The 1,101,814-nt window shown below is 44.8% G+C and overlaps 11 protein-coding genes, 4 long non-coding RNA genes, 2 other non-coding genes and 5 pseudogenes across 39 annotated transcripts; 9 read left to right on the forward strand and 13 right to left on the reverse strand.

The window, feature by feature from the left end:
- The first annotated feature begins 993 nt into the window (after positions 1-993).
- Positions 994-119,573, forward strand: LOC105478739 (synaptojanin 2). Of its 5 annotated transcripts, XM_011736349.2 has the most exons (28): positions 994-1,221; positions 37,058-37,144; positions 47,852-48,122; positions 52,498-52,723; positions 61,961-62,044; positions 74,014-74,075; positions 78,686-78,782; positions 81,368-81,540; positions 83,545-83,626; positions 84,290-84,439; positions 84,515-84,680; positions 86,107-86,298; positions 88,618-88,699; positions 89,500-89,640; positions 91,577-91,769; positions 94,882-95,040; positions 97,076-97,232; positions 98,606-98,723; positions 101,507-101,725; positions 101,830-101,908; positions 103,656-103,824; positions 104,227-104,400; positions 107,093-107,227; positions 109,171-109,283; positions 110,357-110,465; positions 113,405-113,583; positions 114,311-114,460; positions 116,039-119,573. In XM_011736349.2, the coding sequence occupies exons 1-27, from the start codon at positions 1,095-1,097 to the stop codon at positions 114,431-114,433; spliced, it is 3,867 nt and encodes a 1,288-aa protein (XP_011734651.2). In that variant the 5' UTR covers positions 994-1,094; the 3' UTR covers positions 114,434-114,460; positions 116,039-119,573. The 5 variants fall into 5 exon arrangements, with proteins under 5 accessions (XP_011734651.2, XP_011734648.2, XP_011734649.2 ...); XM_011736346.2 differs by lacking the exon at positions 114,311-114,460; XM_011736347.2 differs by lacking the exons at positions 107,093-107,227; positions 114,311-114,460 and having other exon boundaries at positions 1,067-1,221; positions 116,039-116,889.
- Positions 67,726-80,921, reverse strand: LOC139363337 (uncharacterized). The gene is made up of 3 exons (XR_011623486.1): positions 80,890-80,921; positions 79,402-79,633; positions 67,726-67,845 (listed from the first exon to the last, which is right to left on the reverse strand). It is a non-coding gene; the product is annotated as an uncharacterized lncRNA (long non-coding RNA).
- Positions 119,574-134,749: 15,176 nt separating the features above from the next.
- LOC105478741 (serine active site containing 1) lies at positions 134,750-193,706 on the reverse strand. 3 transcript variants are annotated; one of them, XM_011736354.2, is made up of 17 exons: positions 193,565-193,706; positions 184,171-184,262; positions 181,399-181,435; positions 176,438-176,574; positions 174,835-174,924; positions 172,749-172,880; positions 170,594-170,715; positions 169,395-169,523; positions 156,153-156,266; positions 153,874-154,036; positions 146,392-146,542; positions 144,981-145,122; positions 143,382-143,476; positions 141,859-141,956; positions 140,130-140,312; positions 138,494-138,637; positions 134,750-136,551 (listed from the first exon to the last, which is right to left on the reverse strand). In XM_011736354.2, exons 2-17 carry the CDS (start codon positions 184,259-184,261, stop codon positions 136,415-136,417), a joined length of 1,965 nt encoding a protein of 654 aa, XP_011734656.1. In that variant the 5' UTR covers position 184,262; positions 193,565-193,706; the 3' UTR covers positions 134,750-136,414. The 3 variants fall into 3 exon arrangements, with proteins under 3 accessions (XP_011734656.1, XP_011734657.1, XP_011734655.1); XM_011736355.3 differs by lacking the exon at positions 181,399-181,435 and having other exon boundaries at positions 136,161-136,551; positions 193,565-193,672; XM_011736353.3 differs by lacking the exons at positions 181,399-181,435; positions 193,565-193,706 and adding an exon at positions 188,766-188,846 and having other exon boundaries at positions 136,161-136,551.
- On the forward strand, positions 193,692-208,283 carry LOC105478742 (general transcription factor IIH subunit 5). 2 transcript variants are annotated; one of them, XM_024791899.2, is made up of 3 exons: positions 193,692-193,820; positions 195,298-195,370; positions 207,842-208,283. In XM_024791899.2, the coding sequence occupies exons 2-3, from the start codon at positions 195,336-195,338 to the stop codon at positions 208,020-208,022; spliced, it is 216 nt and encodes a 71-aa protein (XP_024647667.1). In that variant the 5' UTR covers positions 193,692-193,820; positions 195,298-195,335; the 3' UTR covers positions 208,023-208,283. The 2 variants fall into 2 exon arrangements, with proteins under 2 accessions (XP_024647667.1, XP_024647668.1); XM_024791900.2 differs by lacking the exon at positions 193,692-193,820 and adding an exon at positions 193,865-194,052.
- A 24,592-nt stretch (positions 208,284-232,875) lies between these two features.
- Positions 232,876-233,533, forward strand: LOC139363338 (large ribosomal subunit protein uL22). Its single transcript, XM_071096650.1, has one exon. The coding sequence runs from the start codon at positions 232,929-232,931 to the stop codon at positions 233,481-233,483; it is 555 nt and encodes a 184-aa protein (XP_070952751.1). The 5' UTR covers positions 232,876-232,928; the 3' UTR covers positions 233,484-233,533.
- Positions 233,534-239,605: 6,072 nt separating this feature from the next.
- On the forward strand, positions 239,606-526,974 carry LOC105478743 (TUB like protein 4). Of its 5 annotated transcripts, none has more exons than XM_011736357.2 (15): positions 239,632-239,986; positions 312,913-315,129; positions 423,038-423,166; positions 441,357-441,518; positions 464,418-464,598; positions 467,542-467,676; positions 476,284-476,450; positions 493,931-494,155; positions 495,258-495,492; positions 504,489-504,633; positions 508,873-509,017; positions 510,054-510,147; positions 514,272-514,415; positions 517,262-519,762; positions 522,193-526,974. In XM_011736357.2, exons 2-15 carry the CDS (start codon positions 314,878-314,880, stop codon positions 522,307-522,309), a joined length of 4,632 nt encoding a protein of 1,543 aa, XP_011734659.1. In that variant the 5' UTR covers positions 239,632-239,986; positions 312,913-314,877; the 3' UTR covers positions 522,310-526,974. The 5 variants fall into 5 exon arrangements, with proteins under 5 accessions (XP_070952753.1, XP_011734659.1, XP_070952752.1 ...); XM_071096651.1 differs by lacking the exon at positions 239,632-239,986 and adding an exon at positions 240,111-240,133; XM_011736358.3 differs by lacking the exon at positions 239,632-239,986 and adding an exon at positions 300,152-300,173.
- LOC105478800 (signal recognition particle subunit SRP72 pseudogene) lies at positions 241,189-247,211 on the reverse strand (annotated as a pseudogene).
- On the reverse strand, positions 247,528-268,667 carry LOC139363231 (signal recognition particle subunit SRP72 pseudogene; annotated as a pseudogene).
- On the forward strand, positions 348,497-389,639 carry LOC139363339 (uncharacterized). The gene is made up of 2 exons (XR_011623487.1): positions 348,497-367,291; positions 370,320-389,639. It is a non-coding gene; the product is annotated as an uncharacterized lncRNA (long non-coding RNA).
- Positions 526,975-540,912: 13,938 nt separating the features above from the next.
- On the forward strand, positions 540,913-650,660 carry LOC105478745 (transmembrane protein 181). Of its 7 annotated transcripts, XM_071096657.1 has the most exons (18): positions 576,646-577,831; positions 578,247-578,334; positions 586,246-586,349; positions 593,360-593,415; positions 596,399-596,489; positions 597,765-597,886; positions 602,085-602,195; positions 618,421-618,501; positions 621,107-621,206; positions 622,119-622,249; positions 622,439-622,530; positions 635,889-635,946; positions 637,807-637,909; positions 638,410-638,461; positions 643,438-643,520; positions 644,767-644,856; positions 646,333-646,399; positions 647,027-650,660. In XM_071096657.1, exons 2-18 carry the CDS (start codon positions 578,279-578,281, stop codon positions 647,103-647,105), a joined length of 1,476 nt encoding a protein of 491 aa, XP_070952758.1. In that variant the 5' UTR covers positions 576,646-577,831; positions 578,247-578,278; the 3' UTR covers positions 647,106-650,660. The 7 variants fall into 7 exon arrangements, with proteins under 7 accessions (XP_011734664.2, XP_070952760.1, XP_070952758.1 ...); XM_011736362.2 differs by lacking the exons at positions 576,646-577,831; positions 578,247-578,334 and adding an exon at positions 540,913-541,192; XM_071096659.1 differs by lacking the exons at positions 576,646-577,831; positions 578,247-578,334 and adding an exon at positions 573,080-573,232.
- LOC105478744 (putative deoxyribonuclease TATDN2) lies at positions 623,494-634,120 on the reverse strand (annotated as a pseudogene).
- A 1,004-nt stretch (positions 650,661-651,664) lies between the features above and the next one.
- Positions 651,665-659,270, reverse strand: LOC105478749 (dynein light chain Tctex-type 1). 2 transcript variants are annotated; one of them, XM_011736375.3, is made up of 5 exons: positions 659,145-659,263; positions 655,809-655,850; positions 653,267-653,390; positions 652,318-652,395; positions 651,665-652,090 (listed from the first exon to the last, which is right to left on the reverse strand). In XM_011736375.3, exons 1-5 carry the CDS (start codon positions 659,169-659,171, stop codon positions 652,020-652,022), a joined length of 342 nt encoding a protein of 113 aa, XP_011734677.1. In that variant the 5' UTR covers positions 659,172-659,263; the 3' UTR covers positions 651,665-652,019. The 2 variants fall into 2 exon arrangements, with proteins under 2 accessions (XP_011734677.1, XP_011734678.1); XM_011736376.3 differs by lacking the exon at positions 651,665-652,090 and having other exon boundaries at positions 652,320-652,375; positions 659,145-659,270.
- A 97-nt stretch (positions 659,271-659,367) lies between these two features.
- Positions 659,368-782,239, forward strand: LOC105478748 (synaptotagmin like 3). 5 transcript variants are annotated; one of them, XM_011736366.2, is made up of 19 exons: positions 659,368-659,713; positions 664,308-664,552; positions 676,764-676,880; positions 678,589-678,651; positions 678,731-679,206; positions 681,282-681,500; positions 695,125-695,189; positions 717,613-717,664; positions 718,721-718,790; positions 724,771-724,849; positions 729,207-729,331; positions 736,698-736,832; positions 760,882-761,060; positions 767,202-767,304; positions 772,746-772,916; positions 776,134-776,236; positions 777,577-777,679; positions 778,801-779,006; positions 779,968-782,239. In XM_011736366.2, the coding sequence occupies exons 5-19, from the start codon at positions 679,097-679,099 to the stop codon at positions 780,075-780,077; spliced, it is 1,830 nt and encodes a 609-aa protein (XP_011734668.2). In that variant the 5' UTR covers positions 659,368-659,713; positions 664,308-664,552; positions 676,764-676,880; positions 678,589-678,651; positions 678,731-679,096; the 3' UTR covers positions 780,078-782,239. The 5 variants fall into 5 exon arrangements, with proteins under 5 accessions (XP_011734668.2, XP_011734671.2, XP_070952755.1 ...); XM_011736369.2 differs by lacking the exon at positions 676,764-676,880; XM_071096654.1 differs by lacking the exons at positions 659,368-659,713; positions 664,308-664,552; positions 676,764-676,880 and adding exons at positions 666,710-666,932; positions 671,664-671,799.
- LOC105478747 (archaemetzincin-2 pseudogene) lies at positions 736,926-737,998 on the reverse strand (annotated as a pseudogene).
- On the reverse strand, positions 781,497-837,783 carry LOC105478746 (ezrin). The gene is made up of 14 exons (XM_011736363.3): positions 837,670-837,783; positions 836,492-836,576; positions 809,260-809,343; positions 802,252-802,347; positions 800,457-800,731; positions 799,795-799,878; positions 798,640-798,786; positions 792,046-792,142; positions 787,040-787,203; positions 786,547-786,677; positions 785,570-785,730; positions 785,113-785,205; positions 783,030-783,281; positions 781,497-782,845 (listed from the first exon to the last, which is right to left on the reverse strand). Exons 2-14 carry the CDS (start codon positions 836,501-836,503, stop codon positions 782,681-782,683), a joined length of 1,761 nt encoding a protein of 586 aa, XP_011734665.1. The 5' UTR covers positions 836,504-836,576; positions 837,670-837,783; the 3' UTR covers positions 781,497-782,680.
- A 26-nt stretch (positions 837,784-837,809) lies between these two features.
- Positions 837,810-841,339, forward strand: LOC139363340 (uncharacterized). The gene is made up of 3 exons (XR_011623488.1): positions 837,810-837,865; positions 838,861-838,926; positions 839,878-841,339. It is a non-coding gene; the product is annotated as an uncharacterized lncRNA (long non-coding RNA).
- On the reverse strand, positions 840,409-841,433 carry LOC105478750 (uncharacterized). The gene is made up of 3 exons (XR_985423.2): positions 841,314-841,433; positions 840,668-840,730; positions 840,409-840,475 (listed from the first exon to the last, which is right to left on the reverse strand). It is a non-coding gene; the product is annotated as an uncharacterized lncRNA (long non-coding RNA).
- A 20,763-nt stretch (positions 841,434-862,196) lies between these two features.
- LOC105478751 (oligosaccharyltransferase complex subunit OSTC pseudogene) lies at positions 862,197-862,658 on the reverse strand (annotated as a pseudogene).
- A 75,116-nt stretch (positions 862,659-937,774) lies between these two features.
- On the reverse strand, positions 937,775-945,877 carry LOC105478801 (synaptobrevin homolog YKT6-like). The gene is made up of 5 exons (XM_071096117.1): positions 945,315-945,877; positions 944,912-945,019; positions 944,338-944,568; positions 939,002-939,164; positions 937,775-937,864 (listed from the first exon to the last, which is right to left on the reverse strand). Exons 1-5 carry the CDS (start codon positions 945,875-945,877, stop codon positions 937,775-937,777), a joined length of 1,155 nt encoding a protein of 384 aa, XP_070952218.1.
- Positions 945,878-950,204: 4,327 nt separating this feature from the next.
- Positions 950,205-950,310, reverse strand: LOC112426091 (U6 spliceosomal RNA). The gene has a single exon (XR_003017365.1). It is a non-coding gene; the product is annotated as a U6 spliceosomal RNA (small nuclear RNA).
- Positions 950,311-982,782: 32,472 nt separating this feature from the next.
- LOC105478754 (SEC63 homolog, protein translocation regulator) lies at positions 982,783-1,070,617 on the forward strand. The gene is made up of 21 exons (XM_011736379.3): positions 982,783-983,115; positions 1,011,257-1,011,356; positions 1,016,191-1,016,305; positions 1,017,661-1,017,773; positions 1,025,333-1,025,394; positions 1,025,987-1,026,045; positions 1,027,333-1,027,383; positions 1,029,871-1,029,979; positions 1,032,113-1,032,207; positions 1,032,312-1,032,444; positions 1,034,188-1,034,280; positions 1,035,629-1,035,783; positions 1,037,095-1,037,242; positions 1,041,243-1,041,325; positions 1,045,397-1,045,456; positions 1,045,641-1,045,814; positions 1,055,104-1,055,262; positions 1,056,972-1,057,073; positions 1,062,017-1,062,115; positions 1,065,456-1,065,560; positions 1,066,514-1,070,617. The coding sequence occupies exons 1-21, from the start codon at positions 982,992-982,994 to the stop codon at positions 1,066,655-1,066,657; spliced, it is 2,283 nt and encodes a 760-aa protein (XP_011734681.1). The 5' UTR covers positions 982,783-982,991; the 3' UTR covers positions 1,066,658-1,070,617.
- Positions 1,010,308-1,010,411, reverse strand: LOC112426097 (U6 spliceosomal RNA). Its single transcript, XR_003017369.2, has one exon. It is a non-coding gene; the product is annotated as a U6 spliceosomal RNA (small nuclear RNA).
- Positions 1,070,618-1,101,814: the final 31,197 nt, after the last annotated feature.

The following is a 1,101,814-nucleotide window of genomic DNA, read 5'->3' on the forward strand; positions in this document are numbered from 1 at the left end:
CTCCACGATCCCCACGTACCCATGTACCCATCACAAGAGAAGGGAATTAAGCCAATTAAGCCGCCAAACCACCCCAAAGGGTGATTCCAACTCAGCCCTAAACACCCATCCCCACTCCACCTCCCCTGCAGCTCTGACAGGCTGAGCCTCGGCGCTAGAACCCGGCGCCAGAAGGCCGGGCCACAGGTGACTGGGCTGCGAGGCCACACTCCAGCGTACACGCGCGGACACGTGCTGGTGTCCAGGGCCAGTGGGAGAGGCGCTGTCACCATCTGACAGGAGAGGAAGGTGGCGCGCAGAGAAGTCAGAGTCACGTGGTAAGTGGGGGTCGTGGTCTGGGGATCACGGCTCCAGGTTTCTTCGCGACAACGCACCGTTGACCCCCAACACCTCTCCCTGGCGGGGACAGTGACCGCAACATTCTCCGCAATAGAACGCTAGTGAAAAGTAACCTTTCTCCAGCCCGCTCCACGCGCTCCGCACCCGCTAAGCGTCTCCGCGAATTAACTCAGTTCTCCTCGCCGAAGTAGCCGCAGTTATGACCCCGCTTCACTGCAGGGAGACCGAGGCACGCAGGTCGAAAGGACTCGTCCAGGGTCGCAGGAGCCGACCACACAGGGAGGCGGAGCGCCCCCGGCGGGAGCAGTCAGCGGGTCCAGCCTGGCGGGCTCCCAGGCCGGGCTGCCCATATAAGGCTGCGGGCGGCCAGCATCGCGGCCCAGCTCTCGGGGGCGCCCCGCGCGGGTCATCCTCCTCCGCGGCGAGGAATGCGTGGCATCTGGGAGGCCCTTCCGCTCCACGCCCGCCCACGGGAAGCCTCAGCCCCGGGGCGCGGCCTCGCGCAGCTGCCTGGCCGCTGGGGGGAGCGCGGGGCCGGCGGAGGCGGCGGTGCGCCCTCACCTGCCCCAGGCCGGGGAGGCGGGTGTGGGGAGGAGGAGGAGGAAGGGGAGGAGGCCGGGAGGAGCCTGGCGCGGCGGGAGCGGCGGCGCAAAGTGAAACTCTGGGAAGTTGCGGGCGCGCGGGGAGCTGTAGCGGGCAGAGCGCCCTCGGGGGGACGTGGCCCCGGCCTCCGCCCGCAGCGGGCCCGACCCCTCATGGCCCTGAGCAAAGGGCTGCGGCTGCTGGGGCGCCTGGGGGCCGCGGGGGACTGCAGCGTGCTGCTGGAGGCGCGCGGCCGCGGCGACTGCCTGCTGTTCGAGGCCGGCACGGTGGCCACGCTGGGTGAGTCCGGCCCGGGGGCAGCGACGCCCGGAGGAGAGGGCGCCCGCCTTCGCCCAGCCTTGGGAAGACGGGTACCCCACTTCCCGAGGGAATCGGGCGGCGCGGGGACTGCCGGGGCGTAGGGGTCGCGCGCAGAGGGGTGGCCTTTTGAATGAAGTGGCACTGGGGACTCTAGAGAGCGCTCGGGCTGGGCGGGTGGTGCACGGAGGCCGGCCTCCCCTCCACTGGGATCTCCGGCCCGCGCGGCCAGAGGATGTGTTTGCTGGAGAGCCGGCTGGGGCGCTTTGCGTATTCATGAGGATCCCCTGGGGTTGACTGAGGAGCCGGTCTGACCCTGTGCCAGGCGCCTTTTCTTTTGCACCTGTCGATGAAACCAGTGATTGCCCTTTGGTTTGTGTTGGCGGCTCCACTCCTGGAGGGGATGGGGACCAAAGCCCCAAAAAGGCTCTGGAGAAACTGCTGATGGCACCTTTGTCTCACGTGAATACTTGGTCAAGAAGCATCCGTAGTGCAATTTATAGAACTTGTAAGCAAATATACCATGACCCTACCTTTATGCTGTCTTAGATCCTGCCAAGCCAGCGAATTTCACCTATGGACTTCAGAAGCCTTGAAACTGGCACTGTGCTATGGGCTTTAGGACATTATCTCACTTCATTCTGACAATTCTACTAAAGAGTTATTATTATCCCCATTTTGCAGATGAGCAAACTGAGGCCCGAAGAGGCTAAGAAAGTTGCTTGCCAAGGTGACATCATCCACCTGACTTTTATGTGGCTGTTTCTGTAATGTCATTCAATACATGGCTTCCTGGTATCAGTAACCTGGATCCCTTGTTTTGTGCTCACCATTATAAGGAAAGCCTGGGTAGCAGCAAAGCACGTGAAACCAGGTCTGATTGTTAGACTTGTAAATGTGGACACCGGAGAGTAGGCTCCCACCAGTAGGCGTCCAGCTGTAACAGCTTCCCGGTATTCCTAGCTAAACAAGGTGCAGCCCAGGGTCACTTGTGCTTGAGGTGGTCGGCAAATGCAGCAGGCAGTCACTTGTAGGATGCTTCATAGATTAGATGCCTCTAACCTTGTTTTCACATTTGCGTGTGTCGACTCTAGTTTAGATGTAGTCTTGGAAGGACTCTCCTATTTCTGATTCCCTAATCATTTAATTAACATGCATTTATCCAGCTTGTTCTCAGTCACTTGATTACTGAACCAATGTCTCCAGTATTCTCAGCATCAAAAGTGGGCAGCGAATTGTAGATTAAGTTATTTTCAGGTTATTCCAATGTGTGCTGTCCCGAAGAGTCTAAGTTTGGTCATTTGGTATGGCCTTAAAAGAAAACCACAGAAATTTTCATTCCATTTTAGATGTCCACTTCATACCACATTTATCAGAAGCAAAAGATTAATTTCACGGTACAAAACTACTGTTTCATCAAATAGATTAAAATGTCCTTCAGGCCGGGCGCGGTGGCTCACGCCTGTAATCCCAGCACTTTGGGAGGCCGAGGCGGGCGGATCACAAGGTCAGGAGATCGAGACCACGGTGAAACCCCGTCTCTACTAAAAATACAAAAAATTAGCCGGGCGCGGTTGTGGGCGCCTGTAGTCCCAGCTACTCGGGAGGCTGAGGCAGGAGAATGGCGTGAACCCGGGAGGCGGAGCTTGCAGTGAGCTGAGATCGCGCCACTACACTCCAGCCTGGGCAACAGAGCGAGACTCCGTCTCAAAAAAAAAAAATAAAATAAAATAAAAAAATAAAAATAAAATGTCCTTCAGTTGGATTACGGCAACATTAAGTCAGGTTCATACACATTCAAGAATTATTTGAAGCAGCTTAGAAAAATTTTATTTTTTCAAAAGTGAAGATTTAAAAATGATTAATGACAGTAATGTAGTGCATATTTTCCATTAGGAGCTGGAGTTTGGGCTGAGATTTACATCACGTTGGTGATTACAGTATACCAGATTTTAGAACAGAGAATGTAAGAAAGGAATTGGCTCGTCTTCAACTCATGTGCAGTCCACATTTGTCATTTAACCTAGCATTCATTTTTCAGTAGAAAAAACTTTAAAAAATCTTTTCTTTTTGAAACAGAGGCTTCTTCTTTTGCCTAGGCTGGCATGCAGTGGCACAATCACAGCCCACTGCAGCCTCAACTTCCCAGGCTCAAGCGATCTTCCCGCCTCAGCCTGCTGTGTAGCTGGAACTACAGGCACGTGCCACCACGCCTGGCTGATTTTTTTCTTTCTCTTTCTTTCTTTTCTTTCTTTTTTTTAATGGCGTCTCACTATGTTGTCCATGCTGGTCTTGAACTCCTGGGTTCAGGTGATCTTCCCACCTCGGTCTCCCAAAGTTTTGGGATTACAGGCATGAACTACTTACTGTGTCTGGGCTGAAAACTTAATTTTTTAAAGTCTGTTTTATTTAAGTGAAATGAAACTATTTTTAAAAAGCAGCTGTAGCATTTGGTGGCTTTGCTGGTCCAGAGAGGGTTTGTAGGAGAGAGCCTTCTGTTACTAGAAAGTTGTTTCAAACTTTCAACATATCCTAAATGTATCACTATTGGATAAAATGGCTCTGAACTTGAAATTCCCATCTGTATTCCAAAGGGCTAGCTAGCTGTTTTACTTTCCTTTCTTGGAGAAAGTGATTTTTTTTTTCTTTTTTTTTTTGAGACGGAGTTTCACTCTTGTTGCCCAGGCTGGAGTGAAGTGGTGGGATCTTGAGTCATTGCAACACCCCCACCCCCGCCCGGGTTCAAGTGATTCTCCTGCCTCAACCTCCCCAGTAGCTAGGATTACAGGCACACGCCACCATGCCCGGCTAATTTTTGTGTTTTTAGTAGAGACAGGATTTTGCCATGCTGGCCAGGCTGGTTTCTAACTCCTGAAGTTAGGTGATCCAACTACTTTGGCCTCCCAAAGTGCTAGGATTACAGGCATGAGCCACCACGCCTGACCCGAGAAGATGAATTTTTACAAGAAGGCTGCAATCTCTACTTTTGTATGGGACAGTATACTAGTGACAGCTGGCGTAGCTCGTGGTCTAATCTTGACCTTTCACCCTTTCCTTGAGGTTGGGGATAGCTTCCTTTTCTTTTCAGCTGTGGTTTTCCTGTGAGGGGTCCCTCCCAGTTAGTAATGAGAGGCTGAGGCTGAAGTTGTGGGTAATTGCTTGCTGGGTAATGGTCTTTCCCGTACCCCGAGTCATTCTGACTTCTGTCCTGCTCTGCTGCGGATGCACACAGCTGCTTTCCTAGGGGCGAGAAGAGATGAGGGGAGTGGGCCTGATGACCACAGGCACTGCCCCTTCATAGCACATTTTATTCCTGAAGGATCCTAACAGGAAAAGTACCTCTCACCGAAGGGGCTGCGTGGTTCCTTATTATTTTCAGGCAAGGCCTGGAGACGGGCTTGAACTGGACTGTGATTTTTAGGACAAACTGATGGTCCATGATTCGTTGATTGCTGGACTCCTCCCATCTGAACCTGTCCTCACCTGTCCTGTGCTAAAGTGAACTCTTCACACTAGGCCATCTGGCCTGCTAGCAGGATTGTGGAAGGAATTATTCCAAATTCCTGCTTCTAAAAGAATTAGGTTGTGAATCTGTCTTTTATGTAGATCAGTGGGAGCAGAAATTCCAGAGGCAGAAAAGCCAAATGTATTGGCATTGATTTAAAAGGATTTTTTGAAGTCTCAGGAACCTGACTGGAGGGTAGTTGGCCTTCTCAGCACAGGTGGGAAGCCCCGTAGCCGGTACCAGCTTCCCTGGCTAATAATCCACAATTAGCAAACAGATGTTCCCTTATTTGCGCATGGGACAAAAACCTATTCCTGTCTCTGTCTCTTGTAAACTTAGGGAAAAGTGCTTATTAATGGATTTTGTCTATTTTCAGAGTAAACGACAGTGTTCCAAAGTTCAAGGTTCTCCAGCAGCCCCCAGGAACGGGGCCTGAGGGTGTCCCTGTGTTTACGGTCGGGGCTGTGTGTGAGTGAGGTCCTGCCTCCTGCGGCCCAGCCTGGCTTTGCTGTGAACAGGCAGCAGGGAGGGAGGGAGGGATGGGGCAGGAAGCTTGAGAGATTTAATTAAGTTAATTAATGTGTGTCCCTGAATTACTTTGAGCTTCTAGGGGTTGGGGGGAAGGTTCTGTGTAAACATCAGGCCCCCAGGTTCTCCCAGCTGCTGTTTGTGCAGAGGCCACATCTCTGTTTAGCTTTGTTTGAATTGGTGAGATGGCCCCAGGGCGGAGCAGGTCTCAGTCTGAACTGTTGCCTAGATCACTTTCCCAGACTTTATGGCCAGATTTATTTGGTCACAGATTGGAATTTTGATCTGCTACAGAGGACCACAGAGAATCAAATGAGTCACCATTTTATAAATGCTCCTGGACAAAGTTGGAACCACAGGTAGGACCAGGCCAGGGTTCCAGGGCCCCTGACATGGGAAACTAGAGCAGGACCCAGGGTCACGGTGGTCTGTCTGCCTCCAGGACTGGTTTGCCTCCTCTCCTAGCTGGAGGCTGTCTCAGCATAGTATACAAAATGCAAACTGGGATGGTGTGTGCTTCTCCCTGGGTTTTTTGTTTGTTTGTTTGTTTGTTTTTGTTTTTTGAAACAGAGTCTCGCTCTGTTGCCCAGGCTGGAGTACAATGGCACAATCTCGGCTCATTGCAACCCCTGCCTCCCGGGTTCAAGTGATTCTCCCGCCTCAGCCTCCTAAGTAGCTGGGACTACAGGTGTGTGCCACCACACCCGGCTAATATTTGTACTTTGAGTAGAGAAGGGGTTTCACCATGTTGGCCAGGCTGGTCTGAAACTCCTGGCCTCAAATGATCCACCCACCTCAGCCTCCCAAAGTGCTGGGATTACAGGCATGAGCCAGTGCGCCCGGCCTTCCCCGTGGTTTTTGTAGCTTACCTGTAAGATCATGATTTCAGATCTTACCAGGCTCTTGTTTTGGCTGTGGCTTAAAACCTTGGCTTTTAACCTTTAATTGTGAAAATGTTCAAACACAAAAGTAGAGGGAAAAATGAATCCCCTGTCTACCTGTTGTTCGGCATTGACTGTTATCAATATATTGCCAATTTTATTTCACTTGTCCCTATATTTTTTATAAAAACATGAATCTCCTAAAATTTAGTTTGTTTAATGCCAGGCAAGATTCTAATTTGTTGGGTTGGCTTTTTTTTTTTTTTTTCCTTATTTGTATTTAGATATATAAGTTCAATTTTTTAATTTTATTATAAATTGACAAATTATAATTAGTATTGTTTTTTGAGATGGAGTCTTGCTCTGTCACCCAGGTGGGAGTGCTATGGCATAATCTTGGTTCACTGCAACTTCTTTCTCTCAGGTTCAAGCGATTCTCTGGCCTCAGCCTCCCGAGTAGCTGGGACTATAGGCGTGTACTACCATGCCCAGCTAATTTTTGTATTTTTAGTAGAGATGGCGTTTCACCATGTTGGCCAGGCTGGTATCGAACTCCTGACCTCAAGTGATCCACCCACTTCAGCCTCCCAAAGTGCTGGGATTACAGGCGTGAGCCACTGTGCTGGGCCAACAAATTATAATTATTATATATTATGGGGTACAAAGTGATCATATATGTGTACAATGTGGAATGATTAAATCAAGATGATTAATGTAGTCATCACCTCAAATACTTATTTGTTTATTTATCTTTTTTGAGATGGAGTCGCGCTCTCTCGCCCGGGCTGGAGTACAGTGGCGTGATCTGGGCTCACTGCAACGTCCGCCTCCCAGGTTCAAGCGATTCTCCTGCCTCAGCCTCCTGAGTAGCTGGGACTACAGGCGGGGGCCATCACACCCGGCTAATTTTTGTGTTTTTAATAGAGATGGGGTTTTGCTATGTTGGTCAGGCTGGTCTCAAACTCCCAACTTCAAGTGATCTGCCCGCCTCAGCCTCCCAAAGTTCTGGGATTACAGACATGAGCCACCGCACCTGACCACTTGTTTTTTGTAGTGAGAACATTTGAAATTTACTCTCCTAGCAATTTCAGAATATAACTATAATTACCATGCTATGCAAGTTCAAAATTTACTTGGCAGATTTCAGTGTGGCCAACAGCAGAAATGGTGGCTTGAACTGATTCTGAGACATTGGCCAAGACACATTTTTAAAAGCAAAATGACCACTTGGGAAGGGTCGACCACAGCCTGGAAGAACAGGGATCTCTCTGCTGGTGAGCTCGGGAGGACAAAGTCTGGACCCTTTGACGGCACTGCCTCTAGCCCCGGGCAAGAGTGGGCCGAGCGTTCTCTGCGTTCCCCTTTCTGGATGACACTCCTGTTGCTGGAGTGTGCTAAGCACATAGTACAGCCTGTGCAGACCCCTCCCAGGGCCTCAGGCAGACTGTGCAGCTGTGTGTCCACCCCAGGCCCGGGTGTTGGGGTGGCAAGGGTGTGTCACAGGTGGAACTGGACACACACTAGCTGGGACTCCATGTGTGTATGCACGAGGCTCCCTGCAAGGGGGCATGAAGCCCAGGTTGGGGGAAGAGAAGGTGGCCAGGCTGGGGCCGCCCTCCCCACTGGCCCCATCATGAACCTGGCCTTCCAGGTATTCATGGCAGTCTACTTTTCGAGGTAGGAGGATAGAACCTATTTTATTTAACTGTTTTACTTTGTTAGCTTGATTTAAAACTTAAAAGTTTGGCATACAGGATGCAGTACTCACGAGTACCCTGGCCCCAGACCCTGCAGATACTCCGGCAAACCTGCCCTGGGCACCTGTCCCAGCCTGTGTCTGTTCTCGAGAGTTCCTGGGGTGCTCAGCGTCCCCTTTGTGCTTTTTGGCTGCTCAGTTTCTGTTGCTGGGCTCCTTTGGCCTTGCCACTGAGGATGGGGAATATATTGTTTTCTTTCCACTTGAATTGTCCTTAAAGCCGTGGGTAAACTGGCTCAGGCTCAGACTTGGAAATTTGATTAGAGTCTCTTTAGCATTTCTGGGCAGGGCTTACTGGTGTCGTGGCCAGCTCTCCTGGAGGTGAAAACCAAATTGGGCTGGGAGGGTGTACGTGACACTTAAAGCCCCCAGAACTGCGGTGCCATCAACCACACACTGTGGACAGGAGGCTGTCAGTGGGCAGAGTGGGTCCACCCTCAAGGTCCATACGAAACAGCCCAGTTCAGGGCACTGCTTCTTTTTAAGATCTCATGGGCAGGAGCCTTCTGGCACTGTTCATGTGAATGTAAGTTGTTCTTTCTTTCTGGAGGAAAATTTAGACAAGTGAATGAAAACCTTGAACAGTATGCAAGTGCTTAATCCGCTCTTCTACATGCAGGAGTTTCTCTCAGGAAATATTCCCAGATCACTAGCCCATTTTGCTTCAAGGATGTTTATTGCAAGCTGTTTTGAGTTTTTAACTGGTTAAATAAACTTTGGTTCAACTTGATCATAATAGCTGACATTTATGGAGTGTGTACCACCTACCAGGTGCTGATCCAAGTGGCTAACATATATTAACTTCATCCTTAAGGCAAGTACTAGTAATCTCCATTTTACACTTGGGGAAACTGAGGCACAGAGAGGCTTAAGAACTTGCCTGAGGCTCCATCTCCAGTGGAAGTCTCCAGAGAATAATATGTTCAGTAAAATCTCATTCTTAGGGGAAAAAAATGAATATATATATATGTGTGTGTATATATGTGTGTGTGTGTGTATATATGTGTGTGTGTGTGTATATGTGTGTGTGTGTATATATATGGAAAAAGACTCCCTTTGTCCTGTTGTCTCTGGCTTATCTTGGTTTTCATCTGACATACACTTTTGATCGAGGAGGTTCCCGCTTGGGGAAACTGCCAGCCCCTTTCTGAGCAGAGGGTGTGGCACTACAAAGGCAAAGCTTGATCTCTGGGAGAAGCATGTGGGCTTGAAGCCCACGCTCCTGGAGGCAGAGCTGAGCCTCCACACACATGTTCCCAGCACTGGGAGCAGAAGCTGATGCGGCCCCAAGGTGCTGAGGAAAGTGTGCCCCAGTGCAGAGGATGCTACAAGGCCCCAGGCTTCTCAAGGAACATGAGACCTGGCAAACTCAGAGTGTTGGACTGGGTCGGCTCCAAGACGCCCCTGGGTTTGAGCTGGAGAAGTGTCTGCGGGAGGGTACTGGGGCTCCTGCAGAGCATGTCTTCCTGCCCCTGTGGGCTTTTCTGGGGGGCCTGGGAGGCTCTGCCAAGTTGGTGGACGGAACTGTGCCTTGCCCTAGGGGGCACTAGGCAGGAGCTGGGCTCGGAGCATGAGTCTGGTGCTGTGCCAGGAGGCTAGATGCCCCAGCCAGGTCCTGTGGGCTGTGCCGCCTGTGCCCTTGGCCTGCGAGGCTGGCAGGCTGCCACTGCTTGTAAAGCCTCCTGGTTGAAAATGTGACTCGGAGCAGCGGATTCACTGGGAGCCTGTCAGTCACAGAGCCAGACGGGCAGCTTGTGCTTGTGCCCCAGGCCCAGACCGCAGGAGGTGGGAGCAAGTTCCACAGCTCCAGTGCGAAGGTCTGAGCTTCATTCTAAGGCAGGTTTTTGAGGACATGGGGCTCTCGGGCACCTGGTTGTATTTCTGCAGCCTGCATCTCTGCCCACTCTCTCATGCCTCCTTCTCCCCAAGGCTGGGGCTGGTGGAGCCCGTGTCCGGCGTGCCCCAAGCCAGCCTTCCATCTCAGATGGAGTTGTGTGTTTCCAGTGAGCCTATGCACCCCCTGAGAACAGGGCCTCGCCCCACATCCCTGCTCCTTCATCACAGCTGCTAGGAAATGAAGGCGCATGTCCCCAGGGTCCTTCGAAGTAGGATGTGGTCTCCCTGAGCAGAACTCTGGCTCTAAATGCTCTCCTGGCTTTGGCGTTGGTGTGGGACTTGGGTTGCAGGAGAGGTCAGGTTGTTAGCGGCTGCTGCTCAGACCCAGCGCAGGACCGGGCTGCTCCAGACCCTCAGCAAGATGTAGCAAAATGGTCAAATTTAAGGTGAGCATGGGTTCCCATGCAGTTTCTCACCCCTGCTGCTGCTGCCTGTCTGTGAATGTGAAGGCGAGGGGTGGTCCTGCATTGACTTGTTACTGCCTGGTGGGAGTAACCCGGAAGAGGCAAACTACTTCCTTCCCTTTCCTCAGCTCTGAACCTAGAATGTTCCAGTGATACCACCTCCAAACTCTTCACCTTTTCCTTTCCCACCTCTCTGCACTGAGGACAGGAAACTAGGTGGCTACTCACAGTGGGTAAAACTGAGGCTTGCAAGACAGCCTTGGGCAACGGGACAGCCAGATCCCAGCCCTGGGCGCCTGTCTCTCCCGTCCCGAGCCCCAGTCTCTTTTTCAGCTGCAAAGTCAATACTTTTGCTTTCAGAGAGGGAGCATGTGCCAGGCCAGGAGAGGCTTTGGGTCTATCACAGATGGAGATTGCCTAGCTTAACTGCGCAGTCTGAGTGATTCTAAGGACGGGGAGAGAGAGAACGCCTCTGGAGCCTGGGACACACATTTGCAGGAGAAGGTGGTGAGTGCGTTGTGACCAGGTGAGGGATGAACCTTAAGGAGATTGGCCGAGAACACCTCCTCTCCTCACCCTAAGTCAACAAGCCCGGGACAGCAGTGCTTCCAAAACTTGCTTGTTCACCTCACCTGGAGATCTTGTAGCAAATCAGGTCCTGCCTCCTTGGCTCTGGGGTAGGCCTTGAGAGCCTGTCGTTCTAACAAGCTCCCAGGTGATGCTGGTCCACAACCAGCTTTGAGTACCGGGATCTCGTACTGGCTTGGGAGGGAGGAGACCTGAATCCTAGCCCTGGCCCCTTGGGCTCTTCTTTCCATTGGGGAAATTTAGTTATTCCCTCCCGGCCCCAATATCTTAATCTGAAAACAAATGAACGACAATCTATGTTGTCTTTCCTACTCTGAGATTCCATATATCTTAAAAAAAAAAGTTTTAAAACTAAACATGTCACCCTCACCATCACTACTTTACACACCTAAAATTATAAACCACTCAGAAATTTTAATCTTAGGAGATGTGATCTGGCAAGGCAAAGTCGAAAATGGCTTTGAGGTCTTAGCTAAACCTAGAAATCTGATGCTCTGCATTTTTTATGGGATGCTTATGAATTAATGAAAATACATGAGATTCTCTCTCCTTGAGCCTACCCTTTCCTACAACCAGCAAAAACTTTTAAAATCAATTGAAGCTGACTCTGGGAATGCCAAGGTATTGATTAAAATATCATGGACTGTGCTGATTCCATGGCCGGTTTAGCTGATGCTTGTTAAGAGCCATGACTTTTTACAATTTTTGTTTTTTGTGGGTACATAGTGGGTATATGTATTTATGGGATACATGAGATATTTTGATACAGGCGTGTAATATGTAATAACCACATCATGGAAAATGGGGTATCCATTCCTTCAAACATTAATCTTTCGTGTTACAAACAATCCAATTATACTTTTAGTTATTTTAAAATGTACAGTTAAATTATATAGTCACTATGTTGTGCTATCAAATACCAGTTCTTATTCATTCTATTTTTTTTTTTTTTGTACTCATTAACCATCCCCACCTTCTCCCTAGCCCCCCACCACCCTTCCTAGCCTCTGGTAACCATCCTTCTACTCTCTATGTCCATGAATTCAATTTTGATTTTTGGACCCCACAAATAAGTGAGAATATGCAATATTTGTCTTTCTGTGCCTGGCTTCTTTTCTTTTTTTTTTTTTTTTTGAGACAGAGTCTTGCTCTGTCACACAGGCTGTAGTGCAGCGGTGCGATCTCAGCTCACTGCAACCTCCACCTTCTGGGTTCAACCTCCCAAGTAGCTGGGATTACAGGCACCCACCACCATACCTGGCTAATTTTTGTATTTTTAGTAGACACGGGTTTCACCATGTTGTCCAGGTTGGTCTCGAACTCCTGACCTCAGGTGATCCACCCACTTCGGCCTCCCAAAGTGCTGGGATTACAGGTGTGAGCAACTGCGCCTGGCTGGTTGGCTTGTTTCACTTAACATAATGACCTCCTTCGATCCATGTTGTTGCAAATAACAGGATCTCATTCTTTTTTATGGATAAATAGTACTCCACTGTGTATATGTACCACATTTTCTTTATCCATTCATCTGTTGATGGACACTGAAGTTGCTTCCAAATCTTGGCTATTGTGAGCAGTGCTGCAACTAACATGGAAGTGCAGATATCTCTTCAACATGCTGATTTCCTTTCTTTTGGGTATACACCCAGCCATAGGATTGCTGGATCATATGGTAGCTCTACTTTTAGTTTTTTGAGGAACCTCCAAAATGTTCTCTATAGTGGTTATACTCATATAGAACATATATATAGTACATAACATATATATAGAGTATATAACATATATAGTGGTTGTACTAATTTACATTCCCACCAACTGTGTACAAGGGTTTCCTTTTCTCCACATCCTCGCCAGCATTTGTTACTGCCTGACTTTTGGATATAAGCCATTCTAACTGGGGTAAGATGCTCTCTCACTGTAGTTTTGATTTGCCTTTTTCTGATCAGTGATGTTGGGCACCTTTTCATATGCCTGTTTGCCATTTGTATATCTTCTTTTGAGAAATGTGCATTCAAATCTTTTGCTTATTTTTTGGATCGGATTATTAGATTTTTTTTTTCCCTGTAGAATTGTTTGAGCGCCTTATATATTCTGGTTATTAGTCCCTCATCAGATGAGTAGTTTGCAAATATTTCCTCCCATTCTGTGGGCTGTCTCTTCACTTTGTTGATTGTTTCCTCTGCTGTGCAAAAGCTTTTTAGCTTAATGTGATCTCATTTGTTCATTTTTGCTTTGGTTGCCTGTGCTTGCGGGGTATTACTCAAGATATTTTTGCCCAGGTCAATGTCCTGGCGGTTTTTCCCGATGTTTTATTGTAGTAGCTTCGTAGTTTGAGGGCCATGACATTCTTAAAAACATAACTTTCATTCTTGCATAGCTTTTTTTTTTTCTTTAAAGTAACCTGGACTGTCATTTGGCTAGGGAGCCGGGAGTTTGTGTGTCTGGAAATGTGTGGTCTTCTTTATCTGTTTAAACTATCTGTTTTATATGTTGCATGAAGCCCGCTTTACCATGAATCTTATCAATGACTGATAAATATTGTCTACTGGAGACATTCTCTTTAAGAGGAGGAGACCGTTCTCTGCAGCTCCTGCTGATTCAGCAAAGCTGAGGTCAGGTGGAACCGGCTGGGCAGAGACGAGTGATTAGAAGGCTGTCATAGGCAGTGACAGTCCACGTGCTCCAGGGCAGAACAGTGACTCTGGCTGTCACAATCTGTTTCAACAATGGAGATTGTTTGTTTTTTATTTAAATGATGTGAATAAAGAAAGGAATCTTGGAAAACTAAGGCTGGAGCTGCCCAGGCCTGAGCCAGGCCCTTGTAACAAGGCCCTTCTGGGTAGGGGAGCTACCTCTCTTTTCACCTGGACCACCTGGTGGTGGGTGGCTAGCTCAGAACCACAGCTGGGTGGGAAACGGGAGGGCCAGCAGTGAGCTGCAGGAATGGAATTCCGTGATGGAATCTTATGTCTCCAGAGGGGACAGACAGAAGCTCGTGTTTTCATTTCAAAGGGTATCTGCCACACCCTCCAGGCAGACCACATAAATGGCATTTTTGGGTGAGGCCTGAGAGATTCTGTCTGGTGGTATACACTGATTTTAACCAGAAGCGACAGAATTGGACTCTTATTGACAGGGGAAGATAGATGAGAGATGATTTCCATGAGGATGTTGAAAATATTGACAATTCCAAAGACCCCGGGGAGTCTGGGGATTCCTGGCCAGGAGCGCCCCTCCATTGCCCCGTACCACCTTGCTTTCCAGGCTGTGGCTCTGTGTGTCCTCTGTGGAGTGGGGGCGCTTCCTTCTAATTCACAGAAGGCACAGTATGGGCTCCAGACTGCCCATCCTGCTAAAACTGGCAAAGGCCTTTGCCCAGCCTGGGCGGCAGTGATTCAGCCAACTGCAGAAGTGGTATTTGGAGCTCACCCTTAAAGCATAAAGCAAGTTACGTTCAGACTATATACAGGCAATGAGAAAATACGATGAAATGTGACTGCATATGAATAGCCCCAGACTTCTAGGGCCTTTGAGTGTGTCTGACTTGGGCAGCATCTTCTCCTTTTAGGTTTCAGGCTCAGTTTACTGTCAGGAAAATTAAGTTGCTGAGAGCTTCTCAATTTTGGCTTAAAAGAGAAAATACACCCGGAACAAAGACTTGAGGGGTGCTCCTATTAAAAAACAAAACAAAACAAAACAAAACAGTGTGTGAGCTTCAGAGGAGCACCTTGAGACTCCAGTTCCATCACCTCCGCTCTCCTGGGCCCTCCTGGGGGAGCGCTCCATCTTGTGCCTGCCTTCTCTTCTCCTGAACACTCTTAAAGTATTTTGAGTGCGGAAGATAGGATCATACACTCAGGAAAGCCGAGAGCTAGATCCTGAAGCATCTGTGTGGGAAATGCCCATCTGTGCATGAAATGAGCGTCTGCGACTGAAGTGATCCCTTGTCTGGGATCTGTTTGGCGTGTGCCAGGAGACAGACGGACACGTGCATGCACACACACAGTGGGGACGGGGAGTAGGTGAAATAAGAATGGGAAAATGTTGACACCTCCGGGAGCTGGGTGACAAGCTGCTTGGTGGTTCACTAGACAGGGAGTTATTGGCCGCTTTTCAACATCGACAGATAAAAATCAATAGCCTTCCTGTAATGCCATCATTATTCAATTAGTCTGTAATGGGAAAAGCAGATACCACTCCCCCACAGTTTCTGGGAATAAACAAAGTGTGTACGGCCTAAAAGAAGAAAGCTATAGAACTTGACTGAAGCCCACATCTGTGGAAAGGCATACCATGTTCTTGGAATGGGAACATCAACACTACAGAGATGGCAGTTCCTCTCCAGTTAATCTAGAAGTGCAAGTATCGATGAGTAAATCCAATTAAATTCCAACAAGAGCCTTGTCTAAAATGCAACAGGCTGATTGTACAGTATCGCTGGACTCCCCCCACATCCAAACTTATTCTTACCTTCATTCTCCCATTTTGGCTAATGGCAGTACCATCCAGGCAACTGCTCGTAATAAAAGCCTGTGAGTCATTCTGACTCCCCTTCCTTCCTCAGCCTCATCCAACCTACCAGCCAGTCCTGACCACCCCAAAACAGATGGTGAATCCCACCGAGTCCCCCATTATCACTGCTACATCAAGAGTGCAGCCACTGCCCCATGTGCTTTTCTGGTCTGCTTGGCAGCCTTTTAACTAGTCTCTTGGCTCTTCCCCTGCTCCCCACATAGTGACTTGCTTGAGGCCCACACAGCCCTGGTCCTCTGCCCTGCCTCTTTCTCCACCCTCATCTCCCACCATTTCCTGGGCTCACTGCATTCAGCAGCCTGACTCGTTCCTGCTCAGAATCTTCACACCCACCACCCACCTGCCTGCCCTCCCTCCCCCAGGTGATATGGTTTGGATCTATGTCCCCACCCAAACTCATGTGGAAATGTGATCCCCAGTGCTGCAGATGAGGCCCTGTGGGAGGTGACTGGGCCACAGTGGCGGTTTCTCATGAATGGTCAGCACTGTCCCCCTTGGGGTTGTCGTTGCAACAGTGAGTTGTCACAAGATCTGATTGTTTAAAAGTGCGTGGCACCCACCCCACCCTCTTGATCCTGCTCCTGCCATGTAAGTTGCCTGTTTCCTCTTTGCCTTCTGCCATGAGTAGAAGCTCCCCGAGGCCTCCCAAGAAGCAGATGCTGCCTTGCTTCCTGTATAGCCTATACAGATCCATGAGCCAATTAAATCTCTTTTCATTATAAATTACCCAGTCTCAGGCATTTCTTTATAGCAGTGTGAGAATAGACTAATACACCAAGGGTTGGCCTGACTACTTCCTCCCCCTCCCCTCCCCCTCCCCCTCCCCTCCCCCTCCCCTCCCCCTCCCCCTCCCCCTCCCCCTCCCCTCTCCCCCTCCCCTCCCCCTCCCCCTCCCCCTCCCCTCCCCTCCCCCTCCCCCCTCCCCTCCCCTCCCCCTCCCCCTCCCCCTCCCCCTCCCCCTCCCCTCCCCCTCCCCCTCCCCTCAGTGACTGCAGTAAGATCTTCCTGACCTCTGGCTGGAATACCCTGCAGCCCCCACACATCAACTGTCCCTGCCCCACGCCTGGTTTCCTTCCTTCTTAGTGCTTATCACTGAAATTGCCTTATGTGTGTGCCTGCGTGGGTGTCTTCTGTTGTCCACTGCAAAAATGCAACCTCCACGGGCATTGTGGGTTGAATTGTGTGCCCCAGAAAAAAAAAATTGCTGTCCTAACCCGGGATACCTTGCAATCTTATTTGGAAATAGGGTCTTTGCAGATGCAATGAAGATGTAAGTTAAGATGGGATCATACTGCTGTGGGGTGGGCCCTTAATCCAATGTGACTGGTGTGCTTATAAGAAGAAAAGGGACACAGGCAGACACACGCAGAGAGGAGAATGTCATGTGAAGGCACACAGGGAAGACAGCCATGTGACAATGGAGGCAGAGATGGGAGTGACACTGCCACAAGCCAAGGAATGCCTGGGCTACCCGAAGCTGGGAAAAGCAAGGGAAGATGGCCCTGCCCACGCCTTGATCTTGGATTTCTGGCCTCCAGAACTGTGAGACAGTAAATTTGCTGCTGTTTTAAGCCCCCCGGTCTGTGGTTCTTTGTTACAGCAACCCAGGCAACTAATACAGGGGCATCACGTATCTCGTTCAGTACTTTACCTTAACACTGCCTGGTGTAGGAATGAGGCTTAGCAAACACTGTTGAATGATGAAGGACTGGCAAAAATAAATAGCCAAGATTTTGAAAAAGATCAACAAAGACAGACTGATTTACCAGATAGCAAAACACATTATCAAGCCCTAACCATCGTGGAGGTTGTCAGCACAAATCAACACAGTAGAGTGGAGGGCTCAGAACAGACTGGTGTGAGCAGTGTTCCTTCCTTCCTTATAAAGGTGATGACTTCAGTCCGTCAGGGAAAGGTAAGGGTGGATACTCAGCACCTGCTGTTGCTGTGGTTGATCTGTGCAATGCCTAAGAGGCCCCTGCTCTATTCAGCTGGATATTCACTCAGGCATTCTTGGCTGGTCTGCTGAGAGAGGAAGTGGCTGGAAACCTTGGCTGGCCAGCAGGATGCTTCCTGCTGCTCCGCTTCCAGGGGAGTGAGGGGTCTTCCTGGCAGTTTTTGCAGGTGGCTGCACACACAGCTGTCCTTCTGTTCACTAGCTCCTCCCCCAGCTGAAAGCCCTGGGTCCCCAGGGAGCCAGAATCCCTTATAAAATTACCTGCCTTGGCCGGGCGCAGTGGCTCACGACTGTAATCCCAGCACTTTGGAAGGTTGAGGCGGGCGGATCATGAGGTCAGGAGATCGAGACCATCCTGTGAATGGTGAAATCCCGTCTCTACTAAAAATACAAAAAATTAGCTAGGTGTGGTGGTGGGTGCCTGTAGTCCCAGCTACTCGGGAGGCTGAGGCAGGAGAATGGTGTGAACCTGGGAGGTGGAGCTTGCAATGAGCCGAGATGGTGCCACTGCACTCCAGCCTGGATGACAGAGCGAGACTCCGTCTCAAAAAAAAAAAATATTTACCAGCCTTACAGAGCCCTGGGTTCACACAAGGGACATTCCATGTTACAAGAGTTACCACACCTAAGGAAGCCCCATGCCTGGCATCTTCACCGAGTGGTTATAATTCACTTATGGGTCTTCCCTCTCCAGAGGCAATTTGCCAGTCAAGGTCATTTTTACCATGAGCAATGCTGTCTAGTAACAGAGTTGACGTTCTACCTTGATTAGGAACCAGAGCTAGAGAATTAAACATCGAATTCTCATACAGAAGGGAAGGAAGATTTTGTTAAGCCTGTGACCAAAACTATCCATATGGACACTGAGAGTCCTACGTTTTATCATACATTAAAATAAATGCAGAGGTATTTAAGTGTAAAAAAACAACTTTCAAAGTATTAGAAAATATAGGAGATGCTTTCACAGCATTACAGTATGGAAAGATGTTCTAAGGAAAGCATCAAACTCAGAAGTCGTAAAGGAAATAAACCTGATATAAGAAATATTTTTATTGAAGTGTAACATAAATAGAGAAAAATGAACACTCTAAGCATTGAGCTCCATGAATCTTCACCCAGCGAACACACTCGCATAGCCAGTGCGCAGATCTGGAGAGCCAGCGTTTGCCTCCCAGGACCCCTGCCTCCCATTCCTCCTGTGTCCAAATGATAGATTTGACTACATAAAAATGGAAAACTCCAGTATATCAAAAGACACCATAAACGTAGTGAAAAGACAAGCAGTAGCCCAGAAGGAAAGTTTGTGCAGCCTTTTGTAACCTAGAAAAAGGCCAAAGATGGATGATCATAGCGTATAAAAGAACTCCTATAGATCATGAAGAAGGGCAAGTAGTTCAACAGAGAAATTGGCAAAGGATATAATGAGCAATTCTCCAAGGGAAAAATACAAATGGCCAAAACAATGGAGCCAGTGTGGCCGGCTCTGCCCAGCACGGCCATTTGCACGTGGTCACTGTTGGGTGGGTAAGGGCTGCTTGCCCCGTCTCCAGCCCCACTCTCCTGCCGTCTCCCCCTGTGATTCAGGCATGGAGCTCGGGCCCCAGGTGGCAGGCAGCGCACTCTGCTCAGTTACCCCAGCTCCTGTCTTCACAGCCATGCCCTGGCACCTGTCTCCCTCCCCTTAGCCTGACCCTTTTCCCATGGGATGTTCGGTTGTCTCTGCACAGGCTCTGAGCCGGCCCCGTGGGCTTCCAGACAAGCCCAGATGGAGCCTGCCCTCTAGGGAGCACCTCTGTGTAGCTTCCAGCTGAGTCTTGAGACACAGGTCCAGGGAGCCAAGCTCAGGGCTGGGAACATCCAGGTGGGGCTCAGGTGCTTGAGGCGGACAACAGCCTGGTGCAGGACCAGGAGTGGCAAGAGGTAGTAAGGGGGCCATGGTGTTCAGAAATTGGGGCAGGTGGTGGGTAGGCATCCTGCCTCAAAAGGCCAGGGTTTGGGAGGGCAAGGAAGCCCTCTGGCAGGAGTCAGGGCAGGCATCCCAGGCAGGCAGTGTTCATTCTGTGAAGCGGGCTTCCCCAAGGAGGGGCCCTGGAGCAGAAAGCTGTCGTGTGCAGGTGACTGGGAGACCTGTTTTCTTTGGAGCCGTGCAGCTCCTGTTAGTGGATGACAGATTTCAAGCCCTGCTCAGGCCAATGTTTTTCACACACGTTTGACCTTTGATTCACAGCACACAGCGCAACAGCTTACGGTCCAGGAGTGCACCTCGGTATGTAGTTTGAGAATCCTGGCGATGACACGATTAAGATTCTGGGGCCAGGTTCTCACCAAGCCAAAAGCCTTTTTTATTTTTATTTTTATTTTTATTTTTTGAGGCAGCAGCTAATTCTAGGTACAGAAAGCCACTGGTAAAGTGTGGGAAGCTGTTTCCAAATTCACGTAATGACGGTAACTAGGGTCATTTGAGAAGGTTTCTTCTTCTGCCCTTTTGTAAAACGTAGCATGCTGTTTTCCCCTGGTGATAGACAGGGCCTCAGTACATAAGAGCAGGCACGTATGGACAAAGCCAGAGAGTCACAAACCATATGTGCCCGAGATGTGCCGCGTGTGGAGCTGTGAATAAGGAAGCAGAATCAATGTGTTTACTCAGAGCTGGATTTGGCTGTTTGTTCCTTCATCTTTCTTGGACCACGTGTCCTGGTGTTCAGAGGCTCCTGAGAGCCTGGGGCTCAGCAGGCCGTCTGGTCGCCCCTCTAACCCAGGTGAGCAAACAAGTCCCAGTGTGTCCCTAACGCATGCTCATTTTCTCATCAAACAACAAATAAATCAGAGGGTCCCGAAAAATGAATTTTGGCCTGTTTTCTGGATTCTGGATTGAAATATGGAGTAGGAGCTGACTTTTAGGAAGTTGATCAACTCTTCCCCTCACTCCCCAGCCTTCTGAAACTGTGTCTGTCTTGTCTTCAATAAGCACAACCTCCACCAACCCTGACCTACCCCCAGTGGTCGGCCTCTTCTTTGAATGCTTCCCTTACAGCACGCACTCCCCTCAAGCTGGGGCTTCTCTTGAGACCGCTCTGCTGTCCTTGGGACTGGTGGTGGAGGCAGGGTAGGCACCCTGTCCCTGCCCTTGTCCTGCAGTGCTCCTTCGGGCCATGGTTCCTCTTCCCTCTCTAAGAGGAACCGTTTGGAATCCATGTTCCTCCTTGGCCACACCTCTCCATTCATTGAGGAGCTGAGTTCCCTGCTCACTGGGTCTGTCTACCCCTGTCTGGGTGAGGTCACGGGGAGGCTCACCCACCTGCTCTGTTGTCCTCTCACTCGCCATCCTCCCACTGCCCTTTTTTCTGCCCCGTTCCCTCTGCTGCACACCTGTCGGCGGTATCCCCAGCTCTTAGTGACTCTAGCCCTCTCCCGCCCTCCTCTACACCCTGCATGCACTCGTGTTGCTAAATGTGGCTGGAGAGAAAAACAGCAATATTGACTGTTCTGTGAGACTTCATAAAGGATTTCCAGGGCTGTGTGGAATCAAAAAATCTTCCTGCATTTCCCCAGCCATCTGGCCTCCAGGATGACTATTTCACATCTCCTCAGGCCTTTGACATTTCATCCCCCTCACACCTGATGATTTTGCTTCCTATTTCACTGGGAAAATGAAGGTAACTAAGAACTTTCAACAGCCGCCGCACCCACTCCCTGGCTCTGGCACTGTGGACAGCCTCCCAGGCCCTCCCCCGCCCCAGCCCACTGACCCTGTCCCCTCTCATCTTTCAAGACCTTGCTCCTGCAGTTTCCCCCTTTCCTTCCTAACTCCACCATTATACCAACAGGCTGTCATGGCTCACATTAAGAAACCGTCTCTTGACCCTGGCCCCCACCTCATCTCTTGGTTTTCCCATGCAGCGAGGTCGTCTACATACCTTCCCTCCTCCCAGTCTCCCTTGAAGTGGCTCCAGCCAGGCGCTGTCCTCCCACTCTTCTGTAACCTTTCCTCAAGGCCCCCAGGAACTTTTGGCTGCTCAGTCTTCCATCCAACAGCATCCCCCAGATGATCACACCTGCTTCTGGAAGCATTTTCTTCACTTGGCTTCTCTTATTCTCTGATGGCTCTGTTCTCATCATATTCCTTCCTCACTGCCTGTTTTTCTCCAGAACCTAGAACCATGCCTGGCACACAGTGGGCATCTAGACCCTTTGTTGAGTGGTGAAATTGAAGTGTGACAGGGTGTGTGGCTTCCTCGCTTAGGCTCCCTCAGTTCCCAAAGCCGGGCTCCTTCCTGGATCTCATGTAGCAAAAGGAGGCATACACAGGTTGCACCACATGACTTCTAGAGGCGTACGTGTGGGTGTGTTCATGCTCATGTGGAAATAGGGAGGCGGCTCTGAGGTGGGAGGAGCCTTCCCAAGAGGAATCACCTGAGAGAGGAAGAAGAGCTGGGGAGGAACCGAGGAACTGGTTTGGCAGGTTCAGGAAGAAGTAACTGAAGAAACTGGAACGGTAGCCAGGATCAGAACCTGCAGCCGCAGGACCTAATTTGTTAGGACCTAATTAGGGGTGATTGTGCGAGGCAGTGCGGCATGGAAGCCCCGCTCCGGGACTTCCCTGGTGGCTAGGAAACATTGCTCCACCCCTCCTTCTTGTCAGAAGAGAAGGTGCACACACTTGGAGAGAAATGGGTATTTTTGTGCTTCTTTCTTGTTCCCCGTTGGGTAGGAGGGTCAGGGGCTACCAAGCCCAGTGAAAACACAGCCCAGCCCTGCCTGTTCTGCCTCATCCCGAAGTGTAGGGAGCTGCCCATCGTGCTGGGCGCTGTCACTGGCTCTGCCCGAGGCATGTCTGGCACTGGGCCTGGCTTTTTAAGGTGTAAACTGTTTTTCTGGATTTCTTATTTTTAAGGAAAAAACTCAACTACAAAGACTCAGTGGCCAGTCCTGTGCTCAAGCCCTCTTGTTAGGAGAGCTGGCCTCCCTCTTTGGCTATGGCTCAGTGCAGGGAGGGGTATGGAAAGTGCGGGGGGAAGCGGAGGGCCCACCCTCCCCACAGATGGGTCTCTGGCTCTGACTGCAGGAAACCAAACCTTCTCGTATTTTCTCTGGCTGGGTTGTGACGTGGGCATGGCGTTGGTGGGAGGTAGTGCATTCGCTGGGGGTGATGTGTTCTGAGTGTCCCCTCACTCCGTGGCTCTTTCATGTGGCCTGGACTTTTTGGTGAGGGAGCAGCAGTGGGAGGACAGGAGAGTCCCTTAGCCGGCTGATGTATGTCTGCCAGCTGGCTTTGTCTTGCCTCACAGCTTCTGTTTCAGACAGATGTTTTGATTCCCCCTTTGCTTAGCAACCAGCCTGCAGCCTTGCTCTGCCTTGGGAAAACCATTGTCTTTCTGAAGAGCTGCTTCAGCTCCAAAACTGATAACTCTGGAAGGAGCAGCCACCAGCCAGTCAGAACTGAGCTCCTAATTAACACATGAAGGAGACTTCAGCCTCCTGAGACCCAGAAATATGAGAAGATGGTTTCGTGTCATGTCCAAGAATGTGGCCACAAATGCTACCTCAGTCTCAGGCTGTCTGCATTGTCAAATGACCTCCTTATTTTTCTGACCTGTGGGCTGGGCTTTGTTGGCATCTCCTTATGGCATGTTATTGCGGAAAATATTATTCGAGAAAGAAGAGCGTGTGGTTTGCTTGGTTACTGAGCTGGACTGGCTCTGGGTGACCAGAGCTCTCACGCAGAGCAGTGCACGGCTGCTCCTACTGAGACCAGCCTCTGCCTCGGGATGGTCTGTCCCACGGAGCTCTGCTTTGGGACCCGGAATCCACGAGCCCCATTTGCTGTGCTGTGGGACAAACCACGGTTTCCTTGGGAGCCTCTTAGGCAGTGGCTGTTTCTCTTCCACACCCTTGGACCACTGGGGCTGGAGACGGGGAGTTCCCCAGCCTCCTCCAAGGATAAGCCTATTCCTTAAGCCTCCACAAGCCCCATCCATTATTTATTTTTATCATAAGCCATGTTGTTCGAGTAGCATAGACAACTTTCTCAGGTTACCAGGGAAACAGGACTAGAAAGTCAACCCACAATCAAATTCTCTTGCCAAAAGGGAAACAGCTCAGTTAACCCTTGACCCCACGTACCATCATCAGAGGTGTGTGAACCAGAGTGACTCCATCTTGAACAGGGGCTGGGTAAAATGGGTCTGAGACCTGCCGGGCTGCATTCCCAGGAGGTTAGGCATTCTTAGCCACAGGATGAGGTAAGAGGTCAGCACAAGATACAGGTCATAAAGACCTTACTGCTAAAACAGGTTGTGGTAAAGAAGCCGGCCAAAACCCACCAAAACCAAAATGACAATGAAAGTGACCTCTGGTCATACTCACTGCTCATTATACACTAATGATAATGTATTAGCATGCTAAGAGACACTCCCACCAGCACCATGACAGTTTACAAATGCCATGGCAACATCAGGAACTTACCCTATATGCTCTAAAAAGGGGAAGAACCCTCAGTTCCTGGGAGTTGCCCACCCCTTTCCCAGAAATGAATAATCCACCCCTTATTTAGCATATCATCAAGAAATAGTCATAAAAATGGGCAACCAGCAGCTCATGTTGCTGCTCTGCCTATAAAGTAGCCATTCTTTTATTCCTTTACTTTCCTAATAAACTTGCTTTCACTTTATGGACTCGCCCTGAATTGTTTCTTGCATGAGATCTAAGAACTCTCTCTTGGGGTCTGGATCGGGACCTCTTTCCAGTAACACCACGAGACTGCGTCCCCCACTGCCCCTCGTTTCAGCAGTCGCCTGCTTCCTTGGCGAGTTTTCCTTCTTTCTCTCTCTCATTTCTCACTATGAGTCCGGCCTTGTTCTTGGTGCCTTCAGTGGCCACGTCGATCCAGTGAGTGACCCCACCCCTGCAGCCACTCGCTTACACACTACGCCCCTGACCCTCCAGCGTCTGTCTCAAACATCCCACTGTTCATTTTCCACTTTCACCTTGTCACTCATCCTGCAATTCTCAGTCCCAGTGACTTTTTTTTTTTTTTTTTTGAGATGGAATCTCGCTGTGTCGCCCAGGCTGGAGTGCAGTGGCGTGATCTTGGCTCACTGCAAGCTCCGCCTCCCGGGTTTACGCCATTCTCCTGCCTCCGCCTCCCGAGTAGCTGGAACTGCGGGTGCCCACCACCATGCCCGGCTAATGTTTTGTATTTTTAATAGAGACGGGGTTTCACCATGTTAGCCAGAATGGTCTTGATCTCCTGACCTTGTGATCCGCCCGCCTTGGCCTCCCAAAGTGCTGGGATTAGAGGCATGAGCCACCATGCCCGGCCCCCAGCGACCTTTGACGCCACTGGGATGGTGACCCTTAGAACCCGTGGCCTTCTTACAGCCCCTCGCCTGTCTCATGCCTTCCCTCTTTGCCATGTCAGTGACCAGCCCTGCCTTGCACTCACCCTCCCCGCCTGCCTCTCTTGCTGGGTCCTCCCCACCTGGTGAAACCTCAGCCCTGTTACATCCTGCACTCCATGCCTGCACCAGCCCCTGTGCAGTAGAAGTTTCTGGAGATGCCCCACTACCACATGGGCAGAGCTTACCATCAGGTCAGAACCCCCGAGCCAAGGCGGGCTTTTCACTTGCGTTTCTGTGCTCTGTCCGCTCCCCCACCCTCCAGGACGGCAACTCCACTCTCCCCTTTCCGCAGCTCTTCGTGCCTCCTCCCAGACCTCACTCGCAGCTGACGGCCTCGTCCTCTCTCATTCCACCCAAAAATTTGAAGCCACCGGAAGAGAATTCCCACTGGTTCCCTGCACCACCGCTACCTGCCCACCATGTTTGTCCGCCTTCCCATCTGCTCCCCACGGTGCACTGTCTGCGTTTGAGACCGGCGCCACCTGTGCGCAGATGCCCGTGGCCTGCTCCAGGGCATGGCTTTCGTAGCTCCCCGCTCCTGCCACTTCCGTCCTGACCTCTCTCTTGGCTGCATCGGTCCTGACCTCTCTCTCAGTTGCATCAGTCCTCACCTCTCCCCTGGCTCATTTCTGGCAGCACACAAGCTTGGTGTAAATGCCCCTGTCCTAGAGAAATCTTTTGACCCACTTCCCTCTCCAACAGCCTCTCCATTTCTCTGCTCTCCACACACACGTGCACATATGCACACGCACACACATGCATGCATACAGACATGCACACTCACACGTGTATGCACACACAGGAAATTCTCAGAGACTCGTCTATCCCCACTGTCTCCATTTTCTCCCTCCCTCCCCATTCAGGTTTTTGCTCCTCAACTTTCCTGAAACTGTTCCTCTGAGTCGCCAATGCCTAACTAAAGTGATCAGTCCTCAGTCCTCACATTATAGACAGAGCAGCAGCCTCTGACCTGCTGACCACTCTTGCTTCCTTGAAACGCTTTATTCTCCTGGCTGCCAGGATGCCACGCACTGCTGAGTTTTGTTGTATCTTCTTGGTCACTTCTCAGTCCACCCTGACCTTCAAACATGCTGCACCCAGAAGTCAGTGCCCTCCACTCACTCCCCAGGGGATCCCCTCCAACCTCATGATTATTTTATTTTATTTTATTTTATTTTATTGCTGGGATTATAGGTGCACGCCATCCCAGCTAATTTTTGTTGTTGTTGTTTGAGACGGAGTCTCGCTCTGTCACCCTGGCTGGAGTGCAGTGGTGCAATCTTGGCTCACTGCAACCTCCGCCTCCTGGGTTCCAGTGATTCTCTTGCCTCAGCCTCCCAAGTAGCTGTGATTACAGGCGTGTGCCACCACACCCGGCTAATTTTTGTATTTTTAGTGGAGGTGGGGTTTCACATGCTGGCCAGGCTGGTCTTGAACTCCTAACCTCAGGTGATCCACTCACCTCAGTCTCCCAAAGTGCTGGGATTACAGGCATGAGCCATGGCACCGATCTATTTATTTTTGAGACAGTGTCTCGCTCTGTCAACCAGGCTGGATTGCAGTGGCACATTCATGGCTCACTGCAGCCTCCACCTCCCAGGTTCAGATGATCCTCTCACCTCAGCCTCCGAAGATGCTGGGACCACAGGTGTGCACACCTTGCCCGATTAATATATTTTATTATATTTTTAGAGATAGAGTCTCCCTATGTTGCCCAGGTTGTTCTCGAACTCCTGAGCTCAAGTGATCCTCCCACCTCAGCCTCCCAAAGTGCTGGGATTACAGGTGGGAGCCACCACACCCAGCCTCATGATTGTAAATAACTCTGTCTGCTGGGGACGTCTGGGGGATCTTTCCAACCAGACTTCTCTGCTGGACTCTAGACTTGCAGAGCTCTGTCCTCAGCCTCCACGCAGGGCTGCAAGAGAGCCACAGCATGTCTGGTCCCAGCCGATGCTCTGCCCAGACCTGTCCTCTCAGTCTTTGCTGTCATGCCAGGGTCACTCCATCCCTTCCATTGTTCAGGCAATGAACATGGCATCATCCTTGAACCCTGTCTTTCTCTCATATCCCATAGCCAATCTGTCCATGGTTCCACCTTCAAAATATACCCAGATATGTGATGATGTTGAGGAATTGCTGGCGACTTCTTTTTTAGATGTGATAATGGTATTGCGGTTGTGTTTTGTTTTGTTTTGTTTTTAGATGGAGTTTCGCTCTTGTCACCCAGGCTAGAGTGCAGTGGCGTGATCTTGCCTCACTGCAACCTCCACCTCCCAGGTTTAAGCAATTTTCCTGCCTCAGCCTCCTGAGTAGCTGGGATTACAGGCATGCACCACCACACCCGGCTAATTTTTGTATTTTTAGTAGAGACTAAAAACAGGGTAGTGGTGTGATCACAGCTCACTATAGTCTTGATCTCTTGGGCTCAAGCAATCCTCCTGTCTCAGCCTCCCAAGTGACCAGGACCACAGGCTCCCACCACTGTGCCTGGCTAATTACAAAAAAAATTTTTGTAGGGATGGAATCTCACCATGTTGCCCAGTCTGGTCTTGAACTCCTGGGCTCAGCCAGTCCTCCTGCCCTGACCTCCTAAAGTGCTGGGATTACAGGGAGGGAGCTACCATGCCTAGCTAGCTTCATTTGTTATCTGCCCGGTGTGTGTAGACATCTGCTTTGTCACTTCTATTGTGGAAAGCAACATGGAGTTTCACCATGTTGCCCAGGCTGGTCTTGAACTCCTGACCTCAGGTGATCCGTTCCCCTTGGCCTCCCAAAGTGCTGGGATTACAGGCATGAGCCACCACGTCTGGCCATGGTTGTGTTTTTTAAAAGAACTGTTATCTTTTCCAGATTCTTACTGAAATATTTATAGATGAAATAATATGATGCCTGGAATTTACTCAGAATAACCTAGGGCAGTGCTTCTCAAGCTTTAGCATGCATTCAAGTCCCCTGGACGGCTCATTAAAACAGCTTTCTAGGTCTTGAGCCCAGAGCTTCTGATTCACAAGGCGGGGGGTGGGCCCCATAAGGTCTTTCTAATGCTTGGTGCTGCTGGTCTGAGGAGCCCGTTTTGAGTTGAGCTGATCTAAGGTATAGGACAGTGGGTAGCCTGGGCGTGGGTTGGGAGCAGGTGGAGCTGGTGGGTATGTGATAATGAGGGTACAAGGGTTTATTATGTCATCCTCCTTTTCTTTGGAAAGTTCCACAACTAAAAAGCGTGTGTGTGTGTGTCTGTCTGTCTGTCTCCAGAATGGGACTGTTCTTCAGCTTTTCCATTGCTGCGCCCTGGTTCAGGCTAGAGTCCTCTCTCGCCCAGCTGGCGCTAGCACCTCCTAACTGGTCTCCTTCCTTCTCTCCTTGTTCCTCTAGAGTCAGTTCTCAACATAGCAGGCAGGATGAACCTCAGACCCCTGCAGTGGCACTCAGAGTGACACCCAAAACCTTTTTGTGACCTCAAACTTCTGTGCAGTGTGTTCCCCACTCCACTTCCTCCGTGAACCTGCAGTCACACTGCCCACCTTGCTGGGGCTTGCACAGGTCAGGAGTGCTTCTGCCGCAGGACCTTTGCACGTGCCCTTCTGGGCCTACAGTGCTCCTCCGCTCTCCATGCAGCTGTCTCTCTGGCTTCCTTCAGGTCCGCATTCAGATGTCACCCTTGCAATGAGGCCTTCTGAGATGACACCATCTAAAATGTCACTTCCCCTTCCCCACTATTCGTCCCCTACTCCGTGCTCACTTTTTCTGCTCCCCTCCTGTCACTGTCTATATTGCACTTATTGATCTTATCTGTCCACCCTGGCAGGAAGCTTGAACAGCGCCCACCCCTTCCTGGCTATTTCTCAGCAGTGCCCCCACCCCAGCCTCCCACCCCACCTCGGTCTGCACCCCCTGCCATCACTCATCCATTCTTTCCTCCTGTTCCTCTTGGCCACTGCCAAATGCTGGATGGTTTCCATCTGTTTGGTTCACTGCAGTGTCTCTGTGCCTGGAAGGGTGCCAACCACAGAAGGCATGAAGATGTGTCCACTGAGCCAGTGGCCAAATCTCTGGCAAGAGGGGTCGAGGAAGGGGGCTGAGGAGGTAGACAGGAGGGCTTTCCTCTAAAGGCCAGAAATTCGTGGCCAGCCAGAGGGGAAGCAAAGACATTCTCATGTGGAAAAACTTACAGGAAATGCAACTGAAAGCGTGGGAGATAGGAAGAGTCTGTCTATTTCTGAGATTATCGAGAAAGGGGGGACGGAAGTTGCAAATGGGCAGGCCAAATCCAGTCTGCAGAGGTGTGCTTCCAGCCCATGCAGTGCTTAAAATAATTGGGGATGGTTGCCAGCACTGGAAGGTCTGGAGTGCCCTGTCTCCTGGAAATGCTGCAGCCTGGCAGCTCTGGGCTGGTGGGCATGACTGGCACCTGGCTGGTGTGTGTTCTCTGCTCACCCAAAGCCCTTCCAGCAGCTTCATTTTGTTGTTTATTTGTTTTTGAGACGGGATAGTGGTACAATCACAGCTCACTGCAGTCTTGACCTCCTGGGCTCAAGCAATCCTCCTATCTCAGCCTCCCAAGTAGCTGGGACTACAGGTTCCCACCACCATGCCTGGTTATTTTTTTAAAAAAATTTCGTAGGAATGGAGTCTCACTGTGTTGCCCAGGCTGGTCTTGAACTCCTGGGCTGAAGCAATCCTCCTGCCCTGGCCTCCCAAAGTGCTAGGATTACAGGTGCGAGCCACCATGCCGGGCCAGATTCATTTGTTACCTTCCTGGTGTGTAGACATCTGTGTTGTCACCTCCATTTTGGAGAGCAAAAAGGATTTCTTCTTCCTTCAAACCTAATTGAGAAAATACAGTTGTTTGGGGGCAAGTAGGGTGTGGGGTGACTCTGGAACCAACCTCCTGGGAAGCCAGGCCTCTGGGAGTGCTGGAGGTGGGCAGTGAGGCTGCCAGGCCCCTGCCTCCTGGGGTGGGGTGCGTGCTCCTGATACATCAGAAGGGTCAGGGGAGGACTTGGAGGTGAAGGCACTGCAGGAATAAAGGAAGCTTACTGGAGAGACGGTCGATGGGGCAGTCAGGCTTTAAAAGGACAGGCCCACTAAGTGAAAAGATGACCAAGTGTTTGGGCTGAATTGTGTCCTCCAAAAGGATATGTTGAAGTCCTAACCCCCGGGACCTCAGAAGGGGATCTTATTTGGAGATAGGGTTGTTGCAGTTGTAACGTTGAGATGAAGTTATACTGGAGTAGGATGGGCCCTTAATCCAGTGTGACTGCTGTTTTAAGAAGATGGCCATATGATGATGGAGGGACACATGGGAAGAGGCTGACCGCGTGACGATGGAGGGACACTTGGGGAGAGGATGGCCACGTGATGATGGAGAGATATGTGGGGAGAGGATGGCCACGTGATGATGGAGAGATATGTGGGGAGAGGCTGGCCACATGACGATGGAGGGACACGTTGGGAGAGGATGGCCATGTGATGATGGGGGGGACATATTGGGATAGGATGGCCACGTGACAATGGAGGGGCACATGGGGAGAGGATGGCCTTGTGACAACAGGGGGATGCCGGGAGAGGATGGCCTTGTAAAGACAGGGGACATGTGGGGAGAGGATGGCCTCGTGATGACAGTGGGGAGGGGATGGCCACATGATGATGGGAGGACATATAGGGAAAGGATGGCCATGTCATGATGGGGGGACACACGGGGAGAGAATGGTCACATAATGGTGGAGGGACACACAGGGAGAGAATGGCCACATAATGGCGGGGGGACACATGAGAGGATGGCCACATGACAATTGGGGGACACCATATGGGGAGCGGATGGCCACATAACAATAAGGGGACATATGGGGAGAGAATTGCCACATGACAACCGAGGCAGGGCCTGGAGTGAGGAAGCCATAGGCAAGGAATGCCAAGGACAGGACAAGCAGCAAACACTAGACGCAGGGCGAGGTAAGGAGGGTCCCGGCTCCAGGTATCAGAGTAGCCCTGCTGATGCCTGGATTTCAGCTCTCTGGCCTCTGGACCCAGAAGTTCTGCTGCCTGGGGCCTCCCAGTTTGTTTACAGTGAGTCTGTTCATGGTGGAGAAACATCTTCTCGTGATTTTCCCGTCCACCATGGTCGAGGCCTGTTTTGAGCTCCCGTATTGTATAAGTCAGAGGTGAAGTTGTTTTTCTCAAGGAGTTAATAATTGACAGCATTGGAATGGGACAAGGTGGTCCTATTGGGTTTTGTTTGTTTGTTTTTAAAATATGAGGATAGAAAGTCGTGTTTTTACTCGTGCTTAATTTTCCCAGTGACAGGGATGTAAAGTCCACGCCTGTCATCTGTAATGCACCAGGGCAAGGGGTCACTTTTGTTTGCATAGCTTCTCCCAGGGTCATCTTCCCACCCCTCAAGTGTGGATTTGGCCACAACACTTTGTTTAGCAATTTCCTGTCATTTTGTTTTATTTGATCAGGCCTATTCGCATAGTTGAATGAATGCACAAAGGCCTCCTTGTTTCATGATTCACAAAGTCAGAACCAGATCATCAGGGCTTATGGGTTCTGTTTCAAGGCTTTGTAAAGCTACTAGGGTTGAAATAGGTATTTTTGGTGTTGTAATTATTTTATTGCATTTATCAGCTTATCTACTGAGATGGGGCACTGAGAACTGCTGATTCACCTCTCTCCAGCCCTGTCTGCAGTACCTGAAGGCTGGAGGAAGACATTTGGCAATGCACATGGCCTTTGATTCTGCCTGTGAAGTTGGGGTTTCATAGGCCCGCCTCCCTGTAGGTGCGTGACAGTCTGAGTGCCTTACCAGTGGGTTTGGCATTGCCTCCAAGCAGATGCTGGGGAAGAGGATGCCTCCTTCTCCTCCTCACGCTTCATCAGTGTGTGAGCAGAGGCAGGAGACCTGTGGGCTGGAAGGCCCACGTCCTCCTTCTCAGGCTGTGAATGTGGCACTTACATGGCAGGAGGACTTTGCAGATGTGATCAGGACCTTAAGAGGAGACATTATCCTGGATGATCTGGATGAGTCCATTGCACTTACAGGGTCCTTAAAAGCTGGAAGAGGGAGGCCGGGCAGGGAGAGGGAAGGAAATGCGAGGATGGAAGCAGGGATCTGATTGCTGCGATTGCTGAATTTGAAGAAGGAAGGAGCCGAGAGCCAAGGAATGCAGGCAGCCTCTGGGAGCTGCAAGAGACAAGTAAATGGATTTTCTCCTGCAGCCTTCAGAGCAGATGCAGGCCTGCCGACACCTTCCTTTCAGCCCAGCGAAACCCATTTCAGAATTCTGAGCGCAGAACTATAAGGTCATGAGTCTGTGCTGCTTAAGCCACTGTGTTTGTAGTCATTTGTTGCAGTAGTAAAGGAGACTAATATGCCATTCTGCCACCATTCTGAGCTTTTGAGGCGGGCTGATAGAAAAGGTGGAACAGTGGCTTCCCAGTACTTTTCTAAGTGACCCTGCGAACCTAATATCCCAGGCACTTCATTTTCTGTAACTCCCCACCCCGCTGCCAGCAGAGTCTGCTTAGTCCTCAAGACTTAGTCCTCAAGGCTTCTGGCTGCTGGTAGAGGTTGATGATTTCACTGATTATCTTTAGGTTACTCCGCGCTCTCCCTTCCCCAGAGAAAACCCAATCAAATTCAAGTGAGCATTGGGAAAAATATTCATTCATTAAACTGGTTCTTAACCTTTTTGGGGGCACTGAACTCTTGAGATTCTGTTGAAAATGGGATTTTAGCCCCCATAAAAATACTTATCAAAAATTTGCATACAGTTTTGGCCAGGCACAGTGGCTCATGCCTGTAATCTCAGCACTTTGGAAGACCGAGTGGGCAGATCACTTGAGGTCAGGAGTTCAAGACCAGCCTGGTAACATGGCGAAATGCCATCCCTACTAAAACTACAAAAAATAGCTGGGTATGGTGGTGCACACCTATAATCCCAGCTACTTGGGTGGCTGAGGTGGAAGAATTGCTTGAACCCAGGAGGCAGAGGTTGCAGTGAGCTGAGATTGCACCACTGCACTCTAGCCTGGGCAACACAGCAAGATTCTATCAAAAAAAAAAATTGCATACAATTTTGAATATAATTTTGTATACAGATTCCCCCAGGAGCTATCCCTTGAAGCTCCAGTGACTGTCAGGGGCTTCCTCTGTCACCCCAGGTGAAGAGCCCTTGTACAGATTAATTCACATTGAGGCTGATGAATGACTGTTTTCCTGGTAAGTCTCCTCATGGTCTTTGCCAGGTCCTTAAACCATGTTCAGTGGATCCTCATTATTTGTGGATTCCATATTTGTAAATTCACCTGCTCTGTAAAATTTGTCACCCAAAGATCGGAACTCATGGACACCAGCAGAGTGGTGAAAATGTGTCACCCGATAAGCCTGTTCCCAGCTGAAAAGGATGCTCTGCCATCTTGTTTCACCCTCTTGGTATAAATGAGCATGGTTTTCATGATTTGTTTAGTGCCATATTTTTCATGTTTTGTGCTTTTTCTTCGTGGTTTCACTGTTTGAAAGTGCTGTCTAGTGTTTCTGGTGCAAGAAGGCAGTGATGTGCCTTATGGGGAAAATATATGTGTTTGGTAAGCTGTATTCAGGTTTGTGTTCTAGTGCCACTGGTTCAGTGTTAACGAATCAACACTGTACAGATGATTCCTGACTTATGATGGCTCATTCCAGTTATCATGTTTCAACTTTACAACGGTGTGAAAGCGATATGCATTCAGTAGAAACCATCCTTCAAGTACCCATGGGACCATTCTGTTTTTCACTTTCAGTACAATAATCTATAAAATTCATAAGATATTCAACACTATCAGAAAGTAGGCTTTATATTTCATGATTTTGCCCAGCTGTAGGCTAATGTAAGTGTTCTGGGTAGGTGGAAGGCAGGCTGAGCTCTATGGTGTTTGGTAGGTTAGGTGTATTGAATGCATTGTCAACTTAGGATATTTTCAACCTACCTTGGGTTTATCAGGACATGGCCCCATTGTAAGTTGAAAGCCATCTGTTTATTCAGTAAGGCGTCTTTTAAACAGAAAAACACATAAAACAAGTTTATGTATTGATTGGTTGACAAAAATGTTGCAACCCGAGGCTTTCAGGAACCTAACTCTGCATTTCCTTTAGGAGCGCTGCTTGCTTCAGTATCTATGGGTAACTCTATGGAACATAACTACTGTGAATAATGGGAATTGAGTGTATTTTCAAGTTGCTGGCCTCTCAAGCTATGCTGATAATCAGTCCTGCTCTTTAAATCACGTCTTACCATCAGTCCTGCCTAGAGAAATGGAGGAGGGGAGGTCTCTGGTCTTACAGTCTATCCTGACTCTCTGCCCCACCAGCTGTGTCCTGAGCACCAGCCTGGACAGAGCTGTCTGTTTGGTGGGTGGTAGCAGGTCATGTTATGAGGCCCTGGTGCCTACCTTCTGTCCTCCTGTGCTTGCTAGAGGAGCACGAGGCAGGAACAGCCAGTCCATGCTGGTTCCTGAGAGAGGCACCTCTAGGGCTGCCAGCACCTGCTCCGGGGGGCTGAGGGTGGGAAGAGCTTCAGAGGGGAGGATGGGACTGTCTGAGTGTATTTCCAATCCCAGTTGGGACTTGTCATCTGATGAGGACAAGTGCCTTTGAGGGGGATGGGGATGGTTGAGAGGAACCAGGAAATCAAGACTGCGCTGGAAAACGTGGCATGGTGGATCTTTTGAGTCGGGGTGTTGGGATGTGTGTCAGCTAAAACAAAGTTCACCTGCTTCAAATGCTCGTCCATGCTTTCTACACTTGCCTCTCTGAGTCAACATCTTTAGAGACAGCAGGAAGTGATGAAAGTCAGTTCACAGTCCATCTGCTCTGAGGGCTTGGTATGAGGGGCTGATGTTTTCTGTCATTTTCTCCTTTCTAACATTTCACTTTGGGATCTTAGTTCCTGGTTGAAATTCCTTAACTGTGGGAGTTGAGGCAGTCTAAGAATCCTTTTCGGCTGCTTAAGACAATGAGGTAGAGAGGGAACCAGCTGCCCCTTTTCTTACCTCCATGATGATGTAGAAATGGTTCCATCCAGCCCAAGGGTTCTTCTGGGGCCCAAAGCTCCTCAAGGGTTCTGTGCATAGGATTTGAGGATTGGTTTTCTTGGGTGGGGAGAAAAGTCCATCTTTATTTTTATCAATCCTACCTGAAATGTAGCATTTCCTCTAATTAGGAAGGCAGGCAACAAAACCAGTATGTTAGCTACGTCTCTGATTCTGTCACCAACGTGGGTTAGCCATATCTCTGACCCTGTCACCAATGTGGGTTAGCCATATCTCTGACCCTGTCACCAATGTGGGTTAGCCATATCTCTGACCCTGTCACCAATGTGGGTTAGCCATATCTCTGACCCTGTCACCAATGTGGGTTAGCCATATCTCTGACCCTGTCACCAATGTGGGTTAGCCATATCTCTGACCCTGTCACCAATTGCAATTACAGATATCTCCATATCACATTAGCGTTGTTTCAGATATCTTGAAATAGCATTTATTCTCATCACTAGTTTTAAATTAAGGTGGTTAATAGACCCCACTGGATTTTGCGATTTAATATGCTGATAAGGCACATAGATTACTATACTATAACATTTAAAAAATATTTTGATAACTGGATTTCAATAAGATTGGTATTTGTAATCGTATTTATTTTCTTGATTTTTATTTTTATTTTTATTTTTATTTTATTTATTTATTTTTTTTTTTTGAGATGGAGTCCCGCTCTGTCGCCCAGGCTGGAGTGCAGTGGCCAGATCTCAGCTCACTGCAAGCTCCGCCTCCCGGGTTCACGCCCGTTCTCCTGCCTCAGCCTCCCGAGTAGCTGGGACTACAGGCGCCCGCCACCTTGCCCGGCTAGTTTTTTGTATTTTTTAGTAGAGATGGGGTTTCACCGTGTTAGCCAGGATGGTCTCGATCTCCTGACCTCGTGATCCGCCCGTCTCGGCCTCCCAAAGTGCTGGGATTACAGGCTTGAGCCACCGCGCCCGGCCAATTTTCTTGATTTTTATAACAGCTTTATTGAGATATAATTTCTGTATCATACAACTTACTCATTAAAGTATACAACTCCATGTTTTTAAAATATATTTTCAGGGTTGTATAACCATCACCATCACCATAATCTAATTTTAGAATATTTTTGTCCCCCTTAAAAGAGGCCTCATACTCATTAGCAATTATCCACATTCCCCCTTTCTCCAGTCTCAGCCCCTGACAATCACAACATCTACTTTCTGTCTCTAGAAATGTGCCTGTTCTGGACATTTCATAGAAATGGAATCTTGTTTTTGAAACGGAGTCTCACTCTGTCGCCCAGGCTGGAGTTCAGTGGCATAATCTCAGCTCGCTGCAACCTCCGCCTCCTGGGTTCAAGCTGTTCCCCTGCCTCAGCCTCTCAAGTAGCTGAGACTACAGGCGTGCGCCACCATGCCCAGCTAATTTTTGCGTTTTTAGTAGAGACAGGATTTCACCATGTTGCCCAGACTGGTCTTGAACTTCTGACCTCAGGAGATCTGCCCGCCTTCACCTCCCAAAGTGCTGGGGTTACAGGTTACAAAGTGAGCCACCGTGCCCGGCCAAAATGGAATCTTTCTGAGGTCTTTTGTGACTGGCTTTTTTCATGTAGCGTAATGTTTTCAAGGTTCATCTATGCTTGTATTTTGTTCTGTGCACTTAAAACATTATTCTGAGAAGGGGTCTAAAGGCCTGCCCTGTCATGGCCAGAAAGGCCTGTGGCATTATTGGAGAGGTTAGGGCTCCCTGCGCCTAATGGTTCTTCCCTCTGTCAGTTTTGCTTTAAAACTAGTCCGTGCCTTGGCTTGGGCATGGACAATCGCTGCCAAAGACCCGGCAGGCAAGGCACGCAGCTTGCCTTGGGATGGGTTGGACCCAGGCCCTGGGCACTCAGAGGTACACAGGCACCTCTGCCCAGTCTCCCCAAGTTACCACCTCCACAGGTGCCTTGGGGTGAGTGGGCACCTCCAGGATGTAGCCTCTAGTGGATGATACCCGTGGACAGGGACAGCAAGGCAGAGTAATAGAGCCAGGCCCCAGGTGCCTGCCCCCAGCTAGACACCAGAACCCCAGGACCCCAGCTCCTCCAGCCCCCAGGAAGCTGTCAGCGCTTCCAGAGAGCAAGCTGTTGGTGGGAAGGTCTGAATCCTTGCAGCTCTGTGATTCGCGAATCATAAAACCTCCACACTTGGTGTTTGTGGGCCGAGCTATTGTCTTTGTGTTTTCTTTTTGGAGTGGGTGGGAAGCCAGCTTGGCAAGCCGGGTGTGAATGAACAGGAATGAGCAGGAGACGCTCGCTGATGCCTTCTGTGATGTGTTTCTCCCCCAGCTCCAGAAGAAAAGGAAGTCATTAAAGGACAGTATGGCAAGCTCACGGACGCGTACGGCTGCCTGGGGGAGCTCAGGCTGAAATCTGGTGAGTAGCCGCTTGCTGGAGGAGCAGGCGCCGGGCTCCCCGGTGGGCAGGAGCCTCTGCGTCGGGAGGGGCCTCAGTGCAGGCGTTCTGTTTGACCGCTCTTCTCTCTCTCTCTCTCTCTCTTTTTTTTTTTTTTTTGAGACAGAGTTTTGCTCTTGTTGCCCAGGCTGGAGTGCAGTGGCGCAATCTCGGCTCACCACAACCTCCGCCTCCTGGGTTCAAGAGATTCTCCTGCCTCAGCCTCCTGAATAGCTGGGACTACAGGCACGCGCCACCACGTCCAACTAATTATTTGTATTTTTAGTAGAGACGGGGTTTCTCCATGTTAGTCAGGCTGGTCTGGAACTCCAACCTCAGGTGATCTGCCTGCCTCAACCTCCCAAAGCGCTGGGGTTACAGGCATGAGCCACCGTGCCTGGCCGACCTTGCTTCTCTTTTAAGATGTTTCTTTGTGCCTCGGAACCTGCTCCTCCATGCAGGTGGGGCGGTCAAGGTGAGTGTCGCCTGGTTGTGACCTGCCTGTGCTGGGGCAGGGTGGGGCTCCCAGCACCCCAACCCTGTGCCAGGGAAGCTCGTCTTCATTGCTTGCCGGCGAGGGCTCAAGTGTTTCGAAAGTCTGGTCTGGGGCTTCTGCCCAGGGCGTTGTCTGCAGTACTCTAGAAGGTGTGCCAAGGCAGGTGGGTGAGGACAAGGACCAGGGCAGATGCCAGGGCGCACAGGGATGGGCTGGAAGTTGTCGGCAGGAGAGAAAAGCCACTCGCGTGTGACAGTCAGTGTGGGGTGGGAGGGAGAGGAAGGGACGGCGCGATCTAACTTGCGAAGGGAGAGAACTTCCAGGAAGACGTGAGCATCTCTGCTCACTCTGAGAGGCTTGAGGGTGAGCCGGCGGTGCCCGGCTGTCGTGGGTGGTCACAGCCAACCTCTGCTGTTCCTGGAGCTCGGGAGCCCTGGGGCCCTCAGTTCCACCACCCATTTCCTTCCTCCTCTCTCAGGGCCCCCCTCGCTATCTGTGACCCGGCTGTGGACATCTCCTGTGACTTCTGGGGCCGAGACAAGAGCCCAGTCGCATTCCTGATTCTCGGTCCCACCTGGCTGAGATGGGAATGGCTGCATGGGTTGTCCAGATTCGGGCTTTCCCCGAGCCAAGCGCACACCTCCCTTCCCTGCTCACGGCAGCTGTGTTCAGATACTGAGGATTTTTAAAGCTGCCAGAAAAGCAGGGTTATGTTGGCCATTCCTTTTCTGGGTGTTTTCTGTCATGGAATGTTTTTCCCTGAACTGTGACGATGACAGTGATCATTTCCAAATAGCATTTAGGAAAAACACACAGTACCACGTGACAAAGTGCATTTAGGAAATGTCTGTTTCGTGCCAAGAGCTAGACATACATTCACTTATTTAATCCTAAAAATAGGCTACTGTGATAATGCATCGTTGTCCCTGTTTACAGTAAAGGGAACAGGCTCAGAAGCTTCAAGTAACTTGCCTTAGGTCAGAAGCTTAGCTGGGTTTCGAACCCGGATCCAGCTGCCTCCAAACACTTGCTTTTTCCGTGACAGTATGTGGGCTGCCGAGGGTTTTCTGCAGGACTTTCCGCTCTGCAGCGATCTTCCTGAAGTTGCAGAAAATCCCCGTGGCCCTTGCCTTTCACGGTGATGACCGTGAGGACGGTGACCCGCACCTGCATGGCGCTCACTTAGGAATCTGTTAGCACGGCTCCCGTGGCCACCTATTGGGTGGGTGCTGTTGTTACCCTGCCTCGTCCATCCACGCTGATGCCCTTTTGTCCACATGATGGCATCTGGGCCCCCAGGATGCCTCACAGTCTTGGCATCTTTCAGTTATAGTTGGCAGCTGCTTTCAGTCCATACATGAATGATTCATTTCGCATCCGACAGGGACTGGGATGCAATGAATTACAGTAACTGGCCCAAGGTCCGGCCATTCTCAAGTGGTGCCCTGGGTTTTAAACCAATGTCTTGCGGCACCAGGGACTGCCTTCAACCACCAGGCCGTTCTCCTTTCTGAAGGGGACAGGTGGCTGGGCTGACAAGGAGGACAGGAAGTGCAACACCTTCCCCCATCCCAGGGGAAAAGTGTTTTTTCCCAGGGCTGTGATCTAAGATCAGCTGTGGGAAATCGATCCTAACCAGGAAGGGTGGCAGCCCCAAAGAAGTCTTGTTAGAGCCAGCCAGGGGGTCTGCGGGGGTCCACGGGGTCTTCTGGGGCAGGGAGTACACAGAGAGGAGACCACCTCCCGGGGCTGCCCTAGGCAAGGGCTCCTCCCTGCCTTCAGCCGGTCCCCGCCACCCCACACCCCACAGAAGGGAATGAGGCTTCTTGTGGGCCATGCGAGACCAGCCCAGCTCAGAGGCTTTGGGTGCCCCCAACCCCAGTCCACCTGTAAGAGTCACCCTCAGGGGTGGGTTGGAGTTTCTGAGTGTTGTACGTATGAATTTGACTTTGGGGATGTCAGGATAATTTGGTCTATTTTCAACACATTCTGGAAAGTACCCTAAGCATCTGAAGGATGGAAGGATTGGACTTTAAATCAAGTTTTTCCAGTCCCCATTGGTTACCTTAAGGGGCGTTTGACTTTCACTTGATTTTCTTTTTCCCCTGTAAGTCCCTGACCCAGAACTGTGACCTGTTTTCTTTTGTGTTTTCAGCTGTTGAGCATGTTGGGCAGCACAGAGTGTAGCTACAACTGTGTGACTCCACCTGTGTGACTGACTCTGTGACTGACTCCACCTGTGTGACTCCAGTTGTGTGACCAACTACAACTGTGTAACTGACTCCAATTGTGTGACTCACTCCATCTGTGTGACTCCAATTGTATGACTGACTCTGTGTGACTCCAGCTGTGACTCCATCTGTATGACTCACCTCAACTGTGTGACCCCCACCTGTGTGACCCCTACCTGTGTGACTCCACCTGTGTGACCCCCACCTGTGTGACCCCCACCTGTGTGACTCTACCTGTGGACTGACTCTAACTATGTGACTGACTCTACCTGTGTGACTCCAGCTATATGACTGACTTCAACCATGTGACCCCACCTGTGTGACTCCAATTGTGTGACTCCACCTAGTCACACAATTGGCTAGGACTCCAGCCCTATAAATTCTCTAGCAGACAGCCCTCCTGGATTCTAGTTCCCACTTCCCAGCTGAACTGCATTTAATCTCTTGAGGACTGTTTTCCCATCTGTAAATCTAGGAACACTGCCTCATTTCTATGTTGCCTAGTTCTTCGGAGGTCCACATGAGTGATGCCTTGAAGAGTGTGGAGTGCTCCTCCAACACCAGGCAGGCTGGCCACAGGCAGTTTCTTAGAGTGTGACCTGGGGGCACTGCCACCACTGAGAAGCTCTGCTGTCTCTCCTCTGTCCTGGGAGGCCTGGAGGGAGGAGGGTGCTGAGTGAGAGGGACCTGGCCTGCAGAGGGCTGAGGATGAGGTATGAGCTGGAGGGCCAGGCTGTGTGGCCTCGGGGTGTGGACTCCTGGTGGGTGACTCCTCTGTACAGGCTAGTAGAGGGCTGGTTTCATGGGCAGTCACTTCAGAAGGAGAATTCTCTGGAGGGGAGTTTGAACCCTTAGTCTTTTGGGATGCAGTGTTCTCTAGCAAGTCTTGAAGCGAACTGGCCTTTGTCAGTCTTATATTAATTTAATTCCTGTGCCCAGTGGTGGGATATTACCAAGAGAGTTGACACCCAGATCCCTGAGGGGGAAGCTCTGAGATAATGCAGCATTTGCCAGTTTCCAAGGTGTAAATTCACGGGCCAGGACTGATTTCAGGTTCCCAGAGTGGAGCTGAGGAAGGATCCGTACCAGGGGCGCCCACCGTGGGTGTTCACTGCAGCAGCCGCCACTGCCTACTCCTCCCTCATGTTCTGCAGAGGGGAGGCGGGAGAGGTCCCTGAGACCATGCCGTGTGGGCACACGGTGCTTAGGGTTCTGAGCCTATGGGTGGCGGGCGAGGCTTAAGGGTCATCTGGCCGAAGCTTCCCCCTTCATAGGTGGGAAAGCCTAGAGGTCTTAAGTCCTTTGTTTGGAGCTTTAAGTCTGAGGGTGTCTTTGTGAGCAGAGGGACAGATAGGATGGCTGGAGGGACCCCAGGGTTGGGATTGGCACAGACCAGGCTGGGAAGGTGAGCTCAGAGCTGAGACAACACAAGGAAATGCCAGCCCAGAGCCTAGTGGAAGGCGCTGCCTCCTAGAGAGGCAGCGCTCCCCACAGTGGTCCTGAGGCTTGGGTAAGGCTCTTCCACAGAGGCCTCTGTGGTTACACCCATTCCACCAGCCTAGTGGTGGTCCTGGTAAACAGGGCCTTGTGTCTGCAAGCCACGTCTCATGACCCCAACAGCCAGCTTTCCTGGCCTGATAACAAATGGCCTAGGACCTGCCGCTGGCCCTAGCCTCCATCTACCTGGCAGAGGGAGCTACCAGCAGAGCCTCACTGGCAGCTCCCTCTGACCCATGCATAGCTTTGCTTTGTCCAGAGCCCTGCAACCAAAGCCTTTTACCTGTAGGGGACATCGAGACGACTGGTGCATCCTCCTGGGAGGCCCAGAGAGGGTGAGAGCCTTGCTGAGGCCACACAGGCCACGGGAGGTGTGCAGAGCCTGAAGCCTCAGTCTTCTGAGTTTTGTTTTTCCCCTTGCTGTGAGATCCTTGATGGTTTCAGGGCCCTGGTCTCTCCCTCAGCTGAGGGCTACTGAGACCCCTGCAAGCCTAGTTAGCTTCTTGGCTGTCAGAGAATTGATCCTGCCTCACAAAAACAAATCCTGTGCTCTAGATGGGCATCGGGAGGGGCCTCACACACCGGAGGCAGGTGGGGACCAGTGGCCTGTACCACACTGACAGGTGGCCCGGGAGTCAGCGGCCCCCCACAGTCTGGTGCTAGGCTCGAACCATGACACTTTCCTTAAAACCCATAGTACAGACCAGGCATAGTGGCTCATACCTGTAATCCTAGCACCTTAGGGGGCCAAGGTAGGAGGATCACTGGAGCCTAGAAGTTCAAGACCAGCCTGGGCTATGTAGCAAGACCATGTCTCTACATAGCAGTGGTATCTACAGCACCATGCCAGGAGCCTGTAGTCCCAGCTACTTGGGAGGCTGAGGTGGAAGGATCACTGGAACCCAGAAAGGGGAGGTTGCAGTGTGCTGAGATCAAGTCACTGCATTCCAGCCTGGGTGACAGTGCAAGACCCCGTCTCTAAATTAAAAAACAAAAAGCAAACAAACAAAAAACAAACAAACAAAAAAACCCATGGTATACAGAGAACGCAGTCAGGCAGTCAGGCTATCAATGAGATGGGGCAGGACACAGTGAGGCTGGGACTGAAGGAGGAGGAAACCATCAGTGCTGGGTCAGGTAGGCAGGGCGGGGCCTTCCTAGAGAGGCAGCGCTCCCCACAGTGGTCCTGAGGCTTGGGTAAGGCTCTTCCACAGAGGCCTCTGTGGTTACACCCATTCCACCGACTGTCCGGGGCACACAGGCAGGGGCAGTTCTAAGGAAAAGTTTCCAGGTCCTCGGCTTTTTTCTATTATGGAGCACCTGTGATGGAGGACAGTGTTCTTGTTTCCCTCTGCGGTCGCCCTGCTTCCATGTTAGGGCAGAGGGCAGGCCTTCCTCTCTTCTGGAAGCTCACCGTGTGCCGTGCTCCAGGAAGTAACTCCACCTAGGATACCAGACAAAGGGACAGTCCAGAAGCTTGTCAACATCATTGAAATAAGGTCAGGACTAGGTAACAATCTGTTTGCAAGTCAGGTGATGTCCAATTGTTTGCTTCCCTCATAATGGAAGGAGAATTCAATTGGGGTATCAGCTGACACATTAGCAACCATTTTATCAGCAGGTTGTCGTCGTTTTTCAGGCTAACTCAGAAGGACTTTGAAGAATCGAGTGACATTTCTACAATGAAGCCCTTTCCATTCTCGTCTATTTATTAATGTGAACAGGATTTTTTAGTGTTTGCATCTACAAAAATGAAAACTAGAATTAGAATTTGTGCAGAACCGACTTTCATTCCTTCAATAAATATTTATTCATCTCATTAAGAGATGGTTCCAACACATTATTACTTTTCGTATTAAATGATTATTTGTTGGCCAGGCACGGTGGCTCACGCCTGTAATCCCAGCACTTTGGGAGGCCAAGGTGGGCGGACCACTGGAGGTCAGGAGTTCTAGACCAGCCCAGTCAACATGGCGAAATCCCATCTCTACTAAAAATACAAAAATTAGCTGGGCGTGGTGGCGCATGCCTGTAATCCCAGCTACTCAGGAGGCTGAGGCAGGGAACCTGAAAGGCGGAAGTTGAACCCGGGAGGCAGAGGTTGCAGTGAGCCGAGATTGCGCCACTGCACTCTAGCCTGGGTGACAGAGCAAGACTGTCACCTCCCAAAGACCCCACCTCCTAAAACCATCGCCTTGGGTGTTCGTATTTCAACATATTAATTTGGGGGTGCACACATTCAGCCAATAGCAGGTACGCTGGTTGACCACACTCTTAAAGGGGACAGCCAAAAAAGATTATTTGGCAAAGTGTTTTATTTACATTGTGTTGTTTACATTGTTTGACCAGTTAGGTTTCATTGGAATGATAAACCAGAAGTCTCTTTTTAAACACTTGGAGTTGAGGAACACACAGCTGCAGGGCTGATGGGGTGATCAGAACAGGACGTAGAAGCACCAAATATGCTACGTTAGGATGGAATTCCGAAGAGGGGGGACTGGAAATATGAGTGAAAGTTCCACGTGGTAACAAAGAGCATGTTCCTGCAATCCTGTAAATAATAGATGGCGATGAGTATCACATTACTGCGTAGATTCCATGGGATACTGACAATAGACTCCCAGAGTTTTAGTTTTACATGTCAATATTTAGAATACACTGCACAATATATTATTTACAACCATTTCAACTACCGATGAAAACCTTCAGTGACAGTTTTAAAATGGTAAGGGAACGCTGTCTGAGTCCAGTGTGTTGCTGTGACAAAGTTCCATAGGAGACAGGGTGGCTTATCAGCAACAGTCATTTATTTTGAACCGTTCTGGAGGCTGGAGGTCTGAGAGCAGCGGCCCGCAGATTGGTCAGCCGTGAGGACCTGCTTCTTGCTTCATAGATGCTGCCTTTCTCTGCATCTGACGTGGTGGAGGAGGTACAGGAGCTCTCTAGGCACAAACTCCATTCATGAGGGCTCCACTGCCATGACCCAGTCACCTCCCAAAGACCCCACCTCCTCATACCATCACCTTGGGTGTTCGTACTCCAGCATATTAACTTGGGGGTGCACACATTCAGCTAATAGCAGGTACACTGGTTGACCACATTCTTAAAGGGTACAGCAGGTCAGGGGCAGTGGCTCACACCTGTAATCCCAGCACTTTGGGAGGCTGAGGCAGGTGAATTACCTGAGGTCAGGAGTTCGAGACCAGCCTGGCCAACGTGGTGAAACCTCATCTCTACCAAAAATACAAAAAATTAGCCAGGTAGGGTGGCGGGCATCTGTAATCCCAGCTACTCAGGAGGCTGAGGCAAGAGAATCACTTGAACCCAAGAGGCGGAGGTAGGAGTGAGCTGAGATTGCACCACTGCACTCCAGCCTGGGCAACAAGAGTGAAATTCCATCTCAAAAAAAAAAAAAATAGCCGGGCGTGGTGGCTTACACCTGTAATCCCAGCACTTTGGGAGGCCGAGGCAGGCAGATCACCTGAGGTCGGGAGTTCGAGACCAGCCTGACTTATATGGAGAAACCCCCGTCTACTAAAAATGCAAAATTAGCTGGGCATGGTGGCGCATGCTTGTAATCCCAGCTACTCTGGGGGCTGAGGCAGGAGAATCGCTAGAACCTGGAAGGCAGAGGTTGCAGTGAGCCGATATCACACCATTGCACTCCAGCCTGTGTGACAAGAGCAAAACTCTGTCTCAAAAACAAATAAATAAATAATACATGCATGCATACATACAGACGTAAAGGGTACAGCAAACCAATCTGATTGGAAACTGCTGGACTTTGGGGCTAGATGGAGCATGGGCTTAAAGTGAAACCTATGTTTGCGTTTTGGCTCTAACACAGACTAGCTGTGTGCCTGGGTGAGTGATTCAGTTTCCCTGGGGGACGGTCACGCGTGTGTGAAATGGCAGTGGTAGCCCTGAGACAGTAGCATGGGTAAGCAGGCTGGCGATGTCATCTGCAAGGAGGTATAATTAGGAGCACCAGCTCTGGGGCCAGACTTGGCTTGAGTAACTTGCCCAGGCACTGTAGCTGGAAAGTGGATTTGGATCCCAGCTCCCCGCTCTGTCACCTTGCGCAGGCTGCTTAACCTCTCTGTGCCTCTATTTCCCTCCCTGTGAAACGGAGCTGGTAAGGGCGCCCTTTGTGGTGGGCAGGAGGATGGAGTCTGTGCCTGTACAGCTCCCCTGCCTCCACTGCGCCCACCAGACGCCAGCTCTCCTTACTCCCCTGTACCACTCCTGACCCTCTCCTCCCTGGACCCAGGAGTCCCAGAGCTCTGTGGCAATGCTGTTGTTAAGAGCCTCTCCTGGCTGCTACAGTGTTCCTTCCCCCAGCCTCCCCTAGGCCGTGGTCCTGCCCAGGAAATGCAACCTGGGACTGTTGCCAGGCACTCAGGCCCCCCACGCGGAGGCTGTTGAGGAAGTGGTGCTAGAAATCAGCTTATGACTCGCATGGAGTGATGTCATGCAAAATTTTCCATAGCTCTGGCAGCCACAGGGGCCATCCTCCTGCCACTCCGAGGGCACTTCTGCTGAACTGTGCTTTTCCCTGCCCTGAGCATGTCAGAAAAGGCAGGTGGGTGCTGGGACTGCTCTGTGGCCAAGTTCTGATCAGAGGCTGCCAACCCCGGAACCCCACCTGTCCTACTTGAGAAGTTGAACTCTGACCCCTGTCCCTGTCCCCAGTGTGATAACTTCCTTTGTTCTTAGGTGGTTTCCTGAGGATGTGTCTGGGGAGATGTGATGGGGTCAACCCCCCACCCTGCTGGGACCCCTACCCCATGGCATATCAGCAGGCCCGTGGGAACCCTGAGCCGCTCATTAAAGGAACACACTTTAATGACAACCACACGCCACCCTGCCACAAGCAGCACTCTTCTCCCTTTGAAGTGTGATGAGGAAATTGGGGTGAGGGGCTGGTGGAATTGGTTGCTTTGGGGTCCCTTCCCAGAGTGTGGAGAGATCTGAACCATCTCCAGACCATGGCTCTAGATAGAGGCCCCTGATCATTCGCAGAAGATCTCGCTGGGTGGATCCTTTAAACCTCAGCGGGGTGGGAAGAGTGTCCTTGGGACTAGAGCCCTGCCAGCCCCCAAAGGCCAGTTTCTACCTGATGATCTCTTGGGCCCTGTCCCGAGAGTGGGGCACGGCGCTGCCAGGCACCCCCAATACATAGCGTGTTGTGAAGTGCCCTTGTGAGCAGTGGGGGACAGGGAACAGCAAACCAGCCGTCAGTGACAGCGAAGTGGTGCCCCAGAGAGGGCTGCCTCATTCCCCTGGCTGCAGGGTCCGAGGTGGTCTTGGTAGCATTTGGCAGGAATTTATTTAGGAAGCATCCAGTGCCGGGAGACGATGATAAAATGGTCCTGCCCCAAGGAAGTCCCTCCCCTGGGGGTACAGGGTGGGAAGGAGGTCATGAGCTTTGTGTGACCACTGCTGATGGGAATGCTATTGGCATGTACAAGGGGTGCCTGTCCGTGTCTTGGGAGAGCAAGGAAGGCTTCCTGGAGGAGTTGCTGCCAACTTGGCCCAGAAGGATGAGGAGGAGTTCTTCTGGTGAAGGGGGGAGGGAAGAGGCAGGATGGTCCCCACAGAGCATGTAGGGACACTCATGCTCTTCCAGAGGATGGAATGCTGGGCCCGAAGCCCGAAGTAGTGTGAGGGCAGAGACAGGCAGGAGGTACGTGGAGAAGGGGTCATGGAGGTCTTGTTGGGCAGATGGTGGTGGGACGTCCCAGGCAGGGGGAGTATCTTGGGCAAGAGCCCAGGGTGTGAGGTCATGCTTATGGCACATTGGACCAGCTGGAGGACACCCAGCTCAGGAGAGCAGCCGGCCAGGGTGTCCGCCCACATGTGGGGCAGGGGCAGGCTGCAGTGGGGAGGGCCTTGGGAGCTTCTGTTGCAGTCCTGCAGGGAATGGGAGCTGTGCAGGAAGGAAGGGCCGAGCGGCTGTGATCTGATGGCTTTGGGAAGGCCACTCCTGTGACGGAGTAGGGGAAGACAGACCCCAGGCCAGGGGTCCTGAGTCAAGGCGGTGGCTGAGGAGGCACTGGGGAAGGTGATTTGGAGAGGCTTTGGGGGCAGGTCCTAGGGGTCTGGAAGGGCTCCGGGCCAGGAATGTTCAGACTCCTGGGGGCATCAGACTCACCTGGAGGGCTTGTTAAAGCAAAGCTTGCCCCAGCCCCAGGCAGCTGGGCAGCAGGAATCTGCATTTCTAATAGGCTCCCAGGAGATGCTGACCCGCTGGCCAGGGTCCCATACTTTGAGAAGTCCTGCCCGAGGCTTACGGGACAGGGCAGGTTCTTGAGCCATTGAGTTGAGTAGTGCCGTGGGAAGTTGCAGGTGCACAGACGTTGCCTTCCTGGCTGCGGGTGAACCTGGGCTCCGTTTGTCCCCTCGGAGCTCCAGGCGGCCAGACTGGCTGCGACCCTGAGCTCTCCTGTCTGATTTCCTTTCCAGGTGGCACGTCTCTGAGCTTCCTGGTGTTGGTGACAGGCTGCACATCTGTGGGCAGAATTCCAGATGCTGAAATCTACAAAATCACCGCCACCGACTTTTACCCTCTTCAGGAAGAGGCCAAGGAGGAGGAACGCCTCATAGCTCTGAAGAAAATCCTCAGCTCGGGGGTGTTCTATTTCTCGTGGCCCAACGATGGGTCTCACTTTGACTTGACTGTCCGCACGCAGAAGCAGGGGGACGACAGCTCTGAGTGGGGGAACTCCTTCTTCTGGTGAGGCCCTGGGTCCCCTGCAGAGGGTGGGCCCTGGTTGGCACCTGAGGCCTTGACCTCCACTTGCACCACCCCTGGGTTATGGGGCACCCCTGGAGAGTTAGGACCCAGGCCTGCTCTCAGCACAGTGAGAGGAGAGCTAACCCTGAACTCACCACCACCCTGACCCCTGGCCTCAGTGAATGTGTTCAATGTAGATTTGGAAAAGAAACCTGGTCCAGGCATGGTGGCTCACGCCTGTAATCCCAGCACTTTGGGAGGCCGAGGCAGGTGGATCACTTGAGGTAAGGAGTTTGAGACAAGCCTGGCCCACATGGCGAAACCCCATCTCTACTAAAAATAAAAAAAAAATAAATGAGCTGGGCGTGGTGGCGGGTGCCTGTAATCCCAGCTACTCGGGAGGCTGAGGCAGGAGAATCGCTTAAACCCTGGAAGCGGAGGTTGCGGTGAGCCAAGATGGTGCTACTACACTCCACCCTGGGCAACAGAGCAAGATTCTTTCTCAAAAAAACAAAAGAAACAAACAAAAGAAACCCTGTTCCATAAGTAAAAAAATCTAAGAGCCAACGTCTGCCGAGTGCTTCCTCAGTCCCGGCACCGAGCTCTGTGCTTCTGCCTGGATTCACTCAGTCTTCTCAATTATGGTTACCTCCAGTGTGTAGCTGTTTACAGCTGATGTTTATAAAGCACTGTGTTCGGGTCACCATGCTAAGATCTCTCTGCTGGTAATAACTCATCCTTATAATAAAAACCTTTATAATAATTATGCAGAGGCTCTGTTACCCCATTTTACAGATAGAGAGACTGAGGCATGAATAGTCGAGGGAATTTTGCCAAACTCCACACACTTAGTAAGTGGCAGAGCCAGGATTTGAACCCAGGCATTCTGGCTCCTGGTCCCAAGCTGGTAATCACAACGCTAAACCAATCCCGTCAACGGGAAAGCTGAGTCACCCTGCCCAAGGGGACTTGTAGCAATGCACTAAGACTAGTCCCGGAGCCCAGGTGAAGGCGGCTGGATTTCTGTATATTTAAGATCTCCTGGTGCTTTTCACTCCACAGCAGGACAGAGACAAGAGTGGGACAACCCTGTAAATATGTAAATTATCTGTTGCCCTTTCTGGACATAATGCTGTTTCCGTCAGTTCGCACTGATACCTAGAGATGCTAGGAAGAAGCAAAAGTGAGGAAAGTCCTGCCGTGGGAGTGGTTCCAATGAACCTCATTTAATGTAATGTTTTAGAATCCAGTGTCTGCCTTTTGAAGCTATATCAGTTTTCCCAGCTCTGAGACGGGACTCATGAGGTTTACTTCTGACCTGTTTGTGCCTCTCTCCCTTTGCCAGAGGCATCCATAGGTTTGCATCTGGCTTTGGTGCTTTGGATGCCACACAAGTGAATTCCTGACTTCTGGGAGAAGGGGACCCTCCCCACATCCCTGTGTCCATCCCAACACTCCCCACCCCCACATCCTCTTTGGTTCTCTGGTATTGTGGATATTTGGCACCAGTAATGTGCTCAGACTTCAAAATGAATGTGAATCAAGGCTGGGCGTGGTAGCTCACACCTGCAGTCCCAGCACTTTGGGAGGCCGAGGCAGGCGGATCACCTGAAGTCAGCAGTTTGAGACCAACCTGGCCAACATGGTGAAACCCCATCTCTACTAAAGATACAAAAAAATTAGCCGGGCGCAGTGGTACACGCCTGTAATCCCAGCTACTCGGGAGGCTGAGGCAGGAGAATTGCTTGAACCCAGGAGGCTGAGATTGCAGTGAGCCGAGGTCATGCCATTGCACTCCAGCCTGGGCTACAGGGCGAGACTCCACTCAAAATAAATAAATAAACACTCCAGCTTGGGCTGGAGGGCTACAGGGCAAGACTCCATTTCAAAATAAATAAAATAAAATAAAATAAATAATAAAATCGTGAATCTCCTGCTGATCTCGTTAAAAATGCAGATTCTGGGACTGCAGGTCTGGGCTGGGCCTAGGATGCTGCATTTCTAGTAAGCTTCCAGTGCTGCTTGTCTGCAGACCGCAGGTTGATTAGCAGCCTCCGGGGTGGCATTTCTGTGAATCGCTAGTTCCATTGTGCAGGGCCAAGCATGTTTCCCAGAACTGTTACATGTTCCCCTAAAGGTGGCCAAGCTTAGGCACAGAGGGGCTGTGTATTATGAGGTATCTTTTTGTGGACGCCATGAACCTATTTTAAACCAGAACTGTCAGGTGAGCAGAGGTGAGAGCTCTCAGCAGCAGTGAGGGTCCTTGGAACCCCGAGGGGATCCGTGGCAGATCTGAATTGCACCAGCACCTTTGCAAATTCTCTTCCCTTTGCCAGCTCTGGCTGGAGGTGTGAGGGGCGCTAACAAAGGGAGGCAAAGGGGATTCACGAGGTGGGGGCTGAGAGGAGCTTGGGAAGGAGGAGCCCCATGGTGTCCCTTTCTGAAGGGAGAGGAGGAAGTCGCCAGCCTCCTCAGCTGTAACACGCTGGGGCGTGGTGTTTGGGCTCAGGGTGGAGCCCCCAGAACTGACCACAACTGAGTCACCACAGGCAGCGTGGTCCTGGGCTTGATCGCCTAAACCCCCACTGTTGTGGCGCAGTGTCTGAGGTCTGGAGACCCACAGCAGGAGTCAGATGGGGTCAACACTGAGCGTGGCTGGCACGTAAGGGAGAGTGAGCAGCAGGGTGAACTCATCTTTCTGGGCTGGTAATTGATCACACTGACAGTTGCCTCCCAGTACAATCAGGTCCTGGGAGGAAACTCTTTGCGGGTCCTGGATATGAGCCATCCTCCCGCCAGAGGGCCAGGCAGTGTCACTAGAAACAGGGCTGATTTAAGGGTTGTCCCCTTGGCAAAAGGTTTCTTCTCCTGAGCCCTGGTGACAGTGGCCATAGCTGTGTAGGTGGCAGACTCTGGAATATTCTGGAGGCTTTGCCTTGATGCCACATGCAGATTTAATATATGTGTTTCAGAAGCTGGCTTATCATCTAAATTTGAGAGGGTGATTTGGAAGAGGGACATACGGTTTTGTACAGCAATGCTTCCTAATCATCTTTTTTCAAGCAGAGGAGCGCTGTGGCCGTGCGACCTCAGAAGGGGTCAGACGCGGGCTGTGCTCCCTGTAGGGATGCATGTGGCTTTGGTCACAGTTGGGGAGGCTGACCTGAGAGCAGGAAGCTTGGAGAAGCCCCCTAGGACCCATCAGAGCTCACAGCACAGATTTCCAGCAATGAGAAAATGCTGCTGCTGTCTTTGAGGAAGGCTCAAGGGCAGGAATCGTGTTGCCTTTTTTAAACAAGTAGGGCACTGTGATCTAGATTCACTCAGTGCCCTGTAAGAGGGCATCTCCTGGAGATGGGTCCCCCTCCCTGGGAGGGAGTACGAGCCCTCAGAATGGTACCACTTAGGTCCCCTGGGTGCTGGAGCAAGGGGGCCAAGCCAGTCTCGGGGATGAGAGAACAATGTGGCCGCTTGCCGGTGCAAATGGTAATGTAGGGCTCCATCAGGAAAGGCTCAGGGTGAAGAACACGGGCTCCAAGCTCCATGACGCCACTGGCTGGCTTTGTGGCCTTAGACAAGCACTTCACTTCTCTGTGCCTCAGCTTCTTTATCTGTAAAAGGGGGTCACTGATGATACCTTTCACACAGGGTCACTTCAAGGGTGACATGAGTTAATCCACCCCAAAGTACATAGAATGGGACTTAGTGCACAGGATAAATGTCGGCTGTCACCCTGTCATTATCATCATGGACTCCAGAGCCTAGAACAATCCACTAGGCATGGAGAGGGAATGCTTGAACTTTCATTACATTTTATTTTCCTCGGATCTTTTTAAAATTTATTTTGGATTGCTTTGTAGTGCTCCCGTCATATTCATCTCACGGTACATGTGTGTGTATATATGGATAATTTAACTGTTCCCATATTTAATGCGATTTTAATCACTTATTTATCATGATTTAATAACAAAAGATGATTAATGTTTTACCGATGGGGCCTGCGATGAAAACTGTAGGGCCCACGGTGCTAACCAGAGGCCCCTTTGTGATTCCCCAAAAAGTGCACCCTGGCTCTCTCTCCAACTTTGCTTCCATTTAGCGACAGTGACGACCTGATAGTAGCTTTGGGAAAGGACTCCCTGGCCATCCTCCTGTACATGACACAGTGGTCCTGCTATTTGAGATCTCTTTGAAGCACATGAGCTTCCCAGATCTGTACAGCCGAAGTTCAGAGTCCACTGGGGAGCAGCATGCATTTGCTGACCCAGAATGCTGCACCATGCGCCCCCCAGTTCCTCAGCCACACTCGCTGTCCAGGCAGCATGTACTGGAGGATGTCAGGTGACCGGAATTGGTGTGGGGCTGTGTTTTGCAGGAACCAGCTGTTGCACGTGCCCTTGAGGCAGCACCAGGTGAGCTGCTGTGACTGGCTGCTAAAGACCATCTGCGGAGTGGTGACCATTCGCACCGTGTACGCCTCCCACAAGCAGGCCAAGGCTTGCCTCATCTCTCGTGTTAGCTGCGAGCGCACAGGCGCTCGCTTCCACACCCGTGGCATCAACGACGACGGCCATGTGTCCAACTTCGTGGAGACAGAGCAGGTGAGTGCCCAGGCCCATCTGTGGCACCAGATGGTTCAGAGTGGCTGCAGCTCTTGCACGGTGCTTTCCACTTAGGGCAGAAGAGGCCCTGGCGTATTTGCAGTGGTCTCTGATCAGGCTCCCTCCTATAAGTAGAGAACAGCACGTGTAATTGGGCTCTGCATGAAAATGTGACCTCTGGTTTGCATGATGTATCCTTTCTGATTCACATCTCATGCTGGGAATATGCTGCTTAGCCAAGGTATTTTTAACAAAAAGGAACCGGGAATTTTTGGCATGGTCATGAAAGGTGGGCTGTTATTCCAAGGGCAGCTGACAGATGAACCAATTGGGTTTGAAAATTCTTTTAGGATACAAATAAGTAGATCAATACAATGGGAGATGAAAGAAGAAACCATTATTTTTTATTCTAAATCAACTGAAGCTTCTCCTGGAAGCCAGTATTAGCACCCTAGAGTTGTGAAATCTGCGTGTTAAGCAGCCGCTCCCATCCGCTCCCCTAGAATATAGCCATCTGCTTAGTTTTTCCTGAAGTTTTTTCTAAATTCTGTTCTCATTCCCAGAGATGCTGTCTTACAACTTTTTAATTTTTGCTCTAACTTGCAATCTGTAAGATAAGGCCACCATGTGGAATACCAGTGGCGTAAGCCGTAAGAAAGGAAAGCCCTGGAAGGCACATGTACAATACTCCTGCCAGGGCAAGCTCAGTGCCCTGTGTTTACTGCGTGAAGGTGTGGCTTTGCGTCCCTTCTCACTGCCGCTGCTGTGAGAGGAACGCCTTATGCGGACTTTGGCCACTTTAATCCAGCATAGGTTTGAGCACCTGCCTTTACTGTGTGGGACTTTCTGCCTGCTCCAGTGTTCAGAGGGTGGGTATGGAGATGGGAGGAGGCTCCTCTCGGAGTCCTCACTCGGAGGAACATCGGAGCAGGGGCCCTAACATGGGCAGCAGCTGCAATTCTGCTCATAATGTCTGCAATGTGGATATCAACGAGGCTGTTACATAAATATCTGGTTAAAAATGAGATTGCTGTTGGCATCTTCATCACGAAGTCTTTGACTGTTCCTATGTCTAGAATGGTATTGCCTAGGTCGTCTTCCAGGGTTTTTATAGTTTTGGGTTTTACATTCAAGTCTTTAACCCACCTTGACTTGATTTTTGTATATGGTGTAAGGAAGGGGTCCAGTTTCAGTCTTCCACATATGGCTAGCCAGTTATCCAAGCACGATTTATTGAATAAGGAATCCTTTCCCCATTGCTTGTTTTTGTCAGGTTGGTTGAAGATCAGATGGTTGTAGGTGTACGGCCTTATTTCTGGGTTGTCTGTTCTGTTTCATTGGTCTATGTATCTGTTTTTGTACCAGTACCATGCTGCTTTGGTTACTATAGCCCTGTAGTGTATTTTGAAGTCAGGAGGTGTGATGCCTCCAGCTTTGTTCTTTTTGCTTAGGATTGTCTTGGCTATTTGGGCTCTTTTTTGGTTCCATATGAATTTTAAAATAGTTTTTTCTAGTTCTATGAAGAATATCACTGGTAGTTTAATAGGAATAGCTTTGAATCCATAAATTGCTTTGGGCATTATGGCCATTTTAATTATATTGATTCTTCTTATCCACGAGCACGGAATGTGTTTCCATTTGTGTCATCTCCAATTTCTTTGAGCAGTGTTTTGTAATTCTCATTGTAGAGATCTTTCACCTCCCTCATCAGCTGTATTGCTAGGTATTTTATTCTTCTCATGGCAATTGTGAATGGGATTGTGTTCCTGATTTGGCTCTCTTCTTGATTGTTGTTGGTGTACTGATTTTGTATCCTGAGACTTTGCTGAAGCTGTTTATCAGGTTAAGGAGCTTTTGGGCTGAGACTATGGTGTTTTCTAGATAAAGAATCATGTCTGCAAACAGGGATAGTTTGGTTCCTCTCTTCCTATTGTGATACCCTTTATTTCTTTCTCTTGCCTGATTGCCCTAGTCAAAACTTCTACTACTATTAATATGTTAAATAGGAGTGGTGAGAGAGGGCATCCTTGTCCTGCGCTGGTTTTCAGCTTTTGCCCATTCAGTATGATGTTGGCTGTGGGTCTGTCATAGATGGCTCTTATTATTTTGAGGATTGTGGATCTAATCAAACTAAAGAGCTTCTGCACAGCTGAAGAAACTATCAACAGAGTGAACAGACAACCTACAGAAAGGGAGAAAATTTTTGCAAACTATGCATCTGACAAAGGTCTAACACCCAGCATCTATAAGGAACTTAAACAAATTTCCAAGAAAAAAAAAAATTAAAAACTGGGCAAAGGACATAAACAGACACTTTGCAAAAGAAGGCACACATGCGGCCAGCAATCATGGAAAAAAGCTTAACATCACTGATCATTGGGGAAATGAGAATCAAAACCACAATGAGATACCCCCTCACACAAGTCAAATGGCTATTATTTGACTTGTGTGAATATTATTTGACTTATGTGAAAAGAGATACCTCCTCATACAATAATGCCTATTATTAAAAAGTCAGTAACAGATGCTGGCAAGGTTGCAGAGAAAAAGGAACGCTTACACACTGTTGGTGGGAGTGTAAATTAGTTCCACCATTGTGCAAAACAGTGTGGTGATTCCTCAGAGACGTGTTCACAATAGCAAAGACGTGGAATCAACCTGAATGTCCATCGGTGGTAGACTGGATAAAGAAAATGTGGTGCATATACAGCATGGAATACTATGCAGTCATAAAAAAGAAATGAGATCATGTCCTTTGCAGCAACATGGATGCAGCTGGAGGCCATTACCCTAAGCAAACTAAGACAGGAGCAGAAAACCAAACACCGCACGTTCTCACAAGTGGGAGATAAATGATGAGAACACACGGATACAAAGAGGGGAACAACACACACTGGGGCCTATCAGCGGGTGGAGGATGGAGGGTGGGAGGAGGGAGAGGATCAGGAAAAATAACTAATGGTTGCTACTAGGCTTAATACCTGGGTGACAAAATAACCTGTACAACAAACCCACATGACATGAGTTTACCTGTGTAACAAACCTTCACATGTACCCCTGAACTTAAAATAAAAGTTAAATATGTAAAAAGAGGAGAGAGAGAGAAGCTGTGGCCCAGCCGGGTGGTTTCCTCTTTTCTGGATGATGTCTGCATGGAGAGAGTCCCTTCCCTGCCCCACTTCCTTACTACTTTCCTTTTATTTTTAACTTTTATTTAAAATACTCGTTTTGGATTTCAACCAGTATTTTAAGACTTGGGGTCTCATTTATTGCATCTCATCAAGTAAGTCCCTGGGAACCACTGTCCTTTAGCATCACTGTCCTTCCTAAAGCACTGGACATTCTAACATGGAAAATGAAAGCAAACTGCATGAGTGTCCTGGGACTGCCCGTAATAAAGTACCCCAAACTGGGTGGCTGAAAACGCACACTTATTCTCTCCCAGTTCTGGAGGCTGGAAGTCTGCAGTCCAGGTGTCGGCAGGGCCGCTGTCTCTTCGAAGCCCCCCAGGGAGGACCCTTCCGAGCACTGCTCCCAGCTCCTGGTGGTCCCTGGCAAGCATCTCTGCATCTCTGCCTCCGTCTTCATGTGTCCTCCTCTGCCTGTGTCTCTCCAGGACTCCAGTTATACTGGATCAGGGACCCACCCTATTCCAGCTGTCCTCATCTTAACCCGTTACTTCTGCAAAGACCCTATTTCCAAACAAGCTCTGAAGTACTAGAGTTGGGACTTCACCATATGGTTTTTGGAAGGGGCACAGCTCACCCTGGGATGCGGATGCCAGCTCCTGTTAGAGGACTGTGCTTTATAGGCAGCGCCTGTGGCCCGGTGAGAACTCTCGCTGCCGTCTTTGCTTTCTCACTTTTACAGACCAGCAAGCCCTGCCACAGACCAGGGTGGGCCTTGGCTCCAGCCACGTCGTGTCGTGTGTCTGCTGACTGGCGTTTGTCTCCTGTGTTGCCAGCTTGCTTGTTAGAGCTCAGAGGCAGGGATCTTGCCCCCACATCTCCTGAATCTCCCACCTCGGGCGGCCTGGCAAGGCCGTAGAGATGTGAACAGCCTGCCCTTCCAGCTCCTGGGGTACAGCCCGATGCTGCTGACATTGCCTCCACCTCCCTTGTCGGGGCTGGGGAGGGATTTCTTGGCTCCCATAAGTCTTTGTGGGCTTCCTAGTGTGTGGTTTTTGTCCCTTTTCGTCCTCTGGGCTAGACAGGGCTGCTGTCCATGAAGTCCCCACCCAACCTCATGCCCAGGAGCAGCAGTGATTGACAGACAGCTGGGCACCACCACCTGCCGCTCACCCATGGATGCAGCAGCTGCGGACGCTGCCCCCGCCCCACCTAGAGAGCGTAACTTAACCCTAGTGACTTTGTTAACAAGAGACGCATAGCGGGGCCCTGGGAAGGTGGCCCTGCACCCACAGTAGCTCTTGGTTGGGTGCTTATGTTTCAGGCTGTGCTGATGAGCCTGGAGGTGCCCGGGCTGGCCCATCCATCGGAGACCCCGGACAGCCTGGCTACCCAGGAATGGGAGCCATCACTTCCCAGCGCTGAGTCCAGGGTTGTCCACGTGGGCCTTCAGCAAAGTCTGACTGAGCCTGCCAGGTCCCAGGCTCTGCTCCTGGGCAGGTGGGCACGGGGAGGCAGTGGTGGTGTAACAGGGGCACAGCAGGAGTGGGACAGGTGAAGCTGGCCCTGGCAGGCGCTGCTGCCCTTCCAGGTGGTACCTGTGATAGGTGGTGTTCAGCTAGTGACCCCTGCCTGGAGGGCGAGGGGAGGCACCGCAGAGCCAGGGCAGGAGAAGCGTGTGCTGCACGCAGCCCAGGCAGGAGGGGCATGGAGCAGAAAGAAACACAGGTGAACCGGAGGAGCAGAGAGGGTTCATGCTTCCTGCACACATGGGACCAGGACACGGGCCTGGTGGGGGGTGAGCATTCCTCCAAGCCGAACAACACAGGTGTGACAGCCCCTTTTCTAAAACATTATGGAGGCAGGAGGAGCAGAGATGGCTGCAGGGAAGTGACTGTTCCCCAAAAGCAAGAAACTCATGTTGCCTCACTTGTATATGCCAAGGGAACCCCTCGCTTTCTGTCTCTGGAGTCACTGAATATTTTTATGTCACTTGATAGCAGTACAGATGCTTAGGTTGATCTAAGTTCGTTTTTAAAACACAAAACACATCTTTAAGTGGAACGCACAGTTAATATGCTCCTGTGAAGTGGCAGCCCCGCGGCGCTCCCTGGCTCCGCAGCCGCCTGCTGAGGACCGTTCTTCTAGGATGAGTTGGGAGAGTGGAGCAAGGCTCGGCCTGCAGGTCCTCGCTGAGCTCAGGGAAGCAGCCCTGTGAGGACTGGGCTGCCTGGTCTGCAGGGGAATCTGCCTGGGACGCTGTTGAGATTCACCTATTTCAGATGCCAGTGATTTGCTGGGATTCTGGGGAGGTCCCTCGGGGAGCCTGGCACATCCTACCCCCTTGAGTTTGCAAAGTCACAGCTGAGGGCCTGTGTTGGGACCGTGTCATGAGCCCTCCATATGCATCTCGCAGCTTTGCTTATGGTACAGGAGCAGACTGTCTGATGCTTCTGAAGACCTTTACCATGCTCCTATGGACAGAGTCGGGTAGACTCATTCTGGTAGCACAGCGTGGCCTCCCCGTCCAACTGACAGCTGAGGAAGTGGCAGGCTCTGCGTCTCAGTGGCCTCGCCCCAGGGTGCAGGGAGCAACTTTGAGGAAATGAGTGCCGAGCCTCCAGTAGGAAGGACTGTGCTGGGGAGGCAGGTCAGCCCCTTGTGGTGCCGCCTGCAGGTCACACTGGCCTAGGGCCCCTGCAGAGGAAACAGGATCCCCCAGCCGGGCCTGCTGGCCATTAGTGGAGCGTGCGCACAGCGATGCGGTCATCGTCTGGCAAACAAATGGTAGGACCAGACCGGGAGCAGACTGGCTCCCTGTGGTGGAGATTCTTGGCAGGTGGATCAGCTTCTCAGGAATTAATTCTCAGGGAGCCAGAAAAGGGGGGCCCTGTGGCACCCTCCGCTTTTGCTTTGGTTTAACATGTTTCTTAGGAGGAATAGATAATTAATCTTCCTTCCCCAAGGCAGGCTGTGTGTGTGTGTGCGCGGGTTGTATGTGCACAGTGTGTGCATGGTATGTGCATTTATGTGTTGTACATGTTGTATGTGTCATGTGCGTTTGTGTAGGCATGTGTGTGGCGTGTGTGCCGTGTGTTTGTCATGTGTATGTGTGCAGTGTGTGCATTTGTATGTTGTATACACACGTATGTGGGTGGTGCATGTGTTGTGTGTGTGCATGCACACATGTTGTGTGCATGTGTAGATAGCATCTCAGCCTCCTTGGGAGGAAGCCTTGAGTCTTTTTGGCTCTGCTGAGTCATAGCTGGTGGGCTTGCTCTGCAGTGCTGACTCACCATGCAGAAAAACAAGACAAAAAGTCCCCTCAGTCTATAAAAAAAAAAAAAAAGATGTAAGATAAATATTTGGCTCTTCAAGATAAGGCCACTGACTCATTCAGGGAGGTTAGGATGACTGCGTGTCCTCCCAGGAATGCAGACTTAGAGATAATTGGTTTGTAGACACTGTATCCGGAAGTAGAAGGTCAGCAGAAAGCCTTTCAGATAGAAGGTATATGCACACCTGTGAGTTTTCCTGCCTCGTCCCTCTCTTTTTATGGCCATTAGGTTTCTGTTCCCACTGCTCTGGAAGTGTCACTCAGGGTCGCCCTCCGGCTGCTCAGTCTGGGATCTAGGCACTGGCCTGGCCTCATCACAGCACTGGCATGGGCCTCCGTCTTTTCCTTATGTGGCCCCACTGCTCTTCCTGGTCTCCCTCCCACGTGTTGTCTGTTCCTTCTTGTATCCCTCCTTCCTCCCAGGGCCCAAACTCTCTCCGATGCCAGCAGGTGCCCTTGTGCATACTCATAGCGTCAGTGCCTCTGGGGAAGAGAAAACAGCTTTGTTTTTGAGTGGCTACTCTGCTGGGACCACACCCCCTCACTTACTCCTCAGAGCTCATCCCTTCTCAGTGCTCAAGGTGACATGAACTTCCTGTAGAGAGAGGGAAACCAAGGCTGAGGATGGCTAAGTAATGTGCCCAGGGCCACCCTGCTGGGCAAATGGGGGTTTGCAAAGTGGCAGACCCAACTTGTGCTAATACCAGAGCCCACTTTCTCTCCTGCTTCCACTCTCTGTCCTGCCTCCCCACCCCAAGAGCCCGCTGTCAAAATGGCATCTGTGAGGTGAGACATCATTTCTTCACTGGTGTTAAAAGTTGTTCACCCAGAATGGAAACGGATCACTTGCATTTGACGGTCTAGTTATGCCCATCACCTTGGGAACAAAGAAGGCAGTCCTGGTGATAGGATGGGGTGCAGATGTCGCCTGCTTCCCTGTGGAGGACGGGGTGGAAAACTTTCTTCTTGCTCCAGTGTGGGCAGGGAGGGGCATACAGAGCACTGATGACCCTCGGTGTTTTCAGAAGCTGGTTCTGGGCAATTCTCAGCTTGGGAGGAGCCTGGTATGATGCTGGAAGTGGCATTGTTAGCACATGGCAGTCAGAGTGAAGGGAGACATTCCTCAGCGTAAATAGATCATGGGCATTGGTTTTTGTTGTTGTTTGGTCGTTTTTGGATCTTGCTCTCTTGCCCCAGCTGAAGTGCAGTGGTGCAATCATAGCTCACTGCAGCCTCGTCCTCCTGGGCTCAAGTGATCTTGCCTCAGTCTCCTGAGTAGCTGGGACTACAGGCATATTCCACCATACCCAGCTAACTTTTTAAAAATTGTTTTTGTAGAGATGGGGGTCTCACTTTATTACCTAGGCTGGTCTTGAACTTTTGGGCTCAAGCCAGCCTCCCACCTTGGCCTCCCAAAGTGGTGGGAGTATAGGCGTAAGCCACCGTGCCCGGCCTGGATATTGTTAAACATTGTCTTTACATACAAATGTTGGCCTAGTTGGTTTCTTTTCCAGGAACCTGGGGCTATGCAGGGCACACACGTCAGTCAATTGTGTATACCTAATTTCATGGTAGCCAACTATGTCTGCAGCCGTTCAAGCAACCTGCTATTTTATTCTGTTTTGTTAGTAGAAGAATGGAGTATAACAACTTTGCTGGTACTCAATACCTGGAAACAGACAGCAAGTTCTTAACACACACTTTTTCCCTTTGGAGATTAAAGGATAGAATTCTAGTTTGACAACATAGATACCAGGCTCCTGTTATTCCTGTGGTCCAGGGAAACAGTGGCTCTAATTTTCAGGTCCTCCACTGCAGAATGACTCATTCCTGCATGATCTGAGCGTGATCTCGCCCGTATGGAAAGCTACCCTGTAAGGGAGCAGGGCGGTGAGGAAAGGCAAGGACCACAGCAGCGCCCGGGCCACCCTGCCAGACCAGGCTAGAGTTGCACAGATAAAGGCCCCGCATCTGATAAGTGCCGCCGCCTGCCCCTGCTGGCGCTCAGGATCGTACTTTTTGTCCTTTTAAAACTCCCTTGCACTCCAGCGTCATTGGAGGCCTGCAGGCACACTCTGAAATAGCTGTATGTGTGGGTGGGGAGGAGATAGATGTCTTAAAGTGTAAGGATCATTTCTTTCTCCGCAGGTGCTGTCACACTGGAAGCTTGTGGAAACCGTGTTGTGTGTGTTAACCGAGTGGTGTTTTAAGAACACAGTGGGGCAGGGCCAGGACCAAGTATGAGGTCAAGTTGAGTCTTGTATTGTCAAGTACAAGACCGGCTAGCACAGTCAGCGAGGTCTTTTGGCTATCACTGGTGCATTTTATTTCATTCAGTCCTTTTCTCATAGTTCTCTGCTGCTTAGCTATTTGCCAAGGTAAAAATAGAGGGCTCTAAGGAAGGTTACATTCCAGAGCACATCGGCTTCTGTTCATACAGGGGGCGGCGGAGGGCTGTTGCTGAGATTTTCAGGGTGGTGATAAGGTTGTGCCCTAGAAGTGTGAATTCCCGGAGACCCTGGGAGGCCCCAACCCCCAGTAGACCCCCTCCTCAGAGGCTGGTCGACAGCCAGTATACCCACCCAGCACCTGGCCAGAGGTCAGGGCGCACTGCCAGCCATGTCGGGTGGGGGAGCAGAGGACGCAGGAGTCCACCGTCCGCCCTTCATTCTGGCTGGTGTCGGGTCACAGGCGGCCGGATCCCGTTACCCAGCCCAGGACATTCGGTTTCATTGAAGAATACCTTTCCCTTTCTGTTTCCTTGTGCCACAGACGATTTACATGGACGATGGAGTGTCATCTTTTGTCCAGATCAGAGGCTCCGTTCCACTGTTCTGGGAGCAGCCAGGGCTTCAGGTAGGTCATGAAAAAACTTAAATGTCCCCTTGTGATGTTGTCTGCCCTGCCCTTCCCTTCAACAGCTGGGGAAGATTTCTTTTAACATGTTCCTTTCATGGCATAGTTTCCAGTCTTTTTCCTTAGCCCTGTCGTGTTGAGCTGAGCTGTCAAGGTGTGCACATGTGTGTGTGTGTGCATGCGTGCATGTGTGTAGAAAACACAGACACCACTTTGTTGCTTCTGGTCGGCAAGGGTGCTGTGTGAAGCCGCTGACTCGGGAACGGTGCTGTGGTGCCTGCTGAGTGGGTGCCGCGAAGTGAGCTTGGGTAGCGCTGCCTGAGGTTAGACCCTGAGTTCGGTGTACTGAGGACGTTTCTGAGAGCCGTGACTCTCATAAAGGGCTCCGGGAAGGCTCTGTGGCTGCGTAGGGCTGGCACTCGGTGCTGCCTGTTGTGGGGCCACGTGAGACTTCCACAGCTTTCCCGTGGTTTCTAAAAATAGCCCTTGCCGTCCAAAGCTGGGCTCTGGTCAGTGCCAGAGAGATCTGGCATTCTTTCTCCTGGGAAGAGCACAGGGTGGGGATACATTCCAAGAACACATTTGTCATCAGTGGAATGGCATGCTGCCTCCTTCACCAGGGTCTCTAACAAGGTGGGTTGTGGGCCGAGTGGACTGGAGGGGCCTCCCCACTAATCCCCAGTCTTCCTCCCTGCCCCAAGGGGACGTGGGTGCCTTCAGAAAGCCTCTCGGCCAGGGCCTTTGTGGCCTCTTGGCTCTTCTTACCGACAACTCTCGTGTGACTGCATTTGGGTTGCCAGCTAGTGGCTAGCAGGGCCCAGAGTGCCATCTGCCAGGTTCCAGGGGTTGTTTGACAATGCTGGACTCAGGGTCCCCTGTCTTGGGTTCAGCTTCTTAGCCTCGCCCTTGACTTGACCCTGTGCCCGGAGCAGGTGAGTCACTTGTCCCCATGGCTGTCAGCACGGTGCGCTGACAGCATTGGTGAAGTTCTGGGTCAGCCTGGGCAGTGAGATGGATGAATGGAGGTCCCGTTTAGGCTCCGTGCTCTGGTAGGGGGAAAAGGCTTGATTACCATTCAGTCTTTCCACTAGAAAGAGCCCACCACAGTGCACGAGATAACTGACAGCCTCCAGAGAAATGCTCCTGAGGACAGCAGTGACACAGAAATTCCTCCGGAGGGCTGCCCAAAGGAGGTTTATGGAAAAACAGCTTTATTGCAATATAACTTACCCATTTAAAGCCTACAACTTGGTGTTTTTACTGCATTTACAGTGTTGTGTGACCACCACTGTAATCTAATCGTTGAACACTTTGATCACCGCTAAAAAACTTCGTCCCCATTAGCCGTCTCTCCCATCCCCTCCAAGTCTCCCTCAGGCCAACTCGCCTGTTCATCTGCTGTCTTTATCTATAGATTTCCCATTCCAGACATTCCAAAAGAGTTTTTGAAACCTGATTTTCTTTAAATATGGAGTTTTCCTTTGGAAACTTCTGGAGCTCTGTATTCAGGAGAATGAAAGAATATCGAATGAGTATGGCACGAAAAGGAGATAGGGAGACCGTCTTGTGTTTCATGTAAAGTTTGTAAGAAATCCAAAAATTAGGGCGATGGTCATGATGGACTCTTAGAATTTGGGAATGACCTTTTGGAATTCATCCATTCCACCCTGTGACTCTCAGTTCAGCATCCTCCTTTTTTTTTTTTTTTTTTTGAGGTAGAGTCTCACTGTGTCGCCCAGGCTAGAGTGCAGTGGTGCAATCTCGGTTCACTGCAACATCCACCTCCCGAGTTCAAGCCGTTCCCCTGCCTCAGCCTCCCGAATAGCTGGGACTACAGGTGCCCACCACCACGCCCAGCTAATTTTGTTGTGTTTTTAGTAGAGATGGGGTTTCGCCATGTTAGCCAGGCTGGTCTCGAATTCCTGACCTCAGATGATCCACCTGCTTCAGCCTCCCAAAGTGCTGGGATTACAGGCGTGAGCCACCACACCTGGCCAGTTCAGGGATCCTTCTTCCAGGACCCCCAAAGGGCTGTCCTCCAGGCCACGGCTGGGGATGATTCTGACTCTTGGTGAGTTCCTCCTGTATTGCACTGCTGCGTCTGTCCAACTCTAGAGTGTTTTGGGGTGTGCAGGAGTAAATCTGATTCTTCTCCGTGTGACTCACCTTCAGCCCTTGGAGGGAGTCTTCTGGTTCCCTCTTCTTCTTGTCTTCTCTAAGGCCTCCCAACTCCTTTGGCCACCTTCTCTCCTGTTTCTAAGACTCTCAGTGTTCTCATCTCCCTCATCTAAAAAATGACCCTCCTTTTTTGTCGTTCCCCTCTGAGATTTCGTTTTGGTCTCCCCCTTGACCTTCGTGCTGCCTCAGATGTAGCCGGACCCGCCATGGGATGACTGTGCCTCGGTCTGTCAGGGGCCAGGAGCAGCGGACCCTGAGATCTCAGCTTTTTGGCAGCTGTTTCACCCTCTTAAATTCCTAACACTTGTGCTACACCAAAGCCTGCATGGTTTCTTCTTTTTGTTTTTGTTTTTGTTTTGTTTTTTGTTTTTGAGACGGAGTCTTGTTCTGTCACCCAGGCTGGAGTGCAGTGGTGCGATGTCAGCTCACTGCCACCTCTACCTCCTGGGTTCAAGTGATTCTCCTGCCTCAGCCTCACAAGCAGCTGGGGTTATAGGCACCCACCACCACGCCCGGCTAATATTTTTTTGTATTTTTAGTAGAGACAGGATTTCATCACATTGGCCAGGCTGGTTTTGAACTTCTGACCTCAAGTGATCTGCCCGCTTCGGCCTCCCAAAGTGTTAGGATTACAGGTGTGAGCCATTGTGCCCGGCCTCCATGGTTTCTTCAAAACAAGTTTCAGTAAGGCTTTAGTGTCCCTTAATCTTATTAAGGATTTGCTAACCTTTGGGCCTAATACCTGTGTTTAGCCTCTAAACACCACTCATCATCAAAGAGAGATGAAGTCATCTTCAGAGGGGGCCAGGAGGGTGGCGGGAAGTGGTGGTCTACCATCACTGGCTTCCACTGTCACTATCAAGCCTAAGGCCGCTTCTGGTTATTTTTCTCCGCTTTGAACTTTTTCTCTTCCTTCTTCACTTAGGTTAGATGAAAAGTGCAAAGATTTTGGTGTGAGTAGCTTGCATATTAAGCTGCAATGCTGTCCCTTCTTGATGGCTGCCGTTGGAAACCCAGGAGCCTAGCAGGCTGGTGCAGGGGTGGGCAGAGGGTCGTGGATGAGGATCTGTCTGCATGTTTTCCCAGGAATGGTGCTTTCAGTATTTCCTGACTCCATTTCTAGCAGCCGTGTACCTTTAATAAATTTCATTTTTACTGTGTAAATGGGTTGTGCAGTTTATAAATAGCCACATTGAAATTTTACCCTTAAAGCGAATTGCTCCCTAGTCTAGCTAGTTCAAGAATCTATTTATGATCTATGTCTGTGGTTGACAACTTTGCTTCCCTGGTCATTGTAGAAGCTTCCTCACCCTAATATGCCTGTACAGACACGTGCCTTGCCAAGGTGAGTTCAGTCTGTCTTTTGAAGTTTCCTGAAACTGAACCAAATGGAGGAGGATGCTGAGTAGAGCAGACCTCTCTTGCCCTACCTTCGCCTCTTCCCTGCCAAGTTCATGGAGTTGTGGCACTGGATGGGCATGTTTATGTGTTTGTACCTTTATTTGTTCCAAAAAGGACACGAGATGGCTTGTAGTATAATAGTTTCAAAAATAAGTGAAGAGGTCCGGATGAAGGGAAAGAGTCGAATTGGTGCCCACAGTGCATGCCATGGGTCTCATGTGCGTGGGAAGGAATCTGACACTTGTTCCAAGCTTTCCCACAGCCACCACAGAAAGAACCACGGTCACAGCCAGTTTATGACAGTGACTCAGAGCACGAGCTTTGAAGCTCTGCAGACCTGGGCTCAAATTCAAACTCTGGCTCCTCCGCTTCGTAACCATGTGTATTTGAGAGGCTCTTGTCTGTGCCAAGCCTTAGTTTACTTTTCTGTAAAAATGGGGCTAACAAGATCTCCCGTATAGCGTTCTAGAGAGGATTAAAGAACATAGTATAGGCCGGGCGCGGTGGCTCAAGCCTGTAATCCCAGCACTTTGGGAGGCCGAGACGGGCGGATCACGAGGTCAGGAGATCGAGACCATCCTGGCTAACACAGTGAAACCCCGTCTCTACTAAAAATACAAAAAAAACTAGCCGGGCGTGGTGGCGGGTGCCTGTAGTCCCAGCTACTCGGGAGGCTGAGGCCGGAGAATGGCGTAAACCCGGGAGGCGGAGCTTGCAGTGAGCTGAGATCCGGCCACTGCACTCCAGCCTGGGCGGCAGAGCGAGACTCCGTCTCAAAAAAAAAAAAAAAAAAAAAAAAAAAAGAACATAGTATACGAATTTGGCTGGGCGTGGAAGCTCACGCCTGTAATTCCAGTAATTCGGGAGGCCGAGGTGGACGGATCACTTGAGGTCAGGAGTTTAAGATGAGCCTGGCCAACATGGTGAAATCCCGTCCCCACTAAAAATGCAAAAATTAGCCAGGCGTGGTGGTGGGTTCCTGTAATCCCAGTTATTCAGGAGGCTGAGGCAGGAGAATCACTTGAACCTGGGAGGCAGAGTTTGCAGTGAGCCAAGATCATGCCACCACACTCCAGGCTGGTCAACAGAGTGCGACTCTGTCCCCAAAAAAAAAAAAAAATTAACACAGTATCTAGAACGTAAAAAGTACTCAAAATGGCAGCTGCTATTGATACTAATAGAAACAAATGATAACACCCAGGAGATAAAACCACCCGTGGCATCTGGAGAAGCGTGGTTCTTGGTGTCCTGAGCACTGAATGAGTTTCCTCCTGTCTTCATGGGGACAGGGACACCGTGAGATGTAGTGACACGAAGACAGCTTCCTGGGGTATCTTATCTCTCATCCCTCACAGACTCATGGTAAATCAGTAACCCCAGATGAAGCCATTTATTCATCCCAAACATTCACTGAGCATCTGCCAGGTGTAGGGGGCACCAGGGATCAGATACAGTCCCTGCCTGCAGGGAGCAGGGGGCAGGACATGGCAGTGTTGTGTAGATAGAGCCATGCTGGAGGAAGGGAGAGGCCCCCGGGGCAGCTCTCCCAGGCTGAGGGTGTGGGGTGGGCTGCCCAAGGGTCCAAACTGGGGAGGGGTGAGGAAGAAGCGCTCGGGCAAGGAAGGCAGCCCTTGCAGAGGGAACAGTGGGTGCAGGTGTTGTAACTCCTGATATCACAGTGATCAGGGAGTATTACTGGGTAACTTCTTGAAGTCCTGGGCATGAAGGGAATGGGAGGACAGATAGGAGAGGTGAGCAGGGCTGGGTCAAGGGCCTGTGGATGCTGCACTGAGGAGATTGCATCCCATACCAGCAGCTACTCAAGTAGTACTCCGCAACCTTGTTGCACAGAAGACTCAGCTGGGAAGCTTGAAAGATCCTGATACCCAGGTTGATACCATACACATTAAGTCACAATATCTGGGGCCAGGAGCCAGGCAGCTGTCCTTTTTGAAGACCCGTGGGTGACTCCAGTGTGTAGGAAAATATGGGAACCACTCGGTACTGTTCTGGCAAGCCAGTTTTATTGGGGTCAGACTGGGTACAGGGAGCTTTGGTTTGTAGCATTTGTCCATTGCTGTGGTGTAAATTCTGCCATCATGGCCAGTTTCAACCTACCAGCTTCGCATTGCTGAGCTCAGAGTTGGACCAGCTCGGTGCACAGTCAGCTTGCAGGCCTGCGGCAGCTGGCTCCAGCACACACTGAACACTGTGCTAAAGGGCTGCAAGAGAGGTGGAGACATGATTAGACAGAAGTCTAGGAAGTGTTAGTTTGGAGGGGGATGGGAGGCCGTTGAGCTGAGATTTTTGGGTAGCCTTAAGTCGGGGTTCAGGGGAGAGGCGTGGAGGTACTGTCTGCGATCTTTGGGCCTCTTGAGTTCTGATCGAGACTCTGCTGGGACTCCCTTAGCCAGGAGTTCTCCAGACCCTGACTATCCTCATGGCTGTCTCCCTTAACTCGTCTCTGGTCTATAGGATTGAACTAATGACTTTAGGGGCCAGATAAGAGTAGCTGGCCCTTTGCCCAGAGGGGAGAAGGATGGGGTGAAGAAGAAGGGAAGCTGCAAAACGCAGTGACAGTAGTGGACCCTGCCCCCAGCTGCAGCTTCTGCCTGTGGCTTCTGACACTCAGTAACCTCAGGACTAGGTGACGCCAGAGAAGGTGGACGCTGGTCAGTGTCGGAGCGGGACAGAGGAGAGGAAGGATATGAGGCCCAAGAAACCCAGATGAAAGGGATGCATGGGGTGATGGGGGAAGGGTGAGCTCCGGACAGAACGTGAGGCCCAGCTCCCCCTCCACTTTTGCCCAAGGCCTCACTGTGTTGCCTTTCCTCCTGCTTAAAAGAAGCAGCTTTGGGTCATGACTCAGGGAGAGGCAGTTAGACAAGTCCAGTAATAGAGCTTGTTTAGGGGATGGAGGGACTCAGCCTGAGGCCCTGAGCTCAAGGAAGCAGCTGTGGCAAGCTGAGCCTGGTCACAGTGTCCCTGAGGCTCTGCAGGTGTGGACGTGCTTCTGCTGGTGTGCATGCAGCTCTGCAGGTATGGACATGGCTCTGCAGGTGTATATGCAGCTCTGCAGGTGGGGACATGCCTCTGCCCGTATGCACGTGGCTCTGCAGGTATGGACACAGCTCTGCAAGTGTGGACACAGCTCTGCAGGTGTGCACACGGCCCCTGGAGCTGTCTTCTTTGTTATACCTTCTACCCCTTCATGGGCATTTGCATCCTGAGCCGAAAGGGAACGTAACAAATCCAGAAATAAGTCAAAATCAGAGCTGCTCAAACTTCAGTGTGTGTGCGTAGGAATCTCCTGGAGGCCTTGTTAAAACACAGATTTCTGGCCCCACCCCGGAGAGTCTGGCTCAGCAGATCTGGGGTGGGCCCAGGACTTTGCATTTCTAACAAGCACCCAGAGGAGGTCCAACGACCATACTTTGAGAACCACTGGTCTAGACTTACAGATCCTTTCTTCCCATTTCCTGCTCTGGTCATTCACCTAGGGGTGGTGCTCCTGACTTCTTAGTGCTCCGAGGTAGAAAGGTTTGTTGTCAGCAGTGATATTGGACTAGCCACTGAGGGGATATTGACCATGCCTGTGACAGTTGGGCCCAGCCCTGTCCACACAGAATCGTTGTCTAAGTCCAGGATGAAAGACAGGCCCGAGGCCTCAGAAAAGATGTGCTGCAGCCCCTGTCCAGGCTGTGCCTTCTGCTGTGGGCAGCTGATTCCAGGGCGTGCCATCTGCTTGCCACGTTCCCTGAGTCCTCAATGATGTGGTTGAGGGGACCCCATCATAGGCAGGCACCTCATTCCACTGTGCTTTGCTGCCTGCTCCCTGGACTCAAGGGCGTAGTTTCTGTCAAATTAATTTGCACTTGTGCAGACTTGTTAGGAACTTTGAAGTGCTTCTGGGTCTTTCCATGGGGGTCCTGGTTAAGTGTCATCACCCAGGGCAGGGGATTCAGCATCTCCCATCCCTTTCCTGCCTTTCCACGATACTCAAAGGCATGATGACTCAGAGGGTGCTCAGTAACTGAGGAATGGACTGCTGACTGATAATGCAGTTTATATGTTAACAGGGGAGCTATAGAGCCTGAGGATTGGACACTGCTAGGTCCAGTCATCTGTGCGACAGTTTCTGCCTAATTAAAAGAAGAGGCTTTGGGTTATGACTCAGGGAGAGGCCATTAGACATGTCCAGTAATAGAACTTGTCATGACGGAGAGCCAGGCTCCTCAGCCCTGGCCTGCCGAGCTTGTATTCTTGTCTCACTGTGCTCCCATGGGAATGATTCTACAAACAGCTGCCACTCATCCCTGAAGCCAGGGGAGATTTCCTGTGATGACTGACAGACGACACAGCCCCTTTCTTGGGTTTCAGCCCTTGGTGACCTCTCAGAGGGTAGCTGAGGGGTACACAGACCCGCTGACTTCCCTCTGGGTGCAGGATGGAGCACGCCTCTCGGCAGTGTGGCCATGAAAGTTTTCAAATTCTCTGAGATTTCCTCAACCAGGTGTTGATGGCCATTGGGATAAAGGACAGAGGCAACACAGGCAGCAAAATGACGGGGTTTGGGGTGAGCCTTTCTTAGGAGCGCCCATTAGCCAACGGCCAAGATGCCTCATTTTGCACTCATTTTGCCTGTGACCAAAGTGTCTTAGGACCAAAAGGGATTTGGGACTTTGTTGAATTGTTTATATAGAAAAACCTTGGCCGGGAGCGGTGGCTCAAGCCTGTAATCCTAGCACTTTGGGAGGCCGAGACCATCCTGGCTAACACGGTGAAACCCCGTCTCTATTAAAAAATACAAAAAACTAGCCGGGCGAGGTGGCGGGCGCCTGTAGTCCCAGCTACTCAGGAGGCTGAGGCAGGAGAATGGTGTGAACCCGGGAGGCGGAGCTTGCAGTGAGCTGAGATCCGGCCACTGCACTCCAGCCTGGGCGACAGAGCGAGACTCCGTCTCAAAAAAAAAAAAAAACAACAAAAAAAAAAAAACAAAAACCTGGCCAGGCACAATGGCTCATGCCTTTATCTCAGTACTTTGAGAGGCCAAGGTGGGTGGATCACTTGAGCCCGGAGTTCAAGACCAACTTGGGCAACATGGTGAAACCCCATCTCTACAAAAAACACACATACACACACACACAAAATAGCCAGGTATTGTGGTGTGCACTTGTAGTCCCAGCTACTTGGGAGGCTGAGATGGGAGGATAATTTGAACCTGGGAGGTTGAGGCTGCAGTGAGCTGTGATTGTACCACTGCACTCCAGCCTGGGCAACAGAGTAAGACCCTGTCTCAAAGAAAAAAAAAGAAGAAGAAGAAAATCTCTAAATCTATTGAGGAATCTCTAAATCTATTGCTGAGAAACCAGTTCTCTAGATGGGTGCTTTTCTTGAGTCTGCAATGGGGCAGTTGTATCATCTGTAGTGGTGAGTTATAAAATGATATATGAAGCATGATAATAGCTGTATCTCATGACACAGATAAACCTGATGGCACTGCTTTTACAACACTCAAACGGAAGCAAAACTAAAGAGTGCATTTTCACCAACTTATTCTTGAAATAATTTCAGAGCTACAGAAAAAGTTTAAGAACAAGAGGGAGCTCCCATATGTCCTTCACCCAGATTCACTCAATTTTAACCTTTTGCCACACACATGTTGTTATTTTTGAACCATTTGAGAGTAGGTTGCATATATCACGTCGGTGTTAGTCCGTTTGCCTTGCTGTAAAGGAATATCTGAGGCTGGGTATTATCAAGGAAAGAGGTTTATTTGGTTCATGGTTCTGCAGGCTATACAGGAAGCATGGTGCCAGCATCTGCTTCTGGGGAGGGCCTCAGGAAGCTTACAGTCATGATGGAAGAGGAAGGGAAGCCAGTGTGTCATATGATGAGGGAGGGAGCAAGGAAAGGGAGGTTGCAGGCTCCTTTAAACAACCAGCTCTCCTGTGAACTAGCAAAAAACTCATTCATTACCATGGGGTTGTCACCAAGCCATTCATGAGGGATCTGCCCTTATGATCCAAACACCTCCCACCACACCCCACCTCCAACCCTGAAGGTCACGTTTCAATGTGAGATTTGGAAGGGACACACATCCAAACCATATCAGTGTCTCTTTACTTAAGTGCAAAATATACTGTCCTACATTACCATAGTATAGGTACACATTTGGGAAATTTAACATTGACGAAGTACTTCATTCTCATCTGCAGGCAATATTCCAAATTGATCACTTGTCTCAATGATGTCCTTTGAAGCACCTTTCCTCCCTTGAGTCCAGCATCACATACTGCATTTTATTGCCATGTCTCTAGTCTTTAATCTGCATCTGTTCCTTGGCTTTCTGTCTTTCAAAGCATTAATGTTTTTGGAGAATGCAAGCCTTCTTTTCCTTTAAATTGAGAGTCCCTACCTTTAGGTTTTCCTAGTGTTTCATTATAATCACATTCAGTGTATGGATCCCTGGCCAGCATACTGCCTACATGATGCTGTGTCCTTCTCAGGGTACCTGGTCTGGAGGCACACGGTGTCCATCTGCCCCTCATTAGTGATGTTAATTTTGGTCACCCAGTCAAGGTGCTATTCAGTTTCTCCACTTATGGTTAATATGTTTTCCCTTTCAACTAATCAGCAATCTATGGGAGACACTTTGAGACTGTGCTAGTATCATGCTTCTCAGTAAACTTTCCCTTAAGATTTATCATCAACAGATAACTTTTGCTGAACAATTATTTACTATGACAGCTGTAAAATGATGATTTTTAAAAATTATTTCCTCCAAATTTATCACTTGGTATCCTACTATAGAGCCCTCTCTTGTTCCCCATTCATCCACCTACACACCCACCCACCTGCACACTGATTCACCCATCTGTCACCCATTAACCCATCCATTCGTCCACCCATCCACCCATCATCCACCTATCTATCCACCCATCCACCTACTTGTCTACCCACCATCCACCCGTCCCTCTATCCAGCCAGTCATCCAGCCAGCCAGCCAGCCAGTGACCCAGCCATCAATCCACCCAGCCATCCACCCATCCACCCACCCACTCACCCCCTTACCTATCCATCTTTCATCTGCCCATTCACTCACCCATCCATCCATCCTCACATTCACCTATCCATCCACCCAGCTATCTATCTACTGATGCGTCCACTCATCCATCCATCTACCCACCCATCCTCTTACCCACCTTTCTATCCATCCACTGATCCATCCATCCATCCATCCCCATTCATCCATCCATGTATCCATTCAGTCACCCATCCATCCATCCATCCATCCATCCTCCCATTCATCCATCCACCCAGTATCCATCCATTCAGCCATCCACCCATTCATCTATCCATCCATCTATCCATCCACTCACTCACCCACCTACCCATCCACTCAGCTATTCATTCATCCATCCATCCATCCATCCATCCATCCATCCACTCAGCTATTCATCCACCCACCCATCTGTCCATCCATCCATCCATCCTCCCATTCATCCTCCCATTCATCCATCCACCCAGTATCCATCCATTCAGCCATCCACCCATCCATCCATCCATCCATCCATCCATCCATCCATCCATCCACTCAGCTATTCATCCACCCACTCATCTGTCCATCCATCCATCCATCTATCCATCCATCCATCCATCCATCCATCCATCCATCCATCCATCCACTCAGCTATTCATCCACCTACCCATCTGTCCATCCATCCATCCATCTATTCATCCGTCTAGTTATCATCAGTATGGATTCATGGATTTCTATTTTCTTCATCAGGTTATAATCCATTACTGTCCTCGTATAGTTTGATGTTCAAATTGCCCCAGATTTGGCCAGTGAAAGCCCCCTTTAAGCTGGCTCCAGTGACTATATTTTAAATGTTTTTTTAAACTAAGTTGAGTATTAAATAAATAGTTCTATTAATAAATAATAAGGCAAATTTTATAATTAGGATGACTCAGATTTTAGGGCGAAATTAGTGTCCCTGAAGGCATGAAGGAGGCTGAGAAGCAGTTTCTGTCTCCCTAGTTGGCTTCCCTGACCTCTGTGCTATCAGAGAGCTTAGGATCTGACATCTGCCTCATAATCTTACCCTGAATCTTCTGTCTGTGGAAGAATTGCAGCAGACATGGTCATTTTGCAGTTAGGACTGGGCAGCAGCAAAGTCAGACTCGAGGTGCCTAGACCTGAGTTTGGAGCACTGTTAGCAGAATCCAGAGAGCTCAGCCTTCCTGAGCCCTGAAGAGACCACAGAGGTGGCCTAGTGGGTGCCACATGCAGCCTGGCTGACAGTAAGAAGGAGAATGGGAAAAACCACTGCCTCCTTGCTTTGCAAAGCAGGAAGAATCACTATTGTTACTTCTCTTTGCTTTAGGTTGGCTCCCATCATCTGAGACTCCACAGAGGCCTGGAAGCCAACGCCCCTGCTTTCGACAGGTAGGGATTGTCTGACACCATCCGAGCCTGTCATTGTCATCCTTAGACGTCATCCTCCCATCAGACACAAGGGATAGGGTGCGACGGGAAAGAGAGGACCCTGAACCCTGAATCTAAATCTGCTTTCTTTTTGGTCCTTTATGCAAGAAGGGAGATTACAAAATGGGATTTTTACTTGTTCTCAGGTTTCCTGAAGGTAAATTAATGAATGTTCAGGTGGCACTTTATAATTATTTTATCTTATCAGTTTCTTGCAATGAGGCTTCATCTCTATGCCCTGGTTAATAAGGGATAATCTAAATTATAGGATATTTGAAGCTGTTTGTTTTTTGTTTTAAAATAATATAGAATAAATAAGTATAGAAAAGTATAAAGTGAAAAATAAAAGTACCTTAACTCCCAGTTACCACTCTCAGAGATTTTATATTAGTAGTTTTTTACATGTCATTCTAGAAAACAATTTTGGCATTATATATATATTTAAATACACAAATTGGATCATAACACATGACTGTTTTGCAGCTTGCTTAAGAAAAGCTGAGCTATTTGTAATATGTATTTGAAATAATAGCTTCTTAAAAGATTTGCTTATTTAGGCTGGGCACGGTGGCTCAAGCCTGTAATCCCTGCATTTTGGGAGGCCGAGACAGGCGGATCACGAGGTCAGGAGATCGAGACCATCCTGGCTAATATGGTGAAACCCCGTCTCTACTAAAAAATACAAAAAACTAGCTGGGCGCGGTGGCGGGCGCCTGTAGTCCCAGCTACTCGGGAGGCTGAGGCCGGAGAATGGCATAAACCCAGGAGGCGGAGCTTGCAGTGAGCTGAGATCTGGCCACTGTACTCCAGCCTGGGCAACAGAGAGAGACTCTGTCTCAAAAAAAAAAAAAAAAAGAAAGAAAAAAAATTTTGCTTATTTAATCTAAGTACTCAATATTTTAAAATTGTCTTAGTGAATATAGTAAAAATTCTCGAAAGTAATGTTTTAAGTGTTTGGCTCATTCTACCTGAAGCTTTATTGAGACTTTAAGTTTGCTTTCATACTCTCGTTAAACATAATGCTGGTCGCATGAGCCCAGATGTGACCCCCTGATTAGCATGTTACATATAATGGGCTTTTTCTGTAAAGAGATATTTAATCAAGTATAGACAAGACCATTGCCTTTTCCAGAACATTTTTAGTATGTCCTAAGCATTCTACATACGGAGTTCTTTCAGTTGACATTCATCTATACTAAATTGTCTTAGGAAATAGTGAACATGAAACTGAAAATGAAATTCTACCTGGCTGAACTCTGTGGCTCAGATTTTAGGGGGTCGCCTGGGTGACAAAGTGAGACTCCATCTCAAAACAAAACATATGAACAAGAAACAAAAATTCTACCTGAAGCTGACACAAAACAAGAGGGAAGGGTCATGCTGGGTTCACTTCAAAAACCCTCCTATATTTAGGAGCTTTCTTAAAAAATACATAGATCTAGTTGAAGCACATTTGCATAGACTGTAGATTTTGCAGAATCCTTGTAATGCGTGGTGTGTGAGGTGCACGTACCACAGAGAATGAGACCCCTGTCTTCTCACAAGCGCGCCAGAGGCTGCCTTGCCCCTTGGAAAGCATTCGTAAATCTAGGGGTACACTTAGATCTCTTCTGCAAACTACAGGACAAGTTTCTGAAAGGGTGAGTCTTTCTACAGGCAGCTACTGTGTCCAGGAAGTGTCTTCTGTAATGCTTCTTACCCACGACACTGGACTGGAGGCAGGAGCCCTCCCATTCCCTTGCAGGAGCTGCTGCTTTCATGTTCATTGCTGACTATGTTCCCCTCATTTGAGATGACATTTGGAAATAAGGTGACGTGTCTGCCTAGTGGCCGCGGTGGGGCACCGTGTGGGTCCCCCTGAGAGCAGGCTGCCCAGGTCCCCGATGATGTCCCTGGACTGGCATGTGCGTTGTCCTGGGTGCTTCCCAATTCTCTTCTCTGGGACATCACTGTGCCCTCAAGAGTTGTGCGGTTCTCTGATGAATTTCATCGAGAGTAAAGCCTTTCTTTCCCCTGTAAAACCTTCACATGGATAGTTTTTCTCCCCGGAGGATGCTTGTTTTCCTTTGCCTGAGCCGCATGGGTGCCCATTAGCCGAGGCTGTCTCTTGCCACTTTGCTCTACGTGCTCCATATCTGAGGAGGGCTGTTGGCAGCAGGCCTTTGGCTGCAGCAGGGTCTTGTCATCTCTGTGTGGTGATGAGTCTCTGTGGAAGGGTTAACCTTTCACGGGGCAGTGCCTGAGTCTCCACTCGCAGGACAGTGAAGCCCTTCTTCCCCGCCCCACTCTGCCGGCGGCTGCTGTGCACATCAGGGTGTGCTGAACTCTTGGTCCCTCCCTGAAGATGAGAAGGATGCTTCCAAATGGAAATCTGATTCCTTAGTGTCCCGAAAAACTCCTGTTTTCCAAGTAGCTTCCCATGACAGTAACCCATGGGCAGGGGAAGTGAAAAAAAAAGGCCTCAGTGCTCAGGGTGACCCAGGAAGAAGCCTGCATGCTGCCGACCTTGCTGCCGGTGCCAGCGCTCCCTTATCCCCTGGGTGCCAGCGCTCCCTTATCCCCTGGGTGCCAGCGCTCCCTTATCCCCTGGGTGCCAGCGCTCCCTTATCCCCTGGGTGCCAGCGTTCCCTTATCCCCTGGGTGCCAGCGCTCCCTTATCCCCTGGGTGCCAGCGCTCCCTTATGCCCTGGGTCAGCGGGGCCTCTCAGCTCATCAATAACGAGCATTTTACAATAAAGGAAAGAAGAACCAGCTCCCACACACCAAGCACTGTCTTTGTCACTTTCACTAGTCTTTTTAGTCCTCCTAGCCATTCTCTGCAGGAGGGGAAGTAGCCCTGCTCTGTAGTTGAAGGAGCCAGCTCAGAGGGGATGAATCATTTGATCAGGGGAGTTTGGGGTTGGTGACAGCATAGAGTAATGATGAGGAATAGTGAGTAATAATGAGTAACAGCAGTTCCTCTGGCCCTGGGCTTTGGAACCAATTGAGAAGAAGGGGCAGGAATGAGACAGGCAGCGATCAGAAATGGGCCTTGTTTCTGAGGAGCCACATTGTGGGATGTGGCTTGGATGTGTGGCCAAGGTGGGCTCCCTCACCAGGGGCAGAGCCTGCACATGTCAGAGCCAGGCCTGGGATGCAGCTTCTCTGGGCAGACTGACCCGAAAGAAAGTCCACAAGGGCTGAGCCACACACAGCCCCGCCTCAGGGCCGCCTGGAGCTCCACATGGAGACGGGAGCCCGGGAGGGTGCTCACCCTTAACTTAGGCCAGCAAGTCAGCAGGCGAGCCTAACTTCAAACCACCCACTTCAAAATCCATATTCTTTCCACTACTGTCCCTTAAAATTAGTAAAAGAATGTTTTCTCTTATCGGGTAAGGAAAAAAAATGATTTTTTTCATGATCATTATTAGCTCTTTAAAAAATTCCACTCATAAACATGTCATTATAGAAATTTGGGAAAGAGAGGGATGTTTAAAGGAGAAAAGAACAGAAATCATATAAAATTCCACCACTTGTGACATCATGTGTTTTCTTCCAGTGTTTTTTCTATATTTAGGCCTAAAGATTGCACCATTAAATAATAATTTGACGTCTGCTTTTTGCATTGTATCATTTCCCTGTGTTTTGTTTAAGGCACTACATTTCAACATGTTTACACTTGAAATGTAAGGTTACTTTAAAAAAGCTGGTGATCATGGATAAATATTGGAATCTCCCCCTAATATTCCAACATACATATTTAGAAAGTAGCTTCTAATACAAGGAATATTTCCCAAAGCCTGCAAGTTGTTTTATCTCCTTGTTGTGGTTTAGCATAATGAAATACAGCACTTAGATTGAAAACAGGATGCTGAGTTGAGAGCTCTCCTGCCAGTTGTTCTAGTTTTGAGAAAGATGGGTACTAAGCAAGATAAGAAATTCATTTCACACATGTGCACATTGCCTGTATAAGACTCTAGGCCAGGCGCAGTGGCTCATGCCTCTAATCCCAACACTTTGGGAAGCTGAGGTGGGAAGATTGCTTGCAGCCAGGAGTTCGAGACCAGCCTGAGCAACATAGCAAGACCCTGTCTCTATGAAAAATAAATAAGTAAAAATTAGCCAGATGTGGTGGCATGCACCTATAGTCCCTACTACTTGAGAGGCTGAGGTGGGAGGATTGCTTGAGCCCAGGAGTTTGAGGCAGCAGTGAACTATGATCATGCCACTGCACTTTAGCCTGGACAACAGACTGAGATCCTACCTCAGAAACAAAACTCTGTTGATGGAAGGTCAGGATAGGTGTTCTAGATTTAACAGGAGATGCTTTATAGAAAGACCAGCATACCCTTTGTCTTATTCCAAACTCATGTAGAAGTCTACACTAGCTAGTCATAATGGCAGCTGGGAGGGACAGGTTCTCTCCACCCAGGCTCATTTTCCACGCTTTGGGTCATGGGGACTAGCTGGTCCTGGACTCTGGCACTAAAAGCATGACTCCTTCTGCCCCGTCTTCCCTTGAGGGGCAGAACAGGGCAGAGTCGGCACCTGTGCCTGTGCCCAGCATCATGCCCACCCCACTGACTTTGCAGGCACATGGTGCTTCTGAAGGAGCAGTACGGGCAGCAGGTGGTCGTGAACCTTCTGGGAAGCAGAGGCGGAGAGGAGGTGCTCAACAGAGCCTTCAAGGTAAGACCTGGTTGTCCCCTCCACGGCTGGGCTGGGCGGCGGGTGGCCATGGTGGAGCCTTGAGCCTGGAGGTGGCTCCTGCAGGGACTGGAGCTGAAGCCCAACCCTTCTTCATTTCCTGAGGCTTCCCCAGTGTTCCGACCAGTGAACACGGCAGTGCTCGGTGACTCGGGCCCTGATACAGTTTGAGTGTAATGTCTTTTTTTTTTTTTTTTTTAAGACGGAGTTTCACTCTTGTTACCCAGGCTGGAGTGCAGTGGCGCAATCTCAGCTCACTGCAACCTCCGCCTCCCAGGTCCAAGTGATTCTCCTGCCTCGGCCTCCTGAGCAGCTGGGATTACAGGCGCCTGCCATCACACAAGGCTAATTTTTGTATTTTTAGTAGAGACGGGGTTTTACCATGTTGGTCAGGCTGGTCAAGAACTTCTAACCTCAGGTGATCCACCCGCCTCAGCCTCCCAAAGTACTGGGATTACAGGCGTGAGCCACTGCGCCCGGCCCAGTGAGTGTAATTTCTGTGAGCTGATGATTGGGAGAATTTGCTCAGTCAAAACAGAGCATTTCCTGTCCCCAGCCATGTGTCCCTTACCCTCCCCGTGGGGCTTTGAGGGCTTCTGACCTCTTAAGGAGTCCCTCTCAGTCCAGCTCAGGAGCAGGCAGGCCTCCTCTTCTGCCCTGGCTGGTCCTGGATGAGCTCCCCCAGCCCCACAGGGCACCTGACCTCAGGGCTCAGGACTTGGCTTTCCCCTGCTTGCCCGCTGGCCTTCAAATTTCTCCTTCTTCCTTGGACCTGCTCCTGCTGGGCTCCCGTGGGCTCCTTCAGGGTTCCCTGGGGGATTTTCCTGGCGAACCTGGACAGAGATCCTGGGCAGGGTCACAGAGCCATGGGAGCAAGAGACTCCGCCCACCTGGCCAGGGTCTATCCCTGTGCATGGATCCCAGGCCTCCAGCCCCTGCCCCCTGCTCCCCAGGTGCAAGACGTTCTAGAATGAACCATGGAGGTTTCTGGTTCCTTTACCAGCCTCCATGTCCCCTGCCTCATACAGGAAAACTCTCGTTGTTTAAAGCTCAAGAATATCCCTTACAGAGAGAGCTCGAAGTCACCTCACTGGGTGTGAGGGCGATCTCTGAGCCTTTCCCTCTGCTTAGAAATGCCACATGCTTATGCTCAGAGCAGGCACTTCCTGGTTGCCAATTTTATTTGGCCAGACCTGCTTTTCCTGTTTGGTTTGTTGCTATTAGCAACAAGCTCCAGAAGTGTCTCCCTTCCCACCCATCTTGGCAGTGATGCTGGCTGCTAATTTGAAGGAAGAAGGAAAAAAAAAAAGAAAGCCAAAAAATAAGAATAATAATAAGAACCCCAAGTCTTTTCCCCCTATGCCTTGAGTTGTGGCCCCTCCCATCAGTGGGTGAAGTGCCCGGTACTGGTGAGGGCGGGAGATGGCAGCCACCTCATACAGGGAAGGGTGGGCTCCTGGCCAGGTAGGGAGGGGTACTCTAGCTGGAGACCTGGGTCATGGCCCTGCCTGGGATGGTCCTCAGCCACATCAGTTCGGCCCAGACCAAGGTTGGCGGCCCGGCAGCCTGCCCAGGGCCCAGTGGCCATCAGTCCTGCTAGATGAAGCACTGGCTCCAGAATGCATGGCACTGAGCCACCAGGCACTGTTGGGCTCCTCCAGCTTCTTGCTCACAGCGAGACTTGCTTGACGATGGCAGCATTGCATTGATTTATGCTCAGGCCTATCACAGGTGGTCACATTGAGTCAGACCAGATGACCCCCAAGTCCTTCTAGTCCTTCCAAGTCACTAGGACCTCTGGCTGGGCAGAGGCCGGACTGGCCTGACCTGAAGCCGCAAGGGCATGGGTACAGGGTGTGAGAGGCCTGGAAGCCAGGTGGCCTGGGTAGGCGGACAGTTTGTCCTTTATCACAGGGCTCTCTGGGGAGAAAGCCAGTGAGCTGCCAGGCTAGGGAAGCCTCATATGGAAGGGAGGGCTCTTAAGGACATCGTGGTGTCATCAGCAGCCCCTTGCCCTGCTTCCCATCTGTCCCCACCTTCACTCTGGCTCCCTGACCATTCTGAAATAGCATCGGGATGTGGGACCCACCTAGGCCACTTCAGCTGGAGACTTGGTCTCTTCAGAGCACAGCCACCAGAGGCTGGTATGCAGCAGGCTGGGGCCAGTTACCAGGGCAACGGGGAGCTGGATTATGAGCTCTGCAGCCTGCTGCAGCCCTGCTATCTCTGAGGGCCTGGGCCACCTGGGCCACCTGAAGAACAGAGCAGTCCTTCCTCACCTGTGCCATCCGGGGAGCCCTGCAGCAGTATGATCTCCCCAGGGGACCACACCTGCTCTGGCTTCTTTTGTCCAAGGGGAACCTTCTGCCCTTTCGCAGGCAAGATGCTCTGTGTGGGTTTTGTCCCCCCAGGACCTTTGTCCTGTGCTTCCCTTTCAGGGTTAACTGCCTGGTCCATTGTGAGCTTCCAGCTAAAGCATGTCCTGCGGCAAGTGCTATGCAAGGAACTTGTCCTCCTTGTCCTTCCTTCCCTCTGCTCCCCTCACCGCCCTCCCCTCCTCTTTTCAGAAGCTGCTCTGGGCTTCTTGCCACGCAGGCGACACGCCTATGATCAATTTTGACTTCCATCAGTTTGCCAAAGGCGGGAAGCTAGAGAAATTGGAGACCCTCTTGAGGCCACAGTTAAAGCTGCACTGGGAGGACTTTGATGTGTTCACGAAGGGGGAGAACGTCAGTCCACGGTGAGGCTCGCTGCACACTGCACCACGTCTTCTGCTGGGGGGGAAGCGTCAGTCCACAGTGAGGCTCGCTGCGCGCCGCGCCTTCTGCTGGGTGAGGTGGCAGAGGGGCTGCACCATAGAGGACATAGAGGACATGTGCCCTGTGAGAGGCAGCTTCCTTCCCTCCCCACTCAGCTACCCTTGCGGTTTCCTGGGTCATAAGCTTGGCGACATTGGGAATCTTGGGTTCCAGCTTCTCCGCTCCCTTCCCACAATAGGAGACAGGCTTTTGAATTTCTCAAGGAGATGTTGAGGCATGGTTTTCTGTCAAAAGAAATGAACTTATAAAGGGGACTGCATTTAACCATGGAGCTCCACGCTGGGACACAGGCCTGTGAGAGTGAGGGCCACAGTCCCAGTGGGATGGCTGGCATAAACTTAGATTGCTCAAGGAGACCAGGGTATGGACTGCCCTGTTCAGAACAGAGGAGGAAAACGAAGTCCAGTTCCCTCAGGTCACATGCAGGGGGTCCTCATTATTTGCAGATTTCATATTGGCTAATTTACCTATTCCTTAAAACTTATTTGTAACCCCAAAATCAGTACTCAAAGCATTTTTCCTGGACATTCAGAGACGTGTGCAGAGCAGTGACAATTTGAGTCACATGTACATGCTTCCAGCTGAGATCAAACAAGGTGATACTCTGTCTTCTTATTTCAGCCCTCGTATGTAAACAAGTGTCCTTTTTGAGATTTAGTACTGTTTTTCACATTTGTGGGGTCTTTGTTAGGGGCCCCTCTTTGTTCAGGGATCTCATGGTTTAGTATGGCCCCAAGTGTTGTGCTGAAGAACTGTCTAGTACTTCTGAGCACAAGAAGGTGGTGGTGTGCTTTATGGAGAAAATGCACATTAAGATAAGCTTTGTCCCGATATGAGTTACAATGCTGTCGGCCATGGTTCAGTGTTAATTAAACAAATATATATATTCAATAAGGTGTCTTTATATGGAAACATACATAAAACAAGTTTGTATATTGATCAGTTGATGAAAATGTGACCAGAGATTTGCAGGAACCTAACCCTATATTTCCCCTAGGACCGATGGTTCTGTGTTCATGTCCAATTCAGTGTTCCTACAACTTTATAGAACATAATTGCTATAGCCGGGCACGGTGGCTCACGCCTGTAATCCCAGCACTTTGGGAGGCCGAGACGGGCGGATCACGAGGTCAGGAGATCAAGACCATCCTGGCTAACACAGTGAAACCCCATCTCTACTAAAAAAAAAATACAAAAAACTAGCCGGGCGAGGTGGCGGGCGCCTGTAGTCCCAGCTATTCGGGAGGCTGAGGCGGAAGAATGGCGTAAACCCGGGAGGCGGAGCTTGCAGTGAGCTGAGATCCGGCCACTGCACTCCAGCCTGGGTGACAGAGCGAGACTCCATCTCAAAAAAAAAAAAAAAAAAAAAAAACATAATTGCTACAAATAACAAGGACCAGCTAAACTTAAAATGACCCAGTTGTGCAGGCTGCTGAGTGTGTGTCCTGGGGTCTGCCTGCCTTTCCAGCAATGCTGGGGATCCACTGGGATGGACACTGGGGTTTCTGGGGGGCTACTGGTGAGGAGGTGGGGGTTCTTAGAACATGTTTCCTCACGCCTGTAATCCCAGCACTTTGGAAGGCCGAGGCATGCGGATCACAAGGTCAGGAGTTTGAGACCAGCCTGGCCAATGTTGTGAAACACTGTCTCTACTAAAAATACAAAAATTAGCCGGGTGTGATGGCACGTGCCTATAGTCCCAGCTACTTGGAAGGCTGAGGCAGGAGAATTGCTTGAACCGGGGAGGCAAAGGTTGCAGTGAGCCAAGATCGTGCCATTGCACTCCAGCTTGGGTGACAGAGTGAGACTCTGTCTCAAAATAAAAAGAACATGTTTCCTTGGGAGTCGACAGACATGGGCCACTGTGCTATGGCCACTGCTTCTTTGAACACAACTTATAACTTTACATTTCTTCTTGTCCTAAGTTTTCAGAAAGGCACTTTGCGGATGAACTGTCTTGACTGCCTGGACCGAACCAACACTGTGCAGAGCTTCATTGCGCTCGAGGTGCGTCCCTGCTGCAGCCTTCTCGGCCATCTGTGCCAGGTCCTATGACTTAAGCTGGACAGGCTGAGCTGAGCACCTTTAGCGGCAAGATGAGGGTGGCATCACCGAGACAACTTTCTAACTGTGGGGAAGGTGGACAGGGAGACACTGGGACATCCAGAGAGGGGTTCTTGTGAAATGCATCCCAGACATGGTGGCCCAAAGGCTCCTAGGGAAGAGCAGTTGTGTAATGATTATTGTGAATGCACCATTGGCCCAAGGCAGTGTGAGGCTGGCCGAATGAGGCTGGATTTGAAGCTGGGGAGGGAGACTTGGGTCTGCATGGCCGCAGCTGTCTGGCTGACCTCTCCTGGCTGGGGGGTTAGGGGCAGGATCAGTGCCCCTTGCTGTCCACCACTGTTTGCTCTTTAGCCTCTAGCTGTGTAGCGGGGAGATCAGGTGTCAGGGGGTGAGAGGAGGGCTTGGGTGGACCCTATAGATAAAGTTGGGGTGAGGTATGGGAAGTCACTGTCTGCTGTAGGAACTCGTCATCCTCTGGAGGGGCACAGGGTCTTCCAGGACACAGCGTAATCCACAGGCTGCTGAATAAGGAACTTCCTGGGATGGTGGCTGTGGGGCCTCTGTGGGAGAAGCCAGTGACAGCCATTCCTGATTCCTCCCCAGGTCCTGCATCTGCAGCTCGAGACCCTGGGGCTGAGTTCAAAACCCATTGTTGACCGCTTTGTGGAGTCCTTCAAAGCCATGTGGTCTCTGAACGGCCACAGCCTGAGCAAGGTGTTCACAGGCAGCAGGTCCCTGGAAGGGAAGGCCAAGGTAGGGCCCCGCCAAGGGGGCAGGGTGGGGGCCCCAGGGACCCCCCTCACGGCCTGTGGTCTGGGCTCTTGGCAGGTGGGGAAGCTGAAGGATGGAGCCCGGTCCATGTCTCGAACCATCCAGTCCAACTTCTTCGACGGGGTAAAGCAGGAGGCCATCAAGCTGCTGCTGGTTGGGGACGTCTACAGCGAGGAGATGGCAGACAAAGGGGGCATGCTGCTGGACAGCACAGCGCTCCTGGGTAGGGCCCGCCACGGACAGGGGGAGGCGGGAAGGCGGGGCGCTCCCCGGCCCCACGCTCCCACCGCCTCTGTGCCATCCAGAGAGTGGGTGGCAGACGTGCCTGAGGTCTGAGCAGTGGACCATGCACCTTGCAGCTGTCACTGCCTCTCCCGGCAGCCTGTGCTTTCCAGCTGGGCCTGGGAGCTCACGCTTCCTCTGTCTTGGCTTGGACTGTGTTTCCATCCTGAGAAGCGGGAGACACCAGGCGGGCTCAGCGAGAGGCCGTGCACTCTCCTAAACGCATCAGTGCCTTTGAACGCTCACCCACTCCAGAAACTTCCTCAGCTGCTTGGGTTCTTGGGCTTTTAGCAGGTGATGTTGGCCTTGGGAGCTTCCCATGAAGTTGGCCTCCAGTTTCTGTTTTGGACCCTGTAGAAACAGAGGAAGAGGATGCTGTAATCTCCCAGGGATGAGGGCACCTTCGGGTCTCAGCAGCAACACAGCGTGGTTCCATCAATATAGGAGGTTCCTTTGAGAGCATTTTAATGACATCTTCTTACCTGAGCCTGTAAACATATTAGGTCTCATGGAAAAAGGAGGAGAAACCCAGCATTTTTCCTAATAAGAATGTACAAGTGTCGCTTTCAAAACGTCAGGTGTTTTTGAAAAATGAACTAGCCCATGCTTAAAATGGGTTCATGGCCCTTTTCCACTCTCACTCTTTCTTCACTGGGGGAGCTCTTATTTGGCTTCCGATAGGCCAGGCGATATTTATGCCAGCTCTATAAAAGGTGAACGAACTGCATGTTGTACAGTGAGTCTCATTTAATAGCAAGGCAGACATGAGTTAGATTTGGGTTACGTCACAAGTTTAAACGATGGAATATATTTTGGCTATTGAGAGGATGGTGATGGTTCTGTGTGGTGACTTTTTAAAGCCTTAAGTCTGGGGCAAAACAAAACATATCAGACATGCAGGCTGGAAGGCAGAGGATGCAAAAGTGGCTGTCTGGGTTGGTAAGACACTTAAAGGTATAGTGGATATGGGCACATCCACATTGAAATCTGGTCAGTTACAACATGCCCTGGCTTAAATTCCTATGCCTTGTTCTTCCACGGAGTGGACAGTGGGGACATGGCTTTTCCCTGTCGTGTCTGAGATCCCTGTGATCTGATGTCCCATGGCTTCTGGCTTCAGTTGGGGGCAGGGGTGTAGACGGTGAGTTTCCAGTCTCATGTTTTCACGCCTTTATTGCGGAAATGCCATAGGGGAAGCACCGTGGTGACCATGGTTTTAAACCTTTTGTCGTCTTCCTAAGGAGCATACCCTGGTTTATCTCTAGAGGCTCATGAACCATCTGTCTCTGCCAGGCAGCCTCTTCTTTTTGGAGGATGCCTGAGCTTTGGAACTGCAAAGAAATGTGCCTTTTTATGCCTCCTGACAGTGACTCCCAGGATCCTGAAAGCTATGACTGAGCGTCAGTCTGAATTCACAAATTTCAAGCGGATCCGGATTGCCATGGGGACCTGGAACGTGAACGGAGGAAAGCAGTTCCGGAGCAACCTGCTCGGGACGGCGGAGCTGACTGACTGGCTGCTCGACTCGCCCCAGCTCTCGGGCGCTGCCGAATCCCAGGGTGAGGGCAGTGGCTTCGGGGGAGACAAAAGCCAATTCCACCTCACCTGACATGTCAGGCTTGACCCTTTAGTGGCCATCGTCTTGTGGAATTTCGTCTTTGTGTTTTCCCTCCTCACAGTGTTTAAATAGCACCGTGGTCTGACTATCAAGAATGCTGCCTCACAAGTAACTTTGACTTTTTTCCTTTCCCGAATGTTTAGAAGAGTTAGCAGATGGTGAATCTCTCTTTTTCTCTTTGCCTACAGTGATGGTGAAGTCTTAGGCTTTCATCAGTAGAATCTTTTTGTCACCAGGCTGAAGGTGTGGCTTCTAGAGCCATGTAACTGTGAGGACAGGAGCCGGGCCTGTCTTCAGTGTTTTGTTTTTGTTTGTTTTTGTTTTTTGTTTTTAGACGAGTTTCACTCTCATCACCCAGACTGGAGTGCAATGACACAGTCTTGGCTCGCTGCAATCTCCGCTTCCCAGATTCAAGCAATTATCCTGCCTCAGCCTCCTGAGTAGCTGGGATTATAGGCGCCCACCACCATGCCCTTCTAATTTTTGTATTTTTAGTAGAGACGGAGTTTTGCCATGTTGGCCAAGCTGGTCTCGAACTCCTGACCTCAGATGATCCCTCTGCCACAGCCTCCCAAAGTGCTGGGATTACAGGTGTGCGCCACTGCACCCGGCCCTGCCTTTAGTGTTGATATTGACCAAGAACGGCTCATCCCTGCCTCTCCCCAAACCAACTCTATTCATCTGCTTTAAGTAGTCACAAAATAATCCATGTGCTATTTAGGAATAAAATAATTCCAAATGTTGACACCTCACCTTTTATCTTGTAAGATACACTATTGAATGGCCCTAGAACTTAGGATCTGAAGAATAAGTGATTCTTGTACAGTCAGCGTTGACTCAGGGGCCTTGCTTTTTTTTTTTTTTTTGCTTCCTTGGACTCAGGAAGACACTTGTGTTTCACGTTTTTGCCTGTTGGTGAGTGACCTGTGGTCTAGCTGACATGTGGTGGCTCGTGTGTACATTCATGCCCCACAGCTGCCTAGGTGGTGCCCAGAGCCCCATCCCTTCTTCTGCACACGCCATCTGTGCCCTCCTTTCTGCCTCAGAGGGCAGGTGGCGGAGTCCACCATTCAGAGCCACTGGGGCTCTCTGTGTTGGTGGTAGCCTGAGTTGCTGCTTGTGCCTCCAGAAGCCATTCAGGATACGCTCTGGAGCAGGCCCATCAATGCGGAGGGTGCTTAGCACCGCCGTGGCTCAAGAGCCGTCCCTCCTCTCCCCACTGAAGTGACTCCTCCTCTTTTCCCTGCAGGAGGGTGTGCATGTTGTTAGCAAGCTGGCCGGTGTTTTGCAAGGGGATCTTTTTGGGGAAAACACTAGCAGGCTCCACAGCAGTCCCACTAGAGATGCACCAGCTTCCAGAGAAGGAAAGGAAAGTGCTGTGGTTACTGTTGCCAAGCAGACCAGACAGAGGGACAGAGATTGGTTTTTCTTTTTTTTTTTTTTTTTTTTGAGACGGAGTCTCACTCTGTCGCCTAGGCTGGAGTGCAGTGGCTGGATCTCAGCTCACTGCAAGCTCCACCTCCCGGGTTCACCCCATTCTCCTGCCTCAGCCTCCCGAGTAGCTGGGACTACAGGCACCCACCACCTCGCCCGGCTAGTTTTTTGTATTTTTTAGTAGAGACGGGGTTTCACCGTGTTAGCCAGGATGGTCTCGATCTCCTGACCTCGTGATCTGCCCGTCTCAGCCTCCCAAAGTGCTGGGATTACAGGCTTGAGCCACCGCGCCCGGCCTATTTTTTTTTTTTTTTTTTTTTTTTTTTTTAAAGAAAAAGCTTTAAGTCAGGGAAACTAGAGGTTCCAGGTTGCCCACTGTAGCCAACAGAGAAAGCAGTGGACAGCCTGCCTGGCCGCTCACTGACAGAGGCCACGTCCTCCTGGCTGGACCCTGGGGAGGCAGGCAGGCATCTCCCTTTCTGCAGCAGCTATGGCTGGGCTTGGGGGCTCAGGAGACTGGGTGTCAGAGGTCGTGACTGGAGAGATTCAGTCAGTGGCTACAGGGTTATATTAAACTCTGACCTCTCCCCTGTTCAAAGGGAACAGAATGGATGGAGGGCCCCTCTGGGCTCACTGTGCTACATTGAAGCCAGGCATTTCTGAAGCAGATTCCACTGGGGCAGTTCCCAGCAGCAATGATAGCCACCTGGAGTTGGACTCAGGCAGTGGACAGCGTGGCTTGGGAGAGGGGACTGGGGAACCCCATGAACTTGTAATGCAGGACTTGGTGGTCCTGACTTCTGTCATCTCTTGCCTTGCTCCCCAGATGACAGCAGCCCAGCTGACATATTTGCTGTGGGGTTTGAAGAGATGGTGGAATTGAGCGCAGGGAATATTGTCAATGCCAGGTAAGGGGCCAGGTGTGTGGGGCCGGGCAGGGACTTCCTGAGTCAGGTGCCTGGCTGGGAGCAGAGCCTCTGAGGCTCTCCTGGAGCTAGCCTGCTTCTGAGCCAGCTAAGCGGTGGCTCTGGCTGTGTGGGGATCTGTCACCTGGCTCCTTCTCCACGCTCACACATGCACCGCCCCATTCTTTCCCTGCTACTTAGGAAGTAAAAGGAAGGGCTGATGATTGCTGTGTTTTCTCTGCCGTGCTCTAGCCTTGGCCACTTGTTGAGGCTGATTTACGCTGCCAGAGGGAGCTGGCATGTGTGGACCTGGGATGCAAGGGAAGGGCAGGGCTAGAACTGGGAGAGTGGTTGACTCATGTTTCCTAGGGAGAGGTGAGAAAACGCGAGTGCCGGGAAGAGGTACTTTCCTCCTGCATACCAGAGCAAAGGAAAAAATCAAATCCACTGGATTTGTGTTTAATACGAAGTCAACTGGACATTCCCCCACCCCCTGCTAAACTGGCCTGGCTTTATTTTAAGGAATTTTCTGAACAAATAAATAAGACTGACTCTGTGGGGCTGCTATAAGGTCCTGGGTTGGGTTTCAGAGGTCAAGGAAGGGCTGCTGTGATGTGTGAGACATAGCCAAAAATACCCAGATCCTCCACTAGAAGAAGGAAAGCATGACACTCATGTTGGGGTGCAGGCAGTGTGAAATCAGTTCTGCAAAGAGAACAGGCCTGGGCTGGAGCATTTGGTAGGTGGGAGATAGATGTGCTTCCAGCCATCTGTAAACAGCATCATTTCCTTTTCTCTTCCAGTACTACCAACAAGAAGATGTGGGGTGAGCAGCTTCAGAAAGCCATCTCACGCTCTCATAGATACATTCTCTTGACTTCGGCACAGCTGGTGGGCGTCTGTCTTTATATCTTTGTACGTCCATACCATGTCCCGTTCATCAGGTAAGAACATTCCGTTTACACACATCTGGGGAACAAGGGGTTGTTAGTCTTTGTGTTTTGTTCTTTGACTTCCTCCTCCTCCCCCATCCCCTTCTGTAACAGGAATCGGGACTTGCCATTATTTTAGATAAATGTAGCAAAAACCCCCTAGGAAAAACTGGGCTGAATAGAATATTGTCTGGCAATTAAAAAGCCACCATGGGAAACGTCCAACTCAGGAAGCTGAACTCTTAGAAAGAGTGTTACATGATTGTCATCGCCCAAGCTCAATTCTGTGTAAGGAAAGGGGTTCCTTGTTGGAATCTTACAGACAGGAAACCTCTGACCAAGAGCTGAGTAACTCACTGGGAAATGCCAACTCTTTTGTCTCTTTTTAAAAGAATTCTAAGTAGAATGGGCCTTTACAACTGGGGCCTCCTTGTCATTTCTCCAAGGTGCATGCTTTGTGAGCGTCGGAAAGGGGGCGAGCTTAGGGGCTGCATTCCTCGTGGGGTGTGGGTGTGGGTGTTTGGATGCTGGAGGAACTCATCTTTTCTCCAGCTTGCAGATGGCCTCATCTTTCCACCTGGGCCTACTTGTGGCTTTCGAATTTCCACCAGCCTTTCGGCGGGCTGGCAGCAAGCGTTGAACTGACCTCCCCACTGAGCCCCTGGGTCCCAGGAAGGGCCTGTGCCTGTCTAGAGCACCACAGGTGCACCCCTGCTGCACCTGGAGACTAAGACAGTGCTGCCTGTAATCCTCTTCTCTGACTTTCAGAAGATGTTTAGGTCCCTGTCCCTCTGCTTGTGTTATTTTGCCAGCTTGGCAGTATCCCAGGTTAGCAGGTGAAGGTTAGTAAGAGTTAAAGGCAAGGGCAGGGTGAGGGTGAGAGAAAGGGCTCAGAACTGAGGAGCACGAGGTTTCCCAGGCTCGGTGTCCTCGGCTTCACGCGCCTTTAGCCCTGAGCTGCTTCCGCCTCCACCCCTTCCATCAGTCATCCCCCCAGCCTTGTCTACCAGGGAGCAGATGCACCAGCAGGCCTCAGTCTGTGGCACGGCTGTGGAAATGTTAACAAATGTGCCTGTAGCCCATGTTTCTATGGACTTGTATGCATTATGAGTTGGCATTTTAATGCGAGCAGGCTCTGGCATTGCATAAAAGTCCGTTTGAGACCACCTACCCAGCCCAGCATAAACAGCTGCCGGTTTCCTAGCTCTTAAAATGCATTGATTGCTGGGCGTGGTGGTTCATGCCTGTCATCCCAGCACTTTGGGAGGCCAAGGCAGGCAGATCACTTGAGGTCAGGAGTTCAAGACCAGCCTGGCCAACATGGTGAAACCCCGTCTCTAGTAAAAATACAAAAATTAGCCGGGCATGATGGTGGGTGCCTGTAATCCCAGCTACTTGGAAGGCTGAGGCGGGAGAATCACTTGAACCTGGGAGGCCACCATTGCAGTGAGCCAAGATCACGCCACTGCACTCCAGCCAGGGTGACAGAGCGAGACTCTGTCTCAAAGTAATAATAATAATAATAATTAAAAAGTTGGTTGCCCAGATGACACCTCCCATGCATGGCGTGACAGCCACAAGGGAGTGGGGTGGGCTGGTGGGTGGTGATGTTCGTGCTGCTCCTGGTGGCAGTGAGAAGCTGGGGAGATGCAGGGATTGCCCTGTCTTCGGCTTCATGGGGTGCTCAGGTGAGCAATGAGCGCTTGCCAGTTGGGGTGTGGAGGAGGTGTCCAGGCAGCAGTGGGCAGCAGGAGGGAGGCGGCTTCCTGACCGGGAGTCGATGATGGCCAAAGTGGCCGCTTCGTTGAATTGGACAGACTCTGAGCTGATGATTTTGGAGCACTCAGAGCGGCAGGTCCTGAGCTGCTGCTGGGCCCTTCTCTGTGACAAAGCAGGGTCATGTTTCTCCTTCAGGACCCGACAACATGCACACATCCTTCTGTTCCAGGGACGTGGCCATCGACACAGTGAAGACGGGCATGGGGGGCAAGGCGGGGAACAAGGGCGCCGTCGGCATCCGCTTCCAGTTCCACAGCACCAGCTTCTGCTTCATATGTAGCCACCTGACAGCCGGACAGTCCCAGGTGAAGGAGCGGAACGAAGACTACAAGGAGATCACCCAGAAACTCTGCTTCCCAATGGTGAGCGGTGCCATGGGGGCGGCCAGCACCTCCCTGCTCAGCTCAGTCCCAAACGTGACTGTTGATAGGAGCCAGGCATTGGGAACATAACCACAGGGAGGGCCCCTGCTTGGAGGGCTCAGCGCTGGGGGAGGGGGAGAAGGCTGTGTCACCCCATGGAATTGACCTGGGGCAGGGTTAGCCGTGTGCCTGGAGGGGGCCAGCTCTGCAGCATCCCTCCCCTCCCATTGCTGTGCATTTCCTGAGTGTCTGCATGGCCGCTGGATTTTGTGTGTGTACATTTTCTGATTTTCTAATTCAAGTGATGGTTTAGGGAAGAAAACCATGTCCGTGGTCTGTCCTGTCCAAGTGGTGAAGAACATTTGAATCCACACAGCCTGAGACTCCATCTTCCTGAGATTCACAGTCCTCACATGTACTTTCTGTGGTGGCTCAGATAAGAACACCCTTTTGACCAGTGGACCCTTTTTGACCGGGAACACGGTTCTTGAGCAAGGAGCCCGGATCCTCCCTGTCCTCGAAGCTGCAATAGTGAACCACACACTGCCCTCTCGTGGCGGTCCAGAGGGTTTCATCCTGAAACTGGAGGACTTTCTTTTCAAATCTAGACATTAACGTTCTCCCTCCTGTGCAAAGATGCTACCCGGCACAGCTTCAGCGTGTGACACACATGAGGCCCACCTATTCCCCGAAGTGAGGATAGACTTCAGCTGTTCTTGCCGCAAAATATTCCACTGTCTGAGAGGTGGCGGGCTGGGTCACAGAGCTCTTCCCTGTGAGAAGACATCTTTAAAACTGACATCCCATTTTACTGGGCTGCATGAGCACTCAAGGCAAAATTTCCTTAGTTTTCAATAACAAGTGCCACAGTTCTTGTTGGAGTTATTTCTTATGTTAAAAAAGAAACAAATGACTTGAGAAGTTTTCAATTGTGTGTAATGTAGTTTAGGGAAAAAAAAGAAAAAAGTCTAACCCTTGTCACTTAAAAAGTGCTATTTTGGGGCCAGGTGCGGTGGCTCACACCTGTAATCCCAGCACTTTGGGAGGCTGAGGTGGGCGGATCACCTGAGGTCAGAAGTTCAAGACCAGCCTGGCCAACATGGTGAAACCCCATCTCTACTGAAAATACAAAAAACAAAATTAGCTAGGTGCGGTGGCGTGCACCTGTAATCCCAGCTACTCGGGAGGCTGAAACAGGAGAATTGCTTGAACCCGGAAGGCAGAGGTTGCAGTGAGCTGAGATCGCACCACTGCACTCCAGCCTGGGTGACAGAGCAAGACTCCATCTAAAAAAAAAAAAAAAAAAAAGTGCTACTTTGACATAGTAAGCTTGGGATGCATAATAAGTAAAGGATTTATAATGTAGTTCTTTTCTACAATAAAAATATTGAGGGACCTATTAACAGTCTACACTTCTTTTTTGTTTTTGTTTTTGTTTTTGAGACAGAGTCTCGCTCTGTCGCCCGGGCTGGAGTGCAGTGGTGTGATCTTTGCTCACTGCAAGCTCCACCTGCCAGGTTCAAGTGATTCTCCTGCCTCAGCCTCCTGAGTAACTGGGATTACAGGTGTGCACCACCAGGCCCAACTAGTTTTTATATTTTTAGTAGAGATGGGGTTTTGCCATGTTGGCTAGGCTGGTCTCGAACTCCTGATATCAGGTGATCCGCCTGCCTCAGCCTCCCAAAGTGCTGGGATTACAGGCATGAGCCACCGTGTCCAGCCAACATTCTACACGGGTATTTTCTGATACCGTAGTCACTGGCCATAAGTAGCTATTTAAATTTAAATTAATTAAAATTAAATAACGTTTTAAATTCCTTGCTTTCACTGGCCACATTGAAAATGATCAGTATCCACGTAGCCAGTGGCTCCCGCATCAGACAGTACAGAGAACATTCCGGTGCTGCAGAAAGTTCTGTTTAGCAGTGTTGTCTAGACACTCATTTTATTTGGTTGGGACCCGTTTAATCTTCTGTCCAGATTATTGTCATGGGGGGAGTGGAAATGCCTCATATTATAGGAGAAGAGAAACTGATTTGGGAGCTAGGCAGATGGGAGCTGAAATCCCATCTGTATCATGCACTCGCTGTGTAACCTTCAGCAAGTGCCTTTGTCTCTGAACTTTTTTTTTTTTTTTTTTTTTTTTTGAGACGGAGTCTTGCTCTGTCACCCAGGCTGGAGTGCAGTGGCCGGATCTCAGCTCACTGCAAGCTCCGCCTCCCGGGTTTACGCCGTTCTCCTGCCTCAGCCTCCCGAGTAGCTGGGACTACAGGCGCCCGCCACCTCGCCCGGCTAGTTTTTTTTTGTATTTTTTAGTAGAGATGGGGTTTCACCGTGTTAGCCGGGATCGTCTCTCGATCTCCTGGCCTCGTGATCCGCCCGTCTCGGCCTCCCAAAGTGCTGGGATTACAGGCTTGAGCCACCGCGCCCGGCCTGTCTCTGAACTTTTGTTGTTTGTTTTTTTTAATCGAAGAGAGATCTGGTGGTATCTGCTTTGTGCACCTGGAACAGAGCCCAGCCCTTGCGGATAGTTGATCCGCAGCAGCTGCTGTCATTGTGATTCCTGGAGAAGAGACAGGAAAGGCAAGGACCCCGGGAGCTCTCCGGGGCTGAGCTGGGGCCGTGGGTTCCTAGGACTGGGCAGGATGGGAAGGAGGAGCGAGAGATGGAGAAGGGTCACCTGAAAAAGCTCAGGAAGTTATATGAAGGTGCACATCCTGAGCATGTATGCTGCTCTTTCGAAACCTCATTCTCCTAACGCTGAATGCTGGGTGCTGCTTCCTAGGAGCAGACACTCCAAAGCAAGGGTGCATCTGGTCTTCTGGACGGGATCCGTGGAGGAAATGCTGGCCATGTTGCTCTCCTCCGTTTAGGGTAGGAGCTTCCTTCTAACCACTCAGAAACACTACTATTGAAAATTAAGCTGTGTCAAAATGCCTCCATAGTTGTATGGGATGAGTGAAAAATGAGATGCTCTAGTAGAAAACTTTCTCTTTTTTAAGTAACATTTTAAGAAAAATACTCCTGCTTGTCCCCGTGAGCTTGTTTTTCTCCCCTCTCCCACCTTCCTTGCAAGATGGGCTGAATGATTATTATTTTCTTTTCAACTTAGGGGAGAAATGTTTTTTCTCATGATTATGTATTTTGGTGCGGCGATTTCAACTACCGCATTGATCTTACTTATGAAGAAGTGTTCTATTTTGTTAAACGCCAAGACTGGAAGAAACTTCTGGAATTTGATCAACTACAACTACAGAAATCAAGTGGAAAAGTAAGTTGTGCTTTAAACATAATTTTTAGCAGCTGCTCCAAGATGGAATGATATCTATGAGATGTAGAGGCTGGTGCAGCAAATTCAGTTCTGTGAGTGGATTTCACTGTTTCCAACATTGTAGAAAACAGGTGGACTCGTGAGGTTATAGTACAGGAGTGGCTGTTCATACACACGTCCTGTCCCTCTTTTTTTTTTTTTTTTTTTTTTGTGAGGCAGAGTCTTTTTCTGTCATTCAGGCTGGAGTGCAGTGGCACTATCTTGGCTCACTGCAACCTCTGCCTCCCAGGTTCAAGTGATTCTCATGCCTCAGCCTCCCGAGTAGCTGGGATTACAGGGGTGCACACACCTGGCTAATTTTTGTATTTTTAGTAGAGACGGGGTTTCACCATGTTGGCCAGGCTGCTCTCTAACTCCTGGCCTCAGGTGATCCGTGCACCTCGGCCTCCCAAAGTGCTGGGATTACAGGCATGAGCCACCATGCCTGGCCAACCTTCTCCTCCTTCTAATACTGTTATTTTAGTGCCTGTTTCTTCCTAGCAGGATGGGCTGAGATGAAATTCCATTTACCTGTGGAGAAAGAAGCTGGTTAAATGTGTGAGGGCCAGGTGTGGTGGCTCATGCCTGTAATCCCAGCACTTTGGGAGGCCGAGGCGTGCGGATCACTTGATGTCAGGAGTTCGAGACCAGCCTGGCTAACATGGTGAAACCCCATCTCTACTAAAAATCCAAAAATTAGCTGGGCATGGTGGCAGGCGCCTGTAATCCCAGCTACTCAGGAGACTGAGGCAGGAGAATCGCTTGAACCCAGGAGTTGGAAGTTGCAGTGAGCCGAGATCATGCCATTGCACTCCAGCTTGGGCGACAAGAGCAAAACTCTGTCTCAAACAAAAAAAAAAAAAAAAAAAAGTGTGAGGACAGGGCACATAAGGTCTCTCCTGAAGCAAGATTTAGATGTTCTTGGAGGTTTACTGTGTCTTCCCACTTCAGCCCCTGCCATTGTGTGGAGTGCTAAAGGGTTGCCACATAGACAAGTGACCACACCAACCTCCTAAAACAGGTTTTCCTGTCTTCCTACCACCAACATTCTCACATCCTTTCAGTGATCCCCGAGAGAATGAGGGTGTGTCTGTCCCTTGGGCTTCCCATGGAAGCAAGGCCAATCCAAAGCTAAACAAAGAAAAGAAGGACATGCATAGGGGCTCACGACTGTAATCCCAGCACTTTGAGAGGCTGAGGTGGAAGGATTTCCTAAGCCCAGGAGTTTGAGAACAGCCTGGGAAACAGGGAGACCTTGTCTCTACAAAAGCTAAAATTAGCCGAGCATGACAGTGAGCGCCTGTGGTCCCAGCTACTTGGGAGGCTGAGGCAGGAGGATCATATGAGCCCCAGAGGTTGAGGCTGTAGGGAGCCGTGATTGTGCCACTGCACTCCAGCCTGAGCAAAAGAGCAAGACTCCGAGGAGAGAGAGAGAGAGAGGAGAGCTGACTTTCACTCTGTGCTCTGTGTACTTAGCTCATTTAGTCAACAAACGTGGATGAAGGTCTTGGTGGTTGTGGGCCAGACATCGCACCAGGCATGGGACCGTAAAGATGAGCACCCCGACCCCTGCCTCGGACACTGCATTGTCTCCTCGGGGGCAACAAGCAGACAGTGGATAGATCAGACACTGGAGCGGGTAGGAAGATACAAGGGTGGTGTGTCCCTCAGTGGGATGAGCTAAGGATCACTTTTTTGCTAATTAAAAGACACACATATGTCCAGTTTCAGATAGATTTTCAAATGTAATGGAGCTTGTGTTACTTTTTACGAATAGGGACTTGCGGTGCTGACGAGTTGATAGGTGCAGCACACCAACGTGGCACATGTATACATATGTAACAAACCTGCACGTTGTGCACATGTACCCTAGAACTTAAAGTATAATTAAAAAAAAAAAAAAGAATAGGGACTTGCCTTTTTAGTTTTCATTTTTGTATATAACATTCAGGATCTAAAACTAAGGCGGCCTGATGACTTCTTTTTCTCCCAATAGATTTTTAAGGACTTTCACGAAGGAGCCATTAACTTTGGACCCACCTACAAGTATGACGTCGGCTCAGCTGCCTATGATACAAGCGACAAATGCCGCACCCCCGCCTGGACAGACAGGGTGCTGTGGTGGAGGAAGAAACATCCCTTTGATAAAACAGGTGAGGGGGCCATCCCCATTCTAGAGCCGGCAGAGGGTGAATAAGAAATGCGGTGGAGGGAAAGTCATATTTACCCAGCCCCATGCGCTGCTACAGAAATCAGTTTCTTCATAAGCCCAGATGGCACAAAAGTCATCCCAGACCTTAATCCCTAAGCTTTGGAAGTTGTGCTTTCGGGGAGCCTCCTCTTCTGGCCTCTTTCTTTTTTTTTTTTTTTTTGAGATGGAGTTTCACTCTTGTTGCCCAGGTTGGAGTGCAGTGGCACAATCTTGGCTCACCACAACCTCCACCTCCTGGGTTCAAGCCATTCTCCTGCCTCAGCCTCCTGAGTAGCTGGGATTACAGGCATGCACCACAGCTAATTTTGTATTTTTAGTAGAGACAGGGTTTCTCCATGTTGGTCAGGCTGGTCTTGAACTCCCGACCTCAGGTGATCTGCCCATCTCAGCCTCCCAAAGTGCTGGGATTACAGGCGTGAGCCACCGCACCCGGCCTCCTCTGGCCTCTTTCTAGAGACAGTGAATAGATCTGCTCCTGGCTCTCCCTGCCCCTGCCCCTGCATCACAGCTCCCCCCACCCCGCACCCCCACCTCTTTTTTATGGGTGGGGAAGAGTAGGGGAGCATGAGGTTGCCTCCCTGCCTGCCCCCCATGCTCCCCCTCATGTTCTTTATCCAGCCTGTTTTGTTCAGCCGCACTCTTACCTGCTTAAAGCCCTAATTCCAAATTGGACGTGAGTAAGACACAGTAAAAATAAGTTAAGTTTTTAAAAATCATTAGTTGTCAAGTATGTTTTCAACAACTGTTGATGCCCAGGTAGGAAGTGAAGTTTATTTAAAGTTAGAATATCTGTAACTAGTACATTTAAAAAAAAAAGAAAGAAAGAAAAAAAATCTAATTACACATTTTGGTAGAGAATAGCTGGGAAATTGCATCTGTAAAAAGAAAATACAGATTTTCCTTCAGATGAGTTTGTGAACACCTGCGTGGCCCCAGGACTCTGAGAGGCAGGGCCCAGAATGAGTCCACGTGTTCTCAGCTCCTGCAGCTCTTACTTACTGTACCAATTGCTCCCAACCTCCTGGGATTCCTGGAAACCCGGCAGCAACACTGTGTCTCGAGCCCACAGCGGGCACGCTGGCGAGGACTGCAGGCATGGTCATGACAGTTTTCAATAATTATATGTGTAGAATGTTTTTAACCAAAGGCCCCAAAGCATCCGAAGCCTGGCTTCAAGGTCGAGGAGTAAGGAGGATGAGTCTGGGACATGGGGTGGTTCGTGGCGTAGACCTCTATTGTGGAAGTTTCACAATTGCATTCTTGGATATTGACTCGATTCTATATGGATCTCTCGAATGGAACCCCTGCGAGTAGCTGGAGAACTCAACCTTCTGGACAGTGATTTAGATGTTGACACCAAAGTCAGACACACGTGGTCTCCTGGTGCCCTCCAGTATTACGGCCGTGCGGAGCTACAAGCGTCTGATCACAGGTGAGGTCCTCACTTCCATGGTGCTTTCTCCTGTGTTGGGGAAGGCAGCGTCTCCCTCTCCACAGGGAAATGCATGCTGTCCCCATAGGGATGTGTGTGCGTGTGTGGGTGTGTTTGCGTTCATACAATACACCAAAGAACAAAGAATGATAGAACAAATATCTGTGGACCCACCACCAAGAATTAATAAATGTTAACATTTTGTCATTGCTCCATATCATAAATGACATCATTTATGAAAATTTCAAAGATGCAACCTATGTATTTTGTGGCTTTTATATTTTCTTAAATGATGTCATTGTGCAACTTGCTTTTTTGTTACTATTTTTGAGATAGAGTCGTGTTGATGTTATAGATCTGGTTCATTCATTTGTAACTGCTGTGTTGTATCCCACTAAATAGGTCCATGGAACTTACAACTTACTCATTCACCTCTTGATGAATATTTTCTCCAGGATTTTATGATTATAAACACCATAGGGTTTTCAAATCTGGGATGCACTACTTTTTTTTTTTTTTTTTTTTTTTTTGAGACAGAGTCTTGCTCTACTGTCCAGGCTGGAGTACAGTGGTGTAATCTTAGCTCACTGCAACCTCCGCTTCCGCTTCCCAGGTTCAAGCAATTCTCCTGCCTCAGCCTCCCAAGTAGCTGAGATTACAGGTGTAAACCACCATGCCTGCCTAATTTTTGTATTTTTAGTAGAGACGGGGTTTCACCATGTTGGCTGGTCCCGAACCCCTGACCTCAGGTGATCCAACCGCCTTGGCCTCTCAAACTGCTGGGATTACAGGCATGAACCACCACACCTGGCCTTAGGATGCAGGGCTTTTTAAATGCTCTGTGCATCATGCATTGAGGATAGAGTTGGGGGCAGCAGAGGGAGCACCATGGGCACCAGTGCCTGTGCACTGGGATTGCTGCAGAGGAAGACTCACCCTGCAGAACGTCTTTAAAGACAGAGGAGAGAATGGCATTTGAGGGTGTGAAGAGGGAAGAGTTTGATTTTCCCAAGGCTGCTGCCTAAACTCTCATGTCAGTTTCAACTTTTACAGGGAAAGAAATTAAGAAAAAGAAGGTGGGGAACAGTTGGTAAACCAAAAAACCTTTTTTTTTTTTTTTTTTTGAGACAGAGTCCTCCAGGCTGGAGTGCAGTGGCACAATCTTGGCTCAATGCAATCTCCACCCCCAGGGTTCAAGTGATTTTCATGTATCAGCCTCCCAAGTAGCTGGGATTACAGGCATGCGTCACCATGCCTGGCTGATTTTTGTATTTTTAGTAGAAACGGTTTTGCCATGTTAGCCAGGCTGGTCTCCAACTCCTGGCCTCCAGTGATGTGCCCGCCTCAGCCTCCCAAAGTGCTGGGATTATAGCCACCATGCCGACTCTTTAGATAATTCTAAATTCTTTAGATACCTGTTGTTGCAAATACATACCTAGAAGTGAATCTTGAGGAATCTTCAGATGTGTGACGTCAAGGTTTGCTAGCTCAATGTATTTTGAAACCTTAATTTAACCAATATTTCTTGAGGGCCCTTACATGCCAGGCCCTGTTGCTGGCCTGGAGAAAAGCAGTGAACAAAACAGATGAAACCATGTTGTCATGGAATTTTCTGGACAGGACAAACAGACAATAAACAAACATAAGTGCTGTGAAAGAAAAAAAGTAGTGGCAGGAGTCAGGCCAGAGTTGAGCTATTTTCAATCAGGCTATGTAATTTTTGTAAGAAAGGATTTTCTGAAAATTTGTAAATAGAGTAATACCCATCCCTATGTCAGAATTACTATAAGGATTTGTATTATTTCCTGCTGGACTGTTTTCCTGTTTACATCATGGATTTTTACATTATTCCTAATGATTGCATAGAGTACTGCATGAATGTATCATAACTGTTTCCCCATTAAGAAACAAGAGCATTTTTGCCTGGTGCAGTGGCTCATGCCTGTAATCCCAGCACTTTGGGAGGCCGAGGCAGTCGGATCACCTGTGGTCAGGAGTTCGAGACCAGCCTAGCCAACATGGCAAAACCCTATCTCTACCAAAAATACAAAAATAAGACGGGCGTGGTGGCATGCGCCTGTAATCCCAGCTACTTGGGAGGCTGAGGCAGGAGAATCACTTGAGCCTGGGAAGTGGAGGTTGCAGTGAGCCGAGGTCACGCCAGTGCACTCCAACCTGGCAACAGAGGGAGACTCTCACTCAAAATTTAAAAATAGAGCATTTCCCTTTTTTTCCCCTCCCATCAACAATGCTGTAAATGATCAACCTCATGCATTAAATCTTTGTCTGAATCCCTGGTCATTTCCTTAGAATAAGGTCCAAGAAATGAGATTACTAGATGAAAAGAGATGAACAATTTTGGAACTCTATGTAAAGTGCCAAGTAGCCCTCTGAAAAGCCTGCACCCCTGGCAGAGGGCAGATGTCTGCTTCCCCACCTCCTTGGCCATGCTAAGGATCACCACGTCAAAAATCTTTGCTGATGGCTGGTCATTTTCCAAGTACTGGGATATGTTATCAGAGAACCACACTTTATTTTTCCCCTCAAATCGTCTTTAGATAAAAATGCCAAGGTGATACTAAGATTAAGGAAAGATGAAGACTAAAACACGAAGGCAGGGCAGCTAGCCTGCAAATCCACCTGCCGGTGGCCACATTCACAGGTTGTTAGCGTTGATTGTTTACAGAGAGCCCTGGGGGACAGCAGCTGGGGACTGGAGGCCGGGGGTGTGGACATCTGTCCCAGGCTAACTGTCATCCCTCTTTTGTTGCTGTCTAACACAGACCCGTGCTGGCGATCGTGGAGGTGGAAGTTCAGGAAGTCGATGTGGGTGCTCGGGAGAGGGTTTTCCAGGAAGTATCCTCTTTCCAGGGCCCCCTGGATGCCACTGTTGTAGTAAACCTTCAGTCACCGACCTTAGAAGAGAAAAACGAGTTTCCTGAGGACCTGCGTGCTGAGCTCATGCAGACCTTGGGGAATTATGGGACAATTGTTCTTGTCAGGTAACTGCTCCCCTGGTTGATGTGGGTTCCAGGGGCTGTCGGTGAGGATCCGTGAGAGCTGCCAGGTCGTTCTTGGCACTGACTTGGCATATCATTTATTCCAGGATCAACCAAGGGCAGATGCTGGTGACTTTTGCAGACAGTCACTCGGCTCTCAGTGTCCTGGATGTGGATGGTATGAAGGTACGCTGTACTTGGCCACACTGTGGAGTGAGGTCAGATCAATCCCTATTTTTACGTGGGCATGTCTGCTCCCTCCTCTTGCCCTGACCTGTGCCCAACCTGTGACTTTTTTTTTTTGGGGGGGGGGGGCCGGGGACAACGTCTTGCACTGTCATTCAGGCTGGAGTGCAGTGATGCAATCACAACTCACTACAGCCTTGAACTGCCAGGCTTACGCGATCCTGCCATCTCAGCCTCTCAAGTAGCTGGGACCACAGGCACATGCCACCACGCCCAGCTAATCTTTTAAATTTTTTGTAGAGACAGGATCTCACTCTGTAGCCCTGGCTGGAGTGCAGTGGGACAGTCATGGTTCACTGTAACCTCAGCCTCCAGGGCTCCAGTCATTCTCCCACCTCGACCTCCCAACGTGTTGAGATTACAGGCATGAGCTTTCATGCCTGGCCACCAATCTGTCTTTATGTATAGACACCATATGTGCGAGAGGGAGTTTGGATTCTTCACTCTGGTTCTGAGATGTGTCTCATGTCTGGCTCTGGCTACTTGCAAAATAGGGAGGAAGGTGGGGAACGGTGGCTTATGCTTATAATCCCAGCACTTGGTGAGGCCAAGGTGGGCAGATCACCCAAGGTCAGGAGATCGAGACCAGCCTGGCCAACATGGCAAAATCCTGTCTCTAGTAAAAATACAAAATTTAGCCCAGCACAGTGGCTTACACCTGTAATCTCAGCACTTTGGGAGGCCGAGGCGGGCAGATCATGAGGTCAGGAGTTCGAGACCAGCCTGGCCAACATAGTGAAACCCCGTCTCTACTAAAAATACAAAAATTAGCCAGGCATAGTGGCAGGTGCCTGTAATCCCAGCTACTCGGGAGGCTGAGGCAGGAGAATCGCTTGAACCCAGGAGGCAGAGGTTGCAGTGAGCCGAGATTGTGCCACTGCACGCCAGTCTGGGTGACAGAGTGAGACTCGGTCTCAAAAAACCAAACAAACAGAATGGGGAAGAAGAACATCAGTCACTGTGTCTCGCGTTAGAAGGCAGCTCTACCAGCAGCGGCAGAAGCTTAGCCATTTCAGAGTGTAGTTCTCGCCTAGTTACTTGATTTGTCTATGCTCGCAGCGCCACGTGGGAGGCTGTTCCAATCTTTGCCTTTAGAGTATGTATTTTGGAATATGCAGCTCATAGATAGTTTCCATTTTTATAGTGTCTTGGCTTTAAATTTGTACCAAATGGGAAGCTGGAGATGACGGTTCAACTTTTTTTTTTCTTTGAGATGGAATCTTGCTCTGTCACCCAGGCTGGAGTGCAGAGGTGCAATCTCAGCTCACTACAGCCTCCGCCTCCCGAGTTCAAGCGATTTTCCTGCCTCAGCCTCCCAAGTAGGTGGGACTACAGGCACCCACCACCACGCCCAGCTAATTTTTGTATTTTTAGTACAGGCAGGGTTTCACCGTGTTGGTCAGGCTGGTCTCAAACTCCTGACCTCAAGGGATCCACCCGCTTCGGCCTCTCAGAAAGCTGGGATTACAGGTGTGAGCCACTGCACCCGGCCCAGTTCAATTTTTTTTCAACCAGATGTATGAGAGCTATGCTGAGCCTGCCTGAGGTCTGGATCCTTGGTTTTTCACGGCCAAACATGAAGATTGGCCTCATTGCAGGTGTGTGGGTTTTAGTGAGAAGCATTGTGTGATCAGCAGGAGTGGTCATGATTTTTATTTATTCCTGGGTGGCCGCTCTGCCCTCCCAGGTGAAAGGCAGAGCAGTGAAGATTAGACCGAAGACGAAGGACTGGCTGAAAGGTTTGCGAGAGGAGATCATTCGGAAACGAGACAGCATGGCGCCCGTGTCTCCCACTGCCAACTCCTGTTTGCTGGAGGAAAACTTTGACTTCACAAGTTTGGACTATGAATCAGAAGGTTAGTGACCCTGCAGGGAAGGACAGGCAAGCCATTCTTCAAGCAACAGGCCTGAGCTTTTAAGGACACCTTCTAAAGCCTCCCTTGCAGAAGTGACAGAGGACACGTGCAGGGCAAGCCATCTGTCCCATGTGATGAGCCATGTTTGTATGTGTGGACGATGCATGCCGTGCTACCTGGGACCGGAGGCGTCTAAACTTAGGCTACAAACTGGCTTTGAGGATGTCAGGGCTGTGGGCATACCAAAGGAGCTGGGGTACCATCCCTGCTGGCACCCTGGCCCTGGGCTGCGTGGCAGGGTGCAGGTGTCCTGACAGGAGCTGAACCAGTCCCACTGATGAAAGACCGAGCCTTTCCCCCTCATTGTTTTCACCCAAACTGTGATTCATTTCCTTCTCCCAGGGGATATTCTTGAAGATGATGACGACTACTTGGTGGATGAACTCAGTCAGCCTGGAGTCTCGGACAGTGAACTTGGGGGAGACGACCTCTCTGATGTCCCTGGCCCCACAGCACTGGCTCCTCCCAGCAAGTCACCTGCTCTCGCCAAAAAGAAGCAGCATCCAACGTACAAAGGTAGCCCGACCCTTCTTTTCTCAGGAGCATCTGCCACGGAGTCAGCTCAGGACAGATTTTTCTTTTTCTCTTGGTGCTCTGGCACTATGTGATATCAAGTATGCAGGTCCCAGGAGATACCTAAACCAGGCAGGCCAAGCGAGGGGTAGGGACTGAGCCCTGCAGAGGTAGCCAGCTCCAACACCCTGATTTCCTCTAGTTAATTTTTTTTTACAATAACTTGTACCCCCCATAACACACCAGATTCAAGATAATTCCTGTTTCCTCTGGATATTCAAATGTCCACGGTTCTGAACTGGTTTTATATTTGTGATTATTTCCTGCCCCCAACAAAATTCTTCTGATTCGGCCAGGTGCAGTGGCTCACACCTGTAATCCCAGCACTTTGGGAGGCCCAGATGGGCGGATCGCTTAAGATCGCGAGTTCAAGACCAGCCTGGCCAACAAGATGAAACCCTGTCTCTACTAAAAATATTGTTTAAAAATTAGCAGGGCATGGTGGCGTGCATGCCTGTAATCCCAGCTACTCAGGAGGCTGAGGCAGGAGAATCACTTGAACTAGGGAGGCAGAGGTTGCAATGAGCCAAGATCGCCCCACTGCACTCCAGCTTGGGTGACAAAGTGAGACTCCTTCTCAAAACAACAACAACAAAAAACTTCTGATTCAATCCCAGTAGAGACATATTCCATATCTATGTCCTGAGTTGCTGGCGTATGGTCACATACATATAATAACATATTGTTATACAGTCATGTTATATGGTCACATAATTGTATCATTTTAGACTTGAGAGGCCCTGAAAGGTCACATTAATTGAACCACACACCCCTAAATTAAACAATATAATTTTTTTCTTTTCCCCTTTTTTTTTTTTTTTTTTTTTGAGACAGTGTCTCACTCTGTCTCCCAGGCTGGAGCACAGTGATACAATCTCAGCTCACTGCAACCTCCACCTCCCAGGCTCAAGCGATCCTCTCGCCTCAGCCTCCCAAGTGGCTGGGACTTCAGGGATGCGCCACCACGTCCAGATAATGTTTTTGCATTTTTTGTAGAGATGGGGTGTCACTGTGTTGCCCAAGCTGGTCTCAAACTCCTGGGCTCAAGTGACCCTCCTACCTGAGCCTCCCAAAGTGCTGGGATTACAGGCCTGAGCCACTGCACCTGGCCAATAACTGTTCTGAGTAGCTTTTAAAGCCCACTAATGTTACATGGCTGGCAGGTCGGGTAGTTCATATTTCAGTGTCAGCTATGTTGATGCTGTTCCATTCATCGCCAGGCATGCCTCTAGCTGTCAGTCACTGAGCCCCGAGTTGGAGGACAGCTCTAACCAGCAGGTGCAGGAGCTTAGCCATGCATTGGGCCCCTTGAGCTGGGGCTGAGAGCAGAGAACAGGGCTGAAAGTGGATTAAGGCACAGCTCAGGGAGGGTACTTTGCCAGGAGAGGTGTGAAGACCTCCAAGCCCCTTTGACCGTACGCTGGTCCCCACACTGATCAATACCTTGCCTATACCGAACCATCAGGAGCTTTTAAACTTATGGATTTTTGAGCCCTGCCAGAGAGATCTGGATTTGGCAGGAGTGGGGTGGGACCCTGGCATTTAACCAGGCTTTCCAGGTGGTTTGGACGCACAGCCAGGTTTGGGGACTTCTGCCCAAAAACGAAGCAGCAGCCTTCGCCAAGGCATCGCGGTGGTTCTTTACATTGCTCCTGCCGCGGGCTTCTGCCCTGGAACTGAAGTGGCTGGAGGGATGTGTTCTTCCCATAAGAAGGACCTTTTTCTCGGGAGTGACCGTCACGCAGGCAGCCTCTGGAGCCAGTGCAGGTGTGAGCACAGATAGTCCTTTACATGAAGAAACTAATAGAGCAACCCGGGACACGTGGGCGGCTTTGCTACCTGGTGGGCATTGAGAGGGTCTTCCCTTGATGCTGTGGGGTGTTCAGTAATTCCCATTTGTAGGAGAAATCCTGCCTTTCCCCAGTTCCAGTCTCCAGGACACACGGGGTGGAGCTGCTGGATACAAGGAGTGGGGTGTCTGAGTCAAAGTAAAATGGAGAGGCCCATGCTTCAGGGGAGCCCTAGGGCTGCTGATTTGATCTGTAATGAAGCAGGAGCTGTGCCTTCTCAGGATCTCTCAGCCTCTTGGAAGGTGCGTGCAGGGCAGATCAAGATGGCAGAACCTTGGGAGTGGCCAGCCATGGGCCCACAGGGTTTGGGATTTGATGAGTGAGCAAGACTCCTGGTCCTAGGCACTGGCCATTGCACGCCAGGCTGCTCTGCTGCCAGAGCAGGGAGAACACCCTCAGCTTCCTCAGCCGGTGTATTCTAGAGTGAGGAATTGAAAATGTCTTCCCGTGGTTAGGTGACTCTTCAGGGGCTGTGGTTTGCAACTGTCTCCTCCACTCCGCACAAGTCTTGTTATTTCACAAGAAAACACACTTTCAAATAGCTCAATGTCTCAAGTCTGAGAAACACACATTGTCCATGGTTCACTGCATGTTCCAAGCAGGCACTGGGTGTCCTCCCCACCCCCGCCCCTTGCCGGCAGACAGGGGTGCCCATTTCTGGACAGAGCCTTCAGCTGTCCTGCAGCAGGTCCCCCTGCACAGTCAGCCTCCTGTGCTCAGACCTGTGTCTGACATGCTCACATGTGGAACAGACCGTTGTACTCACACCCCGCCATGTCCTTCAGATGACGCGGACCTGGTGGAGCTCAAGCAGGAGCTGGAAGCCGTCGGGGAGTTCCGCCACCGTTCTCCGAGCAGGTCTCTGTCGGTCCCCAACCGGCCTCGGCCACCTCACCCCCCGCAGAGACCCCCCCCTCCAAGTAAGACTCTGCTTGCTTTCAGCTCCCTGGATGCCTGCCAGGAATAACTGCGCATTCCCTGCCACTGAAAACATGGCTCAGAATCCACTTCTCCCCCGCCTTCGGGTCCCCACAGGACTTCCTCCTCCTCGGGCTCCTTTTTGTTGTAAATCCAGTACATGTTTGACGTCAGGGCTGGTTGTGTTTCTCATGGCAAATTAAATGGCTCCTTTGCAAAGCTGCTCTTCACCCTGGAGCTGTGCTTCTGCTTCAAGCTGCTCTCCCTTGGCAGCTTTAGAGGATGCAGAATGGGGGCAGCAGCTGTGGGAGGGACGTGAGCTTCGCAGTCAGACATCTCTCCTCAGCGACTGCACAGTCCTCCCTCTGCTTATGAGGAATCTGGTAAACCCAGGTCCCCGCCTGGAGGTGACCCAGTCACCCCTCTGCGCTCCCAGGCCTCCTGTTCCCCGGGCTCAGAACAAGCTCCCCCTTAGCCTGGGTCTAGGAGCATTTTCTTCTGGTTCCTCGAACAATGCTTTGCCCATCTAGCCCTCCCTGATAACCTGAAAGCAAAGCTGTGATGTGCTTTTGATCCACTTCCATTTTACCACCACTGTTTACTTCTCCCTCCCCAAAAATGTCATGATCAGACTTAGATCTTCCTAAGCCGTTACTTCAGAATTGGGCTTATCGTGGCTGACGTCACAGTAGTAGCCAATGGCAAGCCACAAGCCCAGATATAAAATAAAAACAACCTAAAAATAAAATGTATAAGTCATGTATTATTGCGGAAATTTTAGAGATAATTACAAAGAAGAAGAAAATTTTAAAATTCACTTGATGACCTACAGATAATAGTTGTTACAAAAGACTTCTTTTTCCAGTTACGTATATCTGTAGCAACATACTTTTTTTTTTTTTTTTTAACAAAATTGGCTTGGCGTGGTGGCTCACGCCTGTAATCCCAGCACTTTGGGAGGCCGAGGCAGGCAGATCATGAGGTCAGGAGATCAAGACCATCCTGGCTAACACGGTGAAACCTCGTCTCTACTAAAAATATAAAAAATTAGCCGGGCGTGGTTGTGGGCGCCTGTAATCCCAGCTGCTTGGGAGGCTGAGGCAGGAGAATGGTGTGAACCCAGGAGGCGGAGCTTGCAGTGAGCTGAGATCCGGCCACTGCACTCCAGCCTGGGCGACAGAGCGAGACTCCGTCTCAAAAGAAAAGAAAAAATGGGTATTAATACCCATTTTCTCTGGTCGGTTGTCTTTTATTTAATGGGGTTATATTTTCTGTGTCATTAAGTGTTCTAAAACATTTGTTAATGGCTGCGAGTATATTTTAACAGTTTATTCCCCTGCTTTGCAATTTTTTTTTTTTTTTTTTTTTAAGATAGGCTCATTCTGTCCCCCGGGCTGGAGTGCAGTGGTGCGATCTTACAGCTCACTGAAGCCTTGACCTCTCTGGCTCAAGCAGTCATCCTGCCCCAGCCTGCCAAGTAGCTAGGACTACAGGCACATGCCATCAGGCTTGGCTATTTTTATTCATTTATTTATTTATTTTGTAAAGACAGTTTCACCATGTTGCCCAGGCTGGGGTTTTTGAAATATTTTTTTCCCCACAAAATATTTTAAAACTCTGGTCCTAGTAACAGTGTTTGGAACCATTTCAAAATCGATTGGTTTTTATATCAGATCTGAATCCCCCAGGATGTTAAAGTTTGCATTCTAGTAATGCTTCTCCAGATCATCTACATCAATAGGCACACACGGGTAGAATCAAGTGAGAAACTCCACAGAGAGTCAAGGAAGGCTCTGTGGGTGCCCGAAGTGCCGAGTGAGTATTCGGATCTCACCATGTCTGTGGTCTGCTGGGACATCCGCCTCGTCTAGTCGGGCTCCTGGCAGCTGACTGGAAAGTTGTGCCTTCACTGAGATTGAGACTCTGCCCTCATTGGTTTTTACAGCCGGTTTAATGGTGAAAAAGTCGGCTTCAGATGCGTCCATCTCCTCTGGCACCCGTGGGCAGTATTCAATTTTGCAGACCGCAAGACTTCTGCCAGGAGCACCTCAGCAACCAGTGAGTTCTTCTGCATATATTTCAAACCTACGGGTTTTGTCCCCAGGATAGTGTGAGGTCTCTCTTCTCAATGAATATATAGATTTATGTGTCTTTAACCCTCTACCTGCTCACCGTCTCATCTCCACACCCCATGACCCTTCCTCACAGGTCCTCCATAGGGCTTTTAAATGGTTGTATGTAGTGTTCTAGAGAAAATCACTGTTGATGAAAAATCTCAAATATCCCTGGTTTCTAGACTCATCCATTTCTCTCTCTTCCCATTCTTGCCTCTGCCCTTGGTGTACGGCCAGAGCGTTGCTTGGTAGAAGGGAAAATGGGAGAAATTCAGGTCATCATCCTGGGAAAATGATGATCATTCTGGAGTCAAGTTGGTTGAGAGAAGAGGCTAAAAGGAAATGTAAATAATGAAGTTGGGGAAAACAGTAGGAAGAGTAACAGCCATAGAGGACTGTGGAGGTGCAGGGTTCCAGAGGGTCCCATGAGCTGCTGGGGAAGAGAGCAGGTGAAGGCGGGGGAGTAGAGGGGAAGCCGGGTGCTAGGGGGGAAACTGCTGTGACTGGGATGCCTCTGGGGTGCTGGGCCTGGTCAGGTGCTTGTGCAGCCCCAGCAGGTGCGGGGGTGACTGGAGGCCAGTGGTTTACAGTAGTGAAAATAGGTCATTAAGGCACACCAGATGCTGGATGAAGAAGTAGAAAAAAACACTTTTAAGGAAATACATATCTGGAAGCTATTTTAATAACTCAGCCGGACCGTGGAAAGAGTGGCCTCTGATTTTGCTTTCTGACTTTCACCTGGTTATTGAAATAAAGATAGAAGATGGTCTGTCCATATACAAAAATCGGTAACCACCCAGCTTTGGAGACCAGGGTCATCAGGTCTACGTAGTGTGGCACTCTTGGAAAGAGAGTGCTCCAGGGAAGAGAGGATTGCAGGGTGTGGTGGAGGCTGAAGTTTGTATGGTCAGCATCGTCTGGTGGAGCCCTGCGCAGATGCATAGGTAGCAAATACGTCCCATGAGGCTATCTGCCTGCCTGTGCTGATACTCTGCTCTTCCTCATTCTGTCCTCAAGCCCAAGGCTCGGACTGGAATAAGTAAACCTTATAATGTCAAGCAGATCAAAACCACCAATGCCCAGGAGGCAGAAGCAGCAATCCGGTGTCTCCTGGAAGCCAGAGGAGGTAGGTGCCTGGGGGCAGTGGAAAAACCGATTCTTCTTTTCATCTCACCACTAAAAATGGTCTAGAAACAAAAATAACTCTTTTTATTCTTCTGGAGGCAATCTTAAATGAAAGCATCCTTTAGCAACATTTTATATAAATCTATACTAAGATTGATTGTTCATTTAAAATTGTATTTTCAAAATTCAGTATGTGTATAAAAATCATCCCAGGGCTATTAAGCAGCATCTAAAGGAGAGACTGAAATAAACCAGAATGAGTTTTTAAAAAGGTGAATGCTGCTGGCACGAAGTCATTCAGCCAGCTTTATAAAACAGACAGTTACGGTGTTTGACCTAATTTCAGGCACAAAATCTACCTTTTAAATCACTGGCAAGTGGAAATAAAGTTTTTAGTGACAGGCAGGGACCTCTTTCCCACCACACTGTTTTTTGTTGCTGTTACTTAAACCATGTTAGTCAACTTAGGCTCTCCCCGGCTTCATTCATAATCACTGGTAATTTACACTTTTAGTTTTGGCCTTGGCTTTGTTCCAGAATCTCCTTTGGCAAGAGGAGAATGTGTCCTTTTTGTGGGTTTGTTGTTGTTGTTGTTGTTGAGACTGAGTTTCACGCTTTCACCTGGGCTGGAGTGCAGTGGCGCAATCCCAGGTCACTGCAACCTCCGCCTCCCAGGTTCAAGCAATTCTCCTGCCTCAGCCTCCTGAGTAGCTGGGACTACAGGTGCGCACCACCATGCCGAACCAATTTTTGTATTTTCAGTAGAAACATGGTTTCACCATGTTGACCAGGCTGGTCTTCAACTCCCAACCTCAGGTGATTCACCCACCTTGGCCTCCCAAAGTGCTGGGATTACAGCTCTGAGCCACCACGCCCGGCTGAGTGTGCCCTTTGAAAAGGTGTGAGCAATCACCATTGCCTCATTTGCTTTTAGTCAGCATGTTTAACTTCTTTGAAATTCTCAAATAATATTTAAGGGGGCATGAGTTAAAAGGTTGAGAACTACTGTTGTAGAATGATACTGCCACGAATGGTTTTTTTTTCTTATTTTAGAAAAATAACTAAAACTAGGTCGGGCGCGGTGGCTCACACCTGTAATCCCAGCACTTTGGGAGGCCAAGGTGGGCGAATCACGAGGTCAGGAGATTAAGACCATCCTGGCTAACATGGTGAAACCCCATCTCTATTAAAAATACAAAAAATTAGCCAGGCGTGGTGGTGGGCGCCTGTAGTCCCAGCTGTTCAGGAGGCTGAGGCAGGAGAATGGTGAGAACCCGAGAGGCAGAGCTTGCAGTGAGCCGAGATCGCCCCATTGCACTCTAGCCTGGGCGCCAGAGCGAGCTGTCTCAAAAAAAAAAAAAAAAGAAAAAGAAAGAAAAGAAAAATAACTAAAACTATGAATATAACAACCCAAGTGTCCATCAGCTGGTAAATGGATAAACAAAATGTGGTCCATCCATTCAATGGAATATTGTTCAGCGATTAAAAAAAAGAATAGGGCTGGGCACAGAGGCTCATGCCTGTAATCCCAGCACTTTGGGAGGCCGAGGCGGTCGCATCACGAGGTCAGGAGATTGAGACCTTCCTGGCTAACACGGTGAAATCCCGTCTCTACCAAAAATACAAAAAAAAATTAGCCAGGCGTGGTGGTGGGCGCCTGTAGTCCCAGCTTCTCAGGAGGCTGAGGCAGGAGAATGGCGTGAACCCGGGAGGCGGAGCTTGCAGTGAGCCGAGATGGCACCACTGCACTCCAGCCTGGGCAACAGAGCAAGACTCCGTCTCAAAAAAAAAAAGAAAAAAAAGAATGGGGCCTGATACCTACTACCTCATGGGTGGACCTTGAAGAGATTATGCTATGTGAAAGAAAGAAAAAAAGGCCACATAGTGTACCATCCCCTTTTTATGAAATGGCCACAGCAGGCAAATTCATGGGGTCAGAAAGTTCTTCGTGCTTTCCAGGGACTGGAAGGAGGCCTGGGTGGGGAGTGGCTGTTGACGGGTGTGGGGCTTCTTTTTTGTGTGATGAAAATGTTCTGGAGTTAGAGAGTGTGATGGTGGCACAACTCTGTGAATATACTAAAAACCAGTGAATGGTACACTTAGAAAGGGTGAATTTCACAGTATGTGAATTATACGACAATAAAGCTGTTTAAAAAAAAAATGCTAGAGATGTAGATGTTAGTAGAGGTTTGAAATCTACCTACAGTCCCAGCTTAACACTCTCTTGGTCATGGCCCCATTGAGATTTTTTTATGTTTGGATGATCTACCCTGAGAAATGTAAGTACACATGAGACTTTGCATATGATTTCAGGGTCATCCAGACTATCCACAGACCCCAGATCACTAGGAAGGTGAGCGTGAAAACCTGGGGCTGCTGGGTGCAGTGGCTCATGCCTATAATCCCAGCATTTTGAGAGGCCAGGGCAGGAGGATTGTTTGAGTCCAGGAGTTCGAGACAAGTCTGGGCAAGAGTGAGACCCTGTCTCTACAAAAATTTTAAAATTAGCTAGGCGTGATGGTTCCCACCGGTAGTTCCAGCTACTTAGGAGGCTGAGGTAAGTAGATTGCGTGAGCCCAGGAGTTCCAGCAACATAACGAGACCTCATCTCTACTAAAAATTTTTTTTAATTAGCTGGGCATGGCAGTGTTCACCTGTAATCCCAGCTACTAGGGAGGCTGAAGTGGGAGAATGGCTCGAGACTGGGAGGTTGAGACTGCAGTGAGCCATGATCATGCCACTGCACTCCAGCCTGGGTGACAGAGCGAGAGCCCATCTTAAAAAATAAAAAAGGAAAAATGCTGGGGCTGAACCTAGCTGGTTACTCCTGAAATACATTGAATTAGTAAATGACCCTTAGGATGTAGACTGTCTAAAGATGAAGTCATGCAGTGAATTGCCTTGTCCTTTACACTTCGGCCATGTGGTTTAATGTTTCAGGCACTTCCGAAGAAGCCCTAAGTGCCATGGCTCCAAGGGCCCCCGAAGCATCATCTGAACCAGAGCCCACACCGGGGGCAGCCAAACCAGAGACCCCACAGGTGCCCCCGCTCCTGCCCCGTCGACCCCCACCCAGAGTTCCTGCCATCAAGAAGCCAACCTTGAGAAGGACAGGAAAGGTAAAAGCCTGGTAACATAAAACCTCTTACTCCTAAATTGCTCACATGTCTCGATAGATAAGAATTGTGGCCTGTAATCCCAGCACTTTGGGAAGCTGAAGTGAGCGGATTACGAGGTCAGGAGTTCCAGACCAGCCTGACCAACATGGTGAAACCCCGTCTCTACTAAAAATAGAAAAATTAGCTGGGTGTGGTAGTGCACACCTGTAATCCCAGCTACTCAGGAGGCTGAGACAGGAACCCGGAGGCCGAAGTCGCAGTGAGCCAAGATTGTGCCACTGCATTCCAGCCTGGGCGACAGAGTGAGACTCCATCTCAAAAAAAAAAAAGAAATTCCCTATGGACAGCCTCATGTTCATGAGTCCTAGACACAGGCGTGTCTTTGGGGAAAGGTCTGACAACTGCTTCCTCCCTCATATCCTACTGTGTCTTGGCTCTGGCTGAGAAGAACGAGGAGTCCACTGTCTTGCAGATTGTCAGTGTGACGAGAACAGCTTGGAGGCATTATGCTTCCTAAGTGTTCTGAGTCCCCAGAGGGAACCACGGTGGGATGCTTTTCCCCACGTGTTCTGGTACCACCCATTTGCATGTGGTCTGTGTTGTGTGCACATGGTTTCAAGGCATTAGAAAAACAGTAACTGATTCCCAGATTCGCCATGTTCACATGCTTTCGTGTGGCCTCAGTCTACGAGAGGATCCACAGCTTTTCTTGCCACTTTTCTTGCAGATTGTTTTTTGCTCTCGCTCTCAAGCTTCTCAGCCTTGCTTACTGCTTCAAAGACATGAGTTTGTAAGGACAGTAGCAGCCCAAAGACTGGCATCTGTAGACACATCTGGATCTTCCGTTTGATCTCAGTGTTCTAGTAACGGACCCTCGGTAATCCCTTCCTGGTCGTCACAGCACGATGCTGCTTCTCTCCTAGAGAGTGTGAGGGGGGCTTCGGCTTCATTCTTGACAGCGCTTGCTTTGTATTTCCTGGGTTGCTCTTCTGTCCTACATTGGCTCATTACCATCCATCCCTTGTCCATGCCTCCTTACAAAGTGGACCTTTTTCCTCCGCCTTTTCCCCGTTCAGATGCTCCTCGACTTAAAATGGGGTGATGTCCCAATAAACCCATCGTAAGTTGAAAAATATCGTGTCAAAACTGCATCTAATACACCTACCAAACGTCATAGTCTTGCTGACCTTGAACATGCTCAGAACACACACATTAGCCTACGGCTGGGCAAAAAAAAAAAAAAAAAAAACATTCAACACAGCCTATTTTATAATAATAAAAAGAAAAGATCAAACTTCAAAAATCGAAGTATGCTTTCTATGGAACGTTAGCACTTGCACACTAGGGTAAAGTGGAAAATCCTCAGTGGAACCATTGTAAGTCGGGGACCACCTGCTTTGTCTTTTCTTGTAAAAGCCAGGAGCAGAAATGGATTCATTTTCCCAGCCTGCTGCACAGGAGTTAGAGTAAAAGGCTGTTGGAAAAGCGACTTTCTTTTTTTTTAGTTTGTTTTCTAAAGAACCTAAAGAAACACCGAAACGCCAATGTTTAACTAGTCTACTGATCACCTTTTCTGTACGAAAGCTTCATTTTGCCTGTGCAGTTGTTTTCTTTGTGATAGATTTGAACCAGAACCAAGGCAGTGTCAAGATTTCCATTTTTTACCAATATTTAAGTATAAAAGATTCAAGGAGCCAGGCACAGTGGCTCACGCCTGTAATCCCAGCACTTTGGGAGGCTAAGGCAGGCAGATCACCTGAGGTCAGGAGTTCGAGACCAGCCTGACCAACATGGTGAAATCCTGTCTCTACTAAAAATACAAAAATTAGTCAGGCATGGTGGCGGGCACCTGTAATCCCAGCTACTCCGGAGGCTGAGGCAGGAGAATCGCTTGAACCTGGGAGGCAGAGGTTGCAGTGAACTGAGATTGCACCATTGCACTCCAGCCTGGGGAACAAAGCGAGACTCCTTGTCAAAAAAAAAAAAAAAAAAAAAAAATTCAAGGAGAAAGTATATCCATTAGTCCTTCAATCAGCTTAGTGTTGTAACACAAGTTACTTCACCCTAGCATGGTACAGACCATGAATCAGCCCAGGTTGCATCTTCAAAGAGTGTTTTCAGAGAGGTTTGCTTTCAATAAAGGAAGAGCATAACCCCATTTCCTAAAGTGACAAAGAAAAGTTTCTCTGATTATTTACTGTGGCCCTGGTTTTAAAATTTCCACTCATTTTCATTGGACCTGCTGGTATGACCTGATACATGTGTGTTTCTCCTGTGCTTTTTCTTTTCCTTACCTGGTGACATTTCTGGCACCCCACACATTCTCAAATCTCGAATTTGCTAGAATGTCAGCTTGGTCTCATCTCTGTTCTCTGCTGACCACTCAGTGTTCTCTGATCCTCAGCTGCCCAGGTGTTGGCTTCTTATTTACACTCTTTGTCCCACCTTTTCTCAGCCCCTGTCACCGGAAGAACAGTTTGAGCAACAGACTGTCCATTTTACAATCGGGCCCCCGGAGACAAGCCTTGAGGCCCCTCCTCTCGCGACAGTCCCTCAAGTCCCTCCTGTTCCCAAACCAAGAACATTTCAGCCTGGGAAAGCCGCAGAGAGACCAAGCCATGGAAAGCCGGCATCAGACGAAGCCCCTCCTGTGGCAGGAGCCTCCGTGCCGCCCCCTCTGGAGGCACCATCTCTTGTGCCCAAGGTCCCCCCGAGGAGGAAGAAGTCAGCCCCCGCAGCCTTCCACCTGCAGGTCCTGCAGAGCAACAGCCAGCTCCTCCAGGGCCTCACTTACAACAGCAGCGACAGCCCCTCTGGGCACCCGCCTGCTGTGGGCGCCATTCTTCCACAAGGGGACTTACTCAGCACTTCATCTGCTACAAGCCCCGACAGCGATGGCACCAAAGCGATGAAGCCAGAGGCAGCCCCTCTTCTTGGTGATTATCAGGACCCCTTCTGGAACCTTCTTCACCACCCTAAACTGTTGAATAACACTTGGCTTTCTAAGAGCTCAGACCCTTTGGACTCAGGGACCAGGAGCCCTGAAAGGGATCCCATAGACCCAGTGTCAGCTGGCGCTTCAGCTGTGAAGGCGGAGCTGCCACCAGATCATGAACACAAAACCTTGGGTCACTGGGTGACAATCAGTGACCAAGACAAGAGGACAGCACTGCAGGTGTTTGACCCACTGGCAAAAACATGACTGAGCAGCTTTGAAGGCTGCCCTCCTATAGAATGCATACCTTCCTCCCTCTAGGGAGATACCTATTTAAAGGCACACTGGCCAAAACATTTGTGCATCTGTCACTCTTGTGTCGTTTACAAAAATCGTGTCTCTTATTCAGTAAGATGGTTAGTCAGCCACCAAAATATCTTTCACTCAAGACTTGTACATCTGAAGTTTCCTCTTCAAAGAGTGGGAACCTTCCTGTTAAATTTGGTGTATGGATTTTAAGAAAGGAATCTAGCAGATGAGGCCCAAGAAGTTCTCACCCATTGAGTTTTTAAATGGTTGTTCAGTTCATGTTGTACGTGGTGGGTATTTGTCTTTTGTTTTATTTGTATTTTACAGATTTGGTATAACATTTTGGGGAGCCACCTGATGTATAAAGTAAGGATTAGAGAAAGAGGTCATTGGGACCATTAATAGCTGTCCTGGCCCACTTAAACAAGGTTACAAAAAATCAGAGTCAACCTAATGACTAGACAGTACATTCCCATGAGCCTTCGTGTTTAACTGTGTACATGTGCATTAACCTTGATGATGGGTGAATCCTGGGGGAGCTGGGGTCATACACCGCTTTGCCTTTAAAGCATATATCATTAGCTTAACCTTATTTTAAACTAGCTGAAGCCTCCTGTGCCGTGTCTTAGACATTGCATCCCCTTTCAATTATTATAATCCTGAGCCGTGGTGTGCTACTGGAACCAATTTTTATCCACCATCTAGTCCTTATTAAATGAAACCTCACAGATCCTTTTTTCCACTTATATTCCATGCATACCACATAAAAGCACACAGTGTGAAAACTCGTGCTGACACGTGATACTGATTCTCATTGTTAGAATATGGAGAGTGTTTCAACCGCGTCTGTCCAGCTGGAGCTTCAGGATGGAAAGTGTTATGTGTCCCTGCATATAAGAATCCCCAGGCCAGTGTTTCTGGGTTTGCTTGTCTATATGTTTATTAGGTTTATTTTTTGCCTATACATTTTTCCCACGTTTCCAACAGCACTTCTCACCTATTCAATAACTGAAAAAGACATTACCATAGTGCTTTACATTTTTAAAGTAATGTTACAAAGTCTAGAATCCATTTGGATCAGATACCGTGTTTTTGCTATTTAATAAGAAGTTCACTAGTGAAATCTTACTGTACTGCCTGTCGTATCTGGGAGCCTGGTACAGAGGCTTGTACAGCCGTGATCAAGTGTCATCCCTCACATGACTGGGGAATGTCTGTCCTAAACACTGACCGCTAGGATGGTAAGGATCATCTTGCCTGGGCTATGCCATGCTCTTGTTACCAATTAGACATCTGGAATTTCAGAATTAGTTTTCATTGTCACTATCAAGATATATTGCAGATTACTTAAATCTGGCCGTCAAAACAAAAGTTACAACACATATCTCTCTTCATCTGAAAACTAATACCTGGAAAAGGATAACAGAAAAAGGAATCCGTGACCCACAGAGTTAGACAGATAAGATGCATAGTTAACCAATCATAAAAGGCGGTGTTTAAGTGATCAGGATTCCTTTAGTGGCAGTTACGTGCTTTATATGGCTTTTACCTCCATAATAAACACAAGAAATAAACAGAATGGTCCTTAACAGAGTCTGGGGGAGAGAGCAAGATGGGTTGCTTGGAGAAGCTGGTTTGCCAAGATACACATCGCTATTAACAGAGTCATAAATGAAATGAAGAATTCATTCAAATGCTTTTTTCCCTATAACCTCTTTTCTCACCAAAAAGGAGGTAAATTTGAAAACAGATAAATGTAACAACCAGTCAAAGAAACAGGGGAAAAGTAAGCTCCTCCAAAGATGCTTGCAGTGCTGGAAATAGATCTCGTTTTTAGGTTTTCTCCTTGTTCCAGATAGCACATAAATGGGACAGAGAATAAAATTTCTGCTAAAATAGGTGCTCATTTACTAAGTAGCTCTTCAGAGTCTGACCGTACGTAAAAACACACAGAATTGTGTTGACTTGGGGAGGTGAATCACAAAGAAGTTACAAGGAGTTTAAGAGTTAAATGTTATTTGATCATGACTGTCAAATTTAGTGAACAACATAGATTGGATTTGGAGTTGGTAGTAGGTATAGTTCTCATACCAGAATTCTCTTTAAAAAAAAAAAAAAAAAAGGACAATTGGAATTGCCTTATGTATTTTTAAAATCAATGCTTACTAGCTGGTAGGATTCCCAGGTCAGCGGCAGAGTTGATTAAATAATCTTGACAATGAGCAGCTGCCGTCTTGGGGACTTCATTCTGTGGTTTTTTAAATATTTCATCTTTGATGCTACCATCCAGGGCTGCTTGTTGTGACCTTGTAGCTTATTTCGTTCCTGCTGTTCTCTAACGTGTGCAGTTCACGCAGACTGGTTTAGGTACTTCACAACTCACCATTGTTCTCTGACCCCAAGCCTAGTCCCTTTTACATCACCATCTTCTCAGGTTTCTTGCCTATTCTTAAAATATGTTTTGGTTAATGATTGACTTAGGACATCAGCTCAAGCAATTCCTGTAACAGTTGAAAGTTGTTGAAGTTCAAGGCACATAATAAAATTCTCTCTGATGTGTGTGTAAGTATAAACAAAGTACTATATCAAAGCGTTTGCTTTATAATGAAGTCATTTCATCTGTAAGGAAAGCTGCAAAGACTATTGGGGGACTAGTGATTAATAAAATCCTGTAATATTTTTTGAAGTGAAAATTTGTACTGAAGTTGTACGTAATACCTATTAAATGTTTTTGTCTTTTTTTTAATTGGGTTTATTTCTTTTCAGATATGAAGAGAACCTTAGAATATCTTTGGCTACCTTTCTGTTCTGGATCAAATGCAATTACTAGTTATTTAGTTATTCCTCTTGAGTTTGGGGTTTTTTATTTTTTTTTTTTGAGACAGAGTCTCACTCTGTCTCCCATGCTGGAGTGCAGTGGTGCGATCTTGCTCACTGCAACCTCCACCTCCCGGGTTCAAGCAATTCTCCTCCCTCAGTCTCCCTAGTAGCTGGGCTTACAGGCATGTCCCACCATGCCTGGCTAATTTTTTGTATTTTTAGTAGAGACGGGGGTTTCACCATACTGGCCAAGCTGGTCTCAAACTCCTGACCTAGTGATCCGCCTGCCTCGGCCTCCCCAAGTGCTGGGATTACAGGCGTGAGCCACTGTGCCTGACCAGTTCATTTTTTTAAACCATCAAATTAAGTTCAAAAAACAGAAAAGGAATCATTTTGTTAAGAATTTATGACTTGAATGCTGCTAGCAGGGCTACTGCCATAACATATAATAATTTTATGCTACATTATCTACAAGACTTGAGAGATGCTAGAATTCATTTTCTGTTCGATTTTATAGCAAACTTACAAAAACTGAACTGCTAGCTTGAGTCCATTACAGCATAGAGGCAGGAGAAGTAAACACTCTTCAAGTTCTGTCTAGGTTTGCTCTGAGCTAATGAATACAAATGTTCTCTGATGATTTTCAGGAATAAGAATATAATCTCTAATAAATATGGCTAGTCCTTTCTGACCAGTAAGGAGGCATATGAATTCACTAAATCTGACAGAGAGTTGCAGAAACTTCCTTTCCAAGGGAGTGGGGGAGATAGGTTTAAAATGCACCCTCATCCAAGGCAAATTGTTTGCTTGGATCTCAGTGAGGTAATAAGAGTACAAATGAGGCTGGGCACGGTGGCGCATGCCTGTAATCTCAACATTTTGGGAGGCCGAGGCGGGTGGATCACCGGAGGCCGGGTGTTTGAGACCAGCCTAGCCAACATGGTGAAACCCTATCTCTACAAAAATACGAAAATTAGCTGGGAGAGGTGGCGCACACCTGTAATCCCAGCTACTCGGGAGGCTGAGGCAAGAGAATCCCTTTGAACCCAGGAGGCAGAGGTTGCAGTGAGCTGAGATTGCGCCACTGCACTCCAGCCAGAGTGTGACTCTGTTTTGAATAAATAAATAAATGAGTATAAATGAGAGAGTAATTGTGAACAGAGGGTTAGGGAAGATTTGGGAGAAGAGTATTAAGAATTTTGGGCCAGGCGTGGTGGCTGACGCCTGTAATCACAGCACTTTGGGAGGCTGAGGCAGGCAGATCACGAGGTCAGGAGATCGAGACCATCCTGGCTAACATGGTGAAACCCCGTCTCTACTAAAAATACAAAAAATTAGCCAAGCATGGTGGCGGGCGCCTGTATTGCCAGCTACTCGGGAGGCTGAGGCAGGAGAATGGCATGAACCTGGGGGGCGGAGCTTGCAGTGAGCTGAGATCATGCGACTGCACTCCAGCCTGGGCGACAGAGCGAGACTCCGTCTCAAAAAGGAATTTTGAACTATTTTTAAAATATATTTTCAGAGGTGCTTTATGTTCACAGCAAAATTGCACAAAAAGTAGAGTTTCCATATCCTCCCTACCCCAACACATGCACAGCCTCCTCTACTACTGACATCCTCCCACCAGAGTGGTACCTTTGTTTCAGTCAGTTGACTACATTGATACATCATCCTCCCAAGTCCATAGTTTAGGGTTCACTTTTGGTGTTGCACATTCTATGGGCTTGGACAAGTGTATAATGACATGGATCCACCATTGCAGTATTATGCAAAGGAGTTTCAGTATCCTAAAAATCCTCTGGTTCCCACCTATTCATCCCTCCCTCCCTCTCAATCCCTGGCATCCACTTATCTTTTACTGTCTCCATGGTTTTGCCCTTTCCTGAGGTCATAGAGTTGGAATCACACAGTATGTAGTCTTTTCATGAGTGGATAGCTTTTTTTTTTAGTGCTGACTATAATCCATTGTCTGGATGTACCAGTTTATCCATTCTCCTACTGAAAGACATCTTAGTTGCCTCCAAGTTTTGGCAATTATGAATAAAGCTGCTATAAACATCTGTGTGCATGTTTTTGTGTGGACATAAGTTTTCTGTTCATTTGGGTAAATACGAAGGAATGTAATTGCTGGATCATATGGTAAAAATATGTCTGTAAGAAACTGCCAAGCTGTCTTCCAAAGTGGGAGTACCATTTTGCATTCCCTCCAGAAGTGAATGAGAGTTCCTGTTGCTCCACATCCTCACCAGCATCTGGTGCTGACAGTGTTTTGGGATTTTGGCCATTTTAACAGGTATGTAGTAGTGTCTTGTCTTAATTTGTGGTTTCTTAATGACATGATATTGAACATCTTGTATGTTTGCCATCTGTGCGTCTTCTTTGGTGAGGTATCTGTTCATATATTTGGTCTGGTTTTTAAATGGATAAAGTTCATTTTCTTACTGTTGAGTTTTAAGTGTTCTTCATACCTTTTGGATAATAGTCCTTTATCAGATACATCTTTTGTAAATATTTTCTCTGAGTCTGTGGCTTGCCTTTTCATTCTCTTGACATTGTCTTTTGCAGAGCAGAAAGGAGGATTAAGAATTTGAAAGGTAACAGAGTTGATTAAGAGGAAGGATGTTAGCCAATGGGAAAGATGATTTCAGAGGACTTTATAGTTTAGGATTTTATTCTGTGTATAATAGAAGTTTATTGTAGAAATATCTGAATAAATCTGTGTGGTAGAATGGTTAAAGTTATAGGCTTTGCCTGGGCTAATGGCAACTCTTCAAAGCATCTGGAATATAGTTTAGAAATGGTATGAAGTGAGCCCAACACTTTCTTCCTGAGGGATGTTTGTAGGAGGACCATTTGTTAAGTAATAAACCATTGCTCTTGCTTCCTGAATTAGGTTTCTCGAGGGGTTATTCAATTTTATTGACGTTTTCAAATAACAACTTTGGGATTTATATATCCTTTCTATTGTTTTCTTTTCTTCCTAGAGACAGGATCTCAGCCTGTCACACAGGCTGGAGTGCAGTGGCATGATCATAGTTCACTGTAGCCTTGACCTTCTGGGCTCAAGTGATCCTCCCACCTCAGGTCCTAAGTAGCTGAAACTATAGGGGCGTGCCACCATGCCTGGCTAGTTTCTTGTATTTTTTGTAGAGAGAGGGTTTTACCATGTTGCCCAGGCTGGTCTCGAATTCCTGGCCTCAAGCAATCCTCCCGCCTTGGCCTCCCAAAGTGCTGGGACTACGGGTGTGAGCCACCATCCCCAGCTCCTTCTGTATTGTGTTTAAAAATATTTGGCCAGTGCAGTGACTCACACCTGTAATCTTAGCATTTTGGCAGGCAGATCATTTGAGTTTAGGAGTTCAAGACCAGCCTGGCCAAATATGGGAAAAACCTATCTCTACTATAAATACAAAAATTAGCCAGGCATAGTGGTGCACACCTGTAATCACAGCTACTTGGGAGGCTGAGGCACAAGAATCGCTCGAACCCAGGAGGCAGAGGCTGCAGTGAGCCAAGATTACGCCACTGCACTCCAGCCCGGGTGACAGAGGGAGACTGTCTAAAAATATTTTTTTCTTTGTTTTTTTTAAACATCTTTCATTAATTTTAACATTAACTTGGATCTGTTTTGCACTTTGAATATTGTTCCTTTCCTAATCTTAATAGTAGAACTGGGTTTTTTATTTTTAGTCTTTCATAGTTCATAATAAAGATATTTAATTAAACGTTTTCCTTTGATTTTGGCTTTAACTGCACCCTACACATTTTGGATGGATTTCTCCTTGTCATTAATTGCTAGATTGTAATTTGTCATTATTTTCTCTTTGATCCATTGGTTATTTAGGAGACTGTATAATTTCCAAGTAAATTGTTTTTTTGTTTTGTTTTGTTTTGTTTTGGGGGGGTTTTGTTGGCATTTTAAGTTGCTTACCCCTAATTTTATTGGCCTGTGATCTGAGACTATGACCTAGAAGACCATCTACTTTTAAAAATGTATTAACGTTCGATGTGGCCTTGTGCAGAATTGATTTGTGAAGTGGTTTCATCAATATAATTTTTTTTAAGCATAGGGTAAAGAAGTGTGTGTGTGAGAGAGAGAGAGAGAGAGAGAGAGAGAAATTGATTTGCTGTCAACTACACTCTACCTGCTGGAACAGGTCTTTGTGCAAGGCAGATCTGTGGGGGATGGTGAAGGCTCTACTTCTAGTTCCAAAGTGATGCCCTCACCTTGCTCCTACCAAGATTCCTTAGATCTTGCTGAATAGATGTTTTGCAATTTGTCATAAGCCTTTTGGTCAATCTCTAGAGACATTGAATGATTGCTTCTGCTAATTCTGAGCAGTTTAATAGATGTCTTTCTGGGGGAGAGGTTTCCCTGAGCAGCTCATGCAGCTGTTCCAGAATGTAGACCCTTTGAGCTCTCTGTGTTCTGTGCCATTGACCTGCTAGTCTGTCTATCTGTGTGCCAATACAGCATTGTCTTATTTAAGTTTGATATCTAATAAGCATTCCCACCATATCCTTTTTCTTTAAGAGTATTTTGGCTATTTTTGAGACTTTGTATTTTTATATCTTTTTTTTTCTTCTTTTTTTTTTTTTTTTTTTTTGAGACAGAGCCTCGCTCTGTCGCCTAGGCTGGAGTGCAGTGGCGCAATCTCAACTCACTGCAAGCACTGCCTCCCAGGTTCACACCATTCTCCTTCTTCAGCCTCCTGAGTAGCTGGGACTACAGGCGCCCCCCACCACCCCCGGCTATTTTTTTGTATTTTGAGTAGAGACGGGGTTCACCATGTTAGCCAGGATGGTCTTACTTCGTGATCTGCCCGCCTCGGCCGCCCAAAGTGCTGGGATTACAGGCGTGTGCCACCATGCCCAGCCTATATCAATTTTAAAATCAATTCAAGTTCCATTTTTTAAAAACCTGTTGGACTTTGGGAGGCCGAGACGGGTGGATCACGAGGTCAGGAGATTGAGACCATCCTAGCTAACACGGTGAAACCTCGTCTCTACCAAAAAATACAAAAACTAGCCGGGCGAGGTGGTGGGCGCCTGTAGTCCCAGCTACACGGGAGGCTGAGGCAGGAGAATGGCATAAACCCGGGAGGCGAAGCTTGCAGTGAGCTGAGATCCGGCCACTGCACTCCAGCCTGGGCGACAGAGCGAGACTCCGTCTCAAAAAAAAAAAAAACAAAAACAAAAACAACAACAACAACAACAACAAAAACCTGTTGGAATTTTTGGGATTGCATGGAATAGAATAGACAGCTTTACAGTATTGAGTCTTCAGTCCAAGCACATCTCTTCATTTAAGGTTTTCCTTGATGTGTCTTAGTTTTTAACTTGTTATAAAAAGTTTCGGACATACATGAAATCAGAGGGAATAGTCTGGACCCTCGCGTATCTGTCACCTGGGATTTAACAGTAATAACACTTTGCTATATTTGCTTTATATATTTTTCCTTTGCTGAAATATTTTAAAGCAATTCTGCTATTATACTTGACTCCTCGGTACTTTCAACATGTCTCCAACATTTTCTTTCATAACCTTAATGTCATTATTATATCTAACAGACAATAATTCTTATTTTAAAATTCATTTGCTGTTTTTTACTACTATACTTATAGACTTTTTATACTGAATGCATCAGCACCCTTGCCAAACTCTCAAAATTCTAACAATTTACTGTATTTTGATACACCTAGTATACTATCAATTATCAGATACACCATTTATGTACCATCATTCTTAAGAAGGCTTCCAACTAAATTATGACTCAGTATGTATTGCGAGATGCAGCCCAATTACAGAGATGTTAAAATATTATAAAATGTGTCTTGGAATTGATAAAACATGGCATCTGTGGATTCTTTTGGATTTTCTATGTAAATAATCATATCAGCAAACAATGAATTTTGTTTACTCCTTTCTCATCCTTGTATCTTTGTGTCTTTTTCTTACAGAGTTGGCTAGGATATTTAGTACGATGTTAAAAATGCTGCTGGTAGGCATTCTTGTGTTATTCCTGTTCTCAGAGGAAAGATGTTAATATTTTTACCACTAAGTATGGTGTTTATTGTTGTTTTTTTCTTTAAATGTCCTTTATTGAGAAAATTCTCTTCCTGGCTTGCTAAGTTTATCTTTTGCATGAATAGTGGTTGAATTTTATCAGATATTTTGTGTGTATTGCAACGATTATGATTTTTCCTTTTGTTTAATATGGTGAATTACATTGATCAATTTTTCAGTGCTAAGCAAACCTTGCATGCATCGTGTAACTCCAACTTGGGCAGATTATTTTATCCTCTTAAATATTGCTGACTTTAATTTGTCGATATTTTTGCTTGGGATTTTTGCAGCTACATCCGTAAGTGAGAACAGCTTGTAACTCTCCCTTTTTTATACTGTCCTTGAATGGTTTTGATACCAGTTTTGTTAACCTCATAAAATGAGCTGGGGTCTACACTCTTTTCTATTAACTGGGAAAACTTGATAATATTGGAACAATTTCCTCCTTAAACTTTCAGTAGCACTCACCAGTCTAGTTCTGTCTAGGTTTGTTCTAAGCTAATTAAAATATAGGTCATAAATGTTCTCTGATGATTTTCAGCAATAAGATTATACTGATAATCTCGAAGTAATAAATATGGCTAGTCCTTCCTGACCAGTAAGGAATAGTACATTGAATTCACTTGGGCCTATAGTTTGTGAGATTTTAAAACCACTTATTCTATTCCTTGTATAGGAATAGGACTATAAAAGCAGCACACCAACATGGCACATGTATACAAATGTAAGAAACCTGCACGTCGTGCACATGTATCCTAGAACTTAAAGTATAAAAAAAAAAAAAAAAGAATAATAGTTCCCATCTTGCTCATTCCTGTTCACATAGAAAAGATGTCCATGATACAGTAATTAAGTTAATAAATAAGTTTCAGAACTGTGAGAAAAAAAAGTTTTCTACTTCATGGGCAACTTGGGTAAGCTGTATTTTCCTTGGAGTTTTCTATTAAAAATTTAATAATATTGGCCTGAAAGTATTTCTTAATATCCTCTTATCTTTTAATGTGTGCACGGTAATGGTATTTCCTCTTCGTTCCTGATATCGGCAATTTGTGCCTCTTTTTTCACTTGATTGGTCTAACGGTTTGTCAACTATTAGTCTTTTCAAATAGTCAGCTTCTAGTTTTGCTGAGGTTCTATTTTGTTTTTTTCTATTTCATTAATTTATGTTCTTTTAAAATTCTTCCATCTATTTTCCTTGGTTTTATTTCACTGTTCATTTTTCTAACTTCTTGAGATGCTTAGCTCATTTGACCATATGAGCTAATATGGTCAAATGTGAAAAGAATATATATTCTCTATTCCTTGGATACAGTATAGGGCTCTAAATATTCCAGCAGGTCAAGAGAGGTGTGTTAAAAATCTCCTGTGGCATCTGTTTCTTTTTGTAGTTTTCTCCATTTTTATAGTATATAATTTTTATGTCATGTACTCACATTCATACACAATTAAAATTTACCATTTTCCTAGTGAATTTAATCTTTTTTGTTTGGTTTTTCTGAGACAGAGTCTCACTCTGTTGTCTAGGCTGGAGTGCAGTGTGGCTCGATCTTGGCTCACTGCAATCTCCGTCTCCCAGGTTCAAGTGATTCTCCTGCCTCAGCCTCCCAAGTAGCTGAGATCACAAGCACACGCCACCAGGACTGGCTGATTTTTGTATTTTTATTTATTTTGAGGTGGAATCTAACTTTGTCGCCCAGGCTGCAGTGCAGTGGCATGATCTCAGCTCACTGCAACCTCCACCTCCCATGTTCAAGCAATTCTCCTGCCTCAGCCTCCCAAGTAGCTGGGATTACAGGGGCCCACCACCATGCCTGTAATTTTAGTAGAATTTTTGTATTTTCAGTAAAATTTTTGTATTTCTAGTAGAGATGGGGTTTCGCCATGTTAGTCAGACTGGTCTCAAACTCCCAACCTCAAGTGATCCGCCGGCCTCGGCCTCCCAAAGTGCTGGGATTACAGGCTTGAGCCACCACACCCAGCCTGAATTTAATCTTTTATCACCATGAAGTAACCCTCTTTTTCTCTAATAATAATTATTCTTGCCCTGAAGTGTTCTGATAGCTACACCAGGTTTCTTTTGGTGTCTGTGTGACGTCTTTTTCCATCTTTTTTATTTTGAGCCTTTCTGTAGCCAATGTGTCAAGATGGGTCTCATAAACATACAATAGGGTGTTATTTCTTACCCAGTCTGACATACTCTCTTTTAACTTGGGCATTTAGTTCATTTACATTTAATGCAATCATTACTATATTTGGGTTTTAATTTGCCATGCCATTTTGTGCTTTCTCTTAGTACCATCTGTTCCTTATTTCTTTTCCCCTCGGTTTGTGCCTTAAGATTTTTATTTATTCCCCTTTTTCTCCTCTCCTAGTTCGGAATTTATTATACACTATTTTTTGTCTATTATTGGTTATCTTAGAAACAAGACATATCATTAAATTCTCAAAGTCGGCCGGGCGCGGTGGCTCAAGCCTGTAATCCCAGCACTTTGGGAGGCCGAGATGGGCGGATCACGAGGTCAGGAGATCGAGAGACGATCACGGCTAACACGGTGAAACCCCGTCTCTACTAAAAAATACAAAAAACTAGCCGGGCGAGGTGGCGGGCGCCTGTAGTCCCAGCTACTCGGGAGGCTGAGGCAGGAGAATGGCGTAAACCCGGGAGGCGGAGCTTGCAGTGAGCTGAGATCCGGCCACTGCACTCCAGCCTGGGCGACAGAGCAAGACTCCGTCTCAAAAAAAAAAAAAAAAAAAAAAAAAAAAAAAAAAAAAAAAAATTCTCAAAGTCTAGTGATAGTCATTATTGTTTTACCTTTCTCATGAATAATGCAACAACCTTGGAGCATTTTAACTCCATTTATTCACCCCCAACTTACACACTATAGTTGCTGTGCATTTTAATTTTACATATTTTAACACCTACTTGATACATTATGTTTTATGAAATTTTTATTTAATTTTTCCTAGTAGTTACCTCTTTTTTCACTCTGCATTCTTTCTTGAATTCCAGTGCCTCTGGCTGGATCATTTGCCTTCTGCCTTCCATTAATGAAGGTCCGCTGGCAGTAAACTCTTTTGCTTTATATAAAATGTCTATTTCACCTTAATATTTTAGGTGTTTATGATTTTTACTGGATGTATAATTCTAGATTGGAAGTGGTTTTCTTTTAGCACATTGACAATATCTTTCCAATGTCTTCTGGCTTTCATTGACTGATGACTTCTCAACAGCAGCAATTTTAACTGTTGTTCTTTACACTTTTTTCTCTAACTACTTTTAAGTTCTTCCTCTTGTCTTGGCTTTTCTGCAGTGTCCCTATTCTCTGTATAGATGCATATTTATTTTTATAACCTCTGTTTCGGATTAACTTCTTCAGTCTGTGGATAAGTGTCTTTCATCAGTTCTGGAAACTTCTCAAACATTATCTCTTCAAATACTGCCTCTAAGACATTCTCTCTCTCCTTCCGCTACTCTAACCTTATGGCAGACTTTCTTATCTTTTTGCTTGTCTATGTCCTTAGTCTCTCTTCCATATTTTCTACCTTTAGTTTCTCTGTACTATGTTCTGAATACTTTCTCTTTCTGACCTCTCTCTCTTCCAGTTCACAAACTTTCTTCAGGTGTAATCTAATTTCAACTAGTTTCCTTGTCTAGAATCTATTTCTATTCTAAGTCAAATCTACTTCAGACTTTCTAAAACCTAAGTCATTATATAAGCCTGTGTATGAAGATATTTCAACCTTGTGTTTTAAAAAAACATGCTAAGCATAGTTGTTTAATCATCTGTGTCTAATAGTTCCAGTATCTCAAGTTTTGTTTATTTATTTATTTGGCACAGGGATCTGTTCTGCTGCTGTTCTCATTCATGGTATCTTATTTCCTTGTATGCCTGGTTATCTTTATTCACTGATAAGGCATTTGAAAAACTATTTGTAGGAATAATTTAAAGGCTGGGGTGAATATATCCTCCTAATTTGCTTTGGTCAGATGACTGGAGACACTCCCAGTCTGGAATCCTCTTAACTCAAGTGGTGGGCTTGGGATTCCTTGAATCACCCAAGAGTCACGAGCACAGTATATTTCCTTCTAGGTCATCCTTACTTTGTGTATATAGCCCTCTGCAGTCCCAGCTTAATGTGTTTGGGACTATCCGACTCCCTTGGCAAGCCCTGGTCTTTAACTTCTGTCCCTCTTACCTTGGGAATTTGCGAAAACCATAGCTCCATTTCTTGGTTGCTGCTTTTGGCTCTGCAAATGACTTCAAAGTGGGACCTTGTACAAAGAGACCCAACTAAAGAAGTTAAGTGGGCTCAGAAATACAGATCCCTGCTCTATGTCCCAAGCCATATGCTGGAAGAAGAAAGGCCTTCTAAAAATTATCTGCTGAGCTGTGATTGCGCCACTGCACTCCAGCCTGGGTGACAGAGACCTTGTCTCAAATAAATAAACAAATATTATCTGCCCACAGGGGACTTTCTTTTTTTGTAATTGTCTGCATACTGAGGTTGCCAAATATGTGAGTGGCACCCTTGCCTCAAGCCAATGTAGTTCTGCTTGCTGGTCTCCTCTTCAGTTTGTTGCCTTTTCCTGCACCTTTTTGTTTTGTTTTGTTTTGTTTTTTGAGGTGAAGTCTTGCTCTGTCACCCATGCTGCATGATCTCAGCTCACTGCAACCTCCACCTCCCGAGTTCAAGGGATTCTCCTGCCTCAGCCTCCCAAGTAGCTGGGATTACAAGAACCCGCCACCACGCCTGGCTGATTTTTGTATTTTTAGTAGAGACGGGGTTTCACCATGTTGGCCAGGCTGGTCTTGAACTTTTGACCACAGGTGATCCACTCTCCTCGGCCTCCCAAAGTGCTGGAACTACAGGCGTAAGCCACCACGCCCAGCCTCTTGGACTCTATTTCTATAGATAAAATAATGGGCCAGGCACAGTGGCTCGCGCCTGTAACCCCAGCACTTTGGGAGGCCAATGTGGGCAGATCACCTGAGGTCAGGAGCTCAAGACCAGCCTGGCCAACATGGTGAAACCCTGTCTCTACTAAAAATACAAAAATCAGCAGGGCGTGGTAGCACACACCTATGATCCCAGCTACTCGGGAGGCTGAGGCAGAAGAACTGCTTGAACCCGGGAGGCAGAGGTTGCAGTGAGCCAAGATTGTGTACTCCAGCCTGGGCAACAGAGCAAGACTCTGTCTCATAATAATAATGATGATGATAATATTTTGGCCAATAAATCATTATTTTCTTTGTAGCTCTTTGATTAAAAACATTTTGTCGGCCGGGAGTGGTGGCTCACGCCTGTAATCCCAGCACTTTGGGAGGCTGAGGCGGGCGGATCACGAGGTCAGGGGATCGAGACTATCCTGGCTAACACGGTGAAAGCCCGTCTCTACTAAAAATACAAAAAAAATTAACCGGGCATGGTGGCGGGTGCCTGTAGTCCCAGCTAATTGGGAGGCTGAGGCAGGAGAATGTTGTGAACCCAGGAGGCGGAGCTTGCAGTCAGCCAAGATGGCGCCACTGCACTTCAGCCTGGGCAACAGAACGAGACTCCATCTCAAAAAGAAAAAAAAAAATTTCCTCTAGATTCTTTAATTGTCCTCACTGGGAGATTAGATCCAAATGATCTATCCTGCTATTACTGAAAGCAGAAGCCTGTTATTATTATTTTTTTGTTTTTTTGAGATGGAGTCTCACTCTGTCGCCCAGGCTGGAAGTGCAGTAGCCGGATCTCGGCTCACTGCAAGCTCTGCCTCCCGGGTTCATGCCATTCTCCTGCCTCAGCCTCCCGAGTAGCTGGGACTACAGGCGCCCGCCACCTCGCCCAGCTAGTTTTTTGTATTTTTTAGTAGAGACGGGGTTTCCCCGTGTTAGCCAGGATGGTCTCGATCTCCTGACCTCGTGATCCGCCCGTCTCGGCCTCCCAAAGTGCTGGGATTACAGCCTTGAGCCACCGCGCCCGGCCTATTATTTTTTAAGATATCTTTTTCACTAATATTCCAGTTTATGTTGCAATAACTTGATCAATAAGCACAGTGGCTATTATTTGGATTTTGACTTTTATAGAGCTTTCTTTTTAGAATAAATTGTATATCAAAGTAACAAATGCTCAGCTGGGCACAGTGGCTCACGCCTACAATCCCAGCACTTTGGGAAACTGAGGCAGGTGGCTCACTTGAGGTCAGGAGTTCCAAACCAGCCTGGCCAACATAGTGAAATCCCCCATCTCTACTAAAAATACAAAAATTAGCCGGGTGTGGGTGGCAGGCACCTTTAATCCCAGCTACTTGGAAGGCTGAAGCAGGAGCATTGCTTGTACCCGGGAGGTGGAGGCTGCAGCAAGCCGAGATCATGCCATTGCACTCCAGCTTGCGTAGGAGTGAGACTCTGTCTCAAAAAAAAAAAAAGTAATAAATACTCATAAAATTAAGCATTAAAGTATTAAGTTAAAAGTTCACCCAAAATCTATCCAAAAGTAATCATAAACATTATTTTAGAAATCTATGTGTATTATATATTATAGTGTCTGGGATTTTACTATACATATACACAGACATTTCTAGAATATAGATATAAAACGTGTTTATTAAATGTAGATTATTAAATATATTAAATATATATTCTAGAATACATATGTATTTAATGTTTAATATTTACTAGATGACATAGAATGCTATGTCATATAGTAAATTGTTTAATATTAATGACATAGTATGATGGCATACTATATGTCATTATCTAATAAACTTAATTTACTTTAAGCTAAGGTAAAACTAGAAGTGCACAGTATTCCCCAAGTTCTTGCAGGTTTGAGCATGCCGGTCCATTACCTTTGTACCCATTTCAAGGGCAACTTAGCTGGGCACACAATTCTTTCTCTCCAACATTACTGTTTTCTAACATAAGTGTTTTTGTTTTTAGGGTTTTTGTTTGCATTTTAAAGTGTGCTATTTTCATTCTTTTTTTTTGAATGTCTGGATTTAATTAAGAAGCAAATTTGTCAGGAAAGGCACATAGGTCCCTATTCCTTGAGGTGATGTTCACAATGCCTGTCTATTGCCTTTACAATTGAATAACTTACCTATTATCTTCTAATTATTTTATTTTGCTTCTGCATCTATTGTGGTTCCATATCCATCCAGCCACCTCTCTATTAATAGAATTTTCATCCATTTCTTTTTCTTTGAGACAGAGTCTCGCTCTGTCGCCCAGGCTTGGAGTACAGTAGCGCAATCTCAGCTCACTGCAACCTCTGCCTCCTGGGTTCAAGCGATTCCTCTGCCTCAGCCTCCCAAGTAGCTGGGATTACAGGTACGCACCACACCTAATTTTTTTTTTTTTTCCAGTAGAGATGGGGTTTCACCATGTTGGTCAGGATGGTCTCAATCTCCTGACCTCATGATCTGCCCACCTTGGCCTCCCAAAGTGCTGGGACTACAGGCATGAGCCACCATGCCCGGCCCCATGTCTGTTCTTTAATGTGCTGTTTCTACTTCTGTAATTGTGCTGATTTGATTTTCAAGTGGTTTCCACCTGTTCCTTCATCACTTTTTTGTTGTTGTTCAGGGATTATATTTCCTTTTGGAATTGCACCTTCAGCCATCATTTTATACAGATGTTCCTTATGATGGGGCTGCATCCCCATAAACCCATTGTAAGTCAACAATGCATTTAACACTCTGATAGGCCGGACACGGTGGCTCACGCCTGTAATCCCAGCACTTAGGGAGGCCAAGGTAGGTGGATCACGAGGTCAGGAGATGGAGACCATCCTGGCTAACTCGGTGAAACCCCGTCTCTACTAAAAATACAAAAAAATTAGCTGGGCGTGGTGGTGGGTGCCTGTAGTCCTAGCTACTCGGGAGGCTGAGGCAGGAGAATGGCATGAACCTGGGAGGCAGAGTTTGCAGTGAGCGGAGATCACGCCACTGCACTCCAGCCTGGGCGACAGAGGGAGATGACGTCTCAAAAAAAAAAAAAAAAAACACTCTGATAAACCCATTGTGAACTGAAAAAATTGTAAGTTGACCCATCATTAAGCCAGCGACCATCTGTACTTATTTTGCTTTACTGTGTTGTTTATGTGCTATGCCATTTCTTTTAATCTTGCTTATGTATAATTTTACCCAGACCTCTACCTGCCTGATAAATGGAAGGTGGACCCTCCATTTCACAGACGGAATAAAAAGAAAAGGTGAGTGGCTCTCCTGGAAAACTACTCTAATTTAGTTAGGAATATACTGGACATCTCTTCCACATCTTACTTTTAAAGCACAGCTGTATTCGTCGTTCTATTAAAAATTTAAGAAACAGGGTTTCCATTCCATTACTCTGAATTAATGAACAGTTGTTTCAAATGTTGTTTATCTGCCATGGCTCACAGAAAGCAGAACAAGAAAATGTGCTAAACAGGGCCAGGTGTAGTGGCTCACGCCTGTAATTGCAGCATTATGGGAGGCTGAGGCAGGTGGATCACAAGGTCTAGAGATCGAGACCATCCTGGCCAACATGGTGAAACCCCGTTTCTACTAAAATACAAAAATTAGCTGGGTGTGGTGGCGCGTGGCTGTAGTCCCAGCTACTCGGGAGGCTGAGGCAGGAGAATCGCTTGAACCTGGGAGGTGGAGGTTGCAGTGAGCCGAGATCACGCCACTGTGCTCCAGCCTAGGCAACAGAGCAAGACTCCATCTCAAAAAAAAGAAAATGTATTAAACATATCTACCCCTTCTTCCCATGTTACCACATTAGATAGTACATTTGTTGTTAGCAACTATCATATTTGCTATATCTACATACAGCAATAAATAAGTGGGTTTTGCTAGATTGTTGTATATGAAACAATCAGATGCTGATAGGGTTTATTGATGAGCCATTTACCTTCAGATACTGTACTCCAGTTTTAGCTTTGACTATCTCATTCTACAAAAGTCTACCATCTTCAAAATTTAAGCATAGACTTACCATTTGACCAGCAATTCCACCGAAGAAAATCAAAAACATCTATCCACACAAAAATTTGTACACAAATGATCATGGTAGCATTATTTATCACAGACAAAAAACGAACAAAACCTAGATGTCCATCAGCTGATTGGATAAACATGGCATATCACACAATGGAGTAATTTTGGCCATAAAAAGGAAGTACTGATACATGCTATATCATGAATGAACCTTGAAAACATGCTAATGGAAGGCAGAGAGGGCCACATATTGTACAATTCCATTTACATAAAATCCCCAAATCCATAGAAACAGAAAAGAGATTAGTGTTTACCGCAGACTGGGGAAAGCAGAGGTGGGAACTGACTGCTCATGGGCATGGGGTTCTTTTGGGGATGATGAAATATCCTGAAATTAGAGAGCAATGATGGTGCACAACTCAGCGAACTATATACTAAAAACCAATGAACTAAGGCTGGGAACAGTGGCTCTGGCCTATAATCACAGCACTTTGAGAGGCCAAGGCAGGAGGGTGGCTTGAGACCAGGAGTTTGAGACCTGGGCAACACAGTGAGACCCTGTCGCTATAAAAAAGTTTTTTGTTTTTTTTTTTAATTAGCCGGGTACGGTGGCATGCACCTGTAGTCCTAGCTGCTTGGGAGGCTGAAGCAAAAGGATCTCTTGAGCCCAGGAGTTTGAGGTTACAGTGAGCCATGATCATGCCACTGCACTCCAGCTTGGGCAACAGAGTGAGACCCTGTCTCTAAATAACAACAAAAAAGAATTGTAAAATTTAATAGGGTGAATCTTATGGTATGTAAATTAACTCAATAATGCTTTACTCTAAAGAAAAAAACACGATTTCCTACTTCTTGCATGCTATAGAGGTCAATTAATACCACTTCCAAATGAGCAGGGAAGACAGGTTTACTTTATTTAGTTACAGAGAATCTGAGAATCTTGATACTTAGAATTGCTAATTCATTTAATGGCTTAGAATAGTTTTATTTCATACTGTGATCAATAATAGATTAGCTACTTTATCCTTATCTAGGACCAATTCCAAGCACAGGCAACTACAGTCTGGAAAGAATTATTATAAGCTAGAATTTTTCTGAAAAAGAAAAAGATTTGTTCTCAGCAATATGAAAATAGATACAAGGAACTGACCCAGACACGACAATAGGTCTAATGAAGTTAACACCAGTAATAATGTGTCAGATAAAAGGTAGAACTGAAAGCTAAAAACTCAAACTTTAAAAAACTGATGCATTTTTAAAATGTAGAGCAAATCAATACCTAGAAGTACAAGAGTCTTTAATGTTCTAGTTCATTCTTCTCTCTATTTTAGGTACTCTCTTAATGGCATTTTTATGGTGAGCTGAGTTAATGGTAGCTCTCCCCTCAGAACCTGCTGTGCCCCTCCTGCATGCGCCGGGAAAGTCACAGATGGGAAAGGGCACTGTCTCACAGCAGTCACCAGGCCCAACACCGCAAACCATAAAGCAGCACACAGGGACTTCTTTACGCCAAAGGAGCCCAATCCAGCCTTTCCTTCTGTGCCTGCCACTGCCGGGTTGATACTTTACAGCGCTCGAAGGGAGAACAATGTTCTGTAGTCTGCAACACACTCCAGACCGTGTTGACGCTATGATCACTATGTTTACATGATTGGTTAGAGCTTAAAAGGAGAAACAGAACACCAAGTTTCTTGCACTGAATTCACATATGAAAATTGGAAGAGGACAACTGTTAGTTTTCAAGGTCTTTGGCTAAAGTTTCACGGATGAATTGTAAAGTACGCTGGTACAAAAAAGCATCCTTTTTCTTTGGTTTACAAATGTTCAAATGGTTAACATCCACAGGAATTAGATCTCCAATGCCTAAATCTGAAGAAAACAAAAAAGTCAATAAACCTAAGTAAAAATATAAGCTTTCCCCTTGACAATACTGAAAGGGGCCAGATAGATAGTTCCAGATATTGCTTTGCTTGTGACAAGGGACTCTTAAAGGAACCTGAAGTTTGATTGTAGCTAAACTACATTTGAGGAAACATGCAGGAATGGATTCTCAGTCAATATAACCATAATTTTATGCTTTCCGTAACTTTTTCATATGTGTTCTGGCCTACTTCCTTATTTCAGAGCAAGCAGAGACTGAGCACTAGCATCTTCAAAACCTTCTTACACCTGTAGGTTATTACTTACTTCAGAGTTTCTGTTATAAACTTTCTAGTAAGCTTCTTTGTCCTGATGAAATGAATGGGAATGTTTCACATGGGATCCATTCTATACCTAAACCGCAATGATCACTTTCAGGGTAAAAATGATTTAGTGCTTGAGATATTTCAGTCTAGCAAAGTCCCCCTACGTGGAAGTGATAAGAGGTACTAGTGAGGCCACCTAGGTGAGGAATGCAGGTGGTAGTTATAAAGGAAGAAGAGCCTCTTGGTGACAGAATTAGGACAAGGCTATGCCACTCCAAGCAGCTGGTCCATGATATTAACTTTCCATTTGGGCCAAGCATAGTGGCCCAAACCAGTAATCCCAGCACTTTGGAAGGCCAAAGCAGGAGGACTGCCTGAGGTCAGGAATTTGAGATCAGCCTGGGCAACACAGCAAGACCCCATCTATACAAAAATTTAAAAATTAGACAGGTGTGGTGGTGTGCGCCTGTGGTCCCAGCTACTCAGGAGGCTGAAGTGGGAGGATCGCTTGAGCCCAGGAGTTCGAGGCTGCAATGAGGTATCATCGTACCACTGAACTTCAGGCTGGATGACAAAGTGAGACCCTGTCTCTTAAAAACAAAAACAAAAAACTTGGCTGTTGCTTCAAGCTTCCAAAGTCCTTTTTAAAAACATCTGGCAGCTGTTTTTTGGAACTCTTCAAGTTCTTCAACTACTAAACAGTAACTCCTTACCCTACAGCATATTACTTTAAGGTAAAATTTTTCAGTTCTACTACAAAGTATGACATTTTTCATTTTATTTAGATAGCATATAATGAAGTTAGGACAAAACTCATTATGTAGACAAAAGAACCATCTGGCAAGCACTCCAGATGCATGCTGTCCCTAGCTTAAAGGACCCACAGTGTGGCTGGCCACCACCAGAACAGCACCTAAGCCAGCCTCAGAGGCGGTAAGAAAGGGGTTCCCAGAGATAACGGGCAAGCTGAAGACGTGGCCAGGTGAGGCAAAAGCAATTCAGGTGGTGAAATGCATGGGATATCTACTATGTACAGAGTAATAGAGGAGTCTATGAAAACAGTTAAGATCTGGGCTCCTCCCTCAAAGAATCTATAATACATTATATGACAGTAGAGAGCTGGCATTGGCCATTTCCCTCAACCCCAGGATCATGAAGAGATTGTATTTCAACACTAGTTTTTCCCATTGGAATATTTCTGGAGCTTTACTATTCCCCATGGATCTTCTATTTATGAAAACTTCCACACTTTTAGTTGATTTTCTTAAGGGTTCTGCATGTAAATATAAGTCTATTAAATAAATGCCCCTTTCAATCTAGCTAATAGAAGAGCTTTGTTTCTTTCTTTACTGAAATAGAGTTCACTGTTGATGCCTAACTTAGAGTTAGCCAATTAACCCTTCTCATCTAATCAGTTACATAAAGGGCAGGGAGAGGTAATGCCCGGGTTATATGTTTACAGAGAAATTTTAATCTATTGCTGAAAAGAATAAAAGAATTCAAATCTAGATCTTCATAAACTATCTCCTAAAACTGAGAACCTGGATATAAAAATTGCTATTTACAAGTAAATGCTAGGTACAATTAAGCATCTAACAGCCAACAAGTTTCAAAAGAGTGAATACCTGCTGATTCCACAGGCACCACATGGAGCTTAATCATGCTGCCAATGTAGGTTGGTAGTGTTTCCACAAAATTCAGCACCTGGAAGTTTTGATCTTTAGCAAACTCCAGAAAGTCATCTTGCAGTGTTTTAAGTGCAGGAGAATCTATAAAATTATACAGAACAAGACTGTGACAAGTTGTTTATCTAATTCATAATAAAATGCATTAATCTTTCAAATTTAGAGAGGAAATTAGAATTCTGATTCAAGATGGAGGCTTGAGTAAACGTTTATTTTCTCCCCTGACAAGAAGTCATTCAGATTCAAGGAAAAAGCTAAAACCAAGAACTGACAGGACAGTCAGCAGCAGGAGAGGTTTTACCACATTACTGGGGGCAGGAAGCAGTTCCCGGGGCAGTCTGGTGTGTGGGACCGCAGGGGTCCTCCAGTGATGATGGTACCGCTACACCCACCCCAAAGCCCAGCCTCCCATCAACAAAGCCTGTCTACAATCACAGAGTGCCTGTCCCTTCCCATCCCTCACCCTCACATATGAAAGAGCAACCAAGAGGCACCAGATAGGCCTATGACCTAAAAGAGATGGATCAAATAAGCAAACAGAAAAGCTGGCCACAGAAAAAAACAGCTAGATGAGGAATAGAAGGGAACTCACAAAGCTTCTACTTAGGATCTTTAGAATTATTTGAAAAGATAAGCCACAAAAGAAGAAGAGGCCATGAGTGCAGAACCACCAGGGCACAGGAAAGAAGGCGCATGTGGAAAACAAAATCTTACTCCATGAAAGGAAAGTCCAACAGAAGGTTTCGAAGAAATCAAGAGATTCTCCATAAAGTAGAACAAAGAGAAAATAGGAGCAAAAAGACACCTGGTATATTTAGGCTCGAGCCAGGGAGTCGAAATTCTGATTAACAGGTGTTCCAGAGAGAAAACTGCTTATTAAGCAAACCAAATAGAGTACTTTAAAATTAATGCTCACAATCTCAAAGTTTCATTTACATTTTAACAGTTGATGATTCTCCACTCATGGGGAAAAAAGCCATTTATTGGTAATTTGGAATAATACTTAAAAGCAAAACGTGATTTTTCTAATGTTAAGTATTTAAGATAATATTAAAATTATTGCAATGCTTGAGTAAATAATGGCTTAAGAACAAAATGAGGCTGGGTGCCATGGCTCACGCCTGTAATCCCAGCACTTTGGGAGGCCAAGGCGGGTGGATCACAAGGTCAGAAGGTCGAGGCCATCCTGGCTAACACGGTGAAACCCCATCTCTACTAAAAATATAAAAAAAATTAGCCGGGCTTGGTGCCGGGCGCCTGTAGTCCCAGCTACTTGGGAGGCTGAGGCCAGAGAATGGCGTGAACCCGGGAGGCGGAGCTTGCAGTTAGCCAAGATCTCGCCACTGCACTCCAGCCTGGGTGACAGAGCAAGACTCCGTCTCAAAAAAAAGAAAAAAAAAAATGAGAAGTTATCAAAGAAAAATCAAGCCCAACCCAAAATTTCCATGAATAGTCTAAACACAATTATATACAAATTATAAAATGAGATAATATATTCAGGGAAGAAACTTTTTCTTCTTCTCTGTATAAGTGATGTTAATATAACCCCAATTTCCTTTATGACAGAAAGTATTACCCTTGCTGAGTTCTTTGACTTCCAAAGAGGGAAAGAGAAGATAGCGAATATTAACAGAGTATTCAGCCAAATGTGATCCATGATGAGGGACACTATAAAAAATTATTCCTCTGGTATTGTTGATAACAGCACTCATTTCTGGCTTCTTAGAGGCTTCCAACAGCATCTTTTTGACGAGAAGACCTAGCCACAGACAAGGAAGATAAACAATGCATAAGCTATTTTCCTTCCCTCTGTTACTGTAAAAAAAGAAAAGGCCAAACAAGAAATACATAAAAAGAGATGCTTTCTTTTAAAAAATGGTTTAAACAATTCTCCGAGCCGGGCGCAGTGGCTCAAGCCTGTAATCCCAGCACTTTGGGAGGCTGAGACGGGCGGATCACGAGGTCAGGAGATCGAGACCATCCTGGCTAACACGGGGAAACCCCGTCTCTACTAAAAAATACAAAAAACTAGCCGGGCAAGGTGGCGGGCACCTGTAGTCCCAGCTACTCCGGAGGCTGAGGCAGGAGAATGGTGTAAACCCGGGAGGCGGAGCTTGCAGTGAGCTGAGATCCAGCCACTGCACTCCAGCCTGGGCAACAGAGCCAGACTCAGTCTCAAAAAAAAAAAAAAAAAAAAAATTCTCCATACAGTAGTGTAAGAAATAAGGCCTTAAAACATTTAATAATACTCCTGATCCTTACAGTGCAAGCCTACAAACAGGTAAGAGTCTAGAAACTCATTTGTAGGGCAGATCCTCGTCTGACAGGATCTACTGTCCCACTGCAGAAACATGAGGTATGCCCAGCTGGGAGCTCCCTCAGGTCGTGAGTGTGGTGTGGCTGGTCTCTCAGCCTGCCATGGCAGTCCGCTGATGACCACACTGTCAGGACGGTGCTATTATTCCACAGCACACAGTCCCCCATGGAGAACACAGCTTTCATGGCAACTGTTCCTCTGAAGGCACCTTTTCTTTCATCTCCCTGCCCTGGCTTTGGAACCCATAATGAAACACAAAGATCTCAAAGATGATGACAGTGGGTCTTTAAGGACACAAAGGGCTACACCCACCTTTGTCTTAGCAAAAAGCCCCATCTCAGAGGCAATCCTGAGTGCTTCAACAGATAAACTAGGCCACGGGCTGCAGAAAGGCCTTCTGCAAGGTGGGTGGTGAAAATCTCAAACTGGACTGGGGGAGTCGCACGCAGGGGAGGCAGTTCCATAAGCAACCACTAGGACCCCAAGAACAGACACTTGATCACACCTGCACCTCAGCAGCTCTGAGCCTGGTGTGAGCAGGCACCCAGGGTTTGGGACTGTGGGCACTAAAGTGACCATAGATTCTGCAATGGTGAGGGGGAGCAGAAAGAATAAAGGGGCACCCTGGGGCCCCCCAGGAATGCTGAGGCATGTTGATGAGGTGGGTGTATATGAAATGGACTGCTTCTCATGTTTATTCATTACTGCTTCTCATGTTTATTCATTACTGCTATGTGAAAGCACTACACTGTCAAACCCACATCCCTCTTAGATGGTTTGGAACAGATTGCCCCTTTCTAGAGAAAGGAACAGCATGGAAGAAGAGTAGTAATTTTAAAAGTCCTAGCTATAGCTACACAGATTAATTTAGCGGGGGGCAAGGGGGCCACTATTAAGTAAAACGGAAAGACACAATAACTTTAGGTTGGCCACAGTGGCTGAAAATAACATCACAATGGCCACTTCACAAAGTTGAAGCCACACTTACCTCCCATGCTATGTGATATCCAAACCACCGGCCTATCCCCAACACCAGCAGCTCTGAGCTTCCTAAGAAGTTCGTTGCTTCTGAATGCAATGGACTTTCTGAACAAAACAAAAACAGCAGGCATGACACGAGGCTATTGATCCCCTCAATTTGCTGTCTAATTTTTAGAGTTAAGAACTTTTGTCTATAGGACCAACACTACATACTACCTTTAGAGTTAGAAATACCCCCTTCTCTCTGCTCAATATAAAATACCCCTATTCTCTCTTCTTGAACTCACGGCCTCAAGCAATCCTCCCACCTCAGCCTCCCAAAGCACTAGGATAACAGGCATGAGCCACCACGCCTGGGATCTCTCGGCTCAATTCCTGAAATTGTTCATTCTCTATTGTAACTTATTAACATTGGCATAATTAGGAATATCTAAGCCCAGAACAGGCCACTCATTTACTACATGAACATTGTTGGAGCATTGTGTCAGGCAATTTTTTCAGGTCAAACTTGAATCTCCCTGCAACTGCCCCTCAACACTTAGGATATGTCCTTTCTCATTCAAGGATATCACCAAAGACTGTGGTCTCTCTACTGGTAGTTAGGCTGCAAAAATATTAAACTTTCATAATTTTGGTTTATTCTTTAGAAATACTAGGATGCTATTTAGAAACACTAGAATGAGTCAAGTTCATTAGAATTTATTCCTTCCAATGCATGCTTTTGTAACTAGCATAAACAGGATGCTATTAGAATCAGAATTTGAAATAAGTAATTTTTAAACTAAAGAGGAACTTCAAAACTATCTAGTCTGGTAGTTTCAAACTGTTTATCTGCAGACACATTTCTTCAAAATAAAGGTTCTCCAGAGCTCCTCTGGGTGAAATGGGGAGGGAGACCTAGGGTCTTGCCTGCTCACCTTGACACCCTTCTTGGGCACCTACGGGAGGTCCATTCAGAAAGCAGTTTGGTAACACTGATTTAGACCAACTCTCTTAATCTGTAGACAAAGCTTCCCAGACAAGTTAACTGACTGGTCTAAGACTGCATAGCAAATCAAAGGTAGGATCTGGCTACTCTCATCCAGTAACTCTGAAATCGAGCACTCCTTTCCATGTATACAACTGGCACAGACGACATACAAGGGATATAGCAGCTGATATTTCTCAGCATCTTTCTCTTTGCTTCCTTTAGCCAGTATGATTGTGGACACAAGAACAAAAAACATCACTTTTACTTCTCATAGAAAAGGAGACTTTGTTAGAGAATCCATGATCCTCAACTATTAGAACAGTTGTAAATAAACCATGTTAGGAGCCCACCACTGATGATATACCTAAGCCTTCTCCTATTCCACTGCTTATTGAGAGCAAACTCCTTCTAGAAGGAAGAGAAAAAAGATTAGGTTTGTTTTTCATAAGAAAATCCTGTCTGTCGCATCAAAAAATTAAAATCACTTCCCATCCAAGAGGACCTAAACTTGCGGCCTGAATTCTTCCCTGTCCTCCTGGTCTAAAAGTCGCCTCTGTTACCTTTCCATAGGGCACCTTGCTCTCCAGTCGCTGAGGGTGGTGTCATACTCCACAGATATAATTCGGAGAGCAGGACAGTCTTTTGCTAACCATGTCTAAGTAAAATAAAACATATGTGAGAACAAGTATGAATCTCCACCACTGCAATTACTGCCTAGTACATGAAATTTACAACTAAAGGCCTATTGCAATATACCTAAAGATAGCACCGGAATAAGTTTTGAAGGTACTGTAAAAACAATTCCAGCATTTTATCTTTTTATGTCTCTGGTCTTGAAGTGGTACCAGTATTTATAGCATAAGGCCAATGAAGGTTTCAAGAGAATATTTCCAATTTTAACCCACTATAGCCAAAAGCAAGGCCTGTTTTAAAGTCTATATCAAACTGGCTTTTTGAAAGAATTTAGTAGAATGCTATCTCTCAGGACAGATGGCATAGTCTGACAGATTTTGGATCTGAGAATTCAGAGACACTAATAATAATGGTCACAGTTCTATCTCTGTGTACCCTAGGTCTACCATCATCTCTGTGCTTTAGTGCCACCGGAAAGCGCAAAGCATTCTTCTACTTGATAAGCCTTTGTGAAAGACAGTAAGTAGTAATGGAACAATGCCCTAGAAACTATTCACACATACATGCAGCATCACTTTTTTTTTTTTTTTTTTTTTGAGACGGAGTCTCGCTCTGTCGCCCAGGCTAGAGTGCAGTGGCCGGATCTCAGCTCACTGCAAGCTCCGCCTCCCAGGTTCACGCCATTCTCCTGCCTCAGCCTCCCGAGTAGCTGGGACTACAGGCGCCCGCCACCACGCCCGGCTAGTTTTTTTTTTTTTTGTATTTTTTTAATAGAGACGGGGTTTCACCATGTTAGCCAGGATGGTCTCGATCTCGTGACCTCATGATCCGCCCATCTCAGCCTCCCAAAGTGCTGGGATTAGAGGCTTGAGCCACCGCGCCCAGCCGGCATCACTTTTAATGAGCTTTAGATAAATTCCATTCAATGAATTCATTCCAGAATTAAGGTTCTTTGGGAGAAATAATATCAAAGAAATGTAAATTATAAATGAGCCAGGCATAGTGGCATGTGCCTGTGGTTCCAGCTACTCAGGAGGCTGAGGGGACGACTGTTTGAGCCTGGGAGGTGGAGGTTGCAGTGCACTAAGATCGCACCACTGAACTCCAGCCTGGGTGACAAAGTGAGACCCCCATCTCAGAAAAAAAAAAAAAGAAAAAAAAAAGAAAGAAATGCAAAGTATAATTACTTCTTCAAAGACTTTCTATTTTTATAATTATTAAGGTCATAGAATTAGGTACCTATTATAAATATAAGTATGGTTATGTTATTTTTGTATTACAACAAAAGTGAACTATTACTGGCTCTTACCCCTATTTTTTACTTAATGTTTTTAGAGTCATATACTGCACCCCAAACGGAAATTATACAAGATAGGGTGACAAGCCCAGTTGTTGTCATAACATACTACAAATCTCCCTAAGGGAAAGAAGAACTGCATGGAAAAAAAATCCCCGTACAAAGAGAAAAACAAGCAAGTCACAATCAGGGCCCCAGCAACCAGGGCCAGAGTCAGTGACTCCCTTACCTTGGGCCAACACGTTGTGTATCTGTCTTCCTCCTCCATAGGCTTTTCAATTACAGCCTGCTCACTGTCCTGCTGGCGCCATGTTTTGAATGCTGCTCCCATAAGGCCATGAATAAAAAGGACATCTGCTTTAATGGGCTGACTAATAGGGGAGAGAGTTTTAAAAAGAAGTGGAATAAATGCATTACTGCTTTGGTAAGAATCTACACAGCATTCTCTGTGGATGGTGCTTTAGCAGGTTTATGTGATATAAAACTGAATTCAAGCAAGCTTTATAAGCACAGGTTTGCTGAGAAACCCTAGAAGGAACTTTGGCATAGACATACATGAAGCATGTTCACTGTTCTCTAAAAATGGAGACTTTTCTAATCAGGCAGACCAACCACAATCAATTGTAATGAGCTTAGCAATCAATCAACTGACAGATGTCATAGTCAGATTACCCTCTAAAGACTTCCAATTGAGAATATTCTACAAATCAATAAAAGTATTTAAGAAATTAAAGAAGAACGTGCTAATAACAGTTTCAAAGTCAGTATATATAAAAGAGATTTTTGAAAATGTGTTAAGGAAACTAATACTTATAAAATGAGATTTCAAAGTAACATTCACTCGTTGCATATGACCCATTAAAAATTGTAGATAGTATGTTAGTTGCAAGCTATTTACAGTACACATACAATTATGCAATGCACATATAAAATACATTACCATAATATTTTATTTACAAATTGTAATTAACCAGGTAATTCATTTTTTAATTTAAAGGAAGTTTTTGCTATTGTCTGAGGTATTTTTTGTAAAGTGCCCTAAGAAAACCAAGAAATATGTTATTTTTTCAGTGTGGTCCCTTCTATATTTATTGTCTTAGCAATTATAGAACTAGATATAATGACCACAAATAACCTTAAAAAGGGGCATGAGTCAAACTGATTACAACTTATTCCTTCCAATGCATCCTTTTATAACTAAGTATAAACTTTCTCCAGTCCCTTGAGTTCTAGGTCCATGCTAATTTGGTTGCCACATAAGACAATGTTTTGTCTCCTTCCTGGTCAGCTGACTTCTACAATCCAAATCAGTTATTAACTCGGATCTAAGTGAAAATGCCTTGAACCAAAGGAGATATGTATTTCAAAGTTTAAGTGTGACGCATTATCAAAGGTGAATTCAATCTACCTGAAGGGAAGCCCTTTGTAAAATAACCACAATAATTTAGCTAGTTCACATGCTTTTCATGACAACCTCCAATTCTTCTGAGGTTACAGTAGACAAATTATTTTAGTAAATAAGATATTTGACTTATAAGGTATTTAACTTATCTGAATTATGCAGAAATAAGTTAAAAATTTGAGGTCTCTAGCCTTCACATTCCCAAAGGGGACAAAGTGACTCTCTTCTGCTCCCTTACCTTGTTCGATACTGGGGATGCAGCACATACACGCCATCCTGATATTTTTCTTGCACAGTTTCTCGATCTAGATTTGCCAGGATTCTGGCAGCGTGTGAGGCCTCCATAATGCGGTCAGATTTCATTGCTTCTGCCATGATGGACACCCAGCCTGGTGAAAAGTACACGTATCCTAAATACTGATGTGAATCCATCGCAGACCGTAGAGAGAAGTTTCAAACTGAATGTGATGGGAGAAAGGCAAACCTCGCGTGTCTGTCCTTGGCAGAGAAGTCCGACCACTCCAACCCCATTCTCCCCTGTGATCCTCTGAGACCTGTGGCACAATGCCACCCACATACCCCTTAAGGGACCTCAAAGAAGGAAAGAGGGCTTCAAGAGCCATTTTCTTATATAGAAAACCTAACACTAATAGCAATTATAGAGGTGTTCACAAAAGTGAACAAAATACCATGATGTTTTGCTTTTAACAAGAATTATGAAACTCAATACTAGTTATTTCATCCTGACCAGCAGTCAGTAATACCCCTTCATACAAATGAGGAAATTATTTCTTAATAATGAATTTGACACACAAAACTCTTGTTAGAATCTGGAGATCAGGAAGGAAAAAACATTTTTTAAAGGGAGGCAAACAGAAAATGCATGGATAATACTATGATTTCTTTTTTTTAATGTTTTTGTTTTTAAAACTTTATATACACAAATATGTATAAAAGTATATGTGCACACACACACACACAAACACATAAAGATCTATACACCAAACTTATAAAGTCATTACCTCTTAGGAGAGAGGTAGGGTGGAAGAGGGCTCTGTAAAAAAAGGTACGTTTAGCTTTTTTTGCTTTATCTATTTTCTGAAGTACAGTGAAAATCTATTTATTTATATAATTTATTTAATTTAAATAAAGCAGAACATGGGCCTTGAAGTTAGACTTGGACTCACATTTCTGCTCCCTGCTTACTTGCTCTGGAACCTCAGTCAAGTTATTTAGCAACTGAGCTAGAGGAAGGTTTTAATAAACTAATGTATGTGAAAACCATGGGCCTAGGCCCAGCAGGCACTCAATACCCGACAGCTGTCCCCATGCCCTTCTCCCACTCTTTAAGACAAAAGTGTTGAGTCACTGTGATGATGGGAAGCCAGTATTTAATAACCTAAAAGAAGCTTCAGACTCAGTACTTAACAATATTCAAATTTATAACATCAGAAGATTCCTCTTCAAAATCTGTTAAAGATTTTAAAATAATAAAATAAGAATATTTAAAAATTCTATCTATAAAGATAGACAAGTATGTTATTGGTATATATGAAAATATGGGCCGGGCGCGGTGGCTCAAGCCTGTAATCCCAGCACTTTGGGAGGCCGAAACGGGCGGATCACAAGGTCAGGAGATCAAGACCATCCTGGCTAACACGGTGAAACCCCGTCTCTACTAAAAAATACAAAAAACTAGCCGGGCGAGGTGGCGGGCGCCTGTAGTCCCAGCTACTCGGGAGGCTGAGGCAGGAGAATGGCGGGAACCCGGGAGGCGGAGCTTGCAGTGAGCTGAGATCCGGCCACAGCACTCCAGCCTGGGCGACAGAGCGAGACTCCGTCTCAAAAAAATAAATAAATAAATAAATGAAAATATGGCTTTATTTTTAATGAAGTCACAAGAAAAAGCATGGCACAAGCCATCTCTGGCTTTTTTCAGTTGACAAAATATGTTCACAATGTCCAAGATACCTCCACCTTTGAAAAATACCAAATGCCCTTTGGAAAACCTACGTCTTTCTTTAACATTGAGCATTTTAAAATTACATAACATCTGCATGCACTCATGCACCACATAATGTTTCAGTCAACAATGAATCACATATACGATGGTGATCCTGTAAGATTGTAGTACAGTATTTTTGCTGTGCCTTTTCTATGTTTAGATACTCAAATATTTCCCATTGTGTTACAACTGTCTACAGTGTTCAGTACAGTAACATGCTGTACAGGTTTGGAGCCTAGGAGCAATAGGCTGTCCCATACAGCCTAGGTGTGGAGTAGGCTCTACCATCCAGGTTTGTGTAAGTGCACTCTGTGATGTTTGCACAGTGACAAAGCTACCTAATGACACATTCCTCAGAATGTTTCTCCACTATTAAGCAATGCATGTCTGTACATGTTAACTGTAAAAAATAATGAAATAACTAAAAGTAGCATCTAATGATGAAAGTCTTGCTTTAGTACTTCCATAATTTCCCAACTCCATTTACATCCTCAGAGTAATGAAAGGTAGAAGTTTGGTGGACACTCTTTTGAAAAATATAGTCATATATCTATAATTTAAACATATACAATGGGCCGGGCGTGGTGTTTCATGCCTGTAATCCCAACACTTTGGGAGGCTGAGGCAGGCGGATCACTTGAGGTCAGGAGTTCAAGACTAGCCTGGCCAACATGTGAAACCCCATTTCTATTAAAATTACAAAAGCAGCCAGGTGTGGTGGTGGGCACCTGTAATCCCAGCGACTCAGAAGGCTGAGGCATGAGAATCACTTAAACCCGAGAGGAGGAGGTTGCAGTGAGCCAAGATAGCGCCACTGCACTCCAGCCTGGGCAACAGAGTGAGACTCTGTCTCAAAGAAAAAGAAAAAAAAATGTAGCTCCATACGCACTTTTTGAAACCTAAATGGAATCATACTACTGTTCTGTGACTGTACTTCAGCAATATGTCTTGGAGAGCTCTCTATACATATCAACTTCATTCCTTTGAACTACAGTATTAACGTCACTTGAGTACGCCATTGTTTAACCACTATTCATTCCTATTGGCAGACATTTAAGTTGCTTCCAACTTTTGTAAATCTGAAGGCAAAAATCTGCAGATCTGATACTAAGATTGATACATAAATATATAAAAACAGGGAAAGACACAGGATGCCTAAAAAGAAAAAAACACAGGGCAAGGTAGCAGAATTCAAATTGGAGTATTGAGAAGTAATGAAGACTGAGCAAAAAGAAGGTATATGTAGGTAACTCTTTCAGGAGTTTAGCTATAACAGGGAGGAGAGGATGTTATAGGGGATGCAGATAATGTTTTTCACATCTTCCTCCAATGTATGTGATCAGAGGGTCCAGCTATGAGGCAGCAGCTGACCATGAGACCAGAAAAAAGTATACATTCCTGAGACTGTGAAAGGAGACAGGCCCAAACATGGCTGGAGGCCTTATAAAAGAGGTGTCGCTCTTCCTATTATCACGAAAAGGAAAGAACAGGGTTGGTTTTTGTTAGTGAGAAAATTCCTTTTAAGGCTTCAATTGTCTCAGTAAAGTAGGAGGAGAAGTCACCCTCTGAGAGGAAAGAATATGTGGAAGGTTTAAGGAACTTGGAGAAGGTTTACAATAGTCATCGCTAAGAATGTTAAGGCATGTTGATTGGAGAAACATAATTGCTGAGCAATACTGAAGGTTCTTTAATTTGCGATCTCATAAGCATGCTGACAACCAATCTGCAATGATCCCACGTTCAGCCACAGAGTAAGCAGGCAGTAGGTTTCATCAAGGTCTTGACCAAGAGACTGCTAACAGGATCAAAGGGAAAGTGAGTTGTAGGTACTGGCAAAAATGTTTCTGAAATAACAGACCACGGAATATAAGCTGGGTTCAGGGAGGAAATAAAGAATAAAAAAGAGTGATGGATTGGGAGAGGATAAAGGGGTCTGTGGATAGAAGATTTCAATAGAGAAGAGAACCAGTCCTTATGGGGTAGATGCAAACCAAGCTTGAATGAAACAAGGATGTTCTCAGGGCTGATTTTTAGGTGAAGTGGTTTCAGGCAGTGACTAGGTTCAATGTATGACTTAGGAGTAGAGTACTAGACAGCTCAGGAGCAGAGCAAGAAGTCAATGAAGATGAGAAGGTCATGTAATTGAGGCCAAGGTGATGAGTGGGCTGTCCAGGAGATAAGAGGACTGAAGACTTGGGGTAGACCGAAGTTTCAGAGAAGAGTGATTTTTTTTTCTATAGCAAGATACTGATTTGATCAGGTCTTTGTCCTGCTTTGAATCCCTTAGTCTCCACTTCATCAATGAACCTATAGATAGCTCAATAGAAATCATCCAAAGTAAAGCACAGAGGAAAAAACTGAAACGTAATGAATAGAATCTCAGTAACCTGCAGAACAGAAAAAAAGAGATCTAATATCTATAATAGAAGTTCCAGAAAAAGATAAGAATAAAAAAGGACAGGCCGGGCGCGGTGGCTCACGCCTGTAATCCCAGCACTTTGGGAGGCCGAGGCGGGCGGATCACAAGGTCAGGAGATCGAGACCACGGTGAAACCCCGTCTCTACTAAAAATACAAAAAATTAGCCGGGCGCAGTGGCGGGCGCCTGTAGTCCCAGCTACTCAGGAGGCTGAGGCAGGAGAATGGCGTAAACCCAGGAGGCGGAGCTTGCAGTGAGCCGAGATCGCGCCACTGCACTCCAGCCTGGGCGACAGAGCGAGACTTCGTCTCAAAAAAAAAAAAAAAAAAAAAAGAATAAAAAAGGACAAAAGAATAAATATTGGATGATACACTGGCAGGAAAGTTTCCACATTTGATCAAAAACACCAAACTATCAATACAATGTATTGTATTCTTGAAAATTGCTGAGAGAATAGATTTTAAATGTTCTCACCAGAAAAAATGGTATGTATGAGGTAATGCATACGTTAATTCTCTCAGTTCAGTGGACCCCAAGCAGGATAAATATGACACCTAGGCATTTCAGAGTCAAAAATCAAACAGAAAGATCTTCAAAGAAGCCGGAGAAAAAAGATATTACATATAAGAGAACAAAGTGGGAATCCAAAGAGACTTCTCATCAGACAATGGATTCCAGGAAAGAGTGGAATGACATTTTAGAAATGCCGGAAAAAAAAAATAATATATATATACATACACACACACACACACACACACACACACACAGTCAACAAAGAATATCCAGGGAAGATATCTTTTCCTGGGCATAATATAAAGGCAAAGTAAAGACATTTTAAAATAATGAGGTGAAAGAATTTATTGCCAGCAGACCCAATACACAAGAAATACTAAAGGAAAGTCTTTAGGCTGAAGAGAAATATTATCAGATGTAAATTCATATATACAGAAAAAAAGGAGAGCACTGGAGATTATAAATATGCAAACAAAAAAGATTTTTGATTTCTTATATTCTTTAAATGTCACATGACTGTTCCTATGGTTTCAATGTGTCCCCTCCAAAATTCAAGTGTTGCCAATGTGACAGTATGAAGAGGTGAGCCTTTAAGAGGTGACTGGGCCATTAGTGTTCCTCTCACATTAATAGAATTAATTCATGTTTGAAGTGATTGCTATTGCAATTGCCCTGACTTGACCATTACGCATTGTATGCTTGTATCAGAACATCACTACATGTACATCCCCATAAATATGTATAACTATTATGTACATAAAATTTTAAATTCAAAAAATTTTAAATAAAAAAAAAGAGGCTTCATGCAACATGAAGGCTAGCTTCCCCTTCAGTCTTCTGCCATGTGATGATAAAACAATGAGGCCCTCACAAGACACCAATGGCCAGAACCTAGATCTTGAACTTCCCAGCCTCCAGAACTGAGAGACAATAAATCTGTTATTTATAAATTACCCAGCCTCCAACATATAGCCTTAGGTTACAGAAGCACAAAATAAACTAAAACAATTATTAAAACTTAAATAACAACAATGTAACCAGGCACAATGGCCCAAACATATAGTCCCAGCTACTTATGAGGCTAACGTAGCAGGATCGCTTGAGCCTAGGAGTTTGAGGACAGCCTGGGCAACACAGCAAGATCCTGTCTCAAAAAATAATAACAACAATGATAATATATTCTGAAGTCTATAAATAAGAGTAAAATATATTACAACAATACCACAAAGAATGGCAGGGGATGTGAACTGAATTATGGGGTTATAAGGATCTTACATCATATGAAATGGTATAATCTTAATTCAAAGTAGACTGTAAGGATACAACCATTAAAAATTACACACAAACACAATATAAAAAGCCAAAAGAGGAGAAAGAACTGAATTTAAAAACAAACACTCAAGTAATACAAGAAGTCAGAAAAAAGAAGAAAAAGAGGGACAAATAGAAAGCAAAGAGCAAGATGACCAACATAACCAAACAGTATCGAAAATTACATTAGTAAGTGCTGAAAGTGTATCCTCCATCCCACAGCACACATATATGTGTACATATACATTTATATGTATTTGTGTGTATATGTATATCTGTGTGTATATATACATGTGTGTATGTATTATCCAGCTCTTTCTACTGAAAGAGGCAAGAAGCAAAGACACCCCAGGAGCAATATGTACTCCTATCATTTAGACCTTGGTCTCTAAGAATCATTCTCCCACTAAAAGGATAGAGGTTTCTTCAGAGAAATGAGCCTAAAATATCTTGTTATACCAGGAAATAAGAAATGCCTCCCCAAAATAACGTGGGCATATCATAGAGGACATGGGCCAGTTTGCTGGAGCTCCCATTAGTCAAAGCTGGAACAATCTGGCACCAAATTATTAAGTAGAGCAATAAATTATAAACTATTAAAAATAGGAATTCATGGACCTGTCAATAGAAGGGAGGGAGGATATGGAGCGAGGGAGGAGGGAGAGAAAAGGACTCTTGCTTCCAGTAGAATGCCAAAAGCTGAAAAGGAAATGCAGAGGGTGTGCTGGAGCTAGAAAATGATTTTAAAACCATTAAGGTGAAGACTAGATTGGGCAGGAACTGCCAGAAGATAGAGCGCAGGATATTTGCTTGGTCTTAAAGTATCTCCCCACAGCTGGTTTATTACTTGCAAGAGGGAAAATCATTAATCATAAAATGAATCTCTTTTTAGTCTGACTATGCCTCTTGGTTAACCAAATCACATCAAAAATTACAGGCCGGGCATGGTGGCTCACACCTGTAATCTTAACACTATGGGAGGCCAAGGCAGGGGGATCACTTGAGCCCAGGAGTTCGAGACTAGCCTGGGCAACAAAGTGGGACCCCCGTCTCTATAGAAAGATTTTCAAATTAGCCATGTACAATGGCACGTGCCTGTAGTCCCAGCTACTCGGGAGGCTGAGGTAGGAGGATCCCTTGAGCCCAGGAGTTCAAGGCTGTAGTGAGCTATGACCACACCACTGCACTCTAGCCTTGGCAACACAGTGAGATTCTCTCTCAAAGAAAAAAAAATTACATAAATAATTAGATGATCATCATGGCAAACCTGCTCTCCTATGATCATCTACAACACTGATTATCTTAGACACAGATTATCTACAATCTCAAGAAATTCCTTGCCTTTACCAAAATAACATGTTCTAAGGACCCTACCTAACCCTAAATAGAGCCTTGTCTATTACAAATGAACATATCATGAGGGGTAGAGGTGGGAAAACAAAGTAAAAAATACTCAGTATGTAACGCTGTTACCTGAGCGAACTATAGAAGAATGAAGATGTTCATTCAAAGCCATATTTCCAATGATACGCATTATATTTCTCTGTACTTTAGGGCAGTCCTTGTGAAGTTGGTACAGCCTCTGAAGTAGCTGCAGGCCTCCATTTGCTTCGATTTTATCACAATGTGTGGATATCTGGCACAATAAATAAACGAAAGCTCCCTTAGACATTGCACAAATTCATGACGTGAGATGACACAGCCTGGTCATGGGGACAGCTAGGTAGCTCCTGCTCAAGGGCGGGGATGCAGGGAGACTCCTCAAAGCTCTTGTCTCAGCTTGCTTAAATCAGTAAATCCCTGTCTAAGTGGGAAGTGCTTCAAAATCATAGAAAAAATCCCAAGAAGGCATCTCTCACCAGGACTACTAAAATCATTATTCTCATTCTGCTTAGCTCTTGGTTGGATGTAACCTGACAATGTCATTATTACAAAATTGTTTCAATTTATAGTGACACTTTGACTTGAAATTACCTTAAAACAGTTCTCACCTTGAGAAATCTGCCACCTGTTCCCAGGAAATAGTCCTCTATGCAAGCAGACAGATTTTGTTCAGCAAATAAGGACTCACACAGGGCGAAACCAGTGACCTCTGTGGTCCCACACCCCATTCCACACAATGCCCACAGCTATGGGGCTAGCCTCAAACTTAGAAGTTGGAAAATTTTTTAAGAGAGAAAGATCAGGTAAAAGTAAAAAGGGATTGAAGTTTTAATGGAGAAAACAGATAAAAGAAAAAGAAAACATGCATATTAAGTTAAGGGAAGAGAACTGACCAACAAGTCAGTCTTTCTAATGTCACTGGGCACAGCCTTGCCTCTTCCCATCACTAGTTTTACTCAAGAACATGACACCATATGTACATATGGCAATTTTCATTTTCTAGATTTTTGTTAAATTATATCATATTTTAAGTGCTTTAAAATGTATGCCTTTTAAATATACTGTATATCAAGTAAGATCTGCAATCATTTGAGAGATTTCTGGAAAGGTAACTATTATATTCCATGCACTGCCCTTTCTACTGAAGATGCAGCTATTGCTTCAGAAAACAACTCAGGAGACATCACACTCGAGCAAATTTTCCCAGGTCCCTTCTGTACTACAACACCTTATTCCCTCTGCTTTGTGGTCAGTTCCTTATTTCATGGGTGAGAACTAAAGATGACTTTCTAGTGTAAAGGTAACTTTCCACACATGGCTTTTAAGCCATGTCTAATGTGTCCCAAAACTGAACTGGAGAGTTCAGAATCTCAAGGATGGTGTTTGTCTTGATGTGGGTCAGATCACCTGCAATCACCTCACCAGGGTGCTGGCTACAAATGCGAATTCCTGGACTCCACACCAAATCTATGACATTAAACTTGATACAAGTGAGTGGAAAAATGTGCATTTTTAAACACATTTCCTGGGTGATGTTTCTGCACTATGAGCACTACAAGGTTTGTTGCCTTTTTCTTCTTTAAACTGTCATCATGATACAAAAGTTTCTACGGTACCAAAGAGTTTAACCATCACTGATACATGCTACAGTCACACTTCAAGAGTACAGTCATCTAATATTTCCTTGTTTTTATTTTTTTGAGATGGAGTCTCGCTCTGTTGCCCAGCCTGGAGTGCAGTGGCACAATCTCAGTTCACTGCAACCTCTGCCACCCGGGTTCAAGCGATTCTCCTGCCTCAGCCTCCCAAGTAGCTGGGATTATAGGCGCACACCACCACACCTGGCTAATTTTTGTATTTTTAGTAGAGACGGAGTTTCACCATGTTGGCCAGGCTGGTCTCGAACTCCTGACCTCAGGTGATCCACCCGCCTCAGCCTCCCAAAGTGCTGGGATTACAAGCGTGAGCCACCGCACCCGGCCTGTTTTTTTCTTTTATCTTGTCACATCTTTGGCAGTTGTTTTAATGGAAATTATCTGAAAATAATATGTAAAAATATCTGAGAAAGGCAGTAGAAGACAACATAACTCAAAGGCAAATGCCACATTTAGATGATGGGCTAATTTCTTCTATGCAATTAAAATTAAATAAATTTTTAGAAATACTTAGCAAAATAGAATCTCATTTATTGGTGCTAAATCATGATTAGTCTAACAATCAAAACTGGAGGAAAGCAGAAATTTAAAGATAAGTGAAGGACTTTTCTCCTTTTACAGTAAATGATGATTACTGCCCTTGCAAGAATCAACTTATATAATTATTTCAATGAAATCATAAAAAGTAAACTACATTTTGAAAATGTAAATTACCTCAGAATGTTTTACTATAGCTTCTAAACAGAACATTTCCACTGTTGCTGAAGGAACTTCTCCAAAACTTTCAGCATAAGGAAGTCCATTTCCTCCAAAACACCATAAACCACCCTGAAATTAAAATAATTAAAATTTTTACTGAAAAAAAGTGACTAATATTCTTGTTTGACAAAAAAAAAATCTCTGTACTAATAGATGGCATTAGAAAATACTAATGTGTAGGGCCTCAAAATATGTTGGAAACGTAAAAGGAATTTTATGCAAACTGTGGGTTATCAGAACAGAAAACATACAAATTATTCCGAGAAGAGCGCAACCTTTGTGTCCTCCTCAAGTCTCTCCTCTGTGTCCTTTTGTTTGAAAGTGTGAAGACTAACTCACAATTCTTTAACAAGTAAGAAAAGCCCAGGATGTTCTACTGTCATCTCTTTCAGCCCCCCCGCCAGTGGTCAGAACAGTATATTATTTTCCAGATTCTGCTAATAGCCTACTTAAAGTCTAATAATCAACATAATTCAAAAGATATAAAGCATTATTGGACAAGTTAAAAAGAGAGATCACAATGACAATGATCACAGAGCTTTAAATTCTTCTCAAGTTGAAATTCAATTCAAGTTCATATGCAAGGATAAACAACAATCGTTACAAAAATTACAAAACAGAAGAGTAGTGGGGACTACTTCTAACAGATATTAAAACATAAATAATAGAAACATTTCATTTTTTAATTGAATGTTTTCAAAATTAAAACATTTCAATTTCAATTCTTATCACAGATCAAGGGTTAATGTCACTAATATGCAATAATCTCCTACAAGTCAGTGACAAAAAATACCAACACTATTATAGAAACACAAGCAACAGTCATAAACATAAACTTGTTAGGAAAATAAATATAACTCTAAAATATATAAAAACGTAAATTATATATTATATATTTACATTTATTATATATTATAATATACTATATATTTTTATATCTATATATTATATATACATTTTTATAGCTATATATCATATATAATATGCAAATTATATGTTTATATTTAGATTTTTATATTTTAGAGGCATTATACTTCTAAATATAATTCATTATATATAAAATACATAAATATAATAATATAAATAACTATATATCTGTTTATATATTTATTTTATAAATATATATAAACAACACTCAGCACTGTTCATGAGAGGCATGCACATTGAAAGGACACTGAGAAACTACATTTGTCATCTATCAGACAGACGAGGTTCTAGGGAAACAAGCACGCACAGCGCCCTGCTGCGAGTGGTATCAATGGCACGACTTCTATGAAGGACAACCTGGCATCAGCGATCAAGATCACAAGTGCACATGCCCTTTAATAATTGATCCTACAGAGATGCTCACACATATGGAAAGTGACAGATATGCAAGTTTGCTCACTGCTGCATTGTTTGTACAATAATAAAGACTGAAAACCTGCTAATATTCATCAATGGGGATTAGTTAAATCAATTATGGTACAGTTGTACAATGGAATGCTATGCCAGTCTAAAAATTTTGAGTCTCTTCTTACACTGATATATACCAATCTCCACAATAATCCTTAAGTGAGAAAAAGGTATAAAACGGTGTGTATGTATCCTGTGCTACTACTCATGTAGAGAGAGAGAGTGTGTGCGCATTGGGGTAGGAGAGACGGAAGGGATGGAGAGAAGATGTATTGCTGCATTGCTGTAGGTGCTTTGGAAGTGCTTCACTTTGGAGCTAGGGGTCATAATTGTGCGCGTACAGCCCACCCGCTGGCAAAAGAGGACAACTACAAGGTAATGGCTGAAAAATGTATACATTAATATAAAGCCCAGTGTTTTCTATAGAAAATATAATCCATAAGATTCTGCATTTTTAGTTAATTTATAAGGTCCATGGTTCAGTAAACCAAGTAAAAATAATTTTTGGTCACTCTATACTTTTTATTCATGCCTTCTTCTCGTATATAATATTCTGGTTTTTTACATTTAAACGTGCATTGGATCTCAGAGAGTCACATTATTTAAACTGAGGATTGAGATGGGGCTAAGTCATGAAAAGTCATCCTTCTGTGGCAGAGATAATGGTAAATAGCGGATTGGTGAACTTTGTCAGGGGGTAGGAATTTTTTCTTGAAGATTTATCACCACATCCTGGCTCCCCCAAACCCCTCTTCCCACCTTGTACCCTTGAATCATCTCATCTATTTCTACTCTAAATTCCCCAAGGACAGAGAGGGGAGAAGGCGAAGAAAAATGATCTTGGACTTTCATTTGTCTTGGCCATTTCGGCAGTGTGATGTAGAATGCAGTTCCCATTCCATTCTCATTGTTGGTGAAGCTTGTTACTTATGAATTGGCAGATTTTGTGGCAGTAAGAAGTACAAGCAAAAAGGAATGAATACAAAGGAACAAACTCACAGTATGGTTGTATGGATTATATTCTAAACCCTAATGTAAAAATAAATGTACATAGTTACTGCTGCTTTATACTGAATTAAGATATGACAAGACTAAATAAATTCATAAAGATTTAAGAAACACCAAACATCAAATTCTATGAGTAAAACAAACAATAATTTCCTAAGGATTAAGGAAGTGCATAGAAAAAACTAGAGAATGACGATATTGAAAACAACAATAAAGAGTAGGTACAGGCTAAGGGTGGTGGCTCACGTCTATAATCCCAGCACTTTGGGAGGCCGAGGCAAGTGGATTGCTTGAGCCCAGGCGTTCAAGACCAGCCTGGTCAATACAGTGAAATCCCATCTCCACAAAAAATTAGCTAGGAAAGGTGGTGCACCTACTATCGCAGCTACCCAGGAGGCTGAGGCGGGAGGATTGCCTAACCCAGGGAGGTCAAGGTTGCAGTAAGCCATGATCATGCCACTGAACCCTAGCCTGGGCAACAGAGTGAGACCCTGTCTCAAAAACAGACAGAAAAAAAAGGAAAAGGAATAGGTAGAAAAATTGAAGGCAACAGTAATATATAAGAGCCAATCTCTGGTGTTTTGTTTTGTTTTGTTTTGTTTTGTTTTGTTCTTGAGATGGAGTCTCACTCTGTCACCTACGCTGGAGTGCAGTGGTGTGATCTCAGCTCACTGCAAGCTCCGCCTCCCAGGTTCAAGTGATTCTCCTGCCTCAGCCTCCCGAGTAGCTGGGACTACAGGCGCGTGCCACCACACCCGGCTAACTTTTTGTATTTTTAGTAGAGATGGGGTTTCACCATGTTAGACAGGATGGTCTCGATCTCCTGACCTCGTGATCCGCTCACCTTGGCCTCCCAAAGTACTGGGATTACAGGCATAAACCACCGTGCCCGGCCCATCTCTGGTGTTTCCTCATAAAAAGTTACAACCTTAGAGCTCTGTGATTTGTCCAAACTAACTGGTCTTTAAAATTATGTTCATTCTAAAGCAGGAGTTTTTAACAAGGTCCTTAGGGGTATGGGGTAGATAGAATTCAAGGCAGGCAGGGTGTAAACCTGGATGGAAAAAAAATTACCTTTGTTTTTTCCTAACCTCTAACTGAAATTCTGCATAGTATTCAGTTATGAACACAGACAATAAACCACAGTAACACTAGCAGTCCCTGTGACTCTGTTTGTAAGGGAAAGCACAGGTATTTTCGTATCACATCTCATGTTGCAGCTACCTGAAAATACAGTTATATTCACCCTTCCTTTCAATGCCAACTATCACCAAATGGTGAAGTTGCATTCTCATACTAGTGATCCCAAATCTACACTGCTTTCCGTATTCTCTAGCAATAATGATTTGAGATCAACAGTTCAATGTTCTCATTCAGCGAAGCAACAACAGCATTCACACTGGTATGTCATTAAAAAATAAAAGGTACATATTGAACAGAACCATATGAAGCTGCCTCTTTTCCCCAGCTCTATCCACCGAAGGCCTGAAAGCAACGACAGCAGCAATGAGCTTCCCTAGCCCAGAACTTGGTTACTAAACACCATAAGCCCTAAAAGGAACCAAGGCTGCTTAAAAAATCAGCTGATTCTAGGGCTAGAATAGGGAAAGTCTAAGACGAACATTTTCTAATGCCAGAAAATAAGCAAGTGCTCCAAAAATAATGACAAACCATTTCCAAAAGACACGGGAGACAACCTGAAGGGGCTCCCACAGCCAAACCTGAGACAATCTGAACATCAGTATGAATAAGGAGAGTAATAGATTATAATCTAGTGAAGAAAAATAACCACATGTGATCCCATATGGATTAGAAAGAAAGGCAGAAAGGAGAAATGGGAGGAGGAAGAAAGCTTTTCCTACAGAAGAGTACTAAATAAATGAATAAGGAGTAATAAAATTAGGGGGAAAAACTCAGCATTTTGTAACCACCTAACAATAACTGTTATTCAGGCAAGATTCATTCAAAGAATATTATTAAATAAAACCACTGGCTGAAAGTTTGAAGAGCAACAGGACAGTCTCCTAATTTCAAAGTAGTACCTCCTCCTACAAATCGTGTATTAATTTCTTTTTTTTTTTTTTGAGACAGAGTCTCACTGTGGCGCCCAGGCTGGAGTGCAGGGGCGAGATCTCGGCTCACTGCAAGCTCCACCTTCCGGGTTCACGTCATTCTCCTGCCTCAGCCTCCTGAGTAGCTGGGACTACAGGCACCCACCACCACACCCGGCTGATTTTTTGTCTTTTTAGTAGAGACGGGGTTTCACTGTGTTAGCCAGGATGGTCTCAATCTCCTGACCTCGTGATCCACCCGCCTCAGCCTCCCAGAGTGGTATTAATTTCAAATAAAGAAATATATTAACATTCAAGCAGAGAAAACTGGCAGACATCACTTTAATCAAGTGAACAAAGGGAACATCAGCAATAAGGGGTGAGCTGGCATCACGTGCTTCCGGGCATGACATACTGGGAAGGACACAAAATCACCTCTATCGTATTCCTATAATAACACACACCCAAATTTAATCATGAGGAAGCATAAGACAAACTAAACTGAGGGCCAATCTACAAACCACTGCTTTGTACTCTTCAAAAATGTCAATGTCATGAAGACAGAGAAAGGCCGAAAAAATTTTCAGGTAAAAGGAGTCTAAATACACAAGACTCACATGCAACACTTAATACCAGACTAGATCCTGCAATAGATTTTTTAAAAAGAAAAAGGCTGTCATAGGCTGGGCGCAGTGGCTCATGCCTATAATCCCAGCACTTTGGGAGGCCAAGGCGAGCAGATCACCTGAAGTCAGGAGTTCGAGACCAGCCTGATCAACATGGTGACATCCCGTCTCCACTAAAAATACAAAATTAGTCAGGCGTGGTGGCGGATGCCTGTAATCCCAGCTACTCAGGAGGCTGAGGTAGGAGAATTGCTTGAACCGGGGAGGCGGAGATTGCAATGAGCTGAGATTGTACCACTGCACTCTAGCCTGGGTGACAGAGCGAGACTACATCTCCAAAAAAAAAAAAAAAAAAAAAAGCTGTCATAAAAGAATTACTGGGAAAATTCAAATATGGAGTATTTTAATATTAGACAACAGTATTATATCAATATTAAATTTTCTGAATTGATAACTGTACTGTGGTTCTTTCAGGGAATGTCCTTGGGGCATCATATCTGTACCTAATGAATGGCTCAGGGAGAAAAATATTAAATGTGTGTGAATAGGTATCTTAAAATATATCTGCAGAGAGAGGGAAAGTAAAAGGGAGGGATGATATAACAAATGGGATAAAATGTTAGTAATTGGTGAATCTTTTTTTTTTTTTTTTTTTGAGATGGAGTCTCACTCTGTTGCTCAGGCTGGAGTGCAGTGGTGTGATCTCGGCTCACTGCAAGCTCTGCCTCCCAAGTTCACACCATTCTCCTGCCTCAGCCTCCCAAGTAGCTGGGACTACAGGCGCCCGCCACCATGCCTGGCTAATTTTTTTGTATTTTTAATAGAGATGGGGTTTCACTGTGTTAGCCAGGATGGTCTCAATTTCCTGACCTCGTGATCTAATTGCCTCGGCCTCCCAAAGTGCTAGGATTACAGGCGTGAGCCACTGCGCCCAGCCAGTAATTGGTAAAACTTAATGAAATGTATTATTTTTGCAATTATTTAAATTTGAAATTATTCCAAAATAAAAAGTTAGAGAAAAATTTTAATTAACTTCAACTTTCATGTTTTAAATATATTTTATTGAATGCATCCATAAATACATGTATTAATTATATAAGAATTTATTTTCTCTTTTGATAACAGTATTTCAATATAATTTGTTTCCTTTGTAATCTTATGCATTATATTTTATGCATTTAGAACTGAATTCCTAGACTTAACCAAATCACAAAAGGAGTCCATGGTATTCAAAGGTTAAGAACTCTGTTCCAAAACCAAACATTATTGTGTTGGCTATATGCTGGGGTTGACAGTCGCCTCCGTACATGAGGAGTTTTGTTTATTTATTTTTTAGAGATGCAGTTTCACTATGTCGCCCAGGTTGGAGTGCAGTGGCTGTTCACAGAAGCTATCATAGAGCACCACAGCCTCAAACTTCTGGACTGGGGTATCCTCCTGCCTCAGCCTCCTCAGTAGCTCGGACTACAGGCATGAGCCACTGTGCCCAGCTTGAAAGCAGTTTTATATAGAAACAGCACACTGACACTGAAGGGCCCTTGGGGACCACTATGAGACAGGTCTGTCATAAACTGGGCAGACAGATTACTGCAAACCAGATGGACTCTCTCCACCCGCCATGTCAGCACCCCCAGCCTCCTGGCATATGTGAAATCCAGGAGGCATGACAAACTTGAGGCAGAGTAGGGGGAATAAGAATAACGAAAAGGAGGCCAGGCGCAGTGGCTCACGCCTGTAATCCCAGCACTTTGGGAGGCCAAGGCAGGCAGATCACAAGGTCAAGAGATCGAGACCATCCTGGCTAACATGGTGAAACCCTGTCTCTACTAAAAACACAAAAATCAGCTGGGCATGGTGGCTCGCGCCTGTAGTCCCAGCTACTTCGGAGGCTGAGGCAGGAGAATCGCTTGAACCTGGGCGGCAGAGCTTGCAGTGAGCCAAGATGGAACCACTGCACTCCAGCCTGGGGATATAGCGATGCTGTGCCTCAAAAAAAAAAAAAAAGTAAAAGGCAGTGCTTACTGGCCTAAAGAGATGGGACATTAGAATTAAAATAAAATATTTATTTGAAAAATTAATTAAAGATATGCTACCTCTTGTTTTAAAAAAAAGAACAGGGACTCAAATCAAAGTGAAACCAGTACCTTCCAAGTGGAAAAATCAAAGGTGCTTCATTAAACATAAAGCATTCATTGTTTTTTAAAAAAATGCTAAAAACAATTTTTTTACTTAAAGGATGGATCTATATGTGTCTGTGATCTGCCCAAGTAGAATGGAAACGTTTCAAGTGTCAGTTTCATCATTTCCAGTGTGATCTATGTTTCCTAAATATACTGAATTGGTGTAGCGTAAAGACAATGCAATTAAAAGGTCATACGGTCCAGGCACGGTGGCTCTCGCTTGTTATACTAGCACTTTGGAAGACTGAGGCTGGGTGGACCTCTTGAGCCAGGAGTTAGAGACCAGCCTGGGCAACATGGCGAAATCCTGTCTCTACCAAAAATACAAAAACATTAGCCAGGCCTGGTGGTACATGCCTGTAGTCCCAGCTACTCGGGAGGCTGAGGTGAGACGATCACTTGAGCCCAGAAGGCGGAGGCTGTAGTGAGCCAAGATCATGCCACCGTGCTCCAACCTGGGTGACAGAGTGAGACCCTCATCTCAAAAAAAAGGTCAAACGAATTACTTTTTCAGAAAAACTTCAGTTAGGGGAAGATCTTTAAAATGAGGCACCTGGAATGGGTAGGAGAAGTTGTCAGAAGACCCAGGTCCTCTCCAAGGTGGTGAATGTTAAAACACACAAACACATGATTTTTTTTTTTTTTTTTTTTTTTTTGAGACGGAGTCTCGCTCTGTCACCCAGGCTGGAGTGCAGTGGCCGGATCTCAGCTCACTGCAAGCTCCGCCTCCCGGGTTCCCGCCATTCTCCTGCCTCAGCCTCCCGAGTAGCTGGGACTACAGGCGCCCGCCACCTCGCCCGGCTAGCTTTTTGTATTTTTTTAGTAGAGACGGTGTTTCACCGTGTTAGCCAGGATGGTCTCGATCTCCTGACCTCGTGATCCGCCCGTCTCGGCCTCCCAAAGTGCTGGGATTACAGGCTTGAGCCACCGCGCCCAGCCAACACATGATATTTTAACTATGAACACACACATACACATGCACAAGGCCAATTTAAACTATGTAACTCTTTACTGCTGAGGCCAAGAATTCTGCACAAAGCAGCAGCAATAGTGGGGCCAGGCACAGTGGCTCACACCTATAATCCCAGCACTTTGGGAGGCCAAGGCGAGATTACCTGAGGTCAGGAGTTTGAGACCAGCCTGACCAACATGGTGAAACCCCAACTCTACTAAAAATACAAAAAAATTAGCCTAGTGTAGTGGCACATGCCTGTAGTCCCAGCTACTCGGGAGGCTGAGGCAGGAGAACTGCTTGAGCCCAGGAGGCAGAGGCTGTAGTGAGTCGAGATCACACCACCGCACCACTCTAGCCTGGGTGACAGAGGGAGACTCCATTTCAAAAAAAAGAAGTGGCATGGTGGTATTAAACCACTTTCCCTCTCTTCACTTGGCAAAAGGTAAGGTTACAGAACACTATAGAAGGTAGAGGAATATTAACTAAACAGTAATGTCAGGCCAGGTCTCAGGAGCTCTGACATGGGGGTGCAGGAGAGAAGTTAGTGATGGGAGTGGGAGACACTATGGCAGAACACAGAGAAGCACCCAAGTCCACAAGACCCTGTCTGTAAACAGCCTGGTCCCAACCAAGCTGAAACTGTCAGATGTTAGACAAGGCCTGCTGAAAATGAGGTGGTTCCTTGGCTTCCAGATGAAAAGCAGGGGCATAAGAATAGAGAAGGGAAGAATACAGATTTAGATAAGAAACTACTTGGTATGACAGGCCCGTGGTTTCCTAGGTTTGACACCAACAGCACAAACAACAAAAGAAAAAAAATGTATAAATTGGACTTCATCAAAAATGTTTTTTACTTTTAAATTTTTTTTTTAGGGACAGGGACTTGTTCTGTTGCCCAAGCTGGAATGCAGTGGCACAATCACTGCTCACTGCAGCCTTGAATTCCTGGGCTCAAGTGCTCCTCCCGCCTTAGCTTCCTGAGAAGCTAGGATCACAGGTGCACACCCCACAACTGGCTAATGTTTTTCTTCTTTGTAGAGATAGTCTTGCAATGTTGCCCAGGCTGTTCTCAAACTCCTGGGCTCAAGTGATCTTCCCACCTCCGCCTCCCAAAGTGCTAGGACTACAGACATAAGCCACCATGCCTGTCCAGACTTCATGAAAATTAAAAACATTTGGGGTGCACAGGTCACTATCAAGAAAGTGAAAAGAACCCACAGAATGGGAGAAATATCTGCAAATTACATATCTAATAAGAGATGTGTATCCAGAATACATAAAGAGTTCTTACAATTCAACAATATAAAGAACTCTTACAATTCAACAACAAAAAATTTCAACTCTTACAATTCAACATATCTAATAAGAGATTTGTATCTAGCATATATCAAGAACTCTTACAATTCAACAAAAAAAAAAAAAGGCCCATTTTTAAATTGGGTGCTACAACATGAAAAGATGCTTCGAAAGGACAAGTAACCCAATTTTAAAATGAGCAAAGGGAGCCATGGTGGCTCACACCTGTAGACCCAGCTATTCAGGAGGCTGAGGTGGGAGGATCACTTGAGCCCAGGAGTTCAAGGCTGTAGGGCACGTAATGATTTTGCCTGTGAAGAGCTACTGCATTCCAACCTGGGCAACACAGTGAGACCTCATCTCAAAAACAAAAACAAAATCCCTAGTTAAAAAAAAATTGGGCCAAGGATTTGAATAGATATTTCTCCAAAGAAGATATGTAAGTGCCAACAGCACGTGAAAAGGTACTCAACATCATTAAGCATTAGGAAAATGCAAATCAAAGCCAGAATGAGGATACTACTTCACACACAATGGGATGGCTAGAAGAAAAGATGGACAATAACATATATTCCTGGTGGGAATGTAAAATGGTAAAGTCCCTGTGGAAAACATTTGAAAGTTACTCAAAAAGTTACACGGAGTTACCACAAGACCCAGAAATTCCACTCCTAGGTATATACTCAAGAGAACTAAAAACATACAACCACACAAAGACATGCACATGAATGTTGATATTGAGATCTAATAAGAAACATATATTTGGTCTCCACCCCTGGTTCCCTCTAGAGTGATGAGTGTCTTCTGTATGCTAATGAGATGACTGGTGGCTGGAGGGCCCCTAAATAGTTTCAGGAAGGGGGCTGGTGGCCAGAAAGACTAAGGGCATGATTAGAGGGTTGGGACTTTCTGCCCTATTCACCAACCTCTGGGGAGGACAGAGGGCCTGAAGGTTGAGGTGATCACCAAAGGTCAATGATTCAATCAACCATGCCAACTGATTAAAGCCATGAAAATCCGAAGGACAGGGTTCGGAAAGTTTCTGGATACCAGAACCCGTGGAGATATCTGGAGGGTGATGCACCCGGAGGGGCATGAAGGCTCAGCACCCCTTCCTATATAGCTTGCCCTATGCGTCTCTTCCATCTGCTGTCCATCCCTCTCCTCTGTCATATCCTTTATAATAAACGGTAAGCATAAGTCAGGTGTTTTCCTGAATTCCATGAGTCATCCCAGTAAATGAATCAAACCCAAGGAGGGGGTCATGGGCACTGCCAGTTTATGGCTGATCAGAAGCACAGGTCACACTTGGAACACGTCACTGGCATCTGAAGTGGGGGGCAGTCCTGTGGGACAGAGCCCTTAACCTATAGGCTCTGATACCATCTCTAGGTAGAGACGTCAGAACTGAATTAAATGGAAGGACACCGAGCTGGTGTCTTATGGAGAATTGCTGAGTGTGTAGGGAAAAACCCTCCACACTTCTGGTGTCAGAAGTGTTAAGGGGTGTGAGAAAGAAGGAAAAATGCTTTGCTTTTTCCCTATCTTGTACAGTACAGTTTTTTTTTTCCCAATTAGAAATGTTCATAGTATTATTCATACATAATAGCCAAACGATAGAATGTTCATAGAAATATTATTCATACATAACAGCCAAAGAATAGGAATGACCCAAATGTCCATCATTGATGAACAGATAAATAAAATGCGGCATAGTCATACAATGGACTATTACTTGGCCATAAAAAGGAATGAAGCACTGATATGCCACAATGTGGTTGAGCCTTGAAAACATTATGCTAAGTGAAAGAAGTCAGACACAAAAGGCCACATATTAGATGATTCCATTTATATGAAATGTCCAGAACAGGCCAATCCATAGGAAAAATAGATTCGTGGTTACCAGGGGCTGGAGAGGGGAATGAGTGGTGACTGCTAATGGTTAGAGGGATTCTTTGGGGGATGGTGAAAATATTCTGGAATTAGATTGGAGTAATGATTATACAACTCTATGAGTATATTAACATCGAATGAATTGTATAGTTTTAAAGGGTTTTATGGTATGTGGATTATAAAGAAAACTAGTTGAATTGGAAATATCACCATAAATTTAAGACCTTTTAAGAAAAAGGTAATTGTTCTGCTCTGTTACTTAGGTGTCTAGGAGCCCCCAAGGTCCACCAGCTCTACCTTCATGAAGAACTATTACGCACACCTAGTGCCTGGGTTTTGGACTCTTAACCTTTTCCTGTAAGAAGAATCAGATCTCCTTGGAGAAGTAGCCATATCTCGTAGGGCAGGAAGAATCAAAAAGAGCCAGGGATATCTTGTCAAAAAACCATGGCACCTTCTAGCCACTTTGGGAACAGAATTTAAAAGCATAAGAAGGTCAGTGTACAGAAAGGGTATAGAGGCCAGACGACGGAACTCTCAGCTTCAAAAAGAAAACACCACTATAATTCACTGGAGCAATTCCAAGACATGGCCTAAAAGGGGAAATTACGTAAAGTATACTAGACAAGTCCTGTCTACTGATGTGTCCCTAATTTCTCATAAAAGGGAAAAATGAGAAAATGCATTTAATTGGTCAAAGAATATAGAATACTGTGATTTTTTTTACTGACAAAATACGTTCCTCTCATTGAGATTACATAGTTACTGCAGTTAATAATGGTGGTTATTCGTTCTGATTTCTCTTAGAGGTATGAGATTTTTATAAAGAATAACTTGCACCCCAAGAATATCAGAATTCAGTATTCACTGAGAGCCTTGTTTTCTTCTTTTTTTTTTTTTTTTTTTTTTTTTTTGAGACAGGGTCTCATTCTATTGCGCAGGCTGGAGTGCAGCAGCACAATCACAGCTCACTGAAGCCTCAATCTCCTGGGCTCAAGCAATCCTCCCATCTCAGCCTCTCAAACAGCTGGAACTACAGGCACATGTTACCACGTCCAACTAATTTTTTTTTGTAATGTTTTATAGACATGGGGGTTCTCGCTGTGTTGCCCAAGCTGGTCTCAAACTATTGGCCTCAGGCAATCCTCCTACCTCAGCCTCACAAAGCACTGCGCACTGGGATTACAGTTGTCAACCACTGCGCTCAGCCCTGTTCATTCTTTTTTTTTTTTTGAGACAGTCTCACTCTGTCACCAGGCTAGAGTGCGGTGGCACAATCTCGGCTCATTGCAACCTCTGCCTCCCGGGTTCAAGCGATTTTCCTACCCCAGCCTCCCAAGTAGCTGGGACTATGGGCATGCGCCACCACGCCCAGCTAATTTTTGTATTTTCAGTAGAGATGGGGTTTCACCATGTTGGCCAGGATGGTCTCTATCTCTTGACCTCGTGATCCACCCGTGTCAGCCTCCCAACACGCTGGGACTACAGGCATGAGCCACCACACCCGGCCCTCATTCTTTAAGATAAAATTTTAAGAGTTACTTCCTGTGAAGCTATAAATGACCTCTTAAGCAGAGTGAAGGGCTCCTGAAATCACCTTTATCTCTCTTACACACTCTGTGACTGTTTATTTACCTGCCTCCCTGTCATCCCTGACATCCAGCCCAGGGCATGGCACACAACCAGAAGTTAGCATGTTTACTCAGTTACTGGGTGAATGCTAGCCCCTGACACAATACATTGGAAAGAGTGGACACTCAAAAATATTTACTGAAGTGAATACATGAGCTAACCTTCTGAGCAGCTAGACTCTGACTGCTTTCACTAAGAGCCAAAGATGTAAAATACTGGATACACTCATCCAGCTCTGTTTGAGGTAAGGAAGCCAGCAACTGCCTGAGCTCTTCTTCAGTGGAAGAATCCTGAAATGAAACGAAATTCTTCATAAATACTCAACAACTGAGTACAACAAAAAATATCCAAATACTCAAAGCCAATATTTGCCATATATATATATATATATCAAAGCCATATATGATATGTGCATCTCTCTCTATATATACATATACATATATATATGATACAGAGATATAGGGAAAGAGATATCAGAGATTAATTACTGCTTTCAGTCTTGAAAACAGTCACCCACCCAGGTAAATAAACAATCATTTAATTTTGAATTCTATATTTTCACGTTTGCTACTTCAAACTGAGAGACGTACTGTAAACTTTAACTCTGAATTTTCATCTGACATCTTGACATTCTCGACATCTTGACTCAAAATGAAGTATTGCACCCTTACTAATTAAAGCTACTGCTTTTTAAATCCAGAACTTGTTACTCATTTTCTCTAATAATTAATATCTAGCATATTCATTTTCCTATTTTTCAAAAAGCTGCGAACGCATAAGTTTTAAGAGTTTCATTTTCTGGTCTAGGAAAAATACTCAAGAAGCATGCTTTAAATCTGTCGCAGTGTTTCTCAACCAGGGGCTATTTTGCCTCGGCAACATCTGGCAATGTCTGGGGACATTTTTGGTTGTTACAACTAGGGGGTGCTACTAGCATCTAGGGAGTAGAGTCTAGGGATGTTGCTACACACCCTACAATGTACACAACAGCTTCCTACCACAAAGAATTATCTGGCCCAAAATGTCAATAGTGCTGAGGCTAAGAAAACCTGACCTACAGAAACTCAGAAGGGACCAACTCATGGATGCTGATATGCTATGGCATGTCACCCACTGGTTTACAGAGACTCCCAATTCCCAAAGGCAGAAAATAATATAGCAGGAACGGCCCCTCCTGAGGAACCAAATATTTGTATAACTACTATGATTTCAGTTTTACATTTCAGTTTTACATTCCAGTTTATCTGCTTGTGAGAAGTAGCCAACAACTACTTTTTTAAAGTATTTTGTACCCAAAGTGAAGATAATATATTAAACCATTTTTCACTCTCTAAATTATTATTAATATTGTTTTACTTACTTCTTTTAAAGATGGCAAAGGAGGTGGTAGGAGAAAAAAGCGAAGATCACTCTCTTTGCTTCGTGCCAAACCAATAAGAGTTTTCGGATCACAGGCTTGAGCAATTAGCCTATACTGGTAATCTATTGAAAAAGCATTATCTTTTGTTAATACCAAAACCAGCTGATAGATGTTGTAAAGATTAACTGAACAAACTACTGAAAGCACTCTAAGTTTTAGACTGCTCTGCAAATTTGTAATCCAAAATGTCCCAAGTGCAACTACATTTACAATACCTATAAGCTAGCTACATTTCCAGGACTCATCTCACAGTTCTCCTCAACGTATATCCGGAGACCGGGTCACAGCCTAACTTTTTGGAAAAAAGGAAGCTCAAAGGTGGAAACTGGTAAGTCAGAACCAATTTAACTTCTTTTTAAAACAATTCCAGCATTCAAAAGCTGTTTCGACCACTACTCAAAACACATGAGGTTGCGTTTAAGCCTACTGCCCCGTGGTGATGCTATGGTGCTTTGGTATTCATAATGCCCATGAATATTTAGTCTGCAGTTCCAAATACCAGTACTTTCAATTAAACATGCCATTCTTTATATATCAAAAACAAAATTCCAATCATGAAAGCAAACATTATTTTCAATAGTGGCAGTTTATAACCTGGGGTTGGCCGGGCACTGCAGCTTAGGCCTGTAATCCCAGCACTTTCGGAGCCGAGGCAGGTGGATCATCTGAGGTCAGGAGTCCAAGACCCGCCTGACCGACATGGTGAAACCCTGTGTCCACTAAAAATACAAAAATTAGCCAGGCGTAGTGGTGGGCACCTGTAATCCCAGCTATTCGGGAGGCTGAGGCAGGAAAATAGCTTGAACCCAGGAGACAGAGGTTGTAGTAAGTGGAGGTCGTACCACTACACTTCAGCCTGGGTGGCAGAGCAAGACTCTGTCTCAAAAAATAATAATAATAATAACCTGGGTGAGTACTTCTGGATCAAGTGGGGAACTTTTTCAAAATCTATGGGCCAGGGTACTTCCTCTGATTTCTCTGATACAGTAAGTCTGGAATGGAGCCCTGGAAGGCAAATTTTGAAAAATATTTCTATTCTAAATCTCCACCAACATTAAGTGAGCTTATACTTACATTATAAATTATTATAATTGTAGCCGCCAACCAATTAACAAATTAATTTTCAGAGATCTCATTCTGAGTTTAACTTTTCTTTGAGAATTTTTTTTTTTTTTTTTTTTTTGAGACAGTTTTGCTCTGTTGTCCAGGCTGGAGCGCAGTGGTGCAATCTTAGCTCACTAACGACTCTGCCTCGTGGGTTCGCAATTCTTGTGCCTCAGCCTCCCAGTAGCTAGGATTACAAGCACACGTCACCATGCCCAGCTGAATTTTTTGTATTTTTTTAGTAGAGACAGGGTTTTGCCATGTTGCCCAGGCTGGTCTTGAACTCCTGGCCTCAAGTGATCCACCCTCCTCAGCCTCCCAAAGTGCTGGGATTACAGGTGTGAGCCACTGTGCCTAGCTGAGAAAATTATTTTTTTCTATTTTGCCCATTTTTACAAGACAGCTCTACTAACAAAATATAGTTTTGTCCATGTACTATAACCAGAGCAGATATGAGTTCTTTTTAAAGTATTTTTATTGTAAAATGTGTGACTCTGAAACACAATTACATATTTCAAATAGTCCATTAAAAATGATATACACACATACAAATTGGGTACATTCAACTATTAGTATTAGAGTCAAGTAGATTGTAAAAGTAAAAGCAAATATAATTGTATGGTGTAGCAAGCAATTAAGTATACTTCATTAAACAGAAACCCAAAGAAAACTCAAGTACATTAGGCAACTATCAGAATCAAGAGTTGCTCTCAAAGAAGTATGTAACCAAATAAAACTTTGTTCCGGTAGAAAGTTACACAAATATATATACCTCATTTTTGAGCTCATTCTTACCAAACACATTTGACTACCAGGTCAGCAGGCTTTCTACTTTCCGTATCATTGAAGCTTCTTAAAATTTTTAAAATACTTTTTATATATACTAAGACTGCCTGAATTATTTTCCTTCCTGAATCTCACTCCCTTGTCTTTTACATCGGAAATCAAGAGCCAGCTGAAGACCTGCCACCTGTTCGGGTGGTCTCATTACCATGCCAATGATGGGCCTCCGACATCTCCTGCACAGCCTCGAGTCGCGTGGTTTTGTCATCTGACTTGCTCTTCCGTAGGAGCAGCCACACAGCACACTCATGATCTTCTATATCAACTGTACTAAAAGGGTCTTTGCAAAAAGAAAAAGCCAAGACAATATGAACAGCTAAGATAATACTTTTATCTTCACTTTAAGATGGTAATTTATAAATATTTGAAATCTACAATTGGACAGTTAAATCCATGTATATAGGTATTGATAAAAACTGATATTATTTGTTCTCAATTCTGTAATATTATCTTTTATATTATTATGAATATTGTGTGTGCTTTTTTTTGGTGGGGTTCAGGGGTCAGTTTTGTTTTGTTTTTTGAGACAGTCTCACTTTGTTACCCAGGCTGGAATGCAGTGACACGATCATGGCTCACTGCAGCTTCAACCTCTTGGCCTCAAGCAATCCTCCCACCTCAGCCTCCTGAGTAGCTGAGATCACAGGTGTGTACCATTAGGCACAACTAATCTTTTTCTTTTTTTTCTAGAGACAGGGACTTGTTACATTGCCCAGGTTCAACATGTATGCTTTTGTTTTGTATATTCTGGTGTCTTTCATATGTGGTCATTTTAAAAATCTTTTTCTCCCCAAAACTTTTTCAAAAAGATCAAATATATGAAAGAAATTAAAGAATACATTAACATAGGCTGGGCACAGTGGCTCACGCCTGTAATCCCACCACTTTGGGAGGCCCGAGGTGGGTGGATCACAAGGTCAGGAGATCAAAACCATCCTGGCTAACACTGTGAAACCCCGTCTTTACTAAAAATACAAAAACAAAAAATTAGTCGGGTGTGGTGGCGGGCGCCTGTAGTCCCAGCTACTTAGGAGGCTGAGGCAGCAGAATGGAGTGAACCCAGGAGGCAGAGCTTGCAGTAAGCAGAGATCGTGCCACTGCACTCCAGCCTGGGTGACAGAGCAAGACTGTCTCAAAAAAAAAAAAAAAAGAATAAGTTAACATCCATACATCACATCTAGATTCAATAACTCTTATTATTTTATCATATTTTCTTAATCTATATTAACATGTAATTTTTCCCAAACTATTTGAAAGGATGATGTAGACAAAATGACATTTTACCCCTTCACAGTTCAACCTGCATCTCCTAAGAACAATCCTGCATTCTCTTAAATAACCACAATGCTATTATCACACCCAAAAACACTAACAAAAATCTTCCCAAATCATCTAAAATTCAGTCTAATTCCATAGTCAAGCTTCCCCAATTTTTCAAAAAAAAAAAAAATTTTTTAAGGTTGTTTTCTAAAACCAGGATTTAATAAAGTCTCTTTTAACTGTAGAAAGTTTTCTCATCTTTTATTTTCACAATGCCAACTTTTTAAGGAGATCAGATAAGCTCTTTTGTATCTAGCTCCACATTGTAGATTAACCTGATTGTGAAATCTATGATTGTGGATGTACTATGCTCATTATGAGAAGGCATGGGAGTGATTTTCTAACAAATTTAAAATTATAAAACACTTATCAAGAGAATAGGGTATATTTTATCTCCATATTTATTCACAATTACCTAAGGAAGGAAGAAAACTGTCCAAAGCATTAAGCCCTTAAAATTAAATACAGTCCAAGAGAATAATGCTAATTAATTTTCTTTCTTTTCTTTTCTTTTCTTTTTTTGAGACAGTCTCACTCTGTCACCCAGGCTGGAGTGCAGTGGCACGATCTTGGCTCACTGCAACCTCTGCCACCTGAGTTCAAGCGATTCTCCTGCCTTAGCCTCCTGAGTAGCTGGGATTACAGGCACCCACCACCATGCCTGGCTATTTTTGTATTTTTAGTAGAGACGAGGTTTCACCATGTTAGCCAGGCTGGTCTCAAACTCCTGACCTCAGGTTATCCACCCACCTCAGCCTCCCAAAGTGCTGGTGTGAGCCACCGCACCTGGCCTGATTAATTTTCCATAGCTATAAAAAATATTAGTATAAGAAATGAAAAAAAGTATCAAGTTGATCATTCCAATGACTTTCAGATTACTGATAAGGATTCCAAGTCACATATTTGATATTTACCAGCAAATGGATTCCGTAGTATCTTGGCGGATGTTGCCAACACTTTTCTTACTGCTTTGTGAAGTTCTTTTCTTGCCTGCCAGGCAATACCTAAAATGATCATAAAATTAAGTAAAACCAAGAATGTATTCTTTTTTTTTTTTTTTTTTTTGAGACAGAATCTTGCTCTGTCGCCCAGGCTGGAGTTCGGTGGTGCGATATCCGCTCACTGCAGGCTCCGCCTCCTGGGTTCACCCCCTTCTCCTGCCTCAGCCTCCCGAATAGCTGGGACCACAAGCGCCCGCCACCATTCCTGGCTAATTTTTTTGTATTTTTAGTAGAGATGGGGTTTCACCATATTAGCCAGGATGGTCTCAATCTTCTGACCTCGTGATCCACCTGCCTTGGCCTCCCAAAGTGCTGGGATTACAGGCGTGAGCCACCACGCCCCGCCCAAGAATGTATTCTTAACACTATGCTCCAGTGTTTCAAAGAGAAATGTATAAACTCCAAATTTTTTCACAAAGAAAATACAAAATAGCATCGCTGTCTTTTTATTGTCACTATTGATGCAACTAAAACCATTATGGAAACACAGAGCTCTCAATTCCAAAATAAGATTGCTCTCCAAGTTAGGGAAAAGTAAAAACAAAAACACTAACTACAAAAACACTTACTAAAGCTAATGAAAATCTCCACATACAACATAGGTTTTGCAATATCCAGGAAAATGTCCTTCATGATGAGCTCACCTCAAACTGAAGTTTGGAGATACTTTACTAAAGAGATTAAGTCTTATTATACAGGTATATTATAAGCAACAACAATTATCTATGTAATTGAAATTGTAAACATACCATAAAAGCATTTTGAAATACAGAAAGTGATATAATAACTAATAGCAACAGAGCAGCGGGTGACAGACACAGGAAAGCAGTAGAGCCTGCCCCACTCGAGGAACATCATGTTAACTGGCACATTCTGGCTAACAGTGTATGAACAGGCAGCTGTGAGTCAAGTGTGTGACTCACCATGCTACCTATATGCTGAGGAAAATACACTCCTCTGCTGTAAAATTTCATGTTCACCATGCAACCATATGATCACTAATGAGGGCTTCCATGTGTCCTAAATATTGAGAAGTGGAATGTCCTAACTAGTAAAGACAGGTTTTCTAGCCTTGGTGACAGATAATTATAATGAGTTGGCATTCATATTGACGAATGTATCTCATGTGTTTGGTTTGCATGAATACATCCCTTAAATAAGGTAGAAATATCGCAGAGCTAAATGACAAAATCATGTTTTTTGTACTTGCCAAACTGAGAGCCAGCCTCTGTATTGACAGTTCCACTAAGGTGTGGAATTCCAGGTTCAGACTAAAAATGCCAGTTAGTCTTCACTTCACTTAGTTTTAGGAGAGTTGCAAACCTGGATTAAATGTGGAAGTCTAAACTTTGGTCCTTAATTAATTCTTTAGGAACTTGGTTTTCACAGGGTTTGGTGATTCTTAGAATTAGCTCAATCTGTACTACTAAGACTGTGTTTTAAATAGACATATTTTTAAATTCAATGACTAGCTTCCATTTTTCACAAAGAGAGGCTTACTTCACAATAAACTTACCATGATTTTCTCCTTTATCTAAAGAAACTGTGTGCACATATATATATGACTTCATTTTTTCTCTTTCTACCACTTGAGTATCTAATGTCACAGCTTTCTTCAGGGCCAGAACTTCATATGTAAGAAATAGAGAACCTCTTAAAGAGAAAAGAAAAAATGCATCACAAATACACAATCAAAATGTAACACAAGAGCTACTCTTCTCTATTAAGTTTGTCATAGTAAACTTCTTTCTTTTTTATTGGGAAACATAACATGTATACAGTAACATGCATATAACATTTATACAGTCATGCGCCATATACTGACTTTTTGTTCAAGGACAGACCTCACATACGATAGTGGTCTCATAAGATTATAACGGAGCTAAAAAAATTCGTATCTCCTAGTGACTGAGTAGCCAATGTAACACATTAATCACATGTGTGTGGTGATGCTGTGTAAACAAATCTACCGTGCTGCCTATCCTAGAAAAGTCCAGCACATACAATTATGTAGAGTACATAATACTTGATAATAATAAATGTTACTGATTTATGTATTTACTATAGTATACTTTTATTGCTATTTCAGTGTGTACTCCTTCTACTGAACTGTAAAATGCCTAAGGCAGGTCCTGCAGAAGGTATCCAGAAGAAAGTGTTATCACAGGAAATGACAGCTCCACGCGTGTCACTGCCCTGAAGACCTCGCAGTAGGACAAGATGCGGAGGCGGAGACAGTGATATGGATGACCCTGACCCTGTGTAGGCCTAGGCTAATGGGTTTGTGTTTTCATTTTTAATAAAAACATTTAAAAAGTTAAAAAATTGTTTTTGCTGGCACAGTAGCAAGGCCTGTAGTCTCAGCTATTCCGGAGGCTAAAGCAGGAGGATCCCTCGAGCCCAGAAGTTCAAGGCTGCAGCATGCTATAACTGTACCCACGAGTAGCTACTGCTCTCCAGCCTGGGCGACAGAGCGAGACCTCGTCTCAAAAAAAAAAAAATATATATATATATATATATTTATATATATATATTTATATATATATAAAAATATATATATATATATATATATACGGAGTCTCACTCTGTCCCCAAGGCTGGAGTGCAGTGGCACGATCTTAGCTCACTGCAAGTTCCACCTCCTGGGTTCACGCCATTCTTTCACCTCAGCCTCCCAAGTAGCTGGGACTACAGGAGCCTGCCACCACGCCCAGCTAATTTTGTTTTTGTATTTTTAGTACAGACGGGGTTTCACCGTGTTAGCCAGGTTGGTCTCAATCTCCTGATCTCGTGATCCGCCCACCTGGGCCTCCCATAGTGCTGAGATTACAGGCATGAGCCACTGCACCCGGCCTCAAAAAGATTTTTTTTTTTTTTTGGGAGAGGGAGTCTCGTTCTGTTGCCCAGGCTGGAGTGCAGTGGTGCAGTCTTGCCTCACTGCAAGCTCCGCCTCCCGGATTCACGTCATTCTCCTGCCTCAGCCTCCCGAGTAGCTGGGACTACAGGCACCCACATCACGCCTGGCTAATTTTTGTATTTTTAGTACAGACAGGGTTTCATCTTGTTAGCCAGGATGGTCTCGATCTCCTGACCTCATGATCTGCCCGCCTTCCCCTCCCAAAGTGCTGGGATTACAGGCATGAGCCACCACACCAGGCCAAAAAGATTTTTCTAATAGACAAAAGTTTATAGAATAAGGACATAAAGAAATAAAACATTTTTGTATAGCTATATGATGTGTTTGTGTTTTAAGCTAAGTGTAATTACAAAAGTCAAAAAGTTTTTCAAAAATTTAAGCTGATACAGTAAAAAAAAAAAAAAAAAATACAGTAAGCTGAGGTTAATTATTAAAGCCAGGACTTTATTTATTTTTAGAGACAGGGTCTCAACTATGTTGCCCAGGTTGACCTCAAACTTCTGGGCTCATGTCATCCTCTTGCCTCAGCCTCCCAAACAGCTGGGACTACAGGCCCACAGCACTACATCCAGCTAGGTTAATTATTAAAGAAAAAAAATACTGTTTTATAATTAGTGTAGCTGGGTGCAGTGGTGCATGCCTGTAGTCCCAGCTAGTTAGAAGCCTGAGGCAGGAGGATCACTTGAGTCCAGGAGTTCAAGGCCAGCCTAGGCAAAACATAGTGAGACTCTGCCTTTAAAGAAAATACAAAATTCAGTGGCTCACGCCTATAATCCCAACACTCTGGGAGGCCAAGGCGGGCGGATCACCAGAGGTCAGGAATTCAAGACTGGCCTGGCCAACATGGCAAAACCAAGGCTCTACTAAAAATATAAAACTTAGCCAGGCGTGGTGGCAGGCGCCTGTAATCCCAGCTACTCAGAAGGCTGAGTCAGGAGAATCGCTTGAACCCAGGAGGCAGAGGCTGCAGTGAGACGAGATTACGCCGCTACACTCCAGCCTGGGCGACAGAGCAAGACTCCGTCTTAAAAAAAAAAAAAAAGTGTAATGTAGCCTAGGTACATAGTGTTGATAAAGTCTACAGTAGTGTACAGTAATGTCCTAAGCCCTCATGCTCACTCACCCAGAGCAACGCCCCGTCCTGTAAGCTCCACTCATGGTAAGTGCCCTATGTAAGTGTACCATTTTAAAATGTTATTTACTGTACCTTTTTTTGTTTGGATATGTTTAGGTACACAAATACTTCCCATTGTATTATAATAGCCTATAGTATTCAGTACAGTCACATGCTGTACAGGTTTGGAGCCTAGGAGCAATAGGCTGTCCCACACAGCCTAGGTGTGGAGTAGGCTCTGCCATCCAGGTTTGTGCAAGTGCACTCTGTGATGATTGCACAACAATGAAATCACCTAACAACACATTACTCAGAATGTATCGCCATTATTGACACATGACTGTATATATACATATACATGTATATACACATTTCAGTTTACAAATAATAAATAGCTTCATAATCATATCCAGGCAAGAAACAGAATGTTAACAGCACCCCAGAAGCCCACAGTGTGTCCTCCCGATACTGACCTGTTCTCATCTCTATATATGATTCTGATTTTTATTATAACAATGTGCTTTTCTTTACAGTTTATATATGCATCCTTAAACAACAGAGCTTAGTTTTGCCTGTTTTTGAAATTCATATCAATGGAATCACACTACACGTATTCTTTTGCTCAGCCTTGTATTTATGTGAGTCATCCATGTTGTTGCACGTAAAATGTAGTTCCTGCACTTAGATTTTCGTATAGTATGTGATTATCCATTGCATGGATATACTACAACTTACTTATTCACTCTCCCATAGATGGGCACTGAGAACGTTTCTAGTTTGAGTCTATCACAACAATGCTGTTACGTATCTTATATATCTGTACCGTGCATACATGTACGTGTACCTCTATCTATCTACACATACATATATCTAGAATTACATACCTTCTGATAGTATACATATTCAATTTTACTAGATAATGACAAACCGGTTTTGCGAAAAGATGAGCCAATGTGTATTCCCATCATCTACCTGAAGTTAATTTTAAATGTTGTTTGTTGTGTATCTCAAAATGAAGATTTCTTTTTTCCTAATCAGATTGACTTACACACTCCCTAAATCCTGACACAAACATTGCACTCTGGATTCAGAGTTTAGCAACATTGTTTTCCTACACCTTCTTCTGACCTTTGGTTTCTACCCTCAGGCAAACAGATAAAACAAAGTTCAGACACTGGTTTAGCACCAGAGGAACACAAAGAAGGCTCTTTAGAATCCTCTGCCCTCGGCCAAGGGCAGTGGCTCAGCCTGTAATCCCAGCACTTTGGGAGGCCAAGGCAGGCAGATCACCTGAGCCCAGGAGTTCAAGACTAGCCTGGGCAACATGGCGAGACCCTGTCTCTACTAAAAATACAAATAATAATAATAATACAGCCAGGTGTGGTGGTACACACCTGTGGTCCAGCTTGGGAGGCTGAGGTGGGAGGATCACCTGAACCCAGGGGGCAGAGGCTGCAGTGAGCCGAGATCATGCCACTGCACTCTAGCCTGGGTGACCAGAGTAAGACACTGTCTCAAAAAAAAAAAAAAAGAATCCTCTACTCTCTTCGGGATGTATCTGAACTTTTATCTTGTTTTCCATGAAAGACAAAATTCTTTACTATAAGAAAAAACTGTAATTAATTTTCACTATATTCCTGAACATAATTGTGAGCTAGACAAACTGCATTACAGAAAAGGTTATATATACATTTATGCTTTGCTCAGAATGAGTCAAAGGGAAAAATTATCTAAATATATTTTGCCGTACATTACAATGTCATGGAGAAATGTATGCATTTGGATAAAATGCCAAATATATCTCTTTTATCATTTCAGCATCTGAGAGTTAATTTTATATTTGTACTAGTAAAAAGTATTAACAAATACAGTACAACAGTATTACATATATATTCCTCCCCCTAAAGAAAAGTAAAAGAAGGAATATGAAAAATAACAATTTGCTGAAAGAGGGTCACTGCATTCATTACATGTGCTCCTGAGGGAGCATCAAATGGGAGATGTCCATCTGTTGGTTTTCTCAGTCAGCCTCAATTTCCTTTCACGCAAGCTTTATGGTGAGTTAAGGGATTTTCCAAAATACTTTTGACTATAGTCAATTTGCACCTTTTTCACCCACTTTAGAACCTAATACAAGACGTGACTCTAAGTATGTCAAAACTAAGTGCGTGCCTGATACAGGTGCGTCAAAGTGCTTTTCTCACAGCAGCAGTGCCTGGCAGGCAGAGTTCCTAGTACACATTTGGCTCCAAGAGAAAGCACTCTTCAGAAGGTAAGGAAACCACATCATGACAACATTTAACTGGTGGGATCAGTGATTAAATCCACCAGTCTAATTCCAAAATCTATACCCTTTCAATACCTCATGCAACCTGTAAATCACTGCCATTGAGATTTCCAATAGAGTAAAATGAAGCCAATTAACATTCCACAGTTGACAACTTACCCTAAAATAAGTGATCCAGTAAACTTTATTATATTTCCTTCAAAAGAAAAAAAGTCAATGTGATGAATTTCATTTTTAAAAGTGTGAAAGGAAATAGGCAACAGTGTCTCTACCTATATCATATGTTATCAGATAAGAAGCTCTTATTTTTATATTAATATAATCAGTTGCTATTAATAAATGGTCTCCTATCCTTAGACACAAACACACAAATCAACAAGCACTGAGTGCAAATATAATGTATACTGAAGACATTTCATACCTTCCCTTTCTCCACCTCCTAGTCCCTGTTCCACTACTGATGCTGGTAGGACTACAATGCTTCCACCAAATGCAACATTCAGGCAGCTCGCTTCCCTTCTGACCCCTTTTAGTTAACAACCCATTAAAGAAAGAAATGGGAAGCATTGTCCCTATCACTACTAGAACTATATTGAAGGATTATATTGTCAAGTGAGGACACGAAAGAATGTTTTCTAAAGTAATTATGTTATAGTTGATGGTTAGGTATACATGTACATAGCCCCATTTAAAACAGAGATTAGACCAGGTGCAGTGGCTCACGCCTGTAATCCCAACACTTTGGGAGGCCAAGGCGAGCAGATCACCTGAGGTCAGGAGTTTGAGACCAGCCTGGCCAACATGGTGAAATCCCATTTCTACTAAATATAAAAAAAAAAAATTAGCCAGGCTTGGCGGCACATGCCTGTTATCCCCGCTACTCGGGAGGCTGAGGCAGGAGAATCACTTGAACCACGGAAGCAGAGGTTGCAGTGAGCCGAGATTACACCACTGCACTCCAGCCTGGTCGACAGAGCAAGAATCCATCTTAAAATAAATAAATAAAATGAAATAGAGAGTATATTCTACAAGTTCATTTATAAATGTTTGTTTGGGTCTTGGAAAACTTTTTTAATATTAAAAAATTCCTATGGCAGACACTGCTAATTGCCTGTCCAATACACATGCCCTTTAATCCTTACAAATACACAACCTGATTACCACCTAAAAATATTCAAATTCCTAGACAACTCTTTAGCTAGGGCTAACTGTGTAACACAGTTGTAGCCAATAGGATATAGATGGAAGTCTATAGAGGTGGATCCCTCCCCACATAAAAAGACAAAGCCTCAAAATGGCTTTTGGCCCTCTGCTTCTTGATACCCAAGGATTCACCATCTTGTGACCATGAGGACAATAAAGAGAATGGAGCAGGAAGACAAGAAGATTGCTAAACTGTAATTCCTGCCCTAACTGTCTCCACCTTGACTTATTATTATGTAAGAAGAATGAAAACCATATTAACCTAAGCCACTGGACTCAAGCTTCTATAACATGCACTGAGCACAACCTTAACTGATATGGTACTCATGATGATTAGGTACTGAGGCTAGCCCACAAAACTCTTTATATATATTTGTATATAATATTTACATATATAATATTTATATATATAAAGAAAATATATATAAATAAATATAAAGATTTTATGTATATATACAGAGTTTCACTCTGTTGCCCAGGCTGGAGCGCAATGACACAATCTCAGCTCACTGCAATCTCCACCTCCTGGGTTGAAGTGATTCTCCTGCCTCAGCTTCCTGAGGAGCTAGGATTACAGGTGCCCACCACCACACCCAGCTAATTTTTGTATTTTTAGTAGTGACGGGGTTTCACCATGTTGGCCAGGCTGGTCTTGAACTCCTGACTTCAAGTGACCCACCCACCTCAGCCTCCCATAGTGCTGGGATTACAGGCATGAGTCACAGCACCTCACCCGGCCTTAACCTATAATTTAGTGCACATATTGAGACACTCCTTCGTTCAGAGCTTCAACTCATGCTGCCAAAAAGACATTTGTCCTCACTTCTCTTTTTGTATTTAAAACAGTATCAGAATTTTCTACATGAAAATGATCTATCCTTAAAAACAGATTTCTCTTAAAGATCAAAAAGAAACTCCACGAGGAAAAGGAGTTTGTTTTATTCAATATTGTATTCTTAGGGCCTAGAATTGTACCTGGCACAATTAAATTGTACCTGGTCAATTAAATATTTTGTTTATTGTCAAATGAATAAAAGATGTTCTAGGCCAATCTTCTCATTTTACACACAAAGGAAATAATGCTCAGAAAAGGTAAGTTATTTCACTCTTCCATTCAACAAAAACTATTTGATCACCTACTATATGCCATGCATAATAACTAACTAGGTTATAGTGGTAAACAAGATAAAATACTGCCTTCACAGAGTTTATAGTGGAAACTGTAAGATAATTAACTAAGTTCTACGCTGACCCTACGAAATGACAAGTAACAGATCCAACCTGGCCTAGGGTGTCAGAGAAAGCTTCCTAAATGAAGGCAAGGCTCCAAATGGAGTAGACTGGAGACACATCCCGAGCCCCCGGAAGGCAAGGATGACACCTTCCTCGCTCACCACTGTATTCCCAGAACCTAACATGGGTGCCTGGCACTTTATTTTGCAAGAGCTTAATAAATATCTGCTGAATGAAAATGCAGTTATATTTAAGTTTACGATGATGAGTATGAAATTTGACAGGAGAAGTAGAAGAGGGAAAATAATTCTCAAGAAAAAGGAGTATGTATGGCTCTGGGTCTATAAAATTGGGGTGGACTATTAGTACAGAAACACATAAACCAATTTGAGATTTAATCATGGGTTCAAAAAGATTTTGTGGCCCACCTTAGAAGCGGCCACAATTCTATCACTGTTCCTATAAGAAAAGAAGAGTTGTTTAAGCTGTACTCACTGATGTCTCTCCAGCGTGTGCCACTTTTCGGCGGGGAAGTAGAGGTTCCTACTCTTCTGCAACAGATGACACAATAAGCAGCCAGGGACATTCTGTGTAAGCAGAACAATCACAACAAATTTAATTTAGCATCTAAATCAAAACACTTGTTCTAACTACAAGAACATGTTACCATCACAGTGGATGACCCACAGAGTTAAATCTTTCAAGACTACGAAGAAAACTTTCCAATTAAAAAAAATTTCTCCCTTAAAAACTTAAAAGGGACTTATTAGAATAATATTTTGTTAGTATTTTCATTATTCTTCCTCACACTGTGTCCAATTGTGCATAATTTTCACAATTGGAAAGATGATCTAAATATGATACAATCATTTCCAGAACACAAGAATTAACAGGTAACAAGAATAGACATATTATTAATCAGAATACCAACATAGGCATGAAAAGAATTGAATGTCTTTGAAAATATATATATGTATTTATCTCTGATGACTGAGGCCCTAAAGAAATGAGAAGCTCTACGTGGACAGTACACTTAGAATCCATAGAAGCATTTAGCTTTTCTCTAGTTCTTTCAGGATAGTACCCATGTTGTTTAAAATTTTTGAAATTTGTTAATTGTTGGCATTCTATCAAAGGAGAGCTGTCACCCAACTAATTCATCAACTGAGTAAAGATGATCTAAATATGATGCAATCATTCCCAGAACACAACTCATTATTCTAGACCCATATCAGATTGTCTTTGGATAGCGAGGTTTTTTTTCTTTTTCTTTTTGCTATAAGGGAAAGGAAGGAAGGTACCTCTCTCTTTTGTTTTGTTTTCTATTTCTGCTTTTTATTATTTTCTTCTTTCTTTCTTTGGGTGCAACTGTCCTTTTCCTAACTTCTTCAATAACGCCTAAGATGAGCATTTCTTGTTCCTTCATAAATGCATTTAAGACTATAAATTATTATAACTCCAGCACATTGGGAGGCTGAGGTGAGTAGATCACTTGAGGTCAGGAGTTCAAGACCAGCCTGGCCAACATGGTGAAACTCTGACTCTACCAAAAAGAATTAGCCAGGTGTGGTGGCACACTCCTGTAGTCCCAGCTACTTGGGAGGCTGAGGTGGGAGAATTGCTTGAACCTGGGAGGCGGAGGTTGCAGTGAGCTGAGATTGTGCCACTGTTGTCTCCAGCGACAAAAAGACTGTAAATTATCCCTCTGAAATTCCACTGTAATTTTTCTCTAATCTGTGAACTGTTTTAGAGTGTGGCTTTTAGTTTCCAAATATATAAAATTTTTTAAGATCTTTTTTTTATTTTTTGAAACAGGGTCTGGCTCTGTTGCCCAGGCTGGAATGCAATGGTGCAATCACCACTCACTGCAACCTCTGCCTCCCAGGCTCAAGCAAGCCTCCCACCTCAGCCTACCGAGCAGCTGGGACTACAGGTGCCCACCACCACACCCAACTAATTTTTTGTATTTTTTGTAGAGACAGGGTTTCACCATGTTGCCCAGGCTGGTCTTGAACTCCTGACCTCAAGTGATCCACGCACCTCAGCCTCCCAAAGTGCTGGGATTACAGGCAAAGATTATCTTACTGTGCTATGTGATATAGATTCTTTAAAATTGTGAAGACTTGCTTTGTTACCTCTTCCAGTCAATATTTATAAATATATCATATAAACTTATTCTTTGTTGTGAGCAGAATATATCCATTATACTAGGCTTGTTAATTTTGTTGTTTCTATAGTCTTGCTAATTTTTTTTCACAGCTCCAAATGGCCATTGAATAGCCTTGCCAATTTTTGTCTGCATGATCTACCAGTATGAGAGGGGTTTTTTAAAGTTTCATACTGATTTGTGCACTTGTCGATTTACCCCTTTTGTTGTCCTTTTTTTATTTATTATTCATTAAGCAAATACTTATCTGAGTTCCTATGAACGAAGAACTGTTCTAGATGCTAGCAATTTAACAATGAAAAAGAAAAATTTGCCCTTGCTTTCATGGATCTTACTCTCTAGTGCAGAACACCCCAATTAGTGTGGCAAACAAATACTACCCTTTTTGGGGGGCCATGTGAAAAGATATGCCTAGGTGCACACAAATTCACGATTATTAGGAACTTAGTACTTTGTTCCTTTTGTCATCACATACTATCTTCCTTTATCCCTATTAACATTTACTGCTTTAAGTTCCTTGCCAGTTTTCTCCAAAGTATTTAACTATCTTAACTTTTTCCATCATGGTTATAATCTATTGGTATCATTTATAATTTCAAAACCTCTCTTTTAATAGATGAATTTAATCCATTTACATTTATCACATGTTGGATAGATCAGGATTTTTTTTTATTACTCTTTAATTGCTTAAAGTTATACCATTTATTTCTATTCCTTTAGTAAATAGCTACATTTTAAATGTGCTATATACAGTATGAATTTAAACAATACAATTATCCTCCCAAATGAGACTATTAAAATACTTTAAATCCAATCCTCTCCTATCTTAGGTATTTTTGTCTAGTATTTTAATTCCATTTTATTTTTAAACATCCCAAAAGAAGTCATTTTTAAAAGCAGTCAATCTAAATATTTACCGACATCTTGTGAATTTCCTTCCTTACTTTTGTTTCTTGCGTTCACAACTTCCCTCTAGGTTCAAATCAGTCTGATGAAGGTATATCCTTCGACAGTTCTTTCATGAAGGCATATATGTAGTTAGCACTCTCACTCTCAGCATGTCTAAAAATGCTCTATTTTAGATACACTAAAAAACAGTTGTGTTTGGGCCAGGCGTGATGATTCATGCCTGTAATCCCAGCACTTAGAGGTCAAGGTGGGCAGATTGCTTGAGCCCAGGAGCTCTAGGCCAGTCCAGGGGTTCAAGATCAGTGAGACCTCATCTCTCCAAAAAAATAAAAAAAATTGGCTGGGCCAGTTGGCATGTGCCTGTATTCCCAGCTACTCGGGAGGCTGAGGCAGAGGAATCGCTTGAGCCTGGGAGACAGAGGTTTCAGTGAGCCATGATCACGCACTACACTCTAGCCTGGGAGACAGAGTAAGATTCTGTCTCAGAAAAAAAAATAGTAACAGTAATAGCTGGGTTTGGAATTCAGGGTTTAGAATTCAGAATAACAGTAGGTTTCCTTCGGTACATTAATGATATTTTCACTGATATTTCTTGTTGCTCAGGAGAAATCTAAGTCTAATTGTTGTTTCTTTGTAGGCAAAACAGTAGCAAAGAAGTTTAAGAAAGTGCTCTGTAGGACCACACCGCCTGGTTTCAAATCCAATTCCACAAACGACTTGTATTAGTCTTTTTTTTTTTAAGAATGCTTTGACATCTTAGGACCTTAAGGACCCAGGGAATGACTGCCTCTCTCTGGGTCTGGGATAGCTAACTGCTAGAGGTAGCAAACAACTTGCCTGTGAGCATGCCTCTCATATGCAAACCAACCAATCCCAGCTGCACACCCCCAAACACCACACACAGCCAATGCTTCCCTTACTCTAAATCTCCTCGGAGCCAGATACTAGACAACTAGAGACCACCTCTCTGGTCTGCCAAAATTATTCGAACTATCCAATCCTAAATGTGCTCAGCTCATCTACCCTGTCTCGCTCATTCCTTCCCACAAAAAAAACACAATAAAAGCAAGCTCTGGCCCATGCTTTCACATTGTTCCTTATGCCTCTTGAATGACCCTGGTACTTCCCCATGTGGCCTTGCATGGTGTGGTATGCCCATTCTTCCTTGGGAACTGTACATAATAAACTCTTCTTTCAAGGTAGTTGTCTCTGTGTCTGTCTTCTTACCATACCTGATTAAAACAAAATCCACGTACATTTGAAAGCACTACACATATGATAATGGGCTAGTTAATTAACCTCTCTGTGTCTCACTTTCCTCATCTATAAAATGGTGGTAATAAGGGAACTACTGTAAAGGGTTGTTACAAATATCACATAAGTTAATATATGTAAAACACACACAATAGTGCCTATTCCAAATTAAGTGTTCAATAAATACTACTTATCATTAGTATCAATATTATGTTCCATCTGGCAGTTTTAAGATCTTTGTTTTTGATGTTCTTACAATTCTCTACTTTATGTCTGGGTATGGGTTTGTTTTTATATACCCCACTCAAGATTTGGTATGCTCCTTCGATCTTAGAACTCACATTTTTCTTCAATTCTGCAATATTCTTAATAATTATCACTTTGACCTCCATTCAACTTTTACTTTCTGGTACTCCTATTAGATGTATGCTAGATTTTTAAAGTCTAACCTTCAAATCTCAACTTCTTCCATTTTTTTCTGTCTCTCTGACATGCACTACGGATTATTTCCCCAAATCTACCTTCCAATTCATCATCTTCTGTTTAGTTGTGTTTAGACTATCATTTGATCCATCCACTGAGTATTTCAAAAATTTTTATTTCTAAAACTTCCAGGTGACTCACTTTTATACCTGCCTGCTTTTTTTACACAGTTTTTGTCTTAAATGCAGATTTTTTTTTAATGACCACAAATTATTCCTTTTCCTATAACCATGATCTTTGGTAGTTCCCTCCCACGGTGACTTTAGATTGATCTTACGAGTAACTTTGGCCATAGGACAACAGAAGCATAATGCAAGCTGAGACTTGGGAAGTACGTGCACATCGAAGCTTCTGTCTTGTTGCTCTTGAGAACCCTGTGACCAACACCATGTAAAGATGCCTAGGTTAGTCTGCTAGATCACAAGAGAAATGTCCAATATCCCCATTAATGAAGCCAACAAGTACCAACTGACAGCCAGCACCAGCCGCCAAGCATGTGAAGCCACATCGAACTAGCCAGCCCCTAGCTGATGGTACAAATCCATATTCAGCCCTTAGCGTGCAAGCAATAATAAATGTTTTAGCCAGTAGCCTTTAGGATGGTTTATAATGCCTCAAAAAGCTGACATGTAATTTCTAAACTTTATACGAGATATATGAGGTTGCTGCCAGCATAACTTGGTATACTGTTTCACAGTAAATTTTACTTTTTTATAAGTAGAGGGAATAGAGGAATACACTATAAAATAACGATAAAAAGTATACCATAGGGCCAAGTGTGGTGGCTCATGCCTATAATCCCAGTGATTTGGGAGGCCAAGATGGGATGATTGCTTGAGACCACAAATCAACTGACTATATCTGTGGCACATGCCTGTAATCCCAGCTACTCAGAAGCCTGAGGCAGGAGGACTGCTTGAGCTCAGGAGCCCAACACCAGCCTAGGCAACATAGTGAGACCCACATCTCAAAAAAACAACAAAAAAACCCTAATGGAATATGTAAGTATGGGCCTATTCCACTCCATCGATCTATTTATCTATCCTTATATAAACACTGCACTGTTTAGATTACTGTAGGTTTTTTGTTGTTGTTGTTACTGTGTTTGTTTTGTTCTTGTTTTTGACAGTCTCACTATGTTGCCCAGGCTGGATGGAGTGCAGTGGCCCGATCTCAGCTCACTGAAACCTCCGCCTCCCAGGTTCAAGCAATTCTCCTGACAGCCTCCCAAGTAGCTGGGATTACAGGCACCCACCACCACACTCGACTAATTTTTGTATTTTGGGTAGAGACAGGGTTTCACCACATTGGCCAGGCTGGTCTTGAACTCCTAACTTCCTGATCTACCCACCTTGGCCTCCCAAAGTGCTGGGATTACAGGTGTGAGCCACCGTGCCCTACAGATTACTACAGATTACTGTAGTTTTTAAAGTAAGTCTTGAAGCTAGCAGTATAAATTCTCCAGCTGTGTCCTTCCTTTTCAAGATGAACTATTCTAGGTCCTTGGTACTTCCACATAATTTTAGAGTCTGCTTGTCAATTTCTATTTAAAAGCACCTTTAAGATTATGGGGCCAGGCGCAGTGACTCATGCCTGTAATCCCAGCACTTTGGGAGGCCGAAAGAGGTCAGGAGATTGAGATCATCCTGGCTAACACGGTGAAACGCCATCTCTACTAAAAATACAAAAAAATTAGCCAGGAGTGGTGGCGGGCACCTGTAGTCCCAGCTACTTGGGAGGCTAAGGCAGGAGAATGGCCGAAACCAGGAGGCGGAGCTTGCAGTGAGCCAAGATTGCGCCTGCACTCCAGTCTGGGCAACAGAACAAAACTCCATCTCAAAAAAAAAAAAAAAAAAAAAAAAAGATTACGATGGTGATTACATAAAATCTGAAACACTGATGTTAAGTAGAGAACGGGGAGAAATTTTTAGACTAAGAAAGACACAGAAAGTAAAAGGGAAGAGACTATAACTTAAAAATAAAACAAATATTTGAAAATTCCATTAAGTTTAACAACATGGAGGTCACTGGGATCTTCATATCAGCAGTTTCATTGCCCTGGTAGAAAAAGCCAGAGTGAAACTTCATTTCATGCTTTCATTCTGATTTATAAAACCTGAATTGTAGCTGGGTACACAGATAAGAAAAAAGACTACATCACCTTTCTTTCTTTCTAGTTAACGATGGGCACTTACTAAGAAATGGCTAATGAAATATGAGTGGATGTGTCGTGCAATTTCTGAAAAGTGTCCTTAAAAAGAAGGGTATGCGCCTTTCTTCCTCCTTCCCTCCTCCCTCTTGCTAGAATGAGCAACTGACAGTTTGAATTAAAGCAGTCATCTTACCATGAAGCATCTTATTAAGGACGGTAGAGCAGTCAGATAGAAGAATCCAAGTCCCTGATGATTACAGAGCTGCTGCCATAAAAGCATGGCTGCCTACCTATGAAATTACATACATATTTAAGCCAGTATTATCTTGTTTTCTGTGTAGTACAGCTGATCTAATTCTAACACACCACAGTTCTTAATATCTATATGCCAGTGATCTCAGAGTACCTCTAGCTACGACCTTTCCTGACCCATCTATCCAACAGCTATTGGAACATTTTCACTTAGATGTCCAATAAGCCTTTCATACTTAACTATCCAAAACAGAATTATTTACTTTTTCTATCCAAACTCTTCTTCCACAAATCTTCTCCATCACCATCCACCAAATGGTCAATGCTTTTTTATTGTAAATGGTAAATGATCTACCTCTTAACTGAAGCAAGAAAACAGTTGTTGCCCTTGATTCCTTGTTTTTCCCTTACCCTACATCCAAAGCATGCATAGTTGCTCTTCTCTATCATCAAAACATACCCCAAAATCCATCCATTTTTCTCTGTATTCACTGCTACTCTTGTCTAGTTCAAGCCAATATCATCTCTCATTTGGAGTAATAAAATGACACCTCAATGGTGCTTTTTGTAACTTAAAAAATCCTTCTCAGATTAAAAAAAAAAAAAAAAAGTTCTGGAGATAGATAGTAGTGCTGGTTGCACAATGTGAATGTCACTGAACTCAACATCTCAAAATGGTTAACATGATAAATCTTATGTGTAACAAGATTTAACAAAGCAAACAAAAAAGAAATCTTTCCTAGAGACAATGGTCTCTTATATTTCTTTCCAAATACCTTGCAGCTGTGCCATTCACATTTAGGTCTTTATCTGGAAACTGTCGTCAGTAGTTTGAAAGAAAGAATCTAATCCTGTCTGTATTCCACAACGATGCCACATATTTCATCATCCTTTATTAGAATATTCTATGCTTTCCCCCTGCTTTGTAATACTACTTAGTGGTATACTAAGCTCCCATCATAAACACGTATGTTTCTAGTGTCTCTATTCTGTTCCATGAATCTACTTCTCTATCCTTGAATCAATATCATACCACCTTAATAATTACAACTTTATATTAAGCTTTGGTATCTGATAGAGAGAGACCTTATTTTTCTTCTTCTTCAAAATTGACTTCACTATTCTTGGCCCTTTGCCTTTCCATATAAATTTTAAGTTCAGCATGTCAAGTTCCATAAAACAATATGGTGATTTTAATTGGCATCACACTGAATTTGTACAATTGAGGAAAACTGACATCATTTTGTTGAGTCTTTCCATCCATGAATACGGTATATCTACCATTTACTTGGGTCATCTTTTGTGTTCCAACAGAGCCTTACAATTTTCCGTCTAAAGGACTACGCAGCTTTAGGTTGATCTACTTCTAGATAACTTCAGTTTTCAACGCCATTATGAATAGTGTCTTTATTATTAAAACTCCTAGTTAATTGTTACTGATATACAGAAGGTTTTTAAATGCAGAAATTAAGGCAATTTCTGACATCCCCCGGCCAAAATAACCCCTCTAGTCACCCTTTATCACATCACCAAATGGTACTTATTCCTTAACCGATTTGTGTCTCTCTGCCCCAACCAAAATTAGTTACTTGTTCACCATTGTATCCCAAGTGTCTAGAATAATAGCTGGCACACATCAAGTGCACAAAAATGGAACTGATGAGGTCAAGGAAGAGAATGTATGCAAGATGAAAAAAAGCAAATTGAAAGAGGGAACTAAATGGAAGAGCTGGGTTCCTAAGCGATCACATGAACACACACGATGTAAAAAAAAAAAAAACGCAGTATGAGGTCGGGCGCGGTGGCTCACACCTGTAATCCCAGCACTCTGGGAGGCTGACGGGGGCGGATCACCTGATATCAGGAATTCCGGACCAGCCTGGCCAACATGGACAAACCCCGTCTCTACTAAAAATACGAAAATCAGCCGGGCGTGGTAGCGCACGCCCGTAATCCCAGTTACTAGGGAGACTGAAGCAGGAGAATTGTTTGAACCTAGGGGACGGAGGTTGCAGTGAGCGCAGATCGCGCCACTGCACTCCGGCCTGACCGACAGACCGAGACTCCATCTCAAAAAAAAAAAAAGAAGGTAGCATGAGCTTAATTCGGGAAGTACAATTTAACCTAAGGAACAGAAAACAAGAATCTCATATCTCAACTAGTAAAAATAATGAGAGTGCTCCTTTAGATTACAGAACAGATTTGGGGAAAGGGAATCACTTCAGAAGCTTCTGGGGTCTTTCACTTTTAAATGACCGTTGCCGAGTTTAGAGATCTCTCAGTATTCAATCGGTTCCATCTCTGGGGTTAGAGAGGGAGCCGGAAGCGGTGGTCTGGAAGGCTCAGAAGTGACCGGTGAGGCCCTTTCCTCCTCCTCCTCATTATCTCTCCGTGACTACCGAGCCCGGGAAGAAGGACCGGTAGGTGCACTCCCCGAGGCCTCGACAGCAGCCAGAGAAAGGCAGCGACCGGGAAAGACGAGTCAGGCTCGCGACCACCAGAGAGAGGCCCTCACACCCAGGGGAGCGTCAGCGGGTCGGTCCGGTCCGCGCGCCTTACGGTGGCGCCCGGCCGTGCCCGGCCACTGCCCTCACCATTCTCCACTCCCCACCGCGCCCAGCTGCTCCGACGCCCCCGTCCGCCCCCACACTAGCCCGGCCTTCACGTCCTACCTGCCGGCACGCAGACTCAGCCTGTCCCCAACTGCTCGCCGGACCCAGTTGTCTGGGGAGCCCTCCCCTTTCCTCGGCTCCCGGCCGGGGACTTCCACCCGGCGGCGGGCGGCTTATGACCCCGCCCCTTCGGCCCTCTCCGGGCCCGCCTACTGCCGGCTCGCTCCACTCACAACAGCGTCCCTAGCGCGATGACGTATAGGCGCAGGCGCATTGTGTCGGCGACGCCGAGGCGCTTCTGCATCTGTGGGCTGAGGTGTGTGGCAAGCGTCCGAGTGGCTGGGGAAAGTGGGGTGTGGGCAGACTGAGGGGTCCCAAAAAAAGAGGGGAAGAAGAGGAAAGCCCAAGAAGCCTGTCCACCGGGTGCTGGGGGCACAGGGCGGTGTCCCCCACTCTCTCCAGGCCCTTCCTGGCGGGGCCGCACTGCAGTTCCGCACTCGTTTAATCGTGGGTTTCCTGTGGGGCTAGGGCTCGCCCTGCGCCCAGGTGTAAGTGGAAGTTAGTTAAGTGGGCGGACGCTGAGTGATTTCTTTCCAGCCTAGGTCCGCACAGGACGTGATTTATTTAGTGAAGGGGCACAAGATCTGGAAACCTGGCTTGTACTTTTTTCCCCTTTCCCCGGGAACTACGGCTTAATCTCTTCCTTTGGTCTCCTCATCTGTAAAATGAGGTGGTTGGGGCCGGGCGCGGTGACTCACGCCTGCAATCCCAGCTCATTGGGAGGCCGAGGCGGGTGGATCACTTGAGGCCAGGAGTTCGAGACCAGCCTGGCCAACATGGTGAAACCCCGTCTCCACTAAAAATACAATAAATTGGCCGGGCACGGTGGCTCACGCCTGTAGTCCCAGCACTTTGGGAGGCCGAGGTAGGTGGATCATTTGAGATCAGGAGTTCAAGACCAGCCTGGCCAACATGGTGAAACCCCGTCTCTACTAAAAATGCAAAAATTAGCCTGGCGTGGTGGCGGGCGCCTGTAGTCCCAGCTGCTCGGAGGCTGAGGCAGGAGAATCTCTTGATCTCCGGAGGCAGAGGTTGCAGTCAGCCGCCATCACACCACTGCACTCCAGCCTGGGCGACAGAGCGAGACTCTGTCGCAAAGTATATGTGTGTGTGTGTATATATATATACACAATACAATACAATAAATTAGCTGGGCTTGGTAGCTCATGCTTGTAGTCCCAGCTACTCGAGAGGCTGAGGTGGGAGAATGGCTTGAACCTGGGAGGCAAGAGGTTGCAGTGAGCTGAGATCGCACCACTGCACTCCAGCCTGGGCGACAGAGCCAGACCCTGTCTCAATAAAATAAAATATAAACTAAAAGGAGGTGGTTGGGCTCACTGTGTAATTTTTGAAGCACCTTTCAGAACTATCTTTGAGTCCTGTCTCCCAGGATCTTACCCTTTGTCATTCTCCTGAATGGGAAAAGAAATCCTTTGAATAACGGACAGTTTACACCTGGGTTGGGCACACTGGTGTAGAGTTAGGCTGCTTGCTTCTATTAGGGGTAATTGACCTTGGGTAGAGTTGGTTGGCAAGTAAGATGTGGCAATATTCCAAGTAGACTCATTTTAATTTTGTTAAAAAATCAGAATGTCTCTTAATGTTAACTGTCTTTCATAGACTTAACTGTTAAATATTGACACTTAATTATTTTGCCTCATTTCAGAGGCAGTCCCCAAAGTATATGAAAGTTAATGATTTTTAATTCAGTGTTACCTTCTTCTTTTTATTAGCATTCTTGAGGTCATCTGAACCTTCTGACTAAGAAAACATGGTCAACGTCTTGAAAGGAGTGCTTATAGAATGGTTAGTAGTTTTGATACTTCATGAGTTTTAAGTTTAAATATTGAATCTTGACTTACGTGTGTGTCTTTTCTAAAACCCTGTTGTTTTTAAGATATGAATGAAATCAAGTCTTTCACTTTTAACAAGTGGCACAGATTTTGTTGCAAAGTTCCTAGTGCCAGATTTCAGTCCCTCTGTTGAATTGATGGAACTGGCATGATCAGAGGCAGCATATTTGTTAGATGAGTCATCTTTAGAGGAACAGTGTTTGCATTCTCCTCAAACATGACTAGAATTTTAGGTCCTGAAAGAGTTCAGGAACTTGCTTAAGTCTTTACCATTACAAACTGTGGATTTTAAAGAGAAAAACAAGAGAGCCAAGTGGAGAAGGTTTCTTAAATTCCTTTAGATACATTCCAGAGGAGAAACTAAAAACCATAAATGGGCAGGGTTGAGGTCCTCAAAGCAATCCAATGTCTAGGAACCCTGCTCTGTGGACACTCCCATTGTCTGAAAATACTACTGTCTACCTTTCTGTGCCTCTAATATGGATTGAGCCAGTGCATGGATAATGATACTGTTTACTGTGATGGCAAAGCTGAGGAGGAGAAGGACCAAACCCTTGGACACTGCCAACAATTAGAACAGCACTAGCCAATAGAAATCTAATGCAAGCCACAGATACAGTCTTACATTTTTTCTAGTTACATTAGAAGTAAAGTAAAATGAAACAGGTGAAGTTAATTTCTTTTGTTTAACCCTGTCTGTGCAAAACACTATGCTTTCAACACGTGCTAAGTCTTCAAAAAAATCTTCATCTTCAAAGTCGACTGGATATTTTAATTTTACAGCACATCTCACAGACTAACCATGTTTCAAGGACTCCGTAGTGACCTAACTAGTGGGCTACCTTATGCCTAGTGCAGATTTGGAGTTTTGATAGAGGAGACACCAACAAAGGCAACTAAGAAGAAAATAGCCAGTGAGGTTGGAGGGAGGAAAGCCAAAGGAGGAAGTGTTTCGTAGGGATGAGTAGGCTGTGTTGGGCACTGTTTGAGAACTGGCATGAGATGAGGACTGGAGTTTTGATGAGAGCCATTTTAATGGAGGGTGGGGAGATGCCAGATTGGAGTACTGTGAAAAAGGAAAGGGAGGTGAGGAGGTAGAGATGGAGACTTTGGAGAATTTTTACTGTGATCATGAGCAAACTCATAGAGAACTAACTGGATTGGTAGCTGAGGAAGGACATGGTGAGGGACTCAGGTTCTTGCTATTTTTATTTTAATGTGAAAGACTAGAATGTACGTTGATGAGAGTGAACCACTATGGGGGAGTGGTTTTTTTCACTTGGAAAAGCAAAGGGGTTGGGATCTGGACCCCAGAAGTTCTAAACACACTGTTCTGTTGTCTTTTGAAGAATCTAGGTTTGATGTACTTATTTTCCTATTAATTTGTCATAAACATTTTCCTCATTGACCTTTTAGTGTTATTTTTAAATACAGAGGATGCACATACACAGAGTGTCAGCTATCCCTTTTCTTTCCCTCTTGTTTCTTCCAATTCTAAGTTTAATCTTCACCCCTGGGTTTGTTAAATATTCACTTCTCTCTTGTGGGGGTTTTGTGTTTTTCTTGGTGTTTTAGATTCACGCATCTAGAATTTATTCAGAGGAGCGGCATAGGATTGTTAAATATTCACTTCTCTCTTGTGGGGATTTTGTATTTTTCTTGGTGTGTTAGATTCATTCATCTAGAATTTATTTGGAGGAGAAGCATATTATTAGGTGAGGATCTAAATGTAGCTTCCTTTTTTTTTTTTTTTTTCTTTTTTTTTTGAGACCGAGTCTTGCTCTGTTGCCAGGCTGCAGTGCAGTGGCACGATCTCGGCTCACTGCAACCTCCGCCTCCCGGATTCAAGCGATACTCCTGCCTCAGCCACCCGAGTAGCTGGGACTACAGGCACACACCACCTCCCCTGGTTAATTTTATTTTTGTATTTTTAGTAGAGATGGGGTTTCACAATGTTGGCCAGGATGGTCTCTATCTCTTGATCTGTGTCTGCCTCCCAGTGCTGGGATTACAGGCGTGAGCCACCATGCCCAGCCTAGCTTCTTTTTTGTTTTGGGCATTTTTGTCTGTTCATTTTGCCAAATAGCTAATTCTCCACCATTTATTTCCTTTCCTAATGATGCTTGATGCCTCCTTAATCACATGATTTTACTCCCCTTGCTATTCTCTTTCATCCCTTCCCACATTCATCTTTTTTATTGCCTATTCTAGAATAACCTTGAAATAATTTAGTCTGTTTCCAAAATAATCCTTTTGGCATGATGGTTGGAATTGCATTAAACCTACAGTTTTAATTTTTTTAAAAAATGACTGGATTGGCCGGGCGTGGTGGCTCACGCCTGTAATCCCAGCACTTTGGGAGGCCGAGGTGGGCAGATCACAAGGTCAGGAGATCGAGACCATGGTGAAACCCCGTCTCTACTAAAAATAGAAAAAATTAGCCGGGCGCAGGGGCGGGCGCCTGTAGTCCCAGCTACTCGGGAGGCTGAGGCAGGAGAATGGCGTGAACCCGGGAGGCGGAGCTTGCAGTGAGCTGAGATTGCGCCACTGCACTCCAGCCTGGGCGACAGAGCGAGACTCCGTCTCAAAAAAAAAAAAAAAAAAAAAAATGACTGGATTACATCTTAAAGAACAAAACTCTGGGGGGACTCTGAAGTCTCAGTGCCTAGTTTGCTGTCCTGTATCTAGCCTCTGAATTCTGCCTGGTCTCTCTAATGACTGTCCATCACCTTGCACTTCTGGATAATCCCCAGACTAGCATCATCTGGAGCTTGTTAGAAATGCAAAAATCTCAGACCTTACCCTACATCTACTAAATCAGAATTGTGCATACAAAGAATCTTGTTAAGATATTTAAATTTTGAGAAGCAATAATACTGTTAATCAGCTTCAGTTTAGTAATCAGTTTCCCTGTGGAGAAGTGTTTTGCACCATGACTATTAAATTTTATTTTGCAGGTAGGTACCATCCTTGCAAAACTAATTTTTCCCTTCAAAGTGAATTCTAAAGTGTGGTCTGCACAATTTTTCAAAAGGGTAACTCTGTCTTCCCAAAAACGCAAGTCTTCCAAAAAGATTTTGGGCTTAAGAAATAACATAGATTCACAAAGGAAAGGGTATGGCCAGTGCTAGTGGATTCCCCTTCACAGTCAGATGCAGATGTTAGGATGGTAACTGGAAAAGTCCTTCAGTTTCCCTCATGTCTATATTTGATGCCAAGGAGAAGCTTGTTAATAATACGATATCAGCATAAGTCTGTTTATTACTTCATAATATCCATGGATTACATGAAGCATTTAGGCATATTGGAGTATAGAATTTCATAGGTCTGGAGTTTACAGGGAAACCACTCAAGGATCTTCTACAACTGTTGCAGGTGGACACCAAAATTGAGGCTCAGCCCTGGAGGCCAAGTTGGTTTTTGGCTTCATGCAGGAAATAATTCAAGAATGAGCCCACAGAGTAAAGTGAAAGCAAGTTTATTGAAAATAAGGGAATAGGCCGGGCGCGGTGGCTCAAGCCTGTAATCCCAGCACTTTGGGAGGCCGAGGCGGGCAGATCACGAGGTCAGGAGATCGAGACCATCCTGGCTGACACGGTGAAACCCCGTCTCTACTAAAAAATACAAAAAACTAGCCGGGCGAGGTGGCGGGCGCCTGTAGTCCCAGCTACTGGGGAGGCTGAGGCAGGAGAATGGCGTGAACCCGGGAGGCGGAGCTTGCAGTGAGCCGAGATCCGGCCACTGCACTCCAGCCTGGGCGACAGAGCGAGACTCCGTCTCAAAAAAAAAAAAAAAAAAAAAAAAAGAAAATAAGGGAATAAAAGGGTGGCTACCCCATAGGCAGAATGGGGTGGGGTGGGTGGGCAGCAGGCGGGGCCTGCTAACTGGCTATTTTATGGCCGTTTCTTGATTATATGTTAAACAAGTGGTGGATTATTCCTGAGTTTTCTGGAAAAGAGACAGGGATTCTGTGGAACCAGGAGTCCCCAGTCCAGACCATACAGGGTAATTTCCAGATATTGCCATGGCATTTGTAAACTGTTACGGTGCCCGTGGGGGTGGTTTTTAGCGTGCTCATGCATTATGATTAGTGTATGATAGTGGTGAAGGCTGCTTTTGTCACCATCTTGGTTCTGGCTGGTTTCTTTACTGTATCCTCGCTTATCAGTCGGGTCTTCTGACCTGTTGTTTACTGTCTCTCCTGTCTTAGAAACTAGTTCTGCTGAATTCCTATCTCACAGCTGCTTCCACTGTCCCAGGAATCTCTCCAAATTCCAGTCCCATCATTGTATTAATATAAGCTAATGTGTAATAACTTATATAGTGCTGTTCCACATATATCTTAAGTTGGCTTCACTTACTGCCATATTTAAGCTCCATTTCTATCAGTTATGTTTAACTGATTTTTAAGTCTGCAGAGATTTGCTAAAGAAGTAAACCAAATTATGATGATGGCCATTTATTCTGACCTTCAGTGAATTGAAAAATCAGGGCACTTGGATATAGTTAAATTCTTAACTCCCAAGGGCTTATCACATACTAAAATTGAAGGCTATAAAAAAAAGTTTTATGTTTATAAATTTACATTTTTATGTCAAAACTGAAAGGTTGGTGAAAACTTCCTCTTTGTTGGGATCCACCATTAACTGCCAGGCTCACAGTAAGTATTCTCCCAAGTCTAGCCTCCCAAGCAATTCCCAAAGCAAGCAACACATGACCACAGTATGTCTGTGTCCAGTTCCAGATGCTGGAGCAGACCTCTGGTTTAACAGTTGCCACAATTGGTTTGGCAAGTGCTTCAGCAAAAATTTGTTGGCAAGGTGCAAATTCCAACCAGTTTACATCACAATAGCAAAGAATCTGGAGAAATATGTATTATTAAACCACCCTTATCCTTATGAGTTTGGCTTCTAAACCTGTATTGTTTCTGAGAAGCTAGTAAGAAGTATGACAAAACCAATCTAACCATTGTTCTGTTTTTTTCTCAGCATGTATAAATCTTTTCTCAGCCTTTGCTTCTCAGTAGGGCCATGTTCACTGAAGTTTTCCAGGCACCCAAAACAGTGCCTGAGACAGAGACAGAGAGAGAAAGAGATACACATACACATATGTATCTCTTTGTGTTACTAAGCTATGGCTTAGTAAATATTTGTTTACCGAATGAATTTTGTTAACAGAATTGAGTCCAGGTTTGTGATCTCAGGCAAAATTCCAAATTTGTTAATGTTCCTTTATAGCCTCTCTAGTCCTACAGTGAGATTCACAGTGGATAAGATGAGATTCTTGATAAACTTTTAGTTCAAAACAGATGTGTATACTAGGCCTCCATTTAGCATGTTATATATCAAAATAGCTTGTAAATGAGGAGGCTGTTGTCTTCAGTCATAGCTTTTAAAAAGCAGGCATGCCACCAAGCTGCTGATGGAAGTGTAATCCTGAGAAACAACTGAAAGCAACTTGTGATGGGTGTTTTGTGCTTTTATATCCTTTAACACAGTAACTCCGTTTCTGTAAGTTTAGGAAATCACTGGGCGCAGTGGCTTACTCCTGTAATCCTAACACTTCAGGAGGCCGAGGCGGGTGGATGACTTGAAGTCAGGAGTTTGAGACCAGCCTGGCCAACATGGTGAAACCCTGTCTCTACTACAAATACAAAAATTAGCCAGGCATGGTCGCAGACGCCTATAATCCCAGCTACTGGGGAGGCTGAGGCAGGATAATCACTTGAACCCAAGAGGCAGAGGTTGCAGTGAGCCAAGATCGTGCCACTGCACTCCAGCCTGGGTGACATGGTGAGACTCCATTTCAAAAAAAAAAAAAAAAATTTAGGAAATGATCAGAACTGCCAATAAAAATGTGTGAATTTAATGTGCTAGAAAAAGAAATTTGTTGATTGTGGCATATTTTAATCAAATAATATAGCTATTAAAATATTCTCAGACATTTTAAGTGATTCAGGGAAATGACATTGCACAATGATGTTAAGTAAAAACACCTGGATTCCTGTATTAACACTGTTTTCCATGTGACATGTGCTATGGAAGCACTTGCTAATATTAATTTAGTTTTCACAACAGCCCTTTGAGGTAGGTGCTATCATCCCCATTGCATGTACAAGGTGAGATGCAGGGAAATTAATCAATTGCTCAGTTACACAGCTGTTGTTAAACTGGGATTTTTAAATCCTAGTATTGTGGCTCCAGAGCCCAAGCTACTAAACTTTACATATACTATCTCTCCATTATAAAACTAAGTATAATATTGTATTTGCTTTTTTTTTTTTTTTTTTTGGTGGCAGAGTCTCACTCTGTCACCCAGCCTGGAGTGCAGTGGCACGATCTTGGCTCACTTCAGCCTCTGCCGCCTGGGTTCAAACAATTCTCCTGCCTCAACCTCTCAAGTAACTGGGATTACAGGCACCTGCCACCATGCCTGGCTAATTTTTGAAGTTTTAGTAGAGACAGGGTTTTACTATCTTGGCCAGGCTGGTCTTGAACTCCTGACCTCGTGATCCACCTGGCTCAGCCTCCCAAAGTGTTGGGATTACAGGCGTGAGCCACCGCGCCCAGCCTATGTTTGCTTTTTAAGAGGTTATATGTATGTCTTAGAATTATACCCATATATATTCACAGGTTAATGGTTTCGTAATCAAAATAGTAAATTGCTGAGACCAGCTCGGTCGGGGAGACCCTAACCCAGCGGCGCTAGAGGAATAAAAGACATACACACAGAAATATAGAGGTGTGGAGTGGGAAATTAGGAGTCTCACAGCCTTCAGAGCTGACAGCCTCGAACAGAGATTTACAGAGATTTACCCACGTATTTATTAACAACAAGCCAGTGATAAGCATTGTTTCTATAGATTATAGATTAAAAGTATGCCTTATGGGAAACAAAGGGATGGGCCGAAATAAAGGGATGGGTTTGGCTAGTTATCTGCAGCAGGAGCATGTCCTTAAGGCACAGATCGCTTATGCTACTTTAGTTTGTGGTTTAAGAACACCTTTAAGTGGTTTTCCCGCCCTGGGTGGGCCAGGTGTTCCTTTTCCTCGTTCCAGTAAACCCACAACCTTCCAGCGTGGGTGTCATGGCCATCACGAATATGTCACAGTGCTGCAGAGAGTTCGTATATGGCCAGTTTTGGGGCCAGTTTATGGCCAGATTTTGGGGTGCCTGTTCCCAACAGTAAATCATTTGATAGGGATAGAACTAACTGTAATTTAAACCTCTCTGCCTGTATCCTCTCACAGGCTCTTGGCATTTTAATTGCTCATTTGAGTACCTACTATGAGCAAGATGTTTTAGAAATATTCTCTGGTCCATCAACTTTGCAGTGTAGCTATGGTACTAACATTGCTGTTACAGATCACAAGCTCTTTGGCTCCCTATGTAATAAAAATTAACACAGCTACACAGTTTTCCCAGATGAGGCTTTTAATTCAGGGTTTATCCACAAATGCAAGGGAGACAGTACAGTAGTAAGAACTCTGCTGCTGATCCCCACAAAAGCTGACAGGGACTTTTTGATTAGGCAAAGCTTGGGAATTGACATCAGGGATAAGGTATGCAGGCTGGGCTGGGCAAAGCACATGAAGGGTACAGTATGTGGTCAGCATCTGTGGTTGCAGTGGTTATCTTGAGTAATGGGCCACCTGGTGATCTGGCCAGTGACTACGAGTACCAGGTTGCAAATCAGTTGTTCAGCTTTCTTTATTATTATTATTATTATACTTTAAGTTCTGAGTTAAATGTACAGAACATGCAGTTTTGTTACATAGGTATACATGTGCCATGGTAGTTTGCTGCACCCATCAACCCATCACCTACACTAGGTATTTCTCCTAATGTTATCCCTCCCTTAGCCCCCCACCCCCCACAGGCCCTGGTGTGTGATGATCCCCCACTGTGTCCATGTGTTCTCATTGTTCAAATCCCACTTATGAGTGAGAACATGTGGTGTTTGGTTTTCTGATCTTGTGATAGTTTGCTGAGAATGATGGTTTCCAGCTTCACCCATGTCCCTACAAAGGACATGAACTCATCCTTTTTTATGGCTGCATAGTATTCCATGGTGTATATGTGCTGCATTTTCCTAATCCAGTCTATCATTGATGGACATTTAGGTTGGTTCCAAGTCTTAGCTATTGTGTATAGTGCCACAATAAACATATGTATGCATGTATCTTTATCGCAGAATGATTTATAATCCTTTGGGTATATGCCAAGTAATGGAATTGCTGGGTCAAATGGTATTTCTAGTTCTAGATCCTTGAGGAATTGCTACACTGTCTTCCACAATGGTTGAACTAATTTACACTCCCACCAACACTGTAAAAACTTTCCTATTTTTCCACAACCTCTCCAGCATCTGTTGTTTCCTGACTTTTTAATGATTGCCATTCTAACTGGTGTGAGATGGTATCTCATTGTGGTTTTGATTTGCATTTCTCTAATGACCAGTGATGATGAGCATTTTTTTTTTTATATGTCTGTTGACTGCATAGATGTCTTCTTTTGAAAAGTGTCTGTTCATATCCTTTGCCCATTTTTTGATGGGGTTGTTTGCTTTTTTCTTGTAAATTTGTTTAAGTTCTTTGTAGATTCTGTATATTAGCCCTTTGTCAGACCGGTAGATTGCAAAAATTTTCTCCCATTCTGTAGGTTGCCTGTTCACTCTGATGATAGTTTCTTCTATCTGTGCAGAAGCTCTTTAGTGTAATTAGATCCCATTTGTCAATTTTGGCTTTTGTTGCCATTGCTTTCATGTTTTAGACATGAAGTCTTTGCCCATGTCTATGTCCAGGTTTTCTTCTAGGATTTTTATGGTCCTAGGTGTTATGTTTAAGTCTTTGATCCATCTTGAGTTGATTTTTGTATAAGGTGTAGGGAAAGGGTCCAGTTTCAGTTTTCTGCGTATGGCTAGCCAGTTTTCCCAACATCATGTATTAAATAGGGAATCTTTTCCCCATTGCTTGTGTGTGTCAGGTTTGTGAAAGATCAGATGGTGGTAGATGTGTGGTGTTATTTCTGAGGCCTCCATTTTGTTCCATTGGTCTATATATCTGTTGTGGTACTAGTACCACGCTGTTTTGGTTACTGTGGCCTTGTAGTATAGTTTGAAGTCAGGTAGTGTGATGGCTCCAGCTTTGTTCTTCTTGCCCAGGATTGTCTTGGCTATGTGGGCTCTTTTTGGGTTCCATATGAAGTTTAAAGTAGTTTTTTCCAATTCTGTGAAGAAAGCCAGTGGTAGCTTGATGGGGATAGCATTGAATCTATAAATTACTTTGGGCAGTAAGGCCATTTTCACGATATTGATTCTTCCTATTCATGAGCATAGAATGTTTTTCCCTTTGTTTGTTTCCTTTCTTATTTCCTTGAGCAGTGGTTAATAGTTCTCCTTGAAGAGGTCCTTCACATCCCATGTAAGTTGCATTCCTAGGTATTTTATTCTGTTAGTAGCAGTTGTGATTGGGAGTTCACTCATGATTTGGCTCTCTGTCTGTTATTGGTGTATAGGAATGTTTGTGATTTTTGCATGTTGATTTTGTATCCTGAAACTTTGCTGAAGTTGCTTATCAGCTTAAGATTTTGGGTTGAGATGATGGGGTTTTCTAAATATACGATCATGTCATCTGCAAACAGAGACAATTTGACTTCCTCTCTTCCTATCTGAATACCCTTTATTGCTTTCTCTTGCCTGATTGCCCTGGCCAGAACTTCAATACTTTGTGGAATAGGAGTGGTGAAAGAGAGCATTCTTGTCTTGTGCCGATTTTCAAAGGGAATGCTTCCAGTTTTTGCCCATACAGTATGATATTGGCTGTAGGTTTGTCATAATTAGCTCTTATTATGTTGAGATACATTCCATCGATACCTAGTTTATGGAGAGTTTTTAGCATGAAAGACTGTTGAATTTTGTCGAAGGCCTTTTCTGCTGTTAAATTTTGTCGAAGGCCTTTTCTGCATCTTTTGAGATAATCATGTGGTTTTTGTCATTGGTTCTGTTTATGTGATGGATTACATTTATTGATTTGCATATGTTGAACCAGCCTTGCGTCCCAGGGATGAAGCCTACTTGATCGTGGTCGATAAGCTTTTCAACGTGCTGCTGGATTCAGTTTGCCAGTATTTTATTGAGGATTTTCACATTGATGTTCGTCAGGGATATTGGCCTAAAATTCTCTTTTTTTGTTGTGTCTCTACCAGGGTTTGGTATCAGGATAATGCTGTTCTCCCAGTTCCCTGACTTCCTTTTCCACTGAGCTTATCCTCCACCTCATCACAGCCACTCATTCTCATAGTTGTAGCTAGACTTGTCCTTCCTTACCCACATGCCAGCTCTTCAGTCTCATTTCAGGCATCAGCCTCTGACCACCACCTCCTCTTTTGAGTTCACTCCCTCTAATACCTCACCCCATCATTTCTTCAACTTTGCCAGACCTATGGTCTATTGATATTCCCATCTGTTCAGATTCCCACCCCTTTCTAGCTTCCAATCTACCTTTCTGGTCATTGTAGCAAAATTTCTCAGTAAAGAGAAGACTTGGTTCTCTTCACTGTCTCTGATTTCTCTCCTCCCATATGACACCCACTCCAGTCATGCTTTCCCTATTATGACTCCACCAAAACTGCTATTGTCAAGGTCCAGTGACTTTCTGAATACAGTGGGCAATTTTCAGTCCTTATCTTGCTATACCCTGTAAGCTTTTGACAGAATTGATCACTCCCACTTCCTGAGTAGCCTTTGTTCACGTCGCTTTCAGGACTCTTTGGGTTTTCTTTCTACCTCAGTGGTCACTTCTTACTCAACTTCTTCACTCAGGGGCCAGTAGGCATCTCAAAATATAACATCAAAAACTAAACCTTTTTTTTTTTTTTTTTTTTTTTTAATACAGTCAGGATATCTCACTGTGCTGTCCAGGCTAGTCTCTAACTCCTGACCTCAAGCCATCCTCCAGCCTAGGCCTCTCAAAGTGCTGGGATTACAGCATAAGCCACTATGCCCTCCCTAAAACCAAACTTGATCTTACCTGCAAACCTCTTCTTACACATTCCTCTTTATCTCAGTAAAAATCTCCAGTCTTCCATTTGCTCAGACCAAAAATCTTGGAGTTTCCTTGTTCCTGTTTCTCAAAGCTCATGTCCAGTATTAGCAAATCATGTTGGTTTTATGTCAGTATATATCTAGAATTCAACCACTTCTCATCACCTCCACTATTACCACCTACATCAAAATCATCATCTCTTGCCTGGATGTCACCTCATGGGTCCCCTGCTTCCATCCTTGCCTCTGCCACTCCCAGTCTTTTCTCAACCCAGCAGCCAATATGATCCTTACAATTAAACTTTAAGTCAGTTTGTAAGTTAAATCATGTCACTTGGTAAAAGCCAAAGTCCCCCAAATCAGTTCTGAGGCTCATACTCATCTATGAATAGAAGTAATTCCTGTGTTAGCATCAGTTAATACCTGTGCTTGTACTTAAACCTTATTTTTCTTGTTTTCAGTAAATTATAGTGACATCTTTTGTATTAAATTGTTACCTTTACAATTGATATTGACAGTTCTCAAGACACCAAAAGATTATGTGAGATTGTTTTCTCAAGAATTGCAAAAATCTGTGGTGCAGCTTGACATTTTTATATTTATTTTTTGCTAAACACATTGTGTATTAGATCTAAAGAGTGTCCTTTGTCATAATTCAGGGTTTTTATGAAAGAGACATTTTGCTGTAAATCCTATTCTTTCCAAAGCAAAAACCACAAGTTAATAAAATTGAATTTGGATCTTTTCCCTTGAGTACCTATTGCAAGCCAAGCACTGTCCTAGACATTATCTCCTTTAATTTCCGTAAACAATTCTGTTAGGTAGCCTCACTTTTGTATTTGGGAACAGAGGCTCTGGGAGATAAGTACGTATTCTATTCAAGGTCACACAAATAAGTGATGAAGCTGGGGTTGAATCCAGGTATGACTCTTGCTATACACCCTGCCTGATCAAAGTGACTGTTTAACTGGTTTTGTAAGTTAATTTGTCACTGGTAAGACATTGAACACCTGCTGTTTCCTTAGATGTAATGGGTATAGACAAGGAAGAAATTCATTTTTTAAATCAGTTAAGAAAGCTGTGATTCTAGGCCCTACTAACTACAAAGCTTTGAATATTCTTTCATTTTTTTCACTTAGTGACAAATTATTCTTTAAAAATCTTGCCATTGGCCTCTGCCTCTTTAACTTACACTAATAGTTCTAAAATGAAGCCATGTCTATAAATTGTTAACACTTGAGGCAGAGAGGAAGTGAGGGATTGAGTAACAGAACTTTAAAAATCATTCTAAAAATTCTACATGTTCAAATTTAATTGCTCAAGTCTCTGTGGTGTGATTTGACAACAAGCGGTCTTACAATCATGTGTTTGTCTTCACAGTGATCCTGCCATGAAGCAGTTTCTGCTGTACTTGGATGAGTCCAATGCCCTGGGGAAGAAGTTCATCATTCAAGACATTGATGACACTCACGTCTTTGTAATAGCAGAATTGGTTAATGTCCTCCAGGAGCGAGTGGGTGAATTAATGGACCAAAATGCTTTTTCCCTTACCCAAAAATGAAAATACTCAATATGGACCATTTAGGAATTATAAGCAGCAAATGTGAAAGACTTGCCACTTGATAGGTGACTGATTAGACATAGAGGGTTGTTGTAGGAGCATGCCACAGGAAAGACCAAGGGATCATGATCATTTGTTCAGAAAAAAAAGCCCCTGAACTGATTTTGTTATACCATAGAATTTAAAAAAAAAAAAAAGGCTTTAACAGTTGGCTGTAATTTGTCTTTTATTATCCTTTATTAAAATACGAATGTCAATGCTTTTCCTGCCTTTTTAATACAGGAGTGTGCTTTTAAATTGTCAGTGTAACATAGGTATTTATTTTGCTCATCCCTGTGAACTGTGCATTTTTGCTGTGTGGATATGGTTGTTTGGTTTCAGTTAGAAACGTCATAGATTTGCTGTTTGAATATGCCAAGATGGGGACTTTGACATTATGTATGTCTCACAAATCCTACCTGCATACCAGCCAGCTCTATTGATGAAGATGTAAAACTAATGTAAACTACAGTTTGCATTTCCCTGAAAATAGAATATTGTTTTTTAAGAGGGTTAGAAACAACCAAATGGGAAAGGCACATGCTGCTTTGCATCTTTAGTTTTTCCTTGTTCAAACTTTCTTGGCCACATTTTCCCATCTGTATTCTTTTTTATTAAGAAATCAGCTTAGGGAGGCTGAGGTGGGAGGATTGCTTGAGCCCAGGAGTCCGAGGTTGCTACAAACACACCACTGCACTCTAGCCTGGACAACAGAGAGACCCTGCCTCAAAAAAAAAAAAAAAAAGAATTCTACTTGACCTTATTCCCTATAAGAATACTTATCAAACTTACCTAAAAAAGAAAAATAGGGTCTGGGTGCGGTGGCTCAAGCCTGTAATCCCAGCACTTTGGGAGGCCGAGACGGGCGGATCACGAAGTCAGGAGATCGAGACCATCCTGGCTAACACGGTAAAACCCCATCTCTACTAAAAAATACAAAAAACTAGCCGGGCGAGGTGGCGGGCGCCTGTAGTCCCAGCTACTCGGGAGGCTGAGGCAGGAGAATGGCGTGAACCCGGGAGGCGGAGCTTGCAGTGAGCTGAGATCCGGCCACTGCACTCCAGCCTGGGTGACAGAGCAAGACTCCATCTCAAAAAAAAGGAAAAATAGGAACAGCCATATGCAAAGTCAGCCCAATAGGAAAGGACTTACTAGATTAAAATATATTGTGGCCTGGGCTCAATGGCTCACACCTGTAATACCAGCACTTTGGAAGGCTGAGGCAGGCAGATCGCTTGAGCCCAGAAGTCGAAACCCTGTCTCTACAAAAAACTACAAAAATTATCTGCCTGTTGTCCCAACCACTGGGGAGACTGAGGTAGAAGGATGGCTTAAGCCCAGGAGGTTGAGGCTGCAGTGAACCTTGATCATTGCCACTGCACTCCAGCCTGAGTGACAGAGACCCTGTCTCCAAAAAAAAAAATGTATGTGTGTGTGTGTGTGTGTGTGTGTGTGTGTGTGTGTGTATAGCAAGAGAGAGTTCTGTGATCAATTGAAGGCAAAAACAATAACACTGAGAGGGGCTTTGCTTCCCTTCCTAAAGGAAATGTCATTGGGATGAGTTCCTAAAATGGGAATTTTCCAAGAGAAAAGAGAATTTTCATGACATGTAGAATCTTATCAAATCTGTTTTACCTGCTTCCTTATGGTATGTTTATTCAAAGCACTTGTGTACCATTTTTACTCACACAGCATTACTGAATCTGGAGATTTTCAGTTAGGTATATTTTACATGATTCCCACCCATATAAGAGTCTATACAGTTCACAGTTTTCATTCCCTCATAGCAATGCAAAAAATTTTGATGAGTTACTAGTACTAAAACTTGTTAAGTAAAAGATGATTCTTAAGAATTTCCAGGCCGGGCGCGGTGGCTCACACCTATAATCCTAGCAGTTTGGGAGGCTGAGGTGGGCGGCTCACAAGGTCAGGAGATCGAAATCATCCTAGTTAACATGGTGAAACCCCATCTCTATTAAAAATACAAAAAATGAGCCGGGCGAGGTGGCGGGCGCCTATAGTCCCAGCTACTCGGGAGGCTGAGGCAGGAGAATGGTGTGAACCCAGGAGGTGGAGCTTGCAGTGAGCTGAGATGGCAGCACTGCACTCCAGCCTGGGCGACAGGGAGACTCTGTTTCAAAAAAAAAAACAAAAAAAGCAAAAAAAAAAAAAAAAAGAATTTCCAGCTATACTAAAATGTTACTAATGTATCTTATATTTCAGGCATGTCTAAATCAACTTTTAGTATTCCTCAGGCATTTGTTACCAACCTTTCATATTAACATGAAACTTAGAAAATTTTTGATAGTATCCCAGAGTTAAAAAGGTATTAGGATTTTTGCCACTGAAGTAAAAAAGAGAAAAAAAGATATTTAGGAGAAAACTATTGAACAGTGACTGCAAAGAGTATTAAGTGAAATAAGTGAAGGAAAATATTAGCTCTTATTTATTAAAAGTTGTGTTGGGGCAAATGTTAAATATCTTTCTTTCTCTGGACGTTATTAAGAAAGATAGAGGCCGGGCGCGGTGGCTCAAGCCTGTAATCCCAGCACTTTGGGAGGCCGAGACGGGCGGATCACGAGGTCAGGAGATCGAGACCATCCTGGCTAACACGGTGAAACCCCATCTCTACTAAAAAATACAAAAAACTAGCCGGGCGAGGTGGCGGGCGCCTGTAGTCCCAGCTACTCGGGAGACTGAGGCAGGAGAATGGCGTGAACCCGGGAGGCGGAGCTTGCAGTGAGCTGAGATCCGGCCACTGCACTCCAGCCTGGGCGACAGAGCGAGACTCCGTCTCAAAAAAAAAAAAAAAAAAAAAAGAAAGATAGAGTGATGTGAATGATAGGAAGCCCACCTGTAACCACTTAGCTGACATGTCCAACTATGAGTGAACAGGAAATAAGTGACATTTACCTAGGCTGTTTGTTGGAATCTGACTAGCATTATTTGATTTGGCATACTTTAAATGTCCAGAGCAAGGATGTTGGTGCTTGGCACCAAGAAATTTACTACTATTTAAAAAAAAAAAAAAAAAAGTCCTAAAGGTAGCATTAAAATGTCTTAACTGGCCGGGCGCGGTGGCTCAAGCCTGTAATCCCAGCACTTTGGGAGGCCGAGACGGGTGGATCACGAGGTCAGGAGATCGAGACCATCCTGGCTAACACAGTGAAACCCCGTCTCTACTAAAAAATACAAAAAAACTAGCCGGGCGAGGTGGCGGGCGCCTGTAGTCCCAGCTACTCTGGAGGCTGAGGCAGGAGAATGACCTGAACCCGGGAGGCGGAGCTTGCAGTGAGCTGAGATCCGGCCACTGCACTCCAGCAAGGGGGACAGAGTGAGACTCCGTCTCAAAAAAAAAAAAAAAAAAAAAAAATGTCTTAACTGGAGGCAGGAGGATCACTAAAGCCCAGGAGTTTGAAGCTACAGTAAGCCAAGAAGGTGCCACTGCACTGCAGCCTGGGTGACAGAGTGAAACTTTGTCTCTTTAAAAAAAAAAAAAAAACTTAACCATAAAAGAATCATAAGTTATGGAAGGTAGCTGATCAGTCACAGAACTATGGACTAAAGCCATGATATTGAGTGTTATATTTCTCAATAAAGGTTTTTTTCTTTTAATACTGTATTAGGTCAAAGTTCAAGGTCTTAATTCCTTGAATTCCAATTTCCTTGTGAAATTTCATGTGATTAATTTAAAATTCCAGGGATCCTATCTAACATCACAGTTGATTGATATAAAAATGTATTTTGAGAAATCAGTTTTGGTGAACAGTAACAGCATTACAGATAATAGGCAACAAACACTACTGCGTTTTATTTCTGATAGGCATTATAGGTGGTAATCCAAATGATTAATGATTTTATTGCTCTTTATATTATCTAGAACAGATGATTTGACATAATTGTACTTTTTTCTGAGAAGCTGATAATGTACTTACTACTCTATTTTGTAGTTATACAATAAATCTTAGCTGACAAGAAACTAGGAGTAAAAGCTCTGACAAAAAACCTCTGCTGTAACTAAAATACTGAGATCATTCTACCTTAACAAACTTAACAGGTGGGGAATGGGGTATATTTTAAGGATGGAGAAATTATGCAGTTTCCAAATAGAGTCAATAAATATTCTCAAGTGTATGTAACTCAATTTCATTTGCAGCAAAGGTAACACTGAAATGTCTATGGTTGAGATTATTGGATAAGCTTTTTAAAAAAACACTGTTCTCAAGATGGGCAAGTGATTAAGAGCACTGATTGGGGCGGGGCACGGTGGCTCACGTCTGTAATTCCAGCGCTTTGGGAGGCCGAGGTGGGCGGATCACAAGGTCAGGAGATAGAGACCATGGTGAAACCCCGTCTCTACTAAAAATACAAAAAATTAGCCAGGTGTGGTTGGGTACCTGTAGTCCCAGCTACTTGGGAGGCTGAGGCAGGAGAATGGCGTGAACCCAGGAGGCGGAGGTTGCAGTGAGCTGAGATCGTGCCACTGCACTCCAACCAGGGTGACAGAGCGAGACTCCCGTCTCAAAAAAAAAGCACTGATTGAATCCAGATTCCTTGAGTCCAAGTGTCAGATCTCTGCTTACTAGCTCTGGAATCTCAGATGTTTCATTGATTGGATTTCTTTGTGCCTCAAATGAGTACTCATTTGTGTAAACAGGAATGCCCTTCTTTAAAGACTATTAAAATGAATGGGAGTTAACATACAAGAGGTCTTCAAAAAGTTCATGGAAAATGCATATTATAAAAAAATCATGCTTAGATTTCAAAAATTTTTGCAACAAAATAAACTCAACATTATAACATGTCCGAACAGGATCTAGTTTGAGGCACTAAGAAGGGTATCAGTTTAAATAGAGCCTCTGTCAGAACAATATGAATTCTGCTAAAACTGAAGCAAGAACAAACATCAAATTTATGGCAAAGCTTAGGTGGAAGAATGGTGCAATCATTGATGCTTTGCCAAAAGTTTATAGGAACAACACCCCAAGGAAATCAGTTTACAAATGGATAATTCATTTTGGCCGGTCACGGTGTCTCACGCCTGTAATCCCAGCACTTTGGGAGGCCGAGGCGGGCAGATCACGAGGTCAGGAGATCAACACCATCCTGGCTAACACGGTGAAACCCCGTCTCTACTGAAAATACAAAAAGTTAGCTGGGCGTGGTGGCGGGCGCCTGTAGTCCCAGCTACTTGGGAGGCTGAGGCAGGAGAATGGCGTGAACCCAGGAGGCAGAGGTTGTAGTGAGCCGAGACTGCACCACTGCACTCCAGCCTGGGCGATACAGCGAGACTCTGCCCCAGGAAAAGAAAAAAAAAAAAAAAAAAGATGGATAATTCCTTTTAAGAAAGGACGAGACAATGTTGAAGATGAAACCTACAGCAGACCATGTCACTTCGTGAGGAAAAAATTATCTCATGCCCTACTTGAAGAGGACCAATGATTAACAGCAGAAACGATAGCCAATACAATATGCTTCTCAGTTGGTTCAGCTTTTGTAAATCTGACTGAAAAATTAAAGTTGAGCACACTTTCCACTCAATGGATGACAAAAACCATCGAGCCCAGGTCAGCCGCAGACAAAAGCAGAGCTTTCGATGGAAATGTTAAACAAGGGAGATCAAGATCCTGAAGCATTTCTTCAAAGAATTGTAACAAAGAAAAACAGACTTTTAAAACCTTAAGAAGAATTCAGAGACAGGCATAAAGACTGCTTGGTGATTTTAAGAGGACTGAGATCATTTTGGGAGAGATCATCTTCAGAAAATGACCAGATACAACAGGAATTTAACATGGCAACCAAACCAACCCACTAACACACGTTTAAATAAGATACCCAAATGCAGAGAGAAAGGCACAGTCATCATGCAGAGTATTCGCTACTCGTTCAAAAAATCTATAGTTAGGCCGGGCGCAGTGGCTCACGCCTGTAATCCCAACACTTTGGGAGGCTGAGGCGGGCGGATCACAAGGTCAGGAGATCGAGACCACGGTGAAACCCAGTCTCTACTAAAATTACCAAAAAAATTAGCCGGGCGCGGTGGCAGGCGCCTGTAGTCCCAGCTACTCAGGAGGCTGAGGCAGGAGAATGGCATGATCCCGGGAGGAAGAGCTTGCAGTAAGCCGAGATCGCGCCACTGCACTCCAGCCTGGGGAACAGAGCGAGACTCCGTCTCAAAAAGAATAAAAATAAAAATAAAAATAAAAAAACCAAAAAATCTATAGTCGTCCGAGTCCTTTTGCTCAAAACATCCAGTGATATTTCTTTTGCTGAGCTGTAAAATAAAGTATCTAATTATTTTGCAAACATTAAAAAAAAAAATTGTCACAGAGAGAAACATGGCTTTACCAGTATGACCCTCAAGACAAAATGCAAAACAATGGCTACCAAGAAGTGGAAGAGGTCCAGTCACAGCAAAAGCAGACCGATCAAGAGCAAAGGTCATGGTAACAGTGTTTTGGATCCTCAAGTCATTTTGCCTGTTGACTTTTTGGAGGGCCAAATAAAGATATCATCTGTTTATTAGAGTATTTCCAGAAAGCCAAAGCTTAGCAGAGAAACACCTGGGACAGCTTCACCAGAGGGCCCTCCACTGTGACAATGCCCTTGCACATTCCTCTCATAGAGCAAGGGCAGTTTAGCTAGAGTTTCTATTAAAAATCATTAGGTATCCCTCTCCCAGTCCTGATTTGGCTCCTTCTGACTTCTTTTTGTTTCCCAATCTTAAAAAAATCCCTAAAGGGCACCTGTTTTTCTTCAGTTAATAAAAAAGACTGCATTGACATGGTTAATTTCCTAGGACCGTCAGTTCTTTAGGGATAGACTGAATGGCTGGTATCATTGCTTGAACTTAATGGAGCTTATGTTGAGAAACAAAAAAAATATATTTTTATCTTTTAATTCTATTTTTCCATGAACTTTTTGAAGTTCCCTCATATATAAAGCAGATCGTTATGAAATTGAGTTACCTTGAATCTAGAAGAGCACAATGATAAAGGGGAAGATAGAAATACACACACGGCCGGGCGCGGTGGCTCAAGCCTGTAATCCCAGCACTTTGGGAGGCCGAGACGGGCGGATCACGAGGTCAGGAGTTCGAGACCATCCTGGCTAACACGGTGAAACCCCGTCTCTACTAAAAAATACAAAAAACTAGCCGGGCGAGGTGGCGGGCGCCTGTAGTCCCGGCTACTCGGGAGGCTGAGGCAGGAGAATGGCGTAAAAACCCAGGAGGCGGAGCTTGCAGTGAGCTGAGATCCGGCCACTGCACTCCAGCCTGGGCGACACAGCGAGACTCCGTCTCAAAAAAAAAAAAAAAAATATATATATATATATATATATATATATACACACACACACATATACATTGTTTTCCCCATTGTCACAATGCCATGCAGAAACTAACAGATGAAGGAGGAGAATTCCTTAAGAAAGAGCATTGGGTAGCTAGTCCACCAGCAGTCTGATGCTTTCACTGATCTCAAAACTGTCTCTGAGCAACTCTACCAGGAAAGGTGTCAGGATAGTTAACATTTCTGAAACCATTCTTATCTTTGCCTTCATTCTGGAATGATAATTAGTCTCGTATAGAATGTTTGGATCACAATCCATTTCCATAAAAACTAGGCTATTTTTTTCATTGTCCTCAGAAATGTACTGAGTCCAGTTTGAACTTTATTCTTTTTTTTTTTTTTGAGACAAGGTCTCACTCTGTTGCTCAGGCTGAAGTGCAATGGCGTAAACTCGGCTCACTGCAACCTCCCAGGTTCAAGTGATTCTAGTGCTTCAGCCATCCCTAGAGGCATGCACCACCACACTTGGCTAATTTTGTATTTTTAGTAGAGACGAGGTTTCACCATGTTGGCCAGGCTGGTCTCGAACTCCTAACCTCAAGTGATCCAGCCTCCCAAAGTGGTGGGATTACAGGCGTGAGCCACTGCGCCCGGCCTGGACTTAACTTTTGAAGAACTCTTTCTGTTTGGACTGCAGGAGCTTTCTCTTCGCTCATCTCTTGTTTTCTCACCCAGCTGTTCTTTTTCTAGTTGGCTGTCATTCTTCATCCCTCCCTCCCTTTCCTTTGTTCCTCTGCAGTTAATTATTTCTTTGAAATTTTGAAACTTCTTAATGTTGCCTGGAATACATGAGTCTTCTTGATCTCTTCAAACAGGTGGTTTGTTTTGTTTTGCTTTGGGGAGAATTCTTTTGATGTTTTTGAATTAGCTGTTACAACTTTAATACCTGTATTGTTTGTTTTCTTCAGAAATGTATTAATTCTCCATGATTAACACCTTTATGTTGTTATCTCATTATTTTCATTGCTTTTTAATTCTCTGTTTTAGGAATGCTTTTCAAGTTCGTCACTAAAATTGATTTACTTTCTTGAAAACCTGTTTCTGCTGCACCCAACATGATTTAATCTTGGCTACTGAGCTTTTGGTTATGTTGCACTCCCTTTAAAACCACTCCTTAAGTACAGTGTTCGCTCTTTGGGTAATGTGTACACTAGAAACCCAATCCCCACCTATACCCAGTATATCCATGGTATGAGCATGTATGTGCACCCCCTGAATCTAAAATAAAAATTTAAAAAAAACTATACCTGTCACAGCTTGGTTTTATTTTTAATTGAAGTTCTCTTTTTATGAGTGACACACATTCATTGCAGGCAGACTGAAAAAGGGAAACAAAAGAAAATACAACTCGACCATAATCTCACCACTCAGGAGTAGCCACAATTAAAATGTGAATAGCAGGCTGGGTGTGATGGCTCACACCTGTAATCCTAGCACTTCGGGAGGCCAAGGCAGGAGGATCCCTTGAGCTTAGGAGTTCCAGAACAGCTTGGGTAACATAGACCTTGTCTCTACTGAAAAATCAAAAAAATTAGGCCAGGCGTGGTGTCTCATACCTGTAATCCCAGCACTTTGGGAGGCCAAGGCAGGTGGATACTTGAGGCCAGAAGTTCAAAACCCTCCTGGCCAACATTGTGAAACCCCATCTCTACTAAAAATACAAAAGTTAGCCAGATGTGATGTGCACACACAGCTACTGGGTAGGCTGAGGCATGAGAATCGCTCGAACCCAGGAGGCGGAGGTTGCAGTGTGCTAAGATGGCACCACTGCACTCCACCTTCGATGACAGAGCATGACTCTGCCTTAAAAAAAAAAAAAAAAAAAAAAAAAAAGACCGGCATGATGATGCATGCCTGTAGTCTCAGCTACTGGAGTTGGGGGAGGTGCTGAGGCAGGAGGATCGCTTAAGCCAGAGAGGTCAAGTCTGTAATGAGCCATGATTGCACCACTGCACTTCAGCCTGGGCAAGAAAGTGAGACCCTGTCTCAAAAAAAAAAATTAAAAAGCTAATGACAATCTTCACTTTTTTTTTTTAAGAATATAAAAAGAGAGGTCAGGCACGGTGGCTTACGCCTGTAATCCCAGCACTTTGGGAGGCAGAGGTGGGTGGATCACAAGGTCAGGAGATCGAGACCATCCTGGCTAACACGGTGAAACTCCGTCTCTACTGAAAATACGAAAAATTAGCCGGGTGAGGTGGCGGGCGCCTGTAGTCCCAGCTACTTGAGAGGCTGAGGCAGGAGAATGGCGTGAACCCAGGAGGCGGAGGTTGCAGTGAGCCGAGATCGTGCCACTGCACTCCAGCCTGGGTGACAGAGCGAGACTCCATCTCAAAAAAAAAAAAAAAATATATATATATATATATATATGTGTGTGTATATATATATATATATATATATATATATATATATATAAAGAATTCTACTCCCCATCCCAATGAGATCACACTGCTTTGACACTTGCCTTTTCACTTAATTCTTCATGTTCCTTTATTAAAAACCTGAAGCAGGATTTCTATTTCAGAGGAAAGTTTTTCTTCTGATTTTAGATGGGGAGCTTTCTTAAAACGTTGATGCCTGGCCTCAGCCCCCAGTCATTCAGATTTAGTTGCTCTGGGATGGGACTCAAGCGTCAGCATCTTTAAAAGGCCTCCCTGGTGCTTCTGCTGTGCAGTCAGAGCTGAGAACTCCTGGGCCAGTGTGTGCACAATGGAGACTTTGGGTAGGAGGGTTTGTTTTTGGGTTTCGTTTGGTTTCCAGTAGGCTAATCTACCAGCACAGCTGTTTCCTTTTACTGCCAAGGAAATGCTGAGTCTGCCCAGCAAGAACCAGCTTTTGTTAAAATTCACTAATTAGATAACTGATTCCCCAAGTCGTTGCGGGATCCTATTTATTGACAGTAGCTACCTTGAGTCGGATCATTTGGTTAGACAGAGGAAAGTCATTGCAGCACTCATAATTGGTTAAGGTTTTTAAAAAAACAAAAACAAAAACATAAATTAACTAAGATATTTTAGTCTTGTGTTTATTTACTATTTACCTTCCTTTTTTTGTGCGTGTGAAACAAACTGTTAAGGTATGTCAGTATATCCTTTCTCAGGAAGAGATTTTCGGAGGTAGATGTCTAATTCAATATTAACTGGCTTACCTAACTCTCATCACTCCTCTGGTTCCCTCAAGCCCTCAGTAACATGTGCACTTACATAAGGTCTTTGGATGTGTGACTTATATTTTATTAAATTAAGGACAGAAGTTGAGTTTGACACACAAAAACAGAGAGAGCAGAGGCAGGACCATGAGAGATATACAAACACACCTGATTTAGTGACATGAAGAATTCACAGAAATCTTGGAAGGTTTTGAACTTCTGTGGAGACATGGAATGGAAGGGTTAGTCTTATGTCAGGCTTATCAAACACATTAAATCAGGTGCTATTTGCAACTGTAATTTGTAACAATTGCACTTTGGATATTGTAATAGAAGTTACCATGTCTAAAAGTAAATGTTCTATGAGTGTTTAAACCTCTAACTATGACTATACTGAGCAATTGGTCCAAAAGCCGCTCTGAAAATTTTCCAGCATAAAGTTCTTTATGGTCTTGACTGAGGCAGATATGCCATTGAGGGCTTCTTAGTCTATATCAGTGCTTTTCAACTTTAAAGTACTTACAAATCATCTGGAAGTCCTTGGAATGCAGATTCCAATTGAGTGGGTGTGGGCTGGGGCTTGAGATTCTGCATTTCTAGAAGGCTTCCAGGGGATGGTGTGCTGCTGTCTGGCAGGTCACATTTTGAGTAGCTAAGCTCGAACACCCAAAGTGATGGTATCATAGAGAAATAGAAGTTAAAGAAAAATGTTTAGGCCAGACGCGGTGGCTCAACCCTGTAATCCCAGCACTTTGGGAGGCCAAGGCACGTGGATCACCCGAGCTCAGGAGTTCAAGACCAGCCTGGGCAACATGGCGAAACCCCATCTCTACTAAAAATACAAAAAATTAGCCAGGCGTTGGAGAATCGCTTGAATCTGGGAGGTGGAGGTTACAGTGAGCCGAGATCACGCCACTGCACTCCAGCCTGGGTAACAGAGTGAGCCTCTGTCTCCAAAAAAAAAAAAAAGAAAAAGAAAAATGTTTAATGAGTCAGAGACCATGATCATATGGATAGGTAATAAATATTCTATATGTGTTATATGTATTTATCTCCCAAAGTTTAAGTGGAACAAAATTGACAGCAGATTCCCTTCAAAAGACAAAGATTCATTATCATCAATATCTTTCTCCTCATCATGATTTTTTTTTTTTTTTTTTTTTGAGACGGAGTCTCCCTATGCGGCCCAGGCTGGAGTGCAGTGACCGGATCTCAGCTCACTGCAAGCTCCACCTCCCGGGTTTACGCCATTCTCCTGCCTCAGCCTCCCGAGTAGCTGGGACTACAGGTGCCCACCACCTCGCCCGGCTAGTTTTTTGTATTTTTTAGTAGAGACGGAGTTTCACCGTGTTAGCCAGGATGGTCTCGATCTGCTGACCTCGTGATCCACCCGTCTCGGCCTCCCAAAGTGCTGGGATTACAGGCTTGAGCCACCGCACCCGGCCCTCATCGTGATTAAGTATGCTTTATGGCATATATACTGTCTCCCTCCCCAAACCAAAACCAATTTTTTGAAAGGGGTGGCCGGGCGCGGTGGCTCACGCCTGTAATCCCAGCACTTTGGGAGGCCAAGACGGGCGGATCACGAGGTCAGGAGATCGAGACCATCCTGGCGAACACCGTGAAACCCCGTCTCTACTAAAAAATACAAAAAACTAGCCGGGCGAGGTGGCGGGCGCCTGTAGTCCCAGCTACTCGGGAGGCTGAAGCAGGAGAATGGCGTAAACCTGGGAGGCGGAGCTTGCAGTGAGCTGAGATCCGGCCACTGCACTCCAGCCCGGGCTACAGAGCGAGACTCCGTCTCAAAAAAAAAAAAAAAAAAAAAAGGTCAGGTAATATCAAAGCAAAACTAGTCCAACCACCTTTCCAAGCTTGAACTTTCTCTGTCACATCTTATACCCCTGCCACGTTGTCACTTGTTCTATTCTTTAATATCTCCAGGAAAACTCACTACCTTCTAAGGCAGCTTTCTCTAGTTCTCTGTTTACCTAAAATATACAGAAATAAATACTAGTTAATCTGTAGAACTTTCCCCCCAAGTGTTTACTATTATTTTATTTGAGACTATTGTAGCTTTTGCTATGATTTGAACGTCCTCTTCCAAACTCACGTTGCAATTTCATTGCTGGCCAGGTGTGGTGGCTCATGCCTGTAATCCCAGCACTTTGGGAGGCCGAGGTGGCCGAATAATGAGGTCAAGAGTTCGAGACCAGCCTGACCAACATTGGTGAAACCCTATCTCTACTAAAAATACAAAAATTAGCCAGGTGTGATGGCGGGCTCCTGTAATCCCAGCTACTCAGGAGGTAGAGGCAGGAGAATCACCTGAACCTGGGAGGTGGAGGTTGCAGTGAGTCGAAGTTGCACCACTGCACTCCAGTCTGGGCGACAGAGCAAGACTATTTAAAAAAAAAAAAAAAGGATGCCGGGCGGGGTGGCTCAAGCCTGTAATCCCAGCACTTTGGGAGGCTGAGGCGGTGGATCACGAGGTCAGGAGATCGAGACCATCCTGGCTAACATGGTGAAACCCTGTCTCTACTAAAAATACAAAAAAAACTAGCCGGGCGTGGTGGCGGGCGCCTATAGTCCCAGCTACTCAGAGGCTGAGGCGAGAGAATGGCGTGAACCCGGGAGGCGGAGCTTGCAGTGAGCCGAGATCGTGCCACTGCACTCCAGCCTGGGTGACAGAGTGAGACGGAGTCTCAAAAAAAAAAAAAAAAGGAAATTTCATTGCCATTGTGACCATGTTGACAGGTGGAGCCTTTTTTTTTTTTTTTTAATGGAGTCTCGCTCAAATCTCGCTCAAGTCTGGCTCACATAATCACTACGTGCTGCTGAGCTCAGCAGGGAAATAGGGATACAATAGTAAACATGAAACTTGCTCTTTTTTCTCCCCAGGCCCAAAATGTTCCTGATGCCGATTTAGAACTTCAGTGCTTCAAAATAGCTTAGTGTCTGTGTTAATATTAGCTGTAGTTTTCAGAGACTTCACAAAATGGAATTTAAAATTTTTTTTTCATTCTTCTGTTTTTTGTCTTTCTTTTTTAGCTTTTTCTTCCTGCTCCCACTGCACTGGGATTATTTTGTACTCCTCTAGCAGTCCCATGTAGATGTTTCTTGTTGGGAGTCAGCCCTCCATCACAAGTGATTCAGGAATCCCGGCCCTTTCTATCTGGTGGCTTCATTCTCTAGGGCCTCAAGTTCTTTACACCTAGCTGGCTGGCAGGCGAAGAGAACATGTGGAGAAACACAGCCATTTCTTTTTTTTTTTTTTTTTTTTTTTTTTTTTTTTTTTTTTTGAGACGGAGTCTCACGCTGTTGCCCAGGCTGGAGTGCAGTGGCGCGATCTCGGCTCACTGCAAGCTCCGCCTCCTGGGTTCACGCCATTCTCCTGCCTCAGTCTCCTGAGTAGCTGGGACTACAGGCGCCCGCCACCGCGCCCGGCTAATTTTTTGTATTTTTAGTAGAGACGGGGTTTCACTGTGGTCTCGATCTCCTGACCTTGTGATCCGCCCACCTCGGCCTCCCAAAGTGCTGGGATTACAGGCTTGAACACAGCCATTTCTTAAAACTGCCTTGGCCAGGAGTGAGACACATCATTCCGATTGCGAGCATCAGTCACATGGCTCCACTTGGAGGTAGGGAGGTACTAGGAAATGCAGTCTCTGGCTGGGCAAAGACTTCCTGGTTACAGTTCTATCACATCAGAGGATTCGTGGTGTACAGTTAGTTAGCTGCCACTTCTGCAATACCCAAAACGTTGGCATGATTTTGCAGCTGTAAGATTATTTCAACATAGCTAAATCATTGCTGGGATTGCTTACTTTTGTGGTCTAATACTTATATAATACTTAAATGTTTAAGTCTTTCAGAGATTATCTTCCTCCACCTAGTTTTTTTTTGTTTTGTTTACCTTTTTTTCTTTTTTTTGATACAAGGTCTTGCTCTGTCACCCAGGCTGGAGTGTGCCATGGCATGATCATGGCCCACTGTAGCCTCAACCTCCCAAGTTCAAGCAATCCTCCCACCTCAGCCTCCTGAGTAGCTGGGACTACAAGCCTGTGCCACCATGCCTGGCTAATTTAAAAAAATTTTTTAGAGATGGGGGTCTCCCTGTGTTGCCCAGTTATAACATATATAACATATGTATTATATATGTTATATAATACATATATAACATATGTATTATATATGTTATATAATACATATATATATATAAACTCCTTGGTTCAGGCGATCGTCCCACCTAGGCCTCCCAAAGTGCTGGGATTACAGGGCTGAACTACAGTGAGTGGCTTATTTTTTTATATAACAAAAATTATTTATTGAGTGTCTGCTTAGTGATTCTCTTTGGAGCAATGTTTACTTACAGTATAAATTATTACATGACATTTGCATCCATTGGTCCTATTGGCAAACATCAGTTGCAGAGTCTGAAGTTACAAAATCTAAGTTTTTTACTGAGTAAAACCGAAAATGGCTAGCATTTACATAAAAATGAACAATTTTACAAAATAGAGGTGATAATGGCACATAGTCCTAATTAGAAGACTTGCTTTCCTAAGAGCATGTGAGTGCCAGTGTATTTTCAATAGGTTTTGTCTGTTTTTTGACATCTGCTTTTTACAGTGCTGATGATCTCTGTTAATTTCCTGAATGACGCCTTTATCGCATTTCAATCTCTGATTTCTTTTTTCAAAGTTTTGTCTTAAGGCTTCACTGTCTTCATTTGGAAAATAGTGTCATAATCCACAAAGACCTGGAAACAAACACAAGGCATAGAAAAGGCATTGAGGGCCAGGTGCAATGGCTCAGGCCTGTAATCCCAGCACTTTGGGAGGCCGAGGTGGGTAAATCACATGAGGCTGGGAGTTTGAGACCAGCCTGGTCAACGTGGTGGAACCCCGTCTCTACTAAAAATACAAAAATTAGCCGGGCATGGTGGTGTGCACCTGTAATTCCAGCTACTGGGGAGGCTGAGGCAGGAGAATCGCTTGAACCCGGGAGGTGAAGGTTGCAGTGAGCCGAGATCGCACCGCTGCACTCCAGCCTGAGTGACAGAGGGAGACACCGTCAAAAAAAAAAAAAAAAATCATTGAGGTCCTCAGGACAAACTTGAAACAGCTGGGAAGATTTTGTATGTATGAGAAAGACCAGCCTAAAATTGTTTAAGGAACAAGGGAGTTTCTCATCTCAGAGAACAGGAGGTTTCAAGATAGTGGAGGCATGTGGCACATACACAGGTTGGCTGTTTGGGAGGGACAGTGACCCTGCCAATTGTCTCTGGTCCTCCGGCCTCACTGTGTTGGCTGTGTCCTCTCACGGCCACAAGGTGGCAGCAGCAGCCGCGGGCACTGCAGCCTTCCCGGAGGAGCGGTTCTCCGACTCAGGACTACTTCCTTTTTTTTTTGAGACGGAGTCTCGCTGTGTCTTTTTTTTTTTTGAGACGGAGTCTCGCTCTGTAGCCCGGGCTGGAGTGCAGTGGCCGGATCTCAGCTCACTGCAAGCTCTGCCTCCCGGGTTTTTACGCCATTCTCCTGCCTCAGCCTCCCGAGTAGCCGGGACTACAGGCGCCCGCCACCTCGCCCGGCTAGTTTTTTGTATTTTTTAGTAGAGACGGGGTTTCACCGTGTTAGCCAGGATGGTCTCGAACTCCTGACCTCGTGATCCGCCCGTCTCGGCCTCCCAAAGTGCTGGGATTACAGGCTTGAGCCACCGCGCCCGGCCCTCAGGACTACTTCCTATCACAAGCTTAAAAACCAAGGACGCCAAAGAGCTTTTCAAAAAAAAATATATATATATATGTGTGTGTGTAATATATATATGTGTAATATATATGTGTGTAATATATATAATGTTTATCAATATTTATCATTTATAAATGAATAAACTGAAAATTTTAAAATATTGATTTATTTAAAAAATAATAAATCTATTACATGTTAACATACATCACACTTTTTTTTTTTTTTTTTTTTTTGAGACGGAGTCTAGCTCTGTCGCCCAGGCTGGAGTGCAGTGGCCGGATCTCAGCTCACTGCAAGCTCCGCCTCCCGGGTTCACGCCATTCTCCTGCCTCAGCCTCCCGAGTAGCTGGGACTACAGGCGCCCGCCACCGCGCCCGGCTAGTTTTTTGTATTTTTTTAGTAGAGACGGGGTTTCACCGTGTTAGCCAGGATGGTCTCGAACTCCTGACCTCGTGATCCGCCCGTCTCGGCCTCCCAAAGTGCTGGGATTACAGGCTTGAGCCACCGCGCCCGGCCCTCAGGACTACTTCCTATCACAAGCTTAAAAACCAAGGACGCCAAAGAGCTTTTCAAAAAAAAATATATATATATATATGTGTGTGTGTGTAATATATATATGTGTAATATATATGTGTGTAATATATATAATGTATATCAATATTTATCATTTATAAATGAATAAACTGAAAATTTTAAAATATTGATTTATTTAAAAAATAATAAATCTATTACATGTTAACATACATCACACATTTTTATGACAAAAATAACTATATTTTCCAAAAAAAAAATTTAGTGAGAAGTTGGCATTGTTTTACATTTTTACATGTTTTTGATGTCAGCTTCACTGAGGACAGACAGATGGTTTCTCCTATCTGCTTCTCATGCAATCTGTCATACGTCGCACATCATCACATAGCCTCTGGAAGAGTCCAGCGTACACTTGCAAGAGGTGAGAGTGGAAATGACATCTTAGTATTATTATGAAAACAGTTTGACCCAAAGACCCCCGAAAGGGAGAGTCCTTATGCCTCTTTCAAAAGCTAAGAAATGGGCTGGGCTCGGGCGCTCACGCCTGTTTGGGAGGCCAAGGTGAGTGGATCACTTGAGGTCAGGAGTTCGAGACCAGCCTGGCCAACATGGTGATACCCCATTTCTAGTCTCTACTACAAAATTAGCCAGGTGTGGTTGCACGTGCCTGTAATCCCAGCTCCTGGGAGGCTGAGGCAGGAGAATCGCTTGAACTCGGGAGGCAGAGGTTGCGGTAAGCTGAGATCACGCCACTACACTCCACCTGGGTGACAAAGCGAGACTTCGTCTGAAAAAAATAAATACATAATAAAGAATAAAGGCTAAGAAACGGTTTCTGAAAGGCTTCCCCAGTACAGTATCCCCTGTGTGTAACTGACCAGAACTGAATCAATTTGCCTGTTTCTAACGAAAGAGAATAGCATTGGCACGATTTGCTTATAGCAATGACTCTTGAACTTGGTGTGCATCAGAATCACCGGAGGAGTGTGTTAAACCACAGACAGGCCCCCAACAGCAGGGCTCTGATTCAGGAAGTTTGGCATGGAGCCTGAAAATGTGCATTTTTAACAATCCCCATTACTGCTTCTGCTGCTGGGCCAGGGACCACATGGTGGGAACCTCTAGCACAGCCCAGTCAGGATGTGGGGATGCGGCCAGGCTTCCTGGAGTGGACTATGATATGGACACACATGGATATCTTAATAAACTAGGGTTCATTAGCAAGTAAGTCGGGAGAATGGCTGTGGGTACAACCAACAGTATTTGCTATCCTTATATTTTCAGAAAATTTATGGTAGACTCCTCCAAAATAAATGCTTGAACAATGGTCCTGTTAGTGACTTCTTAGTGGTTATTAAGTATATCTTGGATTCACAGTCAAGGGAAGAAAAGGGTGGGGGAGGAAGAAGGGGAAAAAAAGGAAAGTATGGCATAGAGATAGAAATTTAACTTTAGGCCGGGCGCGGTGGCTCAAGCCTGTAATCCCAGCACTTTGGGAGGCCGAGACGGGCGGATCACAAGGTCAGGAGATCGAGACCATCTTGGTGAAACCTAACATGGTGAAACCCTGTTTCTACTAAAAAATACAAAAAACTAGCCGGGCGCGGTGGCGGGCGCCTGTAATCCCAGCTACTCAGGAGGCTGAGGCAGAAGAATGGCGTAAACCCGGGAGGCGGAGCTTGCAGTGAGCTGAGATCCGGCCACTGCACTCCAGCCTGGGCGACAGAGCGAGACTCCGTCTCAAAAAAAAAAAAAAAAAAAAAAAAAAAGAAAGAAAGAAATTTAACTTTAGGGACTAGCACAGTGGCTCACACCTGCAATCCCAACACTTTAGGAAATAGAGGCAGAAATATCACTTGAGCCGGGAAGTTTGAGAACAGCCTGGGCAACATATCGAGACCCCCATCTATTAAAAAGAAAGAAAGAGGTCAGGCGCGGTGGCTCAAGCCTGTAATCCCAGCACTTTGGGAGGCCGAGACGGGCGGATCACGAGGTCAGGAGATCGAGACCATCCTGGCTAACACAGTGAAACCCCGTCTCTACTAAAAAAATACAAAAAACTAGCCGGGCGAGGTGGCGGGCGCCTGTAGTCCCAGCTACTCGGGAGGCTGAGGCAGGAGAATGGCGCAAACCCGGGAGGCGGAGCTTGCAGTGAGCTGAGATCCAGCCACTGCACTCCAGCCTGGGCGAGGGAGCCAGACTCCGTCTCAAAAAAAAAAAAAAAAAAAAAAGAAAAAAAGAAAGAAAGAAAGAAATTTAACTTTAAAATTTCCCAGTTTGGTTTTTTTGTTGTTGCTGTTGTTTTGTTTGTTTTTCTCTTCCTATATAGCCCTCCTCGCTTGAGAAATTTACGTTGGATGAACTTGCTGAGGAAAAACAAAATGTAACTGGGGGCCGAGTGTGGCCCCTTATCCCCATAATCCCAGCACTTTGCAAGGGCGAGGTGGGAAGATTGCTTGAGGCCAAGAGTTCAAGACCAGCTTTGGCTACAGACTGAGATCTCATCTGTACAAAAAATTAAAAAAATTAGTTGGCCGTGGAGGTATGTGCCTGTAGTTCTAGCTACTCAGGAGGCTGAAGCAGGAGGATCCCTTCATCCCTGGAATTGGAGGCTACAGTGAGCTAGGATCATGCCACTGCACTCCAGCCTGGGTAACAGATTGAGACTCTATTTCTAAAAAAAGGGTTTGTTTGTTTTTTTTCTTTTTTTGAGACACAGTCTTGCTCTGTCGTCCAGGCTGGAGTGCAGTAGTACGATCTCGGCTCACTGCAACCTCTGCCTCCTGGATTTAAGTGATTCTCCTGCCTCAGCCTCCAGAGTAGCTGGGATTACAGACAGCCGCCACCACACCCAGGTGGTGTATTTTTTGTATTTTTAGTAGAGACAAGGTTTCACCGGATTGGCCAGGCTGGTCTTGAACTCCTGATCTCAGGTGATCCACCCGCCTTGGCCTCCCAAAGTGCTGGAATTACAGGCGTGAGCCACCACGCCTGGCCCTAAAAAAGTGTTTTCAAGATATTTCTTATGGGAGGTTGGTATAAATATTCCAAACTACAGCAAAGTCATGGGTCGGAAAAGAACCCTATATATATTTCTATGAGTGAACTTCATTTAAAGAGCTATAGGGCTTTCAAGTCGGGAAGGGTCAGGGAACTATGCCCCCTGCGCATTTCACAGACTCTAAAATGGAGGCTGGAGAGATGTAGTAGTGTGCCCAGGTGGTGGCACAGATGAGAACCCAGGCCATGTGACCGTCTATTCTTCAGAAGTCTCGATTAGTTCTTCCAAGTGGTGGTGAACACGAACACAAAACCAGATAGAACAAACAGATTCTATACGACAGATAAGACCAAAGCGTTTAAGGGGATCGCTATTTGAGGGAAGTCATGTCCACTGAATGATGCTTCAGCTACAATAGTCTTCAGGCTCAGACATGACAGCCCTCGGCTGCCAGCTCCATGGCTCTCCCACCCAGCAGCTTCACAGAGGGCAGCCAGCTTCCTGAGGCTTGGCTCCAAACTGGCTCCAGCACCAACACCTCCCGGCCCTGGGCCTCCATGCTGGCTCCTTCCCACGTGGCCCCACGAGTAAATCATGGATTCCATCTTACTCTGCTCTCAGTCACCAAACTTCAAGGCCTCCAGGTCTCCCCTGCCATGGGCCTTGGACAGGTCCAGCCCGTCACATCCTTCATCCTGAGCCTTGTAGAGGAAGGTGTGAGGGTCATTGATCCCTTTCCTCCTAGAGGAATGCAAGTTTCTTTTTTTTTTTTTTTTTGATTTTTTAATTAATATTTTACTTTAAGTTCTAGGGTACATGTGTACAACGTGCAGGTTTGTTACATATGTAAACATGTGCCATGTTGGTGTGCTGCACCCGTTAACTCGTCATTTACAATAGGTATATCTCCTAATGCTAACGAGTTTCTTTTTTTTTTTTTTTTTTTTGAGACGGAGTCTTGCTCTGTCACCCAGGCTGGAGTGCAGTGGCCGGATCTCAGCTCACTGCAAGCTCCGCCTCCCGGGTTCACGCCATTCTCCTGCCTCAGCCTCCCGAGTAGCTGGGACTACAGGCGCCTGCCACCTCGCCCGGCTAAGTTTTTTTTGTATTTTTAGTAGAGACGGGGTTTCACTGTGTTAGCCAGGATGGTCTCGATCTCCTGACCTTGTGATCCGCCCGTCTCGGCCTCCCAAAGTGCTGGGATTACAGGCTTGAGCCACCGCGCCTGGCCAACGAGTTTCTTTTATAAAATCACTCTTCCTCTGTCCTAGAGAACACTTTTTCTTTTTTTTTTTTTTTTGAGATGGAGTCTCACTCTGTCACCTGGTTGGAGTGCAGTGGCACGATCTCAGCTCACTGCAACTTACACTTCGTGGGTTCAAGCAATTCTCGTGCCTCAGCCTCCTGAGTAGCTGGGACTACAGGTGCACACCACCACACCTGGCTAATCTTTTTGTATTTTTAGTAGAGATGGGGGGGGGGGTTTCACCATGGTGGCCAGGCTGGTCTCGAACTCCTGACCTCAGGTGATCCGCCCACCTCAGCCTCCCAAAGTGTTGGGATTACAGGCATGAGCCACTGCGCCCGGCCCCAGGGAACACTTCTACACATCAAGAGGTAGGAAAGCTTTTAGAACACTGCCAGAAAAAAATGTTTCCCAAAACAGTTATGGCTACCTGCCTTAACAGCTGCTTACCTAAGACCAAGTCAGTGCCTTTGTATTGTTGTTGCTGTTTGTTTTGAGATGGTTCCTTGCTCCGTCTCCAGGCTGGAGTGCAGTGACACTATCTTAGCTCACTGCAACCTCTGCCTCCTGGGTTCAAGTGATTCTCCTGTCTCAGCCCCTTGAGTAGCTGGGATTGCAGGCGTGCGCCACCACATCCAGATAATTTTCGTATTTTTAGTAAAGATGGGTTTTCACTATGTTGGCCAGGCTTGTCTCAAACTCCTGACCTCCAGTGATCCGCCCACCTCGGTTTCCCAAAGTGCCGGGATTACAGACGTGATCCACTGCACCTGGCGCCAAGTCACTGTCTTTTGAACTGTCGACCACCCTGCTTAAAGAAAGTGTGGGCTAGGTGCAGTGGCTCCCACCTGTAATTCCAGCACTCTGGGAGGCTGAGGTGGGTGGATTTCTTGAGCCCAGGAGATTGAGACTAGCCTGGGCAACATAGTGAGACCCTCATCTTTTTTTTTTTTTTTTGAGATGGAGTCTCGCTCTGTTGCCCAGGCTGGAGTGCAGTGGTGAGATCTCAGCTTACTGCAAGCTCCACCTCCGGGGTTCACTCCATTCTCCTGCCTCAGCCTCCCAAGTAGCTGAGACCACAGGTGCCTGCCACCATGCCTGGCTAATGTTTTTGTATTTTTAGTAGAAATGGAGTTTCACCATGTTAGCCAGGATGGTGAGACACCCATCTTTACAAAAAAATAAAAACTTAGCCAGGTGTGGTGGCATGCACCTGTGGTCCCACTACTCAGGAGGCTGCAGCAGGAGGATCATCTGAGCCTGGAGAATTTGAGGCTGCAGTGAGCTATGATCACGCCACTGCACCCCAGCCAGGACAATAGAACAAGACCTTGTCTCAAACAAAAAAAGAAAATGTGTACCCAACTATGTGCATCTACTGAGAGTCTGCTCAGAATTCAGGGCCCTAAAGGACCACCTCAGCAATGAAAGGATCGGGAGGAAGGAGAGTGGTGCTTCAACTGTGTACAAAGTACTGCAGCCCGCTCACCTCCTCTCTTCTCCTGGATGGGAAGAAGGAGACAATGACAAAAGCTCTCTTTTCTTGTAAGCCATTTTCTCCCTTCCAGAGTGAGCCAAGCAGTCCTTTTGGTTCTAGATCTTGGTCCAGGTATTATTTTGCTCTGGGAGGCTCTGAGCAGCCTGGGAAGGGGAAGAGTTAGCTGACTAGAGCCTCGAGCCTTTAAGGCAGAGGGTGAGTGGGACCCTGGGTTGCATTCTGTGCGTCCAGCCCAGGCCACCAAAGTCAAACGATAGAAGTAGGTGGGCTAGGCCGGGCGCGGTGGCTCACGCCTGTAATCCCAGCACTTTGGGAGGCCAAGACGGGCGGATCACGAGGTCAGGAGATCGAGACCATCCTGGCTAACAGGGTGAAACCCCGTCTCTACTAAAAAATACAAAAAACTAGCCGGGCGAGGTGGTGGGCGCCTGTAGTCCCAGCTACTCCGGAGGCTGAGGCAGGAGAATGGCGTAAACCCGGGAGGCGGAGCTTGCAGTGAGCTGAGATCCGGCCACTGCACTCCAGCCTGGGTGACAGAGCGAGACTCCGTCTCAAAAAAAAAGAAGTAGGTGGGCCAAGGCTACTTTGCAAGGCCACACACCTCCCGGTGACCGCCCTAGCAGAGGCCCTTCCTTTTCTGATCCAAAGCCCCTTCATAGGTTCCCACATACTTGTTCTCATTTGGACAGTGCCTGGTTCAAAGTAGAAGCTCAATGAATAATCAAAAAGGAACAACCCAGCCGGGCATGGTGGCTCACGCCTGTAATCCCAGCACTTTGGGAGGGCAAGGTGGGTAAATCACGAGGTCAAGAGATTGAGACCATCTGGCCAACATGGTGAAACCCCATCTCTACTAAAAATACAAAAATTAGCTGGGCGTGGTGGTGCACGCCTGTAGTCCCAGCTACTCGGGAGGCTGAGGCAGGAGAATCACTAGAACCTTGGAGGCGGAGGTTGCAGTGAGCTGAGATCGCGCCACTTAAGCCTGGCGACGAGCAAGACTCTGCCTCAAAAAAAAAAAAAAAAAAAAAAAAAAAAGAACAACCCTCCCATACAATTGCTCTCAATGGGACAAAGTTCACCAGCAGGGGCTTGTAAGTGTGTTTCTTCCCAGGTTAAACATTCTTATTTTCTTCATCAGATGTTTGTAAAACTGTATGACGTTGTAAGACAGCTTCTAGAGTCCTCACCATCCTGGCCACCCTTCAAAAGGATGTGCTGCAACTCATCACTCTTTCTTAACATGTGGCTGTGGTGGCCTCCAGAACTGCAGGACAGTCTGCATGAGGCATGGCTGAGCGGAGCACGGCAGGGCTACAGCGTTTCCCCTGGTGCCAGATGCTGGGTTTCCAGTGATGAAGCCTCAGCTAGTGCTAGCATTTTTCACCTTCAGGCATTTTTCACCTTCAGGACACCTTGAAAGGGGAAGGGTTTGCGTCTTATTCTTCAAAAGCTCTGACTCCTCTGCCATCTCCTTATGTCCAGGAGCCAGTTTCCCTATCCCCTTCCTGAGTGTCTTGGTGGCTGAAGGGCTTGAGACAGCGGAAACTTTGGGCTCTGAGTTATATTACAGCCAGGAGGGAGGGCAGTCGCCCAGCAGGCTGCTTGGTGACAGGGAGGCAGAGAAGAGGCCTGTGAGAAGAGCTGCTGAAGCTTCACTGTCTGGATGTCTTAGAGGAACATCATGACCAGGGAGGGGTGCAAAGAAGTGTGGAGAGAAGGGAAGGGAACAGAGGCCAACCCAGGTACCTGGCTGGCTGTGACTGCGGATCCCTTGTGCCTTCAGGCCCAGCCTTAGGGTATGACAGTGGTGCTTAACCACCGCCAGGAGCACAGCCACATTTTAATGAGTGGTCAAGATATACTGTTACCAGAATGCCTATCAGATTCAGTTGGGCTCTGAGCTCACTGTGTGACCCAAGGCAGATGCAAAGGAAAGTTTTATTTATTTATTTATTTATTTATTTATTTATTTATTTATTTAGAGACGGAGTCTTGCTCTGTCGCCCAGGCTGGACTGCAGTGGCACGATCTCAGCTCACTGCAAGCTCCACCTCTCGGGTTCACGCCATTCTCCTGCCTCAGCCTCTCGAGTAGCTGGGACTACAGGCGCCCAGCACCACGCCTGGCTAATTTTTTTGTATTTTTAGCGAAGACAGGGTTTACGGATGGTCTTGATCTCCTGACCTCGTGATCTGCCTGCGTCGGCCTCCCAAAGTGCTGGGATTACAGGTGTGAGCCACTGGGCCTGGCCGGGAAAGTTACTTCAAGAGTAACTTTCGGAGTTCTCCCAGAAGCCACCGCTCTTCCTCTTTCCCTAAGCGGCCTGAGGTAATCTGTGAAAATGGTTCGCTATTCACTTGACCCGGAGAACCCCACGAAATCATGCAAATCAAGAGGTTCCAATCTTCGTGTTCACTTTAAGAACACTCGTGAAACTGCCCAGGCTATCAAGGGTATGCATATTCGAAAAGCCACGAAGTATCTGAAAGATGTCACTTTACAGAAACAGTGCGTACCATTCCGACGTTACAATGGTGGAGTTGGCAGGTGTGCCCAGGCCAAGCAGTGGGGCTGGACACAGGGTCGGTGGCCCAAGAAGAGTGCTGAATTTTTGCTGCACATGCTTAAAAATGCAGAGAGTAATGCTGAACTTAAGGGTTTAGATGTAGATTCTCTGGTCATCGAGCATATCCAAGTGAACAAAGCACCTAAGATGCGCCGACGAACCTACAGAGCTCATGGTCGCATTAACCCATACATGAGCTCTCCCTGCCACATTGAGATGATCCTTACTGAAAAGGAACAGATTGTTCCTAAACCAGAAGAGGAGGTTGCCCAGAAGAAAAAGATATCCCAGAAGAAACTGAAGAAACAAAAACTTATGGCACGGGAGTAAATTCAGCGTTAAAATAAATGTAATTAAAAGGAAAAGAAAAAAAAAAAAAAGAGTAACTTTCAAAGAAAGGTCACGTATCTCAGAATTTCCGGGAGCTTGGTCAGGGTAGTAAGAAGCTTTTCCCAAATTTGACTCTAGAGTTACAGGCCAGCCAGCTGACAAGAGTCACGATCATGAATGCCACATGGGGGACGCTGTTTCTTACAGCGATTATCCTTTTGCAATTATTATGTGATTTTAATTTCTTCAAGTGTGTTGCCAAAATCTACTGTTTAAAAGTATTTAAACACAATAAAATGGGACTAATTGGACATGTGGGATTTCAAAGAACAGTGGAAGGGTCCCCATTACCAGATCTCCCTCCTAATGGCTCCCAAATGCCGCCGATTTCTAAATAAGCAGCAACATTTTTCATTTCACAATTAGCAAGGTTTTTAGAGAAGCGTAAAATGCAGGCCTCCCAAAGGGCTGGGAGGCTCATGCCTGTAATCCCAGCCTTTTGGGAGGTCAAGGCAGGAAGACTGGCTTGAGCCTAGGAGCAATACAGTTGAGACCTCATCTCTACAAAAAGTTTTAAAAATTAGCCTGGTGTGGTGGTGCGCGCTTGTGGTCCTAGCTACTTGGGAGGCTGAGCTGGGAGGGTCACTTGAGCCTGGGAGGTTGAGGCTGCAGTGAGCCAAGATTGTACCACTACATTCCAGCCTGGGCAACAGAGCAAGATCTTGTCTCAAAAAAAAATTCATAACAGATGTAATAGATTATTATAAATGAGTTTTAAAAGTTTTAAATCACTTTCATTCTGAACATGCAGAGGGAGAGTAGATTCCTCAGGGGGCAGGGGTAAGGTAGGGGCCAGAAGGCAAACACTGAGGGAAACAGGGAACAGAAAGAACAGCAAAAATAAGAACAAACAAGGCACAGAGTTTGGCCCATGATAAGCATTTAATAAAACTTAGCTATTATTATCATTGTTATTTTTCAGAAACAGGGTCTCACTCTGTCGCCCAGGTTGGAGGGCTATGGCTTGATCACAGCTCACTGCAGCCTCTAACTCCTGGGCTTAAGTGATCCTCCCACCTCAGCCACCGAGTAGCAGGGGACTACAGGTGTGTGCCACCACCGTGTCTGGTCCTTAGGTATTATTATTATTTTTGAGATGGAGACTCACTCTGTCGCCCAGGGTGGAGTGCAGTGACACAATCTTGGCTTACTGCAAATTCTGTCCCCCAGGTTCAAGCAATTCTCCTGCTTCAGCCTGCTGAGTAGCTGGGACTACAGGTGCCTGCCACCACGCCAGGCTAATTTTTGTATTTTTAGTAGAGACGAGGTTTCACCATGTTCAGGCTGGAGGTATTATTGTTAGTAGAAGTCGTATTTTTTTTTTTTGAGATGGAGTTTCACTCTTTTTGCCCAGGCTGGAGTGCAATGGCACAATCTCAGCTCACCGCAACCTCCACCTCCTGGGTTCAAGTCATTTTTGTACCTCAGCCTCCTGAGTAGCTGGGATTACAGGCATGCGCCACCATGCCCAGCTAATTTTTTGTATTTTTAGTAGAGACAGGGTTTCTCCATGTTGGTCAGGCTGGTCTCACACTCCCGATCTCAGGTGATCCGCCCACCTTGGCCTCCCAAAGTGCTGGGATTACAGGCGTGAGCCACCGCACCTGGCTTATTATTATTATTGAGACGGAGTCTCGCTGTGTTGCCCAGGGTGGAGTGCAGTGGCATGATCTCGGCTCACTGCAACCTCTGCCTCCTGGGTTCAAGTGATTCTCCTGCCTCAGCCTCACAAGTAGCTGGGATTACAGGTGTGTGCCACCATGCTTGGCTAATTTTTGTATTTTTAGCAGTGATGGGGTTTTGTCATGTTGGTCAGGCTGGTCTTGAACTTATGATCACAGGTGACCCACCTGCCTTGCCCTCCTAAAGTACTGGGAATACAGGCATGAGCCACTGTGCTCGGCCGAAGTATTATTTTTTGATTGAGCACCTCTTGTGTGCCAGGCATATATTTTACATGTTTTATTTGACTATTTCAACAGCCCTGTGAGGTAGACATTGTTTTTTGAATGTATGGCTAAAGACACAGCGTTTGGAATATTGTTCTTGTCACTTGTTAGCAAGTGGTAGAACCAGGACTTCAGCGAAGATACTTGCTCCAAAGACATTTGCAAAACCACTGACACTGTGCAAACTGACACAGGCAGAAAACAAACTTGAGGGACTTCTCAGTTTTGCTGAGAGTTGGGTATATTTGTACCCAAGAAGTGCTGGATAAAAGAGAGTTTATACGTGTGGGTCTTACGGAAAACTGTGGTATTAGTAGAAGAGTAGTTTCAAGGTGAGTATTATTTTTTTCATTTTGCAGAAGAAAGAACACCTGTATTATTCATTCTTGATGGTATTTGTTATATCATTTTTATACTGTTATATAGATTGTATTTATTGAGCCAAGAAAGTTCATCTTTAATCCTTTTGTTCTTTAGTCTGACAGCAAGGGTCACATTTTCCATAATTTGCTCCAGGTCAGGGAAATGCATGCTGATCCCTGATCTGTGTGTGTGTGTGTGTGTGTGTGTGTGTGTGTGTGTGTGTGTGTGTGTGAGAGCACACGCAAGAGAGAAAGCGTTTTTTTTTTTTTGTTTTTGTTTTTTTTTGAGACGGAGTCTCGCGCTGTGTCACCTAGGCTGGAGTGCAGTGGCGCGATCTGGGCTCACTGCAAGCTCCGCCTACCAGGTTCACGCCATTCTCCTGCCTCAGCCTCCGAGTAGCTGGGACTACAGGCGCCCGCCACCACGCCCGGCTAGTTTTTTGTATTTTTAGTAGAGACGGGGTTTCACCATGTTAGCCAGGATGGTCTCTATCTCCTGACCTCGTGATCCACCCGACTCGGCCTCCCAAAGTGCTGGGATTACAGGCTTGAGCCACCGCGCCCGGCCGAGAAAGAGTTTAAAAAATGTTATGTAGGCCGGGCGCGGCGGCTCAAGCCTGTAATCCCAGCACTTTGGGAGGCCGAGGCGTGCGGATCACAAGGTCAGGAGATCGAGACCACAGTGAAACCCCGTCTCTACTAAAAATACAAAAAATTAGCCGGGCGCGGTGGCGGGCGCCTGTAGTCCCAGCTACTCAGGAGGCTGAGGCAGGAGAATGGCGGGAACCCGGGAGGCGGAGCTTGCAGTGAGCCGAGATCGCGCCACTGCACTCCAGCCTGGGCAACAGCCTGAGACTCCGTCTCAAAAAAAAAAAACAAAAAACAAAAAACAAAAAAACCAAAATGTTATGTATAGGCAGGACACAGTGGCTCGTACCTATAATCCCAGCACTTTGGGAGGCTGAGGCGGGTGGATCACCTGAGGTCAGGAGTTCGAGACCAGCCTGACCAACATGGAGAAACCCCATCTCTACTAACAATACAAAATTAGCCGGGCGTGGTGGCACATGCCTGTAATGCCAGCTACTGGGGAGGCTGCAGCAGGAGAATTGCTTGAACCTGGGAGGCGGAGATTGTGGTGAGCTGAGATTGCGCCATTGCACTCTAGCCTGGGCAACAAGAGTGAAACTCCGTCGCAAAAAAAAAAAAAAAAAAAAAAGGGCCGGGCGCGGTGGCTCAAGCCTGTAATCCCAGCACTTTGGGAGGCCGAGACTGGAGGATCACGAGGTCAGGAGATCGAGACCATCCTGGCTAACACGGTGAAACCCCGTCTCTACTAAAAGATACAAAAATATAGCCGGGCGAGGTGGCGGGCGCCTGTAGTCCCAGCTACTCGGGAGGCTGAGGCAGGAGAATGGCGTAAACCCGGGAGGAGGAGCTTGAGTGAGCTGAGATCCGGCCACTGCACTCCAGCCTGGGCGACAGAGCGAGACTCCCTCTCAAAAAAAAGAAGAAGAAGAAGAAAAAAAAGTTACATATACATTTTGGCCAGGCGTGGTGACTCACGCCTGTAATCCCAGCACTTTGGAGAGGCCAAGGTGGGCAGATAACCTGAGGTCAGGAGTTGGAGACCAGCCTGGGCAACATGGTGAAACCTCGTCTCTACTAAAAATACAAAATTAGATGGGCACGGTGGCAGCGCCTGTAATCCCAGCTACTCAGGAGTCTGAGGCAGGAGAATTGCTTGAACCTGGGAGGCGGAAGTTGTAGTGAGCCGAGATGACACCACTGCATCCCAGCCTGGGCGACAGAGCGAGACTCCGTCTCTCTTTTTTTTTTTTTTTTTTTTTGAGACGGAGTCTCGCTCTGTCGCCCAGGCTGGAGTGCAGTGGCCGGATCTCAGCTCACTGCAAGCTCCGCCTCCCGGGTTCACGCCATTCTCCTGCCTCAGCCTCCCGAGTAGCTGGGACTACAGGCGCCCGCCACCTCGCCCAGCTAGTTTTTTGTATTTTTTTAGTAGAGATGGGGTTTCACCGTGTTAGCCAGGATGGTCTCAATCTCCTGACCTTGTGATCCGCCCGGCTCCCAAAGTGCTGGGATTACAGGCTTGAGCCACCGCGCCCGGCGGAGACTCCGTCTCAAAAAAAAAAAAAAAAGTTATGCACATATTTTAAAGTAACTCTGTCTAGAAGTTTTAAATTTTGAAGGACCATATTCTTCCTTTGATCTCTCCACAGTATTTAACACAATAGTGAGCACTAAACTGAAGTGCAATACTAATTACATTGAATGAAGATTATCTTTTAAGGTACTTTAAGACATAAATGCAGTTTTATTAAAGTTTTCAAAATTAAGTTTCGGAGTGCTTATAAAATAGCATCAAATAATGCTGATCTTAATACTTTTATTAAGTGCATTTTACATATATAATATATATATAATCTTTTTGAGACAGGGTCTCACTCTGTCACCCAGGCTGGAGTGCAGTGGTGCAATCTCGGCTTCCGGCAACCTCTGCCTCCCGGGGTTCGAAGGATTCTCGTGCCTCAGCCTCCAGAGTAGCTGAGACCACAGTTAAGTGCATTTATATTTATTCAAACATGAGGCAACTATTCTTGTTTTAGTTACTTTTAAATTAAAATTTAATTTTCTTTTGTTAAAGCCGAGTTTCGCTATGCTCAGGATGGAGTCCACAGGCATGATTATAGCTCACTGCAGCACCCAGCTCCTGGTCTCCAGGGATCCACCCGCCTCAGCCTCCAGAGTAACTGGGACTACACGCCACGCTTGGTTTACCTTTTTTAAAATAAAAAAAGTCTAGGTAGCATTTGTCAAAATTTATAAAATAAGGTCAAGTGTAGTGGCTGATGCCTGTAATCCCAACACTTTGAAAGGCAGAGGCAGGAGGATCACTTGGAGCCAAGAGTTCGAGATGAGCCAGGGCAACAAAGCGAGACTCCTACACTCAAAAAAAAAAAAAGTCACAAATGAGCTGGGCACGGTGACGGGTACCTGTAGTCACTAGCTACTCGGGAGGCTGAGGCGAGGCATGGAATTTCAGAATTTAACAAACTCGGTCCAACATTTTTTTTTTTTTTGACAATAGTCACAGAATCAGGAATTCTTAAGTCTGAAACGGATTCGAAAACTTTTGCAGACAAGCAAACTAGAAAACAATGCTGAGCCCTTGAGGAAGAGTGGCTGCTATTCCTAACCATATGGGGCCTCTAATGCTGCAAATCAAGGAAAAAAGAATGCTGCTTTTGTTGTTGTTGTTTTGTTAACCACACGTGTGAAGAGTCACACAATCAGCTATGCTATTTCTTTGCACAAGCTGGAAAAAGGAGAGAGTATGAAGTTTCGTTGTTAACAGGACATCCATTTAACAGGAGACGGAAGGCTGTGAATTGTTCTTCCCTAAGTTAAAATGACGCTATCCAGTCCTTTCTCCATAGACAACTGAATAAGAGATCCTCTGTCTGGGATGTCACCATCGCGGCCACTCCGGTGACCGTTTTCCCGGGGAGCTGCGCGGGTCGGTGGTGCCAGCGCCTCTGTGCTCCCGGCGGCTTTCCCTGTAAGACATAATGGGACTGGGACGTCCACTTCCGGCTCAAACGAAGTTCAGACGGCTCGCTAGCGGCGCGGTGCCCGGGTGCTGAGGCCGTCCCGAGCCAGGAGACTGGAGGCCTAGGCCCGGCACTGTGGGCATCGTGGGCACCGTGGCGCGGTGCGGGCCGGGGGCGGGGGTCTCCTGGGGTGGCGGCGCCTGGGGTGCGAGCAGGTGGCTCGGGCAGGCGGCGGCTCCGGTGGCGGGCGGCGCGGCGGCCCGCGGCGGGGCGTGGGGCACGCGAGCCCTAAGCCGGGAAGGAGGGCGGCCGGGGGGCGCCAACGGCCGGCGGCGGGGGCCGGAGCGGTAGCGCCGGCCGGGGAGGCGCCGCTCGCCGCGCCGGGTCACGTGGCGCGGTCACGTGGCGCGCAGCCGGGCCGGCGGCGGCGGCGGTGGCGGTGGAGGGAGGCGGAGACTCGGCCGAGACGCTGGGGGAGGCGGCGGCGGCGGCGGCGACGCGGGGCTGCCGGAGGCGGAGAGGCGCGGAGGAGCCGCTGGGGCTGCCGCTACGGCCGCCCGGAGGTGAGCGGGCGCCGGGCCGCTGTCGCCGCCGCGGCGGGCTGGGCGCCGCGCAGTCCCGCGGGAGGGGGCGCCGGCCCGAGCGCCGTCCCTGCCCCGCCGGGCGTGTGTCCCCCTGCGGCGGGCCCCGGGGTCGGCGCGGCGGGCTTGGTGAGCGCGGCGGGCGGGGGTCGGGGCGGCGGCTGCGGGAGTCTCGGGAGGGGGCGGCGCGAGGGGGCGTCTGACCCGGGCCCGGCGGCCGTGGCCGCTGCTTGGCTGTGGGAGCCTTTTGTCTCCGCGTGTGAGAAAATGGGGCGAAAGCTGAGCGCGGGGCGGGCGTGCTTGTGGGGTGGTGCGTGTGGTGTGTGTGTGAGATCGGGAGGCGTTTGGCTTGGAGCCATTTTTTTTTTTCTTAATTGTGGAGACAGAAAATCCCTGAAAACGGTTTCCCCAGGGAGACTGGGCTGCGCTCCTCCTCTTCCTCCCCGGCGTCGGGCCCTAGCGGCTTCCCCGGCCGCGCCGCCACCTCCCCTGCCGGGCCGGTCTCCCCAGCCCGCCCGCCCCACCTTCCGCGAAGCCCCCGGGCAAGCCGGGTGTCTGCAGAGCGGGCCCGGTCACCTGTCGTGGCAGCTGCATGGAAATCCCGGCGCTTCTGCTGTCTGGAGTCTGTGCTGTTTCCTCTGGCAAATCACGGAGATTCTGCTCCCAGCACCAACCCTTCCTCTTTGCCATGCGCTCCACAACACGGAGCAGGACGCCGATTCCAAAGTTTGACCCGCTTGGGATAATTAGCTGGAAGGTGTCTACTTCTTCCTGTGGTGACACCGCTTCAGGGGTGGGAAGGTGAGAGTGGCCTGGCTTTGTGGAAGGAAGTGAGGGTGACACAGCCCTCTCCGGGGTTGATGTCCGTTAGGGACCTATTCCTTCTACCTGCTGAACTGCCCTTGTCATCAGAAAGTCTCTTAAGACTTTCCCGTCGGGGATAATCAACTCCCCTCGCCAGGAACTGTCTCCTGGATCTCTTTGGGGTCTCCCCCCACCCCCCTTTTGTTTTACAGTAGTTCAGCACCTTAAGGATATCCATTAAGTCATTGCCATAGGCAGGTTTATGAAAAAGCACAGAGGAAGTTATTTCGAAGGTTTTGAAGAACATAAAAACCCGTTGTAGGGGTGGGTGTGAGTGCCTTCCTTTGTGCCTCTTCCTCCGTGTCTGGGGTCTCCATTTCTCAGTTGAAGTTCTTGCAGACAAACCCGCTGGGAATGGTGCCGTGGTCCTGGAAAGTTCTCCCCGGGCTCCGCAGCGCCAGATTGCTGGGGTGTGAGATCGTGATGGATGACAAGTGATAGGGCACCTTGCACATAGCCAGGCTGCAATCCAGAGAGGCCACGGGCAGACTCATCTCGCGTTGTGCAGTGATAGCCACGTTCTGAATGGGAAAGTCACAAGTGTCCTGTCTTCTAGTGAAGTCCTCGTTAGATAACTGGCATGAAAGTGCTGATATGAATAAATTGTGAATAGCTAAATTTGATGTTTAGTTCCTCAGTTGGAAGAATAGTACTTAATTTGTATGAAAGTTGTTAGACGATGTGAATTTCCTTTAAGAATTTTAAGAGCCAGGCCGGGCGCGGTGGCTCAAGCCTGTAATCCCAGCACTTTGGGAGGCCGAGGCGGGCGGATCACAAGGTCAGGAGATCGAGACCATAGTGAAACCCCGTCTCTACTAAAAATACAAAAAAATTAGCCGGGCGCGGTGGCGGGCGCCTGTAGTCCCAGCTACTCAGGAGGCTGAGGCAGGAGAATGGCGGGAACCCGGGAGGCGGAGCTTGCAGTGAGCCGAGATCGCGCCACTGCACTCCAGCCTGGGCAACAGCGTGAGACTCCGTCTCAAAAAAAAAAAAAAAAAAAAAAAAAAAAGAATTTTAAGAGCTGTATATTAGGGCTGTAGAAGTAGCAGGTTTATTTATTTTTGGTTTTGTTTTTTACATTATGTGGGGAGGTGTTGGCTTCCAAAGTTAAAGTCCGTAGTGCTGAATTAGAGGGAGGAATATGGGGAAAAATGTTTTCAACACAATGGAACTTTCATACATGGAAGATGATTAGGAAGTCATGATTACTTCCCGTGGTTGAGAAATACGAACTTTATGCATTTACTATTGTTTAGTTTAAAATAGTGTCCTCTTCATTTAGAAAGTTTGTGTGTATAAATCATATTTAAATCATATTTACCTTTCAGCCTTGCATATGGAGTTCTAAGAGTGCTAGTTTGGTTATTCACAGTTTTTTACCTACCAAAACTCTGAATAGAAAAAGATTTTTAACCCATAAAGCAATGTGTGGTACCCGAAGCCTGTTTTAAATGGAATCATCCAACATTGACGCTGAGATGGCGAGTAATGAAAGAAGGATCAGGCCAAATTTCAGCCCTCTCACTGGATAGTTTATAGGACAGTGGGAAGCCCAGGTTTTCTTTTTGATTTTGCTATAGATTCCAGTATCTGAATTCAGGAAGGTTTGTGGAGTGGCTACCATGTACATGGCTAAGCTAGGTGGGAATGTTTCTTCATCTCTTCTACTCATTTACAGCATCAACTAACAATCTCCTGGAGAGAGTGAAGATATAGAGTGGCTCAACTATGCATGTGATTTGTAAAACGCATTTAAACATTGAGTTTAAACGCATTTCTCTTAAGAAATGCTGTGTTTTAGTTACTGCATGGGTTTCTGTTTAGGATTCTGTGAAGCATTTCAGTATTACCAAAAGCCTTACAGAAATTGTACATTTGTCTGTAGTTGAGACTGCATGGAATATGTAATTAAAATGTCAAATTTTTAAAATTTGGCTGAGATAGTGTTAATTTAGTTTCTAAATTCTAACATACTAATTTTTTTGTGGTAAAATGTGCGTGCCATAAAATTTATCACCCTGGTTGGGTGGGGTGGCTCACGCCTATAATCCCAGTACTTTGGGGGGCTGAGGCAGGTGGATCCCTTTAGGCCAGGGGTTCGAGACCAGCCTGGCCAACATGGTGAAACCCTGTCTGTACTAAAAATACAAAAATTAACCACTCATTGTGGCACACACCTGTAATCCCAGCTACCTGAGAGGCAGAGGTGAAAGAATTGCTTGAACCTGGGAGGCTGAGGTTGCTGTAAGGTTGCAGTGAGCAGAGGTTGCACCACTGCACTCCAGCCTGGATGACACAGTGAAACTCTGTCTCAAAGAAAAAGAAAAAAAATTTTAAGTGTATGGTTCAGTGGCATTAAGTACATTCATGTTGTCATGCAACCATCACTTCTGTCTAGAACTTTGTTCAGATTCCCAAACTGAAACTCCAGACCTGTTAAACCCAAACTCCTTGTTTTCCCCTCCCTGCATCCCTTGGAACTCACCCCTCTATTTTCTTTTTTTTTTTTTTGTTTTTGAGATGGAGTCTCACTCTGTTGCCCAGGCTGGAGTGCAGTGGCCGGATCTCAGCTCACTGCAAGCTCCGCCTCCCAGGTTCACGCCATTGTCCTGTCTCAGCCTCCGGAGTAGCTGGGACTACAGGCCCCCGCCACCTAGCCTGGCTAGTTTTTTGTATTTTTAGTAGAGACGGGGTTTCACCGTGTTAGCCAGGATGGTCTCGATCTCCTGACCTCATGATCCGCCCGTCTCGGCCTCCCAAAGTGCTGGGATTACAGGCTTGAGCCACCACGCCCGGCCTCACCCCTCTATTTTCTATCTCTACGAATTTGACGACTCTAGGTACCTCATATAAGTGGAATCACACAGTAATTGCCCTTTCATGACTGGCTTATTTCACTTAGCATGATGTCCTCAGGGTTCATCCATGTTATAGCATATGTCAGCATTTGCATCCTTTTGTTCTTGCTGTTGTTTATAGAGACAAGGTCTCATTATGTTGCCCAGGCTGGTCTTGAACTCTTGGGCTCAAGCAGTCCTCCCAGCTAGGCCTCCCGAAGTGCCCGGTTTACAGGCATGAGCCACCACGCCCAGCCGAATTCCCATCCTTCTGAAAACTGAATAATATCCCGTTGTATGTATATACCACATTTTGTTGATAAACGTTTTAGATTTTTGTATACTAAGTGTTAGTAACTGTGGTACTTCATGATGATCAGGAACCTTGTATTTGACCTTAGTGAAAAGACCATGAGGCAATGATCAGGAACTCTGACTAGAAGTTATAGAACACTTGTTTTATTAAAACAAATTTAATTAAATGAGTTAAAACAAATTAATTATTTAATGCATAGAAACTCTTTAAAATAAGGATCCATGGGGAATAAAACCAATAAGTGTGTTAAATCCTTGGTGGGTCCTATCACTTCCCTTCTATGTGGATGATGACATTTACAGCACATCTTTCTGAAGTTGCGACTGATGCAGATGTTGTTGTTTTTAATTCCAGCTAATGTTACAGTGGTGGTATATTTCGCTGAATGGAAAGGTATATTCATTTACAGGACTCCTTTAAAATTCAATAAATCTTAAAGGGAAATATAGGTAAATGTTAATAGAATTCCAGTATGGGAAAAGTCTTTCTAAGCTTAACACCAAATAGAAACCTATAAAGTAAAAGATTTGACAGCAGTTTTTACAGCGTATGTTATTTTCAGTGTCTGTATAGTGAAGAATGGCAGGAGCAAAAAGACAAATGACAAACTGGAAAAATATGTGCAACATATATTAAGCATCTCAATTTATATAGAGCCATAAAAATCAATGAGAAAAAGATGAACAGTTCATTAGAAAAATGGGCTAAGGACATGAACAGATCTTTTTTTCTTTACATTTCAACTTTTTATCATGGAAATCTTTTTTTTCTTGTGGCCATTCATTTAGTTAAGTGAAGAACGTCAATGTATTAAGAAGGTCCCTCTTTATCACATGATATTTCTTAGCAGATATTTTGGAATGCTCAGAAGATTCCACTTCCAGTCACCTAAGGCCTCCTAAGACATAATTTAAAGTGGGACTTGAACAGAAGTGTCTTCAGACTCTAACTGAAATAGTAGAAGTAGTTTCTGTTTAAATCCTGGAAAACCTTAGATAAGGTTTGTGAAACTGAAAAAAGATCAAATCAGCACACACAGATAAAGGATACAACAGATACCAAGATGGGTAAATGCCCGATTTTTTTTTTTTTTTTTTTTTGAGATAGGGTCTTGCTCCGTCACCCAGGCTGGAGTGCAATGGCCCCATCTCGGCTCACTGCAAGCTCCGCTTCCCAGGTTCAAGCAATTCTCCTGCCTCAGCCACTTGAGTAGCTGGGACTACAGGTACATGCCACCACACCCAGCTAATTTTTGTATGTTTAGTAGAGACAGGGTTTCACTGTGTTGGCTAGTTTGGTTTTGAACTCCTGACCTCGTGATCCACCCGCCTTAGCCTCCCAAAGTGCTGGGATTGATTACAGGCGTGAGCCACCACGCCTGGCCGTATTTTCAGTCCTTATAATCTGTACAAAGCTATGAGGCAACCAGTAGACCGTATCTCACTAGGCAGACTTTGAGGAAGATGTTTCCCATTTGAAATACAAGAAATTATTTATGAAAATAAGGAGATGAAGAGGGAGAAGTTCTGTGCTTCTTGCTGTATTTACCTTTATTATATTCCTTTTTTTTTTTTGAGACGGAGTCTCGCTCCTGTCTGGAGTGCAGGAGCCGGATCTCAGCTCACTGCAAGCTCTGCCTCCCGGGTTCACGTCATTCTCCTGCCTCAGTCTCCCGAGTAGCTGGGACTACAGGTGCCCGCCACCACACCCCGCTAATTTTTTTGTATTTTTAGTGGAGACGGGGTTTCACTGTGTTAGCCAGGATGGTCTCAATCTCCTGACCTCATGATCCACCTGCCTCGGCCTCCCAAAGTGCTGGGATTACAGGCGTGAGCCACCGCGCCCAGCCTGCTGTTTCTTTTTTTGTTGCTGGAGCCCCTGCAGGTTTCTGGTGTCTTGGGGGTATGATGTTACTTGTAGAGGCAGATAGTGTCGCTGCACTGCCAGGTCCTGGGGAGGTGGGTGGGCTGCTCACAGTTTTATTGGCATCCAGTTCAGATGAAGCTCCTGCAGTTGCACCCTGGGTCCCTTTTCCAATCTGATCCTTCTTTTTACCTTTCCTTCTTCCCCAGATAGAAAGAACATTCTCGCATTGGCAGCCATCTTTCTAGATCTGGGGTAACTTTTGGGTCATAAATCTTTTTTTTTTTTTTTTTTTTTTTTTGAGACGGAGTCTCGCTCTGTCACCCGGGATGGAGTGCAGTGGCCGGATCTCAGCTCACTGCAAGCTCCGCCTCCCGGGTTTACGCCATTCTCCTGCCTCAGCCTCCCGAGTAGCTGGGACTACAGGCGCCCGCCACCTTGCCCGGCTAGTTTTTTGTATTTTTTTAGTAGAGACGGGGTTTCACCATGTTATCCAGGATGGTCTCGATCTCCTGACCTTGTGATCCGCCCGCCTCGGCCTCCCAAAGTGCTGGGATTACAGGCTTGAGCCACCGCGCCCGGCCCATAATTCTTAGGCAGTTTTGCCTTGTTTTTCTTTTTCAAATCTCCCTTTCCTTGTTCCTTTGGTTGACTATCTCTAGTAACTTTTCCACCCTTCCAAATGTACGTGGCACCAGGAGAATTTTCAAGAGCCTCAACATCTACTTTTAGAGACATGCTATCTAATGATGGCAAGTGTTTACTAAGAGCTTTGCCTTTCTCTGGATCTACAAGTGAGTAAGCAGAAATAAGCCATGCCAGGGTGTGAATATCTTTTGGATTTTGTTTCCATAGCTGTTCTAGGTCACTAATTGCCTCCTCCTCCTGCCCATATTTGAGCTTGAAGTTTGCAGCTTCTCTTATCAAGGACAAATGAGCAGGAGATTTGGGCTGATGGTTTTGATACCACCGGATAGCTTGTGTGAAGACATCAGTGGTACTATTAATATCTTCTTTGTGGCAATACATGGTCGCTAATGCAGACCCCATGCCTGGCTTCTGCTTTAACTCCTCTATGCTTCTCAATATTAGACATGCTAAGAAATAGTCTCCTGAGAAATTTTCAACTGTGCCATGGTCAGCTTAATTTCATCTGCATTTTCTTGATGCTGATCTGAAAATTCCTGAAGCAGCTCTATTGCTTTTGTGTGCTGCTTTTCACACAGAGCTGGGCGGCTTGGATTAACACAGGTAAGAGATGCTCGGGACTGTGAGACTGTAAACAGGCAGATATTTTGAGGCAGTGTTTGGCCTGGTTTGTGTACATAGCAAGTAATACCTTGTTAAATTCTTTTTTTTTTTTTTTTTTGAGACGGTGTCTCGCTCTGTCACCCAAGCTGGAGTGCAGTGGTGTGACCTCGGCTCATTGCAACCTCTACCTCCCCGGTTCAAGCGATTCTTCTGCCTCAGCCTCCCGAATAGCCGGGACTACAGGCATGCGCCATCATGCCCGGCTAATTTTTGTATTTTTAGTAGAGACGGGGTTTCACCATATTGGCCAGGCTGGTCTCAAACTCCTGACCTTGTGATCTGCCTGCCTCCTCCTCCCAAAGTGCTGGGGTTACAGGCATGAGCCACCACGCCCGGCCAGCTTTGTTAAATTCTATAGCTTGTTGTTGTTTCTTGGAAAGCTTAAACTCTACTCTTTCCGCATTTGTTAATTTCACTTTTTTCTTGGAGTCAAAGACATTTTGGTCCTTGTTAATGGTAATGATGTTATTTGCAATTACAGTTAGTAACCGCACATCGGTTGGTTTTAGTTTTATTATTTGATTGTAAAGTTGCAAAGCCTCCTCAGTTTGACCCTGAAGCTGCAGGATATAGGCCATCTGACCATGAATGATGGCCAGTCCTGCCTGTGGGTCTTCCTCAGTCCCATCAGTGTCTTCTGATAATGAATGGTGGCAAAGACCTTCAGCTTTTCCTAGGATTTTCATGGCCTGGTTCAGCTGGCCATGGATCAGTGCACATGCAGTGTTGTAGCACAGCTCATGTGTGCCTTCTTGGAAGCCCAGGCTCTCTGGAGCCACTTTTTCCCCGTTGCTTTGAGCTGCAACAAATGCTGAAGGGTTTGTTTTCCTCTCCTCATCATAATCATCGTGGGAGTTTCAGACGAAATCTCTTCATGCTGCTAAGCATTCATCATAGCATTCCAAACGGTATAACACTGGTCCATAAAGCTCCTTCAGTTTGTCTGTCTGCTGGTTGGCACTTTCTGTTGTCTTCAAGGCATTCTCAATTCTGTTCAGCCTGTACTAGCAATACGCCTTTTCAAAGGAGAGAGAGTTAATTGGCTAACAGTTTGGTGCGAGTATTGATGACATTCAAGGCTTCCCTGAAACTTCCATTCTGGATAAGGCATACCACTTTACAGTGCAGGCCAGTTACATCATCTTTGTTGATCTGCAGTATCTTATTGACAGTCTTGAGAGTGCTCATGAGGTTGCCGTTCTGGCCTTACCAGTTTGTTTCACTCCAAAGTGCAGGCACTGAAACTCCACCCCACTGCTCACTGTCGCCCAGGCTGGAGTGCAGTGGCACGATCTCGGCTCGCTGCAACCTCCACCTCCCGGGTTCAAGCGATTCTCCTTGCCTCAGCTTCCCAAGTAGCTGGGATTACAGGTGCCCGCCACAACACCCGGCTAATTTTTTTTTTTTTTTTTTTTGAGACGGGGTCTCGCTCTGTCACCCAGGCTGGAGTGCAGTGGCCGGATCTCAGCTCACTGCAAGCTCCGCCTCCCGGGTTCACGCCATTCTCCTGCTTCAGCCTCTCAAGTAGCTGGAACTACAGGCGCCCACCACCTCGCCCAACAAATTTCTTTTTTTTTTTTTTGTATTTTCAGTAGAGACGGGGTTTCACCGTGTTAACCAGGATGGTCTCCATCTCCTGACCTCATGATCCGCCTGCCTTGGCCTCCCAAAGTGCTGGGATTACAGGCGTGAACCACCGCACCCGCACCCCCTTGGATTATTTTAAAGCAAATCAAGCTGTCATATAATTTTGTCTGTAAATATTTTAGTATATGTCTCTAAAAGAAAAAGACCCCTTAAAATACTTACAATACTATTATCTTACCTTAAAAATTTTTTTCTTAGTATCATCAAATATCCAATGAATACTCCTTGACTGCAGTATATATTTGTGTGTGTGTGTGTGTGTGTGGGCGTGTACGTTTCTGTGTGTTTACATCATATATATATTTATATATATATGATTGATTGAATTAAGATCCAAATAAGGTCCATACATTGCAATTGGATGGTTTAAAATCTCTTTTAACCTATAGGTTCTCTATCTTTTTTTTTCTTTGCAAGTTGTTATTAAAGAAACTGAATTTTACTCTTTGCATCCTTATAATGTAAAATATGTTCTTTTATTTCTTGTGTTTCCTATACATTAGTAGTTCATTGTAGAGCCTTAATCAAAAGAATCCAATTTTATTTTTTTGTGAGGGCAGGATTATTTTCATCAGGAAGTCTGATTTCTTTCTTTTTGTGAATTAGCAACCATTCTTGAATGTTAACTTGGTCCATGAGTTCAGGAGGGATTACAATGTGGTTACATCCTATCATTTAGTTATTAGCTGAAATATATATTTGTGTATGTGTGTGTGTGTGTGTAGAAATTCTCCTTTGTCAATTATTTGGTTACCTTGAGGTATAGAGTATATAGAAAGGGTGTGAAAAGTGTCTTATTATTTCCCTTGATTTACCAGTTTTGAAAGTTATGGGCCGGGCGCGGTGGCTCAAGCCTGTAATCCCAGCACTTTGGGAGGCCGAGACGGGCGGATCACGAGGTCAGAAGATCGAGACCATCCTGGCGAACACGGTGAAACCCCGTCTCTACTAAAAAATACAAAAAACTAGCCGGGCGAGGTGGCGGGCGCCTGTAGTCCCAGCTACACAGGAGGCTGAGGCAGGAGAATGGCGTAAACCCGGGAGGCGGAGCTTGCAGTGAGCTGAGATCCGGCCACTGCGCTCCAGCCCCGGCGACAGAGCGAGACTCCGTCTCAAAAAAAAAAAAGTTATGATTTGGCCCCCTAGCATCCTCTGGTGGTGGTGGTGGATGAGGGTTTTTAATTTTAATTTTTTCGCATAACATTATGAACTCCTATTTTAGCATATGTGGTGTGTTTCAGTCCATTGCAGTTACTGTCCTTTTGATGCTCAAATTGCCCCCTCTTTGGGCAGTGGAGGCTTATTTAGGTTGGCCCCTGAGTCCTTCTGACGTATCTCTAGTAATCTCAGAGCTTCCTTGCTTTATGGTATGATGAGATGTTTCAGGTTCATCCTGTATACTTTCTGTTTCAGACATGGAATCAGAGCAGACCGTTTTTAAAAGAAAAAAAAAGGAAAATTAAATGTGCAATAAACAAAATGTTCAGTTTTACTAGTCATTAAATAAATAGAATTCAGAGCAAAAGTAGATACCATTTGTTATGGACTGTGTGTTTGAGCCCCGCCACCCCCCTTCATATGTTGAAGTCCTAAGTCCCAGTATGATGGTATTTGGAAGTGGGGTCTGTAGGAGGTAATTAAGGTTAGATGAAGTCATGAGTGTGGGGGTCCTCATATGGGATTAGTGTCCTTAGAAGAAGAGACAATCAGAATGTTTGCTTTTTCTCTCCCCATGTGAGCACACAGCAGGATGGCAGCTGCCTACAAGCCAGGAGAAAAAGCCTCAGAATGAAACCTACCTTACTGGTACCTTGATCTTAGACTTTTAGCCTCCAGAACTTCAAGAAATAGATTCCTGTTGTGGCCGGGCATGGTGGCTCATGCCTGTAGTCCTAGCACTTTGGGAGGCTGAGGTGAGAGGATCACTTGAGCACAGGAGTTTGAGACCAGCCTGGGCAACATAGTGAGACTTTGTCTCTATTTGTTTATTTTTTATTTAAATAATAATAATTTAAAAACCCGTAAAATAAACATAAAATAAATTTCTGTTGTTTAAGCCACTCAGTCTGTGGCTTTATGGCAGCCTGAGCAGACTAAGACAGTATTTTTTAATGATTATGTTGGCAATATAATTTAGACAGAATTTTTTTATTTTTTTGGAGACAGGGTCTCACTTTGTCACCCAGGCTGGAGTGCAGTGGTGCAATCATGCTTACTGCAGCATGGCCTCCCAGGTTCAAGTAATCCTCCTCCTTTAGCCTCCTGAGTAACTGGGACTACAGGCATATATCACCGTACCTGGCCAATTAAATTTTTTTTTTTTTTTGTACAGATGAAGTCTCACAATGTTGCTCAGGCTGGTCTTGAACTCCTGGGCTCAAGGGATCCTCCTGCCTTGGCCTCCTGAAGTGTTGGGGTTACAGGTGTGAGCCACCGCACCTGGCCTAGACCCAGTTTAGACCTTTATGGATTTGAAGTGATTTGGTAAAGTTTAATATACGGTATCACGTTATGATGACTTCTGCTGTTCCTTCTCTTGGTAATCTTATTATTTGGGCATCTCCTGTTGGGGAATGCGAATGATAAGGATGATGGTAATTCTCGGTGCTGGTGCAGATGAAGGAAGGTATGTCCTCTCAGCCTAAATAAACATTGATGCACTCATTCCAGATAGCTGCTGTTATATATCACAATGCAAAGTGTGCATAGCCTTCTACCCAGAAAGTCCACATTTAGTAGGAATTTATCCTGAAGAAATAATAGGAAATGTTAGAACAGATATGTGTGCATAGTAAAGAACAGCAAATAACCTTAGATAAGGAATGATTTAGATAGATTATATTATCTTCCTTGCATGCAGCCATTGAAAGTGATGACATGTGTTTATAGTAACCAATCCGGAAAGATACCCATAATATATTATTGAGTGAAAAAGATGGGTTCCATAAACATAGGCACAGCACTTAGAAACATATAGGCACAGAAGATGCTGAACAACTAGGCTTTGAAGGCTTAGCTCAGGGGAGCTTCAGAAACCACCTGATAGATGTTTGTTTAGGTCACCATGGTCTCAAAGACCGCACCAACTGCTTTAATTCTCCTGTCATAAGATTCAGATTTCCTGGACTGAGCATATGATTGACCTTGGGTAATTTGCCTACCCCTTGCGGGGGGGTGTGTGTGTGGGGGTGTGTGTGTGTATACTGCTCTCAATTGACATTTCCATAAAGACCATATAGAATGTGAACGGACTCACAAGGAGAGTTGAGGTTATTTTAACCAAAGAAAGGGGAAGACATGCCAGGAAGACAAGGAGATAGATGCTCACTACCTATTTAGCTAAAATTATATACATTCTGGGTGGCTCTTGCCTGTAATCCCAGCACTTTGGGAGGCCGAGGCGGGCGGATCACAAGGTCAGGAGATCGAGACCATCCTGGCTAACACGGTGAAAGCCCGTCTCTACTAAAAATACAAAAAATTAGCCGGGCGTGGTGGCAGGTGCCTGTAGTCCCAGCTACTCAGGAGGCTGAGGCAGGAGAATGGCATGAACCCAGGAGGCGGAGTTGGCAGTGAGCCGAGATCGCACCACTGCATTCCAGCATAGGCGACAGAGCGAGACTCTGTCTCAAAAAAAAAAAAAAAATTAAATACATTCTTTGCTCAGAAACATTAATCACCACATCTCCATAAAATTACTGCAAACTCTGATAAATATGTGCTTTCTTTTCCCTTTAACCATCTCTTTAACATGTTAGGATCTATACCAGTGAGTCAGCTCTACTTGGTTTCTTGCTTTCATAGAAAATAGTTGGTGAAAATTAAAATTTTGAATTCATGAATTTAAAAAATTACGCCCTTTTTCCTTTTAAATATGGCTAATTTAGAATCATATTTTTTTCTAATGTAAGTAGAAATAACAGTCTCTATACTTACGTGGTGTCAAGGATACTCACACGTGAGAGAAAGAGTATTTTAAGAATAGAATTGAGATGTAGTGTTTATGGAAAGCTCCAACAGTAATGGTGTGCTAGGTTATAGAGTGTAGGAAATTATTCTGTAGGTGTGCAGAGGTGCTGTGCAGAGGATATAGATTTATTTGAACATCTTTCTCACTGTTATTTTTAATGAGAAACACAATTAGAGTCAAAATGGATTTGAGAGAGCTTTGCAAAAGATACACACTATAATGTAAGATACTGATTTCTCACTTTTTAAAAATTAAAGATTCAATTTAGACTGTAATGGATGGGAAAGGATTTGGAAACACATTACATGGGGTATTATGTTATTACCATTATTTCTACTGTTTCTTCCTTTTGTAGTTTTAACAGGTATCCCAGTTTGTAATGGGCATGTTAGATCCCCTGGGATAAAGTGCCTGTACTGTCTGATCTATTAACGTCTGGTTAAGTCTAAGAAGTTGATCTTTTACGTCAATCATAGTTTTTTTTTTTTTTTTTTTTTTTTTTTTTTTTGAGACGGAGTCTCACTCTGTCGCCCAGGCTGGAGTGCAGTGGCCAGATCTCAGCTCGCTGCAAGCTCCGCCTCCCGGGTTTACACCATTCTCCTGCCTCAGCCTCCCGAGTAGCTGGGACTACAGGCGCCCGCCACCTCGCCCGGCTAGTTTTTTGTATTTTTTAGTAGAGACGGCGTTTCACCGGGTTAGCCAGGATGGTCTCGATCTCCTGACCTTGTGATCCGCCCGTCTCAGCCTCCCAAAGTGCTGGGATTACAGGCGTGAGCCACCGCGCCCGGCCAATCATGGTTTATGAAAGATTTTTATGAAAGATTTTTTAAGATTTTTATGAAAGAAAGCTATGAAGTCTTATAGCTTTCATTTGTATGTTTCAACTATTGATCCAGCTGGTTACTAGTTGGGACACTACATTCTGAAGACTCATTTGTATCTGCTTTCCAAAACTGTTGCTCAGCAAGTTTGAATTTTACTTAAATGTTAATAGACTGTTGTCACTGGGTTCAGAATTTTTTCATCCTACTGGATGTTTCTTTTATTAGTTTCTTGTCAAGGACAAAAGGAAGATTAGTTTAAACTTCTTGAGTCAGTTATACCTCTGATTTGTGTGTGTGTGAATAATTTTCAGTTCCAGTTAGGGAAGTCAAGAGTTTTGTGTAGAAAACTCTTAGAGGACCATGGTATTCTCCCCTGCAACTGTGCCTTTCCACTATCTTTGGCTATTAAGAGTGTGTTTACCTCCATGGGGAAATGCACATCATTGTTAGCAGCAGCTATGGCAAAATGGTAGTGTCAGAGATTCTCAGACAACACACTGAGCTGTTAGTGCTGGCGCAGTTTTAATATTCATGAACAGTTGATCAGCAGTGATGTCACTAGAGGCTGAGAAAATATACAGGATTATCTTTACACGTAATCAGTTTCTTAAGCTTCAGATGACCCTCTTAGCCCCAAAACCGGAGGCACAAATTCAGCTCCAGTGGTTAGAATATCAAGACCTACATCACAAGAAGTCAGGCTTATGCTGTGCCCCCAAAACCCATCAGCCAAAGCTGACATTTTCAGCAGAGTTACTGTTTAGAGTTGTTAAATAATCAGAAAATTTAACTGTATGGTTTTTTTTTTTTGTTTTTTTTTTTTTGAGACGGAGTCTTGCTCTGTCGCCCAGACTGGAGTGCAGTGGCCGGATCTCAGCTCACTGCAAGCTCCGCCTCCCGGGTTCACGCCATTCTCCTGCCTCAGCCTCCCGAGTAGCTGGGACTACAGGCGCCCGCCACCTCGCCCGGCTAGTTTTTTTTTTGTATTTTTTTTTAGTAGAGACGAGGTTTCACCGTGTTAGCCAGGATGGTCTCGATCTCCTGACCTCGTGATCCGCCCGTCTCGGCCTCCCAAAGTGCTGGGATTACAGGCTTGAGCCACCGCGCCTGGCCTAATTTAACTGTATGTTAACAGTCAGATTAGAGAATGCAATTTAAAATGTGATGCCTGGCCGTGCATGGTGGCTCATGCCTGTAATCCCAGCATTTTGGGAGACTGAGTCGGGAGGATCATTTGAATCCAGGAGTTGGAGACCAGCCTGGACAACAGAGCCAGGCTGGTCTTTTACAGATAATGAAAAAATTAGCCGGGCATGGTGGTGCACCTGTGTCCCCGCTATTCGGAGGCCTGAGGTGGGATGATCGCTTGAGTCTGGGGAGGTCGAGGCTGCAGTGAGCCATGATTGCACCACTGCACTCCAGCCTGGGTGACAGAGCGAGACCTAGTCTCCAAAATAAATAAATAAATAAATACATACATAAACAGTGATGCTTGGATTTAATGTATCTGAGAGAAAGGTTTAAAGAGGTTGGGTTGCTCAGGCATGGTGGCTCACACCTGTAATTCCAGCATGTTGGGAGGCTTAGGTGGAAGGATTGCTTGAACCCAGGAGTTGGAGACCAGCCTGGGCAACATAGGTAGACCTACTTCATCTCCACAAATAATTAAAAAATTAGCCAGGTGTGGTGGCATGTGCCTGTGGTCCCAGCTAGGTGGGAGGATCACTTGAGCCCAGGGAGGTCAAAGCTGGGTGACAGAGTGAGACCCTGTCTCAAAAAAGAGGTTGGGTCATAGGAGAAATCCGTAAGATGAATGCGGTTGACACTGAGGTCACCTTTTCGAGGCCTTACAAGTAATTTGAGCCTTTTCCATTTTTATTCTTGTCATATTTTCCCATGAAATGAGAAACTGAGTCTTATGTTTCATATGTAAAAACTACTTTTTTGAGTTAATTTTCTGTTGCCTGAATAATGAAATAAATAATCTAATATTTGAAATGCTTGGGGGTAATACACAATAACTCTTAATAAAAGAAAGCTCACATTTTATTATCTTATTCCATTAGTAATTATTTTTAATACTGGGACAGAAGTAAGAATGAAAGTGGCACACATTGTGTTTTGTCTTTTTACCCAGCTTTGCCTGTGAGGGACTCGGGAATAAATTAGGTAGTGTAGGATTGGGATGCTGCCCAGAATCTATCTGTTGTAGCTTACTCTAATGCATCAGTTCCCAACGTTTTTGGATTTATGACATTCTATTTGTGTTTAATTTTGCATTTCCCTCCTCACAACTTCAATGGCTGTGACAGCCAGGTCTGTGTTATCAGTGGAGAGCAAAGTGCTGATAGGAACTCCACAAATTATCTCTCTCATTCAGTTTTGTCTTAATTACATCAACCTTTAATTTTAATGATCACTTTCAGACTTTTCTGGACCATTAACAACCTTCTCAATTACATTGCTATACAGAATATGTTTATTTAAAGTTTTTGACCAATTAAAATGCCTTGAAAAATTTTGTGATATGGTATAAAAAGTAGTCAATGGGCGGGGCGCAATGGCTCACACCTGTAATCCCAGCACTTTGGGAGGCCGAGGTGGGTGGATCACGAGGTCAGGAGATCGAGACCGTCGTGGCTGACACGATGAAACCCCGTCTCTACTAAAAATACAAAACAAAACAAAAAATTAGCTGGGCGTGGTGGCGGGCGCCTGTAGTCCCAGTTTCTTGGGAGGCTGAGACAGGAGAATGGCGTGAACCCAGGAGGCAGAGCTTGCAGTGAGCTGAGATCGCGCCACTGCACTCCAGCCTGGGCGACAGAGCGAGACTCCATCCCCCCCCCCCAAAAAAAATGTAGTCAATGATAGTGAGTGAGAATTGTATTTTACGTGCATTTTTGTGATATTAAGTATCATTTGGTCCCTCTTAGGCTAAAACTGCTTCTTTTTTTGAGATGGAGTCTTGCTTCGTCACCCAGACTGGAGTACAGTGGCACAGTCATAGCTCACTGCACCTCGATTTCCCTGGCTCAAGTGATCCTTCCACCTCGTCCTCCCAAAGTGCTGGGATTAAATACATGAGCCACCATGCCTGGTCATAATGCGTTTCTTTTCTTTTTTCTTTTTTCTTTTTTTTTGAGACGGAGTCTCATTCTGTCGCCAGGCTGGAGTGCAGTGGCACAATCTCGGCTCACTGCAACCTCTGCCCCCCAAGTTCAAGTGATTTTGTCTCAGCCTCCCAAGTAGCTGGGACTACAGGCGCCTGCCACCACACCCAGCTAATTTTTGTACTTTTAGTAGAGACTGGGTTTCACCATGTTGGCCAGGATGGTCTCGATCTCTTGACCTCATGATCCGCCCGCTTTGGCCTCCCAAAGTGCTGGGGTTGATTACAGGCGTGAGCCACCATACCCAGCCCCAGAATGCTTTTCTTTACAGAGATACATAGAACCAATAATGTTTATGAGATGCTTTGAAATCAACTTTCTGTAAATTTATTGTAAAATAAAGAAGTCTCAAGGTTGACCATATGATTCAGAAATGGTAGGAGTATTGTTCTTAATTCTGAGAGCCTTGGGATACCACATTTTTTCTTCCCTTTCTTAGTGTTTCACAAATACCTTGGCTGACTGATGCTCATATAAATGGAATCTCCTTGGCTGTCCTTCACTCATGTTTAGAAAGAAAAATGGCATGTGATTTTACTAATAGGGAATTGATCTGTTACTCTGATGCATACAAGACAGCCAAAACTTGGGAGATAAGGCAAGCACTATCAGGTGAATGATACCAATGATCTGTGGAGGTCAGTTTAAGCCAATGACTTCACCCTTCTAATTTTCATCAGTTATTCATTATTTATTACCAAACCTTTCACTAGATTGTTAATGACTAGCAGAATTGGTTTCGCTCCTTTGGTGTTGAGTAGTAAAGTGGACCCCAGATGAGATGTTCCAAGAAGAAGGCAGACAGGGGAGGCTGGGCTCATTCACAAATTAGATCACAAAAGAGCCCCAAGAAGTTAAGATCTGGTTAATTCCTTTCTCTTCATTTTGTGTCTACCTGACCTTAAGTACTGTCTGTTACCACATAATATTATTTTGAGAAGCAGACTATTAATATTTTATAGCATGGGTTTATCTAATGTTGTTGGAAGATTGTTAATCAGCTGGGATGCATACCTTCAGCTACTGAATTTTTAGTTTGATGGTTTAATACGGTCATACTCTTCTGTGTGAAAAATATTTTGTTTCTTGGCTTCTGTATTCATGTGTGGAACTTCATTGTCATGTGAGATTTATAACCTTCTGCCTCTTAATTCTTTTTTTTTTTTTTTTTTTTTTTGGAGACGGAGTCTCGCTCTGTCCCCCAGGCTGGAGTGCAGTGGCCAGATCTCAGCTCACTGCAAGCTCCGCCTCCCGGGTTTACGCCGTTCTCCTGCCTCAGCCTCCCAAGTAGCTGGGACTACAGGCGCCTGCCACCTCGCCCGGCTAGTTTTTTGTATTTTTTAGTAGAGACGGGGTTTCACCGTGTTAGCCAGGATGGTCTCGATCTCTTGACCTCGTGATCCCCCCGTCTCGGCCTCCCAAAGTGCTGGGATTACAGGCTTGAGCCACCGCGCCCGGCCTGCCTCTTAATTCTTAATGTAACATAACTAATATTTTTAACATGATTCTAACTTAGACTTAATATAAACAATTTTTATATATAGGGACATTTGAAAGAAGTACACTCTTCTAATTCTCTGGTCTCCTTATACATTTAAAAACACACAGAAATGACAATAAAAAAATTCCTGAGATAGATTGGCTTTAATGTAAACTGCTGAGTTATAGGTAACTGTATTTTATTTTAAAAGATGCTTTTTCTTTGGATATGTGAGTCTTTCTAAAAATCCAGGTAAATGGGGCTCCAGGTGGGAAATGACTGCTCACCTGCATTGAAGCTTTTCCACTTCCCTCTTCTGGTGCTGATTGACTGGTGCTGAAATTTGAGTCTAGTTTTGACAGTGCGGAGTCTTTGCACTCCTTAGTCTTTTCTCAGGACCCCCACTTCTGGCTTGACCAGATCACTATCGTAGGTACCAAGTAGCTAAGCTCGACATACTGAGCTCAAAGAGGAAAGGTTTTACATTCTAGAAGATTTTGGTTAGGAATGGTCAGATTAAACAGAGGTTAGCTGCACTGAAGCCCTGCTTTCTCTAGCAGAACTCTCAGGCTGCAGAGAACCCAAGGAATTGGATGGTTGGGACAAAACATGTAGTTGAAGGAGATTTTGAATGTGAGTTTGGACGGTTTTGAAATGTGTGAAGCAGTTGTAGCAGATAGAGCATCTAGGCCTGTAGCCTTTTGTTTTTTTAAGTTTATGGAGTTTACTGTGTTACTGTTTTCACCTCTTACGTGTATACATATTTTTCATGGTTGGTTGCCTTGTAACTCTATGTTCACGACATACTTTGATGTGTACAAGTTTATTCTATGTAGTCAAACCTGTCGACCTTTTTTCTATTGTTTCTATTTGATGATTTGCTTAGAAAGTCTATTTCTCATGGAATTTTTTTTCTTTTTTTTTCTTGAGTGGATGTTGGGTATTTTAAATTTTTTTTAATAAGCTTTTATTTATTTACGTTTTTAGATGGAGTCTTGCTCTGTCACCCAGGCTGGAATACAGTGGCATGATCTCAGCTCACTGCAGCCTTCGCTTCCTGGGTTCAAGTGATTCTCCTGCCTCCGCCTCCTAAGTAACTGGGCCTGCAGGCATGCACCATCACACCCAGCTAATTTTTGTATTTTTAGTAGAGATGTGGTTTTGTCATGTTGGTCAGGCTGGTCTCGAACTCCTGACCTTAGGTGATCTGCCTGCCTCGGCCCCCCAAATGCTGGGATTATAGGTGTGAGCCACTGCATCCGGCCATAAGCTTTTTATTTTGGAATAATTTTGAATTTATAGAAAAGGTAAAAATATAGTAGAGTTCCCATATAGCCTTATCTCAGCTTGCTCTAATATTAGCATTTAATCTTTTTTTCTTTTTTTTTTTTATTTTGAGATGGAGTCTTGCTCTGTTGCCAGGCTGAGTGCAGTGGTGCAGTCTCGGCTCGCTGCAACCTCTGCCTCAAGTGAGAGGTGATTCTCAAGTTCAAGTGATTCTCCTGTCTCAGCCTCCCAAGTAGCTGGGACTACAGGTGTGCACCACCACACCCAGCTAGTTTTTGTATTTTCAGTAGAGATGAGGTTTCACCATGTTGGCTAGGATGGTCTCGATCTCTTGACCTTGTGATCTGCCCGCTTTGGCCTCCCAAAGTCCTGGGATTACAGGCGTGAACCACCACGCCCGGCCAGCATCTTGCATAACTACTAGAGCATTTGTCAAAACTAAGAAATTAACATTGGTACATTATTATTATTTGAACACCAGACTTCTTTCAGATTTTGCCAGTTTTTTCTTTTTTTTCCCTTATTTTAATGAAAGCAAGTTTATTAAGGAAGTAAAGAAACAAAAGAACGGTCACTCCGTAGGCAGAGCAGCCTGTTCTTTTCACTAATGTACTTTTTCCAGGGTACCACATTGGATTTAGATGGGGTAGGTTTTTCTATCCATGTTTGTATAGAACTTTACAGCTTTACAATTCAGAGTCCTTTCACACATATACGGTAATTTAGATGGAAAATAATCTTGGGCATTGTCTCATTAGACACATCTGCTCCATGAAGCTTACGTGTTGGCAGAGGTGCTGCTCTGTATGTTTGAGGCCACAAGAAACTTGGGCATAGAAATCCCATTCAAATTGTCAGTCCCTGCTTCTATTTTCCATTATTTGTTCATCTTAATTCCCTATGATGTTTTGCTCTCACTCTGCTGTCTTGTTCTTCTTTTGCCTGGACCTGAGTGGAAAATTAGGATATGTTGTTGCTGATTTTTAAGTCTAGGAGAGAAAGTCACCCTCATTGTGAGGAATAACGTATTCCTACACATCAGTCTCCAGGATCTAGGTGCGAGGCATGACCAGTCTTCCAACTTTATTGCCTAGACAAGACATGTTGCCTGGATAAAACGCGTGTCTTACTCTTCAGATAGGTTTGAAAATCTGTGTGGCCTGCTCTCCTGTCTCTGCCTTGCTGTAAGTGGAGACAGATGGAACTAAGAGATGGAGAGGGCAGGCGGGGAATTAGGCAGAGCAGGCTGCACGTTGGGTGGCTTCATGTCAGGTGCGCTGCCTGGTCAAACTATCATTAGAAGGGAGGCCTTAAATGCCTCTGGATTTATTATCTTGTGGCTTCTCAGCTTACACCTGTTAATGTTAATGACCTGAGTTTTCTCATGGGTGACCAGTAGTAGCTTCTATTTGTGCATTCAAATAATCTCCCCTCTTTCTAACTAAAACACTTTTTTTGATTTTCTCAACATTTTCTGACCTATAAAACACCACTGCCCTGCCTTTCCATATAGAAGATAGAATCTGCCAGGCACGGTGGCTCATGCCTTTAATCCCAGCACTTTGGGAGGCCAAGGTGGGCGGATCACCTGAGATCAGGAGTTCGAGACCAGGCTGGCCAACATGGCGAAACCCCGCCTCTACTAAAAACAGAAAAATTATTAGCTGGGCATGGTGGTGGACACCTGTAATCGCAGCTACTCGGGAGGCTGAGACAGGGAGAATTGCTTGAACCCAGGAGGCAGAGGTTGCAGTGAGCTGAGATCGCCCCACTGTACTGCAGCCTGGGTGACAGAGCAGGACTCCGTCTCAAAAAAAAAAAAAAAAAGAAAAACAGTGAGAATCTGATTATTATGCATGCCTATGGAGGAGGGGTCAAGGAAAGAGTGGAGAAGGGAATCCTGGTTTTGGCCTCCAACCAAATCATTAGTAAATTGATGGAGACAGAGTCTTGCTCTGTGGCCCAGGCTGGAGTGCAAAGGCATGATCTTGGCTCACTGCAACCTCCGCCTTCTGGGTTTAAATGATTCTCATGACTCAGCCTCCCGAATAGCTGGGATTACAGGAATGTGCCACCATGCCCGGCTAATTTTTGTATTTTTAGTAGAGATGGGGTTTCGCCATGGTGGCCAGGCTGGTCTCGAACTCCTGACTTCAAGTGATCTACTGGCCTTGGCCTCCGAAAGTGCTGGGATTACAAGCGAGAGCCACTACGCCCAGCCCCCCAGAAACACCATTTTTAAGGTAGATGTCCATTAGTAGATTACACATACTTCAGTTTGATCAGATAAGAGTGTTGGCCTTTTCTCCAAGGAGTTTTTCTCAATGGTTTGTGACTTTTTCCATTGTAAGTAATAATCATTGCTTACTTATGTTTAACACCTAGTTTACAAAGTATTTTTCCACATATGCCATTTCATTTGGTCTTCACAGCAACCTTGCACAATATGTCAGCACATATTTTCATATTTTGTGAGAAAACTAAGGCTGAGATTTGCCTGTAGTCATAAGATGTTAAGCAGAAGTCTTGAGACTTGAGTCTGCATCTCCTGATTAAAAACTCTGTGTCCTGGCCAGGTGCCCTGGCTCACGCTTATAATCCCAGCACTTTGGGAGGTTGAGGTGGGTAGATCACCTGAGGCCAGGAGTTCCAGACCAGCCTGGCCAACATGGGGAAACCCTGTCTCTACTAAAAGTACAAAAATTAGCTGGGCGTGGTGGTGGGCGCCTGTAGTACCAGCTACTCAGGAGGCTGAGTCAGGAGTATCGCTTGAACCCAGGAGGCGGAAGTTGCAGTGAGCTGAGATTGCACCACTGCACTCCAGCCTGGGTGACAGAGTGAAACTCTGTCTCTGAAACAAAACAAAACAAAAACAACAAAAAAACTCTGTGTCCCTTCTCTTACTCCCTCACTCCCACCCTGTGGCCTCCCCTATGCATTGGTCCTGTCATGTTTATGGATCCCCTGCAGGTGATGCTGGTGGGGCTTTCTCTTGGCAGTTGTAGACACTATTGGGGACCAGAGCGTGTACCCCAAATGGATAACTGGCAGACTCTGTCGATTGCACGTCTAATGTTCTTTCTTCCCTTCTAAGTAGAATTGGAATTTTGTTTAGAGAGCCTCTTGTCCTCTGTGTGACTCTGGGGAAGGTGATCTTATCCCTAGCACTGGGGTAAATCCTGACTGGTTTCAGCTAGTCGCATGGGTCCCATTCTCCATACGTGATGACTTTAGGGGTGAGCCAGAGACCTAGTTCTGGTCAATGAGATTAGTGGGAGGTCTGTTCAGAGGTTCTGGAAAACTCAGCCTTACAGCAACAACACTAGGAAAGGTGGCCTTTTCTTCCTCTGAAAGTTGTCATGTCTGGGTGTGGTGCCTGGAACAGTTACAGTTGTTTTGCTGCTGGTCTGAGCATGAAGCCAACATCTGGGAGAGGACTGAGCCAAGCCAACAGCAGAGAGAACTCTGCAGAGCCCTGGTGCACCATGCCTGGCACCCACTCACCTTGGACTTGTTCTGTGAAATAAATTTTCTTATTGTTTGTGCCAATTTAAGTTAGGATTATCTGTTACTTGCAACCCAAGATGTGCTAACTGATGCAATAGCTTTCATTCATTTCCTCATTGCATGAAGGAGAAGTACAGGGTATAAAGGCAGAATTGATCTAGTCAGAAGGTCAGAGGTGGCTTCCTTGGGGAAATACAGAGCCCTTGGTGGGAGAGATCCCTTTTCTTGCTGGGCCTTGTGTGCCACATTTAAGGATTTTGGTCTTTATTGCAAGAGCAGAGCCTCTTATTAGTTTAAGTACTGGGCTATTGCATGAATGCAGTGAACTCTTACTACTTAAAGTAACTCTCTAGTTACTTAAGCTACTCCTGCTAAAGAACACCTTGGCTTAACATTCCAGAGTTGAGTTTGATTTGCTGAGCAGGCAAGGAACAGTCAGTGGTTAAGGCTCTGGTGATTAGTAGGTGTGTCCAGAAAGCACAGGAGAGCATCTTTGCTTGGAATCTGATGAAGTGAACAGCCCAGATTGTTTTCTTTTTTCTTTGCCAGTGCATGTATGTGTGTATGTGTTTCTTTTTTTTTTTTTTTTTTTTTTTTGAGACGGAGTCTCGCTCTGTCGCCCAGGCCGGAGTGCAGTGGCCAGATCTCAGCTCACTGCAAGCTCCGCCTCCCGGGTTCACACCCTTCTCCTGCCTCAGCCTCCCGAGTAGCTGGGACTACAGGCGTCCGCCACATCGCCCGGCTAGTTTTTTGTATTTATTAGTAGAGACGAGGTTTCACCGTGTTAGCCAGGATGGTCTCGATCTCCTGACCTCGTGATCCACACGTCTCGGCCTCCCAAAGTGCTGGGATTACAGGCTTGAGCCACCGTGCCCGGCCTTTTTTTTTTTTTTTTTTTTTTTTGAGACGGAGTCTTGCTCTGTCACCCAGGCTGGAGTGCAGTGGCCGGATCTCAGCTCACTGCAAGCTCCGCCTCCCGGGTTTACGCCATTCTCCTGCCTCAGCCTCCCGAGTAGCTGGGACTACAGGCGCCCGCCACCGCGCCCGGCTAGTTTTTTTTTGTATTTTTAGTAGAGACGGGGTTTCACCGTGTTAGCCAGGATGGTCTCGATCTCCTGACCTCGTGATCCGCCCGCCTCAGCCTCCCAAAGTGCTGGGATTACAGGCTTGAGCCACCGCGCCCGGCCATGTGTATGTGTTTCTGTATGTGTGTGTATGTATAAACTGTGATATGTGTGTATATGTGGTATGTATACTCACATGTACACACACACAGGCAGCTTTCATGTTTTCTACTTTAAGGGTAACTTGTGAACAGCCTGTTGTTCTCTAAGTCTTTGATCAATTAAATAAAAAAGTTGCAGCCAAGAAACCAAGAAACCTGTTAGCAGTTATAAAAACAAGATTGGTGGTCTTATTGTAAATACAATTTTGAGAATGTATTAATATGTCTGAAATTGAACTTTTTAGCATTTCCAAAAGTTTTCCTCCAGATTTGATAATAAGATCTACTCTCACTCTTATACATACGGATGTATTAGCAAAACTGGATTACATCCCAGTGTAATCAGGCAGGGAACCTGTCTGAACCATATAGTGGAACTGCAATGAGAAGCTACAGTATTCTTGTAATTATATTAGGACGTGATGTGGTCCCTCCCTATGTTTATTAATTAGTGGAGTTGTAATGAGCCTTCCCCCCTGTGCTTTTAAGGATGCTGATCAGTGGGCATCCAGGTAGGATTTTAGTTGTGTTTGGGAGCCTTCTGTGTAAAGGTGGGAGGGATTGGTGTTTCAGGTGGCAGCAGGTGAGCCTCCTGCCAAGTTGGCATAATGGGAACAGGACTCTTCTGAGCTGCCATCTGTTTGTGGCTGATAGGAAACCAGCAGTGATTTCTGAGGAGTGAGAAACTGTTCCATTTATGTTGAAATATTTAGGCTGGGCATGGTGGCTCACGCCTGTAATCCCAGCACTTTGGGAGGGTGAGGCAGGAGGATCAGTAGGTCAGGAGATCGAGATCATCCTGGTTAACACGGTGAAGCCCCATCTCTACTAAAAATACAAAAAAAATTAGCCGCTGGTGGTGGCGGGCGCCTGTAGTCCCAGCTACTCGGGAGGCTGAGGCAGGAGAATGGTGTGAACCCAGGAGGCGGAGCTTGTAGTAAGCCGAGATAGCGCCACTGCACTCCAGCCTGGGCGACAGAGCAAGACTCCATCTAAAAAAAAAAAAAAAAAAAAAAAAAAATTTAGAAATTAGTAATGTTAAGACTGTGCTGATCAGGTGTTAGTAGGTTGGAGAAAATGGACTGTGGAGTGAGTTTTTGTTGTTACTAATTTCAGAAGATGCCTACTTTGTTTGACAACCCCTGCCCCCTCTCCCTCCCAAAAAACGAAAAGCCAGGACTCTTTTAGTTTCTGCCCACCCAGACTTACCACTCAGGTCAGCCTCAGCTCTGTACTGAGTTGCCTTAGGCCAGGGAACACGTTATTTATACGACTGTCACATGTACATTGCCTGTGGTGTATTTGCAATGCAGGGGATTCAGTCTGTCTCAAACTCTTATGATGTGTCTTTTTAAAAAACTGTGATAAAATATACATAACAAAATGTATTATTGTAATCATTTTTCAATGTACAGTTCAGAGCCATGAAGCAACATTTATATTGTGCTGCTGCCATGGTGTGTCATGTTTCAACCAGGTGCTTTGACGTACTTTAAAAATAGCAGACGCTTCTTCTGTATGGTGAATCATCAGCATGTTTTCTCTAACGTGATGTCCCTTTGGTTTTGCAGCTTGCATTTACTTCTTTCCTGTAGGAGTTGATTAGGTGAATGGAGGTGCTGTGTCCACGTTTCTTCTGGGTCTGATTTGCTGCCCTTGCAGCTGGGGAAGCTGTACCCTCCATGTATGTTGTCTTTGATGGTATCCTGAAAACTTTGCTTTGTCTCCCCCGTATTATACTCTCAAAGCAGCGGTATGAAATAGAGAACAAATCATTTCCCCTTTAACCTAGCATTAGTTGGTAGGTTGGCTGGAGGAATTAGTCTGTGGCCCAAGGGCCTACCAGGAAGTTGCTGTGGAGCCCTGCAGTGGCCTGGTGTGGAGCGGCGAGTTAGGGTTATGTGGTCTAAGCCCTGCCACGGGAGCAGGTTCCAAGGGGTGGCTGATCTCTTTCTGGCTCTAGGACTCTGCTGGGTTCAGTCAACCACCTGTAGATTTCTGTCTTGCCTCTTTCAAAACAATCAGCGGAAAGAACTGTAGAACCCTCTGTTAGTCAGGGGATTCTTGGTTACTGGGGAAAGAGACTTAACTAACACAAAAAAAGGGAATTCAGTGGAAGGATTCTGGGCTGTCTACGGAATCCAGGCCAGGAGCCAGGGATTGGGCTAGGATGCTGCATGGATGGGGCCAGGAGGACTGCTCTCTTCTCTTCTGCCTCTTTCCCAGCTGTCAGCTCCCTGTGTTTCTGAGTTATTCCTTTTCCATCATGGACCAGCATCCTCTGCTTCTCGGTCCAGGTGGCAGAACCTGGCTGCCAGCCCCATGTTTTTCATATTATGACCCAGGTGTCCAGAGAGAGATTATTTTCTTTGTGTTCCAGAATTTCCAGGGAAGAGCTGATGAGTTGGTGTAGAAAATGGTGACTTCCATGGTAACGGTGGGAGGATGGAAGCCATTAAGGTAGTCATTGAGGTTCAGCAGAAGGTCTATCCTTGTTGCAGTTTATAAAAATGTTAGAGACACCACTCCAACAGTTAAAAAATAGGAAAGGACGCGGGCTGTGAAAGCTCCGAAGCCTTGCATTAAAATTTAAAGCAAAACAAGGCTGGGCACAGTGGCTCACACCTGTAATCCGAGCACTTTGGGAGCCCGAGGCGGGTGGATCATCTGAGGTCGGGAGTTCGAGACCAGCCTGACTAACAGGGAGAAACCCCATCTCTACTAAAAATACAAAATTAGCCGGGCATAGTGGTGCATGCCTGTAATCCCAGCTACTCAGGAAAGCTGAGGCAGGAGAATAGCTTGAATCTGGGAGGCGGAGGTTGCGGTGAGCCCAGATTGTGCCTCTGCATTCCAGCCTGGGCAACAAGAGCGAAACTCTGTTTCAAAGAAAAAGCAAAACAAAACAATCAAATCTGATTAAACTAAATTAAAACAAAATGCTGCCATCACCAGGGCTAACAAAAAATCCTGCAAGATTGAAGATTTGAACCTGCTGAACAAATTTGGAAGCTGCTTTTTGTAAAATCAAAGTTCTTTTTTAGTAAAATAAATTATAGCTTATATTCATATCAGCATTATTTGAGCTCAGAGAATTGTGACCAAAGTTTAACCAAGCAGGGTAGTTTGACATGTGATATATTTACCTGAAACACAGAATAAATAAAATATTCTAAATTTACCAGGCACAGTAGCTCATGCCTGTAATCCCAGCACTTTGGGAAGCTGAGGTGGGTGGATCACCTGAGGTTAGGAGTTCGAGAACAGCCTGACCAATATGGTGAAACCCCGTCTCTACTAAAAATATAAAAAGTAGCTGAGCGTGGTGGCACGCACCTGTAATCCCAGCTACTCGGGAGGCTGAGACAGGAGAATCGCTTGAACCCAGGAGGCAGAGGTTGCAGTGAGCCGAGGTTGCGCCATTGCACTCGAGCCTGGGCAACAGAGTGAGACTCTGTCTCAAAAAACAAACAAGCAAACAAACAAACAAACAAAAAACTAAATTTAATAATATTTTAAATGCACAAGGAGATCTTTCTGTTAGAAGGCCCTTTTCTAAAATCTACTAATTTCATATTATAATTTGAACTTTCACTTAAATCAGTGTGTGCCAGTGGATCTGTCCTCCCTTGCTGTCAGTGTGTCTTATCAGGGTCACTGATTCATGGGTAGATCACATACTCCACTGACTTCTGAGGTTATGAAAAATAGCTGTTCCCCTTATAGTTGTTTGGTTATGCACGTAGATACCCTGTATGATTTTGAGAACTCTATGGAATTCAGTTGGGATTGAATCCTATGTGTGAATTGTGAACCTGTATGCAGTAATCCAAGGTGAATTGAAAGCATCATTTAATTATTGCAATTTTGAACCACTATTGACTAAAAATCAGAACAGTGGCTAAGAGATCATAATGCTTTGACACCAGTTCTCTAACACCAGCTGGGTTCAACTTGGTTCTGATACTAACCGCCTGAACTGGATGTCAGACATGAGGGCTTATCTCTGCAAGGCTGCTCTCATGGCAGACACCAGTTGCAAGTCTTCAGGCTACCTGCACTTCTGACCAACTGGCTGTACATTTGGGGATTCCACCACCTTGTCAGGTTTGATAATTTGCTAAAACAACTCACAGAAATCACAGAAGATGGTTTTATGATAAAGGATACAACTCAGGAACAGCCAAATGGAAGAGACACATAGGGCAAGACCTGGGAGGGTCCTGGATGCTGAGCTCCCATGCCCTCGCCCCATGGAGTCAGAGTGCATCACCCTTCTGGCACATCCATGTATTCATCAACCAGGAAGCTCTTTGAGCTCGGGTGTTTATCGTGTCGGTGTCTTATGACATCACTGGTCATGTGATTGAGCTCAGTCTCCAGCCCCTCTTCTTCCCAGAGGTCAGGGGTGGGAATGAAAGTTCCAGCCCTCTAATCACATGCTTGGTCTTTCTGGAATGGCCAGCCCATCCCTTGAAATGTTCTAAGGGCCCACCCTCTGTCACCTCATCAGTGCAGACTCAGATGTGGTCAAAAGTGGCTCTTCACAGATAACAAAAGACACTCCTGTCACCCAGAACATTCTAAGAGTTTTAGGAGCTCTGTGCCAGGAACAAGGGCAAAACCCAGATATATTCTTTCTGCCACATCCATGATTTAGATAAAACTTGGATTCTTGCAGGAAGTTTCTGAGGATATTAAGGTGTTCATAGTGTTTAAGCTTTCTGCATAAGGATGACAGAAGGAGATCCCCTAAGTGGAGTGAGGGGAGAAGAGGGATTTGGATAGAGCTCTGAGAAATGCCAGCATTTGAACAGTGAGTAGAGGATGAGGGGCTGGGGAATGCCTGGGGAGGTGGAAGGGACACAAGGAGAACTGGCTGTCATCGACGCCTGGGGAAAAGTATATTTCTTTTTCTTTTTCTTTTTTTTTTCCGAGACGGAGTTTCACTCTTATTGCCCAGGCTGGAGTGCAATGGCGTGATCTTGGCTCACTGCAATCTCCACCTCCCAGGTTCAAGCGATTCTCCTGCCTCAGCCTCGCGAGTAGCTGGGATTACAGGTGCATACCACACCTAGCTAATTTTTTGTATTTTTAGTAGAGATGGGGTTTCACCATGGCCAGGTGCGCACCACCATGCCTGGCTAATTTTTTGTGTTTTTAGTAGAGATGGTTTCACCATGGCCAGGCTGGTCTTGAACTTCTGACCTCAGGTGATCCGCCCGCCTTGGCCTCCCAGAGTGCTGGGATTACAGGCACGAGCCACCACACCCGTCTGAAAAGTGTATTTCTAGACCAGTGCTTTCCAGGAGAATTTTCTGGCCTGATAAAAACCATCTGTATTGTTGTGCAGTAAGGTAGTTACCAAGCACATGGAGGCTGTTGAGCAGTTGAAATGCAGCTAAGGCATCTGAGAAACATAATTTATATTTTTATTTAATTGTACTTAATTTAACCATATGTGGCTAGTGGCTACCATTTTGTACAGTGCAGTTTGATTTGAGGACATGGTCAGTGGGTTAAGAAGGATAAGGGCTTCAAGTATACTTTTTCCTTTCAGCCATCATGCTCTAGGGCTGAAGTTTTAGAGTAGCTTAAGACTGTAGAATATTCCCCACAGAGAACTTAGGTAATTGGGACAGTCTCAGAACGTCTTGGGACCTGGTAAATGTCTTGGGCTTCAAGGGTAAGATCCAGTTATTCAGATACTTAATGAACATAAATGTCAAAATGAGACAGTGATTTGATTGATGGAGAGTCTTAAAAAATATAGGCGAGGGATATGAATTTCTGTAACATGCAGGGTTCAGCGGCATGTAACAGAAAACTCAAGTGGCTCATACAAGATGACTGCTGACTGTTCATGTAGCGGTCTGGAGGCAGGTGGGCATGGGTGGGCATGGGCTGATTGTATGGCTCCTGCTGATCAGGGTTCCAGGATTCCTCTGCCTTTCTCTTTCACCATCTTTAACCTCAGAATTCCTGACAGTGCATGATGACTACTGGAGCTCAATAATCACACTGTGACCAGGCAGGAGGAGAAGAGAGGGTGGGAAGGGCAAAGGACTCATCTTCCAGATGAGCTAGTCCCCCTTAAAGATCTTTCCTGGAAGCTCCCTCTTCGCCTAACAACTTGACTTTCTGTTATGCTTCATCAGCAACAACTACATGTGAGGCGGGGAAATGAGTCCTTGATCTGGGCACTTTGCTGTCCCAAATAAAACCGAGATTCTGTTGGTGAAGAAGAAAGGGAGACTGGACATTGGGCAGAGGCCTGGCAGTCTCTGCCTTGGTGTGGAAAGGGTGCACCTCCGTGCATATGGGAGAAGGACCAGTGCCTTCATTCCCTGACATCGTGTCCATGAAGGCACCTGCTGTCGCAAACACCAAACCATCATTCCCACTCAGCCTCCGCAGGTTTCTCTGCAAGCTCCCATGTAGGTTGGCACAGCTTTTACAACAATCCCTTTTGGTTCTCAGAGCTCTTCTGGAGACTTTAGTTGTGGGCTGCCTGCCCCTTAGGTTCAGGTAACTGATAACAAGCCTACAGCGCTCCTGAGTGCTCCCTGAGAGAGCGTGTGAATCAGAGGTCAGTTTCAGAGGCACATTCTCAGGGGTTGTATTCTTCACCTAGGCCAATGACCACTTAAGTCTTCCTGCACATTGTTCCTTGCAGGGACAGCTGGCTGCTGGGCACACATGGGGGCACAAACTGGATAAGGCTCCTGCCCATTCGGGAGCTTAGGTCAGTAATTTTCCTAGTTCTTCTACAAAGAATTGAACTGTTTACCCTGCTGCGTACATTCTGTTAACCTTTTCAGTGAGGATTCCAGAAGAGTCTGAGAGAAGGCTGGAAGAAGGCTGGAGGGTGGTGTCATGGGATGCATGTGCAGATTCAGAAGTGGTGGGTGCAGAAGAATAGCGTCCAGGACAGGCAGCTGTCGCTGTGCCATGTCATTTGGCACCCTGCGATGTCACCTTGCTTTTCAGGAGTGCAGCCGGTTGTGGACATTTTGGAATTGTTTTGCTTTTGGAATGGGTGTTGGGGTGAAGCATTCTTCTGCTGGGTTTTCAGTTGTAGCTCTGACTAGCCACATCACTTCAGCCAAGTCATTTCTCTCTGGGCCTTAGATGTTTCCTCTGTGAGGATGGAGTTGCCACATCCACCTAGAATATTGTTAGAGCCTGTGTGGCTAAATGCATGATCTTTCTCTTTTTTTTTTTTTTTTTTTTTTGAGACGGAGTCTCGCTCTGTCGCCCAGGCTGGAGTGCAGTGGCGCGATCTCGGCTCACTGCAAGCTCTGCCTCCTGGGTTTACGCCATTCTCCTGCCTCAGCCTCCTGAGTAGCTGGGACTACAGGCGCCCGCCACCGCGCCCGGCTAATTTTTTGTATTTTTTTTTTAGTAGAGACGGCGTTTCACCGTGGTCTCGATCTCCTGACCTTGTGATCCGCCCGCCTCGGCCTCCCAAAGTGCTGGGATTACAGGCGTGAGCCACCGCGCCCGGCCGTAATGCATGATCTTTCAAAATCTTCACCTGTCATAATCACTCATAGTGATACCAGGTATGCGGAGGTTGAGGGCAAAGAAGTAAAACAGATGTGTCTTTATCTTTGTGTCCCTGTATCTGTGTGTGATTGATGTGCCAGACTGAACATCCTACCAGTTTAAATTACCTGTGGTACTTCAGAAACCTGCTGCTAGGTTGTTAGATATATTTTTAGGTTGACATAAGATCTTTTATTTAGCCTTTCAGCAGTTTAGCATTTTTGGATTTAATATCAGGACTTGAACTGTTTACCAGCCACCCCTGAAAGGCCATGACGGGTTGTTAGTAACTTGACTAAAGCACTAATTACAACTGGGCCTGAGCCAGGGGACTGTCTGCTAAGAACTAGACACTCATGGAGTGAATGGCTAAGTGAGCCTAGCCAACCACTTAACGTTTCAACCTCAAGGTAGTTTTATTATCCTCTGCTTAATTTATAAATAGTAACTCCTGATCTGTTAAAGACTTTATTCGTTTGTGAAAAATACTCTAGAGAAGAAAGGCAATTATTAGTGCTATTGATGGAGGTAAATATTCTGAGGGTTCTTAGCCAGAAAATAGAAATTTTGGCTAAATTAAAGAATAGGTATTAAATTTGGTAGTGACATGGGTCTATAATGGAATGAAGCTATGAAAAAGAAAAAACTAATTCGCTGGGCGTGATGGCATGTGCCTGTTTTCCCAGCTACCTGTGAGAGTAAGGTGGGAAGATCGCTTGAGCCTAAGAGGTTGAGGTTGCAGTGAGCCATGTTTGCACCACTGCACTTCAGCCTGGGCGACAGAGGGAGACCCTGTCTCAAAAACAACAGGCCAGGCGCAGGTGGCTCACGCCTGTAATCACGGCACTTTGGGAGGCCAAGGCAGGTGGATCACCTGAGGTCGGGAGTTAGAGACCAGCCTGGCCAACATGGTGAAATCTCGTCTCTACTAAAAATACAAAAATTACCCGGGTGTGGTGGCAGGCGCCTGTAATCCCAGCTACTGGGGAGGCTGAGCCAGGAGAATTGTTTGAATCCAGGAAGAGGAGGTTGCAGTGAACTGAGTGAGACTCTGTCTCCAAAAACAAAAACAAAAACAAAAAAACAAAAAACCGGAATAAAGACAAAACTTATTAAAACTTTACTCATGAAGTAAAAGACAAAACTTCAGTGAAATTGATGCAGCCTATGGAGTTGGGCAGGCGCAGAGGAACTGTGGCCTTGGCAGAATCACGTTCAGGAAATGCGTAGGAGCCCATTCAGAGGTTTTTACGGGCTCTGAGGTGGTGAGGGCAGTGGTGTGTGTCATTGCTGAAATGAACTTCAATTTGAAGAAAGATCGCTCTGATGTTTCTGAGAAGTAGTGCCATTTGAGAATTTGGGAATTTATATGTATGTTGGTTTGTCGTCTTCACACCAGAATCTGCTTTATTTGCACGTCAGTCATAAAGGTCATTTACCCATTTGGCTTATTTGTGTGTTTAAAATTAAAACTCAAACCATTTTCCCTCTGTAGAAAATGTGGCTTGTGTGGTATGACATCTTACTGGAGTTGGAGGGAGGCATGGTGGGCACCTGAATAAACATTGATCTGGGGAAGATGCCCCTGGAGGGCTGCCTGGACAAGTCCCTGATGCTACTAGATTTCCTACTTTCAAAGGACTAGGAAACATTTTTTCAGCTTTAAAGGATTTAAAAGCCAGTGGTATTTCAGAATAGTGCTGAAAGAGCCCTGCTGTTGAATGAACATTGGGAGCTCTGCATGTGGGTTGTGGCAAATCCTTTATCCCATGAGGCCCTCTCTTCTCCAGGCCTCTAAGTTCTATAGACCGTCAGTGCCGCCCCTGAAATGTCCTGTCTTAAATAGAATGCCTTGAACCATACCTCTGCATCAAAAATGTGGAGCCAGGGGAGCTCCAAGGACTGGGGATTCTCGGTGCCTTCAAAATGACAAGTTAGAAGTACTAAGGTAAAAGCAGAAAAGCATCTGTTTGGGACTGACTTTCAGGTGGTGCTTCTGACAACACACAGCAGTCAAGTTACTACTGTGCATTTAACAGGGCACACCTTTTAGCTCCGAAAGAACCTTAACTTTTTCAGTGCTTCTTTATCGCAGTATCACCGTTGGTTTTTACAGCATTCTTGAGAAAGGGCAGAGCAGATAGCCTGTTCACTTGCAGATGGGAAAGCTGACTTTCGGGTAGCTGAACCCATGCCAGGTCTCTCAGCCAGGATACAGCAGGTTAGCCAGAAGCTGTCTTCTGATTCGTGGTCTGATTCTTTTTCCAATTCAGTTTCCCCACCCCTCCTTTTTAAAAGAAGTTTTATTTTATGACAACTTTACTTACTTGCTTATTTAGAGCTTAACCTTCTCCCACAAAACATTTGAGGTGGCTTAAATGTAGTGACTAAAGAGGAAGTTGGCCAGGCGCGGTGGCTCACGCCTGTAATCTCAGCACATTGGGAGGCCGAGGCGGGCAGATCATGAGGTCAGGAGATTGAGACCAGCCTGGCCAACTGGCGAAACCCCTTCTCTACTAAAAAAAAAAAAAAATTAGCTGGGTGTGGTGGCACACCTGTAGTCCCAGCTACTTGGGAGACTGAGGCAGGAGAATTACTTGAATCTGGGAGGCAGAGGTTGCAGTGAGCCAAAATCGTGCCACTGCACTCCAGCCTGGTGACAGAGCAAGACTCCATCTCAGGAAAAAAAAAAAAAAAGAGGAAGTAATGTTGATACAAATTTTTGGCTCAAGTAAGGCAAATACTTGTTTTTTTTTCCCATAAGCATTGAGAATGAGGATAAGAAGAAAGCTGTTTCTTTGATTCAACTGAAATCTTACCTGTGTGCCCAGACCTCCCCACCAGTTCTTAGATCATTGGACAGCACCCCCAATATTAAGCGTGTCTAAAACTTTTGTATTTCACCCCAAATTCAGGATGGTATGAATGGAGAAAGGAGTAACACATGAGGGAGCTTCGTGGTTATAGCTGCATTGCCTTTACCTTTTTGGTATTATACTTACTATATCATACTTTGTATTTTTGTGTGTTTAAACATGAAAAGTAATAAAATATTATAGTACATTTGTAAAAGGGGGAAAATCACCCCTAGCTTCCACCATTATTATAACTCTTAAGCATAGCATTCTCTTGAATTCGTTCCTCATATGCACTTTTTCCAAAAAGTTCTAAGCAACATTATAAACACTGTTGGAAGATTTTAAAATTTAGCATAGCATAAGCATTTTTTCATGTTTTAAAGTGGTTTCATAATTATACTTCTTTTTGAAAAATTTTTTATTGTGATAAACTTTACCTATTTTTTTTGATATAGGGTCTCACTCTCATCCAAGCTGGAGGGCAGTGATGCCAGTCACGACGCACTGCAGATTCCAGGTTCAAGTGAATCTCCTGCCTCAGCTTTCTGAGTAGCTGGGTCTACAGGCATGTGCCACCATGCCCAGCTAATTTTTGTATTTGTTTGTAGACATATGGTTTCACCTTGTTCCCAGGCTGGTTTGGAACTCCTGGGCTCTAGCAATCTGCCCATGTTGGCCTCCCAAAATGCTGGGATTATAGGTGTGAGCCCCTGTGCCCAGCTAAAATGTACCATTTTAACCATTTAAAAGTATACAGTTCGCTCTACATATCCGCAGTTTCTCCATGTGAGGACTGAAAACATTCAAAGAAAAAAAATACAACAAAAATATAGTAGAACAATAGCATTTACATTGTATTAGGCAATATAAGTAATTTAGAGATGATGTATCTGAGGGATGCATATGGATTATATGCAAATAATGTGCCATTTTATATGAGAGACTTGATCATTTAAGGATTTTTAACCCCCATGGATACTGAAGGACAACTGTGTAATTCAGTGGCATTAAGTATTACGTTCATGTTGGTATGCAGCCATCATCACCATCCATCTCCAGAACTTTTGTTCATCTTCCCAAACTGAAGCTCCGTGCCCACTAAACACTTCCCTTTTACCCCTTCCCCAGCCTCTGATAACCACCATTCTATTTCTGTGTCTATAAATTTGACTACTCTAGATGCTCATATTAGTGGAATAATAAAATATTTGTCCTTTTGTATCTGGCTTATTTCACTTAGTGTGATGTTCTGAAGGTTCATCCGTATTGTAGCATGTGTCAGAATGTCCTTCCCTTTCAAGGCTGAATGATACTTCATTGTATGTAGATACACATTTTGTTAACCCATTCATCTGGTTTTTTTCCTTTATAATCCAGGACAGTGCTGAAACGCATTCATCTGTTGATGGACACCGGGTAATTAAACTTTTTGAAGACTGTAATAGTCAATCAAGTAGATAAATCATACTAGAAGATGCAGTTTTTGCTCTCAAAGAATATTGAAGTTGATATGCCAACATGTGAAACACAGAAAATGAAAGCAACTAAGTGACGTGAGAAGCCAGTGTGGGTTTATACAGAGTAACCAAAGGAGGCTGTCCTCGCCTTTCATCCAGTTGTTAGACTGAGGGAGGGTAGGACCTGGGAGGATTCCAGAAGAAGGTCTTCAGTTTGATTTCTGACCCTCCCACTTCTGCTGCTCTGTTAGGCCTCTGTGTACAGTTAGCAGCCATCTCATAGTAAATCTTCCAGATCATTAGGAGGTCCACTGCTTTGTCAGGACAATTTATACCTTTTCTCAATTAGCAAATTGTGTGGCAATCCAAAGTTAACTGGAGTGTTGCTCCCCTTTTCTGTTTTGCTCCCGTGTGGATGTAGTGCAAGAAGGCCTGCCAAGGTCAGGCTCCCATTTCCTCCCTGGGTTGGTATAGACCCGTTTGTTGGCCAGACATTGCCTAAAGCCCTGTAGTCGAGGGTGGTGTGCTTGCATTTGCCTGGCTGAATTAAAGCTCTTTGGTGCTTTTCTATCAGTCGAATCCCTTCTCCTCCATGTCTTTTAGAAATTTAGAAGGGTTTATCAGTGGTACCTCACTCTGTTTTCCACAGGTTTTTAAAACTTTTTTTTGTACTTTTACATTTGTTTGATTTTTTTTTTTTTTTGAGACGTGCTTTCGCTCTTGTTGCCCAGGCTGGATTGCAATGGCGTGATCTTGGCTCACCGCAACCTCTGCGTCCCAGATTCAAGTGAATCTTCTGCCTCAGCCTCCCGAGTAGCTGGGATTACAGGCATGCACCACCATGCCTGGCTAATTTTCTTTGTATTTTTAGTGGAGCCACGGTTTCTCCATGTTGGTCAGGCTGGTCTCGAACTCCCAACCGCAGGTGATCCACCCGCCTCCGCCTCCCAGAGTGCTGGAATTACAGGTGTGAGCCACCGCACCTGGCCTTGTTTGATCATTTTAATGGGACTTTGGGGAGAGGGAATAGGTAAACAGATGGCTCATTCATCATCCTGAATTTATTTTTGTGTACTATTTATCATCTTAAGTCTGTTTGGCTGCTATAACAAAATACCTTAGACTGGGTAATTTATAAACAATAGAGGCTGGGCGCGGTGGCTCACGCCTGTAATCCCAGCACTTTGGGAGGCCGAGGCGGGTGGATCACGGGGTCAGGAGATTGAGACCATCCTGGCTAACACGGTGAAACCCGGTCTCTACTTAAAAAAAAAAAAAAAATTAGCCAGGCTTGGTGGCGGGCACCTGTAGTCCCAGCTACTCGGGAGGCTGAGGCAGGAGAATGGCATGAACCCGGGAGGCAGAGCTTGCAGTGAGCTGAGATCGTGCCATTGCACTCCAGCCTGGGCGACAGAGCGAGACTCCGTCTCAAGGAAAAAAAAAATACTAAACAGACATGTAGTTCTTACACAAAGTCAAATTTTCGAAACTAAATTACCTTATCATAACGTATACAAAAATTATCTGGGCGTGGTGGCGGGCGCCTGTAGTCCCAGCTACTAAAGAGGCTGAGGCAGGAGAATGGCGTGAACCCGGGAGGTGGAGCTTCCAGTGAGCTGAGATCGCGCCATTGCACTCCAGCCTGGGCGACAGAGCGAGACTCTGTCTCAAAAAAAAAGAAAAACCAATAGAAATGTGTTGCTTACCATCCTGGCAGCTGGGAAGTCCAAGACCAAGGCACCAGTGGACTTGTTGTCTGGTGAGGGCTTAATCACTTCTCAAAGGCCCCACCTCGTAATGCTATTACATTTGGTATTAGGTTCCAACGTAGGAATTTTGGGGGGACAACAACATTTGGATCATAGCAATTACATTTTCCTATTTACTGAACTCTTTTTTTTTTTTGAGACGGAGTCTCACTCTGTCACCCAGGCTGGAGTGCAGTGGTGCAATCTCAGTTCAGTGCAAGCTCCTCCTTGCGGGTTCATGCCATTCTCCTGCCTCAGCCTCCGGAGTAGCTGGGACTACAGGTGCCCGCCACCACGCCCGGCTAATTTTTTATATTTTTAGTAGAGACGGGGTTTCACCGTGTTAGCCAGGATGGTCTTGATCTCCTGACTTCGTGATCCACCTGCCTCGGCCTCCCAAAGTGCTGGGATTACAGGTGTGAGCCACCGCGCCCGGCCTGAACTCTTAATTGTTCTGATTTCATTCGATTCTGTTGGGTTTTCCAGATGCAAAATTATATTACTTATAAATCAGGGTGATTTTTGGCTCTATTTTTATATGACTTTTTTTTTCCTGTTGTAATATTCTGCTTGTAGTTTCTAGAATGATACTGAATAGCACTTTTGGTGGGCATCTTTGGCTTAATCCTCACTTTAGCCTTTGGCACTGTTGGCTTTAGTCACTTTCTGCATATTGCCAAATTGCTTTTTGGAAAGGTGCACTAGAATTGGAGAGCGCTTGTCACCCATGTCCACACCCAAGCTTAGTGACCAAAGCATTGTGAAGGGTCTTCCCAATTTGTGGCTCTTGTCATTTTAAAATTAAATTTGGGTTTACCATTTATTATTTTTTCTAGAAATTCTGGAGTCTGAGAATAGAATTGGTCTAGGTTTGTACATTGTTTTGTTCTCACCAGATAATTACACAACTTTTTCTTCCTATTCCAAAGCAACAGTGTTGTGGAGTGGAAATTACTGTTGTTAATTTTGGCACCATAGTTTGGTGAAAAAGTATGGATCTCGGAGCCAGATATCAGAACTTAGCTCTGTCACTAATAGCCTGGTGACTTTTCATAACCTTACTTAAACTCTTTGAACTTTAGTTTCAGCATTTGTTTAAAAAAAAAAAAAAAAAAGATTTCACTGTGTCTCACTGGGAGATTGAGAACATGGAGTAAGATGCAAAGTGGGCCCTTCCTTAGCAATGGAGAAATCATTAGCATTCACATACCAAGGCCATTCAGCAAGAAATTGTTGCCATTTGAAGATTTTGATAGACTTTAATTTTGATCAAAGGTGATTTTATAACCTTTTTTTCTCCGTGATTCTTTATCCCTAATTTCCAAATGGAATCAGGGTCAATGATAATTGTATCTGCATATTTCTTTAATAATCTATTTTATTCCAGATTTTAAACATTGCTTAATGGGTAGAATATAAATGAAATTACAAAAGCAGTGTCCAACATTTATTGAGCACTTTACTATGTGGGCAGGTAATTGAGTACTTTACATATGTTTATTTAATCTTCCCAACATTCCTACTTCTTGGGGAAATGAAGGTGCTTGAGAGGTTACCCAGTCAGGTCGTGGGAGAGCCAGGTCCGGGGCCTGGCAGTTTTGCTGCTGAGCTGCTGTCACTGTGCTGCCTTTGTGGTCTTTACAGGGTTGTTCCCTTTATTCTGTGTTCCTTAAGCCCCTTTTATTGCTTTGAGATCTAGGAAAAAACAAAACAAAAACACTGAGTTTTTGAAAATTTTGAAAATTTAATTGTTTTAAATAGTGTCAAATGTACAACATTCATATCTATTAAATATATGTTAATTCTACTCTGTAGCAGTAAGACCTTTTCTTATCCAGGCAGTATAATTAGATCTTCTATTTATCTTTAATAGCCTTCTGTTTATCTTAAGAACTCTGGCTTAATTTTCTCTTGGATTATTATGAAGCCTTCATTATTGGGATATTTTTGTCAGTAAATTGTCCTGACTTGGTCCAACTTGGAGCTCTCTTTCTTTCTTTGCTCTTGCATCATCATCTGAAGACCCTACCTTGGCTTTAGGCTGCCAGGGACCGGTCATTCCAACAAGATTCTCTCAACTCTGCTCCACAGCACTTTTTTGGCTATTGATTGCAGGATTTACCTTGTAGTATTGAAGCTGGTTTATTTTGCCCATCTTCTGTCACTGTGTAGGGTGCTTCTCGGGGCTAGGGACTGGACTTCGATGAGTTTTGCATTGTCAGCACCCAGCCTGTTTGGCCTGTGGTGGGCACTCACTAAGTGTCTCTGGTACCAGGGCCTGTGATGGGCACTCGGTAAGTGTCTCTGGCTTGAGTGTTGCTTGGCTGCTTTCCTCGTTTCACACTGCACTTTAGACTATTGCAGCTAAAATTAGCACACATCATCTGTTGATGGGATGCTTGTCTCCTTTTAAGCGTTTCTCAAGCTTTCAAAATTTCTTCCTGAAGTTTGTCCTTCACAGATGAAATTGCTCCTGAATTAGAGGGAATTTACTCCAGGCTTCCTTGTGCTTAAATGTGGCAACTTTTAAGGCTGCCTTCATTTTTTGCCTCAGAGTTTATAAAGCAGCCTAATGTAAATAGATGCTGTAGGGCCGGGCACGGTGGCTCACGCCTGTAATCCCAGCACTTTGCGAGGCTGAGGCAGGTTGATCACCTGAGGTCAGGAGTTCAAGACCAGCCTGGCCAACATGGTGAAACTCTATTGAAAATACAAAAATTAGCAGGGCGTGGTGGTGTGTGCCTATGATCCCAGCTACGTGGGCGGCTGAGGCAGGAGAATTGCTTGCACCCAGGAGGCGGAGGTTACAGTTAGCCGAGATTGCACCACTGTACTCCAGCCTGGGTGACAAAGTGAGAGTCTGTCTCAAAAAAAAAAAAAAAAAAATTCTGTACTTAGCTTATTTAATATAAGCAGTTTTATGCTAGTCTCTGCTCTGTCGTGTTTTGTTTCATTTTCAATTGTTGCTTCTCATGTGGTAATGAAGAAAGCATTTAAAGGCCAACTTAGGTGGGTGCCTATTTTGGTCCAGCTTGCTCAAGTTGTGTCATGACTCATTGATGAGGAGGAAGGGCAAGGAGACATCTAACTCTCACAGGCTTTGTTTCTTGTAGCTCAGAGAGGGTTCCTTTAATCCATTTTAGAATTTTTTTTTTTTTTTTTTTTTGAGATAGGTTCTTGCTCTGCCACCCAGGCTGGAGTGCAGTGTGCCATCATAACTTGCTGCAGCCTCAAACTCCTGGGCTCAGGCGAGCCTCCCACCTCAGCCTCTGAGTAGCTGGGGCTACAGGTGGGCCACCACATTTGGCAAATTTTTAAATTTTTTATAGAGATGGGGTCTCACTCTGTTCCCCAGGCTAGTCTCAAACTCCTGGGCTCAAGCCATCCTCCTGCCTTGGACTCCCGAAGTGCTGGGATTACAGGCATGAGCCACCGCGCCTGGCCCCACATTAAAAATTTTGAAAGAGTAGCTTTGATTCAGGTTTAACTGTCCTCCTAAAGAAAAATAAAATGTTCTGAGGCGTTTTATTTTAAAGTTGGAAAGTACTGGGAATAAATCTGTTTCAGGGGAAACATTGAAATGCTACATTTGAAAATCTGTAGAATTTGCTTCAGGTGAGACAAAGGATGGGGTAAGTCATTGAAAGGACTCACTGGGACATGTGTGTAGTGGAGGGTTTAAAAGTATTTGCAGGAAAAAATTGAGAACCTTTCATTTCTAAATTAGAAATGTCTGAGTGAATTTAGGAGGAAGGGACTGGTTAAGTACCCAGGGGTTGGTTCCACAGTTGCTGAGCATCCGCTGTCACCAAGTCAGATGTGGCTACGGTCCTCGGGGAGGTGACAGGTAGGGGAGAAAGCCTTATCCACGAGGCTTTAATTCAAGGTGCCAAGGACCATGTGATTTGGCAGCAGGTGCATTTCAAGCATAAAGAGGTGGATTTTTTCAGTTGGGAATTACCAGTGGTCACCAATGTTTTTATCATCAGATTCTTTTTATATTTTCTTTCTTCCTCCCTTCCTGCCCCCATGGCTATGATCTTATTACTAGCCAAGAATTGTTGTTTAGTACAAGATAATGGTATTAATGGCTCATATTTGTTTATTAATTATGCTTAATGTGAGCTGAATGAGGCAGAGGCTGGAGATGGAGAAGAGGATCTGGCGGTGAGTGCTGTGGAACCCCAGCATCCCAGGCCAGGCAAGGCAGAGGAACAAGCAGAGGAGACAAAGAATCACAAGGGAGGAGGAAACTATCAGAAAGTTCCTGTAGAGAGCTTACAGTTAACTCACTGAAATCCCTCTACAGCTGCCTGAGATAGGTTTTGTCATACCTCCATTTTACAGGTGGGGAAACTGAGACCTTGAGTAGTTAAGTAACATAACTCCAATGCAGGAAGTAGTCATTGACAGACCCAGGATTTGAAGTGAGGCTGTCAGCCTCCCGAGTTCCTCCTCTTAATCACTACTGCCTTCCAAGTTTCTAGAGTGTTTCTGTCAAAAACAAATGTGACAGTTTGGTTTGTGTAACTTTACTATAGTAGATCTGTAGTTCTCAATACATACTTTATCTTAGCCAGAAGGCTAAGGAAGCGATTGATATGTGTTTTAAATATTGAAAAAGAGCTTCTGGACTTTGATTATTGGGTTTGTAGAAGAATAGAGATCTCATGAGCTGGCTTTGGGAATCTGGTCCCATCTTGTCGTTTTGCCTTCTGGCGAAAGTGAAGGCCCTTGTTGAGGGACCTACCCAACACTTCACTGGAACTTGAGCCTGGGTCTCTTGAGTCCACGGTCAGAGTTTTTCCCATTGCACTATGATGTCCTTGGAATGTGTGTTCTTTACACAGGCAGTGTTGCAAGTGAAAGTTAGGAAAAGTCAAAATGGGTAAGATGTTAAAAGTGCCCTTATCAAGAGCACAGATAAGCTTCAGGAGCCCCATCCAGTGTCTTCATTGAACTGGACCCCTCTGCCGTCCTCTCCTTGCTCAGGTATTGAGACTCCCCTCTCTTTGGTTTCCTCCTCCCTATTCACTCTTCTCACCCTCCTCTGCTGGCTCCCTACCTTTATTTACCTGATGTGGGGTTCCACAAGGCTCACCACTAGAGCCTTTCTTCCATCCTCATCCTCCCTCACTGGGGTCAGTATGTTCTGTAGTTAAAACTCACCTTTGTGTCGATGACACTGACTTAGCTCCAGTCTATATTTTGACTCTGAGGTTCAGATATGAGTGTCCAGCTATTTACTTGACCCTGCCTTTTGAATGTCTCCTAGACATTGCAGACTCAACATGCCACCTCTGTTCATGGCAACTCCATGCCCTGTCCCATTCTTCCTCAGCTCAATTACTGCCACCACCAATTGGGAATTATTCATAACTATAATAGCTGACACTTACTGAGAGTTTATTATGTGCTGGGCACTGCCTCAAAAATATTACACGAATTTACACAAATAATCTGTTTGGTCCTAACAGTAATACCATGAGGCAGGTTATGGTAATAGTGATAGCTTATATAACTCCTAGTGTGTACCACACACTGTTTTTAGCATGTTACAGATATTAACTCGTTGAATTCTTGTCACAGATTCATGAGGTAGATACTGGTATTATCTCTAATTGATAGGTGAGAAAACTGAACTACAGAGAGATGAAGTTACTTGTTCCAGGTCCCTCGGTTACAACTTGCCTCCCAGGCTGGGTGCCGTGGCTCACACCTGTAATCCCAACACTTTGGGAGGCTGAGGTGGGCGGATCATGAGGTCAGGAGTTCGAGACCAGCCTGGCCAACATGGTGAAACCCCATCTCTACTAAAAATACAAAAATTAGCTGGGCATGGTGGCGGGCACCTGCAGTCCCAGCTACTCGGGAGGCTGAGGCAGGAGAGTTGCTTGAACCCGGGAGATGGAGGTTGCAGTGAGCCGAGATCACGCCACTGCACGCCAGCCTGGGTGACAGAGCGAGACTCTCTCAAAAAACAAACAAACAAACAAAAAAAACCCCCCAAAAACCAAAAGCCTGCCTCCTGGCTGCTCTCTTGTCCTTCTCTCTAGTGAGCATCTTAGTGCTGGCCACCACCAGCTGTCCCCGGATCACTGCAGCAGCCTCCTACCTGTGCTTTCTGCTTTCACTCTGTCCTCTTCCACACAGCAACGATGTTGGTCCTGAAATGAAAACCAGAACATTTCATTTAAACCTTCCAGTGGCTTCCTGCTGCACTCGGAATAAAATATAAGCCGCTTTCTGTTGCCCACAGGCCCCTCCTAAGGAAACCCCCAACGTCCTGGTCTTTTCTGTATCCTCATACGTGCCAGTCTTTCCTGCCTCTTGTTAGCCTTTTATTGATCTTTTCCATTTTGTTGTTCTCACCATGAGAATGTAAGCTCCCTGAGGGCTAGAGCTTGATCAATGTAGAAAGAAGTAAGAAAGAAAGAAGTACAGGTTTAATTTTAGGCTCTATCAGTGTTCCATTTGGAAATTGTGTTCTGAGTTTCAAAAGAGCCAAATCTTACTAGACTGGAACACAATCCAGTGCCGAGTTGTGGAGTGCTTGTATAGTTCTGCCACTGTCTGGAACCCATACAAGTGTCCCTGCACAGTTGCAGCTGCTTTTTTTGTTGTTGCTTCCCTCTTAGTCCTGCCCATTTGCCTTACGTGCCACAGTGTTTGAACTTCATGAGGCTTCTGCTTGCGAAACTGTGGTGATTCTGATCGTTCTGTGGATAGTGGAAGAAACCTGGCCAGGGACGTACAGGGAGAGAAGCTAAGCCTGAGAAGGTTTGGCCATATTCCTGCCTGTGAAAGACCATGGGAGATGGTAATCTTCAAGGTCCCATACTGACCCTCACCAATTCAGATTCTCCTGGCACTGATTTGCAAATTGAGCAACAAGTCTAGCTGTCTAGATGGCCACAGTTACTATTTTCTTTAGCTCTCAGTGCCCATTCTAACCCATGGCAGCTCTTTGTCACTGTCCCTAGAGATTCCTTTGAACCCACCTTGATGCACATAACTACACTAATGGCAAATGCTTTCATTTTTTCAGTAACCAAACCTGTCAGCATGGAGCCCAAGGAAATAGGTCTTATGAGAATTTCTGTAGTAAGCAAAAACATAGAATTTGGGGTAATATTAGTAAATAAGCAATAACTTAGCAAATTAAGATCTTGTTTGTAGTTCTGCTGTGGAGGAGAGTAACTTGTCATCTTACTTAAGACCCTGTGACTTCCAAAGAAGTGTCATTCTGTGAAAGTGTTGAGGGAGGGTAGGCCCCTGCTATGAATTTAGGAGTGTGCAGTTCACATATACTTTCTAAATACTGAGCAGGAGTAATGACTGTAATAAACTAGGGAGACTTTTTTTTTTGTTAAGGCAGAGTCTTGCTCTGTCGCTCAGGCTGGAGTACAGTGGTGTGATCTCAACTCACTGCAACCTCTGCTGCAAGGGTTTAAGCGACTCTCCTGTCTCAGGTCCCCAGGTATCTGGGATTACAGGTCACGCCACCACGCCTGGCTAATTTTTGTGTTTTTAGTAGAGACAGGGTTTTACCATGTTGGGCAGGCTGGTCTCGAACTCCTAACCTCAAATGATCTGCCCACCTTGGCCTCCCAAAGTGCTGGGATTACAGGCGTGAGCCGCTGTGCCCGGCTGGGAGACTTTTTCTTTTTCTTTTTCTTTTTCTCTTCTCTTCTCTTCTCTTCTCTTCTCTTCTCTTCTCTTCTCTTCTCTTCTCTTCTCTTCTCTTCTCTTCTCTTTTCTTTTCTTTTCTCTTTCTTTTTCTTTTTTGACAAGGTTTTGCTCTGACAACCAAGCTGGAGTGCAGTGGCATATCATAGCTCACTGCAGCCTCAAACTCCTGGACTCAAGTCATCCTCCCATCTCAGCCCCCCAAGTAGCTGGGACTACAGGTGTGCAACCACCCACTGGCTATTTTTTTTTTTTTTTTGTAGACGTGGAGTCTCACACTGGTCACAAACTCCTCTTTCTTCTAAAGCAACAAAAACGTGTTCTTAGTTGACAGTGGAATGGTAAACATGACTCTCAGAACTGTTGTACTGAGTTCATGACTTGTTTAGGTGACAGGAGGTCAATATAGATGGTGCCAGCTTCACACCCTTGTGTCATAGGGTCCCTTTGCCCAGCACTCTCTTTTTAAATTCAGAATAATTGGGAAGTGGTGGGTGTAAACCAGCACTGCCTTCTCTGCAGACCTACCAAGGTGTTATGCAAGCAGTATATTTACATAAATTTATATTGCATAAATATATAGTATATTTGCTAATAATAATACCAAGGTATTATGGAAATAGAGAAGGCCTAACTTATTAGAACCCACGTTTGTTTGTTTGCCAAGACCTCTGCTGGTCTTTTTTTTTTTTTTTTTGGTCTTTTTTTCCTTTTTTCTATTTTTCTTTTTTGAGACAGGGTCTTGCTCCCGTTGCACAGGCTTAAGGGCAGTGGCATGATCATGGCTCACTACAGCTTCAACTTCCCAGGCTCAAGTGATCCTCCCACCTCAGCTTCCCAAGTAGCTGGGACTACAGGTGTGTGCCGCCACACCTGGCTAATTTTTTATATTTTTTATTAGAGACAGGGTTTCACCATTTTGCCCAGGCTGGTCTCAAACTCCTGGGCTCAAGTGATCTTCATGCCTCAGCCTCCCAGAGTGCTGGGATTACAGGTGTGAGCCACTGTACCTGGCCCTATAGCATCTATTTACTTAGGTCTGTCTCTTGGTCTTGGATGTTACCTTTGATGACCTCTCAGTCAGGGAGGTCAGGAAAATGAGATTTCTTTGTAGATATTAAAGAATATCACAGAAAGTACTTTTGGTATTGCAGCCCAAGTACATCATGGGTTAAAATGACTTTTACAGATTAGCTGTGTAGCAGTGATAATGCTTATCATATTACTTCTCTAGAAATATTTTTTCAGAGTTCTGAACAACCTGTTTATGAGAAGACTTTAACAGCGTAGTCCGTGGGTTAATTGGGGAGATTTATGTTAGAGCCACCAGAAGCAAGGGTTAGCTTTGGCCACAGTAGCCAAAACAACTCTTGCGCCACCCCTCCCTCCTGCTCAGTGTGGCTCGTGTAGGTAGTTGTCTGGTTTCTAGCATCACGCTAGGCTTGGTTACACTGAGTTTCTGGTGGCCTGGAGGGTAACTTTCGGCCTTTGTGTGGAAGCTGTCACTTTGCACCTTAAATATCAGATTGTAATTTGGGGACTTCTTGAGATGATGTCCTTCAGTGATGCAGATATTCTGAAACAACTCCCTGCAGCAGTCCCAGGTACCAGAGATAGCCCTTCTTTTCTTTTTCTGGCAGCAGTAACCTTTGTGGTCTTTCTGGGCCATATCAAGCTTGGCTTGATTTGTTTCCTTCACTCAGAGAGCATTATATCACCTCCCATCACCTCATCCCTGGAATTCTCTTGACTTATTTTGCTGCTGTGACCTTTGAACCAGAGCCCAGGCTCAAGCTTTTGTTGGGTGGAGGTGAATGTGGACTCCCTTCTTCTTGTGCTAAATTCATCATCATAGGCATGGAGTAACTGAGCTTCAAGGGATCTTAAGTCTGTTGCATGTCAGTCAAGTGGACTGCCCTCTGTTTGTGTTAGATGAAGTATTGGGGGAAGTGTAGGGTCTGTGTTTTCACAGCTCCTTTGAGACTGCTAAAGGTATCCGGCCTGTACTGTGTGGTACAATGAGCTGTACTGACAATACACCTTCACAAAGAGCAAGTCTAGCACTGTGTCTTTCCATACAGTTGTTTTGATGTGTAGTGCATTTTGTAGCGTTTAGAGGGGAAATGTAGAAGAAGATACTAGTTTTGTTTTTTTTGGCCATATGCTTCAGTGTAAAATGATCCAGCACTTTCCAAAAGATATTTTTATTAGTAGTACTAAACTATTATCTATATGCTCATGTTGATTAAATTGATTGAAAAGCTTAATTTTCAATACATATACTTAGATCTTTCCTAGACAAAATGTAATATTAACTTTGATAATACTTTTTGTTTGATGTCATTTGAGAGCATTTTGACATCGTAAGTTGAGAACAGTTGCTCTGATAATAGATTATTTTCTTCTTTATCATTTTACCTATTTTATTAGTATATTTTGTTTTTTAGTAGGTGCCAGCAAGTATTCTTTATTTGATTCTGATACTTTTCCCCTTTAAGAGTCTTACTGAACAAATACTTTTAGAGGACCTCGTACGTTTAGGGCACTGTTGTAGAACCGGTGAAAGGAAGGAGAGCCGGAGGTAAGTCGCAGTCTCTATTTGGGGAGCTTCCCTGGGTGAGTTTAGCTTTCTTTGTGTAGACCCCATGGGGATCCAGAATACTGGCCATAGTTTTTGAAAATGTAGAACAATTAGTAGATATTCAGAATTCAGAACTTAAATTATATATGCTTTCTACCATCTAGTTTAAACTTTTAAAAGATACTGTTAAATTTACACTTAAATTGCTTTAGTATGTCTTTATGATTTTAGCTCAAGTATGATAGAACGAAGATATGTTCCTTTCCCTTCACTGCTGTGTTCTGATCTTAATGTTAAGGGAAGATAGTAATATCGTGTTTGACACTAATACGTTTAGAAGATAATTTCTAGCCCCAGTTTATGATAGCTATGTACATTTATGAGGAAAATCTTTAGCACATGGCTTACATGGTGCAGAAATTAGTTTCAAATGACTTCATCTATGTTTAATATCTGATCATTATGTTAAGAAAAAAGGAGAAAAGCAAATGGAGACTCTCCCTCTCCCAGGCCATTTGACAATAACATAATTGGGAACATGTCCTTGGCCTCTCTCTTCCTCCTCCCCGCAGAATGATGTAGGTCCTCTTTACTCTTAGTGAGATATACAGCAGACCTATTCATTCACTTCCAAGAAGTTCTCAAAACAGCAGACAGCTGTGAACACTTGATACGTGTTTGGCTTGGAATTCAGCGTGTGAACTTCTGCCTAGACGGTTTTTCCCCAGACCAGAGGGCTTTATTTCAGAACACAGTTGTGAAGTGAGGTGATGCTTCTTTACGGCGCGGCTAAACCTGCACCACTAACTGCGTGGATAGACAAGAGATGCACCATGGTAGTCGTGAGGGTCTGACTTTCTCCATAACTGGGAAGTTAAAATGGACAGTTTGGCAAGAAGGAAAGTTGCATATTTCTCATGTATTCTATAGCCATTTCCTTTTGTTTATCAACGTGAATGTTGAGAGTTGGACCTCAGTATGAATTTTAATTAGAATTGTAGTATAGCATTAATCTTACTATGGTAGCAAGACCAGTGTAATATGAATACACTTAAAAAAAACTTATACATTATGAAATGAATAATTGAAGCCATGCCAAGTCCATGATACTATGCATTCATGCCATTTTATCTTTTTTTAATTGCTTTTTTATTTTTGATATTTCAACTGATCATTTATTACCTTTTCCTCCCTGGTTGTTTAAAGTTATCTTTTCTTCATTTTTCTTTAGCAGGAATCTATTTTATTAGCGTTTTGGGACAAGTGGCTACCTGAATATAGATTTTATTTTTGTTGTGAAAATTGGTTTCTTGCAGATATTCTTCAGTGAAATTAAAAAGTGCTTCATGCCAAAGGAGAAAACTGGTCAGGAGGAGTCCCTGCATAGTTTGATTTCCACTTAAATAAAGCCCTGCCTCAGTGCCTGTGCAGCTGTCTAACTGTTGGCTGCCGAGACAAATCTGCAAGCCTAGCTCTCCTTATGGAGTGGCGATAGTTGGGTGATTAATTGAAGATATGATTTTGTATTTGAGGACCCAAGCAGAAGAAAGTCTCACATTCTAATGGTGTTTGAAAGATGTCCTCTTTTAACTATTTAAATTGGGAGAGAGAAATGCTGTAATTTGTCATCTAAATTAGAAAGTTAAACCTGTTTTATTCTTCTTAGCACAGTGCCTGGGATGTTGGGCATTCAAGTGTTTGTACAGTGAATGAATAAATGGACAGATGGGTGGATAAATAAATTTAGTTGATCTTTATTTAAAAAATATTTCATTCAAAAAGAAATGAATAGCAGATACCTTACATTAAATGTGAGGAGTAATAGCTCCCTTGTAGCTTTTGCACTCCCATTTCTTTGGGCAAATGACTGGGGTAAATGGATTATGATATGGGGCCGGGGTGAACCACCTCACTTTGTGGGTGTTATGGGAGGGATATTTAAAAAGGCAGAAGGAGAAAGAAACAAAATCTCATTTGTTTCCATGCATTTTACTGGTATCTTAGCGAGGTAATTCAGACTTAAATCCTAGGCTGAAATTCCTGCCTTAATTTTTTTTTTTTTGAGATGGAGTTTCGCTCTTGTTGCCCAGGCTGGAGTGCAGTGGCGTGATCTCGGCTCACTGCAGCTGCCACCTCCTGGGTTCAAGCGATTCTCCTGCCTCAGCCTCCCGAGTAGCTGGGATTACAGGCGCCCACCACCACACCCAGCTAATTTTTTGTATTTTTAGTAGAGATGGGGTTTCACTATGTTGGCCAGGCTGGTCATCTTAATTTTTTTTTTTTTAATTTATAGAACTGGCCTAAATACAGTGAGGCATTTCCATTCTGGTTTTTATCCTTCCATTAGCCTGAAGGGGTGATGGGGGCAGGTGGTCACATTTCACAGCGAAGCAGGGAGGCAGGGAAATGCAGTGCCGAGCCTTAGGACCAATCCTTAGCTTGTTAGCTGGCCTCATTAAGAGTTATGATTTTTAGGGAGAAGGGGAAGGACAGATTCTCTTGTCTGTTTTGTTCATAGCGTGTTTTGGACCACATTAACCTGGCCCTTAAAACATTGCTTTGACTGAGTTACCCATGAATGTTAAGCTTTTATTCATGTTCGCTATAGGAAATAATTGTAAATCCTGTTTTTACATTTGTATGAGATTATTGTCTTTGTCCCTTCCACCTTCTGATGACTCTTCCGTAGTGCTTCATTGGTGACATTTCTTCAAAATTTAATACTGGGAAAAACATCTTTCCTGGCTAACTAGACAGTTTCCTCATTTCTGATGAGATTTGTGTAAGCCATCCTGAGTCTGTCTTTGCCCTGATCAAGCGTATACTTAGGGCCAAGGTTTTAATGCTTTGCGTTAACATTTTTGCTGTCTTCTTTTTCTTAACTCTATTTTTCCTCTTAAAAGTTATTATAAACAATCTTGTTTTGTATGTGCTTTTAATTAGGTGCTTTACATTCTTCTTGGAAAGAGTCATGTTTCTAATAGATTCTTTAAAACAACAGTGCATGTTCATTATTAAGTACTTCCTTTGAATTTATGCTTATTGCTCCTGTAACCTTTTCCCACTAACCCTAGTTGATTTTTCTTTCTCGTTTAGTCCTGGATCAAGCTGAGTATCTCCACGTTTAGATGCATAAATACTATTTTGTTAAGATCTTATGTTTGTGATATAAGAACTTGAAGGAAATAGAACTGATTTGTTATTTCTAAAAGGTAAGCTTTTGATAAGTGAATATGAATTCCCTCTAAGAACTAGATGATATAAATCATTGCTGAACCCCAAACTAATGTTCATTATGTCCAGCTGTGATTCTAACCTTTGACTGAAATGTGGGTTAAGGGAACATTTGGATCATTATCTTTTTTCCTGCTACCCAGTGTCTACTCTTTGATTTGAGGTAATGTTATTTTCTGGGAAGAACGGCCACAAGATTGAAATCCTGCCATTAATTTTCTCATGTTATATTTGTGCACCTATAGGACATGGTAGTAGTCAAGAATCAACTGAATTTTCCCTGACACTTTTTATTCTTGTTAGTGTTATTGTAATAACACCTGTTTAAAGCAGGCATCTGGATCTTCCAGGAGCACAGATGCTTTCTTGATGAACCTCATGTCATGTTAACCCTTTCTCTGTCTAGAAATATTTTAATTATTTCATATACAGAACGTTATATTACGTGAAACTCTATGGGCCGGGCGCGGTGGCTCACACCAGTAATCCCAGTACTTTGGGAGGCCAAGGCGGGCGGGTTACTAGAGGTCAGGAGTTCGAGACCAGCCTGGCCAACATGCTGAAACCCCACCTCTAAAAATACAAACATTAGTTGGGCATGGTGGCACACACTTGTAGTCCCAGCTAATCGGGAGGCTGAGGCAGGAGAATCACTTGAATCCAGGAAGCAGAGGTTGCAATGAGCTGACATCCCACTACTGTACTCTAGCCTGGGTGACAGAGCAAGACCCCGTCTCAAAACAAACAAACAAAAAACCCCTATAAAGACCTGCGTCTGTAAGAGCCTAGATACAGTGCTGCCACCATGGCTCTATGGCTTCTTTTAGCCTCATTTTGCCAACTTGTAACTATTAATATCTTCCATAAATGGTTATTATTGTAATAAAAAAATCATTTTTAGAAATTTTGGAACACTATGTCTAGCTACATTCAATAGTAATTGAATCAGGATAATAAATGTTTCGAAGCCCCTGGTGGTAGTTCACTTATTTCCCACTCTGTGTAACAAAGTTCTTGTGTAAAACATAAGGTTTTGGCTTGTGCTGTGAATCTTAGCACTTTACAGCGGGCAGAGCACAGCATCCCCTTCATTCATCTTAGTTCCTTGGTTTCCTGTGTGCTGTTTCCTGCCTGAATTTGATTCAACTTTGGATCTGTGTGCTTGTCCTTACAGAATTATATGTGCAAGTGATACTACTATGTTCTTAAACTATCCTCTTTATTGGTGGAAGTACCAGTAAATAGAATCATTATATTCATTTACCTACCAGTCATCCTTCAGAACTAATTGAAGTGCAAGTTGGTCTCCTTTCACTAGGAAATAAACTGCCTCCAGCCTTCTGCTTCAGCAGGTCTGCTCCTTGTACCTCAGGCTCCTCTTCCACCCCAGCCAGCTTCAGCCTCTCTCTTGTATTGGCTGCTTGTGTTTTTCTTCACCCTCTCTGGGAGTCCCCTGGGGTATCCTCCTCTCCTTTGGCAGCTTCTGTGGTTTCTGCGCTCACTTACTTCAGGGAATGGTTTCTAAACCACATCCAAAGTTAAAAGTGGTAGATTATGGACCCTCCTGTAAATGAGGCTGACCATATATTCTGGAAAACTCTCCTGCTATGAGCCCTTAGAAATACTGCAAAAGATAAAGCAAACATCCTTTAAAAGTCTTTATCAGAAGAAAGTGAGAGAAATCCATAGATAGGGAAAAAGAAAGAGGAGTGAGTGTTTCTGGGAGACAGAAGGTCTAAAACTGGAGTGAGAAGTGAGCCAGACAGAGACCAGGCTGAAAAACAAAAACATCCATCAGCAAATGGAGTTAAAAAGAAAAAGTCTCTTTTGAGACTCTTTGGCTTGGGGTTTGAATTAATGCTACCTGCATGGTCTGGAAAACCCCAAGCTGAGAAACGAATCTAAAGGCTTCTGAGTTGGAAGAGCCCCGGGGTGCTTGGCAGAAAGAAATAAATGCAAATCCCTTCAGGAAGAATGCTGCCCTCCACCCGCTGATGAAGAGCTGGGGATATGCTGACGACAGAAACATTGCTAGACGTATAAGGAAATGAGCCGCCATGAATGAGAGTCAGCTTAAAGTCAGTGATGACATGCCATCTACTTGATTCATTCATTCCGTGCTTTTTAGCTGACCACCCATTATATACTGAGTGCTGTTCTCAGTGCTGTGGTTATAATGGCAAAACATTCTGTGGGGAAATGGGTACTGAGCTGCTGACCAGAGGCTTTGGTACATTTGGCCTACAGCCCTGCCCACTTCAGGGCTCTGAGTTAATGCTAGAAAACTGGTGCTTGACTGGTCCCAGTTTGAAAACTGCTGATTATGTTAATTCCTGTATTTTACAAATGAAAAAACTGAGACCACAGTGGTTAAATAACTTGCCTGAGGTAGGAGCCTCAGTTTCCTTGCCTGTGGAATGGGGATGATACCTACCTCACAGGGTTGCTGTGGCCATGAAAGGTTAACTGGCATGTTGTCTGCCTCAGATATTTCTATTCTTCCTTTGTCTTCGTCTTTAATGATCACAGATAGTACAGGGACCCAGTTCTCCTGCTTTTCAGGTTCAACACTTTTCTGTTGCTGGTATGATTCTCAAGGTCTTTGATTGTTCAAGCCTACACAGAGCTCCACGCCCTCACTCTTAGTTGTTCTCTGATTATTTCATGTATGTGAGTTTCCCCTTCCTAACAGATTGTGAACTGTTTACGTTCAGGGTCCAGAGTTTGTATTTTTATGTTAGCTTTATGTTATCTTTATCTAGTCTTGGACTGGTCTGATTTGTTGTTGTTGTTAAGCAACAATAAACAATTATTTATCAATAAACAATTATTATTTGTTTGTTGTTGCTTGATTAATCACAGTAGTTCCATTGTAATGAGGAAACAAGAATATTTCTGTCCAAAAAGTCATTATGCGAGAGTGTTGGCAAAGGAAAACACTTTTGCTGGCCATTTATGATGTTGACATCTGTATTCTGCTGCTTCAGCCTCTGACTGATGATTGCTACCTGAATTCCTACTGCAGTTTGCCTTACAGTACAGGCCTGCTCATTCCTTCTGTGCCAGGCCTGTTTGTGAATGCTGTTCACCACCCTGAGATTCTCTCTGTATGTTGGAAATCATTGAATGAATAGCTCAAGCCGCTTCCATGTAGTTGTAAGCACATGTATTAGGATTGGAAGTGCATCCATTTGTATGGGCACGGGTCCATGGTTAGCTTTGTTTTCCTGTCGCCCTGCCCTGCCCTGATCTCTGGCCTAGATGGACGGCGTGGGCGTGCTGTCTGTGTCTTTCCTGTCCATCTGTTGGCCGAGGGTCAGGCACTTCTGCTTACCATCAGAACCAGGAAGGAATCACTTGGAATTCATCCCTCCCATAGAACCCAACTGTGGCTGGGCTATAGCCAGGGCTCTGTTCGGTTGCTGGCTGCGTTTCAGCTCTCCATTTGAATCCTTTCTATATGAAAAACATGAAAATGCCAGGGGATTATTTTTGCAAGTAAAAAAGATGGCAGCAGATGTGAAAACAGATTTACTCATCATGATGTAAATTGGTGTTTTGTTTTCATTTTAGTTTAACAATATATAGGTATTCATGAAAATATTTGGCTGTAAAAAATTAGGAAAATTACAAACTGCTGTTATCTGTTGCAGTTCATTCAATTCAGTTTTATTGGAAAGAACTTGAAATTGTAAGTTAAAAAATTTACTGAAATTTGTGCTAGTTAAGCTTTAAGAATTATAAGTAATAATGCAAAAGACATTTTAAAATTCAGATTTATCAAAATCAATTGTACCTTTCTTTGTACAGATAAAATAATTTTCTGGAATATGGAATGTGGTGGTAGAAGTAATGCAGACTTGTTTTACCACAGCCTTCATTTTCTCTGGCAATTATTTCTGCGTTTATTCTGTTTTATAAAGGAAATGGCTTGTGTTTAGTAATTTCCTCTGTACCTGTAACCAAGAGAATAAACTTGTTATTACATCTAAACTTGTGTATTCTTGTATACATGCTGGACCAGAGACTAGTTAAAATGTTCTGTGTTACCATGGGTCTGCGAAAAGATCTTGTCTTACTGGTTTTGTATTCCTAGTAAATTTCAGTATGATGATATCACCTAAACACTGTAACTATGGGACATTGGCAGGAGCTTGGGGATATTTTTAGCTACTTGGAACTCTTATTGTAATGGTATTTATTAGTAATTCAAGACAAATTTTATTATATAATTATGCTCGATGGGTTTATTGCCATGCAAGACTGCAATGTTTTAGATGACTAGAATTTAGCTTTTTAAGAACTCCACATTTTTATTTCAGCTCTTTCAATGGAAAATTTTCTAAAATATGCAATTTCCTTCTTAATGAGAAGGTAATGAGCATAATAGGACTTGTAATTGCCCACCCAGGGTCATCTCTTTATTCTTTTGTGAGGACTCACAGTAATGCTTTTGGAAGGGGTCAGCATGTTGGGCTTCTTTCTACATTTAATGGTCATTTGTCAACAAATATTTACTGCGTTCTTTTCTAGGTCTGGAGATTCAGTGATGAAGGCATATTTCTTGCCCTCAGAAGGTTCACATTGTAGTAGGGAAGATAAACCAGGTAGTAAATCTTAGGACACAATGGGATGTTTACAGTGAAGAGGAGAGGCCAACCTGGAGTATATGGGTTTGAGATCCATGCAAATCTGGGTTCAAATTACAGGGTGAATGGAGTTGTGTTAAGCTCCATCTAGCACTTGCATGGCTAGACGTATGCATGTGTAGTGTTTATTTCTGTCATAGCAGTAAAAAGACTTCTCCTATAGTTTTTGGCCTATAAAATAATATAATTTATGACATCATTGGAAAAGTGTATTCCTACGTGGGGTAATTTGTTTCTAGAGTAAAACAGTTTTAACACCATATACAAATAAAAGCACTTTTATTCAATTGAACATGCATTTATTGAATACCTAATATACATGTACATTTTGCTTGCTAGATGTCTTGATGAATAGACATTTAAAAGTCCTTACCCTTAAGTAACTCACAAGTTAGCACGGATGATAGGGGCTCAAATACTTAAAATATGGTGTAGAATTGAATGAGCAACTTAAGGTAGAAACATTTGCTGTAGAAGACCATACTTGCTAGGGAGGAACTGGCAAAGATGTATGGAATAGGTGATGTCGAAGCTGCATCATGAAAGATGGCTAAAATTGGGGGAATTTGGGATGAGCATGTACTTAGGTGGATTAGCTTGGAGCTTAGTACAGGCAATAAATATATTAATACTTTGAAAGGAGCATAATTTTTATAGAGGACCCTGGTGGAAGACAAGACTGGCACGATAGGTAGGTGTAAGGCCCTTCTGTGAAGGCCCTTGAATGCCAGGCTGAGGAGGGTGTTCTTAGCCAGTGAATGTGACCAAGTGACTGTTCTTAAAGTTGCAAATGATATTATTGCAGCTGTCCTTTAGCTCATTGGCAAAATGGGTGAGTATTAACTGAGGGGAGGTCATGTGGGTCTAGAGTGAAGAGCACTGAAATTATCAATTGGTTTGAATTCTGGCTTCAGCACTTATTATGCTGGGGGGACTTCAACTTCAGGCAAGTTGCTCAAAACCTTTCTGAGCCTCAATTTCCTCATAGAGAAAATGGGAATAATGATTCCTTTTATATGGCTGTCTTAAATGACATAACATTTATGAAATCACCTTTAGTAATTTGCATGTGCAGTTTGTTTGGGATTTCAGCCTAGGTGGTTTGTTTTTTTTCTTTCCAATCTTCCCATACCTTGCATTGATTTTTGTTGTCTTCTGTGCTAGCTCGGAGCTCCAGTACTGTGTGGCAGTAGGGTTCTCATCTTTCTGCTTTGTCTGGGATTTCTAGTACAGCATGATACAAACATCTTTATCTCATTTCGTTCTTAAATATGATATTTGCTATAGATTGTAGGTAAATATCCTTTATCAGAATAAGGAAATTCTCTTCCTAATTTGGAATCTAAAAAAAAAAAGAGTGTTGAATTTTAGGATACTTTTTTGCTTGTATTGTAATAATCTTTTTCCCTGCTCTTTACTCTTTTAGTATGATGAATTATGTCTAATAGATTATATTTCTAATTAGTAGACAAACAGATTTTCTAATAACCTCTTAGAACTAGTTGTGGATATTATCACTTTTTTAATATTCTAGTTGAGTTTATGTAATACTGCTGTAGGCTATTCTTGAATGTTTGGTAGAACTTGTTTGTAAAATATGTGGCCTGATTTCTTTGTGGGATGATTTTAAACTACAGATTCATTTTCTTTAGGGGGTATAGAACAGTTTAGACTACCTTTCTTCTTGAGGTCGTTTTGTTAAATTGTGTTTCTTAGGAATTTATTCATTTCATATGTTATCTAATTTTATAGCATTAAGTTGTTCATGGTATTATTTTATCTTAAGTTTCATGGTGTCTAGTTAGTTGTAGCCCCCTTTTCATTCCCAGTATTTGTATGTGCTGCTCTCTCTTTATCTGTCTTGCCAGAGCTTTGTGTCTTTGATTACTTTTTGCAAAGAATCAGTGTTTGGCTTTGTTTAGCCTCTGTAATTTTTTTTCTTTTTATTTCTTTAATTTCTGTTTTTATTATTATCTTCCTTTACTCTCTTTTGGTTTATGCTGTACTTTTCTAACTTCTTAAGTTGAATGTTTAGCTCCTTAATTTATAACATAAGTTTTCTTTTATAAGATAAGTTTTATAACATTTTATAACAGTTTCTTCTTTTATAAGCATTTTGTTTGTTTGTTTGTTTGTTTGTTTTTGAGACAGGGTCTCATTTTGTGGTCCAGGCTGGAGTACAGTGGCGCAGTCATGTTTTACTGCAGCCTTGACCACCTGTGCTCAAGTGATCCTCCTACTTCAGCCTTCTGAGAAGCTGGGACCACAGGCATGTGCCACCATGCCTGGCTAATTTTTTAATTTTTTGTAGAGATGGGGTCTCTCTGTGTTGCCCAGGATGGTCTTGAACTCCTGGGTTCAAGCAGTCCTCCCACTTTGGCCTCCTTAAAGTGTTGGGATTACCCATGTAATCCACCGTGCCCAGACTAACATAAGCATTTAAGGCAATGAATTTTCTTTCAAAATACTGCCTTTGCTATAGCCAAGAAGTGTTTTGTTTTGTTTGGAGACAAGGTCTCACACTGTCACTGGAGTGTGGTGGTGCGATTATGGCTCACTGCAGCCCCCACCTCCTAGACTTAAGTGATCCTCCCACCTCAGTCTGTTGTGTAGCTGGGACCACAGGAGCATGCCACCATGCTGGCTAATTTTAAATTTTTTTGTAAAAACGGGGTCCCACTGTGTTGCCCTGGCTGATCTTGATCTCCTGGGCTCAAGCATCCACATCAGCATTTGTTATTTTCTTACTCTTTTAGTAATAGCCATTTTAACTGGGGTGAGAAGACATCTGCTTGTGGTTTTGATTTGCATTTCCCTGGTAGTCAGTGATGTGGAACACATTTCATGTACCTGCTCTCCATTTGTTGTCTGCTTTTGAGAAATGTCTTTTCAGATCCTTTGCCCATTTTTTTTTTTTTTTGGAGACGGAGTCTCGCTCTGTGGCCCAGGCTGGAGTGCAGTGGCTGGATCTCAGCTCACTGCAAGCTCCGCCTCCCGGGTTCACGCCATTCTCCGGCCTCAGCCTCCCGAGTAGCTGGGACTACAGGCGCTGCCACCTCGCCCGGCTATTTTTTGTATTTTTTAGTAGAGACGGGGTTTCACCGTGTTAGCCAGGATGGTCTCGATCTCCTGACCTCGTGATCCGCCCATCTCGGCCTCCCAAAGTGCTGGGATTACAGGCTTGAGCCACCGCGCCCGGCCCCTTTGCCCATTTTTAAATCAGAATGTCTTTTGCTGTTGAGTTGTTTGAGTTCTTTATATATTCTGGTCATTAATCCTTTGTTGGTTGAATAGTTTTGCAAATATTTCTCCCATTGTGTTGATTATGTCTACTTTGTTGATTGTTTTCTTTGCTGTGCAGAAGCTTTGTACATTTTCATTTATTTTTACTTTTATTTTGTTTTTCTCTTTCTAGGGGATTGATTTTGGTCTCCCCTGCTCCCACCTCCATTCTATTTTTACCCCTCCAGTGATTTAGAAGCTTTATACTTTATTTCTAGTCTTTTAGTGATTGCCCTTTAAATTTTACCATGCTTACCTAAGATAAGTATAAAGTTGAGTATTTTAACTATCCTTCTAAAACGATATAAAGGCCTTAAGTACTTTTGGCTCTGGTCATCCTTGTTTTGATCAAATTGTCTATTTTTTTTTTAGTTTTCCACCCTCCCCCGTGTACTCGTCATAGACACAGTCTAGTGGTTAAGCACATAAACTAGAAACTGAAACCGGCAGCCTGGTATGACACCCAGCTCTGCTGCCTACCAGATGAGTAGTGCTGGGCAAGCATTTAACCTGCCTGTGCCTCAATTTCCTCACCTATAAAATGTGGACAACAAAAGGATCTTTCTTATAAGGCTAAGGCTTTTAAATGAGAAATACAGTACCTATAAAGCATTAAGAGCTATACCTAGAAGTTGATAAGTACTATATATTAATATAAGTCTGCTGTTACTGCTTTATTGTTCTGTTTTGAATAAACATTGTTTAATTTTACCTACATATTTAACAATTTCTTTTCTCGTTGTTTCTTCTTCTACCTTAGACCTTACTTCTGAGACATTTTCCTTCTATCTGAAGAATATTCTTTAGATGTTATATTGCGAGGTCAGTTGGCCTTATATTTCAGCTTTTGTTCTTTTGAAATGGTCTTCCTATTTCACTCTAATTCTTAGAAGACAATCTTTCTGGGAACATAATTCTGTTTTCTTTGAGTGCTTTGAAGATACTGTTTCATTGATTTTGGCAGCCAATGCCGCTGTTGAGATGTCTCTTATCTGATTGTCATTCTTTTGTGAGCACCTGTCTTTTCCTTTTGGCTACTTCTGAACTCTCCTTTTTGTGTTTTTATTGTGCAATTTTACTAAAGTGTGCCCAGGTGTGTATTTCTTCTTTATTTCTCCTGCTTGGCATATATTGTGCTGCTTCTCATGTCTGTGCATTTTTTTTTTTTTTAAATCAGTTTTGGCAAATTCTCAGTTGTTATGTCTTCAGATATTTCTTTTCCATTTTCTCTGTTCTGTCCCTTTAGAATTTTAATTAGATTTGTCCTTTTTGGAGTCTCACTGTGTCTCCCAGTCTGGAGTGCAGTGGCGCGATCTTGGTTCACTGCAAGCTCCACCTCCCAGGTTCACAGCATTCTCCTGCCTCAGCCTCCCGAGTAGCTGGGACTACAGGCGCCCGCCACCACGCCCAACTAATTTTTTATATTTTTAGTAGAGACGGGATTTCACCGTGTTAGCCAGGATGGTCTTGATCTCCTGACCTTGTGATCCGCCTGCCTCAGCCTCCGAAAGTGTTGGGATTACAGGTGTGAGCCACCGTACCCGGCTGATCTCTTATATTTCTATCTCCTTGTCTCTCTGTGCTATAAAAAAATTGGTGGGTAATTTCTTGAGCTATTAGATCGAGTTCATTAATTTCTTTTTTAGCTGATGTCTTAATTGTAGAGTGCGTTTTATTGAAGGAATAGGTTTTTCATTTCTAAAAGAATAGGTTTTTCATTTCTAAAATATTTCATTTCTAAAACATTTGGTTCTTTCTGCCATTTTAGATAGTGTCTTGCTTTCTAATTCCTTTAGACATTTCAAACCTAATTATTTAAAGTCCTGTTTATTTCAGTTTCTGAAGATTTGCGGATCTAAATTTGTCGTTTGTACTAAGAACTCATGGTGACTTATTTTGTGTGTTTAGTAATTTTTAATTGTAAACAGATTTTTGGTTAAGCCTTATCTGAGGGAATCCTTATTTACTAAATTGGGACTGTTTGCATGCAGCTAAGATTTGTATTTGCTCTGGTATACAAGGATGTTAGAACTGTGGGACACTTAGCCTGTGAGTCCTGCTGAATGTGTGTGACTCAGGTTCAGCCTCTCTACCTAGAGGTTGGACCAAAGTTTGAATATCTGATAGAATGACCAATTGTCTGGTTAGTCCAGGACTGAGGGGTTTCCTGGGATGTGGGACTTTCAGTGCTAACACTGGGACAGTTCTGGGTAAACTGTGACTATTGGTCACCCTAATTCCGATTCCAGTGCTTGTTTTGTATCCGCTTGTGTCCCCTATCAGATGACCCTGGCTTTCCCTTATGTTTATGTGTATGTGCCTTCCGTAGAGATTTCCTATACTTTCCTGCAATTCCAGCAATTAAAAATTACATTTGTTGTAATTTACTCAAGATCTACTAGCGTGCAGAGGCCCTTTCAGAGCATCGTGGAAGTGTAGCATGTAATTTTACTTTTTACTTATTGTTCTGTAGTCTTCTACCATATAATTATTAGTGGTTGTATAGTATTCTGTTTTATGTCTTTATCAACATTTATTCAACCAATACCTGTTTTGGACATATTCATTATTTCATATTTTTCCCTTATACAAACGCTATAAGAAATCCTTGTAGCAAAGTTTTTGCACAATGTAAGATTATTTCCTTACGATAAATTTCCAGAAGTGGAATTGATGAATCAAAAGGTTTTGCAGCATTTTAAGTCTTTGAATTGTATCACCAAATTGCTCTCTCATTTCTGTGTACCCTGTGTGACATGTGACACAGGCTATTATTTCTTTCACTCTTTGTTGCTTTGATAAATAAGATGCCCCCCTTTTTAATGAAGGCACCTGACTTTTGATACTGGTGAGCCCCAGTATGGTACCACAGTATTTTAATATCTGAGTATCAGGTGTAGATTCACTCTAAGAAGTAGCTTAGCTAGCTCCCACTTTGTTTTAAACTACTAATCAAGCTGTTTGTCTGCAAGCTCCATACCCTCCTTTCTCTGTACAGATAATTAGATGTTCATGTTCTCAGAATTGGCTGTTGAAATCAGCCATATAAAGTAAATAGGGAGTAGCTTTCCTTGAAAATACACTTCTTTGTGATTCTCTGAACTTGGCAGTGAACCCCTGGCCCTTGTGACTTTTGCTCACAGGGCTGAAATGCCCTTCAGCATTGGGCTTCCAAGTGGCTGGTGTTGACCTGGGGTTCACACAGAGAAACTCATTCAGTTCATGTTTATTGTTTCTCACTTCCTTAGACTGAAGCACTGTGCCATGCTCAGTACCTTATTTAACACTTAATTCAATGCAGGGGTACTGGTGGGAATTGCAGGGGGCATAAAAATTGGAGTAAAACATAGCCTCTGTTTAGGAGTATATGATTTAGGTAGGGATAATTAATTAAATGAAAAAAATACCTGTGCCACAGGCAGAAAGACCCTTGCTATATGAGTCTGCTCATGTGCTCAGCGCTTCTGTGTGCCACACCTGAAGGAGTTGGTGATGTTCTGAATAAGACAGAATTCTAGAGACTCCACCTCTGTAATTTACAACGTAAGTCAACAGGAAAATGATTTGAGACTACCACAGTTGTAGTAGAAACACATCTTTCAAATAATCCTAGTCATACAGTATTTATCTCACTAGCACGTTTTGAGAATTAGAAGTAGAAAATGATAACACAATAAATATATAAAATCATTGTTAAACCCCATTACCTTTGCAGTGATGTTAGTTTCTTCTGGATGTATGTGTTTCCCTGCGTTTGTCAATAGCCACATAACGAGTGGCTGCTGAGAGTATTCCAGCCTTCAAAGGCAGGTTCTGAGTGCAAATTTGAACCAGCCTGGAGGCAGCCATTAAATCTAATTAGGAAACAAAACTGCCTCATGCTCGGTGGGTATTTGTAGGTTCTGGAAAATTCTGAAAGGAAAGGAGTGATTCTAATTAGAAGCAGGTCATCGGGCCAGGCGCGGTGATACACGCCTGTAATCCCAGCACTTTGGAAGGCCGAGACAGGTGGATAACCTGAGGTCAAGAGTTTGAGACCAGCGTGGCCAACATGGTGAAACCCTGTCTCTACTAAAAATACAAAAATTAGCCGGGCGTGGTGTCAGGCGCCTGTAGTCCAGTTATTTGGGAGGCTGAGGCAGGAGAATCATGTGAACCTGGGAGGCAGATTGCAGTGAGCCGAGATTGTGCCACTGCACTCCAACCTGGGCAACAGAGCAAGGCTCCATCTCAAGGAAAAAAAAAAAAAAGGTTGTCATAGTTACTTTATTTAAAAAGAAATGTGGAGTTCAGGACCTGTTGCCATCTATGGACAGAAGGGCAACAATGAAGGGAGGCCTGGGTGTGGAGAGGAGGAAAAGGAACAGAAAGCACAGGATCGCTGTTCGTAGATGGTAGAGCTGTGAGGACATCCTGTGTCCACACCCTCCATGGGTCCCTAAGGCAGCAGAGTCAGCCTCCCAGGAGAAAATGGGATGTGTTTGATTCAAATCATAAAACAGGAAATCCTCCTCGTCCTCCTTCTCTACTTCCTTCTCTTCTTCCTCCTCCCTTCTTCCTCTGCCTTCTTCCTCTTTTTTCTTCGAGACAGGGTCTGGCTCTTGTTGCCCAGGCATGGAGCACAGTGACGTGATCTCAGCTTACTGCAACCTCCACCTCCCAAGCTTAAGCCATCCTCCTACCTCAGCCTCCTGAGTAGCTGGGACTACAGTCATATGCCACCATGCTCGGCTAATATTTGTAGAGACTGGGTTTCACTATGTTGCCCAGGTCCTGGGCTCAAGTGATCTGCCTGCCTTGGCCTCCCAAAGTGCTGGGATTACAGGCATGAGCTACCTTGCCTGGCTTCCTCTCTTTCTTTTCCTCAGCCCCCAAACAAACCTGTAGTCAAAAGCTGAAACGTTAGGGTGTTTGCATATTTTATTGAAAATTTTCTACTATATATTTTTTTCTTGCTTTGCGTTCATCTGACACCTGTATATTTTTTTCCAAATCTGCTTTTCCGTTGAACCACTGTTTTACGTTGTTATCCTTTAGAAAGAAATAGGACTTTATGCTGAAATTTTATATCCATTCATTACTGTTAATGTGCATTTTCTTTGTAGACACCTGAGCTTGAGAACTAAAATAGCATCTTTATGCTTTATTGAGATTTTCTAGATTGGGAGAGTAGTACCCCTTACAGTTGGATACAATAATTTTTTAAAAACTTCCTGATTTTTCTAAAACTCCCCCAGGACTGATGCCTTATATAGTTCACAGCTTGTTAAACCTGTTTAGATCAGGTTTCTTAAGTTAAAAAATTCTCAAATTAAAAAAATTATTTGCTGTGAGATATATATACAGAAGCATATGTTATAAAGAATGAAGTGTATATATGTAATAAAGAATGAAGTGAACACCCCATAACTACCACCCAGGTAAAGAAATATGGCCAGCATTGGCTGGGCGCGGTGGCTCATGCCTGTAATCCCAGCACTTTGGGAGGCCGAGGCGGGCGAATCACGAGGTCAGGAGATCGAGACCATCCTGGCTAACATGGTGAAACCTCGCCTCTACTAAAAATACAAAAAATTAGCCAGGCATGGTGGTGGGCGCCTGTACTCCCAGCTACTCCGGAGGCTGAGGCAGGAGAATGGCGTGAACCCGGGAGGCGGAGCTTGTAGTGAGCCCAGATCGCGCTGCTACACTCCAGCCTGGGCGAGAGAGTGAGACTCCGTCTCAAGAAAAGAAAAAAGAGGCCGGGCGCGGTGGCTCACGCCTGTAATCCCAGCACTTTGGGAGGCCGAGACGGGCGGATCACGAGGTCAGGAGATCGAGACCATCCTGGCTAACACGGTGAAACCTCTACTAAAAAATACAAAAAACTAGCCGGGCGAGGTGGCGGGCGCCTATAGTCCCAGCTACTCGGGAGGCTGAGGCAGGAGAATGGCGTGAACCCGGGGGGCGGAGCTTGCAGTGAGCTGAGATCCGGCCACTGCACTCCAGCCTGGGCGACAGAGCGAGACTCCGTCTCAAAAAAAAAAAAAAAAAAAAAAAGAAAAAAGAAATATGGCCAGCACACAAGCAGCACACCTATGTGTGCCTCTCCCGGCTCACAATAGCCACCCCTCAAATAAGCAGCATACTGCTTTTTGTAATATTTTTCTTTTTAATTTTTAGTCATACTACCAATGTATTCTCTATTAATTGATAAAATTAGTTTGGTTTGTTTCTGAACTTCATATAATTGACTCCTAGATATTCTTTCATAAGATCCTTCCTTCCTCTTCCTTTTCCTTCGTTTTTTCTCTTTTTCCTTTCCTTTTCTTATTTTCTTCTTTCTTTCCTTTCCTTTTCTCTTCCCATTCCTTTTTATCTTCCCTTTTCCTCATAGCTCACTGCAGCCTCAATTTCCTGGACTCAAGCAATCCTCCCACCTCACCCTTCAGAGTAGGTGGGACTGCAGGTGTGTACCCCCCATGTCTGGCTAATTTTTTGTATTTTTTGTAAAGATGGGGTCTTTTCCCTTCCCTTTCCCTTTATTCCTCCCCTCCCCTTCCCCTGTTCCTCTCCCCTCCCCTCCTCTCCTCTCCTCCCCTCCCTGCTTCCCCTCCTTTCCCTCCCCTCTGCTTGCCTCTTTCTTTCCTTGATTTTTCTTTTCTTCTTCAGGATCTCACTTTGCTGCCCAGGATGGCGTGCAGTGGTAAGCCTCAATCTACTAGACTCAAGTGATCCTCCCACTTCGGCCTCCTAGTAGCTGGGACTACAGGTGCATGCCACCGTACTCAGCTAATTTTTTTGTTTTTCATTTTGGAGAGACAGGGTGTCACTGTGTTGCCCAGGCTAGTCTCAAACTCCTGGGCTCAAGTGATCCCTCCTGCTTCAGCCTCCCAAAGTGCTGGAATTACAGGTGTGAGCCACAATACCTGGTCCATAAGATTCTTTTGCTTAATATTGTGTTTATGAAATTCACCCATTTTGTTCTGTGTAGTGTTCATTTACATTGTTATATAGAATTCTGTTCTTTAAATACACCACATTTGACCCATTTGTGTTGTTTTCAGTTTGAAGCTGATGTAAACCCTGCTGCTGTGAATACTTTGTATGTGAATACCTTGTATCTGCCTTCCCTTGAGCACTCACAGGGAATGTGTCTGGTGCACACTCAGGAGTGGGAATGCTGTTTGCAGGGTATTCGCATCTTCAGTAATACTAGTAATGCCAAACTATTTTCCAGAGTGGTTGCATTCTTACAACTTATAATGAATATATTTCTGTCAAAATTGTGTAAGTGGAAAAAAAAATCTTGTAAGTAGAGATCTCCAGTCTCTACCATTAATTCAAACGATTTTAAAAACAAAACCAACCAAAAATGCTTTTTTACCTCTCCACTTCCGATGGTGAATTTTATCTGTGTTGGTGGAAAATAGGAATCAGATAACAAAATAGACTGTAGTGAAAATAACTCAAGTTAGAAAGTAGAATATCTAACTGGGGACAAGAGAGGGAGAGAACACAGCACAGGGGCCTTGTATATAATATTAATAGTATTAATAGCTGTTTAATGAGGATTTATTGGTTGATTAATCCATGGGTGTCTAACATACCTGATACACCATCCTGTCCCTAAGTAGAATTTTCCAAGCAAGTTCTCGGGCGCCTCCTTTGCCATTAGAACTGGGTCGTATGGAAGCTAGAGTGGGAAGCATCTGATGTGTTTCATTCCTGGCATCTAGAACCCTAGCAGGTCATTAATTCAATTAGACACAAGTATTCTTTGGTTTAAGATTCTAATGCCCTAAAAGCAGGTATGGGTTTTGTACTGATTTACAGGAATGTTCTGAAAATAAGCTGCAATTATTAGAAACAGGTTTGGGCCAGTCTCTGGAGGTCAGCATTGTTTATTCTTAATGAAAACACCCAGGATCACTCTTGGGCCTGTGTTACAGTGTTCAGGGTAAAAAACCATCATGATGACAAGCTGAGTCATATTTACTTTCAATCTGTTATTGAAAGAATTTATAGGAATAGTTGCTTTTTAACCAACTTACCTCATTTTTAAAATTGAGGGGAAATATATATACCATTAAATTTACCAATTTTACTCTTTTTTTGAGATGAGGTCTCACTCTGTCACCCAGGCTGAAGTACAATGGTGTGATCATGGCTCACTGCAGCCTTGAGTACCCAGGCCCAAGCAATCCTTCCACCTCAGCCTTCCAAGTAGCTGGGACTACAGGTGGCACCTCTGTGTCTGGCTAATTTTTTAATATTTTTGTAATGACAGGGTCTTGCTGAATTGTCCAGGCTGGTCTCAAACTCCTGGGTTCAAGCCATCCTCCTGCCTCAGCCTCCCAGTGTGTTGGGATTATGGGTGTGAGCCACTGCGCCCAGCCCATTTTTACCATTTTTTAAAGTGTACAGTTTGGTGGCATTAAAGTACATTCACGTTATTTTGCAACCATTTGACTCCAGAACTCTTTTCATCTTACAAAACTAAAACTCTATACCCATTAAACACTAACTCTTCATTTCCCCTCCCCTCAGCCCCTGGTACCCACCCTTCTACTTACTGTTTCTATGAATGCTACTACTATCTACTCTTGGTCCCTCGAATCACTAGAGTCATACAGTATTGGTCTTTTTGTGACTGGCTTATTTCATCTAGCATAATGTCCTCAGAGTTCATTCATTTGATAGCAAGTATCAGAATTACTCTCCTTTTTAAGGCTGAATGATATTTCCGTGTGTGTGTGTGTGTGTGTGTGTGTGTGTGTGTGTGTGTGTGTACATACATATACCACATTTTGTTTACCCGTTCATCCATCGGTGGACATTTGGGTTGTTGCTGGATGTGGTGGCTCACACTTGTAATTCCAGCCCTTTGGGAGGCTGAGGTGGGCGGATAGCTTGAGGTCAGAAGTTCGAGACCAGCCTGGGCAATATAATAAGACCCTGTCTGTACCAAAAATTAAAAAAAAAAAAAATTAGCTGAGCCTGGTGGCATGCACCTGTAGTCCCAGCTGTTTGGGAGGCTGAGGCGGGAGGATAGCTTGAGCTCAGGAGTTCAAGACCAGCCTGAGCAATATAATAAGACCCTGTCTGTACCAAAAATTAAAAAAAAAAAAAAAAAAATTAGCTGAGCCTGGTGGCATGCACCTGTAGTCCCAGCTGTTTGGGAGGCCGAGGTGGGAGGATAGCTTGAGCCTAGGAGTTCAAGGCTGCAGTGAGTTGTAATCACGTCACTGCACTGCAGCCTGAAAGACAGAGGGAAACCCTGTCTCAAAAAAAATGAAGTCATTTATGTTGGTTTCACCTTTTGGCTACTGTGAACATTGGCATACACGTATCAAGTTTTTGGCATACAAAAATTCAAGTTTCTGCTTTCAAATTGATAGTTGCTTTTTAATCGTTTTATACCAACCACCCTTAGTAGTGTTGATTTGACAATACTCTTATCATTCCTTGGAAACTTAATCAGTTTAGTTACCATTCTCGTTTTCTCATCTTTATGAGCAAATAAGGCAGAAAGAAGGGAAGCGAAATGTCCAACACCACTCATTTTTGTTAATGGTGTTGATAAAATTGGCACCAGCCTTTCAGTAATTTGGATGCTATGATTGTTCTTTTTTGTTGTTAAATTTTTGTGTCCATTATTGAGTCATAATAAAGTAGCATTTAAAAAAAAACCTGCCATATTTGTCTAGCATGTATGGCATTTTATGATTTTAAAGATATTTTTAAAGTTTGGTTAAAAACCTTAACAGTATATATAAAATGAAACACTGTGCTTTTACTGTGGAAATTTATCCTATATACCTTTATATAATAGTTATTTAAGATTTACATTTGGCTGGGCACAGTAGCTCATGCCTTTAATCCGAGTACTTTGGGAGGCTGAGGTATGCAGTTCACTTGTGCCCAGGAGTTTTCAAGACTAACCTGGGCAACACTGGGAAACCCTGTCTCTTCAAAAAATAAAAAAAATGTTAGCCAGGCATGGTGGTGTGCGCCTGTAGTCCCAGCTCCTCAAGAGGCTGAGGTGGAAGGATTGCTTGAGCCTAGTTCAACGGAGGTTGCAGTGAGCCAAGATTGCGCCGTTGCACTCCAGCCTGGGTGAGAGTGAGACCCCTTCTCGAAAGAAAGAAAGAAAGAAAGAAAGAAAGAAAGAAAGATAGATAGATAGATAGATAGATAGATTGATTGATTTACATTTTAGAGAGTTAGTATATGTCTGTTATTTTTGAACTTTTGGGTTTCAGGGCTCCTTTATATTCATAAGAATTATTGAAGGTCCAAAGGAACTTTTGTTTTTGTGGTTATATGTTGATATTTACCATATTAGAAATTAAAACTGGCTGGGTGCAGTGGCTGACACCTGTAATCCCAGCTACTTCAGGAGGCTGAGCAGGGGTGGATCACTTGAACCTCGGAGTTTGAGACCAACCTGGCTACCATGGTGAAACCCTGTCTCTACACACAATACAAAAGTTAACTGGTTGTGGTGGTGTGCACCTGTGCTCCTAGCTACTGCTGATAAATTTAAAAATATTCCCTAATTTATTACAAAATGTAAACCCATTAAATGTTATAAGTTATATATTTTTATGAAGACAACTGCCTTTCCTAAAACTAAAACATTTAATAATAAGAGTGTATTGTTTTATATTTTGGCAGCAATATTTGATGTCTGGCTTACTTAAAGATGGCTAGGTTCTCATATTTGCTTCTACATTTAATCTGTTGCAATATGTCATTTTTATTGAAGTATATGAAGAAAATTCAGCCTCACACACATATAATTGGAAAAGAAAGGAGGATTTTCTTAGTCTTCCGATAATCACAGATATTTTTCTTTGATAACCACACTCAAACTTGACAAGTGGTAGCTTCTCAAAGATTAGTTGCAATATAGAATTTGAATGAAATATATCAGTGAATTTTTCATCCTTGGTTACACTAAAATTCATTTGTCTTCCTTGTACCTTTTGTTGTTGTTTTTTGTTTTCGTTTTTGAGATGGAGTCTCACTGTCACCCAATCTAGAGTGCAGTGGTGCGATCTCGGCTCACTGCAGCCTCTACCTCCTGGGTTCAATTGATTCTCCTGCCTCAGCTTCCCAAGTAGCTGGGACTACAGGCACCCGCCACTACACCCAGCTAATTTTTGTGTTTTTAGTAGAGATGGCGTTTCACCATGTTGGCCAGCCTGGTCTCCGGCTCCTAACCTCAGGTGATACCCCCGCCTCGGCCTCCCAAAGTCTTGCACCTTGAATAGATCTTTTACTCAAGTATAATTTCTATCATCTTCATTGGTCATTTGGAAAATACTGGTTTACTAAGTATGTGAGTCTTCCAAATATTGATACACAGTGAAATATGGGATAAAAAATAAAAAATTCACATTTATTAACATCACCCCCAGTTACATGGGGAGCTAGCAAGCTCATCGATCGTGATGAGTGCTGGTTTTCGCAACAGTCTAAATTTAACTTGAAAGCTCGGTTTTTATTTTTGACAACAAATTCTGTCAGTTGTTTTCCTTAAAGTGGCAGGCTTATTTTGTTCATGTTCAAGACAATGTCTGCCAAGTATCCAAGCTGGAACAACCATAATTTGTCATTCATTCTTTTTAGTAAACTTGGTGTAGTAGCCCATTTGCATTACTATAAGGAATACCTGAGACTGGGTAATTTATAAAATTGTTTTAATTGGCTCAAGGCTCTGCAGGCTTTACAGGAAGCATGGTGCTGGCATTTGCTTCTGGTGAGGCCTCAGGAAGCTTACAAACATGCAGAAGATGACAAGGAACTAGTGTGTCACATGGCTAGAGCCGGAGCAGCAAGAGAGGTGGGAGGTGCTACACTCTTTTTTTATTTTTTATTTTTTTGAGGTGGAGTTTTGCGCTTTTGCCCAGGCTGGAATGCCGTGGTGCGATCTTGGCTCACCACAACCTCCGCCTTCCAGTTTCAAGCAATTCTCCTGCCTCAGCCTCCCGAGTAGCTGGGATTACCGGTGCCCGCCACCATGCTCAGGTAATTTTTATATTTTTATTAGAGACAGGGTTTCACCATGTTGGCCAGGCTGGTCTCGAACTCCTGGTGCTACATTCTTTTAAACAACCAGATATCGTGAGAGTTCACTCACTATCAGAAGATTACACCAAGACATTCATGAGGGACTGCCCCCATGATCCAAACACCTCCAACCAGGCCCCACCTCTAACATTGGGGGTTACGTTTCAACATGAGATTTGGAGGGGCCAAACATTCAAACCATATCACATGATATTCCATGAAAAAAACAAGCAGTTCATTTTGCAACTTAAACTGTATAATACATGCTTTTTCCTGGGACTACCATGGTGCCTCAGTAGTCCACAGAAGTACTTCATGTGTACCTACTAGTTTGGGACACAAGGACGTTAAAAGCCATGTACTCGGGCCAATTTTTACTGCTCTATCAAGGATCTTCTTAAGTGAAGCTGGCATTTTCTTTTTTTTTTTAATCTGTGATTACTGGTGCAGTTGATACCTCTACCTTGATTAGTGTTAAAGAGCTCGCAGTTTGACCCACTGTTGATTTTGCACCATGGACACAAATGTGAACATAGAAGAAGGCAAATTATGTTTTAGTATTATGATGAAAGTAGGGTGTTTTGCTGGGACTTGGTTTGCTACAGGCCAGTAGTTCTCAAAGCCTGGTTCCCTGACCAGTGGCATTAGCATCTCTTGGGAGCTTGTTAGAAATGCCAACACCTGGGCCCTCCCCTTCCCTTCCAGTGTCCAGGTCCTTTGGGGTGGGGCTAGGCTGCTGCAGCTAGCTCCAGGGGACTGAGAGAGTCTGCTGAATTTCAGAAAGGCCACTCTGCCTTCTGGAAGGATGGTGGTTGCGGGGGATGAGTAAGTTAGGGACAGAGTGTTCTAGTGTTTGTAGAGGATGTGATATGGCCTGGACTTCAGGCAGTAGGAAGAAAATGGAATGGATTTGCTAGAGATAGATTCTCTAGAACTTTATTGCTGGTAGACCACTTAAAAGCTTAGAAAACAACTGTGCTTTGCTCTGAGACCTGCCAGCCATCAGGGACAGATGAGTTTTAAACGCCCTTGCTGCTTTGTGTCTTGAAGCAGTTTAATCTTTTATTAATCGTGAAAAAATCAATCCAGATAACTTGCCTGAGTCATTTCAGTCTCCTTTTTGAGGATGCCTGCTGAAGCAGTGACCATGATCTCTGGTAGGGTAGAGCCTCACATTCAGAGTTTAGAGTCTTAGAAAGGACAGTTCAGTGTGGGAGAATGGCAGCTATGATTTCATTCAGATATGCCCAGCTGCTGACAAATTGAATACAACGATCCGTGGCCGGCAGAGCTCTCATGTGTTGTGTGTTGTCTTGAGGCTGGTGAGGTGTATCCTTTCACTGTTGGATTTTACCATTCAGTGCAGTCAGTAGCTCCATTTGATATAAGTGTAAAGATGGGTCTCTCATTTCAGTTTCAGCAATTATTCTCAAAACTTTTATTTTTCAGTGTTTTAAAGTTTTTTTATTTTATATCTTTTTTTTTTTTTTTTTTTTTTTAACAGATTTGTAAGACTCCAGGGCCTTCCAGCCGTGAATAATCTGATGGTTCCTGACATGACTGGGGAAACAGACGCTTCGTATGGCAGTTGAAGAGTGTGTGTCTATGTGCATTTAAAACCTTCTTTCTGTACTTACACATTCACACGGGAAGACAGGCTCATTCTTGTGCACACTTGAGAGTTTTACAACTGATGAAAATTAATTTAAGAATCAGATGGAGCAACTTGACGCCACTGGGCTCAGGAGCCCGGGGAGAAAAATACATCACTAATGGCCAATTTTCCATATGGTCTGCATGGGTAAAGAAAGTCTGCAAAAAGAAGAAAAAAAAATTTGCACAGATTAAGCCACAAAAATACCTTCCAGTTTAAAGAAGGAACTAAGTGCGAAGGTGACTGAGAAAGAAGTGTGACTTCAAACATTGCAGCGGCTCACACAGTGCTTGTTGCACTTTATTTTTCAGTGGGTTTGGTGATTTTGATGGATTAAAATTCTGGACTGAAAAGTAACTCCTATTGTGGTTATGGCTAGAGGAAAGCAAGTTCAAGTATGATGGGACAAGTTTGAATAATGAACTTATTCCTTTGCCTATTTTAATTAACTGTATTTGAGAAATTTTAATTTATTATTTCCCCGTTTCTTTTCCTGCATCTATAGGATAATATTGTAAAATAGCAGTTGAAACCAATAATTATAAAACAAATATCAAGGAAAATCCAAGCAAAGCTTTCTTTTTTTTGGACGAGCGGTGTGGTGTTTGGAGACAGTCTGTGAATGTGAACAGGAAAGCACCCATCAGCAAAACACGATCACTCTCTAGGGAGACAGTTGAGGGAATCTGACTCTGGCTTCTGCTTTTGTTTTAAGGGATTATCTTCCCTGTCAAGTCCAAGAAGATTTTCGTATGAGAAGATTACCTGATGGACTTAATTCTAAGATTAGCTTTTTTCATCAAGATGGAAAAAGATCTTTAGGAGCAGAAAAGGGGAGTGCTAACTGGGGGAGCGAGAAGGGAGACGAGCAAAAGAAATAAAATCTTGTAGCGTGGCTCTGTTTTGTCAGCAAGAGGATTTAAGACTCACCCAAGGCAAACACTGGGACCACTGTAAGAGCGCTGGAACATTCTGCCTCTTGAGTGAAGGGGCCTTCTTTCTAGCCTCTATGGCACTGAGGGGTGTGCCGGCTGGTGGAGGAGTAGTCCGATGGAGCCCTGCGTTCCCCGGGGACACAGGGCCAAGCTTTGAGGTGGAAAGTTTCTGGTTCTGAAACAACGGGGAGAGAGTCTGTTTTTCTTCCTAAAATTTGGACTCTTGTCTGCACAAACTCTGGTCTGTTTTGCACGGTTTGTGTGCCTTTTTTCCCCTTTATGCAATCTTTTTCAGCTTTAGCAGCAGAAATTTGTCTAGTTCAGAAAACATGCTAGAGGGTGGCTTCCGAAGGAAGATGATCCTGTGTGTTCTGTCTCTGCATCCGAACTTCTGAAGAGAAAAATTCGAGCTAGAGGGATTCTTAAAGCCTTAAGTTACTTGAAATCTATGTATTTGCAACCCGTTGTCTCTGGAATCATTACACTAAACTGGAATCTCAGGCTGAATGAGAATAACCAAGTGGAGTAAAAAGAAGAAAACCGTTTCTTGATCACCACTTAATTAACGATGCTCTTTCTCCAAAGGATCAGCACGTTCTTCCTCTGAGAACTTGAAAATAAAAATGGACCCCATGTTTTTTTAAGCATTACCTTTTCTTAGAAGACTGCCATCATCTTTTATAGAGGAATTTTTTCACTATGCATTCGGTGGATCTTTATAAAATACTGACCTTCTAATTAGATTCAGGTCAGTCTTAATTAAAGGGGGAAAAACTCAACGCAAACCAACCACAAAAACAAATACACCAATGAAAGAAATTGGTTTAAATTTCACAGCATTAGCATTACTTTTTAAGTAAAACAGTTCATTGAAGAAAGTATGTATGCAGCGGTGGAACATGGGCCTGTGCTTTGCAGTGACTCCAACATCCTGTGCCTGTCCTGGAAGGGGCGTGTCCCCAAGAGTGAGAAGGAGAAGCCTGTGTGCAGGAGGCGCTACTACGAGGAGGGCTGGCTGGCCACGGGCAATGGGCGAGGAGTGGTTGGGGTGACTTTCACCTCTAGCCACTGTCGCAGGGACAGGAGTACTCCACAGAGGATAAATTTCAACCTCCGGGGCCACAATAGCGAGGTGAGCTGTGGTTTTGTTTCACTTTTTGGTCACTTCCAGTGGTGTTTTTGAGCCCCTTGTGGACTTGAAACTTCCTTCATTTCAGTTTCATAGACTTGCTGCTAAGTGAGACTTTCCATGCTGTGAGTTCTGTCTCTTATGCTCTGGCAGAAAAGATGCTAAGGTGGACACAGTTCACAGTAGGCTGCCTCTCCCCACGTGGGTCAGTTGTCCCTGGCACCCCTGCTGTCTTCCCCCTGCACTCTCTCAGAGGGTCCAGGCAGTGGGAAGACGCCCAGCAGTAGGGAGGCCAGGGCGCTTTCTGACCACGGTGTGGGGTTAAATTAGATGATCCTAACCAACTTCTCATGCTCCAAGTCTGCATGGCAAAGAGTTATCCCCACCCCTGATGTCACACTGACAGTGTGAAAAATGAAAGTGGTGCTGCCTTTACCTTGCACAGTTAACATCTACGTTTCTTTGGTGATGGCTTGACACTTGGCTTGTATTTTTTTGTACTTGGAGGTAAAGAAGTAGTTAATGGACAAGAACCATAGTTTTTCACATGTATAGGGTATATTATATTCAGGCTATTATGCCATATATTTGTACATATAGATTCCTCTGGGCTTCTAAAATATAAGCAGTGGGATTATCTATGAAATTCATGCAACCAACATTTATTGAGCAATACTTAAGTGTTAGGCATTGTGTTTTAAAGAAGAGCTTTGAGTGATAATTTCTTGCAAAGTTATGCTTGTATAGCACCTTCACAATATTCATGTTTTACTCTTCACTAGCTTATTTAGATATTTTTAAAATGAGGAATCCAAGACTATTTCAGGCATCTTAAAATGTCATTAAATGGTTATTAAATAGCTATTGTAAAGGAGCAGGAATATTTTTCAAGTATAGGTCTTAGTCCATTTGTGCTACTATAACAGAATATAGACAGGGTGGCTTATAAACAGTAGAAATTTATTTCTCACAGTTTGGGAGGCTGAAAGTCCCAAGATCAGGGGGCTAGTATGGTACGGTTTTTGATTTCTTCTTGGTGGAAAGAGGATGAGAGGCTCTCTGAGGCCTCTTTCATGAGGCCATTAATCCCATACATGAGGGCTCCATTCTCATGACTGAATCACCTCCTGTAAAGACCCTACCTCTTACTACCATCACCTAGGGGGATTCACCATACGAATTTTGGGGGCACACAGACATTCAGATCGTAGCAATATAAACATTCAGTAAAGTGTACTAAACTTAACTTTCAATGATTATTTTTATATGCAGTCACCCATATAAGCGCCAAAAAGACCAAAATATACAGCATTTCCAGCACCAGTTACAGGTACTTGGTGCTCCTTTCCAGATTTTACATTCTGTCTTAATCCATTCCTGCCGCTAAATCAAAATATCTTAGACTTGGTAATGTATAAACAACAGAAATTTATTGCTCACAGTTCTGAAGACTGGGAAGTCCAAGATCGAGACGTCAGCAGGTTCAGTGTCTGGTGAGGGCTCTCTTCTCCATAAATGGCACCTTGTTCCTGTGTCCTCATGTGGTGGAAGGGGCAAGGGAGCTTCCTTGGGCCTATTGTATAAGGATAGGAATCCCATTTATGAGGGGAGAGCCCTCAAGACCTGATCACCTCCCAAAGGCCCCACCTATTGATACCACCACATGGGGATTAGGTTTCAACATTGAGTTTTGTGGGGATGGAAACCTTCAGATCCTAGCACACCCCTGCTGAGAAGTAACTCACATTCTTACTCTGTCACTGCTTAATGGAAGTGGAATCCTTCATTACATACTCTCTGTGTCTGGCTTCTTTCACTCAACATGATATCTGTGAGATTCATCCCTGTTGTGTATATTATTAGTTTGTACTTTTTAATTGATGTGAATTTTCCACTGAAGGAAGATACCTGGTGTTTTTCTTCTCCTGTTCCTGGGTATCTGGATTGCTTCCAGTTTTTGGCTGTTATGACTAATGCTGCTGTGAACGTTTATGTGCGTGTCTTTGTATGGACCTGTGCATTCAGAAGGTGGAATTTCTAAATCATAGTGTTGCATGTTTAGGTTTAGTAGAAATTGCCTGTTTTCCAAAGTGGTTGTACTATTTACACCTCATCATCAATGCATGAAAGTTTTAGTTGTAAGGCCAAGAGTAATTTGAGATTGATTTTTCCACCGAGTTTAATTTATTAAGAAGCTTCTTTTGAATTTGAACTTTTTCCATTAAAAAACAGTGCAAGAAATTATGTGTTTTTTTTTTGAGACGGAGTCTCGCTCTGTCCCCCAGGCTGGGGCGCAGTGGCCGGATCTCGGCTCACTGCAAGCTTTGCCTCCCGGGTTCATGCCATTCTCCTGCCTTAGCCTCCCGAGTAGCTGGGACTACAGGCGCCCGCCACCTCGCCCGGCTAGTGTTTTGTATTTTTCAGTAGAGACGGGGTTTCACCATGTTAGCCAGGATGGTCTCGATCTCCTGACCTCGTGATCCACCCGTCTCCGCCTCCCAAAGTGCTGGGATTACAGGCTTGAGCCACTGCGCCCGGCCAAGAAATTATGTTTTACAAATAATATATTGGGCATATACATACAGGCATGCACACATTATACCCCCCCCCACACACACATCTCTGCACCTTTGTAGTGGATACTCTTAAAAATATTTTTTCTTGTTCTTGTGTAACAAATTACCCCAGACTTGGTGACTTAAAACGTTACCCATTTCTAGTCTCACAGTTCTGTAGTTCTGAAGCCCTGTTATGGTATGTCTGGGGCCTGTGCTTAGGTCTCCCAGGCTGGGAAACGTGGTACCAGCCAGGACTGCTAGCTCCTCTGAGGCTCAGGGCCTTCCTCCAAGCTCATTCAGTTTGTTGGTAGAAGTCAGTTCCTTGTAGGACTGAGGCCCTTGGGTCTTAGAGGCCCTAACTAGTCCTAGCCTTGTGACTCTCTCCACAGCATGCAGTTTGCTTCTTCAAGGCCAGAAGGAGAGCATCTGCTGTAACTTCAAATCTTTCTGACTTTCCATGTCTGAAAAATGGCATCCGTGAGCTGGCCGTGCTCACCTCCACTCTGGGGAGGGGATTACACTGGGTGTGCATACCAGGGGGTGCGGTTTTAGAATTCTGCCTACCACAAAAGAGAGGATTCTAATTCACAGACAGTGGTCTGGCTGTCTCACTGTTGAAACTGTTTTGTGTGATTTTTTTCCACATTGCATTTTTACTTTTTTTGTTTTTTGTTGTTTTTTTAAAAATTATGCTTTAAGTTCTAGGGTACCTGTGCACAACATGCAGGTTTGTTACATAGGTATACATGTGCCGTGTTGATTTGCTGCACCCATTAACTCATCATTTACATTAGGTATTTCTTCTAATGCTGTCCCTCCCGCTGCTCCCCACCCCACAACAGGCCCTTGTGTGTGATGTTCCCTGCCCTGTGTCCAAGTGTTCTCATTGTTCAGTTCCCACCTATGAGTGAGAATATGCGGTGTTTGGTTTTCTGTCCTTGTGATAGTTTGCTTAGAATGATGGTTTCCAGCTTTATCCATGTCCCTGCAAAGGACATGAACTCATCCTTTTTTATGGCTGCATAGTATTCCATGGTGCATATGTGCCACATTTTCTTAATCCAGTCTGTCATTGATGGGCATTTGGGTTGGTTCCAAGTCTTTGCTATTGTGAATAGTGCCACAGCAAACATACGTGTGCATGTGTCTTTATAGTAGCATGATTTTGGGTATATGCCCAGTATTGGGATCACCGGGTCAAATGGTATTTCTAGTTCTAGATCCTTGAGGAATTGCCACACTGTCTTCCACAATGGTTGAATTAGTTTACACTCCCACCAACAGTGTAAAAGCGTTCCTATTTCTCCACTTCCTTTCCAGCATCTGTTTCCTGACTTTTTAATGATCGCCATTCTAACTGGTGTGAGATGGTATCTCATTGTGGTTTTGATTTGCATTTCTCAGATGGCCAGTGATGATGAGCATTTTTTCATGTGTCTGTTGGCTGCATAAATGTCTTCTTTTGAGAAGTGTCTGTTCATATCCTTGGCCCACTTTTTGGTGGGGTTGTTTTTTTCTTTTAAATTTGTTGAAGTTCTTTGTAGATTCTGAATATTAGCCCTTTGTCAGATGGGTAGATTGCAAAAATTTTCTCCCATTTTGTAGGTTGCGTGTTCACTCTGATCCTTTTTTACTTTCAGTTAATTTCTGTTCCTCATACTAGAATCTGTTCCATTTAGCTGGGCATGGGGGCTCATGCTTGTAATCCCAGCACTTTGGGAAGCTGAGGCGGGAAGATTGCTTGAGCTTAGGAGTTCAAGACCAGCCTGGGTAATAACATAGTAAGACCCTGTCTCTGCTCTCCCTCACCTCCCGCAAAAAAAAAAAAATATGTGCCATTTACTGAATGCCTGCCAAGTAGAATGACCAACTCTCCTGGTTTCCCAGGATGTGGGACTGTCGGTGTTAATAACTGCAAAATCCCAGGCAAACTGAGGTGGGCATCCTACTGCCCAGTGCCCGATGTAGTTTCAGGCATCTTACCTCATGTTGTTCACAGCAGACTCATGGGAAGATATCATTATTTCCCTTTTATAGAGAAGAAAACTCAGGCTTTAAATATGTTAAATAACCTGCCTAAATTCATGCAGCTTGTATGGAGGAGAACTTGAATCTAGGGGTTTAACATTTTCCTAAAACTTTATTTTCTTATAACTTGTGTTAAATACGAGTCCTCTATCCCTTATCCTCAGTTGTTAAATCTTTTTTTTTTTTTTAATTTTTTGAGACAGAGCTTCTCTCTCTTCCCCAGGCTAGAGTGCAGTGGCACAATCACAGCTTACCGCAGCCTCTGCCTCCCAGGTTTGAGTGATCCTCCCACCTTAGCCACCCAAGTAGGTGGGACTACAGACATATGCCACAATGTTCAGCTAGTTACAAATTTTTTTTTTTTTTGTAGAGACAGGGTTTTGCCCTGTTGCCCAGGCTGGTCTCAAACTCCTGGACTTAAGTGATCCACCCACCTCAGCCTCCCAAAGTGTTGGGATTATAGGTGAGAGCCAATGTGCCCAGCTCACGGTTGTTCAATCTAAGGGCTCTGAAATAGCGAATTTTTGTGTAATTGTTTTAATGGCAAGACCTGACCTGGACTGATGTGAAGCTGCTGATTGTTATTATTCCATCACTTCAGCTGCAGAAATACTGTGTTTTATTATGGAGGCTGCCCAGACCTGTGGGTGACATTAGATAATTGACAGGAGCTCCCCCTGTAGGACTTTGCTAAGATTTAAAAACTTATGAACTCAAAATACTTGTCTGTAAGGATTCTGAATCAGGGGTTGTGAACTTGTATCTTCATTTAAGGAAATCATCAAAAGAAACCTTGGGTTTTATTTAATTTGTTTTTTCGTTTCTGGGAAGGCTGACATGTAACTCATCTCTGCCCATACTTAGTTACCTTATCTTCACTCCCTTCTACCACAAGAAGCAGAAAAACCTTGTGTCCCTACCGGCCATGCCTTAAGAACACTACTGAAAGAACCGCTGCAAGATTTTATTTCTGGCCATGGAACTAACTAAATTGAAGGGGTCAGAACTAGTCATCTGCTAATTTCACAACTGAATTAAAAAGGAAAGAAATCTGAATGAAAGATAATTTATTTCACCCTCAGCTAGTATGTAAAATCTGTTTTACATTATGCATTTAACAAATCTTAACAGTTTTGCAGTTATAAATGTATTCAGTTAGATAAATTGAATCTGAAATTAAATACTGTGATAAATGTTTGTCTGGTCTTTGAGACTAGTTTGCCTTTCTCACATTGTGTATTCTGTTGTTAGAAATTTGTGATAAAATGGTATCAGCTATATTTGCCGGAGTGAAACATATAGGCAAGGAATTCTTAACCTGTATAAATGGCTTCATATTTGGTAAGTATGTTAATGGTTCTAATCAGATGGTCAAAATATGTGCCCCCCATCAATCCTGAAAGCACCTTTCATAAAAAAGAACCACTACCACAAAAGGTGAATGATCAACCAAATCAACTTTTCCCAAAGCAACTTTTTATGGCATTTGGGGACGGTTAATCCTTTTGCCAGTATCTCTTTTGAAACCTTTGATAGCAGTGTTATAGAAGAGGAATAGATGTGTGCTTACCTACTGAAACTCCAAGGGAGACTCTTTGTGGCTGGCTGAGAAGTGATGCTTTTTTAGAATTATTTGTCCTTTTACTGTGAAGCAGTAATTCAAGAAAGATGAGTTTTTCTTTTAAAAGAGTCCCCAACAGGTGGGCAGGTATGTCAGGCAAAATAATTATGTTCCATAATGAAGATTATTTCAGAAAATAATTACTTGGGAGTGTTTTTATTCTATGAAACAATTTCTTACAGATATGGTAGATGTTTTGCAAATTAATCAAGGTTAGTACTGATTGTCATTTAACAGGATTTTTTTTTTTTTTTTTTTTTTTTGAGATGGAGTCTTACTTTGTTGCCCAGGCTGGAGTACAATGGCATAATCTCGGCTCACTGCAACCTCCACCTCCCAGATTCAAGCCATTTTTCTGCCTCAGCCTCCTGAGTAGCTATGATTGCAGGCGCCCACCACCACACCTGGCTAATTTTTGTATTTTTAGTAGAAATGGGGTTTTGCCATGTTGGCCAGGCTGGTCTCAAACTCCTGATCTCAGGTGATCCACTCGCCTCAGCCTCACAAAGTGCTGGGATTACAGGCGTGAGCCACCTTGCCCGACCAACAGGATTTTTTTGACTTAAGAATAAGCAGGCAGTCATGTGTAGTTGCTGGAATTCGTTTTGTTATAAGGACGTGTCTACTACAGCAGTGGTCTCACCTGAATTCTTGGATTGGATACATCTTCTCTGATATGCTTTGTCTGACCCTGCCCCTTGTCCCTGTTGTACACTGATCAGACTTCTCTGGTTGCACTGATAATGCTTTATTATAGTTATCCGCTTACCTCGTTTGGTAAAACTTACTGGAAGATCAATGTACCCCGTCATTCTTAACTTCCTCACCTCTCATTGTTTAGAATATCAATTAGTTATTTATTTATTTAAAAAATTTCCTTTAACTTTTTGGCCCCCTTCAGTGTGCTTTCTTTCCTTATTCTGCTGAAATGATCTCTTTCTCAATGACCACACATTGCTAAACTCATAGGTTTTTGGTGTTTCGTTTTTGTTTTTAAACTGCACTTGTTGCCTCAGTAGCAAGTTGCTCAGTAGCATCAGTAGAATTGAGACGTTGTCTTCTCTCACTTTCCAGGACATGAGGCTCTCCTGGTTTTCTGTTACTGTTCTGGCCTCTGCTCTCCACCCTTCTTTGCTGGCTCTGCCTTTTTTTCTTTTTTCTTTTTTTTTCTTTTTTGCCTCATCTTTAAATGTTAACGGGTACCAGGCATGCATGTTTTTCTGTATTTCCTCTCTATGTTGGCTTTAAATCTCCCTACATGCTGATGACTCCAGGTATCTCTCTCTGTCTGCCATCTCTTTCTAGTTCCAAACTTCATTCTCCAACTTGATATATGAGATACAAAAGTGGACACCAATCAGGCCTCGCAGACTATCGGTCACCCAGACAGAACTGATTTCCCCCCTGCCCCTTGAACCCTCACATCAGTTCCATGCACTGTTTTCCCATTTTGGTAGATGGCCCAAGACCAGTCAGTCAGTCCAGCTCACAGTTCAGGAATCTCCCTGCACTTCCCTTGTCCCCAAGTCTTGTTATTAGCAAGACCTCCGACTGTGTTTGACTTCCAGATAATATCTGAAACGTGCTCACTTTTGTCTTCCTTCATCACCATGCCTAGCACAAACTTCCTCATGAATCTCTTGACTTAAACTCTACTATCTTCCCATTGTGGAGGACTCTACTTAACAATGTATAGTAAGTTTTTTCAGTGTTTAAAAATATTATAAAAATTTATTTCTAAGGTACTTTTCTTTTTTACTAAAAACGCTGTATGACACATCTTAATTCCAAAAAGGATGGGAATTTCTAGATTGTAAGAATGGCCTCCCTTGCAGTGAAAGACCCTCCTAGTACCATTGTCTGATTTACCCTCTCCTGAAGAAGGCCCAGAGCCACTGGGGACTGGCAAGCCAGGTTCTGTGTCCACCTCACTGTGCATAGTGATGACCAACTTTCTCAACATTTGGAGAGATTAGAAAACCATTTTATTTTAAAACTTTTATACAGTATTTAACGTACTTAATCTGTACAACAGTTTTAGTGAGAAAAGTTGACTCATTTTGGATTAAAGCCAGCAAAAACTCACTGAAGCTCTTTTATCTCTCTTATAAATTCTACATAGAAAGTGACTTTTAGTAGATTTGTGATGACCAACTAGGGTATTATAATGGTGGATATAATGGAGGGCTGTTTTATTTCCTTTAGTGATGGCCTGTTCTTTTTTCCTTTCTGTTTCTGTTTTTCCATATCTTGATTCCAAGAAGTTCTAGCTTTACCTGTCCAAGTCATTCAAGTCATTAGTTTACTCAAGTCAGTAGTAAATTGAAAATAATAATTCTCTTTTTTTTTTTTTTTTTTTTTGAGACGGAGTCTCGCTCTGCCGCCCAGGCTGGAGTGCAGTGACTGGATCTCAGCTCACTGCAAGCTCCGCCTCCGGGGTTCACGCCATTCTCCTGCCTCAGCCTCCCGAGTAGCTGGGACTACAGGCGCCCGCCACCTCGCCCGGCTAGTTTTTCGTATTTTTCAGTAGAGACGGGGTTTCACCGTGTTAGCCAGGATGGTCTCGATCTCCTGACCTCGCGATCCGCCCGTCTCGGCCTCCCAAAGTGCTGGGATTACAGGCTTGAGCCACCGCGCCCGGCCATAATTCTCTTCTATCAGAGTTGTAGAACCTGAGACAGTGTGTTTTTCGAAGGGCTGTGAAAATGGTGTATAAGTGATGAAATAGTCAAGTACTCTATACCCTTTGTACTTAAAGTAATATACTTACGTATATCACTTTCCAGTCCTTACAATATCACTTAGTACCTGGAAATTCAGTTACGGTTCTGACTTATGAGGCCAGAAACAGTGTTTGTTGATTTTTGTTCCTCAGTTTAGATTTGAAAACACATGCATTAGCAGGTATTTACTACATCTCTGTTGTGTGCTGGGTGCTGTGTGTACTTGCCACTGTGTGGGGGCAAGAGAAGTCCCAGCTTACACCTCATGGAATCTACAGTCTAGCATGAGGGTGAAGCGTGGACTTCGCCTTCCTCTATTTGCATTTCCATTAGGAAGAGAAAGCAAGCTTTGAATTGTTCAAAGAATGAAGAATGAGGCTTCCTAGAGATTGTGTGGTGAAGATCATCTTTGAGCAGGACCTTGAGAAATACTTAGGATTTAACTCGTACTTTTCTCAGTCGTGGAAGAAGATTAAGCCACATTCTGGCTTCAGAGACACATTTCTGAGAGAGATGAAGGACACTTCGTTCCCCAGCCCCAACCTAAGCATGTGACTGTACTCCCTTGTCAGATGCTTTTGGAACCTGGCTGACAAGGACAAGGACCTATGCATTTTTTCCTGCCCTGGAACAAAATTGCCCTTGTTGGACATGCAGTGATGTTCTTTGTGCCTTTTGACTATACTGTGAAATGTTTGTAGTTTGTAATGGGGATTTTATCCATCTGAGCATGATACACTTTTTATTAATTTCCATGGCAGATGGTTAAACTAGGGTGCTACCTTAATAATTTGACTTATGCAAGTGCTCAGATATGACTGTTTCTGTGCTTAATGTATTCAGCATGTGGTTGTAGTCAAGTTTGAAGTTACATAATCATGTGTTCATGACCTGAATTAGAGATAATTTATTAGTGACTCAGCATTAATGACTCGTTTTATGCAACTCTTCTGGTAAAGCAACGTTTCTGTTTATGTGAGCGTATTTTAGCATGCTAGATGACCACATCTACCTTGTTTCCTTCCTAGGTAGTGCCTTTAGGTATTCCATAACAGGAGGGCTGCCCCACTCCCAGAGGTGCATTGAATCCCAGAGAGGGCGTCGTTGGTGGATAAAAGCCCTCCTTGGGGTCATCTGTAGCTGGTAATAGGGGCTGAGAAGCTCAGGGCTACATCATCGTTGAATGTTTGTGGCTTCAGTGGATCTGCATGGCAGGTTTCAAAACCGTATAATGTTAGAGATATGAATTGCAAAACCACAACCCCTCAGACTTTTCTATACAGTAAGTCCTCAATATTGTTGGTAAGTTCTTGGAAACTGCAGCTTGAAGTGAAATGACATTTAGTAGTATGTCGTATATACGTAGGATATTTACTCTTGTTTATATCAGTTAGCTTAAGGTAAAATTGTTTTCATATGCAGGTCGTTTTTGCTTAAAGTTCAGCTTCTAAGAACCTATCCCTGAAGTTAAGTGAGGACTTAACTGTACTTTTTGCAGGTAAATTTACTGTATTGAGCAAAATGAATAGTGGAAACTTACCTAGTTTTTTACCCTGGAAAGGAGTTTAAACTGATAAAATGCACTTACTAGAATTTCGTGGATGTTCCACTTTTATCTGCCAGCTTTATTACTAAGGATTTCCTCAGTGGGAACACTGAGAGAAAGGATCTGCATAGTGGGACTGGAAAGGTGGAGCAGTGTGTGAATGAAGTCAACTAGGTATTTAAAAAATATTCTTACATTCCCTGAATATAGCCATAGTTAACTTCATTGTCCTGGTGAGTCTGTCTTCTTTTTTTAGACCAAGGCTGAAGAAATGGGTGGAAGATATTGTACTGTTCTGATGTACTGCAGGGTGCTGTAGTAGGTCAGAGGATGAAGCACTGTGGACCAATGTGGACAGGGAAGCTTCCTGTGGGGAGTCAGGGAATGAGCTGGACCTTAATGTTCATTTTGATTCCGAAAATATTTGAGAGCCTGCTCTAGGCTAGATGCTATTGGGCTTTGGCTCTACTGTGATGAAAAAGGCACTGTTCCTGCCCAGATGGATCGCCTATCATGTGTGTCAGAGGGTGGATATCGTTTGCACGGATATAATGTTGTCTTTCCTGATGACAGTTGCCATATATGTTCCCATACTTTGTGTGTGTGTGTTTTGTCCATTATTTAGTGTAGCCCTCATAGCATCTCTCTACGGCTTTGTATTAACATCCCTGCTATACAGTTGAGGAACCTGAGGTTCTGAGATGTTAAGGAAATTGTCGGAGGTTGCAGAACTAGATGATGGCAGACCTGAGATTTGAATTTGTGTGTTTTTCCATCTATAAGACACTGCTTCAAAAAGGTGAAGGGAAGAGACACCCTTAAACAGAGTTTTGAATGACTGTGGTGTGTGTTTTGGACATGGAAGAGTTTGGTGAAGTGTTGGAGAGTAGTGGAAAGCAAAGCTGGATGGGCAGGTGGGACCAGACATACATAGTCATGATAATAAACAATAGTAACAAATGTTTGTGGCATGAAAGAAGACAGTGCTTTTGGTTTGGGTCTTACTCTCATATTGAAATAGAATTGTTGAAAAATCAAATGTGAGTATAAAAATTACCATTCAGTTCAGTGCATTTATTCACCAGTGTGGATAACTGAGAGTTGACAGCACTGGCTATGCTTAATCAATTATGGAAATAATAGTCTTAAAGAAGTAATAGACATCAGTCACCTTGGTACTGTGATAATGTACACATGAGCCTAACTCTTAATTGTAGCCAGTTATTGTAGACTGAAGGGATTTGAGGAACAGCTCTTTTTTTTTTTTTTTTTGAGACAGAGTCTTCCTCTGTCTCCCAGGCTGAAGTGGTGCAGTGGTGCCATCTGGGCTCACTTGCTAGCTCCGCCTCCCGGGTTCATGCCATTCTCCTGCCTCAGTCTCCTAAGTAGCTGGGACTACAGGCACCTGTCACCACACCCAGCTAATTTTTTGTATGTTTAGTAGAGACGGGTTTTCACCGTGTTAGCCAGGATGGTCTCGATCTCCTGACCTCATGATCCGCCCGCCTCAGTCTCCCAAAGTGCTGGGGTTACAGGCGTGAGCCACCGCGCCCGGCTAAGGAACAACTCTTCTTTTAAATGTCTTAGGAATTCTTATTTTGAATAAGGAACCTTTCTAGCAAAGAGGCAGAAATGGAACTGTTGTTTTATATTTAGGTCAGAATCTCATTTCACCTAAACTGGCTTATCTATTTTTATACCGAAGCTCAGTAGTGTGAGTTAATTTTTTATCACAGTAATATTTATACATATTGGTAAATGCTAAGAATGAAAAATAGCAATGTTCTAACTCCTGTCTCCCCCGTCCCTCCACCTATTGTCCTGGCCACTTAACAAAGGCTCATACTATTATTTTTTTGATGAATCAATTTTAGGATTTTGTCTATTGACTTCATTCCCATCTCGTTAGGCGGAGATTTAGCTCTCTTCTCTTTCATAGTCACTCAACCCAACTTTGCCCTACCATCTAATCATTCCAGTATTACTGTATCACAAATATTGGTTATTATTCAGTGTTTACACTATTTAAACTATGTCACTATTATTCCCAGATGAGCCAAATAGGGTACTATGATTGTATTCCTTCATTATTTAACTCTTTTCACCTCATGATAAAAATTTTCCCCCCAGTGGTTTAGTTTCTTTATTGCAAAACCTTCCTTTCTCTTCAGTGTAATTTCATGCATTCAGACCGATTAGATGGTTTATCAGTTCCTGTAGTTTTTTGTTTTGTTTTGTTTTTGTTTTTGTTTTTTTCCTGAAGACCTCCACCTGGGAGTCGTTTGTCATCCTTCTGCTCTCTGGATTGGTTGCTCACTGGGCCTGCTGCCCAGGTGATTTCCTGAACTTCCTTTTAATCATCATCTTGGGAATTCTCTCTGCCCCCTACTTCTTCTGTGTCTTGTTTTTGGAATCTTGTGGGGTTTTTTGGTCTAACTCCTTTTTATTGGAACATAATCTCCAGTATCTTCCTAAGAAAGTATTTGTAAGTCATAAATTATAAGACTTTCTTATCTCCAAATGTCCTAATTCTGCTCTCACACTTGATAGTTTGGCTGGGTACAGATTTTTAGGTAGTTTTCTTCAGAATTTTGTCTTCACATTTCCAGAGTTTTTAGAAGCATAGTAGTTAAGAGCTCAGGCCCTGGAGCTAGACTCAGTTTACATTCTAGCTCCATCACTTAGTAATGCCATGACTTTAAATATATTATCTAATTTATCTTTATAGTTGTCCCTTGACCATCATGGTTTGAACTTTGTGGATCCACTTATATGTGGAATTTTTTCAATCAAATATGGATCAAAAATATAGTATTTGAGGGATGCTTCATCTTGTGCTAATCCTCTGGCTGCTCCAGTTCTTATTTTATGGGCACTATATTTTCTCATACTTCTGTGAGGATACAAATTATGGTTTTAAACAAATTTTTTTTCTCCATGCATTAGATCTGCTTTTTTTGAGGTTTTTTAAAAGAGGTATGTGTGAGTGTGTATAGGGGTGGTTCTCTGTGAATCTCCTCACCACCACCCAGATGTTTTATAATTGAAGTCTTCTTTAAATGTCTAATGATCCTTGAATATTTATTCAAATGTAAAAGCAGTGCACCATTAATCTCTCTGGCATCTTTTGTGTGTGTATATGTAGGGGGTGTTTAGCTGGTGAGCTTTATTGTATTATATAGTGATCTGGGGGAGAACCAGCTCTTTTCTTGGGACTGCCAAAGGTCAGCGTTCAAGCAGCTTTCTCCATAGTGGTTCAGTTTCTTTCAATAAGAAACTTCCAGTCACATGCCTGTGAATATACTCCTATTGCCAGCATTCTGAGAGCTGGCGTGTGTGTGTGTGTGTGTGTGTGTGCGTGTGCGCGGCTGGGGAAGAGGTAGAGCTAGTTATATGAAAGTTGGAGGAGCAGGAGGAGGGAGGAGGAGGAGCTGATATTGATTGAGTATTTACTGTGTACCAGACAGCATCCTAAGTGCTATAGCTCACTCAGTCCTCACATCAGCTCTGCAGCTTTGCACCTGTTATTGTCATTTTTTTAGATGAAGAAAGTGAGGTACAGAGACGTTAAGCAGCTTACCCAAAGTAAGGTATCTCTGCTAATTGACAGAGCTGAAATTGAACTCAAGAACCTTCTAGATTCTATGTATTTGGCTTTTCACAACATCATTCTTGTTTTCAATCCTTGTCACCATCTCTACTGTGCCTGAGATTCCCAAAACGAGTTGTGGCTAACCCAGAGAATAACCCTTCAGTGCCTGATGTTGGTGGAGAGAAGAATTGCCTAGTTACATCTCATCTGGCTTAGCAGGAGAGAGGAGCGCCCTCATGGTTGCTAAATGTGGGAATGGAATGTGAGGCAGGAGGCAGGTGAGAGGTTAGTACAGGTGGGAGGTGTCCCCGTTGTGTGGGGAGGAGGGACTTTTGCCCTAGTTCTGTTACAGGTTTGGGATTCTAGGACACTGGGCACTAATGTACCTAATCTGTAAGGCATTCTGGACTGCATCATGTGCAGTTCATTCATCTTCCTGCCTCCTTGCAAGCCAGCAGAGCCTGACTTGGGGCCTCAGCTCTGCATGGAGCTCTACCTATTGGGCCTTCAACAGCGAGGCTTTTAGTCAGAAACACAGAAATGGATTGGGCAGTGGGCATCGTATTTTACTAGGAGGTTTTTGTCTAGAAGTCGGTCAATTCTCTGGGATATAGTATAGGATGGGTGGGAAGGGTGCCACAAGGAAAAACATGAGAATTTGTACTGTGCAACAGTTTAGTGTTTCCAATTGGGTCCACCCACAAACTTGACTTCAAACTTCCAAAACAAACACGCCTGTGCATTTTGTCCAAGATTCTATTGCTGGGTGTTTTTATTGTACCTTCTGGCAGCCTCCATTTGGTTTCTCTTCCTCATTGTTGCTGTTTTAGGGAATTCTTACTGACATGTATTGTTTTTTCCACTTGGCCTAGTTAGATTTGGTCTACTAAAATACAGAGGAGATTGTCTCTATCTTAGGGACTTTTCTTTATCCTCCTAGTCAAGCTCACTTCCAAACTTTCTTTTTCCTCCCACTATATAATCCCTGTAACAATGTTTAAGGCAAAACCCAGATTTGTATGTTTTATCTGTATTCTTTCTTTGCTGGTTAAATATTTAGAGTTTAAGGAGGAGTTCATTAATCAGAACCTTAACATAAAAAAAAAAAAAAAAAAAACAACCTCGAAAGCACCATCTTTGTCAGAAAGGTCTATTTTGTAAAGTCCTTGGTAGCAGAAATAAATGTTTGATGGCTTTGTTTATAAGACAGTATGAGTTAATGTTTAGGACTTGGGAAGTTAATTTTATACAGAAAACAAGAGTGTAAAAACCATCTATTGTCTCTCCATTCACTTGATATTTTTCAAAATTTTAGATTTTTTTATTTTTAACCTCTTCAGGAAATTCACTACAGATGGCGTTTGTGACTAATTAGGGAATTAGTTAAACAACATGACCAAAGAGCTTTTGCTTGTCTCCTAGGCCTTAAAATTTTGTTTTCCTTTAATTATGCTTTAAAAAACCTAACTATGTATTTTGAAGATTAAAACACCTTAGGGGAGTCAGGCTCTGTAATGTAAACTGAAATTTTCCCCTAGTAATGAAATACTTGTTTAAGTGATCAATACCTCTGTTTTTTTTTTTTTCTTTTTGAGACGGAGTCTCGCTCTGTCGCCCAGGCTGGAGTGCAGTGGCCGGATCTCAGCTCACTGCAAGCTCCGCCTCCCGGGTCTACGCCATTCTCCTGCCTCAGCCTCCCGAGTAGCTGGGACTACAGGCGCCCGCCACCTTGCCCGGCTAGTTTTTTGTATTTTTTAGTAGAGATGGGGTTTCACCATGTTATCCAGGATGGTCTCGATCTCCTGACCTCGTGATCCACCCGTCTTAGCCTCCCAAAGTGCTGGGATTACAGGCTTGAGCCACCGCGCCCGGCCTTTACCTCTTTTTTTTAAAAAAGCATTATTATATTTTAACTCAGCACTGTGCAATAGAAACATAGTATGAACCACATATGTAATATTAAATTTTAAATAGACACATTAAAAGTAAAAAGAAACAGGTGAAATTAATTTTAATATACTTTAACTCAATATATCTAAAATATTTCAGCATGTAATTGATATACAGACTGTTAATTTGATAACCGATACTCTTTTTTTTTTTTTTTTTTTTGAGACAGAGTTTTGCTCTTGTTGTCCAGGCTGGAGTGCGATGGCGTAATCTTGACTCACTGCAACCCCCACCTCCCTGGTTCAAACGATTCTCCTGCCTCAGCCTTCCCAAGTAGCTGGGATTACAGGCATGCACCACCAAACCCAGCTAATTTTGTATTTTCAGTAGAGATGGGGTTTCTCCATGTGGGTCAGGCTGGTCTCAAACTCCCGACCTCAGGTGATCCGCCCACCTCGGCCTCCTGCAGTACTGGGATTACAGGCGTGAGCCACCATGCCCGGCCCAGATACTCTTTTTTTTATACTTAGTCTTTGAAATCTGGCACATCTCAATCTGGACTAGCCACGCTGGCAAGTGCCCAGTTGCCATATGTGGCTAGTAACTACCATATTGGACTGTGTAGTTTTAGACAAGTCTCTTTCTTTTCGAGGGCTGTGGCAGAGCTGCATGCTTACCCAGAGAGCTTGTTAATGAATGTCCCATAGGACCTTGGATAAAAGGCATTTAAAAACCATTTTATTTGGAAACAATTCCAAACTTACACAAAAATTGGAATAAAGTACAAAGAATACTCTTACTCAAATTCAGCTATGAACATTTTGCTTTATTCTGTCCTTTGCACTCCCAAGTGCACACATACACTCACTCTCTCTCTCGTAATATATATGAGGTGTTCCTCCCCCCTGGATCATTTGAGAGTATACATCTTGGTCCTTTACTCTAAAATACTTCAGTGTGTATTTCCTAAGAACAAGAACATAACCACTGTAGTACAGTTGTCAATTTCAGGAAATTTAACCTCAATTCAATACTTAAACTATTCTCCATACTCCGCTTTTGTCAAGTGATGAAATATCCTCTGTAGTTTTTCTTTATTCCTGTACACAGGATACAGTTTAGGACCACACACTGCATTTAGTTGTTAGATATCTTTAGACCCCTATAATCTGGAACAGCTCTTCAGTTTTTCCTTATATTTTATGACTTTGACCTTTTAGAAGAATGCCCCTCTTTGTTTTTAATAGAATGTTTGGTATTTTGTGTGGTTTTTTTTGTTTGTTTTTATTATTAAATTTAGATTAATCATCCCAGGCCAGAATATTACATAAATGATGTGTCCTTTTCAGGGTGTCACATGTGGAGGTGCACGGTAGCTATCTGCCCCTCACTGGTGATGTTAATGTTGATCACCTGGCCCAAGTGCTGTCCATTTTCTCAACTGTGTTGTTACTGGTTTTTTCCCCCCTGTATTTGATAATCTGTTGAGAGATAACTTCAAAACCATGCAAATATCCTATTCTTTATCAGAATTTCTTCCCTAGATTTATAATCCATCGATGGTTCTTCCATGAGCCAATCTTTTCTATGATAGTTGCAAAAATGGTGATTTTCCAATTCCACTACTCCCTCCGTGAATACTGACAGCTGACAGATGTAATGAAGAGCCTCCTGTTGTTCCCTATCCACCCACCTACCTATCTGTAAACTCATGGATTTCCACTTTTTTCTTCAATGATTATTTCCTTTGATTATTTGGATTGAAATTTGGTCAAAGTGTCCCAGATTTGGCCAGCAGGAGCCCCTTTAGGTTGGCTCATGTGTCCTTTTGGTGCACCCCAATCACTGGCAGTGGTGGGTGGGCACCTGTTTATTTATTTTCTAGCTTATGTTTCAGCATCATCTTGTACTTACCCTGCCTTGGGTCTGGAAGCAGCATTTTCTCTGAGGAATGCTGTTTCAATGGGGAATGGTATTAGAAACCAACATCTGGCCTCTAGAGGTGTTCATTGTTACTGGAATATCTTTGCTGCTAGACTCGTTCAACAGACACACACACACACACACACACAAAAACACACATATGCATACTTACATACACACATACACACATTCAGTAGCAGTCTGGGTTCAATTGGGAGATGGAAACCACACAGTAGGTTAAACACAGGAAGTTTAATATAAAGAGTAATTAACTGCCAGGCACAGTGGTTCACGCCTGTAATCCCAGCACTTTGGGAGGTTGAGGCGGGCAGATTACCCAAGGTCAGGAATTCGAGACCAGCCTGGCCAACATGGTGAAACCCATCTCTACTAAAAATACAAAAATTAACCAGGCATTGTGTGACACACACGTGTGATCCCAGCTACTCAGGAGGTTGAGGCAGGAGAATCGTTTGAAACTGGAAGGCAGAGGTTGCAGTTAGCCAAGATCACACCACTGCACTCCAGCCTGGGCAACAAAGTGAGACTCTCTCAAAAAAAAAAAAAAAAAAAGTATGTATATATACACACACACACACACACACATATATATTTTTTAACTGAAAAGAGAGAAACAATAAGATATAAAGAGACTCTGTATGGTACCCTAGGGCTGAAGGAGATGATGCAAGGGAGGATAAGCTTGGAAGGGGTTCAGATCTTATTGGAGAAGGTGTGGTTCAGCCTAGCACATAGCACGGAAATTTGTTAGCTTAGCCAGACTAGAGCTTGTCTAGAGTTGTTGGGCGATCAGTAAATACCCTCTGGAGTGCAGGCAAGGGAGGAGGCTATCCCTACATGGTAGTGGTGGAGTGTGGGCAGAGGGCCTTCAAAGTGAATCGCCCATACAGGAGGTGGGGTAGAGAGGGGCTTGCAGAAGGAGTGACCACTCACTTTGTGACCCTCAGGCCATTGGCAGCTAGGAGTGTGGACAAGTGACAGGATCACTGGTTTCCATGTTGAGGAGCTATAGAAAGATTGTCACTAGGCCAAAGCTGTAAGGTCATAGGACTGTGTGCTGGGCTAGCGGATAGACGGACTTTCCTGGATTTTCTCATACCTTCATGGCATCTTCCACTGTCAAGAGCCCTGGAAATTTCAGGAACTACTTTCATCTTGTGGTGTCCTTCTAGTCCCTTTTCTTGAGAAAGCTTAACCTTGTGCTCACTTTAAAGGAGAAATGCTTAAAGGAATTCTGTTGTTTATTATAGAGCATGTATTGATGAGTTGGGAGCTGAGAGGCAATAAACTGACACACACACACGTACATACATGCATATATGTATACACGTACATAGATATGTTTTAGAAATAATGAATTTACACCAGTATTTCCAATTCCAGACCACCCCTATACCTTCCCCCATTTCCTTTTTGTAATCCCTTCTTTCATAGTTTGCTTAATGCTATAATACATCTAAAAAGAATTTCAGATTTACTACACCTGTACTAATATGAAAACCAAACCTTCTAAAAGGATTTATGGACTGAATGTTTGTATCTTCCAAAAATTCATATGTTGAAGCCCTAACCTCCAATGTGATGATGTTTGGAAAAGGGGCCTCTAAGAAGTAATTAACATTAGATGAAGTCATGAGGGTGGGGCCCTCATGATGAAGTTAGTGACCTAAAAGAAGACACATCTGAGAGCTTGTGTGAAGAAGAGATCATGTGAGCTCACAGTGATATGGTGGCCACCTATAAATGAGAAGAGGCCTCAGGGTGAAACCTACCTTGCCAGCACCTTAACCTTGGACTTTCTAGCCCCCAGAACTGAGAAATAAATTTCTGTTGTTTGAATTACCCAGTCTATGGTATTTGATATGGCAGCACAAGCGGACTAATACAGAAGAGTTCAGAATTTGCTTGCAGTTCTTCTTCACCCTCCCTCTGCCCAGTTTCCCAAACTAGGTATGTACAGTTGGCCTCTATGTGAGTCTACTTATTCTTGGATTGTTTTCAATAATACATGGGAACAATTTTTAGAGATTTGTGACAATTTGAAAAAATTCACAGATGAGCTGCATAGCCTAGAAATATTGAAAAAAAATTAAGAAAAAGTTGTGTCATGAATGCATAAAATAAATGCAGGTACTGTTCTATTTTGTCATTTACTGCCTACCATAAAATATATACAAATTTATTATAAAATGTTAAAATTTATCAAAACTTATGCACACAAACAGACCGCACATGGTGCTACTTTCAGTCGAGGGAAATACAGACAAACATAAAGATGTAGTAGTATTAAATTGTAACTGCATAAACTTAACTGTAGTATGTACTGCACTACTGCAATAATTTCGTAGCCTCCTCCTGTTGCTATTGCAATGAGCTCCGGTGTCGTGAGTATCCACTTAAAATATCGCGTGATGCTTGTCATCCTAGTGTGAGAAGTTTGTCCCCAGTGAATGAATTGCACATTACAGTAAAAAGTGCCCTGTCACTGTTCTCATGTATTTTTCCTCCTGTTTTGTGCAATACTATCAACCTTGAATAACACCATGAGATCCATATGAAGTGACACTAGTGATGCTGGAAGTGCTCCCAAGAAGCAGAGAAAAGTCATGACATTACAAGAAAAAGTTGAATTGCTTGATGGTACTAGAGACAGGTCTGCACCTGGGGTGGCTGCCATTTCAGACAGACAGTTCATCTTGTAAACAGGAAGTGTAAACTTGCTGTATGGATAAATATAGTACAGTACTGTAAATGTATTTTCTCTTCCTTAAGATTTTCTTAATAATGTTTTCTTTGTCTACCTTTATTGTAAGAATATGTCTTTTTCTAGCTTTATTGTAAGAATATGGTATATAATACATAAAGCAAAATACATGATAATTTACTGTTTATGTTATTGGTAAGGCTAGTTACTGGTCAGCAATAGACATAAGTAAATAAGTTTTAGGGAAGGCGAAAGTTATATGCATATCTTCAACTCTGTGGGGGTTGGCACCCCTAACCCCCGCATTGTTCAGGGGTTAGCTGTAGTTAAATACGGAAGCTCGTAAGTTGCTTATATTGATTACCCTTTACTCCCCTTTCAGTGTGTGCCGTGGTCTGAATGTGTCCTCCAAAATTCACACGTTGAAACTTTACAGCCAATGTGATCATATTTAGAAGCGAGGCCTTAAAGAGGTGATTAAGTCATGAGGGTGGAACCCTCAAGGTTGGGATTAGACTCCTTATGAAAGGGCTTGAGGAAGGGCTTTATTTCTCTGTTCTGCTCTTCCGCTATGTGAGGACACCTAGAAGGTGGCCTTTATGAGGAACAGGCCTTCATCAGACACCAGCTCTGCTGACAGCTAGATCTTGGACTTCCTAACCTCCAGAACTGTGAGAAAATAAATTTCTGCTCTTGGCCAGGTGTGGTGGCTAAGGCCTGTAATCCCAGCGCTTTGGGAGGTTGAGGTGGGCAGATCACGAGGTCAGGCGTTTGAGACCGGTCTGGCCAACATGGTGAAACCTGGTCTCTACTAAAAATACAAAAAATTAGCTGGGTGTGGTGGCAGGCGCCTGTAATCTTAGCTACTTGGGAGGCTGAGGAAGGAGAATCATTTGAACCTGGGAGGCAGAGGCTGTAGTGAGCCGAGATTGCGCCACTGCACTCCAGCCTGGGCAACAGAGCAAGACTCCATCTCAAAAAAAAAAAAAGAAAAAATTATGTTCTTTATAAATACCCACTCTTAGGTACTTTGTCATGGTGACACATATACTTAATTTAGTAATTATACTTAATTACTTAATGTGGTTAAGTAATTCATTTAAAATACAGTTGTTTTTGTTTGTTTCAGTTTGCTTTTAGTTGATTTTTTCCTCTTCATTCTTGATTTTATGTTTTGAATATATAGAACATTAACATTCATTTAAAAGTTAAAACCACATAAAAAGGTATATCCAGAGAAGTAACATTACATTCATCCCTCCCACTTCATCCACCCATCATGTAGATACTAACTTCATTATTTTCTGATTTATTTTGTTACCTTCTGTAAAAATAGGCAGGGGTGTGTGTGTGATGTGTATTTATGTTTTATTTTCTTCTCTCCCTTTGACAAAAGAGAGCATACCGTGTATACTGTTCTTTTTTACAGCACATGGTGTGCCATTATGTGTATGTACCATATTTTACTCAACAACTCTCCAAGTTTGAGTGCTTAGGGAGTTCCTGCATTTTGCAATTACAGATAATGCTGCAGTGAATAATTTATGTGTATGTTGGAGGTGTATCTTCAGGGTAAATTCTTAGAAGTGAAATCGCTGCATTGTAATGTGAAGACATACATAGTTTTCTTAGATATTGCCAAACTTCTTTCCATAATGATGAACCATTTTGCAATCCCAGCAGCAATTTATGAGAATACCATTTTCTCCCACAGCTTCACCCATAGTATAATATATTACCAAGCTTTTACATTGTTGCCAATATGGTAGAAGAAAATGGCACTGCAATGTGGTTTTAATTTGGATATCTCCTATTATGAGTAAGGTTGAACGTATTTTCAAACATTTAAGGGCCATTTAGAAAATCTTGTGAATTGTCTGTATCTTTCATCTATTTTTCTATAGGAATTTTGGTCACCTTCTTCAAATTGTAAAATTTCTTTGTATATTGGGGATAGTAATATTAGTCTTTTATCTGTGGTGTATATTACAAATGTCTTCTCTCAATTTGTTAACTTTGACTTGGCTTAGTATATTTTTTGCCATGCAGAAGGTTTAAAACATTTTTTTTATCTAGTCAAATTTGTCAGTTTCTTTTTTTTTTTTTTTTGGAGACGGAGTCTCGCTCTGTCGCCCAGGCTGGAGTGCAGTGGCCGGATCTCAGCTCACTGCAAGCTCCGCCTCCCGGGTCTACGCCATTCTCCTGCCTCAGCCTCCTGAGTAGCTGGGACTACAGGCGCCCGCCACCTCGCCCGGCTAGTTTTTTGTATTTTTTAGTAGAGACGGGGTTTCACTGTGTTAGCCAGGATGGTCTCGATCTCCTGACCTCGTGATCCGCCCGTCTCGGCCTCCCAAAGTGCTGAGATTACAGAGTTGAGCCACCGCACCCGGCAAATTTGTCAGTTTCTTATTGCACTGGATTTTGAGTCATAATTAGAAAGTCTTTTTTTTTTTTTTTTTTTTTTTTTTGAGACGGAGTCTCGCTCTGTCGCCCAGGCTGGAGTGCAGTGGCCGGATCTCAGCTCACTGCAAGCTCCGCCTCCCGGGTTCACGCCATTCTCCTGCCTCAGCCTCCCGAGTAGCTGGGACTACAGGCGCCTGCCACCTCGCCCGGCTAAGTTTTTTTTGTATTTTTAGTAGAGACGGGGTTTCACTGTGTTAGCCAGGATAGTCTCGATCTCCTGACCTCGTGATCCGCCCGTCTCGGCCTCCCAAAGTGCTGGGATTACAGGCTTGAGCCACCGCACCCGGCCGAAAGTCTTTTTCCACATGGAAGTGATAGAGGAATTCACTCATATTTTCTTGTAGCTCAGGAAAAGACTCATAAGAAAGAATACTACTGGTAAGAAAATCAACATGTATTTTGTACTCATTAGGGGATTTTTCATTCATGACTTCCTTATAGCAGGACAGATACTAATCAAGCACTTTTAGACCTGCCAGGCAATTTGTTTTTAAATGCCTTCTAAAAATAGATAAAGAACAGAGAGATAACTAACTATTCAGGTAAATTTAAAATTTCAGTTAGGGACAGAAATGGGAATATAAGTCATTTTTTAGAAACTTGATTTTTTGGTCTCTTTTGAAATTAGTCCCTAGGACCAATTCACTTTTGTTTTTTTAAGGTTCTTGCCTGTTAAATGGGTCATTTTGTTTAAGATGTTTTCTTCCTGATTTCATAAAGCATTTTGCTCAGAATAGAATCCAAGTCTCACTAGTGTCTTACAGCTCTGTTCATTTTATTGCAGGGCTGAAGTTATTTGGAAAGGAAATGTTATGAGTTGTAAAATTTCTCTTCTCTTCTTTTCTCTTCTCTTCTCTTCTCTTCTCTTCTCTTCTCTTCTCTTCTCCCTTCCTTTCCCTTCCCCTCTCCTCCCTTCCCTTCCCCCTCCTCCCTTTCCCTCCCCTCCCTTCCCTTCGCCTTCCCTCCCTTCCCTTCCCTTCCTTTCCCCCCCTCCCCTTCCCCTCCCCTCCCTTCCCTTCCCTTCCCCCTCCCCTTCTCTTCCCCTCCCCTCCTCTTCCCCTCCCCTCCCTTCCCTTCCCTTCCCCTCCCCTCCCCTCCCTTCCCTTCCCTTCCTTTCCCCTTCCCTTCCTTCCCCTTCCCCTTCCCCTTCCCCTCCCCTCCCCTTCCCTTCCCCTCGCTTCCCCTCCCCTCCCCTCCCTTCCCTTCCCTTCCTTTCCCCTTCCCTTCCTTCCCCTTCCCCTTCCCCTTCCCCTCCCATCCCCTTCCCTTCCCCTCGCTTCCCTTCCCTTCTCCTCCCCTCCCCTTCCCTTCCCCTCCCCTTCCCTTCCCTTCCCCTCCCCTCCCCTCCCCTCCCCTCCCCTCCCCTCCCCTCCCCTCCCCTCCCCTCCCCTTCCCCTCCCCTCCCCTCCCCTCCCCTCCCCTTCCCCTCCCCTCCCCTCCCCTCCCCTTCCCTTCCCTTCCCTTCCCCTTCCCTCCCCTCCCCTTCCCTTCCCTTCCCTTCCCCTTCCCTTTCCCTTCCCTTCCTTCCCCTTCCCTTCCTTCCCCTTCCCTTCCTTTCCCTTCCTTCCCCTCCCCTCCACTTCTCTGACAGAGTCTTGCTCTGTTGCTTAGGCTGGAGTGCAGTGGTTCAATCATGGCTCACTGCCAAGCCTTAATTTCCTGGGCTCAGGTGATTCTTCCACCTCAGCTGAGTAGCTGGGACTACAGGCACACACCACCATGCCCGGCTATTTGTTTGTATTTTTTGTAGAGATGTTCACCATGTTCCCCAAACTGGTCTTGAACTCCTGGGCTCAAAAAATCCACCTGCCTTGGCCTCTCAAAGTGCTGGGATTACAGGTATGAGCCACCACTCCCAGTCAGCTGTAAAAATGTTTAGCCTTTTCTCCCTAATACAGACTAAAGCAATGGATAGTGAACTCATCTGTATGTCAAACAGGTGGGGGACTAAAAATAGGTCCTCACATACCTTTCTGCCATCAATGTCACTAAAGCCCTGGCACTCATTCCATTCCTGGAATTAAAGTGAGTACAAGAAGAAATACATTATTTACCTTTTATTTTAAGGCACCAAAGCCAAGTCCCTGCCCCCACAGAGTGTGCAAACAAATAGAAACGACAAAGTGTCAAGTACACTGAATACCAATCAATCGACTTACCTGACCAATACTACTCCTAAAGACCAAGAGTATTCAAAAAACATTTCTAGAAAGAAGTGAACGTTTGATTTTTTTTAAAGCCGTTAAGCAGTTTTGGGACTGTAACAAAGTTTCTAAAAGTAGGAAACAGAAGAAACTAGAGGACGTTAGAATCTTGGAAAGGCCTTAGAAACCACCTCATTTTTAAGATTAAGAAAATTAAAGGCTAGAAAGTAGCTGAAGGAAGATCAGATGGGTAAAGTCACACTTTCACCCAACCTGTCTGTACCCAACAGTGAACTCTCATGACCTTTGGCCATAGTTATTGAAGGGTAGGTACAATTTAGGGCCATGAAACAGTCAAGTTACTGGTCTCTATGGTAATAGTCTTCAGAGCACCTGATGGAAGCATTTCCATACAAATCATACTTTATTTTATGTATTTATTTATTTTTTGAGGCAGGGTCTTAAGTGCAGTGGTGTGATCATAGCTCACTCCAGCCTTGAATTGCTGGCCTCAAGCAATCCTCTTGCTTCAGACTTACAAAGTGCTGGAATTATAGATGTGAGCCACCCCACCCAGCCCAAATCATACTTTAAAGTTTAATGAATAATAACGATCAAAAACAGACATTTAAAATGATAGGTTTAAAGGACACATTATTTGGTGAACATGATATTGCAGTTAAACCTTATTTTGGACATTCTCGTGCCGCCAGCTTATTGAAGTGCATGTCTCAGTCTGCACCTACCAGCTCATTCTGGGCCAGTCTCTGCTAAAGGAGTGCTGCTGAGGTGTGGACCGTTCCAAAGCTGGGCAGGGACCCTATATCCCCTGCGGAATTTAGCATTCTACGTTTATGCATATTAGAGGCTGCTTTGATATTTGTGACATTGAATCAGCCATGTGATGTTGCACCTGCAGTGGGGAATAGAGAGGCTAGCCGGTTGGGAGGTAAACTTGGCCCAGGGTCCTGAAGTACTACTTTGAGGTAGAGCCAGTTCCAGAGAGGGACCAGGTGAGATTGGTAGTTATAGGTAGAGAGGGTATTCTGCAGGTGGCGAATGATCACATTTCCCGAACCTTGCTTTTGAGATAGGTCTTGATTGACAAATATTCTCCCTGGCTCTGGGAAATGTTGCCTCACTTTGTCTTTAGAATTGCCCCCCTGTGAGTCTCTGATAACAGCTCTTCTCATGCAGGTATAAGCCCTTCTGAGTGGGCAGGCATTCCCTGTGCTTGCTTGCATGTAAGACAGTCCTGAGAGGGGCCATGGAGCTCAGGATACATTATTTGTATTGGCCAGGTGAGCTTAGTTGATGTGGATATGCTCATGCAAAGTGAGTTGACCTTAATGTGCAGGCAGTAGGACATGTTCAGAGATCTGTAATTTCATTTGGTGGCGTGTACAGTAACCTTGATAATTGGGTGACTAGAGAAAAATTGATTTTTTGGGGGGAAAGAAGTGTATCAGAATTGTTTTATAACAAATTAGCCATTAAAATAAACCTGAAATAGTATAGACATGCAAATTATAGAATCACTCCTAAGTGTTGAGTATAATCATATTTATTGAATTAAGTCCTCACTAATTAGCTTTATTTTCTTATGTTTGTTCCTGAGTGTGCCTAAGTGGTGTCTTCCTTCCTGCCCCTGACGCTGCTTGGGCCCTCCTCTGTGTGCACACAGGGTGAGCCTGTGCGGGGTGCACCTCCCATCAGCTGGTGTTATCCCACTGGAGGAAAGGGCTGGTTCCACAGAGTTGACTGTACTGCTCCCAGACCAGGCCCTGCACCTGCTTTGAGTCCTGGGTCTTGTGAGAACGTGTTCTGATGTCCTTCCCTAGCCTGCCCTCCTGGAGTTCCCTTCTCAGGATGCACCTCCTCTCTCTCTAAGAGGAGAAAAGGCGACTCTGCTTAGCCCTACATCCTCGACGAAGCGCCCTGACCATTTGGACCGAGTGATTCCAGAGAGTCCTTCATAGGCCCTCATTCCTTACTGTTTGTACCACTTGCTGGGCATGTAACTTACTGCCTTCTGTTATTTTTAGGAATGTGTGCACATCTTGCATTTCTAGTTTAACAACGGTTGCTTGAGTTAGAGCCTTTGTGGGATTGCTGAGCTGCTTGAGAGGGCACAAATGAAGCAAGACTGAGGAGTTAGAGAATTTTAAGACCCTCTCTAGGTTGTTTTTTTTTTTTTTCCTCAAGCCTTTGCAGAGCCATGGATTTTCCTATTATGCTACTGAACACTAGATCTTATTCCTTCTGTCTAACTGTATTTTTATGCCCATTAGCCATGTTCTCTTTATTCCCTCCTCCCCACAGCCCTTCCCAGTTTTCTGATAACTGTCATTCTACTCTGTGTCTCCATGAGGTCAATTTTTTCCTTTAGCTCCTACGTATGACTGAAAACCGCACGTTATTTGTCTTTCTGTGCCTGGCTTATTTCACTTAACAATGTCCTCCAGTTCTATCCATGTTGTTGTAAATGACAGGAGTTCACTTTTTTTTAATGGCTGAATAATATTCCCATGTGTATGTATACCACACTTTCTTTATCCATTTAACTGTTGATGGACACAGGTTGATTCCATATTTTGGTTATTTGAATGGTGCTACAGTAAACATGGGAGTACAGATAACTCTTTGACAAACTGATTTCCTTTGTTTTGGATATTTACCTAGCAGTAGGGTTGCTGGATCGTATGGTAGTTCTATTTTCAGTTTTATGAAGATTCTCCATACTAACTTACATTCCCACCAACAATGTATAGGGTTCCCTTTTCTCCGCATTCTTGCCAGCATTATTGCCTTTCTTGGTAAAAGCCATTTTAACTGGGGTGAGATGGTATCCCATTGTAGTTTTGATTTGCATGTGTCTGAAGAGTGATGTTGGGCATTTTTTTTCATATACTTGATGGCCATTTGTATGTTTTCTTCCAAGAAATGTCTGTTCAGATCTTTTGCCCATATTTTAATCGTATTATTTATTTTTTCCTGTTGAGTTGTTTGAATTTCTTGTATATTCTGTTTATTAATCCCTTGTCAGATGGGTAGTTTGCAAATACTTTCTCCCATTCTATGAGTTGTCTCTTCCCTTTGTTGATTGTGTCCTTTCCAGTGTAGAAGCTTTTTAGCTTGGTGTGATTTTTTTTTTTCCCCCTTGCTCTGTCGCTCAGGCTGGAGGGCAGTGGCACAATCTGAGTTCACTGCAATCTCTGCCTCCTGGGTTCAAGCAGTTCTCCTGCCTCAGCCTCTGGAGTAGCTGGGAATACAGGCATGTGCCACCACACCTGCTAATTTTTATATTCTTAGAAACAGGGTTTCACCATGTTGGCCAGGCTGGTCTCGAACTCGTGACCTTGTGATCCGCCCACGTCAGCCTCCCAAAGTGCTGGGATTACAGGCGTGAGCTACTCCGCCCAGCCCAGCTTGGTGTGATCTTATTTGTCCACTTTTGCTTTGGTTGCCTGTGCTTTTGAGCTCTTACTCAGGAAATCTTTGTAAGGCTCTTTCTATTTTGAAAGCATGCTTAAGAACTTGCTGCACTTTAAAAAGATGAGTTTCATAAGTTTGTAATATTTATCAACATGAGTCACATTTTCACTCTCTTGTTCATTTGCACACTTTAGATCTAAATGCTGAGAACTAGGCTTTTGTTTATATAGCCTGGGTTGTCTGTGGAAGGAAAAATAGTTCCACGTGCCTGATCCATTCAGAGATGTAATTGCATAGCCTACCTGGTAGCTTAAGCATGGAAGTTTCCTAGAATAATGAGACAACTAATATACAATATGCGTTTTAAATTTTGTATTTGATACTTTAAATAAAAATGCAAGACTGTGTGCTCAGTTGCCTATATTTACTGACCTCTTGAAAGGGTGAATTGAAGGCACCATGGCATAAAGAATGTAGGATTTGGAGTCAGACCTTGAATCAGTTGTTAGTGCTGTCACATACTAGCTGTATAATCTTCAACATGGTCCCTTAGCTGTAAAGCAGGGATAAAAAAATCATATAGGGCCGTTGTGAGGATTAAGTAGAATAATGTATATTTATTTCATATATAAAATATCTGGTATAGTGTTTGACCCTAAGAATAGGCTCAATAAATGATCGCTGCTAGGCTTCCTATAGTGAACGATGAGATTAAAAATAAGTGTGTGTGTGTGTGTGTGTGTGTGTGTGTGTGTGTGTGTGTGTGTAGGCACTGCTTCCACCAGGACAGCCCCCGGGTGATGTGCAGAGAAGCTGTACCCACTACAGCAGGGAACATGGAAGACAAAGGAGGTTCCTGTGATGGCGTGTTTAGGGGCCTCCAGGAGGAGTGGAAATTGTGCATGCTTGGAGCCCTGTGTGAGCGAGCTTGGGCTCTGTGTGTTCTTTGTCTCTGAAGGGGAGGGGCTTTGACTCCACAGGGGAGGTTTGCGGTAGTTCCTGTCAAAGGGCTGAGCTAGACTGGAACTCAGATTCTGGTTGAAAATGTGTCCAAAATGGTGTTGTGATTTAGATTCTTCAGACTTTGGTTAGTTAACTCATTGCTGGTCTGCTTTTTCTTTTCTGGTGTTTCTAACCAAGCCAAATGCAACAGAAGGTAATGCAGGGAAGGGAACGGTGAGTGTTACGGGCTGAACATTTGTGTTCCCTTCCAAATTCATATGTGGATACCCTAACCTCCAAAGTCATAGTGTTAGGAAGTGAGGCTTTGGGAAGTTATTTGGGTGGAGCCATCACAAATGGCCTTCTTAGGCCCTAGAGAGCTCGCACCCTCTTTCTATCACATGAGGATACAAGAAGAAGGTGGCCACCTGCAGCCCAGAAAAGGACGCTTGTCACAACCCCACCATGCTGGCCCCCTGATCTCAGACTTCCCGCCCCCAGGACTGTGGGAAATAAATTTCTGTGGTTCGTAGCTGCCTAGTCTGTGGTACTTTGCTGTAGCAGCCTGAACTAAGACAGGCAGGAAAAGACTAATGGCACCTCACTGATTTAAAATACTTTAAAAAAATCTATTGGGACAAATAATTTGTCTTAAAATGAAAATACTAACAAAGTGAAGTGCATGGAGAAAATAGTAATAAAATTAAGTCCATGTGGATGTCAGGCCTTTGAGCCCAAGCTAAGCCATTGTATCCCCTGTGACCTGCACGTTTACATCCTGATGGCCTAAAGCAACTGAAGATCCACAAAAGAAGTGAAAATAGCCTTAACTGAGGACATTCCACCATTGTGATTTGTTTCTGCCCCACCCTAACTGATCAATGTACCCTGTAATCTCCCCCACCCTTAAGAAGGTTCTTTTGGCCGGGCGTGGTGGCTCACGCCTGTAATCCCAGCACTTTGGGAGGCCGAGGCGGGCGGATCACAAGGTCAGCAGATCGAGACCACGGTGAAACCCCGTCTCTACTAAAAATACAAAAAATTAGCCGGGCGCGGTGGCGGGCGCCTGTAGTCCCAGCTACTCAGGAGGCTGAGGCAGGAGAATGGCGTAAACCCAGGAGGCGGAGCTTGCAGTGAGCCGAGATCGCACTGCACTCCAGCCTGGGCGACAGAGCGACACTCCGTCTCAAAAAACAAAAAAACAAACAAACAAAAAACAAACAAACAAAAAGAAGGTTCTTTGTAATTCTCCCAACCCTTGAGAATGTACTTTGTGAGATCCACCCCCTGCCCGCAAAAGGTTGCTCCTAACTCCACCACCTCTCCCAAAACCTGTAAGAAGTAATGATAATCCCACCACCCTTTGCTGACTCCTTTTTCGGACTCAGCCCGCCTGCACCCAGGTGAAATGAACAGCCTTGTTGCTCACACAAAGCCTGTTTGGTGGTCTCCCTTCACACGGACGCATGAGACAGCAGACTTTGTTTTATTGAACTTCCCTTTATTGGACTTTGCAGATAGTGCATTTTTTTTACAAATTGAAGTTCCTGCATCAAGCAAGTCTTTCGGTGCCATTTTTTCAACGGCGTATACTCACTTTATATTTCTGTGGTACATTTTGGTAATTGTCACAATATTTCAAATTTTTTCATCATTATATCTTTTATGGTGATCTGTGATCAGTACTCTTTGATGTTACTGTTGTAATGTTTTCGGGGTGCCACAAACTGTGCCCATGTAACACAGTGATCTTAGTCAGTAAATGTTGTATGTGTTATGGCTGTTCCACCAGCCCGCCATTCCCCCATTCCCTCTCTCCTTGAGCCTCGCTGTTGCCTGAGATAACAATATTGAAATTATGCCAGTGAATAACTCCACAGTGATCTCTAAGTGTTCAAGTGAAAGGAAGAATCACAGGTTTCTGACTTTAATTCAAAAGCTAGAAATGGCCGGGCGCAGTGGCTCAAGCCTGTAATCCCAGCACTTTGGGAGGCCGAGACGGGCAGATCACGAGGTCAGGAGATCGAGACCATCCTGGCTAACACGTGAAACCCCGTCTGTACTAAAAAAATACAAAAATTAGCCGGGAGCGGTGGCGGACGCCTGTAGTCCCAGCTACTCGGGAGGCTGAGGCAGGAGAATGGCGTGAACCCGGGAGGTGGAGCTTGCAGTGAACTGAGATCCGGCCACTGCACTCCAGCCTGGGGGACAGAGCGAGACTCCGTCTCAAAAAAAAACAAAAAACAAAAAACAAAAAAACTAGAAATGAGTAACTCAGTGAGGAAGACATATCTAAAGCGAAACAAGCTGAAAACCAGGCCTCTTGAGCCAAACTGTTAGCCAAGTTGTGAATGCAAAGGAAAAGTTTTTGAAGGAAATTAAAAGTGATACTCCAGTGAACATGTGAATGATAAGAAAGCAAAACAGGCTTATTGCTGATATGGAGAAAGTTTTAGTGGTCTGGATGGAAGATCAGACAGCTCTAACATTCCTATAAGCCAAAGACTAATCCACAGAATGTCCTAACTCTCTTTAACTCTATGAAGGCTGAGAGAGGTGAGGAAGCTGCAGAAGAAAACTTTGTAGTTAGCAGAGGTTGGTTCATGAGGTTTAAGGAAAGAAGCCATCTTCATAACATAAAAGTGCGAGGGGAGTGCAATGGCGCAATCATGGCTCACTGCAGCCTCTAACTCCTGGATTCAAGCAATTCTCCCTGCCTTAGCCTTCCAAGTAGCTGGGACCACAGGTGCATGCCACCATGCCTGGCTAATAGACAAGGTGTTGGTATGTTTCTCAGGCTGGCCTTGGATTCCTGGCCTCGAGCTATCCTCCTGCCTCGGACTACTGTCGGGGGAACCTGCCCCCAATATTTCAACGTAGGTTCTTTCTATTTTTCTGTAAGTGTCAGCCGGTCTGAGAAATAAAGAGAAAGAGTACAAAGAGGAATTTTACAGCTAGGCAGCCGGAGGTGACATCACATATCAGTAGGACCGTGATACCCACCTGAGCCACAAAACTAGCAAGTTTTATTAAGGATTTCAAAAGGGGAGGGGGTGTAAGAACAGGGAGTAGGTCACAAAGATCACATGCTTCGAAGCGCTAAGAACAGAACTACTGATAAGGGTCCAACAGAGATCACAAGGCAAAGGGCAAAAGCAGAATTACTGATAAGGGTCTATTTTCAGTGGTGCACATATTGTCTTGATAAACATCTTAACAGAAAGCAGGGTTTGAGAGCAGAGAACCTGTCTGACCTCAAATTTACCAGGGTGGGGTTTTTCCCCACCCTTACCCTAGTAAGCCTGAGGGTACTGCAGGAGACCAGGGTGTATCTCAGTCCTTATCTCAACCACATAAGACAGACACTCCCAAAGTGGCCGTTTATAGATCTCCCCCCAGGAATGCAATCCTTTTCCTGGTGTATTAATATCAATATTCCTTGCCAGGAAAAGAATTTAGTGGTATCTTCCCTACTTGCACTTCTGTTTATAGGCTCTCTGCAAGAAGAAAAATATGGTTCTTTTTGCCCAACCCCGCAGGCAGTCAGACCTCATGGTTGTCCTCCCTTGTTCCCTAAAAATTGCTGTTATTCTGTTCTTTTTCAAGGTGCACTGATTTCATATTGCTCAAACACACGTTTTACAATCAATTTGTACAGTTACAATTATCACAGGGTCCTGAGGTGACGTACATCCTCAGCTTACGAAGATAACAGGATTAAGAGATTGATTAAAGTAAGACAGGCGTAACAAATTATTATTATTATTATTATTATTATTTATCTTTTTTTTTTTTTTGAGACGGAGTCTCCCTCTGTCCCCCAGGCTGGAGTGCAGTGGCCGGATCTCAGCTCATTGCAAGCTCCGTCTCCCGGGTTTACGCCATTCTCCTGCCTCAGCCTCCCAAGTAGCTGGGACTACAGGCATCCGCCACCTCGCCCGGCTAGTATTTTTTGTATTTTTTAGTAGAGACGGGGTTTCATCGGGTTAGCCAGGATGGTCTCGATCTCCTGATCTTGTGATCCGCCCGTCTCAGCCTCCCAAAGTGCTGGGATCACAGGCTTGAGCCACCGCGCCTGGGAGGCGTAACAAATTATGAAAGTATTATTTGGGAAGTGATAAACGTCCATGAAATCTTAACAATTTATGTTCTGCTGCTGCGGCTCCAGCCGGTCCCTCCGTTCCGGGTCCCTGACTTCCCACAACAGACTACCAATACCAAAGTGTTAGGACACAGGCATGAGCCACTGTGCCTCATCTGAACATAACTCTCGTGTGCACTGAGAAACCAAAAAATGGTGTGACTTGATTTATTTTGATCTATGCTTTATTATAGTGATCTAGAACCAAACCTGCAGTATCTACAAGTTATGCTGACATATGGATTATTCCTGTCACTTCTGTTTGGCTTATCAAATAAAAAAAGCGTCTGTAACTTTATACTTGGGCTTCTTTTAGCACCAAAAAGTTCAGTGTTTTGGGTTCTAAAGAATCATTTAGGCAGAGTATTTAATGATTTAAGACCGGTGTAGATTGAAGCTTTTGCTGAAATGAAACCCCTTCAGCCACTCTTCCTTTCCTTTCTTCCTTCTTGAAGGTTTACATTTTTCTCTGTTCCTCATGACTTGATAATGATGATTCTGTAATTCTCTGATCTGCTACATGCTAACTTGGCATTCAATTTCAAGTTAGTATGTGTGTACATCTTTTTTGCCCCTCAAAATTTGGATGAAAGATGTAACCACAGCTGCAGCAGACATGAAAGGTAAAGTTCCTCCTGGAATCCCAGAATGTGGAAATGGCAGGGAGGGTTTTTCCCTGGCAAATCACTTTTGTTGTGCTTTTTTCTAAAATAAGCCATTGCAATATTTCTTATAGAGCTTTTAGTGACAGAAATCCGTATTTTCCTGTACTTTGAGAATAATTGATGTTAATAATGTGATCTTAAGGGCATTACTGGATTCCAGAGTGTCTTCTGAATTATTAATGAAAGATTATCTTCAGCATAGTTTTTTAGTTCATTGCATTTTATTGCATTATAATTAATTGAAAAGTAGAAATTTGTGTATTTCATATAAATGAGAACCTTCTCATTTAAAAGTAGCACATAATCCATTAACATATGTATATAAATCTTTAAATACAGAAATATGAAATATATACATGTTTCTAAGGCAATCACTTCCTACCATTTTACTGCTAAGCCTGGTCTAAGCTACCATCATCCCTTGTTTGAATTAGTGCACTGACCTACTTGGTTACCAGGCTTCTCTTCTGGACTTTTCTTTTAGTCCACATAACAGCCAAAATAGTATTTACAAGTATCCAGAGACCCATCTACACTCTGACTTGCTTAGCCCTCTACTGGCCCCTTGACTCATTACTGTGCTGCCAGGCCCTCTTCATCACTTATGCCTCTGACTTCATCTTCTGCAGTCTCTTTGAGGTAAAGTCTTCCTGCCTCCTGACCTTCCTGAAGTGAGCCAAGCTTGCTCCTAGGGGCCTAGGCCCTTAGTGCCAGCTGTCTCCCCTGCCTGGGTGGTGCCTTCTTGACACTTAGATTCTACTGTGTTTAAGGTGACTTCCTCACGCCTTCCCTGACTGCATCACAAGTTACCCCTTCTCCAGCTTTCTTGTTTATCACTATTAGATTTGTTTTTTTTCTGAAATAACACTTGGATTATTTTACTTCTCTGATTTAAGAATCTATAAGGTAGAATCATGTTTTTGGATGAGAAAAAAAAGAATCTATACGTGTTTTCTAAATTGCATATTTCATCGATGAAAACTCTCCAACCTGGATTTTTTTTTCTTGATCTTAATTTTTATCATTTGAACATTTATGTTTTATATAAAATACTTAGAGAAAATACTTAGAGTCCCTTTTCTTGCTGAGATTCTGTGTTTCTAACAATTGATCACTTAAAAAACATAAATCTTAATAGATAGATGCCATAAATCCACTAGCCCTGTGCATTATTTTGTGTTGTGTTTTGGATTTTTTTTTTTTTTTAAAGACAGAGTCTCGCTCTGTTGCCCAGGCTGAAGTATGGTGGTGCAATCTCGGCTCACTGCAGCCTCCGCCTCCCAGGTTCCAGCAATTCTCCTGCCTCAGCCTCCTAGGTAGCTGGGATTGCAGGCATGTGCCACCACCCCTGGCTAATTTTTGTATTTTTAGTAGAGACAGGGTTTCACCATGTTGGCCAGGCTGGTCTCGAACTCCTGACCTCAGGCAATTCGCCTGCCTCGGCCTCCCAAAGTGCTAGTGTTACAGGCGTGAGCCACCACGCCTGGCCCTGTTTTGGTCTTTATTAGAGTCTGTGTATGCTTTCACAGAGTTCAAATGGATGTGAACTTGTCCTTGGATACTTTGCATTGCATTTTTATATCGATAGTCCTGAGTTGTGCAGTACTGAACCCCGAATACTAATACTTATGTAGGCACCTTGATGAAAAACTACAGAGTGATGTTAGGTATGAATGCTTGATTAAGCCCATTTTTTTAGTGCGGAACTGCCTTGTGGCTCAGCCTGTGTAGCTGAGATGAGCGTTTCTTAGCCTTGCACTGTGTATTTTGTGCTTTAGTTCTCTGTGAAGTCTGCTCATGAGGCTGAGGCTGTGCAAGACTTGGTGAGAGTGTTAGCTTCTGAATAGAAGGACCTCAACAACCCCTGTTTTTGCAAATTAACCAAAAGTTGAATAAGGCTTGTTGTTAAATTAAAATTGTATTGCCTATTTACAAGTAATAGTTATACATACTGTGTTCTTAAGATATGAAGAAGCACTGGTGGCATTTCCTGGGAAAAACTTGGATGATTTGCTCCCTTTTGTAACTATATTTGTGGACTTTACAAACATAAACACCTTATGTAACTCAGAGATTGTCTATATTGACAAAGCTGATGAATTTGTCATTTGTCATAATTAAGGAGTATCTTTTTGTGTTGTTACACTTTTTTCTTTTTCTTTTTTTTTTTTTTGTTTGAGACAGAGTCTCACTCTGTCGCCCAGGTTGGAGTGCAGTGGCACCATCTCGGCCACCACATCCTGGGTTCAAGCGATTCTCCTGCCTCAGCCTCCCGAGTAGCTGGGATTACAGGCATGTGCCACCCCACCCAGCTAATTTTTGTATTTTTAGTAGAGACAGGGTTTCACCATGTTGGCCAGGCTGGTCTTGAACTCCTGACCTCAGGTGATGCGTCTGCCTCGGCCTCCCAAAGTGCTGGAATTACAGGCGTGAGCTACCACACCCAGCCCCATTATTTGTTTAAATAATTGTTTATTGGGGCATTTAAAAAATACATTTTCCTTAGAATAAATACTGTGTTAGTCTGTCCAAAATTCTTTTGGGGCTGCAGTCTCAAAAGTGGAATGAATAGGATTAAAAACTTGAATAGTTTAAACTTTTTGTTGTATATTTCCAGATATCCATTGGAAAGACTGGCAAAATCATGAGTACCAGGTTTTTTAAGAAAAGATTTCTGGAGTCTAAAATTTCTAGATCTTATGAAGTCTTAGTTTGTTGTTGTTAATTAAAGGATATAAAGTGGTTTGTCAAGTTTTAGTTTCTATTTTTTCTTTTATTCATTAGATGAAATTTTTAATATCATCCATTTGTCATGATATGGACTGATACTGGTTCTTTTTTATTTATTTATTTTTTTTTGAGACGGAATCTCACTGCGTTGCCAAGCTGGAGTGTAGTGGTGCAATCTCGTCTCACTGCAACTTCCACCTCCCGCGTTCAAGTGATTCTCCTGCCTCATCCTGCCAAGTAGCTGGGACTACAGGTGCCCACCACCACGCCTGGCTAATTTTTGTATTTTTAGTAGAGATGGGGTTTCACCATGTTGGCCAGGATGGTCTGGATCTCTTGACCTCGTGAGCCACCCGTCTCGGCCTTCTAAAGTGCTGGGATTACAGGCGTGAGCCACTGTGCCTGGCCCCGATACTGGTTCTTTAACTTTTGGGAGGATAAATTTTTTAATGTTGGATTTATCATGTTCTCCCCATCCATTAAAATAGTGTTTTTTATTTAAATATTGGAAGAAACCTTTCTCCTTTAATCATACCCTCTGTATCTCTAATAATCACATTTGGCTTTGTTTTATAGTTAAATACATAGATCTATTTATTTTAAGATGTTATTGTGATTTAAATAATAAAGGAAAAGCATATGAGTTTTTCCTCTCAAAATATTCTTTGGTGTTTGTGTCTACTTAATTTTTCTGATAAATTTTACAATCATTTTTTATTCCAAGTAGACAAGCCTGCAGAGAGCAGGTTCCAGCTGATGAAAAAAGTTTTCAGGCCCCAAGTAAGGGTGAACCACCTAGAAACCTTCCTTAGGATTGATATTGCTGTGTAGCATGGCTGTCCTCATCGACCTCCCAGACCTCCTGGCTTCAGTAATTTGTGCTGTGTCTCACAGTCCCTGCCTCTGTGTGACTCTTTCCATGGACTTTTTGATAATGCCTCAAACCTACACATGAATTGGGCAGATGTCTCTGTTGTTGTATTTAGTATTCCAGATAGAATCCTTATATCTCTCTCCACTTGTCTTTATTCCCATTAGGGTTTTAAAATTTTCTTTAAATAGATTGCTTATATTCTACTTTAAGTTAATTCTTCCAAATTGGTCTTTTGCAAATGTAATTGCTTTGCAATTTTATTTTCAGGCCCTGTAGCTATGCATAATTTTTTGAAATTTTGAAACCAAGGACAATACACATTTATATATATTTAAATTTATTTATTACAGTACCCTTTGTAAATTGAGGGTGGTGTGCATAGTAAAATTCTCAGTGTGTTCTTTTTTCTGCACTACCTGAAAATACCTTTCCTATTTTCAGCCTACCAGTTTTTAGCTTCTTTAATTCGTTCAGGTGTCACTTTATTGAGTGCTATTTGTGGAGAGACAGATACAGAGTCTGAAAATACTGCATTGCTTGTTTGTTAATATGTTCAAATACACTTTTATCTTCTATCTGTAAATCTCTGTGAATAGATCATTCTTAAAGTCTTTGCAAGCACTGAAATTGTTTCTGGAAATTAAAACAAGGTGAATTCTCTAACAATAAAAATATTTTAAATGAAGACTTAGATTTTTTTGATGAAGGTAGAAGTACATGGGCATTCCCTAAAGTGGTTTTATTTTATGTGGACACTTGTTGAGAAATGTCTGAGAACAGCATCTTCTCTGAATCAGCTGTAGTGGTTGCTGTGGTCATTGGCCCCAGAGTCTTCGGGGAGAAATTTTATTGACACAGGAGGTGTTCTCGTCTAGCATATGTCCTCACCTGAAGGCCCATCAGGATTCTTAGCTGGTACCATTTCCTGAGGAGCACCTTTGGAAGGAACCTTGAGTAATTGTGTGACTACTGGTGGCCTTAGGGAATTTTACTAGAGGACTGTGTCTTTATTTTCCCCAGTATTTGTACTTCTCCTTGGAGGAAGGTATTTAATAATTGTTGGTTGATGGAAAAACAAATGAGTGAACTAATAAGGATAGAAGCTAAAATATGAGTAGCCTTTATGTGTTTTATCTTTTTGTAAGTTGATCTCTAAGGCATTTGGAGAGCATCCAGCTACATGATGTCATTACCGAACAAGTGAAGCCATGGGGCGTACGTTCTGTTGTACTCACAGGCTGGCATTTTCCATTACGTTACCACATTTGCCGACTGGTGTCACTAAGAACAAATGCAAACATCTGTCTTCTTGTAGATGTGGAATATTTGTAATAGGCATACTTAACATGGTATCAGCTTTTTCTTGTTTCATTGCTTTAGAAAAAAATATATATTGAGATGACTTGCTGACAGACGTGAATAAAGAATAAAATGTTTGCCCTTGGCTAGGCATGGTGGCTCATGCCTGTAGTCCCAGTACTTTAGGAGGCCAAGGCGGGAGGATCACTTAAGGCCAGGCATTTGAGTCTAGTCTGGGCAACGCAGCGAGACCCCATCTCTAAAAAACAACATTGGCTGGGTACAGTGGTGCACTCCTTTAGTCCTGGCTGCTCAGGTGGCTGAGGTGGGAGGATTGCTTAAGCCTAGGAGTTCGAGGCTGCAGTGAGCTATAACTGTGCCACTGCAGTCCAGCCTAGGTGACAGGGCAAGACCCCATCTCAAAAAAAAAAAAAAAAAAAAAAAAACCTCAAGATGCTCATTTGCTCATTGTCAAGTATAAATAATTGCCATACAGTAAAATAATAGTTGGGTACTGGTGTGTACGTGGTGTAAGGAATGCTGAGGAAATTCTTCAGGGGATGGTTCATACCAGCTGAATTATAAGCAGAAGTTTTTTGCTGGTTTTTGTTATTGTTGTTTTTGAGACAAAGTCTTGCTCTGTCACCTAGACCGGAGTACAGTGGCACAGTTATAGCTCACCGTAACCTAGAACTCCTGGGCCCAAGCAATCATCCCGCCTCAGCCTCCTGAGTAGCTGGGACTATAGGAATGTGCCACCATGCCCAGGTAATTAAAATAATTATTTTGTAGAGGTGGGGGTCTTGTTCTGTTACTCAAGCTGGTCTTGAACTCCTAGCCTTAAGTGATCCTCCTGCCTTGGCCTCCCAAAGTGCTGGGATTACAGACATGAGCCACTGTGCCTGGCCTGCCAGCAGAGTTTTGAAGGGTAAATGAAAGTTTATGAGGAGAGTGGTTTGTCCAAGAGTCAGGTAGTAGAGGAGGAAGCTGGAAGAGTGGATGGAGCCCTGAGTACTAAGGAAAGGATATCCTATTTTATCTGCATTTACAAAAGCTCCGTTCATGTGTAGTGTAGGTTCTGAATAGGAGGGGATGAGGGACTGGGAGCTGGGACTTTGGTTAAAAGGCTTATTCAAGAATCTAGGCAAAAAGGGTGGGCTCAGGAAATGGGAATGGAGAGGTTAAATTAGAAAGATATGTAGGGAGTGAAATTAGTGGGATCACGGACAGGTTTGGTGTAGGTGGCAAATAAGAAGGTTAGAGCCCAGAATGACTCCCAACTTATGAGTGGATGCCATTGACTCATATGAACAATACAAACTTCATTTTGTTGCATTTGAGGATCAGGTGAGAAATCTGTTAAAAATTCAGGTTCAAATTTATACATGCAACAACATGGATTAATCTCAAGAACATTATACTGAGCGAAAGAAGCTGGACACGGGTGACTACATATAGTATATTATTTCATTTATGTGAAACTCTAGAAAAGACAGAAGGCTGATCAGTGATTGCCTGGGGCCACTGAGTGGTAGAGGTACAGGAAGATTTTTGGAGTGAGAAATCTTGATTGTGGTAATAGTTACGTGGATGTATAAATGTGTCAAAATTCATTGAAAGGTCCACTTTAATGTTTGCATCTTATTTGTTTACATTATACTTCAATAAAGTTAATTTTTAAAATTCAAGTTAGGTCTGGGCCAGAGATAAGTAAACATTTGTGAGTTAGTGATGTTTAAATTGTGGCCAAAATTCCAGGAGTGGATGAAATCATCCAAGCCACATATTGAGGATAAAAAAAGGACCAAAGAAAGTGGCCTAGAGGGTTCCAAGCTTTAAGGGGAAGGGAGGGAAATAAGGGCCTTTGAAGACAACAGGAGTGGTTAGAGCTGACCAGAGGACAGTGACATGAATCCAAGGAAGAGAATTTCACAAATGGAACGGGGCAGAAGTTTCCCTCACTGCAAAGATGTCAAGATCAGGACTATTGGATTCAGCAGTTTGGAGGTCGTTGTTTTTCAATGAAATTGTGGTTGATTGCAGATACTGAACATGAGAGCCCAGAGAGAGTAGGGAAGACTGATACTGTCTTTCTTTCAGGAATTCTGGCTATACAGGGGGCCAGAAAAACGGGCCCCTGCGTAGGTGGTTGGGGCATCCAGGGTACAATTCTTAACAACATCAGGACCCTTTTATCTTTTTACAATGAGGGGCTCTGGTGGAAAAAGCCAGATGGTAGATAGGGTAATTGATGGGGAGGGGCTCAGGAGCATGGAACAAAAGGAGATCCATCCCTTCTCAGAAAGCAGAGGACAGTGGTGTAAGGTGGATGCCCAATGGAAGGGACTTGGAGGCTGGTGTAAGGAGGAGCTGAAGCTGTAAAGTAACTCCTTAGGAACTGGGAAAGAGGACTGACCGTGGGTGAGTAGAGGGGTTGCCCAGGAGAGTTAGGAGTTAGGTCAGAAACCACGCAGTGGCTCTAATTGGAGAGACTGTAATTTTCCCCAGCTGTGCCTAGCAACTTGGGGGTAGGCACTTCCATTTCCAAAAAAAATAGATTTCTGTCCCGAATACACAGAATAATAGTGGCTGACATTTTCTTTCATCTGCTCACTAGGAGGCTTCAGGATACAGCCTCTACCCGAAGCCCCCAGGCACCAGGTAGTGCCAGAGCATCCTCCAGATCGGGTGGGCAGCACAGACCCTAGCCTCTCCCATCTGCAGCCACCCTCTCTGGATATGCTATTGCTAGGAGTTGTATTTGTGGTTGACTTTGTGACTCTTCGAGTCAAGGTTTTATTTGTGTAGAAATGAGAGTCTTGTCGAGGAGAACATACATTTTTTAATGAAATGTGACAGGATTTGCCACTGGTGTTACCAGCAGGGCTGGGCAGAGGCCTGTGTAAGGTTTCAATCTGAGCTGCAGGCGGAGTCATTTGTTTGTGGTCCATCTTCTAACAGTCATTTTGAAATGTCAGTGTTCACTTCTGGTTGGAGGACCGCCCTGAGAAGATTCTCTTTCCCAGGAGTCAGTATTGGCTTGTGATGCACCTCTGAGATCCTACATAAACATGACTATAGTAAGCCAGCAGCCCTGCGGTGGCCAGCAATTCCATTAGATGAGTAGAAAGAAAGCTGCGCTTTCTGCTGTTGTGTTTACTGGCTGGTGGAGCTACACCTTTGCTCTGATCTTATACCCAGAAAGGGAATTGTTTCCTGAAACTTGAAATGTTCCCCTGATGCTGAGGCCTGGCCTTCCCTGAGGGATTGCCCCGTGGTCCCTACACCAGCACTGGCCCAGGCTTGCCCTCGCCAGTCACTCTGGTTTGTTGTCAGGCAGAGAATTTCCACTTTCATCTTTGCTGCTGACTTCGCCCTCTCACGTCTTCATTTTTTTTCTTTGTAAAATTTAGGACCTTAGTTACGTGCTGTATTGAGAAAGCATAGATTGCTGAAGATCCATCAGGGCTGGAGTCTCCGTTACACACTTAGTAAGGAGGTGAGGTTGGGTGTGACACTTAACTCTTCTGGACCTCGCGTCCACTTCTGTGAGCAAAGGGTTGTGGTTGCGTCTGCCCTGACACATAGGAGTGTTCTGTGGGTTAACTCAGAACAGAAGTGGGACTCTGAACATTTTAAAGCAGCACACACATTAGTTGTTTTTAATGTTACTAATCCAGAGAAGACCTTTCAACCTTTCAGTCCTTTTGATGCTTCTCAAGATCGGTTTCTCAGAACGTTCTCTGCAGAACCGTGCAGGGTTGCACATGGAAGGAGGGAGAGAGTCCTTGGATCTGCGAACCTCTAAGACTTAGAGACTTTGCTAAGATAATGATACAGTTCTGTGAACTATTCTTAGAGAAAAGTGATTCTGCGTGTAAATTTTATGTGTACTTTGTGATATTATGCTCAGTATACTCTATCCTCACCCTACTGAGGTATTTTATTTATTTAAACAAACAAACCCATCAGTCCTCATGGTATATTTATGTAGCACTTTATTTAATTGAATTGCTTCATTTGAGAAAATTTATTGACTCACATGGATTTATGCCTTATTTGGGGCAGTTAGCCCTGGAAGGTGAAGTATTTCTCAGTGTCACTGTGCATAACAGAGATATTAATAATAAATGAATTTGTTAGTTCTTGCAGTAAAACAAGTATCCTCTATAGGCTGGTTACATCCCACATCTATTTAGCATTGGTATAAAAAGACATATGAGAAGAGGTTCTGCACTCAAAGAGCTCTAACTTGAGGGTCAGAGACATGCTTATAAGTCAGTAATGTACAAATCATGGAAAATTCCAGTGTGATAACAGCAGAAAATGCTTGTTTTGATGATATCAGAGAACCCATTTCAAAAGCAATAACATTTGATTTGGGTCTTGATAGGTAAGGAGGTTTCCTAACTAAAGAGCAGGAGACAAGTGCTGTCTGCCCAGGGTATTTGTGGAGGGTGTGAGAAGACCTGCAGCTGGTGGTGGCTGGGGCTGGAGGACCGAGGTTAGAGACAGGCTGGGCCACGCCGGGCAGCATGTGCTAATCTAAGCCGTTGCAGCTTTCTCCTGGGCAGTGGTCAGCCATGTACATTACATGCATGCTTCCCTTCATTACATATTCTTTTATATTGAAAAAGGAGGAGTATGTAATACATTAAGATTAAGACAGCCTTCATAGCAAGATTCTGCCCCTAATTTGTTGTTTATCTGACTTTCTATGCCAGCCACCCTCCCCTCTTCCTCTTATCTAGAAAAGAAATGGGTGTTCACTTTGTTTACAGTGGTCTATACTGATGGAATTTGGGAGAAACACCCCCTTTTGAAAGGAAAAAAATCGTTCTTTGCCAGTTACTGCTGTGTACCTTCCTGATTATATTCTCAAAGGAAACTAATATCATCTTGTATTACGGTACTCTAGAGGGGCAGAATTAATAGGACAGATGTATATTAAAGGGGAGTTTATGGAGTTTATTAAGGAGTATTAACTCACACGATCACAAGGTGGGGTCCCACAGTAGGCCATCTGCAAGCTGAGGAGCAAGGAAGCCAGTTGAGTCCCACAGCTGAAGAACTTGGAGTACAATGTTTGAGGGCAGGAAGCATCCAGCACGGGAGAAAGATGGAGGCTTGGAGGCTAAGCCAGTCTAATCTCCACGTTCTTCTGCCTGCTTTTTATTCTGGCTTTGCTGGCCCACTGTTTAGATTGTGCCTACCCAGACTGAGGGTGGGTCTACCTCTCCCAATCTGCTGACTCAGATGTTCTCCTTTGGCAACACCCTCACAGACACACCCGGGAACAATACTTTGTATCCTTCCATCCAATCAAGTTGACATTGAATATTAACCATCACACAACTGAAGCTGGTAAACTAAAAAAATCTAAAACTCCCAGAATTTATCCTCTCTTCCCAGTTAAATAGGCCTTGGTACGAATTTTAGACTGCTTCTTGGACGAACTTTTCTGTGGGCCTGTCCCTGTGGACTGGCTTTCTGTCTGTTCTGCTCTTGCCCATTTGCTTATTCATGTCCTTTGTAACTCTGCAGGGCATCTGCCCTTGACTCTGGCCTTGGGGGACTTGGTGAATGTTGGGCACATCTGGACTAAGGGTCAGATAAGTCTTGATGTTGGTAAAATAAGACAATTGAAGCCTTTCCCCTTCCCTTTTACTCCTCCAAAAACAAACAAACAAACAAAAAAAAGTGAAGCTAGAATAACTATAAATAACACCAATTACAGATTTCATGCCAGCACAATGTGCCTGTCAGCCAAGAAGCAGCACTTCTTATGGCTCCTGTACAGTGTCACTCCAGGTGTAGCATGATGCACTCTTGGGCATTCCTGGTATCTGTCCATCATAGAGGGTTTGGTAGGGTCCAGGGCCTCAAATGGAAATGGTCAGGCACTGATAGACCCTCAACTCATCTTGTTCTGGGTTGGCAGCCTCGAGTGCACATGTCAGTGTCTGCCCAAGAGGCTGTATTCTTATATGTCATGTGCTGTAAGAATTAGTCTTCAAGTTAATACTATTTTTCTAAGTGATTTGGAAGATTGAATTTAAAGACCATTGTTGGAAGGCAATGGCAGCAAGTAGAATGTGGCATTTATGAAGAATTGGGTTCCATTAAAAAATGAGTGGTAGCAAAAGCAGACAATAAGGTAAAAGGGGAAGAAAAATCTGTTATTTGGCAGGTATTTGTTGCTGAGATGTTTACTTAATGTTGGAAGACATGGAAGATGATAAGAATAATCCCACAGGCTCTGAGCAGGTGGACTAGGTTGTATGCAAGTAAGAAGCCCTGAGCAAGTGAAACCCTATCCAATAAAGAGGTCTAGCAAAAAGTACAGTTCATGCTCTGCCCTCCATAATGCATGTGCCTATCAGAAAATAGCCTATTATTGCAGTTATGCCACCATTAGCATAAATGTCACCAATTAGCAGGATTACATTTAATGTAATTACTGATATAGTTGAACTTAGGTCTCCAATTTTGGTATTTGTTTTCTGTTTATCTCTTTATTTTGTTACTCCTGATCCTCCTTTCCTGCCTTCTTTAGTGCTAATCAGTTTTCTTCATGTATGTTTCTGTTGGCTTTTAGTTTTATTTCTTTTTTAAAGTGATTGCTCTGAAGATTGTAACATTCATCTTGGATTTATCACAATATACTTAAAGTTGACATAGAATTGCTTCTGGTGTGATACAGGAAGCTTGCAACAGTGTACTTCCATCTATCCAGTCCTTTGGGCTGTCGTTGTCAGGTTCAGCTTCTGCCTGTGATTGGGACCCCTGGGGGGTTTTGAGCAGAGGAATATCAGGAGCAGCTCTTGCTGTTAGCTGTTCCTGTTAGCAGTACATCCAGACCCACTGATTATAGAGTAGTATTCAATTCTAGTTTTTAGCAAGTTTTTAAAAACTTTGAGTGTATGGTTTTCACTGTTTAAAAATAGCAATGTGTTGTCCCTTATAATTGAGAGAAATGAGCTTTAGGGTCGCTGAAAGAAAATCTCAAAAGCCCATTTAACTAGTGTGCCAGATTGCCTGACTTTTTATGAGTTTTTTCTTAATTAGTGGATTTGTGTTACATTTTATTGGCTCAAAAGTGAATCCCTAGCTCATAGCTTATTTCTCAAATCATTTAGCATTTTAATTATTGTTCAGTGTTTGAGATACAAGTCACATATTTTCTTTTTAAAATTAATATATGTACTTTCTCATTGTAAAAGACCTGAACTATACAGAACCGTAAGGAGTAAAAGTCTTAGTTTTCCTTCCAGAGAGAACATGTTAGGAAAATCTCTTGGCAGCTAAGGAGCTGGCTGTCTATTATTACTTCTATATTGACTAGCTCCTTTTCCTTATAATAAAGAGTGTATATTGGTTTCAATAATACCAGCTTCCTCTGGGTTTTAGAGGTTAGCTTATTTGTAGATGAGTCTACCTACCACATCTATTTCTCCTTATGGCTTAGAACATTTTCTGATTATCAGCATAACATTTTAGGTGCCTTATTCATTTTGCCCCAAGAATGTTCAAACTCCTCAACCTCAGAAATTTTTCTAGTAGCTGAAAGACTGGTTTGCGATTACTCTATTGGATTCTACACAGAAGTACCCATAGCATCATTGAACTAGCTCTGTTGCATAACTGTCCTGTGTCTAAAAATACACTGCCGAGTAGCATCAGCTCTTGCCCAGGGATATGAACCCACACTCTGGGTTATTTGTACTGACTCTAACCATAGACTATCTTCCAGTATATCCGGCAAAACGATCCTTTATAGAAAACACCAACCTTGTTCCAGTGAGGTCTGATACTGTTGTAGTTACCGACAGCATAACAGACTGCGCTTGGCATTCATCCAAGTTTGACTAGCCAACATTGAAGGATTTTATTTTTTTATTAACAGACAAGGTCTCTCTCTGTTGCCCAGGCTGGAGTGCAGTGATGCAGTCATAGTTCACTGTAAGCTTGACCTCCTGGGCTCAAGCAGCGCTCCTGCCTCAGCTTCTCAAGTAGCTGGAACTACATGTGCTCCCACGCCCAGCTAATTTTTGTATTTTTTGTAGAGACAGGGTGTGGCTGTGTTGCCCAGGTTGGACTGGAACTCCTGGCCTCAAGTGATCTTCCTGCATTGGACTCCCAAAGTGTTGAGGTTACAGATGTGAGCCGTGGTGCCCGGCCAGAGGGATTTTCATAATTATATTTATACTTCTCTGAGGTCTTTGGTGTCTGGGGTTGTAGATTGTGTCCATCTACACTTAACCCATACACACAGTGTTGTTTAGTGAATCTGACTTGAAACTCCATGCAAAGTCACAGTCTTGGCTGGGCGCGGTGGCTCATGCCTGTAATCCCAGCACTTTGGGAGGCCAAGGCAGGTGGATCATGAGGTCAGGAGTTCGAGACCAGCCTGGCCAAGATGGTGAAACCCCGTTTCTACTAAAAAATACAAAAATTAGCTGGGTGCGGTGGCAGGCGCCTGTAATCCCAGCTACTCAGGGGGCTGAGGCAGGAGAATCGCTTGAACCCGGGAGGCGGAGTTTGAAGTGAGCTGAGATTGCACCACTGCACTCTAGCCTGGGTGACAGAGCGAGACTCCGTCTCAAAAAAAAAAAAAAAAAAAAAAGTCACAGTCTTTGTATTAGGGCCAGGGAGTATTGTCCAGCTATTCACTGTTTGGAGTTAATACTTCTTTTATTTCCTGTTCTATCACATAAAAAACTGTAGAACCTTCTCTTGCTGGCTGTGTGTACAGTGTTACAAATAATTTACAGTGCCTAAAAATAGGCATATAATTGCTCTGGGATCCAGATGTGGAGGTTGAGATGACTTTATTGGGGAATGTGTTAACATATCACAGATTGCAGCAAGGGAACTAACATTTGTGTATAAATCACTGTTATATCTTCGAGGGTTAAGGCACCTATTTTTTTTTTTTATTCACTTAGAGTACCAACTAGATTTTTTCAATTGTTATTTTGCTGCCTATTTCCATCTAAGTTGAAGGTATGATAGTCACATGTTTTTTTGTTTTTGTTTTTGTTTGTTTTCTTTTGAGGCAGAGTCTCACTGTGTCACCCAGGCTGGAGTGCAGTGGTGCAATCTTGGCTCACTGCACCCTCTGCCTCCTGGGTTCAAGTGATTCTCCTGCCTTAGCTTCCTGAGTAGCTGGGACTATAGGCACGCGCCACTGTGTTGCTAATTTTTTTGTATTTTTAGTAGAGATGGGGTTTTGCCATGTTGGCCAGGCTGGTCCTGAACTCCTGACCTCAGGTGATCCACCCCCCTTGGCCTCCCAAAGTGCTGGGATTACAGGCATGAGCCACCATGCCAGGCCACATTTTTTTTTCTTTTAATTAGGTGTACACATACAGTTGCTATTTGCAAAATCTTACTTTCATAAATACATATTAAAATAGTGAAATAGTTAATGTCATATGAAAAGAAACATTTAGTTTTGTTTAGAGATGCACAGAATTTCTCTTTATTTAGATGTAAACCAAAGACAATTATGAATTATTTATCAACACTTTACCTTTCAAAATGAAAAAAACCCACAATTTTATATTAAATATGGAGGAAATAGAACGTATCACTGAGAGCCGGGTAATTTGACCAAAGAAAGGTACAGTCAGTAAAATGACTAGTAAATAACTTCTGTTGGATCTCTTCCTTATTCTAATCACACTTCAAGGAAGTTTTTAAATTTAAGAAGAAATAATATGAATGCTATGAAAAATATTCGAAAATATTTAGGAACTGTCAAGTGTAGTTCTATATCTAAGTAGAAGTTAAAATATAAAAGTATAAAAATGAAAGATTAAGATGCAGAGAGTTAGTTTAGAGGAAAGAGTACTAACTTGGGAGCCAACATACTAAGGTTCTTTTGGTCTCAGCCATAAATTAAGAAACCTAAAACAAGTCCTTTATTCTCTCTTAGCTTATTGTATCACCTTCTTTCCCTTTGGGATTTTATTATTTTTATTGAAGTACGTATTTTCTAGTAGTTCTTAGAGTAACTATCTATAGAAGGTAAACCTAGTCTTTATATTTCAGAAATATCTTTTGTTTCATCTTTACTCTTCCTGGGTTTGGAATTCTGGGTTAGCTGGTTTTGTCTCAGAACTTTGAAAATATGTTATTGCCTTCTGTTATTCATTGTTGCTGTTAAGAAGTCTGCTGCCAGTCTAATTATCATTCCCTTTTAACTGTTTTTTCAGTCTGCTAATTTTCAAGGTTTTCTCTTTATCCTTAATGTTTTGCAGCATCACAACAATCTACCTAGATTTGTTTTTATCCAGTCTCTGCTTGGCACTCATTGTGAGCTTTCAGAATTGAGATTCAAGTCTTCAGTTATGGCACATTTTTAGCGTTAGTTCTAATATTGCCTTCCCATCACTCCTTCTAGCTTTATTTCTGGAAATCCTACTAGATGTATGTTTGTTTTCGCTGTACCTGTTATGTTACTTCACTTCTCTTTATGTATTTTGTCTCTATTCTATACTCAGAGTGAATTTAATTTAATCATTTTCTCTTTTACTATGCCTGGTGGTGTTTCTCCCCATCTACTGACCATATATTTCATTTTCAGGATTTTGAATAGGTTCTTGTTTTCATATCTACTGCCTGATTTTGTTTCTTAAAAAAGTTTTTTTTCTGGTTATTTTTCTTGTGTATCTCTTTGGAAGATTTTTTTTTTTTTTCTTTTTTCTTTTTTTGAGACGGAGTCTCACTCTGTCGCCCAGGCTGGAGTGCAGTGGTGCGAGCTCATCTCACTACAAGCTCCGCCTCCCGGGTTCACGCCATTCTCCTGCCTCATCCTCCCGAGTAGCTGGGACTACAGGCGCCCGCCACCACGCCTGGCTAATTTTTTATTATTTTTAGTAGAGACGGGGTTTCACTGTGTTAGCCAGGATGGTGTCTATCTCCTGACATCGTGATCCGCCCGTCTCGGCCTCCCGAAGTGCTAAGATTACAGGCGCGAGCCACCACGCCTGACCGTCAGTCTTTGTTAAAGTTGATTTCCCTCACAAGCTTTGGGCTTTTAGTTTAGAAGCCCGTCTTAAGTGGACATCTTTGTCCCCCTCTGCTCCCTCACCTCTCAGGAGTGGTTTTGCTATTGTCCTTCCCAGGATCCTAGTTTAGTACCTGATCTTACTTTGGAAGTTGAGGCTCCTGCCCTTCTCAGTAGCGAGTGGAGGCCAATCCTTTCGTAGGCTGCAGGCTCTTGAGCTTCCTCCTGCGGCTCCAGGGATGGGCTTTATCTCAGCCATAGCCTCGGGTAATGGCCACAGACCTCTTTTCAGTTTATTCCACAGTGGTTTGGTACAGCATCGTACACGGAGCCATTTGCCTCCGCCCCCATCCTTCCTAACTGGGGTGTGCCTTTGGCCTCTTTCTGTTTCTGAACAGTAGAGTTGTGGCTTCAGCCTTATCGCCAGGCTCCGTTGTTGTAACCATGTATCTTGTTTGTTCTGTTGGTAAACATGCCTTCCTTCCTTGCTTCCTTCCATCCTCCCATCTATCGTTGCTACCGTTTGCCATAGTGAGTGATACTCAAAACCTGACTCACAAGGCATTTTGCCCAGATATTGACTTAGCTTCTTGATCTTTACTAAGTAATCTCAAAGTCCCTTCCAGCTCCAAAATTTCTAAGTTCCCATATACACAGCAAGAGAATTTACCTATGACCAGTCACTTTCCTGTCCTTATGCATCTGGGTCAAACAATCTCATGAATTATTGATCGCAGAAGATGTCTAAAGTATTGTTGTCCAAAGCCTCTGCAGAAGCTTTTCCAGTTTTATTTGCCTTACCAGTTATTATTTTCTAAGCTGGACTTTGCTTTTGGATTGGAAAAGAAAAAAAATCTGAGTAACGCCTTGGGTCCTGTTGGCTCCAAGACCACATCCATGGGAATGGAGTTGGCCACTGTCACCTCTTTTCTTTCTCAGTACCCACCTGCTTTCCCCTGGCCTGGCTTCAGAGACCTGGATGCTCCCAAAAACAGCTTCTTGGGCACTGAGGACTCATTTGTACTTTCTCTTAGGAAGTTTATAACACATTGTTCAGCAAGCTAACTATTTTAATGTGACCCAGAGGGGACTCAAGAGGGTAGGAGAGAGGATTCGTCAGCCAGGAGGAGGTAGAATTCACTGTTTTACAAGCTTCTGAAGTCTCTTCATGGATGATTGCTGGAGCTGTTTGTTTATGTTTTACAAATGATGTTTAATAAAGAACTGCCAAAATTGCAGCTAGCATTTTTTGAAAAATAAGTAACTTAGTAAAGAAGCAACCATATGGTATCTGTTTAGAACTGGAAGTACAGAATCTGTTTTCAAAAATAGACCGACAAAAAGACTGAACTCAAACCAGAAACCCTTCCACCTTAATAAAAATAATTCATGGTTAATTTTTTTTAAAGATTTATGAATTTAAAACTTTTACAGCTAGTACATTAAATTTGGCAAGTAGAAATTCTGAGGAAGAATGAATTTGATTCTGTCAGGTAGTTCTCAGAGATTCTTTTACTGTGAACTTTCTAAGTAGAAGAAAGAATTGCAAGGCCGGTGCGGTGGCTCACGCCTATAATCCCAGCATTTTGCGAGGTTGAGGTGGGAGGATCACTTAAGTTCTGGGTTTTCTGTCCTAATATCCCACTTCAGGAACTGCAGGAGTCTGAGACCAGCCTGGACAACATGGTGAATCCCTGTCTCTACAAATAATACAGAAAAAAAAAAAAGAAGCCGGGCATGGTGGGATGTGCCTGTAGTCCCAGCTACTCTGGAGGCTGAAGTGGGAGGATCACCCAAGCCCACAGATCGAGGCTACAGTGAGCTATGATCGTGCCACTGCACTTCAGTCTAGGTAACCCTGTCTCTAAACAAACAAACAAACAAAAAAAAAAAAAAAAAAAAAAAGGAGCTTCCTGATCTGAAAGATTGAGTTTCACGTGGACGTTTGAGCTTTCCACAAATTTTCTTTCTGTGTGATTTCCCTTGACTGGTTTGTCTGTAAAAGAGAAGATTATCATTATCTGAAGAGTGGTTATCTAAAAATATGATTTGAATTTTTACATAAGAATTATCATTAATGGGCCGGGCACGGTGGCTCAAGCCTGTAATCCCAGCACTTTGGGAGGCCGAGACGGGCGGATCACGAGGTCAGGAGATCGAGACCATCCTGGCTAACACGGTGAAACCTCGTCTCTACTAAAAAAAATACAAAAAACTAGCCGGGGGAGGTGGTGGGCGCCTGTAGTCCCAGCTACTCCGGAGGCTGAGGCAGGAGAATGGCGTAAACCTGGGAGGCGGAGCTTGCAGTGAGCTGAGATCCGGCCACTGCACTCCAGCCTGGGCGACAGAGCGAGACTCCGTCTCAAAAAAAAAAAAAAAAAAAAGAATTATCATTAATGGTAAAATGATTTGTATCAGAATTGAGTTGTTTTCTTCAGTTTAATTTCATTCATTTATTTATTTTTTGAGACAGAGTCTCGCTGTCGCCCAGGCTAGAGTGCGGTGACGTGATTTTGTATAAAGCATATCAGGAATCTATCTTTAGTAGTGTTTGGCGGCATTTGTGACCTGGGGTAGTTAACTCAGTTGATTAAACCCCTCTGTTGGAGCTTCAGTCCCTGGATTGACTGGTTCATTTCTTTTAGTTTTCTGCACACAGAGCCTTCGTCTTGAAAGAGAAATGGATCCTCACAGATCCATCCCAGTTATAAAAACAATTTCAGGGTACACAGCCTGGGGATGGAATGTATGTCAATGCCATTTTCATTAAAATATACACACATACTCTCTTTTTCTTTTTTAAATACATAGAAATTATATACAGTTGTTGCCCGTGGTGGGACAAACAAGAAATTTAACATTTTTAATCTTTGTAGTAATTGTGTAGTATTTAGCAGATTATTTTATTTTGTGGTCTAGGTCTCTGTGCAGCCATAACCTCACAGAAAAATGTACTATGATGTAGTTTTACCTGTTTTGAAGGTGTTTGTTGGAATTATTTTATTTTATGGTGCCATAGAGCCATTGTTGGAAATGTGCCAAATTTCAAGAAGCGTCTCCATTTATATCTTATTAGACTCCATTTTAAAAATGCAACTAGATTTTCATGCAAAAGTCATGATTATAGCTTCAAAAGAGCCTTTATTTTATGCAGCTTTTATTTTGTTATAATGTCTCACAGAGAATGTAATTTTACAAGGGAGGAAAATTGAGTCTCAAGCTGCTTTGAGTGACTGGGCTCAGTGGCTCACACCTATAAATTACAGAACTTTGGGAGGCCAAAGTGGGAGGATCGCTTGAGCCCAGGAGTTTGAGACCAGACTCGGCAACATAGTGAGACCCTGTCTCTACAAAAAAAAAAAAAAATAAAAGAATAGCTGGATATGGTGGCATGCCTGTAGTGCCAGCTACTTGGAAGATTGTGGTGAGATCATCACTTAAGCCAGGGACATCAAGGCTGAAGTGAGCCTTGATTATGTCACTGCACTCTATCCTGGGCAACAGAGTGAGACCTGGTCTCAAAATAAAAGGAGGCTTTAAGTTAGCCTCTGATGCACAATGAGGCAGAAATGGGATCCTGAGATGCAGAGCCTCCATTTGGGTGGATAACCTTGTTATATTTTGCACTGGTTCATTTTCACTTGAGATTTTCAAAGGCGGGAACTGAAGTGGTGTGTTTTTAAAAGCAAGGTACAGAACAGACAATGCTATCATTTGGTTTTAGAAAATCTGTAAATGTTTGCTTCTACATGCATGGAATATCTCTGGAAGGATATGCAAGAAACTGGTAACAGTGGTTGCCTCTGGGAAGAGAACTAGGTGGCAAGGGGACGGAGAGGGAGGGAAATTTGCTTTCTCTGCATCCCTTTTCCATCTTTGACATTTGTACCATGTACATGAAATACACATTCAAAAAATAAATAACAGTCTGGGTGTGGTGGCTCAAGCCCATAATCCCAGCACTTTAGGAGGCCAAGGCAGGCTTGAGCCCCAGGACCAGCCATGGTCTCAAACTAGGGCAACGTGGAGAAACCTCATCTCTAAAAAATACAAAAACTAGCTGGGCATCGTGGCACATGCCTGTGGTCCTGGCTACTTGGGAGGCTGACACAGGAAGATCACTTGAGCCCTGGAGGTCGAGGCTGCAGTGAGTCAAGATCATGCCACTGGCCGGACATGATGGCTCACTCCTGTAATCCCAGCACTTTGGGAGGCCAAGGCAGGCAGATCACCTGAGGTCAGGAGTTCGAGACCAGCCTGGCCAACATGGCGAAATCCCGTCTCTACTAAAAATACAAAAATTAGCCAGGCATGGTGGCAGGCGCCTGTAATGCCAGCTACTCAGGAGGCTGAGGCAGGAGAATCACTTGAACCCAGGAAACAGAGGTTGCGGAGAGCCAAGATCATGCTGTTGCACTCCAGCCTGGACAACAAGAGCAAAACTCTGTCTCAAAAAAAAAAAAAAAAAAAAAAAAAATTGTGCAACTGCACTCCAGCCTGAATGACGGAGCAAGCCTCTGTCTCAAAAAGCAAAAATAATAAATAATAAAAATACCCAAATTACATAAGACTTCAGAGTGGACTTGTTCAAACATGACGGAGTCTGTTTGTATTTCTTGTTTCTTTTACTTGAGAGATATTATTAGGGAATGTTATTATGAAATGCATATGGAAGATAATCTTGAAACTGTTCATCAGAGAATTGATTCTAAGTGGTATATTAAGACAGAAAACCCAGATATCCGAGTTTAAGCAGCGGTACCCTCACTGGATTGTTGGGGTAAATTGTGCAGAGGTGACAGAATACGGGTAGAGTCAAATAGTAGCTCTGACATTAGGCAGTTTATTTGAAGTCTCTGTTTCTCCGTTTTCTCTTCTAGAAAACAGGGCAAATGTGGTAGACATCCGCTGTTTTTGACATCCTGCAAGTGAGCTGAAATCGTGCCACTGCACTCCTGCATCCTGCATCCCTTACAGGCTCCTGCCAGAGGTCCAGTTCAGCTGTGGATGGCTGATTACCTCACCTAAGCTTTATGTTTTCCTGGAAACAGCTAAATGGGATCATGGAATGGGATCATGACCTTGTGAGAACAGTGAGATACAGAGACACTTTGGATAGCACATGAGGAAAAAAAATTCTCGTTCTTTCCCACTGGACTTAAATGAGAGGAGAGTGGGAGGTTTGAGTAGCATTCTTCCACAATTCTAACAGTAGGAACTGGAGACAAAGCCCACACAGAGCAGAGCTGGGAGCATGGAGTGAGATGGGGCCCTGGTGACACTGGCTGGGCTGGCTTGAGCCACAGCTGAAGCTCATTCTGCTCCTGGAGATGATTAGCCTCCCTGCTTCAGGAGCCAGTGAGTTCACTTTTTGGCTCTAGTTTCTGTCATATGTGTTAGAAATCAAAATCCCAACTGATACAGGGTGATACCAGTTAAATATTAGTATTATTTGATGATTAAATGACATGTATTTATAAAGTGCACTGCCTGTCATATAGAAAGCACTCAGCGGTCGTTTTTAGAAAATTTAGTCAGAAGTCCACCTCACATTTTACTAATAACTTATTCTAAAGTGAAGTGGAGGCTGACAAGAGAGATTATAACAGTGTCTTTTGTTCCTTGACATGGTACAAGTAAGGCCAAATACTTTAAGATAAAATAAGTCTTTTTTGGCATTTTACAGCCCAGAAGCACTAGATCTGCATAGGTTCAGACTAGAGGCTATTTGAAAGTATTCATTTGAAAATAGATTTGAATCCCCTATTGTTTTCTAGGTTTTTGTTTGTTTTGTTTTGCTTGTATGTTTGAGACAAGGTCTCGCCCTGTCAGCCAGGCTGGAGTGCAGTGGCACGATTTCAGCTCACTGCAGCCTCAACCTCCAGGGTTCAGGTGATCCTCCCATCCCAGCCAGCTGAGTAGCTGGCACTACAGGCACATGCCACCATGCCTGGCTAATTTTTGTATTTTCTATAGAGATGGGGTTTCTCTGTGTTGCCCAGGCTAGTCTCAAACTCCTGGGCTCAAGTGATCTGCCCGCCTCGGCCTCTCAAAGTGCTGGGATTACAGGTGTGAGCCACCATGCCAAGCCATTTTCTAGTTTTTTTTTTTTTTTTTAAATACAATTCCATTATGTCTGCTATTTTTTTTTAAAAGAAAAAGCTATTTGGGTGACTTAAAAAAATAGGAATTCAACAATAGCAAAACAGGCAAGGACTGATCAGGCTCTCTGAAGAGGACAGTCTATGACTGCATGATGATTTTAACTACCGTTCCTTCTTCTCCAGATCCTCCAAGGCAGAAAATCAGAAAAACAAGCAACTAGAGAGATGGAAATGGATTTTTTTCTTTTTTTAAGTAAAGCAGTTAACATTGAACCACAAGACTCTGAGTTATGTAATAGCAGAAATATCATTGTTGATTTTCTGACATGTCAGTGCTTTCCTAAAAGTGCAGTGTGGCATATTTTTTAAAGATCAAATTGAAATAAAAATCAATTTCTATTTTAAGAATTTGAGTAGTGTGAGATAATTGGAAAGGCCCCGGAGTGTTTCAGTAATGGTTGAGAATCATTGTTCTTAATAATAGAAGTGAACTCTGAAATGCCAAGCATTTTATATACTCTGGCTAACCTGATCTTTAAAGTAATAATGTTTTGAATGCACTGGAGCTCATGGCCCCTGTCAGCAATCATCTTGACTCTTCCCTTCAGGACTTTCATATGATGATCTCATCCCAGCTCCACCATATTTCTAAAGTATCATCTTTTTATTATCAGGAAGTGTAATCTACAATATATGGTTTTATTTTTGTTGCTTCATTACTTTCATATTCTGAAAAAATAGCACACACTATAGCAAACTAGTCAGAAAACGTTAGGCATATAAAGAACTAGGAAATCAAGTTGATGTTTAGATTATTTTTATGCAACAGTAACGGAAACTTTTAGCGTTGTGTATCAACATGTACTACTGATATTGAACAAGGTCTCACCAGCTTAACACTGCTCAGACAGAAAACCTGAAGATTAAAGTAGGTTGTGAGTAGAGTGGGATAAGAGTTGAACTGTAAATAAAGGCTAAATCAGGTTCTTAGAGAGAAGGTTCTTCAATATCAGTGAAAATGTAGTCTACTAATGATGCTAATAGGAATTTCAACAACAACAATAGCTTATGCCCATGTAGCCCTTACATGGCTACGTTCTATGCACTTTACCTGCATTAACCAGTTGAGTCAACCCCCCAAGGCAGGGACTTCATCAGGAAACAGAGGCAGGGGTTAAATGACTTGCTCCCACTGCACTTAGAAAGTGGAGGAGCTGGCACTGTTCACAACCTCCTGTCCTGTCTACTTCTGGAGCATTCTTTTGACAAGCCACAGGTTGAGGCAGCCAAGGTGACTGCTGCCGGGGAGACTGAATGAACAGTTAGAATGTGGCAGTCGAATCAGTCATCGTCATCGTGGATGGCTTTGCACTTGGACTAGAATTGAAAAACAATTTGTTCAGTTCTGCTTACAAATTAACGGAGTTTATCTCCACGTGGTAATACTGTCTTAATGAAATTAATACTTTTCAAGGAAAAGACATTTGGATTAAACAGGTTATGATGACCTTAGGTATCTGAAAGGCAAACTCCTCCAAGAAGCTGCCTTTATTCTCCTGAGTCCACAAAGATTTTTCCCCAGAACTTACTTATAATACTCATTTACCAACTACCTTGTCGTATAGTGTGTTTGTAGCATTCTTTCCATGTTAATATATTCAGCAAATGTTTATTGAGCCCTTGTTGTGTTCTAGTGGTTGAAGATGTGGATTTAGGACAAACTGGGTCCTTGAAGACTTGGTAGGTTTCATATGGGCAGGTAAACAGGAGACCTTACTAATGAGAATAGGATGTGCAGTCATCTTGAGATGAGTGTGAGAAAGGCTTAATTTTCTTAGCTTCAAACTAGGCAACTATGAATCTCTATGTTGACATGTCTTGCTAGTTGAGAATCTTGATTACACAGACTGTATCTTGACTTATTTTAATAGTGCCATTAGGATACTATTAATAACATAATGATGCAAAGTCCTGCTCAGATACAGATATTCATTGAAGTAAATAGCATCCAGGCACAGTGGTGCCCCTATAGCCCCAGCTACTTGGGAGGCTGAGACAGGAGGATCGCTTGAGGCCAGGAGTTGAAGCCTGCAGTGCACTATGATTGTGCCACCGCATTCCAGCCTGAATGATAGAGTGAGACTTTGTCTTTAAAGAAAAAGAAAAGAAGTAAATAGCAGACATTTTCCAGAAATTGGTAGTGTGGATATATTGCAAATATGGGTAGTATTTGCTGGGCTTTACTGATTTTCCAAAATGGAAAGAAATTGGGGAAGAGTTATGAAACTCTGAGAAGCTGCTTCTTTAGTCTTCTTTTGTGTTCTCTCGTGGGCGCTCTGCTGGATCAGGGAGGAGAGTTGTCACAGGAATGGAAGAGTGTAGGGGTTTTACTTCTAGCCTGCTACCGACTTAGGCAGCACAACTTACTCCTTTTTTCCCATGTAATTTCAAAAACTGTTTTACTTCTTAAAGTCTTAGAAGTGGACAAAGTTGTTTATAAGAGCCGTATCCTTTTCCAATAGCAGTAACGATGAGCATAGGAAATACCATACTGCACCAGCTGCCGTTAGAGAAGAGTTCCTGGTTTCAGCTTTTCAGCCATGAATTTACTCATGAATGGTGCCTCCTGGGACTCATTATATTTTTGTTTTAAAACAGGTTTGAAATGTAACATTTTTCCAAAGTAGCTTATTAAGGACATTTAAACATTTATTTTCATAGTTATCAAGGTGTTGTTTTTTTCTTTAACATTGTGGCCTTACTATGCTTACCTAAGCCAAGTGTTAAAGAAGTTAAGGCTGGACATGGTGGCTCACATCTGTAATCCCAGCACTTTGGGAGGCCGAGGCAGGCGGATCACTTGAGGTCAGGAGTTTGAGATCAGCCTGGCCAACATGGAGAAACCCCATCTCTACTAAAAATACAAAAAACAGGCATGGTGGTGGGTGCCTGTAATCTCAGCTACTCAGGAGGCTGAGGCAGGAGAATTTCTTGAATGCAAGAGGGAGAGGTTGCAGTGAACCAAGATCACACCATGGCACTCCAGCCTGTGCAGAGAGAGTGAGACTCCATCCCAGAAAAAAAAAGAAGTTAAGTAATGAAGTTGGAATTTTTAACTTACTACATTCTTTTTTGTTGGCAATTCAGCGTGTTCCTTTTTCGTCCATTCATCAACCACTTGTTGAATTTCTCCTGCGTATCAACATTTGCCACTGTGAATAAAACGATGAATGGGAGGTGGTCTTTCCCTCAGTGATGGAGTGATTTGGTGAGGAGATAGGACACACGGTTCCAGTGTAACCAGACAGGTGAGGAGGATGAGAAGGGTGTGCAAGGTGCAGAAGAACAGAAGAGAGAGGCATTTCCTCTGGAAATGCGAGAAGTTAATAAGGGAAAAGTGTACAGGGAAAGTTACATTTGATCTGAGTTTCGAAGGAGGAAAAGACTCATACCATCACTGAGTGGTAAGGAGAAGGCTGTAGCTTTATCTTGAGAAAGAGTTTGTAAGAGACACTGTAGGGTAAAATGCATGGTGCTTAGTTTCATTCGCCAAGTGCTTATTAAACAGCTACTCTTGACCTTGTATGGTGTTTGGAGTAAACGAATATATATAATACAGAAATATGTTAGGATCCCCATGAACAAGAACCCAGGCTAGATTTAAGAAGCCAGAATAGTGGAGGCAAAGAATAGTGCGACTGAAAGTAATTAAACTTAAAAATATTTGTCATGCGCAGAAACAAGGGAGATCATTGTGGCTTAATGGAAGTGAGGAAACAGACTCATGACCTGGGGATAGCTCTCCTTTGCTAGCTAGGGCTGGAATTTCAGGTCAGGGAAGAGCAGGGGCATGAAGGCCGGAAACAGTGTGGATGATGGGGGAAGTGAGGACAGCAGCTGGACGGGCAGAGCATTAGTGGCTGTTGCCTGTTGACCCAGCCCCCTTTTCCCAGCCCCTCCTCTCTCACCTGCCTGCACTCATGTTGCAGTTATCTATTGGATAGCATGTCACTCCAGACTCAGTTACTTAAAACAGAAGTAACCATTTCTCTCTCATGGGTTCTGGATCAGAGACTCAAGAGCAGTCCTACTGGGCACTTCTGGCTTAGCATCTGTCATGAGGCCACAGTCAAATGGTGGGTGGGTGGTGCTGGGCGTCTGGAAGGCTCTTCGTCCCATATCTGGTGCCTACACTGGACAAAGCCTCCTTCTGAGCACCTCTGCCTCTCTCTGTGTGGCCCATCCACGTGGCCTCTTCCACACCCCCAGCTCCAAAGGCGTATGTCCAGGGGGAGAGAAATATGGGTGGAAGGAGCACCACTTCTACCTCACCCTGAAAGTCACACAGCATCTCCTCCATTGTAGTCAGAAGCCCACCAGATTCAAGAGGAAAAAACTTAGATCCCACCTCAAGAGGGGGGTTTCAGTGTCACAATTGAAGAAGAGCCTGTGGAGTGAGATCTGTTAGTGTGAGCGTCTTTGGGAAATGCCATCTGCCACAGCCTCAGAGGCCGGAAGGGCTGCCTGCATGCTTTTTCAGCCTCTCTTGTGGGACATCAATGAGACATAGGAGAAGTTGGCTGGAGCCCTGGGAAAACTTTTCCACATAACAGGAGCAGATGTGGCAGTCTCTGTCTCATGCTTACCCTGTTGAATGTGGCTGTCAGGCCAGGAACTGCGGCAGCCATCCCTTGACCACAGGGAGCAGCTGAGGGACTCGGGGCAGCTGTCTCTGACACTTGTGACAGCCACTGGAGAATGACAGCACCTGCCTACCTCGAGGCTGTTTGATGGAAAAGTAAAACTGCTTTTACTTGTCTGAGACCCTGTTACTTGAGTTTCTGTTGCTTATCCTGGATGTCTTTCTAATTGATCTGGTTTGTGATATTACATAATATGGGATAGATGAGGTGGTAAGATTTTTAAATTATTGCTATGTAAAAGTAGTCAAAATTTTAATGGACAGTGGGAAGCCATTGAGATTTCTGTAGAGAGAGCAGTCCATGTGCTTATGAAGCACCCAGCACATCTGCCACATAGCCAGTACTGTCTTATACACACAGTAACATCTCTGTGGCTAAGTGACTTACAGTCTACTTGGAAAGAGAAAAACAGGTGAGTGATAACACCCACCACATAGGTATGGTTTTGTATGTGCCTGCTATTATGCTACAGATGTGACATGAACTCTTGCATTTAAACCTTAGGAGTATTACGTGAGGAAGATACTCTTATCCCCATTGCTTTTATAGATGAGGAAACAGATATGTAGAAAAGTTGAGTAGCTTGCCTAAGTTTAAAGGTAATCTGTTTTGTGTAATGCAATGTATTAATTGTAATGTAAATGTAATTTGCCCTAGAAATGCAGACGTTTCAAATCTTCACTTGACAATTATTTAACGCATACGTTGAGGCTCTAATTTGTGCTAGACACTTTGCTGAGTGTTGAGAGTACGGAGATGAGCATGATAGGGCTCCTGCCTTTGAAGAGCCAAGTCTAGCGGGGAGACTGACTTCTGCATAACCACATTTGGAACAAGACATTTATTGAGGGTCTACCATGTACTAGGACTTTTTTTTTTCCTTTTATTTCCACTGTGCCCAGAGACTCAAGTACTAGGACATTTTTATATGTTTTCCTTTAATGCACTGAGTTAAATTTTGTAATGATTATATATTGTAGTATGAGAAACCATTCCAAAACATAGTACTTAAAACAACTGTTTATTTAGCTCAAGATTCTGTGGGTCGGCAGTTGGCATGGGCTGAGCTAAGTGGTTCTTCTACTCTTAGCTAGACTCAGTCGTGTGTCTGGTCAGCGGCATTCAGCAAAGCAGTTCTGCTCTGAGGGCTGATAGGCTGTCAGCTGGAATGCCAGAGGCAGCTAGGCCACATGTCTCTCTTTGTCCAGTAGGCTAGCCTGGGCTTGCTTTCAGGCCGCTGGGCAGGGTTCGGAGAGAGAAGAGAAGCCCATTAAGGTCTCTGAAGGCCTAGACTTGGAATTGGCACATCTGTCTTCTGCAGCATTCTGTTGGCCAAAGGTACAGGATAAGCCCAGATTCAAAGGATAAAGAAATAGCCCTGACCTCTTGAGGGAAGGAGTTGCAAAGTCACACTGCAGGTGGAAAGCAGATGAATTGTGACCATTTATGCAATCTTCAAAATTGTATACCAAATTTTATTATAATGTATATCAAGCATATTAAAACTTAAAGGAAGGAATAATTTTAGGGTTTCTATCTTGGGAGCATGGTGATATTATATATGAAAATTGAGCAGTTAGGATAGGGGAGCCAGTTTTGTTTTTTTTTTTATTTTTTCTTTTTTGGAGGCAGAATCTCACTCTGTTGCATGGGCTGGAGTGCAATGGTGCGATCTCAGCTCACTGCAACCTCTGCCCCACTTCTCCAGGTTCAAGCAATTCTCCAGCCTCCCGAGTACCGGGATTACAGGCATGCACTGCTGTGCCCGGCGAAGTTTTGTATTTTTAGTAGAGACAGGGTTTCACCGTGTTGGCCAGGCTGGTCTTGATCTCCTAACCTCAGATGATCTGCCTGCCTCCGCCTCCCAAAGTGCTGGGATTACAGGTGTGAGCTACTGCGCCTGTCCAGGGGAGCCAGTTTTGAGGGGAAGATAAATTTGATTTGTAAATGTTGAGTTTGAAGTGACAGTAGGTTGTCTACGTAGAAGTGAACTTGTATTTCTTTGAAAATATGGACCTGGAGAAGTCAGGGCTCAAGAGAGAGCATTTTGCAATCATCTCCTCAGGGCCGGTGGGTATATTCATGAAAATGATGCCACTTTAGAGCTAGGAGGGCAGAAATCTAAGTCTTGTGTGTGAAACAGCCTGTCCTTAGGGCCAGAATGAACAGAGAGGCCAGTTAGGAGGCTGCTGGAGCCGTCTGAGAGGGAGTCCGGGCTGGAGGCTTAGGTATGCTATGAGACTGGCTGGATTCGGGATGTATTCGGAAGGTAGAGTTGACAGGACCTACCAGTGAATCACATTTGAGGTGTGAGAAGACTCAGACTTCCTGGTCTAATGGGTTGTATGATGGACTTGCCATTTACTGAGGAAGTTCTCCTCATTTGTTCTTCTCATTTGAACCTGTGGCTGGAGTTGCCCCAAAAGCAGTGGGACTGCCCCAGCCCCAACTCTCTTGAGGTAGGGCCAGTGAGGATTCCAGAGAAAGAAGCACTAAACACTAGAGTGCTCAGTCCAGAGCATTTATTAGGGGACTTATGGACAGAGTGCTGCGCCAGTTCTTGAGACTGGACTCATAGAAAAAAGAAGTTCTACCTGGGCATGTTCACAACGATGGTGCGGAGTGTAACGTTTCCATGACGGTTTAAAGAATGTGGCTCAGGGGATAGGAGCTAGTTTCTATGTGTTTATCCTTGTGGTTGATGTTTCAGTGTTTCAGGCAGTAACCTCAACAGCTGTATCGGTGCTTGGGAGTATTCAAGACTCCGGCTTGGGTTGAAGCCTATAGGGGAAAATATGCAGCTGCCTGAGACAGAGTGGTCCAGGCACTCTGCTTCTCGGTCAGGACAAAGGAAGAAAGTGAGGGGAGGGGGACGTGGGGGACCCTACCGTGTTTGGGATAGGCAATCTAGAGCTCTGCTTTGAACTTGTGAAGTTTGAGATCCCTGTTTGACATTGAAATGGAGATGGTAAGTGGGTAGTTTGACAAAGGAGTCTGGAGTTCAGGGAGGAGATACAGGCTGAAGATTAAAAACCGGGGTGTCAGACTGGATGAAATCACCCAGCGGTTGCTCTAGTGGATGATTAGGGCTGGGATAGGCTGGTAGCAGCAGGAATAGAGAGTGAGAATTTCAAGAGTTGTTTAAAAGAACAATGAAAAGGACTTGGTGGTAGACTTGATTTAAGGTCTTAAGGGAAAGGAGGAACTAAAGATGCTGCCTAGGTCCTACAAAGAGTTTGAAGATAAAAGTGGACAAGCTTCCTGGTTTCATTTACTTTAGGGTCTTGTCCACAGTTTTTATTTTAATATTTTATACATTAAAACTGTGATCAGTTGAGATGTGAGTGTACTTTGAGACTCTCCACAAAGGTTCAGCAAGAACTCTGGACAGTGCCTTGCCAGCATCCAGACTATACAGTTCCCTTTGCTTTGGCAATAACGTATTATGCTGAATCAGTGTTTCTCAGCCCTTAAATGGCCTTTCTGTGCTTAGCAGCCATGTCTTAAATAGCTCAGTTGGTTCTCTCTCACAACAACTTTCAAGTAAAACAAAAGTCTAGAAGAATAAATGCACTTGATCTAGGTTTTGTGTATACTGAAGGGCAGAGCAATGTGGTAAAGGTTATTTGCATAGAAAGTTGGGGTGATTGTGTAGACTTGGGGGCTTACACAGATGACTTTCTGTTTGATAAGAGCCCAGATGCGATATACCAGGCTTCAGATAAAAAGACAAAGGAGGCCAGGCATGGTGGCTCACGCTTGTATCCCAGCACTTTGGGAGGCTGAGGTGGGCAGATCACCTGAGGTCAGGAGTTCGAGACCAGCCTGGCCAACATGGTGAAACCCTGCCTCTACTGAAAATGCAAAAATTAGCCAGGCATGGTGGCACACGCCTGTAGTCCCAGCTACTCAGAAGGCTGAGGCAGGAGAATTACTGGAACCCAGGAGGCAGAGGTTGCAGTGAGCCGAGACCATGCCACTGCACTCCAGCCTGGGCGACAGAGCAAGACTCCATCTCAAAAAAATAAGAAGATAAAGGTTTCAAACAGCTATCTTTGCCTGAGACTCTTGTCCTGACATGGACAGTGGTGGCTCTGCCAGGTGGGGAGCCCTTCCGAGTCCTGTGATGGCATATGTAAGTTAGCAAGGCTTCCCGAAGGTGGGTGGGTTGTAATTTATTTGTACATTTAGCTCTGATTCTTGGTGATTTGGGAGAAATGACTGCAGGCAAGAAGATAGATGCTTTATGGGTTTTTTTGTTTTGTTTGGTTTTGGTTTGTTTTTTAACTTAACACCGAGTTTTTTCTCTCAAAGTAGTGTTTCTTTGATTCTGACTTCTATGCCTCCACAAAGTAAATACAGCACCATAATATCATCTGAGCATCTGTTCTTGAATTCTGAGTATTTTGGAGTATAGAAGGTGTATGCTACGCATACCACAGAGTATGAAAGACTCCAAGCAGGGCTGGGGCATCACCCTCTAATCAAACGTAATATTTCAACAAAGCTCATTAAACAGGATGATTAAAGGCTTAATAGAGCCTTATGGCAGTTCAGGACAGATTTTATAGCCAAATAAGTCAGCTCAAGTTTTGTCCTGCATTAGTGAAAAACAATTGGTTTTCAGAGATGTTTAGATTTCAGAATTCTGGAGAATTCATTATGGACCCATATTCCAGTCATAGGGCTCTGCTTTTATTTTCTTCTCCTTTGTAGGCTTGATGGTCATTAGAATTGTGGATTGTATTTTAGAGTGTGGAGGAGAAATGACTGAATGGCTGTGTAGGGTGGATTTTGCATTATGAACTATAGAAGTAAAGGGCTACCTAGCTAAGAAGACCAATTCAGGTGTATTTATTCTTCAGTAATGACAGTAGTTTCATTTATTTTTCTGAAAGCTCAAATTATGAATACATAGCTTCTCTTAATGAAACCTCAGGTAAATGAACTTTCTCTTAATCATTTGTGTTTACTTGGATTTGGGATCACCACATTTAATTGTGTGCAATGCAATTTATTTTTTTTTTTTCAGGTATGTCTCTCTTACCAGACAGCTCTTTTAGGGAGGGAACATGCTATTTTCATTATCTTTGACATCTGACATAATAAACATTCATGTTGACCTGTTTCTAGGAAAAGCAGCCAGGAGTATGGGGAGGAAGTAGGTACATTGCTCTGGCTTGAGGTTTGGCATGATGGTCTCCCAGAGGAGTCATTGTGATCACTTGTATTAAACTGTCATGAGTAAAACCTTAAGAAACAGATTTCTGGGACTGCATCTAACTGACCGACTGCTCCGTGATTGGGAAAAATTGATCTGTATCTGTCTATTTTGTTTTGGGCTTTATCCAGGGTCCCTGTGCCTGCTGACATCATCTTTTACCTCCTTGAAAAGTAAGAGGGCAAGGAATGGGTTTCAGTACCCTGTGACATTAGAAGACTTTTTCTCATCGTTTAAATTGCTTCATAATTGAGCGGGAAAACAAACCTTCCAACATTATAGATATCTTCCTCCAAGTGGATAATGAACTGTGTCCTCTTTGCTTTTTTGCCGTTTGCCATGCTCCTCCAGGCAGCAGCGAGGGTGAGAAAACTTTGGAGTCCAGCGGACTGGGGATTGAATCCTTGGCTTGCCAATTTGCTGGTTCATTTTGGTGAAATTACCTTCAATCTCTGAGTCAGGTTCTCGCCTTTGAAAGGATGGTGATTAATAGATAATGTTGACCTCACAGGTGTGTAGTAAGGATGAAATGAGATACTTTAAATCATGTATCTTTAAATGAGGTACTTTAAATAACACAGGGGTGAGCCACTTGGTAAGCCTGGAGAAATAGTAATTTCCTGTCTCAGCTTTGGTAGTCTCTCTGTAAGCCGTGAGACTTGTAGGTAGTTAACTGTGGCATTTATCTGAGAAATTTAGTTGTCATTACAGCAAGGGTTGACATAGTAATTAGAGCAATGCCCTTTTCACATAACTGAGTCAGATAACATAATAAATGCCATTAATCTTGGAAAGTCAAAAGGGAGATCCTGAGAGGCGAATTAGTGCTGTGCGAAAAATGGAATGAGAACTCAGGTTCAAGGATCAAGGTCACAGCCAATGTAGCCACTAGTGGGTCATAAGAAGCGTTTGCTGGAGCAATTTGACAGATTTTGTTGAACCTGGGACCAAAATGTAGCCCCTCTTGCCTTAGACCATTCTACTGTGCACCCTCCTCATAGTCCCATGGCCATTAAGATGTAGGGCCTGAACTTGAAATTCAGTCTTTTGACTTCAGACTGGGGTGCTTCTCACTACTCTGTGCCTCCCTGCTCTCACTTAGAAAAGCTCCACCTGCCTAGTACACATTCCTAGAGGTGTCAAGGCATGAGGAGAGTAATAGTTGGTAAATTTTATAAAATCTTACATTCAATTTCTCTGCTGTAACATGAGATGATTATATCTACTTCTATGGTACTGTTGTGAGAATTATAATGCAATGATAAAAGTAAAAGTGGCACACACAGCAATTAGTGTTATCCATTTTTTAGCTAATACTATCAAGGTATGGATTTACCTTGTTTGAGTTGAGGTAGTTGCCTATTTTCAAGGTTGTGGATAACTATAAGGAGATGAACCTTACAAAGGGAATAGAAATGTGCCCTTAGGATTCTAGAATGGACAGAAAACTAGCCCATACCAGGTGAGTCCGCAGCGATTGGGAGCTGGCATTAAACTGGACTTGAAAGAGCTTGAGGGATGCAGGAGAGCGGGTCAGGCCATTCCCAGTGTGAAGGCCAAGCCCGACTGAAAACCTGGGCCGGCTTCTCGGGGCACATGGTCTGTGGTCACTTGCCAACTGGGCATAATGGGAGGTAGTGTGGTGACTGCAGACCACCAAAGGGAATTTGTATTTGGTCTTCATGATTAAATGATGACTTTCAGCACGGCTGATTAGATGGACACACTTGTTAGGCTAGGGATGACTGTCTTCCAGGAGCTGAATGTGGCTTGGAAGAAAATGAGAGTAAAGCAGTTGGATTTGGCAGGAAGTAAATAGTTCAGACTTTATCCCAAAGAATCTAACATTATCCCAAGACTGCGGCTAGAGGAGGTGAGTCTTATCGGTGACTGCCCAGTCAGGTTGGTGGGATGGGGGAAACGTTAGTGAAGCTCTCTGAGCTCTTTCTTAGCCTTCTTAATTACAGTAATATTTTGTTTCTTTGCAATATAGCATCTCAAATATTCCAAATGCAAATTTCTCTAGCATGTAAAGCCAATTATTTTATTCCTTTTTATTACCATAATGTAGTATACGTTATGATAAGGTAATTTAATTTAGAAAATTTGACTTTGTGTAAGAACTACATGCCTGTTTAGCATTTTTTTTTTTCCTTGAGACAGAGTCTCGCTCTGTCGCCCAGGCTGGAGTGCAGTGGCACGACCTCAGCTCACTGCAAACTCTGCCTCCCAGGTTCACGCCATTCTCCTGCCTCAGCCTCCCGAGTAGCTAGGACTACAGGCGCCTGCCACTATGCCCAGCTAATTTTTTTGTATTTTTAGTAGAGATGGGGTTTCACCGTGTTAGCCAGGGTGGTCTCGATCTCCTGACCTCATGATCCAGCCGCCTCGGCCTCCCAAAGTGCTGGGATTACAGGTGTGAGCCACTGCGCCCGGCCAGCATTTATTTTTGTATTTTTTTATTAGTTGGCAGTGGTTGATCCTTTCTTGAGGCCAAGTATTTGAATTTGTTTGACAGGTGATTAGCCAGCTGTCTAAATTGGGTTTGAGGTGACATTATAACTCTGACTAGGCATGAGGAGTGACTCTGTGTTACTCAGAGGCCTCAGACCTGAACTCGTCCTTGCTGGTTACAGCTGAAAGACTCTAGGAGCAAGATATTCTGGGACTTGTGGAACAAGGAGATTGTTGGTTCAGAGGATAGTGTGAAGGGCTTATCTCGTAAATATTTGGATTTGGTGTAACACAAAGTGACTGCAAAATCAAATGATCTGCTTGGAAAACTTCCCAGAGGTAGCTTTAGAAGTTCAAAAGAAAGGCCAGATTATATCTCCCAATCCCAAAGTCTGGCTTTTAATTAAGTTAAAAGTTAGCTGACTAAGGCAAACGAACTGATGCTTGTATCTGGAAAGAAGTTACCCTCGCCTGCCTCAGTGTATGGATGCTGTGAATGTGGGTTCCCATTACTGAGTACACCATTCAGTAATTACCAAGAAAAATAGAAAGAGTGCATGGTCACCTATTGGCTTTCTCCCTCCATACTCACCAAAATTACCATCTTGATAAAAATATCAAAATATCAGGAGCTTATGATGATAGTTCATTACAAGTAAAACATTCAAAGACTCTTCTTGCTGACTTTCTATTACACCTGGCTACCATTATGTATAACTTCTCTGCAGTCAGGACTTCCAGCGTGGTGCCCTTTAGTTAGGTTGTACCATAGATGATAGTCCACAGAGGAGCATTTTGGTCCAAATAAGCAGCATTTTGTGGCAAAAAGAGCTCTGGAGTCAGCAGACTCTGGCTTCACATCCTGGCTTTCATGTGAATAAATGTGTCACCTTTGGCAGGCAGCTCTTTGAACCTCAGATTCTTCGGTAAAATGGTGATACTATCTGTGTCAAGGGGTTGTGAGGATTCAACCAATATTATATGCAGTATGTACATATGTACACATAATTATATACATATTATATATCAAATATCATACATGTACAATATATACAAATATACATATGTTTTATATATATAAATTTATTACGGGGTGTGGTATGTAAGTTTCTTGGGTTTTTTTTTTTTTTTTTTTAAAGTTCCTTATAACTTTTACCCTCTCTTCTCCAAAATAGTCTTGCCATCAGATATGATGATATACAGCTCAGCTTATGTCAGGAAAAGTCTACAAATGTGGAATTATCTTTTTTTTTTTTTTTTGAGAAAAAGTCTCACTTTGTCACCCAGGCTGGAGCACAGTGGTGTGATCATAGTGCAATGTGGCCTCAAACTCCTAAGCTCAAGCATTTCTGCTGCATCTGCCTCCTAAATAACTGGAACTACAAGCGTGCACCACCACATCCAATTTTTGAATTTTTGTAGAGACAGGATCTCACTTTGTTGCCCAAGCTGATCTTAAACTCTTGGACTCAAGTGATCCACCTCAGCCTCCGAAAGTGCTATGATTGTAAGTGTGAGCCACTATGCCTTGCCACATTGTATAATATCTTGATTTTAAAGATTGCAATTGGCTAGCTGAGATATTCACCCTAAACTTTTTTTAAATTTAAACCTATTCATAACTCTTAGATCAGCACTCGTATTAATTATATGTTTTATTACAAATTTCAGGTAAGGTTGATTTCTATTCAGGTAAGATTGGTATTCTAATTCAAGAATAATAAATTTGGGATTTCAGTACTGAAACCTTAATTAAGGGGTCATTACTCAAAATTTAACAAGTAAAGCCCTATTAATTTAAAATAATTTGGAGGACATCCAGTCTTTCATGGTGACAAAATGAAATTTATAGAGTACTAATAGATATATACTGTAGACCTATTTCAAAGAATAAAACTTGGGTAAGGTGCTAGTAGAGACAATGTAATAAATTTTCTTTTTACTCCTTACTATATATCTAATTTTTTAAATAAAATAATGTATTACAATTATAGCTGTTATATATAAGAAGGACTCTTTAATTCCTTGACTGTAATTTAATATAGTCACAGAATTCAGATCAGATTTTCCTTAACTAGAAAGGCAGTATACCATAGTGTTTAAGTACAGAGGCGTAAAACAGACTGCCTGGGTTAGAAATACGACTTCACCACTTGCTAGCTGAACAACTTAAGTTACTTAACCTCTCTGTTTTCTCTATCTGTATTTGTAAAATGGGACAATAATAGTTTCTATTGGTTAGCTGTTTCTAGAACTTCGAAAATTGTCAGAGAATTAGTGTATTTTCTGTTTATTTCTCTCAAAGTGATTGACAGAAATAAACAGGTGAGAAAAAATTAGGATAAAGTAGTCAAGATGGAAAAACATAAAAACAGATGATAAAATTAGGGGGAAACCTGCATACCATGCAGTTGAGAGACTGGGTGAGTGTGTGGGCCCACAGTGCTGCTCCCCAGTCCTCAGAAAAGAGGCCCAGGGACCACAGCAGCACTGTAAGTGTGGTGGCTGTTTTTATAGATCTGTCAATTAAAGCTCTCAATACAAGCTTCTTGTAGGAATGTCAAAGTGCGGATCTAAACTTGAGACCACTGCTGGTCAGGAACATCCAAATTGGTAGAGGGCCTTAAGTATTAGATGACCATCTGTCAGTCCCATGTATCTATCTTAACATTTCATGACGTTCTGCAACACAACATGCTGTAATAAATGTCCTAATTTGAGGAAATTGGGACTGTATGATGGCTGATTAATCGGGGGGGAAAAAAAAACAGAAGAAAAGTTGGTTAAAATAGGAGATCATTTTAAAATAATGCATAGACACCTTATACGTTTTATTTTAACTTAAAGCATAATTTCTGAGTAGCAGCCTGATCAGTAAATAATTTTTTCTTATGCTGACTTCATGGATACCATGGTGTGTTTTCCATCATCCAAGGCATGTTCTACTTGCTGTAAAACATGACACTGCCAATATTTTAATAAAGGTTCTCATGGGATTTCAGGTTGTCTTTTTTTGCATGTGCATGCACACACACATACATTGTGGCTTCTTTTTTTTTCTTTTTTTTTGAGAGAGAGTCTCGCTCTGTCACCCAGGCTGGAGTGCAGTGGCGCGATCTCGGCTCACTGCAAGCTCCGCCTCCCAGGTTCACACCATTCTCCTGCCTCAGCCTCCTGAGTAGCCAGGACTACGGGCACCTGCCGCCTCGCCCGGCTAGTTTTTTGTATTTTTTAGTAGAGACGGGGTTTCACCGTGTTAGCCAGGATGGTCTCGATCTCCTGACCTCGTGATCCGCCAGTCTCGGCCTCCCAAAGTGCTGGGATTACAGGCGTGAGCCACTGCGCCCGGCCCTTCTTTTTTTTTTTTTTTTCTTAAAGCTAATTCATATATTATGCAATTCACCCTATGTCAAGCTTTTGTGTACAATTTAAATGGTTACAATGGTTTATGATGAGCAAGACTCTAAAGCTACCTGGAAATGGAAACTAAGTAGTGTGCACTGCCTCTTCAGATTATTATCTCTAATTTTTTACAATTCCTTTCTTAATTCAACTGAAACCTCTTTTTAGTGACTTGCCTTCAATGAGTCTTTGTGAATTTAACTTACTTTTCATAGCTAAATTCGTATTTGTGAAAGTACATGTGAGTAACTCAAACTTCTCCAACAAGTGAATTCTGATCACAAATAAGATAGTAGAATAGCTAATCAGTTCTACTGTCTTATTTAGTACATATTAACATAGTTACTGAGAGAGAAGTATGTTTTAAGAGATTTAAGTATCTAAAATGGTTTAGCCAGAGTAATCTCATCTTTTTCTATTTTCTTTTTATTTTAGCAGATTGCCAAGCTCTAATTCATATAGCACAAGACTTAGTAATTTCTATGCTTAACTAGCAATAATTAACCATGTAATTTTGTTTCTATAGAAGATTGGTAATAAAATTGAACCTATCATATACATTGTTTAGAGAAAAATAATCTGCTCATTTTCTTTTTTTCTTTTTCTTTTTTTTTGTTGAGGCAGAGTCTCGCTCTGTCGCCCAGGCTGGAGTGCAGTGGCGCGATCTTGGCTCGCTGCAAGCTCCGCCTCCTGGGTTCACGCCATTCTCCTGCCTCAGCCTCCCGAGTAGCTGGGACTACAGGCGCCCACACCACGCCCAGCTAATTTTTTGTATTTTCAGTAGAGAAGGACTGTCACCGTGTTAGCCAGGATGGTCTCGATCTCCTGACCTCGTGATCTGCCCGCCTCGGCCTCCCAAAGTGCTGGGATTACAGGCGTGAGCCGCTGTACCCGGCCTAATAATCTGCTCATTTTCTAATTGAAAAAAAAAAAAAAAAGCCTGCATCACAGGTATAGCTATCCTGCACTGGTATAGTTATATTATTTTTTAACAAATCAATCACTTGAAAAATAAACTTAACGTTTAAAAATATAACTTTCGAAGGCATCAAAGTAAGTTAACCTTAAATTAAAGCCAATTAGTAGCATAATTGAAATCTCACAAAAGAAGCATATGACACAGACCAGAGTGGATCCCGGTGTGTCCCTGGGTTCTGCAGAAGCACTCTGTGGTGACACCAGAGGTGGCACTTCTCACCATGGGTAGCTGCCATGGTGGACACAGTAATTTACTGTTGTTAGTCTGTCCAGGTTTCATTTCTCTCTGATTCCTTGTCTGAGTTTTGAAAATGACTGTCCCAACTCAATATGATGTGGTGTACTGATTTATAGTGGAACTACAAGCCAGAGTAAACAACAGTTTCATCATTTTGCCAGGTATATGTTTTTGCTTAAAGTATCTTGGTAGGCAGAGGATTTAATTTTATCACAAAATTTATAAAAGGTACCAGGTGTGGTGGCTCATGCCTAGCCAGGCATGGTGGTATGCTCCTGTGGTCCCAGCTGCTTGGGAGGTGAGGTGGGAGGATCGCTTGAGCCTGGGAGGTGGAGGTTGCAGTGAGCCGAGATTGCATCACTACACTCCACATCCTGGGTGACAGAGTGAGACCCCTCTCTCTCTCTCAAAAAATAAAAAAAAAAAAGAAAAAGAGAAAAAAATTCATAAAAGGCAACTTTTCCCTGAGATAAAAGTGAGACAGCATACTTTTTTTTAAATCATATACATTTAAACTTTGTATTTTGATGTGGAGACCAATAGAAGTCAACTTCAGGATTTTGTACAATTTTTTTTCTAAGGTTTTAATTAATTTATTGCAAAATGCTGTGAAAGGGCATATGAATCATATGGTGTGCCTTTTTCCTTTGAGCTGGCAAAGAGTGCTTTTGACACAGCTCCTGTGTTCTCATTGTGGACTTGGCCCAGCCATTCCTCCCACACATCATTTGCAGAGAGACCCTTTGGTTTGAGGTTAGAATACCTATTGTTAAGTAAAGACTGGTTAAACAAATTTATGTCATATAAGCCTACAGTTATGCTAGGTAGTTTTATTTGATGGCAGGTGGATCACCTGAGGTCAGGAGTTCGAGACCAGCCTGGCTAACATGGTAAAACCCTATCTCTACTAAAAATATAAAAGTTAGCCGGGTGTGGTGGCACACACCTGTAGTCCCAGCTACTTGGGAGGCTGAAGCAGGAGAATCACTTGAACCCAGGAGGTGGAGGTTGCGGTTAGCTGAGATTACACCACTGTACTCCAGCCTGGGCAACAGAGTGAGACTCCGTCTCAAAAAAAAAAAAAAAAAAAAAAAATTAAATTACATAAGTCATTTATGTGCACAGTGAGAAAGTCAAAGGATAAAAAAGTATATAAAATGATATAACTTCTCTAGTATCCAAAGAATCAACCATTAATGGTTTGGTATTCTCCATGAACTTTATTGCACGTATAAAAACAGGCGAAAAACACAATTATGCACATAAATGTATCCAGCTTTTTAAAAAAACAAAACTGAATCATAGTATATCTGGTCTGTAGCTTGATTTTTTTCCTCTACCTAGTTGTATGTGAACTACTTTCTTACCAGATCTAAAAAAAAACAAAAGAAAAAGAGTGTTATTCAGATGAATGTATATGTCATTATTCATTTATTCATTCAGCTACATATTGATAGATATTTACAATGTTTTGTTTTTAGTGATTTGTTAGCATCTTCTAATTAAAAAAGAAAAACTGGATTCTAATTTGTAACTGGAAGTATTTTCAGAGGCCATTTATAGAGCGTGGTCCATACAAGAGTTTCCTAGATAAGGAAAAGTTATTACTTTGCTCAACAGATAGGACAAGCAAATCACACCGGGAAAAGGAGTGAACAATGCTAAGATCGAAGCCTGTGTACCAAGTAATTGAAGAGTCATATGACATGAAGGAGAAAAGCACTCTTACCAGTGTTGTCTTGGAAACTGAAGACTCAAGAACAAAGAATTTTACTCAGTGAACATATTTGTTTTATTTTGCATGGGCCCTATGTTTGTTTTAAAATAGGAATACAGGCCAGGCACAGTGGCTCACTTCTGTAATCCCAACACTTTGGGCAGCCACGGTGGGAGCATAGCTTGAGGCCAGCCTGGACAGCATAGTAAGACCCTGTCTCTATAAAAAGTAAAAAAATTAGGTGTGGGGGTCTGAACCTGTAGTCCGGAAGGCTGAGGTGGGAGAATTGCTTGAGCTCAAGAGAGTTTGAGGCTGCACTGAGGTATGATCATGCCACTACACTTCAGCCTGGGCAACAGAGTGAGACTCCAACTCTAAAAAATAATAAGATGAAAATGAAGAAATAAAATGAAAACATTTGAAGTAATAGTAGAATGACACAACTTTAATGTCATAAGGATTTCTTTCTTATATGGTGTAGTGTTTGGGGGGTAGGTAAGGGATGGGTGTTATTTATTTCCTTTTGTACAATTTCAAATAAAAGCCATAAGGAAATATTTTATGAAGTGGAGTAGCATGTGCGTATCTTGACAAACTGAATAACCAGCCATTGTGTACAGCAAGGTCATTAGCTGTGTTTTAATAATTGTATGTGTAGAGTGCATCGTGTTGCCCAGGGCAAAGGCAGGGAGCCTTGACTTAGGCCAGTTCATTGTTATCCATGGTTTACTGTCAACTATAGTGTATGAGGGTGCTCTTAGTGAGTTCAAACCTACAAAGGCAAAGTTGGTGACTAATTTTTAAAGTATTTTTCTCTTAGCAGTGACATTTTTCGCTAAGACAAAATTTAAAATAGACTGGGCAGCCTGAGTGGCAGGGGCTTTCAAATGACTTTTCATACCTAGTATAATAAACTTGGAATCCCTCAATTAAGGAGAATGAATTGTGAGTGGGGATGGGCTACTTTGCTACATGCCACCTGTTTGCTTCCCAAAGTACCAGTCTAATACTGCTGTATTTGAAGACAGAAGTTTTATCATATTTTTGCTAGCGTTAGATATGGCTGTTATATCTTACAATGACTTTTTGTTGTTCTTGTCATTCATTTTTCTTGTGGAGAGCCACCTAATGTTACCTCTAGTGGCTAAGCATGCTTTCTTCTGAGATGTAAGGAAGCCACACCAGAGCTGGTCATTTCTGCTTTGCTCACTTCTTTATTCTTAGTGTCTGGAATGTGGCAGGCACCTAGTAAATAATGTTAAATGTTATGAAGTGTAGTAGTCCATTTTCACACTTCAATGAATGAAGTGTATTAGTTCATTTTCACACTGCTGAGATAAAGACATACCCTAGACTGGACAATTTACAAAAGAAAGAGGTTTAATGAACTTACAGTTCCACATGGCTAGGGAGGCCTCACAATCATAGCAGAAGGCAAGGAGGAGCAAGTCATGTCTTACATGGATGGCAGCAAGCAAAGAGAGAGAGCTCGTGCAGGGGAACTAATCTTCTTAAAACCATCAGATCTCATGAGACTCATTCACTATCACGACAGCAGCATGGGAAAGAACTGCCCCCATGATTCACTTACCTCCCACTGGGTCCCTTCCACAACACGTGGGAATTCAAGATGAGATTTGAGTGGGGACACAGCCAAACCATATCATGAAGTAACAATATTTGCCTACCTATAGCTTATGCAAATAGGAATTTGAATCACGTAATAAGAAGCCCAGAGGCAGGTGGCTGCCACCATTTGTCATAAGCTCAAGGCAGCATCTTTGATTCTCCTGGCTTTTTTTCTCATAATCATAAGATGACTGCCATAGTTCATTCATAGTGTTAAAGGCAGGAGAAAGCAGGATAGGGTGGTGTCAGCAGATTTCTGCTCACATCTCAGGGGCCAGCATCAGGTCACACAGCTGGTGCTGACTCTAAGGGGTGGAAATCAGCAGAGCAGATGCAGGGGGTTTTGTGAGGACTATGGCGGCTGGGTGGTGAAGCATGTTGGGACTGAATGCTGGGTACACCGCCACCATCCTGCACTGTCACTGTACCTATTGTTTAAATTTGTATTTCTTTTCTTTTTCTTTCTTTTTTTTTTTTGAGATGGAGTCTTACACTGTTGCCTGGGCTGGTGTGCAGTGCCGCAATCTCAGCTTGCTGCAACCTCTGCCTTCCGGGTTCAAGCAATTCTCCTCCCTCAGCCTTCTGAATAGCTAGGATTACAGGCACCCACCACCACGGCTGGCTAATTTTTCATATTTTTAGTAGAAATAGGGTTTTACTATCTTGGCTAGGCTGGTCTCGAACTCCTGACCTTGTGATCCACCTGCCTCAGCCTCCCAAAGTGCTGGGATTACAGGCGTGAGCCACTGTGCCTGGCCGTTATATTTGTATTTCTTTGCTTTATAAGGAAACTTATTTAGCATGTTCTCTTATTAATCCTTTGTTACATTTAATAAACACATTTTTCTTAGTTTATTTTGATCTTTTAATTTTGGTAATTTAGTACTTTCAGTTAGCATTAATTATGTCACTTTTAGGTACAAGTTCATAAATCTAACTTTAACTTAACAGAAAATAGGAAATTAACTGTTTCCTCTAACAGAAATGTCTTAGGTTGGTTTGACTTTGGACACATTTTGGTCCCGAGATTTAGGTGGTATCTTCAGCTCTGCTTTCCTCATGTGTTGACTTGTTTCTCTTGTCAACTTCCTCTGTAGTAGGTGTTCTTTTGGTAGCACCAGCCTTCCATGACCCTAACAGCTCATTATACCAAGTGAAAAGGCAGACCTTCTGTCCTAGTCCATTTTATGTTGTTTATAACAGAATGCTGGAAACTGGGTAATTTATAAAGAAAAGAAGTTTATGTCTTATAATTCTACAGGCTGGAAGTCCGTGGGCATGGCTTGGTGTCATCTAAGGGCCTTCTCCCTGGTGGGGGTTCTGTGGAGTCCAAGGAGGTGCAGGGCATCACATGATGAGGGTGCTGAGCTTGCTGGCTCAGGTCTCTCTTTCTTCTCTTGTGAATCCACTGGTCCTACTCCCATGATAATCCTTTAATCCATGAGTGGATTAATCCATTGGTGAGGACAGAGCCCTTATAACCCATTCACCTCTTAACGACCTCATCTGTCAGTATTGCCACATTGGGGATGTAGTAGTACGTTTTTACACTGCTATAATGAACTACTGAGACTGGGTAATTTATTTAAAAAAGAGGTTTAATTGACTCACAGTTCTGCAGGCTTAGCAGGAAGCTTGGCTGGGAGGCCTCAGGAAATTTACAATCATGGTGGAAGGCAAAGGGGAAGCAACGACCTTCTTCACATAGTGTCAGGAGAGAGAGAGTGAAGCAGGAAGTGCTACACACTTTTAAACCATCATATCTCATGACAACTCACTCACTATCACAAGAACAGCAAGGGGAAAATCCACTTGATCCAATCACCTCCTACCAGGGCCCTCCTCCAGTTCGACATGAGATTTGAGTGATGACACAAATCCAAACCATGTTCCACCCCTGGCCCCTCCCAAATGTCACGGCCTTCTCACTTTGCAAAATACAAGTATCCCTTCTCAGCGTTCCCCAGTCTTAATTCATTTCAGCATTAACTCAAAGGTCCACAGTCCAAAGTCTCATCTGAAACAAAGTAAGTCCCTTCTGCCTATGAGCCTGTAAAACCAAAAACAGGCTGGGTACAGTGGCTCACGCCTGTAATCCCAGCACTTGGGAGGCCGAGGTGGGCAGATCACCTGAGGTCACAAGTTCGAGAACAGCCTGGCCAACACAGTGAAACACCACGTCTACTAAAACTACAAAAAAATTAGCCGGACGTGGTGACACGTTCCTGTAGTCCTAGCTACTAGGGAGGCTGAGGCAAAAGAATTGCTTGAACCCAGGCAGTAGGGGTTGGCAGTGAGCCAAGATCACACCACTGCACTCCAGCCTGGGCGACAGAGCGAGACTCTGTCTGTATTTAAAAAAAAAAAAAAAAAAAAAAAAATTGGCTGGGTGCAGTGGCTCACGCCTGTAATCCCAGCACTTTGGGAGGCCAGGATGGGTGGATCACGAGGTCAGGAGATTGAGACCATCCTGGCTAACACGGTGAAACGCCATCTCTACTAAAAATACAAAAAAATTAGCCAGGCATGGTGGCAGGCACCTGTAGTCTCAGCTGCTGGGGAGGCTGAGGCAGGAGAATGGTGTGAACCTGGGAGGCGGGGCTTGCAGTGAGCCGAGATCACACCACTACACTCCAGCCTGGGCGACAGAGTGAGACTCTGTCTCAAAAAAAAAAAAAATCAAAAACAAGTTAGTTACCTCCAAGACACAGTGGGGTACATTTATTGGGTAAATGTTTTTGATCCAAGTGAGAAAAATTGGCCAAAACAAAGGGGCTACAGACCCCATGCAAGACTGAAACCCAGCAGAACAGCCATTAAATCTTAAAGCTCCAAAATAATCTCCTTGGACTCCATGTGTCATATCCAGGGCATGCTGATGCAACAGGTGGGCTCCCAAGGCTTTGGGCAGGTCTGCCCCTGTGGCTCTGTAGAGGACAGCCCCATGGCTGTTTTCATGGACTGGTGTTGAGTGTCTGTGGCTTTTTCAGGTATATGGTGCAAGCTGTCGGTGGACCTACCATTCTGGGGTCTAGAGGATGGTGGTCCTCTTCTCACAGCTTCACCAGGCAGTGCCCCACTGGGGACTCTGTGTGGGCTCCAACCCCACATTTCCCCTCACACTGCCTTAGTAAAGGTTCTCCATGAGGGCTCCACTCCTGCAGCAGACTTCTCCCTGGACATCCAGGCGTTTCCATACATCCTCTGAAATCTAGGCAGAGGTTTCCAGACCTAAACTATTGCCTTCTGTGCACCCATAGGCCCAGTATCACATAGAAGCCACTGAGGCTTGGGGCTTGTATCCTCTGAAGCAACAGCCTGAGCTGTACCTTGGCCCCTTTTAGCTACAGCTACAGCTGGAGCTGGAGCAGCTGGGTGCCATGTCGTAAGGCTGCACAGAGCAGCAGGGACCCTGGGCCCAGCCCACTAAATTCAGTTTTTCCTCCTAGGCCTCCAGGGCTGTGATAGGACAGGCTGCAGGGAAGATATCTGAAATGACCTGGAGACATTTTCCCCATTGTCTTGGCAAGTAACATTCAGCTCCTCTTTACTTACGCAAATTTCTGCAGCTGGCAGCTTGAATTTCTCTCCAGAAAATGGGTTTTTCTTTTCTACCACATGGCCAGACTGCCAGTTTTCCAAACTTTATAAATTCCATTTTCAGACCATCTCTTTATGAACACATATGACTTCATGCTGTTAGGAGCAGCCAGGCTACATCTTGACTGCTTTGCTGCTTAGAAATTTCTTCTGCCAGATACCCTAATCATCTCTCTCAAGTTCAAACTTCCACAGTTCCCTAGAGCAGGGGCATAATGCCTCCAGCCTATTTGCTAAAGCATAGCAAGAGTGACCTTGGCTCCATTTCCCAGTAAGTTCTTCATCTCCATCTGAGACAGCCTCAGCCTGAATCTTTTTGTCTGTTATCACTATCAACATTTTGGTTAAAACCGTTCAGCAAGTCTCTAGGAAGTTCCAGACTTTCCCACAATCCTGCTGTCCTCTGAGCCCTCCAAACTGTTCTAACCTCTGCCTATTACCCAGTTCCAAAGTCGCTTCCACATTTTCAGGTATCTTCATAGCAATACCTCATTCCTGGTACCGATTTTCTATGTTACTTCCATTGTTACACTGCTATAAAGAACTACCTGAGGCAGGGTAATTTATGAAGAAAAGAGATTTAATTGCCTCACAGTTCTGCAGGCTTAACAGGAAGCATGACCGGGAGGCCTCAGGATACTTAGAATCATGCAGTTGGAAGGCGAAGGAGAAGCAAAGTTCTTCACATGGTGGCAGAAGAGAGAGAGAGAGCCAAACAGGAAGTGCCACACACTTTTAAATCATCAGATCTTGTGAGAACTCACTCACTGTCATGGGAACAGCAAGAGGGAAATCCGGCCCCATGATCCAGTCACCTCCCACCAAGCCCCTCCTCCAATTTGACATGACATTTGGGCGGGACACCAATCTAAATCATATCAGGGGATTACATTTCAACATGAGTTTTGGAGGGGACAAATATTCAAACCATACCATCCTGTGTCCCAGGTTGATCTGTAAAATTTCAGCAGTGATTCCATGGCTCACTCCTTGGAACAATCACTGTCAGTAGAAGTATGGAAGACCTGGCCGGGTATGGTGGCTCACGCCTGTAATCCCAGCACTTTGGGAAGCCAAGGCAGGCGGATCACCTAAGGTCGGGAGTTCAAGACCAGCCTGACCAACATGGAGAAACCCTGACTCTACTAAAATTACAAAAATTAGCCGGGCGTGGTGGGAGGCACCTGTAATCCCAGCTACTCAGGAGGCTGAGGCAGGAGAATCGCTTGAACTGGGAGGCGGAGGTTGTGGCGAGCTGAGATTGCGCCATTTCACTCCAGCCTGGGCAACAAGAGCGAAACTCTGTCTCAAAAAAAAAAAAAAAAGGAAGACCTGATTGGCTGGCCTGAGTCATAGTCCTCCATGTATCTGGCTGACCCTGAGGTAAAGTGATGGGGGAGTCATGGCAGAGGCACCTGGGATGGACTAGGGATCACTGTTTCTGTTGCAGAAGCCAAGAGTGGGAACATGTGGAAACAATGAGTGTCTACCACATACCTAAATTTATGCACTTCTAGTTGAACCTGTTTTTCTTTGATTTTTTTCTGTTGCCTCAAAGTTTAGAAATCTGTCATTTTTCAAAGATTTACTTCTACAATTCTGTTTTATGCTGGATTTTGCTATGGTTTGGTATTTTTATACATTGCACAGTCCTCCTAGAGTTAATTTGAAATACGATGTCAAGTGAGTTAGTGTAATGCTAAGGGCCTGAGCTCTTGACCCAGATGGCCTGGCTCCACCATTCAACAGCTGTGATTATGACATTTTTCTGTGCCTCAGTGTTCTCAGTGCTAAAAGTAGGGAAAATAGTTCTTACTATTTTGAATAATCATCGTAGTTCAGTGAGAAAATATATGCAATAATGTTAGTAGAGAACCAAGTAGAGTGTTTGTACCTAGCAAATATTAGCTGCCATTATTATTATTGCTGTTCTTCGTATTTCCTCTCCCCAACCTCTATTTTCTCATGTCTCTCATGTCCAGAGCAGAACCCAGGTTGGCTCTTCTTTTTTGCCCTGCTCTCTTTGTCAGCTTGTCACTTGCGTTCTCTGGGCTGGAATCACGCTTGCTTTTGCTTTTATGCAATTCAGTCAGACAATGAAGAAATATTTACACAGAGCTTAACTGTGCATGTTTTCTTTGAGGCAGCAGTCCATTTTATCAAATCAAGTAAGTAACATGATAATCAACTTTTGCTTTCCTTACCTCAGGTGCAATACTTTAAGAAGGTAGTGTGGAGGAAGTAATATATATACAAAGAATTAATTAGTATGAAGTTGATCCTCTGAAAATATACCAAATGGACAGAATTTAATGTAACATTTTCTAATTTTTATGTAATTATATATATGAAAGCGTATAAATAACATATATTTGTAAAGTGTAAAATGCATAAAAGAAGGTAAAGCTCCATCATAACCCCACTTCCTAGAAATAACCAGTGTTTACATTGATGTCTCCTGGACTGCTTTCTGTACAGATACATACACCTTGTAATATAAATTAAGATATTTCAATTAAATAGTCACAAGGAGGAAAGGTTTAACTTCCCTAAAGAAGTATATGTACTTTCTCCCCAAGTTCTGGCACTCGTAATCCTGAGAAATCTGTGGAAGCTGTTCTGTGTAATCTGATGAGAGGCAGCTGGAAGAGGCAGGCTGCGTGGTTTTACAAGACATTAACTAGGGGTGTAGGGAAGTGGATCATGATGGGATTGAATAGCTGATGCAGTTATGGAAGGTGAGAATGATTGCTCAGCAGGAGAGAAGTTTTCAACAGTAAGATGAATTTTAGGCAGAAACAGATAACCAAGTAGTGAGCAACCAGAGGGAATCCATAGGAAATGGCCCTGGAAGACCACCACCAGCAAGTGTCTGTCCATCTGACAGCAGTTTATGGAAACTCCCTTGAGTGAGGGGCAAGGGTCAGTCCTGGCCAGGGTCAGAGGTACCTGCTGGAATCTGGGATGGAAGCATATGGCCACTTGTGCCGTTACTCTGACTTGTCTAGTTCTGCTGGAATCTGGGATGGAAGCATGTGGTCACTTGTGCTGTTACTCTGACTTGTCTAGTTCTCTCCTATCCAGGCACAGGATACCATCACACTTCTCCTTCCTGTCAGGTTAGATGTTTTTAGCTGATTGGCCTTGTCCAATGGAGTATGTGTGGAGACCTTGTAAATCTCTGCCTGATTGTCCATGCTCCCTCTTCCTGGTACTGCAGAAGAGGTACTAGAGCAAGCCTGTCCAACCTGTGGGCCGCACGCAACCCAACACCAATTTGTACACTTCCTTAAAACATTGAGTTTTTTGCCGGGCGCGGTGGCTCACGCCTGTAATCCCAGCACTTTGGGAGGCCCAGGCGGGCGGATCACAAGGTCAGGAGATTGAGACCACGGTGAAACCCCGTCTCTACTAAAAATACAAAAAATTAGCTGGGCGCGGTGGCGGGCGCCTGTAGTCCCAGCTACTCAGGAGGCTGAGGCAGGAGAGTGGCGTGAACCCGGGTGGCGGAGCTTGCAGTGAGCCGAGATTGCGTCACTGCACTCCAGCCTGGGCGACAGAGCGAGACTCTGTCTCAAAAAAAAAAAAAAAAAAATTGAGGTTTTTTTTTTTGCAATGTTTTTTAAGGTCATCATCTATTGTTTTTGATGTGTGGCCCAAGACAATTCTTCTTCCAGTGTGGCCCGGGGAAACCAAAAGATTGGACACCCCTGTACTAAAGGCTCTCTCACTCATGGTGCCTGAGTGAAGACATTGTAGAACAGAGCCTCAGCCGACCCACATGGCTGTGAAGCATGATTAACAAATAAACCTTGGCTATTTTAAGCCAATGAGATTTGGGGCATTGTTTGTCATTGCAGCAAAACATAGCCTCTTCTTGATTGATTAGTGATGTCATCCTTCAGCCTTAACCCTGCAGAACCAATTTACCTGTTCCTGGGGCCAGTATGAGTTATAGGTGAGCTGGGCGAGGGGGAAATTCTGATGTAGCTTCTGTAGATTGGCAGTCTTAAGCTCCTACCTCATTGAAAATACTAGGTTTATGTTGGTATATAAAATATATTAATGGCCTCCTATTTTTTCATATATTATGAAAATTTGAAAGTAAAAAGACTGAAAACAGATACAGATGTTTTGTAAGGCAGTGAGGACAGGTCCAATACTGGAGCACCATAAGACAATAATAGGTCTGTGCTAGGTCTTTCTCCCATAGACTCTAGCAGTGCAGGGCTGATGCTTCAGGTACCTGGTGCCCCCAGCATACCAGCCAAAGGCCTTTTGCCTCTTTCAGCAGGTACTGTGGCTGATACTTTTGGAACCCACAGTCGTTAGTCTATTTGTGCACAGTCAATAAATCCCCTAGTACATACAAGGTGTGGGAAGAGATTTAGCAGTTCTCCAAACCAAGCTACTAACCAGAGCCAGCAGGCTCCTGTTGGCTAGTTCACAATGTCCCCCCTTTCCGCCTTCTCCTCACCCACCCACTGTGATCTCTGGAGTAAGCTCCAGCCCTCACCTAGTTCACCACCCTTAAGGAGTGAGCCCTGTGAGGAAGGAGCATGGGCATTTACTCTGTCCACTGAGGGTTTGAGGGCCCCCACCTCACAATGAAGTCAGAGGATGCTTCTGTTCAGCACTGGCCTGCATTGCTGCAAATGCCAGCCTCTCCCTTCTTACTGAGTTTTAGAGAAGACTTTCTGAGGTAGAGGGGGTGGTCATAGGAGACTGCAGCTTAGTATGATTAGTTAAGATGGAAAGGCAATTTGTACAAAATTCAATTGTTCTTCTGTAAGAACCACCAATATAGATTCAATGAAATTGTTTTCCATTAATAGAATTTTCTTATCTGTAAATGCCTTGACAAAATTACAAAACCAATGTGACCTCTCATTGCACTGGTATTTGCTTTGTTTTGGTAAAATGACTTTGCCACTCTGTAAGTGTGACTTGTGAAGTAATAGAAGAAAGGGCAGAGGCAAGAAGGATTGATGCTAGGCAGTGAATGACCTTATGGGCTTATCTTGCTAACCCATGGCAGTTTTTATCTCATTTGTTTTTACAGATGCTGAACACCTTATTCAGTGACCTGAGGAAGGGAGCACTTGCCATTCATCCTCAGCTGAGTTCTGTTTCAGCATTTTACATGATGTTACAGCCAATGATTTGGACTTTTAGTTCTCCTTTAGTTCGTTGCCTTGAAAACCTCAATGTGCATATGAAATACCTGTTCACATGTAGGTTCTAATTCACTGGAACTGGAGTAGAGCCTGAAGTTCTGCATTTTAACAAGCTCCGAGGTGCTGCTGCTAGTCTAAGGACCACACTTGAGTTACAATCAGTGAAGTGTACTTACTGGTGGTGGTAAATGCAGGCCTCAGACCATACTGCCTGAGAGCATATTTCAAGTCTAGCTGCTGGGAGATCAGGCACTTCATATATGGGTACCTTTACGTAAAAAAAAAAAATCATACATAACGCTTATTGAATCTTTCTGTGTGCCAGATAGTTTTTGTTTTATTTCTCACAGTCTCTCTATTTGTGGGTGAGACTTGCTCAAAGTTCCAAATTAGTATGTTCTGTAGCCAGAATTCATACACATTTGTCTGACATGAGACCCCATCCTTGGAACTATTACACTGTACTCAAAGTTCTTTAGCATTCATTTTGATTTTGATGAAAGAACACTTTAAAAGAGCTTGAGAATTTTAATTCTCTCTGCCTCCAACTTCCCAGTCACCCATGACACTCAGATAATTCTAACTTAGCTGTTCAGATCCCAGTGTTCAGGCAAGAGAAGGTGCTAGCTACCATTGTAGGCTGTTGTCTAATAGTCTGTTTTGCCTCAAAATTGCATAGCACAAATCACATTTAACCAGATAAAGTGTTTTCTAATAAACTTGGAATTAACTGTGTGATCAATTTACTGAGATTTACCATTTTGATAAAGTTTACCAAATTAAAAAACATTTTCTGTAAATTGTTTAAAAATGTACTGAAGTGCATTACTGTAAAGGTATTTTTATACATAGGCATGATTTGTAGGCTTTTCTTGAATAAGCTTGAATAAGTACCTGTTGGTTAAAAAAAATTGAAGAGGCACCCCAATAAATGGCATATTTATATGTTATATACTTCTGTGTCAATAAAAGTATGTACATTAAAATCAACCCAAAAGAAATTGTGAAAGCATGAGATGTCAGTGAAATACAGTATTTTTAATGTCATGTCAATCGGACAGATTCATTCTATTATACAGTAACATCTGAAGGTGTGTAGTGTGTTTGTGTAGATACATAGCTAAAATGGCCGTCTTGGTCATTTCTTTCTTGATAATTTTGTTTTTTTGGCCGATGTCTTGTCAGATCTGATTGATCATCTTAGCATTTACTCCATATGTGGCTGTTGAAGAATCCATTCTGGGAGTAGAAAAAATGTCACCTCTGCCATTTTCTTGTTTTTGCTAATGCTTACATAATTTGTTTTATCTTCACTCTTTGGGTTTTTGGAAGTGGTGTTTTAAAACTACTTGTTCATTTTGTGCAATTAGTTAAGCTAGATTCACAACTCAGACCCACACCTACCTGAGTGGATGTGTGCAACAGAACTCAGTAAGCCAGCCGAGGCGTGTGTTGTAGATGGTGCCTGGCCCTGTGGACCTGCCTGAGGTAGGGACCAAAGGGTCTTATTGTCAGTCCATATTTAATATTATTAATGGTAACATTTAGTTTTTTGTTTACTTTTAACTACAAAGAGAAACACTAATGTTGTCTTCCCTCACCCAATTGCATTGTCTTTGTACATCCAAGGGGTCCTGCACTCGGCTTTGGAAATCGCTGGTCAGGAAATGGCCGCTTGGTCCCCCTGTCGTCAGCTCTGCTAGAATCCTCCTAGACTTTGGGAGGCCTCCCCAGAGGTAGTGGCACCTAGTAGCATTCCATTTCCATGTCAAGACCATTTGGATTGAATTCTGTCAAGGCTACTCCTTGATTAAAAGCCGACCACTCTACCTTATCAGGGTAAGTTTTCCTTCAAAGGGTCAGAAGTTTACTGCATCTCTGCTGTTCACCAGGACAATTGGACCACATTCTACAAAGTGCACAGATCAGCAGTAGCCTTCAGTGTCCTAACTGTAAAGATCCAGATTTTCCTTAACGCTACAATGCTGTCTCTTCCAAGTTAATCCTTTTTTCTTACCAAAAATTTTACAAAGTGAATCTCCCCTTTCGTGTTTCCACTAAAGAAATAATTATGCACCAAATATGTACAAAGACCCCTTTTTTTTTTTTTTTTTTTTTTTGAGACGGAGTCTCGCTCTGTCGCCCAGGCTGGAGTGCAGTGGCCAGATCTCAGCTCACTGCAAGTTCCGCCTCCCGGGTTCGCGCCATTCTCCTGCCTCAGCCTCCCGAGTAGCTGGGACTACAGGCGCCTGCCACCTCACCCGGCTAGTTTTTTTGTATTTTTTAGTAGAGACGGGGTTTCACCGTGTTAACCAGGATGATCTCGATCTCCTGACCTCGTGATCCACCCATCTCGGCCTCCCAAAGTGCTGGGATTACAGGCTTGAGCCACCGCGCCCGGCCGACCCTTTCTCCCATTGCCTTTCTCTCCTGTTTTTATTGTTTGCTTTCCTTCTGCTCGAGGCCTCTCTAGAGAGCCCCCGGGGCATGTGGTAGAAGCCTGGTATGCTTCAGCACCTGCAGCTGAAGCACCTTCCACTAAATGGATTCAGTGGATCCTCTGCCTCCAGAAGGCACTGCAATTCTCAGTTTTCATCAGAGCTGCCTGGAGGACTTGCCAAAACACAGATTACCGGCCCTACCCCAGGGTTCCTGATGCGATTGGTCTGCAGGGGCCTGAGAATGTGCAAGTCCTCAGGTGAGTTCTGGTGCTGCTGATCCAGAGACTCACCTTAGAGAACCACTGGCCACAGGAACAGAGTTCCTAATCAGTCTCAGGTTTTCAGAGTTCCAGAGCCTGAGATGGGGATTCTTGTCCCAGCAATGTGTAGGAGGAGGCTCTCGGGAGAGCAGGAGCAGGTGGCATGAGCCAGCCTGGGTGTCTGGTCCCCGTTTTCTCCTGGAGCAGTGGAGGGAAGGAACCAGCAGCCTCTCAGGGCCTCCAGCTTTTCTCTGCCAGGCCCCGTGATCCGTGGCTGGGTGCTCGGTGCTCAGAAGCGGTAGATCTGCTGCCATTTGAGAATCTGACCCCCAGATCGTTGAGGGTCTGAGAGTGAACCTGATTCCTCAAAGGAAGTGACCCTTGGGAATGCTCATTTTGGGGTGGGATTTTAGGATTGCTGAGCAAGGCACAGAATGGAGGACAGTGGGAATGCATGTGGTGGAACCAAGGGAGAGGATGGGATTCCAGACAGGCACAGGTGGGTTTGGGGGCCCAAAAGGAAGGGAGAAACATGGCTCTTGTCTGATTATGAGAACACAAAATGGGATCAAGATGCCCAGGTTGCACTTGGGTGAGGATTTCTTAGGAACATCAAGAAAACAATGTGGCCGGGCACGTTGGCTCATGCCTGTAATCCCAGCACTTTGGGAGGCTGAGGAGGGCAGATAGCCTGAGTTCAGGAGTTTGAGACCAACCTGGCCAACACGGTGAAACCCTGACTCTACTAAAAGTACAGAAATTAGCTGGGCGTGGTGGCAGGTGCCTGTAATCCCAGCTCCTCAGGAGGCTGAGGCAGGAGAATCACTTGAACCTGGGAGGCAGAGGTTGCAGTGAGCCGAGATGGTGCCACTGCACTACAGCCTGGGCGACAGAGCAAGACTGTCTCAAAAAAAAAAAAAAAAAAAAAAAGAAAAAGAAAAAGAAAACAATGTGCTGCTTGACAGTAGTGGCTGTTAACTTGGCTGCTATTTCTGGGGACTTGTGCTGTCTAGGCACTGGTCAGAGACCTGGCACTGGTCCAGTCAACCCCAGGGTCATCCCTGTCTCTGTCCCCACTTGCTGATATATTTGGGACGGATTATTGCCTCATCTTTAGAATGAGAATGGTCCTGATGACCCATACAGGTTTTGCATGGGGATTGAGGTGTTTGTGAAGAAGCTGGTGGGTGGTAAGTCCAGAGCGAATGGTAGTTGTTATCTTGAGCCATTACACTCTGCAGCAGTCCTGGTAAGTTAAATGGTGGTGCCCTTGTTTACAGAGGAGAAAATTGAGACTCAGTGAAGTTATGTAACTCACCAGAGTCACCCAGCTGATAAGACGTGTGTCCAGTTTTTTGTTAACACTATTCATGATGGAATATAATTGACTCCTGTTTTGAGTTTATTGGTATTGGTGGCTGAATTATTTGACTATCCATGCTGCCTTTGATAATTCCTTTCAAAAAGAATGTTATATTTGCATCAGCCAGCAGGCAGAGGATGTATGTGGAATAATGGATTCTTCAGCAAAATGGGGAAAAGTTGAGCTTTAATAAATCATAACATGTAACTAAATGCAAATACAGAGTTGATTAAGTGGACTTAAAAAAAAATTCAAGGTATATTCCAGGTAATTCAGACTGAGAGCTAATGCTGAGTTATACTGTAGCAGCTCATATGCACAGAAAATTAACCATTGCGAAATATTTTGAGGGGAAATCTTAAGTGTTAAATATGTTAGGGAATGTGTAAAGGGTATTTTTCTGTTTGTAGCTGTTAAACCTACTCCAGTTTTCACTGTAAAAGGGAAAGAGTGCTGGGTAGAAGGAAGTCATTTGCCTGTTTAAGGAATTCTAGATAATTGGTGCTTTAGCAGGGAGTGCTAAAGTTTCCCTTGCTTTGAATGTTTAGAGACATGTCAAAGTACCTTTCTTGTAGATATGTGAGTAAGAAAGCTCCCGACACTCTACACTGCATTTGGAACACTTTGCATGTTTCTAGCATTGCACTGAACTCATAATTATTTACCTGCCTGTCTCTCCGTGTCGTGAGCATCCTCTGAGTATGTGAGCCAAGCACCATGTTTAGCTGTCTGGCTCCAGCATGCTGTCTCGTGTACGGTAAATGCTCAATAATATGTAAGAAAGAACCTCAGGCATCTCCATTATCCTTTAAATATTTTAATTGGGATCTAGCCCATTGGTTTACCTATTCTGTAGTCTAGACAGTTCAGAACTTTTTGTAAGTAACTGCATTGGTCGGAAATGATTTAAGTCATCCTGGTAGTAGTTTAGGGAATACAGAATTTCATTTCTAGCCTTTCAGAGTATGAAAGAATCATAATTGAATTTTATCAGAAAACTTTTTTCCCCTCATAATTCATGTTCATTTTGTGCATTTCTATTTACAAATGTACTGTATAATGTAAAAGAATGATGACATTTCAGTTCTTAGCAGATAACTATTGATACAGGTGTTCTAGGCTGTGTACTGAAGTAAGTGAGCAGAAAATAGCTTTTTTGGATTGAGAAGATAAAACCTGCAGGTACTTCCAGGTTGGCCACCTTTTATGTTTGTTTGGGTTTGTTATTGTTGTTGTTGTGGTTCTTTTGAGACAAGTTCTCTTGTACCTGGGCTGTAGTAAAGTGGCATGATCACAGCTCACTGCAGCCTGGATGTCACGAGCTCAAGTGATCCTCCCACTTCAGCCTCCCAAGTAGCTGGAATTACAGGCACACACCACCATGCCCAACTAATTTTGGTGTTTTTTGTAGAGACAGGGTTTCACCATGTTGCCCAGGCTAGTCTCGAACTCCTGGGCTCAAGCGATCTGTCCGCCTCGGCCTCCCAAAGTGGTAGGTTTACAGGCATGAACCACCGCACCTGGCCAGCCCTCTTTTATGAAGCTGTTTTTCCCTGGCAACTAACAAGAACTGTATAAAACATAGTGCATATGTGTGCACGCACTGTTTGCTTTTATCTGTGGAACATGTTGTGTGTCAGAAGTGTGAAGTGACCCACAACCCAAGAAGTAAAATGTGAATGTTAGACAATAGTTAGTGATGAAAAATGGAGTTGTGCTGAGCCACTTTCATCTGGAAGCAATGCAGAAAACCCATGCAGAGTGAAGCTGTGGGCCCAGGGTGTGGTCAGGCCCTTCTAAGCATTTGGCAGGTAGAGTCAGCTCTGGACACGAAGACGCTCATCTGTGTCTGTAGCGCATCTGAGCGCTGGCCCTGCATTCGTTTCATCTCAGGTGCTAGTGTTGTGACTGGCTCTGTGCTTTTGGAATTGCTCTCTAGTAGGTGGATACAACACCTCCTCACTTTTTGGGTTTTTTTTTTTTTTTTCATTTTAAAAAATATATAGGACTTCTTTATAATTTTGAGTGATCATTGGTTTTTGTAAGATTGTTTCCATGTATATCTCAATATGGTTGAAAATCAAACAGTCAAAACCAGTGTGGTATTCTAGACTCATGTTTTGGATTCTGAGTGTTGGCACTAGCTCTACAAATACATGCTGGAAAGGTCTTAGACAAAACTTCTGTATATATTTTTCTGTATGCAAAATGCCCCCTGATTGATGAGAAAGTTGTGAAGGTTCCCATGGATATTATGAGGACAAGTTAAATAAAATTCTTTTGAGCTGCTTTGAGCTTCTCAGAAATCTAAAAGAAAACCAAAAACAAACATTGCCTAAACCTAGCTCTTCCTTTACTCCTGATGGGGAGCTGTCCCTGTCCTGGCATCCCATGCCCCTACACCCCACTCCCACCCCTTCCCCACCCCTCAGTTACCCTTCAGCTTTGTCATACTCCCAGTGTGGCAACACTGGACTGCAACTTTCAGTATCTCCAGTGCCTGGCACAAGGTTAATGCTCAGCTGTTACTTGAATTAAATTGAAGTTTAGAGAGGATGTGGATGGAGTCACAGATTGGTTTTCCTTTTAATTCAATTGGGAGATAGTGTTGACTCTCATTACTGTTATAAAATTATTTGTATGAATTGAGGGAAATGCAGATTGTCTGTGAGAAAGCAAGTGAAGACTGGTGTTCTGAATAGAGAATCCTACTGATATTAAAATTAACTGGACTTTTTCACTTCCCAATTAAAGGGGGTAAGACACCAGCATTTTAGACATTATTATTGGAATATCTTTGATAACTCAAAAACATTGTACATTTTGTTGTGTATCAGTTGTTTGAAGACATGTTTATTAGGAAGATAATGCCATATTAAAGGTCTGAACTAAGCTGTTAGCTTTCAAGCCTTAAGTTTAGAAAGTATACAGTGTACATTTTGAAATGGCAGTTGATTTTGTAAGGTCTTCAGGTTATTTTTGTAGTATATCCAAAAATAAATGATGACTATTGGAGTTATTAGAAAGCAAATTATCTCTGTGCCAGAATGCTGGCTTTGGGAGGTTTTTTTTTTTTTTTTTTTGACAACTTACGTTGGGAGAATAACAGCCGACAACAGCACACAATAAACATCTCAATAATTTGTGTTGTGTTTACTAAAAACAAGTTTGTATATTTATAGTCTTGTTCTCAAGTGGCTGACATGAACAGTAAAAGTGGAAAACTTGTGGGAATGGATATCCAGCAACTGCCGGAAAGCACTGGAAATTTAAGTCATTAAAAATCTTCCCTGTGGTTTGCTATATGCTAACTGAGCCAGATCAACTTTCTGCAGCCCACCCCATCCACTGAGCTCCTGAGCTGTGCTGGAAAGCAGGTGAGGACCCTTGCTCACTCCCTGTTTGGCCTCCTGTACTACTGTTCCCCTTGCTAAGCTGCAGTCTGTCCTCCCAGGATAAGTTCCTTGTTGTGGCCCTTTTTATACAGTGAGTGTCTCCAGGGACACTTTTTTTTTTTTTTTGAGACGGTGTTTCGTTCTTGTCGCCCAGGCTGGAGTGCAGTGGCGTGATCTCAGCTCACCACAACCTCCGCCTCCCGGGTTCAAGTGATTCTCCTGTCTCAGCCTCCTGAGTAGCTGGGATTACAGGCATGCGCCCCTATACCCGGCTAATTTTTGTATTTTTAGTAGAGATGGGGTTTCTCCATGTTGGTCAGGCTGATCTCGAACTCCTGACCTCAGGTGATCCGCCCACCTCGGCCTCCCAAAAAGTAGAAAGAGCTTTTTCCGCCCGGTTTTGAACTGGGGACATTTCACGTGTTAGGCAAATATGGTAATTACTATACTATGGAAACCCTGGGACACTTCTAATTAGCCTTGTTTAACTAGTATTTTAATTTGGGCATCTCATTGTTCAGGTATATTCCTTTTTGCTTAATCACCTGGATATCTTGTACAGTCATGTAGTTTAGGTTTCTAGCTAAAACAACTCCTCTTCTCATTAGAATTCACTCATGTGTGTGTGGTGTCTTTAAATGTAAACTTAGGAATTGCATCTAGGTTTGAGTGGTTGGTGCCACCACCATGTGGCTATGGGGTGTTGAACAAAGCACCTAACCTCCCTAAGTCTCAGTTTCTTTTGGAAGATAAGAATGGCAACATTTGCATCATATGGTGGTTGGGAGAATCAAAAGCCCTTACCCACCACACTCTCCTAGTGTCTGATGTGGAAACGTCAATCTCCACTCATGCTCCAGCTCTCTTCAGTTTACTAGAACCTTTTGTATGGTGAATTCATTGTTCTTTTAGGATACTGGATAAGACCAGAATGTCCACTGCAATACAAATCAGCTTTCATTTAGATTTTTCTTCCTAGCAGCGTCTCCTGTGGTGTTAAAAGATCCTGACTTCTGCAGAAAGATGGTAGAAGTTCCATAGCCCTTTCATAAATATTGAGTGATAGTTTCTAACCATACCTGCTTCTTAGGTTTGAAGTGTTCCATGGAGATGCTTGGAAGATGTTAGGCCAGGGATCTCTTAGGCCCGTGGTGAATGTGTGCTGACTTGTCACAGGTGAGAAAGGGCAGTAGAGGCAGGCACGATCACATAAGAGCATCTGTGGCTCTCAGTAGTTTGGTCCTTGTCATCTTGGAAAGTTAGTGTCATAGTCAGTGGCAGAAGCACCAGCCTCTACCCAGCAGCTTGTCTGTTACTACCTTTGGAGGAAAGAGTGCAAAGTACGAGTGTCTGCTGAAAGGAAGTGGGTACTGTTCATGCTACTCTCTGGTGCTCACCACCTCTGGAATAATGAGTAACAATTTCTTTGATTTTTTTTTTAATTTTTAAAACATTTCTACTGTGGTGAGAAGAAGGAATACAGCAGGAATCAGTAGAGATAGTTCTCTCCTGCAGAATAAGAAACCAAGGGGCTTGGCCTAGCTTTGAATTTTTATTAGAAAAAATGACAAGGAGAAAAAATTCTTTGGTGAGAAAGTTTCATATTAAAAATATGTACAACCTTTCATTCATAAAAAATTCACATAAATTTTTGTATTTAAACCTAAGGCTGTACCTTTCACACACCTCCAACCACCTGTTTTTTTGTTTTGGTTTGTTTGTTTTTTGTATTACAGAAAGGTACATGGGATAACAAGAGCTAATCCTTACTCAGCTCCTAATGTGTGTCAGTTACTGTTCTAACCACGCTAACCAAATTAGTTTGCTTAATCCTCACCATCCTACCAGGATAAAGAACTGGTCCAAAGCCACAGAGCAGTAAGTAGTGGCACTGGGATTCAATCTTGGCAATCCCTCTGCACGATCACAGATGGGACAAGAAAGCTGATGAGTTGTGGAGGTGAATATCAGTACCTTTGGATTACTTGGGTTTTCCTTAGTTCCCCTCCTTTCCATCTTTTCATCGTTATTTCTGTTTTCTTAGCGTGCACTTGTAAGGAAGGGTGTGTTACTGAGCCAGAGAAATTTTGGGAAACAGAAAGTGGCCAGCAGTCATGTCTGTCAAGGTGAGGTTTGTTGCCCAGTCCTCCTAGCATGGAAGTCAGATACAGATAACTTTTGAGAAGAAATGAATCCATTTAACTGCTATGACTGGTACTAGAAGTTGAAAATCATCTTGAAGGAAATTGACTTTGGCGATTAGCATTCAGGTATGCAGTGTCTATGTGAATTCTTCCCAGTGAAAATGATTCTCTGGCAGTTGCTTTTCACTGAAGATGTCCCTCTGGGTTGCTTTGTCCCTCTGTGTGTCTGATGAGCAGTCAGTGCCAGTTGATTTGTGCCGCCATGCTCCTGACAGGTGAGGAAGTTGGGAAGACACCCTGTGGTCCCCCACCTAACCAAAAGCCATACTATTTAGGGGACCTGAAGAGCTGTGTTGTGGTTAAGAGAGCCCTTTAGTGGAACTATCCAGGGGCTATGTTGAAGCTCAGTTAGTGACATCATCAAGGGAGGGCTCCTGTGGATTTCTTCAAAGAAATCGTAGATGGTTAAAAAGAGCTGCTCTTCCCTCACCCTAGGGTCTTGTGATGGAGGAGAGGAGAGGGAAGGGTGTCCCTTGGCCATGAGTTTGTGGTTTTGTTTAAATATGAAATGCAGAAACGTAAAATCATTTGACAACAAGATATTAGTGTGTGCAAAGGTGATGATGGGAAATGGAGTTATTGGAAAGGGGCATCAGGAGCTAATAGAAGAGAATGAACACACTTTCGTTGTGGGATTGTTACACACAAGTCGTAACAAAACAGGGAGGAAACACTTGTGGCAGTGACAGTCCTTGTTTCTGTCGCATCGTCGTAGCTGGCATTTATAGCTACCCTTCTTCCACTCCCTATTCTGTATTCTTTTTGCCTTCAGCAGGCAGCTCAGCTGGTCACGGTTCCTTTACCTGATGTGGTGACCATATCCCAAACTGTCATTCCTGAAGGGTCCAGGCCATTCTTAGTTCTGCTGGGGTTGGGTTGTTGCGGTTTTCCATTGGTGTTAATCCCAGGGCATGGTAACACTAAGCGATGCCCTAAGGAAGGGCTCTCCTGTATCCCAGACATACCCTTCCCTACCTGCATAGTGGATTCGTAATCCAGTGTCCACATGATTGTCAGGGTCAGTCACCCCGGCCAGCACAGAAACTCCCTTCTCTGCCTGTTGATTCAGAGGTGTGAGGAACCTAAAGTGGCCAAGGCAGCAGTCTTAGCTTCCAGCTCAGTGGAATCATTGTTGTATCTCCTGCTGGAAGCATGTCTTCCTTTGGATCTGAGACCTATAGGCCAGCAGAGCATAAGGTTGTGAGGACAGGAAGCAGGTTTTGCTGGTGGATCCTAGGGCAACCATGAGTTGTACCACTCCCGCTTCCACCTGGTGATTCCTGAACTCACACATCCAGCCTGTCAGAAAAAGAGCACTCCTGCTTCCAGGTGATTGTGTTATGATCCAGCTGCTGGATTTTCTTCTTGAGTGGTAAATCTTTTAAGTTTTTTGAGATTACACTTAGCAGCGGGCATGTTGTATTTGCTTAGTATTTGCTTGAATAAGATCCAATGAATTGAAATAATAGAACTAGAAGAATCCTTAGAAAGTATCTAGACCAAATTGACTTTTCAGACAAAATGAAGACGCAGAATGCTAAAGCCCAAACTGAAATTCAGATTTTCTTTTGCCAGCCAAGAAGAATTTCCTGGTTCTAGCTTTGCTCTGCTCACACGCATGGCTCAGAAGCAGGCTTTGATGTGGGTTGATAGTTGGGGGTGTCAGATGATGAGCTAAGATTTATCTTCAGTTGGTAGCCAAACAAACTTGGCTACCAGTCAAAGGTGGTGGTTGTACGTGCAGAGCAGTGCCATTTCCTGTCCAAATGCTAAACATGGTGGGCTAAGTGGTAGAGATTTTATAGAGCAGAATGTAGAGAATCCTGCTGTCTTAACTCCTCTGAAAAATGAAGAAAAACATCTTGGAAGTTAATAGATTAAATGTAAATGACTAAAATACATAGCTGATAGTTAAGGCTTATATTTAAAACATAAAATTTCAATCAAAAATAGACAACTACTTTAATAATTGAATTTTCCTTTAGCAAATTTGGTGAAGGATTAGCAGTAGGTAGATGCTTAAGATTAGTGCTTTTTTTTCCCCCTGAAGCCATCATACCATAATATCACTAAGGTCAAGAGCATATTTAATTCGTGCATGGTGTTCTGGCTTCAGACCTTGCATTGGGTGGTGATGTGCAATCTTCCAGCTAATTTTAAAAATGTGAGCATTCTGCACAAATACAATTGTTTTCCTGGGATGAATAGGTGTTGCCAAACAACAGGACCATCAAATGATTCAGACCTACCTTATTTTTAAAAGAGGAAAACATGCTGGACTAGGAATGGATGCGCTGGCCCCTGGTCATTGCCCTGCCTTGTGCTGATTGGGTTCTTTGGGCCGATTAACCTCTGAACCCCAGTTGCCTTTTCTGTAAAATGGAGATGATGATGCCTGCTCCAGGTTCCAGGCCACAGGGTTGAGAATCAGGTCCTTTTGTAATCTGTCCATTTCCTTACATATACAGGAAGTTAACTCTCTTGTTTTAGAATGAAACATTTTGAATCATGTATGATAATTTAGCAGAGGCTTAAATAATAAGATGATAGATACATATGAGGCTTTTTGGTAGATATTGAAAGCCTATTAATATGGTAGGTTGACTGTTTAATGCTTTATGCTTTTCTGTAGATACTTGGAGAGATTTTAAGAAATTCAATAATTTTTTTTAAATGTCTGAATGATGTTATATAGCTCAGAGATGTGTTTGCTTAGATCAAGGCTGTATCCATATCTATAATGGCAAAAACCTCAATTACTTTTGCACCAACCCAGTAGCCTACACTAGTGGGTGATCAGTGTGAAGCTTGTAATTTGAGTTAGGATCTCTGTTGCAAATTTGAATCACATCTGAATGCAAAGGAAAGATGTATCATTTGCTAATAGATAATAATGACCTCACTGATTATTTTTAAGGGCTAGTGCTTTTTATTCAGAATATCTTATTTTCTAATTTAAGATTCCCTAATACTACTCTTTTGATACTTAAAGTAATTTTTATTTGCAGCTTTATTGGCACCTGGGTTCTCTGGTTTGCTTTGTTTTCAGATAATCCCTTTCCAAACTCAAAACCCCCATCCTGCTCCAGAAATGCTTAAACAGGTGGGCCTCCAGTGTGCCTTAGAGGGACATTCTCACCCCAGAGCAGCGCTCAGGGAAGACAGAGTTGAGAGAGAGGTTCGCCAGAGAGAGGCTCACGTCCCGGCTGGGCGGGTACAACTGGACAGCTGGACTAGATGAAGAAACCGAAAAGCAGGAAAAGAAAATTGCCCTTAATCCTATAAAAATAACAAACATGATGCCCTTTTTTTTTTTTTTTTTAAATTATTATTATTTATCCGGAGTTTTGCTCTTGTTGCCTAGGCTGGAGTGCAATGGCTCAATCTTGGCTCGCCACAACGTCTGTCTCCAGGCTTCAAGCGATTCTCCTGCTTCAGCCTCCCGAGTAGCTGGGATTACAGGCATGCACCACCATGCCCGGCTAATTTCGTGTTTTTAGTAGAGACGGGGTTTCTCCACGTTGGTCAGGCTGGGCTCTACTCCCGACCTCAGGTGATCTGCCCATCTTGGCCTCCAAAAGTGCTGGGATTATAGGCGTGAGCCTCCACACCCGGCCCAAATTCACTTTTAAGCCATAGCAAGTCGGCAAAAAGGAATAAAGAGGAAGGTCATTAAGGATTAAGAGATTTACCCTCAGTTGGTCATAATCAATGATCATCAGAGAAATCCAAATCAAAATTATATCATCTCACCCCAGTTAAAATGGTTTTTATTCCAAATATCCGGCAATAACAAATGCTGGTGAGGATGTGGAGAAAAGGAAACCCTTGTACACTCTTGGTGGGAATGTAAATTAGTACAGTGACTATGGAGAACAGTTTGGAGGTTCCTGAAAACCTCCAAATTGTTAGAGCTACCTTATGATCCGGCAGTCTTACTGCTGCGTATATACCCAAAATAAAGGAAATCAGTGTATCGAAGAGATATCTGCACTCCAGTTGCAGCACTGTTTACAGTAGCTAAGGTTTGGAAGCAATCCAAGTGTCCATCAACAGCTGAATTGATTAGGAAAATGTGATACATACACAATTGAGTACTACTCAGCCATAAAAAATGATGAGATCTAGTCATTTGCTACAACATGTATGGAACTGGAGATCGTTATGTTAAGTGAAATAAGCCAGGCACAGAAAGACAAAACATTGCATGTTCTCACTTATTTGTGGAATCTAAAAATCAGAACAATTGACCTCATGGACATAGAGAGAAGAAGGATCGTTACCAGAGGCTGGGAAGGGTAGTGGGAGGTTGGGGTGGGGGGAGGTAGGGATGGTTAATGGGTACAAAAAAAAGAATAACACTTAGTATTTGATAGTACAGCAGGGTGACTATAGTCAATAATAATTGTACATTTTAAAAGTACTTTAAGAGTAATTGGATTTTTGGTAACACAAAGGATAAATGCCTAAGGGGGTAGATACCCCTTTCTCTAAGATGTGCTTATTTCACATTGCATGCCTGCATCAACACATCTCATGTACTCCATAAGTAAAAACTATATATAGTTTTTTAAAGGTTACAGCATGCAAACATGTGGATTATTTTAAAGCTGGATGATGGGTACATGGAAGGTTATTAAACCCAGTTGCTCTTCTTTGGTGTATGTTACATTTTTTCTGTAATATATAAAATAAAAAGCTATAAGAATAATGTATTGAGGATCTGTACATGTATAATTAAGGTATAAAAATGCCTGTGAATTAAAAACATGAAATGTCCATAAGGTCATTTTTTTCCTCAGACAAGAAAAGACTGAGGCCTGAGGAATACACAGGACTCTGGATAGTACTGGTGATATTTTAAGCTGAATGAGAACACTTCATAGTAAATTTTTCTTTAAACTTTTATATATGTCATAAATATTGCCTACGATTTTTAAGTTAAGTCTATGGAGAGATTTTAACCTTTCAGCTTCACTTATCTGAAGCAAGGTAATAGTAATGGCAATACCTCCTTCTAAGATATTTGTGGAGATAAAATAAGCTATGTAAAATAATGTATGTAAAAATGACTTAAACTTATTGTTGCTAAAATACATTGTTTAAATTCACTAACAAGATAGTTTTTTCAGACATGCGATGGAAGTAAAGTATGTTCATTGTGGGAAAATCAGAAAATAAGGAAAAGTTTAAATAAAAATCATTTATAACACACTTGTTGGGGTGATCAGACCCAACACCAGGTTGTGGGGGTGACGAAGTCCAGCAGAGTCAAAGGAATGAGAAAAGATAGTTTGAGAGAGAAAGTGGGTCCAGGGGGCCATCGCTAGTGTATGGAGGCTGCGCAGGCCCCGAACTCTGGAAGCCCAGACTATTTATTGGTGATCAAACAAAGAAACGGGTGTTGAGAATGTGGGGGTCGAAAGGGTGCCGTTACATTAAGCACATGATTTACAGCTGTGATGGTTTAGCATCTGCTCTGCTACTTGAGATAATGGAGAGCAGGTTCTTTTAATTCAAGATACGATCGATCCTGGGAGAGCGAGGAGCCAGTGAGTCTAGACACATTCCAGAGCCATGAGCCCTGGATTCTATCCAAGCCACGAGGGGTTTTATGCCCTGGGCTTAGATTGTGGTGCGTCAGGGTAGCCTTCCACCCTTTAGCGCAGAGCTTGGCGCTCCAAAGGCCACAGGGAGTTTTAGACCCTGGACCCCGGACATGTTCCAAGACTCTTTTACATTATGTCAGACATGCAAGCCCTGCCTCAGCTTCTCCCAACACTCAGCTTTTCTCCCATCACATACCATCACTAATGTCTTAGTTTATTTCTTTTTAGTGTGATTTTATTTTCTTCCCTCAGAACCAGAACTAATTGATACAGTTGTTTTCTAGGATATTTTTGCATTGCCAAAGTATGACAGCAAGAACACATGCTTAAAAAGCAAAGAATGAAGTGGCTCCTCTGAGTGTTCCACCAGGTGCTCCTTGAGGGCAGGCGTCTCTCCCCTCTGTGTGTCCTCCCTGAATGCACCTGTTTGGTGCTTCCTGAATACTCATTGGCTGAGTGATTGACGGCCACAGGTGCCAGCTTGGTTGACAGGTACTCTGAACAAGAGAGAAGACAGAGCCTCTGGGACCCTGACCTAACCTTGAACTTGCTTTGTGACCTTAGGAAAGTTTGTTCACCTCATTAGCCTACCTTTCCTCATCTACAAGCCAGAGCTCTAAACAACGATGTTTAGATGTCTGTTTTAGCTCTAAATTAACTACTAATACTAATAACTACTAGATACACCAAGGGTATTTAGTTGAGAGTGAGTGAAAAGTGGTGATGAGGAAAAATGTGAATTTCACAAGTTTTCAAAGTGATTTGCAACCTCAATGAATAGTGCATGTGATTGAACATACTTTCCGGTAGAATTTTTATTCAGGAGTTAGCAGCTATGATGAGTGGAAAAGAATAGAAGTTAGAGTCATAGGGGGTACTATTCCACAGGATTTTGAGGTAGGTGAATGCCTGAATATGGTCAAAAGATGAAAATATTAACTGTTGGGTTTCCGCCAGACGGTAATTATAACGTAGCTCTTCAGCATTGTTTTATCTTGCTTTAATGGAAGAATATTGCTGCCACTTAATAGATGAGAAGGGTGGAATGGTCGTTTTGCATTCATATCAGATTTGGTGTGGAGTTCTCTTTTTCCTAATTCAGGCCTGGCTAATAGTATAAACTCTATCCAATAAGAAGATATATTATTTTCTGACAACAAAGTTTGGAAAATACAGGAAAGAATGTGTACCTGTGTTTCCTGGGACGCGTCCTAAAGAAGCTGGGACTAGAAGGTCATCCCCCAGCACATGCAGGTTCAGAACTAGTTTGAGACACCGTGGTCCCCGGATTCCAGGGCTCTGACCACAGATCTGTGTTTTCTGAATTCCTTTATTATCTCTAGGCCATTTCATTCACAGATTCTTATCAACCAACTGAGATTAATTGAATTGTGTTTGAATGAGAACTGGATTTGTGAACATTTAAATGAGATAAAATAAATTTGTCTATCTGGAAATAAAACCTAAAGTTTTCTTCAAATGTAGTTAGCGTTTCAGAGGGCTTAAGAGAAACTCCTACAACTCAGTAATAGAAAAGACTACCCAACTAAAAATAGGCAAATGATCTGAATAGACATTTCTCAAAAAATACACAAGCAAGCACATGAGAAGATGCTCAACATCATTAGCCATCAGGGAAATGCACATTAAACTGCTGCACACTCACCAGGGTGGCTATCATTTTTTAGAAGACAGGCAATAGCAAGTATTAGAGTTTGGAGAAACTGGAAACCTCATCCATTGCTAGTGGGGTTGTAAATTGATGCATCACTTTGGAAACCAGTCCTGTAGTTCCTCAAAAAGTTGAACATAGAATTATCATTTGACCCAGCAACTCCACTCCTAGGTATAGACCCAAGAAAAATGAAACATGTTTATACTAGAAAATTTGCACACAAAAGTTCATAGCAGTATTCATAATAGCTAAAAGTTGATGAACAGCCCAGATGTTCATCAGCTGATGAACAGATCAACAAAATGTGGTCTCTCAATACAATGGAATGTTACTGGGCTATATTTTAAAGGTAAACACTGATATATGCTACAACATGGATAAACCCTGAAAACATGCTAAGAGAAGGAAGCCAGTCACAAAAGACCATGTATCGTATGATTCCTTTTATATGGAATGTGCAGAGTAGGCAAATCTGTAACACCAGAGAATTGGTTGCTTAGGGCTGGAGTGAAATATTGTGTGGTTGGTTGGTGGTAACTGAAAAGTACAGGGCTTTGGGGGTTGACATAGATGTTCTAAACCATATTTGAAAGGTTGGACAACTCTGTGAATATACTAATAACCATTGCATTGTACATTGACAATGGGTGAATTACATACGTGAATTTTGTCTCAGTAATCTGTTATCCACCCCCTTCTCATCTGAATCAGTTTTAACATCTTACTCTTGAGAGAGAGAGAGGGAACAGATATGGTTAATCATCTTTCAAGAATAGTTTAATAGAACAAAAGTTACAAAGTTCTCAGTCTGGTGTGGAACATTTGCGTGAGGGAGCGCAGTGTACCGCATGCGCGGGACTGTGCAAAAGGTGCTGCACGCAGAGCAAGTGGGATTGCTTGGAACTTCAGGGAAGGCTTTACTCACCAGGCAGCAAGGGGCAGAAGGGTGTTCCTGGCCAAGGGTGGCACGAACCATGTGGTGATGTTGCTTTTTAAGTTACAGAGTTGGGTAGGGAGTGCAAGTGGTGGCAGACGGGTCTGGAAAGGGAGATTACCTTTCAAAACGTTTATCTTTCATTAAAGAGGAAACTATATATGTAAATACTGTGCTGAACCAGTCTTTATCTTCTGGAGTTTTGAGTTTGTGAATTAATAACACAGAGCTCTCATTTGCTGAATGTTTGCAGTGTGCCTGGCCCCAGTCTGAGGTCCTTTCTTATGATACTCCTCACAACTCAGTGAGGGGTATGCTACTATGGCGTGTGTCAAGCAGACGAGGAAAGGGGCAGCAAGAGGGTCCCGGTGGCCACAGCTGTGCAGCTGGTGGGTGAGTGAGGAGGCCCAGAGTCAGAGTCAGGCAGCCAGACTCCGGAGCCCGCCTTCCTGAACCCTGACCTCCCGGTGACATCTCTGGGGGCAGCAGTCTGCGGAACCATTGTTCTAGTTGAATTTCTTCCAGCCTCTTTTTCAGGGTGCTTTTGGTTCATTAAAATGACCAAATGTGTCTACAATTAACTTGGCAATCACTTTGTTTTTCTTGCACAACTGTAGTTGTTGCTGGTTCACTTAATAAATTGCAGAAGAAGAACAGAGTGGTGATAATCACAGGGATTTCTTACTTGAGCTGTGTGTATTTAGTGTTCATTCAGATTACATTTGCTTTAGGTTGAGAGAAATCCTTCTAAACAGTGATGACACTGGTTGTTCCCTGAGATGACTTCTTGTGTAAATCTGTCTGTCAACACCATTTGGAAGGCTTCTGACTCAGAAGACGAACATCCTTGGGATGGGCAAAGTGATGCTTGTTTTGCTTTCCCTAAAAGTAGTTCTAGGTGTAAGAAGTGATGTGACTGACTTAGGGTCTTAGATTATGGCCCAAATACAGACTTTTAGCAGTTCTGCCCTTTGTTTTTTTGTGTAGATTTTCCTACCTTTAATAGCTTTACTGACAACAATAACACTCTAAAATGAGAGAACATGTCTTATATTAGAGAGGGTAATAGGTTGGTATTTTTTTGAACCATCAAAGGCCTAGGTCAAAACTAACCTTTTCCTCTGACTTTTTAGTCAAAGAACATACCCTTTAGCTAATACCCCAAGACAGAAGTTCTTTGGTGCTGAGAGTCAACGACAGTCACATTTTCCTTGAGAAGGGAAGGAAAGCTCTATCTCTGGATAGCTGGGCAGATCCATAGCCCCATAGCACAAAATTCGGGCAACTGAGAACCCAGCTGGCCCCCAGTTGGCAATTCCTCAACATTCTGGTATGTCCTAACATTGCCAAATAGGCTGGAAGGATTTAGAGAACAGGAAGTAAGCTACTGGGAGATAAGGCTGCAGCTGTAAATTGTAGACAGGGGAGGAAATGGGAATAACAGCATTAGCAGTTTGGCTTTATTTTTAAACCAAAAATCACTGGAAAGATTTCTGTCTCTAAGGGTGTTACTCACCTATTCGTTTATACTGTTGGAACTCTTAGCAAAGTGTGTAAATGGGACCACGTTTCCATGTACTGCTGCATCTCAACTGATGAAGAATTTCTGAAAGATGAAATTGAGTCTGTGAACATTTCGTTTATCCAACAATGGCAACTGTGTTGTCATAAAGACCAAAAAATCTTTAATTTCACATTAGAAATAATTTGAAAATATTTTTTGCCTCCACTCTTTTGTGTTTGTGTCATGCTATGACCGTTCAAGCTTTTTCATGAAGAGGTTTGTTTCTGATGGATGTTAAGGGTAAAAAGGTAGATAATGTGTCTAGCCCCTCTCCTCTGGAGTATGACATCTTGTCATCAAGTATTATTTTACAGAGAGGATCATAGTGGATGAGTATTCATTGGTATTACATTTAAATAAGGTAATAATTTAAAAACTGATCAGTCATGAATATTGTGTTTTTAATTTGTCATGTTCCATTCCGCAGTGGCCATTCTGAAGTACATGAATGACTATGGGTTTAAATAACTAATGTGTTAGGGACCAAATTGTAGCCACATGCACATTTGTGGATTCTAGTGCTTGGGTCAAATCATTGGCAGATCTGAAAGAAGTTTGTGAAGTTGGCTTTTATTTACCATTTGGAAATCCTAAATTTTATGACATGTTCAGTGTCATTTAAGGACTTTTGTTGATGTTGGTCTAACTTAAAAAAATCAGTAATTCTAATACAGGATTTTTTAAACTAAGCTAAAAAAAAATGAATCTGGGTTTGTTGCCCTACTCCCCACGTGAGTTGAGCCCCCTCCTGTGTCTGTGTACAGAGGACTATATTAATGTCTGTTTAGGAAACAACTCCAGGGACACAAGATGTCCTAATCGCTGTCCTTAGCCCTAACAGTGTCTGGTTTATCGTAGGCAGGCAGGCAGTGTATGCTGTTGTTCAAATGCCTTTGGGAATTGAAAGTAAACTACTTGAGGGAGCCGCGGTGGCTGCGGCCGGTTGTCCTGGCGCACAAGGAGGCGAGGCTGTGCGGTCGAGGCCACCTGGGCAAAATTGGGGAAAAAAAAAAAGGAAAGTAGACTACTTGAAATCACTTTCAATACCTTCTATATAGTTCAAAGATATAAGTTAACAAGGATTACAACCTCTAATAATATATTGTTGTTTGCACAATATATTCAAAATTACTATATGTCAGTATTCAAAGGTGAACATGCTGTCCTTTTCCTCAAGCAGCACAGACCTGTGGTGGGGGGTGGTGTTCACAAGCTGATAGTTACGTAAGCACTGCATCCGCAGAGCTATGACTAGAGCAAGGAAGAGGGTCTCAACAGAGAGGATACAGCTAGATGGGGCCACCTGGGAGTTCTTCGTGTCCACATCCATGCAAGGTGAGCCGTCAACTGGATTCAGTTTTCCTGGTTATCACCAGGTCTGAAAAGATCTCAGCCTCACAGCTGCCTCTGATTTTTGCAGTTTTAAAAAAGAGCTATGATATTCTTCACACTTTAAGTAGGTAATAATTTCCTCTCGAAAAAATTGATTTTATTATACGTTTTACAACAAGTGCAGATAACACCAAGTGTGGCCAACCAAGGCTGCTCAAGGCAGACTAAATCAGGTGGTTCTTGGGGGTTCCTCCTAGCCCTTTGGTGCCCTAGACACAAGTTTAAAGACCTAAAATCAGGTGTGTCCATGGCATTGCTTTGAGAAGTCCCAGGGTTTATGCGTTAGTCTGAAAGCAGAAATTGTACTTCGGACAGAGGGTGTGAGGAGGGGCCTGGGCACTATGGAAGTCTTTAACCATCAGTCCTTTTTGTTTTCAGATATAAATTAGAATTTGGAAACCATTAACACCAGTGCCACATGTTCACAACTATTATGATTAGCTATTAGGCACAAAATTCTGGGAGTAGACAAAGGTTCAAATCTTTTTTTATTCATAGCAGGAGTACTCTTGCTGGTTAATAATAGCTCTCATTTTATTGATGTATGTCAGTATCTAGCTGCGTGTCTGGAGGTTCTGACTTCCCAGCTGTAACTTACCTGAGAACAGCAGGTGTGTTTCATAGCTACCAACTCAGTATTAGTCACATAGCATGAACGTAAAAAATGTGTGCTGAATGTCTCAGAATTAATTCGTGATCACCAGGATGGGCCAGTCAGGAACAGCCTCAGGGAACATTCTCCAGGGTGAGCCCTGCCGTGTTGCTTTTGTGGCTCATGGTGTCCGGGAACCATTCCGTAACCCTCAGTCCCTTGCTACTTTTACTGGGCTCTGTGAGGCCACCCTCAGACTCCTCCGGCACTCATCTATTCTCAAAAACCACCTAGCAGAGCTGCTACCTTTTTAGATAAGTGATCAGAATTTTTCAAATTATAAAACAAAGTTCTTAGAAATTTTGAAACTTATAATTTCTTCCTATTTCCTCTGGTGATAAATCCTAAACAACTTAGATTTTTCAAATATGTATTTTTTTCCCAAATTAACCACATTCAAATGCTAAACTATTTAGAAATAAGGTAGACCAAAAAAGACACTGAAAATTTTGCTTCAGCAGGAAAATGAACCTAAATAGTACTCACCCTTTCCTCTTTCCATACTAAATAAATAATACCCTGATTCAAATCCATAGTAAATGTTGTTAAAATAGTTTCCCTACAGCACAGGACCAGCAGGTGAAGGATCATCTGTGAGAGGCAGGTGATGGGTGCGGACGGGCCCCAGGTCCCCTCTTTGTTTTTGTAGTAGTGGGCATGTTCGCGCTGCCTCTCACTGTTAGGAAGCTGTGTCAGTGGGGCTGATTCCCTGTGGACTCTCGTGTGAACTCTGGCTGTTCCCTCCGCTGATCCCCGCATTCGCCCCCAGTCTTCTCCCTTTACTGACTGCATTCTAATTAGTTTTTCAAGTTTGATCACATCACAGAAATAATCCTGGCCCACAGATTCATTTCCTGTGGTAAATGTCTTCTTGGTGGTTTTCTAGGTTGTGCTGGTGAGGTGGAATGAGCCCTACCAGAAACTGGCCACGTGTGATGCGGATGGAGGCATATTCGTGTGGATTCAGTACGAGGGCAGGTGGTCTGTGGAGCTGGTCAACGACCGCGGGGCGCAGGTGAGTGGCAGGCGCAGCTCTGCCAGTGAAAGGCTGCGGGGTAGAGAATGCCCAGACAGGCATTCCAGAGCAAGCGCGTTAGCACCACACAGCAGCCCGTGCTTCAGAGCTGGGGGAAGAGAAATCAATCAAATTAGAATCCTGTGGCCGGGCACAGTGGCTCATGCTGTGATCCTAGCACTTTGGGAGGCCGAGGCGGGTGGATCACGAGGTCAGGAGATCGAGACCATCCTGGCGAACACGGTGAAACCCCATCTCTACTAAAAATATAAAAAATTAGCCGGGTGTGGTGGCGGGCGCCTGTAGTCCCAGTTATTCAGGAGGCTGAGCTTGCAGTGAGCCGTGTGCGCCACTGCACTCTAGCCTGGGTGACAGCGTGAGACTCCGTCTCAAAAAAAAAAAAAAAATCCTGCTTTTCATTTCTTTCGCATGTGTCACTGATAAAAAGAGAGTGCAGGATCATGCCTCGTTTTCAGCCGTGCTGCTGTTGTGAGAACTCTCCAACTTTTAAGCTTTAATTAGATCTGTGAAATCATTTTTTACCCTTCAGTGTTACAATTCTGTATTAAATTTGGGGCCTCTGGCATATCACTGTTTTGCCCCCTTTGAAAGGTATCTTCCCTGTGTTGTCATTTCATCGGTCTCATGGAGAGCTTCACGTGACTTCTCACAACCTGCTCAACAAGGGAAGGGGGCTACAATCTCTTCTGCAGGTTTCAATCAGCACAGCCACCTGTTGTCATCTTCCAGCTCTTCCTTTCTGATACAATTTGCCTCTGCTCTCAGGAAACAGTTGTACCCAGGACACCTGCTGAGCTGCGCTGTTTCTAGTTCTCCCATAGATTGTTCTGGTTTATGGGACAGCTTCATGGTGCACTTTTTGTATGGGTTTAAGGACACAGGTTTGAGCAGGCAGCTCCCATCCTGGGGATTGTACAAAACTGTGACTTAAGAACCGGAATCCTCAGGGGGTGTCAATTAATAATTAATGAGAGGTTTCTTGGACTGTTTTAACTCTCAGAATGATTTCCCTGTGGCTGCCTTTCTATACACTTCTAAGTTCTAAGGTACTTGGATTCTCTTCCTTCCCTCTCCCACCTGTTGCTTAAATAAGCTGTGAGCTTCCCAAGCTGCAGATCGGTCAAGTGACATAAAATTACAGTGAATGAAGATAGTATTGTCGGCGGCTCACGGAAGACCCTGTGTGAAAGCAGCATTCTTTTTTTCTGAGTTGATTTGGTGGAGTCAATGTAATAATATTGACTGACTGATAAGGCCTTACCAGTTTCCTTCAGGCCTCCTTACAGTGAGAAAAGGAAGAGGCAGAGCGTCCTCTGTGACCATTAACTGGCCTTCTTGAAGGAGAGCCACAGATGTGGACATCTTCATGTGGGTGGACATGTGATCAAGAGCACGAGCTCCAGAATCAGACAATGTCAGCCATGAATCTCACCCCATAACTTGTATGGGAGATACTTCCCTGTGTCTCAGTTTTCTTATTTGTAATGTAGGGGCTATAATGTGCCTGCCTCAGGATCACGGAGGATTACATAAGACTGTGTATGAAAAGTGCCTATGGCACTGCCTGCATCTTATCACAGTACCACCTTATCTAGCACAGAACTGCCCTGCCCTAAAGCAGTAGCCATAGGTCATCACCAAAATGAGTTTCAGGCCTTGAGGTAGCAGCTTTTCATGGTTTTCTGTGAAATGGACGCCTCTCCGAGTTGGCCTGTAAAGGTTCTGAAATGCTGTCATTCTTCCATTAACCAAAGCATGGGATTCTTTTCCCTAGAAAGGCCCAGTGATGAGGTGAGACATATCCTCAAATTTAGGGTGACCAGAGGACTTGAAATCACTGCTCAGAGGAAGAAATGGAAGGGGATCAAGGATAAACGCCAAATGAGGGAGAAGGATAAACGCCAGATGAGTGCTTGGCTTTTTTATGTGTTATATCTTTCAATTTCCAGGAACCCTGTTCTGAAAATATTGTTATTCTCAGTTAATAGAAGAGAAGAATCCAGGTCAGGAGTTCAGTAACTTGTCCAAGGAAGTTCATGGGTGGTAAGCCAGAATTCAAACCCTAGTTTGTTTGAGTCTGTAATTCCTCACCACATTATCATGCTCCCAAACAAGAAAGGATTTTCTCTTTTGTCGGAAATGCGTGTATTCGTAGTGTAGTTACATGCTGCATAATGACGTTTCAGTTAACACAGACTGCATATACAATGGTGATCTCATAAGGTTATAATGGAGCTGAAAAATTTCTCTCACCTAGTGACATTACAGCACGACACATTCCTCATGTGTTTGTGGCGTTACTGGTGTGAACAAACCTACTGTGATGCCAGTTGTATAAAAGTGTAGCACATTTTTATACAAGCATATGGAGTCCAAAAGTCCGTAATGCTTGATAATAACAAATGACTATGTTACTGGTATTTACTGTACTTTTTATTATTTTAGAGTGTGCTTCTACTTTTTTTTTTTTTTTTTTTTGAGACAGAGTCTTGCTCTGTCACCCAGGCTGGAGTGCAGGGGCACTGTCTCGGCTCACTGCAAGCTCCGCCTCCTGGGTTCACACCATTCTCCTGCCTCAGCCTCCCAAGTAGCTGGGACTACAGGCGCCCGCCACCACTCCTGGCTAATTTTTTTGTATTTTTTTTAGCAGAGACGGGGTTTCACCATGTTAGCCAGGATGGTCTGGATCTCCTGCCTGACCTCGTGATCCACCCGCCTCAGCCTCCCAAAGTGCTGGGATTACAGGCGTGAGCCACCATGCCTGGCCGCTTCTACTTATTTGAAAAAAAGAAAGTTAGCAGTCTCAGGCAGGCCTTTCAGGAGGTATTCCTGAAGAAGGCATTGTTATAGGAGATGACAGCTCCATGGATATGTTATTGCCCTTTGTGTTAGGGTTCTCTAGAGGGTGGAACTAATAGGATAGATGTCTATATGAAAGGGAGTTTATTAGGGAGAATTGACTCACATGATCATGAGGTGAAGTCCCACGATAGGCCGTCTGCAGGTTGAGGGGCAAGGAAGCCAGTGGTGGATCAGTCTGAGTCCCAAAATCTCAAAAGTAGGGAAGTTGACAGTGCAGCCTTCAGTCTGTGGCCGAAGGCCTAAGAGCCCCTGGCAAATCACTGGCCTAAGCCCAAGAGTCCAAAAGCTGAGTAACTTGGAGTCTGATGTTCAAGGGCAGGAGGCATCAGCATGGGAGAGAGATGAAGGCTGGAAGACTCTGCAAGTCATTCTTCCATCTTCTCCTGCCTGCTTTATTCTAGCTGTGCTGGCAGCTGATTAGATGGTATCCAACAGATTGAGGGTGGGTCTGCCTCTCCCAGCTCACTGACTCAAATGTTGTTAATATCCTTTGGGAACACCCTCTCAAACACAGCCAGGAACAATACTTTGCATTCTTCAGTCCAGTCAAGTTTGACACTTAATATTAACCATCACACCCCTGAAGACCTTCCAGTGGGACAAGGTGTGGAGGTGGAATCATCCTGACCCAGTGTAGGCCTAGGCTAATGTGTTTGTGTCTTAGTTTTTAGCAAAAACATTTAAAAAGAAAAAAAATATTCATAGAAAAAGCTTACAGAATAAGGATATAAAGAAAAAATATTTTGGTATAGCTATATAATATGTTTGTGTTTTAAGTGTTATTACAAAAGGATCAAAAAAAGTATCAAACTTTTTGAAAAATTGAAAAGTTTAAAAAGTAAAACAGTTACAATAAGCTAAGGTTAATTTATTATTGAGGAAAGAACCATTTTTTAAATAAAATGAGTGCAGCCTAAGTATCCAGTGTTGATAAAGTGTGCAGAGCATACAAGGTAATGTCCTAGGCCTTCAGTCACTCTCCACTCACTCTCTGGCTCACCCAGAGCAACTTCCAGTCCTGCAAGCTCCATTCATGGTAAGTGCCCTTTATAGGTGAACCATTTTTTATCTTTTATACTGTATTTTTACTGTATGTTGTCTATGTTTAGATAGCTTTAGTCACATGAATACTTGCCATGGTATTACAGTTGCCATGTGTACAGGTTTAGTCACGTGTACAGGTTTGGAGCCTAGGAGCAATAGTCTGTCCCACACAGCCTAGGTGTGGAGCAGGCTCTACCATCCAGGTTTGAGTAAGTGCACAAGGGACTTGCCTAATGACATACTTCTTAGAATGTATCCCCATTGTTAATCGACATGACTGTATACCACAAGGAGCTCAGGCTTCATTACCATTAAAAGGCCCACCCCACCAGCCAAGCAGTGCCACCAGCACATGGATTCTCCTAGCAGGAGCCTCTGTGAGCAGGGGCCCTCTGTCATCTCCATAGCAGCTGTGAGGTCACCACCACCCGGCACTTCCCTTGTGTTTCTTTCCATTGAGAGTTTGGAGCAGATATTAGAAACAAGAAAGGGAGGATGAGTTTAGCCCTGGAGGCAAATGAGCTTCCCTGGGCCACAGAACGTCTGGAAGCACCCAAAATCTCTCAAATGCCTGCCTACCAGGTTCGACTAAAGTAATTACTGTATGTTGTGATCTCAGTTAGAGTTTTGTTTACTTTTGCCGTTTGGAACTCAGATTTTTCAAATCTTAGAACCCGTTGAACAACCGTCATCATTAAACACTGGCATTTTGGGGGAGGCTTGGCTGCCTTTAATCGTCTTGGAGTCAGATCTTATCCAACTAAAAGGACACCATACACTTGTGACGTTGGATCACTGGTCAAGGTAGTGGTTGGAAAAGTTCTGTGGCTTAGAAGAGGAGTGTCCTTGAAACCAGCTCAGAGAAAAAGACTACTTTTTAGAAGAAATGACAGATTATCTTCATTATATAGCATGACTTTCATTGTCACAAAGAAATCATACATTTGGCAAAAGCTAAGAGATGCTTTAACAGTTTCTTTTTCGGGAAATTATTAAGAGTCCTTTATTTCAGAAATGAGTTTGGAACAGTACACGCATTATTTTACAGTATTAGTCACCAGGGGCGGCTGTACCAGGCACACACACTCTGAGACAGTCTGATGAAAAGCTGCCTGGGTCAATGGCATGGTCAGCCTGCTGCTCAGCTTCAATTAATCCCTGCCTGAGAACTCTCTTTAGTAAAGCAAGAGCATTGCAACCTTCTGCAGTTGAAAAACAACCACAAGAACTGGAGTTTCTGCCGTTTTGTTTTGTTTTGTTTTAGAGACAGGGTCTCTCTGTCACCCAGGCTGGAGTGCAGTGGCGTGATCTCGGCTCGCTGCAACCTCCGTCTCCCGGGTTCAAGCAATTCTTGTGCTTCAGTCTCCTGAGTAGCTGGGATTAGAGGCATGCACCGCCACACCCGGCTAATTTTTTGTACCTAAAAGAGAGGTACTAAACCCTGTCTCTTCTAAAATAGAGACAGGGTTTCACCATGTTGCCCAGGCTGTTCTTGAACTCCTGGGCTCAGGAGATCCACCCACCTTGGCCTCCCAAAGTGCTGGGATTACAGCGATGAGCCGCCACTTTTTTTCTTTTCTTTTTTGTTTTTTGTTTTTTAAAGTAATTTAATACTTGGTTTTCTCTGGTTTTGTTTTTCCAGTCATGATATATTCTTATCACTTTATGTTGACCTAATAAACCCAAATTTGGCCAAGTGGCTAGTTGGGAGACTGAGTCAGGAGGATCTCTTGTGACCAGAGTTCAAGATCAGCCTGGACAATATAGCAAGACCTCATCTCGACAAAAATAATTTTAAAATTAGCTTGGTATGGTAGCACCACCCTGTAGTCCCAGGTACTCAGAAGGCAGCAGCAGGAGGATGGCTTGAGCCCAGCCATTTAAGGCTGCAGCGAACTCTGATTGTGCGACTGCGCTCCAGCCTGGCAACAAAGCAAGACCAAGTCTCTAGACAAATAAATAGAAACCCAGTTAGTCCATGTGAACGTCCTCTATTACCAGTTTTTTTGTGTGATGTCAAATTGCTGGTATGTCTAAGAAGCTTCTTTTTACTGGCTATGCGTTTTGGCCATTGATTAAGGAGATTTCCCAAAATAGTTTTTTCTTTTAGTACAAATCTTTTTTAAGATACATAGTTAAAATGCATATAAGTAAATAGCATTATCTTTGCAAAATGAAAGAACTTTTAAATTTTATTCCGGAATGCAATGCATTGTTTCTGAAAAACATCGTTTTATGTTAATGAGAAAAACCAGACATCGTTTTATGTTAATGAGAAAAACCAATTGGTTGGAACATAAAGTCAGTGAAGCCAAGGTTCTGAGTTTATCTGAGGAAACAACTTTTTTCAGTAATCTGAGACCAGCTATTCAAGAGCTATCTCACAAATCATGCCATTGTCATGATACAGACATTGCTGATCACACTGTCATTGCACGTCCGTGTGAAGAGACCACCAAACACGCTTTGTGTGAGCAATAAAGCTTTTTAATCACCTGGGTGCAGGCGGGCTGAGTCGGAAGAGAGAGTCAGCAAAGGGAGATAAGGGTAGCGCCGTTTTATAGGATTTGGTTAGGTAAAGGAAAATTACGGCCAAAGGGATGTTTTCTCTGGTGGGCAGGAGTCGGGGTCACAAGGTGCTCAGTGGGGGAGCTTTTTGAGCCAGGATGAGCCAGGAAAAGGACTTTCACAAGGTAATGTCATCACTTAAGGCAAGGACCGGTCATTTTCACTTCTTTTGTGGTGGAATGTCATCAGTTAAGGCAGGTGTAGAACATTTTCACTTATTTTGTGATTATTCAGTTACTTCAGGCCATCTGGGTGTATACGTGCAAGTCACAGGGGATGCGATGGCTTGGCTTGGGCTCAGAGGCCTGACACACACAACATAAACCCATAAACCCTGCTTAAAAAACAGCCAGAAGTTCATGTTTTTTTGGTGTTTGTTCACTTATTTTCTCATTACCTGAAATGTCATATATCCATTAATACCATAGATTTTTTTAAAAGCTAAATGTTTGTAACTATAAGCAACAGTGAAGATTATTGATAGCATTTGTTTTGTTAGAAAAGATTAAAAAGAAACACCATGTAGGACAAACTGAAAAACCAAGGTGGTAGAAAATAGGAACAACATAACACTAATTAGAATAAATGTAAATAGATTAAATTTACCAATTAAAAGATAAAGCTTAGCAGATTATATTTGTAAAAATATAGATAACAGTATATACTGTTTAGAGCCACACCTCAGACTTAAGGACATAAACAAATTTAAAAGATGAGAAAGATATATCTTGCAAATAACCAAGAAAAAAGATAAAGCTGATGTAACTGTATATTAGTATCAGATAAAGTAGATTTGAAGACAGAAAGCATTATTTGGTAAGCTGTAGTTTACCAAGCATATATTTTTAATATGTATACACTTATTAATAGCATCACAATAAATGAAGGAAACTAATAGAACTGAAAGGAAAATAAATCCATTGACATACTCAGACATTTTAATGACAGTCAGCAAAGATGCAGACGATCTGAGCAACACAATTAACAAGCTTGACCTAAAGGACATTTATAGGTTCTTAATTCACCAATTGGAGAACATACATTTTTCTCAAACACGGAAGGGTTAAAAAATTGATGTTCTAGGACAGGATTCTGCAAACCTTTTCTGTGACGGGTCAGATAGTAAATATTTTAGGTTTTGTGGACCAGGAGCCAAAATTGAGGATATAATATAGGTATCATATAACAAGAGGAAAATCAGATTTCCAAAATATTTTTGACAAAATTTAAAATTTGATTTATGAACACTGAAATTGGAATTTTATGTAATTTCAAATAACAAAATCTCATTCTTTTGATTTTTTCTTCTGAACCACTTAAAACCATTCTCAGTTTGTGGGCCATACAAAAGTAGGTGACAGGTCAGATTTGGCTTACAGGCCATAGCTTGCCGATCCTGTTCTAGGACATAAATAAAAAACAGATTTCCAGTGTCATGTTTTATGATTATAGACCATGATCTCTGAACACGGTGCAACTGGGTTAGAAGTTAATAATGAAAAGATAACAGATCCCTGTCTGTTTTTGTTTTTTGTCTTGTGACCGAGTTTCACTCTCGTTGCCCAGGCTGGAGTGCAATGGCGCTCACTGCAACCTCTGCCTCCCGGGTTCAAGCGATTCTCCTGTCCCAGTCTTATGAGTAGCTGGGATTACAGGAGCCCGCCACTACACCTGGCTAATTTTTGGTATTTTTAGTAGAGACAGGGTTTCACCATGTTGGCTGGGCCAGCCTCGAACTCCTGACCTCAGGTGATCCACCTGCCACAGCCTCCCAAAGTGCTGGGACTACAGGCGTGAGCCACTGCGCCCGGCCTGTTTAGACATTTTTAAATATGTTGTTAAATAGCTCATGATTTAAAGAATATATTTAATAGACATTTATAAAATCCTAGATATAAATTATAATGAAAACATTATGCTGACAAAAAGAGTCAAACTCTGTAAGATATTTGAAGAGATTTATTCTGAGCCATTTATGAGTGACCATGGCCCGTGACACAGTCCTCAGGAAGTCCTGAGAACATGTGCCCAAGGTGGTCGGGCCACAGTTTGGTTTCATACACTTTGGAGAGGCTTGAGACATCAATCAAATACATTTAAGAAATACATTGCTTTGGTCCAGAAAGGCAGAATAACTCAAAGGGGGTCCGGGAGGTTACAGGCTATGGTGAATTTAAGTATTTTCTGGTTGACAATTGGTTGAGTTTGTCTGAAGACCCGGGATTGATAGGAAGGTAATACTCAGGTTAAAATAAAGATTGTGCAGCCCAAAGTTATTTTCAAGTCTTTTTGTGGATGTCGTTAGAGACAGTAGGATGACAAATGTTTCCTATTCAGATTTTAGGTAGTCTCTTTAGAATTGGGAGGGGTCTGGAAGAAAAAGATCTAGCGACATTAGTAGAGATTCTTTACCGATGCAAACTTTTCCCCACAAGAAACAGCTTTGCAGGGCCATTTCAAAATATGGCAAAGAAGCATGTTTTGGGGTAAAATATTTTGATTTTCTTCTTTGTCTTGTAATGTTATGCCAGAGTCAGGCTGGAAAGTAAATCGTGATATATAGGGTTAAATAAAACCCAGCCTGTCTGATGACAATTTATGATTTGTAGGGCATGCCTCCCAAGACCCCTGAGATAGGAATTTGGACAAGGTAAAAAAAAAAAAAAAATCAAGAGTTTTTTTCTTAATTATATACCAGAATTTGTGAGATATGCTTAAAGTGGTGCTGTGAGATAAATGTGTATCCTTAATTACTTATATTAGCAATAAAACTGTGATCATTGGTCAGATAGGTATTTATCTTAAAACATTATTGGCCGGGCGCGGTGGCTCAAGCCTGTAATCCCAGCACTTTGGGAGGCCGAGACGGGCGGATCACGAGGTCAGGAGATTGAGACCATCCTGGCTGACACGGTGAAACCCCGTCTCTATTTAAAAATACAAAAAACTAGCCGGGCGTGGTGGCGGGCACCTGTAGTCCCAGCTGCTCGGGAGGCTGAGGCAGGAGAATGGCGTGAACCCGGGAGGCGGAGCTTGCAGTGAGCTGAGATCCGGCCACTGCACTCCAGCCTGGGCGGCAGAGCAAGGCTCCGTCTCAAAAAAAAAAAAAAAAAAAAAAAAAAAAGATTGCCAGCCTGGCTTTAAGAAATTTACAGGCTCAGGCCTGTAATCCCAGCTCTCAGGGAGGCAGAGGCGGGAGGATAGCTTGAGCCTAGGAGTTCGAGACCTGCCTGGGCAACATAGCAAGACCCCATTCTCCACAAAAATGTTTAGAAAAAAAGAACAACTTCCCAGGACCCCTTTTCCTCTCTGCCTAAAATAATTTTTCAATAACTCCTACAACATAAGTGTAAAAGCTAAACTTCTAGAAGTCTTTGCAGCCTGGGGCTAAACAAAGATTTCTTGAATTGGATACAGAAAGCATGATCCATAAAAGAAAAAACTTGATATTGGACTTAATTGAAATGTAACGATACGAAGTCACAATTAGGAAAAATAAGATTTGGTGTTCTATTACACAGTAGAGTAAGTATAGCAAATAACAGAGCCTATTTCAAGATTGCTAGAAGAGAAAATTTTGAGTATTGTTACCACAAAGAAATGATAAATGTTTTTTGTTTTTGGTTTTTTTTTTTAGGCAGAGTCTCGCTCTGTCACCCAGGCTGGAGTGCAGTGACTTGATCTCGGGCTCACTGCAAGCTCTGCCTCCCGGGTTCACGCCATTCTCCTGCCTCAGCCTCCCGAGTATCTGGGACTACAGGCGCCTGCCACCATGCCCAGCTAATTTTTTTTTTTTTTTTTTGTATTTTTAGTAGAGACGGGGTTTCACTGTGTTAGCCAGGATGGTCTCCATCTCTTGACCTCGTGATCCGCCTGCCTCAGTCTCCCAAAGTGCTGGGATTGCAGGCGTGAGCCACTGGGCCCGGCCGAAATGATAAATGTTTAAAGAGATATGGTATTAACTCTGATTTGATCATTATACTGTGTGTTCATGCATTATACTATGTATACATATATACACTTGTCATACATATATACATTTATTATGGGCCAGTTATAAATTAATTCTTTTGAATTTAAACTTCTTCTCTTTGGAAGATACCATTTAAAAAATGAAAAGGCGGGCCGGGCGCGGTGGCTCAAGCCTGTAATCCCAGCACTTTGGGAGGCTGAGACGGGCGGATCACGAGGTCAGGAGATCGAGACTATCCTGGCTAACATGGTGAAACCCTGTCTCTACTAAAAAATACAAAAAAATAGCGGGGCGAAGCGGCGGGTGCCTGTAGTCCCAGCTACTCGGGAGGCTGAGGCAGGAGAATGGCGTAAACCCAGGAGGCAGAGCTTGCAGTGAGCCGAGATTGTGCCACTGCGCTCCAGCTTGGGGGACAGAGAAAGACTCCGTCTCAAAAAAAAAAAAAGAAAATGAAAAGGCAAACCAAAGACCGGGAGAAAATATTTGAAATACACATATCTGATAAAGGATTATATCTAGAATTTTTTTTTTTTTTTTTTTTTTTTGAGACGGAGTCTTGCTCTGTAGCCCGGGCTGGAGTGCAGTGGCCGGATCTCAGCTCACTGCAAGCTCCGCCTCCCGGGTTCACGCCATTCTCCTGCCTCAGCCTCCGGAGTAGCTGGGACTACAGGCGCCCGCCACCTCGCCCGGCTAGTTTTTTGTATTTTTAGTAGAGACGGGGTTTCACGGTGTTAGCCAGGATGGTCTCGATCTCCTAACCTCGTGATCCGCCCGTCTCAGCCTCCCAAAGTGCTGGGATTACAGGCTTGAGCCACCGCGCCCGGCCTATATCTAGAATTTATAGAGAAATTTTATGGCAGAAGGTGAAAACTGGTATTTACTATATATATTTTAAATATATTTGCCTGCATTCGTGTAGTCATCCCTTGATATCCATAGGGGATTGGTTCCAGGACTTCCCACAGATACCAAAATTCACGGATGCTCATGTATATGGTATAATATTTGTATATAATCCTTGTACATCATCTTGTATACTTTATTTATTTATTTGTTTTGAGATGGCATCTCACTCTGTATTGGAGAGCAATGGCTTGATACTGGCTCTGCCTCCCAGATTCAAGCAATTCTCCCGACTCAGCCTCCTGAGTAGCTGGGACTACAGATGCACATTACTATGCCCGGCTAATTTTTGCATTTTGAGTAGTGACGGGCTTTCATCACGTTGGTCAGGCTGGTCTCGAACTCCTGACCTCAAGTGATCCTCCTGCCTTGGTCTCCCAAAGTGCTGGGATTACAGGTGTGAGCCACTGCGCCCAGCCCATCTTGTATACTTTAAATCATCTCTAGGTTACTTGTAATACCTAATACAATGTAAATGCTAAATAAATAGTTGTTATATTATTTAGGGATAATGACAAGGGGGAAAAAGCGTACATGTTCGATACAAATGTAATATTTTCCAATTATTTTTTATTCAAAGTTGGTTGAATTCATGGATACAGAATCCATGGATACAGATGGCAAACTGTATATGGAAAGGGATTTGAACAGATATACCCCAAAAGATGTGTAGATGATCAATCAACACATGAAATGATGCCCAACATATTAGTCATTATGGAAATGCAAGTTAGAAAGACAATGTCATACACCTACTAGAGTAGTTAAAATTAAAATGACTGACAACAGGCCTGCCCTGGTGGCTGACGCCTGTAATCTGAGCACTTTGGGAAGCTGAGGCGGGCGCATCACCTGAGGTCGGGAGTTCAAGATCAGCCTGACCAACATGGAGAAACCTCATCTCTACTAAAAATACAAAATTAGCCAGGTTTGGTAGCAGGCGCCTGTAATCCCAGCTACTTGGGAAACTGAGGCAGGAGAATTGCTTGAACCGGGGAAGAGGAGGTTGCGGTGAGCCAAGATTGTGCCATTGCACTCTAGCCTGGACAAGAAGAGCAAAAAACTGTCTCAAAAAAAAAAAAAAAAAAAAAAAGCAGGCCGGGCGCAGTGGCTCAAGCCTGTAATCCCAGCACTTTGGGAGGCCGAGACGGGCGGATCACGAGGTCAGGAGATCGAGACCATCCTGGCGAACACGGTGAAACCCCGTCTCTACTAAAAAATACAAAAAACTAGCCGGGCGAGGCGGCGGGCGCCTGTAGTCCCAGCTACTCAGAAGGCTGAGGCAGGAGAATGGCATAAACCCGGGGGGCGGAGCTTGCAGTGAGCTGAGATCCGGCCACTGCACTCCAGCCCGGGCGACAGAGCCAGACTCCGTCTCAAAAAAAAAAAAAAAAAAAAAAAAAAAGCAGATGCAAGTGTAAAATGACATAACCACTTTGGTTTTTTGAGACAGTGTCTCACTTTGTCGCCCAGGCTGAAGTGCAGTGGCGCGATCTTGGCTCTCTGCAACCTCCACCTCCCAGGTTCAAGCGATTCTCCTATCTTAGCCTTCTGAGTAGCTAGGATTACAGGCACTGACATAACCACTTTGGAAAACGGTTTCGTAATTTCTTATACAGTTAAACATACATTTACCATATGGCCCAACAGTTCCACTCCTAGGTATTTACTCAATGAAATGAAATCATGTGTCACAAAATGTCTTGCACATGAATGTTCATAGTAGTTTTATAATAACTAAATGCTGGAAACAACCCAGCTGTCTAGCAATTTGTTTTAACTTTGTAGTTCAGGGGTACATGTGCAGATTTGTTATATAGGTACACTTGTGTCATGGGGGTTTGTTGTACAGGTATTTTGTCACCCAGGTGTTAAGCCTTTAGTTATTTTTCCTGATCCCCTCCCTCTTTTCTACCCTTCATCTTCCACCCTCTGATAGGCCCCAGTATATGTTGTTCCCCTCAATGTGTCCGTGTGTTTTTGTCATTGTTAAGTGAGAACATGCTGTATTTGATTTTCTGTTCCTGTGTTAGTTTGCTAAACATAATGGCCTCCAGCTCCATCCATGTTCCTGCAAAGGACATGATCTCGTTCTTTTTTTTTTTTTTTTTTTGAGGCAGAGTCTTGCTCTGTCACCAGGCTAGAGCGCAGTGGCGCGATCTTGGCTCGCTATAACCTCCATCTCCATCCCGGAGTCAAATGATTCTCTTGCCTCAGCCTCCCGAGTAGCTGGAATTACAGGCATGTGCCACCATGCCCAGCTATCTTTGTATTTTTAGTAGAGACAGGGTTTCACCATGTTGGCCAGGATGCTCTTGATCTCCTGACCTCGTGATCTGCCTACCTTGGCCTCCCAAAGTGCTGGGATTACAGGCATGAGCCACCACGCCTAGCCTAATTTCATTCTTTTTTATGGCTGCATAGTATTCCATGGTGTATATGTACCACATTTTCTTTATCCAGTCTACTATTGATGGGCATTTAGGTTGATTCAGTGTCTTTCTGTCATAAATAGTGCTGCAGTGAACATACATGTGCATGTGTCTTTATGACAGAACGATTTATAGTCCTTTGGGTATATACCCCGTAATGGGATTGCTGGATTGAATAGTAGTTCTGTTTTTGGGTCTTTGAGGAATCACTACACTGTTTTCCACAATGGGTGAACTAATTTACAACCTAACCAATAGTGTGTAAGTGTTCCTTTTTCTCTGCATCCTCTCCAGCATCTGTTATTTTTTGACTTTTTATTTTATTTTATTATTACTTTTTTTTTTTCTTTTTTGAGATGGAGCCTTGCTCTGTCGCCAGGCTAGAGTGCAGTGGCACAGTCTCAGCTCACTACAACCTCCACCTCCCAGGTTCAAGCAGCTCTCCTGCCTCAGCCTCCCAAGTAGCTGGGACTACAGGCACGTGCCACCACATCCAGTTAATTTTTGTATTTTTAGTAGAGACGGGGCTTCACCATGTTAGCCAGGATGGTCTCATCCCTTAACCTTATGATCTGCTTGCCTTGGCCTCCCAAAATGCTAGGATTTACAGGTGTGAACCACCTTGCCCAGCCCTATTTTTTGACTTTTTAATCATAGCCATTCCAACTGATGTGAGATGATATCTCATTGTGGTTTTGATTGCATTTCTTTAATCAGTGATGTTGAGCCTTAAATAAATATGTTTGTTGGCTGCATGTATGTCTTCTTTTGAAAACTGTCAGTTCATATTTTTTGCCCACTTTTTAGGAGTTGTTTTCTTATAAATTTGTTTATCCTTATAGATGCTTTATATTAGACCTTTGTCAGATGCATACTTTGTGAAATTTTTCTCCTATTCTCTAGGTTATCTTTTTACTTTATTGATAGTTTCTTTTGCTGTTCTGAAGCTCTTTAGTTCAACTAGATCTTACTTGTCAATTTTTGCTTTTGTTGCGATTGCTTTTGGTATATTCATCACGAAGTCTTTGCCCGTTCCTATGTCCAGAATGATATTGCCTAGATTGTCTTCCAGGGTTTTTATAGTTAAGTCTTTAATCTTGAGTTGATTTTTATATATTGTATAAGAAAGGGATCCAGTTTCAATATTCTGCATATGGCTACCCAGTTATCCCAGCACCATTTATTGAATAGGGAGTCCTTTCCCCATTGTTTGTTTTTGTCACCTTTGTCAAAGATCAGATGGTTGTAAATGTACAGCCTTATTTCTGGGTTCTCTGTTCTGTTCCATTGGTCTATGTGTCTGTTTTTGTACCAGTACCATGCTGTTTTGGTTACTGTAGCCCTGTAGTATAGTTTGAAGTCAGGTAGCATGATGCCTCCAGCTTTATTCTTTTTGCTTAGGACTGCCTTGACTCTTTGGGCTCTTTTTTGGTTCCGTATGAATTTTAAAATGTTCTGTGAGGAATGTCTTTGGTAGTTTGATAGAAATAGCATTAAATCTATAAACTGTTTTGGGTAGTATGGCCCTTTTAGTGATATTGATTCTTCCTATCCATGAGCATGGAGTGTGTTTCCATTTGTTTGTGTCATCTCTGATTTCTTTGAGTAGTGTTTTGTAGTTCTCCTTGTAGAGATTCTTCACCTCGCTGGTTAGCTGTATTCCTAGGCGTTTCATTCTTTTTGTGGCAGTTGCGAATACGAGTTTGTTCCTGGTTTGGCTGTTGGTGGTGTATAGGAATGCTAGTGATTTTTGTGTGTTGATTTTGTATCCTGAGACTTTGCTGAGTAGCAATTTGGATAGACAAATTGTGGTATATTCGTACAGTGGAATAATATGTATAAAAAGGAATGAACTACTGACACACATAATTCAGATGACTCTCAACATCTTTATGCTGAGTAAAAGTATTTAGACACAGAAGGTCCCATTCATGTAAAATTCTAGAATGAACAACAGTTACAGAAATCAGATCACTGCCTAGGACTAGGGTTGGGGATTGACTCCTGGGGCGAGGGGGGACTTTACTGCATGTAAATTATACCTTAATAAAGTTATTTTTAAAAGGAAAATATTAACAACTACTTGCCAACAGTTTTGAAAACTTACGTGAAATGGACAAATTCCTTTTCAAAATTATCAGAACTTTTTTTTTTTTTTTTAAGATGGAGTCTCTCTCTGTTGCCAGGCTGGAGTGCAGTGGCATGATCTCGGCTCACTGCAGCCTCCACCTCCTGGGTTCCAGCGATTCTCCTGCCTCAGCCTCCCAAGTAGCTGGGACTACAGGTGCGCACCACCATGCCCAGCTCATTTTTGTATTTTTGGTAGAGACGGGGTTTCACCATGTTGGCCAGATGGTCTCGATCTCTTGACCTCGTGATCCAGCTGCCTCGACCTGTCAAAGTGCTGGAATTACAGGCATGAACCACCGCGCCCAGCCCTAAAATTATCAGAACTGACTCAAGAAGTAAAAAGGTTGAAAGTTTAGACTAGGCGCAGTGCCTCACGCCTGTAATTCCAGCACTTTGGGAGGCAGAGGCAGACAGATCACTTGAGATCAGGAGTTGGAGACCAGCCTGGCCAACATGGCAAAACCCCATCTCTACTAAAAATACAAAAATTAGCTGGGTGTGGTGGTGCGTGCCTGTAATCCCAGCTACTCAGAAGGCTGAGGCAAGAGAATCGCTTGGACCCGGGAGGTGGAGGTTGCACTGAGCCAAGATTGTGTCACTGCATTTCAGACTGGCAACAGAACAAAACACTGTCTCAAAAGAAAACGTGAAAGTTTAGTACTAGGACTATTAAATTGAAGAAGTGGTTAATAATCTCCCCATTACAAAAATACATAGCCAGATGATTTGGCAGGCTTGTCTACTAAACTTTGAAGCAACAAATCATCTCAGTTTATACAAATTCTTCCAGGCATTGGAAAAAGAGAGACTACTTCAGCTCATCCTGAGAGAGGTAACATAACCCTGCTACATCCAGAGACGCACTACCAAAACAAAATCACAGGTCTACTAATGAATGCAGATGCAGAAAATCTAAAGACACTAGCAAATCAGTTTCAGCTGTGCATAAAAAGACAATACTTTACCTCTAAATTGGACTCTGATAGGTATGCAAGCATAGGATGATGTGTAAAAATCCATACAAACAAATTACCACAGTAGATTAATAGAGGGAAAAATGTGGTCATTTGAATAGATGTAATAAATGCATTTGATAAACTTAACACCCAAGTATAAATAATGTTTTTCAGTTAGATTTTTTTTTTCTTCATTCTGATTGAGGGGATATTGTTAGCAAGACCAAGGGGGAATATAATCAGAAACTTAGAGCTTTACTATTTTGGTACGGGGTCAACAGACACTGATGGAGAATCTGTTACTAACCATAAGTGAGAGGCAGTGTAACAGTGGTTGAAAGGAAGGACCCTATAGCCAGCTTTTCCTGGGATTTTTCCTGTTTCTGTCTCTTGCCTCCTCTGTTGACTGAGTCTTCTCCATAGATGAGAACAATAATACCTTCCATAGGCTGTTGACTTAAGGCTTAATGAATTAATGTACATGAAACACATAGAACACTGTTGATGCACAGTATGCCCTGAAGTCAGTTTCATTCATTTTTCTTAAAAATATTTCTTTAGAGACAATACCTTACTCTGTCACCCAGGCTGGAGTATGGAGGCACAATGATAGCTCACTAAGGCCTCAACCTCCTAGGCTCAAGCAATCCTCCCACCTCAGCCTCCTGAGTAGCTAAGACCACAGGTGTGTGCCACCACTGCCGACTAATTATTTTGAGACAGAGTTTCGCTCTGTTGACCAGGCTGGAGTGCAATGTTGCGATCTTGGCTCACTGCAGCCTCTGCCTCCCAGGTTCAAGTGATTCTCTCACCTCTGCCTCCTGAGTAGCTGGGCCTACAGGCACGCACCATCACGCTTGCCTCATTTTTGTATTTTTAGTAGAGACGGGGTTTTACCATGTTGGCCAGGCTGGCTGGTCTCGAACTCCTGACCTCAAGTGATCTGCCTGCCTCGGCTTCCCAAAGTGCTGGGATTACAGGCATGAACACCGCATCTGGCCCTGACTAATTCTTAAAATTTTTTGTAGAGGTAGGATCTCGCTATGTTGTCTAGGCTGGGCTCGAACTCCTGGCTTCAAATGATCCTCTCACTTTGGCTTCCCAGCATTCTGGGTTTACAGGCATGAGGCACTGTGGCTGGCTTCAATAGTTTTTTTTATAGCTTTCAAATAACATATGTTATGTTTTAAGGCCATCTCCATCTTAGCCAAAAGGCTAAGTTAATGACTATGTGTAGACTTTGATAAAAGTGTTTTCCTTTTCAGATTACAAACTGACCCTTTTCTGTGTGTGTCCCCAAGGTGAGTGATTTCACGTGGAGCCATGATGGAACTCAAGCACTTATTTCCTATCGAGATGGGTTTGTCCTGGTTGGTTCTGTCAGTGGACAAAGACACTGGTCATCCGAAATCAACTTGGAAAGTCAAATTACGTGTGGCATATGGACTCCTGATGATCAACAGGTAACACCTCTGAAATGTGGGTATGTGATGTTAAAACCATGGGCACTCGGAGGGAAGAAAGGGGCAGGAGAAGCGGAGCTGGTGCAAAAGCCTCTTTAAGAATCACAATGGAAAAGAACAATAAAACTGTCCAAGTAGGGCCGGGCGCAGTGGCTCATGCCTGTAATCCCAGCACTTTGGGAGGCCGTGGCCGGCGGATCACGAGGTCAGGAGATTGAGACCATCCTGGCTAATAAGGTGAAACCCCGTCTCTACTAAAAATACAAAAAAATTAGCCGGGCATGGTGGCGGGCGCCTGTAGTCCCAGCTACTTGGGAGGCTGGGGCAGGAGAATGGCGTGAACCCGGGAGACAGATGTTGCAGTGAGCCGAGATCGCGCCACTGCACTCCAGCCTGGGCGACTGAGAGAGACTCTGTCTCAAAAAAAACAAAAAACTATTCAAGTAAAAATTAAAACAAAAATTTTAAATGAACCATAAATTGGAGAAACAACATTTCCCACCAATATGGTAACATTAATTTAATGTTTTAATTATATAAAATGTGCATACTCTTGGCCGGGCGCAGTGGCTCAAGCCTGTAATCCCAGCACTTTGGGAGGCCGAGACGGGCGGATCACGAGGTCAGGAGATCGAGACCATCCTGGCTAACACAGTGAAACCCCGTCTCTACTAAAAATACAAAAACTTAGCCGGGTGAGGTGGCGGCGCCTGTAGTCCCAGCTACTCGGGAGGCTGAGGCAGGAGAATGGCGTGAACCCGGGAGGCGGAGCTTGCAGTGAGCTGAGATCTGGCCACTGCACTCCAGCCTGGGTGACAGAGCGAGACTCCATCTCAAAAAAAAAAAAAAAAAAAAAAAATGTGCATACACTTTTATTAATAAAATCTGCATAAATATACAGTTGATATTAGATATCAACTAAGTTGATACGAAGCTGAAACAATCAGGATAGGAAATGGGATGTGTGGTATATTCCTACATCATAAGACAACAAAGAAGCCCATGCACATGCTAAAAAGAGCTGGAGGGAAGTGAATCAAAAGATTATAAGCAGTTATTTTATGCTAATGAGCCTCTGGTTCGTTTTTTAAAAATTGAATTTCAAAATTTAATATGCCTGTTTGACTTTCATGAGAAAATAACATGTAAAAACAATACAATTCTATATTGATAATTCATTTTGGAGGCCGAGCATGTTGGCTCACGCCTGTAATCCCACCACTTTGGGAGGCCAAGGCGAGTTAATCACCTAAGGTCAGGAGTTCGAGACCAGGCTAACCAATATGGTGACCCCTTCTCTACTAAAAAAAATTACAAAAATTAGCCAGGCATGGTGGCGGGCACCTGTAGTCCCAACTACTCAGAAGCTGAGACAGGAGAATTGCTTGAACCAGGAGGTAGAGGTTGAAGTGAGCTGCGATTGTGCCACTGCACTCCAGCCTGGACAACAGAACTAGACTCCATCTCAAAAATGAAATAAATGAAATGAAATGTAATGAAATGAAATGAAATTCGTTTTTAAAATATAAGGATTGACTAGTTAAAACCTTTGTAAATATAAAATTTGTGTTTTCCATGTACAGCAGAGTACATATAATGCCAGGATGTTTTGTAGCAGAGATTTAAGTTTATTATTGGTTAAAAGAAACCAAGCAGTGTAATATGGAACCATAACTTTCATATTTGAGCCACTTTTTTTAACTGAATTGCTTTCCTCTAGTCACTATATATTTAATGTTTCCATTTTTCAAGTAAAAAGGCAAATATTTTTTCTCATCTCAAAATTGGTATTATGAGATTTATGAAAAGGTATTTTCAACTCCATGTTTCTTCCTTTGCTTTCCCCCAAAGACTTCCAATTATCCCTAGTATTTGTGTGTATTTATATGAAATGCTTAGATTCATTTATTACAAAGCTGCATTTTTTTTTTTTTTTTTTTTTTTTTTTTTGAGACGGAGTCTCACGCTGTTGCCCAGGCTGGAGTGCAGTGGCGCGATCTCGGCTCACTGCAAGCTCCGCCTCCTGGGTTCACGCCATTCTCCTGCCTCAGCCTCCTGAGTAGCTAGGACTATAGGCGCCCGCCACCGCGCCCGGCTAATTTTTTGTATTTTTAGTAGAGACGGGGTTTCACTGTGGTCTCGATCTCCTGACCTTGTGATCCGCCCGCCTCGGCCTCCCAAAGTGCTGGGATTACAGGCTTGAGCCACCGCGCCCGGCCACAAAGCTGCATTTTTATAGCTTTTTACTACCCCCAGAGTCTCCGAAGTGTGTTGCATTAAGTGACCTTGCCCAAGTGACCTTGCCTAAGGCACCTGATCTCTCCCATGTCAGTTTCTCCTATGTGACAAGGACTATGTATTATTTCCTGCCTAATCCGCAGGGCTTTTGTAATGATCAAATGAAGGAACAGATGTGAAAGCCCTTAAAAATCCAGGAGTGGAAGTCTTGGCTTCACATTCTCTCCTCGCCTAGAGTGGTGGAACCCATGAGCCATCTGTGAGGTTCATCTCAGGGTCCTCTGATGAGTTGTGCCAGCCAGTGTCCCCAGCAGACTGCGCACATGTAGGACAGGCAGGGGGTCCACTGGGAATACAGCATTGAGAGAGACGTAGCTCTTGCCTTTGAGGTACAATTGGACCTGTCGAGGAGACAGACCTCTCCTTACACAGAATACTGCTGCCGTGGCTTGGCAATGTGTGGAGGAGGACTTCCCAGGAAGGGCTGGCTATGACTCCCAAGTTGAATCTGGGGTACGTTGTTCCAGGCAGCCTGAGCAGAGTTCCAGAATATTGACACCATGGTGTGCATGTGCCACAGGGAGTGGTTTCCTGCTGCTCTGGAATGTGAAGGGGGACTCCTGGGGCTGGAGGAGTCGGTAGGACAGTGGCCATGGGAAGCATGGAGACCATGCTGACGTGTCTGGCCTTGACTGCGTAGACCTTGGTGTGAGGAAAGAGCTGATGTGGCAAGCAGCTGGGCCCTTGGCCCCAGCCTCTGTCCTGATGACTGCTTTTACAGGTGGGATTTTCTTCTAGGAAAGTGCCCCCACTGCCTTTAAATAAAAGGGTTGCAGCAGGGTGCTTGTTGTCTCAGCTAGTCAGGAGGCTGAGGTGGGAGGCTCACTTGAGCCCAGGAGTTCTCGAGACCAGCCTAGACAACATAGCGGGACCCCATCTCTTAAAAAAAAAAAAAAAAATAATAATAATAATAAAAGGGTTTGTAGGTCATTGAAGCAATAAGGACCCTGGGAAGAATTTACCACAGAGAAGATGTGTATCAGGCACTCTGTCAGTCCTGTTTGAATTGGGACGTAGAGCAGGAATACTCCTCTTCCCGTCTCTGCCACTCATTCATATCTGTTGCTCGGTTTGATTTTATTAATGAAAAAATAGTACAAAGGTTGTGCGCCAGCCTAATGGCTGTAATGTCAGGAGTTCGATGTGGAAAGCAGCACCTCTGCAGCTCAGGGGGCTCTGAACAGTGGACATGAAGGTAGAGCAGCAGGAAGCCGACTGAGTCTCTTCCTGCTTCCCCGAGAACTTTCTGCCTTTAATGTGAGTTAAAACAGCTTCCAGAAGTAAACCTCTTCCTCACATCTTGAGCTATTTTGGATTCTAGTGGAATTTTAGGCTACTTCCTGTCAACTTTAAAAAATATAAGCAGTACATGGCTGGGCGCGGTGGCTCACTCCTCTAATTCCAGCACTTTGGGAGGCCGAGGTGGGTGGATCATGAGGTCAGGAGATCTAGACCATCCTGGCTAACACGGTGAAACCCCGTCACAACTAAAAATACAAAAAAATTAGCCAGGCGTGGTGGCACGCGCCTGTAGTCCCAGCTACTCCGGAGTCTGAGGCGGAGAATTAGTTGAACCTGGGAGGCATTGCAGTGAGCCGAGATGGCGCCACTGCACTCCAGCCTGGGCAACAAGAGGGAAACTTTGTCTCAAAAAGAAGTTATTTTTCACAGTATGTTGTTAATGTCTGTTCAAAGGATGTGTTTTACTTCAGGGTAAAATTTGTCTTCCATTAAATTGCAAGAAGGGAATGTAATCCTACTTGGAATCTATTTAGTGGGTAAGGACTCTGTATTAGTTTGCTTGGGCTGCCATGACACAATATCACAGACTGGGCAGCTTCAACAACAGAAATGTATTTCTCACAGTTCTGGAGGCTGGAAGTCCAAGATCAAGGTGTTGGAAGGTCTGATTTCTCCTGAGTTCTGTCTCCTTGGCTTACAGACACCTGCCTTTTTATTGTGTTCTCACATGGACTTTTCTCTGTGCACCCACGTTTCCAGTGTCTCTTCCTCTTCCTGTAAGGATACCAGTCCTATTGGATTAGGGTCCCACCCATACTACCCCATTTAACTGTAATTACCTCTTTACAGGCTCCATCTCCAAAAATAGTCACATTGGGGGTTCAATACATTTGTTCAACAAAATTCAGCATATGAGTTTTGGAGCATGCAATTCAGTTCCTAATAGACTGATAGAAAATATTTTGGAGAACAGAAAAGTTAAAATAGTGATATAAACTCAGCTTTAGAAACTTGGGATATATTTATAAATAGAATGGGTTTTATAGGGCTTGGGAGCAAACCAGAATGACACAAAGAGAAAATGTCAAATAAATGTAAGTATGACTGGGAAAAAATATCTGGGTCCTAAGTTGATCCAGAGTAATGCTGCAGCAGTGAAGCTTTTGCAGTTCTGGAAACACCCAGCATCACAGCAGAGTGTGCCAGAGAGAATGTTTCATTGCCTCTGTGTTCTCCTTGGGTTTAGGAGAATACCTTGCCCCTTGATATGTGAAAGTTATTTGAGACGTTGACATTTTGAAATATTCTTCCAGCATGTTTTGGATCTTAGCTAACTGCCAATTCACTTGGAAAGCCTTTCAACTAGAGAATGCGGTGAGAACCTGAGCTGTGTTTCCATGAAAAAGGTAGACTTGCCAATGTGCCCCCCAGCATTTCCAGGCTGAGTGTGGTCCTCCTAGGGCGGTGATCAGCTGATGTGACTGAGGCCACTGAGGATAGGTCAAAAGAAGAGCCCCAAACTTCAATTTGAGACTCCAGTTTGAATGTGGAAGAATTTTGTGGTAACTTCTGAATGAAAGTTACCACATACATAAAATGGCATGGGAAGAAAACCCTCTCCTTGTTCCTGCCCTTCCTGGGGGATTTCCAGGAAGCAGCCCCCAGGCATTGCTCTGCTGTGGGAGACAACGGGTTCTGCTAAGAACTCTTCCCAGACTGTGGCTTTGTCCCTGTGTCATTTCTGACACCCCATCTCCACAGAGCTCCTGCAGTGAGGCACATACATAATTTGGATGCGTGAACCATTTTTAAAATCATCTTAAGACAGTTCCAGGGCGTTAAAGCTTATGGAAGTTAGTGACACCCATTTCCCCCCACAGTCAGGGTAGCTCCCGTCCTGGGTCAAGCAAAGATGTGTATCCTTTGTGTGTCTTCCAGGCATTTGCAGCTTCCCTCCCCAGTCACTGGTTCCTATTTCTTACTTCAGGAGCCACAGAGCATGCTTCTCTCTGGGCTCTTGGCCTCAGATGCGATCTCCTTGGCAGCCTGGTGCTTCCGTCCTCTGCTTGGCTACCTTGGTTGGCATCTTCTAGACCCTGTCAACACATCCAGGCACATCCTTTCTAGCAATGCCTCTCCCAGCTGGATCTCACCTCCTCCTCCCATCCCTGTCATCTCCCTCCCTGGCTCTTACATGGCATGCCTTTCCAACTCGGTCCCCCTTCTGAGGTTCCAACCTCAGGCCTCTTCCCTTTTTCCTATCCTTTGGGTGATTTCTTCCACTGCCACAGCTGCATCAGCTCCCGTCTGTCCACTGCCGGCTCCCCACACCTGTCCCGCACTCGTCGCTCTTGTCCTTCACACTGCGATACCATCACTGTCACCACCACCACCATGCCTGCAGAGCAACTCCGGGTAGATGTAGACATTGCTCAAGTCCACTGTGGTCTGAACTTAGCATCCTCTCCACCCCGCCTCTTCTCCCTCTGGCCCCTCAGCTGCACTCCTCTCTTGCTCATCTTGTATGCCCTAAACTGGGAATTGCTCATCGTTTGTGTCCTAAACTGGGAATCATTTATGCCCTAAACTGGGACTCTTTTTTTTTTTCATTTTCTTTTTTTTTTGTTTTTGAGATGGAGTCTTGCTCTGTTGCCCAGTGGCACGATCTCAGCCCACTGCAACCTCTGCCTCCCGGGTTCAAGTGATTATTGTGCCTCACCCTCCCAAGTAGCTGGGACTACACAGGCATGTGCCACCATGCCTGGCTCATTTTTGTATTTTTAGTAAAGATGAGATTTCACCATGTTGGCTAGGCCGGTCTCGAATTCCTGACCTCAAGTGATCCACCCGCCTCAGCCTCCTAAAGTGCTGGGACTACAGGTGTGAGCCACCATGCCTGGCCTGGACTCTCTTTTCTGTACCTACAACCTTCATTTAGTCACCAGGTCCTGTTGATTCCACTTCCTGTGTTTCTATCTGGGACTATTTATTTTTACTTAAAGTTTATAGATGATTGTGCTCAAACCAGCTTAACTGAAAGTATTTAAGTTTTCACATAACTTGACCAGAATGTGTCACTTGAAGGGAGGTTAATGGTTCTCCTGAAATACAGGTACAGATATACTTCACTTTATATAGTGGATGAAAGAATGTAGGTAAAGTGAGTTTTTGAAAACATGATTATATTTTAACTACCCACCTACAGTATTCTCCCTATTTAAAGAATATTCTATAGAAATTGCCCTTGCTTAGAAGGTAGTTGTTTTTGAAATGAGAATTCTTCACCTAGTACATGTTTTTGCTAGCGATATCCAGGTTTTAGTTTTCTGGGAGTAGAGGTAATATTTCTTTATAAATACTAAAACTTTTTAAAAGGAGAGAGTCTTAAATCTGGTATTTTCTTAGACGCTCTTAAACCATGATTTCAAATAAAGTAGAAAGAGTTCAGGCTGACTAGTATTAAATAGTCACCGTGATAAAGCTTTTAGCTTTTCAGGTCTTGGCACATGCAGTACTAGTAGGTGGCATTTTCTTCTCTAGCCTCAGTGCTGATTGTATTTAGTTTTGTGTTTTTTAAACCTAGAAAGAGGGAAGGTTTATCCTTTTGTTTTGGGATGCAAAAGGTAGGTCCCAAATCCCTTCTCATCTGCTAAGGAGGTTTTGCACCCTGTGTGATCTGTTGTGTGCTAGTGTGATCATGTCCCTGAGGCCACTGTGTCTTCACGGCAGCTAAGCACTGTCAGGTCATTTGGGGAGAGAAGCAGTAACAGTCACTGAATGCCTGTGCACTTCTGGGACATCTGTGAGATGAAAGCTTTTTCATGTACATGTTTTGCAAGAAATATGACCTTTATTTGCTATTTGGAGTGGAGTGGAATCAGGACTTGAGTAGTTAGTGTAATAGGATTATTTAAAATAATATTTTAGTACAGAATTTTTAATTCATTTAGTTCAAATGGTTTAAAAATAAATTTTAGGTCAGGCCTAAAATCATGCTGTAATCTTAGCACTTTGGGAGGCCAGAGCAGGAGAATTGCTTGAGGCCTAGCGTTCAAGACCAACCAGGGTAATGTAGCAAGACCCCATCTCTACAAAAAATTAAAAACTAACCAGGTGTAGTGGCACATTCCAGTAGTCCTAGCTACTCAGGAGGCTGAGGTGGGAGGATTGCTTGAGCCTGGGAGGTCGAGGCTGCAGTGAGCTATGATTGCTCACTGCACTCCAGCCTGGGGAACAGAGCGAGACCCTATCTCAAATAAAATAAAATAAAAATAATATTTAAAAATAATTAGTATGCAGATATCTTTCCAGATATATTAAGGGATGAAAAATGAACTGTTATAGATACTCATATGCAGGTAAACGTTAAAACATTGGTCAATTGAAAATAATAATTCATTCACTTTTAAAAGATAAAGTCATGACTGAAGTACCAATTTAGAACTCAAGGAGATTCCCTAACTCCCCCAAAGTATCCAAGTAATAAATGATTCTGGCAAGGCACATTGGCATGTGCCTGTAGTTCCAGCTACTCAGGAGGCTAAGGTGGGAGGATCCCTTGAGCCCAGGAGTTCTGAGCTGTGGTTTGCTGTCATTTAGGTGTCTACAATACAGTTTACTTCCCGGGTGCAGGGGACCACCAGATTGTCTAATGAGGGGTGAGCCGGCTCAAGTCAGAAACTCCCATTAAAGCAGGTTAAAACTCCCGTGCTGATCAGGAATGGGATTGCACCTGTGCAACATAGTGAAACCCCATCTGTAAAAATCAAAAAATAAGTGATTCTGTAGGGATTTTTAAGTATATAATTTTTTAATTTGACTATGAAAAATTTCAGTAGCATATGAAAAATAAGGAATCCGCATATTTTACATTTGCTTTTTTATCCCTTTCTTTTTCTTCTTCTTTGCTGTGTTTAAAGCGAATCCCAGATAGCATATCATTTCACCAGTACATACTTTAGTGTAAATCTCCTCAAAGCGTGGCATCCTTCCATAACCACAGTGCCATTATCACACCTCATCTGTTCCGTTCTTGGAGGGAGGTTCTTGTTGGATTGAAGCACATAGTTTAAGTCTGGCTCTGCTCATGGCTCTGGAGGAGCACATCTGCAGCAACACGGAGGCACACGTCCCTGCTGAGGGCTTCCTTTGTCTTGCATAGTCAGAAAGGAAAAGATAGAACTTTAAAACAGTAGTATAACCCTTTGCTTTCTCAGCTAAAAACACCACAGTTTGTTTGTTTGTTTGTTTGTTTGTTTGAGACAGACTTTCGCTCTTGTTGCCCAGGCTGGAATGCAATGGTGCGATCTCAGCTCACTGCAACCTCTGTCTCCTGGGTTCAAGTGATTCTCCCACCTCAGCCTCCTGAGTAGCTGGCATTACAGGCGCGCACCACCATACCCAGCTCATGTTTGTATTTTGAGTGGAGACAGGGTTTCACCATGTTGGCCAGGCTGGTCTTGAACTCCTGACTTCAGGTGATCTGCCCGCCTTGGCCTCCCAAAACTGCGCCCAGCCCACAGTTTTATAATGAAAAGTAATTTACAGGCTGGGCACAGTGGCTCATGCCTGTAATCCCAGCACTTTGGGAGGCCGAGGCAGGGGAATCACGACGTCAGGAGATTGAGACCATCCTGGCTAACATGGTGAAAACCTGTCTCTACTAAAACTACAAAAAATTAGCCAGGCGTGGTGGCGGGCGCTTGTAGTCCCAGCTACTCAGGAGGCTGAGGCAAGAGAATCGCTTGAACCCGGGAAGCAGAAGTTGCAGTGAGCCGAGATCGCGCCACTGCATTCCAGCCTGGGTGACAGAGCAAGACACTGTCTCAAAAAAAAAAAAAAGTAATTTACCGATATTTGATGTATAAGTATCAACTAACACATAGAAGAGGTCTATTCTTTGATAGAAAAAAAATCGAACTTCACAAAAGGAAAACGTCACAATTTATTATTTGCAAGGAGTTTTCTATTTGCCCTAAGAAAACATTTTCCTCTGTTGTCCCTTTAAGGCTGGCTGTAAGCACAATTCAGCCTCAACAACTGCCCCTCCCAGAGCAGCTCTCACTCCCACAGAGGGCCCAGAGCAGCTCTCACTCCCACACAGAGGGCCCAGAGCAGCTCTCACTCCCACACAGGGCAGCTCTCACTCCCACACAGGGCAGCTCTCACTCCCACACAGGGCAGCTCTCACTCCCACACAGGGCCCAGAGCAGCTCTCACTCCCACACAGGGCAGCTCTCATTCCCACACAGAGCAGCTCTCACTCCCAACAGGGCAGCTCTCACTCCCACACAGGGCCCAGAGCAGCTCTCACTCCCACACAGGGCAGCTCTCATTCCCACACAGAGCAGCTCTCACTCCCACACAGGGCAGCTCTCATTCCCACACAGGGCAGCTCTCATTCCCACACAGGGCAGCTCTCATTCCCACACAGGGCCCAGAGCAGCTCTCACTCCCACACAGGGCAGCTCTCATTCCCACACAGAGCAGCTCTCACTCCCACACAGGGCAGCTCTCACTCCCACACAGAGCAGCTCTCACTCCCACACAGGGCAGCTCTCACTCCCACACAGGGCAGCTCTCACTCCCACACAGGGCAGCTCTCACTCCCACACAGGGCAGCTCTCACTCCCACACAGGGCAGCTCTCACTCCCACACAGGGCAGCTCTCACTCCCACACAGGGCAGCTCTCACTCCCACACAGGGCCCAGAGCAGCTCTCACTCCCACACAGGGCAGCTCTCATTCCCACACAGAGCAGCTCTCACTCCCACACAGGGCAGCTCTCACTCCCACACAGGGCAGCTCTCATTCCCACACAGGGCAGCTCTCACTCCCACACAGAGCAGCTCTCACTCCCACACAGGGCAGCTCTCACTCCCACACAGGGCAGCTCTCACTCCCACACAGGGCAGCTCTCATTCCCACACAGGGCAGCTCTCACTCCCACACAGGGCAGCTCTCACTCCCACACAGGGCCCAGAGCAGCTCTCACTCCCACACAGGGCAGCTCTCATTCCCACACAGGGCAGCTCTCACTCCCACACAGGGCAGCTCTCATTCCCACACAGGGCAGCTCTCACTCCCACACAGAGCAGCTCTCACTCCCACACAGGGCCCAGAGCAGCTCTCACTCCCACACAGGGCCCAGAGCAGCTCTCACTCCCACACAGGGCAGCTCTCATTCCCACACAGGGCAGCTCTCACTCCCACACAGAGCAGCTCTCACTCCCACACAGAGCAGCTCTCACTCCCACACAGGGCCCAGGGCAGCTCTCACTCCCACACAGGGCAGCTCTCATTCCCACACAGAGCAGCTCTCACTCCCACACAGGGCAGCTCTCACTCCCACACAGGGCAGCTCTCACTCCCACACAGGGCAGCTCTCATTCCCACACAGGGCAGCTCTCATTCCCACACAGGGCAGCTCTCACTCCCACACAGGGCCCAGAGCAGCTCTCACTCCCACACAGGGCAGCTCTCATTCCCACACAGAGCAGCTCTCACTCCCACACAGGGCAGCTCTCACTCCCACACAGGGCAGCTCTCATTCCCACACAGGGCAGCTCTCACTCCCACACAGAGCAGCTCTCACTCCCACACAGGGCAGCTCTCACTCCCACACAGGGCCCAGAGCAGCTCTCACTCCCACACAGGGCCCAGAGCAGCTCTCACTCCCACACAGGGCAGCTCTCATTCCCACACAGGGCAGCTCTCACTCCCACACAGAGCAGCTCTCATTCCCACACAGAGCAGCTCTCACTCCCACACAGGGCAGCTCTCACTCCCACACAGAGCCCAGAGCAGCTCTCACTCCCACACAGAGCAGCTCTCACTCCCACACAGGGCAGCTCTCATTCCCACACAGGGCAGCTCTCATTCCCACACAGGGCAGCTCTCATTCCCACACAGGGCCCAGAGCAGCTCTCACTCCCACACAGGGCAGCTCTCACTCCCACACAGGGCAGCTCTCACTCCCACACAGGGCAGCTCTCATTCCCACACAGAGCAGCTCTCACTCCCACACAGGGCCCAGAGCAGCTCTCACTCCCACACAGGGCAGCTCTCATTCCCACACAGAGCAGCTCTCACTCCCACACAGGGCAGCTCTCACTCCCACACAGGGCAGCTCTCACTCCCACACAGGGCAGCTCTCATTCCCACACAGGGCAGCTCTCATTCCCACACAGGGCCCAGAGCAGCTCTCACTCCCACACAGGGCAGCTCTCACTCCCACACAGAGCAGCTCTCACTCCCACACAGGGCAGCTCTCATTCCCACACAGGGCAACTCTCACTCCCACACAGGGCAGCTCTCACTCCCACACAGGGCAGCTCTCACTCCCACACAGGGCAGCTCTCACTCCCACACAGGGCAGCTCTCACTCCCACACAGGGCCCAGAGCAGCTCTCACTCCCACACAGGGCAGCTCTCACTCCCACACAGGGCAGCTCTCACTCCCACACAGGGCAGCTCTCACTCCCACACAGGGCAGCTCTCACTCCCACACAGGGCAGCTCTCATTCCCACACAGGGCAGCTCTCACTCCCACACAGGGCCCAGAGCAGCTCTCACTCCCACACAGAACACAGAGCAGCTCTCTCTCCCACCCAGAGCAGCTCTCACTTCCACACAGAACACAGAGCAGCTCTCACTCCCACACAGAGCAGCTCTCACTCCCACACAGGGCCCAGAGCAGCTCTCACTCCCACACAGAACACAGAGCAGCTCTCTCTCCCACCCAGAGCAGCTCTCACTCCCACACAGAACACAGAGCAGCTCTCACTCCCACACAGAGCAGCTCTCACTCCCACACAGGGCCCAGAGCAGCTCCCACTCCCACACAAGGCAGCTCTCACTCCCACACAGAGCAGCTCTCACTCCCACACAGGGCAGCTCTCACTCCCACACAGGGCAGCTCTCACTCCCACACAGGGCAGCTCTCATTCCCACACAGAGCAGCTCTCATTCCCACACAGGGCAGCTCTCACTCCCACACAGGGCAGCTCTCATTCCCACACAGGGCAGCTCTCATTCCCACACAGAGCAGCTCTCACTCCCACACAGGGCAGCTCTCACTCCCACACAGGGCAGCTCTCATTCCCACACAGGGCAGCTCTCACTCCCACACAGGGCCCAGAGCAGCTCTCACTCCCACACAGAACACAGAGCAGCTCTCTCTCCCACCCAGAGCAGCTCTCACTTCCACACAGAACACAGAGCAGCTCTCACTCCCACACAGAGCAGCTCTCACTCCCACACAGGGCCCAGAGCAGCTCTCACTCCCACACAGGGCAGCTCTCACTCCCACACAGAGCAGCTCTCACTCCCACACAGGGCAGCTCTCACTCCCACACAGGGCAGCTCTCACTCCCACACAGAACAGTTCTCACTCCCACACAGGGCGGCTCTCACTCCCACACAGGGCGGCTCTCACTCCCACACAGAGCACAGAGCAGCCCTCGCTCCCACACAGGGCACAGAGCAGCTCTCACTCCCTCAGAGGGCACAGAGCAGCTCTGGCTCCCTCACAGGGCAGCTCTCTCTTCCTCCCTAAGCAGTTCTCACCTCCTCCCAGACCAACTCTCTCCCTCCACCCACCTGGAGCAGCTCTCACCCTCCACCCACCTGGAGCAGCTCACTTCCTCAAAGAGCAGCTCTTACCTCCTTCCAGCAGCCTGCTGGTTTTGAATCCTGATGCACCTGGTCTTTTAAGATTGTGATTGTAGGTACTGCGTAGATTTTATCCCTGCAAAGACTTAAAAAGTCATTTTGAGTAGAGACAGGGTTTCACCGTGTTGGCCAGGCTGGTCTTGAACTCCTGACTTTAGGTGATCTGCCCGCCTCGGCCTCCCAAAACTGCACCCGGCCCAGTTTTATAATGAAAAGTAATTTACAGGCCGGGCACAGTGGCTCATGCCTGTAATCCCAGCACAGAGCAGCTCTCACTCCCTCACAGAGCAGCTCTCTCTTCCTCCCTAAGCAGTTCTCACCTCCTCCCAGAGCAACTCTCTCCCTCCACCCACCCGGAGCAGCTCTCACCTTCCAGGAGCCTGCTGGTTTTGAATCCTGATGCTCAATACAAGAAAAGAACATGGTAATCTGTCACACAAGCTCTTGTAGTGAGTGTTTCTTTTTTAAAAAATAAATCTGTCCTGGTGTGGTGGCTTACACTTCTAATTCCAGCACTTTGGGAGACCGAGGTGGGAGGATCACTGGAGCCCAGGATTGCAAGACCAGCAACATGGCAAAACCCTGTCTCTACAAAAAATGCAAAAATTTTCGGGGTGTGGGGGCACACATGTAGTCTTAGCTACTGGGGCGGCTGAGGGGGGAGGATTGCTTAAGCCCAGGAGGCTGAGGCTACAGTGAGCCATGGTTGTGTCACTGCACTCCAGCCTGGATGACAGAGTGAGACCCTGTCTCAAAAAAAAAAAAAAAAAAACCACAAACCCACTAAAGTAAAACCCCACTGGTCAGCTCCTACACTGGAAACCCTTGCCAGTGACTGGTGAGTACCTTGTAAGTAGGTTAAAGGGCTGGTAGAGTGGAACTGCTGCTGGTAGCTCTTGGGGACTCAACTTTGCAATGAGATTTAGTCTAAGCCAACACAAAGAGTGATCCTTTTTCTTCCCTCCCATCAGATCTGCCCATGACTTTTTAGTAGTGTGAATACTACACAAGGGAAACCCATCTTTATTTTAAACCCTGAACTAAACATATATAGGAATGGTTCTTGTCAAAATCAGCAAGGAGCACAGGAATCACAGTTAGGAGGATGAATTGCTCAGGAAAGAAGTTGGGAGACAGCCTCCCACCCTTCAGGGCTATCTTTATCCAACGATTGATACTGGTTCATTTTTAGTTATTTCGTTTTGCATGTATTTGAGAAATTCTGTCGCGCTTTGTGGAATAAAATACATTTCTTTAGGAGAAACAGGTGCAGCTACTATGTTTGTAGTTTTTCGTCTTGTCAGTGTTTTGGTTGACTGACACGACAGTTAAGATGTCTGGAAATTAAGTCACCCTTTGTTATCTCTGGACTCAGGTGATGAATCACCAGATAGAGCACTCAGTATTAATGAGTTATAAAATGTGCTAAATAAAAATGTTTCTTGAGATTTACATTGAGTAAGCCAGGTGCAGTGGCTCATGCCTGTAATCTCAGCACTTTGGGAGGCTGAGGCGGTAGATCACCTTAGGTCAGGAGTTCGAGACCATCCCGGCCAACATGGGGAAACCCCATATCTACTAAAATACAAAATTAGCTGGGCATGATGGCGCACGGCTGTAATCCCAGCTAGTCAGGAGGTCGAGGTAGGAGAATCGCTTGAACCCGAAGGCAGAGGTTACAGTGAGCCAAGATCGCACCGCTGCACTCCAGCCCAGGTGACAAGAGTGAAACTCTGTCTAAAAAAAAAATTACGTTAGAAATAAAAGATGAGAGGAATGTATTCATATACACTGGCTCTGGTTACCTTCTTAAAGGCAGTTTCTTATTAATGCAATGTTAGATTTTCTTCATATATCTTCATCAGTACCACAGCATGATGATGGCCTTGGTTTTGACACAGGGACCTTGCCTGAATGCCACCATTTAGCCAGGTGGTGAACTACAAAATTGATCTTCCTAGGGTTCCACATGGCATTGCTGCTCTACAGCCCCTGCCCTTGACATTGAATATGTCCTTGTATGTGTCAGGAGGGGTGAGATGTGCTGTTTCACATGTGTTCACCACCAGGACAAAGGCTCGCTCCTTCTGGTCAGGACTCTCTGGGCCCTCTTCTCAGCTGGACCTCAACCTTGGCCTCTAAACTGCACACTCCCAGCATAAATGGTTTCATCCACACCGTCTTTTTCCTTCCCACACACACACCCTGGAGCAAACACTGGCACAGTTTCTTTTTTTTTTTTTTTTTTTTCCTTTTTTCTTTTCTTTTTTTTTGTTTTGGAGACAGAGTCTCACCTGTCGCCCAGGCTGGAGTGCAGTGGCGCAATCTCGGCTCACTACAAGCTCTGCCTCCCGGATTCACGTCATTCTCCTGCCTCAGCCTCCCGAGTAACTGGGACTACAGGTGCCCGACACCACACCCGGCTAATATTTTGTTATATTTTTTAGTAGAGACGGGGTTTCACCGTGTTGGTCTGGCTGGAACACTGGCACAGTTTCTAACAACTCAAGACTGCGTCCTGAGGATGACTGCTCCAGCTTTCTTACGTTCCTGCCTGGGAGAGAGGCTGCCAAGAGAATCAACTGTTTGATAGGGCCCATCTCCCAGGCTTTGTGAGAGAGTAGGGGCCTAATTTTGATTAGCTCCAGTTAGTAAAGCCAGAGAGCCTAATCACATTAACATCCTCCTCCCAGCTTTTCGATTATTTCTCCTTCCCTGGCTATAGCCTATGCCTCCCTCCTCCTCCCTCATTCTCCCTGCTGCAGCATTTATTATGGATTAAATATTTGTCCTTCCTGCATTAACTCAAGTCCCGTTTGACTTGTCATTGGCACCGGTCACAAGTGCTGTTGGGTCTGCTTGCACCACTATTCCCCAGCTGCCACTGGTAGCACAGACCAGCAAGTCCTTTCCTCTCTGCTCGTTTGTTGAGAAGTTTATCAGTAGCCATAGGAAAAAATTACTGTTTTCATCATGTTTAGAAGTATATTTCAATGTGTTTTGAAGAGTTGTAAAATTTTGAAATGGGAAGGGATTTGAAGCTGACACTTGGGAGGCAGAATGATGAACCTTACTAAGGCGCTAGGACTCGAAGTAGGATGAGCCTCACTAGCTGACCCCCAGGCCCGATTCTTTGCAAAGGAAAGGATGTTTCCCCAACAGGCTCGGACTACACACCAACAGGCCAAGCAGATTCCAACGTCTCTTGGGGTCTTCTGATCAAAGTACACATGCACCTTCCCAGGCCTCTTGGTGAGTGGCTACCCTGGGCAGTTATGCCTTACTTCACAGAGCTGATATAGGGCTATATTCCTGAAGCATGCCTTTCTTCCTCATTCAATGTATATTTAGATGTATTTTTAATAGTATATTCACATGGTATAAAATACTAAATGTTCCATAGGACATATGATGAAAGGATCCCTCCTTCTATCCCCAAGCTGACCAGAGGTAATGTGTTTTCAGTTACTTGTGTACCCTGCTGGAGATATTCCAGTTAAATGCTTGTTTTTTTTGTTTGTTTGTTTGTTTTTTGAGATGGAGTTTTGCTCTTGTCCCCCAGGCTCCTGGCGCGATCTCTGCTCACTGCAACCTCCACCTCCTGGGTTCAAGCAATTCTCCTGCCTCAGCCTCCCAGCCAAGTAGCTGTGGTTACAGGTGTCCACCACCATAAACGGCTAAATTTTTTTTTTTTTTTTTTGAGACGGAGTTTCGCTCTGTCACCAGGCTGGAGTACAGTGGCACAATCTTGGCTCACTGCAATCTCTGCCTCCTGGGTTCAAGCAATTCTCCTGCCTCTGCCTCCGGAGTAGCTGGGACTATAGGCGCGTGCCACCATGCCCAGCTAATTTTTGTATTTTTAGTAGAGACGGGCTTTCACCATGTTGGTCAGGATGGTCTCGATCTCCTGACCTCATGATCCACCTGCCTTGGCCTCCCAAAGTGCTGGGAATACAGACGTGAGCCACCGTGCCCAGCCAATTTTTTTATTTTTAGTAGAGACGGTGTTTCACCATGTTGGCCAGGCTGGTTTTGAACTCCTGACCTCAAATGATCTGCCCGTCTTGGCCTCCCAAAGTGCTGGGATTACAGTCATGAGCTACCATGCCTGGCCATAAATACATTTTTGTATTGGTCCTGTAGTCAGACTATTCTCTACTCCGACAAATTGATATATGGGTGTGTCTTAGAAGGATGAATAAACTTAAAAATGGAGCCTGAAAGATTTGGAGAAGAATATTCTGGTAATGGGAATCATTTAACATTAAATTTGGGCCTGAGGCAGAATACCTCCTTCTTTGAAAATCTTTAGACATGGGAGAGTCTCTTATCTTAATGGGTTAGTTTACAAGTGGTCTTTTCTTCAGTGAAGAGATGAGATGACTTCCAAATTATTGTTAGCCTGAAGATTCAGATTTAGGAATGATTGTAATAATCAACTTTGAAATTACATTTCATCTAAAAAAAAAAAAAACATAAAATAGTCTGTTAATTGAGCAGTTCTGTCATTTACAACTGTCTGATTTCAGTGACTGTTTATTTAGTTGCAAAATATTCAAGTCTGGCCTTGAAGCACATCTGAAGGCCAGTATTCTGAAACCCAACAGGGAGGTCTTAAAAATTTTTTGGCCGGGCGCGGTGGCTCACACCTGTAATCCCAGCACTTTGAGGGGCTGAGGCGGGCGGATCACGAGGTCAGGAGATCGAGACCATCCTGGCTAACTTGGTGAAACCCTGTCTCTACTAAAAAATACAAAAAATTAGCTGGGTGTGGTGGCGGGCGCCTGTAGTCCCACCTACTCAGGAGGCTGAGGCAGGAGAATGGCATGAACCCGGGAGGTGGAGATTGCAGTGAGCCGAGATTGTGCCACTGCACTCCAGCCTGGGCGACAGAGCGAGACTCCATCTCGAAAATAAAAATAAAAAAAATTTTTTTTTTTTTTTTTTTTTACTTTAGCCACGTCTCAGAACAAAAAGAGTTCCTTCCAAGGAAAAGGAGGGGCATCATGGCTGTTTTTTCATTTCTTTCTTTGCAGCTACACATGCATGCCACCAGAGGTGCTAAGGTCACTAGGAGGGATTTGTAATCAGTTTTTTAGTGTATTCCCCCAGCCTTCAATCATAAAAGCAAGTAAGTGGGAAAAAGTCACCTCCTTCAGGAACTAGTTCCAATACTACAAATTAAACTCTGTTACAAAAGAGTGAACATTTTTGAAAGCATGTGTTATTGAAGTTGACATTTCCTAACATGGTTTTATTCAACAATTTAGATGTGTAGGGTCCAAAGATAAAGGTACTGATGAGATACCACGGCTTCCAAAATAGAAGTCTTTTCAATGATTTTATATCCTCTCTTCTCCCCCTTTGGTTGTGGCTTGGTTTATTTTAAACTACTGATAATAATTGTGTTTATTTTTAAATAATTGCATCTAAAATAGTTTAGAATGGAGTACATTGAAATAAAGAGATTATATATGGATATCATAATTGCATTGCTGTGGGGGTGTGTGTGTGTGTGTGTGTGTGTGTGTGTGTGTCAGAGTCTTGCTTAGTCACCCAGGCTGGAGTGCATTGGCACAATCGTGGCTCACTGCAGCCTTGAACTCCTGGGCTCTAGTGATCCTCCCGCCTCAGCCTCCCCAGGAGCTAGGACTACAGGTGCTCACCACCATGCCCTGATACATTTTTTTGTTTTTTTGTAGAGGACAAGGTCTCACCTTGTTGACCAGGCTGGTTTCAAACTCCTGGCTTCAAGTGATCCTCCCATCTCAACTTCGCAAAGTGCTGGGATTATAGGTGTGAGCCACGGTGCCTAGCCGTGTTGCTATTAGAAACTGCCCTGCAGTGAGTATATTCAAGGCTGCAAAGTAAACCGAACCCAGCGAGGCAGCCATTGAACTGGTATGACTTGACCTGTATGTCTCTACTGCTTATTTTGTCCTGGTATATGCATTACAGAGGGAACATTGGCCCTGCCCGTACCTGAAGCCTGCAGTTCATCACAGGAAACAGCAGGAAAATATGGGACAGAAATGTACATGATTCATCCTTGAAAGTGTTTTTTGGGGATAGTTTTATGGGAGGATTTGGGAATTGGTTTATAAAGAAGAAAGGAAGGAGATTGCTCCTTCATTTTTGTAGGAAAACTTGGGCAAATATTTGGGCAAGATGTATTTATATTCATTGAGTCACTGAGTGAATGAGAACCTGGGAGTGCAGACCTGCCCTTGAGATACTTGTGGTTTACTGGCAGACAGGCACACAAAACCAGAACCAAGTTCAGAATGCTGTGGGGGCCATCGTTAGAGCAAGATTGATTCTGTGTGGTGGGGCCCAGAAGCCTTTAAACATGATGTCTGAGCACTGCTGTGAACCAGCTGGTGTACTAGACATTAGAGATAAAGCACAAGCCTCAGTCCTTGCTTGACGCGGTCTGGTTGTGTGTGTGTTGCTCAGGAAAGGATGCAATCATGCGTTTGATCTTAAGCCATGTTGACACTGAGGACCTTTGGCACATCTTTGGGAGATGGCAGGAATGCAGTTACATGTGAAAGTCTGGGGCTCAGGACAAAGGCCTGTGCAGGGAGTCAGCTATGAATGGGATCCTTGAGGCTATGGGTATGATTGTGGTTTCCTAGAGAGAAAAGGACCTAGAGCCGAGCCTGGGGAGCACTAGCACAGAGAATTCTAGAAACAGGAGCACCAGCCCACTCAGAACACATTCATTGCTTGACCACCATTAAGGAGCAGAAGCAGCAGAGATTGATGCACTTGCCATATGTGTATTCATTATTATTAGGCTGTCAATCTTGTTCTTCTGAAGTCCTTTGCTCACATAAGCTTTATCTCATTAAAAGTGATTAGGCGTGAAAAGAAGGTGTATTGGAAGAGATTTTTAAAAATCTGATTTCATATTGTATCACTGTTCTTCAGTTATCTGTGACATACTTGTTCCAAAACAGAGTAATTTCTTCCGTCATTGCTTGATGACTAAACTGTCAGTGCTGCTTTTCTCATTTTTTCCAATCTTAATAGTGTTTCTGTCTTCCTGTGGGAGCTGTAGTTGGAATTAATTAATGGTAGTGGATTTGGGGCCTGCCCTTTTTGTTCTGTTTTGCTTTAGTATGATACTAAACTCTGATAACTTAATCAGACCTTTATTCAGGAATTACATGTATGTACTCTCATCTGTCCTTTCTTCTCTAAAATGGAAAAACGAGTATTAATTCAAAAGACATTTAATGCAGAGGCATTTCCTCCCTTTTGCAAATATTTCTTGTGTTGTACAGCATGACAGGGCCTAGGGAGGTACTGTTGAGCAAAGCTGATGTGGTTCAGGTCTCTGCTTGGGCCACTATAACAAAATACCACAGACCAAGGGGCTTAAACAACAGACATTGATTTCTCCCAATTCTGGAGTCTGGCAAGCCTAAGATCAAAGCGCCAGCCAATTTGGTTCCTGGTGGAGGCTGACTCCTGGCTTGCCTTCTCCCTGGGTCCTCACATAGCCTTTCCTCAGTGCTTGGGGGTAGCAAGAGCGCTTGCAAGCTCGGGTCTCTCATACTCTTCTTATGTGGACACTAATCCCGTCATGGGTGCCCTACCCTCTCGACCTTATCTAAACCGAATCATCCCCCAGAGACCTCACCTCCAGATACCATCAACATAGATTGGGGAGGCAGGCTGCTCATAACCATTCAGTCCATAACAGTCCATCGCCTCAAAAGCTTATAGTGTAACTAGGGGTCAGAAATCACACAATCCCACATAAAGGGATGAGAATAGTGATAAATGTGGCGGTGGGTACAGCTCAGTTAAAGTTTTAAGAAGTCATATTTCGTATTTATTGTCACTGAAAACGGCTCACCAAGCACATTAAACATCTGCCTCTTCCAGGACTTCAGCAGGCCTGTGGCCCATGCTCCAGTGTCTTGATCCCTACACCTGCGTCACGTGAAGGCTTTGTAGACATGCTGTCAGATACTAATTTTTTTCTTGACAGCTAAAATTGCACCTTTTTCTACAATGAATTCCATGGTGTTCCTAGTAGTTATGTCTTTCCAGTAATGAATTAATTGCTGCATCTGGAGGCAAATTGTTTTAGCCTTTTTTAGTGTTCATTCATTAAAATATAGATCATATTTAAAGGAATATTTGATGAACAATTTATTCTAAAATAGCTCTGTGAATTCTGTGAACTTTCTGCAGGCAGTCTCTCAGTCATCAGTATTTATATCCTAAAATTGCCTTTTGCTTGTCACAAACTTTAATGCATTCATTTAGCAATAAATATTTATTGAGTGCCTGCATTGTACACAAAGCTCTGTTAGGTGCCAGGGATATAGCTATGGACTGTCTCTGCCCCCAAGGAGCTTCACATTAAAATCTCAAGCAAAAAGAAGCAAAAAATGGAAAAAACCTTAACCAGGTCTCCCTTTGGGTAAATTCTAGCCTTTCTAGTCAGACAGCCTTGGCTTGATCACTTAATGCCTTTGTCAGCCTACTTGGCCTCTCTGAAGTTGTTTATGTGTTTGTAAAGTGGAGATAACTTGCATGATTGTTACAATGAGATGCTGATGGATAGACAGATCCCATTAGACACAAAAGATGTAAAGTTTTTAATGACAACCAATGCAGAAACTGCAGACATCATCACACAGGGCAGAAGATAATGCAATGTGATGCACCTCGGTGGAGGTCCTGCTGCCCAGGCCCCAGGATTCCTCTCAGGATGTCCCACTGGTGGCACCACCAGTGTTATTGATTGGTTGGTGGCGGCAGGGGGATGTTCAGCAGCTGTGAGGTGCCCCTTTGCCACTGTCATGGAGGGGAGCACCCAGCCTTCCTCTACCCATATCGTTCTTTAGCTCTGGCCATGTACCTATCTCTACTACCCAGCATGCTCCTGAGTGTGTACTCTGAGATGGGTGAAGCCAGGGAAGGTGTCTGAGGAGCAGCCCTCAGCACACTGTGGTAGCAAAAGCCCACCTGGGCCACCCCAGCAAAACTAGTACCTAACTCATGGTTTTGACAGTTAATGAGGCAGAGCTTTCAGCATAGTGTTTAGTGCAAAGTACTTAATATTTTAATACCATTACTACATCCTTAAATTAATTATAAATTAATACGTTAATACCATTATTATTCTCAGTGAAGTAAAACATTCAACATTGGAAATAAAACATTGTTTCAGGAGGATCTTCTTTTCCAGATATGGTTAGATAACATGCTAACATAACCCAATGTATTTTCTCTTGGGTCAAACATAAACCTAAACTTTTTCTTCTAAATTTGAAAAAATTATAACAACAAATCTCTGCTGCTGCTTCATTTTCCAGAAAAGTAAATGAATATTTTCCTAACTCCTCTCCTCCAATCAAAAATACAAAGCAAAACCCCTACAAATACTATAACAGTGATTTTGCTGGTATTACTTGAAAACGTCCATGCAATATAATATACTCATTCTGCTGTTAGTCACGTTTCAGTATTAGAAGACTAAAATTCTTGCAGGAATAGCCAGCAGAGGTTCTACTTAACATTTTGTGTCACTGTGCTGTTGTTACTTAACTAGCAATTTTTAGTTCTAAATATATATTATCTTCCTAAAACAAATTGAGGCAACAAGGTGTGCCAGAAACTGACCCTTGCTGCCACTTGGTCAGAGGTCCCCGTCTTGGATTGCAGGTGCTGTTTGGCACAGCTGATGGGCAGGTGATTGTCATGGATTGCCACGGCAGGATGCTGGCCCACGTCCTCCTGCACGAGTCAGATGGCGTCCTCGGCATGTCCTGGAACTACCCAATCTTCCTGGTGGAGGACAGCAGCGAGAGCGACACGGACTCAGATGACTACGCCCCTCCCCAAGGTACTCATTGGCCCTACTTTCCTTGTCACTGACCAGAAGGACAAGGAAGGGCGCTGGAGGGGAGTAGACTGATGTAGAGGAAGGACGGTGAAGGACCACAACACATGTGGCACCCGGGCTTCCTGGGAAGAGTTCTCAAGCTGAAATGCAAGATAGGGCTGGCCTCATCTAGATGTGACTGTCTCCCTGCTGTTGTCCCTTTTCTCAGAATCACTGGTCGAATTGATTACACTTAATTCGCTTAGCTTTTCCTAGATATAAAGTGAGACACATGGCTCTTCCTGTGTCCCTGAGATATGGTGGGGCTTAGCTGCTTAGTGACAATAAAGAAAGCTAAAGATGAAAAATTCTGTGCTATTATTATAACTTAATATGTGATATATCCAAATCCCCAATGTTATTAAAGCCTGTGGCTTTAGGTGCATGAGAAAAGGATTTGTTCTGCCATAATGAAGGCCAGCACCTTGGGCAGATAACTCCACATTTCTGTCTATCCTCTTTATTTTGGGCAGAAGCTTTCCTCCTTCTCAGGTCAAAAAGACCTGCTGCCTCTGTGTATACACCACTTGGTGTTGAATACTCTTGGTGGGGATAACTTCAAATTCTAGCCACCTTAACCTCTGGCAGGTCTCCAGAATCAGTGTACAGCACTGCCTACTCTGTTGGCTCTTCACCAGCGTCCCATCCTCTGTATCCATCTCTTCTAAAAAAAATGGACATACAATAATTGTACATATTCATGAGGTACATTGTGACAGTTTGATACACATAATATATAGTGATCAGATCATTTTAATTAACATATTCATCATCTCAAACATTTATCATTTCTTTGTGTTGGGAACATTCAATATCCTCGTTCTAGGTATTTGAAACTATATAATATGATAATATGTTATTGTTAACTATAGTCATCCTACAGTGGTATAGAACACTAGGATTTAGCCTTCCTACGTAGCTGTAACCACCTCATTTTGGGGAGTGGGACTGGCTTCTTGATTAGAAGTGGTCACACTGCCACAGGCTTCTATCCTTAGCCTGGCAGAGCTGTGCTTACACTGCTGTGTGCCCTTCATAGTCAAAGGGTACAGTGGGTGGTTTCTAACCTTTCCTGCCACTGTGGGGTATGTCATCCTGTGAAGGGCTGTTCTGGGGGAAATTATAGAAATTTTCTCCCCCGTCAGTGTCTGCCTCCATTGGAACCTGCAGTATTCTCATGTTGTCTTCTCTTTCCTGCCACAGCACGTTATGCTCCCCAGCAGCAGACACATGTGTGTACACACAGATTCATTCATTCATTTTAGGAGAAGGCATTCACATGTGAAAAACAGTTGTGATTAATGGTAGTGTTTTAGGACCAGTGGCTTGGGGGCTGTTTATGGGTGTTCCTAGCACTCATAAAGCAGTTTAGGAGTTAACCATCCCCTTTCCTAATAGGATATCAGCCTTGAGAGAAGTGTTCGTCATATTTCTACAGCCTCATAATAGTAAAGTCAGTGTCTTCATCACATGGACTCAGGATACTCTTAGAACTCCTCTTTAGTGGGTCAAATCCAGATTTACTTACCTCCGTTTTATTATTGAAAAAAAAAAAAAAAAACAAGGGGCCAGGCACAGTGGCTCACACCTGTAATCCCAGCACTTTGGGAGGCCAAGGCGGGTGGATCATGAGGTCAGGAGATCAAGACCATCCTGGCTAACACACTGAAACTCTGTCTCTACTAAAAATACAATACAAAACAAAACAAAACAAAAATTAGCCGGGTGTGGTGGTGGGCGCCTGTAATCCCAGCTACTCAGGAGGCTGAGGCAGGAGAATGGCATGAACCCAGGAGGTAGACCCTGCAGTGAGAGCCAAGATCGCACCACTGCACTCCAGCCTGGGCAACAGAGTGAGACTCTGTCTCAAAAAAAAAAAAAAGAAAAAAACACAAGATCCAGAGACCAAGTTTATAAAGCAAGTCCAGAGTAAGTCCAAGAACAGAATTCAGTCCCTGGTTGCTCCTCCAGGCAGTTGCCCTTCTCAGAAGCTCAGAAGCAGAGGGGCAGTTTAGAGGATGACAGGTGACAGGTGTTCGCCTTTCACATGCAGCAAGCTTCTTCTTAGTGGCCTAGGGAATTTGAGGGCAGAGGTCGGTATAGTGCAGTGTCATGATGTAAAGCAAAGCAATAGCTGGGCTTCCTCTGCAGACAGATGGCAGGCCGGCCCGCCTCGATGGCTGCTAAGATGAGCCCAGTGTGGGGTGAAGCCTACAGGAACCTTCTGAAAACCTTGATCTATCTAGGCATCTAGGAAGGGCTTACTTTTGCTTTTTCAAACACCCTGTGAAAGACCAAGTCCATGGTCCATCATGGCCCCTTCTGTAATGTCTGCGTGAGGCTCCAGCGCAGGGTTTTCCTAACGCCGGCTGTGCTCTGCAGGTGCAGCAAGCCTCTATGAGCCACATTTAGCCCAGCCTTCTCTCCAAATATGGGCGGGCCACTGTGGCTGCTTATTTTCTGTAGCATTCAACGGAAGAGGAGTTAGTCTTGAAAAGCAACTTTTTTCATAATTAAGAAAATGTTTTTATCCCTCCTCCTACCGTCCCTGGACGTTGTATGACATTAAAATAATTTATGTCTATATAATATCATTAGAACCATGTAACACATTAACATCAAGGTAATAAACTTTCACACATATTCTCACCACTCACCAATTGCCCCTAGGGCTGTGTCTCTAGTGTCCTGCTTCTTACTCACGAATTCTCTGTTAGTGCCCACTGATGGCCCTTGTGTAGTTCCTGAATGATGTTGAATGCTTCGTTTAGGTAGCATCCAAATCCAGAGCAGGATCTGCATTGTCAGGCAATTTGTAAGGCACCATGCAAGATTGCAGCTTTGGGAACCTGGATTTGGGTGGTGTGCTTCCCTCCTTTTCACCTGGCACTTGTGTTCCTGCAGATGGTCCAGCAGCGTATCCCATCCCAGTGCAGAACATCAAGCCTCTGCTCACCGTCAGCTTCACCTCAGGAGACATCAGCTTAATGAACAACTACGATGACTTGTCTCCCACGGTCATCCGCTCAGGGCTGAAAGGTACAGAATGCTGCACACACCCCAAGCCTGCAGACCAGGCCTGCGTGTGTTTGCTTCAAGGCCGGTCTTGTACACCCTGTGCTTACTGATTCCTGTCCTCTGTGGTGACCCTTTCTGGGCTTCGTGGAGTCTGTTAACTATAGCGGCTCCCTCTTCGCTTCTTTGCTTATCTGACAAGTCCATACCTAGTCTTATCTCAAAGGGAGATTCCTGACATTCAGTCTTCGTCTTAACCTGCTCTTTTCCTCACTATGACAAGAATGATCCTCTCTCAGGTGTACAAGTGTGTTTGTATCTGACTTACACGTGTCTACACAATAAACGGACTGCAGCACCTGCCATCCCTGAGGGAGCAGATGGTGCACAAACCATCATTTACACAGAAGCCCCTGTGATTTTAAGAACCTGGCAGGCTTATTAAGGAGCTGATCATTGTGTGATAAAGTTACCTTGAAAGACTTGTGGAGGTTCTGCAATTACTAGACTGAGACATTGATGTGAAGGGCAGCAGTCAAGTGCTGATACCTTCCTGATAGATATTATGAGTGTTGTTATCTCAAAAGAAAATCAGTGGGCATAGGCATTTGGAGTGTTGTAAATTTTGCAATTCGAGGCTACTGCTGATGTTGTTGACTCCATTGATGTGAGTTCTATGGAAAAACAATCTGTCTCTTCAGGGTTGAATGGTACAATGTAAAAAGGTTTTAAAATTCAATACCTGGCTGCCTCTGACCCTTGATGTTTAAGGGACCTCCTGTAATCTGAATGAGGATATAGGAGACAAGGCAGGAACTTTGGTATAACTCGCTACTGTCATTCAAAACTGGCCATCAGTCTAGGGAGTCATTACCGTGTGCTGCTGCTGCTTGCCTGAATTATTCAGCAATTACAGGGATGTAAAGTCTAGGCAGGGCATGGTGGCTCACGCCTATAATCCCAGCACTTTGGGAGGCCGAGGTGGACGGATCACGAGGTCAGGAGTTCAAGACCAGCCTGGCCAACATCGTGAAACCCCGTCTCTACTAAAAATACACAAATTAGCTGGGCGTGGTGGCAGATGCCTGTAATCCCAGCTACTTGGGAGGCTGAGGCAGGAGAATTGCTTGAACCTGGGAGGCGGAGGTTGCAGTGATCTGAGATCAAGCCACTGCACTCCAGCCTGGGTGACAGAGCAAGACTCTGTCTCAGAAAAAAAAAAAAAAAAATTAGCCAGGTGTGGTGGTGTGTGCCTATAGTCCCAGCTACTTGGGAGGCTGAGGCAGGAGAATCGCTTGAACCTGGGAGGCAGAGGTTGCAGTGAGCCGAGACCGCACCATTGCATTCTGGCCTGGGCGACAGAGCAAGACTCCGTCTCAAGAAAAATAAAAGGATCAAGTCTATATACGTAACTGTTGGTTGACAAGAATCATACCTGCCTCTGCACCCCCTCAAGTAATTATTCTGTTTTTACACTATAGAATATTTTTGGAAGCATATTACGCACCCTCTTTGGGGCATCCCAATCTACTGTCTCAGGACTGTAATTATAAGGAATTACTTAGGTTGTAAACTCCTGAGGGACATGAATGATGCTGAAGTCCTTTTTATCACACATATGCCCCGGTAGGAGCTGAGTACCTATTTTTTGTGGTGATGATGAACTTAAATTCCTGTGCTTGTCTGTAAATTTTTTTCTGAATGTTCTGTCTTTCATGGAGCTAAAACACAGGGATGTAATTCCTAATGTATTTATAATCCATGCTTAGCCTTTTTCTTCGAAATTCTGTTTTTAAACCTTTAAACCAAATTTATTAATTTTTTGAGAACCTGCCTCTAGTTCTGGAATCCTGAACTTTGTTTCTCTACCAAATATCTGGTGAAGGCTGAACATAATGCAATTACCACTCAGTTCCTTTTTATTCTTTACAGGGGGAATTTTTCCAATTTTTTGCCACCCTGCTTATGGAAACTTTATTTTTACCCTTTGAATATGCCCAAGGTATTGGAGCAGCATATCTCTTTTTTTTTTTTTTTTGAGATGGAGTTTTGCTCTTGTTGCCCAGGCTGGAGTGCAATGGCACGATCTTGGCTCACTACGACTTCTGCCTCCCAGGTTCGAGTGATTCTTCTGTCTCAGCCTCCCGAGTAGCTGGGATTACAGGCGCATGCCACCATGCCTGGCTAATTTTTGTATTTTTAGTAGAGACGGGGTTTCATCGTATTGGTCAGGCTGGTCTGGAACTCCTGACCTCAGGTGATCCACCCGCCTCGGCCTCCCAAAGTGCTGGGATTACAGGCATGAGCCACCACACCTGGCCTGGAGCAGCATTTCTAACGTGTTGCAACTATATGTGTAATATAGGTAGAAGCACACGTTAGGTAACGGGGAGGTGACCCAAAGTAGCCCTCCCAAATGTGAAAATTTTTTGAGTTTTCTTCTAAAAATACAGGCAAATTTAGCATTTTAATTATTACCTAACTAGATATCTAAATCTAACCTAAAAATGTTTTCAGTTATTTACAGGATGCTTTCAGTGGGGTGCGGTGGCTCACGCCTGTAATCCCAGCATTTTGGGAGGCTGAGGCAGGTGGATTACCTGAGGTCAAGAGTTCAAGACCAGCCTGGCCAACATGGCAAAACCTCATCTCTACTGAAAATACAAAAATTAGCCAGGTGTGGTGGTGCATGCCTGTAATCCTAGCTACTTGGGAGGCTGAGGCAGGAGAATCACTTGAACCCGGGAGGCAGAGGTTGCAGTGTACCGAGATGGCCCCATTGTACTCCAGCCTGGGCAACAGAGCAAAACTCCGTCTCAAAAAAAAATTATTTGCAGGATGCTTTTGTTCTGTGTCTTCCTAGTTTCAGAAAGATTAAATCGAAATGAGCTGGTGCCATCTAGTAAGTGCTGTAAGGACAGAGGAAAAGCTTCCCTTCTGTCCTCTCTGAAGGTTCCCTGAAATGACTGACAGTAGACAGATTAATAGGAGAAAAGGCATAGAAATGTATTAATGTGAATAAGCATAGGACCCACATAAAATAAGAGACTCCAAGAAAGGCCACATGGTTGGAAGTTTTTATACCCTTTTCATGGGAAGGAGGGAAGTGGGGAGGTGGGTAGGCAATCATGATTTAGTAGTAAGTGATTTCTAGGAGAAATGAAGGGACCCAGGAGGTAGACGTTATCTTGTTAATAATTCTTGGGAACTGAGTGGGACTTGTAAGTTATGGAAAGGTGAAGGGTAGAACTCTGCCTGTGACCAAAGGTTTTGACAACTTTTATTCTCTTCTCTGGTGGTTAAGTCTTTCCTGGTTATTTGGGGAAAGCAGGAGAAGATCAGAAAGTCCTTGGCTCTGAAGCAGCTTCTAAGGCATGCTTGTGCAGCTTGCAGCCTGTGGGCCACAAGCAGCCCAGGACAGCTTTGAATGTGGCCAACACGAATTTGTAAACTTCCTGAAAACACTATGAGATTTTTTGTTTGTTTAAGCTCATCAGCTCCCGTTAGTGTTCGTGTATTTATGCATGGCCCAAGACAATTCTTCTTCCAGTGTGACCCAAAGAAGTCAAAAGATTGGACACCTCTGTTCTAAGGCCTTCCAGTTGCCTTTAATTCAGAATGCTCAGGCCGGGCGCGATGGCTCATGCCTGTAATCCCAGCACTTTGGGAGGCTGAGGTGGGTGTATCACATGGTCAGGAGTTCAAGACTAGCCTGGCCAACATGGTGAAACCCCGTCTCTACTAAAAAACACAAAAATTAGCTGGCCATGGTGGCTTGCGCCTGTAATCCCAGCTATTCAGGAGGCTGAGGTGGGAGAATTGCTTGAACCTGAGAGGCAGAGGTTACAGTGAGCTGAGATCATGCCACTGCACTCCAGCCTGGGTGACAGAGCAAGACTCCATCTCAAGAAAAAAAAAAAATGCTTAGTGTACCAAAGCACCATACTTGGGATCTCGTTCTCTGTGCCCTGATAGTGCTGTATGTAGGCAATTTACCTTTTCTCTCTTGGGATCAGAATGTTTTAAGGACTTAGCCTTTACGTGTGGTATGAATAGCAATCATTTTTGTTTTGTAACTTATTTTTTTATCCACTATCTTACGGGCTATGTTGGTAAATATTGGGAAGAGACAACCAGGGTACTGTTGGAGATGGCACATGGCAGTGTTTTTAGCCTAGGGTCATCTGTTCTGTTACAGACAGGTCAGTTACTTGTCTCATAGAGGAAATTAAAAAGGTCTCCAATCCACCTGGTTTTTCTCTGTTACTGTCTCAGAGGAATATCACTAAAGAACTTTTGCAGTGAAGGAAGGTGACTCACAATATTGTTTTAGTATATCACCAGCACTGGAATTTATGTCCTATGCAAAAGAATCTAGAATTCCACATAGCTCTTGGTCCCTGCCCAGGCCTTTTCTGCATCATCCAGCACACTTCATTTTCACTGCAGATGTGTCTGTGGGCTCAAACGCCGGGGTCTGGGGAGGGTTAGGCTCTGGGTTTGCTTGGCAGTGGTTTGCTGAGGAAGTTCTGCCTTCCTCAGATTCTGTTCCTTCAGAACAGGGACTTCTGTTCATCACGCAATAAGCAGGGAATTATTCATTTTGCTTGGGGTTTTTACCCATTGTTATGACTTCTACTCTTTTCCTGAGTAGAAATAATTCAATTATGAGTTCAGGAATTTTCTGCCCAAGCCAGTTCATCCCTCAGTAGCAAAGCAGGCTCCCAGAGGCACTCATTTCATCCCACACTTGCCTTGAAATTAAAAGCTCCAACCCCTGGACTTTGTTTTTTTGTTTTGCAGAATTTTCTCTTTTTATCATTTCATTGAGCACGCTGAGAAAATGAGGAGGGAATTTTTGAGGCAGGTAGTTTCAGTCATTGATGCCATCTGCTCCTGCGGGCAGACCTGATAAGATTTGCCCACATCATCCTCATTGAGTACATGCCCCTTTTTTTCGGGCCTTGCAATGAAACATACTTCTTAAAGGGGGAAAAAAAAGGTACCTGTTATTTTATCATCACACACTTTGCTAATTAATTAGTTTCTCTTTCCTCCACCCCCCACTGCTGCATATGCACGTGTGTATGCAAATACACAACATGCGTGTCTAATGACTAATAAAGAGGTGAATCATGCACATGGTAATCTGAGGGAAAAAGGACTGGATAACTGCAGACTCCAAACAGTAGCTGCAATATATATGGTGCTTGATAAGCACATCTTTCTTTTTCTGTTAAAATGTAGCTGCCTCTTTCTGACCCAGTAATACCACACAAGGGCTTCTTGTTAACACAAAAGAACTACATTTTCACTGACTTCATATAACCTTCCAGACTTTTACCAAAAAAGATCCATAAGATTTTCTGGCTAAAGAATAGTGTACGTGTGCTGAATTTCTTTGTGTAAAATCTGTCAGAGACCAAAAACCCACACCCCCCAAAATCGTTGAGAAACATAGATGCTTCCGGAGTACGGGCCTCTTGTGTGCTCCGGAACTCCCCATTGCCTGCGAGGGTGAGATTAGAGACTCTGGGCCACGAGCTTTAGGAAAAGGGACAAGAGGCCTGCTGAGTAGAGCATTAGTTTGTTCCTTTTAGGTTGTATTCTGAAACAAATTTAAAAATGAGAGATTCAAGCAAAATTACTATGGAAGTCTTGGGCAAAGATACTGGGGATTATTTTTTAAATAAGACAGACATCGTTTACAAAAAGTTTCTGAAACAAAAAAGTTCTGTCCTGACTATATCTAGGCTTCTGTATCCTCCTTTTCTTTATCATAGTGACATGTAGAAATTGAATGAGTATTTTCTTTTACTTTGATTTTCCCACTAATTTCTGAAAATTTTAAATTCCTACCCTAGGAATTCAACTCCTGCAGAAAACTCGCATACTCCTGGCTGACACTGAACAATTCAGGGTTATTCTTTCTTAGTCCCACTGCTGAGTTCTTCCTGCTAGTACTTTATGAGATAGCCAGAATCCCTGGTCACGGCTGTGCCTGTCATGTGGCTCAGGACTGCTTTATGCTAAATCATCAGAGGTGTTCACATATGTTGCTATATCACTTGATGCATGTAGCTCCATAATCGTTGGAACAAGAAATGGCATTATTTGTATAGAATTTAATCTTTTTTGAAAGAGTCATTCACCTCTGCAGATGACAGTAATCTCATTATAACTTTGCATCTGCATTAAAAGAAGTCCTGGCCGGGCGCAGTGGCTCACGCCTGTAATCCCAGCACTTTGGGAGGCCGAGGAGGGTGGATCACCTGAGGTTGGGAAGTTGAAACCAGCCTGACCAACATGGAGAAACCCCATCTCTACTGAAATACAAAATTAGCTGGGCATGGTGGCGCATGCCTGTAATCCCAGCTACTCGGGAGGCTGAGGCAGGAGAATCGCTTGAACCTGGGAGGCAGAGATTGCAGTGAGCTGAGATCGCGCCATCGCACTCCAGCCTGGGCAACAAGAGTGAAACTCTGTCTCAAAAAAAAAAAAAGGAAGTCCCTGAGAGTTAACTTGTAAACATTTGGATTCATTCTTGCCTCAGATAGAGCCCATCTCGTAGACAGATGGGGAGTGCCCCAAGTTGCTTGCTGAGTCCCTGAGCAGTCTCCGAAAGCATCATCGTCTAGGTCAACTCTGCAGGGGCAACAACCCACTTTTCTGTTGGGGAAAGCCACCTTGCAATACAATTCAAAAAAATCTTATTTTAAAAATAAATACAAGAATGGTGCGGTTCAGATGAGGAGCTCTGGAAATTTCATGTCATCACCTTTATTTCTACAATATTGCAATGATGCTTCTGTCCTAAGAAGCTTGAGACACCGTCGTCTTTGTTACTACTTTGACTGTTTATGTTAGTGCTTTGCCTTTTGGTTGCCTTGTGTGCCCAAAGCTGCTCTCCAGAGAATGTCATCTCAGTTTCCTGATCACAAGCAGGGTTTTCCCTGAGATGGACCTAGGCATTGAATGCCCAGAGCGCATTTAGTATGTGCACGAATCCTCTAGCTTCCCCCCCCACCCCCGCCCCGTAAAAGAATCTGATTCACCAGGATGTTTTTGATTCTTTTATGTAATTTTTCATTTCCTGGTTGTGACAGATTTTTTTCCATTTTCTATTCATCTGTAACTGCTTTGGCTCAGCCCTTTGTCTCCCTACTTTCTGCTCTGCAGCTAACTTCATGAGAAAGTCCTGGGTTCCGTGGGTCTGGAAACCTGTCTTGTCCCAGGAGACACACTCCAGTTTTCAACAGAGGTGAAAGAGCCTCAGCCACCTCAGAATGTTATGGTAGCAGCATCAAAATCATGACCATGCATGAATAAGGGGTATTGTAATGTGTGTGCTGATAGAGCCTGGGGACCACTGAATTCTAGCCCCACCTCTGAAATATGTGCTCATCAGGGCAGAGCATTTTCTTTAAGTTCCACCCAGCTTCTCTGCAAGGTGGGCCACTTTGGTTCTAGATTTCAGAGATCTCTGTATAAACCAGATTACGATTTTAGGGTCTTAGGGAGAAAAAAAAATGTCATAAATCTTATTAATACTAATAGCTTTTGTTTTACCAGCAAGAAATAAGTAAATTGCTCACATTGGGATAAGATAAACCTTTTAATAGCTATTTCTTATAGTCACTGAGTAGTTTGTAAGTGGGTATTGAATTTCCAGTGTGGAAATTACGCTGAAAAAACTGTCTCCCAGCAGGGGTATTTTCTTTTCTAAGCCCCACAACATCATCAAATGGCGAATAAGAGTCAGCGTTCTCATATGCTTGTGTGTCCTTTGTGTGAACCTTATCTGCCCAGTAGTGCCCAGAAATCAAAGGAATATAAACTAAAGCTTTGTTTTCGATGTGTTTTTTACTTTTGGCATTTATAAACTCTCTGAGTCATCCCTGGGAGTGGAGGACACGGCAGTGGGACCAGCACTTATATGAATATACAGTCATAGGTTTTATTGTCTTGCTTTCTCTTTAAAGAAAAAGGAAGTTCTACAAGTCTCATTAGGGAAATACTGGAATTGGAGATACATATTTAATATGCCAACTTTATTATATCATGATTTCTACCTAATTTGATTGTGTTTCAGGAAACTACAATTTCCATTCATGTGACAAACACCTGTTTTTAATAGAATCCATCTTCTTCAGAGAAATGGGTGGTTGTATTCATGAGCTAAAACATGAATATATGGGCTGGGCACTGTGGCTCACGCCTGTAATCCCAGCACTTTGAGAGGCCGAGGCGGGCAGATCACATGAGGTTGGGAGTTCGAGACCAGCCTGACCAACATGGAGAAATCCCGTCTCTACTAAAAATACAAAATTAGCCGGATGTGGTGGCACACGCCTGTAGTCCCAGCTACTCGGGAGGCTGAGGCAGGAGAATCGCTTGGACCCAGGAAGCAGAGGTTGCAGTGAGCCGAGATCATGCCATTGCACTCCAGCCTGGGCAACGAACGAAACTCCATCTCAAAAAAAATAAAAAAGAAAGAAAAAACCATGAATATATTTTTTGTTACATTTGCTCAGTGTCTGTATTTGTTAAACTACTGAAGACAGTAGCCTTGCTGAGTGACAGTTTAAAGAGGGCTGCGTCCTTGTGCTGACCCTCTCTCCTCTGTTTCAGAGGTGGTAGCCCAGTGGTGCACACAGGGGGACTTGCTGGCAGTCGCTGGGATGGAACGGCAGACCCAGCTTGGTGAGCTTCCCAATGGCCCCCTTCTGAAGAGTGCCATGGTCAAGTTCTACAATGTTCGTGGGGAGCACATCTTCACACTGGACACTCTCGTGCAGGTAAGGATGTTCTCTGGAAACAAGTAAATTTTCACCTGTATCTGCTTTCAGGGAGTGGCATCACTATGTTGGTATTCCCCCAATTTCTGTTAAATACTAGTGAATGGGTTATTATAATTACTGTTGACAAATTTTATTTTCATCTTTTTTTACCTTAGTTAGGTTGTGGTGTTTAAACCAGGAGAAATAAGGGAGAAAGCAGTTTTTGCCTTTTAACCAGCATGCTTTATTCCATTTCCCAGTCAAATGAGCATATAGTGAAGAAGCAGAGTAAGCTGGTGTTTATTATCAGTCTGAAGTAGAAATCGGAAACTTGCAGAAGTGATTGCTGAATCTTCACTTATTCACTTTTAGGAAAGGAAGAGTAATTTTCTTCTCTACTCTTAGTGAGTTCTTAGCAGGACTTTCCGTTACAAAGGACAGATTAACAAGAGAAAAACAAACAGAAGTTTAATAACATGTACATCTCCTGCATACACGGGAGTTAACCCAAAGAAATGAGTAAGTCTTTAGAGCAGCTCAAAAAATTGTCTTAGACTACAGGCTCAAATGCTTCACAGAAACAGAAAGAAGGGTGATGTTCGTTCTGCAGATTTAAGCCAATGCCTTCTCTTTTTTTTTAAGTTTCCAGAAATCCAGTCATCCTTCTCTTCCTGGTGCCGAGAGAGACCGTTACATGTGTAGATTTTCTTTTTTTCTTTTTCTTTTTTTTTTTTTTTGAGACGGAGTTTCACCAGGCTGAAGAGCAGTGGCGTGGAAATCTCGGCTCACTGCAAGCTCCGTCTCCCGAGTTCACACCATTCTCCTGCCTCAGCCTCCCCAGTAGCTGGGACTACAGGCGCCCGCCACCACACCTGGCTAATTTTTTGTATTTTTACTAGAGACAGGGTTTCACTGTGTTAGCCAGGATGGTCTTGATCTCCTGACCTTGTGATCCGCCCGTCTTGGCCTCCCAAAGTGCTGGGGTTACAGGCATGAGCCACCACACCTGGCCTGCCTTTCCCTTTTAAACTGTTCTTCACTTTGTAGCCACAGTCTTTGTAAAATCACAAGTCAGATCAGTAGCTTCTTACTGTCCTTAGGATAAAGTTAAAAAATTCATTATGCCTTAAAAAGATCACCATAATCTGGTCCTCCATCCTCTCTAGAATTAGCTCTTACCACAGCCAGATTTTCTTTATAGATGTAATTTATCTTACAAAAGGGTAACTCTGAGGAGTTTACCCTGTGTCCTTTTTTTTTTTTTTTTTTTTTTTTTTAAGATGGAGTTTTGCTCTTGTTGTCCAGACTGGAGTGCAATAGCACCATCTCGGCTCACTGCAACCTCCTCCTCCCGGGTTCAAGCAATTCTCCTGCCTCAGCCTCCTGAATAGCTGGGATTACAGGCACCCGCCACCACGCCCGGCTAATTTTTGTATTTTTTTTTAGTAGAGACAGGTTTTTGCCATGTTGGCCAGGCTGGTATTGAACTCCTGACCTCAGGTGATCCACCTGCCTCAGCCTTCCAAAGTGCTGGGATTACAGGTATAAGCCACCACTCCTGGCCTACCCTGTGTCTTTACCCTATGTGTATCTCAAAATAACCAGCTCGAAATTATCCTTATGCCAAAGAGGCAGATTTGTGGTGGCTTATTCTGGTCTCCTACGGTCATATTTGGGAAGCATGTCCTGAAGCCTGCCACACTCTGATTTTGTGTTTGTTGCGCCAGTGATGAACCTTTATATTTTAACTAAATTTTTTGTTAAGCAGTAATTTTAAAAGCTTAGAAGTCTTTAAGAAAGTATACACAGATGGGCCCCCTTTCTATTTGTTTTTATTTCCCAGAAATCTTTAGGCCACCTTATGTTTGGGTCAGTTATAGTGGAGGATTATTTCTCAGCAGCGCGTAATAGAGGCATGCCTGGGAGGGAGTTGACAGTGGAGGTGATAATAAACAAGAATCTGTGTCCTAACATTACTCAGCTCATCAGAGAGGCAGGGATAGCAGATATGGGGAAATCTGTAATTAGATGCAGGCATTAAATATTTAAATATATTTTTTCTTTTAATTGTGGTAAAATACATATAACATAAAATTTATCATCTTAACCATTTTTAAGTGTACTGTTTTATAGTGTCGAATATATTACATTATTTTACAACTAATTTCCAGCACCTTTTCATCTTGCAAAATGAAAACTCTTTACCTATTAAGCAACTACTCCCTGTTTCTCCCTCTTCCCAGTCCATGAGAAGCACCATTTTACTATCTTTTCTATGAGTTTGACTCTACAATCCTCATGTAAGTGGAATTATGCAACATGTTGACAAACCAAATTCTGTGCAGTATTTAAAGAGGTTTATTCTGAGCCAAATATGAGCAACCGTGGCCTAGGACACAGTCACAAGAGGTTCTGAGAATATGTGCCTTAGGTAGTCAGGTCACGGCTTGGTTTTGTACGTTTCAGGGAGACAGAAGTTACAGACAAAGACATATATCAGTATTCGTAAGGCACATGTTGGTTAAACCTGTGGAAAGATAAGACATCTTGAAATGGGGCCACACACGTCACAGGTGGATTCAAAGATTTTCTGATTGGCAGTTGGTTGAAAGAGTTAAGCTTTGCCTAAAGGGTTGAAGTCAGGAGAAACAAGTGCTTGAGTTAAGGTAAGGGGGTTGTGGAAGCCAACGTTCTTGTTCCCTGCCGCAACCTCCCTGCGCCCTGCCAGACGGAGGTCTTGCCCTGTCCCACAGGCTGGAGTGCAGTGGCGCCATCTCAGCTCACTGCAACCTCCGCCTCCCGGGTTTAAGCAGTTCTCCTGCTTTCACTGTGCTGGCCAGGCTGGTCTTGAACTCCTGACCTTGTGATCTGCCCTCCCAAAGTGCTAGAAATACAGGCAGGAGCCACGGCGTCCGGCCCCAAGGTTCTTGTTATGCAGATGAAACCACTTAAGTAGCAGGCTTCACGGTGAATAAATGGTAAATGTCTCCTTTCAGACCTTAAAAGGTATTAGACTCTTGGTTAAATGTCTCCTGGATCAAGAAAAGACCTAGGAAAGGAAGGACATTCTCTACAAAATGCAAATTTCCCCCAGGAGAGATGATTTTGCAGGGTTTTGCCATTTGCAGGTTTTGCCGTTTCAAAACATATCAACAAAATATATTTGGGGGTAAAATACTTTGATTTCCTTTAGGCCCGCCATCCGTTGTATGATGCTATGTCAGAATCAGGTTGGAATTTGGTATTTTATTGCTACAAAGAGTCTTAGTTTTATCAGTCTTACCTCTATTTTAATGTTAATGTTGGTCAGTTGTGCCTAAACCCCAAAGGAATGGGGGCAATATAAGGACCATGTCCAATCTTCCTTCCTGTCATAGCCTGAACTAGTTTTCTTTTGAGACGGAGTCTCTCTCTGTCGCCCAAGCTGGAGTGCAGTGGCACGATCTCTGCTCACTGCAAGCTCCGCCTCCCAGGTTCACGCCATTCTCCTGCCTCAGCCTCCCAAGTAGCTGGGACTACAGACGCCCGCCACCATGCCCGGCTAGTTTTTTGTATTTTTTAGTAGAGACGGGGTTTCATCCTGTTAGCCAGGATGGTCTCGATCTCCTGACCTCGTGATCCGCCCACCTCGGCCTCCCAAAGTGCTGGGATTACAGGCTTGAGCCACCGCGCCCAGCCTGAACTAGTTTTCTAGACTCCTTTGGGATCCCCTTGGCCAAAAGAAGGCCCATTCTGTAGGTTGGGTGGCTTAGAATTTTATTTTTGGTTTACAAGTGTTTATCTTTTTCTGACTGGCTTATTTCACTTAGTATAATGTCCTTAAGGTTCATCCATGTTGTACCATGTGTCAGAATTTTCTTTCTTTTTAAGGCTGAATAATATTTTATTGTATGTATATACCACATTTTGTTTACCCATTGATGAACTTTTGGGTTCCTTCCATCTTTCGGCTGTTGTGAATAATTCTTCTGTGAACATGGGTGTACACATATCTCTTTGAGACCCTGCTTTTCAAGTCTTCCGGATTTGGGACTTGCTGGATCATATGGTAATTCTATTTTTAATTTTGTGAGGAACTGCCATACTGTTTTTTCATAGCAGCTTGTTAACAGAAAGACTAGTAAAATACTTTAAAGAGGTTTATTTTGAGCCAGTATGGGTGACCCTGGCCCAGCAAAACAGTCTCAAGAGGTCCTGAGAAAGTGCACCCGAAGCAGTTGAATTACAGTTTGGTTTTGTGCATTTCAGGGAGGCAAGAGTTACAGGCAAAGACATAAATCAACATGTGGAAGGTATCCGTTGGCTCAGCCTGAAAATGTGGAATATTTTGAAGCCAGGAGAAGTAGAGGAGTATACAAGTCAGGTAGATTCAGAGATTCTTTAATCTAGTTAGTTAAAGCAACAAAATTTGATCTAGAACTTGGGAGTCAGCAGAAAGGAATATTTTAAGTTAAAACATTCGGATGCTATGTCAGAGTCAGCCAAAATATGGCCCATTTAGTGAGATTGATGGCCTGTAGGCATGGCTTAAGGCTTGCCTTGCATGACCTTAGGTATTGTTTAGAATTTGTTACTTATTTCCATCAAGAGTCTTTTGTCAGTCTTATGATCTCTATTTTAACTTTTACTCAGGTCAGTTGGACCTAAATTCCAGATGGGGGGGAGTATAATGAGGTGTGTCCAACCTCCCTTTCTGTCATAGCTAGGAAATTTTAAAAGTTTTTCTGGGGTTTCCTTGGCCAAGAGAGGCTCCATTCAGTCGATAGGGGACTTAGGATTTTATTTTTGGCTTACAAGCTGCACCATTTTATATTTTCACTACATTACACAAGGATTCTAGTTTTTCCACATCATTGCCAATATTGTCATTTTTCTGGGATTTTTTTTGGAGTAACCATCCTCTTGGATGTTAGGTGATATCTCATTGTGGTTTTGATTTGCATTTCCCTTAGGATTAATAATGTAGATTAGTGATGTTGTTTCATATCTTCTTTGGAGAAATGTCTGTTCAAGTCCTTTGCCCATTTTTCAATCAGGTTATTTGGGTTTTTGTTTTTAAGAAGTGGGATTAAACTATGTCTTTGGGCAGTATAGTATCTCCTTGAGCAAATAAGCCTATTTGTTCATTCATTTGTTCAAGCATCCAGCCAAGATATTTTGAGGAACTACTGTGTGGCTGGCACTGAGCTCTGAGTCCTGGTGTTTCCGAGCTGAACAAGGAAGACGTGATCCATACCTCCTAGGAGCTCACAGCTAGTGAAGGAAGACAGACAAGTGATGACACAGAAATGCTTTTGATTTTGAAGTAGAACGATTTACCTGGTGCTTTGATAACCTGGAGGAAAGGACTCTTACACCTGCCCTTTGTGGGTATTTTTCCACCTCTGCCTGATCTCTTTTCTCACTCTGTATTCCTCAGACCGTTTCAACCACTCTTACAGCTTTAATTCCAATCTCAGTGAAGGTCTGAAGCCTAAGGAAACAGGCCTGTATAGACCCACCTGCTTACTTCACAAACCCACTAGCCATCTCATAAGCATTGCACATGCAACATGCCCAAATCTCAGAACACTCCACCACGTAGATAATGCTCCTTTTTCAGGTCGTGGTCCAGCTGCTCAAGCCAGAAGTCACAGTCAGCCTGTCCACTGAATCCCAGTGAGTATTTTTACCTCCTAGATATCTTCGTGTCTACATCCTTTTGTCTTCATTGGCCACCACCTTAATCCAAGCCACCCTCATCTTAGCTGCAGTGTTTGAGCCATGCCTTTCCCTTTCTTTTCTTTTCTTTTCTTTTTTTTTCTGATGGAGTTTCACTCTTGTTGCCCAAGCTGGAGTGCAATGTTGCAATCAGCATTCACTGCAACCTCTGCCTCCCAGATTCAAGTGATTCTCCTGCCTCAGCCTCCCGAGTAACTGGTATTACAGGTGCATGCCACCACACCTGGCTAATTTTTTGTACTTTTTTTTAGTAGAGATGGGGTTTCACCATGTTGGCCAGGCTGGTCTTGAACTCCTGACCTCGTGATCCACTCGCCTCAGCCTCCCAAAATGCTGGGATTACAGGCATGAGCCACCACACCTGGCCTGCCTTTCCCTTTTAAACTGTTCTTCACTTTGCAGCCACAGTCTGTAAAATCACAAGTCAGATCAGTAGCTTCTTACTGTCCTTAGAACGAAGTTAAAAAAATTCATTGTGCCTTAAAAAGATCACCATAATCTGGTCCTCCATCCTCTCTAGAATTAGCTCTTACCACTCCATCCTCCTCTGACCCTGCCAATCTGGACTTTTCTGTTTCTCAGTTTACCAGATGCCTCCTTTCTTCCAAGCTTTGCACCATGCCTGGAACAGATCTTGGCTCATGGCAGTCTCAGTAAATACTGGTTGAATCAATCAGTGAGCCTTAGCATTGTATCTTACTGCTCTGCCTTACTTGGTGAGTTATGTTGGGGCAGCACTTCTCTCCTCCAGGGGGCACCAGCTGCCGGGAGTCTGTCCCTTGCAGACTCCTGATCCAGCAACAGATGAATGAAGTACACTGACACACAGATAAATTCTGCTTTGCCAGTCCAGCTGCGTGTGTGGGAGCCGCTTACAGACTCCCTGCTGAGTCCTGTAAACAGTTGCCACTCGACCCTGATCAGCTAGTCGGACTCGCATTTATTCAGTAAGTTAATTAAAAAAAGCTTGAGTCAACACCATTAGAGGGTAATTGACATTGTGGACTTCCCAAGTAAAAAGCACTTAAGCAACTCCGTACATCAAAGGTTAGTCTTAAGATTATATGAGTAAACAAGCGAGCTAGGTAAACTACTCTGCCTTTCTTTATTACTATTTTAATTTGTTTAACTAAAGCTAAAGGGATCAGTTCGCCTTCAGCCAGATATTTTACCGAATTTACCCACCGAAGTTATGCAAACTTCTCAGCCTTCCAAGAAGATTTGTGTCTTTCTATAACTATCTCTTTTTCCCACCAGCCTGATTGAACCCCAACATTATGTAAATTTCAAGGACCAGATAACTTAAGATTATTTGCCATTTACATTATCTCTTGGTTTCTTTAGCCACTGGCAATCATAACATAATTTCTTTTTAAAAAATTAATAGTAAATTACTTTTAGAAATAGAATACAGTTTGATTATAGCATAGATTATGTAAGGGGCAGCAACAGGAAGTAAGACTAGAAAAGTGTCTTAGGACCAAATGTGTCTCAGTGTGTTTGGGCTGCTATATGAAAATACCTTAGACTGAGTGATTTATAAATAATACAACTTTATTTCTCACAGTTCTGGAGGCTGGGAAGTCCAAAATCCAGGCACTGGTAGATTCTGTGTCTGGTCTGCTCCATAGATGGCACCTTGTGCCTGTGTCCTCACACGGTAGAAGGCATAAAAGCAGGGAGGAACCTCCCTTTAACCTGTTTTCTAAGGGCACTAATCCCATTGTGAGGACGGAGGCCTCATGACTTAATCACTCCCCAAAGGCCCCACCTAATACCACCACCATGGGAACTAGATTGCAGCAAGAATTTCGGAGGGACACACATTCAGACCATGCATAGCACTGGCCAAGATGTTAAACTTCATTTGGCCTTTTGTTTTGTATTTTTATTTTATGAGCAAGGGAGAGGTGAGACAGGGCTTTGGGGAGACTAATCTGACAGCAGTGTCGTTATCTCAGTAAGAAGGAATCAGGACAAAAAACCAGAACAGTGAAAATAGAGTGGAAGAGAGACACAGAGTTCAGAGAGATTATAAGAGATTTGGCTTCTGGAGGACTGTGAGGAGGAGGTCAGTACCAGTGAAAGCGTACCTTTTTTTTTTTTTTTTTTTTTTTTTTTTTGAGATAGTGTCTCACTCTGTCACTCAGGCTGGAGTGCAGTGAAGTGATCTTGGCTCACTGCAACCTCCACCTCCTGGGTTCAAGCAATTCTCCCACCTCTGTCTCCCAAGTAGCTGGGACTACAGGTGTGTGCCACCGCACTGGCTAATTTTTGTATTTTTTGGTAGAGACAGAGTCTCACCATGTTGGCCAGGCTGGTCTTGATTTTCTGACCTCAAGTGATCTGCCCACCTTGGTCTTCCAAAGTGCTGGAATTACAGGTCTGAGCCACCACACCTGGCCAAAAGCAGACCATTTTAGTTACTGTTGCAGCCATATCTCTAAGGGTGGAAGGCGTTTGGGGATGTGGGACTGGAACTGAGACAAGAGATTGGGTTGGAGATAGATATTTGGAGTCATCCACAAGGAGGCCATAGTTGGAGAAATGAAATGGATTTAATGTCAAAGGAATGAATAGAAAGAGGGGAAATGGGGAAAGGACCAAGCATAGAACTTTGGATAGTGGAGTGATAGCCTTCATTTAACAAGCAGCAGAAGGAAGGAGATGGAAGAGGAATGTCACAGAGAACCATTAAAGGAAATATGTCAAACAAAAGAACAACAGTTGAAAGTAGACATGAAAAATGGATTTGGAAGTTTTAAGGTCAAAAATGGTCTCGCTGGAATAGTGATGGAGGTCACATGGTAAAAGATTTTTTGTTCATTCAGTCGATCTTTATTGAGCCATCTATATGCCAGGCATTGTTCTATGTGCTGGAGATACAGCTGTGACACCCAAGATGAAGAACTGGCGACTAAGTGGCTAGTGAAGAAGTTGAGGCAGCACATGTAAACTACTGTTTTGACAGGGTTTAAGGGGAAGGCAGAGAGAGGATGGTAACTTGAAATGGAGAGGCATGACTGTGTTCATATACAATTAATAAGTCTTTGGGGAATAAAGAAGACATAAGGAAGCAAGAAAAAGAATAGCAAGCTACAAGAGCCCACTGCAAGTTGGAAGATGTGGGTTTGATTGCAGTACGGAGGTTTAATCTAGAAGAGACAGAAAGGAAGGAGAGATTGTAGAAAGAGATGAAGGATTTTTAAGTAAAGGAGGGAGCCAAAGCACACACACACTACAGGACAATGCCAGTCTTCTCAGTAAACTAAAGGCAGGATGAAAAACACAGGGAAGATTTGGCAGGAGTGCCATGGAGTACCATCCACTTGCCATACCGGATAATAAATTTAAAGTGAGAGTCAGTGATGTCCATGCCTTCACTGTAATCCTAGAGTCAGTAGTACCGATTGCCTAAAATTAGGAACTGGAAAGGTGAGTGTAGTAGGAGGGCCAAGGAGTCGAAGGAATCTAGGAAACTGCTAGGGATACTGTGGAATTGGGCAGCCGTGGCATCAGTGGTTAGATACTTCATGACCTGAGGCTAGGAAGTGTAAAGTCATAAAAAGACATGTTCAAGAGGAGGTGATACAAACAAAATGGGAAATTGTGGTTGGATAGGGACTTTAAATTTCTATTTTGGAAGTGAAGTCATTCTGAGTTAACCCTGAAGTAGAACAGAGTTAAGGCCGTATGTATGAGGCCAGGGCATTGGTTAAACAAACTTAAGTATTAGAATTCCTGTGGATTTGGGATTGAAGGAAGGAGAGATTACCTTGGTTCTATTTGTGTCCCCACTGCCAGTTCATTGTCTAAAACATAGTAGGTATTAGTAAATCTTTCTTCGGTGGGTTTATGGATGGACTGGTGTCAACGTAGGCTTTCTTTCATCTTTCTGTCGATTGTTTGAACCTGTAAGTTATGTCACATTTATAATCAATCTGATGCTGGCTTTTTATAAGGCTTTTATGATTAGAATATTTGTGAATTCAAGTGCTGAAACACACTCAGCATTGTCCCCACTTCGTCTGACTTAGGGCCCCCTTCCTGCTGGCATTGTGTTCCCTCTACAGGGAATGTCCTTCCCGCCGTTTTAGCTCAGGAAGTGGATCTTCCTCAGTGCCAACTCAGTCACGTTTTCTTTTAAAGCTGCCCAGTGGATTGAGGCTCCCCTTCTCTGTAAACCCTCAGGGTGCTTAACACCTGTGGCATGTATTACACTTTTCTGTCTACTTGTCTTATTTTCCTGAAGACGGAGGCTTCCTTTTTCTGACCAGTGCCTAGACTGTAGTAAAGGTTCTATGGCCTTAACCATTGCGGAAGTTCTCATCAGCCATCACGTGAAACTAACATGGATCCTGAATTTAAACTGTTTGAGCTCAGGAATAAGAGAAAAGGCCCTGACTGATCTTCCTTTGAAGAAAGATAGATATCCCTACGGTACCTCAGCATTTCAGTAAGTTATTGATTCTTTTTTTCATTGAGGGTCCATTTCAACCATTGAAAAAATTGTCTCAATAATAGAAGGTTAAATAATGATGCCATTAAAAATCAAGTACAATATTAATTATATTTAGCACCAGTTTAACTCTTGTCTAATGATTCTAAAATCACGTGATCTATGCTGTGCTATTCAAGGAGTCCAAAGGCAGGGACATTTTTATAGCAGGAAGGAAGTTAGGCGATTTATTGGACTGCTTATAAAAAGAACTAAATGCAATTTAGATTGGATAATGTATTTCCAAGTTAATTAGATTGTAGGTTATTGCGTACAAAGCCATTGCCTGGGACGAACTTGCAGCAGCAGCAGCAGCTTTAAAATTGATTTTCTTGATTTACTTGTAACAGCAATGCTTGTGGCTGGAGCTCTTCTAAGGAAATATGCTATGATTTATTTTCCTTTCTGTCCTACATGTTGTAATGTAAAATTCTGTAATTTATCTCGTTAGCTGTTATCTGTGACTCTATATATTCTTGCATATCTGAAAATGTAACAGGTGTTTAGAGTTAGCACTACTGACTGAAGTTTGTAGGCTTCAATAATTTAGGCCCAGGTTTTTGTTTTGTTTTATGGACTTCTGGCATTGAAGGCCAGTGGAGAGGTCACCCTATATTCTGTAAGGTTCAGTTGTTGATGTAAGATATTGGGTAAAAAATTAAGAGAGGAGAAGTTGGAAAAAGATGGGTATGGGAATTTAAAAATCAAATAAGAGATTGCATGTGTGATCATGGACTTCTGTACTCTTGGAGGCGAATCCTATAGTAAAAATAGACTTGCTTTCTTTCACTTAGGATTAACTCTGCCTGTTCTCCTGAAGTAGCCCCCGTTGTACTTTTCCCATTTTGTCTTGTAAGTAGATGAGAAAGTCTTCCATGAGTGTTGTCTGCTTACAGAATACAAGGATGGTTGTGTTCTTTTAAAACTGAAATTTGGTTGACTTGAGTGTTGAACTAGCTTTTATTACTACAATTTAGTTGGTGGCCAAATGATTATACTTTGTATTTAAAATTGTCTGTGGCTCCAACCAACGTAGTTTGATGGTGACCGATCACCAACTTATTCTGTTTTTTTGTTTGTTTATTTGTTTTTAGACAGAGTTTCACTCTTATTGCCCGGGCTGGAGTGCAATGGCGCGATCTCGGCTCACTGCAACCTCTGCCTCCCGGGTTCAAATGATTCTCCTGCCTCAGCCTCCCGAGTAGCTGGGACTACAGGCGTGTGCCACCACGCCCAGCTAATTTTCTTGTATTTTTAGTAGAGATGGTGTTTTACCATGTTGGTCAGGCTGGTCTCAAACTCCTGATCTCAAATAATCCTCCTGCCTCAGCCTCCCAAAGTGCTGGGATTACAGGCATGAGCCATAACGCCTGGACTTTTTAAAATTTGTTATAAACAGAGTCTCACTGTCTCCCAGGCTGGAGTGCAGTGGCATGATCATAGCTCACTATAGCCTCAACCTCCTGGGCTCAAACAATTCTCCTGCCTCAGTCTCCCAAGTAGCTAGGACTACAGGTGTGCACCACTACACCCAGCTAATTTTGAAAAATTGTTTTGTAGAGACAGGGTCTTGCTGTGTTGCCCAAGCTGGTCTTGAATTCCTTGCCTCAAGCAATCCTCCTGCCTCAGCCTCCCAAAGTGCCAGGATTATAGGCGTGAGCCACTGCACCTGGCCCTTCATCTGTTTTAAAGTGAACTATTTTGCACATGTTTGTACAATCATAAAACATTTCATCCTACTAGGTGCATTTCCTTCAAGACAGATCCCCCATCCTTCTTAGGGAGAGCTACAGAAAACAAAGGGTGGAGAGGGAGGCTGAAGAACCTCTGACTGTCCCAGGAATCTGCCTCCTCGGTGGCTGGGTAGCCAGTCCTCAGCCCAAGGCCTCCCTCAGTCATCCAGAAACCCTGTGCTTGCACTGCCTGATTTTCCCTGTCCAGGACCAGTGGAGTTGGTTTTTGTTCCTTTTACAGTTTCAGAAGACTCTATCCAACTCACTGCTATATACAAAAATAGTAATATAGTGAGGAAGCTTTCAATTCCAATTAAATAGATTCCTCCTCTCAGCCAGGCCTCTGCTCAAACCACCTCCAGGGCAGCCTCCCTGCTTCCTCTCTTCAAAAAGACCCCCTTGCCCCTGCTCTGGCCCTCTTTCAACACTGTTTTTACTTCATGGAATTTCACTACCTCACATTCTTAGGTGGTTCCTGTCACAGATACTAAGATACAGGTCGAGTACTCCTTATCTGAAATGCTTAGGACCAGAATTGATTTGGATTTCAGATTTTTTTTTAATTTCAGAATATTTGCCTTGTATCAGGTAAGCATCCCAAATATGAACATTTGAAATAGTCCAATGAATATTTCCTTTGAGCATCTTGTTGGCACTCCAAAAGTCAGATTTTGGAGCATTTTGGATTTCATATTTTCAGATTATGGATACTTAACCTGTATTTATCTCTCTCCCTGCGACGCCAGGATATAAACTCCACAAGGGCAGAAAATGTATTTGATTCATTGTCAGTCCCCTTATAACTAGCATGTATCTGTCCATTTGTATACATTTAGCAAATATTTAATGACTAACAGCTCAGTAGATTAAAAAAATGATTGGCTGGACACATGGCATGTCTTATGTAGTAGCAAGAGGAGAGGTGGGCAAGTAAGGATCTGGCACCAGGCCTCGATTGCCATACTCCATGGTGGGAGGTGAGGCAGAGCCGGCCCGCCCCTTTTCCTTTCCAGGACTCAGCCTCAGCATTGAGAGGGAGAAGCCAGAGGAGAAGCCTGCCCCTCCAGGGGCCACTTGCCTCCAGCACTGTGGCCTAGAGTGCATCCTCTCCAGCTGAGCAAGTGTTCTCCCTATTCCACCAGACTCATGCTCTCTGAAATACAACTCCATTTCTTGCACTTTTGCCTTGGATTTAGATGTGCAAAATATGTGAACCTTCCTATGCAAATTAAGATTTGAATGTCATCTGCTTCACAGTTCTAGCCATCAGTTCTAAAAATAGTCATTTTATGGGATTTGAGAAAGAGATTAAGACCACAAACTTACAACTGAGTTTTTCCCTAGCAGACAGCAGCTGTTCAAACAAAACATAAATCTGGGAGCTTTGAAGAGCTGTGCTGTTGTGCTGCAGCTCAGCCCAGTAGGTGGAGGTTCCTAGGGAGGAGATATACTCAGCATGGGTGAGATCTGTGGGCCTGCAGACAGTGTGTTCATGTTCTGCCATCACCCGTGAACCTAGAGGACAGAGTGATGGAAATCGATGATTGTGAGGCAGCGAAATTAGGACTAGCATTAGTGAACGCCCCGCCCCATGTCTGTGGCCATGTGCAGTTAGCGCCATTTGACTCTTGTTCTTGTGAAAACTACAGAACATTTGTAGCAAGGGCTTTATAGGCTGAAATACCAGTAAACAGCCAGAGAAAAATTAACACCAGCAGAAATGTGACTTTTAAAAAGTAAGATGACCTGTTAGGGACTTTCTGTGAACTTACAGGGGTCCTGAGAAGTCATACCCTGCTGCCTGACCTCTGACCAAACAGTAATCACAGGCATTCATTTCCCCAGGTCAGTGAGGACTCAGAGTCTTCCGACAAGAGGGGCAGTTTGTGTTATCTGTCACTCCTTCCCCATTTTTCTAGCACAGCTTTAAAAATTACTATGGCAAAGATACCAGCATCTTTGCCATTTTGCTGCTTTATCATCTTACATGGACTATATGCTACACAAACTAAATTAAATTAAATCAATGCATCTCCGCCCCGCCCTCCTCCAGAGTAAGTTTTCACTGACTTGGGCAAGTAAATGAGTGCTTCACCCTAATTAATGTAATAGAAATTCCTGTGCTGGTATTCTTGTCCCATTCTTAGAAGAGGGAATTTCCTGGTAACATTGCCCCAGATAATAATTATTCCTTTGAGACGCTGCAGGCATCACTTCTCCAGGCTAAATAATTTCAGTCCTTTTTCTCCCAGGTTCTAGCATTCTATCCTTTAATCTTGCGAGTCTTCTCACTCCTACTTGGCTGAGAATTCTAAGTCATCTGAGCTAATGTGCTACCTGGTTTGGAGTCACTCTGTCCTCCCTCACCTTCCAGATGTGCCAGCGACTGTGGTCCCTGTTATCTAACAATGCTACCTGGCTAATTACCTGTGGGCTCTTTTCTGCTGTGATGAACCCAGCAGATCATTTATTTGCTGTGTAAACAGCCTGTTTCTCTTCTTGTCTATTTACCTTTTCTATAGACAATGTTTGGTTTGTTTCTGAGTAAAGTAGCCTTGACCAAATGGACTAAGGGGCCATTTGGGGCTCATTATTTTGTATGTGATTGACAGATAGTTAAATTTTTCAGTGGGGTATTACACATTCTTTAGGCTGTGGTATCAATATGCTGGCACTTCAGAGAGCCAGCACCATGTAGTGTAAGATGAGGACCAGCGGTGGAGTTGGGGAGGGATGAGAATCACAGCTCTTCCACCATTTATTGCTGTAATGTACCTAGCCTCCCTTAGCCTCTCTTACCTCATATATTAGATGAGAATAATGTTATTCGTGTGGGAGAGTAGAGCGGATGCAGTGAATTCAGGTTTGTAAGCATTTGATGTGCTTACTGTTGGAATGTAGTTTTACAGACAAGGTTGTTTTTGTCATGATGGGTGGTATTTATATATATAAAGGTAACAGAGCTGATTTTCATCTAGTTGAAAGTCTGTGTGAGTGGTTTAAGTTCTTGGTACAAAGATATAAGAGACACATACTTATGATAATTTTATATTAAATATGTCATCAGCTGTTATACAGAGATAGTTACTATGAAAAACAGAACTAGGAGGGAGGGGGGCAGAGGATAAATCCAGAGTGTCTGCCTTTCAGATAGCTGGACTCAAGAGGAATGGGAAATTAGAGGGAAGAAGTGTCTGATGTTTCTGCTCATTGAAAACTGTTTTTCCAAACAACCTCATTAAAAAGTGGGCAGAGGACATGAACAAATCATTTTCAAAAGAAGACATACATGCAGCCAACAAGCATATGAAAAATGCTCAACATCACAAACCATTAGAGAAATGCAAATCAAAACCACAATGAGATACTATCTCACACTAGTCAGAATGGCCATTATTGAAAAATCAAAGAATAATAGATGTTGGCACAGTTGCAGAGAAAAGGAAACACTTCTACACTGCTAGTGGGAGTGTAAATTAGTTCGGCCATTGTAGAAAACAGTGTGGCAGTTCCTCAAAGAATTGAGAACTACCATTCGACCCAGCAATCCCATTACTGGGTATATACCCAAAGGAATATTTGTTCTGTCATAAAGACCCACACATGCATATGTTCATTGCAGCACTGTTCACAATAGCAAAGACATGGAATCAACCTAAATGCCCATCAGCAGTAGACTGGATAAAGAAAATGTGATACATAAACACCATGGAATACTATGCAGCCGTAAAAAAGGATAAGATCATGTCCTTTACAGGAACATGGATAGAGCTGGAAGCCACTATCCTTAGCAAACTAACACAGGAACAAAAAAACCAAATACCATATATTCTCACTTCTGAGTGGGAGCTAAATAACAAGAACACATGGATACTGGAAGGGGAACAACTTAAGGGTGGAGAGCAGGAGGAGGGAGAATATCAGAAAAAATACCTATCGGGTACTATGCTTATTATCCAGGTGACGAAATTACCTGTACACCAGATCCCTGTGATACACAGTTTACCTACATAACCTGCTTGTGTACCCCAGAACCTAAAAGTTAAAAACAAAAATAAAACCTTTTTTGTGTGACTTGAGCTCTAAGTTATGAATATTGTCTTAGGGGGCTCAAGGGTAAAGGGACAGCAGTGTATCTTTAAGATTAAGCATGATTTTGGTACTAATAGAGCCTCTGTCCTAACCTGTACTTTTGGGGGTTGATGATACCAGAGAAACTTTTCTGTACATTTTTTGTGTGTTGGTTTGCCCTGTCTTCAGCAGTGATTATGTATTTCTGTGAAGTTAATAGGCCCCTTGTGTGGAGCCTACCCCCCGTGTGGAATCATCTCATAAGGAGACACATCCTGGAAGTGTCCCGGAAGCCCCTAGACTTGAGTTTTCCAGACTCCTTGGCCAACAAACACGGCCATCCCCTGGGGGCTGTGGCCATCACCCCACCCTGCGGCTGCTTGGCCTCCTATGGTAGAAAGGGAAGATGAATGATCATCAGCGCTCCATCTGTCTGGATCGGAATGAACAAATCTCTTGCTGCTTCTCCGTCACAGCCCTTCACCTTTCTTTTTCCCTTGGCTAGATGGCACCCTGAGCTTTGGATTTTTTTTTTATTATTATTATAAGAATTTTCTAACTTGCATATTTGCATTTTGGCCTAAGATAATGATGGCCATGACCCTAGCAAGGCTACCGCAGGAACCGTGTTCTCCTCAATCACCTTTCCAGAGAGCTTTCTTTCCCTACACTGTCAGTGCCAAGGAAGGCTGAAAATGCAGTGACTGTGGGTTATAACCTGTGATGGCCCCAGAAGGGCTGTGACTTCATCACCTCCTGTAATCCTCACAGGGTCCCCACTGGACTCATGAGAAAAGGGGGAGGCTTCTAGGGGTTATGGAGTAGCCCCCAGGTACACAGCTGGTAAGCCCAAGTCCATTGTTGATTTGACTCTGGCAGAAGGGAAGGGCTTTCTGGTCTACCTCATCACCACCTCCCCAAGCCATGGGACCCACCCCTGGGTAATTTGGGAATCCAGATAACCAGCCCTTCAGTAGGAAATATGAGTTACTGCCCCACAAGGTGATTGCCCTACTAGTAGAAACCTTACTACCCAGAGCTCAGTTGGGTTTCGTGACCCCAAATTAAATGAAATATAATACAGGTAAATGAACTTCACAAAATTATTACAGTGCTTTAATGCTCTGGCCTGGGGACCTAATTGCTTTTATTTTATTTTGTTTTATTTTTGAGATGAGAATCTCGCTATATTGCCCAGGCTGGTCTTTCAGCCTGGCCTCATGTGATCTTCCCACCTTGACCTTCTAAAATGCTGAGATGACAGCCTCATGCCACCACACCCAGCCCTCTAGCCAATTTTCAATAAATATACTGAATTTTCATAATATAGTGTCTAACATTCTCTACTGTGCTTTTAAAACCAGTATTCTCAAAACAGCTTATTTTATTTTGCTCGAGGCAAGTATGCATTATCCCTTTTTGCTTCCCACAAGAGCAAAAGCTTAAGCATTTGTCTTCCCTTCACTTCCTGCCAGCGTCCCATCATCTCTATCTGCTGGGGTCACCGGGACTCGAGGCTGTTGATGGCATCAGGACCAGCCCTGTACGTGGTGCGTGTGGAGCACCGGGTGTCCAGCCTGCAGCTGCTGTGCCAGCAGGCCATCGCCAGCACCTTGCGTGAGGACAAGGACGTCAGCAAGCTGACCCTGCCCCCCCGCCTCTGCTCCTACCTCTCCACTGCCTTCATCCCCACCATCAAGGTAAAGCCCTCTACCCCTCCCTCTTCCTCCTCCCTCACCTGTGCTGGCTCCCCACAGAGCCAGGGCAGAGACAGGTGAGGGTACCAGACTGAGCACATGGGGCCATGTGCAGCTGTGCAGGATCCTGATCCTGTCATGTGCTGCCAGGTCTGCAGTCTGTCCAAGCATCATGGTCCATGTCCATGAGAGATTTGCCCTGTGTGGTGGCTGTTATCTTTCTCATGGCAAAGCTGGTATTCCTAGCTTGACTTCTGTGTCCCTCTGATGATCAAAGGAGTGACCATTATTCAGCATTTCCTATATACTAAGCATTATACCAGTTAATTTTTAGAAATCTGTCTTGTTCAGTCCTGCTTTCCTGACAGATGCTGCCATTATTCCCATTTAAGGAAGCAGGAAACAAGTTAGGAGAAGTTAAGTAACTTGCTCCCTAGCTAGTTAGGGGAACAGTCAGGATCAGACCCACCCCAGTTCTAGGGCCAGCTCTTGGCACTGTGCTGAGGAGAGCCACGCCAGCCAGCGCTCAGCGTCAGCAACCTTTCATACCAGTGGGAACTCTAGAAGGTAGCATGTAGAATGCATCTGCCAGTTGCTGTTTAAGTGTGGGTCCCCCTAACCTTGGGTTTTCCCAAGTGGTTCTCTTTTGTATTGTCTCTCTCTTCTTCTAAGTAGCAGACCCATTTGTTGGTTACTTTTTTCCTGAAACATCAAAGTTTTAGAATCTATTGGTTTTTGTTTTTGTTTTTGTTTTTCCAAGTTGCCTTACACTATTGATTCTACACGAGCAGATCTCAACGCTGGTGTATTATATAGCATTGGAAAATACAGGTGCCCAAGCCTGCCCCTATGGATCCTGATTTCATTGTCTGATATGGGATCCTGGTTTAGATGTGTTTTGAAAGCTCCCAGGAGATTCTCACATGCTCCTGCCATTGCAAATCACTGTTCTACACCACATAGTTAGCCTCTCCCCAGGCTCCCAGCCTGTGCTCTTTCTGGAACAGTGGTGTTTTTAGTTGACCTGCCCCCGTGCTCACTCTCTTTCCCTCTCTCTCTGCCTCTCTGGAGTCCCAGCTCTTCCTTTTCTTCCTGTGTCCTGCAGCCCCCAATTCCAGATCCGAACAACATGAGAGACTTTGTCAGCTACCCATCAGCCGGCAATGAGCGGCTACACTGCACCATGAAGCGCACAGAGGACGACCCAGAGGTGGGCGGCCCGTGCTACACGCTCTACCTGGAGTACCTGGGCGGGCTTGTGCCCATCCTCAAAGGGCGGCGCGTCAGCAAGCTGCGGCCGGAGTTTGTCATCATGGACCCGCGGACGGATAGCAAACCAGGTGGGTCCCTTGCCCGAGGGACTGGGACCTTGTTCTCTGTGGTCATGGGCTGTTACGCCTTACACCCCAAACAAAGAGAATGCGTACTAATGAAACGTGAGCCTGTGGTGGCTGGTGTGGAACTTCGTTGAAGAAACCCACTGAAATGAACTGTTCTCTAAATGTACTTTTTGACAGGTTTTAAATCATATTTCGTGGGCAGTGGATAGCTGGGCTGTGAATAGAGGAACCATTGGCTGTCAGGCAAGGGGAAGCTAGTGCAGGCCTCCCGGGAGCAAGGGTTTCCTCTTCACAGTTACGGAGTGTTCATCCAGTGTCTTCATGTAATATTCAGACAACTTGAAAATAATAACAAGATACAGTCCCTGCCCTCCCAGAGTGGATGATAAAATTAAAATCAAACCTTCAGCCTCCTGCCCCTCCCTAGTCTACTGTTAACTGCTTTGTACCTGATTACTAATGACAATTTTTTGCTCATCCATAAAGATGTTGGTATGAAACACCCTTTTCTTCTAAAAACCTTTCCCTGTGGTGATTTTCTTTGCTCAGTTAATGTATTCAACATGCTCCCTGCACACCTCTCTGGGATCCTAGATTGTAAGCTTCAGAGGGAAGGGACTGCGTTCTTTTTTTGTGCCACTTGGTGCTAGGCTAGTGTCCGTGCACCCGTCAGTCACTGCCGGCTCAGTCTGCCACCTCCTGTGAAACTTTGCCCATCACCTATGGCAGAATGAGCAACACACTTAGTCATTGTGCTCCAGGCTCTGCCCTGCTGAATCCTGTGGGCCCTGAGGGGAGAGAACTGAGTCGTCTTTGTGCCCCCAGTGGATTTGGATTTGTTTTCATTAGTTCATGCTTCCTCTCGCCACTTCCTCGCTCCAGTTTACTCTCCTGCCCATTAGTCTGGTCCCTGCCTCTCATTACGGCCTGGAGCTAGCATGACATGTGGCCTGACCAGTCACCCCAAGTCACAGTGTGGTGGGCTTATTCACTCTCAGCCTGTACTCAGCGCTGTACAGTTGCCCCACCTCTGCCTGCCAGCCTTCATTTGTTCAGCATCAGCAGTGCCACTCTACTACCCCTGCAAAACAGCAATACCGCTTGTCAATATTAGATATGAGTCTGTTTTTTCTGTCTTTTGACTCATGTGACAAGCTAGTACCAGAAACAAAGAAAGCGACCAGCAGAATTGGGGCTGGTAGGGAAGCAGACTGAAAGGAAGGAGAGGACAGATTCAGGAGGAAGGCAGGCACAGTGGGAAAAACAGGAGAGAGAGAAGCGCATATTCACGTGGGACGGAAACATGGTTTCAGGGAAAAGGAGAAGGGCCACCAATGGTTAGAGATGACTGGGGTGGGGGCCGTGGGACAGGCCCTGAGCCCAGGTTTGCAGCAGGTGTTCTCGCTGATGTCAGCACCTCTGAGGTTACTCCCCTGGGTGCAATTTTATAAAATCTGTATTGAGATTAAATGTTGACAGTAACTTAGGTGAAGAGCTTATTTCCTCATGTGTGCATAAATTCCTCACTGAAGAAGAGGACAGGAGGCTGTGCTGTGGAGTACCCAAGGACTAGGCTTGCTTGAACCTGGCCCGACTACCCCAAATGCCTGCTCTTCCTTCCTGTTCATGTTTATCAGCTTGTATCAAACACAGACCCACTCATTTGCGCACAATCCTTTGAGGGAATAAGATGTTGTATTTTTATAATTAAAAGAGTTAAAAGCTATAAAACAAAGCACATTGACTAGTGCCTACTTTGTGTGGGATACTTGAGTCTCCTGCTATTATTAAGTAATACCAGGTCATCTCTGCTTTTAAGGAGTTTCTAAACCCTTTTAGGTGATAAGACAATGTAAGCACTTGAAAAGTTTAAAAAGTCAAGATTTAAATACCTGATGACAAAAATAGAGGATATGTCACAAGGCACAATATGACTAATTGCCACCTGAATGGCATATACAAACTATTTCAGAGGAGGAAAAGAATCCCTGACATTGAGAAAACAGGAATTTCTTTTTTCTTTTTATTGGGGGATGGAGGGACAGGGTCTTGCTCTGATGCCTAGGCTGCAGTGCAGTAGTGCCATCACAGCAGTGCAGTAGTGCCATCACAGCTCGCTGCAGCCTTGACCCTCCCAGGTTCAAGCAGTCCTCCCACCTCAGCCTCCTGGGCAGCTGGGGCTACAGGTGTGCACCACACTTGCTAATTTTTGTATTTTTTGTAGAGACAGGGTTTTACCATGTTGCCCAGGCCGATAAACTCCTGGGTTCGAGCAGTCCTCCGCCTTGGCTTCCCAAAGTGCTAGGACCTATTACAGGCATGAACCACCGTGCCTGTCCAGGAATTTCTTATCGTTAAAAGCTGATTAACTCATTGAGGCCGCCATATCATCGTTTCTCAAAATGTGTTCCATGCACCACCACCTCCATGCAAATCACCTGGGATACTTATTTAAATACACGTTCCTAGGCTTACTCTTAGATTACGATTCATTAGGGCTGTGGTGGGGCCTACATACAAACATGCGACTTAATGGGTTTCCCAGGTGATTTTTATGCACTAAAGTTTGTGATCCACTGTCAGGTGACTTGGCAGATATGTCCCTCAAAATTACCAGTGTGTATTTTTATACCAGATACCATGAGTCCCAGTATTTTTTTTTTTTTTCAGACAAGGTCTCACAGTGTCTCCCAGGCTGGAGTGCAGTGGTACAATCATGGCTCATTGCAGCCTTGAACTCCTAGGCTCAAGCAGCCCTCCCACTTCAGCCTCCAGGTAGCTAGGATCGTAGGTATGCACCACCACACCTGGCTAATTTTTTTTATTTTTGTGGAGATGGGGGCTCCATGTGTTGCCCAGGCTGGTCTCAGCCTCCTGGATTCAAGATCCTCCAGCGCTCGCCTCCTGTAGTGCTGGGATCATAGGTGTGAGCCACCATGCCCGGCTTTTTCCCTCCACCACCCCCACCAGTTTTCTTTAAAAAGAGATGGGGTCTTACTCTGTCACCCAGACTGGAGTGCAGTGGTATGATCGTAGTGCACTGTAAACTTCTGGATTCAAGTGATCCTCCCACCTCAACCTCCCGAGACTATAATAGGCACACACCATCACACTTGTCTAATTCTGTTTTTTGTAGAGATAAGGTCTCAGTATGTTTCCCAGGCTGGTCTCAAACTTCTGATCTCAAGAAGTAAAGTCGTCCTGCCTTGGCTCACCACAGTGCTGAGATTTACAGACATGCTATTGCACCTGGCACACATTTTCTAAAGGAATCTTTGGCCGGGCGCAGTGGCTCAAGCCTGTAATCCCAGCACTTTGGGAGGCCGAGACGGGCGGATCACGAGGTCAGGAGTTCGAGACCATCCTGGCTAACACGGTGAAACCCCGTCTCTACTAAAAAATACAAAAAACTAGCCAGGCGAGGTGGCGGGCGCCTGTAGTCCCAGCTACTCGGGAGGCTGAGGCAGGAGAATGGCGTAAAAACCCGGGAGGCAGAGCTTGCAGTGAGCTGAGATCCGGCCACTGCACTCCAGCCTGGGCGACACAGCGAGACTCCGTCTCAAAAAAAAAAAAAGGAATCTTTAGCCACAGCTTGCTATGGACTGACTTGTGTTCCCCTAAAATTCATATATTGAAGTCCAGACCCCCAGTGTGAGGGTAGGATGACATTTAGGGGAGATTAAGATTAAAGGAATTCATATGCGTGGGTCCTGATCTGATTTAGTTACTGGCCTTAAAGAAGAGAAGGAGAAAGAGACCTCTCACCACGCACGTGCACCAAGGAGAGGACATAGGACACAGTGAGAAGGCAGCTCTCTGCAGGCCGGGGCAAAGCCTTCACCAGGAAACAGGCGTTGTCACCCTAACCTTGGGGCTGCTCAGCCTCCATAATTGACTGGACCCGTTATTTAGTGTGTGTGCATGCGCACTCGTGCGTACACACACGCATAATACTGGTTTTGTTTTTCTGGAGAACCCCGACTAATACAGATTTTGGTTCTAAGAAATGGGTATTGCTGTAACAAATCTCTAAACATGTAGAAGAAGCTTTGAAACTGGGTAATGGATAGAGGCTGGAAGAGTTTTGAGGTGGATGCTAGAAATATGGAAGTTAAGAGCAATTCCGGTGAAGTCTCAGTTGGAAATGAGGAATATACTGAAAACTGGAGGAAAGGTGATCCTTGTTATAAAGCAGCAAAGGATTTGAGTAAACTGTTCCAGTGTTTCCGTGGAAGGTAGAACTTGCAAGTGATTAAATTGGATATGTAACTGAAGAGATTTCTAAGCAAAGTGTTGAAGGAGCAGTTTGGTTCCTCCTGATGGCTTATAGTAAAATGCAAAAGGAGAGAGATGAATGGAAGAAGGAATTGTTAAGATAAAAGATGAAGATTTAGATTTAGAAAATATTTAGGCTATTCATATTGCAAAAAAAATAAGTATTAAATACATTTTGAAGAAAATACCAAAGTTATGGCTGGACTGTCATTTAATAAAGCGCTTACGAAATTATATGAGCAGAGACACTGCCAGTTTGAACTGTAGTGGATGGAAACAGGATGAAACGAAGGAGGAAGGCTGTTGGACTTCTTAGCTTTGACCAGCTGGAATGATGGAGGTGTTTGGCCACTAACATGCATTATTCTTCAAGAAGAGGGAAAAATAACTCTGAAAGTGATTCAGAGATCATTAGGTCCACCTCTTCAGTTTCAGCAGGCCAGATGGCCTTTGCACAGAGCCTTGCAGGCAGAGCCATGGGGGCAGGATCCCTACCAGAGCTATGAGGGTGATGCTGACACCCCAGTAGACCTGGAGGACAGGATATCAAACCAAAGAGGACTCCACTCAAGCCTCAAAATTCAATGGAATTTTCTTTGCGAGATTTTGGATTTGCTTGGAACCTGTCACCACTTTTGTACTTCCAGTGTCTCCTTTTTGGAATGGGAATGTCTATCCTATGCCTGTCCCACCATTGTATTTTGGAAGCACATAACTTCTGTGGTTTCACAGGTTCACAGCTGGAGAGCAGGTTTGCTTCAGGATGAATTGTACCTCAGGTCTCACCCATACTGGATTTAGGTGACAATTTAAATGAGACTCTGGACTTTTAGAGTTGATACTGAAATAAGTTAAGACTTTGGGGGCTTTGGGAATAGAATGAATATATTTTGCATGGGAGAAGAACATGAATCTGAGAGTGGCCAGGAGTAGAATCCCGTGGACTGAATTGTGCCCCCACGTTCAACCCCAAAATTCATATTGGGAAGTCCTAACTCCCAATGTGACTGTATTTGGAGATAGGACTTACAGGGAGGAGATGAAATTAAATGAGATCTTAAGGGTGAGGTCCTAATTTGATAGGGCGATTGGCCTTATAAGAAGAAGACAAGATTAATGCCTGTGATCCTGCGCTTTGGGAGGCCAAATCGCAAGGTCAGGAGATGGAGACCATCCTGGCTAACACAGTGAAACACCGTCTCTACTAAAAATACAAAAGATTAGCCAGATGTGGTGGCGGGTGTCTGTAGTCCCAGCTACTTGGGAGGCAGAGACAGAAGAATGGCGTAAACCTGGAAGGTGGAGCTTGCTGTGAGCTGAGATCGCGCCACTGCACTCCAGCCTGGATGACAGAGCGAAACTCCGTCTCAAAAAAAAAAAAACAACCAAGGAAAGAGAGCTCTTTCTTCAAGCACATACACTGAGGAGAGGCCACCTGCAAGCCAGGAAGAGAGCCTTCCCCAGAATCCAACCATGCTGGCACCCTAGCCTTGGTCTTTCAGCCTCCAGAGTGTGAGGAAACAATTACTATTATTGGAGCCACCCAAGTCTGTGGTATTTTGTTATGGTGGCCTGAGCAGATTTAGAGTGTATATTTAAAAAGCCATTAAAACCATTTTTCAAGATTTTATTTTAAAAATATATGTAATTGGCCAGGCGCGGTGGCTCACGCCTGTAATCCCAGCACTTTGGGAGGCTGAGGTGGGCGGATTACGAGGTCAGGAGATCGAGACCAGCCTGGTTAACACGGTGAAACCCTGTCTCTACTAAAAATACAAAAAATTAGCCGGGCGTGGTGGCGGGCGCCTGTAGTCCCAGCTGCTCGGGAGGCTGAGGCAGGTGAATGGCATGAACAGGGGGGGCAGAGCTTGCAGTGAGCGGAGATCGTGCCACTGCACTCTAGCCTGGGCGACAGAGTGAGACTCCATCTCAAAAACAAAACAAAACAAAAAAATATATATGTATAATTCAGGAAGCCAGGCACAGTGGCTCACACCTATAATCCCAGCACTTTGGGAGGCCAAGGCAGGAGGATTGCCTGAGCTCAGTAGTTCAAGACCAGCCTGGGCAACACAGTGAAACCCTGTCTCTACTAAAATGCAAAAAAAATGGCCAGGTGCGGTGGCTTATGCCTGTAATCCCAACACTTTGGGAGGCCAAGGTAGGCGAATCACCTGAGGTCAGGAGTTCAAGACCAGCCTGGCCAACATGGTAAAACCTTGTCTCTACTAAAAATGCAAAAATTAGCCAGGTGTGGTAGCAGGTACCTATAGTCCCAGCTACTTGGGAGGCTGAGGCAGGAGAATCACTTGAACCCGGGAGGTGGAGGCTGCAGTGAGCTGAGATTGCACCACTGCACTCCAGCCTGGGTGACAGAGCAAGACTCCGTCTCAATAGATAAATAAATAAATAAATGACTCCGTCTCAATCAATCAATCAATCAATAAAATAACAAAAAATTAGCCAGCCGTGGCGGTAGTCCCAGCTACTCAGGAGGCTGAGGCAAGAGAATCGCTTGAACCCAGGAGGCGGAGGTTGCAGTGAGCCGAGATAATGTCACTGCATTGCACTCCAGCCTAGGCAACAGCGAGACTCCGTCTCCCCAAAACACCCAAAAAGCCTTCAACCCAGAAGAAATTAGCGGATTCTTGAACACTGACAGAATTGAGATGTAAAGCCCCAGACGTTGTAGTTAAGCCTTAGGTTTTAAAAGACCAATCCCAGCTTACATTTTTCTACAACTTAGATGTTTTTACAGAACACCCATGATAAACTGATGACACAATCTCTAGTAGTATGAGGTACACCCAGCCACCACCTCAGCCTTCGCAAATGTGGAGCTTATGTCATGCACTGAATTTTTAGTTGTGCTGATGATAGACGTCAGAGTGGCAATGCCTGCACGTGTGGAATTATGACACTGAACAAGCAGGGCTCAGGGCATATTTTCAGAAAGCCATTTTCTTTGTCTCTTGCCACCCCTTAAATCATCATTTATTCTTTCAGAAAGTATTTATGAAGTCTCAGGTAGTCTCTGCGGTTAAAGCAGGAGGCAGGACAGATGACTTTCCTTCCCTCATGGAGTTTGCACTAGTTGGGGAGACAGACAATAAAGCAATAGTTACGGCCGGATGCAGTTGCTCAGCTCTTCTAATCCCAGCACTTTGGGAGGCTGAGGCAGGAGGATCACTTGAGTCCAGGAGTTTAAGACAAGCCTGGGTGACATAGCGAGACCCCATCTCTATAAAAAAGAAAATAGTAGTTATGAGTGAAGGGATAGAGGAAGTGGTCTGGGACATGGTATTTGAGGGATCCTAGCATTGATGAGTGAGTCAGGAGCTGAGTGGGCAGTGTCTTACTGGGTTTCCTCAAGTCGAGTCACACACACTGGCATGTTCTGTAGTCTTGCGTGCATGCTTGAGTCATGACAGAGATTCCTTTGATCCAGTGATTCATAAATTAAATCATAAAACACTGCTCAGGGTTCGTGCATTAAGCCTTTTTATTTGCTTAAACACAAACACCACTGCGGCTTCACTACGGCTTTTACTGGGTCCAGGCGTGGCACCTCCTGATTCAGTGAGTGCTTTAAGAAGGGGGTGATGTGGGCAACACAGCCTGGGGCCAGCCTCCTTTCCAAGGAGCTTGCCAAACTTTTCTGCCCCTGAGGGGCCCCTGTTCATAGATGCTACCTCCAAATGCTCAGAAACTTCTAGATTGGTTTGGATTAAGAAACTCATCCTTTAAAATATAAACAGCCCTTTTGGATGGTAAAATCACTTATTATGAATTATTTCATTATGATTGAATGATTCAGCTTTTTTATTACCTGGCAAGGCACTTGGAGCCTTGAGGCAATGAGATTTTCATCAGCAAAACAAAGTAATCTGGAAGAATGGGGTCCTCACATTGAAGACAGACCTGGGGTGGTGGAGGGGATAGGGGGGATTTGGGTGGTGAGGGGATGTGATAGCACAGTGGGGATGGGCAGCCAAGGAGAGGAATTCCAACGAGGAGGAAGTTTGCCCCACAGTTTTGCCATCACCCCACTCTGCACATCATCTCACCATCTGCCTGAAGGCCCCATGCGGAGTACCCACAGAAGAACCCAGAGCCATCCTGAGAGTTCCCACCACCAGGTCTCCTAGCCTTTGCTCCACGCAGGCAAGCAGCTCTACCAGGTGGGAGAGCCAGGCCCCCACCACGAGACCTGTGGCAATTCCAGGGGACTTTCTGGCATTCCAGACCTAAGTGGAGCGGACCTGACTCTGTCAGGACTCTAATTCAAGCAGGCCTGGCATCAGCAAGGACCTTCTCAGGTCAGAAGCAGGTTCTCAGTGAATCAATGAGTCCACAAGCCCCTCACTCAGCCCAGGTTCTGTGGCTGCCTAAAAGTCCTCATGAACCCAGGTGGGCACCTGTGTGTTGTGAGACACAACAGCACAGCCATTTTGGTTTCAGCTTTTGGCAAACTGTGTGTATTTTGTACATGCCTAGAAACATTAAAATACCATGCCCATTTTGACAACAGTAGGAGTAATTGCCTACTTCTGCTTAGAAAATCTAAAAGAAAAACAATGCTAAGCTTCTTTCTGTTTCAACCTCTAGGTCTAAAATGATGGCCTGTGGAGTCCATCTGTCTTTTAGTTTATAGTAATGATCATTGGTAGGGGCTAATTGATATAACTTCCCTTGAAATGTGCTGGTTGGTGTTTTACCAGATGAAGTCTATGCGAACAGCTTGATTTCTACTGTGATCGACAGCTGCAACTGCTCAGACTCCAGTGACATTGAACTGAGTGATGACTGGGCTGCCAAGAAATCTCCCAAAATCTCCAGAGCTAGCAAATCACCCAAACTCCCAAGGTAATCTCAGTCTTCGGGGTGATCGTCCTTTCTTGTGCCTCTGAATATGTGTGTTTGTGGCTGCAACAGAATCCCACTGAAACTGACCAGAAGAGTCAAAGAGCCACCTCCCTGCCTTTTCTTCCAGAAGATTCCAGCTGGAATAATTACAACTTCTATTTGTTTTGTTTTGTTTTTCCTTTGGGATAGACAAAGACACCCAGAAGTTTGCTACACCCTCAGAACTTCTCTAGGCGTTAGCAATGATGGTGGGTGGCAGAGGGGTGGCCATAGTTCCCGGGCTTATATGTTTTTTCTTATAGTTTGAGAAAAGGAATAAAAAGGTTCTCCAGTGGATGTAACATGTTGAAGAGAATGCCAGATAAGATGCCTGTAATGCCAGAGCCGGGCACAGTGGCTCACGCCTGTAATCCCAACACTTTGGGAGGTCGAGGCGGGTGGATCACGAGGTCAAGAGATGGAGAACATCCTGGTCAACGTGGGGAAACCCCGTCTCTACTAAAAATACAAAAATTAGCCAAGCATGGTGCGGGCACCTGTAGTCCCACCTACTCGGGAGGCTGAGGCAGAAGAATCACTTGAACCCGGGAAGCGGATGTTGCAGAGCCAAGATTGTGTCACTGCACTTCAGCCTGGCAATAGAGCGAGACTCCATCTCAAAAGATTAGATAGATAGATAGATAGATAGATAGATAGATAGATAGATAGATAGATATAAGATATAAATAGATTAGATAGATATAAGATAAATAGATAAGATAGATATAGATAAGATAGATATAAGATAGCTAAATAGATATAGATTAGATAGATATAAGATAGATTGATGTGGGATAGATAAGATAAGATAGATAGATAGATAGATGGATAGATAGATGCCTGTAATGCTGTAATTGGGAAACATCAACACATCGCATCCACTGTAGAACCTTTTTCTTCACTAAGATTTCTAGTTTTAATTCTGTGATTTTTTTTTTCTGATGCCATGAAAAGCTAAGGTATAAGTTACATACAGATACACATCTGTCCAAATGGTAAACACCTAGCCCGTTGTACAAGGGCTATCCCAGTGTCTTCCCCCAAGTTCAAGATAAAGGACATGTCATCATCCCAGAAGGTCCACCTGTGCTCCCTCCATTTGATACCCACTCCCTAGAAGTAATCACTGTTCTGACTTCCATCATCAGCTTTGCTTGTTCTTGAACTTCATATAAATCGAGTCAAACAATATGTTCTCTTTGTATCTGGCCTTTTTTTTTTTTTTTTGCTCAGTGTAGTGATTTTGAGTCATCATGTTGTTGCATGTATCAGTAGTTTGTTTTTCTTTATTGCTCCATGGTATTCCATTGTAATGAGTATACTACAATTAGTTTATTCTGTTTACCAATCAATGGATATTTGGTAGTTTCCAGTTTGAGGCTATTATGAACAAATCCATGACAAACATTCTTATACAAGTCTTTTTATGGACATGTGCGCTCATTTCTCTTGGGTATAAACTTAGGAAAGGAGTTGCAGGGTCATGGGTTAAATATATGTTAAAGTTTATTAGAAACTGCTGAGCAGTATTCCAGGGTGGCTGCACCCACATAAATCCCCACCAGCAATTTCTAAGAGAGTCCCAGTTTCTTCCATCCTCAGCAGCAGCTCTGTTGTCATTTTTTAGAAATAATTCGGCCGGGCGCGGTGGCTCATGCCTGTAATCCCAGCAGTTTGGGAGGCCGAGACGGGCAGATCACGAGGTCAGGAGAGCAAGACCATCCTGGCTAACAAGGTGAAACCCCGTCTCTACTAAAACTAACCGGGCGAGGTGGCGAGCGCCTGTAGTCCCAGCTACTCGGGAGGTTGAGGCAGGAGAATGGTGTAAACCCAGGAGGTGGAGCTTGCAGTGAGCTGAGATCCAGCCACTGCACTCCAGCCTGGGCGACAGAGTGAGACTCCGTCTCAAAAAAAAGAAAAAAAAAGAAATAGTTCTACCTTGTTCTGGTAGGTGTAGTGGCATCTCATTTCAGTTTAATTCTAATATCTCCAGTGATGGATGCTGCTTAGTTTACATGTTTCTTGGCCACTTGGCTATCTTCTTCTTTTGTGAAGTGTCTGTTCAAGTCTTCTGTCCTGTTTATTATTGGGTTGTTTTATTGAGTTGTAAGAGTTCTTTCTTTTCTTTTTTTTTTTTTTTTTTGGAGGAGTCTCGCTCTGTCACCCAGGCTGGCGTGCAGTGGCACGATCTCGGCTCACTGCAACCTCTGCCTCCTTGGTTCGAATGATTCTCCTGCCTCAGCCTCCTGAGAAGCTGGGACTACAGGCTTGTACCACCACAACCGGCTAATTTTTTGTATTTTTAGTAGAGACGAAGTTTCACCATGTTAGCCAGGATGGTCTCAATCTCCTGACCTCATGATCCACCCGCCTCGGCCTCCCAAAGTGCTGGGATTACAGGTTTGAGCCACTGCGCCCGGCCCAAGCTCCTGTGTACCCTCCCCTCCCTTTAGAGCAATCACTACAGGAGCATCTGAATATCTCATTCTTTTTTTTTTGAGATGGAGTCTTGCTCTGTCGCCCAGCTGGAGTACAGTGGCGTGATCTCGGCTCACTGCAACCTCCATCTCCTGGGTTCAAGTGACTCTCCTGCTTCAGCCTCCCGAGTAGCTGGGACTACAGGCACGTGCCACCACACCCAGCTAATTTTTGTATTTTTTAGTAGACATGGGGTTTCACCATATTGGCCAGGATGATCTCAAACTCCTGACCTTGTGATCCACCTGCTTCGGCCTCCCTAAGTGCTGGGATTACAGGTGTGAGCCACCGCACCCAACCAAGAGTTATTTCTTTCTTCTAGATTTGAATCCTTTGTCAGATATCTGTATGGCCATATAATCCAGCACGTGGCATTCTTCTTTTGTGGTTAGTGCTTTCTGTGTCCTGTTCAGGATGTCTTTGGTTACCTAAGGTCATGGAGCCCTTCTTCAGTTCTCTTCTATCAGCTTTCTAGTTCTAGTTTTAGCTTTCATGCTTATGGATTAATTTTTGTGTTTGGTATGAATTAGAGGTGAATGCTCATTTTTTAAATATGTAGATATCCAGTTACTCTAGCAGTCTGATTGATGTCTTTTTTCATCTTTGTTCCAGAGCTTGTTAAAATTGCATGTAACATTATGAACTTTCCTATATTTCCAAAGTGCTTTTTTCCCATTATGTAAGCAGAGAGGACATTTAATGCGTGCCACTAAATCCTTCGCCTTTAAACGTCCTCTTCAGGTTGCCATCTTGCTGTAGCTGGGCCTCCTCCTGCTGTCCTTTCCCCATTTGGACCCTTCACAGAGCAGCCAGGCTAATTGTCCCAGATCATAGCTTTAGGGAGCTCAATCTGCCATCCCCCCATTCCTCAGGAGCCCGGTTTCTCATCAAGCTCAAAACCAGTATATATGAGACAATGCATTTTTTCACAGACTGTTTTAAACCTTACCATACTCGTTTTAATCACACTGTCTTTGGGGTAGACTGTCATTAAACACATGTGTCTCCGTGTTATAAATAAAGGGACTGAGGAGCAGAGATACAACATGGGATCAAAAGGCAGCCAAAAAACTTTACTAATTTGATTTAAATATTGCAGATGGTGAAATGCTAGATAAATTTGTTGAAATTCACACTGTTGCAGAAGAAATTAGAAAGATCACTGGCCTTAGGGTAAGAAATGACTTGTCCCACCTGCTGTTTTCCCAGGACGGATTGTGCAGGCCTCTGGCAGAAGCCAGTTTCCACGCTTGCTCCAAGGCAGCAGAGAGTGAAAGACAGTTAATTATTTGAGTTCCTTACAAATGGATCGCTGGATCTCATTTCAGTATATACTCAGTATATTTTGGGAAGGGGTCTTGCTCTGTTGCCCAGGCTCAAGTGGAGTTGTGTAATTGTAGCTCATTGCAACCTTGAATTCCTGGGCTCAAGCGATCCTCCTGCCTCAACCTCCCAAGCAGCTGGGACTGCAGGTGTGTGCCACCACACCCAGTTTCTCAATATATTTTAAAATGTATATTATTCAATGTAAAGTTGTCATTCTTTCCTCATATTCATAAAGCAAAAGCAAGGGGAGAGCTTTGTTAAATTCAGGCACTGGCTGCAGGGTGAGAACCCAACATACAGGCTGGCTGTCCAGAAAAAGAAAGGAGTGCCAGAGTCAGGGCCATGCTCACTATTCCCACCGCGGGTGCCTGACCCCTCCTGGCCTTGCCTCCCCAGGATCAGCATCGAGGCCCGCAAGTCCCCCAAGCTGCCCCGGGCTGCTCAGGAGCTCTCCCGGTCCCCGCGGTTGCCCCTGCGCAAGCCCTCTGTGGGCTCGCCCAGCCTGACTCGGAGAGAGTTTCCTTTTGAAGACATCACTCAGGTAGGAGCCCGCAGCTGCCCTGCCTCGCTCCCCTCCTCCTGGGAGCTATGCCCAGAGGGCCCCTTCCTACCCGCTGCCTGCCCTGCTCACTGCCACCATGGGCCCCTGAGCTCTGCTCCACATCCTGCATGCCACCTGCTACCTCAGGAGTCGCCCTCAGGTGGAGCTCTGGCTTCTCCACCTGTGCCCCTCAGCGAGTTCTGATCTTACAGTCACTGGGAGAGAACCTCCCACTTCCTATCACAGCTCCCACCGTCCAGCCCTGCCTGCCTTTCCCTCCTGGCTCCTCATGCCCCCTCACCCTCCAGGTGCTGTAGCCACACCTGATTCTCACCTGCCCCGGGCTTTGCCCTGCCTAGATTGTCACCACACCACCTCCTCATCCTTGTTTCTGCCCCATGCTTCCAGATGGAACTCCACCACCACCTCTGCTGTGAAGGCCTCCTGCCCTGGCTTAGCTGGGAGGGGCCAACACACCTGGTGTAGAACTACCTTATGACATTGCTCAGTGACTTCTTTATACAGATCATTACAAGCTTTATCTCCTCCATCAGGTTATAAGCTCCTTAAGGGGCTGTATTTTGTCCATCTTTATTTTTGCCGTTGCATACATACCTTGGGCATAATAATTTCTTAAATTTTAAAAAATTTAATTGAATGAGAAAACAGATGATGGGTAGTTTCAGGACATCCTGGTATCAATGCAACCGATCTTTTCAGGAGAAATATCCAGGATAAAAATGGATTCAGAGTTAGATCCCTTTCTAGGCTTCTTTAAATCACACACCTGTGGACATACTGGGACACACCCCCACTTTTCCCCCAGCTCGATGTGCACCCACTCACTGCTGCCTGCCTGACTGCCCTCGTTAGCTTCTGATCTTGGAAATGGTAGATGAGGTAGAGAATGGGTGTTTCTTTCAGTGTACACTCGTGGTTTGTTAAGTAATAAATATTAACATTCTTACTAAGTGACCAATTGAAAATATGGAAATAGATTGTGATTCTTCTTTTTTCTTTTCTTCCCCCACCACAGCACAACTATCTTGCTCAGGTCACGTCTAATATCTGGGGAACCAAATTTAAGATTGTGGGCTTGGCTGCTTTCCTGCCAACCAACCTCGGTGCAGGTAAAAATCACGTCCTGTTCTCTCATTGTCCCAGTTGGAACAAACTAAAATGTCCAGTTTCCACCTTTAGTGGTTTAAAATAGAAGATGAGCTTTTAAGACAGCAAAAGATTAGCATGTATTTTACCTCTAACCCTTAACTTCGCCACAACGATTTCACAAAAATCAGAATTCTCACATGGGCTTTTTGCCAGTGGCATTTTTTAATCTTTTAACTTTTGTTTTGAGACAGTGTCTTGCCCAGGCTGGCGTGTAGTGACATGATCACAGCTCACTGCAGCCAAGACCTGGGCTCAAGCGATCCTCCTGCCTCAGCCCCCAAAGTAGCTGGGACTACAGATTCGCGTCACCATGCCCGGCTAATTTTTGTATTTTTTTGTAGAGACAGGGTTTCACCACGTTGTCCATGCTGGTCTCAAACTCCTGAGCTCAAACAATTTGCCCACCTCAACCTTCCAAAGTGCTGGGATTACAGGCATGAGCTACCACACCTGGTCACCAGTGGCACTTTCATTTTTTGCTCTAAGCCCTGACTTATAAAAACAATAGAAATATAAAAATGATAGGAATAGCCAACATTTGTATCACAGCTCTCATAGATTTCTAGAAACTTTGACTTCTAGGCCTTTTGCTGTGGGCGGATTTTTGGTAAACTCCTGAAGAAAGTGGAGAAGAAAGCATTGGAGACTATAAGAAGTTAGCTAAGGCCGGGCGCAGTGGCTCACGCCTGTAATCCCAGCACTTTGGGAGGACAAGGCGGGCAGATCACCTGAATTTGGGACTTCGAGACCAGCCTGACCAACATGGAGAAACCCTGTCTCTTCTAAAACTACAAAATTAGCCGGGCATGGTGGTGCATGCCTATAATCCTAGCTACTTGGGAGGCTGAGGCAGGAGAATCGCTTGAACCCGTGGGACAGAGGTTGCTGTGAGCTGAGATCATGCCACTGCACTCCAGCCTGGGCAACACGAGCGAAACTATGTCTCTAAATAAATAAATAAATAAAAAACAGGTTAGCTGACTATTGGTACAATTCTTAGTGGTAAATTTTTATAAATTTGATTTCTCAGTACCAGATAAATAGCCTGTCCATGGCAAGTTTGAAACTAGAGGAAAACTGAGCCAACGAAGTAAAAGCCGGGCCAGAACACGAACATGTATTCTGATCTGCCCTTCTGCCCAAATGAGTTGCAGTATCGTGTCATATTTACCCCAGAGACAGTAATGACATGAAAATGGCAGAAGGTCCATTCCAGAGCAGCTTCCTTCTGTTGAGGAGGTCCCTATGTGAGTTGAGGAGCTGTGTTGCTCCCCGCGTCTTCCCCAGTTGCTGAATCATTGCATGCTGTACACCTCTGTCTGCAAGGCCAGCTCAGCCAGGGGGGCTATGGCCCTGCATTTTGAGCATGCTATGCATAACCTACTAAAAACGGTTTTTGAAAAATTCTGAATCTATCTATGAGTTGTACGAAGCAACTCATACACAGATCCTTTAAAATAGATTATTACTACAGATTAGATGTTAGAAAGACCTATTGCTATGAGGCATCTCAGAGATTTTTTAAACAGCAGTGCATTTGAGTTTTTCATTTTGAAGTATCTGAGCTCAAAGAAAAAGAGGAATAAAATGTAAACGTAAAACCAACTTAGGGAATCACAATGGACCATCCCTGTACATAGTGCAAGTAAATCTCATAATATTTTCAACAAGCTGGAAACTCTCTGATGACCACAAATGTCTGTTGTTCAGTTACTTGTTTGTGTCCTATTGATAGATAAGGTTGATTTTTAATAACCACTGTTTGACTATTGTGATTATTCCCACATTAGTAAGCTGAGAACTTAGCCATCTGCCTCTGGTAAATATTGAAAAAGGGAATGGAAGTGAGAATTTACTTAATGGGTCTTTTCATTCTCGGATGTTGAATAGGTCCACAAATAAGCCAGTAAAGATCATACAATGAGAGAGCATGTGAGAGCCTTTGAGACAAACGATGGCCTTTTTTTGGGGGGTGCGGGGAGATAGGGCCTGGCTATGTCACCCATGCTCGAGTGCAGTGGCACCACCCCAGCTCGCTGCAGCCCCAAGCTCCTGTGCTCAAGTGATTCTCCCACCTCTGCCTGTACTAGCTAGGGTGGTAGACAAAGCACATGCCACCATGCCCAGCTAATTTTTTTAAATTTTTGGTAGAGATAGGACTTCACTGTTTTGTCCAGGCTGGTCTTAAACTCTTGGCTTCAAGCCATCCCCCCATCTTGGCCTCTCAAAGTGCTGGGATTACAGGTGTGAGCTACCATGCCCAGCCTGACCTTTTTAAAAATACCATTTTGGTCCACAGAGCTACTTTGTCAAGCTAAAAGAAATTTCCACTTGATTCTGTTAATACTAGAGAACAGAAATTAACTATTGGATACTAGAAGATATGTTATATGTGGTACCCCATTAAATAATCTTTTCAAAGACAGTATATGGCCCTCTAGTGAACTTAAAAAGTGAGTGCTGTTCCCCAGGTTGGATAATTTGTTTTCTTCAATTAGAATGATCTGGCCCATGAAATTTTTTTATTTTGAATTTTTGGCATTTTAACAATACACAGTAGATTCCACAAAATTCAGAAGATTCAGAGGGGTCTACAGTAAAAATCTCTGTCATTCTCACCATCAGCCACCTAGTTTTCTTTCCTGGAGGTAACTGATGGTCTTTTTCTAATCCTTCCTAGAATTTTTTTTAAATTGCTTTGTCAATGTGAACAACAAATAATAGCACTTTAATGCATTCATTCTTAAGTCATATGGAACCACACAGAATTTTTTTTTTTTTTTTTTTGAGACACAGTCTCGCTCTGTCGCCCAGGCTGGAGTGCAGTGGCCGGATCTCAGCTCACTGCAAGCTCCGCCTCCCGGGTTTACGCCATTCTCCTGCCTCAGCCTCCCAAGTAGCTGGGACTACAGGCGCCTGCCACCTCGCCCGGCTAGTTTTTTGTATTTTTAGTAGAGACGGGGTTTCACCGTGTTAGCCAGGATGGTCTCGATCTCCTGACCTTGTGATCCGCCCGTCTCGGCCTCCCAAAGTGCTGGGATTACAGGCTTGAGCCACCGTGCCCGGCCTGAACCACACAGAATTTTTAAACCAAAATTCATATTCTCTTTCCTTTGTGGGCAAGAGAGATAAACACACGCATGGGGCCTTTCCTACTGTTGGGCGGGAGAAGTTACCTTAGCCCATACCAGTCCATGGGCCAGCCCTGCAAAGATGCTTGGACAAAGGAGGCCTGCTGTGCCGCAGGCATGTGGCAGGTCAGCCGCTAAGTGTTAAGGTGACCGCCATGGAGCTAGAATAAAGAAGCTTTGTGCTACCTGTCTCACAGGAGAGACTACTGAACACAAAAGCAAGTTCATAGGGCAGTTTTGCCCCGACTTTAACTACTGTGAAACTTAAATTTAGATTCATTATATTTAAACTTATTTTGTCTCCTCTAAATATTTTAGTTGCAATCTGGGCCTTCTCCTAATGTCCCTGTTAATCAAATTAAATCTTGAGGTTTTAAAAAAAACTGTGTGGAAATTCCCTATAAATCTCTATCTTGATGATTAGATTAAAATTGAAAGCCAAGGCTCCAGCTGAAATGAAGGCTGTGTTTTATTCCTATATGAAACCATGCCACCCCCATCTCAACATTGCTTTCACACGGTTCCTGGGTTGCTCAAGCTTCCCTTGTTTGGCACTCTGGTTGTCACAACTATTTCCATTCAATCATCCTTCTGATTGCAAATGAGATTTTTGAAAAATATGTTTTTATACCCTAGCTCTTTCCAAAAGAAATAATTTATGTCTAAAATGTTTTTGACATTTGAAATGTGTAGTTCTGTAGACAATCCACTGGCAAGGAGGCCAAGCTAGACCAGGAATCTGCTGTTACTGAATCCAGAACCGTGGCTAGTATGGTCGTACGAAGTACTAGGGAGAAATGAAGAGCTCCTCTCGGCCTCTGGACCCTGCCTACACAGATCTGTCTTCTGATGGCAGGGAAACTGCAGTGTGCTCTTCTTCCCGTGACTCTCTTGACACTTTGGCTCTACTCTGGTGTGTCTTTGTTAACTGTGCCCTTCTTTTTCCCCACCAGTAATCTATAAAACCAGCCTCCTGCATCTCCAACCGCGGCAAATGACCATTTATCTCCCAGAAGTTCGGAAAATTTCCATGGACTATATTAATTTACCTGTCTTCAACCCAAATGTTTTCAGTGAAGATGAAGATGATTTACCAGGTGTGTTCACATACATCAACTTGTTTGTCACGGTCCCTCTGTCAGTGGATCGTGCAAAGGGAACAGAGTGGCAAGTTGTTGAGGTTTCAGTCTGCTCCCTAGGTTCAGAAAAGGTATTCCTGCCTCAGTAAGGTTGGTAGATATGATGGCGTGTCCCAGGGGAAAAAGTCACAGGTTGGCACCAGTGTTGGCAGGAGCGGGGCTGCTGGAGCACAGATGGTTACAGTGGCAGCGGTGCCTTGTGTTTGTGGAGCACAACTCTACCATCTGGCTTTATCCTCACAGCTATCCTCTTAGTCATGTGTCTGGATTCAGGTAAGTTTGTGGGACTGATTGGAACTAAATAAAATCAGAACTGAGACCCAGTCTCATTGATCAAGGCCAGCCTTCATCCTTTCAATCCCTGCTGAGATACTGTCTCATTCCAGCATTCCCGTGGTGCCCACAGAGTCTAGTTTCTCAAATCTGCCCTGTGTCCAGGACACAAAAGCCTTTACCTGTAACCACATCTCTTCCACCGCAACCACATGTCTCCGTGCACAGGACCCTGGCCTGAGTTCAAGATAAAATCTGGTATACGATTTTTAAATTCCAGTTTTCAGATGGAAAATATCAATATATATAGCATTTTAAGTTAATGTGTTTCCTGGCGGGGGGATTCTTAAAGGATCCTATTTTGATTAATGGATTACAGTGACTTCCAGTTAGTCTGGCCAGTTAGTGTGTGTAACTATTTCAGTTGCTAGAGGGTACTTGAAAATAACTTGCTTTTCTAAGTAAAAGACCACCTGAGATTTTATAGATACACAGACTCCTCTACTTCCAACTAAGCAGGGCTCTGGAAGTCTTCATTTTTTGAGCTAGAGGAACCTGGACATGGACCGTGACTTCTCCAGTATCTGGATGTCTGTGACCCGAGGGACTGGTTCTCACAGTGGACATAGAGGGCCACCCATTCCAGCTCGGACCCTGCTCCTCAGTCGGGCTCTGAACTTGAGGGAATTGTTTACCTTCTCTCAGCCCAGTCTTTTTACCTGAAAAAAATGATTTCTACTGCACTTTCCAACAATAGCCATCTTGCTTCTCTGATGGTGACCTCTCCTGCATGGGTGAGCAAATCTCCTAGGCTTATGTGGTCCTAATAGGCCAAGCTTACAACCACCTAAATACCTGTAGTTTGGTGAAGCCTCCCATACCTGAGCTTTCTAGTGCATCCCCTTCTACTTGAGAATCTTGGAATTAGAAGTATCTTTTAAACTTTCCCCTTAACACTTTCCCTGTTCTCCCAAAATGCACGAATACAGCCCTCTCCAAGGTTCGGCTGTTGCTGCTGTTGTCCTTATTGTCTGTGGTTCCCAATGAGAGGAGGGAACATATTGTCTCAGGGATTACATTTAATGATGGTGACTCAGCGAAGAGGCTCTTCTTCCTTAAAGGGGAAGATGCCTGCCATCAGTGTTTCATACAGACAGGAGAGCTTCTCGAAGGGCATCTGAACAGGAATGACAGGAAACGTGAGACAGACCCAAATTTGTGCGGCCAGGGGAGAGTTATGTCTCACTAGGAGACCCCCAAGGAAGGGCCAGCTTAGCTTCTGATAAACTGGCTGGCTTGATTCTGTAGTTCTTTTGATGAAAAGTCAGCCAGTGTCACATTTCCTAATCATAGACTAGCTGCCACATAGTACTTACACCATGCCTCAGATTTCTGGATCAGTGGCAGTTTTCTCTAAGGGAAATGCCACAGGGTGGCACAGTGGGCCTAGAGGAGCCAGTTGCAGAGTGCTCAGTGTGCACTTTAAACAGGGCCGTGCAGACAGCAGCTCTGAGCACCTGTCTCTAGATCACTGTTCAAACGCGCGCTCTGTTAAACTCTCACTGTGTACAAATAGGATATATTTATAGGGTTTAATTCAGCGTGGTTCTACCTTACATACTGTTTGAAATGCTAAAAAGCAGATAAAGGTCAGGCATGATGGCTCACACCTGTAGTCCCAGCCCTTTGGGAGGCGAGGTGGGTGGATCACCGGAGGTCAGGAGTTGGGGACCAGCCTGGCCAACAAGGCAAAACCCCATCTCTACTAAAAATACAAAAATTAGCTGGGCGTGGTGGTGTACGTCTGTAGTCCCAACTTCTGGGGAGGCTGAGGCAGGAGAATCACTTGAACCCAGGAGGTGGAGGTTGCAGTGAGCCGAAATCATGCCACTGCATGTCTGGGCGACAGAGCAAGACTCTCTAAAAAAAAAAAAAAATTAGGAAATGATCCATCATGATGTGATACTCAGATTCACTAGAAGATTCTTTTCATTGTCTTTTCTACTACGTTTTACATGGTTCTATTTACAGAAATCTAATATGCATACATTTCTTATACACATCTCTTGCGTGACACTTGCCACACTATCCATCCCATAAGCATGAATAGACCTAATTCAGAGGCCTAGGCACTGCGAGTCCTCAGTGGAGGTTTTTCCTGTACCATTGCCCTCTTCCTGCATAAAAGGATGGGTGTTTTATGAATATCACCAGTAAAAAGCTTCTTCAGACATTTAATTATCTGTGATGGTGCCATTGAGGCACTGGTGCCAAGTTTAGAAGGTTCAAAAGTGAGCTACTTGAAAAGTTATAACAGTACCCTTAGCTAACAGACAAGCAGCAGGCTGCCCTCAAGAACCCATCTCACTTGTGTGAGCAGGCCAGCTTTCCCCAAGCAGACACGTCTCGGTCTCTGGCAATTGCGTTTTGTTTACAGAAGGAGACTGGATGAGTCCAGATGTATTACTTATCCTGATCCGGTTTAATGGCACTGTTTTTGTAAGCAGTTCCTTTTTCTAATTTTCTTCCAGTGACGGGAGCATCTGGTGTCCCTGAGAACAGCCCACCTTGTACGGTGAACATCCCTATTGCACCGATCCACAGCTCGGCTCAGGCTATGTCCCCCACGCAGAGCATAGGGCTGGTGCAGTCCCTGCTGGCCAATCAGAATGTGCAGCTAGATGTCCTGACCAACCAGACGACAGCTGTAGGAGCAGCAGAACATGCAGGTGACAGTGCCACCCAGTACCCAGTCTCCAACCGGTACTCCAATCCTGGACAGGTGATTTTCGGAAGCGTGGAAATGGGCCGCATCATTCAGAACCCCCCTCCACTGTCCCTGCCTCCCCCGCCGCAGGGGCTCATGCAGCTGTCCACGGTGGGCCATGGAGACCGAGACCACGAACACCTGCAAAAGTCAGCCAAGGCCCTGCGGCCAACACCGCAGCTGGCAGCTGAGGGGGACGCAGTGGTCTTCAGTGCCCCCCAGGAGGTCCAGGTGACAAAGATGAACCCTCCACCCCCATACCCAGGAACCATCCCCGCCGCCCCCACCACAGCAGCACCCCCGCCCCCTCTGCCGCCCCCACAGCCCCCAGTGGATGTGTGCCTGAAGAAGGGCGACTTCTCCCTCTACCCCACGTCAGTGCACTACCAGACCCCCCTGGGCTATGAGAGGATCACCACCTTCGACAGCAGTGGCAACGTGGAGGAGGTGTGCCGGCCCCGCACCCGGATGCTGTGCTCCCAGAACACCTACACCCTCCCCGGCCCGGGTAGCTCCGCCACCTTGAGGCTCACAGCCACTGAGAAGAAAGTCCCCCAGCCCTGCAGCAGTGCCACCCTGAACCGCCTGACCGTCCCTCGCTACTCCATCCCCACCGGGGACCCACCCCCGTATCCCGAAATTGCCAGCCAACTGGCCCAGGGGCGGGGGGCTGCCCAGAGGTCCGACAATAGCCTCATCCACGCTACCCTGCGGAGGAACAACCGTGAGGCTGCACTCAAGATGGCCCAGCTGGCCGACAGCCCGCGGGCCCCCCTGCAGCCCCTGGCCAAGCCCAAGGGCGGGCCTGGGGGGCTGGTGACACAGCTCCCAGCGCGGCCCCCACCTGCTCTGTACACCTGCAGTCAGTGCAGTGGCACGGGGCCCAGCTCGCAGCCTGGAGCCTCCCTGGCCCATACTGCCAGCACCTCCCCATTGGCCTCCCAGTCCTCCTACAGCCTCCTGAGCCCACCCGACAGCGCCCGTGACCGCACCGACTACGTCAACTCCGCCTTCACAGAGGACGAGGCCCTGTCCCAGCACTGTCAGCTTGAGAAGCCCCTGAGGCACCCTTCCCTGCCTGAAGCTGCTGTCACCCTGAAACGGCCACCCCCTTACCAGTGGGACCCCATGCTGGGTGAGGACGTTTGGGTTCCTCAAGAAAGGACAGCACAGACTTCAGGGCCTAACCCCTTAAAACTGTCCCCTCTGATGCTGAGTCAGGGCCAGCACCTGGATGTGTCCCGACTGCCCTTCATCTCCCCCAAGTCTCCTGCCAGCCCCACTGCCACTTTCCAAACAGGCTATGGGATGGGAGTGCCATATCCCGGAAGCTATAACAACCCCCCTTTGCCTGGAGTGCAGGCTCCCTGCTCTCCCAAAGATACCCTGTCCCCGACACAGTTTGCACAACAGGAGCCTGCTGTGGTCCTTCAGCCAGTGTACCCGCCTAGCCTCTCCTATTGCACCCTGCCCCCCATGTACCCAGGAAGCAGCACATGCTCTAGTTTACAGCTGCCACCTGTCGCCTTGCACCCATGGAGTTCCTACAGCGCCTGCCCGCCCGTGCAGAACCCCCAGGGCACTCTCCCCTCAAAGCCACACTTGGTGGTGGAGAAGCCCCTTGTGTCCCCACCACCTGCCGAACTCCAAAGCCACATGGGCACAGAGGTGATGGTAGAAACTGCCGACAGCTTCCAGGAAGTCCTCTCCCTGACCGAAAGCCCAGTCCCCCAGCGGACAGAAAAATTTGGAAAGAAGAACCGGAAGCGCCTGGACAGCCGAGCAGAAGAAGGCAGCGTTCAGGCCATCACTGAGGGCAAAGTGAAGAAGGAGGCTAGGACTTTGAGTGACTTTAATTCCCTTATCTCCAGCCCACACTTGGGGAGAGAGAAGAAGAAAGTGAAGAGTCAGAAAGACCAACTGAAGTCAAAGAAGTTGAATAAGACAAACGAGTTCCAGGACAGCTCCGAGAGTGAGCCTGAGCTGTTCATCAGCGGGGATGAGCTCATGAACCAGAGCCAGGGCAGCAGAAAGGGCTGGAAGAGCAAGCGCGCCCCACGGGCTGCTGGCGAGCTGGAGGAGGCCAAGTGCCGGCGGGCCAGTGAGAAGGAGGACGGGCGGCTGGGTAGCCAAGGCTTTGTGTACGTGATGGCCAACAAGCAGCCGCTGTGGAATGAGGCCACCCAGGTCTACCAGCTGGACTTCGGGGGGCGGGTGACCCAGGAGTCTGCCAAGAACTTCCAGATCGAGTTAGAGGGGCGGCAGGTAAGACCACAGACTGGGTGGCGCTGTGGACCCAGAAGGCGAGGGCATCAGGGCCTCGGCCTTCAAGGAGCATTTTTCAAAAGGCCAAATGGGAAATGTGGAAAACAACAAATACCTCTTAGGTGGAGCTCACGGGGTTATGATATTTAGTCTGCCCACTGCCGTCTTGTATTTTTTTTTCTTTTTGAGACAGAGTCTCGCTCTGTCACCCAGGCTGGAGTGCAGTGGCGCGATCTTGGCTCCCTGCAAGCTCTGCCTTCTGGGTTCACGCCATTCTCCCGCCTCAGCCTCCCGAGTAGCTGGGACTACAGGCACAAGCCACTACACCCGGCTAATTTTCTGTATTTTTAGTAGAGACGGGATTTCACCGTGTTAGCCAGAATGGTCCCTATCTCCTGACCTCGTGATCCGCCCGCCTTGGCCTCCCAAAGTGCTAGGATTACAAGCGTGAGCCACCACGCCCGACCCTAATTTTTTTTTTTTTTTAAGAAATGGGAGTCTCACTATGTTCAGTCCAGGCTGGTCTCAAACTCCTGGGATCCAAGTGATCCTCCTGCCTCAGCCTCTCAAAATGTTGGGATTACAGGCGTGAGCCAACACACCTGGCCTGCACTCATATTTGTAAAGAATATGTTTCTAATTCTATTCATTGACTTTTCTGGTTTTGGCATCAGATGGTGACTTCCTAAGGAATGTAAGGGTTAGTTTTGCTCACGCTGTGCACACAAACACACACACATATGCACACAGTTTTTCCTTCCCCATTAAATCAGTGGTCACTGGTTACCTTGTTATGCTAGTCAATAGGACCCACAGCTGAGCCATGTATTAGAGCTTAGTTACATTTCCTTTTTTGTATACTTTTCTTTCCCTAGACATACCAACTTCCTGTTTTCTGTCTGTTTGCTCGTTTGCCTATTTCTCTGTATATGGAAGTCAATACCCAGTTCTCGAACCAGATGTAACCTCGTGGTGCAGCTGAACACATTGGGTCCTAGTTCTTCCCTGCTCCAGCCTGGAAGGGTTGCTCTGTCCTGCTGCCAATGTCCCCCTTCACCATCCTGCAAAGTCCCTTCCCCTCTCTACTTAAATTCACATTTTTGTTAATTCATTCAATAAATGTTATTGAGAATCTGCTGTGTGCCTGGCAATCCTCTAAGCCCAGGGGTTGGCAAACTGGCCTTTGGGCCATTCTGGCCAGCTGCCTCTTTTTGGAACAAAGTTTTATTGGAGCACAGCCACACTCATTCACCTGAGTGTCGTCCCTGGCTGTTTTTGGCCAGACAACAGCAGAGTTGAGGAGTTGTGGTAAAAACCGTATAACCCACAAAGCCTAAAATATTTATTATCAGCCCCTCACAGAAAGTTTGTCAACCCCTGCTATAGTACTAGAATCAGGGCAGTGAGGAAGACAGACAGAGATCCCGCCGCTGTGGAGCACACAGGTTGAGTACCAGAGGCAATGAGTGCAGCCCATGTGCTAGGGCGTGGTGCCACTGTCTGATGGGATGTGGGCACAGGAACTGGTGAGGAGGTGGCCACCAAGTCCCTCCCTGAGGCAGCGGCATTGGACAGTGGCAATGCTGCTTCTCTTCTGGAGCCTCTGGCCTGTTGGTGCTTCTTTCTGCTTTTCTTTCTCCTTTCTACTTCCTACGTGAAGAAACCACTTCATTTGGTCTATAGCATTCCCCCCATTCTTTTTTTTTTTTCTTTTTTCTTTTAGATTCAAGGGTACATGTGCTTATTACATGGGCATTCCATGCGTAATGGGGGGTGGGCTTCTAGTGTGCCCATCACCCAAACATTGGACGTTGTGCCCCCAGGTAACTTTTCATGGATGGAGCTGGAGGCCATTGTCCCCACATTCCAAACCTTGCTTATTGTCTCCATTGTGTTAACATGTTCCTCAGTCCCCTTGTTTCCTACAAACTTGGAGTTAGATATAGAAGCTTCACCAGATTCAGAGTCACTTTTGTTAGCAAAAGCATCTCATAGACAGTGCTGTCTGCTTCCATCAGGAGCCATGCAGACCCAGCTTGTCGCCCTGCTCTCCTTGTTTTTTTTGTTTGTTTGTGTTTTTTTATTTGTTTTTTTTTTTTTTTTTTTTGAGACAGAGTCTCCTCTGTCGCCCAGGCGTGCAGTGGTGCGATCTCAGCTCACTGCAAGCTTTGCCTCCCAGGTTTATGCCATTCTCCTGCCTCAACCTCCCGAGTAGCTGGGAGTACAGGCACCGGCCACCACGCCCAGCTAATTTTTTGTATTTTTAATAGAGACGGGGTTTCACTGTGTTAGCCAGGATAGTCTCAATCTCCTGACCTCATGATCCGCTCGCCTCAGCCTCCCAAAATGCTGGGATTACAGGCATAAGCTGTCACTCCCGGCCTTTTTGCCTTGTTCTGTAATGTCTTTGCTTCCCCTGCCCTCCTCCAGGTGATGCAATTTGGACGGATTGATGGCAATGCGTATATTCTAGACTTCCAGTACCCATTCTCAGCCGTGCAGGCCTTTGCAGTTGCCCTGGCCAACGTGACTCAGCGCCTCAAATGAAGAGACTGGTGTGGGGAGGAGAGAGATGCAGAGAGCCTTTGGAAGAGGTCTTCGGAGATGCCAGAGGAGCCCTGAAGGGGCCGGATACCTGGGAGGACCAGAAGCCAACAGCGAAACTGGAAAAGCCCAGCAGGCCCAGGAGAGGGCGCTGACCTGTGGTCATCATTTATTTGGTTGGGCTTTATTACCTTTTATTGTCTGTTCTTCTTTTCTTCTTTCATTTCAGTGGCATTTGGAAGCAAAGAGTGCTAGGCACCTGCTGTTCTTTCCGGAAACGTAGCTTGGCTGTGGTAATGCTCTACTGGGCCCTTCAGAATGAAGACAGACTGCCTTGGAGCCTGCTATTCTTTCACACATAGGGAGGATGCATTCTCATGCATTCTCTTCCAACATCACCACTAGTGTAAAAGCAAAAAGCTTTTACAAAATTCTGAAGATACAGGTTCTTGGGGAACGGGGTGGGGACAGCATTTGATTTACACTAATTATGTTACTCCCCAAAAGGTGACTTAATTAAAATCGGGCATTTGGGCAGACACACTGTGTTGGACCAACAAAGTAGGATCTTTTCGGGGTGTTCTCACCAGGTAGAAATGTGATTTGCTCATTGAGGATGTTGGGGAAGGGACGAAGGGAGAAGAAGAAACTGCACATATACACGGGTTCACATCACTCTGCAGACAGCGGTGTGACTCAGCGTGTGACTTGTAGCAGCAGTACGAGGGCTACACTCCTGTGCTGACGATGTTTACATTGAAAGCCTCCACTAGTTTCATCGTATGTCAAAGTTCCGTAGGATCAGTGATGATCATTCAGTATGCCTGGTTCTGGGAGAAGGTGAGAGACAATGGAAAGATCCTGGCCTGTGGTAGTGGTAGCAGTTTTCTCAAATAATGTGGTAGCAGTCACTAGATCCCCACATGCTGAGAAACAGCCTCTACTCTCTCTGCCCTTTTACTTTTTAATCTGGAACACATTACTGTAAACGTGATCTTTCCCGTGTGATATCCTGTTCTACGCCTTCCCATTCTAAAAGTGTGGATGAGGCTTGATTTAAAACCACTCCTTTTCTCCTCTTGGCTACGTTAAAATTCAGTTGACTACAAATGCTTTCTATGAAATTATAAATGTTACCAAAAAAATGTTAAGTGTTCACCAGGGTATTAAAATACATGACTATGGTCAAATCTTTGACAAAATTTTCATGATCTTCTTTAAGAAAAAAAGTTGTTTATTAACTGTACAGACTGTTTACTAAGGAGCTAAACCACTGAGAAAACGTTGTTAAAATTATGCCTAGGTAGTTGGTTGATCACACTTTGTTAATTGTATTAAAAAAAAAAACTACCTAGAATATCTCTTCCCACTTCCTCCTCCTCATGAGAACCTGTGGGCAGTGTTCAAGCCCTGAGGACAAAACCCAGTGATTTTTGTTGTTTGTTTTTGTTTTTGTTTTTTCAGTTATTCTTACCTGTGATGTTGTTCAGGATCAGGCCCCTCTCCTGGGCCTGCTGTGCAGGAGCCTGCACAGGAACTATCTGCTGGCATTGGGTTCCAAATTTGGATTTTATTTGGAAGCAGACAAGTAGAAGATGGTACAGAAAAGTATTTTCAAATTTAAAAGTTTTTTTAATCCCCTGTTTTAGTTAAAAATTACAAAAGAAACCGACCCATTTTTTTCCCAGAACAAGATGACATGACATCACTCCTGATTCTCTCCAAACCCCAAAGAAATACTGACGAGGTTTTCTGATATGGCAAAGGACATCTCCCATCTAATACCAGGGTTTCTCATTTATATTTAAAGTATTGGGCCTGATATTTTTAGTGGGTGCATTCTTCCAGAAAGAATTTAGCAATGTTATCAGAATTAATTCTTTTATATGAGTTTCTGTAGCTTGATATGGTGTTTCAGTGCTTATTAGTTGTGCAATAATGGTTATAGCCTGTCAGATAATTTAAATGCAATTCCCCTGTTTTATTGTCTAAGAGATAATTATTTATCTTGCTTTTCATAGTGTTCTTAGGAATTATTTTGTGTTATGTTTTGGTGAGTTATGCCCATTTTATTTATTTAGAAAAACAGTATCTTTGTAATGACTTACTTGGTTGCAGTATATTTTGCTGCAAGAAATAGGATATGACAGAAGGTTTTTGTTTTGTTTTTTTTTTGAGACGGAGTCCCACTCTTGTCACCCAACTGGAATATAGTGGCACAATCTCGGCTCACTGCAGCCTCTGACTCCAGGGTTCAAGTGATTATTTTGCCTCAGCCTCCCAAGCAGCTGGGATTACAGGCACCCACCACCACCCTTGGTTAATTTTTTTGTATTTTTAATAGAAATGGGGTTTCGCCATGTTGGCCAGGCTGGTCTTGAACTCCTGACCTCAGGTGATCTGCCCGTCTCGGCCTCCCAAAGTGCTGGGATTACAGGCGTGAGTCTCCACGCCTGGCCGATAGAAGGTTTTTTGCTGGGCAATTTGTAACTTTTCTAATTGAGAAAAAATTCATTTTAATCATTTAAAAATCTTTTTTTAAATTTTGTGTTACTGATTATATACAAAGGAGACTTTTTTTGAGATAACACTCAAATACTATTCTCTCTTCTTTTGAAAATTTTATTTTTATCTGAAAATAAAAGGTGATCTGAAATAAAAAGGGGAGGCCTATTAGAATGAGAGTAGCCAAGGAAAGAATTACTAGGTAATAAGCTTCATTTTCTGTGTTCTAATTGCTTTTGAGATATAAAGACCCTGAAAAAGCCTGTTTGGAACCTGTTTAATAAGAGCAAATATAGGGGAAAATCCTTGAAATGAAAGTTACAAATATATGTGAGAAGAAAAAAATGGATTTTTTAAGCAAATAATTAACTAAGCTTCTAAATTCCTAGCTCACTCCCCAAAAGGCATTTTTCCCCGATGGAGGCACAGGCTTCTGTCTCAGATGTGTGGCGCGCATGAGTTTGTACCGGAGTGACCCCAGCAGCCACTGCTCAACTCCTCTCTCCCAGAGGCCTGAAAAGAGAGGCTGCCCTCCTGCGCCAAGGCAGGCGTAAGCTGCGGGCTGTACGCTCCTAGTAGGGTGACTTTTCACTTAATGGTGGTGGTCTTATTTTCAACTACAGTTTCATTCAGTCAGGCTCTGTTGACTAAATACGACGAAAATTTATACTTTATGCAGGAGATTTCTAAAAATTTTATGTTTATTAATAGTTTATGAATATCAAGATACCTCATTGAATCCCTAAATTTAAAAGCAGTCCAGTAAAAGGTTAACTGTATAAAGAATCTATGACTTTTTGAGGGAAGTATGATATATTAACAAATACAAACAATTCTAAATTTGTTTTAGCTCTAACCTCATCAAACCAAAGGCACAGATTTGTGTACAATATACCCATTGAATGTATATCCCGAGAAAAACTAGGGCCAAAGAAGCCGGAAAATCTCAAAGCTCTAATGGCAGCATAAATCAAAGAATTTTGCAGGCTAATATTTTTTATCCATAGTCATTGCTCCCTTGTCAAGTGTCCCACAAGGACATGGAAGAATGTGTTATGTTCATCCTGTACTCGTAGCAAAAAGTCAGGAAACCCCAGGGTCAAGCCTGCTCTGCCATAAGGTTGGAGGGTGATCTTGGGCAAGTCCCTGGGGCTGGCTAGGCCTCCATTTGTCCATCTGTGAAATGAAAGGGTCAGCTTGGACAACCCTCTAAACTCCCTTACAGCTCTCACAGCCTAAGAGCGCAACACTAAACAGCCTCATCATTCCACTTTTCATGGGAAGTGTATTTCACAACATTGCCTTTGTGGAGAGAAATATTTCTTTTCCTGTGTTAATGAGCTATGTACTGAATATAAACCAGTGCGTTTAAAGTAATATCTTTAGAAAATACACCTCTAAATGCATTTGGAATTGTGTTCTCATAGAATACACAAAAGTACTGATTCTAGGTAAGAGGAGTCTCCACGTGTGTGCCCTGCTCAGCTGGGTGTCCATGAGAACAGCCCTGAAATAAGTCACTACTCGTCCCCAAAACCACAGGAATATATACCTAGGTCACCTCAAATTCCTGAGTGTGCTCTGCCATGTTACACAGTCTTCAAATTCAACAGACTTCTTGAAAAGGAAAGTTTGGCCCAGTAACTGTGGAGAAGGAGTCCATGGTGTCGCTGTGGGCCTGTATCATTTGGCCAAGTCAATGGTTGTAAGCAAAGTTAGTGGAGACAAAAATGTGTCCAAAATGTCGTTTGAGTTCCTGGGATTTCTGTAACAGCACACAACTCAGAACTCTTCAGCATTTGTGTGATTCCTTACCTCTGGCTGATAAAACTCTGATGGGTTGTGGCTTACTTTGTTTCCATTTTCTTTGGCTTTGTGCAATTTTTGTGTAACTTGTACCTATATTTTCTGTTTACAGTTCTTTTTAAGGGGAGGGGTAGGGTTCTAAGATCTTGTTGTTTATTGTAGATAAACATTTTTTCGTGTTGTAGAAAAGCATGGGTTATGCATTTGACTGAAAAAGGCACTGTATTATTTACCAAAGGGGTATTGTTTTTGCATTTGTTTATAAATGCATTATTTTGGTACTGTAAATTTGGACATAATTTCTGAGTTTATTACTACTGGCATTTTCTTTTTTCCCTTTTTTTTTTTTTTTTTTTTTTTAACCATAAGTGCGCGATGCAGGTGCATAGGTCCCAGACCAAACTAGACCACCAGCATGTTCATGTCCAGACCTCGGCAGTGGCGTGCACTGCTTGTGCACCTCAGTTCCTCCAGTGTTGGTTTGTTTGTTTTTAAATTCAGCATCCTGCTTTGTTTTACTTTACAAGCAAGATCTGTTGTGATTCCCAAATGCGTTTTAATGAGCTCATCCTTATTTGCCTCTCTTCTTATGTATTTTGTGTATTAGATTGTGCAGGAGATATTCTAGAAGGCATTAATGGTTTGCATTCAAAACGATGTGGTTTGTCCAAGTTATTTTCTGTCTTTATTATTGAGATGGATTAATCTCCTTATTTTTTTCTTGATGATTTGAAGTTGTAAGAGTTGTCCAGCTATTGCTTAATAAAATTTTGCAGATCAAAAAAATTGTGTGCAGAATTCTTGAGCCTCGTGAGGAGCAATCACCTCGCTCCATTGGCATGACCTCCCCACCCTCAGTTGCTTCCTGGGTCTCTTGGTAACTGCCAGCAGCTACTCGAGCCCCTGAGACCGTGGTCATCATGTTGCCCATTTGGGGAAGTCGGAGATTGTGCTGGCTTCTTGATGATCTGGTTTACATTTGCTTTTTCATGGCTTTTTAAAAGAGGACTCGATTAAAAGTGCATCTACATAGCACCTAAAGGTCAGAGGTGCCAAATATATTAACATCTTTGTTAATTTGTAGGAAACTTAAACCTAGGTTTTAAGCAATTCGACTCTTAAGTGCTCATATGACTGTTAACTGTTGTTGTTCCTCATGAGTGCTTAGTGAGCCTCCTTCCTCTGCCCTGAAGTTCCCTATGACTATGGGAGGTGGGTAGGTGGGGCATGGGAGGTATATCTGTGATAATACATGTGTACATTTACAGAATTACCTTTTTGGTGTTTTTCAAAGAATAAGGAATCAGTTTTGCTCTAACCTAGCTCCCAACATTCACTGTAGAAGAGAAATAACTGTCTCGTGGAGATTGCGTTACAGTTTTCCAAGGATGAAAGATGCTAACCGCAGCCAAATCTCAACTCCATTATGAAGTGGATACTTTTTGCCACTCTTTCAGAAGAAAATGGAAGCAGTGAGAGGTTGAAATGATTTCTGGATTCCATAGACAAAAACCAATCCTGAAACAGAATCCAAGATTTCTGGGTCACATTAATGAATAGACCTGGTTTATTCCCAGCTCCTCACTCTGGTGTGTGGTAAAGATTTGCCTGTAATGAGCTCTGAGCTACTTACACTTACTCATCTCCCATGAAAACAAGTATTATAGATGGGCCACCCCTGCCCCTCATCAGGTGAGCTCATCCGCTTTACAGAATGAGATTTGAGTCCTTGTTACTGAAATCTGTAGAGTGAACCTTCGGCTGACCAGTTTTATTACTCACCCAGGCTTCACAGAGGAGCCAGTCTGTGTGGATTTGTTTCCCTACACTTCCTAGAAACAGCTGCTTTACGCGCTGAAGAATAAGAAGCCATTCATTTGAAGTGCCAGCTCATTTCTTTTTTTTTTTTTTTTTTTTTTTTTTTTTTTTGAGACGGAGTCTCGCTGTGTCTCCCAGGCTGGAGTGCAGTGGCGTGATCTCGGCTCACTGCAAGCTCCGCCTCCCGGGTTCACGCCATTCTCCCGCCTCAGCCTCCCAAGTAGCTGAGACTACAGGCACCCGCCACCACACCCGGCTAGTTTTTTGTATTTTTAGTAGAGACGGGGTTTCACCATGTTAGCCAGGATAGTCTCGATCTCCTGACCTCGTGATCCACCCGCCTCGGCCTCCCAAAGTGCTGGGATTACAGGCTTGAGCCACCGCGCCCGGCCGAGCTCATTTCTTGAACCCATTTCAGAGTTCCTGTCTGAGCGATCGCTTCAAGTAAAGAAGGCGCCTCACCATAAGTCATAGGAATTTTGTGTGTGTGTGTGTGTGTGTGTGTGTGTGTGTGTGTGTGTGTGTGATGGAGTTTTGCTCTTGTCGCCTAGGCTGGAGTGCAGTGGCATGATCTCAGCTCACTGCAGCCTCTACCTCCCAGATTCAAGCAATTCTCCTGCCTTAGCCTCCCGAGTAGCAGGGATTACAGGCACGCACCACCATGCCCAGCTAATTTTTGTATTTTTAGTAGAGATGGGGTTTCGCCATGTTGGCCAGGCTGGTCTCTAACACCTGATTTCAGGTGATTCACCCATCTTGGCCTCCCAAAGTGCTGGGATTACAGGTGTGAGCCACCGCACCCGCCACCACGCCCGGCAGTCATAGGAATTTCTTAAGCTTCAACCACCGCTCAGGCAGCATGCAGACACCTTGCAAAGCATCTTGTTCTTTGTCCTCTGACTTGCCCATGTGTTCTTCCAGGTCACTGTTGGGAATCCCAGCATCCCGTTTGCCACTTAGCTCTGGCTGGCTCCCAGGCTCTCCCCTACACCCGGTGATGGTGCAGCATCCTCACTGCAGGCACAGCTATGGGATAGCTCTTGTCCCGGGAAAGAGCGGGGAGCTTGGATGATAGAGGCAATCAGTCACATTGCCTTCTCCCAGTTGTGCCAGTCATTTCCCATCGTCTTCAACCCTGAGGGTATGGATAGAACCTAGTGTTTCCTTTTTCCACTCCTCCAAAAGTAGAGAAGTGCCCATCCCTGACACCATTCCCGTGCTGTCCTGGGAACCAAGGGTCTCCATGTCTCCTGTTGTTTCATCCTCCAGCTCATGTGAATGGTCTGTGGTTCCTCCTTTCACATGAATCAACTCGGTGTCTCCTGTGTCACCTTGAGGATCTTCTAGGAACCACTGATCAGAATCTTGCACTTTCACCCAGTAGCAGGGGCATTTTCTTTTATTTCAATGTCTGGGGTCACTGAAACGGGCTTGACCAGTGTTATATTTTCTTTCTCTCCCCAGTAAAAAGGCAGGCAGACCAGACACCACAGTACGTGCATGACACACTCATGCGCTCCCCCCCCAACCCCTATGAGAAGGAGACACACCCTCCAGTGATGAACTTCTTTCTGTGCCTGAGTCCATGGGGTCCTCTTGAGTCCCACTTCCTGCTTTTCTCAAGCACCTGCTTCTGACTGCAGGAGGCTCTTCCATCCCAGGATTGTGTTTTCTCATCAGTTTCCTTTGTTACAGAACTTCAGAGAAAACATTCCTCTAATAGAAAGAGACTGCCTTCCTCCACCCTTTGGAACAACCAGTTCCAGCCTAGGTCCCATTTCCTGCACTGGTGGAAGAAAAGTCTCTTCTTCGCTAAGTGGTTCCTTTGATGACCTTACAGATTCAGGCAGCTTGGGAAGGGAAGTTTCTAAAAGCCACAGAGCGTCCAGCTCATGGAACCCTCAGGATCCCTGCCCATCTTAGGCCACATGGAGTCAGCCTCGCGCCCCCAGCCCATCTGTTCCTGTGCGCTGCACTCCAGCGGGTCTCACCGTTGCATCCAGGGTTCCCTCCCACAGGATGAGCTTGTAAACATTCTCTTTTTCTAACACACACACTTGCCAGCAGGTGCTGGTGTAAGCCAAGCCGAGCTCGTGGGAGGATAGCAAGAGAATGAGCCCAAGAGTCTTTGTGGGATACAGAGGCCACGTTTCTCCACCAACAGCTCCTGGGAAGAGCGGATGGGTTAGACTAGACCAAACCAGCCTCTTGAGAACACCACACTGCCCAGACCCACTTAGTGCCTCCGTGTAACCCGCTGGTTAGAGTCTGCCTGCTAGGCAGCCAGAAGCAGCAAAAGCCCAGCCCCTCTGTCCCATTCCTGACCTGGTCCTCCACACTCACTGTGGCAGCAGCACAGGCACCCCGACTGGGCCACAGCGAGCTGGTGGCTGTGTCCCTGGCTCTGCTCACTTGGCCTATCTCATTTCTTAACCTGTTTTTCATGATGTGGACCTCTTGAGAGTATACTTGAAAAAAAGTGAATTATCTATGTGGATAAAGGACTGGTACACGATGTTGAAAACATAACCAACCACCAGGTGTGAAAGCATCTGTGCCATGGGACTTCTTGTTTGCTTGTTTTGTTTAATAGGCATATTTTCTTTAAATAAATCTTCCAGTAGGAAATGGAGAATGCATTGCCTTTGCTTAGAAGAGGCCCCTGTGGCCTGGCGCGGTGGCTCAAGCCTGTAATCCCAGCACTTTGGGAGGCCGAGACGGGCGGATCACAAGGTCAGGAGAACGAGACCATCCTGGCTAACACGGTGAAACCCCGTCTCTACTAAAAAATACAAAAAACTAGCGGGGCGAGGTGGCGGGCGCCTGTAGTCCCAGCTACTCGGGAGGCTGAGGCAGGAGAATGGCGGGAACCCGGGAGGCGGAGCTTGCAGTGAGCTGAGATCCGGCCACTGCACTCCAGCCTGGGCGACAGAGCGAGACTCCGTCCCAGAAAAAAAAAAAAAAAAAAAAGAAGAGGCCCCTGTAAGAAGTTACCTGTAAGTGCCTATGTGTAGCTCACCACTATTACCCTACTGGGAACACCAGCACTTCCACATCACAGTTCCCAAAAGGACTTTAAAGTCTCAGAACCTGTCCCCTAGGCTCGTTTGGCTCCTGATTCCAGCCAGGCTTTGTGAATGGTTCTCTGCACAGCCTTATCTCCATCCTCATCCACTTCCTCTAGAACGTTCGTCAGCCCCTCCCTATGGTCTGTTCCAGTGTCGTAGGGGGCCTTTTCTGTTTATTTGTACCCTTTTTCAACCTGAGTCAGGTGATCCCACCCGTGTTTTCTGCTTTCCTTCTACAGAAGGTAAGAACTGTATCCGACTTGCCTTCCACAGAAGTAGGTGTCAATGGATTGTTCACCCTCATGGATAACCCTGCCCAGTTAGATCCTATACCAAGAGATCACACGACCTCTCTGGCGAGCGCATCTACACGTTCTCAGCGAGAACTTGGCCTCCTCACCTGGCTGACCCCGTGCATAGTCACCGAGTGTCACTGTAGGTCCCCTGTAATGGAAGCCAACACCGCAGCTGGCTTTTTGCTGTCAAGGAGTTCTGCTTTCCTCTGTGATTTCTGCCGCATCCTGTTCATTTCTGTCTCAGTCTTGGATTTTTCAGCTGGAAGGGCATCACGTACTGTTTTCCTAGTTGCCTTTTCCAACAACAACTTTACCTCTTCTGGATCTTTCTGTAGCTCCTCCAAGCTGAAGCCATGGCCGGCCTGGGTCAGAGCAAAGGCGCGAGCGGCAGCCGCTCAGGGTAGGGAACAGGAAAGGAAACTCCCCAGGGAACGAGCCCTCGACCAGAGCGCAGACCCTGAGTGCAGGGTCCTCGGCCTGCGCGCGCACCCGTCCTGTACGTGCACCCGCCCTGCGCCCACCCGCTCTAGGCGCGATCCCGGCCGCGAGCACTCCGAGGGAGTTTTGTATGGAGACGGAGTCTCGCTCTGTCGCCAGGCTGGAGTGCAATGGCCCGATCTCGGCTCATTGCAACCTCCGCCTCCTGGGTTCAAGCGATTCTCCTGCCTCAGCCTTCCGAGTAGTTGGGGTTACAGGCATGAGTCACCACGCCCGGCTAATTTTTGTATTTTTAGTAGAGACGGGATTTCACCATGTTGGTCAGGCTGATCTCGAACTCCTGACCTCACGGTCCGCCCGCCTCGGCCTCCCAAAGTGCTGGGATTACAAGCATGAGCCACAGCGCCCGGCCCGAGCCTGGTACTTTTTTTTTTTTTTTTAACTTTATTAAAAAATTTTTTTTTATTATTATACTTTAAGTTCTAGGGTACATGTGCATAACGTGCAGGTTTGTTACATATGTATACTTGTGCCATATTGGTGTGCTGCACCCTTCAACTCGTCAGCACCCATCAACTCGTCATTTACATCAGGTATAACTCCCAATACAATCCCTCCCCCCTCCCCCCTCCCCGTGATAGGCCCCGGTGTGTGATGCTCCCCTTCCCGAGTCCAAGTGATCTCATTGTTCAGTTCCCACCTATGAGTGAGAACATGCGGTGTTTGGTTTTCTGTTCTTGCCATAGTTTGCTGACAATGTTGGTTTCCAGCTGCATCCATGTCCCTACAAAGGACACGAACTCATCCTTTTTTATGGCTGCATAGTATTTCATGGTGTATATGTGCCACATTTTCTTAATCCAGTCTGTCACTGATGGACATTTGGGTTGATTCCAAGTCTTTGCTATTGTGAATAGTGCCGCAATAAACATACGTGTGCATTTGTCTTTATAGCAGCATGATTTACTGGATCCTTTCCTTACTTCTTATACGAAAATTAATTCAAGATGGATTAGAGCCTGGTGCTTTTTAAAAAATCCTCAGTACCTGTAGCGACACAGCTGAACATCATCTTATTAGCCAAGGTTTTCTCCCATCTAAATGGCAAGAACGGATGACTTTCGGTTCTTTCCATCTGGATACCTGTAGTCTCCAAAAATAAGGCAAAGGTAAAGATGACACCCAGAGCCAACCCCACGTAACACCAGGTTCGCAAGCCACAGTACAGCTTGTTCTGATAGCAGGAAGACCCCACAAGCCCTTCTCGGGGAAGGTGACGGGGTTCAGGACACATCACCCCAGAATGTGGCACCTTGACATTTGAGAAAACAGCAGAAGCAGGAAGGTCGCTCTCACCTTCCCCACACCCCCTGGTCCCTGCAGCAGGTCCATGACCCTCGTTCCACAGGTGCCCTCCCTGCCCCCAGAGGAGAGGAACGTCTCATCTCTGAAGACAGGGGCACAGAGAAGAACCTGCACAAATGGGCACTGCGGAGTCCCCCAGCTTATTCCCAGGGGATCACACTCCTTTGTCCAGCTGTCCTTCACACCTGTCCACTTCTTCATCAGACTTAGCAGTGTAAAAATACACAGGTGTCAGCTGGACACAGTGGCTCACGCCTGTAATCCCAGCAGTTTGGGAGGCCGAGGTGGGTGGATCACTTGAGGTCAGGAGTTTGAGACCAGCCTGGCCAACACGGTGAAACCCCATCTCTACTAAAAATACAAAAATTAGCTGTAATCCCAGTTACTCGGGAGGCTGAGGCAGGAGAATCGCTGGAACCCGGGAGGCAGAGGTTGCAGTGAGCTGAGATTGCCCCACTGCACTCCAGCCTGGGCAACAGAGTGAGACTCCATCTCAAAACAGACAAACAAATGAAAAAACAGGTGTCCGTGTCTTTGGGTTCTCATTTCTGAAGGTTCCTGTGTCATGTAAAACTTGCATCACTTAATGATGCGAAGTGTCCTGAGAAATGTGTCGCTAGGCCATTTTGTCACTGTGGGAACCTCACAGAGTGCACTTACACAGACCTAGAGGCACGACCGGTGGCACACCTGGGCTCTGTGGGGCCACTGATTTTTTCCGGACTGCAAACCCGCACAGCATTCACTGTGTTGAACACTGCAGGCAATTGAAACACAACGGCAAGTATTTTTGTATCTAAACATAGAAAAGAGACAACTAAAACACAGTATTATAATCATATGGGATCACCATCATATATTCGGTCTGTTGTGGACTGAAGCATCTTTATGAGGTGCATGGCTGTATTAAATAAAATTTGTATGGTTTTCTCTTGTTAATGGGGGCCCTGGCCATGACCCTAGTGACGGGTGAGGAAAAGAAATGTTTCCTCCCCTACAAAGGTTTGGTCCCAGTTAAGAGATGGGGAAATCTCAGATACAAAATCGTAAGTGACTTTCCTCTAATCCAGGCAGTGTGTGTTGAAAAAGAGTCAGGAGCAAATCTCAGAGCCATGAGGCCGCAGCCCCTCTTTCAGAATCCCTCCTTGAAGCCTGCTGAACCACAGAGAACAAGCGCCAGCTCCCCAGGGAGCAGAAGCCAGCACCTCAGGCAGAAGCCTCCCTTCCAGGGAAATCTGCGCAGCTGCGCCTGCCCGGACCTTTGCTTTTAACTTCCTTTCTCCTTTGCAGTCAGCTGCCCATGAGGGAGATGATGCTCCGAACGAAGATGGGTTCATTTTGTTCAGACTTTGTCCAGGTTCCCGAAGATGATCTGGAGGATTATTTTGCTGTATGTTTATGGAAATAAACAAAACCAGTCGTGAGCCTTGCAATAGAAGGTAGTGAGTATAAAATGTAAATGGCACCTTGATCAGCACTCAGCCTTCTTCGTATTCACATTGAAATTACCCAGCCTGCCAGGTCCTTGCTACTGGGTAAACAGCCTCTCCCCCATTCCCCGTGCAGTGCTCTCTGTTATTTGGGCTCCATCCCCTTCTGGTGCCCTCTTCAGGAGAACAATGCTTTGAGCTGAAGGTTATAAATTGACAAACAAGTAGAGTGGTGTGCTGGTAAATAGCTAACAACCAGCTCTCCAGAAACATACAGACAAACTTGGAATGAATAAATATACCTTACATGAGCATTATAAATTGTATTGCTATATAGGATGTGTAGTACACAATTACAATAACAAAATACACAATATTCTTTCTTATAACTCCATATAGCCAGACTTAATAGCTAATGCTTTTGTTGATTTTTGCCAAATATTTGTCTTGCAGCCAACCTATGATTGTAATTGGTAAACAAATGTAGCTTCAACATGAATGTTGGTTATTTTCATTTACATTTTTGAGCAAGACAAAAGTGAAACAACGAAAATGTATCTTCAATGAAACATCACAAACATATGTTAGAACTTTACTCATACATTAATGACACAAGCCATTTCTTTGCTAAATGGGATAATAGTTTTTGAAGATCACATCTCCTCGATTCTTTTGTGCTATTTACAATGTGATGGCTGCAGATATGACGCATTTTAAATTTAAATTGCATTATGAACACTGCCTTCATCACATTCTTAAGTCTAGAGCCTAGACTAAAACAATGAAATGAAATCAACTCTGATTTGTGGCTTTTGCTGGTTTCCATGATATAAATATTCCCACCAGAGTCACTGAATGAGGAGTTGGAGAGAGATGTGCCATAAGTAGCAATTTAATTTTATATAATGACTGTATTTAAAAATTGACTCTCAAGATTCCTGGAAATGTCACCATCAGCTGTCACGAGGCAGGGTGAGCTGCCTGCAGCACATCGCGGCTGTGTGTGGTGCGTGTTGGGGGCAGCGTAAGCCCAGACTCCGATTGGAGGGCTACACAGGCATTGCTGAGTCCAGGCAGGCTAAGGCGCTCAACTAGTGAGTTCAGGACACAGATTTTTTTGGTTGTTCTTTCATTAATCAGCAAATATTTATGGAGTGTCTAACACATGCCAATCACTGTGATGCCTGGAGGAGACAGGTAGCCCCACGCAGAGCAGAAACAGCCCTGCCCCGCAGAGGGTATGGTCCCAGCTGGTTCTCTATCTCCAAGACTGCTGAGTCCCTCTCTGCCAGACCAACTCATCCGCTCTACCCAGTGTGTAGTGGTCTTGGGACCCTGTGGAAGGGTGCACAGCGGTTCCAGATGACGGGGAGCTATCCCGGACCCTTCACTCTCCTTCTTGTTCCACAGTAGCCACTACCAAGTCCCGGCCACTTCTGCAAGAGCTCCCTCCCTCCCTCTGCTGCCTGACCTGGGCCAGCACCACCCTCACTTCTGCCTCTTCAGCAGCCTCCTGCGGGCTTCCTGCTCCCTCCTCCCCCAGGCCACTCCCCATTCAGCAACTAGGCTGATTTTTAAGATTAAAAAACTGTGTTTTTTGTTTTGTTTTGTTTTTGAGACAGGGTCTCACTCTGTCACCATGCTGGAGTGCAGTGGTGTGATCACAGCTTACTGCAGCCTTGACCAACCTCCTGGGTTCAAGGGATCCTCTCACCTTAGCCTCCCAAATAGCTGCTACTATAGGTATGCACCACCATGCCTGGCTAATTTTTGTATTTTTCTGTAGAGACAGGGTCTTGTATGTTGCCCAGGCTGGTCTTGAACTCCTGAGCTCAAGCAATCCACCCACCTTAGCCTCCCAAAGTGCTGGGATTACGGGCATGAGCCACCACACCCGGCCAGATCAAATTTAATGAGCATAAAAACCGAAAATACATTCAAGAGGGTCCATGATGTCAAAGTTAGTTCTTGGAAAAGATTAATTTGACAAATATCTGGCATGATATAGGAAGAAAAAAAGAAAGCACAAAAGTGTGATATCAGGAATAGAAACGGAATCTAACTTCAGAGAGAGATCTTTTTAAGAAACAGAAAATAAGACTATAAACAATTGTATGCTGTAAATTTGAAAACTTGGAAATATAGTTATCAGTAGAAAATCTTCCTGCAAAGAAAATTTCAAGCCAAATAGTTTTACTGATTAGTACCATCAACTTTCAAGGAACTTGTTTCTCTACCCTTATACACTTTCAGAAAATTAAAAAAGAGGAAACACTTCTCCTTCACTATAAAAGCAAAGTGGTATAACATTCAATATAACATGTCTAGACACCCAAACAAGACAAGGACCAATCACAAAGGAAATACAGAGGCCACCTCACTTAAGTGATCACACCACTGCACTCCAGCATGGGTGACAGAGTGAGACCCTGACAGCCTGGCCAACATGATGAAACCCCATTTCTACTAAAAATATAAAAATTTGGCCGGGCGCGGTGGCTCAAGCCTGTAATCCCAGCACTTTGGGAGGCCGAGGCGGGCGGATCACAAGGTCAGGAGATCGAGACCATCCTGGCTAACACGGTGAAACCCCGTCTCTACTAAAAAATACAAAAAACTAGCCGGGCGAGGTGGCGGGCGCCTGTAGTCCCAGCTACTCGGGAGGCTGAGGCAGGAGAATGGCGTGAACCCGGGAGGCGGAGGCTGCAGTGAGCTGAGATCCGGCCACTGCACTCCAGCCTGGGTGACAGAGCAAGACTCCGTCTCAAAAAAAAAAAAAAAAAAAAAAAAAAAATTAGCTGACAGTGGTGGCGCACGCCTATAATCCCAGCTACTCAGGAGAATGAGGCAGGAGAATTATTTGAACTCAGGAGGCAGAGGTTGCAGTGAATGGAGATCCTGCCACTGCACTCCAGCCTGGGCGACAGAGCAAGACTCCGTCTAAAAAAAAAAAAAAAAGAGAGAGAAAGAAAGAAATGCCTGGCATAGGCCTGGTACAGCAGCTCACACCTGTCAGCCCAGCACTTTGGGAGGCCAAGGTGAACAGATCACTTGAGCCCAGGAGTTCAAGACCAGCCTGGGCATCATGGTGAAACCCCATCTCTACAAAAAATATGAAAATTAGCTTGGCATGGTATCGTGCACCTGTAGTCCTAGCTGCTTAGGAGGCTGAGGTGGGAGGATCGCTTGCCTGCGAGTTTGAGGCTGCAGTGAGCCGAGATTGCACCATTGCACTCCAGCCTGGGCAACAGAGCAAGACTCCATCTCAAAAACAAAAACAGGCCGGGCGCGGTAGCTCAAGCCGTAATCCCAGCACTTTGGGAGGCCGAGGCGGGCGGATCACAAGGTCAGGAGATGGAGACCACAGTGAAACCCCGTCTCTACTAAAAATACAAAAAATTAGCCGGGCGCGGTGGCGGGCGCCTGTAGTCCCAGCTACTCAGGAGGCTGAGGCAGGAGAATGGCGGGAACCCGGGAGGCGGAGCTTGCAGTGAGCCGAGATCGCGCCACTGCACTCCAGCCTGGGCAACAGCGTGAGACTCCGTCTCAAAAAAAACCAAAAAACAAAAAACAAAAACAAAAACAAAAACAAAAAACAAAATCTATTTCCAACCAAATTTTTTATTCCTAGCCAAGCTATCAAGAAAGTGTAAAAGAATGTCATTTTCCTACATCCACAACCTCAAAAAATTTGCATCCCATGCATCTTTTCTCAAAATCTTGTAGAAGATATTTTCTACCAGTAAATAGAAAATGTGGGATTCAAACAGAACAGAGGGGAGAGAATGCCCAGGATGATGGTGGGGAGATTCCTCCAGGCACCCATGCACTGGGTATGAAGATAACTTGTCTACAGCTGGTCAGAAGGCCCAGGACAGCTGTCATTCACAAAGGCAAAACCGACAGGATGTCTCATGCACCAGAGCATCTTAAGAGAGAAATTAGACAACTGGTGTGGGACCTGGGGTTATACTAATAAGTATATTTAAAAATCAAGCAATAAAAATGACAACCATTAATTCTATGGGAAATAAAATGTACAAAAAAATTATAGTATGTGGTTCAGCTGTGCATAACATGTACAGTCACTGTGTGTGTTTTATCTCAAATTTCTAGCGATTTGTAGTAAAAGAGCTGACAAAATAGATTAGTACCTCACAGTGCTGGAGCCAGATGTGTATTATCCTCGAGGGGCTACTGTACTTCAAAGAGGGAGGAAAAAAACTAGGCTTGAGAAGCTAAGGAAAGCTCCCTAGAGGATTTTTTAAGTGTTTTGATGTATCTTGGAGATTGGCCTATATTCCTCCTAAAAATAAGCTCTCTGTAGCCAATGATACAATGTTTAAAATATGGCACATGCTGAACTCAGTCTCTCATTTCAGAAAACAAATCTGCATGTGTGTTCTCTGAAGTTCTTCTTAGTGCGCCTTTTGATGCACTACATTTTGAGTATTACCAAACCTGAGCTCTTTTTTTTTTTTTTTGAGACGGAGTCTCGCTCTGTCGCCCAAGCTGGAGTGCAGTGGCGCTATCCTGGCTCACTGCAAGCTCCGCCTCCCGGGTTCACGCCATTCTCCTGCCTCAGCCTCCCGAGTAGCTGGAACTACAGGCGCCCGCCACCGCGCCCGGCTAATTTTTTGTATTTTTAGTAGAGACGGGGTTTCACCATGGTCTCGATCTCCTGACCTTGTGATCCGCCCGCCTCAGCCTCCCAAAGTGCTGGGATTACAGGCGTGAGCCACCGCGCCCGGCCAGCTCTTTTTTTTTTTAATCCTGAGATGATTAAACACAAATGCTCATGTTAATGAATTAAGGCTAAAACCTAACCGTGTGCAGTGCAAGATGATCAGCAGTTATGGCAAGATGTGCAAGCCCTGATAGGGGAGCCTGGCTAGCATACAAAAGCTGTTCCAAAATGTAAAGAGAGAAAAGAAAGAAAAATACAGAGCAAGGAAGAGCGGGTGGAGTGACAGAGTAGGCACAGACAGAAGGACACATGGGAATGCTGAGACTGCTGGCACCTGAGTGGTCATTAGACTTGCCTGTGGAGTTTGGACAAATACAGATTCCTGGGATCGATATTCCACAATTATTTAGGTTCAATTGTGTAGGTTTTGTCCCTAAAAGCAAGAGGTTTCCCCCAGTGCAGGCAGGATGAATCTTGCGTGGAAACCTGCCCTGGGTTCAGATGGAAATGCACTAACATCGTCTGGAAAGGCTGTTTCTCCACGTATTATTGGAAAAATTCACAAGAGGAGATCACACCACGCTTTGGAGAAGCCATTCCGTAGAAGACGTGTTAATTGGTTAACTCTGTAGTTTGCACACTGGTGTTGAGCTTGTAGAGGGTGAGAAACTCCTCTGCCTAGTCTTTTTTTTTTTTTTTTTTTTTTTTTTTTTTTTTTGATGGTTTTAGTACATGTGGGAAGAGGCACCTCACTTGGACACGCTTCATTAAAAAATATTTATTATGACTACAACCCCAAGTGGAGCCCGAGAAGCCAGAAGGCGCCCCCGGGAGCTGTCCGCGGTGCTGAACGCGGTAGCCGGCTTCAGCCTTTGACCTCCCCAGCAGGAAAGGGCTCTCAGTCCGGCCCCCAAGCCCCATTTTCCTTCGTGCTCCCACCTCCAGTGTGTTCCCTTCCCAGCGCTGCCACTGGCGAGGGCGGCACTGAGATTTTTGTCCTGAGCGGCAGACGACCTTGTGTTGCACTTCCTCCGCCGCCTTCTGCCTCTCCCGGGGCGGCGGCGGATGGGCGCGGAGGCGGATGGGCGCGGCCCCCTCTCCCACTCAGGCCCCGTCCGCGGGGAGGGGGCCGGACCGGCTCCTCGCGTGCTCGCGGCGGCGCCCTAAGCGCACCGGGTCCGCTTCCTGCGCGCCCCCTCCCCACCTCCCCAGCACCTGCTCCTCCTCCTCGGTCCCGCCCAGCGCGCCGGCAGCCCGATCCCCGGTGCTTGGAGGAGAGAGGGGGCGCAGGCGGCGACACAAAGGGAGGAGCGGCGGGGCCGGGCCCGGGAGGCTGCGCAACATGGACGCCGAGTACCCTGCCTTTGAGCCCCCGCTCTGCAGCGAGCTCAAGCACCTGTGCCGACGGCTGCGGGAGGCGTACCGCGAGCTCAAGGAGGACCTCACGCCCTTCAAGGATGACCGCTACTACAGGTGGGCGCGGCGCCGGCAGCGGCGGGGCGGCCGGAGGTTTCCGGGCCGCAGTCCCCTCCCGGACCCCGGCGGTGCCGGAGGCTTGGCCTGGTCCCGCCCTCGGCCGCCTCCGCCCGCCTGGCGCGGAGCGTAAGGATGGGGACCGGGTCGGGCCGGGCATCTGGGAGGGACTCGGAAGGGGACGGGGAGCAGGGGTGCTGGCAGCGGGGCGCATTTTCCTGGATCCAGGGCAGCCCCGCGTCCCCGGGCGAAGGGCCGATTTCCGTTCAGCTCAAACCCGAGCCTAGGCTCCCGCCAACCCTGTAAAGGAGCTGCGGGTTCTGGCTCCTCCCCGCGCCCCGCGTCGTTCTCCCCGTGCGCCCGCCCCGCCACCCCCGCTCGGGCCTCACGCAGCGGAGTCTAGGGAGGCGACCGCGCGCGCTCCGGCGTCAGGAGGAGGGTCTTGGCCGCGGCTCCGAGCGCCCCAGCCCCTGGGCTTTGCAGGACGCCTCCGAGGCTGGGGCGCCGCCGAGGGCTGGGGGCGGACGGGTGTGGCGGGGCGCCCTGCGGGGACACCGCGCCTGGGAGCCGCTGTGTGGAACTTGTTTGCGTTCATCTCTGTCTCCCTCTCCTGCGGCCTAGGGGAGAGCGGTGGGGGCTGCAGACCCTGGCGCCGGCACCCCCCCTTACTCTCCGCGCCCTGCAGTTCGGCTCGGGGTGTCGGGACAGGACCCTGTCGCGAGTCGGTAGAAGGCTCCCTCACCCCACACTTCAACCTTCCTCGTCTGTTAAATGGGAAGCCTGAACCAGAAGGTCTCGGAAAGCTGAGGTTTAATCATGATTTACTCACTCTGTGCTAAGGATGGCGAGGGTATCGCACTGCTATGGGGAACGGGTGGTCGTCATTTTTGTAAGACCCATCCTGTGCTAATAATCATGGGTACATGCTCAGAAAAAGGTGTGTCACACTTATCCTCACATCCATTCAAAAACCTAATGCCTTCCTACGGCTAATCAGCAACGCAGAGGGACCGGGGTCATGGTTACTGAGTGAAAATGCCTATTTTTAAAAAATGTAAAAAATCGTGTGATGTAGCTTTTGGGCGAGCCTGGAAACCTGTCTAATGCAGCCTCCTGGGAGACCTGAGGGTATGGGAAAAGAACCCACAGTTTCATATCATACTTGGTTTTTTTTTTTTTTGAGATGGAGTCTCACTCTGTCGCGCAGGCTGGAGTGCGGTGGTGCGATCTCAGCTCACTGCAAGCTCCGCTTCCCGGGTTCACGCCATTCTCTTGCCTCAGCCTCCCGAGTAGCTGGGACTACAGGCACCCGCCACCTCGCCCGGCTAGTTTTTGTATTTTTAGTAGAGACGGGGTTTCACCGTGTTAGCCAGGATGGTCTCGATCTCCTGACCTCGTGATCCGCCCGTCTCGGCCTCCCAAAGTGCTGGGATTACAGGCGTAAGCCACCGCGCCCGGCCTCATACTTGTTAAATAAGATTATTTCCAATCTCCTTTTCTAGTACTCCCCCGCCCCCCACCCCCTACTCTTTTTTTTTTTTTTCTATTTATTTATTGAGACAGGGTCTTGCCCTGTAGCCCAGGCTGGAGTGCATTGGTGCAATCTTGGCTCACTACATCCTCCACCTCCCTGACTCAAGCAGTCCTTCTACCTCAGCCTCCTGAGTAGCTAGGACTGCAGGCCCGTGCCCCATCCCCTAATTTTTGTATTTTTTGTAGAGATGGAATCTCCCTCTATTGCCCAGGCTGGTCTCAAACTCCTGGGCTCAAGTGATGCTCCCATCTTGGCCTCCCAAAGTATTGAGATTACAGCCATGAGCCACCATGCCTGGCCTTTTTTTTTTTTTTTTTTTTTTTCTGTATTTTCTTTTCCTGGGAATATTTCTTTGGCAACAGAGCTAAGTGAAAGTGGAATGATTGCTATGCGAATAGCAGAGAAGAGAACACACCCCAGTGGTTAATCTCCATCTTTATTCATTGACCAATTTATTCATCTGGTAGTTACTGAGCATCTTTTATGTTCCTGCTGTTGGTCTAGGCGTTGTGAATACAGCAGTGAGCAAGACAGGGTGTCTGCTGTCCTAGGGCTTACAGATAATAAACCAAGTGACATGAGAGAGTGACAGGGTGCTGCCACACAAGGTAGTCAGGTGAGGCTCATCTTGAAGGTGACATTTGTCTGAGAACTGAAAAACAAGGAGCTAACCAGACAAGGAGGCAGGGAGGAAAGTCCCAGAAGAGGAAGGAGGATTGCAAAGTCCCTGAGGCCATAAAAACATGAAATGTTCAAGGCACAGACGGAAGACCAGTGAGCCTGGAGCACTGTAGTCAGAGAGAGAGGCAGGGCCAGACCCTGAAGAGGCTTGAAGGTCAGACTAAGGAATGTGGATTTCACTGGGATTGCAGTGTGAAGCCACTAGAGGATTTTACACTGGACAAGTGACATCAGCAATTTGGCTGCCTGTACTACAGCAAGCATTTGAGTCTTTGCTCCAGGAGCCACTTCCTTAGTTGAGTTGGAGCTTGAAGACAGATTGACAGCAGTTGGAAGTGATCAGTGATGGATTCTGCCCCCCCACCGTGAGCCCAAGTTGACTGCAGAGTACTTTACAGTATTCTGTATAGACAGGGCAGTTAGGCTGAATCACAAAGTCTGTTTTTAGTGAGAAGATGTTTTAGATCACTGAACTATCTTCAGTAGCTCTATTGAATTTTTTATATCAATGGATCGTTGCTGTACAAAACTAGGTGAAATACTGTTGGGTTTCTAAGTTGGGAAGCTGCTAGTTACAGCTCCTGCATCTGCCTAGCTGGAAGGTGAAATTGCTACTACGATTTTGGTTCCTTCTCTTCTCACTGTCTTCATTTCCTTATTGGTGATTTATGGGTAAAACACACCAGCTCTTTTCCCTGGAGGACCAGGGACTCACCTCACGTGGTTGGCAGTTTTCTCATAACAGGGCGAAGCAAAGAACACAGCTGCTAAAGCTCCGTTTACAAAACATGATTGGCCCCTCTGTTCACCAGCATGGCTGTTTGCATATTTGCTACATAATTTGGCATCAGTGAAGAGCTGCAGCTATGTGATCAAAGGACTCATGGCCATTTTCACAAAACGAGAGATGACAGTTGTACTGCCTGTCAGGAGAGGGAAGGTGGTAAAACAGCAGGCCATGGCCGGGCGCGGTGGCTCAAGCCTGTAATCCCAGCACTTTGGGAGGCCAAAGCGGGCGGATCACAAGGTCAGGAGATCGAGACCACAGTGAAACCCCGTCTCTACTAAAAATACAAAAAATTAGCCGGGCGCGGTGGCGGGCGCCTGTAGTCCCAGCTACTCAGGAGGCTGAGGCAGGAGAATGGCGGGAACCCAGGAGGCGGAGCTTGCAGTGAGCCGAGATTGCGCCACTGCACTCCAGCCTGGGCAACAGCGTGAGACTCCGTCTCAAAAAAAAAAAAAAAAAAAAAACAGCAGGCCAGGGATCTGAAATCCTGGTTCTAGCCCAGTTCTACCCTTTGCTAACTCCCCTACCTTGGGGGGAATTAATTGCATTTCATTGGACAATCCATTTCCACATCAGGATAAAGAAACTCTCTTCACAAGGATTTTCATAAGACTCAAACACTTTATGAAGAGAGCACTAAAGATGTTTTCAGATACACAGAACAGAAAAACCACAGTGAACCAGTCTAAACAATAAGGAAATGGATTGGGTTGCTGATCCAGCAGCCTAATGATGTAATCAAGTTCTTTCGTTTTAACTTGATAGCAATTGGCTGCTAATAATCACTTGGGCTGTTGCTTCTCATTCACATTCATGGGGGAAACTGGCTGGCTTTCTATGGCTGTCTGTAAAAGAAAATAACTTGAAGTCTACGGAAAACTCCTTGACTGTCCTCTACACCCCACCAAAGTGGTAACAAGGACATGGAATGTTCACGCACTGCAGATGGGAGGGTAAATTGCTGTAATCATTATGGAAAACCACTTGGCAAGCAGCTACTAAAGTTGAACACACATTTCCTTAGGCCCAGCATTTTCTGTCGGTTATATGCCCGGCAGAAATGTATTCATGGGCCGTGAGAAGACATGTACTAAAAAGTGTTCATAACAGCACAAGTTGTAATACTCCTAAACTGGAAAGTAGCCAGATGCTAAAAAACAGTAGAATGGACAAAGGCAGCCTGGCACAGTGGCTCGTGCCTGTAATCCCAGCACTTTGGGAGGCCAAGGCGGGCAGATCACTTGAGCCCAGGAGTTCGAGACCAGCCTGAGCAACGTAGTGAAAGCTCATCTCTACTAAAAATACAAAACTTAGCCGGGTGTGGTGGTGCATGCCTGTCATCCCAGTTGCTTGGGAGGCTGAGGCATGAGAATCGCTTGAACCCCAGGGGAATTGATAAGATCAGGATTCTCAGTGCTGGCTGCAGAATCATCTCAAGGAGCTATTTCTTTTTTTTTTTTTTTTTTTTTTTTTGCGGTGGATGGGGGGAGAGAGTCTCATCCCTCTCACCAAGGCTGGAGTGCAGTGGTGTGATCATGGCTCACTGCAGCCTTGACCTCCTCAACTCCTCCCCTGCAGCCTCCCAAGTAGCTGGTACTACAGGCATGTGCCACCACACCCAACTAATTTTTTTGTTCATTTGAATTTTTTCGTAGAGATGAGGTCTCACTATGTTGCCCAGGCTGGTTTTGAACTCCTGAGCTCAAGGATGTGAGGGAGCTTTTAAAAACACAGATGCCCAGGCCCCACCCTTGAGGATTCGGATGTAATTGCCTTGGGGTGGATCTCTGCCAGGATGGAGAGCCATGAGGGGTGAGTGAAATCTCTTAGAGCAGGCTGGGCGCGGTGGCTCACGCCTGTAATCCCAGCACTTTGGAAGGCTGACGGGGGGGCGGATCACTTGAGATCAGGAGTTTGAGACCAGTCTGGCCAACATGGTGAAACCTCGTCTCTACTAAAAATACAAAAATTAGCCAGGTTTGATGGCAGGCGCCTGTAATCCCAGTTACTCAGGAGGCTGAGGCAGGAGAATCACTTGAACCAGGGAGGTGGAGGTTGCAGTGAGCCGAGATTGCACCACTGCACTCCAGCCTGGGCGACAAGAGCGAGACTCCCATCTCACAAAAAAACAAAAAAGCCAAAAGAATTATCTTAGAGCAGCAGGAGACACGCTGAGGCACCCATTTCCTCCTCCGATGGATTTTCCAATGGGCGGCAGTACTGGGAGCCCGGTGCCACGTCTCCCTCTCCCCACACAAAGCTCAGTGACCACTGTCAGCTCACCTTGGCTCCTGCTCTGTTTCCACGCCTCCAGGCTGGCCCACGTTCCTTTCTGCTTTGACACCTTTGATCGGGTTACATTCAGGTTGAAAGGTCTGGGAGCCGTGTTTTCTGTTTAAGGCCAATGTCATTTCCTGACACATCTGTACTGATTTTGATGTAAGCATATCAGAGGACCTCATTTTTTCTCCTTGTTTTCAAGTTACTGGATACACCTCAATGTAACTATTGACTGACAACTCTCTCTGTCTTTCATTTCCTTTTTTTGGTGGGAGGAGACAGTGAGTGTCCCTGATGAGACTGGGATTTTATCTTTTTTTTTTGAAATGGCGTCTTGCTCTGTCACCTAGGCCGGAGTGCAGTGGCCTGATCTCAGCTCACTGTAACCTACGCCTCCCGGGTTCAAGCAATTCTCCTGGCTCAGCCTCCCAAGTAGCTTGAGATTACATGCATGCGCCACTATGCCTGGCTAATTTTTGTTTTTTTTTTAGTAGAGGCAGGGTTTCACCGTGATGTCCAGGCTGGTCTTGAACTCCTGACCTCAAGTAATCCACCCGCCTTGACTTCTCAAATTGCAGGGATTACAATCATGAGCCACTGCACCCAGTCTAGATATTCTTTTAATCACACAGCCAGAGGCTAACATTCTGAATTTCACATACAGTATTGGCCATATTTATGTCTATAATGGACATCTCTTGAATTGTATTTTGTCAGATACTGTTACTCTCTTATTGAGTCCTTACTATGTACTGAGTTCTGGACCAAGTGTTTACATGCATCGTCTTATATAATCTTCCCAGCAACCCTCAGAGGAAAATGAAGTCTAGCCAGACCAAATAATTTGTCCGAGGTTGCATTTTAGAACCGGAATTCAACCCAAGTCTGTATCGTATGCATTCATCAGGTCTCTTTGTGGTGGTTACCCAGGCTTAATTACTTCTTTGTGAACCTTGGGGTGAGCGCGGCTATTGTCCACACAGCAGAGTATGGGGTTTTTGTTGTTGTTGTTTGTTTGTTTTTGAGACAGAGTGTTGCTCTGTTGCTCACGCTAGAGTGCAGTGACGTGATCTCAGCTCGCTACAACCTACGCCTCCTGGGTTCAAGCAATTCTTGTGCCTCAGTATCCTGAGTAGCTGGGACTACATGCATGGACCACCATGCCTAGATCATTTTTGTGTTTTTAGTAGAGAAGGGGTTTCACCATGTTGGCCAGGCTGGTCTCGAACTGCTGACCTCGGGATCCGCCTGCCTCAGCCTCCAGAGTGTTTTTTTTTTGTTTTGCTTTTTTTGTTTGTTTTGTTTTGTTTTGTTTTGTTTTTTGAGACGGAGTCTCGCTCTGTCGCCCAGGCTGGAGTGCAGTGGCTGGATCTCGGCTCACTGCAAGCTCCGCCTCCCGGGTTCACGCCATTCTCCTGCCTCAGCCTCCGGAGTAGCTGGGACTACAGGCGCCCGCCACCTCGCCCGGCTAGTTTTTGTATTTTTTAGTAGAGACGGGGTTTCACCGTGTTAGCCAGGATGGTCTCGATCTCCTGACCTCGTGATCCGCCCGTCTCGGCCTCCCAAAGTGCTGGGATTACAGGCTTGAGCCACTGCGCCCGGCCTGTTTTTTTTTTTTTTTTTTTTTGAGACGGAGTCTCCCTCTGTCACTCAGGCTGGAGTGCAGTGGCGTGATCTCAGCTCACTGCAGCCTCCACCTCCCGTGTTCAAATGATTCTCTTGCTTCAGCCTCCTGAGTAGCTGGGACTACAGGTGCATTGTACCACACCCGGCTAATTTTTGGTATTTTTAGTAGAGATGAGATTTCACCGTGTTAGCCGGGATAGTCTCGATCTCCTGACCTCGTGGTCCACTTCCCTCAGCCTGCCAAAGTGCTGGGATTACAGGCGTGAGCCACCGTGCCTGGCCTCAGAATATGTTTATTTAAGCCACATCTCACTCTGAATTGAGAGGGAAAAAATAAGGATACTAATTTCCTGGATAGCAGAGCAGGTATAAGCATCCCATCTGTTCTTCCTGGTCATCATCTGGCTGCAGCGATGACTCAGCTCTGGCAACTGAAAGACCATCCTTTGCCAGGGAAGAAAAGGCCTCAAGGCTGGTGGGACACCTGAAGCTTGAAGTGGGCCTCGTTCCCCAGATATGGAAGCTGGGGCTCTGGGGCCGCCTTCTAGGGCTGCGGTAAGAAAACACCACAGCCTGCGGGCTCAAGCAACAGGGATGTGTCGTCCCCCAGTTCTGAGGCCCGGAGTCTGAAATCCAGGTGTTGGCAGGATTGGCTCCTCCTGAAGGACGTTCTGTCCCAGGCCTTTTCTCTGCCTTCTGGTAGCTTCAGGCTTGGCTTATAGATGTCTGTCATCTCCCTGTGTCTTTACATCGTCTTCCTTCTATGTGTGTTTGTGTCAGAATCTCCCCTTTTTATAAGGACATCAGTCACACTGGATTTAGGGCCCGCCCTGATGACCTTATTTTAGCTTGCTGGTCTGCCAAGGCCTTAGCAAATCAGGCCACGTTCACAGGCACAGCGTGTTAGGACTTCAGCATCTTTCTGGGGACAGAAGCCACACCATTAACGGGTTTCCTTGAAAAGAACAGCTCATGTGTTGATACAGGGCTGTGGATTTTGGCTTCTCTCTGCCGGTATTTTCTAAACATAGCAGCTGAGTGTTTGATCAACAAGAGTCAGGAGGACTGGGCGGGTCCTGGCTTGGATCGGCCACTGTGCTTATTGAAAATAGGGTCTGCCATCTTATAGGATGATCTCGGATCCCTCCTGTCTAAAACGGAGACAGCAAACTCATGGTACAGCTGTGTCTGGATCAGGGTGGCTCCGTCTTCCCAGCAGAGGTGTCTGAAATCTTCACTGTGTCACTTGAGTTGCCTGAGGTTTCTCAGGTGCAAATTGCGGAGGGTGTGTGTGTGTTGGGGTGAGGGAGAGTATGCAATGAAGGCAGAGGAAACAGGATCCGGCCTAGCTCAGGAGGTGTTGGTCAGAGATACGGTGTCAGTGCATCCTGGCTTGAAAGTCTAGTGTTCCAGGAAAGCCCTCGGTCCCGGAACAGTTAGGATGGTTGGCCACCCTAAAGGTGGATCAGGACACAAGGAGCCACTCCAGGTTAAGCCAGGCTGGGTGAGGCAGGGTTGGAGACTCAGACAGATGAGCCGTCTGCTGGGGTAGTGTGCGTACGCTGGGGGATCACAGTCAGGGAGCGGGCAGAAGGCCGCTGAAACCCAGCTGAACAGTGCAGAAAGGGGACGGGACGCTGATTTCCCCAATTTCTTCAGCCTCAATGGCATTCCCTTCCATGAACCTCGGGGCAAACCCCTGAGCTCTTGCGCTCTGGGGTCTTGGTTTTCCCACCTTCCTTCCAGCTGGCCGGTTATCTTGCTCTCCTTGGCTCAGTCCTTATTGCCCCCTCCCCACTCAATGGACAGCTCCCTGTAAGGCCTGCCCATGGCCTCAGGGCTGTGCTTCTCAAAGGAGGACTCCCTCCTGCTCTTTTTATAACAGCAACTATGTTGTAGTCCCTCTTTTCCTATCCTGAAATGAAATTCCTTGAAATCGTCATACATGCTTCCATAACTTAAAAACATTAAATTACCCTAAATGTCATCTAAACAAGCAATTAAAGAAATAGCGCGCATTTCAACGTGAAAATGCCCGGGCAAGACTACCCTCAAAGGAAAACGCCCCAGGAATGACGGTTTAGGAAGCTGGCACCTTAGAGCCACACAGGGAGAGGCTGCTGCCCACCGCTCAGGGGCCAGGCAGCTCTCCAGGCCCCGTTCCCCTGCGGCTTGCTTGGCCGTGGGCTGCAGGGCACTGCTATGCCTACTCCGAACATTTCTGCACCAGCGTTCCCGCTACATCCCCCTTTCTTCCTTACCCCATGTTTACTGGAGTTGTGAGGTTTAGGCCATACTTAGTAAATCAGCACAAGGTCCCATTGTTCTGCGTGTTCAAGCCCATAGCAGAGGATTTATTTGTGATCCTGGGACCCACAGCTGCACAGACTCATCATGTGTCTGGGACTGGCCTCCCCTGGCCTTGTCCTGACTTGGAACGTCGTGGCAAATGACGGGCCTCGCTGGAGCAGCCCTTGTTTTGCTATGTAGGAAGCAGTTTGAGTGAAGGGCTGATCGCCTGCCTCTGGGGGCAGAGCTCTGAAGGCGTGAGGCAGGCACGTCATGAGCAATGCCGCCCGCTTTTCCAGCTGCTGTGGGATGCAGGGGCACATCGCGGGTGGGCGTTGTCCTGCCTTTTCTGTCTCCTGGGGAGTGAAGGAAACGAACAGAACTTGGAAACGTGATGTAAGGGGGCACGGCTGCACTCTTTCCATTCTTTTTTAAGTTTTTTTTGGTGGTTGTTGCCTTGTTTTTTTAGAGATGGGGTCTCGCTGCGTTGCCCAGGTTGGAGTGCAGTGGCTCCTCACAGTGCAGTCATGGTGCACTACAGCCTTGAACTTCTGGGCTCAAGTGATTCTGATTCTTCCACCTCAGCCTACTGAATAGCAGGGGCTCTGGCTTCCCATTCTTTTAAATACACCCACATGCCTAGGAAGGTGCCCTCTGTGCTGTGTTTGTTAATGGCGGAGTACAGCCAGCAAAGTAATCTTGGTTGTTTACTGTTGACGTTCAGCCTTCAAGTCTTGTCAGGACTTAAAGACGGAGTTTTGTTCCTAAGTGAAGATAATGACCAGCTTCCCTGGCTTATCTATCTGGCATGACCGGGGCAGTGTTTCTGATTTGTAAACCCATGCTCTTCGGGGAACAGAGCCCCCAGTTTAGGATTCAAGCCGACAAAGATTACTTCCTACTCCATCTGGAAAGGGCAAGCATGCTCCTGCCTGGTGGTGACAAGCTGGGGGCTCCAGAACCCTCGTTCTTCCGGTGGAGACTGTTCTCAACTTCTGCAAGCGGAAATGCAAAACCAAATACCCTTCCCTCAGGTTGCAGTACGAATGAGAACATTTAGAACTTTGCTGTAGTTCTCATCATTGGCAGCTATGTCAGGGACAGCGAGAGGCATTGACAGTCACGTTATAAAGATATGGCACTACGACATTTAAGACTGTTGGTTGCAAGTATTAGTTTCAGCCAAAAAGGGTAAACTCATTACGAGAATACAGGGATGGTTCACAGACCAAAGGGCAAAAATGCAACGGAACCCCAGGGGGGAGCCGGCGCCAAAACGGAACACCAGCGGGGAGCTGGAGCTGAAACAGAACCCCAGGAAGGCACTGATGTGACCTGGATTCCATGGGTTCTTCTTCTAGATCTCTCTTGCCACGCCTTAAACCGTGGATTATCAAATTTGCTGTACATTTGGAATCCTTTAGGGAGCTTTAAAAATACTGATGCTGGCCAGGTGCAGTGGCTCACACCTGTAATCCCAGCACTTTGGGAGGCCAAGGCGGGTGGATCACAAGGTCAGGAATTCGAGACCAGCCTGGCCAATATGGTAAAACCCCATCTCTACTAAAAATACAAAACTTAGCCAGGTGTGGTGGTGGGCTCCTGTAGTCCCAGCTACTCGGGAGGTTGAGGCAGGAGAATCATTTGAACCCGGGAGGTGGAGGTTGCAGTGAGCTGAGATGGTGCCACTGTACTCCAGACTGGGTGACAGAGTGAGACCCCATCTCAAAAACAAAAACAAACAAACAAATAAACAAAAAGTACTGATGCCAGCTGGGTGCGGTGGCTCACGTTTGTAATCTCAGCACTTTGGGAGGCTGAGGTGGGCAGATTGCTTGAGCCCAGGAATTCCATACCAGCCTGGACAACATGGTGACGCCTCATCTCTACAAAAAATACAAAAAATAACTGGCCGTGGTGGCATGTGCCTGTAGTCCCAGCTACTTAGGAAGCCGACGTGGGAGGATTGTCTGAGCCTGGGAATTCGAGGCTGCAGTGAACCATGACTGTGCCACTGCACTTCAGCCTGGGCAACAGAGTGAGACCCTGTCTCTAAATAAATAAATAAATACAAATACCGACGCCTGAGCCCTGCTTCAGATCTGACTCAGTTGGTTTGGGGTTCAGCCTGAACACTGTGATTTTTAAAGCTCCCCAAGTGATTCTAACTTGCGCAGATACTGAGACCCATTGTCTTAAACTAATTTGCTTCTCTGTCCTTTTGTCTCATCTGTCCTGGGGCCCCCAATCTCTGATCAATACAAACACTCTCATCTCATGCTTTCGCCACCCATTCAGCAGGAGGAAAGTGCTACCAGGCAGGCGCTCCTGGAAGTCACCATTGACACGGGGTCTCCCCCCTCAGCTGGGGCCTCAACGAAGCTCTGAAATCCTGCTAGCTTTTCCCAGGCTGCTCATTTCTCCAGACTTTGTAACGATGATTCCAAACCTTTTCCACCTCTTTGCACTGGATCTAGTTGACAGGCCCCCCAGGCCCCCTTGGTCCTGCCCATATCCACCTCCCCTCTTCCACCCTGCCCCTGGCCACTGGCCCCTGGCCTTGTCTCCCTACCTGACCTCCTGGTGCAGGCCCCAGAGGTTGCGGTGAGTTGATACCGTGCCATTGCACTCTGGCCTGGGCAACAAGAGTGAAACTGTCTCAAAAAAAAAAAAGGCCTGACAAATAGGTTGGTGAAGGCCATGAAGAGAAGCAGTTCACAGCCTCTGCCCCTTCAGCCCCACAGACCAAAGAGCTGCTTAACTTGGGGCTCGTTCGCACCATGCTGACTGAACTGGCAGCCACGGGCCTGGCTGGACGTGTAGGTCAGACTTTGGCCGAGGGTGACAGTGACTAGACAGAGCTAACAGATTGTTTCCAAACACAGTAGTTTGGAAATAAACCAGCTGTGTTTGTCCTGAAGCTCTGGCCCGCGTGCACCCTCTGAAACGTACTCTCCGACCTCCTGTCTGACTCCGTCCTCTCTCCTTCCTTCCCTGGGATTGTACCACTCCCAATAAAATGGACATGGAAACTGTTGCTCTAGGTTCTGTGTTTGAGGGAACCCAGCTGCTAAGACATTCTTTAAATATTGAGATAATCTTGCCCAGTAACTCATAGAAAAACATGGGCCAGAAGGAGGGTGGCCAACAATCCTGGTTTGCCTGGGACCGAGGGCGTCTTTGGGACGAGGACTGACAGTGCTCATACTTGGAAAGTCTCAGGCAAACCAGAATCAGCCGGTTGCTCTGGCCAGGTGGCAGGAACGCGCTCAGCTTTCACGTCTAATCCTGGCTTACTGGCCCTCCAACTCCCTTCCCTTGCTTCCGTGGGAAGGTGTCCTCATTCTCTAAACAATGAGGAAATGGGTGTCTTATTGTGAGGCAGCCAGCAAGCCCAGGGCAGCCATTTGTTCAACACACAGGGGCTGGGGGTCTTTCTCTACCAGGCTGGGTGCCAGGTCCTGGAAAGAGGAGGACTTATTTAAAGACTTGCACGGTGAGATCGTAGGAGACGATGATGGAGAGGCGCTGCTCAAACATTGAAAATAAATTAAAATACATGTTTCATTTTGATAGCTTGGGAGTGATACTTAAAAACCACCCAAGGCAGAGAAGGTGAAGGGTGTTGGGAGGCTGGAGCCTTTTTCCTGGTCAGCACCCGGGCTGCTCCAGAGAGGCAGGGAGGGGCCTGCTCTACTCACCAGGCTTTGTTATTGTAAATTCCAGAAATCAGCAGGGGCCGCAGAAAATAGGGCATTTGCTTTAATGGTGGCAAAGGGGACAAAATGAGGGAATATGTGTACACTTCTTTTTTTCTCTTTTTGAGATAGTCTCTCTCTCCCAGGCTGGAGTGTAGTGGCGTGATCATGGCTCACTGCAACCTCTGCCACCTGGGTTCAAGCAATTCTTCTGCCTCAGCCTCCGGAGTAGCTGGGACTACAGGTGTGCCACCATGCCTGGCTAATTTTTGTACTTTTAGTAGAGATGGGGTTTCACCATATTGGCCAAGCTGGTCTCGAACTCCTGACCTCGTGATCCACCTGCCTTGGCCTCCCAAAGTGCTGGGATTACAGGCATAAGCCACCGCGTCCGGCCTACGCTTCTTAACATACAGTAGTAGACTTTCAAGTGATGATGAATGTTCTGTGCATAATCATCTCACCTTTAGAGACGAAGAAAGGAGAGAATGCAAACATGGTTGTTTACAGACTTCAAGACTATGGTGGTGTCAGCCTAAAAACAGAGAGCGACTTTCGAAAATAATATTTATTTGGGAGCAAAGCATTGCAGTGGGAATATGCATTCCACAGTAAGCTCTGTGCGTAGTCAGGGCAGTACAGGAAGACAAAGGTTTTTAAAGGAAAAATGAAGAGGATTACATAATTGCTTTGAGATAATTATTTTTGGCTACAAGGATCAATAACAAGGGTGATGCCAATTTGAGGTTGGACAGGCAGTGGCTGGGCAGGTGTTGTTGCAGGAGTATTTTTTGTGTGTAAGGTGGTAACGGCCTTTATGCAACATTGTAGTTTTTGTAGAGTCTTTTGTGATAGTTTTTGTTATGAGGCATTTATGCATAAGACTCCTTTTCATGGCCTTCCCCAACCTATTTGTCAGGACTTATTATTATTATTATTTTTTAAACACAAGTGACTCCATTTTGATTCTGATAATTTTCCCATTCCCTCTTTTGATCAAGATCTTTCTCCAAAAGCATCGCTGAACAATCATCCTGTAGTTAGGTTTTGATGTGCCTCTGTGCTTGGATGGACCTGACTTGGGTTGCTGGTCTGTCCTATGTTGGAGGGCGTGAATGGTGGCCAGGAGTCAGTGTCAAAACCCTTTCAGCCACATTTGAGCAACAAGGGAGCTTTGAAGGGAGTGGCTGTGAGGCTAAGAGATGGGGTTTCACCATGTTGGTCAGGCTGGTCTTGAACTCCTGACCTCAGGTGATCTGCTTACCTCGGCTTCCCAAAGTGCTGGGATCATAGGCGTGAGCCACCAAGACCTGCTGAGACTTGTTTCTTAAAATGTATCTAGTTTTGGCCAGGCGCGGTGGCTCACGCCTGTAATCCCAGCACTTTGGGAGGCTGAGGTGGGCAGATCACAAGGTCAAGAGATGGAGACCATCCTGGCGAACATGGTGAAACCCCGTCTCTACTAAAAATACAAAAATTAGCCAGGCGTGGGTGGCGTGTGCCTGTAGTCTCAGCTACTTGGGAGGCTGAGGCAGGAGAATTGCTTGAACCTGGGAGGCAGAAATTGCAGTGAGCCAAGATCGCGCCACCGCATTCCAGCCTGGTGACAGAGCAAGACTCCGTCTCAAAAAAGAGAAAAAAAGCCGGGCGCAGTGGCTCAAGCCTGTAATCCCAGCACTTTGGGAGGCCGAGGCAGGCGGATCACAAGGTCAGGAGATCGAGACCACAGTGAAACCCCGTCTCTACTAAAAATACAAAAAATTAGCCGGGTGCGGTGGCGGGCGCCTGTAGTCCTAGCTACTCAGGAGGCTGAGGCAGGAGAATGGTGTGAACCCAGGAGGCGGAGCTTGCAGTGAGCCGAGATCGCGCCACTGCACTCCAGCCTGGGCAACAGCGTGAGACTCCGTCTCAAAAAAAAAAAAAAAAAAAAAGAGAAAAAAAATGTATCTAGTTTCGTGTTATAGGTCTTAGGAACAGAGTAGTCCCTGATTTTAGTAATTTCATGGAACAAAGTTGGATTGGAGAAACATAGAAGAATTCAGGACCTAGCCTAGTCTACAGGCAAATAACAAGAACTTGAAGCTAATGCACAGAGCTACCATTTATAGTTTTTATAGTGTATTATAGTTTTTTTAAAAGAAGTATTTTAGGCTGGGCGCGGTGGCTCACGCTTGTAATCCCAGCACTTTGGGAGGCCGAGGCGGGTGGATCACGAGGTCAGGAGATCGAGACCATCCTGGCTAACACAGTGAAACCCCGTCTCTACTAAAAATATAAAAATTAGCCGGGCGAGGTGGCGGCGCCTGTAGTCCCAGCTACTCGGGAGGCTGAGGCAGGAGAATGGCATGAACCCGGGAGGCGGAGCTTGCAGTGAGCCGAGATTGCGCCACTGCACTCCAGCCTGGGCGACAGAGCAAGACTCCGTCTGAAAAAAAAAAAAAGTATTTTAAAATAAGTGTCACTCTTTCGCTTCACATTGATCTCATCGGAGTCTCAGATTTAAAAACCTCTTGAGGTTTGGACAAAACATTAGATTTTACCTAGTCTGAAGGTTTCTGAGCCTACCAAGAAGGGACACTTTTAATTTATTTACTATAAGCCTGGGAACCCTTGAAGCCAAGCTTTCTATGCACATTTAAAATACAACATTTCAACCAAAGCCTTGATAATGTAGCCCATGTCTCTAATTGTATCCTGCTATACAGAGAGGGCAGATTTTTACTGGACGTATGCAACTATATATATTGTCATAATAATACTCAGAAATGGTTTTCAAACTTTGGAGGAGTCAAGCAGAAAAAGCAAGTGCTTTCATCTCTGTTCACAAAAGTATACTTTATCAAATTATTATAAACTTCAGATAGCTTAAGAAAGAAAATTGCCTTAAATCTGGTAAACAAAACATTTAAGTAGAGAACTGGCTGGGTGCGGTGGATCACGCCTGTAATCCCAGCAGTTTGGGAGGCCAAGGTGGGCAGATCACGAGGTCAGGAGATAGAGACCATCCTGGCTAACATGGTAAAATTCCATCTCTACTAAAAATACAAAAAAATTGGCCGGGAGTGGTGGTGGGTGCCTGCAGTTCCAGCTAGTCAGGAGACTGAGGCAGGAGAATCGCTTGAACCCAGGAGGTGGAGCTTACAGTGAGCCGGGATCTCGCCACTGCACTCCAGCCTGGGCGACGGAGCAAGACAACGTCTCAGAAAAAAAAAAAAAAAATAGAACCAATAGTGTTTTCAATAAAAATCATACAAATATTATCTTTATCAATTACTTATTTTATTTATTTATTTATTTTAGACAGAGTCTCTCTCTGTTGCCAGGCTGGAGTGCAGCGGTGCAATCTCGACTCACTGCAACTTCTGACTCCCTGGTTCAAGCGATTCTCCTGCCTCAGTCTCCCGAGTAGCTGGGATTACAGGCATGCGCCACCACGTCCATCTAATTTTTTTGTGTTTTTAGTAGAGACGGGATTTCATCATGTCGGACAGGAGGGTCTCGATCTCCTGACCTCATGATCCACCGACCTCGGCCTCCCAAAGTGCTGGGATTACAGGTGTGAACCACTGTGCCGGCTCAATTATTTAATTTGAAGTAATTTTTTGTTCTGCTTGATCTGAATTAGCAGTTTCGTAAACCCATCAGTTTGTTTATTAGAGTTCTGGGAATTTTATTGAATCCACTGGTTCTACAGTTACTAGAAATGTGTTCAAGAGTACTTGTTAGGGTGTTTTCCATGAAAAGCCATTTTCGAGTATAGCTAATTGTAAATGTTTTTGGAGACGAATCAACACAAGAACTATGGATGACAAACACAGAATAGCCAGGGTTAAGAACCTGACAAACATTTATTATAATCGGGAACTGCCAAGGACATGTAGTTATTTCTATTACACACAATTTTTTTTTTTTTTTTTGAGACGGAGTCTTGCTCTGTAGCCCAGGCTGGAGTGCAGTGGCGAGATCTCTGCTCACTGCAAGCTCCGCCTCCCAGGTTCACGCCATTCTCCTGCCTCAGCCTCCCGAATAGCTGGGACTACAGGCGCCTGCCACCATGCCTGGCTAATTTTTTGTATTTTTAGTAGAGACGGGGTTTCACCGTGCTAGCCGGGATGGTCTCTATCTCCTGACCTCGTGATCCACCCGCCTCGGCCTCCCAAAGTGCTGGGATTACAGGCTTGAGCCACCACGTCCGGCCCCACACACGTCCGGCCCCACACACGTTTTAAGATAGCAACCAGAATCATGACTGACAGCATCACATCAAGACCATTAGACTTTTACAAATTTTACATAATCTTTAAGATACATCAAAGCTATATCTCTACAAATATAGCTTTAAAGTAGACTTAACATAAGTAAAATATGATTGATAATGTATTATCTAATTTTTGAAACATTTGTATTGATAACATATCCATAAATGTAATTGGAAGAAGAGCTACTATCACTGATCATTTGACAATGTTTTCCATGGAGCAAGTAAGCCTAATCATTTCCTATCACTATGAGATGAGAGATACATTTTTTATGCTCTCCAGGGGCCTAACTGGTAAATTCCCAAGTTAATTTTAGGTCAAAAGATTTAATTTAGAGTTTTGATCCTGGGGAGGCCTGGCAAAGATGTCAAAAAGTTTACAATACTTGCGCAAGACAGGATCACAGCTCATTGTGAAATAATAGTTATTTAAGCAGAGTGGTAATTGAAAGATTTTAAAAGCAATACAGAAAGGCATGTGAAATTAAAAAACCTTAACCCTTTTAAAGCTCAGTTTTCCTGAGTAATCAAAAATCTAATAGAGATAACACAGGAAGTTATCCTAATAAAATATAAATCCTGTGGTTTTTTAGGCCAGTTACCAAAAGGTGAAGGAAAACCTCCTGCAGTTTATTGCTTTTCCTTATGGGAAGCCCATTTGGCTATCTCAGAAGTTGAACCTGATGAAAGGTACTTAAATTTAATCAGAAGCAGGAAGAGTGTGTTCAAGATGTTGAGTGTACACTATATTATAGAGGAATATACACAAGAAAACTAGTACTTTGAGCGGGGAATACATGGATCTTAGAGAAAGTGAGAGCATGTGAAATATCCTTGTTACATAGAACAATTCAGACACATCAAGAAAAGGCAAGAGTACAGAATTAAGTTGTACTGGAGGAAAAGATTGCTTCTTCGGGTCTTCAAGATAAACATTTTAGCAGTGGGCCATAATAGCAGAGTTAGAACTGAAGGCAAAAGTTACAGGAGCTGATGAAAAGGTTGAACGAGAGAGTTACCGTCTCAGACCTCATCCGGGAAGAAAGAGCTGAAGGCAGTGATGTGTGACCTGCCAATTATGTGCTATGAAATGCAACCAAAGTTGAGCTTCTGAGAGATGAACCTGAGAAGCTTTAAGACGAAAACCCTAGGCCGAGCGCAGTGGCTCATGCCTGTAATCCCAGCACTTTGGGAGGCCGAGGTGGGCGGATCACCTGAGGTGAGGAGTTTGAGACCAGCCTCAACATGGAGAAACCCCGTCTCTACTAAAAATACGAAATTAGCCGGGCATGGTGCTGTTTGCCTGTAATTCCAGCTACTCGGGAGGCTGAGGCAGGAGAATTGCTTGAACCTGGGAGATGGAGGTTGCGGTGAGCCAAGATTGTGCCATTGCATTCCAGCCTGGGCAACAAGAGTGAAACTCTGTCTCAAAAAAAAAAAAAAAAAAAAAAAAAGAAAACTCTACCTCAAGAAGTGAAATTACCATTCTGAAGGAAAAAAAAAATTCTGTCTTGAAACTAGAGAAATTAAGTGGCTTTCAGGAAAAAATGTGGCAGAAATAGAAACCGTCAGCCAGGCACAGGGGCTCATGCCTGTCATCCCAGCACTTTTGGAGGCTGATGCAGGAGAATCACTTGAGTCTAGTTTGAGACCAGCCTGGGCAACATGGTGAGACCCTAGTCCTACAAAATAATTTTAAAATTAGCCAGGTGTGGTGGTGTGTGCCTGTGGTTCCAGTTACATGGGCGGCTGAGGCAGGAGGAGCGTTTGAGCCTGAGAGGTCGAAGCTGCCTGTGAGTCGTGATTGTGCCATTGCACTCCAGCCTGGTGAGAGAGAGAGTCCCTGTCTCCAAAAAAAATAAAAAATAAAACATTTGGGGCCGGGCGCGGTGGCTCAAGCCTGTAATCCCAGCACTTTGGGAGGCCGAGACAGGCGGATCACGAGGTCAGGAGATCGAGACCATCCTGGCTAACACGGTGAAACCCTGTCTCTACTAAAAAATACAAAAAGACTAGCCGGGCGAGGTGGTGGGCGCCTGTACGGGAGGCTGAGGCAGGAGAATGGCGTAAACCCGCGAGGCGGAGCTTGCAGTGAGCCGAGATCCGGCCACTGCACTCCCGCCTGGGCAACAGAGCGAGACTCCTTCTCAAAAAAAAATAAAATAAAATAAAAAAATAAAAAAAATAAAAAATTTGGAAATGAACCAGGCATTTAATGAATACCTATTGTTTAATACACCATAAAACTTGAAGTTTTTAAATTACATAAAAAGGTTATTTATAAACATGTATACCATTTATATTTACAAAATTTATTTATTTTTAACAATTATATACCTAGATTACTTACTAAAACTGAGATACTAGACAAAGCCAGTCATCACTTAGTTTGTTAACCATTTTTATAGCCTGTGCATATCAGGTGTTCACCTAAGAACCTTAAATATATGGTTATTTTGTCAGTAACTCAGAAGATACAGCTATTTTTATTAAACCAACAATATTAAATTAGTCTTATAAAATAATTGTACAAAAAGTTTTATTTTAAGCTGGGTTTATAGTTTTATAATCTTTGTGTTAAAAACCCTAATGCATGAAAACATCTAATGAAGACCAATATAAAACTGTCTGCCACAAAACCCATGCAACAATATATTAATATGTTGACAATTGTGAAGACATTTTTATTTTTATCAACAATTTAGAAACTAGTTTGTTTATTAAAGATATACTTAAGTCACATGAACTAAAACACATTGGGGTTAATTAATACAGAGAGCAAGTCGGCACTTAATGTCATTAGTAGGTTCTTGGAAACTGTGACTGGGTGAAACAACGTCCATCAGGTCCTTAAATAATGTCACTTTGTTCAATGCTATTTCATTATTTTTATTTTTATTTTTTATTTTTTTTGAGATGGAGTTTTGCTCTGTTGCCCAGGCTGGAGTGCAATGACACGATCTCAGCTCACCAGAACGTGCCTCAGCCTCCTGAGTAGCTGGGATTACAGGTGCTCACCACCACCCGACTAATTTTTGTATTTTTGTATTTTTTTTTTTTTGAGATGGAGTCTTGCTCTGTCGCCCAGGCTGGAGTGCAGTGGCGCCATCTCGGCTCACTGCAAGCTCTGCCTCCCGGGTTCAGGCCATTCTCCTGCCTCAGCCTCCCCAGTAGCTGGGACTACAGGTGCCCGCCACCACACCCAGCTAATTTTGTTTTTGTATTTTTAGTAGAGACGGGGTTTCACCATGTTAGCCAGGATGGTCTTGATCTCCTGACCTCGTGATCTGCCCGTCTCGGCCTCCCAAAGTGCTGGGATTACAGGCGTGAGCCACCACGCCCGGCCTAATTTTTGTATTTTTAGTAGATATGAGGTTTCACCATGTCGGTCATTCTGGTCTCGAACTCCTGACCTCAGGCAATCCGCTCGCCTTGGCCTCCCAAAGTGCTACGATTACAGGCGTGAGCCACCGTGCCTGGCCTAATTTTTGTATTTTTAGTAGATATGAGGTTTCACCATGTCGGTCAGTGTGGTCTCGAACTCCTGACCTCAGGCAATCCACTTGCCTTGGCCTCCCAAAGTGCTACGATTACAGGCGTGAGCCACCGTGCCCAGCCACTTTTGTATTTTTAGTAGAGACGGGATTTCACCATGTTGGCCAGGCTGGTCTCAAACTCCTGACCTCAGGTGATCCACCTGCCTCGGCCTCCCAAAGTGCTAGGATTACAGCCGTGAGCCACTGCACCTGGCCAATGCTATTTCATTATAACATTGATGAGGAAAAAAATTGGTTTCATTATACATTGTTTTGCTCAAAGTCACAGTTTCCAACAACCTATTCACAGCATTGAGGACTTACTATATTTTATATGAATGCTCATTTATCTAAGACAATCTGAACAGAATTTAAGGGTCCATGCTAGATCTTACCATGAAGACATAACATAAAACTTAATACACGTACATATGTGTAAATGCCCTGAAACATATCCACACACAGAAATATCTTAGAGCTTTCATTTTAGAATTTTAGTCATGAGACAGTAAAATATATAAACTCACGGGTTTATAAAAGACAGCTGGATCCAGGCACCTATTCACATGCCTGAACTTTATTTGCCCTGATAGGTAATCTAATGAAGATGGTGGACCAAGATTTTGGACAAAGCAGTTTGGTTTTAAAAAATCTTTTACGCGGACTCTTTTTCTTTTTTCAGTTTTAAATGAGTTTAGGGTTACATTTTCAGTGTTTACCTTTTAGCTAGGACTGGTTGAATTGTATAAGGAAGCAAACTCTCCAAATAGCCTTGAACTGGTAACAAATGTATCTTTTGTTTGCCCATCTGGTTTGCTTGGTTAATGTGAACAGGGAAGCATTTTAGCAGGGTTTCCTGTGTTTGCTTGGCTTTTTCTTTTTGGCCCCTGTGCGGCAGAAAAAGCAATTTTTATGCCAGAGACACTTTATATTATTGCTCTGAGCTCAAGATTTTGACTTGTTTGATCTGTGAGCCTTTTATAAACATTTATCTAATTTTTTCCTTAGACTATGAATCCTTCAACTAACTTCCAATATCCTAAACAATTATTAGGCAAAACTAAATTTACCTTAAGAGAAATGATCCTTAGGTCTAGGTTGTGGGTTTTGGTTTAAAAAATCTTGGCTGGAATGCCGTAAGCAGTGCGTTTTATCTCAACTCCAGTAGAAAAGTCAGCAGATTTAAAGTAAGCAGGAAAAAATGATAGAGAATTTAGAAGAGTTTACATGCTAACTCTGTAGTTGCAGAGGTGTTTTTAGAGAATTCAGATAAAGATCATTTGAGTTCTGAATGTTTCTTGATGTAATTTGTCTATTAGTTTAAAAATGTGTGTGAAAAGAAGCCACAATATACAGCTAGCCGGAGTCCCAGAAGACCTGACTTGACAGAATCCCATTGACTTGACTTGAGAATCCCATTCTGGTTTTTTATTAATCTCTCAGGAGCAAAAGAAATCCTGTAAATTCTGTCAGCGAATGTCAGGAGTTTGGACAGTGTTTAGATAGTGACTTTTAACTAGCCATCATATGCCTACCATTTAGAATGTTTGTTTTTCTCTTGGAAGATTTTGAGAAACAAGCAAGGGAAAAAAGACAAATCATTTACAGACACATAACTAAACCAAAATCAGTGTAGTCACAAGCTTTAACTCAGCATGCAGATCAAACAAAATATTAGATTAGACATTTAGAAAGAAGCAAAAGTAAATTAACCAGAAAAGACACGGCTCAGAAACAGAATGTCAATTCTGCAGAAACCAGAGTACTCAAACCAGCATGTCTTTCTACCAAAAAGGACTTCAGAAAAGACGAAAAAGTATTTTATCATCCTAGTAGGGATGTAAGGCAGCCTTTATTAAGGCGACCTTATAACCAAAACAAATCCAGAATAATATCAAAAAGCTGGGAGTGTGGACCTGAGAGAAAACTTGCCATGGCCAAAAAGGCAAGCTGTGCCAGCAGAGAGTTCAGAGGGCTTGAGTACCGCACGCTCTTTCTAAGAATCATCAGGCCGGGCGCGGTGGTTCAAGCCTGTAATCCCAGCACTTTGGGAGGCCGAGACGGGAGGATCACGAGGTCAGGAGATCAAGACCATCCTGGCTAACACGATGAAACCCCGTCTCTACTAAAAAGTACAAAAAAATAGCCGGGTGAGGTGGCGGGCGCCTATAGTCCCAGCTACTCGGGAGGCTGAGGCAGGAGAATGGCGTAAACCCGGGAGGTGGAGCTTGCAGTGAGCTGAGATTTGGCCACTGCACTCCAGCCTGGGCGACAGAACGAGACTCCGTCTCAAAAAAAAAAAAAAAAAAAAAAGAATCATCACTTCTGGCCGGGCGCGGTGGCTCACGTCTGTAATCCCAGCAATTTGGGAAGCTGAGGCGGCTGGATCACGAGGTCAGGAGATCGAGACCATCCTGGCTAACACGGTGAAACCCCGTCTCTACTAAAAATACAAAAAATTAGCCGGGCATGGTGGTGGGCGCCTGTAGTCCCAGCTACTCGGGAGGCTAAGGCAGGAGAATGGCGTGAACGTGGGAGGTGGAGCTTGCAGTGAGCCGAGATCTCGCCACTGCACTCCAGCCTGGGCGACAAAGCAAGACTCCGTCTCAAAAAAAAAAAAAAAGAATCATCACTTCCTTCCCATAATGATCCTTTTCCTGATTCCACTTCTGACACATTTGTGTCAACCTAAATAACAAAGAGGCTCTCTAAAAGAAATATTTTTTTCAGGAATAGGGCATTGCAGTGGGAATATGTGTGCCATAGTGAACTATGTGCTTTTTCAGGGAGGTATGGAAAGATGAAGGTTTTTAAAGGAAACAGGGGGAGGATTACATACTTGTTTTGAGTTAATTATGCTTGGCTACAAGGATCACTCACAAGGGGGATGCCCAGTCTGAAGCTGGACAGGCAGTTACTGGGCATATGTCCTCGCAAAAGTGTGATATTTCAATGGTCTTTATACAAGGTTATGATTTTTTTAGTCTTTTGTTACAGTTTTTGTTATCAAGCATTTATGCATGAGAATCCTTCTCTTCATGGCCTTCTCTGGCTCTATTTGTCAGGATTTTTTTTTTTTTTTTTGGTTTTGGTATTCTTTTTGAGATGGAGTCTTGATCTGTTGCCCAGGCTGGAGTGCAGTGACGCCATCTTGGCTCACTGTAACCTCCGCCTCCTGGGTTCAAGTGATTCTCTTGCCTCAGCCTCATGACTAGCTGGTATTACAGGCACCTGCCACCACACTCAGGTAATTTTTGTATTTTGTTGGCCAAGCTGGTCTCAAACTCCTGAGCTCAAGTGATCCGCTCTCTTCAGCCTCCCGAAGTGCTGGGATTACAGGCATAAGCCACTGCACCTGGCCTGTTTTTTGTTTTTAATACAAGTGACTCCATTTTAATTCTGACAACTTTCACAGTAGCCTATCTTCAAAGGCGGTGCACCTCCCAGGATTCATGCACTTTTTCTTGTCCCTTCCTTTTGGATCTGGGCTGGCATTGACTCTCTTTTTTACCAACAAATGTGATGCTGAATGACACCTGAGGCTGTCGTAAGAAGCCTTGTAGCTTCTGCTTTGGTGCCTTAGAACATTTGTCCTAGGAGCAATCAGCCACTGTGGTGGAAGTCTCACTACCCTGAGACTTCTATGCTATGAGAAAGCCCAAGCTAGCCATTTGGAAAAGCCACATGGGGGAAAACTGCCTCGCCAGCCCCCAGCTTTCCAGCCGTCCCAGCTCAGGTACTAGACATGCAAGTGAAGACATCATTTTTTTTTGGAGGTCCAGCCGCTATAGTTTAGATGTGATTTGTCCTTGCCAAAACTCATGTTGAAATTTGACCCTGAATGTGGTAGTGTTGGGAGGTGGGGCCTGGTGGGAAGTGGTTGGGTCATGTGGATCCCCCAGGAATAGATTAATGCCCTCTATGGGGGTGAGTGAGTTTTTACCATCTTGGGAATGTATTTGTTCCTATGAAAGCAGGTTGTTAAAGAGTCTGGCCTCCTCAGATTCTCTGTCTTGCTTCCCTTTGCCATCCTTTGCCATGTGATCTCTGTGCATGCTGGTTCCCTTTACACTTTCCACCATGAGTGGAAGCAGCCTGAGGCCCTCACCAGATGCAGCTGCCCAATCTTAAACCTTCCAGCCACCAGAATCATGAGCCAAATAACCCTCTTTTTTTTTTTTCTTTCCCCAAGACGGAGTCTCGCTCTGTCACCCAGGCTAGAGTGCAGTGGCACCATCTCAACTCACTGCAACCTCCACCTTCTGGGTTCAACCAATTCTCCTGCCTCAGCCTCCTAGCTGGGATTACAGGCATCTGCTACCACGCCCGGCTAATTTTTGTATTTTTTGTAGAGACGGGATTTCACGATGTTGGCCAGGATGGTCTCTCACTGGCTAGTCTCGAACTCCTGACCTTTTGATCTGCTTGCCTTGGCCTCCCAAAGCGCTGGGATTATAGGCGTGAGCCACTATGCCTGACCCCATAAACCTCTTTTGTAATGGATTCCTAGCCTCAGGTATTCCGTTACAGCAACACAGGATGGACTTAGACACCAGCACAGTTGAGCCTCCACACAACCACAGTCCCAGCTGTCAGTTGACGGCATTCTCAAGAGACACCCCCAAGCCAAGAACCGCCCAACTAAGCTCAGTCAACATACAGAACCATGAGAAGTAATCAGCTTATTTCAAGCCATTGTAGTCGGTGACAGAAATATTTGCAGTGGTCCCCCACATCCTGGTCTTCATGCCCTTGCATGACCTCACCTCTTGAGTGTGGGATGAACCTACTGACTTCCTTCTGAAGCTCAAAATGGAGCAAAAGTGGTGGGATGTCATCTGTGAGATTAGGTTATAAAAAATTGTGACTTCTGTCTTGCTCTCATGCTCTGGCTCTTCTCATTTGTGCACTCGGGAGAAGCAAAGCTACCACATGGTAAGCTGCCCTATAGAGAGCCTCATGTGGCAAAGAATTGAGAATGATCTCGACAGCCCGTGAAGTGCTGAAGCCTGCCCATGACCACATTGTGTGAGTTTGGTGGTGGACCCTTCCCTAGTCGAACCTTGAGATAACTGCGGCCTCAGCCGAAACCGTGATTGCAGTCTTGTGAGAGATCCTGAGCCAGAGGACCCAGTTAAGCTGCACTGGATTCCTGACCCACAAAGGCTGTGAGACAACAAATGTTGTTTCAAGCCAGTAAGTTTTGGGGGCAATTTGTTATGTAGCAATAGACAACTAATAGACCTGCTACATTTTAGCATCGTTCATTATACTGTAATAAGTAATGGGAACAAGTACTTTGACCAGAAAGCAAAACTAATGGCCTTATATTGTCAGTAAGTGCTGAGCAGAAGAATGCCTGTGTTCCTGGTGGGTGTTATAAAACTTGATGAGCACGATAAAGCATTTGAAGCAGTAAGAGCGAGCGAGACTCTTGCTTCTAAGGATCAGTGCTTAGGAGTAAAGGAGCCACTGGAAAGTAAGCTCCCATGCCTGCTGCAAGTGGGCCAGCAAGGTACAAACCCTCCTTCCAATTATGGGAGGGAGGGGCTCTGGGGAAGGTAGCTCCATGAGGGAACTAAGCACCACAGGAGGCACCTCAGTTCATGCTGTGCTTTTTGGAGAGAGGTTGAGTCAACTGAAGATGGGTATCTGGGAGCTGTCAAAACCTCAGGTCAAGAGATGTCTCTAACATCAGCTGTCACAAATTATAACTTTGCTTGAGGGGAAGCCTGGATTGTGAGATTTTCCTGCCTTGGAATGAAGAATAGAGAATTAGAGTTGTTGGTACTGAATTCTTCTATACTCTCTGCACTGAGCACGCAGATCAATTTCCTTTTTTTCTACAAAATCTTCCATATATGGATGTTATGGACTGAGATTTATATGTTGAAGCCCTTGCTCCCAGTATAGCTGTATTTGGAGTAAGGAAGTAATTAAGGTTAAATGAAGGTATAGGTGGGGCCCTCTTCTGATAGGATTAGTGTCCTTAGAAGAAGACACTCTGTCTCCCTCTCCCTTTCCCTGCACACACACACTGAGGAAAGTGTGAACTGAACACACAGTGAGAAGCCATTGCATGCCAGGAGAAAGCCTTCACCAGAAACCTCATTAGCCAGAACCTTGATCTTGGACTTCTAGCCTCTAGAACTGTGAGAAATTTGCAAATGAGACTCTTTGAGTTGCTATCAACTTTGAAAAATAGCAGGGAGTGGCTGGGTGCGGTGGCTCACGCCTGTAATCCCAGCACTTTGGGAGGCCGAGGCGGGCAGATCACGAGGTCAGGAGATCGAGACCAAGGTGAAACCCCGTCTCTACTAAAAATACAAAAAATTAGCTAGGCACGTTGTTGGGCGCCTGTAGTCTCAGCTACTCGGGAGGCTGAGGTAGGAGAATGGCGTGAACCTGGGAGGCGGAGCTTGCAGTGAGCCGAGATTGCGCCACTCCACTCCAGCCTGGGTGACAGAGCAAGACTCCGTCTCAAAAAAAAAAAAAAAAAAAAGAAAAAAGAAAAAAAGAAAAATAGCAGGGAGTAGGAGTCAGCTAACTATGGACTGGTGGGCTTGACTTTGGTCCTATTCTGGAAGGAATTATTTAAAAGGATGGTTTTTTGGCTCGTAGAAAATGAAATGAATATTAGGTGTGAGTAGGGATTTTTCTAAGAATAAGTTATGTCAGACCAATCTAATTTCTGATGTCTTAGATTCATTTTGGCATAAGGTAGAGTTTCAGACATATATATATGTGTAAATATATACACACACACACACATACACACACACATACACGGCTCAAATTCCCCAATTAAGTGAGATTACTGGGAGAATGCTGTGGACATGGTATATCTGGACTTTAGAAGGCTTTTAAATAAAAGCAAAGTTTATCAATGTGGGCTGAATAACTGTGGTTGGAGAGACTATACCCGGTGGCCCGTTTGTGCCCAGCCTCTGCTGGTCACCATGTCCCTGTTGCCTTCACCATTGCATGGGACACTGGCCCTTGAAGGGCATGGGCTTGGGGACAGGACACCTGGGTTCTTACCAGTAGTCCCTGAGAAGAATCACTCCCTCGGGCCTCAGTTTTCTATCTGTAAAATGAGGATAATGACCAGCTCATATCCCAGGGTCTCAAGCTTTGCATGTGCTCAGCAAATGCTGGCTATTCTCTTAAGATGGCATGATCCGGCCAGGCACGGTGGCTCACGCTTGTAATCCCAGCACTTTGGGAGGCTGAGGCGGCTGGATCACGAGGTCAGGAGATTGAGACTGTCCTGGCTAACACGGTGAAACCCCGTCTCTACTAAAAATACAAGAAATTAGCCAGGTGTGGTGGCGGGTGCCTGTTGTCCCAGCTACTCAGGAGGCTGAGGCAGGAGAATCGCGTGAACCTGGGAGGCGGAGCTTGCAGTGAGCGGAGATCGCGCCACTGCACTCCAGCCTGGGTGACAGAGCGAGACTCCGTCTCAAAAAAAAAAAAAAAAAAGAAAAGATGGCATGATCTCAGATGGAGAGCTGTGGATATGTCATGAGAATGGAATAACGGGCTGAGTGGGCTGAAGCCGCCAAGACATGAATTCATTCTTGGACTTCTACGGACCTCACCTGAAATGAAGCTCATTCTGAGCTTAAGGAGGAAACTTGTGCAGCAGAAGAATGCTCAGAGCAGTGGCCCTGGAAGTGAATATGGAGGGATCTGAAAATGCATCACGTAGGCCGGGCTTGGTGGCTCACGCCTGTAATCCCAACCACGGAGGAGGCTGAGGCAAGAGGATTGCTTGAGTCCAGGAGTTTGAGGCCAACCAGGGCAACATAGTGAGACTCTATCTTACAAAATTTATATACATATAATACATAAATTAGCTGGGCGTGGTGGCATGTGCTTGTAGTCTCAGCTACTTGAGAGGCTGAAGCGGGGTGACTGCTTGAGCTCAGGAGTTTGAGGTTACAGTCGGTTATGAGCATGCCACTGCACTCCAGCTTGGGGGACAGTGTGAGACCCTGTCTCTAAAAAACAAAAAACAAAAAACAAAACAGGTCATGGACCACGCATGGTTGCTCATGCCTGTAATTCCAGCACTTTGGGAGGCTGATGTGGGCAGATTGATTGAGTCCAGGAGTTCAAGACCAGCCTGGACAACATAGTGAAACCTTGTCTCTACAAAAAAATACAAAATTAGCTGGGTGTGGTAGTGCACACTTGTAGTCCTAGCTACACGGGAGACTGAGGCCGGAGGATCTTTTGAGTGGGAGGCAGAGGCTGCAGTGAGCCGAGATTGCGCCATTGCATTCTAGCCTGGGTGACAGAGCGAGACTCTGTCTTAAAAACAAATAGGTCATATGAGAAATGGCTGATAGAGCAGAGCAGGCTTCTTAGAGCCCAGAATATTTTGGGTCCCTTTCCCCTTTTCATAACATGGATCATAGCACCTTTCATTTCCTTTTCTATCACAGCTGTAATTAAGTAACTATTTATTTATTTGAGACAGAGTCTTGCCGTGTTGCTCAGGCTGGAGTGCAGTGGCGGATCTCGGCTCACTGCGGTCTCCACCTCCTGGATTTAAGCAATTATCCTGCTGCAGCCTCCCAAGTACCTGGGATTATAGGCACCCGCCTCCATGCCCAGCTAATTTTTGTATTTTTAGTAGAGACGGGTTTCGCCATGTTGGCCAAGATGGTCTTGAACTCCTGAGCTCAGGTGATCCCCGCCTCAGCCTCCCAAAGTGCTGGAATTACAGGCGTGAGCCACCATGCCCGGCCAATTAAGTAATTATTTAGGTTATTGTTTGTTCTTGACTAGAAAAGGACAGGGACCTCATCTGTCTATTCATGTTGTGTTTCCAGAGCTGAGAGTTGTTTCTGGCACACACATAGTGCTCCATTAATGTTTGAAGAATAAATAAATGAGAAAACGAGTATGACGGGAGAAGAGGAGCCACGTGGTTGTTTACATCCTTGAAGGAGTGTTGGGAGAGGCCTCTTGCTGACCTGCGTGACACTGGACAGCAAATCCAGTGGGATCTGACAGGAAGGAGTTGCCAGGAGGTAGTTTGGAGCCAGATGCACAGTGAGGGCCAGTGGTCCCTGGGGTGGCGAGAGTTTTCTCTTGCTGGAGATGCCTCAGGAGAGGCCAGGCAGCTGGCACAGAGCAGGGATTTCCATGTCACCTCATGCCGCTCTGGGCTGGAGGTAGATACTGGCTGCCTCTAGGCAAATGTGGCCAGCAAATGTGCTTTGTTTAGTCCCTCCCAGGGTTTAAGATATTTTTTCAAATTAGTTTCCAACATTTTAGAATCAGAAGTGTCGAAAGACAAAATGACAGCAAATTTAAAGATCCTAAATAGCTTTTCTTCGTGATTCTAGAATTGGGTAGCCCTCAGAACCAACAAGTTCAAAGGACTCCGGGACTGCAACGTGGTTGGACAACATTTTTATGGACAGAAAGTGGAACTGAGGCTCAGAAACGGCTTGATTGGTTACAGCTTTGTGTTCTAGCTTATTTGAATCAGCTAACCACCCGAATGACAGAAGCTCAGTGGCTGTGATTGGCTGAGACTCAGCTGTTTGTTACAAAAGCATCCTCCTCAATTAGGGTGTCCTCTCTTTTATGTTAACTATGCCAGGCTGCAGCTCCTTATGTAAGGACTCAAGCAGGGAGGCATCCTCAGGCCTAAACATTTAACAGAAGGTGTCACATGAAAATGCATGTTTGGGCTGGGTGCGGTGGCTCACGTCTGTAATCTAACAGGCCCCGGGGTTGGCGACCCCTACTGTAGCTCATAGAGCTGCCTCCGACTCACCCCTTCCTGCGCCCCACGTCTCTGTTAAGTCTGTCCCGGCAGGTACCGAGTTTGTGTTCTGTGGTCTTGCTGCTATGAAGAACCCTTTCCCTCTGCGTGTGTATGAAAAGAACTTGAGAAATAATCTGTTATTTTTTGAAGAGTTGCGGTTTAGGATTCAGAGCACTAATGAAATTTTGTGTTACTATTCCTTGGTGTCCTGGCTCAGACTGTGCTTTGCTTGGTATCTCCCCTTTTTCCCCCCGCTCTTCCTAATATCCACCTCACCCTCCAGATTCAGCCCCAACTCTGCACATTCTCTCCCCTATGTTCTCCACTCCCCCAAGGCGAGTTAGGCACCCTTCCTCACTGTAGCACCCTGAGCTAAGGGTACCTAACTTACTGTTGGTAATTTTCTTTGCCTGTAATTTCACTGAGGGCAGGAACTGTTTTATTCATGTCCACACCTTTCTGCCAGTAGTAAGCCTGTTTACAGTTTAGTGAATGAATGAGGATACATTGCAAAGGAAACCTGGGAGTCCTTTATTTAACTCATGCAGACCGACTTTAAACCCACAGCACAGGGGAACACGGGACATTTTGAGTAATGCTCCAAAGAGAATCTCAGAAATATCTAAACCTTGGTTCTCATCCATTCTTGATTACAGAAATGGAGAACAGTGAGCCAAGATGGTAAATCAGAAAGGTGCTTTTGGTCCACTGGTCTCTTCACACTGTGTCGAAGCCCCGGATCCCCACTCCTGTTGCAGCGCCGGGCAGAGTGGGGCTTGCACTTTCAGGTCCATTTCCAGCTCTATGGGATGCAGGATCCACAGCGCATCCTTCCCCAGGGCCAGAGCCTGGGATGGAAGCTCTCACCCTATGCGTAGCTGCAGTCTAGAAGCGGCTTGAGGGAGAAGCTACCAGAAAGAGCCTGGAAGGTCTGTCATCATTCAGGGTGGCAGAAGTTTGCCCTGGCTTTTAACCTTTTTGGGGGTCACGAGCCCCTTTGGGAATGAATATACAGCTATAGCTCCTCTCCCTAGAAAAATGCAGACATCCGTAGCGTTTTCCAGACAACTGCAGGGCATTCATGGACTCCCGAGGCCCATGCTTACGCCCCGACACTCCGGAAGTAGGAGTGAATGAATGAGCAGTTTCCCTGCCTTAGGGACAAGAAGTAAATTAAGTCATTCATTCACTCATTCCGTCTTGAGCCCCAGCTCAGGGCTAGCCTGGGTGCTTCCGGCCGTGGGGCTCCGCCCTCACAGGGGGCCACGAAGCGGGGCCACTCCCTTCGCCGCGTGCCCACCCCCCTCGCCGCACCCCCGACCCCCGCCCCGCTCCGCGCGCCCCCGACCCCGCCCAGCTCCGCGCCGCGCGCCCCCTTCCGCCGTGAGAGTCCCTTCCGCGCACGTGACCTCGGCGTCGCGCTCTGATGAGTTTTCAGCTGCCGGCAGCTTCGGGGCCGCTGTCGCTCCGGCTCCGGCTGCGGCTGCCGAGGCTGCTGCGCGGCGCCCGGCAGGCTCGGGACGCGCGGGCCCGGGCCGAGAGCTCGGGGCGTAGAGATGGAGCCGTGAGTCCCAGGCCGAGTGGGCGGGCTGGCTGGGTCTCCGGACACTGCAGCCAGAGTTGGGGCTCCCCGGCTCCCGGCGTCCAGCCGCGGGGTCCCTGGCGCCCACGTGGAGCGAGGAGCAGCTAGAGGGGCGCTGAGGGGGGCTTCGCGGGCGGGTCGGGCGGAGGTCCTTGGGCGGGGCGAGAGTAGACCGGGGCCGGTGCTCCCTCCGGCCTGCCTGCCCGGCCGCGGTTAGAGACCGGGATGCGTTAGGGGTTCCGGGACAGGACTGCGAGTGGGAGCGTGCACTGGGGGGCCGGGAGAACCGGGGGCGCTGCGGCCCTTCCCCGGCGGAGGGTGACCGCCCGCTCGGAGCCCTGTCGCCTCCCGGGCAGCCTCTCCTGCCCGAAAGGCCTCGCCCCGTCGTCCCCTCGGTATCGAAAGGGCCCCGCGCTGCCCTGCGGTCTCGCCCAGCGCCGGGTGCGAAGCCCTCAGAGACGTTTGGTGACGTGGGCACCGGGGAGCCTGGCGCAACAGCCCCTTTGGACCCGGGGTGCCGAGTTTTATGAATTTTATGCGTTTTACGATCTGCTGACTTTGGGCTTATTTTTTTTACCTCTTTGAAGTTCAGGGTTTGTAATGAGGAAAAACCTGTCGAGGGCCCTATGGACGCCATCCCTAAAGCTTGCTTTTGATGCAACAGTCGCCTGGGTGTTCCCCTGGGCGCATCTGGAAAAGAAGGAGACGGAGTTAACCAGAGCGTTAGCGCCGCGTGGAGTTGCAGGAAGTCCGGGAGAAGGAGTGGCTCAGCTGTGCAGCCGCACCTGGCAGAGGAGGCTTCCAGGGCCGGCTCCCTGCACTGAACGCAGCCTCCGAGGTTCCTGGGCGCGCTTCCTGGCTTATGTGCGGTTTTTGAGGCAGAAGGGTTTTGTTTGGATCTCTGCTGATTTCTCTGCTTTTGGACGTGGTCAGAGAAGTAACATCCAGGCTTGTTGCCTTAACGCAAGTGCCTGTGACATCTGTTTTTCCTCTGCTTCCTTAGAAGTTTTTGACTTTGGTATGTTGCTTTATCACCTCTTGGGAAACTGGAATGGCATTAAATATCAGACCTATGTGGATGTTTTAAGTATTTTAAAAGCCAAGTGGAGGTAGGTTAGTAGTACTGCCTCTGAACAACTCCAGAGGGCAGCATTCTTGTGCGGCCTATGTGAATAACACTGCTTGGAATACCAAGGGAACGGTGTGTTGTGGAACTGTGGCCTTGTAGCAGAGTGACAACTGCGTGTTATAGGAGGTCTCTTACCGCCGCCCCTTGGATCTGCATAGGTGGGCTGGGTGTGCTTTTTCAGTAGGAGAGAGACCAGGAGTGTGAGGTGGTGAGGGCTTTGGTCAGGACAGGGATCTGGGTCTTCTGCCAGGGTCCTGTGCTGTTACAGGACAGGGAACTAGGCCAAAGAAAGCAGTTGACTAAGGAAAGGTCCCGAGGAGGACAAGCAAAACACAGCTTGAATTTTGTGCGAGTTTGACGCCTCCCTCTGTGCAGCAGTAAGCGCTTTGTGCCTCAGGCTCTGTGGAGCACTGAGAGTGTTAGGGAAGAGGGAGGGGGATGTGGGTATCTGGAAATCAGCCCACCTCCATCGGCCAGCATTCCAGGCACCTACCTGGAAACTGAGAAAAGTTTGGTAGCAGATAAAATCCTCCTAAAAAACAAGCCTGAAAATCCGAAGTGCATCCTGGACTCAGGGGACTGAGTGCTCTCTGTCCTTGGCTGGTGTGCCTGAGAGCCCAGAGGTGAGAAAGGTGAGAAGGAAGAGAAGTCCAGGGAAAGAATGGGAGAGAACAGCCGCTTGGAGGAGCCAGGGGCAGCTTCAGCACTCTGCTTACGGTGTGTAGGGGACCGTCCCCCTGCAGACCCTGGCCCTGTGACCTCACTCATTTGGCCCAGCCTGCTCTTTAAAAAGGTAGGAGAGGTTGCCATCAAAACCCATCAGCAAAAAGAGGTAGCGGTTCTTACGGCTTTACTTTGAACTCTCCTCCAATCTCCATTCCTTCCCTGATGATGCTAGGGACGGGAAAGATGCCAGGAGTCTGAGGATGGTGTGGGGCGTGTCTCATTTGCTAACTAATGTGACTTCTTGTTTCAGCTACAGGGCTGCACGGAGTCGAGACTTTCTCATGCTCACATGTTGCTTTGGTCTTACTTTAGTATTTCTCTGCAAATTTAAATAAGGCTGTTTTTTGTCTGTGTGTGTCTTGCTTGGCATGTGAAGCCATTTTTTAGCGTGTATTTTATGTGTTTCTTTCATCCTGGGGACATTTCAGTGTAGAAGTGTATGTATTAGAGCTGCCTTTGGCCAGCAACAAAGCATGGCACAGACAAATTACCATGGAGCCCTGCTGTGGTTTCAGGGTCCTGGGCCTCCCGAGTCTCCCTGTGCTTTTGAGGGTACACCAGGCTTGGGTCAGTATCCTATTCCTGCAACAATTTAATTATTTAGGACTTTGTCTCCAGGAACGATTTTTTTGTTTTGACCAAAATGATCTCTAGAAATAGTAAAAGATAACTGTGAATGTTCACCATGTAGCAGGTGCTGTTGTAAGCACCTTACATCCATTGTTTCATAGAATCCTCACAATCACATTTCGTGAGGAAGTTTCTCTTTTCCCCATTTTGCAGATGAGGAAACTGAGGTATGAAGAAAACAAGTGAGTTTGTCAAGGCCTTAGATCTGAGCCCAAACCCTGGGCCACCTGGCTCTAGAGCCTACACTCCTGACTGCTCTACTCTGCCCCTCTCAGTAACTGCTGATAGTTAATGGTTACTTGGCAAGGGTTTTCATGTCGTATCGGATTTAATTGCCACAGCATTGTTAGGCCTGTGGGTTCCCAAGTTTCCTGAATTTTCAGGAAGGGGGTGTTTTGTTTGTATTTTGAGACGGAGTCTTGCTCTGTCACCCAGGCTGGAGTGCAGTGGTGCAATCTTGGTCACTGCAACCTCCGCCTCCCGGGTTCAAGCGATTCTCCTGCCTCAGCCTCACGAGTAGCTGGGATTACAGGGAAGCGCCACTGAGAGGTGACAACATCCTAGCAGCCCGCGCTCTCGGCACCTCCTCGGCCTCCGCGTCCACTCTAGCGGCGCTTGAGGAGCCCTTCAGCCAGCCAGCCACGACACCGTGGGAGCCCCTCTCTGGGCTGGCTGAGGCCAGAGCCGCCTCCCTCTGCTTGCGGGGAGGTGTGGAGGGAGAGGTGCAGGCGGGAACCGGGGCTGCGCGCGTCGCTCGCCGACCAGTGTGAGTTCCAGTGGGCATGGGCTCAGGCTCGGTGGGCCCCGCACGCGGAGCGGCCGGCTGCTGCTGTGGGCCCAGGGCAGTGAGGGGCTTAGCACCCAGGCCAGCAGCTGCGGAGGTTGCGCCAGGTCCCCTAGCAGTGCCAGCCCGCAGTCGCTGCACTCAAAATCTTGCAGGGTTTAGCTGCCTTCCCGCGGGGCAGGGCTCGTGACCTGCAGCTTGCCGTGTCTAGCCCGCCCCCGTGGGCTCCCGCGAGGCCAGAGCCTCCCCAACGGGCGCTGCACGCTACTCCATGGCACCCAGTCCCATCGATAGCCCAAGGGCTGAGGAGTGCAGGTGTGACTCAGAGCTGGCAGGCAGCTCTGCCTGCAGCCCCCGTGCAGGATCCACTAGGTGAAGCCAGCTGGGCTCCTGAGCCGAATGGGGACTTGGAGAACTTTTATATCTAGCCAGGGGATTGTATGTGCACCAATCAGCACTCTATCTAGCTAATCTGGTGGGGATTTGGAGGACTTTTATGTCTAGCTAGAGGATCATAAATACACCAATCAGCACTGTGTCTAGCTCGGGGTTTGTAAATACACCAATCAGTACTCTGTGTCTAGCTCAAGGTTTCTAAATACACCAATCGGTACTCTGTATCTAGGTAACTCTGTGTCTAGCTAACCTAGTGGGGACTTGGAGAACTTTTCTGTCTAGCACTCGGTATCTAGATCAAGGATTGTAAACGCACCAATCAGCACTCTGTCAAAATGGACCAATCAGCATTCTGTCAAAACGGACCAATCAGCTCTCTGTAAAGTAGACCAATCAGCTCTCTGTAAAATGGACCAATCAGCAGGATGTAGGTGGGGTCAGATAAAGGAATAAAAGCAGGCTGCGTGGGCTAACCAGCGGCAATCAGTTGGGATCCTGTTCCGTGCTGTGGAAGCTTTGTTTTTTGGCTTTTTGCAATAAATCTTGCTGCTGCCTTTATGAGTTGTGACACTCACCGTGAAGGTCTGCAGCTTCACTCCTGAAGCCAGTGTGATCACAAACCCACCTGAAGAATGAACAACTCCAGACGCGCTGCCTTTAAGAGCTGTAACAGTCACCACGAAGGTCTGCAGCTTCACTCCTGAAGCCAGTGAGATCACGAACCCACTTGAAGAATGAACAACTCCAGACGCGCTGCCTTTAAGAGCTGTAACAGTCACCACGAAGGTCTGCAGCTTCACTCCTGATAGCGAGACCACGAACCCACCAGAAGGAAGAAGCTCCAAACACATCTGAATGTCTCAAGGAACAAACTCCGGACACACCATCTTTAAGAACTGTACCACTCACTCTGAGGGTCTGTGGCTTCGTTCCTGAAGTCAGCGAGACCAAGAACCCACCAATTCCGGGCATACCACCACGCCCAGCTAATTTTTGTATTTTTAATAGAGACTGGGTTTCGCCATGTTGGCCAGGCTGGTCTCTAACTCCTGACCTCAGGTGATCTACCTGCCTCAGCCTCCCAAAGTGCTGGGATTATAGGCGTGAGCCACCATGCTTGGCGGGGAACTGGGGTTCTTGAGAGGTAGAGTAACTGCCCCAGGTTACCCTGCAGTGGATGGGTCCAGGCAGGTGGCTCCCATCCCAGGTTCATAACCACCAGGCCGCAGTGCCTGGAGCCTCCTGCTAGGGCCAGTGCTGCTTGTGCTGAGATGGGGTTCACTGAACAGTGAATGTTTGACTTACTTCCTTGCTTCCTGTGGCCTGGGCAGGGTGTTTGCTGACCTGACCAACACGTTCCTGCATGTGTCACTGGGCTTGCAGTCTGGAAAGGATACACATGAACTCACTGCTCTTTGGGTAGGTGAGGACATTGTTTATTAAATTGTGTTTTGGGGTGGTTAGGCCTTGAATGTTCACATAATAGCTTTTTTGAAGCCTACTTAATTTTTTTTTTTTTTTTTTGAGATAGGTTCTTGCTCTGTTGCTCAGGCTGGAGTGCAATGGTACGATCTCAGCTCACTGCGACCTATCCCTCCCAGGTTCAAGCGATTCTCCTGCTTCAGCCTCCAAAAAAGCTGGAACTACAGGTGTGCTTCACCACACCTAGCTAATTTTTGTATTTTTAGTAAGGACACGGTTTCAACATGTTGGCCAGGCTGGTCTTGAACTCCTGACCTCAGGTGATGCACGTACCTCGCCTTCCCAAAGTGCTGGGATTACAGGCATGAGCCCCGGTGCCTGGCTTGTACTTAACTCTTGAGTAGCTAGAGAAATGACTTATACCCAAGTTGGCTGATTGAAATTTTAGAGTTCCTGTTCTGCTCCCTTTGAGAAGTTTCTTTTCAAAACCCATTAACTGGTAGGTTACTTGAAAAGGAAAGATTTTAGTGAGGGGTCAAAGAGTGCATGTGAGGGAGTGGTGGGCCTTCTTTCCGCCCCGATTTTCACATGCTGGATGTGCGTTTGTGGGTTCCAGTTCCACCTCCACACCCTGCTGCCTGGGGCCTCAGTGGGCTTGTATCCTCCCACCCCAGCCTGTGTTTCCCCACTTGTAAAATGAGCTGATGTGCCTGTCTCACAGCGAAGCTCCCAGCCTGGTCCCAAATAGGTGCTCAGGAAATGCCTTCTCTCACCTCTGCTGCAACCAGCTGGAGGGGAGACTTCACACAGTGGGTCTTCGGAGATGCTGTTAGAACGAAATCCAAAATGCTTTCACACAGAAAAAGTAGAGGATAAAAAGCACAGCCATCGTTTCTAATTGCCTGGCAGAGTTCTTGTCACACTGTTGTGAGCACCATGTTTATGAGTCCACTCGTACCTGCCAGCAACTCTGTGGGATGAATCTTCTGCCTCTCTCCATTTTGCAGATGAGGACAGTGAGGGTCTGGGGAGCTGTTTACTTGCCCGCTGTCCTGTGGTCAGGAAGTGGGGAGCCAGGCTGTCAGGCAACAGGCTGGCTTTTTGGGTCAAAGGAGAAGAGATTATTTTTATACAGATTGGAAAAATAAAAACGACAGTGTGAGAATGGGCTGGGAGATTTAAAGTCCCTGACTACTGCTCAGATCCTAATTTGTCAGTTCTTGAGTGGGAGATCCCAGCATCAGTTGAACAAGTAGCAGGATGTGTAGTATCAAGAGTTCTCAGTCTTACCCGCCTACCATTGTGGTGGCTTGTGGAGACCGAGATGAAGGCGTCTCTCACACCCCTTGGGCCCCTGCTGTGGGTGCTGGTGTTGCTGGGTTCTGTAGAGGTGGGAATGCTGGTGCTGGCTTCCCTCCCGTCTCTGTCCCTGTCACTGCAGGACAGCAACTTGAGGTGTTCTCACGTCCTCTGCTCACCCGGATTGCATCTGTTTTGTGGTTCTGTGCAGTGGTCCCAGGGTGGCTGAGTGCTTGGGGAGTGCTCGCCTCCCCTGCTGTGCCCTCCTGCCCCTGCTTTCTGAAACCACATGAGGCCTCTGGGAGGGGCAGGCATTTACTGGGCAAAATTGTGTTGGTGCCGTGGTCCTAAGGCGCTCAGTGCATCTAATGGGGTCATGGCTTTACAGCTGGCTGGGCTTGAGCAAGCCTTGTGGCCTTGAGGACCAGGTCCCAGGGAGAAGGCTTTCTGGATGGGGCCACCAGGAGCTGCTGTGCCCCAACTACAGAGGCAGAGGGCCAAAGCCAGAGACACAGCAGGAAGAGACAACGCTGGGGGGAGGAAGTTCAGCGTTGTAAATCAGTGGTTCACTTACCATTTACCATTGCAGGGAAAATAGAACATGGAGGAAAATAGAAAAAAAACAGGGGAAGAGTGAGTTAGTAAAAATGAGAGGTGTCGAAAGTTACTGGGCCTGCACCATACCTAAGACGCAGTGCTGGCCTCTGGGGGTGGGAGGGGAGCTGCAGGTGCAGGGAGGGCATGGGGGTGGATGCGCAGTGGAGCCCCTGTAATGAAATCCTGAAAACTGGTGCACCGTGTCCTGCGGGCGAGTGGACGGTTGCTTTCTCCCACAGAGCCTCATGGTGGGGGCAGGGGTGGAGTGACCTGTCAGTGGCAGCAGGATGTGCAGTGCTCCATGGCAGGGATGATTGTTGACTGTCTTGCATTCTGAAAGGACAGTTCCCGGCACCTCAAGACAGGTTTTCTATGCCTGTGTGACTTTGTATGTAGAGTTTCCTTTTAAATTGTTTTTTATTTCTGTGGTGTGTGTATTGATGGAAAACTTTGGATTTAGTAAAGTATCCGAGATGAATCTGAATGGATTCTTCCCGGTCTCCTGGCTTGTGTACCTGGAGGGTTGGAGGAGTTGTGTCCTGAGATGGGCGAGGCCACAGGCACAGGATCAGGGGTTTGGTGTGAGGCAGGTCATGTGTGAGGTACCTGCTTGATAGCCAAACGGGCGTGCCAAGTGGTTGAGTGGGGGTCTGGAGTTGAGGAAAGAGGACTGGGCTGAGGTTTAGAGCAGGCCATAGTTCACACCTGCATCCTCTCGCAAGCCTGAGACAGGATGAGATTACCAAGGGAGTGAGAGTAGAGAAGGTGAGGGGACAGAGAGCAGTGTGTTCCAAGACGACGATGGTGAGGGAGGTGATGGGGTCAGGGAGCTTCCAGTGTTGTACTTAGCAGCTTCGTGATCTAGGGCAAGTAACAGAACCTTCCTAAGTCTGAGCTTTCTCATTTGAAAGGGGTTGCAATAGTACCTACCTCGGGGGTGTGATGACAGAGGGAGCGCGTAATTCACATAGGATACGTGCAGGGTGGCAGGAAGGCTGGAGAGGGATTGTGGGGAAGGATCTCGGGGACTTTGAAAGGCCTGTCTGAACTTGATCGAGTTGGCTGTGGGGCACCGTTTCCTGAGCAGGGCAAGGCTGTTACAGTGCCGTAATGGCACAAAGGAAGGCGCGTTTGGGGGTGATGGCAGCAGCTGGCAGGAGTTTTTGGGGCCTGGACAGTGGGATTAGCATGCTGGGGATGAAGAGGAGCTGGGGAACAAGGACTCAGCTCTTCCTGGCTGGCTGAAGGTATGGGAGGAGCGAGAGAGGGGCATCTGAGTTGGTGCCAGGTTTCAGGGTACGAGAATGGAGAAAGGGTGGAGGCAGGAAGTGGGCAGTGGAAGCGGACTTTTCAGTTACGTTATTTTGGTTTTTCACTCAGTTTGAAACCTTTTGACCTTAAAGTACTGTAGGGCTTCTAGGTGAAAATGTGTTGGCCGACCTGTTTCAGAGGGGGTAGGGTGGGCAGGGAGGATGGCTCCCGAAGGCAGGAAGGACGGAGAGAGAAGCAGCAGATGAGCTGGTGTTGGAGGACTGATGTGAGGGGTGGCCGGAGTCTAGGGCTGGAGGTTTCAGGAAGCGCACGGGGACAACAGAATTGAGATGAACAGAGGGAAGGCCTGGGGTCAGGGTATATTTTCTGCATCACAGCCTTGCCTCTGGTGTTTAGAAATACCCTCCCTTGGGGGACTGATCAGAGAGGGCTGTGAGCTCTCGGACACTGAGACTTACTCGGTCGCTGGTCTAGGCTGGCTTCATGTTAGAGACCTGTGAGCATTTCTGCAGGAGGTAGAGCTGCCAGTGGGTTTCTGGTGCAGAACAGGAGCCATGTTCTGAAGTGGCTGGGGACTCCAGCCGTTGTGGTCCCTGAGCTGGTCTCACAGCAGGGGGCTAGGTTAGTTCTGGCAAAGACACCCCCCCTCCCCCATCTTTACCTTGACTTCTCAGTGTTTTGTTGTTTTGCTAATGAGCCACACTTTTGGAGCTACGATTGATCTGAAACGGAGTCTTGTTTCTGAGGCTTCAGAAGTCTCTGTTTTTTTGACTCAAATCTTTTTTATTTTAATTTTTTAGTGACAGGGTCTCACCCTGTTGCCCAGGCTGAGTGCATTGGTGCAGTCTTAGCTCACTGTAGCTTCAAACTTCTGAGCTCAAACGATCCTCCCTGCTCAGCCTCCAGAGTTGCTGGAACTACAGGCATGAGCCGTGCTGGGCTGGTTCAGAACTTTTAGATTGGAAGTTGAGAGCGGACTGTGGAGGGGAAGGCATCGATCGTTACGTAGAATCATCCTGTCCTGGTGCTGCCTCGGCCCACGATAGCCCTGCAGGCTGCAGAGGGTCGCAGGACCCTAGGCCCTCCAGCGAGGATGCCTGCTTGACAGGAAAATGAAGACGGCGGAAGCCAGGGCCTGGTGCCCACCCTCTCACCCATGAGCTTGGTGCAGCACAGGCGGTTATATCCAGCTTACACTTGCTCAAGAAGACGGATTATGTTGTTTCCTCTGTGTCTTTTTGAGTTGGACGACTTGATTGCTAAACCGGGAAAATTTGTAATAAGTTGGACTTAAGTAGAAGTTTTCAGGAAGGGGAGACGATGGATTTTATTGAGCCTTCTGAGAGAGACTGGCAGGTGCCTGGGGTGGGTTGTACCCCCATGCCCTTTTTCTTTTTTTAAAAAAAATTGAGACGGGGTCTTTCTGCGTTGTCCAGGCTAGAGTACAGTGGCACGATCTAGGCTCACTGCAACCTCCACCTCCCAGGTTCAAGTGATTCTCCTGCTTCAGCCTCCCAGGTAGCTGGGATTATAGGCATGTATCACCACACCTGGCTAATTTTTGTATTTTTAGTAGAGATGGGGTTTCACCATGTTGTTCAGGCTGATCTCGAACTCCTGACCTCAAGTGATCTGCCTGCCTCGGCCTCCCATGCCCTTTCTGGGATTGCAGGCGTGAGCCCCTGCACCCAGCCTCTCATGCCCTTTCTTAAGGCCTCTTTTTGCAACGTTGCTTCCCATTTGCTAAATAACTGTGCTAGTAGGGGGTCAATAGTGTGTTTTTGAAATCAAGATTTAAAATATAGTTATTCTCGTTTTCTCTGGTTCCAAGTAATTTCTCTTGTGCTTTCAGCCTCTGCTTGGGGAGTTCTCGGAGCTCCTTAGTCTTGGGACTGTCACCCTGAGAATGGTGCAGTGGAGGAACTCAGAAATAGCAGTGTCATTGTTGAAAAGCCACTTGAGCAGTACAGCAGAGGGTCAGAGATAGCAGAGTGTTTCCGTACACTCTTCTTCAATTCACAGGTGGGGAAACTGAGGTCTGGAGAAGTGCACGTGCCCAAGATGCTGCAGCCCTGCCCTGTGCACCTGCACTCCGCAGAGGTGGCTCTGGAACGGCTCCAACCTACACCAACTCCTCTGGGCAAGCCCTGCGTCTTCCCCTCAGGGAGCACTTCACGTAACCTGGCGCGTTTATCAAAACGAAGACATTGACCTTGGTGCCATACTGTTAACTGAACTACAGGCTTTATTTGCATTTCCCCACCATCTAGTCCATTTAGCTTTGTGTCTTTTTTTTTTTTTTTTTTTTTTAACTGAAAAGGCCCTGAGCAGCTGTCTAGGAATCTTCCATTCTGCAATTTTTGTTTGTTTGTTTTTGAGATGGAGTCTCGCTTTGTCGCCTGGCTGGAGTGCAGTGGTGCGATCTCCGCTCACTGCAACCTCCAACCCCCTGGTTCAGGCGATTCTCCTGCGTCAGCTTCCTGAGTAGCTGAGATTATAGGCACGTGCCACCACGCCCAGCTAATTTGTTTTTTTGTTTTGTTTTGTTTTGTTTTGTTTTTTTTGAGACAGTCTCGCTCTGTCGCCCAGGCTGAAGTGCAGTGGCGCCATCTTGGCTCATCTTGGAAGCTCCGCTTCCTGGGTTCACGCCATTCTCCTGCCTCAGCCTCCTGAGTAGCTGGGACTACAGGGGGCCTGCCACCACGCCTGGCTAACTTTTTGTGTTTTTTAGTAGAGACGGGGTTTCACCATGTTAGCAGGATGGTCTCGATTTCCTGACCTCATGAGCCGCCCGCCTCAGCCTCCCAAAGTGCTGGGATTACAGGTCTGAGCCACTGGCCGCTAATTTTTGTACTTTTAGTAGAGACAGGGTTTCATTGTGTTGGCCAGGATGGTCTCAATCTCCTGACCTCATGATCCACCCACCTCGGCCTCCCAAAGTGCTGGGATTACAGGCGTAAGCCACTGCGCCCGGCCCTCTGCAATGTTAAAGCAATAACATATTAAACACACCATGCTTACACTAAGGAATAGACTTAACACCTGGTTAATTGCGGAAGGTCAGAGGAGACACTTCTTTCCGGTCCAGGCTTCACACTGCAGGGCTTGCCCAGAGGAGGTGGTGTAGGTTGGAGCCGGCAGCGCCATCCCAGAGCCACCTCTGCGGAGTGTGGGTGCAGAGGGCAGGGCTGTGGCATCTTGGGCACGTGCACTGTCTCCAGACCTCAGTTTCCCCATCTGTGAATTGAAGGTGTTGAGTTTGCTCCCTGAGGTCATTTCTATGGCTCCTGGGCCTCTGAGGATCTGTCAAGCCCCAGAGCTGAGTTGGGGCCGGGCTGCCTCCTTCCCCAGCTCTCGTCTCACGTTCGTGGGTGAGTGTTTTCACCGAGTCCTGGGGCAGCCGTGGAGGCACCTATATTTTATTTCTTCACTCAAGTGACCTTGGTCTGTGTGCTCACTGCCCAGGTGGCCACGCAGGCCCTGCTGGGGCCAGCGGGCCCAGCCTTATCAGAGCCACGTCCCAGAGGTGTTGACTCACGGCCTCACCCTGGCCCTGAGGCGGGCCTGGCAGTGACTGCCTATTCTGCAGCCGCAGTCTCAGGCATGTGCTGCGGGGGTGTGGGCACGCAGGCCCATGTGAGCTTTGGACCGTGAAGCCAGTAACCTTCCTGCAGGGCCGGGCTGAGCCTGTGTCTGCCTCCCCGGGTGGGTGTGCAGCTGCCTGTTCCCAAGGTGAGGTGCCCAGGGTCCTTCCTGCTGGCCTGACTCCTAGGACCAGAACATGCGAGGACGACAGAGAACACAGAAGACAGAGCGAAACAGACAGCACTGCGTGTCCGTCTGGTCTGTGGGTCTCCTCCTCAGGGCACAAGGCGGGGGATGGCCGCACCCCTTTTGTCGGTGGTTTGATTGGGACACATTCATGCTCATGCGTCCCATGCTGCTCAGAGAAGCAGAGCTGTGCCTTGCGACAGAGACCGAGTGTTCCCAAAGCCTCACATGTACTGCCTGGGCCTTTACAGATTTTTCTTTTGTTTCTTGGCCCCTGATACAGGGTGTTCTAAAAGAAATGATTCCTGCCCCCGGTGTTTTCCTGTGACCGGGCAGGAACCTGGCAGGGCGAGTGGGTTTCCCTGTTGGTGTAAATCACAGAGAAGTGCACAGCGAGGCAGCGTCCACGCTGGTGGGTGGCACGAGGGGAACCTGAAGTTGTTGAGGACTTGGGACGGGAGGAATCAGGCTGTGGGCTCGTGGGAATGGCAGAGGAGTGTGGTGCTGGCAGGACTTGGAGCTTCAAGTGGAGCCTGACGGTGTCACCCCTGTAGGCTGTGTGCTTGTGGGTGTGCCTGTGTGTGCGCGCGTGTGTATATGTATATGCGTGCATGGGGTGGGTAGTGGGGTCTGGTCACTGCCTCTGTGGTAGTGACCCTTGGGGGGTCTAGGAGCCCCAGTGCGTTCTCCTTGAGTGTGGGGTTGGTGTGCCGCGTGCAGACCGTGGTGACCGGTGTGTCCACAGACCCTCTAACCCAGAATGTGCAGGAACACATGGCTCTTGAATCGGCCGCCGAGGCTCTTTTTTTCAGGAGGTCACCTGGTGGCAGTGCAGGCCCACTTCAGAAGTGAGGGGCTGGGAGGGGAGGTGGGCAGTGTCGTGTGGGGAGGGGTGTTGCTGTAGGGCCGCCTTCGTGTGACCCCCGGGCCTTCCCCTGACTGTCCCTCACTGCTGGCTTCTGCCCCCAGGCTGGCGCCCATGCGGCTCTACACGCTCTCCAAGCGCCACTTTGTCCTCGTGTTTGTCGTCTTCTTCATCTGCTTTGGCCTGACCGTCTTCGTTGGGATCAGAGGTAAGGTTCAGTTTTTACTCAGTGAATCTTTTGCCATGTGTGGTGGCCCTGGCGTGTTGCTTTCAACCAGCCCAGCTGTGCCCCTGTCTCCCACTGCCAAGGGCCCCAGCATGGAGGGAGAAGTGCCCACAGGGTGGATGGGTCCCAGTCCTGCGCTTCTAGCTGCTCTGTTTCTCCTGGGGGAGGTGCAGTGAGTAGCCCCAAGTAACCCTGTCTATGCCCTGTGCAGCAGCCAGGGGCAGCCTTGACCACATCCCTTCATTGGCCAAGCAGACATTTCTAATCTGCTGTGCACCAGGCCCAGCTGGGCACTGATGGATTCAGGACATGCTGCCTGGTGGGGGAGACAGGCCACGAAAGAGCTCCGATGCAGCTGATGGGGTTGGGAGGAGAGTTGAGGGGCTGACAGCTGTGAGCCTGGGGCGGGATGGCTGCAGGAGCAGTGAGATCATCTAGGCCAACGCCCTTTCTCATGGATGGAGAACCTGAAAAGCCAAATGGTTTTCACAAGGTTCTCAGAGACCCAGGTGTCTTCAGCCCTGTGCACAGGGCAGGCAGCCAGGAGCCTGACTTGTTTGGAGAGAATGTATTCCATTGCTATGTTTCCGTCTTAAATATCTGTCTCCATAAGGGTGATTTCTAGTAGATGTTGTTTAATCGATTTACTTAATGCTAAAGTGTGAACGGCAGTTAGGCTTAACCTGTCCCAGAGGCAATTTGTGCCTCAAAAGGCTAGTTTCTTATCCAAAACTGGGTTGGTAAATGGACGAGGAAGCTGGCGGGGAAGGGTGGCTCTTCAGGTGCTGTTATCTGATGGTGATGGTGATAATAGCAACTGTAGCCAACTTTTTTCCCGTTAAGTCATCAAGAAGTAAAAATTACATTAATTACAGCACAAGATATATCCATAATCTTACTTGATTTTCACTGTTATCCTTTAAGATTGGAAGGGGAGGCATTAATATTCTCATGGTCTCCAGTCCCAGTGGGACCTCAGCCACCTTCTGTTCATTTAAGCTACTCTTCTGTCGCAAACGACCATGATTATATCAAACCCTCTCCACTCTTGCAGAAATGTAAAGTGATGCACCACAGCTGAGATTCAAGCGATGTCAGGATTTCTGCATCCCCTTCTTTCTTTCCATACAGTACTCTATTAGTCAGAGTTCTCCAGAGAAACAGAATCAATAGGAAATATCTATCTGTGTATCTGCCTGCCTGCCTGTCTGTCTGTCCGTCCTTCCTACCTGTCTGTCTGTCTATTATAAGGAATTTGTTCACATGATTATGGAAGCTGACAAGTCCAAAGATCTGCAGTCAACAAGTAAGAGACCAGGAGAGCCCATGATGTAGTTCCAGTCCAAGCCCAAAGGCATGAGAACTAGGAGAGCTGATGGAGTAAATTCCAGCCGAGTCCAGGTCGGAGTCTGAAGGCAGGAGAAGACCAGTGTCCCAGCTGAACATAGACAGAGAGAGCCCGGGCAGAGAGAGCAAATTCTCCCTTACTCAGTCAGTATGTTTTATTCAGGTCTTCGATGGATTGGAGGAGGGGTCCACCCACATTGGAGAGAGCAGTCAGCTTGACTCAGTCTACCGATTCACATGTTAATCTCATCCAGAAACAACCCACAGACACAACAGAATAATGTTTAACCGAATGTCTCGGCACCCTGTGGCCCAGTCATGTTGACACATAAAATTAACTATCACAAGTACTCTGTTCCTGATTATTTTCTGTGATAAGGTTATTATTATTTTAGAGTTAGGAGTACCTTAGGGGACTATTGGCTTAGTAACTATCATTTTGCAAATTAGGAAATCAAGACCCAGAAAGCCTTGTTAGTGAAGACTAGAGTCCAGATTCTTCTTTTTGTTTTTTGTTTTTTGTTTTTTTTTTTGCCCAGGCTAGAGTGCGGTGGTGAGATCTTGGCTCACTGCAACCTCCTCCTCCCCAGTTCAAGCGATTCTCCTGCCTCAGCCTCCCAAGTAGCTGGGATTACAGGCACTTGCCACCACACCTGGCTAATTTTTTTTGGTATTTTTAGTAGAAACAGAGTTTCACTGTGTTGGCCAGTCTAGTCTCGAACTCCTGACTTCAGGTGATCCACCCGCCTTGACCTCCCAAAGCGCTGGGATTACAAGTGTGAGTCACCGCAGCCAGCTGAGTCTAGATTTTTCTGATTCCCAGTTCTTAATTCTTTCCAGGAAACCAGACTGCCTTACTTCCTGGGTTAGGAGTTCACTCAGATTGTGAATCTGTTTAAAAGGAGCCTCATTGTGAACACAACCCTCCTTCCTCCATTTGATGTATCCTCCTCAGCATTCCTAAATGCATTCCAGAGAGAGGTTATTGCCTTGGTTGTGTATTTCCTCCTTTTGAGTGGAGGATTGTTGGTGGCAGACGGGGGGTGGTCACTGAGGCAGCCCCGAAAAACTGACATCACCAGTTGAGAGTGATATGTTTTGGAACAAATCTTTTTTTTTTTTTTTTTTTTTTTTTTTGAGACAGAGTCTCGCTCTGTCGCCCAGGCTGGAGTGCAGTGGCACGATCTTGGCTCACTGCAAGCTCCGCCTTTCAGGTTTACGCCATTCTCCTGCCTCAGCCTCCGGAGTATCTGGGACCACAGGCGCCCACCACCATGCCCGGCTAATTTTTTGTGTTTTTAGTAGAGATGGGGTTTCATCGTGTTAGCCAGGATGGTCTCGGTCTCCTGACCTCGTGATCCGCCCACCTCAGCCTCCCAAAGTGCTGGGATTACAGGCGTGAGCCACCGTGCCCAGCCGGAACAAATCCAGTTTTAAATTAAATTAAAATCAGATTCACAGTGTTTCCTTTGACGACTACTTTTAAGGCCAAAACTCTGAAGAAATGCATTGTAAGAATCTGTGAAGCTTGGAGAGGATTCTGGAAAGATGGTGGCATAGGAATCAATGTTTTCTACTTAGACAACAGCTGCAGTGGCAGAATCTATATGGCGTAACTGTTTTGGAACTCCGGAGTCTGTTGAAGGCTTGCCACTTCGAAGGGAATGCTTGTACATAGATTGTGGTTACTTTTGGTCAGTGCAGCTCTTAGCACAGTAGCAGGTACCCATCCTCCATTGCAGGCCTATAGCAGGCAGCTGAATGTGTGTTCCTAGAGCTTATAGAAACCAAGGTGGGCAAAATGGACCGTGTCTTCCAGATAACAGGGATCTGTGCTCTGATGGCTGATGCTGCTTCTGATCGCAGAAGTACGATGAAGTAAGAGTGGCTGCTGCTGCTGTACCTCTCAGTTGTTGCAAGCCCATCCCCCGCTGACTGAATTTGCTTCCGGGGGATTTAAAGGGCTGGTACTTTTTTACCCCTTCATTTTTCCCTTTTTCCTTTCGGGAATCAGACATTGAAGACCAGGACATTCAAAACTTCTAATACAGGGAAATTCAGAAAGTCACCACACCTGCCCAGAGGAAGGCACAGTCTCAGAAAAGACCTGAGAAGACCTTAAGTTTATTTTTTTTATTATTTATTTATTTATTTATTTTTTTTGAGACGGAGTCTCACTCTGTCGCCCAGGCTGGAGTGCAGTGGCCGGATCTCAGCTCGCTGCAAGCTCCGCCTCCCAGGTTCACGCCATTCTTCTGCCTCAGCCTCCCGAGTAGCCGGGACTACAGGCGCCCGCCACCTCGCCCAGCTATTTTATGTATTTCTTAGTAGAGACGGGGTTTCACCGTGTTAGCCAGGATGGTCTCGATCTCCTGACCTCGTGATCCGCCCATCTCGGCCTCCCAAAGTGCTGGGATTACAGGCTTGAGCCACCGCGCCCGGCCAGACCTTAAGTTTAAACCTCAGGCTGATCCTTTGCACAGAGACAGTCTATAACAACACCAAAAACAAAAGTACAAAAATGAATAACAGCAAACCCTGAGGAAGGGGAGAGTCTGGTTTCCAGAGGTACATTATTAGATTTAAGTATCCACTTTTGACAAAAGGTCACAAGGCGTCTGGGCGCGGTGGCTCATGCCTGTAATCCCAGCACTTTGGAATGCCAAGGCTGGTGGATCACGACGTCAGGAGACCGAGACCATCCTGGCTAACACGGTGAAACCCCGTCTCTACTAAAAATACAAAAAAATTAGCCAGGAGTGGTGGTGGTCTCCTGTAGTCCCAGCTACTCAGGAGGCTGAGGCAGAAGAATGACATGAACCCGGGAGGCGGAGCTTGCAGTGAGTTGAGATCACGCCACTGCACTCCAGCCTGGGCGACAGAGCCAGACTCCGTCTCAAAAAAAACAAAAAAACAAAAAAAAAACAAGTCACAAGGCAAACAAAGTATGGCCCATTGAAAGGAAAAAAATGAACTGTCAGAATCTGTCTCTAAGACCATGTGACAGATCTGTTAGGCAGAGACTAAAACAACTGTCTTAAAGATGCCCAGAGAACTAAAGGAAGAGACAGGGAAACCATCAAGAAAACAATGTATGAATAAAAAGATAGAAAACCTAAAAGGAAACCAAAAAGAAATTCTGGAGATGAAAAATATGCTAGAGTGATTCAAAGGCAGATTTGAACAGGTAGAGGAAAGAATCAGTGAATCCGAAGATAGGACAGTGGAAATTTTTGAGTCTGAGGAACAGAAAAACAGAAGAAAAATGAACAGAGATGGCGGGACCTTGGGAACACTCAAATGGAGCAACATACACACTGTGGGAGTCTGAGAGGGAGAAGAGATAGAGAATGGGTCAGAGAGAATATTTCAAGCAGTGATGACTGAAAACTTCCCAAATTTGGTGAAATGTGAATATAAACATCCAAGAAGCTCAACAAACTCAAAGTAGGATGAACTCAAAGAGACCCACACCGAGATATAATCAAACTGTAGAAAGCCAAAGACAGAATCTTGAAAGCAGCAAGAGGGTGACTCATCACATACAAGGGATTCTCGTAAGTTTGTCAGCAGATACTTCATCAGATACTTTGGAGGCCAGAAGGCAGTGGGCTGATACATTCAAAGTGCTAAAAGAAAACTGTTGGCTGGGCCCGGTGGCTCACACCTGTAATCCCAGTACTTTGGGAGGCTGAGGCGGGTGGATTACCTGAGGTTAGAAGTTTGAGTCCAGCCTGACCAACATGGTGAAACCCCGTCTCTACTAAAAATGCAAAAATTACCAGGCGTGGTGGTGCGTGCCTGTAATCCCAGCTACTTGGGAGGCTGAGGCAGGAGAAACACTTGAACCCAGCAGGGAGGTTGCAGTGAGCCGACATCACGCTGTTGTACTCTAGCGTGGGCAACAACAGTGAAACTCTGTCTCAAAATTTTTAAAAAAAAGAAAAGCAGGGTCTTGAGATATTTGTATACCCGTGTTCAATAGCAGCATTATTCACACTAATTGAAATTGTGGAATCAACCACAGTATCCATTGACAGATAAATGGACAGAGGAATGAAATGTGGTATACACATACAATGGAATATTTAGCCTTAAAAAGTAAGGAAATTCGGCCGGGCGCAGTGGCTCATGCCCGTAATCCCAGCACTTGGGGAAGCTGAGGTGGGCGGATCACGAGGTCAGGAGTTAAAGACCAGCCTGGCCAACATGATGAAACCCCATCTCTACTAAAATACAAAAATTAGCCGAACGTGGTGGTGAGCACCTGTAATCCCAGCTAGTTGAGAGGCTGAGGCAGGAGAATCGCTTGAACCTGGGAGGCAGAGGTTGCAGTGAGCTGAGATTGTGCCATTACTCTAGCCTGGGCAATAGAGTGAGACTCCGTCTCAAAAAAAAAAAAAAAAAAATAAGTAAATTCATACAGAAGCTATAATATGGATGAATTTTGAGGACATTATACTTAATAAAATAAGCCAGTGGCAAAAGTGTAAATACTGTAAGATTCACTTACATGGGGTACTTAGAGTAGTCAAAATCATCAAGACAGAAAGTAGAGTGGTGGCAGCCAGGGGCTGGGAGAGGGGAATGGGGAATTGTTTGATGGGCACAGTGCTTCAGTTTTGAATTGTGGAGATGGATGGCAGTGATGGTTGTATGGTATGAATGTACTTACTACCACTAAACTGTACACTTAAAAATGGTTAAGAGGGGCATGGCATAGTGGCTCACACCTGTAATCCCAGCACTTTGGGAGGCTGAGGTGGGCGGATCACCTGAGGTCAGGAGTTTGAGTGACCAACATGGTGAAACCCTGTCTCTACTAAAAATACAAAATTAGCCAGGCGTGGTGGCGCATGCCTGTAATCTCAGTTACTCAGGAGACTGAGGCAGGAGAATTGCTTGAACCCCGGAGGCGGAGGTTGTGGTGAGCTGAGACTGTGCGATTGCACTCCAGCCCAGGCAACAAGAGCAAAAATGAAAAAAATGGTTAAGATGTCAAGTTCTTGGATCTATAGAAAAAAAAAAATGGTTAAGATGGTAAGTTCTTGGGTCTATAGAAAAAAAATGGTTAAGATGGCAAATCTTACGTATATTTTGTCACAGTAAAAATTAGGAAAAAAGAATCTATGAGGTTCGTATACCTGTTATTTCAGTTAAAACTTTATGCTTTCCTACTTATATTAGCAAATATTATGTTTAAAGCCCTTAATAAATATTTTTGGAAGACGAGATTAATTGGATGAGCAGATAAGTGTGTCTTAGGTTTTGGAAGAAATCTTTTTATTTTACAGAATATGTAAGACAGAGTCTCTATAGTTAATGCCTTCTTGGGCCAATGCATGTAGAGAGAGTTCTCACTGAGAGCTTAGCAGGGCATTTCCTGTGGAAACCCTCTGTGTTGTGTGCCAGTCATGCTGGTTGACTTGTGTTGGCAAATTGTGAAGCACGGCAGAGTGTATATTCTGTGTCTGTGTTTGTGTGTTTATCTTTTACTTACACATTGTATAATCTCTAAAGAAAAAAACAGGTAAATTAAGGCCATCTCCGTGTAATGTATGAGCCTGTCTTGGAATTTGGAAAAAAAAAATACTAAATATCAGTATCACTATAACCTGCTTTTATCCTTTTCTGTTACACTTTAGGACCTAAAGTGATCCAGACTTCTGCGGCTAATTTTTCACTAAATAATAGCAAAAAGGTAAGACTGGGTCTGAGTGGCAGCTGGGTGGTGGGGTACATTATAAACCTCAGGTCACTGAGAAATTGTTCTGCTTTTAGAGTCTTTAAGGTAGCCCGCCCTTGCCTTGGCTTCTCAGGCAGCACACATTTCGTCTTCCATTGTCAGCCACTGGCCTCTGGGTTCTTGTTTGCTGAAGTCGCCATTTCTGCTGTAACAAACATCTCAGTACTTAGGAAGATGGTAGTATTACCTCTTAGGGAGCAGTTGTTCATTTCCGAAGAGTGATTAACTCATCCTGATTCCTCGTCTCTGTAAGTCCTATCAGATTGTAATTTTTAATAATGATACCAGTTAGGTGTCTCATCTTTCTCATATTTGCCCAGGTTAAGAATTGGCCTCTGTCAGGTTTCTAATGGTACAGTTCTTTCTAATGATTACTTTGTATTCCTTGTGTGAACTCAGTTTAAATGAAAAATCCTTTAAAAAATACACCTTAACTTGGCTGGGCGAGGTGGCTCATGCTTGTAATCCCAGCACTTTGGGAGGCTGAGGCGGGCAGATCACGAGGTCAGGAGATCGAGACCATCCTGGCTAACATGGTGAAACCCCATCTCTACTAAAAATACAAAAAAATTAGCTGGGCGTGGTGGCGGGCGCTTGTAGTCCCAGCTACTCGGAGGCTGAGGCAGGAGAATGGCGGAAACCCGGGAGGCAGAGCTTGCAGTAAGCCGAGATTGTGCCATTGCACTCCAGCCTGGGTGACAGAGCGAGACTCCGTCTCAAAAAAAAAGCCTTAACTTTTTACCACCTTTGGAGAAAAACAGAGGTTCTTTCAATTGGAAAATTTTGGTTTCCTTGAATAAATGCTAACTTGTGAGAGCCTGGACAACTAAACCTTTTTTTGTGTGTGAAATATAACTATCTATAAACTGAACACAGTTGCCCTGCATCTTTGAGGCACCATGATATGTATAGTTTAAGTCTGATTGTATGACCCCAAATCCCCCTTCCCTCTGTTCTCACACTTCCCTGCGAGTTTTCTACCCTTATAATTTTGCAAAAAGGCAAAAGAAGAAAAAGTACTAAAACTTACACCATTTGATTCTTCTCTTTGCTACTGGTAGTTTGAAAGGGCCCTCTGCATAGCCTGTCTTCACATTTCCTTTGCATTGCTTTATTTTCTTTCACTGTTGACCTGATGATCTGATTTGAAGAGGTGCTGCCGTGGACTTTCCTGGTAGTAGTTCATCTTTTACAGTTTCAGTCTCTCAGGGTGAGTCTTTTTTTGACACTGAACACAGCAGCCGTTCCACTGAACTGACTTGCTTCCAAGAGACCATCCTCACTTCACTGAGACAGTAGCTCATTCCTGGAGAGATTTCCTGCCTTGATGGTTTTTAGGCAAGTCTTTAGTCTTAGGGATTTTTATTGAGACCCTGACAGAAGTATTAAGACACAAAAACACATTCATTTGAGACTAGCCTGGGCAACATAGGGAGACTGTCTCTACAACAAATTTAAAAATAAGCTGGGTATGGTGGGGCATACCTGTCGTCTCAGCTACTTGGGAGGCTGAGGTGGGAGGACCACTTGATCCTGAGAGGCTGAGGCTGCAGTAAGCCATGATTGCACCACTGCACTCCAGCCCTGGGTAACAGAGCACCACCCTGTCTCAAACACACACACACACACACACACACACACTCTCTCTCTCTCTCTCTCTCTCTCTCTCTCTCTCTCTCTCTCTCTCTGACCTCCAAAGACGATGCATTCAAATAATGCTTTTCTTTGGAACCATGGATGGGCTGCTTCAGTAAATCTCTCTGTGGTCGGCTGTTATTAAACACCAATATTACATCTTTCAAAAGATACTGCAGAAGAATCATTGACAACATTCATCACCTCTAATTTTTCTCCCCAGGGGTGTCAAGACTTTCAGAAACGTAAAAATAGCAGACGTCAAAGAGCAATTTTCCTGGCATATAGATACTAAAGAAATAATTCTTGGCTGGGTGCGGTGGCTCACGCTTGTAATCCCAGCACTTTGGGAGGCCAGCGTGGGCTGATCACAAGGTCAAGAGTTCGAGACCAGTCTGATTCAGAGACAATGAAACTCCCCTCCATCTCTACTAAAAATACAAAAATTAGCTGGGTGTGGTGGCAGGTGCCTGTAATCCCTGCTATTTGGGAGGCAGGAGAATCACTTGAACCTGGGAGGCAGAGGTTGCAGTGAGCTGCAGTGAGCTGAGATCTCCAGCCTGGGCGACAGAGCTAGACTCCCGTCTCAAAAAATAATAATTCTTGAGATATGTTATCTTGTAACTATGAAAGCATTCCTTTGGTATTCTTTATTATCTTATTATGTATCTCATTCTGCTCATTTTATTGTTCTTCTAAGATGGTTTTTTTCTTGGTATTTAAGTAAGTGTATTGTCCCCAAGGGTCCAAATGTGGAAAGTGCCTGCTTAGAGGTTTCTGTGAGAGACAGACATGAATTGGAGCTGGAAGTTAGTCCTTTCTTCTTCTGGAAGGCAGAATGTCACTTACGTAGTTGAAAGGAAAACCTCATGGCCGGACGCGATGGCTCACGCCAGTAACCTAGCACGTTGGGAGGCTGAGGAGGGCGGATCATGAGGTCAGGAGATAGAGATCATCCTGGCTAACGGTGAAACCCCATCTCTACTAAAAATACAAAAAATTAGCTGGGCATGGTGGCAGGCACCTGTAGTCCTGGCTACTCGGGAGGCTGAGGCAGGAGAATGGCGTGAACCCGGGAGGCAGAGCTTGCAGTGAGCTGAGATCGCGCCACTGCATTCCAGCCTGGGCGACAGAGCGAGACTCCGTGTCAAAAAAAAGAAAAAGGAAAACGTCACATATTTCTGTTTCAGAGCTAACACTCAAGCCTTTTTTGCTAAAAGTAAAGTTTGTGTGTTAACATGATGAGGTATTTGGTAGACTCAATGAAAAGGTCACATGGATTACTTTGTTTTTTTTTCTTCAGCTAAAGCCAATTCAAATACTTTCAAATCCACTGTCTACATACAATCAGCAACTATGGCTGACATGTGTTGTTGAGTTGGACCAATCAAAAGGTATGGAGCTTGACATTTTGGGATGATTCTTCTTTGTACGAAGAAACATCGTATTTTAGATGTTGACTTCAGAATATTCGGACAAGTGCTCAAAGATAGATGTATGAGGACGTCCGTTATTATTATAGCAACAAATTGGAAACCCCTTAAATGTCTTCCTGTGGGAGAGAAAGTTACAACAGATACACGTCCTCCGTAGAGTCCTGGTCAGCTTAGCTCAGTGGCTGCATGGTGTCGGTGCTACAGCTGCCAGGCTTTTCCAGTGAGGATCTGGGAGAGGATTAAGACCTGATGCCCTAAAGTAATGGTTCTGGCCCCCCAGGGACACTTGCCAATGTCTTGAGACAATTTTGTCACAAATGGAGAGGAGGAGGGAGTGCTCCTGGCATCTAGTGGGGAGAGGGCAGAGATGCCGACACCTCCCGCCCACTTCCACAACAAGGAATTATCTGGCCCAAAATGTCAGTGATGCAGAGACTGAGAAACCTTCCCCTAATGCATCCATTGTTCAGGATGAGTTAGCTTCTGTCAATCTACAGTGGCACTAGCTTTATATCATCCTGGGGAGAATGGAGAAGAGACCCAAATCATTTTCTGTTCTGTGGTTCACATGAGACACTCTGGTTGAGAAAGGATTTGAAAAGATAACCCCATGACCACAGTAAATGAAGTGAAACAAATACATTTACAAAAAAATTATCCCCTCTTTGTACCATTTCAGAAAGCAAAAAATTCACATTACTAGGTATTCGTATGTCTAGAAAATGGCCTGGAAGGATAGACACAAAATATGAATTGTGATTATCTCTAGGTGGTGAAATTCATAGTATTTAATTTGTTTTTATATTTTGTTATGATTTTTTAAATGAGAATATAATTGGAAAAACCTATAATTAGAAGAAATCAGAAATCTGTTCCTATTTTTGGTATAGAATTTGGTAAGTTAAAAATGTATGCGAGAAATTAAAAATACAAGTTCATTAACCATGAAATATTTACCCTTTTTTTGTGCGTGAAGTGGAAGTGAAACTGATGGATCTGAAGTGCAGGTTTTGACGTAGACCCCCTGGGTCTTGGGTTGGAATCTAATGGAAAGGCTTTGTTTGCTGGGCAATTAAGAGATTTTCAAATGTACTGAGGCCAGTGTGGCCTAAGGACCTTACGGGCTTTCTGTGTTTTCCTGGCTCCAAGGTCATTACAGAGCCCAGAAGGCACCTTTGTAGGTGTGATGTGCCTGGCATGGTCTCTTAACACTGAATTTTTTTTCTTTTGTAGAAACTTCTATTAAGACAAGCTTTCCCATGACTGTTAAAGTCGACGGTGTAGCTCAAGATGGAACCACGATGTACATTCATAACAAAGTTCACAACCGGACAAGGACCCTCACATGTGCAGGGGTGAGTGTGTGGGGCGAGCCCTACAGTCAGCCCTCAGGCTGCATACACATTTAATTGTAGAAGATAGCATGGTAAGAGGCTTTGAGGAATTGTTCTTAAGTGAGAAAAATGGAGTCGTAGCAAAGATGGCATGAGAAAACTTACTTAATTTTATAGTTGGATACCCTTGAAAATTCTTACAAACGTACACATGCATTCACACATCCATAGTGCGTGCACACATGACTGCCAGCCAGCCTGAGCATACATGGTACTTGTTTTTACTGTGTGTGTGACCTACTGCCCAGTGTGTCCCTAATGAATGTTATGGGCTGCCACCTCATATGAACGTCTGCCACCGGCTGTGGTCACTCGTTTTTTGTTTAGTTTTGTTTTGTTTAGAGACAGGTTTTTGCTCTGTCACCCAGGCTGGAGTGCAGTGGCACAATCACAGCTCACTGCAGTCTCAAACTTCTGGGCTCAAGCAGTTCACCTGCCTTAACTTCCCAAGTAGCTGGGACTACAAGCGTGTGCCACCAGGCCTAATTTTCCATGGTAACTCCTGACTGAGGCTTTGGGTTGTTCCCAGCCGCGTGATGCATGCCCTGATCTGACTGTGTGAAGCTGAGTACCTGGGCCTCTTTGGGGTCAGGGGCCTACCTTTTTGAGCATCTGCCTCAGAGTACAGTATGGCTGACGCATAGGAAACCTGGGGTCCAGAGTGGGGAACGAGCCCTCACGTTTGATTTCATTGGCACTGTATTCTGTTCTGAGTCCAGAGAATCAGAACCAGATCCCTGCTATACAGCAAGGAGTCCACCTCAGACACAACAGGTTATTGGCAGCGTGGAGAACTTGGAGAGCATCAAAACAGGGCAGTGCATTTTCTTATAGGATTAGAAAAGTAATGTCAGAAGCCGCATGGCAAGTAGTTTTCTCTGCTAGGTGTCATGCCAAGTACCGTCCACTCACTGTCTCATTCGAACCTCACAGCAGGTCCATGAAGTAGAAACTACTATTAGAGCCTGTTTTGTAGAAGAAGAAACTGAGGCTTAGAGAGGTCTAAATCATCGCCCAAGGTAACAAAGATACTAAGTGGAGTGCCTGGGATTTAAACCTGTGCCCTTTTATTCTGAAGCTTGTGGCCTTAACCACCATGCATACTGCCTAGTTACTAGTGATACGTATACTGGCCCTGTTTTTCCTAGCAAGAAAGAATTCAAGGACTGGGCCCGGTGGCTCATGCGTATAATCCCAGCACTTTGGGAGGCCAAGGTGGGAGGATCATGTGGGACTGGACTCTCATTCTGCATCCAGGGACTGAGTCAGCTTCCAAAGTGTATTTTCCCCATCTATAAAGTTGGGATCAAGCCTTCCTGCCTGCCCTAGGAAAGCAGTAAAGATCAAGGTGAATAACATGTGTGAGTGTGCCTTATGTGTACAGCATGAGGCATCCCTTCATCCCCCATTTGAGGCCTCTGTGCAGGAGGGGTGTGATCAGTACTGCTGAAGGGATAACAGGTCTGAGTGTCAGACAGGACCATGGCCCAAGAAGCTGCTTTCTTCCCATACGAGGGCCTGGCGGCCACTCCCACCTGGAGAGCTTGATGACACCCACCTTGTTGTGCTGCCTCTCAGATTGAGGGTCAGTGGACCATTAGTCAGGGGTTGCTTATTTGGAGCTGGTGAGACCCATCGTCCTGGTTTGCCTGCACTGAGTGGTTTCTCAGCACCCGGGACTTCCTGTTTTAAAATCGGGACAAGTGGGTTGCCCTACCTAAAGCCTTTGCTTCAAGCAGGGCCAGGCTGCCAGGGTACTGGCTGGCCTGCACTTGCTTCTTGGATGTGGCCACCGTGCTGTGCACCTTGAGAATGGCCCTTCAGTGCGTCTTCATGGTTTCCTCCCTCTTCATTGTTGGCCCTACCTCAGTTTATACTGTATCACCCCTTAGGAATATCTTCCTTCTGTTCCCTGTCTACTCAGGTCTCTCTCTAACCCTACAAGGAGCATTGCCCTGGCTTTAAAAAACATGGAATTTTTACATTACAGAGATATTTAGCACCCTCTTACATACTTTTTTTTTTTTCTTAAACACAGTCTTGCTATGTTGCCCAGGCTGGCTTTGAACTCCTGGGCTCAAGCAATCCTCCTGCTTCAGCCTCCCAAGTAGCTAGGATGACAAATGTGCACTGCCGTGCCTGACTTGCTTTTTTTTTTTTTTTTTTTTTTTTTTGCTGTAAAGAAAAGCCATTGTCTGACGTAGGTAGCAAGGCCTTCCACACCTTGCAGGTGAGAAAGCTGTGGTACCATCACGTGATTTTCAGAGGTACATCATAGTCAGCAGCAGAACCGTGGTTTGAACTTGGGATGCCAGAATCTTTAGTGTAGTTTTTTTAAACTCATAAGTATATGCAGCCTGAGATACAGCTCTTTTGTTAATTAAAACATCCCTGAAAAGTGAGACAAATTCTTGAATTCGCAAGACATGTTTGTCTACCCAGCAAAAATGTATTTACAAATTTTAAGCCATCCCTTCCTGCATAGTCCTTAGCCACCCCTGCCTCTGCACCTCATCCTGTGACCCGACTGCCGGAGGGGAAAGGTGAATTTAGTTTTGCTGAGAAGGTGGACAACACACTTGCCCAGAGGGCAGGCAGGAGATTCTAATGAGAGCTGATCAGGTGGAAAGGAAGCCTTGGCTTCCCTTTCCAATGTGATGAAAATAGCAGATGACCTGTGCTTCTGGCATAGGAGAGTGGGAGGTGGGCGCCTTTAGCCCCTTTGCAGGGCAGCCCCTCCTTGCGGGGCACTGTGGGCTTCGGTGCAGGCCCAGGGCTGCCAGTGGGCTGAAGTGTTTTGTGAGTTGAGATGGTGACCTTGGTGCTGCCTTCAGCCCCCTGCACACTCCGCTCCTCTCTGCTTTCTCCCCGTTCCCTTAGGTCAGCACCCCACCGTGTTACCCAACTCCACTCCTCGTCCTCCTCCCTGACAGTTGTCCTCTTGTCTTTTTGTTTGTTTGTTTTTGAGATGGAGTTTTGCTCTTGTTTCACAGGCTGGAGTGCAATGGTATGATCTTGGCCCACTGCAACCTCCGCCTCTCAGGTTCAAGGGATTCTGCTGCCTCAGCCTCCTGAGTTGCTAGGATTACAGACGCCCGCCACCACACCTGGCTGATTTTTAGTAGAGACGGGATTTCACTATGTTGGCCAAGCTGGCCTTGAACTCCTAGCCTCAAGTGATCGGCCTGCTTTGGCCTCCCAAAGTGCTGGGATTACAGGCATGATCCACCATGCCTGGCCACCCTCTTGTCTTTTTAAGGCTGCTGTATAAAACCCACACCTGTTTTCTTACCTGACCTCAGACATTCGAGGCTTGACCAGTCATTGGAGTGATGCACTATTAGAAAGCCAGAGAACCACCCATTTGCTCTGGGCAGCAGCAGGATGGTGGAGAGTGACATTCCGAAAGGCAGGGCCGGGGCTGAGCTTGCTGGGGAGGAGTGGCCGGCTCTGTGTGCGTGGCCAGTGGGTGCACCTCTGTAGCCCTGCATGAGGGTTTGTCCTCCCTGCCACTCCGGAAGGGGATAGCAAAGCAGAGGAGACCTGGCTTTTAGTTCTAAAGGACAAAAGGAAGGAGCTCTTGACAACAGTGGAGCACACATATCTGCACATCCGCACTTGCTGCTGTGCACACAGCCTTTGCTTTGACTCGGAGTGGAGGGTGGAGGGTGCAGGATGGAGAGGAAAGAGGGCTGCATGTACAGAGTGACAGGTTAAAAGGAGAGAAAGAAAAATACGTAATTCATTCTGTTTATTACTACAACAGTCGCAAAATTGGGCCAGGGAGGACAAATTAGGTCGCGGCGTCCGCGTTGACGTGTCTTAGCTTACGTTTCCCCCGTGTTCTAGTGTTACATATTTATGGAAATGTCAGGCTTGCATTGCACTGTTAACTTTCTTACACAGTGACTTATTTTCAGTCATCCGAAGTAGAAAAGATTCTAATTGGTGTAAATCATATATTATGTTTCCGAAAATACCTTTTGGTTCATTCTTTCTAGGAACTGTTTGGCTGGCATCTGACTTTCTCTGGGCTTTTGGAGAGTTCTCTGGAGACGATGAGTTCTGCTCATCTGCTGAAATGGGTTACTTCCTGGGTTATTTGGTGGGAACGTGAGTCTTGCTTTCTTTAAAGGCAAATCTTCCTGTGTATTTGCAGAAATGTGCAGAGATTATTGTGGCTCACCTTGGCTACCTGAATTACACTCAGTATACGGTGATAGTGGGATTTGAACACCTGAAGCTCCCCATCAAGGGAATGAACTTCACGGTAAGTATACCAGCTGACTGCACGTTTCCATGGCTCATGTTCTAGTTCCCATTCTTTTGCTCAATGATTGAAATACATCTCAACATCTAAATAATGTTAATTTGGAAAGTGGAGGACATGTAAAGTTTTTAAAAATTATAGGAAAACTACAGTTTCTTAAGTATATGGAACCAAGAATAGATTCAATAGCATAGAGACAGGGCAAACCTTAGGTATCTTGAGATTTAGAAAAGAGAGTGTATAGTGTGTTCAGCTGCAAGGCAGTGAAGGGGTTAGCAGGTATACCCTCCTGCAGACGCAGCACCCCCTTCTCCGGCCCCTGTGAGTGGTTGTCAGTCTCTGCCTGAACTGCCAGTGAATGGGAGGGCACTGTTCTAATTGTTAGACTGTCCTTTCTTGTGTCCAGCTGAAATCTCCCCTTTCCACTCATTAGGAGTCAGTAGAACCAGCGTAGTGACGAGGAGAGGGGATTTGGACTGGACGGTGAGCTGGGTTCTCGCCCTACCTCCATCATTGACCATGTGATTTTGTTGAACCTGTTTTCTTACGTGTAAAATAGATGCCTCATAGAGCTGTGAATATTAAATGGAGATATTAATGGATACCTTCAAAAAAAAAAAAAAAAACAACAGCTTTATCAAAGTAGAAAGTTTGCCCTTTTAGTGAAAGCATACATTCAGTGGTTGGTTGGTTGGTTGGTTGGTTGTTTTGAGATGGAGTCTCACTCTGTCACCAGGCTGGAGTGCAGTGGCTGTGATCTTGGCTCACTGCAACCTCCACTTCCCGGGTTCAAGCAGTTCTCCTGCCTCAGCCTCCCAAGTAGCTGGGATTACAAGTGCGTGCCATCACGCCCAGCTAATTTTTATATTTTTAGTAGAGACGGAGTTTCACCATGTTGGCCAGGATGGTCTCGATCTCCTGACCTGGTGATCTGCCTGCCTTGGCCTTCTAAAGGCTGGGATCACAGGCATGAGCCACTGCGCCCGGCCCATTCAGTGGTTTTTAGCACAGTCACAGAGTTGTCCAGTCATTCTGGTACCAGAACATTTTCATTGCCTCTTAAAGAAACCTGTTAGTAGTCATTTCCCATTCCCTCCCCACAGTCCTTGGCAATCACTAATGTTCTCTCTGTCCCCATGGATTTGCCTGGTCTGGACATTGCATGTGAATGGAATCATGCAACGTGTGGTCTTTGGTGACCAGTGATGTCTCAAGGTCCATCCAGGTTGTCGCGGGCTCAGTACTTCACTCCTTCATTTTGCTGAATGATATTTTGTTGTATTGCTAGACCACATTTTGTTGATCTGTTCATCAGTTGACAGGCATTTGGGTTGTTTCCCATTTTTTGGCTGTTGTGAATAATGCTGTTGTGAACTACACAAAATGAGTTTTCTCCTCTGTCTACCTTATAGCCCTTTGAAGGCGGCCGTCTCCTCCCCTCTGAAATTGTTCTTTTCTTTCACATTGTGCTGGGGATGTGACTCTGCACCCCTCTGGCTCCAGGTTTCCTTCCTGAAGCTGCCCCAGTCACCCGGCTGCAGCGGCAGGTGTTCCTGATGTGGAAGGAGCAGGTGGCCCTGGGCTGTGCTGCTGGGACACCTGAGCTGGCTCGCTGTCACTAGTGGCCTCTTCCTTTCGGCCCTTTGCCTCAGCCAGCCTTTCCAGATCTTTTGGATCTGAATCTGGGGTCTGGTCTTTGCGGTCTGAGTGATCTCCTGGATCTTTGTCCTCAGAGAATCTGATTAGTATTCTGCTTGTGTCCTCTGGTTCATGGTGCCGGCGGGGAGGGATCCCAGATGGGGTCTGAGGCAGGTGCACTGAGCTTAGGCATACTTTGATGTAGTCCTTTGCTAACCATCTGTGCTTTAGACTTCGCTATTTCAGAATCATTCTGATTCAACAGTGCAGACAAACAAGGGACCTCTCCCTTCCATCATCTACTTTATTAGAACATCATCTCCTACAAGCCTTTTATGGTTCTCAGCACCTTTCTCCAGAGGCTGTAGTTTATCCTGACCCTATTCCGTGGGTGTGGGCCACTGTTTTATTTGCCTTTGTGGATTTTGTCCTTCCATCTTTTGTATCTGTTTATTTCCTCTTAAAGTTGTTCCTGAAGAATTTGGTACATATCTTAGGTAAACTAGGTACATGCCATTCTGCCATTGCTGATGGAAGGCAAGTGATACAATATTGTTGTGGGGCTCAAAAAGGAATGGGTTCAAAAGACGTTACCGTGGGAACCACTCACCTTGAATTACAGCACAGCCAGAGCCTCATTTCTGGTGGCACTCTTCAGCATCTGGAAAGACAGTCCTTAAGACCCTTGGAGATTTGTTAAGGATGTCACCAAAGATTTTTCTGCGTTTTTGTACATTTCATTTCCCCAGCAGCCAGCATAGTGCCCGGCGGCTGCTAGGCTTGCAATAGATATGTATTGGTTGAATGAAAGAACAGCAATACAGCACCTTACAAATTCAGAAATTCACGTGGCAACAGACTTCTGAAATTATGTTCATCCTTGCTATAAACCAAAGATTAGAGAGTTCAAGAATGAATGCTTTTTTTTTTTTTTTTTTTTTTGAGACGGAATCTCGGTCTATCACCCCGGCTGGAGTTCAGTGGCATGATCTCGGCTCACTACAACCTCTGCCTCCCGGGTTCACGCCATTCTCCTGCCTCAGCCTCCCGAGTAGCTGGGACTACAGGTGCCCGCCACCACGCCCGGCTAATTTTTTGTATTTTCAGTAGAGACGGGGTTTCACCGTGTTAGCCAGGATGGTCTCAATCTCCTGACCTTATGATCCGCCTGCCTTGGCCTCCCAAAGTGTTGGGATTACAGGTGTGAGCCACCGTGCCCGGCCATGAATGCCTTTTTTTAACCAATCAATCTTCATAGTTTGGGATGGGAGCAGTAGCTTATGCCTGTAATCTCAGCACTTTGGAAACTCGATGCAGGAGGCTTGCTTGAGCCCAGGAGTTGGAGACCAGCCTGGACAGCATAATGAAATCCCATCTTTGTTTTTTTGTTTTTGAGACGGAGTCTCACACTGTGTCTCCCAGGCTGGAGTGCAGTGGCGCCATCTTGGCTCACTATAACCTCTGCCTTCCAGGTTCAGGCAATTCTCCTGCCTTAGCTGTAATCACTAGTAGCTGGGATTACAGCTACTAATAGCTATAATAGTTTACCATGCCCTGCTAATTTTCATGTATTTAGTAGAGATGGGGATTTACCACGTTGACCAGGCTGGTTTCAAACTCCTGACCTCAGGTGATCGGCCTAGCTGAGACCACATCTCTAAACAAAATTTTAAAAGTTAGCCATGCGGCCGGGCGCGGTGGCTCAAGCCTGTAATCCCAGCACTTTGGGAGGCCGAGACGGGCGGATCACGAGGTCAGGAGATCAAGACCATCCTGGCTAGCACGGTGAAACCCCTTCTCTACTAAAAAATACAAAAAACTAGCCGGGCGAGGCGGCGGGCGCCTGTAGTCCCAGCTACTCGGGAGGCTGAGGCAGGAGAATGGCGTAAACCCGGGAGGCGGAGCTTGCAGTGAGCTGAGATCCGGCCACTGCACTCCAGCCTGGGCGACAGAGCGAGACTCCATCTCAAAAAAAAAAAAAAAAGGTTAGCCATGCATAGTGGTGCATACCTGTAGTCCCAGCTGCTAGGGAGGCTTAGGTAGGAGGATCACTTGAGCCTGGGAGTTTGAGGCTGCAACGAACTGTAATCACACCACTGCACACTCCAGCCTCGGTGACAGAGTGAGACCCTGTCTCACAAAAAAAAACAATGCAAATATTAAAAATAACAAATAAGATAACATGGTGGGCGAAATGCTAGGACACAAGTTTTCTCATACACATGAATAGGGGTGTAAACTGATTTAACTTTTGGGGTAATTTAGCAGCATATAAAAGCCTCTACTTCCATGTTCTTTTTGACTTAGTAATTCTAATTCTAGAAATTTATACTAAGGAACTGGAAACATATACAGTGATTTATGTTCAACCCTATTCCTCAGAGTAAGAAGTTGGGAGCAATCTGTATTTCAGCAGTAGATTTCTGGTTAAACAATTAGTTCTGTAGCTACTAAAATAGTAAGTTAATAGGATAACTAGCACAAACTATATATTGATTTAAGAAAACAAAAGCGCATGAATTAGAAGTGTTTCTGTTGCAGAAAACTAGATGTCTAGAAGGCTGTCTCTGGGTGGTGGGATTAATGTTTAATTTCTTCTGTGTTTTCCTTTATTTACCGTGATGAATGTTATTTTTATTACCCGAAAAGAAAATTATTTGAAAACAAAACAAAAACTCCTGAGGCAACTAATACTGAAGGGGGAAGTCCTGGGCATATGCCAGAATCCATCCCAGAACCTCAGGTGCTGGCGAGCCCTGCGTGCTGTTTCTTCTGTTGTGACTCAGTATCCTCGGAGAATCACATAATCAACGTTATGCTGGCAGCTTGTAGAGAGATGCACTAAGAAATTAGAGAATTGTATGCAAAATGTTTCTATGTCTTTTATAAAATTGTTGTTGAAGACATTGTGTTGTGAACTTTAAACCTCCAAAATTTTTTCCACATTATTATTTTTTAGAGCAATTTTAGGTTCACAGCAAAATTAAGAGGAAGGTACAGAGATTTCCTAAATGCTCTCTCCTCCTACACATGCACAACCTCCCCCATTGTCAACATCTCGCACCAGAGTGGTACATTTGTTACAGTTAATGAACCCACATTGACACACCACCCAGAGCCCACAGTTTACATAAGGATTCCCTCTTGGTGGTGTACATTCTGTAAGATCCACTATTTGTAGTACCATAGAGGTTCGTTTTAGTGCCCTGAAAATCCTTTGTACTCCACCTATTCATCCCTCCCTCCTCAGACCCCTGGCAGCCACCTGTCTTTTTACTGTTTCTATGGTTTTGCTTTATTTATTTATTTATTTTTTTGAGACAGTCTGTTGCCCAGGCTGGAGTGCAGTGGTGAGATCTTGGCTCACTGCATCCTCCGCCTCCCAGGTGCAAGTGATGCTCGTGCCTTAGCCTCCCGGGTAGCTGGGATTACAGGCGCATACCACTACGCCCAGCTAATTTTTGTATTTTTAGTAGAGACGGGGTTTTGCCATGTTGGCCAGGCTGGTCTCGAACTCCTGACCTCAGGTGATCCGCCCACCTCGGCCTCCCAAAGTGCTGGGATTACACACGTGAGCCACTGTGCCAGGCCATGGTTTTGCTTTTTCCAGAATGTCATCTAGTTGGAATCATATAGTATGTAATTTTTTCAGATTGACTTCTTTCACTAAGTTATTTGCATTTTAAGTTTTTTCCATGACTTGATTGCTCATTTCATCATGGAATAATTTCATTGTCTGGATGTACTGCAGCTTGTTTGTCCATTGGCTGAAGGACAGCATCTTCATTGCTTTTATGTTTTGACAGTTATGAACATAGGTACTATAAACATCTGTATACAGATTTTTCTGTGCACATAAGTTCTCAACTTCGTTTTTGTTGTTGTTTCTTTGAAATGGAGTTTCACTCTTGTTGCCCAGGCTGGAGTGCAATGGCACTCAGCTCACTGCAACCTCTGCCTCCTGGGTTCCAGTGATTCTCCTGCCTCAGCCTCCCAAGTAGCTGGGATTACAGGCACCTGCCACCGTGCCTGGATAATTTTTGTATTTTTCGTAGAGACGAGGTTTCACCATGTTGGCCAGGCTGGTCTCAAACTCCTGACCTCAGGTGATCCAGCCTCTCAAGGTGCTGGGATTACAGGAGTGTGCCACCTTGCCTGGCCTGTATGTTTTCAGTTTCTTTGGGTAAGTACCAAAAAGCAAAAACAGAATTCCTTTTGCTATTTGTTATAATGCCTTTTATTAGAGAGTGAAAGCCATGGGATGCATTACATTTTTTCTCGGTCCTGGCTGTCAGAAATTTCAAAAATCAGTTTTTTGCTGAATTGTACTAATTACTAACATCCTGATATGGATTTCTGGTATAATTATCTGCATTCTTTCTTCACTATTTTGCCTTTTAAAACACTTTAAAAATTATTTCTATCTAATCTGGCTTTTTATTATAAGCTGCTTTCATTTCTTTTTGGAAGTAAACAAGTATTATAATAAGTAGACACTAATAGTATTTTAGTGGTGTTACTACACACCCACCAGAATGGCAGAAATAAGACAGAATATGCCGAAGCTGGCAAGGATGTGGGGCAGATGGAGCCCTTGCCCCTGCTGGGGAGCATGTAAACTGATACAGCAGAAATGCGTATGTATATTGACCGAAAGACATGTATTTAGATATTCACAGCAGCATAATTCTTAATAGCCAAACTGTAAACTGTATACTAGCAGCAAAATGAGTACATAAATTCTGCTATATTTGCATAATGGAATACTATACAGCAAGGAGAATGAACTTTCACAGCTTCACGTAATGTTATGGAGGACTTTCTGAAGCATAATGTTGAATGAAATAAGCTAAATACAAAACAGTACAGAGCGTATGATTCCATTTATATAAATTACAAAAACAGGCGAAACTAACTGACGCTGTTCAGTCAGGGTTAGTGGACCTCGGGTAGGTTAGTGGCTGGAAGGGAGCATCAAGGGAGGGGCTTCTGGGCTGCTGGCGATGTTCTGTGTCCTGGTCAGAGTACCATTTACACAGGTGTGTTCAATTTGTGACGTTCATTGAACTGTAATTTAGGTTACCTGTCCAATTCTTTTTTCTTTTTCTTTTTTTTTTTTTTTTTTGAGACGGAGTCTCGCTCTGTCCCCAGGCTGGAATGCAGTGGCGTGATCTCGGCTCACTGCAAGCTCCGCCTCCTGAGTTCACGCCATTCTCCTGCCTCAGCCTCCCGAGTAGCTGGGACTACAGGCTCCTGCCACCGTGCCCAGCTAATTTTTTGTTTTTTTAGTAGAGATGGGGTTTCACCGTGTTAGCCAGGATGGTCTTGATCTCCTGACCTTGTGATCTGCTTGCCTCGGCCTCCCAAAGTGCAGGTGTGAGCCACCGCGCCCGCCCGATACCTGTCCAACACTTAATACACGTTACCTTCAGTAGGAACTTAATGGTATACGGTGTGCCTGACAAATTGGAGCTGCTGCCAGTGTGGCCGCATGTTTCTTGAGACAGCTCTTGCTTCTTCAGCAGTACTGTGTGTGGCTGGCCATACTGACACAGTTAACCTTTGAGAGTTTCTGTTACTTTTGTTTGGCATTTCTTTGGGAAATCTTTGGCCTTTGGAGTTCTGAGTTCTGCGTTGCTGGAGTCAGGGCTCCATTTCACTGAGCCTGGTGGTGCCCTTGGCTCTGATGAAGGAGCACCAGGACCACACGGACACCCTCCCCTGGTGCCACTGTTTGTTTCACTAACCAGCTCTTCCTTGTTGATGACAATCAAATTCAGGGTAAAAATGACCCTGGTTGCTTCCTGTATTAGTCAGTTTTCATACTGCTGACAAAGACATACTCAAGACTGGGAAGAAAAAGGCGTTTAATTGGATGTAGAGTTCCACATGGCTGTGGAGGCCTCAGAATCATGGCGGGAGGCGAAAGGCTCTTTTTACATGGCAGCACCAAGAGAAAATGAGGAAGAAGCAAAAGTGGAAACCCCTGATAAACCAATCAGATCTCATGAGACTTACGCACTATCACGAGAATAGCACGGGAAAGGCTGGCCCCCATGATTTAATGACCTCTCCCGGGTCCCTCCCACAACACATGGGAATTCTGGGAGATACAATTCAAGTTGAGATTTGGGTGGGGGCACAGCTAAACCGTATCATTTCCCTAATGTACTGAGAGAAAATTGTCACCATGCATCCAGCATGTTCAGATGAGGCTCTGTTTTCAGTGGAAGGTGTCTGTGCTGAGCAGATGTCTAGATGGTCGATGGCCCTTTCCTGCCTGAGCCTGTCGTGTGGGCTGTGTCTTCCATCTGGCACTGTTGTCGATGCCATCTCCCTTTAACTCAAGAAGCTGATTTCTCTCTCCTTTTGTTCTCAACCCCATTTTCCATGAACATTTGGTTCATTGGTTTCTACTTAAATGTTTATCTTTTTGAAGTAGAATGGTATCTTAGTTTATGCTGCTGTAACTGTACACCACACACCGGGTAATTTATAAATAATAGAGATTTATTCCTTACAGTTGTGGAGGGCTAGACAAGGTCTCACTGTGTTGCCCAGGCTCGAACTCCTGGGCTCAAGCAATCCTCGCACCTCAGCCTCCAAAAGTGTTGGGATTACAGGTATGAGCCACTGCACTGCACCCCTCTATCCCTTTTATAAAGTGCAAATCCATTCATGAGGGCAGAGTCCTTATGACATAATCACTTTCCCGAATTCTCCACCTCACAGTACCACCATAATGGGGGCTAAGTTTAAACATGAATTTTGGAGGGACAAATTCAAACTGTACCAAGTGGTGATCTTTCTCTCTATCCCTCTTGTTATCAGCTCTTACTCTTCGGAGTACATCGTGCCCACACCCATTGCCACGTTCAGGCCATGAGACCACTCACTAGGTCTCACTGGCACTTGTGGGATGATGCTTACCTCCTGTGTATTTTGTAAAGGTGGTTTCATCGGTATATGCAGTGACCTTTGACACCACAAAAATCACTTGTACTCACTTTTTTGTTCTCTTCTCCTGAGATTTTGCAGGCACCTTCTCTGGGCACGTCACAGGCGTCATCCTCAGCACCCTGGGTCCTCTTGGTTACTCTGGGCATTTTTTCCTCTGATTGTTTTTCCGGCTGACTTTTGAGTGACATTCTGTGGCCAGCTGTTCACGTCTCATTTCCTCCATTTTCCTCTAAGCCATGACCTTTGACTGGTGCGTGAGATGAAAACAGCAGCTCACGTTCCGGAGTCCTTCAGGCTGTTCCCTGGGGGCGCCCTGTGGTTTCCCAGGGAAACTGAGAGGAGAGCGCCAAGCCATGCTTTCCTGAGTGTTGCCCGGCTTCTCGGACTTGTGCTTACTGTACTTCCCTGAGTGCCACCCGGCTTCTTGGACCTGTGCTAACTGTGCTTTCCTGAGTGTCGCCCGGCTTCTTGGACCTGTGCTTACTATGCTGTCTTGAGTGCCGCTTGGCTTCTCAGACCTGCGCTAGCTACATCGTTCTCATTTCCAGCCTCCCAGTATTCCTGGACAGTGCATTTCATGTTTTGTTTTGTTTTGTTTTGTTTTGTTTTGTTTTGTTTTGTTTGTCGCCCCGGCTGGAGTGCAGTGGCGCTATCTTGGTTCACTGCAAGCTCCACCTCCCAGGTTCACGCCATTCTCCTGCCTCAGCCTCCCGAGTATCTGGGACTACAGGCGACTGCCACTGCGCCTGGCTAATTTTTTGTATTTTAATAGAGACAGGGTTTCACCATGTTAGCCAAGATGGTCTCGATCTCCTGACCTCGTGATCCGCCCGCCTTGGCCTCCCAAAGTACTGGGATTACAGGCATGAGCCACCGTGCCCGGCCATTTCGTGTTGTTTTAAAACATGGGCACCGAGGCTGTGAATCTGAAGCCGGGCCCCCAGCCCGGGCACTTTGCTGGGTGCTGCACAGGTAACTGTGACACGTCCCTCACTGCGTCTGTTTCTGTGGTTGTCCATTCAGAGGACTCTGAGGATGTGAGGAAACGTTTGTTCTGCACCAAAGAGCCAGTCAGCTCCTGGAAGCCTTTTACTGGTCACATTTTTGTTAAACTCACTTATTTCGTGCTGCATGGGATTTGACATCACCCGTGCTTGCACGGAGGACAAGGTTGTGCTCAGCAGATGTGGATGGATGGATGGGCGCATAGGAGATGTAATCGGGGAGGAGTGGCCCAGGGTATGGTGTGGGCACTTGTTCTAAAGGTAACTTTGTGGCGTCACAGGGCAAGTTCTGGCTCTGAAAGGACAAAGACAGCAGCTTTGTGATGCCAAAGGGACCTTGACATCAAAGCTTGAGTACCAAGTGACAGTGCTTCAGATTTCAAAGGGAATGTCTAAGCCAGGGTATTTTCTGGGAACTGTACTTTTTATTTCATTTTACTTATTTTACGTTTTAATTTCAAAAATGTATTTGGAGGTTTAAAAATAAACACAGAACAAACAAAACCCCCAAACCCAGTTCCCTAGAGTTGGGTCCACACAGTGGACCTGACAGTGCCCACAGGACGGGACGGGATGACCTCTGCTTGGACACCTGTGCGGCGCTGGCTGGGCTTGCTCCCTGTGGACCTTCTGGCCCCAGCTCACGGGATCCAGCGCACCTGGAGGCCGCTGTGTGTCATGGAGGGGCCAAGGCCCTACTCTCGGGGCTTCCTGCAGTTTGCTTGGGAAGACACAGCCTTTCAAGCCCTTGGCACAAATGCATATCGGATTGAGCTGTCAGCTGGGCTGGCCCAGGAGGAGCACACAGGTGATTCTGCTTGGCTGCTTGGCCTCCCAGAGAGTCAGCATATGTGAAAACAGCTTTTCCCAGAACCAGGAGGATGGGGACGCATGACAGGAAGAAGGAAGCCCGGATGGAATGTGATGACGGGCGCCGCCTGCCTCCTTCAGGGCACATAGCAGGCTTGATGCGCAGGGTCTTGTTTGAAAGCTGGACCAAAGTGTGCTCTCTCATTAGCTCACATTTTAGAACTAAAATGCATGTTTTAGATTAGCTACATTTATTGAATAAAGCATTGTTTTCTAGTGTTAATTTTTTTGTTTTTGTTTTTGAGATGGAGTTTTGCTCTTTTGCCCAGGCTGGAATGCAATGCAATCTCAGCTCATTGCAACTGCTGCCTCCTGGGTTCAAGCGATTCTCCTGCCTCAAGAGTACCTGGGTTTACAGACATGCAACACCATGTCTCTATTTTTAGTAGAGATGGGGTTTCACCATGTTGATCAGGCTGGTCTCGAACTCCTGACCTCAGGTGATCCGTCTGCCTTGGCCTCCCAAAGTGCTGGGATTATAGGCGTGAGCCACCATGCCCAGCCTAGTGTTAATGTTTTTTTTCTTTTTTCTTTTTTGGAGATGGAGTCTTGCTCTGTTGCCCAGGCTAGAGTGCAGTGGTGCAATCTTGGCTCACTGCAACCTTCACCTCCCGTATTCAAGCAGTTCTCCCTGCCTCATCTTCCCAAGCCTCCCGTATTCAAGCAGTTCTCCCTGGCTCATCTTCCCAAGTAGCTGGGATTACAGGCATGCACCACGACACCTGGCTAATTTTTGTATTTTTAGTAGAGTTGGGGTTTCGCCATGTTGCCCAGGCTGGTCTCAAACTCCTGACCTCAGGTGATCCACCCACCTCAGCCTTCCAAAGTGCTGGGATTACAGGTGTGAGCCACCGCATCCAACCCTAGTGTTAATTTTTAATGAGAGTGAGTTGATTATTTTCTGTTGCTCTAATAGAATCTTAAGCTAGAATCCCCCTCCTCCAGGGGAGTCTGAGGTTATTTTTTTAAGAGTTACGGTTCCTTGAGAGTAAAAACAGCCACCCAACCTTTCGGGCCTGTTATTTTAAGCAAAGTTTGTGTTTTTTTCTGATGGTAGCAATTCTTTTTTTTTTCTCTTCTTGACTGTGCCTTAGGGTATGTTTGTTCAACTAAGACATGTAGTAAACGTTTTTAATCTGAATATTATGTGTAGTAAACGTTTTTAATCTGAATATTACATTTATATCAACACTTCCCCCAAATGCTCAAGTCACTACTTTGATCATCCTATAAATGATATAATACTGTTATAATATTTAAATGCTGTAGCAATAATCCTAATAGTTATATGATGTTTTGGATTTATAGTAGCAACTGTTGTTTACTGAACCTTTGCTGTTTGCTGGGCATTGTGCTTAGCTTTTAATACGCATCATCTCATTAAAATGCTATGATAGGCTCGGTGTGGTAGCTCACGCCTGTAATCGCAGCACTTTGGGAGGCCGAGGCTGGCAGATCACCTGAGGTCAGGAGTTCGAGACCAGCCTGACCAACATAGTGAAACTTTGTCTCTGCGAAAAATACAAAATTAGCCGGACGTGGTGGCACATGCCTGTAATCCCGGCTACTCGGGAAGCTGAAACAGGAGAATCGCTTGAACCCAGGAGAGGGCCAGGTGCAGTGGCTCCTGCCTGTAATCCCAGCACTTTGGGAGGCTGACACAGGTGGATCACAAGGTCAGGAGTTCAAGACCAGCCTGGCCAATATGATGAAACCCCATCTCGACTAAAAATACAAAAATTAGATGAGAGTGGTGGCGCGCTCCTGTAGTCTCAGCTGCTCGGGAGGCTGAGGCAGGAGAATCACTTGAACCTGGGAGGCAGAGGTTGCAGTGAGCTGAGATCCTGCCACTGCAGCCCAGGCTGGGCAACAGAGCAAGACTCTGTCTCAAAAAATAAAAATAAAAAAATAAAAATAAAAACAAGGCTAAAAGGCTACAATAATTACGTTAAGTAGGTAAGTAGGTTACTAGCATCCCCATTTTATGGAGGAAATGAGGTTTCATGAGATTAAGTCATTTGCCCAACTAGTAATGGGAAGAGCTGGAATTTGAACCTGAATCACTGTGATCTCCACTTCCCCATTACCATCTATTGTTAGTGGTTGGTTTTTGTTTGGCAGCTTTATTGAGGTATAGTTGACACACAGTGAAACCTGGGAAACCGTTCCCACAAATAAGATCATAAGCATCCCCTCACCAGCCATCATCCCTAAACATCTTCTTGTGCCCCTTCCTCCTGTCCTTTCCCATCCCTGGGAAGTCACTGATCTGTTTTCACAACACCACTTATTTGCATTTTTTTTTAGAATTTTATGTAACTGGCATTATACAATATATACTCCAGTATGTTTGAATTGTTTCATGTAGCAAAATTATTTTGAGCTTGATCAATGATGTGTGTGTCCATAGTGATATTCTAGTATAAATGTAACAAATTGTTTATTCATTCATCTGTTGATGGACATTTGAAGTGCTTCCAGTTTGGGGCTGTTACAAAGAAAGCAGCAGTGAACATCTGTGTATAAATCTTTGTGTGGACATACGCTTTCATTTCTCATGGATAAATGCTAGAAATGGAATGGTTGGGCCATGCGGTTAAGAAACTCACAAACTGTTTTGCAGAGTGGTTGTGTTATTTTATGTTACACCAGTAGCCTGTGAGGGTTTCAGTTACTTCGTATCCCATCAACGCTGGGTATGGTCAGTCTTTTCAATTTTGGCTGTTGTCGTAGGTGTATAATGGTATTTAATGGTTTTACATTGTGGTTTTAAAATCTATGTACTTTTTTTTTTTTTGAGATGGGATCTTGCTCTGTCACCTAGGTTGGAGTGTAGTGATATGATCATAGCTCACTGACCCTGACCTCTGCCTCCTGAGTAGCTGTGACTACAGGCACACGCCACCATGCTGGCTAGTTTTTTTATTATTCATTTTTGTAGAGACAGGGTCTTGCTGTGTTGACCAGGCTAGTCTCAAACTCCTGGCCTCAAACTATCCTCCTACCTCGGCCTCCCAAAGTGTTGGGATTACAGGCGTGAGCCACCGCGTCTGGCCTAATTCACATGCTTAGAAAATGTTGGTCACTGTCTTCTGGCTTGCATTTTTCTGACAAGAAATCTGATGTCCACCTTATCTTTGTCCTTATCTTGGTTTTCTTGTAATAATGTTCTTTGTTCTTCCCTCTCCCAGCCCCTTTGAAGATTTTTCTCTTAGGGTGCCGCTTGTACTTTTCCTCATTACTTGTGCTTGGGGTCCATTGAGCTGCTTGGATTTGTGAGTTGATACTTTTCATCAAATTGGAAACATTTTGGCCATTATCTCTTCAAATACTTTTTTTGTCTTTCTGGTCCCCTGACTTTCCAAATTCAGGGACCCCAAATTAGGCCACTGGTCCCCAACCTTTTTGGCATTGGGGACTGGTTTCATGGAAGACAATTTTTCCATGGACCGGGTTGGTTGGGGATGATTTTGGAAAGACCCAAGTGCATTACATTTATTAAATTCTCATGGCCGGGCGCGGTGGCTCAAGCCTGTAATCCCAGCACTTTGGGAGGCCGAGGCGGGCGGATCACAAGGTCAGGAGATTGAGACCACAGTGAAACCCCGTCTCTACTAAAAATACAAAAAATTAGCCGGGCGCGGTGGCGGGCGCCTGTAGTCCCAGCTACTCAGGAGGCTGAGGCAGGAGAATGGCGGGAACCCGGGAGGCGGAGCTTGCAGTGAGCCGAGATCGCGCCACTGCACTCCAGCCTGGGCAACAGCGTAAGACTCCGTCTCAAAAAAAAAAAAAAAAAAAAGATTCTCATAAAGAGTAAGCAGCCTAGATCCCTCCCCTGCACTGTTCACAGCAGGTTCGTGCTTCTATGAGAATCTAATGCCCTGGACAATCTGACAGGTGGAGCTCAGGCGGTAATGCTTGCTGGCCCATTTCTCACCTGCTGCTGTATGGCCCGGTTGCTAACAGGCCACGTGGCCAGTACTGGTCTCTGGCCTGGGGGCTGGGGACCCCTGTATTAGGCCACTTGAAGTTGTCCAAAGCTCCTGATGCTCTCTGTTCATTTTTTTCAGGTTTTTTTTTTTTTTTTTTTTTTTTTTTTAGTTTTATTTTAGATAGCTTCTATTGCTGTGCCTTCACATTTACCAATCTCTGTAGTGTCTCATCTGTTGATCATCTTCCAAGTCTTTATTTAACACAAGAATCTTTCATCTAGCTGCTTGATTTCCTTATCTGCTAATTTTGTCATCTGTGATTTCTGGACCAGTTTTGATTGGTTGGTTTTTTCCTCATATGGTTTGTATTTTCCTGCTTTTTGGTGTGTCTGGTACTTTCGGTTCAATGCCAGACATTATTGATTGCTAGGTTTGATATCTTATAAATATCCCTGAGCTTTGTTCTGGGACGTTGTTAATTTCCTTGGAAATGGTTTGATCTTTTCTGGCCTTGCTTTTCAACATTGCTAGGTGGGGCCAAAGCAGCATGAAGTCTGACGCTAATTTTTTCCTACCACTGAGGCAAAAGCATTCAGCATATGCTACCCAGTGTCCTTTGATGGTGAGTTTCGTCTCTGTATTGTGGGAACAGGTACCATGACTGGCTCTGTGGGTGCCAGGCACCGGCTTTTTGGGAGCTTCGTTCTTTTTCTGTACAGCTCTCTTTTCCAGCACTCTGTCCTGTGGATTCAGGCCAGCCCTGTCTCCCTGGACTCCCAGCCATGGCTCTGCCTGGGTTCCCCTCCATGATGTGGGGCCACCAGGGGCACCCCTTATTGTTTGCCATCAGTCAGAGGTTACTACCCTTCATGACTTCCTCAGGTCCAGTGTCTTAAATCATCCTTGTGCATGCATGCGTGTGTGCGTGTGTATGTGTGTGTGTGTAATAGGTAAATCTAGCATCTGTGACTCTATCTGTACTGAAGTAGATTTTTTAAATTGCTCAGATGACTTGAATTCAATGCATCAGAATGATGAGGCTCACTGGCCCTGTGAGCGCAGTTTTCTGGGGTCTGGTTATGGACCTGGCTCGTGCTTAGGTTGGCGGTGGCTGGCCTCTGCCCTGCTGTCAGCAGCAGTGTCCTGTCCTCGGCTCCAGCAGTGCACACTTGGCACACCTGGGACTTCCTGGTCAGCATGAGAACGGACTCCTTCAACTGCAACTCACTCTTCTGCTTTCACATTCATACTTAAAGGTTTTACTTAAACTTTGTTACAACATTCTAGTCGCACTTTTGCATCTTTTAAAACTTTCTTTTGATGGAAAGTATGACTATTTCTAATAAAGAGATTGACAAGGTTGATTTTTGACATGAGATTTAAGATGCAAATGCTCTTATGATTATAAAATAATTTGTCAGATTTATCATCCATATAACACCATTTAAAATTATTTTTTATTCTTGGTAATTAAGATTTTTTATATCTGTGTCCTTTGATAAAAAAGTAAAACTGTACTAAATGTAAAAATTTAACCTGCATGGTGTCAGGCACCTGTAATCCCAGCTACTCAGGAGGCTGAGGCAGGAGAAGTGCTTGAACCTGGGAGGCGGAGGTTGCAGTGAGCCAAGATTGCGCCTCTTCACTCCAGCCTGGGCGACAGAGTGAGACTCCATCCCCCCCAAAAAAAATGTGTGTGTGTGTGTGTGTATATATATATATATAGTCTCATATCTAGAGATAACTATTAGTAATCTTATGTATTTTCTCTTAGATGCACATATATTTTTTTCAAATCATTTTCCTCACTTTCTATTATAGTGGAAGACTTATAACCCTGCCTTCTCCCAGTTGGAAATCTGGTTCCGGTTTTTCTTTGTGGTGCTCACCTTCATCGTCACTGTGAGTACCATTCGCCTGACACAGCACGGCAGATCCCAGCCAGGAAGAAGCTGGTTGATGCAGTTACGATCTTCGGTGCAAGCCACATGGAGATTGATCTGAACTCAGATGCTCCATCCCGTGGGCTGTGCTGATATTACTACTCTGTGTGTCTGCCAAGATGCTGTCATGCGAGAAAGAATGATGTGGTATCCTGTATTCAGGATTTCTGTAGAGTGCAGGAGTCATTACACATCACCGAGTTTTAAGTAAATGTTCATCATGTGTGGTGAGAAGTGCCATTTCATGTGTATGGAAGGAAGTCTGCCTTATTTGAGTGAGCTTCTCTGAGTGCAGATGCAGCATGCTCTTGGGTTTTTATATTTTATATTTTTATAGTTGTACCAGTCCTTTGTGTTTTTGGGCATTTTCAGGAATAAGGCCAAAGAGAAGTGTTTTGGGAATGCAGGCGTTGGGCTCGTTTGGGATCTGAGGTTTCTGTCCACGAGCCCACAGTAGCTTTGGGGGAAATGCTTACCCTGAGAAACCCAAGGGAGCCCCCCAGAGCCCCAGTCTGTGAAGATGAGAATTGGTAAATTGGAGGAAGGGAAGGTGTGCTTCATGTAGTGATCTGTCGCCGCCTGAAGCATGGCGTTCTGCCCTCATCAACTGCTTGTCCTGGTGCAGGATGGTGGGGAGGTGACATTTAGGAAATGTGTCCACCCAGGAACACTTGGTATTTCTCAGAGTAACTGTGCATGGAAAAGACACAGGCGTGTGCACCTGTGAGCAGATGCTCTGCTGGAGCGAAGGGTGTGGGTGCTAGAACCACAGGAAGCTGGAGGGAAGGGTGTGAGTGCTGGAGCCACAGGGAGCTGGAGGGAAGGGCGTGGGTGCTAGAGCCACAGGGAGCTGGAGGGAAGGGCGTGGGTGCTGGAGCCACAGGGAGCTGGAGGGAAGGGCGTGGGTGCTGGAGCCACGGGGAGCTGGAGGGAGGGGCGTGGGTGCTGGAGCCACGGGGAGCTGGAGGGAGGGGCGTGGGTGCTGGAGCCACGGGGAGCTGGAGGGAAGGGCGTGGATGCTGGAGCCACAGGGAGCTGGAGGGAAGGGTGTGGGTGCTGGAGCCACAGGGAGCTGGAGGGAAGGGTGTGGGTTCTAGAGCCACAGGGAGCTGGAGGGAAGGGCGTGGGTGCTAGAATCACAGGGAGCTGGAGGGAAGGGCGTGGGTGCTGGGGCCACAGGGAGCTGGAGGGAAGGGCGTGGGTGCTGGAGCCACAGGGAGCTGGAGGTTGTAGTCAGGCCCAGCCCAGGGCCTCCAGGATCCCAGGGCTCCCCCAGTGAGCTTCGTAAATGAAAGTGGAAAGCTGGTAATTGTGTCTGGATAGTCAAACTCTTGCTTCTTCTCAAAGGCTCTCTGATGCCCTGAGATTCTGCTGCCACACTCTGGAGCCCAAAGAGCTATTTATTACTCAGGGCCCTAAGTATGTTTTTAAAAAGAGAGAAGAGGCCGGGCGCGGTGGCTCAAGCCTGTAATCCCAGCACTTTGGGAGGCTGAGACGGGCGGATCACGAGGTCAGGAGATCGAGACCATCCTGGCTAACACCGTGAAACCCCGTCTCTACTAAAAATACAAAAAACTAGCCGGGCGAGGTGGTGGGCGCCTGTAGTCCCAGCTACTCCGGAGGCTGAGGCAGGAGAATGGCGTAAACCCGGGAGGCAGAGCTTGCAGTGAGCTGAGATCCGGCCACTGCACTCCAGCCCGGGCTACAGAGCAAGACTCCGTCTCAAAAAAAAAAAAAAAAAAAAAAAGACGGAAGATGGTCCCTAGGCAAGGAAATCCACATTGCCTAGAAAACTACTGGCTTATATCAGATTATAAGAAAACAAATCAACAACAAAACCCTGGCCTAAAAATTATAAGTTATGTAATGTTTTGAAGTAGTTTAAAGAAACTTCTTCCACAGGCCTAACACACTTTCTGCAGGGAGGTGTTTGAAAAGAAACGCATCCTCTGACCATTGTTACGAGACTCCTACATTCTCTTGGCTTTGCGTGGGTGAGCCCTGGCACCATCTTGGAAGCTGCTGCCATCTGTAGCATTTGCACTGCCGGGAACTTGAGGCTCCTGTCACACCCACGGATGTGGCCTGTGTCCTGGGTGGGTCCTTCTGAGTGCGGGCTCTCTGGAGCAGGCCCAATGGAAGTGGGCCTTGTTTTCCTCACCGGTGGAGGTGAGGGGGCAGGTGCTCTTCCCTATTGCAGGGATTACGTTCCTCCTCCTCTCCTGCTCCTATGAGGACAGCTAGGAACCTGTCTTAGCTGTTGCTTCTCTGCAGAAAGTAACAACCTTGTCTTGGTTGTCACTGATGGTCTCCAGGACACAGTAGACAATTCAGCCAGGGCTTAAGGCAGTGGATCTTAATGGGGCACCTAGACCATTGATTAGAGAAAACAACCTGGTATGCAGGCAAGGTGTGAGCAAAGGCTGCAGGCAAGGTGTGAGCAAACCCTGCGGGCAAGGTGTGAGCAAGGTCTGTAAGAGCAAGGTGTAAGCAAAGGCTGCAAGCAAGGTGTGAGCAAAGGCTTCGAGCAAAGGCAGTAACTGGAGGCCTGATTTGGTTTGCAGTGCCTGTTTGCGCATTCCCTCCGGAAATTTTCCATGAGAGACTGGGGCATCGAGCAGAAGTGGATGTCTGTTCTCCTGCCTCTGCTGCTGCTTTACAATGGTGGGTAGTTCCATTTTTACTTAGGAACTTTCCCCTTTAACATGTAAAGCTGGAGGCCAGGTGCAGGGTTGTGCCTGTCATCCCAGCACTTTGAGAGGCTGGGGCAGGAGGATTGCTTGAAGCCAGGAGTTTAACAACAGCCTGGGTAACATAGCGAGACTCTACAAAAAATAAAATTAGCTGGGCACGGTGGTGCGTGCCTATGGTCCCAACTACGTGGGAGGCTGAGGTGGGAGGATTGCTTGAGCCCAGGAGTCTGAGGCTGCAGTGAGTCATGATGGCACCACTGCACTCCAGCCTGGGTAACAGCAAGACCCTGTCTCTTAAAACAAAACAAAGAAGTAAAGCGGGAAGGCATCTTGGAGATGGCCTAGGCCCAGAAGAGCCTGTAGGGAGCCCCAGAAGGAACATGTAGCCGTGTGCTCCCTGGCGCCCCAGGAGCCATGTTCCACCGAGCTGGGGCAGATGCCTGGCTCTCTAACAAATAGGCGGCTGTTTGGTAGTTAAAACTTGGATGTGCTACAGACACAGCAGTCCTGGAACTTGGCTCAAGGTGGCCAGACGTGGCTGGCTGTTCCTCTTTTCCTGCTCCAAAAGTGTTTGCTTCCTGAGCTGCCGCAGTCGGAACTCCTAGGCTCCGGGAGGAGCTAATGGTAGCGGCATACGGTGCCCTGTCACGATCAGTGCAGCAATCTGTTCAGTGGCTTTAGGTGTTTTGGAAGACAAAATAGACATTGGTTCACTACCTTTCCTTTGACTCTGACCAGGGAGAAAAGCTGGTAGTGAGCTCGGACTCCGCAGAGGGATGGGGTGCTCTCTGCTAGGTGCTGACCCCGCAGAGGGTTGGGGTGCTCTCTGCCAGGTGCTTGCGGGCCTTGTTCTCCTCATGCATTTCTGCCCTTTGTGTTCCAGATCCGTTCTTCCCCCTCTCCTTCCTGGTCAACAGCTGGCTTCCGGGGATGCTGGACGACCTTTTTCAGTCCATGTTCCTGTGCGCCCTGCTGCTCTTCTGGCTGTGCGTGTACCATGGGATTCGCGTCCAGGTGAGCCGCAGCTCTCCGCACTGCTGGGGGAGGTTCCAGACTGTGTCCTCCCTTCCAAACTCTGAGGACAGCCCGGAAAGGAATTTATCTATGGAAGCCTGCCTGCAGGCCCATACTCAATAGAAAAATCACGTTATGTACAATTACTAATTTGGTTTTCTTTATTTCTTTTTACTTTTTTCTTTTTAGGGAGAAAGAAAGTGCTTAACTTTCTATTTGCCTAAATTCTTCATTGTTGGACTATTGTGGTTGGCTTCTGTTACGCTAGGAATATGGCAAACGTGAGTAATTCTATTATGTGTGAAACGTCAGTCATGAAAAGCACTTGACAAAAGTGGAAAGGCCAGGCTGGGCGTGGTGGCTCACGCCTGTAATCTCAGCACTTTGAGAGGCTGACGTGGGCAAATCACTTGAGCTCAGAAGTTCAAGACCAGCCTGGGCAACATGGTGAAACCCTGTCTCTACCAAAAATACAAAAATCAGCTGGTCGTGGTGGTGCACGCCTGTAGTCATAGCTTCCTGGGAGGCTGAGGCGGGAGGAATCGCTTGAGCCTGGGAGGTAGAGGTTGCAATGAGCTGAGATCGCGCTACTGCACTCTATCCTGGGCAACAGAGTGAGACGTTGTCTCAAAAAAGAAAAAAAAAGGGGATGTAAGGGCCTGGAATCGAAATGTGTTTTGTGAACTCATCCAGAAAAGAATCAGCTTTCAGTGTATCTAACTTGGTGACACAGTAGACCCCCCCTTGTCTTTGGGGGATTTGTTCCCAGATCCCCAGTAACTACCTGCGGTCTTGGATAGTACTGATCCTTATATATATAGCTGTTTATACCCTATGTATACCTACACTATGTTTTTCTTTTTTTTTTTTAGACGAGTAGGAGGGTGACTTTAGTCACAGGCTGCTCAAAAGCACAGGCTGCAGAGAACAGGATTTGGATTGGCAAACTCGTTGTACCCTCATGTCACACTTCTTCTTTGCTCCCGCCCTGGAGCATTTTGCCTGGGACTCAAAACCCCAGTGCTATTACGGGCAGTCCCCTTGCCCCTCATTCCACACCCCCACCCAAAAGCTGAAGCCTCATGACCCACTTCGAGGAAAAATATCCTGTCCTGGTTTTCTGTGTCCAGTCGGCCCTCCAAACACATTCTTCCCCTGGGACACATACGTCAGGCCGGCCTATATTATGTCAGGTGGCTGGTTGCCCTTTTCTGGGAGACTCCCAATGACTGTATCCTCTCTGCTTAAAGACTGTAGAAGCAACTGGTGTTCTCACGCAAAATGGCCAAGGTGTGGGAGACTGGATCTTTGACTCTGGCGATCTCTGGGACTGCTTTCAAGGCCAGGCCCAGGTGGGCATACTGGCAAAGGCTTTTGGGAACCTGGCGTGGGAGGAAGTAGGGAGCATCCGTTTCCACGATGATTTTCTCCAGTGGGATCTGCCTCAGCACTTCCCAGGCTTCCCAGGTGGAGGAGTACGTCGGGACCGCCGTGAGGCCCACCGACTTTGGGAAAGTACTTCAGCAGGGGCTCAATGGCCAGGTAGCTGCGGTGAAGCAATGCCTATGGATCTCGTAGTCAGAGGACACACATTTTCTCATGGTGTCCAGCCGATCCTCGTCAGCTTGCCGGCAGTGGATCACCAAGGCTTCTCTAGAGACACAGCCAGCTCAGGCTGTCTCTTAAATACCTAGTGATGTTCTGGGACAATCATGGTGCACTTGAAGGAGTAATTGAAGCTTATTTCTCCAAATGCCACAGCCTTGGGATGCCTTAAGGCTTGTAAAAGATTTCTTTCCTGACTCTTACTGTAGTAGCATGGAAAATGAGAATGACAGCCAAAGGCCCCCCAGACCACATCCTCTTTGAACAGCTCTCCCCACAGGCAATTTGTCAGGGTATGAGAATGGCAGAGGTCAGAGATGCAACCCTGAAATTCCTTAGTGAAGGAGCTGCTGTAAATTCTTCTGAACTTAGTCAAGGTCCCTTTGAAAGACAACTTGGAAGATAGCGTGTCCAAGTGACAATGGGTATCAATGAAGCCCTGTTCTAGGCTTGGCTCCCAGTGGCTCATTGGCAGGGAACTGGATGCGTGTCCTCCACAAGGACGTGGAGGCGTCTCCTTGGAATGTTTTTTTCTGCTTCACCTCTTTTCCTCCCAAGTTTCTGGAGAAGTGAAATGAATGGGAATTCTAGGAGCTGCCTTCCTCTGAGGCCTCCACATCTCAGGAGCTGTTGTGGGAGCTCATTGCAGAGTTGGGGGAAGAATCACTCAGGCGTTCCGGCTGCTCCTCCCAGCCTGCACTGTGTCATTGCTGCTGCTGCCCACAGAGAGGTGGCTGGAAGGTGTGGGGCTGCTGGTGCACTAGCTGACATACGCCAAGTACTACTGTACAGATGTGGCAGGTACATGACATAGTGGCAAAGAAAGAAGGCTCTGGAATGGCTGAGGGTTTCAGCGAGACGGGTTCCTCCTGAGAGAATCTGACTGTGGAGATCTCCACATCAGACCGGTTGCTTCCTGAAGAGGGGTGCCCCATCACCACCTCACTATCTTTATGCTTTTGGATTTCTAAATGGGAGTCATCCAAAAACTCTAGGGGTGGAGAGCGTTTGTCAGTGACTGTCCTTTGGTCCCCAGGGGGCTCCTTGATGGGTTTCTCCTGAGAGTTTGTAACTACTCTTCTGTCATAGAAGCTGCCCGTCTCTGGCACGGTCTTGTCCTTCTCCACTGACCTCTGGGATTGACTCTTTATCCTTCTGAGCAGGGGTGACTGTGACACTCCTGGCTGTTCCTTCTCAGTCCTGACTGGTCCTTCACTCCTGGCTGGTCCTTCTCCACAACTGGGAAACTCTGCTATGCTTGGATTTGCACTAGTGACAGCCTCTCCCTTCCTTTTCGGCATCGATTTCCCCTGGATGTCCTGGTTAGCCTTCAGGTGGATCATTGTGGAGCCCTGATCTCGAAGTCTATCCCGCTTGCTTTTCTGGACCTTGTTGGGATTCTCAGTCATGACGTTCTGACTCAGCTTCAGCTGCAAATTCAGAGTTCATGGAGTTACAACAACTGTCTTTGGAATCAACCTTAAAACTGCAGGCTTCCTTTTCTAGAGAAGCTATTTCTTCTAGAGAGGGATTGGTAGGATGTGGAAGGGTTCCCCCTGACAAAAGGACCCCCCCTCCAGTGCTCTGAATCAGGAATCAGGCAGCCTTTGGTGGTGGCCCCGCCCACACCTGTGCCCGAGGAATGTGGGAGGAGTGTAAGAGTTAAAGAAAGAGGAAACAAACAGGAAAAGTGGCTCAACAGTCAAAGACAGGTTTGTTTTGGACAGTAAACCTGAGAGGGCCTTGTGGCCGAGTTAGGTCAGAGGCACTGTCTCTTATAGACTAAGAGTATTTAAGGGTTCAGGGCAGGAGAGCTTATCACAGACTTGGAATGTTTCTGTGTCTCTTCCTCTTGCTTATCTGGGAGGGGGAGTTTTTGTGTCTGTTCCCATACATCTTCCTGCAGCTGCAGGGAACCCCTCCCCACCCGCTAGTCCAGTTTTAGCTTGTCTGTCTGAGCGCATATAAAGGGAAAGGAATGTGTTTATTAGGGCCCACTTTTTTACCGGGGCCCATTTTTATGGGGCCCATTTACACTCCCAAAACGTGAGTGTGAAGTTCGGTGGTCACCCAAGAGACTTTCCCCCCTCCCTCTGTGCCCAGCTGTCTTATCTGTGTTCTACTGTCTGCTCTTTCTGGCTGCTTGTTGATAGAAGTGATTTCCTTGAAATGCATGAAGTTAGAAAGGGAGCTGGAACTGAAAGTGGTGGCGTTTATCCAAGGTGATGGTGCTCCTGCTCTGTCATTCCAGACCCTATAGTTATAAAAGGATCAGGGGCGACGTGTTCTTTTTGGTTACTTCCTGCTGGGCGGGAGAGGTGGAGAGGCCTTTGGTCTTGGATTGACTGCAGGAGCGGTGCTGTCTGTAGATGTTTTGGGTAGTTGTCTGTGAAATAGCCATGCTCCTGTCAGTTAAGAATCTTTGAAAAAGGTTAGTTAGGCAGGGTAAAAGCATTAGTCCTAGGCATATTATTAGGAGAGGGCGCAGGAATGGGATGACCCGTGGAATGATTTTTGTTCCCAAACCAGTAATTTATTTGCTGGTTTTGGTATTCGCTTAGCCTTTTAACCCTTTCTTTGAGATTTTTAGCAGTGTCTCTTAGGAGGCCTGATTGGTTGAGATAGAAGCCACATTTTCCCAGTGAGAAGCAGAGGCACACATTTGAAAAGACCCATGTGTTATTTTTTGTTAGTAACTTATTCCTGCTATGAGGATAGTAATAAAGCAAAATGCTACAGTAATTGAGACTGTCTGTCTGATATCCCACCCTCAGGGTGCTAGCATATGGTCCTACTGTAAATAGTCAAGTAAAGCGTCCCGCAAGGGTGGCGTAGTAAATAATTTCCATAAAAAAGCTTTAATATTTGGCTTAAAAGGAGTGGTAGAAACGACAAAAAGTATTTGGTGAGGTAGGAGTGAGACTGAGTCAGATGCGTAATGTTCACTCAGTTACTTATTTTTTATGATTTTCGGTTAAGATTTCTTGTTTCTTTACATTGATATTTAGGACATTCCTCTGGGCTGTTAGGAGTTGCTTCCTCAGCTTTTCAGGCTTTGACTTGAGTGTGATGTATGCAGGAGTTGATTCCTGTGACAGATGTAATTTAAACTGTAGAAAACAGTAAAAATTGGAAAACATCAGTCAAGACTAGAATTTAACAGGTGTGCTATAGTTTTTGAAACCTAATGTTCTCTCTCCAGTTTCCCATTTTTATTAAAAGACAAATCATGATAGGACTGGTTTGCTTTATTATACTTGGCTTAATTATTTGTATACAGTGCAGCAAGAGTAATTATTTGCTACATATGCCTTTTAAATTGGCTTTGATGGAAATTTTTTCCATAGAAGGAACCCAAGATAAGACTTTCCAAAGCCAAACCCAGCCATTGATTTGGACCATTAAATACCTGTGAGTTGGGCAAATTCCTTTCCTCTTGAGGTTTCAAGATAACTTGGGGTTCCTGGCCTGTCAGAAAGTGACATGCTTTGCTTAGCACAGGTCAGAAACCCAGTACAGGGACTGTGTACCCAAAATATGAGGCCAGTTTCCAGGGGCTTTCTTGGCTACCTAAGTCAAGTTCGATTCCTTAAAGGAGAGCACACCATTCCAGTCAAAGCCTTGGCAAAATGACCAGTTTCTCCAATTGTGTTCTGTTACACAAGAAAATAGAGTCTTATTGCACTGATGCAAACAACATTATTGTTGTAGTTTGAGAATACTTATAACTAGTTTTCAAATTCTAGAGGAACTAGGCAGAGAGAAACAAACATTTTAAAATCCTACCTACAGGAGTATACTTAGTTTCTGTTGATTGGAATAGTTTCAGAAATAATGCTACCAGTTCCTCTCTGTACCTCTGGTAGAATTTGGCTGTGAATCCGTCTGGTCCTGGACTTTCTTGGTTGGTAGGCTATTAATTATTGCCTCAAATTCAGAGCCTGTTATTGGTCTATTCAGGGATTCAGCTTCTTCCTGGTTTCGTCTTGGGAGGGTGTATATGTCCAGGAATTTACCCATTTCTTCTAGATTTTCTAGTTTATTTGCGTAGAGATGTTCATAGTATTCTCTGATGGTAGTTTGTATTTCTGTGGGGTTGGTGGTGATATCCCCTTTATTTTATTTTTATTTTTATTTTTTTTCTTTTTTCTTTTTTTTGAGGGGGAGTCTTGCTCTGTCGCCCAGGCTGGAGTGCAGTGGCGGGATCTCGGCTCACTGCAAGCTCCGCCTCCCGGGTTCACGCTATTCTCCTGCCTCAGCCTCCCGAGTAGCTGGGACTACAGGCGCCTGCCACCTCGCCCGGCTAGTTTTGTTGTATTTTTTTAGTAGAGACGGGGTTTCACGGTGTTAGCCAGGATGGTCTCGATCTCCTGACCTCGTGATCCGCCCATCTCGGCCTCCCAAAGTGCTGGGATTACAGGTTTGAGCCACCGCGCCCGGCCTCCCCTTTATTTTTTATTGCGTCTATATGATTCTCTCTATTAGTCTTGCTAGCGGTCTGTTTTGTTGATCTTGTCAAAAAACCAGCTCCTGGATTCATTGATTTTTTTTTTTTTTTTTTTGAAGGGTTTTTTGTCTCTCAATCTCCTTCAGTTCTGCTCTGATCTTAATTATTTCTTGCCTTCTGCTAGCTTTTGAATTTGTTTGCTCTTGCTTCTCTAGTTCTTTTAATTTTGATGTTAGGGTGTCAATTTTAGATCTTTTCCTGCTTTCTCTTGTGGGCATTTAGTGCTATAAATTTCCCTCTACACACTGCTTCAAATGTGTCCCAGAGAGGGTGGTATGTTGTGTCTTTGTTCTCATTGGTTTCAAAGAACATCTTTATTTCTGCCTTCATTTCGTTATGCACCCAGTAGTCATTCAGGCGTAGGTTGTTCATTTTCCATGTAGTTGTTTGGTTTTGAGTGAGTTTCTTAATCCTGAGTTCTAATTTGATTGGGCTGTGGTCTGAGAGACAGTTTGTTATGATTTCTGTTCTTTTAAATTTGCTGAGGAGTGCTTTACTTCCAACTATGTGGTCAATTTTGGAATAAGTGTGACGTGGTGCTGAGAAGAATGTATATGCCATTGATTTGGGGTGGAGAGTTCTGTAGATGTCTATTAGGTCCACTTAGTGCAGAGCTGACCAGCGTTCAAGTCCTGGATATCCTTGTTAACTTTCTATCTCGTTGATCTAATGTTGACAGTGGGGTGTTAAAGTCTCCCATTATTATTCTGTGGGAGTCTAAGTCTCTTTGTAGGTCTCTAAGGACTTGCTTTATGAATCTGGGTGCTCCTGTACTGGGTGCATATATATTTAGGATAGTTAGCTCTTCTTGTTGCATTGATCCCTTTACCATTATGTAATGCCCTTTGTCCCTTTTGATCTTTGTTGGTTTAAAGTCTGTTTTGTCAGAGACTAGGATTGCAACCCCTGCTTTTTTTTGTTTTCTGTTTGCTTGGTAGATCTTCCTCCATCCCTTTATTTTGAGCCTATCCGTGTCTCTGCATGTGAGATGAGTCTCCTGAATACAGCACACTGATGAGTCTTGACTCTTTATCCAATTTGCCAGTCTGTGTCTTTTAATTGGGGCATTTAGCCCATTTATGTTTAAGGTTAATATTGTTATGTGTGAATTTGATCCTGTCATTATGATGTTAGCTGGTTATTTTGCTTGTTAGTTGATGCTGTTTCTTCCTAGCGTTGATGGTCTTTACAATTTGGCATGTTTTTGCAGTGGCTGGTACCAGTTTTTCCTTTTGGTTAGTGCTTCCTTTAGGAGCTCTTGTAAGCCAGGCCTGATGGTGACAAAATCTCTCAGCATTTGCTGTCTGCAAAGGATTTTATTTCTCCTTCACTTATGAAACTTAGTTTGGCTGGATATGAAATTCTCGGTTGAAAATTATTTTCTTTAAGAATGTTGAATGTTGGCCCCCACTCTCCTCTGGCTTGTAGAGTTTCTGCGGAGAGATCTGCTGTTAGTCTGATGATCTTCTCTTTGTGGGTAACCCGTCCTTGCACTCTGGCTACCCTTAACATTTTTTCCTTCATTTCAGCCTTAGTGAATCTGACAATTAGGTGTCTTGGGGTTGCTCTTCTCGAGGAGTATCTTTGTGGTGGTCTCTGTATTTCCTGAATTTGAATGTTGGCCTGCCTTGCTAGGTTGGGGAAGTTCTCCTGGATAATATCCTGAAGAGTGTTTTCCAACTTCTCCATTCTCCCCCTCACTTTCACTACACCAATCAAACATAGATTTGGTCTTTTCACAGAGTCCCATATTTATTGGAGGCTTTGTTCATTTCTTCCACTTGATTGAATCAGCTACTGAAGCTTGTGCATGCATCATGTAGTTCTCATGCCATGGTTTTCAGCTTCATCACGTCATTTAAGGTCTTCACTGCACTGTTTATTCTAGTTAGCCATTTGTTTTTTTTTTTTCAAGGTTTTTAGCTTCTTTGCAATGGGTTTGAACATCCTCCTTTAGCTTGGAGAAGTTTGTTATTACTGATCTTCTGAAGCCTACTTCTGTCAACTTGTCAAAGTCATTCTCCGTCCAGCTTTGTTCCATTGCTGGCGAGGAGCCGTGATCCTTTGGAAGAGAAGAGGCGCTCTGGTTTTTAGAATTTTCAGCTTTTCTACTCTGGTTTCCCCATCTTTGTGGTTTTATCTACCTTTGGTCTTGATGATGGTGATATACAGATGGGGTTTTGGTGTGGATGTCCTTTTTGTTGATGTTGATGCTATTCTTTTCTGTTTTTAGTTTTCCTTCTAACAGTTACGACCCTCAGCTGCACGCCTATTGGGGTTTGCTGGAGGTCCACCCCAGACCCTGTTTGCCTGGGTATCACCAGCGGAGGCTGCAGAACAGCAAATATTGTAGAACAGCAAGTATTGCTGCCTGATCCTTCCTCTGGAAGCTTCATCTCAGAGGGGCACCCGGCTGTATGAGGTGTCAGTCGGCCCCTATTGGGAAATTCTCCCAGTTAGGCTATTCAGGGGTCAGGGACCCACTTGAGGAGGCAGTTTGTCCATTCTTATGTCTCAGATTCCGTGCTGGGAGAACCACTGCTTTCTTCAGAGCTGTCAGACAGGGACGTTTAAGTCTGCAGAAGTTTCTGCTGCCTTTTGTTCAGCTATGCCCTGCCCCCAGAGGTGGAGTCTACAGAGGCGCAGGCAGGCCTCATTGAGCTGAGGTGGACTCCACCCAGTTCGAGCTTCCCACCTGCTTTGTTTACTGACTTAAGCTTCAGCAATGGCAGACATCCCTACCCCAGCCTTGCTGCTGCCTCGCAGTTCCATCTCAGACTGTTGCGCTAGCAGTGAGCAAGGCTCTGTGGGCGTGGGACCTGCCGAGCCAGGCACGGGATATAATCTCCTTGTGTGCTGTTTGCTATAAGACCATTGGGAAAGTACAGTATTAGGGCGGGAGTTTCCCAATTTTCCAGGTACCTTCTGTCACAGCTTCCCTTGGCTAGGAAATGAAATTCCCCGACCCCTTGCACTTCTCGGGTGAGGTGATGGCCCGCCTTGCTTCGGCTCACACTCCGTGGGCTGCATCCACTTTCCAACAAGTCCCAGTGAGTTGAACCCGGTACCTCAGTTGGAAATGCAGAAATCAGCCATCTTCTGGTTCGCTCACGCTGGCAGCTGTAGACTGGACCTGTTCCTATTCGGCCACCTTGGAATGAACCAGGAATCCTATTTAATTTTAGCCAATTTGACCATGAAGTGAGGTTTTTACTAACCTGTTATGACCCTTGACAAGTTTTGCTAAAGAGTAGATTGGGCATTTTAAGAAAACCTTGTGCTTTTATTTTAGTAATTATAGAAAAAAAATCCATATAATACCCTTTTGAATTTAATATGTTTACACACAGTTTTCTTTACAGGATTAATTTTTACAATCTTTTTAAAATTTACTTAAGCTGTCCAATTTAATTTTAAAATTAAATGAGGAGGGGCGGGGTTTGGGGCTAAGGACTTTGGGGCAGGAGGGGCAGGGGGTCGGATGGGCAAGGAACAGAATGCAGAGGGTTGAGTGTGGAGGGGGTTCACGTGCAAGGTCAAAAGGGGTTTTGGAGGAAGGAGAGACCTGCGGAGGGTTTTTCATTTTGTTTTGTTTTGTTTTGTTTTTAAAGAGAAGGATGTCAGCTGGGCACGGTGGCTCACGCATGTAATCCCAGCACTTTGGGAGGCCAAGGCAGGCCGATCATGAGGTCAGGAGATTGAGACGATCCTGGCCAACATGGTGAAATGCTGTCTGTACAAAATACAAAAAATTAGCCGGGTGTGGTGGCGGGCGCCTGTAGTCCCAGCTACTTGGGAGGCTGAGGCAGGAGAATCACTTCAACCTGGGAGGCACAGGTTGCAGTGAGCCAAGATTGCGCCACTGCACTCCAGCCTGATGACAGAGTGAGACTCCGTCTCAAAAAAAAAAAAAAAAAAAGGATGTCACTCAGGGTGCAAGCTTGACATAGGGAGGGTAGAAGAAAGCCTGAATATAGGGAATCTCTTGCCATTTGCCATTCCTGGTGATAAAATTGTCGAGGTCCCTGAGAATCTGAAAGTTAAAAGGGTGCCGTTTTCAGGCGATCGGCTGTTACTATCTCATTTGTATTGGGTCCAGGCTGTGTTGCAATAAAAGCTAAACACTTTGGCTTTAGGCTTCCCTGTGAGCCAAGTTTGGCGAGGTTGTGAAGGAGACAGCCCAGAGGGGAGACGTGGGAATGTGGATGGTTTGGCACCATGTGGACTGGTGAGAGGAGGCCGAGTGGGTCTATTTTTATTAGGTATCCCCAGACAAAACAGACCTGGAATCTTCTTTCCAAAGAGAACAGTTAAGCTGAGAAGAAATTGGGTGTCCCCAAGATGTCCTCTAACTTAGTCCCACTGGTCCTCTGAGGACCAGGACGGCAGGCCGAACTTTCTCAGGTACCGCGAGAAAGCCAGGAGAAGGCAGATCTTACCAGCCAGCTGAATTAGTGTCTGATGTTGGATGTTCCTGTTGATATCAGCAAAGGGCCTCCCAAACTGGAGTGCGCGAGGAAGAGAGAGAGGGAGAGAGAAAGAAGAGGGAGGAAGAGGGAGCAAGGGTTAGGGAGTGAAATAACCCATTGCCGGCGGTTGGAGGTGGATTCCTGAGACCTGAGGGTTTTGAGAGCCCACTGGGGAGTAGCCCCGGCCCAAGCCTCGCAGTCCCCTTCCGATTAGTTGTCCTCCTCACACAAATCGCTCAAAAAATGAAGCAACAGAAGAGATGGGGTGTGTGGCCAGAGACTCTCAGGATCCAGGAGTTAACTCAGGACGAGCTGTCGCTGCCCACTGCTTCCTGGGTTGCAGGAGAGCCTCTGCCCCCAACATCCATCCTGGGTTTCAGCACCAAATGTAAGCGTTAAAGAGGAAAGAAACACGAAAAGCGACTCAACAGTCAAAAACAGGTTTATTTTGGACAATAAACCTGAGAGGGCCTTGTGGCCGAGTTAGGTCGGAGGTGCTGTCTCTTACAGGCTTAGTGTATTTAAGGGTTCAGGGTGGGAGAGCCTATCAGAGGCTCGAAATGTTTCTGTGTCTCTCTGTCTTGCTTATCTGGGAGGGAGAGTTTTGTGTCTGTTCCCATACATCTTCCTGCAGCTGCAGGCATACCCACCAAGTCTGCTTTAGCTTGCCTATGTTTCCCTGTAGTGCACCTAAAGGGAAAGGAATGTGCTTATTAGGGCCCACTGTTTTACTAGGGCCCATGGTATGACTGTGAAGTTTGGTGGTTACCCAAGAGACATTCCCCCCTTACTCTGTGCCCAGCTGTGTTATCTGTGTTTTACTATCTGCTCTTTTCTGGCTGCTTGTTGTTAGAAGTGATTTCCTTGAAATGCGTGAGGTTAGAAAGGGAGCTGGAACTGAAAGTGGCGGTGTTTGTCCAAGATGATGGTGCTCCTGCTCTGTCGAGGAGGAGTGACTTCTGTGGTGGGATGAGCCCCAGGAGAATCTCGGCGAAGCAAGCCACATGATCCTCTTCCTGGGCTTTCACGTGCTTGGGGCTGCCAGCCCGTCCTGAACGCAACACAGAGCTCTGAACTGACCGGCTGAGGGGCCACATCACCAGGCTCCCAGAGGCAGCTGCGCTTGCCAGGACACCTTCCCGCATGCTCCTGCGTGGTACTTGACCTCGTGCCAGTCCAGCACCATGGACCCCCTTCCTCCTTCTTCCTACTGCCCATCACAGTTCTCACAGTTTCAGAGATGCCAAAGTGCTTTGGAGAAGTCAGAATGCTCCGATATTTACGAAAGGCTTCGGTGTGGCTTCCGAGCTCAATGTGCTTCCGAGATCACCAAATGCTTCTGTCTGTGCAGGCTGCTTAGAGATGCCTAACTGCTCTGGGGCTACAAAGCACTTTGATTACTTTGCAGTACAAAGCCCAGAGCTGTCAAAGCACTTCAGAAGACCGCAAGGGGCTTTAAGGTTCACACATGGCTGCTGACCCATGGGCTCCTGCAGCTCACCCAGCTGCCCTGGGCTGGAAGGGGCCCAAGCGCCCCTCAGAGCCAGCCGCACCCCTCAAGGCTGCCTCCAGACAGCCCACCTGGCTGCCGAGGCCCAGACACCCGCCATGCCTGCCCCGTTGGGCCACCCACACTGTTCTGCCCGGCCCGACCTCTGCCCAAGATGAGACCACTCTGACCTCCCCAGTGCCCGCCCTCTGGTATGTTTTTCCGTATACATACATACCTATGATAAAGATTATATGTTAGGCTCATAATAAGTAATAAAATAGAAAAACTGTAACAATATGTTATAATAAAAGTTGTGTGACCTGCTGTCTCTCTTTCAAAATAGCCTGTATTCTTCTGGTGATGATGTGAGATGGCCCAGTCCCGGTGTGTGGGATAGGTGAGGGGAATGGTGTAGGCATCGTGACATAGGGCTGGGCTGCTCCTGAGCTTCCTGTGATGTGTCGGGAGGGTCACACAGCTGTGACAGTGTCGGTGGTTGTGTGTCAGGAGCAGATGATGTGGCTGACAGGTGAGCCGCATTTGCAGCCCCAGGGTACACGGGACAAAGGGGTGGCGCCCGTCCCTGGGTAGATGGTGCAAGATGTCATCGTGCTGTCAGATTGGCATGCAATTTAAAACCTAGGAAATGCCCTTTTCTGGAATGTTCCATTTAACGTTTTCTGACTGCAGTTGATCTTCATTAACTGAAACTGCGGACAGCTGTGTGGCTTGAACTGACACATTTGTTTCTGCTTAAATGACTTATGGAGAATCCACAATTGTTCTGGTCTAAGATGGAAAATGAAAAAGACCATGTCCTTTTTGATTTCGCCCTTGGAGAGAGAAGCCCTTGTTGTAGGAGTGAATCTTAGGTGGCTCCTGGCTCTCCACTGTCCACCGATGCTCTGCTGCGTCCACACACTTTCAAGCCCTGTGCCCGCTCCCACGCTGGATCTTTGTGAGTGCTTTTGTCCTGTAAAACGGCCCCACAGCGGAAGCCTAGTGTGGTAGCAGCCTGGTTCACATGAACAGGACTTCGACGGAGTAGCTCTGTTTCCGGGTATGACTTTGGAGCCCAGCATGCCTAGTTTCATGCCATGGTGACGCAAGCGAGTCACCCCGTATGCTCCAGTCCCCTGTCCCCAATTCCCGGTCGTCTCAGCCACTCATTTTCATTTTGAAAATTAATCTCATGGAAGTTTCTATTTGCTTTTATTGTTTTCTTTGTTTACTTGTCTATTTTTTAGTACTCGTGCCATTAAAAAGGTGACCAGAAAAACAGCTTTTAAAACTGTAAGAGAAATAGTATAGGGTTTTGTGTAATAAAACATACTGCAACTTTCCAACACTGATACCTGTGGACATTTGGTAGGACTGTATGCTTTTTCCATGTGAAATACGAAATTGAGGATTTCTCATAAATTTAGGATTGCTTTGTAAAAATATTTCACTATTGGTAGAAAGTAGTTTATATTAATAAGTACAAAAACCAGAAAGTCAGTGAGAAAAAATGTAAAATAAAAAGGTAGTTATTAATCTGCAGTTATTTACAATGTCAATTTTCAGAGTTAACGAATTACATGATCCAATGTACCAGTACCGAGTTGACACCGGGAATTTCCAGGTAAGGATTGTTCATGAAGCCTGCAATTTTTCTTCTTAATGCTGTTTTATAAAATTACTGAAATTTGTGACTTAAATTGTTCTGTTGAGCTTGCTGACTACTTGGGAAGGACTGCATAGAAAGTTCAAGGGTGGAAGATTTGGGGAAACATTTTTTTCTTTTTTTTTGGGGGATGTTTTTCTTTTTTTGGGGGGGATGGAGTCTTGCTCTTGTCACCCAGGCTGGAGTGCAATGGTGCGATCTTAGCTCACTGTGCAGCCTCTGCCTCCTGGGTTCAAGTGATTCTTCTGCCTCAGCCTTCTCAGGAACTGGGACGATGGGCGTGCACCACGACACCTGGCTAGTTTCTGTATTTTTAGTAGAGATAGGGTTTCACCATATTGGCCAGACTGGTCTCCAACTCCTGACCTCAAGTGATTTACCCATTTTGGCCTCCCAAAGTGCTGGGATTATAGGCGTAAGCCACTGTACCCAGCAGAAAAGCTCTTTTTTTGTTGTTGTTGTTGTTTTTTTTTTTTTGAGACGGAGTCTCGTTCTGTCGCCCAGGCTGGAGTGCAGTGGCCGGATCTCAGCTCACTGCAAGCTCCGCCTCCCGGGTTTACGCCATTCTCCTGGCTCAGCCTCCCGAGTAGCTGGGACTACAGGCGCCCGCCACCTCGCCCGGCTAGTTTTTTGTATTTTTTTAGTAGAGACGGGGTTTCACCGTGTTAGCCAGGATGGTCTCGATCTCCTGACCTCGTGATCCGCCCATCTCGGCCTCCCAAAGTGCTGGGATTACAGGCTTGAGCCACTGCGCCCAGCCTAGAAAAGCTCTTTAAAAAAATGTTTTTACTTCCAGTCTTTGGTTTGTGGCTGACACAGTGGCAGTCCCTGGAAGGACACAGCTGAAGCCCCGTCACTGTGGTTCTGGTCGGCTGCTCTTCCCTTCCCAGTCAGGTGTCGGGGAACACCAGGTCTGTGGGCTCCAGAACAGACCCCAGGGCGCACGTCTGTTGCTGAAGGAGACACTGGAGAGCAGAGCCTTCTCAGTGCTAAACCTGCTGGTCTAGTCCAGTCCCTTTGCTTTACATAAGGTCCCAGCTCAAGTCACTCAGGTGCTCTCGAGAAAAATCCCGATTCCTGCTGTGCTGTCCTGTGTTCTGAGCCTTGACCGTAGGAGGGGAGCTCTGGTGCTGAGAGGACCGGAAAGGGCTGGGGGGATGGCGTGGGCCAGAGTCATTGAGGAGCGGGGACTGTGTCCAAAGATACTGTCCACGCCACAGCTTGGTCCTTGTCAGAACCCACGGGCTTGCCCTCCCCATTACAACTCTGTCTTCAGAAAAGGGCTTTGTCTTGCTGTAACATTACAAAATTGTGCACTTTTAGACCTTAGGTTCTGTAGAGCATCTAATTCAAGCCCCTCATGTCACAGATAAGAAAAGAGAGGTCCGGAATGGTTGATGGTTGAGACGGTGCGTGGATTCTCAGGGCCTAGCCTGGGTCCTTTCTTGGATATGTGCCACCTTCCCACATGCAGGGGAAGTGTGGGGAGCCAGCCCTTCACCCCCAGGGGCGAGAGAGACAGATAGTGGCCGCCGCGGTCTGAGCACCCACTGTGCCTGGACAGGTCTGTGGTGGGAGGAGTTTGGGCTCTGCCCTGCTGATTTGCAAGGCCTGGGGTGTTGTCCACCTCGGGAGCTGCATGTGCTCGCAGTGGGACTGAGCGGATGGTCCCAGGTGGGAGCCGTTGTTCTGCTTCCTGGAGGGACGTTCGGGATTTAAGTCCCTTCTAAAAACCTGTGGCTTTGCTGCCTGTGGTGGTGCGGGGAGAAGGTTGCAGAGGCCCTGTTCTGACTCCAGTGCTGCCTTGCGCCCTCCTAGGGAATGAAGGTCTTCTTCATGGTGGTGGCAGCGGTGTACGTCCTGTACCTCTTGTTCTTGATAGTGCGGGCGTGTTCTGAGCTACGTCACATGCCTTATGTAGGTAAGTGCCTCTTTCAGAATCAGTCGGTGCAGGGGTGGCTTGGGAGTGACTCGGGTGGGAGAAGAAGTGGTTGGAGTCTCCTAAGCCAGGGGCCTTCCTTGAGAGCCCAGGGACTGGTCCATCCCACAGACTGGGGACCAGGGTACGTGGTCTCCGGGAGCCACAACAGACCTAACAGGTTAGTCTGGCATTTGGGGCCTTCAGAGCAGCCTGGGTCCTGCAGTACTGCACCCTGCAGAGCAGAGCGAGTCACCCTGAGCTTGGGGGATCCTTCCCTGAATCCGTCCCACCAGAGGATGGTGGCTGTGGCCTCCCTGGATACCACCCTGGCCCTGGGAAGGGACTAACATTCTCATGGGCTGCAGGTGACTCCGGCCATGTCTGGAGGGAGGAGCATTTGTCCAAAGAGCTTTGCTTCATTTTTGTTTTATGTTTTTCAAAATCAAATGAGAGTGGAATTTACATCCAGGGTTGTTAATAAGAATTTCTTTCTTTTTCAGATCTCAGGTTAAAATTTTTGACCGCGTTGACTTTTGTAGTACTTGTCATTAGGTAAGAAGACCTTATTTCTTGAAAAGAGCAAAACGGAATTTTTCTTTTACTGTCAGGAATATCTGTTCCCTCCTTTTGTGGAGTAGATTTCAGGGTCTTCTAGCCCAGTTGACTCATGAGGTTAGAGGGCCTCCCACCCAGGGTGGGCAGCTGAGAGCAGCCATCAGCCTGGAGAGCATGTGTTTGTTGTAAGTGGCGGGGGACTGGAGCACATTCACTCGCACACTCGCCCCGTGCTGGGCGTGTTCTGTTCTAGCTGTGCCACCTGCCACCTGTGCCGTGTTCACAGTCACCTGCTGGACGGTTGGAAAACCACAAGACGGACGTGAGGGCACTGGGGACCTTGGGATCCTTGGGGTGTCCCAAGGACAGGACTCTAAGCATGAGTTAGGACAGCAAACACCCTTGAGCAGCATGCTCTGTTGCCGCCGTTGGGGGAGATGGGAGGTGAGGCAGGCTTGGTCCTGTTGTGTCAGGGAGTGGGGTCAGCCTGAGGTCTCTCGGGGCAGGCTTGGCCTGGCCTGAGCGCTCCAGACCTCCCTGGGGACCAGTGCTGGCCAGTTGGTAGAGTAACAGAGCAGGCTGGGAAGTTGTTTCTTTGAATAGATTCCAGATAATTGCTTGGTGGTTTATGGTTTGTCTCTTTCTCCTAAAATCAGAATCCAGAGGACGGAAAAATCTAGCTGCTGCTTTCCTTTTTAGGTTGTTTGGATGGCAAATAAGTAGATGTCGGCTCTTTTCCTTTATGGGAGTGACAAGCGGCCTTTGGGAGGTCGGCCCTTGTCCAAGCTTTCCAGGTGGGCTCTGGGGGTCCCTACCTTGTGGAGGGCAAGGACTGAGATAGGTATCCAGGGCCGTCCACCACCACTGGAGTGTGAACTCAGCTCAGACTTGAACTCAAATTTCATTCAGCATCAGAATTCACTCAGAATAATGCGGCATGTGTGTTTATTAGTCTCTGTTCAGGGCTACATGTGCATGCTGTCCTCTCTGACGTCTCAGACACACGGCCATACAACCTCACATACAGGCTTACTCACACAACCTCACTCACGCCTTCACTCACAACTGACTCACCCCACACCCTCATTCTCACCTTCATGCATACCCTCATTCTGACACCCTCACAGCCTCACTCACACCCTCACACCCACACCCCCTCACTCTCACACCCTCACACCCAACCTCACTCTCACACCCACACTCACACCCTCACACACCCCCTCACACCTCACGCACATCCTCACACACCCCCTCACACCCTCACACACCCCCTCACCCTCACAGCCTCACTCACCCCCTCACACCCTCATACACTCACCCTCACACCCTCACACATCCCGTCACACCCTCACATACCCCCACCCACACACCCCCTCTCACCCTCATACACACCGTCACACCCTCTCACAGGCACCCTCACACACTCCCTCACACACCCTCACACATCCCGTCTCACACCCTCACACACCCTCTCACACACCCCCTCACACCCTCACACACCCCCTCACACCCTCTCACACCCTCACTCACTCTCACACCCATCCTCATACATCTCGTCACACCCTCACATACCCCCACCCACACACCCCCTCACACCCTCATACACACCCACACACACTCACACTCTCTCACAGGCACCCTCACACCCGCCCTCACACCCTCTCACACAGACCCTCACACATCCCGTCATACCCTCACACACTCCCCCACACTCACCCCTCACACCCTCATACACCCTCTCACCCCTCACACCCTCTCACAGGCACCCTCACACACCCCCTCACACCCTCACAGACCCTCATACACACCCTCACACATCCTGTCACACCCTCACCCCCCACACCCTCACACACACCCTCACACATCCTGTCACACCCTCAGCCCCCCCCCACTCACTCCCTCACACCCTCATACACCCCCTCACCCCTCACACCCTCTCGCAGGCACCCTCACACACCCCCTCACACCCTCTCACACACACACCTTCACACATCTTGTCACACCCTCACCCCCCACACCTCACACACCCTCACACCATCACACCCTCTCACCCTCACTCAAACTCTCCCACTCTCATATCCTCACACACCCTCACTCATACCCTCACACCCTCACACCATCACTCACCCTCACACTCAAACACATCCTCACCCTCTCACCCCTCACTCACACCTTCACACACCCTCACATACCCTCACATACCCTCACATACCCCCTCACACTCTCACACCCTCATACATTCCCTCACACCTTCACATACCCTCCCACCCTCACCCTCGCCCCTCTCACACGCTCACACCCACACTCACACCCTCACACATCCCCTCACACCCTCACACTCCCTGCCCCTCACTCACTCACATTCTCACACCCTCACATTCTCATACCCTCATTCTCACACCCATTCTCACACCCTCAGTCTCATCCTCACATTCTCACACCCTCACATTCTCTCACCTTCACATTCTCACACCCTCACATTCTCATACCCTCACTCTCACCATCACATTCTCACACCCTCACATTCTCACACCCTCACATTCACCCTCACATTTTGTCACCCTCACATTCTCACACCCTCACTCTCACCCTCACATTCTCACACCCTCACACCCTCACTCTTATCCTCACATTCTCACATCCTATCTCATCCTCACTTTCTCACACCCTCACGTTCTCACACCCTCACGTTATCACAACCTCACTCTCACCCTCACTCTCACCCTCACTTTCACTCTCACATTCTCAACACCCTTACATTCTCACACTCTTACATTCTCACACCCTCACTCTCACCCTCACTCTCACCCTCACATTCTCACACTCTCACTCTCACCCTCACATTCTCACACCCTCACATTATTGCACCCTCACTCACCCTTACATTCTCACACCCTCACACACTCACATTCTCACAGTCTCACATTCTCACACGCTCACATTTTCACACCCTCACTCTCACCCTCACATTCTCACACCCTCACATTGTCACACCCTCTCACCCTCACATTCTCACACCCTTACATTCTCACACTCACATTCTCACACCCTCACCCTCACATTCTCACACCCTCACATTCTCACACTCTCACATTCTCACATTCTCACACTCTCACATTCTCACACTCTCACACTCTCACATTCTCACACCCTCACATTCTCACTCTCACTCTCACACCCTCACTCTCACCCTCACATTCTCATATCCTCACTCTCACCCTCACATTCTCACACCCTCACAGTCTCTCACCCTCACACCCTCACACCCTCACTCTCACCCTCACATTCTCACACCCTCACCCTCACATTCTCACATTCTCACACCCTCACATTCTCACACTCTCATTCTCTCACATTCTCACACCCTCACATTCTCACACGCTCACATTCTCACACCCTCACTCTCACCCTAACATTCTCACACCCTCACATTTTCACACCCTCACTCTCACCATCAAATTCTCACACCCTCACATTCTCACACCCTCACATTATCGTGCCCTCACTCACCCTTACATTCTCACACCGTCACACCCTCACCCTCACATTCTCACATTCTCACACGCTCACACGCTCACATTCTCACACCCTCACCCTCATACATTCTCACACCCTCACTCTCATCCTCACTCTCACCCTCACATTCTCACACTCTTACATTCTCACACGCTCACATTCTCACACCCTCACCCTCACATTCTCACACCCTCACATTCTCACACCCTCACTCTCACCCTCACATTCTCACACCTTCACTCTCACCTCACACCATCACTCTCACACACCCTCACCCTCAAATTACCTAGTCCCCAAGTTGGGAGCTACTGTCTACTTCTGGTGACCTCCGTCTCGGAGGTTGCCCTGCCTTGTGATCTTTCTTCACGCTGGTGTCAGGACTCATTTATCCTACAAATAGTTACTGAGTGCCTCCTGGCAGACAGGCTTCTCTCTGTCACGGGATTTATGTTCTCACAGAGGGAGACAAGTGGCAAACAACTAAATACATTCCCCCTGCGGGCCATGCGGCAGACGAAACGAAGACGTGACTTGCAGACGGGAAGGGTCCAGTTCAGATGAGTGGTTTAGGGATGTGTCTCTTGGGGAGGTGACATTTGGCCGAGGACCTGAGGAGGATCCCTGAAAGCTGTGGGGTGGCTGCTCCAGGCTGCAGAACAGGCAGCCTGGGTGAGCATCAGCATGGCGAGGTGGAGAGACAGCAGTGTCGCTGGAGACCAGCATGGCTGGAGACAAGCAGGCGTGGGCACGGTGGGAGGCAGAGCGAGCTCTCGAGTCTGGTTTCCATTCTGTGCTGGGAGACCGCCAGAGGGTCTTGAACTGGGAGGTGAGAGGGTCTGGTGCACATGTTAATGAAACCGTCTGGCTGAGAGTGGCATGTGGGAGGTGAGGTGGAAGGCTGGCGGAGAAGGAGCCTATGGATCTGTTACCTGAGGCCTCTGTTGTCATCTGTCACCGGGTGGGAGTCTGAACCAATCTGAACCAAAGGTGCTGCCTTCGTTGCTGTGCGAGTCACTGGAACTGACCGGGGAGGCATCCCTGTGTTTGAAAGGGGAGCTGTGATGAAGGAGAAACGGGCTTCTCTTGGGAGAGGGGGACTCTGTCACCAGAGATGGTCTCGAAAACCTGAATTACGAGAGCGAGAGCAGGGAGGAAATGTGCCAGGGGGGCTTCAAGGCCCCAAGTAGGGAGAGTGTGATGGGGTCCGCATCAGGGTTCATCGTGTCCCTGCAGCTGGCCGGTGGGTCTAGCCTGCCTAGATCCGAGACCAAAAACCAGAGGCAGGGGCTCTCTGTGTGTGTGCGTGTGCGTGCGTCTGTGCGCGTGTGTGGAAGTACCCATACGGAAATCATAATGTACAGACCAAAAAGTTGAATGGGATGAATAGAGAATTCTCTGAAGCGAATGCCGTTTTCATGCATGTTTACATATTGTTTCTGTTCCTCTGTCTTTTTCAGCATCGTCATCCTTTATTTGAGATTTGGAGCACAAGTACTACAAGACAATTTTGTAGCAGAGCTGTCAACTCACTACCAGAATTATATCCTTTTAACTGGAGGGCCCTGGCTGCAGGAGGCTTGCTTAGCATTGCAGCGGTTAGTGGCTCAGATATGCCCCTTTCAAGAGGAGACAAGTCAGCTCCCCACGCCCTGTTCTCTGGAGGCCTCGTCTCTGCTGAGAGGCATCTCAGTTGGCCCCGCTGCAGCCCAGGGACAGGGCAGCCTGTCCTTCCTCTGTACACAAGAAGCTTGAGCCTGGAGGGCTCAGTAGTTCCCCCAGGTCAGGTTTTGGGTGGCAGAACCCGGTTCCAAACCCAGGGAGGCTTTTGCTCTGCAGCGTGCCCACACCACCCTGCTTTCCACCCAGAGGGGCAGGCGCCATGAGGTAAATGAGGTGCGGTCGCCCCTCCACACCGCGGGGCTCCAAGCCCCCTCTGCCCTCCAGCAGAGCACTGTGGGGTGGCTGAGGGCTGCCGTGCACCTCCTGTCTGCCCCGGGGGTCTCTCTCTCATCATCACTGAGATATAGGGGTGACAGTCATGGCAAGTTGAGCCTGTGTCTGTAGGGAAGAGCTCATAAAATACTAAGACCCCCTTTGATTCCCGCTGTGCCCGAAGCCAGTGGGGCAGGGCTGTTGCCTCCAGGGAGCCCTGGCCTCGCCCAGAAGTCGGAGAGGTGATGTGTGTGCTTGTTGGCACATATTCCTTTTTGGGGACACTTCAGGAGTTAATCATTTAAATCTTGGGTTCTTTGGGATTTCTTATGTCCCAATTAATGCATGAATTAATACACGATTTTTTCAAATTTTTGTGACTGAATTTCATGCTAAGCTTTTATCAGATTTTCATAGGGGTCTATAATCCAGAAAATATTCAGAACAATTGGTTTGAGAGTTTGTTTCCAATTCTTTATTTCATTATTGTGTCTAGAGACCTTGATTTGCTGTTTGCCCGTGGCCTTCCTGCCCTTTTCGTGTAACTTCATCTCTTCTGGCCCTGCGCTCGGTGCCGGTGACAGGATCGCCACCAGATGGCTCAGTGGAGCTAGGTTTCCACTGATGTGAGAGGCCACAGTTGATCTGTTATTTACTGTGACTTTGAAGAGTCCTTGTGACCCCTGGCTGTGGGCTTGAACTGTGGAGTCCTGACGTCTGGGTTAGGGACCCCCGGGCACTGACAGGGGCTTGGCACCAGAAGGGGCTGCTGATTGCAGGAGGAGCGGTCGGGCTGAGGCACAGCCTCTGACTGATGTGTCCAGATGCCGCGTTCCTTCCCTTGACAGCACCACCAGCCGAGTTCTTATCTTTCTATGGCCTGTTGAACTTCTATCTCTACACCTTGGCCTTTGTATATTCTCCGTCGAAGAATGCCCTCTATGGTAAGCCACCCTGGGGTCTGGGCTGCTGGCCAGGCAGCGGGCACAGAAGCCTGTGTTCCTCCATGACCCACTTCCTGGGTTTCCCATTCATGTGGGCACTGTGATTCCCAGTGACTTCTCTTGGCAGAGAGACAGTGAGTTGAAATGTTGAGCTCTGAGGTGAGTTGGGGGCCAGCATACGTAGAACCTGCGTTGTGTCCTTCCCACACAGTTAACATACTCATTTTGTTAGTGTCAGTCCTCAGCTTACGCTGTTCGGTTGGGGATTTTTTGACTTGACAAAGGTGCAAAAGCAATACACATTCAGGAGACATCACACTTTGAATACCCAAACAACCATTCTGTTTTTCACTTTCAGTACAGCATTGAGTAAATTCATGAGATGGTCAACATTTATTACAAAACAGGCTTTGATCCTTTGATCCCAGCACTTTGGGAGGCCAAGGCAGGAGGATTGTTGGAGGCTGGGAGTTTGAAACCAGCCTGGGGAGCAAAATAGAGACCCCATCTCTACAAAAAATTTAAAAATTAGACAGGTGTGGTGACGTGCCTATAATCCCAGCTACTCTTTTGGCTGAGGAAGGATGATCACTTGAGCCCAAGAGGAGAGGCTGCAGTAAGCTATGAGCACGCCGCTGCACTCTAACCTCGGGGACAGAATGAGACCTTTTCTCTTAAAACAAAAATTAAATAAGCTTTGCATTAGATGATTTTGCCCAACTAAAGGCTAAGGTAATAACACTTAAGGCAGAATAGGCTAAGCTGCGATGTTCGGTAACCTTAGCTGTAGTCAATGCATTTTTGACTTAATGATATTTTCAACTTAACAATGGGTTTATCAGGACATAACCCCATCGTAAGTCAAGGAACATCTGTAGTAGTGTTGTGACCATTAAAAAGAAAAGCCAAAACATACAGAAAGTCACCCAATAATGAAACCAAAACAACCCTCTTTCACAGGGAGTGAAAAGGATGGGAGCTCTCTAGAACATAGGCAGCCCCCCGCACCCCCCGACATCTTACAGTGTGCTGGCACTTTCACAAACGGCGTCTCACTGAAGCTTGACAGCAACTTTATGATAAACTTATAATCATGCCCATGTTACAGAAGAAGCAGCTCGCTGCAAGTCCAAGGACTGGGCCGGGGCAGGCAGGGCAGAGCCGCGTCTCCTGGGGCCTGTGTTCGGCTCCCCACTCCCCGTGTCAACAGGAGGCAGCTCGCCCGCGGGCACCGGCAGCCTGCCTGCTCCTTCCCACAGGCTGCCTCCCTCAGCCTTCAGGACGTCCCTGCCAGGCATGCCAGGCCAGCCCTGTCTTTGTAGATGAGAAAATAGCCTCATGAGATTTGATGATGGCAGCATCTGCAATTTGAATCCAGCTCTTCCCGACTCCCATCCTTTGTCTGAGACAACATCCTGCCTGTCCAGGCTCATCACGTCAGTTGCTTGAGATGAAAGTGCTCTTGTTGGTTTTCAGAGTCCCAGCTGAAAGACAATCCTGCCTTCTCCATGCTGAATGATTCCGATGATGATGTGATTTATGGGTGAGTCCCTGTCCCTCAGAAGGCCGGCGCACCTCGGGCATCCCAGCCCCTGTCCCTTAGAAGGCTGGCACACCTTGGGCATCCCAGCCCGTCCCTCAGAAGGCCGGCGCACCTCGGGCATCCCAGCCCCTGTCCCTTAGAAGGTTGGCACACCTTGGGCATCCTAGCCCCTGTCCCTCAGAAGGCTGGCGCACCTCGCACATCACAGCGCCTGTCCCTCAGAAGGCTGGCACACCTTGGGCATCCCAGCATGGCCTTGCATGTTTACTGAATGGGTTACTATTCTAAAATTATTTTTAAGGTATGAAAGCATTTACTTTGGAGTGTCGAGTGGCTCGTGGTTTTCTGTTTTCACAGTATTCGGGCTTAGATGTGGTGGTATTCCTTTCTGCTGGCTACCTGTGGGGCGTGCTGGCCACGGGAAGAACTGTGCTCTCTGGACTCATGGGTCCTGGGAACTGGGGGTGGGGGAGAGGAGGATGGGGTCAGCAGCAGTAGCAGTTGGAGATAGAAAATTGAGGAAGCAAAGCTGTGGTCGAATTCCTGCGGGGATGGTGTGTCAGTGTGGAAGAGGTGAATAAAGAGCTGTCAGAAGTCAGACGGTCTCAAAGGTCTCTTTCCTCACAGGAGTGACTATGAAGAAATGCCGCTGCAGAACGGCCAGGCCATTCGGGCCAAGTACAAGGAGGAGTCAGACAGTGACTGAGCCCTGGCCAGCCCAGCAAGGCGACAAGGTGCCTGGATGCTTTCCCCGGTGACCGTCTGCTGACCTTCCCCTGTTATATTCAGACTTTTCTTATAAGCAGAGATTTCCTGTTCCTCATTTGTTTACATATTTTTTAAAAGGAAAACCAAAACTGAGGGCAAATTTAAATGTTTAGCTAAATTTATTGTCTTGGTGGCTATGAGAAGAGAGGCGCTGATAACAAGTTTCAACAGCCAAATCCTTTTTTACGAAGATTACAGATGAGAGAGCATGTTTTCAGTGATGAGGAGGAAATCACACATTTTTAGTAGAGTGAATTACGTACTTTTTTTTTTTCTGTGATCATTCACTGATTCCAAGTTCACGGGCCGCCTGTGACTAGGTCCTCAGCGTGACAGCCTCACCCTCTTTCTTCCCTTCTCCCTGGTACTGTTTTTATGGCCTTTCAAACTCAAAGGGAAGCCTTATCTGTGGCCGCTTCAGGGCAGTCCTTCCTCGTTGAGTAGCCAGTGTCCTGGGTAACCAGGTGGCTGAAGTGATTGGTCACTTACATGGACTGCGTTTGGTGCAGTGTGTGTTGTGACTCATCAGGGGAATGGGGGATGCCTGGGTTCCAACCCTTCACGTCACCAAAGGGGAAGTAATAGTGTGGAGTTCTGAGGAGGGTTTGATAAGTTGAATAAGGAAAGGCTAAGGTAATTTACAGGTTACCAACTCCTTGTGGGGAAGGTCTTATTGCCATGGTGCTTTCCAGGGGCCTGTGTGTACACACATCACTAAATGGATTTCCCTGTGGGTGGTAAATTGGGCAGGAGAGGAACCCTTATCATTCCAATAAATGGCAGTTTCTGCAATTCTGTTGAATATGAAATGCCACAGAGCCTTATTTATTTATTTATTTAAATAAAAGCTAAATGAGGGATCAGGCACAGTGGCTCACACCTGTAATCTCAACACTTTGGGAGGCCAAAGTGGGAGGATCACTTGAGCCCAGGAGTTTGAGACCAGCTTGGGCAACTTAGGGAGACCCCGTCTCTATAAAACATTTAAAAAGTCAGCCGGGCATGCTGGGGCATGCCCATAGTCGCAGCTACTCAGGAGGCTGAGGTGGGAGGATTGCTTGAGCCCTGGAGGTCGAGGCTGCAGTGAGCCATGATTGCGCCACTGCACTCCAGCCTGGATGTCAGAGCGAGAACCCGTGTCATTCATAAATAAATAAATAAAGCTTCATGAAAGATTGATAGAATATTTTAGATTAGTTATTGGCAAAAAGTTTTTAAAACTCATATTTGGAAACAAAATGAAAAGTAAAATGTTTTAAATGGTTCGTGGAAAACGTATTTGGGTAGAAGGCAACTCGTGCTTCCGGAAGGGGTTCCCTGTCCTCCATGCGTCACATAGCGGTCAGATAGGGATGACCTGCTCTGTGAAGTCCTTGGCACCATTGAATCTGTGGCATCATAGAAAGCCCTGGAGCTTCCCTGTTCCTTTCAGTCAAGGACTCCATATAGAAGTCTCGTGTGGACGTCTCCTATGCTTTCCTCTTCACCTCTGCAGTCACACGTCTATTAACATCTGGTAACTGTGGGCAACCTGACTGATGCTGTCTTGGCGATTGAGGTCCAGAAGATGATAGTTCCGCATCCCAAACAGTACCTACTTTTTTTCTTCATCTATGCATTGACTCTCAGATTACCATGCAGAGCTTCAAATTACCATCCATGTTAAGTAGTGCTAGGACTTTAGAGATGTTCATGAGAAACTATTTGTTATGACTTTCCTTTGTATCTTTCCTTTTAATTTAAACTTTAGTGATAATGTACTTTTAATATGGGTTCCATTCACATTGTTTTAAAAACCTTGTAAATATGAATGTTTAAGACAACTTACTGCAAGGGTAATTTAAGTTTACATGATTTTTAAATTTGCAATGATGTGGTTTTTTTTTTTTTTTCTGTGTATGGAAAAAAATTTTCTGTTACCAAATTTTACAATTTCTAATAAGACTACTATAATTTTATGTAAACTGATGAAGACTTGTGCTGATTAACATGTTCTGTGATACAGTTTACAATTTTTAATCATTATAAAATAATTGTCCATGATTTGGAATGCTGTTACTTATCAGTAAATGTAAAATATTTGAGGCATTTAGCCATACACACACTAGAACTTTTTAAAACTTATCTTTGTCCTATAGTGTAATTATAAACTGATGACTTCATACATTGAGTTTTCATGCATCAGTGAAATGAAAAATACGGGATTTATTTACTTTTTGTAACTAAGTTGGAAATAAGAAAAAAATTAGTACTTTAAGGGGAAAATGGTTCTTATTAAGTCATGTATTTTCAACTTGTCTTCCTTGGTATATCATAAATATCAACTTATTACATACCCCATGTAAAATTTTGCTTAAACTCTCTAGCACTTGGCATGTAGAATATGTACCATAGGTATCCGGTTAAAACACTAAAGTCTGCCAGAAACTTTTGACAGTAGCAAGAAAATTGTTGAAGAAAAAATAAACTATTTACTGAGGGTAGTTATGTTAAAGTTTTTGCGAACTTAAAGGGCTGACTTTAGTTCTTTCATGGTAATGGCTTGAATAACATCATCTTTGGGATTTTTTAAATACTGGTCCAGTCTAGCAGAACCTGGAAGATGACCAGAGGTATTTCAGTTTCCCTAGGGAGAGCTTCGTTATCCATGTGGATAATAAGTCTGCTTGATTTATTATTAAATCATTACAGCAGTGAAGTGGTGCCATTTTCTCTCTCTCAAGCCCCATTTGAAAGGCTAGAGAAGGGGATATATATACTATATTCAAGGTTTGTAAGGTTGTTACTGTACATAATTGCAGATTGCAGTAAAAGCTTAGATACATTATGTAAACCCAACCCACTAAATGAGCAGGTTACAAGACAAATGTTACCAGCCCCAAGTATTTTATGAACTATTTACTGAGAGTAGTTATGTTAAATAGATTAAAATGTGGTAAATTATTTCCTGAATCCTTTATCACAGGAAAAACAGATCCTCATAAAAGGGATAATTAAAAGGGATGTCTCTGAACATTTAGTGAAGATGAGACTTAAAACATGAAAGTGTATTTGTGTATTTTGAGGGTTTTAGAAACCAGTTGCCTTAGAGCTTAGACTTCTGGGGGGAAAAAAAAAGATACAAATCTTTTCCCCTGGCCAAAGGGAAGTTGTGTGAGTCTGTGACATCTTGTGACGCTGTTTATCTTGGTTTGACATTGGAGATACGCTGGTAACTATAACACCATACTATAAAACAGAAGAATTTTCTGCTACTGAAACTGCCTTTTTACAAAATGACTGTAAATATTTGTAAAGTAACACTAAACTTTAAGCCCAGAAGGAGAGGTTCTAGAGCCATGTATTCAGCTGGGGACCTGTCCTTGGAGCACAGTGCCACCCCATCACAGTGTTGCTGTCATCAGGCAAAAGTGAATGAGCAAATTCGTGTTTTGCGAATGGCTTAATTCTGACACTACCTTTCTGGTAAATGTTAATAAATTTTTAATATTCACTTCTATGTGTCTTGATTTGTTTGCTCTTTGTGTGTGGAGTTAATTTGGCCTTGCAGACATAAATGCTTTAATAAAGCGGCTTTGGCGGTAACGGAAGGGCTTTTCCATTTCAGCAGGCAAGCACGGAGGTGTCTTTATTGCCACGTCTAACATGGCCTGGGGAAGAGCACTGAAGATGGAGACAAGTCCTGGGTTTGGGCCCATCTCCCTACTTGGATGTGTGACTTTAAACCAATCAGATAACCTCCAAACACATTTTCTGATTTTTAAATGACTGCAAATTGTTGAGGACATGAAATGAGTGATTGTGAAAGCCACTTTGTAAGCTATGAAGTACTAAAACAATTTGTGAGCCCTACAGAGAACATGGGATTAACAGTTAAGGTGTCACAGCTTTGGGCCAAGTATGAGCTCTCTGGCTAAGAGAATAGGAATTGCTTTGGCCACCTCCCACCCCTTAATCTCTAGAAGAGGAGGGCTTAAGAATGGTGGGTGTGATGCCCAGGGGCAGGAATCTAACCAGAGCCCAGCAGAGACGTCAGGATCCTGGTCCCATGGGTGAAATGAGTACATCATAGAGAGGACCACAGCAGAACTGCAACTTTTTGTTTGCATAGTTTTTTTGTTTTGTTTTTTTGAGGCAGAGTCTCGGTCTGTCGCCCAGGCTGGAGTGTAGTGGCGCGATCTTGGCTCACTGCATGCTCCGCCTTCCGGGTTCACGCCATTCTCCTGCCTCAGCCTCCCGAGTAGCTGGGACTACAGGTGCCCACCACCACGCCCAGCTAATTTTTTGTATCTTTAATAGAGACGGGGTTTCACAGTGTTAGCCAGGATGGTCTCGGTCTTGTGACCTCATGATCTGCCTGCCTCGGCCTCCCAAAATGCTGGGATTACAGGCATGAGCTACCGCACCCGGCCCAGTTGTATAGATTCTGAAGCCACTCACTAAATACGAAGAAATCATTTATGATACTATGCAGACCATGGAGAACACAACAGACTCTAGATTTGAATAATTTATTCTAACAAAAGTATAAAGTATGGAAAATTAGTGTCTATGAATCATTTCAGAGAGTAGAGCAAGTTTCACACTAGCAGATTTCAGATTTTAGCACCTTTGAAAAGAAATATTCAGAGTTAAGACACGTGGCAACGCAGGCTGCAGGTGACCTACAGGGATACTCATCTGACTTCGGTGCCGTTCACATCACAGTGTGGTCATTTGGTTTTTTCCTCTACATTGTGAGAATGCCACAAAACATTTAAAGAGAACAAGGAGAGAGTTCACTGAATTCATGGCTGGTGGTTAGAGGATGAACTAGAGACAAAAGGAGAAAGGCCATAGGCTGAACTGCAAGTCAGATAGACAGTCCGAAGGCGCTGACGATGCAGTACATGGTCTTATTCTCCCATCGCACAGTGCAGCTCCCTGCGGGAGGGAAGAGGGCAGCATTTAAGGCAGGGAAAGCTGGGGGACGACGTTTTACTCACAATAAGGCCAACAGTCAAGTACCTATAGGCTACGCAAAGAACCTTGGCAAGTCTATTATAAAATGTTTTAAAAGATTGATAAACATACATTGCATTCAAAGAAAAGAAATGTCCAGTCACATATTTCACACAACAAAACTTCACAAACATGAATGAAAATCATACCGTCAGTAGAGCTGTCCCAGAAGCAGGAACTTGCCGTGTGTAATCCAGCCCCATTCTTCTGCATGATTACACAGGTCACTTAAGTTAAAACAAATTTTTATTAGAGAAGTCTACCGGGTAACACAAATGTCATTCTGTCCACTTTTTTTTTTTTTGAGATGGAGTCTCCCTGTGTCACCCAGGCTGGAGTGCAGTGGTGCAATCTTGGCTCACTGCAACCTCCGCCCCTCCAGGTTTAAGCAATTCTCTGCCTCAGCCTCTGGAGTAGCTGGGATTACAGGCACGTGCCACCACGCCCAGCTAATTTTTTGTATTTTTAGTAAAGATGGGGTTTCACCATCTTGGCCAAGCTGGTCTTGAACTCCTGACCTCGTGATCCACCTGCCTCGGCCTCCCAAAGTGCTGGGATTACAGGCGTGAGCCACTGCGCCCGGCCCATTCTGTCCACTTTCAGCAAAAGTACATAGGTGCACATGGTTGATGTTCTCAATAAAAATTACAGGGACAGATTGCCTCGTCTCACTACACTGACAAATTATAGGTGCTTCTTGACTTACAGTGTCCCATAAACCCATCATAAATCGACAATATATAAAAATTAAGTTGCAAATGCACTTAATACCCTGGTAAATCCATCACAAAGTTGAAAAATCCTAAGTTGAACCACTGTTAAGTTGGGGGCTGTCTGTACACGCTCCCTCTCCACTTCACTTGTTCTAAAAGCATCTGATGGGACTTCCTGTAAGATCCCGCTTCACAAACGCCCTGCAACTGTACCAGCAGCCAAATGGTCAAGTGTATGCTAACGTATGCTACACACACGACCGACTCCCATCAGGAGCCTTCCTTGAGGTGGGGCCACGTTAGCTGTTGTTTCTGGTACTGGATCCCCCTCTGATCAGTGTTAAAAAACCATCCCTCAAATATACAAGAAACAAAAACCCATTACCGATGTATTTAAACGGTTTTCCCAGCTTAGTGAGTTGGCTTAAAGTTTGTTCTACTACATTTGTGGTCCACTGGTTCACTTTGCTGTGTTGATAAGCGTTACCACCAATTGCGCTTTCTATAGCCTAGAAAACAAAGCACAAAGTGCGTCCCGGTTAACCAAATGCACTCACACCGCCTTTCAATCAGAACTGACAGCACCCCAAGAAGTGATTTATGAAAAGTTTATTTTTAATCATGAGGGTGCCTTTGCAAATATACCTTTTAATAGTATTATATTTCATTTAAATGTTTGAAATTTGCTTTAAAAATTCAGTCTGTCAAATTATTTACACATTTTGACCTAATACTTACACTTAATGTTCACTACTATTATTAATATTTAGAGATAAGCAATACATTTTTTTTCCTGTCGAGGTTAGAAAATATTTTGCCATTCATTTCTTAAAGGTGTATTACTTTTATCTACTACTAACATATACTAATACTATATATTAGAAGAATTGTATTATTTGTACAACTGACAATATATAAACCTATCCAAATAATCATATATTAAAAAATACTTTTATCCAGCATTGTTTGGGAACAGGTTATCACGTTAAGTGCATTTTTCAGATAACTAAAAGCCCTTTATATTCCAAAACTTATTTTAGGTTTATGATGACATTTTTTTATTTTGATTTTTCTGAGGCAGGGTCTCCTTCTGTTGCCCAGGCTGGAGAGCAGTGATGCAATCTTGGCTCACTGCAGCCTTGACCTCTGGCGCTCAAGCAGTCCTCCCACCTCAGCTTCCCCAGTAGCTGGGACTGTAGGCATGTGCCACCATGCCTGGCTACTTTTTTGTAGAGATGGGGTCTTGCTCTGTTGCCCAGGCTGCTGTCAAATGCCTGGGCTCAAGTGATCCTCCTGCCTCAGCCTCCTAAAGTGCTGGGATTGCAGGCATAAGCCACAGCACCCAGCCCAACTTTTCTCCTTTATTATACGCTTACTTCTTTTTCTATGCTATATTCTTTGGGGGTTATCTGACAATGCAAGGCTCACTGTCGCTGTTCTCGCTAAGCTTATCGCTATGATACTGCCATTGTGTGATTTTCTGGGTTTTTCAGCGTCAGCTCCCCTTTCACATGGATGCCAGTGTGCTTGCATCTCAGCAACTTTCTTCTCTACCCCTAACTTGCTGTGCTAGAAACCAGGAACCTGAGTTTCTATGACACTTATGACCTAAAGTGAAAATAACAACATTCAGTGAGGGCCAAGGTCTGTCCTCAGACAGGCAGAGCAACCAGCAGTCCGGGGATCTGAGCTGTGCACAGTGGGGACAGACTGGTATCTGATGCCTACGGCTTAGATCCAGTGACCTTGCTTTTGAGGACCTAAAACCTCCCTAGGTCACTCTGATTTCTGCCTACAGACCTGCCAGTCATCTCCCTGGGACTCTGAGTAGTCATGTTACACACAGGGCTGGCTTACTTCTTGTCCTCTGCCACTGTGCTCCCTCCCAGCTCAGAGGCTGCAAGAGGGCTGGGGTGCCAGAAGTCCCAGTTTAAGAGGACAGCGGTATTACTAGACCTGGGCATTGTCAAAAGGTGGGGGGGCTTTGTTTAAGCTAAACCTCTCCCTCCACCAGCTCTCCCTCCTCACATACTCTGAAACTCAGTTTTTCAAGGAGGAGGGAACTCTCCACCAATTTTGGACCTGCGCAAATTGACTACTACCCAATATTTAGGGTCACCTGAGTACAGAATTACCTGTAGTCCCTGCAATAGGGGGGAACGGGGAATGTGCACTGCCCCCACTTCCCATGGGGCCTTGTCCCCTCTTTTTACTGCATTACCCTGCTTCTACTCATTCTTCAGATTTCAGCTCGAAATGGTCCCTGAACTCCCTGGGTGGGTCACATTCCCTGTTCAGTGCTCTCACAGCACCACCACTAGTGGCACTTACCACACAGCAAATGCAGGCTGACACTTTCCAGGGGGACTGTTTGATGTGTCTGCCCTGCCCACCCCTCAGCTGTAAACTCCAGGAGGGTATATGCCCTGCGTGCTCCCTCAGTATGTACTTTCTGAATGAATAACAAACATCCCTTCTGTCTCTCTTCCTCTTCATGATCAATAACACCATAAAGTGTGAGTTTAGAAATGTAAGAAAAGTAAGCATATAGGCCCCAAACTGGATCACCAGTTAACTGGAAGTTAACTGTTCAATTTTCTTATACTCACTCTTTCTTCATTCAACCCTGGAGACATCTATTTGTATGCCAGGAGTCTTTTATGCTTAAAAGATTATAGAATCAAGTCTTGGTGATATTCAGGAATAATGCTATGTACATAAAATTCCTTGTCTGATTTAAAATATGTAATTTGTATAATATAGAAGCAATTCTTAACTAGCTATTTGCTGAAGTAAAAACTGTTATTTGAAACACCAAAACACACAGACTCGGTCAAAACAATTCCAAGATAGTATTTAAAACACATTATTTTCTCTAATATAAGCCATTAATCAAACCTTTAAGAAGTGAGCATTTATCCTCTTACCTCTTTTACAATGTTGCTCACTTCATCAACAACAAAAGCAGTCTGCAAGGAAGAACATTCAGTTAAGTTTATTTAAAAGATATTTCCACTACATTGATAAATGCAAATTTACGTAATGAACATAATTTAGAAATGAAGACCTTAGAAATAATCTAAGTAGACTGTTCACTTTAGCAAGGATGGATGGCATTACAGTCTTCAGAAACCAGAAGACTAGAATACATGTACGTAATGTAAAGGTGTTCTGTTTTATTTATTTATTTTTGAGACAGAGTGTTGCTTTGCAGACCAGGCTGGAACACAGTGGCATGATCTCGGCTCACTGCAATCTCCGCCTGCCAGGTTCAAGTGATACTCCTGCTTCAGTCTCCCAAGTAGCTGGGATTACAGGTGTCCTCCACCACACCCAGCTAGTTTTCGTATTTTTAGTAGAGATGGGGGTTTCACCATGTTGGCCAGGCTGGTCTCAAACTCCTGACCTCAGGTGATCCTCCCACCTCAGCCTCCCAAAGAGGTGGGATTACAGGCGTTAAGCCGCCACACCCGGCCCTGTTTTATTTTAATCATGCCACAATCTAAGACTTCACTTTAAACTAGAATTCATTCTCTTCTTCCATTTCAACTGACTGCTAGAATCATTAAGCAATAGAGAGGCTTAATGAGTTGGGTGATTTTTGTATAAATTAACTGAAGCTGCTGAAGCAATCCATTTAAGATGTAATTCTCTCTTCCATGATGTTAACTGATTAGGAGGCCTGACCTTGAGGAAATTTTTTTTAAAGCACCATTAGTTGTAAAATGTACAATGATTATATTATTTCCAGGTAATTATTTTTCTTTCCCAGTGATGCCCTCCTACTCCAGGACTAACCACCATCTGCCAGCATGGCCGTTCTCCGTCAGTGTCTGGATGACACGGGAAGTGAGCTGCCTGCAGTAATCTAGTGCCAGGAGTATAGTTTTCTTAGTTTTCCTTTTACACATGGTAGATCTGAATGGGTAAAAGGTCATCCTGAAAATAACATCAGTCAGGCACTTGCCTGCCAATGTGCTCTTCACATGAGCACAAGTGTTTAAAGTTACAGCTGAGTCCCAGGAAAAGTACGCAGCTCTGGACATGCCTTCAAGAGGGCAACCTCCCGGGGCCCTCAGTCAACGTGCATTCTGGGGGAATCAAGGCAGAGAACCCTGACTTGGCAGTGAGTCTTCCTCCCTGCCTGGCTGCTGTCCACTGCAGGCCCTGTCCTTTCTTTTTAGGTGGGTCAGGAGCTGACTGCCTGAAGCCACCTCACTCGCTGTACTCAGAAGTCGGACTTGGAAACAAAACCAACTCACTGAGTGAATGACAGTTTGCAGTATCTTAGAGATTAAGTCATTTCTGGAAGCTTAAAGGATCCTTCCAAGTGACTACAGTGACCTTAATCACAAAGGAAAGGCACTGTATCACCTCCCATATGGTTACAGTACGAAAAAGGTTGAGGGACATTTGAAAGAATTTTTAGTGGAAAGCAGAGAGTTGTATTGAATCCAGTGGACAGTTTTAACTTCTCCAAGAAAGATGAATGGTGAGTTGAGAGAATACTTACAAAGGCCCAGGCATCTACATGAAATTAGAATAGATGGAGAAAAGGCTGCTAAGAGGCTGCTGGGAGGACCAGAACGGGCCATTCAGTAAACACCTAAGACATGCCTACTACAAGGCAGCCATGGTCTCCACCTCCCAGGGCTTCCATCCCAGGTGGAACACTCATCACTCTGTCCAGCCCCTTCATTTTACACATACGCAATTAAGGTCTCGAATAACGAAGCCACTTAGCCACCTCATTTGTGGGAGTCAGAATCGGACTGCAGTACTAAGCGCTTTCCTTTACAAAGCGATTTCTTTTTTAGAACAGTTTTACTCGATATTGCTATAATACATTTTCCAATATTATATTAGCAACAGTTTAAGGGGAAAGGCTTTTTCTTTGCCAACTGCTCCTGCACCAGGTCTTCTGGTCACTATTCACTTGGTTGCCATCAGCATTCAAACACCGATTATGTCACAGGAAGTGTGTGCTAGTTAGGAAATCAGATCAAAACTGAAACTTAATCAGTCCTTAAGTTTTAGTTTTATTTTCCCTGAAAACATTCCTCGTTAAACTAAATTTCTTTTCTTTTTTTTTGTTTTTTGAGACGGAGTTTCGCTCTTGTTGCCCAGGCTAGAGTGCAATGGCGCGCTCGGCTCACGGCAACCTCTGCCTCCCAGGTTCAAGCGATTCTCCTGCCTCGGCCTCCCGAATAGCTGGGATTACAGGCATGCGCCACCATGCCCGGCTCATTTTGTATCTTTAGTAGGGACGGGGTTTCTCCACATTGGTCAGGCTGGTCTGGAACTCCTGACCTAAGGTGATCCGCCCGCCTTGGTCTCCTAAAGTGCTGGGATTATAGGCGTGAGCCACCGCACCCGGCCACTAAATTTCATAAATGGTAAAATATCCAACCTTACCAAATGTATCTATAGTTTATATTTTTGACAGGCTGCATAATAAATCCATAGGGCTCTATCTGAATTTCAACGAGGATTATTCACTAAGAAGAAAATGAGGGTTGTATCTCAGCTGCGCTCATCAGCTCTATTCCCCGAATGACCGTGAGCTTGAAGGAAAGCCATTTAACGCACACGGTGCCGATGGGTGTCTTCTGCTTGACAAGATCGTGGGCTTTATGCTACTTCCTCAAGGAGGCACTAAGACGATTTTTTCCCCCACAACAGTGAGCTTTCTTACAGACCTCTTAAACGGAAATGAAATGTGCTACTCATTCCCAGCGCTGCAGACCCTAGGTGAGGCCCGAGACAAAGGCGCGGGGCTGCCGGGACGCCAGCCCGGGGCGGAGGGGTTGGGGGCAGGAGGGTCACCCGCACCCCCGCGGGGAGACATCCAAGCCTCGGCGCTCCCAGACCGGCCGCCGCGCCCCGCTCCAGGCTGGGGCTGGGGTCAGCTCCGCAGAGCAAGGGGCGGTGATGTCATCCTCCCGGCGAGCCTGGCTGCGGGCGGGAGGCGAGGCCCTGCGTGAAGGTTTCTCTGCACCGCTCACCCGAGCGCTCCACGCCCGACGCCTCCCCGCGCGGGAAGCTCAATCCCCTTCCCGCCCCATGCGCCAGGGAAACGGCTGCAGTGTCCGGGCAGAATGGGGCCGGGCGGAGCGCCGGCTATCGTGAACCTCAGGCCGTGGGCTGCCGAGACCGGCCTAGCTGAAGGAGGTGGGCACCCAGGTCTTCCCGGGCAGCACCGCGTGTCCTTCCGCGGCCAGGGCTTTAGGCCTCCACCCTTCCGTCGCCGACCCGGCGGTTACCTCCTCCGCAGCCTGGTAGTCTTCCATCTTTCCTCCCGCGCGTCGCCTCCGCCTCCCTCAGTGGCGCAGACTACGCAGGCGCACTCAGGCCCCGCCCCTGACCTGCCACGCCCCTCTCCGTTCACGCCAGCCCCGCCCATGCCCAACTCCCGGGCCCCCACGGCCCCGCCTACGACGAGCTCCCGGGTCCCTCCCTTCCCTGCCCGGACCCTCACTGACCCCATCCCTGGGCGGGGCCTGCGGGTGGACCCTGAATTGGCCTCTCCTGCTGTTCTCTGGAGGTGGTGGTTTCCATGGGAACCCGTGAGGGTAGCCGGGCAGCTCCCTAAACCTCAGCAACGGAAACAAAACACATTTACAAAAGGCAGTCCTGGAGGGGAAGCGTGATCCCGGCCCCTCCCCCGGTTTGTGTCGTGTGGATTGACGCGGACTTTCAAACCGGCTCGGACACCTGGCAACTGCCAAGGCAGTGCGCCCGGTGAGACGTTGTTGCAGTTCCCTTGGGGGCTGGGATTGGCAAACTTTAGCTATCTGAATGAAACTTCCCTTTAGGGAGTTAAGTTTTCCAGGTAAATGAGAATTTTTCCTTTAAGCACCATTTAAAAAAAACATTTTGGGTGGAAAATTTTGTAAAATGTGGCACACTTCCTCACTACCTTAACCACAATGAACTAGACAGACTTGATTTGAATGTGGGTTCTTTATGGAAATTAGGAATTGCACTGGACTCTGGTAAACTGCCTTCCACGGAAAGCTGGGGCATATGCACCTGTTGGCAGGTATTCTCAGGCTCAGAGTTTTGATTTTGGCGTTTGCTTTTTCTGGTTTCATCATGCACTTGAATTCAGGCTGCTGGAACCCACTTCCCATTCTCCAGTCAGGAAGGAGCTGACTGCAAGAGTCCCAGGGACTTGGTAGAACTAAACTTCAAATCCCACATCTAATCCATCAGCAACCTTTGTTATTTCTACCCTATATGCTCAGGACCCCAGTAAAAGATTGAAATCTCTCATCTGGATGATGACCATCGGACTGTAACCTGGTCGGTCTATCAGGGTCTTATTAGAGCTCTTCAAGAGGAACCTAATCCGTGACGCTTCCCTCCCCTCACCCGTTCTGCCTTGCCTTGACAATAGTTCCTATGTTGTCAGACTATAGACTAATCTTAGTGATCTTTGGGGTGACTTAACTTTTAACATATCTTAGCTCAAAATCTCCTACACGGAGCCATCCTGTGACCACTGTATCTAAGGTAGCCGACCTCCTCATTCTCCATCCCTGCATCCTGTACATTTTCCTCATAGCACTTCTTTCAGTTTGCGAGAATGTATTTATGGTTGCTGGTTTATGGTGTGTCTCCATTTAGAAACTAAGTACCATGCAGGAAGGATCTGTTTTATTCACTAATGTATCCCCTTCCTTCCACATTGTGCCTGGCACATAATAGCTGCACAATTAAAATTTATTTATTTATTTATTTAGAGACAGGGTGTCATTCTGTTGCCTGGGCTGAAATGCAGTGGTGTGAATGCTCAAGAGATTTTGAGCTAGATGTGTTAAAGTTTAGTCATCCAAAGATCACTAAGAGTTTGAACTCCTGGGCTCAAGGTATTCTCCTGCCTTAGCCTCCTGAGCAGCTGGGATTCCAGGCACTAGCAATCACACCCTGCTATTTTTTTTATATGTCTTTTGTAGAGATAGGGTCTCACCGTGTTGCCCAGGCTGGTCTCAAACTCCTGGGCTTAAGGGATCCTCCAGCCTCAGCCTCCCAAAGTGCTGGGATTATAGCTGTGAGCCACCATGCCCGGCCTAACATTTATTAAATGAATCATTTCCCCCATGGGTGTTAGCTTTGCCTCAGACCCAAATGGAGAGAACTGGGGAGTGGAGGAAGATGCAACGACCTGTCTCCTTGAGGGAAACAGGGCTGGCGAGGGGAGGACAGAGCCCTGACTGACCCAAGGCTGCTGGCCCTGGGTCCTTGGCCTGAGCAGGGAGACTTGCTGAGTGGGCTGGTTGCTCTCCCACACCTGGTCTTCCTCTCCTTGGATTCTGAACTTTATCTGCCTTTTGAGTTCCTTTCTTATTACCTGGCTTCAACTCCCCTGTCCTGGTGTTTCAGTCTTGCGCCTCAGTCCACATGTGATTCTGATGCTGACATTGCTTTACCTTCCTGCCGTTCTCAGCGTCACCTGAGATCTCATTTTGGATGTTCTCTGCCTACCTGATTCCGAGCTCTCAGCCCCACCATGATCCTGAGCCAATCAGGAGCCTCTTAATTCTTTTTTCTTCTGCTACTTTGTTGTGGACCTGGAGTTCAGCAGCTAAGTGTCACAGAATTATGTGTAAACCGGTTCTGAGCGAACACTGGCAATGGAAGAGCCTTTTCATTTTTCAACCTTTTCAGTTTTCCCCACACCCTTTTAGGAACTTCCTAATTTAAATGAATTTCCTGAATGGCTGCTAGGACGGTGCATAATTAATGCATGGATCTTGTTACATTATAACTGCGGATCACAAGCATACACATAAATCAACAGAAAACATGCAAATGTTTACATGATTTTAGCTTTTATACATTGGGAACCACTCTCCAATTTTAACTATCAAATAATGTTTGTTAAATGATCATGAGATATGGCATTTTGAAGCTGCCAATAAACAGTTGAACTGGTCTGTTTATCTTCATAACTATTTGTTCACTTGTTCAAGACACATATATGGAGCACTCCCTTTGTGTCAGGCTCTGAGCTGGGGTTGAGGCTACAAAGTTGACTAAAACATGGCCTTTATGGAATATATTTTTTAAAATGGATGTATCTGTAAATAGGAGGGTTTGAATTCTCTAGGCTTATGTGATGTTGTACTGCTTGGAAAAATGCAGTGATGTGGTATTATATTCTGCCCAACTAATGTAGAGTCTGTAGGGCTAAGGCATTTAAAATCGTTAAGACATTTGGCAGTTCACCAAATGCCATTGCCAGCACCTTCCATCTGCCACAAATGGATGTCCCTCAGAAGCATTGGAGCTCAGACACCTTGACTCATAACTGCTCATGAATCTTTAGCATTCCGCCATATTTTACAATAATGTTTAGTTTCTATGCAGTAAGTCAGTGGAGTGAATCTTGGGTTTGTTTTTCAATTTGGAGGTTAGTGATAGGTTGGCAGGTTTGCGTGCAATCACCTTTCTTTCCTGGAGTCAAATTTCTTAAATACAGACTGTGGGACTGGAGCTGCCAATACCTTTATTTAGCAACTGTGGGCCTGATAATCATAGCAATCAACGAACTGTCACATCAATAAATAACATCAAGAATATCCAGCAGTATCCAGCAGTGGCTGGGCGCCGTGGCTCACACCTGTAATCCCAGTACTTTGGGAGGCTGATGTGGGCAGATCACAGAGGTCGGGAGTTCAAGAACAGCCTGACCAACATGGAGAAACCCCATCTCTACTAAAAATACAAAATTAGCTGGGCGTGGTGGCACATACCTGTAGTCCCAACTACTCGGGAGGCTGAGGCAGGAGAATCGCTTGAACCTGGGAGGTGGAGGTTGTGGTGAGCCGAGATCGCGCCACTGCACTCCAGCCTGGGCAACAAGAGTGAAACTCCCGAGTAGCTAGGATTACAGGTGCCTGCCACCACGCCCAGCTAATTTTGTATTTTTATTCTCAAATAATAATAATAATAATAATAATAATAATATCTAGCAGTGTTGTTCTGCTGTCTATCATCTGCAGCCCTTCATAGTCCAAATCCCATCCTGTAGATATTCCATTTTTTCCTTTCTTCCCCTGTGCCAAGAAGCGTGTTACTAAGATGTACTATGAGATCATGCTGAGTCAAAATGATAATAAAAGAAGACGACGATGAGGATGAGGGTGATGTTGAAACACTCATGGCTGAGGAATTTAATGTTGTAAAGGAAAAGAAACTCTAGCTGACACATATCTAAAGTGAGAGTCCTGTGCTGAGAAATGCTGAAGAGATATGGCATTCTGAGGCTGCCAATAAACAGATGAACTGGTCTGTTTATCTTCATAACTGTTTGTTCGCTTATTCAAGACACATATATGGAGCACTCCCTTTGTGTCAGGCTCTGAGCTGGGGTTGAGGCTACAAAGTTTTAATATATATATAAAATATATTTTATATATATTAAATAAATATATAATTAAATAAATATTAAATTAAATATATATTAATATAATATAATAATATATAATATATTTAATATAGGCATTTCTTAGCTAATCTCTGTTGAGCTGGGAAGCGGAGGCACAGTTGTGCTGGAATACCTCTGTACCCCATGAAAGAGTGGTTGCTCTGAGCTTCTTGGGCCTCTCTTCCTTTCAATCCTGGTGACTGCAGCCCCTTCCCTGGGACCTCATCCTCAAGATCCAGTAACTAAAGGATAGCTCATGGTATAGCAGGGCCTCCGCTGGCATTTGTTCCAATGGGTAACTATTCATGCTACCGTAGTTATTAAATAGTTTGATGCTCAGTTCTGTGTTTATGCAAACACTACACACTACATCAGCAGCATAGGCTAGGTTAGCTGCAGAGACAAATGGCCCTACACTCTCAGTGGTTGATAACAGCAAACATTTATTTGCCACTCACACTCCATGACCATCAAGGATCTTCCATGGCTCTGCTTCACGTCTCCTCCATGCTGAGACCAGGATGATAGAGCAGCCTGTGTCTGGAGTCATCAAGGGAAAGAGAAGGGAAAGAGAATGGTGGCCCCAGTACTACTTGGAAGGTGGCACGCCTACGTGGCACGTGGCACCTTTGTACACACTTCATTGTCTTATTGCTCTCCAGAGCACATCTTTGGCCATGCCCGAGTTAGCAGGGCAGGGACACTTCACGGTGCTGGGTAATACTACCTAGTACATGCACAGCATTTTGAAGATTCCCCTTGGTGATTTCATTACAATCTTCATCGCTCTTGGCCTGGCTGTCCCCCTTTCTTGTAAATTATTCTTGAGTTAATAGCCGTTCTTTGAGATGTAGTTAGTCATTTACACTGAAGTCAATGTGAAACCCTTCACAAATGTGGGAACATTTGAATAGTTGAAGCCTGTAGTCTCTGTGGGGAGTTTCCTTAGGAAGGGTGAAACATTTCACCAGCATCCGCTTGGTCTTTCCTCCAGCTAAAAATGTAAAATGTTGGCATAGAAGAGCTCCTCGGTGTGGTTTTGGGGTGACTTTGCTCCCCGGGTCCCTAGTGATGTGGGAGTAGCCACCAAGGCACGTAAGGCTGGCCACACAGGGTGCAGTGCGTCAGCCTGTGACTGACAGGAAGGGAAGAGAAATACGTCAGTTACTCTAACAAGAAGAATTGACTTCCTTATCTGCAGAGCCGGCTCTGGTCTCTTCTCTTGAAGCAGATGCAAAGGTAGGATGAGAATGCATGACTGGCCGTTGTAGCAGGTCGTTTTAGGAGTGGGGTGCGTAGAGATTATAGTTATTGTAACTTTTCTTAAATTTATGACATTGAAAAGGTAGGAGACAAAACATAATAAATTAGATAAAAGATATCTTGTAATTTTATTGAATAACATAATTTAATATTTGAGATAATAATGATTTAAGTGATATGGTGGAAGTAACTTCAGAGTTAATTAAAAACCGAAACAAAACAGTAAAACACTATCCAAAAGCTATATGGTGTGATTTTTTTTTTAAAGGGTAGAGTGTCATTTGCTTTCTTCTTTGGTTTGTAAATTCTTATACTTACAGTTTGTTACTGTTTTGCTGTCTCTGAATCGACTTTATTGCTTTGATCACCTGTAATTTCTAGTTTGGAGGTGGAATATCAATATCATTTTGGAATTATAAAAAAGTTAGCTAGGGTCTAATTTAAATTTCTTTTAATTAAACTTCCTTAATCCCTAAATTGCTTGGTAAGAAAGAGACTATGAGAGGAAAATGCACATTAGATATTAAATTAGAATTGGGCTGAGTGTGATGGCTCACACCTGTAATCCCAGCACTTTGGGAGGCCAAGGTGGGTGGATCCCTTGAGGTCAGGAATTTGAGACCAGCCTGGCCAACAGGGCAAAACCCCATCTCTTAAAAAAAAAAAAATAGACAAAAATTAGCTGAGCGTGGTGGTGGGCACCTGTAATCCCAGCTACTCAGGAGGCTGAGGCACGAGAATCACTTGAACCCAGGAGGCAGAGGTTGCAGTAAGCCAACGTCCCACCACTGCAATCCAGCCCGGGCAACAGAGCAAGACTCCATCTCAAAAGAAAGAAATTAGAATTGGTGTAGAAAAGATTATTCTGCCAAGATAGTCGGAGATTCTAATTTCTTAGCTGCTTTGCCTAAATGAAGCATAAGGTTTTGGAGTTAAACAGACCCAGTTTAGAGTGTGAGTTTAGTTAAGTTACTTAATCACTCCAAGACTCACTCTCCTTATCTGTAGAATGGGTACATTTATTTACTTCATAATGTGGTAATAAGGATTAGTAGAGACAATGTATGCAAAGTACCTAAACTATCTGGTTCAGAGTAAGAGCTAAATAAATAGTAGCTGTTGGCACAACAGAAAGCATAACAACAATTGCGAGTAGTACCTAGAAGGATATAATAATATTAATTCTCGGCCAGGCGCAGTGGTTCATGCCTGTAATCCCAGCACTTTGGGAGGCTGAGGCAGGTGGATCACGAGGTCAAGAGATCGAGGTCATCCTGGCCAACATGGTGAAACCCCGTCTCTACTAAAAAATACAAAAAAATTAGCCGGGTGTGGTGGCACGCGCCTGTAGTCCCAGCTACTAGGGAGGCTGTGGCAGGGGAATCGCTTGAACTCAAGAGGCAGAGGTTGCAGTGGGCTGAGATCGTGCAACTGCACTCCAGCCTGGCGACAGAGCGAAACTCCGTCTCAAATAAATAAATAAATAAATAAATAATATTGGCCAGGCGCGGTGGCTCAAGCCTGTAATCCCAGCACTCTGGGAAGCTGAGGCAGGTGGATCACGAGGTCAAGAGATCGAGGTCATCCTGGCCAACATGGTGAAACCCCGTCTCTACTAAAAAATACAAAAAAATTAGCCGGGTGTGGTGGCACGCACCTGTAGTCCCAGCTACTAGGGAGGCTGTGGCAGGGGAATCGCTTGAACTCAAGAGGCAGAGGTTGCAGTGGGCTGAGATCGTGCCACTGCACTCCAGCCTGGCGACAGAGCGAAACTCCGTCTCAAATAAATAAATAAATAAATAAATAATATTGGCCAGGCACGGTGGCTCAAGCCTGTAATCCCAGCACTTTGGGAGGCCGAGACGGGTGGATCATGAGGTCAGGAGATCGAGACCATCCTGGATAACCCAGTGAAACCCCGTCTCTACTAAAAAAATACAAAAAAACAAGCCGGGCGAGGTGACGGGCACCTGTAGTCCCAGTTATTCGGGAGGCTGAGGCAGGAGAATGGCGTAAACCTGGGAGGCGGAGCTTGCAGTGAGCTGAGATCCGGCCACTGCACTCCAGCCTGGGTGACAGAGCGAGACTCCGTCTCAAAAAATAATAATAATAAATAATAATAATAATAATATTAATTCTAATGTATTTGCTCTTCCACATGAAGAGGTCAAGTTTAAAGTATGAACGCCATGGCTTCCTATTTCAGTCATGAAGTCCTATTTCTCACTTTAAAGTAACATTTTTTGTTGTTTTTGGGTGGTAAACGTCTCCCCAAATGAGAAAGAATACACGTAATCAGCAGTGAATTGCAGTGACCTTTCAGATAAAGCACCTGTTCGACTTTGTCCTCTCTCAGGTAGGTTTCAAGTTTTATAGATTCAAGCCCACGTATGAGTCTTCTAATGTTTTTTATATGTTTATTTATTTGTATGTATTTGTTTTTATTTTTATTTATTTATTTGAGACGGAGTCTCACTCTGTTGCCCAGGCTGGAGTGCAATGGCATGATCTTGGTTCACTGCAGCCTTCGCCTCCCAGGTTCAAGTGATTGAACTGGGATTACAGGTGCGAGTAACTGGGATTACAGGTGCCCGCCACCACGCCCAGCTAATTTTTGTATTTTTAGTAGAGATGGAGTTTCACCAGGTTGGCCAGGCTGGTCTCAAACTCCTGACCTCAGGTGATCCACCCGCCTCGGCCTCCCGAAGTGTTGGGATTACAGGCGTGAGCCACTGACCCCAGGCTTTTTATTTATTTATTTATTTACTTTTTGAGATAGAGTCTCACTCTGTCGCCCAGGCTGGAATGCAGTGGCCACAATTTCAGCTCACTGCAAGCTCTGCCTCCTGGGTTCACGCCATTCTCCTGCCTCAGCCTTCTCAGTAGCTGGGACTATAGGTGCCCGCCACCACGCCCAGCTAATTTTTTGTATTTTTACTAGAGATGGGGTTTCACCATGTTAGCCAGGATAGTCTCCATCTCCTGACCTCATGATCCGCCTGTCCGATCCTCCCAAACTGCTGGGATTACAAGCGTGAGCCACCACACCCAGTCTTATTTATTTTTTTGAGATAGAGTCTCCCTATATCACCCAGGCTGGAGTGCAATGGCATCATCTCAGCTCACTGCAACCTCTGCCTCCTGGGTTCAAGCAATTCTCCTGTCTCAGCCTCCTGAGTAGCTGGGATTACAGGCGCCCACCACCACACCCAGCTAACTTTTGTATTTTTAGTAGAGACAAGGTTAGTAGATACAGGGTTTCACCATGTTGGCCAGGCTGGTCTAAAAACTCCTGACCTCGTGATCCACCCACCTCGGCTTCCCAAAGTGCTGGTATTACAGGCGTGAGCCACCGCACCCAGCTGAGTCTTCTAATGTTAAGTACAGATTTCTGAGGAACCTGAAGCTTATACAACTTGTGGAGACTTTAGGAAAATAAAGAGGGAACCAGGTATAGGGCATCTTGGACCTTGGACAGGGCTGTGCAAATAAGGGATTCTGAAGTTGAGGTGTCATTAGCTTCCCAGAAAACTCGCCTCTGAATAAGTAACAAGATAGACACGAAATTTATAAACTCACATCTTCATTTCTGTGTCAGACTTTCTGATGGATATGCATATGTGCTGTCTCATTGTTGCAAAAATGAGTCTTTTAAAAGCCTATGAATAGGGAACTGAGCTGAGAGCTGTTCTTTATTCATCACCTTCCTTTGTGGCTGCCATCAGCTTCCGTGAAGAATCTATGCAAGCGGGCCGGGTGCGGTGGCTCACGCCTGTAGTCCCAGCACTTTAGGAGGCCAAGGCGGGCAGATCACCTGAGGTCAGGAGTTCAAGACCAGCCTGACCACCGTGAAGAAACCCTGTCTGTACTAAAAATACAAAATTAGCTGCGCATGGTGGCACATGCCTGTAATGTCAGCTACTCAGGAGGTTGAGGCAGGAGAATCGCTTGAACCCGGGAGGCGGAGGTTTTGGTGAGCCAAGATCGCGCCACCGCACTCCAGCCTGGGTGACAATAGCAAAACTCCGTCTCAGAGAAGAAAAACAAAAATCTACGCAAGCAAAAACGTCATGAGGTTTTCGGGTAAAATTTCAAGGACAATGCAGTCACTCAACTTTTCCCCTGCATACGAGGCAGAAAGCGTGGTGGCTGCAAGCTGAAGCTGTGAAACTTCTCAAGGAAATAGCTGTGGTAAACAACACAGGAGTGAGCTGCTTTGAAATGACCTACAGGGCCGTGGCTTGTGGGCTTTGAGAACGTTCTGTAGTTTTCCCTTGAAAGCGTGTGTGGTGAGGACAGTCACGTTCACACGCACTCATGCTGCAGCAGATCTCTGCACTTCCACTCTGGTGACGTTTCCCTCGTACCAGGGAGGGCTGAACATTTATTTCCTTTGATCCGATGACTGGCTGCCCAGAGACAATAGATGATTGGATGAAAGAAATAGGGACCCTGTCTACGAATAAACAATGTGTCTCTTTCCCATCCTCCTCGTCTCTTTTCTTCATTGGCTTTACTTTTCTCGTACTTTTCCCCTTTTACCAGATTTAAAAGCCAAAGTCAAGATTTGCTGTTAGGCTAAGGAAAGCAAGCAGGCATTGTTTCAAACTCCTAGTGCATGGATGACTATTTCAATCCCCTGGAGGAGTTGTCCCACACGTCTCTCCCTGGGAAGCCCTCCCTGGCCCCACCAACCCTCTCTGCTCCTGCGTGGAGTGACTCGTGCCTTCTGATCCTTGGGTTTTTGTACTCATCTCACCATGTTATGAGTTATTTGTCTATATGTCCATGTTCTGGCTGGGATGGGCCCTTCTTAAATGCAGAGATTGGGTGTCAGTTGTTTTTAGATCCTTAATATCTGGCACGTGCTTGATACACAGAGGCCAATAAAATCAGTGTTGAACTGATACACTCAATGCCATAACCAAACTGTTTGTCTGGATGCCAAACTGTTTGTCTGGATGCCAAAGTTCCACTGGGATACAGCATGACCGGATAAAGACCAATGGAAACACCTGAACTGAAGTTTTCCCCACGGCTGCCTGCGTCCCTCCCAATCCCAGAACAGTGGCTTAGCTTCCTACTCTTGGGCCTTCCTGAAGGGGAGATGGAACGGTAGAAGGAACCCTTTGAGCCGGGCTTGCTTTGTTCTGGCTGTTGCTCGAGGGCTGTGCCTGGATGACTCAGTGAGTTCCCCAAACAGCCCTATGAAGCAGGGATGGCTCCATGTCACGGAGGAGGAAGGCCAGCCTCCCAGAGATGAAGCAGCTGGCCCGAGAGCACGTGGCTGAGTGCTGGCTGGGTATAAGCCCAGACTGGCTGGCTCCAAAAGTGACCCAGAGACAGGATGACTGAGTGTCGGGGGGGGACTTCTCCACGTGACTGTAGGAGAATATTTCCCTCAGGTGGTGCTGTGGTGTGGGATGTGTTCATTTTTAATTGCCAAACAAAATCAGGCGGATCAATGGAGTGCTGTAAAACAGAGACAGGTATCATTATAAAAATGTAGCAAGGGAGTTAGGAGACTGCATCTAGGTTCCGAGCAGGTGAGGACGGCACCTGACTCAGTGCTTGGGACATCATAAAGAGCATTTAAGATCTTGTTGCACAAATGAGAGAGTGACCGAATAAATATCACCCTGGGAAAATGGACCTGAGAGATTTCATTATTCGAGCTGTGAGATTGTGAATTCCTGCACGAGATGATTAAAATACAATTTCAAAGATTCCTGTTAAATTCTAAAATGACTCAGATTTTTCTATGCGGCCGGGCGCGGTGGCTCAAGCCTGTAATCCCAGCACTTTGGGAGGCCGAGACGGGCGGATCACGAGGTCAGGAGATCAAGACCATCCTGGCTGACACTGTGAAACCCCGTCTCTACTAAAAATACAAAAAACTAGCCGGGCGAGGTGGCGGGCGCCTGTAGTCCCAGCTACTCGGGAGGCTGAGGCAGGAGAATGGCGTGAACCCGGGAGGCGGAGCTTGCAGTGAGCTGAGATCCGGCCACTGCACTCCAGCCTGGGTGGGCAGAGCGAGACTCCGTCTCAAAAAAAAAAAAAAAAAAAAAAAAAAGGTTTTTCTATGCTTTTTGGATTTCTGAAGACTGAGGCTTTCTGCAATGAGGACTCACTTGCCCCCTGCCCGTCCTTACTTCCTGCTGTACTTGAATGTAGGCTTCCTGCCCTAGAAAGGAAGTTTGACATTGCAGTAAATCTCCATGTCACAATATTCATCAGGTTTCTCAATTCAAGCAAACATCAAGTGCCTCCTTGCTGGGTGATGGGGGAATCACTGAAATCTGATGTTGTCCCTGGAAGGGAAACACTCAAGACAGAATGAAATCAGGGTCACCATCGAGATATACAAAGTAGAAAGCAGTTAAATTTGAAAGGATTTTGATTGTAAATAAGGAGAAAGTTTCTGAACTAGGTAGCCTGGATCTGGCCCTTAAGGGCTGAAAGTAAGAGTGAGGCTGCTCTTACTGTTAGTAGCACGACTGTCAGCGGGCATTTGCTGAGTGTACTTATGAGCTCGGCAGTGTGCTCCAGAGGCCTCCACGTGCATCAGCACGTTCCATCGTCACAGCACCTCCGTGAAGTGGGTGCTGCACCTCTCCACTTCGTAGATGAGGACACGAAGCCCCAGACGGCTTAAGTAACTTGCCCGTCATCAGCTCAACAGCAAATAGGTGGCAGAGGTAGCTACGCACCCTCACAGCTGGCCCCAAGCCCTGGTCTCCTGACTGACCCCATCTCTTGCCTCGTTGGGCAGAAGCAAGAGTGGGGCCAACGTGTGGAAATGCAGAGTGCGTGTGGTCAGGGAATGGTCTTGAATGAGTTCAGTATAGGAGTGGCGAGCGTTCTGTGGGAACTGAGGATGGAGGGGGCAAGAGAGCTGGATCGGGAGGTCAGGACTGGGATGCCTGTGCTTTAGAATGTGTCTACGAGAAGGGAGAGCCAGCGTGACTTCACTGGAGAGTGGAAGAGTGACACATTCCCACCTCAGTATCATCACATCTGCCATCTCTCGCCCTAGAGATGCCTTCTCCTCCTTTCCATTCCTCACGCGACTCTGCTCTTCTCCCAGGCCCGGCGGTGGCGTCTCAGCTGGGCAGGTGTCCTGTCCTTTCCTGTCACCTGTCAGTCTTCCTCTTCCTCGTGGTCCATTCAGCAACATCACTGCTGCTCTGGGTGGTTGCATGTGGTGGTTTGCCTGCAAGCAGGTGGGTGCAGCCAGTTCAGGACCCCTGTGACAACTGTTCCTGTTACCCACTTTGTGAGTGTTAAAAATGTCATCCTTGGCCGGGTGTGATGGCTCACGCCTGTAATCCCAACACTTTAGGAGGCCGAGACGGGCAGATTACGAGGTCAGGAGATCGAGACCATCCTGGCTAACACAGTGAAAACCCGTCTCTACTCAAAGTACAAAAAATTAGCCAGTCATGGTGGCACACACCTGTAGTCCCAGCTACTCAGGCGGCTGAGGCAGGAGAATCACTTGAACCCGGGAGGTGGAGGTCGCAGTGAGTGGAGATCGTGCCACTGCACTCCAGCCTGGGTTATAGAGCGAGACTCCCTCTCAAAAAAAAAAAAAAAAAAAAAAAAAAAAAAAAAAAAATCATCTACCTTACTCTGTAAAAGGGCCTGAAGCACAAACCTGGTGTTGTGTGGTGATGGCGGGACAGTGTGGAGAAATGTGCAAACGAATTTTAATAGATTTCACAGAATTCCGTGACTACCTCATGTTCTACTTCAAAATGGCATGAAATCAAAAGCATTCAAGAGAGAATTATATTTGTTTCATCCATTTTTAAAGACTATGTAAAGTAACTCCATGTGGTTTTTCATTTCTTGCTCGTGTAAGTGACCAGAATTTAAATCTGTAAAGGTGCACTTTTTATTGCTAATGCTGCAAAGTGTTTGGAAGTTATCTCTGACCTTCCTGGTACTTACTATAGGCTCATTTAGCTCACTAATTAACTCCATCTGCCACCCTGAAAACCCTTAGTGGTTGCCGGGTACGGTGGCTCACGCCTGTAATCCTAACACTTTGGGAGACTGAAGCGGGCAGATCAGCTGAGGTCAGGAGTTCAAGACCAGCCTGGCCAACATGGTGAAACCCCATCTCTACTAAAAATACAAAAATTAGCCGGGCGTGGTGGCAGGCGCCTGTAATCCCAGCTACTCGGGAGACTGAGGGAGGAGAATCACTGGAACCCAGGAGACAGAGGTTGTAGTGAGCCGAGATTGCACCACTGCACTCTAGCCAGGGTGGCAGAGCGAGACTCTGGCTAAAAAAAAAAAAAAGAAAGAAAAACAAAAAAACCCCAAAACAAACAAACAACCAACCAACCCCACTAATGGCTAGGAAAAACTTTATGAAAAAAACAAAACAAAAAACTTGAAAGACAATTTTAAAATGAGTAAATTGTCACCTACACATACTTTGTCTTGGAAAAATAGACTATGACTCTGTCTCAAAAAAAAAGAAGTAAAGGGATAGTGAATGATAATATGTACTTGTGTATGTAAACTACATGAGAAGACAAGGTGAAATAGTCAGATGTTTGCATACATCAAATCATATTGAGGACCCTGTCTGCAAATGTGGGCCATCAGTACATGGCATAGTGATTCCAGTACTGTAAGCAATGTTGCCCTCCATGATGTCTTTCTGAAACAATAAAAAATTCTTGTTAAAGTTTGAAATGAAACAAAGTACAGTCTTCCTTCCATTTACATACTAATTGCCTGCCTTCCTCCTTTCCTTCCTTCCTCCCTCCCTCCTTCCTTCCTTTGACGGAGTCTTGCTCTGTCGCCCCAGCTGGAGTGCAGTGGCGCTAATCTTGGTTCACTGCAAGCTCTGCCTCCTGGGTTCACACCATTCTCCTGCCTCAGCCTCCCAAGTAGCTGGGAATACAGGCGCCCGCCACCATGCCTGGCTAATTTTTTGTATTTTTAGTGGAGACGGGGTTTCACCGTGTTACCCAGGATGGTCTCGATTTCCTGACCTCGTGATCCACCCAGCTTGGCCTCCCAAAGTGCTGGGATTACAGGTGTGAGCCACCACGCCCAGCCCACTAGTTGCATTTCTAGAACATTTAGAGTATATCAAAACCCTGCAAAATATACTTTTAAATATGAGTTAAATTCTGTTGTTAGATAATTAATTTTTTTTTTTTGCCTAAATGACTTGTCAACATTTACATGAAAATACAAGACAGTTATTTGTCACTGTGACAATCAAATAGACTCCACACATTCCTAAAGACGGGCGTATGGTACTACCCTTGTTGAAAATCTGTAGTGAGTCCCGGTGAAATGAAGCAACCGTGGTTCAAACATGTTCAATCAAATGTCCAACGCCATCAAGCCGGGGGGACACTAGAGGAACACTGGAAACCAAAGAGAAATGACCTTCCTAGGTTTCTGGTCAATCTTGATGCTACCATAGGATGATGCTCTATGCTATACCTCTTGCATCATTGCAAAAAGTCACCCATTTTTTGGAGTGGACCTTCCAAAGTTAAACAAAAGAGTACATCGGCCGGGTGTGGTAGCTCATGCCTGTAATCCCAGCATTTTGGGAGGTTGAGGTGGGTGGATCACCTGGAGTCAGGAGTTTGAGACCAGCCTGGCCAACATGGTGAAACCCCATCTGTACTAAAAATACAAAAAAAAAAAAAAAAAATTAGCCAGGCTTGGAGGCACACCCCTGCATTCGCAGCTACTCAGGAGGCTGAGGCAGGAGAATCGCTTGAACCTGGGAAGCGGAGGTTGCAGTGAGCAGAGATTGCGCCATTACACTCCAGCTTGGGTGACAAGAGCGAAAGTCCATCTTAAAAAAAAAAAAAAAAAAAGAATATGTGTCATTCTTGTCAATAGAAGGCTTTACTCACAGTAGATGCTAAACCATAGGGTTGGTTGGTTGGTGTTCTAAGTGCTAACCAAGTGCTTGAGTGACATGGTTTATAGAAGCTAGAATCAAAGTCTAGAGAAACTAGGATCAAAGTCTCTAAAAGTGAAGAGTAACAATGATGGGATGGATGCAGCATACACTTACCTTGAGTTCTCTAAGCTCTGTCCCAGGCAACTGTGAACACCAGAAAGTATCCTGCTTTGGTCTGTATTTGAAAGACTTTTCAATGAATTACAATGAAGTGTTATATCCTTGCCTTTGAGAGGATCATTATATTGATCTATATATATTGATACAGAAAGTGCAGTTTTGCATCTTCTGCCAAGCCACTGTCCAGGGAGTTGATTATCTTAGTCTTTTTTTTTTTTTTGTCTTGAGTTGGAGTTTCACTCTTGTTGCCCAGGCTGGAGTGCAATGACGCGATCTCAGCTCACTGCAACCTCCACCTCCCGGGTTCAAGTGATTCCTCTCCCTCAGCCTCCCGAGTAGCTGGGATTACAGGTATGCCCCCGCCAAGCCTGGCTAATTTTGTATTTTTAGTAGAGACGGTTTCACCATGTTGGTCAGGCTGGTCTCCAACTCCTGACCTCAGTTGATCTGCCCACCGCGGCCTCCCAAAGCGCTGGGATTACAGGTGTGAGCCACTGTGCCTGGGATATTGTCTTAGTTATTTGCATCTTGAGGATGTTTTTCTGTATTTCTTTCAGTGTATTAAAGCTATAGACAGCATCTTGACTTTTCATTCTTTTCATTTCATTTTGCTTTGCCTTGGCTACCAGGAAGGTCAGAAATACATTTAAGGCTCAAGTGATCACTGTTTTACTTCCTGTTCTTAGTAGAATTATCAGTCCTTTTTCATTTGCTGCTACTGTCTCTCTTATTTTAGCTGTCTTCTATATGCTTTTATTGTAAGCTGCATCATATTTTTGTTAGAAGTAGAATAGGGTATAAATGACCAGTCAGTCAAGTCAAGAACCTTGAACAGGCTGGGCATGGTGGCTCGTGCTTATAATCCCAACACTTTGGGAGATCGAGGGCCTGAGGTCAGGAGTTCGAGACCAGCCTGACCAACATGGTGAAACCTCGTCTCTACTAAAAATACAAAAATTAGCCGGGCGTGGTGGTGGGCACCTGTAATCCCAGCTACTCGGAAGCCTGAGGCAGGAGAATTGCTTGAACCCACGAGGCAGAGGTTGCAGTGAGTCAAGATCGCACCACTGCACTCCAGCCTGGGCGACAGAGCAAGACTCCGTCTCAAAAAATAATAATAAAAATGGAAAGAAAAAAAAAACCTGGAACAGCGCCTGGGGTGTTCAATAAATATTTACTGAATGACTGGATGAATGGATCCAGGAAATGAACTGAATTTCATTTTTCTGTAATGCAGAGTGAATGGCCACTAGGGAGAGCGTGAGCTTCCTCTTAGCGGTGGTGGAAAGGGCGCTTCCCACACTTGCACCTGGGACCCACAGGCGTGGGTTTGGGAAAGTAAGGGTAGTGCTTTGTAATGATCATTGAACCCTGTATTTCTGAAATGCGTTAAGACCTAGCCACCTGAATGAGCGAGCAGTTGAGTATTTCAGATTCCCCCACCAGATTCACTGAGTGGTGTCATTACCAGCCAGTACTGCAGCTATGCGGTCCTGCTTACCTGGAGTGCTGGAGACCACAGCCAGAGAGCGGAGCACAAACAGCCATATGAAAAGAAAGCACAGTGCACAGAGCACGTGTTTGCAGCCAGGTGCAAAAACTCTTCACTAAAAACACTCGAACGCCAGGTGCAGTGGCTTAGGCCTGTAAACCTAGCACTTTGGGAGGCTGAGGCAGGAGGACTGCTTGAGCCCAGACCAGCCTGCACAACATGGTGAAACCCATCTCTACAAAATGAAAAAATTAGCTGGGCATGGTAGCCTGCACCTGTAGTCCCAGTTACTCAGGAGGCTGAGGCTAGAGGATCGCTTGAGCCTGGGAGGCCAAAGCTGCAGTGAGCCATGATCACACCACTGCACTCCAGCCTGGGTGACAGAATGAGGTCCTGTTTCAAAATAAATAAATGAAAACTCAAGAATTAGACAAACCAGATAGCTCTGGACCCAGTAGTACGATTAGTGGAGTGGAAACAAGAAGACAGCATGAAGAACTGAGGGGCAAGTTGAGAAGAATGGGCTCATGCAGTTGGTGACTTGATGGCTAATTTGCTACTTGATGGCTACCTTGCCACTTGGCACTTGGTCACACACTGTTTTCTATTACTTTCCTCTTTCCCAGAGACTCAGAGCCTTGGGGCACTGAGGTCTGCTAGTTCCACCTGTTCATCTGGAACCTGGATCTAAGGAGGGAAGAGGCCTTATCCCTGCTGGCATAGTCAGGTCCCAGCCCAGCCAGGTAACAGCCTGAAGTCCTTGTTGCTTTCTGATTTTCCCTTCATCTAGAGAGGAGGCGTTTGGAGAGCAGGTCTTGTGTGTGCTTTATCACAGACTAGAAGCCAAGAACATCCCTTTTCAGAGCCCTGGGTTTTCTGTTCCTCATGCAACCTCTGCAGTTGGGATGAACAATATATTTTAATTTTATTTTACAATAGGGAAACTGACAAATACTGAATTTCTTAACTGCGCAATCATTGGCCTATAGGCCCATGAACTTGAATGGAGAAAAAATTAAATATTTATGTTTATGAATCTTTAACTCAAATTTAGCATTTCCTTAAATTATGGATATAGGCAAGAAACCACAGTAGAATCAGCAGAACTTGTGACTTTGTCACCAACAGAAATCACGGATATTTTCATACCACGTGACATGTTGTAGCTATCTCAAAACATTGTTTCTATTCATCACTACTTTGAAATTATGGGAGTCCTTAGATCACTGCTAGATCTTAATATTTCATGTATCGAGGAACACATATATTACTATATTATAATTTTAAAATATTTCAGTATAATCAATTTCCTGTGTAACACAGCATACTTTATTTTATGCATTTAAATACATAGGCTTCACCAGACTACCAAAGATTAAGAAAAAGGTTAAGAACCTTTGCTTAAAGGAAATGATACCTTAGAGCTCTATTAACCTCTCATTCACTAATTTACCATGGATCATAAATTAATATAATGTGGATTTCTTTTGAAGCCCAGCAAAGGAAGTTTAGCTTTTATTTATTTTATTTATTTATTTATTTATTTAAAAATTTTTTTTTTTTGAGATGGAGTCTCGCTCTGTCGCCCAGGCTGGAGTGCAGTGGCCGGATCTCAGCTCACTGCAAGCTCCGCCTCCCGGGTTTACGCCATTCTCCTGCCTCAGCCTCCCGAGTAGCTGGGACTACAGGCACCCGCCACCTCGCCCGGCTGGTTTTTTGTATTTTTAGTAGAGACGGGATTTCACCGGGTTAGCCAGGATGGTCTCAATCTCCTGACCTCGTGATCCGCCCGCCTTGGCCTCCCAAAGTGCTGGGATTACAGGCTTGAGCCACCGCGCCCGGCCGGAAGTTTAGCTTTTAAAGCATTGAAAGGATATCTTATCACTCAGGGATTCATAATAGATTTAATAACAAAAATGGTACTATAGGAAGTATATTAATTTGATCTTCTGCATTCTCTGGATAAAAGGATGTATGCAGAACCTTTCAACTGTCATTAAACAAAAACAAGAGCAAATGCATAAGGCAGCTCATGAAACTTATTCAAGACGGTAAATAATTGATAGACTGAGCTTGTGGTGATGCTACTTCATACCTCCTTCACTGATTAAAACATTTCTGAGTGTTGAAGTTAATTGTAAAAGTAAGAGCCAACAGTTGGGAATGCCATTTTTCCAATGTGTCTTCAATTAGGATAATGTACATTAAACCAGACTTTTATGTCCTCTGGCCACTGAAGTTACGGAATTCATATTAGGAAAATTCAAGTTTGGAAGTCTGAGGCTTTTAGAAATATGAGAAGGGTTATTTAAGAAATTTAAAAGTTTACGTTATCACCACGAGCAAAAAATGCAAGGGTTTGTGTAGAATATTTTGTCTTTTTGGAAGTAATGCTGCAGAGATACTTAAGCCAAGAAAAATGTTGCCATTTTTTTGTTTTCTTGTCTACAGGTATTGAAGGAGTTGGGCTTTTAATGATGGTTCCTGCTGACCTGGAAACATCTTAAGTGGAAGGTTAGCTTCTATGAGTCACTGATACTCTTCATTGCTATTTGTAAATTTCCTTGGCTTGAAGATTACTTCTGTTTTGCAGAAATTATCTGCTTGCAGCTGTGGATGATTTATCTGGTGAAACCTCAGAAAAAAGATACGCTTTTGTCTTAGATGGATGTCAGCGGCTGCAGCAGAACCCGGTGAAGACACCCCCGGGTGGCACAAGGCTCTGCGAGCTGTAACTCCGACAAACACACAACCTCTTGAGGCTTTCTTCTTCTAAGGAGTATGACACAGTTAAAAAGGAAAAAAGAGCCACAAGCAAAACAGTCGCCAGTGAAATAGGAGAGGGAGCTCTTTAAACAAGGCTGGCTGCAGCTGGCCTCCGCCGCTCATCTGCAGGGCGCGAGCGCTTGGTCCATGGAGTGAAGCTCTTCCAACCTGGGTCAACGAAAAGGGAGAAGAAATGGCCCAAGAAGTAGATCTGAATGCTCTCAAGGAGTTAGAACGCGAGGCCATTCTCCAGGTCCTGTACCGAGACCAGGAGGTTCAAAACGCAGAGGAGGAGAGGATACGGTAGGCTGTCCTTCCCGTGGGGTCACTTGGGGTTTTAGCTTTCTCTGCTTGGGGCCTGCCACCCCGTCTCTGATGCTGCTTGCTTCCAAATCGCTACCCACCTGCTGCTGGGCTTCATGACTGAGAAGGGTCCTAACAAAGGGCTGTTGGTGGAGATGATCCTCCTTATGTAGCTCAACGTAGAGGATGCCTGGGACAAGGGAGGCCGCTCTTGTTATTCATTTAAAACAGTGCGTTTGGGCGGTGAGTTTGCTGTTTGCCATCTGCTTGTCTGTTTGCCGACTTGGTGGGAATCATTCAAGGGACATTTTCAGGCTTCTAGTTTACCACTTATTTAGGGAAAGACCTCGGGTTAAGGGTTTTCCTACCTCATTTTTGACGGTGCCTGAAGGTGTAAAGAAAAGCAAAGAAAGCAGTTCAGAAGCAGCAAATCTGATGGAATCCAGCACTGTCTTTTTTCTTTGCTTGCTTTTGCTTCCCAGCTGGCTTTGAGGAAAGGGGGGAGAGCATAAAATATGAACCTGCTTAGCCTGTTTCCTGACTGGTTTGCCAACAGGGAACTTCTTCCCTGTCTGTCTCTAAGCTGCCTGGGCCGTTTGATATGGGTTAACATTTAGAAAAGTGTGCTGAACTCTATCAGAGCCATGTTCAGCCTTAGCTGTCAAGATCCATCTTTAAACAGGTTGGCGCTTTTTATCAGCGTCTATGGAGGAAGTGAGGGTTTGGTTTCTAATGGCAGAACACATTAGAAAACAAAACTTTGGACAACCAAATGCTTGAGGAGTGAGGGGAATTTTCTGGTATAGTATTCTTGCTTCATCCTCTCTGTTACTTCAGAGCTCTCTAAGTGTACTTGTAAACTTTCTTCCGCTAAAAACTATAATACAGGCTGGGCACGGTGGCTCACACCTGTCATCCCAGCACTTTGGGAGGCTGAGGCAGGCAGATCACCTGAGGTCAAGAATTCGAGACCAGCCTGGCCAACATAGTGAAACCCTGTCTCTCCTAAAAATGCAAAAATTAGCTGGGCATGGTGGCAGGTGCCTGTAATGCCAGGTACTCGGGAGGCTGAGACAGGAGAATCCCTTGAACGCGGGAGGTGGAGCTTGCAGTGAGTCGAGATCACGTCACTACACTCCAGCCTGGGTGACAGAGCGAGATTTCTGTCTCAAAAAAAAAAAAAAAAAAAAAAAGAAAGAAAAAGAAAATAAAAAACTACAATACAGTGAGAAAAGTGAAATTTTATTTGATGATGAAAGATCTTTCAGTGATTTAGAGACATCATTTTGAATATTAACAAGGTGACATAGACATAGTGGTAACGAAGTTGTATCTCAAAGGGTACTAATTCTAGGGTAGATCCTGAAAGTTGCATTTTAAAGTGCATTTCTGATGTCATCTTGTTTCTTGGGATTGGCTCATCTCTTCTACAAGTAGGTATCACAGACATTCGTAAAAGAGTATGCCGGTAAATGACGCCTTTTTGGTCCAATACAATGTCTCTTTGCACTATGGCTATTTGTCTAGGGGAGTGAGCTAGACACTCATTAAAACAACAACAACAACAACAACAACAACAAAAACGTAGCAAAAGCATAGCATCAGTTGATTTTATTGGGTAACTTATACCAATAGCAGGGATATATGCTGTGTATTTCTGGATCGTTCCATGCCTTGCAGATTGGAATGGATGCTGTTTTCGGTGTCTTTTCCTCTCGTTTCACTATTCTTGCTTACTATCTTAACAGCCTTTGGGCAGGAAGGGATGGATCTAGCGGGGAGCTTCTCTGCACCAGGCATGTTATTTATACTTTGCCATTTAGTCCTCACAGCAACCCTGGGAGTAGAGGTAAGGTCGTACCTTACCTCGCCTGTTTCACGGTTGAATAAACCCTTGAGCCTCGACTCTGAGACATTGAGTGGGAGCCCAGTTCGCACAGCCATGTGGGAGCCCAGGGATGTCAAATGCCAAAGCCCCTTCCCTTGCCATGGGGGATACCCTCTGGGCTCTTGCCCTGTAGCCTGGGGTTGGGTGTTCCATCCAATAGTATTTTCTTTAACTTTGTGGGCTGCAGGAAACTGAAAACGCACCTGCAGCATCTCCGGTGGAAAGGAGCAAAGAGCACGGACCAGGAGTACAAAGAGAAGTGCTGTGCGCGCTGCCAGAGGGTGCTGGGGCTCCTGCTGCACCGGGGCGCCGTATGCCGGGGCTGCAGCCACCGCGTGTGCGCCCATTGCCGAGTGTTCCTGAGGGGGACCCATGCCTGGAAGTGCACGGTGTGCTTCGAGGACAGGTGAGCACGGCCGGTGGTTGGATCCCTCCCACTGACTCAGGTCTGGGAGGAGGCCTCTTTACAAACCGCCCCTAAAGAGAGCGCTCACTCCTCACCTTCAGCCAGTGAATGTGTACCGAGTGCCTGACAGGGAGCTACCTTTCTAACCTTAGAAGTTATCTTCATCCAAAAATAAATTTTATCATATAGCAACATTTTTTTTCGTTTACAGAAGTTTGGGCCAAGCGCGGTGGTTCATGAGGTTAATCCTAACACTTTGGGAGGCCGAGGTGGGTGGATTGCTGGAGCCCAGGAGTTTGAGTCCAGCTTGGGCAACGTAGTGAGACTCTGTCTCTACAAAAAATACAAGAATTAGCCAAGTGTGGTGGTGCATACCTGTAGTCCCAGCTACTTGGGAGGCTGAGATGAGAGGATCACTTGAACCTGGGAGGTCGAGGCTGCAGTGAGCTGTGATCGTACCACTGCACTCTAACCTGGGCAACAGAGTGAGAACCTGTTTAAACAACAAAAGTTTGTTAAGTCTAAAGATGGGCTAACCCAGGAGTTCAGATTCATTTGGATCTCTTCACTAAGTGCTGTCATTTTCTTAGCACTTAATTTATCTCCTTCAGTACCAGTGGAGTAAATTATAATGTAGGGAACATTGGAGTAATCCTTTGAGGCTTTAAATACCACCTTTTTGAAGGAGGCAAGCTGACCTGTCTTTGATACTCAGGTAAAGAAATGGACATGCTTTCCATTAGTAACAGACTGATTCTACGTTTATAGTAATAAATTTGTGTTAGGGGTTTTAAGACCAGTTTTAACATGGAATTGGTGTTTTTGCACTCCCCATTCTGAAAACGATAAAGAACTGACTTGGCTTAGACTCCCATTGTTCAGAGCAAGAATGAACTGGCCATGAGCTCCGTGAAAACACTAGAGGGGTGAGTCCGTCTGCTGGGGGAGACGGTGCACAAGGACATCACAGAACTTGGGAGAAGGGAGGAATGCTAGGCTGGTGTGAATGGGAGTCATCAGAGACCCGGAGATTTGAAAACCGCTTCTAAATATTGTCACAGATTTGTGAGAGCTCCAGGGACAAAGACTGTGGGAGGCACTTATACAGTGTGGGCATCGTGGCTGGGGTTTCTCCCCACTAAATCGGGAAGGTTGTGTTTAACGCACGCCCTGGCGTTCATCTACTTAAGTGTCCTGTCCCTTAGCAAGACTTACTGTATTTGAGTCATCTAGCCAGAGGGGTGAAGTGGTTCAGCCCGATTTCTTTGCTTTCGAACTGCATCCCGTCCATTTCGCTCACAGCGTGCCAAGTCACACGGACGGTGGCAGAATTAGCCTTCTCTTCTCATGTTCCTTTGGTTTGCTGAAGCCATTGTCCTTCAGGCTTTTCCTTGCCTGAGAGCAAAACATAATTACTGCGAGCTGCCCTGGCAGCATAGGGGGCAATTCCAAATCATCTCTAGAAAGGCCTCAGGATCTTCTTCCCCATTTCAATCAACCATATGTATTTGAAGTCTAATGATAAACATTGCTGGACAGGGTGTTACATTTCTCAGCATTTTGTCTTCTTCTAACAATCAACTGTAAACAAAAAATCAAAACAAGAAGACAAGGTCTGCGGCAATCTCCCAGGAAGCTGACAGTGTTGAAATCTCTGCCCTAGTGAGCACTGTGTCCCCGGCACTGTAACTTTACCCTCTAAGTACATGAAATACGACTTCTAAAACCCCAGCTTCCTTATTTTGAAAAGAGGGTGGTTTTCAAAATACCTCAGGTCATTGCATTACTATGAGTGCATTAACAGGAGAAGTCGGGAGGGGAGAGAGCCTCTGTCCTCTCCCCAACTTTACCCAGTCTGGGCTGTCCTCCTCCTTGTAGGACCAAAACAAAGATGAGACTGTATAAAACTTTAGAATCTTGACATTCATAACTGTCGCACATATGGGGACCTAGAAAAGGTTTTTGACTCCAATCAGTGTCTCCCCTGCTTCTTCCTTCATTTCAGGCTCATTCCTCAAGAAAAAGTAGATCCGTGGCGGGAGCAGGGTGAGGAAAATCGTTTTTTAAAATCAAGAAAGAGGAAGTGCTAGGGTACCAAAGACCAAAACCAACCAACAGCTCAGGGGTTGCTGCAGAACAAGAGGCCTGTGGCAGGTGCTGGCTGTGACCTTGTGTAGAGAGGTTCCAGGGGACATTTCAGATACAGTTTCTGTCTTCAGGGAAAGGTTTCTCTTGGAGAACTACTGAGTGCCAAGCTGCCAAGGTCCCTGGGGGCTCAGAGAGGGACAGATGAGGCAGGCTGAGTGGCTCAAGACGACTTCCAGAACATTCATGTTACTAATTTCCATTAGTAACAGACTGAATCTACGTTTATGGTAATAACTTTGTGTTAGGGGTTTTAAGACCAGTTTTAACATGGAACTGGTGTTTTTGCACTCCCCATTTTGAAAACAATAAAGAACCGACTTGGCTTAGACTCCCGTTGTTCAAAGCAAGAATGAACTGGCCCTGAGCTCTGTGAAAACACTAGAGGGGTGAGTCCGTCTGCTGGGGGAGACGGTGCACAAGGACATCACAGAACTTCGGAGAAGGGAGGATTGCTAGGCTGGCGTGAATGGGAGTCATCAGAGACCCTGAGATTTGAAAACCCCTTCTAAATATTGTCACAGATGGAATATTCTTTTAATGTTTTATTAAAAGATTAAAACAATTGTATGGGGTAGCTACTACTTTCATCCTCATTTTACAGTTGAGAAAGTGGAGGATTAGAGACACAAGATGGTTTGTCCATGGTCATATCAATAAGAACAGAGTGAAGATGGCAACTCAGGTCCCCCAGGACCCCAGGCCTCCCTCTGAATCTTCAGTCCTCTCCTGCCTGCTGGGAGCCTTGTCGTGGGAGGGCAGAGTCTTTTTTTGGAGTTTCACTCTGTCACCCAGGCTGGAGTGCAATGGCGTGATCTCGGCTCACTGCAACCTCTGCCTCCGGGTTCAAGCGATTCTCCTGCCTCAGCCTCCCGAGTAGCTGGGATTGCAGGCGTCTGCCACCACACCCGGCTAATTTTTGTATGTTTAGTAGAGATGGGGTTTCACCATGTTGGGCAGGCTGGTCTCAAACTCCTGACCTCAGGTGATCCACCTGCCTTGGCCTCCCAAAGGGCTGGGATTATAGACGTGAGCCACTGCGCCTGGTTGGCAGAGTCTTAAAAGCCACTCACAAGAGCTTGCCTCCGAAGCAGTAGGAACTGGAGTCTGAGTATGTGCTCTTTGCCAAGCAAACACCATGCCGAAAGTCTGCGTGTTCTGCAGGGCAACATCAGGAGGGCGGAAGGTACCTGAGAGTTGTTGCAGCGAATGAGAGGCACCGAGGGAGGAGGCTGGTGGCAATGGTGATGGAGAATGGGAGAGATAGGAAAAGGGGAGGATGGACCTCGGTTACAGGGGATAAAAGAGAAAGGTGAAAAGTGATTCTGAGGACTGGCCAGACAGGTCGCTTGGCATGCTGAACTGGATCACGGGGCATCAGAGAACCAAAGAAGGAACAGAAAGAGCCCAGTAATCAAAGGCACATTGGAAAGGACCTGGAAAAACAAAGGAAAATTGCTTTCAGTAGTGAAGGGGCGGCATGTTGTCCTCAGCAGGGGCCAATCAGAAAAGGGTGACTTGGTAGGAGAAACAAAGAAGTTAAAAGCAGAAACATCCTTGTTTTCCACCGATGTTTCTTCCCGTGGAATATGTGGACAATTCCTGCAGTGAAAGGGCAGATGGTAACAATTAAGTTGAAATATCAAGGAGGACACTATGCTTTGTATATGTTTGTTTTAGCTTCCTTTAAAAAATAAGGTTAAGCTTGATGATTTATTTTTGCATGAATTTTTTTCTGTTAAAACTAATATACTATGCGGTAACAAATTCCATGTGTAATAGAAACCTGCTCTTCTCCCCTAAGACTGCTGAGGAATTACTCTTGTTCAGACTTGTTTCCTTCAAATTGTGATCTTCTTTTCATGCTTTGTAATTGCTGTGACCACAACAATTTGATGATTCTTCAGTTTCAGATATCTGTGGACACACTGCCTGTTTCGTTAGCAACATTTTGCCGCCAGTCAGGTGCTTTACAACCAAATCGGTTTGTGCAGAGAATTCTGTAAGTTGCAAATATTTTAACAATAATAAAGGTGCAGCAGAGCTTATATACCATCATTAGAACAGAAGGTTTCAAGTTGCAGCAGGTGATACTGGTGATTTCAGGCTACCTTTCTGGATTGCTCAAATTTGTCTCTTGTACCACAGCTGATGCCAACAAAGAGTAGCTTAAATGTGTTCGGTTGAAAAATTGATCCAGACCTTGGCATTTGATTATTGTGTTCTTAGTTCTCAGGTTGGGTCTTGAGTGATTGCTGCGGAGCAGTAGTGGTTAAAATAAGACCTTGAAATGTATTAAAAGGGAGGTGAGCTGGATGGGGTCATCCACGAGGTCATGGATGTGGTGTGCATGCCTGTGGTCCCAGTTACTCATGGGATGCCCAAACGGGAGGATCACATAAGCCCAGGAGTTTGAGGCCAGCCTGGCCAACATAGCGAGACCTCGTCTCCAAAACAACTTAAAAAGGTTTTGTTGTTGTTGTTGTCATTTGGCATTTCAGATCAGGACTTAGATGTAAAGATACTGTTCTTTGGGAAGTCGAGACGGGCGGGTCACGAGGTCAGGAGATTGAGACCATCCTGGCTAACAAGGTGAAACCCTGTCTCTACTAAAAAATACAAAAAACTAGCCGGGCGAGGTGGCGGGCGCCTGTAGTCCCGGCTACTCGGGAGGCTGAGGCAGAAGAATGGCGTAAAAACCCGGGAGGCAGAGCTTGCAGTGAGCTGAGATCCGGCCACTGCACTCCAGCCTGGGCGACACAGCGAGACTCCGTCTCAAAAAAAAAAAAAAAAACAAAAAAACAAAACAAAAAAACTAGCTGGGCGAGGTGGCGGGCGTCTGTAGTCCCAGCTACTCGGGAGGCTGAGGCAGGAGAATGGCATAAACCCGGGAGGCGGAACTTGCAGTGAGCTGAGATCCGGCCACTGAACTCCAGCCTGGGCAACAGAGCGAGACTCCGTCTCAAAAACAACAACAACAAAAAAAGATATTGTTACAGGATGATGCATTGTATTTTCTGCATTGCATGAAATAATTTTTATTGAAAATCAAATGACATTTCAAAGGAAGTTCTATTCTAATTATGTTTCTGCCTAAAGTAAACTTCCCAGAGTTTAGAAAATGTAATCTTTTAAATTTCAGACTGGTACTCTCAGTATTTTTATAATCCCATGTTTTGATAAAATATTGAATCATCATTTTCTATTCACAAAGGCAAATAACTAGTGTATGAGAATGGGATAAATCACCCTCCCTCTTGAAAATGTGTCTATTCTTCAAGTGAGTAAAAGGTCTAACTCTACAAAAGACTGAAAATAAATTGAATGCCAAGTGTGGTACAGGAGAGTTGGCAAGGAAAGATTTTAGCTGGGTGCCCAGGTTAAGATGACATTTGTCTACTGACTGTTTCTTGTTTCAAAACCTTATTTCTTTTTTTCCCACTAAATCCTACTTTTAACATTGCTGGCCAGGTACGGAGGCTCATGCCTGTTATCCCAGCACTTTGGGAGGCCAAGGCGGGTGGATCATTTGTGGTTGGGAGTTTGGGACCAGCCTGGCCAACATGGTGAAACCCCATCTCTATTAAAAATACAAAAATTAGGCCTGGCGCAGTAGCGAGCGCCTGCAATCCCAGTTACTTGGGAGGCTGAGGCACAAGAATCGCTTGAACCCAGGAGGCAGAGGTTGCAGTGAGCCAAGATCATGACCCTGCACTCCAGCCTGGGTGACAGATTCAATCTCAAAAAAAAAAAAAAAAAAGTAGAAATTTATGGAGTACTTTTTTTTTTCTTCCTTTGCTACCGAGTCTTGCTCTATTGCCCAGGCTGGGACTGCAGGCACCCGCCACCAGGCCGGGCTAACTTTTTGTATTTTTGGTAGAGACGGGGTTTCACCATGTTAGCCAGGATGGTCCCAATCTCCTGACCTCATGATCCACCTGCCTCGGCCTCCCAAAGTGCTGGAATTACAGGTGTGAGCCGCTGTGCCCAGCCAGGAATGGCTTTGAAGGCATAAGTTGCCTTCCTTTTCTCTTTGTATTAATAATCTTCTCCCTCAGGCTGGATGTGGTGGCTCACGCCTGTTATCCCAGTACTTTGGTAGGCCGAGGTGGGCGGATCACTTGAGGTCAGGAATTCAAATCCAGCTTGACCAACATGGTGAAACCCTGTCTCTACTGAAAATACAAAAATGAGTTGGACATGGTGGCACATGCCTGTAGTCCCAGCTACTAGGGAGGCTGAGGCAGAAGAATCGCTGGAACCTGGGAGGTGGAGGTTGCAGTGAGCCGAGATTGTACCACTGCACTCCAGCCTGGGCAACAGAGTGAGACTATGTCTCAAAATAATAATAATAATAATAATAGTAATGATAATCTCCCTCAACATTTAATGTATTTTTCTTTCTCTTTCACATTCTGGCAAGTGTCTCTGCCAAGTCAGCCTTACAGATTCAACTTTCCAGCCTGCCAGTTCTGCTCTTTTCTGCTGATAAAACAGAGTTCGTTCTGCTTTGGCTTGGTTAGTTTATGAAATATTCCCTTATTGTAGTCCCGCCGTCTCTTCATCCGGGCTCTTCTTTCTATCTTGCTGTTTCTTTTCCTCAGGGGTGGGTCTTAGATGTTTTTGGAGGCTGATTGCTTTCTGGAAGTTCCCTCTGGTTCTACAGAGATGCACGGTCGCAGAGGCTGCTGCCCTGGTCTTCTGGATTCCATGTACACTGCCTGTGGCGGTTTTTTTTTTTTTTTTGAGACGGAGTCTCGCTCTGTTGCCCAGGCTGGAGTGCAGTGGCCGGATCTCAGCTCACTGCAAACCCCGCCTCCCGGGTTTACGCCATTCTCCTGCCTCAGCCTCTCGAGTAGCTGGGACTACAGGCGCCCGCCACCTCGCCCGCCTAGTTTTTTGTATTTTTTAGTAGAGACGGGGTTTCACCTTGTTAGCCAGGATGGTCTCGATCTCCTGACCTTGTGATCCACCCGTCTCGGCCTCCCAAAGTGCTGGGATTACAGGCTTGAGCCACCGCGCCTGGCCTGCCTGTGGCATTTTATCCAAAGTTCTTAGTTGTCTCTTTAGAAAGCCAGGTTGAGGGGTTGCCCACAGAGAGCGTGTGCTCCTGCTTTCGGCCTTCTCATCACCCCTCTGTCATGGTGGATCCTGCTTCTTAGGTCTACAGGGAGAGGACAGGTCGGTGCACAGCATCTAACCATTTTTATCGTCAAGGCCTTAAACAAGTACAGCTCTCTCCAGCTGCAATGTAATTTTTCTTACTTTCATTGACTGGTTATCTGATGTAACAGACCAGGAGTCACAAAATTGACATCAACAGACGACAGATGATAGGGCACAGGCCTTGTTTGTTTTGACCTGTGCAGTGTTTAATGTTGATCATTTTAGTGCTTTAAAATGGGCGTGTATCCTGTGGTAAAGCACAATGCCCACCCTCCCTGTTGTCTCCCCTCCCAGCCCCCTTCCCTCATGTAGAGTTTCTGCTTGGTCCTTCAGTGTGTGGCCCTGCCCAACACAGTTAAAGGGTGTGATACCCACTCAATTTCAGTGCACACTGCTACAGGGCTACAGCTATTTTGGATCCCACCTTGTCCCTTTAATTCTAAGGATGCCCCCCTGCAGAGGGGAGGATATTCATTCATTCACTGGGGCTGCCATGTGCCTGGCCAGAGCTTGTAGCTGTGAATATAGCGCTGGGTGTGACAGAGGGGGACACTTGCCTTCTCTCTGAGGTTAAGCAAGGGCTAGAGTTATTCGTGTTTTGTAAGAACTGTTGGTAGCAGCTTGATAAAAACCCTTTCTTTATCTTCATCTTGATTCTCTGACTCCTTTGATAGTTACCTAGGATTCAATCACAATGATCGGTCTTTTTTTCCTGAAAGGATGTCGAAATCAGATCAGTTGAGCTGGTGGAAAAAACGAGTGTTTGGCTTTGTAACTGTGAACCATTTTAGATGCAAGACTAGTTGAAGAAGGGCCGGTCACAGTGGCTCACGCTTATAATCCCAGCACTTTGGGAGGCCAAGGCGGGTGGATCACCTGAGGTCAGGAGTTCGAGACCAGCCTGGCTAACATGGCGAAACCCAATCTCTGCTAAAAACACAAAACTTGGTTGTGGTGGCAGGTGCCTATAATTTCAGCTAATAGGGAGGTTGAGGCAGGAGAATTGCTTGAACCCTGGAGGCAGAGGTTGCAGTGAGCCGAGATCGTGCCATTGCACTCCAGCTTGAGTGACAAGAATGAAACTCCATCTCAAAAAAAAACCGACTATTTGAAATAAAAAAATAAATAAAAATCCAACTGTACACATGCATAGGACTAATTTAGCTGGGAATTACTGTGCAATTGGACAAACTATCATGAAAAAATTAGGTTGATCTCAGTTTTACAATATGTGGCTTCTGCTGCTGCTGCTTTTATTATTATTATTTTTAAAATTTTATTTGAGATACTGTCTCGCACTGTTGCCCAGGCTGGAGTGCAGTGGTGCAATCTCGGCCCACTGTAACCTCCGCCTCCTGGGCTCAAGCAATCCTCCCACTTCAGCCTCCTGAGGAGCTGGGACTACTGGCTTGCACCACCATGTCTGGCGAATTTTTGTATTTTTGGTAGGGATGTTGCCTGGGCTGGTCTGGAACTCCTACATTCAAGCAGTCCTCTTGCCTCAGCCTCCAAAAGTGCTGAGATTCTAGACATGTCCCACCGATGCAACTTCTTGATTTGAAGTTTTTGTAGCTCATGTGTCTGAAGGGCTGTCTGGAGACTTCCTTGCCACTGGGGTACAGGTTGGAGAGCAGCTCTGCACAGGACATATGCTTCTTTAGGGATTTGAAGAATCCTGGCTATACAGACCAGTTTCTACCTCTTGTCAGTTGAATGGTGAAAATACATTAAGCAGCTCTAGGGACATCATGCTGACTTTTCTTGGAACATAGAGCATAGATGCAGCAGATTAGCCAGCTGCAGATGCAAACAATTTAGATGCAAAATGCATTACAACATGTGTGTTTGGCTAACTGCTTGGTGTTAGTAATGAGGTCAAAATATTTTCTGGTGGGGTCTTCCATTCATCTTATTGTTGAACATTTGTGTGTAGAATTTGCAAAGTGTTTTTCAACAGTTATGTCTGCTTTGATAATGAAATGACAGCATTAGCAGAATTCAGGGCTGTGAAAATGGAGGCTGAAACCCCCAGAAGTTTCCTAAGAGCCATCTAGGCATCCAGTGCTTGGCGTTTATAATTCTAGTGATCCCCACGTAGTTCATGTGAAGGTCCGTCATGGGTCAGGTGTCCTGATTCTAGAGCTTCGGCTCTCCCCGCCACCCTAGGCTTTCGCCTTTTGAGATATATTTATGGGCTGATTGAAAAAATTTTAAAGAAGTCAGTCATGATTCTGAAAAGTTTAAGGGCACAAATTTATTGCTGAACTCATTAAATCTTTCAAGAAACTTTCATAACCTCATTCTGAGCTAAACATCTGGGAAGAAGTGCTAGATACTTTCTTTGGTTACTAATGAATCACACTACCCTGTGTTGGCCCCTAACATGGACAGAGACTGCAGGATCTACCACCTCGATCATAGACTCTGAGGACAATGAGTGGTCCTCCTTTGTAAACTTGGGATTAGGCCGGGTGTGGTGCCTCACACCTGTAATCTCAGCACTTTGGGAGGCCGAGGCAGGCAGGTCACTTGAGGCCAGGAGTTCAAGACCAGTCTGGCCAACATAGTGAAACCCTGTCTCTACAAAAAACACAAAACTTAGCCAGGCGTGGTGGCACATGCCTGTAATCCCAGCTACTTGGGAGGTTGAGGAGGGAGGATCACTTGAACCTAGGAGGTTGAGGCTGCAGTGAGCTGAGATTACGCCACTGCACTCCAGCCTGAGCCATAGAATGAGACCCTGTCTCAAAGCAAAAAGCAAACAAACAAAAATCTTGGGATTAGTGTAGACAGTGAGTCCTTACAAAAGATATTGTGGAATAATTGCTTATGAAGCCGCTGATTTTGCAAGCAAGGGTAATGGAGACCTGGGCCAAACCTAGTATTCAAAGGAAACAGCCTCAAATGCAAAAAGTGCTGGTTGTCATATGGTTTAGGGATAAAAAATACTGTGGTTTTTTTTTTTTTTTTTTTTTTTGAGACGGAGTCTCGCTCTGTCACCCAGGCTGGAGTGCAGTGGCCGGATCTCAGCTCACTGCAAGCTCCACTTCCCGGGTTTACGCCATTCTCCGGCCTCAGCCTCCCGAGTAGCTGGGACTACAGGCGCCCGCCACCTCGCCCGGCTAGTTTTTTGTATTTCTTAATAGAGACGGGGTTTCACCGTGTTAGCCAGGATGGTCTCGATCTCCTGACCTCGTGATCCGCCCATCTCGGCCTCCCAAAGTGCTGGGATTACAGGCTTGAGCCACCGCGCCCAGCCTACTGTGGTATTTTTATCCTTCTATTCTTTAATCACAGATAGGCCCAAGAGATCCTCGAGTTTGTGTCCAAATCTCTGTATGCCAAATTAGCTCCTGCTTAAACTGTGCAAGTAATCAGTTGGGATTAAATGAGATTAGATGGTTATATTAGATGATTTACGCTGGGTGACTAGGATTTTAATTTATCTGCTTCTTGTGTAGGTTCTGAAACCAGGGCTGGAGTCCTTTCAGTGATTTGCAATGTTCATTCACTTAGGTGCTTTCACCTTTCGCTCTTCCTTCTCCTCAGCTGTTTTTCATTTTCTGCGATTGTGTGTCTGTGTGTATGTTTACTTACCGACGTTGTCCCCCTGTCTGATCAGCTCAGTCGACTATAGCGTCTCAGATATGGATATTTTGGGCCCAATGGTAACGGGCTGGAGCATGTGAGAGAATAGATGAGCTGAAATGGGTCACTTAACAGAAAAGCAATTCTGCAAGTAAGGTGCGTTTATCAGGTAGGGACCTTGTAATTCCTGCCCTTTGGATTTGCTTTCCTGTCCCCTCCTCTAAGGGTTAGACCTTGAGCTGTTTGCCAGGACTGAAGAGGCATCTTCAGAAATTGAATATGGAGAGGTCCTTCAAAGGCATGGGAATTTACCACCCACGGCTCCCTCTAGACTTGCCCTGATTTTTTGATGTTCTGCTTCCCACAAGGGGGAATTTTCTGCTCCAGGGGAAAATTTCTGCCTAGAAGCAGAGATTGCCTTAAGGTGTTTTGTGTTGATTTAGGGGATTAGATAATTGAGTTTCTGACTATGGATGTAAACTTTTCCCTGTCTCTCTAGAGACGTATCTCAGTTGTACATTTTATATATTTTTGGTTCTGAATGGTAGTGATGATTATAAAAATTCTGTTATAGGCCAGACACGGTGGCCCGTGCCTGTAATCCCAGCACTTTGGGAGGCCAAGGCAGGTGGATCACTTGAGCTCAGGAATTTGAGACCAGCCTGGGCAACATAGCAAAACCCTGTCTCTACAAAAAAAAAACACACAAAAATCATCCAGGTGCGGTAGCGTGTGCCTTTAGTCTCAGCTACTCAGGAGGCTGAGGTGGGAGGATTGCTTGAGCCCGGGAGGTGGAGATTGCAACGAGCCGAGATCGCGCCGCTGCACTCTAGCCTCAACAACAGAGCCAGACCCTGTCTCAAAAAAAAATTCTGTTATGAAATTCTTAAATGCTCTCTCTATATTTTCCTTGTTCTAGTCACTAAGTATTGATAGTAATCATTTATGTACTAATCAGAAAATAGTAGTGTCTAACCAGATGGAGAGAAAGTTGGTTGATGTCTTCTGACAATTACTAGCACTTCATAGAGAAAGGATATTTCGAAAAATGTGTATATTGACATATATTTGTGATTTTCCTTACATTAGCAAGCATTAATTTTTTTAAAAATCCACTTGAGTTCATATATAGCCTAAAAGAACCTAATGGAGAATTTATTTCAGTCAGTACTGTGATTTATAGAAGAGAATTAGTCATGAGTTGAAGTTTTAATTTTTTTCTTAAATTCACATAACAAAGGAATTGGCCAGTTTTGTGGCACATTATTTTAAGAATGTGAATATCTTATAATATTTACATGTTTGCCTTTTTATATCCTAAAAGGATATTAACAATTCTGCCTTTCTGAGATAGATTGAGGTTGAGTATGGATTCCCCAGAAAACCAAGAGGAAAACCCATGTTAGGACGTCAGTTTCGAGCAGTTAGCATCTCGAGTGCCTTCTGTGTGACTAAGATGGTAGAGTTAAAGTCCTGCCATAGGGAGCTGCTGTCAGACCAGCGGGCCAAGCAGGGCTCCTTTCCCCTGATTCACAGGTGGTCTGCTCAGGCGGATCACCTGAGGTCAGGAGTTCGAGACCAGCTTGGCCAACATGGCAAAAACCCATCTCTACTAAAAATACAAAAATTAACTGGGTGTGGTGGTGGGTCCCAGCTACTCTGGAGGCTGAGGCAGGAGAATCACTTGAACACACAAGGTGGAGGTTGCAGTGACTTGAGATTGCACCACTGCACACCAGCCTGGGCGACCAGAAAAAAACGAAAAAACAAACAAACAAAAAAAACCAAGTGGTCCACTCAGATTTAGGTCCCCAAATCTTCATCAACACACATTGATCCCATATTCCATGCTTCAGGTCCTCCCAAGAATCTTCTCACGTGACCCTGCTCTGTGGGCTCTTGGTGCATGTTGTAAATACAAACTAACCTTAGTTTAACCTACAGCTGATGTCCCTCAAAGGCCAATGCATAGCATCGAGTTTTCCTGTAGCCCGTCATTCATGCCAGAGCTTCCCACCATCGACATGATACATTGGTCATTTGTGTTGTTGTTGTTGTTAAGATGGAGGCTTGCTCTGTTGCCCAGGCTGGAGTACAATGGCGCGATCTCGGCTCACCGCAACCTCTGCCTCCCAGGTTCAAGCGAAATTCTCCTGCCTCAGCCTCCCGAGTAGCTGGGATTACAGGCATGTGCCACCATGCCCAGTTAATTTTGTATTTTTAGTAGAGACAGGGTTTTGCCATGTTGGCCAGACTGGTCTCAACTTCCCGACCTTAAGTGATCCCCCCACCTCAGCCTCCCAAAGAACTGGGATTACAGGCGTGAGCCACCGTGCCTGGCCGATACATTGGTCATTTTGATGACAATAATTTTGTTTCTCTTTGTGTATTTGTTCACAAAACATTAAGTACTGGATTTGTGCCAGGCACAAGTATATGTTAATATGCTTAATGTATTCACATATTATACATTATACATTGAACGTACATATGACATGCAAGATAAAACACATGAGGGTGGGAGTTGCGTGGCTTTGCTGCTGATACTGAAATTACTTCGCCTCTATGGGGAATCTGTAAAGTTAGGGGTTTAAGCCAGGAAATTTATTGCTGAGGTCCATCGCAAGACTAATATTCTGTGACCTTATGTAACCCTTAAAAGGGGTTAATATAGCACTATTCATATCTTCTCTTTCTGAAGCTTCCTTTCTGCTCATTTTTTCAGGAATGTCAAAATAAAAACTGGAGAATGGTTCTATGAGGAACGAGCCAAGAAATTTCCAACTGGAGGTAAATGCTCTTTACTTTTTTGTTAGAGTAAAATGATCTATTCCTAGTTTTAAAATATTTGACGTTAAGACTTTAGAATATAAGCAACACGATGGGTTTAGTCTACTGGCCCCTACGTCTTGCCGTTCCATTTGCTGATGCTCTCACTGTAATTCACGCCGCTCATTCCCTCTGCTTGCTACTCTTCCCTCCGCCCATTTCCACCTCTGAGGTTGGCCCTATTCTTTTTTTTTTGAGATGAAGTCTCGGTCTGTCGCCAGGCTGCAGTGCAGTGGCACAATCTCCTCAGCTCACTGCAACCTCCACCTCCTAGGTTCAAGCGATTCTCCTGCCTCAGCCTCCTGAGTACCTGGGATTACAGGCGTGCGCCACCATGGCCAGCTAATTTTTCTATTTTTAAGAGACGGGGTTTCACCATGTTGGCCAGGATGGTCTCGAACTCCTGACCTCATGATCTGCCCGCCTCAGCCTCCTAGGGTGCTGGGATTACAGACATAAGCCACTGTGCCCAGCCAGGTTGGCCCCATTCTTTAAGGCTCGTGCACCACGAGGTTTCCCTGGCTTCCTGCTTCTGGGCGTGATGTCCCCTCCTCTGAAACACCATCAGTGCCGGGTTTGTAATTCTCTTATGTAATTGTTGCAAAGTTCCTTATACTGTAGCATTGCTTGTGCACTTCTGTTTCTCTCTACAAGCAGTAACTGTGATTTTAAAATCTTGTTAGCCTGTATTGCAGCACAGCACAATACCTTGTTTATAATACTTGAGTAAGATGATTGAATCAGTGAAGACCACAGTGAGTGAATAGCATTTGAACCGAGCAGAGGTTGATGGTTGTGGAGTGAGCGCATGTTGTGATGATATGGGTGGAAGCGTGCATTTCGTCTGTGTACTATGAATGTCTTATAATGAGATGTTGACCTAAAGAAGGAAACTGAGGCAAAACTAATATAGGTGGAGAGTTTATTTGGGCCAAGGCTGAGGTCTGCAGCCCAGGAAACACTTCCAAGGGCTCTGGAGAACAAAGGAGAGAAGGGTGAATCAGGAGAGGGGCGATTACAAAAGTCAGTTTTCAGGAATTCTCGTGGGTTTACAGAAATACCATTGACTCATGACTGGCTATCTATTGCTGAGCTACAGGGTGTGGGTGATGGTGTCCAGTGTTTGGCATTGTTAGGATAATTTATGGCTATTGGTGGTGACATTCAATCTAGAGTCCATAGAGCAAGTGGCTTTGAAATGATTAGTTAGCCCAAGCTGGGGGACATGATTGCAGTCTCATTTCAGTGTCTCTCTAGGCCTGATACTTTAAAGGGGGCTTGTGTTTCTTAGATTAAAAGTTTCTTTTCTTTTTCAAAAGTATTTGCAATGTAAGGTGTGCCGGTGTAATTGGTAGCTAGGACTTGGACCTGTGGAGAGGACGATTTGTGCTGTGATGGGGCATCGGGACAAAGGTGCACACAGGCACCGTCACAGTGGAGTGCAGGCAGGTGCTGTGGGAACCACATCTGACTGTATCAGGAACGTGGGCAGCACCCCTCCTCTGATGTGGTGATGGGGACCTAGACCCACAGCCTGACTTAGAGGGCAGTGGTGGCTCTTTTCTAGAGAAAGTGGCAATTTGCAGGTAGAACCTCACCCAAAAATGTGTTGGCAGTAAAGGAAGCTGTTCATTTGGGTTGATATTCAGCTTTTATAAAGGGTAGGTTTGCCCAGGTATAGATTTGGTTGGTACTAAATTGTCCCATGGCTTATGATTCCTGGCTCTTCTTAAGAAAAAAAATGCTGCTTCTGCCAAGTTTATTAGAAACCTAGAGGAAAAAAATAATACTAAGGGTCATGTCAGGCAATGGAATGAAGCAGAGATGTCTGTTTCCTCTAAGCCAGTGTTTCTCAACGCCTTCTTACCGCCACCCTCTCCCCTACCCCACACAGCCTTTTCAGACACTTTTTCAAAATTGCTACCATAACATTTTGATATCACAGATATCATGTATCTATGTACTGAGGCCTTTTGGAGAGTCACAGACTGATGAAATAGCTAAGATTTGCTACTAATCTTTGTCCCCTTAGGGGTGCCATCATCCCATGTGGAATGTGTGGCCTTGGCAAAGTAGCTGCAGCACAGGACCTTTCTCTGTTTTTGTTGCTTTTATGTTTCTTTCTTTCTTTTTTTTTTTTTTTTGAGACAGAATCTCGTTCTGTCGTCCAGGCTGGAGTGCAGTGGCACGATCTTGGTTCACTGCAACCTTCCCCTCCTGGGTTCAAGGGATTCTCCTGCCTTAGCCTCCTGAGTAGCTGGGATTATAGGCACACACCACCATGTCTGGCTAATTTTTGTATTTTTAGTAGAGATGGAGTTTCACCTTGTTGACTGGTCTTGAACTCCTGACCTCAAGTGATCCGCCCACCTGGGCCTCCCAAAGTGCTGGGATTACAGGCGTGAGCCACTTCACCTGGCCACTTTTGTGTTTCTTTAAAATACTTTTTTGACCAGGTGCAGTGGCTCACACCTGTTATCCTAGCACTTTGGGAGGCTGAGGTGGGCAGATCACCTGAGGTTGGGAGTTTGAGATCAGCCTGACCAATATGGAGAAACCCTGTCTCTACTAAAAATACAAAATTAGCTGGGCATGGTGGCACCTGCCTGTAATCCCAGCTACCTGGGAGGCTGAGGCAGGAGAATTACTTAAACCTGGGAGGCAGAGTTGTGGTGAGCCAAGATGGCGCCATTACACTCCAGCCTGGACAACAGTGAAACTCCATCTCAAAAAAAAAAAAAAAAAAAAGAATCTTTTTGCTGGTTGTCTGGAGCCTTCTTCAGAAGGTAGAGTCTACCCTTTTCCACATCAATTCCTAGCTTATAAACAGTAGTACTGTAGGAGGTGAAGTTTCTGTCATTTCTCGATGCCAACTCAGTGCAGACATCTCCTTCACTGAAAACGTTTTCTGCGTCGTTGGAAGTTCTAGCATCATTATTTCAGGTAAGTTTTCATGTGTGCGTGAATGTGTGTGTGTGTGTTTGTGCACACACGTTACCATCTTGTCATCTTTTCAGCACTTCGTCTCTCCTGAGTGAATGGGAGATGTTGTCACGGTGACTTAAAAAGGGAATTAGGAAAGAGGTGAGACTGGTGTCTCAGGTTTTCTTTCTTGCCTTGTAACTTTATATAAGAATAAAAACATCAGTAAGGACAAACAAACCAGGGTTAGGAAAATCAACCTAAGCATAAATCATTCTTTTTTGCTGATGTCATTTCTACCAATGTATAAAATAAACACCAGAAAAACCCCAACTTCCTCTCCTTCTTTTCAACGCTTCCTCACATGCCAAGGTGCCTCATCTTCCTATTGTCCTGTTTCAGTACAGTTGGGGTAAGAGGCATGGAACTATGGGGGAAGATGCCAGGTTGGGAGCACACAAGTAGCGCTATGAGCCAGACCAGGTTGGGTGGAGTTTGCCCCGGGCGAGTCAGGAACGGTAACCAAGGATCAGGTCACAGAGGTTTAGGTGGACAGGCAGGAATTCCACCACGCTCCTATTTGTGCCCCTAAAAGAGAACCAGGTGCAGTCGTTGAGGAGTTGAATTGGATTTGTGTGCTGTAGCAGTTAAGATCCACTCAGGAAAATAGAAACTGTCTGGTTATTTGAATAAGAATTTACTTTAGGGATTGGTTAGACAGGAATTGGAGGCAAAAAGGGAATAGTGAGAGAACAGAGCTAGCAGCTGCAGGAGGCTGACACCCTCCGACCCTGCTGAGCCGATGCTGGCCAGACACAGGTCAGAAGGAAGGCAGGAGCCCCTTCTCCCTCCTCCTGGCCCTGGTCTCCCTCTGGAAGTCCCCATTGGACCGTAATAGGAAGGCAGCTGCAACCTCAGTTCTCTGATGTGTTCCAGAAAACGTGTGGTTTTGCATGTTCTCTAGTGTTTTTGTTGTCATGATGTGGGCAATACTCTTTCCAGCCCTCTATATCCTGAGCAGAAGTTAGAAAAACTAGATGGTGGTTTAAACCACAAAAGCGTACAGACAGCTGCAGTCTGTGCCTCTTTCCACGAACTGGTTATCTACTGCTGTATAGCAAATTCCCCTCAAACCTAGTGACACAAAGCAAGTAACATTCTTTTATAGTTTCTGTCTTCGGTGGAAGGCTTGCCTGGGTCTGGGGGATCTGCACTCTTGGGGCTTACCCTCATACCTGGCCAGTGACTGCCAGTGTTGGGAGGAGGACTTGGTTCCTCACCATGGGGATGTCTCCACAGGGCTGCTTGAGTGTCCTCATGACATGGCAGCTGGCTTCCCCCAGGGCAAGTGATCCACGAGAGAGAAAAGCAAAGCCCCACAATATCTTTTATGGCCTAGCTTCAGAAGCCACACCCTGTCTTTTCTGCTATGTCCTATGGGTACCACAGGTCAGCCCTAGTCAGAGGGGACAAAGGGTCTGAATATCAGGAGGCAAGAATCACTGGGACCATCTTGGAGAAGGCTACCAAATCCTGTGTTCCTTATCTTGGGAGAATGGCAGCACCTCTCACTCTGTCTCCAAATCCACAGAGCTGAGAATCATACTTGACTCCTTTGTTCCTCATTCTGCCGCTACATCTGATCAGTCAGCAAATCCTGACATTTCTGCCTCCCGAGTCTCGAATCTTCCTCTGCCCTTCATTCTCATTTCCAACGTAGCAGCTCCTAATTGGTTCCCAGTGACCCCATCTGCTTTCCCCTTGTTCCATCTTTTATTCTGTGAAGAGAGGGAGCTTCCTTTTCTCTTTGAAAGGAAGTTACTCACAGCCTTCTTTCTAGGTGAGCCTATGCATATGTGTGTGCACAGATAGACTTATCCAATTTCAAATGTATCGTTATCAGACTCTATGTAGTTTTATCTTTTACAATTCAACTTGGCATAAACATTTTCCTGTGTTATTAAGACTTCTTCAAAAATGTATTGATGACTCCATAAAATACACCAAATATATGCACCATAGTTTATTTAACCTGTTCCTGAAAGTCTGTGGGTCTATCACTGTATTTGATTTTTTCATGTTACAGATAACTATGTGATGAACATCTTGTACAGGTATCTTGACATGTCTGTTTATTTTGGGGGGATAAATTCTTAGAAGAAGAATGGTTGGTCAAGTGTATGAATACTTGAAAGGCTTTTGATATTTTGCCAAATTACCCTCTGGGACTGTGTCATTATTTACAACACACTGGCAGGGTACACAAATTTCCTTCTTCCCACACTCTGCCCCCATTATGTTCCGACCTTTGAAGCATGATTTCAAATTACATTCATGTAAAAAACTAGACGCCAGGCGCAGTGGCTCATGCCTGTAATCCCAGCACTTTGGGAGGCCAAGGCAGAAGGATCGCTTGAGCCTGGGAGTTCGAGACCAGCCTGGGCAACATAGTGAGACCCTGTCTCTGAAAAAATTAAAAGATTAAAACCTAGAAAATGAAGAAAATTATAAAGAGCAATGTGAAAAAATACAGCAGCTTCACCCAGAGAACAATCGTTGACATTTTAGTATATACCATTTCTGTTCTTTTGTGAGTGTATCTATGCTCGTGGGTGCATATCTGTATGTGTGAATATATGCGTGTGTATACACACATCTACATAGACTTTTTTTAAAGTATTTAGGTTGAACCATAAGAAATTGGTATTTTTAGGCAAAAAGGTATTGAGTAGAGGCAATTTCACATGAGTCAAGCTAATATATTTACATAATTGAAATCAAATTGTATGTACAGTTTTATCCTAATGTTTCTTCATGTAATAATTTACAAGGAACATTTTCAGTATCTGTAAATATCATTGGCTATATGATTTCTGATGAGTGCATCTCACCCCATCATAGGAATGTGTCATTATTTGTTTAACCAAATGTGTCATTATTTGTTTAGCCAACTATTGTTGGCTAGTTAGGGGATTTCCAGTTTTCTGTGGCATTTTCGAAAGTTTATAATGTTATTAAAATGAGAATAATGCAAAGAATATCCTTGTAGATATCTCTTTGGCATACCTCTGAATATTTCTAGAAAGAGAACAAGATGAAGGTTAGGAATGTTGCCTCCTTTGGAAAGGGTGTGGAATTATCCTTAAAAATAAACCAACAAGCAAACCAACAAACAACTTTGTCAGTTTGGCAAAACAACACTGGTCATGCAAAATGGTTTTCTCATCGTTTTGATTTGAATTCATCTAATATCTTCCACTTTTCAACCTTCTGTAGATGGTATGTGAAGGCGATTAGTCCTTTTCAGTCATGTTAGTTGCATATGTATCTTCCTAGTACGTATGCTTTTAACACAGAGAAGTTTTTTTGTTTGCTTGTAGGCAAATCTCCTTTTTCTGTATAATTTCTTCTTTTGCTTTTATGTGTCAAGACTTTTTCATTATCCTATGATGGGTTAAATATCCACGTTAATTTTCTTCTAATTTTTACTTATCTTTTTTTTTTCCCCCTTGAGACAGTCTCTCTGTCACCCAGGCTGGAGTACCATGGCACAATCTTGGCTCACTCCTCCACAGCCTGGGTTCAAGCGATTCTCCTGCCTCAGCCTCTTGAGTAGCTGGGATTATAGGCACATGTTACCATGCTCAGCTGATTTTTGTATTTTTAGTAGAGACGGGGTTTCATTATGTTGGCCAGGCTGGTCTCGAACTCCTGGCCTCAAGTGATTTGCCTGCCTTGGCCTCCCAAAGTGCTGGGATTATAGGCTTGAGCCACCATGTTAACTCTTTACAATCATCAGGAGGCCCTATCTAATTTTTTTCTCCCAATCCTTTATGTTCCCAGTATCATTTGTTACATAACCATTCCCCCTTCCCAATGCGTTGTAACCCAGGGCCATTGATTGGCACAGCGTGGGGCACCATGCTCCTTGTGCCCAGCCCTGTGCTCCAGGGGGTGCCATCTCATAGAGGACACACAGTGCCGTCCCCTTCACCTGCACCTTTTGGCGATTTGGCCCTAGCCGGATTTTGAATGTTTGAGAGCAGGAGCTATGAGTAAAGGAATAAGTGAATAAATAAATTGAGCAAGGATCTGCTCATTTGGCCATAAAAAGTGCTGTTAGAAGGAGTAGTGTCCATTGTCAGTGCCTAGCACTTAGTAGGCACCTTACAAATGTAGACTTCCTTTCCTTGTTGGCACCAGGAAACCTAAAGCTAAATGTAACATTCAGTTGCAGTAATTCCAGGAATCATCACACCCTCTGCACCCAGTTTCCTTTTTATTAGCTTTTACTTATTTCTCTTTTGATGACCTTATTTGATATGTGCAATTTAAGATAAAATGCCCCCCACATTTCCTTGGAAGTAGACAAGCTGTAAGTAAGAATCCAGTGAAGAATAATAGGTTAATTGTGGCAATGTGTGTTGTGCTATTTTTTCAACTATTAAAACAGTTTAAAAACAAGAAAAAAAAATGAGCCTCAATTCTTCATTTTGTAGGGAGATAGCACTAAAAATTTTAAATATTTGGATTTATTTTAAAATTTTTCTGATTATAGGCTGGCTTTTTCCCCTAAAATTTCATAACTTGATATTTAGTATTGTGGTCTTAAAATAACGTCTTTGATGCCACAGCGATGGCTCATCTGTAGTGCATTCGAATTAGGCAAGCACCCAGACCTTCGTAGGATCTCTTGCCTTTTGGAAGCTCCCCAGGACAACCTAGCATCCTCGCCTTCTGTGCCTCCATCCGGGCATTTAGCAGTCTGTGCAGAGGGTTTTTAATGTGGCTTCTGGACCCACGCTCCAGGATCAGCTGCAAGCCAATTCAAATTCAACGTTCCTGGCCTCACACACACAGGTTCTGATTTGGTGGGGCCAGATGGGGTTCAAGAGTGAATGTCTGGATGAGGGCGGTGGCTCATGCCTGTAATCCCAGCACTCTGGGAGGGTGAGGTGGGAGGATCGCTTGAGGCCAGGAGTTTGAGACCAGCCTGGTCAACATGGTGAAACCCTGTCTCTAATAAAAATACAAAAATTAGCCGGGCATGGTGGCGCATGCTTGTAATCCCAGCTACTCTGGGGGTTGAAGCAGGAGAATCCCTTGAACCCGGGAGGCGGAGGTTGCAGTGAGCCAATATCGTGCCACTGCACCCCAGCCTGTGCAACAGAGACTCCATCTCCAAAGAAAAAAAAAAGTGACTGTTTAACAGTTCCCCAAGTAATTTTTTTAATGTACTTTAGGTAGAATAACAAAATTAGTAAAACAATTATGACGGAACTTTTTTAGATCACTAATAGCTAGAAAATAAGCTGAAAATTCATCTCTCCTCTTTTGGCGTCTGCTAACCATATAGAGATGATGCCCTCTTTTGGCTCCTCCCTGTAAATGCACATCTTTTACTTTTTTTTTTTTTTTAAACAACCATGACATTCTGTTCCTTGATATACAAGCTTAAAAGCAGAAAGATGACAATATTAATATTAAACTTTTTTTTTTGAGATGGAGTCTCGCTCTGTCACCCAGGCTGGAGTGCAGTGGTGCGATCTCGGCTCACTGCAAGCTCCGCCTCCCGGGTTCACACCATTCTCCTGCCTCAGCCTCCCGAGTAGCTGGGACTACAGGCGCCTGTCACCACGCCCGGCTAATTTTTTGTATTTTTAGTAGAGACGGGGTTTCACCGTGTTAGCCAGGATGGTCTCGATCTCCTGACCTCGTGATCTGCCCGCCTCGGCCTCCCAAAGTGCTAGGATTTCAGGTGTGAGCCACCGTGCATGGCCAATATTAAACTTTTTAAAGTTAAGAAATGGTTAAATGTACTAGACAAGCAATCTACTCAGACTTTCACTGTATAGGGAGATAAAATAATTTAGAAAAGCTAAGGCTTAACATAGCCTCTGATAATTCTCTCAATGATTCATCACGTAACCAGGTTAATTATTGTATCTTACAATTATGAAGGAAAATGACCTTTATCCCTCCCTCCCAGTAGTAAACGTGTTTGAGTTCTTCAAGTGACTTTTCCGAGTTGTATTCTTCTGCGTGGGCAGTTTAGATATGATCCGTCCCATCACAGGGTTATGAGGACAGCATCACATTGGCTGTGTGGGCTTGAAACACTCAGGCTCATGAGTTAAAAGAAGCAGGTGCCAGGCTGGGCGCGGTGGCTCACGCCTGTAATCCCAGCACTTTGGGAGGCCGAGGAGGGCGGATCAGGAGGTCGGGAGATCGAGACCATCTGGGCTAACACGGTGAAACCCCTTCTCTACTAAAAATATGAAAAATTAGCCTGGCGTGGTGGCGGGCGCCTATAGTCCCACCTACTCGGGAGGCTGAGGCGGGATAATGGCATGAACCCAGGAGGTGGAGGCTGCAGTGAGCCGAGATTGCACCACTGCACTCCAGCCTGGGTGACAGTGCGAGACTCCATCTCAAAAAAAAAAGAAAAAAAAAAAGAAGCAGGTGCCAGTCAATACATAGCTGACTGTATCCCAGTGCCCTGCCTGCCTTTCCTCTCTGCTGGTTTGCTCAGTAAACACCCCTCACCCCTGCAATTCATCAAATGGATTCTACAAGGATGATTCTGTAAAGCTTTCTTTGAATTACAAATGGAGTCCCTAGTTTATGTGTGCATATACTCCTCAGAGGATGTCTTTATGAAGTCATGTTTATTTCCCAGATACAAATTTGAAAAAATTTGTATAAACTTTTGTTTTATTTTATTTTACTTTATTTTTTTGAGACGATGTCTCATTTTGTCACCTAACCTGGAGCACAGTGGCAGGATCTTGGCTCACTGCAGCCTCAAGTTCCTGGGCTCAAGCAATTCTCCCACCTCAGCCCCCCAAGTAGCTGGGGCCACAGGCATGCACCACCACGCCCGGCTGATTTGTTTTGTTTTGTTTTGTTCTGCTGAGATGGAGTCTCACTCTGTCACCCAGGCTGGAGTGCAGTGGTGCGATCTCAGCTCACTGCAACCTCTGCCTCCCTTCAAGCGATTCTCCTACCTCAGCCTCCCGAGTAGTGGAGATTACAGGTGCATGCCACCACACACAGCTGATTTTTGCATTTTTAGTAGAGACGGGGTTTCACCATGTTGGCCAAGCTGGTCTCAAACTCCTGACCTCAAATGATCCACCTGCCTCAGCCTCCAAAAGTGCTGGGATTGCGGGTGTGCCACTGCATCCAGCCTTTCTTTCTTTCTTTCTTCTTCTTTTTTTTTTTTTTTTAGAGACAGGGTTTTGCCATGTTGCCCAGGCTGGTCTCAAACTTCTGAGCTCAAGCGATCCACCTGCCTTGGCCTCCCAAATTGCTAAGATTGTAGGCGTGAGCCACTGCGCCTGGCCTGCTTTTATTTTAAAAGAAAGGTGGATCCTATTCTTGAATATTTTGTTACTACTCTCCTTAAGAGGAAAGATAAACACATCACCACTAAAAGGAGTGTGTGCCTTGGAAGTGTTTTCCCAGAAGATTGGATTGCTTGTCATGTCCCTGAGATATTTTTAGATGGGTCCATTTAAACTAAGTAAAGCCAAGACTATCAGATTTTATGATTCATGTAATAAGACCTTGCCCTTCAAAGTTTTGCTTTCTCCTTGTGTTTCTATATAATAATCTTTCTGAAACAGGTTCTTGATTTTATTCATTTTTTTCTTGACGTGAGGTTTCACTCTGTTACCCAGGCTAGAGTGCAGTGGCGTGATATTGGCTCGCTGCAGCCTCCGCCTCCTAGGATCAAGCAATCCTCCCTCTCAGCCTCCCAAGTAACTGGGACCACAGGCGCGTACCACCACGCCCAGCTAGTTTTTGTATTTTTAGTAGAGACAGGGTTTTGTCATATTGCCCAGGCTGGTCCTGAACTCCTGGGCTCAAGTGATTTGCCCACCTCAGCCTCCCAAAGTGCTGGGATTACAGGCGTGAGTCCCTGCACCTGGCTGATTTTATTCATTTTTGATTTCATGATGCCTTTGGCTTTGCACATAGTAGCAACTCAAAAATTGAATTGATTAGAAGGTCCAAGTCACTTTGAATACATGAATTTGACCTAGACATTTTTTGTATCTCAAGTATCTTAACTGGATGACTGGAGTTCCCCGATGCTTTCTGAGCACCTGCGTTCCTTCCAGGACTGCTTCTTTGTCTGTGTGTCTCCTGATGTCCTCTGAGCCCTGTCCGTCACTCCTTGATAATGAGGTCACTTTAGGCAGCCTACTTCTTGGTCCTGAATTGTCATGACTACCCTACTACTTAATTGCTTCGTCGGGTTTTCATTCACTGTTTTTCGAATGGAGGAAGAACCATGATTAGGTGGGCTGGTAATCAGGTTCGTCAATATTTCATTTTACTAAATATACTCCCTGCTCTTTTGGGAGTTGGCAAACAATAGCCTGCAATCGAAATCTGGCCCATTACCTGCTTTTGTAAATAAAGTTTTATTGGAACACGGCCGTATTCACTCATTCTCATATCTGTGGCTGCTTTTGCAACTGGTAGTTAGTTGCAACAGAGACCTTATGGCTGGCAAAGCCTAAAATTTTCTACCAAAAAATTTACAGAAAAAGTTTGCTGACCTTTATTCTGGATGATCAGTTGATAAAATACAATAACGTTTTCATGACCATCATTATTTTTCTTATTTCAATGAACAGCATGGAAACCAAGGTGAAGTAATTGAACTGAAGGGATTTCTGAATGAAGGATTCATGTGCTCATATGTTTAGACAAAATTACTCATTAGGCTAGTTTTTAGGGAGTAATTTGCTGCTGTTAAACTGCCTCTTCATGTGAATAATTTTTTAAAAGAGCAGACACATATATACTTAAATAGGAAATAATTTTGAATTTAAGAACTTCATGTTCATTTTTTAAATTGTGGCAAAATATGCACAATATAAAATTTGCCACTTTAGCCATTTTTAAGCATTAAGTTCATTGGCATTAAGTATATTTGCATTGTTGTGCAAACATCACTACTGTTTCTAGAGCTTTTTCATCCTGCTGTGTTGAAACCCTGTACCCATTAAACAATAACTCTCCATCCTCCCCTTCCCCCACTGTTCTACATTCTGTCTTTATGAATTCGACTACTCTAGGTACCACATATAAGTGGAATCATCATGTATTTGTTCTTTTGTGTCTGGCTTATTTCACTTAGCAAAATGTCCTCAGGGTTCATTCATGTTGTAGAGCATGTATCAGAATTTCATTCGTTTTTGTGGATGAATAATATTCTGTGCCATGGATATGCCATGCTTTCTTTATCCATTCATCCGCTGGTGGACGTTTGGGTTGTTCCCAGCTCTTGACCATTGCGAATAATGCTGCCGGGAACATTGGTGTACAAATATTTACTAGAGTTCCTGCTTTAAATTCTTTTGTGTTTATACTCAGAAGTGGAATTACTGAATCAAATGATAATTCTATGTTTAATTTATTGAGGAATTGCCGTGGAATTTTCAGCATCTGCTGCCCCATTTTATTGTACTTCCCCACGAGCAATGCACAAGGGTTCCAATTTTTTCACATCCACACTAACACTTATTAATACTTTTTTTTTTTTTTTTTTTTGAGACAGAGTCTCACTCTGTTGCCAGGCTGGAGCGCAGTGGTATGATCTCGGCTCCCTGCAATTTCCACCTCCCAGGTTCAAGTGATTCCCCTGTCTCAGTCTCCCAAGTAGCTGGGATTACAGGCGAGTGCCACCATGCCTGACTAATTTTTTTTGTGTGTTTTAGTAGAGATGGGGTTTCACCATGTTGGCCAGGATGGTCTCCATCTCCTGACCTCGTGACCCGCGTGCCTTAGCCTCCCAAAGTGCTGGGATTACAGGCGCGAGCCACTGCGCCTGGCCAACACTTGTTTTTATAACACTTATTTTATATTTTCTTGATAGTGGCCACCCTAATGGGTGTGAAATGGTATCTCGTTGTGGCTTTGATTTGCATTTCCCTAATAATTAGTGATGTCGAACATCTTTTCATGTGCTTATTGGCCATTTGTATATCATCTTTGGAGAAATGTCTATTCAAGTCCTTTGCCTATTTTTGAATTGGATTGTTTGTTTCTTAAAAAAAAAAAAATGAGCAAAGTTGGAGGACTCACACTTCCAGATCTCAAAACTTACTACAAAGCTACAGTAACCAAAACAGTGTGGTACTGATATAAAGATAGACATATAGATCAATGGAATAGAATAGACAGCCTAGAAATAAAGCCATGCACATATGGTCAAATGATTTTTGAGAAGGGTGCTAAGACCATCCAATAGGGAAAGGATAATCTTTTCAACAAATGGCACTGGGAAAACTGGATATCCACATATAAAAGAAAAAAGTTGGCTTACTTCACTTAGCAAGTGCTAAGTGAAATAAAGTAAGTCAGATAAGCCAGACATTTACCTAATAACATATATAAAAATTAACCCAAAACGTATCAAAGACCTAAATGTAAGAGCTCTTGTTTTCTTATAATAAAATGGGGAAGCTGCGCATGGTGGCTAACACCTGTAATCCCAACACTTTGGGAGGCCTAGGTGGGTGGATTGCTTGACCCCAGGAGTTTGAGACCAGCCTCGGCAACATGGTGAAACCCCGTCTCTACAAAAAAAAAGAAAAAATTAGCCGAGCATGGTGGTCCACGCCTGTGGTCCCAGCTACTTGGGAGGCTGAGGTGGGAGGATCGTTTGAACCTATAGTGAGCCAAGATCGCGCCACTGCACTCCAGCCTGGGTGATGGAGCAAAGACCCTGTCTCAGATCAGTCAATCAATCGGGGGAAAGATTCACGACATTGGATCTGGCATTGATTTCTTGGCTATGACAGCAAAGGCACAGGGAAATAAATAAAAAATAGAGAAATTGGACATCATCAAAATGAAAAACTTCTGTGCATCAAAGGACACTATTAACAAAATTAAAGGGTAAGCGACAGAATGAGAGAAAATACTTTCAGATCATATATCCGATAAGAGATTAACATCCAGAATATATAGAGAGCTCCTAGAGCCTATATTCTTTTTTTTTTTTTTTTTTTTTAGAGAAAATCCAAAGGATGCTCAAAAGCAGTTTAGACCTTCTTGCCCCAGGTACTCACCAAATCTGAACCAGTCACCCTTGGCCTTGAGTGTATGTCAGTGGAAGACTTACTGCCCAGAATGTCTGCCTGATAGGCCGTGGGTAGCTTCTTTAAAGGGAATATGTATTGTTCTCTCCTGTCACTAAGCAGAAGAGTAATGTCTGGTGGCAGAAGGATGCCGGATGGGGGATGCTTCATGCCCACAGGATTGTAAATCTTCTGTTAGTAATTGTTGCTCCCTGGAAGGCACTGGTTGCTGATTCACAGTCCTGTACTGTGTCGTCTTTCGTCCTGGGATAGTGGCTTGGAGCCAGTGCTATCTTAGCTAAAATTTTCCTAAGGACTAAAATATGCTTAAAATGGCTCTGGGCTGGGCGTGGTGGCTCACCACTGTCTGTAATCTCAGCACTTTGGAAGGCAGAGGCGGGCAGATCATTTGAGGTCAGGAGTTCGAGACCAGTCTGGCCAGCATGGTAAAATCCCATCTCTACTAAAAATACAAAAATTAGCTGGACGTGGTGGTGAGTACCTGTAATCCCAGCTACACAGGAGGCTGAGGCAGGAGAATTGCTTGAACACAAGAGGCAGAGGCTGTCGTGAGCTGAGATCACGCCACTGCACTCTAGCCTGGGTAACAGAGTGAGACTCTGTCTCAAAAAAAAAAAAAAAAAAAAAAAGCTCTGGACTCCTACTCTAAAACCATCTGTGACTGGATATCATGATTCTTTACAAGCTGAGGGATTTTCTTTTTAGGTGAAACTTTTAGAGAGATTTTCCATTTTGAATATGTGAGCTATAGATTGGTTTAAAACTGTATTGCACCCGGGACCTTTTCTCCCCATTAAAGAAAAAAGTTCTCAAACACAATGCAGTTGTCCAACACCCACTCCAACCCCTGGTTTTGCTCACCATTCTCTAGCATTTGGAGAAAACTCAAACTTCAGTGTAGGTCAGCCCTCAGGACTGTGACTTACGGTGGCACAGGTCGGACACTGCACAAGGGAGCCACTTGTATAAGGGGGTATTGTTCAAATACCCCTTCTATTGTGTATTGATTGTGATGATTGTTTGTCAGATACAGCAAAGTGTATTGTTCTAACAAGATGCATATATCACGACAAACGTCCTGGGGGCAGGCATACGGCCTCTTGAGGAAGGCGCACATTTGCCCAGTTCCCATGGAGGCTCCGTGTAGATAGCCCCACCTGTGCTTTGCTTTGGTGGCACTTGGAACCCCAGGGTGTACTTTCTTACACAGGACGTTATTCCCACTCCATGGACACCAGCAGAGAGGTGGCCAGGGGAAGGCCACTTCTCCCCTGACTGCCTGTCTGTAGCACCGCAGTGTGACCCATGCCATGTGGGTGTGCGTGACCTTCCGCACACAGGGCGGCTGTGGGGCCTTTCAGTGGAGGAGGGGATTTGCTGATCCTGCTTTGACAGAGGCCTAACCGCACTGACGATGCAGTTCAGGACGTGAACACCCTCAGCCAGCTACGAGCAACATGACGTGGCAGGCTGATGGAGTCGCTGTGGAACATTCCAGGGAGTCTGCACTGTGTCCTCTTTCCCCGTGAACTGAGTCACCCAGGAGAGAAGAGTTGGAGCAACAGGGCCCGCATCTGCTGCAGGAATTGCAGTCCAGGGCACTGGCATGGTTGGGGGTTAGCATCCTCAACTGAAACCATGACAGAGCCCAGTTTGAGACGGTCATCCATGTATAGAGATTTGTATCAGTAGCTGAAATAAGTTGCGTCATCCCTATTTTTTCTAGGCTGAGAAATGGGTGCATAGATGGATAATGACTTATCATAGACATGCCAGCTTCAGGGGCAGGACTGGTTTTTGAGCCACACGTGGCGGCTCTTGACTGTCCGCTGCCTTAATCTGTAGTTTGTGTGAATCCTCACAATGCTCTGAGCCCTGCTGTGGGTAGAAGTTGTGACTCACTTGTTCTTTTTTATTATTATTATTTATTTTTTAAAAATTGGGCCAGGCGTGGTAGCTTACACTTGTAATCCCGGCACTTTGGGAGGCCGAGGTGGGAGGATCACTTGAGTTCAGGAGTTCGAGACCACCTTGGCCAACATAGTGAAACCCTATCTCTACTAAAAATACAAAAATTAGCCAGGCAAGGTGGCGTGCACCTGTTATCCCAGCTACTCGGGAGCCTGGGGTAGGAGAATCGCTTGAACTGGGGCAGCAAATGTTGCAGTGAGCTGGGATTGGGCCATTGCACTCCAGCCTATGTGATGGAGTGAGATTCTGTATCAAAAAAAGGAATAATAAAATAAATAGGCCGGGTGCAGTGGCTCACGCCTGCAATCCCAGCACTTTGGGAGGCCGAGGTGGGTGGATCCCCTGAGGTCAGAAGTTCAAGAGCAGCCTGACAAACGTGGAGAAACCCCTTCTCTACTGAGATATACAAAATTAGCCAAGCGTGGTGGTGCATGCCTGTAATCCCAGCTACTCGGGAGGCTGAGGCAGGAGAATTGCTTGAACCCGGGAGGCAGAGGTTGTGGTGAGCTGAGGTCACGCCATTGCACTCCAGCCTGGGCGGCAAGAGCAAAACTCTGTCTCAAAAATAAATATTTTGTTGTAACCCCAGCACTTAGGGAGTGTTAAAAAAAAAATTTATTTATTTTGTAGAGATGGGATCTTGCTATGTTACCTAGGCTGGTCTTGAACTCCTGGGCTCAAGCAATCCTCCCACCTCAGCCTCCCAGAGTGCTGGGATTACAGGTATGAACCACCACACCCAGCTTCACTTATTCTTATCTCTGTCACAGTACCTGTGTGTATTGCACTTAATGTGAATGAATTAATGAAATTACATGTAAGCTAAGTTGTGCAAAACCAATGACCTTGTGTTAATATACATTTGGTTGTACAGCTCAAATGAAGTAATGCTTCCTGCTATTGTTAAAATAGTGTTGGTTGCTACTGATGTTGTATGTATGAGTATATATATATGTATGTATGTATTTATTTCGAGACGGAGTTTTGCTCTGTCGCCCAGGCTGCAGTGCAGTAGGGCGATCTCAGCTCACTGCACCCTCCGCCTCCTGGGTTCATGCCATTCTCCTGCCTCAGCCTCCCGAGTAGCTGGGACTACAGGCACCCGCCACCACACCTGGCTAATTTTTTGTACTTTTAGTAGAGACAGGGTTTCACCATGTTAGCCAGGATGGTCTCGATCTCCTAACCTCATGATCTGCCTGCCTCAGCCTCCCAAAGTGCTGGGATTATAGGCATGAGAATGTAGACAGTGTAGATGAAGGGCTGTCTAGGAGGGAGGAGCCGTGGGGAGAGGGTCATGGAGGAGTGTGAGCTGGGGTGTAAATGAAGGGCTCTCTAGTGGAGAGGAGATGTGGGGAGAGGCACAAGGCCTGGAGGGGGCACAGGCAGCTGGGAGGCTCTGCTTGACTGGGGCTGAGTGAATGGGAGGGGGGTGGCAGAAAGGGACACCGGAGAGGCAGGTAGTCAGTCAAGCACCCGCAGCCTCTGGATTTGCCTCCTGGGCCTGCAGTAACAGAGTGCCACAACCTGGGGATCTTCCAACAACAGAAATGTGTCTTCTCCCAGTTCTGGGGGCTGGGAAGCAGAAATTGAGGTGTCAGTGGGGCCATGCTTCCTCTGCTGGTGCTGAGGGGAACGCTGCCTCCATCTTCCTGCTTCTAGTGGGTCTCAGCAATTCCCCCAGTCTCTGCCCCCATGGTCACGGGGCTGTTACCACATTGTCTCCCCTCTGTGCACGTCTACCTGTGTGTCTGGATTCCCCCTTCCTCTCTTGTTTTTGAGACAGGGTTTTACTCTGTCGCTCAGGCTGGAGTGCAGTGCTGCGATCAGAGCTCACTGTAGCCTCTCACTCCTGGGCTTAAGCGATCCTCCCACCTCAGCCTCCTGAGTAGCTGGATGGGAGGATCGCTACAGGCACATGCCACCATGCCCAGCTCATTTGAAAATTTTTTCGTAGAAAAGAAATTAGCCAGGCGTGGTAACTCACGCCTGTAATCCCAGCTACTTGGGAGGCTGAGGCAGGAGAATTGCTTGAACCCAGGAGGCAGAGGTTGCAGTGAACCGAGATCGCGCTATTGTACTCCAGCCTGGGCAAAAAGAGTGAAACTGTGTCTCAAAAACACACAAAACAAAACAAAATAAAACAAATTTGTAGGACATAGTCTCACTGAGGGACCCAGGCTGGTCTCAAACTCCTGGCCTTGAGTAGTCCCTTCTGCCTCCTGGAGGAGGCTGAGGTGGGAGGATCGCTTGAGCCCTGGAGTGAGAGGCTACAGTGAGCTCTGATCACAGCACTGCACTCCAGCATGAGTGACAGAGTAAAACCCTGTCTCAAAAACAAGAGACGGAAAAAAAAAAAAAGTTACTGAGCTTTCTGGGACGTGGTTGTTGGTTTCCATGTGGCTGTTTTCCCCCTGGCTTTGTATCAGGAAAATGTTCAGACAGAAGCAGGGCAGTGACCCCGTGTCTGTACAGCCCTCGGCTCTCCCTGTTTTGATCTTGTCCCCACCCCCTCCCCACCCTAAGTTATGTTTGTACCCTTTCTGACTTTCTGCAGGCTTTTTAGGCAAGTTATGGTACAAAATCCAGCTTTGTCACTTGTAGACGTTGTGACTTTGGACCCATGACACCATATCCTTGGGCCTTGCTTTTCATTTATAAAATTGGGGGCTGGGCACGGTAGCTTGCGCTTGTAATCCCAGCACCTTGGGAGGCCGAGGCAGGCAGATCACGAGGTCAGGAGATCGAGACCATCCTGGCTAACACGGTGAAACCCTGTCTCTACTAAAAATACAAAAAATTAGCCAGGCGTGGTGGCACGTGCCTGTAATCCCAGCTACTTGGGAGGCTGAGGCAAGAGACTCACTTGAACCCAGGAGGCGGAGGTTGCAGTGAGCTGATATTGTGCCACTGCACTCCAGCCTGGGTGACAGAGCAAGACTCTGTCTCAAAAAAAAAAAAAAAAAAAAATTGGGATGACACCTGGCAACTGCCTGAGCAGCAAATGTGTGCAAAATGCTCTGTGCCGTGCCTGGCAGATGCGGCTGCCAACCAGCCGTGTGCCTGAGACAAGCCCTGGCAGCCTCAGACCTGGGCCCTGGCCCACAGCTGTTCCTGTCCCTGGCAAAGACGGGTATCCTTGCTAAAGTCACTCATCAGCCATACCGGGCAGGGTGGTGGGGGCCCTTGATCCAAAAAACCTGCCTCTCAAGGGATGTCTGTCTGTGAGTATCTCACAGCTCCTTGCGCAAATGTTGACATGTTAACAAGAAGTCAAAATTCAGGGCCCTTTAAGGAGGCTTCTAGGAAGAAACAACTGAGGAATCAAAGAGAAGAAGTGAAATGACAGTCAACAGTGGGCTGGTAAAAGCCACATGGGGCAATGCTGTGCCAACTTCCTTGAGTACTCACATCTGCCGGGGTCTTGGCGCTCTGCAGGTTGGAGCCGGCCTGGGGCTCTGTGTCTCTAGCAACCCCTGCCCTGCCAAGAGCCACAGCCCACAACTGGGGCAGTGAGGGCAGGGGGCAGACTGGCACCTGCGGGTCCCCCTGCATGCTTTCATATGTCCTGTGAGCTAAGAGTGGGTTTTACATCACTACTACTATTATTATTATTATTATTATTATTTTGAGATGGAGTCTTGTTCTGTCTCTCAGGCTGGAGTGCAATGGTGTAATCTTGGCTCACTGCAATCTCTGCCTCTTGAGTTCAAGCGATCCTCCCATTTCAGCCTCCCGAGTAGCTGCAATTACAAGCGTGTGCCCCCACGCCCGACTAGGCTAATTTTTGTATTTTTAGTAGAGACGAGGTTTTACCATGTTGGCCAGGCTGGTCTCGAACTCCTGGCCTCAAGTGATCCGCCTGCCTCAGCCTCCCAAAGTGCTGGGATTACAGATGTGAGCCACCACACCTGACCGAGTTTTACATTTTTAAGTGGTTAAAAGAAAAAAAATCAAAAGAATAATCTTTGTGACACATTCAAATTTCAGTGCCCATGAAGTTTCGTGGGAACGGGCACGCCTGCCCTTTATTACTGTCTGTGGCTGCTGTCACAGGGCCGAATTGAGCCGCCGTGACGGGCCCCTCCCCGGGGCCAGCAGAGCGCGATGTTCCCTCTCCAGCCTTGACCCAGGCCCCGCCTGTGCCCCGCGTCGCTACAGCCAGCAGGGGGCAGCAGAGAGCCACGCACACGCCCGGGCTGCGCAGGAGCCGCAGCGGGAACGCGGGGGATTTGCGTCCCGGGCTGAAGCGGAGGTTTCCTAGCTGGGGTCTGAGATGTGGACCTGGGGTAGAACTGCCCACGGGGGATAGCAGGAGGAGACGGGGTGGGGGTGACAGTAATCGTGCAGGCAGGGCCGGCCTCATCCGGGTAGGCAGGGCAATAAGGGACAATTTGTTTGCTGGAGTGAAAGGGCAAGACCTGCAGGCAGGCGGGGGGAGAGTGACCCCACAGGGTGGGGCACCCCGAAGGCCACTTGGGCCTGGACTTCAGGCCGCGCCATAGGGAGTCACTGAAGGGCTCCAGGCGGTAACTTGATAGCCTCGGATTCTTGAAGAGGGATGTGGCTTTTTGGTGACTGTGCCTCAGGATGCTGTTGCTACAACCAGGGACAGAGTGACAGGGCTGAAAGGCAACATAGGGCAGGAGGGACCCGGGGCAGTGTGACAGCGAGGGCTGTAAGGCCACGTAGGACCGGAGGAACTCGGGGCAGTGTAACAGTGAGGGCTGTAAGATCACATGGGGGGGGGCAGGGGGGGCGCCTGGGGGCAGGGTGACAGGTGAAGTCTGGAAGGTCACGTAGAGCAGAGGGACTCGCAGCAGGGTGACAGGGCTGTAAGGTCAGGTAGAGTGGGGGAGCCTGGGGACAGGGTGACAGATGAGGGCTATAAGGTCACGTAGGGCATGGGGGACCCGGGGACAGGGTGATAGTGGTAAGGCCACATGGGGAGGGGGACCCAGAGACAGGAGCGCCCTGTGGTAGATCGCGGCCCACAGACTGCTCTGCGCTGGTTGTCCCAGGTCTGTGCTTGTCGCAGGATGGGCAGGATGAGCAGTGTGGCTGTTTTTCTTCTTGCTTCCATTGCCAGCACACTGCAGTCACGGTGTCTCTTTTTTTGCTTGGACCTGGATGTTTTCTCTAAGGGTGATCCTGCAGGTGCCAGCTTTCGTCCATGACCAGCTGGTCCTACTAGTTGAGTGCTCGGGCTTCAGGCAAGGCTGTGTTGTACCTTTTCGTTGTGTCTGAAGTATTTCTTAATGGGGAGGGGAAGGGTCACAGGTGCCTGATAGAATCCGGTGAAAGCCAAATGTCCCCCCGATGAACCCCAGAAAATGCACACAGGAAGGTGGCCTCGGAACTGTAGCCATGATTTCAAACGCTCCTGCACTCCCTGTGGCCAGCCTGGCTAAGGACCCCGACCTCGGGGCTGCCTTCTTCCTTTGAGGCTTGGGGCTTGGTGTTGAGAGCTTAACATCAGATGCTATTGGCCCTCCCAACGGCCAGCCCATCTGATTTTCTCACTGTCTGTGTCCTTCAGTGCGTCTTATGGAAGTGATGCTTCTGTATGTAAATGGTTTTTTGGAATGGCTAAAATCCCCCAAGCACACGGCAGAGGAGCTGGACTGCCTCCCAGGCTGGCAGGCCTGGTGTTCTGGTCTGTGTGTTGGGCAGAGTGGAGCCCTCTGGGAACCTCCCTTAGCAGGAGAATGCTGCTTCCCAGCCCCCTCCTGGGGAAGGACTGACCTCTTCCTATGCATTTGGCTGGGAAACACTGTGTTCACAGAACTGGGAACATGCTGAGTTTTATTTCTGGGCTCTTAACACATCATAAAAACCCCTCTTTTCTTGAAACAAAAAGAGTACTATATCAGACGCAGTCTTATTTAGGAAATTATTAGCCTCTATAACTAGAAATAAGTAGATTACAGTTTTTAAAAGATTAATTTAATCTTCATCACAAGGCAAGTTTAGGGGAATCGATTCATTCCATTATGAAATGTTTCCAAAGGATGAATGGAAGATTTAGAAAATCTAATCCAATATCAACTTTTAATAAAAGTAGTCATTCCCAACAATTATGGTTTCATAATGTGTGTGTGTGTTTAAATGACAGCTTTAGGGGAGTTTAATTTCCGTAACATAAAATGTATCTTTTCAGCATACAGTGCAATAATTTTGAGTAAATTTACAAAGTTTTACAACCATCTCCACACTCTAATTCTGGAACATTTCTACCATCTCCAAATGATCTCTTACTTTTTAATCACTAGAAATGATACTGGAGAAAATAATTGTAATCTATTATTTCCTGTATTTACATCAGCTAAGTGCTATTCTTAATAAACGCCCTCTATGGATATCTCTTGCAGGCAAACATGAGACAGTTGGAGGGCAGCTCTTGCAATCTTATCAGAAGCTGAGGTGAGTGTTACAAAGGACAGACCGTCCCAGGCCCTCCCGGGCAGGAGCGCAGAGGACACTCTGCAAGAACTTATAGGTCTCTTGACTTTCACATGTCACTGCTTTGGAATGTAACTCTTTTTTTTTCTTTCTTTCTTTTAAAGATAAAGTTCCTGAAAAAGATTAAAGCAGAGATGTTTCCAGATTCTCATGAGAAACCTTCTAGCTAGCATAGTATTTTCTCACTAAATATTCAGCTCTACTTCTTAAATTCTCCTGAAATGTCATAAGGAAACTAAATATTATGTTTAATTGCACATTAAGTGAAATTCTAAGGCAAGCATTTGCTTTGATTAATTATGCCTATCTCTAACACCTTACGCAGTGCCTGGCACGTTAAGAGATATTGGTGGAATAAACATTGATAGACTTGAATAATGGCCTGAGAGATGTGAACTTCTTTGCATGAAATTCTAAAAACTGAGCAGTCACGAAGCCGGCCCTAATTCACACACCTGATTACACTCAATTTATTAATTTATTTCTGAAAGCTGCCCACCAGCTGCTATTTTGTTGGGTCCATGATGAAATTTTCCAGTATCAAGACTTTTTCTTTTTTTTCCTCCCGTATTCTTTCCCATTTCTTTTAGCACAAGCTTCCAGTTTGCTTTGTGGTTGATTCTCACATCTGCAACATTTTTGGCGCTTCTGCTGGTGTGGTTTGTGCTCAGAGTACATGGGAGCGCCGATGGGAGCCAGGGGTTTCCCCGCAGCCAGGTGGCGGGTCCAGGCCGGAGCACCCAGGCCGTTTCAGGACACGTGACTGAGCAGAACGGAGTACCCAGATTTTAGGCAGCATCACCCTCATATAGATACCAGGAAATCATGCCCTTCAAAGAGCAGCAGGTCCAAGCAGGGCTGCTGGCTATTCTTCCAAAAAGTGAGGCAGTTATTAAAAAAAAAAAAAAAAAGGCGGAGAACTAGAATTATAGAATAATGGCGCATTTTGTGTATTCGTAAAACTAATGACTTGCATAGTTCACAACCCATTTCTTATTCCTGTGTTTTCCTTGACAGCAAAATTTCTGTGGTTCCTCCCACTCCACCTCCTGTCAGTGAGAGCCAGTGCAGCCACAGTCCTGGCAGGGTAATGTATCCATTCTGGGCACTTCTCTAGTAGGGGGTAGGGGATAGAAGGAGAGGAAGCAGGGGAGCTTTGGAGGCTGAGGCTGGGCACAGAACCTCCCAGCTAAGGGATTTGACTGTGCCTGGAGCGGGTCACAAAACGGGGTGGGGAGTGAGGGCCCTCAAGGCTGGACAGAGCTTCTCTCCTCCTTCTGGTCGTGGGACCCTCTGTGTCATCAGCGACCCCTTCTGCCTGCACCCGAGGTCTCTTTACTCTTGGCATGGCATCGGCCCTCTTCCCCAACTCTGCTCTGTGCTGGGCGTGTGTGTAGAGTCTCTGGGGTCTCAGGGGAAATAAGATTGGTTACAGGTGTGTGAGTGGGAGTGTCTCTTTTGAGTGTGTGCAGGCTCTAATGTACAGTGGACCAGCACCATTTCTGTCCAAAGAAATTAGCTGTGCCATCTTGGGGCAGTTACCTGGGTTTCCCACCTGAGAGGTGGAAATAATTTTACAGGTGCTGCCTGACTCACGATGGGGTTATGTCCCAGTACACCCATAGTAAATTGAAAATATTGTAAGTCAAAAATATATTTAGCTAGGCACGGTGGCTCACACCAGCACTTTGGTGGGTCACTTGAGGCTAGGAATTCGAGACCAGCCTGGCCAACATGGTGAAACCCTGTCTCTACTACAAATACAAAAAGTAGCTGGGCATGGTGGCAGGTACCTGTAGTCCCAGCTACTCTGGAGGCTGAGGCAAGAGAATTGCTTGAGCCTCAGAAGTGGAGGTTGCAGTGAGCCAAGTCCCACTGCCCTCCAGCCTGGGCAACAGAGCAAGACTCCATCTCACAAAAAAAAATTGTGTTTAATACACACCTAACCTACCAAACATCATAGCATAGCATAGCCTGCTTAAATGTGCTCTGAAGGCTTGCGTTAGCCTACAGTTGGACAGAATCATTTTTTTTTTTTTTTTTTTTTTTTTTTTGAGACGGAGTCTCGCTCTGTCGCCCAGGCTGGAGTGCAGTGGCCAGATCTCAGCTCACTGCAAGCTCCGCCTCCCGGGTTCACGCCATTCTCCTGCCTCAGCCTCCCGAGTAGCTGGGACCACAGGCGCCGCCACCTCGCCCGGCTAATTTTTTGTGTTTTTAGTAGAGACGGGGTTTCACCGTGTTAGCCAGGATGGTCTCGATCTCCTGACCTTGTGATCCACCCGTCTCGGCCTCCCAAAGTGCTGGGATTACAGGCTTGAGCCACCGCGCCCGGCCTGGACAGAATCATTTAATGCAAAACCTATTTTATAATAATAAAAATGTTACTAATAATACAAAATAGAAAAGATCAAAATGCAAATTACGGTTTCCACTGAATATATATTACTTTCACACCATCATCAACTCAGAAAATTGTAAGTCAAACCATCGTAAGTCAGGGAGCGTCTGTATTTGTCTGGCTTGCCTCCCATGGCTGTTGTGAGAAATTAACAAAATAATGTCTGTGTTGGTACTTGGAAAACTGTAAAGTGCCATGGAAATATATTGTCTTGGTTATCTTCATTATTCTATAAATTAAAGGCAGCAGGTATATATGGGAGAATATAGGAGCTGATCATAATCCCAGAAGGCATAGTTTCGGGTGTCATCATCCTGAATGCTGGAATCCTGAAAGATCAAAATCCCAAAAATATAATTCTAGAAAATCTAAAAATTATTATGAAGAAATGTATTTAAAATTTTTAAAGGGGGGCCGGGCGCGGTGGCTCACGCTTATAGTCCCAGCACTTTGGGAGGCCGAGGCGGGTGGATCACGAGGTCAGGAGATCCAAGACTACCCTGGCTAATAAGGTGAAACCCCGTCTCTACTAAAAATATAAAACATAGCCGGGCCTAGTGGCAGGCACCTGTAGTCCCAGCTACTCGGGAGGCTGAGGCAGGAGAATGGCGTGAACCTGGGAGGCAGAGTTTGCAGTGAGCCAAGATCATGCCACTGCACTCCAGCCTGGGTGACAGAGCGAGACTCTGTCTAAAAAAAAAAAAAAATTTGAAGGGGATTTGAGAAACATATAAAAACATAGCAACAGCCTGGGCAACATAGCAAGACCCCATCTCTACAAAAAATTTAAAAACTAGCTGGGTGTGGTAGCACATGCCTGTAGGCTCAGCTACTCAAGGAGGCTGAAGGAGGAGGATCCCTTGAGCCCAGGAGGCCAAGGCTGCATTGCGCCACTGCATTCCAGCCTGGGCAACACAGCAAGACTGTCTCTAAACAAACAAACTAAAAACAAAAACCATGACAGAACACTTCATTGGCCACTTTACACAATACATAGGGCAAAAACAGCATGCATATTTTTACAAGCATAAACACTCAGATATACTAATGACAGTCACATGGGTATAACAATTATGAACAGCTGAACTATATTCATAAAGAAATACATCAGAGAAGTGTAGAAATGCATATTACTGTGGCCGGTGTTGTGTGCATCCAGCTTTGTAACTGAAATATTGTCATGAACAACAGTATTTTTCAAACAGTCATTTGATGAGATGGATCAAAAACCGCCATGGGTCACCATTGCATATGCAGTCACCCAAGCAACTGAGATCTCAAGAAATTTTATCTTTTGCAAATACAAATGTACAAAAAGGAGATCTCTTCACTTAGGAAATATCAACATTTTTATGTACAGCTCAAAGTCATGGTGTGATGACGTACTTCGAAGCATGGAGTCAATTTAAAAAAAAAAGTACATAACAGAAATTAAAACTCTCTAAAAGTCTCTGCAATTTTTACCTCCAGCATGGGAAATGATGAACTACATAGCATAGCAAACTGCTGTGTGTGAAGGGGCAGCGCTCATACACAGCTAAAGTAAATAATTTGGCAGGGGAGATTTCTTGTAGTTTTTTGCTTGTGTTTTTACTTCTAAGATCTGTGAAACACTCGCTGCACTTGTATTGAGAGAGTGGTTGTGGTCTAAGCATTTTTTTTTTTTTTTGAGACGGAGTTTCACTCTTGTTGCCCAGGCTGGAGTGCAATGGTGTGATCTTGGCTCATCACAACCCCTACCTCCTGGGTTCAAGCAATTCTCCTGCCTCAACCTCCTGAGTAGCTGGGATTACAGGCATGCACCACCATGCCCAGCTAATTTGTTTTATCTCTTTAGTAGAGATGGGGTTTCACTATTGGCCAGGCTGCTCTTGACCTCCTGACCTCGTGATCCGCCTACCTCCCAAAGTGCTGGGGTTACAGGTGTGAGCCACTGCACCTGGCCAGGTCTACGCATTTTGTAAGCACATGCTGTCCATTTGAAAGGCTGGTTCTTGCTCAATCATGGTAATTAAGCCATTTCCTGCCTTTGCAGCACCAATACTAATTAGTTTTTAAACTTTTACCATTCATTATCAAATAACCTTATACTCATATCACAGGCTTTTTGGTGAAGGAACCATTTCACAGATCTCTTCTGTTGTGCTGTAAGGAATACAATAAGAAGGAATGATAGTTGACTTCCTCAATACCAAATCTGTATTAGGGTTCTCCAGGTAGACACAGCCAATCGGATACGTATATAGATATATGAGAAGGGTCTTACTAGGGGAATTGGCTCACGTGATCGTGGCAGCTGAGAAGTGTCTCCGCAGGCCATCTGCAGACTGGAGACCTTGGGATACCAGTAGCGTGAGTCAGTCCAAGTCCCAAGGGGTCAGCATCAGGAAAGCTGATGGTGGTGTTACAGGAAACAGACCCCAAGAGATGGTTCTTGGATCTCGAGGAAGAAAGAATTCAGGGCGAGTCCATAGAGTAAAGTGAAAGCAAGTTTATTAGGAAAGTAAAGGAATAAAGAATGGCTACTCCATAGACAGAACAGCCCTGAGGGCTGCTGGTTGCCCATTTTTATGGTTATTTCTCAATGACTTGCTCAACAAGGAGTGGATTATCCATGCCTCCCCTTTTTTAGACTGTGTAGGGTAACTTCCTGATGTTACCGTGGTGTTTGTAAACTGTCATGGCACTGGCGGGAATGTAGCAGCGAGGACGACCAGAGGTCACTCTTGTCGCCATCTTGGTTTTGGTGGATTTTAGCTGTCTTCTTTACTGCAACCTGTCTTATCAGCAAGGTCTTTATGGCCTGTATCTTGTGCTGACCTCCTATCTCATCCTGTGACTTAGAATGCCTTCACCATCTGGGAATGCAGCCCAGTAGGTCTCAGCCTCATTTTACCCAGCGCCTATTCAAGATGGAGTTGCCCTGGTTCACACAGCTCTGACAGTGTAACTCTCAGTTCAAAGCTGAAAGCCACAGGACCCAGGGAGCATCTGGTCTAAGTCCCGGAGTCCAGTGGCCAATCAGCCTGGAGTTCTGATGTCCAAGGCAGCAGAAGAAAAGTCTGTTCCAGCTCTCAGAGACTAATTCCCTTGCTGTGTTTGTTCTCCTTAGGCCCCTGGTTGAGTGATGGTACATGCCAGTATTGAGGGCAGATCTTTCTAACCTAATCCACTGAGACTCACACTGATCTCCTCTGGAAACACCCTCACAGACACACCCAGAATAATGCCTTACCAGGCTTCTAGGTATTCCTGAATCAAGTCAAGTAGATATCTATAATTAAGGTGTCATTAATTAATTAAGTCCACCCCTTGTCAACCTGGTACCCATAGGCTCTCCTTAAGTCATACTTAATTTAATACAGGCAGTAACAAGGTAATAGGTCCCCTAACATGATGCAACTATCCCGTAATTGTGATTTTTGGGGATTTTAGATGTTGGGGATGTAGACTTTAGGGATTTTAATCTTTAGGGATTTCGACTTTAGAGATTTTGATCTTTCAACATTTGGGATTATGGCATTTGAGACTGTCTTTGAGGTTATGATCCAAACCCAAAAATATATAATGCTGATAAGAGAGAAGAATCACATACGTTCTTTTTCAATTTCTTTTTTTTTTTTTTTTTTTGAGACAGAGTCTCGCTCTGTCGACCAGGCTGGAGTGCAGTGGCCGGATCTCAGCTCACTGCAAGCTCCGCCTCCCGGGTTCACGCCATTCTCCTGCCTCAGCCTCCCGAGTAGCTGGGACTACAGGCGCCCGCCACCTCGCCCAGCTAGTTTTTTGTATTTTTTAGTAGAGACAGGGTTTCACCGTGTTAGCCAGGATGGTCTTGATCTCCTGACCTCGTGATCCGCCCGTCTCGGCCTCCCAAAGTGCTGGGATTACAGGCTTGAGCCACCGTGCCCAGCCTTCTTTTTCAATTTCAAACTGAGACTCTGGGGTGACCTTCAAAATCCTGCTCTCCTTTCTCCTTGAAATTTCAAATTCTCCAGAGTTGTTTCAGTACCTACATGCTCAAGATGTATTTATCGGACTGATTGACGATTGGATGGATGGTAGGATGGATGAAGGTTTGGTGGCTACATGGGTGGATGGATGGATGAATGAATGAGACTTGGAGAAGGAAGTGAACTCCTTTCTGTTGTTTTATCTTTTTTTTCCTTCTCTTCTGCTTTGGGAAGTGGAGCCCCTCAGCTCTCAGCTGGTCACCTTGTGGCTTTTACCATCCTTATCCTCTGTGCCACCCGCATTCTGCCACTGTTGACATCCCACTCTGCATGGAGTTGGGGTGGAGCCATAGGAGAAAAGAGGTTAAACAAGCAGTAATTTACTTGAGTACAGTCTTTGAGCCAGTGAAATGCCAGTCATCATTTCCCAGGGGTACTTGTCATCTTGTCAACAACCCACTGATAATGCTCCTTCAATGTGAATATCAAAAGCAGGGCGAGACACTGAATAAAGAGGATGCCTACCCCTCCGGAAGACTGCTGTCCACCTCCAGGCCTGCATGCATACAGCCACGCCCACCTGCACCCCCAGCACCACACCCACACTCATGCCCACACACCCACATGCCAGTGTTTTGGGGTTGGCAGCCTGGACGCTGCTGAGGCAAACACAAGTCATCAAGCATAATTCTCATTCTCTCCTTCTGTCTCTGTTTTAGTTACAGGAACTTGGTCAGTGTAGAGGATTTAATAAGTCCGTGGAAAATTTGTTTCTGTCTCTTGCTACCCACGTGAAAAGTAAGTGCATGCTTCGTGATGTGTTTTCCCACCACCCTCCAGACCAGCCGAGCCCACTGGCTAGGGCCTGGCCGGTGATCTCAGTTGGCACTGTCCCTCAGGCCACTCACTTTGTGTCTGGACCCCGGGGAAAGCCACAGCACCTGACCCTTCACCTCTTTCCCAACAGAGCAGGCCTATGGTTCCTTGTGGGAAGGAAATGCCATTTCAGTCTACAAGGCTGGCTCAGTTTCCCCTACTCCTGCCAAAACCTGCCTAGCTCAGCGTCATGGGCAAAGGAGTTTAGACTTCCCTGAGGACCAACAGAGAAAACGTAAAGAGACAATTTCAGGGCTGGACCTGGTGGCTCACACCTGTCATCCCAGCACTTTGGGAGGCCAAGGTGGGTGGATCACTTGAATTCAGGAGTTCGAGACCAGTCTGGCCAACATGGTGAAACCCCGTCTCCACTAAAAATACAAAAATTAGCTGGGCGTGGTGGTGGGTGCTTGTAATCCCAGCTACTGGGGAAGCTGAGGCAGGAGAATCACTTGAACCCAGGAGGCGGAGGTTGCATTGAGCCGAGATCGCACCACTGGACTACAGCCTTAGCAGCAGAGCAAGACTCCATCTCAAAAAACAAAAAACAAAAAAAAAAAAAAAAAGAGAAGAAAAGAAAGATGTAATTTCAGGGAATCTAAAACCAGAACCTTTCAGGCCGGTGGAGCCCAATATCTATCATCTGCATGGAATTACTTCACCTTTCTCCTTTTCTCCTTGGTAAATGTATTTTCTTCGGTTAGCAGTAATCCTGTGATTTTCCGGTGCACGTAACCCGGAACCACTTCCATTTGGAATATTGTGTCTTTCAGTGTTCTCTCTGTTCAGATACTTTTTTCTCTATTTATCTTAAAATGCAAGCCCCAGAGGACAGACTCCTTTTCATGCCTCCTAAGATGCCCAGGGCTGGTCAGGTGTTTAGAAAATGTCCTTAGTGGGCTCAAGTGTCCTTAGGCATGGATTTCTTTTTCACTGTATTTCTGCTCGGCTTCTCTTCATCATCCCCTTTTCTGCAGTTGCGTGCAGATGGTCTCAGTGCTGCACTTGGCTCTGAGACAGTCTCTTTATATGACTTTAATTAGTTGTCCATATTCCTCATGAGCCCTGTCTCAGCTGTCACACGATGACAATGGACGTCAGAGCACTGCTCTTCAGATGAACAGAAACAGTGACTGTCTCATGCAATGGTCTGTTCCTTCCTTGTTCAGAGGGAGGAAGCAGCTGAATTTCATGAGCCTATTTGCTAAGAGCACTTGGTGGCTTAAAAATCACTGCTCCCACCCTGCGGGGCTCGCTGACAGTACCCCCGCTCTGTGCTCCTTGGCCTGGAATTTGTTTTCCAGCTGTCCTGGCTGCCTGTTCTCTTGTTGGTGCTGTTTTCCCACCCACACCCCAGTAGGTGCTAGTCCACCCTTCCCTGTATGTCTTTCTAGATGAACAGCCCTTCTCCAAATCTATGTGGCTTCTGTGAATTGTCTCCCATCACTGCCACTGTGGAATCAGTGCCTTGGAGTTAGCCCCAGCCCTGTCATCCCTCAGCCACCAAAATCCAGAGAGGTGGGACACACGTCAGCACACACGCGCCTTCTGGACGCTCCCAGCCCTACACACAGGTGCATTGGATGTGCTCACAGCTGTCAGACGGCCACCCCATAGCCTGGCCTGTGTACCTGCTCACACACTTGAGGCTAACCAGTGAAATACCCAGTTGGACGACTAGAGCTAGTCCCTGGGTGAGGTGTGGGGGAATTCACAAGAGCAAAGCAGCAAGCATCCCTTCTCAGATGTGGGAAGCTGACTAAACCACATAACCTATACACACACACACACACACACACACACACACACACACACCCCCCAGCACCCACTCCCCCACCCCACCCCCACCCCCTGCCCAGAGGCAGAGATAGAAAACCCCAGCTTTCTGGTTCCTGGGAGTGGTGCTTTGCCTCTGACCTTTCCCAAGTGCTTCCCCTGGTTCTGCAGGAACAGGACACGTGACCACACACACGCCCTTCTCCCGTCCTGTAGGCGCTGACTCCTATTGCTTTGGATTTTGAGCTCTTCTTCTCGTGCCCCTGTTATCTTTTTGCTGCCTGTTTCCCTACAGAAGTGGGTGCAGAGGGAAGCCTCATTCTCAGGGGAGGAAGTCAGATTGGCACCTGAGGTCCTCGGGGAGGGGCTGTGGAGGGCCCCAGACTCTGCACTGGCGCGGGTGCTGAAGGGTGGCCTTGCCCCTGAGGGGTTTTGAAAGCTGACCCAGAATTACAACCTCTAGCTGCTGAAGCTGCCCAACGAAGTCAAACCAGCGGGAGGAAATGAGTGACCGCAGCTCTGTGTATTATCAGTACATTTCTAGAAGATGTCAGCTTTGTCGTCCCCCTTAGAAGGGGGAAGAGGAAATGAGAAAACTGGTCTTGCTCAGAAGCAATCTGCATTTCTTTCTCTTCCTTATCCTTTGTCCCCTAATAATACTGACCCATAAACCTATTTCTTAGGGCCCAAATTTCTCAAGAAGGCCCGTCCTCTCCCCTTGTCTGTGAACTTTAAATGGCCCATATAGGCCGAGGCTTTGGGGTGGGCACAAAGAGATTGCTGGGGGACCAGTTCCTCCTAAGGGGTTAGAAATTAGAGCCCCTCACAGCGTCACAGCCCAGACTGGGATGGGCCATCTGAGTGTGTCCTTTATTTTGTCCACTTTGAGGATCTGGTGCGTGCTAGTACCTTGGGAGCTGCTGGCCTTAGAAAGATACCCCAGTGTTTCTCGATGGTCACCTTGAGGATTTGGGATGGCATTGCTATCAGGGGAGGCTAGGAGGCATCCTGGTGGAGAAGCTGGACACCCCAGCAGTTTTGGGGAGCGTGTGTTGAATTTCCCTCTCTAGAGGAAAATGTCACTGCAGGACTCACTCCTGGGCAGTGCAGGCGGGAGAGAACCCATACATAGCGAGAGGATAGAGGATTCATGCAATAACATCCCAAGGAGTGGATCCAAAGCCAGCCAGGGAGGTCGAGAGCCACGCTGTCCATTGCAGTAGCCTCTAACCACGTGTCGCTTTTGAGCCCCTGAAATATGGCTGCAAGATGCACTACCAAAGTGAACACACTGGGTTTCAGAGGCTTGGAATCCAACAGAAGTAAAATATTTCATGGATAACTTTAATATTGATGACATGTTTTAATATTTTGGATATATTGTGTTAAACTAAATATAGAATTAAAATTAATTTGGCCGGGCTCAAGCCTGTAATCCCAGCACTTTGGGAGGCCAAGGTGGGTGGATATCTTGAGCTCCTCAGGAGTTCGAGACCAGCCTGGCCAACATGGTGAAACCCTGTCTCTACTAAAAATACAAAACTTAGCCGAGTGTGGTGACACACACCTGTAATCCCAGCTACTTGGGAGGCTGAGACACGAGAATTGCTTGAACCAAGAAGGCAGAGGTTGCAGTGAGCCGAGAACACATCATTGCACTCCAGCCTGGGCAACAGAGTGAGACTCCATCTCAAAAATAAATAAATAAATAAATATAGAGTTAATTTTACCTGTTTTTTTTTTAAACTTTTTAAATGTGGCTACTATAAAAATTTAAAATAATATGTGTGACTTGCATTGTCTCTCTACCAGACAGCACAGATCTAGAGACAGTTTTAAGGTCCTCGTTTGGAGGAATGGGGGTCTCAAGGGAAAATGAAACCATCTTTGAAGGATGAAACCATCTTCAAGGTGGTTCTCTCACTTCTGTGTGTGGCTTCCTTCCTTCGAACTTTATTCATCTTTATTCTAGACCACTATTACACTGTAAAAACAAATTTGTTTACAGTCATCTTTCCAGGGTTTGCTTACTATAATTGTTATGAGGACACCCCAAATCTTATTTTTACCTCACTTCAGAGAGTCACAAGAAATGGTGTTAAGTTATAACATCTTTGTAAGGAACCCCTAGAAAGCCAGCTTGTTTGGTAGGCTGCCACCTTCGTGTTTGGACGAGTGTACACACATATGTGTGACCTGGAACGCAGGGGAGCTTGGGTGGATGATTTCCCTTCACCTCACCCTGACTATGGCCCGGGTGACCACAGCAGGACCTTGAAGGAAGCCAGCCTTCTCCTGCCCTGATCCAGCACACTGTCTGCTCACCCTCCCGACGCCTCTGCTCTTGGTGAGGGGATGTGCCACTCTTGTGCCTCTGTGCACTTTGCCCTCTTGGGACCTTGCGACCTACTGTCTGTGGGTTCAGAGAACCCCAGAAGAGGCTCCCACAAGTCTCAGCAAAGCTGCGTGTTGCCACCCGTCAACCCTTGTGTTTGCCTTTTAGAGCTCTCCAAATCCCAGAATGACATGGCCTCTGAGAAGCATCTTCTTGCCACGGGCTCTGGGCAGTGTGCGGGCCAGACAGAGAGACGGAGCCAGTCTGACACTGCGGTCAACGTCACCACCAGGGTACCCTGAGCCCCACAAGGCCTCCATGCTGTTCACCTTCATGTTGTCTTCCAGAACTTTCTAGCCTGCCTTCTCTGTAGATTTATGTTTTCTTTGGTTTTATGGAAAAACAGCCATCAGAAAAACATTACCAGTCAGCGCTTCTATTAGGGCAGGCCTGGCCCAAGGCAGGTCAGGATTCAAGGTCAGTCTGGAAAACTGTTCAGTACAGGGAAAGGCTTCCACCTAATCACCAACCCCTGAGGCTCCTCTGTGTCCACAGAGCTCCCTGCTGGCTTCAAGCCTGCACCAAAGCCCAAGGGCTTCCTGCAGGGCCCACACCTGCCGAGTTAGCCCTTGAGTCTGCAAGACCAGCGGCCTCTGGTTAAAATCTGTCCTGGCCTCTGATGGAAACTATTGAAAACATAAAGCCTGTGGGGCGCTCTTCCCCGGCTGTCCACACCACAAGTGAGAGCTCCCCTAGTAAAGGCGTCTAGGGAAATAATTATTCCACCTTCCCACCAGGACTAACCCAGCCTGGAGTGAATGCTTCGGGTATGAGAGAAAGCCAACCTTGGAATCGGAAAACCTGCATTCTAGTTCAGCTGAGGTGCCTTGCCTGGGCAGGTGCCACTAGCTGTTGCTTGCAGAGTTGATGTGACTGCCCTGGTAGGCTGGACAGAACGGGTGTCCCTTCTCTGCTGCTGTGGACTCCACTCAAGCTGTCCCCAGACTGTCCTTTAGGCAAGGGTGTGAGGTCAGTCCCCCTCTCCTGCTGGAACTTGCACACAGCCTCTTGAGAGTTCACGTCTTGCCTCCCACTCGAGCCTGTGTACCTACCCCTCTATAAAATGAAGATGATAATTGATACCTGTTCTGCCCACAGCACAAGGTTTTGTAAACATCTAATGGGATAATATAGTATCTTGATTTGCTATGTAAGTCATCTAAATATTTTATCTAAATTGCCAGCATTTACTATGATGTGCTGGACTCTGTACTAAAAGCTTAACTAAGCTATCTCGTTTTATCTTCATAACCACCCTCTAGGGTAGGTATTGCATGCAACCTCATTTTACGTGTAAAGAAATGGAGGCTTAGAGAGATTAAGTCACATGCCAAAGGTTGTGTAGCCAAAAGAGGACTGAACTCTGGGCCAGTGATTCCCAGCTCTTATGAGTATGGGAGTCACTGGGGGTCTTAAAATGCAGATTCCGAATCAGTAGCTGCGGGATGGATGTGACATGAGGAGCTGCAGGTGCATTTTTGGTGAGCTCCTGGGATCTGGCGAAGTCTATGCTGTGAAGTTCTCAGACCACACTTTAGGAACGAGGTGTCTAGACGGTTTGAAATGTATTTGGCAGGTGTTTGAAATTCTATAACACAAGTGTCAGCTCCTGCCAGCTTCCCAGGGTCTACAAAAGCGCCATCTGAACTCCCTCAGGGGATCACTCCTCCTAGTGAAACAGGCGGAGGGGAGGGTTAGCAGCCCCTTATGAAGCCCTGTGTTCCACACATGGTGGCAGCATTTTTTCTTACCTACTTTATCACATTTAATGCTTACAAAAATACTGTGATAGATATTGTTACTCCCATGATAAAGATCGGCCGAGCCTGGTAGCCCATGCCTGTAATCCCAGCACTTTGGGAAGCTGAGGTGGGCAGATTACTTGTGCCAAGGAGTTTGAGACCAGCCTGGACAACATAGGGAAACCCTGTCTCTACAAAAATGCAAATATTAGCCGGGTGTGGTGGCACATGTCTATAATCCCAGCTACTCAGGAGACTGAGGTGGTAGGATCTCTTGAGCCCAGGAGGTCAAGGCTGCAGTGACCCGTGGTTGCACCACTGCACTCCAGCCTGGGTGACAGAGTGAAACCCTGTCTTAAATAATAATAATTAAAAATTTTAAAAATTGGCCAGGCACCATGGCTCATGCCTGTAATCCCAGCACTTTGGGAGGCTGAGGTGGGTGGATCACCTGAGGTCAAAAGTTCAAGACCAGCCTGGCCAACACGGTAAAACCCTGTGTCTACTAAAAATACAAAAATTAGCCAGGCATGATGGCAGGTGCCTGTGATCCCAACTACTGAGGAGGCTGAGGCAGGCGAATCGCTTGAACCTAGGAGGCGGAGGTTGCAGTAAGCCGAGATCGTGCCATTGCACTCCAGCCTGGGCGACAAGAGTGAAACTCTGTCTCAAAAAAAAAAAAAAAAAAAAAAAAAAATATATATATATATATATATATAAAATATACATCTCAAGAACCTAAGTTTCAGTGAGAGGTTAACCAACATGCCTAATGTCACATACTGAATGAAAGAGCCAGGAGCAAACCCAGGATTTGACTCTGAATTCTAAACTCTATGTTCCTGTAAGAAGGACAAACGAGGACCGCTGAAGAAAGAGGGTTCAGCAAGGAGATTGTGGAAGTATGAGTAATTCTCTTACTCGCCTGAGTCACAGGAAACCACTCAGAGTCTAACATTGACTTAGGGTGAACCAGATGCCTGGCATTATTCTCAGCGTAATGCCCCTCAGAGGTATTCAGCCTTTGTGATCCTTAAGACAGCCCTATGAAATTTGCACTGTTCCTGTCCCCATTGAAGACGGGGACACTGGGGCCAAGAGATGACCAAGCGCTAGGTGAAGCCTGCTCCAGAGACCAGCCACACCCTGCCCCTGCCCCTGAAGTGGGATGCACTTCCCATTTACACCATGATGTGCTGTGTGGTGGCACATCCCGCGCACCACAGGCTGGGCTTGTGGCGTTCTGCGTGAGGATGGCCCGTGAGTCCTCGGCACGCCCCCTCCCCTGCTGCACGTGCACATGGCCCAGAGCCTGGCCGGGGTTGTCTGATGGGCTCTGGGAGCTCAGGGATAGAAGCGGTGGGGTACAGGGGAGACGGTGGGGGGAGAGCCCATCTAAGTAGACGTTGTTATGCCTGTGTCCACTTCTCAGCCATGCCCTTGGCAGGACATGCTTCCAACTTTCTACAGGCCTTCTCTCTCCCCACCTTGAGGATGTGGCTGGGTTGGTTTCTTTGTTTTGAGACCAAGTCTCGCTCTCTTGCCCAGGCTGGAGTACAATGGTGCTATCATGGGTCACTGTAGCCTTGATCTCCTATGCTTAAGTGATCTTCCCACTTCAGCCTCCCAAGTAGCTGAGACTACAGGCATATGGCACCATGTCTGGCTGATTTTTTTTTAATTTTTATTTTTAGTAGAGATGGGGGTCTCACTATGTTGCCCAGGCTGGTCTCAAACTCCTGGGCTCAAGCAATCCTCCCACCTAGGCCTCCCAAAGTGCCAGGATTACAGGTGTGAGCCACCACACCCAGCCCAATATGGCTGTTTTAAGGGACAATTTAACCAAATATTTACAAAGTACTCATCTTTGATAGTATGATTTATAAATGCTAAATAACTATTGGGTTAAAATATAAGGAGTACATCTCTATTTATTCATTTTTATTTATGTTTGAGACAGAGTCTCATTCTGTTGCCCAGGCTGGAGTGCAGTGGCACAGTCTTGGCTCACTGCAACCTCTTCCTCCCCAGTTCATGATTCTCCTGCCTCAGCCTCTTGAGTGGATGGGATTACAGGCATGCACCACCACACCCGGCTAATTTTTGGATTTTTAGTAGAAATGGGGTTTCGCTGTGTTGCCTAGGCTAGTCTCAAACTCCTGAGCTCAATTCGATCTGCCTGCCGTAGCCTCCCAAAGTGCTGGGATTACAGGTGTGAGCCACTGCACGTGGCCCTGGAGTACATCTTTAAATAGAACATTCATCAGACTGCAGTTACACATGCCTTAGCTGGGGAGCTCACCAAAATTCCTCTCGTTTTCATCAGAGCATGTTGGAGCATCTTGTCAACGTTAATTATAGAACACGGTGCCCCTGCTTTGGAAGTGGGGGATGTTGGTGTCCACCTTGCAAGTGGCTACATTGAGGCACAGAAGTAGTGGATAACTTTTTTTTTTTTTTTTTTTAGAGACAAGGTCTGTCTTTGTCACCCGGGCTGGAGTGTAGTGGTGCGAACACGGCTCATTGCAGCCTCAACCTCCTGGGCTCAGGTGATCCTCCCATCTCAGCACCCCCAAGTAGCTGGGACTAGAAGGGTGCACCATTCCACCCAGCTGATTTTTGTATTTTTTCTGGAGATAGGGTTTTACCATGTTGCCCAGACTGGTCTTGAACTCCTGGGCTCAAGGGATCCTCCTGCCTTAAAATCACGCAGTGACCTGGAGATGTTAACTGAGAAAACAGCTCAGCATCTTTTCCACACTGCTTCTCTGACTGTTAAGTTTGAACCACATATTCTGCAAACACCCCTTCAAAAATGCTCACTTAAGCATCTGGGCCAGGATTCTTCAATAAGTGAATTCTTGCCTCTCCTCTCTTGTGCGTTCCACTGGGATTTTATTGTATGTGTTATGAATGTACAGTATTGACCTATATTAGCCATAAAAACATGCACCTGTTAAACAGGAAGAATGCCTAAAAACCGTCAGCAGGGGCTATCTCTGGAGGGGGGAACTGAGGACAGAGGTGGAGGAAGAAGATTTTCTTTCTTTTTTTTTTTGAGATAGAGTCTTACTCTGTCACCCAGGCTGGCAGTAGAGTAAGTGATCTCGGCTCACTGCAACCTCCTTCTCCCAGGTTCAAGCCATTTTCCTGTCTCAGCCTCCTAAGTAGCTAGGACTACAGGCATGTGCCACCACGCCCAGCTAATTTTTGTATTTTTAGTAGAGATAGGGTTTCACCATGTTGGCCAGGCTGGTCTTGAACTTCTAACCTCAGGTGATCTGCCCCCCTCAGCCCCTCAAAGTGCTGGGATTACAGGCATGAGCCGCTGTGCCTGGCCAGCTATTCCTTTTTAACAGCTACTTTTTTTCTTCCTTTTTTTTTTTTTAGACGGAGTCTTGCTCTGTTGCCCAGGCTAGAGTGTGGTGGCGCGATCTCGGCTCACTGCAACCTCCGCCTCCCAGGTTCAAGTGATTCTCCTGCCTCAGCCTCCTGAGTAGTTGGGACTACGGGCATGTGCCACCACGCCTGGCTAATTTTTGTATTTTTGGTAGAGGCAGGGTTTCACTTTGTTAGCCAGGATGGTCTCGATCTCCTGACCTCGTGATCCACCTGCCTTAGCCTCCCAAAGTGCTGGGATTACAGGTATGAGCCACTGTGCCCGGCCTAACAGCTACTTTTTAGGGCTTTTAGTTCATGCTGCCAAGTTGCCCTCCACTGAGGTTGACTCAGTTTACCTGACCACTGACAGGACAGTGACCTGTTTTCCAGCACTCTTGCCAACACTCAACTTTGTACCTTTTTTTTTCCTCAAAATGTTTATTATAGTAAAATACACATAAGACTTACCATCTATGCCATTTTAAGTGTATAGTTCATGGCATTGAAAACATTCCTAATGTTCTGCACCCATCACCACCATCCATCTCTAGGACTCTCTTCATCTAGTAAAACTCAACTTTATAATTTTTAACATTCCCATCACCACCATCCATCTCCAGGACTGTTTTCATCTAGTAAAACTCAACTTTATAACTTTTAACATTTGCCAATATAATGGGCAGTTACTTAAAATGTGCCTTTCTTTAACTGCAGGTAAGCTTTTTCTCCTACTTTTTCCCCTGTTTGGCACACCTTCATTCTTGAACCCCTCTCATTGGATCTGCTGGCTCTTCCAGCCTCTGGCTCCTTTGCTGTGGCTTTTGTGGACACTTCTGTCACACCGTTAGTGTCCCTCAGACAACATCGCACATCCCCAGTGTTCGTGATCTGTGTCCACGTGTCTGCAGGTCTAGGATGTGCTTTCTGTTTAACCATCACCAGCTGCTCCAGGGGGAAGGCCTTCCCTCTCAGGCTTACCCCAACCAGCCTCAGCACCCTCTCGGATAATTGCAGCCCCACTGAAGACCATCCTAGAGGCTTGCATGCTGAAGATACTCTCCCTGGCCTCTTTGCCATTGACCTGGCTGGTGCTTCCATTTGAATGGTGTCTCTGTCTTCCTACTAGCTAGTGAGCCCTTGGAGGATGGACGTTTCATCTTCTCCTCTTTCTCCTCTCTTCCTCCTCTTCTACCAGCCCCCAGAATTTCGCGTGGTGGCGCAAATATAGTCTTGCCTAACAAATAAATGTCTGTAGGAATTACGTTGGCATTCTGGGGATGCAGAACATCAATAATGCGGAAGTAATCTTTTCTTTCGTTTGTTCTGTCGTATTCTCACTTAGTTTTTTCTTCCTGAAAATTATGACTATGTGGCAACGGTTATATTTCTGAGTTCTGCTCCAACCCAGCACCAAAAACTAAAGTCTCCACTTGGAAAGTTGGTATTTTCAGCCATTAAGAGGTTTTCCCACCTTGCCCGTTGTGTTTATTGCGCTCTACGGGCACTGTCCGATGGAACTTTCTGCAGGGATGGGAATGATCTTTATGTGAGCTGTCCAAACAATGACCATGGCTGCATGTGGCCACTGAGCATTTGAAATGGGTTGAGCGCAACTGAGAAGTTAATTTTGTTTGATTTCAACTAATTTGAGTAGCCATGTGTGGCTAGTGACTACCATATTGGAAAACACAGCTATTTACATCACAGAAGTGTCAGCTTGGCTGTGCGCGGTGGCTCATGCCTGGAATCCCAGCGCTCTGGGAGGCTGAGGCAGGTGGATCACTTGAGGTCTGGAGTTACAGGTCAGCCTGACCAACATGGTGAAACCCCATCCCTACTAAAAATACAAAAATTAGCCAGTGTGGTGGCACATGCCTGTAGTTCCAGCTACTTGGGAGGTTGAGGCAGGAGAATTGCTGGAACCCGAGAGATGGAGGCTGCAGTGAGCCAAGATTGTGCCACTGCTCTCCAGCCTCCAGCCTGGGTGACAGAGCAAGACTCCATCTCAAAAAAAGAAAGAAAAAATAAAGAAGGGTCAACAATTAGCAAAGTATTTTTAGAAAATTTAGAGACGTATTTTGATTGTTCCCTTTTTATAAGCATCTTAGAGCTAAAACTCTGCTTATCAGGCCAGTTATTATATAACAAGTGATTAAATGCCAGGACCATTTATTAAGGCTAAAATTTGGACTTCTTTAAGACTTTTACTAATCCATGAGTGATCTACCCATTACTGTTCATGACTATCCCAAAGCTGGATATTGTCTGTCTCTGGGCCCTGTGTGCGTGCGTGTGTGTGCGTGTGCATATGTGTGTGTGCGCGCACACGCATATACCAAATGCACATGTGTCCTCCTACTCAGAAGTTTGCGTATTAGTAATATCAAGTAATAGATGCTTGCTGAAGTCACCACATTGGAACAAAACCAAACAGGGATGGAGACTATAATATTAATTTTTGTTTTTCCTTCTCCAGAAGGTCAGTGCACCAGATATTCTGAAATCTCTCAATCAAGAGGATCCCAAATGTTCTACTAACCCTATTTTGAAGCAACAGAATCTCCCATCCAGTCCGGCGCCCAGTGCCATATTCTCTGGAGGTTTTAGACATGTGAGTCTCATTCCAGTGCTCTTTTTTGTTTGTTTGTTTGTTTGAAAGCATAATGTACAAGTATTTATTTCAATTACTCCTATTTGAAGGTCCTTATTTTTGGAGAACAGCAAGGCATTTTATTATCCATCCTTGCATTCCTTATAAGGCTTCCACAGGTTTTGGTCAAGTCGCATTATCCTCAGGCCTGTTGTTTTGGAGTTACTCCAGTTGTGTCAGCAGATTCATTATCAATCCACTCCACCAGTGCTCTGTAGCCTTCTACAGCGCTGAAGTCAGTAGCGCTCTGCAACTCACGTAAACAGACAGGGCAAGAGGGCGCCGGTCAGCTTCCTCCAGGTGGTTGGGGCCTTGTGTTAGGCGTGGAAGCTACCAACAGTGTCACATTCCACGTGTGTCCAGTCTCATGGGTTAAAATCTTACGGGCTCAATGTACGGAAACACTAGTTCTTTCCAGAATGTAATAGTTATCAAAAATTGAATAGTCAGTTGAAAATGTTTTCTGGCACTTCCTCCCTTTGCCTTCATAGCACAAGCTTTAAAAATCACTGCCATACTTAGCAAAGCTGAATATCCCTACACCATCTGTCAAAGAGAGCTGTCCAAAGACAAAGTTTCAGGTGTCTCCTGGGTAAAGATCAATCATTGTTATTGACACAGGCATTTTCAGGTTTCTTCTTTTTTCAGAACTTCACCATGTCCCCTGCATGAACTTGCAGGCTTTGTTTGTGAGTTATCATTGACTCTAAAGGAATACCTCATTGCAGAAACAGGAACCAGTTCTAGGAGTTTTGCTGTCAAGCCATAGAAATATCCCTCACAGTAAGCCTTGAGCCATTTAATAGATTCTTCACTGATAATTCTGCTGTTTCCTAGAGATCCAGTGGACTGAATATAAATACTGCATTTGTCTGGAGAGAGTATCTTTCTGTAAGGGCCACTGAAGAACTGTTCAAAGTCTTGGGGAGCCTCTGGATGGGAAGGGTTCTAATATGATTGGGAATGCAAAGTAATGGGTCCAAAGAGATCAATGGCTGGCTGGAAGTCTTCGTTCATACAGCACTGTTTTCCCCAGCATCTAATTTCCCATACTGTGACACAAGGCCTGGGTTCCTTGAGATGAGAGCTGTTTTCAGTGTTTGTTCAGAGTGCCGTACTGGTTGCATAATGATAGATCTCTTCTGTTAACATCGTGTTCCTAGGTTGAACTTTCTTTCTTTCTTTTTTTTTTTTTTTCTGAGACAGAGTCCCGCTCTGTCGCCTAGGCTGGAGTGCAGTAGCACGATCTCAGCTCACTGCAAGCTCCGCCTCCTGGATTCACGCCATTCTCCTGCCTCAGCCTCCCGAGTAGCTGGGACTACAGGCGCCCGCCACCACGCCTGGCTAATTTTTTTTTTGTTTGTTTGTTTGAGACGGAGTCTCGCTGTGCCACCCAGGCTGGAGTGCAGTGGCCGGATCTCAGCTCACTGAAAGCTCCGCCTCCTGGGTTTATGCCATTCTCCTGCCTCAGCCTCCCGAGTAGCTGGGACTACAGGCGCCCGCCACCTCGCCCGGCTAGTTTTTTTGTATTTTTAGTAGAGACAGGGTTTCACCGTGTTAGCCAGGATGGTCTCGATCTCCTGACCTCGTGATCCGCCCGTCTTGGCCTCCCAAAGTGCTGGGATTACAGGCTTGAGCCACCGCGCCCGGCCCCGGCTAATTTTTTTGTATTTTGAGTAGAGACGGGGTTTCACCGTATTAGCCAGGATGGTCTCAATCTCCTGACCTCATGATCCACCCGCCTTGGCCTCCCAAACTGCTGGGATTACAGGCGTGAGCCACTGCGCCCGGCTGAACTTTCTTTATTTTAATTTTCTTTCTTTCTTTATTTTTTGAGATGGAGTCTTGCTCTGTTGCACAGGCCAGAGTGCAGGCTGGTGCCATCTCAGCTCACTGCAGCCTCCGCCTCCCAGTTCAAGCAATTCTCTTGCCTGTCTCCCGAGTAGCTGGGATTACAGGTGCCCACCATCACGTCTGGCTAATTTTTGTATTTTTAGTAGAGACGAGTTTCCCCATGTTGGCCAGGCTGGTCTCGAACTCTTGACCTCAACTGATCTGCCTGCCTTGACATCCCGAAGTGCTGGGATTACAGGCATGAGCCACCGCACCTGGCCTAGAACTTTCATTCTTCCTTTTAAATGGGTCAAACAGGTGTTCAGCCATGAGGCTTTATTAGGAAGAAGGCATCCTTCTGAGGTTTTTACCTTACAAGGATGGACATAGCAGGGCCTGGCTGGAAAAGTATTGTGGAAGGAATCTTCACCCACCAGGCCTTGAGGCCACCCACCCACCTCCCATGGCTGTTCTGATGTGTGCACCTCATCCACGTACTTTTTTTTTTTTTTTTTTGAGATGAAGTCTCCCTCTGTCGCCCAGGCTGGAGTGCAGTGATGCGATCTCAGTTCACCGCAACCTCCGCCTCCCAGGTTCAGGCAATTCTTCTGCCTCAGCCTCCCCAGTAGCTGGGATTACAGGCATGAGCCACTGTCCCCAGCCCCAAGTACTCTTGATATGTGCGGCATGGTAATGACATCAGTAGACAAGGGGAAGGATGAGCTGCCACCCTTGTGAGAGAAACTGGAATGTGACAATAGAACTTGGAAGTGATATTTTACTTAGGCTGGGATTTAGGGAAACCCTTACTATACTTTGAGAGTGGTTTTCTTTTCTACATCTTACTGTAAACATTTTCATACATATAGAGAGTAATAATATTGGTGTCTTTTGATTTTGTGTGTTTTTAATTTTGGTGAAGTCTGATTTGGCAGCACGTTCTTTTACGGTTAAGTCTGTGTCTTATCTATCCACCAGTCATGAAGATATTCTCCCATGTTGTCATCTAGAAGTTTAGAAAAGTTTAGTTTTTATGTTCAGGCCTGTACTTCAGCTCATTATCATTTTTGTGTGTGGGTGAATGGTGTAAGGTAGGGATTGGGGCTCATTTTTTTCCATGTGGATGTTTGGTTAATCTGGTACCATTTGTTTTAAAAAAAAAAAAAAAGGGGGGGGGGCTATTATATCCCCCAGTGACTTTGGCATCTTGGCTGGAAATCAAATAACCACATAAGTGTGGCTCTCCTTATGGACTGTCTGTTCTGTTCCAGTGATCTCCTCGTCTATCCTTATGCCAAGACCACACTATCCTGAGTACTGTATCTTTGTAGTAAGTCTTGAAGTTGGGTATTATAAGTCTTCCAATTTGGTTCTTCTTTTTCAAGATTGCTTTGTGATGTCTTAAATGTATTCTCTGTGTTTAGGTAGGCATTTTAATTCATTCGTTCATTCATTTGTTTATTAAAAAACATTGAGGCCGGGCGTGGTGGCTCACGCCTGTAATCCCAGCATTTTGGGAACCTGAGGCGGGTGGATCACGAGGTCAGGAGATTGAGACCATCCTGGCTAACATGGTGAAACCTCATCTTTACTAAGAAAAAAACATAAAAAATTAGCTGGGCATGGTGGCAGGCGCCTGTAGTCCCAGATACTCGGGAGGCTGAGGCAAGTGAATGGCGTGAACCCAGGAGGTGGGGCTTGCAGTGAACCAAGATTGTGCCACCGCACTCCAGCCTGGGCGATGGAGTGAGACTCCATCTCAAAAAACAAACAAACAAACAAACAAAAAACAGTGAGTGTTAACTTTTTGCCTAGAATTGTGATGCATGGTGTAATAGATGGATTCTTGGATGAGGGGCCATGGTGCTTCAATTAACAGTTGTGTTAGTCCATCCATGTTGCTATAGCAAACACAGACTGGGTAATTTATAAACAATAGAAATTTATTTTTCTTGGTCCTAGACACTGGGAAGTTCAAGATATCAAGGCATGGGCAGGACTGATGTCTGGTGGTCTGTGGCTCACAGATGGCTCCGTTTAAGTGTCTTCCTCACATGGTGAAAAGGATGAAAGGGAAAGAGGGTCCAGTGCTGTGTGCAGCCTCTTTTATAAAGGCCTGAATCCCATTCACTAGAGCCCTGTCCTCATGGCTGAATCAGCTCCCAGAGGCCCCACTTCTTCATACTATCACATTGGCGATTACATTTCAACATGTGAACACTTGGATCTTTCAAGTTGCCAGCTTAGCCCCTTTCCAAGTGTACTTTACTTTGATTTGTAAAACGAAAATTAAAATGTTTCAACATGTGAATTTTGGAGGGGACATAAACATTCAAATCATAGCAACAGTCATGGTTCTTTCACATCTTATATGACCTTAGACAATTGCAGAAACCCTCTCAACATTGGAATCCTCATCAGGGAAATGGGCATTCGAGTTCTTTATTTTTTTAAGGAGTCTCGCTTTGTCGCCCAGGCTGGAGTGCAGGGGTGTGATCTTGGCTCACTGCAGCCTCCACCTCCGGGGTTCAAGAGATTCTTGTGCCTCAGCCTCCCGAGTAGCTGGGATTACAGGGCCATGCCACCATGACCGGCTAATTTTTGTATTTTTAGTAGAGATGTGGTTTCACCATGTTGACCAGGCTGGACTCGAACTCCTGACCTCAGGTGCTCTGCTCACCTTGGTCTCCCGAAGTGCTGGGATTAAAGACATGAGCCACTGCGCCCAGCCCTTCTTTTTTTTTTTTTTTTTTTTTTTTTTTAAGACAGAGTCTTGCTTTGTTACCCATGCTGGAGGACAGTGATGCAATCATGGCTCACTGCAACCTTGACCTCCCAGGTCCAAGTGATCCTCCTTCCTCAGCCTCCCAAGTAGCTGGGACCACAGGCATGCCCCACCATGCCTGGCTAATTTATTTGTTTTTTTGTAGAGTTGAGGTCTTGGCTTAAGCAATCCTCCCATCTTGGCCTCCCAAAGTGCTGGGATTACAGGCATGAGCCACCATGCCCGGTGGAGGGTTTTTTTTTTTTTGCTTCACTGCATTGCTTAGAAAATAAAAGAATGTGTGAATTCCATGGTGCAGCGCAGTGTTAAGAGCTCAGCCTCTAGAAACCAACTTCTTGGTGCAGGTTCCAGCTCTGTTAGTGGCAAGGAGTGTGATGCAGAGCAAGTCCTTAATAATCCATGCCTCTGGGTGGCTGTGTTCTTATGGAAAATGGTGTTTGGCTCAGATAATTTTGCACTGCTCTCCTCATCTACCGAAACGTCCAGTGGGTCACTCAAAAGTTGTGGCAGGAGCGGGCCAGGCCATGCACTGAAGGGCAGCTGGAGATTCTGACTGTATCCACTACATGCTAGCAGCCCCCAACCTATGCCTTCGCCTGCTCCTATGGGAGGTTCTGTCCCCATCAAAACCACTGTTCTATACCCTCACTCAAAATATGGGGCTCAGTAATCCCATATCACCTGGGAGCTTGTCAGAAATGTCAGCTCTTGGACCCTCCCACAGACCTACTGAGTCGGAATGTGTAAGTTAACAGAGTCCAGGAGATTCGTATGCACAGTCAAGTTTGAGAAGCACTAATTGAGGCCTGGCCATGTCAAAGCTTGAGTAAAAGCAGTAACTTGTTAAGGAATCTTGAACAGGTTAGGGCTGTGCTGTCCAATTTAGTAGCCATTAGTCACATGCAGCTACAGAGCACTTGAAATGTGGCTATTCCAAATTGAGATATTCTGTGAGTGTGAAATATATGCTGGATTTTGAAGACTTTGATATAAAAAAATGAAAAATATCTAATTAATAATGTGCATATAGATACATGTTGACATGGCAGTATTTGGAATATATAGGGTTAATAAAATAGATTTCTCTTTTTAAATGTGGCTGCCAGATAATTTTATTTTATTTATTTATTTATTTTTGAAATGGAGTCTTGCTCTGTTGCCCAGGCTGGAGTGCATTGGCGTGATCTCGGCTCACTGCAGCCTTGCCTCCTGGGCTCGAGTGATTCTCCTGCCTCAGCCTCCCGAGTAGCTGGGACTATGGGCATGTGCCACCACACCCAGCTAATTTTTGTATTTTTAGTAGAGATGAGGTTTCACCATGTTGGCCAGGCTGGTCTCGAACTGACCTCAAGTGATTCGCCTGCCTCAGCCTCCCAAAGTGCTGGAATTATAGGCTTGAGCCACCATGCCCGGCCCCAGAGAATTTTTAAGTTGCAGATTTGGCTAACATTATATTTCTATTGCACGGCCTTGATCTTGATATTATTGTTGTGCATTAAGTAGCACCAGACTAGGTCTTATTCCGGAGTTCTTTGGAACAGTATCCAAAATGTCCCGTGCCTCTGCCTCTGTACCCTTTCCTGGGAAGAAGGTTCATATTTTCATCCAGTTCTCAAACAGGTCTGTGAGTCCACATTGGTTCAGAGCCAGGATCAGGCTCTGAGGCACAAAAACTTCCTCTCATGGGATGCTCCTGACTTCCTTGTGAGTGCAGCCACCTGTCCTGGGTCACACAGCTGGTGGTACCAGAGCCTGGACCCACGTTTCTGATTGCTGACGCCCTTTGTCTGGGTCGCAGTCACAAAGTGCCATAGACTGGGTGGCTTATAAACAACAGAAATGCATGTCTCACTGCTCTGGAGGCTGGGAAGTTCACGACCAAGGCACTGGCAGAATCCGTGTCCGATGGGGGCCCACTTTCCAGTTTACAGATAGCACCTCCTCACTGTGTCCTCCCTTGGGCGCATTTTATAAGGGCACTAATGCAGTTCATGAGGACCCCAGCCTCATGGCCTCATCACCTCCCAAGGCACCACCTCCTAATATCATTGCCCTGGGGGTGGGGATTTCAACATGAATTTTGGGAGGACACAGGCATTCAGGCCACAGTGGCCCTGATCCTCTGCTTCTTGGATGCCCTTTTCATTTGAGAAACCAAAGCTGTGAGAAGTCTGCAGCGGTTTCTGAGAGCACAGACCCTCTGCAATTGTGCTGGAGGATGCTTCAGCACCTTTCTTCATGCCACGGTGGGGTTTATATTTGAGAAAGGCATCTTTCTGAACTACTGGCCTGAGTCAAGCCTTCCCCAAGGGCAAGGTGGGTGAAGGCGGCTGCAGACCCTTCTCTCCGGGGACTGAACCCCAACATGGGTATGAGATGTGAGCTCAGAGGGGCCTCTGGGAGGCTTTTCCAAGACCTGCCTGAAGGTTTGTCCCTCCCCTAGGTGACAGAGGACCTCAAGGGATCCAGCCAATTTGAACCTCTACAAGGCTGATGGGGGTTAGGACATTGTAGAAAGTAAAACTTTTGGCTGGGCGCGGTGGCTCAAGCCTGTAATCCCAGCACTTTGGGAGGCCGAGACGGGCGGATCACGAGGTCAGGAGATCGAGACCATCCTGGCTAACACAGTGAAACCCCGTCTCTACTAAAAAATACAAAAAACTAGCCGGGCGAGGTGGCGGGCGCCTGTAGTCCCAGCTACTCGGGAAGGCTGAGGCAGGAGAATGGCGTAGACCTGGGAGGCGGAGCTTGCAGTGAGCTGAGATCCGGCCACTGCACTCCAGCCTGGGCGACAGAGCGAGACTCCGTCTCCAAAAAAAAAAAAAAAAAAAAAAAAGAAAAACTTTTTTTTTTCTTTTGAAACAGAGTCTCTCTCTGTCACCCAGGCCGGAGTGCAGTGGCGCAATCTCTGCTCACTGCAAGCTCCACCTCCTGGGTTCATGCCATTCTCCTGCCTCAGCCTCCCAAGTAGCTGGGACTATAGGCGCCCACCACCATACCTGGCTAATTTTTTGTATTTTTAGTAGAGACGGGGTTTCACTGTGTAGCCAGGATGGTCTTGATCTCCTGACCTTGTGATCCGCCCACCTTGGCCTCCCACAGTGCTGGGATTACAGGGGTGAGCCGCCACGCCCGGCCTCCCACAGTGCTGGGATTACAGTTGTGAGCCACCGCACCTGGCCAACGTTTTCTTTTTTAAGTTTCCTTTTTTGTTAAAGGATAATAATTGTTAAAAATAATTTCTTTTAAAGACTAACTTTCTTCAAGCCTCCTTGCTTTGTGCTAATAACTCTTTGTTAAGCCCTATCCTATGTAGCTGTTAGATATAAAGGAATAAGTACATTCTGTGTCCTTGTACTTTAACAAAGGTAGGCTCACAGGCACATACAGCTCACAGCCTATGCCCCTTCCTTATTTGAAAATATTACTTTCTAAGTCCTTTCACAAGCAACTTCCTCTTTTCCTTTGTTCTCTATTGCCTATACCTATTTTAAAAAGGTTTAAATTATTAGCCAGTCAGGTTTAGTTTAGATTGTAAGGTCTGGCTCCAGCTAGTGGAGACAACACAGTAGCAGGGACAAGCTGTGTAAAGGATAAAAATTGCTTCCCTCCATTGTTCAGGTGTGCTCTAGTCATTGTTCCATCTGCGAGGAGCACCCTTTCTGCAAAAAGTAAAATTGCCTTGCTAAAAAAAACTTTTTGTCTAAATGCTAATTTTTTCCTTAGAGTATTTAGGAACAAGCATTCTGTTTCTTTTCTTTTTTTTTTTTTTTGAGACGGAGTCTTGCTCTGTCTGCCCAGGCTGGAGTGCAGTGGTCGGATCACAGCTCACTGCAAGCTCCGCCTGCCGGGTTCACACCATTCTCCTGCCTCAGCCTCCAGAGTAGCTGGGACTATAGGCTCCCGCCACCTCACCCGGCTAGTTTTTTGTGTGTTTTTTAGTAGAGACGGGGTTTCACCGTGTTAGCCAGGATGGTCTCGATCTCCTGACCTCGTGATCCGCCCGTCTCGGCCTCCCAAAGTGCTGGGATTACAGGCTTGAGCCACTGTCCCCGGCCGCATTCTGTTTCTAAATAAACATTTTACTTATAACAAAATGGTGGCCCTTATGGGGATACACTGTCCTCCAGGGGCAGTCTCTAGTCCTGTCTCATGAGGAGGTGCCCCACTGCCTTGCTGTGGTGGCCTCAGGGGTAAGGAATCAAGACCCACCTGGTGTGACGAATAAACCTGGACTCTCAGCAACGCGGAAAGAAAGCAGCCGGCAAGCTGAAGTAAAGGATCCTCACATACCACGTGGGCCAGGTAACCTCATGCATAAGACAAGGAAGGAAATACTGGAGGAGCTGGTCAAGTATTTCCTTGGTGGTCAGGACTAAGGAAAGAAAAGCCTGGGGCAGTAAAGCATTCCTTGGTGAGGACACACCAAAGTAAGAGAAACTGCAGGGGCCCTAAAGCATTCCTTAAGACTGAGGAAAGAAAAGCCGCAGGGGTGGGTGGGGAGTGGGTGGGGGGCGGGTGGGGTGCGGTGTGAAGTATTCCTTAGTTAGGATGTCTTAAAGGTTAAAAAGAGGTGAAAAGTCCCCATTAGGGGGAGATTAAACATCACACAAATCTCCAGTAGTAAAAAAGATATTCAAAACTTCCCTTTCCCCTCTTCTCAGGGGAAGAAAGAGGCTAGGCTCCATTCCCACTGGCTGCTCCTTAGGAAAAAGGGAAGGAGAGGGGAGAACAGCAGCGTGGGTGGCTGGCAGAGGTAGGGAAAGACCAGCAGAGAGAGAGAAAGGCAGAGACAGAAAGCAAAAATCTTTTAACAAAGTTTCAAAGTTTTCTAAAAGTAAAAGAAGAGCTGGGCGCAGTGGCTCACGCCTGTAATCCCAGCACTTTGGGAGGCCGAGGCAGGCGGATCACGAGGTTAGGAGATCGAGACCATCCTGGCTAACACAGTGAAACCCCTTCTCTACTAAACATACACAAAATTAGCCGGGCATGGTGGCGGGCGCCTATAGTCCCAGCTACTTGGGAGGCTGAGGCAGGAGAATGGCGTGAACCCGGGAGGCGGAGCTTGCAGTGAGCCCAGATCGCGCCACTGCACTCCAGCCTGTGCAACAGAGCGAGACTCGTCTCAAAAAAAAAAAAAAAAACTCAGGAATGCAAAGACAAGGCAAGGTCAGTACTTTAAAGGAGAAGGTCAAAGCAAGCGCTGTAAAGGCTGTGGATGTAAACGTAAGAAAGAAAGAAAAAGGGGCCCTCTGGCCCAGGGTTAATGACTCATGCAACTTGTGTCGGGCATCTGCCAAGCCTCTGGGCCAGCGGCGGCTCTGGGCCTGGATTGCGGCCACACGGATCCCACCCAGCCCAAGAGACTAAGTGTAAAGGAAAAAAGGAAAAAATGAAAAGAGAAATTGGAAATGTAAAGAAGAGACAGAAAGCGGCTCGGGAGCAGGGCCCATGCTGTTTCCCAGCCCCACCAGTGGGGCCGCTAGAATGGGAGAACTCAGGAAGGAGAGAGGAAACGGGATGACAAAGAAAAAGCGCAAATGAGAGAGAACTAGAGGGAGAAAATGAGTAATAGAGAGGCTGAAAGAGACAGAGATCAGAGAAAGACAGAGGGTGAGACTGAGGAGAGAAATAGTGGAAAAGAAAATCAGAAAGTTGAGGCATGTCAAAGATTGTAAAAGTCATAAAAAATGTTATTAAAAATTTTTTTAATCCCAGCACTTTGGGAGGCCAAGACGGGCGGATCACGAGGTCAGGAGTTTGAGACCAACCTGGCCAACATAGTGAAACCGCGTCTCTACTAAAAGTACAAAAATTAGCCAGGCGTGGTGGCGGGTGCCTATAATCCCAGCTACTTGGGAGGCTGAGGCAGGAGAATGGCTTGAACCCGAGAGGCGGAAGTTGCAGTGAGCAGAGATCACACTATTGCACTCCAGCCTGGGTGACAGAACGAGACTCCATCTCAAAAAAAAATAAATAGCTGGGCGCAGTGGCTCAAGCCTGTAATCCCAGCACTTTGGAAGGCCGAGACGGGTGGATCACGAGGTCAGGAGATCGAGACCATCCTGGCTAGCACGGTGAAACCCCGTCTCTACTAAAAAATACAAAAAACTAGCCGGGCGAGGTGGCGGGCGCCTGTAGTCCCAGCTACTCGGGAGGCTGAGGCAGGAGAATGGCATAAACCTGGGAGGCGGAGCTTGCAGTGAGCTGAGATCCGGCCACTGCACTCCAGCCTGGGCGACAGAGCAAGACTCCGTCTCAAAAATAAATAAATAAATAAATAAATAAATAAAGTCTTTTAGCACAGTATCACCCCTAGAATTTCCAGCACACCAGCACTAGCCTGGGGACCACATCCTCATCAAAAATAAAAAGAAAAAAAAACTCAAGCCAGCCTAGGAAGGACCCTACCTTGTGCTGCTAACCACCAAGACTGCCTTTGCACAGCAAAAAAAGGATGGACACATCATACCCAGGTCAAAAAAGCATCATCACCTTCAGAATCATGGACCATTGTTCCAAGGTTAAGCCCTACCAAATTAAAGGTAAAAAAAGCTTTCTCTCTTTTTCTTTTCTTCCCTTTACTTCCCATCTTATTATTAACATAACTAATCTTTTCTGTTGTTGTTGTCGAGACGGAGTCTCTGTCTCCCAGGCTGGAGTGCAGTGGCACAATCTCGGCTCACTGCAAGCTCTGCCTCCCGGGTTCACGCCATTCTCCTGCCTCAGCCTCCCAAGTAGCTGGGACTACAGGTGCCCGCCACCACGCCCGGCTAGTTTTTTTATATTTTCAGTAGAGACGGGGTTTCACCATGTTAGCCAGGATGGTCTCGATCTCCTGACCTCGTGATCTGCCTGCCTCGGCCTCCCAAAGTGCTGGGATTACAGGTGTGAGCCACCGTGCCTGGCTGCCTATATCTATTTTAAAAAGTTTTAAGTTATTAGCCAGTCAGGTTTCAATTTAAATTGTAAAGTCTGGCTCCAGCCAGTGGAGACAAGACACAGTAGCAAGGCCAAGCTGTGTAAAGGATAAAAATTGCTTCCCTCCATTGTTCAGGTGTGCTCTCACCATTGTTCCATCTGCGAGGAGCACCCTTTCTGCAAAAAGTAAAATTGCCTTGCTAAAAAAAACTTTTTGTCTAAATGCTATAGTACCAAAAAAACAAGCATTCTGTTTCTAAATAAACATTTTACTTATAACAGGAGTGGAGGGATTGGGATGAGACTATGCCTTCATAGAGAGCCAGTGGGCCAGTTTCCACTAACTGCTCAGGGTCCCACTAGATTGGACCCTAAGCTCCTTCAAGGGCCAGAATCACGTCCTTGTAGCCCTAGAAACCAACACATAGCCAAGTACGTGGGCTTGGACCCACCCCCTGATGGTCTGTGGGGTCCTGTGTGACCTGCCCACCACTCTGCCCTGACCTCACCGGTTCTCACCCTCCCCATCGCTCATTCCACTCAGCTGCAGGGCCACTCACTGTTGCTGGGACCCCCAGACACATCACACCTGCAGTCATTTCTGTACTCTTCCCTCTCATAGACATCGCAAGTCATGCAGTCCCTTCCTTTAAGGCTTTGTTCCAAGCCACCTTCTCAGGGAGCTCCCCCTGCCCCGCTCCCCCCACCTACTCTATGTTAATCCATGTCCTTACCACCCTCGACGTGCTATAGAGTTGGCTCATCTGTTGGGTATTGTCTGTGTAACCTCTGTGCTAGACTAGTTCCCAAGAGCTGTGTCTAACACTTAAATGGCCTCAATAAATGTTTGTTGAGTGATTGGGTTAATCCTAATCATAGTTACCATTTATTGAAAGCCCAAGGCAGGTGCTTCACAGCTCATTCTCACAAAGATCTTTTATGGAAGGTGCTGTTGTCCCATTTCACAAACAAAGAACCTGAGGTTCACAGAGGTTAATGCAACTTGCCAAGGTCCTGAGCTGACTATAGAACTCTGATTCAAATCAGGGGCCTGGGGAGTCCGTACCGGGGAGTCCAGGCTTTTCATAATATCCCACAGGTGTGTTGTACTCTTACACTGAGCAGTTTTCCTGACCCATGCTACCTTGTTCAGCTTCACTCGGGGCCAATCCACACGTAGAAGCAGGGAGCCAGGATGTTGGCTTAGGGAGAGGTGGGGTGAGCAAATCCATCTTAGTCCCTTTGCTGCTTAGGGACTTTTTGTTGGAAAACAGAAAAAAAAAATTTTTTTTGAGACAGAGTCTCGCTGTGTTGCCCAGGCTGGAATGCAGTGGTGCAATCTCGGCTCACTGCAAGCTCCACCTCCCGGTTTCCAGGTTCACGCTATTCTTCTGCCTCAGCCTCCCCAGTAGCTGGGACTACAGGTGCCCGCCACCATGCCCGGCTAATTTTTTTGTATTTTTAGTAGAGACGGGGTTTCACTGTGTTAGCCAGGATGGTCTTGATCTCCTGACCTCGTGATCCACCCACATCAGCCTCCCAAAGCGCTGGAATTACAGGTGTGAGCCACCACGCCCAGCCCCCCAAAATTGTTTTTAACAGCCCCGTCAGTGGCATATGAGATTACGCAATTCCCCATACACTCATCAACTTTGAGTATTAATCAGATTTTACACATACACACACGGATGTTAATTTTATAATTATTGTTTACCTATGCTTGACTAAATCATAGTGCAAATTCAGTAGGGCTCTCTATTCTCACCCATTTTCCTAAAGTTTTCTCTTATTTGTGCCCTTAAAATTTATAATCATGAGATGTAATTATTATGCATTTAATCATAACCTGTTCCCTTTAGGATGAAGCAGCATTTACTCGAGGAAGCTGAGCTCCCACCAAACCACTGCTTTTCTCTTCTTGCCAAAGGTGTTGCCTTCCCTTCTGAGAACTATTTGCATTCTCTGAGAAACAAAGATTGGAGCTAAAAAACAACAACAACAAACAAACCCAAAAAAACCCAGCTTATTAACATTCCACTTATTACAAAAGTATAAAACCAGATCTAGACAACAAATAGGAAAAATCATTTAACCTCTCAAGTAGGCAAATCAATATAAAATTAAAGCAACCTGCTATTTTGGGACCACTTTCGTAAATTTTAAAAATAATAGAGCTTAGTGTTGGTAAGGTGTAAAGCAGCAGGCATTCTTACAAACTGTGGGGTGAGCAGTAACTGTTACAACTTTTCTAGAGGGCAATTAGCAATAGATATCAAAAGTCTTTACATGTTCTCTTTAATTGAACTTCAGTCACAGGAACTACTCTTTAAAAATTATCATGAATGTTGGCCAAAATGTGCATACATAGATGTCCCGGACATCATTGTTTATAACTGTTTTAATTTTGAAAAACTGTCAACAACCAAAATGTCAAGAGAACGTTAAATTATGGAGAATGTGTACACAGTATTATTCTAACTGTATAAATGTCAAAATCAGGTAAAACTAGACAGTAGATTGTTTGGAGGATATATTCATATATAATAAAATCATTGGCTGGACACGGTGGCTTATGCCTGTAACCCCAGCACTTTGGGAGGCCAAGTCAGGCAGATCACCTGAGGTCAGGAGTTTGAGACCAGCCTGACCAACATGGTAAAACCCCGTGTCTACTGAAAATATAAACATTAGCCAGGCGTGGTGGCAGGTACCTGTAATCCCATCTACTTGGGAGGCTGAGGCAGGAGAACTGCTTGAACGTGGGAAGTAGAGGTTGCAGTGAACCGAGATCGCGCCATTGTACTCCAGCCTGGGTGATGAGAGCGAGACTCTGTCTCAAAAAAAAAATAAATAAAAATTTAAAAAAAAGTAAATCCATCAAGAAAAGCGAGGATGATTAACAGACAATTGAAATAGTGTTTCCTGGAGACAGGAATGAGAGGGGATTTGATAAGGGAGGAGGAGTTCTGGGGCACTTCTGAAGTCCTGGTGATGTTATTTTTCTTAAGCTGAGTATGGGCGTGTGGATGTTAATTTTATAATTATTGTTTATTCCTATGCGTTATATGTACTCTTTTGTTATTATACATTTCTTGGCAAAAAAGAAAAAAATGAAGAAACAAAAAATCAAATTATTTGCTTAGCTTACAAAAGGCATCCACATTTTGTGGCATTTTTAAAAGGCTGATAATCTGGCTGGGCATGGTGACTCACGCTTGTAATCCCAGCACTTTGGGAGGCCGAGCCGGGTGGATCACGAGGTCAGAAGATTGAGACCATCCTGGCTAACATGGTGAAACCCCGTCTCTACTAAAAATACAAAAAATTAGCTGGGCGTGGTGGCAGGCGCCTGTAGTCCCAGCTACTCGGGAGGCTGAGGCAGGAGAATGGTGTGAACCCGGGAGGCGGAGCTTGCAATGAGCGGAGATTGCACCACTGCACTCCAGCCTGGGCAACAGAGCGAGACTCTGTCTCAAAAAAAAAAAAAAAAAAAGGCTGATAACCACTAAGCTTACCAAACATAGGCATGGTTCTAAGTCTTTTTCCAACCTCACCACGACCCTGTGAAATAGATCCCCATTTTACAGATGAGGAAACTGAGGCTCTGGAGGGTAAGATAATTTCTCAAGATCACACAGCCACTAAGTGTCAAGGCCAGGCACTGGAAGACTGCTGGGTGGCCTCATCACTCACCATCTTAACCACTTTGCAGAAATGTTCTCTGTGTGTTCTTATCAGGATTTATTATTTTTAATTTAGCTGTGGCTTCAGTGGACTCTGGGTTTTCTGCCCTTGTAAAATAAAAGGGCATGAAACTTTGCTTGCAGTTACAGGAGATAAATTTGTGACCTTCAGAGAAAGTCGCTGGCAGAAGGCTCCCTGCCTGCCTTGAGTTTTTCCTCTACTGTTGCCCAGATTGACTTTCTTTCAAACCCAGACTGCGCCAATGGCTTTAATAAAAGTCAGCCTGAGTTTTGGGTTGCTTTTCTGGGCCAGAATCTTTTGGTTGACTCCATTTGGTGCATTCAGCTTGTAACCTGCTCAAAGGCTCTGTTCTGGCTCCAGAGAAAGCAGAACCAGCAGCCCTGCCAGGGCGATGGTGGTGGAGCCATGAGTTATCTGGGAAGGAATGCACTTGATGGATGAACGGGCTCTGCTCTCCTTTCATTATGAGGGTGTATCCTCCCGCTCCCTGCTCAGCAGACACAGTGGTTGAACTACTCAGAGACACAAGCATACCTTATGGCCCAAAGATTTAGGAGCCCAGGTCCACTTCCAGGTCTGCTTCTGATGTGTGATGCAACTTGGGGCATGGCTCAACCTGCCTTGACCTTGGTTTATCCACTTGTAAAATGATGAGTAATGACAGTGCTTCCTGGATTCTTTATAATTCTGGGTGCCAACCTGGATGAGCCCAGCTGTGCACTTTTCTTTCTACCTACACGCCGACAGCTGCGCACCCAAGGAGCAAGGTGCATGGCAGGGCAGCCCTAACCCCAGGACACTCACGCCTGCATGCTGGAGATTAGGTCTGCCCTGTTGTGTTCCCAAGTCCAACTGTGCCCAGCACTGCCCAGCAATCCTGATGTCTTTTCGTGATTTATATGGTTTTTTTGCTCTCTACAACAAACATTTCATACCTCCTCCAGTCTTTTCAAACCTGCTCTTCCTCCTCACTCTCAAGAAATATCCCTTTTTACTCTACCAAGAAAGAAAAGAATCAGGTTGAAATTTCCCAGTCCTCCTGATACCAAATTAACCAACTGCATTTGCATCCAAGTGGCTCTCCTTTCCCCACCTGCAATAGAAGAAGCTGATGCCTTCAGCAATACTTGGGATCCTGCCCTCCCCTGCCTTCTGTGTTCCTTATTCTATCACTTACCCTTCCTCACATATGCATTCAGCCTCTACTTACCTGGACCCTTGAACACATTCCAGTCTCCTGTGATAAAACACCTTCACTCAACCTTCCATTCCCCTCCAGCTACCATTTTTCTCTCCTCACCTCAGCTAATCTTTTTATTTTGTTTTGTTTTGTTTTGTTTTGAGATAGAGACTCGCTCAGCTGCCCAGGCTGGAGTACTGTGGTGCGATCCCAGCTTACTGCAACCTCCGCCTCCCAGATTCAAGCGATTCTCCCACCTCAGCCTACCAAATAGCTGGGATGACAGGTGTGTGCCACTGTGCCCAGCTAATTTTTGTATTTTTAGTGGAGACAGGGTTTCACCATGTTGGCCAGGCTGATCTTGAACTCCTGACCTCTAGTGATCCACCCACATTGGCCTCCCAAAGTGTTGGGATTACAGGCCTGAGCCACCGTGCCCGGCCCCTTAGCTAAGCTTTTATTAGTTTTCTGCACTTGGCATTCCTGCCTTTCCCCTCCCACTCACACAGCCCTCCCTCTCTGGCTCCCCACCCCTTCACCCTGCAAAAGAAGGCCCCTTCTCTTCCTGCCCTTCTGTGCATTCATATTTCAGCTGTGTCTCATCTAAATAGCACAGTCAGATGTTTTTTAAAATCCTGTCATTGACTTTTTTTGTAGTATGTAATCTGTTGTAGTTTATTGTAACTACTTTTTTCTCCTGCTCTGTGTTACTGTCTCTACCCCCTTCTTTTCATCATTCTTTTTGGATTAAACAAGTCTGGCTTCTATCATTTCTGGGGGGCAATAAAATGGTTAAATCTTACTGTTTATTCCATCATAGGTAATAGATCCTTTTCTTCTCTACCATTAAGATTTTCTCCTTGTCTTTGATTTTAAGCAATTTTATTATGATGTACCTATGTATAGTTTTTTAAAAAACATGTTTCCTCTTAAATCTGAAGTTTATTGTCTCTTGTTAGTCTTTAGAAATTCTTAACCATTATCTCTTCAAATATACCTTCTGCCTCATTTTTCTCTAGATGAGAGTCCAAACATACACTTTTTCATTATGTCCTGTATGTCTCTCTCCCTCTCTCCCTCTCCCTCTCTCTCTGTCTCTTTCTCTCTCTCCCATCTTTCTGAGATGGGGGTCTCATTCTGTTGCCCAGGCTGGAATGCAGTGGCACAGCCCTAGCTTACTGCTTCCCAGAACTCTTGGGCTTAGCAGGAGCACCCACTCACTATGTTGTGCAGACTGGTCATGAACTCCTGGCCTCAAGCAATCCTCCCACTTTGGCCTCCCAAGGCACTGGGGTTACAGGCATGAACCATGGTATTTGGCCCTGTATGTCTCTTATACTCTTTATTTTTCATTCATTTTATTCCCCTGTGCTTCGCTCCAAATATTTTCCATTGACCCATCTTCCAGTTTACTAATTCTTCCTTCAGCTAAGTCTGATCTTATGTTAATTTAATTTGTGGAGTTCTTCATTCAGTTGCCTTACTTTTTTTTTTTTTTAATTTTTTTTTATTTTTTGAGACGGAGTCTCGCTCTGTCGCCCAGGCCGGAGTGCAGTGGCCAGATCTCAGCTCACTGCAAGCTCCGCCTCCCGGGTTCATGCCATTCTCCTGCCTCAGCCTCCCAAGTAGCTGGGACTACAGGCGCCCGCCACCTCGCCCGGCTAGTTTTTTGTACTTTTCAGTAGAGACGGGGTTTCACCGTATTAACCAGGATGGTCTCGATCTCCTGACCTCGTGATTCGCCCGTCTCGGCCTCCCAAAGTGCTGGGATTACAGGCTTGAGCCACCGCGCCCGGCCAGTTGCCTTACTTTTTAGGCAACTTACATTTTTGAGATGAAATCTCACTCTGTCACCGAGGCCGGAGGGCAGTGATGTGATCTTGGCTCACTGCAACTTCTGCCTCCTGGGTTCAAGCAATTCTCCTGCCTCATCCTCCTGAGTAGCTGGGATTATAGGTGTGCACCATCACACCTGGCTAATTTTTGTATTTTTAGTAGATGCAGGTTTCACCATGTTGGCCAGGCTGGTCTCAAACTCCTGACCTCAGATGATTTGCCTGCCTCGGCCTCCCAAAGTGCTGGGGTTACAGGCGTGAGCCACCATGCCCAGCCAAGGCCTTAATTTCTATTTGATTTATTATTATAAATTCTAGTCCTCTGGAGAAATTTCTGTGTGATTCTTTATTATACATTCCAGTTCTCTGGAGAAATATATTCTTGTCATATATTTTCTTTTTTTTTTTTTTTTTTTTTTTTTTTTGAGACGGAGTCTCGCTCTGTCACCCAGGCTGGAGTGCAGTGGCTTGATCTCAGCTCACTGCAAGCTCCGCCTCCTGGGTTCACACCATTCTCCTGTCTCAGCCTCCAGAGTAGCTGGGACTACAGGCGCCCGCCACCATGCCCGGCTAATTTTTTTTATATTTTTAGTAGAGACGGGGTTTCACTGTGTTAGCCGGGATGGTCTTGAACTCCTGACCTCGTGATCCGCCCGTCTCAGCCTCCCAAAGTGCTGGGATTACAGGCATGAGCCACCGCGCCCAGCCTGTCATGTATTTTCTTGACCATATTAGTTACAGTTATTTTCCAGTTTATATCTTTCAGTGCCAGTATCTGGACCACCCATGAGACTATTTTGTGCGTTTTTTCCTCTTCGTTTTTGGTCACTTACTCTTGGATCTTAGACTTAGGATGACTAACCACCCCGGTTTACTCAGTACTCACCTGGTTTTAGCAGTTCAAGTCTTGAATCCCAGGAAATTCCTTAGTCCTAAGGAAACCGGGACACTTGGTTACTTTTTAGTCCCGGTATGCATTGCAATCTTTTCTTGAATGCTGGACATTGAGTATGAAAAACTGGGATAATTTGAGATTCAAAAATATTAGATTGCTAGCAAAGTAATTGTGGTTGGACCTTGAATTTTATATCATTATAACTAGGCTCAAACACATCTTTTTATTAATTAAAGTAGGATCTGTTACGATCGACACATTTTTGCCAACAAGAAGTGAGTTTGTTTTTTCCTGTACCATAAAAATCTGTGCTTCAGGATTCGACGAACTCTTGGAAAACATTTTCTGCATCCTTCTGGCTGTGTTTTCCCTGCACAAAGTTCTCAGGATGCTTGAAGGAAGTGGTAATCTGTTGGCGAGAGGTCAGGTGAATATGGCAGATGAGGCAAAACTTTGTAGCCTGATTTGTTCAACTTTTGTTTTTGTTTTTTGTTTTGAGATGGAGTCTTGCTCTGTTGCCCAGGCTGGAGTGCAGTGGCACTATCTCAGTTCACTGCAACTTCCGCCTCCTGGGTTCAAGTGATTCTCCTACCTCAGCCTCCCAAGTAGCTGGGATTACAGGTGTGTACCACCACACTCAGCTAATTTTTGTATTTTTGGTAGAGACAGCGTTTCACCATGTTGGCCAGCTGGTCTCGAACTCCTGATCTCAGGTGATCCGCCTGCCTTGGCCTCCCAAAGTGCTGGGACTACAGGTGTGAGCCACCACGCCTGGCCTTGTTCGACTTTTGAAGTGTTGGTTGTGTGACGTGCAGTAGGGCATTGTCGTGGAGAAGAATTGGGCCCCTTTTGTTGGTCAGTGCCAGCTGCAGGCATTGCAATTTTTGGTGCATCTCATCGATTTGTTAAGCATACTTCTCAGATGTAATGGTTTCGCTGGAATTCAGAAAACTGTAGTGGATCAGACTGACAGCAGACCACCAAACAGCGACCATGACCTTTCTTTGGTGCAAGTTTGGCTTTGGGAAGTGCTTTGGGGTTTCTTCTCAGTCCAGCCACTAACCTGGTCATTGCTGACTGTCATATAAAATCCACTTTTTGTCAGACATCATAATCTGATTGAGAAATGGTTCACTGTTGCGTAGAATAAGAGAAGACAACACTTCAAAATGACGATTTTTTGATCTTCACTCAGCTCATGAGGCACCCACTTATCGAGCTTTTTCAGCTTTCCAATTTGCTTCCAATGCCGAACAATCATAGAATGGTCAGCGTTGAGTTACTCAGCAACTTCTCGTGTAGTTGTAGGTTCAGCTTCTATGATTGCTCTCAATTGGTCGTTGTCATCTTCTGATGGCCACCACTACACTCCCCATCTTCAAGGTTCTCGTCTCCTTTGGAAAATTTCTTGAACCTCCACTGCACTGTATGTTGCTGAGCCAAATGCATTGTGGATATTGCAGATTGTCTCCGCTGCTTTACGACCCATTTTGAATTCGAATAAGAAAATTGCTCAAATCTGCTTTTTGTCTAACATCATTTCCATAGTCTAAAATAAACATAAAATAAACAAATAACCCATTATTAGCAAAAAAAAAAAAAAATAAAGTGAGAAATGCCCATTGAAATGATGTATGACATAACCACATTTATTTAAGAATGTATTCCAATATCAAACGGCAAATTCCAACAATGTAAAAACCACAATTATTTTTGCACTTGTATTATGCTTCATAGAGAATTTACTTTTGCTCTTAACATACAGAGTGGAGGCAAAGAATCTTTATCTAATCTTTATCTAGTCTGGGGCTGAGCTAACTGAAAACTGGGTTTCCGTTGATGAAGACAGGTCCATTTCCAGGTGACTCTTCTCCTAGTAAGAAAGTCTTTGGAAGATCCCAGCTGAAGGTCTAGATATTTACTAAGCCCCTGTGATAAGCCTGAAGGCCAGTTTTTTCCTCTCTAGTAAGATGAAACTGCTGGAAGCTTTCCTTTTTTTTTTTTTTTTTTTTTTTTTTTGAGATGGAGTCTCGCTATGTCACTCAAGCTGGAGTGCAGTGGTACGATCTCGGCTCACTGCAACCTCCACCTGCTGGATGCAAGCGATTCTCCTGCCTCAGCCTCCTGAGTAGCTGGAACTACAGGCGTGTGCTACCACGCCTGGCTAATTTTTTTTATTTTTAGTAGAGATGGGGTTTCACTGCGTGAGCCAGGATGGTCTCGATCTGCTGACCTCCTGACCTTGTGATCTGCCCGCCTCAGCCTCCCAAAGTGCTGGGATTACAGGCGTGAGCCACTGCGTCCGGCCACTTGGAAACATTCTTAAGCTTCTCAGCCCCTCAGCCACAGCTTCCAGTTCAGCAAACACCTTGAGGAAAATGCAGCATCTGGGGTACTCGTGGATTTGCCCTGTCTCTGGGACCTTGACTCCTCAGGTTCCCCATGACTTCGTAGCCTTGAATGCTGATTTTGTCCCCCAGTCCCGTTAGACTGCTGAAACTCTGCTCAGCTTCGCAGTCTCTTTGCCATTTTATTTAGATGACGATTTGGCCGTCCAGCCCTTGGACGTGCAGCTGCAGTCATTCAATGTGTTCCTGATACAAGGAGAGTCAAGCAGGTCAGTAGAATAGAATCCAAAGTCCTGTGTTGCTTACACAGGGACCTATGCCTTGAAGTGAAAGGCAGCTCCAGATGTCAGGCTTACCTCCATGTGCTTCTCAACATCCTGGCTTCTTGTATCCTGGTGGTCTTGGCAGCTCCACAATGTCTTGAAATAGTTTGGTTGTCTAATTCAGCTAATTGTTCTCAGCAGAAAAGTGTGCGTAACACCATTTAGTCTGCCATAGCCTGAAGCTGAGTCCCATGACGAATGCTGTATTATTCATTAGCCTCTCCATTCATCCACCTGGTTCTTCTCTCAGGCCGCTCACACCTTTTGCCAAGCTCCTCTATCCATTCTCTTCTATCTCATGCTGGCACACCAGTCCATGCCTTTTTTTTTTTTTTTTTTTTTTTTTGGTAGAGAGGGGGTTTTACCATGTTGGCCAGGCTGGTCTCAAACTCCTGACCTCAAGTGATCTACCTGCCTGTGCCTCCCAAAGTGCTGGGATTACAGGTGTGAGCCACTGTGCCCGGTGTATGCCTTTTTGAGCGTGTAAAAATTTCACATTATTTTCCTTTTTAACAGTGGGATGGTGTTGGCAGGTGAGATTCTTCAGAGCCAGTGACTGGATGTGGTGAAGCTTGTTTTGTTCTTGGCATTCATCAGTTCAGGTTCCAGCCTGTCTGATGACTTGTTGGTATTATTTTTTGTTTGTTTGTTTGTTTTGAGACAGGGCCTCATTCTGTTGCCCAGGCTGGAGTGCAGTGGTGCAACTTCGGCTCACTGCAACCTCTGCCTCCTGAGTTAAAGCAATTCTTATTGCCGCGGCCTCCCAAGTAGCTGGGATTACAGGTACATGCCACCTGCCTGGCTAATTTTTGTATTTTAGTAAAGGTTTCACCATGTTGGCCAGGCTAGTCTCAAACTCCTGACCTCCAGTGATCCACCGGCTTTGTCCTCCCAAAGTGCTGGGATTACGAGGGTGAGCCACCACGCCCGGTCTCAATTGTTGGTTTTGTTTTAATTTTATCTTTCCCTCGTGGTTCTGACTTTCTGCCCCCAGGCTTGTTTCTTTTTTTTTCTTTTCTTTTTTTTTTTTTTTTGAGACGGAGTCTCGCTCTGTCACCCAGGTTGGAGTGCAGTGGCGCAATCTCTGCTGCAAGCTCTGCCTCCCGGGTTCATGCCATTCTCCTGTCTCAGCCTCCTGAGTAGCTGGGACTGCAGGCGCCCGCCACCACGCCTGGCTAAATTTTTTTTTTGTATTTTTAGTAGAGACGGGATTTCACTGTATTAGTCAGGATGGTCTCCATCTCCTGACCTCATGATCCACCCGTCTCGGCCTCCCAAAGTGCTGGGATTACAGGCGTGAGCCACCACGCCCAGCACTCCCAGGCTTGTTTCTTAGTTCCTTTTCAGGATGTTTTATAGTGTGGAGTAGCTAGTTGGGAATTCGAAGTATAAATCAGTTAGGCTTCTCTTCCTATAAAGACAGCACAGAGATTGGTAATGCAAATGTTGGCAAGTATTTTAGCACATTTAATAGTGATGAGGTGGCTTATTGTATCTTTTAGGCCCAGGAATTTTGTGCTAATTAATGGCGTTGATTAGCCTCTCCTTATCTGCATCGTATAAGCTTGGAGTACCCTAGATTGTGATGATAGTTTTATTTTTCATTTTAGGTAACCAGAAAAATTTAAATAAAATTTACTGTCACCTGGGGTAGACATTTTACTTGCTTTCTTCTATTTATTCCTCACCATAGCCCTACGAGATCAGTATGGTTTTTTCCAGTTAGACTTTGCCACAGCTAATGAGTGGCAGCACCGGCATTTGAGTCCAGGTCTATCTGATTCCCAGTCACAGCCACTTAACCCCAGACTGTGCTGCTTTCCGCATAGCTGTCCTGCCATGGATTTTATCTTGGCCTCCTGAGAGTGATCTTGCAGAATTGCATAGGAGCTAGTCCATTTCTCCCCAAGCAATTTGTATTAAAGAATGAGATTGTGTAACCATTATTGCTAGACAAAAACTATATCCAGGCAAGAGAGGGCCTTCTGAGGATTCTCTGTCTCCATGGGATAGAACATGTGGCAACTTACTTTGCCTAAGTACAAGCTGGTGCATTATTAACTTAACGTGAGTCAGGATACATGCTCTGTATGAGGTTTTATTTATGTGCTGTCTTGAAACCAGAACATCAGAAAAATGAATTAACTGTGAAGTAACTTATTATATCTGTTATTCTTGATTTCAGGGAAGTTTAATTAGCATTGATAGCACCTGTACAGAGATGGGCAATTTTGACAATGCTAATGTCACTGGAGAAATAGAATTTGCCATTCGTTATTGCTTCAAAACCCATTCTTTAGAAATATGCATCAAGGCCTGTAAGAACCTTGCCTATGGAGAAGAAAAGAAGAAAAAGTGCAATCCGTAAGTTTTTTTTTTTTAACATAAGACATATTGATTCTAAAATTTATATGAAAAAGTAAAAGTCTAAGAATAACCAAGACAATTATTTAAAAGAAACAAAAATGAGGAGGCTTACTTCAAGAATTATTATAAAGCTATAGCAGTGCAAACAATGTGTTATTGATACAAGGATAGAACAAGTTAGGAGAGTAGAATCAAAAGTCCAGATACAGACCTTAGTGTATATGAAAACTTACATGATCAAGGAGTGTCTTCGTCCATTTCGGCTGCTGTGACAGAATACCATAGACCAGGTGGCTTATAAACAAGACAAATATATATCTCACAGTTCTGGAGGCTGGGAAGTCGAAGATCAAGGTGCTGGTAGATTTGGTATCTAGTGAGGACCCCCTTTCTGGTTCTTAGATGGCTGTTTTCTTGTGTCCCCACATGGTAGAAGGGACAAGGCAGCTCTCTGGGGCCTCTTCTATGAGGGCACTAATCTCATTCAAGAAGGCTGCACCCTCATGACCTAATCACCTCCCAGAGACTCTACCTCCTAATACCATCACACCGTAGGTTAGGCTTCAACTATGAATTGGTGAGTGGGGTGGACATAAACATTCAGCTGAGGAGCTATTACAGATGGGTGGGGAAAAGTGGACTTCAATAAATGATGTTGGAAAATTTGGCTTTCCACACAGGAAATACAAAATGTAAATCTTGACTCACACAATCCATAAAGAGATTTAAAATGTTATTCTCACTGATAGATATGAAAAGGTGTAGCACCATTATTACTATTATTATATATATATATTTTTGAGACAGAGTCTTGCTCTGTCACCCAGGCTGGAGTGCAGTGGTGCGATCTCGGCTCACTGCAACCTCCGCCTCCCGGGTTCAAGCGATTCTCCTGCCTGAGCCTCCCGAGCAGCTGGGACTGCAGGCATGCCCCACCATGCCCAGCTAACTTTTGTATTTTTAGTAGAGACGGGGTTTCACCATATTGGCCAGGCTGGTCTCAAACTCCTGACCTCGTGATCCACCCACCTTGGCCTCCCAAAGTGCTGGGATTACAAGTGTGAGCCACCGCACCCAGCCAGCACCATTATTTTAATGTGCATTTCCCTTATTACTGACAAAGATGAGCAACTTGTTTAAAAATAAATAGACACAGGGTCTCACTATGTTGCTCAACCTGATCTTGAACTCTTGGGCTCAAGAAATTCTCCCGCCTCAGCCTCCCCAAATGCTGAGATTACAGGTGCAAGCCCAGCCTTTTGAGCCACTTCTTATATATGCATTTGCCAGTTAGGTTTATTTTATTTTATTTTATTTGAGACGGAGTCTTGCTCTGTTGCCCAGGCTGGAGTGCAGTGGCACGATCTCGGCTCACTGCAACCTCCGCCTCCTGAGTTCAAGCAATTCTCCTGCCTCAGCCTCCTGAGTAGCTGGGACTACAGGGGTGGAGTGCAGTGGCACGATTACGGCTCACTGCAGGCTCAAGTGATCCCCCTGCCTCAGCCTCCTGAGTAGCTGGAAGGCACATGCCTGTAGTCCCAGCTATGTAGGAGGCTAAATTTGTAACTTTTTTTTTTCCAGCTAGATTTTTTAACTTATTTTTGTAGAGACAGGGTTTTGTTCTGTTACCAACGCTGGTCTCAAACTCCTGGGCTCAAGCCATCCTCACACCTCAACCTCCCAAAGCTCTGGGATTACAACGATGAGCCACTGCACCTGGCCTCCCATTTTTCTATTGGATTGTTTATTGTTTTATTTATTTACCAGAGGTTTTTTGTTAAACCTAATTTAAATAGGTTTAAAAATTATTTATTAGTTATATGTATTGCATATATTTTATCCCAGCTGTAACTTATTTTCTAACTCGTTTATTATGGCTTGTCTTGTGGAAAGTTTAATATTAAATTTATCAAGCTTTTCCTTTAAACTGTCTGCTTTTTGTGTCTGTAGAAGAATTCTTTTTTTTTTTTTTTTTTTTTTTGAGACGGAGTCTTGCTCTGTCACCCAGGCTGGAGTGCAGTGGCCGGATCTCAGCTCACTGCAAGCTCCGCCTCCCGGGTTTACGCCGTTCTCCTGCCTCAGCCTCCCGAGTAGCTGGGACTACAGGTGCCCGCCACCTCGCCCGGCTAGTTTTTTTGTATTTTTTAGTAGAGACGGGGTTTCACCGTGTTAGCCGGGATCGTCTCTCGATCTCCTGGCCTCGTGATCCGCCCGTCTCGGCCTCCCAAAGTGCTGGGATTACAGGCTTGAGCCACCACGCCCAGCCTGTAGAAGAATTCTTATGGCACCCAAGAATTTAAATACATTCTCTGTTTTCTTCTAATCATTTTTTTCCCACAGTTAGATTTGTTCACATTACAACTGAAATTGATTTTCTAAATATAGTTTAAGGCAGGGGCCTCATTTTTGCCTTTCTTTTTTCTTACATGGGGAACTTCTGGCATACTGTTTTAATTACCACCTAAAGAGTGATGATGGGAAAAGAAATCAATTGTTGATTTAATCAAACCCTCTGCTGCTCTGAAATTTTTAGTAGCTCTTTAGTACCAGACAAATGAAGTACACATTTCTATAGCACTTACGGTTCCTTCATAACAGAATCTCTCCTTTTGTTCTAGTCTTAGCTGTTATTATTACTCTTCCTGTACCGTCTACCTCAGGAAAACTGGAATAGTCTTTCTCCCAAAAGTATTTTGTGACTTTTACATTTCAAAATTTGAGGGATGCAGTTAAAGCAGTGCTTATATTTAAAAGAAAAAAAGTTTAAAATGATTTATTTAAACCTCCACCTTAAAATGCTAGAGAAAGGCTGGGTGCTGTGGCTCACAACTATAATCCCAGCACTCTGGGAGGCCAAGGCGGGTGGATCACCTGAGGTCAGGAGTTTGAGACAAGCCTGGACAACATGGTGAAACCCCGTCTCTACTAAAAATACAAAAATTAGCTGGGCATGGTGGTGCGCGCCTGTAATCCCAGCTACTAGGGAGGCTGAGGCAGGAGAATCCCTTGAACCAGGGAGGTAGACGTTGCAGTGAGCTGAGATTGCGTCATTGCACTCCAACCTGGGCAACAAGAGCAAAACTCTGCCTCAAAAAAAAGAATACTCAAATACCGGTATAGGAATGAAAGAAGAGACAACATAACAGCACTTGCAGACATTAAAGTACAATAAGGGGGCCAGGCATGGGGGCTCATGACTGCAATCCCAACACTTTGGGAAGCCGAGGCAGGTGGATCACCTGAGGGTCAGGAGTTCAAGACCAGCCTGGCCAACATGGTGAAACCCCGTCTCTACTAAAAATACAGAAAAAATTAGCCAGGCATGGTGGCGTGTGCCTGTAATCCCAGCTACACAGGAGGCTGAGGCAGGAGAATTCTTTGAACCCAGGAGGCAGAGGTTGTAGTGAGCCAAGATCATGCCACTGCACTCCAGCCTGGGTGACAGAGTGAGACTCCCTCTCATTAAAAATAATAATAATAATAAATAAAAATTAGCCAGGCGTGGTGGCACATGCCTGTGTCCCAGCTACTTGGGAGGCTGAGGTGGGAGAATCACCTCAGCCCGGGAGGTGGAGGTTGCAGTGAGCTGAGATTGTGCCACTGCACTCCAGCCTGGTGAGACTCTGTCTGGAAAAAAAAAAAAAAAAGTGTAATAAGGGTATATTATATTAAATTTTGTGCTAATAAATTTAACAACTTAGATGAAATGAAAACCTTCTTCTTTTTTTAGAAACAAGGTCTCACTATGTTGCCCAGGCTGGTCTCAAACTCCTGAGCTCAACTGGTCCTACTGCCTCAGCCTCCCGAGTAGCTGGGATCACAGGTGCACACCACCATGCCCAGCCAATTAAAAAAAAATTTTAGTAGCGATGAGGTCCCACTATGTTGCCCAGGCTGGTCTCAAATTCCTGGGCTCATGAAATCCTCACACCTCAGCCTTCCAAAATGCTGGGATTACAGGCGTGAGCCACCACACCTGGCTGAAATCGACACATTCTCAAGAGACACAAATTGCCAAAACTGACATGAAATGAAATAGAAGACCTGCATAACCCTGTATCTGTTAAAGAGATTGAATTGGTAATTTGGCATCATCTAGAAGAGTTGAAGGGGCGTATACCCTATCACCTCTGGTTATATGCCAAGAGAAATGCTTGGACATGTGCACCATGAGCAGAGCGAAAAACTAGGACATAAGACAAATATTCATCAACAGGACAAATGACTTGTGTATTCATTCAATAGAGTGATATGTAGGATTAGAGATGAACGAGTGGCGGTTATAGCAACATAGATAAATCCCAAACATAATATTGAGTGAAAAAAAGCAAGTTACAGAAGAATGTGTACAGAATGATCCCATTTATATGAAAGTTCAAAAACAGGGAAAACTAAGCAGTACATTGTTTAAGGAGACACATCAAAATGGTGAAACCATAAAGAAAACCAATGGGGGTGATAAATATAAAATCCAATATGGTTATTACCTGGTTACGGGCAGGATTATGATAGGGAAGTCATTGGTTATGTTCTGTTTCCTAAGCTGGGGGGCGGGTACATGGGAATGCACTTTATTATAATGCGTCCAACCATATAGGTTTATTTTATGTATTCTGTTTTACATATATGAGATTGCATGAATGTGTACCGCTCAATAACTTAAGAGTAAATGAACTGTGGAGAATTCGAGACAGGGAGTTTTGAGGGATTTTTTGTTTTGTTTTGTTTGATACAGAGTCTTGCTTTGCGCCTAGGCTGCAATGCGGTGATGTCATCATGGCTCATTTCAGCCTTGACCTCCTGGGCTCAGGTGATCCTCCAACTTCAGGCGTCAAGTAGCTGGGACTACACATGCACACCACCACACCCAGTTGACTTTTAAATTTTTCGTGGCGATGAGTTCTCCATATGCATTGCCCAGACTGGTCTCAAATTTCTGGCTTATGGAATCCTCTCTGAGCTACCATGCCTGGCCAGTTTTTGGGGTGTTTTTTTTGTTGTTGTTGTTGTTGCTGTTTTTGAGATGGAATCTCCCTTTATCGCCCAGGCTGGAGGGCAGTGGCGCGATCCCGGCTCACTGCAACCTCCATCTCCCAGGTACAAGCGATTCTCCTGCCTCAGCCTCTTGAGTAGCTGGGATTACAGGTGCATGCCACCACGCCTGGCTAATTTTTGTATTTTTAGTACAGACAGGGTTTCACCATGTTGGCCAGGCTGGTCTCAAACTCCTGATCACAGGTGATCCGCCCGCCTCAGCCTCCCAAAGCGCAGGGATTATAGGTGTGAGCTTCCATGCCCGGCCTCCAAATTTCAAGTATTTTTACAAAAAGTTTAACTGAGGGGGAAAAGAGGCCCATGACTGGGGCTAAAGAAGGGCACAGATAGAGGGAGGCTCACTGTGATTTTTTTACTTTGAAAAGTGGAGCCTGTTTCTAGCCTGTGGAGAGGGGGCTTGGACTGCTGCTGGTGGGGTGCGGGGGAGGCGGTCATTGCCATCACTGGGGCTGCCAGAGGAGCCATGAAGGGCAGCGTAGGGGCCTGTTTGGAGGGGTCAGCCTAGAACAGGACAGGACATGTCTTCCTCTCCGCCTGGATTTCAGGAGCTGGGTGAGTGCAGATGGAGCCACCTGTCATGCTGCGTGCGACCTCTAGACTCAGCAGAATCCCACTTCTCAGCGGTTGGGAGGAGCAGAGTCTTTGAGGCCCCTGCAAAGAAACAGCACAGTGCGAGGCTTATGCTTTTTTCCACTTCCACTTTGTTTTCTTTTGCAGATGGTGGGTGGTAGAAGGGACGGGAATCCAGCTCATGGCCTTGACGTCCAGGCAGGCAAGAGAATCTCTGGTTCCATGGTCTTCACCAAATGGAGTAGGGCCTGAGGAAGGCAGGATGAGCTTCACACCCCCAGGAATATTCCAGAGGGTTATGTAGTCAGCATTTGACCATAGACTGCGTGAATCAGAAGCTGCCCACCCAGCACTAACATTGCTCACTATTAGGCTATTAAGTCCTTTCTATCAAAAATTCGAGCAGGAAACCTGGTAAAGAAAACGCTGGTGCGTGGGTTCTGCTGCCCCCAAACTCTTTATCCACCCTTTTCCCTGAGTTCTCACTCTGTCCTCGCTGTGCTTGGCCCCTAGGTATGTGAAGACCTACCTTCTGCCTGACAGATCCTCCCAGGGGAAGCGCAAGACTGGAGTCCAAAGGAACACGGTGGACCCGACCTTTCAGGAGACCTTGAAGGTACTTGCTAGACAGATGTTCCTGTGCAGAGTCCTCCACAGCCCCGGTGGGGTGCCCGGGGCAGAGTCCAGTGGATGGTGCTTTCAAACTCTTGACTCAGTTAGATATAATGCAGACACCTATATGTTTCTTTGTGGCTCTGTCAATCAGTGTTGTGTTGGTAGAAAATAAATGTCAGCCTTTGTACCGGAAAAGTGCAGAGTCTGCCAGACTCAGGAATGGCTTTTGATTAATGATTTCTGAGAAGATAGTGAAAAAGAACCTGGCTGCCTCTTTGTCTCGGGCTAACACTGGAGCACAGGATAATTTTGAAAATTAGTTTGTCTTTGTGAATGTTTCTATCAAAGAGGTGCTCCCAAAAAGAGTGCCCCGAAAATTAAACTTCTGAGTTACTGTCTTCGTAAAAGTACCCCTTTATTGTATTTCTGACAAACTCAGGTTTCTTCTAATTTTATTTTATTTTTTAATGTATCCTTTTATGAAAAATCTTACAAAGGAATTGTTTGGGTTTTCACTTTCGATGATACTAGGAAATGTGATTGATGGTTGAGGGCAGAGACGGGGCCACGCGCTCGGGTTTCGGGTGGAAGGCTGCAGCTGAGGTCTGGTATCTAGGAGAGCTGGCGGTGGCGGCCCCCATCTCGGTGCAGGGCGAGGAGGGTAGCCCAGACCTGTGGAGGCTACCCCGCCCAGGCTGGGCAGCCAGAGGTCCCCTCGTCTCATGCCTGTGACAGGAGAGGGCTTTGTTTGCCTTTCTTGGCAAGTAGGGGTGCCTGTGAGCTGCCAGCCAGGGGCCATCTGGGCAGCTGGCACGGAGCCCTGAGTTCATTAAATAATAATAGCGCTTGTCTCCTGGGTCCCTACTGTGACCAAGTGCTTTATATACAGCCTGGAGTAAGTATTAGAATCCTCATTTACCCGCGGGGAAACTGAGACCTAGAGAGTCGTTAGAAATACAGCTCAAAGCCACAAAGGACTGGCGGTTCTCAAAATTTATGTGCATAAAATCCTGTGGGGATTTACGTTTTTTAAAAATTTTTTCTTTTTTTTTTTTTTTTTTGAGACGGAGTTTCACTCTTGGTCGCCCAGGCTGGAATGCAGTGGCGTGATCTCGGTTCACTGCAACCTCCACCTCCCGCGTTCAAGCGATTCTCCTGCCTCAGCCTCCTGAGTAGCTGGGATTAAAGGTGCCCGTCACCACGGCCGGCAAATTGTTTTGTGTTTTTAGTAGAGATGGGGTTTCACCATGTTGACCAGGCTGGTCTTGAACTCCTGACCTCAGGTGATCTGCCCAGCCTGGCCTCCCAAAGTGCTGGGATTACAGGCTTGAGTCACCACACCTGGCCTAAATTTATTTTCTAAGATGCAGCTGTACTTGGACCCTGGGGATTTTTTTTTTAAATGCAGATTCTGGGCTGGTCACGATGGCCCACACCTGTAATCCCAGTACCTTGGGAGGCCAAGGTGGGCGAATCACGAGTCAGGAGTTCGAGACCAGCCTGGCCAAGATGGTGAAACCCCGTCTCTACTAAAAACACAAAAAATTAGCAAGGTGTAGTGGTGGGCACCTGTAATCCCAGCTACTCAGGAGGCTGAGGCAGGAGAATCGCTTGAACCCAGGAGGCAGAGGTTGCAGTGAGTCGAGATCACACCACTGCAGTCCAGCCCTGGTGACAGAGTAATACTCTGTCTAAAAAAATTAATTAATTAATTATTTTAAAAAAGCAGATTCTGATTCAGCAGACGTGGGCAGGGCCTTTCTCCCTGTGCTGGGACCAGGCACCACACAGCAGCAAGTCGCTGGAGAATGTCTTCGGACGGTTCTGCTCATGCACCTGCTAGAAGAATTGTGAAAAACTGTGTATCCCCTCACACATTTTAATTAGAGATCCAAAGTTACTCATAGGAAGTTTAAGGTATTTTGTGTAAACAGCTTTATGAAATGAGATAAACATTTCATATTGTCTATATTTTAGATAAATATTTAGTTGTAAGGCCGGACATGGTGGCTCACACCTGTAATCCCAGCACTTTGGGAGGCTGAGGCGGGTGGATCATGAGGTCAGGAGATCGAGACCATCCTGGCTAACACAGTGAAACCCCATCTCTACTAAAAATACAAAAAAATTAGCTGGGCGTGGTGGCGGGCGCCTGTAGTCCCAGCTACTCGGGAGGCTGAGGCAGGAGAATGGTGTGAACCCGGGAGGCAGAGCTTGCAGTGAGCGGAGATCTCGCCACTGCACTCCAGCCTGGGTGATTGAGTGAGACTCTGTCTCAAAAAAAAAAAAAAAAAAAGTTAGATAATTGGATTTAAAAGGTTACCTACCTTACTTAAAATGTGCACAGAATCTCAAAGATATCACTTAAAATTTTTAGCCGTGGGTCTTTTCTAGTATATTGTGAATATTTTATAGTCCTGGGAAACTTTCCAGTTACAATGAAAATAATCAGCATCTCTAATCGATCTTAAATGCAGAACATCCTAACACTGGCCAGCCTCATCCTTAATAGAAATATGCATAAGATGCGAAGGATGGGAAGCCAGGGAGGCTGATCCATCATTGAAAGTCTCACAGAAGGCAGTATTTCCAATCACAATCACCCTTTGTGCTGCCCCCAGGAGCTTTGTGCGACCTGGGGTGAGCCATCAGAGCACGGTTCAGGTGGATGAGGCTGTGAGAACTGTCTCCAGCCAGTTTTGAGAGAAGTGCACATCCGATGCGAGGATCTAGAAATTGATCCTCAAAGTTTGCTGAGCAGAGTACTTCTTGGCAAGCCTTTCTGGACCCAGAGAGACTTGTACCCCATTTGAGACCACTGTCTTGGGGGCCCGGAGAAGATGAAGTGATCTCACTGGGTGACATTGGTCATTGCCCGGCCCTGCTCTCGAATGATCCTTACACCTCATTCCCTGCTGAACCTGGAGCAAGCCTTGTGGACCTAACAGGGCAATGGAAAAGACGTCTGGTTTGAAAAGGCAGATTCTATACGCAGCAGGGAGTAGTCCTATTGACAGAAAGGGGCGAGCAATGGGTAAGGACACAGGAGAAGTGGCCTGAGCGTCGCCCACACACAGCTGGAGATGAGAGAGCAGCCTGGGGCCCGAGCCCGACCTTGCTAAGTGGCGTAGTGTTCCAGTAACCACTTCATTTCTCAGAGGGCAGCAGATGCAGCCAGCCCGCTGGCCAGTTGCCTGGACTAACTGATAAGGAATGTAACTGGAATATAGGGAATAATCACGTCAATCCAGAGTTTATAGACAGATTGAATGTGGGGCAGAGTCAGAAATGGACCCATGGGCTGGGTGTGGGGGCTCACGCTTGTAATCCCAGAACTTTGGGGGCTGAGATGGGTGGATGGCTTGAGCCCAGGAGTTTGAGACCAGCCTGGGCAATGTAGAGAGACCCCCATCTCTAGAAGAAATTAAGATTAGCCAGGCATGGTGACACCTACCTGTAGTCCCAACTACTTGGGAAGCTGAGGTAGGAGGATTGCTTGAGCCTGGGAGGTGGAGGCTGCAGTGAGCTGAGATTGCACTGCTGCACTCCAGTCTAGGTGACAGAATGAGATCCTGTCCCCCCAGAAAAGATATGGACCCATGGACTTGAGGGAAAACTGGCTTAAAGTTACCCAAAGGCAGGAGACAAAGGAATGTGACCCAAGAAATTCGCATCTCCGTGGCCACAAGTCGTCCCAGCGGGGAAGAAAAGGAGGAAAGAGGCGAGGAAGCTAACGTGGCCAGCCAAGCCATGTGTGCCTGGCCTGCGGACGTCAGAAGTGTGGACAGAGCCTACGGGCAGCCCCCAGCAGAGCAGGGGACGGCCCTGCTGTGCCTCCCCTCTGTTTGCAGAGGCTGAAGGAGAGAAGTTACTGCGTCTCAGTTCCTGTGTTATTCCATCTCATCCCTCAATTGGAAAGATGGGTGAAGGTGGGCATGAGGAGATGAACCCCAAAGTAAACAAACCGCACAGCTGCTGCAAGTGGGTGCAAGTGTCCAGCCTCACAGCAACAGCCATTTCACGAGGAGTCACCATTCAAACCCCAAACAAGCACCAGAGTGAGGGCAGCATGGGCCACAGAGGTCGGCAGCGAGACTTGGGCCTGGACACAGTGAGTGCACGTGACGCGGGCCTGCAGTGTTGGCTGCCAGACCAAGGGGAGGGTCACTGAATTTCCAAGCTTCTTTTTTTTCACCTGCAAAATGGTCTGAATAATACTGACCTCGTGGGGTGCGTGTGAAAGCTAAAAAGATCAATGCATCTAAAAAGCCTGGTATGAAATAAATAAGTGTTCAGTAACTTGTAGGTTGTGTTCAATAACTTGTAGGTTTTGTTCATTATTGAGAAAATCCAACTAATAAGCTTAAAGTGAGGCCCTCAGATGCTGAGGTGGAGTCAGCCATACCTTGGGAAGGGCTGGGTGTCACGCAGGGGCCTTTGGCCTCCAGTCTCTATGGGGCAGAACCCATGCTTGGCTGGGGAAGGGGTTCTCTCGTCACTCTTGGGTGTGTTGGGAACCCCCTGTGCGGACAGTAGGAACATTGTGTTGCCCTCTGCCAAGCCAGCACAGGCCCTGCATGCCTGGACACAGGCATCGTCCCTCCAGGGCAAATACGTGGTATTGGGGGGAATGGAGGAGGGGGAGTTCATGGTTGGCTTAAAACAAAAAAATACAGGCCGGGCACGGTGGCTCACGCCTGTAATCCCAGCACTTTGGGAGGCCGAGGCGGGTGGATCATTTGAGGTCAGGAGTTCGAGACCAGCCTGGCCAACATGGTGAAACCCTGTCTCTACTAAAAATACAAAAAATGAGCCAGGCATGGTGGTGAGCGCCTATAGTCCCAGCTACTCGGGAGGCTGAGGCAGGAGAATCACTTGAACCCAGGAGGCAGAGGTTGCAGTGAGCTGAGATAGGACCGCTGTACTTCAGCCTGGGTGACATAATGAGACCCTGTCTCCAAAAAAAAAATTTTTTTTTTAGTATTTTTGGGCCTGTTTTCAGTATTTTTGGCCAAGCCTGGCTGGGTGCAGTGTTCAGATGCAAATTCAAATCCTGTGTGAGCATAGACTTTGGCTTGATTTTTAGTAGGCGTGGGCTGGGCAAGGACTTTCATCCTTGTCTTGTTCTGAGAATTGGGGGTTGGAGGGGCTCAGTGGCTACCAGGGCTACCCTAGCCTGTCCCCAGGCAGAGCACTGGGCACCTGGGGAGTAGCGGGAGGGGCTCTTGAGCAGAGAGAGGACCCCCCGCCCCAACCTGGCTGTAAGCACCTTGACCCCCGCAGCCACATCAGGTCCCTGGCTGCATCCGCATCTTGGACTCAGCCTGTGGGAGGGAGGCCTGCGCCAGGCCCCGGGAAGTGGGGCCCTGGGAGGTGGGGTCGGAGATCCTAGGAGTGCGGGCCCCAGGAGCTCAGCTGACCATCTCTGCTCTGCCTCTGCAGTATCAGGTGGCCCCTGCCCAGCTGGTGACCCGGCAGCTGCAGGTCTCGGTGTGGCATCTGGGCACGCTGGCCCGGAGAGTGTTTCTTGGAGAAGTGATCATTCCTCTGGCCGCGTGGGACTTTGAAGACAGCACAACACAGTCTTTCTGCTGGCATCCACTCCGGGCCAAGGTGATGTCTGGTTTTGGACTGAGTGCCCTCCATCCCCACTGTGATAAATAAATCACTTTTCAGAGAGATCCCAGAGGAGAAAACATACCTGGAAAGACTTGGACCCAAGACAGTGTGTGCTTGCCGGCCTGGTGCTGTGACTTTCAAATAGTTACTTTCTCCTGGGTGGGGTGGACGGAGGGATTGTTTTAACTGTCTCAGCTCTGTTCAGGTACCCCAACAGCCCCCGCCTCGCATCACACACAGACCCGACTGGATCAGGTCCTGTGGCTTCCCCTAGCAGAGGCCTCACCTTGCTGGTGGCTGACGTGCTGCAAGCCGGCCATGCCCTTCCCTGCGGGCACCACCCACAGCTATGCGGTCCCCCTGGGGGCTACAGTGCGTTTTTTCTAACCTTTGAACCCCAGGTACTCTCAGAACAATAACAGGTGACAGATGACTGGACCCAATGCTATGAGGAAGGCAGAGGCCGCCCTGGCTGGGTTGTGGAGCTCCAGCTTCTGGTTTGGAATTGTACAGCAGGAGATGGATAGCAAATGGGCAGGCGGGCGGGTCAGAGGAGTTGACTCGATTTAGGATCCGTGTCCCCCAGGCTGTGCAGGTAGGAGGAGAGGCCTGGGAGAGAGGTTAGCATTTCTTGGAAACTCTGCTTTGTACTTTTCTGTGTCCAGATCCCAGACTGGGAGAGAGTTCATGTGAGACCATGAGGGCTGAAAAACGTGGGCTTCTGCCATCTCTTTAAAAACCCCAGCCGGGGGGCCGAGCACGGTGGCTGTCAGCAAAGTGCTGTAATCCCAGCGCTTTGGGAGGCCGAGGCAGACAGATCGCGAGGTCAGGAGATCAAGACCATCCTGGCTAACACGGTGAAACCCCGTCTCTACTAAAAATACAAAAATTAGCTGGGTGTGGTGGCGGGCGCCTGTAATCCCAGCTACTCGAGAGGCTGAGACAAGAGAATTGCTTGAACCCGGGAGGCGGAGGTTGCAGTGAGCCGAGATCGTGCCACTGCATTTCAGCCTGGTGACAGAGCAAGACTCCGTCTCAAAACAAAACAAAACAAAAACGAAAACAAACCAGCCGGATGGACTACTCCCCTCAGCCAAGGGCCCACAGCAGGCCCAGCCTTCTGCTCCAACCTGGACATAGGGCACGGGGGCCATCTGGCTTCTTTTCCTCTCTTGAGCCAGCACCGCTGGGATTTGCAGTGTTGCTGCCGGGAAGCTTCTCAGGTTTCAGCCGAGGCCTCCTGGTGAGCGGCCTGCCCCTCCCTGCTCCTCCAGGCAATGCCCACACTCCCACTGCCTGTGCTGACTCCCCCAAGCTAGAGTCTGGGCTTAGACCTCCCCTTCCCAGTGCCCACCTGGAATGCATCCCCTATCCAAGGTCAGCCCAAGACAACCCAAAGCCTACCTCCTCTAGGAAGCCTTTCCTGATTACCCCTACCAGAAGTGGCCTCCCTTCCAGGACCCGGAGCTCAGGATGCTTGCCGTCTCTGGGCCTGATCTTCAGCCACGGTGTCCCTTTGCTCCTGCCCCAGCCATGCTGCGGGGGGGGTGAAGCGTCTGGCTTCCATGCCTTCTTCTCATCCCCACTCTCATCTCTCAGAAGAGCGTCGGCTCCTCCAGGACACCCTGTTTCCAGCCTAGACTCCCTTCTGTCAGAGGCTGAATCCCCCGTGTACCCTATCTCCCACACCTCTGTCATCAGCTTGAAGACAAGGCCTGGAACAAGCACAGGGCCTGGCATAGGACAGGCGGCCACCAGGCCTCATCAGACTGAGCCTGCTCTGGCAAGTGGGTGGGGAGCAGATGGCATGGAGCTGAAAGGCATCCCTCCTAAAGCCAGTGGGGTGGGGAGTCCGCCCACAGGCCTGTCCCAGGCTCCATCCTGACTGGGTTTCTGACTGCCGAAGCTGGAGACAGCCATATCTCGTTTGGTACCCGAGGGCCAGGAAGATGGGGGCTTGCCCATGTGGGCTCCCAGGAGTCTTGAGGCCTCTGAGGGTAACTGAGAGGGCTGCTTCTCAGTGCTGGCGGAAGCCATGGTGGACCGGATGTGTCGAGACCAAACTTGTCCAACCTGCAGCCCAGGACGGCTCTGTTTTTTGGTTTTTGTTGTTTGTTTTGAGACGGAGTTTTGCTCTGTCACCCAGGGTGGAGTGAAGCAGCATGATCTCAGCTTAGTGCAACCTCTGTCCCCCAGGTTCAAGCAATTCTCTGCCTCAGCCTCCCCAGTAGCTGGGATTATAGGCACCGCCACCACGCCCAGCTAGTTTTTTTGTATTTTTAGCAGACACGGGGTTTTACCACGTTGGCCAGGCTGGTCTCGAACTCCTGACCTCAGGTGATCCACCTCGGCCTCCCAAAGTGCTGGGATTACAGGCATGAGTCACCATGCCTGGCCCTAGGATGGCATTGAGTGCAACCCAACACAAATTCATAAACTTTCTTGAAACATGAGATTTTTTCGTGATTTTTTTTAAGCTCATCAGCTGTTGTTAGTGTTAGTGTATTTTATGTGTGACCCAAGACAGTTCTTCCAGTGTGGCCCAGGGAAGCCAGAAGACTGGATATGCCTGCTCTAGTCTCTTCCCAATACTCTCCTCCCACCCCACTGGGAGAAAGATGGTGTGGATTTCAGGATCATCTCTTCTCCCGGCCCTCTCTTCACTCCCTTTCTGGCAAAACCACTCATGACAGAAGCGCCTCGGTGGGCAGGGACATGTCCTCAGACTTACCACACCCTGGGGGGCCACCCCCGGTGGCTCTGGGCAGAGTCTACACCCCATGCTGTCCCCAGCATCTGTGCCAGTCCTTGGCATTGGAAGGCAGCGCGAATCTCTACTGACCTGGGTGGGGTGGATGGGGTGGAGGCTTGAGTTCATTTCTGTTTTTCAAACTCAGGCTGCGTCTAGGTTTTCGTAGAAATGTCTTAGGGAGTGTGCAATGCCCTCAAGTCACTCTGCTTCCTTAAGCTCATCTGGCTGTGATTCGCTGGAGTGGCCGAGCTGTTCCTCCCCATGCTGGGGTTGGGGAGGGTGGGTGTGAAACCATAGATGGAAGGAAGACCAGTCCTGCCACACACACACCTGCTCCCCCCAGGGCCTTGCAGGGGCCAAGGGGAAGCATCTGTGGACAGAGCTGAGACAACCAGAGGAGCCCAGAAGGTTCTTGGGACTTGGGGAGTACTGTGCCTAAGCTGTGCCTCTCTTCCCCAGGCAGAGAAATACGAAGATAGCGCTCCTCAGAGCAACGGAGAGCTCGCAGTCCGAGCTAAGCTGGTCCTCCCTTCAGGGCCCAGAAAACTCCAAGAGGCTCAAGGTCGGTGGCCTCCAGTCCCCTGGACATTGTCTGTGTCATTGTCCGCAGAGGCTGGTGCGGCAGGCAGACTGAGAGATGGGGTGAAAGTTTTCTAGCATTTCCTTTCTACGGCCCCCGTGCCCAGCTCCAGCAGCAATTTTCTGAGCGATGCAGTGAGCGAGAAGGGAAGAGGTTCTCTGGAGCCCATAGCCTGGGGGGAAACGGGTGACCAGAAGCAGACAAGGCCTCTGATGCCCTCTCTACACTCCTCTAAGGATACTGCCCCTAGGCCTTCCTCCCAGGGGCAGATTGGATGGTCTCGGGGGGTGGGGAACCGTGGACCCTCCTGAAGAGCAGAGGCTCCATGACAATGTGGAGCCAAGAGCACATCTCGAGGCGCTGGTACCTGCAGGGCTCAGATGAGATAAATCCCTGCCCCCAGGCATGTGGGTAGCTGCTGCCCAGCAAAAGAAGTAGGTCAGGAAGGTGGGTCCTCAGGGACCCTATGGAGATTTTACTCCTTCAATAACATGGGGTGTGTGGAAAGCAGGAGGGTGGGGAAGGAGGAGAGTGGGGAAGGAGGACAGGGAGAATGCACATTTTTTTTTTTTTTTTTGAGACGGAGTCTCGCTCTGTCACCCAGGCTGGAGTGCAGTGGCCCATCTCAGCTCACTGCAAGTTCCACCTCCCTGGTTCACGCCATTCTTCTGCCTCAGCCTCCTGAGTAGCTGGGACTACAGGTGCCCGCCACCACACCTGGCTAATTTTTGTATTTTTAGTAGAGATGAGGTTTCACCGTGTTAGCCAGGATGGTCTTAATCTCCTGACCTCGTGATCTGCCGGCCTCGGCCTCCCAAAGTGCTGGGATTACAGGCGTGAGCCACCGTGCCCGGCCAAGAATGCACATTTCTGTTGTTTCAGTGACTTCCTATTTGGTTAGAAGAGGGAATTCTGCTACCCAAGTTCACGGGGTCACCAGCAGACCAGCAGCAAGTGCCCCATGGCCATCCCAACCTCCTAGACAGAGTCTCGGGGCTCCCACTTCCCCCCAAACTGCTGGCTACAACTAAGACTCAGACTTCAGCGTCTTCCCTCTCCTTGTGTTCCTCTTTACTCTTTGCTAGGATCTTAGCGATCCCTCCATCCTGTCCTCCACCTGACCACAGAGCAGCACGGTGTGGGCAGCGCCACAGCCTGTGGGCAGGGCCAGCGGAGCCCACTGTACCACTCCCACCTGCCCTCTTGGGGTCTGAGGGCTGTGGCAGATTCTCTTGCTAAGCTATCGGTTTTGGGGTGGTGGTACTGCATACTAACGTGTCAGGAGACATGGCTTTGACAGTGAATACTGGCTTTCCTTCCAGGGACAGATGAGCTGTCACTTAATGGCCAACTTTGTTTGGTAGTGCTGGGAGCCAAGAATTTACCTGTGCGGCCAGATGGCACCTTGAACTCATTTGTTAAGGGGTAGGTATTTGATGTAATCAAATATTATTGATGATGTAGTATACATCATAACCTGGCCCAGAACCTGCAGGGAACACCAAAAACATGTAAGCCACTTAAAATGTCTTATTTTAGCTTTCCTGTGAAAATCTAACATAACACATATTAAAGACCCTGATTTCTGAAAATTCATGGGACGTGTACATGCTGGGGTACCCGAAACCCTAATCTTCTCAGTTCTTGTGATATCAGCAAGCCAGTTTTGAAATCAAGCATTAAAAAGTAGTGTGTTCAGTAAATATTTCCTGAGCTTAACATCTCCTCTTGGACCAACAGTAAAATGCATGCCTGTCCACATTTCATTCTCATTCACTACAGGGCGGCCCTCTAAAAGTAAGGCAAATACCATTAATTATTACACTGAAGTGCAAACTCCCTGTCAGTGACATAAGGGAAAAATGACGGTCAAGATAGAACTGAGGCTGGACGCAGTGGCTCACGCCTGTAATCCCAGCACTTTGGGAGGCAGAGGCAGGTGGATCATGTGAGGTCAGGAGTTCACAACTAGCCTGGCCAACATGAAACCCCATCTCTACTAAAATATAAAAATTAGCCGGGTGTGGTGGTGGGCACCTATGATCTCAGCTGCTCAGGAGGCTGAGACAGGAGACTTCCTTGAATCTGGGGGGCAGAGGTTGCGGTGAGCTGAGATCACACCACTTCACTGCAGCCTGAGCGACAGAGCAAAACTCCACACCTCAAAAAAAGGAGAACTGAGCTTGTGTTCTAATCCTGTTGCTTATCTGCATGGCCTTGGACAAGCTTTTGTGAGTTGATTTTCCTGAGAACAGGGTTAAAAGGAGATAATGTGTGTATTTGCATTCAAGGCACCCCAAGGAGGGAAGATTAAAATGAGGGCCGCGAGGCCATAGCATGCAACTCGCCCTTTTTACCTGATGCAGAATTCAGCCCTAAGGGAAATGTGCCGAGTCCTGTGGTTCCCACCCTGCTTCACTGTGGAGGGTGTGGATGTTGTGGACTTGGCACTTTTCTTAGTGCTTCTGGTCTGCACTGATGCCCAGGCCTCGGGAGAGGAGGCCATGTGGATGACAGTGATTGCAAGGTTTGTGTTCCCTCTTCAGCTGTCTCACTCTGCCAGACCAACAAAAACTGAGACTGAAGTCGCCAGTACTGAAGAAGCAGGCTTGTCCCCAGTGGAAACACTCGTTTGTCTTCAGTGGTGTAACCCCAGCCCAGCTGAGGCAGTCGAGCTTGGAGTTAACCGTCTGGGACCAGGCTCTCCTTGGAATGAACGACCGCTTGCTTGGGGGAGCCAGGCTTGGTTCAAGTAAGTCTGAGATATTGAGCCCAAACGTTTATCCTTTGTGATTATCCTAATGGGTACTGTGCAAAGAAAATGCTTGCAACAGGGCAGTGACTTAACTGGTTTTGAAATTGCCTAGCCTTCCTTAATTGGAAATTCCTAAGTCTAGTTTTTACTCTACAGCTGAGCCATAATACAGCCAAGTATTTTGACAATTTAAATCAGATTTAGATCTGCTAAAGAAACAAAAATTATAGGCCTCCAAACGGGCTAGGTACAGTATTTGCTTTTGTTTCTGGCGTCAATCATAAAAGGATTATTTTCTTAAAGGAAAAGATCTTCTTAACTCAAACAAACGGCAATTCAGGAAGTACTTCATCAAAAGTGGTCAAAACAGCAACGCTGTCCAGAGCCGCTCGGCAGGGCGCCGCCAGCCTGGTGGGTGGACCGCCCTCTGCTGTGAGGTTCTGTGCCTGGCACTGCTTCTAGCTGCCAGCAGTGTCCCTGGCACGACAACCAAAAACACCTGCACACATCTCCCAAGGACTTCCAACTGAGAACCAGTGACTGAAGAGAAATAAGCCTCACTGCTCAATTACTTTTCAAAGATATTTTGTCCAAAGCTTACTGTCTTCCTCTAAGAATCCCTTCCCCTGGGCAAGCCCAGCCCCCAGTCTGAGACGGCCCCACCCAGCTAGCCATGCTGGTGTGCAACTGTCCACTCCCTTGGTGAAGACCCAGCCCACCACACCAGAGTCCTTGCCTCACTTTCAAACTACAGAGCTCCGGGCTGTTAAGTCTCGCAGAGCAGAGTGCCTGGGTGAACCCGTCTCCACACTAGCTTTGTTGGGGTGGGGGTAGTGGTGGTTGGCCTTTTAGTGTGGACTGAAGGTGAAAAACTTCTGGCTGGTCATTTTCAAAGAGCTGAGAGGGGACGAAGTGGTGCCTTCCCTGACCATGGCTAAGCTGTCATCCTCTCTTACAGAGGGAGACACAGCTGGTGGCGGGGATGCATGCTCACAATCGAAGCTCCAGTGGCAAAAAGTCCTTTCCAGCCCCAATCTATGGACAGACATGACCCTTGTCCTGCACTGATGCGAAGGCCTCGAGGTTCCAGGTCGCAGTGGGTGTGAAGCACTGTGCGTCTGCAGAGTGGGGCTGCAAACTAGGGGCAGGGTCCCAGCTGGAGACCCTTTGGACCTTGAGCAGTCTCCATCTGCAGTCCTGTCCCGTGGCTTAAATGCCTACTGGTATCTGTATATTTAAGTTAAACACAATAATGTATGTTACCTAAGCCTCTCCGAGATGGAGAAAATGGCCAGATTTCAATAAATGTTGTTACCGGCATCCTCCAGTGCTTATCAAATGGTAAAAGGCCGGCTGGTGGGCACGGTGGCTCCCCACCTGTAATCTCAGCAACTTTGGGAGGCTGCAGTGGATGGCTTGAGCTCAGGAGTGTGAGATCAGCCCAGGCAACACAGAGATACCGTCTACAGAAAAAACAAAAAATTGGCCGGGCGCGGTGGCTCAAGCCTGTAATCCCAGTTTGGGAGGCTGAGGCAGGGGGATCACAAGGTCAGGAGATTGAGACCATCCTGGCTAACCCGGTGAAACCCTGTCTCTACTAAAAAATACAAAAAACTAGCCGGGCGAGGTGGCGGGCGCCTGTAGTCCCAGCTACTCGGGAGGCTGAGGCAGGAGAATGGCATAAACCCAGGAGGCGGAGCTTGTAGTGAGCTGAGATCCGGCCACTGCACTCCAGCCTGGGCGACAGAGCGAGACTCCACCACAAAAAAAACCAAAAAATTATCCGGGTGTGGTGGTGCACACCTGTAGTCCCAGCTACTCAGGAGGCTGAGCCAGGAGGATAGAGAACAGGAGGTTGAGGCTGCAGTAAGCCCTGACTACACAACTGTGCTCCAGCCTGGGCCAAAGGAAGACCCTGTCTCAAAAAAAAAAAAAAAAAAAAGTCACAGCTTAAAGGAGCATTTTATTTTTTTGAGATGGAGTCTCCCTGTGTCGCCAGGCTGAAGTGCAGTGGCACAGTCTCAGCTCGCTGCAACCTCCAACTCCCGGGTCCTAGCAATTCTCCTGCCTCAGCCTCCCAAATAGCTGGGATTACAGGCATGCGCCACCACACCTAATTTTTGTATTTTTAGTAGACGGCGTTTCACCATGTTGGCCAGGATGGTCTCCATCTCCTGACCTTGTGAACCGCCTGCCTCGGCCTCCCGAAGTGCTGGGATTACAGGCATGAGCCACCGCACCCGGCGGTGAGCAGCATTTTAGAGGAGCCTGGTGAGTTGGAGTGTCCTCTCCCATGGAAACTGTCTCCAGAGGAGGTTAGGTGACCTACGAAGCACCATGTCTTGGGTTGGTCAGCTCTAACTTACCAGTGTACCCCCAGGGACACCATGGCCCCTCACAAAACCCAGCCGGAGGACAGCATAGAGCCCAGGCAAGTCGGCGGTGGCCCTCCCACCCCACACACAAGTACACAGCCATGCTGCTTCGTGCCTTTGCAAAGCTTTTATTTCATGTCTGCAGCATGGAATCCACCTGCACATGGCATCTTAGCTGCGAAGGAGTAAGCAGTGCACGAGAAGGAACGAGTGGGCAGAACCAATGGCCTCCACAAGCTGCCTTCCAGCAGCCTGCCAAGGCCATGGCAGAGACTACAAACACACACAAGCAAACAGTCTCTCCATGGCTGGAGTCTGAAAGGTCATAGTGGCATGTGTGTATTTGACAAAATTAAAAATGTGCATAGTCCATTATATGCATAAAACACTAACAATAAAAATCCTGTTTACACGTGACTGCAGCAGGCAGGTAACCAGCTTCACCACTGCCCTCCTGCCACATCACATCAAGTGCCATGGTTAGAGGGTTTTTCATATGTAATTCTTTTATTCTGTAAAAGGTAACAAAATATACAGAACAAAACTTTCCCTTTTTAAAACTAATGTTACAAATCTGTATTATCACTTGTATATAAATACTATATAGCTGATCATTAATAAGGTGTATAAGTACAACAATGTATTCTAACTGTTAAGCAAAAAAACCTAAAAAAAACCTAAAAAAAAATTTATCCAAGTGTCCTACATACACCACTCACGCTGGTGATCACTGCTCTCTGCCAGCTGCGTGGAGTGATGGAAGGAGGGAATCATTGTGTGTGTGCCAGAGTGCTTCAAACTCAATTTCCCAAAAAAATTTTCACCCCTCAAAGCATGTAAATATACAAAGATGGATCCTTCATAGAAATTAAAAACAAAAACCAATTTGAGCTCATTTCAAATACAGAACAAGTATGGCACAGATGGAAGCCGTGGTTTCCTTTAACGATGCTGACTCTCGTATCACACAGGCCAGCATGAAGTTTCTTACTCAGACTTTACAGGCATTTTCCGTAATTTAATCAGTCCTGCTCCCAGCACAACACAGGAGGTGATTTGAGAATAATCGCAAGAATCAGGCCTGCTTGGCACTATGATACAACTGGGGAAAACCAACCAGGGCGCCTCCCTGGTTCCCAACCCAGAATGTTTCTGTTGGGTAACTGCTTTTTAAAGGAACTGGGCTCTTGGAGTTCCTAGACTCGGAGCACTAAAGACACAAGCGTGGCGAGGCTGGCAGTGCCGGCGGCAGCGCCCGCTGTGAGCGCCCCTCTGCCCTTGGTCCTGGCCTGGCCATTACAGGGCCTCGAACTCGTCGATGCGCTGCTTGGTGTTGCCCTGCCGGATCTGCCGCAGCGTCTTGTACTTGTCCCGGCCTTGCCTCATGTTCTCGTTGTGGATGATGTCATTGTGGGTCCTCTTATTCTCATCTCGGGCCTGGGACAGCTCGCTGCTCAGCGTCTGCAACATTAAGCAGCATTGGTCAGGTCCCTTCCTCCCCATATGGCCCAGCCCCTCCCCTAGGAAAATGGGAAGGGCAAGAGGGGTGCTAGGTGGGGCTGGCTCACATCACTGCCTTCCCCAAGCCTGTCTGCTGCAAGAGCAAGGCGGGCCCCCTGGAGACACACAGCCCCTTGGGCCTCACCAGCAGCTGCCGCTGCACACGCTCGTTCTTCTCCGCCTCAGTGATACGCTTCTCCTCATTGCGGTCATCCCGGATGCCCTCACTAGACAGCTCTGCACTGTAGCCCGTGGGCTCCGCACCCTCATCCTGCAAGCTTTCCTGGACATGGTAGCTCAGTGGCTCGTACATGGGGGGTGGCGGGGGCGGGGGTGCCGTCATCACCAGGTGCAGCTCCTCCTTGGTCTTCACCAGGTCATCCTGGGCTTCTTTGGCCTTTGGAAAGCAAAATTAGTAGGTGAGGACTTCTCACCCAAAAGTCCTATCCTCCTGGCTATAAGAACCAACTGTTGCCTCCCTCTGTCCTGGCACGCTAAGGCAGCACTAAACCGTGCTGGGCCATGGCTTTGAACAAGAGCCCCTCAAAGTGCATGTGGGGTTTACAACCCTCTGCATCCAAGACAGGAAGAGGAACTGTGATGCCGGAGCCTGGGCAGTTTTAAAACTACCATTTCTTTTTTTTTCTGTCTATAACTCTAGACGTTATATAATTTTTAGGAAAAAAAATCCTGTTAAATGAGTAACAGGCTCTGTTCCCAGCCTCCCCTCATGCCACGGTCATTATCAAGTGGTCTCCTGCTCACCACTTGCAGTCCTTCCAACAGCGTCACACATGCCCAGTCCTGCCCGCCTCCATCCCAGCCCTGGAGTCGAGCTTAGTGTGGATCTGCGCTGGAGCCAGCTCTCCTCACTTACCTCTTAACAGGTACTTTCTCAAAAACCTAAGAACCAAAGTCTTCTGCTTGCAACTTCGGATGGTGATATGGCTGTGTCCCCACCCAAAGCTCATCTCCAACTGTAATCCCCACATGTCGGGGGCGGGGGGGTTACCTGGTGGGAGTGACTGGATCGTGGGGTGGTTTCCCCTATGCTGTTCTCGTGCTAGTGGGTGGGTTCTGAGTGAGAGCTGATGGTTTCAGTGTTTGGCACCACCCCCCTTTGCTTTTCTCTCTTCTGCCCTCACGTAAGAGGTGTGCCTGCTTCCCCTTCACCTTCTGCCATGACTGTAAACTTCCTGAGGCCTCCCCAGTCATGTGGGACTGTGAGTCAATTAAACCTCTTCTTTAACTACCCAGTCTCAGGTAGTTCTTTACAGCCGTGTGAGAACAGACTAATACAGATCGGCAGCAGGAATGGGGGCTGGAACAAAGGCAAGGAGGCACTGGCCAGAAGTGGCCCTGGAGAGCCAGGAGACACGTCCCCAGAAGGCACCACCACAGATGGAGAAGCCACAGTGGGGGAAGGACAGGCCAGAGGATCTGTGAAGGAGAAGAGCTTCTTAAAGCCTGGTGTGCAGTCTCCAATGGGAACCATCCCCAGACTTTCTCAGGGGCTGTGCCTTCCTGGAGGGCAGAGGGGATCCCAGCTTCTCTCTCCCAGAGAGAAGCTCTGTGTGCGTCTCACAGTGACAGCTACAGCTGATTAAACCTCTGTTTGCCAGGTCCTGGGCATGGGACCTCACATCTGCAGAGCAACTTTATGAGTTGGGTATCACCCCCATTCTACAATAAGGAAAATGAGGCTGGGAGAGGTGATGCTACTAGCCCCCCGTCAGATAGCTGATGGGCAGCAGAGCCCGGCTCTTGCTCCAGCCGAGAGACTTCCAAGGACCTGGATCTTTTCATGGTGCCCGCTATATATACCAGCTGCAGGAGGTTGTGTTTCAGGCACTGCAACCCCATTGCAAGGTGCACATAATCAGATTTAAAACCAATTCAGATCAGCTGTCAGAGGAGGCTGTCAGATCAGCACTGAACAGTTTGGGGTGGAGGGAACAAGGTCGTGAAAGTCAATCATAAGTCCTCCCTCTATGAATCCAGCAGCTGCAATGACTCAAGTACAAAGTCAAACCCATCTCTTTGGGGATGTCTACTTCAGTAATACAACTGGTATCGGCAGAGGATCTTGAGACATCCCAGAAGCTTCCAGTAGGACATGGCAGCTGAGCCAGACCTCTCCCCCAACCCACCCACCTGCAGAAGGGCCCACTGCCCAGGCAGTGGGCAACAGGTGCCGTGGCCGTGCGGCTTCCCCCATGCAGACTCACCCTGTGCTGCCACTCTTCAACCTCATCCTCCTTGCGCCTCCGCGCCTCTTCCAGGAGGGCAATCTTGGCAGTGTATTCTGCAAGCTCCGCAGCCTGGGAAGGGAATGCCAAGCTAAAGTGACTTCTGATATCCTTTCAAGAGTCCAGTTGTGAATGAGTGTTAATGTGTGTTGGTGAGCAGCCTCCACTGTGACATCTGAGTCCCCGTCACCCCCACTTCATGGCCAGCAGGGTTCATCGTGCACCCTCCCTACCATCACTTCCTGGATGCCCACACCCACCTTCAACGGGTGACCCTGGCAACAGCCCGGCCCCTTCCCCGCCAGCTGCTTCAGTCCCCAGCAGATCAGCTTACAGCTTCCAGTCATGACAATTATTACAAGGCAGGTGTCACATTTTCCATCCTCAGAAGCAGCCTCTCTATAATTCAGCATCTTGAAACTCAGGCCATTCCTACCAGCTGCTCCTGGCTCTTTATCTGATCCACCGCCTGTCTCTCCAGCTCCTCCTTAGCCCGCAGCGCGGCCATGCGGTCAGCCTCTAGGCGCTCAGCCTCCTCCTGCGCCCGCTTCCTCTCCTCCTCCAGCTGCAGGGCCCTCTGAATCTGCTCCGAGAGCTCTGAGAAGACACAAAGCCAGAGCCGTTCAAGCCCTTGGCCCAGGAACCTAGGCGCCTTCGCCTTCGCCTTCCATTTGCACCCCCAAAGCCACAGAGCCCTAGACCAAGTCACAGGTCAAGGGGGGATGTCTTCCAGTGACCCTGGAGGAAAGCACTTCACAGCTCATTGCTGTTGTCTGCATGACAACTTCCTCAAGATGGCTAGAAACCCATCCAACGTGGTGGGCCAGGCACCCTCTGGCATGCCTGACTCAACCCTCTTGGCGTTAACTCTCCCCAGGTCAGCCGCCCACTGTGCTGGTGGCCCACACTCCACTCAGAACACAAACACCCTTCCCATCTGTGCTAAGGGCTGCCAGTGAACACAGCATCTGTGGCACCTTATGTAATCAGCCCAGCTGCTGGGGTTGTCGACTGGAGCTGTGCTGGGGAGTCTGGTTCTGAAGAAGCCTTTGGGTTTTAGTCTAGAGGTCAATGACAGTGCAACATGGCCCTGTCACTCATGGGCTGTGGGACTGTGGGAAGATCACTGTACCGCACCAAACCTTACTGTACTCATCAGGGAAACTGGGTGATGGAGCACTTACTGCAAAGGACTAGGGAAATTTTAAAATACAATGTCTTAGAACAATGAGCACCAAAGTTAATGAACTACAGAATTGTTTTCAAAACCAAATAACTATTTTATCATTTCGGTTGTGAGTCTGCAGTGTGGGACATGTTCTTGGTTTCCTTTCCAGTGGTTGGGTGGGTGTGGCCCCCGCCCCTGTGGAAATGCATGACCCAGTGTAGAGAGCCAGCCCCAGGGCGCCTGACCTCTCTCTGCCTTCTTGGTCTTCTCCTCATAGTCCTGCAGCCGCAGCATCAGCTCCTCCTTCTCACGCATCATCTGCTCTTTCTCTCTCTCCACAGTTTCTCTCCTTTTCTTCTCTGTTTCTAGCTGTTGCCTGGTGCAGGGAAAAAGAGGCACAGGGAGATTTAGACTGGCAGGAAAGTGAGGGGTCAACACACTTCACGGGTATGTGCAGCTCCAGGATGGACTTGGCATCCTGAGGGCCACCCTGGCCTGCCACCAGCCTGAGCTGCCTGAAGGAGCAGCCGCTCCAGGGCTGACACCAGACTCAGCACCACAGCAACCTCCCAGAGACAAAGGCCTCGAAGATCCCAGTGTGGCGACTGAGTTCCATTCCACCAGGCTCTCCCCATCAGCTGCGCGGTCACCTGACAGGCACTGGCTGCCTCAGCAGGCAGGGCTGGCGGTAGCTGAGCTGGGAAAACACAGGCCCCTGCTCTGGCCTCCCACGCTCACCGCTCCAGCTGCTTCTGATGCTTCTCCTCCCGGGCCTGGGCCTTCATCTGCTGCACCTCGATGGTGTCGGGCTTCCTGCGGCGCATGTACAGCTCGTGGTTGCCCATGCAGAGCTGCAGGATCCGCTTGTTAATTCTCAGGCGGGGGGCATAAAACACAAAGTCCTACAAAACAGAACAGGGCCACCTGGACTTAAGCTCCTTTGTTTGGTTTTCTTCTCCCAAACCATACTTCACAAAGGTCCGGAACTTTTCTAAAAGAACAAATGTAGCAGAACAGGGATGGCAGCATCTCAGCACTGGAAATGTGCATTCTCCAGGACGGGTGGAGGAAGGGCATGTGCTGCGTGTGTGTGCAGTTACATGTGGGTATGTACATGCTGCATGCACACTGAAATCCCGCTGCACGTAAACTGCAAAGCTTTTCCAAGGTGAGAACTCTCAGCCTTGGGAAACCCTTCAAGTCTCAGAGCTGCCTGCTCTTCCAGGTAGCCACCTTTCATGATGTCCTCTCCAGCCTCACTGCTCCGTCCCCAATGCTTGCCTGGATTGCCTCTGCTTCTATTTGAGCTTCCTCTGACACAGCCTCCCCTCCCACACTGTTATTGCTATGCTGACCACCCTGACCTTCAATGCCAGCCTAGGAGCTCCAGGATGAGCTCCAGGGCCTGGGCCCAACACACATGGAGACCTTTTGACTCTGGGCCCAGCCTCCCATGTGCTCTCGGTTCTCTCTCAATGCTGTCCAGCCCTGCTCCTGCACCTGCCACACCCGCTACAGGTGCTCGCCACAGTGGCACTGTTGCTTCACTCCAGTGACTCCTTTCAGCATCTCACTCCTATGAGGCCATCAGCTCCTGAGAGCAGGGGCCACATTCACTCATCTCTATCTTCCCAAGGTCAATATTTGAGGTGCTCAGTACCTGCCAGACATCACCAGCTCGTGCGGCACAAATAGCCATGTGCAAGCTCCACAGCCTTGAGCACATCCCTTCATCAGGCTCAGGGCCTTCAACCATAAGGTGGGGATGCCAGTGTATCAAGGGACTTCAGATATGGGACTCAATCTTCCCAGCAGTCCTGTTAGATGCTGGCATCCCCGCCTTATCGGTGATGTTCAGGAGGTACTCAGAACAGCACCTGGCGCAGTAAGAGCTGGCTGACACACACAGCGGTCACTCCAATTGCTAGTGCCTTGCAAGACCGCAATCAGAGGAGCCTCCTCGAAATCAAGGCAGAATCACAGCATTCAGGAAACTCGTGACCATGACTGGAAACATTCGGGACACAGCTGACAATCTTGGTCCCAACTCCTTGCTACTGCTGTGATGAGCTTACAAGACAGAAGAATAGAAACTCCCATGAAAAGTGACTTTGTCAGCTTCCTCTTAACCTCAGGGCCCCAGGCATCCAGCTTCTGACCATTTGGAATAGGGACGGGGTGGCTAAAACAAAGAAACAGCGCGATACATCCCACAGCAACTTCTGAGACCTAATGAGGAACTGGCTGAGCGGACTCATTGACATATCTGAGAAGAAATCTATTCAGCTTCTCAGTCTTTTCATCTGTTCCAGAAATCCTGGGGTGAGAGGTGATGCCAAGCCCTGAGAGCCCATGAACTTCCTGGGTGGGGCTGTCTTTGGGGTTTCACACCCTTGTTAAGTCATTGGGTTTTCCAGGGAGGAGTCTGTGGAGCTGGGAGCAACCTGCCTTTTTATTACCCACCTATCCCTTATTACACAAGAGGAAACAATCCTGCCTTACAGCTTCAGAAGACTCTACCAAATAGGCCCTGACTGACTCAGAATGCTGATTAGCACCAACTCCCCTTTATGGGGTTGTGGAGGTGCAGGGGTAGGGGGGATCAATGAAAAACCTCAGTGGTAACTTCGGTTAACATAACAATGTCCCCCTCTCCCCCTTTCCCTGCAGAAGACAGGTCCTGCCAGCAATGGGAACCAGGAGAATTTGGGGAGTCCACTGCCAGTGGGTGAGGGAGGACGGTGCCTGGCAGGAAATCTCTCCCAGTGCCTTATGACGGAAGCCGGTTTCTCACTTCAAGTTAAAACAAAGATTCATACTGAAAGGTTTCTAAATCCAAGTCCCTAACCTGATGCAGGATGCAGCTTTCTGATGCAGAACGACAACATGACAAGACCTGGAGCAGGGTTTTTAAACTGGCTGAGGACCAGCAAGGTAAAAATGCAAACTAGGCAAAGGAAAGTTCAAGTAAAAAAAACCCCAAGACCCTACAAATACAGAAGGAGAGAGAAGGTAAAAGGGCCCCTTTTCAAGTCCCCGAGATGCTGGGAAACTCTCCCACAAGAGGCCAATCCCAAGGCACATCTGGCCGCAGAGATGGCAGGAGGCAGCCTCGGGAGGCAGCAAGGCAGCGGGGCTCCTGGGAAGGCCACGTGGAGGAAGCGGTTGAGGAGTCAGAGCAGAAATGCTGCTTACTTTCTCTAAATTTCAGCTGCCTGTGGCCTTTTCCATGAGGCCACAGAAACAAAAGGCCCTTTTGAAAGGGAAAAGGCAGCCGCCTCAGCCCCTCATAAGGTCACCTGGGCAGGCCGTGTCAGCTGTCTACAAGGTCCCATATCTAAAGAGCCAAAGCATGGCCCCAAACTGCTGTATGCACCTTGGCAGGGAAGAGAAGCTGGCTTTTAAAAAGGAGATGCCAGTTGTTGGGGGAGAATTGGACAAAGACTCATTTGTGAGTTCACAGCAGAAACCACATGGGGTGAGGGTGACCCCTGAAAGTCAACACGAGATAAGGAATCCCACCGCCTCAAACTTTGGGGCTTCCTCTTCTTTTACATCAAGTTCGATGTTGAAAACTTGAACTTCTTCTGCCCAAAGTTTACAGACTGAAGCAGGGCAGTGACTTGAGCAGCCCTGGGGTGGTGTGGGGGTGACAGAACTCCACCTCCTCAAACCAGCGCCCACTCAAGGCAGATGCTGCCTCCTCATTGTGGCTCCTGCCCAACCTGCCAAAGGAATCTCACCCCCATCTTCTGATCAGGCTTAGTTTTTAATCACAGCTGTACTGTTAAATTTACTACCAGGAAGCCTCTCATCTGCCTTGTTTTTAACCCTTTCCTCCACTTAAATGTAGGCTTCACCAGGGCAGAAGCTTTGCCTTGCTCATGGCACACACAGCCCCGGAAGAGTGCCTCGGACAGCGTGCCACCAGCGAATATTTCTTTTGCTTAAGAGATGGCTTCACATGAGGCTACTCTATAATAAAGGCACATGCACGAGATGTATCACAATGGCTTCTGCTCGGGGCTTATTATGAAATATTCCTCAGCTCTTCAAGAGATGAACTTATATCAAACACACACGCACAAACATTCTGAAACAGTCTAGTCCAGAGCTTCTGCTCTAGTCAGATTTTTAATAAAAGTGTTCTGAAAAGGCAGTAGCGTCACAGAGTACGCAGCAACCTACTGATGAGAGATTTCAGAATTTTCTTGCTCTTCTAAACTGCACCAATCTCACTACCCAAGTGACATGAAAATGCTATGACCCTCCATTCATGGTGTTGCATAATTAACATGAACTGCTGCCATGGAGCCTTAGACTGCATTCAATACGCATTCAATTTTAAATAACTGTGCAACTACCCAGAGTAGCAGCCAAGAGTTTGCAAACAGCAGGAGACTTTTTTTTTTTTTTGAGACGGAGTCTAGCTCTGTCGCCCAGGATTAAGTGCAGTGGCACGATCTCAGCTCACTGCAACCTCCACTTCCTGGGTTCAAGCGATTCTCCTGCCTCAGCCTCCTGAGTAGCTGGGATTACAGGTGCCCACCACCATGCCCAGCTAATTTTTGTATTTTTAGTAGAGATGGGGTTTCACTGTGTTGGCCAGGCTGGTCTCGAACTCCTGACCTCCTGATCCAGCCACCTCAGCCTCCCAAAGTGCTGGGATTATAGGCGTGAGCCACTGCGCCCAGCCAACACATTAACAAAGAAAAAAATGCTTTCACAAAATTGTCAAGACCTACAGATTTTAAATTATGCTAGACAAACCTGTATGGGGGGAGAAGTAACAGGACAATAACACCACATACTGTTCTAAGTGGATTTACCATTGCTAAGCAGTACCCAGTCCCAAAAGGGTTAACGGACAACCAAGGTATGGACCACAGCCCATGTTTGCCTCTCCAAGCTTAACACTGTAACTAAGGAACAAAAATTACATGAGAACACAAAGTCGTTTTCAATCTATAATTTTCATAAAATTCAGAACAGGCTCTAAGGTGGATAACAGAATTTCTCCAGGTGGCAATTTTTTAGAGAACCAGATTTATGATAACAAAATCCTTACCCCTTCTATAATGCTACAGTTATGTGCATATGTCTCCAATGTTCTGAGCTAACAAAAGCTTAAATGTCAGCAGAATAAATAAAACCAAAACAAATTTCCATAATGCACTGGTCTCTGCAGCTATTACAATCAATACTCTCAGTGTCGCCTTCTTACTATCTCCTCCCAAAATGACTGCCTGCTAGTGTCACCTGTGTGAGGACGCACACTTCTGACGACAGAAGTGGGTGAAGCCTAGATGAAACCTTGGGGACCAGCAATGCTTGGGTGTAAGTCTGACTGTCCCTATCTTGGGTAAGTTCCAGGACAGCTCTGAAAGGCAAATCTGGCCCTTGAGACTCGCAGGTCCCACTGTTGGTCAGGTGCCAGGGACAGTCCCCACACCCAGGTGCTCCAGGAGGCAGGTTGGCTCTCCACACCAAAAACACAGCATTTTGGGAAATGCTTATCTGGCCAATGACTCAGAACTGCCCTTTTATTCATAAGGAAGATCATGTGAAAAGTTAAGTGGTCTCCGCTGCAACAACTGCCTGGCCCACAGGATCTCTGGCCCTCAGTGTAACCACATAGGGAGTTTGGACTATCACCGGCTACTCATCACAGAGAGAAATCTGTTACCCTGACAAGTATAAGAACGAAAAACAGTAGTCCCCGAATAGAATCCTTTGGAACTTACAGGTGCCTTCTTGTCGATGGGTTTAATGACAAACTTTTTGTCATTGAAAGAGATGTTCCTGATTTCACTCCAAGGGAAGCCAATCTTTGGGGTTAACCTGAGGTTAAAAAGAGAAAGTGAATGGTTAGATGTATACGTATGTTCGTGGATTGGCTAAGAGATTCGTAAATCAATTCTTATTACTTCAATTAAAATAATATGCCTCTTAACCCAGGAGGCATAATGTGTTATATGCTATTATCAAATATTTCCTACCTGTCCTAGGTTAAGCCAAGTGGCTGGCTTTAAGGCATCTGCAACCTTAGTCTGTTCCCATTTCCTTTGGTTTTTCCTCGGTTTGGGGCACCTATGATTACCCAGGCTGGTGATCTCGAGGTCAACTGCAATTCCTACCCAGGCACCTTGACCCTCCCTCAGGTATCTTCTGCTGTTCATTCCCACATCACATCACCACACTCACCTACCTCTCATCCTGCCAGAGCCCACTCTCAAGCACTGTGCTGGAGCACCCCTACTTTCAGTCGGCCGATCTGATTAACTTACTCTCCTCATATGTCAACACAGTTCTTAACTCAGCATCCAAGAACTGTCAAATCCAGCCCCAAACTCCGCGGTTCAGACCCACCTTTCAACACACGGTTCCCCGGGGCTGCCTCCCTTTCCCTTGAGGCCTCCCTTAACATGCAGGCTCTTCTGCTACATTCTGTTTGCTGAATGTTATTTAAGTTACTGATCATTTAGTTCTACGAAACCAACAGGGAGGGCCAAGATCCCATCATGTTCCTAGATGTGCCATACTCAACAGAGCTTGCCAAGAAAAATGGACAAAGGCCTTGCTATGCATTCTGCTCCTCTGGTTTTCACAGCACATAGCACTGTGAGCCAGTGTGCGGCATCCTGAAACTTCAAGGGGCTAGGATCCAGTCTCTATACAGGACTCTCAAAACAGGTTCTGACCTTAGAAAACTTAGGCCTCCAGCTCTCCGGTGTGTCTAGCAAGTTTGTCCTCTTAGGACTCTGAAACCTCATATAACAATTCATAGCCGGCCGGGTGCGGTGGCTCAAGCCTGTAATCCCAGCACTTTGGGAGGCCGAGGCGGGCGGATCACGAGGTCAGGAGATCGAGACCATCCTGGCTAACACGGTGAAACCCCGTCTCTACTAAAAAAAAATACAAAAAACTAGCCGGGCGAGGTGGCGGGCGCCTGTAGTCCCAGCTATTCGGGAGGCTGAGGCAGGAGAATGGCGTAAACCCGGGAGGCGGAGCTTGCAGTGAGCTGAGATCCGGCCACTGCACTCCAGCCTGGGCGACAGAGCGAGACTCCGTCTCAAAACAACAACAACAACAACAACAACAACAACAAAAAAAAAAAAACAATTCATAGCCACTCATAAGCATAATTGCAGTATCAAAATAAAAGGGTTAAACATGAAAATTATGACTCACTTTTGAGTTAAAGAACTTCTTTTAATTCTTGACCAAAGTTGGAAAATTAAAGCCCAAGGATTTCCTTTTTCCTAAGAGATCACATATAGGACATGAACAGGGTCCACAGAGAAGGGGGCCACAGGGTTTGTAAGTGTCCTTGCTTAGGCCACACATTAAGAAAGCGTGATTCTCCAATAACAGGGACCAGACAGAGGCCTCCGGAGAAATGGCTGATTCCAGGACTAGTATGGGGAACACAAACGAACTTGGTGCATCTTGAGGAGCCAGAGAGTAAGGAAGCCTGCAAAGAATGCAGGGCTCACACTTCAAGGTGCTCCTAAAGGCTATATCTCAAACAACCTGAGCAAGATACATACTCGTAGATCATAACCTGAAGACCGAAATACATATCCATGAGTCCATATTAATATAACTGAATAAATGGGGAAAGAAATTGGCTCCTTACAGAATTCTAATACATGTAAAAAGAATTTTTTAAAAATCACAATTTCTCAAATACCACAGTAATCTCATCAATGGTAGCTAGAACTAGGATGTTTACATAGTTTAAAATTATCTCCCCCAAATATACTGACCAATTGTAAAGGGAAGGATAGTAATGTTACAGTGAAGAAACTTGGCAGACACCACCTTAACTAATAACCAAAATTAGCACCACCTAAGATAAGATATACTGACCACATGTGCCACCTTGAAAGAGGCCCTGGAAGGGCAAAACAGCACTTTCTTCTCACCAAAAATGTAAAACTCCAAATAATGAGAAAACACCAGACAATCCAAGGGCTTTCCAAAGTCAATGGACAGTACTCTTCAAAGACATCAAGGTCATGACAAAAAAAGACTGGAACTATCCCACATCAAAGGAGACGGGGAGGTCTAACAACTCACTGTAGGTGTGGCTCCAGAGAGGGTCCCGGGGCAGAAATAGGACATCAGTGAGAAAACTGATTAAAATGAGAATAAGATCTAGAGACTATTAACATTAATTTTCTGATCTTGGCATTTGGACTACGGTTACATAAGGTGTTAATGTTTGAGGAAGCTAAGTGAAGGGCATATAGGAATTATTTGTACTATTTTTAGAATCTTTTTAAAGTTTGAAATAATATATATTTTTTAAACTGAGATGGGGTCTTACTCTGTTACCCAGGCTGGAGTGCAGTGGCACAATCTTGGTTCACTGCAGCCTCCGCCTCCTGGGCTCAAGTGATCCTCCCACCTTAGCCTCCCAAGTAGCTAGGACCACAGGCATGTGCCACCACACCTAGCTAATTTTTTGTACTTTTGGTGGAGACGGGGTTTTGCCATGTTGCCCAGGCTGGTCTTGAACTCCTGACCTCAAGGGATCTGCCTGTTTTAGCCTCCCAAAGTGCTGGGATTACAGGTATGAGCCACCATGCCCAGCCTGAAATGACTTTAAAACGCAAGGATGGGCCAGGCACGGTGGCTTACCCCTGTAATCCCAGCACTTTGGGAAGCCAAGGTGGGCAGATCATTTGAGGTCAGGAGTTTGAGACCAGCCTGGCCAACACAGTGAAACCCCGTCTCTACTAAAAATACAAAAATCAGCCGGGTGTGGTGGCATGTGTCTGAGGCTGCTACTTGGGAGGCTGAGGCAGGAGAACCGCTTGAACCCAGGAGGCAGAGGGTACAGTGAGCCGAGATCGTGCCACTGCACTCCACCCTGGGTGGCACAGTGAGACTCCGTCTCAAAAATAAATAAATAAATAAATGCAAGAATGATTTAAAAATTTCAATCCAAAATATGCAGCTGAGGGTGATAATGTTCTATATGTCTTAAGATTTTGCATTTTTCGGGCATATCTGTCAAAACTCAGCAAATGAACACTTAAGATTACATTTCATTGTATTTAAATTTTACATCAAAAGAACAAAACATAACCAACCTAACCTCTAGTATATCATATGCACTTTCATTTTGAGGAAGGATATGGATGCCTGCAATTTTGTTGGAAATGTGTTAGAGAGCCAGAGGGTGACAAGTGATGTGCAGATGGAAAGAGACGTGAGACAGCAAGTGAAGCCCTGAGTACCTATCTGCAAGGAATTTAAAGAAAACACACGTTCTGTGGCTCCTGTTCCAGTCTCCAAGCTCCCCGCGCGCCCTTTCCCTTTAAGATGGGAGCCCTGGACCTAGTGCACTTCCAGAAACTCCTACCTACAGAAGTACTTCTATGATGAAATCTGCCCAAAGAAGGATGAAGCTAAGGGGAAAAAAAGTGATTTTATAGGACTACAGATAGATCAGGTTCGTCTAGTTTTTGTTTTTGGTCTGAGAGTGTCAGGTTTCAAATTCTAACCTAGCTAAACTGAACTTTCTCTGTTCACAAGCTTATAATGCCAGTCAGGAGGGCGCTTACCTGTTTTTGCCCTCTTTATACTCCCACCTAGTCCAAGCTAAGGGTTTAAAGAAAGATGACAAATAGTCCTACATGCTCCCACTTAATGGTTATGTGTACAATGAAAGGAGACCCCAAGAGACAGATTTCCAGCCAGACCCTATTTAGTACTAAACAGGGAAGTGTTTTAATAAAATAGAGACTTTACTTGCAGAGTACAAATCTCTTAGAGCTCAATTTCCATATTCAATAGGTTAGCTTTCTCACCCGAACAATGTTTCAGGCATATCTAATTCTCCTAGTTCCACCGAGAGAGGTAACAGCACAACAGCTGGCTGTTCTCAGCACTCCTCAGACTTCAGGACAGTCTCCTGCTTATGCTGCTACCAAGTTGTCAATATTTGTTCAAAAGGGAAAGAATTTGGGCCTATTAATTGACTGAATATCTACATAAATGCTTTTTTTGTGAAGAGAGGGGTGTGCCTTCAGGAATGGGGAGAAGAGAGGCAGAAAGTGAGCCTGCCCAACACCCCAGTGTGCTCTGCGGGAAAAGAACCATCTGAGAGAGTTGCCAGGTTCACCGCTCAACGGTGGGGGAGGGATAGCAGAGAGCTAGACCAGTACTAAATAGGGCACACAGCTCACATTTTTACTTGGAAGAAATGGACACTTACGTGGGCTGGGGCAGCTACAAGCTGACATCAGCAAGTTCCTGCTCATGGCTGTTTTCCTGCAGGTTGAAAAACCTGTTTGGACAGCCCTGGCCTGGCCACATTACAAAATCTGGTCATTCAAGAGATTTCAAAGGCAGAGGCAGTTTCCCACATACGTTCCCATGAGGACTTTGTGCACCGCTCCTTGGCATGGCTATCTTAAGAGCCACGGCTTCAGCGCTGGGGTCCCCCACAAAGATGGTGTCCTGGTTCCAAGTTCCTGTATCTACCCACTTTCCCCACTTCTTTAAAATTTTTTTTGAAACACAGCCTCGCTCTGTCACCCAGGCTAGAGTGCAGTGGCACAATCTTGGCTTACTACAACCTCTGCCTCCCAGGCTCAAGTGATCCTCCCACCTCAGCCTCCTGAGTGACTGGGACCACAAGCATGCACCACCATAGCCAGCCGATTTTTTAAATTTTTGGTAGAGACGGGGTTTTGCCATGTTCCCCAGGCTGGTTGAGACTCCTGAGCTCAAGGGATCCGCCTGCCTCGGCCTCCCAGAGTACTGGAATTCCAGGTGTGAGCCGCTGTGCCAGGCTTTTTCCCGCTTCTTTACCAGTGCTACATCCAGCACACTCAAGAGTAGGAGCGAACCGAGAGTCCTCAATATCTCATTTCCAGGTTCTCTGAGGAGCTCCTGTGATTCTGACAGGTAAATCACATTGGATCGCATAACTAACTCCATCCCTAATGGGCACCTTCCTTCCAGCAGACAGCGCCTGCCTCCCTCCCTGTGCAGTATCACCACGTGGGCCCTGGAAGTGAGAGGAGGTTGGGCACAGCTGGCATAGGTCCCTGACCCCCAAGTGAAATAGATCTGTGCCCTGGGTTCTGGCAGGAATTCACATGGTTGCGAATGGAGAGATGGACTCATGTGCAGGTCATTTGTGGAGAGCAGCGCCACTCCCTTTGAGAACTCCAGAGAGGATTTTGGGGGAACCTGAGATGTGGGGGAGCTGAGAACAGAAATACCTGAGAACAGGTGAGATGGGTGAGCCTCAAGTGGGAAATGGGGAGAGCCGTCATTTCAAGGAACAACATGAGGCTGGGAAGGAAACCAGGTACATCCAGAAACTCTGGGCCACTCTCCTCCTTACGTGGAAAGCAGGAACCCAGGCCAAAAGGCAGGGCTTGGCAAAAAGACCCCAGGAGCATTCTTGCCCTGGCACCTTCTCTGCCAGGCCCCTGAAGCTGGAGGCCATCAGAGGGTTTGTTTAGGGGAGCCCTGCAGAGCAATCAAGCTGACTGTGGACAATCGGAGCAGAGACAGTTGGCAGGAGGCAGTCAGGAGCCTCTCCCTTCTCTTTCCAGAGGTAGTTTCCTTCTGCCTCTTAAATTCAGGTATCTTCTGATCAGATCAATCTAGAATCTAGGCTTATGCTGATGTCACGGACTCACCATGGGAAACCTACCCTCACGAACTAGGATGACGTTCCCTGTTTATCCTCAGCAGAAAGCAGGCAAATGCCCTGTATCTGAAAGCAGGACTGTCTGTCCCTGTGGAGAGGCCTGGCTCTGCTGCAGTACCCAGCTTGCTTACAGGCCCTCACTCAACAAACAACATTAACTAAATGTGAGGTAATTAAGAAATCTCCTGCAGACTATTAGCTAAAGTGTCCACACGTACAAGCTATTGTTTACAGCTCTTCAAGTCTATCATCACACCATCAACATTCCTGGTTGGATTAGCACAAACCTCGAGCCAGGAGTCAGCACTGGCTGGGCTGCCTGTGAAGTAGCTATGGATGGATGTGCTGGTAACTGCAGGTAGCTGAGGTGGAACCTCAGAGGCAGGGGGAGGAGAGGCAGCCTCTGCTCTATTCTGCCATCCTCTCCCAGGTCTGAGCCCACTATTGGCCCTGCCCACCATGAGAGAGGATAACCCACACACCTCTGGACCACCCTCTGAGCGGGCCACAGCAGTCCAAAAGCCCTTAAAAGATTCTTTCTTCAAGATAGTAAGTTGCTAAATAAAAACTTCAAAAATAACCCACAAATTTGCCATTTTGCCACTGTTTCCAGGCCCACCACCCCACCTACTGAAGATAACTGTGAACTTCAACTCACTTATCATCTTTCTCATAAATATTCAGTCCAAGGGCATCAACTCCAAGCCAAAGTTCTGTTCCTTTCTTGTTTTTTATCTCGAAATAGTTGATTCCATACATTTCCAGGTCCTGAGCAATCTTCAGGTATTCCAACATAGCATTATCTCTAATTGGGGAGAGTGAAACAGGCAGAGTCATTGGTAGCACTCAATATCCAGAACACTAAAACCTTTCCAGTATTTTTAAATTAAGGCGCCTTGTGTAGGATGGGCTCAACGCTGTGTGCTGCGTGCAGACAGGCAGGGGCCAGGCAGCAGACTGGTGGGGAGGGGATCCAGGCAGCCCGGAAGCTATGCCTGGGGTGGGTTCCGTGCTGCCCTGCAGCCTCACCACCAAACCCCAAACTTTCAGGAAGAACTGATTCACACCGGCTTCTCTGACAGGTTTTTAAGTTTTATCACTCGGCACAATCCTCCTCCTTCTCTTGCCCACACATATGTCTTCTGGGACTCCCACAACCCTCCCCATGGGCTTCGAGTTGTTTTTCTTCCACAAAGGATGCTTGGGCCAGACAGGAAACCCTGAAGCACAAAATCTGAGGCTCAAACCTCAAACAAACTTCAGAGGCTGAAATAATGCAGAGTCGCAAGACTAGGCCAGAGACAAGGCTCTAGGACAAGAACACCCAGAATCTGGTGGTCTGGCCATGTCTTACATTAACAGCCCCACGTCCAGGATCCCAAGTGAGAAATCAGGATTCCTCACTTGGGATCCTTTTTCATTTACATACACTTTGTAAGACAACTACCTTCATACAATGAGCAAACTAGCACCTCTTTGACAGAAGAAAAATAACACCGATTGTAGGTGAACAATGCCCTACTGACTAAAATGAAGTGTAGACATCACACTTTCTACAAACAGAGGACATAAGCTTTTAGAACCTGAAGGCTTGAGCTAAACTGTTTCTTTCCCCGGGCAAGACACCTGGCTTTTTTTTTTTTTTTCCCAAAAAAACCTCTTCCCTAAGGAAACCCCACTTTCAGCTCGGTTCCCTCAAGGTCTTCACAAGGCCTGACAAAGAGCCCTTTAAAGTATTAACTAGAGTCACAGGTAAAGACACGCTGGAGCGCACAGAGATGGCCAGATCCCAACAGCAGGGCGCAGCACTCACTTGAGCATCCCGCGGTGTTCCGCATGCCACACCTGGATCCGGTCCTCCCACTGGTCCCTGGTAAGTTTGTGCTGGTCCATGACTCTGGAATGCAAAAGGAAACAGCACTGTCATCCTTAAGGGCTGTGACAGGCAAGGAAGGAGGACCACTTACCACCCACACTCAAACCCTTACTTTCCATTCAAATCAATCAATCCCAAAGAGCTTTGGTTTCTATTTCCTGATGTGTAGCATTTCTATTCATGACGATTAATCTGGAAGACCAAGCGTTTTGAACAAGAACTCAGGCTGGAAAAACTAAGAAGGTATTTTAAGTGGCCTTTTCTTCCAAATGGGGTCATTTTTGTGACCACCAGTAAATAAAAACAGATTTCACTGGGGCCAACCTATCATAAACCAGGAGGAGCTAAGCAGTCAGGTCGAGAAGTTTGCTATGTTGCTGCGCTCCCACAGGGCACAGCTGCGCTTTAGTTTCCGTGAGGAATGGCAGCTCGCCTTCCCTGGCTATGTTTCAGGTCACTGGTCAGTGCCTTAATGACTAGAGTCCCAGCGTGAAGGAGCACTTGACACTGGCAAAGTCCCTGTGTTTCTAATGTAATCGCTTCTCCCTGCCGAGTATGGCATGACTGCTCCTGCCCAGGCCAGGTCACCCTGTGCTCACCTTTGAGGGATCAGCCTCTCAGAGCTGAGGTACCCAGACTTGTGCACTTCTTTGTTGTAGTCCCCAAACTTGGCCTGCACAGCGTAGGACCCCAAGAGCACGGCAGTCTCGGGGGGGCAGTAGATCTCGTCGCTAAGGATTCCCTCCTTCACTTGGAGGAAGAAGAGTTTCTGGGTGATGTCCTGGATGAGCTCCTCAGCCACATCTTCAGGAAAGAACTTGGCCCGGAACTTGAACTGGAGGGGATTCTCCTTCCTGACCTCCTGGGCAGACACCTGGACAAAGCAAGCCACACTCTCGACACAAATCCGGAAGACGAAGGCCCACTGTCCCCAACGCAGGCTTCTAACCAAGACTCAATGGGGCCCTCAGGCCAGTTTTCAGGAGATGTCTATTCTTAATCTTTTTAGCATTCCAGACAAAAAATGGTTAGTCAAAAGGCCAGATATGGTGACTCATGCCTATAATCCCAGTGCTTTGGGAGGCCAAGGCAGGAAGATCACTTGGGTCCAGGAGTTTGAGACCAGCCTGGGCAACGTAGAAGAGATCCCATCTCTACAACATTTTTAAAAAAAAGTTAGCTGGGGATGGTGGTGCATGCTTATAGTCCCAGTTACTCAAGAAGCTGAGCAGAAGGAACCCTGGAGCTCAGGAGTTCGAGACTGCAGTGAGCTATGATGGCGCCACCGCACTCCAGCCTGGGTGACCGAGCAAGACCCTGTCTCTTCTTAAAAAACAACGAACGAACAAAAACAAAAAATAGGCCGGGCGCAGTGGCTCACACCTGTAATCCCAGCACTTTGGGATGCTGAGGTGGGCGGACCACGAGGTCAGGAGTTCGAGACCAGCCTAACCAACATGGTGAAACCCCATCTCTACTAAAAATACAAAAAAATTAGCCGGGCATGGTGGCATGTAGCTGTAGTCCCAGCTACTTGGGAGGCTGAGGCAGAAGAATCGCTTGAACCCGGGAGGTGGAGGTTGCAGTGAGCCAAGATCACGCCACTGCACTCCAGCCTGGGCGACAGAGCAAGGCTCCATCTCAAAACAACAACAACAAAAACAAACAAACAAACAAACAAGAACTATCACACTCTTGCACTCAGCTGGAAATCAAAGCTACTGCCTCACTAAGTCCCAGTCCTCATGGGATGATGCTATCAATCCTAGAGAACTCAAATTTGGATATGACCCCCACAGTGACCTGGAATCTGGCCACATGCCAATAGGGCCCTGGACCCCAAAGCTTACTCTTAAGAATTCCTCCTGTTCCTCCACTCTTCCCCACCTCCCATCATCTTTCTAACTTGTTGCTGTGACTTGGGAGGACAGTAGGGGTTTCGGAAAAAAGGATAATTTTCAAAGAGTTTGAAGAAAAATTGTTTATGTTACTACTTTTCTTTATGGTTGGTTAATGGAATTATCCAATCTTTAAAGTTGGAAGATAATCTGTCACAGGTTCACACAAAGCAATAACAGGTTCTTACGAAATAGTGGATGATTCACAGTTTATATAAGATTAACAATCTCATTCAAAAAAACTAAGGTCAACTAAAAGCTATGCAATTAGCCATCATGTGCTCCGATGAGTGAGCTGTATGGAGAAATGCCAGAATCTGATTTCCAATCGATATCCCCATTTACTGGAAACTTGCAACCATTTTTGTCTGTAAAAACTTTTACACAAACAAAAAGGAACAGAAAACAAGAGACAGGGTGAGTTGCTCCCGTTTCCTTATCAACAAAGCAGACCAACACTCAATCCACAGTCTGTAAATAGTTAACCCTGACTTACCTTCTTATCCAGCTTCAGCCAGGTAGGAAATCCTTTATTATCCACATACTGGAGGCCAAAGTACCACACTTCCCGGAGGCCGATAGTCTTTACCACCTGCATATGAGAGAGAGGCCCAACAGTCATGAGAAACTCACTCAAAAGGGCAACAGCTTTTGGCTGTCATTCATCACATGGTCTAGCAGAGTCCCCAGGAAACCAGGACATCTGCTCAGTCCAACCACTGGGCAACACCTGTTTAGCAATCTCTCAAATAACTTGTTAGTAACCAAGGCTATTATCTCAAAGCCATGAACAACTTATTTTTAATACAAATTTGAGCAGATTCAGAGTTCTACCTTCAAATCTTAGAAAACCTCACTCCTACTCCTTTGTACTCCAGGATGCTCTCCTGCATGAAATTCAGCAGGTGTGGCCAGCACACACGGAACCATGGGAGCCCACAACCCCCCAGGGAACAGTGCAGTGGGTGCATCGCTGCCCGTCAGGTGTGCTCATGTGGAAGACTCAAGTATCCAGCACCACACTTGAGCCTCCTCTGGCTGCCTGCCTCTGCCTCTCAGCCAGCTGGCCCAGGGGTCTGACTTACTAGGAACAGGGACAAAGAAGTCCTAGGAAACGTAGGAAAACAGGCAGTGGCAGACTTCTGGGACGGAAGGGTGTCAATGCACAGGGGTGCCCAGAGGAACCTGCATCTTATAGGCCTCCAGAAATGGGACATTCTGATGTAGCAGAGGTAGAATCCTGACCCTAGGTCACAGCAAGGATTTCACGTTTTCAAGTCCCTGTTGTGCATTACAGAGGAGTCCTGAGCTGCTTATTCTCATGAGTGTCTTAGAAACAGAAAAGCAGTGATAGTCGAACTTGCTGTGGACACTTGTTGAACATCATCTAAACCGAGTCTCAGACAAGTTTGACTATTTACATATATATAGATGTGTAATTTAAAATCCCATGATATATAATGTTAAACCTTTTAGGAAAAAATGCTACCATCCTTCAAATACATGGTTTCTTTTTTTTTTTTTTTTGAGACGGAGTCTTGCTCTGTGCCCCAGGCTGGAGTGCAGTGGCGCGATCTCGGCTCACTGCAAGCTCCGCCCCCCCGGGTTCACGCCATTCTCCTGCCTCAGCCTCCCGAGTAGCTGGGACTACAGGCGCCTGCCACCTCGCCCGGCTAATGTTCTTGTATTTTTAGTAGAGACGGGGTTTCACCGTGTTAGCCAGGATGGTCTCGATCTCCTGACCTCGTGATCCGCCCGTCTCGGCCTCCCAAAGTGCTAGGATTACAGGCTTGAGCCACCGCGCCCGGCCTCAAATACATGGTTTCTATCATATTTAATGCCAAAGAGGGTTGAATACATTAGAAATGACAACTCAGGTATACAGAACATTTGCTTAAAGTAAACCCTAAAATTCCAAATTAACTCCTGCTCTGGGCCTGTTTCTTCATCTGAAGGGTACAGGGAGGCCAGAGGCTCCCTAAAACCCTAGGAGTCTGTTTATTAAATGCCCAGGACTGACCTGTTCTTTCCCTCTTCCCACTCACCCAAAGGGGATGGTGGGGGCAGGCTGTAACCAAGCAGCTTCATCATGGAATGATAGAAAAAACATTTAGACTTTTTATGCAGTGCTTTGCTCCCAAGTCTTTTGCGAAACCTATGTTTTTTGTTTTTGTGGTAGCAAAGCACAGAGAAAACTGAATTCGAAGACCAGGTTTCTGTATACAGTCTTGCTAATGTCTTGTTCCTCACAAGCCTCCATCTTATCGCTGATATGAAACCTGCCTAGCCTTCCTCTCTGGGTTGTTTCAAAGTTGCACAAGAGGTTGGGCGCAGTGGCTCACGTCTGTAATCCCAGCACTTTGGGAGGCTGAGGCGGGAGGAACACAAGGTAAGGGGGGTATGAGACCAGCCTGATCAACATGGTGAAACCTGGTCTCTACTAGAAATAGCCAGGCACGGTGGCACGAGCCTGTAATCCCAGCTACTCAGGAGGCTGAGGCAGGAGATTCACTTGAACCCAGGAGGCAGAGGTCGCAGTGAACCAAAATTGCGCCACTGCACTCCATCCTGGGCAACTGAGACTCCATCCAAAAAAAAAAAAAAGTTACACAAGAAAACTCCACATGCCTAAGAAATTGCTTGCTCTCTGATGCCATCCCTTCACTTCATCCACCCAACTGCAGCCTCAGCCTGCACATCTGAACCAGTTAGAAATAATCTTTTGTCCACTTGACTTCCACTTGACATAACTGTCAGGCTCTCGCTGATTTTCAGGGTCACAGCTCAGGATCCTCTTCTGCATCTGCTATACTGTGGCCATCCCCCTTCCACAGGGCAAATCACAGAACCCGTAGCCATACCATGCAGTCCAAACGAGAGCCTCCCTCTCTCAGCAAGGCCTGTCCCTGGCTGCCCTAACCTGCGCGCACCTTCCTGGCAGGAATTTTCCATCAATCTCCAGGATAACTATGCTCAGAGTGTGTTTCAGAATCCTACTGCTCACACAATGCATTCCCCAAAGGGACACGTTAGAATTAAGCAATCTTCCTCTCTTCAGTCCACTCTAAAAATCAATCCATAGGTTATCCCTACAAGGAAAAAGCCAACATTCCTAGAAAAACACCCCTCGCCATTCCCTTCATTGGTGAATCCTGACACACCATGGGTGGAGAGTCTCTACATTTGTGTCTACTCCCTAACCCTGCCTCAATGGTGTTTGGTTTTGTTTGTTTTGGTTTGGTTTGTGAGCCAGGGTCTTAAACTGTTGCCCAGGCTGGAGTACAGTGGTACGATCTTGGCTCAATGCAGCCTCAACCTTCTGGGTTCAAGCGATTCTCCGACCTCAGCCACCTGAGTAGCTGAGACTACAGGCATGTGCCACAACGCCTGGCTAGTTTTTAAATTTTTTGTAGATACAGGTTTTTGCCATGTTGCCCAGGCTGGTAGCCTACAGGAGACTGGGCTCAAGCAATCCTCCCGCCTTGACCTTCCAAAGTGCTGGGCTCAGTGGTGTTTTAAATGGCAGATTTTTAGGAAAGAAAAGGTGGGAGATGTCTATTTAACTCAATCTCAAGCAACAGTTGGAGCAGCTCCTCCCCACTCAGGAGCTTCTGGCATGGGGGGGCCGGCTTATCAAGACACCTGGGCTGCAGTCCAGCCCTGGCTCTGTCCCTCAACGTGGCAGCTGGCCCTGGGTGTTCTCCATCACACTGAAGCCCTGGACTAGGACCCAGGAGTAAAGCAAAAGCACTCCAGGGCTTGACGCTGGGGTGGGGGGCGCTGCAGGTGAGAGCTGAGTAACAAAGGGGTATTGGGGGAGGAGAGCTGATTACTTTACCTCCAATCTCAAGCTATTCCCTTCAAGACCTTATTTTTAGGCCGGGCGCGGTGGCTCAAGCCTGTAATCCCAGCACTTTGGGAGGCCGAGACGGGTGGATCACGAGGTCAGGAGATCGAGACCATCCTGGCTAACACAGTGAAACCCCGTCTCTACTAAAAAATACAAAAAAACTAGCCAGGCGAGGTGGCGGGCGCCTGTAGTCCCAGCTACTCGGGAGGCTGAGGCAGGAGAATGGCCTGAACCCGGGAGGCGGAGCTTGCAGTGAGCTGAGATCCGGCCACTGCACTCCAGCAAGGGGGACAGAGTGAGACTCCGTCTCAAAAAAAAAAAAAAAAAAAAAAAAAGACCTTATTTTCAGTGACATCCAGGTCCAGGAATGAGCTTTCCATCACAAATTTCTCCATAACTATGACCTAGTTTTTCCACTTATCCTAGGGCTCCCAACCCTGCTTTAAAGTTTTTGCTCAAGAAGGTCTCATTTATAGGTAAGAACTCAGGCTCCAGGAGGCTAACCAAGGGACATACTGGCAGAACCAACACCAGAAGCCAGGGCCCTACGCAAGTGTGCTGTACAGGGTTCAGCCGGCAGCACTCAACTTACTTCAGGATTCTCTTTCAGCAGAAACTTTTAAATTTTTACCCCAAGTCCAGCCTCACCCAGAGTAGTAAATATCTTTATCCCTACCAGGTGAAGCAGACCCAGGAAATGACCTCAAAATAACAGTGGAAGCTGTCATGATGATCGGCCACTGGCACTGCACTTACTCTGGGGGCGTCCACCTGGGCACATTCTGGCACCCGCATGTTCTACTGCACGGAGCCAGCCCACTGCTGCTGGGCGCTCCTTTTCGGAGTGAGAGGGAGATATGATCAAGCATGGATGGAGTCTCCTGTGGTCTAAGTGTGCTAAAATTCTCCCTCCTAGGTCTCCCAATCACCACCCACTCTAATTTCTGGGTTTGGTGCTAGAACACAGAGTATCACTTCTACCAGTAGGGCCCCTCGGGATGGTTCAAAGGACTTGTAACTCACACCTGGCCCTGCTCCTCTACTGGCCCCAGAGAAGAATCCATTTAGTCCAGAAAATAAGATCTTGCTTTCTTTAGAACTTAGAACTGCTCCACAGAAAAGTTACCATAGCCTTCATGGTGGCTCACCAGTCTTACTGAAACTGAACTCCATGTCTCACGAGGAATACGCAGCAATGGAGAATCATTCTGGGCCGCCCATCTCAAGAAAGAGTCTTCGCTGGCACCTGAGTGAGCTCACAGACGCTGAGAGCGGGCTGGATGGGGCTTGCGGTGACTTGCGTTACTGACTACTGCCACAAAGGTCCTTTCCACTCCATGACCTCTGGCCCACTTAGTTCACGAAATCAAGCAGGGAAACAGGAGCGAGAGGCGAGGGAAGAGGACTGTTTTCTAATATAAACCATAAGGTGAGATCTAGTAGCTCTATACATTTCCGTCTGAGGGGGTCACTTATAATAAAACGTGTTCAAAAAGCTTTTTACCAAAAATGAGCATTCTTTAGTGGGGTATGGCTGCTGGAGTGGAATATCTAAAGTCTTTTCTTAAGAAACAGAAAACACTGTTAAATATCAAAAAAGATAAGAGAGATCAAAGAGTCTGACGTTTTGAAACTGTGAGGTGTTGGACGGGTGCCGCCCTGGTGCCTTGCCATGCACAGGGCACTGCTGTACATGTTGCAAAGCTGGTTCTGCAGTGAACTACAGGAGAGAGTTGTAAATAACACAAGCGCAGCAAGCTAAGGCCCATGGGCCAAATCTTGTCTGTTGGCTATTTGTGCAGCCCACAGGCTAAGAATGGGTTTACATTTTTTCAATGGTGGTGATGGGGAAATTACATAAAAATATCAGTGCCCGGCCAGGCACAGTGGCTCAAGCCTGTAATCCCAGGACTTTGGGAGGACGAGGTGGGCAGATCACAAGGTCAGGAGACAGAGGCCATCCTGGCTAACACAACGAAACCCCGTCTCTACTAAAAATACAAAAAAAATTACAAAAAAAATTAGCTGGGCGTGGTGGTGGGCACCTGTAGTCCCAGCTACTCAGGAGGCTGAGGCAGGAGAATGGCGTGAACCCTTGCAGTGAGCCAATGTCGTGCCACTGTGCCACTGCACTCCAGCCTGGGCGACAGAGCGAGACTCCGTCTCAAAAAAAAAATCAGTGTCCATACAGAGCTTGACTAGAAAACAGTCATGCTTGAATCTTCACGTGTTTATGGCTGCTCTCAATACTACAATGGCAGAGCTGAGTAGTTATGACAGCAACTGTGTGGGCTGCAAGTCTAAAATATTTACTCTCCAGCCATATGCAGAAAAAGACTTCTGACCTGTGCTATAAAAATACTAAATAGGCCAGGTGTTGTGGCTCACACCCGTAATCCCAGCACTTTGGGAGGCCACGATGGGCGGATCACGAGGTCCGGAGATTGAGACCATCCTGGCTAACGTGGTGAAACTCCGTCTCTACTAAAAATACAAAAATTAGCCGGGTACGGTGGCGGGCGCCTGTACTCCCAGCTACTCGGGAGGCTGAGGCAGGAGAATGGCGTGAACCCGAGAGGCGGAGCTTGCAGTGAGTGGAGACTGCGCCAATGCACTCCAGCCTGGGCGACAGAGTGAGACTCTGTCTTAAAAAAAAAAACAACAAAAAACTAAATAATGGTTTTTAGTCACTCCTTGACTGGAAAAAATCCAAGCCATTAAGACTGTATTTGGGCTGAGCGTGGGCTCACACCTGTAATCCCAGCACTCTGGGAGGCTTGAGGCAGGTGGATCACTTGAGTTCAGGAGTTCAAGACCAGCCTGGCAAACATGGAGAAACTCCATCTCTATTAAAAATACAAAAATTAGCAGGGCATGGTAGCCTGCGCCTGTAATCCCAGCTATTGCGGAGGCTCATGCAGGAGAATTGCTTGAACCTGGGAGACAGAGGTTGCAGTGAGCCGAGATAGCACCACTGCACTCCAGCCTAGGCAACAGAATGAGACTCAGTCTCAAAGGAAAAAAAAAAAAAAGAAACTGTATTTGGAGCAGCTGTTATTAGGGAAAAAAGTATTTAATAAATAAATAGTAATATCACTAATAAATACTTGATTTAAAAAAAATCTTCCAATTTTAAAAAATGAATTTTTTTCTCTAAATCTTCATTTCTTCTTTTCATAGACGTTCAGGTATGACCACTTAGAAATGAGAAGATGCACCAACTGCTGAGACAACTAAGGTTCACTCATCCACGCAGTGAGAGGGGTTCTACTCTGGAGGTGGAGGCGGCTGGGGGTAGGAAGCTGCGTCTCTAACACAGGGTGAGAGACACATAGGCCAGCACACCTCCTTACACTGACAAGCACAATCACTCTGTTCAGCCCTTTGCTTCCATGCCTGGTAACACACTGAATCCACCTGGCTTTATACAACAGATAGCTGTGTGCTTTCATACACCTCCTAGGCATGATATACGTGTCTATTAATGCATTTTATAATGCTATCATGAAATACTTTCACCTTTTAAAAGATCCTTCTCATCTATTACCTCAAGTGAGTAAAACAAGGTAATATGCTTAGCAAACAAAATAACTGAAATGTTGCAAAACAATTTTTTTTTGTAGATAGAGTTAAATCTCAAGTTCAGAGACCAACCTGATCAAAAAGCTGTTTTCCAGTTGTATTTGGCTGGATTGCAAACTCCAGCTCTGCATCCATGGTGGTAACTCGGACATTGATCTGAAAAACAGAATGAAACAAATTACGCTTAACTGAGTATTCTTTTCTTCTGATAACCTCCTGCACCTTCTACATAAGCTGCTCCTCAGTGTGGCGATGGCACATGCCTGACATCAGTTCCCGTGCTAGTCAGGAAGCCACACACCACTCCTGACTGCAGATGGCTGGGGACATCTCAGCAGGCGCACAGTGTGAACCAAACGCAGCCTCTTTGCTTTAATAAAGCACACTGACACTTAGGTGTAAGCAGTTTTTCTCTTCTCTTTGAGACAGGGTCTTGCTCTGTCACCCAAGCTGGAGTGCAGTGGCGCGGTAACAGCTCACTATAGTCCTGACCTCCCAGGCTCACATGAACGCCTCCCACCACAGCCTCTCGAGTAGCTGGCACTATAGGTGTCACCATGACCAGCTCGTTTTTTTTTTTTCTTAAAACTTTTTGTAGCGACGGGGTCTCACTATGTCGCCTAGGCTGGTCTTGAGCTCCTAGGCTCAAGCAAGCCTTCCATCTCAGCCTTCCATAGTGCTGAGATTACAGACATGGGTCACCTTGCCCAACCTAAGCAGTTTTTTTTTTTTTTAAAAACAATAGTTTAACCTATTTTTCCATGCACCATCTCATATGAGCCTTACAACAGCCAAAGGAGGCAGGAAGGCTCCTGAGGGGCACCAAGGGAGTCAGACAAGGGAAGAGAGAAAGAGCTTTGTACCAGAAGTTTTGAAGCAACCTTAGAAACCATAGTGAGAGACAAAGGATGAAATGTCCAAAGACACATCAAAGATGGATTATGTAGTGATATTAAATTATAATTATGAAAATAGAAACTGGGCAAATTGCTTCTGAAATCAAAAATATGACAAGCAATACTCTCTCAATGCAAATGTGAGATCTATTTAGACAAGAGATGAAAAATAAAATGTAAAAATGGAAATAGTATCAGGATGGCGAGACACAGAACTGAGGAGATAGAGACGGGAGGGCCTTAAAATATTTCTAATGTTGCCATGTAGCTGTTTTTAAAAAAAAAAAAAAAAAAAAAACAGTCGGGTGCCATTGACTCACACCTGTAATCCCAGCACTTTGGGAGGCTGAGGCAGGTGGACCACTTGAGGTCAGAAGTTCAAGACCAGCCTGACCAACATGGTGAAGCCCTATCTCTATTAAAAATACAAAAACTTAGCCGGGCGTGGTGGCGGGCGCCTGTAGTCCCAGCTACTCGGGAGGCTGAGGCAGGAGAATGGCGAGAACCCGGGAGGCGGAGCTTGCAGTGAGCTGAGATCGTGCCACTGCACTCCAGCCTGGGCAACAGAGCCAGACTCCTTCTCAAAAAAAAAACAAAAAAAACAAAAAAAACAAAACTAGCTGGGCATGGTGGCACACACCTGTAGTCCCAGCTACTTGGGAGGCTGAGGCAGGAGAATTGCTTGATCCCAGAAGGCAGAGGTTGCAGTGAGTCAAGATTGTGCCACTGCACTCCAGCCTGGGCAACTGAGCGAGACTCCATCGCAAAACAAAAACAAAAAAACACAACAACAACAAAACAATCCACTTACATCAAAGTAGTTTTCAAATTTATCACTTGAGGAAACCCAGATTTACTAAAGCATATGAAAAATACTCAAATTTGGCTACTTTATGTCACTGTCCCAAAGGAAAATAGTAGAGCCACAAAGCAACTATAATGCTTAATATTAAGAAATGCTTGCTTCTCACCATTGTCAAGTGAAATATACAGAAGCTGGAGAGCTACCTATCCTGGATTCTTCGTAACGCAGGTATAAATGTAATGAGGACATATTACCTGTGCCAGGATTTGGCAACAGAGGTTTTGTTATCCAGCCAGGGCACCAGAAATATTAAGCCCTCACCAAATGTCACTTCCTACTTCAGGAACCACCTGCCCCACCTCCACCCCTGTCCCAATAACATTTAAGACTGTGACGACTGAGAGATCCTCTGATATACATCCAATATGCCTTAAAGGCTCCCTGACTGGTATAACAAGTACAGAAGTATCGTTTTCCAGGTCTTGTTTTAAAAGTTTCCTCCACAATTCCAAGTCCAGAAGTTAAAGAACTCAAGTTTACTGAGAGGAAACCAGACCTGTTTTAAAGTCTTTAATCATACTAAAATATAAAAACCTTCTTTTCTTTCATTTCCTGCTGGCAATTTTTTTAAAATCACAAAATGGCTGTTATGAAGCATGAAATAAAGCATGCATTTCTCTCAATTATGGTTCCAAGGGCCTGTATTAGAGATGGGAAAACCAGCCCCAAGTCAAATATTTCAATAACAAATGCAGCTCCAGCTACATACACAGAAGCCAACAATGACATATCACACTTAAAACTAAAGTGGAGGGGCATTCGCTCACAAATGCAGAGCCCTGGGTATGCCTTTCTTTCTCTGCTATCTACTGGTTCAGAAGTGGAACCCCAAGTACAATTAGAACTGAAGGCCACTACCTGGTTAGGACAAAGACAAATGACCAGAGTCCATGCACACGAGATTTCAGACTCCATTTTTTTTTTTTTTTTTTTTTTTTTTTTTGAGACGGCATCTTACTCTGTCGCCCAGGCTGGAGTGCAGTCATGCGATCTCGGCTCGTTGCAAGCTCCGTCGCCCGGGTTCACGCCATTCTCCTGCCTCAGCCTCCCGAGTAGCTGGGACTACAGGTACCCACCACCACACCCAGCTAATTTTTATTATTTTTAGTAGAGACAGGGTTTTACCATGTTAGCCAGGATGGTCTCGATCTCCTACATTCATATGTGTATACATAGGGCAGGCTCTACAATCTGTATCTTTACATAGAGATTGAGAAGATACTCATAAAATCTCAACAGGTAAATGAACACTATGTTAATGAGCTGCTTTAAGTTAAAGGGCTGTCTGTTACTTGATTAGTCATTAGGCTACTAGTGTTTCCCACTGGGGGTGCTCTTGTCATTCTGGACAGCAGAAGTATTCATTCTGCAAGACTATCCCAAGCACTCAGGAACGTTTAGCATCCTTAAGCCATCCAATGACTGAGTGTCCCCAGTCATTGGAACATCTAAAAGCAACCCCATCCACATACACATTGCCAAATGCTCTATGGGGAAAAGGGAGGAGATCCTCCCCAGATTAAGGACCACAGCACAGCACTGCCTTAACCTACTGCATGATAAACAGTTCCATGATAAACAGTTCCATGTTTAGAAAGACAATTATGGATAAAATAATGTGCTACAATACAGCATATGCATTCACCGAAGTTTAAAATGAGACATTCACTGAGATGACAGGACCATTTACATACACACTTTGTCTACTTATCCAAGGGCTTGGGAAAAAAAAAAAAAAAAAAAAAAAAAAACAACCAGACTTTGGGGCCGGGTGCAGCGGTTCACACCTGTAATCCTAGCACTTTGGGAGGCCAAGGCAGGTGGCTCACTTGAGGTCAGGCGTTCAAGACCAGCCTGGCCAACATAGTGAAACCCCATCTCTACTAAAAATACAAAAATTAGCTGGGCGTGATGGCACGTACCTGTACATAGTCCCAGCTACTTGGGAGGCTGAGGCAGGAGAAGTGCTTGAACCTGGGAGGCAGAGGTTGCAGTGAACAAGATCACGCCACTGCACTCCAGCCTGGGCGATAGAGCGAGACTCAAAAACACCACCAGCACCAGCACTACCACGCTTCAGCAACTGAGAAAACACATCTAAATCCCAACTTTCCATTTTATTATCAGGGTGTTAGGCTTCCCTAGTCAGCAACTGTTTTTCTCAACATATTTGAATGCCAGCTGGTTCTTGTATCTTCAACAGTGCCACAGGAATAAGGGGGGACTGGGACTGTATGAATCTGATACACGCAAGGATTGTCCCACAAAAAACTCAAGTCCATGGGCTTAAATACACCACACACAAATCCAAACTATGTGCAAAGACTGGAGAAAAAGAGCACGTGGTTTGCAGTTTTTATTATCTTAGTAATTCCCCTTAGATTACACACTGTTATCAAAAACTGTGTTCGGTGAAGGCAACGCAATCACATGTGTGGTACAGGTGTGTGCATAGTAAGCAGTTAGTCATCTAAGATCTACCCAAAAAAGGGCAATATTTCTATCAGGTTTGCCAAAATATTAAAAACTTTTTAAAGTTATGCTTTGCTTGGGGGTGGTGGTGGTGATTTAAGTTTAATTTTACTCCTGTACCACTCCCCAGACAAAAAGAACCATGTGGTTGACGGTGCAGATGAAGTTAATGAAAAACCAATACTGTCTCTACTCTCCCTTTGCTTAATAATCTACTCTTTAAAAAATTCTAGGCCAGGCGCAGTGGCTCATGCCTGTAATCATAGCACTCTGGGGGGCCAAGGCAGGCAGATCACTTGAGGTCAGGAGTTCAAGACCAGCCTGGCCAACATGGTAAAACCCCATCTCTACTAAAAATACAAAAATTAGCCAAGTGTGGTGGCACACACTTGTAATCCCAGCTACTCAGGAGGCTGAGGAGAGAGAATTGCTTGAATCCAGGAGGCAGAGGTCCAGTGAGCCAAGATCACGCCACTGCACTCCAGCCTAGGTGACAGGGTGAGATTCCACTGTAAAAAATAAATAAATAATTTTATTTGTCGGCCAGGTATAATGGCTCAGGCCTGTAATCACAGCCCTTTGGGGAGCCAAGGCAGGAGGATCTCAAGGCGAGGAGTTTGAGACCACCCTGGGCAACATAGCGAGAACCCGTCTCTAACTTTTAAAAACTTCAAAAAAATTTGTGTTATTACAAGTTAGCTCAGCTCAAACTTATACTACAGGATGAACCACAATAGCTTTATTCTTCTAATGTTCCATGGCCACAGACTACAGGACCAACCCCTGCTAGTGGGCACCTAACATGTTCATTCGATCCACAAACACCAATTAAATACTGCAAGGTGTGCCAGGCACCACGATAGGCACTGTGAGTACAGAGAGGCATTAGCCCTCCCTATCCCTGAGTGGCTTATACATTAATGAAGATGGCTGTGCCTCAAACAGTGATCACATACCACAGTGCTTCCCACATCAGCCCCACCATCAGGATCCTCACAGAAGCTTTTCAAACACCCTCAGCCCCGGAAGCTGTCACTTCCACAAGTGATTTTGAGGAGGCCAAACTTGGGAATCACTGGAAGACAAGACACAGGAGGCAGAAGGCCTGGGTTTGAGAGCTAGCTCTGTAATCTAAGGATCCCCAGCAAATAACTTTCTGCCACTGGGCATCAGTTACCTGATCTGCAGGTAGAGTTTGGACTAGATGGCTTGAGGCCTTTTCCCACTCTGAAATGCTAGCTTCAAAGCCCGCAGGCCAGGTGTGACACAGCCAGTGCCATCGGACAGAAGAGGTATGAGTACCCCCTGAAGAGTCTCTTCCTTAGGGGACACATGCCAATGGAACCAGAGGTCCAATAAATACTGTCTGACCACTAGGAGAAAAGTAACCCACTAGAATGCTATTCAAGACCAGCAAGTAGAGTGTTTTCAAGGAAAAGGGACAACACACCTGTGTTCACTTTCCCCAGAGGGAAAGTACCCCTCCAGGCAGTCACACAATGGCACAGGTGTTACCACTCCAATGCAATGGACATGCAGGGTGTTAAACCCCAATCTGCTTTGTTTTTAAATAAACTCAACAATTTGCCTAATTAAAACAAAATAAACCCAACATCCTCTTTGCTCATTCCCTGAAGCACCTGAGCCCGGCACACAGGCCTGGTGGCAGGGGTGGCCCCAGCCTCACTCAGGCCAACCCTGTTCCTCTCCCTTGCTGGTGATATTGAGTGGCTGGAGACCATTTAATCTGTGAGCATCCTCCAGCTTGATCATTCTATGACTTAAAATCATCGTGCCTGGCTTTTGACACCATCCCAAGCCAGCAGCTATGTAGTTCTCTTTGAAATTATTTGGCTTTGAAAGAGAAAGGGACAAAAATGGGGATATGCTGTGGGGGGCAGTGTTTGGAGGTCACGTAACTCTGCAGTGGTTAAGGTGGGGTTTTCTTTCTTCCCTGCTTTAGCTGAAAGGCTGCTGCTTGTCTGCCATGTTCATGCCAACAGTGGCAGCCCAAGATGGGGCCACAGTCTCCGCTTCCCAGACTGTTCTGCCCACAGCTTATTTCCATGGAGCAACCCAGGGAACTAACATTTTTCAGAATATAGTTGGGAAAACATGATTTCTGAGTCTTCCCAGTTTAACTTTATCAAAATGGCATCTAAAATGCCTTCTAAGAGTCTAAGGAATGAAAAAGATACCAAGTTGACAATTAAATTTTGTATTTTGCTTCTAATCTATGAATACAATTGCTGAATATTTGGCCATCAAATTATTTCCCAGGTATTTTCCTCATTTTGGTAAATAAATATAGGTATGCATTATTTCCTTTGCGAAGCATCCATTTCCTCTGAATATTTTAAACTTGGTTGAAGATTACCTCTACAGTCACACTTCTTACAGCATAAATTCAAACTGCAATAAAAGTCCAAGACAGGAGGGAAAAGTCCAAGATCAATTCCTCCACAAACATTACAAGAAAGCAACCCTGAGTCTTAGACAAAAGAACCAGATTTAATTTTAGAGGCCAGAACACTGCAGGAAAAAAGTTTGCAGTAATTTTTTTAGGTACTCAAAAATCAGGAAAACCATGTAAAATAAAAAAGGGTAATTCAAATGGAAGCATCTGAATGTTTGAATTTCAGGCAGTGGATTCACTGCTAACAGATTAATCCCTATATTATCACACCTGCCATTTACTATAAAACCAGTCTGAGTAGAGCCATGCAGCCACCACCACCAAGATTACATTGCGAGTTTGACCTTCCATATCATTTAAAACGTCAACGCTGTTATCAAACATTCCAGCCCTCTTCCGAAGGTGCCACTTCAGCAACTTTTAACAGCTTTCAAATATTTGGATAGGACCTTTCAAATACTTAGAAATGCTCTGATAGGAAGTAGATACAGTAAACTTTCTCCCACAGATGGGAGTATGATAGGGAAAATTCTTACAACCAATGATAAATGAATTAAAAGCTTTGTAGCTGCTATTTTGGTTCACTTAATTGGGTAATTAGAGACAAAACTGTATGTTTCCTTTCATGTTGAGTCACTATGTACTTTAAGTAGCAGCTACTGAAATATAATTTACCATAAAATTTACCCATATAAAATGTGTAATTCAGTGGTTTTTAGTATATTCAGTTATGCAACTGACACTGCTATCTAGTTTTGGAATAGTCTGTCAGCCCAAAAAGAAACTCCATGGCCACTGGCAGTCACTCCCCATTCCTCCTGATCCCTCAGCCCCTGGAAACCACCAATCACTTTCTGTCTCTAAGGATCTGCCTATTCTGGACATTTCAGAGACACAGAATTTTATAACATGCAGTCTTTTGTGACTGAATCCCATGACTTAGCATAATGTCTAAAAGGTTATTCATGTTGCAGCATGTACCAGCACTTCATTCTTTTTTTACTGCCCAGTAATACTCCATTGTGTGGATGTCACTTCTGTCTACCCATTCAGGTGATGGACATTTAACTTGCTCCTTGCTGCTTTTAGCAATTGCAAATAAGAAACAGCTGAGAAACAATGGCATTCAAACTAGACTGTGGTCATTTTCAAAAGAATAAAAATCTTTAGAGAGAAACAAAAATGAATTTTTAAAAACTAAACTTTTAGGGTTTACTGTTTTTAAGTTCTAAATGAAAATATTCTACGTTCTTAGAAGTTGCTGGCTGCTAAACTGACATGAACGCAGTAGCGGCACTCCAATCATGCACGGCCATGCTGCGCTCTGCTGCCTTAGCCCTCTCACTGCTTCTGGGCCCCATGGGGTGCCCCACCAGTGCAGAGCTGAGAGGCCGGCTCAGCTTTGCTTCAGAGACCTCCCTCGATGGAAGAGGGTCTTAGTTTGCTGCTCCACTTTTTTTTTTTTTTTTTTTTTAGAAATGGTCTCGCTCTGTCGCCCAGGCTGGAGTGCACTGGTACGATCTCAGCTCACTGCAACTTCTGCCTCCAGGGTTCAAGAGATTCCCCCTGCCTTAGCCTCCTTAGCTGGGACCACAGGCAGCCGCCACCACAGCCGGCTAATTTTTCTATTTTTTGTAGAGATGGAGTTTCACCATGTTGCCCAGGGTGGTCTCAAACTCCTGACCTCAAGGGATCTGCCTAACTCAGCTTCTCAAAGTGCAGGGATTACAGGTGTGAGCCACTGCTCCACATTTAACTCCAATGATGCTGTGCACAACCCAGCACTCTAATTACAAAAATTTGTTTTGTTATAACTGAACATTCCCTTTCCATTTTAGACTTTATTGGCTGAACATCTCTCTCCCCCAGTCCTATTCACGGCTGCTCACAAAAACATGACAATACCAGGCATGGTTCATGAAGTCTGGTGTGGGAAGAGGAGGCCTGGCTCACACCCCTTTGAAGTCATTTAAGACATATGGCCAGCTGTACCTTATATGCAGCCATTCACAGGCCCTCGAGGTGCTCAAACTTGAAATGTGAAAAAAAATCACGTGGGAGCTTGTTAAAATAGTTTCCTGGACCCCAGGCTAAGGGTCTGACTCAGGTTGGGAAGGGCCTACATTTCCATGTTTACCGGCTCACAGCTGATGCCAATGCTGCTGGCCAAGGCCACGCTATGACCAACAGTGCCCGGGCAGCAGGGGGCAGAACTTGCCATCGGGAAAATGCAAAAGGACACGACCTGTTTGGCCAAGATTAATGTATTTACCTCTGCTGATTTATAATCCTTTATATAAAAATATCCTTACTAAGTCTCCATTCATTGTACTAGCAGACAGGTTTTCTCTAATGAAACCTCAGATCACAACAGATGGACTCACATATTTTAGTAGTCTCTCTGGATCCTGATCCCCTTATCTCACTGTCTCCATGAACAATATGCCAACTGAATAAATTATAGCACTAGCTATGACAGACACTGGTTGTTTTCCACAAATGCTGGCTAACAAATAGCCAAGCTCTGTAAAACATTACCATTGACTTAGCAAACCTTAACCAGCTTAGTGCAGAAATGCAGATACTCTAATTCAGTCAAGGTAGGCAAAGCAGAAAAGCCCGAGAGGCAAGTGAATTGTTTGTGGGTTTTTTAAGCTCTTCTTTCTCCACATCAACAACCTTTTTTTGGAGTGTTACAGTAACAGTTAACATTGAAAAGATAACTTTGTTTCCATGTATTATGTGAAGCGAATGTCTTTCTTACATGAACAATGCTGCTCCCAGTAGCAAACTGTTTTATATACAAAATTATATCAATGTAGTTGCAAATGATAACCCAATGACTACATTTAACATTATGGTTTCCAGCAAGCATATGGTTAGAAGTGTCCAAGTTTTACTCCAGAAAGGCAGTCCAGAAACCACCCTGTTATAAATAACATCTTTCAAGGACAGAGAGGGCTGAGATGAGAACCACTATGTTGCTAAAGGTATTTATCAAAATATTCAAAACATTATTAGAGAAGTAAAATAGCAAGGTGGTCCTTAAAATATTATTTTCTATTAAATGAAGTCTCTCTCTCTCTCTATATATATATATATAAAATCAATCTATGACATTGACCTGACGGTATACTTGGCAAAGACATCAACCACTGGTCAGGGTTCTTCTCTAAACATTCCCACCCATAGCAGTGGCCGTGTCACTGAGGAAAGGAAGGGCTAGAAGAAATTCCAGGGACACATATTTAAGCTCCCTTTTTCCTCAGAGATCCTGTTCTGATAAGCGGTCTCTCTCAACATCAGCCTTCTTGAGCTAAGTGTCCTTGTTGACCTTTAGGAGGTGGAAATAACAGTATAAATACATCACGCTGGGCTGCACACGGTGGCTCACGCCTATAATCCCACCACTTTGGGAGGCTTAGGCGGGCGGATCAGTTGAGACCAGCAGTTTGAGACCATCCTGGCCAACATGGTGAAACCCCGTCTCCACTAAAAATACAAAATACTAGCCGGGTGTGGTGGTGCACATTCATAATCCCAGATACACCAGGGACTGAGGCAGAAGAATCACTTGAACCTGGGAGATGGAGGCTGCAGTGTGCTGAGACTGCGGCACTGCACTCCCGCCTGGGTGACAGAGTGGGACTGTCTCAAAAAAAAAAAAATTGTACTAATAATCCTGAGATGTATCTGCAAATGCAATGAAGATGCAGCTACTCCTTTCTATCGAGCTTTCTGTATCTTAATTTATACCTGATCATTATTTTATATGACCTCTTCTTTTAAGGTTAAAGAAGAACGTGAGCACAAAGGCAAAGAAATCTTGGCTGGGCACAGTGGCTCACTCCTGTAACCCTAGAACTTTGGAAGGCCAATGTGGGAAGATCACTTGGGCCTAGGAGGTCAAGCCTGCAGTGAGCCATGATTGTGCCACCATATTGGGTAACAGAACCCTGTCTTTATTTTTTTTGAGACATGGTCTCGCTGTCAAGGTTGGAGTGCAGTGACACAATCTCGGCTCACCACAGCCTCCATCTCCCGAGTTCAAGTGATTCTCCTGCCTCAGCTTCCAGAGTATCTGGGATTACAGGCATGCACCACCATGCCCAACTAACTTTTGTATTTTTAGCAGAGACGGAGTTTCACCATGTTGCCAGCCTGGTCCTGAACTGGGCAGGGTGCTGGGATTATGGGCATGAGGAGAACCCTGTCTCCATTTAAAAAAAAAAAAAAATCTGCTTGTCTATTGGACTCAGGAAAATGTTCAGATGCCAAAGAAAGGCCAGCCACCTATTTACGCTCCAGAAATCTTGTAAAAAGTGCACAGAATTAGTTGTAACAAAAACTGTCAGGTAATTCAGTAAAATTTCAGTGCATCATTTTGTCTGTAGCACAATAACAAAAACATGGGTACACTAGTTATAAAACTCATTCTGATAAGTTTGCATATAATTATATAACACCAGGATATGTACTAGTCTTTTATTGCCTAAGTAATAGGAATAATAAAATCATCCAGTGTTGGAGCTCACAAGAGTCCACTTGTCACAACCCTGATAACCACTATAGACAGCACTCCCCACAGGGGTCAAAGTGCTAGCTCCTTGTCCTCAGTCATTCCTCGAGCTTTCCTGGGAATCATGGACAGTCATACTATTCCCAGGAACATGATGCACAGAAAGTCACTGACCAGGTGGCAGAGTCCCGAGTACAGACCAGTGTTAGCTGCCGTGGGACGTCCTGGGGCCCATGATGGCGCTACAGACACTTGTGACAGCAGTTATTCCCCATCAGGAAGCTAAACCAGCAGGAGAATTCAAGTTTGGCTACACATAGATTGACAATGACAGTTAATGGAATGACTTAGTTGCCTGTAGGCAATGTCTATCAGAAAATGAAACCCACCACAATGTAGTGCTAACTGAAACAATCTGGCCTCCCCACCCATTCCTTCTTGCCAGGTGTAAAGGGCATTCATTGGTTAGTACCTGCCCAGGTGCTAACTACTAATGAAAGCAAGGTCATAACTACAGACTTCAACATCAAAGGAGCCAACTTAACTCTATGGAAAACCAAGCAGCTGTAGCTAGAGTTTCTCAGTTCAGTCCTCATTTTAGGAAATGGGAGTACAACTTTTAACCTGAATAAAAAGCGTTTCGGTACAGTCACTGTTTCAAATTTTAACTGCCAGCAAGTCTGGCAGAAAGGGAGATTTCCCAAATATCAATTTTTGTTAGGATTTTTAAAGATACGTTCTGCTTATACTCATTCACATCTAAATATTTACAAACACCTTATAGTTTAGTTCTTCTGGAATATTTGTATACTTCTACATTGACCATGGCTAGTTAGATTTTTGTTTGTTTTTTTTTTTGAGGCAGAGTTTCGCCCTTATTGCCCAGGCTGGAGTGCAGTGACGCAATCCACAACCTCTGCCTCCTGGGTTCAAGTGATTCTCCTGCCTCAGCCTCCCGAGTAGCTGGGATTACAGGCATGCGCCACCATACCTGGCTAATTTTGTATTTTTAGTAGAGACAGGGTTTCACCGTGTTAGCCAGGATGGTCTTGATCTCCTGACCTCGTGATCCACTCGCCTCGGCCTCCCAAAGTGCTGGGATTACAGGTGTGAGCCACCGCGCCCAGCCAGGTTTTTGCTTGTTTAAAGCACAAGAACCATACATGGTTTATCCCTCAAATACAGCATCCAACCCATGTCCAGTATCCTAGGGGCCGTGTCTCCTACTCTGCGATCCTCCTGACACCACAGGGACGCAGGAACTCATTTCCCAGTGAAGCCGGAAGCACTTGAAGGTACTTTTTGAGTAACTTAAATGATGAAAACTAACACCACATGCCATTCACAAGTCCTTTTCTAAACTGTTCTCCTTACTGCCTCCTCCACCACCACCATTAGGCTAAACTTAAAATGTCAAGGCTAAATTCTTAATGTGCAGCAGATGTTAACAGGGCAGAGTACTGACACAGAAGTGGAGGCTTGGAATTTTCTAGTAACTGATTTTTCAGGTATCTTTGTTATATTTTTATGTTATATAAATGTATGTTTTCAGTAGACCAATCAGAACAGTGATGAAGTATAACTGGTAGAGTGACTCCAAATGAGTACTCGATACGAGGTATAGGTTATCCTCGTCTGATGACCTTTTTTTAATGGTTAAGGAAACTGAGACCCTCAACTTCTGGTAATCAGCTACCCAAATATCTGTGCTCTTTAACATTACTCCTAAAATAGTATCTTTAAATAGATGCCAACGGTGCTAAGCTTTTGAAAAGTTTGTATTTCCCAATTCCAGGGTAAATATTGTGTAACATTTTATATATATATATATATATAGAGAGAGAGAGAGAGAGAAAGAGTGTCCAGATTAATAGCCACCCCATAATTTCAAGAACATGTAATGAAATCTCAAATCCTTCTAAATAGCTCTTTTTGCCTCTGAGAGTAAGCCACTTCCTGCCCCTAGACCCACATCCTGTCAGACCAAGGCTGCTTAACAAACACAAAAAGCGGACAAACCAGTCCCATTTGCACTCATTATAATCAGTGAGAAAATCATGACCTTAGAACTAGAAGGGAACTTTCTGGGCATTCACATTAAAAAGAGGGTCATTTTAAAACCAGGTTGGAAACAGTTCTGTGCTAAGCCCTCCCTACTGTTCACTGCATTTGGGAGGCAGAAAGGAACTGCTTTCCATAGCTCTGACAATGAAATGACTGCTAGTCATGCCCAAGTTCCAAGCCTGCACTGCCAAGTAACAATGATGGCCATTTCCGACCTGCTGATGGCATATGAAAATAATGCTCCTGAGACCTATTAGCCGTTAGTTTTTAAGTCCCTATTTGGTGAGTGTCTCTAAGAACCAACTTCTTCTACACTGGGTATAACATACATTGTGTGTTATCTAACAGGGAAGTAAACTGGAATGCTTAAACAACACTTTCTCCTAGGAAAGGCAAAACAAATAATCAAAGGATGTTACATTCAGCAAAAGAAACTATTCTTTCTAGAAACACAATCTACATCCTTCTCAACTCCTCACCTCCAGGCAGGCAAAATAGAGAGAAAGTGACCTTGAATAAGAATTTATCTAATAAACTTGTGAAGTCTGAGTCTTGATTGGGTACCATGTGATTTCAGTTTCACTAGGTATATTATACATACTTCATCATCAACATGCTTCACTGAAATGTGTAGATAATTATATACAGAAACTTAAGTTTAGTAACTACTTAGTAAACTTAGTAACTATACACATAAACAAAAGTAAGGGACAAGGCCAAGATGGCTTACTATATGCTAGAGTTGGTTTTAATTCTAGGCTCAGAAAACACAGGGAACTAAAGGCCTATAGATTAAACATTACTATTCACCTGGAACGCATGGTTCTCTCTGTAAATTTAGAAGCCTGTGAAGACTTTTTCCTTTCTGATCTGGGCGGTGAGACGCTAAGTCTAGGAAACAATGAGGCCGAGGTGGGTGGATCACGAGGTCAGGTGATCAAGACCATCCTGGCCAACATGGTGAAACCGTCTCTACTAAAAATACAAAAATTAGCTGGGCACGGTGGCGCGTGCCTGCAATCCCAGCTACTCGGGGGGCTGAGGTAGGAGAATCGCTTGAACCAGGGAGTCGGAGGCTGCAGTGGGCCTACAAGGTGCCACTGCACTCCCAGCCTGGTGACAGAGACTCCGTCTCAAAAAAAAAAAAAGTCAAAAAATTTCTTGGCTAACCTGTTGTTTTAGAGGACATATGACATAAACCATACCTAAGTCTTGTGCCATTGCCGAGATAAATTTTTGCCCCTAGTTAAGATCACATGAGCAATATTATGCAACGTTAAAGAACATTTCTCCCATAAAAAACTTCGATTAGACAAGATTTGAACTCACCCCAGTCTTTACTTTTGCCATCTATCAAAATAATTAGCAAGACCAAAATAGCTCCTTTTAAAAATTCCAAACTAAATCAGTAAGCTTACAAAATTTGCTTAAATAAGCAAACCCCACCAAAACTTACTTTTAAAATCACCATTTCTGAAATTATACTAAATTAAAATTGTAAAAAAACCTCTTCAATTTATACTATCAGTATCAACTATGTTACATCTGAAATGGCATAATTTATACATCATTACTTGACTGGAGAAGACATGGTGTACACTTTACAACCCTATCACTCACCCCAACCCCGACCCATGGTTTGCTGTATTTCCTTCCCCCATCCTTGCCCACAGCACCAGTATGTAAATTGATCTCTTAAAATGGCTAAAGCCCTACCCAGTAGATGCTCCTTATTTTGTTCATTTCAATTTTCAAGTCTGAGAAAGTTGCTATTAAGACAATGACCTGTTCCCAGTTGGGTCACAGCACTCTGCCCCATTCCTATGGGCCCCCCAAAATATTGGGAATACAGAATAATAGTGGAAAAAACTGGGAACAAATTGTTCTACGTGTTTCCAAGTCAGCTGCAATTTTCAGTAGAGACCTCCTTTTAAAACATGTGCATGGAGGGTGAGATGGCCCGGGTGGGATTAAATCAGTTACTCATTTGATCCAGAGCACAAAGGTTGCCCCAACAGCAGGAAATGGGGGACCTGCCCTTGCCCTGGGATCCTCCCACCTCAACACTCAGGCACTTCATGATGAGTAAAAGTAAAGCATCTCTCCCTTTCTACCCTATATAACATGCTTTTTAAAAGCAAATATTGTATTATGGAAAGTTGAAAACATTCATAAAAGTAGAGAGAATAACTAGTACCATGATCCTCCATGCTCTCTTTTTTCAGCTTCAACACCATTTTTCTTTCTTCTTCTCTTTCTACCACTTTCACTTTTTTTTTTTTGCTGGCAAATTTTAAGGCCCTCATTATTTCGCTTGTAAAAACTTCAGTGTATTGCTCTAAAGCACACACAAAAAAAACAAAAACAAAAACAAAAAAAAAAACACAATACCACTATCACATCCAACATAACTTAAAACAATTCCTTAATATGTCAAGTTCAGTAAATATTCAATTTTCCTCCATTTCTTTGAAAATGTCTTTTTGCAGTTGATTTTGTTCAAGTTATATAACGCAACTTATCACACTATTTCCACATTACCTTGTTCAACCAGGTTCTAAATAAAAAACCCAGTTTTCTCACCGTATCTCACCGTCTAAATCCATTTAAGAGTCTCACCCAAACAGCAATGGATTATGTAAGCAAATATTTCAACATCCCAGAAGCCAACACCCTTAATTATTTAACAGAGGCAATGAAACACACCTTAATGAAAATACTGTACCAACATACACTATATATATGTTTACAAATAAAGTGATTCCAATTTCATATTTATGTGCTAAGCTTTAACCAAATGACCTGTGGTTTAATTTTCTCTTTAAAAACATAACAGACCGGGCGCAGTGGCTCACGCCTGTAACCCCAGCACTTTGGGAGGCTGAGGTGGGCAGATCACGAGGTCAGGAGATCAAGACCATCCTGGCTAACACAGTAAAACCCCATCTCTACTAAAAAATACAAAAAAATTTAGCCAGGTGTGATGGCGGGCGCCTGTAGTCCCAGCTACTCAGGAGGCGGGGGCAGGAGAATGGCGTGAACCCGAGAGGTGGAGCTTGCAGTGAGCCAAGATCGAGCCACTGCACTCCAGCCTGGGCGACAGAGCAAGACTCTGTCACACACACACAGACACACACACACACACACACACACACGCAAACATAACAAGACATATTTTACAAGAAATTTACAGATAAAGTAATGGTGCAACAGGTAAAATACTATCAAAACAATCATTTCCCTGAACCACAGCACCTGAGAAAGGATGGAAGAGTAAGTGGGCTTGGCAAATGATGGACTTATCACCAAACCCTTGCAAAAACAAGTTCTTATAGAAAGACCATCATGGTTCACTGTCCAACCCAAAAGTGATTTACCAGAAAACCAACAAAAACACATCACTGTGGGTTCACTCATAAGTCACTCTGCCCAATGGTTTTAATGCTTCAAAGAGTTAGTAAAGAATAAAAGTTAACTCTACCTCTTGCCAAAGCCTAGGTGAACATTTACAGTTGCACGCTCATCACGCCTTGACAATGTATTAGACATGTCTTTCCCCCTGCAATATAAGCTTCTTGAAAGCAGGTCTTTCTTTCAGGAGGGGCTGAGGAAGGCACGGCTCCCTTTACAACTCCAAACAGAAAGCCCATTTTATTTAGTCAGACCAGCACCTACTTTCTAGAGCATTTTGCCATTGAGGAAAGGTGGGACAATGTGCATTTCAGGCTCAAATACACACTAGCAGGAAATGAGTGCCACCATTCACTGGATGTGACTGTCAACCAAGCAGGTGATAATCCTTTAAAAGCCCCTTTTTTGTTCACCAATGTCTCCCCAGCACCTGAAAACCTGGCACAAAGTAGGTGCTCTATTGAAGAAATGAATTTTATGCAGGATGGTTGTACAGGTGTACCTAACATCCATAACTTAAGAAGAATGTGTGTGTGGAGTTCTGAGCTAAGGAATCCTAGTGGCCAACCCTGAAATCAATTCCTTATCTATGAGGAACATCTGAACCCCCAGCCCACAAGCCCTTTGTTTTGGGTTACAGGAAGGCTGCCAGGTGGAGGCTGTTAAGGGGAGCATGTTAAGTAAAAATGCTATGTAAGCTGCATGCTTTTTGCAAGCTTTCGGGAAGCAGTTGCTGTTCTGTCCAACCCACTACCACTGGACTATCCCATATGTAAATTTCCAATAAACCTGGGGCTATCCCCACTGAAGTCAATAGGGGTCTAGCAAGATAGCTGTGTTCACGTGGCATCAAAAGGACAAAAAGCAAGGTTACATTTACTTACTACATTATTTCATTGGGCTGCTAAGTTAGAGGAAAAGAATGACCATTATGAGCTAGTAAAGCTTTTAATCAGATTAGAATTTAGTAGGTACAAGTGGAACAACACAGCCCTTACTGACCAGGGCCAGGCACAAGGCCAGGTGCTTCCTGTGTGCCATCTCAGCAGGCATCCCAGGTGGGCATGCAGGATCTTGTTTACAGATGAGGAGGCAAAGGGAGGTGAAAAAACTTGCCCAAGATTACCCACTAGGAGGCAGGTATGTTTACCTATTTGGTCGTCCTCCTTCCCTCTATTTCTCCTACCAATAAACGAGAATTTAAAGTTTGCAATAAAATAATAATGCTAAACAAAAAACAAAACAAAACAAAAAAAACTTAGACCAGGCATAGTGGCTGATGGCTATAATGCCAACACTTTGAGAGACTGAGGCAGGAGGATGGCTTGAGGCCAGGAGTTTGAGACCAGCCTGCACAAAACAGTGTGAAACCTCATCTCTACAGAAATAAAAATAAAAAGATTAGTCAGGTGTGATAGTGAGCGCCTGCAGTCCCCCCAGGAGTTCAAGGCTGTGGTGAGCTATGACTGTACCACTGCACTCACGCCTGAGCAACAGTGCAAGACCACATCTCGAAAACACAAAAGCAACATCAATCCTCTTTCTTTGCTGCCGGAAAAGACAAAAAGCACAAATAAACTAGCACCTGACAGCGTTATAGGTGGAGACTGAGTTCTATGAGTGCAGTAAAGTAGGGCACAGCGCAGACAGAGATGGAGCTGTACTTTAGACAGGGTGTTCTGAATCAGTGATGGACTTATAAAACATCAGCAGTCAGAAATTCACATACAGACTATAGTAGGTCAAAAGCTCATTTTAAACTATCAATGAGGAAAAAAGCAATTTATTTACATACCATTCTCTTTCCAACTCAAATATCAGGTACAAATTGCTTTCTTTTAGCATATGCCAGAAATCTGTCATTACACAATGGCTTAGCAAGTGTGACACAAGATACTGCCACTTTCTCTACACAAAGACCCACCCGAACACCAGCTTTGTTTAAAACATTACCTCTGTACCACTATGCCTCTCCTCAGTGAGTTTCTGAGTCCATGCTCAGAGCCCATGATGCGCTCAATACTGCCTAACAAAACACATTCTGTTCTTTGAGAATAATTTTTTAAAAACAGGAACCAATGGGGTGGATCTGCTTCCAAATATTAGTCCAGCCATAAAATATATACAAGATTATAATAAATGCTTAACAATAATTATTTTTATGCTAGAAGCAGGAGTTGGCCCATTTGTTTCTCTAAAGAGTCAGTAAGTATCTTAGGCTTTGAGGGCCTTATTTGGAGTCCGTTGCATATTGTCGTTTTTAAAATCCTTCAAAAATATAAAAACCATTTTTAGCTGGTAGACCAAATAAAAACAGGCCACAGCCAGACTCAGCCCTAAGATGACAGTTTACCTACCCCATCCTAAAGTAAAAACAATTATTTACAATATCTGAAATGACAACTGTCCACACAGGGAGTTTAAAATCGATCTCTCAGGCAAAAATGGAAAACAAAATTAGGTTGCAGAAAAGTGACTTCAAACTTAAAAACATGAGCAAAATCTGATATACTGACAAAATCTGATAATCTGATATGTTTGATCCTCAGGTGATACTGGTTCCTCTCCTATCAAAAAAAGGTGGGTCATGGTGAGACATTTTTTATTTTGCTTTTAAGGTTTTGTTTTCTCAAGTATATTAGATTAAAAGGATTAATTATTAATGAACTTTTACATTTCCTTTGAAACAGCATTACCATTTACCTGTAAGTGTTAAGAAAGGGTTAATGAATAAAGGAAAACAGAATTGACCACTGCTGACTGGGAAGCCCACATCCCTCCACACTTACCCAAAGGATCTTACCAGCTGGGACGCCCTCCCTGGTTCCCAGGGCACACTTCTCTTCCATGAGGACCTCTATAATGCACTATACTGCACTGTAAATTGTTTACAAATCTGCTTTCACTAGGAGACTGAGAACTCCTTAAAGGCAAAACCAATCTTATTTTTATTGTCCCTGCACCAAGCACATAATGGGATATAATAGCGTTTCAACACATGAAGGTGATACCCACGTGACTGATAAGGGAAGTCCAACTAGAACACACAGAGGATGGACACAAGAGAAAATCAGAGCCCTCCCTTTTACTAAGATAACCCAAACTGTTCATATTGCTTTTTCCCTGAGAAAACCAATGGACAAACTTTACCTTGTTTATAGGAACCCAACGTTTCAGCTAACAGGGTAAGTTTGAAAAACATTTAGGGGGTGGGGAAACAAAAAAGAAACACATAAAGCTTACAGCATCTGAAGATGAGTTGTTTGGATTTCACTGATAAAAGCTTTGTCTCCGCTTATCTTAGGTAACATTCTTTCCACTTAAAAACTCACTCCCATTTTATGGCTGACGAAATTGAGGTTCTCAGATGCTAAATGGCTTCCCCAAGTACAGGTAAGCAGTAAATTAGCTATGAAATTCTTTTTATAGCTCTTTGTAGTTTCATTTTGAAATAGACTACGTTTATTAACTACATCAAGCATTTCAGTCAAAAGTCTGTAAGACGCATTACAGCACAATGGTTTCATTCGGTTCTGAAAACTACCGAAATCTGGAAAAATCTTTTTGTCAACAGGCATGGATGGTAAATATATTAGAAGGAAAATAATGCAACCTTTGGTCTTTTCAACAAACACGCATTTAGTGCTGAAATTAAAAACTAATTGGAGTACTTGGGGAGTCTCAACGTAGTTACTACTGAAATAAGGGATAAATTAACATGCATTCACTGACTTTGAAAGCAGACTGAATTTCACTGCTTCAGAATAGAGTTGAAACGTCTAACTACCATTAGAAAGCAGGTATATCAAACCACCCTAAGAATCTCCAAATTGTCAAAGATATATAAAAGTTTAAGTTAAAAAAATTAAGAAAAAAAATTATAGTTCACTAACTGAGAGTTTTCCTTTCCCAAACTGTATTTATTAATAACATTATTCAACATTTTTGTTAGAAACCACATTATCAGCCAGGCATGGTGGCTCACACCTTGTAATCTCAACACTTCAGGAGGCCAAGGTGAGAGGATAGCTTGAGCTCAGGAATTTTGAGACTCACCGCCTGGGCCACGCAGTGAGATCTCGTTTCACAAAAAATAAAAAATTAGGTGGGTGTGGTAGTGTGTGCCTGTGGTCCCAATTACCCAGTAGGCTGAGGTGGAAAGATAGCTTGAGCTGGGGTGGGGGGCGCTGAGGCAGAAGTGAGCTGTGACTGTGCCACTGCCCTCCAGCCTGAGTGACAGAGACCCTGTCTCCAAAAAAAAAAAAAAAAAAAAAATCACATTATTTCATTAACAAGAGGCCAGTGCGGAAGGAATAAAAGGAAAAGAGGAACAAGGCATTAATGGGATCTTCTACTTCCCTACCATTTATAGGGAATGTCTAGCCTGTTTTTTCTCTCTTTGAAAACAAAGAGCCAAAATGTGAGAGACCACTGGGCACTGCCAAATGAAGCTCTGCTACTGGACTCCCTGAAGAGAGAAACTCAAGTCAGAAGGATATTATGCTGAATTGCCTGCCCAAGTACAGGTAAGCAGTAAATTAGCTACGAAATTCTTATTTTTATGGCTCTTTTTCACAAAGAGTCATCCTAGCCCCTGTTCGAGTCCCAAATACCAATAACAGCACTCCTGGCATTTCAGCCGGACTTTAAGAAGGCGGCTGGGCATCAGTGACTGCTTTCGCCCGAGTGGGTGCTCTGAAATCACACTGGGCTTGATTGGGGTGCAGGAGAAAGGAATATATAATAACTGCCCTTTTCCTACTGAATTAGCAATACCATCTGGAGAGCTTATTTAAAACATAAGCACCCAGCCTGCACCTCATCCTAGAGATGGAAGTCTTATTAGTTCTTCAAGGGACCCAGGAATCAACAGTCTCCAGACAATAGTGTACACAAAATTTTGAGAACACTGCACCAAATTAACCCTTCCTCTTAACTTTAGGTATGTACAGTGTGTACGTATACTCAGGGAAAACATACAAAGCTACTGAATTATTTGGATTTTAAATTAACGTAGTTTAAGAAGTGTGGTACTTTAATATTTTGGGGGGCAGTGGTTATAATAATGAAAGAATGCAAAGACTTTTTTCATCAACCATTGTCACAAATGTATTAACATGTACAACAAATCCAGACTCCCCGCCTTCCCCGACACCTGGTCCTTCTCCAGGACTATTTATCTCAGCAATGACACCACCACGCATCCACTTGCGAAAGCCAGAAACCCGAAGTCAGCCTTGACACCACCCTTGGCCCTGCATATCCAACCCATCACCTGGTGCTATCAATTCTATCTCCCAAAGAACCCCCAAATGCATCCACTTCTGTTCCCACCACCACCACCTTGGTCCAAGCTATGAGCTCCTTCAATGGGCTACCATAACTACCCTTGCTGTCTCCTGCCTCCTGTGATTTTCCTATTACAGATCACAGTCAACTTTTCAAAAGGCAAATCTGATTATGTCACCTCCCGGTCAAAACCCCAAGTTAAACTAAAAAATGCCCAAGGATGGCTTACGAGGCATGGCCTGACCTCCTGTCTTCCTCTCTAGCCACGTTGGGCTTCATGTGGAACCCCAAACTCACACTACTTCCTCCCACCACAGGGCCTTTGCACAAGTTGTTACCTCTGCCCGGGGAGGTCGGTCACCTCCTCAGGGATGCCTTCCTGACTTTCCCTATTTGCACCCCCACCAGCACACACACCTCATCTACTCTCAGGCCTCACGTACCCTCTTCAGGAATACTCTCTGGAGCTGCAGTTTTACATTTACTCTGGGATTGCTGTCTGTCCCCCAAACCAGACTATAAACCCGCTGACAGGGACTATGTCTGTGAACATCCAAATACATTCGTTGTGCCTTACAGTGTGATCATGGCAAATCACTCATCCTACCACCACTTCTCACTGCCACATGGCAAAATGTTAGCTACCCTAATTCACTACTGCCCCTCCTGGAGGAGGAGGGGTGGAAACAGATGCCACGTGTCCTCCTCAGTTGCAGAGGGGTGGGGGTGGGGGGTACAGTCAGTAAATTGTCCCTGTTAAAATATTTAATAGAAAAGGCATGGCCGGGTGTGGTGGCTCAAGCCTGTAATCCCAGCACTTTGGGAGGCCGAGACGGGCGGATCACAAGGTCAGGAGATCGAGACCATCCTGCCTAACACGGTGAAACCCCGTCTCTACTAAAAAATACAAAAAACTAGCCAGGCGAGGTGGCGGGCACCTGTAGTCCCAGCTACACGGGAGGCTGAGGCAGGAGAACGGCGTAAACCTGGGAGGCAGAGCTTGCAGTGAGCTGAGATTCGGCCACTGCACTCCAGCCCGGGCGACAGAGCAAGACTCCGTCTCAAAAAAACAAACAAACAAAAAGGCTATGTATTCCCAAAGAAGTAAGGTAATCTCAGAAATTACCTTAAAATTTTGGCACAGTAGAAATGTGAACACGCTTTCAGAGTTTTCCTAATGAAAGGTAAACCTGCTTTTATATTAGAAATGTCTATAAGAACACTTCAGAAATGAACAGGTAAGATGTGTTGGAGTCACTTAAAGGCAGTTCAGCTCTATGGTTCTCATGACAGCTTAAAGAGATCTCAGCCCTGAACACAACACCCTTTTCCTTCCTGAGCTTAACTACAGTGGTTTTCCTTGCTCACTCCCCATGCTTTCTTTCCATTGGGCAGAAGAAAGCAAGTGTGAGAGTAAGGCGCTCTGCAGTCACCCTAACACGAAGGGGCGGGCAGAGAGGACGCTCCCGGGACCAAGGATCTGAGCACCAACTCCTACACCTCTCCCCAGATGGGGCAGACCCACAAGGCCACACAGCACACCATGTCCTGGGGACTGGCCTGAACAGAGGCCAAGGCTCCCTCTGGGACCCCAAATCACCCTCCTTGGACGTCAGCCAGTCACACATGAAGAGAGTCCCCTAAGCAGCTGTGGGAAAAGCAAAACCAGACAACAGACCACAGCTGTTCCTGTGGAGTGCTGCCACGCGCGCCCCCCAGTCCTCAAGCAAGATTCAGCTGAAGTGTTACTTCTCAATATAGTCTGCCGATTTCCCCATCAGATGATTTTCCTCTCGACTGTGTCACGCGTTACCTAGGCTCCTTCCCAGTCTGACAGCACTCAGCAGGTTTTCAATTTCAGCGTTTACCTGCATCTTGGCCCAAGTACCAGACACTAAGCTTCCAGAGGACAAGGTCTGTCTCGCCCTCTGTGCAGGTCACCCTGCTTGCTGATGAACAAACACTCAAGTCTTTTTTTTTTTTCTTTTTTTTGAGATGGAGTCTCGCTTCGTCACCAGGCTGGAGTGCAATGGCACAATCTCGGCTGACTGCAATCTTCACCTCCCGGGTTCAAGTGATTCTCTTGCCTTGGCCTCCAAAGTAGCTGGGACTACAGGTGCCCGCCACCATGCCCGGCTAATTTTTGTAGTTTTAGTAGAGACATTTAGTTTCACCATGTTGACCAGGATAGTCTTAATCTCTTGACCTTGTGATCCGCCCACCTCGGCCTCCCAAAGAGCTGGGATTACAGGCATGAGCCACTGTGCACGGCCTCAGTTTTTTAAGTAAGTGTTGCTTTTGGGAAATAGTATTAGGAGAAAACACAGCAAATAAATATTTTCAGTTATACTGTTTTATGCATAAAGTCATCCACTCACTCAGTTCAGACAAATCAATCAAAAATACTTTGCCTGTTGAATTCAAGGGTTAACAGTTGCAGTGAATCAGGTGGAAGGCCAAGTACTCAGAGGTATCCATCCTTTAAGTGTGGTTGCCCCTTAATCCAGTTGTTAAACATTAAGCCCAACAAAACCACCTAACATTCTTTGCTAACATTCTTAACTTGAGCTTGAATAATTAGAATCAATAAACCTTTGTTTAAAAGACACATCCATAGAGCTGTTGGTGGATGTTTCATTTTAACATTTACTCAAGCAGCAAAAAAACCCCAAACCAAACCAAAACTAACTGGATCCTCTCTAGCAGCCTTACGAAGTGTCATATTCAAGTATGTGCAACCTACTATGCTCTTATCAGTGATTTGTGGGATGGCTCTAATATACACACAGAAAGGCTTACTGTGTTTAATTTATCTCTAAGACCCTCCTCTGCCAAAGAAGGGGAAGGGAGAAATTTCCCATGGCAGACAGGTATGGCTGAACTAAATGGAAGCCTCTCAAAAAAGGTTTGTGTTTGTTTTCAGACAACATCTCACTCTGCTGCCCAGGCTGGAATGGAGTGGCTTGATCTCAGTTCACTGCAGCCTTGACCTCTGGGGCTCAAGCAATCCTCCCACTTCAGCCTCCACCCCCAATAGCTCAGTCAGAGCGCAGGCCACCACACCCAACTAATTTTTCTATTTTTTTGTAGAAACAGAGTCTATGTTGGCCAGGCGAGTCTTGAACTGCTGGGCTCATGTGATCTGCCTGCCTCAGCCTCCCAAAGTGCTGGGATTACAGGCTCATGCCTGTCATCAGGCCACCTTGCCTAGCCTCAAAAAAGGTTTGAAAATTCTAATTGTAGATATTATACAAAATACAGTCTTTCAAAGAGTAACTCTAGCTCTAATACACAAGGTGATGGCTACTGTCTTTCCTTAACTGTTTCACAACTATCTTCACTTTGTCAAATGTCAGAAACATCTTTTAAGTTCTGATCTATCATAAAACACCTTTAAAACAAAACAAAATGAAAATATACCTGCCACAAGAAATAAAAGAGAGAAGGGAGTTCTGACAATGCAACATGGTGGTTGCCAAGGGCTGGTGGTGGGGATGGGGAGGGAGAGTTTAATGGGTAGAGTTTCAATCTGGGAAGATAAAGTTCTGGAGACAGACCTTGGTGATGGCGATGTAACAATGTAAATGTACTTAATACCTTTGAAATGTAAACCTAAAAGTAAGAAGATAAATTGTATATTTTACCAAGATACAAAAAAGAAACCAGAAAAATAAATCATCATTCATTATAAGAAAAGTAGTGACTGAGAACAGGTTAACTTTTTCCTGAGTGCTATCTTAGCTGAGCTCTGCATCTCTTCTTTTAGTGAAATAAAGAAAACCACACCCAGAAGGGTAATCTTGACCACTCCTCTGCATACCCTTGCACTCAGCTCTGCCTAAGTAAGGGGTTGTACTTAGGTCAGTTTCATACCACATGCACTGTCAAGCCTGGATGTCACGTGTCACTTTTAAGTTTGAATTAAAAAGAAAAATTTTGTATAGAAAATACTCTGCACCGCAAATAAATCTTAATGTAACTTAGGCAAAAATGATATTGGCTTCTGAATCTATTGGCATATTAATATTCTCTAACCTAACAGCAAAATTAATACCTCTAACAAACATCTTAGAGAACATAAAATTTAACAGTAGAAAAAGCACCAAGGCCGGGTGTGGTGGCTCACGCCTGTAATCCTAGCATTTTGGGAGGTCGAGGTGGGCGGATCACCTGAGGTCGGGAGTTTGAGACCAACCTGGCCAACATGGTGAAACACCCTCTCTACAAAAATACACAATTTAGCTGGGCATGGTGGCACATGCCTGTAATCCCAGCTACTCGGGAGGCTGAGGCAGGAGATTCGCCTGAACCCAACAGGCAGAGGTTGCAGTGAGCTGAGATCAGGCCACTGCACTCCAGCCCGGGCGACAGAGGGAGACTCTGCTCCCCACCACCTACCTCCCCCCCCAAAAAAAAAAAAAAAAAAAAAAAAAAAAAAAAAGGCACACAAGCATTGATTACAGAACCAACTTGTTTGAAAAACCAGAAAAAAAATCCGGATGTATCTGTAATCCCAGTTTGTAATGAACCCTGTTATTTTGTCCACTGTGATTCAAAACTCAAAAAATGTTAAACCTTCTCCCGAATGTCTAGTCACTAGTTCCCCAGCGTTAAAAGCAGGTAGAATACATAGAACTTTCTAAGAAGTGTCAGTCCCAGAGAACCTGCCTTTTGCCTACAACCCCCAGGCCTAGCCAGCAATCTCAACACAATCAGATTCAAGGAGACAGAGGCGCAGGCACAGCCCTTTCATCAGTTGACCAGGAGTGCTCGGCCCAGCGTGCCAAGAGCCGCTCATCAAACTCCGCCTACTGCCTGCATCTACAATTCAAGTCCATGGCTAACCTTCAGGGCACCGCTTCATGGGCCTCGTAGGAAGCGAAGCTGAACGGCAACTTCCGAAAGCCAGTCTCCTCTCCCAAACGCCCTTTAAATCTCCCCAGTTGGATCTTGAGCGCCTGTGGTTTCGGACCCTTAGGAACTCTGAGAGCTGGTGTGTGTGGTCGGAGGCCATTTGAGTCTCCCTGTGATTTGGACTTTTTAAGAAAATTCGAAGTTGCATTACCATACCCTTTAAAAACAGACGGAAGCAGTGTAAAAGGGCCTCTAGTTTTTAGAAAAGATCGTAACTACTGGGGAGGGGGCTCACAAAGAAAAAGACTGCAGAGAAAAGCATCAAAATGGTGTTTTCCTAACGCTCCACAAAAGGGCCAACAAGTAACAAAGAGCGGCGACAACCCCCTATTCCTATCCTCTTCTGCGTGTGAGAAAAGCCTTCTTCCACCAGGAACTGCCCCAACACCTCGTGCAGGTGCCTCCCCTCGCCAATGAAGCCTCCCCCGTCCGCCCGTCCCAGAAACTGGGCAACTTACTGGTTTCGGCATTTTCGGTTCCTGTTGAGTATCCTCGATCCCCGGAAACACGACTCTCCAGCAGCAGCGGAGACGCTGTCCCAACCTGGAGTCAAAGCAGAGCCCTTAGAGCGCCGGTCGGCCCTGCCTCGTCCTCCTGCCGCGCCCGACACTCCGCGCCCGCCGCGCGCCGCCGCTTAAGAACCAGCCAGCCCGGGCCGGGGTGAGTCAGCGCCCCGCCCAGCACTGCGGGCACGGGGAGGGGGCGCGGCCGGGCGGGGCCCCCGGCGAGGAGGGGCCTGAGCGCGGGGGCGCGCGCCCAAGGGGCAGCCGGCGGGCACTCGAGGTGCCCCCAGTTGGGGGGGTCCGGAGAGAGGGGGTGCGCACCCGGGGACCCCCAGCATTAAGGGGCTGGTGGGGGACGCGGGTCCGGGAGAGATAGGGCAGGGGGAACACTCGGCGGAGAGGGTCGGGGGGAGAGGGCACGGGCCCCGGGGAACATTCGGCGGGGAGGGTAGGGGGAAAGAGCGCCGACCGGGCAGGAAGGGGTCTGGGGGGCACTCCAGGTGCACCTGGCTGAGAGAAGTGGAGAAGAGAGGGCGCGGGGCCCGGGGTACCCGGCGGGGAAAGGCCCGGGAAGACCGAGCGCGGGCCTGGGGGAGAGAGGGCGAGGGGCAGGGGGAATCACCTAGGAGAAAGGAGTCCCGGGAGCGCCGGCGCGAGCCCTCGGGGCACTCGGCAGGGAGGGGTCAGGGGAGAGGGGGCGCATGGCCGGGGGGCACTCGGCGGGGAGGGGTCCGTGGAGAGAGGGCGCGGGCTCGGGGTCAGCCGAGGAACTTCCCAGAGCTGCCAGGAAGCCCGTGAGGAGCCGAGCACTCGGCAAGTTTCACTTTGTGTAGCAACCGTTGCCCCGCGGCTGCAATCGCAACCGTCACGCCTTTGAGAAACTCTTTCAAAAACTGCAACCGCCCGGGAGCCGCCAAGGGATGGCTCCGCGTTTCCTTCGGGAGAGGGGACCTGGTGCCGAGGGGAAGGTCGCGGGGCCGCTGGCCGGCTCAGCTCCACTGCCCCGCGAGTGCCGGGCAGAGACCCGCGCCGCGCCCCCCAGGCTGCCCGCCGTACCTGCATCCGAGCTCCCGCCGCCCACCCGGTCCCTCCGTCAGGAACCCCCGCCCCGACCCCCGCCGCGTACGCCTCACCCGACGCCTGCAGTGCTCCGTGTGCTCCCCGCCGCCCTGGCGTCCGCCGAGTGCGCTGGCTGCCCGCGCTCCCAAGAGCCCTGGCGGGGCGGGTCCCGGGGCCACGCCCCTTCCCGCCCAGCTCCCGACCTGTGAGGTGCGCCCCCCGCAAGATGGCGGCGGCCGGGACTCGGGCTCGGAGGCGAATTTGGCGGAAGTACGCGCTACTCCCAGCCCAGATGCAAGTGGGGAGGCTGTTTGTCCCATGGCGGGGAAGTCAGGAAAACGTAAATAAATCTGGAGGGGCGGACGGCCCGGGGGAATTGCTGGGCCGCTTGGGGCTGGGACCGGGGGCCCTTTCCGATACCCCAGCCCTGGGGCGGCTGCACCTGGCCCCAAGTCTCGGTGCACGTGGCCGGCCCCGCCGCTGTCTTCCGAAGCTCTGGTTAAGCGGCACTTTGTGGCCTCTTTTGACGTGACTAGCAAAAAACTCCATGGGATTTCTCTGAAATTCTAGGAATTAAGTTTTTTTGTTTGTTTTTTGCTAATGGTTCTCAACAAATTTTTAAGACACACAAAACACGTGCTTTGGGGGCCGGTAGAATTTGTTGCGGGAGACCTCACTCTACAAAGGGTTCTCAACGTCTGGCTTCCAGACGAGCAGCAACAGCATTCACTGGGAACTTGCAGAAGTGGAAATTAGGTGTTGCTCAGCCTTAGGATTCAGAAACTCTAGGACTGGGCCCAGCGATCAGTGTATTACAAGCCCTTCAGGTGATTGTGATGTTGGCTAAAGGTTGAAACCAGAGAGCTTCTCCAGAATTCATCTCCTGGGTTTACTGCTCCCTTTCTGCTTTTAGTTTTCTCGTCTGTAAAGTGGCATAATTATGGCACCTGTATCAGAGGGTTGTAATGGGGATAATGAGTTAGTACATATAAGATGCCTGGAACAGTACCTGACAGTAAGCACTTAAATCTATCCTGGTAGAGAAACTAGTGACTTTGGGTGAAGTTCCAAACTCTGTATCCCAGTTTGTTGAATGAACATACTAGTAGCCCCTCCTACATACACTTGTAAGGATTAAATGAGATTGTGCATGCAGAGTGCTTAAGTTGTGCTAGCATCATAGTAATTGATGCTTAACCTGCCTTCCTAGTGCCACACTGCTGTTTGGGCAACCCTTGTCAGGGCCTGTAATCTCCCACTTGCAGGTCCAGGGCATTTCAGAGGTCAGAGAGAGGAGGGAGGCCTCTTCTGAGACTTTGACCTCTATTCAGGTAAGTGTATTCCCTCTGAAAGACTGAATTTCTTTCCTTTCCTTTCCTTTTTTTTTTTAGACGGAGTTTCACTCTTGTTGCCCAGGCTGGAGTGCAATGGCGCAATCTCGGCTCACTGCAACCTCTGTCTCCCAGGTTCAAGCAATTCTCCTGCCTCAGCCTCTCCAATAGCTGGGATTACAGACACCAGCCACCACGCCCAGCTAATTTTTTGTATTTTTAGTAGAGATGGAGTTTCACCATGTTGGCCAGGCTGGTTTTGAACTCCTGACTTCAGGTGATCCGCTCACCTCGGCCTCCCAAAGTGCTAGGATTACAGGTGTGAGCCACCGCGCCTGGCCTGAATTTCTTTTTTATTAAAATGAAGATATAGGCCGGGCACAGTGGCTCACGCCTGTAATCCCAGAACTTTGGGAGGCTGAGGCAGGTGGAACACCTGAGGTCGGGAGTTCAAGACCAGCCTAACCAACATGGAGAAATCCCATCTCTACTAAAAATACAGAATTAGCTGGGCTTGGTGGTGCGCACCTGTAGTCCCAGCTACTCGGGAGGCTGAGGCAGGAGAATTGCTTGAACCTGGAAGGTGGAGGTTGCGGTAAGCCGAGATGGTGCTGTTGCACTCCAGCCTGGGCAACAAGAACAAAACTCCGTCTCAAAAATAAATAAATAAATAAAATGAAGATATAATGGTAACTGCAGTAGAAAGGAAACTATGAAAGATATTTAAATTACCTGTACTGATAATGTTTCCAATTGGACATCAGTACCTCCACCGCCTTATCATTGCCTAGAGCCTGGTTAGCCAATTTGGGTTCCTAACTCTGATAATAGAATATGCCTCTAATCTAATTTTTATCTCACTCCATTTGAAGTATACTGTCTTATAAATTGAATATTTGAAATAGCCGTGCCCCAAGACCTTGAAGAGCATTTCTGAACTTTACCCTTTAGGGGAATGCTGAAAAATGAAGTGGCCTGTGGCAGTGTGGTAAAAATGAAATGGCCGGGTGCGATGACTCAAGCCTGTAATCCCAGCACTTTGGGAGGCTGAGGCGAGCGAATCACCTGAGGTCAGGAGTTCGAGACAGCCTGGCCAACGTGGGGAAACCCCATCTCTACTAAAAATACAAAAAGTTAGCTGGGCATGGTAGCACATGCCTGTAACCCTAGCTACTTGGGAGCCTGAGGCAGGAGAATCGCTTGAAACCAACCGGGAGGTGGAGGTTGTGGTGAGCTGAGATCGCACCATTGCACTCCATCCTGGACAACAAGAGCGAAACTCCGTCTCAAAAAATAAATAAAATAAAATAAAAATGAAACGATGGCAGGTTTTTGAGGCAAACAGAACTAAGTCTGAATTCTGCTTCCTGTACTTCCAACATGGTTAGTTTGGGCAAGTCTGTCAACCTGACTCAGCATCCGTCTCTTCATCTGTAAAACGGAAATGATAATATGTATTTCATGGTATTCTTGTGTCACTGAGTCGTATCATATGAGCATTTAACTCACCCAACTTATATGTACAATCAGCCCTCTGTATTTGTGGGTTCTGCATTCATGGAATCAGCCAACGTTGGATGGAAAAGATTTGGAAAAAATAAAAAAAAATTACAATTAAAATACTAATAAAAATCCAATACAGAATATAGTATAACAAGTAGTAACATTATATGACATAGGTAATCTGGAGATGATTTAAGATATGCAGGAGGATTTTGTACATTATATGCAAATACTATACCGTTTTTTGTCAGGAACTTGGTCATTGGAGAATTTTGGCATCCTCAGAGGTCTTGAAACCAATCTGTGGATACAGAGGGATGCTATATAATTTTTCTTAAGTTAAAATAGTATAAAGTCATATTTGTACATGCATTCCTTATCGTTACTGTAAGCATGACACATTGCATTTACATGTTACTATACTGTTCTGCCCACCAAGGAAACACCTACAGTGTATCTTACGGATGTTTTCAGATTTTCTAAGGGTAATTTATTTTCATTAGGGTTTAGAACCTAAACCCCTGCCCCCCAGCACACACAGAAGACTCAACTCCAGCTGTGTTGAAACTTGAATATGCATTAGAATCACTCTTAGTGCCCTTCTCCAGGAATGATGGCTCACTAAGTCTCAGGCAGCTCCTAGGAATCTATATCTTTAACAAGTCCCCATGTTATTTTGATGTACACCATAATTTGAGAACAACTGACTTAGGATGTGGCAGGACCTTGACACATGTTTTGCTTGCCTGTCCTTTCAGCCCTCATTTGTGAAGCTGTTCCCTGTGTTTGAAAGTCATCCTTTTGTTAATATATGATACTCAATGCCTTAGAAGGAAGTGAGGAAACATTGGAGCCAGGACTATGTTGTTAGTCTAGGTATTTACCTTGAATGACCCTTCACTGCCAGGTTTCCATTATTCAGTTTTTCAGCTCGAGAAGGGTAATCATAAGTCTGCCTCTTGAACTTGGTGAAGGGCTGTTGGTAACTTCCTGGGAGTTCTTCAGACAAGGTTAAAGTAAAGTGAGGAAGGACAGCCCTCCTGGAAGCTCGGAACAGTGTCACGGACTGGAACCGTTGTATCCAGAACAGTCACATCCACTGATAGGCGGGCTTTCTATCAAATCACCTTGGAGCCTATCTCCATACTGGTGCCGGGTTAATCTCAACCAGTAACGAAAAAGTGACTAAAGCTCTATCTAGTTCTAGTCACTTCAAAACAACAGTCAGTAGGCAATGGGGAAATATATAAAGAGTACTCTTGGCAAAACAAGGATTGGGGTTATTTTCCACCCTTAATAACCTTGGGGGAAAATGCAAGACAGTAACTAAATCTGGAGGACAGGGTGATGACACAGTGAGAGAAGCATGGAGGTTTTCCACTGCCTTGGTAATACTTGACTAAGGTGCCTGGTAGTCCACGGGTTTGCTTTATAGCCTCCTTGCTACCTCTTTATTGGTCTGAAATTTTTATTTTATTTTTGAGACAGGATCTCGCTCTGTTACCCAGGCTGGAGTGCAGTGGCATGATCTCCGCTCACTGCAACCTCAGGAGATCCCCCCACCTCACCCAAGTAGCTGGGACTATAGGCGACGCCACCACACTGGGCTAGTTTTTGTATTTTTTGTGGGCAGGGGGTTTTACCGTGTTACCCAGACTGGTCTCGAACTCATCAGGTAATCCACCCACCTCAGCCTCCCAAAGTGCTGGAATTTCAGGTGGGAGCCACTGCACCTGGCCTGAAATGTTTATTTAAGAAAAAGAAAAACACAGTAAGCATTTCGCTGGCTGAGATGATAGCCACAGAGAAACATTTCATGGAATCATAAAGTTCTATGAACTTGGCATGCAAATTCCTGATATCATCTAACATTCCTTTTTGACCTTGGGAAGGGTGGCCAGTCCTTTCAGAGTGGGTGAGTGAGTGCAGGAACAACTAAGGACTCAGACAACCTGATAAGTGACCGTTCGGTGGAGTCCAAATGTGTGTTGTGTTCAGAAAGAATGTTTAAGGCCAGGTTCAGTGGCTCACGCCTGTAATCCCAACACTTTGGGAGACCAAGGAGGGTGGATCACCTGAGGTCAGGAGTTCAAGACCAGCCTGGCCAACACAGTGAAACCTACACTGTGTGGTGGCACGTGCCTGTAATCCCAGCTACTTGGGAGACTGAGGCACAAGAATCCCTTGAACCCAGGAGGCGGAGGTTGCAGTGAGCTGAGATGGCACCATTGCACTCCAGTCTGGATGACAGAGCAAGACTGTCTCAAAACAAAAAAAAGAAAAAAGGTTTAAGGATCTTTATTGTATAATAAGCTAGGAAGAGTGTCTTGGTACTGTTTTGATGGTACAATTTATATAATTTGGGTGTGCTAAGAAGAATTCTGGCCACTAACTGTTCTATTTTAATTGTTTCCTTGGCTTATTTAATAATTTGCACAAATATCCTTAATAACTTCTGTGTAAAAGAGAACTAATGGCTGGGCACAGTGGCTTACACCTGTAATTCCAACACTTTGGGATGCCAAGGTGGGAGGATCACTTGAGCCCAGGAGTTTGAGAGCAGCCTGGGCAACAGAAGGAGAGACCCTGTCTCTGCAAAAAAAAAAAAAAATGAGTACTGATGATCACACAACCTGTTTGACTAATAAACTCCCAAGTAGCATAGCTTTCTTTATTATGACTTCTTTTTTTCTTTTTTTAGTAGAGACAGGGTTTCTCCATGTTGGTCAGGCTGGTCTCAAACTCCCGACCTCAGGTGATCCACCCACCTCAGCCTCCCAAAGTGCTGGGATTTCAGGCGTGAGCCATGGCGCCCAGCCTATTATGACTTCTTATCCTTAATCATTGTTTTGTTCCCCCACCCCCACCTGCCCCCTTTTGTTTTTGAGACAAGGTCTGGCTCTGTCACCCAGCCTGGAGTGCAGTGGCACAGTCTGGGCCCACTGCAACTTCAGCCTGCTGGGCTCAAGCCAACCTCCCACCTCAGCCTTTCGAGTAACTAGGACTACAGGCATGCGCCACCACCAGCTGATTTTTGTATTATTTGTAGAGGCAGGGTTTCGCCATGTTGCCCAGGCTGGCCTCGAACTCTTGAGTTCAAGCAATCTGCCCTTGGCCTCCAAAGTGCTGGGAGTAAAGGCATGAGCCACCCAGCCTGGCCTCTTTCCCCATTTTTTGAAAAAAAGTATGTGGCTTAATGAGATAGTAGGAAGCTTAAACCTCCTCTATTCGGATACTCTCATTTGACAGAGGAACCAGGCCCCAAGAGATTAAACTGATTGTCCTCATTCCTGCACTTAAATTTCTCTTGTCAAGATTAACATTACCTCCATCTTGCTGAATCCAGACGCCAAACCTCTTGGCCTCATCTGACCCTTCTCCTAAGCAGCCTCCCACATGTCGAACCATTCCCTGAGCATATTTTGTGCTTAGGATTTCTGTGCTTTCTCTTCTCTTCCCCTCCAGGTCTTTCCCAGCTCTTATCTATGTAGGAATTCTCCTAGGTCCTGTAGTCTGATCCCAAGGCTTCAGTCACGTCCCCAGCCCTGCCTTTTCCCCCAGCAACAAGGGTTCTTGTTTGTTCAAGAGCTTCCTCCTCCCTGGCCTCCCCGTTCTCAGCAAAGAGCTCCACCAAACACCCTGTTGCGTGACCCCAAACCTAGAGGTAACCTTCATTCTCTTTTTGCCTCAACCCCATTTTATCCTCCACCCCTGTGCCTCCAATCCAGCAGACCAAACAGCCATATTTCCAGGCTAGGTTGGATTGTGCATGGCTGGGTTTGGGAATAAAATTCAGACTCTTCCTTGGCCCCGAGTGCATCGGTGTCTCCAGCTGCGTCTTCTTTCCCTCACTCTCACTCACCCTGAGCTTGAGCTCAGCTGGCTCTGCTCCCGCTGCTGATTTTTTGATCTGTGATCACTCAGCCCCGTCGCTGCCTTAGACGTCTTGTGCTTCATGTTCCCATGGCCTGGAAGGCATGTCCCCAATGTGTGCCAGGCCGGCCTTTTCTCATCCTCCAGGTCTTTGCAGCAGTGCCTCCTCCTCCAAGAGCACTTACCAGCCACTGTCCCCTGCCGCCCCCTACCATCCGAAGAGCCACCCTCTGGTGCCCTGCCACTTCACCCGATTCACTGCCTTCAGAGCACTTGACTCAGCAATTCTCTTCCTTGGTTGTTTTTTGTTTTTTTTTCTGTTTTGAGACAGGGTCTCACTCCATTGTGCAGGTTGGAGTTCAGTGGTGAGATCATGAAGATCATGGCTCACTGCAACCTCAACCTCCCAGACTCAAGCGATCCTCCTGCACTGGCCTTTTGAGTAGCTAGGACCAGAGGTGCGTGCCATCACGCCCAGCTAATTTATTTATTTATTTTTAGAGACAGGGGTCTCTCGATGTTGTTCAGGCTGGTCTTGAACTCCTGGCCTCAAGCAGTCCTCCTGCCTCAGCTTCCCCATTGTGTTTTGTTTTTGTTTTTGTTTGAGACAGGGCCTCACTTTCATTGTTGCCCAGGCTGGAGTGTAGTGGTGGTGGTATGAACACGGTTTCCTGCAGTCTCGACATCCTGGGCTCAAGTGATCCTTCCACCTCAGCCCCTCAAGTAGCTGGGACTACAGGTACATGCCACCATATCTGGCTAATTTTTGTATTTTTGGTCGAGATGGGATTTTACCATGTGGCCCAAGCTGGTTTTGAACTCCTGAGCTCAAGGGATCCACCCGCCTTGGGCTCCCCACAAGAGTTGAAGCCCCTCTCCGTCTTGTTTGTTTGTCAGTGGACCCTCAGCAACTGAAACAGTGTCTGGTGTGCGGTAGCTGTTCAATAAATATCTGTTGAACAAATGAATGGACAAATCCTGCTAGTTAGTCCCAGAACTGGGGTACTCAGGTAAGTTTTCCTTCCTAATCCATACTTCTGTCCACTGGTTTGCTAACCATGGGGAACACTTTACTCAAAGTCTTATGTAGCAGCCCAGCTGTGCAAAACACCATTGAAAACCAGATGTTAAAAAAAAAAACAAAACATAATTCATGTATTTAGAATTTCTCTGGGTTTCCCCTAAAGTGTATTAATTCCTGTTTTCATTGTGAGTCTAAGTTTTCTTAGTTCCTTTCCCAGGCTGTGGCAGATTAGCAGAGAGGGTGCAGGGTGCAGACAGACACACTGACAACAGTAAGAAGCAATGCTTGACGGTGAAGAGGCAGGAATTGTACAGAGCAGGCAACTCAGAAGGGCAGCGGCAGGGTGGACTGTCCAGGACTGCCGGGAAGCCTGAGGGCATTAATTGGTGTTCCTGGTGATTGTTTTCTCAGGAAAGGGAGCTATGTCTGCTCTCTACTATCATAAAACATGTTATTTTGTAATGTTTAAAAATGGTGAAATGGGCCGGGCGCGGTGGCTCAAGCCTGTAATCCCAGCACTTTGGGAGGCCGAGACAGGTGGACCACGAGGTCAGGAGATCGAGACCATCCTGGCTAACACGGTGAAACCCTGTCTCTACTAAAAAAATACAAAAACCTAGCCAGGCGATGTGGCAGGCGCCTGTAGTCCCAGCTACTCGGGAGGCTGAGGAAGGAGAATGGCGTGAACCCGGGGAGGCGGAGCTTGCAGTGAGCTGAGATTCGGCCACTATACTCCAGCCTGGGCGACAGAGCGAGACTCCGTCTCAAAAAAAAAAAAAAAAAAAAAAAAGGTGAAAGGTGAAATGTTTTAAATCTTCAGGAGTTAATTCAATAGACAACTATCTAGATTTAACAAATGATATTATTTTATCCCATTAGTTTCAGGGTTTTTTTAAAAAAAGAAATAATGGCCAGGCATAGTGGCTCACGCCTGTAATCCCAGCACTTTGGAAGGCAGAGGCAGGTGGATCACCTGAGGTCAGGAGTTCGAGACCAGCCTGACCAACATGGAGAAACCCCGTCTCTACAGAAAAAAAATTACTAAATTAGCTGGGCATGGTGGTACGTGCCTGTAATCCCAGCTACTCGGGAGGCTGAGGCAGGAGCATCGCTTGAACCTGGGAGGTGGAGGTTGCATTGAGCCGAGATCACGCCATTGCACGCCAGTCTGGGCAACAAGAGCAAAACTCGGTCTTAAAAAAATTAGAAAAAAAAGAAAAAGAGATAAAATACGATAGATACATTAAAGCCTCTCTAGCTCTCCCCAGGAACAATCAATGTTCTAAAGTTGCTGGGTTTCCTCTATGCAAGGGTTAATGTTTTATATGAAAAAAAAAAATCTGACTTGGTGTGGTGGCTCACTCCTGTAATCCCAGCACTGTGGAAGGCTGAGGCAAGAGGAGGATTGCTTGAGGCCAGGAGTTTGAGACCAGCCTGGGCAACACAGTGAAACCTCATCTCTACTAAAAATATAAAATTACCTAGGCATGGTGGGGCGCCCCTGTGGTCCCAGCTACTCAGAAGGTTGAGGCAGGAGGATCACTTGAGCCTGGGAGGTAAAGGCTGCCGTGGGCTGAGGTCATGCCACTGCACTCCAGCCTGGGTAACTGAGTGAGACCTGTCTCAAAAAAAGAAAAAAACCAAAAACGTGAAACAATTTCCTAAATAAATTAGATGTTATTAATTAGGTTTTTAATTGAAGAATATAAACAATTATTTTTAAATCATCCTGATTTTTTTTTCTTTTCCACTTTCTTCCTTCTTTTTTTTCTTACGAAAGGCTACCTTAATAAAGCAGTATGTGCTGAAATGCCCAGCACAGCACGGATGGTTTTCACATTCATTTGGATTGCCCTCTGCTCAAACGGTGAGCTCCTCAAAGGTAAAACCAGTGACCACTGGTCTTGGTATCTCAAGTACCTAGAATAGAGTCTTGCATGTCATAGGGGCCCAGTAAATACTTATCAAACTGAATTGAAAACTGAGCCCCGTGTGTTTTTTGTAGTAAAGACAATGTCTCACTAAGCATTTAGCTGTCCAGATCCCAGAGATTTGACATGTAAACTGGATAATTGGCACTTGAAATATTTTCTTTAATTAAAAAAAAATTTAGCCCAGGCGCAGTGGCTCACGCCAGTAATCCTAGCACTTTGGGAGGCCGAGGCAGGCAGATCACGAGATCAGGAGTTCAAGACCAACCTGGCCAACATTGTGAAACCCTGTCTCTACTAAAAATACAAAAATTAGCCAGGTGTGGTGGCACGTGCCTATAATCCCAGCTACTCGGGAGGCTGAGGCAGGATCATCGCTTGAACCCAGAAGGTGGAGGTTGCAGTGAACAGAGATAGAGCCACTGCACTCCAGCCTGGGCGACAGGGCAAGACTCTGCCTCAAAAAAAAAAAAAAAAAATTAAACCTTCTGATAACCAGGGCAAACAAATTTCTGTAGCAGGTGATGAATGTTACCTGACCCTGTGGAATCTCACTGAATATCAAAAGGACTTGTTCCAGAAGGAAGTCATCTTGTAATGTCCTGTGCAGTGCTTCACCCTAGGCTGAAGCATGGGCCATATACTTCATTCACCAATCAGTGAGCTGTAAGTGAGAGCAAGACAGATGAATCTTGAAGTTTACGCTTAATTAAAACTTGGCCTTTGGCTGTTTGGGTTTTCCTAGACTTCCCATGAATTTCTGTGAAATCAGCATTGTCACTTTGTCAATCTGCCATTCCCAGCCACCTACTCAGACTGGGTCCTCAGGTGACCCTGAGAATGTGACTGGGGAATACAGAGACTGGGAGGTGGAGTCCAAGGGCAACTGACTGTAAGGTCTGGGTCTGGTCCTAATTCTGCCATTGTTGGCACAGCGGCTGTCCGAGGGGCATGCTAGCTGGGAGGTAGGCTGGCCAGCTTTCAGCTTCTGTGCATGGCTGTTGCTATGCCAGGACATGAGCCCTGTCCTGCTACCTGTCTCGTTTTTAAGAAAACCCTGAAATCCTGATTTTTGTGTGACATTTCCCATTTCTTTTTTCTCTTTGAGATAGTGTCTCACTCTGTTACCCAGGCTGGAGTGCAGTGGTGCATTCTTGGCTCACTGCAGCCTTGAACTCCCAAGCTCAAGTGATCCTCCCACCTGAACCTCCTAAGTAGCTGGAACGAGAGGTGTATGCCACCATGCCCAGCTAATTTTTCAATTTTTTTGTAGAGATGAGGCCTCACTATATTGCCCAAGTTAGTCTTGAACTCCTGAACTCAAGCAATCCTCCTGCCTTGGCCTCCAAAGTGCTGGAATTACAGTCATGAGCCACCACTGTGCCCAGCTCCCAGTTCTTAAATATTGGCAAATGAGTTATCGTTTTTTTCCCCAAGATCCTCTGTAAGCCAGATGAAACGTGTGCGTGCCAGATGTGTGTACACCCCCACCTTCTGCTCTGCAGACCCACTTAGTGTCTGTCCTATACGTGGGTTCAACCAGGTAACTTATTTTTGTGAGACAGAGTCTCACTCTGTCACCCAGGCTGGAGTGTGGTGGTGTGGTCTCAGCTCACTGCAACCTCCGCCTCTTGGGTTCAAGCGATTCTCCTGTCTCAGCCTCCCCAGTAGCTGGGACTACAGGTGTGTGCCACCACGCCCAGCTAATATTTGTATTTTTAGTAGAAATGGGGTTTCACCATGTTGCCCAGGCTGGTGTCCTGACCTCAGGTGATCCACCCGCCTTGGCCTCCCAAAGTGCTGGACTACAGGCATGAGCCACAGCGCCCGGCCTCAACCAGGCAACTTCTGATGCCCCCCTAGGCTCCAAAACACTGTCACTGTGGGCATGCTTGACTTTCCCTGGTGACAGTGCTGGCAGGGACTGCCCTCCCTGAGTCTAGGCGTGGTAGAAGACACACAGACCCGTCCACGCAGCCTCATTCTGTGCACACACAAGGCAGCTCTCATGGTTGCATTTTCAGTTTGGGGAATTGTCCTGTTGGTAACTGTAGGCCTTAGACTTAAGGGACATTCGAGGAGGGAGTGTCACCCCTTTCGTTGTGGACACAACACCCTAAATGGCTGGCCTCAGCTTTTCCTCCCTGGCAGGCCCCATCTGTGCTGACCGCCCTGATGGGGTTCTGAGCTGTGAACCCCTGTTCTGAGCCCCTCACTCTGCCAATGAGAAAGCGTGGCTTCCAGGTTTCTGCACGCTTCCTTACCAGCAGGGCTGTGTTTTGCTTCTAGACTGGCAGCGTTCCACAACCCTCTCACTGGTGAGCACCTCTGACAGCTCCACATCCAATCTGCCCCATTGTTGTGGCTGTGAGAGCTGTTCAGGGTCAGTGGAATGACCAATGCAGCAGATGGGCATTGGGCATACGGTTCCTGTGCTTCCACGCAGCTTACTTCCAAAGGCATGGCCATTTCACAACACGCTTCTCCTCCTGGATCTACCTGCAGCAAAGCTGGGACGATAGGCATGGATTTCCTAAGACTTGCTTTCATTTCGAAATTGTTTTTAAGATAGAAAAAGGAAAAGCAGCTCCCCACAATGGAAAAGCTACTTTGTGTCTCATCTCCGAGTGGAGCTGACCTGCATAGTCATCCCCTGGTTCCTAGGTGGGGCAGGTGCTAACTGGCGGGTGGGCAGGGATGACGCCCATAGGAATGTTGACAAACTGGGTTTTGTGAATCTCCCGAAGCTCAGAACTCTGATGGCATCGATTCTTGGTGGCTCTTCCTCCCTTCTCTTCCCTTTATCCCAAGGCCTGGCCATCGGATCCTAGAACTTGCAACTGAGAAGGGGGAGACTGGGCTTCCATGTGGAGGACACACAATTTCCTTGTGTGTCTGAGAGGGTGACTATCGGGCCTCTCCCAGAGCCTCAGAGGAAAAGGACTCACTTGTCTGTGGGTGAATTTGAAAGGAGAAGCTGGGCATACAGAGCCCAGTCCTTTGGCTCACTCTTCCTCTTGGGAGCTGACCGCCCACACACTGCTCTATCTCTTCTAGCCATGCATGTTATGGGGCCTGGTCCCCTGTGGGTGGCCCATGGTGGCCTAGAGCTGCCTCTGCCAGGGGGCACATTCGTCTAATTCCGTCATGCGGTTTTAGGCAGTCCGCTTGCCTGTAGATCGAGGCCATGTCCTCTAACGGTGGCTTTATCGGCAATAAAACTTGCAGGTTTCATCTCCCTTGTCTCATTTCCTGGGCCCTTCACACTGCAACCAGTGCCTCTGCTGGCTCCCAGGCTGCTCCGCTGGAGCTGAAAAGAATGAATACCCATCTTCAGCAACTGTATCTTTCCCCCTCTTAACTTACGCTCGGGAATCAAGCTTCCCCTAAATAATGAATTGGACTTCATTCTCTAACCGTACCGGCTCTCAAAACATTGGAAGCCAGATTTACTGGGTCCAAATGTTTATGTTTATAGTTAGTTACAGTAAAGAGACTTTGTCATTAGTAAAAGTGTTTTAATTTAAGGCAGGAAGTTGGTTATGGCTCCTTGAAGACATCTGCCTACATTGCCTGGTTTCTATCCCTGTATCTGACACCCAGAGAGCTTAATAAACATTTCTATTCCATCAATGTGGTTGATTGAATGAGCCAGGACTTTTTCCTTTATAACTCTCCAAAGCAATGAGCTCTCAGCAAAACAGGACCAACCAAGACTCAACCGAATGTTTATCCCCGGAGACTTATGATACAGATCCTACCTATTCAAACTGAATCCAGCTCTTTATGTCTTAATTACTTCTTGTTATTCTCATTTTCTTTTCCCCATCATCCTAATGTGTTTAACATGTCTGTTTATGTGTATTTTCTGTAAAGTGTGTATTGTTTAACATACACATGCTTTCAATTTATTTATTTATTTTGAGATGGAGTCTCACTGTGTCGTCCAGGCTGGAGTGCAGTGGCGTGATCTCCGCTCACTGCAACCTCCACCTCTCAGGTTCAAGCCGTTCTCCTGCCTCAGCCTCCCGAGTAGCTGGGACTACAGGCACATGCCACCATGCCCAGCTAATTTTTGTACTTTTAGTTGAGATGGGGTTTCGCTATGTTGGCCAGGCTGGTCTCAAACTCCTGACCTCGTAATCTGCCTGCCTTGGCCTCCCTACATGCTGGGATTATAGGTGTGAGCCACCATGCCCAGCCTCATGCTTTCAGTTTGTATACATGATATGAGGTCATGTGTCTGCTTCTGAGTCTTCCTTTCTCTGCTCAGCACTGGTTTATCCACCCACGTTGCTGCAGGTTCATAACATCCATTGCCTAATCTTTCATGGGTCTGTCTACTTCATTGCACCTGTCCTCCCGCTCAGGTTGGACATTCAGGTTACCTCCCACTTCCCCCACCACAAATGCCAAGATCACCTGCCCACATGTTTCTCTGGACTTGAGAATTTCATTGGGACATAGAACCATAAGTGGAATTGTTGAGTCATGGGAAGGTAGCCGTATAACTTATCTTCCAAACAAGGACAACTTAGAATGAAAGGGGACAGTATTCATAGTCACGTGAGGGCAAGAGACATAAACCCAGACTGTCCCAGGTTAAAAGCTATGAGGACATGGAAATTGGTGAAGGAGTAGCAGACTGCCCTCCAGCGTGGCTCCTGTGCCCACCCTCCCCCAGCAGGGCAAGGCCCCCCACGTCTCCACCACCCATCACACTTCACGTTATCCACCATTCCCATTTTGTACCATGATGATAACTACAAAATAGCTTTATTGTTTTAATCTGCATTCCTCTAGTTACTAACATGCTTGAGCATTTCTACCATGTTTGTTGGATTTCCTTATTTGAAAATGATTCAGTTCTTCTGCCTATTTTTCTGTTGGGATTTTCTCACTGATTTGCAAGAGTTTCATATGTTTTCTAGCTATTAATCCCCTGTCAGTTTGAAACATTCCAAGTATCCTCTCTATCCACTGTATTTTGTCCATGATGTTGTTTGTAATCAAATTCATCTGGTTTATTTTATTTTATTTTTTTATTTTATTTTATTTTTTTTTTTTGAGACAGAGTCTTGCTCTGTCTGGGGCCGAAGCTGGAGTGCAGTAGCATGATCTCAGCTCACTGCAACCTCCCCCTCCTCAGTTCAAGCAATTCTCCTTCCTCAGCCTCCCTAGTAGCTGGGATTATAGGTGACTGCCAACACGCCTAGCTAATTTTAGTATTTTAGTAGAGACGGGGTTTCACCATGTTGGTCAGGCTGGTCTGAAACTCCTGACTTCAAGCAATCTGCTTCGGCCTCCCAAAGTGCTGAGATTATAGGCGTGAGCCACTGCGCCCAGCCTAATGTCTTTCTTTTTTTTATTCTTTTCTTTTTTTTTTTTTTTTTTTTTTTTTTTTTTTTGAGACGGAGTCTCGCTCTGTCGCCCAGGCTGGAGTGCAGTGGCCGGATCTCAGCTCACTGCAAGCTCCGCCTCCCGGGTTCACGCCATTCTCCTGCCTCAGCCTCCCGAGTAGCTGGGACTACAGGCGCCCGCCACCTCGCCCGGCTAGTTTTTTGTATTTTTTAGTAGAGACGGGGTTTCACCATGTTAGCCAGGATAGTCTCGATCTCCTGACCTCGTGATCCGCCCGTCTCGGCCTCCCAAAGTGCTGGGATTACAGGCTTGAGCCACCGCGCCCGGCCTTTTTTATTCTTTTCTTTTTTTTTTTTTTTGAGATGGAGTCTTGCTCTGTCATCTAGGCTAGAGAGCAGGGGGCTCGATCTCAACTCACTGCAACCTCTGCCTCCCGGGTTCAACCAGTTCTCCTGCCTATCCTCCCGAGTAGCTGGGACTACAGGTGCGTGCCACCACGCCCGGGTAATTTTTTTGTAGTTTTAGTACAGATGGGGTTTCACCATGTTAGCCAGGATGGTCTCGATCTCCTGACCTCATGATCCGCTCGCCTCGGCCTCCCAAAGTGCTAGGATTACAGGAGTGAGCCACTGCGCCAGGTCTCAGCTTTGTGGGTTTTTTTAGGCTGGAGTGCAACGATATGATCTTGGCCCCCTGCAACGATTTTCCTGCCTCAGCCGCCCGAGTAGCTGGGATTACAGGCATGCGCCACCATGCCTGGCTAATTTTTGTATTTTTAGTAGAGATGGGGGTTTCTACATGTTGGTCAGGCTGGTCTCGAACTCCTGACCTCAGGTGATCTCCGCCTGCCTCGGCCTCCCAAAGTCCTGGGATTACAGGCGTGAGCCACCGGGCCTGGCCAGCTTTGTGTTTTTAACATTCATTTTTAGAAGTATTTTCTCTCCCCGCTTTTCAGAAAGATATTCTCCTTCATTTTCCTCTCTTAACATTTTAGTTTACCATCCACATTTGGGACTTTCTCTGGAAACAGAGTCCACCTTTCTGTGCAGTTAAAATTTATTTTTCTCCATACAGATAGCCAGTTTTCCCAGCTGCTTTTACTTCATGATCCACTCCTTCATTTTTTTTTTATTTATTTATTTTGAGACAGAGTCTTGCTGTGTCGCCCAGGCTGAAGTGCGATGGCGCAATCTCGGCTCACTGCAACTCCACCTCCCAGGTTCAAGCGATTCTCCTGCCTCAACCTCCTGAGTAGCTGGGATTATAGGTGTGCACCACCACACTCAGCTAATTTTTGTGTTTTTAGTAGAGACAGGGTCTCACCATGTTGGCCAGGCTCCCGGCCTCAAATGATCCTCCCACCTCAGCCTCCCAAAGTGCTGGGATTACAAGCATGAGCCACCACCACCAGCCATGATCCATCCTTTTCCCATTGATTTGTGATGTCACCTTTATGGTGTATTATGTTCCCGTGTGTCCCTGGGTCTCTCTGCCGGTTCTCTGTTCTGTTCCATTGGTCTGTGCATTCTTGCATCTGTGTCTTTGCAGCAGTAGATACTAACCTCTGATGGGGCACATTTTCTCCTCATTGTTCCTCTTTTTCCACCATGGATCTTCCTGAGATTCCACTGTAAGCAATTGAATCTCATGAAGATGCCTGCAGGAGCCGTTCCACTAAATATTTCACCTTAACTTTTGTCTCTTCGTATGATGCTTATTGTTTGATTGTTAAATGTGAAGCATTCTTTATTTCATTTATTTTTTTGAGATGGAGTCTCACTTTGTTGCCCAGGCTGGAGTGCAGTGGCATGATTTCCACTCACTGCAACCTCCGCTTCCCAGGTTTAAGTGATTCTCCTGCCTCAGCCATTCTGAGTAGCTGAGATTACAGGTGTACGTCACCACACACAGCTAATTTTTGTATTTTTTAAAAATAGAGATGGGGTTTCACCGTGTTGGTCAGGCTGGTCTGGAACTCCCGACCTCAAGTGATCTACCCACCTCAGCCTCCCAAAGTGCTGGGATTACAGGCGTGAGCCGCCACGCCCAGCTAGCATTCTTTAAAAGTAAGTTTTTGTTATATAATTCAGACTGATGTTTCATTTCTACTGAGTTATAATTATCATGATCGTTTTGGCCTGGTGCAGTGGCTCACGCCTGTAATCTCAGCACTTTGGGAGCCTGAGGCAGGAGGATCGCCTGAGCCCGGGAGTTCGAGGCCAGCCTGGGCAACATGGTGGGACCCGTCATCTCTATTTTTAAACTTATTGTGATTATTTAAAACATAAATCTCAGCCGGGTGCACTGGCTCACGCCTGTCATCCCAGCACTCTGGGAGGCCGAGGCGGGTGGATCACGAGGTCAGGAGATCGAGACCATCCTGGCTAACACAGTGAAACCCCGTCTCTACTTAAAATACAAAAAATTATTCGGGTGCGGTGGTGGGCACCTGTAGTCCCAGCTACTCAGGAGGCTGAGGCAGGAGAATGGCGTGAACCTGGGAGGTGGAGCTTGCAGTGAGCTGAGATCGCGCCCCTGCACTCCAGCCTGGGCGACAGAGCGAGACTCCATCTCAATCAATCAATCAATCAATCAATCTGTGGAAAAGTGAATGCTCTGTCATCTGGGAAGGACTCATTTGTTGCTCAAGGAGCTAGGCACACAGTCAGGACCATGGCCTGGCTTGCCTGTCGTGTGAGTAACCGGGCAGCATGGCCTTGCCATCTGCACACCCCCAGCCACTCAGGGAGTTGTACAAGAATCCTTGTTTCCATTCCAAAGCTTCTGCCAGGTGGGACCCATGGTCATTTCACCCCTGAAGGCTCTCAAGTACCTGCTTGGCGTTCACTGGTTCCTAATTTCTGCATTGTTCTCAGCTTCTTTCCTCTCTCTCCCACCACATCCTCTGTTCTAATCCCTGACAGTTCCACTTTTATATCCATTTCCTCCTTCCCAGCCTCCAGAGCCCTCTCCCCCCGTAGCTAGAGCCAACTCAGTCCACCTGAACCCTCTGCTAGCCCCAAGGGCCGATCTGGACCCAACAGCCTTGGGCTGCAGCACTGGACACGTGTCAGGGTGGCCCGACTTTGGCTTTGTGCGACTTCTTGTTCTCAGCTTGCTCCCTGGATCTGGTCAGAAATGTAACTAGTCTGTTTTCCCAGCCATGCATTATTTATTCTTACTAATTAAGCACACTGGATGGTCCTGATTATTGGAGCTTTGTTCTCTCCCTCACCTGGGTGCTTGCCAGGTACCTTCTTTCCGCAGATGCCCAGACCCTTGAGAACTTGGGTGGCGTTTGCTCTTCTGATTCCTTCTCCAAGGAATTAGAATCGAGGATGTGGGGGTCCTACCACCTATTGACCAACCTCCTGGATGCAGATCACCACAAACCGTAAAAATCACCTGTTCCATATTTACTGGCTCAGGTTGCTCTGAGAGGTGGATACTAATATCTCCTCCCCATGAAGGAGGAAGCAGGGGCTCAGAAGTTAAGTGGCCTACCCAAGGTGTGTGGCCAGAGGCGGCGGAGCCAGGGCTGCCCCTAGACAGCTGACTGGCAAAGCCCTCACTGCTCTCCTGCATCACAGAGCCTCACCTCCCAGGCCCCACTCCACCTTGTCCTGCTGCTGGCTGGGTGTGAAATGAGATAAGGCTATATTGAGAAGCTCAGTTCCTCCGCCCTGGACAATTACAACAATCTTCACGTTTGCCCCTTTATCCATTCATTCGACCAACGGATCGTCATTAAGCACATCATTTGTGCCAGGCAACGCTTCCACATGGCTTATTTTTTAGTTCAGCATTGACTGAGAAATGAGAGCTGTGGTTTGGATTACAGCACGCTCCTGCTCCCAAACGTTCAGCGACGTAGCTCAGGACAGGGCCGGCTGGAGCCAAGGAAGCCTGGGCAGGCTGGGCAGTCAGGGAGAAGCTGGGACCTGGAACCATGCCCATCCGTGAAGCTGGGAAGGCCGAGCACAGTGTGCAGAGGGCATGGCCAGGGCAGACTGGGGTCTGGGAGGCTCAGCAGCAGGGGGCAGGGACGGGTGGGGCATTGAAAGGGTCGCACAGGGCAGGAGGATGCAGGGCAGGGAGGAGCTGACCAGACTCAGGGAAGATCCTAGGGCCCAAGCCCCTCCAAGTCAGGGAAAGGACTCCAGATCCTGTGAGAGGTGAAAAAGAAGAGGAGGGTCCTTCCACCACAGGACCAGGCTGCTACACCTGCTTTTATAAGGCAGGTGATGCTTTATAAAAATTGAGGCAGGCCGGGCACAGTGGCTTACACCTGTAATCCCAGCACTTTGGGAGTCTGAGGCGGGCAGGTCACCTGAAGTCAGGAATTGAAGACCAGCCTGACCAACATGGAGAAACTCCGTCTCTACTAAAAATACAAAATTAGCCGGGCGTGGTGGCACATGCCTGTAATCCCAGCTACTTGGGAGGCTGAGGCAGGAGAATCACTTGAACCCGGGAGGTGGAGGTTGCAGTGAGCCGAGATTGTGCCATTGCACTCCAGCCTGGCAATAGAGTGAGACTCTGTCTCAAAAAAAAAAAAAAAAAAAGAAAAAGAAAAAAAGAAATTGAGGCAGAAAAGGGTACACATCGTGGCTAACATAGCAAGGGGATGGCTGCTTCAGGCAAGATGGGTCTTGAGCCCAGGGGAAACAACTTGGGTCCGAGGAGTCCTGACTCATTGAGCAGGGGCGCAGGCAGTGCTGGGGAGCAGACAGCTGATGGCTGCATCCCAGAGTCCTGTGTGGAGGATCCACAGCCCTCCAGAATCCGATCCCCACCGCCAGTGTACCCACTACCCTCTTCTCTCCTACGCTGCGGTCATGCGGGCTTCTCCTCTCTCCCAGGCTGATCACAGTCGCCCTGCTGCTGCTCCTGGACTTGTACTTTCCTGCAGCCCACCTCTCTACTTCCTCAACCCTACTTATCCTTTAACACCCAGTGCAAAGGCAGCAGACCAGACCTTCCCATTCTGTTTTAGCCACTCCCCTAACTTCAAGTTCTGCTCACTCGCTCACTGCTCCCTTGCCAGCTGTGCCAGGTTCCTAGGGCTGCTGTCACAAGGGACCACAAACTTGGTGGCTGAAAACAACAGAAATGTATTGTCTCTCAGCTCTGGAGGCTGGAAGTCTCCCTCTGAAATCCACAGGGCAGGATGCTTCCTTGCCTTCTTCAGGTTCTGTTGGCCCCAGGTATTGCTTGGCTTGTGGCAGCATCACTGTCATCCCTGCCTCTGTGGTCACAGCCTCATCTTCCCTCTGTGTCTCTTCTGTCCTTAGGGGAGCACCAGTCCTATTGGATTAAGAGCCCACACTACTCCAATGTGACCTCAAACTAATTACATTTGCAATGATCGTATTTCCAAATAAGGTCACATTAGGAGGTACCGGGGGTTAGGACCTCAACATATATTTCTGGGGGACAAAATTCACCCCATAACACCTGCTATTAGAGTTAGCTGTACACAGGTCTGCATCCTTCACGACAGGTCTTCATCCTTCACAGCCTACCATTCAGTGGTTTTGGAATGAGACAGACCCGGGTTTGCCACTCACCCTTTGTATAAACTGGAGCAAGATTCCCAAGCAATCTGTCCTTTCCCATCTGTAAAATAACCACAACACCCAGAGTCACTGTGCTACTCATTAGAGTCAATTCATGCACCTGGAGAGTGCCCAGGAAATGTTATCATAACAATAATACAATAAACTAATACATTTATTAAAACAAATCAAAATCATAATTAATAACAATCCAATTAATAAATAAAACAATAATTAATATTGTGTGTTGAACATAGCAGATGCTCAATAAATAAACGTTAGTCACCATTTCCTCTAATAGGTATGTACTAAACTGGCCGGCTGGCAGAACACTGGAGCTAAGGAGCTTTTCCAGAGGGAGGGGGAAGCGGTGGCCGACAAGCCCTGGAGGCCCCATCCGTCCCCTGCATCGCGAGAATTGCTGAGGTGACTACGTGGCGCTGCCCATTCTTGCCTGGGTGGCAGGAAGATCCTGGTTCCCACTCCCACACCACAGAATCCTGGCTGGCTCTGTGGAAATGTGACGGTGGAACAGGCAGAGACTCCACACCCTGCTCTGTTCTCTAAGGCTGTGTGTGGGTGTGTGCGTGTGTGCGTGTGTGCGTATGTGCGTGTACGTATGTGTGCGTCTGTGTGTAAGGGCTTGGAAGACAGAGGCCAGAAGAGCCAAGAGTCCTTCCAAAAGGATCTGTTTCAGGCTGGAATGAAAGACGGCAACCAGAGCATGCCCTCCGGCTCTGCAGGCCTTCCTGGTTTCTGTGGAGAACCAGATTCTCCTGTGGAAAGAGGGTGGGTGGCAGACGCAGCCAAGCATTTGGAATCAGAGACCTGGGTCTGAAACAGAACTCTACCTTTGACGAGCTGGGTGACCTCAGTGACCGCAGCTTTCTCTCAAAGTGGGGCCGATAAAATCTGCCTTATCAAAGAAGAACATGATACAAGTGCCAGCTGTTAATATTTATGTCTCATTGTTGCCAACCCTTGAAGATACATTTCCAAAGCCCATCCAAGTTTACAAAGTACTGTCACAGCTTTGCTTTGTTTTGATTTTCATTTAGACAACGTAAAAAACAAAACTAAACCTTTTAATTACTATTAGAAAGAAGGGAATATGTCTAAGGTTTAGTATGCATCTGCAGTGGGATCAAACTTGGCCTCCTTTCTCCTCTGCATATTTTATGAACATCCAAAAATGTATGCTTCTATTTTGAGGGATTTCCTCTTCTTCTTTATTTGCTTCTTTATTTTTCTTTTTCATTTTTCTGACCCTATGTGTTATATTGAAGAGTTTCTTCTTCTTTTTATAATACATTTCATTTATTTATTTATTTATTTGAGACGGAGTTTTGCTCTGTCACCCAGGCTGGAGTGCAGTGACACGATCTCGACTCACTGCAACCTCTGTCTCCTGGGTTCAAGAGATTCTCTTGCCTTAGACTCCTATGTAGCTGGAACTACAGGCATGTGCCACCACTCCCAGCTAATTTTTTCTTTTCTTTTTTTTTTTTAGTAGAGACAGGGTTTCACCATGTTGGTCAGGCTAGTTTCAAACTCCTGACCTCAAATGATGAGGCCACCTCAGCCTCCCAGAGTGCTGGGATTACAGGCATGAACCACCACGCCCGGTGAGTTTCCTCTTCTTAAGAGCAAACTCAGACCCAGCATATGCCCTCATTAGACTTTAAACAAGACAAAATCCTTCCATAGTAGACACTAATCATCATTTACTTGAGGTTTACAGAGAAATTGTTTTAAGGTGACACACCAAAGTGGGATGCAGGTTTTTAGGAAAGAAGATAGTGATGGAATTTTATCCAGAAATCACAGGTCTAAGGGACAGACATCATTGTAGCAGATCAACACAGACACACTGCAAAACATGAGTAGTTTGACCCGGCGCGGTGGCTCATGCCTGTAATCCCAGCACTTTGGGAGGCCGAGGTGGGCAGATCACAAGGTCAGGAGATTGAGACCATCCTGGCCAACATGGTGAAACCCCCATCTCTGCTAAAATAGAAAAAATTAGCTGGGCATAGTGGCGCAAGCCTGTAATCCCAGCTACTCGGGAGGCTGAGGCAGGGGAATCTCTTGAACCCGGGAGGCAGAGGTTGTAGTGAGCCGAGATCGTGCCACTCTACTCCAGCCTGGTGACAGAGCAAGACTCCATCTCAAAAAAAAAAAAAAAGAAAAGAAAAGAAAAGTAGTTTTATTATTAAATTTAAACTTTCCAGCAAAGCCAGTGAGGGCAATGGATAAGATGCACATAGATAACCAGAGAGAGGTACAAAGTGTGATGAGGTCAGAGAATAAATAGCTCACATTCTTTGAGGGCAGTAAGGAGAGTACCTAAAGTCTTTCTTCTGATGTGGGAGAGATCAGAGCCCAGATAAAGGGAAGGGAATAAACTATGACAAGCTGGTGATCTGAGGTAGAAAAGCAAGTTTCTTTTTTTTTTTTAAGACAGAGTTTTGCCCTTGTTGCCCAGGCTGGAGTGCAATGTGCGATCTTAGCTCACTGCAACCTCTACCTCCTGGGTTCAAACAATTCTGCTGCCTCAGCCTCCCAAGTAACCGGGATTACAGGTGCCCACCACCACGCCCAGATAATTTTGTATTTTTAGTAGAGATGGGGTTTCACCATGTTGCCCAGACTGGTCTCGAACTCCTAGGCTCAAGTGATCCTCCCACCTCGGCCTCCCGAAGTGCTGAGATTACCGGTGTGAGCCACTGTGCCTGGCCAGGGTGAATATTTTCACCCTGTAATTTTTGTTCCCTTTTATTGTCCTGTACTTGTCTGAATCCCCTACCCTGCTCCATACATACATACTAGCTACTAGAAAGTATAAAAGAGTAGGAAATAAATGTCTTAAATCTTTCCAGATTAACAAATTTGTATTGAGCTCTGATAACTCTAATGAATCACTGAGCAACACCAAAGTTTGAAAATCGTAGATCTCACTTGAGAGATTAACTTTGAATGTGTTGCTCCTGGTTTTGCAATCACCTGACAGGTTCTTCCTGTCTGCTGCACAGACAAAATTAATCCATTGAGACCATGGCATTGCAGTAAAGAAAGAGTTTAATTGATTTGAGACTGGCCATGCTACATGGAAAAAGAGACACTACTCAATCTCCCCAGAAATTCGGAGGCTAGTACAGTTTGGAGGCAAGTACAGTTTAGTGGGCAGGGAGCTAAGGAAGGGAGAATGCTGATTGGCTGGGGATGCAATCACAGGGGAGTGGAGAACGGCCGTCTTGTGCTAAGTCCACTTCAGGGTGGACCCCCAGAGGAGTTGCTGGTCTGGCTGGGGCCATCTGGTAGTCAGCAATGCAAAAGCCTGAAAAGACATCTCAAAGGGCCAGTCTCAGGTTCTACAATAGTGATGTCATTTATAGGAGTAATAGGGAAGTTGCAGATCGTGTGACCTCCGGAATAATGGCTGGGAGTCATTTTTTTTTTTAATTAGAAAAAGTATTTATTTCTGCTCCTTTCATACATCTTATTGTTCAGGAAGCGGTCTTACATACGTATCTGAAATAATCTACCATCACACACTCTAGTTAAAGGCAAAACACCATAGGTAAACCTGGTCAGCTGTCCAGAGTTCTCAGCTTATGGAATCTCGCTTCTTGATTTTATGTTAATTTCTGAACATCAGAAACATCATCTCCAAAAAGTGTTAAGGGGGTTGTAAAAAATAATCCCTTTATTTGATATTATCATTGTAAATATGGAGCATCTTTTCTTTAAGAAATGAAAAACTAAGAAGAAAATGCTACTCAACATCGTTGGTACAGCAATAGGTCAGCAGGAAAAAAAAAGACTGTGATAAACTTGCCTCTTTAATACCAAGAAGGAACTCTAGTCCAAGCTTCAATACGCTTCCTGTTTTTTCACTAGGTATTTCTTTTACTGCTGCTCTTCATTCTTTTCCACATTTCATATTAGAGAATTGGACAGTCTTTAAACTTCATTGACAGGAGCAAATCCAGTACCCAATGAGTTCTTCTCAAAGGCACTCTAACCCATCAGATAGCCCGGCAGTTTCATTCTCGTGAATACTCTAGTCATGAAAAAACTCAATAGGACACAAATGAATCCAATGAATAGAAGAAGAAATCTACTGAGTTTTGGGATATTTGGTGCATTCAATCAGTCCAGGAATATGAAACCTAAACCTCCCATTGTAAACAGGAAGCTGGATGCAAGTCCTTGCATAATATATTGTTCATTTACTCTGTAGGCCAAGAAAGCTACTGGGCTCTGATGCCCGTGTTCATCGGTCATAGAGCCAACACTTGGAGGTTCAACAATAACATCATAAATTATTCCTCCAGTGACCAGGAAGTAAGACACCACCACTAGAGCATACACAATCATGGCTGACGCCACGTGCAGCCAGGGCGGCTTCTTCAGCTTCAGGTTGGGACATTCGAGCACTAAGAATAGGACTCGGTACAAAGTCTCCATGCTGGTGGCAGCAAGGGCGGCTGGTAGTCATTTAACTATGCTTACATTTTAGCAGAGTTCAGGCCCCTCTCATCCTCCTAACCTGGTAGTTACTTTTACAAGGGTGGTTTAGTTTTGGGGAAGGGGCATTATCATTTAAACCATAAACTAAATGTGTTAGCTTGACTCAAACCCAGGAATGACCAAAGGCAGTTTGGAGGTTAAAGGCAAGATGGAGTTGGTTAGATCAACAGATCTCTTGCACTGTCATAATTTTCTCATTGTTTCAATCTTTTCGAAGGCGGTTTCAATTCAATTAAGATACGAAAGAAAAACTGTCCAGACATTGAATCTTGGACATACGCTCATCTTAGTGCCTTGGCATTTGCTCCTCCCCCTGTTGGGACACACTTCCCCTGGGGTATTTAATGGCTCTCTCTCAATTCCTTCAGGGATCTGTTAAATGCGGCTTCCTCAGAAAGCCTTCCTTGCTCACCCTATTTGAAACAGTGCTCTCATCAACTCCAACCCTTTCTTCTGCTCCAACGTCTTCAAAACACTTAATTCTACCCAACGTTAGAGTACACAGCAATTTGTTCATACATTTATGGTATTTTTGCTTGTTAGAACATACACTCTATGGGCACCCACTTTACCTGGCACACTGAAGGCACTCAATAAATATTAGCTGAATGAATGAATGATTGGATGAGTGAATGAATGACCATTTGGCTTATCACATAACTCTACATGTGATTGGCTAAACAGTCTTGCTGAGGTCCAGGAAACAGAACTAGTAAGGAAAGAGGCTCTCCTCTCACCTGCAGGTCACGTAGGTCACCAGGCAGAGGCATAGCTGCCTCTACTGCTAGAAGGAACATCTTTTATTTGCTAATTACATACAAGAAACTCCACTTTTGGCTGGGTGCGGTGGTTCATGCCTGTAATCCCAGCACTTTGGGAGGCCAAGGCGAGAGGATCACTTGAGCCCAGGAGTTCAAGACCATCCTGGGCAACACAGAGAGATCCCATCTCTACGAAAAATACAAAAATTAGCCAGGTTTGGTGGTGTGTGCCTATCGTCTCCACTACTCGGGAGGCTGAGGTGGGAGGATCACTTGAGCCTGGCAGGTAGAGGCTGCAGGGAGCCAAGATCACACCACCGCACTCCAGCCTGGGTGACAGAGTGAGACCCTGTCTCAAAAAAAAAAAAAAAGAAAAGAAAAGAAAAAGAAAAAGAAACTCTACTTTCTGTAAATCATGAATGCAGATACTTTATAATAGCTATACTTGTCAATATTTTCAAAACCTAATTGGGGCTTATGGATTAAAAAGTATATTAGCTGAAAACATTCTGACTCAACACAACAATTATACCCAGTAGCATTAGAGGAGAAGCACTTAATGATAAATTATGCTTGTGGCTAACAGAGCATTTGCACTAAATGGGTAACATTTTCATTTCCTGTTTCAGTTTCCACATCGTTTGTAGAGAGCTTCATTACATACACCCCAAACCTAAGTGAAAGGTTGAGCCCGTAAATTAGGATTCTGACTTCCCCATTTACTCCAAACTCTTCAATGGCTTATTTTCTATTTCTATAAAAGCCAGAGATCAAGAATTCACGCAAAAGTCAGGGGATTTAGGAAATATTAATTCATCTCCCTTAGGGAGCCCAGTGCCAAAAGACCAACCACAAAGTTAAAAAATAGTGATACATTGCAGGGAGGCAGTGGTGAACAGAAGACGGAGACAAGGACAAAGTGATGACAAGAAGAGAGGAACTGATTTTTTTTACAGACGCTAACAACATAAGGAAACATGTTAGCTCCCTCTTTCTAAAAGGTAAAGAAGGACAACTATGAAATTAATTGTTCTGTTAGTGGACTATCAAGGCAATTAAGTCTTGTTCTATTCAGTATATTTCCTCCTCAAATCATAACACATATTGAAATGTGGAGAGTTGGAGTCACGGTGTAAGAGTCTTATATTTTCCGTGGGCTGTGTGAAGGTGATAGCATTTTGCACATTCCGCTGGTAGCACGTATCTTGCTGCCCTGTAATGTTTGTTTACATTTATATGCACCATGGTGGATTATGACCTCCTGCGGGGCCGGGCCCCTGGACTCATAATCCTCTGCACACTAGTACAACCCATTAAACATTTCGTAGATCAACTATGAAGCAGGTGCACCTTTGCCCTACGGTTCCTTAAAACTCATTCAATATTCAATTAAATCCAGAAGGTCTAGCAAATTCTTAGTACAGCAATGAAATCTGGTAGTTTGTCAAGAGTCAACTGGTGTTCAGTTGTTTAAAAAAAATAGATTAGAGTTACTCAAAAATTTTCTATGGGAGGCTGAGGAGGGAAGATTACTTGAGCCCAGGAATTCAAGGCTGCAGTGAGCTATGATCACACTACTGCACACCAGCCTAGGTGACAGAGCGAGACCCTGTCTCTTAAAAAAAAAAAAAAAAAAAAAAGGCTGGGCACGGTGGCTCAAGCCTGTAATCCCAGCACTTTGGGAGCCCGAGACGGGCGGATCACGAGGTCAGGAGATCAACACCATCCTGGCTAACATGGTGAAACCCCGTCTCTACTAAAATACAAAAAAAAAATTAGCCGGGCGTGGTGGCGGGCGCCTGTAGTCCCAGCTACTTGGGAGGCTGAGGCAGGAGAATGGCGTGAACCCGGGAGGTGGAGCTTGCAGTGAGCTGAGATCTGGCCACTGCACTCCAGCCTGGGTGACAGAGCGAGGCTCCGTCTCAAAAAAAAAAAAAAAAAATCTCTGAAAGTGGAATGAGAGATTTTGTAGTGAATAGAATGTTAAGTAAATATTTGAGAAATATATTGAAAGTGTGATAGGAGAAATTTAATTTTCACAGATAAAATAAGCTTCTCAATGACAAATAACTTTGCAAAAAATTTGTTGGCACAATAGCACTCAAATGTGTATCCACTTTCCTGTATTCACTAATAGTTTACTGTTTTTCTTTTCTGGTTTTGTTTTGTTGTTGTTGTTTGTTTATTTGTTTGTTTAGACAGGGTCTCCATCTGTCGCCCAGGTTGGAATGCAGCAGCACAATCTTAGCTCACTGCAGCCTCGACCTCCTGGGCTCAAATGATCCTCCCTCCTCAGCCTCCCCAGGTAGCTGGGACTGCAGGTATGCACCATCATGCCTGGCTAATTTTTTTGTATTTTTAGTAGAGACAGGGACTTACTCTACTTACTCTACTCCATGTTGCCCAAGCTGGTTTTGAACGCTCAAGTGATCCACCCACCTCAGCCTCCCAAAGTCAGGGACCACAGGCGTGAGCCACTACACCTGGCCCTGGTTTTCAAATACTTAACTGCTTCCCCAGGTGGAAATTCTAAGGATCAGTATTGACCCATTCACTCATTTACTCATCGATTCACTTAACCAGTATTTATCGAGTTCTCACCATGTGTCCAAGCACTAAGGATATTTTAGTGTATGAATACAGACATGCCATTGTGGAGCTTAGAGTTATCAAACCAATACATAAACAGTCAAAACATTTCAGCTGTGATAAGAAGATGTATTTGTTGTACATGGTGCTAGAGTTATTATAAGGGAGATTTGCTTTAAGCTGGGTCCTCAAGGGAAGCTCCCTAGAAGAAATGATGAATAAACTAAGATCTGGAGGATGGTAGATGAACCAGGGCAACAGAGGAGGGAAGAGCGATGCAGGCACAAGAGAAGCCAAAGTTTCTGGGGTGGGACGCAAAACCAGTGGGGCAGAGGCTGGAGACCGTGCCAGTGCATAGGGGTTATGGAATTTGACTTATCCTTGGAAAATGGGAAGTCACTGAAGTGCTTTAAGCCAGAGAGGAGATGGGTTGAGCTGTGGTAAGATCCGATTTGCCTTCCCCAAGATGCTCTGATCCTGTGCAGAGGAAATATTAAGGGGCAATTGAATTGGATTAGGAGCTAGATGACTTGGACAGGAGACTTGAGGGAGGCCTAATGTCCCCCAATCCCACAAAGAGTGGCTCCTTCTTAGCAAAAGTCAGTGTTTTGCTGCAAAATTAAAATAATAGCTGAAAATGTATTTCCCAACTTATAGGAAGATGGAATGCCAGCCACATTGAACCCAAATGATTTTTTAAATGTAATTGTTCCTCCACAAAGCCTACAAGCTTCTCAAAGGCAGGAAACGTATGTTATTATTCATTGTGTCTTCAGGCCCAACATACCAGATAAACTGAATAAATGATTGTCAAATACATGACGAAAGCACGGTGTGTTTGTTTGCTAGGGCCACCATAACAAAGTACCACAGACCAGGTGGCTGAAACAATAGAAATGTATTTTCTCATCTTCTAGGAGGTAGAAGCCTGGGATCTGCTGGGTGCAGTGGCTCACACCTATAATCCCAGCACTTTGGGAGGCCAAGGAGGGAGAATCACTTGAGGCCAGGAGATTGAGACCAGCCAGGAAAACATAGCTAGACTCTGTCTCTGTTTTTTTTTAAAAAGAAGATCGAGGTGTGGACGGGGCTGGTTCCTCTTGCAGTCTGAGGGAAGGATCTGTCCCAGGCCTCTCTGCCCCGTGGATGGCTGCTCTTTCATTGTCTTCTCATTCTCTCCCTCTATGTATGTTTCTGGGCCCACATTTCCCCTTTTATGACACCAGCCGTTTTGGATTACAGCCCACTCTACTGACCTCATTTTAAGCTTGACCGCCTCTGTATAGACCCTATCCCAATCCAAATAAGGTCACATTCTGAAGTATTGGGTGTTAGGATTTCAACATAGGAATTTGAGGAGATAACATTTAGCACATAATCCATGAGGCTGTGCATTTTTTGTAGCTGGGTGGTGTTAGAAGAAGCCCTTTCAATGTGGCAGCCTGTGCTAGCAGCCAGCGGGCCCCCTCGTGGGCCAAGCTTGAGTGGAGTTGGTGGTGGGTAGAGCAGGGCGTAGAACATGCCTTTACCTGGTCTCTTCAAAGCCCATCTCATTTTCTTTCTTTCCTCTTTTTTTTTTTTTTTTTTTTTTCCAGATAGAATTTCGCTCTGTTGCCCAAGCTGGAGTGCAATGGTGCTATCTCAGCTCACTACAACCTCTGCTTCTCGGGTTCAAGCAATTCTCCCATCTCAGCCTCCCAAGTAGCTGGGATTACAGGCATGCACCACCACACCCGGCTAATTTTGTATTTTTAGTACAGACAGGGTTTCACCATGTTGGCCAGGCTGGTCTTGAACTCCTGACCTCAGGTGATCCGCCCTCCTCAGCCTCCCAAAGTGCTGGGATTACAGGCGTGAGCTACTGCACCTGGCCCCATCTCATTTTCTGGAAAAGGCCCGAGCTAAGTAGATAGATTTTCCGAACTCTTAGAGGTTGAATTGTGTTTCCCACCAAAAAAAAAAAAAAAAAAAAAAAAATTCCTCTATTGAAATCCTAATTTCCCCAGTACCTAGGAATGTGACTGTATGTGGAAATAGGGTCTTTAAACAGGTAATTAAATTAAAATTAGGTCATTAGTTGTGCTCTAATCCAATATGGCTCGTGTGTTTAGAAGAGGAAATCTGGACAGATGGGTGCAGGCATGTGAAGACACAGGCGGAAGACGGTCATCTGCAAGCCGAAGTGAGAGACCTCAAAAGAAACCAACCTTGCCGACACCTTAATCTCAGACTTCTATTTGACAGAGTGATGAGAACATCAATTTCTGTTGTTTCAGCCACCAGTCTGTGGAATTGTGTTATGACGGCCTGGGTAAACTAACACACAATCCAAACTGGCTAGCACTCCTATTCTCAAAGCCCAGGTTTCACCCAATAATTCCAAACTATGGTTCGCTTCTTTTTTTTTAAATGATTATTATTATTTTTTGAGATGGAGTCTCACTCTGTCGCCCAGGCTGGAGTGCAGGGGAGCAATCTCAGCTCACTGCAACCTCTGCCGCCCAGGTCCGAGCACATCTTCTGCCTCAGCCTCCCGAGTAGTTGGGATTATAGGCGCCCGCCACCACAACTGGCTAATTTTTGTAGTTTTTAGTAGAGACGGGGTTTCACTATCTTGGCCAGGCTGGTCTTGAACTCCTGACCTCGTGATCTGCCTGCCTTGGCCTCCCAAAGTGCTGGGATTACAGGCGTGAGCCACGGCGCTCGGCCGTTTCACTTCTTATTAATCACGACCAATGTTTCCTGAGCACTTACCACATGTCAGACTCAGTATTAAGAATGTTATCAGTGTTATTTACTTAACCTGTGCAAATAGAGATAGGGACTGTTACGATCTTAATTTTTATAGAAAAGAAACCTGAGAGTAAGAGACCTGAAGAAACTTGCCTGAGGTCATCCAGAAGGAAGAATAAAGAGTCAAGGTGTCTCCAAGGCAATGCCCTTCCACCCCCAGCACCTCTGAGCTGGCCTGAGAACATGTTCCAGGAGGAAAAGCCTCACTTCACGGTGGGGTCTGGGGCACAGTCAACACATCTGGGGGCTTAGGTGATGAAGTGAAGGTATCTCTTAAAACAACTTTTCTAGTTTCTCGGGTCGGCTTCTGACTCTAGGTTCTTCTTAATTCTTGCAGAAATCATAACCCCTCTATTAACAGTATTAAGACTATGCCATGCCGGCCGGGTGCAGTGGCTTATGCCTGTAATCCCAGCACTTTGGGAAGCCCAGGTGGGCAGATCACGAGGTCAGGAGATCAAGACCATTCTGGCTAACATGGTGAAACCCGTCTCTACTAAAAAAAAAAAAAAAAAAAAATACAAAAATTAGCCGGCCATGGTGGCGGGCGCCTGTAGTCCCAGCTACTCAGGAGGCTGAGGCAGGAGAATGGCGTGAACCAGGGAGGCAGAGCTTGCAGTGAGCCGAGATCACGCCACTGCACTCCAGCCTGGGCGACAGAGCAAGACTCATGCCTGTAATCCCAGCACTTTGGGAGGCCGAGGTGGGCAGATCACGAGGTCGGGAGATCGAGACCATCCTGGCTAACACGATGAAACTCCGTCTCTACTAAAAATACACACACACACACAAAATTAGCCAGGCGTGGTGGCGGGCGCCTATAGTCCCAGCTTCTCGGGAGGCTGAGGCAGGAGAATGGCGTGAACCCGGGAGGCGGAGCTTGCAGTGAGCCAAGATCTTGCCACTGCACTCCAGCCTGGGCGATAGAGCGAGACTCCATCTCAAAAAAAAAAAAAAAAAAAAAAAAAAAACCGAGAGATCATCAAATCACAAAGAAATGGGGGAATGTGGAATCTGTCCTTGATGACTGCCACTGAATATTCACACTAACATCACAGTGAGGTCCCTGTTCATTTGTGCAAGAGAATACGTACGAACATTTAGGTGGAACATACTCAGAGTAGAGTACACAGACCTCTCCTTCCTATTCAGGCCTTCAGCTGGCATTAGGGGTTTGAGACCTTGGAATGCTGACAAAGAGAACCTCACTTTAAAAGCCTGTTTCCAAAAGGGTGGCACACGGGACAGGATGAAGTGTTTAATCTCACGAAATATTGAACTCTAGAGTATAAATCTGCCCATATCACTAGAGATGAAAGAGTTATTCCTGTTTTTATGTCTAATTGTGGAACAGGTGAAATTTGCATTTCCCTAGAATCACTGCCCCTGTTGATGGTTGCAACATACAGTATTGAGGAACAGCAAATCATACTCTAAGAGGCAGCAGTCCCCTATGTCCTGCTGTTTTCCGTGTTTCTGCCTTCTATAGACACCCTTGGCACCACTCAGAAATGTTTGAGACTTTATGGAGAAAGAAGACTGGTGAGAATTTCCCCGTACTTGGAAGGGTTAAGCACTGAGTCAATCTACAGCAAGTGGCACACCCAGTTTGAGGTCCACGAGGGTGAAGTAATTTATCTGTGAGTCATATCACTGAATACACTGTTCTATAGAATGTTGGTTAGCAACTCACTTCCAAACATCGCGGCCCATGGTTCTGTTAGACATAACATTTGAAAGTGAGATGAGTTGCTCATTTTGGCTTAGCAATAGGCAATGAAATGAATCTGGCATTGAAACGGACGTGGGTTTTCACAATGGGTTTAGACTCTGAAAAGAAGTGCTGTGTTGCATGATTCCATCTTCGCACTAAGCATGAAAGCCGGAGAAGGACCATCCGGTGCTCCTGGTGGAAAGTGTCTCGGGACACTGCCTGTGAGGTTTTCAGGATTGGAAAAAGAAGAGGAAAGGAAACCCAGCCCCGTGGTTTTCTTGTTTTATAATGCGGCCATTTCAGAGGCTGTGACTATAGGATTAAATGCTTAGCACTTGGCAGGACTTTATACTGACTGGTGTTTAAAACTTAAAATTCAGTTATTCCAACCACAGATACTATTAAAAGAATTCTGGAGTCAAGAGGAATGAGCAGGCAAGAGGGTGAGGGTGTGTCTACGGCTGGAAGAAAGGGGTGATGAGTTGCTGTTTTGTTGCTAGGCAATAGGCTTTATGTGACAACAATTCCTTTCCTCTAAAGAACTAGAGTGTTCTTTTTGTTTAATGAAAGCAGTAGATTTTCTTGGTACAAGAGGTACCCATTGAGTTTACGTGAATACGTGGTATTATAGTAAACAGTGCTTATGAAAGGGAATGCTATTCTAGTTTTGAATTCTTTTGTTTTACGTTGCCACCTCTAGAAATCATTTGCCTGAGGAGATATGGTTTTTTCCTTTTCTCAAATGATTTCTATTGTTTGGCTTGTCTGACTGTAAACCTCTAAATTACCCCCAACTGAGTTATGAATGTGCTTCCGAACTTCTCAACAGATAGCGTGTTTGTGTTTGGGGATGTTAGAAGATTTGCTTTTATAATTTCAAACTAGTTAACAAATCCTGTTGTAAATATGTTATGGTATCTTCTATATTTCTTCTTTTATTGACCCTATGATAATGTAAAATGTTGTCGACTGCTTATGGTCACAGTAAGACAGGGCCATATATCTCTTGCATCCTTACAGCCTTAATACCAATCTAACGTAAAACTTGGAATATAATTCATATTAATAAATGAATGGTTGTTGAATAAATGAATGAATGGATGCACAAGTGATTAATGTAGTGTTGCATTTTCCAGTGACATGGATTTATTTATTTATTATTTTGTTTTTGAGATGGAATCTCGCTCTATCTCCCAGGCTGGAGGGCAGTAGAGTGATCTCAGCTCACAGCAACCTCTGCCTCCCCTGCCTCTCGGGTTCAAGCGATTCTCCTGCCTCAACCTCCCGAGTAGCTGGTATCACAGGTGTCTGCTACCATGCCCTGCTAATTTCTGTATTTTTAGTAGAAGATGAGGTTTCATCATGTTGGCCAGGCTGATCTCGAACTCCTGACCTCAAGTGATTCGCCTGCCTTGGCCTCCCCAAGTGCTGGGATTACAGGCGTGAGCCACTGCGCCCGGACTGATATTCTTTTATATTTCAGAGACCGTGGAGTTAATTCTAAAATGGAAAATACTTAAGCCTGAATACTGGCCCATAGGTTTACTATTTTTCCCTCAGGTAATGTCTTCTCCTTCAGCAGCATTAGAGCTTTGCTAACATGCCATCTAAAAATGTAATCCCCAAGCTGGGTGCGGTGGCTCACACCTGTAATCCCAGGGAGGCCGAGGCAGGCGGATCACCTGAGGTTGGGAGTTTGAGATCAGCTTGACCAACACGGAGAAACCCCGTCTCTACTAAAAATACAAAATTAGCCAGATGTGGTGGCAGGCACCTGTAATCCCTGCTACTTAGGAGGCTGAGGCAGGAGAATGGCTTGAACCCAGGAGGCGGAGGTTGCAGTGAGCCGAGATCGTGCCATTGCACTCCAGCCTGGGCAACAAGAGTGAAACTCCGTCTCAAAAAAAAAAAAAAAAAAGTACCCCCAAGAACAGGAAGAAGTGTCCTGGAGGTCTTTTTATTTTCAACAGTATAGAAGAATCTTTGGATGAACTTTGTCTCCTAGGTTTTGGAGAATTAAAATGCCTCCCTTATCCCATCCCTGCCACACTCTAGGACATTGATTCAAGTTCCCAAAGAATAGTGGTTAGCTTGCTGTATGCCAGCTACTATTCATAGCCCCTTTAACCCTCACAACTACACTATGAAGTGGATGCTACTATTGTCCACTTCATGGGGAACAAAACTGAGGCACAGAGAGGTTAGCTTGCCTCAAGATTCTGGATCTACTGAGATGGGAAGCAGAAGACTAGTTCCAGAATTCACTCCTAACCCTACTACAACACCAGCTCTCAAACAGAGAAGGGAAAGGAAGTTCTGGTGTTTGCACTCTCCTTGACGTTGTGCTGGTCTGGTCTGGACATGGACCAAGGTTCAAGGGCCTTGCACACGTAAGTGAGTGCAGATGCCCGGCCCGGCCCCAGGACTCCCTTGTCTTTATCTGGGGCCATGCTGAGGCCTCCCTGGCTTGACTTGAGGCCACCTCCAGACCCTGAAAACTTGGGACTGGCCTTGGAGAACGGGGCAAAACACACTGACACCAACTGCACCCACCATAAGGAGGTACATTCTCTGCAAGGGCAAGCCTGGGGATGCACCTAAGTAGACTAGCAGACACTCATTACAGAGAGAATGTTCTGGCACTTTGGCCCTGCCAAAGGCTGCCAGAACACAGAAGGCCCTTTCTTCCAAGGGACTGAAGGAGGAGCAGGCACACACCATATGCCTCACTCACCACACACAACCCCACACCACATAGCACACACACGTGCACTCTCATACCACACTGACCCCTCATCACACACACACACCCATACACCCTCATATGTCACACACACCACACACAGATATACCACATGCACCCCCATACACCCCCACCACACACACACACACCACACACCATGTACACACACAGTACAACATTCACACTCACACACCATATGCCACACATGTATACTTTACACATATACACACCTCCACACACACACCACACACCATGCACACACACGGTACACCATACACACACCACACACTATGCACACACCATGTACCACACACATACCCCTCCAACATCACGTGAACACTACGCTCCCTCCCCCATACCACACACACGCACACGTACCATGCACACACACCCACCACGATGTGCTGTTACTTAACAGGTTTGCCTTCTCACAACTCTCCTTTATCAGCAAGCCCTTCTGGAGGCGCAGCCCACACCTGCATTCCAAAGACGGTAAATCCCTTCCCTGCCCGATGAAAGGCCCCTCCCACAATGAGTCACAGAAACTGCAGCCGAGCAGGCAGTGGTGGGCTCCACCCTTCTCGCAGGAAGTGAGAAAGAGTAAATATGTAGTTTTTCTTTGAGGGTCGATGCACATGTTAAATGGATGATTAAGAAGACAGAGAGCTGCTTAAAAGGTCATGGGAGAAGTACAATGTCTGGGGACTTGGCAGTAGCCTGGCAGAGACCGCAGGATTCCTATAGAGTCTTTTATGGACAGGGCTCTGAAATTCCAGAGCCTGCAGGAGGTGCCTCCCCCTTTGACTCCGCGGGGCTCTACCGCCAAGAATGCACTGAGCGTTGGGTGCACTTGGGATACCTGAGCTGTGGGGCCAGAGAGGCAGCCCTAGGGGAGAATTCCGGAGTTGGGGCTGGGTTCTTTCAGCATAAAAAATCAAAGTGTCACTTCTTTCATGAACCTCCCAGCAAGGTCTTCCCTGAAGACCTTGAACAGGTGTTCTTAAACAAGTGTTCCTTTATGCAACCTTAGGACACAAGCAAAGGCCAGGGAAGCTGGGGTCTGAGAGGCCGTGGAGCCATTGGGATAATAGTGACCGTTCCGCTACCATTCAACGGGGCCTCTGATGAATCATGCTGGGGGCAAGGACTCCAAATCATCAGTTCTACTCTATACTCAAATCAGTAGGCAGTTCAGACAGTCTTGGGTGGTTTGGGCAAATGAACGTTCCACTTAGAATCTGTCCAGAAAGACAAAGGGACTGCCTAACAAACAGCTCAAGGACTGTAGGAAACCAATGATCATCCAAGGCTCAATTGTACAGTGTAAACCAAAAAGTATCTGAGACAGATCTCAATCAACTGAGAAGTTTATTTTGCCAAGGTTAAGGACAGGGCGGAAGAAACACGGAATCACAGAAACAGTCTGTAGTCTGTGCCATTCTCCAAAGATGATGTTGAGGGCCTCAATGTTTAGAGGGGAAAAGTGGGCTGCAGAGGAAAGAGGAAGGGCATGGGAATCTACTTGTTGCAAGGGAAAGGGAGCAGGAAGAGGAACAATCAGTTCTGTTTCCTCTAGCAGTCTGTAAATCGGTGCTTTACATAAGGTGAACATAGAGTAGCTGCCTGTGGGGATAGTTAGCCTTTTATCTGTAGCTACCTGCTTAGGCACAAACAGAAAGGCAACTTCTTGCATGACTCAGCTTCTAGCTTAATTTTTTCTGTTGCCGAGAAAAAATTGGGGTCCCGAGAGTTTTTCTTTTCCTTTAACAACAGGAAGAAACAAACGATAGAGCCCCTAGGTACACTGGGGCCACCTGGGGTCTTGTTAAAATGTGCATTTGGGGCAGGGGCGGAGAGTCTGCCTTCTCCACCATGCAGTGCCCAGGCTGCTGCTCTGTGGGCCACACTTTGAATACTGGGAGTACCAGAGAGGACCCGGTGGTCGGTGGATTCTGGTACAGTTGGAGGGAGGAGGCTTCCTGGGGTGAGGGCACTGAGATGGGTCCTGGTGGTAAGATTGCATGGGGAGGAGAATAAAGATACCCCAGATGGAACTTGTGGGGCCACAAGTGACCTGACAAACTCCCATCGTGTGTGGTCACCGCCCCCCATTCGAGGCCAGGGACCATTGGAGGAGTTGGAAAGTTAAGAGCTTGAAAACTGGATTCTGCCTCGCTGGGAGGTTCACTGACATTTAGCCTTCTCTGAAAGGTGGCCATAGTAATACTAATCCTACAGGAGTAGTGTGAAGATTAAATGAGGTGACATATAAAGTGCTTAGCGTAGGGCCTGGGGCAACATAAGCAGTAGAATATTTGTTCATATTATTGTTGTTATTATTATTAGCTGAAGCTTTTTTTTTTTTTTGAGATGGAGTTTTGCTCTTTTTGCCCAGGCTGGAGTGCAATGGTGCGATCTTGGCTCACTGCAACCTCTGCCTCCCAGGTTCAAGCGATTCTCCTGCCTCAGCCTCCCAAGTAGCTGGGATTACAGGTATGTGCCACCATGCCCAGATAACTTTTTGTATTTAGTAGAGATGGGGTTTCACCATATTAGTCAAGCAGGTCTGGAACTCCTGACCTCAGGTGATCCACCCACTTCAGCCTCCCAAAGTGCTGGGATTACAGGCCTGCACCACCGCGCCTGGCCCTCCTATTGACTTCTTTTTTTTTTCTTTTTTTGAGGCAGCGTCTCACTCTGTTTCCCAGACTGGAGTGCAGTGGCATGATCTCCACTCACTGCAACCTCTGCCTCCGGCAATTCTCCTGCATCAGCCTCCTGAGCAGCTGGGATTACAGGCGTGTGCCACCATACCCGGCTAATTTTTATATTTTTAGTAGAGACGGAGTTTCACTGCGTTGGCCAGGCTGCTCTGGAACTCCTGATCTCAGGTGATCCACCCGCCTCGGCCTCCCAAAGTGCTGGGATTACAGGCCTGAGCCACCGGGCCTGGTCTTCCTGTTTAGTTCTGAGCCCTGGGCCAACATACTCCAGAACAGAAGGCTCCTGGTGGCCGGAGGGGCTCTCTTCTCCCTCTTCATGGCCCTGAGGGGGCAGGGCAGTGGTGACACTGAGAGGGACAGGAGAATTGGACCTGCCTTGACCAGAGGGCGGCAAGGCCTCATTCCCTGGGGCCTAGAAGAACTTGACTGCCCTGGGCATACACAGGGGAGACGATTTGGAGTATTCAAGACGAATATATGAGGTAGAAAAAGTTATTTAAAATATTTGAAACAAGTCTTGTCTTTACACTGAAATGTCACAGTCCGTCAGGCTCTCTATTTTAGCCGAAGGACATCAGGACATGATCTAACCTGAGATGTAGCCAGATTCAGTACAGGGACTTCCTAGTGTTAGGTGTTCTAATGCCTGTGTCCCGCCCCAGCCCTCCATGAGAGCCAAGAGCTGTGCTGAATAGAATCACTGAGCACTTGCAGAAGAGGGTGTCATATTTTCCAAATATTCCCTTTGCAAGATAAACCAGCCAGAAGGTAGGAGGTGTCAGGCAGTGCCGAGCACCGGCTGGGCCAGACCTCTGGAAGAGCAATTGGGAATGTTGATCACAGGGCAAGAATCTAAACAGCGGTGATTTATTTTCCAAAGTTGCCAGCACTTTTTAATCCCTATTTTTTTCTCTCTTCCTCTTTCCTTTGACAGGGCAGAGCAAACAATCTTCAGGCCAATGCAATGCTTTGTGGTTTTTTTTTTTTTTTTGCATTGATTTGTACATGAAACCATGAATTTTTATTTTTATTTATTTATTTTTATTTTTTTTTTTTTTTGAGACAGAGTCTCGCTCTGTTGCCCAAGCTGGAGTGCAGTGGCACGATCTCGGCTCACTGCAACCTCCACCTCCCGGGGTCAAGTAATTCTCCTGCCACAGCCTCCTGAGTAGCTGGGATTACGTGTGTGCACCACCACGTGCAGCTAATTTTTGTATTTTTAGTAGAGATGAGGTTTTGCTGTGTTGGCCAGTCTGGTCTCGAACTTCTGGCCTCAGGTGATCCTCCCGCCTTGGCCTCCCAAAGTGTTGGGATTACAGATGTAAGCCTCCGGGCCTGGCCTGAAACCATGTTTTTAATGTGGCCATTATTAGTATATAAATGCTGCTCTCTTTCTCTGTCTGCTCTTTTCAGTATTTAGCCAGTGTGCAGAGATGCTTCCCAGTTGAGAGGTGAAGAAACACACAAGGCTGCACTGGGTGTGGAGGTTCCCACCTGGAATCCCAGCACTTTGGGAGGCCAAGGCTGGAGGATCGCTTGAGCTCAGGAGTTCAAAACCAGCCTGGGCAACATAGTGAGAACCTGTCTCCATAAAAAATAAAAATTACCTGGGTGTGATGGTGCACGCCTGTAGTCTCAGCTACGTGGAGGACGGAGGTGGGAGGATGTATTGAGCCCGGGAGGTTGAGGCTGCAGTGAGCAGAGATCATGCCATTGCACTCCAGCCTGGGAGACAGCAAGACCCTGTCTCAAAACAAAACAAAACAAAACAAAACACAAGGCCACCCTTCTCATGATGCCGCAGGTCCCCTCCCCTTCTCTCAGCATGGCTGAAGAGCCCCTCACCTGTGGCCTGCCGTCCTTGATCCAGTGCCCCATGCTGCCCCACCTTTCTGGGGAGCCCACCTCAGAGATAACTCCCTGGAGCCTCCTGTAGTGGCCTCTGGCTGACCAAAGTGTGCTGTGGGCAGAAGCCCCCGCCTCCCTCCCCATGCACTTCCTCATCCCAGATCTCAGTCCCGCCTCCCTCCCCATGCACTTCCTCATCCCAGATCTCAGTCCCGCCTCCCTCCCCATGCACTTCCTCATCCCAGATCTCAGTCCCGCCTCCCTCCCCATGCACTTCCTCATCCCAGATCTCAGTCCCGCCTCCCTCCCCATGCACTTCCTCATCCCAGATCTCAGTCCCGCCTCCCTCCCCATGCACTTCCTCATCCCAGATCTCAGTCCCGCCTCCCTCCCCATGCACTTCCTCATCCCAGATCTCAGTCCCGCCTCCCTCCCCATGCACTTCCTCATCCCAGATCTCAGTCCCGCCTCCCTCCCCATGCACTTACTCATCCCAGATCTCAGTCCCTCAAGGGCCCAGTGGGTGCCATCCAAGATGACAAGCCACCTCAGTCTCATGTACTGTGGGGAGGAGGCCTCCCAGAGCCCTTTACCCTCCCTTGAGTCATAAATTCCTTTTTTTTTTTTTTTTTTTTTTGAGACGGAGTCTCATTCATTTGCCCAGGCTGGAGTGAAATGTCAGGATCTCGACTCACTGCAACCTCTACCCACTGGATTCAAGCGATTTTCCTGCCTCAGCCTCTTGAGTAGCTGGGACTACAGGCATCTGCCACCATGCCCAGCAATTTTTTTTTTTTTTTTTGTATTTTTAGTAGAGACGGGTTTCTCCTTGTTGGCTAGGCTGGTCTCAAACTCCTGACCTCAGGCGATCCACCTGCCTCGGCCTCCCAAAGTGCTAGGATTACAGATGTGAGCCACCGTGCCCGGCCCATACATGCATTTTAACAGCTGCATTCATGGATGCATTTAGCAAGCAACCTGGCAGAGAATAAGCAGTCAGTAAGCAGAATCCTTGCTGATATTATTATCTAAAGCCAATCGAAACAATTGAGTGCCAGCCACAGGCAAGGCACAGTGCTAGGTATTAGGTCTACAGGGATGAGCAAGATGTGGTCCCCGCCTCTGCTGTCTCCAGGCCACTAGGGACGATGGTCGGGGAATGGACCACTGGAACTGAAGTGATGAAAGTCAAAGAAAGAACAGGGTGGCGGAGGTTGCAGTGAGCCAAGATTGCGCCACTACACTCCAGCCTGGGTGACAGAGCGAGACTTCGTCTCAAAACAAAACAAACAAAAAAAGAACTCTGGCATTCCCGTGAACACGTTCTCCTTCCAAACTGGGTCCAATCATTCTGCTGACACCAAGAGAGTGCCTAGAGGGACAGCCCAACTCCAGGCTTAGATTTATCTTGAGAGAAAAGTCCCAGAAGCATTTTGATTTTCACAGACGAAAGGACACCAGCACGGACGTGATTGACCTTGTCGCCTCTCAAGCCGCGGTGGTACCGTCCGATTTGTGCATAGTCGGAGGAAGATTTTCTGCGAAGCCAGTCAGGCATGAGCTCCAGGGTCCTTTGCGTGTGTGCCCCTCTTCCAAGGTCCTGTACTGATTTTTAAAAAATTCATAATTGTATAATACTTTTCGTAAATGGTCTGGGGCACAAAACATAGACCTGCATCGTAAGACCTGGATCTACACCTGGATATGTTTCCATGTGACATATCCTGGAGCAGTAAGCCCTTCAGTCCTTGGCAACAATTAAGCATGTTTTGATTGAACATGCCTCCTAACTGTAAGGAGGCTTCAATGTTAAGGAGAGGCTTGTCTTCACGGTACTGTAGATTCTGACTTCAATAACACGTGACCTCAAAAACTAAATTAATGCAGCCAGGTCCAATTCTTCAAATCCTTTCTGTCAGTAGCGCAGGCTCAGGAAGGCAGCGGGACACATTGCCTGGTACAAAGTGGGTGCCCGCCTCCAGGTTAGTGAATGCATGCTAGCAATCGTGGCCGAAACTTGTTAGCCTCAGTGTGTTTGAAGTCCTTGGTTTAAAAAAATAATAAAAAATACAGAAAAGTTGCAAGAATAATTCAAAGGACTTTTTAGTTCTTGAATAATTTGAAAGTAAGGGCTTGGTATGGTGGCTCACACCTGTAATCCCAGCACTTTGGGAGGCCAAGGTGGGTAGATCACCTGAGGTCAGGAGTTTGAGACCAGCCTGGCCAACATGGAGAAACCCCCGTCTCTACTAAAAATACAAAAATGAGCCAAGTGTGGTAGTGCATACCTGTAATCCCAGCTACTCGGGAGGTTGAGGCAGGAGAATCACTTGAATCCAGGAGGCGGAGGTTGCAGTGAGCTGAAATCATGCCATGCACTCCAGCCTGGGCGACAGAGCAAGACCCTGTCGAGAGAGAGAGAAAGAGAGAAAGGAAGGAATAAAGAAAGGAAAGGAAAGGAAGGAAGGAAGGAAGGAAGGAAGGAAGGAAGGAAGGAAGGAAGGAAGGAAGGAAGGAAGAAAGGAAGAAAGAAAGAAAAAGAAAGAAAGAAAGAAAAGAAAGAAAGAAAGAAAAAGAAAGTTGCAGTCATGATTTCTTTGTACCTCTAAAAACATTAGTATATATGGCCCACAAACAAAGACAGTCTTGCGTATACCCTCAGTATAACCATGAAGATCAGGACACCCTGTTCAATGTTAGCCAGTTGTCCAAATGATCTTATTTTTAATAATTAAATTTTAGATTCAAGGGGTATACATGCAGGTTTGTTACATGGTATATTGCATAACGGTGACATTTGGGCTTCTAGTGTACCTGTCCCCCAAAGAGTGAACACTGTACCCAATAGGTAATTTTTCAACCCTCACCCCTCCCACCCTCTGAATGATGTTCTTTATAGCCAAATGATTCAGTCCAGGATCAGGCACTTCATTTAGTTGTCGTATCTCTTTAGTCTCCGTCAGTCTGGAACGGTTCCTCAGTCTTTCCTTGTCTCTCAGAACAGTGACATTTTGAAGATTACACACGTTATTTTGGAAAATATTCTTCAATTTGGGTTTGCGTGATGTTTTCTCAGAGATTCAGATTATGCATTTTGGAGGAATTTCACAGAAATGATTCATGTTCTTGCTGTATCTTATCAGGGGGCACGTGGTTCTGTTTATCCCATTATCAATGACGTTAACTTTCATTTTTTGGCAGCTCCTGCCTGAGGTTTATTTATAAATGGCACAGAAAGGACACTAGGCCCATTCAGATGGCAACCCAGGAATACACCAGTCCTTCTGTCCTCACATTAACAGATGGAAGCCTCTGCTTGAGAGCCTTCATGGGGGCCGAGGAACCTTTGGGAGCCTGCGTTGATAAAGACTGGGCCTAAGCCTTTGGCCTACACAGTCTGAGACACTGGTGATGTGGGCGCCCCAGGCAATGTGGGCACCAGCACGCTTCCTGAACTTGGGCTGAGCAATGCGGACAAGTCAATTGAACTTGTGGTTTTGGGGATCTGCCTTGGGATTTCTGAGGGCCCTGATGGCCCCTGCATGTACGCTCCCAGCCTTGGCATTGTTGACCTGCTTCTTCTCCAGGCCCTATTTTATTTATTTATTTATTTATTTTGAGACAGAGTTTTGCTCTTGTTGCCCAGGCTGGAGTGCAATGGCACAATCTCAACTCACTGCAACTTCTGCCTCCTAGGTTCAAGCAATTCTCCTACTTCAGCCTTCTGAGTAGCTGGGATTACAGGCATGTGCCACCACGTCCAGCTAATTTTTTGTATTTTTAGTAGAGACGGGGTTTCTCCATGTTGATCAGGCTGGTCTCGAACTCCCAACCTCAGGTGATCCGCCTGCCTCAACCTTCCAAAATGCTGAGACTACAGGCATGAGCCACTGCGCCCACCCCCTCTAGATCTTTTTGTGCTTCTTTGCACACTATATGTTTCTCAGGAACATCTTCATGGTTTATTGATGCTATGTGTGTGTCGTTTTGAGAACTGGTTATGTGTGATGTGGTTGTTGGACTTATCCATGTTTGCACTCTAGTCGGCCAATGATGTTAACTTTGATCGCTTGATTCAGGTGGTATCTGTCAGGTTTTTCCAGCATCAGTTACTTATTTTCTCTTTGTTTTTAATAAGTACTTATTTGAGACTATATAAATGTCCTATTCCTCATCAAACTTTCAGTCACTAGTTTTAGCATCCATTGAAGTTTCTTCCTTAATTATTACCATGATGTTTAGCAAAAGCTGATTTTCTAGTTCCATCATTCTATCTACACTTACTGGTTGCATGCTATGGTGACATTGAGCTTTCCCTTTTAATATCTATCTATCTACCTGTCTGTCTATCTATCTATCTATCTATCTATCTATCTCAGTATGGACTTGTGGATTCCTATTTTATTTAATGAATTTATTATCTCTTATTACCATTATATATCTTGATACTTTAATTGTTCCAGACTTGGCTAGTGACAGCACATTCAAGTTGGCTTCTGTGTCCTTTTGAACTTATTTCCATTATACTTTGAGTGCTTCCTGACTTTCTGGCCAAACAAGATGTTCTAGGCTCCTTCTGTACTTTCTGTGACTCAGCTGTGGAACCAGGAAGCCCTGCTCCTTTTAATAGAGAATGATTTTTAGAAACCAAGATTTTGGTGATAGGTGCACTTGCTGCTATTGGGATCTCACTGCTTTAGTATCTTTTAATAGTCAGAACTAGAAAATATATGCACACACACACACACACACACACACACAGAGAGAGAGAGAGAGAGAGAGAGAGAGAGAGAGAGAGAGAGAGACTGAAAACCTACAGTGCATATTGATGCCTCCAACTCCAAAGCAATGCTACATGGTTTATTCAGCTTCTCCCCTTTCATACTTGTAACTCCCCCTTTCAACAGTGAGAAACCCGACACTCATTATCCTCAATATATTTACTTATTTGCTCAATCTCTCTGTATGAAACTAGTCTCCTGACTCTGCCAGGCCACTGCCCTGCTTAGCACACTCTCTTTGTGTGGGCCACTGATCTCAAGGGCGTTAGAACTGAATTATTAAGGAAAGAAGACAGGAAAGCCTTGGTTTGCTTTTAGAATGGGAATATTATAGATTGCAAAGACCTTATATGTGTGGATCAGCAACACCAGTAACAAGGATCAGCTTAAGAAGGTGACTTGGCCGGGCGCCGTGGCTCACGCCTGTAATCCCAGCACTTTGAGAGGCTGACGAGGGCGGATCATGAGGTCAAGAGATTGAGACCATCCTGGCCAACATGGTGAAACCCTGACTCTACTAAAAATACAAAAATTAGCTGGGCATGATGGTGTGTGCCTGTAGTCCCAGCTACTCTGGGAGGCTAAGGCAGGAGAATCGCTTGAACCTGAAAGGTGGAGGTTGCAGTGAGCCAAGATTGCACCACTGCATTCCAGCCTGGCGACAGAGCGAGACTCTGTATCAAAAAAAAAAAAAAAAGAAGGTGACTTCAGAAATTCTGATTTTATGTCCTTTTTCACTAACAGTCTGTGACACACTTTATGTATAGAGATGAAGTAGGGCTTCTGGATATCCTGAACTCCCTAGGTTACTGAGACTATCAGGTATTGCTCTTTTGGGTATTGCATTTAAAGAGAAGTTTGCTATAGTTTATGCATGTTTAGGTGTTTTCATAGTGAATGTGTTTTCAAATTAGATTGTCCTCTTTTAAAAATATATAAGGCCGGGTGCAGTGGCTCACGCCTGTAATCCCAGCACTTTGGGAGGCCGAGGTGGGTGGATCACGAGATCAGGAGATCGAGACTATCCTGACTACCTGACTAACACGGTGAAACCCCATCTCTACTAAAAATACCAAAAAATTAGCCAGGTGTGGTGGCGGGGGCCTGTAGTCCCAGCTACTCTGGAGGCTGAGGCAGGAGAATGGCATGAACCTGGGAGGCGGAGCTTGCAGTGAGCTGAGATGGTGCCACTGCACTCCAGCCTGGGCGACAGAGCGAGACTCTGAATCAAAAAAAAAAAAAAAAATATATATATATACACACACACACACACACACACACGTGTATATATATTTATATATACACATATACGTGTGTGTATATATGTACATACACATATACGTGTGTGTTTATATATACACATATACGTGTATATATATTTATATATGTGTGTGTATATACACACACACACACATACACACATACATAGAGAAAAAGAGAGAGAGAGGGAGGAAGGAGAGACAAGATCTCACTATGTTGCCCAAGTTGGTTTCAAACTTCTGAGCTCAAGTGATCCTCCCGTCTCAGCGTCCCAAAGTGGTAGGATTACAGACATGAGCCACCATGCCCGGCCAGATTGTTCTCTTTATTACCAGAAATTTTAGTCCTGAACACGAGTTTGAAAATACCTTAGTTGAGTAATTCCTCTGAAAAGTCTACCTGTACTTCTACTGGCAAGTAAACCATTATGTGGCCAGGTCTAGAATAAAGGCCACTGGCTACCCCCTGGAAACTTCCAGTCCTTGGAGAATACCTGGGAAACCTCTGGAAAACATCCAGACATCAGGCCTTTCCAAGGTCTGCCCATCTTGACTCCTACGCCTGGTGGAGTGAACCAGCTCATTCCTAAGAGGCTTTCGGGCACCTCTGTGAAGCTGCTCACTCAAGAGTCCATGCAATCACCACACAGAGCTTCAACCATGGACCCATCATCCAAGGTGAGCAGCCTTGGAGAAGGGGCTCATGCTCCAGGACTGGGTGAATGTGTCTCATGACTGTGCTGCAGTCACAAAAGACTTTATTTTGCATTCCGTGCATTTTTAGGATTCCTGCTGTGAAATGCTACTCTGGTGAGCCATCCTGCCCAGATCCACCTAAATGTGGTACAATTCCTTAGTTTCACCGTCGAGGAAATAATCAAGATTCCTCAATGCAAGGCACAGCGAATGGCTATGAGCACTTCTGAATTTCATTCTGATGGATTTTGAATCCCATATTCTTTGGAGACAGCCGTTTCTGTAGAATTGGTGACTTCTTTCCAGGCCCAGATGTACCTCTGAACTGATCTTTAGGTATTGATTCTGTACTATGCATTTCTCGTGCTCTGATTTTTTTTTTTTTTGGCAGGAATGCTGCCTTCATATCACCAATAGTGTTTATGTTAGAATGTGCCCCTTCAGTGACTGTGGCAGTCTGCAATGTATTAATCCACTTAATGGCTAGGGCCTTTAATGAGTGTTGTATGCTTCCAAGAAGGTGCTGGCAGAGAGCCTCACCATGCATTTTACAGCAAAGAAGGGAGCAAGGTCATTAAGACACCCTCCAACTTGCAGCTTTTAGACAGAAGGCCAAGTCTGTATGTATAAGAATACTGCATGTATTAAATGTGGTAATCATCTCCCAGGCTGCTGGAACCATTTGTTCACACTATCACAGAACCATGACTGACGACATCTGGCAAAATGCTTTCCCTAAACATCCTACAACTTCACCTGACCTTCTGGTCCTGGGTAAAACAGAGACAGTAAAATATCTTAAGGCAAATATTAAGGACAACACTGTAGCTCATGAGAACTGGACACTAGAGCCGGGTCTTCCCTTCTTCTTCCTTCTGTACAGCATGGAAAGCCAGTCAGCAGGCTCCAGGAAGTAGCCTTTCTGATATTCTCTCTCTCTTTTTTTTTTTTTTGTGAGACAGAGTCTTGCTCTGTTGCCCAGGCTGGAGTGCAGTAGCACGATCTTGGCTCACTCCAACCTCTGCCTCCTGAGTTCAACCGACTCTCCTGCCTCAGCTTCCCGAGTAGTTGGGACTACAGGCATGCACCACCATGCCCGGCTAATTGTTGTATTTTTAGCAGAGACGGGGTTTTGCTGTGTTAGCCAGGCTGATCTCGAACTCCTGACCTCAAGTGAGCTACCCACCTCGGCCTCCCAAAGTGCTATGATTACAGGCATGAGCCACCACGGCTCCCCGCTCTCATATTCTCTCAACTACCTGCAGGCTCCACACTGCCCTTAGGATGGTGGTCTAACACCTTAGCGTGGCTGTCAAGCCATCTGTGTTTTGACTGACTTTATCCCTCGAAGATCCCAGATCATGAGCCTTGTGCTTGGTGTTGCCTACAATCTCCATTGCCTTCCCCATCCTTCCACCTTTGCACACCTACTTAAATTCCTCCATGATTGCAATTAGCTCTCAGTTGCCTTATTTGCTTATTCATCTCTCACTCCACTAGACTGCAAGCCCTTCCATAGCAGGAAACACAAACTATTCCTATTTATTTGTACGTGCCTGGGACATAGAAAGCAAGAATTATTCGTTGAATGAGTGGATGGATGAACGAATGCGTCAAAAGAGCCATTTAAAATGTAGATTCTCATTGAATGCTCAGGTTTCAGGGTGATGGCTGCGTTCACTTGTTTAGCAATAGTAGAGAACACTTTCACTGCTTGCTAGCTTTGGCTCCTCAGTTTTGTTTAACAGAAAATGTGGTATTGGGGCAACAGTAACGAGTTAGAGAACAGGCAGGTTTTCAACAGCAGCCCTTTATTGCAGCAAAAAATAATCTGAGCCAACCACACCCTAAATCACTGTTGCTGGCAATGAGAGGAGTTAAAAGGAGAATCAAAGCGATTATGTTTAAAGACGGCCCGGGGCCGGGCTTGGTGGCTCATGCCTGTAATCCCAGCACTTTGGGAGGCTGAAGCGGATGGATCACAAGGTCAGGAGGTTGAGACCATCCTGGCTAACACGGTGAAAACCCCTCTCTACTAAAAATACAAAAAATTAGCAGAGCGTGGTGGTGGGCGCCTGCAGTCCCAGTTACTCCGGGAGGCAGGAGAATGGTGTGAACCTAGGAGACGAAGCTTGCAGTGAGCCAAGATTGTGCCACTGCACTCCAGCCTGGGCGACAGAGCAAGACTCTGTCTCAAAAAAAAACAAAAATAAATAAAATAAAAGATGGCCCAGACCCAAAGAGTGAGGGGTGGCAAGGTTTATTGTGAAGAGCGAAAAGACAAAAGCTTCCACAGCATTGAAGAGGACCCAAGTGGGATGCCACTGCTGGCTGGGGTGGCCGGCTTTTATTCCCTTATTGTCCTTGCCCATGTTCCATTTCTGTCCTATCAGAGTGCCCTTTTTTCCAATCCTCCCCACGATTGGCTACTTTTAGAATCCTGCTGATTGGTGTGTTTTACAGAGCGTTGATTGGTGCATTTTATAATCCTCTCGTTATGCAAGCCTTCTAGGTCCTTTCTGTAAAATGGGTATAATAATAGTATCTAACCACTCTAGCATCTGGCATTTATTACAGTGCATGCTCAATTCATGTTACTATTTTTGTAGCTAATAACTTATCAGTTTTTTCAATAATTGATTTTATATACTTAATATATTATATATATTAATTTCACATTACTTAGATACAAGTGCTATGAAGGATTGCTAAGTCTAAAAGCAGAAGTGAATGTGGTCTAAAAAAGTGAGTTTGCTGAATTTCTTTTCTATTGAGCTGGCTGCTCATTTGACTAAAGCGACTAATCCACACAGGTGTTTGGGTGTCAATTACATGTTGCCTAAGTCATATCCTTTTGAGCTAGAAAAGTTGTTCCACTTAATTTCAAACCATTTTGTTAATACTTTCCAAATTTCTGGAAATCTGTTCACTTAAAACTTATTTGGGGCCGGGCGCGGTGGCTCAAGCCTGTAATCCCAGCACTTTGGGAGGCCGAGACGGGCGGATCACAAGGTCAGGAGATCGAGACCATCCTGGCTAACACGGCGAAACCCCGTCTCTACTAAAAACACAAAAAATTAGCCGGGCAAGGTGGCGGCGCCTGTGGTCCCAGCTACTCGGGAGGCTGAGGCAGGAGAATGGCGGGAACCCCGGAGGCGGAGCTTGCAGTGAGCTGAGATCCGGCCACTGCACTCCAGCCTGGGCGACAAAGCGAGACTCCGTCTCAAAAAAAAAAAAAAAAAAAAAAAAACAACTTATTTGGATGTCTAATGGTTTGCAAATTTCGTATTTTAGCAGTAATATCCACTGCTACCCTGATGTGCAACACACACTGCACATTTTACAACTTTATATGTGAAGACTTAAAAGTCTCCCTTTGATTGATTAGCAGCGTTGAAAATGATGGGTCATGTCTATAATGCAAAATCAATTGACAAAAAGTACTGAATGGCTTTAAAGGGAAAAGCATCTCTGAATTAAGTTTGTAAAGGAACACCTTTAATTTTTGTTACATTCTACTTTCTATTCTTAGTTTTTTGTCTTTGTGTCTTTTTTCTTTTTCTTTTTTATTTAGAGATGGGTCTCACTGCGTTGCTCAGGCTGGTCTCTCACTCCTGGCCTCAAGTAATCCTCCCACCTTGGCCTTCCAAAGTACTGGCATTACAGGCATGAGCCAATGTGCCCAGCCCAGTGTTTTAATTTTCAATAAACTTTGTTTTCTTTTTTATTTATTTGATCTTACCAGACCAAATTATTTTCATTAAGAGTTATGGTCAGAGTTGGAGCTTGGGAGCAGTAAGAAGGAACAGGTTATAATAATAAAAATACTATTTCCCTAATACTCGTTTGTAAATCATGCTTTTTGTTTTTGTTTTTCAGCATACCCACTTTTCTCAACAGGCTATTTTGCTGAAAAGTTTTCAGAGAGTTCTATTAAAAATTAACCAAAGTCTTATACTTAATAGATTTTTAGTAACTTTGTTAAATGAATGTCAGACATAAAGCTAATGCTAGTATTTGGAAGCGATGTTGAAGTTTTGATAAGGACATTTAAAGCTATGGATGATAATTTAGTCTTACTGTAAATTACTACCTGACTATGAAACTTAGTACAGTCAATGTAGCTCTGTAAGAGGAATAATAAAGATAGAATAGTCATGACTGGTGCTTTTCTTCTTAATCATTCAGGGGAAGGAGCAAAAAAGAGAATTAACATTTGTTTGAATACCTATTTGTGCCACTCAATAATTCAGGAACTTCAGAGATCTCACTTAATTCTTTTTTTTTTTTTTTTTTTTTTTGAGACGGAGTCTTGCTTTGTCACCCAGGCTAGAGTGCAGTGGCCGGATCTCAGCTCACTGCAAGCTCCGCCTCCCAGGTTCACGCCATTCTCCTGCCTCAGCCTCCCACGTAGCTGGGACTACAGGCGCCCGCCACCTCGCCCGGCTAGTTTTTTGTATGTTTTTAGTAGAGACGGTGTTTCACCGTGTTAGCCAGGATGGTCTCGATCTCCTGACCTTGTGATCCGCCCGTCTCGGCCTCCCAAAGTGCTGGGATTACAGGCTTGAGCCACCGCGCCCGGCCGATCTCACTTAATTCTTTCAGCAAAACAGGTTACAAATAAAGAATCTGAAGTTCATAGAAGTTTGGAAATTCATACCACTTCAGAGAGAGGGGTTGGGGGATTGACGGACTGGGGATTAAATCTAAGCCTGCCTGGCTCCAAGGCAGTTTCCACTGCAGTGTCTACTGTATTTGGAACTTCTATCAGGTAGTTCTCGTAGCTTTTTGGAAGAAAGTGTAGAAAAAAGTTTGAAAGTCATTCTTATGATTGGTTTGCTTCCTGGTTCCTAACCAACCAAGTGGATCTAAGTGAGGCCACTTTGTAAACAGGTAGGTCTCCAAATTGACGAACACAGCAGAATCTGAGACCTTTTCAGAAACTTTGTACTGCAGGTTTAATATGGTCTGTTGCTCAGGGGAAGTGGAGATTGTTGAGACTGTAGGCACCCTTATTTTCCCTTTCACACAGCAATCTTTTTTTTTTTTTTAAGACATGGTCTCGCTCTGTCACCCAGGATGGAGTGCAGCAGTGTGATCACAGCTCACTGCAGCCTCAACCTCCTGGGCTAAAGTGATCTTCCCACCTCAGCCTCCCAAGTAGCTGGGATTACAGGTGTGAGCCACCATGCCTCACAGTAGCAATCCTTTTCTTAAACCATCAGGACAAATGTCTTCCTGAAGATTTATAACACCTGGTAGTGATCCCAACTCCTTTTGGGCTGGCTTAAGACTAAGTTTCTGGTTAGGTAAGACAAGAAAAGAAGCAACTGCAGAGGTTAGTAGTTAAGGGCACACATAGAGTCAGACAATATTGGGTGTGAATCCTGGCACTGCCATGGTACTAATGTGCTGCATCAGTCATGTTGAGAGGTGAGGCCAGCTGGACTTCCTGGGTCCAGTGAGGACTTGGGGAACTTTCTTGTCTAACAAGAGGATTATAAAACGCACCAATCAACGCTCTGTAAAACGCACCAATCAGCAGGATTCTAAAAGTAGCCAATCGTGGGGAGGATTGAAAAAAAGGGCACTCTGATAGGACAGAAATGGAACATGGGCAAGGACAATAAGGGAATAAAAGCTGGCCACCCCAGCCAGCAGTGGCATCCCACTTGGGTCCTCTTCCATGCTGTGGAAGTTTTGTCTTTTCGCTCTTCACAATAAACCTTGCCACCCCTCACTCTTTGGGTCTGGGCCATCTTTTTTTTTTTTTTCTTTTTTGAGATGGAGTCTTGCTCTGTCGCCCAGGCTGGAGTGCAGTGGCACAATTTTGGCTCACTGCAAGCTTCGCCTCCTAGGTTCACACCATTCTCCTGCCTCAGCCTCCCGAGTAGCTGGGACTGCAGGTGCCCGCCACCACGCCCCGCTAATTTTTTGTATTTTTAGTAGAGAGGGGGTTTCACCGTGTTAGCCAGGATGGTCTCAACCTCCTGACCTCGTGATCCATCCGCTTCAGCCTCCCACAGTGCTGGGATTACAGGCTTGAGCCACCATGCCCGGCCCTGGGCCATCTTTAAAAGCTGTAACACTCACTGCAAAGGTCTGTGGCTTCATTCTTGAAGTCAGTGAGACCACGAACCCACTGGCAGGAACCAAGTACAGACACAATGTTATGCAAGCTTTCTAGGCCCTTTCTGTAAAATGGGTATAATAATAGTATCTAAGTCATGGGGATTTTGTGAGGATTAAATTAAATGCCTGTCAAGCATTTAAAATGCCTGGCACATTGAAAGTTCTTTTTGCAGACAGTCTCGCTCTGTAGCCCAGGCTGGAGTGCAGTGACATTATCTATACTCACTGCAGCCTCTGCCTCCTGGGTTCAAGCGATTCGGGGCCTCAGCCCTGAGTAGCTGGGATTAGAGGCATGCGCCAACATACCCACCCAATTTTTGTGTTTTTAGCAGAGATGAGGTTTCACTATGTTGGCCAGGGTGGTCTGGAACTCCTGACCTCAGGTTATCCGCCTGCCTCGACCTCCCAAAAAGTGCTAGGATTACAGGTGTGAACCACTACGTTTGGGCCAAAAGTACTTAATTCTCATTGATGTCCGCATTCAACAATTACTAAGTTTGTTTTTTTCTGCATCCAGCTGCAAATCATCTTCGAAGTTGTGAACTCAGGAAATCTCAGAGGCGTTTATAGGCTTTCCAACCAGAGATGATATTTGTGATTCTAAGAAGTAAACAGAAATCCTTAAGAGAACACCTTTCAAGCTAAGTTCCCATCCAATATGGAGTGGTGGCTTCAAATGGTCCTTTTGGCTTATCTTTTTAAATGTAAGATTTTTCTTTTCTTTTTTTTTTTGAGACGGAGTCTCACTCTGTCGCCCAGGCTGGAGTGCAGTGGCCGGATCTCAGCTCACTGCAAGCTCCGCCTCCCGGGTTTACGCCATTCTCCTGCCTCAGCCTCCCGAGTAGCTGGGACTATAGGCGCCCGCCACGTCGCCTGGCTAGTTTTTTTATTTGTTAGTAGAGACGGGGTTTCACCGTGTTAGCCACGATGGTCTCGATCTCCTGACCTCGTGATCCGCTCGCCTCGGCCTCCCAAAGTGCTGGGATTACAGGCTTGAGCCACCGCGCCCGGCCAAGTGTAAGACTTTTTGATGAATCACACTTGGTACCTATTTGGTCACTTTCACCAAAGTACAAAACCAGTCTGCCACCAGAAGAAATTTAATAACATTGAGACTCAGAGAGTAATGCTGCCTGATTAGTGGACAGCCAGACCAGGGGAGGTCAAACGTGGCTCTTCGGATCAGGACAGGGAAATGTGATGGAAATGAGATCCTCTAGCAATTCTAAGGAGTGTTTTGTTCTTCTGACTTCAGAGAAGGGGAGAGAACAGAACCAAGGGGAGAGAGGCAGGCCCAGCCATTGTCTGACGTGAGGCACGATAAAACATTAGAGGGCTGGTTTAGCAAAGGGCAAGGTAGAGTTGGCAGAAGACGCGCCTGCAAAGGGGGGCGGGCAAGAGCTTCAAGACGCGAATGACACTTGAGCAGCCTGGGCTCACGTCTGGTAAGGTTTACGCCGCCTGTTCCCGCCATCTGGCAACTCCATCCCAGAAGAGTGAGTTTGGTTCTTGACAAATCCCTTTCGGACACACAAGCTCTTTTATTAAAATATAACCCCACTGACAGATTGCAGACTAGGCACAGAGGTCCCAAAGCACAGCCGGGGACCGCAGCAGTCCCGCTCCGCCGCCCCGGGCTCCGCGAGGCCGCCGGAAGTTCCCCTCCCCCAGATCTTGGCCCCTCCCTGAGGCGCGCCAGCGTGTCGTCGCCCGCTCCCGGCCAATCAGGGCGCGCGACCAAAATAGCGCCGTATAAAAGCTGGACGGCGGGCGCGGCCGGTGCAGAGCCTCGCGCTGGGGCGGGGTTGCGCGCGCAGGTGAGGGGGGCGGGGCCGGCGCTACCGGCGGGGCGGGGCGGACACGCCCACCGCGCACCTGCTTCTGCCTGACGTGTACCCGGAAGGTCGTCAATCCGGGCTCCAAATACGTAACAGTGAGTTTCTAAGTGAGTCACACGGACGCGGCTGGTCTCTAGTGAAATATAATCCTTCACTCTTCTCAACGGTTCCCTCTTCGGAAGGAAGCGCAGTCCACAGCGACGTCCGAGGGCGTGATCGCCTGCGTCGCACCCGCGTCTCCAGTGGCCACCCCTTGTCCTACAGGAACGCGCATCTGCTTAGCAGGCGCTGAGCCCTTGAGGAGGCCTAAAATGAATGAACGTGGCTCTGCCTCCTGAGCAGGCTCACAGTTGTGGGTGGCGAACAGAAGGGTGTCCATGCCTAAGGTCGACGGCGATAAGACAGACGTTCTTCCCAGGAGGAGATCATTTCCACGTGGGAGGCATTTCTAGGAGTCACCTTTCTTCGAGGAAGTGACCCGAGCTGTAGGAGTTGGAATCACAAAGGCTTTGGCGCCCTACACACCTGGGTTTTAGCCTCAGCTTGAGTCACTCACCTAGTCTATGACGCTGAACACATCAGCAAACCTCAAACTTTCCCCATCTTTAAGATGCAGATAACAGCCGGTCACCATGGCGCGTGCCTGTAATGGCAGCTACTCAGGAGGCTGAGGCAGAGGATCGATTGAACCTGGGAGGTGGAGGTTGCAGTGAGCCGAGATCACGCCACTTACTCCAGCCTGGGCAACAGAGCGAGATTCCGTCTCAATAAATAAATAAATAAATAAATAAATAAATAAATAACACTACATGACTGATAGCATATTTTTGAGGAGCATCTCTCCCCCTCCGTGCTTAGGTTTAATCTCCCCTTCCTCTCTCTTTCCCTCCCTCCCTTCCTTCTTTCTTCCTTCCTTATGTTTCTCGTCTTTTTTCTCCATCCTTCATTTTTCTTATTTTTTTTCCCAACTGACGTAATTTACACACAATAAATTGCACAGATCTTAAGAGGACAGCTGGGTAAATTTTTACATCTGTATACACGTGTCATCAGCCCCCAGGTCAAGATCTAGAACATTTCCATCACCCCAGGTTTCCAACTGCTCCTTCCCGGTCAGTAGTACTTCCTCAGAGGTAACCACTATTCATTTGAACTTAAATTACCAAGTATGAGTTGTGTCTACTCTTAAACTTCATGTAATTGCAATCAAGCAGTATGCATTATTCCAAACTTGTCCAACCGGCACAGGCCACGGTTTTGAATGTGGCCCAACACAAATTTGTAAACTTTCTTAAAACATTACGAGATTTTTTGTGATTTTATTTATTTATTTATTTATTTATTTATTTAGAGACAGAGCCTCTGTTGCCCAGGCTGGAGTGCAGTGGTGCGACCTCAGCTCACTGTAACCACCACTTCCCGGGTTCAAGCGATTCTCATGCCTTAACCTTCCGAGTAGCTGAGATTACAGGCTGGTGCCACCACACCTGGCTAATTTTTGTATTTTTAGTAGAGATGGGGTTTCACCATATTGGCAGGGTGGTCTCAAACTCCCGACCTCAGGTGATCTGACCACCTCGGCGTCCCAAAGCGCTGGGATTACAGGCACCAGCCACGGTGCCCCGCCATGTGATTTTTTTTTTTTTAGCCCTTTAGCTATTGTTAGTTTTAGTGTATTTTATCTGTGGCCCAAGACACTTCTTCCAGTGTGGCCCAGGGAAGCCAAAAGATTGGACACCTTTGCATTTCTGTCTGTTTTTTTTTCACGCACTGTAGTGTGTGAGATTCCTCCATGTTATCACACGTATCAGTAGTTTGAAGTTTGTTTATTACTGAATAGTATTCTATTGCATGAATATACTTCGGTTAACTTATCCTTTTTACCACTGATGTGTATTTGGGTTGTTTTCAGTTTTTGGCTATTATGAATAAAGCTGCTCTGAACATTCATGTAGTATGGTGAATGAATGCACTGATTTTAGTTGGATATATACCTATAAAAGGAATTTTTGTGTCATAGGATGATAGATGTATAGTTTTAATAGACACTGCTAGCAGTTTCCCAAAAGGGTTGAATCAATTTTTGAAAATTGGCCGGGCGCGGCGGCTCACGCCAGTAATCCCAGCACTTTGGGAGGCCGAGGCGGGTGAATCACAAGGTCAGGAGTTTGAGACCAGCCTGGCCAATATGGTGATTCCCCGTCTCTACTTAAAAAAAAAAATACAAAAATTATCTGCACATGGTGGCATGCACCTGTAGTCCCAGCTACTTGGGAGGCGGAGGTAGAAAAATCTCCTGAGCTCAGGAGGCAGAGGTTGCAGTGAGCCAAGATCATGCCACTGCACTCCAGCCTGGGTGACAGAGCAAGACTCCGTCTCAAAAAAAAGAAAAAAGAAAAAAGAAAAGGGCCGGGCGAGGTGGCTCACGCCTGTAATCCCAGCACTTTGGGAGTCTGAGGCAGGCAGATCACCTGAGGTAGGGAGACCAGCCTGACCAACGTGGACAAACCCCGTCTCTACTAAAAATACAAAATTAGCTGGCTGTAGTGGCGCATGCCTGTAATCCCAGCTACTCGGGAGGCTGAGGCAGGAGAATCACTTGAACCTGGGAAATGGAGGTTGTGGTAAGCCGAGATCATGCCATTGCACTCCAGCCTGGGCAACAAGAGTGAAACTCCGTCTCAAAAAAAAAAAAAAAAAATTATAGTTACTTCACATCCTTGCCAACAATTGGTGTTAACAGTCTTAAATTTTTGGTGGTTATGCAGCAGTATTTCCTAGTGATTTTTTTTTTCTTTTTTTTGAGACAGAATTCTGTCACCCAGGCTGGAGTGCGGTGGCACTATATCGGCTCACTGCAACCTCTGCCTTCTGGGTTCAAGCAATTCTCCTGTCTCAGCCTCCTGAGAAGCTGGGATTACAGGCATGCGCCACCATGCCCGGCTAATTTTTGTATTTTTAGTAGAGATGGGGTTTCACCATGTTAGCAAGGCTGTTTTTGAACTCCTGGCCTCAGGTAATCCGCTGGCCTCAGTCTCCCAAAGTGCTAGGATTACAAGCGTGAGCCACCACACCCGGCCTCCTAGTGGTTTTAATGTGATTTCCCTAATGAATGATAATGTTGAGCCCCTTTTAATAACTTATTAACCATTTGTATCACTTTTTTTGGTGAAACGACTGTTCAAGGTTTCTGCACATTTTTTAATTGGTCCGTGTGTTTATTCCATGTAAATTGTAGTAACACTATAATTTTTGGATATGTCTTTGTTAGGCATATGTATCATGAATAGATCCTCCTAGTCTGGGCCTTGCCTTGTCAAATTATATTATTATTATTTTATTTTGTTTTTAAAATTAACATACAGTAACACTGCTTTTTATTTTTTGTTAATACAGTTCTATGAGATTTAACACATATATAAAATTAGTGTTGGGCCGGGCATGGTGGCTCACACCTGTAATCCCAGCACTTTGGGAGGCTGAGATGGGCAGATTACTTGAGCCCAGGAGTTTGAGAGCAGCCTGGGCAACGTGGTGAAAACTTGTCTCTACAAAAAATACAAAAATTAGCCAGGCATGGTGGCGCGTGTACCTGTAGTCCCCACTACTTGGGAGGCTGAGGTGGGCAGATCGCATGAGCTGGGGAGGTTTAGGATGTGGTGACCTGTGATTGCACTACTGCTCTCCAGGTGGGGTGACAGGGGGACACCCTCTCTCAAAATAAGTAAATATAACCGCCACTGCGATCAGATACAGAACAGTTCTGTCACCCCAAAAACTCCCTTGTTCTGCCCTTTTATAGTCATATCTTTCCCCACCTGTAATGCCTGAGAATCTCTAATGTATTCTTTGTTGCTGTGGTTTTGTCTTTTCCAGAATGTTATGTAAACGGCATTCATTCTACAGTGGTTTTTTCAATCTGGTTTCTTTCACTCAGCATAAAACCTGTGAGATCTCCATGTTGTTGCATGTATCAATAATCTTTTCCTTTTTGTTGCTCAGTTTTCTCTAAATACCCAGGAGGGGGCTTTGCTGGGTCATTTGTAAGTATATGATTAACTTTATGCAATTCTGCCCAACTTTAGAGGACCAATTTGTGTTCCCATCAGCAGTGTGTGAGTTCAAGGTACTCAGCATCCTTACCAGCACTTGTTATCACCATTATTTTTAATTTAGCTATTGTAACAGGTGATAGTGGTAACTGTCATCAGGGTTTTAATGTACACTTTTTTTTTTTTTTTTTAAATGGAGTCTCACTCTATCATCCAGGCTGGAGTGTGGAGTGCAGTGGTGACATCTTGGTTCACTGCAACCTCTGCCTCCCAGGTTCAAGCGATTCTCCTGCCTCAACCTTCCAGCAAACCCAGCATGGTGTATTTTTAGTAGAGACAGGGTTTCACCATGTTGGCCAGTCTGGTCTCAAACTCCTGACCTTAAGTGATCTGCCCACCTCAACCTCCCAAAGTGCTGGGATTACAGGCACGGGCCACAGCACCCAGCCTTAATGTACGCTTTTCTAAAGGCTGATGATGGCGAGCACCATTTCATGGCCTTATTTGCCATGCATTTATTCTCACTGGTGAAAGGTCTCTTCAAACCTTTTACCAATTTTTTTTTTTTTAAATCAGGTTGTTTTTTTTTTGAGACAGAGTCTTGCTCTGTTGCCCAGGCTGGAGTGCAGTGGCACAATCTCTACTGACTGCAACCTCTGCCTCCCGGGTTCAAGCGATTCTCCTGCCTCAGCCTCCCAAGTAGCTGGGATTACAGGCACCTTCCCCCACGCCCAGTTAATTTTTGTATTTTTAGTAGAGATGGGGTTTCGCCATGATGGCCAGGCTGGTCTTGAACTCCTGACCTCGTGATCCGCCCGCCTCGGCCTCTCAGAGTGCTGGGATTACAGACATGAGCCACCACACTCGGCCAAAATCAGGTTGTTTTCTTACCATTGAATTTTGAGAGTTCTTTAAATATTCTGGATACAAGTCCTTTATTAAAAAGACTCCCTTCCATTGACTTTGCACCTGCCACTTTGTGAAAAGTCAGTTGGCAATATTTGTGTGAATTTATTTCTGGACCATTCTGTTTCATTGATCTATGTGTCTGTCCCTTCACTGACACAACATTGTCTTGATTGCTGTAGCTTTAAAGTAAGTCTTAGCGCCCTCCAGCTTTGTTCTCTTTCCTGATTACTTGGGTATTTTACGTCCTTTGACTTTCCATATATATTTTAGACTTGTCTATATGTTTTAACAATCCTGATGGGGATTTTGTTCTTTTTTTGTTTGTTTTGTTTTGTTTTGTTTTTCAGACAGTCTCAGTCTGTAGCCCCTGATGGAGTGCAGTGGTGCCATCATAGCTCACTGTAGCCTCAAACTCCTGGGCTCAAGGCATCTTCCTGCCTCAGCTTCCAGAGTAGCTAGGATCACAGGTGTGCATCACCACACTTGGCTAATTTTATATATCTATATACACACACACACACACACACACACACACACACATATATATATATATATATTTTTGTAGAGACGGAGTTCTCGTTATGTTGCCCATACTGATCTCAAAATTCCTGGCTTCAAGTGATCCTCCTGTCTCAGTCCCTGAAGTGCTGGGATTACAGGTATGAGCCACTGCGCCCCACCTCGTGGGGGATTTTAATTGTATTTGTGTTAAATCTATAGATCAATTGGAGAACTGACATCTTAACTATATTGTCTGTGAATACAGTATGTCTTTCCATTTATTTAGACTGTTTTATTTCGTTCATCAGCATTTAGTGGTGTTCATATATAGATCCTTCACGTGGTCTGTTAGATTTATGGGAGACTATTTTTCTAAGCCACTGTGATTTAAAAAGTTGGTTTCCAGATATTCATTACCATTATAAAGAAATATAGTTGGTTTTTGTGTTGTTAACCTTGTATCCTGCAATCTTGCGAAACTGACATTGGTTTTAGAAGGTTTTTATGGAATCCATGAGATTTTTTACATAGGCAATCATGTTGTTTGTGAATAGGGGCTAGGGACAGTTGTGTTTTCTCCTTTCCAATCTATGATTTTCATTAAATTTTATTTCCCAATTTCACAAGATAGGTCTTCCTGTGCAATGTTGAGTAGGAGGGGTGAGGTGGACTTCCTTGCCTTGTTCCCGATCTTAGGGGGAAAGAAGCGTTACGTCGTTCACAGTATGTTTAGTTATAGGCTTTTTTGTAGGTTTGCGTTATTGGTTTAGAGAGCTCGGTTCGATTCCTCATTTGCTGAGCGCTTGTACCGTGAATTGATGTTGAGTATTGTCAGTTGATACGGTCTTGTTGCAGATTACATTTTTATTGGTTTTCAAATGTTGCATCCCGGGAATAAACCCCACTTGGTCATGATGTGTAATTTTTTTTTTAATGTATTACGGTTTTCAGTTTGTTAGTATTTTGCATCTGTGTTGATGAGGGATATTGATTCATGATTCATGAAGGTCTTTTCTTTTTTTGTATTTTCTTTATCTGGTTTTAGTATCATGATGATGCTCATCTCATAAAATGAGTTAGGAAGCATTCCTTCCGCTTCTGTTTTCTGGAAGAAACTATGTAGAACTCATGTTACATCTTTCTAAAAATCTTTGGTACTATTTGCTGATGAAACCATCTGGGGCTGCAGATTTCTGTTAAGGAAGATTTTAAACTGGAAATTCAACTTTTTGTTTAATAGATAAAGGATTTATTTAGGTTTTTAATTTATTCTTTGATGAGTTTTGGTAGCTTGTGACCATCAAAGAATTGATCCATTTTATGTAAGTTGTCAAATGTATGTGTGCACAGCTGTTTGTGTAATTTATTACCCTTTTAGAGTCTGGGTGTGCAGTGATAGCCTATCCTTCGTTCCTAATGATTGATTTTGATTTTTTAGTCAATTTCTTATTTTCAATTCCAATGATTTCTGCTCTAATTTTTATTATTATAGTTCTCTTATTCTGATTGCTTTAGGCTTATATTATTTTCTTTTCATAGTTTCCTAAGGTGGAAGCTTGGATTACTGATACTAAATCTTTCTTCTTTTTTTTGAGACAGAGCCATGCTCTTGTCGCTCAGGCTGGAGTCCAATGGCACAATCTTGGCTCACTGCAACCTCCACCTCCCAGGTTCAAGCGATTCTCCTGCCTCAGCCTCCCAAGTAGCTGGGATTACAGGTGCCCACCACCACTCCCGGCTAATTTTTGTATTTTTAGTAGAGACGGGGTTTCGCCATGTTGGCCAGGCTGGTCTCTAACTCCTGACCTCATGATCCGCCCGCCTCGGCCTCCCAAAGTGCTGGGATTACAGGTGTGAGCCACCGCGCCCAGCCTCTTCTTTTCTAATATACACATTAAGTGCTAAAAATGTCTGTCGAAGCATTGCTTTTACTGTATCCCACAAGATTTGATAAGTTGTATTTTCATTTTTATTTGGTTCAAAACAATTAAACATTTCTCTTGAGACTTTTTATTTTACACAGATGTTATTTAGGAATATGCTGTTTGTTCTCTAAATATTTTCAGCATTTTTAGCTCTCTGTTACTATCTTTTAAAAATCATTTATTTATGTATTTTTAATTTTTTACTTTATAGTTTTAATTCCACTGTTGTCTGACAGCAACTTTGTATTATTTCTGTTCTTTTAAATTTGTTGAGGTATGTTTTCTGGCTAGAATATGATCTAGGTTGGTGAATGTTCCATGTTATCTTGTGAAGAATGTGTATTCTGATGTTGATGGATGAAGTAGTCTGTAGATGTCAATTCAATCCAGTTGATTGACGATGCTGTTTGGTTTAACTGTATCCAGACTGCCTACTGAATCTGTCAGTTACTGACAGAGGAGTGTTGAAGTCTCAAACCATAATGTTTGATTTGTCTATTTATCCCTGGATTTATTGTTGTTGTTTGTTTTGTTTTGTTTTTGATATGGAGTCTCACTCTGCCGCCAGGCTGGAGTGCAGTGGCACGATCTTGGCTCACTGCAACCTCTGCCTCCCAGGTTCAAGCAATTCTCCTGCTTCAGCCTTCCAAGTAGCTGGGATTACAGGCGAGTGCCACCACGCCTGGCTAATTTTTGTACTTTCAGTAGAGACAGGGTTTCACTGTGTTGGCCAGAATGGTCTCGATCTCTTGACCTTGTGATTTGCTGGCCTCAGCCTTCTAAAGTGCTGGGATTACAGGCGTGAGCCACCGTGCCGGCCTTTTTTTTTTTTTTTTTTTTTTTAAGATGGAGTCCTGCTCTGTCACCCAGGCTGGAGTACAAATGGTGTTATCTCAGCTCACTGCAACCTCCGCCTCCCAGGTTCAAGCAGTTCTTCTGCCTTAGCCTCCCATGTAACTGGGATTACAGGGACCTACCATCACATCTTGCTAATTTTCGTATTTTTAGTAGAGACAGGATTTCACCATGTTGGCCAGGCTGGTCTTGAACTCCTGACCTCAAGTGATCCTCCTGTCCTGGCCTCCCAAAATGTTGGGATTATAGGCATGAGCCACTGTTCCTTGTGCTTTTTTTTTTTTTTTTTTTTTTAAAAACAGAGTCTTGCTTTGCCACCCAGGCTGGAGTGCAGTGGCATGATCTTGGCTCACAGCAACCTCTGTCTCCCATGTTCAAGTGATTCTCCTGCCTCAGCCTCCTGAATAGCTGGGACTATAGGCATGTGCCATCAGGCCTGGGTAATTTTTGTATTTTTAGTAGAGACGGGATTTCACTGTGTTGGCCAAGCTGGTCTTGAATGCCTGACCTCAGGTGATCCACCCGCCTCGGCCTCCCGAAGTGCTGGGATTACAGGCATGAGCCACCATGCCTGGCCATTTTTTTCTTTCTTTGATGTAAATTTTCCTTTCTTTATGTAGATCTGAGTTTCTGACCTATATAGTTTCCCTTTTTTCAAAAAACGTACCTTAGCATACCTTGTAGGGCATTCTCCTGGCAACAAATTCCCCCAGTTTTTGTTTATCTGAGAAAGTCTTTATTTCCCCCCCTTTTTTGAAGGATAATTTCACTGGATACAGAATTCTAGGTTGGTGAGTTTTTTGTTTTCTTTTCAAAATATTTCATTCCACTGTCGTCTTGCTTGCATTGTTTCTGATGAGAAATCTAATATAATTCTTATCTCTCTTCTGCTATAGACAAGATATTTTTATTCTGCTTTCTTTCTAGATATCCTCTTCGTCTTTGGTTTTCTGCAGTTTGAATATGATATGCCTAGGTAGATTTTTTGGTGTTTATCCTGCTTGATATTCTCTGATCTTCCTGAACCCGTGTTTAGATGTCTGTCATTAATTTTGGAAAATTCCTAGTGATTATTACTTTGAATATTTCTTTTGCTTATTTCTCTCTTCTTCTGCTATTCCCATTAAATGCATATTAGAACTTTTATAATTGTCCCACAGTGATACTGTTTGAACATTTCCTTCCTTCCTTCCTTCCTTCCTTCCTTCCTTACTTCATCCCTCCCTCCCCCACTCCTTCCTTTTTCTTTCTTTTTTTAATTTTTGAAACAGAGTCCCACTCTTTTGCCCAGGCTGGAGTGCAGTGGCGCGATCTCGGCTCACTGCAACCTCCACCTCCCAGGTTCAAGCAATTCCTGCTTCAGCCTCCTGGGTAGCTGGGATTACAGGTGCCCGCCACCATGCCCGGCTAATTTTTGTATTTTTAGTAGAGATGGGATTTCATCATGTTGGCCAGGCTGGTTTCGAACTCCTGATCTCAGGTGATCTGCCTGCCTCAGCCTCCCAAAGCGCTGGGATTACAGGTGTGAGCCATGGCACCTGGCCCTGTTCGAGCAGTTTCATTTTTTTTTTTTTTTCATGTTTTCAGTTTGGGAAGTTTCTGTTGACATATCTTACAGCTCACTGATTCTTTCTTCAGGCATGTATTACCTACTGATGATCCCATAAAGGCATTTTTCATTTCTCTCGCAATATTTTTAATTTCTAGAATTCTCTTTTGATTCATTCTTTTAGTTTCCATCTCTCTCATTATTTCTCTTCTATTCTTGCATGCCATCTGCCTTTTCCCTTATATCCTTGTTATTTTAAATTCCCTACCTGATAATTCCAAAGTTTGTGCCACATCTGAATCAGAGTCTAATGCATAGTTTGTTTCTTCAGACTGTTTTTCTTATCTGTTAGCATCCTTGTAATTTTTTGTTCAAAGCCAGACGCGATGTATCAGGCATAGGAACTGAGATGATTAGGCTTTTACTGCGAAGACTTAACGTTAATTTGGCCAGGAGCAGACCTGTGTTTAACGTTTGCTGTACCTGCAGAGCCAGATGCTTCCTCTAGTTTCCTTTTGTTTTGTTGTTGTCTTTGGGTTACCCTAAAACCTCCTTCAATGGAGTCTGTGCTTTGCAGCTCTCTCAGTTGCAATCTTGTTTCCTGTTATTATGCAGGAACTATGATGTGATAGTTTGAGGGAGAGGAGGTGCTCTCTAACCATCTGATTAAATCTCAGTTTTTTAATGGCTCTGAAACCTCTAAAGGTGGACTGTAACCTTCAGAGGCCGTTCTTAGCCTTTTTTTTTTTTTTTTTTTTTTTCTTCCTTTTCCTGATACAGGAAAGCTAGAGGGGCTGGAGCTGGTTAATTGCCATTCCTCCAGATGAGATAAGACTCAGGTAAAATAGTTTCCCTTAGAAGGCAGGCCTTTGTTATAGAGAACTGAGTGTTTTTCAAAATGTTTACTTTCCCCCTGGATGTATTTTTAAATGGTTACTTTTCCTTTTCCCCTGCCTGAAACCCTGGTGAGGCTCCTGGAAATAAAGCCCATGAAAGTGTGAGGCCCCTCTAAGACTAGGCCCTCAGGAGAGCTGAACCAGAAGTTCTGCTGTTTAAGTTTAAAGAAATTATCTAGTTATCTTTCTCTTTTGATTTTGATTTTGTAACCGCCCAAGGGGTTCACCTTGCCTGCTGCCTAGACAGAGCCGATTGATCAAGACAGGGGAATTACAATAGAGAATGAGTAATTCATGCAGAGCTGTCTGTGCGGGAGACTGGAGTTTTATTATTACTCAAATCAGTCTCCCCGAGTATTCTGGGAGCAGAGTTGCTAAGGACAACTTGGTGGAGGGAGGAAAGCCAGTGAGCCAGGGGTGCTGATTGATCAGGGATAAAATCATAGGGAGTCAAAGCTGTCTTCTTGCTCTGGGTCAGTTCCTTGGTTGGAGCCACAAGATCAGATGAGCCAGTTAATCCATCTGGATGGGGCCAGCTGATCCATCAAGTGCAGGGTCTGCAAAATATCTCAAGCACTGATCTTAGGAGCAGTTTAGGGAGGGTCAGAATCTTATAGGCTCCAGCTGCATGACTCCTAAACCATAATTTCTAATCTTGTGGCTAATATTAGTCCTACAAAGGCAGTCTAGTCCCCAGGCAAGAAGGAGGTCTGCTTTGGGAAAGGGCTGTTACCCTCTTTGTTTTAAACTATAAACTAAACTCCAGAAGTTAGTTTGGCCTATGCCCAGGAATGAACAAGGATAGCTTGGAGGTTAGAAGCAAGATGCAGTCAGTTAAATTAGATCTCTTTCACTGTCTCAGTCATAATTTTCCAAAGGTGGTTTCAATCTCCACTGTGGTTATAGAACATATTTTGTATGATTTCACTTTATATTCCTTACGATTTCAATTCAGTATTTTATGTGATTTCAGTTCAGTCATACAAACATATTTTGTATGATTTCAGTTTGTATTTTTAAAATACAAACTCATAGTTTAATTTCAATGCATCTTTTAAATGTATCAAGGGAGGATGGGTGTGGTGGCTCATGCCTATAATCCCAGCACTTTGGGAGGCTGAGGCAGTCAGATCACCTGAGGTCGGGAGTTCGAGACCAGGCTGGTCAACATGGCAAAACCCTGTCTCTACTAAAAATACAAAAAATAGCCAGGTGTGATGGCGCGTGCCTGTAGTCCCAGCTACTCAGGAGGCTGAGACAGGAGAATTGCTTGAACCTGGGAGGCGGAGGTTGTAGTGAGCTGAGATCGTGCCACTACACTCTAGCCTGGGTGACAGAGTGAGACTCCATCTCAAAGGAAAAAAAAAAAATTGGCCAGGCGCGGTGGCTCATGCCTGTAATCCCAGCACTTTGGGAGGCTGAGGCAGGTGGATCACAAGGTCAGGAGTTTACTATCCTGGCCAACATGGTGAAATTCCATCTGTACTAAAAATACAAAAATTGGCTGGGCATGGTGGCTCACGCCTGTAATCCCAGCACTTTGGGAGGCCAAGGTGGGCGGGATCATGAGGTCAGGAGATCAAGACCATCCTGGCTAACATCCTGTTAGACATCATTTATTAGAGATGGGGTATTTTTTAGTAACATCCCGTCTCTACTAAAAAATACAAAAAATTAGCTGGGTGTGGTGGCGGGCACCTGTAGTCCCAGCTACTTGGGAGGCTGAGGCAGGAGAATGGTGTGAACGTGGGAGGCGGAGCTTGCAGTGAGCCGAATCCTGCCACTGCACTCCATCCAGCCTGGGCAACAGAGCGAGACTCTGTCTCAAAAAAAAAAAAAAAAAAAAAAAAAAAAAAATTAGCTGGCGTGGTGGCTGTCGTCTCTTTTGGTAAATACCAAATTCAGGAAGCATGTATTAGGTGAAATATTCTATGAATATCAATCGGGTTAATTGGTTATGATGTTTTTAGTTCTGTATCCTTGCTAATTTTCTGTTGATTACTGAGAGGAGTGTTGAACTCTCCACCTGTAACTGTGGATTTGTCCATTTCTCAATTAAGTTTTATCAGTTCATCTTCAGATTTTTTATTTTTGTTTTTATTTTTATTTAAGGTTTCGCTCTGTCACTCAGGCTGGAGTGCAGTGGTGTGATCATGGCTCACTGTAGTCCTGACCTCTGGGGCTCAAGCCATCCCCTCTTACTTCAGCTTCCTGAGTAGCTGGGGCCACAGGTGTGTGCCACCATGCCTGGCTAAATTTTTTTTATTATTTGTAGAGATGGAGTCTCACTATGCTGCCCAGGTTGGTCTCGAACTCCTAGGCTCAAGCAATCCTCCTGCCTTGGCCTCCTAAATTGCTGGATTACAGTTGTGAGTCACTGTTCCCAGCCTTCTTCAGATGTGTTGAAGCTCTGTTAAGTGCACACACAATTAGGATGGCTTTGTCATCTTGGTGACCCTTTTATCATTTGCATGGACAGTGAAGGGTGTGGTGTTTTACCCTGCTTGTAAGCTAGTAAGTCAGTCTGGCAGTTTCATAGATGCTAACAAAAGACATAGATTGCTGGAACAATGACACAGGACCTTATCACCCACAAGAGCAGCGGCCATGGTAGTCACATCTGCACCAGCTCCTTAAGCGTCATTTTCAAAAGGATGATGTGAAAGGTACCAGATGGCACCTACACATGTCAGAGTCTGCACTGTGGGAGAGGATCCCTGAGGTTAGGAACCCACATCTTTAAGAATGGGAGATGGAGGTCGGGTGCAGTGGCTCACGCCTGTAATCCCAGCATTTTGGGAGGCCGAGGTGGGCGGATCACGAGGTCAGGGGATCGAGACCATCCTGTGAATGGTGAAACCCCATCTCTACTAAAAATACAAAAAATTAGCCGTGTGTGGTGGGGGGCGCCTGTAGTCCCAGCTACTCGGGAGGCTGAGGCAGGAGAATGGCGTGAACCCTGGAGAGGCCGAAGTGGGCGGATCACGAAGTCAGGAGTTTGAGATCAGCCTGGTCAATAGAGTGAAACCCCGTCTCGATTAAAAAAATACAAAAAATTAGCCAGGCGTGATAGCGCATGCCTGTAGTCCCAGCTATTCAGGAGGCTGAGGCAGGAGAATCGCTTGAATCCGGAAGGCAGAGGTTGCAGTGATCTGAGATCGTGCCATTGTACTCCAGCCTAGCGACAGAGCAAGACTCTGTCTCAAAAAAACAAACAAACAAAAAAAGAAAACAAGAACGGAGGCTGAGCCTTCCTGACTTTTGCCACAAAGAGAGAAGTTGTCTTTATTATGCTAGATAGAAAACAAACCCGCCCTTCGCTCCAGAGAGCGGCCTATTTCTATTTCCAGAGCTGTTGCCTATATAAACATCCTTGAAAAGATACTCTAAATCGAAGGAAGTCATTGCCTCTGCTCATAAAACATTTAGAAATGTGAGAGCTTTTGGAGAATATCTTTCAACAATAACGTCTCCTTTGTCCCTGGTCATTTCTTTGGCTCTGAAGTCTCCTTTGTCTGATATTAACATAGCTACTCCACTTCCTCTCTTTCTTTTTTTTTTTTTTTTGAGACAGAGTCTCGCTCTGCAGCCCAGGCTGAAGTGGCGCTATCTCGGCTCACTGCAAGCTCCGCCTCCCAGGTTCACGCCATACTCCTGCCTCAGCCTCCCGAGTAGCTGGGACTACAGGCGCCCGCCACCTTGCCCAGCTAATTTTTTGTATTTTTAGTAGAGACGGGGTTTCACCATGTTGGCCAGGATGGTCTCCATCTCCTGACCTCATGATCTGCCCGCCTCGGCCTCCCAAAGTGCTGGGATTACAGGCGTGAGCCACCGTGTCTGTCCTCCATCCTTTTATTTTTAAACTCCTTGTATATAATTATATTTAAGGTGGATTGTGTGTATGTTGTTTTGTTTTGTAGACTGCATATAATTTGGTACTTTTTTTTTTTTTAATTCATTCTGAAAATCTCTTTAAATTGGTGTGTTTAGATCAGGGGTCAGCAAACTGTAGGTCAAATCTGGCCTGCTGCCTGTTTTGTAAATAAAGTTTTATTAAAACACAGCCATGCTCATTTATGTATTTTCTTTTTTTGTTGTTTTTGAGACGGAGTCTCACTCTGTTGCCCAGGCTGGAGTGCAGTGGCTCAATCTGGGCTCACTACAGCCTCCCCATCCTGGGTTCAAGTGATTCTCCTGCCTCAGCCTCCTAAGTAGCTGGGATTACAGGTGCCCACCACCGTGCCTGGCTAATTTTTGTATTTTTAGTAGAGATGGGTTTTCACCATGTTGACCAGGCTTGTTGTGAACTACTGACCTCAAGTGATCCCCCTGCCTCAGCCTCCCAAAGTGCTGGGATTACGGACACCACGCCTGGCTCATCTATGTATTTTCTGTGGCTACTTTTCTGCTACAAAAGCAGAGTTTGGTGGTTGCAACAGAGACCATATGACTGACAAGTTCAAAAATATTTACTATCTGGACTTTACTGACCCCTGGTTTATAGTATTTACATAGAATGTAGTTACTGATAGGTTTGGATTCAGATTTTTCCTTTTCAGATTTTTCTTTTATTTATTTTGTGTTTATTCCCTCTAGTCTTTATTTCTTTATTATCTCTTTCCTGCCATGGTTTAGATTATTTGAACATTTTTAGTATTCCATCTGAATTGAACTCTAGAGTTTTTAGTTATATCTCTTTGTATGTGTGTTTTAGTGGTTGCTCTAGGGATTACAATGTACATACTTAACATTTCCCAGTCTAATTAGAATTAGTATTTTGTCATGTCGAGTGGAATGTAGAAACCTTACCACCACGTAGATCTTTTTATTTTTCCTCCTTTGTGTTTGAATATCTCCATTCATTTAGGTCTTTCATTTCTCTCAGAAATGTTTTGCAATGTTTAGCATAGGGATTGGGCACTTTTTTCCTTAGTTTTTTTTTTTTTTTTTAGGTATTATATTTTCTTCCTAGATATTTATATGTTTGATATTATACATGGTATTAAAATTTTTTTCATTTAAAAAATTTTTTGAGGCCAGGCGTGGTGGCTCACGCCTGTAATCCCAGCACTTTGGGATGCCAAGGCAGCTGGATCACCTGAAGTCAGGAGTTTGAGACCAGCCTGGCCAACATGGCGGAACCCCGTCTCTACTAAAATACAAAAATTAGCCGGTCATGGTAGTGGGCGCCTGTAATCCCAGCTACTTGGGAGGCTGAGGCAGGAGAATTGCTTGAACTTGGGGAGCGGAGGTTGCAGTGAGCTGAGATTGTGCCATTGCACTCCAGCCTGGGTGGCAAGAGCAAAACTCCATCTCAAAAATAAATTTTTTTATTGATATATGGTAATATTATTGATGCTTGTATATTGACCTTGTAGCCTATGACTTTGCTGAATATATTTATTAATTCTAATTGTGGTTTATTTTATTTTTTCTAAGTTTGTAGTCATGTTATTTACAAATAAATATACTTCTTCTTGTCCAATCTTTATACCTTTCTTTTGTACGGGAGGAAAAATTGCTTCCTTCTTCATTTCTAGGTTCTGTGGCTGGTCTAAGAATTAATTTTTTTTTTTTTTTGAGATGGAGTCTCACTCTGTCACCCAGGCTCGAGTGCAGTGGCAGGATCTTGGCTTACTGCAAGCTCTGCCTCCCGGGTTCACGCCATTCTCCTGCGTCAGCCTCCTGAGTAGCTGGGACTACAGGCGCCTGCCACCATGCCCGGCTAATTTTTTTTTTCTTTTTTTTTTTGTACTTTTAGTAGAGATGGGGTTTCACCATGTTGGCCAGGATGGTCTCGATCTCCTGACCTCATGATCTGCCCGCTTCGGCCTCCCAGAGTGCTGGGATTACAGATGTGAGCCACCGTGCCCGGCCTCCTGTTTTTTGTTTGTTTGTTTTTTATTTTTTTGTTTTTTTGAGACAGAGTTTCACTCTCGTTGCCCAGGCTGGAGTGCAATGGCTCTATCTCGGCTCACTGCAACCTCCGCCTCCCAGGTTCAAGTGATTCTCCTGCCTCAGCCTCCCCAGTAGCTGGGATTATAGGCATGTGCCACCACACCCGGCTAATTTTGTATTTTTAGTAGAGATGAGGTTTATCCATGTTGGTCAGGCTGGTCTCAAACTCCTGACCTCAGGTTATCCGCCTGCCTCGGCCTCCCAAAGTGCTAGGATTACAGGCATGAGCCACCATGCCTGGCAAAATTTTTTTTTTTTTCTTAACGGATGAGAGGTTTTTTGTTTTTCTCCTATTAATCCATCTTACATCAATGTAATTCGTGTGTGTGTGTGTGTGTGTGTGTGTGTGAGAGAGAGAGAGAGAGAGAGAGAGAGAGAGAGAGAGCGTGCCAAGGTCTTGCTCTGTCACACAGGATGGAGTGCAGTGGCACGATCTCAGCTCACTGCAACCTCTGCCTCCTGGGCTCAAGTGATCCTTCCAACTCAGCCACCTGTGTAGCTGGGACTACGGGCGTATGCCCAGTTAATTTTTGTATTTTTAGTAGAGACAAGGTTTTGCCATATTGCCCAGGCTGGTCTCAAACTCCTAGGCTCAAGTAATCTGCCCACCTGCAAACTGGGCTTGCAGGTGGGCCAGTCTGCCCACCCCGCCCTTCAAGGTGCTGGGATTACAGGCATGAGCCACCACACCCAGCCTGGTTCCTCCCCTTTTAAACCATATAAAGTAACTTCTGGGTGTTGCCAAGGCATTTGTAAACTGTCATGGTGCCAGTTAGAATGTCTTTTAGCATGCTAGTGCATTATAATTAGTGTATAACAAGCACTGAAGGCAACTAGAGGTTTTGCCCAGTTTCTTTACCACATCCTCAGAAAACAACTCCTGCTGACCTCTTACCTTAGGAATGCCATCTCTGCATTTCCAAAGACATCAATGTAGTCTTTTGTAGGCTGCAGTCTTTTGTAGGCAAGAGGTAGGCAGATGCTCCTAACCTATAAATGCCTGTGTGCGTATTAAAAATAGATACTTTGGTGAGACCACTGAAAAAACAGTGCTCTTTTATCTGGACTGTTGTAGACCTTCCCTTACCTAATACACTCCACCTGGGGAGATGCATTCCTTCATCTGTTTTTTGTTAAGGGCTTTTAACAACTTTTAGTAAAACTACCCAATATATGCATGGAAGAAACCTGCAATTTCACCCCTAAACACATAAAAATAATTTTTTAAAAAAAGTTATTGAGGCCAGGTGTGGTAGCTCATACCTGTAATTGTAGCACTTTGGGAGGCCAAGGCAGGATAATTGCTTGAGCCCAGGAGCTTGAGAGCAGCTTGGGCAACACGGAGAGAACCCCGTCTCTAAAAAAAAAAAAAAAAAAAAAAAAAATTAGCCAGGCATGGTGGCACATGTCTGTGGTCCTAGCTACTTAGGAGGCTGAGGTGGGAGGATCACTTGAGCCCAGGAGGTCAAGGCTGCAGTGAGCTGCGATCATGTCACTGCATTGCAGCTTGGGTAAAAGAGCGAGACCCCCATCTCAAAAACAAACAAAACAAAAAACTTTTGGTAATAAACTATAAATGACCCTAATAGGAAAAACACATTAAGTCATTACCAGCTCTTAACACCATTCTGTGATTTCATTGGCACATTATTGTGTATCTGTCACTTAGCTTTCTAATGACCCCGCCCAATTTTGCTGGCAGACTAGGTGGAGAGGTATGAAGAACGAGGAACACTGCCAGGGGAGTTTCTTGCTCTGCAAAATAAGGGAGTGCGTACTGAATTACCTTTTCCAGCTCCAACATCCAGGATTTCAGCACTACCTGCAGAGTAGTGGGAGGAGAGCTAGGTAAGAAATTAAAAAGAGACCTAATGGAGTATGTGGCACCCTGCTACTGCTGGGGTCCATCCCCACACCTCATGCTCATGAGACGGAAACAAGCTTCTTGGAGCTCTTCCTTATCTACAGGGCTCTCCTCACAGGGCCTGGAAGTTCTGCCCCAGCCCTGTGGGGATTTTCTAGAGTCATTTGCCTCTCTTTAAAGCCTTAGCAGAGGGAGCCGGTGTGGGGAGCCGGTGGTAACGTAGATGGCAATGCTTGTCAGAACAGAGTAGAGCCCCTCTTCCATGCTTTGCAGCCTCTGGGCGTAGGGCTAGCATTATTCTCCCCTTTTATAGCCATCTGTTGATTTCACCTTATCTTGCACTAAGCAATGGGCTTCTTGTGGGCAGGTGCTGTCTCTCACCCATCTTATTTCTCTCTGGCTCTTTCATGGGGCCTGCTGCGTGGTAAGTGCTCAGTGTTCAGTGAGTGAATGGACAGGAAAGGGCAGGGAAGTGAATCAAATCTCCTCAGGTTGAGACATCAGCAGCATCTGTGATCCTTTCCTCATTTGGACCTTCACACCCAATTAGGCTCTAAAATCTAGTGAGGCTTTTTTTTTTTTTTTTTTTTTTTTTTTTGAGACGGAGTCTTGCTCTGCCGCCCAGGCTGGAGTGCAGTGGCGTGATCCTGGCTCACTGCAACTTTCACCTCCCGAGTTCAAGTGATTCTCCTGCCTCCAGAGGAGCTGTGATTACAGGCACCCACCATCATGCCTGGCTCCTTTTTGTATTTTTGTAGAGACGGGGGTTTCATCATATTCCCGAGGCTGATCTCGAACTCCTGACCTCAGGTGATCTGCCTGCCTCAGCCTCCCAAAGTGCCGGGATTACAGGCATGAGCCACTGCGCCCAGTCCTAAAATCCAGTGATTTTTATTTCTCAGTGTCTGTTTCTATGGCTGCCTCCCTAAGTTCTTTCTCTGTTGGGTAGTGGGCTTTGGCCTAGCTTTCTCATCACCACTTCGCCCTTCCTTACCCATCCTGTACAGATAGATTTTTCTAAAGTACATTTTCAGCATATCTCTGGGCTGCTCAGACCATTTCCTCAACTCAACATCCAAATTAATCAGCTCGCTCTTTTGTGTCTTACCATCCTATCCATCCTTCTAATAAGTACATCCTGAGCTTCTGGGGAGGAGGTCTCATCTCAGATTCTCTGCCCAAGCCAGGTGGTTTCAACATAGTCCTGCCTCTGAGCCCTTATGCAGGCCATCTCCCTGCCTGTCCCAATTACTAGCTTCTGTCCAGAGCTTGGTAAGCCCACTTCTCCCAGAGAAGCCTCCTGGGGTCATCCCAAGCCACCTCGAATGTTCTCTTTGGTAGCACTTGGTCACAGCAACCTTGGGCACCAAGCTGAGTATAGAATGGAGTCCAATCCATGTTGACATGATTTTTAAATGGTGGCGACAGCCATGTGCCATCTGAAGCAGGAATGGGGAAAGAGAAGCAGTGACTAGCCTATACAAATTAGCCGGGTGTGGTGGCGGGCGCCTCTAATCCCAGCTACTCAGGAGGCTGAGGCAGGAGAATCGCTTGAACCTGGGAGGTGGCGGTTGCAGTGAGTCGAGATTGAGCCACTGCGCTCCAGCCCGGGGGACAGAGCAAGACTCCATCTCAAAAAAAAAAAAAAACAAAACTCTGGGAGGCCAAGGTGGGAGGGATCACGAGGTCAGGAGTTCAAGGCCAGGCTGGCCAACATGGTGAAACCCCGTTGCTACTAAAAATACAAAAATTAGCCGGGCGTGGTAGCAGGCGTCTGTAATCCTAGCTACTCGGGAAGCTGAGGCAGAGAATTGCATGAACCTGGGAGGCGGAGATTGCAATGAGACGAGATTGCGCCACTGCACTTCTGCCTAGGTGGCAGAGCCAGACTCCAACTAAAAAAAAAAAAAAAGAAAGAAAGAGTCGTCTACAGAGCCTTTGTTGGAAACTAGTGTGGAAAGAGAAGAGCAGCATGAAAAACCGAGGCCCTGACAGCCTGATGTCCCACTCCCTCCTCCACGGCTCTGTGCCCAGGGCCTGCCTGTTGTGCGGTGCTGCAGAGAATCCAGCACACTCCACTCATGTGTGTGCCCGGGCATATTTTCTTTCTTGGCTACCTCTTTAGTCATTTGTTATGTGTTATGAAGAAATGAACTCCCAGCAAAATAATGTCTTTTGCACAGTCTTAAAGTGATACATTACCTAAGATCGTCATAGATGATTGTGAATTGGGTTGACCTGAAATCACCTAAGACCAGGGCAGGTTACCAAAGATGAAGATGGAATGTGGTATGTTGGGAGCTGTTGAGTACTGTGCCCTTCTTACCAGGGCATGTAGTTTAAGTACTGTGAAGCTCAAAACATTTTATTTTTCTTATTGCAAAAGTAATACAGAATTGTTATAAAGCATTTAGAAAATACAGACAAGCAAAAATAAAAATCTGCCATAATTCCACCATATTCTGGAGTATATCTTTTATTTTTATTTATTTATTTATTTATTTAGAGATGGAGTTTCACTTTTGTCACCCAGCCTGGAGTGCAGTGGCGCGATCTCGGCTCACTGCAACCTCCACTTCCTGGGCTCCAGCCGTTCTCCTGCCTCAGCCTCCCAAGTAGCTGGGATTACAGGTACCCGCCACCACACCTGGCTAATGTTTTGTATTTTTTTAAGTAGAGACGGGGGTCTCGCCATGTTGGCCAGGCTGGTCTCCAACTCCTGACCTCAGGTAATCCACCTGTCTCTGCCTCCCATAGTGCTGGGATTGCAGGCATGAGCCACTGCGCCTGGCCGATTTTTACCTTTTACATCTTTCAAGACTTTTACGTATCTTCTCCCCGCTCTGTAATGGAGCGTATTTAATCACTGTCTTTGCTTAGGAATTTCTTGAGCTTTCAGTCTCTGCGCCCTCCCACCTCCATCACCTCCTCTCCTAGGGCATCCTCCTCCTCCTCTCTGCCTTTTTCCTGCCCTAGGATGATTTAAGGTGGGGATTATCCACATAGGCGGGACAGAGGCTAAGGCAAACCTCAGTATGAAGACAGACATTGCGGATGGCCTGCGGAAAGTCCTTACGGGGCTCCTAAAGGCAGGGCGGTGGTACAGCCCTGGGCTCAGCTAAGTGAGGGATATGGATTAAGAGAATCAGGAAGCCCCCTGGGTATTAACTGTGCTGCACTCAGCCTACCACTTTATCCCACCTCTCTCTAGACCCTCTGCTTCAATGTGATGGCAGTCGTGGTTGGGGGCAGGGAAAGGGACACATTGGCAGAAAGATTTTACCTTTTCTTTTTTTGAGATAATCTTGCTCTGCCACCCAAGCTGGCATGCAGTGGTACCATCTTGGCTCACTGCAGCCTCTGCCTCGCGGGTTCAAGCCGCTCTCCTGCCTCAGCCTCCTGAGTAGCTGGGATAACAGGTGCCCACCACCACACCTGGCTAATTTTTGTATTTTTAGTAGAAATGGGGTTTCACCCTGTTGGTCAGGCTGGTCTTGAATTCCTTATTTCAGGTGATCCACCCGCCTTGGCCTCCCAAAATACTGGGATTACAGGTGTGAGCCCCCGCGCCCAGCCAGACTTTTATCTTTTTATTGAAGTTTAACATACACACAGTAAAGTGCTAAAAGTGGAGCGGCTAGATTTTTACCTTTTTTTTTTTGAGACAGAGTTTTGCTCTTGTTGCCCAGGCTGGAGTGCAGTGGTGCAATCTTAGCTCAGTGCAACCTCTGCCTCCCAGGTTCAAGCGATTATCCTGCCTCAGCCTCCCAAGTAGCTGGGATTATAGGTATACACCACTACTCCTGGCTAATTTTTTGTATTTGGTAGAGACAGGGTTTCACCATGTTCATCAGGCTGGTCTCAAACTCCTGACCTCAGATGATCCATCTGCCTCAGCCTCCCAAAGTGCTGGGATTACATGTGTGAGCCACTGCACCCGGCCAAGTTTTACCTTTTTATTGAAATTTAACATACACACAGTAAACTGCTAAAAGAGCGTTCATCTGAAATGCGCAACTCAGTCAACTTTTACATTTGTGGGTGCCCAGGTGACCACATCGCTGTGGTCTTAGTCAGCTGAGGCTTCTATAACTATACTATAAAGAGTGGTTGAAACAACAAACGTTTCTTTCTCATAGTTCTGAAGACTGGAAGTCTGAGATCAGGATGCCAAAGTGGTTGGATTCTTGGGGAAGGCCTCCTTCTAGGTTTACAGCTAGTGTCTTCTTGTGGCCTCACAGAGGAGAGAGAAAGATCATTTCTCTCATGTCCCTTCTTATAAGGGCACTAATCCCATTTCTGAGGGCTCCATCCTTATGACCTAATTCCTCCTAGAGGGCCCACTTCCTAATACAATCACACTGGGGATTAGATTTCAACATAGGAATTTTGAGGAGACACAAATACTTAGTACATAATACCAGCTCAAGGTAGAAAACGTTTCCAGCATGCTAGAAACTTTCCTTATGTTCCTCTGCGGTCAATACAATATCCACTCCATACACCACCATTTCCCTGCCCCAACCCCCATCCATGGAAAGGTGAACACCATTTTGACTTTTATCAACATGACTCTTTTTTCCTTCCTTTTTTTTTTTTGAGACAGGGTCTTGCTGTGTCTCCCAGGCTGGAGTGCACTGTATTTTTAGTAGAGAGGGGGGTTTCACCATCTTGGCCAGGCTGGTCTCAAACTCCTGACCTCAAGCAATCCACCTACCTTGGCCTCCCAGAGTGCTGGGATTATAGGTGTGAGTCACTGTGCCCAGCCCATTTTAGTTATTTTAAAATGTACAATTATTATTGACTATAGTCCCCCTCTTGTGCTATCAAATACTAGGTCTTACTCATTCTTTCAACTCTTTTGGTACCCATTAACCATCCACAGCTACCCTCTACCCTACTACCCTCCCAGCCTTTGGTAACCACCCTTCTAGTCTCTAACTCCATGAATTCAATGGTTTTGATTTTTAGGCCCCACAAATAAGTGAGAATATGCGATGTTTGTCTTTCTGTGCCTGGTGTATTTCACTTAACATAGTGACCTCCTGTTCTATCCATGTCTTTGCAAATTACAGAATTTCTTTTTCTTTTTGTGGCTAAATAGTACTCCATTGTGTGTAAGTACATTTTCTTTGTCCATTCATCTGTCGATGGGCACTTAGGTTGCTTCCAAATCTTGGCTATTGTGAACGTGCTCCAGCAAACTTGGGAATGCAGCTATCCCTTTAATATACTGATTTTCTGTCTTTTTTTTTTTTTTTTCTGAGACAGAGTCTCGCTCTTCCACCCACGCTGGAGTGCAGTGGTACGATCTTGGCTCACTGCAAGCTCCGCCTCCAGGGTTCATGCCATTTTCCTGCCTCAGCCTCCTGAGTAGCTGGGACTACAGGTGCCTGCCACCATACCCGGCTAATTTTTTGTATTTTTAGTGGAGACGGGATTTCATCATGTTAGCCAGGATGGTCTCAATCTCCTGACCTCATGATCTGCCCACCTCGGCCTCCCAAAATGCTGGGATTACAGGCATGAGCCACTGCGTGTGGCCAATATACTAATTTTCTTTCTTTTGGTATATACCCAGCAGTGGGATTGCTGGATCATATGATAGCTCTATTTTTAGTTATTTGAGGAACCGCCAAACTGTTCTCCGTAGTCGTTGTACAAATTTACGTTCCCACCAACAGTGTACAAGGGTTCCCTTTTCTCCGCATCCTCACTAGCATTTGTTATTGTCCGACATATGGATAAAAGCCATTTTAACTGGGGTGAGATGATATCTCATTGTAGTTTTGATTTGCATTTCTCTGGTAATCAGTGGTGCTAGGCACCTTTTCATATGCCTGTTTGCCATTTGTATGTCTTCTTTTGAGAAATGTCTATTCAAAACTTTTGCCCATGTTTTGATTGGATAATTAGATTTTTTCCTATAGCATTGTTTGAACTCCTTATATATTCTTGTTATGAATCTATTGTCAGATAGGTAGTTTGCATATATTTTCTCCCATTCCGTGTGTTGTCTCTTCACATTTTTTATTGTTTCTGTTGCTGTGAGGAAGCTTTTTATTTTTATTTTTTTTATTTTTTGAGACGGAGTTTCACTCTTGTTGCCCAGGCTGGAGTGCAATGGCACGATCTCGGCTTACCACAACCTCTGCCTCCCAGGTTCAAGCAATTCTCCTGCCTCAGCCTCCGTAGTAGGCTTGATTTCTTTATCAGATTGTTCACTGTTGGCATATAAAAATGCTATTGATTTTCATATGTTGATTTTGCATCCTACAACTTTACTGAATTTATCAGTTCTAATAGTTTTTTGATGAAGTTTTTAGGTTTTTTCCAATTACAAGATCCTATCATCTGCAAACAAGGATAATTTGACTTCATCCTTTACAATTTGGATGCCTTTTATATCTTTCTCTGTCTCTTTTTTTTTTTTTTTTTTGAGATGTAGTTTTGCTCTTGTTACCCAGGCTGAAGTGCAGTGGTGTGATCTCGGCTCTTTGCAACCTCCACCACCTGGGTTCAAGTGATTCTCCTGCCTCAGCCTCCCGAGTAGCTGGGACTACAGGTGCCCGCCACTACACCTGGCTAATTTTTTGTATTTTTAGTAGAGACAGGGTTTCACCATGTTGGCAAGGCTGGTCTTGAACTCCTGACCTCAGGTGATCCTCCCGCCTTGGCCTCCCAAAGTACTGGGATTATAGGAGTGAGCCACTGCGCCTGCCCTTTGTCTTTCTCTTGCCTGATTGCTCTAGCTAGGACCTCCAGTACTATGTCGAATAACAGTGGTGAAAATGGGCATCCTTGTCATGTTCCAGATCTAAGAGGAAAGGCTTTCAGTTTTTGCCCATTCAGTATGATAGTAGCTATGGGTTTGTCATATATGGCTTTTATTACGTTGACATATGTTTCTTCTATGCCCAGTCTTTTGAGGTTTTTATCGTGAAGGGATGTTGAACCTTACCTAATGCTTTTTCAGCATCATATGATTTGATCGTATAGTTTTTGATCATATGATTGATATGATCACATGGCTTTTGTCCTTCATTCTGTTGATACGATGTATCACATTAATTGATTTGTGTATGTTGAACTATCCTTGCCTCCCTGGAATAAATCCCACTTCGTCATGATGAATAATCTTTTAAATGTATTATTGAATTTGGTTTGCTAGTAAAGCAAATTTTGTTTTGAATTTAGTTTTGTTGATTTTTGCATTGATATTCATCAGAGAAAGTGGCCTATAGTTTTCTCTTTTTGATGTGTCTTTGTCTAGTTTGGATATCAGGATAATACTGGTCTTATAGAATGAGTTTGGAAGTATTCCCTCCTTCTGTATTTTTTAGAACAGTTTGATCAGAGTTGGTATTAGTTCTTCTTTAAATGTTTGGCAGAATTAAACAGTGAAACGATCTTGGGCTTTTCTTTACTGGGAGACTTTTTATTACAGCTTCAATCTTATTACTTGTTATTGGTCTGTTCAAATTGTGGATTTCTTCATGTTTCAATTTGATAGGTTGTATATGTCTAGAAAGTTATCCATTTCTTCTAGATTTTCCAATTCATTGGCATATAGTTGCTCATAATAGTCACTAATGATCCTTTGAATTTCTGCAGTATCTTTTGTAATGTCTTCTTTTTCATCTCTGATTTTCTTTATTTGATGTCTTCTCTCTTCTTTTTCTTAGTCTGGCTAAAGATTTGTCAATTTTGTTTATCTTTTCAAAAAACCAGCATTTTGTTTTGTTGATTGTATTATTTTATTTTAAATTTTATTTATTTCTCCTCTTTATTATTTCTTTTCTTCCACTAATTTTGGGTTTGGCTGGCTCTTGCTTTTCTAGTTTTTTAAAAATGCATTGTTAGGTTATTTATTTTTTGTATTTTTAGTGGAGATGGGTTTCACCATAGGTTGAATGAGTTGGCCAGGCTGGTCTTGAACTCCTGACCTCAGGTGATCCACCCACCTCAGCCTCCCAAAGTGCTGGGATTACAGGCATGAGCCACCATGCCTGGCTGACCCCTTTATTATTATACAATGATTGCTTTGTCTCTTCTTACAGTTTTTGTCTTGAAATTTATTCTGTCTGATATGAGTGTAGCTACTCCTGCTCTTCTTTGGTTTTCATTGGCATGAAATATCCTTTTCTATCCCTTAATTTTCAGTCTATGTATCTTTATTGATGAAGTATGTTTCTTGTAGGCAACAGATCACTGGGTCTTGGTTTTTTCATCCATTCAGCCACTCTATGTCTTTTTCTTTTTTAAGGACAGGGTCTTACCTGTCTCCCAAGCTGGAGTGCAGTGACATGATCACAGGTCACTGCAGCCTTGACATCCCAAGCTCAAGCAATTTTCCCACCTCAGCTTCCCAAGAAGCTGGGACTATAGGTGTGTGCTGACATGCCTAGCTATTTTTTAAACAAATTTTTGTTGCTGGGCATGGTGGCTCACACCTGTAATCCCAGCACTTTGGGAGGCCAAAGTAGGCAAATCACCTGAGGTCAGGAGTTCGAGACCAGCCTGGCCAACATGGTGAAACCCTGTCTCTACTAAAAATACAAAAATTAGCTGGGCATGGTGGCAGGTGCCTTTAATTCCAGCTACTTAGGAGGCTGAAGCAGGAGAATTGCTTGAACCTGGGAGGCGGAGGTTGCAGTGAGCTGAGATCGTGCTACTGCACTCCAGGCTGGGTGACAGAGCGAGACTCAGTTCTCCAGAAAAAAAAAAAAAATTGTAGAGACATGGTCTCACTATGTTGCCTAGGTTGGTGTTGAACTCCTGGCCTCAAGTGATCCTCCTACTTTGGCTTCCCAAAGGTCTAAGATTACAGGTGTGAACCACTGTGCCCAGCCTACTCTGTCTTTTTTTTTTTTTTCTTTTTTTTTTTTTTTTGAGACAGAGTCTTGCTCTATTGCCCAGACTGGAGTGTAGTGCCACAATCTTGGCTCACTGCAACCTCTGCCTCCCAGATTCAAACAATTCTCATGTCTCAGCCTCCCGAGTAGCTGGGATTACAGGCACACACAATCACATTCAGCTAATTTTTGTATTTTTAGTAGAGACGGGGTTTCACCCTGTTGGCCAGGCTGGTCTCAAACTCCTGGCTTTAAGTGATCCATCTGCCTGGGCCTCTTGAAATGCTGAGATTACAGGCATGAGCCACCATGCCTAGCCCCACTCCAATTGGAGAGTTTCGTTTGTTAATATTCTGGCCAGGTGTGGTGGCTCACACCTGTAATCCCAGCATGTTGGGAGACTGAGGCGGGTGGATCACCTGAGGTCAGGAGTTTGAAACCAGCCTGGCCAACATGGTGAAACTGTCTCTACTAAAAATACAAAAATGAGCCAGGTGTGGTGGCGCACGCCTGTAATCCCAGCTACTCAGGAGGCTGAGGCATGAGAATGGTTTGAGTTCAGGAGGCAGAGGTTGCAGTGAGCCCACATTGCACCACTGCAATTCCAGCCTGGGTGACAGAGCGGGACTCCATCTCAAAAAAAAAAAAAAATTCAATGTTATTGATAAGTAGAGATTTACTCCTACCATTTTGTTATTTGTTTTCTGGTTGTTTTGCTATCTTCTCTTCCTTCTTTTCTTCCTATCTTTCTTTTAGTAAAGGTGATTTTCTCTGGTGATGCACTTCAATTTTTTGCTTTTTACTTTTTGTATATCCATTATGTTTTTTGATTTGAAATTACCATGAGGCATGCAAATACTATATTATAGCCCATTATTTTAAACTGATGATAACACCTATTGCATAAACAAACATGCAAATAAATACTAATATAAACTCTACAGTTTAGGTTGGGTGTGGTGGTTCATGCCTGTAATCCCAGCACTTTGGGAGGCCGAGGTGGGCAGATCACGAGGTCAGGAGTTCAAGACCAGCCTGGCTAACATGGTGAAACTCCATCTCTACTAAAAATACAAAAATTAGCCAGGCGTGGTGGCATGTGCCTCTAATCCCAGCTACTCAGGAGGCTGAGGCAGGAGAATCACTTGAACCTGGGAGGTGGAGGTTGCAGTGAGCTGAGATCGTGCCACTGCCTTCCAGCGTGGGTGACAGAGCAAGACTCCATCTCAAAAAAAAAAAACAACTCTACAGTTTAACTTCATTCCCCTGCCTTTGTTTTGTTTTGTTTTGTTTGAGACGGAATCTTGCACTGTTGTCTGGGCTGGTGTACGGTTCTGTGATCTTGGCTTGCTGCAACCTCTGCCTTCTGGGTTCAAATGATTCTCCTGCCTCAGCCTCCTGAGTAGCTAGGATTACAAGTGCTCTCCACCATACCTGGCTAGTTTTTGTATTTTTAGTAGAAATGGGGTTTCACCGTGTTGTCCAGGCTGGTCTCGAACTCCTGACCTCGAGATCTGCCCACCTCAGCCTCCCAAAGTGCTGGAATTACAGGCGTGAGCCCCCATGCCTGGCCAACCCCCTGCTTTTTAACTTTTTGTTATTTTCCTTTATGGCTTATTGTACTTTCTATGCCTTGAAAAGTTATTTTTGATTGTTCATCATTTAGTCTTTCTACTTAAGATGAGTAGTTCATGCATCACAATTTCAGCATTATATTATTCTGTGTTTTTCTATGTGCCTACTATTCCCAGTGAGATTTTTACCTTCAGATGATTCCTTTATGCTCATTAACATCTTTTTCTTTTTTTTTTTTTTGAGACAGAGTCTCGCTCTGTCGCCCAGGCTGGAGTGCAGTGGCCGGATCTCAGCTCACTGCAAGCTCCGCCTCCCGGGTTTACGCCATTCTCCTGCCTCAGCCTCCCGAGTAGCTGGGACTGCAGGCGCCCGCCACCTCGCCCGGCTAGTTTTTTGTATTTTTTAGTAGAGACGGGGTTTCACGGGGTTAGCCAGGATGGTCTCGATCTCCTGACCTCGTGATCCGCCCGTCTCGGCCTCCCAAAGTGCTGGGATTACAGGCTTGAGCCACCGCGCCTGGCCTATCTTTTTCTTTTAGATTGAAAAAATCCCTTTAGCATTTCTTATAGGACAAGTATGGTGTTGATGTAATCCCTCAGCTTTTGTTTGTCTGTGAATGTCTTTACTTCTCCTTCATGCTCGAAGGATATTTTCACTGGAAATACTATTATAAAAAATTTTTCCTGGCCAGGTGCAGTGGCTCACACCTGTAATCCCAGCACTTTGGGAGGCCAAGGCGGGTGGATCGTGAAGTCAGGAGATCAAGACCATCCTGCCTAACACGGTGAAACCCTGTCTCTACTAAAAATACAAAAAACAAAAAAAAAAAAAAGAAAAATGAGCTGGACATGGTGGTGGGCGCCTGTAGTCCCAGCTACTTGGGAGTAGCTGTAGTCCCAGCTACTTGGGAGACTGAGGCAGGAGAATGGCATGAACCCGGGAGGCGGAGCTTGCAGTGAGCCGAGATCACACCACTGCACTCCAGCCTGGGCGACACAGTGAGACGCCATCTCAAAAAAAAAGAAAAAAAAAGAAAAAGAAAGTTTTTCCTTTAGCACTTTAAATATATCATGCCATTCTCGCCTGGCCTGTAATGTTTCCACTGAAAAGTCTGCTGCCAGACGAGCTGCATTGTATGTTACTTTTTTTGTTTGTTTGTTTGTTTGTTTGTTTTTCTTCCTTCTTTTTTTTTTTTTTTTTTGAGACGGAGTCTCACTCTGTTGCCTGGGCTGGAGTGCAGTGGCCGGATCTCAGCTCACTGTAAGCTCTGCCTCCTGGGTTTACGCCATTCTCCTGCCTCAGCCTCCCGAGTAGCTGGGACTACAGGCGCCCGCCACCTCGCCCGGCTAGCTTTTTGTATTTTTTAGTAGAGACGGGGTTTCACCGTGTTAGCCACGATGGTCTCGATCTCCTGACCTCGTGATCCGCCCGTCTCGGCCTCCCAAAGTGCTGGGATTACAGGCTTGAGCCACCGTGCCCGGCCTCTTCCTTCTTTTAGGATCCTTTCTTTCTTCTTGATTATTTGGGAGTTAGATTATTAAATACCGTGAAGCAGTCTTCTTTGGGTTAAATCTGCTTGCTGTTCTATAACCTTCTTGTATTTGAATGTTGGTATCTTTCTAGGTTTGGGAAGTTCTCTGTTATTATCCCTTTGAATAAATATTCTACCACTAGCTCTTCTTCTACCTCCTCTTTAAGGCCTATAACTTAGATTTGCCCTTTTGAAGCTATTTTCTAGATCTGGTAGGCATACTTCATTGTTTTTTATTCTTTTTTTTTTTTTTTTTGAGACGGAGTCTCACTCTGTCACCCAGGCTGGAGTGCGGTGGCACAATCTCAACTCACTGCAACCTCCGCCTCCCAGGTTCAAGCGATCCCCCTGCCTCAGCCTCCCAAGTAGCTGGGACTATAGGCATGTGCCATCATGTCCCTGGCTAATTTTTGTATTTTTAGTAGAGATGGAGTTTCAGTATGTTGGCCAGGCTGGTCTCAAACTCTTGACCTCATGATCCGCCCACCTCGGCCTCCCAAAGTGCTGGGATTATAGGCATGAGCCACTGCAGCTGGCCTTTTATTCTGTTTTCTTTTGTCTCTGTGTTATCTGACTGTGTATTTTCAAATAGCCTGTCTTCAAGCTCACTAATTCTTCTGCTTGATTAATTCTGCTATTAAGAGACGGATGCATTCTTCAGCATGTCAATTGCATTTTTCAACTCTAGAATTTCTCGATTCTTTTAAATTATTTCATCCTCTTTGTTAAATTTATGTGATAGAATTCCTTCTCTGTGTTATTTTGAATTTCTTTACGTTTCAAAACAGCTATTTTGAATTCTGTCTTTAAGGTCATATTTCTCTGTTTATTCAGGATTGGTCCCTGCTGACTTACATAGTTCATTTGGGAAGGTTGTGTTTTCCTGGATGGTGCTGATGCTTGTAGATTTTTGTTGGTGTCTGGGCATTGAAGAATTAGGTATTTATCGTAGCCTTCACCGTCTGGGCTTGTTTGTGCCCGTCCTCCTTGGGAAGGCTTCCCAGTTATTTGAAGGGACTTAGGCCCCAAGCCCAGTAATGTAGTAGTTTTTGCAGACTCAGAAAGATACCACCTTGGTGGTCCTGGATAAAATCCAGAAAAATTCTCTGGATTACCAGACGGAGACTCTTCTTCTTTTCCCTTATTTTTTACCAAACACATGGGTTTCTCACTCTGTGATGAGTCATGTGGAACTGGGAGTGTGGTGATGCAGGCACCCCCGTGGCCATCACCACTGGGACTACATTGGGTCAGACCTGAAGTCAGCACAGCACCAGGCCTTGCCCAAGACCCTTCCCTTCAGGGCAGCAAGTTCCCCCAGGCCCTGGGCATGTCCAGAGATGCTGTCTGGGAGCCAGGGATAGGAGTAAAAAACCTTAGCAATTTACCTGATGTTCTGTTCTACTGTGGCTAGGCTAGCACTCAGACCACAATACAAAGTCCTTCTCACGCTTCCCTGCCCTTTCCACAGGGAGAGGAGCCTCTCCATGTGGCCACCACCACCACTGGTCCAGAGCGGGTTCTGCCAGTCAACCAGAGATATTCACCTAAAGCCCAAGGGTTCATCTGTCAGAGTGTGGTGAATGCTGCCAGGCCTGGGACTCACCCTTCAGGGCAGTGGGTACCCCTCTGGCCCAGGACAGGTCCAGAAATGTCCAAGAGCCTAGGCCTGGACTTGAAAACGTCAGGAGCCTGCTCGTCGCTCTACTCCACTGTGGCCTAGGTGGTACCTAGGAGCACAGAGCACTTCAGCCCACAGTTTTTTGGAGCCTGCCAAAAAACTCAGGTTCTAACCACTGGGATGGGCAATTCCCCTCTGGCTAGGGCTGGTGCAAATGCTCCCTCCATGCTCAGGCACTGGCTGAGCCCAGCACAGCTTTATTCTCTTTTGTGACGTGGCAGTACTGAGTTCAGTGTGAAGTCCCCCAGTTGCTGTGCTCTCCCTTCCCCAAAGTGCACAGATCCTCTCTCTGTGCCATATGGCTGCTGCCGGGGGTGGGAGAGGGGTGGCGTCAGTGATTCAAGACTGTCTTTCCGAGCCTCTTCCATGGCCCTTTTAGGGATATGAAGTTAAAACCAGGTACTGTGATTGCTTCCCTGACTTTTGTGGTTCTTGTGACGGTGCTTTTTTGTGTGCAGATGCTTGTTAAAATTGGTGTTCCGGCAAGGGGGACGAACTGTGCTCTACCTTCTCTACTACAGGTTTTATAAAGTCTGTATAATTTTGTATTTTATGCATGTGCCATATTGTATTAGACCAGCCTTCAGCTGTTCAATGTGAGGAGCTATGGTTTGAATGCTTGTGTCTCTCCAAAGTTCATACACTAAAAGCTAATACGCAATGGGATAGTTTTAAGAGGTGGGGCTTTTGGGGAAGTGATTAAGTCATGAATGCTCTGCTCTCATGAGTGGGATTAGTGCCCTTATGAAAGAAGTTCAAGGGCCCCTTTGCCCTTTTTCCCTTTACAACATATGAAGATACAGCCTTTGTCCCTTCAAACCATGTGAGGGCACAGCAGCAAGGTGCCATCTTGGCATCTGCTAGTGCCTTGATCTTAGACTTTCCAGACACCACAACTGTGAAAAAGTCAACTTATATTATTATTTTTTCTTTTTTTGAGACAGAGTTTTGCTCTTTTTGCCCACGCTGGAGTGCAATGGCGCAATCTCGGCTCACGGCAATCTCTGCCTCCCGAGTTCAAGTGATTCTCCTGCCTCAGCCTCCCGAGTAGCTGGGATTACAGGTGCATTCCACTACAGCCGGCTAATTTTGTATTTTCAACGGAGACGGAGTTTCATCAGGTTGGTCAGGCTGGTCTTGAACTCTTGACCTCAAGTGATCCGCCTGCCTCGGCCTCTCAAAGTGCCGGGATTACAGGTGTGAGCCATCATGCCCTACCAACTTACATTATTTATAATGTACCCTGCCTGTGATATTTTATCATACCAGCAGGAACAAGTAAGACGTGAGTTAACTTCATTAAAAAAATTATAGATAGTAATTCACTGAACATTCTTACCATAAAGTCTTACTACAGATCCTTAATTATTCCTTTAGAATAAACTTTAGGGAATAGAATCACTAGGTCAAAGGTCGATGCATGTTTAAAACTTTGTTATTGAGAAAGCTTGTGCTAATTTTATCGGCAGCAGTGGAGGAGAGCGTCTCTGCTTCCTCAAGTTTTTACCATCACTGGTTATTTTATATGTGTGTGTGTGTGTGTGTGTGTGTGTGTGTGGACACACACACACACATATACACACATATATATATATTTTTTGAGATGGAGTTTCGCTGTTGTCACCCAGGCTGAAGTGCAATGACGTGATCTCGGCTTACTGAAACCTCCGCCTCCCAGGTTCAAGCAATTCTCCTGCCTCAGCCTCCCAAGTAGCTGTGATTACAGGCGCCCACCACCACCCCTGGCTAATTTTTATATTTTTAGTAGAGATGGGGTTTCGCTATGTTGGTCAGGCTGGTCTCAAACTCCTGACCTCAGGTGATCCATCCACCTAGGCCTCCCAAAGTGCTGGGATTACAGGCGTGAACCACTGCTCCCTGCCTGGTTATTATATTTTGAATTTTGTCAATGTTATAAGTGGAAATGTCTCTTCTAAAAATAATAAATGGAAAAACTTTTAAAAATCTTGTTGTAATTTGTATTTATTCACTGACAAATTTGGTTAAAACCTGTTACATTTACTAATCATTTCTTTTGTCTTTAGACTTTTGATGTCTGTGTAAGGCAGGGTTTAGTTGGAGATAACAGAAACCACTCTTCTTATTTTAAGGAGAAGGAGCTTTGTCAAAGGAAATTAGCTTTTTACAAAATCACTGAAAGGGCTGGAGGAGCAGGATCTAAGCTGGGCTTCCAAGAATGACTCTGAGAACCGCACCCTAGAACTAGTGGCTCAGGAAAGCTGCTACTTCTGCTCCAGGCAGCTTCATTCTAGATACTAGACTGTTCCTTGCTAGGTCTGCTAGAGCTTCACAGCAAAAACCAGTGCTCTGTGCCCTGCTCCCAAGACACACTAAGCTACTGTTATGGAACCTCTGCTACCATCACAACAGACAAACAACAACAAAAGTGAAAATAGACCAAATGTAAAATACCTCAAAATCCGAGCTTTAATGTAACAAATATGTTTTTACATACTTGTAGCAGATCAGAAGAATATCAAGGAGATTCCCAGTGGTCACAGTGGAACGAAACTGGAGTTGTAAACTAATATTGAAGCCACTGCTGTGCTGGGGATATTTGTCAGTCTTGATGACCTGGATGCTGAACTGGCATCTGTGCCTGGTAGATAATGCCTTGGTGGGGGTGAAGGGGTTGCAAATTAGGAAGTTGAAACTGAAAACTCCATATAGTACCAAGACACTCAAAAAGCTACATCCTTAGGAAAAGAATGGATTGAATAAAGGAAACAAAATCTGACTTTTAGCAAAGAGAAATAACAAAAACTTATCTTTGCCTGTGCCCTGTGTGGAGAAAAAAAAGCAGCTTCCACAGATGTATAACGCCACATCTTCACTCAAAGGGGTTTTGGATCTGGGATTTGAATCTACACCGAGTGGTTTTAGAAGTTAATTCTATGATTCCGAGTTGGTTCCAGTTCTGGACATCTGACAGAAGCAATGCAGATCCTTCCTGGAGGGACACAGTCTCAACCTAGACCTTATAGAATTCCCACAGATAAGTCCTAGCTGAACATACACTTTCACTCCAAATTAAAAAAAAATACATGAAGAAACAAGCTACCATAAGAGTCAGCAAGAACTCCTAAGAACTTAAGATAATGGGTTTATCAAATGCATAATATAAAACAAATATGCCTAAAATGTTTGATTACATTTAAAAATATAAGAAAAGAGCAAGAGATATTATATAATATCATCATATACATGCAAAAAATATACAAATTATAAGCATATAGCTTGATGGATTTTCACAATTGGAACACATCTAACTAGCACCCATAAGAAAACCTGAAACATTACTAACATCCCCAGGTCCCCCGTCCCCATGTTTCCTTCCAGGCATTACCCATACCCCTCACAAGGGTAAGTACTATCCTAACCTCTAGTAGCACAGATCAGTTTTTTTTTTTTTTTTTTTGAGACGGAGTCTTACCCTGTCACCCAGGCTAGAGTGCAGTGGTGTGATCTCGGCTCACTGCAAGCTCCACCTCCCAGGCTCACACCATTGTCCTGCCTCAGCCTCCCTAGTAGCTGGGACTACAGGTGCCCACCACCACGTCCGGCTACTTTTTTGTACTTTTAGTAGAGACGGGGTTTCACTGTGTTAGCCAGGATGGTCTCAATCTCCTGACCTTGTGATCCGCCTGCCTCGGCCTCCCAAAGTGCTGGGATACAGGTGTGAGCCACTGTGCCCAGCCACCTCTAATAGCACAGATCAGTTTTAGGCAGATTTTAAAAAGTACTAAATAGAACTTCTAAGAAAAAAAAATATATTTTAAAACCCCAACGAACCAATGAATGAATCGTAGATTTGACATAGCTAAAGAAAGAATTGATATGGCATTAACTGGATTAAAGCTGAAAAAATTTTCTAGAACACAGCATGGAGAGACAAAGTGATGGGGAAATGGCAGGAGTTAAGAGACATGGAAGATAGAATGAGGGGATCTAACCTGCTTCTAATGAAAATTTAATAAGGAGAGAACAGAAAGAACAGGTAAAAGGTGATTTTCAACAAGATAATGTCTGCGAGTTTTTCAGAATTGCTTAAAGTTACATATCCTTAGATTCAGAAATAATAGCGAATCCCAAGCTGAATAAGTAAAACAAATGAACACCTTAACACATTATAGTGTTACTGAGGTCACTAAAGAAAAAGAGAACTGTGGGCAGCCACAGGGAAAAGACAAATGACTTATGAAGGCACAACAGTAAGATTAATAGCAGATTTCTCAACATTAACAATGGAAGCAAGAAGTCAGTGGAAGAGTAACATCTGCAAAATGCTGAGACAAAGAGATTTTCAGGTTGATTTTTGACAAGTCTACATATATGCTATTTATAAGAGATAACAAAATGTTGAAAGAGGATGAAAAAATATATTCCAGGCAAGTAGATAGGAAGACACAATTTCATACAGATGTCAGTTCTCTAAATTAATCTGTGAATTCAATTGCAATTGAATTGCAATTCTAATTAAAATTCAAACAGGATTTTTCTTGGACCTTGACAAGCTGGTTTTACATTTCAGTAGAAAAACATAGACAAGAATAACTAGTTTCAAAGACGCACAACGTTTGGGTTTACCAGGTATAACTACTTATTATAAAGGTCTAATAATTCAGAGTGGTATTGATGAAGGCACAGAAAAATAGATAAACAGTTTAGAGCAGAAAGCACAGAAAAATGCCCATGCCTGTATAGAAATTGAAAAACATCAGAGTGCCATGGAAGATCAGTGGCAAAGAATGGTGTCCAGACAATTGGTTATTCATATGGGAAAAAAATAAAGCTGAATGTTCACATTACAAACAAAAATCAATTCCAGGGTTGGCTGAAGATCTAAATAGGAAAGATAAAAGTTTTGCACTTTTAGAAGAAAATGCTTATGATCTCAGGTTAGGGAAATATTTCTTATAAGTAACAAAAAGTGTAAATAACAATTTGATAACTTCACTGATACTAAATTTTAAAACTGTGCTCCAAAGACACAAACAGTAAAAAAAATAAGCTATTGACTCTGAGAAGGTATCATATAGTTTGAATGTCTTTTTCCCACCAAATCTCAGGTTGAAATTCGATTCCCATGTTGGAAGTTGGGCCTGGTGGGAGGTGACTGGATCACGGGGACGGATCCCTCATGAATGGTTTAGCATCATCCCCTTGGTGATAAGTGAGTTCTCACTCTTAGTTCCTGTGAGATCTAGTTGTTTAGAGTGTTGAACCTACCCCCACCATCTTTCTTGCTCCTGCTCTTGCCATGTGATATTGCCTGCTCCTCCTTTACCTTCTGCCATGATTGTAAGCTTCCCGAGGCCTCATCAGAAGCTGAGCAGATGTTGGTGCCATGCTTGTATAGCCTGCAGAACCATTGGCCCAGACACACTTCTGTTTTTTTATAAATCACCCAGTCTCAGGTGTTCTTAAAAGAACAAATGGACTAACACAAGATATATGCAACATATTTTGCTCATAAATATTAGTAGTAGATTTTATAAAGTATCCAAAATATATGGAGACCTACTATTAAAAAGACAGATAACCCAATAGAAAAAGACAGGCAATTCCCTAAAGGAAAAAACAAAATAGTAAATGAACATAGAAAAAGTTACTAGTAATCAGGAAAATGGACATTAAAACCATAGTGAAATACTGTTTCACCCCCTTCGGCTTGGCTAAAATTTTAAATCTGATGATAATGTGAAAATAAATATAGCTTAAAAGCTGTTGGAATCCCAAAACACTTTAAGCACTGAGAGAGATGTGACTGTGATCTGAGTCATGACTCAGATCATATATGATTACAACTTCTGTTTCTCAGATTATGGATTAACTTACTTTCTTATTTTTCTTGTTCTGTACAATAACTAGAGACAATTAAATGACACCAGGAACAACAACCTCCTGCTTTCCTAATTAATGGCCTTTGTTATTGATTAACATCCCCTTTGTTGTCCTGCTTTGCTGATCGCAGATGACAAACCCATCGCTATTATACCCTTTATAGATATTTTAAAAAATGCTAAATGTAGCATTCCCACAAACACTGCCTACCATCAATCAAAGTGCTATAACTATGTACCACCTTGTATGAAAACTGTTGTAATCTTGCTAAATCTACTCTGTCTCTCCCTATATATAAACGAAACCTTAACTTTCCTACTTTGAACTGCCAGCTCCATTCCTTAGAGTTGGTTTCCTGTTGGACTATTCTCAAACTTTGCATTTGAATAAAGTCTTTTAAAATTAGATTCTAACCTGTTTGATTATTTCAGGGTGATAATACCAACAATTGATGTGGCTATGAAACAATTTACAGTAATGATCATATAAATTGGTAATCGCTTGGTAGAATAAGTTGAAAATATGTAATAAAGTTGAAAATACACATACGATAAGATGCAATAATTCCCTTTTTAGGTATGCACTGCAGACAAACTCTTGCACATGGCAGGAAACATGTCGAAGAATATCTAATGTATCATGCTGATACAGCAGCTAAAAAGAAATTATTTAGGCAGATAGTGAGGGTAAAGGAGTCCTTGGTAAGGCTGCCTTTTAAACAAAAAGCAGCCCCCAAATCATTTCTTTTCTAACAAAGAGCAGCCTGTAAAATCAAGCTGCAAACACAGATAAGCAAGCTGGAAGCTTATATGGGTGAATGCTGGCAGCTGTGCCAACAGGAAAAGGCTACCTCAGGACCAGGTATATTCAATATAGAGACTCCATCTTCCCTTTTCTTTGTCACCACGTGTGCAGTAAAGAAGCAGGCAACATGGCACCCGCCACGTAGAGAACCCATCTGCACAGTAAAAGATTAGGGTGGGGCAGCCAGCTTCTTTGCACGCTATGCAAATGGAACACCCAGTCCTAACCAGTTCTTCGTGCGGTATGCAAATGGCACAACTGGTTTGACCAATCTTTTGTGCCCTAGGTAAATCAGACACCGCCTCCTCAAGCTCATCTATAAAACCTCCTGCACTTCACTGCGGACCTGAAGACCCGCTCTGGACTCCCTCTATCTGCGCTTTTCTCTTTCTTTCGCGTATTAAACCACCACTGTTAACTTCACTCCATATGTGGCGTCCTTGATTTCCTTGGCGTGGGACAACGAAGCTCGGGTATTAGCCCAGGTCAATGACACCACTTGAATTCTTTTATAGTAGGAAATTGGAAACAAACAAAATGTCCATTATCAGAAGAATGAATAAATAAATTGTCTATATAATGGAATGCTAAGTAACAGTGCAAGTGAATGAGCTAGAGCTGTCGTTGTCAACATGGATAATTCATACAATGTTGAATGGTAAATGTGAACTTCAGAAGTACACATGTGGTATACTGGTACTGGTCCTAGACTGGTGCAAATGGAGCCCCTGTCGCGGGTCCCACATCTCAGGAGCTAGGGCGGAGCTTGGACAGAGACTCAGATGACTAGCCTTCCTCTCCACCCTTTGCACAGCGCCTGAGGTTGACCAGATGCCCCTAGCAGCCCTGGGCTGTGCCTTTAGGTGCCAAATCTTGGTTCCAGGAAGAACTGTGAGCAGATTGCTCCTGTTGGCTGGCGCAGTTGGCTGGTGTTCCTGTTGGCAGATGGCATAGCACAAGATTGGGCTGCCAGAATGGTACTAATATGCAGGTTTGGGCAACTCAAATTGTTTATATAGACAGGCGCCCCCACAAAAAATATTTGCTTATGACTCCACACACCTTTGGGCACATAAAGCTTAAAAATGTGCAGTATAGGCCGGACACGGTGGCTCACGCCTGTAATCCTAGCACTTTGGGAGGCCAAGTCGGGCGGGTCACGAGGTCAGGAGATCGAGACCATCCTGGCTAACATGGTGAAACCCGTCTCCACTAAAAAAATACAAAAAATTAGCCCGGCATGGTGGCGGGCGCCTGTAGTCCCAGCTACTCAGGAGGCTGAGGCAGGAGAATGGTGTGAACCCAGGAGGCGGAGCTTGCAGTGAGCCGAGACTCGCGGTGAGCCGAGACTGCACTCCAGCCTGGGCGACAGAGCGAGACTCCGTCTCAAAAAAAAAAAAAAAAAAGAGATCGAGACCATCCTGGCCAACACGGTGAAACTCCGTCTCTACTAAAAATACAAAAATTAGATGGGCGTGCTGGCGGGCGCCTGTAGTCCCAGCTATTGGGGAGGCTGAGGCAGGAGAATGGCATGAACGTGGGAGGCGGAGGTTGCAGTGAGCCGAGATCGCGCCACTGCACTCCAGTGTGGCAGCAGAGCGAGACTCCGTCTCAAAAAAAAAAAAAAAAAAAAAAAAAAAAAGTGCATTATAACACCTACACCTACATAGTGTTCATCGATGTTTACATATGTTGTAAAAGAAGTCCACGGGCCGGGCGCGATGTCTCACGCCTGTAATCCCAGCACTTTCGGAGGCTGAGGCGGGTGGATCATCTGAGGTCAGGAGTTGGAGACCAGCATGGCCAACATGGCGAAACCCTGTCTCCCCTAAAAATACAAAAATTAGCCGGGTGTGGTGGCAGACGCCTATAATCCCAGCTACTTGGGAAGCTGAGGCGGGAGAATCACTTGAACCCGGGGGATGGTGGGGGGATGCGGGCGGAGGTTGCAGTGAGCTGAGATCCCGCCGCGCACTCCAGCCTGGACCAAAGAGCAAAACTCCGTCTCAAAAAAAAAGAAAAAAAGAAGTCCGTGGAAATGAGAATAATCAATGTAGGGTAGGAATTGTTACTTGAAGGGAGGGAAGAGATTAGATTAGGGTTAGGGTTGTGCTGGGGGCTGTTTTTGTTTTGTTTTGTTTTGTTTTTTTTGAGACGGAGTCTCGCTCTGTCGCCCAGGCTGGAGTGCAGTGGCTGGATCTCAGCTCACTGCAAGCTCCGCTTCCCGGGTTTACGCCATTCTCCTGCCTCAGCCTCCCGAGTAGCTGGGACTACAGGCGCCCGCCACCTCGCCCGGCTAGTTTTTTTGTATTTTTAGTAGAGACGGGGTTTCACCATGTTAGCCAGGATGGTCTCGATCTCCTGACCTTGTGATCCGCCCATCTCGGCCTCCCAAAGTGCTGGGATTACAGGCTTGAGCCACCGCGCCCGGCCTAGGGCTGTTTTTATCATGTTTTATTTCTTAAGCTGGGTGTTGGGGGAGTAAAAGGTGCTGGTTGTGTTACTTTTTATGCCTTTGTGTATATTTGATTTTTTTTTTTTTTTTTTTAAGAGGAAGAAGTGAAGATAAACCACTCGAAGCGGGTGTCTGCGCTTCCGTGGTGGCTGGGACAGCAGCAGTGGTGCTGTCCATCTGCTCGGCCGGCCGAGGGGTGGCACATCCTAGCCTCTATCTTTTCCCCAGAGAATATCCCTCTCTGCGCTTCCCCCATCTCAGCCTTTTAGTGTGTAAACAGTTCTAGTGTGACTCATCGGTGCTTGTGTTAGCCCCTTTACCAGCAAGTACTTGTTAAACACTTAAATCTTACAAATGGAAAGAAAATTCCATGGTAAATTTAAGTATAAAAGTCAACCAAAATTCTGAGTCTCGGACAAGACTGGTTAAAAATCGTTCTACGATGAAACTAATATATTAAATTCAATCATAGAAAACCTTCCTTGCTTTGCAAGGAACCTTAAGTATTTAAATGTAGGCATTTTCATCTGGTGATTCTTCCCAGTCTCCTGTGGTAATAATACCTGGACAGGGAAGAAACCTTTTGAGATAAATAAACTCTACTGGAAAATGGGCGCTTGCTAAGTTTCCTGTGGCAGTGACGCCTCCTCTGTTGCAAACATGCCAAACCCGTTCTACAGCGTGCTTTGTACCTTTCCAGAGACTGATCAGTATCAGCTTGCCAGGGCTTTAAACCCCATTCATTCTTTCATTACTTAAAAGCCTCTTTCTTTGGAAAACCTTTGAGTGAAGCATAAAATTAGCATCTAAAAAGACATAGCAGCAACTGAACCCAGGAACGTTAGGGAATATGTGACCACCAGCACCATTATTGACCTTCCTAAGTGCAGTTTGATGTGGGAAGGGGCTGTGCAGGTGGCAAAAGGTGGCCGAGGTGGAGGTCCCCAGGCAGGGGCAGTCGCCTCTCTGGCCTGAGCCCGAAACTCCCAATTCTCATGGGTGGCTGATGAGAGAACCCCTCCCCTCCTTTGTATTTAATCCTTTCTCTAACTCACTTCTAAGCCGACATCAGCAAATCTTTGAAGAAAAGCACAGGGGAGGCCTGTTTCAGTGACTTTCACTTCTCTAAATGTTTGTTCTTTTCAGTTAGGTGTAAAATATGTTTGAATTATATTTTCAATTCTCTTTCACCACTGTTCTATAAAATGTGAGCCTGTAGGCATTGTTGTTTTAAGTGAAAAAGAAAAGATTGATTTTAGGAATCACATGCAAAGTGTTTGTTGAATCAGGGCTCAGCTTAGCATTCAAGAACATGACTGGGAAGTTTCCACTTCGTTTTTGCCCTAGATTCATCTTTACCTCTTTTGTCTCCTATATTTTTCCAGCTCTGTGGATTTCTTTGAAGAGGGCTATGAGGATTGAAGAAAGAAAAGCTTTTCTCCAGTAATTTATAATTATCCTGTTGGATGCTTATGAAGTATTTTTTGTATATTTAACCCCTCAGAGAAAATCTGAGCATATCTCTACCCTTAAAAAGTCTGGTAGCCTGATGGCGGGTGGCGGGGAGAGAAGAAATCCTGTTTCTCCTTTCCCTGATTTTGTCCCCAAACTACATCTTGCTTTGAAAGTAGGGGAGTTGGAAGGAGAGGAGTTAGCCTCTTATGGGGGCCCTGGAATGCAGCTAGCTGCCAATCTTGGTGTGCATTTTGTCAAGAATGGCTGCTTTCTAAAAACAAACCAACTTTCCTTGATCCCTCAGGTCAGGGATCTGGGAGAGACTGGATGGTATAAAAGGGGTTTCCAAGGCAAAAAAGCATTGCTCTCATGGGGCATTTATGGAGGATGTTGTCAGTGGGCACTTGGAAGTTCTAGAAGTCATGTGGGGCACTGGCGTCTGCAGTTCCTGGTGTGCTCAGGACATTCTGTGTCTGCATAGAGGGTTGCTGCACAATGGCTGGCCAGCTCATACATGTACAATTACTTCTAGCACCTTGGCAAGCAGGAAAGGGATTACAAATATACCAACAGGGTAGGCGTTTGCTCTGGGGAAGAGGCTGATTTGGGGTGAATAGTTCATACCACAGGAAGCCTGCTGTGTGTGGTGGGCAGGTGACATTTGGACTGAGCTCCTGGTGGCTTTTGGCTCTCTTCCAGTTTGGCCTAACAATGAAATTACACATTGAAGGGGTTTGTTACTGTTGACCTTTATTCCAAAGCCCGGCTTCTTGGTAAAGGCATCCATGTTCTCCATGTCTACACTTCCTCATCCCCCATTCATTCCCCATCAGCCCACAGTTTGCTTTCAGCCTTCATGGCTCCTGGGAAATGTCTTCCCCTCTGCTGCCATCCTGGGGCCCCTCCTGAGGCTTAGTCTCCTTCCTTTTCTGCCCAGAGCTCAGCCCCTTGGCTGCTTTGCCACCTCCCTCCTCTAAAGTCACCCACTTTGGGAGCTTCTCGTTTTTCTGCCTCTGCCTCCTTTGCCCTTCCCTTATGTTTGATTGTTCCCAGACTCCTGGGACTTAAGTTCTACCATTTATTACCATTGAGGCCTGGGCAGGTCATGTAACTTGCTTCAACCTCAGTTTCTTTCCCTGTGAAATGGGGATAATACAGTACATACCTCATTTGGGGAAGATGCAATGGGACAATACTTATAAAGTGATTTACATGGAGTCTCTTATGGAGAAAGTACTTACTAAATGCTAGTTAACATCACTGTTACTCCTTTCTCACTCTGCCCACTGTCCACCCACTGCAACCAGAGGCCTTAACAACTTCCATTCTTTGAAAGATTGCCCTTCAGCCTAGCCCTTCCTCCTCAGTCTACACCCCAAGGTGCTGAGTATCTCCAGCACCATGAATATTGCAGAGCAGTGAGTAATACCTGTTGGGTTCACTGGACCCACTTCATAGGCCCCACTCCCTGTGCTCAGTGAGCAATAAACTTGTCGTAGATTCCACACTGTTTAATAGAAGAAATAGTGCTGATCATGGCTGTGCACTTTGTTCACTATGCAAAGGTACTTGGGAGAGCACAGCTGACTGGAGAGTATATGGTAGCTGGGGGGCCCAGGAAGAAGGTCTTTCTCTATCTCAGGCCTTCTTTGAAACTCAGATTCATTGGAAGACTTGCTAGTGTCTTTCAGGGCTTTGAAGTTACCCAACAACCTTTAATTGTGTGCATTGCTTTTTTTTTTTTTTTTTGAGATGGAGTCTTGCTCTGTCATCCAGGCTGGAGTGCAGTGGCATGATCTTGGCTCACTGCCTCCGTCTCCTGGCTGGTCTCGAACTCCTGACCTCAGGTGATTCACCTGCTTTGACCTCCCAAAGTGCTGGGATTACAGGCCTGAGCCACCACACCTGGCCTGTGCATTGCTTTTTTTTTTTGGACAAGGTCTTGCTCTGTCACCCAGGCTGGAGTACAATGGTGCAATCTTGGCTCACTGCAACCTCTGCCTCCCAGGCTCAAGCGATCCTCCTACCTCAGCCCCCCAAGTAGCTGGGACTACAGGCGCACACCACCACCCCCAGCTAATTTTTGTATTTTTGTAGAGATGGGGCTTTGTCATGTTGCCCAGGCTGGTCTTGAACTCCTGAGTTCAAGCAATCTGCCTGCCTTGGCCTCCCAATATCTAGTATTTTTCTATGATGCGAGATACAACCTCCCATCTGTGATTGTCGTGATATAAATATAAACATATTTGGTATGGAACCCAGGCCTGAAACCTAGGTTCACCATTGTTGTGTCACCTTGTATTGTGACTGCCACTCCTCGAGCTGGCACCCCCCGCACAAATCACATGCTCTCTGTGCCGAGGGCGGAATCTGCTGGTTCCTTCTGAGTGTCAAACTCCTAGTCCCCTGTCCCCTTGGGGCCAGCTCCCTTCTTTTTGCTGTTGGGACTGACTGCGCATCACAGCTTCCAGGGCTGCCGCTCAGGGCCCTCCCCATGCTCTAAGGAGCTGCCCTGCTCCTGGCATTCTGCTGTCTTCCCTTCAGTCTCCTTGAATTGTGGGGAAAGAGGCAGGCGTTTTATAGCCATTTACAGCCAGGCACAGTCCTTCTAGCCTTTTGGAGAGAGGCCTGTCTGTGAGGAGAGGAGATGTGTGACAAAGATTCTATCCTTGACCAAACTCTAGCCCAGCCTCCTCTGAGCTGTTTTTCAATGAGGCTCTATCCTTAGACATATCCTTTAAAATTGGGCAAGAATCCTGCTAAGATTGGGCAAGAATCCTGCTAAGTCAGTTTAGTCAGAATGCGCCACCCTCAACAGTGGATCACCCTCCATATCTGACCAAATCCTTGCCTCCACCATAGCCTTGGCCTGCCTTCAGCAAGAACCCTCTTAGTTCAGTGTAGCCAGAATCCCCATGACCCGTTTCATCTGAATCATTTTCCATCCACCGAGCCTCCTACCCTGCTGCATGGCTAACAACTCCCATTTTCCCCTGTCTCTCTGTCCTGCTGCACAATCCCATTGCGGTGGTCCCTGTCCCTATCATGATAGTCCTGAGTAAAGTCGTAAAGTCTGTCTTTTAACAAGGGTGAGGGCCAGTCTTGGTGGCTCACGCCTGTAATCCTAGCACTTTGGGAGGCTGAGGTGGGCAGATCACCTGAGGTCAGGAGTTCGAGACCAGCCTGGCCAACATGGTGAAACCCCATCTCTACTAAAAATACAAAAATTAGCTGGGTGTGGTGGTGCACACCTGTAATCCCAGCTACTCAGGAGGTTGAGGCAGGAGAATTGCTTGAACCTGAGAGGTGGAGGTTGCAGTGAGCCAAGATTGAGCCACTGCACTCCAGCCTGGGTGACAGAGGGAGACTCCGTATCAAAAAAAAAAAAAAACCCAAAAAACCAAAAACACAAAAATAAGGGTGAGAATAATCAATAATCTTTTCTTAACATGTGGGTGGACCACTGCTGCAGACCACGTGAGATGGGAAAGCTGGGCGCCTGTGTCCAGTTTTCCCTGCTTTCCCATTGAGGGCCTCCGCAGGGATGTAACAACAGGAGAAGCTACAGACATGTCATGATTTCCCTTGTTCTTTGGGAAATCTGAAAGAATGAATCCTTTCCGAATCCCAGAAAGGCAGCCAACCTTTGAGACCTTGAGGGTGGACTGCAAAGTTCACATCTCACAGGGGTCAGGTAGGTTATGTACATTTGTAAAGTGCTCCCGGTGCTACGAAAGGGAGGAGTGGAGACTGTGGCAAAGCAGAGAACACATGTCCCATGGAACGCTGTTGGTCGGCTCCAACCAGTTACGGCTTCTGGGACTGTGGGCCTGGTGTTGTCAGTGTACCTGTGGATAGGAAGTTGGGTTTTTATGTGAAAATTCTAGATTTTGTAAAGTGTTGGCTAGTAGTAAAAATAGAGTATGGCCAAAACAGCTCAGAATTTTGCCCTCAGGCATCTGGTTTGTAATATCTGGGCTAGAGTCTCATTATCCCTCTTGTTGAGGGAGGGAAGTTATTAGGAGAAATTATTCCCACACCCCCCTCCTTCCACCGCCAATGGGAAGGAAGGAGGCTGCTCATGGGCAGGAAGAGGGAAGTGGTGCAACCTGGAGTCAAGGTGGATGGCTTGGGTTTAGGCCTTTGGAGGATTTCCTTGGGGCGGGGGTTGGGACAGTGTGCTGTGTGCCTGCAACATCTTGAATGAGCGCCTGAGTTACCCCTGGAGAGCTGCCAGCCCCACCTGAAAGCCTGAACTTCTTGGCTCAGGTCTTCATGTGAGGCTCAGCCAGGAAGAAGGGGTGCCATCCACCTTTGTGAGGCCACATGGGTCATGCCAGCAACCCCAGATCCATAGGCCCTTCCTCCAGTTGGACTTCTGTGGACTGCACAGGCCCAGGAGTTCCTACATAAGCCCAAGGGATGTGAAGAGTGGAATCCCCAAAACATGGCTCAGACTGAATTATCTGCCAAGTCGGGGACTGAGGGCCAAGCCATGTTTAATTGATTTAGAAAATGAAGAGATGGAGGCCGGGCATGGTGGCTCACACCTGTAATCCCAGCACTTTGGGAGGCCGAGGCAGGTGGATCACAAGGTCAGGAGTTCAAGATCAGCCTGGCCAACATGGTGAAACCTCAGCTCTACTAAAATATAAAAATTAGCCCGGTGTGGTGGCACACGCCTGTAGTCCCAGCTACTCAGGAGGCTGAGGCAGGAGAATTGCTTGAACCCAGGAGCCAGAGGTTGCAGTGAGCCAAGACTGAGCCACTGCACTCCAGCCTGGGTGACAGAGCAAGACTCCGCCTCAAAAAAAAAAAAAAAAAAAAAGAGAGAGAGATGCACAAATATCCCGGGTATCTTCATATGTCAGTATATATGTGTGTGTTTAGTACCTCCTGGTTGGGACCCAGTTTGAAAGCCTGAGAGTCCTGGAGATGTGGATGCCTGAGAATCACGGTTTTACTAGGCAAAGATTTTCTCCTCTTCTCAAAATAGCTGTAGTTATTAGACATCCTAGGTATTTAGGTTCCATGTCACTTTCTCCAATTGGGGCAGGTTTTAGGAAATTGTGCAGGTGCCTGGTTTCCTTGTACAAACACATTTGCTGACTTACCCACTAATGTCGGAGCCGCTAAGTTTTCATGACTCTGTCATTGACTTAAATACTTCCTTTTCCCTTGACTGAGTCTCCCCTTATGAACTTTGGATGTTTAAAATGGAATTTAGTGATGTTTTCACACCACATTTTTCATTATTTAGCACTTTGGAAACAGAGGTTGTTTTGTTATAAGCTTTTTATTCTTCTTAACCTCCTCTGAATACTTGAAACCTTTCACGAAGGAAATGAGTTTACTGTGACCTAAGTCGGTATTATACAGTAAATGCATGATTCTCAAAACACACTGTTTATGTGGAGAATAAACGTGGTCCGGAACACAGTGTTCAGTGTCTGAAATGAAATGCAAGTCTCCCGTTTCCCAAGGCTGACAGGGTGGTTGCTGAATGATATTCCAGCTGCTTAAATGAAGGGCCTTGGAAAGGTTTGTTGGAAGTGAATTCAAGGGCGTTGCCTCTTCGTGGTTGGGTTTTCTCTCCGAAGACCCAGGAATGCCCTACTTTCCTTGAATTCTGAGCTTCAAAGCTTACATCAATGTCCATCTGCTTAACAACCTGTTTTAGTAACCAAGTATACCAAGATGTTACTGTCACATTAAACTGTACTCCTGCACCCTTTCCTTTCCTTCCCTTCCCTTCCCTTTCCTCCCTCCTTCCCTTCCCTTCCCTTTCCTTCTTTTTTTTTTTTCTTTTATTTTTTCCAGTATCTCACTCTGTCACCCAGGCTGGAGTGTAGTGGTGTGATCTCCGCTCACTGCAGCCTCCACTGCCTGGGTACAAATGATCCTCATGTCTCAGCCTCCCGAGTGGCTGGAAATACAGGCATGTGCCATTATGGCCTGGCTAATTTTTGTGTTTTAAATAGAGATGAAGTTTCACCATGTTGACCAGGCTGGTCTCGAACTCCTGGCCTCAAGTGATCTGCCTGCCTCGGCCTCCCCAAGTACTGAGATTACAGGCGTGAGCCACCGCGCCCGGCCTGTACTTCCTTTCTTGATCACACCACCACAGTCTTGACTTGCAGGTCAATCTATACCTTATTTGACATAAAATATTGTCAGCAAGTCTAATGGAACATTCCACCAGAGTGGGAAACCCATCTCCAAGATGCAGTGGTGAGCTATTAATTAAAGCTGGCTCGGCCGGGTGCGGTGGCTCAAGCCTGTAATCCCAGCACTTTGGGAGGCCGAGACTGGCGGATCACGAGGTCAGGAGATCGAGACCATCCTGGCAAACACGGTGAAACCCCGTCTCTACTAAAAAAATACAAAAAAAAAAAACTAGCCGGGCAAGGTGGCGGGCGCCTGTAGTCCCAGCTACACAGGAGGCTGAGGCAGGAGAATGGCGTAAACCCGGGAGGTGGAGCTTGCAGTGAGCTGAGATCCGGCCACTGCGCTCCAGCCCCAGCGACAGAGCGAGACTCTGTCTCAAAAAAAAAAAAAAAAAAAAAAAAAAAAGCTGGCTCGTGCCCTCAGAGCAACTTTCTTTGATGCTGCTTGTGACAGGTCAGCATTTGCATCATATGCCCAGCGGAGCCTGCTCTGCCTGGCGTTATCACTTGTCCTTTAGGGACGGTGTGGCCTCTTTCTTCATGGCTGTGTTAGATGTCATCCAAGTGAATTGCTTCTTTCTCTTTCCTGTTTGTTTTAGGGTGTCACCTCTTAGCCATCTGAGCACTGGGCTGGCTGCCAAAAAAGAGGTGATGATGTAACGGGCCAACTCCCATGTGACTCAGAGGGGGAGGACCCCAGGACTCCAGGATGGGACAGGGCAGCCACTTCTCACCAAGGTGACACTGGGGCTTCTGAGTGAGCCTCTGAGTGGGGAATGGGGGGAGGGGCAACATGATGGAGGGGTCAGTGACACACCCCTGCCCCCATGAAGAAAGGATTTCTGCTTTGAAATTCCTCTACTAGAAACTAATTCCTTCTGCTCAGTTTTATTCCTCAGGAAGGGATGTGTGCGTGTGTGTGTGTGTGTGTGTGTGTGTGTGTGTGTTTTGACAGTTCGTTCGTTCTTTATTTTTTTGAGATGGAGTTTCGCTCTTGTCACCCAAGCTGCAGTACAATGGCGCGATCTTGGCTCACTGCAACTTCCACCTCCCGGGTTTAAGCGATTCTCCTGCCTCAGCCTCCCTGAGTAGCTGGAATTACAGGCATGCGCCACCACGCTTGGCTAATTGTGTATTTTTAGTAGATGGGGTTTCTCCATGTTGGTCAGGCTGGTCTTTAACTCCCAACCTCAGGTGATCCACCCGCCTTGGCCTCCCAAAGTGTTGGGATTACAGGCATGAGCCACCGCACCCGGCAAACAGTTCTTTCTTCAAAAGTGTTACATATTTATTGTAGAAAAATTTAAAAATTCACAGAGGCAATAAGTCATTAAGATCAATCAAGAACTATATACATATAATTACTATTTAAACCTGAGGGGAGTGTGTGTGTATGTTTGTGCACGTGCACACATGTGTGTAGAGACAGAATTTCATTTCTGTTTTTCTTTTTTTTTTTTTTTTTTTGAGACGAAGTCTTGCTGTTGCCCAGGTTGGAGTGCGGTGGCACAATCTCGGTTCACTGCAAGCTCCCTCTGCCTCCTGCCTCAGCCTCCGGAGTAGCTGGGACTACAGGTGTCCACCACCACGCCTGGCTAATTTTCATACTTTTGTAGAGATGAGGTTTCACCATATTGGCCAGGCTGGTCTCGAACTCCTGACCTCAGATGATCCACCCGCTTTGGCCTCCCAAAGTGCTGGGATTACAGGTGTGAGCCACCGCACCAGTATAAAAACTGATATCATGTAATACACACATTTTCAGTACAGTAAAAAAAAAAGTCATATGGTGAAGACTTTTTCTTTCCGATAAATATCAATCTATATCATCATTACATGGGTCCGTCAAAATTTGTTTAAATAAAAAAAAATTTAGTTTCCAGATTTATACTTGGGTGAACGTGTTTGAAGTTAATTTGTATTTTCTTCTTTTTGAGACATGGTCTTAAAAAAAAAAAAAAAGATGACTATTCAGGGTGCTAAACAGCCTGTCTGCTCCCTATTGCTAAAAGAATCCAACACTAGTCTTTTCTCACCTAGGAGTTGCATACAATTTCAGCAAATGCAAGAGATCCAGAGCAGCTCTAATATTCACCACTTCTATATACCTAGTGCTTAGAATAGGCTCTTTTCCAAGTGCTTTATGCCTATTAGTTTACTCCTCATGAAAGCCCTGAGAGGAAGGTGCTGTCACTAAAGCCCACTCCACTGCGGGGACACACGCACCCAGAGGCCAGGCAACTGTGAAACTGCCTTTGCAAAATTAAGACTGAGACAGCGAAAGAGATCTAACTTAACTGACTCCATCTTCCTTCTAACCTCCAAGCAGTCTTTGTTCATTCCTGGGCGCAGACTGAACTAACAACTTTGGGAGAAACTTAGCTTATAGTTTATAGCTTAAAACAAAGATGGTAACAGCCCTTTCCCAAAGCAGACCTCCCTCTTGCCTGGGGACTAGATTGCCTTTGTGGGACTAACATTAGCCACGACATTAGAAATTATAGTTTAGGAGTCATGCAGTTGGAGGCTACAAGATTCTGACCCTCCGTAAACTGCTCCTAGAAATCATTGCTTGAGATATTTTGCAGACCCTGCACTTGATGGATCAGCTGGCCCCACCCCATCAGTAAACGGGCTCATATGATCTTGTGGCTCCCACCCAGGAACTGACTCAGTACAAGACAGATTTGACTCCCTAAGATTTCGTTCCTGACCAGTCAGCGCCCCCGGCTCACTGGCTTTCTCCTACCCATCGAATTGTCCTTAGAAACTCTGCTCCCAGAATGCTCGGGGAGACTGATTTGAGTAATAATAAAACTCCAGTCTCCTGCACAGTCGGCTCTGCATGAATTACTCTTTGTCTGTAGCAGTGGATGAATTGGCTCTGTCTAGGCAGCAGGCAAGGTGAACCCCTTGGGCGGTTACAACTGGCCCATAAGTGCGAGGCTCATGAGCAGCAAAGCAGACTAGCCCCCCAGGCAGCTCGCTCTGACCGCTGACGCTTTCCCCTTTCCCGTAGAACCGGTGCGCAGCCATTAGTTCACACAAGTCACATGAAAGCCCTGTGTGTCCAATCGTGCAGCCGCTGTCCACCACAAATATGGTGTTGGTCGGAAAACAATAGCTCTCCCCTTAGACACACAGTGAACCTTCTCTTTCTGAATATGTCCATTTCTTCAGTAACTACAAGAGGTATCTGCTATGTGCCAGGTGCTGTTCTAGAAACATATCGATATTCTTGTTTCTTTTTTTTCTTTTCAGAAGCCAGTTGGAGTTTATGGTTTCATTTGCCCAAAAATCCACCTTCATGGACCTCAAATTCTTTCCAAGAATCACTACCACACATATTAATTTGAACATTCTCCACCCTTCCACCATCCCTGCTTCTCCTGGGAACTTCAAAATAAAAATGGCCCTTGTGCCCCCACTCCAGGTCCTCGTGTAGGACTGTCTCTTCTTCTCTGGGGGCTGCAGTTCTGATGCGAATGATGGTGCTGTTCCAGTGCTGGGCCATTGCACAACACGAGTTTTGTTTCAGGAATTTTTTTATTTTTTTAGAGGGAGTCTTGCTCTGTCGCCCAGGCTGGAGTGCAGTAGTGCAACCTCAGCTCACTGCAGCCTCTGCCTCCCAGGTTCAAGCGATTCTCCTGCCCCAGCCTTCTGTGTAGCTGGGACTACGGGTGTAGGGTGCCATGCCCAGCTAATTTTGTATTTTAGTAGAGACGGGGTTTCACTGTGTTGCCCAGGCTGGTTGCGAACTCCTGACCTCAGGTGATCTGCCCGCCTCGGCCTCCCAGAGTGCTACAGGCGTGAGCCACTGCACCTGGCCTCCGGGCAGTTTTATAGAAGGCACCTGTTCCTAGCACCTCGGATTTGGACACCAAGCCACCTAGCTTCTCACCTCGCTCTAACAAAGAATCCATGGCATTGTGCAGAATGATCTGGGTCTCGTCTGGTTCGGCCTGCACTTTAGTCATGGGGTCAGCGTCTCGTGGGTTCTGGTATCTACTGAGGTGACCATCCAGGGATGCAGAATGGATTGTAGCAGGGGATCCTACTGGCCAGTCTTTCCTGTTGACTTGCTTGGAGAATTCATCTAGTACTTTCTCCAGCAAGGTAAAGGCCACCAGGGATGGGCACTCATTGTCAGTAATGACGACACCTGCAAGACTGTCATTCTGAACATAGACGTGCCACAGATAGTCTTGTTCTGCGACAGAAGCTCTAGTGCCTTTAGATGAGCGCTCCATAATCAGTTGACTTGTGAAGGTCATGAATTCCTGAACGCTGGATCTCTGAGAAAAGCTGAAGGAAGCCACATCGTCGTACCCGACTTTGAGCAGTACTACCTTGGCCTCGCCTTTGTAGAGGACACTGAGGCTGTACAGCTTCATGGCTCTGTGCCCTCAGGCCACCTGCCTGCCCAGCTGCGGGACCGCTTTGGGTATTATGACTGTGGTATTATGAATACCACATTGGTATTCATAATAGATGTATGCACAAGGCATGGAAGCTACTCAAAACACACAAAGATACCTGCCTCCTGGAGGGGATATTGCTCAGACCAGCAGGTAACAGGCCCTCGTATAAGAAACTAAGAGCTTTAGAGGGGCCCCTGCCTGCGCAGGCCCAGGTATAATTGTGATGGAGAAGCTGCACTTCAGTCCCTCAGCCAAAACCTCTCTCGGGTGCCTTTCATTTGATTCCAGCTGTCCTGTCTTCCTGGCTCCCAATGCGCTGTGCTGTCTTCCCAAGTTACTCCATTTCCTGATCCCAGCCCCGGACACTGTGCATCTGTCCATCCATCCAGTGAATTCTTTCAATCTGTCGTTCAATCACCTCTTACTGAGTTCCTTCTTGGTGACAGGCACTGTGCTGGCTGGTAGAGATATACAGATAGACAAGGCAGCCCTTTGCCCGTGAGCCAGCTCCGGGACATTCAGGTGGAAAGCACCAGGCGTTGATGAAGCAGTCAATTAAGTTTGATGACATATTCTGTATTTGGAATGAAAGATAGAAATTGGGCTGGGTTTCGAGGCTTACGCCTGTAATCCCAACACTTTGGGAGGCCGAGGCGGGAGGATTGCTTGCTTGGGCCCATGAATTTGAGACTAGTTTTGGCAATATAGTGAGACCTGGTCTGTACAAAAAATAAAATAAAATAAAAAACTAGCTGGGCATGGTGGCATGCACCTGAGGTGGGAGGATTGCTTGAGCCCATGAGGTCGAGGCTGCAGTGAGCTGTGATCATGCCACTGCACTCCAGCCTGGGTGACAGAGCAAGACTCTGTTTCCAAAAAAAATTGAACAAGTATTGGGTAACACCTTTAAAAAGAATGTCTGCAAAATTGTTTCTAGTTTCTCTGGGTTTCTTCCCATCAGGGAGCAGAATGTTAGAGTAGGAAGAGGATTTGCGAGGTCATCCAGCCAACCTCCTGGCTGCCTTACAGAAACTTGAAGATGGTCTCGGATTAGAACTCGCTCCTTAGATGTTTCAGAGACACAACCTACTGTGCACAAGCAGACTTGTCCAAATTGATGTTTAACATTGATAAGCTATACTATTATCTCTAACCAGTTGTTCCACACCCTGCCCCAATCACTTTTTTTTTGTTTTTTGAGACAGAGTCTCACTCTGTCGCCAAGGCTAGAGTGCAATGGTGTGATCTCACCTCATTGGGACCTCTGCCTCCTGGGTTCAAGCGATTCTCCTGCCTTAGCTTCCTGAGTAGCTGGGATTACAGGCACCCGCCACCACGCCCACCTAATTTTTGTATTTTTAGTAGAGATGAAGTTTCACCATCTTGGCCAGGCTGGTCTCAAACTCCTGACCTCAGGTGATGCACCCACCGGGGCCTTCCAAAGTGCTGGGATTACAGACCTGAGCCACTGAGCCCAGCCCCCCATCACTTTTAATGTAGGCAAATTCATAGGAGCTTTGAAATATACAGTCAGGTGATGCTTCACTATGGGGATATGCTCTGAGAAGTGTTAGGTAATTGTGTTGTTTTGGAAACATCATAGAGTGCATTTACACAAACCTAGATGGTATCGCCTACCACATACCTAGGGTAAGTGGTAGAGCCTATTGCTCCCAGGCTACAGACCTGTACAGCAAGCACTGAATACTGCAGGCAATTGTAGTGCAATAGGAACTATTTATATCTTCAAACATATCTAAACAGAAAAGGTAAAGTACAAATATGGTAACGTAATCTTAAGGGACCACATAAAGAAATGACTGGCAAAGTTACATAAAAATGCCCTTGGCAATTATGCATGACTTGACCTGCAGTAACTACCGGGTCCCACATAATGAGCGGAAGGTCAGGCACCCTACTACAGCTCATAATTCACATGGGTAATTTGATGTAGTTGTTAATGGTCTGCCATAAAAAAGAGTCATCATCCTAACAGCTCCAAAGCTATTTCTATAACTGATCTTTATCCTAGCAGTCACAGCTGAACACGCCCACATGGATCCTCAGTGAAAGGCAAAGTTAGAAGCTGGCAAGCTCTCCACTAGTTGCAATCACGCTGATCTAAGATGAATCCTTTTATTGGAAATCTGGTGGGCAAAGTGCCAGAAGCTCTCTTTTCCCTGGGAAATAATATAGCTTCTAGGTAATGTGTACATTATACAGCCCATACTTCCTGGCCATGCTTTGCCCTAGGGTTGGGGAGACACAGTGGGAGAGAGAGAGGGGGAAGGGAAGGGGGAGAGGGAGAAGGAAGAAAGAGGGAGGGGAAGTGGGTGGGGGAGGAGTGGGCATGAGGGGGAAGAGAGAAGGAAGAGGAAGAGGAGAGGGAGAAGAGGGAGGGGAAGTGGAGAAAGAAGTGGAGGAGAGAGAGAAGGAGGAGGAAGGAAAGGAAAGGGACAAGAGGGAGGGATGACAGGGAGAGAGAGGGGCTTCAAACAACCTTCAATGCACACAGAATGGCCCCCTGCTTCTATTTCTTTCTTTGAACCAAGAATTTAACTGAAAAAGAATTTTAAGGCCCAGTGTAGTGGCTCATGCCTGTAATCCCAGCACTTTGGGAGGCCGAGGCAGGTGGATCACTTGAGTTCAGGAGTTTGAGACCAGCCTGGCCAACATGGTGAAACCCTGTCTCTACTAAAAATACAAAATTGTACTGGGGAGGCTGAGGCAGGAGCTACTGGGGAGGCTGAGGCAGGAGAATCACTTGAACATGGGAGGCAGAGGTTGCAGTGAGCTGAGATTGCACCACTGCACTCCAACCTAGGCAACAGATTGAGACTCTGTGAAAGAAAGAAAGAAAGAGAGAAAGAGAGAAAAAGAGAAAGAAAGAGAGAAAGAGAAAAAGAGAGAGAGAGAGAAAGAGAGACAGAGAAAGAAAGAAAGAAAAGAAAGAAGAAAGAAAAAAGAAAAGAAAGAGAGAAAGAAAGGAAGAAAGAAAGGGAGGAAGGAAAGAAGGAAGGAAGACGGAAGGAAGGGGAAGGGGAAGGAAGGGAAGAGTAGGGAAGGAGGGAGGATGGGAGGGAGAGAGGGAGGGAAGGAGGAAGGAAGGAAGGGGAAGGGAAAAGGAAGGGAGGGAGGGAGGGAAGAAGGAAGGAAGGAAGGAAGGAAGGAAGGAAGGAAAGAAGGAAGGAATTTTAAGGCTAAGTTCAGTCATGCACCAGTTTCAGTGAACTATGAACTAAATATACAGCAGTGGTCCCATAAGATTATAATGGAGCTGGAAAATTCCTATCACCTAGTCACATCTTGATGATCCTGACCATGTGTAGGCTAATGTATGTGTATGTGTCTTAGTTTGTAACAACAAATTTTTAAAGTTAAAAAATAAAAAATTTTTTAAATAGAAAAAAGCTTATAGAATAAGGATATAAAGAAAGAAAATAATTTTGCAAAGCTGTATAATGTGTTTGTGTTTTAAGCTGTTTTACAAAAGAGTCAAAAAGTTAAAACAAATGAAAAAGATTATAAAGTAAGAGAGTTACAGTAAGGTAAGGTTAATTTATTATAATATAATTTATAATTAATTTATTATAATATTCTTTTAAAATATGGAATGCTGCATGAATTTGCATGTTGATATGGTTTGGCTGTGTCCCCACCCAAATCTCATCTTGAATTGTAATCCCATAATCCCCACATGTCATAGGAGGGACCCAGTGGGAAGTGATTGGATCATAGGGGCAATTTCCCCCATGCTGTTATTGAGATAGTGAGTGAGTTCTCAAGAGATCTCATTTTTTGTTTGTTTGTTTGTTTTGAGACGGAGTCTTGCTCTGTAGCCCAGGCTGGAGTGCAATGGCATGGTCTCAGCTCACTGCAACCTCCGCCTCCTGGGTTCAAGTGATTCTCCTGCCTCAGCACCCCCGAGTAGCTGGGATTACAGGCGCTTGCCACCTTGCCCAGCTAATTTTTGTATTTTTAGTAGAGACGGGGTTTCGCCATGTTGGCCAGGCTGGTCTTGAACTCCTGACCTCAGGTGATCTGCCCGCCTCGGCCTTCCAAAGTGCTAGGATTATAGGTGTGAGCCACTGCACCCTGCCGAGATCTGATGGTTTTATAAGTGTCTAGCATTTCCCTTGCTTGCACTCACTTCTTCCTGCTGCCTTGTGAAGAAGGTGCCTTGTTTTTCCTTTGCCTTCTGCCATGATTGTAAGTTTCCTAAGGTCTCCCTAGCAATGCTGCACTGTGAGTCAATTAAACCTCTTTCCTTTATAAATTACCCAGTCTCGGGTATTTCTTTATAGCAATGTGAGAACAGATTAATTCACATGTCATCCTTGCACAGGGGCCATGCTGATCTTCTCTGTATCATTCCTTAATGTATTACTGAAGAAAGAAAAATATTTGCTATACATTTGGCGTAGCCTAAGTGTACAATGTTTATCAAGTCTACAGCAGTGTACAGTAATGCCCTACGCCTTCACATTCACTCATCACTCACTCCCTGACTCACCCAGAGCAACTTCCAGTCCTATAAGCCCGTCCATGATAAGTGCCCCGTTCAGGTGTGCCATTTTTATCTTTATGTATTTGTAATTTTAATTATAAGGAAGGAGACCACTACTACTCCTGCTGCCCTCCTCCCCCCACCTTGCCTAGTTCACAAGGCAGGAGTAAAGAGAGAAAGAAACAAAAGTAAGATAAATAGCCAGACAACCTTGGCACCATCACTCGGCCCTAGAAGTTAAACAAAGTAATAATAACAACATCAACCCCTGGCCTAAACTACTTGTGTTATCTGTAAATTCCAGACACTGTATGAAAAAAAAGCATTGTAAAACTTTCTGTTCTGTTAGCTGATGCATGTAGCCCCCAGTCACGTTTCCCACGCTTGCTCGATTTATCACGACCCTTTCATTTATCACGACCCTTTCACGTGGACCCCTTAAAGCTGTAAGCCTTTAAAAAGGCCAAATATTTCTTTCTCGGGGAGCTCGGCTCTTAAAACGCGAGTCTGCCGACGCTCCCGGCCGAATAAAAAACCTCTTCCTTCTTTAATCCGGTGTCTGAGGAGTTTTGTCTGCGGCTCGTCCTGCTACATTTCAAAGAATTTTTTTTTTTTTTTTTTTTTAAATAGAGATGAAGTCTTGCTTTGTTGCCTAGGCTAGTGTTGAACTCCTGGCTTCAAGTGATCCTCCCACCTTGGCTTCCCAAAGTGCTAGGATTACAGGCATGAGCCATTGTGCCCAGCCCATTTTTATCTTTTTTTTTGGTTTTCATTTTAAATTTAGTTTATTGGTTAAATCATGATATAGAAGTTCACTGTTCAAAAAATCATTAAAGATTATTGAGGCCAGGTGCGGTGGCTCATGCGTGTAATCCCAACACTTTGGGAGGCTGAAGCGGGTGGATCACGAGGTCAGGAGTTCAAGACCAGCCTGGCCAATACGGTGAAACCCGTCTCTACTAAAAAAAAAAAAAAAATACAAAAATTAGCCGGGCATGGTGGCGTGTGCCTGTAGTCTCAGCTACGCGGGAGGCTGAGGCAGGAGAATCGCTTGAAGCCGGGAGGCGGAGGTTGCAGTGAGCCGAGATTGCGCTACTGCACTCTAGCCTGGGTGACGGAGTGAGACTTCGTCTCAAAAAAAAAAAGAAGAGATTATTGCAAATAGCTAAAGACCTAGATCCCGAGACACAATTGCATTTGTTAGGCATCTTAAAGTTTAATATTTTTATTGTACCATACAGGTTAGTACTGTTATTGTCAGTATGTACTTTCATGAAAATATATATTATGAGTCATTTTCTTTTAAAAATGTTTCCAGGCAGGGCATGGTGGCTCACGCATGTAATCCCAGCACTTTGGGAGGCTGAGGTGGGTGGATCATGAGGTCAAGAGATGGAGACCAGCCTGGCCAACATGGTGAAACCTCGTCTCTACTAAAAATACAAAATTAGCCGGGCATGGTGGCGGGCGCCTTTAGTCCCAGCTACTTGGGAGGCTGAGGCAGGAGAATTGCTTGAACCCTGGAGGTGGAGGTTGCAGTGAGCTGAGATTGTGCCACTGCACTTCAGCCTGACGACAGAGCAAGACTCCATCTCAAAAAAAAAAAAAAAAAAAGTTTCTAAACCTTTTAAAATGTGTGTAATATAAAATATATATAAAAATACATTTAAATGCACAGAATAATGGATTATTATGAAGTGAACCCAAGTACAATGGCCTAATGACTTTAGAAATAAACACTGTCGGTATTCCCAAAGCCCCAATGTGTTCATTGCCTAAGCTTTTGAGAATTTCTTCTTTTTTTTGTTTTCAACTTTTATTTTAGGTCAGAGGTACATGTGCAGGTTTGTTACGTAGGTAAATTGCATGTCACTGGGGTGTGCTGTACAGATTATTTCATTACCCAGGTAACAAGCATGATGCCTGCTAGGTTGTTTTTCCATCCTCGCCCTCTTCCCACTCTCCACCCTCAGGTAGGTCCCTGTATGTATTGTTCTCTTCTTTGTGTTCATGTGTACTCAATGTTTTGCTCACACATATAAGTGAGAACATGCTGGATTTAGTTTTCTTTTCCTGTGTTAGTTTATTTAGGATAATGGCCTCTAGCTCCATCCGTGTTGCTGCAAAGGACATTATTTTGTTCTTTTTCATGGTTGTGTAGTGTTCCAGGGTATATATGTACTCTCTCTCTCTCTCTATATATATATATATATTTTTTTTTTTTTTTTACCATTTTTATCTTTTATATCACTTTTTTTTTTTTTTTTTGAGATGCAGTCTCTCTCTGTCACCCAGGCTGGAGGGCAGTAGCACAATCTCAGCTCACGGCAACCTCCGCCTCCTGGGTTCTAGCGATGCTCCTGCCTCAGCCTCCTGAGTAATATACCGTATTTTTACTGTACTTCTTATATGGTTAGATACACAAATACTTACACTGTGTTACAGTTGCCTACAGTATTCAGTCCAGTAATGTGCAGGACAGGTTAGCAGCTCAGAAGCAAAGGGCTCTACCATATACCCTTGGTGCACAGTAGGTGATACCATCTAGGTTTGTATAAGTACACTCTATGATATCCACATGATGATAAAAATCACCTAATGAGGCATTTTTCAGAACATATTTCCATCATTAAGAGATTAGTGGCTAGGTGTGGCGGCTCATGCCTGTAATCCCAGCATTTTGGGAGGCTGAGGCAGGCAGATCAGTGAGGTCACGAGCTCAAGACCAGCCTGGCCAACATGGCAAAACCCCGTCTCTACCAAAAATACAAAACTTAGCTAGGCATGAGGGTGCGTGCCGGTAATCCCAGCTACTAGGGAGGCTGAGGCAGGACAATCGCTTGAAAACAGGCAGCGGAGTTTGCAGTGAGCTGAGATCGCGCTACTGCACTCCAGCCTGGGCAACAGAGGAAGAGTCTGTCTCAAAAACAAACAAACAAAAATTTGTAACTGCATATATTATGTATGTATGTATGTATGTATGCATGTATCTATCTATCTGATGATTTTCTTTTCCCTCTGGGATGTATGGTGTTTTCGAAGAAATAATAGCTCAGTGTCACAAAGGGTCAGAGAAATTCACACCTGAAATGTGGGAATCAATGACAAAGACAAAGATCTCTTCCCAGAGAATATTCTCCTTCATGCAGGAACCTAGGAATATTATGCGATGTTTGATACCAGCCCTGAGTATTGGCATGTCCTGCACCCCCCATCTGAGGTGTGGTCATTTTCCCCACATCTAAGAGTAAATGAATTATCATTCCCATCTTGACTGACTCATTTAACAGGAATAAGAAGCTCATATCTCAAGTAAGGGCTGGACCATGAGAAGATACATCTTAGTCTGCTTGACTGCTATAACAAAATATCTTAGACTGGGTCATTTATAAACAACAGAAATTGGTTGCTCACAGTTCTGAGGCTGGAAGTCCAAGATGAAGGTGCCAGCGGACTTGGTATTTGGGGAGGGTGCTCTGCTCCATGGACGGTGTGCTGTTGCTGTTTCATCACACTGCCCAAGTGTCTTTTATAAGGACTCTAATCTCATTCATAAGAGTGGAGCCCTCATGACTCAATCACTCCCCAGAGGCCTCATCTCTTAATACTACTACATTGGGTATTAGGTTTCACCTGTGAATTTCAGGAGACACCAACATTCAGACCATAACAGCATGGTCCCTCAGCTGGTGAATAAACAAACTGAGGTATAGCCACGTAATGAAATAGTCCTCAGCAATAGAAGGAATGGATGAATCTCAAAATCATTATACTGAGTGAAAGAGGCCAGACAAAAAAAGAGTATGTATGGTTCAACATCTATAAAATTATAGGCAATGTAAACACACCTGCAATGACAAATCAGTGGTTGCCTATGGTTGGCAGGATGGGTGTGGATTACGAACAGGCATGAGAAAACTTTTTTTTTTTTACTTTTTTTTGAGAGGGAATCTCGCTTCGTCACCCAGGCTGGAGTGCAGTGGCGTGATCTTGGCTTACTGCAACCTCCACCTCCTGGGTTCAAGTGATTCTCCTGCCTCAGCCTGCTGAGTAGTTGGGATTACAGGCGTGCACAATCACGACCGGCTAATTTTTTTTTTTGTATTTTTAGTAGAGACGAGGTTTCCCCCGTGTTGGCCAGGCTGACCAACATGGCAAAACTCCGTATCTGCTGAAAATAAAAAAAATTAGCTGGGTGTGCTGGCATGCAGCTGGAGTCCCAGCTACTCAGGAGGCTGAGGCAGGAGAATTGCTTGAACCTCATAGACGGAGGTTGCAGTGAGCCGAGATCGTGCCACTGCACGCCAGCCTGGGTGACAGAGTGAAACCCTATCTCAAAAAAAAAAAAAAAAAAAAAAAAAAAAGAAAGAACAAGAAGCTTCAAAAGGCAGGTCTCTTGAAACCTTCTCCCCAAAAAGTACCTGCTGCTATAGTTCCAGCAACAAAGATGACCACTGCAGGCAAGAAGGCTCCAGCCCAGAAGGTTCCTGCCCAGAAAGGCATAGGCTAGAGACAGTGCCTCCTCTGAAAGCTCAGAAATTTCAAAAGCAACGTGCCCAGAAAGCATGTTGCCTAAAAGCATCTGGCAAGAAAGCGTTAAGAGGCTATTATGAAAGTAGTAAAGGTTCTTTTTGACATCTTGGAAAAAGAGAGAGAGAGACTGAGACTGCAACAAAATCTGGCATCCAACAAAATAAAATTCACAATGTCTGGCAACCAGTACAAATTAGCAGGCATGCAAAGAAGCAGAAAAAAAAAAAAAAAAAACACTAACAGCCAGGAGAAACATCAACCAATAGAAACAGATCCATAAGTGATAGAGATAATGGATTAAGTAGACAAGGAACTTAAAATAGCTATTATAAATTTTAAAAATATTTTCAAGCATGCAAAGGAAAACATGAACATGATGAGAAAGGAAATGAAAGATCATGTTTTTTGTTTTTGTTTTTAAGACAGGGTCTCACTCTGTTGCCCAGGCTGAAGTGCAGTTGTGAGCATGGCTCACTGAAGCCTCAACCTCCCAGACTCAACCCATCCTCCCATCTCAGCCTCCCGAGTTCCGGGACTATACAGGTGTATGCCACCATGCCTGGCTAATTTTTTTATTTTCTCGTAGAGACAAGGTCTCCTTGTGTTGCCCAGTCTAAACTCTAACTCAAGTGATCCTCCTACCTCAGCTTCCCAAAGTTCTGGCATTACAGGCATGAGCATGCCTAGCGTAATATATATATACACACACACACATATATACATACATACATGTATACATAACGATATATACATGTATACATATATATGTGTGTGTGTTTGTGTATATAGTTGTTATTGCTTTAAATACTAGAGACTTGGATTTTAATACTGATACTTCCACAGGCTGGCTGTATGACCCTAAACAATACTTCTTCCCTCCCTGGGCTGATAACATCTCTTCTGATACTCTTGCCTTCCTTCTCATCTCTCAATCTTTTTCTCATCCCCTAAGTTCTATATCCTAAATATCTCTTGAATCCGTCACATGTATCTATCTCAGTTTCCCAATCACCTCTCCCCTAAACTATGGCAACATGTCTCCCAGATAGATTCCCATTCTAATCTCCCACAATACATTTCCTCCACAACATAGCTGGAGGGATTTTGCTAAAATGAAACATGAATCGTGCCTCTTTTATGGCCCTTCACTGCCCTTAGGATAAAGTCCACAGTCCATATTGCAAAATAAAGGCCCTTCTCGGTCTGCTCCCGCTTTGCTTTCCCCCTTGAGCCTCTCCTGGAGCCATTCTTCCCTTCCCTTGTGGCTACCCCTGCCTTTTTATCTTGAGGCTCCCTGCCTGTAACGTTTCCCCAATGACTTATTACTCGGTTAACATCTGATTTTTTTTTTTTTTTGAGATGGAGTCTCACTCCGTTGCCCAGGCTGGAGTGCAGTGGCACAATCTCCGCTCACTGCAACCTCCACCTCCCGGGTTCAAGCGATTCTCCTGCCTCAGCCTCCTGAGTAGCTGGATTGCAGGCGCCTGCCATGATGCCCCAGCTAATTTTGTATTTTTAGTAGAGATGGGGTTTCACCATGTTGGCCAAGCTGATCTTGAACTCCTGATCTCAAATGATCCACCCACCTCAGCCTCCCAAAATGCTGGAATTACAGGCATGAACCACCGAGCCCGGCCTGATTCTGATTTTTTTTTTTTTTTTTTTTTTGAGACAGAGTCTCGCTCTGTTGCCCAGGCTGGAGTGCAGTGATGCAATCTCAGCTCACTACAACTTCCACCTCCCGGGTTCAAATGATTTTCCTGCCTCAGCCTACCAAGTAGCTGGGACTACAGGTGCCCGCCACTATGCGCAGCTAATTTTGTATTTTTAGTAGAGGCGAGTTTCACTATGTTTGGTCTCAAACTCCTGACCTCAAATGATCTACCCACCTCGACCTCCCCAAGTGCTGGGATTACAGGAGTGAGCTACTACCCTTGCCCCTGATTCTTTTTTAAGTGCCCAGTTTAAACACCACTTTCTCAAGGAAGACTTCCCTGACCCCGGGGTCCCTCCCCATGACTCAGTGAGGTGCTGCTCCTGCTATGTGCTCCCACATTTCTCTGATTTAATGGTCACAGAACTTCAATCCTACATTATTAACAAAGCTTAATTGTCTCCCCTGATCTTAGCCTCTGTGCCCCACGGTATCCAGTGTCCAACCCAGTGCCCGGTTCTAAAAAAGAATGAATGAATGTTTATCCCACATAACATATTCGAGCTCTGCTCCTTCCACCCCATCCCCAGAATCCTGTTCTAGGCCAAGTCCCTCACACCTGGTTTGTGAAACAGCCTCAGATCAGCCCCCCAGCCTGAGGATCTCCTTCATCTAATCCACCCTGTTCACAGCAGCCAGAACAGCAAGAACCATTGTCCTCAAGCATCATTTTGATCATATCACTACCCTTCTTAGCAGCCTACAATAGCTTCAATTGCCTCTTGAATTAAATTAAAACTCCTAATCACGGGCTTCAAGGGTCTCTACCAATTAGCTGCCTCCCTTCCCCCACACCTAACTGCTATCATCTTTTCACAGGCCCTCAAGCATGGCTTCCCTGCTGCCCTGCCAATCTGCTCCTAAGCCTGCCCCTATGGCAATCTCTCCTACCTTTTCAGCTTTCTCCCCTCTCTTTCTTTCTCCTAAATCATATCTCTTCCCCCACCTTAAAAATATTGCTCAATAATCATTTCCTTCATGAATACTTCCTAAGTCAACTCCAGGTGGTTTTGTCCTGTCTGTCACAACCTGTTATCAATCAAGCGCATTGAGTATTTGTGCTTATTAATGTGCTGTGAGTGTCCTGTGCCCTGTGCCCCTGCTAGCTTACTGTTTGTACCATCTGCCCTATTAGGGTCCAAAACTCCAAGGACAAGAATGATGTATTTTCATCACTTGTGACTTCCTGTGAGAGACCTGAAAATAGGAATTTCCAAACAACTCTGTTTTCCTTCAGGTTTCCTAGACCAGATTTCGGGTCTGTCTGACCAGGTGCAGCCCCATCCTTGCAGCGGATCACTTGTTCTCAGCATTCCCATCATGGGGAATCTTAGTGTGGTGGTGAGGAAGAGGGACAATAACACTTCTGAGTGCCCACCTATGCCAGACACTGTGCGAGGGGCTTTACATGTGGCATTTCACTGCTGCCTCCCAGCAATCTGATGAACTAGGAATTATCATTCCTGATTTAAAATCGCATTAGGAGTCCAGGATAATTTGTATCATCTGTCCTTGTCACTCAACAGGTCTTTCTGGCTCTAAAAAACATGCTTCTGTTCTTACATCAGGGAAGACTTTTTTTTTTTTTTTATTAGAGACAAGGTTTCACTATGTTGTCCAGGCTGGTCTCAATTCCTGAGCTCAAGCAATCCTCCTGCCTCTGCCTCCCAAAGTGCTGGGATTACAGTCGTGAACCACTGCACCCAGCCAGGGAGGACATGTTTCTGAACAAGTGGTCCTTCTGGCAGAATGTCCCAAATATAAATCAAAATTGTGACAGGTGTTTTGACAATGGTGCATAGGCCACTTTAAGTCAATGGTCACCGTGGCTGTGCCACAGGCTTTGCTGCATGTTTGCTTGTCTAGCCCTTGTGAGATAAGACTCTTCTATAAGTGATTACTTTTAAAATTTTTAATTGAAGATTCCCTTAAGAATTTGATGAAAGTCATTTAATCTCTCCCCCCAAAAGTACATAAACACACGAAACTTATGAACAATACCAGGGTGCTTGCAGATATGACATTCCTTCCTTAACTTCTATCTATCAACTTCTCTGGGCCTGTGTCTGGAGCCCCTGGTTTACAAAGAGACCAATCTGTTCTCCTTACATCTTTCCAGTGTTACAGAATCCAGAACATATTACAAGTAAACTTTTGAGGACTCTACCAATATTAGTTATGTTTCAAAAGATGGGCTGCATCAGTCTTGAGTTATTTAAAGATGCAAAGAGTAGCTTAAAAATGGAAACCTGGCCAGGTGCAGTGGCTCACATCTGTAATTCCAGCACTTTGGGAGGCCAAAGTCGGAGGAGAGCCTGAGCCCAGGAGTTTAAAACCAGCCTGGGCAACATAGTGAGACCCCATCTCTGCAAAAAAAAAAAAAAAAAAAATTAGCTGGGGGTGGTGGCATGAGCCTGTAGTACCAGCTACTCAGGAGGCTGGGGCAGGAGAATCACTTGAACCCGAGAGGTAGAGGTTGCAGTGAGCCAAGATTGTGCCACTGCACTCCAGCCTGGGCGACAGAGGAGACTCCGTCTCAAATAAATAAAATAAAATAAAATACCTAAGAGAAAACCTAGAGTCTGAAAAGACATTAGAGAAAGGGCTTCTTGAGAAAATAAATTTAATGATTCTTTCTTCTGGTTGTGCCCTTATTAATCTTTGGTCTCTGCTGTTGGTTTTAATCACAACACCTTTATCCAGATCGGCCTTCATCCTGATTGCACATAACACTATTATCCTGTTTCAGCTTAACTTTTGGAAGCACAGCAGCAGAGGCTGCTCTATTTACAAGATGAAGCTCCTTTTCAAACAACAGTCACTTCGTTTTCCTGGAAAACTGTTCCCTTTGTAGTAAGAAGAGAAAAAGAAAAAACAGGGAGGCTGTTTGAGGCTGAAGAGTGACCTCTCTCGGTGGAGAGGTGGAAGAGGTTCCTTATCAGGAGAATTTTAACTGAGACAGGAAAGAGACCAAGCATCCATAGGTCCAGAGTGTCTGTGAACCCCCTTAAGTTGTATGTAAAAAATGTTCATTTATTTACAAAAAGGTCTAGAGCTTTCATTAGGTTCTCAAAAAATTCTTTGTTCTTTAAGGTCCACAGGTTTGGGCCTGTGCTTTCCCAAAGTGTTTGAGGTCAGAAGAGTGCCTGCAGCAGCACAATCATTGGAGAGCTTGTTAAAAACTCAGATTCCTGGCCGGGCGCGGTGGCTCACGCCTGTAATCCCAGCACTTTGGGAGGCTGACATGCGCAGATCGCTTGAGGTCAGGAGTTCGAGACCAGCCCGACCAACATATAGTGAAACCCCGTCTCTACTAAAAACATAAAAATTAGCTGGATGTAGTGGTGCATGCCTACAATCCCAGCTACTCAGGAGGCTGAGGAAGGAGAATCGCTTAAACCCGGAAGATGGAGGTTGCGATGAGCCAAGATTGCCCCACTGCACTCCAGCCTGGGCAACAAAGTGAGACTCTTGTCTCAAATAAATAAATAAATAAAAAGAAACAAATACACAAAGACCTCAGATTCCTGGGCCCCACACTAGATTTTCTGAATTAGTATCTCTAGGGATATGGTCTGGGACTCTAAATTTTTAACAGCTTCCCAGGTGATTTGGTTAAATTTCTGCATTAACTAGGAGGTTCCAAGTATTTAACATCATTTGTTAGAATAAGATCAACAATTAATTATAGTGCAGGGAAGTGCTTACCTTTACCCAAATAGGCCTGGTTCCAATCTCAGCTCATGTAACCTTGGCAAACTATGAATCTCACTGATCCTTAATTGCCTAAAAAATCTATAAAAATGGGCTAATTTATCTGTCTTAAGATAATATTGCCTAATAAATAGCAGAAGTCCAAAAATACTATTTGTTGTTTATAACTTCTCTTAAATACTGGACATTCTCCAAGCTCTCCAGGTACAATGTTTGTTTTTTAAAGTGTTTTATGAGGCTTTTTTTCTGGTAAAGGTATTGTCAAACAAAACAAAATGAAACAAAACAGGTTAATCATCTTCTACAATGAACCACCAGCCATATTTCAAGGGATTTTGTTATGCCATCAAATATATTTGAGCTGTAAACTATAAACTGAAATGCTCTTTGTTTCAATCTAACAGAAAAATTTGCAATATTAGCATTCTGTAGGCTTGACCGCACTGCAACTCTCCCTGGAAACTCAGAGCAATTTGAGCAAATGGAAAGCATAGATACCAGTATTCGTCAACAAGGACAAAGTCTTCCATTACCCTGTTGAGAGTGTTTGACTTAATTGAACACCTACTCACTAACATGTCTCCAGAAGCAAAGTACAAAAAAAGAGAAAAGGGCCAGGCGCAGTGGCTCATGCCTGTAATCCCAGCACTTTGGGAAGCCGAGGCGGGCGGATCACCTGAGGTCAGGAGTTCGAGACCAGCCTGACCAACATGGAGAAACCTCATCTCTACTAAAAATACAAAATTAGCCGGGTGTGGTGGCACATGCCTGTAATCCCAGCTACTTGGGAAGTTGAGGCAGGAGAATTGCTTGAACCCAGGAGGCGGAGGTTGTGGTGAGCCAATATCGCACCATTGCACTCCAGCCTGGGCAACAAAAGCAAAACTCCGTCTCAAAAAAAAAAAAAAAAAAAAAAAAAAAGAAAAGAAAAGAAAAGAAAAGAAGAAATTCCTTTTTTTGCAAAACCAGTTGTAAAATTCGTTTTTCGTAAAGTTGTAAAATTGGTGTGAAATCCCTTTCCTCACCCTGATGTGCATGCACTGGAATGTTAGGAGTAAATCCCTTCCCTCTGATAATTTTGCAGCTCTATTCTGCCAGAACTATAAGTTTTCTACCATTGGAAAAGCATTTACACAAATGTTCATTTTTTTTACATACCAAAGAAAATACACCTTGGCTCACGAAGTAAGCAGGAAACAGAATGCCTAATAAAAACAAATTCTACTAATTCATTTTTACATAGAATAACTAAAGTTTTCATTTGTCTTTGTTTTTGTTATTTTAATTTTTTAAAATTACAGATGGGGTCTCACTTCATTGCCCAGGCTGTTCTTGAACTTCTGGGCTCAAGGAATCCTCCCACCTTGACTTCCCAAAGTGCTGGAATTACAGGTGTGAGCCACTACACCAGGCCTAAGTTTCCGTTAGATTACCTAAAGGATCTTACATTTTGTCTTGGTGAGTTTTTTGAGGTTAGACATTAATTCCAGTCACTGGTAGAAGATGTGTTTGGGGCATGAGAAATTGTGGCTCTGAGAAGAACCAATATTCAAGAAGTAGAATACAGTGGTCTGCTTATCTTAAATTTATCATCTTATGATTCTTTTTTTTTTTTTTTTTTTGAAACAGAGTCTCGCTCTGTCGCCCAGGCTGGAGTGCAGTGGCTCTGTCTCGGCTCACTGCAAACTCCGCCTCCCGGGTTCACGCCACTCTCCTGCCTCAGCCTCCTGAGTAGCTGGGACTACAGGCGCCTGCCACAACGCTCTGCCAATTTTTTTTTTTTGTATTTTTAGTAGAGAGGGGGTTTCACCGTGTTAGCCAGGATGGTCTCGATCTCCTGACCTCGTGATCTGCCCGCCTCAGCCTCCCAAAGTGCTGGGATTATAGGCATGAACCACCGCGCCCAGCCCATCTTATGATTCTTAAAAAAAAAAAAAAAAAAAAAGAAAGAAAAAAATTGAGGCAGGGTGTGGTGGCTCATGCCTGTAATCCCAGCACTTTGGGAGGCTGAGGCGGTCAGATCACCTGAGGTCAGGAGGTCAAGACCAGCCTGGCAAACATGGCGAAACTCCGTCTCTACTAAAAATACAAAAAACAAAAAAACCCAAAAAACCTAACTGGGTGTGATGGTGAGTGGCGTCTGTAATCCCAGCTACTTGGGAGGTGGAGGTTGTAGTGAGCTGAGATTGCGCCACTGCACTCCAGCCTGGGCCTCAGAGTGAGATTCTGCACCCCCGCAAAAAAAAAATTTATTGGCCAGGCACTGTGGCTCACGCCTGTAATCCCAGCACTTTCGAAGGCCGAGGCGGGCGGATCACTAGGTCAGGAGATCGTGACCATCCTGACTAACACGGTGAAACCCCGTCTCTACTAAATATACAAAAAGCTGGCATGGTGGCAGGCGCCTGCAGTCCCAGCTACTCTGGAGGCTGAGGCAGGAGAATGGCGTGAACCCGGGAGGCAGAGGTTGCAGTGAGCTGAGGTAGTGCCACTGCACTCCAGCCTGGGCTACAGAGCGAGACTCCGTCTCAAAAAAAAAAAAAAAAAAAAAAATTACTGTTGTGGTAGAGATGAGGGCTTGCTATATTGCCCAGGCTGGTCTCGAACTCATGGCTTCAAGCAGTCCTCCTGCGTTAACCTACCAAAGTGCTGGGATTACTTTAGGGTGAGTCGGTGTGCCAAGCTCATCTTATGATTCTTAAATCTGTTTACCAAAATCTTCCTGAATAGGATAAATTCAGATTTTGTATTCCTTGATTGCCATCTGCTGGTGGTCCTCCATACTAGAAAATAAAAATTCCCGGGAAGACTGCAACAACCTGGTTATTGCTTGATTTAAGTAGTTCTTGAAAACTCAGATGGAATATTTCTTTAAACACTTTATTTTTTCTGTTTATTTTGAGACCAGGTTATGACCCTGGCTAGTTTTTATATTTTTGGTACAGATGGGGTTTCACCATGTTGCCCAGGCTGATCTCAAACTCCTGGGCTCAAGCGATCCACCCGCCTCAGCCTCCCGAAGCGCTGGGATTACAGGCGTGAGCCACCGCACCGGCCAGAGAGAATATTTCTAGTGCCCTCGATGATATAAGACAGTTGATGGCAAAGTGAGGAAGGGACATTAGGTAATAATAACAATAGCAATTATGACAGCTAACTTCATTCAATCAATAAATATTTATTATCTACTATCCTGAATAGAGAGGTAAACAGGACAGACAAAATCTCTGTCTTCATAGAGATTTTAAGAAAATAAATCAATATGATATAAAGTAGTGCTAAGTGTTACTCAGAAAAATAAACCAGGGAAAAGAACTGGAAAGTGATGGCAGAAGGAAGGCACTGTTTTAGATAGAGAGGCCCGAAAGGCCTTTAGGAGGTGACATTTGCAGGTAAACCTGAACAAAGTGGAAAGTGGATTCTGTTGAATATTTCTCTCTTCCTTTTTTTTTTGAGACAGCGTCTCACTCTCTCATTCATGCTGGAGTGTAGTAGTGCAGTCACTGCCCACTGCAGTCTTGACCTCTTGGGCTTGAGCGATCCTTCCCATCTCAGCCTCCTGAGTAGCTGGGACTACAGGCATGTGTCACCATGCTTGGCTAATTTTTAAAATATTTTTGTAGAAACAAGGTCTCATTCTATTGCCCAGGCTGGTCTCAAGCAATCCTCCCACTTCGGCCTCCGCAAGTGCTGGGATTGCAGGTGTGAGTCACTGTGCCTGGTCTGAATATTTATTTATGCAGGCACTGAGTCCACAGCTTCCTATGCAGCATATTATGTAATCCTCTCAACAACCTATGAGGCAGATACTACTACTAGCCTCATTTTACTGGTTAGCAATTTGAAGAAGAGAAAGATGAAGCTGGTATTCAAACAGAGGCATTGTCCTTTTATAACAGTATAACTTTTCAAAGCTCTTTCATGCAAATGAAATAATATATGCAGAAATGTTTTGTGGGTGATAAAGTACTATGCAAATGTAAGTAATTATCACTATTTTAATGTAATCTGATTTGACCTTCATAGTATCCCTGTAAAGGGGATAAAGTGATAAACAAAATATAAATATTATATCATTTTGTAGATGATAAAACAAACACACACAATTGTAAAGTGCAAAGTGATGTGACTTGTCCAAGGTCATAAAGTTAGTTAATGGCATATTCAGAATTAGAGCTTATCTTTTTAAGGAGCATTAAAGTTTTGTACTTTTATCTCTTGAGATGATAAATTATACTAAGTATTTTTCTTGCCAAGCTTGTTTATAACTACATTAATTATTGGAATTAAAAACAGTTTAGGGGCCAGGCATGGTGGCTCATGCCTGTAATCCCAGCACTTTGGGAGGCCAAGGCGGGAGGATCGTCTGAGGTCAGGAGTTTGAGATCAGCCTGGCCAATATGGCGAAACTCTGTCTCTACTAAAAATAAAAAAGAAAATTAGCCAGGCACGGTGGCACATACCTGTAGTCCCAGCTACTCAGGAGGCTGAGGCAGAAGAATCGCTTGAACCTGGGAGACGGAGGTTGCCATGAGCTGAGACCTCCCCACTGCACTCCAGCCTGGACGACAGAGCAAGTCTCTGTCTTAAAACACACACACACACACACACACACACACACACACACACACACAACAAAACAAAACAAAACAAAAACAGTTTAGGGTTCATAAATAAATCTTCAAAATATTCCTCTTTCTGTATCTTCAATTCCACGTACTCCACAGGCTTCCTTCTTCCCATCTTCTCCCCATTCCCCAACTCTCACAGAGACTGATGCCCCCTCACATACACACTCCAGGAATTAGGGAGGTGCTGCCCAGGTTTCCCATTCCTCTTAATGTAAGGAAGAGGCATTTCTTTTTCTGACAGAGTGAGACTGGATCATTAGCTGTCAAGATAGTCACGGTGCAGTTACTAGGAGAAATACAGATTTCCTAAGGTGACCAGATAGGGTGTGAAAATCACTCTTGGCCAGGTGTTGTGGGTCACGCCTGTAATCCCAGCATTTTGGGAGGCTGAGACAGGAAGATTGCTTGTGCCCAGGAGTTTGAAACCAGCCTGGGCAACATAGTGAGACCCCATGTCTACAAAAAAGAAAAAAATTGCCCAGATGTGGTGGTACCTGCCTATGGTTCCAACTACTTGGGAGGCTGACATGGGAGGATCACTTGAGCCCAGGAGGTGGAGGCTACAATGAGCCATGATCACACCACTGCACTCCAGCCTGGGCAATAGAGTGAGACCCTATCTCGAAGAGAGAAAAAGGAAAAGAAAAAGAAGGAGAAAAGAAAATTACTCCTTAAGGTGATTAAATGTGCTTTGGACGCTCTAGGTCAGAGGAAACTAGCAACATCCCCAAATGTAAGACACAGCAATAACAAATGGAATCATTTATTCTTCTCTTCATCCATGTGACCAGAGTTTGGCCCCTCACAGGCCATTGAGGGCCAAGATCAAAGGCTGTGAGACTGTAAGAGTTCAGAAAAACCCCTTGGTGGGGATTTGGTTTGTGATTGGTGACTGAGAGCAAAGTGGCTGGGTAGGGGTCTGAGGACATTTACCTTAAACCACACCCACCCCAACTCCCATCCCCAGTGAAGCTTGGTTCTGGACTTCTTTCCTAAATCTTTGAGTAAATTACTACTTAAACCTTCCGTAGGGATTGGAGATAAGATTGTATCTAAAAATAAGATGGCCCCTTGGCAACCAGCATGGGAACCTCTTGGCAGACCAGGAGCGGCCTAGCCACAGAGTGGGGCAAGGGGATGATTTCTGTAATGTTCCACCCAAGACAGCAGGTAGAAGCATCCTGTAAGAGATGGAAAACAGAAGGGCTGAGATCATATTCTAGAAACATCGCAAAAACACACATATTTTAAAAGAAAATAAACCAGGCTGGGCACAGTGCCTCATGCCCATAATCCCAGCACTTCAGGAGGCTGAGGTGGGCAAATAGCTTGAGCCCAGGAGTTCGAGACAAGCCTGGGAAGCATGGTGAAACTCCATCACTACAGAAAATAACAACAACAACAACAAAATTAGTCGTGCATGGTGGTGTGGGCCTGTGGTCCCAGCTACTTGGGAGGCTGAGGAGGGAGAATCACCTGAGCCCAGGAAGTTGAGGCTTCAGTGGGCTGTGATCATACCACTGCACTCCAGCCTGGATCACAGAACAAGACCTTGTCTCAAAAACAAAACAAAACAAAACAAAACACCCCTAGCAATCAGTTCTTCCTCAGTATCCTCCTCCCATGCCGCTTTCTCCAGCTGTCATTCCTGTTCCTTCCCTTCCGCTGAGCACCTTCGTTCCTCCCTGTCTTTCCTTTCCCTTCTTACCTGACAAACTGGTTTCTCTACACTTGATAAAGTCATCCATTGCTGGCATATGTGTTCCAAAAATCTACTAGACAAGCATTTCCCAAGTGTGCTTTTGCGAAATACTAAATCCTTGTTGACTAGGCATGGTGGCTCACCCCTGTAATCCCAGCACTTTGGGAGGTCAAGGTGGGAGGAGCCCTTGAGCCCAGGAGTTCAAGACCAACCTGGGAAACATAGTGAGACCCTGACTCTACCAAAGGGGGAGGAAGAAAAAGAAAAATAATAATAATTTTTTAAAAACCCTTGTTATGCCTATTTTGTTAAAAAAGGGAGGCAGTGGTCAAATAATTTGGTAAACATCCTGTACTGCATCTTAAAGATTCACATAATATATAAAGGAATTTGGGGTGTACTTCAATCCCTTCTCTTTCTCTTATTCTCTCTCTGCCTGATTCCAGTTTAGGACCCTTCCTCTGATGCCCGCAGGTGAGGGATGGGTCACAGCAGCTGTAACACCATATAAAAGGCAGCCCCACAGTTCTCTTGCTGGCTTATTTCTTAGGTTCATCTATTGGAGATGGGACCCTATGGTAACTGAATAGCTCAGTTTCAAAATGCATTTCAAAACCTTTTTCCCCCCTCTTTCTCTTTTCTCTCCAGTCTCAAGATGTAACCTTGAAGCTTACTGCAGAACCCTTTTCTTCCTCCTTAGTATTAGGATGTAGCCTTGAAATGTACTTGATTTGAAAGACCACATCCCTCCCTTTCTTACCATACACTCCCTTATACCATGTACATTCATCTAACTGTCCTTGGATCTAATTATGTGCTTACTTAGAAGTTCCAGGGTCTGATCTTGAGATAAACCAGACACGGAGGCCCAGCTGCAAAATACCAGAGATTACTTTAAGGCTGTTAGTCTGTAACCCGGCCATTGTTCAGATGACATCAGATCACCCTGACAGTCACCAGAGAAACAAGAGACAGAGACCTTGAACTCAGCACCACTCCTGCATACTTCCCATTCCAAGTTCCCCTTTTTAAGCCCCTCTCCCCAGCCTAGAGTTGGGAATGGTCTTTTAAAGTCACGAGCCTGGCTATTCCCCAACTGCTAGCATTTGAATAAAGTTGCTTTCCTTTCACCACACCTCGCTTCTCGTGCTTTTGACCTCTGAGCGGCAAGCAGCGGGACTTGAGCTGCTGATACTACATCTGAAGCACTCCGGGCTGCCCTCATCACTACTGTTGCAACTCATGTTGTGCAGGAACTGAGAGCCTGAGCAAATGAACCTGAAATTCAGTTTTTTCTTCCTTTTTTGTCCTCCTTACCCTCTTCCATTACATGAATGACATAGTCATAGAATTTGCCTATAAAATCCAGAAAACTTAGTTCCAGCCTATCAAAGTCACCCAGTTATGGGATTAAGATGATAATGATGGAGCAACTTTGTACAGGGCTTTCAAGATCAGACTGAGACTCAGATATTCCTGGAGAGTGGAGGCTGGTAACTCCCTTTACCTTGTAGCTATTTGCAACAGAATTAAGAAGCCCTCTGAATAAAATACTTGAACACTGTCCACGATTAGGATTAAGACATATACAGACATATCTGATTGACTAGGGGCCCCAAGTGGAAGCTAGATGTTTGGAGAATGAAATGGTCAGTATGAGGAATCTGGTGCAGGGAATAGTGAGTGGACACAAAGCTGAACATGCAGCTGGGAGAGGCGGCTCACCCTTGTAATCCCAACACTTTGGGAGGCCAAGGTGGGAGGATCACTTGAGGTCAGCAGTTCGAGAGTAGCCTAGCTAACATGGTGAAAACCCATCTCTACTAAAAATACAAAAATTAGGCCAGGCATGGTGGCTCACACCTGTAATCCCAGCACTTTGGGAGGCCGAGGTGGGCGGATCATGAGGTCAGGAGATCGAGACCATCCTGGTTAACACAGTGAAACCTTGTCTCTACTAAAATTACAAAAAATTAGCCAGGCATGGTGGTGGGCACCTGTAGTTCCAGCTGCTGGGGAGGCTGAGGCACGAGAATGGTGTGAACCCAGGAGGCAGAGCTTGCAGTGAGCCGAGATGGTGCCACTGCACTCCAGCCTGGGCGACAGAGCGAGACTCCGTCTCCAAAAAAAAAAAAAAAACCAAAAAAACCATTAATTAGACAAGTGGCTCACCCCTGTAATCCTAGCACTTTGGGAGGTCAAGGTGGGAGGATCCCTTGAACCCAGGAGTTCAAGACTGGGTGGTAGGTGCCTGTAATCCCAGCTACTTGGGAGGCTGAGGCAGGAGAATCGTTTGAGCCTGGGAGGCAGAGATTGCAGTGGGCTGAGATCGTGCCACTGCACTCCAGCCTGGGCAGTAGAGTGAGACTCCATCTCAAAAATAAATAAATAAATAAAATTTAAAAAAAACAAACAAAGATGAACATGTTTGTCTTGGAGTCAGAATGACTTTATTCAAAACTCACCCCTACTGCTTACTATATGTGTGACCCTGGGCCTATTTCTTAGTCTTCCTAAACCTTCTTTCTCTCATGTGGAAAATCGATGCAGTTATAGTTCCTACTACATAGGGATAGTTGAGGATAGCTGATATAAGTCTTCAGCAAATGCTCATGTTATCAGCAATAAGACTTTACTATCAGAGAGTGGTTAGTGAGCAGCTCTGGATAGAGTGGATGTCTACACTGGAACTTCCACTTCATTTGTGTACTCTGGGGAGAAAATGCCTGTGTGTGTGAAGTGAAGGTTCTGAGACCTGTTGATGCTCAAGATTCCTTTCTGTGGATGTCTCTCCTGACACCTCTACTTCCGCCCCAATTTCAGAGAATATACGCTACTGCCATCACCAAATTCTAGACAAACAATGTAAGTAATACTCAGGTACGTTCATTTTGCAAGAGCAATGACATGGATTTCAACTATCAAGATGCAAATGCTCCAATATTCAGTCACTGGCAACCTTGGTGGTGATGGCAAGGGTAATGCCTCTCTGGGTTCTATTGTGGTCTGAGCCTGCAGAGAACAATGAGAAAGTCCAATACAGGCAGGCAAGAGAGCTACCCAGGTTATTTGCACAACTTCTGCATAAAGTTGGATTTCCTGCAGCCTGTCAAACAGGGTTAGAAAGCCACCTAGGGTCAGCCACGGTGACCCACTCCTGTAATCCCAGCACTTTGGGAGACCGAGGTGGGCGGGTTGCTCAAGCCCAAGAGTTTGAGATGAGCCTGGACAACATGGTGAAACTCCAACTCTACAAAAAATACAAAAAATTAGCCAGGCGTGGTGGCATGTGGCTATGGTCCCAGCTACCTGGGAGGCTGAAACAGGAAGATCGCCTGAGGCCAGCAGGTCAAGGCTGCAGCGAGCCATGATCATGCTACTGCACTCTAGCCTGGCCACAGAGTGAGACCTTGTCTGGAAGGAAGGAAGGAAGGAAGGAAGGAAGGAAGGAAGGAAGGAAGGAAGGAAGGAAAGAAGGAAGGAAGGAAGGAAGAAAAGAAGGAAGGAAGGAAAGCAAGTCATCAAGATTGAATGAATGAACATACAACTGGTGAAGTCCTAGACACCTGGGCTTCATTTATATATTTATATCATGGTAGCAATCATTTATTGAGGACATACTGTTAGAAGCCCGGGCTGGGCACCTTTCATGTTAACCCATTTCCAAAGGTACAAAACTAGTAGGAAAGCTATTCCCGTTTTACAGATACATTAAGTCATCTGCTGAAGTCACATAGGCAGTAAGCGGCAGAGCCAGGTTTTGAATTTAAACTGATTTGGAAGCCCAGGCTCTTCTCTGCTACTCTGCTTTCCTTTATCTACCCTTCTACCGTATCTTTCAGTATTGTTTTACCCACTCTTTAGTGTAACTATGACTATCTCAAATCTATCTCATCAGTTTGGTCTACCGTTCTTTCCACTTTAGTTTCCTCAAATATTGTCTTTTATGCTCTTTTCTTTTGAGACAGCTTCACTCTTGTCGCCCAGGCTGGAGTGCAATGGCGCCATCTTGACTCCCTGCAACCTCTGTTTCCCAGTTCAAGTGATTCTCCTGTCTCAGCCTCCTGAGTAGCTGGGATTACAGGTGTCCCACCACACCCTGCTAATTTTTGTATCTTTAGTAGAGACAGAGTTTTGCCATGTTGGCCGGGCTGGTCTACGAACTCCTGACCTCAGGTGACCCACCTGCCTCGGCCTCCCAAAGTGGTGGGATTACAGGTGTGAGCCACCATGCCCGGCCCAATTGGCTTTACAGTATCCTGCCTACATAACAGTCACCATTCCCTTTTATCTTAGCATATTTGTCACTGCTACATGCTCTTACTGCTTTTATCAATTGACACTGGCTTTCAGGAAGGATGCATAACTTTGCTACTTAAAATGTACTTTATGGTCCAGCAGCATAAGCATCACTTGTAGCTTCTTGGAAATGCAAAAAATCTACACCAGTCCTGAATCAGAATCTTCATTCTAGTAAGATTCCGGGGGGATTCATATACACATGAAAGTTTGAGAGGCGCTGGTCTACAGCTTTGAGCAGAGTCCCAGAAGCCACAAAACTTTGGGGCAATTCCTGATCCCTTACAGAACTTTCAAAAGAGGACAGGCTGCTGGCCTCAACAGATCAAGAGCCCTCAAGATCCCCACCTCCCCAACACAAGCCCCCAGCACTTAAGCAGGATGTAAGTTGTCATGGTAACAGGAGACCATTTCAATGGGAAGAGACTGTGAAAGGTGCTTCAATATGAAGAGAGGCTTAACTTTTATGGGCTGGTTCTAAAATTTGGCTGCCAATTGGAATCACCTGGGGGAGATTTTGATTTAATTGCTATAGCGAATAGGGCTAGGCATTGGAAATGTTTTTAAGTTCCCTAAATAATTCTTACATGAAGCAAAGTTTGAGGAGCACTGAACTATTGTGAATACTTTCTCATTTTGGTTAATACAATTCTGGGGGCTATGTTGTATTTGAAAGTTATTTTATTAATGTATTTATTTATTTATGTATTTATTTTGAGATGGAGTTTCACTCTTGTTGCCCAGGCTGGAGTGCAGTAGTGCGATCTCGGCTCACTGCAACCTCCACCTTCCAGGTTCAAGTGATTCTCCTGCTTCAGCCTCCTGAGTAGCTGGGATTACAGGCATCCACCACCACGCCTGGCTAATTTTTCATATTTTTAGTAGAGACAGGGATTCATCATGTTGGCCAGGCTGGTCTCAAACTCCTGACCTCAGGTGATCCACCCGCCTTGGCCTCCCAAAGCGCTGGGATTACAGGCGTGAGCCACTGCGCCTGGCCGAAGATAGTTTAAAACAGTGTTTCCCATACTCCTTTGATAAGTATCTGAAGTACTTGCTAAAACCGTAACTACCAGGCCTCATCCCCAGCTCACTGTCTCAGGATTACCAATGGCCTGACAGCTGTCATTTATCAAGCACCCAGGTGCTCTGCTCCTTCTCAAAGGGAGGCTTGGGAAATACCGTTTTCAAAGACCAGTGGGTTAGTAGCCTGAAAACTTGCCAGCAGTTGCCTGCTTTTGTCATCTTCCTGTCTCTGGAAGAGCACCTGATCCTCACCATCAAGAACTAAATGGTTTTAAATGGACAAAAAATGGTCTCAGCATCATTCTACAGCTTTCTTAAGGGCAATGTTTTCTTTTCAAACGCTCAGGCTGACTGTATTCTAGAACCTAGCATGGCTCTTGGCACATAGTCTCAATATTTAAATAAACGAATGAATGAATGATTAAATAGTTCTGAAAAGGAACACCAGAATAGCTTGGAGGAAGGAACCAGGAAGCAGGCTGCCTCCTTGAAGTCCTCACTTTTGACCTCCTGTACATTCAAAAAATTACATTCACACATATCCAGCCAGTACAATATACTTTGCTTCAGTGAACTTGACATATGACCAACAAATAAGTTAGGAAGTGATTATTCACTGTGCAAAGGATTATTTGATTCACAGAAATGATTCCCTAGAGCAGTGTGGTTTCCAGACCAGGAGCATCAGTATCACCTGGGAACTTGGTAGAACTACAAAACTTGACCCTGAGGGCCTGAATCAGAAACTCTGGCTTGGGGCCTAACAATCTGTGTTTTAACAAGCCTTTCAGGTGATTGTCAGGCTGCTAAATCGGAGAACTACTGCCCCAGAGGAATTTCTTAAATGAAAAGCTTTCCACCTGATAATACAAAGAATGTTCAAGAACACACTAAGGTGATCTTAGCTACATTTTATGACCAAGTTCCCCAACGCACCTGCAGAAAAGTTCTGGACTGTAGTTGCTTATTTATTTAAAAAAGCATTTTATATAGTAATATGTATAATTTATTTATATTTTATATAAATAAATGTATGGAATAAAAAAATCACAGTAGTTTGCACATGATTTTTTTCCAGTAATACACTGAGTCATAATGTAAAATATATTTATTATGAATAATGGTCAAAAACAAGTTTGAGACTGGGGACAATGGCTTATGCCTGTAATCCCAGCACTTTAGGAGACCAAGGAAGGCGGATCACTTGAGGTCAGATGTTCGAGATCAGCTTGGTCAACCCTGTCTCTACTAAAAATACAAAACTTAGCCGGGCATGATGGTGCACACCTGTAATCCCAGCTACTTGGGAGGTTGAGGCAGGATAATTGCTTGAACCGGGAGGCGGAGGTTGCAGTGAGCCGAAATTGCACCACTGCACTCTCGCCTGGGCAACAGAGCAAGACTCCATCTCAAAAAACAAACAAACAAAACATAAATTAGCTGGGTGTGGTGGTGGGCACCTGTAGTCCTAGCTACTCAGGAGGCTGAGGCAGGAGAATCGCTTGAACCCGGGAGGTGGAGGTTGCAGTGAGCCAAGATTGTGCCACTGCACTCCAGCCTGGACAATAGAGCAAGACTCTGTCCCAATCAATCAATCAATCAATCAAGCTCTTTACTGCTATGGTCCTGACTCAGATTCAAGCAGTGAGCTTTGGTTGGTTGGTTGTTGTCTCCTTTTTTCCCCTGAGTGTCTGGGATTTAGTGACAGGAGATGCAGGTACGTGGCAGGACATTAAGACATCTATGCAAAACTACTAATATGTGTGTAATACTATACTTAACAACTGTTAAGAGTAATTCATTTAGCATTTATCTACCTAGAAATAAAGCAAGACCACCTCAATGAGAACAAACAGATGCTGTTTATTCGGTGCTTGCTATAGCAATGGATTCTGCCACCGTTCCTTGTGTTTGACAGAGACTCAGAACCAGGCAGGGGAGTGGGGAAGCTTTGGAGTGAAAAAAAAGGAAGGTTTCAGGTATGCTTAGATTGTAGGTTGGGGAAATTGGAGGCAGGCTAACTAGAAGCAAGGCATCCTATGTGATTAGTTTATGTGTGTTTGGCTGGTTGATCCTGATTTGGAAGTGGGGTAAAAAATTGGGAAGCTGGTAGTCATTGATCACATCCTGATGTTCTAAGCCAGCTGCTGTAGAGGCTGTGGGTTGGCTTCCTGGACTGGTTGCTGTAAGGGTTGTGGGCATATAGGTCTATCCATTGTCTAACTAGCCATGAATGCAAGACAACAATTTAACCTGTAGGGCAAGTTTATTCATTTATTTAACACTATGGTCTTTTGCCAGCTTGTCCAGTGAATCAGAAATTAAAATGAGGGCTGAAACTAGTCAATCTGTAGGTCAAAGTTTCCTTCCTCCTATCTGATTTGTCAGTGTTGGCAGAGACGTGCTCACCACATTAATGTTACCAGTGTGCTTTTGGTGGACCGGAAATGCCCATTGATGCTGAAACTTCTTGGCTAGTTATCAAACAGCTTTAGGGCAGTTACTCTGATGAGTCTGTGCTAATCTTTTTTTCCGAGATGGAGTCTTGCTCTGTCACCCAGGCTGGAGTGCAGTGGCGTGATCTTGGCTCACTGCAACCTCTGCCTCCTGGGTTCAAGCAATTCTCCTGCCTCTGCCCCCCCGAGTAGCTGGGATTACAGGTGTGCGCCACCACGTCCGGCTAATTTTTGTATTTTTAGTAGAGACAGGGTTTCGCCATATTAGCCAGGCTGTTCTCGAACCCCTAACCTTGTGATCCACCCACTTTGGCCTCCCAAAGTGTTGGGATTACAGACATGAGCCATCGTACCCGGCCAATTCTGTCCTAATCTTATGTTAGCCTTCAGAGCTGAGAATGCTGTCCTGACTCCAGCTACACAGTCCTGTGGAGTTAGGGGGCTATCTTTAAGTTGTTTACAGTTACTTTCATGTATAGTTGTTGCCACTTCCAGGAATACTCCTTCCCCCATGAGGCAAACTCATCTAGCTTTGTAACATTGTTGCAGGACTTTTCCTTAGTTAAGCTAAAGACAGGGTCCTTGTCCCACAGCCACATATTTAGGCTTGCCTGCGGTTTGAAGGGTGAGTAAGGCAGGATTTTATTGGTTGAAAAGGAACAAAAAGGGGGAACAGGGATCCTCCACAAAGCCAGAGTCCCTGCTGGTGTGTTTCCCGCCTCCCGTTTGAATCCCAGATTCCACACAGGAAGAGGAGGGGCCAGGCTTCTGCAGCTCCACCCCAATGCACATTCCCAGTGCAGGCTGGTTGGAGTTTTGCCAGGGACCCCCTCCCACCTGGCTGTCTCAACATGAAAGTATGATACACCTTGATTCACAATATGAATATATCCCATGGGGCCTGGCACCTGAAGTATGTAGGCTGTGGAGGAGTAACGTTGTTTGAAATGTACTGAGTCAAAAACTACTCTGAAAATTCTTCCACTTATCACACACTAAAATTATAAGCTAAGGATTTGGTTCTCTTGATTGAGGTTTAGTCAAATAGAAACGTACTCAATATGTCAGAGGCATTCAAACCAAAGCGACTCCATCTTGAACAGGGGGTGAGTAAAATGAGGCTGAGACCTGCTGGGTTGCATTCCCAGGAGATTAGGCATTCTTAGTCAGGGGATGAGATGGGTCAACAAGATACAGGTGACAAAGACCCTGATAATAAAACGGGAGCGGTAAAGAAGCCTGCCAAACCCAACAAAACCAAGATGGCAATGAAAGTGATCTATGGTTGTCCTCACTACTCATTACATGCTAATTATAATACATTAACATGCTAAAAGACACTCCCACCTGTGCCATGACCATTTACAAATGAAATGGCAATGTCAGGAAGTTACCCTATATGGTCTAAAAAGGGGAGGACGCTTCAGTTCTAGGAACTCCCCACCCTAATCCCGAAAAACTCATGAATAAGCCGCCCTTTGCTTAGCATATAATCAAGAAATAACCGTAAGTATACTCAGTCAAGCAGTCCATGCCACTGCTCTGACTATGGAGTGGCCATTCTTTTGTTTCTTTATATCTTTAATAAACTTGCTTTCATTTCACTCTGTGGAATTGCCTTGAATTCTTTCTTGGAAGAAGTCCAAGAACCCTGTCTCAGGGTCTGGAATGGGACCCCTTTCAGATAACAAATATGCAGTGTATACAATAACAAGTGTCTCATATTTTAAAAAATAGAAATCATGCAAAATATAATTTATAAGAATTCTTCTGTTTGTAGAAGATGAGCTTTGATAGCAGTTAGAATATATTAGAAATACATATTAACTTTTTTCTCCCTCAAATATTAACTTTTGTATCTAATTTTAAAATCATAATTTATATTCCTTTTTTCTTTCATACCTGGTCCCGCAGATATATTCTTTTCCTTGATAAGAGACCTCTAATTTTATAAGCTTTAAGACCCACAGTATTTTTCAACAAAATGATTGACACAAGATAATTGGTATCTTCCCTGAAGCTTGTTTTAATCCTTTTTGAGAGTTTTCTTTCTTCTTACTCAAATATATACCTTTGAAATTCCTAGAGTGAATTATTCCTTTTATTTATGACCACTCTTCCAAGTTATATTTTGATCTGGGTGGGAAATTTCAGTAAGTGCTATTTTATGGCATAACATGTAGTGTCAATCATTATTTTTTCATTAAGCCCTTTATATATGTAGGCATTTTAGTCTGTTTGTGCTGCTATACCAAAATACTGGACAGTGAATAATTTACAAAGAACCAAAATTTATTTCCCACAGTTCTGGAGTCTGGGAAGTCCAAGATCAAGGCACCGGCAGGTTCAGTGTCTAGTGATGGGCATGGTCTCTGCTTCCAAGATGTGCCTTGTTGCTGCATCTTCCAGAGGGGAGGACTGCTGTATCTTCATGGCATGAGGAGAAGGGCAAGACAGTCAAACACTAACACTTCATGAAGTTTCTTTTATAAGGACCTTAATCCCATTTATGAGGGAGGAGCCTCATGGCCTAATCACCTCTTAAAGGCCCCACCTTTTAATACTATGACATTGGCAATTAAGTTTCAGCATCTGAATTTTGGAGTGGACACATTCAAACTATAGCAACTGGTAATGTATAAAATTAATTCATAAAGGAATGACCTGAGTTTGTTGATGTATCTTTGACAACTGGCTTTAGTGCAAAAAATTCTCAGCTTTATAATCACAAAAGCAGGGATAGAAAAAGAACAATAGGTTGGGTACAGTGCTTGAGCCTGCAATCCCAGCACTTTGGGAGGCCAAGGCAGGAGGATGGCTTGAGTACAGTAATTCAAGACCAGCCTGGGGAACATAGCGAGGTACTGTCTCCACCAAAAAACCCCACAACAACAAAAACCAAAATAAACAAAAATCACACAACATTAAAAAGTCCAACATACTCATAAAGAAGTCAAAATACAAACCTGCTTCCAATACCAAAGGAAAACCACAGCCCTCAATTCCTCTTTTAGGATTGTTTTCATGGTTTCAGGGTTGACCTTAAACTAGTTTTGCTGTTTTTCCAACTCATGCCTCTCTTTACATTCTGTCCAGATAGGAGATTGTGGTTTTGTTGGGTCTGAAGGGCCTTACTGGGTCAGGAAACGAAATGATTACAATGATTTAATACCTTTTACCTAGTCAAAGTTCCAACATATGGTCATGATTTGAAATTTCTTTTTTTTTTTTTTTTTTTTTTTTTGAGACGGAGTCTCGCTCTGTCACCCAGGCTGGAGTGCAGTGGCCGGATCTCAGCTCACTGCAAGCTCCGCCTCCCGGGTTTACGCAATTCTCCTGCCTCAGCCTCCCGAGTAGCTGGGACTACAGGCGCCTGCCACCTCGCCCGGCTAAGTTTTTGTATTTTTAGTAGAGACGGGGTTTCACTGTGTTAGCCAGGATGGTCTCGATCTCCTGACCTCGTGATCCGCCCGTCTCGGCCTCCCAAAGTGCTGGGATTACAGGCTTGAGCCACCGCGCCCAGCCTGAAATTTCAATTGGAATAATGTTTTGGAAGATTTTTGTAAATCATAAGTGTTGTACAAACATTACTTTGTTGATGTTGTCATAAGCAGGATTGGTTACTTTGTATCAAAAGAGATTTAGCCTCTTAATGAAAAAAATCTCTGATATAACATTAAAGATTACATTAAAACTCGCGTTTACCATTAAAGATAATTTTCTAGGCTTTGGCAGTAAAGGTTATGGTCTACCAGCATGGGGGAAAGGGAAAAAGACTGAAAGTAACTGCATGCCCTTATTTAATCATAATTTGGTTCCTTCCAGTTTCTTTGCAGCTAACTCCACCAGCAGATAATTAAATAATGCTGATTATGGCTACAGAAATATACTTTAGTATGTATAAATTTAAGTCAAAAATGTAGTATAAGGATGACTGGCCAGAGCGATGGCTCATGCCTGTAATTCCAGCACTTTGGGAGGCTGAGGCGGATGGATCACTTGAGGTTAGAAGTTTGACAACAGCCTGGCCAGCATGGTGAAACCCTGTTTCTACTAAAAAATACAAAAAATTAACTGGGCATGGTGGCGGGCACCTGTAATCCCAGCTACTCGGGAGGCTGAGGCAGGAGAATTGCTTGAACCCAGGAGGCGGAGGTTGCAGTGAGCTGAGATCATGCCATGGCACTCCAGCCTGGGCAACAAGAGCAAAACTCCGTCTCAAAAAAAAAAAAAATTAGCCGGGTGTGGTGGTGCATGCTTATAGTCCCAGCTACTTGGGAGGCTGAGGTGGGAGAATTGCTTGAACCCGGGAGGCAGAGGTTGCAGTGAGCCAAGATTGCACCACTGCACTCCAGCCTGGCCTACAGAGGGATACTCTGTCTCAAAAAAAAAAAAAAAAAAAAAAAAAAAGGATGACTTACAAAGAAGGAAAGAGTCACTCTAAGGAAAAAGCAGAGTATGAAAAGGAACCCTGAAATATTCAGGCTTTCTACAGGGAAAATGTCTATCTAGCCATTAAAATAAAATTGATTAAAATATTCAATTACAGACAGAGATAAATGCTAAAATGACCAATGCCTTTTTTTTTTTTTTTTTCCCGAGACATGGTCTCGCTGTGTCACCCAGGCTGGAGTACAGTGGCACGATGTTAGCTCACTGCAAACTTCGCCTCCTGGGTTCAAGTGATTCTCCTGTCTCAGCCTCCAGAGTAGCTGGGATTACAGGTGCCCGCCACCACGCTAATTTTTGTATTTTTAGTAGAGACGGAGTTTCACCATGTTGGCCAGGCTGGTCTTTAACTCCTGGCCTGAAATGATCCACCCACCTTGGCTTCCCAAAGTCCTGGGATTACAGGCCTAAATTACAGGCCTTTTAATATATGCTGTTAGACTAAAGACATGTTATGTCTGTAGCTTTGCTTCTTCCATATTCTTTTTTTTTTTTGAGATGGAGTCTTGCTCTGTCACCCAGGCTGTAGTGCAGTGGCGTGATCTTGGCTTATTGCAACCTCTGCCTCTCGGGTTCAAGTGATTCTCCTGCCTCAGCCTTCCGAGTAGCTGGGATTACAGGGGCCCACCACCATGCCCAGCTAATTTTTGTATTTTTAGTAGAGATGGGGTTTCACCATGTTGGCCAGATTGGTCTTCAATGTGATCCATGGCGCCCGGCCATATTAATTTACTTTTATTAAATGTCTCACTAAAATAGTTTCTTGAAACAATTTTATTGGGTTAAAAATATCTGCTGGGCATGGTGGCTAACACCTGTAATCCCAGCACTTTGCCAGGCCGAGGTGGGCGGATCACATGAGGTCAGAAGTGACTTGGGAGGCTGGTGAAACCCTGTCTCTACTAAAAATGCAAAACAGCCGGGTGTGGTGGTGCATGCCTGTAGTGCCAGCTACTCGGGAGGCTGAGGCAGGAGAATCACTTGAACCTGGAGGAAGAGGCTGCAGTGAGTCAAGAATGGGCCACTGCACTGCAGCCTGGGCAACAGAATGAGATCCTGTCTCAAAAAAAAAAAAAAAAAAAAAAAAGTGTGAATCACAAATTGCAATGAAATTATTTAAAGATATGATTAACATTTGCTTTGGAGAATATTTGGGTGGTCTGAGGTTATCTATGTTCAGGAATTTTAAGTTCTAGGATAAATTATATGTATATTTTTGAAAATAGAGGGTACATTTTCAAATCTTAAACATGCTTTGGTTTAAAAAGATAACATTTTAGATTGGTCTGGGTTTTTTTCAAATTGTTATTTCAATTTGGTTCAAGCCACTTTTAGGCATGACTCCAAAGTTGCAGTGAAAATATTATTCCTGCAGAAAGAAGCGGAGTATTTATCATCAATAACTTATATTGCTACAAGGTTACAAAACTGATGTATTATCTTTACACAAATGCGGAGTAAAACATAATAGGAGTAATAATAAAAAAAACAGTTCAACATTGTTAAAACCCAGGAAGACTTAAAACATATTCAACAAACAAAAGGAACTTCAGGATCCTACTCACTTCAGCTGAGACAAGTCTGTCACTAATTTTCTGCAGCAAGGCAAATTGTTCACTCTGGGTATATCAGCGTTGGGAGATCACAATACTATGTTGATTTCACAGTCCAACCTTCCCTTCATTTCTTGGTTTTATTTTTTCACCTATAATATAGTTTTGAAACTTTGTGCAGAAAAAAAGTGAGGGGGGAAATGCATAGAAATGAATTTCAGAAATTTCCTTTCAAAGTGAGTAGATAGGAAATTTGAAGGGAAGAGAGAATACATATGAACACAATCTATTATGAAGGAAAGCATTACTGATTATGATAGATACTAGTTTTGAAGACATGAAATAAAAGACAATGAGCAACCAGATTTTTGCTCCAACAATGGAAGGAATATTATGATGCATTTAGTTAACAGACTATAAAGTATTAAAATGAGTCTTTAAAATATAGGGTAATATTTGGTATTTGCATATTACACACTTTCTCCTTTGAAAAGCATTTTCGCAATTAGTCCTTTCAATCTCTACAACCAGGTGGGCTATCCTTTTAACCCAGGGAGGGTCAATGGATTCTGGGACAGGCCCCAACCACAGCTGCCGCTGGACCGTGGGTGGGGTCATTCCAAGATCCAGGCAGAAGCCCAGTTCCCAGCTCAGCAGACACCAGCCTCTAAGGTCCCACAGCCAGGGGAGGGAGAGCCTCCCGAGAGCGACTGCTACCGCCACCGTCCTTCCCTGAAATGCAGGTACCTGTTCACAGCCTGCGGAAAGAGTGCCAGCCACAGTCAGGAAATGTTAAGGTCCTGGGCGAAGGAGGGTTTGTGGCGTCAAAATGATACGGGTTTGATTCCTCAGACATTCTCTTACTGTGAGGGACCTTGGGCAGTCTCTCTGAGCCTCAATTTTCTCATTTGTAGAGCGGACATATTTTGCTTTATTCCATGGGGTTTACTGATGATTAAATGACACAAAGCAATCAAGGTCTCAGTTTACAGGGAACCATCTGTAGGGGATTGGGGAAATTTTCATCTGCAAAATGAGCACAGCGTAGATTCCAATCTGTCACCCAGTGAAGAGCGATCTCATCTCACTGTAACCTCCGCCTCCAGGGTTCAAGCGATTCTCCTGCCTCAGCCTCCTGAGTAGCTGGGATTACAGGCGCGTGCCAACACACCCGGCTAGTTTTCGCAATTTTTTTTTTTTTTGAGAGGGAGTCTCGTTCTGTCGCCCAGGCTAGAGTGCAGTGGCGCGATCTCCACTCACTGCAAGCTCCGCCGCCTCCTGGGTTCACGCCATTCTCCTGGCTCAGCCTCCCGAGAAGCTGGGACTACAGGCGCCCGCCACCACGCCCGGCTAATTTTCTTCTTTTGTATTTTTAGTAGAGACGGGGTTTCACCGTGTTTGCCAGGATGGTCTCGGTCTCCTGATCTCGTGATCCTCCCGCTTCGGCCTCCCAAAGTGCTAGGATTACAGGTGTGAGCCACTGCGCCCGGCCTAGCTTTGTATTTTTAGTAGAGACGGGGTTTCACCATGTTGGTCAGGTTGGTCTTGAACTCCTGACCTCATGATCCATCCGGTCTCCCAAAGCACTGGGATTACAGGCGTGAGCCACCGCGCCCGGCGTGATAGTAAACATTGCTTTGTAAACATAACTGCAATCCACGCCTCCCCCCCGCTTTTTTGTTTGAGACGGAGGCGCGAGCCACCACGTCCGGCTAATTTTTGTATTTTTATTAGAGACTGGGTTTCACCATGATGGTCAGGCTGATCTCGAACTCCTGACCTCATGATCCGCCCGCCTCGGCCTCTCAAAGTGCTGGGATTACAGGTGTGAGCCACTGCTCCCGGCCTCCCACCCCTTATTCTAAATGACATTTGTCATCCAAAATATGGGGGCTGGAGGAGAAGATCCAGAACCCAAGGAAACATGATCAACCAGGGCAACTAATCGAGAGGGCAGGACAGGCTAAGCCTCAGCTCTTCTCTGAATATCTGGGACCCCAGTCGCAGCCAAGTGAACCGCCCGCGGCCGCTGCTCGGGCGGGAAGCCTTCACTGGGATCCCACAAGCCGACGCCCGGGATCCGGCGTGGGGCGCTGGGAACTGAGCGGTGGAGGAAGGCGGAGGGGTTAGGGGCGGGGTCCTAGGGGAGGAGTTAGGGGGAGGGGCTTTGACGTTGGGGCGGGGCTAAGGGCGAGACCTCGCCGAGTTCCACCGTTGCGCTCGCCACGTCTTCCTTAGCTAGCTTGTTGGGGACAGGCAGGGGGAGGGAAAACTGAGCGGGGCGGGAACTATCTCCTCTCGCGAGAGCTGGCGACGGCGGCGGCGACGGCGGCAGCAGCAGCGGCGGCGGCGGCGTGTCCGTGAGAGTGGCGTGGGGGCAGGGAGGAGAGGCGGCGGCGGCAGCGTCCAAGCTACGCCACTTGGGCCGGGGCGTTGGGAGCCGGAGTGCAGAGCGTGGTCGTGGCGGCGGCGGTGAGAAGAGCGAGGCGGAGGAGGGGGTGCCATGGCCGGACAGCAGTTCCAGTACGATGACAGTGGGAACACCTTCTTCTACTTCCTCACCTCCTTCGTGGGGCTCATCGTGATCCCAGCGACATACTACCTCTGGCCCCGAGACCAGAATGCCGGTGAGTCCCGCCTGCCTTTGCCCGCGGACCCGCGCAGGCCGCCCCAGCGCCCCCAGGCCCTGTGGCGCCCGGCCCCAGCCCTCGGCGTCCGGGGTGACAAGGACCGTGCGGACCGGCCTGTGTCCAGCGTCCGCCACTGGCGGGGCCCGGGTCGGCGGCGTTTACCCTCGGCGCTTCTCCACCTCCCTTCATTGTCCTCAGGAGTTTCGCTCGCTCCATCTTCTCCATTGTTGTGGACGCTCCTTGCAGTCTCCTCCTGCCTCTTTGTCTTCTCTGCCTCTGCTTTTATTGGGGATTTTTCTTTATGGAGGAAGCGAGATGGGATGGGGAGGATGGGGACTTGGGAGGTGAGCAAAGAGTTGGCCAGGGAAGAAACTGAAGGTGCGGGCACAACTCTCAGTCCCTCCAGTTCGCGGCCCTCCTCCCCCGACTCCTGTTTCCCTGTTGCAGCTGCTCTTAACAGATGTTTTGAGGCATCTCTGAGCCGGGTGGCACGTTTAGGACTCCGACTGAGCTCTCCACCGCCTACCCCCGTCACTTCCTCCCGTTGCTTTTTCATTTGTTCACTCACTGTGGGGGGTTGGAAGCAATGCTGTTATTCCTCTTAGCAAAAATAGGATTTTTTCTATTTCCTTTTCTTTGGAGTTTCCTGTTTGTGACGGAAAAAGTGCAAGTATGAAGGGTTAAGTCTCGTTTAATTAATCTTATAGGGAATTTTGAGGTAGTGGGTCGATTTGCTTTTGGTTCTAAGTCTTTTCACATTAAACAACATCGAATTAAAGCACAGAATAACAGATTCTTTTCATATTTCACTTTATGTTTGGGTAATGTTTGCATCCATTTGTTGCACTCTACTAGGACATATGGCAGATGATATTCTTAAAGCTGATGTAACTGCGAGGGCCTAATGGGTTATTTATGGTAGTGTTAACAGTAAGGAGTAGGTTTTGAGTATTAACAACTTAGGGAAGGCTTTCTGTTTCACAAGAGCTGTGCTAACTTGCTTAAATATCTTCTCTTCAACTGGGTGTGCTGGAGGTCTATGTTGTCCAGGTTACATATTCTACTTCGGGGAAGTTGTTAACAGTGAAGCATTGAATCAGCTCAGAACTTGTTATGCTGAATGGATTCAATGCCCTGTAACATTCTTTTCCCCCCCCCGCCCGTTGTGATCTGCAGGAAACTAACATTCTTGACTTGGAATAGAACTAAAATAAATTTAGGATAAATAGTAAAGGATTCCATCATTTTGCACCTTTGACAGTAAGTTAAAAAATCCATTAGATGCAAAACTCTGTGCACAGTTACCAGTCTTAATACTTTTCTTACTCAATGGGTAGTTTATGAAATTTGGATTTTGGACTGTTGTGCCTTATTTCCTAAGTGCATTTAAATTGTGTAGGTTCTTCCTCGATGTTGAAAAAGGAAAAAAAATATTGGGTAGGTTCTTTGGACAGTGGTTGTGTATAAGTGAAGTCTTAATACTGTATTGACTTATTCTTGTCTGCAAAACCTAGGTCATTCTTGTCGTTGTTATATTTCAAGCTAAAAGGGTTCACTTTTCAGTAGTTTTATTTTCACCTAACAACCATTATGTGTGCAATTGGTAGTGTAGAAGACAAAAAGATACTGGGAGAGTAGTCGGTGGTTTTGGCTAGAATGTGTTTTGATCAGGCAGAGCAAAGGTATAAAAAATGTTTTGAGAAACGGCCCTGATTTCAGAAATTAGCCATCATTTTTTAATCTACATTGGATTTTTGAAGTTTTTCTTTTTAAAGTGGAGAGAGTCTCATTTGCCCAGGCTGGTCTTGAACTCGCTTCAAGCCCCCCGACTAGCTGGGCTTACAGACTTGAGCCACCATGTCAGGACGGATTTTTGAAATTTGAAAGTCATATTTTCATGGTGAGTTTTGTATTATAAAATTCATCTGATTTCATAGACGAATCATACTATTTATTTATGTATTTATGTATGTATTTATTTTTTTGAGACAGAGACTCACTCTGTTGCCCAGGGTGGAGTGCAATGGCTCGATCTTGACTCTTTGCAGCCTCCACCTGCTGGGTTCAAGCAGTTCTGCCCCAGCCTCCTGAGTAGCTGGGATTATAGGCATCCATGCCTGACTTATTTTCGTATTTTTAGTAGAGATGGGATTTCACCATGTTGACCAGGCTGGTCTCCAACTCCTGACACCAAGTGATCTGCCCTCCTCGGCCTCCCAAAGTGCTGGGACTACAGGTGTGAGCCACCACGCCCTGCCAACAAGTCATACTTGACCCCCTTCAGTATGTAAGTGTCTTTGAAAAAGTGGTGGTAGTTTAGGTGGAGGGGATTAACGCTATTTGTAAATCATGGAGTTCAACTTTTACTTTATTTAATCTTCTTAAAAATGCAGTGAGGTTGGCTGGACGCAGTGGCTCACACCTGTAATCCCAACGCTGTGGGAGGCTGAGGCGGGTGGATCACCTAAGGTCAGGAGTTCATAGACCAGCCTGGCCAACGTGGCAAAACCCCATCTCTACAAAAATACAAAAAGTTAGCTGGGCGTGCTGGCGGACGCCTGTAATCCCAGCTACCCGGGAGGCTGAGGCAGGAAGAATTGCGTGAACCGGGAGGTGGAGGTTGCAATGAGCCGAGATTGTGCCACTATACTGCAGCCTGGGCAACAAAGTGAGACTCTGTCTCCAAAAAAAAAAAAAATGCAGTGAGGTAGGTTCTATTATTATCTCCATTTACAGGTAAAGAAACTGGGGGTAGAGTATGTAAGTAATTTTCCTGTATGGTTAAGCTTGGATTAGAACATTGATCACTTAGCTTCAGAGCCCTGTGTGGTTTCCACACTGCTAGATAGAAAGTTAGGTGAGCTATTATGGGTGTCAGTTTGCCCCTGTTTTACATCAGGCCCTCTGCTTCAGGCTTGCCTTAGTCAGTATGCATATTTTGATGTATTTGTTTGGTCTTGCTCAAAATTGTGTTATGAAAATTAAGGTGAACACTTAAATGCTATTCTAATCATTATGAAAATTATTGGGCACCGCTTGGACTCTAATAACTTGAGTTTCTGTAGAATTACAGTTGTATTAAAAGGATGTTTTCATCATAGTGACTTTTTTCTGCAGCCCAGTTGCAGTATCTTGAATATCAAAGAGAAATCTTGAATTACTGCTTCATTCAAAGCTCTGAAAAAGGAAGTTTTTTCAGAAGTTTTTGCAAAATAATTTGCTGACTTGTACTGACAGAAGGCTACTTAATAATCCTTATCTCACTTAGGAAATAGTTATGTTCTGCTCTTGGAATATTAATTTATTCGGTTATTGGTGCTATTTTAGACCTTACAGGGTCTGTTTGGGTATAAATGCTGTGTTATCTTTCTAAAATCTGAAAAATTCTGAAGCACATTTGTTCTTAAGGATTTTAAATAAAAGATGAGGACCCCGTAGTACTGTTTTGGGGAAACACAACACCATATATATATATATATATATATGTGTGTGTGTGTGTGTGTGTGTGTGTGTCTATATATGTGTATATGTATATGTGTGTATATATATATATAAAAGTATTTTTATTTTTTGAAATGGAGCCTTGCTCTGTCACCCAGGCTGAAGTGCAGTGACATGATCTTGGCTCACTGCAACCTCTGTTTCCCGTGTTGAAACGATTCTCATGCCTCAGCCTCCTGAGTAGCTAGGAAAACTGGTGTGAGCCACCATGCCTGGCTTATTTTTGTATTTTTAGTGGAGATGGGGTTTCACCATGTTGGCCAGACTGGTCTCGAACTCCTGACCTCAATTGATCCACCTGCCTCAGCCTCCCGAAGTGCTGGGATTACATGTGTGAGCCACTGTGCCCCGGCCGCAACAGCATATTTTAATACTTGTTTTTGAGGCTTAATTTATTTAGTTGTCCTGTGAAACAGTTAAGTAGCCAAATACAAAAATGTAGGCATGTGTTTGAATTTCAGAGTTCTGACAGTATTTTCAGAGATAGCGTGTGCATGAAAGCATGAAAAGGTTTGCTCTGGCAGTTATACAACCTTAAAGTTCAGTTTAAGTAATTTTTTTGTTTGTTTTGGCATGAAGTCTCACTCTGTTGCCCAGGCTCACATGCCAGTGGCATGATCTTGGCTCACTGCAACCTCCACCTCCCGGGTTCAAGCAGTTCTCCCCCCTTGGCCTCCCAAGTAGCTGGGATTACAGGTGCCTGCTATTATGCCCAGCTAATTTTTGTATTTTTAGTAGAGACAAGGTTTCACCATGTTGGCCAGGCTGGTTTCCGACCCCTGACCTCAAGTGATCTGCCCACCTCAGTCTCCCAAAGTGCTGGGATTACAGGTATGAGCCACTGCGCCCGGCCCAGTTTAAGTAATCTTTATTTCGGTTTTTTGTTTGTGTTTTTTGCAACACATTTGGAACTTTCAATTTTTAAGGTTGACAGTTGTTTCAGCACGGCTCTTTTGGAATTAGTGGGCTCTTGAATGTACCAGAAAGCATAGCACCATTTCACAGTTTGTAGTCTGTGGTTTGAAAAATCCGCAGTTTGTTTATTGGCATATTTGACATGTTAATTGAACGTATCTGTTATCTAAAACATTAATGGACTCCTTTTGCCTTGATTTTTGCCTAACGTGTTTAGCTAAGTGTACTTCTTTTTTTTTTTTTTTTTTTTTGAGACGGAGTCTCACGCTTGTTGCCCAGGCTGGAGTGCAGTGGCGCGATCTTGGCTCACTGCAAGCTCCGCCTCCTGGGTTCACGCCGTTCTCCTGCCTCAGCCTCCTGAGTAGCTAGGACTACAGGCGCCCGCCACCGCGCCCGGCTAATTTTTTTGTATTTTTAGTAGAGATGGGGTTTCACTGTGGTCTCGATCTCCTGACCTTGTGATCCGCCCGCCTCGGCCTCCCAAAGTGCTGGGATTACAGGCTTGAGCCACCGCGCCCGGCCAGCTAAGTGTACTTCTAATTAACACCCCTTTTAGTAGTTAAAGGGTCCTATTTGTTTTACTCTCTTGGTTTGCAAGTTGGCTGAATAAAATGAATACTTTTTCAGACAATTAAGGACAAAAGCTCTGTATGAAATGATACCACAGAGGGCTTAGATTTCCTTGGCACAGTGATTCTTAACCCTGGCTACACATTAGAATCACTTCGGGAACTTTTTAAAACACTTGTACCCATCCCCAGATACTCTGATTTATTTGGTCTGGAGTGGGTGCTATGTATTGGTATTTTTTAAAGATCCCTGTAGGTGTCTAAATTGTAGCTGTTTGAGAAGTGCTGCTTGGAGGAGAGCTTCCTTAGTAATGGTCTTTTGCTGTAGTTGTCATTTTGGGAGGTAGTATATTTTGGTATGTGCTCTTTGGTAACAACAACAAAAATATCCAAAAAACTAATGTGTTAGCATTTTTGTTTTACATAGCTAAGAAGCACTTACAGAACAGTACTGTAAAGTTCTGGGAGTTAAAAGCCAGATATTTTTGTCAAACAACTTTAATGATACAAGTTTACAATCAATTTATCATAGTTGTGTATTAATGGCTTCCAGAGTATTTACCATTGTGCCATGATTGGAGTCTTATATAATTTGGATATCCTTAACATTTTGAAATAATTGCACATAATTACCTTAGCACTACCCATCTTTGGTATTGCCAACAATACCTTTTGTGTGCACTGCCCACTTTGTGCTTTCTTAGTAATTGTTAATGTTTGTCTTGCTTAGTGCTTTTAAAATAACAAGTATTCTTAATGTTTATGTGGAATTTCAATCCAACCATTATTCTTATGTGCATAATTTTGTTTACTACTTTTTTTTTTTTTTTGTTGTTGAGACAGAATCTCGCTTTGTCGCCCAGACTGGAGTGCAGTGGCTGGATCTCAGCTCACTGCAAGCTCCGCCTCCCGGGTTCACGCCATTCTCCTGCCTCAGCCTCCCGAGTAGCTGGGACTACAGACGCCCGCCACCTTGCCCGGCTAGGTTTTTGTATTTTTTAGTAGAGACGGGGTTTCACCGTGTTAGCCAGGATGGTCTTGATCTCCTGACCTTGTGATCCGCCCGTCTCGGCCTCCCAAAGTGCTGGGATTACAGGCTTGAGCCACCGCGCCCGGCCTGTTTACTACTTTTTTGATTTACAATAGAAGAGTTATGACTTTAAACATTGTATATCATTAGGCTTTTATTGGTATATTTGACGAGAAAATAACTGATTGCTTGTAATTATTAGAATTTTAAATAATCAAAAGCATGCTTTTATTCTTTCCATAGGTTATGGAAAGAATTCCTTTTCAATTGAGATAAAATGTATAATTTCAAAAAAGTTTTTGAAAAAAGTTTTTGTTATGACTCCTTGATCTTACTTTTGGGGCTTGATCTTCCCTTTTCAAAACTTATTTAACCTTACTCTGACCTTACTTTTTCAAAATTGCCTGGTTTTGAAACCTGGCTCTACGGCCTATTGTAAGTTATTTAACTTCCATGTGTTTTAGTATACTCATCTGTATTGGTTACTGCTTTAACTTCTGTGTATCTCAGTGTACTCATCCGTATTGGTCATACTTGTCTGTTATGGTCAGAGAAGATACTTTGTATGATAGTTACCTTTTAAAATATACTGAGACTTAATTTTTGGCTTAACATATAGTCTGTCCTGCAAAATGTCCCATGGGCACTACAGAATGATGTGAGTGCTGCTGCTGTTGGGTAGTGAGTGTTATTTATGTCTGTTAGATCTAGTTGGTTTGTGTTAAGTCCTCTATTTCCTTACCTTCTTTTTGGTTGTTCTATTCATTATTGGGGATGGAGGGTGTATTGAAGTCTGAAACTGTTATTGTAGCACTATCTGTTTTTGTTGGTTTTTGCATTGTACATTTTGATGGGCATTAGGTACATAAATGTTTATAAATGTTATATCTTCTTGCTGTATTGAACCTCTTACTAATATGTAATGTCTTTTTTCTCTTGTAATCTTTTTTGTTTTAAAGTCTCTTTTGTCTAATACTATAGTCACCACCCTGCTCTCTTTTGGTTACTGTTTGCGTGGAATATTTTTTCCATCCTTTCACCTTCAATCTGTTTGTGTCTTTGGATCTAAAGTGAGTCTCTTGTAAATGGACATAGTTGGATCAGGTGCTCTTAATCCATTCTGCCAGGTCTGTCTTTTAATTGGAACATTTAACTATTTACATTTAAAGTAATTACTGTTAAGGAAGGAGGGCCAGGTGCAGTGTTTCATTCCTGTAATCTCAGCACTTTGGGAAGCTGAAATGGGAAGATCACTTGAGTCCAGGAGTTTGAACCAGCCTGGGCAACATAATGAGACCATGTTCCTACAAACGATAAAAAAAATATTAGCCAGGCATGGTAGCGCGCACCTTTAGTCCTAGCTACTCAGGAGGCTGAAGCAGGAGGATCACTTGAGCCCAGGAAATTGAGGCTGCAGTGAGCTATGATCATGTCACTGCACTCCAACCTGGATAACGGGAGACCCTGTCACATACAATAAAAAGAAGGACCTCTGTCATTTTGCTATTTGTTTTGTATAGGCATATAGCCTTTTGTTCCTTATTTCCTGCATTACTATTTTTTTGTTTAGCTGATTTTTTTTTTTGTAGTGAAATGTTTATATTTCTTTGCATTTTCTTATTTTTATTTTATTTGTAAATAGAGACTGGGTTTTGCCATGTTGCTCAAGCTTGTCTCGAACTCCTGGGCTCAAGCGATCTACGTCTCAGCCTCTCAGAGTGCTGGGATTACATGCGTGATCCACTGCTCACATCTCATTTTCTTTTGAGTATATTCTGTAGTTTTTGTGTGGTTACCATGGGGATTACATTAAACATCCTAAATATTGTAATTTCAATTTATACCAGTTTAACTTTGACATATAAAAACTCTGCTCCTTTATAGCTCCATCCCCACCTCTTTCAGTGTTTGATTTCACATAATTACATCTTTGTACATTGTGTGCCCCAAAGCATAAACTCATAATTCTTTTAAATGCATTAGTTTATTATTTAGAAAACAAAGTGTGGATGTAGGGACCAAGGGAAACTTCCCTTTTGCCCTCTGAAGATTTGCTGAAAAATCAACTCAGACAAGGCAGATTAATTGGAGGAAAGACATGCAAATGTATTTGATGTGTACATGGGGCGAACCACAAAGTGATTCCCCACACTCCAATGTAGTTCAGAAGCTTATATACCATCCTGGTGAAACAGGTTATGGGAAGGGGGAGAAGAGGAATTCTGTTGATAGGATTGCTGGGGAGAATGGATCAGAGAACAGAGATGAACTTATACATTATCTTGTGAAGGGTCTGTTTAGGTGTGGTTACCTTCTTGGTCCTACAGGAGGAGAAGAAAAGCAGTTATTCATTTTGGTGGGTCTGGATCTTAGGCAGATGAAGGCTTTGGGATATGGTGGGGGTATCAGGAGGGCAGGAAGGAAAGTCAGACCTTGAGGCTTGTTCATTCAGCATGTCAAAATGCCATATTTCGGGTATCACTGAGCCCCAACATGGAGGTGCAAACCAAGGAACTAAAATTGACCAAAAATCTTCATAATTTACCCTCCAAGCCTTTCCCTGAAACTTGCAAGCCTTCAGTAGACTCCAGAGTTGCAAAATAGTTTTGTAAGACAGATTCTGCCAGTGAAGTGTTGTCTAGATAGGGAGATGGATTCCTGGTGTTTCTTACTCCACTGTCCTCCCGGAATCCTCTCTGTGGGGATAACTTTAGACATAGTCCCTCCTTGGAGGAGGAAAACCTACTTCCGCCTTCAGTCCGAGATAGATAACCATGGTTTTCCTCATCTAGACTCAGCTCTGCTGCTGTTCAGTGAGTGAGTGCTAGTCTGAAGGTGGGTAGTGTGGAATGCACTCAAGGTAGCACTTTGAGCTGGATTGACGTATTACCTCATTTTATTCATGAGAAAACTGCGTCCTAGAGGAGGTTACCAACTTTCCTAAGGTCATATAGCTACCAGGTGGAATATTGTATATTGGACTCAATTCTGTCTTATGCCAAAGCATCTCTTGTTAGCCACTACTCTCTGCTGCCTCCTGTAATTAAGTAAATATAACACATTATGATACGTGTTAAAATGGCTAGTGGAAAGTGCTTTGGGAGCACATAGGAAGGAGTAAATACATTTTGGGATTTGGGGAAGTGTTTCATGCAGAGGAGGTGACATGAGATCGGTCTTAAACGGTAAGTGGGAGAAGGGCGTTCCATATATAGGGGAAAGTATATGCAAAAGCGTGGAGGTGTTTAGTATATGGTAAAGATTTGAATAGGATTGGCACTTACAACCAAGTTAACTATTTTAAGAGTGTTATACTTTTATCCTGTAAGTTATTTGGTAAACAATGGAGGTTTTAAAGTATGGTAATAAAACATGGTCAGTTTGGCTTTTGTGGAGTGTTGTGTGGAGAATGGTTTGGTGGGTGGAGGGGGAGGTTGGTGATGGCTGGGTGGGAAACTAGATGGAGGGGGTGTACATTTCAGAGGCTCTCTCCAGTGATAGGCGATCGGATTAGGAAGAGAATTCTAAGAAAGCTTGGATTGTTTATTGAATATAAGTACTGAGGAGAGAATGAGAATGGAGTGCAGATTTTGAATTTTCACTCATTTCCAGGATTACTTATTTCTTGTCCTCTTGAAAGCTGTTTGGTAATTGGCCCAATGATCAGTTTGGGGATTAAGTTCATGGAAAAGAATGGGGGTGAATTTTTTTTGAGACTGGGTCTCATGTTGTTACCCAGGTTGGAGTGCAGTGGCACCACCAATGCTCACTGCAGCCTCAATCTCCTGGGCTGAACCATCCTCCTGCCTCAGCCTCCAAGTAGCAGGAACTACACATGCACACCGTCACTCTCTATAGAGTTGTAATTACAGTACAATGGGTTATCTCAGTCTCCTGTTGAGTGGTTTGGTTTTTTTGTTCTTTTTTTGACAATAACTCTAGTCCGATAGTGAGTGTTTTTGTTTTTTGTTTTGTTTTGTTTTTTCTTGGAGACAGGGTCTCACTCTGTCACCCAGGCTGGAGTGCAGTAGCACGATCTCAGCTCACTGCAACCTCTGTCTCCCAAGCTCAAGTGATCCTCTCACCTTGGCCTCCAAGTAGCTGGGACTACAGGTGTGCCATCATGCCCAGCTAATTTTTCTAATTTTTGTAGAGATAGGGTTTCACCGTGTCACCAAGGCTGTGTTTCTTGACATTAGAAAAAACTAACTTGTGTCCCCTTTGTATTCAAAGGGATATGTCTTAATGTTCATATTTAGAGCTTATGGTCGATGTTTTTTTTTTTGAGACAGTCTTGCTCTGTTACCCATACTGGAGTGCAGTGGCATGATCTCGGCTCACTGCAACCTCTGCCTCCCAGGTTCAAGTGATTCTCCTGCCTCAGCCTCCTGAGTAGCTGAGATTACAGGAGCCCACCACCATGCCTGGCTAATTTTTGTATTTTTAGTAGAGACGGGGTTTCACCATGTTGGCCAGGCTGGTCTTGAACTCCTGACCTCAGATGATCTGCTTGCTTCAACCTCCCAATGTGTAGAGCTTACAGTTTTCTCAGGCTTTAGCTCTTAAAGGAATGTTAGGGATCTGAGAAAACTTTAAATTGTTTTAAAAAGTCATTCCCTCTTTGTTCTATCCTGACAGAGGGGTGTATCAGACATGCCACATGTACACACTTAAGTCCTATGCAGAGGAAAGCAGTTGAGAACTTGGCAGTAGGAATTACAGGACTACATGAAGGTTTTATAGATGTGATGACAAACATTAGATTAATAACTGCATTATTTTGGTCGAGTCTGGTGGCTCACACCTGTAATCCCAGCACTTTGGGAGGCCGAGGTGGGCAGATCGTTTGAGGTAAAGAGTTTGAGACCAGCCTGGCCAACATGGTGAAACTCCATCTCTACTAAAAATAGAAAAAAAATTAGTTGGTTGCCTGTAATCCCAGCTACTTGGGAGGCTGAGGCAGGAGAATTGCTTGAACCTGGGAGGTGGAGGATGCAGTGAGCTGAGATTGCACAACTGCACTCCAGCCTGGGCGACAGAGTGAGACTCTTGTCTAAAAAAATAAAAAATAGGCCAGGCGCGGTGGCTCGTGCCTGTAATCCCGAGGCACGGGATACTTTGGGAGGCCGAGGCGGGCGGATCATGAGGTCAGAAGTTCGAGACCAGCCTGGCCAACATGGTGAAACCCCGTCTCTACTAAAAATACAAAAATTAGCCAGGCGTGGTGGTGGGCTCCTGTAATCTCAGCTACTCAGGAGGCTGAGGCAGGAGAATCACTTGAACCTGGGAGGCAGAGGTTGCAGTGAGCTGAGATTGCACTACCGCACTCCAACCTGGGTGACAGAGCAAGACTCCGTCTCAAAAAAATAATAATAAAATAAAATAGATAATAAATTTAAAAACCCGAAAAAAAATACCCTGCATTATGTAAAATTGCTTTTATTTAAAGGTCACGTTGCATATTTGCTTGATCTTGGGAGGACCTGAGAAACAAAGATAGGCTTATTTTCTTTTCTTAGATGCTTGTTCCCTTAATCATACTTTTTATTTAGACATAAAGAAGGTAATTACAAATGTATTCATAAATTGCTTGGACTTGCTTTTAAAAATGTTTTCCTATTACCAGACTTTATTGATGACAAATGTTACACTGTTTCACCATCACATTGTTTCTTTGATAGGCATTGCTGTTCATTCTTTTAAAAAGATGTTCTTGGCCAGGCACGGTGGCTCACGCCTGTAATCCCAGCACTTTGGGAGGCCGACGCTGGTGGATCACGAGGTCAAGAGATCGAGACCATCCTGGCCAACGTGGTGAACCCTGTCTCTACCAAAAATACAAAAATTAGCTGGGCGTAGTGGGGTACGCCTTTAGTCCCAGCTGTTCAGGAGGCTGGGGCAGGAGAATCACTTGAACCCAGGAGGTGGAGGTTGCAGTGAGCTGAGATCTGCCGCTGCACTCCAGCCTGGGCAACAGAGTGAGACTGTCTCAAAAAAAAAAAAAAAAGAAAAATATTCTTTACATTTTGGAATTGTGTTTGTCAGTAGGAATTTTCTCGTGTAGATTCCAAATCTTTTTTTGCTTTAGATTTTTGTTTAGTTTTAGTGGTTACTGATTAAATGTTCACTGTTTGACCGTACAGGTACAGCAGATGATACAAAGATGAACGCAGTATAAACATAGTCATGTTTTGGTAGAATTTGTAACCCGGGTGGGGTGACAGGATTAGGATTAGACAAATGCACAGATTATTATATGCAGAACACAAGAAAGAAAGTGTAAGAGAAGTGAAAACAAGTGCTGTTTACATCCAAACAAATTCATCCAAGGTTAGCTCTCCCGAGCAGCTGGGATTACAGGCACGTGCCACCACACCTGCCTAATTTTTGTATTTTTAGTAGAGACGGAGTTTCACCGTGTTGACCAGGCTGGTCTTGAACTCCTGACTTCAAGTAATCTGCTGGCCTCAGCCTCCCAAAGTGCTGGGATTACAGGCATGAACTACTGTGCCTGGCTTAATTATTTTTTTAGTTTTTTAAAAATTAAATGATAGATTTGAAGTGTATCTTATGGTTTGGATTTGCATTTTCCTAATGGCTGATGATGTTGAACATCTTTTCATGTTGGCCATTTGTTTGTGGAGAGATGTCTATTTAAATCCTTTGCCCATTTTTAAATTGGGTTATCTTTTTCTCTATGTGTTCTGGATATAAATCTCTTATTAGATACACAGTTTGCAAGTATTTTCTCATTCTGTAGGTTCCCTTTTTACTTTCTTGATAACGTCCTTCAATGAATCAAAAACCAAAAGCTTTTAATTTTGATGAAGTCCAGTTTATCTATTTTTTGTTGTTGTTCATGCTTTAGATGTTTTATCTTTTTCTGAGATGGAGTCTCACTCTGTCGTCCAAGCTGGAGTGCAGTGGCGCGATCTCTGCTCACTGCAACCTCCACCTCTCAGGTTCAAGTGATTCTCTTGCCTCAGCCTCCTGAGTAGCTGGGATTATGGGCATGTGCTACCATGCCTGGCTAAGTTTTGTATTTTTAGTGGAGACGGGGTTTCATCATGTTGACCAGGCTGGTCTCGAACTCCTGGCCTCATAATCCGCCTACCTTGGCCTCCCAAAGGGCTGGAATTACAGGTGTGAGCCACCACGCCTGGGTTTTTGGTGTCATATCTAAGAATCCTGTGGCAACTCTAAGCTTATAAAAATCTGTTCGTATTTTTTTTCTAAAAGATTTATGGTTTCGGCTCTTAGGTCTTTAATCCGTTTTGAGGTAATTTTTGTAAATGATGTGAGAAGGGGGTCCATCTTCATTCTTTTCCATGTGGAAATCCAGTTGTCTCAGCATCATTTGTTGAAGAGTCTGTTCAGCATTGAATGGCTTGGTAACCTTGTCAAAAATCAATTGGCCATAGATGTATAGGTAGAACTATTTTTTAGGGGGTAACTAATTGAACATAGTTTCACTGTGATGGCCTGTTAATATTAGAGTACCTCAAGGCTGCGTCCTTCACATTATCCTCTACAGTTATGCCTTTTGGTGATCTCATCCAACCTAATGGCTTTAAATATAACCAACCTATATGATGAGGACTCCCAGACTCCCAAATTTCTATTTCCAGGCTGGACTGGACTTCTCGTTTTTTTTTTTTTTGGAGACAGAGTTTTACTCTGTCATGTAGGTTGGAATGCAGTGATATGATCTTGGCTCACTGCAACCACCGCTTCCTGGGTTTAAGTGATTCTCCTGCCTCAGCCTGCTGAGTAGCTGGGATTACAGGCATATAATAACCACCTGTGGCTAATTTTTGTATTTTTAGTAGAGCCGGGTTTCACCATGTTGGCCAGGCTGGTCTTGAACTCCTGACCTCAAGTGATCTGCCCACCTTGGCCTCCCAAAGTGCTGGGATTACAGGCATGAGCCACTGCACCTAGCCCAGTCTGAACTTCTTTCCTCAGACTCCAGACTTAATGTGTAAAAGTGCTTAACCCACATTTCCACTTGGATATCTAATAGAGATCTTTCTATTAATATGCACAAAATTGATAGGATTACTTTCTTCCCCTCCCCGCCTAACCTTCTTGACCCATAATCTTTAGTTAATCACAACTGTCTTTTCAGCTGTTCAGAAAAGAAGTTTAGGGGTCATTCTTTATTTTTTATTTATAATTTTTACCTTTAAGCTCTGGTAGACTGGATTAGAAGTTATTCTTGATTCTTCTCTTTTTCATACTCCGCTTTCAGACTATTAGTATGTTCTTTTGGCTCTACCTTTGAAATACATCGTGTCTGACCGTTTCTCATCACTCCACAAACACCACTGTCCTGGTTTATTGCCTAGATTATCATTAGCTTCCTAGCTAGTCTGTTTCTACCCTGGCTGAGTGTAGCCTTTTCTCAAAATAGTAGCAGGGATCCTTTATAACAGGAGTCAGCTCATACGATTCTGCTCAGAACTCTTCAGGGCTGTCTGTCTCAATCTGACAAGAAGCTCAAGTCTTAGAGAGTAAAGTCCTTCATGGTCTCTTTGATCACTTTGCTGTTTCCATTCCAGCCATAGCTGCCTCACTGCACTTGTGAACATAGCGAAGCCACACTCTTTCTTTCAGTCCTTTACTGTTGCTGCTCCCTTTGCCTGGAATACTTTTCCTCTAGATAGTCACATTACCTCTTCCCTCATCTCTGTTGTCTTTGCTCAGAGGCCATCTTCCTTGAGCATCCTATTTTAAATTGTAGTGTTTCTTACCCCTACCTCACTAATTTTCTCTCAAAGAACCCTTCAACAACATGGGTTTGAACTATGTAGGTCCACTTATACGTGGATTTTTTTCAGTAAATATATTGGAAAACTTTTTGGAGACTTGTAACAGTTTGAAAAAATTTTGCAGAAGAAATGTAGCCTAGAAATATCAAAAAAAATTAAGAAAAAGATGTTATAAATGCATAAAATGTATGTAGATACTAGTCTGCTTTATCATTCGCTACCATAAAAGAAGCACGTATCTATTGTAAAAGGTAAAATTTATCAAAACTTATGCACACAAACACTATAGACAGGACATGGAGCTATTTGCAGTTGAGAGAAATGTAGTATTAAATCATAACTGCATAAAATTAGTGTATACTACCGTAATACTTTTATAGCCATCTTCTTTGCTATTGCAGTGAGCTCAAGTGTTGCAAGTATCCGCTTAAAACATTGTGTGATGCTAATCATCTCTGTGTAAGCAGTTTGTCCCTTCAGTAAATTCCTTATCACCATAAAAAGTGATCTCTTGAGGTTCTCTTGTATTTTTCTTTGTATTTAGTGCAATACCATAAACCTTGCAACACCATGGGACTCATACAAAGTGCCACTAGTGATGCTCTAAGTGCTCCTAAGAAGAAGAAAAAAGTCATAATAATAACAAAAAGTTGAATTGCTTGATATATACTGTAGATTGAGGTCTGCAGCTTATAAACAGATGACATAAACTTAAGGTATTAATAAATACAGTACTGTAAATGTATTTTCTGTTTTGATTTTCTTGACGTCTTTTTTCTAGCTTACTTTATTGTAAGCATACAGTATATAATACATACACAAAATATGTGTTAATCAACTGTTTATGTTATCCATAAGGCTTCTAGTCAACAGTAGGCTATTAGTAGTTAAGTTTTGGGGGAACCAAAAGTTATATGCAGATTTGCGACTGCACAGGGCGTGGGGACAGGGCCCCTAAACCCAATGTTGTTCAGGGGTTAACTATACTATATAATTTACTTTGTTTATTGCTATGGTTTTTGAGAGCAGGGTTTTTTGTTTTGTTTTCTTCTATATCCTCAGTGTCCAGAAAAGTCCGGGTACGTAGTGGATATTCACTAAATGTTTGTTAAATAAAGGAGTTCATCATTCTCAAGAAATATTTATATAGTGCCTCCTCTATTCCAGGAAATTGGAAAATGGAGGGTGAACACTGTGGGTAAGATACAGTCTCTGCTCTTGAACTTCAGTACAGAGGAATCAAAATTGGCTTTTAATACTGGCTGCTGAAGAATGGTGGTGCCAACGGGCAAACTGCTGAAGAGAATGTATAGTCCTACTGGCTTTTTTAGAAAGGAGTTACAAAAGTGTTAATGCTCTTAAACCTAGTAATTATACTTCTGGGGCTGTGTTCTAAGGATAGAGTGTTCTGAATACTTCTAGGACCAGAGAGATCCATAATACCAAGAAATTAGAAACATTTTATGTATCTAATTATGGAATGGTAGTTATATTGTGGTATCTTTATTCATTTGGTTATTAGTAGTCATTAAGTGATATTTATAATGATCTAAACACACGGAAATGTTTAGAAATTTTAAAAATTAAAAATTACTGCTAATGCAACCTTAACACAAACTTCAGCTTTTTGTTTTTGTCTCTTTCAGTTTGTACACTGATACATCATAGAAATGCTACCCTTAAGTGGACTTTTATGTGTCCCATTTTTCTCTTTGAGAAGCTCACTTGGGCAGCTGCTGCAGTGGGGATAAGCACCAGGTATAGTCAACACTGCAAAAGGGCCCTTACAGGCCCTGATTGAAGCAGCAGGGCAGCCCTTTAATTGATTGAAGCTCATTCCTCAGGAAGTCAGTTGCTGGAGCTTCCTTCTTCACAGAGCTGTTTCTCTTCTGAGAGTGTACCTTCAACCTTGCCAACTCTCCTGTCTTCTTTGCCTTTTCCAGATATTCTCCTAAATATAACTAAAAGGAAACATACTACAGTGGTATTAATGATTACTAGCTGGGTGTTGGATTGGTGGATTTTTTTTCTTCCACTATATGCCAAATTTTCTTTTTCCTCCTTTTTTTTCTTCTTTTTTTTTGAGACAGGGTCTCACTCTGTTTCCCAAGGCTGAGGGTAGTGGCACGATCATGGCTCATAGTAGCCTTCATCTCCTGGGCTCAAGGAGCGGATTCTTCTGCCTCAGCCTTCTAAGTTGCTGGGACTATGCGTGTGTGCCACCATACCCGGCTAATTTTTATTTTTTTTTGTAGAGATGAAGTCTTGCTATGTTGCCAGGCAACATATGAATTTGTATTAACACTCAAAATCTTACTAAAACAATCTCTGGCTAGCATTGCGATCTTGAGCAAGACACACTCTGCACTCATCTTCAGAGGCCTTTTCAGCTCAATGAATTGTTCTTACTTTGGGGTATGTGGTGTTTAAAGTTCTGGTGGGACATACATTCTTGTGTGTTAAGTTGCCTTTCCTTCTTAGCTAGCATTTATTTACTTTCCTAGTACTTGAGTTTCTCTTCCATTTTCTCTTGTTTTACCTGTTTTTGGTTAACCTTTTACTTAGGCTATGGATTATCACTATAAGATTAAGAGTAAAAGAAAAATAGGAGGACAGAGCTAACAGGGTGGTTAGTACATTAATAATGAAGCTTCCCAGGTCCTCCTTTCCCTCCTTGCCCCTCCTCCTCCCAGGTAAGTACTGAAAGTTACTACAACGAGTCTTTTTTTTTTTTTAAAGAATATTTTTAGGGGAATGGAAAAAGACAATTATTGCCTGCCTGGTTGATTCTGCCAACCTTTCCTATCCTTCTTTTCCCTGTGTTCCTGATATGTAGGTCATATCGTTTAACTTGTTTTTCATAAACCCTCTGGAGCTATGTGTGTGTGCCTGTGTATGTGAGTGTGTGTGTGTGCACTTTAAATCGGGGGCAATTTTGTGTCCCAGAGGATATTTGTGAATTTCTGAAGATTTTTTTGGTCTCCACTGGGGAGCTGTTTCTGGCATCTAGTGGGTAGAGATCACGATGCTGCTAAACATCCTAAAATGCACAGAAACATTAAATTATAAGAATTGTGTAGTCCAAAATGTCAGTAGCGCTGACGTTGAAAAGCCCTGCTCTGTAGTACTTATTTCAGTACCATAAAAGGAAAAGAAAAAGAGATAGTATATAATTGTATGCTGCTGTCAAGTACCTGCTTAGGGAAGACAAAACTCTTGATTTATTTGAACTTCTTGGTTTGTATTGGTTTGCACTTAGATTGTTCAGGAATTCCTGAGAATTGTGAACTTTGGTGGTAGAGGGGTGGTTCTGCTGTGATCCAGTGGGGTTTTGTTGTTGTTGTTCAAGAACATTTTCAGTTGCCTTCTAGGTTCCCTCCTCCATTGCCAGAGTATGTGTAGTGGATAGGTGTTAAGTAGATCCCACGTTTCTGTAACCCTTCTGATTTAGGTAATCTGTGATTGTGTATCCTGGGTGGTGGTGATGGTGAACAATATGTAGTCTTATGAAGCCTATATTCCAAATCCAGATGGTTCTGAACTGGCCTTGGGAATGAGACATCATGGCTAACTATTCAGATTCAAGTTAAGAGCATAGTGATTACTGGATGACTTTTTTTTTTGGTCATCTAGAGCCGTGATTACCAGTTTTTCACTTCCAAGTTATTTTCATGCTTTTCATATTCTGAAACATTCTGGGAAACCGCAATTAAAGGAAAGATTTAAAAAAAATTTTTTTTAAATTATTTTTATTTTTATTTTTTACTATTTTTTAGTTTTTGAGGCAATCTTGTACTTTCACCCAGGCTGGAGTGCAGTGGCATAATCTTGGCTCACTGCAGCCTCTGCCTCCTGGGTTCAAGCGATTTTCCTGCTTCAGCCTCCCGAGTAGCTGGAATTACAGGCGCTCACCACCACACCTGCCTAATTTTTGTATTTTTAGTAGAGATGGGATTTTGCCATGTTGGCCAGGCTGATCTTGAACTCCTGACCTCACACAATCTGTCTGCCTTGGCCTCCCAAAGTGCTGGGATTACAGGCATGAGCCTTTTTTTTGACAGTTCAATTTGGTTGGTTAGTTTAATAATGAAAACTGCCTTTGCCAGTTAGGTTATATGGTACATGTTTTCTATAAATCAAATAAGCTAATCTGCAGCTTTAGGTTTTGACAAAATACACTTGAAGTACAAGGTAAAGCTATTTTGGCAAAGATTGAGCCATACTGACAGAAGTGTACTTTTGTTTTCAAAAATAAGTTTTAGTTGTTTTTTTTCTTTGAGACACTGTCTCGCACCATTGCCCAGGCTGAACTGCAGTAATGTGATCATGGCTTGCTACAGCCTCGAATTGCTGGGCTCCCGTGATCCTCCTGCCTCAGCCTCCTGAGTAGCTGGGACTGTAGGCATGTACCACCATGCCCAGGTAATTTTTAAAGTTTTTGTAGAGACAGGGTCTTCCTGTGTTGCCCAGGATAGACTTGTACCCCTGAGCTCAAGTGATCCTCCCGCCTCAGCCTCCTAGAGTGCTGGGATTACAGGCGTGAGCTACTGTGCCTGGCCATTGTAATATTCTTTCAACTTTTATGATGACTTGAATATTTTCAAAACAAAAAAATTGGGAAAAACTTTAAAGTCACAGGGAATTAAAAAAGTAATTTTAAGAAGTGTATTTCGGTATTATAAGAAATGACTTACTGGGGCTGGCTGGGCGCAGTGGCTCATGCCTGTAATCCCAGCATTTTGGGAGGCCAAGTGGGTGGAACTGGAGGTCAGGAGTTTGAGACCAGTCTGGCCAACATGGCGAAACCCCATCTCTACTAAAAATACAAAATTAGCTGGGTGTGGTGGTGCATGCCTGTAATCCCAGCTACTTGGAAGGCTGAGGCATTGCTTGAACCTGGGAGGCAGAGGTTGCAGTGAGCTGAGATCGTGCCATTGCACTCCAGCCTGGGTGAGACTCCATCAGGGAAAAAAAAAAAAAAAGGAAGTGACTTACTGGGGCCAGATGTGGTGTCTCACACCTGTAATCCCAGCACTTTGGGAGGCCAAGGTGGGTGGAACTGGAGGTCAGGAGTTTGAGACCAGCCTGGCCAACATGGCGAAACCCTATCTCTACTAAAAATACAAAATTAACTGGGTGTGGTGTTGCATGCCTGTAATCCCAGCTACTTGGAAGGCTGAGGCATTACTTGAACCTGGGAGGCAGAAGTTGCAGTGAGCCGAGATCGCGCCATTGCACTCCAGCCGCCTGGGTGACAGAGTGAGACTCCATCAGGGAAAAAAAAAAAAAAAAAAAAAATGAGAAATGACTTACTGGGGCCAGGTGTGGTGTCTCACACCTGTAATCTTAGCACTTTGGGAGGCTGCAGAGGGAGGATTGCTTGAGCCCAGGAGTTTGAAACCAGCCCGGGCAACATAGATCTCCCTGTCTCTACGAAAAAAAACTAGCCAGGCATGGTGGCATGCTCCTGTAGTCCCAGCTACTCCAGAGGCTGAGGTGAGAAGATCACTTGAGCCTGGGAGATTGAGGATGCAGTAAACCATGATGGCATTACTGTAGTCTAGCCTGGTGACAGAGCAAGACCCTGTCTCAAAACAAAAACAAACAAACAAAAAGAATTAACTCACCAGGATGAAATATATAACATTAGGATAATATTATATGGGAGAAGTAGAATGAAGGACTGTTCATACATTTTTGTAAATGGATGATGATGGGTATGAAATTGCTGTGGTTTTTAGCTTTCTTTGGATGCATTTTAAAGAGATGTAATTATTTTAATATATCAGCTCTACAGTTGCAGCAAAAGCAAGAATTGACAAATGGACCTGATTAAAAGAGATTCTGCACAGCAAAAGAAACTATCAACAGAGTAAACAGACAACCTACAGAATAAGAGAAAATATTTACAAACTATGCATCCAACAAAGGTCTAATATCCAGAATGTATAAGGAACTTAACAAGCAAAAAATATCCCCATTGAAAAGTGGGCAAAAGTCATGAACATTTCTTAAAAGAATTTTCTTTTTAAGTGGCCAAGAAACATGAAAAATGCTCAACATCACTAATCAGATAAAAGCAAATCAAAACCACAGTGAGAGATCATCTTATACTAGTCAGAATGGCTATTATAAAAAAGTCAAAAACCAGATGCTAGTGAGGGTGCAGGGAAAAGGGAACACTTATACACTGCTGGTGGGAAACTAGTTCAGCCACTGTGGAAAGCAGTTTGCAGATTTCTCAAAGAACTGAGAATTGTGATTTGACCCAGCAATCCCATTACTGGGTATATATCTAAAAGAAAATAAATCAACACTACCAAAAGACGTGCACCCATGTTCATTGCAGCACTGCTCACAGTAGCAAAGACATGGTACCAACCCAGGTGTCTATCAGTGGTGGACTGGATAAAGAAAATGTAGTGGCTGGGCATGGTGGCTCATGCCTGTAATCCCAGTGCAGTCGCGGCTCAGGACTGGCCGGCAGCTCCGCCTGCAGCCCTGGTGCAGGATCCACTGGGTGAAGCCAGGTGGGCTCCTGAATTGGATGGGGCCTTGGAGAACTTTTATATCTAGCCGGAGGATCATATGTGCACCAATCAACACTCTATTTAGCTAACCTAGTGGAGAGTTGGAGAACTTTTCCGTCTAGCACTCTGTGTCTAGCTCAAGGATTGTAGATACACCAATTAGTACTCTGTGTCTAGCTCAAGGTTTGTAAATACACCAATTGGTACTCTGTATCTAGTTAACTCTGTATCTAGCTAACTAGCACTCTGACTCTGTCTAGCTCGAGGATTGTAAACGCACCAATCAGCACTCTGTCAAAATGGACCAATCAGCTCTCTGGAAAATGGACCAATCAGGTCTCTGGAAAATAGACCAATCAGCAGGATGTGAGTGGGGTCAGATAAGGGAATAAAAGCAGGCTGCCCAAGCCAGCAGTGGCAACTGGATGGGGTCACCTTCCACACTGTGGAAGCTTTGTTCTTTCACTCTTTGCAATAAATCTTAACTGCTGCTCACTCTTTGGGTCTACACTGCCTTTATGAGCTGTAACACTCACGGGGAGGGTCTCCAGCTTCACTCCTGAAGCCAACGAGACCACAAACCCACCGGGAAGAATGAGCAACTCCGGATGCGCTGCCTTTAAGAAATGTAACACTCACCAGGAAGGTCTGCAGCTTCACTCCTGACAGCGAGACCATGAACCCACCAGAAGGAAGAAGCTCCAGACACATCTGAACATCTGAAGGAACAAACTCCGGACACACCATCTTTAAGAACTGTAACACTCACCACTAGGGTCTGCAGCTTCATTCTTGAAGTGAGTGAGACCAAGAACCCACCAATTCCGGACACACCAGCACTTTGGGAGGCCGAGGCAGGTGGATCACCTGAGGTCAGGAGTTCGAGACCAGCCTGACCAACATGGAGAAACCCCATCTCTACTAAAAATTCAGAATTAGCCAGATGTGGTGACGCATACCTGTAATCCCAGCTACTCGAGAGGCTGTGGCAAGGAGAATCACTTGAACCTGGGAGGCAGAGGTTGTGATGAGCTGAGATTGCACCATTGCACTCCAGCCTGGGCAACAAGAGTGAAACTGTCTCCAAAAAAAAAAAAAAAAAAAAAGGTAGTACATATACACGTAGAATACTACACAGCCATTAAAAAGAATGAAATAATGTTCTTTAAAGCACATAAATGCAGCTGGAGGGTATTATTCTAAATGAATTAATGCAGAAACAGAAAACCAAATACTGCATGTTCTCACTTATAAGTGGGAGCTAAACACTGGGCACACATGGACATAACGATGGCAGCAATTCACACTGGAGTCTACTAGAGGGAGGGAAGGAGACAAGAGTTGAAAAACTGTTGGATACTATGTGGTAAGTAGGCAAACAAGTTTGAAGACTTTAGATCTGACTAACATTCCTTCACCTCTTTGGGTTTTATGATTATGGTGCTAAGAGTTCAATCAGTAATACTGCTGACTGGCAGATCATCCAGCACGGACAGAGTGACTTTTTTACCAAAGGCACTATATGGTTTATGAAGCACAGCCATAACCCAAATCTAGATTATCCTTGCAGCTTTACTATACGAAGTTCAGCTGCTGAGAGCAGTTATGACATGTTGTTTTTTTATTGTTTTGTGATCTTAGGATTTCCTGTTCTATAAATGTGGATAATTTCTTTAAAAACAGTATAAGTTAAGGATACTTCTAACATAATTTTTAGTGCCCATGAAAATAGTAATTCAATAAGCAAGAAGTTTATAAGTGAACTTCATTTTATTCTGTTAAGTGTCTTATTAAAAAACTGGAATAACTTGACTTGTAATAGTTACTTTGACTTGATGTCATTCATACAGAGATTTGGAATGTGTACCATGAATATTTAGTTTTGCTGGAAATCTAACTGCTACTATGTTAACGTTTAAACTGTGGCCTGTAGTACTTATTGATTGATTTAAATACTATCCTTAAAGGTTAAGATTTAATTTTTAGGTTGGAAGAGTGGGGCACACAAGGTCCATGCGTTGTGTGGCCCCCAAGAATAAGGGGCTGAAAACCACATGTACTTTCTCTTGACCAGGAACAGTAGAACATCATACCTTTGAGTAGATCAAACTGTCTGCTTCATAAAGAGACTTCAGCATTGTTCTTATAAAACCTCATAAAATGTTTCCTTGATTTTACACTTGAAAGTGGGAGACTGTAGAGGCTTAATTTAATAAAATACATATTTAAAAATCACTAGTGGTATTTTCAAGTGTTCATAACTAAACCATGAAAATCAGAAAATTGGCATTACTGCCATCTCATTGTCTGACTCCATTTGGGTTTTGTCACTTTTCTTGATGTTCTTTATAGTAAAATATCCAATTTAGAATCACATACCACATTTAGTTGATGTGTTTCTTTAGTCTCCTTTAGTCTGAAGTAGTTACTCACTTTTCCCTCTGCTTTAAAGATTAGAGACCGGTTATTTAGTAAAATGAATTGGAGTTTGAGTTGTACAGTGTTTTCTCATTATTAGAGTCAGGTTATGTATCTTCAGCAGGAATTTCACAAAACTGATTCTGTGTTCTTCTCATTGCATGCTGTCAGGTGGTGTATGATTTTAGGTTGTCTTTTTTTCTGGCGATGCTCACCGATCACTTGATTGAGGTGGTGTCTATTGAGGTGTTCTATGTTTCCTATTGCTGCTGTAACAAATTACCACAAACTCATTGGTTTAAAACAGCACAAATTTGTTCTCTTAACAGTTCTGGAGGCCAGAAGTCCAAAATCAGTTTCTTTGGGCTGAAGTCATGATGTTGGCAGGGCTAGTTCCTTCTGGAGGCTCTAGGGTAAAATCTGCTTTCTTGCCTTTTCCAGCTTCTGCAGATAGCCTGTATTTTTTAGCTTGTGGCCCTTCCCTCATCTTTAAAAAGGGCATTAGTCCAGCATCTGCTTTCACTGTGATATCACCATCTCTGTCTTTGACCCTCCTGCCTCCCTCTTAAAAGTACCCCTGTGATTATGGTCCTCCTATGATAATCTCCCTATTTCAAGATCCTTAACTTAGTCATATCTGTAAAGTCCCTTTTGTCGTTTAAGATAGTATATTTACTGGTTCCAGGTATCAGGATGTGGACATCTTGGGGGACAGTTATTCAGCCTACCCAACTGTAAAGTCATTCATTTCCCCTTTGTTATTAGTATTTTGTGGGAGGATACTTGGATTCCTGGTTCCTTTTAGTGGAGAATGGTATTTAGAAGCCAAGATCTGCATGCTAGATGTGCTCATTGCTACTGGGATTTTTCTGCTCCTAGGCCCATTTAGTAGATAGAGCTAGGGAGTATGTATGTATGTATTTAGAACTGCATTTGTATTTCTTTATTAAAAGATATTCATTCATAGTGGTATCTTTAATTCCAGTCCAGCAGTACAGGGTTCATTCTTGTTTTCAATTTTTTCACTCCTTTTTCTTGACAGTGGAAAACTAACTCCAGGTATCTTTAATATATTAACTTATTCAATCAGTTCCCCTGCATATTATCAGTTTCCTTTTCTGCTACCATACTCTCCCCTACATGGATCCCTCCCTCTTCCCAATACTTGGTTTTGGTGCTTCTTGCTGGGTAGTCCTCCCATGCGGATGACTTCATCTAAGCATGGTGGTAACAGGGTAGTTGGACTTCCTACATGGTGGTTTTGGAACCTTCTATATGCCAAGTCCTTTTACTTACCTGTTATCTCATTTAAGAACTACAGTTTTGTAGATTTTTTTAATATGGTAAAAAAAATTGTAATTAACCAGCTGGACTCATTTTAGATCATCTCAATTGTGTTGGCAGCATTCAAAACATCATAAGTTAGGAGCCAGTTGAGCATACACCTTCTTCTGTCCATTAGGCCTGTTGAGTATGTTTACCTTGGCCATGCCAGTGTCATAGAGCTTCTTCACAGCCTGTTTGATCTGGTTGCCCTTAACATCCATAGTAAACACAAATGTGCTGGTGTCTTCTTCATGGCTGACTTAGTGGTCAAGGGGAACTTGATAATGTCATAATGATAAAGCTTGTTTTTTGTGGTGGTGGTCTTCCTACGACATTTGAACTGCCTTTGGAGCTGCATTGTCTTAGGCCACTGGAAGGTGGGTGGCCAGTCTTATTTTGTGTGGTTGTGGATGCCTTTCAGCACTGCCTTCTTGTTCTTCAAAGCCTTTGCTCTGACTTTGGCTTTGGGGTGGGCAAAGGCTTCCTCCTTTGTTTTTGATGCCATCTTCTTAAAAAGGCAGATTTTTATTTCGAAACTTAATTTTTTTTTTTTTTCGAGACAGAGTCTTGCTCTGTCACCCAGGCTGGAGTGCAGTGGTGTGATCTTGGCTCACTGCATCCTGCCTCCTGGGTTCAAGTGATTCTGCTGCCTCAGCCTCCCGAGTAGTTGGGACTACAGGCACGTGCCACCACGCCTGGCTAATTATTTGTCTTTTTAGTAGAGAAGGGGTTTCACTGTGTTAGCCAGGATGGTCTCTATCTCCTGACCTCATGATGCACCTGCCTCGGCCTCCCAATACATTTTTTTTTTTAAACTTGGGAGAGTCATTCAATCCAAGTGCTTGTGGTGAATTTAGTAAAACAATACATACTATTTTTGCTTGGGCTTAATTTCTTTTTAATTGAACTGCAAGTTTTTCCTGAGGCTTAAAATAATAGCTTTTTTATTTTTTTGAGATGGAGTTTCACTCTTGTTGCCCAGGCTGGAGTGCAATGGCGCGATCTCGGCTCATTGCGACCTGTGCCTCCCAGGTTCAACTGATTCTCCTGCCTCAGCCTCCTGAGTAATGGATTACAGGCATGCGCCACCACACCTGGCTAGTTTTGCATTTTTAGTAGAGACGGAGTTTCACCATGTTGGCCAGGCTGATCTTGAACTGCCTGGTCTCGAATTCCTGACCTCGTGATCTGCCTGTTAATCCTCTCAAAGTGTTGGGATTGCAGGCGTGAGCCACTGTGCCCAGCCTTAAAATAATAGCTTTTGTCACAACTCTTATATAAACTTAAGTTTTTTGTTTGTTTTGAGAATAAAAAAAAAAGACATTTTGATAGGCATTTATTTTTGTGTTTTACTCTGTTGCCCAGGCTGGAGGGATCTCCGCTCACTGCAACCTCTGCCTCCTGGGTTCAAGTGATTCTCATGCCTCAGCCTCCTGAGTAGCTGGGACTATAGGCGTGCACCACTATGCCTGGCTAATTTTTGTATTTTTAGTAGAGATGGGGTTTTGCCATGTTGACCAGGTTGGTCTTCAACTCCTGACCTGAGGTGATCTGCTGCCTCGCCCTCCCAAAGTGCTGGGATTGCAGAGGTGAGCCACAGTGCCTGACCCCATAAACCTAAGTTTTATGGGTTTAGGAGACTTTTCCAGCTTAACACAAAATAATTATAATTTGTGATACTGAATTTTACTCTACCTTTTTTTTTTTTTTTTTTTTTTTGAGACGGAGTTTCGCTCTTGTTGCCCAGGCTGGAGTGCAACAGTAAGATCTCGGCTCACTGCAACCTCCGCCTCCCAGGTTCAAGCAATTCTCCTTCCTCAGCCTCCCGAGTAGCTGGGATTACAGGCATGCACCACCATGCCTGGCTAATTGTGTATTTTTAGTAGAGACGGGGTTTCTTCATGTTGAGGCTGGTCTCGAACTCCTGACCTCAGGTGATCCACCCGCCTCAGCCTCCCAAAGTGCTGGGATTAAAGGCGTGAGCCACCATGCCCGGCCCCCCTTTTTTTAATAACATTTTTTAAATGGTGCTTTTTTTGGGGACCAGGGTGCTCTGAGGCAGGAGGCGTGCTTGAGGCCAGGAGTTTGAGAACAGCCTTGGCAACACAGCAAGACCCAGTTTCTACAAAAAACAAAAAAAATACTTCACAAATATGCATATCGTCTTTCGGCAAGGACCATGCTAATCTCTGTATTGCTCCGGTTTTAGTGTATGTGCTGCTGAAGCAAGTACTCAACTTTTGTTTTAACTGCAAGTTGATTTTATGTTACAGCTCCAAGTCTTACTAGTTTTATATCATAAATAGATGAGATCTAAACTTTGTTGATTAGAAGACATTTTGGGCCGGGCGCGGTGGCTCAAGCCTGTAATCCCAGCACTTTGGGAGGCCGAGACGGGCGGATCACGAGGTCAGGAGATCGAGACCATCCTGGCTAACACGGTGAAACCCCGTCTCTACTAAAAAATACAAAAAACTAGCCGGGCGAGGTGGCAGGCGCCTGTAGTCCCAGCTACTCGGGAGGCTGAGGCAGGAGAATGGCGTAAACCCAGGAGGCGGAGCTTGCAGTGAGCTGAGATCCGGCCACTGCACTCCAGCCTGGGCAACAGAGTGAGACTCTGTCTCAAAAAAAAAAAAAAAAAAAGACATTTTGATAGGCATTTATTTTTGTGTTTGAAGAGTATTATTTCTGCTTAGCTTCCTTAATAAACCGTGTTTTAACTATTTTATACTTCTCGTTCCTTCTATAGCAGAGGGGAAAGAGGGAGAGAATTTCCCAGAAATTACTGATTATATCTGACTGAATATTTTGGGTACAAGTCAGTTTTTGCAATTTCATTAAGTCTTATGTGAAAAATGGTCACCTGGTGGTTGAATGAAGTTTTCTAGATAGGTTGTTTGTTCTAAATGGCAGAAAATTTAACCTATCTTGTAAGTTTTTTAAAGGCTATTTGAATAGGCAGTAATTTCATGTTCCAGTAAACTGTTAGCGTGATGATGAAGGTTAACCAGTTAACTCTGGTTTTGCCTTCACTGTGAAAAATGGTTTTTAATTCATCTTATTTTTCTTTCTTGACAGAGCAAATTCGATTAAAGAATATCAGAAAAGTATACGGAAGGTGTATGTGGTATCGTTTACGGTTATTAAAACCCCAGCCAAATATTATTCCTACAGTAAAGTAAGTAATGAATTTCAAGAAAAAAACCTACTTAATGCTTATTCTTTGCTAGGTCATACAAAATATATGTGTAATGATGAATAAGTTATTGTGTCTGTAAAGAAATTGTAATCTATAGTAAGGGTAAGATATGAGAAAATGTGGGAACAGTCTGAACAGATTGGTTTAGAAGTTCAAAGGAAGGAGAATGTGCTGTTGCTGGGGATCGGGGATAGAGAGAGATAAGTCGTATCTTGAAGGACCTTGTGCCAGGATTTGAATTTTATCTTAAAGACTATGGGGAAATCTTTAAAAGATTTTAGAAGTAGGTGACATGAACAAGTTAGCATTTTATGGTGATAATTAAAGTTTATTGAGCACCTACTGTATGCTAGAATCTGTGCTAGGGCTTTATATGTTATCTAATTTAATTCTTTATTCACTTCAAAATAGATGGTTTTGCTTCTTCTCAGATAAGGAAACTAAGGCTAAGAATAATGACATAACTTGACCAAAGTCATGTAGTTAGAAGTGTTGGATCAGGAACCTAATCACCCTTTATTTGAGCAGGTCCATCTGCTTAAACAGGCCATTAACATGTTTAGTTATAGCAGACCAGTTTAATTCTGTGAGGCTATGGGGTGTACTGGTTAAGAGCAAGGCTTTGGGCATTTATCCTGCGTCATCAGTTTAGAGGTAATAGATGAAACTGACAGGAGGTGAGAGAGTTACCGTTATCGGACTACTATGTCTTGTGAATTACCTACATTTATCCAGTAGGAAGAGAAGATACAGCAAAAGAAATTAGAGTAGAATCAGTTATTTAAAAGTCTTGGTTTAAATGATAGTTTTTTCAGCATAATTTCAGGGGATTTAGTTTTTCTTTGTAAGGTTTAACTTTACCTAATTTAGTTTCTTTTTCTTTCTTTTCTTTTTTCTTTTTTTTTTTTTGAGACAGAATCTTGCTCTGTTGCCCAGGCTGGAGTGCAGTGGTGCCATCTTGGCTCACTGCAGCCTCGGCCTCCTGGGGCTCAGGCATCCTCCCACCTCAGCTTCCTGAGTAGGTGGGAGTACAGGTGTGTGCCACCATACCTGGTTAATTTTTTTTGTTTTTGTTTTTGTTTCTTTTTGAGGCGGAGTCTCGCTCTGTCGCCCAGGCTGGAGTGCAGTGGCCGGATCTCAACTCACTGCAAGCTCTGCCTCCCGGGTTTACACCATTCTCCTGCCTCAGCCTCCCGAGTAGCTGGGACTACAGGCGTCCGCCACGTTGCCCGGCTAGTTTTTTGTGTTTTTTTAGTAGAGACGCGGTTTCACCGTGTTAGCCAGGATAGTCTCGATCTCCTGACCTCGTGATCCGATCCGCCCGTCTCGGCCTCCCTGTATTTTTTTATAGGGATGGGGTTTCACCGTGTTGCCCAGGCTGTTTTTGAACTCCTGGGCTCAAGTGATCTGCCTGCCCTTGCCTCCAGAAGTGGTAGGATCACAGGTGTGAGCCACCCTGCATGAGCCACCCAGTTTAGTTTCTTTGTAGGAGGGGGGAAATTCTAGCTTTGGTGTTGAGTTCTTTAATGAGGTGAAACTAAAGGCAAAGTTAGTCTTGAGTAATTTTCTCTTCACTGTTTATTCTTTGCTGTTGGTTCTCATTTTAAATTAAATTTTCATAAAGCAGCAAGACAAAAAACAGCCCCCCCTCCACGTATCTGCGGGTTCCACATCGGAAGATTCAACAAACTGTGAATTGAAAATATTTGGGGGAAAAAAGCAAGAAAAATAACAATACAACAATTAAAAGTATAAATAAAAATATGGTATAATAACTGTTTCCACAGTGTACATTGTATTAGGTATTATAAGTAATTTAGAGATGATTTAATGTACACGGGAGGATGTATGTAGGTTATATGCAAATGTGACATCATTTTATACTGGGGACTTGAACATCCATAGATTTTGGTATCTGTGGGGTCCTGGAACCAGTCCCTGAGGATACCAAGGGATGCCTGTATTTTTGGCCTCCCAGTCTCTTGTCTGGCTTTGTTCAAGACTTTGTGGGTATCTGAACCTCAGTTTTCAAGGAGAAAAACTTTGTGAAGCTCTTTTAGTGATTAATAAACTGATTTACTTAAAGTACAGATTAAGGGAGTTTTGATAAGGAAGAATTAAATATATACTGGTAACAATTTAGATAAGGTCATAAACCTTTAAAACTTTTACTACTTAATCTTGAAACATTCTTTCAAAGTTAAACAGTTGTTGTGTAATGCTTTTCTTCTGACATCATCTGCAAAACTAAGGCATGTAATTTTTGAAAGTTGCTTCTAAAGATGACATTTCAGACTGGGCATGGTGGCTCAAGCCTGTAATCCCAGAACTTTGGGAGGCTTAGGTGGGTGGATCACCTGAGGTCGGGAGTTTGAGACCAGCCTGACCAACATGGTGAAACCCCATCTCTACTAAAAAAATCCAAAAGGTTAGCCAGGCATGGTGGTGCGTGCCTGTGGTCCCCCAGCTACCTGGGAGGCTGAGGCAGGAGAATGGCTTGAGCCCAGGAGGCAAAGGTTGCAGTGAGCCGAGATTGTGCCACTGCACTCCAGCCTGGGTGACAGAACAAGACTCCGTCCGCCACCCAGAAAAAAAGATGACACTTCAAGTTAATTACTGAAGCCAAGTGTGGGGAAAACGCTTATCTTTTCAGAGGAACCAAATGGTTTTTTTTTTTTTTTTTTTTTTTTTTGAGACTGAGTCTGGCTCTGTCGCCCAGGCTGGAGTGCAGTGGCCGGATCTCAGCTCACTGCAAGCTCCGCCTCCCGGGTTTACGCCATTCTCCTGCCTCAGCCTCCCGAGTAGCTGGGACCACAGGCGCCCGCCACTTCGCCCGGCTAGTTTTTTATATTTTTTAGTAAAGATGGGGTTTCACCGTGTTAGCCAGGATGGTCTCGATCTCCTGACCTCGTGATCCGCCCGTCTCGGCCTCCCAAAGTGCTGGGATTACAGGCTTGAGCCACCGCGCCCGGCCCCAAATGGGTTTTTTAAAAAAATTGAACACAGAGCATGATGTGATCTGTTATGTTTCCATCTTTGCTTTGGCTCTCAGGAAACTAGAGCATGGCTTTATTGGTTGTGGTAATTTTCATTAGCCTTGGGATTCTGTTAGGAGCTTCTCCTTTCCTCTTCTCATTCCTTGGCGTGGAGAACTAGATGCTCTATGTAAAACATAGGGTTTAGCATACCCTAGGTGTTTTGTTCCTTTTACCTTGCTTGGTTTTAAATCTTGTTTTTTTGGTTTCCAATTTCATTTTATCTTTGTTTTGTGAGCTTTTTTAGCCTTTTGGAGGAGTTGGAAAAACAAAAGAGGAGTTAATTCATGTGGGAATAAAGCATATTTTCAAGTTTTTTTTTTTTTTTTTAAGCATATTGAGGCTGTTACGAAATTTTGGGTTTAAAAAGTGTTAAAAAAGTTTGCTTTTGTAGGCTGGCAACATCTCTACCATCTCTACTAAAAATACAACAATTAGCCGGATGTGGTGGTGTGAGCCTGTAGTTTCAGCTACTCAGGAGGCTGAGGTTGCTGTGAGCCGAGATCGTGCCATTGCACTCCAGCCTGGTTGCGAGATTCTGTCTAAAAAAAAGATTCATTGAATGTACAAATAAACTAATGGGTACATCTCTATGGTGAAATACTTTCTCTTATTTACATCTGTGACCACAGTTTTATACTTATTTCCAAATTATTTGAAGTGAAATGGGTTGATAGAAAAACAATCCATTTGTATGTATTTCTTTGGGCTTTTAATACCTTATTGCCAGATATTTAGAGTGTACAGTGTATGAGAGTTTCTCTTTTTCTTTAACCTCTCCAGTGCTGGTAATGTTAATCTTTTACATAATTTTACTCACTAGAACACATTGGAGGGAGCAGAAATTAGTTTCTTTTCTTTTTTTTTTTTTTTTTTTTTGAGACGGAGTCTCGCTCTGTCTCCCAGGCTGGAGTGCAGTGGCCGGATCTCAGCTCACTGCAAGCTCCGCCTCCCGGGTTTAGGCCATTCTCCTGCCTCAGCCTCCCGAGTAGCTGGGACTACAGGCACCCGCCACCTCGCCCGGCTAGTTTTTTTGTATTTTTAGTAGAGACGGGGTTTCACCATGTTAGCCAGGATGGTCTCGATCTCCTGACCTTGTGATCCGCCCGTCTCGGCCTCCCAAAGTGCTGGGATTACAGGCTTGAGCCACCGCGCCCGGCCTATTTTCAAATGATACATTCTTTTATACTTTTAACCTATTATGAACATCCTTCTATAACTGTTGGCTACAAAATGTTGCATTGTGTGACTGTATCATGGTTTATTTAATTATTTCTCTGTAAATGATTTATTTAATCAGTTCCTATGAATGGACATTTAGGTGGTTTCCAAAGTTTTACTGCTATAAACAAGGCTATGTATTTATTTTTGCACAACTGACCAATTGTTTTTCCTAGTTTACCTTAATAAAAGTGTAATTGCTGGGTCAAAGCAATTCTTTTTTCCATTAAATGGTTTACTTAGTATTTATATATTTTGATCTAATTTAATAGGTCCAATAAGTTAGTAAGTTGAATTCACTTCGTATTTAAAATTGTGCAAATAGTAAGTGAGAAAATATGACATAGTAGACACTGTACTAGATTATAAAGAATGCAAAGGTAAAAAAGACACTGTCCTTGCTGTAACAGGAGTTTGTAACCCAGTGATTGTAGAATTTGAGTCAGTAGCATAGTGATAAGGTACCACTTTAGAGTTTTTGCCTTGACCTTGCCATAATGTTTTAGACTCTTTGCAGATGTATTTGTTGATGATTCACTTACCTTTTTCCTAAACAGGAAAATAGTTCTGCTTGCAGGATGGGCATTGTTCTTATTCCTTGCATATAAAGTTTCCAAAACAGACCGAGAATACCAAGAATACAATCCTTATGAAGTATTAAATTTGGATCCCGTAAGTAGTATTTTTATATAATGCATATTAGTTTAATGATCCCATGAAAATGCTATAGGTCCTCATTCTAAAAGAAATTGTTCATTCCTACAGAAATCAGACTTTGGTCAGTTCATTAAAATAAGACGTCTAATCCTCTGTTATTCTGTTTTAAGCTATAACTGTTGATTGTTATTAATAATTGGTTTTTAATTGCTGAAATAATAAAAGTATTTGAAGATGAGAGGAGAGGTCATTTTTTTTAGGTGTTTGTCTTTTCTTTTTTTTTTTTTGAGGAGTCTCGCTCTGTCGCCCAGGCTGGAGTGCAGTGGCGCGACCTTGGCTCACTGCAAACTCTGCCTCCTGGGTTCATGCTATTCTCCTGCCTCAGCTTCCCAAGTAGCTGGGACTACAGGCGCCCGCCATCATGCCTGGCTAATTTTTTGTATTTTTAGTAGAGACGGGGTTTCACTGTGTTAGCCTGGACGGTCTTGATCTCCTGACCTCGTGATCCACTTGCCTTGGCCTCCCAAAGTGCTGGGATTACAGGTGTGAGCCACTGCACCCGGCCTAAAGGCATATTTTTAAGAGAGATCTGTAATATTGGTTAATGCAAAGTTAAAACTGGGAGGTTAATTTGTGTTAGTTGAATGATAAAAATCTTATGACCTTGTATTCATTGACACTTAAGCAGTGTGGTAAAGTCTAGGTTGGGGATCTTAGAAAACTAATATCAGCCAGGAACGGTGGCTTACACCTGTAATCCTAGCACTTTGGGAAGCTAAGGTGGGAGGATCCCTTGAGGTCAGGAGTTTGGGCAACGTAGTGACACCCAAGCTCTATATAAAAAAAAAAAAATTATCTGGGTGTGGTGGCAACACGCCTATAGTCCTAGCTACTTGGGAGGCCACAGTGAGAGGATAGTTTGAGCCAAGAAGGTTGAGATGAGAGCCACACCCAGCTAGAGATGGGGTTTCATCATATGTTGGCCACACTGGTCATGAACTCCTGACCTCAGGTGATCCACCCGCCTCAGCCTCCAAAAGTGCTGGGATTACAGGCTGTGCCCGGCCTATTTTTTGATATTTAAATGTCAGTATTATTTTATGTAAATGTGTCATCTGTTTTCACTTTCAAATGATCACATGGCACATAGGTGCTCAATAAAATACATATATTGGACAATATAAGTGTTTTTATTTAAAAATGTATGGGATGAAATTTATGGGAAAATAATATAGGATGAAAAATGGATTTTGTCTTTCTCAAAATACTGAGTAGTTCATATTTTAAGTTCAAAATAGGATTATTTCTTTACAGAATTGTGCTTATTTTTGCTAACAGAAAGCTTGTTTTTTTTTTTGTTTTTTTTTTAGGGAGCTACAGTGGCAGAAATTAAAAAACAGTATCGTTTGCTGTCACTTAAATATCATCCAGATAAAGGAGGTGATGAGGTTATGTTCATGAGGATAGCAAAAGCTTATGCTGCGTAAGTATCAGGATCCATTACAGATTTTTAAGAATGGTACAGATAAAGCAGGTGCAGTGGCTCATGCCTGTAATCCCAGTACTTTGGGAGGCTGAGGCAGGAGGATTGCTTGAGCCCAGGAGTTTGAGACCTTCCCTGGCAACATACCAAGACCCCATCTCTACAAAATAAAATAAAATAAAATAAAAGAATTAACCCTGTGTGGTGGTGGGTGCCTGTAGTCCTAGCTACTTGGGAGGCTGAAATGGGAGCATTGGTTGAGCCTGGGAGGTCAAGGCTGCAGTGAGCCGTGACCGTGCCACTGCAGCCCAGCTTCAACGACAGAGTAATACCCTATCTCTAAAGAAAAAAAAAAAAAAGAGAAAAAAAAAAAAAAAGAAAAAGGATAGTTTTCTGTTTTAATAAAATAGTAAAATAGTTGTCATACACTTTGTCCAAGTGCTTACTTCATGTTGATTCTACCAGGTATTTAGGGGACTACACAGCAGCACTAACGTGGTAATTTAATTTAATTAAACTTTAATTTTTGCCATGTAAACTTGATTAAATTAAATGGTGAATGATAAGTTAATTGAGCTGTTTTATTAGCATCTTGATTAGAGGAGGGTATACTTAGATCTTGTTATCATTTCTATGTTTTTTTTTTTTTTTAGGCTTGTTCTGTTTCTCTTGTTTTGACAATGTATAGCTTATCTCATTTAAACTATTTAAAGACAAGTTTAATTTGGAATTTTAAGTACTTCATTTTTGGTATCTTTTTCTTCTTAGAATTTTTTCACACAAGATTATTCTTAGATAATAACTACTGTACTTGTTGAGATATGGATTTTTAAGGTCTCCTTTTTTACTGCTCAGAAACTTTCTTCACATATCTTTTTAGAACTTCCAAATAATTTTTCTTGTTGGTCTTACACCTTAGGTAAGGTGCATTGTTATTGTGAGATACATATATTCACATATACATTATATGCACACACACATGTCTGTGTATTTGTAAAGTTTGAGGAACATTTGTGCACACTTTTGGGAAACAGAATGGAGTATGTTAAAATTAGATGCAGTGATCTCTTGGGTATTAATCTTCCAGGAGATGAAACTTAACTAGGTTCTTCAGGACTCTTGATAAGTACATCCCCACACAGCTCTTATATTGAATGAAAGAGTAAAATATGAGATTGTCTGTCTTTTGAGGACTCAGTGATGTATAATATTGTAAACTTGTTTTAAACATGTAAGTAAATACAAGCATCCTTTGGAGATATTATAGGTTCAGTTCCAGTCTCCTACAATAAAGCAAATATTGCAATAAAGTGAGTCACATAAATTTTTTTGTTTCCTACTGCATATAAGTTGTTTCTACTATACCATAGTCTATTAAGTGTGCAGTAGCCTTATGTCTTAAAAAACAAGGTACATACCTTCATTTAAAAATACCGTATTGCTAAAAAATGCTAGTAATCTGAGCCTTTGACAAATTGCATTCTTTTTGCTGTTGGAGAGTCTTGCCTTGATGTTGATGGCTGTTGACTGATAAGGATAGTGGTTACTGAAGGTTGGGCTGGCTGTGACAATTTCTTAAAATAAGACAACAGTGAAGTTGACTACATTAGTTAAATTCTTTTCACGAAAGATTTCTCTAGCATGTGATGCTATTTGATAGTATTTTATTCACAGAACTTCTTTCTTTTTTTGTGTAATGGAGTCTTGCTCTGTTGCCCAGGCTTGAGTGCAGTGGCATGATCTTGGCTCACTACAACTTCTACCTCCTGGGTTCACACCATTCTTCTGCCTCAGCCTCCCGAGTAGCTGGGACTACAGGCGCCCGGCACCGTGCCCGGCTAATTTTTTATTTTTTTAGTAGAGATGGGGTTTCACTGTATTAGCTGGGATGATCTCAATCTCCTGACCTCGTGATCCACCCACCTCGGCCTCCCAAAGTGCTGGGATTACAGGTGTGTACCACTGCGCCCGGCCAGAACTTCTTTCAAAATTGGAGTCAATCCTCTCACATTCTGCCACTGCTTTATCAACTTAAGTTTATGTAATATTCTAAATCCTTTATTGTCATTTCAACAGTGTTCATAGCATCTTTGTCAGGAATAGATACCATCTTAAAAAGCTACTTTCTTTGCTCAACTATAAGAAGCAACTCATCTGTTCAAGTTTGATTGTGAGATTCCAGCAATTCAGTCACATCTTCAGGCTCCACTTCTTTAGTTCTCCTGCTATTTCTAGCACATATGTAGTGACTTTCTGTACTGAAGTCTTGAACTGTTCCAAGTCATCCATGAAGGTTGAAATCAACTTCTGGCTGGGTGTGGTGGCTCATGCCTGTAATCCCAGCACTTTGGGAGGCTGAGGCAGGTGGATCACCTGAGATCAGGAGTTTGAGACCAGCCTGACCAACATGGAGAAACCCCATCTCTACTAAAAATTCAAAATTAGCCGGGTGTGGTGGCGCATACCTGTAATCCCAGCTACTTGAGGCTAAGGCAGGAGACTCTGCTGGAACCCGGGAGGTGGAGGTTGTGGTGAGCTGAGATTGTGCCATTGCACTCCAGCCTGGGCGACAGAGTGAGACTCCATATCAAAAAAAAAAAAGAAAAGAAAAGAAATAAACTTCTACCAAACTCCTCTTGATGCTGACATTTTAGACTCTTCCTGTGAATCACAAATGTCCTTAATGGCATTTAGAATAGTGAATCCTTTCCAGAAGGTTTTCAATTTACTTTACCCAGATCCATCAGAGGTATCACTCTGTTTGTAGCAGCTATTGCTTTACAAAGTGTTTGTGTTTTTTTTTTTTGTTGTTGTTTTTTGAGATGGAGTCTCACTCTGTTGCCCAGGCTGGAGTGCATTGGCACAATCTTGACTCACTGCTACTTCTGCCTCCTGGATTCAAGCAATTCTCCTTCCTTAGCCTCCCGAGTAGTAGGGACTACAGGAATGCACCACTGTGCCTGGCAAATTATTGTACTTTTAGTAGAGACAGGGTTTCATGTTGGCCAGGCTGGTCTTGAACTGCTGACCTCAGGCGATCTGCCCACCTCAGCCTCTGAAATTGCTTAGTGCAAGTGTTATTATTTCTTAAATAAGACTTAAAAGTCAAAATTACATTTTGATCTGTGTGCTGCAGAATGAATGTTGTGTTAGCAGGTGTGAAAACAACATTAAAATCCTTGTACAGCTCCGTCAGAGTTCTTGAGTGACCAGGTGCATTGTCAGTGAGCAGTAATCTTTTGAAAGGAATCGTTTTGTTTTTTTGAGCAGGTCTCAACAGTGGGCTTAAAATATTCAGTAATCCGTGCTGCCAACACATGTACTGTCATCAGGGATTTATTGTTCTATTTATAGAGCATGGTAGAATAGATATAGCATAGATCTTAAGAGCTCTAGGACTTTTGGAATGGCACATCAGCATTGGCTTCAAGTTAAAGTCACCAGTAGCATTAGCCTCTACCAAGAGAGTCAACCTGTCTTTTGAAGCTTTGAAGTCAGGCATTTATTTCTCTCCAGCTATGAAAGTCCTAAATGGTGTTATTTTTCCAATATAAGGCTATTTTGTCTACATTGAAAATTTGTTGTTTAGCCACCTTCATTGTGATCTTAGCTAGATCTTCTGGATAACTTGCGGCAACTTCCAAATCAGCACTTGCTACTTCACCTTGCACTTCTGTTGTAGAGATGGTTTCTTTTGGAAAATCTCGTGAACCAACATCTGCTAGCTTCTGCAGCTCCCTCACCTCTCTCAGCCTTCGTTAAGGCCTTGCTTTGGATTAGGCTTTGGCTTAAGGGAATGTTGTGCCTAGTTTAATCTTCTATCCAGACCACTGAAACATTGTTCAAATCAGCAACAAGGCTGTTTCACTTTCCTCTTATTTGTGTGTTCACTTTTAAGTTCCTTTAAGCACTGTTGCTCTGAATTCACAACTTGACTGTTTGGCTCAAGAGGCCTAGCTTTTGGCTTGTTTTGACTTTTGACATGCCTTCCTCACTAAGCTTAGTTATTTCTAGCTTTTGATTCAGAGTGAGAGACATGTGAGTCTTTTTTTCATTTCAACATTTAGAGACCAATAGGGTTAGTGATTTGCCCAATTTGAATCTTGTTGTGTCTCAGGGAATAAGGAGGCATGAGGAGAGGGAGAGAGATGGGGGAATGGCCAGTGAGTAGAGCATTCGGAAAACATGTGTATTAAGTTCTTTTTCTTCTGCAGGTGCAGTTTTTGTGCCAGCTCCGCAATGATAATAGAAATGTCAAAGATCACATGTCACTATAACAGATAAAATAATAGTGAAAACATTAGATATATTGTTAGACTTACCAAAATGTGACAGAGGGACATGAAGTGAGCACATGCTGTTGGAAAAATGGCACTGATAGAATTGCTTGATGCAGGGTTGCCACAAATGGCAAAAAAAACACACGATTATCTGCAAAATGCAATAAGAAGTTTACTTGTAATTGGATACTAAGTTATAATAGCAAATTGTGAAAGTGGCATGTGAATGACAGAAGTTTGGGAGATATCACCTTACTTATTTTTGTACTTAGAGGATATTGACTATGTCCCTTCTCTCCCCTTGTTTTGTGGCTTGCTGTTTATCTGTATGGATTACTATATGATTCTGTCATAAAGCAGTGCCATTAGGATTTCTGAAGTGTGTATTACATTTTCTGCATAGCAGTTGTCCTTGAGATTGCTGTCTTTCAGTTAGTGTCTCCTTCAAGCATTTACTCTCTCTTCACAAGTATTGGTATGCCTTGATTGCTGTCTTCAGGTAATTTAAAAAGACATTTCCAGAGGAAGTCAGATAGCCAAGATTATTTAATTAGTAGCTTTAATTTTAGTGCTTTGGTGAAATTTCCCCACCCTATCCCCCCAGTCTTAAGGTATTTTAACATTTTCAAGTTTATGATTTTGTTCTCAGATTTGTGGAAATCTGTGATGTGTGGTCACTATTCTGAAAAATGCACAAGAATAATATAAGGCCTTTAGTTTTAACTCAGTTTTGTGGTTAAACTATAGAATATTTTATGTATAAAATATCTTAAATAGTTGACTTTCTATCAGACCAATGAAAAAGTGAAATGATCATGGGACCTAGAACCTTGAGATTATGTAACTTGCATAAATAGAACTAAATTAGATAAAGGCATATATTTTACTAACTATAAGTTCTAAGTGCTTGAGTTGAAGTTCCTATCTCGTGAATAACTCTAGCAGCCTTGGAATGCAGTTATATAGGCTTTGATGTGCAAAGTTTTTTAGAACTTGCATAGGTTATTTGAGATCATTTCTCTCTCCTTAGTTGCCTATTATAATAAACCAACTGGGTCATTTCATTTTTTTTTTTTTTAATCAGATTCTAACTTGAAAGAAAGTCTGGTTATTTTTTAGGAGTTATGCCATTTAATTCTCTGGTTCATTATCTAGATAGAATTGAGATTTTGCTCTCAGATGTAAAACCTGTCTTTAAAGCTATTTTATAGCAAGTGGGCAGCATTGTCACCTTGAAGATATGTTAATTTTTATAAAAGCATATGGTTTTTACAGATGAGCATGTAACTTATAATAACTATGCATAGCCAACTCATGGTCACTTGTTTACAGTTTAGTGAAAGCATTCTCTAGATCAGGATTTGTAATCTGGAGTCCCTGAAATTATATACACAATTTATGTGTCTTTGTAATGTGCATTTTCCCCAGGGCAAAGGGGTCATAGATTTCCTTAGATTCATAAGAGAATCTATAATCATCCTCCCTCTAACCCCAAAAAAGTTAAGGGTTATAATCATGTTTAGGAAACTACACTCATTAAATTTTCAAAAATTCTCTTAGCATCATTAATCTTGTTTAAGCTTGTTAAATGTGAATTATACTAAAATTACACAAGTTTTAAGTATTTTAACTCTTAGAAGTGGTGTTATACTGAAATACTCAGTAACAAAAAATCATTTGCTTCTTAAACTGACTTTAAGTTGCTGACTTATTTTATTAGATTGAATGTTCAATGTGGTTCCATCACACAGCAGTTGTAGAAGTCAGTTTAATGAGTGAGTTAATGTAATCATAACTCCTATGTCCGTGTAGGTTGCAAAATTAGAATGTCTCTGATATGAGCTGTGCTTTATTTGACAAAATCTGGGAGTATTGTATAGAGGACAGAGCAGTTTGTTTTGCTGCCATAATGACAAAGGCAGAAGGGGACAGAGATGATTATTTTGGGCAGAAGGATCCAATTAGACAATAGTGAAAGAAACAATAGCTAAAACTCTGAGTTGGACGGACAGTTGTACAGGGAATCTAGGACAAATTTTTTTCAGAAACATCCGTCAATTTTGAAAAGAAAATCTTAACACTATTCCTTATTAACTTGCAACCTGTCTAGTAATGCTCTTCATTGGCCCCTGTATTTTTCTGTGGCCTTTAATCAAATAGTGTAAGTGGAGTTACAATTAAATAAGGATTAAAGATATCAAGGCACCTGTTTGCGTACATGACTAAATTGATAAATTTAAAAATATTTTCAAGTCATTGAAAACTGATGAATGTCCTTTTTGCTATTTTATAAAGGTATTTCTGCATCGCCTATCTCAGATTGGAGTTTTGTTAAATAGAAACTACATTGACTCTTAAGTTTTGAGAAGCAGAAGTATGCTTAAAATTAGATTTGACCATATGCAAGATCTTTTACCAATTGGTCTCCAAGAATGCCTTTCTTATTATGTTATTGGTCATTTTTGAGCATGTGTGTTGGGACAGGGAGGGGTTCTGCCTTATATTCCTTAACTACATTGTAAAATTTTCTAAGGAATTGGGAATTTATTTTAATGCCTTTCAACGTCTTCACTGGGAACTGGAATAAAACTACTCTTGACTCAGTACCTTGAGCCATTGTCAAAGTCAGGGGTTAAATTTTAGGTATCTAAAAATTACTCTTTAACTTTCACATTCCCTGGGTTAGGAAGCTGCTGTTTAGGGGAAATTTTCCTAGTTTTTCTGGCAATTGGCTTAGGAGAAAATTATGATGTTAGCACAGTGCAAATTACCTTACCCACAGCAATGGAGTTTTACATGTGGTGGTCATTTGTTTCTTTCGGAATGTGGTGCTGTTGTTTTGTAGGGAAGCTACCATTATGATTTAAATTTATGTTTTAAAAAATATGTATTTATCATTATTAATGTGTAAACATGCTCATTGAAGAAATTTTGGAAAATATGTGAGAGTATAAGGGGGAAAAAAATTCCCTACAGTTCTCCCTGCCTTCTTGGAAAATGTGGTGGCCTTGAAAGTTTGGTCTGGTTGAACTGACTAAGCTTGAGAACCATGGGCCAACCAGGACTTAGTATCAAGATGCAGTAGTTAGCATTTTCTGTTAATGCAGCATTTGTTGCTCCTCCCTTTCCCTTTCTCCTGATTTCAGAGAGACTGTTTTTGATTCATGGAATCAGTATCTTCTAAGAAATGAGTTGGTTGGCTAATGGAGTTTGTCTACATGAGTGCTTATTTTTCAGATGTGGCTTTCTAATTTTGCAACTTTGTTCTTTTGATGCTAGTTTAACTGATGAAGAGTCCCGGAAAAATTGGGAAGAATTTGGAAATCCAGATGGGCCTCAAGGTATGGTAAATGATTTTAAAATATTGGCGATATGATATATATTATAAAAATGTAAACCAGATTAAAGGAATAATATTATTTTCTTACTAAACTTATACTCACGTGGAGTTTAACATAGATAAATTGAGCTCTCATTAATTTTTGCTTTATTTTTCTTTCTAAAGACTAGTTTGAACGATATAATTTAAGTTGATCCAGAGAGAAGAGTAATCACTATAATTTCCAATTACTAGTTGATAAAAATTTGGAGGAAAAAATCTATTTTTCTTTACTGACTTCATATTTTCTTATGTGTTCATAGTGTTTATGTAAACTCAGGACATATAAAATAATTTACATTTTCTTGAGAGAAGGAATTTGTACTTATACAGGGTTTTGTTTTCCTTCTTGAAAAATTTGAAGTTTCAGATATAAACTATATCCCTGAACTTTTGTGTAATGGGGACCTACTAATAAGATCGTCTTTCTCAAAGTTTGTTTTTGTGTTGTGGGGGAGAGTTTTGGGATATATTATAGATCCCAAATATATTTAATATATTTATTAAGACTGAAAGTAGAGATTCTTCAGAAACTCGTATTTTTTCTATTTCAGCCACAAGCTTTGGAATTGCCCTGCCAGCTTGGATAGTTGACCAGAAAAATTCAATTCTGGTGAGTGCATTTAAATAAGATACATTATAATGTATTAGACAAAATTTTTGTTGTGTACAATCTGTCTTGGTAATATAAGAAGAACTATTACAGAGAAAATACTGGTGTGCTATTCATTCATTTGAGACAGTCTTACTCTGTTGCCCAGGCAGGAGAGCAGTGGTGGGATCTCAGTTCACTGCAACCTCTGCCTCCCGGAGTCCCCTGAGTGGCTGGGATTACAGGTGCCCACCACCATGCCTGGCTAATTTTTGCATTTTTTGTATAGATGGGGTTTTGCCATGCTGGCCAGGCTGGTCTCAAACTCTTAACTCCTGACCTCAAGTGATTTGCCTGTCTTGGCCTCCCACCGTGTTGGGATTACAAGCGTGAGCACTATGCCTAATTTTAATGTATGATAAATTAAATTGTATATATTCCATATGGTATTTCAGGAGGAGGTAGGATATCAGTCTCAATCAGTGATAGTACTGCAACCCTAAAATGGCAGGAATTATTTTACTCAGGGATACATTCCTACTTCAACTTTCTTGAAAATAATTGTTTAAAGGCTATCTTTGAGGCAATAAAAACAAAATCCACACAGTCTGTAATTTGTTTTGAAAATGACTATTAAGTTATTTTGTGGCAGATTAAAATTGGTTCTTGAGGGGTATATAGTTGCTGCTTAAGCTTGTTTATCATGCTTCTGCTTAGTAGGAATAGTTGAAAAGCAATAAGTTACTACCAGATTTAGGATCAAGTAATAGGAGAAAAATCAGTAGATAAAAATTGCTGGTCAACATTATGAAGTGGCTTCTTGATACTTCGCTAAAGGAACGTTTGGCCAGGGACTTCTTATCTCATTTGTTCCCAGGGCACACTACTGAGAGGTTATGGCTATGTAAGTACCTGCCTGACTGGAAGAGAAATGTAATTTACAAAACTGTTTTACTGGTGTTATCTGTATTGTGTCAGTAAATGACAAATTAAAAGGTAATTTATTATAGTGGATATGAACATAGGCTATAGAGCTGAACTACTTGAGTTCAAATCCTGGCTGTACAATTTACTAACTGTGTCCTAGGACTAGTTTTGTAAATGATGTGTACTGCAGGTTTTCTGCCTACAAAAGGAAGGTTAATAATGGTACCTTACTCTTGGAGTTTGAGAATAAGGATTAAACAAGATAATACATGAGGAATCCTTTTAATAGTGGCTACCCCACTGTAAGCCTCAAAATAAATTCATGGATGTTGTTTTAATTTACCTGATGAAGGCCATAATTCTTTTTGTCTTCAATTCTAGGTTTTACTTGTGTATGGATTGGCATTTATGGTTATCCTTCCAGTTGTGGTGGTAAGTTGTAGCTTTTTAAGTTAACGTTTATTTGGAAAGGAGATTGACGTGTTTTGGAGTCTCCCTATAACATTTTTAATGTATGTTAGAATATTGATCCTTGAATTTAAGAATCTTGCTGGGTGAGACAGCTCACACCTGTAATCCCAACACTGAAGCTGAGGTGGGAGGATCACTTGAGCCTAGGTGTTTGAGGTTGCAGTGAGCCATGACCCCACCACTGTACTCCAGCCTGGGCCACAGAGTGAGACCCCAACTTAAAAAAAAATTATATAACTATACTATTAAAGGTCTTCTAAAGGTGACATTACTCGAGCATGATAATATGTATATCCTCCCAATTCAAAAGTTACCCACAACTGACCAGACATGGTGGCTCACTCCTGTAATCCCAGTGTATTGGGAAGCCAAGGCGAGCAGATCAGTTTAGGGCAGGAGTTTGAGACCAACATGGTGAAATCCTGTCTCTACTAAAAATACAAAATTAATCGGACATGCTGGTTGGAACCCAGGAGGCAGAGGTTGCAGTGAGCGAAGATTGTGCCGCTACACTCCAGCCTGGGTGACAGAGCGAGACTCTGTCTCAAAGAAAAAAACAAAAATCACAAAAGTTACAATTGAGTTAACACAAATACATATATACATACGTATACATATACATATGTGTATATGTATATATGTGTAACATGTGCATCTATGTATATATATTTTAAATACAGGGAAAACTGTCCATTATAATTTTATTTTTGTTACTTATTTATTTATTTTTAAGACAAGGTCTTGCTGTAGTAAGGTGCTGCAAACATGGCTCTCTGCAGCCTCTACCTCCTGGATTCAAGCAAATCCTCCCATCTCAGCCTCCCAAGTAGCTCAGACCACAAGTGTGTACCACCATGCCCCACTAATTTTTTGATTTTTTTTGTAGAGATGGGGTCTTGCCATGTTGTCCAGGCTGGTCTTAAACTCTTGGACTCAAATGATTATCCTGCCTTGGCCTCCCAAAGTACTAGGCTTACAGGTGTGAACCACCATGCCTGGCTGACACAGATATATTTAAAGTTTAAAATGAAAGTCTTCCTGCACTACCACCCTCAACTTCGTTTATTTAGGAATCATTGCCAAGTTTGGTGTTTTCTCTTTGAAATCTTTTTCTATGCATTCATGTACACACATTCATTTAAAAATTAACCTTTAATGAGATTTTACTGTATGTATGCATTATTCTGTTTTTTTTGCTTAATATATTGAGGATGCAACATATAGAACAGCCTCATTTTTTTTTTTTTTTTTTTTTTTTTTTGAGGCAGAGTCTTCACTCTGTCGCCCAGGCTGGAGTGCAGTGGCACCATCTCGGCTCACTGCAAGCTCCGCCTCCCGGGTTCGCACCATTCTCCTGCCTCAGCCTCCCGAGTAGCTGGGACTACAGGCGCCCGCCACCGTGCCCGGCTAATTTTTTGTATTTTAGTAGAGACGGGGTTTCACCGTGTTAGCCAGGATGGTCTCGATCTCCTGACCTCGTGATCCGCCCGCCTCGGCCTCCCAAAGTGCAGGGATTACAGGCGTGAGCCACCGCGCCCGGCCTAACAGCCTCATTTTTTAAAGCAGCTGTATAATACTATAATATGGAGATACCATTTGATTTTTACCATTTATTACTTTTGTTACTTGTCTCCTTTCTGATCCTGGAGTTCCTTTTAGTCACATAGTGAAACTAATAATTAAGTTGTTTGTTTTGCCTTCTTCAAAGGATTGTTGCAAGAATCCAATCATATTGAGTAATATGAATGAAAGTTTCATGTCACTTGTAAAATTACGCCTACATTTGTTTATCGAGTATTTATTGAAGACATGTTTTGTGTCAAGAACCAGCTTGGTGCTTATAGCAGTGGGTAGTTTTATCCCTTTTTGGTCTTTAAGGAATTTCTATCCAAAATGGTAAATGTTTTAATTATATATATGCAGTGACTTAGGTTAGTGTTTAGGCTTCAGACAATATAAATATTTGCTAAATAAATAACTTGAAATAGCAACAAAGAGGTGCTTATTTTAAGACTCAGGTATTTTTGTTGTTTTATGAATATTTAGAAGATTTGACCATAAACATATTCTGCATCAAACTTAACATTTATCAGGATTTTGTTTTGCCTTTTTTTTTTTTTTTGAGACAAGAGTCTCCCTCTGTCACCTAGGATGGAGTGCAATAGTGTGATCATGGCTACTGCAGCCCTGACCTACCTGGGCTCTAGCAATCTTCCCACCTCAGGTTCCGGAGCAGCTGGGACTAGAGGCATGTGCCACCATGCCCAGCTAATGTTTGCATTTTTCTTTTTCTTTCGTAGAGACAGGGTCTCACTATGTTGCCCAGGCTAGTCTCAAATTCCTGGGCTCAAGCAGTCCTCCCAAAGTGCTGGGATTACAGGCATGAGCCACCTCTCCCAGCCTATCATAGTTTTTATACTTTCTTTCTTAATTTTATTTGTGTTTTAGGGCTCTTGGTGGTATCGCTCAATACGCTATAGTGGAGACCAGATTCTAATACGCACAACACAGATTTATACATACTTTGTTTATAAAACCCGAAATATGGATATGAAACGTAAGTAAACTTAAGTAACTTTGCTATTAATCACATTATTTTGTGACTCACTTATGTGGGGTTGACGTATATATATTCCTTAACTCTGTACTAGTGAGATTCCATTGCACAGTTTTATAAATAGTTAATTTATATAATTAAAGCTAGAGAAAAATGCCAGCACCCTTTATCACATTTATTAATTTATATTTCCATTGTTCACGTTTACTCATGTATTTCATCAGAAATTTTACCAGAAGCCTTATGCGTGCAAGTTTTGTAATACTAGCTAACATTTATTATTTGTTGTATGCCAGACACTGCTAGTTGCTGTACATGTCTTGACTCATTTAATTTTTGCTGTGCTCCTGTAAGTTAGTTCTGTTTTTAAGTACATCTTATAGATGAGGAAACTGAGGCACAGAAAAGTAACACACTCAGGGATACACAGTAAGTGATATCCAGGATTGAACCCAGGCAGTCTGGTTCTTGAGCCTTAAACCATTATGTCATATTGTATTAATTGTAGTAAAAATAAAAAGTCTTAGGTGTGTGAAAGAAAACTGTTAGAATATTTCATTCCCATTTCTTATTTAAAAATTTAAGAAAAAAATTTTCACTTTCTTTGATTATATAAAGCAAACATTGTAGTTTATCCCTGGGAGATAGAGTGTTGCCTTTCAGAATGATGGCTCTGCAAAAATCATAGATGCTCCTCCATCCCTCCTTAAAAAAAAGTGATAAAAGAATGTAAGTTTCAAATTGTGTTTCTGGGACCAAAATGGACTTTTCTGTATTTTGGATTTGGCAATTTTACTAATTAGTAATCAGAAAGACTTAACGACCATATATGACTGTGTGTGAACAGATTTTACATTTCTGAATGAGTTAATACTACTTTGCCTTACCGAAAATATTACCCTTCCTAAAGCTGGATTGAAATGTTAATACAGAATCTTACTCCCTTATGAAAATGTTTCATGTTTATAATTTTAAGTGTGCTTTTTGCCTCAATCGTTTTGATTTCTGTTTCTTTTCTGAGGATGGTATCCTTACACAGCTTTGTCAGGAAGCATTGTTTAGCTGGTGGATTTCTTTAGACATTCTAGGTTATTTTAGCTGTTTTAGGAACAATTTTTATTAAGTAAACATTTGAGGGTAGTAATAGTAATAGCTCACACAAGTACTGTGCTTGCTGTGTGTCAGGCACATATGAAGAAGCTGAGATACACAGATATGAAGAATATTATCCTAGGTCATTTAGCTAGGAAGTAACAAAATACCAAGGTCTGTGAACTTAACTTCTGTACTATCCTGCATTTTGTGAGTACATTACATGAATTTTTTTTTTCTCCGAGACGAAGTTTCTCTCGTCTTCCAGGCTGGAGTACGGTGGCGCAATCTGAGCTCACCACAACATCCGCCTGCTAGGTGCAAGTGATTCTCCTGCCTCAGCCTCCCAAGTAGCTGGGATTACAGGCGTGCACCACTATTGCCTGGCTAAGTTTTGTATTTTTAGTAGAGGTGGGGTTTTACCATGTTGGCCAGCTTGGTCTCGAACTGGCTGGTCTCGAATTCCTGACCTCATGATTCTCCTGCCTCGGCCTCCCAAAGTGCTGGGAGGCGTGTAGGCGTGAGCCACCACTGGCCTGTGGGTTTTAATCATGTGTATTTCCACAAAGTCCTCTTGGGTTCCATAATACAATTTTTTGGAAAATGACAGTGCATGTTAGTTTACACAAGGCCTTGAGAAGTCATGTAGTAAAGAAACCTTTAACTTGTTTACATTATTTTCAGCTTTATTTAACCATAGGGCCCCCTTTTTTCTTGTAAGTTATTAATACCACACAGAATACTAATGTTCTATAGAAAGTTTCTGGGGAACTTTCAGTGATTTTAATGCCTCTGGTTGCTTTGGTGTGCTTTATTTGATCTATACTTCTGTTCACTTGTGGTGGTTGATACTGTGTACATTTTAAAAAGGGAGATGTTACTTTTTTTATGGAAGGAATGAATACTTGTCAGTGGAGTTCAGATAATTTTTAGCATTGTGCATGTTTAGAAAAGTGCTTCACTTTCAAGTGAATTAAGTATCTCAGGAGGGGGAATTAATAAATGAGCATATTTATTTTCCTTCATATTTTGTTTTCTTAGGTCTTATCATGGTTTTGGCTGGAGCTTCTGAATTTGATCCTCAGTATAATAAAGATGCCACAAGCAGACCAACGGATAATATTCTAATACCACAGGTTAGGCTAATCTCCCAAATCCCCCGATGAGCAGTTAAATATTAAAGTGAATACTTTAAAAAAAAAAACACTGTGTTTTTGAATAATTATTTTATTTATTCTAGCTAATCAGAGAAATTGGCAGCATTAATTTAAAGAAGAATGAGCCTCCACTTACCTGCCCATATAGCCTGAAGGCCAGAGTTCTTTTACTGTCTCATCTTGCTAGAATGAAAATTCCTGAGACCCTTGAAGAAGGTATTTGTGATTCTGGTATCTACAGTTTTAGTGGGGTGAAAGCAGCAGATTTAATTAGACTTAATGGTGTGTATTAGTTTGTACTCCATTGCTCTAAAGAAATACCTGAGACTGGGTAATATATAAACAAGAGGTTTAATTGACTCATTGTTCTGCAGACTGTACAGGAAGCTCATTGTTCTGCAGGCTGTACAGGAAGCGTGGCTGGGGAGGCCTCAGGGAACTTTTATTCATGGCAGAAGGCAAAGCCAGAGCAGGCACAGGCAGAGCAGAGGTCTTCACACGGCCAGAGCAGGAGGAAGAGAGAGTTGGGGGAGGTGGCACACATTTTTAAACAACCAGGTCTTGTGAGAACTGATCTTGAGAGCAGCACCAAAGGGAGAACTCTGCCCCCCAATCCAGTCACCTCCCACCAGGCCCCACCTCCAGCATTGGGGATTACCATTCAACATGAGATTTGGGTGGGGACACAGACCCAAACCATAGCATGGTGGTGCAATGTTTTTTGTTGCTGTTCTTTTTTGGGCAAAAAATTGCTCAAGGACTTTTTAAAAAAGAAGTGTATATGCTACATAATTACTTCACAAATGGTTTGAAGATCTAAGTAAGTCAGATATTTTGGCAGGTGTTAAAATTTAGTGTTTCAAGGTGAGAGAATGCTCTGTATGAGAAATGTTTAGTTAGTTGCAGATGATACAAAAGTTCCTAATGATTTTTTTTTTAAACGACTCTGTAAGTTTTTGGAGGGAGCAAAATGGATTTCACAACAACCAACACGTCTCACCTCAGCATCTGCAAGCTTCCTCCAACAGTGGTTACCAATAATGTCTGTTTTATGGTTATTTAAAGCTTCATAAGTACTTGAAGCCATGTATTTTGCTTAAAAGAAAAGTAGTTGATTGAGGCAACAGTGTTTCCAGGGATGTCATTAATTATCTCTTTTTCACCAACATTATTTGAATTACAGTTTTAAAAGACAGTTATTATCTCTAGGAAATAAATGTTCTTTTTGAATGATATCCTACCATCCCCCACCTCCTTTAAGGCAGTAATGCAATTAAATGCTTCTGAAAACAAGGCCATGTGATACTTAGTAATTGGTGATAGGACAGGATGCTTATGGTGGAATGAAGGAGCACTATTTAGGCATTATCATTGGAGTTGCTTTGAAATACTGAATTAACTAGTAATTCTGTTGCTAATGTTCTGTAGAGATGCATAAGCATCTCTATTTTTACTTACCTGTAAGAAGCAGGAAACAAATCATTGTTAGGTTGAGTATCAAATCCATAGGTTAATGTGGTCTTAATAGTTAACTGTTATTAAATGCAGTATAAATGAAAGAGTCTCTCTCTTTCTCTAAGTTGCCCTCTTCTTCTCTTCTATGTCTCTCATCTCTCCCCCTGTATTTGGTTGACATATTTATTTTGACATATTTAGTTGATCCGCCCACCTCGGCCTCCCAAAGTGCTGGGATTATAGGCGTCAGCCACCATGGTTTATTACGCCTAACGTTATGTTATTAAAAATTTGTCTTTGAAATGTCTAATCTGAGCTAGGGTTTTATGGCTGATTTTTGACATAGTGATACTGAGGAGAAACTCTTCCATTCAATCTGCAAAATTCTGAGATCATGTGAAATATTTGTGGCATAACATTAATATTAGTTTTGGGTCACAGTGGTAAAGATGCTTTAACTGTAAAATTAAAATGATCTGTTTCAGGTTTTTTATTCTTTTGCAGATCAGCAATTCATGCTAAAAAAGTGTCCTGCCCTACTTCAAGAAATGGTTAATGTAATCTGCCAACTGATAGTAATGGCCCGGAACCGTGAAGGTGAGGAGGAAATATAGTTAATTATGTTATACTTTTTATTGCAAGCATATGCAGATTATACTTCATATTTTAGGATTTATGGGTACTCAGTATAATTCTGTCTGCCAGTTCAGTGAACTTTTTCAGTTTTACTCATGGCTTTTCATTTTTTTTTTCTATATTTTCTGTTATTTAAAGTCTATATCACAGCCCACTGTGGGGTTTTTGTTGTTGTTGTTGTTTGAGATGGAGTCTTGCTTTGTCACCCAGGCTGGAGTGCAGTGACAAAATCTTGGCTCAGTGCAACCTCTGCCTCCTGGTCTCAAGCGATTCTCCTGCTTCAGCCTCCTGAGTAGCTGGGATTATAGGCGCGTGCCACCACGCCTGGCTGATTTTTGTATTTTTAGTAGAGATGGGGTTTCATCATGTTGGTCAGGCTGGTATTGAGCTCCTGACCTTGACCCGCCTCAGCCTCCCAAAGTGCTGGAATTACAGGCATGATAATTTAATTGTTTTATTGTTCAATTGTTTGCAAAGATTTAAAATTTCCTTTTTCTTTAAATAATTTTTGAGTTAAGTCATTATTTTTTTCTAACAGTGAATTTGAAATAATTATTTAACTGATACAATAGTGATTCATATGTTATGTAATTTTTATTAATTAATTATAGACAGCATCTACCAGGGCTGGAGTCCAGTAGAGTAATCATAGCTCACTGCAGCCTCAAACTCCTGGGCTCAAGCAGTCCTTCTACCTTAGCTCTCTGAGTAGCTAGAACTACAGGCGCATACCACAGCACAGAGCTAACTTTACATTTTGTGTAGAGGTGGGATCTCACTTTGTTGCCCAACTGGTCTGGTTTCCAACTCCTGGCGTTAAGCAATCTTCCCACTTCAGCTTCCCAAAGCCCTGGCATTATAGTCATGAGCCACATGCCTACAGGCATCTAGCCATTTTTTTTTTTTTTTTGTATAGAAGGAAAAGAATGAGGAAATTTGTGGTCGGTAATGGAAAGGAATACCCTTAAAAAAGGATAGTGGTATGGTTTGTTGTTACGGGCGATGTTGGTTCTTGTCATGGTGTCATATGTTGGTGATACTGATAATGTCTGATAATTTACTATTATTTGAGGTAAAGCAAATAATTTTTCTTTTAAAAATCAATGGTTGTTGCTGGAAAATGTTCATTTGATCAAGTTTGTGTAATTTTAGCATCTTCTCTGGTAACTTTTAAAGGAAAATCTTCATTATGATCCTCAAATTTGAGATGTTAAGGATTTAGTGTGAATTGTGTTTCTTGTGATGAATTGTATACTCCTGAACATGTAAAAAGTCCAGCCCTGTTTCTTTTTTTCCTATTCTTTCTAAGAAAGGGAGTTTCGTGCTCCAACTTTGGCATCCCTAGAAAACTGCATGAAGCTTTCTCAGATGGCTGTTCAGGGACTTCAGCAATTTAAGTCTCCCCTTCTGCAGCTCCCTCATATTGAAGAGGACAATCTTAGACGGGTTTCTAATCATAAGAAGGTAATTCTTGGCTACTTTAAAGTCAGTTTTGAGCAGTTTGTCCTGTCACTTAAAGGTAACATGAATAAAAGTTTTCTGGAAATAGTTACTATGCATTTTTTAGATTTAGAATGTCTTAAATATTCTAAAACTTTCAGGTGGTTCTGTTAACATTTTCATGACTAGGTAGCTGTTTTATAGTACTTTACTATTGTAAGTGGCTTTACTGTTTTGGGGGTTGGTGCATTTAAACAGTCAACAGTTAGGTCCTTATATTATGTTACCAAAAATAAATGTACTGTCTACTTTCCAATCATTTTATTCTTGGCTTAAACGTTGGGCAATTGTTTACTGGTTAAGTATGAACAACAAAAACATTTAATAAATTAAATAAAGACCGTTCTTATTTAGAATGTGTAATCTATAGTACAAACATGATAATGAATCTTAAGGTATAACAAAAATTTGTATAAATGAGGAAATACAAGAAACTGAAGTTCAATTCTAGTAGGAGATTTTAAACATTATTTTGTATATAATAGATAAAACGAGCAGAGAATAGACATTGGATTTGATAGTATATTAATGTAGAATTAATAAATGCATGTTGGAAATTTATATCAGAGTTCTCTGTCCTTTCAAGTACTCATGTTCCCCTTATAAATTTGATTATATGCTAAGTCATAATTAAACACTTTAGAATCTAAAAGCAGAGATTTTACATGCCTCATGATCTAATCTGTGTCTTTGAAAGTGAAAAATAACTAGCACCAAAGACCTGGAAAATTAAAGAACATGCTCCTAAGTAACCATTTTGCCAAGATGGGTATTACTACAGTAACAGCTATATTTTAAGAATAACAAAAATGAGAATGTTGTGTAGTAAAACCTTGAAGGTGTGCCTTTATTGAGGTTTATTTTTACTTTTGTTAGGTAAAAGTAAAGGTTTATTAGTACAGGTTTGGTAATAGTAAACCTATTAATTGCAATTAAAGGTTTTTGTTATTAAAATTGAAAATTAACTGAGGACATCAGTTGACAAAGTTTTTGGTTGAGTCAAGATTCTTATTTTTTTCCCCTCCAACTTTATTTTTTCTAATTTTAAAAAATAAGCCTGTATTAACTTTATAATTTAAAAATTTTTAATTCATATTTTCTTGGAGAAAAAGGTCATGAAATGCCATGTGGTTATTTTGTGCTTTGAAATGCACATTAATCAACATTTTTCTAAAAGTTGCTGGATTTTGTTGTAGTTAAGGTGTGAGTAATTTTCTTTTTATGAAAAGCTTTGTGAGTTAGGGAATTATGTATTTTCTTTTTTTTTAAATTTAGTATAAAATTAAAACTATCCAGGATTTGGTGAGTTTAAAAGAATCAGATCGTCACACTCTACTGCACTTCCTTGAAGATGAAAAATATGAAGAGGTTATGGCTGTCCTTGGGAGTTTTCCATATGTGACCATGGATATAAAATCACAGGGTAAGTGGGAGGTTTCTCTGTTGAACATTGCTTCCCTTTTGATAGACTGGTTCTCATTTATTTGACTCAGGATTCTCAAAACACTGTACTTAATAAGAGAACTTGTTATTAGACTTTGCAGAACTGTAGTTTACCTGTCAGATTTTGTGTGTTGGAAAATGATTTATACCTAATAGTTTGAGAACACTGATGGAGTCCTACTTTTATTATCCTCATAATGGGATGAAGCCTGAGAACTCTGTTCTGTAGTTCAACTTTTAGCAATTTCTTAACTTTCCAAAGAATGGTGAAGACTTCCAGGCATGATAAAAGAATGAGATATTTGAAATATATTACTAGTATGAAAGAAATAGCTGCTTAGTTGTAAAATTAAATTTTTAAAACCCAACTTGTTTATGTTAATTAAATGTTGAAAATTACTGTGTTTTACGCCACATTTCATGTGTTTTTCTTACCCTACCTCTATATTTTCTTTGAGGGAAAAAAAATAAAGGTTGTTTTTCTACCTATATAATTGCCCTGTGTTTCTGTTTCAATATCTGAATGGTCTTAGAATACTGAGAGAATTAGAGACTATTTGCTCCATTCTTCCATTGTGGTGGTGGTCTGAGCTTTAACATTCGCTAAGTTACCATTATGAGAACATTCTTTTAGTTACCAAGAATACAGGGATGTATTAATAATGGTTTCTGTCTTTATTTTATTTAGTTATTTATAAATAATTTTTGAGATAGGGTCTCACTCTGTCGTCCAGGCTGGAGTGTAGTGGTGCGATTTTTGGCTCACTGCATCCTCTGCCTCCCAGGCTCAAGCAGTCCTCCTACCTCAGCCTCCTGAGTAGCTGGGACTACAGGTGCACACTACCATACCTGGCTAATTTTATTTTTTGTGTTTTTAGTAGAGACAGGGTTTCACCATGTTGCGCAGGCTGGTCTTGAGCTTCTGGGCTCAACTGATCCACCTGCCTTGGCCTCCCACAGTGCTGTGATTATAGGTGGGAGCCACCGTGCCTGGTTTGTGTCTTTAAAGAGAGCTTATTGTCCAGTTGAAGCAATAGGATTAAAAACAAGGTAAGGGCTGGGCCCAGTGGTGTCATGCCTTTAATCCCAACACTTTGGGAGGCCAAGGCAGGGAGATCACTTGAGCCCAAGAGTTTGAGACATGCCTGGGCAACATAGGGAGACCCTGTTTTTATAAAATTTAAAACACACACACACAAACCAAGATAACATATGCTAAGTGTTAAAATGAATGACACAGACGTTGTACCATTTATTTATATAGCAAATATTGAATGCTGTGCATTCTTCTAGGTCCTGGGGAAGCCGTGGTAAGACAAAGCCTCTCCTTATTGAGCTTGTATTCTAATAGGAATTGAGGAAAGGTAAATGGCTCCCAAAGATTGGCATGTTTGGTAAAGGAAGGCAGTCAGTGCAGTTTGGTTTCAGTTTGACTGGAGTGTAGCATACGTGTTATGAAAACTTGCTTTGTTGGCTGGGCGCGGTGGCTCAAACCTGTAATCCCAGCACTTTGGGAGGCCGACACGGGCGGATCACGAGGTCAGGAGATCGAGACCATCCTGGCTAACACGGTGAAACCCCGTCTCTACTAAAAAATACAAAAAACCAGCCGGGCGAGCTGGCGGGCGCCTGTAGTCCCAGCTATAGGGAGGCTGGGGCAGGAGAATGGCGCAAACCCAGGAGGTGGAGCTTGCAGTGAGCTGAGATCCGGCCGCTGCACTCCAGCCTGGGCGACAGAGTGAGACTTTGTCTCAAAAAAAAAAAAGAAAACTTGGTTTGCTTTGGTGAGGAGTTGGGGTTGCCTTGTGGGGCCATGAGTTTTCAGACTTTAAAAATACCTAATGTAAAAGCTGTATTTAGGACTGTGCTGATTTAATGAAACCGTCCAAATAAAAATTTTGGTACTTACAGAGATACTTTTTGATATTAAGAACTGTTAAAATACACCCTTTTCTTTCTTTCTTTCTTTTTTTTTTTTTTGAGACAGTCTCGCTCTGTTGCCCAGGCCGAAGTGCAGTGGCACTATCTTGGCTTACTGCAACCTCCACCTCTAGGTTCAAGTGATTCTCCTGCCTCAGCCTCCCGAGTAGCTGGGATTACAGGCATGTGCCACCATGCCCAGCTAATTTTTGTATTTTTAGTAGAGATGGAGTTTCACCATGTTGGCCAGGCTGGTCTCAAACTCCCAACCTCAGGTGATTCACCCACCTTAGCCTCCCAGAATGCTGGGATTGTGGGTGTGAGCCACCATGCCTGGCCAAAAGTACATACTTCTTAGAAAAATGAATATTAGAAGAGATTTTCTTATAGGAAGTAGAAATTTAAGAGTGTTTAGCCTCACCGACAAATATTACCATATGTTCCACTCCATAGCATCTTGTATAGACAGTTTATTTATATTTTTACAATGCTGCCTAATTATCTAATAATAGTGCTATAGTTGATGAAGGAGGAGTAGAAGAAGTATAGAAGCAGGAAAGGGGCATCTGCCTGATAGTAATACTGGAGATGGTGGATCTCCTTCCCTACCTTGCAAGAATCTGTAATAGAATCTATTGTTGTCCTTTTCTTCACTTTAAAGCACCAAACAGCAGGGCAGCATTCATGTGGTTATTTCACATTACATGCTTGTGCACATACAACTGTGCAAAATGAAAAATATAGATGAATATGTGGCCCAGATTTGATTTTTGATAATGGAGACTTCCAGGGTGAAGAAGGGATATTATACCCTTTGTTGATACCCAGCTGCTGCACCTTATAGCCAGTAATGGAGATAGCAATTGTAGATTATTGGAGGTCATTCTTTTCAACTGATGGTATGTTAGTAAATGCCAGACCAGTATGAAAAGCAAACGTAACAAACTTAAAATTGTAGGTAAAAATACATAAGAAGAACTATCTTACAGATAAAATCTGTAGAAAAAATAAATTAAGGATCACATTTGAATGGAAGGTATATTTGAGTTATTTTTATTTATTTTGTTTTATTAACTTCATAGTAGAGTTTTTGGGGATATGTGTGGGAAATGTGGTTTTAAAAATTAAATAATTGCAAAAACATGTATTTAGTACCATTTATTGAAAAAATACTTTTTCACAAGTGCTTTTTAGTGTAAAGAGGATATATTTGTTCCTGCCTTTAAAAAAATAAGTCTCTTTTGTGTGGTTAGGAATACTAGTTTTCATTATTTTATTCAGACAGACATTGATCATACAGGTAAAATCTTGTGAATGTAAGGTTTGCACAGTTTAATAGGGTGACAAAAGCCTATTTTTATGTCACTATGAGAGAACTGTGTTATGGTAAGTCTCACATTATACTGTGTTTTCAAAAACCTGGGCTTGAAGCTTAGCGTGCGAATGCAGGTGTTGTGTGGGTTTGGGTTTGGGTATTTTACTTAAATATTTCCGAACCTTGGTTTCTTTCTTTTTTTTTGAGCCGGGGTCTCACTCTGTTGCTCTGAAGTGCAGTGGCGCTATCTTGGCTCACTGCAACCTCTGCCTCCCAGGCTCAAGCTGTCCTCCACCTCAGCCTCCCAAGTAGCTGAGACTACAGGCTTGCACCATCACGCCTGGCTAACTTTTGTATTTTTTGTAGAGACAGGATTTTGTCATGTTGTCCCACTGATCTCGAATTCCTGAGCCCACGCCATCCGCCTACCTTGGCCTCCCAAAGTGATGGGATTACAGGCATGAGACACCACGCCTAGCTAAACTTTAGTTTCTAAAAGTTTCCAAGTAGTTTCTATACTTTGTAGGGCTATTTTAGAGATTAAATGAATTATTAAAAGCATCTACTGGAGAGCCTTATACAGAGTAGTCAATCAGTTTTTTTTTTTTTTAAACAAATTTAAAATACAATATGCTTGAAATACTGAAGTGCCAAACTAATTTAGGTAAGCCAAGTTTTGCTGTTTGCATTGACATAGAACTTGATTTTTATTTTTTGCTGTTTTTTTTTTCTTCCATCTTAACAGTGTTAGATGATGAAGATAGCAACAACATCACAGTAGGATCCTTAGTTACAGTATTGGTTAAGTTGACAAGGCAAACAATGGCTGTAAGTAGTCTATCTGTATTTTTATGCTTTAAGAGTTGTGTGTCAAGGCTTTTATATTTATTTCCGTCATTCTCAAAGTCAAAACTGTTGTAATACCAAGATCTAATTTTGCAAATTCTATTAACTCTTTTGAAATTTTCAATTAATTTTCATGAAACAGTTTTCACATACACTAATAAAACCTGGAAAATAGTCCTTTGTGTGATAGTTTAATTCTCTATAAAACATAATCATAGCAAAGTAATGTGGATATAGTTCTTAAGCTGTGAAGTGCTATACAGAAGTTGTTACTGATGAGAATTTCATCACATTTCTTTTTAGTGAGTTCTATAGAGAATTGACTCTTTTATTTATTTTTTTATTTTTTATTTTTTTTTGAGATGGAGTCTCGCTCTGTCGCCCAGGCTGGAGTGCAGTGGCCGGATCTCAGCTCACTGCAAGTTCTGCATCCCGGGTTTATGCCATTCTCCTGCTTCAGCCTCCCCAGTAGCTGGGACTACAGGTGCCCGCCACCTCGCCTGGCTAGTTTTTTTTGTATTTTTTTTTTTTAGTACAGACGGGGTTTCACCGTGTTAGCCAGGATGGTCTCCATCTCCTGACCTCGTGATCCGCCCATTTCAGCTTCCCAAAGTGCTGGGATTACAGGCTTGAGCCAACGCGCCCGGCCGACTCTTATTTTTCATTTCAAAATTTAAGAATTACAATAAAAATAACATTTTTTTTTCCTGATAATGTGAAACATTTATGTTGTCTGGAAAAAATTTAGGCAATGCAGAAAAGTATAGGAAGAAATTAAAATTACCCGAAATCCCACCACTTCGAGATGATTCATTTTGAGGCTTATCACTGTAATGTAGCCTAATGCATGTATACCTGTAGAGCTAAATGATGTTTTTGTCATGGATCCCTTCTCTCTCCCATTTATTTCCTTCCTTCCTTCCTTCCGTCCGTCCGTCCGTCCGTCCGTCCGTCCGTCCCTCCCTCCCTCCCTCCCTCCCTCCCTCACCTTTTTTTTTTTTTTTTTTAAATGGAGTTTCATTCTTGTTGCCCAGGCTGTAGTGCAGTGGCATGATCTTGGCTCACTGCAACCTACATCTCTTGAGTTCAAGTGATTCTCCTGCCTCAGCCTCCTGAGTAGCTGGGATTACAGGCACGCACCACCACACCTGGTTAATTTTTGTGTTTTTAGTAGAGATGGGGTTTCACCATGTTGACCAGGCTGGTCTTGAACTCCTGAACTCAGGTGATACACCTGCCTCAGCCCCCCAAAGTTCTGGGATTACAGGAGCTACCGTGCCCAGCCCATCTCTCATTTTCTTTAGGAAAACCCCTTGTCAGCCTCAAGTGACCAGAATGCATAATCTTGTTGTTTTGTATCTTCTCCTATCTTTCTCCATGCTCATATTTACCATCTGGATCTTTATAGTGCATACGTACATATAGGCACTTAAATGTGGATTGATACTTGTCTCATGCTTTTTTGTTAAATCTGGTGCAATCATTTTGCATATATTTCCTTCATCTTCTTTTTTGAGATGGAGTCTAGCTCTCACCCAGGCTGGAATGCAGTGGTGCAATCTCGGCTCATTGCAACCTCTGCCTCCCAGGTTCAAGTGATTCTTCTGCCTCAGCCTCTCCCTAGTAGCTGGAATTACAGGCACATGCCACCACACCTGGCTAATTTTTGTATTTTTAGTAGAGATGGCGTTTCACCATGTTGGTCAGGCTGGTCCTGAAATCCTGACCTCAAGTGATCGACCCACCTTGGCCTCCCAACATGCTGGGGTTGCAGGCGTGAGCAACTGCACCTGGCCTATTTTATTTTTTGTTGAGACACGGTCTCACTGTGTTACCCAGTCTTGAGTGCAGTGGTGCAATCTTGGCTCACTGCAACGTCCGCCTCCGAGGCTCAAATGATTCTCCCACCTCAACCTCCTGAGTAGCTGGGACCACAGGTGTGCACCACCATGCCCAGCTAATTTTTTGTATTTTTAGTAGAAATGGGGTTTCTCCATGTTGCCCAGGCTGGTCTCGAACTCCTGTCCTCAAGTGATATGTTTGCCTCAGCCTCCGAAAGTGCTGGGATTTAGGCATGAGCCACCATGCCTGGCCTAATATATATATGTATTTTTAAATAGAGATGCGGATCTCTGTAGGTTGCCTAGCTGGTCTCAAACTCCTGGGCTCAAAGGATCCTCCTGCCTTGGCCTCCCAACGTGCTGGGATTACAGGCATGAGCCAGCATGCTTGGCTCTCAGTTTCTTTTATTTATATTTTCTCCTGAGTCAACTGGTAGAGACTGAAGTATTTTTACTCAATTTATTCAACTAGTGGTAGATTTTAGCCTTTTGCCCTGAGGTTTTTGAGCATCTGCAATAAATATATGCCACATTTATATCCCATGCCTAAAATTGCTGGTAGGAAAAACATATATATTTTTTTCTTATAGAGATGGGGGTCTCACTGTGTTGGCCAGGTTGGTCTTGAGCTCCTGACCTCAAGTGATCCTACCATTTCAGCCTCCCAAAGTGCTGGGATTACAGGTGTAAGCCACCAAGCCCGGCTTGAAAATCGTATTTTGTAGTAGGATATATTGAATCCAAGATGTTGGTTTTATTATAGCAAGTGATAAGGAAGCATTTGTCGTGGACTCTGGGTGAGAGAGGTGCCTCCTGGGAGAAGAGGAACCGAAACCAATGCTAAAATTGGGTTTAGAATCCGAATCTAGACTACCCATATCCTTTGGACTTCCCAGCCTGAAAAATGAGCAAAAATTTGTTCTTGAACTATTAACATTTCTGGAGTGATTGGTAGAAAAAAGAATGGAACTGCCCTGGAGTAAAGAAAAGAATTGTTTTTATCTTCCCATTCTTGTATGAACTGTCCCTTGGAGTAATCAAGTAGCAGAACCCAGCTAATAAGTGAAAGGAGGAAGTTATGATAGAATTAGACTAGGGAGTGGCAACCTTTTTCTTTAAAGGTCCAGATAGTAAGTATCTTAGGTTTTATAAGTGATACAGTGTTTGTAGCAACTACTGAACTTACAAATGGGTGTGGTCATGTTCCAGTAAAGCTTTGTTTTAAAAAGCAGGTGGCAGGGCAGGCACAGTGGCACAGCTACTTGGGAGGCTGAGGTGGGAGGATCCTTTAGCTCAGGAGTTCGAGACCAGCAGCATAACAAGACCACTGTCTTTAAAAAAAAAAAGGGCAAGTGGTATGGACTGTTCAGAGTTGACTTCTGAATTAAGCTCTCTTTATTGTATAGAGCCTAACAATTATAACTGCTTTTACTTGTTAGCTTTAATAATTCTAGGGAGGTTATTAAACACAGTCTGTATGTCATCTAGTATAGATGCTTACTGGGATTTAAATCCTAAATTTATCGGTTCTGTACTGATTCTAAATGGATTGTATGGTTGGTGGATATAGCTTTAGGATATGTAGATTTTCTTGGTGATTTTTAAAAATAGATGTGGGGTCTCACTATGTTGCCCATGTTAGTCTCAAACTTCTGGGCTCAAGCAATCCTCTTGCCTCAGCCTCCCAAAGTGCTGAGATTATAGTCATGAGCCACCGTGCCCCACCTGTGATGATTCAGTTCTTAGTCTCAGGTCTCAGGTCCATTAAGTAGTATCACTGACTATAGTGAATAAACTAATACTAGTCTCAAGGGTTTTTTTTTTGTTGTTGTTGTTGTTATTTTGCACATCACACTGACTTATTGTCAAGGTTTTAATGCAGAAAATAGTATACTCATAACATTAAAATACTCATGTTTGCTTGCTATTAGAATAAAATGAAATTTTAAATATTTTTACTGTATGTATCCTTACTCTATTTGTAAACTTGAGTAGACTGTACTTTCAAAACTTGTTCAAGACAGATGTGAGATACAAGGTATCTACTTGCATATGCACGCAGTCATCAGCTAGTAATTGCTAAATGTCTCCTCCTTCTTCCTCAATTGTAGCCAGTTAAAAATACTTTAAAAATACAGTTTGAAAGATTGCTTTGTCTGAAAGATAAATATAGGTTGACAGATTTTGTATTTCTCTTTTTGCTACCCCTTAGGAAGTATTTGAAAAGGAGCAGTCCATCTGTGCTGCAGAGGAACAGCCAGCAGAAGATGGGGTAAAAACTTGGGTTTCCGAACCTATCTTTCCTAGTGAAAGAAATATTTTATTTACTTCTCCAGTTGACTTATATTGCTCTGGGAGAGTAACTCAGTTTAACCATTTCCACCTAAAAATTACTGTAACCTTCAATTGAATATCTATTGCTATAACTTACAAGTATGACATGTTATGATTTACAGCAGGGGGAAACTAACAAGAACAGGACAAAAGGAGGATGGCAACAGAAGAGTAAAGGACCCAAGAAAACTGCTAAATCAAAAAAAAAGAAACCTTTAAAAAAAAAACCTACACCTGTGCTGTTACCACAGTCAAAGCAACAGAAACAAAAGCAGGCAAATGGAGTTGTTGGGAATGTAAGTTTATTATTATCGTTATTATCATTGAGCTAAAATATACAAACACTAAAATGATCAAATCTATGTGTACAGCTTCAAAAGTTTTACATATTTATGCACCCGTGATACCCTAGAAAGCTCCTTTGTGCCCTTCTCAATGAGCCCTCCACCCATCTCCCCATCCCTCTACCTCCCACTATTCTGTCTGTAATTGCCATAGATTAGTTTTGCCTATTCTTAAAGGTCATATAAGTGTCATATTTTATGTATGACTCCTTTCATTCAGCGTTATGTTCATGATAATCCCTCTGTATTTGTAGCAGTAGTTAATTCTGTGTTTGTGTGTGTGTATATGTGTATAGTATTTCATTGTATGAATATACCACATTTATCTGTTTTGTGGTTGTTGGACATTTGGGTTGTCTGTAGTTCTTAATCTAATATGAATAAAGGGTGCTATGCTTATTCTTATACATGGCATTTTGTGGACAGTCATTTTCCACCTAGCAGTGGAATTGCTGGATTATAAAGTAGGTGCATGCTTAACTCATTAAAAGAGCCTATTTGCCAAAGTTGTACCATTTTATGCTCCTTCCTATAACATTCGTGAGTCTTTTGTTCTACATACTCACCAATACTTGGTTTTACCAGTCTTTTAGCCATTTGGTAGATCTGTAGCGATATCTCTTCATGTGATTTTTGTTTGCATTTACCTGATGGCTAATGATGTTGAACACCTTTTCATGTGCTTGCTGGCCATTTGGATAACTTCTTTTTCTATTAGGTTGTTTGTCTTGTTACTGAATTTGTAGGAATTCTGTATATATTCTGGGTAAGAGTCCTTACATTTTTACTCTCTTATTGGTAGCTTCTAATGGTTCTTATTTTAATGAGGTCAATTTCATTAGTCTCTTTTTTTCATCAATGAGGTCATTTTTCATCAATGGCTAATGCTTCTGTGTCTTAAAAATTAAGACATCCTGACTGCTCCAAAGTCAGGGAGGTATTTTTCTGTTTTCTTCTGGAAACATTATCTTAGTTGATAAAACTATCTTGAATTAACTTTTCTTGAATGGTGCAAGGTAGGGGGTATGAACCACTTACACCATCACCATTCATTGAAAAGGTCATTCTTTCCTCAGTAAATTGTAATGGCACTTCGTTGTAAAACAGATGACACTGAGCCCAACAAGGCTGCTGCGGCCTGTCTCCTCTCTGGGCAGGGCATCTCTGAAAAAAAGGCAGCAACCCCAGTCGGAATTATAGATAAAACCCCACCTCCCTGGGACAGAGCACCTCGGGGAAGGGGCAGTTGTGGGTGCAGCTTCAGCAGACTTAAACATCCCTACCTGGCAGCTCTGAAGAGAGCAGCAGATCTACCAGCACAGCATTCAAGCTCTGATAAGGGACAGACTGCCTCCTCAAGTGGGTCCCTGACCCCCATGTACCCTGACTGGGAGACATCTCCTACAACAGACACCTCATACAGGAGAGCTCTGGCTGGCATCTGGCGGGTGCCCCTCTGGGACAAAGCTTCCAGAGGAAGGAAGAGGCAGCAATCTTTGCTGGTCTGCAGCCTCCACCGGTGATATCCAGGCAGACAGGGTCTGGAGCAGACCTCCAGCAAACTCCAGCAGACCTGCAGCAAAGGGGCCTGACTGTTAGAAGGAAAACTAACAAATAGAAAGGAATAGCATCAACATCAACAAAAAGGATGTCTATTCAAGAGACTCCATCCGAAGGTCACTGACTTCAAAGACCAAAGGTAGATAAATCCATGCAGATGGGGAGAAATCAGCCCCAAAAGGCTGAAAATTCCAAAAACCAGAATGCCTCTTCTCTAAAGGATCACAACTCCTTGCCAGCAAGGGAACAGAACTGGATGGAGAATGAGTATGATGAACTGACAGAAGTAGGTTTCAGAAGGTGGGTAATAACAAATTCCTTCTAGCTAAAGGAGCATGTTCTAACCCAATGCAAGGAAGCTAAGAACCTTGAAAAAAGGTTAGACGAATTGCTAACTAGAATAACCAGTTTAGAGAAGAACATAAATTACATGATGGAGCTGAAAAACACAGCACGAGAGCTTCGTGAAACATTCACAAGTCCCGGTAGCCAGATTGATCAAGCAGAAGAAAGGATATCAGATTGAAGATCAACTCGATGAAATAAAGCGAGAAAACAAGATTAGAGAAGAAAGAGTGAAACGAACAAAGCCTGCAAGAAGTATGGGACTCTGTGAAAAGACCAAATCTGTGTTTGATTGGTGTACCTGAAAGTGACGGGGAGAATGAAACCAAGTTGGAAGATACTCTTCAGGACATTATCCAGGAGAACTTCCCCAACCTAGCGAGGCAGGCCAACATTCAAATTCAGGAAATACAGAGAACACCACGAAGATACTCCTTGAGAAGAGCAACCCTAAGACACATAATCATCAGATTCACCAAGGTTAAAATGAAGGAAAAAATATTAAGAGGAGCCAGAGAGAAAGATTGAGTTACCCACAAAGGGAAGCCCATTAGACTAACAGCAGATCTCTCGGCAGAAACCCTACAAGCCAGAAGAGAGAGTTGGGCCCGATATTCAACATTCTTAAAGAAAAGAATTTTCAACCCAGAATTTCATATCTAGCCAAACTAAGCTTCATAAGCGACGGAGAAATAAAATCCTTTACAGACAAGGAAATGCGGAGAGATTTTGTCACCACCGGACCTGCCCTACAAGAGCTCCTGAAGGAAGCACTAAACGTGGAAAGTAACTACTGGTACCAGCCACTGCAAAAACATACGAAATTGTAAAGCCCAAATCGACAGAATACACATTCTCCTCAGCACCACATCGCACTTATTCCAAAATTGACTGCATAATCGGAAGTAAAACACTCCTCAGCAAATGCAGAAGAATGGAAATCATGACAAACAGTCTCTTAGACCACAGCGCAATCAAATTAGAACTCAGGATTAAGAAACTCACTCAGAACTGCACAACTACATGGAAACTGAACAACCTGCTCCTGAATGACTACTGGGTAAATAATGAAGGCAGAAATAAAGATGTTCTTTGAAACCAATGAGAACAAAGACACAACGTATTAGAATCTCTGGGACACATTTGAAGCAGTGTGTAGAGGGAAATTTATAGCACTAAATGCCCACAAGAGAAAGCAGGAAATATCTAAAATTGACACCCTAACATCACAAGAACTAGAGAAGCAAGAGCAAACAAATTCAAAAGCTAGCAGAAGACAAGAAATAACTAAGAGCAGAACTGTAGGAGATAGAAACACAAAAAACTCATCAAAAAAATCAATGAATCTGGGAGCTAGTTTTTTGAAAAGATCAACAAAATAGACCATTAGCCAGACTAATAAGAAAAGAGAGAAGAATAAAAAAGATGCAATAAAAAAATGATAAAGGGGATATCACCACTGATCCCACAGAAATACAAACTACCATCAGAGAATACTATAAATGCCTCTACACAAATAAACAAGAAAATCTAGAAGAAATGGATAAATTCCTGAACACATACACCCTCCCAAGACTAAACCAGGAGGAAGTCAAATTCCTGACTAGATCAATAATAATCTCTGAAATTGAGGCAGCAATTAATAGCCTACCAACCAAAAAAAGTCCAGGACCAGATAGTTTCACGGCCGAATTCTACCAGAGGTACAAAGAGGAGCTGATACCATTCCTTCTGAAACTATTCCAAACAATAGAAAAAGAGGGAATCCTCCCCAACTCATTTTATGAGGCCAGCATCATCCTGATACCAAAACCTGGCAGAGACACAACAAAAAAAGAAAATTTCAGGCCAATATCCCTGATGAACATTGATGTGAAAATCCTCAATAAAATACTGGCAAACCGAATCCAGCAGCACATCAGAAAGCTTATCCACCACCATCTGTCGGCTTCATCCCTGGGATGCAAGGCTGGTTCAACATATGCAAATCAATAAATGTAATCCATCAAATAAACAGAACCAATGACAAAAACCACATGATTATCTTAATAGATGCAGAAAAGGTCTTCGACAAAATTCAACAGCCCTTCATGCTAAAAACTCTCAATAAACTAGGCCTTGATGGAACGTATCTCAAAATAAGAGCTATTTGTGACAAACCCACAGCCAGTATCATACTGAATGGGCAAAAACTGGAAGCCTTGTCTTTGAAAACCAGCACAAGACAAGGATGCCTTCTCTCACCACTCCTATTCAACATAGTATTGGAAGTTCTGGCCAGGGCAGTCAGGCAAGAGAAAGAAAGAGTATTCAATCAGGAAAAGAGGAAGTCAAATGGTCTTAATTTGCAGATGAGATGATTGTATATTTAGAAAACCCCATCGTCTCAGCCCAAAATCTCCTTAAGCTGATAAGCAACTTCAGCTAAGTCTCAGGATACAAAATCAATGTGCAAAAATCACAAGCATTCCTATACACCAATAACATACAAACGGAGAGCCAAGCCATCAGTGAATTCCCATTCACAATTGCCATAAAGAGAATAAAATACCTAGGAATACAACTTACAAGGACCTCTTCAAGGAGAACTACAAACCACTGCTCAAGGAAATAAGAGAGGACACAAACAAATGGAAAACATTCCATGCTCATGGATAGGAAAAATCATGGATAGGAAAAATCAATATTGTCAAAATGGCCACACTCCCCAAAGTAATTTATAGATTCAATGCTATCCCGATCAAGCTACCATTGACTTTCTTCACAGAATTGGAAAAAACTAAATTTCATGTGGAACCAAAGAAGAGCCCGCATAGCCAAGACAATCTTAAGCAAAAAGAACAAAGCTGGAGGCATCACGCTACCTGACTTCAAACTGTACCACAAGGCTACAGTAACCAAAACAGCATGGTACTTATACCAAAACAGATATATAGACTAATAGAACAGAACAGAGGCCTCAGAAATAATGCCACACATCTACAACCATCTGATCTTTGACAAACCTGTTAAAAACAAGCAATGGGGAAAGCATTCCCTATTTAATAAATGGTATTGGGAAAACTGGCTAGCCATATGCAGAAAGCAGGAACTGGATCCTTCCATACACCTTATACAAAAATTAACTCAACATGGATTAAAGACTTAAGACTTAAAACCATAAAAACCCTAGAAGAAAACCTAGGCAATACCACTCAGGACATGGGCATGGGCAAAGACTTCTTGACTAAAACACCAAAAGCAATGGCAACAAAAGCCAAAATAAACAAACGGAATCTGATTGAACTAAAGAGCTTCTGCACAGCAAAAAACAAAAAACAAAAAAAACCAAAAAACAACCTATCATCAGAGTGAACAGGCAACCCACAGAATGGGAGAAAGTTTTTACAATCTATCCATCTGACACAGGGCCAATAGCCATAATCTACAAAGAACGTAAACAGATTTACAAGAAAAAAACAACTCCATCAGAAAGTGGGCAAAGGATATGAACAGACACTTCTCAAAAGAAGACATTTATGCAGCCAACAAAAATATGAAGAGAAGCTCATCATCACTGGTCATTAGAGAAATGCAAATCGAAACCACAGTGAGATACCATTTCACGCCAGTGAGAATGACAATCAGTAAAAAGGAAACAACAGATGCTGGAGAGGATGTGGAGAAATAGAAACGTTTTTACACTGTTGGTGGGAGTGTAAATTAGTTCAACCATTGTGGAAGACAGTGTGGCGATTCCTCAAGGATCTAGAACTAGCAATATTTACCCAGCAATCCCATTACTGGGTATATACCCAAAGGATTATAAGTCATTCTACTATAAAGACACATACACACGTATGTTTATTGTGGCACTGTTTACAACAGCAAAGACTTGGAACCAACCCAAATGCCCATCAATGATAGACTAGAAAATGTGGCACATATACACCATGGAATAGTATGCAGCCATAAAAAAGGATGAGTTCATGTCCTTTGCAGGGACATGGATGGTGTTGGAAACCATCATTCTCAGCAAACTAACACAAGAACAGAAATCCACACACTGGCATGTTCTCACTCGTAAGTGTGAGTTGAACAATGAGAACACATGGACACGGAGGGGAACATCACACACTGGGGCCTGTCAGGTGGTGGTGGGCTAGGGGAGAGATTGCATTAGTAGAAATACCTAATGTAGATGATGGGTTGATGGGTACAGCAAACCACCATGGCATGTGTGTACCTATGTAACAAACCTGCACATTCTGCACATGTACCCTGGAACTTTAAGTATAATTAAAAAAAACAACAGGTGATACTGTATATGATGTGTAGGTCTGTTTATGGACTGTCCGTTCATTCTATTGATTATTTGACTATTCTTATGCCAGTGCCATACAATTTTAATTGTTGTAGCTTTATGTTAAGTCTCAAAATATGTAGTGTAAGTGCTCCAACTCTGTTTTACTGATCAAAATTTTCCTGATCAAAATTTTCCTGTTTTAATTCCTTTACATTTCCTGCCAGTTTTTAGAATAAGCTTAACAATTTCCCCCCAAAAAAGCTGCTGAAATTTACATTGATATTGCACTGAATCCATGGTTCAATATGGGGAGAATTGACATGTTAACAATACTGAGTCTTGTTATTCATGATTGTGGTTTATCTTCATTAATTTGGATCTTCCCTAATTTTTCTCAGCAGTGTTTTGTAATTTCCAGTGGCAGAGGTATGGCACATCTTTCGTTAGATTTACCCCTATGTATTTGATCCTTTCTGATATCACCGTAAATGTCATTAAAATTTTTATTTGGTGTTTGTTGCTGGTGTATAGAAATAGTTGCTTCTAAATATTGACCTTGTATCAAAGAGTCTTAATGAATTGGCAATAATTCTAACCATTTGTAGATATTTTAATAAAGATTTTCTACATATACAATGTTGCCATCTGTGAATAAAGACAGTTTTACTTTTTTCTTTTTAATCTTTATACCCTTTCTTCCTTTCTGTCTCACTGTGCTGACTAGAACTTTCAGTGTAATATTTATTCAGAGTTATGATAGTAGAAACCTTATCTTATTGTTGGTCTTAGGAAGAAAGCAAACTTTATTTTACCACTAAATGTGATGTTAGGTGTAAGTTTTTTGTAACTATTCTTTGTCAGGTTAAGGAAGTGTTTCCTTTTATTTCCAGTTTGCTGAGAATTTTTATCACTAGCAAATAGTGAATGTTATTAAAGGTTTTTGTTTGTTTTTTTTTTTTTTTTTTTTTTTTTTTTTTACTTTTTTTCCTTTCTGTTGAATTAGATTGATGGATTTAAAAAATTTGAAACCATCCCTGCATTCCTGGAACAAATATCATTTGGCCATAACTTAGTATCCTTTTTTATATTTATCTGGATTTGACGGTATTTTCTTTGTATTCTCACATCTAATTTTAAGAGCAAATATTGATTTGTCATTCTCTTTTTTTGTAATATCCTTGTCAGGTTTTGTATCAGATTTATGCTGGCGTTATTAATCAAGCTAGGAAGTATTCCCTTTTTTGCTCAGAAGAGTATGTGTAAGCTTCAATTTGTTTTTTTAGTCTGTGGAAGAATTCTCCAGGGAAACCATCTGGGCCTGGAGTTTTCAAAGGGAGTTTATTTGTGGAGTTTCTTTCTTTAATATATATTCTGCGTTTTTCTTATTGATTTTAGCAAATTGTGTTTTTCAAGGAATTTGTCTATTTCCTCTTATTAAATTTGTTGGCATAACATTATTCATAATTTTCTTTTAATGTCTGTTGGATATAGTTACGCCTCTTTTGTTCATCATATTGGTAATTTTTATTGTTTCTTTTTTTTTTCTTGATCATTCTTGCCTAGGGGTTTAATCAATTTTATTAACCTTTTCAAAGAACCAACTTTTAGTTTTAAGTTTCTTTTTCTATACCTCTCTCTGCTTTTTTTTGTTTGTTTTTTGAGACAGAGTCATACTCTGTTACTCAGGCAGTGGCTCACTGCAACCTCCGCCTACCAAGTTCAAGTGATTCTCCTGCCTCAGCCTCCCAAGTAGCTGAGATTACAGGCATGTGCTACCACGCCCAGCTAGTTTTTTTTTTTGTTTTTTGTTTGTATTTTTAGTAGAGATGGGGTTTCACCATGTTGGTCAGGCTGGTCTCAAACTCCTGGCCTTAAATTATCCACCTGCCTCAGCCTCCCAAAGTGCTGGGATTACAGGCATGAGCCACCGTGTCCTGCCTATTTCTGCTTTCTTTGCATTTAATTTGCTGTTCTCTTTGATTCTTGAAGTGAGCTAGTATTTTGCTAGAGATACTGCCTTGCCTTACTGCATCATGCCCTGTTAAAGAAAGTGATTCTATACTTCCAAAGAAGCACTTTTCCTTCCTTCCTTCCTTCCTTCCTTCCTTCCTTCCTTCCTTCCTTCCTTCCTTCCTTCCTTCCTTCCTTCCTTCCTTCCTCCCTCCCTCCCTCCCTCCCTCCCTCCCTCCCTCCCTCCCTCCCTCCCTCCTTCCCTCCCTCCTTCCCTCCCTCCCTTTCTCCCTCCCTCCTTCCCTCCCTCCTTCCCTCCCTCCCTTTCTCCCTCCCTTTCTCCCTTTCTCCCTTCCTCCCTTCCTTTTTTGAGATAGGGTCTTGCTCTGCCACCCACACTGAAGTGCTGTGGCATGGTCACGGCTTACTGCAGCCTTAAACTCCTGGGCTCAAGTGATTCTCCCACCTCAACCTCCCAACTAGCTGGGAGTACAGATGTGTACCATCATGCCTAGTGATATATATATATATCACTATATATATATATATATATATATTTTTATATATATGACAGTATATATATCACTATATATATATATATATATATTTTTTTTTTTAAAGGGATCAGGTCTTGCTATGTTGCCCAGGCTGGTTTGAACTCCTGGCCTCAAGCTATCCTCCTGCTTCTGCCTTCCAAAGTGCTAGGATTACATGCATGAGTCACTGTGGCTAGCCCCAACATTATACTTTTCTATAAACTACCTGTTTCCTTAAATAAAATATAATTGATGTTTTTGAAAGCAGAACCATCTTAGCCTTTGTGTTACTGGGCTTTACAAATAGAAATACTTTCATTTGACAAATTATGAAGAATGAATAAAATAACTAACAATAGACAGACTAGCCAGGTACTAAACTCTTCAGTCTGACTCCCACATCTTTATAAGTAGGAATGTTTATAATTTTAAAAAATTATATATGAATAGTGAAATTGTCATCGAGTCAGTTTAGTTATGTTGACAATAAGTTAACTTCAGGGATTCAGATTAATATGTGCTCATTGAGATACGCAAAATCTTTGTGTTTGCTTTTTCCTTTTAGGAAGCTGCAGTAAAGGAAGATGAAGAAGAAGTTTCAGATAAGGGCAGTGATTCTGAAGAAGAAGAAACCAATAGAGATTCCCAAAGTGAAAAAGATGATGGTAGTGACAGAGATTCTGATAGAGAGCAAGATGAAAAACAAAACAAAGATGATGAAGCAGTAAGCCTTATAGGTTTAAATAATTGGAATTATACCTCTGATGATAGCTTTGGGTTTTGTTGTTGTTGTTCATTTGTTTGCTTGCTCGCTTGCTTTAAATATTACCTGTATATTTTAATTACTTTGAAAAACGTTTTTAAGGAATGGTAGTCAAGGTTATAAAGAAAAATGATTTCTAACAAGGATTGGAAATCCTCATTTTCTTAAATATTAAATTGTTAGGTGGAGTAGGACCTGGTTTTGAGGTTAGGTCAGTTGATCTCATAAGGGGATTTTCAGTGTTGGGGTTATCTCTGGAAATACGAGTAAGGAAAGGTGTTTGTGAAATGCATAGTGCTTACTTGGAAGGCTGTGTCATGAGCTCCAGGTCATGTTTACTGTAGAGAAACAGTACTGTGGACCCTGATGTCAAGAGGTTGGTTAAGGGAAAAGCTAACTTTTATAGAATACCACCTTGTTTCGTGGGTGTATATAAGATATATTAAGGACAGGGGAAGTCTTTAGAGAATTTATTAATATGGTATGAAAGTACAGAGTATAGAAGAAAAATCTCATGGCATTAAGTTGCACATGATTTATGGGAGAATTATAGAGAAGAATGTGGTCCTTAGAGTCTCACTGCAAATAAACTGGCCATTTCCTTTAGGTTTTGTTAGCGTTGTTCTTTTTGAGTGGCCATTGATCTAAAAGTAACACTGTAGTTCAGGAGATAAAAAGGGATTGCCTGAATAGCCTCAGAGGCAAACGAGAGGCCAAAAAAGGAGGAAGGAGGTAAAGGGCAAAGGATAAAAGTATAAGGGAGTAATAACACACTTGGCCTTGGGAATGGTAGAAAACAAAGACGACTACTGTTAGCATTTGCAGGGCCTTGGCTTTTTTTGTACTTGGAGAATTAAATTGATTGCCAGGAAACTAAAATCTGTCAAATACCTTATATCCCTGGCCTGACTTTGAGAATTGACATATTCCTCAGTATATTAGGGTTAGTAGCAGTGACTCTTAGGGTGTTGACAGACTGATTTCTTCATATGACCAAAAATACATTCATTAAATCAACAAATCATTATTTATTATCTGTCACATCCCAAGGCTATCTGAGATTAAAGAATTACAAAGCCAAATGTGAAACAGCTGCAGCTCTTGAATGATACGTAGGCTAATGGAGCAGGCAGATTTGTAAATAAATATTATAGTACATACGAAATTATACACATCTTATGCAAGGTACGTAAGGAGGGAGTGATCAGTTCAGTCCTGAGATAGAAGGGAATTTATGGGAGGCTTTACTCAGGAGTTCATACTTTGGGCTTTAGCTGGTCCTAAATAATAATGAGTAGTCAGAGAAAGGGAGAAACCAAAGTCTAAACAGGGTTTAGGAAGAGTAAAATAGTTTGGTAAGTTCAGAGAAGTATAGGTAGTTTGAAATGACTAGAATAAAAAGCACAAGGAGGGAGGCAGTGACAGGAGACCGAAGAGAGGTAGGCTAGGGTCAGATAATTAACGGCTATGTAGTTGGTACTACAGTGGTTAGATTTAATATATTTAAAAAGGCATTGTAAGGATGAGCAGGGAGATGATCAGATTTGTGGAACTGAACTTGTTCTAATCCTAAGTAGTTAATTAGCATTGTCAGGAATAATACCTGGAAACTCCTCAAAGTGATAAAACACATACTAGATTTTAAATATTTTAATTTTTTTGTTTACTAGGAGTGGCAAGAATTACAACAAAGCATACAGCGAAAAGAGAGAGCTCTACTGGAAACCAAATCAAAGATAACACATCCTGTGTATAGCCTTTACTTTCCTGAGGTGAGTTATATACAGGCTAGTGTGTTCCTTATTCCATTCACTTTCTCCTCTGGGATTTGTCAGTTGACTTTTAGCCCTCTGTCGTGTGTATTAGTTCATATGTGCTAAATGTGGTCTGTCCTGAAAGGCCATATTTTTAAAGGGAATATTACAATAGGTATTATACTTAGGGAACGTGTTGCTTAAAAAAGAGATGGTTAGCTTCTTAAGTATTTCTGTGGTTTTCTTTGCTGCTATCTTTTCTGTGCCCTAATTACTGAGTGTTGTGCATAATGGTGATTTCTTATTAGCAGATTAGGCAGTCTTCATCAGAAAAATGCGTACTTTGCCTTTGAATACTTAACTATTGTGAATCTCTCACCTCTGCCAAGTTTTAAATAGGATAAAAAAATACTTAAATTTTCCCTCTGAGAATCCTGCTGGCCACATGGAACCATTAGAATTGCTCTGACCCTGGTTATTGTTGTCCCAGTCCATGGAAATGTGTGAGCCCATGGCTGTGGAACCAACTGTGTTCTTGGCTCTAATAAATAAAGTTCCATAAGAGCTTGATCATGACTGAGCCCTGGGCTCAGGACAGGTCATTACAATGCTATTTGTTGCCTTGTCCTTGTTTACTTTGTAATTGCAGCCTGCTCAACTTTAGATCTCCTTGATAGCCTGTGTTGTTCATCTTTCAAATTACCTTGGGATTCTATTGACATTTTGCATTAGAGTATAATTCTGTCTGGAGCAGAGGTCAAGAACTGGTTCCCCCAGTTCGGGAAACTGTTCCACAGACTACCTCACAGCTTTGCCACAGAACCTTCTGCTCACCACTTGTGTTTGGCAGGTGATTTCATGTATAAATCTACTTTCTGCTTGAGAATGTCAATCTAGAGTTTCTGGGGACTGCTTAAGGCAAATTCCTAAATAATTTGGCTCTCTTAGTAATAAATGAGTGGCTCTGCACAGACTGTTGTTTTGACTTGGAGAGAAGTCTGCCCAGGATTCCATCTTAATGCACACGCTGATCTTCTGGCATGTCCTGAGCTTTAGTCCATCTGTTAGGAGCATTTTGCCCATTGCAGAGGTAGCCTGCCAACACCAGGCATCCTGAAATGAAGCAAGTAAATTCCATTCATTGATTGTTGTAAAAAGTGCCGTGGGGTGCTCAAAGCTGCCTAGTGTGTACCCATATAACAGACAGTTTCATTTTAGACCATGCTTAGTTAATAAGAGAAACATTCATTCACTCCCTCAGAACATTTGTTAGTGGCCAAATGCCACTAATGCACATTAGTGGCTCATGCCTGTGGTCCTAGGCTACTTGGGAAGCTGAGGTTGGAGGATCACTTGAGCCTAGAAGATTGAGGCTGCAGTGAGCTATGATTGTGCTACTGAATTCCAACTTGGATGACAGAGCGAGACCCTGTCTCAAAAAAAATAATCATTTTTATCAGCAAAATGCCTTTTTCAAATTTAATCTGCATCTGCATGGTAAACATTTAAGATCATTGTTTATCAGATAAAATTTATTTAGGGCCGGGCTCAGTGGCTCACGCCTGTAATCCCAGCACTTTGTGGGGCTGAGGTGGGTGGGTGGATCACCTGAGGCCAGGAGTTTGAGACCAGCCTGGCCAACATGGCAAAACCCCGTCTCTACTAAAAATACAAAATTGGCCGGGCATGGTGGCACATTCCTGTAATCCCACCACTCAGGAGGCTGAGGCAGGAGAACCGCTTGAACCCAGGAGCTGGAGGTTGCGGTGAGCCGAGATGGCACCATTGCACTTCAGCCTGGGCAACAAGAGTGAAACACTGTCTCAAAAAAACAAAAAATTAGTCGGCTGTGGTGGTGGGTGCCTGTAATCCCAGCTACTTGGGAGGCTGAGGCAGGAGAATTGCTTGAACCTGGGAGGCGGAGGTTGCAGTGAGCCAAGATTGTGCCATTGCATTCCAGCCTTGGTGACAGAGCAAGACTCTGCCTCAAACAAAACAAAACAAATGAACAAACAAAATTTATTTAGGATCTTCCTAACCTCTTTATGTATCTACATTTCCATGTTTCTTACCTAAGTAACCTAACTACCAAACTACCCACTTAGTAATATTTGACTTACATGTTAGTGAAATTCATCTATTGTATTTAATGTGTTAAGAATGGTTGGGAATCTCACACAAGAAAAATGGTTTTGTCTAAAGTGCAAACTCATAGAACATCTGTTTCACTTTTAACATGCGCATCAGAGTCTAGGCACAAGTATAGTGCCATTAATTGATATTCATTGGCTTTTTAATAAATATTCTTTTTCTTTTTTTTTTTTTTTTTTTTGAGCCAGTAGCTGGGATTGCAGGCATTTGCCCCCACACCCAGCTGATTTTGTATTTTTGGTAGAGACGGGGTTTCTCTGTGTTGGTCAGGCTGGTCTTGAACTCCTGACCTCAGGTGATCCACCCGCCTTGGCCTCCCAAAGTGCTGGGACTACAGGTGTGAGCCACCGTGGCTGGCCCTTAATATTGAGTGCATCTCATTGTAATTAAATAGGCTGAGAGGTTGCAGGGAAAGGCATTCTCTAAGTAGGGAGGTGAAGAAGTGCATAATCTTCAACATAATCCTGTGCTGCTTACATTCCCTACTTGTTGTGGTAATGATGTTTCTGACAAATGTCAAAATGACTTAAGTAAAAGAACTGTTATTGTACCTCATGTCACTAATAATCATAACTGCCATTTATTATACTGCATGTGCTAGGCTTTCTAACATACATTTTTTATTTGTATTTTCTCAGATCATCTTTGCAACATGGCCAGAGAAGTAGGCACTGATTGTTGAAAAGAAAATGAGATTTTAGGGAGGTGAAATAACCCAGGTTTCTGTGTCTTTAAAACAGATATTTTTAAACTGCAGTCTACAGGCCAGATCTGGCTCCCTTCCTGTTTTTGTCAATGAGGCTTTATTGTAAATAAAGTTTTATTAGAATACAGCCACATTCATTTTTTTTCATGCTGCAAGGGCAGATTTGAGTAGCCGCAACAGAGGTGTTAATATTCCACTTTGAGGCTGTTATGTATTTACACACATAAGTTATATATACAAATATGCCTACGGTAGTAGTCCTAACCCTTGGTTTAAGCAGAATTTAATTTTCTTGTTAGCTGCTGCTCATGTCACCATGTACTTGTCATTTATTTATTAGGCTTATTAATGTTGCAGTGCTTTATCTCCTAAGGTATTTAAACAGAAGAGTCTTTAGTTGTGCTTAGTAGTGTTTGAAAGATAAACCAAATTTTAATCTATTTTTATAGTTAAAATAGAAAGTGCAGCAATTTTAGTTTAAAAACATAAATATGGGCCAGGTGTGGTGGCTCATGCCTGTAATCCTATCACTTATGGGAGGCCTAAGTGGGAGGATTGCTTGAGCCTAGGAGTTCAAGACAGCCTGGGCAAAATAAATGAAATTCTGTTTCTACAAAAAATACAAAAATTAGCCAGACGTAGTGGTGCATGCCTGTAGTCTCAGCTACTCGGGAAGCTGAGGTGGGAGGATCACTTGAGCCCCAGAGGCAGAGGTTGCAGTGAGGTGAGCTGAGATGGTGCCACTGCACTCCAGCCTGGGTGACAGAGTGAGACCCTGTCTCAACAAAAAACAAAACAAAAAAACCCCACGTTTTCTCAAAGAAACTGTTTCAGTAAGATGATATTTTAACCCATTTCAGACAATTGAGAATTCAGAATAGTCTAGTACTATTTTGGTTAAGTAAATATTTAGAACATCCTAGAGTTTATTTTAAGCTGTAAAACATTTTTCTTTAAACTGTTTTAGAAAGATACTTCCCTACCCAACTCTTAAACAGGTGTTACTAAGCAGATGACTAAATAGTTAACTGAAGTGTGCTGTAATGGAGCAGTTGTTGCTGAATGCACGGAGGTTTGGTGCTTTTAGACTTGGCTTTCTAAAATACATACATACATACATATATATATATATTTTTTTTTTTTAAATTTTTTATTTTTTTATTTTTTGAGACAGAGTCTTGCTCTGTGCCCAGGCTGGAGTGCAGTGGCGCGATCTGGGCTCACTGCAAGCTCCGCCTCCCGGGTTCACGCCATTCTCCTGCCTCAGCCTCCCGAGTAGCTGGGACTACAGGCGCCTGCTACCATGCCTGGCTAATTTTTTGTATTTTCAGTAGTGACGGGGTTTTACTGTGTTAGCCAGGATGGTCTCGATCTCCTTACCTCATGATCCATCTGTCTCGGCCTCCCAAAGTGCTGGGATTGCAGGCGTGAGCCATTGCACCCTGCCTAAAATTTATGTATATATTTAATACTTTTCTGTCTCTTGTTCTCTGATTTTTCCCTGCTGTCATTGTGTACATTCTGATATTCTGGTGAATTTTTTTTTTTTTTTAAACCCAGCTCTTTTTTCTGTTCCTAATTTTTTTGGAGTTCAGCTAGAAATGCCAAGTTTAGTACAATCATGGGCAGTAGAAAGTATAAATAGACTCTTACAACCTGAAATATCCTCTTAAAAGTGTATAAAGTATTTAATGTATTGATTTTTGATTTGGCTGCCCAAGTTCCTTCCACTCCTACTTTGTGGCTTTTTCTTATTACTAGGTAAGATTACTAAGATTATTTGCTACATGCTGTTGTAATAGTTGTATATATTTAGAATAATGCTTGTTCCTTAAGGTTAGTCATGGGGTTTTTAATATGAAAGCCAATCAATAGGTTTCAAGGAGCTATTGTGAAATCCCCAAAATTGGATACGGAATGTTTTTAGGCAATGGCTCTACAAATGTTAAGAACAGCTTATTCTTTCAGTAAATATTCATTTGAACACCTATTTTGTACCAAGCACTTTGTCAGTGCAGAGAATCTCTAAGATAAGAGAGGCCAAAATTATGTTCTCTCTAGTTCTTTTTGATTATTTATACTCTTCTTCTTCTTTTCTTTCCAGGAAAAACAAGAATGGTGGTGGCTTTACATTGCAGATAGGAAGGAGCAGACATTAATATCTATGCCATATCATGTGTGTACACTGAAAGATACAGAGGAGGTAACTATCACACAACATGATTTCAGTATTTAAAAAGGCACAGCTGTCACTATCATGCTGCTTCATATATCTTCATATATCTTTTTTTTAAAAAGCAGTTTATCATATTTAGCATATTGTATTCTGTTCGTTGCCTGCATTTTGTAACTGTTCTCTGATGTTTTGGGGGTGAGCTCGTTGGAAATTTATAAATAATTGTTAAAGGTAGGCAACTTAGTCAATGTTTTAAAAACTTGTTCTTAGCTTGTTTCGGGAGTTTTCACTGTTAGTGTCTAAGAACATATGCCTTTCCTCCTTCTCTCCAGAATTTAGTAATAGGATTTTTTTTTTGTTCTTATTGGATTAGTGTTAAGTATTAGATCTTTTGTCTTAAAAAATATAAGAACTGATGATGTGGATTTTTTGAGTGGAATTTTTGATTACGTGATATTGTTCACTGTTAATGATATCAGTGAAGTAACATTGTGATGAACATATTTACCTTTGGGAACTGCATTTTTGTTGTTGTTTTTCTTGTTTTTTTTTTTTTTTTTAATAGGAAGAAGGTTCTGTCTGCCTGTACTTGGTGGACAAAAGCTTTTCAAGATAGCCAGCCCTATGATGTTGATTTTTAGTACATATTTTTTAACCCTTTGTAATCAAGTGGTAAATGCATGAAATAGGTTAATAATAAATTTATAGAGGTTGAATTGATGGGCCAGAGGCTCTGTATGTTTGTAATTTTGATCTATATTGCTAGATATTTTCTCTATAAAAAGAATGAATGTCTAAATATGCCTAATGCCTCTCAGCATGTCATACATTTTGAATATCATTGCTAGTTGGAAAGGTGAAAAATAGCATCTTAGATCTTTGGGTTTTTTGTTTTTTTTTTTAAATTTTTTCCTCTGATCATTTTTTTGAGACAGGGTCTGGCTATGTCACCTAGGCTGGAGTGCAGTGGCACAGACTTGGCTCTCTGCAACCTCCGCCTCCCAGGCTCTCCCACCTCAGCCTCCCAAGTAGCTGGTACTACAGACATGCACCACCATGCCTGGCTAATTTTTGTATTTTTTGTAGAGACGGGGTTTACCCATGTTGCCCAGGCTGGTTTCAAACTCCTGAGCTCAAGAGATCCACCTGCTTTGGCCTCCCAAAGTGCTGGGATTACAGGCATGAGCCACTGTGCCTGGCCTCTCTGATCTTTTAAGTTTTAAAACCTATTGAAAAGTTACAAGCACAGTATCATGAAACCTCCCTAGATTCCCACCTATCTTCACCAGTTGTTTACATTTAGCTGTTACTTGTTTTATCTTTCTCTCACTGTATGTGTACATACAAAACATGCACATGTGTGTGTGTTTTCCCCTGAACCATTTGAGGTACTTGTAGATACCATGACATGCTACCCCTAACTACTTGACATGTATTCCTTAAGAACCAGGGCCTTGGGCTGGGTGCAGTGGCTCACACCTGTAATTCCAGCACTTTGGGAGGCCAAGGTGGCCAGATCACTTGAGCCCAGGAATTCAGGAGCAGTCTGGGCAACATGGTGAGGCCCTCTCTTAAAAAACAAAAAAACCAGGACCTTCTCCATAGGCCCGCTACAATGATTATACTCAGGAAGTTTAACATTGGTATGGCATAATTATCTAATATGCAGTCTGTATTCAAATTTCCTCAACAATTCCACTGATGTCTGTTACAGTTTTTGGTTTTATTTTTAAACTCAGGATCTAATCAAGGATCACACATTGTAGCTGGGTGTGGCGACTTGTGCCTGTAGTCCCAGCCTAACTCAGGAGGCTGAGGCAGGAGAATCACTTGAGCCCATGAGGTTGAAGCTGCAGTGAGCCATGATCATGCCCCTGTACTTCAGCCTGGGCAACAGAGTGACCTGTCTCGAAAGAAAGAAAAAAAGACCTTTTTACATTGTATTTGGTTGTCATGCCTCTTTAGTGTTGAATGCTTTCTTGTCCTTGTTTTTTTTTAATCTTTGCATGCTGCTGACATTTTTCAAGAATCCAGGCAAAGTGTTTTGTATAATATCATTTAATATGACTTTGTCTCGTTGGTTACTCTTTATTCATCTTCGTGTTTTTGGCAAGCAAGCTATGTTGGTGATGTACTTCTTACTGCATTATGTTAGAGGTACAGTATATGCCTCTGCCCTATGTTGGTGATATTAATTAAGGTTGCTCATTTAGCTATGGTTTTTCTCTATTGTAAAGGTATTTTTCTCCCCCTCTAATCTATGGGGTGATATTTGGGCCCTGTGTGAATGTCCTATTCTCCAACATTGTTTTAGCCAGTCATTTTAAGCATATATTGATGATTCTTGTCTGAATCAATTTTTACTCTGCTTATTCTATTCAGTGTAGTTTTTATTTCTCTGAAGAGTGAAACAACTTTCAGTATGTTTGAGTCATCTTTTTAATGTGTCTGGCCATTGTTCACTTTTCTTGAGTCTTAAAAAATTGGGATTTTTTTTTTTTAATGTTAAGAAATCAGCCCTTTGTGATATGTGTTACAAATATTTCTCCCCAGTTTGTTTTACTATTCTGGTTGTTTCTACCAGGCAGAAATATAAATACCTATTTGTTTATCCATTTTCTTATTTATTTTTTGTAGTATGATTTTAAGAGGTTTTTTTTTTTAAATAATTTCTAGGTTTGTGTTATAGTTAGGCCAAACTGAGATTAATTTTAAAAAAAAGATTCCTTCATGATTTTTTCTAGTTTTTTTTTAAACTGGCATATTTTAATATTTAATCTTGACTATAAAATCTGGATTTTGGAGATTAGAGGCAGATCACCAGAGCTTACAAATGTCATTTAAAAAAAAATTGTTCTTCTTTTGTCCAAGTGGAATAGAAACTTTTTTAAGGTTTGTTATTTGTATTTGAAGTTTATGATTTGATGGTAAGTAAAATACCTTCTTGACCTTTGGCATTGGGCATTTATTCTAGAAATAAGAAAATTTGGCAAGAAGTATCTCCTATCTAGTGAAGTCTGTTGTTTAATTCCAACATTTCATTTATGCTTTTATACCTACTTAATTTCTTCAAGGTGATAGCATAGAATTTGGTTGCTTTAAGTACTTTTTTCTTAAATTGTGGAGATACAAATTAACCTCATCAGTTCTGCATAATTTGATCTCCTCTTTGTGAGGTATTTATAATATGTAATACATTTCACTTTTCTTTATTATTGTTTATAAGGACTTCAGTAACATTTGTTTGGACTTTCTGTATCATCTGCAGAAAAAACCTGGCTGTTAAATACTGTGGTCTAGGAATTTTAGGGAGTGAGCTGTTTCCTCCCCATAATACAGATATTTAAGTTCTGATTTTATCTTCTAGGTAGAGCTGAAGTTTCCTGCACCAGGCAAGCCTGGAAATTATCAGTATACTGTGTTTCTGAGATCAGACTCCTATATGGGTTTGGATCAGATTAAACCATTGAAGGTAAGAATAGTGACTCTTCAGTAAATAAGAGTTTTCTGTATACATGTTTAATATACTAGGAAAACAATTCTAGTTTTGAAATGTAGAGTTATGGAAGGAAAAATAAATCATCTCTTGCTTTATATGTGATATACTTGATGGACTAGTCTTTCAATAATAAAGTTTTAGGTTTTAAGGAGTATAACAATTTAGAACATTGAATATAAATTACTTTAGGGATACATTTAATGTGTTGTAACTTTATAAGGCCTCAGCAAATGGGTTCTTTTTTCTTTAGAAAGACACTTTTTTTTTTTTTTTTTTAAACCACAGATTCTATTTGGAGTGTTTATTAATTTCTGAAACTAATTTATTTTTGTCATCTTACAGCATACACTTCTCTAAGTATCATTTGCAGCACACTTTCATCTTTGTTTACCAATTCACTTGAACTTTTTATAAAAGGTGTCCTATTATATTAGAGAGATGGTGCTAAAAGTATTATTGCATTGTAAAGGGTAAAAGTAGCCAATAAAGGCAAACCTTTTTTTCCATGAGGGTTCCATATTTCTTTTATTAACTGTAGAATTTTACGTCACAAGTCTAGCGACTGCAAAATATCTCAGATTTTTCTTCCTTAAAGCAGAAGGCTTCTGTTAAAATATGACTCAGTGTTCTTGCTCAAGAATCACAATTGTTTTATGCCACAGAAATACATTCATAAGTAGTATAACATAGAATCAAAATATCAAACTGTATTAGAAATTTGTCTACATTTACCTATGGTTAGATTTACTTGTTTTATTTCTGGGATGAAGTGTCTATTCTAAATGAATGAGTTGAATTTAGAATTGTATCCATAGAAATCTATTTCTTTATAATTGCTATGGGCAAAGAAAACCTTTTGTTTACCAAAATTTCTTCCATTATTTCTCCCCAAATTTCTGATGTCTACATTTAATTCTTCTTTCTAGTTGGAAGTTCATGAGGCTAAGCCTGTGCCAGAAAATCACCCACAGTGGGATACAGCAATAGAAGGGGATGAAGACCAGGAGGACAGTGAGGGCTTTGAAGATAGCTTTGAGGAAGAAGAGGAGGAAGAGGAAGATGACGACTAAGCAGTACTCTGAACGGACCACAGTGTTTGCACATATTTGCAATTTTTTGCTGTTTTGGAAGTGTATAATAAACCAGAGACAGTACAGAACTGATGTTGAGGGAGGTGTAGTTTTTTTTATTCTAGAAATGGGTGCATAATATAACTAGGCAGTGGTGCCTTGGTACAACCTGAAAAATGTTAAGGCTTATTGAAACCTTTCAAGTATGGGATGGTGCATTTATTTCATCTGCAAATGATAATAAATCCTTTGTTATTATAACTGTCCAGAAGTGTGGGCTATGTATTATCAGTCTATGGTCCCGGTAAAAGTAAAGATGCAGGAAACACAGTCTATAAATGAGCGACTTTTCTTTGTTCAGCTTTAGTTTTAGCAAACACCACAAATATGTTTTAAGTAACATTGCTCAAGTTTATAATCTCTTGATAAGCTCTATTATTGACATTTTGCAGTGATACAAGACTGTAACAGCTCCATTCATAGATTTAAACTTTTATTTTTACTTATCTTGGTCATAAGTCGGCATTCTCTCACATTCCACATGATATAGAGGGCTACATTTTGCAATTTTTCTTTTCTTAATTGTCCAGTTATCAGACAGATTATAAAAATGGCTTTTAATGGCTTAAAACATTTCTAAACCTGTATCTTAGCAGATCAGTGCAGGATCTAATTCTTTTGATAAGCTGTAGCTCTAAAGTGATAGTGGGACCGTATGTTTTCTGATATTGGTGGCTTATGTTATTAAACCTTTTATTAAAAAGGTTCACTTTAAAAGCTGAACTACATCCTTAGTTTTCAGTCTACCTGACTGTATCAGGAGCTTTTTAAGGAAAGTAAGTATAACATGCAAAGGAAGCTTTTTTTGTATTCATTTTGGACTCCTGTCAATAAAAATAGAAGTTTGTTGACTCGTTTTATGTTTCAATGGTGTGTGTCTTTTTACTGTCAGGGCATAAATAGGGCAATCCACTTCTTTATTTTTCAACTAAAAATTGAATAGTATTGTACATTACTGCTAAAGTGACTGCTATTTCTGTATAGTATAGAAAAACCCAGGAGTAAGAGGGATTTCCCCTTGTAGTACAACTGGAAAGATAGTGCTTGTAAAGAGTAGAGATGTATACATGATGAATCACTGAGGGAGGGTGGATATTTTTATTCCTAGATGTGGAGGAAGCATAAGTCTGTAGTATTATAAAACTGATTATAATAATCCTTTCCCATCAAAATTTCCATAGGTCAAAATATTGTTGGAATACTACAATTTGCAACCTTGTTTACTTAAAAGGTTGCCACTTTCAGTGCAGAATTACCACTGCTATCTTATTACTGCAGTAGTTGGAAATAAAAATTGAAAATTACCAAAACCATGAATGGTTTTTTTGGTTCTAAATTTAGGATGTAATATTTTCTATCAAATGGTCAAAGCAGTTTTTTTCACTGTAACCTCAATCACCAGTTTAGTGAGACCCTTTCTTGGCAGGCAGGAGGCAGTGTCACTGAGGATTTTTTTCATTTACTTCATTGAACAAGTAAGAGGGTGAATTTAATTTTCAAATCAGGTTCTGCTGTGAAGCACTAGTGTCTTGAGGCAGCTACTGATTACTTAAGTGTGGTGGCAGGGGGTGAGCCAGCTGGTGTTAAGTGAAAGGAGGGATTAGAGAAAACAGGTGTGGCACAAAGGCAAGGAAACAGAGCAGACAAGACACAACAATGTGTAGAATGCATATTTCCTAGTTTTCTTGAAAGATTTCAAGAAAAGTATGTTTTTTCTAGTGGCTACTTTGCCTTAAAGAGGCTTTGTAAGTTCATTCACACAGCTGGCTTCTCTCTGGGTTTAAGATTCTGGAGAGGAGGGTAACCTAGTAACTCACCACAGTGCTTAAAAAACCACCATCACCAGAAAATTCCAATAGTTGGTTTTCCTTTTCTCTGTGTGTGATGTGTATGTACTTCCCAACTAAGTAAAATAAAATATCCTCTAGTGAGTACTTTAGGTAAACTCTTTCCATATGGCAGTAGTGAAAGAACTGAGCCTTCAGTTGATAGTTCTTATCTGTCCAGCAAGTCGCTGAAATCCACATCCCTTTGTTTTTCCTCTGGAATGAGAATAGCAAACTATGTATCCTAGTTTGCATTTAATCTGATGGAAACTTGAGTGAAGTTTCAGTGTTCTTCCTATAAAAAAACTGACACGTTGTCAACAGTTGATGAGCCTATAGATGATACAGTGTATAGGAAGTGAAATTGAAAGTTACTTAAATTATGTGATATTTTTCTCTAATTGGTAAAGTACCTATTAAAATACAGCTGTTCATGAGGAGACTTATTTACCACAATTAAAAGTGTAGCAGTTGTGATTTTTGGCATTATAATATTTGATTGAGGCCCTGAGGTGTTAATATGTCAATCTCAGAGTTAGATGTTCATGTCCTTTTTGAATTGTTTAAACATTTTTTATGAATTTTTTTTTTTTTTTTTTTTTAAGTTAGGGAGCACATTGAGTGAAGTTCTCTGTGTAGAAAATACCTTCTGCTCTGCGTCTCCCAGCTTGCACTGAGGGCTGGAAAAGGACAGGCCTGTCCAGCTGTACTGTCCCACTGTGTGCGGGGAAGCTTAGGCTCTGGTGGAAGCAGGGGGGCGTAGATGTCAAACAACTGATGATGAAACAGGGAGGGAGAGATGTAATAAGGCTCTCTAGGCATGTTATTTTTGACCACAAGCTTTGTTCAGTTTGCTTCAGCCAATCCAAACCATATACTAGTGTTCTGTAGTCACAATTCTTATTTCAAATGTAATTCAGCACCTTACATAATGTTTGAGGAGTTGTCATTCATCACATATTTACTGAGTTTCTATGTGCCAGGCTCTGTGATTGGATACTAGAGCTATCAAAAAAAAAAAAAAAAAAAAAAAAAAAACAACTCACTTGCTGGTGTTAGATCAGGTAGATGAGTGGCAATCCATTTAAATCCATTTGCCTTGGCCATTGTTTGGAATGCCCTTTTTTTTTTTTTTTTTTTTTTTTTTTTTTTTTTTTTGTCTACTGTAGGCAGAAGAATTATTTCTTTAGAGGCTAGCTATTTAATTTGCTGGCCTTTTATTTTCTCTCTCTCTTTTTCTTCTTGAGATGGAGTCTCGCTCTGTCGTCCAGGCTGGAGGAGTGCAGTGGTGCAATCTCAGCTCACTGCAACCTCCGCCTCCCAGCTTCAAGCGATTCTTCTGCCTCAGCCTCCTGAGTAGCTGGGACTACAGGTGCATGCCACCACACCAGCTAATTTTATGTTTAGTAGAGACGGGATTTTGCCATGTTGTCCAGGCTGGTCTCGAACTCCTGGCCTCAAGTGATCAGCCCTCCTCAGCCTCCCAAAGTGCTGGGATTACATGCATGAGCCACTGCGCCCAGCCAGTTGGGTGTTTTTGGAAAAAAAAAAAAAAAAAAAAAAAAAGCAAATCATGATCCTTTGCTTTAAAATGTTTTTTTAAAACAACTTTCCCACAAATAACCTGATTTAACTCCATGAAATCCCCTATTTAGACTGCCTTAAAGTGAAATAACTATTGGTGAACCATAACATGACATTTTACCAGCTGTGTAGTGACCAGTCCAAATATGTCTCAAGAAGTTAGCACCAAGCATTCTCATCCATTTAAACTTGATGCTAGGGCTATTTTGCAAAACTTAAAAGATGTGATCTTGTACATATTTCTGTAACCTGAGCTGAAAACCCAAATAACAATCATTGACATACTTTAGGGCTATTGTTTCAGGTGGGGGTGTATACATCCCAGGGGCGTGGAGATGATCAGTCCATTGAGGAAGTATTAAAATGATTATTTGTATTTAATCTCATCCTTTTAAATTTCTATTTTTGTGTGTTTTATAATGTACATAATATATTGTACAATTGTACACTTCTATTATTTATAAATAAATATACATTTATTGGTGCATTACATTGTTTTTTCTGATTTGGGTGCATGATCAAAACATTTGGGCACCACTGCTTTGTGGTATTGATAGGGTGACGTTTGACACCATCTGAGATCACAGAGTGATGTACTCTGGAGTTGGTGGGTTGGCATTCACTGTGTCCAGCCCTACTGTAGCTCCCAAGAGCAGAGTGAGACTTTTCTGAGATAGAGCTGAGTAGGTCTGGAGGTGGGATTGATAGGCAAGGGGAGGATTCTGCACAGCGGTTTTCTGTGGAATGCAGGTGGTGCAGGTGTGGAGCAGCAGTGCTGGGGTCGACTTGCTGGGACTTTGAGCAAATCACAGCCTGTTACTGGTCCTGGCAATCAGTGACGGCTGCAAATGGAAGGTGCGTGTGGGAAGGACTGGCCACTCTTTTCAGCGCGAAGTTGTTCAGGTTAACCTATCAGCCTGGGTACACAAAGGGAGCTGTATCCCTCATACCTTACCAGAAACACCTGAGGTTTACACTTTTAACATCTGGATAATAGCAGCAATGGACTTCAGTGTGAACAGATTCCATTAAGAGTTAACTTCAAGCTATTTCTCTGTATTTTCCAGCCTCGTTCCAGTAGAGGGCGATAGGGCTGTAATTTTCTTTAGCAAAGAATGGTGTGTTTCGTTTGAGACTAAAAACCACGATTAAAGAAATGCATTGTAATTTATTTCTATCTGCATCTTCTGGGATTACCTCCCTCTCTTGATCTTTTATGTTTCCCCCTAAACTCCGTCTTCCTTACATGTGTCCTTTGTTATTTATTTTTTTTTTAGAGACAGAGTCATTCTCTGTCGCTCAGGCTGGAGTACAGTGGTGCAATCATAGCTCACCGCAGCCTCAACTCCTGGAATCAAGTGATTCTCCTACATCATCCTCCTCCGAAGTAGCTAGGACCACAGGCACTAACCTGGCTCATTGTATTTATTTAGAGACGGGGGTCTTGCTATGTTTGCCAGGCTGGCCTTGAACTAGCCTCAACCCTTGGCCACCCAAAGTACTGGAACTATAGGCATGAGCCACCGCACCTGACTGTGTGTCCTTTAACCCATTAAATTTACTGTCTGGAAACATTAAGTCCCTTTGCAACCAACTCCAAAAGACAATCCATATGTATTCAATGTGCTGGAATTGCAATTTGCATTTGTTTGCTTGAGAGAGGTGGACAAATAGGACATGGAAATTCCTTAACTCTACAAAATCTAATCTGTTTGCTTGATAGGTGTCAGCTATTAAGAGTCCAGAGTTTTTACATGCAAGCTAACAAGTTAACCTGCCAGTGTCATGGATGCTGACAAAACAGAGGACTCCAAAGACAGAGGCACAGTAGGTGGCATGAGCTTCATGTTCCCCATCTGTTCCTGTTGTCCCCCAAATTCCCATGGAGGCGATGCGGAGTGGCCAGGCAGATGCTGTTCATATCACAGCTGAGGAACTCCAAGCTTGGGAGACCTAACCCTGTCAAGGGCCTGCAAGCAACCCTGTCTGATCTTACTATCCCGGACAGCAAACAAACTCGCCCTCTTTCTGGGAGGGAGACACTGCCTTCCAAGGCTGTTTGCTATACAGACACCCTTGAAAAGATAGTCTAGAACAAAAGCTTGTGTGTCTCTGATCACAGGCGTGCAGAAACATGAGAGATCCATGGAAAACTGTCTCTCAACAGTTGGAATTCAATACATGTAGGACCTGTATTTACAAAGAGATATAGAACACTGATTTTTCAAAGGGAATGAGGTCTATTTAGTGAAAACTAGGACCACTGAGGCAGTTTCCTTGAGAATAATGTACATTTAAACCCCTTGGAAATGTTTTATTGTCAAAGATAAACATGTTTATGTTGCAATTGAAGATAATTTACCTGTGCACCAACTAAACAATATCCAGAATTTTTAAAGTTGAATCCAGTCCATTGTGACAATGCAAAACAGGGTGTATAGAAGAAGGAGCACTATACCTCTTCTATGTGGTAACCATAAGAGCTTTTTATTATTGCTTTCTGCACTCCTTCCCCAAACCTTCCACCCCTCCCCACAAAACATAAAACCCATACCCTTCCTTTCTGGACAAACTGAACATTTGCCTCCAAGGGAGTCTGGTTCCTTGTAGAATAGTTGCTATTCCTTTAGTGTTCTTTTTCCAAATATGCTGCCCAAACTTAGGGAGGCTGCAGACCTTTGGTTGAAATAACTGAGGAATCTTTGAAATACTATTTTGAACAGTCTTCCTGGTACCCAGTCATCCTTTAGGGGGAGATGTGTTTTTGTTTTTAACTACAAAAGTTCATTTAGAAATGATACACAGTAGGAGGGATCAAATGCACTGATGGGTATTTTGATTTAAAAAAAAAGGCATGTGACAAAAATTCAATGAGAGACTTAAAAAATCCTGATCTTCCAATCAGGTTTGACGATTACCAAGGAGACATCATTATTCAGTAGTGTTCGTGGGATCGTGATAGCCTCCCTCATTCATATGCATTAGCCTGCATCTGTATCTTTGTCCGATTAGTCTGTGTGCTTTATAACCACAGCCAACGTTTCTGCAGCTTTTTTATTTCCCGATTCTCCGCCACGTTCTTGGGACTCCAGTCATTGGCTAGGCTCTATGTCACTTTCCAAGTTCCTCCCAAAGCTTACTGTTCCTCTTCTTGACCTGACAGCATCTATTAAACAGGGAGAGAGCCAGGAGAGGTGGCTCAAGTTGAAAGATGGCAAGGCACCCCCTTTCAAGTATCTTAGAGTTGCTGCTCTTCCCGCAGCCTAACTCCTGGTTCAGAACTCAGTAGTCACTCTTTTTCCCACGATCCCAAGGAAATCTTGCCCCACCTACCCACCCCTACTCACAAAACACTGATCTGGGTCTATTATCATGGAAATTATAAGGATTAATGTGATTAGCAGCAAAGTGCTTTTGAGAATGGGGGATGAAACTATAGTGTTATGATCCTCAGCATTATTTCTTTATACACTGAAAACCCTCACATCTTTCAAGTCTGCTGACTTAATGACAGGGTATCACACTAAATGTCAGGAGTGACACTTCAGGAACAGCACATTGTAGACGCTGTTTAAGTTTGATAATACTAAAACTGAGTTTTGAGTAGAATTTTGAATGTTTCAGTGTGTTAAAAGGAATTCTTTTTAGAGTGAGAAAAAAATCTTTTAAAAAAACCAAGCCTTTCTCTATGTCACTCAGTATGATTTCTAAAGTTTTCTCTGCATTTGCATCTGATTGAACCAAGTCCCTTCTCCCTAATCCCCTCCACAGCCTAATAGAAGCAGAGCTGGAATGTAGGGATAGAAACAAAACCCCCGACTTTAGTCTTGATTATGTTGCCCATGGAGGTAAACTACATGGGATAGACTGCTGCCTCCATGGGCAGCGTTATCATGGGAAGGGAATGAAAGCATGTGTGTAAGTGCTGCATACTTGTATTTATGGGGTACTCATGCTGCAGCTCTGATTTGGAGCAAACTGCAGTCCCTGTTGTGCCCACAGAGGGTCAGATATTGATATGAAGGGGGGGATAGAGACACAAAGATCCAGAGACGAGGAGTGACTTGGCACCGCGGATGAACTGGAGCTGGGACCCAGGCATCTTCCCCTGCAACGTGCTGCACCCCGTTCCACAACCCTCATTCTCCATCTTTCCATTATGGAAGGCCAGGAAGGAAACCAGCACACACACACACACACACACACACACACACACACACACACACATGCAGCCCTTATTAAAGTGGAAGCTGGCCGGATCAGGTCTAGTGTGACCACCTGCTGTATGTAGCCCACCACAGCTACTAATGTTCTTGGAGAATGGGCGCATGGTTATACTTGAGTCAGATCCTCCCCTCTATCTCAGAGCCCCCATGCTGTGTTGAAATGAGATCCCATTGTGCCAAGATATGTGGGCTTCCAGGTTAGGTGACTTCATGTTAGCCAAAAGGGTGAAGGGGGACCAGGCATGGTGGCATGCACCTATTGTTCCAGCACTTTGGGAGGCTGAGGTGGGAGGATCACTTGAGCCCAGGAGGTCGAGGCTCCTGTGAGCTGTGTTTGCACCCCTGCACTGCAGCCTGGACAGTAGAGCTAGACTGTTTTTAAAACACACACACACACACACAAACACACACTCACACACACAGGCAAAGGGACCTTTAAGATCCATCGCAATCTAAAGTGTTGCAGCTTATGCTTGCAGAAAAATGATTCCAAGTGTTACAGTTCTAGGTAATTGTCTTGACAGAAGCAATATATTCTTCCTCAGCCTTGAATGTGATTACCTTGAGGTAGAGCAGGGCTTCATCCCCTGGGTGTCCAATCTTTGACCAAGATAGTGTCATAGACTGCCCAGTCTGGTTTCCTTGCATCTATTCACCCTCTTTTTTCTACTGAGTGGGGATTCTAAAGGATCTATTTGAGGTTCTAATTCTAAACCTTAGCAGCCTTCTTACCGGGCCAAATATGTGTTTCTTGGATAATTTGTTTGATTGTATTTAAATATTACTTTTTACATCAGGACTGAGGACGGAAGCTGAGGACGGAAGACACCCGTTCTGTGAAGAATAGAGTTCTAGAAATGACTATTAGGGTTAATTTTGAGCACTCTAATCCTTTCTGCTGCCATCCAGTTACTAAAATGCACCCCAGCAATATAGCAACATAAAATAAGATGAAAACACTTTGGAATTTTCCAGGACACTGCTTACAGTGTCCTGAATTTTTTGCATTTGCTTCTGTTTCCCACCAGTGTGGGAACTCTGAAGGAACTCTGAAGGTTGCTGAAGTCTAACTTGCTGCATGGCACATATTTATTGAATTGAAATTTGAGCAGGTATTCTGAGTTAGCAGAATGAATATTTGAAGGTTAGATTCCTCCTATTGCTGTCAATAAGCCTTTCCCAATTCAGTCTAAATAGTCTACTATTTATTCACATGTGCACCCATGGTGGAAGAGTTGATGGACAAGGACCTCATTACAGTTACTCCTTGGATGTCACCTCTGGAGACAGAAATTTGCTGGGAAGTGCTCTTATCCCAAGAGCAGGCAAAGTTTCTGCTTCAAAGAGCAACTGGATCATTGCCCAGTGTCTGGGGTATAGCCTGTGGCTTTCTGCCTGGGCAAGGCAACCTAGCCTAGTGACCCAGTTGGCATCATGAGAATTTCTCCAGCCTACTGTGTGCAAGTCATCCAACACCTCTGAAGCTGAACTCCCTGACCCCTGGCAGCCAGTGCATCTCTGCTGCTGAGCAATTAAGGAGGATACAGAGCTGGGGCAGGGTAGGGGAGGAGCCTGTGGTACAGGTGAACACTTGTGTTCAAATGAGCATATAAACCACGGCAAAATTCAGGGATGTCAGTGAAAGAACTGATGGTCTCTCTCTGATTTCTCTAAACCTAGAGGACCATTTACAGACAGCGTTTTTGCTGTGAGGCCACAGACCCACTCCAGCATGACTCTAGATTCCTGCTGATTGCAGAAAAATCAACCTGAAGTTAATATTCTTAGGCCTTTTTATTTGGCCCATCTAAGTGGGATTAAAAGAGAATGAGAATTAATAAAACCAATATATAAAAAATACAAGTGAACATAATGGTCAATGGTGAAAGACTGAAAGCTTTTTCTCTAAGGTCAGGAACAAGGCAAGGATGCGCACTTTCACCATTTCTATTCAACATAGTGCTGGAAATTCTAGCCAGAGCAATTAGGTGAGAAAAAGCAAGACATGGCATCCAAGTTGGAAAGAGAGAAGTAAATTATCTCTGTTCATAGATGTTATCACCTTATGTGCAGAAAATCCTAATGATTCCACACACAACAAGAAAAAAACTGTTCGACCCAATACACTACTCAGCAAAGTAGCAGGATACAAAGTCAACACACAAAAATACAGTTGCATTTCTATACATTAACAATGAACAATCTGAAAAGGAAATTACAAAAATTATTGATATGGTTCGGCTGGGTCCCCACCCAAATCTCATCTTGAATTGTAGCTCCCATAATTCCCACATGTTGCAGGAAGGACCCAGTGGAAGATAAGTGAATCATGGGGGCAGTTTCCCCCATCCTGTTCTTGTGATGGTGAATAACTCTCATGAGATCTGATGGTTTTATAATGGATTTCCTCTTTCTCTTGGCTCTCATTCTCTCTTGCCTGCTGCCATGTAAGATGTGCCTTTCACCTTCCACCATCATTGTGAGGTCTTCTCAGCCACATGGAACTGTGAGTCCATTAAACCTGTTTTTCTTTATAATGAAACCTCTTTTTCTTTATAAATTACCCAGTCTCAGGTATGTATTTACTAGCAGCATGGAAATGGACTAACGATTATATTTACAGTGACATCAAAAAGAATGATGGATGGATCACTTGAGGTCAGGAGCTCGAGACCAGCCTGACCAATATGGTGAAACCCCAACTCTTAAAAATACAAAAATTAGCCAAGCGTGGTGGTAGGTGCCTGTAATCCCAGCTACTCGGGAGGCTGAGGCAGGAGAATTGCTTGAACACAGTAGGTGGAGGTTGCAGTGAGCCAAGATTGTGCCACTGCACTCTAGCCTGGGTGATAGAGCAAGACCCTGTCTTAAAAAAATAAAAATAATAATAATAAAAAATACTTAGGAATCAATCAAAGAGATGAAATTCTTATACAATGAAATCTATAAAACATTGCTAAAATATTAAAGAAGATATAAATAAATGGAAACACACCCAACATTCATGGATTGAAAGACAAAATTATTAAGGTGTCAGTCAATACTATCAAAAGTAATCTACATATTCAATGCAATCCCTATCAAAATCTAGTAACTTCCTTGCAGGAGTAGAAAAAAATCATCTTAAAATTCATATGGAATTTCAAGGGACCCTGAATAGCCAAAACAATCTTGAAAATGAAGAACGAAGCTGGGGGATTCACATTCCTATTTCAAAATGAAATACAAAGCTACATAATAAAAACAGTGTGGTACCGGTATACAGACAGACATATAGACTGACAGAATAGAATAGAGCCCAGAAATAAACCTTGCATATATGGTAAAATATTTTTTCACAAGGCTGCCTAGATCATTCAATGGATAAATGACAGTCTTTTTAACAAACAGTGCCAGGAAAACTGGATATTCGCATGCAAAAGAATGAAGGTAGACCATTACCTCAGACCACATACAGAAATTAACTCAAAATGTATCAAAGACCTGAATGTAAGACCTAAAACTATAAAACTCTTAGAAGAAAACATAGGGCAAAAGCTTTATGACATTGGATTTGACAATTATTTCTTGGATACGACATAAAAAGCATAAGCAATAAAATAAAAAATAGACTGGACTTCATGAAAATTAAAAAATTTTGTGCATCAAAAGACACTACCAACAGAATAAAAAGGCAACCCATAGAATGGGGGAAAATATTTTTAAATCACTTATCTGATAAAGGATTAATATCCAGAATATTTAGTGAACTCCTAAAACTCAACACAATAATAACAACAACAAACCCACCTGATTAAAAAAATGGGTAAAGGACTGGAATAGAAATTTCTCCAAAGAAGATATACAAATAACCAATAAGCACATGAAAAGATGCTCAACATCACTAATAATTAAAGAAATACAAACCAAAATTACAATGAGATAACACCTGATATGATGGCTACTACTACAAAAAAAACAACCACCACCCAGAAAATAACAGGTGTTCATGACAATGGAAAAATTGGAACTTTTGTGAAACATTGGTGGAAATGTAAACTGGTGTGTCTGCTTTAGAAAATAGTACGATGGTTCCTCAAAAAATTAAAATTAGAGGTACTGTGTGATATATGATCCAGCAACTCTACTTCTGAGTATATACCTGAAAGAACTAAAAGTAGGGTCTCAAAGAGATATATGCATAGCTATTCACATCAGCATTATTTACAATAGCTAAAATGTGGAGCAACCTAAGTGTCCATTGATAGATGAATAAATAAAACAAAATGTGATATAGACATACAATGCAATATTATTCAGCCTTAAAAAGGAAAGAAATTATGATACATGCTAAAACACAGATGACCCTTGAGGACATTATGCTAAACATTATGTTAAGTAAATACACCAGTCACAAAGAGACAAATACTGTATGACCCCACTTACATGAGGTACTTACAGTAGTCAAATTCATAGAGAGAAAACAGAATGGTGGTTGCTGGGATGGGAGGAGGAATGGGGAGTTAGTGTTTAACTGATGTAGAGTTTCAGTTTCACAAGATGAAAAGAGTTCTGGAATTGGAAGTGGTGATGATTGCACATTATGAATGCATTTAATACCACTGAACTGTACGTATTTATTTATGTATTTATTTATTTTTGAGACAGAGTTTTGCTCTTGTTGCCCAGGCTGGAGTGCAATGGTGCAATCTTGGCTCACTACAACTTCTGCCTTACAGGTTCAAGTGATTCTCCTGCCTCAGCCTCCCGAGTAGCTGGGATTACAGGCACGCACCACCATACTTGGCTAGTTTTTGTATTTTTAGTGGAGATAGGGTTTCATCATGTTGGCCAAGCTGGTCTTGAACTCCTGACCTCAGGTGATCTGCCCACCTAGGCCTCCCAAAGTGCTGAGATTACAGGCGTGAGCCACCGTGCCCAGCCTAAACTGTACTCTTAAATATGGTTAAGATGGTGAATTTTATGTTGTGTGTATTTTACCACACTTTTAAAAATTGGGGGAAAAAACCAGTGGGTATTGGACAGTGTGGTATTGGGACAAAAACAGACAGATAGGCCAATGATACAGAATGGAAATCCAGAAACAGACCCACATATGTGGGCAGACTCACACTTGATGTGCGGGACAAGTTGGTATTACAGCACTGAGGGGAAAGAAGGCATTTTCAAAATATAGTGCTAGGGCAATAGCATATCCATCTGGGAAAAAAAAGTTACACGGTCCCAGCCTCACGCCTTACGAAACGATTAATTCCAGGTAGCGTATACATGTAAATCTGAAAGGTGAAACAATACAAGCTTTTTGAATATAATATAGGAGAATACATTCATAACCTTAGGATAGGAAAATATTTCTTTTTTTTTTGTTTTTTTTTGAGACGGAGTCTAGCTCTGTCGCCCAGGCTGGAGTGCAGTGGCCAGATCTCAGCTCACTGCAAGCTCCGCCTCCTGGGTTTACGCCATTCTCCTGGCTCAGCCTCCCGAGTAGCTGGGACTACAGGCGCCTGCCACCTCGCCCGGCTAGTTTTTTGTATTTTTTAGTAGAGACGGGGTTTCACCGTGTTAACCAGGATGGTCTCGATCTGCTGACCTTGTGATCCGCCCGTCTCGGCCTCCCAAAGTGCTGGGATTACAGGCTTGAGCCACCGCGCCCGGCAGGAAAATATTTCTTAAACAGGATACAAAGAATGTATATAGAAAGGAAATAAATTGATAAATTAAATTACATCTAAATGAAGACCTTCTGTTCTTCAAAGACACAATAAAGAAATTAACAAGGCAAGACACAGTGAGAGAAGATATTTGCCACACATGTAATTCACAAAGGACTTGTATCCACACTAAACAAAAAGCAGCAAATTGGTAAGAAAAAACCCAGACAATCCCATAGGAAGATGGGCAATAGGCTTTTTTTCAAAAAGGCACTTCACACCGCAGATGGAGTTCTTCAGAAGCAGACCCTGGAAAGGAGTTTGCGGTGCAAGATGTTTATTAGGAATCAAGATGTTTATTGTGAACCAAGAGGGAAGAAGCAGGATTGAGCAGAGAAAGGAGTTGAACTGCGATGTAGCCTAGCACCGCCTGGGCCAACCTGGTGGGGCTCAGGAGTGGAATTGCTTCTCAATCTGCCCCATTCAGGCTGAACGGCTGTGCTTTGGCCTTCCCTTGCTCAGTCAACACTCAGTCATAATCAGGAAGAGCATGACTTTGGACAAGGTAGTTCTCTGCTGTTCGGGCAGACCCTGAAGGAGCTGGTGACCATCTGCAAACCACACTCCCCACAGCTGAGCTGCAAGTCCTTGCTGGAAGGAAGACTTGAACACCCTAGCTCCATGTCTACTGCGTGTCCCAAGACAGCATATCCTAATGGCCAAGAAATACATGAAAAGCTGTTCAAGCTGTTTATCCATCAGGGACATGCAAATTAAAGCCACGATGAGATATTAATTCAAGCTCACCAGAATGGCTGAAGTTAAAGGGATGGACCATATCAAGTGGAATTGAGAGCATGTAATAACTGGAAATCTCATATATTCCTGGAGGGAGCGTACATTTGTGGATCACTTTGTAAAACAGTTTGCCATTAGTTACACTTATAGATACTTACCCGAAAGAAATGCGTGCACGTATGCACCAATAGACATGAACAAGAATGTTCACAGAGGCTCTATCACAATAGCCCTAAACTAGAAACAACCCAAATGTTTACCACTAATAGAATGGATACATTTTTCTATGTTTATCCAAGGGTTGTGGTAGGCAACCTCTCAGATGATTCCTGCCTCCTGGTGCTCACATCTTCGTGTGGTTCCCTCCCTCGTGGGCCAGGGTTCTCCTGTGTGATCAGTGGCTTATGGGCAGCAGTGATGGTGTGTCACGTGACAGGAAACGTGACATTACAGCTTCCATCTTGGGAGCTCTGTTACTCACACTCTGTCTTTTGGCTTATTTGCTCTGGGGAATGTAGGTCACGAGCAGCCCTCTGGAGAGGCCCAAGTAGTGAGGAACCAAAGTCTGTCAACAGCCTTGGGAGTGAGTTTGGAAGTGGCTCCCTCAGCCCCAGTTAAGTCTTCAGCGATGACAACTTCAGGTGGCAGCTTTGCTGCAACTGCATGAGAGGACCGTGGGCCAGAGCACCCAGCGAAGCCACTCTCGAGACTCCTGACTCTTAGAACATGTGTGAAATCATAAACGTTAGTCTTAAGCTGCTACGTTTTGGGGTAATACATTATGCAGCAGTGGATAAATAATGCATTAAGATTCCGTAAAGTAACTAGCTGGGCATGGTGGCTCAGGTCTATAATCCCAGCACTTTGGGAGGCCAAGGCGGGTGGATCACAAGGTCAGGAGTTTGAGACCAGCCTGGCCAACATGGTGAAACCTAGTGTTTACTAAAAATACAAAAATTAACCGGGTGCAGTGGCAGGGGCCTGTAGTCCCAGCTACGCGGGAGGCTGAAGCAGAAGAAATCGCTTGAACCCGGGAGGCCGAGGTTGCAGTGAGCCGAGATCATGCCATTGCACTCCAGCCTGGGTGACAGAGCGAGACGCTGTCTCAAAACAAAACAAAACAACAACAACAAAAAGATTCTACAATTTAGCAAAAACAAATGAAATGTAGTTATACATGTTGACATGGGTAAATTGTACATCTGTAAAATTGTGTTATTTCATTATCTGAAGATCTTGTGTTATTTCATTATCTGAAGATCAAAAAAATGGGTAACAATGAAGTACAGTGTTAGGGGATGCAAGCCTAGATGGCACAAAAAAATAAATTAAGGAACTGATTATCATAAAGGTCAGGATGGTGTTTACCCTTGGGGGCAGATGGGGTGGACACCGGAAGGGGCATGAGGAAGGCTTCTGAACTCTTGCCAGTGTGCTATTTCTTGATCTGGTTGGTGGTTGTAAGGGTTTTGGAGAAATTATCAAGCTGGATGTTTCTGGTTTTGCCCTTTTTCTCTGTGTGTGCTATATTTCACAATAAAATGACAGAGAATTGGAGGAGAGAACTTGGAGAGAGTACAGACTTTTTAGAGGAATTTTGTTGCAAGCAGGACAAAAAACAAAAACAAAAACTAGTAGTAGCTGGAAAAGAAGTGGGATCGAGATTTTCAAGGATGAGAGAAACAACAGTTGCTTTCTGCAGAAGGAAATCACCCACTGGAAAGGGAAGGTGATAAGACGGGAGATGGGGATTGCTAGAGCCATGCTCTGGAGTGGGTGAGGGGAATGGGCCTGGGCTGAGCTGATGCCAAGGCCCTAGGGACCTTCAGTCAGGGCTCTCCAGATAAATTGAACCAACAGGAGATTGACAGATACACACACACACATGGATGCATATATATCTCCTGTTAATAAATCTCCCTTTATTTCTCTAGATAGATAATCTATCCATATAGACATATAGATGTCCCTCTCTCTATAGATAGATAATAGATAGATGGGTAGATCTGTTTTTCTTTCTATCAAAAGAGGCAGAGAAAGACTGATTGATTTGTAAGGCACTGGCTTATGTGATTGTGGAGGCCAGTGAGTCCAAAATCTCCAGGGTAGATCAGCAAGCTGGAGACCCAGGGAAGAGCTGCTGTTGCAGTCTCAAGACGGAAGGCATCCTGGAGGCAGAATTCCCTCTTCCTCAGCAAGGTCAAGCTTTTTCCTTTTCTTAAAAGGAAAGGACCTTTAACTGATTGGATGAGACCCACCCACATTATGGAGGGTAATTTACTGAATCTACTGGTTGAAATGTCTCTTTCTCTCTTTCTTTGAAGATAGGGTTTCATTCTGTCGCCCAGGCTGGCAGTGGTGTAATCTCAGCTCACTGCAGCCTCAACCTCCTGGGCTCAAGCAGTCAATAGCTGGGACCACAGGTGGAGCCACCATGCCTGGCTAATTTTTAAAAATTTTTGTAGAGATGGTCTCATATGTTGCCCAGTTGGTCTTGAATTCCTGGACTCAAGTAATCCTTCTGCCTCAGCCCCACGTTAAATGTTATTCTTATCTGAAAAACACATTCACAGCAACATCCAGACCAATATTTGACCAAATATCTGGGTACCTTGGTCTGGCCAAATTGACTAATAAAATTAGCCATCTTGAGTACAGTGTTGGCTCTAACCACTTTGCTCTTAACTCGCTCTGGGACCGGCGGGGTGGGGGAAGAGCCGCGTGGGTGGTAACAACTCTTGCCCTTGATTTTCACTCAGAACACGTGAGTCTGGATTCTTCCCCCTCTTAGAGAACATTCCCACAGCCTTGAGGGAAGGGTAAAGAGGATAAAATCATTGTGTGAATAATGTAAACCAAGTCCTCAGACCTCGATCTTTTCATTTTGGGTTAGCAGCAAGAGCCTGAGAATGTTACTGCTGAGTGAGGAGGATGTACATATGTATTTTTCTTACAGCTTGACCAGTCTTATATTTGAGGAGATAAGATTTCCCTGTCACACAAGGTGGCTAACTGGTGGGGCCAGGAAAGCATTCAGTTCCCCAGTGGCCTAATGCCTGCAGAGGGGAGTCGGCAAAGGTGCTCTCAGGAGCGGCGAGGGATCTCCCTTGGGGACATCGACCAGAGGCTTCGTTCTGCCGCCAGAATTTGGTGAGCAGGTAGATGCTCCGTGGGATTCACAGCTGGGATTGCTTTGCCCGTGAAGACACTGCACGTGGTGTCTTCGGTGGAAACGGCCACTGTCTTCTTCCTGCCCTATGAAGCCTTAGCTCCCTCGAGGACTCTGTCGTGTCCCCTCCCTCCTTCCGGTCCGGGCGCTCAGCCCCCCAGTCCAGATTCCAGCAGCTGCAGGAGAAATGAGCGGGCGGCTTCTCCCTCTGCGGCCACCAGGGGGCGCGAGGTGGCCGACCGGGGCCCGGCCAGGTTGGTCAGGAACTGGGAGATCCGCTGCCTCTTCTTGGAGTCCCGGGCAGGCCAGTGGGGCTGGAGCGAGGCTGCGGTGCCCCCGGCTCTCCCGGACCCCTCGCAGTCGCGTCCCGGGCTCCACCACTCTGGAGCTCAGGGTGGCCTCCGGCATTCGTTGAGCCAGACCCAGAGTCCGGACCGTCTCCCCCTAGACCCAGCTGTTTCTCCTTGGACTCAGACGCAAAAAAGGGGTCCCTGTCGCTTCTCTAGTTTCTAGCGCCTTGCCTCCTACGGGGGCTCCCCAAGGCCCGACCCCCCGACCCCCGTCCTCGGGGGGGAACAGCTGCAGTCATTGCCTCAGAGCCTCTCCTAGCCGGGGGACAGATACAACCGGCCCGGGCCGTCAGCCGGACTCTCAGTAGGACGCCCCTCACACAGCCAGTGCGTTCCGGCATAAGATGGTCCCCAGATCCAGCACCCCAAAAAAGATGCCCAGTTAAATTTGCATTTCAGATAAACAACAAATGAATTTTTAGTATAAACATGTCCCATGAAATATTTGAGATGTACTTACACTTCGAAAAAGCTTTCATTGTTTTTCTTGAAATACCAGTTTGACTAGGTGTCCTGTATTTTTTTCTGGCAGCTCTAGCCAGGAACGGATTTAGGTGCAGGGAGGGAGGGGGAAGCTTGAGGAGAAATAAAAGAACGTGGAAACCCTCACTATGCAAAGTACTTATTTCTATTTGGTCTTTTGAAAATCTGTCTATATAATTCCATTTATAAAAACCCAGCTAGCTTTTTAAAAATCCTGCTTCTCTCTGTTTTGTTTCAGGTAAGATCAAGTACAACCTTCTCTGTGACTTTTTTTATTTTTATTTTTTATTTTACACAGGGTCCCACTCTGTCACCCAGGCTGGAGTGCAGTGGCACGAACACAGCTCACTGCAGCCTCTACCTCCCCAGCTTAAGCAATCCTCCCACTTCAGCCTCTGGAGTAGCTGGGACCACTGGTGTGCATTACCATGCTCAGCTAATTTTACATTTTTTTTCTAGAGACAAAGTCTCACTCTGTTGCCCAGGCTGGTCTTGAACTCCTGAGCTCAAGCAATCTTCCTATCAGGGCCTCCCAAAGTGCTGGAACTACAGGCATGAGCCGCCATGCCTGCCCCCCATCCCACAACTTTTTTTAAAAGTCATTAGTTTTCTTAGCAGATTTTTAAAAGACGTGACGGATCATTTAAGTCATGGCACGTAGCTAAAGCTGCTGCCCTTCATGTCTATAGAACATTTTCTTCAGAGGAGCTGAATATATTTATATTAATTTCTGTTTATGGGCAAATCTATATTTTGCTATTTTTGGCAGGGATTTACTTTTTGATGGGGGTCCACACTGAATAGGAATGATCCTGTGGGGTAGACATAGGGACGAAATGATACAGGTACCACCTGTACACCATCCTGAACAAGACCTTGTTCAAGACAAGACCCTCCTGGGGACCTTAACTCCTGGGTAACTATTTCACACCCACTATCCTATGGGACACACACAACAAACATGTAATATGTTTCTATCACATTTAGATTTTGGACCTAGGGTCTCAAAACGTCCTAAGGAACCCAACCACCTATAATATTCCTAATAACACTGCCTGGCCCTGCTCGAGTTCGTTGCCGTCGCTCCAAAGATGGGTGGCTCAGATGCAGATGTGCTCTTCTCCTTGGCCCTGACCTGCCTGGGTCTCAGAGGAGAGGAGGCCAAGGGATTCATCTGCTAGGGCTGATGTAACAAATGCCATAATCGAGGGTGCTTGGACAACAAAGCTTGATTGTCTCACGGTTCTGGAGGCAGAAGTCCACACTCAAGTTGTCACAGGTTTGGCTCCGTCTGAGGCTGATGAGGGAAGGATCTGTTCCAGACTCTTCTTGGCTCCGGGATGGTTCTCATCTCCCTGTGTCTCTGCACTTCCTCTTCCCTCTATGCGTGCCCATCTCTGTGACCAAGTTTGTCCTTTTTATGAGGACACTGATCACATGGGAGCCAACCTAATGACCTCGCTTTAACTTGATTACCTCTGTAAAGGCCCTATTTCCAAATCAGGTCACTGTCTGAAGTACTAGGTGTTAGGATTCCAACATACCTTTTTTGGGGTGAACACTGTTCAACCCATAACACCAAGGAAACCCTGATGAATGGAGGATGAGTTCATTGGTGCTTGACAAGACCCTTTTCAGGATCCAATCAACTTCTTAGTGGACAGGCTGCCAGGCTAAGGCTTTGGCCAGGAAGGTCCTAGAACTTGGGGACTGCTGGCCTCCTGGGAGAGTGGAGTCTGAGGCCAGCCCCGGACTGCTGGTAGGAGGCTCACTCAGGGAACGTCCTTCTCTCTCCACATCAGAGGCCCACTTGTCTCCTGTCACTGCAGGTAGGGACAGGACCTTCGCTGGAACATTCCCCACAGATTTGCCCAACACATGTGGCACCCAAGTTTAATGGGGAGCCAGGCATTGTTCGAGGAAAGAAAACAAGGGCCCAGCATCTGGAAGATACAAGGTAAAAATATAAATGTAGTAAATGTTCACAGTAATTTGGGTCTCATAAAGTGCTGTGTCTCCACACCGTATCCTCTTGCTCAGATGATAAAACTCTAATGTAACTGTTCTGTCACACACAATTGAAATCTGAGGATCCCAAGGAACACCCTTGTCCACTTCTTTCTAAGGGAGCGTCATCATGAAGAGTTTCAGATTCAGACCTGGGTCACCTTATCCTCTCAAGATTGTAATGTTCTCATTAGTAACAGGAAATCTCTCAAGCAAGTGAGAAAATCCCTTTTCCTCCATTCATTCTTAAAGAAAAAATAATCCAGGCAATCATCCTGTAATTTCTGGAGAACCATCACCTTTCCAGTAGCTGCTAAGGCCAAGGTGAAAACAAGCTAACAGTACATGCCATCTCCTCCCATCGCCAGGCCCCAGAGCGTCTCTAGGCTCCAGCAATGTTAGCTGGTGGTCAGGGCCACTGGGTCCCACTGTATTAGGACAGACTGACCTCTAAGCCTAATTTCAGATGATCCTTTTTGCTGACGTGAAATCCTTTGTGTTACTATGTTGGGGATAAGATTTTTTTTTTTTTTTTTTTTCCTAGCGCTGTCCCCCTGGCTGGAGTGCAGTGGCGCATTCTCAGCTCATTGCAAACTCCACCTCCTGGGTTCAAGCGATTCTCCTGCCTCAGCCTCCCAAATTGCTGGGATTACAGGCGTGCACCACAAGCCCGGCTAATTTTTTGTACTTTTAGTAGAGATGGGGTTTCACCATGTTGGCCAGGCTGGTCTTGAACTCCTGACCTCAAATGATCTGCCTGCCTCAGCCTGCCAAAATGCTGGGATTACAGGTGTGAGCCACCATGCCTGGCCTTATAATTATACATTTTTGTTGTTGTTGTAGAATCGAGGTCTTACTATATTGCCTGGGCTGATCTCGAACTCCTGGCCTCAAGCAATCCTCTGAGCTTGGCCTCCCAAAGTGTTGGGATTACAGTTATGAGCCACCACACTCAGCCAGGGATATGATTTCTTAGTCTCCCTAAAATATATATGGAGTGTTAGAGGTACAAAATTTGACATGAGGACAAATGGGGTGGGGAATTGACTGCAGTGAGGGAAAGCTACCTGCCTTCCCCGCTGGGGATATAGGCTCACTGTGATCTCGAACTCTTGGCTTCAAGTGATCCTCCTGCCTTAGCCTCCCAATTAGTGGGACTACAGGCCCGTGCTACCACGTCCAGCAAATTTTTAAAATATTATGCAGAGACAGGCTCTCACTATGTTGCCCAGGCTGATCTCCAACTCCTGGGCTCAAGCGATCCTCCAGCCTTGGCCTTCCAGCGTGTTGGGATCACAGGCATAAGTCTCTGTGCCCAACTGCAGAGCATTTGAATCCTTGGCTTCTTGATACATTGTAAACGCATTAGTAATTTTTTCTTAATACATTTAAGGTAAAAAGAGATTGTGATAGAAGACCATTCTATTTCTGTACTTGGGGACCAGCACCCTTTTTTCTGCCTTCCCTCTTTGGCACCCTCCCTCCACAACAAATATCCCATCGAGTTTTCTTGCTGTCAAACTCATCGTCTCCCTTTCTCTTACACAAATTCATGTCTATTTCCCATCATTTAATAGATTTGTTGCATGGTTTACATTTTATTTTTAAATTTTTCTCTGTCTAGCATCTAGCTTTCCTGTAGCAAGTACATACTCATTTTGTTCTGTCTTTTCATACTGTATCCTTGAAGACGTCTCCCACCCAATTTGCCATCATTATTTTTCTCTTTGCCGTTCAACTTTAAAAACATTTCCCCATTGTTTTTGCTTTGTTTTGCTTCTCTCTCTCTCTCTCTCTCTCTTTCTCTCTCTCCCTCCCTCCCTCTCAGTGGTGGAGAAAGCATAGTGCATTTTCCAAAGCTGGCCAACAGTACATTGGCAGCTGCACTGGCCAACCTTCCCATCTCTTTATTAGGGTCTCCCTAATTCTGTGAACACCAGTGTGTGGTAAAGCCCCTACCTACACCCTCTAACTGGTTTCTGAAAGTTTGGGTGGGTTATCCCTGCCTGGAAACATGTTCAATCTCCTTCTCCCCCAAAGTTGAATGTGTCTCTGGGGGCAGTGCTCTTCTGCAGTCCCCACTCCGCAGGGCCTGTGGGCGATACAGCACAGATGTTACCGGCAGGGCCAGTGGGCAGAGCAGGCAGGTTGATGAAGACGTGGGCGGGTGACAGAATTGTACTTGCGTGTGTGGGAGTTGTTTTCCTGGGTGATTTTGAATAAGGCACTTCTCTGTGCTTTGGAATTCCTGGTGGTCAAAGGGTACTTTACTGAAAGTTTTCAGATTGGTGCAAAATAGGTTGCTCTAAGTTTGGTGAAGTTAATTCTAGATTTGTTTTTAAATTTCAGGTTGATGACCTTTAAAGGGGCACTGGAACAATGTTTCTGATCACTCTTTGGGAGTCTCCTGCCTTTCCCCAAAAATATAATATGCCTTTTTTCTCTGGCTATTTTTGGGATTTCCTGTCTTCTACTTTCAGCAGTTTGAAAATGATATACCTAGGTATGACATTTTTGATCAATCGTTTGTTTTTGTGTTTCGCTTGATGTTTCTGAGCTTCTTAGATCTGTGGTTTGGTATCTGTCATGAAATTTGGAAAAAATCTTGGCCATTTGTTCTTCCAATATTTCTTCTCAATCTCTCTTCTCCTTTTGGTGTTTTGATTGCATGCATATTAGGCAATTTTATATTGTCTCACATTAAATATAAAAATACATATTTATTATAAGGAGAAGAACGAAAAATAAACACCATGTAAACATTAACCACAAGAAAGCCAGAACAGCTTATTATATTAATATCTGTAAAGTACACTTCCGAATAAGAAATATTATCAGGAATTGTAACGTTACATAATAAGAAAAGGGTCAACTCTCCAAGAAGACATAACAAGTGTGTACATACCTAACATCGGTGCTTAAAAAAACATGAAGCAAAAACTGCTAGAACAGAAAAGAGAAAGAGACAAATTCACATTTACAGATGGAGATTCCAACATTCCTCTCTCAACGGTTGAAAGAAAGAGTAGACAGAAAATCACAAAAGACCAGGCCGGGTGTGGTGGGTTATGCCTGTAATCCCAGGACTTTGGGAGGCCGACATGGGCAGATCACTTGAGATCAGGAGTTTGAGACCAGCCTAGGCCAACATGGCAAAACCCCATCTCAAAATACAAAAATTAGCTGGGCGTGGTGGTACACACCTGTAATCCCAGCTACTTGGGAGGCTGAGGCAGGCGAATTGCTTGAACCTGGGAGGCAGAGGTTGTAGTGAGCCAAGATTGTGCCACTGTACTCTGGATAACATCAACCAACTTGACCTAACTGACATGTATACAATACTCTACTCAGCAACAGAATACATAATTTTTTATCTTCTATGTAGACTTTTCACCAAGGTAGAACATATTTTGAACCATAAAGAAAATCTTAAAACACTTTAAAAACTGGGAATTTCACAAAGTATGTGCCTGGAGCATAATGGAATTAAGCTAGAAATCAGTAAGTAAGATATTTGGAAAATCCCCAAATATTTGGAAATTAAACAACACACTTCCGTATAATCCATGAGCCAAAAGGAAAGCCTCAAGGCAAATGAAAAAAAATACTGTAAACAAAATAAAAACAAATTATATCTAATCTGTGAATTACAACTGAGGCAGTGCTTTAGAGGAAAATTTATGGTATTAAATGCTTATATTAGAAAAGAAGAAATGTCTCCAATCAATAAACTAAGCTCCTACCATAAGAAACTAGAGAAAGAAGAGCAAGTAAACCCAAAGCAAGCAGAAGGAAGGAAATAATAAAAGGCCTACATCAATAATATTAAAACGAGAAAAACCTTCCCACCTCTTCCCACAAGAGCCCCAAGTCTCTATGAAAATCAGTGCATGCAAATAGTGGTGTGTAGGGGAGGAGGATTTTATCCAATCACACAGGTCAGACTTGGAGGTATCGGCCCTCTCCTACCCAGGATCTCTGTGAAACTAGATGTAGAACATGGTTTAAAAATACTATATTCTATTTATATCATTTTTAAAGCTGACATTTGTTGAGTGCTTATGATACACCAGGTCCTGTTCTAAGCACTTTGCATGTATTTGTCTATAATAATTCATACAACCAATCTATTTGGATCCCCATTTTACAGATGTGGGAAGGAAAGCATGCAGAGGTTAAGTAATCTGCCACATTACTGCCTGGGTTGGAGTCCAGACAGGCCGGCTTCACAGCTCAGCTGTAAAGGAGTGTTTTCACTTCTAGCTGTGGGCAGGTGGTGCGTGACGGAAGCAGCTGTTTCCTCAGTGCTGGCACAGTGTCTGGCATGGGGAACCTCTGGATAAGTGGTACTTGGCTGATTTACAACTTGAAACCACTTTAAAATAAAACGGGGAAGAATGTTAACCTATTAGAAAGGTGATGACTACAACTCCACTGTATTTATTTATTTATTTATTTATTTATTTATTTATTTATTTATTTATGAGGTCTTGCAGTGTTGGCCAGGCTGGTGTTGAACTCCTGGCCTCAAGCCATCCTCCCACCTCAGCCTCCTGAGCAGCTGGAATTACAGGTGCATCCCACCTCTCCCAGTTAACTCATTTTTTTTTTAAGCAGTTTATAAGTTACTGCTGTCGGTCAATACCAATGACCCTTCATTTTATACCGTGTGATGCAATATGATGGTTGAGAGGAGGGAGATGGTGTTTGGGGATTGAGTAGGTAGGTGGGGAGAGATGTTTCTCTGATGAATCACAAAAATCACAGAGGATAGCAAAAAAAATTCAGTCTCTGGAATCTTCATGTACTATTATGTATTCTAGGAGTTAATGTTACTCCCACTCTGAGGGCTCCAGAGAGAGGTTGAGTAGCTTGCTCTGCCATGCACGGTAGATGAGGGGTCACAGAGCAGGTGGATACCACCTCACCCCTTCCCACTCTGCATTGCCTCGGAGCAGCACGGGTTCAGATGGCTCCTCCCTTGCTGCCTTCAGATCTGAATGCACCTTCACCTCCATGGGACTTTGGCGACTAATTTTAATTGCAACCCTTCTCCCCCTCATCACATTTCTGACATTCCCTGTCCCTGTTTGCTACTTAATTTTTCTCTGTAGCAATTATCACTATGTAACATATGCATATTTTGCTTATTTGTGCTGTTTATTATCTCTCCCTACAGTAGAAATTAAGCTCTATGAGGCTAGAGATTTGGGTGTGTTTCGTACACTAAGCCTAGAACGGTGCCTGGCACTCAGAAAGCATTCATTGCATACTTGTTGAATAAGTGAATGAAGATTCCCTGTTTCAGCTATCATAGGTTAGAAGGACACTCTACTCAGGAATCTGTGAGATATAATGTGTTAGGTAGCTCAAAAAGTGTCATATTTATTATGGAATCCCTGTCTGTGGTAGGTGTGTGCCAGGCACCTGGTGGGTCACATCATTTATCCCAGACCAGAACCCAATCATTAATATGGCACGGTCTATGCGTTCAATGAACTTGAGCCCTGAAGGTAGGATATTAGATGCTCACAAGTGTTTAATGAATTAGGATTCCTCATTCACTCGTTTATCATTTCACATACATTTATTGAGTTCCCACCATGTTGCAGCCACTGTTTTAGGCACCGTACTCTTCCTTGGATCTCTGTTTACAATAGAAACACTCCAAGAAAAAAATTATAGTATCCAACTACAGAGCCATGATTAAGGATTTTCATAAAGCATATGTAATAACAAATTTTTATTATGAGTAAAAAGCAGTCAAACTCGGTTTATTTTTAAAATTGTGTTTATAATTTTTATTTTAATTTGGGATTAAATTTTATTATATATTTTAAAAATTACAACTTAGATATTTAAAAAGTCATATTTGGATGGGTGTGATGGCTCGCACCTGTAATCCCAACACTTTGGAAGCTGAGGCAGAAGGATTACTTGATCTCAGGAATTTGAGACAAGCCTGGGCAGCATAGGAAGACCCCATCTTTACAAAAAAGAATTTTTTTAAAAGTCATATTTATAGTACTTGTGAGCTCCCTCACTCTCAGGGTAGAGAACCAATGATTTTCTCTTTTTCTGCTTTTTTGTGTCTTCCACATTTTTTAACAAGGATGCTTAAAAATTTTAATTTAATTCTTAAAAATCAGTTGTGTATGAGTCTAGCTTTATCAATAAGGAGATTTAAAAAGCAAATCATTCTATAAGATTTTTATCAGACTTTCTCTGTTCCTCCATCCCTACTTTCTAATGGCAATCATGTTTTTAGTTGGTTCTTCTGATATTTGCCTGTAAATTTCTTTTTTTTCTTTCCTATTCTTTTCTTTTTCTTCCCTCCCTTCCTCCCTCCCTTTTTCTCTTTCTTTCTTTCTCTTTCTTTCTTTCTTCTTTCTTTCTTTCTTTCTTTCTGTCTCTTTCTCTTTCTTCTCTCTTTCTTTCCTTCCGTCTTTCTTCTTTTCCTTTCTTCCCTCCCTCCCTTCTTTCTTTTTCTTTTCTTTCTTTCTTTCTTTCTTTCTTTCTTTCTTTCTTTCTTTCTTTCTTTCTTTCTTTCTTTTCTTTTCTTTTCTTTTCTTTTCTTTTCTTTTCTTTCTTTCTTTCTTTCTTTCTTTCTTTCTTTCTTTCTTTCTTTCTTTCTTTCTTTCTTTCTTTCTTTCTTTCCTTCTTTCCTTCTTTCCTTCTTTCCTTCTTTCCTTCTTTCTTCGTTTTTCTTTCTTCTTCTTCTCTCTATCTCTGTCTTCTTTTCTTTTAACAGGGTCTGTCTTTGTCACCCAGGCTGGAGTGGTATGATCATGACTCACTGCTGCCTCAACTTTCCAGGGCTCAGGTGATTCGCCTTCTTCAACCTCCCGAATAGCTGAGACTACAGGCATATTTCACCATGCCCGGTTCATTTTTGTATTTTTGTAGAGATAGGGTTTCACCATGTTGCCCAGGCTGGTCTTGAACTGCTGGCCTCAAGCGATCCTCCTTCCTTGGCCTCCGAAAGTGCTGAAATTACAGGCATGAGCCACTGCACCTGGCTTTGCCTCCAAATTTCAATTAACCAGCATATACTGCTATTTCTGGACTATCTTTTGTTGTAGACATAGTTCGTTAACTTTCTACTTTGGAAGATGAGGGCTTAACTCTTGAATGCCTCATTCTACCCTTCTTCCCTTCATCCTCCCAATAAAATTACATAATAATTTTTAGTGAAATCAATCTTTAGTGATTATTTTTCATATGCAATTATTAATATTTGCATGTGTCTCTATTTCTTGTTGTTTGGTTTTCTAAGCGTCTATCACAAACCATCCCCCAGAGATGTAACTCTTGTTACTTTCAAGCATTGCCTTACCTTCTTGTTTGATTTTTCCGTCTGGGGAGATACCTCAAGGATGGGCAACTCTCTAGGTCCATTGCATATCATGGAGTATCAATGTTATTCTGGAATTCCTCTCGCCGTTACTTTAGAATGAATCACTCCTACTGACTGACCTATGAGGGTGATGATTTAGATTTATGTGTCCGTTTCAGACACTCTTGAATCAGGCCTTCGGGGACACTGGGGGAGGCCGGAAGGCTGGCCTGACAGTGCGCCTGTCAATGCGGCTTAAGTTCCTGTGCTTGTGCTTCATGAAAGCCCCATCCAGAGCTCGGCATCTGGTTTCCTTTGCAATCCCTGGTGTTTGCTGCCTGGGGAGAAAGGGAGGGTTAGTTGTTACTCTGGGGCTTTGGAGAGCCACAGCCCCGACCAGGTGTGGTGAGCCCTGCCCTGTTACCTATGAAGAGAAACTTAAGGAAGCCCCTACTACCCTCTTAATAATGGTAAGGTCAGCCAGGTGCAGTGACTCACACCTGTAAACCCAGTACTTTGGGAGACCAAGGTGGGAGGATCACCTGAGGTCAGGAGTTCAAGACCAGCCTGGCCAACATGGTGAAACCCTCTCTACTAAAAAGACAAAAATTAGCTGGGTGTGGTGGCGTGTGCCTGTAATCCTAAATACTCGGGAGGCTGAGGTAGGAGAATTGCTTCAACCTGGGAGGCAGGGATTGCAGTGAGCTGAGATTGTGCCACTGCACTCCAGCCTGGGCAACAGAGCGAAACTCCATCTCAAAAAAAAAAAAAAAAAGTAAAGAAAATAGTAGTAATAATGGTGAGGTTACTCTGGGACACACTGGGCTATGATACCAATTGGAATATAATGCAAGCCAAATAGCTTGTCCTGTGTAGAGGGTCAGTTGCAACTGGAGGGGTAATTTAATCAGAACCCAGTAGGCAGGGTTATGGCACTCCTGCGGCAGTCAGGACCACTGACAGTTGGTCTATACTCAACAAATGCTTAGGGAAAATAGCCTTCCACAGAGTCAGAAAAAGACCCCTCACTCCAGAATCCCTGAGGGATGGGCCATCATGGTGTCTGTTGTTAAACCAGGCAAGAACCACAGGCCACCAGTTAGGCTGTTGAGTGACCTGTCTCCAGTAGTAAACCTCATAAATATCATAAATGAAGAGGAAATGGCAGGAAAGGCACCTACCATTATGGGTGTTGGGGGACAACCAAAACCCTGTACTCGAGGTGAAGGTGAAGTGATTGAAAGTGCATTCGGCTTACTAACTTTCACACATCTGGGGTCAGGGACCATAATGCCTAAAATCTAAGCACTTAAAACTCATGACTGGCTTCCCAATCCCCCAAACACACTAAGACATGCACCCTTGTAAGGCTACTCCCTTGTTCAGGATATACACGTTTCATAAGCCCAGGAGGAGGTGGAAGATGTTGTTGGAACACCATGATGGTTCCTAATGGTTCCATACCATTGCCTCTCAATGCAGATCCTACAAGGTAGACTTGGTAATAGGTCAAGAATGGTGGCCTGCTCCGAATTCTACCTACTGGATATATGTGCCATGTATGGATACCTGATGTCTCCCCGAGAGATGGTGGTGGTGTGGAGACCAAGACTGAGAGTCAGGAACTCAGGATAAGCTCTGGAACAGTATGGATATACAATTCCAAATGTATGCAGGGACAAAGGCCACAAGAGAGACTGGAAATGGATCATAAGAATGATGGCTTTGAGAAATGTAGTACTCTAAAACTTTGTGGCCTTAGATCATATCCTAGCTGAAAAAGGAGGAGTATGTGACATTGGCTGGGATGACTGTGGCATTTATATCCCAGGCTACTTCCAAGATGTATAGGATTTAACAAGACACGTACACAAGGAAATGGCTAAATGTAGAGAGATTCTAAGTGAGCCCTGGAATATGTGGTCCTGATTATTTTATTTTATTTTATTTTATTTTATTTTTGAGAAACGGGAGCTTATGTAACACAATATGAATTATGTTTTGTTTTATATGAATTGGTATTCATATAATATTGGTTGTATTCAAATATTAAGAGATGCATTACCTGTTTGAGGTGTCACCACAGTTGCCTGGAAAATAAAAAAATTATTAGTGGGAGGGCCACTCTCATCCCTGAACCAGGCGGTGAACAATTCTGTATGCTGTGACCAGGGCGTTGCTTGGGAAGCCCAGAGTCAGTGAGGATGCCCTATGGAGTTGATAAGTTCTGGGTTGAAAAGCCCCCCAGGCCTTGTGGTGAGAGATTTAGTATCTGGACATTGGACTTGAGGTCTGAATGGCATGGCACTTAAGGTTGAGTTTTATTAGCTGAGTTGTGAATTATGTGGCCTCTGGGTGGGAGAGACAGAAAGCTCGAGAGTAAAGAGACTTAGTTCCTCTCTGACCCAAGGACTCATCCCTGTGCTGGCTCCTGAGCCCCTCTGTATGTCTTTGGAGTGCTTCCCTTATTCAAGTATTTTCAAATGAGAATGCAATAGAACTCCAATTAACATACTTTTTCAAACCAGCCTGGTTTCTTAACAGGATGTAAATTTGTTTTAAGAAATTTATTCTGTTCTTCTAAAATACATCTTAAAGCATGAGAACATTAACAGTTTTCACAAAAGGAAAAAAAGTCACAGGAACAAAAATTGCTGCCATCAAAATGTACTTTAGATTATTCATGTCAGCAAAATGGCAGAGCAGGATGCTCCAGCCCTGTTCCCTCGAGGAGACATCGAAATACAACCACAAGCTGGCTGAAATAGACTTCTAGGAGGATGAAGTCCAGGCAGGACATAAATCTCACTTCTGTGGACACCTTAGGAGGTCCTGATCTGCCATACATACATCTCCTGTATTGATTCTTGAAGTTTTTCTATTTTCCTTCTTTTAGTTTTTTTCCTTGACACTGTCTTCTATTCTTCTATCCTTCTAATAATTTGTTTTATTTCTGCATTTTTTTTTTTTGAGATGGGCTCTTGCTCTGTTACCCAGGCTGGAGTCCCAGCTCACTACAGCCTTGACTTCCGGGTTCAAGTGATCATCCCATCTCAGTGCATCCCACCTTGCCCACCCCTCTCCGGCAAGTAGCTGAAACTATAGGTGCATGCCACCATGCCCAGATACTTTTTTTGATTTTTAGTAGAGACAAGATCTCGCTATGTTTCCCAGGCTGGTCTCGAACTCCTGGGCTCAAGTGGTCTTCCTGTTTGGCCGCCCAAAGTTCTGGGATTGTAAGCGTGAGTCACCATACCCCAGCTTACTATCGTATTTTTAATTCTAAGGATTCCCTTTTATCTTTTAATGCCCTTTTATTTTTTTCATTTTATTTTTAATTATTTATTTATTTTTGAGACAGGGTCTCACTCTGTCACCACGGCTGGAGTGGGGTGGCACGATCTTGGCTCACTGCAACCTCCACCTCCTGGGTGCAAACAATCCTCCCATCTCAGCCTCCTGAACAGCTGGGACTACAGGCATGTGCCACCACTCCCAGCTAATTTTTGTACTTTAGTAGAGACAGGGTTTCACCATGTTGTCCAAGCTGGTCTTGAACTCTCCTGGACTCAAGTAATCCACCTGCCTTGGCCTCCCAAAGTGCTGGGATTACAGGCCATAAACCACTGAGCTCAGCCTAATGTCCTTTTTTATACAGCAATCTATTCTTATGCTATTGACGCAATATATTATATTTTGTCTTTTAAGATATTAGTCATAATTAAATAAATTTTTTTTTCTCCCTGAAATTTGCCTTTTTCCAAATTCCTTTTTTTTTTTTTTTCCAGACAGAGTCTCTCTGTCTCCCAGGTTGGAGTGCAGCGGCATGTTCACAGCTCGCTGCAGCCTTGACTTCCTGGCAATCTGCCCACCTCAGCCTCCTAAGTAGCTGGGACTACAGGTGCCTGCCGCCATGTCTGGCTAATTTTTGTATATTTTCTAGAGACAGGTTTCGCCATGTTGCCTAGGCTGGTCTTGAACTCCTGGGCTCAAGAGATCTGCCTGCCTCAGCCTCCCAAAGTGCTGGGATTACAAGTATGATATTACAAGTATTTGGAGCCACTGTGCCTGGCTCCAACTTCTTTTCCTTCCTGTTTGTTGGTTTTGGTCTCCGTCTTTCATACCAGAGGCTCACACTTAGTGAGGACACTAGAATGCATATTGTCACTGGTGGGCTTCACTGGGAGGGGCATCTTGCTGGGCTGCCCCATCTGAACCCCACTTCAGTGTGTATAAGTCTTGTCTTGTGAGCTGGTCAATTTCCCGGAGTTTTCCGAGGTCTCAGCTGGGTGGATTGCCTCCGTGCAACCAGTCTAGCGGTGAGAGAGCCAGGGGATGTGGATCTCTGCTGAGGAGGTGAACTTTCTCTGAATTCTGTTTTCAGTGTCGCACTTCTCCCTTCAGCTGTGCCTATGTCCTTGAGATCAGAGTAAACCTTCATTCTGTCAGGGTTAAGGGGCTGTCACCAGCAGCACAGGGTTGGGAAGAAGGTTCCGTCTTGTTTTCAGTCCTCCCAACTTCTGCTTTTGGGGATTCCTGGGACTTCCAGTTTAAGAGACTCTCTGGGTTCTATGGTGTGAACTGTGTGCTTTTTGAGAATAAAAAGGCCCGGTTTCTTGGGTCTGCCAGGTCAGTTACCTCTTGTTCATCCACTTTGCAGCTTCTACAATTTTGTTGCTTTTATTCCCTTTTCCTTCCATTTGTCATAGTGTATTTATGCCACTTAAATTCCCTTTTCCTTATTATGACCCCTCATATATGTGCCAGGCACTATTCCAACAACTTTACATCATATGCTCATTTAACTTACACACCAGTCTTAGCATCCCTGTTTCAGGCATGAGGAGCTGAAGCATGCTGGGGTTGAGATTCTGGGCTGAGGCCATGGACATGGTCAAGCCAGAATCCCTGCACTGAGCCAGTGAGCTTCCCATCCAACTTGTACATTTCTTGTAAAACATTTTTTTCTAATTTTCAGATTTTGCTATTCACATTCCTTTCAGTATGAATATCATATTAATATAACTCTGAGCTGGACCCTTTCTCACAAAAATTGGGGGACGCCTGGACTTCCTCTCCGGAGAGTCCTCCAAGCTCTCTGGGTTTCATACTTAGTTCAAAGGAGTCTTTGCTGGTTTTGGTCGCTGGTAGGTCAGTCCAAGGATCCATTCCCAGATGGTGCTGCCACGTCCTGTTACTGCTGGAAGCAAGCAGTCCAGACAGTCCTCAGGTGTCCCCTGAGCTCCTCAGCCTTGCAGAACCCACTCACCAGCTCCTCCAGCTACCCCGTGGCTAGGTCCCCAGTGCTTGCCTGCAGCCTCCACAGGGTTCAAGCAGAGAGAACAGACCCTCCCACCAATTTCCTGATTCAGATAGGGCCCGGCTCTTCACCCCTACCCAACAACACACACAGTGTGGCCTTAGAGCCAGATAAAGCGGTCTGGGTAGTGCACAGCACTTCTCTTAAAGACTAAGTTGTTCAGTCTTAAACAACCCATCTTGAGAATGTCAATATCCAGTCAAGCCTTCCTTTCTAGAAGGTCACTCACCTTGTAAGAAAGGATGGAATTCAGCTAACTATATGCCCAACTTACATGGCTACGGCCCCTTTGTCAGATAGCTGCCTTTCTGCCTCTTATATCCCAATGTCCGCAGCCCAGTTAAGTCCAGAGTCTTCCTGGCATAGTGGCCTCCTTTCCTAGACTCACTTTCATAATCTTTTTGGTCCTGGCCCCTGGCTTCTCATATGCTAATGTGGTTTCACCTACATCAACCCAGGATACAAACCTCAGCCTCTTCACGAGTTTCTGCAAGAACTTCAACCATAGCAAGCATTTCCTCATTTCTGTGGCTCTTCCTACAGATCGGTGTCTGAGAGGGCAGGAGGTCACATGTGCAGTGCACAGCACCCTATCGTCTCCCCTTCCCTGTGGCCTCTCTTCTTCCTGGTCTCCTCCGCCCCACCTTCTACTAGTCAGTTGCTTCTTCTGATTTTGGCCTTTAGCACCAATTTTTCTTCCCTTGTACTGAGTAAGAGCCCTGCAATTGTCATTCAGGTGTCCATTTCTCCCCAGACAGCTCCAGTGCCTGGCGGAAAGCAGAGGGTCCCGCCAGTTTCAAAGGTGAAATTAAGCCAGTCAGCATTTCCGAGTGGCAGTCTTTGGTTCAGGAATGGGATGTGGCCCAGTTCCAGCCAATGAGATGAGAGGGATGTTAACCAGAAGTTCTAGGAAAGAAGCTTCCTTGCTCCTCTGTGGAAGTTACCTGGAGAGGCTCTCCCTTGTGCTAGGTGGGAAAGGGGGAAGCATGTGGCCTGGAAGCAGCTGGCAACAGAACTGTGACCGTAAGGGAAGCCAGGCATAAGATGATTCAGACCAGATCTTTCGTGACCTTATTGACCAACTGTTGGGTCACCCTTGCCTAAGCTCATTGGACTCCCTGCCACTGAATGCTCTTTATTTTTATTTTTATTTTTTGAGACGGGGTCTCTCTCTATCGCCCAGGCAGGAGTGCAGTGGCACAATCTCGGCTCACTGCAACCTCTGCCTCTCATGTTCAAATGATTCTCGTGCCTCAGCCTCCCGAGTAGCTGGGACTACAGGTATGCACCACCACCCTGGGTTAATTTTTCTTTTCTTTTCTTTTCTTTTTTTTTTTGAGACGGAGTCTCCCTCTGTCGCCCAGGCTGGAGTGCAGTGGCGCGACCTCGGCTCACTGCAAGCCCCGCCTCCCAGGTTCACGCCATTCTCCTGCCTGAGCCTCCCAAGTAGCTGGGACTACAGGCGTGTGCCACCATGCCTGGCTAATTGTGTGTGTGTGTGTGTGTGTGTGTGTATTTTTTAGTAGAGACAGAGTTTCACCATGTTAGCCAGGATGGTTTCTATCTCCTGACCTCATGATCCTCCCCGCCTCGGCCTCCCGAAGTGCTGGTATTACAGGTGAGAGCCACTGCGCCTGGCCTAATTTTTCTATTTTTAGTAGAGATGGGTTTTGCCACTTTGGCCAGGCTGGTCTTGAACTCCTGACTGCAAGTAATCTGCCCGCTTTGGACTCCCAAAGTGCTGGGACTACAGGCATGAGCCACTGCACCTGGCTGAATGTCCTTCATTTTTAAAAAAGCCAGTTTGAGCTGTTTTTACTATTACTTGCAAACTTACTTCCCTTTCTTTCCTCTTCTATTCTCCAGTCCCAGCCTCTAGGTTCACTTCTAGTTCATGTGGGCTTATCATAGATATGGTCCACACTGAAGTTGGCTGTCCTTAAGATGAATTGATCAACCAGTTGCTTTTTATTCACCAATGAGTTGTGTGTTTTTTTTTGAGCATGAAAATTTCAGACTGCATCATCTGTATTCAGATTCAAGTTTTGTTCTAAGGACAATGGTTGTATTCTTGCTTTTTTGTTACTAAGAAACCCATCTTGGAGATCTTCCCTCAAATAAAGGGAGATGGAACCTCAGGTGACCAACGTCTTTATTCTAGAAACTGCAGGCAATCCCCCAAAACTATCTTCTACATGAACTTTAAAAAATGTAGAGTCTCTCTTTGATGGGTCTCTCTGTCCACCTCCCCTCATCTCTTGCCTTTCCGCGTTACACCCCTTTGCCATAGAAATTGAGCCCAGAAGCAGTAACAGTTATCAGCTGAAATTGCAGGTACTCATTACTT

Source organism: Macaca nemestrina, chromosome 5, assembly GCF_043159975.1.
Source record: "Macaca nemestrina isolate mMacNem1 chromosome 5, mMacNem.hap1, whole genome shotgun sequence".
Taxonomy (NCBI): domain Eukaryota; kingdom Metazoa; phylum Chordata; class Mammalia; order Primates; family Cercopithecidae; genus Macaca; species Macaca nemestrina.

What these genes read in the sequence shown, in the direction of transcription:
- LOC105478739 (XM_011736346.2), top strand. Translation starts at nt 1,095, where the DNA reads ATGGCCCTGAGCAAAGGGCTGCGGCTGCTGGGGCGCCTGGGGGCCGCG. An exon ending in TGCTCAACAGAGCCTTCAAG is followed by an intron (nt 78,783 to 81,367) that starts GTAAGACCTGGT and finishes TCCTCTTTTCAG; the next exon opens with AAGCTGCTCTGGGCTTCTTG. An exon ending in ACATCCCTTTGATAAAACAG is followed by an intron (nt 97,233 to 98,605) that starts GTGAGGGGGCCA and finishes CCCTGCGAGTAG; the next exon opens with CTGGAGAACTCAACCTTCTG.
- LOC105478741 (XM_011736353.3), bottom strand. Translation starts at nt 188,831, where the DNA reads ATGTGCACGTACTTCCCAAGTCTCAGCTTGCATTATGCTTCTGTTGTC. An exon ending in GCAAGGTGCCCTATGGAAAG is followed by an intron (nt 141,957 to 143,381) that starts GTAACAGAGGCG and finishes TGTTTTGTTCAG; the next exon opens with AAAGTCCATTGCATTCAGAA. An exon ending in GATATCACATAGCATGGGAG is followed by an intron (nt 140,313 to 141,858) that starts GTAAGTGTGGCT and finishes GTCTGTGGCTAG; the next exon opens with GTCTTCTCGTCAAAAAGATG.
- LOC105478742 (XM_024791899.2), top strand. Translation starts at nt 195,336, where the DNA reads ATGGTCAACGTCTTGAAAGGAGTGCTTATAGAATG. An exon ending in AAAGGAGTGCTTATAGAATG is followed by an intron (nt 195,371 to 207,841) that starts GTTAGTAGTTTT and finishes TTGTCTTCACAG; the next exon opens with TGATCCTGCCATGAAGCAGT.
- LOC139363338 (XM_071096650.1), top strand. Translation starts at nt 232,929, where the DNA reads ATGGTTCGCTATTCACTTGACCCGGAGAACCCCACGAAATCATGCAAA.
- LOC105478743 (XM_011736357.2), top strand. Translation starts at nt 314,878, where the DNA reads ATGTATGCAGCGGTGGAACATGGGCCTGTGCTTTGCAGTGACTCCAAC. An exon ending in TCCGGGGCCACAATAGCGAG is followed by an intron (nt 315,130 to 423,037) that starts GTGAGCTGTGGT and finishes GTGGTTTTCTAG; the next exon opens with GTTGTGCTGGTGAGGTGGAA. An exon ending in GCCAACCAACCTCGGTGCAG is followed by an intron (nt 510,148 to 514,271) that starts GTAAAAATCACG and finishes TTTCCCCACCAG; the next exon opens with TAATCTATAAAACCAGCCTC.
- LOC105478745 (XM_011736362.2), top strand. Translation starts at nt 541,062, where the DNA reads ATGGACGCCGAGTACCCTGCCTTTGAGCCCCCGCTCTGCAGCGAGCTC. An exon ending in TGCTCACCTTCATCGTCACT is followed by an intron (nt 618,502 to 621,106) that starts GTGAGTACCATT and finishes TTTGGTTTGCAG; the next exon opens with TGCCTGTTTGCGCATTCCCT. An exon ending in GATGATGATGTGATTTATGG is followed by an intron (nt 646,400 to 647,026) that starts GTGAGTCCCTGT and finishes CTTTCCTCACAG; the next exon opens with GAGTGACTATGAAGAAATGC.
- LOC105478749 (XM_011736375.3), bottom strand. Translation starts at nt 659,171, where the DNA reads ATGGAAGACTACCAGGCTGCGGAGGAG. An exon ending in AAAACCGTTTAAATACATCG is followed by an intron (nt 652,396 to 653,266) that starts GTAATGGGTTTT and finishes TTTTAACTTAAG; the next exon opens with TGACCTGTGTAATCATGCAG. An exon ending in CTGGGACAGCTCTACTGACG is followed by an intron (nt 652,091 to 652,317) that starts GTATGATTTTCA and finishes TCCCTCCCGCAG; the next exon opens with GGAGCTGCACTGTGCGATGG.
- LOC105478748 (XM_011736366.2), top strand. Translation starts at nt 679,097, where the DNA reads ATGGCCCAAGAAGTAGATCTGAATGCTCTCAAGGAGTTAGAACGCGAG. An exon ending in GCAGAGGAGGAGAGGATACG is followed by an intron (nt 679,207 to 681,281) that starts GTAGGCTGTCCT and finishes TGTGGGCTGCAG; the next exon opens with GAAACTGAAAACGCACCTGC. An exon ending in TCTTGCTACCCACGTGAAAA is followed by an intron (nt 724,850 to 729,206) that starts GTAAGTGCATGC and finishes TTTGCCTTTTAG; the next exon opens with AGCTCTCCAAATCCCAGAAT.
- LOC105478746 (XM_011736363.3), bottom strand. An exon ending in GAACACCGCGGGATGCTCAA is followed by an intron (nt 798,787 to 799,794) that starts GTGAGTGCTGCG and finishes CTCCCCAATTAG; the next exon opens with AGATAATGCTATGTTGGAAT. An exon ending in CCATCGACAAGAAGGCACCT is followed by an intron (nt 787,204 to 792,045) that starts GTAAGTTCCAAA and finishes TCTGTTTTGTAG; the next exon opens with GACTTTGTGTTTTATGCCCC.
- LOC105478801 (XM_071096117.1), bottom strand. Translation starts at nt 945,877, where the DNA reads ATGAAGCTGTACAGCCTCAGTGTCCTCTACAAAGGCGAGGCCAAGGTA. An exon ending in GCCTTCTATAAAACTGCCCG is followed by an intron (nt 945,020 to 945,314) that starts GAGGCCAGGTGC and finishes AAAAAAATTCCT; the next exon opens with GAAACAAAACTCGTGTTGTG. An exon ending in TCCACTGCTACAGACAAAGA is followed by an intron (nt 939,165 to 944,337) that starts GTAATTCATGCA and finishes TCCTATCCACAG; the next exon opens with GTACACTGACAACACCAGGC.
- LOC105478754 (XM_011736379.3), top strand. Translation starts at nt 982,992, where the DNA reads ATGGCCGGACAGCAGTTCCAGTACGATGACAGTGGGAACACCTTCTTC. An exon ending in ATAATATTCTAATACCACAG is followed by an intron (nt 1,032,208 to 1,032,311) that starts GTTAGGCTAATC and finishes TATTTATTCTAG; the next exon opens with CTAATCAGAGAAATTGGCAG. An exon ending in CAAATGGAGTTGTTGGGAAT is followed by an intron (nt 1,045,815 to 1,055,103) that starts GTAAGTTTATTA and finishes TTTTCCTTTTAG; the next exon opens with GAAGCTGCAGTAAAGGAAGA.